The 1,128,470-nt window shown below is 43.7% G+C and overlaps 23 protein-coding genes, 1 long non-coding RNA gene and 1 other non-coding gene across 130 annotated transcripts; 8 read left to right on the forward strand and 17 right to left on the reverse strand.

The window, feature by feature from the left end:
- Positions 1-3,127: 3,127 nt before the first annotated feature.
- On the reverse strand, positions 3,128-95,816 carry MN1 (MN1 proto-oncogene, transcriptional regulator). 2 transcript variants are annotated; one of them, XM_065033661.1, is made up of 2 exons: positions 91,982-95,816; positions 3,128-5,154 (listed from the first exon to the last, which is right to left on the reverse strand). In XM_065033661.1, exons 1-2 carry the CDS (start codon positions 95,409-95,411, stop codon positions 4,976-4,978), a joined length of 3,609 nt encoding a protein of 1,202 aa, XP_064889733.1. In that variant the 5' UTR covers positions 95,412-95,816; the 3' UTR covers positions 3,128-4,975. The 2 variants fall into 2 exon arrangements, with proteins under 2 accessions (XP_064889733.1, XP_064889734.1); XM_065033662.1 differs by lacking the exon at positions 3,128-5,154 and adding an exon at positions 58,486-63,658 and having other exon boundaries at positions 91,982-95,793.
- Positions 95,817-106,814: 10,998 nt separating this feature from the next.
- PITPNB (phosphatidylinositol transfer protein beta) lies at positions 106,815-124,515 on the reverse strand. Its single transcript, XM_065033009.1, has 11 exons — positions 124,371-124,515; positions 122,374-122,404; positions 121,390-121,535; positions 119,474-119,565; positions 118,909-118,916; positions 118,243-118,317; positions 117,003-117,086; positions 113,264-113,341; positions 112,877-112,987; positions 112,397-112,519; positions 106,815-108,669 (listed from the first exon to the last, which is right to left on the reverse strand). The coding sequence occupies exons 1-11, from the start codon at positions 124,388-124,390 to the stop codon at positions 108,619-108,621; spliced, it is 819 nt and encodes a 272-aa protein (XP_064889081.1). The 5' UTR covers positions 124,391-124,515; the 3' UTR covers positions 106,815-108,618.
- A 223-nt stretch (positions 124,516-124,738) lies between these two features.
- LOC135575617 (protein PRQFV-amide-like) lies at positions 124,739-128,278 on the forward strand. Of its 3 annotated transcripts, none has more exons than XM_065033005.1 (2): positions 124,739-125,061; positions 126,144-128,278. In XM_065033005.1, exon 2 carries the CDS (start codon positions 126,338-126,340, stop codon positions 127,190-127,192), a length of 855 nt encoding a protein of 284 aa, XP_064889077.1. In that variant the 5' UTR covers positions 124,739-125,061; positions 126,144-126,337; the 3' UTR covers positions 127,193-128,278. The 3 variants fall into 3 exon arrangements, with proteins under 3 accessions (XP_064889077.1, XP_064889078.1, XP_064889076.1); XM_065033006.1 differs by having other exon boundaries at positions 124,750-125,061; positions 126,095-128,278; XM_065033004.1 differs by having other exon boundaries at positions 124,802-125,061; positions 125,725-128,278.
- On the reverse strand, positions 127,361-227,234 carry TTC28 (tetratricopeptide repeat domain 28). 3 transcript variants are annotated; one of them, XM_065032990.1, is made up of 23 exons: positions 227,023-227,234; positions 224,219-224,497; positions 173,607-173,754; positions 171,560-171,832; positions 169,699-169,829; positions 157,980-158,487; positions 151,928-153,269; positions 151,023-151,546; positions 149,722-149,831; positions 149,283-149,412; positions 148,671-148,889; positions 146,495-146,660; positions 145,146-145,286; positions 142,285-142,429; positions 141,411-141,590; positions 140,218-140,938; positions 139,025-139,149; positions 137,782-138,013; positions 137,266-137,342; positions 135,186-135,209; positions 134,229-134,358; positions 133,362-133,469; positions 127,361-132,860 (listed from the first exon to the last, which is right to left on the reverse strand). In XM_065032990.1, the coding sequence occupies exons 1-23, from the start codon at positions 227,113-227,115 to the stop codon at positions 131,236-131,238; spliced, it is 7,431 nt and encodes a 2,476-aa protein (XP_064889062.1). In that variant the 5' UTR covers positions 227,116-227,234; the 3' UTR covers positions 127,361-131,235. The 3 variants fall into 3 exon arrangements, with proteins under 3 accessions (XP_064889062.1, XP_064889063.1, XP_064889064.1); XM_065032991.1 differs by lacking the exon at positions 135,186-135,209 and having other exon boundaries at positions 227,023-227,233; XM_065032992.1 differs by lacking the exons at positions 224,219-224,497; positions 227,023-227,234 and adding an exon at positions 200,095-200,344.
- A 1,069-nt stretch (positions 227,235-228,303) lies between these two features.
- CHEK2 (checkpoint kinase 2) lies at positions 228,304-241,267 on the reverse strand. Of its 5 annotated transcripts, XR_010466702.1 has the most exons (16): positions 241,128-241,267; positions 239,881-240,135; positions 239,290-239,414; positions 238,861-239,008; positions 238,032-238,122; positions 236,990-237,098; positions 236,057-236,110; positions 235,216-235,277; positions 234,648-234,747; positions 232,943-233,029; positions 231,946-232,109; positions 231,625-231,740; positions 230,815-230,923; positions 230,159-230,244; positions 228,870-228,950; positions 228,430-228,517 (listed from the first exon to the last, which is right to left on the reverse strand). XR_010466702.1 is itself a non-coding variant. In XM_065032993.1 (15 exons), the coding sequence occupies exons 2-15, from the start codon at positions 240,128-240,130 to the stop codon at positions 228,422-228,424; spliced, it is 1,569 nt and encodes a 522-aa protein (XP_064889065.1). In that variant the 5' UTR covers positions 240,131-240,135; positions 241,128-241,267; the 3' UTR covers positions 228,304-228,421. The 5 variants fall into 5 exon arrangements, 4 of the variants coding, with proteins under 4 accessions (XP_064889065.1, XP_005498241.1, XP_064889066.1 ...); XM_065032993.1 differs by lacking the exon at positions 230,815-230,923 and having other exon boundaries at positions 228,304-228,517; XM_005498184.4 differs by lacking the exons at positions 230,815-230,923; positions 241,128-241,267 and adding an exon at positions 240,640-240,851 and having other exon boundaries at positions 228,304-228,517.
- On the forward strand, positions 241,148-245,726 carry HSCB (HscB mitochondrial iron-sulfur cluster cochaperone). Its single transcript, XM_065033007.1, has 6 exons — positions 241,148-241,486; positions 241,553-241,649; positions 242,049-242,138; positions 242,674-242,818; positions 243,594-243,641; positions 244,256-245,726. Exons 1-6 carry the CDS (start codon positions 241,254-241,256, stop codon positions 244,345-244,347), a joined length of 705 nt encoding a protein of 234 aa, XP_064889079.1. The 5' UTR covers positions 241,148-241,253; the 3' UTR covers positions 244,348-245,726.
- Positions 245,043-256,040, reverse strand: LOC102091110 (solute carrier family 2, facilitated glucose transporter member 11-like). Of its 5 annotated transcripts, none has more exons than XM_065032996.1 (12): positions 255,885-256,020; positions 255,517-255,611; positions 253,490-253,588; positions 252,270-252,318; positions 251,171-251,300; positions 249,866-250,014; positions 248,750-248,937; positions 247,343-247,453; positions 247,129-247,230; positions 246,775-246,850; positions 246,398-246,525; positions 245,043-245,640 (listed from the first exon to the last, which is right to left on the reverse strand). In XM_065032996.1, exons 2-12 carry the CDS (start codon positions 255,559-255,561, stop codon positions 245,437-245,439), a joined length of 1,281 nt encoding a protein of 426 aa, XP_064889068.1. In that variant the 5' UTR covers positions 255,562-255,611; positions 255,885-256,020; the 3' UTR covers positions 245,043-245,436. The 5 variants fall into 5 exon arrangements, with proteins under 5 accessions (XP_064889068.1, XP_021140581.1, XP_064889069.1 ...); XM_021284906.2 differs by lacking the exon at positions 255,885-256,020 and adding an exon at positions 251,559-251,683 and having other exon boundaries at positions 245,248-245,640; positions 252,270-252,430; positions 255,517-255,613; XM_065032997.1 differs by lacking the exon at positions 255,517-255,611 and having other exon boundaries at positions 245,248-245,640; positions 255,885-256,040.
- Positions 255,990-263,325, forward strand: CCDC117 (coiled-coil domain containing 117). Of its 3 annotated transcripts, none has more exons than XM_065033003.1 (6): positions 255,990-256,167; positions 256,355-256,656; positions 257,720-257,770; positions 258,134-258,367; positions 259,787-259,924; positions 260,462-263,325. In XM_065033003.1, exons 2-6 carry the CDS (start codon positions 256,361-256,363, stop codon positions 260,712-260,714), a joined length of 972 nt encoding a protein of 323 aa, XP_064889075.1. In that variant the 5' UTR covers positions 255,990-256,167; positions 256,355-256,360; the 3' UTR covers positions 260,715-263,325. The 3 variants fall into 3 exon arrangements, with proteins under 3 accessions (XP_064889075.1, XP_064889074.1, XP_064889073.1); XM_065033001.1 differs by having other exon boundaries at positions 256,040-256,167; positions 256,358-256,656; XM_065033002.1 differs by lacking the exon at positions 259,787-259,924 and having other exon boundaries at positions 256,035-256,167.
- Positions 263,326-263,718: 393 nt separating this feature from the next.
- Positions 263,719-266,687, reverse strand: XBP1 (X-box binding protein 1). Its single transcript, XM_065033000.1, is given in 6 exon segments — positions 263,719-264,733; positions 265,298-265,381; positions 265,384-265,461; positions 266,019-266,147; positions 266,216-266,312; positions 266,391-266,687. Coding segments are annotated over 6 exon segments (1,155 nt in total). The 5' UTR covers positions 266,600-266,687; the 3' UTR covers positions 263,719-264,175.
- Positions 266,688-278,994: 12,307 nt separating this feature from the next.
- ZNRF3 (zinc and ring finger 3) lies at positions 278,995-352,045 on the forward strand. Of its 6 annotated transcripts, none has more exons than XM_065033044.1 (10): positions 278,997-279,441; positions 310,623-310,744; positions 321,871-321,996; positions 337,872-337,946; positions 341,289-341,420; positions 342,309-342,419; positions 343,620-343,787; positions 345,837-345,939; positions 346,377-348,122; positions 349,182-352,045. In XM_065033044.1, exons 3-10 carry the CDS (start codon positions 321,871-321,873, stop codon positions 349,223-349,225), a joined length of 2,505 nt encoding a protein of 834 aa, XP_064889116.1. In that variant the 5' UTR covers positions 278,997-279,441; positions 310,623-310,744; the 3' UTR covers positions 349,226-352,045. The 6 variants fall into 6 exon arrangements, with proteins under 6 accessions (XP_064889113.1, XP_064889116.1, XP_064889112.1 ...); XM_065033042.1 differs by lacking the exon at positions 278,997-279,441 and adding an exon at positions 279,473-310,343; XM_065033043.1 differs by lacking the exon at positions 278,997-279,441 and adding an exon at positions 279,473-308,358.
- A 3,745-nt stretch (positions 352,046-355,790) lies between these two features.
- On the reverse strand, positions 355,791-387,075 carry KREMEN1 (kringle containing transmembrane protein 1). 3 transcript variants are annotated; one of them, XM_065033056.1, is made up of 9 exons: positions 386,792-387,075; positions 376,135-376,297; positions 372,464-372,555; positions 367,312-367,436; positions 366,698-366,851; positions 362,566-362,898; positions 361,806-361,964; positions 360,920-361,004; positions 355,791-359,950 (listed from the first exon to the last, which is right to left on the reverse strand). In XM_065033056.1, exons 1-9 carry the CDS (start codon positions 386,961-386,963, stop codon positions 359,788-359,790), a joined length of 1,446 nt encoding a protein of 481 aa, XP_064889128.1. In that variant the 5' UTR covers positions 386,964-387,075; the 3' UTR covers positions 355,791-359,787. The 3 variants fall into 3 exon arrangements, with proteins under 3 accessions (XP_064889128.1, XP_064889129.1, XP_021140527.2); XM_065033057.1 differs by lacking the exon at positions 386,792-387,075 and adding an exon at positions 386,067-386,440; XM_021284852.2 differs by lacking the exon at positions 386,792-387,075 and adding an exon at positions 385,757-385,784.
- Positions 387,076-389,351: 2,276 nt separating this feature from the next.
- SUSD2 (sushi domain containing 2) lies at positions 389,352-414,685 on the reverse strand. The gene is made up of 16 exons (XM_013372228.3): positions 414,513-414,685; positions 410,982-411,393; positions 408,666-408,870; positions 407,185-407,336; positions 406,527-406,694; positions 406,150-406,324; positions 404,817-405,018; positions 403,987-404,072; positions 403,115-403,383; positions 401,289-401,432; positions 400,313-400,468; positions 399,110-399,358; positions 397,721-397,993; positions 397,219-397,401; positions 391,514-391,604; positions 389,352-390,333 (listed from the first exon to the last, which is right to left on the reverse strand). Exons 2-16 carry the CDS (start codon positions 411,046-411,048, stop codon positions 390,252-390,254), a joined length of 2,502 nt encoding a protein of 833 aa, XP_013227682.3. The 5' UTR covers positions 411,049-411,393; positions 414,513-414,685; the 3' UTR covers positions 389,352-390,251.
- A 153-nt stretch (positions 414,686-414,838) lies between these two features.
- Positions 414,839-425,816, reverse strand: PGAM5 (PGAM family member 5, mitochondrial serine/threonine protein phosphatase). 2 transcript variants are annotated; one of them, XM_065033063.1, is made up of 6 exons: positions 425,492-425,816; positions 421,298-421,476; positions 419,720-419,845; positions 418,872-418,960; positions 418,430-418,560; positions 414,839-416,576 (listed from the first exon to the last, which is right to left on the reverse strand). In XM_065033063.1, exons 1-6 carry the CDS (start codon positions 425,764-425,766, stop codon positions 416,426-416,428), a joined length of 951 nt encoding a protein of 316 aa, XP_064889135.1. In that variant the 5' UTR covers positions 425,767-425,816; the 3' UTR covers positions 414,839-416,425. The 2 variants fall into 2 exon arrangements, with proteins under 2 accessions (XP_064889135.1, XP_064889134.1); XM_065033062.1 differs by having other exon boundaries at positions 418,430-418,563; positions 425,492-425,815.
- A 12,280-nt stretch (positions 425,817-438,096) lies between these two features.
- ZDHHC8 (zinc finger DHHC-type palmitoyltransferase 8) lies at positions 438,097-538,930 on the reverse strand. Of its 7 annotated transcripts, XM_065033049.1 has the most exons (15): positions 522,835-527,868; positions 522,703-522,736; positions 485,996-486,052; positions 485,879-485,906; positions 485,066-485,361; positions 462,240-462,361; positions 457,920-458,077; positions 454,771-454,943; positions 454,047-454,149; positions 450,725-450,816; positions 449,010-449,142; positions 448,008-448,125; positions 447,171-447,280; positions 443,743-444,779; positions 438,097-442,930 (listed from the first exon to the last, which is right to left on the reverse strand). In XM_065033049.1, exons 6-15 carry the CDS (start codon positions 462,274-462,276, stop codon positions 442,759-442,761), a joined length of 2,133 nt encoding a protein of 710 aa, XP_064889121.1. In that variant the 5' UTR covers positions 462,277-462,361; positions 485,066-485,361; positions 485,879-485,906; positions 485,996-486,052; positions 522,703-522,736; positions 522,835-527,868; the 3' UTR covers positions 438,097-442,758. The 7 variants fall into 7 exon arrangements, with proteins under 7 accessions (XP_064889121.1, XP_064889120.1, XP_064889122.1 ...); XM_065033048.1 differs by lacking the exons at positions 522,703-522,736; positions 522,835-527,868 and adding an exon at positions 538,669-538,907; XM_065033050.1 differs by lacking the exons at positions 522,703-522,736; positions 522,835-527,868 and adding an exon at positions 538,669-538,907 and having other exon boundaries at positions 485,996-486,236.
- Positions 538,931-546,242: 7,312 nt separating this feature from the next.
- On the reverse strand, positions 546,243-557,451 carry RANBP1 (RAN binding protein 1). 2 transcript variants are annotated; one of them, XM_065033064.1, is made up of 6 exons: positions 557,290-557,451; positions 554,879-555,015; positions 552,982-553,139; positions 550,889-551,017; positions 549,074-549,139; positions 546,243-548,105 (listed from the first exon to the last, which is right to left on the reverse strand). In XM_065033064.1, exons 1-6 carry the CDS (start codon positions 557,434-557,436, stop codon positions 547,981-547,983), a joined length of 762 nt encoding a protein of 253 aa, XP_064889136.1. In that variant the 5' UTR covers positions 557,437-557,451; the 3' UTR covers positions 546,243-547,980. The 2 variants fall into 2 exon arrangements, with proteins under 2 accessions (XP_064889136.1, XP_064889137.1); XM_065033065.1 differs by lacking the exon at positions 557,290-557,451 and adding an exon at positions 556,784-556,940.
- On the reverse strand, positions 548,859-548,991 carry LOC135575662 (small nucleolar RNA SNORA77). The gene has a single exon (XR_010466849.1). It is a non-coding gene; the product is annotated as a small nucleolar RNA SNORA77 (small nucleolar RNA).
- TRMT2A (tRNA methyltransferase 2 homolog A) lies at positions 556,965-564,559 on the forward strand. Of its 2 annotated transcripts, XM_065033055.1 has the most exons (12): positions 556,965-557,170; positions 557,705-558,024; positions 558,723-558,831; positions 559,315-559,496; positions 560,337-560,451; positions 560,696-560,811; positions 561,386-561,497; positions 562,144-562,266; positions 562,857-562,932; positions 563,408-563,524; positions 563,742-563,838; positions 564,158-564,559. In XM_065033055.1, the coding sequence occupies exons 2-12, from the start codon at positions 557,753-557,755 to the stop codon at positions 564,426-564,428; spliced, it is 1,590 nt and encodes a 529-aa protein (XP_064889127.1). In that variant the 5' UTR covers positions 556,965-557,170; positions 557,705-557,752; the 3' UTR covers positions 564,429-564,559. The 2 variants fall into 2 exon arrangements, with proteins under 2 accessions (XP_064889127.1, XP_064889126.1); XM_065033054.1 differs by lacking the exon at positions 556,965-557,170 and having other exon boundaries at positions 557,435-558,024.
- Positions 564,560-564,663: 104 nt separating this feature from the next.
- DGCR8 (DGCR8 microprocessor complex subunit) lies at positions 564,664-584,973 on the reverse strand. 2 transcript variants are annotated; one of them, XM_065033046.1, is made up of 14 exons: positions 584,790-584,973; positions 578,268-579,268; positions 577,647-577,809; positions 576,888-577,030; positions 576,313-576,595; positions 574,490-574,687; positions 572,882-572,983; positions 571,970-572,068; positions 571,628-571,710; positions 570,374-570,474; positions 569,621-569,727; positions 569,338-569,465; positions 568,808-568,921; positions 564,664-568,514 (listed from the first exon to the last, which is right to left on the reverse strand). In XM_065033046.1, exons 2-14 carry the CDS (start codon positions 578,988-578,990, stop codon positions 568,431-568,433), a joined length of 2,328 nt encoding a protein of 775 aa, XP_064889118.1. In that variant the 5' UTR covers positions 578,991-579,268; positions 584,790-584,973; the 3' UTR covers positions 564,664-568,430. The 2 variants fall into 2 exon arrangements, with proteins under 2 accessions (XP_064889118.1, XP_005498234.2); XM_005498177.3 differs by having other exon boundaries at positions 578,268-584,938.
- Positions 584,974-589,082: 4,109 nt separating this feature from the next.
- Positions 589,083-618,481, reverse strand: TANGO2 (transport and golgi organization 2 homolog). 14 transcript variants are annotated; one of them, XR_010466706.1, is made up of 11 exons: positions 618,278-618,481; positions 616,316-616,435; positions 609,532-609,653; positions 604,823-604,911; positions 603,892-604,011; positions 602,797-602,911; positions 596,881-596,951; positions 594,833-594,986; positions 594,362-594,466; positions 590,228-592,619; positions 589,083-589,518 (listed from the first exon to the last, which is right to left on the reverse strand). XR_010466706.1 is itself a non-coding variant. In XM_065033068.1 (11 exons), the coding sequence occupies exons 3-10, from the start codon at positions 609,585-609,587 to the stop codon at positions 592,499-592,501; spliced, it is 831 nt and encodes a 276-aa protein (XP_064889140.1). In that variant the 5' UTR covers positions 609,588-609,653; positions 616,316-616,435; positions 618,278-618,481; the 3' UTR covers positions 589,083-591,713; positions 592,481-592,498. The 14 variants fall into 14 exon arrangements, 8 of the variants coding, with proteins under 8 accessions (XP_064889140.1, XP_005498231.2, XP_064889142.1 ...); XR_010466709.1 differs by lacking the exons at positions 616,316-616,435; positions 618,278-618,481 and adding an exon at positions 615,815-615,943 and having other exon boundaries at positions 590,228-591,713; positions 592,481-592,619; XR_010466710.1 differs by lacking the exons at positions 616,316-616,435; positions 618,278-618,481 and adding an exon at positions 615,823-615,890 and having other exon boundaries at positions 590,228-591,713; positions 592,481-592,619.
- A 205-nt stretch (positions 618,482-618,686) lies between these two features.
- ARVCF (ARVCF delta catenin family member) lies at positions 618,687-860,081 on the forward strand. 35 transcript variants are annotated; one of them, XM_065033011.1, is made up of 23 exons: positions 618,687-619,174; positions 619,577-619,635; positions 632,866-632,934; positions 687,823-687,887; positions 695,999-696,100; positions 700,580-700,817; positions 769,286-769,444; positions 778,292-778,899; positions 785,835-786,334; positions 794,406-794,589; positions 807,736-807,853; positions 809,099-809,270; positions 811,509-811,526; positions 815,872-815,943; positions 839,925-840,052; positions 841,003-841,153; positions 842,506-842,698; positions 843,845-843,956; positions 844,568-844,658; positions 845,846-845,899; positions 851,225-851,316; positions 853,365-853,478; positions 854,825-860,081. In XM_065033011.1, exons 6-22 carry the CDS (start codon positions 700,602-700,604, stop codon positions 853,464-853,466), a joined length of 2,970 nt encoding a protein of 989 aa, XP_064889083.1. In that variant the 5' UTR covers positions 618,687-619,174; positions 619,577-619,635; positions 632,866-632,934; positions 687,823-687,887; positions 695,999-696,100; positions 700,580-700,601; the 3' UTR covers positions 853,467-853,478; positions 854,825-860,081. The 35 variants fall into 35 exon arrangements, with proteins under 35 accessions (XP_064889083.1, XP_064889085.1, XP_064889086.1 ...); XM_065033013.1 differs by having other exon boundaries at positions 619,581-619,635; XM_065033014.1 differs by lacking the exon at positions 632,866-632,934.
- LOC110357336 (uncharacterized) lies at positions 637,509-646,107 on the reverse strand. Its single transcript, XR_002410959.2, has 2 exons — positions 645,943-646,107; positions 637,509-640,194 (listed from the first exon to the last, which is right to left on the reverse strand). It is a non-coding gene; the product is annotated as an uncharacterized LOC110357336 (long non-coding RNA).
- Positions 860,082-863,908: 3,827 nt separating the features above from the next.
- On the reverse strand, positions 863,909-887,806 carry COMT (catechol-O-methyltransferase). 5 transcript variants are annotated; one of them, XM_065033066.1, is made up of 6 exons: positions 880,326-880,743; positions 871,424-871,624; positions 870,603-870,888; positions 868,591-868,784; positions 866,955-867,086; positions 863,909-865,213 (listed from the first exon to the last, which is right to left on the reverse strand). In XM_065033066.1, the coding sequence occupies exons 2-6, from the start codon at positions 871,463-871,465 to the stop codon at positions 865,034-865,036; spliced, it is 834 nt and encodes a 277-aa protein (XP_064889138.1). In that variant the 5' UTR covers positions 871,466-871,624; positions 880,326-880,743; the 3' UTR covers positions 863,909-865,033. The 5 variants fall into 5 exon arrangements, with proteins under 5 accessions (XP_064889138.1, XP_021140398.1, XP_021140387.1 ...); XM_021284723.2 differs by lacking the exons at positions 871,424-871,624; positions 880,326-880,743 and adding an exon at positions 887,604-887,806; XM_021284712.2 differs by lacking the exons at positions 871,424-871,624; positions 880,326-880,743 and adding an exon at positions 887,113-887,691.
- Positions 879,480-922,348, forward strand: TXNRD2 (thioredoxin reductase 2). Of its 5 annotated transcripts, none has more exons than XM_065033061.1 (17): positions 879,480-879,498; positions 888,973-889,038; positions 889,727-889,783; positions 890,435-890,579; positions 890,896-890,970; positions 891,826-891,904; positions 892,792-892,854; positions 893,370-893,440; positions 898,165-898,184; positions 898,608-898,699; positions 901,962-902,136; positions 909,048-909,184; positions 913,556-913,651; positions 913,879-913,971; positions 915,183-915,254; positions 916,885-916,982; positions 919,227-922,348. In XM_065033061.1, the coding sequence occupies exons 4-17, from the start codon at positions 890,494-890,496 to the stop codon at positions 919,348-919,350; spliced, it is 1,281 nt and encodes a 426-aa protein (XP_064889133.1). In that variant the 5' UTR covers positions 879,480-879,498; positions 888,973-889,038; positions 889,727-889,783; positions 890,435-890,493; the 3' UTR covers positions 919,351-922,348. The 5 variants fall into 5 exon arrangements, with proteins under 5 accessions (XP_064889133.1, XP_064889130.1, XP_021140366.2 ...); XM_065033058.1 differs by lacking the exon at positions 879,480-879,498 and adding an exon at positions 886,782-886,800; XM_021284691.2 differs by lacking the exon at positions 879,480-879,498 and adding an exon at positions 887,820-887,952.
- An 18,909-nt stretch (positions 922,349-941,257) lies between these two features.
- GNB1L (G protein subunit beta 1 like) lies at positions 941,258-993,077 on the forward strand. Of its 15 annotated transcripts, XM_065033668.1 has the most exons (11): positions 941,258-944,078; positions 958,369-958,444; positions 963,997-965,059; positions 967,830-967,959; positions 968,801-968,928; positions 969,165-969,290; positions 971,055-971,217; positions 974,886-974,984; positions 979,548-979,763; positions 980,751-980,840; positions 984,626-993,077. In XM_065033668.1, the coding sequence occupies exons 5-11, from the start codon at positions 968,813-968,815 to the stop codon at positions 984,890-984,892; spliced, it is 1,077 nt and encodes a 358-aa protein (XP_064889740.1). In that variant the 5' UTR covers positions 941,258-944,078; positions 958,369-958,444; positions 963,997-965,059; positions 967,830-967,959; positions 968,801-968,812; the 3' UTR covers positions 984,893-993,077. The 15 variants fall into 15 exon arrangements, with proteins under 15 accessions (XP_064889740.1, XP_064889752.1, XP_064889741.1 ...); XM_065033680.1 differs by lacking the exons at positions 967,830-967,959; positions 980,751-980,840 and having other exon boundaries at positions 963,997-964,043; positions 964,955-965,059; XM_065033669.1 differs by lacking the exon at positions 958,369-958,444.
- On the reverse strand, positions 983,520-1,012,193 carry TBX1 (T-box transcription factor 1). 5 transcript variants are annotated; one of them, XM_065033667.1, is made up of 9 exons: positions 1,011,908-1,012,193; positions 1,008,559-1,008,687; positions 1,006,911-1,007,373; positions 1,003,502-1,003,603; positions 1,001,947-1,002,118; positions 1,001,552-1,001,707; positions 1,000,103-1,000,170; positions 999,788-999,888; positions 983,520-999,069 (listed from the first exon to the last, which is right to left on the reverse strand). In XM_065033667.1, exons 2-9 carry the CDS (start codon positions 1,008,590-1,008,592, stop codon positions 998,630-998,632), a joined length of 1,536 nt encoding a protein of 511 aa, XP_064889739.1. In that variant the 5' UTR covers positions 1,008,593-1,008,687; positions 1,011,908-1,012,193; the 3' UTR covers positions 983,520-998,629. The 5 variants fall into 5 exon arrangements, with proteins under 5 accessions (XP_064889739.1, XP_064889738.1, XP_064889737.1 ...); XM_065033666.1 differs by lacking the exon at positions 1,011,908-1,012,193 and adding an exon at positions 1,009,977-1,011,792 and having other exon boundaries at positions 1,006,911-1,007,322; XM_065033665.1 differs by lacking the exon at positions 1,011,908-1,012,193 and adding an exon at positions 1,009,977-1,011,792.
- Between the last annotated feature and the right edge of the window lie 116,277 nt (positions 1,012,194-1,128,470).

Consider the following 1,128,470-nt stretch of genomic DNA (forward strand, 5'->3'; position numbering starts at 1 on the left):
CGTGTGATTTATTACTGCCCACTGCAAAACGGAACAAAATCAATTGGCTATTACCTCACTTAGCGAAGGCTTGTCACCGCCTGGGAGCAGGGTGTTAAAAATAAAAGCCAGGCACAGCCCGGCAGCGAGCTCCGCGCTGGGGCCGCTCCACCTGCTCCGCGGCAGATAACACCGGGGCTGCGCCAGAGACGGGCTCTGCTTTTCCTAATCATTGCCACACTGGTTCAACACCGGCTTAGTCCTGCTTCGCAGTTATTAATTATACAGATGTCATCACGAGCGCTGCATACAGTAAATTTCATAAGAGATGCAGAGCAATGACAATATTTGTTTATGACAGAAATGTATCCCGTAATTAATCAAATTCACACGATTCTTCCCTGCCCAGGCAGAGGGGACCCACGAAGCCTTGCAGTGCCGGCCATGGCACCGGTGCTGGGAGCAGTGCCAGCCCGGCACGGGCAGGTTGTCTTTCCTGGCAGGTGGTGAACGGCCAGCGCCAGGAAAAGGCACCGTTCTGTGTGTCTGCATACGACAGCCCTGGTTTTTCTTGGCTGTCAGCGTGTCTCAGAGAAGACAACCTCGGTGTGTCCAGCGCAGGCTGCTGAACACCCACGCTGTGCAATGCTGATGCCGCCCGCCTCCGCCTGGCATTTCCAACAAAAACCGGCAGCTTCCAAACACGCAGGGAAACCCACACATTGCCCTAGAAAACCTACCAGACAGACGCACGCTCTAACAGAAACGCGCCTTTATTTCCCCGCTGCCAGGTCTTTTCCTCAGCAGGAAAAGGGAGGAAGCCAGAAATCGTGGCCACAGCAGCAGCCAAGGTCAGGGAGCGCTCGCCATCAAGGGCTGACACAGCCGGGGACGCTCACTTGGCAATTGCAATGGGTACAGTGAGAACATGTCTTCACCATCATTTAGTGCAGGGCCAGTGTCGGGGACATGTCCTGGTACACGTGGGCACAGCCTGTGGGGCGCTGGCCCTAACTGGCTGACGCACATTTGCAGGATATTTCACAAACTGAATGGTCCCTCTCTTTGCATTTCATCTCCTTTGTTTCATTCCCAAATCACTTACAGGCTCTTCCAGTCATAGTGGAGAGATGCTCCGCCCATGAAGCTCCGAACTGTGCAAAGCATAAAGAGGCTGCATTATTTATAGACTCCGGATAGATATTTCACACGCGGTCCGGCCCATTCCCAGCATTCCCTCCATTCACAGATCATTAAGTAGCACTTGCTGACATATAAGGCGATGCAAGTGGAGTGGTTAACTTTGAATATTGCCATCTAGCCCAGTGTTAAATGAGATTCAGGGAGTAATTGTCCAAAGAGAGGGGACAGCTTTTGCCCAGACAAATAGAGCTCAGCTCAGAGCATCCGCGAAAGCGCTCAGCAATAATGTTATCACAGGGGTGCTGGGCTGCACGACCCCCATGCTGCCCCACACTGCCCGGTCACCCCCTCAGTGCCTCACAGGGACACAAAGGCCACCCGGGGCCCATTAGCATCATTGTTGTGAGCCTGAAAGGGCTTTGCTCTGCACTGTGCTGGCCGTTGATCTTCCATCGGGAACAAAACCCTCCAGGATCTGGGGAGCAGCACAGTGCGGAGCAGCCTGCCGGGCACACGCAGACCACAGCATGTCCGGGACACTGACACATCCCAGCCTGCAGCCAGGGACAACCCGTAGGCACATCGGTCTCCACCTCTGCGGGCAGTTTGGAGTAGCCGAGCAGAGACAATGGCAGGACGTGACTGTGGGGACATCTGTGTCTGATCCAGGAAACGTCCTGGCGTCAAAATAGAAGCACTGGGCTGTTAAAGAGAGAGAGAAAAAAAAAAGCGTGCACGTGAAAAGATCTGGGATACAGTCACAGACCCTAACAGGGCATTTTAGAAGAGGACAAGGATGAGATTCAGGTTCCCAGGTGGCCTTTAGGCAGGCATGACAGATTCATGTCCCCCCTTTAGTCCCCACTGCCAAAGGTTCATCGCAGAGTGACACGGGGAGGGTTTGGTGTCAGCAGCAGAGCATCTGCATCCCCATCCCCAGGGTGGTGGCACTGCCAGCCTGGCGTGGGCCTCCCAGGGCAGAGCAGCCTTCTGCTCCCACTCACAGGGCGGCTCATTTACCTTCAGCTTGGGGACCACAGTGCTGCAGCACTTCCATTTCAGTCCATAGCGCGGTGTGCTGCAGCGACAGGAACCCTGGGGCCAGTGGAAAATGGGGCGCTGAGCTCATGCATCTTATTTTAGCTCCCCATCCTCTCTGGAAGCTATCTCAGGCATGTTTTGGGAATACAGCAGGTATTTTTATGAGTGGGATTTGCAAGGGTATTTTCATCTTAGAGTTAGAGACAGCTGGGCCTGCCGCCAGGTTTAAGAAGCGCAGAGGCAGAGGCAAGAAACATAAAACTAGCAAGAGGTAGGCTTCCTACTGGGGCTTATATTTAGCTGAGAGGAGCATTTGCAAATGTCCTGCTGGTGGTGCCTGTGCCAGACGGTCCCTCAGCCAGTTCAGAGGCCAACCTTGACCTGAGCTAGGAGAGGCACGGGGAACGCGTCCCAGCCAATGGCACTTGTCTGGCCTGGCCCAGCTGGCACCGCCAAGACCCCAGCTGCCCTTCGGATCAACTGACACCGGCGCAGTGGCCACGGTGGCAAGGCGGCCGTGGTTGTGTGCTGGGGAGAGCTGAGCCACGCTCCCTGGCGCTGCCGAGGAGAACACGGGATGGGCAGAGCAGGCAGGAGCGGCATGCTCGCCTCGGTGCCTCAGACAGCAAAGTCGCGCTGCGCTGTGCCCCACGCGGGGGTGTCGCGCAGAGCCAACCACGCGGGTCCCCTGTGCTGCCAGTCCCGTGGGGGACGACAGCTGACGGCCGAGGCTGCAGAGCCGGGTGAAGCGTGACCTTGCAGTGACACAGGCAGCGCCGGGGAACATGAGCCGAGCAGCTGCACGGTGCTTGGCCGGGGGCTCAGGGGCCGGGGTGCTGGTGCCCAGAGCTGCTCCCGGCCACCCCACCAAGACCCACAGCCAGCTCCCTTCAAAACAAAATGCCTTCCCAGGGAAAAAAAAAGAGACAGCTTCAACCAAGAAATAGCCAAGGGCAGGTTTTGTTTTTAAAGCATTTTTATTTTGTTCATTTTGAATTGAATTTTTATGTGATTTGTTTCACTGAAAATTGACATATTTTGAAATACCATGTGTTCCCTCCTCACTGCCCAGAGGGAGCTTGGCTGCTGACCCACAGCAGCGCGCTGGAGGGACAGGCCACAACCCCTTCCTTAGTGCCTTTGCACCTTTTCTGAAGTAAAGACAGTCCTCAGAAAGGGAGAAGCCTCAAGCAAATACACACTCCTCTCCTCTACCTGCACTGATTTTATTGCAGCTGGCAAAGAACAGGGACGATAGCTGGGGGACACAGAGTAAGAAAACCAAAATTTCCTTCCATTCTTAAGTGCAATGTCATGCTCACATCCACTGCAACCTGCGTGGGTGTCTCAGGAGAGCACTCACTGCATCTTCCCAAGAGCCTCCTGAGCAACCAGCACCCGCGAGACTGCAGTCCTGGTGTGGGACCGGCCAAGCCCCAGTTCCAGCATGGGTGCCTGTCCCTGCAGCACTCCCTGACACCTCCTGTGGCAGCTGCAAAACCAGGCACCTGCCTGCTGCACCGCTCAGCACCACAGCCACGGCCACACAGCATCGGGGACCTTGCCCCTCGAACACACCACACATGTGATGCTCCACCATTTTGGAGGCCACCCTCTGCACGTGAAATGGTGGCGGGCACAGCTGCACCGGCCGTGGCTGCCATCGCCGTGCAGATCTACTGATTACATCCCAGTTGTCGTGCCATTCAGTGAGAAGCGAAGCTAAATTAGAGCAACTAATTGCACCTCTCTTTGAAACAATCAGGATGACAAATCAGTGGTAATCTCTTCAGTTCTAGAGGGAAGCTATTGCAGCTCGCTTACAAGGATTAATCAGCTTTTCATCAGTGTTATTATACCACCATGGCCTCAGGAGCAGCCCCGAGGCCACGCTGGCTGGGCTCACACAACCAGGACACCAAGGCTGGTGCAGAAGGCAGCATTGCGGCTGCTCCCTGCCAGCCCTTGCCCGCAGCAGCGAGGCTGCCGGCTCGGCAGCTGTCACAGCCTTCACTTGGTGTGGCGGAGATCCTGCCCAGCGGACCCGGTGCTGCACCATGCTGTGACAGAGGACCAGGGCTGGGCTCCCGGAGCCGGTACAGCTCTGTGCAGGCAGCCTGGGTGATGGCCAACCTGCAGGGGACACCAGGACAAAGAACAGCATGTGGCGTGTCACAAGAGGGACACCAAGGCCACCTTGCCGTCACTGGACCCACCCTGACTGACTCTGCCAGCTCAGCCAAGGGCCCCGGGACCATGTGTTGCTGGGACCAGTTCTTGATACAACTCCATGGACAAGCTCACTTGCTTTTTGCAGACTCGTTTTCTTACTGTCGCAGGCCTTCTTCTGACATGAGTCCCTCTGCCCAGCCAAGCAGGAACCAAATACACAGCATGAGAGTGGAGAGGCCATGGTGCTGCTGCAAAAGCTTTTTCATGCACTCAGACCAACAGCCCCCAGAGCCCTAGTTGAGAGGGCTGGAGCTCTCACGTAGCTCTGCTGTGCCCTGGAAAGACTCTGGGGAGGGCACGTGGCATTTCAGTGTCCTGTTTCAGTTTACAGAACCACAGGTCACCGTGCAAGCAACCAGCTAATGGTATTCATGCAATAAAACTAGCCCTCCCAAAGCAGAACCAGCCCCCAGCACATCCCTACAAACCTATATACACCCCACCTCACTCTCTCCACCAGCACAACCACGGTGCACCTGCCTGTGGGCAAAGTCTGGATGAAACATGTGTCCATCCTGCCCTTCATGGCGAGACTACCAGGTGTCCTGCCGTCGGGCACGGTGCTGGCTCAGGTGCTGGCTCAGGTGCAGGCCAGTGCGGCTGCCAGGGAGCCAGCCCAGCGCCACAGCTCTGCAGGGGGATGTGCCCAGCTGTGCTGCAGCAGATGCTCCTTGGAGTCCTGGTGACAGTCGGTAGCAAGGTGCTGCATGGGGATACCTACCAAAGGGGTGTCTGCATGGCTCTGAGACAGACCACAACCTGCAAGAGATGGAGAGCAGAGGAGATCAGCAAAGTTCAGCCGTGGTTACAGAAGCCCAGATCACAGCAGCTCCATTTGGCTTCAGACCCTGTCCTGGCTGGGTCAGGAGAGAGGCTGATGCACAGGGGCCTGGATCAGGGCCTCCTGCAGCATCTTCCACAGGAAAAGTATCAAATGAGCCCATTGCCAGGGCCTGTGCGGGGATCCCAAGGCATGCATGGCACCACACCAGCACCCAGGGCAGGTTAGCACAGCTCTCCTGTCACAACCTTGTGCACAACAGCTCTGTGCCAGCTCAGCTATGTTACAGCACTTGGACTATACCAGAAAAACACAGCGATGCACTTGAGTTACATAGAGTTCCAGCTCTTGGAGGAGAAAAGGCTCCTGACGTTTCTCCACAGTGGGCTTTTCAGGGTATGTCATGAATGCTAAAACCATGGATGGAAAGTGTATGGGAAAGGGAAGCCAGGTGTCAGGACCCTCCAAAACAGTTAAACTAAAACTGCTCAAAACATACAAGGAAATGGAAACCTGCCATACACGCCTGCAACCAAAAGAACTCTAGAACATATTTATATATCGTAAACGTACACTAGGTAGCATACATACTTATAATTTCACTTTCCCACTGGCATGTGTGTGTGCACACACCAAGTATAACAGTACACAGGCTACTACAGAGATATATTTTTTTTTTCCCTCGAATACCAAAACCTCTCCTACCTGAGTTTAATATTAGAGTTTGCCTTCCTGCTGCTGGGACCTTGATGCACACGGTTTACACTGTGGTACATTGAACTGCCCACAAAAGACAGCGTGACAGAGAAGCCGGTCAGAAAGCTGTATCTGCTCTGCTCCAGATGGATTCTCCGCAGATCCCCACTCACAGCTTTACTCGGGCCAAGTCAATTAGAAATGTCTGAAAGTCAAAGCATTGCTCTCGCCTGTGATCTCAGGGAGTTTCCCAGTGTATTCTGTAATCAGGGCTCACAAGCACAATCCTCCCCTCGTGTGCTGCTGTTGTTGCCCATAACAAAGACGTTTCGGATCAAAGGAAAGGGTTAACCCCCATGCAGTCATCGCATTGAGTCTTGGAGGTCTGAGTGCTGCCAACTCCTGAAAAATGGCCACCAGGCAAGCTGCTGAGAATAATCAGAATAAGATTGGAAGGTGTCCACATCAATCAATCACTTGTTGACAGATGACTGGAAGCCCCCACTGTGACCGTGGACAGCTGACCAACTCTCTGCTTAAGCTGAAGTCTAACATTAGCCTGTTTGTTTCGTGTGGGTGGCTTCTGCGTTATGACCTTAATAGTCAATCAATCTTGCAATGAGTAGTCTGTCTGGCAGAAACATTAATTATCCATACTATTCATGCATTGAAAAGCTTTATCTTCAAAAACTCAGCTTCACTTAGGGAGGAATAACAGAATCCAGAGCAAGAAAAGAAGCTCAGGCTCAGTTCCTAAGAGGGGAACCGGACAGCAGGGCCTAGCTCCTGGGGCCACTGCAGCCCCAGCTGCAGCCCAGGGCCGGGGACACTCGGGAAGGGACCGGCCCTGCTTTTATTCCTGGTACTGATTCAGGCAGCGCAGAGGCTGCTACTCCTGCACCAGCAACTGCTGGAGTCAGTGCCAAGAGGAAGACGAGGGGGAGAGATATAAAAGGACAACAAATACACATCAATTAAACCTTGCAAGCTGTTAGTCACACTAGTTAATAAGTTCTTTCTATCTGTAAAGTGCTCTTAGTGACAAATCCTTTAACTGGCACTCAGAGCGTTATTACAGCTTTCAAGATGCCTCTGTCTTTCATGTGCAGCTTCTTGTACACATGTGAGTGCTCCCTGTTGCGCAGTCTGTTTACACTAGTTGTGAGAAGACATCATCAAAGCAAACTGAAAGCAACACTAAATGCTTGAGAAAAACAGAATTCATTCACCACTGCCTGTTCTGAAATCGCCTTTCAGTTTGCTTAGAGGCTGCGGTTGTGGCAAACCACAGCAGAGAGGAGACGGGAGCCAGGCCGGCACAGCCGGTGTTTGGCCACTGGAAGCCGCTGGCAGCACCGGGCAGGGACAGGAGCCCCTTCCCGCTGGTTGCGACACCTTGGTCACATCCCCAGTGACAAGAAGCGGGAGCTGCCCACCCCTCCCACAGCCAGGGTGCAGAGTGTGGTGCTCCGTGTGCAGGTGTGCTAGGCACAGGACATGCAGCCCCACGCTGGGTGGTGGGAGCCATGGGCTGGGGCATCTCCCCAGGGAGCAGACAGCCCCCCACCTGCCGCTGCCATCCCCTTCACAGCCTCCTTCATTCCCCATCATTCACCTCTGGTCCTCCTGCACTATTGCACCCTGGTGCTTTCATCCCAGCTGTCCCTGTGCCACGGGGACCTGGAGACAGGGCAGGCTTTCTTTCAGAGCTAAAACCAGACAGAGCTCTGAGCAAGGCAAAGGACGGAGATGAGATGCCATGCTCTGGGGATGCTCCCGGCAGCTCACCGCCCCCCAGCAGCCGCACAGTCCAGCGTTCCAGCACAACATTGGGCAGAGGTGTGGGGAGCAGCATGGGGCAGAGCCACCAGAGGACGATGAGCCTGCGCAAGGACAGAAAGGCTCTGCAAGGATGTCCCCTTCCCAACCTTCAAAACGCTCACACTGGAGAGGGGACCTGTCTCTGCTTCCCCAGTACAGAGGTGCTGGGGGTCCCCAAGACCAGGGGCTGCTCAGCAGGGTAAGGTTGCAGCAGCTTTCCAAGGACCAGCAGGTTTGGCGCCAGCCCCCGGTCTCATATTGTGGAGATCTGGCACAGGACTTTGCCACAGTGGCAAATGGAGCTGGTGAGTCAGGCTATGTCGGCAGCTCAGCAGTGCCGTGCCCTGCCAGCTCTGCTCAGCCACAACACGTTGGCTTGGCTGCCCACGCCAGCAGCTCCATATCTGTATTAAGCATCTGTGCACACTGATCACATCATTGCCGTGGCACTGGGTGCCACGCATATGAGTGGCACAAGTAAGGCCACGCTAATGGCGAACAGGGCCCGGAGTTTCCCACCTCTCGTCACAGCTCCCCATTCGTTCAGTGCCAGGACCCTGTGCCTGGCTCCACACGGTGTCCTCACGCGGCTCCAGGGTCCCCAGGCCGAGCAGGGGGCGGCAGCCGTGACGTGCGGGAGGCCTTAGGCTATCAGTTGCACGCAATAGCGTTCTATCTCCTGCCCCAGAAGGTCCTTGGTGCAAACTGGCCTCCTCCGGCTGGCTCAGGGCTTCACGGCCGGTGTCAAGTGGCAACTTTCTGGATTCTGACCTCATTGGAATTTGTTCCTCGGGGGGGACACGCTAGTCCATAAAGTTCCCATTAGTGCAAAAGCAGATGTAAGCACTTTGTTGGCAGAGTTGAGCAGCAGGGAACCCTGCAGTTGATCAGTTCTGCCTCGCTGGTCACTGCAGTCAACAGGAATTACTACAGAGGGTTTCTGTGCCCCCTCTCCCAAAGCCCACCCCTCTCCAAAAAGGAAGATTTAAAGAAACCAGCCAAGCTCAGGCACCGCTCCAATATAACGCAATAAATCTGCGTGCTGCATGCCGAGGGGAGCTGGCCCCATCCAGGAACAGCCAGCAGGAGAGCAGCATGAATTTGTTTATTGTACAAAACAAATCTAACCGTGGGGACTGGACACTGCTCAAGGCAAGGAGCGAGGGGCTCCACGCGGGACCACAGCGTGGGTGGGTGGCAGCTGGGACTGGCCGCTGCTGCTGCCCCCACCAGGACAGCAGATGCCCGGCACTTCCACAGCCAGGGAGCGTCACCTTCCCCTCCCCACAGTCACCAAGGACGCGAGGGGATGGCCAGGCCTGCTGGGACCCCAGCCACCCCATGGGATGTGGGGGCTCCCTGCTCAGCCTCCATGCTCCCCCTCCATCACATTGCACCAGGCACCGTCTGACCTGGTTCCAGCCAGTTTTCCTTCATGATTAACACTCTCTGGGCCCCTGCTCACCCTGTTATTCTCACCAAATTAAAGAGCAGTCCTGGATCCTCGTTAGATTTGCTCACATTTGAGCTGTGTCATGTGGTCAGTAGCCCATGGCAATACACTAAATTAAAGGCCTAATGCAGAATCCACCTACAAGCCTGACAACTAATGAATCGAGGGCTTCAGGCCCCAGAGGACCCGCGCAGGGATGAAGCCACTTCACACCGAGCCAGAGCAGAAGTGCAGTCCCTGGGCTGTCATTCAGAAATAAAGAGTTGTTTAATTTTATTCACCGCAGGACACAGAAACAACAGCATCTCTGTATCCAGCAGCTGGTTTGCCGCAGCGCCAGGCAGTGACGACCCCTCTCGGCACCGATCCCCGGAGTGCGGTGCCTCCCGCCCATGCACCGTAGGCGCCGACGAATAAACTCATGCTTGGTTCTGATGAACTGGGTTTGAGTTCCCAGCATGGAAAAGCTGACTCTCCTGTCTACAGTCAAAATGAATGCATCTGTCTGCAGTAGCACCTTTGCCCCTCATCGGCCCCCGCAGCTCCCCAAACGGCAGGGCCGAGGTGCATGGCTGTCTATGGCACAGCACCCACGGGCACCAGCCAACACCGATCCAGGCTACGCATGAGAAAAACTGACTGCAGCTCCCACTTCAGTCTTTTAGACCCCCCTCTCCATCCTCTGGCAGTGGCTGGGGGAGCACTGGCTGTAAACACCGGGGACAATACAGTGGCCATCAATTTTGCTGTGGAGCATTTCAGGTTGGAGCTGGCGTCTGGAAAGGTTCAGCCTGTTGCATCAGACAGCTCCGGCCCTGCAAAGGTCAGGGCTGTTTTGGTAAGGAAATGTTTGCTGAAGCCTTCCCCTCCCCCAGATGCCTGCTCTCAGCTCCACGCTTGCACACTTGTGCACACACACTCACTCTGCTCCAGCCCACAGAAACGGGGAAGCCAAAGTGACGCTGCTTTGCACCAAGACCACACGCATGTCCCCAAGTCACGAACGCCACAGCAGCTGCGCAGCACTCCCAAGGCACAGAGCGGAACCTCACATTAGGGTTAGCGGTACTGTTTCAGTCTCTCTCACACTGAAGCTGAGCAAGTCCCTCCACCAGTGAACAGCCAAGTGAGCCCAGTACAAAACCAGTGGTGAAAGACAACTCCCGTTCCTAGCCAACCCTTTGGCCCCCTCTGCATGCTGGCAGACTGGGAACTGCTGCTCCCGCAGCGTCCCCAAGCCCACTCACCATGGTTCCTGTGTTAGACTCACCAGTCAGCAGCCACTGCTGGAAATGGCCGTTTCCTAATTGCTGAGCAGACTCTGATGTCCAAAGATGCAAAAGCAATTCTGCAACAGGCAGCTCTAATTCAGGTTCTTCATTGACAAAGGTAGCTGTTTATAGGACACTTACAAATGTGTGTACACCCTGGATGCAGGAAGGCTTTGTGTCTAAATACTGTCAGCACTATGACAACATTTTTATTACACTAGTAAATAATTTGTTTTGTTGCTGTTTAATTGGTAATCAATACAGTGCCTATGTTTAATTACATTCCCTATTTCAGAATGGTTGGGAACAGTTGGTCTTTTTTTCTCCCCACAGAGATTAGGGACTTTGTATTTAGGATTCCAGAGCATGGAGCCTGCCTATAGGAGAAAACAGACCCTTAAAGAAACTGACACAATTAGCGGGATCATTATTAATTATAAAAAGCCCACATGAAGAACGGTCAGAAGCACACTTACCCTTGGCCATCTGTAAGCAACCCATCATTCAGCTCAAACCAAATAACGCATAAGTAGTGACATACGTGTGGTGCTTGTGCAGGCACGTGTGTGTGCTCAGGCACCTCAGACACAGCCAGAGGAAGCCCCATTTTGGGACATGAGAATGGGCGAGATCTGAACCATGTAACTCAGTGCAAGAGTTATGGACAAACCCCCCCCTCGGCGGCAGAGCCCTCTCGCCAAGGGAAGCAGCAGCCGAGGGCACCGCGACACACTGGTGCTCGCTGCAGGCAGCAGCTCTGCTGCTCTGCCTGGGGGCAGGGACACGCGATCGAGCAGCGTGCGAACGGTGGGGATATAAATAACAATATCCTGCGCTGTCGCAGAGACAGCTGTGTGGTAACTCTTGCAATTACTTGCTTGTAAATGGCAACCTTTACATGTGCTTGACTAGTGACATCTTTACAGGCGCCATCTCTGGAGAGCTGCCGGTGCAGCGCGGTGGAGCTGCCTCCCAGCACGGTGCTGATGCTCCAGCTGCCCCCAGGGCTGCCCAGCATGGGGGTCCGGCCACCCCATTCCACCGTGGGGGTCTCACTGCCCTGCTCTGCCATGGGCAGCATCTCCAGCCCAGAGCCCGGGCAAGCCTTGGCCCAGGGAGCGGCGGTTTCAGGGCAGGCACGTGCTGCCACCACCAGCAAGTGTTTCAGATGAGATGCTCACAGACCAAAACCTCCCTCCACATCTTCCAAACACAGGCAGACCTGTGGCACAAGGAGGAAGCAATGCACTCTGTGGCTGGTCCGAAATGCCCCAGCGCATCCCTGCAAAGTGACTGCCTGAGAACCCACCCCAGCAAGCACCGCACTGCAGACACGGGACACACAAATCCACAGCCTTTAGGGGACAGGAGAATAGTCTTCAGTTACCCTAAAACACCATCCCGGGGGCTCTGCAGATGCCCAGTCGCTCGGAGCAGCCAGCGGCAGCTGGGAAGGAGCAGGCTGGGAACCCGGCGACGGGCTGTGCCACGGGCAGGCACGGTGATGCCTCCTTATTCCCTCTCCCACAGCCAATCCATCCCGCGTGGGAGGTCGGCAGGGCAAAGAGCAGCACTTGAGGCTGAGACGCGTTTATTTGATGCTGGTACACAGCCCACCCGCCCTGCATTTCTCCATCTGGAGAAAGCATGACCACTTCTATAAAGCAATTTCTTTTCATCCCTAATGCAAAAGCTGCAGTTTAGCATTATTTTTTTTTTCCTAGACAGACTTCAATCTCATTAATTTTAAGACACTCTAAGCTCTCTTTAGTGGTCTCTAACACAATTCTCCTAACTTAAGATACACTAGATAGAAGTAGCCAATCCCATTCATAATTGTATATACGGCCAGCAATTCAAATTCACTTCCCTTGATTTAATGTCCTATTTGTATTCTATCAATAAATGAAGTTCTCGGGACCATACTTAAATGGAAGCAGCACTATGCTCTGATAGCCAAAGCCAGCAAAAAAAAAAAATTCATCACTAAACCAAAACGTCTTGTAGTATATGATTCCTTGACTTATTGTTCTCTCCTCTTCACTGCACTTGAATATTAAATGTTGTATTAATAGCTCACTCTTAATTATCCATGAGTAATGTACTACAGCCAGAAAATTAATGGAGGGAAGCACCACAAAAATGGAAAAAATTCTTCCTATCCCCGATACATTTTCAAACAGCCTGTGATAGGAAGGGAGACACACACACTGCCTTGAACATGGCCAGACAAAGGGCAGCGCTGGGGAGGGGGTCACACTGAGCCCCTGCAAACACAGGTCCTCGCCCCTCCAGACGCTGCTCGCCCTGGGAAGGAGATTAGGAACAGTGGTAAAACGATGGTATAAACCACCCCAAGGGCAGCATGGCTTGGGGAATCTGCTCTTCCCTGGCAGCCTCCACAGCCTGTTCTCAGCGCCAGGGCTCCCCAAGGACAGCAAGGGCTGGGCGCTCTGCAGGGCTCTGCTGTCTGGCACCCCCAGGGCTGCACGGCCGGTGTCCCCAAAAAATGCTGCACCATGAAGCCAGGACATAGTGCTCCTGACACTGAGCGGGGATGCTGGGGACAGGCAGGGCCACCACAGCATCCACCTCCGTGGTGCTGCCCTGGGGCTGCTCCAGAGGAGCGGAATGGTGAAGTGTCTAATTAAATATGTGTCTCCCATTGCCGGAGCCCTGCAGCAGCCATGAATTATGCAGTGGCTCACTTATATGTCAGCAGGATCACAATATTGATGAGTTATCCCGTGTGTAATCTGATAAAAACCAAGATAAACTCAGCAAAAATTGAGTGTAATATGATCCTTTCCTTTCAATAAACAATTTCCAGTGCAGTGTCGGGAGTGTCTCCACATTCCCCTTTCCCCGGGCTCTCTCCTCACCTCAGCGGTGAGCGGCTCCTCGACACAGCCCAACACGGCACCGATAACCAGCCACGCTGGTGGCATCATCCTGGAAGCTGCGTGACAGTGTGGGGTGTGTGTGAAACGCTACCTGTGGACACTGCCGTGGTGTGTGGAACTAGAGGCTGGTGCTTGCCGCAGCCTGTGCATTCCACAAGGTCTGCATTTTGGCATTTAGATTAATGCTGGAGACAGGGAGGAAGAAGTTGCCATGTCTCACGCTGACTCCCTCCTCTCCGACTGCGCGAGTGACGGATGGCAGAGCGCAACTCCCACTCAGGAACGCTTTCCAGCACCCGCACAGACCCGACTCTGGCTCCCATGACAAGCCGACTGCTTTATAATCCCAGCCCAGATGCTTTTGGTACCCTGGGAACAGCCAGCAGCGCAGGCTCCCGTCCTCAGCCCAAACACATCCCACAAGAAACATTATGAGGAGCGGGGAGACAGTTGGTGCTTCTGGTGACCAGCTGGAGCCAGAAGCAAAGGGGACTCCAGAGGCTGCTGGGAGCCCATAAACCCACCAACAACCCAGCGCTGGTGGGTACTGGGAGAAGAGATTATTGGAAATAGGCTTGTTTGACCCTCTCCCGAGGGACATTCACCGCAGAGCACAAGAGCAAAGCTTCAGAAGCAGAGTGCCACTATTTTTCTTTCAATATTTCAAATCAAGAGAAAGGCAGGAAAATGGAAAGAGAAAGAATCAAACTGGTGAGACGAGGGAAAGACAGGAGGAAGGTGATCTTCCCAGGAGAAACGAGAAACTGCAAAGACCGGTCAACCCTAATGACTTTGACGAATGCAAAGGCCCCAGTATCAGAGCACAACCTCCACCTCCCAGCTCATTTCTCCAGAGCTCTCTCCCGCACACAGGAGGGCAGCAGTGGGGTGAGCCCCAGCTGGAACCCCTCCCAACACCATGGCACAGGTGGCTCCTGGGCGCTCCACGGCCACCAGCTCCTCAGCTCAGCCCCAGCCACTGCAGAAGGGATCTGGATCCAGACCTGGATCCAGCCTGTCCCCTGCCCTGAGGGCTGCTGCACCCATGACGCGGGTGTCAGGAGCATCAGGCTGGCAGCAAGCTGGGCGGCTTGAGCTGGCCCAGCACCCCCACAGGGTCCCCAGCCCCACCAAGGAGCCCAGGGTGGGGACAGGAATGGTGCTGCCTGGAAACGCCTCATTTCACAGATGTGTCTGTCTGTGTGCAAGAGAAACTTTCACAGTTTTACTGCTCTTCAAATATTTTAATGCAAGCCATTTGGTGTCATATTTATAAAAAATGGATACCAGCATGAGCTACATGCGCATTTGCAAACGTCTCTATATTAGTATAAATACAAGAAGCAGAAAAGCACAGTCTGACTCCTAATCCATATGGTTATTCCAAATAGATTGCATGGTCTTAAACTTTGGCTTATTAGACTGAATCTTACATATGGAAAGAATTAAAATGCTGGATTTACAGTGCAAGCTAATCAGAACATGTTTAACTTATGATGCCCCAGCAGACCCAGAAGGTCACAGCCTCCCAGACACCTGGCGTGGAACCCGATTCTACTCTCACTGGTGTAAACCTCACCAAACCCTGGCGTTATGTGGGCTTTACTGTGGCGTGAGGGGCAGGATCCGACCTCAGTGCTCCAGTTCAAGCTGCAGAACGGAAATTCCTCATTTCCCGCTGACTAGTCCATACACGCGCAGAGGCAACCGGGCCGAGCGTGCGCTGCGGCAGCACCGACCAACAGCGCCAGCTGTGCCGCCACCGGTCCTGTCTGAAAACAACATCAGCCGCTTGGAATACAAGGTCACTTCAGGGCTTTTACATTTGGGTGGGGTTTTGGGGGGTTGTTTTGCTTTGTTTTCCGGCAAACTAAAGAATTATCTTGATTTGCTTTCAAATACCTTGCCCCAAGATCACAAAAGCTATTAAAAGCAAGGCATGACACCACTGTTAATGAAGCCAGGACTCATGGGAAGGTGGATATACATTATTTACTTATGCTAATTTAGTTCTGGACAAGGCCAAACTCATCCTGGGTGCTCTAATACCCACATTTCCAGCACCACAGGTATGAGCACACTGAACTCCTCTCCCGAAGAGCCTCTCTTGCAGCAGCCTGAGCCTCACCCCCGTTATTTTTGCATGGATTTATTCCACTGATGTTGTTTCCATGTGAGTCAGTTGCCTTTTTATTGCTCCTCTAACTACAACTTTCTCCAAAGTTGTTGAATTTCTGGACTTGGAGCAATGACAAAAGAATACACTGATTCACCCGCTTTCACACTGCTCTGTCTGCTCTTGCTGTCTGACATCTCCCTACAGGGATCATTTCATACGCTGTCTCCAGCTTGCTTGTTTTTCCAGCATTCTTTTCTCTATGAAGAGCTAAATTGTTTGATTACGAGCACATTTTTAAGTAAAAGGCTCGGGGAGAAGCATTCCACCTCAGCTTCAAACTGGCGCTCTTCCAAAAGCTACCTTTGCTTCATCTTTTACATGTAAGGAAACCGTTTATTACCAGCTTGAACAAACAGGCTCGCTGCTAAAATGCTTCAGCAAGGCTGTCCTGAAACCGCGCAGTCTTCATGATGAGGTATTAACAACTGACGAGAAAATATAGTCAATTTTTACAACCTGTCTGCACACACATCACACGGGGCTGAGAAAAAGCAGGGAAACTTTCACTCCAGCGGGTCACTGTTTCCAAAGCCGGTGCGAAAGCATGAAGCTGATGGGCTTTGGAAGAGCTTCTCTGCTCGTACCAGCAGCATCTCCACTACAGCACTACAGAACTCGAGTTCTGAAGAGGAAAGAGAAATTAGAGAAGAGAAAGTTTTCACTGAGCACCTCTTATCCCCGCACTCTGGAATCTGCACGAAGCTGCCGAGTCTGGGAGCATTCGGCTCTGCCACAGGAGGTTATTTTCATCATCCTACTAAGAAAGTAAGATGTGGTTGCTAGTCCCTGGCGTTGCTTTGCTAAAGGAAAAAATGCAGGCTGTGTTCAGAAGTATTGCTGTGGAAATCTTCTTAGAACTGTCTGTTTCTTTTTCTTACTCTGACCAAATTGAGGCAAAACTGACCTGCCAGACCATCTGAAAAGATAATTTATTGAGAAGAGCACTTTCAGTGATGCTAACCAAGCTCCCGATTCACCTGTGTCCCAATGGCACAGATTCGACCTGGGCACATTTGTTGTCTAGTCTTAATCACCAGCCCTGACAGTTATAGGAAACCCCTGGAAAGAGAATGGGCAAAGGGAAGCTCTGAAGGCACAGCCACAGTGGCAGAGCCTGGTGACCCTGTCCTGCTGGTGCTGCCACCAGAATCTGCCGAAAACCAGCCTGAGCAGCAGCAGCAACTGCCTGGCTTCTCCCCATGGGTCTCCAGGCTCCCGAGCAAGTGCTGAGAGCACAGCTGGAACCCAGAGGGTTTCCCCACAAGGGCTGTACTGCCAACCATGGTGGGAGCATCTCACCTTTGCCAGAACCATCGCCAGATTTTGCTGTCAAAAGATCCAGCGAAATTTACAAAGGCCACAGATGAATTACCACATTCCAGCCGTTCACTTCAGTACTGAAAGCAGTTCTGCAAATATCGACTAACTCTAGCATAACAAGCTCTTTCTCACTCCAGCCCCTCATTACTGAGGACCAGAAAAATAGGAGGAGCACATTCTCCTTTTGGTTTTTAAGGAAATGATTAAATTGGGATCAACTTTTCATCTTTCCCACAAAAAAGTGCTCTGTCATCTCATGCCCATTCACCTACGCAAAGACAAGATGACATCCCTGGCTAAAGGCCGACAGTTCTGCACCTCCTTGTCACTTTTAACAAGAAAATAATCCTGCAGAAACACTTGAAAAACAAATCGGTGTTGACACTCCTCATCTGCTAGGTACATTTTATGAAAGGAAAGAAATACTGCATTAGCGTTTGACCTCCTCACCTTTTTGACATTGGAAGAGAATAAGCAGGGAGAGGCTCAGAGAAGCTGGTGCTGGAGTAACAAAATAATGAGCCTGGCAGCGCCCTGATGGCAGCACCAGGCAGGGCCGGGGCAGCTCGGGCACGGGAACCTGTGAGCCAGAGCTCGGAGGAGCCTTCATCAGGAACCACGGGAGCTGCTGGGGCACTGGGAGGCCCAGGAGCCAGTGCCGACAGATGCTCCCTGTGCCACCCGCTGCTGGCAGCTCCGGCTGCACCAGCAGCACCTTGTAACCAGTGCTGGACCTGGTTCAGAAGAGCCCTGGAACCAGAGAGACAAATGCCCGCAGGGAGGTCCCGCTGCAGGGGCTGTGGCTCTGCCAGCTCAGCACCGCGCTGCCACCCACCCGGCTCATTACAGAATGAGCTCAACCCACCAAGAGCTGCTTCTGCAGACAAGGGCATGAGAACTGGAGTCCCAGCCTGTAGAGCAGGATCACACAGGGCACCACCAAAAGCCTCTCAACCCTGCAAAGCCCCAGGGCTCCGCATGTGGGCTGTGGTCCCTCCACATGGGCAAGCCCGTGTCCTCCCCGCAGGACCCTGCTCCATCCTCACGCCACAGCGCTGAGGGCACTCACAGGAACAGACAGCTCTGTCCTGCTCTGACTGCTCGTGAACACCCTGCACGCTTCCAGCTTCTGATCTCCGCAGGAACCAGAGGGCTCCTCAGCTCCCAGCTGCTGCCTTCGCTCTGGGCACGCTGCATTTCACCAAATAAGTCACGCTAACCCCATCTCCTCTCCCCAAGCAGAGGCTACCAAGAAATAAAACTGAGCTTTGTCTTCTAAACAGCCAGACACTTTGCCACGAATGCTGCTACCAGCACAGGCGCTTGCCCTTTGGACACACCGTTCAGATGACTTTCCACATACACAGGCACCAGATGGTCTCACTGCTTCCCCAGTACGGCTGGGCAGGGTTTTGCACAAGTCCTTGCCTGTAGGAGGTGGGGGCACTCCGAGGAACGCGCAGAAATATTTTCCCACCGGTAGCTGTCGGCCTGAGCTAATGCAACATGACACATATCTGGCGATGAACAATGCGCTGACATTCAGAGCCTGCTCGCCTTGTCCCAGGCCGTGCCAGTGCCACCGCAGCGTGATCATGGGCAGGGGGATGCATTTCCCCTCTGAGCTCGTTTTGAGCAGCCCTTTGAGGAGCCGGTGCTGGGGCAGACCTGGCGTTCCCTCTGCCAGACTGCTCTGTAACAGGCAGCACCGTGCCCGTGGCAATGTCAGCAGGGAGCAGGGCAGAGCAAGGCAGCGCTGCCCCAACTAGGAGGCTCCTGCAGAGCCACTCTCATTAGTGTCCAGAAACACTGGCGGCTTCACATCCTGCAAAGACAAACCAGCCCCTACCACATCTACTGTCGTCCCTGGATAAGGTGCTGCTAAACACAGGAGGAGTTGGCCATGTGTGCCAAACATCCCCAGCCAAAAGACACCACTCCCACCAACAGCTGACTGAGCAGCAGCTCCAGGAGCCACCATCACGATGTATGTGGCCAGGACAGCGGCTGGGGAACCTCGGGACAGCTGCAGGTGGGGAAGCACAGGGAGCAGGACAGGGAGTGTGGCTCAGGTGCCGAAACCCTGGTGCCCGCCCCTGCTCAGCTTACACAAGAGCGTTACACAACGCGGCACCGCGGCAGGTTTCGTCAGGACAGGACGGGCACACCTCGAAACCCTGGAGCGGGCAGCGTGCTGGGCCAGCAAACCCACCACTGGTCACACCTGCCCCACTGACCCTTTCGGGTGGCTCCTGGGGGAAGGTGGCACAGCCCGGCACGGCACTCCTGAATGCCAGGAGACCAGAGAAGGAGCTCCTCCACCACATGCTGGGAAGAAGTTTATTTAACCCAAATCACAGGACCAGGGGAGCTCCTTCTCGTTGGACAATGGTTTAACTTCCAGAGAATTTAAAATCATTTTTGTTTGACACCAGCTGGAGGGACGAGCATCATTTGCTACCAAGCTGAGACTTGCAGATTGTGTCAAAGGCAGCACTGTGGACACTAGTTCTCTAGTTCTACTCTGAGCTGCTGTGAGAAGCAGCACTGCAAGGTGCTGCCACACAGCACGTGTGAAGTTCTGGCCTCTGCCTCAACAAAATCCACCCAGTACATCCTAACGTGTAAAAAACCCAGCACCTACCACACCGTGGCCACACGGAGAAGGCTGCTGGGAAGGATGAGGTTTGAGTTTCTCCGTGGCCACTGAAATTTCCATTTTCTGCACCTGAGCAAGGATTTATGACAGGGTAAGCTTGGGAGTCCCTCTGCTTCTCAAGGAAGTATCAGGAAATAAAAGGGCAATTGCATTAGTCAGTCATCAGGAGTTCAGGGTTTCTGCTTGGTTTCAGATGACAGCAGGTAAAAAAATGGCTCAGCTGCCTGACCGCAGGCAGCAGCACCCGCAGAGCAGGACAGAGTCCCCTTCGTGTGCTGCACACACCGCACATGACACAGGGACAGCACGGAAACGCCTGTTCCCTGGTAACCAGCAAGCCCAAGTTCAGGTGGTTATATCGTCATCAAATTTCACAATCAAATTCCAGTTTTTCTTGCAACACAATTAACCAAACACTATCCAGGCGCAAGACTAATCCCTGAAAACCTCACTAACATCCTCCCTTTGTCTTCCTCGTGCCACCCTCCACTCAGCTCCCGGTTGGTGACCATACACCCAGTTTTACCCACAGTGCCATCTCCGCTGATTTGTTTGTTATGTCACACAACAAGTCCTAGAAGGCCACTGCAAACTATTTCAACAAAACTGAGGTAGCCAAATCCAGCTTCTACTAGCCTCTTTTCCTCTTCTCCCCACAGATATAAATTTTATACTTGAAACTACTAAAGTTGGCTGAAAATAATGATAACTGACAGATGCTGGGTTAAATAGGCCACAGTCTTTCCCTCAGGCCTAATTTAGACCGGATATCAAAATGATATAAAATATCATTGCTTGCCTTCACTCCATCAGGACATCTACAGACAGACCAATATTAACTCTTTCCTAGGAGCGTTTTGTTTGCACTGTCACCTTGGAAGAAAAAGTGTGGTTAATCTAACCTCCTCCAGCCCTAAAACCCAGCTCCAAGGGAGCTCCTCAGCAGACAATTAAGTTCAAGCTCAGCACCAGGTGTTGGGCACCTGAACCTTCAACTGAATCCAAGCACCTTGCCATGACACTGCCAAGGCCAGGTATTCAATGTACATAGGGTAGAAAATGGGATTTTACACCTTTTTTCCAGACAGACGTTTTATCATTACACTTTTTCAAAGCAAACATCTCCATCACTGATTCCAGAACTAAAGTGTTGCTGTACCTCAGCAGAATGGACACTGCTGTGGGGCAGTCACCCCCTGTGCCTCAACTAACCAGAATTAGACACCTAAAATCTTTCCTCAGAAACAAGTAAGTCACCTCCAGCTCTGGTTGGAATTCATACAATCTGCTTTAATCAACACCTGGTCTGAAGTTAATCAGGATGGGGCCCCACCCTTAATACCAACATGCCAGCACCATTAACCCTCTTACCACTGTTCCCACACCAGCTGGGGAAGCCAGAGACCCTTCATACAGCGATCCCGTCTGCTCCAAGGAATGTCTCACCCAGGCACTTCTGCGAGGCAACACCAGGTCTCATGTGGTAGGTGTTCCTGTTCTCATTTTCAGCATGACTCTCCAGATACCAGCAGCTACCATAACTTCTGAACTTGAGGAAAAGCCTCTTCATGGTGAGCCCCCCAGCTGGTTAGAGGTATCACCTGCAAGAGATGCTGCTGGAGCTTTAATTTCTCAGCCCTCTACAGGGACAGCTGAGGGACACACACCAGGATAAAGCCCAGCCAGCACTGACCAACAGAGCTCCACAGCTACAGGCAGCTAAGAGCAACTGTCCACCGGGTCACTGTCTTGCACAGGTAAAACTCCACTCGTGGGCAGCAGCAAAGAGGTGCAAGCCCGCAGCACCCTCCTGCAGCATCCAGAGGACTTCTTCTGAAACACTGTACGAATTCACCCCTTCCAGCTGCATCGAGATGCAGGGCAAGGCAAAGAGCTCATCTGAGCTCTTACAGAGGAACAGAGAGACCACTGGGATCCCATACACTTCTGTGTGGCTTTAACCAAGATTAAGCAGCAGGTGAGTTTAGTGCAGGTGCTGTATGTGAATAGAGCAGCAGCCTTCACCCTGGCATCCAACAACCCACCCGCAGCACCACAGCGAACAGTACAACAGAACTCTCACTTCTGTGCTTAAGGACACATGCAGCTCAGACAACTTACGACATGCAATTAGAGACTGTATTTTAATGAATATGCACAAGGGGGCAGAGTCAGAGCTGTGCACCTGAGGTTAAGTTTTGCATATTTTAACGTTTCAACACTTAGCAGTGCAGTCTTGCTTCATTAACCTGACCTTCTGCACCTTATTTCCTAGGAGGCCTGTTGGTTTTGTTTCTCTTAAAAGGAAGAAACGCAACAGGAAATTTTCCTTTGTTTGTACCAGGCACTCAGGATCAGCCCCCAGCCTGTAGCCGGGTCTGCCCGAGCTGCACGCAGCACCCCCGCCCCTGCCAGGGACAACAGGCCCCTTCCTTCACAGCATTGTCTGAAACATCTGACTAGAAAGCCCCAACTGAGAAAGCTCAGTTGCATATAAATTTACTAAGAGTTAACTGATCAGACCCCCATTCTTGCCAAACACATCAGCCGGGGTAAATGTATTGAAGATTTAATTCAGAACTACTTGGTTATTTCTGAGAAATATTTCCAAGGTAAACTCTCCATCTCTCCCACACTTCACAGAGCAGAAGTATATTCCCATTTTCAAAAAAAGGTTCAAGATCCAAGAGGACTCTAAGGATCCCTGCCAGGTTTAATACCAGCAATGGCCCTTTTCTGTCATCCCGTGACAAACTGCACAAACTTACCCACCTAGTCTTCAAAGAACTCTTTCCCCTTCCTTGCCAGCTCTCAGATTTTAAACTCCCTCAAGACCAAGCCCACTTGGAGACACCCAAAGCAAAGGACAAGCAGGGCTCGCCCCAAGCTGCTGGGAGCACACCAAGCACTGCATCCTGGTGCACGGTGGCCAGGGAGCCATGGGGCTCTCAATGAAACACACAGCTCGCCAAGATCGAAGAAGGCAGTGCTTTAAAGCGAAGACCAGTCAAAAGCATATCAGTGCATCAGTTTTGAAATTATAAATGCTAAACTCAGCAAGAGGATAATTTGTGCTCTTGTAGACTGATAAAACTGTACTAAACATTAAGTAGTGCTAGAAGGACATTATTTCTACATTGCTAATGCAGCATTCAGAAGTTTGGAAACACCAGAATTAGGGTTGCCTCTGCAACCTGAATTTGACCTTCTTTTTTGTTTGGATTGTGACAGACCTGGGTTACACCGGTTTTTCTCCGAGCAGCCGGGTGCAGCAAGTGCACCGGGTGCTGGAGCTGCTCTGTGAATGATTCAGAGATGCAGAGCAGATTCACCTGGTGGAGCCGGAAGGTGCACGTATGGGAGAAAAATAAGGTTGTTTGGATAATGGAAGACCACGTGCCTTCCTTGAGTGCTGTTTTGCTGCACTCCCCACTGGTGCATTTTGAGCATGGTGCTACCAGCCAGGTTTGCAAACACCCCGTGGGGCTGAGAGCGGGGACACCCCAAAGGCAGAGGGGGATGCACCGGGCTGGCAGCCACCAGGGAAGCGTCTGGTTCCCTGCAGAGCCAGCGGCTCCCCAGCCCCGCAGCAGCTCTGCCCCCAGCCCCACCGTGTCTGACCCACTTTGCAGGGCTGCCGGGCAGGGGTTGAGCCCGCCAGCAGGCACAGCGGCGCATCGCACACTTAACTGGACACCGAACAAGGCCGACCTGTCAGCGTGTCAGCACGGGGACTCCTAATCCGAGTCTGTGTCAGGGACAGCCAACGGCCTAAATATAATTGTGGGGAGGCACATGCTCATGATCTGGCAGCAGAGATGCTGCTACTGATCTGACATGATGGAGCAGGGGAAGGCAGCAGCAGCCACCGGCAGCCTGCAGCCCATAGAGCTGCCGTCCACTGCCATCCCCATGTCAGCCTGCAGCCCCCACCACGGGCAGCCAGGGATGGGTCGCACCCCAGGCCCCTGCTATAATTAAGCTCTCTGCCTTTCAGAGGACAGGGAAGCATGGGATGCCACAGAAAAGGGGTTGCCTGTGGGCAGCCAAGCAGTATTTATACCTATTTTAAACCAACAGTGGGGTGTGCAGTGCCCACCGCTCTGCCAGACGGAGCTCATGGCCGCCCATGCGGAGATGTCACATTAAAGAGCCAAAGCGTGTCAGAGCCCCCAACAACAGCTATGGTGGTTTTACCCACATTATCAATTATTACACTTTGAGATCTGGAAAAGAAAACAGCAAAGCTGTTTACTAGCATTGCCTAGTGATTGCACCTTTGCCCCATGACAGAATGTAAACTGTACAAGACCTCCATTCTCACAGCAAAACGCAGCCTCCCCAGAGACATCGTGTGAAAGCCACGACCCAGGGTGAGCTGCAATGGGAGGGAGAGGCAAGATCAGTGCCCCGGGTTGTCCTGACTCACGCAGATGGTTGCTGGGATTCCTAACACCCCCAAGCAGGAACATTTTGCCATCTTACCCTCCAAACGAGAAACCCAGTTTTCTGGAAGCAGTTTTAACTGCAGCCAATTACTCTGATAGGCAGTGCAAGGAACAGGGCACTCATTCCACTCCCCAGCCTCACATCGCAGGGCTCCGACCAGGGCAGGCTGAAGGGCGAACACAAAGCTGATGAGACAGCCCCAGCCGTGAAGGACACTGCTGCCCAGCACCTTCCTGGCAGGAGAGCTCAGGGATGTATTTGTGTTCCCAACCTGGTGAGGCAGAGGCTCAGGTTGCACTAAAGCACAAAGAATAAATCTCGCCTGCAAAACGAAGCACCGTGCACTGCCCAGCGGGACGTGCCACTGAGCTGACACATCACCACCAGCCTCAGACAGCACATCCATATGGCAGGCCAGTAGCGTGCATGTTCTTTCACTTACATTTCCCTAAAGTTTTGATATTACACCGGGAACTGTAGCAAAGCAGCTTAATGCCTGGGCAGATCATGCAGCAGGATCATGGTGAGAGGGTTTTCCCCAGCAGCAGTACAAGCAGCAATGAGTGTCAGCATTACCCATGAACCAGGTTCTGCAAGGCTCAATCCAGAGGCAGCTGAGCAAACCCTCTTGCCTTGCTGCAGCCCATGGGCTCCCACCAGGAGCAGACAAGCCCACCAAAGCCGTGAGTGGATCAGGTGCCCGTGCCAGCGGCTGCTCCTGCCTCTCCAGCCCAGCCTCACTGCTCACAGCCACAGCGGAACAGGCGCTGGTGTCCCAAGGGACAGACCCAGAGCTCAGGCTGGGGGCAGAATCCCACCCACAGCTGGGGGCTCTCACCCCCAGCTCGGCAGAGCTCCCTGCTGCCCGTTCCCCCGCCATGCACCACTGAGACCGAGGAGCCACCTCTTCTCCTGGGCTGAGTGGTCTCTCCTCTGAGCAGACAGAAGAAGGCAACAAAACTATTTCATTTTTACTATTTGTATTTGACCTTTTTATATTGTTTGCTTTTTCCAGCATAATCTCTTAAGAACATGACTCTGATGATTTATAACAAAAGAATATCTCTATAGTGGGTGCCTTACAAGACCTCTCTCCTGCTGCTTTAGAGTGATTTACTTTTGGATTAGCCTCTGATAGAGAAGGGCTCGGCTGACGATTTGCCCTCGTATATCAGAAGGGAAATCCTTAAGACATCACTATAAAACAGCAGGAAAGAGCACCTGCCTGACTCATAAACTTATATGATGTGGTTTAGTCAGATAGGCCATCTGCTTCCCTTACATACCCATATGTCCTTCACTGTTCCTGCTACCTCGCTGTTAACTTCAGTGATTTTCCTCTTCACTTCTGTAAAGCTAAAATAAAGTGAAATGAATCGAATGATAAACTTTCATGCAGACGGGAACAAGCAAAGTGGCCACTGTCTCTGCCTTCTAGTTAATGCAATAAATAACAACACTGAAGTTGAGGAAACGCACGTCTTCTCTTAATTAGATCCACATTATAAACTTAATGTGCCAAATCCTGCCCTAGCTTACACCCACATGCTCAACCAGCTCAGAAAAGGCCCACTCCTTAGGTATATCCTCACCAAATGCAGGGTGTTGACAGCAGGAGCAGGGAACGTCCCCAGCCCCAGCTGCGCTGGAACCTCTGTCCTGTGACAGAAGGACGGTCGTCTGTCCAGCCAGGGTTTGCATCAACCATGGCTGGTCCCAGTGCTTAGGGAGCAAATACAAGAAACTGGACCCAGGAAATTGCTCCTTTCCCTGGGAAAGGATAACATCCTTCTGCCTCACGTTTACCTATTTAGGGACCAAACTAAACCATATATCAAACCATCATCACCAATAACCACAAATGGACTTTTGTCCTGTGAACTCACCCATTTCCCTTTTGAACCCATTTCTGCTTTGGCTTCTACAACAATCCATAACCATTATCTTCAGTAACACAGTTAAACGCCATGATATAAAAGGTACTTTGGTTTAAAAACTGCTGGCTAACTTCATTAGCTAGCCCTAGCTCTTGCACTCTAAGAAAGCAATTAATTGTGTTCTAATCAACCCATGCCTCCCACACACAGCTCCACACGGCTGGCTGGCACCCCAGCACCAACACAATGCTCCTCCGGCCAGACAGGCTTCCCACCCAGCCTTCCCAGCACGGCAGCTGCTTCATGCCACCTTCTTCTCTCACCCTCTTTAGAAATTTATTCTGCTTTTTTGCAAGACAAGGCTTGACTAGAACAGCACTCACTATATTCAAAACGGGCATGCAACAATCTCTGCAGCATCTTAACAAGACAACTAATTTTGTCTGGTCTGCTGTGCTCTTCGGCCATGCATCGCCACCAAACGCTATGGTCATCTTGGAGGAGACAATGGACAGATCCTGAGCGCAAGGCAGATGCTGATCCTCCTGCAGTCCGGGCTGGTCACCCACCAGCTGGGCCAGCCTGGGGCTGAGGAAGGCACTGGTGCGGTGGGACAGGACCGAGGAACCTTCAAAAAGCACCCAGGAATCTGCACAAACCCTGCGGGGTTTCAGTGACCAGCCCCACACAAGGATGCAGGAGTTCACAAAGGGCTGGAAGCAAGCGGTGCTGGTGTGTGCTGCTGGGCTGGATCGTGCTGCACCCTGGGCAATCATTTCAAACGATAAATGCATTTGAAGCAATCATCATCTGCTGGCAGATAATGCATGGCCAGCAGAAGAGGCAGCATTCCCCAGGCTGGATGCCTGCTCTGCCTGGCCCCTTGCCGAGGCAGGACCCGATGAGCTTTTCAGCCCGTGTCTCCAGAGGGTCTGGCAACAGAGCATCTGCAAACGGCTCCGGGAAGCAGCAAGTGCCCTGTGTGGAGGTGGCAGGAGCCGGTGGCGAGGGCAGGGCGCCCGTTCCGCAAAGAGAGCACGTCTGCATCCCCCGGCTCAGCAGGGGCTGGGCTCCACGAAAGGGGCTCACGCAGGCTCCTGCCTCCAGGGACATGGAGAAATCAACCCTTAACGCTCAGTGGGGATGAAAAGCCTCCTGTTATTTACGTTCCTTTTTAATGCTTGCCTCGCTTTTTAATTTTGCAAACCCGAGACTCTGGGAGTACATTTTTTTCCTCTGCAATGGAGTAAAGCAAGCAGAGGTTTTTCCAGCTCTCTGGAGAGCTGCCTATAGCCTACCACAGAGTGGATAAAACCTGCATAAAAAGACCACCCAAGGGACTGGGAAAAGTGGTCCCAACAGGAAAGAAAGAGGCATTTTGTTTAGAAAGGCTGAAGTGCAGACAATTACCCAAAGCAGAAAAACAACAGCATGAAATCTGCTGCTCGGCATTCCCCTCCAAGCACCCTGAGCGGGGGCTCTGACCATGCCGAGGGCCGGGGAGCCACAGAAGCAGGTACAGGGAGCACACGTGTGTGTGTGCACATGTGCACACTTCCCTGCCCAAACACTTCACACCATGTACCCCCTTGGAGACCCTAAATTATTGCTCATTAACACCGTTGAGTAAAACGGCCCCAGTCAAGCGGCTGATGCTTACAGACACACAGCTATTGCAACACTCAGAGCAAGTTCACGCGCAACGCGTCCTCCCCGTCTGCTCTTACACACCCAGCAACAACGCTCTTGCACAACTGTGAGGGTGACAACCATCCTGGGCACCACGGGCCCCCGGTCCTGCCACGGTGACGTGGCCACAGTCCTGCAGGGCGGGCAGGGGGAGCTGGGGCACAGAGCTCCCCTCCCTACTGCCTCCAAGGACATCCTGCAACTCAAAGAAATTAAAAGTGGAAAAGGCACCACATTAACGTCCTTAATTTTTCATTTCTGACACAGATTGTTTTCTCCTCATTTCAAAGAATTTCAAGTTAATGTCTAGAGGGCAGAAAAAATCCATTTCCCAATACGCCTGCTGCAGCTTTTTCACCAATCGACTGCCCTTCCTGGTACAATCACTGTGACATTGATTTTTTTTTTTTTTTTTTTTTTTGCTAGAGCATCATCTGAAAATCTATCAATGCAAACAGCATCTTTGAAAAAAACACCAGCAGTCCCACACAAGCTGGTTTTGGCACCCTTTAACCCCGGTGCTGCAGGAAAACCTCCACCTGGTACCTATCCGAGGAGCATCCACCTGCCCCTCGGCGAGGCAGAGCCTGCAGCACACGCTACCCAAGGTGACACGCACGCTAGGGACTGGGTTCTGGGGAGCCCAGCCATAACTGCCTCCTACTACTATGCTAAATAAACACTTCACTCAACAGTCTTGGCACTTATTAAGCACCTGGGAGAGAGACTGCCTCATGTTGTCCAAAACACTCTTAATTACTGTTTAATCAAGATCTCTTCCCCTCTAGAAAAAAAAAAAAAGGCAGCTAAACATTTGCATGTATTTTCCACTGCAATCACATTACACATCTCTGTGACAAGGAGGTTCTTGGCAGTGCTGAGGAAGAAGGCACTGCCTGTGCAGGAGCATCACAGCTCAGCGTGCTAATCCAAATAGCCCTAGGTCTCCCTGCTTAGGTAAGGAGGGGAACCAGGAGGATTTCCTGGCACATGGACTAATGCTATCAAATGCTTCTTTTATTCGTTGTTGACAGATGTATAACAGTTGAAAAATCACTAAATAACCTTGTAATATCTTGATTTAAGGATTATTCTTCCATACAAATAGCACACGGTAAGGACAACATGCATTCAGTTCCACATTGTATCTCTGCTGGTACAGGAGCATTTGATTCCTGCTACAAAACACCCGCAAACCCCAGGCAGCACCCGCTGAGCTGCAGCGCTGCTCGGGGTGTCCAATCCCCGCTATCTGACTGGGTGAACGCACAAAACACTGCGTGGGCGTCCAAGCACAAATCTTTTTCCTTTTTGTAAACCAGCTCCTGGAGCTGGATTTTCTGCAGCGATTCCTGCACGCAGCTTCAGAAGCGTGCCCAGCGCTATGCAGCTGTGGTTCCAGAACCTGAAGACCCGAGGAGAGTCCATGGCAGCACAGTACCTCTCTCCTGAGCTTCCCAGTGGCAGAACCCACCTTTTCCTCCACTTTACATCCAGCCCAGGCTCAGCTCTTCCTTAAGATAAAGGGGATTTGACTCGATGTAACTGGCAGTCACAGTGCCCAATGAGCTCCGACAAAAATGAATTTACATCTGAGTAGCGCGAGGAAGAGAAGGGCCTTTGAACAGCATCACTGTGCAGCTTCGCACCACAGGCCAGGTCCCGAAAGGGACAGACAGGGCTTGGCCGGGGCTGCAGCACTGTCCCCATCACCACTAGAAACGTATCGAGGGGCACCATCTGAGCTCAGACACACTGGGGCAGCAGGGATGTGCCAGGGCCCGAGTTCTGCACCTGAGGGTTATGTGGACTAAGTAACAATTATCCAGGAATCACTGCTGGTGATAGATTACCAGTGGCACATGACTTTGCATTTTAACAGCTGCTAATCTTCCCACTAAACCCAGAATATCAGATTAAATCACCAAGTGTGATCTTTTGAGTAGGTAAAGCAGAGTTCTATGTTGATAGCAATTTAAACATCATTGCTGGTGAAATAATTCAAAGAAACCCAGTTGCAGTATTCCAATATAGACATCCATGCTTTGTGCAAAGGGGACATCTGTACTAGAGAGTGGACAAACTGGCTCCCCAGTACCTTTTATGCTGTTACTTCATTCAGAAGACCCAAAGCTCTTCATAATGTCAGGCTTTGGGAAAAAGGCAAGAGTTTTCAAAGGATCTGGGCATAGAGGCTTATTTCTCTAGGACACACAAGCAATACGTTGGTATAAGGACCTCAGGGTACACATTAAACACAGATTCATTTATCCATTTTAATGAATGACTGAATTTTTTCCTCCCCACCCACGGACAAGGGTCATCCTCATTCAGACAACAGGCACTCAGATACACACGTATCCAGCTTCACGCGACAACAGTCTGACCAGCAGCTGCGTGACTGAACCTCACCGCAAAGCACAGCCCCACAGCAGTACCCAAACACCAACTGAGCCTGAGTCAGCCCTCATACGCAAACCGAACTAGTCTAAGATTATCTCTGTTCTCAACCCATTTACCAAATAGAACTCGTGGTGAGCATGTGCTGACTCTTGATCTAGGGAACGCATCCAAGGAAAACAGCTGCCAGAGGCTTCACTGCGAATGAACGCCGTGTGCTAAAGGAGTCCCGCGCCCGGCACGGAGCTGCAAAGCTGGGAGGAGGTTTAAGTGGGGACAGATGAAAAGCCAACGCTCACTCCCTCCTGTGCCCTCCCTGAAGGAAGCCACAGATGGTCAGAAAGAACAGGGGCAGCAGTTTGCAGCAAACCCCAAACGAGAACAGTCCTCTGGAGTTTGTACAAACTTCTGCTGCTGCCCCTGGGGAATCCTCTCAGCCCAGGAGCCCGTGGAGCACCAAGGCCTGCCCGACACCCCATACCACCGGTGCTGAGCCTCCCGTCTTGCCTGCACCCAGGGGAACCACGGACCAGCCTCCGCAAGCACCAGCCCCACCAGAACCCCCCCAGCCCCAGGACTGCAGAGCTGCCACCAGGCCCTGAGCACAGCTCAAGGACCGCCCTGGCCCCTCTATGCTGCTCTGCCTCTTAAATGAGACATATTTCACATAATTCCAGTTGTGAAATTAGCATCTGACTTCATTGATTTCTCCCTCCCCCACACTCCAAAAAAATCCATTTTATCCAAGATTTTGAGAACCTACAGCAAGGAGACTGAAACCAGTTTGGGGAACACAAAAGAAAGGCCAGCAAGTACATCTGGATAAGTGTTAAAGATAATTAGTCATTTTCATATCCTCTTTCCACTCCTCTGCTTGGGAGCACCAGACACCATGCAAACAGCCTTTGTTGGAGTATTTTCTTGGCACACCGTGGTACCAAAGGTCTTCAGAGGAAGCTCTGAAAGCATTCAGACCTGGGCTGTGATACCCGTGCATCTCATCAACACACACAACCCTGTCAAAAGCCAAAGTATAGTGTAGAAGACGTACACGCATTTCCCGCTGAACCCACAGGAGGATTACTCCAGGCCTGTTTAGTGAAGCCCTAGCACAATAGTGTTGTAAGACCCTTAATCACGCTGTGCTTCAGCAGCATTCCTTGGCCCAGAAGAGCACACCAGCAGCCTGAGACATGAACACTGGCCAAGCTTTGTTTCCCTGTTCCCGTCTCCTGAGCCCATGCGGAACATCTGGTTGCCTTCTTCCAGTGCAGAGGGTGGGCATGGGTGGGTCTCCCTGGCAGAGCGAGCTGCCGCTTGCAGCACACCCCAGCAGCCCATTGATCAACACAAGATGAGGCAAACGAAGGACGTGCTTGGAGAGGTGCCTGCGAGACTTTTGCCATGCTGGCAGCAGAAGCAAGGGACGCAGGAATTAGGATCTGCATGAATGTCAGCACTGCAAAGAAAACCAGGATAATGCGAGAGAAAATATGTCTGACCATGGCTTGCAGAGAAAGTAGCCACCCGTTCCCTTGTCTCCATGGACTACGGCAAGAACTGCGGCACCTCGCTGCAGGATGCTCGCGGGTCCCTGCCAGGACATGGGCATCTGCTCAGAGAGACATGAACCACGTCAGAGGTTCGGCCGTAGGAAGGCACTTGGGCTCACGGCTGATTTGAATGGGAAGGCAGGGCCATAAATCAGGAGCCAGCAACCCAAAACCTGCAGTCTCTGCTCAGTCTAAGAAAGGTTCAGGAGGTCTTGTCCACAGAAGTTTCAGAAAAACAACTGCCTGTGCAAACCATCCACCACGTGGGGCTCCCAGCACCCAGGCAGGCGAGGACACCCTCTTCCAGCAGGAACACGGCAGCAGCCAGGGCACTCCCTGTGTCTGGAGGGGCTGAAGCTCCAAGTTTATTCCTCTTCTTTGGGAGGTTAGGTAGTGCTCCCTCAACAGCAAGAGCACACGCTGTTCTGTGTCTCTAGGGAAAAAAAAGAAAGGCTTCTAAAAAATAAGAGATCTTGATCCGAGGTTGTTCTACAGATAATTCATATAAAGAAACTCCAGATAGTCAGCCTGTCTGATTTGAAAGACAAGGCATAATTCAGAGAGAGGTTTGGGGCCTGCGAGATCCTGGCAGGAGATACCAAGACCCAAAGCGATTTCAGACACGTGCCTGCCCCTCAGGTTTCTGCTGAGGAGCTCGGGTGGTTCCCCTCCCACCTTTGCACACCACATCTACAGGGACGTGACTGCAGAACTGCTGGGATAGGGTATATGAACACAAAAGCCTGTCCATGAGGTGTGTGTGCTCGGGACAGAGATCTGAGCCGCTGGCGCAGGCTGGTGATGGAAAGGCACAGCCACGGCACAGCTCTCCACCGACAGGACCGAGCCGCCTGCCCGGGTCCTCAGGGCAAGCATCCTGCTAGCCAGTGACACGCTGGCCACAGGCTCAGCAGCTCCACGCAGCCGAGAGCCCAGCACAGAGGGAAGCCTGGATTAGCTCTTGGCACTGTAGGAACTGCGATAATAGCAGAAGCAGAGCAGCAGGCAGCAATTGTGGAGCCTAAGCAAAATCCCTTGTTTTCACTGGCTAGTTCTGGTTTCATGTTTCTGATCTTTTAAACATCAGGCACTCCCTGAGCCCAGCCAACAGCTCCCAGTGCAGCACTCTGCTCCCTGCCAGCAGCACGACCGGTGCCAAGAGGTTTCCTGCAAACCGCCAGCCCCAGGCTGGAGCCGGAGCCACAGCCCCACCGCGTACAGACCAGCAGCATCCCTGACGGCAGGAGCCGGCAGGCTCGGCTCCCCGGAGGAACACAGCACCATCCCACGCTCCTCCCGCCAAGGCTCACCGCAGGCAAAGCCCCTTTTCCCAGCCTATCTCTGCAAGCAAACCCAAGGCAGTTGAGGTGTGGGGAGCACTCTGCGCTGGGGAGACACAAGACCAGTACAAACCAGTGCCAGCCACAAGCACTCATGCTCTGCTTTCAGCCCAGGCACTTAACCACACTGTGTTTTCCTGGCTGTTAAGGCAGTTACTAGCACAGATCTGCCTGTCTCCATTCCAAAGGGGGAAAAGAGAAGGGAGCTTGTAGAAAATAAAATCACCTTCTACAGCCTGGAAAAAAATGGGTGCTATGGAACCACAGAAATGACGAGAGGTCATGTGGGCAGGTGAAGGGTTAACAGGTGGAAGTCAATGCCCCTCTCTGCCAGGCAGCCGATATTTCTATCAATAAATTATGCATCAGCATCTAGTAATAATGACCTAGCAGCCAGTGCTATTTAAAACAAACCAATCAATGGTATTAACGTAATCCCCAGGAGAAAACAAGACACCGTGCACAGAGCTGGGACAAGAGCAGATCAGGCCAAGGAGAAAGGGACCTTTGATGGGGAAAGCCACCAGCTGCAGGGGACAGAAAGGTCCCTGTGCTGAAAGGCTAGGCAGGGGCTCAGCCAGGCCAAGAGCACAGAATAGAAACCACCGCCCAGCCCCTGCGCCGCAGCCACCACGGCTCCAGGAAGGGCTGGCACTGAGACCCAGCCTGGCTCACGTGCATGGCAGCTGCTGCGGCGCAACTCCAGCCTCCCTGAGCACCGAGGTGACCAGCCATAGCACAGCACCGGCTGCTGCCAAGGGCCCGGCCACTGCATGTCCCAAGCGTCCTGATACATCAGCCGCTAGGCCTGGGCCCCTCCGCAAGGACACAGGGCTCCCCTCAACACTGGGGCAGCACCCTGTGCTCCCCATCCTAGTTCTGCTCTTCCAGAGAGACAAGGGTATCTCTGGCGCTCATCTCCATCAAGAGACGCTGATAAACAGCAGTCATGTGCTGCAGGCGATGGCTCAGGAGGTGACACACGTCAGCTGGTGGGCAGAGGACAGCGAGGTGCAGAGTTCCCCAGGAGCAGCCAGGGCCAGGCAGGGGCAGCTGCCGGTGGTGCTGCGGTGCCACGCTGCCTGCCCAGGACCCGCACTGCTCACCATGCAGACACCAGAACCGGGGGACGGCAGGAGGGATGACAGGAGGGATGCCCCCACCACCCTCTCTGCTGGCCCCAGGAGCACAGTGCTGTGCACGAACACGAGGCCTCACCAGCCCATACATATAATACACTTCATGTGCATTCTCCATATTAATAAATGGGGAAAGAAGGAACCATAAATCTATGAACTGCCAATTTGCACAGGACTAGCTCTTTTACTGGCTACGCACTAGCACCTTTTACAGCCCATTAATTACCTTCTCTAATAAAGTTTGACAAAATGATAACTTGCCCATGAAAAGTGTTGTAATAAATACATTTTCTCTAACTTTGGACCATTCTTGCATGTCTGGCTCATAAACCCCTCCCACGGTTCAGTAACTTACAGCCTACCTGAACTTTTCAGCCAAGGAAAGGGCCCTGGCATGACAGCCCTGTGCATGGCAGCCAGCACAGGGGCACCAATGCCACCACCAGTGTGCAGGAACTGGTGCTGGGCTGGTGAGCACAGCCCCACCAGCCCGGGCTGAGCAGTGCAGAACAGGTCCCAGGCTTCACACTGCTCATCTGTCACAGAAGGAGCCCCTGCTCACCCAGTGGGTCCCAGGTAACCCACAAAACCTGTGCCCAGGGCACCCCCCTTCATTTCCCACTTGTGAGCTGAAGCGGGTCAGGGTCTCTAGAAGCCTGGAGTGCCGTCATCATCTCCAAAACAAACCTCTGAGTGCCCGTCTCCCACACATGAGCAGCACACACTTCTAAGACCAGGCACCAAGAGGCACCATGTTTCTCAACCTCATGGCTCAGGGTGCTTGCTGCTCACAGTATTTCTTTATTCAAATAAAACCATGATTGAGCTCAGCAAAGAATACAATGGCCAAAGCTGCTCTTTCCTAATACAGAAACAGGAAGCAATAGGTATGTTTTACTCTCTTAATAATTCCAATTTATAAACTGTTTAAAGACTTATTACGATTCAGTAGAGCGCTGAGAGACCTGACTCACCTCTTGACACAGAAATTCAGATCTCTTACATCTGAGCATTGCAGACTGGTTCCTGAGCTGACGGTCCGCACAGCTAGGCACCACCACCACCACACACGGACCCTCTGCCACCTCCACCAGCACGGCTCTGAGCCGTGTGGGACGCGGCAGGGCTGGCGGAGCCACCGCCGCCCACAGAGGACGGAGCCACCGCCGCCCCACCACATGCCCACGCTGGGACCGGCCACACGTGCACGGTGCTGCACCCCAGGCAGCCCAGTGTTTCTTTCCCTGTTTAATTAGTTGAGCGACTCTGCTCTGCCCAATAAAATCATCACCCCCCCCCTCAGCAGTGCCATGCCATGGAAATTTATGGTCATAATTTAGAGGCTGAATTACCACTGTCAGTACCTGTGCCATATGAATTACTCAGTCATATTAAATTCAACTGTTGATTTTGCAGGGTTATATGAAGCGGGAACACTTAGAGCCAATGAAATAATGGAGGTGAAAGAGTTATGGTCAGGGAAGTTACATTAACTGTTCAAAGCGTCCTGCACAGAGCCCACCTGCCTAGCCCCAGTCCACCTCCCGCAGCCACACAGGGACCCCCCAGGACCCTCGGAGCAGTGCTGGACCCCCGGCTGGTCCCCCCGGGGTACAACAGACCCCAGCCAGGGGTCTGGCCACACATGGCTCCACTGTCATGGGATCAGAAGCAGGATCCATCCTTAACTAAGAGTTAAGGAACTTTTCTGGAGGACTGCATTGGCACAAGCCCTTCCATGTTTGAAAACCGTGTTCCCTGAGGCACATGCTATGGTAAGCCTTCCATGTCCATGTACACACAGAATTTGTCAGTCTGTGCAGCCCCCACGCTCAGGCACACCCAGCACAGCCCTGTCTGCACAGCCCCAGGGACCTCTAATCCCACCGCGACCATCAGATCCAGAACTGACCGGACGTTCACAGGCAGATACTTCAGAAGAGTCACTCAGCCACCAGTCTGCTCTTCAAAATCAGATCAATTAATGTGAATTCCAGACAGCCTAGACACACTCACTCAAAAACCTCTCATCCTGGCTGCCCACCCTGATGGGCCAGCTTGCCTTGTGTGAAGATGAACCACCCAGAGCCCTGCAATGCCACAAACTGGGATTTGGCATTAGACACAAACAAAAACCTGTTGACTTGAAAGCCTAAATATAAAGCAAGCTGATGTTGCAGTGATGACTTTTACAGTTTGTCCGTCTTACAGGTGGGCATGATTTCTAACACAGAGATGAAAAGAGCAATGCGCATTTGTATGTGGAGCAAGTACTGAGCAACTGCTGCAGAAAAACGGTCCATCAACAAAAAGGGAGCATAAACATTCTCAGTTATATCCACTCACAAGCAGCTGAAGCTCTAGCTTGGAACGGTGGAGAATGAGGATATGTTTTCTCTCTTATTTACAGGCAAGCTTAATTTACAATTTACCGTGGTAGTGCAGCAGGGGAGAGCAGCCGAGCCAACCGCCCCACAGAGAGCGCAGCTCTGCGCTCCCACTACCTGGAGGTGTTTGGCCCGGGTCCCTGGCCCTCGCCATCCCGGCTGTGCAGGGGGACACTGCCATGCACCCCAGCCCACCGCTCACCCACCACCCAGCCAGGGTGCCCGGGAAGCTGTGGAATCTCCAGTCTCCGCACTTCCAGAGGAAAAGTGTGACCCCCAAAGGGTCTGCACAGCAGGAGCACCCCAACCCGCACAGACCATCTCCTCTTGCACCCGCAGGAACGGCCCTGAGCCCGGGACACTTCAGTGTAACCCAGAGGGTCTTGGTACTGGCAAAATAATTTCCTTAAATAAAATCATACGGAAGCCTTCCCACTGAGATTGCAAATTGTATATGTTACAAAGCTTCATTTTATACAGATCTCCAAACGTCCAGCCAAGACTTCTCTAATCATGGAAAAAAGTGCATATAAAAATTCACATGCACGATTTCGATCAAGTGCATTTATCTGTATAGATGGCCCTTTTTTTGCCAAGATAATGTCAGAAACTCTACACAAATCATCACAATTTACACTCTCCTCCTCTTTAGTATAAGGCAGACTCTGCCAAATCAAGGGCTAATATATCACATTATTTCTAGTAATCCAAGGGCTGCCTCCTGCCACATGCTTTATGAAATACCTATGTCTTTGATTCATTGATTCCTGCCTCACCTTGTGGGTACAAAAGCTTTTCTCCCGTCTTGTACAACTTCCAGTTTAACACATTATGTGCTGTGTGGCTTGGCTGTTGCCAACCCTCTGCCAGGATTAACCCCTCCCATGCTAACATATGACCACATGTAGCATCGAAAGAGCTTGCCAAGGTTTTTTGTTTTTTTTAGAAAATAAATAGGGGAGGTTCTCCTTCCAGGGAGAGCACAAACACATTTCCCCACTGCCACAGCTGATGCAGTCAGTTACACACGTGAGGAAATTGCAGAGGTGATCACAGCTGGAGGGTGTCGCATCACCACAATGTCCCATCATCAAATCACAGTGTCCCCTCCGCTGCCACCGCGTGCCTGCTGCAGCCCTTTCCCACCCCGCACCTCTTGCTTTTTGCCTAGCAAGAGCATACAGACCTCAGTACAGAAATCCCTTCTGCTCTGGCCATGCAACACTGAGCATGGTAACAGCAGCTGTCACCAGAAACTCAATTTTTCTGTAAGCCTTCTCCAGTTTATAGATGTGCAGTCACTGAAGTTGCTTCCACAAAGACAAAGAAAAACACTGAGCAAGAGCAACTTCCAGAGTCATGCTGAAAAACAAGAACCAAATCCAGCCGACCTGAGCACCCCAGTCCCGCTCCGGAGGCTCTACAAGCATCTCCCCAGCCCCACCGCGGTGCCGGGCAGGCCATGGGCAGCATGAGGGCACAGACTGCGCCGGCACACCGAGCACGTCACTGCCAGACACCCCATCCCTGTGCTCCCACCAACCCCATCTCCTGGGGAGATGATGGGCTGCATAGGGGGACCCCGGTCACTTGGTAAGAGACCCCCAGGAGCCCCACAGTCACAGGATGGATGGTCACAGCCAAAAGCATTTGGGAACGGGACCTAACGGTTCTTTGGCCTCTGCCAGCAGGCTCTGCAGATGCGGTGCTCATGCTGTTGTGAAGCAGGGTCCCCTGCAAGAATCAGCCATGCCTTGGGATGGAGACAACTTAGTATTCCAGCTGTGCACCTCAGCACCACACAGGAGATGGAATCCGCATCAGTAAATACTGCTTTTGGAGCAAGAGTCCACAGAGAAGGTATCAAGAGGAAAAGCAAATGTGTACAGCAAACAGTAAGTGCACTGGAGAACACAACTGCAATACAAAGCATGTCCTTCTCCTTCTGAGGCCGGCTCCAGCATGACTAATTCTGTGCAAGGGTGCCAGTCACTGAGAGACCTCAGACACCCTTCTTCTACAGCTCCACAAACTAAAATAGAAGTATGACACTGTCTCTGTCTTGTGAATCTGGTGCCTGCAGCCCCAGGTGCTCCTGCGTACTCCCCTCCTCACACAAACAGACCTGGCACTGCTCTTCATGCTGACTCAGCACTCACCCATCTTCAGTACACGCACCCACCAGCCCTCGTGAATCCCCAGTCCCCATCCCAGGGCTGGGAACAGCTTCCCCTGTGCCCCAGGCACTCATAACAGCACATCTGAGCTCCTGGTCCTTCCCCAGGCTGCTGCTTAATCCCCAGCTTTTGGAGTGAAAAACATAGGGCCAGCAAGGGACAGATGCTGAGCTCAGTTCCTGGCAGGTATTTTGCACATTCTGTATGGAAAGCACCCTCTGTTGCTGGAAGGTTCCCACCCCTCCACCAGCTACACTCACGGCTGCTAGACTTTTGCTGCCAAGAGTTCGCATCAGGCTCACAGCTTAAGCTTTGCCAGTCCAGCTCCCACAAGGTCTCACTGGCCCTGGTGAGGACTTGGCCACACAGAGTTACCAGACCAGCTGCCTCATCCACTGCCACAACCAGCAAGATCTGTTGCTTGTCCACATCTGTACTTCAGATGGCCCAGTGCCTTGGACCACTCCAGCATCTCCTGGCTCCCCCTGGGCTCATCACACCTGTGCTCAGCAGCTGGGGTAGCCCAGAGGATGGTGTCTCCCTGCTTCCCCCACCTGCACTGACAGCCTGTGTTTGCAGGGCCCTACCCAGCCACAGCCTGAGACATCATCCTTTTGTCAGGCAGAGGTGCCTGGGAGGCTACCAAGGAGCCGTTTTACATATCAATGACAAAGTACATGACAATGCAAGCTGCAGAAAAAGAGAGGGGAAGGATGTGAAGGCTGAGCATCCCCCAGCAGGCAAGGGAGGCTACAGCCAAATCCTTGGGAGGTGGAAAATGAATCCTTGCCCTCCTGAACTCCATCTGGCCTCCGTGCAGCCCTCCTGCCCAGAGAAAGCTAAGGCAGTCTCCCCTCCGAGAGGACAAGGGCTCCTAGGTATGATGAGCATCTCAGAGGACTTTCTGGCCATCGGCAGAGGCCCTTCCTTCCCCCTGAAGAGTATGCACCATCCCATCTTCCCCAGCTCACCAGTGCTGGGCACAGCCCCACACACACCCCTCCTGGCTGCACCCTGCCCACCAGAAACCCCCACACCACACTGGAGCCAGAGCTCAGCTGGTCCCCACATGTCCCTGTGCCTGGCCGGGATGTCCTGGCCAGCTGAGGGTACTGGGACACTGCGAGCTCCTCCACCTTGCCAGGGCTGAACCAGCCACCAGCCCAGTCCTCCTGCAGCCTCCCAGCCCTCCTCCTCTGCAGATCAGGCTGCAGCTGGCACCAGGGCTCCACACTAGTGGGTGAAGAGCAGACAGCATGTCGGTACGGTCATTTCCTCAGGAAATAAGGCTAAAAAGTCCTGAATAGTTTCAACACCCCAGCACGACCCTCCTTGCTGTTAAGACTTCAAGGGAAGGAAGCCAGCCGTGAGCCCAGGCACCACAAGCCACCCTTCTCACCTCCTTCTCTTTTACAGATGTCTTGGGTCCCTTTCAGCTACAAATCTTTAAATGCAGGTTTCTCTCTGGCCTTCATAAAAGCACTATAGCCCCTCACCTAATGGCTTGCTGGCAAGCTGCTTCCTTGTGCTTCTTGATCTAAGCGCCCTCTTACCATCTGTGGCCACGCAGCACCCTGGGGAGCACAGGGGCTGCTTGCTCTGAGCCCAAGGTGCAGACACTCCGGGACCAGCAGAGTGCACAAAGGATGCGCTCTGTCCACTTACAGTCTTTATCGAGGACATAACTTCAGATGTTTTCACAGATTAGAAAAAAAGAGTATTTATTTTACAAGAAGCAAGTCTGAGGCCAAAAATCTTCCCTTGCATCTCATGTCCAGTAGCAAGGTCTCCTCTGCTCATTACAATCTTCAGTGTAACTTCTGCTCTGCAGCTCCTTTAATCACATCAGATATGGGAACAGAAAAATGTCATTGTTCCTTGGCCACGAACAATGCCATTTGTGGAGCCATGAGAAAGCGCAAGAAGGATATAAAAAAGGCGGGCTCTTGTCTCCCCATAATCTCTTCTACAAACTGACAAAAGAGGGTTTTGTATAGAGAAAATTGTCACATACAGAAACAAAACAAAAATAGAGCATGCGAGCTGGGACCACTTTTATCTGGAGAGGCACCACAGGGAGATATGCCAAATGTGATTCATTTTAACAAGTTTAGCCCTTGAGAGACAAGAGCAGAGCCCCGGTGAAGAATGAGGAGGTTAGCCGGGAGGGTCGGGGGCGAGCGGGGCTGGCGCAGCCGGGGAGGGTGAGCGGCCCTGCAGACTGCTGCTCCCCTTGTGACAGGGACACAGATCTCCAGCACAGGACGAGTCTGAGGAAAACAACAGACTGGCCTGGGGTGGGGATGGGGGTGTTCAGGGTCTTTTTACTGTTATTAACTTTGTTAGGTTAGCCTGTGTATTGGCTCGTTTACAGTGAAGTAATTAAAGTACATAAACAGATGCAAAGGTTCTTGCTGTCCCATCCATAATGGGCAGCTAGCAACGATTAACTGCATAACCCTTTGGGGAGACTCTTCCCCTACAACAGCACCTGAGCAAACACCCCAGAGCTGCTGAGCAGCTGTTTGCAAAGCACCAGGAGGCTTTGGCAAAATATCATACACATGCACTCACATGTGTCTGGGACCGGCCCTCCTGCTCCCCAGGCGCTGCAGGTAGCAGAAAGACCCAGATCAATACAACTGCAAGACCCTTTGAATGAAATCAATGCAGCTGAACAAGCGTATAAGTCCCGGTGTCATCACATTATTTATTCCCCAAAGTCCCTATCCTGCTTCAGTTAGAGGAAGCGCTCAAATACATTCCCTCCCTTTGCTCTGCAGCATGCAAATAAATCAGAGGCTCAAGTTCTGCTTCCCGATCTATGACAGGATTACGAACCGCTGGCACCAAGCACCCTGCAAGCTGCTGCCATCAGTTGGGAAACAGCAGAGGTAACAGGAGGACGGTGGCACTGGGGCTGTCACCAGAGCAGGTGAAGCCAGCATCCTTCCTGCAGGCAGCTCTGTGCCTGCTCTCCTCACCCATTCTCCTTCAGCTCTCCCCTGCCTCCCTGGATGTCGCTCTGTCCACCGCCTCCTTTCAAGCCATTGTTAGCTTAAGTGCTTTTTAAGAGATGGAATTTGTGCCCCAGGAGAAGGAGCTGCAGAGAAAGAGCTCCACAGTCCTGGTGGCCTCGCAGCACCAGCCAAATGTCACATCCCGGCCCAGCAGGCAGCGGCGTGGAGGCAACCAGGGCCGTCCCCCGCCGTGCCTCTGAAGAATGGGTGAGACGGGCACAGCCCCAGCGCCGGCGGGGAGCAGAGGCGGCTGCAGCGCCGATGAAACCGTGGGCATGACAGGAGCCCGGCACGGCACTGGGAGAGCCGCAGAGGTGCAGGGGCCAGCGCCGCCCCAGCCCTGCCCTGCGGTGCTGGCAAGAGCTCTGGGCAGCGCCCGCGCTCCTGGCCACCGGGACGGGCCACCCAGAGCAGCCACCAGCTCTGGCCATCCCTCCCCTCACCCACAATGGCCCACACCAGGAAAGGACTAACAGGGCTCCATGGGGACCACAGGAGTGGGCACACACTCACTGCCCTTGAGACCAGCCCTGGTCCAAAGGGACAGAGCATACCCTTCCAGAGCATCAGCTCCACCAGCTGGGATGGGAGATGCTGCAGAAGCCCAGAAACACCCACAGGTCCCCCCTTGCTCTGCTTTCACGTATCTTCAAATGCAGTTTAATTGCCTTGTTATACAGTCATTACACTAGACCACAAACATTTTCCAGGTCCAGCAATGCCAGGGAGCTGGTTCTCAACAACGATGGGCTGCACAAGCACTCACCAGCAGACTGTCCCTGAAGTCCCTTCCACCACATGGCAGCGGCTCAGGCACCAAAGGCATTTTGAAGCAAGTTGTTTGGCTGGGACAAGGCAGGAGGGCTGTGCACGCACCGCTGTCCCCAAGCTGTCCCTTGCCAGCAGCTCCACTCCCCACCTAGCCTGGCACCCCAAGGACAGGGAGAGCAACCTGCACACTTCCAGCTGGGTTTAAACTCATCTCCCAAAGGCTCTGAAGGTGACTTGTGCCCCAAAGCCTTCTGCACCAGTAGGACCGCACTTACACTTCACACACATTTGCTTTTCTTGTGTTAATCCATATTCCCACCTAGGAACGAGCAACAAATGTCTCGCTTGCCACCCTCACCCGATCAAGTTGGCCAAATCCCCGGTCAAAAGCCACATCGCAAATCAGGTTATTTGGGATTCCTAACCCATGCTATTAGCCAAATCCCTAACACTGTTAATTATGTTTCCTGTGACCAATTTACAAAGCAATTTTATTGATCTCACCCCTGCAAATTACAAAGAAATTACCAGAATCAAAAAACATCCAGGAGGGAGATTTTCACCCCCGGTAGAGAGGGCCTGGCTGGTTCTCGCATAAAAAGCACGAAGGACAGGTTTGTCCACAGGCAATGGGTCCCACCAAGGCTGTTCCACCAGCCATGAAGGAGGCTACGAAACCAAGTCAGGCCAGCCAAGGAAATAACTTCAAATAAAAGGACCGATCAGAAAAACCGCAGCAACTACACCTTCTCCGCCAAGGCACCAGCCACATCGCTGCAGGTCCGTCTCACCTCAACACCGCGCTCCCTGGAAGAATGTCTGAATGTTGCCATTTTTGATTTGGGCAACAAAGTGGAGGTCTAAGGAGCAATATATTTTTTTAGTTCTGGCTATAGCTTGGAATTAATGATCTTCCCACAAGCATAAAGCTAACCTGAGGTAGAAGCAGCATTTTCCATTACAACATGGAGAAAAATACCACAGAAAATATCATTTTAAGTACACAGTGCAGGTAGGTAGCCTGGGAACACCAGGGAAATTATAATTAGTTGTTCAGAACAATGTAAAAGTTTAATTTGAAACTGGGGAGTAGTTTTCTCACTCCTCATCCAGGCAAATCCCCACCAGAAACCCCCAGTGACCCTCTAGAGAAGCAGCCACAGGGGCCATGGCTGGGGTCAGCACTGCCCTTGCTCCACTTCATGCCCATCATGGCTCCGGGTGGCAACAGAGTGTGGGTCCACGAGCACCCAGCTCCCACCAGCACCTGCCAGGAGCCGAGGTCAGCCCTAAAACCTAACATGTGTTTTCATGTTTCTCTGGTAGGAAAAGGCATTCTTGGTGATTAACTCTATCAAACTCTTGTGCGCATCAATCTCATTACAGCCAGAAAGCTCATTTAGACCTTCGACAACATGTGGAAATGAACAGCGACTCTGAGCACAGCCCACCAGCAGACCACAAATCCTCTTACTCTGAGGATACAGTTCATATTACAGCCAAGAAAGAAAGCTATCAAGTCACTTTAATTAATTCCCCTCCTCCAAAACACTTGTGTGCAGATTGGAAAGCTCACCTGCTCCCCCCCAGCACCTCCAGCTCAGAGCCTGGACCCCTGAGGGCCCTGCAGCATCGGGGGTCACGGTGTCCGGCTGCACTTGGCAAAGCATCACCAGCAAGTTGAGGGAGGGCAAGTGTTGGCATGTGGCTCACAGCCGGTCCCTGTGGCCGCAGGGTGACGGGGCACAGGGGCACACTCACCCCGGTCTGTCACTGCCTTAGCCACAGGGACTGTTCCAGGCTGGTGGGAACTCAAGGGACACAGGGGCTCTCCTGCACGCCTTGCGCTGGGGATGGCAGCAAGAATGTCCCAGAGCACATCACACTGCAGGATGCCTGCAGAGGATCAGTCCTCCCTTCACTAAACTGTACAGAAATTTGCCTGCACAAAAGTGTTGGTTGTTTTTTGGGTTTGGTTAGTTGGTTTTTAATTTCCACATCTACTTACAACTGTGGGTAACAAAGTCTGCAAAACGCCAGAGGACCACTCACCCAGACTTGGGGAAGATGAGCTCAACCAGAACAGGGGTAAAACAACCAGGACTGGCAAAGCACTATAGAACCAACCCCATGAGAAATGCTAACACTGCCCAGTCTCAAAAATAACTGTGTTTGGATGCTTCACTGAATGTACAGAAACAGAAAACCACTGGGAAAAAGAAGCCTTATGGAAGATGAAGGGATGGAAAACTGTCATGGGAACACAGAGGGAGAAACGGGCCAGGAATAAATGCAGGCTAGAGATCACCAGGAAGCTTCTAGCAACTACAAGACAGTGCCAGAGCCAAATGCCATTTTTGCTCCTTCCTTCCACAAAGAGACTGTGCAGAGGCTCCTGCAGAGCCCGACCCTGACACCTCCAGTTGTCCCGATCAGCAGTCCCGGTGCTGCCAGCGCCTGCACCGCCCAGCCCAACAGACCCAGGCCCTCCCCGCGTGTCCCGGCACCGGCCCGCGCACTCTGACAGAGGAACCGCGGCAAGTGCTTACCTGTGCGGGTGTCCGCGCTGCACCCTCGCCCAGAGACACAGAGACAGCCTCGCCGGAACTGCGTGCCAGAGCGGCGAGGCCGGGGGGGAACCGCGGAAAAGCCGCCCGGGACCTTATATAGCTGCTGGGGGCGTGGCCAGACGGGATTGGATAACGAGTAGCCAATGGTAGCTCAGGAACCCACGCCCACCTCCCAGGTGAAACCGTTCCCACGGGGCCGGGACCGGGATCGGGACTGGGATGGGGACAGGGCCGGGACCAGGATTTGGACTGGGATTGGGATCGGGACTGGGATCAGGACCGGGATGGGGACAGGGGTCGGGACTGGGATTGGGATTGGGACTGGGATTGGGACCAGGATTTGGACTGGGACTGGGATCAAGACCTTAATGGGGACAGGGATTGGGACGGGGACAGGGATTGGAGCTGGGACCAGGATTGGGATCGGGACAGGAGGTTCAGCACTGCAACTTCATCAGTGGCAAGAGGCCCTGCCATATGAGGCTCTGGAGCACGGCCAGAGGTGGGGACAAAGGCCCAGGGGGCTCCCCGGCCGCAGTGGGTGACACAGTGGTTGTCACAGGCCGTAACCAGGCTCCAACCTCCATGGATGCCCCATCCACGGCAATAGCAGCGAAGCGCAAGACCCCTGTGCAGCCCCGAGGGGCTCACCTTCACCTGACAGTGCAGCATCCAGAGCACAGCTGGACCGGGGCTTTGGGTAAGGAAGAACGTGGAGCAGTGCTCAGGGCCAAGAGTGCTGGAAAACAGAAGCCATCTCAGAAGAGATAAGCTCGGACACCTCTAGAGAATGTGAGGTGACTGGCAGCAGAACAGTCTAGAAGAAGACCTCAGTCCCACCAGTGCCTCCCTGAAAAACAGACCCCTTTGTTAGCACATTTATTTTATGGGTATCCACTAAATGCCGTGCTTTAAGAACACAGACAGGGCAGACAGAAACCCCTGGGATTTCACAAAGGAGAATTTACACAGTAAATCTGTCTGTCTGGACATACAGACTGTGTTCAGCACCATAATACTCAAATTCCCAAGTGTGTCAAATTAATATCAACTGATCCCAAAAGGCTGACAGATACTGTACAGGAGGAAGCCTGGGAGATGTTTTGCCAGATTGTAGAAACAAAACATTCCTAAATAGCATGAAACATTAAAAAATCCTCATGGCTGCTAACATATTTGCAAAGCAGGAAAATTACGGCAGCCACTCTACTGCTTCCCTGCACACTCAGCCAGTTGGGTTTTCACTACAAATCCATTCAGCATCTCATTAGTGTCCATCACGATGGCTCCAACACTAAGGCCAGATTCACTTAAGCAGTGTGAGCTTTGCACCGTGCTTCCTAATGCAGCTGGATTAATGGGAAAAACATCTTAGGGAACATCCTCACCAAACAGAGGAAAACCGTAACGTTGTCTGACAGTTCTTAGGCAGCAAAGCACAGATCCCCAAAGGGAGAGAAGTTCAAAGAATCTCAAGACCTGATGGGGCAGAGACTGCGTGAAAGACTGTTCATGACATGCATTCCCCTCTGCAAAAAGATCTCACAGCTTGAGCTGCAAGAACAGGAGGTGCATTTCTACTCTGCAGAGACGATTCCACATGAAAAGAAGACGGTACAATGTCAAACTCTCAGCACTGCAGAGCGAGAACAAAAGTAAGATGGAAAAAATACAAGCGTAAAATAAAAATACAAGACCTAAATTACAGTAATCTGGTATGCTAGAAATTCTTAAGAAAAGAAACTTCTGTTAGCTGAAGGACAAATATTTACTGTCATTAAGAAAGGCATTCAAGATACAGATGCAAGAGACAGACTGCTATCATTATGTTACAATCTACCTTTATCTTATGCTTTCTCAGAGCCACGAAAAGAACTCTGGGGGCTCAAGTCAGCTGTGTTAACCAAAAGAGATCCAGTTTTTAAAGTTGTTGTCTTGCCTCACTGGGCACCTTCTCATAAAACATGAAAAGAAATAATTAACTGTTAAAGTGGGAGGTTTGGAGCCAGAGCTTCCAGCTCCCCGTCTTCTGCAACGGCGCAGCAGCAAATGCCTGAGATGGCAGTGGCTCTTGGTGACAGGTACGTCACCCTCACGCTTTGCTGCTTCATCGGGGCGAGAACAGCAGGGCTGGAGGGGCAGAAGGTTTTCTACGCTGTTCTTTGCCTTTCCCGTGACATTTGCAGGATGGTCTGGCTCTGACACCACACACCCGTATGTGCTTCTGGGAAACATCCAGCGCCGATCCCTCCTTTTCCTGGGGGCACCTTGCAGCTCAGAGCGGTCCCTCTCCACACCTGCATGGTCCTGCTTTCCAGGTGGAAAATTCCTAGTTCAAAACAGGTGTTTTGGACGATGGGACCAGTTACTTTCTGTGCAGTGTGAATGTGCCTTTAGATTAAACAGGTCTCTGCAATTCGAAAGTGTGGAACAAGCCATTCCTATTGCAAATATGACAGCAAGATTCTGTCACATGAAGTAAACCCTGCAACGTTGTGCTTCTTCCTTAAGCACTGCAAGGTGGCACAGATGACAGGCATAAAATATGAGGGGAAAACAAAGCAGGGTTCAAAGCTCAATTTCAAACAAATTGTCTGGTTTGCCCACAGATCAATTTCACTAGCTCGGGCTAGCAGAGACAATGCTATGGCATTACAATTTGTTCTTCTAGTCTAAGAGGCTGGTCTAAAAGAGTAAGTTAGGTTTTAGCCCATAAATTTAGCTTTATAAAGGACCAGCAATGGGAGCTCATGCTGCAGTGCCTGGGAAGAGGGGAACCAAAGAATATTATTTCAAATTCTTCCTGTGAGGCTACAGCTTGTGAGGATGTATGTTATGGAAACTGGATGCTTCCAGAGCTCATATGATAATTAACATCATACCTGGAATTAAGATAATAAGCAGAATGCATAGCCCATTGGGAGTGCACTAGCTCCTCCAAGGCTGTTGATGAATGTCCCATTAAGCACAATAAACAATACAATTATTCAATCCTCATACCTTAGAGGGGAAAAAGCCATCCACACAATTAATAAAAGTTAACAGCTGCCATTATAACTTTCCCCAACACTGGGCCCCCAAGTTTACAAGACAAAAACTTGCACCAACACATCAAGAACAAGGCAAACGTGCAATGGGGCTCAACTTCCCTGACCCCTGGCCATCTTCCAGGTGAGGGTGACTTCTCCAAACGCTGGTCCATGGTGACCGCCAGTCACCAATGAAGGGACCACTCTCCAGAGTCACCCAGGAGCCAGCTGGTGCTCTAATGTGTAGAAGCTCAGGTGTCAGCTGGGCTTGCCCCTGTTACCCTCAGTGTTCCTAGGACTAACTTCTGTGGAGACCTTCAACCTGCGTGTGTAAATAGAAATAAAAGCAAGCAGTGCGAGGAATTCACACCAAACTGCCTGCCTACTGCCTGTTTAAATTGTGCTCACCTAACAGTTAGACACAGCTCACTCTAAATGATTAGACTTACCAAACCTCCAGGAAAATGTTGTGGTGGGAGCAGCTACCAGCCAATGCAAAGAAAAAAACAAACCCAGCTTTATTCTCTCTGGCTCTCACAATACAGCCAAGGCCCATTATGGTAACTTCCATGGCATTAGTGGATTTTGCAGGATCTAGTTACACAGCCCTTTCCTCCTTGTGCAGTGAACCGGAACCTTCCCACTGAATTCATCAAATTCCCTCCCAAGTGTCCCGCTCCTGGAAGGTACAAATTCCCACATTGCAGGAGGAGAGGTGCTGTGCCTGATTGCACGCTAAGACCAGACCATGTGCCGTGTTGTTTCTTCACCGCTGCTTCCCAACCTCATCCAGAGCTACCTCGGGGAAACGAGAACCCTCAGCTCCAAACACACAGACAGGCTGCCACAGCTCCTGAAACAGGCAGACGTTGTAAAATTAAAATCCGGTGCCCTACTTTGCCTTCTCCAAAACTAACACATGATATTCCAAGTATTGTCTTCTATGAAGGAAGAAGCAGGCATTAAGCTGGCGAGTGATGGACGGGCAGCCTGTGCACGCAGAGCGTGACGGCGTACAGTGCTGCCGCACAGATAAGCCACGCAGGTGGGCCATTGCAGACCTGCGCATGCAATTTCCTTCAGTGAACGTGCAGCCTGGAGCTGTGTGCCTCCCACATTCTTCCCAGATGAGTTTCCTCTGCACTCTCTGGACCTTCTTATCAGCCACATGATCCACCAGGTCTCACTGCAGGATGTGAGCCAGGCTGCTGTGTCCCTGCCTAAGGGATGCCCGGCAGAGGCAGCCGCGCAGGGTGGGAGTGCACCAAGCCCGCTCTGGAGGTGCATTTCCATCGCTGGCATTTCCATAGTGTCGCGCTGGCAAAGAAAGAAGCACGCTGGGGAAAGGCTGGCTTGGCAAGGGTGAGAAGGCGGTTCTGCTCCACCAGCCTTTCAGATACAGAGGTCGCGGGCTTGCAAGGGTCAGCAACCCCTCTTAATATGCACCAGAGCAGCAACAACAAAGACAAGCTGGGGAAAGGGAAGCGTTCCTGCGGAGTCCCATCTTCACTCTGGATACCGCTCCACAATGAAGTTATTTCAAACCGCCCATAGGTTAAGCTATAGCTTTCATCCCAATAGCACAGTTCCTGCTGAGCTCTGCCTGCAAAGGCACATCAAGCAGAGGCACTCCGATGACATCTAACCTCACCCAGCTCGCTGCAGCAGCCACCTTCCTCAGCCAGGCTGGTAATTTAGATAACAGAAGAGAGTGTGTCACATGCATAACGTTTAATAAGACCAGAAGAAGGTCAGCAGCCCTGTCTGAGCAGCACTTTAAAAGCTCCCATCTGATGTAAATGTTATCTTGGACATCAGCAGTGCCTGGTAAATAAAAAGACAAGTTCCACTTTCCAAAGCAAATTACATGAATGATGGTTGGCTTTGATGATGATTCCTAGGAGGAAACTCTCTATTATTTCCCCTCCATACACCTGGGCATTAACCAGAAAGCCAAGGTCACTTATTGCTTTCTCATTCGAAGAGTCTGGATTATGTCTCCCTGAAATCATTACCACGTTGTGACAGAAGCCCAGGGAAGGCGCTTCCCTCCACTGTGGTGCCGCTGCCAGCAGCACAGCCACCAGCAGCACAGCCACCAGCAGCCGTGGGGACGCGGTGGCAAACAGAGCACCTGACTGTCCCAGCAAAACGATCAAATTCTCTCTCTCAGATTTGTTGCTTGCATGATGTCTGGAACTCCTCCAGGTCTTGACACCACATAACACCTGCACTTTAAAGCCTGGGTGTCAACAAGACTACAGAGAACTGTCACCCATCGGTATTCCCTTTCCGAATCACGTTTCTCCAGAACCAAAGATGTGGCTGTCACCAGGACAGGTCACCTACCTGATTTCTTCCCTTGGGTTTCCATTGTGCATGGAGCACTGGAGAGACACGGCCAGTCCCCCCAGCCTCAACCCCTGCCAGACCACGGGGGGCAGCGCTCCTGCCCCGCACCCCTGCTCCGCCATCACCCACCTGGGCTCTGCCTTCGCTGCACGGTCTGGTCAGCAGCAAACGCTTCGTGTCACCCTCGTACCTTCCTGAGGCAGGCAGAGCTGCGGCAGCACATGAGGAGTTAAGCTTTTTCTTACAAAATGTGTAAAGATGTGGTCTGCACACTTGGTGAGCTACAGCATTTGTGGGCCAAAACATTTTGCTGCATATTTCTGAAATTATTTGTCAGAAAAGAACGTCAATGACATAGAAAATGAGTTGCAGATGTAACCTTTTCAAGCATCAATAATAACTTAAGACATTTGAAACTAAATCTTAACTCGCAAGTGACTACATCACACGGGTAGTTTCTGAGGCGAGGGTGAGCAGATCAGCTGCAGAACTGTAACAGATCCCAGCAATGGTGCCCCCCTCCAGCTCTCCCACTTAGCAAAGAACAATTAAATTCTTGCATTTGCCAAAGCTGCTTCCCTTCCTGGGATCTTTTTTGCTGATTCCCAGGCTGCTCGTGGACCCAGCTGGCACTCTGGGGTGGGAAAAGAGGCTTCCAGACCAGGTCCAGCAGCCAACTCCCCCAACGGGCTGAAATTTGGATGGCCAGGGTGCTTTATCTGAGGTCCAACAGAAAGGCAAAGGCACTTTGCAAGAAAGGCGTTTTAGTACTGACCCCCCGCACTGCCACAGCAGCCAGTCCACACCCCAGAATCTTTGGTTTGTGCCAACGTTGCTTCTCCAGCCACAGGAAGGACGAGGACCCGCACCAGAACACAGGATGGGCAGGACTGGCATGCTGCGGCAGCACCGGCTCCGAGTCCGGTGGAACCATCACTGCTACGGGTCCCCTGGCAGGGCCAGAGAGCCAGCACTGCCACCACACTGATATTTCTGTAATGAATATCACCACTGTACCTCAGAGGCACATGCTTAAGGAATTTAACTACTTTAATACAATGGGCTCAAATTGCCAAAGAATGTTGGTGCATCAGTGTGAAACCAGAAATTCGGGGAGGGGGTGCTTTATCTGTCAAAGGCCAACATCAGGGGGCTGACAGAGCAGACAGTGGGAAGCTGGATTGCATTTGATACGCATCAGCCCATCAAACACAAACAGCCTTTAAAGTGCTGAAAGGCCAAGCCAGCCCCATTACCGGCTGCAACGGCCCCGCCGGGCTCTGACCGGGAACACCCTGAGCTGGACCCGTGTGGGTCTCCCAGCCTCATCTTGCACCATAAATCACAGGAAAAGGGATACTTCTTAACAGCCCAAATTAAGACAAAAAGCCCCCATTGCAAGGCCCACAGTTACCTGTGCCACCCCCTGGCTCTGCGTTCCTCCGGAGTGGGGGTGCAGGATGCTCTGCCGGGGGATGCCGGACAGACCCGCTGCAGCTGCGCCTGGATGGACCAGCGATCCACAGCAACCTGACCAGTTACCACTGGTTAACGGCTGCTCGACACCAGCCTGCTCAGCACGGAGAGCAGCTCCCCGCTCTGTGCCGCGGGCTTCCAGCACCAGCACACACTGCCGGACCGGGGGAGCAACCAACCGTCACCAGTGCCTGAACAGAGCCGAGCCCAAGTTATTCCAGGGGGAAAAAAACAGACCACAGAACCAAAACAAAACACAAACCCTTTGCCTTCAGATGAATCCCCAGACCTCCACCCTGAAATGAGCTTTTCTGCAGCCCCCGCTGCTGAGCCCACCCGGCACCCAGGCCCTGGCTGTCCTGGGGCTCCTCCAAGGGGCTTCAGAGCCAAGAGGAATAAATACCATAGCACCAACATGTAAAAATACAGGCTTCTCATACAAAGCAAAATCTAAAATAGTAAGTGAAGGAAAAGGAAGGGGGGAACACGCCTGAGTGACCCTTCTTCGCCCCCGCCAGCACAGCACAGCGTCACTCAGCCGAGCAGGGCGCACGGCAGATAATACCGGCTCTGCCGTCACCCCCGCCCTGGCACCGAGACCCCACGCACCAGGAACGCAGGGGAACAGATGGATTTTCCATGGGAAGGAGCTGCTGCTGCTCCTTCAGTCAGACATGTCAACCCCATGTGTGCAAAGCATTAAACCCACTCCCTGTGCCAGGAAAGGGTTTTGGGGATATTGAAAGGAAATGTCCCTCAGTCTGGCTCAAGCCAAACCAGCAACAACTCGCAGGCCCCCAGAGCCTGATCCCATCCTTTATACCCACCCAAACAACCAGGTTTTTCCTCTTCCAGGTGCTTCTTGTCAATGAGATGGAGCAATGGTGAAATATTAAATTGCACTGAAGCAGCAATAATCTCCCACCACAATGAGCTGCCCCCACTAGGGCTTGCAAGCAAGAGCCTTGATAAGGTGTGTGTAGTTTACACGGCAAACACGTTTAGGAGATTATCCACACACGGCACAAGCCACTGGGGTTATTTCAGGCCGAAGCCCGTGCTGAGCGCTGGGCTGCACTCAGAAAGATCTGAGAGCTCAGGGTATCAACCATTCATTAGGGAAACTAGCAATTCCTAATCTCACCGCATTAAGAACAAGGAACCTTGAGGATCCATGAATTGAGATAGTTTGATTTAGTTACAAATATAATATATAATACACAACTCTCTATCTTTATTAACCTTGGAAATTTAAATAGTTTTAAATGGACTGAAAAGCAGCCCCCATCCTGTTTGCTCACAGTACTGCTGGGAGAGAAGGCCACAGCAGACAAGGTATTTGCTTGTAAGGCATTTCAGGCTTAGATCATAAACGAACAGCCCAGCTCACCTCCTGTCCCTCAGCGATGGCTCAGAGGGGACACGGCTCTTCTGCACAAACACACTGGACAGACGAGTGCTGGGAAGAATGGAGAGTGACTCAAGCAAAAGGATGATCCAAGCACAGGAACAAACGGACATGAGCTGGCCCATGCACCCCTTGGCCAGGGCCACCAGCAGTGGGGAGGGGACCAGAGCATCGTCCAGCGGGAGTGGGGACACCAGCCCGGTAGCCACGATGTGCCGGTGGGTGACACCAGTGCCTGTGTGGGCACGAGGCGGCAACAACTGCCAGAGGCTGAACATCCCGTTATGAAGGAAGGAACAACCGAACAAGCCGCACTTCACAGCACAGCGTGGCACAGACGGGAGGTGCCGGCGGTGCCCAGTGCCATCACCGGAGTCCCACACGTGTTCACACCTCCGAGCTTCCGCGCACTCCGCGCAATAACCGTCCTGAGCCTGTCCAGCTTTGTGGTTTCAGCCATACTGTAGAGATGCCTATTTACTTGGGAATCATATGTTTTCTGCCCTGGTCCTCACTGTATTCAGAACAGTTACTTAGCTTCAATAAGCCCCTTGTTAAAGCCTTTTCCCTTCTGTAATCTCATCAAACTAACCAAAAGGAGTTTGTTCTGAAATAGAGTCCCATTTTGTAACCTGGTTTCCTGTAGCAGATCTCCCCATGCGTGCTCGGCCCCTCTGCCACAAAAGGGCTCTGCTTGTCCTGGCGCTGACAAAACACCGCGTCTGTTTGGGTTAGTCAGCAGGGGGTTAATGAAAAGCCCGGCCCTGGGGACTCCCACCTTATCTGCAATCATGAATTTATTGAAGAATGTGTTAATGTGCTGGATTTTATTCATCAGGGGTCAGGGCTTTTCAAATTCTTCCTCCCAGCTCCCCCTCTTTCCATCCCTCCCCAGCAAGCTCACAATGCTGTTTAAACAAAGGACTCCCAACACAAAGAGCAAATTTACACAGTAAAGTTTTCTTGCAAGCCCAGAGCAGAGTCTGGAAGAATTCCAGCTTTATAAAGAGAAAAGCGAGTCGGGGGGAGGGAGGGGGAAGGGAGAGAGGGGCATTTTGCAGAGGATGAAAGGAAATCGAGAAAAGTTCCCACCTCCTGAAGCTCAGCACTGAATATTCTCCACCAGTTAACCCCCATGCATTGCAAACCCTTCAGGATGTTTCAGCAGGACCTGAGCCCTCACAACACCAAACTTTTCAACCCCGTTCAAGAAGGAGCCTGAAATTAGTGTTTTAACATCAAATTTAGGGTGATATTTCAACAGCTTCTTTGTGTATTAGTGACATCAGCCCCTACAAGGATGCGGCAAACATTAACCAGGGCTCATGGTTTTTCCCTCATGCCATTGTTACAGGTGGCGATATAAGCAAGATACCATAGGAGATAACGAGGCTGAGCGATGGCTTATCGGCCTCACGGAGACCTCATGTCCATGGCCAAGTGAGAGCGGGCAGGAGCGTCTGTTCCCACCTCCCACCCCTGCACCACACACCAACTCAGGACCCGAGGCCACCAGGGTCCCACCAGGCATGTCCCCACGTGTCACCCACCCGGCTGCCGATGCACAAACCCACCGCTGTCCGTGGGAATAGAGGTGTGATTGCAGGGCAGCCAGCGTGGCCAGCGGGCTCTTTTCCTCTACAGCTACAGATAAACAGCTGTTTGGTTGACTGTTTTTATATGTATATTTTTTTAACTAAAAGGTTAAGACCCTCCCACTGCTCTGTCAATTATAGTTGAGCTGGTCAGAGCTCTGGGAATTAGAGAACAGGGAGCAATCCTGCACTAATTAACCGAAGATGACCTAAATGATTTTCTTCAGGTCTTGTCACCTCCACTTTCTGCACTACCATTAATAAGCTCTGGCAATGTCCCAGAAAGCAGAAGAACTCAGAACAGACATCACCCTTATTTCCACCTCTGCCCAGCAGGCACAGCATTATGGACTTCACCTGAGTAAAGAGTTTTCAGACATTTTACAAGCAAAATATATATGATGTTATTGGCCATAAAGCTAAAACTGCTGAGGAGGCTACAAACTCTGGTCACCAAACGGGAAAAGTAAATGCTTCAGGCACGTAGCTTGCAGACTTTGGGAAATACTCAATTCATATTAAAAGAAAACCATCATAATTTCATTTTCTGACAAGTTTCCCAGCCAAAAGCTTGTCACTGACCCAAATTTTCATTCCTGTGTTTATTTACTTTGGTTTGCAGGGAAAGCAATGCCTTCCGCCATGCTCTGATAAAACCCGTCTGTAGGCAGCACAAACAGCCTGGGAAAAGGGTTTAAACGACCTTGGGTCACACCGAGAAGCAGCGCCTGGTTCTGTCCGTCTGCTACCTGCGGCTCAGACACACGTTCCTGCCGCGGCTCCACCGGCAAACAGCCGCTGACGCCCCATGGCCGAGTCAGTGCCGGAGCCGTGCGAGCGTCTGCCGGGCTGCCGGCGCTGTGCCGCGGAGCCGCCATGCCGGCCCAAAGCGCTCCGATCCGGCACACGGGATCCAGCTGCGCTGCCGATGGATCCCTGACTGACTGCTGAACATACAATACATATTTATAGGGTCTCCTCCGTGACAGGAATTTCAAAGCCTCATCCAGAAAATAACTCAAAGGACATCATTAAATCAGTTAAATGGCTTGGGAAATGAGACACGGCTACAGCCAGATTTCAACTCTCAGCAGTCTCAGGGCACAGGGAACAACGATGAGGAGAGCAAGAACTATAAAAGCTCTCTGACCGGCTACTTGCTTTTCTTTAGCGAATAAACTATAATCCCTGCTTAACACTGACACAGACCAGAAACGAACCTCTGTGCACCGAGCACCGGGCACGGAGGCAAGTGTTTGGGGTAAGCATGCACCTTGCCAGCATCGCCAGAGGTCACAGACGTTACCAGATGACAAGTAAAGCCAGCACAAAGAGCAGGAAATCAAAGATCAATTAGTGTATTTTAATCCATTAACATGGTGCACAGGGAACAGCAAGCTCTGGCTTTTTGGGGCAGGAGCAGCTTGGTGGAGTGCTGCTGGAGCAGTAGGGGCAGCGGCAAGAGGAGCCTTCGCACGGGACATCCGGGTGCGGGAAACAGCCATCATGCACCAGGGGAGCTGGGGGGATCTGCACTACCATTAATAAGCTCTGGCAATGTCCCAGAAAGCAGAAGAACTCAGAACAGACATCATCCTTATTTCCACCTCTGCCCAGCAGGCAGACGCTCGCACGGCTCCGGCACTGACTCGGCCATGGGGCGTCAGCGGCTGTTTGCCGGTGGAGCCGCGGCAGGAACGTGTGTCTGAGCCGCAGGTAGCAGACGGACAGAACCAGCTCATGGCCAGTTTTACTGGAAGAACTGGGGTGATAAAAGGAGCAGCTGTGTTGTGCATGGAGCTCAGCATCCCCACCAAGAAGCTCCAGCCACAGGTGACAAGAATAGAAGGAGAAATGGTGATGAGAGGGTGTGCTGAGAAGAGCAGGATGCGCTGGAGAATCCTGAGAGCGCATTTGGGCAAAGCGGCTGAGATTGAAGCTGCACTGAACAGCTCAAATACCCGGCAGCACAGAGTCCTGATGGTCCTGACATCTGGGGTCACCATCACACACATGTCCCTTGGGATGGGCTGGAGAGCCGTCACTGGGAGCCAGGAACACCGGGAGCTCCCTGCACCAAACCAGGTACTGGTCCCACGGCGGAACTGGTGGCTACAGGGGGAGAGGGGAAGGTCTCGTCTTCTGTGGGTTCCCACTGCAAAGAAGGAACTGCAGAGCTGCCAGGAACGCTGCTTGGATTTCTCTCTTGGGATTGAAAAATTGTCCAAACTTAAAGAAACACCAATACTGAAAAAGTAATTCCAAGAATTTCAATGGTTTCGAGTTGAAAGCTGGGGAAAAACATGCACACTACACAGCAAAAGGCAAAAAGCTGCGAAAACAAGAAAGATAGTCCTTGTAAAAGTTGCATACAGAAAAATAGTAAGGAAGTTTTTTTATTTTTAAAGCTAGAATTATAAAGTGTCTAACATATAATTACTAGATTCACAAGAGAACATTTCAAAACAAAACAGCTCTTTCTAGCCAAAGTTAACAAATTTCTGTCTGTTACCTCTATACCAAGCAAACATAACAAGAGGTGAGCTCACATCTTTAAAGCAGATTACACTTCTATATCTTGTTTTGTCCTTTCACAAATATTAAAAGCGTGGTTTGAAAATCAAGCAAAGCTTTCTCCCTCAACTGACTTGAGGTGGCTCTCAAACAGCTTCTTTTCTTTTTCCATTTGTGCTTGCCATGCTACAAAGAAAAGCAGAGGGATTGGATGGAACACGATGTCTTGGTCTCTCATGTAGGTTTTGAGGCGTCGTGTGCGAGTTCCCGGACACCCAGCTCAGCGGGGCCGCTGCGGGGGTGCGGACGCAGCTCATCCCATCGCGCTGTGCACCCAGCGCAGGCTCCGCTGCAGCTGCGGCTGAGCAACCCGGGACAAGTCCTGAGGCTGAGCTCCGTGTCTGCACTTCTGCACGTTTGAAAGACATAGAAAGTTGTTCCTTCAGTTCAAAAACATGTTTGAGCATTGACAGGACTATTGCACTTTTTTTTTTTTTGCTTTGGAAAATACTGTGCAACATTTCTGCTGCACGACTCCTTGGAAAACTCGCATGAATGTGAAAGGATTAAGACTTTGAAATTCTAGTAACGGAAATGAAGGGATTTTTAAGAATCTTAGTAGGAGCTCTAGCCTGTTTAGTTTTTATTCATAAACTCAGCTCAAAATCTTTGCCAGAATTAGTGCAGTGGAAGATCCAGCTCACAATAAGGCCAGATGTACCAACCTCCTCTTGTACCAGGGATCCTCCAAGCCCAGAGAGAAGCCTCCTCTGGGGAGGCTGGTCCAGCCCCACTGAGCCCCAACTGCTGCAGATGGGGCAGCTCAGCAAACCTCAGGGATTTGCTGCCTGTTATATCAGAGGAGAAATGACTTTAGCTAAATCGACGTTTCCAATCGCTCCTGTTAGGTCCAACCCTCAGGGTCTCTGCGCCTGTCACTATTAGACCCAGGGACTGGGTACGGGGGTGCACCCTGAGCTGGGGACACTGGACACAGGGAAAAGGAAAATGCAGAGCCCAGGAGGGTCCAGGACAACCTGACCCCCATAAGGGACAACCTGCATCCCCACAGCTCCAGGAACAGCCCTTGGCCAGGGTGGCAGCTGCAGGTGGGGGTTCCCCAGACAACCAGAATTCACCCTGCTCGGGGTGACGTCCAAGGTTTACCTGTACGTGAAGAGTATCATTTCGCTTCTTCACACCGTCAGGGAAAAAGGGCTGGCTACAAGAATAACAAACACAGTATGAAATGTACAATAGCCACCATTAACATCATATTTATTGTTATTTAGTTGCTCAGTAAAACATATACAGATATGTACAATATGCATGAATACAGAAGACTGCACTTTACATATTAAAAAAAAAAGAAAAATAACACTCAATTTCATGAGCTATTGTCACAGTCTTCCAACCAAGCATTTAAGAAATGAATTTAACAAGAATTGAAAAACTAAAAAAAAAAGAAAAAAGGAAAAGAAAAAAAGAAAGAAGATTACAGGATTGCCTAACACACAGCAGAGTCAAGTTTTCATATTTTACATGTGCAATTACATTTTTCAGAAGAGTTTGCTATGCAGTACGGATTACCAGTGTTTTGATTTTTTTTTTCTTTTGCATGAACCAAATCTAGTACAAAGAAATAACATCCTTTTGCTTAAGGCTGTTTTAAAGCTGTAATATTCTTGGGTAGTGAATAGTGATAAAGTTATAACTGCTGGAAATCACAGCCTGCAGTTTCATCAGTCGGAATCTATGAGCGGATGGACTGAAACCAACAATTTTAATAGAGAATTTCTAAGAACAAAATTAGACTATTTCCTCCATTAGCCTTAAGCAATAAAGGAGAAACAATTCTATAAAAATGGGTTATGCTCTTATACACCATCCATTGAACAGCTGTGAATCTAGTAGCTGAGAAAACCTTACATTGCAGCTTAACAAAAACAACCAAACTTTAGAAGTTTTGGCTTTGTCTGCGTTTCCCCCCCAGTGTGGTCTCACCGCACCCTCCTCCTCCTCCTCCCCGGAGCCTCACAGCCACCCCGCACTGGGGACAGCGGCCTCGGTGACCATAGACCATCTGGAACGGTCCCTCTGCGACACCCGGGATGTGACTGATGCTCGTTCCCGTCCACCCAGGTCACACAATGAAATCCTCACCTCCCGGGTGAACGTCACCGCCACTGAGCAGAAATGAGTGTGACACATCTCACTGCTGCTCTAGCCACCAAGCTGGAACAGCAGAGTAACCTTAGGAAAAAAATGATCTGGAAAAATTCGCAACAGTATTTAATAAATAAGGCCTATTCTTTCCCTTTTCTTGGGCAAAGAGATCTTTTATCACTCCTCCCAATTTAAATGCAGGGAGATTACATTTCTCAGTTTGCTACTAGTTGAAGACCAAGTGCAGAGTTTAACAAGCACCGAAGGAGTCAGCGAGCTGGGCCAGGTCAGCAATGCCCAGGCTCCCCATACAGGGCACCTGGAGCTGGGGGGGAACCGAAAACACGAGGCAAGGCAGGGACAAGTCTCCAAAACAAACAGGAAGGCACATTTTTAGCTGTTGTTCACAATACAAAGCAAATATTGTGCCTGTCTTAATGGCACATTCACCACAGGGCTTTGACTTCTTGGTACAACATCCCCCGTCTGGCTGCCCTATAGGACGAGCAGGCGCGAGTTTAAGTTATTCTGGCTTTACCAACCATTTGGGGAACTTGCAGCTGATAGAATTTCACGGCTCCAGCGACTGGGGCTGCGAGCAGAGCTCAGAGCCCAGTGCAGCTCAGCTCTGCACCAATGGGCATTTGACCAAGCTGGGCTTGACACTGCCTGTGCCTCAGTTTCCCTCTCCACAAGAGTGCAGCTTACCTCCTGCACAACAGGCTCTCAAACATGCTTCGGTTGGAAGTATTATTGTTCACGAAATCAAATCAGTTCAATTCTTACCATGTAGGGCTAAGCTGATGTTTTATATACGTTAAAAAAAAATCAGTGCATTCAATGACAAATTAATGGACAAAATAAGTACAATGAAATTAGCACAGGCAACATAAGCTTTGCTTAGGCTCTAGCCTTCTGCATATGTTCTCAGTACCAAATACACGCATGAAGCAATGCTTGTCCTGGTCAGTCAAAAGTCCTGTTTCTGTTCTCATCTTTGGCAAAAAGCAAAGAAACTGTAACAGCGCAGATTGGTCCTGGTGTTGCTAACAGATGCCTTGAGTAGAGCTTGCATCATGTCCTTTTGCTCGGCTGATAACATCGCTCAAATTAAGCAAGACCGAATGGATAGGAGGTCAGCAAAAGGATTGCACGTGACCCTATCATGCAGCAAAACTACATGGACAGTAAGACCCAGAAGAAGCTCAACTATTTTTAACTCCTCATTATCTAACAACGTGTCCTCTCCTGCATCGCCCCGATGGGCGCGGCAGTGCCGGCGATGCAGGAGCAGACCCGGCGTTGGCCACGGCTCCAGCTCCTCACGCCACGCAGCTCGGCAGCTGCAGACGCCTCCCTGCCCCAGCACAGCCCGACCTCACTGCACGGGGTTCCACTGGTGTTTAAGGAGCAGCTTCCACTTTATCTTTCTATGAGCAAGTGAAAAAGTGAGTCCCTAGTGGATGAGAACAGCTCCAGGGAACAAGCACAACCGCAGAGAGCTGACCAGAACAAAGCGGGGTGAGACCACCTGAGCCACGGCGTTTCTACCAAAAGGAGGATTTCTCTTTAAACGCGTTGTGAAGTGTTCAATGCGGTGTTCACCAAGAGGTCTCTTCCTGGTAGCACAGGGTGTGTGCACCCCTGACCTCAGGAAGCCTGAAAAACCTGATCTCTTGAATGTGGCAGGAAAAACTAAAAACGAAGAAGGAAGCCACCAGGGCTGCACTAGGTACAGGAATGCTGCCAGACCATGAACTCTGCCTAAATTTTCAGCCCTGAGTGCTGAAACGCGGTACCATGTGTCTGGGCACGTGTGTGGCTGGGGTTCCTCCATGGGCAGGAGCTGCTGGGACAGCGGGAGCTGCCGACAGAGCCCACGGCGGCAGCACTGGCCCCCGCAGCTCAGCAGCCCCAAGCGCTTTGCTAGACAGGATTTAAAGTTAAACACATATCAGGATAAACCAGGACTTAAGAAATCACAGGCAAAGAGGCATCTTCCAGAGTAGGGGCTGGCAATTATTATTCTACCAGGAGACAGGTATTTTATGGGGAGGGTGATGTGCTATCGCAGGTGCAGGAGGAGCTCGATGCTGCCGGCAGCTCACACACCTACCGACGTACAAACAGCCTGCTGCTCCCAAACAAGCGGGTGTGAGGCAGCTCCACAGCCAACTGCTCCAGGATGGGCAAAAATCCTCATCCTCGTGGCAGCTCCAGCTTCAATACAAAGCAAAACAATATTGACAATCAAGGTTCAAAACCCTTAAATTTATCCAAATTCAAGTCACTGACCAGACCCATAAGAGGAAATCAATCCATGCAGTTAATAAGAGCACATTCAAAGAACATTACCAAACACTGTGAATCTCTCTGAAGCCACACGTGATCGAGAGTGAGGATTTCAGACCACCCTGTGCCATCAGCATTTTAGGCAGAAATTTCCTCTCCATTGGTGTCTACTGAGAACATTACTTCACAATAATTAAAGGCCCAGCACAATCCCCAAAGATAAAATACAAAGCAGTCTTCAAACTCCATCCCTTGAGGAGGGACACATTTTGTGAATTCATGACAGAAGTAATAAATAACCCTAGAGAGGCCGACCTTTATTTCACAGCTCAAACCTAAATCTCCAGCGATGTTATTAAGCTTCAGGGAGCAGAGGAAAGCGAGCTGGCCGGCACGGGGGGGACGGCTCATGCTCCCTGGACACAGAGGACACACAAATAATGGACAGCGTTACGTAAAACCACAGGAGTGTCGGATCATCCTGTCAGTCATGTTTTTATCTGGTTTGCTTCCAACTCTCTTCTCAAATTAGTATTATCTATCATGAGCAGGAAAGTACGGTTTTCCTTTTATTGTGTGCATCTAGTAACACTGTTCTTCAATGCATGGCAAAAACAGGGCCTCGAACAATTTTGGGGGGTCTAGTGGGGGTTCTCCTTGCCCTGACAGATTAGGGAAGGGTGACCCTGGGTGTACATCCCCCTGCTCAGGCTGTCCCCTGACTGCTGTCACCACACCAGGACAGCTGCAGCGGGAGCTGGGGCACTCCACAGGCACAGGATGCTGCATTTCACTTCAATCGATGGCACCTGCCTTCAGCTAAAAATGGGTGAGAAATGGGCAGGGGTGGCAGTGCTGCCTGGCAGGGTTTGGGGACAGCGGGCACAGCTGGCACGGACCCAGCCTTAGCCGTGCCGCTGGCTCCCGCACCGGGACACCGCGCCACAGGATGGACACACCGGCGGTGCGCAGTGGCGCGGGGGGATGTTCTTCTCCAGCAGTGAAGTGGGAGCTGTGGGAGCATCACCAGGACCAGGAGGTAAACTTCCTGTTAGACTTACTCAGAAAAACTTCTCTGTACCTCCCCTGGCTGGGTCTGCACCAGCCCATTGGTGACAGAGCTCTGGGCATCAGTGGGGCAAACACAGGAACCAGCATCGTCGTCTTGCAGAGGGAGGTGGAGAGCAAACAAGGCTGAACATTATTAGCAACAGAACATCATTTTCTCAGGAAAAGGCAGGCTCGTCACCTGAATATTCAACAGAGCATTAACTGTTTGGTTTGTATGTGACTGGCAAAAGCTGGGTGTCAATATAATATATAATATAATGATGACCATTTCACTTTAACCGGTGTTTATTCCTGAACTGTTGTTCTTCAGGATCACCATTGTAATAAGCACTGAACAAAGCAAAACAAAAATAAAGAAAAACAAAGCAAATGAGGAAGAAAAGGAGGAGGAGGAGGATCTTTGTCTTATTTTGACATACGTGACTTGGACATACGCTGAGATGAAAAAGGAAAAGGCCTCATCTACAAATGTATGCCAAGGTTACAGAATAATGGGAAAAAGTGGTCTAGCAGGAAAATCTTAAGCAAAAGTGTGCTAACTGCAGAAGGGTTAACACTGGTAACATACTGTGGCAGAAGATTAAAAAAAAGTTGAGGTTTACTTTAAATTAACCCTTTCCAGTCCGTATGCCACTAAGCAGGTACCAACCTAGAAAAATAGTCCACCTAGCAGTAGCGGCCCTTTGAAATTAAAAAGAGAAAAAAAATAATTTCTTTTGTTCAAGTCAGGGCAGCCACAAAAGTCCCAAATCTGTTGGAGATGTCCGAGTGCAGGGACCTCCACGTCGGCACCGCAGTCCGGCCCTTCGCCTCGCCCACGTCGTCAGTGCAGTGCACCGAGAGGCATTGCAGGTGGCTGCCCGTCTGCGCCGCGGCCGACGTCTTGCTCGGGGGAAGGTCGTGGGCTGGAAACGGTGCACAGAGAGAGCGTTAGGAGAGCCATGCAATGCCACCCCGCCACCTCACGCAGCCACGGCCCCGCAATGCTGCACCTGCCTCTGCCACCGGCACCGGCTCCCGCACCGCGGCATCCCCGCTGTCCCCGGCACATCTCCCGCTCCCCCCCGAGCTGCTCTGCACAGTTCTCCATCGGGCCAGAAAACCACCACACTCTCTTTCACATGCACTTGTTTTAAACCAGCAATTCGTTTGAACACTGCGGACGGGTACGTGATGGATGATGTGTGTCCTGCACTGCAGCACAACTGGGATTCTTCACTTCTCCTGGACCCTTCACTATTTGAAATCAATACTGAAACTTCTCCACGCAGGAAATCTGCCCCCAACCATTCATGTCCTCTGGGTCGTTCCCATCGTTAGTCTCGTACAGGCACAGGCCTCCCTGATCACCTCTTTACAGATTACCACAATAACATTTTTTCTTATAATTTCTTAATTTTGGGACTTCGTATGATCTTTAGCCACCATTAGTTTCTGTTAAGCACAGAAATGTAAAAGTTTAACTGAAACATCCTAAATTATGTCCCAGGCCTTATTCCTCTGGATTTTACAGTTGCTGTGAAGAGTAGCTAAAATTTTTCTTTCCGAAGTATACTATCATGTACACATGACTCGTTCCCACTGTCACTCCATTATTGTTCCTTGATTCAATTCTTAAAGCTTTCGAGTAATCTTCTCTGTTGCAAATACATTTTTCACAGAACCGCCCCCCGGAGCAGCTGCACCCCCAGAGCTGCCCAGGAGGGGCCTCAGCCCCTGCCCCAGGCAGAGGGCTTTCTGTGGGATAAAAACAGCTAGTGAAGAGAGGAACAGTGCAAGGCAACACAAAGAAGCCAACAAGATCTCGACAGGCAGCCTGCATTTCTGCTGCTCCACCATTTCGTTCGTATTCCCCCAGAGCACAGACCCAGAGCAGACGTAACGCCTGACAGACCCCAAGCTCCCACCGTGCGGGGCTGAGGGTGATGCTGCAGCGTGCCGAAGATGCTAAAAAATGGCTGTGAATGTTTAACCTCCTCAAGACTTTTCTTCACATCATCTTTCTGATGTTCCACAAAGCCCAGCAGTGCAGGTTTGCCACACTTCATGGGGCAAGTTGTATTTGTTTCACTTACTAGACCAGATACAAAGCGGGAACTGAACAGCTTGTTACACAACCACAGTGATATTAAAAAATAATCTTCAACTAGTCTGGAAGTCACTGATTTAAACTGGAAAATGTTTTTAATCCTTGATTATAGGATGTCAGAGATGCTCATATTTAAATCAGTATCATAACACCATACCGAGAAGCTAATTAGAACCCGGGGACATGACGCTGTAAATGACGGGAGCAGGCACGGGGCTGCAGAGCCGCGCTGCTGCCTGCTCAGCCGTGCGCTGCCTTAGTGCAACCATGTGCAAATTCCACACAAAGCTCCGTCACACACCTCAGCCCAGCACAGCCCGCTCCGGCTCTGCGTTTCTATATGATACCCTCGCTCACCGCTCAAACAAAGAATCCAACATCAGCAGGTCACAGGTACTCGCGTCCCCTGGAATTGGCACTGGGTTGTTTTAGACAGTTTAGTCAGAGTTCACCACATAACACCCAAATGCACGGCTTCAGCATCTGCTCCAGCGCTGGAACTTCTACCCATCTTTTTATATACAAAATGTTTAAAACTCAAATGGGATTACATATAACTGAGAACAAGAAACTTTCTTTTTATTTGTGTTTTTTCACATCCCTTCCAAGGCATGCAGTGCCCAGTATTTTTTATTCTTAGGTCTCCCTGACTGTACAGGACATGCTGGTCTCAGCACAGGAAAAGCCAGCGCCTTGCGATTAGTCTTTGTGACAGCAGCGTTATTCCTCTCCCGCACAGAAAGAGGAAAGAGTCCCACTGCTGAGCTGCTGCCGCGAGGGGCCCGGGGTCTCTGGGGGTCTCGGGTGTTTCTGCAGGGACCATCCACTGCTGGGCTGCCAGCACCAGTCGAGCACGGCGGCAGCACAACCCCAGAGCGGGACCGGCACCCAGCCGGGGTTGGAGCTCACTGCATCGGCCCTGCAGGCACCACCGGCACCAGAACAGACCTGGTCCACAGCCAACCGTAACTGAGGAAGCTCATACACCACAAGCATCTAAAGAATAAAAAAAAATCTGTCTTATTTACTTGTATTATTTCTAAAAATGTTTTCTGTGCATAAAACTCATTAGCGATCTACTGATGAAGGAATCAAGGCAAAATCTGTCTCACGGTGATGAACAGGATTCGAGGAAAACCCAAGCAAACAAGGTGACCGGATCCTAAGTTAGCAAAGTTAATGCTGATTGCCACTGTCCACACCAACCCAGCTCAACACCGCTGCGGGGGAGCTCGTGCTTTCTCGGTCTGTTGTTAAAGTGCACAGAACGTGATGCATTTAAATCCAAAACAGAAAGAGGATGAGAGCTTGCAGCAAGGCTTGCATTGACACAAGTGTTCTCAAAACCAACCTGGAGGGAAATATGCAGTGCAATTAATTTTCTTCCAATATTTCTGCCTTGACAAAGCTATGATGCTTTTCTGAAAAAACCCTTTGTATCAAACACTTGAGCTGATTCTCTTGATGAGAATTATGTTCTTAAGGACCAGATATTGCCTGATGCTTGTCCAAAACAGTCACACTCTTTCCCCAGCCTTCCCCGCTGTCTCTCTGCCTCCTTCAAACCTCCTGCAGCACACAGTCCTGAGGGGTATTGTTAGTAGAGGCTGCTGGGACTCAGCAGGTTAAAATGAGTCAGGTAACGCAAGATGGTGTCATCACATCATTGCCTCACAGTTGCCAAGTTTCACTGTCAGTCATGAAGCACACCTAATTGAAAGCAAGGAAATTTCAGACAAGTTATGCTCAAACGGCACAACTGCCTCTATTAGCAACTACTGCAAGAAAGTTTTAAATGTTAATAAAAGCAATACCCTTGTAATAAGCGCCATTCTCCATACCCAAGGTCTCAAGATGGTCTGGCTGAAGCCCTCCTCTCCAAACCAAAGGACATAACACAACAGAACCTAGGACAGACGCAAGTAAACTACCCCATTTGCAGGACAGTGTGTGCTGCTTGTTGAAGTGCAGATAAAACATCCCACGTAAGCACACAGTGTGTTCACGTGGATGGCATGAAACTGAAAGCAAAGCGACCTAAGACTAAAAGGAGTCTGGAAATGAAGGTGTCCTCACCCCCAATCTGTGCCCAGTGAATGTCCGGGCCATGGCAGCCTCCACAGCTCTGCATGCGATGGCGGGTGCCCGGCCCCTGCAGAGCAAACCCAGCACAGCAGCACCTCCTCAACACCCACCGGGGAAGCCATGGTGGTCCCAAAAGTCAGTTACTGCACAGATCGAGCTTACATTCCCAGCACTGCAAGCTATTTCTTCCTTTTACCTTGATTATAGTGGCACATCCTATCATTATCCTGCCCGGAGCAGCAACCCACAGTCTGGATTTCAGAGGAAGATAAAGATGAGGAAAACCCAGCCCTGTGTGTCCCAGCCAACTGTGCAAAATTGCTCACAGCAGAGAAAATTCCTGCAATAATCGCTGAATGCCCTGGAAGTTAACACGAGGTTTGATTAATATTATTAGCTCAGCTTGCGCACAGGCACTTCCAAGAGCCAGCCACAACATCTGGAAGAGCTGGGTGGCTATGGCAAAGAAATATTTGCAAACACTCATTGGAACATGAAAGTGAATTAAGTCCAGCCATTTTCACAGCCCTTACATGTTTGTGTTCAGCCAGTATTCCAACAAGTTTGTTTATTGAAGTTCAAACTGTATGTTTTAGGTAAATATTTCCAAGTATTTTCTGAACAGTTTGCTAAGATTCGTCAGTTACAACAACATACAAAAGCAATGGAAAGAATGGTATATCAAGCAGTTGGGACACAAATGCCAGGCTGCTCTCCTTTGCAGAGGCAGATGTGTACACAGACAGCTTCACACTCCCTAAAGACTGGAAAAGCTTTTTTTAAACAATAATATTAAAGTTCGCTTTTAGGTAAAAGCTCTACATGAAGCTTTTGAACAGGCTTTACCCACAGGAACACATTTCCATCTCTAAGTCCCAACCAAACCGGCTGACAGGCAATGGCACACTCACCCAGCCCGGACCCTCTGCTTTGTTTTGCTCTACTTTGCGCAGGCATGCACACCTCCAGAAGAAAAAAGGTTGGTTTGGTTGCTTACACTGTACTAGTGGCAGCGTGGTTACCAACATGGGAGCCTCGGCACCCCCCGGCAGCCCGCAGCCAGGACACCGGGACAAGATAAGTTCTGCTCTGCCAAAAAAACTGAGTACACACATCACGGACTGCTTTTGCACGTCAGCCCAGGAATTGCATTTCTCGCCAGTGAGACTGGATCCTGACTCTCTCAGTCCTGCAGACACCGTGAAGACACTTTCATTCCCTCCAGCTTCCTTCTCACTCCCTCGTTTTCCTCAGCCCATGTTAAGCTGCTATGCAAAGCAAAGCCTCTTGCCTCATGTAGCACCTTCACATGCATTCTTTAAAAATGAATGTGTTCTCTTAACTGGGACAACCCCACCAAACACTACGCAAACCCAGATGTGCCCCAATTTTCAGATAAACTAATCCCATTAAAAATGAGTTCACTTGCAATGCAAGAATGTGTTACATGCATTGTCTGGGGAGAGAGAGTAGTTGGGGGAGGGCTGGTGTGTAGTTAAGGCAACTGTGGATGCTACACAGAGGCACCCAGAGTTTCTGCTGCTCTTCAGGTGCTGCTCACACCATTCCTCTCATTTTTGCCAAAACCACCACCAAAAGGAACAGGAGGCAGCGGCAAGGAGCGAGAGCACAGTCACAGTCTGGTAGGGGTCTGGTTGGGAATGGGTTCCACTCCACATTTCAGCTTTCCCGTGAGATTGAAGTGACACGCAGGAGGTGAAGATCCCTGGAACGGCTCCTGGCCCCAGGGCTCGTCCCTTACACTCCGTCACCCGCTGTGACAACGGCCCGGCCGCCCGCGCTGCCCAGGCCCGGCCGCCCGGCCCCGCCGCCGCCCTCGATGGCCAGCCGAGCGTGAAGCCCATGCATCGCCACTGATCTCCTTAAGGCTGAATCAGATTTGGCCAAAACCACTATATTCCCTTATCAGAGATCTGTTTCCCCTCCACCATCTGATAACCGCTCTTAAAGGATGCATTAATAGGCTTCTGCTCACTCCGCGCCCGTTAAGCAGAGGCCGAGCTACCATAAGAGGGAATAGATTTGAGTAATGATCTCTTATGAGGCAGCAAACCTACATATAGTGTTTAAAATTATTCCCTTAGGACAAGATGTTTTTCACCAAATCTCCCACATGACAGTTTGACATATTGGTTCAGGCACATAGCTCTGCATTTGTACACACCACAGAATCATCTTTTTCAGTTTTCAAGAAAAATAAGGTCTGAAAACATTACGTGTTTCCCTGCACACTGGACCTAGTCTCCACAGATTAATTTACTCCTAAAATTGTATTCTTTAAACACAACTAGTTCATTTATGTTGATAAACAAATAAACCATCTCCTCCCTTACCGAGGCACCACTGACTAAATCCTGGACAAAGGCATTTTCTTGACCCAGGAGTAAAAGTAAATCTGTGTTTTGCATTTGCTTACAAACACAGACATGGCACCTGCTTTTTCCCCAGGACTTGCACCACTTCCAGTGTTCGTCACCTCTGGCAGCCTGTGCCTCGCTGGGGACTGGGTCTGTCTCTTCTGCTGTGAATGTCTCGGATAAAGCTGTCCCTGGCCTTGGACCCTGCAGCTCTGAGTACTCTGCTGGCGCTGCCTCTGCCCCATCTGCATCATTACTGAAACCTTCCTTTAACTCGGATTTTACTTATTTTGTGCAACTCATACATTTTCTAAAGCCCACGAAATGTTTAATGGTGCTTCGCTCCTCAATATCAACAAAATCAAAGGAAAAGTCAGAAGTGTTTGTGGTTATGAACAGTTGATGCCAAGGGCTCAATAAGCACAGCCAAAATGGGGAGCAGGCGATTCCCCTCTCTGCTGCCCAGGAGTGCTGTGCAGAAACACCCCAACTCAGAGGTATCGGCCACATCTCACTCATTAGCATTTCCAGCAGTCATTTGACTTGGTCAGCCCACAGATTTATTGCCAAGTGCTGAACCGCACTGTGAAAGCCCTTCTCCCAAAGGAGGGAACGCTCTTTAGTCAAAAGCACATGTACAGCACTGAGCACTGTCCCACACCACTAATACATCCTCAAAGCAGGACTGAAGCACTTGACTTTGCTGCGTATAGAACAGACACCACTCAACTGAAGGCATGGGAAGGAAAGGCACAGCCATCCCTGCTTGCTCAGTTGCGGAGCACAGCCCATTTACCTTAATGGCGAGAGCTGCCCACTCCTCCATCAGCTCTGGCAACATCCTCAGATCCTCTTCCTCCACAGACAGCATGATTAATTGGAGGCGTCTGCGACTCTAAAGGGAGCATGTATCAACCCATGCTGCAAAGATGTTTATTTTGCTTTCAGTGGTCTCAGAGCTGGGATGGAGCTCCATCGGCGCTTGCTGCTTGCTCAGAATTTAGATAACAGGAGACACAGAGTGCTTGCTGTGAATACATATTTTTCTTTTTTCTCCCCGACCTCTTTTCACGCTCCTGTTTTCACCAGGAGCAATGGAAGGATGCGCGTTCCACGACAGGGAGGCTGCCCCAACCCACGGCAGCATTACGGGTTTGTTGTTACAGCTGTAGGGCTCCAGCGACTGCAGCGTCCTACCCCACAGCTCCAGCAGCGAGCCAGGGCAGATATCCCTTGGGGACAAACCCAGACTGTTAGCCACATGCTGGTGTCTGAAGAAGCTGGTGAAGACACCGTTAAGAAGGAAAAATGCAAACCCTATCAGCAAGAGAGGCAGCAGTCATCTTACACATAGCGTGACCTTGAAGATGCAGGATAAACGATGTGTGGATGAGCAGAATGACGGTGCCATTCTAAAAAACGTGTTCCCTCCGCCCTGCCGGGAGGAGACAAGAAAGGGGGAACACACGGTTCCCCACTTCACCGCCCAGCAGGAGAGCAACACGCAGCCATGGCCTCACAGGAAAGTGTAAAACTGCATATGCTGAATTATTTCTCTGGAAGCTACTGTTAAATTCCTGCTTTCCAACTCTGTGACTCTCTGAGAAGCAGCACAGGCCCCGTGTCTGAGAGGGAACGCCAGAAGCTCCGTCCCTTGGGACAGCACCCGCTCCTGTGCCCTGCCAGACAGCCACGGGGACAACAGACTGTTTTTAACTCACATCCTTCCTCTCTTCTGGCTACCTCCAGTTCCTCTTTTCAGTTATCACATTAACTCTCACACTGGCTTTACTGCAAAACATGCAAACCGCCGGGACGAGTTCTGCCTGCTCCTCCTGCGAAGAGGCTGATGTCACGGTTTTGGTTCTCACAAAATAAAAGACCACCCTTGCAAAGCAGGTCCCGTCACAACTACAGTACTGCAGGGCTGCTTTCTGCCAGCTGGACCTGCCTTCCCCACTGGGCAAACCATGGCTTGTGTCCAACAGCCACGGAAAGATCAACTACCGACCACCAAACTTCCAACCGTGGTCTAAGCTGACCCAGTCCAAGGGCACAGCTCTGAACCGCCAGTCAGGCTGCCCAGTGCCACCACCAACACTGTGCACAGTATGAGAAGCTACAACTCTACCCAACTGAGGAAAACTGGCTTTAAAAAATCAAACCAAACCAACTGCCACCAACAGTCAAACTGTTTCTGGATGCTTTCAAGAGAAAACAAATGGGAGTCCAGCACTTGCAACCCATCCCAGCACAGCCAACTCAACACTCCCAAAGCCCACAAACTGCCATCCCAGAACAGTGGACCCTCTGAGAACTTTGAGCCATTTTCAGGGGACTGTCCTCCTCCCCCCACAAAGAAAGAGCACTGCTGCTCATCTCCAAAGGAGTCAACTGCCTAAACCCCATGCCTCCGCTCCATCGAATGTCCACTGGGTCCTTGGCCTGGGACAAACGGCTCCTCCCAGTGCTGTTCCCAGAGCCGTGGCCATCTCAGCCATGTCCATCTCAGCCATGTCCATCTCAGCCATGTCCATCTCAGCCATGTCCCTGCCTCTGCATCCAGCACGTAACATGGAAAGGAGAACTCAGCAGTAGGAGTGAATATTGGCTGACTGATCCCATGTTTTCTCTGCTGGTGGCGTTCATCACTCGCACTAACTAAACGCTTTGAGCCTATTTTCATTGAAGGTAACAACCCACACATCCGTGATGAGTAAGGAAACGCTGGGTTTTGCACCCAATACTTTTAAATTTATTTCGTATGCACGCAAATTATCACATGGCAGCTTTACGCACAACTCTAGCCCATGTGAAATCCATCTCTCGACAGCCAAAATGCGTGAGCAAATAAAAGGTTTTTTTATAAAATCCAAAGTGGAATTTTCTGCCAGCACAGAAGTCATATTAAATTGTTCAATACACCCTCATTTAACTAAAACCAGTTCCTGGACACTATCTAGTATCATTTCAGGACAGGCCAAAATTGAAAAAAGACACTATTTCAATGTTCTGCATTAAATTGCCGCCTTGACATGTAACAAGGGCCTAAGCCAACTATGGGTGACAAACGTCTGCCATCCCCACAGACCTGCGCTCGCCCATGGGTGCTGCACTGGTGGCCACCACTGATCCCCACTGCTGAGCTCAGACAGTGTCCCAGGCTATTGGCTTTATCAATCCCCAGGCTGGTTTTGCCCATTATATGATGGATTTAATGCACATTAAATACTGAGAAATGGTTCAAGCTGGTCCGAGCTTTGCTCTGCCACTGCACCATCACCACCAGCTTCACTCTTCACCAGCAGATGATGCCCAAGAGAGCAATATTTACCCAACAATTCATTCTATAACCCATTGCATCATTTTGCTAAGTTTTGCTGCAGCTCGTTTATTCTTGAGGACACACAGGTCAGAAGTACCAGTATCACCTTCAGCCTCCCGGGAGTTCCAATGCACAGAGCAGGCCTCCAAAAATAGCACGAAAATGCCCACTCACACTGGCAAGGAAAGTGGGTGTATCATGGGGCTTGTAAAGGCAGTGAATAGATGGTGATTATGCACTGAGCGCAAAAGAGGAGGGAGCATGTAAATTCCAGCTTTCTATCGTCAGATTTGTGCAAGAGCTTCTACATAATTGCTGGGGAAAAAATAGAAATGACAACAATAAGTAGGATATTTATGCCCTGCATATTATACATGGAAATCTCTATTTTCCTTAAATGAAGTGAAAACAGAATGAAAGAAGATTCCCTTCAAAGAACTTTGTTTGTGGTCGCTCCGTTTCAGGATGCAAATTAAATGAGTACTTGTTAGCCAAGTGTAAAAAAAGGGAATTTGTCTCTCAAATATTACCGGCCTCTTGTAAGGTGAAGGCTTGGATACAGCCAGACAAAGACTTTTATGTGTCTAGTCGCCTTGTTCCCAAAGAAATCAACAAGAGCCACGTCCTCATATCCCAAATCCCGACGCGCGCCCAGCTTGAGTGCCAGGGCTGGGGACCAAGGGACCTCCGGCTGCTGTCCCTGTCCCATCCCCAGCTCTGCCTGTGGCTCCTGGAGGTGCCTCTGCCCCATCGACAGCTCCTGGGTACCAGAGACCTTCGTACAGAACCACCCTGGGCAAAGCCAGACCCTCCCAGGGCCACACACATCCCAGGCTCTCACACACCAAGAAATGGTGATCGTGTACATTAATGTTCAGGGTTAAACCACATGAGTTCAAGGATATCTGCGCAAATACAACTGGAGTTTGCCAAAGGCTGAGAGTAAGCAAGAAAAAACGGCATCCAGGATCTTCAGCTCTTTAATCTCATTTATTTATAGCATTGCCTTGAAATACATCCCATTCCTCTTCAGGACACCTCCAACTGCAGTTTGGTGTCTGGAAAGTAGCAGCTGATATGAGGGGACCTTGAGAAACAGTCTCCCTAAAATCAAATGAAGCTCAATTCCACTGCTCACAGAGTAAGAGAAAAACAAGAGTGGGAACCCCAGAACAAAGCTGGGTCTCACCACGGCACCGCAGCGATGTGGGTCGGAGACAGACACCCCTCGCTTGCCTGCGATGAAGAACACAGAAGGCAGACGTGTGACTCTCCAAAAACAATGGTTTTCAATTCACGGTTTGCAACTTCCTAAAAATTCATGGTCAAGTTCTAAAGAGTTCAGGAAAAGTAACCTAAAGAAGCAGAATTGTCAGGAAGCCCGAGTTCTCAAAGAAGGGTCAAGATCTCTGCTGGAAAACGTTGAAGTGTTTGCAAATCAGACTGATATCTGATGCTATCAACCCAAAATGCACTCTTTGGCTAAATTCTTGCTAGGTCTTTTCTGCTACAGAAAAATCCCAAATTCTGGTATACACAAAATTTTGGCTACGAAAAGATAAGGAAATGTTGCTGTATAACGGGTTTGCAGTATTCACAAACATCCCATAAAGCAGCAGAAAGGTGTGGTGATTCAGCTGAGGGTCATAAACCTGATGGAGGACCAGGGTTGGTTTGAACAGCATGTTTTAGAATTAAATCTATCTGAAGGAAAAGCACAAAAAAAAATCATCAGAAGAAAAAATACACAACCATGTGAAAGGAACAGCAGCAAGAAAAATTCACCTTTAAAAAAGAGCCACACACAAAGAAACCTGGCTTTCTTCAGTATGTCTGTAAGTGCCACTATTAGGATGAGAAAAATATAAGCTCATCTTTTTCTTCCAATTGTCACATCACTGTGGAGAGTCTTCACGAAATTCTCAGAATAGCAACGAATCAGGAGCAAACAGCTGTTCAAGCAAAAAAGTCACGGGTAGACAGACTTTCACGGCTTCAACGAGAAATTAACTCTAAAGTTTCACAGGTCAGTAAATCAAAAAAATGGGCCAGCACAAGACAGAATGGACAGTCTCATCTTCAAACCCAAAGCTGAAAGACAGGCCTGTTTTCCCTTTCCAGCCAGACGCTCACGTGATTTATGACCCACAACAATTTCAATATCCCAGGAAAATGAAAAGGTGGCAGGCAATTAGCTCGCCCCGCGATGCTGGCAGCAGCGTGGGATCTGCCCTGCGGCACCGGCAGGTTCACTCCTGTCCCACTCACAACCACAGCCGCTTGTCACAGCGCTGGGAACCTGGCGTAGATTCCGTGGGTGCAGAAGCACAGACTGTCCTACCAGAGGGCAGGTCCTGGATTGCTGTAACATCATACACAAAGCAGAGAGACTGTGACGCCCTGGGTAAGGACTCTGCTCACAAACATGACCCTGGGGTGACTGTCACCTTGTCCCCCCACCAGTCCTGCCCTGCAGTGAGGTCTGTCAGCTCAACGCGTGTAAGTTGCACACAAACACCTCACTACCCAGATAAAGCCAAATCTGAAGAATCTACCATGCAGCAGCATAAGGACCACCTTGTCACCTCCACCTGCAGCTGTCCCAGGCAGGGCCCTGTTTGCTCCTTGAGCTCTGTCAAACCAGGCGACACGTGGCTCTTCGGCACCCGTTTTACTACCATAACGCAAATGCAAAGAAGGCACCACACAAACCAAATCCTCCACCCCACGCTGACCCACACGTTTCACTCTCACAGGCAGAGTGAGATGCAGGTGCTACAGCCCAAGTCATACAAACAATCCGCTCACCAAACCCCAGCTCTCACTTCGCCACCAGCCAGGGCCGTGTGTAAACCACCGCACACAACGTAGGGCCCACAAGATACTGAGTCAATTGGCTCCACATCAAAACTGTTTATTCTGAAGGCAAAGTCTGATCCTTATCTTCTGAACGGCAAACCCCAAGTCACGCCTCCACTCAAAAGCATGTCTCGAAACAGCAGCATCATGCCCTTCCTAGATGAACACTTTGTTTACTGGAAAACGTGTGGAGAAATACAGGTATCCATAAAGCATTGCAACAAATTATGCTGTCCTTCGTCCTCTCAGAGGCTGAGATCCAGGCAGCCTCATTTCCAGCTGCACGGCTGCCACGGCAGATGAGATGTTGGACCTGCTGAGCTCAGATAAGAGGGTGAGGGACATGGTGGCAGCAGCGTCCGTCACCAACGGGACGTGTGCGTGAGCAGAGGCTGAACGCCGTGTCTCAGCGTACCCACCTCGCCTCCCGTTCTCCATGTCTTCTTCAGGAGAAGGCAGCTGTGCTGAAAGAGTTAATCCTGCCTGGAACAAACATATCTCCGGTTTCTCAGAAAGCCAAAGGCTGCAGGGAGCTGGGCTGCCTGCGCCTGCCTGCAGCCTGACCCCTGACATTTCCACTCGGCTTCTCCCTGCCATGGAAAACTTCACCGTACACAAACAAACAGGTTGGGAGGACAGATACGTGGAAGACAGAGGAGGAGAAAGGGAAAGATTTATCAGATTTCTTGTAATAGCCCTGATTAAATAATAGCAGCCACCACCAGACACGGGTGAGGGACTGGCATTCATCAGTAAACCCTGACTACAGCAAGACATCTCTGTTTAATTGATCCTGAAAGGGTCCCTTCCCCCCTTCAAGGTCCCAGACAGGATTTGAGGATCCGCAAGTTTAAAGATACAGTGAGTTCTTTCTACCTCTTTCCCTTACAGAACATAATGGCAGAAAGTGCCTGTTTAAAACCACAGCCAGGATTTACAAACTCTACACAAAAGCTTCCATCACTTAAAGCCACACAGGCAAACCTCACCAAGAGGGCATCTTCAATTTAGTTGTACTTAACCCTCTGAAGCAATACACCCATAAAGTAATGCATTTTTACAACCACCTGCTGGAAGCATGCACACACATAATCGTAACTAGATACAGATCTGCAGATTTTACCTGTTCTCAAAGAATATCCATTTTCCAAGGGAGAAATCTGCTCCGTGCTTGATGCAGTTCTAATTCTGCTCCATTTTCATCCAGTTTTCCCGTTACGCTTGTGGCATCTACATTACTCAGCAATGGAAGAGTCTGCACATACACATGGAGCAAGACGATTGCCAACACTCCTGTCCCTGGGCTTTCACTTCACGTGGAGAGGCTTGGGAGGACCTTCCAAGAAACCTTCCATTTCAGAAGGCCCCTGCCCTTTGATCCAAGGAGAACATCATACTAGTGCTCACTTTAAGTCTTCAGCCACAAATAGCCACAAATCTGGCACATCCCTGCACCCCAAGCCCTTCCTCAGCAGCAGAGGGAAAGGAGCTTCACTGCCAGGTACCTTCATCACACCACCGTGCTCGGGGACCTGACACACACCAGCAAGCACCCATCCCAGCAGCAACAGCAACTCTTGTCCCTGGAACATGGACAGACCACCAGTACACAGCATATAAACCAGAAAACAGCTTCTGATGAAAGCAGCCTTGGCAAGTGTTTGCCAAGGCTTTGAACCAGGCCTCAACAGAGGGCAGGTCAGGGAAGGGCTGGCAGCAGAGCACTCGTCCCTCAGCTCTGCCAGGCACCTTAAAAACCAGACAGCCAACCAACCGACCACCCGCCTAACCAGCCAACCAACCGACCACCCGCCTAACCAGCCAACCAACCGACCACCCGCCTAACCAGCCAACCAACCGACCACCCGCCTAACCAGCCAACCAACCGACCACCCGCCTAACCAGCCAACCAACCGACCACCCGCCTAACCAGCCAACCAACCGACCACCCGCCTAACCAGCCAACCAACCGACCACCCGCCTAACCAGCCAACCAACCGACCACCCGCCTAACCAGCCAACCAACCGACCACCCGCCTAACCAGCCAACCAACCGACCACCCGCCTAACCAGCCAACCAACCGACCACCCGCCTAACCAGCCAACCAACCGACCACCCGCCTAACCAGCCAACCAACCAACCACCCGCCTAACCAGCCAACCAAACGACCACCCGCCTAACCAGCCAACCAAACGACCACCCACCTAACCAGTCAACCAACCAAACATCCATCCACCCAATGAACCACCCACCTAACCAACCAGCCAACCAAACATCCATCCACCCAATCAACCACCCACCTAACCAGCCAACCAATCAAACATCCATCCACGCAACCAACGAGCCAATTAGCCAACCAACCAACACCCCCACCCCCGCCTCAAGCTCCTTCCAGCTCCCTGGAGGTCGTGGGGTGGTCGGGCCCCCTCCTGGCCCAGGGGAGCAGGGATGCTCAACAGCGGCCACCAGACCAGCATCACTAACACAGCACCAGCCTGCACATTGTTCCACGTGGCCCTTCATTTTCACATATATTCTTTAAAAGCTGGCCATGAGAGTTCATCCTTTCCTCTCCTCCTTTTCAGTAACCATAAAAATGAGTGCTAATACTTATTTAATCACTTATCTCCCCGCATTTTCTTTTCCAACATTTCTTTTCTAAAGCCTTCCCAGCTTCAGAGAATAGCTACACACAAAGTGGAAAAATCTAGTTTTTCACATTCTTTTTTGGTAAAAGAATAAGCATTATTTCATTTTCTAAACCCCCTTTTCCATTCTTTTTTTTTTTCAAAACTTGTCTAAAGCTGAATAAACCGGTGGTAGAATTACAGAGGTTTATTCTTTTTGCGTGGTACGAGTTGCAAAAACAGAGCATGAAAAAGTGGAAGAAAATATCTGAAATAATGATTTCTGGGACAATCAAAAGCAAAAAGAAGAGGAGGGAAACGGGGAAATTTCAAAAATCTAAGTTCAAATTGTGAAAGCAAGCTATATTTGACATCAGCTTTGTAAAACTCCCAGCAAAATAAAAAGCCAAACCCAGTTATTTTCTTGAAGATCTATACTCTTAAATACCTGTTTTCAATATAGTTTCTTTTTTAAAGAAGTACTGGGATGGGCGACGAACTGTGAGGAACTGAAAAATGTCTGTCTACCCAAAAAAATAAATCATTATGCAATGACAAGAGACAACCCAGTATATAATCAAAGACAGAATCCTGACATGTTCAAAGAGAAAATTATTGTAACAGCAGTGACTTTGAAGATGAGAAAGGGTTTTTTTTTTTTGATAGAAACAATGGCCATCAAGATTTTTACTGTAGCACTCAGTGCTTAAATACACAACTGCGTGAGCAGCGTGCCTGCCAGGTACACCGAGCTCCAATGGAAAAGCACTTGGTGTGACGCTGTACACGCCACTGCACATCTTCAAGTACCACAAATCAGAAAGCAGACTGTAACTATTCAGAAATACTGCCTTCAACAGTTACTTTGAGCAATCGTTTTTGTGGGATTTTAAAAATTTCATTCCACACGAAAACTCAAGAAGCAACGTCCCACTAATACAGAGCTTGCAAGCTACAAAGAACTGCACTGAAATATTTACATTTTCAACATTTGCTTTGAAGGAATTGCGTATTTGGCTGTAAAAGTCGTGATTCGCAATCTTCACTGAACTGCTGTGATTCACAGAAAGCGAATCACAGAAGGGGAATTTTGTGACTGAATAAATAGCCATTATGTAACCCACCTAATGTGCAGTATAGTATTTTTCTGTTCTTTGATTGGAAGACTATCGGAAGACAACTGTAAGCAGTTAAAGCCTCACTCGCTATATAAATACCCCTTTCGAAAACAGAAGTTGGATTAAGCTCAGTGTTTGTTAGGAGTAAGAGTCGGAAGGAAAACAAACGGATGCCAAATCTCTGAGTGAGGTATTGACAGGAATGGAAAGTCAGGGATGTGTACGAACCGGTAACTGTTTGCTGGGGGAGCTGGAGAACACATTTTGGATAATGAATTGCACAACTTGGTGATCCATTCCCCAGGAATCTGCAAGTCAGAGGGAGGAGGAATCCACTGGAGCCATTTGTCTCCTCACTAACGTGCGAGGAACAGCCACTAAACCCCAGTGCAGGACACCTGCCACAGCCCAGCCAGATTTTGGGTTCGACTAAGGTGTCCAAACAATACATTTTCAGGCAGTATTACAGAGAAGAACACCAGAGTGTCTTCACAGGTATCACAACTGCTGTGACAAAACAGGGCTTACATTTTTCCCGTATTTCATGTTTTGGAGGATATCCTAAGCACAGAGTCCCTTGAAAAGGAGTTTGTTACCAAAACGATACAAAAGGCTGCTCAGCATTATTGCCGAAGTAGTTTTTCCTTTTAAACATGGAGACTTTGAGTTCTATCAACTCCTATCCATGTCTCCATCTTTACAAGTATTGCTTATACTTGGGAACCATTTTACTAATACTACGAAAACACCAAACAATTTATTTAATAAAAGCACCTTCCCCACTGCAACTCAGCCATGAGCAGCTGCTTAAAGCAGGAATCTTTCTATAAGCCTACTCCCACACTACAGTTTTGTTCTCACCGTTATATTGAAACCCTTTTATTACAAAGGAAACCGTTAAAAAGCATGAATACAGGCTTTGGTTTTCTGCTGCCCAGGGCTGGTTGTATCTGACGAGGGCTGTGATGTCCCCTGCGATGTCCCCGTGCGCTCCACCAGGGAAGGGGCAGCACCGCTCCCCGCTTCTCCTTTTGGAGGATTTCTGGCAAAAACGACCCGGCAAGTGACATATTCACATCTCCATCGTGTGGTGGCCACAGGCTGAGGAGCAGATTGGGGGCACGCACCAGACACCACCCCATCCAAAAGCACAAGTGTGAGATTGGGCGGTGAGTGGTGCCCGGGGACGCACACCCGGCCAAGGGACAAACTGTGACACGTACACCCGGGCGAGGGACAAACTGTGACACTGACCTTCGAACCCAATGTCCTTTTTCTATAAAGCACCCAGACAGCCCACAGCGGCCGTTCCAGAGAGATTTAACTAACGGGGAGAAAGCGCCGAGGATAAAGACGGATCAATTTTTGCTCTAAAATTTTAAATTAAACACTCCTGTTTTGGAAAGAATTTCATTAAGGTGAAAATATAGAAGTACCCATTTTGGAAGAATGTGCTATTAATTCTTAGCAGTGTATGCGGAAGGGAAAATTGCATTTTTATCTAAATGTTGTTTTCTGCATAACTCATTTACAGTATTCTTTTACAGTTCAGTAATGGGAAACTTTCACATTTCTATTTGGGCCAGACCACTGTGGAAACCAGGAGCAGCGTTCAACAGGATTTCAAATGTAGCCCCTTAAAACAGATTACACGAGAAGCTCCACAGAAAGGAGGAGAAAGGCCCATACAGCACATCTCAAAAGATGGGAGGAAAAGGAAAGGAAAAAACGCCTCCATCTTCAAGATGTAAGTCACATTTTTGAAGAGGAGAGCAAAAAGGATGCGGTTCGGTCTTTTTCCTAAGGGACAGCGAAAGGTTTGATCTCCCCAGTCTTCCTTGGGTGAAGCAGAAGCAGCTCCTCTTCAGTGCAGTACAGAGTCCCAAACACAGACAAACACCCAAACGGTGCCGCATTATCACTTTGAAAAACTGCACTGGGATATTCTGAGCTATAACAGTTGCTATTACGTACAATGAAATAAAATGTAGGCTATGAAAACCTATTTTTATCATCATAAGCAAATGCTCATTTCTCACTACAAATAGTTTCCTAACATTTGAAACTGAATATAATCTAAACAATCATTTCCAACAATTGGCACCGTGATCCAAGCTTGCCTGATATATTGCCATCAGGCAACGAGAACGAAGTCACGTAAAGCCAAGGCAGACTCGGAACTGACTGAACCACGTTTTACCAGGTTTGCTTAACCTAGTGCTAATAAAGGCAAACAAAACTCAACGTTATTAAAAATTTGAATTTTATCATCAAATATCTCAAACTCAAGCAAACACAAACTAAAATACTATCCTGGTCTTGTGTTTAATAAGCAAATCAACTCATTCTCCAAATAATGTAGCAGGACTCACAGAAGTTCAAGCTGTATATTGGCTAAGCATTGTTCATTTGACATTCTTCACCTCTTTTTTTCCCCCTGTGTTGGGTTTTATTAGCTTACTTCTGAAAGTTAGTATAACAAAGAAACGTATCGTTCAAAACAGATGTTTAAAGTGCAGCAGTTATGGAAATACAATTGGACAATGACTAGTTTTTATTCTCTTTACCTAGCTGTACTCCTCACTGCAAAGCAGTAATTACAGGAATCTACTTCTGTTTTAAGCTTTACACTAAGCTCTTTCCAAATTTAAGGCCAGCAACCAACCCTTCATTATGTTTAACAGGTAGACATAAAACCGAAATGGTATCACAATCTCTCCAACTGTGTGTTTCTCCAGCTCCCGGAGCTCACACTTGTCTGGCATGAGGACGAGATTTTTAATCTATTCATATCTGTAACTCAAATCTCTCAGCATCGTTGGTGTAAATGACTGTAGAAAAAACTACACATAATACGGGAGCACTTGGGTAACTATTTGGAGTAAAACCTCACTGCTTTGTTAACCCCCACTTTTTCCCAAGGGGGGTTTGTCAGCCCTTACCAGCCCCCCCAGCCCATTCGGCAGAGTCCAGGACCCTCTGGGAACCCCCGGGACCCCCTGGAAGCCCCCCAGGACCCTCATGGCTGCAGGTGGCAAATTCAGTTCAGTTCCCATGAGGACCTCAGCTGAAATAAGTAAAATCAGGATGCAGGACTAACTGGATTAATCTGCCGGACGCATCCCTGTATCGTATAATATGGAACACTGCTTTGCACACACAACTTTAAACACTTTTAAGATCACCCAAGTAACCAAGGCCACCCCAACCCACGGGTGGCTTTTCAGACGACAGACCCTGCGCAGCTTTACAGCCGTCTTGTTCATACCCATCTGCAGCTACGGTGAATTTACAGACCATGGCATGGAACTTGCCATTGAGAGCAAATAATAATAATAATAATAAAAAAAGACACCACGGAATGAACAAACCTTTTGCTAGTCTCTCTTTTTTTTTGGTGATTTGCCTATCTCAAAATAGCTAGTATGGGATTTTAATTATACTGAAACAGCCTCTTTTTTCCTCTGCCTCTACAGTGCCGGCGTGGTAAAGAGAGCGCAGGGAGCTGGGATGCTAGCTGCATCTCCCAGCATAAAAAGAACAGCATGTGCCTATATTTAGAGGTAGAGAAGGGAACTACAGCATCCAGGAAAAAAAAAAAGAGAATCATACTGATTTTATCTTCAGAAAAGCGCTTGTGTTTTTGGTTTGTTTAAATCGAGAATGTGTTGCAAGTGTTTGACCCCATATCCAGCAACAATAAAATCTGTTCCATCATAAAATACCAGCTGCTTTGCACTTTGGATGATAATACTATTTTTAAAGCGCTTCAGAATTATTGTCTCATAGATTGTGTTAATTATGATTACTGGGGAATTCCTTTTTTTTTGTAGAATACAAACAATAGGCACATTTACTATTTTCTTGCTGTATCTGGGCTGAAATTTTGCCTTGTCTTCAGACCATGCAAAGTAAGTTTTTCGGCCTAATATTTTGACACCAATAAAAACGAGAAAACCAAGTTGAGTCAGACGAGAAGAGCTCAACCCTGGCGGTGAGGACCCTCCTGTCCCTCCCCTGGCCCGGAGCAGAAGCCCACCCGTGGTGACACTTCCCTCCCCCAGCATCTGCTGAGGCTAAACCCACCTCGCATCAAACTACTTCCGCAGCACTTCAGTTTCTTTCCCTGTTGCTCAGAGTGAGAAATTAATTTAGAAATTCACCCACACAGCGGATCAGAAGTACCATAACTGGTTTTCGAATGGTTGTTTTTTTCCAGGAGAGGAGAAGCGCTGCAGCGGGGCGGCAGTCTGGCTGCACCATCCCCACCTGATGCGCCAGAGGAAGAAGTAATCAACACAAAAATGAGATTCCCGATGGGACAAGACACTCTCGGCTCTTCCTTCCCCTTTCCATGCACATCCCAACCACCGCAGCCAGACACAGGACCCTTTGATGCAGCACACCAGCCTTCGCTGGGCACCCAAACTCCTCCCCAGGGTCCCCTGTGGCTCTGCCAGCGCAGACCCTCCCGGCACCCTGTGCTCCGGACCTCGGCAGCCCCGGTGCACCAGCAGCTGCGCGGCCACATGTTTGTTTCGCCTCCTTTGGACTGTAAATCTTTAGCAAGCGGGAACACCTTCCGGGTTTCTAAAGCACTGCGTCAATTTATGGTGCAATAAATACGATATTAAATAATAAAAATAATAATAGAGTGGGACCTGAATACGGACTCCACCGCCATCTAAATGAAACGTAAGCCCATAAGCGCAATGGCAATGACCTGACCAACTGTGCCACCTAGCCAGGGGATGGGAACGCTCGTGCTGATGCTCCCTCTCCACCTGTTCGCACCAACAGACAATTGGAGCATCACCCCACAGGGCATGGGAGGGCAGGGGAGGTTGGTGCCGGTCCCCAGGGACCCAGCCCTGCTCGCACTGTGACCCACAAACACCCTCCAACCACGGCATCCTCTGCTGCCCCACTGCTCCACCAAACGCTTCCCAACGTCAGCGTAGATAACACCCCAAAAAAAACAAAAATAATTAGTAGATTTTTCTAGGAAAGAGATTCTAAAATTCTGACCAGGTAAAAACCCCAATCCAGTCTTCATTTCCTATGTTAATAGATCAATTCACATCTTTCTAGCAAAACGGTTTCAGGCTACATTTAAAAAAAGAAAGTCATGCGCCTTTCTTCGTAAACTGCATTTTGGGAGAGGATTAAGAGGAAGGAGGAAGGATATGACTGTTTCTAGGGTTTTTAGTGCACTTGCTTCACACAGCAAATTAATATTCTCAATTTTAAATCAGGAGTATATTCTTAATTAGGGTATGAAATGTTTTAAAATTTTCTTCACTTTACAAATGGCTGCTTTTTCAATTAACTGTGCTTCCTCAGCCTCGGGATGATCTTTCTATTAGCAATACAAATGCTTTCTAATATTTTGTGAATACTAATTCGCAAAACTAATTAAATGCAGACTCAACTTGAAAACATACATTTTACGACAAAAAAACGCTGCGTCCCAACTGCTGATGGGCTTTTTTGTGATCAACAGCATCAAGTCCTAAAGCCCTGGTGGTCAGAACTGAAGGTATATGAGTTGAAAGAAAGAAAGGTAGTGACTCAGTTTACTCATTTAGCTTTTTAAATGCTCCAAACGTGGACCAGGTGAAGAAGAGATAAATAAATACCCCAAAGTTGAGGCGAGTGGGCTCTGCAGCAGGGAACAGTACAGCCCCTCAGCTCACACACACATTGTTTGTGCTTAAACTCAAATAAACTCTATTTATTTTAATGTTAAAAAAAAACAGCCCACAACTATCAAAGCAGCACTTAAACGCAACCAGATTTCTGCTTACCAAACCAAAAAACGCTTCTTTAGACAAATCTTAAAAGCTAATAAAAACTTAGGCGGCGCAGCGTCATGCACTGTTTTTTTACGTTAAAATACTAAACAGACACAAATAGATTTCCTAAAATTGAAAACAAACAGGCATGAGTTGCACTGAAGGCTCCCAGCCAAAGTTAGGCGTGCAGATGGAAACAGTTCATCTTCAGGAATTCCATATATTTGTATCTTGGGGAGGGAAATGGTAGGATGCAATAAAGCAGTTATCGTCTAAGACAAAACTTGACTTGAAAAGGGCCAGCATGGATCACAGCCGACCCCATGGGAAAGGGATGCGCTCCAGGTTTGGGGCACAAGCCCAGAACAGAAACACTCTCTGGTAAGGCTTGTACGGCCACAAAAAATAAGTACAGGAGAGAAGACAACTGGAAAAGCAGTAACCACGACATCTTTTGCACCAGTATATAGATTAAAAGTGCAACACTAAGAGAGTGCATCTCCAGATCATCAAGCCTTAAAACTCACTATCTCAACTAAGGCAAATGCATCCCCACACACATTCGCTTTTGCCATTTGCCAGAAGAGGAGCAGAATGTGAAGACTTGGAACAGAGGGAGTCGGGGGGAGATGAGGAGAAGGGGTGCTGAGGGGGTAGCAGCAAAGCAATATCACCTCAGATGTTCTCTTTGAAGTATTACGAAAGTCAGCTTGTAAAAATTAATGGATTAGACCTCCAGCTGTTCAATTCTCAGCTTTAAATTTAAAAGGTATTTGACTTCGGAGCATTGGCACATAATCCATAAAATATATTTAAATTTGTATTAAAAAAAATAAATTTTGCATTAAAAAAGGTCACTAGTAATTCATAATGTTTTAACTGCCCCGACACAGAGGTGTTTTGCAAAGGAAAAGCAGCTAACTACAAAGAATATAATTATTTTTACATAAGCTGGTCATGTTATCACTATGTGCAAACTGGGTCTATCTACAGAATACCAAACCCTCAGATTTACATTTTAAAAGCTGAGAAATGTAACCCAGATCAGGAAAGTCAGGGGCGGACCGTGAATTTCCTGGAAGATTCCACAGCTTCACCTATTTAATTTCCACAAGGTTCCCCGTCCTGTGTCCCTTACCCAAGAACCGATGCCGAGGAAGTGCACAAGCAAGCCACGTTCTAAATATACCTCGTTAACGGAAGCTCTTTTAAAAACGCCCCTCAAATAAATGAAACAAGAATAATTATGTACTTAAGAAAAAAAAATAAATCGATCTTAAAAATGCCCTGCAAACTATGAGCCCGTACTTAGAGGTGTAAACTTTGTGCTTTCCAAGGGCTAATATTTTTCACTGGAGAACCCCAGGGGTCTGACAGACGGCGCGGGAGCAGCGGCCGCGATGGACACGCGGGTGCCCGATGCGGTATCTGCGGCCCCTGCCTGCGAAACGCTCCAGCCGAAACGCGCCAAGGACCGTCTGTTTTCCACTAGCGACAAAACAGGGAAGGATCCCACTAACCACAATTTGACTGGTCTCTTGTGACATTCTCAGTGTGCTCTAGGAATTACGTAATTGGACTGTTTATGGTATTTCAGTAAATTTAGCATTAAAAAAGCATCTGTGTCAGGCCACCTGAAGATTCATTTTAGAGCTGGCTTTACACTTTCTGTGCGTACGGTACTCACGCTTGTATTTAATAGAAGCACACAAGAAACCACAGACTAAAAACGTACAGTAATTTGTCTACTACTAAAATTTTATATGGCCACATAAAGACATTCTGCTGTACCAAAACCTCTCCCTGGTACAGAACAGTGTAGAAGCTGGGAGCCAGCTGTTACAAATAAAAGCAGCCTATACACTTTTAGGTTAGACCTTTGTTTAATGCCTTATCCTTTGCTCTATACCAGTAACAACAAATTGTATCTGTAGGTATTGCTGATTAATAACATTTTTTAGCAAAAAATTACTTGCAGTTTTATGGCAGAGAATTCCACTAGGTCTTTGGTAAAAAAACAGGTATTGCACATTAAAAATTAAGAGCAGACATGGTGTAATACATCACAGATTGGCATAAATCTATGCTGTCAACTAAGCTCATATATAAATATTAAGTCTAATTCATTTCCTTTTACATCATACGTAAAGATCTGAAGCACATTCACATACCACTTTCGAGAAATAATCCCCCAAAGTCTGTCTCATGCACAAACCAACCCAGTTAAAACTGACCTCACAACGAAACGTGCCATTATTAAATAAAAGACTTTGGTAAAAGAAAGCATCACGGCACAAACCGGATTTGTGATCTGTATTAATTAAAATACAGCTAGATTGTCCACTACAATGAAGGGAACAGGTAAATCTAAAGACCAAATATTAATAGGCAGATGGATAGATGGATGGATGGAAAGGCAGAGTGGCTGTGGTAGTTACCGAAATGCCAATAAATTCACACACTTTCCGCGTTAAATATCTTAGTGCATCACAGCAGCAATAGCAGATACTATTGAAAACTCTGTCCTTTGCCTTCTCCAATATCCGCCATAAAGGTCTACAAACACACTACTGCAGAACGTTTATAAAACAAAGGAAAACGTTTCTAAACAGGACCACTTTGTAGCAGAAAATATTTTAACTGATAGTAGGTCAAAGTAAACAATAGAGCGTTACTGTCATTCACATGAAGCCAAGGCAAGCAGGGGCAACTTTTACATTTTTTTCTTTTTTAAACAGGTCAGAAGAGTTTAAAAGACCACATTAAACCCAAATCCAATGCACACTGAACTCTCCCCTATGATATGCAATGGGAGCATTTCTTCCTCATAAATCTGCATGCTAATCCAGATCATTTATTAAAGATGTGTATTTCCTATCAGTGGAGCATATCACGTAGCTCTTGGCAAAGGCAACAACATTTTTTTCACTCTTAAAATTCCTTGCGTAAGTTTAAACAGCCCTTTCAAGCAAACAAAGCAGCGTCAGGACTCGGAGCCGTCGCTGCGAGGTGCGCTGAGCGTCGGCACTGAGCTCCCTCCACAGCCCCCGGAGCAGCACAAACCCGCTCCAACTCACGCGTTGCTCTCAGTGATATTTTAGTGGTTTAAATACCTCACAAGAGGTCTGACAAACTCGGTCTTGGTAAACAAACCTAGTCCCCTGGTAAAGCCTCTAAAAGAATTCAGCAGTACGTAAAATAAAGGCAAGCAGCAGAACACACTAGGAAGAGAAAGAAAACAAAGGCTCCTAGGCACATCTGGACCGAATTTGACCTTTGTTAATGTATTTGGTAGTAATTTACAGCCGTTACATACTGCTTCATCAAGAGTTTTGGCCCGCTGGCTCATTCAAACGATAGGTTTTGGTGTTACGATGAAGACATTAAAAAAGATGAAAACGCGCTGCGCGGCACTGCATGTGCCTGTCAGCTCAGACCCACGAGCCCAATGGCCACCGAGTCACTCATGTTTTCCCATTTTTTCCAGTCAACACCCGCATGGTTCTAGGTCACATACTGACATCTTCACCTGACATCTGCAGTACGGGACCTTCAAAATTTCAATCAAAAACTAACCCCAAAACCCTACCAGCACTTAATTACTGCGTTTCTAGAGAATACTAATCAGCATTTCACTGAAGGGGAAATTGTTCTGGTTTAGTCAAATCAGGCAAAGCAAAGCCCCATTAAACTGGCCCTGGTTTTTTAAGTTAATTTGATCTGGCCACTCTTTGTTAGCTGGAGCTGCGGTGTTGGAAGTCAACACGACATCTCTAGAGTCAGTATTATTATATCTCACTCCCAGCTCTAGCTGCACGGCAGAGGAAGACGTGAAATTCTAGAAAGTATTTTGAGGGGGGCAAAAACACAATCAGCCACTTCACATAAGATGTATAAGAGAAAGCTCCTTACGGAAAATCGCGTTTCAGCCAAGAGCCACGTCCAGCCAGCATTAATAACATTAAGTTCAGAAACAAGATGCGAACACAGGCACAGAACTAAAGGCTATCACTAAACGATGTAGGTGTGTATGTGTCACACGGGCACCCACAGCACAGGTGTCTGAAATAACGTTCTCTGCTCCCGTCCACCTTTACGCCTCACAGCTCACACACACTGCGTGACATTAGCAAAACATTTTAATGCCATTACGAGAAGAATAGAGATGAGCTCTAAGGAATCTGTCCAGCCATTAAATCAATCCCAAATTTCCCCCTGTAATCTGGGTACTAACGGGGCATTTGAGCAGCTCCTGATTCTGCTGTGTTCAGGGTGCTGCCCGTTCCAGAGCTGCCCCCCCGGCCGGCGGCGCAGCCGGAGCCAGCGCTCCCGGCAGCGGCACAGACCGCGCTGCGCCGAGGGACGGAGCCCTGGCCACGGCTGTGCCACAACAGCGTAAATCCCCCTACGCTCTCCTGCCCGTGGCGGCAGGTGCAGCGGGGCAGCCCACCACCAACGCCTGCGTGTGCCGAGGGGACGCGGGTCCAGCCCCCACCCTCGGTAATCCCGCACAGCGCCAGGAAACGGTGAGCATCCCAGCGCCGCGTTACGCGCGCCCAGGAGCTGTTCGGAATTCCAAGGAGAGCTGTCTGAAGCCTGCGCGCCCGCCCTGCGCCCGTACACCGGGGAACTGCCGGAGCAAACGCCACGGACGCAAACCCCCAATCGACTAAAAAGGTTTAAAAACTCAGCCAGTGGACAAATAAAGCCTTTTCTTAAACGCAGTTTCAAACACTCAGTGGTATGGCAATGCAAAGTTAAATTATTTCTACTAACCAAGGCAGAGAGCCTGTTTTGTCTCCCCTATTGTATCTTTATCCCTTCCAACAACAGTTAAAGTAAATCTCTGCTGGTCTATATGAATTTCTTCATCTGAAGAACCAGCCCATTCAAATCCTTTGAGTGACTAAAGTGTGAAACAAAATGAGTGCCTCTGTGCATTGTGTAAAACTGGTTTGCTATTTTATGTTAAGCCTCTGAAATACTAAAACATATCCTTATATAGGAACACTGATTAAATGGTTTTCCTTCCAAGTGACGAACTCTTTTAACAGCAACATTGTGGTTATTGCGACCAGAAAGCAATTACTTATTTCACTAGATGTTACTAAGAATAGCGGTGATCAAAGTGAACGTAGGAGTGCTGTTAAAGACGCTAAAGAAAACATTGCTCCATATGACACACATACACAAAATAGACATAGTTTTAATCCAAATTACACTTTTAATAAATGTGCTGTTCAGGATTAAATCACTTTGTAGGATTTTTTTTAATCCATGAAATTAGGATGTATGGAATAAGTTACTCTTTTAAAATCTGTTTCTAAACACAGCACGGTGTGTAGATCTTCAGTTCTGTATGCGTGTGAGCGTGCACACGTAACAGGAGAGAGTGTGTGTGTGTGTGTGTTGTGAGAGAACATATATATGTGTTCGAATCTGCCAAGGTAGAAGTGACAGGAACTGTGATTTGTGCTAACTAGCTATTGATCCAGTCAGATCTAGATGTTGTGTACAAGAAACAATAAAAGAGAAGGGGCCAGGAAGGATGCTGTGTGCAACTCCATTTAAAAATGGAAAAGAAGGGCCCCAAACAAACCAATTTATGTCCTTGCCTGGGTGAAGCATGGAGAATGCTGATGGGCTTTCTAGAGTCTGCTGTGCATGCTAAACACTCCCGCTCGAAATGAGAGTCTCCTGCGCTGGGCATTAACCATGAACAAAGAGACAAGCCGTGGGGGCGAGGATTCACGCTTCAGAAAGCCAAAGCTGGAAACCCAACCAGAACTGGAGGTAGGAAATCGCCCAGTTTTCAAACCACCTCAGCTCCCTTTTCATTTTCCCGACACCTTTCTTAGCAAAATTACTAAACACGGAGTACCATACAAAGTCAGTCTGTAGAACCAGATGTAATGGAAACAATTTTGAACTACGCCAGCGGTACCAAAACATCAGCTTCCCCAGGCATGAATAATGAGTTTATATTGTGTAAATTACACATGTGCACTTTTAGCACAAAAAAAAATTGCCTGCACGCACTCATACAGCAGGCACATGCACGTGCATCTATTGTAATATTCACACACATGGTTGGGCAGCTTGGAAAATATGGCTTTGATAAGATAAAATAGAAACCAATTGAATCTATAATCATCTTTATCTTAAACAGCTTTTACAATAGAGGGCTTTCCGTTAAAATATTTTTTTCCTGAGCTTGGGGAATTATGATGCCCTCCAGACATGAGGAAGGATCAAAAATGACAACTAATGGAGAAATTAAACATCTGTCAACTAAACAAGTTTTACACCAGTAGACCCAGAGCCTTATTTTAAATTGCCTTTCTATTAAAGGGGAAACAAAAAAAAAAACACCTTAAGAGACTTTCAGTAGGCACCATTAGCAGGCTCTTAATTAGCAGGGAAACACCCGGAATTTGAGAGACAGCATCACTAATAAATCTGTGTTTTCACAGTATAGGAAGATCTCTGTAACAGTTTGGGGAAACGGCTGGAATGCTCAGCCGGCACAGGGCTCTGCGGGAGCCCCCGCCTCAGCACCCCATGTCTGCATCCCCCCCTCGGCACCCCAGGACCGGGAGCGTGGCTGGGGCTCCACCGTGAGCCCCCCCGCCCAGCAGCCCTGGGACCCCCACCAGCCCGGGCTGCCGAAGCCAGCAGCAGCTGCTCCCCTGGAGGCACCATGGGGATGGCAGTCCCGTGGGGCCGGCCGGGCTGCAGGAGCTTTGTCCCCGTCACTGGCCACCCCGGCAGAGCCACCTGGCATCCCACAGCGGGAAGGCGCCTGGCACCCACCACGATCCTGCCCAGGGCTGGAGCAGCTCTGGGACCAGTGTGCACCCAGCATCCCAGGGCCCGAGCCCTGCCACCTCCCCTTCCCCAAGCAGCCCTCTGTCCCTGCGGGGGACAGCACCCACGCGAGACAACAGATACCTTCTTTGCTGGGGTTCGCAGGCTTGGGCTTCTCCCAGGGCGCCATGGGCTTGTCCTCCTCCTGCCCCTCCATCAGGGCCTTCTCGCCAGGCAGGTACCAGGTGGAGTTGTGCTCCGCCATCAGGGAGTCCAGGTCGATGGTGCTCATGGTGCCCTTGACGCCCTCTGAGCAGCAGCTGCCCAGGTCACTGTCCCCGTTCTGCCCCGCGCACTCCCCCTTCTTGCTCTTCAGCCCCAAGGGCTGGTCTTCCGAGATGCTGAACTGCTGCCGCTGGAGCTGGATCTGCGCCTGCAGGATCTCCAGGGGGTGGATCTCGTCCTGGGCAGAGGTGCTCGTGGGGGTCCGCACCTGCTCCATGCCCGGCGTGCTGGGGTGGGCGCCTGCCGTGGTGCTGAGCCCGTAGCTGTCAGGGGTCGAGGTAGACGTACTGAGGAGGCCGAGGGCCAGGGGCTTCTGTCCGTTGAGAAGTGCGTGCTCCCCACGGGGCAGCTTGGGCGAGCCGCCCAGCAGCGGGCTGCGGGTGGGCTTGGAGGTGGCATTGTCAGAGCTGGAGGACACCTCGTCCTCGTTGCCATAGCTGGTGCTGACCTCATCGGGAAAGTCCACGTGCGGGGAGCTGCCGTCCGACTTGGTCACGCTCTGGATGCCGCTGTCCAGGGAGGACATCAGGTCGGGCTGCTCGCCCAGCAGCAGCTCACCGCCCTTGCCCCAAGAGGGTGAGGTCAGGGGCTTGTCATGGGGGGTGCCCCCGCCACGCTCCGTGCCCGCAGCCCCCGGCGGGCCCCCCGCCGCCAGCACTGCCGGTTGCCCAGGGCTGACACCGGCCCCTCCGCCCTCCGCGGTCGAGAACTTCTCGAAGAAGGTGCCGGGGCTGACATGCCCGCTGTCCCGTTTCCGACGGCCCCGCCCCCGCCCGCCGCCAGTCTTCCCCTCGCCGCCAGCCGCCGGCTCCAGCGCGTAGCCAGGCGAGAGGCTGCTCTCGGCCGGCAGCAGCGGGGCCACACTCGCCGCCTTGCCCGTGCCACCCCCGCCCGCGGGTGGCCCTGCTGGGAAGTAGTCCGGGGCAGCGGGTGGTGGCGGGTCGGGCTCAGCCTGGCTGAGCTTGCGTTTGGCCTCAGCCGGGCTCTTCTTGTTGAAGGTGACGTTGAGGTTTGGGGCGCCCAGGCTGGCAATCATGTTCTGGCAGGCGGTGGAGAGGGCGGCCAAGCAGCTCTGCCCAAAGACGTTGTCCTTGCTGGCCGGCTTGCTGAAGGAGCCCAGCGAGAGAGCACCCAGCTTGCTGGCGGTGGGCCGTGGCGGCGGCGGCGGGGGGAACTCGGGCGGGGGCGGTGGGTAGGCGCCCGGTGAGGCGCTGAGGGCGGGTGCAGCCCCGTGGGCTGCCGGCTGCCGCGCTGCTGCCGTGAAGGGGAAGCCAGGCTGGGTGGCAAAGTCAGCAGGGCCGCGGCGCTCGGCAGGGGCACTGGGCAGCGCCACGCCACCGCCCGGTGACTGCAGCTGCGAGAGGCCACCCATGGCAGGCGCGAAAGGCGGGTGGACACCGGGCGATGACAGGGCCTGCGCCGGCCCCTCACCTGCCATCCGCAGCGGCTCCTGCAGCCCCAGCCCGCCGGCGCCCGGCCGGAACAGCATGGCAGCACCACCCGGCTGCAGGCCCAGCTCATGGGGGGCTGCCTCTGCCGGCAGCCCTGGTGCTGCCATGCGCCGTGGCAGCAGCTCCCCAGGCGGCGGCGGCCCCGTGAACCAGGCGCTGTCGGGGGCCAGGTGGGGTGCAGGCGGATCGAAGCTGCGGCCGCTGCTGCCGGCCTCCCGCTCGAAGGCGGGTGGTGGCAGGCCGCCGGGCGGGCCCACCTCACCGTGGTGCCCCAGCTGCTGCAGGCTGGGCGGCCGCAGGCGCTGCTGGCTACGCGAGGCCATCTGCTTCATCACCAGGGCCGCGTTCTGGCGCTGCGCCAGCGCCGGGTGCTCGGGGCCGCCGTGCGGCAGTGGTGCCCCAAAGGCCTCGGGTGCTGGCGGGGTGAACTCACCCGGCAGGCCAGGATAGGCCGTCGGGGAGAGGTGGCTCTCCATGGCGGGGCCATGCATGCCACTGCCCCAGGAGGCGCAGCGCTCGACGTTGGGGTTGCCAGGGAAGTCGAACCGCGGCCTCTTGGCGACGCTCACGTAGGGGGCATCGAAGTGCTGCAGTCTTTGATTTGGTGGCTGTTGCGGAGGAGGGTGCTGCATATTAAACACGGGGTCGGTGTAGGGATGCATATTCCTGTTCTCCAGTCTGTGAATAGGGTATTCAAACTGTGCATGCTGGTTCTGCATTATGGGCCCATTGTCCTGCAGGTTGGGGTTGGGAGCATTGGCTTCTGTTTGCTGTTGCCTAGGGATGGCTGGCGGGCAGGAGTTCTGTCTGGCCAGCAAGCCCGGCGGCTGCTGTGGCGGCTGCGGTGGCTGCTGCTGCTGCATCAGTGGGTGCCTGGCGTTGGCCCCCGGCTCCAGGCTGGTGGACATCTTCCGTGTTCCCCCGAAGCGCTCGAAGAAGACGCTGTGCTGCTGCGGCGGGTGCGCCTTGGCCACAGCCATGCCCGGTGCCCGGGACAGGGTGGGTGCCCCCGCGAAGCTGCCGCCTGATGGCACCTGCCTAGCACCGCCGTAGTGCGGCAGCTGCCCCTCGGGCTCCGACGGGGAAAAGACAGGCAGCTCGAAGTGGCCGGCGGGGCCGTCGCCGGGGTAATTGTATTCCAGCGAGTCCACGCCACCCTGCGCAGGGAGCCGCCGCTGCTCCAGGCCGTGGGGCTCGGAGGAGCCGGTCGCCGGCAGCCCGTGGAAGGAGGCGGCGCGGTTGGGGGACTGGTCGAGGGGCAAGCAGGGCGCCGGCACGGCGTGGCTGGAAGCGCCGGCGCTGTGGTGCTGGAAGTCCGGCAGGTTCCCGGGACGCTGCTGCCCGAAGCCCTCGCCGCCCTGGCTCTCGGCCATGTGCTCGTAGCCGTCGGCGAACGCCGTCTGTCCGCCCAGCGCGCCGCTGTAGCCCAGGAGCCGGCCGCCGTGCACGCAAGAGGCACCGGGGTCGGGCCCGAAGTTGCCGCCGAAGTGCGGGGGGTGCTGGTGGGGGTGATGAGAGCCGCCGTGGCCGCCGTGCGGCTGCTGCCCGCCGAAGAAGCCGTGCACTGGCGGCTGCATGCCGCCGCCGTGCAGCTCGGCGGGGCCGCGGCCAGGGAAGCCGTAGGCGTCCCCGGCCAGGCTCATGTTCATGCCCAGGAGGGGCGGCTCGCCCAGCGCGCCAAGGGCCGGGTCCACCGCCGCCGCCGCCGGGCCGCCGCCGGGGAAGGCCGGCGCCTTGAAGTGCGCGCTCATGCTCAGTCCGGGCTGGCCGAAGCCCCGCTCCGCCTGCCCGCCGCTCCGGCTGCTGCTCTGCGGCTCGAACTGCTCCAGCCCGAACATGCTGCGCGGCTCCTCAGAAGGGCATGGCCGCTCCGCGCCGCTCCGCCGTCCCGCTCCCCGCCGCGCCGGCCGCCGCTCGGCCGCCCCGCTCACATCCTGCCGCGCCGCCGGCACCGGCCGCCCGCCCGCGCTCACCCCGGCGGCTCGCCGCTCGCTGCCGCCCGCCGCCGGCCGCGCTGCGCTGCCCGAGAGCCGACGGGGCGGCGCGCCGCCGCTCACAGGCTCCGGCGCCCGGGAGCTGCGCGCCGCATCGCCGGCCCGCCGTGCGCTGCCCGCGGCTCGCAGGGCTCTGGCGGCGGCGGGGCCGGGGCGGCGGGGCCGGCGCTGCGTGCGGGCGCTGGGAGGGCTGCGCCGCGCTCCCCTGCGCGCTCCCTCGCTCTCACCCGGCGCTGGCGGAGCAGCAACAAGTTTTGCATTTCAGCGATGAATTTCAGCCATCGGGGCTGCGCCAATGAGCGCCGCGCGGCCCGGGGCGGGGCTCGCCGTTAAGGTGGCTCCGCCGCGCCGCCCGGCCCCGCCCGCCCCGCGGCCCAGCGGGGCTCGCTCCGGCCCGGGGCGGGTCGCCCTCCGTGGCCGGCGGCGCAGCTGCTCTCCGGGGCGCACGGAGCGCGGGCAGCCGAGGAGCCGCGCGGAGTCCCGGGGTGCGGGCGGCGGGCGCCCGGGGCGGGGGGTACGCGCTCTGGAACGGACCGGCGGGGCCGGGGGACCCTCGCTGCCGGCCAGGCACGGCAAGTCTCGCTCTCCCAGCCAACTGCCCGACCGGACGAAGCCCGCACGGCGGTCGGGTGCGGGGAGAAGGCTCCCGGCGACCCCGCCGTCCCACAGCACCCGCGAACCCCGAGCCGGTCCCCGAGCGGCGGCTCCTTCGGGAGAGCCGGGCGGCCTAACTCCCGGGCGTCAGCCGGAGTGGAGATGTCAGAGCCCAGCCTTCCTGGTGGCAGAAACATCCATCAGGTGCGGCGGGTTTAGAACAGCCGGCAGGATAAGGCACTTCAGGTGTTCACGACTCGCACATATCAATAGTTTAAAAAAATAAAAATGAAAATTACTCCCACAAAAAAAATGAGATCTATAAATAAGCGACCGAGAAGTATTTGTATATGGCAGGAGAGTTTTAAAGGGATTTTTTTCTGCAGAATCAGGATGCCGCGCTGTGATTAAATATTGATTTTGTGTAATTAGTTTTCATGTGAACTATCCTCCTTGCTGATGGCTTGGAGATTTCAGAACTAGAGAAGAAATGGAATTGGACATGGAAATTATTACTTAGCAAAGTGACAAGGGGGGGGGCGGGGTGCGGGGCTGGTACCAGGGCAGAAAATTAAGTACTCGCGGACAGCGGCACAAAGGGATGAAGTGAAAGTCTCGTTCGCTACGGGAACGGCGGCCACGGGAAGAGGGACCCGCCGGCCCCTGCGCCCGTGTCCCCACAGAGCGGCAGCGCTCCGGACCGACCGGCGCCCGGCCCGCCGCGGCCGCGCACCCCGCCGGGGCTCCGGGACGACCCCGCTCCGGGGCTCCCCCCGCGCTCTCTCTGCGCCTGCGTGCGCGCCGTCGGAGCCGGCTCTTCCGAACGGGCACAGCGCCCCCTGGCGCCGCCGCTGCCGCCCCCCGCGCCGGTCCCGCAGGCGGCCGGGCCGTGTCCCCGATCCGTGTTCCCGGGCTGTGCCGCCGGCGCTCGGAGCTCCCTGAGACGGGCTTCGGGACAGCCCCCTCGGGCCCCCTCCCGTCCCCCGTGCTGCCCCGGTGGGCACAGAACGGCTCCAGACGCAGGGACGAGCGCCGTTCCCTTGGGGCCGCACGCATCAGGGCAGGGGGTAATTAATACAATTAACGCCACCTATAAACCAGAGCTCTGTGCACCTCGAGAGGTCCTAGCCATGGTTGTTGAAGTTGCTGGACAGGGAAATCCTGCTGGTCGCCTGTCCCCAGCCTGTCCCAGCTCCCCAGAACTGCTCAGTCCACACTCAGACAACTTCTGTTGATGTTCCTGGGAGCCAGACCTGCTCCTGTAAGGCGGTTAGACTTCTCCTCTGATGAATTACTTTTGCTGACGTAAAAGGCCCTCAGGCCTCTGAAATTGCACCTCTTTCCTAAAGCAGGAGGTCGAGCACTTCAGAGATACCTCCTGTAACACTGGCTTCCATGGAAGACAGCAAAAGCTTCAGAAAAGACAGCTGATTTAAGAGAGGGATGGAGATTTCTTTGGTCCATGGGCTGGCCATCTCAAATGCTTCTGGGTGAGCGTTGATGCTCCTCTCTGGCTTTGCCTGGAGCAGGAGTGCAGATGTCTCTGCCAGGGCCAGCAGCCGGGCTCGCTACCGTGTTCTCCTTCCCCGCCCACTCTACTGGTCTTTTCTGCTCCTCTGCCGCTGGCAAGGCAGCACTGTCTTCCCAGAGCAAATGTTCAGCAGGTATCCTGCCAGCGGCACGGCCCGGATCCGGCTGTGGCTCAGGAGCAGCGTGGAACTGGCTGATGGCAAATACAGAAATAATATCAGCCCAAACATTTTGACAGTGAGAGCAGTGAGCTGACTGAAATGGTAAGGTCCTATACTAGCTGCAGTGCTCCACAGGCTCCTGGCGTGAGTGTTCCCTGTTTATGGAATGTCGGAAGGCGACTCAGCCTTGGTTTTAACCTGGAACATGCTTTGGGGCTGCGGAGCTGCAGTGACCAGCACCCTTGGAGCACCACAGTCACAAAGAGTCACAGTCACCCAGCCAAGCAGAAGGAAGCTTCTCTCAAATTGTGGCCAGTAGTTAAAAGCATATTTTACAAAAAGTATTTTTACTTTCAGTCTTTGGGTTTTGGTCATTTTGGGGAAGCAGGAAAAGGCATTATTTAAATAGTTGTAGCTGCAGGGGATTATTTTCTAAATTAACAATAGTAATTGCTCCTGCCAAATCCAAAGTGGAGGGGATTCATTTATTTTGACTCTCAAGACAATAGCACAATTTGGGGTTTCATATTGCAAGCTCTGAAAACCAAATGGTGGGGCTGATGCTTAAAAAAATAATTCAAACAACATCAATTCATCAGACTTGAATTCAGCTCTTTCCACTGTGCCAGTTTAACTTGCGCTGAGAAAAGTTGCTGCTCAGAGAAAAAAAAGAAAAACCTTTTTAACAAAATGAATGCATCATACATAAAACATCATGAACCATACAATTAGTAAGCAAATGTAAGAGTTCAGCTCAGTTCATAATTATTCAGCAAACCTATTCAGAATGATTTTTTCTCTCCCTGCAGCAATCAACTGTGTGGGCTCATTACCACTGAAAATCCAATGAAGAAACCACCACATAAACTGTACAAAACAAGCCCATATGCTGGAAAACCTTCAGCCCAGCTAGCCACCAGCAAGGAGCCTTTTAAACCCTTCCATCAAGCAAAACCACATCTTACTTTTCTGTGGTGTTTACACCCCCAGCCCTATAAAGATGCCATTTCATTAATATGTCAGGCTTCAGGTATATAAATTTTAGCTACTAAATAACCTCTAGAGTGTTTGGTAGTGCAGCCATCTGCAACAATACAAAAAAGTGTTTGGTTGCCACTACACGGCATGTACCCACCAAAGTGACAAGTCCTGTCTTAGAACATGGGCTCTCAAAACTTACTTTGGATAAAAGCTGATAGGGGTTTTTTTGGCAGTGATATCTGCTCCTAGCAGGGATAGTCAATGGAAGGAATTTGAATATTTTGAAAGACACGTCTCTAAGGCTGGTGGCTGACATTATCAGGATGGTTTTCAACATTTCTGCCTGAGCGGTTAGGGAAACTATTGCATCTTCTTCCTCACAGAATTACAGAGAAATGGTGACTGGACCGACTCAGAAGGTGAGTGTGTGAAATCACCACATGAGCTTGCCAGCGCAGTGGCCGCGGAGCAGGAGCACGTGGGCAGGGGCTCCTGGGAGGAGACGGAGTCTGTTGGCAGCACCTGCTGTGGTTCTGAACGCGGCCAAGAGGTTTGGGTTCTGAAGGGCCGTTTTCTGGCAGGGGTGCAGCTCCCCGGGCTGCGGGCACAGGGCTGCGCACACGGGGCTCGGTGGGTGATGGGGGGTCAGTGGGTGACAGGGTCCCAGCAGGGACGAGGTGGCTCCGGGGTGATCACACCACTGGCTCCCCGAGCCAGGCAGCACTGGGAACCTCTGTCGCTTCTTGTCCTTCCCGACATGAACGTCTGGAGGGGACTGTTTTCTAATCAATATTAAAGACAATTTCAACTGTAAAACCTGACTTACATTCAGTTTCTGAAGAGCTTGCCTTACCGATGTAAATATTTCACGCTTAGTTTTTCCAACAATGTTGTTTTCTGGAAAGTTTGGATCAAATTAATTCAGACACTTGACTGCTTCTTATTAAAAAAAAAAAAAATGCATAACTGAATAATAAGAGTTAAGGGACTAAAACTATTCCGGTTGTTTCCAGCAGAGATTGGCAGCAATTTTAGAACTCAGCCACACCATAATTTTCCTATTTATTTCTTCTACAAGGTTGGTTGGCTGGTTTAGTTCCTTCACATCTCTGGAACCTTCGGCTGCATACTTTTCCTGTTTGATTTTCAGGTACCTCAGAATGGATCATGATATTTTTACAACATTGGTATGTTTTTCCATGGCTGCAAACAGCTTTTTTTCACCCATTAAGTATGCTGTGGGTCCCATTTATGTCAGCTAGGTGAAAACCTTTACAGCATATGGGACACGTAGGTGTACATGTTGAATACAATTAAGATTTTCTAACTTAGATCACTGAAAAACAGGATAGTGCTAAAATAATACAACACTGAGATTGTACGGTTAGTCTTAAAAACACTGGGAAATGCTAAAGCAAGTTTTCCCATCTATGCTAGTTGTACGACAGCATACCACTTGGTCTTATTTTTCCCCCTTCAAATTCCCATCTCTAAAACACGCACCAGAGGGTCACACATTTGACTGAGAGGAAGGGAAGGAAAAAGAAATTAGATCATATATACAGCACAAGAGAATTAGTTCGGCTGCAGGAACTGTAAAAGTGTTATATTTCCTAAAATAACTCAGTGAAACATAAATAAAAAATAGTACCTCTCTATACGGATAGTCAGCATTTAGCTCTCCTCAGTATTTTATGATGGACTTTGTATGATTGACTTTGTTCTGTTGTTTTCTTGAACTTGAACCAGGTGGGAATTTGTGTAAGTTTTGCGGAGCAGGAGCCATCTTTGAGCATGTGGAAAGTCCAGCTCACTGCGGGTGGTGCCAGCAAACCACTGAAGCTAATTCATTTTTCAGCATCTTATAAATTGAACCCTTGTGAAAGGAGAGAACCAGAGGCTATTTTGTAAAGTCCTGATGACTTAATTTTCCCTAAGCAGTAGCTCACAAGAGTGTTCACCTTAGTGCTTCCCTGAAATCCCCTGGCATTCCTCATGTGGTATTTTCAAGCCCTTCCCTTCCATCACGTGCAAGACAGGGTCCTGCTGCCCAGGCAGAGGTGGAGGTGCTGAGGGGCAGCGGGATGCGGGATGCGGTTTGGGATGTCGCGATTCCATGGGAACTCACCTAGCATGGACCAGCGGGGCCTTTCCTGGAGAACGTCCCCAAGGGCCATGGGTCTGAGCATCTCCCACTCCTCACGGCGTCCGACACCGCCCAGCGCAGCCGGTACAAGCCCAGCCCGGCCTCGGGGGCTGGAAACGCTCCTGTCCCGGTGCCACCGCATCGGGGTCCCAACTGCCCAGGCCAGAGGAACACTTTGCTGCCAGGCAAGTCAAGATAATCCTGTATTTATGATTTATCATGTTACCTCACTTGGCAGAACAGCTCATGTTTCTGAGCCATTGACAAATCTCATCTCATAGTCTGATTTGTCCAGTATAAAACCCAAAGCGCCTCAGCCCACGTGAAGCGGTACCGAGTGTCCCGGAGGCAGTGACACTGGGGCCGGGCTGGGCTGGGAGCCCAGACACCCCCGCACCCTCCAGGGCTGGTTCCATCACCCCACGTCAGGCTCTTTTGGTCTTTTCGACAGGAGCTCCTCAGGTGCACGGGCAGCCCTGGCTCCCCACAAACACCCGCAGCCGCGACCCCTGGCTCCCGCCATGGGCACAAAGGGTTAAAAATCTCCCGCCATTCACAGCCATCACTTCTCCCACATCACCGGCCCCTCAGCATCTGGGTACAAAAGGCCGGATTTAATCCCGGCTGCAGACGACTCACATTGTGCTCCCAGACTTCAAGCCATGTCGGGCTATCGGGTTTCCAACTAATATCCAAGGCGCAGCCCAAGCATCGAGCAGGAACAAAGGCTTCTTTGTAACTGAAAAAAAAAATCCCCTGAAGATATTAGCAGTGCAGTAGAGTTCAAACTGTTAAATGATTCAAATATTATTTAACGAATACATTTGAAATGAGGTCTCAGAACCCAGAACACTTTTTAGATCATCATTTACAAAGAGCCCGCCTCTTCGTTTGCTTCCTTATGAAGTCGTTGCTTTCAGGTTTTAATTATAGACATTTTGCTTCCAGGCTTTTTCAGGGACTTCACTTGTTGGAGTAGCTCGGTTCTTGCTATGATACGGTTTAGCTGGTGACTACTGGATCTTTCAAAAGTCCTTATAATCACATTTCCTTAATTTACCCTGGACTTCATTTGTATGGCCGTAAGAAACAAGTGGGAGAGAGAGACACCCCATTGCAAAAGCAGCAACAACATTAAATACTGTTCTAGAGGGTACTAAAAACAAGGTTTTAAAATTGGGAAATTCGTTAAATTAGTATATCAAGATTTTAAGTGGGATTGGAGAAGAATTGCAAAGTTCAGATTCAACGAATACCTTGAATTTCTTGCAGAGTGCATTGCAAAGCAAAATGCAAAATACCCTCACAGCAGCAAAGCAGCCGGGCTCTGTTGCTGGGGGTGCCTCTGTGCACCAAAACAGCCACTTCAGGTGCCCTCTGTGGAGGGAAACACCAGAACCACAACCGGCTGTTCAAACAGAGGCAGGTTGAGTGACACGGAGTCCTGCCTGTACCTGAACCATCACAATTTCACTCAAGTCTGATTATGGGTCCAGCTTGTCCCCATGTGGGCAATGCCCCAGGTGGCAGCCATTGAAAATACACCTCCAAATGCTCTTTTGGACATATTGTCGTTTTAAATTATTGCAAGAGCCAGAACGTTGTTCTTGACACGGTTTGCACTGTGAGTTCTGCCCACAACAGGTAACGAGGAGAGGAGGGATCACAAGCACCAGTGGATGAAGCATCCCGGTGGCTGGCTGCCCGGTGACAGGCTGGCTGTCCCTGTCCTCGGGGCCATCTCCATTTCATTGCCCACTCTCCTCAGAGCTCACAGACACAGACGCTTTCCTTACTTCAGCAAGTTCCTCTAAAATTGCTCATTTCCAGCCTGCGTGAATGAGGCCGTGTTCATTTTACTGTGTTGCCCCAGTAGAGCGTGGTCTAGCGTACGCTGACTGTAACAGAGAGTTTCACATTGCAGAGATTCTGACACCGGTAGGAAACGGAGTGAGAACAAAATACCCATCAGCACTAAGATCTGAGCTATTTCTTTTCCACTGCAGCCAGTTCACCCGATAGCAAAGGAAACGACGGGCTGTGCGGCTCTGCAGCTGTCGCGGTGCCGTTAGCGCTGTGGTTACCCAATCCAGAGGTGAGCGGCTTTGGCGGTCGTCGGCTCTGCAGGGGAGGCGAAGGGGAAACTGCATCTATAAAACAGAGAACACTTTAGAACTTGTTTAAAGGAAATACCTTTCGGAATCTTACGAACATTGCAAACTAAGTTAATAAACCACATTACTTTCTAGCCTTTTTCTTAAGGAGCTTTGCATGAGCAGAAGTGCAGACGGGTTGGGACACCTGACAGTGGTGAAGGACAAACGAGCACAGAAAGCAACGGGCTGAGATACCTGAGATACTGCAGTTTCAACATCACCGGGCTTTTCTACTTGTCAGCCAGGTCCGAATTCTCGCACAGCTCTGCAGAGGTGAACACCAGCCACACACGGAGCAGTGCTGTCCACCCGTGTAACCAACATGGACTTGCAGTTCTTACTGTTCCATCACTTCTGACCAAGCAATTATGATTTAGCAATACATAAAATGTCAACTGCTTCAGCCACAAGTTCTTCCTTTCAGCCAAAAATACAAGAAGAGCACCTGAGAGCAGGAGGTACAGGAGGGACTCCCCCAGGGCTGGGACAGAGGTTCTGGCCACCTGCAGTATTTCCAGCTTGCTGCAAACCTGCAGGGTCTGCGCTGTGCACCCCCACCCCCCAGCACAGGGGCTCCGTGGGGCCCAGGACGTGCACAACAGCACTTTTACCATCTGCTCGGAGGGAAGCCAAGAGCAGAGCGAGACCCTCCGAGCATGCTGAGGGCTCGGGCAGCAGAGGTGTGGGCAGGACATACGGTCCCTGCGCAGCAGAGAGGACCCGTGGGGTTCCAGCAGTGCTCGCTCGCTCTGCCGGCTGGAACAGAAGGAAGATGCTGAGGCCAGTTAATGTTGAACAGCAACAGCAAACAGAAGGAACTGAGATCAGAAGAATTTGGCATCAGCTAATGAGCCATTCCTGCTGTTTGTGGCGGGACAGAGCCCGGCCGGCAGCCACGGGCACCAAACACCCACCCAGGGCTGAAACCTCTCCCGTCACACCTCCACAAACACCGGCCTTTCTTCTAAAATCACAGCTGTCAACTGAGGATGGCAGGATCAAAATTCAACGCGGGGTGGTCGGTGTCACCTGCTGAAGGCTGGTTTGGATTGCACGTGCATCCCCGGGCACTGGTGACTGCATTGTGCGTGGTGTGTCCCTGCACCCGCGGTGCCGGTGCTGCGGCAGGTGACGGAGCTCGCTGCACCCTTCCCGGCACAAACCGCTCCTTCAACGCCTCTCGCCCAGGAGAGCACAGGGATGCTCGTGTGCTGTGTCACAGCCAACATCTGTACGAGAAAGCTCTATGGCAAACAGGTTGCAAGCTTCTTACAAGGCTATTTTATTCTTCCTGACAAGCCTAATCACACTATTTCAATATTTAAAGTGAAGCGTTTACTTAGCCCAGCTCTTTGAGGAGAGATCACGATGTTAAAATCCATCTGTCAGGCACAGTTAAAAACAAAGTAGGAATAAGGCCTTAAGGCAATGCTGCTCAGCAGCTCGGGCGTTCAAAGGATGCAGAGCAAAGACGTGGAATCTCTTGTACATCACCACCAGACCCAGGGCAGGTTTATCTGCCCATTCAACACTGTGACTGTCCCGTGTCGGTGCCATGCTGCTGCTGGTCATAAATTCAGCTGCTGTAAATGTGTAGTTTTTGAATGACAGGAGCAATATTGATCCTCCGCTTTTGCTGGTGGATGTTGGCAGACAGTAGCAGTGCACTGAGGTGTTAAAACTACACATCCAACAACAGGTGAGAAAACAGAAGCTGCACGTGGCAAGACAACATTTTAGACTGATATTACCCACCGCTGCAGGAGCAGCCCCGAGCCAGGAGCAGCCCTGGTTGTGCTGCTGGTAGGTGCGTCACCTCTGCCTGCAAACAGCCCATCGCCTCTGACCGTCATCCCCGTCCGGTTTTGAACATCTCCATCCCAAGCCGTTGGTCCAAGCGCTGGCTGGACCAAGTGCCCACCGGGCTGGAGCAGCCCCGGCACCAGCACCGGCTGCTGCCCACAGGAGCGAGGGGTCACCGGCCTTCTGCCCGAGAAGCTGAAAAATGGGGAGAAATGACATGGTTACCCAGTAACCTGGCACCAAGTCCCACTGGTCTTCATGGAGGGAGATCACTGCTGTGCCTCCAGCACCCTCCTGCAAAAGGGTCCCATTTATTTACAGAAACAGTGAACTGGAGGTCCATGGAGTGATGAAGAAGAACAACCACGTTTTACACACAGGTGCTCACCTCTGGAAAAGCAGATCTGGCGGTGATGGACACGGTGAAATGGGTGATGTCGGAGTCAGGAATCCCAGAACGGGGGGAACAGCAGGGACCGGGCTGTGCTCACCCTGCCAGCTGCGTGTGACTCACAGGGCAAGAGCAATTTTAATATGTGACGTAGCTCCTAAATATGGCTGACTTGTCTGAGTTTTGGGAAATTCCTAGTAAGTTGTCTTATCAAAGACATTTTCAGACTGTTCAGAACGCAGTTAGAAAGGGGTTAGGGTGAAAGAAAAATCCAACTCACCCAAAATCTCAAAAGACAAACCTCAGCAGATTTTTTTCCTGACATTTCCCAATCCACACATTCAGGCAAAAAAATGGAAAACATTCCTCCTTTTCTTTCAACAATCAAAAAAGTCCTCCAGAGAAACAAACAAACAAAAAACCAGATTCCTGACAAGTACCTTTCAGACCACACTTATGTGCAGCCAAGTGATGGATTTAAAAGGTTATTGCTGGAATATGGTTCACAGCAGTCTATTGCAGTGAATAAATATCACGTTTACATATCCATTATAACAAAACTGTGTTGCACTTCCATTACTTCATGTTGGTTTGCCATCTGGAAGCTAAACAAGCTGTGTAGTAAAAAGAAGAATTCAATTTTGCGTTTACCAAAAGGAGCCATACAAGTTTCAACTGACAGCAGGCGATTACACGGGCTCAGCGGGCAGAGACCTGCCTGGAGAGAGGCAGAGCTGTCCCTCCGAGAACCATTTCACACGGTGGCATCGCCCTGGAGCAGAGACCCACCTGAGAACGTGTCCCTGGGAAACCCTTTCCACCTGCCCGAAGAGAACCAGACCCCACAGAAACATTCTGTACTCACGCGATCTTACCCCGACCTCAAAGGGTTCTCAGACGTCCTTGCCAGCCGACACCGATGTCTGTGCCGCCTCCTCAGGTGTGGTGCAGGGGTGATTCTTCACTACTTCAGCACAAAGGAGCCACGCGTGGCCACCAGGCTCTGCAGCTGGTGAGTCCCATGGCCCGTTCCCCAGCGCTAACGCGGCTGCAGCTGCCCCCTGACACCCCATTCCCTGACACCCCATCCCCTCCACACACTGGGGTGACCCCTGGCACGGCGAGGGGCAGCAGCAGCGGTGACACACACACAGATCCACTGCCGACCAAGTGCATCCAACACAAGTGCGTGTGGAACTATCAGCCTGGCACCGCAGCGGGGAGTCACCACAGCAGCAAAACACCTTCTGCCCGCTCTAGAGCAGCGAGGGACCAGCTGCAGTTGTGCTGCTCAGCCTGAAATCCTAAAGCAAAACATTCCAGACAAGCCCTTTCCTCCCCATCACTACTCACGTTCACACCGCTTTGAGCTCACAACCGCTGGGGAGCAGCCTTAGAGGACTCCAACCTTCCCATACAGCTCAATAAAACTAAATGTCCATTAGCAAGCTGCAAATACTAATACCTAAGACAAGAGACAGAGCATTTTATGATCAAGTTTATTTAATTAAATTTCATTGACTGTTTTACTGTAGGTCACACCAGAGACTGCCAAAGTAAACTAAACATTTTACATTCACTACAAGATTCTCTCCAATTTTCACAACTAGTCCAAACCCATGAAGCTGTAGGGTCCCTTTCCCTCAGTTTGCGTTACGACTCTCATTGATGTCAGTGGGACTCATGTTCCAGCACCAAAGAGAGAACCGAGCCCTTGGGTTCCCAGGTGTGCAGCAGCTCTCCTGGCTGCAAGCACTGTTAAAATCACGTAATGTGTGTGTGCGCGCATTTCTCTATGAATATTTACAAAAGCAACCTCCTGCTGGTACAGAGGACAAATAACCATTTAACTGCTAATCCACAAAGGGGGAAAAAAGCCCAAACCTGCAGCAGGGAGGGCAGGAGGGCGCAGAGACGAGAGATGCACGAGTGCCCAAGCCCAGCAGACGCAGCTGCAGCAGCAGCGCCCATTGGGGCACATCCAGCTGGTCCCCCGGAACCCATCGCTGCCCGCGCTGGAGACGGGGTCGCTGCTCCGGTGAGCACGGCAGGTCCCAGGGACACCAGGACACCCGGGCGGCCGTGAGGTGATGAAGATGGAAGCTCGGGCAGGGCTTGCCCCACCGGGGTTTCTGGGGATGCTGGGAGGACACCAGGCATTAACAGAACTTTAACTTGTTTCTGATCTAGCAAGCATTTTGATAATACCTATGACATGCTCTGAATATTTCCTTATAAAACGCTCAAGACTTTTTCCCTATTTGAGAGCGATCTACAGGAGGTCTTTATTACACCATCTTTTATGTGTCTACTCCTAACAAATACCAGAGAAATACGTCAGATGCGACAATTTAAACTTTCACCGTATCTGAAAGTATACATCTCTTTTAAAGTGTATTTTCAACATGAAAAGAGCTAAAAATCACAATTATATTCCATTGTGTAACGCGTATGAAATCAAGACCATTTGCGTAGCTTCCAAAGTGGAAGCTGGAAAACAGTGAATTCAGTAAGTATTACTTTAGGGAAGGGCTCGTCACCCCCCTTCACCTTCACTGCACGGCCTAAGCTATACTTGAAATACTCCACAAGTATTGTCAGTATCTTTGTCTAAAAGAGCCAGCTTCTGGGAAATTTCAAGTTGTAATTATTTTAGAAATCACAAGCCATTCTTCCTTAATCTTGCCAATTTTAATGAAGAAAAAACATTAGCATTTCAATATACAAAAGTCCAATAAAACATGATTTTTCTTTTAAATCAGTGAATGGGTAAAGTTCGTGTTAAACTTATTCAACAGTAAAAGTCTTCCAATTTCCACTAATAGATTTTTTTCCTTTCTGTTTTGACTACAGGATAATGACAATCCAGAAATAAATAGCTATAAATACATTCATTGTTCCTATTCCAAAAATAGTCACATAGGGAAGACACAAAACTGAAATTAACTTATTTGAATTTGTTTCTTTACAATGAGATATGGGCAAGTTAGAGCAGAGTGACTCAAGACAGGAAAAAAACAAGAAGGGAATAAATTGGTCCAGTATTGACATTCATGAAACATACGCAGTTAATTCATCCTTTAAATGACACTACTCAGTTGATTTTTATTTGTTTCGGGTATACATAATGAAAGCAGTTTCCTTTGAGTCTTTGCCGAGGACAGGTATAGTACCCTGGAGACACTGTAGCAACCCCCTTCAGTATGCATGTGCGTATATATAATTATATACAAATAATCATGCATCCACACACACGTTTGTATAACACTGCATGTGACGGTTAAATCCATCATTCATCATTGGCAGCACTTGTTCCTCTGACTTGGCCTTGATTACGTAACTGCAGAGAAAGAAAATACACAGTTAAGCATTAATAGTTTCGTCAAACGGTAAGTCCCAAATAAGCAGCCTTATTAATCTCCAAGAAAAATAGGGCAGGGCAGTCAAAACGCCACCAGGACTGAGCAAACCACACCAAAGCAACGCAAGACTCGTTAGGGAATCTTAATTTGGGCGCTGTCCTCGCTGGTGGGCAGCAGCTCCGGGCTCGCAGGAGCCTCGCGCTGGTCAGCAGGAGTTTAGAACTGCTTTGGCTGGGGGTCCCATCCGAATTAAAACACTCACAGCGGGAAACACCAGCGTTAAAGTACGGGAACACATACTCAAAAGCTTGCTCCCACAGCAACAGTTTTAACACAAATATCGGTGTGGAACTGGATTTCAAGCATGTTAACAGAAGATGACAGTCCACAGCGTCCCTGAATGGCGTGGACTGAGTCCACGGGTCACTTTGCTACCGGGTGTGCAGCAGAATGACGCTCGCTGACCGTCCCCCCGTGCCCGGGGTGCTCGCAGGCTGCGGAGCTCGGCGCAGCACTGGGGTGACACCAGGTCACACACTCCAGGTGTCTGTGCCAGATCAGCACAAGGAACCGGGAGAAGGTCTCTGTACCCTGGACACCTGGGTCATCTCCAGCTGTTGATCACCACAGGTTATCAAACAGGAGGGAGGCAAGGCCCAGAAGTGTTATCTGGACATACGTCCATTTAGATGATTTCTGCCAGCAATTCCCATCCATCAGAACATTAATCCCTTTTCTCCTTTTCCAACCAGCATGACTTACACAGCTTGATATGCCTCAGAACCTACAGAGAACTCCTCTAGACGTCAGCAGCCAAAGTGCCTCGAACGGAACCCTTCTTACGCATCTAAACGTAAAATAAAACCGTGAGCTCCCACATAAAGAACCTCTCGCGCTGTTGGTTAGTAAGAGAGAAGTAACCATGGACATGACCAGACGGTGTTTCCCTGGCCAGACCAGCTCAGCTCCAGCTGAGGGTTTGCAGACAGGGGTACGCAGGGGTTTTGGTGGGGACCAGCTGGTGGGTGTTTGATGAAGCACAGGCGCTCCTCATCTCCCCGAATCAGACACATAAACCCAGTGAAACAGTGAGAAAAGGATGGGCTGGGACAGAGAAACTCTGCAAGAACACTGGTGAGGATTCAGAGAGTAAGAAAAAAGGAACAAAAGCAGAAATCCTGACTATAAAAAAAAAAACCTAAGAAAAATCAACTGAACGTGAAGAACAGGACAAAAGAACCAAACCGCACAGATTTTTGAAGAGAAAGGTTAGCGCAAGGCAGGGAGAAGAAAGGGTGTTAATGAGAAAGGGAACAGCAACAGAAAGCGATGTGTGTAAGGAAATGTAACGCTGCCAATGGTACTCGGCTTCCTTTCTGCCGTGGTTTGTTTTTAAGCATCACGGAACTGCGCAGTGCAACGCTGCCAACACAGCCGGCTATTCATCTGCAGGGATGGAAACGTGACGATATTCTCGTCACATTAAGCACCTTATCGCTCAGTGCTCACTTCCCAGCGGCCATAAAACAAATGCTTTGTGGTATACTTGGGATTTAATCAAAGTTACTGTTTAGCACAATGGATGATGTAGTTAAATATGAAACTTAAGTGATTTGGGATAAAATCGGCATTCACGTTTTATTTGGCAGTGGCATTTTTGCCTTTAGGTTATTGTCCAATAACGCACTTCACCACAAAAACCTCAAAATTGCATCATTTATAGGTGTTTGTAGATACCCCTATTATAACAGTTTAAAAGACTAAAATTTAACAGTAGGTCCCCACTCCTCTCACATTTCACAATATACACAGAAAACCTGTGTTAGTGTAACTAAACACATTTCTCTGGTGAAAAACTGACTTCTTCAGCAAATAACACACTTAAGTTCCTGATGCTAACATCTTACACAACAAGCTATTTGAAATAAATTATTTGCATTGCTTTGCAAAACAAGAAAATACTAAATAAATACATTTGATATTTAAGAAAGAGGGCAAGTGTTACACCCAGAGACAGGTGTTCTGGGTTTTGCTTAAGGTAAGAACTAAAAAGTAACAAATATTTTGCAAAAAATATCTAAAGGAAGTTACTTACCAGTGAGAAATGCAAAACAGAACTTTGTCTACCAGAAGACAAACATCCACAGAGACACAAAAGGGAAATATCCTCACGCACACGTGTCAAGGGCTGTTTGCGTTCTCCAACACACGCCTGGCCTGCACTCCCTGCACTGCCACCACCCTCCCCAGAGAAATGGGGTAAGTCCATCTCAGTCCAAACAAAGAACTACAGGTGTGCCAAAGAGAGCACTTCGGACAATAATCCGTTCGAGCAAAGTGGTTACACCCCCAGGAACACCAGAACCTATGCCTAGAGCCACCTAAAGTAGAATTAAAGAAGAAATCCACATCATTTGAGATAACACCTGCATAATCAAAAATATCCAAATGCCAATGAGAGAGCAGAATATCTGCAAGAGGGAGTGAACATCGTTCTCTTCCAAAGCATATTCTGGGAACTGCCCAAGCAGACAAACCCTTTGGCTTATTTGAAAAGAAAGTTTGGTTTTACCAGCTCAGAGCATCTACCTCTTGACACACAGAAGAGTGAAGAAAAGCCTCTTCCCAGCCCAGAAAACTTCTCTAGGCAATGCAAGACGGCTCCACACAGCTCATAAAGTCCAAACGTGGAGAGCAGAACAACTGGGGCTGGAGGAGCTGCAGCCAGTTTTGATACTAAAAGAAAAGAAGTGCTGGGCACAAACCAAAAACCGCACTTCAGAACCACTGTCAACAGCAGGTCTAAAGCACCAGGCGATCTGTTCAAAGACGGATGGCAGCTGGAATGAGTTAAACTGGGCAAAAAAGCAAGTTATACCTGAAGACATCTTGTCTTGAAAGCAGGAAGACAAGGGAAGGAAAGCGAAAAGCTGAATGGGTTTGGGGCTTAAAGCAATTGGCAAAAATGGGAAGGAAATAGAATTGCAAATCCAAAGACTGTAAAGAACTTAAAACCAAGCAGGATTTAAAATGAGAAAGATTCACGCCAAAGGTCAGGCTCTGGAAAGCCACTACAGGAGGTTTCCTGTCTGTGATGGTCCTCTAGTGCTTCAAGAAAAGAGTAGAGAAAGGGCCCTATGGATGAGTTTCCTTCCAGCCATCGTTCCAAAGACAGATCGGGCTCTTAATTTTACTGACTTCCTTTTTGCAAGTGAAATGCCCAGTTTTGTGCTAATCAGGATGAGTGGAACCACTGTCGTGTGGCATAGTAAAGCTTGCTTGAAGACGTCTGAAGAGAAAAAGTGATCAGATCTAATGATGATTAGAAATGAAACAAAGCAAGGTGCATGATGGAAAAGCAAGATGACAGCTTTGAATTCTAACTGACAAGTGGTAAAAAGGGACTGAATGGGACTTTGTGCAATGGGTATGGTACCGAATAAAGAGCTGGCCAAGGGTGGACATTCTGGATTCAGTGACATCAGAAATAGTCATCGTGCAGCCACTTCCAGCTTGACACACCAGAGTGTGCAGAAGCTCGAAGTGCACGGGTCTGCACAGGAGAATCACTAAAGGAGCTTTAAGGTCCATCAGGAATTGCCCAAACACACACAAGGGGTGGACACAACATCGCTTGCGTCAGTTCCCCAACAGATAAACCCACAGCCAGACAGCACAACATCAGCCTCCCGAAAGCATCCTTACCGCCTCCAGCTCCTTCTGGGTTTCATCCTCCATCCTCCTGATGTCTTCCATAGTCAAATCAATCCACTTGTCAATCCAACAGAACAGCTGGCGATGAAAGTTGGTAAATATCCTTTTTTCTTGCTTTAAGAGGATAAGCAAACATTAGATAACAGGCTTACATTCTGCCAAAGACCAGTGAAGTGACTGCCGCTGCTCAATTGGAAAAGCTATAATCTTTAGGTGCATGCAGTTTCAAACTGCTGCAGGTTCAGTCCTCTCACATTCCTGGATCCAATTTTAAAGCAGGGTCACTTCTCACATGCTTTAACACAGGAACAACAACCAAAAAAACCCCACAAATTTCACTATCAAAACAAAGTTTCAAGGAAGTTCAGCAATTCATGGTATTTGAAAATGCTGAAGAATGCTTTTAAAATCTGCCTTGTGCGCCGGCCGTCCCACCTCCCAGCAACACCCCAGCACCGGGGAAGCACTTACCTTTTGTATAAAGTTTTCGACTTTGTTCTGCAGTCCCCACCATTTAAATTTGATAGTCACCAACTTGTAAGCACACATTTTAGGACACTCTTCATCAGTTGCCAGCTCTTTCTGTTTATGGGTAACAGGAAGAAATTTTTAATTTCTTGAAAAATTAACTTCAGTGAAACTTAGTTAATATAATTATTAGAAATTATAATTTGAAGTCATATACTAGAATTATAAATTATATTATTAATTTATCAGAATTATTTTACTATGATTATAAATAAGTATTCAATTCCTGCCCCCTGCTTTAAGACACACACTGCTAGTCTCCATGGAACTGTGAACTTTTTCTTTCTGCTGATAAAGCTTTCATAAGGTTGTAATGTCAGTTCTCAGTACCTTCCAGTTTGGCCCCAAAGGTCCTCTCTTTGTCTTAACCGACTGGAATAATGCAGGGTCTTCATCAGCTTTGTAGTCCTGTAATATAAGAAAAAACACCACCTGAGAGTCCAGAAAAAAAACAAAACAGTGTGTGTGTGTGTATATATATATATATATATATATATATATACGTACACACATATGTGTGTATATTCCTTCATCTACAAGAGCTTCAGCAGACAGCACATGAGTTACGGTGCCTGCCACCAGCTGCAACCTACTCGGGCCCTCAGGTCCTGCATATTCTGGAGGCTGAATGCAATAGTGTTTCCATCCCCCCAAGTCCTTGGGTGGAAAAAAATGACTGATTATAACTGCCTTTTAACAATAACACTGAAACACTGGATAGAAGACAATGGGAAAAGGATCAAGCTATAGGAATGGATAAAGAATGATTGAAGTGAAATATACTCGGCAATTTCTGCCTTTGCAGTGCAACCTCCTTCCTGAAAAAATAATAAGAGCAAAAATATCAACAAAAACCATCAATATTTCCAAGTAGCAGACTGCTCACCCAAAAATCCACCAAAACTTTAATATTAAAAATCACATTCGCTAACAAAACTTGTGGTGTCTCATACCAGAAGTGCTTCACACCTCTACACTATGGCATATACACCACACAAGGTTATAGAAACGCACCGTAGGATGCAAGTTTTCAAATACGCTGTGATCAGAAAACATGCTACGATAAGAACTTTGCTTGCATATGCAATCTGTGTTTTGGCATTTAAACTCACCTACATACCTGGTGTTTTACGCCGTGGCATCAGGCTGGATGCCACAGGGACACCAGAGTCCCCAGGACAGGACATCACCTGTCACCCTACCTCACTGCACAGGGACAGACAAAAAGCAGCTCTGCCCTTGTGTTTAGGACCCACATATAAGCACAGCTGGAAACACTGGGAAAAAATGCTATCTACAAGTAAAATGTAGGAGTGAAACAAAAATTCAAAGAAAACAGATGAGTCATGGTAAAGTTTTCTGTGCTAAAGACCACAGACAGAAGCTTTGAACCAAGACTTGGTTAACCCAAAGCCTGTTAAGGATAGAAAAAACCCTGCCTAGAATAAAGCCGAGACGGACAAGGGAGCATTGTAGGAGCTCTCTCAATACACAAACCCTACCAGCATGCAAGGAAAGAAGACTGGACTGAAGCCAAAACACAAATAAACAACAGTTCTTAGCACAGTTCAAGGAAAATATCTGTGCAGCAAGAGCTTAACTCCTGACGGCAACAAGTCCTTCTTAGGAAGAAAAACAGGCGGGTGTTGGAACAAATATTACAGCTGAAAAGCCCTGAAGCCCTCTTGAAAGCTAGACAGGCAAAACATCATTATGTAGCACCATAACAATATAGAGGAGCTAAAAACCTTTCCAAAGAAATACACAAATATAATTTCATAGGCAGTTTCTGCTCAAAATCTCAGTATAATATGCATGAATGCAACAAATCATTATAAAGAATTATTCAGAGAAACTGTGAGCCATGAACAATAAAGTAATAATTGCAACAAACCCAGAATCTGGGCGCTTCTTTACAGTTCTCATTCTTATTTATAAGACTTGCTAAAAGCAATAACAGCACATAGTTCATTCTATCAGGTAGTATAGAACTCAAAAGCGTATCTACAGGACAGAACGACTTCAAGAAAACTTAGAACCCAAGATAAAAACGACACAAGTCTGATGTCTTATCTGCAGATTCCTGGAAAAAGCTCCCTGAGCAGAGAGTGAGTGGTGTAAGACTAACCAGGCAGGTGGACACCATGTATGGGGTTTCAACTCAAAACTGCATTAGTTTTGATTTCTCATTGTACAAAAATAGCTATAAACCTGATTTCAATTTCTTTGTTTCCACTACACTCTACTTTCTTAGAAATTGTTTCCAAAAATGCAGCCTCTTCTGATGTCAACCAAGTGTTCGCTTCTGCTTACTCTTTCAAAAGGCTTATTCTCCTGGGAAGTGGTTTTTATATACAAATCACATAAAGCTGAATAGATTGTATGCTGGAGATGATTAAGAGAGGGCAGGGTTAAATTTATATGTAAAGAAAGCCACAGATGTTGGCCAAATTATTTCTACACATACTTAAATGAGCATGAGTTAACATATGCATGCCATTAGTATCTTAAAGAAATTTACTATTTTTATATTTATGCTGATTGTAGTTCCGAAACTAAAGTAACTGCTACACTACAATGGATTAGACAAGTTTCGTTCACTGAACAAAAGGATAAATCTTGAATATATTAAATCTTTTGAAGCTTATGAATGTAGCCCCAACGTACCCAAGACAGTACCTTTCAGTTGGTTTTCCAGGCTAAACTGTGACTGAGAAAATAAATGTACAAATAAAAACTCTCCTTTGGCAACACTGACTATTCCTTTTTCCTAAAAAAATTAGCACACCAAAACCCCCACCCAGCCACTTAGAATGGTAATTCCCAAACAAGCAGCATAGTCACAAAAAAGTACCATGAAACGCATATGATTTCAGAAACTACCCCACAGAGTGAATGACTGACTGCACTAATGTCCATGAACAAATGAAGAAACTGTAGGAAAAGAATCTCTGGAGAAATAGAACAGGTGGAGAACACCTCATGCTCCACAGGGACACGCACTGCCCAAAACCAGCAGCCTTCCCAAGGCATGAAGTAAGCGTGTGGGGCAGGACGGGCTTGTCACTCTGATGTAGCTGAAAAAAACCCTTGAGTTCCATTACCCAAACTTCATAAAGATATTAGTATAGACGCAAAGTCTCTCTTGGAGCCATAAGTGGTAAAGAGAGAGAAAACAAAGGCCAGAAACTGCAACTTTTTGGAGCAGAAGAGACTGCAAGTATGGGTCTCAGAGAATTTCTGCTGCCCAACTAACCCCTGCCTGTCCAGGGAAGGGGCAACAAGCAGGTGTAAGGGGTGTCAGCTGTGGATAACTCACTTACCAAAGTCTGCACAGGAGTCTGAGCACAAAGTCAGTCTTTACTTAATGAAGTCAGGACTTTGCAAAACTGAATTTCTGGGAGATGAAATGGAAACGAATCACGTGGTGAAAACGAGTCCCAAGTATTCCTGAGCAATGATGGGCTACACTGTGAGTGGATTAGATGTGCTCACAGGCGTATAGGTGGCTAATAACCGCAACAGGCCAGGTCTGACCACTAAATACAGACTGATCTCTCAGAGATATGCATCTCCCAGCTTCTGGTACATCCCAAGTTTCTTATCCTTCCACAAGTATCTGCTGCTGGCAGTTAACAGAATGCTGAGTTAGACAGATCTCTGCCCTGAGCCAAAAAGAAAACATTTATCATCCAGTGCCTGCCAGCCTTGGGCATGAAGGGACCTGGCAGCACCGCGGGCAAGCGGCACCACCCAACTGTGCGGGGGCACGGGCACCAGCCACGCTGGGCACTGAGAGCACGTCCAAGAGAACAAACACGGCAGACATTCACCTACCAGTTCAGCCCTACAGCCACGTGGAATGTTTGAAACAACACGGGACAGCAAAACGATTCTTCACTGCATTGATTTGGTTCACAGGGAGGTTCTCCAAACATTTCACCCATGTACATCCACAGATGAGTTGGGTAAAATCCATACCATTTTAGTTTATTCACAATCAACACAAAGCATCGACGGAACCAACTGCAAGATGCATCCACATCCCAGCAGCAGAGTGTGTACTTACTCCTGGTTCTACTTGAGTTCTATCTGCAATGTCAATATGGACAATTTCAACACTCTTCCATGTGTTTGGATCTAAATTGTGCACCTGCAAAAAGAGAAAAAGGAATGATTTCCATGCTGGCACCTAACACAGTGGCATACCTCATGCGGTATGTATGCATGGCATGGATTTTTTTCTGGACTTCATCTAGGCAGTGTTCTCAAACCCCATCCTTTCTTCCTCTGCCTTTCTAAAAGGGAACAACCTCCACAGCTACAGTTTGGTTCACTCACTAACCAGTTTTAAACCAGCACAGTGTCTTCACGTCTTGTACATTCAAGAAAACTGGATTTAAGATTAAACTGTATTCTGTTGTCACGTTTGTTAGCACTAATGAAATCAAGCTCTAATTAGAAACATTACCCATCCAATAATCTGCACAAGCTTTTTGATCTAGCAAGAAGCCGCATGAATTCCAAAGCACAAATATGGCAGCTTTCAATTGTCTGCCTAAATCTAGTAGGTTCCCCAAATCATAGGGCTGCCTTTAGTATGGAGAAGATGAAGTGTGTGCGGCGCGAAGGTACAAAGGTCTGACGATGCAACCAGCTGTGCGCTGTTCAGCATCCCTAAACTGACAGAGCGAGCGGGGCTCTCCAAGAAACACCCTCCTCTGCAGCACAGCCCGTGCCGCAGTTCATCCAGGCACTGAAAATACACTGACAACGCTCCTTTGCGGATGGGTTATAAATATGTTTGTCACTATAGATAAAAAAATCTCCTGAAGAGACCGGTGAACCAAATCGACTGTCTAGGGAGGAAAATGAGAGTATCGCCAGCCTGGAAAATTTACAGAAGCAGCTTCAATACATAACTCTACAGATAAACTCCAAAAGCCCCGTGAATCCTGTTTTCAAACAAACTTGTCAGCCTAAGTAGCACTAGCATGTCTACAGTAAGAGAAGGTGAAATTAAAAAGACCTTACTGAAAATCCATTGAAATATTTCAGCGACAATCAAGCATCTGCATTGACCTCAATATAAAAAAACTCAACCTCTTCTTGTTCTTGTATCACGTTAGGTGAGACAGCTTGACCATCTCCAAGGGATTTGAATAATGCTTTTCTTGTTTTACATTAATCACTGCTAGGGCTTTGACTTTATGCAGTAATTCTCCACCATTAGCACATATAGAATACTTTATCTGGATGACTCTGTATTGAAAGTATTACTAGTGCTTGGTATCTAAATCCCAACTCACGTTCTCTGATGTCCCCAAATCCGGTTTATGCCAGGTCTCAATTTTTATGAAGAAATCATCTTTCATGTATTCATTCTGTAAGAATTAAAATAACAAGTCATGAGTCTGATTAAACCTCTCTGCCTAAAGTTTAAATAAATGGTAGTTACATATAATCCACTACAAAGACTTGATTAGTGACAGATTTTATTTAAATTATAAAAAACTAGCCCACTTACCTACACATAGATATAGGTACAATGAGATAACTAGTATCAAAACGTTAAGTATCAGCTACAGCAGTAAGTACTAAATTAAAACCAGTCGTGTTTGAGAAATTCAACTCTAACCCTGTGCACACAAATAGAAATAATACTGTCATTTACCATCCCTTTTCCTCAACCCTGAAATTCTTTACCTCTATGTTAAAGCAATTTTCAAATCATTAATAAGGCATAAAAGAAGATGCAAAAAAATGAAAGTGTTTATCTGAAAAATTACAGTTATTTCTAATTATAGCCATGTTCAGACAAAGTAACACAGAGCTCTATGCCAGCAACCCTGGCAAGACACATAGAAAAGGCTGGAGCGAGCTTGCTAGAGTCAGAGTCAATTGTAGCAGTAACAACAGATAAAATACATTTCCAAAAAAACCAACACAGGATGGGTAGTAATTCAAATACTCACCGTCACAACTGGTCATTGGAAACACATGCAATGAAAACAAAAAGGAAACACAAACCATTGTTAGATACAATAGTTTCTGAAAAGTCCCACACGTCACAGTTGCTGCACAGCACAAGAAACGTTCAACATGAGTGTGACAGCATTTGTGTGCAGCAAGTCAGCGCCCAGCACACTGACCTGCCAGCCTGAGGAGCCTGTGACACGATAGTTCAAACGGATCAACAGCAACACAAAGAGCCTACTCTTAGAATGCATGGAATCAAAAGCAATGAAATAAAGCGGTCACCTATGCTAGCAGACTATGAAGAACTAAACTCTTTTCAAACCTGCTCTGTTCTAGACCTGAAGAGAATCACCTCTTCAGCTTATCCCAGGGACACCCAGACTGTAGGAACCAGTAACCGGTGTGTAGAGGTTGCTCTGCAGAAACTCTCCTTTTCAGAAGAGATCACATTAAAATTTGCAATATATTTTCCACTTGATGGCACTCTCTTTCCTCCCCTAAACCATTTAAGACTATCCCTCGACTGCACACTGACAGCGAAACACACAGCAGGTGACCTACTTGTTCTGCAGTAGGGATACGCGTTCCAGGCCTTCTCGTGGAACACCAGGGAGCCTTCTGGAGCGATCATCCTTACAAACCCTGGAACTTTACTGGGGAAAAACAAACATCCACGACAGTTTTTAAGTATTTGCCAGCTGAAATTCCTCATTGATTTCACCCACTCTAATAAGAAAGGCACATGTGTGATCTGTGTGATTCTGTGATTCTACCTAAGCGCTTTAAAGGTGATGATGTCCAAGGTACCCACTGTTAAATATGCAGGAAATCCAACATTGTTACTGATCACATGATAATTAAGATAAAAATGGGGCAGGTAATTGAGCTAATTGAGAGTGAGCCATAATATTGGAAGCATTATGATGACAATGAAAGCTGCACTTGCTTTTCAAGAACAGCAATGCCAACTGCTGAGGGAAGGCGCCACTCAAGAGATGTCACCTCCACAGCCTCCAGCACCACCGCAGGGTCCTCAGCGAGTGACCTGGAGCTCAGCTGTGCCACCAGCCCCCTCAGCCGTGCTGGACCCTGCAGCTCCCCCCGGGCAGCACAACCACCATCACCCCCCGGGCCAGCAGAGTGCCCGTGGCTGCTGCCAAAAATTGGATGTTTGGGAAAAACGTAACAAAATCTGACACAAGAGCAATTTGGTATTTTCTAGATTACTTGAGGCTGAAGCCCTGAAGTAGGAGACTTAAGCACACCACACATATATGCATGTGCATAAGGGATAGAGTTCGACCTCTGTAGGTGCTCCACCCTCAATTTCTGTTCCTGTTCTCTTTTCTTTTAGATTCAGGAAAAAAAAAGCCATCTGATGATGCCTTTTTTTACACAGCAGGAACCTCATGTCCCACTCATCTGGGACTTCTCTTTTTCTGGAAAAAGCAAACACAATTCTTTCAGCTCTTGCACACAAGCCACACTGCCCACGCTTGTCTCCACTCCAGTTTCGCTCTAGTTTGTCCACACCTGAAAGCACAATGCCCGAAGCCAACCCACAGGAACTGGGGGCACCAACCCCACACAACGCAGCCCCAAGCCACGTTTGCCCTCACACCTCCTGCCACGCGGCTGCGACGCTCAACGTGAGGGTGACACTCAACAGCGCTGCTGTACAGCATTTATTTCCCCCATTGTCTTTGTGCCCCCAACTGTCAATGTATTCAGCTCTCCCACTTTAAAAATCTTTCTCCAATTACAAACATGTGGAATACTAAGCCTCACAACTTGCCACACATCACAAATCCCAGCAATACGGCTGCTCGTGTGGTGCTGCAGCCCCCGGGGCAATACCCACTGCTAATCCCCGGAGGTTCAGACCCCATTTGTGTCAGTTTTCCAAATAACCCCGGGTTTACCTGCTCTGAAATGAATGCTGCCTTCAAAAAATATTCTTTACCTTACCCATTCTCTCTCAGAAAAACATCACCCTACCACACCATAAGAACTTATAGAGTGTTTTTAAAGAGCACTCAGGCCATCAGAACTCCTTCTTAAACACCAGATCACATAAAACCATTTCTCCTTTATAATGTAACAACTATCCTCCTTTCCTCTGTCCTTCTGTATCAACACTCCTGTCCTTTGACTATCCCACAAAGTATCTGTGGTACCAAGCCCATCATTTCAGCTATATACAAAGAATTCAAGTTACTCCTACTTAGAGATGCATTTGCCTATTCACAGATGGGACATTTTCCACTGTTCTCCATTTCTCTATCCCACATTATTTAAAATCCACTGTATTTCACATGTTTTCCCACCCACTAGAGTATTCATGCACAACTCAGCAAATTACAGAGTGGTACAAAACCACAAGCACCCCAGAACAGCAAACAATGGAAGGCTGCCCCCACTTTTAAACATTTCTCACTCGATAGCAACTGACCATCATATGTGTTGGTTCCTCTCACCTCTTTAAATGGTAAATTTTGTGAGTATATTGTCCCTTCTCGCCATCCTTCTCATAAGGCTCATTTTTTAAGACTTGAATTCCTTCACCACCTCCTGTTTCATTTTTGCTAGCTTCTGCCACAGAGTAAAGTTGCCCAACTTGATACTGAAAAGAGAAGTAAAATTTCAATATTAAAGTTAGTGAAAGCTTTTAATGCATTAAAAATTTAGCTGTTCCCAGTGAAAATTTGGTAATGCAAACAAAATTATCAGGAAAGTAAAATATACCATATAAAAATATTTACGAAAGTTTGACAATCTACTGGTAAAATTTATCTTTAGTCCACAAACAACAGGTCTATAATCAGACTGTTTCATATTAATGCAACACTTGGGTACAGCATAACAAATACGCTGTTCTTCATTTTTCTCATCCTCAAAGCATGATATGTATGTACGTTGTTCTTAATTGTATAAAAGAAATAGAATTTTTAGTTTACAGATTTTCAAATGACTGATTTCCAGCTCTGAGGCTCCCAAATTAATACCTGAAACCATCTAGATTCCACCCCCACTGGACCCATCAAACGCAAAATGCAGAAGGAAAAAAGCGCAGCATTTTCCCTTAGATGTACGTTCAGACATCTCTCATTACTTTAATTTCAATTTAAACTGCCGGCTTCAGCTCTTGGAAGATGATTCCTGCCTTCACCTTGAGGGAAAGGTTTGGAGTCACCCAGTACTTTGATCAGCAGCAAAACTGCTGCAGCACAGAACTGCACAGTTATTTTCAGGCTCATAGGCCAGAGTGGCTCAGACACAACTAAAGGTTCTTTCCCTGCAGGCATTTGCCTCCTTGGAAACTCGCTGGTGTGCAGGAGGCGATTTTGCGTGCGTGGGGGTTACACACGTGATAACGCACGGGAAACGCTTGGATCCCACTGAGACACCAACACCTTCCCACCCAGCGCCCCAAAACACGAGTGGGTAGGGTCAGGACATACCTCTTGCACGGAGCAAGGTAAAACCACTCGGCTGAAAAAGAGCAAATTCAACAAAATGAATAATTAGGCTTCATCTGCAGATAAGAGACATAAACTGTAACAAAGACATCCAAGAAGTGTCAAAATGAGCTAATTCAAGTGTTCTTTTCAGAAATGTGGTGTGACTGTAAGGCTGTGTGGATATAATGCAACAAACTCAAGCAAAATTCAATGACAGATATGTTACAAAAGGAAAAAGACGAGTTGAGGACATTAGAATCTGCAGAGAGGAGCCAGGAAACCTAATATCTACTCACAGGTCAGCCACAACTCTCTATTGTGCTGAATTCATTTAAACTTTGACGCGTGAGCTTTTTTCATGTGTTACACAGTAAGCAGTCCCATCTGTACAATTTAGAATGACAAACGTGCGGGCCCTCAGAGCCCGCACGTGAATTTTGGCAATTACAGCAGTTATGAATCATTCAAAAAGCCACCACCGCCCGTGTCTCATCCCGGTGGCAGAGGCCGGCACGTTTCAGATGCGCAGTGTCGCTCTAACACAACACTGGACAGTTCACAGCAGCGTTCAGGGATGCCGAAGTTTATTTCTTACAGCAATACTGCACTGTGCAGGCAGCATTTTGCAGTTTCACCTAACACAATAAAATGGACAAAGACAACACAAGTCATTATTGCCGCAAAACATCACCATAAGCGAACTGCATTGTTCCCAGGGCTTTTAAGCGATGTTACCTCCAAACACAGCATAGCCCAAGGGCAGTCGCAATAAAATTCCCATAAGGAGTTCTATTATATCTATCACCTGTCTGGGCATTAGCAGACGCTGACTCAATACTTAGTCAGGACACATTTGTGCCTCACGAGGCAGTACAGGAAATTTTTGGGCAACTTCAGCCTTAGTCTTCAACAGGACAATATGTAAAATACGAGTGTCATCAGGAAAGTACAGCACATGTATAGGCACAAGGAAAGGTGAGGAAATAGAGAACTGTAAGGTACAGGGTTTTTTTAAACTTAAGAAAGATGACAAACAACACAATAATTAAAAAAGAGCCCAATATCACGGAAATCTGATGAGAACTCACAAATAAGTACAGCCCACCATCTCTCGTGGGAGCTACGAGACAGACAGACAGACAGACAGCACAGGCTGTCGCTCACACACAAGAGCGGGACCCTTGGTTCTGCCCCCGTGTGCGGGGACAGCGGCGGCAGCTCAGCCCGGCCAGACGGAGCTCAGGGAAATCTCTGAAGCGTCCTCGGGTGCCTCTCAGGAACCCAACACACACACTTTCCACCGTCTACTATTTTGAACCTACGCATCAGCTTTAAAGCCAGAGGGAAGGCTCCACGTTACCGGCTGTGAAGGGGCGGGAGGGGGAACAAACCGGCTGGAGCCCTGAGGGTAAAGACCTGCCCAGGGACACGGAGCTCCCGGCACCAGGACAGAACCGCGGAGCGATGGAGCCCGGCACGGCCCCGGGCAGCCGCGCTGCTCCCCAGCAGCACCGGCACCGACCGCCGAGCACCGGGACACGGGGGCAGCGCCGCCGGGCGGGACAGCGGCCCCGGGGGAGTCCAGGACACCCCGGGACACGCGCTGTGCCGACGCGACTCGCCCCGGGCCGGGGCTGAGACCGCCCGCCGGGCCGGACACGGGCAGCCACTCGGGGCCGCAGCGCGGGACGCGGAGCGGCGGAGACGCGCAAAGCAGCCCCGGGCCCGCAGCGCTCCGGCCGCCCCCGGCCGCTCCCCGAGCCCCGCGGCGGCGGCCCGGGCGGATGGGGGCGGCGCTCCGGGGCGCGCCCGCCGGACACCGCGGCCCCTCGAGGCCCCGCGCCGGGGCCCGCCCGTGCCCAGGGAGCGGCCGAGGCGGCGGCGCGGGCGCTGCGAGCCCCGCGCAGCGGAGCCGGGGGATGCGCGGCGGGGCGGGCCCGGAGCCGCTCGGGCCGGGGGGCGGGGGCCGGGCCGGGCCGGCAGGAGCGCGGACTCACAATTCCTTGATCAGCACCATCGTCCCGAGCCGCTCTGCGCACGCGCGGCCGGCGCCGCCTGCCCATGCTGCACCGCGCGCTTCCGGGGGAAGCCCCGCCCCCCGCGGGCCGGCGCTCCCAATCCCGCCGCGCCGTGCGTCCCCGCGCCCGCTCCTGACCAGGGCGCACCGGGGCGCGCTGCGCGGTGCGCCTGCGCCGGCCGCCACCAATCCGAGGGCGCGCAGCTGCCGCAGGCGCCCCGCCTCGCCCGTGGACAGCCAATCAGGGTGCCGGCTCCCGGTGCCGCCCTCGCCTCGCGCGTCGGCGCGGTGACGTCATCGTGGGTAACGTCAGCGCGGGGCGCTCCCCGCGGTGCTGGCGCCCCCTGCGGGCCGGGGCTGGGCCGGCGCTCCCTCTGCGGGAGAAACGACGTTACCGGACGTTCCCGACCCGCTCCGCGTGCGCCGGGCGGCGCTGCGGGACGCAGTCACCGAGCAGAGGTTCCTGCAGCCGGAGCCCCCTCGGACCCAGCGGCAAATGAAATCACTTCATTGCAGCGATGGGGCGAACGAGCGCTCGGCGGCACCGGGAGCCGGTTCCGGCGTCCACCGGTCGCTAGTGGTTATTTGGCTTTTCCGTGCTCCCAATGTGATTAACGATGCCCTAAGAACAAAGCAGCCGGGTAGTGTTTCCACTTAATGCCATAATTCAGGTAAAACTACAGGATTTACTTAAATTAATGTATTCCAAGTGAATTTATTTCTAGTTTCTGAGCCTGAGCTTTAGTTTTTCAGGTTTTTCTCCATAGCCACGCAGACCAACCGCTTCTGCGTTACCGTATGAAATTCTCACACCAATCCCAGACTTCGTACCCTGGACAGAAAAGCCAACCCCACAGTTCAAGACCCGACCAAGGGTGGAACTGGCGGTTCGGCACGGCGGGAGGGACACGATTCCGCCTCGGGGGCCAGGAACGGCTCTGGCTGTGGGACCGTTCGCGGCAGCTACACCTGCAGAGGTTTCTGTTGTGAGTGAGCTGCCCTGTTGCTAACAAGGTGCATTTTAAATGGACATTTGTGTCAACTCTCAACCCAGAGGAAGCTGACCTGCACAACTTTAATTTATGGGTAGCTACTGCATTTTTAATTCCTCTGCGGGGTAATTGCTGGTCTCCAAAACTGGCTGAGGCAGATTTTTGGACCCTGATGAGTTGCTGTTTGAGCATCATTCTCAGCACACCGCCCGTGTTCCCCTGCTCGTTTTGCATCTTTCTCCCCAAAGCCAGCGCTGACCCGACCCCCAGGCCCACCCCTGCCCCCCCTTCCCCACGTTCTGTTTGCCCGGAGCAAGAGCTAATGATGCATTTACACATCAGCTCCACGACAGGACAGCAGAAATTCACAGACAGGAAAATTAGATGTTGCCAAATGACCCTCCCACAGATAAATGGCTTTAAAGAAAATCCTCAACAGGCTCTGCCTCTGAAAACATATTTTCATTCAAGTGAAAGGCGGATGCTATGGAAACTGCTGCTCAGCCTTGCGCCTGCACCGGCTTAGTCTGAGGCAAAGAAATGACAAAGGGCTGTGCCAGGGCACAGTGGCGGGGCTCTAAGTGGCTGCTTCCCCAAGCTCGCAAGCATTCGGTATTTTCCTTTATTTGGTTTTGCAAAACCCTGGCTGAGTGCAGTCCCCTGCTGCGGCTCCTTCCCCATATGGACACCATTTGTCTTTTGTTTACTCCAGCAGCTGCAACGTGTGCTCTCCCCAAAACCCTCATCCTCTGTGTTTATAGATAAATTATACCACACACGATAGCATCATCAAGTAGCTGCATCCTGCTGGTTCCAGAGCCCGCGTAGACTGATCACTTCAGACCCGCCCGTGCGCTTTCACCACAGTCTCTGCCCATGGAGGGGACATTTCCCCAGGAAGCTGCTTATTCCACCTGGTCACCAACACCTACCTCAGCTCAACGTCCCTTGCTGCATGGGGCAGAAGGAAGATTTAAGTCTGCAAGTTCCAGCTGGCATCAGTATGGGGAAGATCCACCGTAGCTTCATGGGGAAGATCCACCGTAGCTTCATGGGGAAGATCCACCGTAGCTTCATGGGGAAGATCCACCGTAGCTTCATGGGGAAGATCCACCGTAGCTTCATGGGGAAGATCCACCGTAGCTTCATGGGGAAGATCCACCGTAGCTTCATGGGGAAGATCCACCGTAGCTTCATGGGGAAGATCCACCGTAGCTTCATGGGGAAGATCCACCGTAGCTTCATGAGAAAGATCCACCGTAGCTTCATGGGGAAGATCCACCGTAGCTTCATGGGGAAGATCCACCGTAGCTTCATGGGGAAGATCCACCGTAGCTTCATGGGGAAGATCCACCGTAGCTTCATGGGGAAGATCCACCGTAGCTTCATGGGGAAGATCCACCGTAGCTTCATGGGGAAGATCCACCGTAGCTTCATGGGGAAGATCCACCATAACTTCATGGGGAAGATCCATCGTAGCTTCATGAGGAAGATCCATCGTAGCTTCATGGGGAAGATCCACCGTAGCTTCATGGGGAAGATCCACCGTAGCTTCATGGGGAAGATCCACCGTAGCTTCAGCGCTCGGTTCTCCCCATGCAGGTTTGGGACTGGGCAACCCCTGAAGGTCCTTCCCACCCTGCGTGTCCTTTTGCTGATGACTAACAACAGCGAGCAAACACTGCTGCTCCCACCACCTGCTAGGAAAAGGAAAAGCAATTTCCAATCATTATTTGTAACACGAACCTACGTTCTGCCGCACAAAGAGCGGGGTGCTCCGGGCGCCCCCTCGCTCGCGCAGGGACGCTGAGCACAGCCGCCACACGTCGGTCACGCTGCGTGGTTCTGCAGCCACAGAACACACATTTCCACATGAATTCTTCGCTTCTCAGACACAGGCCAGAGGAACAGCCCAGCAACGGGGAGCAGCGTGCTAACAAATTCCTTCCCAACACCATCCTACACCAAGAGACTGAAGTACTGAGACAACTCATGCTTTAATAGACACTGAAATCACAAAGGAAGAAGGCCAAATGCCTTAGCAATTTCAATAAAAATATGAAAATCTTTTTACATGGTAAATTTCATAATATAAAAAGTTTAATGCTGTCTGGAAACAGAGTTTTAATTTACAAAGAAAGTCCATATAGGCCAAACATGGCTAACACTGCGTACAAGGAGAGCAAGTGCTTAAAGAGCTGCTGCTTGGAAGAGTCTTTGCTGACAGTGCTTTGAGTTACCACCCAACGCTCTTGGGAAGGAGTTCTGCAACCGAGGGGCCACGTTTTCCACGCGCATTTGCAGCCTTTCTGGACAGCACGGCAATGCAATGAACCCGAAACTGCTCAAACCCATTATTACCACCTCGCCTGAAACTGCCAGTGTTTCTTAACAGATTCACAGATACTTCTGTGCACCCGCATCTATTCTGCAACTTGAAAGAGATGGTCACAGAACAGGTCTGACCTAATGAAAGGAAATATGGCCCAGAGTGATATATGAGGGTGTAGCACCCCTTCAATGCTTTTTCCTGCTTTAAGGAAGGTATGATTAAAAAGAAGGAAAATCAGTACCAGGCCAGAGTGCAGGCTAACCAACAAAATCAAATTAAACTAGATTTTGATCAGAGAGATTGTTTACTGTTCCCATTTAGTTGGAGCTAAAGACAGTCAATAAAAGGTCTGTAATCTCACACGGTAAAACGAACTGGGCAAAACCAAACTAAAATATGTTCTGTGGTCTTGGGGAATTGTTGCATGTGGCAGGCTTAATGTGAAAGTGGATAATACCTAATTCTTATTGCTCACTGTATTAAGCAGTGTTGTCACTTGTACCATGCACAAATACAACAACGACAAATGCATTTAAACTCCACAGAAGGAATTCTAATATCAAACGGAGAACAAGTTATTTTCATTTCCTGAATTTCTCCACATACTGGGCAAACCTGATAAAACTTTCTTCCTCACAAAGGGCTTGTTTCTCATTCAGGGGGTGGAGGGGTGAGGCACGAGGTGTGTGAAGTGTCTCCCAGCCACGAGCAAGCATGCAGCTCCATGGCTCTCGTTAAGCCAATGCAAGTGCCCTGTGTCAAGCCGATGGAAACACGTTTCCCAAAGGACTTGTTCTAGTGACACTCACCTCCCGTATTTATACAACACCAATTTTCCCAAACACTGAACTCCCTCTACATCTGAACCCATCCCTGTTTCTAATGCTCCCCCCCTCCCCCCTTAAAAAACAGCAACAGAAGAACGACCTCCCACCCCCATTTAGATCTTTCTGAAAACTTTAAGCCAGTACGAAACGTACTGGCAGCACGGAAAGGGGTTGTACCAGAATGGCAATATAGAACTTCTACAGATTAAAAGATCCTTTAGTTATGGAAGTAAACTACAAGTAAAGAGGCTTATTTCTGGCATGTTATGCAGCACTACAGGGAGTATTTGCTGTTGCTATAAACAAAAAGCTGCCCACTTCCATCCTGGGTGTTCCTGGGATGTCGTTACGCTGGTTAGAAACAGCTGAGGTCACATGAAGTCTCTCAGTCTTGTGACCACAGCAAGTTGCATGATCAGCAATATCACTGTCTACACCACGGGTAGACACTGTACTGACTCATTCTGGCCCACTATTCTAATTTTTCCTGCCAAATGATGAGGAGATGATGTCTCGCACCAAACCATCACAGAAAGATGTAAAGTACAGACAATAACTTGCATCATGTGAGTTGAACAATTTACTCAATTGTTTTGCTACATTGCATAATATGAGTAGATGAATAACTACTCTTTTTGTCTTTCTGCACTGAAACTTATGTGATCACCCATCCCTTGTTAGCTGACTGTACCAACACAGCCCTATGTTCTTTGCCTTTAGTGCTTAATATCTTGCGATGGCAAAAAGGAAAAGATTCTCCTGAAACCAGTGTATTCTAGAACATACTCAAAGTAAGCGTTTGATATATGCACCATGAGTAAGCTGAGCCTAAGGAACTTTATATTCTGATATCAGAATCGAATCCTCTGTCCTGCTATCTTGCTTTTCCTCCAAGATCCCTCAGAAAATCATAAATGATCGGATCCATATTTCCAAGAAGAGCATCCAGACTTGACAAGTGCAACAATTATCTGCATCAGCAACATGCCCCTAAGATGTTTGCAGAGCTGACTGCATTCACCATTCAGGTAACCAGCTGTAAGACTGGAAGTTGACTTAAGATCCAGCCAAAACTCAGGGCCTAATGAATTAAGCCTCACAACACCTCTGTGAGGTAGGTAGGTAATTATTACTATCCCCATTAGATAGAAAGGGAAGACGAGGCACGGAGAGGTGAAGTGATCAGCCTTCAGTCACTCAGCAAATTCTGGGAGTGCAGAAGAGAAACCAAAAGCCTTGGTAATCCAGTGCTCCGACTCCATAGCACGTGGCTTGGGAAACACTCTGCTCGGATCAGAGTGTGCACTGTGGCTGCGTTAACGCTACCACATGCCCACAGTTTTCAGTGCATGTAAATTATCATTTTGATTCCCATTACATCACTGTATTCAATAGCCACTTAAAAGAAATAATCTCCAACTTGATCCACAAGAGCTAAGCTCCGCCTGGCCTAGGAAAGCTTACTCGACACATCCCCAGGGTGCTCTCAGTTCCCTTTCTCCACAGAGCAGAGTGCGCAGGGGTTCTACAGCTGCCCTGCTGCTGCCCCACATCTGTGCTGGGGCCGCACCGACATCGCTCACACTGTACACGTGCTCCAAAAGAAACTCGCTTCCACAGCTGGGGAAAGGTTTGCAGACGTGCCCATGATGAGCCACGTGGAATGATTTAACAGGATCAGTGGATTTATTTGGTCAAGTGATTTCTAAATCACACACACCGATGTCACATTCCTGCCTACTGTGGAACTGTAAAATAATGTTCTGAAATTCTGTGTCTGTAGCCCTGTTCTGTGCACACTTAGACAGGAGACATCTGTGTTGCCCAAATACTTGCCAAGATGAAGTTTCACCATCATAATGCTGCGTGCCAGAAAGGTCAGAGCATTCAATGCAACCAGAGCCTGACTCTCTGACACACGCTCACTACCTCACGCTGAGGCTCACCTTGCTCATTATGCCCCAAACTTTCTTTTTGAGCAGATCAACCAGCAAAATACCACCTGGAAAGTTTCCCTCCAGAAAAGAATTGCCTGAGATGCAGGTTTTAGAATGGGGCACCTCTGTCCTCTTGTCTTTGTTTCACCAGACTCTAAATGATGCAAGAGAACTGCCAGTATCACACTGCTATAGAGTTTCATTGCCAGCATTTTCTTGTGTTTGGCTAACATAGCAGAGCTATCTAGAGGTATGTTATCTTGCCCTCTGTCAGCCTTTGAATGCAATCAAATAAATGGCTTGTACTTCTCCAGGCAGAAACTCGTGCATGCTTTGTGGTACACATGAAAGTTCTGCCTCCTCTCACTTCCCTCTCCAGTCCCTGATATGTTTAATTTCTGTATAAAAAGCCAGCTGTAAAACTGCTTGTTAAGAAATACAAGTAGGTGGCTTAAAAGCTCGTATTTTATGAACAGACAACTGGATTCATTGGACCTGCTGCTGCAGATACTGAACGCTACACAGACCCTGTTATCAAGAGAGTCTGGCCAAGGCCCTGATTGAGGGAAACTAAACCCGTCTGTGCGAGGCCATGTGCCCACGCAGCGGCGGGCAGGGCCGCCTGTCACACTCCTGCGCGGTGCCAACTGCGCTGCGACCACGCTGCTCAGATAATGGTTCTGTATTGATAAAGGCAAGTGGGCAGAAGCAAATACTTTCACAAGACTGTAAGTCATCAGCTGGTACTCATGACATTTCAACATTTGGAGGAAGGAAAAAATCTTCCCGGTGACAAAAATTTATAACCGTTCCCAGACGGCAGCCTCAAGGGCCGTGCAGTTCCTGGAGTGCTACTGGAAGGTGCAGAATGAGTTGATGTCGCTGCATTTGTAGTTTCAGGGCGCCTGTGTCCATTTGGAGGGTTCTTTTGTGGAGAAGCAAGGTGTTGCTCAATAGACAGGTCCTTTAGTTCCAGCTTATCTGCGCTTTCTTCTTTGCTGTGCCGTGGAGATAAATTGAGCAAGCTGAGGACATCCTTCTTAGAAGTCATCGTTCCAGGAGCTCCTCGGAGAATCTTTATTGGGCCAGTAGAGTGATGGGGAGTGCTTTGCCAGAACATCTTTAAGTTGTGGATTGCTTGCACTTTTTCATCTATGGCAGCCATTTTTAATTTGTCTATGTCTGGAGCATCAGCTGGACTTGAGCGAGCAGAACCAGCCGAGGAGTAAGACAGAGCAGGAGATGGAGTGCTGCCAGCAGGAGACTGATGCCCTGAGCTTGGAGAGATATTTCTGGGTGATTTAGAAATATGAGCACTGTAGGGAGAGCTGGGGTACTTGAGTTTGAAGTGAGGCTGCTCAGTTAAAGAGCCGTGTGAATCACAACTTGGGGACGGCTGCCCACTGTATTGGCCCGTGCCTTCTCTGTTTGACATCTCCGATGTCGTAGGGCTATTGTAGCCAGAACTCACTTTCTGGAGAGATGAACTCCTTGTGGGAGGCTTTGGTTTAATTGCAAGGGGTGAAGACTGATTCTTCTGAGTAGAGCTGATGGGCCGACTGAACGCACTGGTCTCGGAACATCTGAACGCAGACACGCCTGCTGGGGTGGACGCCCCATCATCTGAGTTGTTGCTCTTGTTTATTTGGCTGCTGCTTCTCTGAAGACGTTCAACAGCAATGAGGTGACTCTGAGTCTCCTCCAGAATTTTTTGGGCCAACTCTTGCGGATCAAGCTTTGGATTACTGTCCTCCTGGGATTTGACAGTGCTGTCAGTCTCAGTGCTAGACTGGTCAGATTCCCCAGTATCAGAACTTGCAAGTTTCCCAACTTTTTGGAAAGGTGAGTTTGGACTGGGAATAAGAGTCATTTTAACGGGAGAATTTGGGGTACTTATGCTCCCTTTGGAGTTGACAGACTCTTTAATGCCTCCAGTCCGACCAGTTTTGGTCTGTTTGTGATCAGGGGAAAATCTTGGGTTTGTGTTTTCTTGGTAACTGGCCAAAGGCTCATTGCTGATTATAGAAAAACCTTCATACTCTTCCTCATCTTTGCTGGCTACAGTGCTGGTTTGTGGTGACAACTGGCTCTGTGCTGCAGACCTATGCGGATAGATGTTCTTGTGCCTCTCATAGTCCTGGCGTCCCCTGTGTCCCACGCCCTCCGGCGTGCTCTCTGGCTTGGAAACAAAACTCATGGAAGAAGCAATGGAGCTCAGGCTATAGACAGAGATGGCATCGGATGCAACACTGTCTGGACAAGTAGGAGAGAACGGAGGGTTTTGATACTGAGGCACCGGGTTGGAAATAGACTGAGCAGAAGCCAGTGACTCTAGTGATGAGGAACTGTCCAAGCTGAGGCGCTTAGGCAGCTCTGTAGAATCTAAAAAATAAAAAAGAAATTACAAATGTGTCCCTGGATACACAGGAAAACCAAACAAAACCAGGTAATATTCTAATCAGAATTAGGAGGAAATGCTACAGAACATGCACTCAGATTCTGTGCTACTTCAAAAAATCCAACTGCGACTTAGGTGGAGAAAAAAATTTGCACAGCCCAAGGAACACACAGGCAGGAACCGCAGTCTGGGTATCCTAAATGAAACCTGTTAATTCCTTATGATTGCATATCTCAAAACCAAAGGTGAGTTATACACCCTCCAGTTGCTGGACTCTATTCCCAGCCTTAGCCTCAGTCAAGTCTTAGTGCTTGTTTCCCACATGAAAATAACATCATCCAACAGCTGCAGCAAATGTATCTCTGTATGACACGTGATGATGTATGTATGATTCCTGCAAGAGGTAAGTGCAAGATTTCAACAGAAGCCATTCTGATCAATTAATCAGATGATATAGGAGCAAAAACTACTGTAAGGAGCTTTACCAAAAAGCGCCAGCAAGGACTGCAGAGCAAAGTGCATGGTCCTCCGATTAGCTTGTTTCCCAGTTTTCAGAATCACCTCCTCTTGGCCAACTTCACAAAGGTCAAAACCTGTAGTGGAATACAGTGCAAAAAATCACATCTCATAGAAAGATCCAACGTCTTAAACAAGTGTGATCTCATTTACAACACAAACAGAACAAAAAGATATGAGATCCTGCAGTGTCCTGGAATTCTGACTCTCCACCCACAACGCAGAATTTGTTGGTTTGTTTTTATTACTATTTAGCAGCCTTCTCCAGCAGGTGTTGGGAGCTTTACAGAGTGTGAACATGTACACATAAACAAATTGCTCCTGTCCAAACTGACAGACAAAATGCACTAGTCAGTACTGCTTCAGTTGTGAATTATTTGGAATTTTCAGGGAATGATACACTAAGCACATCTCAGGGGACAGTGTCCCACACGCCCCTACCATTCATCATGAATCCAAAGTTTTCTCACAGAAATGCGTCTGAATTTCACGAATGAGGGCATGACTGTGTGTGCAAAATGATGCCTGGCTCTTGTGAGCAACTCAAGCAGTTTTCTTAGATGTTTATTTCTGTAGCACTGTCTCTTCCCTGCAATGCCCTTTCACCAACTCTAAGTAAGGAAAAAACCCAACCCTGACCACTGGCCAAGCAGTGAGCAGAAGAGCTCCGTGCCTGTCAACTGGCAGAGGTACCGAGCAGTCAGGGATCACATCCAGAGATGTGAAGACCAAGCAGCACCCAGACAAACCAATCTCAAGGCTGAATCTCATCCAAGCCACCAAACAAGACACCTGCAGTAGTTTCAGGAAGACAATGGTAAGAAGTGTTTTCCTACCTAGAGCTGCCAGGAACTCATGACAGCCAGGAAGCCTCCAGAGCTGGACACTGATGGAAACCTGGATTGGTGCCGAGGAGAAATCTTGTTCCTTCTCGCCTGCCTGAAGCTGAACCAGGACTTGATGCAGCTGAAGATAACAACACAAACATTAGCCTTTCCTTACAAATCCCATCACTGCTTTTCCGACAGCCACAGTTAAGGAAATGCAGCACAAACATCCCTTTCCCTGTACACTCATACACTCAGCTGCTGCTCCTGAACAGAATAGTGAGATGAAAAGGTCTGGGCAGGGGGACAGTCCAGGGACAGCAACAACAGGCAAAGCTGAAGAGCAGCAAAGGTGTAGACAGAGCAGGGGTGAGGGCTGGGGTGTGACCAGTGGAACCTGAGCAAGAAGGAAGCACAGCAGGAGAATCTGTGAAGTGGAAGAAAGGGAAAGAGGTACTTTGGGGCTGCTCACAGAAATACACAGAAGCCCATTCCATGACTGAGTCATCCTCCTTACGCAAATCCCAAGAAACTCATTCTCAGCATTTAACTGGGCAGAACAAGTCATATGAAACCATGGAAGACTTTCCCAATACCTCCATGGCCTCCAGGAAAGAAGTTTCTCAACTGTGCCCAAGGGACAGGAGTAGCAAAGTAGAGAAAAAAAAAAGTTTATGAAGATCTGACACAAATTAAGGTGCAAGGATCCCATGTAATTCCAAAACACAGCCGGGGCAGGAAGGATGGAAAGCCATTTATCAGGGACCAGCTAAACTCAGGACCACCCATCTCTTACAACCCACACCAGCTTACACGGTCCTTTTTCCATAGGAGCACTATGGAGCAAATTCCAGGCCTGAAAGCGGCTTGAAGACACCACTCTGCAGCACAGGGACACGGGCCTGCAGTGACCACGGCATTTCATCCTGCACAGCAGTGTCATTCCCCAGGGCGCGTAATACTCACCATTCCCACCATATTTTTAACAGCCTTCGGGCAGCAGATAACAAGAAAGGAAAAGAGAGGAGAAAACAAAGAAAGAAAGAACACAAGTTACTCTGTGCTACAAAACGCCTGTGACGGGGGACCCTGCAGTGACACGTCCATGCGCAAACCAGTATCCTGACTGCAAGATACTCCATCCAGAGCAAGGAGGGAGCAATGGAAATGCCCTCAGCTGCACAACAGGAGTCCAACAGCATGGAACAGCTGGAACATGGGAGTGCCCAGCTCATGACCATCACCTCAGACCAACCCACATTCTGGCAGAAGGCTAAACACAAAACAAGCCCTTCTCTTGTTTCCTCTGGGAGGCATTACTGGCACTTAAAGCAGTCAGCAATCCCTAGCTTTTCCTTGCACACGTGGTACTGCTGAAATTCCCTCTTTTGTGGTTCCTGCCTTCTGTTTTGCACTAAAAAAACCCCATTTTCTATCCAGAGCAAAGGATCAGGCTCCCTGTCTTACTGCTCCACTCACGTCAAGAGCACCTGTTCCCTTCTGACACTCATAACCCACACGAGACAGACAGTAAGCAACACCCACTGACAACTATCAGTAATTATGCTCCAGTTTTGAACAAAGTCTTCTCTCCTTTTGGACAGGCAGAGCCTCAGCTGCTCACCAACTGAATGGCTGAGAGGAAGGAGGTGGAAAAAGCAAGTGACCACAGAGGAAGAGAGAGCTAAGTTGAAACCCCTAACTTGTAACTGGATGAACTCTTGTGCAAAAGGAAATTTTGCCTGGGGTTTAGCTCTGGAAGAACATTTGCAAAAATGCAATACCCCTGCCAGTATTTACTGCATGGGGCAGCTGAAGAAATGGTGAGTGTATCTTTTATTAGTTGTGTACAGCCGTATGAACGTTTTCTCTTGGGTGACTTAATTATCTGAGGCAAGAAGACAACTGTGACATAATCTCATAGACACTGTAGCACATTCTGGTCTATTGGAATGTTGTCTTCTGCTCATCACATCCCTTCTACTCGGGGCCTCCCTCTGGTGGCAATGAGGAAAAAGCAACCCTCGTCTCAGGCACTGACAAAAGAGCCAAGGCAAGGAAGCCAAATGCCATAAAAGACAAGCCATTAGAAATATCTCACACACTGCCATAGATCATAACAAGAAACTCTTTCCTTGACGCAGACTCAGTCTAGTGGATTGACAAAGCAGGCTTCTTAGTGGGTAATAACAAAATGGGCCTGATTGTGCATTTTGTGTGGAGACTCAACATGACGGAATGAAGGGAAGCCCTCTGAAGCTCCACAGAGATCATCCCATCTGCCCCGGAACACTTTTGCAAGGGGAAAGGGGAAAAGAAAGTGAGCTGTATGCCCATTCACTACGTGCAGTGTGTTCATTTGCTAAAGCAGGCAAATGATCAAGATAAACCTCATTAGAGGAGCAATCAGGACAGTAGGAAACATGTAATGGAAAGCCAGCCAGTCTGGTGCACAGAGAGACGTCAGGTTAGGCTGGGCATGCTGGAAAGGCTGGGGAGAGGGAGGAACGTGAGGAGACTGGAGGGAGCAGGGAGGGGTCCCACAGGCAGCACTGCCTGTCTCTGAATGACCACGAGTCCTGTCAGCAGAGCTATGAGCTCACATGCCAGGACAAGCACAGGCTCCTTAAGTTCTCTGAGACCCTGCATTGCCCAAAGTCAGCCACACACTGGGACCTGAGTAATTACAGCGGACAAAGATCAGCCAATGTGGGCCCTGGGCAAGATGGCCAAATAGCAATTAGTGCTTCTGACACACATTCCCTTATTTTGCTTCCCCCTCACTGTAGTAGGTATTGTGTTTTCACTTCTGTTACCAAACAGGGAGACCCAAGACCATGCAGCCCAGTAACATACCTGCATTTTTCTCTTCTGGACACACGCTTTCATTCACACAAACAGGCAAGTTTAGAATTTCAATCCTGAAGTGTCCTAGCAAGTTCTGGGTTGATAAACCAAGGCATACATCATTCTGTGCATTTCTGAATGTAGTGACCTGGGAAGAACCATGTAGAAACTGGGACTGGAGGAAAACCTCCCAACTCACCCTGTTGATAAGCTGCTCTCCTGTTTCTGAAGCTGTGATAAGTTTACAAAGTGCCTGAAGTGCAGGGTTAGGCAAACCTGAAAAACATCAGCAGGAACAGGGACTGTTCAGTATCTGTTTTTTGACTGCTAGAAATGTAACAACCTGAACAGAACACAAACTCAGTGAATTCCTAAAACCTCCCCCCCACATCACTGAATAGTTCTGGAAGCAGCAGCAGTTTCCAGAAAGCAAAAGATTTTCCCACTTTGCATGTGATTATACATTTTATGACTGAGAGCTGAGAGAAAGCCAAGAGTCACATCACGCTTCTCAGATACTGGACCCAGTAGAAAACTATCCCATCTGTGACAAACTTTTCATAAACATTTACTTCTAGAACATCTGTCCTGTTAAATACTTTTATTTCATTGATATCAAACATTACCATTTTACAGGCTTGCACCAAAGCAAGGCAGGGAAAGGCCAATGTCTGGTGGGACAGATGAGGACAGAGCTCGTGGTTCTGCTGCTTACCCAGCAGGGACTGGATGGTGGTGCTGCACTGCTGCAGCCGGTCCCCGGGGTCTGACGTAGGGAAGAACACGGCTGCTGGGAGGCCACTGGCGGGAGGGTCCAACCGAAATCCAACCGCAGTGAGCAGTGCCTGCCAGCCGGGAATGCCACCAACTTTATTCTCCACGCTCTGTTGGGAGGTGTACATGGAGTTGTGCTGCCCATTCTGGATTCGCTGCAACGATTTCTCCACCTTTAGGGAAAGTACAGCATTATTTTAGAAGAGATTTTTACTAACTGCCTCTCTTTACACAGTGAAGAGGCAGGAACAGCAGGTTGAGAGACGCAAACCAGCGCTGAACGTGGCCCATCTTACACAGCAGGATGTTAGTGCCCTTGAAAACAGCAGCTCTGGTAACTCGGCACTCACAGCTCTAAAATCACTGCGATATTAACATTCCTTTGGATACTGTGGAAAGCAATGCCACAGGAAACTAAGCACCAGTTTGATGGTGACACTTTGCTATAAGCCTGGCAGCTGCATTTCTCCGCAAAAGGTGACATGTGGTCAGGCTCCAGGCTCTTGCACACACTGCGTATTACCAGGCAGGAGTCTGTGGCTACATAGTGAAGGGCAAAAGAGAGCTGTGCATCGCAAAACCCAGCAACTGGCATGATTAGCAATATTCACAGGTTTCTGTCATGCTATGGATACACCACATTCCTGTGGGACCACAGAAGATACATCGGAAAGCAAAGTATGAGAAGTCATGAGATAATTCTCGCCAGCTGGCAGTTCGGCTTCAGTCCTGCTGCTCCCCACAACAGGCTACTGGCACATACTGGGACAAAAGTGCCTCTTGTCTTCCAAGCATGCACAGAGACAGCAGTCGCTGCACTCTGCATCTCCACGGCTGCAATGTTCACAGCTATTTTCTTGTAGAAACAATTAACCCCGATGATTACCTTATTTTTAAAGCAGAGACCCAATTCAACAGCTAAGGGAGGATTTTGCAACAATACTATGTAAGGCTTTGCTCACTTTGCCTCTTTTTGCTCTGGACACTCCCGCAGGTGTCCCAGTCTTTTCATACTGACCCAGAGTTTCCACCAGAGACCACCTTATGAGAAGGGTTGAAGGTGTATATTCCAGTGTGTTTCTCATCTCATACATCATTTACCGATGAATACCCACAGGTAACACCATCTCACAACCGCACGGGCTGCAATGTCCCTCCCCGTGGCAGCCACTGCTTTCTCTTACCAGATGCAGCAGGACCCGCAGAGCGTCTCGTGCCCTCTCAGGGTGCTGCAGAATCTCAGTCAGGGCCTGTCCCACTAGTGAAGAAGGGCTGTTCAGCTTCATATCACTCCCAATAAGCATGAAGCCTGCAGGATCCAGAATAAGAGATACTCAATCTCCTTTTGTTTCAAAAAAATGTTCAAAACAGCAGCAAATATCCTCTGCCCTCTCAGACTAATGGGAGGGTGGTTTACTGCACCATGCAGATACATTATTTTCCCAGAGCAGCTGCCCACTTGCTGTCCAGACCCACAAAATAAACTTCCAGAAAACTTCTAGACGCTTCTTACTGTCCTCCTCTATTAAATCAAGTGTTTTCTGTCCAAGCAAGTGGAAAAACACTGTATTGCAGCTAAACTTGTCCTAGCATGCTCCACATCTCCTTTACAGCAGCGGAAATCGATACGTGCTGAACAGTGCTTGCAGAAACAAAACTCACAAAACGGAGAGCTTTCCCTGTCTCAATCAGAAACCTGTCCTGGCTCATGCACCGTCTAAAGGCCAGATTCTCCAGACGTCGGCACAAGGAGCTCTGCCTGCCCCTTCTCATCACTGAGGTACACAGCCGCTGCCCTTGCTCTGGTACTCTGTCCGAGACACCATCACGAGTTCAAGGTGAAAGTCGGTGACTGTGTGTAATGAACTTGTTTACACACCACAGAACGGGCAGCACCAACAGAAGCCTCTACCTGGTGGCAACACCAAGTGTCCATGCCCACGGTCACTCTCTTTTGCCCAGGAAGCTGTCACTTAGATTTTCTTAATGCTCTTCCCTTTGAGACAGAAAAATCTTGGAAGGAAAATAAAATACAAACTCAACTGTGGACTGTAACCTAAAGTCAGGGAATGAGTTATTGCATTGGACATTATTTCTTTCCAGTCATGAAACCATTGTAAGGAAACACACTTCACCTCACAATTTGGTTATATCTAATTCATAACCCACTTATTATACAAAGTGAAATACTGATGTTTTCCATGACACCGATACTCAACCACACTCAGCTGAATCAGGGTCTGAATTCTGGGAGAGCACAGGGCACACGCTACTCCCAGCCACTTGCCAGCGCCACTCCGTGCTTAACTCAAACCATTTGGAACAGAAGCGCCTCTTGGAAACCCTGTCTGTTCATTAAAAAGCAGATTGTTCCTACCTGCCCAGTTGGATGGATGGGAGAACTGCTTGCTGCTCTGCACAGTCTTCATTGCTTCCCCAAGGGCTGCGCTGGCTTTCATCCCATTCAAGAGGGAGGAATAGAAGGCATGCACAAACATCTTGGAAGCAGCCACAGGAACAGGCCAGAGTGACACCAGGACACACTGAGCCCCAGCAGCCAGGAATGCTCTTGTCAAGCCAATCACTCCATCAGCAGTGACTTTGCTGCTGGATTCTTGGTAAGAGCCAAGAACCACTAACTTGACAGGAAGTCGCAGATCCAGGACATCAGCTGCCGTAAGCAGAAACTCCTGAAGAGGAGGGCAGTCTGAGATGCTCTCCACATCACTGGCATCATCCTGCATCCGAAGGGATTCTGGGATTGTGTACGTGTTCCCAAAAGAACTCTTGCTGCTGGCTGGATTGCTGTCAGAGTTGGGTGTCAGGACCAAAGCAGCCAGTTTCCAGGAGACGTGGGTTGCAAAATGGACACATTCTGCCTGGGTGAGGGCACTCATGACCCTCTCTTTTGTTGCTGCATTGCCAACTAAGGGCTGGCAGCCCAGTAACTCAGACACCATATATGCTTCCTCTTCTGCAGAGGGCATAGGCCCCCACAGCCACCTGTCCATAACTGCTGAAGGGAGCTTGGGATTTCCTATGACAGCTGCCATTGAGGTAGAACTGCAGTAAGCAGGAGTAGTCTTCCTCGCATGGGACTGCAGAGAGAAAGAGAAAATGGAGTTCAAAGATCTGGTTGTTATGGTGCTGGTAATAAAATATCCTAAAATGAATGCAAAGACAGGAGGAATGTGACAGGACAGGCAGCTTTCCAAGGGAGCTCAGTATTATCACAAACACCTACACTTCTGCAGCCTGCCATATAGTTCCACAGCCCAGGACACACCGTCCTTTAGATGAGGATATCCAAACGATCCATTCCCCTTGTCCTTCCTGGCATGCCTGGGGCTGGGATTTCATGCTGCAGGAACTACATCAGAATCTACTTCACAGATGTGGTGCTCAATGTGCTTATGAGAACTGGGAGTGTCCTGGGAAGGTGGTACATTTGTGGTTTCTATTCTTTCATCTGGCACAGCAGGACAGAGCTGCTCCTATTCCAGCATGTACAGGAACCTGCACTGCACAGGACAGGTTTTATGAAAGAGGTTTTCTAAGGCAATGTCAGACCTTGGAGCTGGGATTCAGCGACTGGATGGATGGCACCGCAATGAGGCTGAAGCGCTCATAGAGGTACTCGTTGGAGGAGCTGCCCTTCAGGAGAGCAAAAGGAATGAGGTACAGTTCTCCCTCCAGAACCAGTATCAGCTGGCGATGGCGGCCAACAGGCCCACTGGAATGCATCAAACCCTGAAAAGAAAAGAGAGAAAATCAGTTCAACTCTTTCACTCCTTCAGCGCCCCAGCCCGCACCTTCCAAGCATCAGGCAAGCAAACTTTGCAGTGTTCACTGCAGGACAGAGACAAGGATCTAGCACACAAGGATCCCTGCCCAGGAGACACCGGGCCTGTGCCCCCACATTGCGCCGGCAGCCGAGCCCTGCACAGCATCATGCTGCAGAGAAGGGCCCGAATGGGCCAGGCGCTGGGACACCGTCATCAACCCCATGGTTGCCAAGCACCCAAGCAGCCCCAGTCCCAGGATGGAGAAGGAGCAAGGCCCAGAGCCAGGCCCAGCCTGTCTGGCTGCCAGCCCGGCAGCAGGAGGTGCAGGGTGGTGCTGCTGGGCTCCCAGTGCTGCTTTTTCTAACTCCCAGACCTATCCATCCCCAGATGGAGCTGCCAAGTTTGCCAATTAATATTAGTGAATTACAGATACGCTTCTTGCTTTAGTTCATCAGAAGCATTAAACGTTGGCAGCTGACTGAAGTGGTATCAACAGCAACATCCCTTGTTTCCACCTCCCAGCACACCCAGTATCACCATCTGGGAAGACCAAGTCAAAACCACCATGCTTCACATACAATCCCTAAGCTGCCTGTTCTTGCTTTCCAACACCGAGTTTGGTAAGTGAATCTCTACGTTTGACAGTGCCAAAGGCTTACTCCTTCCATAGGTCCTATCAGCAAGTCGTAGAGCGCGCGGAGTGGGGGTTTGGTGAAGGAAGCCTGTCTCCTTGGAAGAGACGATGTTCCATCCTTAACAGGAGACACGGTGCTGCTGAACAGACTGGTCATGCTCTGACAGCTCCTGTGGGCAAAAGGCAAGCGAGAGGTCAGAAAATTTCCTTCCTCAGTTGCCACAACCAGTCTCCAGACCCAGCTTTCATCATGTCTAAAAACTACTCTCTGAAGGAGGAACAATGCCACCACTCATGCCCCAAAATGACGAGGAATTTACATCTTACAGGCCTCCAGGAGTAATTCAAGAACGCAAATGGAAGCCTGGTGTCCAACTGCCTGCGCTCTCCATTGCGGAGGTTCTTGTCAAAGTCCGAGTTCGCTGCCGCCACTCAGAGCTGCTGACACGGGACGAGGTGACCTGCACAACCCCAAGTTCACTGCAGGATCAGCATGGACACAGCACTACGCACTCCCCTCCAGACCCTCTGCCCAGCGCCGCTGCAGCTGACCGAGCCAAGCACGCTTTGCAGTGCTCAGACATTGCCGCATTTTATGTAGCACAGATTTTAAAATTAGATGAGGAAATAAAAACTGTGCTTTCCCAGTCTCATGCATTTCTAGTGCCCTGAACCCTGTGCTTCAAGCATGTCTCTCTAGTGTATTCTGCCCTACCAACCAGTTTAGAAGGGCAGGGATACCCCACCGCTTATCCAGGAACCAGGGAGCACGAAGAGCTTTAGTCCTAGCACACCAGCCCTGGCCTTCCCAAGTAGTAGCTCTTTGTCAGCAGGTGGCACTCGCCAGCCTCACCTGCTGTATGAAGCGATTTTAACGTGCTAATTTATTGCAGAGAATAGGGGCTTGATTACTCTAATCAGCAGAGCCTCCTTCATCTTGGTTTCACAGCCAAGCAGCTCTAGATTTATTTCTTCACCACTAGGATTGCTTTTGATTAGAACAAAACCAAGGGAGTATCATAAATCTTTCCATCTCTTGCCTGTGTGTTTGTGTACACAAAGAGTAAGAAAATCCATAGGGGGAGGATCTCTTGTTGCAGCAGAGCAGAGCAGAGCTGCAGCCCTGGCCAGCCCACTCCCTTTCTGCCCAAACCAGGGCAAACAAACAGCTCCCAGGTGGCTCGTCAGGCATCCCAGTCCAGGTGATTTCAGTGTTACAAGAGGGAGACTTTTGAGTCTTTTGGCCAAACGCCCCTTCTACAGAGTGCTGGCCTCTGGGGTGCTGCACTGATCACTTCTACCTTTCTCTCAGAATGTAGAGGGGTCCCCTGATTTCTGGAACAGTAAAATTGCTTATTTGGAAACCTCTGCACAGACTCCGCAGAGTTGCTTTATTTACAACCCTTTCTATAAGGCAGCCTGAGCTGCAGCAAGCAGAAGGAACAGCACAAATGTGCCTGCATACACCAGCATCACCTCTGCTTCCAGCCTTTGTCCAGGAGATGCACAAAGCAATGATCCCATGACAGCCTCAGAGAAAGGGGCAGGGACCAGTGTCATGCAAGCCTTGAGCTCAGACTGACAGGTCCCGCACTCAGCACAGAGCTGCTCCTGCCTTGACCCTCATTAGGGCTCTGGACAAGTCAAATACCGCTCGTGACCAAACAGAGCCCTTCTGGAGGGCTGGCAGTCGGACACTGCTGTGGTGGTCCGGCAGGCTCAGGACAAGGGACATCCAGCAGCCCCATCACACTGCAAGCCCTCCTCAGAAAGACCCTTCCTAGAGAGGCGGCCCCGAATCCATGTTCAGGGCCTCGACACACTCACAAAGCCAAGCTGTGGGGAGCTCCAGAAAACATTCAGATATGAGCTCCCTGTGGATGCTTTCAAGGACCCGCAATTATCTCCAGAACCCACCAGTGGCTGCACAAAATCCGCAGACCACCCAGCGCTCTCTGCCTGTGTGGTCTGTACTTGGGCAGCTCCAGCGCTGCACCCTGTATGGTAGAGAACCAGACAGACAAGAGACTCTGCAGCCACTGCGTTCCATCTGCCTGCCAAAGACCTCGCTTGTCCTGGGCCAGGAGCAGAGAAAATAGAAGCTGCATAAGACATGAGCAAATGAGACTATCTTGGGGGCTGTATCACCCACAGCTATGGCCAGTACTGGGATCCTTGCAGAATCCCTTCAGTGCTTCTTTCTCCTCCAACATCCATTTATTCTCAGAAGTTCCCTAAGTGAACTGCCAAACCCCCACATTTCTGTTTTTCTAAGCAGAACTGCCAAAAAATCATATTATTCTCTGCTTAAAAGCCAGGTCACCTGATGACAGCAGCCAGAAGGCACCCACCCCAAACCAAGGGCTTCCCTTCAGTCACCTGCCTGTCACCAGACATGCAGACTGGATGGCTCCAAACAGTCCCTCCATCTCCAGGGCCTCCTTTTCTAACGCGGGACCTTAACAGCATGTGCAATTCCTGCGCGTGAGGGAGCTTGCACTGGCCCCAAGCCATGCAAACTCCCTTGAGGATCTCCAGTGTTCCAGCACAAGATGTGAACATGCATCCAGGCCCCACATGAGGAACCAGGGTCTGCCTTAGCAGCAGGGAAGACAAGCTCTTGTTCTCAGCTCCAAGCAAGCCCTGCTCCTCATTGTCCCTTGCAGCGCAGAAGCCAAACAAACAGACACCACACCTTCACTCGCTGCTGGTGAGCCACGAATTTACCATCCTCTGAAGCATCACAGCAGCAACAATCCACCCAGCGTTGACCTGCAGCTACAGGAACTCACTCCAGTACCAGCTGGCAGAAAAGCCATTGCACAGAGGAGCTGAGCTGGAGGCTGGAGCTGCAAGATCCCAGCTTGTACAGCGTTGTATTCTCACCTGTTCAAGAGGTTGTTCCTGCTGACCATCCTCAGGAAGCCAGTAGGGTCAGTCATTGAGTTCAGCTTGTTATTCACCTCCTCGAACTGTTGGTCCATGATATCCCCAGCTTCACTCTCAGTCTCACTGCTGGCACAGGCTCTGCAGGGGGAAGGAGTCATCGATGCAAGATAGAGCAACAGCTTTGTGACAAATGCTCAGCCCGTTTGAGAGAAAATGTTTTTCAGACAGAACCTCAACCAAATGCTGAAGTTGAATTCTCCTTGCATCGCATCACCTCCTGTTAGGTACAGGAAAGACTCATAACCCCAACCCTACCTCTTCTCCTAGGCGCCCTTCAAGGTTTAAAGAGTGGGACATGCCAATGGAAATGCAGGACCCCAATTCCCATGCACTGCAGGTATGGGCTTTGGAAGCTGTAGCCCAACACAGGAAAGCTGAGCTCTGCAAACAATGCCAGCTCAGCACTTGATTTGCCTGACAAGTTAGTGCATGTTGCACTAGTAGCAAACTGGACCTGCAAACTGCCGATGTGTTCCTCAGCCACCCAAAGTAAAGCACTTTCTGACTACGTAGCAAGCTTCACTTATAAAAGCAAGCTCAACGGTCACCACATCCTTTACCCTGCGTGCTTCATTCACCAAGAACATACGGGGACAGGGACATCCCCAACTCTGCTTGTCAGACAGAAGTGCTCAGAAAAATACTACTTGGAAATATCAGCATAGAAACTATATTTGTACTGATCCAATCAATAAATCAAACCAAGTACCATGAGAGATCACAAGATCAAGTATAAATAAGCAGAAAATCCTGACTTGTGATAAGTCCATAGGATTAAAAAAAAGGAGGAAACATAGTTGTGGGACCTATGTGAATAATAGATTGGAGTAAGGTTTTACTTTTAATCTTTGCTGAAACGCATCAGATGGATTAATTCACTGTAAATTATTTACTCAGCTATAGCCACGAGGGAATGTATTTGGATGAGGGGTGGAATTCCTACGGTATTTGCAGTTTTTCATAAGTAAACCTTTGAAGGGGAACTAATTACACTGGAAACCCTAAGTACGATGGAATCAACCCATATACAGTCAGACACAGCATCTGCCTCCTCATCCAATCTATAGATTCATTACCCAGCCTATGGATTCAAACCTTATTTGCACGTGCATATAGAATTACTTGGCAGAAAAATAGCCATGGATACAAAAATGAAGCAATTGTTTTGTGGCTGCAGTGAAAATTTGCCCCTCCGCTGACTTTCAGTTCTCAGACTTCTCAGCTCATCAGCTCACCCCAGACTGTTATAAATTGCTTTCAGGGTCAGATCGCCCTGCCCAGCTTACCGGGTATAGTAGGAATCCACACCCAGAGCCTCCCGCACGCTTGAGATGTACTGTTCCAGCGCAGAGTTCGTTATCATTTGCAGAGCCACGCTGTTGGCTTCATGGAATTCCCCAGCGTTTTCTGTCAGGCTGTCACCCAGATAATACTCATGAAATTTCAGAATTCCTGCAAGGCACCAGAATCACGAGGTTATTTCTGCAGAGCAGGAAGAGTGATGCCAGCAACTGCCTAGGAAGGCACAGCACTTGGCATTTCCAGTACAACTGGGGCAAAGCATTCTGTGCCATGTCTCCGCAGGGCTTTTCCAGCATTCTGCAAAACAGCCTCGCTTGTAAAGTCTGGTTTTGTACTTTGCAGATGATGGCTCAAAGGTACGAAGACAGAGCAGTGCTTTTACGAGGCTCTCAGAATGCATTTGCTATTGCAGCACTCTCATATAAATTATAAACCAGATCTTTCATACAAGCATCTACCAGAGGAATTCACATTTCAATAGATGCACATGAGAAATACCTATTAATAGCCTCTGATCACATAACTGAACACACCAGGCCCAAATGCTGAACAGAAGTGTTACTACTACAGCAAAACTTCTTTGCCTCACACAAAGATTTTTCATTTCACTCATTTGCATGAAAATACATTATATACAAAGAAAAAGATGGATTAATGCATAGCAAAATATTAAAAGATAGCATTTTGTAATGGGTAAACCAGACAAAGGACATGCACTATTTTGTTAAGAATTCCATTACTGCTGCAGATAAAACCTTCCTCCACTCAGACCAGCATATCCTTCCTGATATAATTAATTCTCTAGCCTGTGATCAACAGTAAAAGGCTGCTTTGGATGGCCTGTTTGCCTTGACAGCATAAATTATTAAACCAGTTAAGAAGAGTGGAGGAATAAAGAATTAGGCAACTCCTTCTGCAAAACCAGCAGCAAATACAGAATGAGCGAAGAGGCTCTAATGACACCATCTCAACTGGATAACGAGGATCCTGGGCTGCCACCCACGCTGCTCCCTCTGTCAGCGCTACCGACACAAGAGCGAAGAGGTCGCAGCGGCTGGGCTGGAGCCCCCACCGCAGAGCTGCCCAGCAAAGCTGCTCCAGCGGCAGCACCGCGGTCCCTGCGGCAGTGCCGGCAGGAGCCACAACCCGGCACCCAAGCAGCGCAACTGCTGGGCTGCCAGACCCGCGCTGCCCAGGAGGCTGCTCGTGAAGCCTGCTGGCAAACCCCACACTGCTGATCCATGTAATTTTAGTAAACGCAGCTTGATATTAACATTATAGAGTTACTGGCATTTGATTGTGCAAACTACAGGCCTGGAAAGCAAATTAGTGACCGGATGAATAGCAAGGACAACACCATCTTACACTTACACATACAACATTGCAAAATGTCCCCCCAAAGCCTATCTTCCAATCACTGCCACCCCATCTGAAGGCAGGCACGTGTGAATGTTTGCTTCCCTTCCCCAAGCCGTTTTGCTGCAATCTAAATAGTGCTTTTTATCTCGTTAGCTTTGTCATGGTGAAGGGCTGCAATTATTAAATTATATTCAGAAAGAACTCATGAAAATTTACAGTCATCACTTTATTAGATAATGAACAACAGCTGTCTGCAAAAAGAAATCCTCTTCAAATTAATCCTCCTTGCTCCTCTGTGATAAGTGTTTCCACATTCATATGAGGAGAATTCAAAGGATCAGGCAGTTCAATGGCATATCAGGAAGCAGGGACGCCCTCCTGTTTTCTGCAATCCACTTCAGTGAATAAATGTCAAAAGCTTTTGGAAGGATAAAGCACAGAAATATAGTCGGGATTCTTATGCATGGAAGATTCTCACAGAGCCAACATACACAGAATCCCATTACTGCTCTGCTCTGCCCTGTGGGAAATACATACAGATTGGTGGTTGAAAAATGGAAATATTAAACACATGAAACATTTCCATCTCCAGGTGAACATGAAAGCCCTGAAAAAGCTCTCCTGTGTCATTATTGTTGGGGTTATGCCACAGTTTTCAGTCTATTTAACTGTAAGGTACTAGATGGAAAGGATGCCCTCACATATTCGCTCTACTCCCAGATTAATTACTAGCTAAAAATGGTACAATTCTCCCTTTGTAAGGCTTGTTCCACACATTCTCATCTCCAAGAAGGACCTCACCTGCCCCAGGAGCCAGCAGCCAGCTGTACAGATAACCTGCAGCCAGAGAGTAGTAGAGAACAAGCCCCCTCTGGCCATTCACTGTCTCCAGGACCTGGTCAATGGTCACTGGAGAATAGGGATCAGAGTCCTGCTGCCCAGTCTGGCGTTCCACGAGCAGGTCAGCAAATGCCCTCGTTCGTCCTCTCTCTGCTACTGCTAAAGCTTCATCATGGTGACCTGAAAAGACAAAGCCATCTCTCAGACCTGCTATCCCAACCCAAACTAACACCCGGGGAGCAGGGAAGCAGGGTCACAGCATGTATTTGTGGAAGCAGCAGTCTCTGCACTAGAACACAATCCCACAGATCCTCTTGGCTACAGACAATAACACAATGTGTGGGACAATGAGCCACAGAAAGGGAAATTAACAGAGGAAGCAAGAGAGAAGATGCAAAGGTGCCTGAAACCCAAAGCAGGAGACCCTTATTTCTGTCCTGGCAAAGAAATAGTGTGCTGCGCCAGACAGGTGAGGAGGGAAGGATATATCACATGAACTGCATCCCTGCAACTTCAGCTAAACGCTTGGCATGAACATGGAGCTCAGACTCAGCGTACAATGGCTCCTCTTACCAAGACTGACCAGTACCCGCTGCAGGGCCTGGTAGGAGGACGTCTGCAGGTCGAAGAGGGACAGTTTGTAGTCAGTGCTCAGCTGCACCTCGTGTCGGATGGTTTCAAACAGTGCCGAGGCCCGGTACAGCTGGGAGGGAAAACAGCGATGGTGACTTCCTCACAGACACGGCACAAAGCAGTGGCTGGGAGAGCAGCATCCAGGGCTGACATACCCTCAGGCAGGGGAGCTCAGCCCCTCGGGACGGCAGCATCCCTGGCAGAGGGGAGGTGACTGGACAGAGGGCACGTGGCCCTGAGTTGGCTCAGTGCATCAACCACCCTACCCAGGATGCACCAGACATCTTCTCCCAGGGGACAGGAATGACCTCAAGGGCTCACAGGACACAAGCCCCCGAGCCCAGGGCAGACCACAGGATATATATACACACACATATACCTGGTGCTGAGACTCCTCCAGGTTCCCACTTGCCCAGAGGGAGAGGCCAAGGCCATGGCGGATTTTGGCTTCATCCTCTCTGCGTCCCAGCTGCTCTGCCAGCCTCAGTCCTGAAAAGGAGCCGGGGTGAGAAGGCCAAAAGGGAGAAGGGGCTTTGGCAGCCGGTGCAGAACAACATCTGCCCCAGCAGCCCATGGGCTGCCGGCACCAGCAGCACCTTCTGCATCATTCTCCCCTCCACCACACTCCAAACCTCTCGCCTCCATGGGCCCTGCTGACAACAGGGACACCTCTCAGGTACCTCTGTTTCCCACAGACCCAGGAGTGGGAACCCCGGCCACAACCACACAGTTCTGCAGCAGCTAGCGTTTGCGGGCTTTTCAGGAATTCTGTGTCACACTAGGAGAAGGAGCTGTATTTAGTTTCTCCCCTTCCAGATTAATTGAATTCCCTCTGTGTACTGGAATCCTGCCAAGGTCAGCTTCAGGAAAACCAGACTAACTGAATGTAATTAATCCTTTATCTCCCAGCTTCACACACACCAGCTACGCTGCTGATCTCCACCAGAGAGACACCACCTTGAACAGATGCTGCTTGCACACTGGAATCCCTTGCAGCCCCACAACTCATCCAGAAATATTTCAGAGTTGCTTCCAAGCACAACTCATAAGCCAGCGCTGGGTGCGGTGCTCAGCAGTAGTGGACGCTTTCTGGATACTGAGGTCTGAATCCCTCTCCATCAAACACAACGTGTTTTCACTCACAGCTTCGCGGATGCTCACCCACCTGGTCTCATCCCCACTGAACACAGAAGGAAAAGCCAAGTGGCTGCCAGCAAGGCATACGTCAGTTTGAGACCTGTTCTCAGGATCAGAGAGATCCATCACAACCTGATGTGGTTTTCCCAGAGCCAGCTGCTGGTACACAATGCTATTATAGAGGTTTACACCTTCTAGACTGAGGCACAGACTGACTTATAAAGAGACCGTCAGATGTCGTCTGGGTTCAAGCTTCAGAACTGGCTGAGACAACCCCAGGAAGACATGGACCGTGCTCTGCGATGCTCTGTCTGCAGGATGCCAGGAAGGCTCTGGTTGACACAGCACACTGACCACAACAGCCCACTTGCAGTGTCTTACATGGATGCTCAAGGCTATTGTCAAGAGCTTTTGTATCAAAGGCCACTGTCCAACACATCCTCTAAGTGCCACACTCAGAGCACTTCACTCCATGTCTTCAGGCCTCCCTCCTGTCCCCTTGACTCACCACTACATGCTGCACCACATAACTCAGCCTCTTACCTTCCTGCAGGTACATTACAGCCTGAGAGTAGTTCTGCAGAGCGTGATGAGTCCTCCCCAGACTGCTGTAAGACACAGTTTTGGCTACAAGGTCATTCATTTGTGCCGCAATGCTGAGGTGCTGCTCCTGATAAACTACCGCCCTCTCGTAGGTGCCCAAGGACTCGTAGGTCAGGCCCAGGTTCCCATAGGCCCGGCCTTGGCAAGCAGGGTTGTTGGTCTCCTCTGCAATCTGCAGGTCCAGCTGGTGGTACTGCAGGGCTGTGTCGTACTCCCCCATTTGCTGGTAGACCCCCCCGAGGCCGCAGGCAGCATCGCTCTCCAGAGCACGGTCCTTCATCTCTCGAGCAATGTTCAGCTGGCGCTCCAGGCAAGAAATGGCTTGTTCGTAGTTCCCCAGCTGGCTGTGCAGGCTCCCCAGCTCCCCGTAGGCCTGGGCTTTGTTAAAAGCCTCCCCCAGCTCATGTGCGACCACAAGCCTCTTCTCAAAGCACACCAGAGCCTGCTGCAAACTTCCCATTGCCCTACAAGGGAAGAAAACAACAGCGTGTATTTTGCCAGTATTTTCTTGAAATAATATCTTTTGTCATTTCCTTTAGAGGCCAACTCAAGCCTTTCAGGCAGAGACAAACGCTCCCCCCAGGAGAGTTCCCTACACCTTTGAATTAACCTCCTTCTGTCACGCTATAAACTTCTCTTCCTCTCAGGGCAGAGCAACAGCAGCTTCATTATTTGAGCCAGCAGCACAGTCCTCAGCACCCAGAGGACTCTGTTACTTGCTCCTACGCCACAGCCCCGCTCATGTGTACAACGGCCACACAAAGACACCCCACCCATAACACAATTCATCCGTTTGCTCTGGTATTCACTGCCTGTCATCAGAATACACGTGCAGTGCTCCTTACCTGTGCCCATTGCCCAAGCCCCGGTAGGCCTTTGCCTGATCTTGCATACGGTTCAAGCTTTGAGCCACAGACAGGTACTGTTCATAATACTTTATAGCTTCCTCAAAATCTCCCAGAGCCTCATAACAGTCTCCTAGGTTCCCATATGCTCGGCCCCGATCTAACACAGATTCGTTCCCGCTGAGCTGCTGCAGCATGGCCAGCTGCTGTTCAAAGTAGCCAATAGCTTCCTCCATGACATTCATGTTCATCTTGGTGATGCCCATGTTACCATAGACTTGCGCTTCTATGCTCGGGTCCTTCAACTTCTGCCCAAGTTCCAGCTGTTCTTCGTAACACTTGAAGGCCATGGTGTACTTCCCAAGGGACATATACACCGCAGCAAGGTGACCATGTGCTCTGCATTCACCCGGCATATCTCCCAGCTCCTGGTATACCTCCAGCTCCTGCGTGTGGTAACCTAAAGCCTTGTCACACTTCTGTATCATTCTGTATGCAGAACCCAAGGCTGCATAGGCACTGGCTTCCAGTCTCCTGTCCTTAACATGATGAGCTAAGCTCAACTGCTGCTCATAAAATTTTATTGCACCATTTACGTCTTTTTTACAGACAAAAATATCCCCCAAGTTTCCCAGAGCTCGGAATTTGGCCTGGGAATTGTTCAGAGACTGGGCCAGGGACAACAGGTACTTTTGACACTCTTCTGCTTTGTTGAAGTCCATCAGGGCTTTGAAGGCCAGGCCCAGGTTACAATAGGCTTTGGCTTGGCTCAACTTGTCATGAAGATCTTTTGCTAGGGCAAGATCCTGCTCGTAGTACTTAACAGCTTCTTCATAGTTCCCAAGACAGTAATGGGCATAGCCAAGGTTATGGCAAACCTTCCCCTCCCCTTCCATGTCCTGCAGGTCTGGGGACAAGCGCAGGTACTGCTCGTAGTAAGGGGCTGCCTGCACATACTCTCCTCGTGAGCAGTGGAAGTTGCCCAAATTGCTCAGGGCCCGTGCTTCACTCTGGATGTCTCGCAGCTCCCGGGCAATGTTGAGATGATTTTGGTAGTGCTGCAGAGCACGGTCATGGGCACCCAGTGCTTGGTAGGCAACAGCTAAATTCCCATGTGTGGATGCCTGAGAGGCACGGTCGTTTACTTCCATGGAGATCTGCAGCTCCTGCCGATGGTACTTGACAGCCTGGTCGTACATGCCGAGGGCGTTGTAAGCGTTGCCCATGTTGCCGTAGGCCCGGCCCTGGGCCGCGTAATCACTGAGCTCCTGAGCTATGGACAGATGTGTCTTGTGCAGCCGCAGCGCAGTGTCATAGTCACCCTTCATCTGGTGAATGATTCCTGAAAAATAACAGGAAAAGGCTCAACAAGAACATTCCTCCGCGCTAAACCTTCTGCAACACCTTGCCGTGCCAGGACTCCTCTGCAGCCTGGCCCTTTCCCCAGGGAACCCCCTGCCCGGCACTGCTACCGTGGTGCGGTCCTGCTCAGTGAACTGCTTCCTCGCTCCTAACAGGCAAATCCTGGAGAAGGCTTTGTATCACAGGAAGCACATGTTCACCACAGCAACTGCACAGTTTGACCTTATAAAATGCTCGTTTTCTTTTTTAATTACGCTATTTCCCCCCCCACCCCATCAGTGATACCTGGTTACTCCATACTCAACACACCAAGCAAGAAAGCATTTGTATTTGACTTTCAATTTCAGTCACATAATCTTGTAGTTGTTATTAGACATGGGAAGAGAAGCTCTGGATCTGTTAACGTTCCAGCTCATGCTTCAGCTAAGCTCTGTGCAACACGTGGCTCCTTTGCAAACACTTGTGAACAGGCCTGGAGATCCAGGAGCCACTGAAGGAGGTCCTGCAGGTTTGTCACAGTCACTTGGTATCTGAAGACAGCTTCAGGTTTTTCCCTGCCCCTGAAAGAAAACAGCTTCCAATTTCCATCTCTGTATCACAACCATCGTGTTGAGGGGAAGAGATGTGGAGGGTGAGGAGGCAGCCGCCCCAGGCTGCATACCAGCCTCCTCTGGCTTTGTGCTTTCACACAGAAATTTGAAGACACGCTTCTCAAGTGAGCCTGGAAAATATGAGGGCTGAAGTTTGCTTTCCTGAGGCAATTTGGACCTTGCAGATTCATTTTTTAAACTCATGTAGGATTGAAAACCCAAGTTTCATTATGTCAGTGTGAAGCATTCTGTCTGGCTTACCTGTATTTCTATCAAAGCAAGTAATTCAAAAATTCACCTTCCTACTAACACGAGGCTTCAGGAGAAGACATTTTAGAAAATACAAGCAGAACAAAACAGGATCCAAAGAGCAAACACTTGGCTGCTGCTGACAGTTTGCTTAAGCATCCTGAAGAGACTCCAGTTCACTGTGAGGAACAAGACCAGTCAGCACACAGTGGTCACCACTAAAATGCCCTTTGACAACGCAGGAGCTGTGTCCATAGTAGTGATGGATGAAAGATGAGGATGCCAGCGAGAAGTCCTGTGCTTGCTGTTATGTTCTCTCTCTCTCAACATGGAGGAACTCCCGGCAGAGGAAGCGTCAGGGATGCCAACCCAAGCCAGATGCTCTCCCACTGCCACTTCATACTACAGTCAAAGACAGATAAGAAAAGGAGCATCTGGAGCTGGAGATAACTGGAATTCCTGCCCCAAGACACCAACCTCTGCTGTCTTGCATGAAGGAGAAGGAAAGTTAGAGAGGAAGATGGCAAGTCAGACACAGAGATGGATTTGAAAGGCAAACAGCAGCCAGAGAAGTAAAATTTGTACTAGAGGTTAAGACAACACGTTACTGAAACAGCCGGTGCTGCTACTCTCTGGGGAGGCTATGGATGGACTTCCACCCTGGATACCATGTCCACCGAAAACGCTGCTCTGTCACAAGCCCTGCTCAAGCAAATTCCCAGAATTTCATCTAAAAAATTAAAGTTGCTCTTGGGAAAAGAGGACACTGGTAAGAGGCCCCACACAGCACCTCCATCATTTGCCAGGGGAAGGAAAGGTTCTGACTCAGACTCCAAAATCATCACCTACCAAATAGATTCTCTCTTTGTGCATTCCTCAACAGACAAAAATGAGGTTCGTAGATGGATGGGAGATGAAGCCTTCACATTTCTAAATGTTTTAGTCAGCCTCTTTACTGCCAAGAAAGGAGAAAAACAGTGAGCAAATGTTTACCAGGAGATACCCAGGACAAAACCAAACAGCGTAACAGAGAACAAAGCTGTGCTCTCCTCACCCACAGAGCCTGCTGTCACATCAGTCTGCTCGAGCTGTCACCCATCTGTTGTGGTCACTTAAGGAAGACGGATCCAGAAACACTGTCACTTCAAAACTCCAGCATTCTGACTCATTCTTACAGCCACAACAACTAACTTCAAAGTAAAAGATAGTCTCTGGTCAGACAGCTAGACTACATTCAGGAACAGCACCCAAGGATACAGCAGAACAGACCCAAGACAAGAACGCAGCAGACATGAGGGGAGATGGTCAGAGACAGCTTTTACTGCCTTGTACAGAGTAAAGCACCAAAAACAGAACAAATCCCAGTAATTCACATCTTTCTTTCCTTAATGATGGATACAGTTAGAACTGGGTAGAAACCTTAGTAAGACATCAGCTAAACAATCCCAAAAGTTACACTGCGCCTATGCAAATCATCTGTTTTTCCAGGTCAGGCAACAGCGTGGTGAGGTTTAGAGAGAAGGTGCCACGCTAACTCTGGAACAGTCTGCAGCTCCGGTGCTGTTGCCCAGCAGGAGGTTCCAGCCAAAGGGACTTCCAGCCTCCCACCAGCATCAGCCAGCGCGGAAGAAACCTCTATGTTGTGATGGGTCACGGCTGCACCATGGCCTCCAGCTCAGGCCGAGGTGACATTGCTCTTGACTGAACCTGCTCTTTTGGAATGAAACACAAACAGACTGGAAAGGCTGGAAGAGAGCAGAAGTGGCTCTGAAGCTCACCCGTGTGGTGAGAGACCCAGGTCCCAGCCCCTCCTCGGCGCAGGGTCTGGGGTGACTTCACTGGTCCTTCAGCAATTGGGGAAGATGTGGCCACACATAACCACTGTTTTTTGAACCTAATTGCAAAAATGCTTCAAGAGAGAATATCTGGCACCTCTGAACAACACGCCAAGCACAGGAAGACAGGCACTGTAACTGCAAAGAGATACTAAGCACTAAGGGAGAGACTTTAACGAGTTTTATTAATGATCTGAAGTGTCCTCTCGCCATCACAATGGGGAGAGCTGCAGAGGCTGAAAAGCCAGCTCTACGTGGAGCCCTGGCATGTGGAAACACCATCTGCTTTGCAAAGGCTGGCAATCTGAGGCTTTGGTTAAGCTCCACATCTCCTTGTTGGGAAGGGCTTGATAACTTGTGACTTGTGCCCAGTCCACCACCTTCTGCTTCCCGAGCGACAGGGCAAGTTACATCTCCCTGCAGAGCGCCGCAGCAGCTGGGCTGTGTTACAGGCTATGTCTGTCTCGCGCAGCATTAGACAGTACACTTAACAGAGCTTTCCATCTAAATCAGGGAAATGCAAACAGAAAATTTCTGTTGCTTCAGCAAAGAGGCCAACTCTAACATTCTGGCTTGGAAACACACATTTAGATACATTTTTTTGACTGTCAGCATGGTTATTTTGATGAGGTTTTGTTTTGCATGTGGATTAGATGAAAGAGATAATTAAGACTTGACTTTTTAATTGGTACTGGATGCATTTTAAACAACGGTAATAGACTTTCTCAACAAGAACTGCATGTTCTTTTTCTCCAGTATAACTTAACTCTGACAGAGAAGACATAAAAATACAGCCAAATAACAGCTGAAACGTGAGAGCCTGCACTCAGTAGCTAGGAAAACTATTCTAATACAAAGTGTAGAGTGGCTGAGTCAGCATACCAACTGAAAGATATATTTAGGCTTAAATCCAACACAGAAAAAAACATTCTCTGCTGCACCAAAACTCTTCTGCTTTTTAAGAAAAAATTCTGGAATCACATGCTGAAAGCATCATTAAATCCAAAGCTGCTTATTTTGCCTCACACATTGGCCATAATTTGTGTAAAGGAGGAGATTCGAAACGCTCATTAGAAAGCTAGAACTGTGTTGTTTTCTCCCTTCACCTTATCTTCTTCATTCAGCTCCTGAAGACTCAGCTATTAAGAGAAGTTAAGTAATTCATCAAGCCCTTTTCAATTACCTGCTGTTGATAACATCAGAGTACAATTAGCATCTACAAATGAACCAAGTGCCAACTGCCAAGCAGAAACAGAAGCTAATTTACAGCGTGGGGCTGCCTGCAAGAGCTCAGGGGCTGCCAGCGAACGTGTATTTTGTTATACAGCAACAGCCTGGTTGTGCCACTCCCAGCCAGCTGAGAACACATCCTTAACCACAGCTGGAACATCATCAGTGCAAATGCCACATCCCACGGCAGAGCTGACAACACATCTTGGGTCACCTCCACATCTGGCACTGTGAAGAAGCAGGAATGGATTCCACTTCGATGTCAGCCCTCCCCAGCATGCCAGCTGGATGCTGATGTCTCTCCTTAGAAGAATATCAGACCACTATATATCTATTATTTTAATATGTGCATTCTGAAAACAAACTTAGTCAGGATTTGACCCATGTGTCTCCTGACTTACAAGGCAGCAATATATTGGCATACCCAGCTGACAAGCTCCCAGAGAAGCGGCCAGGTAATACAGCACATCATTTCTTGCCTTGGTGCAAGACATAGATCAATTTCTAAAACGTGAACAGCTCTTCAAATGCACCTTCTTTACCTTTTCATTTCACTTCTGCCATAAGCTTGTGCTTTCTGGTGCCTTCCTGAGCAGGTTAATAATTGAACGTGGGATACATTACATCGGCACACCATCTGCCAAGCGTCTATTTAATTTATGAAGACAGTCTGGTGAAACTGGGGTAGCTAACAAGAGAGGACACAGCTAAAATCCTGTATCCTGGCAGCAGCTCTATTAGTCACAGCATTCCCTGAACAAATTCTGCTCCATGTCGGGGCCTTACCTAGATTGGAGGAGGCTCTGCCTTCAGCAGCTCGGTCCTGCAGGCTCTCGGCAATGTGCAACTGTTCTTCATGGTACTGCTTAGCCCTCTCCAGGTCCTGCATGCACCTCGCTGCATGGCCCAAGCCAGCATAAGCTCGCATCTCAATGGCCTTCTCCGCCAGCTCCTGGGCCAACTCCAACACGTAGTTGTGGTAGGACATGGCTTTGTCGAAGTTTCTCCGGTAGTGGTAAGCGCTGCCCAGGTTGCTGTAGGCTCGAGCTTCCTCCCGCTTGTTCCCCAGCTCCTTGGCAATCTTAAGATGTTGTTCGTGGCACTGCACCGCATTTTCAAAATCCCCCATCGCAATGTACACCGCTCCCATGTTGCCCAGCTCCCGCGCCTCAGAGAGCTCATCTTTGGACTGCTTTGCAAGGAGGACACACTGCTTGTGGCTAGCCAGAGCGTTGGGGTAGTCGCCAATGGCTGTGTACACGTGGCCCAGGCTGCTCAGTGCTGAGGACGCTGCCTGCAGGGATGAGAAAATAAAAGTAAGTAGTCACAGAAACAAGTCTGATGGTCCCAATCCTAGAAAGTAAAGCCACAAAAGGCCATTCTGGAGAAAGAATATGACTAGCAGCTAGAAAACCTGCTCTCTGCAGTTGTTCTGCACCCCCCAGGGCAGCCTGGGAGAAAGGCAGCGGGGATGGGGCACATCCAGCACATCATTTGTTACTGAGTCCCAAAGAGCCTTGGGACAGCAGCAAAGACAACAGTATTTCAGCAGCTGGAGCCTCTGTCCTCTGGGAACATCTTACAGAAATATAGCTGTTTGAAAACCTGAGTTCTTACCACTGAGAAACAGCTGTATTTAGCAAGACAAATTATCTGAGAATCAGATTCTTTTGCCCACCGTATGTACCAGGACGTAGTCCTTGGTGCAGCTGGCAGAGCTGGAGCAGGCCCGGCCGGGCAGCAGGGCACGGAGCCAGGCGCGGGGATGCGTTCCTGCTGCTAACACACATCTGCTGCCTCAGCACGGCTGTTCACTCCGCAGCCCTGACCCCAAGGCCTCCACGGTCCCTGCACGTGCATCCCCTTCGCTGCCCGGCAGCTGCCGTGACCTAGTTCCGTCTTTTTCAAACCCCCAGAGAGGAGCAGTCGGGGTGACCGCACAGAATGGGCCTCACTCTGGATGGCCTAGCACAGCTGATGCTGGTGCTGGTTTAAGGAGCCAGCACACTTTACCGTTCAGGGTATCTTGTTCCCAGGCACAACACCAGCAGCTCTCCCATGAAACAGGATTCCATATGGGAAGTGCAACTGAAAGCACCTCAGCCATCTCCAGTTTGAACACCACAGAGCTGGGGAAAGGCTTCAGTGCAACAGCACAGACAAGACACCGGTCGCGCCCCGGGAACGCAAGACGAGCTGTATGAAGTGACTCTGCACACACAAGAGGCGATTCAGACCATAACTCCACAGCACGGTCCAGACAGCACGAGGATCTCCAGGGTTAAGCTCAGCTAAGACTTTGTAGATTCAAGCACACCTCTTTCAACTGTTGCAAGCAGCTGCCTCTTCCACACTACAAGCACACAAATGCACACTGACATAAAGGCTGGAAGGAAAACACATTAAGCAGCTGGAGGAACTAAGGGATTGTGGTGGCTCCCATCAGTGCCCTGAGTGGCCATGATGAACCTGTCCAAGCCGCCCAGTGTCATAGCCGGCAGTCCTGCCACCTCCTCCCTGCAGAGTCACACCAGGGGCTACCCGAGGTCCAGAGCTTTCCCTCACCCTGGGCATTCCCTCACCTCCCCTCCATAAACTGGGATGTTCCTGCCTGGCTCCCACCTGCAGACTGGCTATGCCCCACAGATGCAGCATTTAAATTCCTTTCTCCAAGGCAAACGATTAACCTCTTCCTGGCCACACTATCTAGACACGAGATATAAAAAGAAAGCAGATAAGAAAAATATTTTCAATAGGAAGAAAGTTGCTCAGCACCTCTTGAACTAGAACCACATTTTGTTACTGAAATTGCATCCCCTGACTTTCAGAAACAGTGGCAGGAGAAACCTTCCTAAAGATTATTTTTACTAAAATTACATCACAATTGCAAGAGTAATGCTAAGTCAAGAAGATCTATGGGCCAGAGCAAGAGGCTGATATCACAGGTGATAAATTATTTTTGTGGTCAGCAGCATTAACAGAGTATTATTTCCACACTGAGGAACTGTAAACATGCTGTGTTGATCCAAATTAATAGGGAAACCATCTCTTATGATACAAGAACCTGAGGTGACAGAGTAGCTATTAAGTGCAATTTATAAGTCATAAGATAGAGAAATTATAAGGGGGCTCTCCCTTGGCCAGCTCCATAAATAGCCAAGCTGCATTCGTTCTCCCCGAGGCATCCTTTCAGGCAGCTTAATTATAATGGAAGAACTGCCAGAATTCAAAACGTCTTCATTTTTTTCACCTAGTGCTGCAATGAACTTCATTGAAGGTGCGGGACGACGTGAGCGCAGCCGCGGCAGAGCGGAGCCGCCGTTCGCAGCCCTGCGCGGCCGCGGGGCTCCGGGGACAGCGGGACGGGGAAGCCTCGGACTCAGCCCCACAGAGGGCTGAGCAACACCGATTTCACACCACCAATTCACACTATAATGAACTAGAAACACGTTGCTTTTGCTGCTGTAATTACTGCAGCCCAGAGAGGGGAAGAGCTGGCAGCAACTCCTCAGCCCTGCACCCCAGTGACAGGCTGGGGATAAAGCTTCTGAGCACGCTCTGGGGCAGCGCAGTGAAGTAATTTCTTGGCTGACACCAGCGAGGAAAGGCTCTTATCTAAAGGAGAGTCTAACAGGGCCTGTTCTGAGGCTGCTACAAAAGAAACATGGAAATTTTTGCTCTGAATTTTAATCATTTTTTACACAAATCTTCATTAAGATTAATATATACATAGTATTGAGTCATTTTCAATCTCAGACACCTTACACAAGCCCAGACCAAAACACCGCATGGGGCCCATTCCAGGTTTCAGGGTGCAGCGGAGCTGGTGAGCAACACGCTCACTGCTGCACCGAACAAACCGGCACGCCACCTTGGGCAGAGTTGAAACCAGCATAACGCAATCACCAGAAGTGGTTCAGAAGCCTCAATTAATGTTAGAAGACAGGCCACCAGCACCAGCAGCACTTCTGATACAACTGGGAAGAGAATGGAAACATCTTTCTGGAAAACAAGGAGTCAATGAAAACTGGTGTCTCCTGCGGCTGCTAAAAAAATAAAGCGGACATTTATGTGTGCAGATTGCTGAATAAGATGAGCTGTGGCAAAGAGCCATCTACACAGAGACTCAGATGATGTTGATGGGCTATGGCCAGGGAAAAGAGGTGTAAATGGGAAGCAGCAGATCTCAGACTTTCTGTGCACAAGACAGACCTGCCAGATGCGGAGACTGCTCATACTGTACATGGGAAGAAATCTTCAGGAGGTCTCTCAAACTGGGAAGTGGATCGTATAAAGTGAAATTTGTGTGGCTGGAAATGTTTCTTCTCACAGCTCCTAATCCCTTTGCCCAACAGCATTTCCAGGCTCACAGTAAAGACCTAGAATGAATAGTCTAAGCATGGCAAGCGTTCTCAGTGCGCACAAAAAGACCAGGCTTACAAGTCTGAGTGCCCTGGGCTGGATCATCTAAACCAGGGCACGTGGGAGGAGGATAAGAGAAGCAGAAAATAAGTAGGAGACAAAAAGAGAAATGGAAAACGAAGGGTAAAGGGCTGACAAGAAATAGCCTGACTCGACTGGAATGATGGGCTGTTTGCAGAGGCTCAGCCGGTGCTGGCACAGGTGGCCAGACAAAGGCAGGAGCTGCCTGTGCCCTCTGACACGGCTGCACCCCCATGCTCCCCATGTGCTCGTTCTGCTGGTCTGCACTGGTCTGAGTGCTCCAGAGAAGCACTTCTCAGTCACCTCGGAGTCTGCACAAGGAGCCCACGGCACCTCTGGCATCCTGGGCCAGGGACCTGCAGGAGCTCTTCTCCAGCAAGACAAACGCCAGCACTGCCACGTGCTCCGGGGACAATCAGCCAAAATATCGGGAGTGGGACATTAAAGCAGCACTCAGGAACAATTTGGTGATTAGGTCTGCTGGGGGACACCAAGGACTCACTTCGGGAGGTTAGTAATAGGGTTCCAGAAGATAAATTCATCACTGTATACTTTATGAAATCCTTTGTGCAATATGATCCACCGGGAACTCGAAGCAGCTCCATGTTGGGCCAGTGGTGCAGGGCATTCCCACATGCACCAGCACCAGTGTCCCCATGTCGCAGTGACAGTCCACAGCTGACACGTGTGAAAAGGCTCCGGCAGCGCTGGCACAAACCTCGGCTGGGTAGCAAGGTGATGGGAGTCTACAGCTTCATACCAGCAGAGTTTTGCATCAGCGGAGAAAATCAATTCTTTGTACATCTGACAAAGACAAATTTAACAGTGGGGATTGCTTACACCTCCAATTATGCAATTTTTCACTTTAATAGAAAGCAGATTCTCCTGCCACTGAGCTGAGGCACAGAAGGGAGCTCTAAAAAGGGTTTCTATGTGCTCTCTTTTTCTTGGGAGCAACAGCCAGCTTAGGTTTTTCGGCTGAATAAGGTAAAGAGTCTGATGTTAAGCAGATGTGCATCACAGAATGACAGCTAATAGGGACCTGATGATTTGGAGAGATGTGTTTCTTAGATATTTCATCCTTGCCAGAGAATGGTCATGTCCCAGTTATGTTACATTTAAACAATTCTTTAAGTGATTACACAGCCTCCTTAAATGAAAACACTGTAGAGTAATTCTAAAATGGGCAAGGTGTAAACGCTCTGCCTGGTATCTCATTATACAGTAGCCTTAATCCCCAAACACAGACATCAATTACGACTGATCAGAGATCAAGCTTTTATAGCCAAGGTGGGGAAATCACTGGCACAGACTAAGTGTTTGTGAAATTCAAGAGCCTGACTGCAGCACGCTCCTTCTTCCTCTGCACATCCATCCTCCTTCTGGGTGTGGGTAACAGCAGCGCCTGATCCTACACGCAGCAGCGGAGCTGCACCCAACAGAGCAGCCACGCGTTCCCAGAACATCTGCATTCAGACAGCTGGTGGCACGGCCAGGGGCACGTTCTTCTGGAGAACCAGAACACCTCCTCACACGCACACACTTGCTCTTGAATGCAAGCAAAGGTTTCGGATTCATTGAGTGTATTTTGGAGGTGGTGAGGGGAAGGCAGTTTCAACAGATTGTTTCTGAACACACAATTGCAAATGAATACTTAAATCTGAAAGCACTAACAGGATGAGTTGTCCCTCACACTGAAAGGCTGTTCCCATTCGCTGTGCGAGCTGCCCCAACAGCCCCCACACCGGGTACCGGTACCGAGCTGCTTCTCTGGGGTGGGCCTGTGGCACTGAGCTCCCATTCCATTGAGACAAGGAACTCAAAATCCACTGCAAGGTGGACCTCAGCATCAAGTCAAAGCATCGCCTGGGGCTCACAGATCTTTATCCTGAGTAGCCAAAATCTGATAGCTTTCTGGACATAGTCTAAATGGCTCCTGTGTGAAATCACTTCAGTGAGGATGGCTGACTTGACATTTTGAGTGATGATGGAAGAAAAATAGCCCTCATTTAAAACCACAGGCTTCTCTGAGATGGTGATGCTGAGGAGTGACTCATACCCTGGTCAAAGTCAGCCCTGGAAGAATAAGCCAGCACATTACAAACTCAGATCTCACAGAACCCAGAGGAGCTCTTTGTGCTGGCAAAGAAACCTCTGACTCCTACAGCAGTGTGCTGACCTGTGCCAATCCTAACAGCACTCTTGCTTGTGGAGTTAGATACCGCTTTGCTGCAAAGTCAGTACAGCCTTGGCTCAGGTGGGCCTTCTGAGAACCCAAAGAGCACTGCTCCCCGAGCTTACACAAGTTTTCTGCTTCATTTCTTTTACCACGACTGGGTACAGGACTCTGCAGAGTGCTGGGTTTTGCAGATACTGCGAGAGGTAAGTAAAACCAGAAGACTGCATTTCTTTCAGCTAAACTGCGTGTGCTGTGGAGGTCAAGTGAGGACACTTAAAGGAGATCCTCAGGAAGTATTACATTTCCCTTTTGAGTCACAAGTCCAAACAAAGCATGTGGCCTTTTAGTGCATTCCCAAATTTCCTGCACTGGTCAGATTTCCCTTTGTTCTGCTTAATCCTATCACATTTGAACTGGACAGACCTGTATGAAGCCAGTTAAGATGACTTTCTTTTAAAAGAGCTGCTAAAGAGAGAAAGAGAAAGACAAAGAATTTATGCTTTGTTATACAAACCCAGCTACTGGATGCTCAAGCACTACAGTTGCTCACATCACTGAACTCAGCCTCTCACCCACACAGGTAATCCAGTCTAAGATGTAATACAGCACTAGTGCCCTAGGAGACCCAGAATTCTCCAGTGAACTCCTATGGCGAGTGTTTTCCTAGCAGCTGGTTACAGTCTGCTGTGAGAGACTGAGATCAGTGAGCAAAGGATAGCACCACACTTCTTAGTGAGGGTTTCATGGCAAACCCATATCACAGGTCAGAGCCTTGAGTCCCAGTGGGTAGCCAGTGGCCACTCAAAGACCAGCTGTTTGAAGTGTAAGTATACGTGGGAACAATATGAACTGGAAGTGTGTGTCTGCAACTTCATGCACCCAACAACAGAGCCAAACATCTGGGCCAGACAAGGACTGAACTTCAGTGAACTGAACAACGCTGCAAAAAGTGTCCACGGAGACATTCTGCAGGCTGAGACAAATCTCTCACGAGTTCTCATTAAGCTGAAATCACAACACCTGCAGAACCTGAGACTTCAAGGGCAGCAGTGGTAAAGAAAGCTTCTGTCCTGTTAGGAAATATGGAAAACCAATGTGGCCCAGTCTCACCTGACTCTGTACTGGCTGCTTCACAGCCCTCTCCAGCAGCCACAGCGGTGCTACCCCGACCTGCTCAGCCAGCTCCTCCCAGCAAGTGGCCAGTATTGAGGTTTCAGTTCTATAAAACTGATCACCCTCAAGTCTAGTACAAAATCAGCGATGATGCTAGAAGACATGGACCAGGATCTGCAAACACCTTCTCAAAAAGCTGGGAAAGTAGTGGTGCACACGTGCTGGCATGTCCTGTGGAGCCCCTTCTCTTCCCAGCCGAACCCTGGAGATCCTGACAGGCCCCAGTGGGGAAACTCCTGCCAAAGCAGCCAACCTCCCCCAAAGCAGCCAACCCACACTGGGAGACTGAGGGTGGAAGCTGCAGGCTGGGCAGTGAGTGACTCTGAGCAGCTTACCCCCAGCAATAATGAAAATACATATTAAAACCAGCTTGAGGTCAGCAAGAAGGCTCCATGATGCCAAGGCTTCATCCAGGGCTCACAGTAGATGACAGCTTTCAAAGGAAAAGTGACCCTTTCTGCAAGTATCCAGTCCATGAGCTGCAAGGGCCTGATCTTTTTACCAGTTTCTGCGGGTGGTTTTCCACTGAGTTCCTAGGAACTGACTCTGGTCTCTCACCTCTCTGGAGAGCAGGGGCTTGAGTGGTTAGCAACCTGATCAAACACTGCTGTTTGCAAACCCTGCGTAAAGTGCCACGGGATTTGGAAAGCTGTTCCTCACGCAGAGGCTGAATCAAAAACCAGCTTCTTTCGATTTCTTGGAAGTATCTCTAGGACTCAAAAGATTCCCTAAAAGAACCCCAGAGGAAAACAGAAGGCATAATGGAGAAACAAGAGTGAAGAGGTAATCCCATGCACTAAAAATGTTTTTGAATATCATACCACAGTCACCCATTCCTCTTCTCACTGCTTGACCTTTTTGATCAGATACTGGGGTTTTCTGACATAAGAATAGGAGGAGACTCCTGCAAAGTTACCATCTCTGCAATACACACATAGTGCTTACACAAGGGGCTGTAATCTCTTGATGTTCTTGTGGTATCAGTAACAAAGAGACACTAATTTTTTAAAGCTATTTTTTGTTTAATAGAGAGTAGCAGTGGTTCCACCCTAAACTTGTCATCCCTGCACTTCTATTAGCAGTGGCTGCATGAATCACTAATATAGATTATCAATTAGCGAAGCCCTCCTCGGCCTGTTCCTTACTTCTGGAACTCCAGTCAGATGTGATAAAGCTTTAAGAAATGAGGTATATTCTCCTCTTAGACTTTCCTGTTCATGTTGCTATGGGCAGCAGACAATCCACTTCTGGAAGACAACTATGTAATAAATTATTTTCAAGCAATAGCTTCACCACAGAAGAAGAAAAGGGACAGAAAATAGAAAAGCAGAGAAAGAAACACCTTCTCTGCTCATTTTCTACAAAGCTCTGTCACTTAATGCAGCCAGTACTACTTGTGCCTCCACAGCCTGTTTCTGACATCCTAGTCAACGTTTTCATGCATGACAAATTGCTTTAGCCTGAAGACTCTTTCCAGTTCTCATTTGTGAGGTATTTATATCCTGTCCTCGTTTTCCAGACTGTTTGCAAACATAACAAGAGAACTGTAATCATAAGATTTTCAGACTTTTCCTTTCTGAAAAATCGGCAGCCCCAGGGACAGACCACCTCTCCATATGGACAGTTCTGCCACTTCTAACTCAGACTGCATCTCAGGCTTTTTCCTTATCTAACTAGAAGTCAAGATATTTCTAAAATGACTGGTAGGGAACATGGAAAATAATTATTTTGCCCTGTACCATAATGCACACAAGGAGTTCAAGCAAAAGGCTAAATACTTACAGCTTTGCTATTCAGTGGAAGATGTGGCTTGTACAGACAAAGCACGGCAGGAAGGACACCTGGAAAGCATTTCCCTTTCCCTTCAGGAAGGGGCAGAAAACCTTGGCTTTACAGAATTTACAGATTTCAGTAGAAAGGAATGATCTATCCTTCTGCATCTCCTTCTGGAAATAAGAAAGTGAAATTTGATCTTTGACTTGCACAGCCTGACAGTAAGTAGCTGTAGTTCACAAAGTGTAGGAGCTTTATGCTGCATTTCATTGCTGGCTCGGGCATGCTTTAAAGGGAACCGGGAAAAACTACCAGAATTGCAAACCTGAATAACCACCCATGGCTGAGCTGCACACAAAGTCACTTCAGACAGTTGCAGCATCTGCAAATTCCCAACTGAATCCAGACACTGAGTGTGTCTGTCACAGCAACCATATGTGTCACTAATGCTCCTCGTCCAGAGATGCACAGCAGCCAGTTATTCTTGACAACCTTCCACCGTGACAGTCCCCTGACGCCAAAGCCTTGTCGCAGTCAGCTCCACGGCAATGCCTCCTCTGCAGCACAAAGTGTGGCACCTCTTCTTGACTCTTGTAGGCTTCGATAACATGGTCTTTATAATGGGAATTTCTGCATTCTGATGCCTCCCATACCACACAGGAAATTTCATAGATATGCAAGATCCAGGTGACACAGAAAACCCACAGAAAGCCCGCTTAATAAACACCTTTATTCCATGCCACTTAACTACCCAGGTCTAATCACCATCTTCATCACCACCCTTTCTGAAAAAGAAAAAAAATCTGCTGAAGCTGCACCAAACATGAACTCTGCCTTCTATTTGCAATTTTTTCCAAAAAAAAATCTTGAGATAGTAGTAGTATCCAGTTCACCAGTCTGGTTACTGAGCACACCCTCCTGAGGATTCTCACACACGCTCGTGGAGACACGCGGGCGCAGCGGCCACAGAAACGCACGGTCGGTAACCGTAACGGGCACCGAGCCCCGGCCAGTTTCCCTTCCCAAGGTCTGCGTGGGAGGACAGATGCGAATGTACAGGCAGACCCTCTGCGGCTCCCTCCTGGGTTCATGGGCAACACAACCCGGCAGCAGCCCCTGGTACAAACATTTGCCCCAGCAGCCCCGGGACCCAACGCTCCCCCCGAGGGCAGCAGCATCCCCTACAAAGGAGCACTTTTCACCTTCTCAGCCAATCCTTTGTGCAGTTGGAGGTAAAACAACTACCTCATTACACCAAATTCCCTTCTGGTGGAATTCACATCAGCACTACTGCAACTTTATAACATTTGCATTATAAAAATGTCTGCGAAGCAGGCCAAGAAAAACAGTTTTTTGTTCAGAGGAAGTTCTGTGGTCAAGATGATGTCATCAGAAAGCGCCAAATTAATTTCCTGCGGTTACATCTTACAGGAAATCCAAGAAGCTCAGCTTTCTTGCTAAACCAAGTAGTCATTTGTTGTCAATAACTGTTAATTATGTGCCCAGATGTGTCATACACTAAGAACTATCACGACTAACCTTCATTCCCTGGATTCCTCCCAGATCGACCGTTGGGATCTGAAGTCAGTGAAATGCCCCAGTGCTCGTGTCCCCAGGCCAGTACAGGCTGCGGGGGTCCCCATGTGTCCCTCACCCCTCCCCGACACGGTCACTCGGAGAAACACCACGGAGGAGGAGCAGCTATGCAGATTAGACTATTAGCAGGAACAGGGACCCCTCATCAAGAAAACTATAAAAACCATGAGTAACAGCTTTTCTGTTCTGCATGAACAGAAACAAGGAAATCAGGAGTGATTCAGGAGGTTTTCCAGATGGTAAAATAATCATGGAAATATCTAGTAGGTCCCTTCCCCAGTCACAGTGCTTCCATAACCTACTGAAAGACACACCTCTCCAAGGCTTACTTGATATTTAAATTATAAAATAACACTTCAGTAAAGCACTTAGCTAATTCCAACGGAGCTTTTCAATGACTTAACAGTGGCAAACTGATCTCCCCCAGTTTTCAGACCAGCCCAAACCCACCCGCGCTTACATGAACTCACACCTGCCCCGCTGCCTCTGAACACCCCTCCACCTGCCCCAAAACCCCCCTGCTCTCCCATTCACAGGAGAGGGGAATCCATCAGAGGGGACAGGAACAGCTTTTGTATCTGTAACTTGCACTAGAATTATGACTCTGTCCTTACAGTGAACTTTGAGGAGAGATCTCCTGGGACAGACTCTCCAGCCCATGCAGCACGCTTCCCTGGCCTGGCAGGGAGCCCAGCACAGCACCTTGAGAGCTGGATGGTAAATGGTCAAGCCAAATCAGATCCAGCCCAAGCAACCCCTACACTTCACACAACATTGTATTTTCAAGTTTGCACAGATTCTTTTTCTTTTCGTGGTTTTTTAAACAAAGCATATTTTATGTGAACGTTCGGGGCAGGGAGCTAGCTCACCACTTGTCTGGAGCGCACACAACACAGGATGCACCCTAACAGCCTTCAGACCGGTAGCACCTGGGACACAGGGAACACAGGAGCAGGGACAGCCGGGGCTCAGCTGCAGAGACGGTGCATTGACACCTGCTCAGCACCAGCTCCTGCCCTCAGACCCAGAGCCAACACGCTGTGGGCAAAACGGAGAGGAAGGGAGAGGAGGCAGAACAACTTGCTCAGAGCTCATGAAGACCAGAGGCAGGGGAGGCAAAAGGACAAACCAAGCATCCCACCACTTTCACTCACACATTATCTACTGGTACAAACAATTTCTTTAACAAAAAGCAAGTGAACGTCTGGGAGGAGAAATCACATAGATTCCAAATTCTCAGAATAACAGGCCAGGCAGACAAGGCTTCTTGGCACATTTCCATCTCTCCAGAACACCACGCAGTGCTGACTCCCAATTAGGTCTGTTTAATAAGCTTCTTACCTCTCTGTCCTTGAGTTTCATGGCGAGCACCAGCTGATGTCTGTGGTTAGTAAGGGCCTCCCGGTAATTTCCTTTGGAGAAGAATGCGGAGCCCAGATTCCCATGAGCTCGGCATTCTCCCGTCTGGTCACCTGGGTCACATGCAAACAAAAGAAAGGTTGGTCAACACACGCATCGCTGGAACCGGCTGGTGGAAAGACTGGAACACAGTGTGCAAGTGATGCTCCAGTGTGAGAACCAGCATCAGAATAGACTCATCCTGATGTTTAATACCCAGCTAAAACTCTCTGCTGGCCTTCAGAAACTTCTACAATAGTCATCCATCTTATTTTTAGAATTGTTTTAATTTCTTCTTTGGCCTAACACTTGGCAATCTCCCATTCTTCCATGTTTATTCCTTGCTTAACATCAGCAGTTTGTTTATGGAAGTCAGTCAATGGCCCAAGCAAAGAGGATGCCAGCTTTGTCCAAAGCTCAGCTCACACACAAAGCACATCCACTGCTGTCTTCAAGACAGCAGTCCCTCCATGTTCAGTGGGTTCTCCCAGCTAGAGCCCTCAGTCCCTGTCTCCTCCACCTCTGCAAGGTTACACTTTTCTGTCTCACACACAGTTTCCCCTCCTACAGCACCCTGAAAGTCTGAAACCTCAGTGTTGTGCAGGATATACCATACACAAGAGGGATTTTCCAATTTTTTTATCTTTTAGGCCCCCTTGTTCACCCATTGTCTCACTTCTGATTTGCCTCTTCCCTGGTAACTGCTTCAGAAGCTCAAGCTGACTACCTTTTTCCATCTAATTCTTAAAAGAAACAGATTACTTCATTTAAGACTCATTTAAGGTTCTGAGCACAAGACTACACAGGGGTAAGATCATTACCCATATACATGACATCGGTAAATTAGAGGACCCTTGTTGTGGTTTAATCTGAGCTAGCAATACAACCATGACAGCTGCTTGTGCCCACCCCCCAAATAGGGGAGAGAATCAAAAGGGAATGGAGAAACTTGGATTAAAATAAACACAGTTTAATAAAATAACAAAATACTCATATACTACTACTAAATATATACATAAAATAGAAATAGAATAAAAAATAAAAGATAGTCAATGCAATTCCACCCACATCGAGCAGCCAGTCCCAGGAAACAGCACCTGGTCCCAACAGCCGATCCCAGAGAGAGAGAAAAAAGGAAAAAGGCAGAAAGGCCCTGAGGCCTCTGCAAACAGCAGGATGGCAAACGGCTGAACTAAACATCCCGAGCAGAACTCCCCTGGCTCTGACAAAAGAGCAAAGAAGGCAAAGAGAACGCGCGCGAGAGAGCAGAAGGTCCTGACTGTCCTTAAATCTGAAGCGTGATGCTAATGGGATGGGATTATTGATCAGTCTGGATGTCAGTCAATCTCTGCCCCATCACTGCCCCTCTTCCTCGATGCCTCACACCTGTGGGCAGAGCACTCAGAACATCCTTGGCTCTCAGACCAGAGAAATTAAAAACATTAACTCTGTCCAGGGGCCTTATCTTCTTGTTCTCAAACTAAGTGCAAATAATGGCTGTGCTAACTATGAAAAAGAAAGGTTTCTAACTGCAGGAAGAAAATTAACTCATTTTCAGTCAAACCAGCACAACCCTGTAAAGCCATAGCACATTCACTCATCATCTGCCCCCTCACACACAGAGGTAAAAGGGCTGCACAAGCCTGTAGTTTGCACATTTTGGAAATTTCAGATTTGATTGAGCAGCTTGTGAAATCCCACAGAAACCTGAGCATTACAGAGGGATGCTGACCGTCAACACAACTATCAATTTGTTCCATCTGGATCAAGCCCGCAGTCAAGCAAGCAAACAGAGAACTCTTACCTAAAGTCTTGGCTACATCCAAGTCCTGCTGCATGTATCCAGTGCTTTTCTCCGTGTTCCCAAGGGACCAGTACGCGCTGCTCAGCGCAGAGAACACTGATCCCCGCAGCTTCAGGCTGCAAGTGCCGATCTTCAAGGCGGCCTCCAGCACCACCACAGAGGCTCCATGGTGTCCCGCGGTCAGAAGCTCCTGCCCGATCACAGACACCACCACAAAAGGGCTCTTGTCCAGCTTCATCTTCTGCAGTTGTTGGTAGGTGGGCTCCAGGGACTCTGAAATACAAACACAAAGGCAGAGTTACCCCCAACAAACCAAGTTATTTGCATCTAGAAATCACCTTCACAACTCATCTTCATTTCTGGCAACAAAAATACATGTGAGCTAAGGGCCAGACAGCCCAAATCAAACCAAGATTTACTACAGGAACGCAGAGCTGAAATGCGTCATCTAATATCTAGTACACCAAGAGAGATGAAGGGGCAAGCTCACGCTTTCCCTGCAGAAAGCACTCAGGAGGAGAGCACCAGTGTGCAGAGCAGCCTCACAGTGAGCTCTGCAGACTGGCCTCATGGCAGAGGGAACGCAGAAAACACCTGCGGAGTTTTGTAGGTAGTGTTTATACACTAAGTGTACTAAGTGTTTATACACTAAGTGTATAAACAATGACAAAAGAGGATTTAAACACTTCCCCGAAGATGCAAACAGTGTGAATGCAATGCCAGTTACCAACACCAAATTGAATCCTGGGATTAAATGCAGATGTAAAGAGGGCAGAAATAGTTGCTGTAGCATGCCACCACGTATCATGCTTAGCACTGCAAACGCAGGGACAAACTCAGTTCCTGTCTTAAGGAGCTTAATTATGATCCTAGCCAGATAATCCAGGCAAACATAGTGAGAGAGAGAGGCACAGACAAGGAGAAAGGGAAAAAAGGAAAACACAAGGGTGGTGCTCCTGGTAACCCTGAAGTCCGGCATGAAAGAGAGAACCAGCACGGTAACAGAAGGGCAGACCCAGAGTTCAGCACTGCTCTTGTGCAACAGCAAACAGTAAGGGAAGAAACAGAGCAACGCGATGCTCAGAGAAACACCACATCGCCTGCATTCTAAGCAGCAGCCACAGTACCTCCGGGTACCAAATGGAATTAGCTTCAAAAGGTAATTGCTATATAGGACAGAAACTTCCAGATGAATTCATTTCAAAGGACAGCAAAAAACTCCATCACTCTAAAAAAGGAAACACCAACAGGGATATTTTTTCATTTCAGTGCTTCTTGGCCCCCAGCAGCATTTGCTGTGCATGAGAATTGCCATGTTCCTTCCCGGGAAACACCATTAGGACACTGCAACATAAAGCTTGCACGAGAAACAGAGCAACGAGGAGACTGCCTCCTTCCTCTGGAGAGGAAAACCCTGGAAACAGGGACATTATGAGAGAGAGGCAAAACACTGTGCAGCTAATATGGCTTCAAGGTCCATGCGGTTTCAATGCTCTTCCTGAACATAAGTGAATTAGCAGAGCAGCCTTTTGCCTTGCGGAACACTGTGTTTTGAGACACATTAGTACCATGCAGAAGCTGCTGACGTACTTTCTGGGCAAACACTGCTGCAGCATTTAAGAGTCCCTGCTCCCCATGGGCAAGCACCAGAGTGCTGTGGGAAGCTGTCCCAGGTAACAACGAAGCTGTGGCCGCAGCAGCCCACACCTCTCTCTGCACCGGGACCGGACAACAGACAAACCAGCAAGGACTTCACTGGAACTGCTGCACAACACCAGGCTGATTCATCTCCAGTGCCCCTCGAGCTGGGCACCACCATCTCGCTGTCCCATTGACTCAGCAGAATATTTGTGTGTTCCTCCTCCTACTTCAGGCTCCTTTCTCAGCACCTGCTGACTCAACAGAGAAGTCAAATCCTGAAATCTTGCCCTTCAGGCCTCCAGGTTCTCCCATCCTCAGATGCTGGCAGAGTCACCCCTGGACTGAACCTACCATGTGCCAGTACCTCAGCAGCAGATCCAGCCCTGAGCAACCTCCTGGCGCTTACCTCGCATGGGAGACTTCATGGCGGCTTCGACCATGCCAACCAAAAGCTGAAGACTCTTGGGATCTTGAGCCAGTCCTGACGCAAACGCTGCCAGTGCATCTGCATGACGTCCCAGGTACTGCAGGGCCACACCCTGTCGGAAGTATGCCTGAAAAATCAAGGGGAAGAAACGACCATTACTTCATTGGTAGAAGTCACAAATAACAAACCTGCCCAGCACCTTGTGCTGGTGGACGCTGGGCTACATGACCACATTCTGGATTATTTGGTCATGCTGGCTCCATCAGAAAAATCTACCACTGCAGTCTGGCTTGTGACTGCCAATGTCACTCCCCCCTTGGTGTGAAGATTTTCTCAACCTTTGCAAGGCCTCCAAACTGTTCTGGAGACCAGCAGCAGTAACTACTATCAAGGCAAAGTTTTCCCCTTGAACTTGGCCTATCACTTATCGCTTATTCTTATCTACTTATAACCAAATGTTCACTCCCAGGACCTCCATTTCAGTTTGTTTGACTCATGCAGCACACAAATAACTTGGTTCCTTTCTCATCAGTTCTTGCCAACGAGCACAATTTAAACATCTAATACTAGTAGAGACCCAAGCGTGCTGAAAGTTTGAGTTGCAATGAAACACGATGCAAAGATCCAGACAGAAACCGAAATCGCGTTCCCCAATGCTGTGCTCAGCACTGTGCCACTTGTTGAGTGTATACAGACACATACATAAAATACACATATATATATATACACACGTGTGTATATATATATATATATATGCACTACTTGGATTGACACAAGACATTCATAATATTAAACATGTTTACAAGAGCATTTTTTGGTTTTCTTCTTCCTTTCCAAGGAAACAATTCACACAATACCTACAAAGTAACTTAAATCTCTTCACCATGTATTTCCATTTCTACATCAGCAACAACACCAGTACGCAGCTGCAAAGCATTCCCAGAGCTCCCACGTCTCCCTAAATTGGGAAACCAGGAACCTACACACAAAGCAAGAACTGCAGAAACGCGTTCTCCTCACAGACAAAGCGATGGCAAAACCCCGGCTCAAAGGCTGTCCTGAGAGCTGCGGGGTAAGAGATCACAGAAACCACAACCCAGGATTTACTCAAAGTACTCAGTATGTTTGTAGCACATACATCTGGACTCTGTATTATAAAAAGGTCTTGAATCCTCAAGCACCTTTGATGCCCATGATTTAGGATTTATCTTCATGCCCAACTAATACCTTTCTGATGCAAACTTTGCTGCACTTCTGGTTCATTCAAAGCTATTTCAATAGCACCAATGACACTGCCAGAACAGAAGATATAACATTATTTGCATTTCTTTACAAGTTCTTTCAGAGCATAATATAGCTCCTTGAGACAGGCTTCTAGTATTGCTTTCATGGATAAGGCCTCATCACTATTTCTCTCCATCTGTAACGGAAACCTGTGCTCAAGATACAATAGGTATACATCTGTGGAAGTATTTTTATATAAACAGCATAAATCTCCAATTAATATCCAAACTGGTATTTCATTAGGGCTTTCAGACACTTTGGAATCCAATCCAGGGAGGCAGAGATTAAGGAAAATCAGAAATGACATGAGAAATTTATAGACATGAATATTTAATCTCTTTTCCATTAGTAAGCCTTGATTGTAGAACCACTTTTAAAGAAATCAATGAAAGTAAAATTCTTTTCATTAACCTTTAGTATAAATGTGTTCTTATTGAACCAAACAAGCTACTGTACTGGAAACCCAATTCAATGTTAATTAGATTACTAGCATGAAGCTTTAAATCAAAGAAAATACAAAGTACTAACAATGCTCAGCAGCCATCAAGCGCGAGCCCTCCCAGCAGTGACCGAGCTGTCACATAAATCAAGGCATACACTTTTAAGTCCTTTTTTCCCCAGAATTATCATTTAATTACTTTCTTTACCACCGGGTGACAGAGGCGGTTTGACGCAGCGTGTCTCTCACAGGGACCTTTCCAGCCACCAAGGCTGGTCCAGGAGCAGCGTCCCTGCCTCAACCAGTTATCGAGGACAAGGGCACGAACGCATCAGCCGGCACGGGACCTGACACTATGTCGGTGTCTCCAGCACCTCGGCCTTCTCGGGCGGTGGGACCTGCCATGGCCCCTTCAGAACACAGGCTGCCAGGACACACAGCTTCCTCGCCACTGCACACAGGCAGCCCAGCCCAGAAACCCCAAATTCACTCATACACAGGGTTTCAGGGAAAAGGCAGGAGGGAGAGGATGCTACAGGCAACGCAGACAAGCCTTCCCCAGCCTACAGAGAACGGGAATGCTGCGGCTTCTGTTCCCAGGGCTGAGAAGGGACCACGCACAGTGCAATCCTCCCTCACCCCCATCCTGCACACTAAGGCTGCAGAGGCCAGGAAGGAACATACAGATATGGTAACACCTGGCTTTCATGTTTCGCATGAAGAGAAATAGAGAAAAAGCAAGCTAAATAAAACACAGGTCAAGCCTCTGCGCTACTTAGTTTTCCTACAGAAATCCAAGTGAACATCAGTTTCCAACAGGAGAAACGACCCCAGAGCTGCAGCATCAGAAAAGGGGGGAAACCTGGCCATGGCCTCAGAGCGTCCTCCAGGGACAGGCCTGTCCTGCTCACCATTGCTGCCCTGAACTCAGTGACAGCCCTGTCCTGCTCACCATTGCTGCCCTGAACTCAGTGACAGGCCTGTCCTGCTCACCATTGCTGCCCTGAACTCAGTGACAGGCCTGTCCTGCTCACCATTGCTGCCCTGAACTCAGTGACAGGACTGTCCTGCTCACCATGGCCACCCTGAACTCAGTGACAGGCCTGTCCTGCTCACCATTGCCAGCCCTGAACTCAGTGACAGGCCTGTCCTGCTCACCATTGCTGCCCTGAACTCAGTGACAGGCCTGTCCTGCTCACCATTGCTGCCCTGAACTCAGTGACAGGCCTGTCCTGCTCACCATTGCTGCCCTGAACTCAGTGACAGGCCTGTCCTGCTCACCATTGCTGCCCTGAACTCAGTGACAGGCCTGTCCTGCTCACCATTGCTGCCCTGAACTCCACCACCCTCACTGCCCAGCAGGGATGCACCAGCGGCCGCACTGGGGACACTGGTTTCTCCCACCTGCCCATGCAACACTGTCACTTTTGTGGGGCACTGAGCACATCTTGAACGCTGAGGAAACCGAGTCCTTGTGCCCTGAGCTCTGCGCAGTGAGGAGATGCCATGGGCTCCAGGGGACAGAAGGAACAAGACAGCGATGAGACCCACAAACAGGATCCAGTTCAGCACCGTGTGTTTCCAGCGTCCTTTCTGGAAAGTGCTTTTATCTTCTCCCCACATCTATTCCTGGAAGTCCCCCCCCAAAACCACTTAATTTGAATACAAACAGAGCATTCAGAGCCCAAATGAAAAACTTATTAATTGTAACTGAAAGGAATATTTTGGCCAACTTCTCTCCCGCAGAAACCCCTTCCTTCCTTTCTCCTCCAGTTTCCAGCATATACAGAACACTCTCCACACATTGTGTTCCCCAGAGACCTTTAACAAAATAAACAAAAAGCATTTACATCACCTATTTCCTCCTCAAGAGGCATGCACAAGCTAGTTTTGCATTGGAAGGAAGACTCTGTATCAAGGGAAAAAAAATCTGCAAAGAGGAAATGGTGAGAGTCACCCTTTGGAAGAGGAGAGGAAAAGGAAAGGCAGGGAGCCAGCAACTGCAGCTGAAGAAATGAGACAAGGAGCAGCTTTCCAGTCCCGACACAGACCGAGTCTTCCCACGCTTCAGCGAACTTTACATTTTTAATCATACTATGTGAAGAGAGAAGAGTACTCACTCTACAGTAAAAGTTCCATTAAGTTTCCAGTGATCCCGGGTGAGAAAAAAAATATTGATTCCTTTTAAGAAGATGAAAACAACAAGAGAATGACAGGACAAACAAACAGCAGGCACTTTCTAACCCGTAGCTCTTTGCATACTCGATGTAATACAAAGAGCTGGAATAATCTTCATCAGTTAAATCTCTGCATCGTACTTCCCAGGAGCAAGGCACTGTGCACAAAGAAAGCCTCACTCCCAGCTGAAATTTGGCACTAGATGCACCTCCCTGTTTTCTCCTCTCTTGTGCTGGTGTGACCGAGCGTGTGCTCTGCTGCTCCCTCTCCCGGGGACCCCAGCATGCCCGGGGGTCACAGCACCAGCAGCCAGAGCCAGCCCCGTGCTGCACGGCTTCTGCGCAGGTTCTGCTCCGCTGCTGCATGGCTTCTGCGCAGGTTCTGCTCCGCTGCTGCATGGGTTCTGCACAGGTTCTGCTCCGCTGCTGCATGGGTTCTGCACAGGTTCTGCTCCGCTGCTGCATGGGTTCTGCGCAGGTTCTGCTCCGCTGCTGCACAGGTGCTGCTAAAAGGCAACTCTACCACACAGCAAATCTTACCAAGCCACTGATATTAAATGCGAGAGGTTGTTAGCGAGTAATCCCACACACTTATGGACCTTCAGTCCTGGGAAACCTGACCACAGTGCAGTCTCATCCAGTCACTCTTCAGTCCACTGGACAACCAGCCTCCCCTCAGCCAGTTTACAGATCCCATGCAGCCAAGTGCAGATGGCCAGGGAAGGACAGGGAGGAATTAGTGCTTTTTAGCCACACTACCACTGAAAGCACCGTTAATATTCTGGAAGCAAAAATAGTTGTTATTCTAATTAATTAACTTGCAAAATGTATTTGGCACTTAAGACTTCAAAGCCATGCAGAAAATCGTGCCTGTAACAGGTTGCTCGTACAGCAAGTCCAAGCACAGAATGCCAGCGATGGGGGCTCACATTCCACAGGACCCATCAAAAACTAACAGGTCTTCCCATCTCACTCAGATTTTGCTCTCCCCGCCTCACCTTGTTTATTTCAGACTTGCCTTTTTGCCCTTAGTTTTAGAAAAATTGTATGAACAAGAGAAATCGGCACATGTTCCTAGCAGGACACTCCAGCTTTACGGAGGTGGCCGATGGTTGGGCTGCAGCAGAGTCAATGCCCAGCCAGGCACCGTCTGTCTCTACAATTCTAAGCACGAGTCGTATTTGTTCTGCTCAATTTATTGACCAGTGTAGTTTCTATACAGGCAAGTATTTTTCATCTGTGTTTATTACAGCCCATTTAATGCACAAGGAGAATTTCTGTCTGTCCTACTAGAGCTTCCACCGGGTTGACTGCTACAGCGTCCAGGAAATGCAAATATAAACATGCTTGTTAGTTTTTTGATCTTCATCATCTGAGATCCCATTGAGATAACTGTCTAGACCCTGAATATTAGATTTTCATGTGCAATCTGAAACAGGATTAGAAAGTAAATTCCATAATTGAAATGGCTCGTATTAAAAGAGGTTCTGAAATTTTTATTAACCCTTCTAATATCAATAAGCAAGAACTGTAATAGTAATTTGTTTATAATTAATACAAAACATGCAATGAAGATAAAAATACAGTACAAAGAAACAGCACTTATGAATATGAATGGGACCTCTACATTTTCCAGGATTTTGCTAAATAAGAACAAGCCCAGTAAAGGAAGCCCAAGAAAACTCAGTGCTTTTCTTACTGGATAAGTATCAAAATAGACTTTAATTTTTTGGACCAGGGATCTACACAACTACTCATGATGTACTGGCATCTACAGCAGGCTCTGGAACAACTCCTTGGGCTCATACCATTTTTCCCTGTAGAATCCACAGCAATAAATTGTTCAGATCCTCATGCATCCGTACGCAGCACTCGCAAGAGTCAGAGGGAAGCGGCAGCCGCAGGAGTTCAGTCCTGTCTTACCACGGTCTCTTGTACGTCTGAAGCATGAGCTCATGCTTCTGGAATATGATTTAGCATTTGTCTAGCAGTAATCCATATTACACTCTTTCCTGGGCAGGATGGTACACTGGCCAAAGTATTTCAAGACAGCTGGAACTGGGGGATTACCTGGCATGCAGGAGCCCTGTGAGAGCATTCTGCCACCACAGCAAGACAGCCAGGCCAAAAACAGCCACCCCACGATCGCCGTGATGTGGGGCAAACCCATCACCAGTAAAGTGCCAACAGAGCAGGTGTGCACGGCTGACACTTCCGAGCACTCCTGCAGGTCCTGCTGAGCGCCTGCTGCCCGGGGTCACAGTGACAGAGCCCCCAACCCCGGGGTCAGAGCAACAGAGCCCTGGGGTCACAGCAACAGAGTCCCCTGGCCCCGGGTTCTCCGTCCCCCCAACAGTCGCCTCTGCACCGGTCAGTCCCTCGGCTGCCACACACCCACGCCAGCCGGTCCCTCGGCTGCCACACACCCACGCCAGCCAGTCCCTCGGCTGTCACACACCCACACCAGCCGCTGTGCCGGGGCTCAGCTGATCAGTCTGTCATCAACCTTCACACTCAGAGACTCATTTACATAATGAATTGCCGGCTGATTTGTAAGTGGATAATGGAGACAGAAGAGCAAAACTGGAACAGCATGAGAAGAACTTTGAGCAGAAAATTACTGTCAAATAAACATGGAAAACTTGAAAAAAAAGCCTCAGCCTCAGACAAAGAATCCCATTGTACACAGGGGAGGAAATTCAAAACACCTTTATATTCATGTCTGCTTCGGACTTCGGACAACCAGCTATCTGGACAGGAAAGGCAAACACATAGAAAACGCTTTTTCCACAATGCTCCCTTGGTTTGCCAGATCAGGAGACAATGCCAAAAATAGCACGAATAATCTATGATGCATTTAATTGGCCTGTCCTGAGTCTGCAGAACGTCTCCGGGACAGACGGAGCTGCTGGCCGTGCGGGATGCTCACAGCCGGACCCGCTGCCGCCCACCAACACGACACGTGTGACCAAGGGACAGGGGAAAACGTGGGAACAGCCGCTGCGGCTTCCTGGGGCCAAGCACCAGGTTGAATCTTTCCTCTTCCCTTGTAACTGCTTTACAGCCAAATTTTGGAGAAAAATACAGGACAAATCTCTGCTGTGGGATTTCAGGAATGTGAGGAGAGGGAAGAATGCGCTTTAATTCAGAACACATGCAGCACACGCATACATACTGCTTGCAGTCCATATGATCTGAACCCCTGTCACAAAGCCAGGGGTGCACCCTAGATTAACAATTTTCCTTCACAGCCCATTCACCCGGCTGGCACCTGCAGCACCACCCTTAGCCTGCCCTAAAGAACAGAGACCTGACGAGTTTATTGTCTCTGCAGACAGATGATTTATCCTTTACCCAGGGCCAAGGTGTCTCTTACAGGAACTAATCTACTCGGAAATGGAAATTTCCTCTAAGCCACATTGAGCCTATACAGAAAAACAGGATGGGGGTGTAAAATATCATGCCTTGCTTTATCCAAAGAGCATTTACTTATTAATTGTACTTCCACTACCTGCAGTGGGAGAGAGACTGTGCACAGATCACTTGCCCACCTGAATTAAATGTAATCATCAGTAATAAAGGGTCAAATCTTTGCTGAGCTGGTTTGGTTGGCACAGAAGGTAACAGCCCACCCCCTCGCACAGCTTTGCTGCTGCTGCTCCATTCTTCCCATCTGGGCTTGCTCTAGAAGTAGCAAGTACAACCCAGACCCCCCCTCAGAGCATCCTTCAACCTCCTAACAGTGTGGTGCCAGACAATCCTCCCATCTTTATCAGCTACAACTCCTAAGCCTTATTTAATAGCAAGAACCAGTCATGAGTGGAGAAAAGTGCTCCAGACAAGTTACAAGGCACCTGCTGGTGCCCGAATCCAGCACAGGGAAAGTGCAACCAGCCTCTGGTATTTAAGGCTGACAGGCACAGATGCAAGTGCAGCATCTTCTAGAATTCCCCGGCGAGAGGGACAAGGTTATGTCCGATTTCTGGCTGAACAACTTGTTTTACAAATTGCAGAAGAAAAGATAAGAGACCTTTCAACCTACTCAGATGTAACACCAATCTTGGTAAGGTATTATTAGAGATTTAATAGATACAGAATTATACAAAACTTACAGTAAATGGATTAGATTACACCTGTAGGCTGCTTCTCAGTGAAGTTTGGGGCAGTGGCAGGACTGGTTTTCACACCATGTTACCTAGTGCTTTGTTTCGTTTCAGCACTGTACTATGATTTAAATTGTATTAATGTTTTATAATTCATGGTCAGTGTACATCTGCACACAATTCTCCCAATTCTAACAATGCTGAAAGTGTTGAGAACCTTTGCAGAGCCTAAGAACACAAACATATGCTACTATTTGTTCTTATACTCTTAAAAGCAAAAACAAATGAAAAAGCAGTACAAAGGGAAATGAGGGAATAATAAAAATCATGTCCTAAACTGGAAGACATCCACCACAAGAACTCTTTTTGCTATTCAGCTTGACTGTTCCAGCACAGAGTTTCATTGTCTCACTTCGAATTACTCATCTGAGTAGCAGCTCAAATGACTGCCCCCCCTTCAGCATTTCTCCATTTTGCACGCTGGCAGGCTGTGCGAGTTTAGGTGGATCACACTGGAAACCCACAATAAAATCCAGAAATGAGACATTAAAGCATCTGGTGAGCCCACAGTTATGAGGCTGGGCATTCACAACAAATCCCGCAGGGAATATTTCACAGATCCGTGTCTGCTCGAGCAGCACTCGTGGACTGGACAGTCCCAACAGGTGATTCACAGTTCAGACAAAGGGTCTTTTCCAGCTGTGTGAATGCTGATTAAACTAACATTGTGCAATGACTGCAGGTGAGTGTTTCTTAAGCAACAGAACCTAAATTACCACAAGAAAGACAAATTTATTACCACCCCTGTCACCCCTGAGGCAGCACTCTGGCTGCCTGGATGGAATCCATCAACAGACCATCTCACCCCAAACCTGACACCCGCTGCCACCAGCGTCCTGCCGCGTCCCCACCTCCCAAAACACGTCCTTCTCCCCCAGCTCTTCTCCTGAGTGGCAGGCAGGTCCCAGCACTTCGGTCACTCAAAACCACCTCCACGCTTTGGGTTTTCCCCAAATCCAGGTGCTCCTCCCCTGCCCAGAAGACTGGACCCTCTTGGCTTCACCATCTGCAAAATCCCTCTGTGCTGGTATGGTTACACCAAAGGTGTGGTACAGCTACACCAGTGTTACAGAACAAACCACTGACTAGATGGGCTGTGGAAAAGCAGTATAACAGATCTCCACAGCTTTGTAGCTCTCCTCTGTCTATGGCAAAAGTACAGGGCTCAAAATCAGTTCAGGACACTGAACCACCTACACAAACCAACACAGCAGCAGCTCAGCCTTCCTCCTCCAACTGCACGACCGAGTCTGAACACATCCCTCGCAAACACTTATCTGTCGAATCTTACAAACCTAGACACAAAGATGATCTGTTTGGAGTTGGCCAATATGACAATTAAGATTACTAATTACATATGCTGCAATCGTCTTATGGCTTCAACACCAAAACTCTGTGGCTTAAATGAACACTGGGAAATCAAATATCATCTTCCTGAAGCATCCCATCTAGAAATCTGAATCAAATGTGAAGGAGAGGTGACAGCTCAGCGTTTCCATGAAGTTCGCGTTCACTGACATCCCCGAAGTGTCTTACACAGACTCATTCTGACCTCCTGCCAAGTTACAGTCTCCAAGCAATCACTGAAGGAGCACGGGGGACTTCTGGGGTCATCCAGCAAGTTCGCTCCTCATTTTCACCTGGAAGCATTTTCATCAGCATTGTTAAGAGAGAGGTGGATGGATATTAGGTGTAGCAGTCAACAGTAGAGTGAAAAGATCCAGCAGAAACCCTCTGAGATTTCATTAAAGCTGCCACAGTTCTAAGCTTGTACAAAAAGAGGGAACAGGGAGGTTTAGAGAATCAGGTCTCCTACCAATGTATTTTATCCAAATGACTCAAAACCTCTATAACTGGTGAAAGTCAGATAAACTTTGATCAGCACCAAATGTAAACAGCAATTTGAATGTCAAAAGAACTAGTGCATTGCAGTATCTTAACCAAGCATTTCAGGATTTTAACACAGATCGTTTTTCCAACATACAGGATGCATTCCACTGAAACAACAGCTCTGCATACAACCAAAGATGTGTGGAGATGCAAGTGTGCTGGAACACGCCTTGACAGTCTCCAGAACTACGCTGGGGTTGTGGCAAACAATCTGTGAAGCCATTTTTCCAGCATACATCTCCATGGGCCCATTCTAAAGACCACCCTGATCTTGAGCTACATCCCTATCTCAGAAAAAACACAACAGCACAATCTCCAAGAGCCAGCAGAAGACAAAAGATGAAATACAGAGTAGTACAGGTGCAGGATAACGGTGACTTGTCACGCATTCACACCCAGGCGGGTGCCCCGGATCCCAGCCCCGGCCCGGCCCCCTCTGCGCTCACTCAGCACCACCTGCCAAGAAGGAGAAAGTTGATGATGGGGGAAAGGGGAAAAATCAAATTTGCAAAAGTACTAAATATACAAATCTCTTTGGCCAAGGTGAACGTGGGAAAAATTCTGCAGGAGGGGTGTCACATTTAGCAAGTCTGCCAGATCATTACTCTTGTAATGCAAAGGGGAGAAACAGCAACCCTGTGTTTACTCACAATGACTCACCTCCTTTATCACAGATCCCTGAAGCACCAATTTAGTAGTTGCTATGGGAACTGCCAGCTTTATTGAGTAGCCCTGAAAGGGTCAAGAGGTACCATCAAACTGGCCAATTGTATATTATTTCCCTGCTAAACAGCTGCTTCATTTTAGTTGCCTTACCACTTCTCTCTTTTGTTCTTAGAACAGTATATGGACTGACTCCAGAATAGGTGTCATTCTTCAGTGGGGCTGCAACAGATAAGTCCAAAAATAGCAATTTTTGTGCTCTAATGCACTGTAAAATCCATCATACAGAGCCATGCTAAGGGCAAATGGCTAAGGATTCCTTCTGGCACACATCAGCACTGACCCGAGGCAGTGAGAACCAGCATGAAGAGTTACTGTGCACCATGATCCTCAGAGGTTCCACACTGCTGCTCACAACAGCCACGAAATGAATAACCTACAGACTGATCCCCTTGTGCCTTCGGGGGAGGGACAACACAGGGCAAGCGTCCATCCCAGTGCTGGGCGTTGGAACCCTTCGTTAGCCTCATCAGCAGTGCTCCTGAGGACAAACCCTTCGTTAAACACCTTTTGCAACTTCCTCTTCCACTGGCCTCTATTTTGGCATTTCCACAGGAGAAACGGTATGTTGTTGTTTCACTGTGCGTTCTTCCAAGATAAATGCAGCCACAGTGAAAACTAAAATGCATCTCTAAGGAAGGCGAAAGTTAGTAATAATTACAGTTTGCTGGGGAAACCTCCAGACAATAGGGATGGCTGTGGCCTCTTTATGTGAACTATAAAAATTTGAATAACTTTGGGGAAGAGGTTTAAGACAGTAAGCAAGAGGAAGATTTCCTCCACAAGGTACCACAAAAAAGCCACGAGAACAAAGTGCGGAAAAGTATCGTCTGCTGCTTGCCACCAGCCTGCAAGTCCATCAGGGTGCCAGGAGTTGAACAAGAAGGCTTAGTGAATAATTGATGGCAAAATAATGAAATCTCAGAATGTCAGAGACATAATATAGTTCTGCAGGTTTCATCACGAAGCCTTTGAATTCCCAAATAAGACACACTGAATAATTTATCCCTGTGTCAATACTGGGTCAGCAGCTGTTCACTCACAGCTAACGATAGTCCAACATGCCTCGAGACACTCGGATGGGTCTGAGCAGATTAACGAGCAGGGTCCAGAGGGAAGAGGTGATGAAAACAGCCTCTTCACCCTCCCCAACACCACGCTCAGATAAGAACGTGCAGACGCAGCAGCCACGCCATGTGCATCCCCAAGGGTTCTGAACCTGCTTCAGTGCCACCCAACACCCCCTCACTGAGGCTGCCCAGGCCAGCACCCACCACCAGCACCAGACCGGGCTCATCCAGCTCAAACTGGAGCCTCACCCCAGTTCCCAGTACCCTACCAGCTGCATCAGCTGCAGCACAGGGCAAAATAAAAATGCATCAAGCCAAAGCAGTCAGTCCCGTCCTCCCACTCTAAAACGTACAGTGAGCAGAGACACTCGGCCCAGGAACCTGACTTATTGGCCTTGGTAAACGGGAAGGTAAGTATATTTGGGGAAAAATAAACATGACTGACAATATGAACTACAAATCTGCTTCTCTTAATTTGGAACGCTCCCTGTGGGCTCCTGGCTTCACAAAGCCATGTCCGCTGTCCTGTCTCCAAGCCTGCCGCCAGCTGTCAGCGACACAAGCTGTCCCCAGCGCTGCAGCAAACCTGTCATAGAGCCCCAGACCTGCCACGAACCCCCAAACCTACCACAAACCCCCAAACCTGCCGCAGACCCCGCACACCCGCTGCTGCCAAACACACGCTGCAGCCCAGCGGACAAACAACCGTGAGAACAAGTCCCTGCATGCAGTTTTATTAGAATTCCACATCAGTTTCCCAGTTCCGCTGCAACTGCCTCAAGTACAGCGTCTGCAGCTCTGGCAAAGACACCCACTTTGTTTAATTACACGTGTTCTTCCTGGCATCCAAAATGAACAATAGCAGAAAAACTGTTGCTGTCTGTAGTATCTGGAAGTCCCCAGTGATAGCTCGATGACATTAAACACTATTCACTCAGCAGAACTCTGTACCTAATTGTAAGTGAAAAATACAGGAAATCTACCAAGTCAAGAAAGTATGAATGAGGGCAAAGACCCCACCGAAATACTCATTCTAGTACAACCAGCACTGCACAGCCTTTGTCTAGCCATTATCTGCAGCTTTCCAGGTATTTACGCACACTCAGATTTTAACAGCCAATTTTACTGGTTTAGTTTTAATTTTCTCACATTTTTAGCATTCTCTGATGGGCAGGCACACACACAGCAACCCATAGCTGCTCTGTTTAACCAGCAACTGTACGGCAGCAGGCACAAATCCCTGTATTTCCAAAGGAAATCCCACAATTACCACTCTCAACCACCCATGATAGGATCAAAGAGCACAACTCAATCTGTCCTGGAAATCTGCTTTCCTAGAAATCTGCTTTAGATAAGATGAACACACAGGCGTCTAACACCCACAACAAAGCTTGCGGGATTTAAGTCAATTCTCAACCACCAAGGACTTATACACATATAAGAGTCCTGAAGCAGCGCCCATCAATACTGAGTGACCCGGTGGCATAAGCAATTACCTCCTAGTTCATCCTTTAAACGACAGAATTCTTCTTCTGAGCGGACCTATTCCCCCGAGCATCTCTGGGGGGAAAGAGCAGCATTCAGAAGCAGAGCTGTGTGCTTGCAGCTCTCCCCACACAAAAGGCTAACGAATTCCCCTTTCCGCTAACGAATTCCCCTTTCCGCCTACGCTTAAACCAGTTTTGTGAAGTACAGGCCTATCTCCTCAGGACATTCTATGTTTCTGTGATTTCTCAGCAGCGGGTCACTGAGCAAACGGCTCGGTGCTCGGGTATCAGCATCACCATCTGTTCACAGTGCTCACCTTCATGGTACTGCCGAGGAGAACAACCTGCTCTTCTTTAACACAATTCTTTTCATTTTGCAGAAGAAAGCAGAAACCATAGTTTGTTAGCAAGTACATAATTAACAGAGTAATAAGACTGCACGTTGTAAAACCTTTGCTTGGTTTTAAAGCAGTTGTCTGTTAATGACATTGTGCAGTAAGGTCTGCAGTAGCACGGCAGCACTAGAAGTGATTCACTGCCACAAGACAGCTCCCAACCAACATATTCAGAAAAGCACAATTCTGCAAGCTTTTCCTCATCAACCCCAGTGCATAAAAATATGGGGAAGACAAGGATCTGTGAGGAATCAACACAGATCCCCATAGACTGAAAATAATATGGAGAGTTGTTATAAATATCTCGTAGAGCATTCACTATCAGATGTTCCCATTCTATATGTAACACAAAAATTATAATTATCGTTTGATAAGAAATGCGCTAGAGTTATTCCTCAATGGGACTGAATACAGATTCTGCACGTTTATGCTGCTGTGGAAAAACTGCAAACACTCATCCAATCTCAGAGAAGTGGACCATATGACAGTGTTCCCACAAGAGAGCCTGCCATCAGAAAATAAGTCAAACGTACATTAGTAGATCAGAAAATCCTCTAACAATCTCTTCAGGAAAACTACTTTGGACCTGGAGCCTCTTAAGCCTGACTAGGACAAAATTATTTTGAGGACCATCTTGGTATTTGCATTCTGACATTGTGTTAGAAGTCTTTCCATGAAAAAACAAGCAAACAAACAAACTCAACAACCAAACAAAAAAACACCAAGCCACCACACATTTAACACTTTTAACAGAAAATCTGAATAATTTACTGTCTGGAAAAAGCCGCTCAGCATGAGAAGGCTGCCTCCTTGCTAGCTGGACACCCACTGCCATCCTACATTAGTATCAGCAAATACAAACTTAGTTACTAGGCAGACTTCTCACACAACCGATGTTCCTTTGGGGAGATGGAAAGCTTAGAAAAGCGACATATCAAACGATGTTGGCATGTTATTTTGTGACTGTGCTTTTCATAAACAACTGGGAGATCTGGTATAGTGATCTGGTGGAACAGCAGCCAAGAGCCACTGCATGTCCAACAGGAACATCTCTGCATGGCAAACTCCATCTCCCAACGGCCACACACAGCATTTCAACCCCCCTTGTATCAATAACCTGCCCCAGGTGGGGATGCAATGGTTAAACAGAGATGTGGGTAGCTCTCCACAATACAGTCTCATTTAAAACAATGCAAAAGTAATTCGACAGGGTCTGAAGGTTTAAATTGTAATCATCCCCCCCTTTGCCCTTTCACATGACTGTTCCCAAAGGAAATTCTGCTTCAAAGCCTCACGATTTCAGGCACCTGAATCAATAAGCCTCTGCTCTGAAATACACAACGGCAATGAATACGCTGTCCCCATTGCTTTTAAATACAAACAGCACCAGCACTCGAGAAGGCACCAACACATCGCGCTGGTCCGACCACGCGCGTACATGGGCTCACACACCCGTAATCATCAGCTCACTGTTCCACTGAACCCCTTGTAGGCTTAATCCTGTTTTACTGGTCACATGAAACATACTTGTCCAGAGCACTTGTAATCCCCTCAAACTGGAGATTTATTATTCCCAGCTAGACAGGAAAAAATAGATTGGTACGATAGTTTATACTGGCAAAGATATGCTCAGTGTAATGCAAAAGATTTGCTTTAAACGAGCACTGGGGTAGAAAACACAGAGTTAGCGATGGCACACGACCCCGCTCGCAGGCTTTGGTGCTACAACCAGCTGGGAAAGCAAACTTTCCAGACAACCCAAAAGACCCCAATCCAGCCACCACTTCAGCTGAAACAGATAGCAGCTTGGAGGCAAAGTTTCAGCTGGAACTCAGGTCTAGAATTTCCAAAATGTGTTTTGCATTTATTAGTAGAAAAGATAAACAATCAGCTCATACAGAAGCCCGGGCTCATTTCAAGTTGTTCACAAAGTGATTCAGCAGGAGAGGCATCAATATAAAACTGCCGTGAGATGCAGAAGCACACGATGCGTAGCAAAAAGCATACTTTTAAAGCAGCATACTGGAAACATCACCTAAAATATCACTAATTCCTGCAATTGCTAATTCTGAAGTCCTAGATCCCAATTTAATATCTAGGCTGTAGTCCAAACTTCTGAATCAAAGTGACACAACTCATGACCCTGTGCAGTAATTACTTCTTGAAATCCCAGATAACTGCAGAAGGACAAACTGTACAGACAGGTGACCTCCTCTGTTCTGTTAATCCTGATGAAAAAGCCAGGGAAAGTCTGTTTCTCACAGTGTCCTCCCTGCTGCTCTGGTCAGCAAGTTCCACCCAAAATCTGACACTGGACCTTGCAGACGTGGACACCAAGGACAGAGATACATACAGCCACAGAGTCATTTTTTGCACCAGTCTCGGCTTTATACTTCTACCTCTATTTGAAACATTTCATGTCTGATCATCAGTAAATGAAAAAACAGCAGCTTAAGTAATTTGGTTTATAGCAAGAGACAATTAAATACCCTAACATATCTTGTTGTTGGGAAATTTCCCTATTTAACAGCTGCTTCCCCCTTGCTAATGCAATCCTATTCCCCCCAGCATCCCACCCTGAATAATTTCTCCTGGACCCTTCCTTGGTTATACACATTCAATAATCAGACTTTCATGCTCCCCATTTACTGTCAGTTATCCAAATGATACAAATTTAGCCCCTTTGATCTTTCCTCATACGTCGGTCCCTCCAGGCCCCTAATCACTTTTTTCACTCTTCTCTGAACTGCCTCCAGTAATGATGTGATTCTAATCCTCTAGAAGGAGAGGCTTTTGGCTTCAGTTCTTCACGCAGATGCGAGTAAACCAATTCAGACTTCACAAGCTCCGCTCGCAAGCACTGTCACCAGCCGCCACGCATTAAACCGTGACCCTGAAACAAAGATGGAATTGTCTCATGAACACTAGAGGTGCCAGAAGCTGAAAGGAAACAGTGAGAATTAAAATGATGAACCGATCAGCACTTTACCCAGCCATCAGGACCTCGTGCGGGTAAAAGCCACATTCAGGGGACGGGCAGAGCTGTCTGCAGGTGCTCTGAAGATGCGATGGTGACAGCCCCAGGATCCTACGAACCCACCGCTCACGCAGCAGCTTCATGATAAATGCGGCGGGTAAATGGTACAGATAAGCACCGGGGTCTGCCCGCAGTGCCCCAGAGCTCCATAGCAATGCTCAAATGCCACCTTGCAGTGGCTGCAATTCAGCGGCAAGCCATACGAACCTGGTCACGCCGACAAGGCGCCTGGCAGCCCAGAGAAGGGTGAGCACCTCCACCAAAGACAGCAGCCAGCACAAGGGCCTCCCGAAGCGGGGCAGGACCCCATGGTGCAGCACACAAGCCCACTTCTGAAGAGCTTCCAGATTTACAGAGTTGTTGTTGAGTTAAAGCCATGCTTAAATTATATATATATATGTTTACAATAGGGTAGCTGACAAAAACTATGTATTCGTATATACTAGCTGGTACAGCTGAGAAAGAAGGAAGCTTACTGCTCCCCTTCTAAAACCTGCATCTTGATCTGGACAGAAGAAACACAAGGCACAAAGAGCAAGTATGGCATAACCATGAGGAAAAGAAACTAGAGGTGCTATTCACAAAACCTGGTAAAGTCAGTTCAATAATATCTAAAAGACAGTTAAGTAACGAGCTCTAACTTTACCAGCTACAGCTTGGAAACTACCCTCAAGTTGGAAAAAAACATTAAATAAATATTTCCCTGAAAACATACGAATGTAGTTTTTAAAATTTCTTTTCCTGCTCCCTATTTTTGACTTCAGTGTTTTCAAAGCCATATTTTAAAACTTTAAATATCATTACAATATGGCTTTAATTAGTAGTTCAGTGGTTGAGTGCTGTCAGTAGCACGTCTTCATGTTGTAAGAAGATCATTAGATTTTTTGCAGTTTTCCTTCTCTTAATACGAGTTTCTTCCTCCACCATCTATGAGACAAATGAAGGGGATCTGGAGGCAACCTCCTTGTACAAATTAAGAACAAATTTGTATTCCATTTGCTATTTTCATGCACTTTCACTACAACCGCGCTGCGGCAACGCTACAACAGCTCCGGCTCCCGCCCGAGGCAGAGGAGCAGGGACAGGAGGCGCAGGAGTAACATCCAGCACAGCGCGCAGCCTGCTCGGGGATGCGGAGGAAAAGGAATGAAATGCATTAAACAACAAGCAGACAAAGCTGCGGCCCCTTTGGTCTCCTCCAGCACAGCTCATCTCGAGAGCAGAACAAAGCAGCCGGGGACAACAAGCACTGATCGCTTCAAAGCGGTTACAGTAGTTCCAGTACCCGAGAGACACGGGACTAAATCAGAAGTTAATCCTGGTGCAGGGAATCTCGTGGTAAGGAAAGACTTTATGTAGCAAAGAGCAGGTACATGAGGGACATCACATAGTGCAGTCAGCACCAGGCTGCCGGCTCCGTTAGGAACCATTTCCCACAGCCAAACTCAAATATACGAGCGACTAACACACTGAGAGGCATCAGAGCATTTTTCCAGGTAACACGAGGCACACTTGAATGTAAGGAAGGTGTTCCTGCTCTACCGCCGTACCGGAAGCTGACACAGGTCACACAAACACGTGCACAAAATCTGTGCCTGGTTCAGTGACGTGACCAACGGTAACAGCTCCACAAACAGCTGTGCCGGCCCTTCTGGCACCCACACACCACCCCTGAGAAATTAACACCCTACACCACTGCCAGCAGCATATACCTGCTTATTCTGAAGCTGGTCTGCAAGAAGCCAGCTTTTCAGTGATATTTTCCATGTTCACAGCTCGCTATTCACGAAGCTGGCAGGATCACCATCCTCTCCTGGCTTTGACACAGATCAAAGTGCTCACTCACACAGCCCCTCTGCTGCTCCCTCGAATTCCTCGCATACTCTTTGCTACACAGCAGCAGCCCCCGATATTTTAGACTATTTCCCTTAGTGCATTTTCTGGTGAGCACATAAATAAACTACAACAAATTGATTCTAATTTGACAGCCAGTAAGTAAATGCCCTTTAAATTCTTTCCACAGATGTGCTGCCTGATGAGCGTGTTCTTCACTACAGCTAAGAGAATAGATTTCTGACAAAGGCAGGCACCTTCCTCAGAATCCACAGGACTCTGCTTGTTGCAGAAAACTTCACATTTCATGCACAGGGATCACACCAGGTCCCCAGTCGCACTTGAATTGCGTGTACTCCAATGTGACAGGTCACCCTCTCGCAGCTGGATGCCACGCACACACCACTGCTCTGGGTAGACTGCACATCTCCTGCCTTGTCACACACCAAGTGACAGCCAGGAGAAGGTGCATGTGAAAACCAGATGGCAGAAACAGCTCAAAATGCTGCGTTTCAATGATTAAAAGGTATCAAAGCAAAAGAGACAGCTTCTGTTGGGCAACAAAGCATTACATCCCACAACTACATGCCCAGAAAGGCGCAGGGCACTGTGCTACGAGCGCAGAGGAGGCGGAATTCATCAAAGCAGGATTCAAAGCGGGAAAGTGCTGACGGCAGCAGAGTGGCAGGAGCCGCAGCAGCAGGAGCCGCCATCTCAGCGGTTCGATGGCCAGCGGTGATGTCTCCATGGCAGCGCAGAAAAGGGTCTGAGCAGGGGAGGGCTGGCTCCCTCCCTCCCCACTGAGAGACGAGACGCACAGAAACGAAAACCCTTCCGAACTCGGTCCGTGACAAAGCCAGGTCGTGAGCCCCAGCACCTCAGACCTCCCCCTTCAGATGGAGGCACAATAGAAAGAAACTTGGTGCAGGGCCGTAGGCTATAAACCCTGGGTAAGAACCTCTTAAGCAGGTTCAGGTGACTCAGGGACAAGTGATTTTAATACAGCTTTAAGCGCTCATTTGCACAAGTCAAGAGCTTCAGTGCTATCTGCATCCAGACCGCCTAACAAGTCTGGGCTGAACACCTCAAAGGAGTCAACGCTGTTCAAATGAAAACATTATTTCCCAATTAAAATAACTATCAGGCAAAAAAAAATGCTTGGGTTCCAGTGGAATCTGCATTTGTCAAATGGATTCAACAGGACACGGTGAGGTCAAACAGCAGCAGGTGAGGGGGACACGTCCTTGTTTACCATCACTGATTGCCAGAGACCAGGCAGAACTGGGATACAGCTTGACATTAAGATAATTATTGTTTTGACACTTGTATCAAGTGGCACTAGACATATTCTGGCTCCAAACGGACAAACCAGTACATTTGTGTACATGGCATAGATTATCTTGGAGTGGAATCCAGGTTTTCTAGGATTTATTACAGAAACCCCAGATTTTGCACAGAAGTGGACAGGTCAACCACCAGCAGGATCATAAAGATACTAATAATCTTGCTAATAATGCCTCTGGCAATACGGGCAGGACCTGGGGTCACTTATGCTGCAGTGAAACACAAGTCTACAAAGAGGGTACAGGTTAATGTTGCTAACGTGAACATCTATAATGGGGTGAATCCTAGTTTTAGCTGCTTATTGGAACCAAAACATTAATCGGCCAATGCTGAGATGATTAACAGGATAAGATTAAGGTTAAAACTAGAAAATCTATTAACCTAAGATATAAATGTTGTACCTGGCAGGTCATCAGTCTTTTAAGCCTCAAGGGTTTAGACACTCCAAGCAAACAGGAGACTGACTCATGTGGCCCAAGGTTCTGCGCAAAGACTGACCAAACTGTTGTCCTGCCCCACCAGAAGCCATGGAATGGACCCCCTGTCCCGCCGCCCACTACTGCGGCTGCACAGACACCAGGGACCACGGCCTCGTCGGGCTACGGAGAGGTTGCTACACACAGCAGGACGCAGGGAAAACAAAGAAATCGGCATCAGGAACGGCAGATTCAGCTCCACACCCAATCACAACCACTATGAATTCAGCTTATAACAAAAGTTTTAGTCGGGAAACCAAATTCACCCAGTCTGCCGGCTCTAGTCTGCGTATACACTTGTCACTCAACTGTCACACGTATCCATTCACTGTCTGTTGTGAGAATAATTGGAAAGAATTTTAATTATGTCTCAGAAGCCCTCCCTTCTCAATGAGACAGAGACATACAGTCCACCTGCATCTTCCAGTCTAATTTCCCTTAGGAAAATTTCCCTCTAACGCATTATTTCACATCAGACAACCTACTACACAGAGTAATTCTCCAGACCGCACTAATTGTTAAACTTTGGTGTTTATCATTTCCTGCTTTTTCAAGCAATGTGCAATTCCCTTCCCCTGTGTTTGCTTGTTCGCCTCGAGCTACTTCTTTCCTCATCGAGCTGAGACAACCCTGGTGCAATGCTGGGGTTGGGTGGGGGTGGCGGGAAGTGATAAATAACAGGAATAAAATAACCCCTTGAAAATGCAGAAAGTTCTGTAAGTAACCCAGGAACCTACCTTAGCTGTACATGCAACTACCTCTGCTACGAGCAGTTTGATTATCACATCAGCAATCACAGAAAATAGCGAGATGCATTATACATCCACCCTGTTTGAGCTACTCTGGATTTCCAGTGGATAGAAATCGATAAGCGAACAAAACTGTTCAAAAATCCAGATTTGATCCAAAATCCAAAAAGCCAGATTTGGTTTTTTTAGTACCCAAGTAAATCTGGACAGAACAAGCCTCCATAGGACAGTAAGGAATTTATCTGACAATGTAATTTGTTATGGACAACCACAGCAATCTGGGGCACCTCTCCTTTTGGAGACAGCAAGGAATTTCCTATAACACATTTAAGTGGTTCTGTTGAAGAAACAGGTTAAACTTCAACAGAATCTCATAAAATGAGACGTCTGTTACAAAAGATTCACCAGAAGGCCACAACCTTCAGAAATCTTTAGTAAGCCAATCCCCTGCAGTCACAGCTTGTGCATGTATGGAGATCAACATTTACCCTGAGAAGCCCAAAAAGCCAAGTCCTGTTGTTGGCAGCTGCTTCAGCCACAGAACCTACATCTCCTTAGACCTGACAGCTTGAGAAGCAGCTTCTTTTCCCGGGTCGCTGCAAGAGGAAAGCAGGACAGAGCTCCATCACGCTGCTGACACAGATACCAGCTCGGATCACTATGAATTCAGGCATAACATCATTCCAGAGCCAAGTACTGGATGGCCTTAAATGGAAAAGATCTACAATATTTAACAGGTCAGGAATACTAGCCATTTTTGTTTATTTAAGCATACAAGAAAGTAGATTCAGATTTTAAAAGCCTCTTAAGAGATACCGGATAGGAAGGCTTACTGTGAATGCTCTGAAGTGCTCTCCGATAATGGCCAGTATTACAACTGGGGGGAAGAAGCGGTGGTGGGGAAGGAGGGGTGGAAACAAAACACACCAACAAAAAAACCCCACAATCCGCTTATTTTCACCTAGTATGAGCAGAATTCTGCAAAGCAGGCTTGATTTTCCAGCTTTAAAAATCAGAGCACTTGCCACACTGGTAAATCCTGATGCAACCGAAGCCACTATTGCCCATAACCTACTGATCTGTAGAGAAAGGAGCCCAAGGGTCAACTAAACTCATGCTCCTTTGCAGAAATTATCATTGCCTTGCAAGCATTTCTCAGCCCTTCTGTAGCACAACTTGTTTCCCCACACAACACAGGGGAAAAGGTCGCTTTACACCAGCAGCCGCCCAGGAATCAGCCAATTCCATTCCCCAAGGAAAAGAGCTCTACGACCCGACGTTTCTCAATACAACCCAGGTTGTGCTCTCAGCATCTTCCCAGCAGCGCTGCTGCGGAACAGGCCGCACAGGCACCACTGACAAGAGCCAGGTCATGCAATGATTTTCCATTGTTTTACGGAAACTGATAGAGCCTTGTCTCACAGAAGGTGTTCGGGCTCATTCAGCCCCCACCTCTGATTGCACAGCAAACGGTTCCTCTCCATCCCCACAGAATTGGACGTGTGTGCCCAGATTAAAGCACAGCATCGAGAGACGGAGCCATGAATTGTGGTGCACGCTTACAGGCCAAAAGGAAACAAAGAGTCTGAGTTTCTGGATCCTGCTGTTATGCTTTTTAAAAATGACAGCGACCAAGATGGAATGCGCTGTTACGTTCTTGAGCACATATTTAAAACCCTAATGGAGCACTTAGGCATATCATAATACTATAGGTTCAGACTTCAAAAAACCAATACAGAGCTCAAAGAGTAAGTTACGGCAGAAATATAATGATATTTGCATGAATTTACTAAGAGCATATTTTCTGTACTGCAGGAAAACTGAAAAAGGTATTTGTCCATAGCAGAGTTAGTACACATGAATTAAATGCTCTTGGTAAACATACGTAACTTTTGCATGTCAGTAACAAAGGGATATTGCAGTTCATCACTGTGTTCTACTAATTATTTATTGAATCCTTCATGAAACCTGGCACAGCCAGTGATTTTGGGTTTTGTCAAGCATTTAGTCATAAAAGCTTAGTAGCAAATGACTCCTATATGCAATTTTTTTTAGTATCTAAAACACTCTCTGCTATCAGGCTTCTTAAACACACAAAATTGACAACATTGCTCCTGCATAACAAACAAGGTACATTCAATAAACTTGAAACACCACTTTTTTTCAACATGCTGGCTTTAATAATTTTGAAAGGAGTGCTCTCTCACCTGAACTCCAGCATCCCTTTATGTGATCCCAAGTATAATGGCTTATTATTATTATTAATGGATAAAAGAGCCTGCAGTAGCAACCAAGACCACGGCACCAGCCCAGCCACGCTCTCCTTCCCTCAGCCGAGAGGCTGCAGCGAATCCCAGCTGATGATGGATCGGAGCACCCCAGGTGAGGCCGGGGTGACAAGATCCAGCGAAGAGCAGCAGAACGGCTCGTTTCACGTGCCAGGGAGCCCACCAAGCGAGCACCCCGAGGGCAGGAATACAGCACGCCCACCCTCCCAGCAAACCCTGATGCCTTCAGAGAGAAGCTGCGATAAGGGACCGAATGGAAAGAGACGCAATTCCTGCAGCCTGAGCCACTCAACATATTAACACAACTAGCTTTATGCTTTTTCAAAGAATATAATCAATATAACACACCAGCCGTATCTGTATCCAGATCATGCATAATTTAATGCATCGTCCCAAGAGCCTGGCAGTGCAGCTGTGCTCACCCCAACGCACGGGATACCCGCTGGAATTGCAGCCTGGCTTCCCAAGAAAACAGGCTCTCCTGTGCTGACCGTCTGACGAGAACCATGTTCCACCGTATTCCACCATCACCGCACTTGGAGCAGCCACCTGCCAGGCAGAGACACCTGGGACCCTGCAGGGAAATGGAGCCAGAGGCGAGGCGGGGGAGACCACAGGGCAAGAGTCTTTATTAGTTCTGGTGCTCACGGAAAAACTTAGTAACAATAGTAATTTTCTAAGCTTAGAAAAATATACGTGGTTTCTGACAGATCAGTCGCATGCAAACTTTTTTTCATTAGCTGAAGGCAAGATAACGCCTTACACACTACAGGTGATAGTTGCCTCTTAGCATCACCGAACAAAGGAGCTTACTCCAGGTTTACAGACAGGACCGCATCTGAACCTATGCTGCACAGTTTAACAGTTGTAAAAGCAAATATCACGCGATGAACAAAACACTTTACACATTTAATAATTAAAAAAAAAAAAGCAGGTAGAGCAAAAGAAGGTGAGTACAAATCTAATAAATCAAGTAAGACTCCTAATCTAGTACAGCAGAACACATGTTCAGCTTTTGTACTGACAGCTCTCATATTTGGATATTTTTACAGGAAAGAGGCGGGCAAATCACTGCTCAGTCACTTTCACAAACGACCAACAGCGATAAAGAGCCAAGGGCTTCAGGAACGCTGCAGCTACTACACCGCCTTTCGCATTGTGTGTCCTGTTCAGAAATGGAGCAGCAGTGCCTTCTCGAGCGGTTTGCGTGAGTCATTTTCTTGAAACTGCTCTGTAAGGCACATGACTGCAACGCTACAAAGGCGCCCAGGGCAGCAGAAATCATAGAATGTCCTGAGTTGGAAGAGATCCACAAGGATCATCGAGTCCAACCCCTGTCCCTGCACAGGACAACCCCACAGTTCACACCGTGTGCCTGAGGGTGTTGTCCAGTCTCTTATTGAACACTCTCAGGTTTAGAGCTGTGACACCTCCCTGGGGAGCCTGTTCCAGTGTCCAGCACCCTCTGGGTGAAGAACCTTTTCCTGATGTCCAACCTAAACCTCACCTGGCACATCCCCTGGCTCACATGAGTATGCTGGCAACACCGACAAAATAACCTCTGCTGAGATTTTATTGGTACTACAGTTAAAACAGAACCTATTCCAACATGCACATAGTTTCCATCACATCATAGCAGGAACAGGAATCATTTTTTGCTCAGACCAGTAAAAAGCTTGACAGTTCAGACAAATTCAGCTATCTTTTGTGCCCTTTACACAGTCAAATCAGGTTGCCCAAAATCAATTTGATTTGGACACAGATGATAATGCAGAGAAAAAAGAAATAACAACTGACAATGTGATTTAAGCATAAGTGGATGAGCCAATACTGCAGAGTGAATCCTGACACTCGAAACGGAATCTTCCAGAGCCGAGGAGTCCAGCCAGCAGCCAAGAATAATATTTCAGTGGTTCAGTCGATACTGCTGTAACCATGGCCTGGAGGGGTTTCCATAGCCATAACCACAGGAGTGACTGCACATTCAGTTGAAAATAGTAAAAACAGACACTTAAAAATCTATAGCTTGTAGACATCTTAAAACCGGTTCGAAAGGAGGCGCAGAGGGGCTTGAAAAATGCAGACACTTCCATCAAGCTTGCCCTTCATCTATTTATCCTGTTGAAGACAATTATTTGAAATAAGAACTCCACTCATTAGAAGCAATTGCCTGCTTGAAAAAATTGAAAGAACAGCTTCAGGACAGCTGAAAAGAGATGAGGTATCAGTGACACAAAGCCTGACGGATTACCCGGAGATGCAGTGGCAATACACACTCCAATCAGGACGTTCTGAAGCACTATTTATTTCAGTGTCTAGTACTGCAAGCGAGAGACGCTCTCATGCATTTCACATATGATTTCTATTTCTTCCCTGATGTAAAACACAGTATCACACATCATGCTACAAAGAAAGAAGGAGCCCTGCTGGTTCAAGCAGGTTTTTCCAAAAGAAAGGAAAAAAAAAAAAAAAACAGAAAACCAAAAGTATAATAGTCCACAGCTGCCAGAAGCAAGGGGTCATTGCTGAGGAGGGGCAGCCCAGCACATTCAGTTTGCGAGATTTTCCCTTAAAAGAATGTCAATAAAACGCACTGCCAAGCGCGCTGAAGAAGAACGTCCTGCCAGGGATCGAACCCGCGGAGCCACCACACGGACACGGCGAGGGGGGGCGATGCCGCCGGTCACCAGCCGGCAACGGGCGGCCCCGGCCCCTCCCCGGGACACCGGGTGCCGCCGGCCCCGCCGCTGACCCCGCGCTGGAACGCTGCTCCAGCCCCGCAGCCATATTAGGGAACGGCCCGACAACCGGCCCGACCCCGCCAGGCCCCGCGGGCGGACACGGCGGCCCGGAGCCCGGCCCAGCCCCGCTGCCCCTCGGCGGCCCGGGCGGGGCGGGGAGCGACGGCCCCCAGAGGGAAAGAAAAGTTCGCGACGCCTCCGGCGCCTGCCGGGCCAGCCCCGCAGCGAGAGCGGGCGGGGAGCGCGGCCCGGCTGTCCCGGACGGGGATGGGGACGGAGACCGGGACGGGCACCCGGCCGGCCCCGCCGCTCCGCCCGCGGCTGCCGGGGCAGCCCGGCTCCCCCGCGGGCCCTGCCGGCGCGTCACCCACCTTCTTCCGGGGCTGCCATTTCATCATATTTGTAGAGCGGGGTCGCGGAGCATCAAGGTCGCGCTCGGGTGCCGGCGGCGGGCGCAGCGGGGCGGCAGCCCCCGGTCATGCTGCCCGGCCCCGCCGCCAGGCCCGCGCCGCGCCCCGCCGCGCCCGCGGGAGAGGAGCCGACCCCGCCGCCAGGCCCATAGGAGCGGGGCTCTGCCCACCCGCGGCTCCGCCGCCGCGCTCACGCCCGCGGCCCGCAGGGAGCCGCGGCTCCCGGGCACATCGTGCGCGGCCGCCCTGCGCCGAGTGTGGGGCGAGCCCCGGCCGGCGCCGCCCGCCGCACGGAGGCAGAGAGGGGCGCGGGCAGAGCCCGCCGCACCGCCCCCCCGCGCCGCCGGGAGCCCCCGGTCCTGCCACCGCCCCCGGCCCGCCCCGGCCCGCCCCCGAGCCGCGCACGGGCCTCCCGGCCAGCAGGGGGCGCGCACAGCGGCGGTGCCCCCCTCCCAGCGGCAGCGTGGCCCGGCGGAGGGTCCCGGCCCGGGGGCGCAGGGGGGTGCAGGGGGGTGCAGGGGGCCGCGGTACCACCGGCTCCATCGCTCTCGAGGGTGAAGCTGCGCAGCTCCCGCATTCTGCCCTCCTCTGAGAGGTTTCAGCCTGAGCTCTTGATACTGTTCTGAGACAATTCTCTAAAAAAGGAAGAGTCTCAGGAGAGTTAAAAATCCTTAATAGATGAACTCGACACATTTAACTTGGTTTTATATTACTGAAGAGGTACAGAGCCATAGTTTGCCATGACTGGCACCCAACAGTGCAGCATCTCAGAGGTGAACAATAACGGCAACTGTAGTATCCAAACACGGATCAAATATTCACTGCTAGGTCCCTTGCAAACAGAAAAGTCAGTTTATCTTTGTGGCAGCTCCTCATTGCTGAGGGATGTGCATCAGATCACAGGGAGGCAGGAGCAGGTGGGGCTGCCATGCCCCCGCCATGGCTGCTCCTTGTCCCAGCAAAGCCAAAGCTCGGGCAGCAGCTCCAGACACATCAGCACCACACATAAAGCAACCTGGGGAGTTCCCATCCTCCCTGAAACACCCGCAAACACCTGCTCTCCGTTCCATGTTCCTGTTCATACACCTTCGTCTGCATTACCAACAGTACTTGCGGCAGCATGCAGTACATTAAATTGCCAAGAAGATGCAAGGGAAAAATAAAGCTTTGAAAAGCAGTAGGGACAGAAAAGAACACGTGTCAGCGCAGAAAATGAACTCCATCTGGTTTTACTCATCAGAGCTCACCTACCATGGAGCTACACCCTTTTATCATACTAACAGTATCGACTGTGTGCCCCAAAACTCATTGATTTCCATAAATTAAAATGCAAGCATTGACAATTTTGCAGAGTTCTGTAGATGGCAGAGCTGGTACTCAAGTAAAGACAAAAAAATGCTCCAACTCAGATAATGCCTTTTACCATAATGCTGTCAGAAAGAAACAATTTAACTCACGGACAGATTGCAAAATGTGTTGTTTTGACATGATCAACAGGAGGTTTTTGAAATTCTTTCTGAGTAACGATAATTAAGAGGAAGCAAAGCAGGAGCTGTGCATACACACCTGTCACAAAAGGGAGCGAGCTAGTTCAGTCCCAATCTTAATTCCCACTCCAATGACTGGCATTTCGTCTATATTTAAAGTTGTGGGGTTTTTTTTCTGTTCAAAAAAGTAATAATGTTGGCACTATTTTCAAAGCTATAGAAAATATCCAGAATAAAGGCAGCATAAATGCCTGACATCTGAAGGAGATGGCAAACATTAATCACTTTTTCAAAGTCAGAGAGTTATCCGAATTCTTTAAGATTAAAAAAAAACGCAGCATGATTTTTGGGTTTGTTTTTAAGGTTCCACTTTCTCTTCCCAGGTTGGAAGCCACTCAGTATGTAGTGATTCAATTGCCAGAAAATGCTGAAACCATCCTCTTATGCTGGCAGCTTCCTTCATCACGAGGACGGAATCCTCATGTCCGTTTCAAAGTGAAACAATTCATTTTCTCCAGTAATCCGCAAAGCCAAGAAATTCAAGTGCTAATGCTTTGTAAAGTTCAGCCTGAATCAGTGGACAAGTGATGTAATAATGCGAATGCTAAATAGAAGATAGTGTTGGTCCATCCAAGTTCAATTCCTCTCAGTCCATTAAAGGTGAAATAGCCAAAGAGGAACCACCAGCTCCACTTCCCAGCAACATAGAAAAAGGCTGTGTGTTATTAAGAGATATCTGATGTCAGATCTCATCTTACAATTCAACAAAAAAATCTTTAAAGTGTCTTTTTCAAATTAATCTTTGGCAAGAAACTAAAACTATATGATGTACTATGTCCTTCATTGCACAACCCTTCATTTTTAATAACTTGCAAGTTCTAATACTTTGTTACACCTTGAAATTCCCTCTGCTGAACCAAAGTGCATCATCTAGAAGCAATCACATGTACTGCAAGTAGAAAATAGTCCTGTTGGAGATGTCTTGGTGAGCAGACTGCAAGTTAGGCTACCCAAAGTGCACACTTATTGTGTCATTGCACAGATTAGCAAGCAGCTAATTGGACAGCATTCAGCAGGTACATAAAGATTTAGAGTAACAACTTGATCTAACAACGTACAGTTTCCTGTGAACTCCCTGGACTGGCAATGTGAAAGACCCCAGCACTTCAACAGTTAACAACACACCAACACAGCAAGAGGGATGTAGATCAAGCTCCTAATAGCCAGGTCCCTTGGCAAATTCATGAAGCATAATAAAATCAAATCCTTTTATTTCTGAATTTATTAAAGCAGCCTTCAATTCATTACAATGATTCTGCATCCATCGTTTCGTCTGCCTCAAACCAGCACGCTGCACACAAACAGGGCACCTTGCAATTGTTTAATGGTCGGGTGCAGCACACTTGATCTGAGCTGCTGCAGCTGCTAAGCACACGACAGCCACGGAAGGGAGAAAGTGTCTTCTCTAGATGTTAATTTATGGCAAGTTCTCGTGCAACTTCTAGTCAAAATTCACTTCCAGCCTCCACACAGGAGGTGCTTTGGGCACACCATCTATGGTTCCTTCTCTTCTACAGACACACGTGCAATCCAAGGAAGTGCACAGTAAAGGGCAAGAATACAGCACACTAGGAAAGTAATTCAAGGTCCTGGAAAGTTTTTGCACATTATACTGGTCTGCTGGTCCATCTACCTTTTGTTCCTGTGGCATTTTGCTTCTGGACTGGAGCATTTCACCATGTCCTCTTGATAATAAATATCGATTGTTCTATGCTGTATAGCAGTAGCAGGGATTATTTTCCTTATTAGGTTACCTGGGGTTCACATCTCAGCAGCTGACTCTCTTCAAAACACTGAAAATCACTTCAGAAAATACTTTGTTTAGTCAAGTAGAAAAAGCTCCTTTCACAGCAGTATAATCCAGCCTGAAAAACCAAGGAGAGGGCTTTGAAAAATGAGGATATACTTATCTGGAAAATACCACTTCTGACAGGAGAAGCAGCTGAGAAAAACTGGTTGCTTAAGACTAATTAGAGAGTTGTAGCACAATTTAGTTCAAAGAGATGCAGAACTGAAGATAAGGAAAAAGCCTACAGCATTTATTGCTGGCAACTGGATTCATGAAGCTGGAGGGGCAGGGGAGGGAGGTGGTCACACAGGCTAAATTATCTGAGGGCTGTAGGTGCCTGTTACTAATTACAAATTATTCAGTGGTACCATGAAATGATCAAATAGGTTAACAAAAGATTAGAGCTAATCTTGTGATAGAGCATCCCCTCTGAGGTGCTGACACCCGCGCTGGGGCTGAGGAACAGGCCCCCGCACAGACACGGCTTCAGCCGGACGTGCTGCATGTTTGGCTCCTTGCGGAATCCCCACCAAACCCAGCACACTCCGTGTCCTACACTTCAACAAGCAAGATATATGTAGAACACGTAATTTCCAGGTCTTCACATGAGGAACTAGAAAGAAGTCTGTCCACACAATATCGAGTCTAATATTAACAGAATAACCATTCAAACACATCTGCGGGAGGGACAAACAGGAACGAAACACAGGTAAGAAGTAGCTAAACAGTGTTCTGATTCTTCATGGGCACACACATAAGTCAATATTCTAAAATATTCAGAAATCAATATGGGGGACAAATCCTTCATTATTCGCAAGGGAAAAGCTATTAATGCAAAGCACCCAGCAAGACAGAGATGGGGGACTTCCAGAGCAAGAAGCCCAAGGACAAAAGTTCCAGTCGCAAATAGAAATTTTCTGGCTAGTAATTGTATTCATCAAGAGAAGCATTATCTAAATGTAGTGTTGTGCCTGTGAAATGTTTATGTGATAGTCTTACAGCAAAACACATATTTGTCTAGTTTATTGGATAGGAAATATATACTAAATTTTAACTCTGTCTTCCCAAGAAAGGTGTCTGCTTTCAAACTGCTGATGGTGACTCTGTTATTGGCTTAAGAAGCTTCAGCTCTTTCATTACATGATTCAGAGCAGAAAACATGGTGTTTGGGACCTGCTTCTAATTATGACTTCCCCCTCCCTTTTTCCATAGGAAGCACAACTACTGCTGCTATGGAGACAAGTGTAATTCAGTCAAGATGCGGGTCAAAGTAATGCTTGGGAGGCAAAGATTTAGCAAAAAGTACCTTTTTGCTCTCTGTCCTCACCTGGAGAAGCCTCTTCCCCCAGCCTTCCCTTGGTGACTCGCATCACTATCTGCTCTCAAGTAATAAATTCAAAGAGCCAAATAAATCCCCTGTAACTACCTGACACGTGCATCACACCAGGACAAGCAGGGAGCTCATCTGCACCTCTCGCAAGGCCGGTGGCAATGGGGGCATCTGCACGTGCCGCAGCGGAGCCACATTCTGCCCCGCAGGGGCTGGCACCCTCTGCAGGACAGGCTCAGCCGCCTCCCCTGCAAGGACATTTCTGCAGGTTCCAAAGGAATGCAGCGTGGGGTTGAGCGGGGGAACATTCTGCTACCTCAGAGCACTGAAACTGTGCCTTATTTTTCAGCATTTACTGTTTATCAGTGGTTGGACTAACAGTGCAATAGGCACCTTCCAAATCTTTAAGACTAGTACTGTTTAAAAAAATCCAGCTGTCAAGGAAATTAATTGTTTCTTTAGTGACACTGCTAATTTGATCACAAAAGTTGACAAATACACAGCTTGACCTTACACACAGGTGAGGCTTCTGGTCAAGTTTCTGAAGCAGACCCAGGCAGAAGGGCTTTTCTCTCGCTGGAAAAGGCAGACGCGTCCTGTCCCTACATAGTTCAGTTCCATGGGATCTTTTCCACTGAACAAGTTTAAACAACTCCATAAAAACCCCAAAGGAAGCAGGTTGAACTTGTGGGCTGGTTTTCTCTTGCCAGAAACAAGGGGCTGCAGGGCAGGGCGGGAGGAAGAGGGGGAGCAAAGAGCAGGAAAGAAAGCACACACATGGGAAAGAGAAACAGCCAGAGACAGAGTGAAAAGAGAAGGTGCGTGGGCGTGTGTGTGTCTGTGTCCACGTCTGCATCTGTCCTTGCACCCCTGCTCCACAGCACCCGTGACACCTCGTCCGCCCCATTAAGCAGCAGCACTGATGGACTCCAAAGAACCGGCAGCAATGCTGTGGAGCCACGAACACAAACGCACAGGGAGTTCTGTCAGTCGGAGAGGGGAAGGGGACCTCCTGAATGGGAAATTTAGAAATAAATATCTTTCACTGTAAGGAGCAGAATTCAAAGGCAACCACAATTTCATTCCATGTTCCGATATTCACAATAATCCCTCACGTCCCCAAGAAATGTTCCCAAGTGCTGCAGGTCTTTGAGGAAACTCTCGTGTTTCACACGCCAGTGATTTCAGAGGGGATGCTGTTGTTCACATATTCGGAAGCTGCTCTTTCTTCCTCGCCTCCCTCCGGGCTCCCGCTCGTTGCCAAGCAACTCCAGCCATTCTGCAGGACCTGCCTTCCAACCACCAGCAGCTTAAACCACTACCGGCTACTGAAAAATAAAAAAATTAAGAATGGAAAGAGGCAAGGCTAAAACCAAAAAGCATTCTTTCCTTTAGGGCTTGCATCATTTTGTGGGAGCCTTGGAGGCTGCCGTTTGTCTGTAGGCAATAAACCACAGAATCCCAGGGGATGGGAAGGGACCTCTGGAGTCACCGCGTCCTCGAGCAGGGCCACCCCAGGCCGGCTGGCCTGTGTTCACTTATCAGCCTTGCGGAACAGAAGCTTTAAAAAAGTTTATGAAGTATGAAAAGCCAGGAGGGACAGTAAAGGGGTAATTCAAAGAGACTAGACACAAAAACAGAGGTGTGGGAGAAAGACAAAGTGTGTTAATTGATTTCATGTAAGAAATGCAACTAGCTGCAGAGTGGGATGGATCAGCTCACCTGCCAGGAGTCCCAGCAAGCAAAGCAAGTGGTGCTACGTGGTGGTGATTCTGCCTTGACACAGTCGATCAGAAATCTACAGTACTTAGCAAAAAACAGAAAACACACAAACTGCTGCAATGAATACAATGAGTACAACTAATACCTTTTCTGGAGCTCAGAGTTTTCTCTGGAAGAGGAAATGGGGGTAAGAAGCTACAGAGTTTTGTGACATACTCTGCATATTAAATTTGTCTTGGTTTTCAGGACACAGAACATACTTTCTAAATTAAAAGCAATGCAAGGTTTAATTTAAAATTCTTTTTTAGGTTCCTCTGAAAGGGCTACAGAATAAAACTACTGTACTGCAAAAGATCTGTTTTGTCTATTCAAAATTTCTCTTCCCCACAGTGGAAATGTAGGTACGTTACAGCAGCTATCCCACCCTTGAGCCCGAGATACTCCACAAAAGATCCTGTAACAGTCAGAAACAGCACTTATAACTCTCTAAGGAGTCTTCTCTTACTGATTTACAATGATAGACAGCTCTTCTGCTGAACTTTCTTGTAAAATGTGAAGCAGGAATTTCGTTTGTGTCTGTTCACATATTCAGTCGGGACGGTATGAATAAGAGATGTGACACAATTCATCCATATGCAGTATCAGCTTTTCCCCAAACCACAGTCTGCTGAAGCTGCACAGCAGCCCTTCTCACTGCTGCAGCATCACGAGAACGGAAGAAAGGAATAAATGGAACTTCTGCACAATGACAAAGTGTCTACAGATACACAGCCAATGAGCTCTCAAAAAAAAAACCCAGATAAATCTTCTTCAGAAAGATGTTCAAAGAGCAGCTCTTTCTTTAGGCAATAGTTTAAGGAACAACTTGTCATTGCCATGTCAGAGATAACCATTCTAAAAGTGGGAAACAACCTTGAGATGCTGTAAAACTATACAGCACCACTGAAACAACTGGAGCAGGGATGATTTGGACTCTGAGGGGTTACATCTCAGATTCTCAGAATAGAATAGTTCCCGTTGGAAGGGACCTACAATAACCATTTAGTCCAACTTGCTGCTGGAGGAGCATCTCCAGATGGAGACCCACTGCCAGCCCAGACTTTTTTCAGCATAGAGTTGTGAGAATATTTAAGAATAACTAGGACAGCTGTTGGCTCCAGCCATGGCTCCAGCCTAAAAATACAGAAGAACGTAGCTGCTTCATTTAACATTGTGTGCTCAAGCATCCACACTGAAAGAGCGTGAGGCTCAGAGAGGTACTGAAATCTTTCTGCATGGAGAAACAGAAGGAGCCAACCAGCAACTTCCACCCCAGGCTGATGGGAAGGGTGAGAGGTGAGCTCTTCGCAAGAACCAAAAATAAGAAAATATTCAATCTGCATCTACGTAAGTGCTTACTGATGATAAAATGTTAACTTTCACAGAATCACAGAGTGTCAGGGATTGGAAGGGACCTGGAAAGCTCATCCAGTGCAATCCCCCCATGGAGCAGGAACACCCAGATGAGGTTACACAGGAAGGTGTCCAGGTGGGTTGGAATGTCTGCAGAGAAGGAGACTCCACAACCTCCCTGGGCAGCCTGGGCCAGGCTCTGCCACCCTCACTGAGAAGAAGTTTCTTCTCATACTTAAGTGTAACCTCCTGGGTTCAATACTTTCAATACTTTTTAAAGAAAAAAATTAAACCATGCAATTAGAAGACTAAGTAAACAGATGTTGACTCCATAATCTGTTTTGACAATTAGCCTCTTTTCTTACTAAAGATTTATTACAAAGGTTGATCCCCAGCAGCAGACCCCAAAGCACAGACTCGTCCTTGAAGGTCACCTGCACTCTATATCCTCCTTTTTCTCCAACACAGATTTTGACATTTAAAAATTGAGATTATCAGTGGATACCCCTGAAACGGGAGCTCTTTGCAGACGCACAGAGCAGAGAGAAAAGAGTGAGTAATGTAATACGCATCCCTATAACATCATTGCTGACACGTGTAAAGTCCTCAGAGTAAGGACTACCTCTTGCATCCACAGCAGAATTCAAAGCCCAGGCTCCACCAGCCGTCTCATGTATCACTATTAAGACCCGGGAGAGATGGAGAAGGCCCTATAGTTATAGAATTTCACTGTTATATACGATGCCTTCTTTATGTGCTGCATATACAAGCGATGACAGACAGCAGAGACCCAGATTAGTTTGATATATCCTCTCTGCCTGGTCACAGACCTTTACTCTGTTCCACATGACAGGGTAGCAGGTTTCAGGAACTGAGTGACCACCAGTTTTGCACATCAATACCCAATGGCCATTCTGCAAGTATCATAATTTAGGTAAAGTGCTGCCAACAAGCTCATATTTACACTTAGGATTATGATTATCCTTCTGATCACAAATCCCATCTAATTAATCTGTATATAGGCTTAGGCCTAATAAGCATAACTTTAAAGTCCTAAAATTAAAACAGTTTCACAATGGTTTATTCCAAATCATTTCAGCCTCAATAAAGAAAAGAGTTCTTGTTGCTGAACTGAGCTGCTACAGGAACCACATGGCAGATTAGAGAAGCTGCTCCCTAGATCTGACAGCCTGGCCTATTAAATCAGTCATTTAGTTTGCTTGGTCTTGATCCTTCTGACATAACAGACAAAATCCGTCTGATCAGTGGGGAAACATACCTCTTAGAGATCTTCCTTCTATAGAACGAAGAACATAGCAAATTGTGTATCTTGTGTACGAGGAAGAAAACTCCTTCCTGATGCCACTTGTTAAAGTTTATGCCTTGGAGTCTGACATCTGGGAGCATTTCTCATGTCTATCCAAGCACAGTGATATTTACAGGACTATGCTTTTCCTTATTAAAGTGGCACAGAAGGGTGAGGAGGCCTGAGAAGCACAACACGTGCTGCTGGCAACCACCAGAGTACACCTGAAACAGACACTGCAAAATCAGCACAGTTCCGAAGATTCCAGAGGCGCAGGTTATCTGTGTAACTATTACAGGACACGTGCTTGGGGTCTTTACGCAGACCAGCAAGATCACAGTACCACTAGCTAGCAATAATCCTTTTAGCAGGGATAATAGCACAAATGTACAAAACAGAAAGAAGTCTCTCAAGCTTGAAAGGCTGTCCCGGTTGGACAGGGAACTGCTGGCTTTCTGCAGGCTTTGTCCTGTTGCTGGCTTCCAACAGCTCCCTCCTCCCTCAAATCTCACATGCCTGTGCAAAAGGAAGGAGGAGCACAACTAAATTTAACTCTCTGTACACAGATGACCAAGTAACATACAGTGCACTGAATACAGATATTCTTAACTGACCTCAAAATTTGTAATGAAATCGTATTTTCATCCTGAAATACAGAAAAACGTAAACCCACCTTTGGTTTTATTGCACGTGAAGCAGGTTGAGTGAGAGATGCAAACAATCGCTGGCAGCACGTTAATCTGTGGCGAGAGCCGTGGCTCGGCAGAGCAGCTGGCACCGGCGGCGCGGGATGGCGCGACCATTCGTAAGGGGAGTGGGAACTGAAGTGAATGGATTCCTTTGAGTCTCATCTGCTGCAAATAAGTTCTACTCAGAAGCTCCAGATATGTTTGCTGGATAAAATACGAGCTTTCCAGATAAAATAGAGCTCACCTCTGAACACCAGAAACACGCTGATTGCGGCCTTCTCTAGGAGCTGCTCCTGAGAGCAGGAACCCGGGGTTCAGGAGTGAGAAACCCCACGGCGTGTGTTTGTGCTCAGCAGAGACTGCGGCTGGGACCAGGCTCAGCACGGGACATTCTTATATCATCTCTCAGTATCTTTCCAGAGCCAGTTGTTCCATTTCCCAGCGCGCGTTCCAGCGCGCACATCTGGCAGCGCTGCGGCGCGAACAGCGTTTCCTGGCTCCGGGTGCATGTGTTCCACACGCGGTGACATCATGCGCTCTCCCGCCTGCCAAAGCTCAGGCTCTACCGTGCAGACCACCAGAACGAGCCCCAGAGCCCCCCGGGGAAAAGGGCTGACTTCCAACCCAAACGCTGTTCCCTTGCAAAACCTCATTTCATGCTTTGCCTCTTGTGCTGTGTTCTCTCCCACTCACACCCATTCTACTTCCCATCTACTTGAAAACAGTTTTCAAAGAATTCCTAAATTGCTTGTATTTTATCCTGCCTGTAAACATTTTCTCTCTGCACAAGGCCATAATTCTGACTTTTTCCTTTTATTCACAGTGGGGTTTTTAACTCTTTATCAACCTGAAAACTGGAGAACCTGTATTTCCCCTTCCCCAAAAGACATTTGTTTTTCTTTGCTATAGGTAATAGCAGGTGATGCAGTATAATTTCATTGTTCTCTGCAGGTGAGACGCTGTGTGATACTCATCACTTATCACTAGCTCAGCAGCAACGCAGCTCTCCAGTGCACTTAAGGAAATAGGTTTTACCTTGTAGGGCAAATCAAAAGAGAAATTATACCGTTCTCTGATTAAATTGCCTGTCCACGAGCCTCCTCATTTTGATGTCGTTTTCTTCTTCTAAGCTCACTATTACAGTGATCAATTTTTGTTTATTCTAGCTGCAAGGATGCTGAATTCCATCATTATTACAGAGTAACTATTGAATAGTCACATCTTGACTATCATCCTGTGCACTGTTCAAGACTTTGTTCTTTTAACCCTTGAAATAAATGGGTAATAAAGCCAGTCAAAAGCATTTTTGATTGAAGCCATCACAGATTGAAAACACTGCCTTATGAAATTTAGTTTTTCATGGGAATTCCTGTTTCAATGCAAAATTGATAAAGACATTTTTTCACATCCAGGAAGATGAAAGGAGACAAGAGGGTACCAAGAGATCAGGTAACCCAACGTTTAAAGAATTCACCTAGAAAACCGGGAACAGAAACGAGGACGAATAATTTGAAAAGTGCATCTCCAAAGCTCTGGGGAAGGACTTAACCACAAGGCTATAAGATCCAGTCTATCTCTCAAGAAATATCTATTTATAATCAGCGGTGTGTACTCTAATTGCTGCTAGTTTTTTGAGTTAGCCTTTTCCAAGTTTCCTTCTTATCTCTCTTTTTGTATTTTCCCTTTTTGACAAGTGTCAGATGGAGCCTCCACCATGAATCTGCACAAGTTCCAAGGAGGATCCAACTCGGGGTCGCAGAGATTTAAACTGGCTACTGGCCACGCTCCTTATCACCTGCAGCTCACAAGAATAATGGCACCAGCCAGAAGATTTGAGAAACTTGAGCAAGCCCCAAATTTGCTGCTTTATCTCAAAAGAATTACAATTCCTCGTTCTAATTCCACATGCCACCAAACCCCTTGCCCCTTCAAATCCTACTGCAAGACATCGCAGACCCCTGGCTGAGCTTTTGGGGTTTTTTTGTTTGGGGTAGTTGGGAAAGATGAGCAAGAGACACTCAATGCAAACAAAAGGCACTGAAATGAAAATTTTTCCATTATAAAATGCCCTCCATATGTTAGGCAGACGAGCTTGCTCAAAGAATTGTACACCTCATGCAGACGCAAAGATCTCCACATTTGCTTTTGGTAGCATATGTTTGGACTAGATGGTCTTTAGAGGTCCCTTCCAACCCAAACCATTTCATGATCCTCTGATTCTACGTTACAATAAACATGAAATATAGACTTGAAGGTCACAGAGGATTGAGTTTTGTATTGGTGTGAACGACAGAAATTTCATAATAGTCTTCCAACGGTTTTCAGTGTTTAACACGCCTGCAACATGTGGCAGAGGCCTCCGTGCTGGCTATTAAACTCGCTATGCGTGCAGCATAGGCATTGCTAGAATGTAAATAGTTCTCACATGGTCATGTTATTGCTGACACAGGCCTGTCTGTACCACTTACTATTATTGAAAAGTACTAGTAAGTCCTCCTTACGTCTCTCAGCATCTGCCAAAAAGCTGCAAGCCACACCAGCTCCATTTCGACTCTTCCATTTGCAACACATCTAATGGGCAGATGGTTGATTTTTTGTGAGGGGGGAATAAGAAACAAAACAACTTGTGTTGGTGCAAGTGATTGGGGATGCTTTGGTTTTTAAAAGCCAGTTGTTTTGGACGTCTGCTCCAATTCTTGACTGCAAACTTAGCTTTGTCTACATTACTAAAGAAATACTCATATCCTGTATTTGTTTTCAAGTAAAATAAAAACCTGTTAGATTTTGTTCATATGTTTTTAGATATTTAGCAGTCGGGAAATATTCCAAGACTAACAAAATTTCCTTGTGCCTGGTTGCTGTGTACTACCAGCAATAAAAAGTCCTTGTACCCCTTGATCATAAAGGGTATATGTTTTTCCATCTTTATTATTGCCACCCCATTAAAATCACAGAATCACGACAGCAGATGAAGTTCCCACACACCTGTAAGTACTTCATCCTCAGAGCGACTTTCTCAAACGCAGACTTAGACCGAACCTGACAGCTACACAATATCTGATGTGTGAACAGCTGAACAGCATTGCTGTTCACCTGAACGAACAAATATGCTGCTTCCCAATTATATTTTTTCTCGATATAGCTGAAGCAGTTACGGTTTCATTCAGACATTGGGCAACGGGGGCGCTCACCAGAGTAAGGGAAAAGATCGGTAACAATCTGTATGTTGTACTATTAGGATTTTGGGGGTTGTAGCAACACGTCGGCATTCTCGGAGGCACTTAAAACGTAAGCACCACCTTCTTTGTCTTTACTGCGATAAAATGCAAAAAATTAACTTAAATGAACATAAAAGCCACTTCAGAGGCCTCAGTATCTCAAAGACCAGCCAGAGCATCACACTTACCTTACTGGGAAAACTGTCATGTCTCAGATTAATAGAACCAAGATTTGTAGATCTGCTACATTCAAGTTGCTTCTTTCTGTTCTACAGTGTGATTTTACAAAATATGAATTCACAGAAGCTACAGTAAATTTTTAGTTCTTGAAATACAGATAGTTATTTTCATACAAGTTTTAAATTTACCTGTTTTATTAAGCACCAAAACCAAGACAATGTGCATCATATTTACAAACGCATGAAAATATTTATAGTTCCAGAAATGATTTATCACTGTGCTTAATAGTACTGAGCACTCTAAATTACCAATAATACAAGTTACTTTTCAGGGTTTTTTTTGGTCTAGTTTAAGCACAATTTTGTGCAGGGAGACAGGAGGGGAAATTGTGTGCAAGAATTAGAGACAATGGCTGTTGCTGATGGTCACGGCTTCTCCGGGCAGGTTTCAGAACCAGCATCGCCCGAGTGCGAGACAAAGCGGAACAAGCGTGGGAGGGCATGAAATCACAGAGACAACCGATTTCTTTTTGTTCTCTGGAACATTAAGTTAGGCTCTTTTAAAAGCTACGTTTACTACACACACTCCACTTAACCACATTCCTTTTCTGCTGCATTCCCTGTTCTGTTACAGCTTTCCAAAGCCTTAACGATTGTACATCGCAACACCAAACACTTCCCTCCGCAGTTAAGTGCACGTATTTTCTGCTTTCAAACCCCGCAGAGTTCAGTGCTTTAGCTGTCCTTTCCCAAACAGTCACAGAATCCATTATTTCTAGGCACACTTTATAGTGCAACCAAATCCAAGAAGCTGACATTTTTTATTTAGTACCCGTGGGCTATAATAATGAAAAATTTACTCCCTGAAATACAGTTGCATGCATTTCATCTCCACCGCACTCATGATAAAAAGTCACTTCCTCGAACACACGGGCAACAATGGTAACTTAATGAAATGTAGCGACATAAAATAAACATGAGCGTGCAGCACATCCGAATTCTCCAGAGTGAAAATACTCTACCATGTTCCTAGCAAAGATTCATATGAGTAAAGGGCCTTGAAGCCTGACACATACGTCTAAAGGCATGGCAGAGAATTCAGGGAAACTGCCATTAAAATAAATTGCTATTAGTGACTATGAGCCTCTGATAACACTACGGCTCACTGCAGGAGAACCGTCAGAGCCAAAAACAAGATGCTCAAGCGACGAAAAACAAAAGATAATCTGGAAGCTTACATGTATTCCTATTTGATAACTGAGGGAGGCTAAAGGTTGCATTTACAATAGAATCTAATATTAGATTGCTTGTTTTCCAGTTCCTATCCATCTCATTTAAAAAAAAAAGGCAAAAAGAGGAACATTATTTTTTATTTTAGACCAATAAAGACTGAATTATGATCCAAGAAACAATAACAGGAAAATAAAATAAAAATAAGAGAATCTGTCCAGAATTCCTATCCTAAAAAATTCCAAAAGTCCAACAGGGTGTCCCAGGCCGGACCCACAGAGACGCTGCCCAGCAAACACAACCTGACGGTTACCATGGCAACGGGGGGAGGACACCTATATTACATTTGAGTTAGTTTTTTCCACACAATACTCAGTAGAATTTAGTTTAATAAATTTTCTAAGTGTGACGGTCCTATAGGACAAATGGGCTCTGAAATGATTACGTTCTGGAGGAGAAGTCCATCAGTGACCATGGAAATCCAGCAGCTCAGACACAAGCTCCGGGTGAGAATGTCCCTGCACCTCTGACAGCCACCAGGTACAAGGTAAATGTTCACCCTGCACATCCCATTTCCTTAACCACTTCATACCCACCAGGGTCTAAACTCCATTCCATGGACCTTCAGCCTGCTCCGCTTGGGGAACAAGCGCAGATATTCACCATCTACCAGCTGAGGGGAACGGAGCATTCAAAGAGACACAAGGCGGCTTCTTCCACCCTTCACTGACCACCCTATTCTGTACTGTGACAGTTGTTCATGTTATTAACATCATTGTTTTCTTTTTTAATTAGAATAAAAACTGCAGCTGACACAATCACTCCTATAAAGAGGAGTTCAGATTGAGCTGACAACAGAATTGACAGTCATGCTTCCTGCATTCTCAGCAGGATTTTAAACTGTGCTCCATCCACCTCGTCCTGCTCTGATCACACAAAGGCTCCTGTCCTGCAGTCGCAACAATCACCAAGGACTGCGTTTGAAATGGGCATGCTCCCTGTGTGCCATAAACGTAAACTGTCCTGTTTGTCTTCTACTGTGCTTTATGACCCTTATTTTGGATCTGTCTCTAGCACCTGAAAGACACATCATAACATCAGCTGAACATCCTAAAGCAGCACAAGCAAAGTCAACAAAGTTAAGGATATTCAGTAAGCTGAGGCATATTAGGCATTTCATGCCATGCGACAATGGAAAATTATGCCAAAGGATGTATTTAATGCAGTGTTCCAAGACTGTTCCTTTCCATGCCACGCATAAGATGAGGTTCTATTAACAAAGGTTTCATCCAAGTACATTTTCTTTCTGTTAGCATCCAGAATAACTAGGGCTTGGTATACATTTTTTAAGAAGTCCATTAAAAATGCATCATAAAGCCATAAATATAACATTTGTCCAAATAAAAAATAGGTTTTCCATTAGGGGAAGTGAGCAGAGGTTTGTCTAACACATGACTGCACCGTGTGAGCTCCAGCACAAGAAAAACTAAAGGCACAGTTTTCAGTTACAGGCCTATCAAGCCCATGGAACAGGATTCTGACCAACGTCCAACGCGAGACTAAAAAAGTCCATCAGATATACAGTTTGGTAGGAATAGCCTCAAATACTGGAACACTTAACAAAAAGGATGCCTTTATTACACTATTTTATATGCACCAATATTCATATGATCTATTACTTCTATGAGCTGGCTCCTTAACAGCTTTAGATGAAAAAAAGCAATACAGGAATTTTGCGTATCACTGCCAACTTCTGGAGAAGTCATCAGACATTATAAAAATAACTGCGCTGAAGAGCTTACACATTTTCTATTTCTTGTTTGGGATCTTAGGACAGACTTCTAATAACTTCTAGAAAAATGCAGTTATTTGACTTCCAGGAGGCAAACTTGACATTCCAAAGCAAAGGGAAGAAGGAAAGAGATCAAAACTAACTCAAATCCAGAAAATACAATCAAAACTAGAGTGTCCATTCACCATATGACAGAAATGACAGTATTGTTCAACTTTAAAAAGAAAAAAGAAAAAAACTTTGGGGGTAAATTCTCTACTAGTGGGTAGTAGCCATACTATGAGTAATTTATTTATGTTGTTCCATATAACAGAAGGGGCTTTGTAATTTACCCTTTGGAGCAAAGGAGAAAGAGGCTGTGGCAAAAGGGATTTGTCACCTGCTTTGTCTGGCAGTTCAGACAAGGGGCTGAGACCCGAACACCCTCAGAAGCAAACGGAGCGCAGTGGCATTGAGAGAACACTGAATTTATAGAGATAAGAAGAATTGCAATAAATTTCTTCGCTGTTTTCATTAGTTTGAACTGTCGCCATGCTTGTGACTCAGAAAGTACCTGTGCTTGATGCGGCAGCAATCCCTGTGCTGCATCTCCTGCCTTTGCACCGTCACACACACCCCGCGTCCCCCGGGGCTGCGGGACGGCGGGAGCAACCTTTGAATCCATAATATCCAAGACACTCTTTTGCTGCTCAGATTCTAATCCTTGGACAATGAGAACTACATCATGAATTCAGAGAGTCGATATAAATCCAGGATGCTAAACACCCAACAAAAATAGGACTACTTGCTGCAGAACAAAACCAAAACACTCCGAGGCACAGGTGTTTGTGATTTGATTAATCAAAGCAGCAAGTAACATAAATGTAGCAAAAGGAACAATAAATGGGGGTAAGTGGCTGACAGACACTGTTAACCAAAAATAGAGCAAACAGTAAAAACACAAAGGAAAATAAATGTGATATATACAATAACTTTTAAAGCAAACCATAAGACATAGCTGCTCTCCCTCTATGGCTCTGCATCAGGGATAAATCCCATCTATGAGACCCTGATTTATTAGCACTCTGATGCCAGCCACATCCAGTTTGATGTCAAAGAAAAGGAAAAAGCAGCATGAACAGCATGGACTTTAAAAAAAATAATTAAATACCTCTTAGAAAATATCTACTAAATACAAATATCTATATACGACTTATATTAGATCACTATGTCTGAAATATCTAAGCACAGAGCGCCCTCCCATGTGTGCTTTGTTCATTGTACTCCTTCACAATTCCTCAACTCAGACCATTATGATAATATTGGGAAAGAAAGAAATATCCAAGAGGAGGAAACTCAACCCATTTAAACATAAGAAAAACTTTTTGGTGAGGGTAGTGAAACAGCAGAACAGGTTGTGCAGAGAGGTTCTGGAGTCTCCATCCCTGAGACATTAACAACCCAAGCAGACAATGCCCTGGACAACCTGCTCCAGGTGACCCCATGATCCCCAGAAGTCCCATCCAACAACTATGCTGTGATTCCGCGAGACGAAAAGACAGAAACCAATGCACGAATCTCAAGATAACGTAACACAGCAAGTCCTAGCAAAGCCAAAAAAAATCTGTTAAGCAGTTTTATGCCTGAAAAACTGGAATGCATCTTTCTGCAAATTAAAGACAGATGGTAAGCCAGAGGACAGGACTGGAAAGTTCCTTGCTCATCAAATTAAAAACAAGAGGCCTATTCATGAAAAAAGTTACGTGGTCAAGTCACATTCTTCGCTGAGACGTTTTACATGCAGCTGAGGGTGGGCACTCTACTGGCAATTCATTGAGAAACTTTCGGTCGTTCCGGATTGCTGCAGCACGGGGGGAGCACACACAGGATCCGCGAGCAGTCCGAACCGTGAGAGAAGCAGCAAATGTCCCTTTTCCTTTAAAAAGAACTGCTCACATGACTAACAGCTGGAGTAGCTTAAACAACATGCCAGCGTAACCTATTTTGTTGAATTCCCCTACAGTTACATGACAACATGAAAACCCTCCCGCACTTCAAATACCCAGAGGCCTTACGGCTCAAACTCCCCCTTCTTCCTGTTCTATCTTCTGGATTTGTTCTCCACGAGCATGTACAAAGCCACGTTTTTAAATGAAGTGGAGGAGACAGACTAAGATCATAAGAGAAATCTGCGCCTGATGAAAAGTGGTAGTAATTCATTCTAGTTATTTTTAGATTACATACACACAGTGTGTTCCTTTTACACCAACTAAATCCTCCAGACTATTCACCTTTTCTCTAAAGGGTGCTGCAGCTCAAAACCAGGCTGATAGGAAAAAGTGTCCCTGTTTTAAGAAATAACACTTTTACCTGTTCTGTGGCTTATACAGTTGCACATAATCACAGGCCCCTGTTGAACCCCAATCTTCAACCCCATCAGCCGCCTTGGCCGCCCCTCGGCCGGTCACCTGCTGTGCTCTTCAGGGGACACTGCTCCTCAAACTCTGTTGGGGCTTCAAACAGCAGAGCAACACAGAATTGTTCAGACAGCACCCTTCTGCTCACAAAGGACTAAAATAAAATCCAGGTACTCCTCAGAGTGCTGAAAACATCCATCTTTGTGGTTCTTGCTCCCACGTGAGGCTTTGGTTGTGAGTGTCCATTCAAGTCTGACAAAGTCACTGCATCTCCTGTTAATTAACAACTTTTCTGTTGGGAGATTAAGACCACGCATCAGTGCCAAAAACCAGTTAATTATTCTCACCCAAATACTGCCTGCTCTTTCCTAAAGGCCAAATCTTAGATTAAAGGAGGTTACTTAGTTCTTAAATAGAATTCCACTAGGCATAGTTCACGTTTACATTCATACTTGAGGATTATCACTCGAGAGCAGGGATTTTCTGCTCACAGCATCTGAGGGTGGGCTGGGAAGCATTGATTCGGAAAACTGAAGTCAGTGAAGACTTCAGGGTGACAGAGTCATCATTGCCAAAGCTGTAATAGCATCAGCTGGAACAGCAGAAAAACAAATGCAGAAAATATTGAGTGTTTGAAGACCAGATACTCAAAACCAAAACAAACCTAAACAAACCGCAAAAACAAGTCACATTGCAAGATGATGAGAACTACAGTGATGGATGGAAACATCTCCAACATCATATACCTAAGAGCTGCCACAAAATACAAATACAAGTTTCTACATCATATGTATTTCACAACTAACCACACATGGCTGGACACGGCTCCTCAACATTCACCTATGAATCACTTTGCATAATACTACTTCTCAAAGGTTTTATCAAGTAGTTAGCATTCTTCAAGTGAAATAAGTCTAACAATAGGATTCAGTCAGAATTATTTCTTATTAAATACATTAAGTCACTTACAAAGGCTTTGAGCTGCCCCTGTAAGAAAGGTTACAAAGAGGAGCTTTCACGCACGCTACAGTGAACAGCACACATTTGGTGGTAGAGATCATGCTACATTTTTATTGACATTTCAAACATTATGCCCAAACCTCCTCATTCAAGATAAAACACATATTCTCCAAGAAAATAAATCATCATAATAAGCTCAATTATTAATGACTCAAGTTTTTCAGCACTTAAAAAGTTCACACGTTAACACGGTAAAGATAGAATAAATATCTTAAATTACTTTTTTGCCTTGTGTAAAGTACTGGAAATCTGAAACTTTTCTGTGCTTCTGAAGAACTTGAAGCCACAGCAGCAAATCAACTGGTGGCAGACGTTAGGAGTATAATCTTTCCCCAGTATTACATGCAAAGTTATCATTAAAACCTCCTTCTGTTCTCCCCAATTAGGTATAAAGACACATATGAATTTCTTCTTCTTCTGCCACATGTTTGTAATTTTTTCCAGTAGCCTTAGAACTGGAATGATGCAAATGTTCAGACATTTATTTTAAATAAAGCCAGCTTTTTGCCCTGTTAGGCACTTCTGAAAACCAAAGGGAAAAAACTTCTCACCGCTACGTTGTGTGACCTCCTGTGCTGACACCTGCACACAGGTTCTCCTCATCGAGTCTCCACACACAGAATCCCAGAATGTCAGGGATTGGAAGGGACCTGGAAAGCTCATCCAGTGCAATCCCCCCATGGAGCAGGAACACCCAGATGAGGTTACACAGGAAGGTGTCCAGGCGGGTTGGAATGTCTGCAGAGAAGGAGACTCCACAACCCCCCTGGGCAGCCTGGGCCAGGCTCTGCCACCCTCACCCCAAACAAGTTTCTTCTCAAATTTAAGTGGAACCTTTTCTGTTCCAGTTTGCACCCATTACCCCTTGTCCTATCATTGATTGTCACCAAGAAGAGCCTGGCTCCATCCTTCTGACACTCCCCCTTTATATATCTGTAAACATGAATGAGGTCACCCCTCAGTCTCCTCTTGTCCAGCTCCAGAGCCCCAGCTCCCTCAGCCTTTCCTCACACGGGAGATGCTCCACTCCCTGCAGCATCTTCGTTGCCCTGCGCTGGACTCTCTCCAGCAGTTCCCTGTCCTGCTGGAACTGAGGGGCCACAACTGGACACAATATTCCAGGTGTGGTCTCAACAAGGCTGCTACTTTCCTATTATACAAAAGTTTTTCAACATCTCCTTTCCCAGCTGGTCAAAGGCAGAAAACACTTCTGCAGTTAGAAAATACTTTTGCAGTTAGAAAATCCCATAATACTTCCACAATGCTAGGATAGCATTTACTATTAAATTCTGTGCGTGCCACAGTGTCGTTGCCATTTTGAAGTTATTTCACAGAATGCTTCTTTGGTATCAGTATCTTCTAGAGTGTGTACATCTGGAGGCTTGCAACATGCATACTAGGCAAAAAACTGTGCTTGGTTTGTTTGGTGAGTTTGTCTTAATGTTGCCAACAAAACAAACAAAAAAGTGAAACAATCCAAATTCCAAAGACAAAACCATCCCTGACAATCTCTGTGTGAGGCAGACTGTGGTCATCAAGCACTGCTCGGCTAGACGGTCAGGAAATCCCTGTATTGATCACTACGGCAGCAGTCACACACCTCAGCCATCACATCTTAATACAGCAAATATTTAATGTTTTCATCCCAGCACAGACTGAAATACACAAGCAGGACCTGAAGTCGCAGGTAAGGCCAGCGCTCCAGGCTGGTCCTGCAAAGGATGCGCCCGAGAACCACACAGGAAAGAGAAATATGAACATACAAGTTCTCCTTCTCCCTCCTACTCCAAAAATTCTGCACTAATGAGCAACCTCATGTCCCCAGAAGTGAAAGCTTATTCCTCATCCATCTACCACAACCTAAACCTGTTTGTAATTCTGATACTCTCATCTGGAAGCTCCTGGCCCGCTGTGACAATCAGCTCCCATGGACCACAAATAGATTATTCAAAAACAACGTTTCTTTGCATTCATTTTTAATATGTCATCTTTCAATTTGTTCAGATACCTCTGTATTATTGTATCATAAGAATGAGCTGTTCTGTATAATTCAGGTATCTTGCTGCTGGCCACAGCGACCCTGCTGTTCTGTAACAGACTGATCTTTTCCCTAAAACATCATCATTTCCCATCCCCAAAGAAACCCTGAAAATGCTTCATAAAATCTCAGAGAGATTGGAACCCGCCTCCCAGAGGGGTTATTAGAAACAGCAGCTATGGAAAGGAAGATTTGGGGGCTTAATGAAATTATTATTATTATTATTATTTTTTAATATGAAGACATAAAGATTGAAATATTGGTCTACAAACAAAAACTGTAGGATTTAATAGATCTATTTTATATTACAAAGACTAAAGTGAAATTATCTGAGAAGTACAGCGGGACATTCTGCACAGGACTGCAGCTTTCATTGAAACGGAGACCACAGGTGAAATAAACACTGTTTCATGTAGCTGAGTCCAGCAGAGCAAAAACAATGAACACAGGACACCGGTTAACTAGGTACACTTGGAGATACTTTGTGTACTTGGACCGACACAGTCAAACCAACTCCATAAAATGTAACAAATATACCCAAGCAATTGTTGGATCTGAAGAATTTTTGAAAGGTGCAGACCCAGACATGTGGAGTGTAACTGAATTGAAGGGCATTACCAAAACTTTATGTCCATTTAAAGGCCAGAGGAAAAGGAGGAAAACTTTATGTCCATTTAAAGGAGGAAAAGAAACAAGGACATTTACATTTAGTAGCTTAAATCTCCAAAAACTTGGATCAAATTAATTTTTCAGCTTCCTACGTAAATGGAAACTGGGTTCTGTATTTAAAATGCAGGCCTTTCAAAAAAAATACAAGCTACACCTGTTAAGCTCCCTCTTCTGGCTAATGAATAAAATTGCTTAGATTTGATATGCCTAAGTTTCAATTTTCCAGTTAAGTTCCATCACTTAAAATCAAATAATCTTTTTTTTATCCACAAAGCAGCTTTGATTTTGAAATACGCAACACGGGTGTTCCACGTCAGTGCCCTCCTGTTGTCTCATGCTGACAAGCTGCACACACACAACACCAAAACATAATCCACGTACTATGCAGGGATAGCACTCCAAACCAAGCTTGACTGACAACCAGCCATCTAGACCTATAGGAAGTTTATAAACACCACTGCGTATTTTCTGATATCAGATATCCAGTACAACCCGAAATTCATGTGTTCAAAACATATCAGACTAGTTAATTAGCCCCCAAAGTACACCTTTCTTTGTCCTAGCCAAAATTAGAGTTAATCATACAATAAAAACAGGAATACACGTTTTAAAAAATGTAAACGTTGAAAATGAGGAAAACGTACCATATGAACTTAAGCTGCCTCTGTTCCAGGATCTTCCATCTCTGCTGTGGTTTGCACAGCATTTCTGCTGGGCAACACGGCTCCCAGCGGCCAGGAGCACTGACACCACCACCCTCTCCTGCTCACCACCCATCACAGCACCGGCACTTCAACAGGTAATGTGGGGAACCACCCTGTTTGTCCGTCAGTAACACGGGAAGGGGGGAAAAAATTACCCAGTAGCGCAGACAGCGTCTGACTTCAGCTCTGCCTCCTCTGAGCAAAAGTTATTTTCCAGTTTGTGATCCTCAACTAAGCAAAAAAGAAACAAAGACTTCCCTGTGCTTTTCCCATAAAGAAGGAGAGCAACCCAAGAGCTCCAGCTACTGCAAGCACCGAAATCCCTCTGCTGTTTTCTGTCACTGCTCCCCAGAAATGCAGAAAAAAATTGTAAAATATGTAAAGGTCGGCCTAGAGATGCACAATTCACCATCCCCTACAAGTAGATAAATAGCCAGCTCTTTGTGGTAAAATAATTACAAGTAATTAGTGTTTATCTTATGCACTGATTTACGTTAATCACACTTGGACAGTTGCTATGGCTGGTGTGTTGAAAGCAGAAAGAATTTCACTTTGTTAACAGCTCCAAAAATTAGTGGAGCTTAGCTAATAGGTGTGGCTTTCAGCGTTAATGGGCTTGCACTTTTAACTGGTCATCCAAATGAGCTTTCCAGATACTGATCCCTTTCTTGGCCCTTGCTGGTATTTTATGGAAACAGAATTAACATGAATTATTTTTAAAGAGGGAAGTATCACCAACAGACTTCAGTACTTCAGTTCCACTCATCCTAGCTGATGTTTTCATTGAAATTGTCAATTTAGTTACACTGTTAAATAATTGCAAATGTGGAGATACAGATGCCTTAAGCAAACAGTCACCTTCATCGTGGAGCAGCCAAATTAACGACAGAGAAAACAGTTTAATACCCAACAGGAAGCTCAAGTCAAACAACTTTTAAACACAGAAGATACTATTATCTGGAGCTTTTAGCAAAAGCAGAAATACATGCACTTGTTTACATCAGGTATTACGTATGTGAACAAAGGAGTTACTCCCTCCCCAGAAGACAAGTACACTTCCTTACCTTTGGCCATTTGGGATTCAGAAGTCGTGCTTTGATGGCATCATCCAGGGCTTTGTCATACTGCTGGATTTTCATGTAGGCTGCCGAGCGGTTACTGTAGAGAATGCAGTTCTGAGGATCAACTCCCAAAGCCTCGTTGTACAACACGATTGCCGTGTGGAAATCACCATCGTGGCAAGCCTGGTTGCTCTGGCGAACCTTTTCAACAAATTCAGCTTTGCTCAACATGGGACTGTCGGGACTTCTTCTTCCAAAAGATTTTGATCCAAAGAAAGAAATCTGAGGTGGAAAGGAGAAATTATATGTTAGTTTTAAGAAATACTACTCAAAAAAAGGGGGGGGGGGGGGGATCAAAATATTAAAACTATATGGCAAAAATTAAAGCCACCGGCATTACTGCAGAACAAATTACGAAATCAGAATCAGATTCTTAAAAAGGTAAACTGTTCATCTGTTGACATTTTGGGGTTCAAAAGGAACAGAAAAGAGCCTCATGAAATATATCATTCCCTAGGAAGGATGTCTTCCACAAGATATATTGCCTTCTTGGGGCATATGACTAGGTGGTGTCTATTTTAGCATGCAGGAATCCACATATTCACAAGTTTTTCCTTCTAATCCGTACCAGCTGATTCCACAACACTTTGCAGAGTCACCAGGTAAGGAGGTTTATCTGAAGAGACAGCGGGTAGGAACGTGAAGATGATGCCAGTACATCCTAAGGTTGATGTGTAGATCCCGCAGAAGCACATGTATGCACAGACAATGGAAGCAAGGGTAAATTCTCTTCAAACCAAAGAACTTGCACGGGTACATCTGCTCACACACCTCTATATTCAGCCACCTCCAGGTGGGAAGGGAAGGATGAGTCTTTGGAACTGGGGATACTCACAGATATTTAGTGGGGCACACTATTTTAGCAACACAACGGTCATCACTGGCAGAGCCACCTTCCCAGATTGTCAGCTTTAGGTAAAACAAAATAACCAAGAAAAACAGGTATAAGCCTTTTAACTACCACGACTGTTATTTAAAGTGAGGTGTAGAAAGTCCCAGCTCCATTGATTCTGGTACACACTTTCTCCTCATCAGCCTCATGTGCAGTCAGTAACTGTTTTGTCATGTACACCCTACTGTCCCTCAAGGACCCTCAAAAACTCAGCGAGAGTATCTTTGTACCACTCTGATTACAAGACAGTTGGGAATTCTGCAGCAATCGTACAAGGTGTTTCAAAAAGATGGACCCAATTTGAAATCACTATATCTTTGAAACTCAGCCTGGGTGACCCTGCTTTAGCAGATGGGTTGGACTGGATGATCTCCAGAGGTCCCTTCAACCCAACCAGGCTGGGATTTGGCAACAAGCAACGTGTGCGTATGGTAACATACACAGTACTTGGAAATATTTGTTAAAGGTTTAGACCGCTATAATTGTGGTTGGTGTCACCCACTTTCAGTCCTGCAGACCGAAAAAGGTTAAGAATATCACATAGTTACCACAACACAACAACTGCAGGATTTAAATACATTACCAGAGCAAACTAAGGCGTATTTTCAGGAGGAAAGGGAAGCAAGCCGCAAATTGACATCCTGTCTCAAGCATCAGAATGGTCTATAGACTTTCCTTTTTTTGAAGGCAAACAACAACAATAAAAAAGCATCAAATTGGAATCTACTGATCTCTTATTTTCCTTACGATTATACCATTATTTTTTTCTGACAGGTGTTTTTCCAAACTGTTTCTAAAGTACTGAAGGAGACTCCATTGTTTACTTGGGCAATCTCATTCTACTGCTTTATGTTTTTCATCATTAAAGTATTTTTCCTAATATGCACCCCAAATCTCCTCTGTATCAGAAAATGTACTGTTTCTTGTCCTCTCTACGGTAGACCAAACCAAAAATGTTGTTCCTTTCGTGTGTGTCATTGCCCTTTCTATATTACTCCTGCTAACAGAAGCTAATAGGTAGCTTGATTTATAACTATTATTACGACCAGCCCTATAAAGGGCAAGTTTTTGCATCCTGAAAATTCATTCTACATGCAGCACATCTCTAAATGCACTCAGACACGTCTTTGCTACTTCAGTCAAGTTTACAAACAGCAGCTTCATAAAATCTCAGGTGCCGGCAGGAAAACTGCTCTGCTTCGAGCACCCGACCGGCGGAGCTGCACACGCTGCTCGACGCCGAGCAGGGCGAGAACTCACACGTTCGATTTGACCACCGACTCCTCATGCGGTCAGCGTGCCGCGACCCGGGAAGCTGCCAGAGCAGGACACGGAGGTGCAGCCGCTGTTCCCCCAGCGAGCTGCCGGCGGGACACGGCCGCGCACACCGGGATCCGCACGGCGAGGGCCGGTCCCCAGCCCAGCCCGGACCCGCCAGGGCCCGGCCCGCGGGGCCGCCGCTCCCGCCGCAGCGCTGGCCCGGGCCCGCCAAGCGGGCGGGGGCTCCCGGGAAGGCGGCGCCGCTCTCCGCCCGGCAAGAACCCCCGGGCGGAGGGAGCCGAGCGCTCGGCCGGGCGGCCGCGGCTGCACCCCAGGCCCGGCGGCGCCGCAGCCCCCGGGCACCCGCAGCCGCTTCCGCCGGCACGGCCGCGGACGCTGTGGGAGCTGCCCCGCCGCTCCCCGTCCCTCCCCGCCCCGCGGGCTCCCCGTCCGGGCCGGGACAGCGGCCCGCCCGCAACTTCCCTCCAACGCCCGCGGGCAGCGATCGCGCACGGCCCGGCGGCTCCTTCCCGCCCCCTCGGCCGCCGGGCCGGGCCGAGGAGCCGCTCCCGCCGCCCGTCCGGCGTCAACTCACCCGGGGAGACTCCGCGTCCCGCTCCCGCCGCCGCCGAGCCCGGCCCCCCGCTACGGCCCCCGGCGGGGCGGGCGGCGGCGCCTGTTGCTCCATCGCGCTCCGGCTCCTCCTCCTCAGGGGCCGCCGCCCGCCCCCGCCGGGCCGAACCCGCTCTGGCCGCCCGGCCCGCGGCGCCACGTTCCGGGCCCGGCTCTGTGGAAACCGCTGTGTCCCGGCCCCGCCCCGGGGCTGGGCTCCGCTCGGACCCCGGACACCCCCCGCCCGGCGGCACCAGGCCCGGACGTCCTGCGGCCGGAGCGGCTCCGCCCGGGGCAGCTCGTTCCGCCCGCGGGCCGGGCCCTCGGGCCTGGCGGGGCTGAGGGCGATGCCGGCCTGCGCCCGGGCCCCACAGCAATGGCAGCAGCCCGCCTCGGCCCCCGCCTCGCCGGGAACACTTGCAAGGCCCATCTTCACGGAGAACACAGCTCCAAAATCTTTGCGTTGCCGAAGAGGTGGAAGACCATCTCCCAAAGGCAGCCGCAGCCTCAGCAGCTGCTGCTCGGGGTCCCACATCGTGGCATGGCTCCTGCCAGGCACACCAGGCTCATCCTTTGCCTTCTCATCACATTCGTACAACCGGGATCCAAACTGGAGCCTCCCAAATGCTCTAGACCCATGCCTGTCAAACCTATTGCAGTTAATGTGCAGCGTAAGTAGCAGCTAGCGCTTTATCTTCTTGTCTGGAGTGACGCAGGTCTTTTTAAAATCACCAGTACACCCATCACAAATGTAGCCCAACGCCCTCCTGTCCTTTCCGATTCTTTTATCTAGCAAATGGCAGCTCCCATTTACTTCAGATGAGCTACAGTAAGTACCACAACTCTTTGAGGATGTGCCAATCCATCACACAAATGGAATGTCAGTAGAAGACTGACCAGCATTTCTTCTGCTTTATCACCCTGTGTATACAGAGTGGACTTGAACCAGTGGTATTCTTTTCATCCATATGCCCAAGGATGTTCCTCCCTCCAGTTTATTAAGAACAACGTGAATGTACAAGAATTGCCATTTGAGCATTACCAATGATTAATATCAAATATCTCAAAAGATGCGTGAGGACTAAGCAATATTTCCATACCTAGACTAGAAACTGGAAGACAAGAAAGAGTGTAGGTGATGATGAAGCTAGCCTAAAAATGTTTAGTGACTTAGTTCATGAGTTTTTCTGATACTCTAGTCAGACAGCAGGATGAAATGCAACATGACTATTTGTGTAGATTCTCATGCATACACAGCAGTCACTTCAGTCTTATAAAGCTATTTTTATTTAGCAATTGCATCTTCAACAGTTATTCCATTATTAAGATTTTTCTTGAATAAAAAATTCTGCTTTCCATAAAAAAGCTACTTTCTCTTTTTTTCACTTCATTTTCTGAAATGACGTAGAAGGAACAGCACGCTTCGAAGAGCCCGAGTCTCCCTCGGCTTCATGGAGACGCTTTCTCATTGTGGTTGGCTAAAAGAAAGACACAGCAAGATGGCTACATGAAATCAGGGAAGACAGAGCCTGTTGTGGTTGCCACCGAATTACAGATGTTACATGTTCAACGATTTAATTTTAAATATATGAATAAACCTTTAAAGGCTAGGAGGCTGTTTCTATACATTTAAACAAAGTGTCCTGCCAAAGCACAGAAGTCCATTGCTCCTATTCAGAAAGCAGAGATAAGTAGCAGTCTGCTACATACAGCCAAGATGCACATTTCTCTAAGTTCTCAAAATTAATTAGTTTTCTTATTATGGATTACTTAAAAATCTAGTTTCTCTATGCATCAAGTATTAATCACCAAATCATCTGTTACACATACCATTTTTGATGTTTGTGGTGGATTCATAGTAGCACTTGTCTGAGCCAGTAGCTGTTGAAATGTACTCTTCATATCCTCATCCTGTGAAAAAAGCAGTAACTCTAAGTAGTATATGGAATATTTAAGGGAAAAGCCTGGATTTTGGTTAACAAAACAGGTCAGCAATTAAAGAATGAATGAATAAAGGAGAAAAGGAGGTTTCCCCACTTCCCCCCAAATAAATGTCTTCCTAATTTGGCTTCACCAAAAGCAAGGCTTGCCTGGTCAAGTGAGTGGCCTTCTCTAACGGAGTGAACACATCAGTGGACAAGAGAAGAGCTGTGGATGTCATCTATCTGGACTTCTGCAAGGCTTTGACATGGTCCCTTACAACATCCTTCTCTCTAACTGGGAGATACGGATTTGATAGATGGACCGTTCAGTGGACGAGGAATTGGCTGGATGGTCACATCCAGAGGGTAGTGGGCAACAGCTCAATGGCTGGATGGAGATCAGTGACAACTGGTGTCCCTCAGGGGTTCAAACTGGGGCCGTACTGTTTACTGTCTTCATCAGCGACACAGGCAGTGGGGTCAACTGCACCCTCAGCAAGTCTGCAGATGACACCAAGCTGAGCGGTGTCGGTGACACACCTGAGAGATGCCGTCCTGAGGGACCAGGACAAGCTCAAGAAGTGGGCCCATGTGAACATCGTGAAGTTCAACACTGCCAAGTGCAAGGTCCAGCACCTGGGTTGGGGCAATCCCAAGCACAAACACAGGCTGGGCAGAGAATGGACTGAGACCAGCCCTGAGGAGAAGGACTTGGGGGTGTCGGTTGATGAGAAGCTCAACATGACCCAGCAATATAAACTTGCAGCCCAGAAGGCCAACTGTACCTTGGGTTGCATTCAAAGGAGCATGAGCAGCAGGTGAAGGGAGGTGATTCTGCCCCTGTGCTCTGCTTTGGTGAGACCCCCCTGCAGTGCTGGTCCAGCTCTGGGGTCCTCAGCACAGGACAGACATGGACCTGCTGGAGAGGGGCCAGAGGAGCCCCAGAAATGATCCAAGGCTGGAACGGGCCATTATCGTATCCCTTTTGTAGTGCTCTCCACAGGAGATGGATCTGGCATGCATTACATCTCTGCTGACCGGAGCAGCCAGTGTTCCCGTGCTGCCTTGCAGAAGCAAATCACACGGTAGCAAAGCCTCGTAACATCCAGGCTATTGAACTGCCTTTGAATTGACATCAAGAAGTTATCCCCAGAACAACCCAACTGTGCTGCCCTTCAGTCAAGACTCAGTTCCTACCTGAAGCCACGGATGCTCCAGGGCTTCCTCTGTCGTAAGACGTTTGCTTGGATCCACTACTAACAGCTTCTTCACGAGATCCAGAGCTAAGATAATAAACAGAGTTGGTTGGCATATGATCAGTAAATTCATTACCCGAAAACAGGTTCTGCAATATGCATACACAGAAGCTTTGTGCAACAATATGTGTTATAACACTTCAGAATGATGCCCAAAAAATACTGTCTGGGCATATCACTTTTCTTTTTTCTATGCTTAGGGAGGGCTGCAGGCTGTAACCACGCACATGATTCGACACTTTTCAGTATAGCAAAATTACCAGTAGATATACTGAGCAAGTCTACAATTTATGTTCTGAGCAGGCACAGAAGTTCAGCACATTCCTAAAAGCTTCAGTAATACTGTGAATAAGCAAAGACAGCTTAATTTAGTGTCCTGGTTTACAGTGTCCTGGAAAGCAGATTATCTGGGAAGATGGGAAAGAAGAGACAAGACATACACACGCTCAATCACAAACTTTATTTTCTTAGGAAATTGCTTAATAGACACTGTGAAAAATATGGCATTTATGTCATATTTTATGACTCTAAATCTCCCATAAAGGAATTTTGGCAAGATTTACTTTTCATTGTATCTGATTATTCTGTTATACATACCATGAGGACTATGTACCACTTTAACATAGATTTGCATTCTCCTTTATGTCTGACTTATTATTGAATAAGCTTCAAATAATTCAGGAAGGAGTTATATTTGGCAAGTTTACTAGAAAAAGAATGATCACACCATTTATTAGAAACTCCTCTGCACATACAAAGGAGTATCAAAGACAAATACTACAATTATTTTGTGCGTATAAATTGTCCTGAAGAAGGAAAGCACATGAACACAGTAACCATCATTTTAGTTTACCATGCAAAAACTACATCAGTTTTGCAAACTACTTAGCTTAGAATGAGCCCAACTTAATAGTTAATTCCACAAATGTAGCTGATATTTTAAACTCAAAGGCTAGCACCATGAAATTCCTCTTAACATTTCTCTCTTGGAATTCTAACTCATATCCCTTAAATCCCTGGCATTTTTGGTTCAACACTTGAAGAATCTTTGAGCAGGGAAAAAGTTTGTAGAAGAACTTGAAAAAGTCAGAAGAAAAAGTGAAAATATGAAGAACAGATGTCTGTGCCCAAACTCTATACTTCTGTAGTTAATAAAGCTAAATATTACTAAGAAACCTCTTCAATTAAAACATATCTACTCTTTCTAATGCTTCAACTTGGAATTAAAAAAAACACACAAACAAAAAAACCAACAACAAAACAAACAAACACCCACATTGTTAAGAGACTACTTTAAAAATGAAACATGCAATGTGCCATAGGGCTGAAAGAACTTAAAGGAGAACAAACACTACAAGCAAAAAGGTATGAATAAATACTCTGCTGCCCATTGCAACAGAGTCGTACCCATGTCCGATACGTGCTTCCATTCTTTGGGAATGAACGTGTATTCTCCACGAGTGATCTGATCTTTCAGTGACAGCTGGGTATTTTGCTCATTAAATGGTGGATATCCACACAAGCTATGCAAAAGAGGAAAACAAGTTAAATAACACAGATTTTGTCATAGCAAACACTAAAATCACACATTTTAAAGCTTCTGCTATCACAGTGTCTTTTACACTTTTATAGACACACTTCCACTTCCTCATTAAGGTATTGAAGCTGCCAAGTCTCGAGCCACATGTGTCAATGCCCAACGAAGGAACCATCTCCACAGTATCTTACCACACAAAAAGAATAACTCCTAAACTCCAGCAGTCCACAGCTCGGCTGTATCCAGCAGTCCCAAGTGAATTTAGAACCTCAGGAGCAAGATACGTGGGAGTACCACATAATGTTTTCATGAGAGAAGTTTCTCCAAGAATCTTGGACTGTCCAAAATCTGTAATCTCGTATTTAAAAATGGTGACACCACATTACTTATTAGGATTGATTAGACTAGAACATATCACCTTGTCAATATACATCAAGGGGCAACATTAAGTTTCTTCTTTCCAAGTCAGTTCCAGTACATGACTATGAACAAAATTTACCCCAGACATTATTAAGTAGTGAGTAAACAGCAACTGAGAATAGTAGAGGAGTAGGAGAAAGACAGAGGATCACAATTTACACTAGGAGTAAAGTACTCTCAGACTTGGATGTAAATGGACAACCACAGAATAAAGGAAATGTAGCTTATTAGAAAAGATAACTTGAAAAATAAGTGTTCTAGCATGCAAATCTATTCAATGTTTTATTTGGAAAACAAAACCAAAAACCCCCACAAAAAAGCTCCAACCTACCACCCTGGGGAAAACCAAACCAAAACACGAACAAACACACACGACCAAAAAACCCCAAAACAACAAAAAACAAACAAAAAACCCACCACTCAGTCACTGTACAGCCTGGATATTTGTGGAAATGCTGTCCATCATTCGAGAATTGAGATTTTATTGGAATTAAAAGAGAAATGTATTGTCATCTTAAGTTGTGTACTCCATTAAGTGCTATACAAGCACATCTCTCAGTTGTTCTTACATAAGCATATGGGTTGAAATATCCACAAGAGTAAAATTAAACTTATGAATGTTTCAATGTTTTCTGTGTTTCAAATTACTTCATAGTTTGTATGACTAATTCCTTTGTTTTTTTCCTATGTTTAACTAAATATGAAAAAGAATGGCAAGAAATACCCCCAAGTTTCTGTATGGATAAGAAGAAATGTAAGTTTCCTTACCTTTATAAGACATGTCTCTTCAGAAGATGAAAGTAGCACATTCTCTGGCTTTAGATCTCGGTGTATAATTCCATTGTCATGAAGATACTAGACATATAAAGATATATAATCAAAGAAAACCAGACTATTAACTTTTTTTAAATGTAAGCTTTACGATTTTTCATATAGCAATGGCAGGATAAGTGCAATGGGTGCATAAGAGGCTTTAATACGTTCAAAGCTACACAGGTTTTGAACTTCTCTTCTTAAAAACCAAACCAACCAAACCACAACACCAGCTTTACAACCCACTGTGCTCCAGAGGTCAGACCTCAGTGCAAACAATGCAAACCTGGCAAAGCGTTCAGTTTTCCCCATTCATGGGAAAGCTGTACTAAAAGCAACAGAAGGAAGGAACACCAAAGTTCTGTGTTGCCTTTGTAGCAATGCTGGTTTTCCATCTCTCCTTTCTCTTGGTCATTATCATTGTCTGGTCACACCCTCTTAAATACAAGCCCACATTTCTGTTTCAGAGACAGGTAAGTTCACTGTGCACACCAGTCCTCACACTGGTGTGCGACAGATTTAAAGCGCCTCAGTTGTCAAAGAGCTGGAGGCTGGAAAAGGGTTCCAGAGCCCGGTGGTGTAACTGGTAAAAGTGAGTAAGGAGGAGATACAAGATCAAATCAAGGAAAATATATACAGGAATTTGGAAAAAGTGACTTCCTTGAGGCAAGAGTAGAATTGTTCCCTTATTTATACTTCTCAAGTCTACATGCGAGTCTACTGTCCAGTTTTATAGCGGCTCCAAACCTGAGAACAGGTTTCTGCCTTCGTCAGGAGAACGGTCAACAGCGATCGGCCATAAGTGTCTGATATAGTAAGATACGATGAAGTCTGTGTTAGCTATCAACAAGGTTGATTCTAACTAGTAGTCCAAAATACGTACCAAAGATGTCTTCACATTTACACTGAAGGGAAGCTTTTCTTTATTATATCTGAAGACATTATGGAACAGAAGGTAACAACACCACTTTTATTATCTGAGCAGCTGTCCCAAAAATGAGAATTTGGGAAAAAATACAATAGTTTACTCACTAAGGAGTAAAATAATTATAGGTTTATTATTTATTAATACCTGCTATAGAACAACTATTAAGTTTCTATCTTTGGCAGCTGTAAGATATTAAAATGGAGTCAAAAGAAAAAAGGAAAAGAATTGATCTAAAAACCTATTCAGGTCCCGACAAGTGAAATGTAAAAAAGAATCTTGCAGAAGATATTAATGAAATATACTTACCATTTCGTGAATTTAGAAGAAATTTATCTAAGGACTTAATATTCAGTATTTGAGATCTATTAGATCTTAATCTGTTGTCTGCCAGACTGAAATGCTTATTTAGGAGTGCACAGTAAAGCACCTGTTCACTAACTTTTTGAAGGCTACTACACTGATGACTCTGCACACACACAACTACAAGCCTCACCTGACAATCGTGCCATCAATAAGCACAGCCTGTGTTATTACTTTAGTCCCTGTTTCTAATAAGCAAGCGTTTGAATGTTCTTTGGCTGCACTGAGGTAAAGAACCTTGTGAAATCAACTTAAGAGCACTGTGCTGATTGCTTGTACAGGTTTCAGAAGTCACAGATGACAGAAAAATTCATCTAACTGCCATTCATACGCATAATCGTATTTTTCTTGGTAGAATTAATGATTATGTACCTTCACAGCCAGCAGCATCTGATAAAAATACAACTTGCAAGTAGCTTCTTTCATCTTGACTGGCCTTGACACTCTGTCATACAATTCTCCTCCTTCCATCCTAAAACGAACGCAAGCAACAAGTTGATATGTTACTTCCAAAAGACTCATCTCATCAGACAAAACTGAGACCAAAACATTTGGCTACTGTGGCTACAAAGACAGAATATATTTCTGCAAATGAGTGAGCAATGGCATAAACACAGCACTTGGGCTGCTGAATTAGGCTTAATCTCCCGAGTCTTCACTGGGAGTTGTAACAAGATTTTTGATCGGCCTCCTCTTATGAGCTCAAAAATCAGAAGAAGCAGCAACGATCCAGAAGAGCAGCATAGTGGGCAGCTACCCCGGCACCGAGTGCTCTCAAAGCGACTTTGAGGGCACCGAGTGCTCTCAAAGCTCTCCTCGTCAGCCTAGTTCCTAATTTTACAGAGGTTTCAGAGAACAGTGGAGGCCAGCGAAAGAAAGACAAAAAAACCCCAGTGTGGAACTATACACGTTCTTTGCGGCTTTCAAACAAGTCACTTACAGTTCCAAAACAATGTAGTAATCCTCTGCTTCATAGAAGTTTTTGATCTTGATTAAGCAAGGCTAATAAAAAAGGGAACACAAATGGACAAACAAAAAGGGAAAGATAATATTAGTTTTTACAAATCATTAACAGTTTATCCTCCTGAAGTTCCTATTTCAGTATGATTTCCGCCTCGCCAGTTACACTAACACTTAGCACAGCTCACTAGTGCCCGGGCTCTGGCAAGCCCTTGATATTCAGGTCTGTTGTCTTCTCCCTTGTACCTCCACACACTAACACATTCAGCTCTTGTGGTGACTACAGCTCAACAAGTACCCTTATTTTTTCCAGTTGTAAGTTACCAAACCCTCAGTATTTTATTTATATACAATAGTACATTGGCAAGCAAGGCAAAATGAATTAAGCTACGCAAGCTTTCTACTTAGCAAAAATAAAAGAAATGTCTTTTGCAGGGCAGGGGAAGCAGGTGAAGGAGGGGATACAAATTCCAAAAATTGCCCGTGGAATCTCATCTTTGTATTCGGTTATCTGGCAGTATTTACAAAAACACGCATCAAGGAAAGATCTCTACAAAAGTGCTTCAGGTTGAAACTTGTCCCGTGAAGTTTCTCCTCAAAATTACACCTCAGTTATTCACGGTTTTAAAGAACATGTCAAGACGTAGTCTACTTAAGAAAAAAATAAGCGTTCAATAGACTTATTTGAAAGAAAAATTATATGCATCCTTCAACATATTTTCTAAACAGGTACCATTGATCTTTAGTTACTACACTAACACAGTGAACTACAGAAGTACAGCAGGCAGCAAAGAGGAATTAAAAGGTACAGTAACACTCACATGATCTATTTTCTTCAAAATTTCAATTTCTGTATTGATATTAAAAGCCGGGTTCTATTAAAAGAATCAAATATCATATTGGGTAAGACAGTGTTGTTCTGGAATGAGACACATCAGAAAGAAGAGACAGTACCAGAAAAGCCATAGTTTCATCTCCCTTGCTACTTTGGGCAACCATAACATATAATACTTTTCCATAAATTGATTAGGTGGCTTCAGTGAATTAAAGAGCCTTCTCTCGCTACATGTAACAAGATGTTGCTCTGGACACGTCATTTCACTGCAGGTTAGAAATCTCCATCTGATTTCCAAACTGAAAGAAATAATCTTGGTGAGCATATACCAGCACTGCCCCTAAACAGCTTTCCTCCCTCGAGTGCTTCCCATAGGGGTTAACCCTAAAGTTCAATGCTGCTCTCTCCTCGAGTCACCGATAGGAAACTGCGCGGATCTCCTCCTGTTGGACTGAAGCCACTTGGCTTGTTCTACTTCTAATTCAGGTTTCTGCTGCAAGACTAGACTCACGAAAAACCCTCCCCAAAAAGCTTCATGCAACTTTATTAAGAAGTATTATGATGGAAAATATGACAAAATTAGCAGAGATTGTATATTTTTGTCAGACTGTGCTGCTTGTATGTGTCTTATCTGATACGTTTTAAGAGATAAAGCTCACAGACTCCCCACCACCCTTTGTATATGCCACATTAACAATGAATTATGAACATAATGAAATGCGGTCAAAGAATAAAAGCAAGCATTTTCTACAGAATTCTGCAGATTCTGTATGATCAAAAGGCACTTTGAAATCACATACAGAAGACATTAAGTGAGCAAATCTCCTTTAGCTGAAGGAAGCTGGGGAGTCAGAGCGGTTATCGAATACTGCAGACACTGCAAGATGACGGAGAGACAGACAGACAGACAAATACCCACCGCCTCTCTAATGCCGCTGGCCATGAACTTCCGTTTATTGATTATCTTCACCGCGACTTTATTACAAGTGCTCTTCTCAAACGCCAGTTTGACTTCTCCGCAGGCCCCGCTGAGATAAAAGCACAGCTCTGTTAATGCCCACAAATGCTTTTCATAAATCTGCATAGCAAGCACAGACAAACCAAGCGAAAGCGTTGGATCACACGCAGCTCGAGGCTGCTGCTTTCTGACTTTCTGATAATGATACGTTGGTTGTCACAACTCCCCCAGCAAGCGTTCAGTAGGAGGTCTATTTGAATCGCAAGCTCTGTCCAGAGCCGCCCATTCCAAAACGCAGGAGTAAACAAGCAGAGCAACCAATCTGTTTGTTCAGAGGGTACCGGTGAATATCAAAGACGAGCTCTGCCAGCATTTCCATCACACAAACGCATTTAAGAGAAGAGAATCTAGTGAAGAGTTCTTTCAACACCAGACTGAACAAATCTGAAGAACAGGTATGACAATACTTTTTTTTCCACTAAGTAGCAATTATATTATAGAAACAAATCCTTGTATTTTGCACTTGGATTTATTTCCACTTAACCATTCTCTTCCGAATTCTTCACTGACCATCTTTTTCCAAAACAGAAATAACAGCCTCTCTCCTTTTTCCTGCAAACAGTCTTTCCACTTCTGTCTGAAGGCCTCAACAGTGATGATGTAGAAAGCTATGTTCTGACATAAAGCTCTTCCTTCTACTTCCAATAACTGATTATATTTATATACAGAACTTTAGAACTTGTTAAGAATGTACAGATTTTTTTGTCTCTTCTAGAGAAAATTAATTTCACAATTAATGGTAGGCTACAAAACCCAAGACAATTATAGGAATAAAGCCAAAATTCCTGTTTGAGCTGTTGTAAAGAACAGGTGTCATCTTATTAAAGAACTCGGGTGTTATTGTGTTGTTTGAACAGCAGCTCAATTAACACTGGTAATAATTCAAGCACAAGGTACTGAACACCGTTAACAAAATTAATACTGTGGAAAGAAGGATGCTTACCTTCCCAAAGTCTTGGACATGATATATTTCTCTCTGAATTCTCTAGGAAACACCAACTGATCATCCACCATAAGATCAGAAAATACAAACACTGGGAAGATGAGTGGAGATCGTTTTCCTGTTATTAACTTTAAAATTTTGCTATAACGAACAACTATGCCTCCTGAGCTTTTATAGTCAACAACATAACTATGCAAATGCTGCCTGCTATAAGTATATAAAAAAGGTTAATTGATGTCAAAAGTGACATCAGCTATTGGTTAGCAAGGTGATTTTATTACTGAAAACCGACATCTTTGGTATTAACTTCACAACAGCACTCAATTAACACTGCCTTTAAGGACAAAATAGGCAAGAATTTCAACATCACAGCAGGGAACAAAGCAAAGTGACTACTGGGAAGACAGAATCTTAGTGGAGAAGAAACAACCCCCCAACCCTGCTAATTCTTGAGGGGTTTTTTATTATTGTGCGGCATCTGGTAAGTACCTGGTTTGTTTCAGCTTCCCTTGAATAGTCTGTTTCCCGTTCCCACCACCACATCCACAGCCACCGAAGCACAAGTGTCTCAAGAAAAGGAAAACAACTATAAAAGTTGGTGCTCTAGTAAGGTGGGTCCTGATGCAGCTCCTTTTACATTTGCTTTTCTCATGTATTTTTCTAGGGTTGAGGTATCCAGGATATGGATAATTTTTATGTCAGTACTAAAGCATCAATTCACAGCTGTATTTTAACAGCACTCATGAAGAAGCTCAACTTGCAAGAAATATACTGAAATCACTGCAGAAACAACACATAAAGAATCTACTTATGTTAGAATACATTTTACCCTTATTATTCTGTATAGACAATGCAATTTCAGAGTTGTGAGTCAGTGGAAGCCTCCTCCCTTTTCCAACAAGCTCTCTGTTAACAAAAGTTCCATTTGCACTGTGGTCTTCAATGTAGGCAACATGGGAATTTTTTGGACCCATTTCCTCAAAGAGAAAAGAAAAAATGAGAAAGGTGACAGTAGGGAAAAAATTACTTTACTGTAAAGACATGATAGGCTATAGAAATTTACTATCATTGGCTCAGGAAATCGGATTACTGAGGTTACTTCCCAAGCTGGGTTAATGGAGCACTGCCTAGAGTCTTGTTAACGGAGTCAACACTGAAGGTACTCAGACTTTGATTTCTTTAAGATCTGCCCCCGCCAAAGTCAACCTTTTTCAATTATGCCCAAACAGAAGAAGACAGTTAACCTTTTATTACCTACCCTGAAAATTCGGAAATGCTTCTTGCTATAGTTTTGGTAGAAGCCAGTATCAGACAATCCCAGCTTAGAAAAACTATAATCACAGCTTTTGTCTCTGCCAAACCAGTATTCGTCATTCACACAGTCTGCAGAGATGGGGAAGTAAAGCAGAGAGAGAACACAAAATTGCAGGAAGTTATTAACTGTGGCACTACCGAATGATGCCAAATGGTAGTAAGTAAGATAACAAAGACAAGATTCTTCCCATATAATCAAGTTCATTTGTCTTACTTCAGACAAAGCACCATGCACTATCAACACCTTGTACAATATTTTAGTAATTTTATCGTGTTTAGTAACAGTAGAGCTTTCAGCTCACCTTCAGCTATAGAGACTCATATGATATGTAAATAAATTATGAAATGGAAAAATGAAGCCAGTAACGAGGAACACAAATACCCCAGAATTCCTCTAAGTCTGTAGAAGATGTGTATTTGACTAAAAGTATAAACACTGGGATGTAGTACGGAATACAACATTGTAGTAGAAGTTGCAAGCTTGTACTTCAATGTGGTTGTACTTAGTAAGAGGCTCATTGCAGCAAACACATACCACAATTGCTGAAACCTTTTCCAAGTGCAAAGAGTCGACCCCAAGGCTGAGGAGCGAGCTCTTCGGGTTCCTGGTCCTCAGGGATCGACGGCAGCTCCTGCGTGGGAACAGTGTCCAGGGAACTGAGGGTCCCGGAGCTGGAGGAGGACTGACTGGTGCTCTGGGAGCCGCTGGAGGAGGAGCTGGTGCCGCCCTGGGACTGCTGGGCGCCTTGGGACTGCTGGGCTTCGCTTCCAGTCTCTCGGGACATGTTTGCTTCAAACAGAACATTTATAAAAACAATTACTAGGGCAAAATAAAACTGACAAGCATTCACACACCATACTATTAGTAGCCAAGCCTATTCTCAGTCTTCAGGTAAGTAAAACCGTCAACCAAAGCATGCATTGTATGTAAATCCCCAAGAATTTTGCAAGCCATGTTTTCCCTTTTAAAAAATAATGTGATGCTCTAATGGTCCTAAAACAAGTTAATGTTATTCCCAGATTTTTATTCGAAGCCTTCAGGGCTCACGCTATTTCACAAACGCATGTGCAGCATCCTCTGACAAAGCATCCCCACAAAGCAGTAACTATTGCAGCTCTCTGAACACAAAGGGAAAACGTGAAACAGCAAAAATATGAATTTTAAAATGAAGTGTCTCCCGCCACCCCGGGCTCTCCTGCGCTCACCTGTGCCCGCCGGTACCGGCAGCTCTCGGTTCTGAAGCTGGTTGTCATGCAGCTCAGTGCACACCCCAGACTAATCACACCCGCTTACCCGTTCGCTACATTTCATTGTCAGCCACAAGAGCACGGCAGCGCGCGGCGCCCCTCTGTGCCGCCCCTGTACAGAGCTGTCCCGGAACGCAGGCAAAGCAGAACCGCCGGGAGCGCGGTCTGTCAGCGCCCTCCCGCCGCACTGGGGCCGGCGCTGGGGACGGGACCGCGGGACCTGACCGGACCGGGCGCCGAGCAGCTGCGAAGGCAACGATGGGGCTCGCAGCCGCGGGTTGGGGCTCGCAGCCGCGGATTAAGCCCCGCCCCCGGCCCCGCCCCCAGCCCTGCGCGCCGCCAGCAGCGCCCCCTGCGGCCCTGCCCGAGCACTGCAAGCCCTGTCTCCCGCGGCGCCGCGCGGGCGAGCGCACGGCAGGGCCCCGCCGGGAGAACCCGCGCAAGTCGCCCCGGGGCGGGGGCAGCCGCGGGGCGGAGCGGAGCGGGGCCGCCCGAGAGCCGGGCGGGCCCGGCGGCCGCGGGGCCGGAACTCACGGTGCTGCAGCCCGCGCCGCGCGGCCCCGGCGCCGCGTTCCTCAGTGGGCACGCGCCCCGCCGCTCCCCGCTACGAACCGAGCCAATCAGGGCGCGCGCGGGGGCTGCCGGGAGCGGCGCGGCGGGATGCGGGCGGCGCTGCGGCGGCTCGGCGGGGCGCCATGGCCGCTCTGGCCGCTCCGCGCCTCCCAGGCGGCCCCGCGGCCTCGCTGTGTCGGCCCGGGCTCTGCGCCGGCCCCGCGGTGCTGGAGCTGCGGCGCCGCCCTCCCCCGCGCCGAGGGGCCGCCTCACTTCTGCCCCGGCTGCCGGGCGCTGCAGCCGCCGGGGCCGCGGCCTGACCTGTTCCGCCTGATGGGCTGGTGAGTGCCGGCGGGGGGGCGCGGGCCGGGCCGGCCGCAGCCTGACCCGCCTTGTGTCGCCCGCAGTGCCCGCTCCTTCCGCATCGACGCGCAGCAGCTGCAGCGGCGGTTCCGGAGCCTGCAGCGTGCCGTTCACCCCGATCGCTTCGGCCAGAGGCCGCCGGTGAGCGCGGGGCCGGCCGGTGTCCCCCGGCAGGGGTGGCGCGGTGACCCGGGCGGGCTGGCGGGGCCCGGCGGGCAGGAGCCGCCGTTCGCTCGGCCGAGCCGCGTCCCCCCCGGTCTGGGGTTACGGGAACTCCCCAGGTTTTGTTGCCTGATCTTAGAGGAGACTCGTACTCACAGATTTCCACTGATGAGAAGGGGCTGCTGTGGTTCTTGAGATCTTAATTGTGCGAGATGACAGCTTGCAGGTCCAGATCGCCCTCTCTCTGTTTTTCCATTTCTGTTATAAATCAGCTTGTAGTTTTACACATTCATATTGCTGTGGGAACGCCACTTCTCTGCTGGTAATTAAATGTGATGTATTTTCCCACGTCATTATCTCGTTGCTGTCCGTTCGCAGGAAGAGCAGTACTACTCGGAGCAGCACTCCTCCTTGATCAACAAGGCGTACCAAACCCTCCTGAACCCCCTGAGCCGTGGTCTCTACCTGGTAAAGCGCCCCTTAGGTGTTTTATCAACACTCCTGTAACCGACCATGGGTGGCTGGGGCTGCTGGTGCTGATGTCACGAATCAGAGCTTTGACTCCATCGTTAACGTGCTGATTTGTGTTCCTCTGAAGAGGATTACCAGGGACAGAAGGGAGACTGAGAACAAGTTTGTCTGAAAATTGATGGGCTTTTCCTCTATTTTAACAATTTATTGATTATTACCATTGCATTTGCTGCTCATGTCACACTAATTTGCTTCCATCAAACATTGTGTCTGGCCATGGCTGCTCCTTTGAAATGTCACTATGGCCCTCGGCAGCCTTTGTTACATTTTCTTGGCTCTGGTTAACTGCTGATTTTTATGGTCCACCTATTTTTAATCTTAAGACTGTTTATACAGATTTCATGGAATAGACCGGAAGTTTATCAGCTATGAATCTGAGCGAGCCCTACTAAAATACTTAATGTTCAAGAAAATAATTCACATTGAAATAGATGTCAGAATGTGTATTTCCTGATTCCCGTTTCTTCACCAGCTGGAGCTGAAGGGAGTAGAGCCAGCACAAGAAACGGACTCTGAGGCAGACTCAGAGTTTCTCTCAGAAATCATGGAAATTAACGAGAAATTAGCAGAGCCTAAAAATGAGGATACCCTTGAAGACATTGAAACTTTACTTAAAGGCAAGTTATGATTTGAGGGTTTTGTACAGAACTAATTTACTGTATCTAGTATAATGTACCAATTTATGCCACCTAAACATCAGGTCAGTCTTGAGAAAATCTGTATAAGAGAACCCATTCTGATGGAAAAATAGGTGTGTATATACATACATACATACATACATATATATATATATATGTATGTATTGATTATAAAAAGGAACTCGTTATTAAACCTTCAGCAGATCTGGGCAAGTAGACTGTTCCAAACGAAGGAATCACTCAAAATGAAGTCAAATAAAATGCTTGACTTGACCGCATTAAAGACTTTCTAAAGACATTGTATTTTACTTTCTTCAGTTTAGCAACCATTATATTATTATTATCCTTATACAAACATCTTGTTTATATTGTTGGTGATACCCAAAACATGGAGTTTATTGCTATATTTAAGCCTTTGCAATAATAGTTGTGTGCCAAAAACAAGTAGAATAACTAGAATAAAAACTAAGAGAAGAAAATTAACTGTAGCAGCATACGCTGGCAGAGCAAAATTAACTTGGATTTCTGAGTAGTGGCCACTGATTTGCATTGGAATTGCTGTCTGTAAACCCATGTAAGTAAATATATGTTTGAAATTATAATAAGGTTTTTAAATGACAGCAATATTATGGAAAGCTCTCTTAGGTCCCAAAAGACTATGAGACTAGTAATGAAGTTTTCCAACACAGACAATGGGAATGCAGTGGTATTAAATACTAAGTATGTAACAAAATGTGAATGATTTGTTTTACAGTTAAACAAGAAGAACTGACCAAAGAGGTGACTGCAGCTTTTGAAAGAGGTAGCTATTTCTATGAAGTATTTAGCTGCCATACATATCAGTTATAAATAGTTTTAAAAAACGCGTTCTCTTATTGGTGAATATTTCCTGAACTACAGAACAGGACCACTGCATAAACAAGGGTTCTTTGGTATTTAGAATAAATACCTCTAAGCTGACATTTCTGCTGATTCAGGAAATTTGGGACCTCACATTAAATAAAATCCAATACAAAAGTTGCAGTTAATTCATCGTGCATCAAAATGAAAAGTGGAATTGTCGATGCAAGGAACTGTCTGTTTAAAAAGAAAAGGTTGGCTTGTCTATATACTTAAAATTCCGCAGTGGCTACATCAATACTATAGCCACTTAAAAAAAATCATTAAAAGGTATTTATGTCACATTTCTTCTCTGAATCGTACATTTTAACATGTTTTGTAGAACACCTAAGCTGAGGTGTTCCAAAACCATCTGAGATGAAAATAATAGGCAGCATGGTTTTAATAGTGTGTGGTCCTCACAGCCTGCAGTTCTTCCTGCTGGAATGGGCGCTGTCACTGGAATCCTGAGATTCGTTTTGAAAGTGAAAATTCAGGCCTCCCTCTTTAAACTAGTAACGTTTTATTTCATTTCAGATGATCTTCAAGAAGCTAAGAAGCTTCTAGGCAAAATGAAATATTTTGCAAACTTAGAGGATAAGCTAAAGAAGAAGAAGATCCCTTCCTGATACCGCCTCCTTCACCACCGAGTTAATGTTATTTTCAATTAAACAGCTGACTTAGCTACAAAATCACAAAAATCGTGTTTGCTTCCTATGTTTTCATTAAAAGCTTTAACTCCGAGAGAAGGAAGATGAACGTAAAAGAAATCTGGTGCTTACTGTAGCACTTATTAGGTACTAGATGGAATGAGGAAATGCCGGCAGGCAGAGTTATGAACGGTGTAACGGGTGAGGCAGGACTGGTGTGTGAGCAGCTACAGCTGGGGCAAGGAGGATCCCACAGGCACACAAACACCGTCTGTAATTAACATTTCCTTCTTTTTGACTACTAAAATAAGAAGAATTTCTGGACGAAATGCTGGAGATAAAGCACAAAGCTCATACAATAGGTCCTTCAAGTTTCCTGCAGTGCCCTTGTGTGTATCAGACCACTTTGAAAAATCTTTAGAAGTGAACTGTATTTAATTCCTATCATCTGTTCTCTCTGCTACTTAGTGCTTTGTGTGATGCTGATCTCAGTCTGCCGGGAATTGACCTTCAAAACTACAAGAGGTTTTACCTTGTTGCGCAGTTTAAAATGTTAAGATGTGAGGTCACGGCAAATAAACCCAAACTGAATCCCCAGAAACTGTTTTATTAGTAACCTTTGAGGAAGCAAGTCTTTCTAATAAACGTTACTACAAATGACAGTAATTCAAATATCAGTTTCTCAGTAGGTCAGTTCTTTGGGTTTTAATGGCTCAGAATATTTTATTCAGTAAAGCAATAACATACTTGACCACCCAAATCTGAAGAAGGGGCTTATAAATAAGAGAGTGCCAGGGGGTGGGATTCATTGAACACCCTCTCCTGGCATTTCTGTGTCCCTACAACACCAAGCTGCATCTAAACATTGAGTCATCTATGTATAATGCAGTATGTTTTTAATAGCATTTCAGTGATACATGTTGTAACAGCATTTCAGAAAGATTGACTTGCATTCAATTAAACCTCCTCTAAATATACGGGAGGATTTCATAAGCTACTTGTTCATGGTGTTAAACTGCTAATTTAGAAGATGCTGTTTGTAATTCTGTTAAGTTACATGGAATGCTTTTAAAATTCATCGTGGAGTTCTCTTCTTTCATAAAGCTCTGTTTCCTTTTTTTGGGCATTTCTTCCAAAATTAAGCTTGTTGAATTCCTTTTTGATTTCCAGAAAAGATTTGTTTTTTGTCTCAGGAACAACAAGGAAGATGAAAGCAGCAACTAGGGAGCACTCCAGTAAGAACACCAGGAAACAGTACTGCTTCAGTCCATTCTGAAAATAAAATGTGTTTGATTGCAATATATTTCAAGTGTAACAGTGGGTCTGGGAAAATAAAACACTTCTTGTTTCCACTGACACCTAACATTGCTGCTCAGTTTCTAACAAAAAGACGTTCAACCTATCGTTACATTAAACAATTCCCAATGTAATGAATGACAAGTCAGCATTTGCTGCTTAGCTGTCACATATTTTAAGATTATAGGATTTGTTGAATGTTTATATTTCTCAATGCTATACATAAAAAAACCAACCATCTTACTGAGAAGCAGGGGCTGTGAATTCAAGATCCCGTGCTGTGTGCTGTTCTGTGAGCTTTGCTCTCAAGTGCTGAAACTGAAAACACAAAGCTGGAAATGAAAGCCTATGTTGTTTTCCCTAATGCTGCCCCGATCACAGAACCGCTGTCTGTAAGCTGAGCGAGCTCTCAGAGATGTGTATCACTAGCCCCAGGTACTTCAGTTTGACATAAAAGTACAAGGCACTATTAAGAAATGTGTTCTTTGAATCTCAATATTTAATTTTCCTAGCTTTGATAACATTCTTCATTTTTTTCATCTCGACATGAAAATTGCCCCTATGTGTTCCTTTTAATTTTCATTTATCACGTTTTATTCTTTTTTGTTGATATCCAAAAATATTTTAAGAGGGACTGAATCTAGTTATACTTGGTTGGGGGGTAGCGTGCATCCTATGAGAGAAGATTAAACAGGAGGTGAGTCAATTAGGAAAACGTGGGTTGTGTACTTACCACTATGAAGGGGAAAAGCATTCCAATTGTGAAGAAACTAATCCAGCTGACAGTCCCTCCTATCATGTAAGCAGCAGGACGTGAGGACTGTATGAATAATTCAGCTGTCAGGGTGTTGGTTATGCCACCTGGGGAAATGAGTTCCAGAAACAACAGAGGTTATTACACTAAATTTGCGGCACTTCCAATGACAGAAAGATTCAGTTGCTCAGTTCCAGGCGATGCGAGACTAAATGTTACGATGGGAAGCGCTCACTCGCATTCCTTCCCAGAGCATCCACAGCCTTACGGGAAACCCTGCCTTGCAGAGCTGCTGAATCCCCCGGCCCAGACACACGTTTCACCACTTCAAAACGGTCATTGCTGTGTAAAAATACCTGGTCCCAACCCAAAGCTCAAGATGAAGGCAAATATAGATGTCATGCTCACATAAGACACCCACGAGTACAGTTCCTGGAACAGAAGAGAATGAGAATATGCTAGAATAAATGCTGGTTTGCCACCACTTAGTTTTGTCAGCATTAAATGCAACTGCAGCTCTAAGACAAATAGGTTATCAAATCTTAGCTGAGAGCATTCTCTTCTCTTGAGGAAATACAGCTGCAGAATTGATCAAATCTTCCAATTGCTGTAATTTTTTATGCTGCTGTTTAAACTTATGCAGCTCTTTTGAGTGTCACAGATTTTGACTTCTTATAGTCACACTGTTTAATGTGAGTCCTTCTTCGTACCTGGTAGGTCAGAGACAACGTTAAAACAACGCTACAAAGGGTCATAAGGAGATAACCCCCAATGATGAGAACTCTTCTTCCCAGGTAGTCTATCAGGAAACCCTGTGGACAAGACATAATTTTCTGTTACTGTATTGAGCTCATGTTTACCAATGTTCTTCTTCAAGAAGAACTGTTGACCTTTATGCTGGAGGTAGAATGAATTGTTACTTACACAGGTGAGGGCTGTGACGCATTCACAAGCTCCAGTGCCGAGTGTCACATACGGGATTTTTTCTGCTGAGATCCCAGCTTGTTTAAAAATGTAAGTTGCATAGAAATAAATCTACAACAGAAAAACAAATACTAGGGCATTCCCAAAAGTTAAATCATCATCTGGAAACAAAGTCAAGTTCATACTAAACATACAGCTCAAGGTATTTTATATTATGAGTTATTCACAGTATCACAGTATGTTTGGGATTGGAAGGGACCTCAAAAGATCATCCAGTCCAATCCCCCTGCTGGAGCAGGAACACCCAGATGAGGTCGCACAGGAACATGTCCAGGCGAGTTTTGAATGTCTCCAGAGAAGGAGACTCCACAACCTCCCTGGGCAGCCTGTTCAGTGCTCTGTTACCCTCACTGAGAAGAAGTTTTTCCTCAAATTTAAGCGGAACCTCTTGTGTTCCAGCTTGATCCCATTACCCCTTGTCCTATCATTGTTGGCCACCGAGAAGAGCCTGGCTCCATCCTCATGGCACTCACCCTTTACATATTTATAAACATTAATGAGGTCCCCCCTTAGTCTCCTCTTCTCCAAACTAAAGAGCCCCAGCTCCCTCAGCCTTTCCTCATAAGGGAGATGCTCCACTCCCTTCAGCATATTTGTTGCCCTACGCTGGACCCTCTCCAGCAGTTCCCTGTCCTTGTGGAACTGAGGGACCCAGAACTGGACACAATATTCCAGATGTGGTCTCACCAGGGCGGAGTAGAGGGGAAGGAGAACCTCTCTCGATCTACTAGCCACTCCCCTTCTAATACACCCCAGGATGCCATTGGCCTTCCTGGCCACAAGGGCACAGTGCTGGCTCATGGTCATCCTGTTGTCCACCAGGACCCCCAGGTCCCTTTCCCCTATGCTGCTCTCCAATATGTAATTTCCCAACCTATACTGGAACCTGGGGTTGTTCCTGCCCAGATGCAGGACTCTACACTTTCCCTTGTTAAATTTCATCAGGTTATTCCCCGCCCAGCTCTCCAGCCTGTCCAGATGTAAAGAGCAAAAAGAATCTGTTGAATTCCTGTCTAGGTAAATACATTGCTATCATAAAAGCAAGTATAATTATCCAACTTATTGATAATAATACCTCACATTTTTAAACCAGATACAATGGGATAAGCTTTATTTAACTTTATTTACTTTTTCAGAAGATGTAAGTATTAAGTCATTCTTTAAAGAAATTTACATACCAGAAACACAGAGGTGAAAAGAGAAACACAAAAGTGATACAAAGATATTCTTTCCAACTTAACCCATTTCTCTGAGCTTCTCTATGTGGATCCTTCACATTAATGAAAGATTGAAAAACAGATGGAAATTAAATAATTATTTAAGCTCTTTGCATGTATGAAATCTTACAGCATTTATCCCACTGAGCTGTTGGCCCATAGTCAGCACAATCACAGTAATGAGCTGCCATCTCACGCCACGATCAGTGAATAATTGCCAGGGCTTCTTGGGTTTCTCCCCATCTAAGGCAAAACATTCCCGCTGGATATCTTCCATCTCCCTTCGATACTCTGAAGAACCATGAAATCGCTTCAAAGCTAAAAAGAGAGAAGAAAATAAATTCGGTTATGGCTGTCCTCTCAATTTGATTATTTAGTTATTTTAGAGAGGCTCTTTTCATATTTCGTTAGCAGACCTTCAAACTGAATTAATTAGGCCTGCTTACTTACAGTGACTAATACTTTACTTTTTGGAGTATTATTCCATCAGGTCTCTCTGGGAAGTAAAACACTATCCATGGTACATGAGGATACAAACAGTTACCTCAGCGTCTCCTTTTGACATTCTATTGTGAAAGAAAATCTCTTGTGAGTATAAAGAGATCTTGCAGTATAAAGAGAACTGCGTAATCTCAGGATCAAGGAAATCACAACAGCTAATCTGAATGATGTAATAGAGGGGGGAAAAGGTATTTAAAAGATAATGAAATATTCAGAAAATGGAGGGTAAGGAGTTTTCTGCTCAAATAGCCAATTAATCTCTTTTTAATATATTTTTTTTCCAGTAAAAAGCTCTCTCATTTTTCAGCTACTTATGCTGTTTCTTTTTTATTGTATTATTTCTTATTTCTTATAGGAGAAGTACAACAGTATGACCGAATGGAAGAAAATACCTGATATAACTGATACTGATCTGCAACAGGACCTGAGAAATAATCCAGTAAGAGGTTAAGTAGTTCAGATACGTTACTCCATTCAAGAGAAAAATTCTTAAACCTTTAGAGATTTCATTTGAGAGTAACAAAACATGAACATATATTTGGAACAAGACAATGAAGTTTTGTTCACAACCCATTACAGACTCCCGAGTTCCACAATTCCTTTTTACTTGTAAGCTCACTGGAGGAAAAAACATGGGCCAAAAAGCACTAAGCAACTGTGCTGTGTTGACAAAAAAGGAATCTCGAACCAAATAAACTCCTGGTAGCTTTCTGAAGACAGAGAAAGTATAAACACTGCGAGTTACCTTTGGCACAGCTCAGCTCATCACCTCTGTCAATAAGAAGATACCTGGGACTCTCAGGAAACCATGGCAGGAACAAAAGTTGGGCAAATGCTGGGAAACAGCTGCTGGATAACAACAGGGGCCAGTGCCTTTCTCCACCTAATAACTCCCTGGGAGAAGTGTGGAAAAAAGAAGGAAAAAACCCAAAGTAGTTAGCTATTGGTGACCATTCAGAAGATTTTTGGGAATGAGATGTTTGTCCTTCAGGAAATGTTCCCGTAACCAGTTACCTATGTCTTGTGAACCTCAGCAGAAAGAGGTTGGGAAAATATTTTCCAGGCACTCTGAAAGCAGGTTTCACCTGGACGAGATGAGCAACACTGTCTTACTGCTGCTTACTGCTGTGTTGCTCCTAAGTATTACTTTCAGGTTTGCCCAAGCAGTGTTTCCTGGCCATGCGGGTAAGTAACAGCGTATGGACTTGACTTTAAGGTCATCTGGTCCCACCTCCCATTCAAAGCTGAGCTAATGAGAAAGTATATTAGATAGAAAGGTATCATTAAAATCGGTACAGTTAGAATCAGCAGGACGATGCATTGAAGACAATGTAAACTTGTTACAATATAAAGTGTATTGAATTCTAAATGCTGACCCTGGATTATATAGTCTGAACTTCATGTTCTACTTTATTTTGTAGCACTTCGCACCTAAAGTATCCAGCAAAAGCAATTAATTCAGAAGCTAGAAATAAGGAAAAAGAAAAGTCTAAGTGTGTTTGGTAGAGGGACACAGAAAAACCAGAATGAGCTGTTACTTGGAGTACTGGCCGTTGCTCTTAAGGCAGTGAAAAGCTTCTTATAGACTTCGTGAGAGCAGCTTTCCATCCTGAGGTTGTGCATTCTATGTTCTTGGGACTTTGTAAGATCACTGGATAAAGTCCCTTGTAACTTCATCGGACCTCACAGGGGACAAAACCAGCAGTAGTGCTACAGTACGGAAATGACGAGACATTTGCTTTCAAGTTCTGTCTCATGAACGGCCACCGTCTTCAGCAAGAAACTGGCAGAAAATATGAACTCAGCATAAATGCACCTGTTTTATTGATGCTGATCTGGCTGACTCATCTAAACTAAGAACACTTTCCTGAGGAGATAGTGCAGACGGTTTGCAGTTGTAGGAATAAGGTGACAATGGCAGGGTTTTCTTCTTACAGGTAGACCTGTGGGAAGTTGATTTGCTAATGCTACAATGGCCATAATGTTTTGCAGGAACTGGAATTCTTTACACGCGAGTAACACAAGTCAGGAAAAAACATGCATTTCTTACCTCAAACCAATTATTTGTCCTGTCAGAATCCCCCCGGTCAGAAAGATGGAACTCCCCATGGCCACGCCACCTCTAAGATGTTTTGGGGCAACCTCCCCAAAATACAGAGGCTGCACACAGAGCCCAACACCTGCAAGAAGAACATTTTACTATTAATAGATTTTGCTTTGAAAAGCGTTACTGAACCAAAACACGTAGGAAATCGGACTTAGCTAATTTCTCTATTAGTTTAGCTGCCTTTAGATTCCAAGTTAGACTACAGAGCATTTTTGTCATTCTATCTACAGAGCAGCATACAAACACATATCATAACACCTAAAGAATCAGCAGTAACAATCATTTATCATTCACCAGAGGTTATTGAAAGTAAGAATAGAAAATAATTCACCTGAATTTATGCCAATCAAAAACCTTCCAACAATCAGTAACTCAAACAATCCTGTAGGAAAACTGATCCCCATTAAAATGGAGGCCACTATTGCTATAATATTATTCACCAAAAGAGCTCCTTTCCTGAAGAGGAGAAAAAAAAAAAGGAAATCTGCAATAACATGTTCTTTTAAAAGTTTTCCTTGCTGGTAATGTGGGAAAAAAATGGGCTTTATACTGAAAAAAACACGCTGTTCACTGCAAATCCACATATCTGATACAACTGTTTACTCATGGGGTTTTTTTAAGTCTGAACATAAGGATAATGGATAAATGTGACAGAAATGCCTGACAAGGTAGGAGTGAGGGTTTGTTCACTTATGCTCTATCTATCCAGAATATGCATGCAATGTTACAGATTACACAGCATGTCCTTACTGGCATGAAGGCTGCAAATGTGTAGGGGTGACCTGTGTTTTCTACCATACGGTACATGCATACTCCTACGTAGATTTCAATAAATACAATGGAAATACTAGACTGGAAGGCTTATTATTCAGGGCTTATCTTTTAAAACCACATTGGAACAAACTGCAAAATTCTGCTAAAAACTCTGAAGTGAAAAACATTTCTAGTCACCTAAGGTACATTTTCTCCCACTCTTTTTCCATTTGTTTACCTTATATACCAGTGAGAAAGCAGGAAAGGAAAACATGCTGCTGTAACTCACCTGCCCAGGCGAATCGCCATGCCACCTCCAATAAGGGCTCCGCACAGGCCTCCAAGTGAAAATATAGAAGCAATGACAGACCAAATGAAAGTCAGCAAATCTGGATTTAGTTCCTTGTGATACCGACTATTTCACGTTTCATTTAGGAACTTGTGTATATGCTGCAGTAGGAAAGAATGATGAATGCGTGGCATTATGTGTAGCCCTACAGCATAGCACTACAAACAAACTGCACCTCAATCCTGAAAACCAATTCTGAGAGCTAACAAAAGATACCATCTTACTTGTACTATGTTAAAAACACGGATGACTAGCAGAATCTGCCTTGACCACAATACCATTTCATACTCCCCACATATCCCAAAGACTGCTGAGCAGCTCTGCTTTCGAACCTGACCTCGAGAAGTTGTCCCACTAGAGGAAAAACAACTTTTCCATACACTGCTATGGAACAGCTTTGAGGTCCCGCTGAGAGAAGGGGGACAGGGTGAACAGGCAGGTCCTGCTGTTTTTTAGGAGCATCTCAGAGCACGGAGGTCTCACATAACCAAATGATTTTTATTGTCAGGAGATTCATTCTGGCACTTGGTTTAAATCTTCTTGCCTTAGTGTAATCCAACAATTCATAGTACAAGCCCTTTCTGCATCTGTAAAATACCACTGCCTTTCTTACAGTATTCATGTGTCAGAGCTTTAAAACTGTTATTCCACATGCTTGGCTTCCTGAAATTTGTCTTTAGAAATGCTTGAACTGCCACTTATCTGTACTGAAAGCTCCTGTTCTTAGCCAGCAAACAAAGACTTAACAGAAGAATAAACTCTCAGGACCCTCCCTCTGTTCCCAGCATATTACATGTTCCTTCACAAACAGCTTATTTTAACCTTTGTAAAAAGCGTGTTGTAGCAAATCCAGCCTTCACAGTTTCAAAAGTGTGACTGGAAGATATTAGTTATTCATTCAGTTAATCCTCCTAAACCAGACTTTACCAGAGGTATTTCTGTGGCATGTTTGGCACTTTTATCCGACACAGAATACCTCTGATGGGAGGTACTCACAAACAAACCCACATGAAACCGTTTTGGAAACCAACAAGAATGCTTCGTACAAGAGGCAGCCTGCCTTGGTTCCTGCTGCAATCACAGGGAAAGCGCATTTGGCCAGTTAGGCAGATCCCTCCATTACTGCAAAACAAGCCTGAGAACCAGAGACTATACTTTACCTGGGTGGGTGCATTGATAATGGACACATTATACCCATACTGAAAGGTCCCTCCAATTCCAACAGCACAAACAGCCAGAAACAAGGTCCAGCTGGGGAACTAGAGAACAGAAGAGAGCAACGGGCATGAAAACAGGGCAACGAACCCACGTGCATGTAACATCTAGGAGGAAATAATGGTGAAATATATCACCGTGGTTTGTTTAGAAAACTACTTAAACTCTCAGACACCTACAGCAGGAGAAACATTTTGCACTGACTTTGGCCATGATCACTCATGGCTTTCAGAGATGCAACTACAAGTATGCATATTAAGTGTAGGCAATACAACCATTGCACTGCTGATGACACATTTACTGAGCTGTATAAAGGCTTTTTGCATGAACCACGCCATTTACAGGCTGTTTTTTGTCAAAGACTGTTAGGAGTTTTCACTTTGGTGTTAGAGGCACAACGACTCAACAAAAGAATTAACCAAACCCCCATTTCCATGACTTGCATTTCATCTGAAATGTGAGAAATAACCATCTTTTATTTCCCTCAGCAAGCCCCTAAGTTCATTACCAAATGTCTGCAAGTTAGCAGGTGCTAAACCGTAGTATCTAAATCACAACCGCAGTATCTAATCACAGCATATAAATCACAACATACACTAACCACATAGCATTATTTTTAAATAAAGTATTTTTATTTTTTTCAATATTGATTACCTATTTAGATTCCTAAATCGATATTTAGGAACTAAAACTAATAGATCCACAGACTCATAGGTTTTAAGGTAAAGAGAAACCACTATTATGATGCATTCTAACCCCAAGAGAGTCTAACTGGTCATAAAACGTTATATTTTGGATGAGGCCTCTTGGTCAGAGAAGATCTCTAGGGGTTTAAACAGCGTCTGGCTTTCTCATGTGATACTTCTTGACTCTACTTTTTATTGATTATGACAGTACTAAAAATAACATCACGTCCAAATGTTTAACAACCCTTTCATTAAAAATTAGGTTCTAATTTCATCTCAGAGTATCTTTTTGTCTAACTCCAGCTGGACACAACAATGTCTCCTATATTAAAGGTACTCTTGTGATCGAATTTCCTCTTCCTTCATAGAAAAAGACAGTAGTGTGGTTTGGTTTTTTTGCAAGCTTGTACTCCCTGAATTTCTCATTGTAAGGTAGTTCTTCACCATTCTCATTCTTTGTCCAGTTCCCAGAAACACTGAGTTATTCCAGACGCTATAGTGTATTCTGAAAGAGCTGTGTCTTTCCTGAAAATAATTCATCAAAACTTCAATCGGGACTGAAATTCAGAAGAAACTGAAATTGATCTTACTAAAATAAAATCCAATTAATATTTCCTCTCAGTTTTCTGAGAATAAAAAGTATTTATGTGAATGACAACCAAACCAATTAATTAAGAGTAATAAATAAAGACTTCAGTGACAACGGTAGAAAAAATAAAACCAGAGGTAGTAAATACAGGTACTGCACACTCAGACCTTTCTATTAACCAAATACTGTCGAGTAATTTTGTGTGTCTCGTAGATACAACCTGGAATCCAGAAGAAACAGAAAACAAACAAAAAAGCCTAGTATCATGAACATACATCACATAACTTATGTTTGGTTATGACAGCACCATTTTTCCTGCTCAAGTCAGTCTGCACATTGCACTAACATGTCATGTCACATAGGAGTTTGGACCCAGATTTCTCAGAGCATGGACAACAGCCTTTTCTGTTCTGTAACCTGCTTAACTCCTGGCACTTTATAAGCACCTTTGCCTCTTGTCAGAAACATGCCACATCAAAATTCAATTTACATTCAATATAAAACATAAGCATCAGAATGTGTGCTCTTACAGCTAGGTGCGTAAGGAAAATTGAAAACTTTACAAGCCTGATCACCTAATGCATTTTTATTTAAAAGTAAACATGAAAGAATCAGAGAATTTCACACGTGTGCATCATTGTCAAAGCTACAAACTGTCCGCAGGATCCATCTCAGGAGGCCAGGACGGTTCTCTTACCTTGCTGTGCGCTCTAGGCCCTCTCAGCAGGGGCTGGGACTCCATTCTTAGTGAGGGCTGAGTTTGATTTCCTTTGCAAAATTTAGTAAACTACACTACAGGAATAAAAGGTGCCAAAGAAAGTTATTATTGTATTAAAACACCGTTTTTTGCCTTCCCTCTCTAGCCGTTGGGATTCTTCTCAATGGTTGGTGACTTTATGACAGAAATGTCCAATTTTCATAAGGCATTACAGCGGCTACAGAGAGCGCTCCCATGTTTAACACGGCAGAACTCGCACTTTTTTCACTAAGTCAGAGCACAAACGCGCCCGTCAGTCAGCCGCGACCCGCAGCATCCAGCTGCCAAAGAAAACGACCGCCGATTACCTTGTGACTCGGTGCCATCCCCCCGGCAGCCGCTCCCGCTCGCCGCCTCCCCGCACTGCGGCCCCGGGCGCGAGGGAGCCGCGGGATCGGCGCCTCATGACTGGGATTTGCCCGCCCGCCACCCCGCCGGGCCCGGGACTACAGCTCCCGCCGCGCCCCGCGGCCGCCCGGGACTACAACACCCAGAGTGCCCTCGCCCTCCTTCTCCGAGCGCGGCGAAAGGCCTGGAAAGCAGCTGGGCTCTGGCGGTGGCGTACAGCTCCGGGCCCGGCCCGGCCCGGCGGTGAGCGCGGGCGGGCGGGCGGTGTTGTGTGTGTGCTGTGGCGGCGGGCCCGGCCCCGGTGCTGCGGGGCTCCTGCGGGAGCGCCTCGGCCGGCGCCAGCAGCGGGAGGGCCGAGGTGCCGGGGCCGCCCGTAGCACGGCAGGAGCCCCGGGCCGCTCGGCGCTGAGCTCCTCTCTCTCCCCGGCAGCAGGAAATGGCAGCGCTGGGCAGATCCTGTCAGGGCATCCCCGCGGGTCCTGCCCTGGAGTTCCCGCAGGCCGCTGCCCCCGACCGCCTCGGCGCGCCCGGAGCCGCCGGCCACGACCGTCTGCAGCCCCCTATGGTGATGATGGCGGGGAACGGAAACGACGGAGCCTCCGGTTCCCCCGGCCTGTATCTGCAGAGCAGCTTCGACGTCGCGTCGCTGGCCGCGCTGGGCAGTCACAGCCAGGGCCCGGCCGGGCCGCCCGGGGGGTCGTGCAGCGCGGGAATCCCGCCGGGCCGCAGCCTGTGAGTACGAACCGCGATTGCAGCCGCGGGAAAGGCCGTTGGCTTCCAGACGGGTTACAGTTGTTTGTTTTTTTTCTAGTAGAGTTTCACTCGTGCGATGTCAGAGTTGTATTGCGCTCATCTTACAGCCTTGAAGTGTGTTAGAGGAAGACGAAGGCTGAAGGAGTTGGGTCTCTTTAGTTTGGAGGAGACTGAGGGGCGCCCTCATTAATGTTTATCAATATGTAAAGCGTGAGTGTCAGGAGGATGGAGCCAGGCTCTTCTCGGTGACAATCAATGATAAGACAAGGGGCAATGGTATAAACTGGAACACGGGAGGTTGCATTTAAATGTGAGAAGAAACTTCTCAGTGAGGGTGGCAGAGCCTGGCCCAGGCTGCCCAGGGAGGTTGTGGAGTCTCCTTCTCTGCAGACATTCCAACCCGCCTGGACACCTTCCTGTGTAACCTCATCTGGGTGTTCCTGCTCCATGGGGGGATTGCACTGCATGAGCTTTTGAGGTTCCTTCCAACCCCTGACATTCTGGGATTCTGTGTGAAGGGGCCTTTCAAAAGGAAAGAAATGTGATTAAGATTATCAACATCTTGACATGCTTTTAATCTCGTGTACTTTTTTTTAAAAAAAACTTCCTCTTTCTCATATGTGAGCACAAAAACCCTTAAATTCTTCTATGAAATGTTGTTGTTTGGTTGTATTTGAGTATGTCACTGTGAGACAGTATATTAAGAGGCTGAAATTGAATCACGTGTTGCTTCTTGAAGCATTTGAATTTTAGCAAAAGTTGGTCTTGCCCATTGTGGAAAAAAATAAGTAATGTAAAGGAGGAGAAATTAGTGTGGATTCTGCTTGAAGAACTGAATAGTTACAGTCTTCTTTGACTTTCTTTGGAACAAAGTGGTCATTTATTGTCCAAGACTTCCACTCCCTTCATAGCTGATGAAGTACTGTGACTGTTGCTCTGAGCTGCAAATGAATTTTAAAGGGAAGAAAATACATTTTCAAAATCTCAGTGTCACTGAAAGATATAATTAGAAGCTAAATAACTATTTGTTTTTCTTTTGCAGTGTTTCTGTTCGCTGTGGAAAGAAACATAAGCTAGAAGAAGAGGCAGAAGGGTAAATTAAATTTCTTTTACAGCCTGAAAAATCTTAATTTGCTTTTTGTTTCCTGTGAAGATTTGAGCACATTTCACCTACAACATACACAGGAAGGAAAACTATCATTTTCTGTTTGAAACTCTTCCCCTGAACTGCACATAAGCCCAAATCCTCCTCAGTTACCAAATTAGTTTGTAGCACTGATTTTCTTGCACGGGTACCCACATTTTAATAAAAACAATGTGGATTTGTTTTCTTTGTGGAGGTTTTGTTTCCATAGTATGTCAAATCTGTTGAAATGCACGTGACTTTCTGTAGCACTTTTTCCTGTAGAGTGCCACATTTCTCTTTTGACAGCTGTGAACTTACTTTGTTTCCTAGTTGTCCTGTGAGGAAGAAGAGACTGACAGGAGCCAAAAGTTGCCCTTTGAATCCCAGCACTGAAGAATGGATTCTCTGTGCAGGTCAGCAGGCAGCTGGGGAGGTAGCCAGTCAGTATGGTGGCAGCGGTCCTGAAACTGCCATGTTAGAAATTCCCTGTGAAGAAATGGATCAGACAATGGGGGAACAGCAATGCGAGGTTGCTCGCAGGAAGCTTCAGGAGATTGAGGACAGGTAAATGCAGGGATTAAGCAGACTGGCTTTGCTGAGCTTTCCCTTTTTGGGTGGGTGTTAAGGGTTAAATCTAGCACTCAGCAGTGTGATAACACTGCAGTAAATCGGAGATGAACCTTCTGTTCAAGTGATTGCTTTTTAGGCTTCTTGTGGTCCTGTAAGTCTTGGGGTTGATACTGTGATCTGAAATTGAGGGTGCTAGAGCAAGAGATGCTGAAATACATAACCACCTTTTCACAGTTATGCATCATCAATAAACCGTGGTGGGGTTTTATGTGCTTTTGTGGGTATCCAGAGCTCAAATTTTAATTGACGTCATCTGGTCAGGCTTGAGCTCGGCTTTTTTCAATCAATTGCAGCTTGTTCTGTGATTATTACTTCTAAATGCTCAAGGCAGATGTGAATTTGTCAGTGTAGAGAATAGCATTAACCAGAGAGACCTTTTTGCATATATGCAGTAAGACTGAGGTTAATCTTGCTCGTAAATGCCAGATGGCTTGATAGTGGGGTGATGGGGTGGCTATGGGTAGTCTCTTGCAATTATTTAATGCATGCACTGTGCATTCTTGCCTTTGAAAGATTCCTGGGAATTTCACATGCATATGTGAGTTGATTGCAGTTAAGGTGGTATTCCAAAACAGCCAAAATGACCACTGCAGACAATTATTAAAAAAGCCAAAAGTTTTATCAATTATAAAACAAGATTTTTTTTTAGATGATTACTCCATAGATGATGCGTGAAGGGAAGCAAGGTACTGTTAGATGATTTTATTTTTTTATGGGTAAATCAGAGTAGTGCTGTATTATCTGGCTGTATCTGCACTACAAAGTCTGCTTTGGACCTCTCAGAGGATTATTCCTCATCCTTCCCAGCTACTCTGCTAAATTTTCTTTAAAAGATTTATCAAAAACAAAGGAGATACCTCCAGTTTGTTCTGAGTACTTCAGCTTTTTATGCCATTTTAATCTCTGACAAAATTGTGCAACATCCTTAAAGGTTAAGAACTGTATTCAGTAGGTTTTCAGTAATTCTCAAAGTTCTAATATGGGGAATTGAGCAGGCAAAGCTACTGCTCCTATAATGTGACTGAATCACAAGCTTTCCCCTGAAGGGGTTGATTTATTTTCTGTTAGTGTACGCCTGCGTTGCGCACTGCTGGGCGGTGCAGGGATAACAAGGCCAGCGCAGGTACCAGAAGTGGCACAGCTGCTCGAGTGGCTCCTATGGTAACAGTCGTTCTTAGGGTATATTGGCCCAAGAGAGACTCGTGCTAACACGGCCCCGCTGCTTCTGGTACCCAGCCTGGGTCAGAGTCTGCGCTGCACGGCGCACGTAAATGTAACTGTACTCTGTGGTACATACACCTGTTCACAGTATGCTCAATAGTGTTTATCTCCCTCTTCCCCCTCCATTCCTAGGATAATTGATGAAGATGAGGAAGTTCATGCTGATGGAAATGTTAGCAATCTGCCCACTCTTATCCTGTCAGATACCCTTAAAAAAGGGATGAAGAGGGATTTTGGTGAAGTCCTGACAAAGAAAATAATAGAATCTATGTAAGTTCTGGAGGAAATTATGGTGCTATGTAGCTAACACATGCAAATGAAAAGAGAGACCAAGTCTCATGTTTGTGGAGGTGTCTGTAATTACTGCATGATGCAGCCAACATTGTATAACAGACCATTCATCCAGTCAAAAATAGGAAAAACTATCCTAATGTAAAAGAGAAGTGCAACAATAGTGGTCATCAGGCTGTCTGGTTTGTACTCCTCATTTGTATGGAGTGAAATTTGTTGAATAAAATATACCTTGATTTTTTTATGTATGAGAGTTTCTGAAAGAAGAAGATCCTGAAGTGTGACCAACAGTGGTCATCAGGTTTGGTGCGAAAGAAAATAAAGAAAATACAGGGTTAGAACCAGAAGAAATGGACCTAGTTAAGGAAGTCAAAATTTAATGGGGGTGTGGGGAAGGTGTATGGAATCTGGAATATAGTTCCAGGCTAGCACAAAGGATTAAAATTCTCACTGATATCTGCATTTAATAATTGTGATAGGAGAACGTCAATTTAACAGAGACTCCGTCCCTTCTAGGAGCCGTCCGTCTATGGAGCTGGTGCTTTGGAAGCCCCTTCCTGAGTTTCTCACAGATAAACTGAAGCCTGTTCCTGTTAAGAACTTCAAGCAGCAGAGTCCAGAAGGGTGTCAAGCTAAGCAGCCAACACCAAGAGCTGCTTTTGACCCACAGACTGAAACGTTCCCTGAATCACAACAGACTGCCATGTCTCCAGACCCATATGCTAGTTTGGGAATCTCTGGGTGTGCAGAAGAAGAAATGGAGTTGTAGATGGCAGATACTAGACTGGAAGTGGTGAGCTTCTGATGGTTTTTTGATGCTGGTTTTTTTATTCCCTCTTTCTTTCTGGTTTGATGTGTGAATCTGAAGTTTTGTTTGGTTTTGTTTTTTTCCTGCTAACAATCATAAGAATGTGGGTTGGCCAGACACAATTTAATTCTGTACTTCAGTCTGTTAGATATTCTTGTTTTTACTGAGAAGGTAATCCAGAGGCCTTTTGGAACAAGGAGGTAGCTTTCCATCTTGCTTAATGGTGAAATATCCTCTTAACTGTCCTTGGTGAAGTATAAAAGCCAAACATTGAATGTAACTGTGGCTTAAACCACATCGTTCACTTGCTGAGCCACTAAGACTCTGATGCATGTACCATGCTTGGTCAGTTAGTTTAATTTGAACTACAAAAAGATATGGAAAGGAAGAAATACTTGAGGCCAGTTGCAGATAGAAAAGCAATCCCTATGGAAATACAGCTTTTCACACTATTTCAGCTGTGACTATTTTATCTGTGGCTGGTTTGTACTCAATGGAAACTCAAATGTGGGAATTTTGCAGTGTGGTAGGGAAGGAATGTTATAGCTCAGCATAAGCCTCTTGCTTTTTAGAAAGTAAAACCAGCTAATGACTTGCAAGGTATCTGCTAACTTCAGTCATCTTTGTTTCATTGGCTCCTAAATTGTGTTTGTGGGTTTTTGATGCCCCCCTTTCTAAATGATGTGAAGTCTGGAGAAGAGTGGTGCTCAGCCAATTGATTGACATTTCACATTGCGCTGAGATTCTTTGTATGCATCGAGTTAGAAAGTCAGTTGAAGACAGTGTAACTTTTGATTAAATAAATGGCATCCTTTAAAAATCAGATAACAGATGATTTTCTGGCATAAAGAGGGTCAAATGCTGATTATCACTTGTAACCATTCAAGGCAGAACATGTGCCATTAACCTAACGTCACATAGTTTATACAGATGTATGCCAAAAGAATTTTGTACCCTGCCTAGGGTGTTAAGGAGTCCTCCAGGAGTTATTGCTTGTACCTTTTCTCAATGCACAACAGTTCTGTTACACTTAAAACCCTTAAACAAGGCAGAGAATGTCATCTGCTGTTCTTAAGTCCATGAGCTTTCTCAGAGATATCTAAACTGAGGCTTGTTGTAAGAAATTCCTTTCCAAGTAATATGTTCTGGTTTGAGCCTTAGCGTCCCTGTCTGGTTTTGACATATTGCAAAACATAAAGGAGCAAGTACGCAGTAATGCAGCTGTTTGCATCATCTTTGTGATGGTATTTTTTACTGTTGAATAACCCCTAGTCCCTAGTTTAAATCAAGCTTCTCTTTTTGCAGTCATTCTTTCTTTTCTCTCGGCTGACAGCAGAAGCTTTGTTCAAAGGTTTAAATCCTGTCTATCTTGCTGCTTTTGTCAAAGGTTGAGTGAAATTTACTGACTCTCACTAAAATATTTCAGAGCTTCATTAGAAACATTCCAACATTTGAACAGGTATTGCTCGAAAACAGCGTGTAACTTTACCATTCTGGAACTTTTCTTAAATTGGAGAACATGTGCAGCTCTCTCGCTATTATGTCTGATTTAATTTCAGGGTCAGCTATAAATCTCTTGCATGTACTGCATAAAACTTCTCATTTATTATTAAGCTGCTGGATGTGCTTACGATCTACAGCCTTTGATGTGCTACATTGCTTGGAAAGTAAAGCAGTGCAGTTTGGAGAAAGTCGGGGTCCTGCGGGTAGAGGACATGGTACCTCCAAATAATTACCTGTTTTTAAGCTTGCAGGGTTACAGTGGAAGTTCAAGTTTGGAACTGTTTGAGCTGATAGCTCTGAATCCTAAATAAACCAAAAAGGATAAAAAATTCAAAAAATTGATGGAACCACCTCAGCAACACTAAAATTGCAACAGAGGGTATAGAAAACTGTGGGAGGCCTAAATACATCAAATCTATATGCAGGTTTTTTCCTCATAAAATGGACAAATTGCATATTGCATTTGCAGAAGTTTTTGTAGATGGCTTTTAAGCATACTTTCTTTCCTGTTAGGTTTATACCAAAGGTTGACTTTCAGAGGTCTGTTTCCTGTTAATCGTTCGATGCTGATACAGCATCACTGACCTGTTATTCTGGCATCTGAAACAAGAATATAGCAGTGACTATTGACAAAGTCTACAACATGGGGGAAAAACTGCATCCAAGAAATTTGCTTTAATGGAAAACATTTAATTTTTTCATCATTCGTTTCTGCCCTTAGGAGAGGACAGGGTTGAATTGCTTAAATTGGTGGGTGAGGAGAGCGGGACAGAGCAGGAATCAAGTATCTGGGAGAGCAGAGCAAGATTCTTGCTGTAGCAATCATTTGGAGAGGGTGAGAAACAACAAGCCACTGGGTGTTTTCAACTTCTGTATTTGTATGAATTTCATTTGTTGTTGGCTTCCTTAAAAGACTTTTATTAATGCTGTTTACAGGCAGGATGACAAATGTTGTGCAGTATTAGAAAAAACTTTATTTTGAAATACGGAAGATCTGATTCTGGTCTGTCTTCTCTTGGGACCAAATCACCCTTTGTATATCAGTTTCCAATAAATTTTCTAAAATATTTTTTAGATGGCTATGCTTCATTCCTAATAATGCACCCACCTTCATCCAGACTGACCATTTTGGACAGCAGTCCTTGCCCACAGGACAATATTAGTCTTATTCAGACATCAAGCTGCTGCCACCCGTGTTCCCTATTCAGGCTGCAGACTTTGCTCGGGCAGCTCTGGCCACCATACAAACCCATGTACCATCAACAGTTTGCAACATCAAGTGCTGGCAAAAAGAAGTTGCTAAAGCATCCAGTTACACACACCATGGAAGTGCTGCTGGATTGGTGCATTACTGTGGTATAAGGATGAAAGAGAGACACACAATCTCATAAAGCTTCTAGTTTCAAACTCTGCAGGGGTCAGATACTCTCCCCTCCTCACTGAGATCCAAGGCAAAAGAAGGTCAGCAAGCTGCATTGCACTTTAATGGCACCAATACAGTTAAATATTAAATGAAGAAAGCAATTCTACATAGCAAATGGAAAACAAGCATTTCCATAGTAAATCTGCAAGATGTACAGACTATTTAGTTTAAATGCAGTTGTCTGTATAGGAATATCCCACTGCAGTTTTTGGTGTTAACATTATTTGAAATAGAAAACAAAATTAACAGTTTTCAGGTTCATGTAGAATTGGCAAGTTATTGAGAAACTTTTGTCCCTCCTAAGCCAACACTGCTGCAGGGGTGGGCAGAACAGGACACCTTGGGTGTTTTCATACCAGGAGAAATGCATCGGCTCCGTCTACTAGCACAGGTAGAAACGAGCAACACATTTCATAATACGTGATTCCCCCCCACCCCAGAGGGCCATGTCCTGTTACCTGGCCAGGACAGTTCTCTGAGGGGAGTTACTACTGAGTCAGACACTGATCAGCTGTGGAAAGAGTTCGTTGGCAAAGCTGTCCTCCCAAACATGGTCAGCGTCAAGCGGAGAGGACATGTCACTGAAGGGTGACAGGGATCCTTCATATCCAGAGTCACTATGGGCATCCAGCAGATAGCTTGAGGCTGCAAGGCTATGGTGAGAGGAGAGCAGATGAGAGATGCCCAGTTCAGGCATGAAGCTGTCGACAGGTTCCTCTTTCACAGATACCGGGACCTCAGAGACAGCTTTGTCTTCAGATGAAGAGAGAGATACGTCCTCAATTTTCACTAGCATATTGGTTTGGTTGCCCACTTTAACAGGAATCTCCAGTATTAGGGGCTTTGTGTACACATGATCAAACCTTATCAGTTCATTAATGGCCTCCAGCTTAGCTGATGGGGACCCCAAAGCGGGAGAGGAGGAGATTGGTATGGAATTTGTTTCTCCACAGATCTCTCCTTCAAGCTTTTCAAGACACGTTGAGTCTGAATCAGCGTAGTTGAGAAACACCTCTGGGTCCAGATTGTCCAGAAAGCCCAACAGGAGATCAGACTGCAGAATGAAACACTGTTTTAGAAGGACAGTTGTGGCATCTATTAAACCTCATATGTAAACTAAAATATGGTAATATGCCCATAGAACTAGGAGTTTTACCAAGAACACCATCAGAACAGACAGTTATGGCAATTGCTTATCTTTCAGAAATTCTTTGTCCATTAGCTTTTTTGAAAAGGTACTGGCAATCCCCATAGAATTCTATATGCATTTGATATTCAGACACACCATTAAAAACTCAAGATCCTGGCTCATCAGGTAGATACAAATACCACGCTACCTGCTGGCTCCACAGAGCAAGTACACTGCTGCTGCAAGAGCTAAGAGGCTGTTTCAGGCAATATACCACAAGATTTTCTGGAAACTGGACTTGTTCAAGCTGCATTAACTCCTGTACTCACTGAATACAGCTGTTTTGAGCCACAGGTATGGCATTCCAAGACTTGGAAAACAAGCCAACTATGAAGTTAAAATGACTTTGCAACAAGAAGTTTAACACTAGTCTTAAACCCAGCGTAGGTCTGAATTTCACGGGCATTTTGGAAAGGAGTGGGTGCTCACCTCAGAGTCTGAAGAGTCACTGCCATCAGAATCCATGTGGAAGTTATCAGAAATGGTGACTGCTGGGCCTGCACCTGCTGCAGAGGAACACGTAGTCTGAGTGCTGCGGACTCAGCGGACCCGGTCACCAATCTAATCTCATCCACCTGCAATTCTTTCACAACCTGTGCCAAGGGAAAAGACCAGTCAGTCACCACAAGTGCTGTGACAGTACACAATCCTGAAGATCATGCTCTTCCTGCAAAGGCTTCCAACATCATGTTCTCCACTTGCTTGTACAGTAGGAACTTGATGGTAAGACCGCTTCCAGTATTGACTCAAACATCCATACACTTGCAGATTTACTGCCTTTGCTGCTTCAAATGAGAGCCTGACTCTCTCCACCATACCCCTTGCTCTTTTGAGCGAGGCATACGACTGTTGCTACTTCATTTTTAGAACGTAATGTAGAAGAGCACGTGAAACAATCTCAAAATATTTCGGAACCAGTCAGTTTGCTCTTACACTACTAGTGGCACCTGTGTCAGACTCGGTATCTGCTCACTGCGGGAAAGCCTCTTGAGAGGGTGAGAGCGTCCCCGGCACATGAAGTTTCCCCGTGGCAGCTCAGCCGCTGCAGCCCGAGCGCTCCGGGCGGCCGCTCCCCGCCCACCGCCACGCAGCCACCGCGGAGCGGGGCCGCTCCCGCAGGTCCTGCCGAGGAAGAGGAGACAAGGCTCACCTGGGACTCACTCTCCTCCTCTGTCTTCAGAACGTCTAAGCCGAGGCGGCAGCGGAGCTCCTGGTTCTCCAGAGCGAGGTTACACGTCCTCTCCCGCAGAAGCTGGTTCTCCAGCAGCAGCTTCTGGTTCTGCAGACAGCCGTGAGCAGGGAGCCCGCAGCACCCCCCGATCCCCGCCCGCAGCCCCCGGCCCTCACCTCCTCCTCCAGCTCCACCACCTGCTGCTCCAGCTCCGTCATTCGCGCCTTCTTCCTGTCCCGGGCGCTCTGGGCTGCCACACGGTTCTTCAGCTTCCTGCGGGGCAGCGCGGCCGTCAGCGCCATGTTCCCCCCGCCGGTCCCCACGGCCGGCCCCCGGCCAGCGCGCACTCACCTGCGCAGCGCCTTCTCCTCCGGGCTCAGGTGGGTGAGCCGCTGCCGCTTGCGGGCCGGCTGCGGGGCCTCCGGGCCCGGCGGGCTGGGGGCGGCTGCTGCCGGCAGGACGACGGAGAGATGGCGGCCAGCGGCGGGGCCGGGGGACTCGGCCGCTCTGCTGGGGATGAGGAGCAGCCGCGGGGCCGCGGCGCCGGGCAGCGCTGCCATGGCCGGGACAGGCGGAACGGGACACGACGCAGCGGACAGCGGCACGAGTGGCAGCCGGCTGCTCCCTGCGCCCCGCCCGGATTTCTACTATCGTGGCTCTTCCTCATTGGCCAGGACGGAATGACGCTGCGCCCGGACTGGCTCGTGATTGGCCGGCGGCTGAGAGCAAGGGGGAAAACGAATTGCATCAGACGCGGGGGTTGGGCTGGTGAGGTGTCAGTGCGGGCGGGGGCGGGGTCACCGCGGCCTGGCCTATGTGGGGTCGTGGGCCCTTAGCTGGGGGTCAGGGTTGTGCCGGGTTGTACCCGGTTGTACCCGGTCGGGCCTCACCGCGCCGGGCGACCGGGGGCAGCCGCTGCAGCTGAGGGGTGTCCCGAGAAGGGACCAAGCACAGTCAGATCTGCCCCGTGGCCACGTCCCCAGAGGTGATCTGTCCCAGAGCAGTGGCGAGCAGAGCCCGAGGGAAAGGGGCAGCCCTGGCAGGAACAGAAATACCAAGAATGGAGCTGTAACAGGTGCCATGCGAATGGGCTAAAAATGGGCTAAAAGACCAGAAAAACTGAGAAGAGGTTAGCGGTTGGTGGGTTTGAGTTAGAGGAGAGCACACGAACACCTGGGGCTGTTCTCAGGACCGGCCGTTGCTGCGATGGGAAACGCGCCCTGTGCTGGGGTCCCGTGTCTGAGGGGGCGGTATCAGGTTGAGGTGTCTTGGGCCCAAACAAGTAAAAGTTCTGTAGGTAGGAGGCCTCAAAATACTCTGCACCTGGGAGTGCAGCTGTTCAGCGGTGCACAAGCAGTGATACAAGCCACCTTGGGCACTGGCTTTGTTCTGAAACGTCGACCAAAGTTTTCCATGCTTAGCTCGCGGCAGGTGCCCACAACCTGAGTTGTTATAAAATGCTGGAACTTTGTATACTTAACGTTTATTTCTGAAATCTGTTGGTACATTGCATTAAAATTGGTGAAGAAGTTGAACAGTAAAGGAAAAACATGAGCTTTGGAAGTTCAAAGGCGCTGTGTTCTGGTTTGGCACTGCTCCAGTGCTGGAGTTCTGCCAGGCTTTTATGATACCGAGAACAAACTCTGCATTTGTAAGCTGGTGTTTGTCCTTTCCTTACTCACTGCAGCATGACATTTAGTTAAGGCTGAGAGTTTACCTTTCTACTTTGATACCTTTGTGAAAAATATCGGGACTTTTTGATAAGCCTTTTAGCCTGAGTGCAAAAAAGTTGTTTGTTATGGTCCTGCTAAGCCCCTCCAATACCCGTAGTTGAAAACTATTATACCTGCTTCTTCTTTGTTTGTCTTTTCTGGGTTTGGACTCATGTTTTTTTCTATAATTCTAATTCCCAATTAAAAACTTTACTGTTTTCTAAAAAAATTTGGGTCCAGTGTTAATATATTTTTCTGATTTCAGACATTCATTTCAAGTAAGTTGCTCTGTTTTTACAACAAAAATGTTGAATGGGCTGCCCCTGCTTGTGATGCTTTGTGATATTTATAGCTATACTGCCGAGACTAGCCATGGTGTGATCTATTGCATAGATATACCGATTTCTTCGCACCATGGCTGAAGAAAAATCCTGACTTCCTACCTCTATGTGGTTTAATTTTCCTATTTAATTTTATGTGGAACCACAGCAAAAGCATCTTTTTCTTTTTGCAACAAACGCTTGTGATCATGAATAAAACACTTTGTGATAATGACCAGGCACAAAACTGGAAGCTGCGCTTGGCACTGGTGGTGTCCACTCTTACTGGATCTAACAGCATCCACCAACATCTCTAGTGTTGACAGTAATAGCTGGCAAAAGAAGGGCACGACACCTCGCAATCTAGTCCTGATGAATAATTTTAGTAGCATTGCTAAGCCTGCCAGTCATGTAGTTACTGGAAATACATTTAGGCTCACACATATCACCTTACTACTATCAGGATACATAAAGTCTTTCATTAAATATATGGTTAAGCCACTGAGGGAAAGAGTGGCAAAGAAAAGTTCAATAAAGCTGGTCTTGCACTAAGACACCCTTTCAGAAAGCTTTAATTAAGAGACTTGAAGGTGAGTTGTGATTTCCACCTTTTTTTAACTTGCTGTTTACACATTCATTTTTTGGATTTTTCTCTTTTTTCAGCCGCTGGATTCAATTCTGCGACCCACACGACAGTGCTCTGGTTACTCAGATGCTTCTCACCCTGCCCTTTAGTTCAGCACCTCCATCTAACTAAAGGATGTGCCAATGAGGATGCTGGCGGCCGTCCTGCCAGAAACAACATTAGTTCTCGCTAACGTAGATTTACATTGGATGTTTCAGGTGGCCAACCCACCGAAGGAAATAGTTTTGTTTAACAAAGGTGGAGAGGCTTTTCCCTTGTGTGATATCAGATACAGAGAAAGAACTATGAGTTGAATGTTATCTATGTATGAAAAAAGAGAGAAGAGGAAAAGGGGGAGGGAAAGAAAATGGAAGAATAGAGTGCTGAGAAAAGGTAATATAACTAACAAACATAGTCTGAGAAAAAGTTTGTTTGCCCAATGTGCATCTGAAAACACTTGGAAAATGGCCCAAGGCCCAAGTTTGTGTCAACAGCTGGAGTATTCCCAGATCTGTATCAGTAGCTGATTAAATGAGGGAGCTGTTCTGCAGCCTAAAATGAGGTTATTCAAACCCGTAATGTTTGTAATGGACTTGGTATTCATTTTACTTAAATTTCATCATTACACACTGTGATTCAAGAGTGCACCTCTCAAAATTCTAGTGCTCTCACTCTTAAAATGGAAAGTAACAATTAGCTTTCTGTAAGAGACTCTACTAATCCAGTTGCTGAGTTCATCGTCAGCTAGAGCAGGGAAGTGTTTCACCTCAGCCGTGTTAGTCTGTTGTCTGGGTACTGGCAACACTTCCTTCTTCTCTAAACAGTTCAGGCTTTTTGGAAACATACGTGGGGTTCATGCTGCTCCTCTTGCTCTGAGTGGAAGGGTTGGTCTTAATTGTTGTGCTGGGTGGAAACATTTACAGGCAACGTCAATAAAGGATATAGCACTTTTCAGCAGTGTGGCAAGCCTAATAGGAACAGTGATACACCTTCAGCAAAAGGGTGATACTCCTATAGTATGAGGAATTATGCAGCAACTGTATCCTTTGCCTGCCGCATGGAGCTGATAACCTATCTGTGCTGTAGGAAGTGATGTTGTCTTTGCCTTCTCTTAACTCTGCCAGAAGCAAGTCCTGCAGAAAGGTGATTTTTTGCTCAGCTGTCATCCCTTCTCCATTAATACTTCTTATTGAGACTCTGCCTCATTGGCCACTGCGATTGCTTCCAGTGTACCACCAAAAAAGTGTGGAAAAGACCCAGCAAGCCCGACTTTAAACCTCTCCTGCAAGCGTTTTACAAACGTGTACCTTGCATTCCAGTTCCTTGTTCTTGTGTCCTACCTGCGTACATTACTGGTACCTGCCACTACCCAGAATTGCCAGAGTAGGTCTCCTCAGCTCCACCTCAGACCTGTGGGGTGGGCCACAGGCGTGGGCTGGAGATTCTGACTTGGGTCATCTCTGTGGCTCAGTGCTCTGACCAAGCTGATTGCGTGGCGAGGGAGAGATCCCATCGCGCTGGCACCCTGCGTGCCTCCTGTTACAACTCTTCTTCCACTGCCTGCAGAGCTTGGTGCTGGCGTTCTGCCTGGCTCCCCCAGCAGCGTCTTGGCCTCTGCAGGCAGCGTCAGTTGACTGTGTATCTCGTGACGGAGATCACACGCCCGCACAGCAGACTGCTCCGTCTGCCCGTCCCAACAGGATTCGTTCTGCCATCGCCTCATCAATGCGGCCTTGCTTCTCATTCCCAAGAGAAGTCTGGGTTAACTCAGACAATGCTTTTAGTGTTTCTGGAACAAGATATTCTGACGGGTGGTTAGAGGTCGGGCCTTTTACAAGGCATTTTTTTGGGAGAAGAGGGTCTCCCTTCACTGCCATCGCAGGTCCAGCAGCCACAGGCACCTTGGAGCTCCTCGGGGCAGCTCAGCGGCATTGCCGACGTTCAGAGGGGTTGTGCCCTATTACAGGTGTACCAGTAACAATACATTTCATGCAGTTCCTCACACAAAAGGCAGGGGGGAAGCGCACTTCCCAAAGACCAGTCGTAGTTGCATGTGTAGCAACTGATGCACTGGATTTTTTAAAAATATGAACCTCCATTGTTGCCCTCTCCTATAGTAACCTTTCTGCATCACATCATCTCATGCTTCATGGCTTCTAACGTTATGTGCGTGTAATTTCTTTTTTTTTAATGTTACAGAATACAAGATGGCAGATTTTTGTTAACAAGGTCTAGTGAAATATCATATCTTTTTGGAGTGATAACAGTAACTTAAGATCAAGCAACCTATATAAAGGGCTCAGAATGTTCATTGCATCTACGTAGTATCTTCTTTACCCCGAATTTCCCTTGCATTGCAATTCCCATTTGCTTCATTTTGTTAGACTCCTCTGAAACTCAAGAATTCTCTGGTCTCGGGCAAACCCAAAAATTAACTAAGCTATATTATTCTGTAGCAGTTGCAACTTTTTGCCAGTTTACTACTTTTTCCAGTAACCTGACATGCTTACTAAACAGCAGAGGTCTCAGTGCAGAAGCAGCCTGCTAGTCCCTGCACTCACCTGAGAGCTGATCCCCCTTCCCACCGCCACAGAATGCTGATTATAGAGGGGAATCCTGCCTGATCACAAGGCCATTGCGGTATTTTGAAATCTCTTGATTTCATTTGTTCTGTCAGACTGAGAACCACATTCTAGTGCACATTCAGAGACCGGAGCACATCACTCATGGGAACTGAAAAGAAGACAAGATACCCACAGCAGTGGACAGAAGGGCTTGCTTCCCAGCAACCCTGCACTGCTAATTCTGCAAAAATGAAACATTACAGGAAAGCTTTGCAAACATTGGTCATGTAAACAGATCTTTATACATAGCAACTGGGTGTCCTTGGGAGGATTGATGTCATCTGCCAGTCCCCGAGTCTCCACCTGGGACTCAAACAGCGTTGGGTCAGCTGGCTGGGGGCAGGCTCAGCTCAGGCTGTGTTTGGTGGGCACCCCAGCTGGCTGCTGTGGGGAGGAATCCCAGGTCAAGGGGAGCTTGTGGTGTTCAGTGTCTTACTCTGAGGCTTTGCTTTGTTGTGGCATCTGTTTCCAACCAGCCTGCTCACTGCTGAGCCCATTCCCTTCCCAGACCACTGCTCTGTCCTTGTCCGTACTTCATTGCATGGGTTCCCTTTCCCTTTCGAAGGCCTGGCTGTTGGCATCTCTGCTGCTTGGCAGTGTTTTTTCTGGCTGTACTATCTTTTTCCATGCTGTAGTCCTACTTTAGCTCTTTGGCTATTTCCTTTCTAGCTTGGTCCCAAGCACAGTGTTCTTCTGCAAAGTTCTCTTCATAGTGCTGGCAGGAAAATATGGGCTGGAGAGTTGTGTGGATTACATGGGGCTTGGACGTCCTGGAAGATGCCACATTTTAATGTAATTTCCAAATGTGATTAAGGTCTTGGCTAAAGTAGAGGAGAGAGTTGTGCGCTGTGAATTCTGTCTTTAGATGTGATGTTACCTGAGAGGTATCGTGTCCACCTTTGCACATTGATGCATGGCGATACATGTGATAGAAGAAAGGTAAAGGCGACTACACTTAGTTGAGATAATGTGGCGAGTGCCTCGTTGGGGTTGATGTTGCAGAATGTGCTTGGGCAATACAAGAGAGACTGAGCTTGCTGCTGTGCTGTCCCAGTGAACTGACACCCCATGTTCTGGATTCTGTGTAAGTATTTAACATGTTGAGCAAGCTCTCTGAGGAAATCAGCCAACTGTTGAAATCTCACATGCCTGAAAGCTCCGGTTCGGGTAAAAGTGTCTGTTTGCACATCCTGGTTTAGAACTGGAACCTCTTGTTGGAAAGTGCTCTGGGAGGTAAACAACTGTGCTTAGCAAAACTTGATGGCTACTTCCTATTTGCAGAAGCTAGCTCTTCCTTGGAGCAGCGCCAGCCTCTGACAGGAAATACCTGCTCTTATTTCTTAGTCATTCCTTCGGCTTTGAAATTCCTGGACAAGTTCAGAGCCCCTGGATGTCCTGGCAACTTTCTTGTTTTGTAATTTTGAAATTATTTCCTTATATTTTTCCAATTTAGTGGGGTTGTAACTTGAAGAGTCTAGAGATGATATAGAGCAATCTCATAGGGGCAAGAGTACAGTGAAGACATTTGTGCGGATGCATTTGAGGGTACTTCTTGCAGAATAAAGGAATATTGAGAATCTTGGAAAACATGGTTGCAATTTTTTACTGAATCCATTCTGTTCCCATCTATCCTTGCAGAGATTTTAAATGATCCAACAGCATATAACAACAATTTTCCAAGCTTATTTCTTAGTATTCTTTTTTCTTTCTTTGGTAAGATGATCTGCTGTGCCTGCACACGTGGTGAGGGCCCTGAAGGAATGTGTAGTCTGTGGCTGTACTGGGTTGTAACTCTCATGTAAATTTGTACAGTATATTAGACAATAGTTTGCAAAAAGAAAAGGCTGCAGTCATCTAAATAAGGGTATTTTTAGTGCAATTTAACAAATTTCATTTTGACAGGATTGATTCATTATTATCTTTTCAAAAGACAATTACATGTGCAGAGTGAAGGCTTCTCAAATTTGAATGTTTCCCTGTAAAATCTGTATGAACAGATTTAAAAGACTACACATTGTTTAAGGCATTGGAAACCTGAACTTTTCAAGCAGGAGCAGGGAATTTTGTTCAGAAACAATTTTAATCATTGAAGTTGCCATGGCTAGGCTGTTGGTTAATTTGGATGGCTTCAATGCCAGCTTACTTGGACAAATTATGTTTCCAAACATTAAAAAGGGGCAAAGCCGCAGCTGCATAACACTTTTTCTTAACATAAATCAGCACTGATATTAATTTTGTGGCCTCTAAGCGAACTGAGAAGTTACAATAGTTTGTTACTTTAATTTAGAATAATTTATAATAATGATGAAAACACGGTTTTCATAAATATAAAAACGTTTTGTCCATTACAGTGACTTTCTGTTCCACATCGCAATAGTAACGTTTGACTGCATGAAAATGAAAGGCAATGGGAGACATCTTTAGTTCAAGCTAACGTTTCTGGAGATTGTTTTTCGCATGTTTTACACGTCCCCCGTGTGCGGCTCCGAGGGCAGAGGAACGGGCCCGGCTTTTTGAGTCGAGGAGGTCACCTGCTGGTTGCTGTGCCTCAGTGCACTGAACAGCCGCGCTGGAGATGGTCCCCAGGATCGGGAGGCAGAGCTGAGGATGCTGCTTCAGGATCGGAACCGCATCAAGCCCTCGGTAAAGCTTTCAGTCAGTCCTAAGCTTTTGCTGGTGCTGTGCGACCATGTCTCCAGAGGCACAGCACAACCGTTTTACTTGGTGATGAAAAAGGGCAGGTATGCGCATGGCCTTGAATTTACTGGAAAAAGGACATCTCTTGTTTCTATTGCTTACTGGGAGGTACAGCGATTTAATTTGTTTATGAAATAAGTTGTAGTACTATTGGCCTCTGCAGAGCATGTTGTTAAAACATGCAGCGAACATGGGCAGTAGTGAGTTATCAGTCCCCATGATCAAGTGGGCATGTGAATTTATAACCTAGAAGTGTTTGTGGTAGCTGTATGTGTTTCCATCCTCTAGTTAACGTGAAGTAATCTCGTGCCCAAGGTTATTTCATGGCGACTCAGAATTGTGTGGCTTAAAAGCAGTTTTTCACAAGCTGCAAAGCATTATTGACTGCAGTACAAAATATTTAATGCTGTAGCCTTTCCAGCCTTATTTTGGCCACTGGTTGTAGTCTGTTCATATGTAAATAAAGTTTTCATTTTAGTCCACTACTGTGTGAGATTGCAGAACTGTTTGTCACTGCTTATGTTCTTCTGTTTCACAGGGATATGTCAAGAACTTTAGTGGAAAATATATCCTAGTCAAATAGTGTGTTTTAATGATTCTTTTAGTTTGGTTGGTTAAAAGTAACCGTTTTAACATAAGGAACTAAGATTTCTGTACAGTTCTTTCTCTAATTCCTTGCCTAGTCTCAAATACCATCAAATGCTTCAGCGATGTCTGTTTAATGAGAAAGTGCAGTAAAGAGGAGAATAGAAGATTAATAGAAATACTGGGATGAAATTCCGGTTGTTTCACAGTTAGTGGAGCAAGGCTTTTGCTCGCAGAATGAGGCCAGAAGGAATTTCCCATGGCTATCTCATCTGAGTTTCATAAAAAAGATTCTTTCATCGAGTCTAAATGTCATGGCCTGAACTAAAAGTATGCTCTTGCTTGTTCATTAATAACTCAAGTGAAAAAAAACTTAATTGCTAGCTAAGCTGCAATAATAACCTGTTGCCTTGTTTAGAATGGACCCTATTTGCAGTTTGAATTTATAAAGCTTTAGTTTTTAGCCAAATTCATGTGGCTGCTTTTCCTGTATGAAATTTGGTATCTGGACAGACAATCCATGGGCCCATGATTAGATTACTACTTCAGTTTTACTTGCATAAGCTGAGTAGGTTGAGCTTCCTAGACTCAACTCTTCCTCAAGCCACAGAACAAAAATGCCCCTTGGTGTTAAATGCAACTACTTCAGGATCCCTTGAAATTGCATCAAGAATAAACTTTATTAAATCATGAAACGAGTTATTTATCAAACATAGTCAATTTCCATTGTTCAGAATTGGCTCAGCCCATGATCCTGGAGGAACTTCAAGTCTTCTGGTTTGGAATCACTGCATTTCCTTGCAAAAGTGCATCCTCCTGTATCATCACAGCATTGCCATGGAAACTAATAATATACCCCAGCTTTCAGGAAATGCTCTTGACATGGTAAGATTAACTATTGTTTTAAATGAGATAACTGGGCTGCCTTTGCAAGTTGTTTCCTTTGTCATAGTTATAGCAGCAGGCTGGAACCCTGAAGATGTACTTGAAGATGTATCCACTTGTGTGCTCTTTCAGCATCGTATTTAGTGCAATCGGTAGCTCAACACTTTAGGTGGAATTCCCTTGGTGACCTGTCACTCGGTTCTCTGTATTGGGTGACAGTCTTCCCAGGACATTATGCCTGTTCACCTACCTACCCTCCGTCCTGGGTATGATCATAACCGCACACTGGATCATCAGAGACTAACAGCATTGTAGATTGTCAGCACGCTGGGTCTTGGTAATGTGTCTTAAGAAAGCACTTAATTGAAAATGTCATCTGCTCTTTGCTATGCCAATAACTGATATGTTCCCGGGAGGGCTCCTCAGTACAGGAGGACAAGTTAGTGCTAGAGCAGCAGAGCTAAAGATGCTTTGTTTCCAATATATTTGTTCTTAATAGCTCTTGGGCCCTGCCCTTATCACCGCCCTTCAATAACCTGAGTTGTTCTTCCCTTTTCCACCCCTGGAGCATCCTCATCAAGTAAAAGACGACATATGCTGTGACCAATCTGCTGCTCTGCACTTAGGTATTTTCTGGCTACTGCCATGCAGAATGTGTGCAACTGAACCCCACCAACCTCTGCCCCCCGCGCACCAAGGGACACCATTCTGCACCAAACATTTACATGCACACACACTTACGTCTTTTCCTCGTGGTAACCCCTTAAAGGCAAATATAGTTACAAAACCTTCATGTTAATTAAATGGGATACAACTAGAATTGAATATTTTGTTTAAAAAATGTAAAATCAACAGTGTGTTCTTTGGACAGTAGAATTGAAAAAGCTCAGTTTCTTAGGTGTTTTCCTGCTGCCCCAGCTTCCCCTGTGTCCTTTTTGGATACTGTTGTAGTATGCAGAGTCCAGACCCTCTGATTTTCACAAAATTTGCAAGAATGTGCTATCTTAAGACCTCTGTTCTGCCCTCATTTTGTTTAAAAGTAGCTAATAGTTCAGAAGAGCGACAAGGCTGACAGGCAGGTGGCATATATATTTTATTTCATTATGAAACGAGGCTCCAGGAGGGATTCTCCAGTGTGCTCTATTTGTGGTTGATGGCACAGAAGTGACAGAAAGCAGCTTTCAGATGTCTTCAGCCAAATGAATTTTCAATTACAGGGATGGCAGGATGAGGGAAGGTGCGTTCCTGCCTCATTTCATGGTGAGAATGGCTGATGGACATGCTGCAAGTGGCTACTCAATGTTGTTTTCTTCTTGCCCAATGCGCAGAGCTTCCTGCGTGATGTGCCAGCTCTGCGCTCAGCACAAAATAATCCATTTTGTTTGGGCTTTTTCAATAACATTCATCACTGTAGTATGTGGGTATTTGGCTCTCAAGAGCAGTGTGGGGAGGGGAGGGCTCTATAATATCCATTACATGTCATTTCCTTATGTTCAAATCACAGCTCTTACTGTCCTCAGTTGCAGTTATAAATGCTCGTGACTTCGGTATTTCAGGGCCTCAGTTTGTTATGCAGGGGGGAAAAAAAAGGGAAACATATCTGAAGTAGTATGGCATAACTGAATTGTGAACTGTATACTGCCAGCTGGGAAGGAAGCCAATTAGAAATATTTGATTGCTTTAATGATAGACAGTCCATTCTCTTCCTACAACCTCCTGCTTGGATTTCTGCCCAAGTCGAGAGAACTTGGTGACCTGAGACCTAGTGCCTCATGTCACTCCTAGGTATTTGACTATGAGGCTACTGCAAAGGTGATTTTGCTGTGTCTGTAGTCCAATTATATGGATAGTTTAGTGGGGTGGGTCAGATCTTCAGCAACTTTTATTTAAGGGTTAGCATGCTGTCCACTCATTATACAGAGCCCCATTCACGTATTTTTCACTTGTAGGTCAAGGCCTCCCAACTCAATGGGTATGTCATCAGGTTATCGGCAGGAAGAAGAGCTACAATTTCAGTGTCAGAGGACAAGGGGATGTGCACAGGTTGTCACACGGAAGGTAAGGAATGAATGGTGCCCCTCACAGAACGTCTGCCAGTAGGACATGGCTGCGCAGTGTGGAGGAGCCACCCAGCATCCCGGTGTTTGTCCCTCTGTCCCAGGCACAGCCTGAGGACAGGCAATGAGGTTTGTGCTGAGTATGACTCGCCATATTTGGCAGCAGTTTGCCTGTTTCAGAAGTATTTATTTTAAATAGCTCTTCCCTTGCCACTTGTTTCTTGTCTATGATTTCTCCATACTTATGCTGATGTAACTTTAGCGGAGCTGTGTGGCAAAGTGGATCAGGGAAGAACCCAGGGCTAAAGGGAGCCTGGGGTGAGCGGCAGGGGTGGAGTGGATGAAGTTATTTTTAAACTGAATCAGCAGGCTGAAATAGTATTGAGAAGAGTAGCTTTAGGAGTGGAGATGGGAATTGGAAATCTAGGAGTTACAACAGACCGCAAGGGCTCAGTGTGTGTGGAACACAGTTTCAGTCCTACAAAAACTGGAAAGAAACTGAGATTCCTGATTCTTAGCTGTGAAAGTGAAAAGTCCAGAATGCGGTGTCCTTCCCTGCTGGTCAACAAAGTGGATGGCAGTTTACTGCAGCAGTGTAGGGGCTCAGATGTCAGCCAAGTAAGATCTACTGCATCAAGTTTAAATGCCCATCACAAGGCATCCACGAACATTACATACTTAGCTGTACTTTTAAAGGAAAACTGTATCACTGCCTGCCACCCAGTTCTTGTAATGCAAGACTGAAACACAAATCACACCTTTTCCACATCACTCATGGGGGTTTCACAGCCTTTGCACTACCAGACCAGCCGAAGAGCCCGGGTGACCTGGCGTCCTCCGGCAGATGCAATTGCAGAGCACGGAGCTCAGGAGCCGCCCAGCCGCTCCTGCCCCGCACGCAGCAGAGGCTGCTGGCTGCAGGGACCCGCGGCAGCGGAATGTCCCGCAGCAGAGCAGCGTCTCTGAGAACCGGAGCCCTCGGTGCGCTCGCTGAGAGCGGCGCAGCCTCCGGCGGCGCGACGTGCGGCCGGGCAGCGGCCACGCCTGAGGCTTCGTGCGAACGCACCCGGGGATTTCCCGGTGAGGGGCGGCTGCGAGCTGCAGCAGCGCCGGGAGGCGGCCCCGGCCGGCCCGCTGCAGCCCCCGGCCCGCTGAACACCGCTCCGCTCCGGCCCGCAGCTCCGCAACGGGCGAGAAGGGCCCCGGCGGCCGCGGGCCCGGGCGTGCGGCACAGCCCGGCCCAGCCGCGAGCGAGGCCAAGTCCCCGCAGGGCCCTCCCGAGCGCCCCGCGGGTTCCCCGCCCGCTCCCGGGGCTCCGGCGGCGCTCGGGTCCAGGCCCGGCGGCCCCACGGGCTCGGCCGCGCTCGGCGCGGCTGCGGGCCGTGTGTGCGCCGAGGGAGGGACGGAGCGGGTCAGACCGCGCGGAGGGCGGGGATAACCCCGCGGTGGCCGTCACGTGGAGCAGATGAAAGGGAAGCGGCTTGGCAGGGCGGAGAGCAGCCGGGGCGAGGGACAGGGAGCGCGGGGCAGGCGGCGGCGAGGAGCGGGGCGCAGCGCGGCGGGAGGGCTGCTGCCATGGGGCGCTGACCCGCCCGGGACCCCGGCCCCGGAGCTGGAGCCGCTCGGGAGCGATGCTTGGCGGCGGGGCGCCGCTCCCCCCCGCCGCGCGATGAGGGGCTGCGGGGCCGGCGCGGGGCCGGCCGTGCCGCCGCCGCTGCTGCTCGGGCTGCTGCTGGCCGCGGCGCCGGGCGCGGCGCTGGGCAAGGAGACGGCGTTCGTGGAGGTGGTGCTCTTCGAGTCCAGCCCCAGCGGCGACTACACCACCTACACCACGGGGCTGCAGGGCCGCTTCTCCCGCGCGGGGGCCACGCTGAGCGCCGAGGGCGAGATCGTGCAGGTGAGCGCCGGCCGGGGGGCGCCGCCTGCCCCAAGATGGCTCCGCGGGCCCGGCCGCCCGTCACCTGGCGGCACAAAGCCCGCGCGGGCCGGGCCCGCCGCCCCACGTGCGCCGCGCGGCCTGGGGGCGCCGCGGCCGCGGTGACAGATGCGCGCCCGCGCACAAAGGCCCCGGGGCGGCCCCGCGGCCGCCGAGCCCCGGCCTCACCTTGACCGGGCCGGCGCGGAGCCCCGTTTGACAGCCGGGCGCGCGGCGGGAGCGGGCCGGGCCGCGGAGCAGCGCGGAGCCGAGGGCCGCGTTCCGCGCGAGACAGGCCCCGGCGCCTGCGCTCCGCTCCGCACGCGCGCTCGCACCGCCGCCGGGCGCGGTGTCTGCGCGGGGCGGCACGCGGAGGTGCGGGGCTGCCCCGCGCCCCGGGCAGCGCGGGCGAGCACCGCGTGGCGGTCCCGGGAGGCGACAGGCGCGGGTCAGCGCACCGCACCGCGCACCGCACCGCGCACCGCACCGCGCACCGCTCCGCGCACCGCACCGCTCCGCGCGTCCCCCCGACCGGGGCTGCCGCGTCCTCCGGGCCCGCGGCTCCCGCGCCAGGAGCCGCTTTGCAGTGAGGTTTCCTATAAAGCTGCTCTTGGCTTTCTCAGCAGATAAATAATTTCTGTTTTTATCTGAACGCAGTCAGTCTTCGCTCTGTTTGAAACTCTTGAAGTGCTTATCTAATTCCTTTGTAGTCGCTTGTAATTGTTTGCTTTATTTTTTTTCCCCTTTGGCTAAGTAAAGAAAAATTACTTAAATGGTGTTTTAATAAGTTTAACTGTTAAGCGATTGCCAATAGCGATCCTTATTTCTCATTAACAGCTGTGGAGTTTGCTTGAGTTCTGTATGTGTACTCATACATACAAATGTATATATAACATTTTTAAAAAGATTACTGGTTGTGACTAAGCTCTAAAAACAACTCTGCAAGCACAAGTACATTACTATCAAAATAATTGTTTTTTCTTTTAAAGTAAAGAATACCACTTTTGAGCGCTTGTTATTTCCAAACAGTTTAAACGGAGAGGGTTTCTTATAAAAGTTCTCTTGCGGGCAGAAGAGTTGTGTGGACAAGCTGCTGATATAAGGGGTTTGTTTTATTCTTCTAGAGAAAAGAATGATGGACCAATTAATTTCTCTTTCTGACATTTTTTGACAAAGGTGTTGCTAGTAGGGGCTGAAACAGACATTGATGTTTTCTAACCTCTTGGTGCATTATCGAATAATATGGGTAAGACTTAGGGCTGTGTTTTTGGGGATAACAGACTCTGAAGTCCTTCTTGTGTTAGTGTTAAGAATAAGAACAGAGGCCATTTACTGAGGTCGTACTTCCCTTGAGATTCTAAGTGAAAGTGGAGAAAAAAATGTACTGTTTTGCTAAGGCTCAGGTTTGCATAATTTGAAACAAGTGTATTAAATTGATGTTTGTAGGCCTCACCATGTGTAACGTCACCTGTCTGCTTCCCCCTCACCCCCGAGCAAACAGCCCCCTCAGTAGCAAGGGCCACCGTGAATGCCAGGTTATGTGGCAAGTCTTTTACAGTCATTTATCACTCAAAACCTGTGTTGCTTGTTCTTCTGTACACGTACTAGATCGCATACCTCAGGAACAGGCTACTTGCTTAGCGTGAGCCGCCGTGTGTGCTGTTTCTCGGAGGAGAGCGTGTGGATGTTGCGGCGGAGCAGCCGGACTGAACGCTGCCAGTCACGTTGTCACTGTTGAGGTTTCAGACCACACGCAGCACGTTTGTCAGTGCTTTGCTTCCTTCGTCTCCCCCCGGAAGGGAGCTTTTCAGAGCCAGAATTTATAAAGATATTCACAGCATTGTCTTGCCTCCCCTTTTTCAGTTAAGCTGTATATTTATGGAACTATATGAATCTGCTGTTCAGGGTGATTGTTTAAAGTTCACTGTGAGATTTAGGAAAGGGTCATGAAGCTGATGCCACTCAGAGCCTGTTCAGCAGTAGCTGATGGTGCACCGGTCGGTGAAGGAAGCTCTTATTGCCCCCACCACTTCGTCAGGGCACACAGCTCTTTCAAGATTAGGATGCATTTTTCTTTAAAATGAAATACTAGAAATTAGTGAAAATCAGGCACACATTAAAGAATGGATCAAAGGAATTGTGGTTTTGGGACTACACAAAGACTAACTTTTGTTTATGTTAATAGCACCATTTACTCATTGGTCTTGAAAGTCTGAGCAAAAACAAAAAAAAACACAACAAAACCCGACTTAAGAAACAATGCACTTTCAGCTTTTGATAGGTCATACGCTCGTTCCTAAACTGGGTATTGGTCAGATTCCTATCCAGTAGTGGTATGCTATTATATTGCTTCTCATGGTATTGTGAACAAGTCTTATTAGGGTCAAGTGTCTACCAGAATAACTCTTCAGAGAGATGAAATGTTCATATGCCTTCTTTCATGTGGCCACAGTTTGTATTCAGCAAATTCATCCCTAGGTTGCTGTGTCAGCTGGTCCTTAAACTGCTCGAAGGTCTAACCATCTCAGTGGGATCTGGCGCGCTGGAGTATTTTGTGTTTCTTGGGGCAATATCCTGGCCATTAGTATGGTTATGATTGGAAATTGAAAACGTCTGATTAGAGAGTGATTGTGAAAACAAGACTTTGTTGAAACCTCTAAAATGATATTTTGCTTTAAAGCAAATTATGGCTGATGAACTCCTTATGGTTGAAACTTCTTGTAGCATTCAGACCAAAAGCTCGTTTGTAGTTCTGTGTCAAATGATGCTGTGTAGCCACAGACTTACAGTGTGAGGATGGTAAGCATCACTGATGTGACAAGCAGTGGTTTTTTGCTTGGAGTGGGATTATGTATCTTAATTCTACTTGCACTTGGCAAGATTCTCTTCCAGTTGTTTGTTCTGCTCGATAACTAAGGTGTGGAGCATCACATGTGGTGCTTCTTATAAAGCTGTGGTGGTGATGGTACTGCTCAGGTGAGCTGCTGGGAAAAGAGGATAAACTTTAACGCTTGTTTTAGATTGCATTCAAAACTCCAACACATAATGATACACATTCATCATTGTTAATTCTCTCAGTCTTTCTTTTTGCTACTCCTGCCTTAGATACACTGCTGAATACAGTACTATAGGTCGGTTACCAACACGTACAATTTTGAAGAGACGCAGCATGGAGGGAAAGATTTAGGAATATGATGGTTTTTCTTGTGCAAGAGAAGTTTGGGGTTTGGTTGGTTTGTTTCTGCTTGGAAGCCCCAGCAGGGGAATAATGAACTTTATGTAACCATTGAACTGGAGTGATACGTAGATTACATAATAACCTCCAATTGCATATATTTTTTGTGCTCAGAAGGTAACAGTTTGGGGAGAACAAGCATAACTTAGTGTTTTAAAGCTACAAGAGGAAAACAGATGTGCAACACTTCCCAACTTCTTGCATGGCAGTTTCTTGCAGCACTGATATTGCCCATCTTCTTTCTCTTGAAGAGGATGGGGAGACTTAGAACCAAATGCAGGTCTGTGTGCCTGTGTCTTCCTTCCATCTCCTTCTCGCCCCTTATTTACTTGAATAGCTCTGAACCTTTCCTCTGTTTTCTCAAAATGCAAAAGTTGCTGGAGACTGTGAATGTCTGTCAGGTGGGATTCACGCTCTGAAGCATTGGCAGAGATCTTAGTGGCACTGAAAGCAGTGACCTGAAACAGCCCTGCAGGGATATGGATGTCTGGCAATGGTCACAGGAGGCTGAGTCAAGGGAGTATTGGTGTCCTTTGAGAATGGAAAACAAAAATGTGTGTTGGTTTTGGTTTTTTGTTTTGTTTTGTGAACAGACAGGTTAAGTTTCATAGAGTCATAGAATGTCCTGAGTTGGAAGGGACCCACAAGGATCATAGAGTCCAGCTCCATTCCCTGCATATGACAACCCCACAGGCCACACTGTGTGTCTGAGGGCATTGTCCAGTCTCTTCTTGAACACTGTCAGGCTTGGGGCTGTGACACCTCCCTGGGGAGCCTGTTCCAGTGTCCAGCACCTCCGGGTGAAGAACCTTTTCCCAATGTCCAACCTAAACCTCACCTGGCACATCTTCTGTCATTCCCTTAGGTTCTGTCATTGGTCACTAAAGAGAAGAGTTTGGGGCCTGCCCCTTCTCCTCCCCTTGTGAGGAAGCTGTAACCACATGAGGTCTCCTCTTAGTCTCCTCCAGGCAGAACAAACCAAGTGACTTCAGCCACTCCTCATACTGCTATTCTCCAAACCCTTCACCAACTTTGTAGCCTTCTTCTGGACACTCTCTACTAGCTTAGTATCTTTTTTATGCTGTGTCCCCAGCCCTGCACACAGTGCTCTAGGTGAGGCCACACCAGTGCAGAGCAGAGCGGGACGATCCCCTCTCTGCCCGGCTGGCCGTGCTGTGCTGGATGCACAGAGAGACCCTGCAGGGGGATCTGGATGAATTGGAGAACTCGGCAATCACCAGCCACGTGAAGTTCAACAAGGGCAAGCGCCGGAGTTTGCACCTGGGACACGACAACCCTGGCTGTACAGACAGACTGGGGGATGAGATGCTGGAGAGCAGCTCCATGGAGAGGGATCTGGGGGTTCTGGTTAACGGCAAGTTGAACATGAGCCAACGGTGTCCCTGGCAGCCAAGAGGACCAACCGTGTCTTCTTGCTTGAGCTGAGTGCCTGAAGGCCATTCAAATAGAGGAAGTGGAATTATTTGTGGCTTTGAGTCACTGTCTTCTTGAATGTTTTCTTAGCTAGTTATCCTCTTAGAATATGAACACACCTGTGACTGGGTTTGTGTTAGTTTCCATACCTTAACTGTAAAGCTGTGGCTTGCAGTAATGATCCTGAGGACATCAGGGATAATACATTTCTCTGGTAAAACTGAGTTCTTAGTACCAGTTTTTGGATCTTCAGTGACACCATGAGAAAGCAAAACTGAAGTTTCTTGGAGTTAGAGCTGCTGTTGGAACGAGGCACTTTCATTCTGATGGAAACCAAGGAGCTGATGCCCTGCGGATCTGAGCGGGGGTGAGAAGGTGCTTTGGTGTGAAGATAGGAGACTTGGAACGTGTCTGTTCTGTCTTGTATGAGCAGTGGGACCAGGTTGTAGGTTTCGTCCTCTCTGATCTTCGGTCTTTGATGTTGTGAACAAGTGCTCACAACTGGCAAATGTGGGGAGACAAGTGAGATGTCCATCTTCAGCTGTCGAATCTGAGCCCTGTCCTGCTCGAGTCTCTCACCTGAGCTTGTGTCAGACAGAACCACGAGTCCCACCGGTGTTCTGAAGGCCTGCCGAAAGTTAAGGAGTTTGTGTTAAACTGATAACAAGGCCGAATCATGAATGGAAGAGACTTAATTGCTGCTGTCTTGAAAGCTTGTTTTCTTTTTTAAAAAATGCTTATTCTAATAATGGCAAGTCACTGACAGCTCCTTTCTGGTTATAACAGCATCAGGTGTGTGTCTGGTGTTATGTAGTCAGAACAGTGAGTAACTTCTGTATGTGTTGCTTTGCTGCTTTACGGATCAGAAACCTCATCTAATTAAGCTTCAGTTTTTCTTTTGTTTTCTGGCTATCATTTTATTAAGACTTGACTATCTGGCTGGTAGGAACACAACTCTTCTGTACTACAGCCTTGATTTGTGCATAGAATAGCAAAATATTTTACAAATGTTGGTCATGCATTTTCCAAAATCTCAGTTCTTTAAAGTGTATTTGCAGGTTTTGAAACCTGAACTGGAGATTTCAATTTGCTCTGTGAGTTGGCTGGGCTGGTTAATCCTCTCTGTTATGGGAGAGAGTTGATAGGTGAAAAAAAGATGCAAAAGGCAGGTTTAGTCCTTTGGACAGGAGGTTCCTCTGCTGTAGTTTCTGTGGTGTGCTGTGCCTGGTCTGAGCTTGATCCGTGCTTGTTCTTCAGTGGTTTCTGACAGAAGAATGAAGTCTGCCCGTGCCCAGAGTTGCCTGGTGTCTCTCGGGCCTGGGGTCCCCTACTCCACGCTACAGACGAGATTTTTGTGCTGTAAAAGGAAGGCGTTTTTTCTGGGAGTGCAACAGGTGACTACAGGTCTGGGTCCTCTGCAGGAGAAGGCCGAGATGATAAAGGAAGCATAATTCACATTTAAAATAAGAGATAATTGAGGTAAAGACTTGCACAGTGATTGTACCTGAACAGCCTTTGCAGAGCGTGTAATGCACAAGCAGCTTGCTTGCATCCTGGGCTTGATCTCTGATCCCATTATTCTGTTTCCCAGTTTCTGCCCCTCCCTCTGTTCCTCCTCTCCTTTTTGTTTCTAAGTTTCAGTCATGCTTTAGTCCCTCATGTGCCATGGTGTGGGGTAGTACATGGGGAGGGTTGAAGACGTCCCATCCAAGTGTTCATTTGTCCTCTTGTTTTGCCTCGACACTGGGTGCTGTCTTCACGCCATGAGCTCCAGCCCAGCCACATCATTGCTGCTTTAGTTCACGAGGAGATGCCTGTTCTCATTGGCTTCCGAATGCAGTATTGTAAATAAGGATCCCTGGGTTTTATTAATTCTTTAATACTGCAATACCCAAGGTGTCTCTTGGAGTGGTGTGGAAGGACTTGGTTGCTGCTGGCTGCTGTGGGGTGTCTGCTTGCAGCTGCACTGCTCTGCCCCGAGAACCCTGTACCTGAGCCCTGGAATCAGAGAATCCTTTGGGTTGGAAGAGATCCTTAAGATCATGGAGTCCAACCATAACCTATCTCTAGCATTAAACCATCCTGTTAAAGTACGTGGCAACACTTTAAGAATGATGGAGACACACACATCAGAGGTCATGGTGAGAAGGGGCACCTGGCTGCTTAAACCTTCTGCGAGAACATCCTTCTCTTTCCTTCCTTTGGACAGTTTTATGTGTTCTTTCATATCTTATGGAAAAAGAAACACCTTGTGAAAATAACTAATATAACTCTCAGATTATAGTGGAATTTTAAGGGCTAGTAAATCGTATTTACCTAGTTAAAAACTTTGGACTTTCAAGCTTTAGACTATTACAATACATTATAATGTACTAAGGGAGAGTTGAGGGCACCTGTACAAACTGTTTCTAAATGAGTCTAAGGCAATAATAAATAGATGCTTCTAGACACTACTGCAGGGGAGAGTGCTGTTCCAAAGATAAAGTACCAAATTCAGTGGTGGGTTCCTGGTTTTGGAGGAAGCTCCGGTGTCTGTGGTATTTGCACACACTTGCACCACCACCAGAGTCCTTCTGCCAGAGCCTGGTCAGCGCGGGAGGCTGAGATGGTCCCTTGTGGAGAAGGTGGGAGGCACAGTGTAAGAAAATGAGGTAAAAGACACCTAAGTATGGAGGAGAAGGTACAATGGAAAGAGCAAAAAACACTGATGTGACCTATTTAGCGGAATAAGAATAAAGTAGGTTAAGAAAGCAGCAGAAAGATACAGCACTGGCTCTTCTACTCAGGCCAACCACTACAATTTCTGTTTACTTCCAAATAAAGGTAGGGAGTCAAGCTGGGAAAAAATAGTTTGTGGGAGTTCAGGTAATTTTTCCACATAGTCCATAAGTTTAGTTAAACCTCCGCACAGACGTTTAAGGTCTGTGCTGTTGAAAACCTTGTCCTTGCTGGCTGGATGCTGACTGCTTCCTTTTCTATGTGTTCCTTTGGCTTGTTTGGGAGATGGAGCTAGGAAAAAATCCCAGAGAGGAGCGTCGCTCAAAAATTGTTAAACATGGAGCCATTTGGAGAACTTTTCATTTCTATATATTTATATTGAGACTGGATCTGTGTGACTCTAATGGTTTAGATATAATTACAGCACTTGTAGCCAGCTGTGCCCATGGACAGAGCCGGCACTTGCTCTCCCTGGGCACTCGGCCGGTGGATGTGATTACGGGACAGGGTAACTTGGTATTAATTGCTCTGCCTATTGAAGAGCTTTGAAATGACTCCAGGTGGAGCATGTAGAGGTCATGATTTGTTGTGGCATAACTTGGTGAGGAAGAAACGCAGGCAGCTTTGCTGCAAGCAGATCTTATAGGAAAGTCTCGAGTAGTTGTATAAAACCTTTGATTAGGATACATAGTAATTTTCTTCCAGTTTATACCATCTTGTGGTGGAGCGTGTATTTAAAAATGCTCCCTTTTTTATTACAGTCTTCTAGTCGTTGTTTTGGAATTTCAAAGTCAGGCCCTTCTGGACCAAAATAACTTCCATAAACATAGTTTTTAAGAGTGTGAATGCTTTCAGGAGGCCAGCACCTTACTGGTTAAGGAGAGGTAAGGTCTGGAGGCCGTAATCTGCTGTGTGTTCTACCCAGTTATGTAAGCGGTACATGGATGTGCATTAATACACTTAGTGCGTTAGAACTGCTTGGTTTAGGAAGCGTTAAATATTAACTTATACATACTGTGTCTTCTTCTGTGCATCTGCGCTTCCGTGCTCAAATGTGGTCGGACCAGAGCTTGTGGTGCCTACATATGAAAACGGAATGAATGCAAGTTGAATGCTTGGCCTTATTTCTCATGTTTCCTGGCTTGAAGGGAGATCCCTTCACATGAAAGGAGATTGGCAAAGGAAAAAGAGATTGTTTTTAAACAAAGACATGTTTTGAAATTGTTACAATGGCAACAGAAGATTAATGTAAAAAACTATATTTTATTTCTTTTTTCGTTTTTCTTGCCAGCTTGACACTTGAACCAGAGGTGACCAGGGAGTGTGATCTGCAGATACCCAGTAGAGACAGCCGGAAATTGCTCTTTACTGCACCTATCCCATCGGCGGAGCTGTTTGTATTAGGATTGAGGAGCAGTGCTCAGGAAACTAGGGATCTGGTGGCTTAGGGTGTCCTCTTCATAGTGACAAATTGCTTTCATTGATTTTTTTCTTTTTTAATTTATTTTCTTTTCATGCTGGTTTGAAAGGCTTCTGTTGTTGCACTTGGCTTTAAGATGAAAAGCCAGTTTACAAAGGTTGATTAGATGCCTGTTATGTTGCAGACACAAGTGCACCGTTCAATATGTAGCTTAATGCAGACTCTCTAGGATTCCCAGACCCATGGCACTCCGTACATTAATGTAAGGACTTAAGTCATTTCCTAAAGCTGCTGGGCAGCTTAAGCTTTCTGTTGGTTTACTTGAGTTTAAACCGTTTTATTATTTTGCATCATTTTTGATAGTAAAGCAAACTGAAGAATCAGTGAGGAGGTGACGGGCCTGATGAAGAATGAAGGGGCATATTTTAGAGTCTGCAGTCATGGTTTGAGGACACCTGTTTAATTAGCTATACAGGGATGCGTGTTGCAAGTACATGCCTCCTACTTTGAATTTGTTGCGTCTGCTTGGTAAGCAACTTTCAAATGCTTCTGATTGCAGTGTTTGAAAAACTACTTTTAATTCAGGAAAGACCCTATTTTGTGCCAAGATATGTTTTCCTACTTTGAGACTTTTGATGCTTGCTTGCTTTAAAAAATCGACAATAAAAAATATATTACGTGTGGGTGGCAAAAGTCCTTCTCCTTCATTTCTCTTTTCATCCATTCCCTTCTCCCCCATGCAAGACTCTAACCAAAGTTTCCATTGAGTCCACCTTTGGAACTGAAGGTTTCCGGCCTTAAACAGTCCACTTTGATGACAGATTAAGAAAAGTGGATTTGGGGGACTGACTTGGCATTGTAGAAGGTATTCTGTTTTTTACACTGATGGGTCCATTCTGAAGGTCGTGGAGAAGAACCTCTTTCAAACGTAGTGGTTCCCCTTGCAGTGTTGTATTTTGTGAGGGTCCAGCATACTTTCTCATAACTGTTTTGCGTTTATTTAGAAATGTTTTGAGCAGATACTGTGTTGTATGCGGTGAGGATAAAGGGGAGAGGAACAGTTCGTGGTCTGGATGCCAAGCTGGCAGATGTCCTGAGTGATGTGTAGCAAGGCTGGGAGCGAGAAGTGAACCCGTGAAACAGAGCCAGGAGATGCTACTGAGTTCAGGATTTAATCGGAGCCAAGGGCTGGAGACCTCATTTCGCTCAGAGGCAAGTTATCCTCAATCTGCTAGCTAGCAGCCTTTTGCCTATTTAAAATACATTATCTTTTGAATCCCAGAATTTTGTCTGAGGAAAAGACATTGCAGCGTAGTTAATGCAAAGAACTTCCAAGGTGTGATTTTATTTGGGTTTTTTGCTATTTTACTTGAGAAAGCTGCACTGCTGGAGTTCCTGCTGCCCCCCTGCATTTATAGCTCTCAGTGATAATCTTTGTAGGTTTCATACTGAGAATTTACAGGGATATTTCTGTAGCAAAATAATAGGGTTGCAGCTGCAGATTGGGATAAATTTCTCAACCATGCGTGTTTTGTTTATATTCAGTTGCTACTGGGAGCTGAATCTCCTCAAATAACAGAAGTCAAATGGAGTGATCTGGTCTCCTGTTGTCTACCCTGCTTCTTATCTTCAGGCAACTATAGGAAAACGAAGAAGATTTGAAGTCTGCTGGGACAGCTTTAGTATTAAGCATAGGTCCCTGTTGTGGAATAGTCAGCCAAAATGTATGTATGTGTGTGTGTGCTTATGTGTGATGTATGCAGTATGACTGAAGTTAGACCAAGATGAAACCAACAGAATCTTCTCTGTTTCTGAAGACTGCACAAGCGTTTGTTTTTCAGGGGCTTGGACAGGAATGTTCTGGAGCCATCCCAGCTGTAGAAATAGGATGGGAAGAAACTACCGTCTTTGTCATTAAAAAGGGCTGAAGTGTCCTGAAAGAGTTAAGCTCTAATTAGCTCACTCGTAAGGTATTTAATATCCTTATTAAACTCAACTGCTGGTTTGCTTTTTTGTTTTTTTTCCTTCTTATGGTGAATAAAATTTCTTGAAGAGCTGAGCCTGTGCCTCTCAGATCAGAGGCTCACATGTTGAAGCTGGCAGTGCTAGAGGCTAGTTCCTATCTGTGTGACAGCGTTTTTAATTTAACAGGACCAGCTTTGATGTTCTCGAATATTTATAGGCAGCTTCAGATCACTCCAGTATGTATTCTTTTCAACTGGAGCAGAAGTTCCTCCTCACACAACAGAATTTCTTTCCCTCTGTTTACTCTCGGGTCTCTTTTGGATTTGCAGTCATCAGAGTGGTTTTATGTTACAAAAATACTGCTCAAATACTTACTTGTGGGAGGAACCGCTTGATTTCCTTTCTAGTTTCTGCAGCTTGGGGGTGGTCCGGTTACTGCATCTGAGCTCCGTGTTTGAGCCTCGCTGCAGACACGTTGCAGAGGAGACGGATGCAGGGAAACAGAATTTGAGCAGAATGTGGATATTGTGGAGCCTTGTCCCTCTGCCTGTGCTCCAGTGTGCCTGCGAGCCGGGCTGTCCTCCCAAACACAGACACGGCAGGGGTTGCCACTTTAAAGTCACTAGTTTTGGTGTTTTAGGAAGGCCTGGCTGTGGTTTGAATCTTTGCCTTGATTGTGCCGTGTCTGATGGAGGTGTTTCCTCAGACCAGCTTTCGTGGTAGATTTCTCTTTTCGTCCTTTCTCTGCCATGTTTCTCTTCTGCTTTATCCTCTCAGCCCTCTGTTGTGGATCTTGCATGGACTGAGTACCGTGCTGCTGATGTTCCAGCCCAGAGAGACCTTGTCGTGACCAACTGGGAAAGCAAAGCCATGTTGTTCTTTTTTCTAGACCTTTTCTGTGTGGATGCTGGCGGTTCAGGCAGATTTCTCTATCCCGCTCTGTTATGCTTGGTTTTTGTTGTGAAGTTCCATACACTTCGCATTACGTGATGATCTCCTAATTCGAATTCTCTTCTTGTAGGCTTATTTGGAACTCCGTTACTGAAGCAGCAGATTTTTTGCGTATTAATTTGAATGGCTTCGCTTTGTTAAAAATACGGTCTTTCAGTAACGATAATTTGGCCTACAGTGGAAAAGGTTTGTGGGTTTAGACATTCCAGTTATGGATGCACTTCTTTGCTGGTACAGCCTTTTCTAGTTCAGCAAGTGAAATCAATTATGTCACTGCCTACATAGCCAAATAGTGCCGGGAAGCAACCACAGGAGGAAGGGGCTTGATTGTCTATCTGATGTAAATAGTTTGCTCAAAGAGCAAGGCTTGTCTTGCTACGGAAATTCAGCAGGGAAATAGAGACCTGTAACTTACTAATGTAGCAATGAGAGTTTCTAAGATAAGCCAATAAACAGAATTTACTAACACAGAAAAATAGGGAAAGATCTTGCACTCTTTCTTCCAGAAGAAAGAAAAACATCACTTTTTCACAGTTAATTTTAAGGGAGAACTTCTTTAGAAGTGAAGCAGCTGTGTGTATCTTCAGAAATTGGGTGTTCGTGCACATTCCGCTAATGCTGATGTGAAGTCTGACGGTGTGGCTGCTGGAGAGCAGTTTCAGTGCTTGTGTCTAGAGATGGGAAGATGGGGTTGCGACTTGGTTTTTCTTTAGTACCCTCCTCTGAACTGTTGTTGACAGAGGCAGTTTTCCTTCTCCTTACATACCCTGCAATATCCTTGTGAAACAGGAGAATTTATGAAGTGTGGAAATAACTTAATGCTTCTGTCTCTGGGAAGGATTTATCCAACAAACACGGTTTAGTCTTTATATGTTTTGTTAGAGCTTGGGTAGAGCTGTAGTAGAAAGCTGGTCCTAGTGATCTAAGGCAATGCTTTGCTAAGTTTCCCTCTGTCCCCCATCTGACGTCCATAAGAGTTAAAGGAATGGAAAGAAACAAAAGACAAGCAGCGTGTGGTACAGACATGAGATTGTTTTAACCAGCTCTGCAACCTTTTCCTGGGGGGGGTGGGATTCCCCTGAGTGTTTAGGGTTTTTTGAGGCTTTACTGTCCATGTAGAATCCACATCTCACTGTGAGTTTAGATTCAGTAACTTCTGGAAACATTTTGGGATGTTTGCACAACCTGGATAGGAAGTATATTGGCAAACCCACTTACTAAGATTAAAGAACCAGCTCCAAACTTGTCGCTTAGGAGTGGGCAGTAAGTAGTACCAAGGTTGTGACTCAAACAGGAACGTCATCTCAGCCTGAAGTTTAACTTTCAACTATCTTAGTCAACAGAAAGTGTGTTGTAATGTGAAAACTAGTATACCTCTTCCAGGCTGTGAATGGAGCTTCCTTTGAAATAAGGTCCTTGAGGAGGTTTGAAATATGCCCCTTCCCATTCCAGATTACCCAGTACTGAAAGTTCAGTTAAAAGCATAGGAGACAGAAGGGAGAGGGTCATCTTTCTCCTTGTCACTGCTTAACGTCAAAGTTAATAACAATCGTTTCCATACTAAGATGAAACTGCAAGACAAATTTAAAAAAATTGTCTTTGTGAAGCAAGGTTTTACATTTTTATGAATTCTTCACTGTTGCTGGTTTAAGATGGTTTTACAGGCCTGGTGGCTGCTGTTGGTGTGTCCCTGCACTTAACAGCTGCTTCTACTTTGCAGGCTTTCCCGTGGATAAAATGTTGTCTTACGACCACCTAGATGAAAGAACGTGAGCTGCTGGGCACCAAGGTGCCCCCATGGACTGGGATGCTGGCATGTCACATACATGTTCATTCTTCTTCCCCAGCTTCAAAGTAAAATGTCATCTTGAAGCCACCACTTTTTTTTTTCTTAGTATTTACTTGGTTACTTGAGCTCAGATCTCTGGAAAGGGCTTTGGGAGTGTAAAATGTAGTTTGGCAGCAGTAACTCTGTGCTGACACCTCTTGCCAACGAGCGAGCCCCTTCTCACAGCGACCACGTCCTCTGCGTGTGTCGTGGGTCACAGCAGCATCGCTGTTAATTCTCCGTGATGGAGACGATGCCCCTGCACAGGCGTGTGCTGGTCCCTCGTTGCTGAGCAATCTTGCCCAGAGTCATCAAAACCAAGGGGAAAGTTGCTAAAAGGGCCCAAATGCTGTTGAGGGCTTTTGGCAGGTGACATCCCAAAGGAGGGGAGAAGGGATGGCTTTCTGTTTGTAGAAAATCTGTTTCTCCTTGCTCCTTTCCAGCCCTTTTCTAAAGTGGGTTGAAATAGTATCAAGTGTCCAGGGTTTGGATGGGCTTAAATGAACGGAGGCACTAAGGGGGTGTTCTGTGCAGGCGCGTTGTGGTTGTGCCCGTATTGTCTCAAGGTGCAGTTGTCATTGTCAGGAGTTGCGCTGGGGAGGAATAATTTTTGTGCTACTAGAAGAGACCTTGGTCCTGTCAGCATCCATATTTAGTTACTGGCACAAGTGAGAACTTAATGTTCTTGCTGTTTAATTGTTCTTATGGTTTCCAAATCTGTTTCTCTAGTGAATATGTTTTTCAGTGACATTTAGTGGTCTGAAGTCATTGATAAACACAGGCAGTAGCTGGAGCCATTGTGGTTGAGTCTACAGCTTTGTAGTCTTGTTCCTCTTAGGTTATTTGTGTGGTTGTACCCTTTAAGTGAAATAAACATCATGTGCTGTGCTTGACCAATGTCATTCTGTCTTATGTTTAGGGAAAGAATGGACTTTGGAAAATGCTTCTCCTTTGAAAGGGGTTACTTCCATCTGATGAAGGCTGTGGAGCATCTCCTATGATTAGAGAAAAGTTAGTTTGAAAAGCATAATGTGTACATATGTAAATGATTTTTTTTCCCTGGGCTTTAAACTTACTACATTTTAAACTAATTCAAAGTATGATCGTATGTGACTTTTGACTTATGTGATAGAATTGTGTGTTTTCGGATGCGATGCATTTGGTCAGCTCTGCTTAGACTATTCCCTTCATATTTAGTGTGATCATTTTTTGACATAACATTATCTCCTTCCACCTTTTTCCCTGCCGTGTCATTGTCATGCATAGGTCAAAAGGCTATTGAACACGTGCTGCCTTGGTGCTTTCTAACGTTACCTTAGTTTACAGATTTAAAACTTCTTTTTCTGGTGAGGGTATGGGCTTCAGTGTGTCAAGCTTAAGCTTATCTGCACTAGGCCTCCTTTTATTAATTAATTTTTTAATATCCTTTTAGAGTAATCCACAAGCTGTAGGTTCAAACCTTCCCTTGAAGGTGTTCTGTGCCGCCCGGGGGGTTGTGGACACAGGGGTACCCATTTCTGGGCCTGGCTGGGATTTTAGGAGCGCTTATGCCAGCCCTGATGTGCGCTGTCCTGGCTCCCTGGGGATCCAAAACTAGAATATTTTGAGATGCTGTGGGTCAGGACTGATAGTGTAAATCCCGGTATTCTCAAACACTTTTAAGTAGGCTCTGCAAACACTATTTCCATCTCTCTCATGCTTTTGTGTTAGGAGGAAGTAGCAAGCGGGAGCACACATCTAATTCAGTCCTATTGCAATGAGAATTTTTGCAAATCAGATACAAATTATTTTCAGTCCTTAACTTGCAATTGATGCCTTTGAATTGGAGTTAGTGAAGCAATACAACATACTGTTGCTGATAAGGGTATTGCTAATGAGTAACCTCCTAGATAAGATTTTTGTCAGGCTAGGCTGCATTGCCTAGGAAGCTGAATTATATTTTTTAGCAGTTGTACTATCCAAGTGTTGCTGAATTTTGAAATCTTCTCTTTATAAACATACTCCAGATAAACTGGACACTGCAGTCTTCAAAACAGAATACACAAACTAATTAATCTGTTCTGGAGGCTGATGCCAGACATATTCTTCAGGCAGCAGAATTCTGACCTAGGTTAGGACTAGTTTAGTTAGGAAGGGCTGAAAAAAGTAGTAGGAGTTCTGAATGTCTGTCAAAGGAACGTTGTGGGGCTTCACTTTTTTTTTTTAATAGTGTTCTTGTGAGAGACAGAATAATGAAAAGATGCTCAGAAAGCTGGAGAGAAACTGAACAAGAAGGGAGCCATCCTAACGTAGTCACTGGGTGTATAACAAGCTGTAAAAACCGAACAGCTGGAGAATACCCTTTCACACTGTTTCTGCCTTCAGAGGCGTGCTGGTTGTGGCTCCCCTGCTTTCAGGAGCGGTTCATGGACTGTATGGCAGCAGAATTTAATCTTTGTATCAGTACAATAATGTGGCGTTGCCATGCCCAACCATAGTGCTCTGTTTCTCAGCACAGAATAGCATTTCTTAGTCTGGAAGAGAATCTGCAAGTGAATTCACAGATTTTTTTACTGTTCGTTTTATATGGAATTAACACCACAAACTGTGCCTCCGGGAGGAGGAGTTGGTTTTATTTAACTTTTCAAACTGAGACTGCTGCAAGAAGAATATGGTATTTTTTTAAAAAAAGCTCTTTAGAAATACAGTAACTTACATTTTTATTACAAATATAGTTATTTTTTCAGAACAATTGCAGGTGTTTCCCCTGCCTTGCCTTCAGCTTCGTAAGAATACAGAATACCTTTGTAAGTGTATAGCCATTTTGAAAGCAATTAAGAATGTGCCGTTTGACTGGGACTTTATGGGTACCCGTGGTTTTGGTTGTTGTTTTGGTTGTTTGGTTTGGGTTTTTTTCCTGTCCATTTAGAAACCTGTCAGTGAAATGTCCTTGGAGATGCTGAGGGATGACTTCTAACTGTGAACGAGGTGGATTATTGGGAGGATGAACAAAATGGGTTAGAACAAAATGTATGCTGTGCTTTGCTACGGGTGAGCTTGTGCTGCCTGTCTGTTTTAGGAAGATGTGACATGTCTTCTGATGGTGGCCTGTTCTGTCTCATTAGCTGGCAGGGAGTTGCCTCTCTGCTGTTAAGACTCTAGGATCCTGTTTCCATTACCGAGGCAGGTAGTGGGTGAATAAACTTCATTCACGCTGTTTAAAACCTGCTGCTATTGCAGGCAAAGCTGCCGTGCTCTGCCCGAGACCCAGCCTGTCCTCCGAGCCCTCGTTGTGCTGCGGGGCGCGGGGGATGCGGGAGCAGCTTTCGGGGTGTGCTGCTCCCAGCGCTGCAGGGTGGTTACAAGAACCCCGATGGGTAAGGAGTGGATGATGTTAAATGAGGATGGGTGAGCAAGGGATAAAAAAGATCTAGGCTTTACCTCCGATTTCTTTCCTGGTGTCTTTTTCTTGCCTCTGATGCCTCACTTTCTGATTCCTTCTCGTTCTTCAGTGAATCTCAGTGCATTACCATGAACGCATGCTACCATCTTTGAACTCCAGGGTGAAACGGATTTGCAAGGTAGAAAATTAATTAAAAGTTCATGATCCTAGCATTTTGACCCCGCGCTTCTATTTAACAGATTGCTGTTGTGCCTTCGCGCTAGTCTGTTAGCTGAATAACTAACTAAGCGACAATATGAAGAGCCAAGACTGCCCTTGCGAGGGCTGTGGTGAAGGGGAGGAGGAGGGCAAGCAGTGGTGTGGAGGATGAGCTCTGCTGTAATGCCACTCGTAGAGTTTTTCACTGTGTGTCTGATTTGGACATTGCTGAAGAGCTACAAACAACAAAAGTGGAAACTGGAATCGCTGTTCAGTGAAAATAGACTGAGAAATCCAGTAGTTGTTAGACTAAATGAGGATCTTGCTGTCTAGAAAGGATGGCGATAGCCAGTGTGGAACAGTGGACAGTGGCTGAGGAACAAAGGTATGAGTTTCTGTATCTGAGGTGAAAGTATTAAGAGAAAGTTTTCTCTTAGCTTACGTGTTGGAAAGGGATACAAGACTGATGCTGACATGGCAACTGCTGCATGTCAGGAAATCATGGGTGTGAGGACAAGTGTTACCTTAGCTGAGTGAGTACAGGAATTGTACCCTGATTTACCTTCTGTCAGCCACGGTTCTTGTTATGTGCTGGGAAAAGTGAGATGGGAAGTTTGTAATAGTGATTAGTATGTGGTGAAGAAGTAAGAGCCAGCTGCTTGTCTACTGGACCCGTGCTGTGGTTTGTTCTGAGCCACGCTGGGTCCTCTGCAGGTCGTGCTCAGGTGGGACTGCTGCTGCTCTTAAAAAACGATCTAAACTCGCATGCACAGTTGCTGAAGCAGCTTCTCCACAGGGCAGCAGATGCTGTTGCTATATCCTCAAACCCATCTTAATTTTTCCCCTTTTCAAGGGGTTGTTAGAGTGTGTCTAAGTGAAAAACAGCAAGCTTGTGTGGCAGCAGTATGCGGAACTGAATCCTATCATATGAGTGAACAACATAAATTCCTACGTAAAGCTTCCGCTCGTATGTAAGCGGTGCATTGTTTGTTTAGATTGGGGGAGTATTCTAACCTTAGGCTTCTTGTGATTGTGACACGGTGTGAAAATAAAGCTTATATTAATAACTCAAAACCCTTCCAAACCATTTGTCTTACCATCTGCACTGCTGTGGAAAGGTGGAGAAGTGAAAACTTGGAGTTTTCAAACAATCTGCTTCTAAAAATACACTTAAAAATGAACAATGCAAAGGAGAAATTCCTTGTCAAAGGTCTTTCTTGAACATGTCCATGGTGGAGGTCTTTGCCCTGATTCCAAGAGGACTCTCAGCAATAATGATTACAGATCAGTAGGTGCTATAGCATGTGGGGGAATGTTCTGAAATAATGATCCCATGCCCAGCTTTCCAGAGGTGCAAAAGTACGGGGTGTCTGTCTTTTGTCTTCCCTTGGAGCCATAGCACTGAAATGGTGCATCCCATTTTTGTAGAAGATCTGAGATAAGATTAGTTTCTGAGGTAAGATGACAGTTTTTATATGTTTTACCCGTGTTTGAGATCAAAGTTTACCCATCACCAGTGAACATAAAGATGAGCCAAGCGCCTTTCCCTGGGTCGCTGTTGGTGGGAGGCTGGTTATAACTGTTCGTGTCCAATTACCTGTGAACCCCTGAAACAAAACTGGGAGCCCAGGGAACTCGAGTGGTGGGGAAATAACTGCAGAGCACAGAAACTCAAACTTCGGGAGGAACCCCAGCATGAAAGGTATTTTATTGATCCCATTGTCCAGTAAGAAGGACATAATTCAGTGTCTCTCTCTACCTTTCCAGTTGTCTCCCAGCATAAAGACATCCAGGACATTTTGATATTTTCGGCAAAGAGTTATTTGAAGTTTCTTTTGTGAGGGAGCCTGTGCTCCAGCTTGTCACTGCTGTGAGGAGTGAGAGGCCAAGGGGGGCAGTTAATTTACTGAGGTTTGCAGCAAAAAAGGCTGAATTCGTAGGATCCTTTGAGGGTCCAGATTGAGATGGTATTTAGATACTTATAGCCGACTCTACATTATTGAGGGATGTGGGGTCTTCTAGCCGTTTAAGCGAAATTCTGGCGTGTTATGGAAAGTATCTGTGTGATTCTCATAAATTTTTTTCCGAAGTTCTAGTTTCTCTCCTCATTTCCTCCCCTACAAAAAAAAAAAAAAAAAAAAGAGGGAGTGGAAATAGAAAATATTGGTTTGTCACTTCAGTTAAGTCTCAAACACAAAAAACTTAATTTTTAAGCTATTGGTGATTTTTTTTTTTTTTAATTTTAATTTTCTTTACACACACATCCCTTGCTGAGGGCACAGCACGGCGGGTACCGAAGGGTTAAAGCTCTTGCTTTGGAAGCAGCTGGGCAGTTTACACTCCTTGCTGGGCTGTACAAAAATACTTCTGCTTTGAAGTGCTGGGAGGAGCGGCTGAGGGTAAAACCTGGAGCGGCGCAGGGCGCGGGGGCTCAGCCCCAGCAGCCACCGAGCGTCGGGCTTTGTTTCTTCGCTGTCTCAGTGCGAGGGCTTTCTTCTGGAAATTCTTCAAATGCTGTTTAGTTCTCGGAAAATTCTTGGATTGGGACAGGTTGCAGGAAATATAAATTAAAAATATAATTTCCCCCAAAGGCAGGGCAAATATATGGGTTCTGTTGGAAGTTCCTTGGCTGCTTCTGATCTGGTCTGGTAGTGAAGTACACGGTGCTGCTGCTGGGGTGAGAGAGATTCACCTCCACCGAGCGATGGGAAGGCCAGACTCTTTTAGACAATGTGTGTTCCAGAAAGAGCTTTCAGAAGTCCTTTTTTTCCCAATTTGCTGGAACCTGTGAATTCTCAGACCTGCCGCTGCACCTTAGGCACGTTGAACTCTGAGTTTGGCAATAAAAGAGCTGGCAGGAGGGTGGCAGTTCTGGCACTTGCCCCAAGTGGGTGAAACCGAATGGGGAGACAGCACGTTTGTAAGAAAAGCCACAAGGTTGATAGTGCTGTACGGCTGGCAGCCTCCTCTATTGTGTACAGCGTGCTGCGTAACTGTGAATGACATCGCTTGATACGGCTTCTTCAAAGCAAATCTTTTCATAGACGAAACCTGATGCAAGCTGGGCTCCAGTGGTTCCTGCCACTGCCAGCACTGGAACTCCAGCAACTGGAGTTGCTCTCTGGTTTTCTAGGGTAATGCTCTGCCTCCTGGTAATAATTTCTTGACAATATTCGTATGTGTTTTTTGGGAAGGTCTGAACCTGAGAGATGCTGTTGTTGCCATTATCTGAAACTGAGGAAAAGCAATTTCCTTTTAGCAATCAGTGCCACTGAGGGGACGATCAAAAGCAGTTTACCCACCAGCTAATGAGGGGTAACGTTAAAATGCCTGGCTGTATCTGTTGAATAAATGATGCTAGTGCTGGACGGTGGATCTCCAAATTTCAAGTTAAATTTATGTTAACTAGCCTTAATAGTCCTGTCCCTTCATTTTTACTCATTTAAGCATCCAACCCTTAGCTGCTGGCAGGGTCTCCAGGTTTATTTCCCTGCTGCTCTGCCACTCACTCATTAGCTTTCTACTGCTGCCTTTTTTCTGAACACAAAAAGTGTCAAGAATTTAGTTGCTAAAATAAGCAGAATTTTCCTCTAGGGTTTCTGCTGTTGCATGAGTTATATAGAGGGCTCTGTCCTTGAAACATTTTCTTATTAATACCTGAAGTACCTTGTTTTCCCATTTAACAATTCAAGCGCCAGGGAAAATGTATATATAGTAATGTAGGCCTAAGAATCTCAGACAAGATGATCTTCTTTCATCTCAGCTGTCACTGAAAATCTTCACTTATAATCTACACCCAACACATTAATTTTCTAGAAAGTGTGGGTTAGTGCCATGGCAGAAGTGAAAGTAAAAGGCCCCAGAACAGGATTTGGGGGCTATTGTAGTTTGTTTTATTTGTTTCAAGAAGGCGCTACCTGTGTTAGATCTCTGGCTGCAGGAGGAGTTGCTTGGCTCCCTCCGTGTTGGCTGGGTAGGTCTTTTTGCTTGGCTTTGCAAGGGCAGGAGTTAAAGAAAACCTCCAGTCCTTTTGCCACCTTGGATGATTCGTGATAACTGACATGTTGCAGTTTGATTTCAAGGATGTTTTCCACTTCTGTGTTACAAGAGACATAAGTTGATGGGCCTTTGTGTTATTATTAAATAAATAAATATTAAATTATCTTTAACAAAACTAGAATCTAGAACTCTTTGAGTTTCTGGGTTGTGTGGCTGGCATGCAGTGACTTTGCTCGGCATAGCTGAAAGGCTTCACAATAAGTTATCACACTCAACTACTTATTAACAGGAGGAAAAACGTAGTCTGTCCAAATGTTGTTCTAGTGGCATATGTGCATTGACTGTGTGTTTTTATGTGTTTGCGTCTCTGGGGTCACCGGGGCACACATGCCGCTGCAGCGTGTTAACAAAGCTGCTCTTGGACAGGAATGGGTGCTACTGCCTTTCCCAAAACTGTGCAGGCAAAGCAGATATTATCAGCGCTGGCCCTGGGGCATAAAATAGAAAGATCAAAGCACATGGCAGCAGCACACAGAGTCTCTTCAAAGCCTGAGTAAGGCAGGATTGATAGAGAAAAGGAGAAAGCTCTTGCTGATGTAATCACAGCCTGTGAGACAGGTTGCTTTTTTTTTTTTTCTTAATTTAAACAAAGACACAAAGACAGTCCTTGTTTGTTTAGAGAGGTGAAGCATGTGCCACAGAGATAGAGCAGGGCTACCTGGGTATATGGAAGGTTTTCATAGGTAGCACGGAGCTCAAGCGTTTTGAAGCAACTGCAAACTTGCAGTTTTCCTTATTTTACTTTTCACGACTTCTGCATGTGGTATTCTCTCACTTGTGGTGTCCATGTGGCTTGAAGTAGAAAAATGGCCAAGGAAGGAATGCTTGTTTCAGGCTGCCTTCCTTATTAAAATGGAAACTATTTTGTTTTCTTTTGAGAACTCCCGTTAAAAGTATCTGGGATTTGTATGAAAAGAAGTGAAGCACAGGCAGGGTGGAGCTGGAGGGAAGTGATAAACCTTACCCCTTGTTGGGGCACAAACTCTGAATGGGAAAGCAACAGTTGTTCTCCCCTTTGTATCCATGGGAAGGAGGAAGAAGAGGTGACTTTCTGGAGGAGATGTGCAGGGATGGAAGGAGTGTACAATCTCCTTTACAAACCTCGCTCCTCTTTATGTGCTGCAGATGCAGAAGTGTGTTTCTGAACCTCCCTTTGAGCGTGGTAGTGCAGCTTTTCCACCCACAGGTGTGTCTGTGCAGTATATTGCAGGTGACCTGAGCTCGTACAGCCTGATAGCCAAAAACTGTGCGACCTTGTGGGCATGGCATGATGCCTGAGTGAGTGTTACCACAGAGGCAACGTATATTAATTAATGCATTGATTTTGTACATGTTTGGAGCTCAGGCAGAACAAACTCTTCTGCTTGGATGGTGAGCAAAGCAGACTTCACCATTATGCATCTTTTCACTTACTGATTGTTTTGGAAGAAAGATCTAATGGGATTATCTCAGTCCCAAAATGTATTCCAGGGTGCCAGAAACCACAGTGGTTATGTCTATCTGGCAAAATCTCCAGCTTTGCTTCCCCCATAGACATGAGACAATTTGCAGTGCAGTTCAGATTAGTACCCAAAATCACGGCACTCTGAAGTCTCAAAAATCTGTCATGAGGGAAAGGTGACTGTTAGATCATTGACTTTCATGCTTCGTTCAGGGATCAAAGCTACGTTTATAGTCTGCTAAATCAGTTTATTACCTTAATAAGAGGTTGCTGCTCAGAAAGGGATGCATCCTCTTTATTGTGGAGTATGTGGGATGATACTGGCATTCCTGTGTTGTCTCATGTGGAAATCTCTCCATTTTGCTGGCTGGCATCAAAACGTCTTCCCTCCACCCCCCTGAATCTCTCTTCTGCCATGTTCCTTCCACACATGTGTCTGATTTGATACTTGACACTAGTAGAAAGAGCTTCTTTCTATACACTTGAAATACTCTGATTTTGGTTTCTAGTTACCAAACCTTCAGGCACCAGGAAATTTGCACATCTTACAGAGCTCTGAGATGGGCTCTGACATGTACTTTTGTTACCGCTGCGGGCGCTTTCCCCTCATGATATGGAGAGGCTAAACGAAAATTCTGGGATGGGAATCCTGGCAGTTACTATGACTTTCTGGGAACTTGTGCATCCGCTTTAAAATATTTCCTTTTGGGAATCCCACCCATATATGTGTGGGACAGGCTGTTCCAGTCTGTTGTAGCAGACAGCAGTTAACAAAGCAGAGGTTTCTCTACCCATAGAAGAAGATGGATTGGAGGGACCTGCCATCACTATGGCATTCCCATGCTTTTGCTTCTAGTGAGCAACAGAATGAAAAAAGAGGTTTTAGCTGATTTTCTGTATGCTCTGCTGAGCTCGTGCGGCCACTTCTGTCAGCAGTATCCATGGCCTTTTGATTCATGTAACCAAGTGAATTAACACAACTGCCATGCCAAGTTAACCAAAAAATTCCTCTGCTCCAGTGACTCTCTCTGGCAGAAGCTGGTAGCAGATACTTGTGAAGGAATGTAAGATTAGAGCAAGCAGCATGGTGAGAATGCTGCAGTACATGCTTCCAGGCTCTGCTGGCTTGTGCCTTGACTCCCTATCAGCATCAGAGACATGAGAGCCCTTGGTGGCTTTTTCTTCTACATTTTTTTCCAGTCCGTTACTTTGCCTGTAACTTGCTTGCCTGAATTTGAGAGAGCACAGGGAAGATCTGTTTCGGCTCTGAGGCCCTTGTGCAGGTTGCTGCGTACTGTGGCGTTATACTTAACCTTATTTTTGGATAGCAGAGGAGTCACAGTTGGTGCACGTAGTGCAGGAGGTCTAGAAAAACAGTTTTGTTGGCAAGTCTGGTAGGTACCTACTGAAATTGCTCCCTAGCAGGAATGGAGGGAAGATGACTGAATCTCCAGAATTTTTCTCATTCTCTTACTGTTCAGCGTAAGATCTGTAGAGGTTTTTTTGAGCTGCAGGGGAAAGAACGTTGCCAGGAAGTAATTGTTCTTTTTGTCTCTTTCTAATTCTGTGCAGCAGCTGCCTGGTCTTTAGCTGCTATTAATGTTCAGAGCCCTTTGAACAAAGGAGCGTCAGGCTGATGTAACTTCTTCCTCTGTCAGACATTCCCTCTGAAGCCATCTTTTGTCTCGATGGCCCTATTGTAACCATTCATATACTGATGAATGAACAGGAAGCTGATGATGATAGTGAGCAGATGAGTTTGATCTTGAACAGGTTTCACTCAGACTCCAGCTTGAGGGAGTTTATATAGGAACTGAGCTGTACCACTGTCAACTACAGTGTCTGATCTGTTCATTCAAATTTTCCTTTGTTTAAGGAAACTGGAAAATAATATTAAAATAAAAGATTACATATTAAAAGAAAAGAATATTAATCTTGGAAAAAATATGCTAACGTTTCTTATTGAACAACAGTATTGCAGATACAAATCCTGGAATTCTGTCTGTCATCTCTTCATGCAAAGAGAAGTTTACTTGAATAGCTGTATTTTTATTTTTGTGATAATGAGTTCTGTAATGTTTGATTAGAGGTGATGGGCTCTTGTTTGTTGTCCTGTTTGTGACAAACCAGATTCAAACACATCCTAAAGAGGCTGGGGAAGATACTTATGGCACCTCAGGTGGCAGTAACTGGTGGGGAGGAAGAGAGGGGGAGCTTCATCTGCCCAGTATTTCCTCCACACACAGGTTTTAAAGCATACTGCTTCAGGCTGATGGCAAAATACATCCCTAAAGCCTAACATGCACAGCATTAAATGTGGTGGAGGTCTTGGCCTTTTTCTTCTGGACTGGGAAATGACAGCAAGAGGAGCTTATCAGCTGAAGAACCAGCAAACGTGTCCACAGTGCGCAGTATTATTTTCCAGCATAACAAACTCGTTTATAAAGTTACTTACTGAAAGCTGATGTGATCTTGCACAGAAAACTTTTGTTAATCTGGAGGAATGTATTGAACAGGGAGTTGAATGCTTGTACTGGGCTGATGTCCCTCCAAGAAGGATGGCGGGGTCAGGGGCTGACTCCTTAATGTCAAGTAAACTTCACTCACTTAAGGCTCCTGGGCCTGAAGTTACTCCCTGTTCCAGCAGTAAGAGGCAGATTTGAAGTCAGTAATACATTATTTTAGTACAATAGTAGCTGTGATGGTTTGAGGGACTTTGAAAATTAAAAAAACCAACATGCTATCTTGTCGTATTAGGTACCAAAAAGAAGCCAAAATATAGTAAAGGTTGTTAGAGCCAGATTGTCTGAAGACTGATGGTAAATACTTCCGTCTGTGTCAGGTACCTGACAGAGGCCGCGCAGGGTACAACAGTCACCCAGGCGTCCTCACCACACCTCTTCCAACACAGCTGTTATTTTCATGTGCCCTTTGGTGCCTGCAATATATATTGGCTTTCTGTAGATGTACAACTGATCTATTTTCAAAACGCCTGATGAAGGGAAGGGTATTTTTAAAAATTAGCGCTGACAGTTATTTAAATTTGATTAACAAAGGTAGAAGGTCCCTAGCAGAGGAGTGTGATGTGTTTGTGAGTGCGGTTGTTGTGTTTACAATGCCTAGCCTTTTCTGTTTATTTTTGTGATCAGGCACAGATTCCATTGACCTTGTTTTTATTTTTGCATATGTCACTTTTTCTGCAGACCCTGCTCTGTGTTTATCTCTGGCTAAATGTGCCATGTAAGGACCTTGGTTAAAGGGATTCTTCCCAACAAGTCATAGCTGTATATACAGTAGGTTAAATATCACTGCTGATCTTGGGAAGGATCTTGGTTAATTATAATGCAAGCTGGAGGGAGGCACCAGGAAGAATAGAGAGAGATCACAAAAGACTTCTCAAAGTTGTAGCTAAGATTTCTTTCTTAAGAATAAAGTGTATTCTGAAAAACTTGCCCTGATAGAAGTAACAGTGAAAATTCCATGAGACTGTGGGGAGGGACCAGAGAGAAAAGCAGAAAAAGTGGAAAGGGAGACTGGAAAAGGAACGGGTAGATCACAAGCTGTGGATCATGTAGTGCAGTGATGCTCACTGAAAAAGGCTGAATTTTATAATCTTGGAAAAGACAAGAGACTGAGTAGTAAAGTCTGATGTAGAGATGGTGACCAAGGGGCGATTATTGGCTATTCCTTGTGATACAGGGACCATCAGAGCGTTCTCAGTGTAATTCGTGTAATAGCTTTAAAGTTAACGAAAGAATGTGTGTTTTTTAAAACAGCAAATTGTGTTACTTGCTGTAGGGTGGTGTAGAAGCCAAAAGTATGGATGTCATCCCAAAGGGATTAGGCAAAATCATGGAGTGTCAATGTGTTGTTTACTGTTAAATGTGATGTTCTGGGTGAAGTCTCAGCTCTGGAAGTCTTTTAGTCACTGATAGCCTTAATTAAGAGGCTGTATCAAAAGAATAATCATTCTCTATTTGTTCTGCTTTTCCTATTCTCCAGACTTCTGCAGTTGGCCGCTGTTGGAGATAGGATACTGTGCTGGCTGGGTTTTTGGTCACACCCTGTATAGCTGTTTTTATGACTTGCCCAACATTGCATAGGAGCTCCGTGGCAGAGGAAACGATCCAGTCTCTTGGGAAGCACTCAGCTGCTTTAACCGCAATGCTGTGTTTTCTTTTCTCATAGTATCTTACCTCATTCACTGCACCATCCAATTTTTCTAACATGTGAGGGAAATGTCCTGCAGACAGCACTCATTCGCCCCACACTGCTGCATTCTTGGAGTACAGTTTACACTATTAATTTCCCAATCAGTGAGGCATACCTCAGTGGTGAGGTGCGCCAACAGTAAATACACAGTGCTAAACCCAAGCCAATAAGCGTTGCTGGACTTATTAGCATGGGCTGTGTGCCAGTGCTACAGGAGTTGGCTTAAAAAAGGAAAAATGGGAAAAACCGGGGGTGGGGTGGAAGAGGAGAAGTGAAGGAGTAATCTGGGAGAGAGATGAGGCAATAGATTAGTGGCCGTAGGAAGGAGGAATGCAGAAAGAGATGGGGAAAGGAGGAGGGAACGCTGGTGGTGTATCCGGAAATACACCACAATTATCAAAAACTAAGGCTGAATTGGGCTACCTTAAATCTCTCACACCTGAGGTATGAAACACTTGCTACTCTAGCCTTAGCGTTCCTATATAATTTAGATACAAAGGAACCTGTAGAACAGCAATGTCAGATAAAATTATTTGGACAAGAGAGTTTAGGTACATTTTTAATTTTAGGATTTTGTTTAGAAAATTCTGGGTGCTTCAATATGATAAGCATGTACATTAATATGGTGTCAGAGAGGAAGCTGAGAAAAGCCGTGTTGTTTTACAGGTCTGTTAAACAGTTCACTTTTGCAGTTTTGCATTCAAAGTGAAGTTGAATTTTGCTCTTAGATCAGGGAATGAACCTCTTTGTAACAAAAGGGGAGTGCATCGGGTCTCTAGAACGTCAGAAACTTTCAGTATTCTTGACTTTAAAATAAAATTAATCCTTCAGACATAAAGTGCTAAGTTTCTACAAATGCCTTTGAAAGATGGAAAAGAAGAAAGGACTGATAATTTCTTGAGTGCAGAGTAGCGTTCTGGTTCAAGATGTCAAAGCATAGACTATGAGCAGTGACTGTACATCAGGCAGCCTCGTATGCTGATGAAGTGGTTTAATAGTGCACTGGACTGAGCTGTGGAGCCCGGTTTACATCCAAGTTGGTTATTTGCTATGCAAAATAAAACAAATTGAGGCTGAAAGAGGGAAGATTTTCAGTGTGTGAGATGGAAATATTTGCAGTGACTATTCCAGCAATGGGCTACATTAGAATTAAGAATAGCTTTTTATTTTGAAGTCATTCTCCCTACTAGAGAACATTCTTCAGTGGTGACTCAGTGTAGAGCTAATCTTGCTCAAAATGGTTGCCAGTTGCCACTTGGAACAATAGGACTGAAGCCACAGGCTGCCATCAGGTGGCTGTTTTTAAGAAGGGCATTTTTTCCCCAGTGGATTTGAGTGTTTCTTCCCATCTGATAACATAGAAGGTCTCAATATTCACTGAATTATTGTAATAGAGGACTTTGAAAACAGTGCAGTTACTCATTACTCTATGTGAAATTGGGAACCCAGTGTACCCGATAGTTTCTTTTATTGGGGAAAAAAACAAAACCCACAACAAACAAACACACGCAAAACCCCGCAAACCATTAAACTGTTGTCAGGAACAACTCTTTGCACCTGATTTATATGACATAATGCTGCCCACTACTTGTTTTTTCAAGTCCTCAGTTCCCTTCTGGGCAGGGGCATCGTTTCCCTGTGCTGTGAAGGAGGAGGTTAAGCAGAGGGGGAAAGGAACGATTTCCGTACGGTCGGGCAGGGAAGCGGCTTTGCTGGAGCAGAAGCACAGCTGCCTCCATCCCCTTGGGGTGAGTCCTGGCGGGCAGGACGGGCTGTTCTCTCCCCAACCAGGGGAGGGTGGTTGGGGTCCCCCTCAGAGCTGGGGGCTCAGAACTGGAGTGAGTGGCCTCGAGGGAGTCCCGGACGCGTGGGGCTGGGAGGGATCTCATGGGAGACCAGGGAATGCATCCAGTTCCTGCTGCGGGATGAGCCAAGGCACGATGAGAAAGTCACCTTCCAACGAAGGAGATCATGGTCTTTTACGTACAACCTATTCTGGAGCCTCGTCTCTTGTAGTTGCAGCAGAGGCTTTGACTTCACCTCTGTTTCAATTTAAGTAAGTTGAAGAGGTTGTGCTGGTGTCTGTTGTGTTGTTGGACCTGGCAAAAGAATGAAGCCCCAGTAATCCAAGGGGAGGTGGTTAGTGATGTGCTACACCACTTGGACACCTACAGGTCTGTGGGGCCAGATGGGATGTGCCCAAGGGGGCTGAGGGAGCTGACGGAGGTGATTGCTAAATCACTTTCCATTATCCAGTGGTTGAGCTGGAGCTGTTTATCCTGGAGAAAAGGAGACTGAGGGGAAAACTTACTGCTGCCTGCAACTGCCTGAAAGGAGGCTGTAGCATGGAGGGGGTTGGTCTCCCAAGTAGCAAGTGACAGGACAAGAGGAAATGGCCTCAAGTTGCACCAGGGGAGGTTTAGATTGGATATTAGAAAAAATTCTTCACGGAAAGGGCTGTCGGGCGTTGGAACAGGCTGTCCAGGGCAGTGGTGGAGTCACCATCCCTGGAGGGGTTTAAAAGGTGTTCAGATGAGGTTCTCAGGGGCTAGAGTTAGCTTAGGTTATGGTTGGACTCGGTGATCCTGAAGGTCTCTTCCAACTGAAATGATGCTATGATTCTAAAAGAAGTGTATGTAAAACTAGATGTGATGTTTGGACTTTGCCCAGTGAGTGTGAGTGCAAAGTAGGGGCAGAGCATGAAGGCATCTGAAAGTCGTTTCTTGAGAACTTGATTTTGAAGGAAGAGCAGACAGTCTAGAAACAAACATGAAGCCGTACTTGTTTGGAGACCTGTGGGTTAAGAATCAGTTGGCTCCTTTCCCTCTAAAATTTCCCCAACACCTTAAATGTTTTCAGATGCGCAGAAGTCATAAATTGGAAACAAATCCCTTGAAGTATACTGTGTTGTCAAACTGAAAGAGAGGTCAAGTGGTAGGTCTTGGAGGAAAATTTGAAGCACAAAGTTGGGAAACTGAGATATGAGAAGGCATGTGACAGCTTTACCTGTTTGTGTGTTGCTCCAGGATTGCTTATAAAAAGTAAACACAAATCTGACCAAAAGGTAAGCTTCCAGAAACTAAGACGGACCTCTCTATCTTCAGATTGTAAAAATTGTTACGGCTATTTTCTTGAGCATTTTTTGATTGCTGCAGTGTAAGCTAAATTTAAACATAGGGAGAGTACTTTGTAATTTATTATAAAATCCAATAAAAGCATATGATAGTTGTCATAGGTGACCTGAGAGTCACCTGTTTATAAATCTAGAAAACTTGAAGGTTAAGCTTCAGAGAAATTTATGCAAAGGTAAGAAGTAAGGGGAGGTGTCCAAAATAGTTTTACTCTGTAGCAGCATCACAAAGGAAAATGTGTAGTTAAGAACCATAATACCCATAGCCGGTTTGAGTATTTGTCTTCCTCTTCTGTCATATGAGAGATGCGTGAAGGGATTTGCAGTAGACTAGGTCTGAATCATAGAATCACTTTGGTTGGAAGAGACCCTCGAGATCATCAAGTCCAACCATAACCCACCCCTGGCACTGCCCCATGTCCTGAGAACCTCATGTCCGTCTGTCCAACCCTCCAGGGCTGGTGACTCCAGCACTGCCCTGGGCAGCCTGTTCCAATGCCCCGCAGCCCTTTGGGGAAGAAATTGTTCCCCAGATCCAACCTCAACCTCCCCTGGTGCAACTTGAGGCTGTTTCCTCTGGTCCTGTTGCTTGTTCCTTGAGAGCGGAGACCAAGGGCTTCCCCAGGCTGGAGCCCAAAACTTCCAACAGCGAGGCAGTTGCTGGGGCAGGGAGCAGGAAAAGAAATCCCAGATACACCAAATAGCATAGAATCATAGAACCCACATCCCTGCAGCTTTCCAACAGCATCTATAGTAACCCAACCCTCTCTCTTTCAGGCAAATTTTAAAGAGTTTGCAGACTTGATAGCCCAGGATCGCTTGCCACTGGGGAACGGCCACCCCTCGCTCAGGGCTAGGGAGTGATTTGTGGCAGGGGAGTGAGGAAAGAGTGGACGGAGCATGCGACGCAGGTAGCTTCATATCAAGACAGAGGAATAAATAAGATTCCTTGGAAATAGCTCAAAGTAGTGTGAGCAACTGAGAGAGAATGCGGAGCAGAGTGGGTGCTGGACAGCGTAGTGTGGGTGGTGAGAGGAGCAGATGCGAGAGTCTGGCCTCTGTTGGGCTTGTGCTTCAGGGACGTGCTGCTTGCTCTGGGAGCTGAGAGGTCGTTCCTCCCGGCACGGAGCTGAGGGCATATCTGTGAAGCACAGTCTCCAAGAGATGGTGATGTTTTTTTCTTTTTCCAGAGAGTAAGCCATGCTAGGAGTGCTCACAGAAAAATACAAAGCTGGTATACAGTGCTTCAGTTCTCAAGGAAGTTCTTCTCTGAGGTACTCAGTGTGTTGAAGACGTGGTGACAGATACCCAGGTAAGCACCACAGCTCCACGTTTGGTCATCGCATTGTGTGGAATAGGTGGAGTTCAGTTCTGCTGTATGTGCATATGCAAACTCCTTACACTGTGCTCTGCTCTTAGAGATAGGAAACTGAATAAGTGTCCAGTAGGTAGGGTTTTCAACATGGCCTTGGTTTCAGTCTCTTAAGACCCTCTGGTGGTGATGCAGACACTTGTACTGAGTTTAAGTCTGCTGACAACAGGCTTGCTTTCTTTAATCAACTTTAGCACATCACTTTGAAAGACACAAAATCAGTGGTCTGGTTTAGGCTGTTTAATGTGCCTTGCCATAGTGGAGGACATCAGTATTTTTGTCATATTCAGAAACTTTTGAGAGCATCTTCTGAGGCACAGGCTGAAGGAACTTCTGTTAGCCGGAGGTTGTATGGTTTCTAGAATTTTGAAAGAGTCTTTATAAAATATTCAAAGATTAGCTCACATGCTGACCTAAGAAATAAGGTACATCTTTAGGCTATGAAATATATTTCATCCTTGAAAAACTTTTTCACATTGCCTACAGGAATGCAGCTCTAATACTGTATCAGTGATGTGTCTTTTGCCTCCTTGGTGGTGCTTCCAGACTGTCTTCAAGTCAAGGTGGTAATCAAAAATTTTCTAAGTATTAAAACCTTCCTTCCTGTCAACCTTTGTATTGCAACCCAGAGGGTCTGTTCAGACCATGTAACTCTGTGCCATTTGAATTTTCACTCCAGCTGTTGTTCTCTGCTGATGTCAACTGAGAATTCACGCTCCAAAATGTCTGCTAAAGGACTGTGTCTGTTCATCCTTACGGGTGCCAGCTGCTTCCTCTCTGCGTTTTGGGGAGGGTTCTAGGCGTGAGGTGGGAGGTAAATCTGATGAATTCATTTCTATCCTACCATTACCTGATAATTCAACAACTGTATTTTGAAGTTCTGTTGGCTAACTAAGCCACTTGTCAGGGTACGGTGACAGTCAGTTTTCTAAAACAGAGTGACCTCTGGCTTCTGGGAACTACAAAAGTCAGAATTTTATTTTATTTATTTATTTAATGTATTTTTTAAAAGTTATTTATTATCCTACCTGATTTTACTTAACCTGCTAGATTGCACTGCTGCATGTACAGCTTCTTTTCCTGTATTCGAGGACTACGAGTTTAATTCTTCGGTGCGATCATCATGTGTTCATGTAATACAAAGACCTGAAGTTATGAGAATTCTGAGAACCAGAATCTGTGGTTGTTCATGTGTTGTCTTCTATTTTTTTTTATGCAAACGTTGCAGGTATCTAGGAGTCTGTGTTATTATCTCATACTTTCTCCAGGAAAAATTATATGTGCTTTGTTGGGTAATATTTGCAGGCAGTTCTTATTGTGGGACAGTCTCCCAGGCTCCAACTGTGATGATGTATTTTTATTTTCTGTGAGAAGCAATGAAACTACAGCTGGCTGTGCATTATCTGTTGTACCTTTTCCGTGTCTGTTCTGTGTCTAGTCAACTAAGCTAGTTTTAATTTTGAACTAATCCTTGGTGCCGCCTTCTGCTGCAGTGATATATCTTTATGAGTTTAAACAGTAGTTTGAGTATCTGAAGTGCAAAAACGGGTGGAGAGAAGCATTAGGATATTATAACCCTCCTCTCTTGCTCTTTCCGTGCTGCGACGTGCAAAGCTGCCCGTGTTACTGCTGGCGAGCGTAGCTCCGGCGCTCTCCTCCATCTCTGAGTTTCCCTGCAGCCGCGGGAGCTGCACCTCGCGGCTCCCACAGCTGCTGGACTTTGATGGGGACATGCCTGCCTCCTTCCACCGGCCTCCCTTGGCAACCAGCCCTTTGAAGATGACCTCTTGCTGTTTGCCTGTTGTCTCTCTTGTGTTGGATTATAGATGAGAGGTTGGCATGAGGGGAGGGGGATGGGGCGGTGTGTTGTGCGTTTAAAGCCTTCTCAACTTTTCTTTCTGCATTCTCAACTTTGATTTTTCTCTCTGGCTTTTACCTCTATATGGGTAAAATGTTGTTTTACATATGGAAAATTATTTATGGTAGAAATGCACAGTTTCTCTTTGGCATTTGTATATGCGGCAAAGGAAGTTTGATGAGTTTCTTGATGAGGACATTACATTCTTCCTGTAACAATCTATTCGCATTAGTTCCCTTCCCCCATCTCTCCTTTAAGGACAAAATTGTTCTTGGTTTTAGGGCACCCTTTCTCTGTGTGCATGTTCTGTGTTCCCCTTCCCTCCCTCTGGCCTCAGTGAACGCACCTTCTCAGAGGCAGCACCAAATATATCACCTTGTTAATGAAGGTTTTGGTCTGACATGGAGAGGGATGCACTAGAGCCCTGGGGCTGGGTCACATTTTGCGGGGACACTGGTTACTTTTGGAAATCCAAACAACCAGGCTTTGCTAAATACTGACAAAATCCTTCATGAGAGTGTTATAGTGAAACAGTAGCTGTAGGGTAAGAAGTAGGGTACTATCGGGGTCAAACAAAGCGTAGGGATAAATGTCCAATTTTCACGACAGTGAAAGGTGAACAGGTGAGGTATTTTAGTACAGAGCATTGTAGCTAACAGTGTTTACACACTTGTACAAATTTTGCCATCTCCTTTCTCACTTTTTTCTTCAGTGATGAAATCACTTTAATCTACCTGTGTCAGCAGGTCAATCTGAGGTTTCCTCAGGCTTTATTAAAGTCTGGGTGTGGAGGAAAGAATGGCGGTTGACATTGGCATTGAATATTGATGAATAGGGTCAGGAGTTACACATTACAGCATATTTTACAGCAAAAATGAAGAAGTTGGAATGCCTCAGTGCAGCATACCACCCCAAATTAGAAGAATAAGATGTGGGAAGGTATCTGTGATCTCTGCATGTAAGTAATTTGTCCTTATATAGAGTATTGTGTTTTAATTGGATCTCCGAATATTATCTTCTGTTCTGAAAACAGCCAGCAAAGCCAGCCTTTTCCTTTCACCCCAGATAGAAACAGTAAACAAAGACGTAAGGTAGTAATAGATTATTCCCTTGGAAATAAGAGACTTCGTGGCACAAGGGCAGGGGTATGTTTGTGTTCCCTCTGCTACTTCTCTGAAGGAAATTAAACATCAATGTGTCTTTTCAGTACCTACCTTCATGTAATTTGTTTGCTCTTACACAACCTGGGCAAAAGTAGGCCATGCAGATTATACCTCTGTGCTTTGTATTCTATGGGCTGCTAGTGTGGGTGGTGTAGTCTAATCCATTTTAGCAGTTGCTGTATACCTGTTTTCCTCTGAAAGTAGGACATTTACTGGATTTCATTTTTAGTCTTCCTTCAGCCTGTGCGAGAACATTTCTCTCCTTCCTTCATTTCCTGTTATAACTTGTCTATTTTAAGTCAGCTGATTCTTGTCCAGGCATAGAATCACAGAATGGTTTGGGCTGGAAGGGACCTTAAAGCTCATGCAGTCCAACCCCTGCCAAGGGCAGGGACACCTTCCACCAGACCAGGTTGCTCAAAGCTCCATCCAGCCTGGCCTGGAACACTTCCAGAGAGAGGGCATCCACAACCAGTTCCATTGGCTCACCACCTTCACAGTATAGAACTTCTAGTCTAAATCTACCCTCTTATCAGTTTAAAACTGTTAACCCTTGCCCCATCTTTCCGGTAGACCCTTGTGAAGTACTGAAAAGCTGCTGTAAGGTCTCCCTGGAGCCTTCTCATTTCCAGGCTGGACAACGCCAACTCTTTCAGCCTGTTCTCATACAGGGGGTGCTTCAGCCCTCTGATCATCTTCCTTGCCTCCTCTGGCCTCTCTCCAACACATCCATGTCTTTCCTGTGCTGGGAACCCAGAACTGGACACAGCACTCCAGGTGTGGTCTCACCAGAGCAGAGCACAGGAGGAGAATCACCTCCCTCGACCTGCTGGCCATGCTCCTTTTGATGCAGCCCAGGATACAGTTGGATTTCTGGGCTGCAGGCACACGCTGACAGGCCATGTTGAGCTTCTCATCAACCAACACTCCCAAGTCCTTCTCCTCATGGCTGGTCTCAGTCCATTCTCTGCCCAGCCTGTGTTTGTGCTTGGGATTGCCCCTACCCAGGTGCAGGACCTTGCACTTGGCATTGTTGAACTTCATGGGGTTCATGTGGACCCACCTCTCTAGCCTGTCAGGGTCCCTCTGAATAGCATCCCTTCTCTCTAGAGCATCAGCCACCCCACTCAGCTTGGTTTCATCTGGGAACTTCCTGAGGATGCACTCAATCCCACTGTGCATGTCGCTGATCAAGATGTTAAATGATACTGGTCCCAACGTGGAAGCCTGAGGGACACCACTCATCAGTGATCTCCACCTGGACATGGAGCCGTTGACCGCAGCTCTTGGAGTGTGACCATCCAGCCAATTCTTTATCTGCCGAGTGGTCCACCCATCAGATCTGTGTGTCACCATTTTAGAGGCAAGGATGCCGTGTGGGACAGTATCAAATGCTTTGCACAAGTCCAGGCAGAGGATGTCAGCCAGACGTAGTGGTTCTGTGACTCCTGTTGTTTTGATGCATGGCATCCATTTCTTCAAAACTTAAGGGATGCCTCAGAAATGATTTTGTGTTATTTTACCTTGTCTTTCTCATTCCCTACCTTTCTTGATTCATTTAGCACTCTTAATGCTAGCAAACCAGCTGTGCTTGTTAGCAGTTTACTGCAAAATACACAGGGTAATATCTTCCCTTGCCCGGGTCCTAGAGGACTCTGGAGAAGCGAGTCGGGTCTCACACTCCATGTAACATCAAGAACTTCCTGGAAAGCCACAGTCTAGACCAGATTACATGAAATGTGATGAAGTGAACTGTACTGAGTTTGGAAATCAGTCACAAATCAGTCTGTGCATGTAAAGAACAGTCACTACCAGTCTGGAGGCTTACAGTGCTATGAAATTTTGGGTCAGCATGAGATCTGTCAATCTGTTTGCTGAACTTTCTTGCTAAAATACAATCTGCAAATCGAGTAGCTGAGAGATTTTTCGCAGAGTTCTATGCTTGTGTACAATAAAATGCTACCTTCCCTGGTGTGTACACACGTACATGTTGCTTTTTAATTCCTTCCTAACACTCTTGGAATATTCAACCCAGACAAACTCATTCCTTTTCTAGGTGTGCATCATGTATGCTTTTGGCAAGGGAATGCAAATGGCAGTTTCTTTTAGGGTTCCTTACATGAACACTTTCAATCAACTGGGGGTTTATTGGCTGTTGAATAGCTACATTCGTTCTTTCTGGGTCCCAAACACTCGCTGGGGTTGAACAAATAGACCTCGCTGTGTTTTACAGTGTTTGTCAGGTTCTCTTCATACTACCTACTCCATTTTCTGCTGGAAAACTTGCAAAGTTGTAACTCTGTATGAGGCCTTTAACTTAAGCCAAGGAGATTGTAAGTCACTCAGCTGATACTTCCAGTTTTAAGTCCCCACTTGAGTGCTATGGAACAAATGTAGTTGTTCATGAGATGTGAGATAATCCTGTTTTTCCCGGCCAGGTATGGTTATGTCTAAAGTTCTGGCCATTACTGCATTTTTGGGGCCTGTCTTGTTCTGTATAGGGCCAGAACTCTTTGTTTTATCATATAGCTACTGGCAGCCTTCTTCTGCCAAAGTAATCTACAAAGGTAGCATTTTACTCCTAATTTTCCCTCCAGTTTCCCCCATCTTTAGTGGCATGGTGCCTGCATCATTTGCCAGCATCTTTCCACCCATTTAAAGAGGAAGAAACCACAACTGTAACCGTGACTTTGTTCCCCTCTACTCTGTCAGTACTGTGGTAGGAGAATTCAGTGTAATCAAAGCACTTAAATTCTTGAGACAAGAAAAGTACCCTCAAATTATCTTGGGGATGCACATCTTTTCATGGAGTTTTGCATTTGAGACCCTTTGAAGGACGGAGAGGCCAGCTTTCTGTTTGAATGGGCTGAGAGCTTCCCTTGCAAAGTGTTTGCAATGATGAGTGTCCAGCTGCTTTGCTGCAGCAGGTCGCTCAGCTGCACGGCGTGGGCAGCTCGCTGGATCTCCGCCTGTGCAGTAATCTGATGCATGTGTGCTGAATTTGGCGTTTTGTACGTATCTGTTGCTGTGCGTGTACTGTGGGTATCTGCAGCATCTCTCTGACTTGAGGCAGCCCTAGCAAGAGGGTGTCTGAGAGCACGCTGCTCTGTCTTTCAGCTGGTACTTTTCTTCCTCTCCTGAGGGATGGATTTGACTTTGGTCCGTGGCACAGGTGAGCTGCTCACAAGCACTTCAAATACACTGTGAGTCACAGGTTGGGTATCCCTGTGTCAAAGGAGTAAGGGAAGGATGCTGCTGCTTGCTTCAGGTGATGGGTGCGCTGAACTATTAACAGATCAGTGCTAAAGTCTGGTTCCCGAGTTAGCGAAACCTGCTCTGGCTGCTCTTCAGAGTTTCCTGCTCCTTCTCACAGGATCTGGCAGACTGGACAGTGTTGGCCTGTCCGCATGGTAGAATTTTACTGGCCTTTTCTGCATGGTGGATGTGTTCAACTGCATATCTCTGCATTTGTGTTTAATTACAGCATAGACTGGATTTTTCGCCATTCCTTTTGGCATGCTTCCTGGAGTAAAGTGTACTGGGAGAGGATTTCAGGAATGCTCGATACTCTCGCTATAGAGAAAGCTCAGTGGAAGCCACTTGTGGGTTCAATGGTAACCGCTGGGTTGAACCGCATGGTCACAACCGATAGCCAAGAAAAGCGCACCGCTGGAATGCCCAGGTCCTATAATGTTACATTTTGCGGTGATTCGGTTGTGGCAAGACATTCTTAATCAAAAAGGAAAAAAAAGTCTGAAAGTGAAAATACACTGTCTTAATGAAGTTTCGTACTTGAGCTGGAAGGCAATAACAACTCCTAACTTTTTTTTTTTAACTACTCGTTAGTTCTTGGTATTAATTTTAATTAATTTTTTTCTATTTGTGTGGCTTTGGATTGCTTATCTGCTGATACAGGGAAGCTACAGCCTGAGACTTTTCTTTCTGGAGGGGTCTTATTAATGCTGGATGACAACGCTCAGTGGAACAATGAGAATGTGCAAAAGGTATCTAGGAGACTTACTAAATCAGAGACATGTTTTGTCAACCTCAAAACCCCAAAATGAATCAAAAATATCTGTGCCTTACATCTCTTCTTTTACTGTTTGTCAGGAGATAAAACACCTGATTAATTATAGGGGATTAAGCACAGAGGGAGACTTTGGCAGCGTGTTTGGGAGGAAGCCTAAAATTCACCTAAGAAAAGAATGGGAAGGATAAATAGGTGGTTTTAGTGAAGAGGTTCTTGTTTAATTTGACTGTTACAGATCTCATGTTGCTGTGACCGAGCACACGTTCTAAACTCCGTGTGTGCCTTGCTGTGTTTCGGAACCAGGAGGCCTTTCCAGAGGGCAGCAGAGGTCGTGCCGCTAAATCCACAGCTGCTGGGCGAAGGCGCGTGTCTCGTGGACAAGCTCCTCGCTGCTTTTCGCTCAAAGGGTGGAGGAGAACAAATGATGTTTTGTGACTTGTGGGGTGTAAGGAATTGAATTTATAATGAATTCAACCAGAAGAAAGTTTGGGAAGGTAATGCTGAGCCTTAAAGGCATGTTATTGAAGTTTTTAAGACTGTCCAGATCTCGTTACCCACACCTGGCTTGTATTTATTAGAACTGATAACTTGGCAGGAAAGGGGAAGAGTTGGGATCTGTTAGGGTTGTGTGGCTTTGTTTTCAGTGGTACTGAAATAAGGGAATCTGTTCACAGTGTTGACATGCTCTGTCTCTTTACAAACTACTGGAACTATGTAAGACACAGAAATGCCAGCCTGGATTTATCCAAGCTAGCCTGGGCCATGAAGCAATGTAATGGGATCATCCTGGTGTGTGTGGACATGACTGTCCTGCTTCTACACCCAAACCAATAAATATTTGGTGGCATGATATGCCATATGGATTTAGTGGCTTGACGGTTGAAGCTCACTTGTGATCTTCGCATGATGTGAATGTACTCTGTTTGTTTTGTTTAGGGCCTTTGGCATCCTTAATTGTAGTGTGGATTGGGAAAACAGACCAAACACCATCAACAACAAAAACACAAACCAAACCAAACAAAAAACGCCTGTGAATGAACAACTGGAGCTGGCTTTCCTGCCAGCCACTGGAGCCCCCATGTGAAGTGTATGTGAAATACTGTTGGCTGGGATGTGAAACCTGCATGGATACCAGGGGTTGCCCCGACCCCCATGCAGGACCTTGTACTCGGCCTTGTTGAACTTCATCTTCAGAGCTTCAGATTCACTGGAACAAATAGTCTAGGAACAGTTCGGCTTTACAATGCACGTGTTTTTAATTGAATAGTGCCATGTTTTTGTCAATTGTCCCTTCTTGAAACGTATAGACTTTGAGGGAGTACTGCTGCCATAATATAATTTGTTTTGTTAATTACTCTGGTGAGATTCCAGTGTGATGCAACAAAATTCCCGGGAGTTTCTAGCCTGCAGATGTACCTAGTATGTTCTCCACATTTGCCAGCACAGAGCCTGCAGCACCCGGTTAGTTTTGCTTACCGCTTGCATTGATTTTTTGCATTGGGGTTTGAGGTTTCTTATCTGCAATGTCTTTCTGCCATTGTCTGATGGTTTAATAAACTTCAATCTTCTTCCCGCTTCAGTCTTCTATGCACTGGCTTATCCTGATTTCCAGGGACATAACTGCAGGATGTGCTTGGTGCTGTGATCTAAAGAACTATTCACGCCTGGAAGGTGTTACGGAATAACACTGTTCTGGAGGAAAGTGGCTGCTGAAAGCATTTTCTGTTCTTCTTGGCCTTTTTCCAAGATGTTTTCTGGACTAAAGTGGGTATAGACAGTATTTTTTGTATGGTTGGGGAGAAAAGGACTAAGACTTTTCATCTTGTGACAGTGTATAGAAAGATCCTGAGCTGTTCATATGGTGTGTTTTGACACTATTATCCTTGCAGACAGGAAAAAAAAAAGACAAAAAGGTTGAAGTTTTCTTGTATTCATCAGGACTTTTTGAGGTAATCAAGTTACAGAGTACAATGTTCCTTCTCTGTCGGTTTACTGTTGTCTGCTCTGTAACACTAAGCCACTTAAAGTTAGTGTGGCTCTTTTTGAAGTTATTTTAAACCCTCAGCAATGTATACAGACTTTTTAAACCTTGGATGAAAGCACCTGAGTCGCGGTTTCAGTTTTGCCCTTTCAGGCATGTGGAAAGTGCCCCAGCACATTTCAAGGATTTTGAATGAGAAACTTCATATATATGGGTTATGGTTTCAAAGCTCAACTGATACAGCATACGTCAAGGGAATTACATCAAGGGAATGGTTCTCTGTTTCTTTAGATATTTAATATAAGCTTTGTGTTCACTTAAAGGATCCCATGGATTCCTTTTGGGGTTAATTATGTTGGAATATATGCCCTGGCAATTTTGGAGAGAGCACTCTGCCTGACTCCCTTTCCTGATTTTATGTCTGTGCTGAATAGTTTATCCATCAGATGCTGAGTTTAAGGAATGGTTTAACTTCCGGTGATAGTACCTGTCCCACACCTTTGAACGGAGTAAGCTGAGCTGCTCGTCCATGTGAGACTGTAGACAGCTCAGTAGTATCTAATAGTAAATCATAACAAAAAAAGAGAGGAAAAATGAATCAAGAGTTGGGCAGAGGATTCTGCTCTGTCTGCCCAGTATTGTGGTCGCCTGGTTTTGGTTTTTTTTCAAAATATGGGTTGGTGATAAATCTGAATAAACCTCCGTATTGTTTCAGATCACCATCATGTTTCCCATATTTCACAGTAGTCACTTGGGTTATTCAGAAGGTTGGGGCCCCAGAAGATGATATAAATAGCTCTCTTTGCGTTGCATCACTTGCAAAATGAAAGTCCAGGTACAAGACATGGGCAAAAAGGACAAAATGACAAGCGGTGATGCAGAACAGGTGGCAGGATTAATGACCATTGCATGGTGCTACTTTGCATGGATTAGTGAGAGATATATATGTAAATTATGGAGCAGTATAATCTCCTGTTACAATCAGCTACCAGAAAACAGAATTGTCCTAGTGTTCCTACCAGTTTGTGGTTTTCTTCAGGTAGTTTGGTAAAGGTGAGATTTAAGGGCAGGCATGAAGCTGGATAAAGTATTCTTTTGCAAATAACCGGTTCTGTATCTATGTTAAAGCAAGTCTTAGGCAAGTGTCCGTGAAAATCTTGAGATTTGAGTTGAGGGAAAAAGAGAACAAGGAGAACATAGTAACCAGGGGAAGAACTTGAATGTTTCACACCCTAGATGATACACGAAGATGTTATCCTAGTGAAGAACAGCCAGCTTGGAAAAGACAGTGTTTATAAAAAATCTATGCACAGGAAGCTCCTTGCCATAATAAAATCAGAGTAACCACATAGCGTTGGAAGAAGGAGGAAGAGATTGAATATCTGAAATTAAAGCAAATGCTTATAATTGCCTTGGGTAAGAAGCACAAAGACCTATTAATAAAAGACTGAAATTTTCTCAGTTCATGATACTTCTCCCTCATTTAGATTCAGAAAAAATTAGAGATGTTCCATAATAGTTAGGAGGTTTCTTATACCTTACTTTGAACTACATGATAGGCATGCTCCAAAGGATGGCAGACAGTTAATATTGTGCAAATACTCCAAAAAAATGTGGTAATGCCTCTCAGATATTGGTTCTGGATCTTATGACATGCAAAGCTTTTATGAGTGACTTCACCTAACAGTTTGTATTATTTCTGTCAGTTTGCAAGGAAAGGTGGTTTGCAATGCAAAGTGGAACTTTGTATTTATTTTATATCTGAGAAAAGGACTTACAATCAGATCTAATTGTGAGCCTTAAATGATTTTTCATAAGCAAAGACAGTGAGCTCACATAACGTTCCAAGATTTTGTACTCATAGCGTTTCAGAAACATAATAAATTCTTCATATATGCAGCTTTATGTTTCAGTATTTCTGATGTACCTTAATAAGTAAAAGTGTATTTGTCACAATGAAGGCATTCAAAAGCAATCTGTATGTTTTTTGAGCTCCACCGATTGATTAAAGGTTTCTTTCTGATTCTTTTCCAGATGCACCCACTTGGACTGTGTAATAGCAACGATGAGGAAGACCTGTATGAGTATGGCTGGGTAGGGGTGGTGAAACTGGAACAGCCAGAGTTGGAGCCCAAGCCGTGCCTGACTGTCTTGGGAAAGGTAAGGGGGCAGTTTGGTGTGAATGCTGCATGTAACTGTTTCTTGGAACAGTTAGTTCATTTCTGAGAAAAATCAGCAACAAATGAAACAAGAGAAAACTCCCTTGACTCCACAAAATATTCCCATTTTGCCTGTTTTCACACTAGGTGCTTCAGGGAAAGACAGTGTCATAACTCAATTGATAGAGATGGTGAGGAGGAGCTGAGTGCGCACATTCTCTTTTTGAGCTCTGTAGGAACCTAACAAAGACTCCTGCAGCAGTAGTATTGGAGTAGAAAAGAGTGAACTGCTAGTTGATACTAACTGGATCAAAGGAAGCTTCTTATCAAATCAGTCAAAATGAAAGCGTTTTATTGATTTTCCTTAGGTGCAATTTTCTCAGAAGGCATAGACTAATTTCCTTTGCGGGCGGGGATGATTCATCTTCAACCCTAGAAGAGATTTCTTAGCTTTAATTGCAGGATAAATATATCTAATAACAAGTGAGTCTGTTCTTACTGTATTGGTTAAAGAAACAACAGTTTTCATCTTGCTGGAATCTCCCTGTGGAATACAGCTTCTGGAATCGAAACTCCTTACAAAACATCTCCCCTTGTTTTACGGGTGAAGTCAGATTACTGCTGCCAGATATGTTAAAAACGAAAGGAGAAAGCTGCCCTTTTCTTGTTCTCGGCTTGAGGATCGAGGTTATTGTATGTTATCGAGGCTTTGAGGATCGAGGTTATTATATGTTGACATTTGACATCTCGAGTAGTTGGAGGAGTGTGGAAGAGCATAGGCCGTGAGTTCTACCAGTAACTGAGTAGTTGGAAGTGCATAGAATCTCTGGAGTTTGTCCTGTTCTTCAGCTGGGTCAAGCTGCTGAGACTGTGGAAGGATAGTGTTGGTGACTTCGGGTTAGCGGTGCAAATGTAGCATATGAGGCAGAAATTAAATCCTAGGTTAATGTTTTGTAGGTAAACCTTGTGTCTGTATATTTAGAAACAAAACTTCTAAAAACCCCGCCTTTCATAGGAAATGTGAAACCATCTGTTTGCCTAAAATTTGCTGCAGGTTTAGCTTGTGGGACATGGTGAGAAACATATCCCTGAGAAGTGACTGCCCTTTCTGTTGAATTTCAGCATAATACAGCTTGCTTGGAGCACTGTTTTTGTTTCACAGAAGTTCCACCTGATGCTTCTTCGCTCTTAGGAGGATAAAATCTGAGGATAAGGTCTTGTGAGGATCGGAATTAGAGATTGGGTACTGAAAGATACATAGTAATCCATAAGCAAACTTTAGGAGTAAGCTGAGTCTTGGGGAAGGCCATTTAAAGAAGGAATCTGTTTAGTCCCATCTGTCAGGCTCTTGAAAAGCATGTGAGGAAGTAGGTGAAATGGATGAAAAAGTGGAAACCATAGATACCCTGCACAAACAATGTTGTATTTTCTGACTCGGTGACATTGCTTGCCTGACCCACTGCTGTGTACCCAGATCCCATCATGTACCCATCCCGTGTCCCTGAAACCACACTGATCTCTGGTGTGAGAACACCGCAGTACCTGCTGATCCGAGCTTCCCAAAGCCTGGCCTGCTGACGGGCAGGGCCTGGCTTTGCTTCAGGAGCTCTGTAGCGTCTATTTTGATGCATACTGATGGTGATACGACTCCTGCATCCTGCATGGTGTGTGTCCAGAGAGCCTGGGCACAAACTTCCCGGTGTGCAGTAATTTTAGCAGGTGAGAAGGGACTGGTCAAGGTTCTAGGCAATAGCTGCTTCTCAGTAGCTGTAATGCAGCACCTCATTCTGTATTTTCATGTTGCCATTTTTCCTTCTCTTCCTGAAATATTTGCTCCCTGTTTCGTGCTTCCTGCTGTAGTTTCTCATCATCTTTTCTCTGCAACCCTTCTGCTCAGTCCTCCCTATGCTGAAGTTACATCCTGATTTAGAAGTACTTCTCAGAATTCTTGAAATATTGCTGAGTGCAGATAGCAGCAGGAGCATCAGCCATCAGCTTCTAGCAGGCCTGGCAGTTAAGTCAACCAGGTTGTCTTCCCAGTGGGAACAAATCGCATTGCAGTTGTCTCCATCTCTGAAAAGTTCAGTTTCCATGCAGTTTGGTGCAAATGTGGCTACATGAGTATTCAGTTTGGCCTGTGACCTGTTTTGCTTGGGTAAGTATCAAGTCTGCTGCATGTGTACATGTCTCTTCTGGTTGTTTTTAGGATTTGGCAGCTGTTTCACTTAAAACATGAAAGGGAAAGGGAGGGTAGAGGAGAGGAGAAATGGAATGAAAAAGATAAAGGAAAGGCAAGGAAAGGAGGGGGAAAAGGAAAAGAGAAAAGAAAATAAAATGAGGGGAGGTGTCCTTTAACAGGGAAGGGAAATGGAACTTCTCTCATTTAGAAAAGGAGGACGAAATCAAGTAATGCAAGCCTACTGTTTGTTCCTAATTTAATTTGATTTATCCTGCCCCCAGGGTGGCTTGTCCTGCAGTATTTGATCTTCTAGACAAATATTGTGTTTGCCTTTCGGTAGAATTGTGATAAGCTCTTGCTTTCCCAAAATTCTGTAAAGTAGGCCTGTTAAAGTGCAAGATGTGTTGCAGAGGTAATGTGGATGTTACAAGATGCAACATGTCAGAAACATACTTGCCTCTTGGATAGAAGTGTTGCATTTCAGCTCTGCTGGTGTTGCAGATATTATGCGAGTGAGATAAATGGCAAAGCAGCCCCTCGTTACACACATGCATGTGAATGACTCAGGTGGGCAGCAGTAAGACTTCACAGAATGTGAATATTCTTACCTCCTTAGAAGGTGTAGCAGAGTGCATAAAATGGAGTACACAGGGCATTTGGAATTCTAGACCGCAGGAATTCTGCTTTGTATAGCGAAGTCTGATTGTGTGATCAATTATACCTCCTGCTGGAAGAACATGTGTCTCCCCTTTTCCATTGCCATTTATTTCCTAACGTAGGAATTGCCATTGGGATCTTGTAGTATCTATTTCTAGAGCTTAATTCCATTAGAAACCATTCTGTGAAATGAAAGCCAAACTTGTATGTTGGGAAAGTGGTGTGGTTGGATCAATTTAACCTATTGATTTGATAGTAGGAATAAAGTTGATGCCAGGAGAGTGAGAGAAGTTAAGGACTTGCTTTTAAAACTGTCATTGGAAGTCTGCCTCAACAATTCAGGGCAACGTAAAAGAGCTGCCAGGGCAGTTATCTGTGTATGTGCTTCCCTTTCCAGCCTATGGCACACGTGGGCAATTCTGTTTCATGTGGATGCTTTTCACTGAGAAAGCCAGTTTGGATATTCTCATCTTTGCTGTGATCTAAGATGATGCACATGGAGCGTTACCCTGGCTCAGCTGAGAATGACTTTGTCCATCTTTCTCCTGTACATAAGGAATAGATAACCTTGTCAGCTTAAGTCTATCATAAATGAACGTGTTTAGAAGCTCAGTCTCAAACCACTAAAGAATTTGTAAGTCCTGTTTTGAGGTGGCCTATTTAAACTCATTTTGCTAAAACTAGTGTTGAGTAATACAGTAGTAGAAACAAAACCAATATTGCTTGTGTCTGTGTGGTGGAATGCAGGCATATATGAAGGAATAAATTATGATTTTTTTACTTTAGTAAAGGAAAAGAATGAAAATAGAGGTGATATTGCGGAAAGTTTAGAATATCGTGAAGTAGAATGTAGAGACTGCTTAAAAGCTGTTTGTAGAGCTGAATTCCATGACACAAATTGAGTACAAAGATGTATGGTTTTATTCTTATTGTTGGTTTTAGTTGTTGTGGTCTTTTTTGATTTGGGTTTTTTTGTTTTGTTTTTATTAAAACCCTGGTCTTTGTTTTCAGAAGCTTCACTCCACTTGTTTATCCGTGTGCTAAATGGGATCGGTAGCTGTACAGAATTTAATGTGTCCATTTCCATATAGATTTATTTTAATTGCTCATCCTTCTTAGTCAGATTTATATGGTGTAGTGGAAATGAAAGAGTTTAAAAAAATGTATCTCCCGTTAGAGTGGCCGTGAAAACTGGACCCTGATTGGGAAGGGGTGTGTGTGGCAGCTGTGATTTACCATCGCCTTTGATCACAGTGCAGCCCTGTTTGAGGCAATGCTGCGTGCAGGCAAAGCAAAGGCCTGGATTTTACTGATCTCATGAGCTCCTGAATAGGGCTAGAAGGGGAATGACAGAGGAAGAAGAAAGCTTTGGAAATGAAAAGGAAACCCCGTGAACCCGACCAGCATTATTGGCTGGATTTGCCTACCAGGGAGCCGCTCAGTTTCTGCCAGGCTAATTCTGCCCCAACTTCTCTCCCCCGCGCCCCCGACCCCACCTCCCCCTCCCTCTTTCCTTCTTTCAGACTTTTTTTGTGTGTGAGGCAGGGCTGTAGTAACTCGGTTCTCAGGCTGGGAACCCACTGAGCTGTTGCCATGGTCACTGGGAAGCTCTTCATGCCATGTGCTTCAAAGGGAACCTTTCCCCTCCTGGAATTCCTGCCTCCCCTGTGTGCCGCACAATGAGGCTCCTTCTCCTTTGCTCCTGCGCACGTGCTCCCGCGTGGAACTTGGCTCCACGGCCCCCGTGGCATCGAGGTGGCAGCACCTGCGTGTCCTGCGCATTCCGACCTGCAGAGCCCCGTTCTTCCCCTGCCACGCTCGCTTCTGAAGCAAATGACATCTGTCAAGACAGTGAAATACAACCCAGCAATGCTTCAGCAGGATAGATAGTGAGAACATGCTGAAGACTTGCTTAAAAGTCGCACTTCTTTCCTTTCTGCAGTCTGGAAAGTCCGGAGGGAAGGGTTTTGTTCTTGTTTCTCTTCCAGGGATTGCTGAAGGGACTTTTCTGTATTAATAGGCTGTGTGTATTTGAGGATGTGCCTCTGAGTAGAACCCAACAAAGAGAGGATGTCCCGGCTACTACAGCTTCCTGTTTTCTTCACATCAAAGGAATCTGTAATATGAGGAAACTCCTAACAATTCTCCCAGTATTAATTCACTTATTTTCTGTCTTTTAGGAGTTTATTTACAGAAATACTAACTGGGAGAATGTTTTGTTTTGCCATGTCATCGTTACGATAATACTACTTAGGTTGGGGCCAAAATAATCGTAACTGGAATCTGCATTAAACAGGCCAACTGTGATTCCTGACTTTTTGTCTGTCAATTTAGTTCAAATGTAAAGATCCTCATAAGGTAATCAAATGAGAAATCATGGGGCTGTGTTGGTAGTTCAGTTGCTGAATAGAGAGTAATCTGTTGTAAGACTTGAGGAGCCAGAGGGCCTGTGGGGAGTCAATTTTAATCCTTTTCTTTCAGAGTTACTGAAAGTAATAAAAAAAGAAAGACAAATTAAACAAAACCAACTAACACCTTTATATTAATAGCCTAACTCAGCATACAGTTATAGGTCCATATTAGACTATAGACTGAGAAAAGTTGTTCAGCAGTAGAAACTTAATATCGGTTGTTTTGAACTCTTGTGTTAGGAAGGAAGTTGTTTTGAAGCAGAAGTTTCTTGAAGAGCCCCGACTCCTTTGGACTAGTTGATAGATCTACATTACACATGGCAAATGTGCCAAAACTCTGGTCAAAACACAAACTGCAGTTTTGATCAATCCCATCACTCTGTAATGAAAAAAGAGTATGCATTTCAAGCTGGGGAAGCAGCACCCTGGCTAGTGTTGGAGACTGAGCTTCTGAATCAGTCATGTTCCCTAAGAGTCTCCATTAACTTGGCATTTGAATTCTGCATTTCCATGACGTGTTGTCTTAGCACTGCCTAAAATTAGAGTTGACTGTTAAAATAGGTAGTATATATAATTGTAATCCCTGCCATGGATGTGTTTTTCTTACTGTATTTGTTCTAAAGAATATATTGAGAAACAGCATTACAGTTTTCCCGAAGCACCAAAGAATAAGTGCTGTAATATTATACTGATTGGGTTTTGTTATTCCCCACTTCATTATCATTTATAACGTTCAGGATACCTGAAGCATCTTTAAAAAAATATATTTGAGGTGACACTGTTACTTGTGCAAATATTTTTGGTGTCATTTGTCTTGTGAAATTCCTGTTTCTCGCTTCCCCGGTGCGAGCGGTGTGGTCAGTCCTCTACAGCATATAGACATAGTGACTTCTGGAGTTCCAACAAAATTGCATAGATGAGGTCAGAAGAGGGGATAATATATGGTTTTTCAGGAAGATGAGGGATTTTGATAGTGATGGACAGAAATAATCAATCCTCATAATCTTCCTGATAGGGACAAGTGTGTATTTTTGAACAACAACAACAACAAAATCACATAGAGCCAAAATGCTTATGCCAAAAGCTCAATGTATTTCTGCCTCCCATCGCCTTGCCTCTTCGTCCATCCCTCACAGACGATACTCTAACAAGCCTGTTGGCTGCAGAGAACATGGGGACATGGAATGAAGCAGCAGTCTCGTCGCTATAGTTGAAGTTTTGAGTTCATATGTACCTTTCTCATGTCTTTCCATCTTTAAATCCTCTCATTGTGTGACTACTTTGCACCCTCATTTCAGCAGCCCCTTTGAGGGGAGAAGGGGGAGGCTGCCCACGGGTGAGGGAACTGACAAGCAACCCAGTTAAATTCTGGAGACAGAGGAAGGTTTGTGTTGTGTGTGGATCATACAGCAAAAGATGTAAAACAAAAGAAAGGAGCTGGATCAAAGACAGAGGAGTATTAAAGAAATGGACAAACACGGGCTGCATCAGGTTAGTTCAGAAGAAGCAGGTCTGTCAGGTTTTAATTCATGGGTGCTGGTGGGCTCTTTCCTTCGGCAACTAGTGCCAGCAATGTGTTCTTGTGTTACTTTACCAACTTCCTTCTCGTGTTCTCTGCACAGTTATGAAGAGTGACAGCTATTAATGGAGAAAGGCTGTCTCTTACGCGTCTCCCTCTGGGCACTCCTTAGATTTGCTATTGTTGGATTGATTACTTTAAATAAACATCTACTTTTAGAGTTGAGTCCTTAGCAGTCACCACCACCATCTTCACTCCTTTCCAGCCAACTGTGGAACACAGCTGCTTCTCCCTTAAGCTAAAGAAGCAGCTGTTGTTGCACAACATGTGTTACTGGAGTCTCTGCTCAGTTAGAACTCCCTGTGAAATTATTGGAAGTCAGGCTGAGTAAAGACGAATATTTATTTTAAGGTATGCCCCACATACAAATAATACTATGTACAATACTATTACATTGAGAGACATTTTTATTTTACATGTAGAATCTACCTGTTTAACAGGAGAAATGCACAACGGCAAACATCTTGGAAGAACTCAGAAATTGAGTTGGAAGCAGAAAAGTGAGTGGGCGAGTAAGTGCAGTTTATGTTGGAGTATAGAGGTGAACACAAAAGAAGGCTGGCAAGCAAAATCAGATAAATGGATCAGAAAGTGAGGAAAAATAAGGAGGAAATATAGAGGCAGAGAATGGAATTATTTAGGACTCCACAGTTGAGTGACACACCTAATTTTGGTGCATTAAGAGACAGAAGGCTTTGAAAGAAATTGGAGAACTGGAGAATGCAACCAGAGCCGCATCATGGGGACTCCCATATCCAGAGTAAAAGATGGGCAGACACCATCAGCAGTGGGAGAAAATAGTGGATCCTAAGGAATTGCAGACATAAAGTGGGAATGTTTTACAATGGTTTTCATGTGATTGAAGAGGAGGGGGAAAAAAAAATCAAACACAAATTGTGCTTCATATCTGACTCATTTGAGATAATTGGCCAGAAGCAGTTTTTCTGCTCTAAACATTTTGTCTTCGTGATGTCCAGGTGGATATTATCTAGAGGTGTCTGTTTGGATGACATGATGATTTAGTGTTTGTTCTAGGTTCAAGGAGTCAACTCCAAATGAGTCAAGTGATCATACTGTGAACTCCCAATGAGTATGAAGAGAGCTTTTAGGTCAATGTATGGAGCACTCATCAAGCCATTTGCAGTTCTGACAGGTTATTTCTTGAAGATTTGAGCTGGACATATTTGTGGTATCAATTCTTTAGACAGCTTAGGTGTATATTATCAGCATCTGCATAGCTTTTGACGTAGAATTGATCAATATAGATATGAAACCCTCACCAAAACTATTTAAAATATCAAAACCATGTAGGTATTCTAGTGCATTAATGCCTCAATTGTTGGCCTGTTGGTGTTTTGTTCAGTTGGTAAGCCAGGAGAATACATCGCAGACACCATTTTTCAAAATGCTCAAAGAACTTGGTCAGGTTTGGATGGGAAAAAGAGATGGACCTTAGCCCTGAGGATCCATATAGTGAGCTTTTTGGAGGTGCGGGGAGAGCATTTGCGAATGGCACAGGATGCGCAGACCTCTTGAGTCCATGAACGGCGTCGAAACTCCCAGAGGGTCCCTTCAGCGGAGTGCACGGGACTAATGAGCCGGCCTGGCTGTTTATGGGCTGTGGTTAACCTCTTGCAAGTTAGGATTTCCTGTCGCCAGCAATGAGCTGTGACCGCCAGCACCACAGTGTTAATGATGAGGTAGGGGCTGATGAATGGCTGGACTCCAGACAGCAGCCTTCACTGGCAAAGAATCAAGTGGCTAGAGGGGGAAAAACATTGATGTCTACAAGAGAAATAATGCAAACTCCAGAACCTATAATTCCCGTGTTTAAAAAAAGAAAGAGAGAAAGAAACTGGGGACAAATTCAAACCGAGTGAAGCTTTTATCTCTGCATTCTGAATAGAAGATTGTTCTTAAGCAAAACTGGCTGCAAAAGCCAGGCCAGTTAAAACAATATGCAGGCTGCCTGCCTCCGAGTAACCAGAAATTGTTGGCTCGGAGCAGCCTGCGCTGAGGAGCCAACCTGCTGGGAGACGTTATCCAAGCAACGGCCTGAATGTAATTCCTCCCGCTGTGGAATGGCGCTTTGGCAAATGAAGACCCTAATTAGAGATGGAAGGGTTTCTATTTTGTTTTTCTTTAATCCTTACCCCGAGGCCTCTGCAATACAGCCATGTCTCTGCTTGTGTGCAGAGAAGTTTCCAGTTTCCCTTTATAACAAAAATCCTCTACCTTTTTTAGTTCCCCCCCTCCACCCCCCAAAAGAATAAACAAACTAACAACAAGGGCCCACCACCGTTTCAGACCGTGAAACTAATTTAATCCAAAACCCAAGGATCACTGCTTGAAAGAATGTCCATGACATCTTATATTAGCCAGCCCATAGAAAGTTGGTAGATAAACTGCATTACTGGCCCACCGTGCATCTTTTTACTACTGAACTTATTACCCGAGCTGATTGTTGAAGTACACAGGGAGGAGGAGGATCTCACTGCCTCTGCTTTCAGACAGAAATCAGAGTTCCTTTCTCGTTATCTCAGAAGAGGTTTGAAATGGCGTCCTGCTTATGCTTGGCTGAACTTAGTTTCTGGGATTACTGGGGAATTGTACATTAACAGGGCTGAGGCGTCGGTTGGTTAATTTGTAACTTGTGTTTGCAAAGCAGATGATGTCCTTTTCTCCTTCTCTGCCCTGCAAACCCGCCTGTGCTCAGGCTCGCTGGCTCCAGCAGTGGCTCAAGGGGCTTTGGTGACTGAGCCCAATGGCAGCGTAGGAGAGAGGGAATGGTTGTTCAGATGTTGTTTGTATTCTCTCTAGCTCCGAGAGAAAAAGAGATTTTGCGGTTTGACAACTGTAACGACCAAGTGTATTTGACATAATGCGGTGGGGTTTGTGCAAGATGGGGTGCAGCACACTGTTTGACTTCAGTGTCTTTGCCTGTGGCTGGTGTTCTGTGCTTTTGCAAGTACAACTGTGAGTCTGCGCTAGAAATGGGGTTTATTCTGCTAATGACATGTAATTTTATTTTCCCCAACAGTAGCTGCTGCTAACTGAATATATTCTGCATAGTCAAATGTGAATAGGAAACACACATCCTTGCTTATTTTAGGAAACAGTGTACAAGACGTATTTTCAAAACAATCTGAATAGTAATACCCACTCTAGTTGATCTTTTAGCAGCCAATATAGTGCTGTTCTTAAACCTGCTGGCAAATTTTGCTGCGCTGTTTGTTGGGGTTTAATAGGGCTCTTTAAGGTGTATCTCTGTTCTGCAGAAGTTAAGGGCTTTGAGACATCAGGGTCAGAACACTGTTCAGCTAACTGGAGGGAAAACTGGCCATGGCAACATCTGCTTGTCCAGACCTGCAGATTCATCACTAATTCTATGTGAGAACCAGTGATCTTTCTCCTCTATTGAATTTACTGGGTTTGTCCGGGTTTGTACTTAACTGGAACCTCTAAAACTCAAGTCTCTGCTGAGGTTAAACCCAGATAACGTAGGTTCCAGGTGCTTAACTCAGCACCAAGGTTGTCCTCTGCTGGTAGAACAAAATGAAATGAGGGCAAGTTGGCAGAAGGCAACTAGAAAAGCTGATATTCTAGGACCTGGTCCTGCATTTTCTGTATCATAACTCTGCTAATATTGTCTACATCTTTGTGGACTCACTTGATAAGGAGAAAACAGGTGTAAATCGGTTTATGAGCGCTAAAAGTGATTGGAATAGATTTTGCTACTTTGAGTCTGCTCAAGAGAAGACTCTGACCACTGAATTGCTATATTCATCAGTTATTTCGGTGAAACATTGCAGATGGGTGCCTTCAGCTGTGTTCCCTAGCAGTCAAGATTGTTGAAAGCCTCGACCTGCCTTTCCAGAGCAGTAAAGCAAGACACTGGACCTTTTCACGGAAATCATGTTCCTTGGAGTCACAAAGTGTGGAATTTGCTTGTTACTGAGAGTTGCGTACAAGTTACCAATATGCTTTGTGAGAGACTGACCGCTTATTTCAGAGGACCAAAGAGAGCTGATGAAAGAATTGGCCATAAAAGTAAAAAAAAGGAGATTCAACTTCACACGGCTTGCATAATCCCACTCTTTGGCAGATTGATGACCACTAACTCCACAATGTGGAGAGTTCTAACATGGAATATTGGGATGGGCTGGGTTAAACAGAAAATACGCCTCAAGTTCCATGATTTTTAGTCATAGAGAAATTAAAGGGGGAAAACCACAAAAAGTGACAGAGGGAATGCAAGTTTGGTCAGGCTGGCTCAGTTCTCAGCAAAATAAGGGTGTCTAAACCAATTTTCTTAACTACTCTGTTCAATTAACTCTGCACAGTTAGAACAACCCAGTTATATTTTCTGCCTCAAAAAGCATGAGATGGGGGGAAGGAGAAGGAAAGGGAAGAAGAAAAAGCCTTGGCTATACCTATTGGAGCTGTACTGTTTCCCTCAATTCTGACTGAAAGCAGTGTTTTGTGTTTGAGATCCGTAGGACTGTCTTCTGCGTATTGTATCCTTACTCTTCTCCTTCCTGTCTTGTTCATTTTGGAGGACCAGCTAAAAGTACATGCTGGCACCTGATGGAATAGAGTTGGGATAGTTTGCTAAAAGCAGTTTACTGTCATCTGTACTGGTTACCACCTAAACCATTGCCGGATCCCCCCTCTCCATCTCTACCATGTTCTTAACCCAGAGAATAAATCAACTCTCTCATGTACCACATACCATAGTTATCATTAACATTTGTTATTTACAGTCCACTAAATTCCAATAAGATAATTCCTAGAGTTGGATGAACAATCCAGCTAATCTAGGAAGCTAATTCAGGAGACAGATATGTAGTCCTTCTCTCAGCTGCAATTTATGCAGTCTCTGCAACCCGTTAGGTTAGTGTCATGTCCTCATATGTAAATACAGCTGTATATTGAGAGGGAATTCTAACTCTGGCAAAGAAGTAAATGCAATGAATAAAGGCTAATGTTGTTGGTATGATTTTTCTCTTGAATGGGGACGTTGTTAAGTAGCTTTTCTTCTTATGTTGGTTTCTCCACTGTTGCATAATAACTGATATATCAATTGGAACGAGGCCATACTAGAAAGCAGAGCACGAGATGCTCGCCGTGTTCATATCTGCAACCATGCAAGGTCCTTGTAGATGTCAGCAAGTGGCTGACCTCCTTACCCATTTAATTGTTGCTGTCCTATCTGATTTGAATTCATGAGAGGAAGCAGTACACCCGTTTAATAATCATCTCGTCCCTCGGGTTGAAAGTTTGTCTCATCAAGGAAGTTGTTGCTTCCTTATTGTATTGATCTGGCCCACAGGAAGGGAGCGCAGAGCTCATGAAATCTTTCTGTTGTTCTTTGAGGTAATAACTAAAATGTCCCCAGGCCTGGAAATACAAAGCAATACTTTCCTCACACTTCGGTCATACATGTTTCCTCTCATTCTTTCTACATCACGGGGTCTAGTAAATTCTTCCACATTTTAACCTGAGACAGTATTTAATGTGCATCTTATTGATAATGGTTATTAACAGTGAATCCATAACAAGTAGGTGTCTAAAATACACTGTAAAATAATCTCCGTGACCTGTGTCAATCTCTGTGCAAATTCAAACACTACAGAAACATAGATGAAGCCAATATTATTAATTTGCAGTAGCAGTATTTTTAAATGCGTAATAAGCACACCATATCCTTCTGTTTACATTTTTCTTCGAGTATAAAGTAGCCAAACATATTATTCAGCAGAGGGCTTCTGATAAGGTCCTAGGCTGGGGATGTTTAAGGAATTGAGGAAGGGCAGGTTCAAAGGTGGGGTTTTTATCCCTGATCATTTTGGTTATTTTAGAGGCATCTACATCCAATATTCAACTAAAGAAGATAGTCAAACACCTACCAGGTGTTTGAATGAAGTCTAGCAAATGGTGGATCTCTTTTTACTGCTCCTTTACAAAGAAAAGGTGTCATTTGAAAAGATTCCTAACATGGCCAAAACTCTTTATTATGTTTGTACCTAAGGACAAACAAATTTTGAATTGCCGATACAGGGCTTGCCGAAGATTGTTGTCATTCCAGTCCTGCTTCTAGGACCAAAGCACGCTTAGTATGTAAGTGGTTTTGCACAATTAAGCCGTACGTTTCTGTGTGTCAGATATATACTAATAGTTAGCTGCCGATCTACTTCCCTGGAGCTCTAAGCAAAATGTGGGAGCACTTTACAGAACAAGTAAAAGTCACGATAGCAGTGTTTGTATGTAGTCGAGCAGTCAGAGCCCATTGCTCTGTAGCAGTGTCAGGTTTTCAGGCTCGCGATGCCAAAAAAGACTGGGAGGTGTCATTATGAACAAATCCAGATTGCTAAAAGTGCAGCTGTAATTTAGTTTTGGTTTTTATTACCCTTTACAAAAAAGGAAGACTACAGCTATGTAGTGATAGTCATTATTTTAAACGGCAGGAGACTGTGGGAAGGGCTGCGCTGGCACCTTCGCTGCTCTGTCCGTGTCCGGGGAGCTGAGCTGGGAAACGCCTGTTTGTTTGCAGTGGGTTTTGTAAAGCGGGTACCAGAACAGCCTTTTCTTTTCCTCCCTGCCCTCATCCAGCGTTTATTTTTCGCCTAGGTTTTGTACACTTTGCTTGTAAGTGGTTTAGAGGCAGTCTTTAAATGCTGAATAGCCAAAAATGAAGACGTCCCGTGCCTGTCGCAGACGGGCATTATTTTACGTGGGACTCACATGTTGAGTGTTGAGCTGCTCTGATCACCGTGTAGTGGCCGCGATGTGTTCAAACACGTTTTGGCTTTAAGTGCCGTACAGTGTGTGGGGGTGACGCAGGGGCCCGCCAGCGCCGCTGCCACCTGGAGCGGACGGACGGACGGACCGAGGGCAGCGCCGGCGGAACGCGGCCCCGGGCCCGGTGCGGAGGTTTCACAACGCGCGGGAGCGGCGGCCGCTCTGATCTCCCGCCAGCCGGGCCGGCTGCCGCCAAGCCGCGGAGCCGGAGTGGCAGCGCTGGAGCGGGCTCCGCGGAGCGCCCCGCCGCGGCACCGCCTGTCCGCCCGCCGGGACCCCTGCGGGGGGGGTCGGGAGCTGGGGAGGGGGGTCGCCGCGCAACCGAGGTCCCCTGGTGCGAACAGGTCTCTGCGGCAGCGGGTGTTGTCCCGGGCCAGGCTCCTGGTGACTGGGGCGCGTTTTCCGGGCGATCCGGCTTTGAACCCAGGCAAGGGTAAAATCCGCATCTCCCAGTTCTCCCGGTCGCGCCCACGGCTGGACGTCACTTCCGGGGATGGGGGTGTGTGTGGGGCGGTTCGCCGGGCCCGGCCCGGCCCAGCCCGGGGCAGGGGAGCGGGAAGGGACCGGACCGGCCTGGCCTGGCGGGCCGGAGGGCACGGGAGCACGGGCAGCCCGGCACAGGCCGCTGACTGCGGCTGGTCCGAGTTAAACCAGCCCAGCGAGGCTGCAGGAGCGAGGAGGTGACAGGCGGTTCACCCCGCTTGCTGTTACCTTCCCTAGGACGATTTTTGAATTCAGTTGATGCTTTTCATCTTCTAACACCTGATTTTGCCATACAAAATAAGGAACACAGATTACATCCTGGTTGTGGAAACTGCGCAGTATACTGCTCATTCAGTGTGTTCACAAAATAAAGGTGGTTTTTTTTTCTGAGCTAACCTGAAAAATCTCTTTATAAATATCTGTAGAGATCAAAGTGCTTTGCGTGTTGACCGACCGCCCTGAAAGAACAATCTAAGTGTCCAGAACAGTCCTACAAACACTATATGTCTGTAAAAGGTGCCTTCCAGGGAAACCTGGGTGAGCTTTTCCCTTCGGGGCCACCGCAGTGGAGAAGGTGTAGTAGATTCCTTTTAACTTTGCTTCCCCACAGCAGGTAGTGATTAGCCAGGTGTGCTGACTTCAAAGGGGACAAATACCTGCTGGGCTGAGGAGGAGACCCCGTTTGGGAGCTGGTTCCCTCATGCGCTGCCTGATGGGCTTGCTTGATTGAAAGTAAAAAGGTACAAGAGCAGAGCAAAGAAAGTGACCCATAGGTGTTCAGACTAACATTTCTCTACCAGCCAATATTTTACTTGGGAAACACAGAATGATCTCCCATAATGTATCACTTTCATATGTCACTTTTATATCTCAATTTAAATTCATGTTCTGCTAGTCTCTGTGAAGAGCCAGTGTCCTCTTGTTTGCTACCGTGATGGTGATAGGTGTCATCGCTTGGAGAAATAGTTATTTGTATTTTGCATCCAACAGCTCTGAAGAGTTACTGGGGATGTTTGCTCTGTGAACCCACCGAGCAACATGTGGACAAGACGTACACAGAAACTGGTGAAAATTCCCTGTCTTAGCCTCAGTGTTTTCTCTATCCCAGAGGATTTTACTGTGTTCTACTGTCTCCTCTGTGCTGTTGGTAGCTGCAGGTTTGGACCGTGTATTTGATGAAAAGCCATGGGTCGGATCTTATGTGCATAAGAAGTGTTATATGCAACAGTTCTGACCTCTGATGGCCAGACAGAGCAGTATTCTGAGGCGCTGTTTGCAGGATTCTGATATGATAGAGTTTGTCATGACTGTGGGAATGACACTGGAAAGATATAAAGAACCTGGTCCACCTTTATTTTCTACACTTGTAGAAAATAAGTGTAGAAAATTGTCTCTCCACCCCAAATCACAGGGAAGATTCTTTTTAATGGCACTTCCAAGTAACATGGAGGAAAATAATATAACTTTTAAATTCTTATATTTAAAGGATTTAGAGGGTCTAAATCACATTTTAATTCATTTAAAAGCTTGTTGAAGGAAGAGTTTGAGAAAGAAGAGGTAGAGATTGTAGAAGCTATAGTGAAGTTTAACTACATTCCATGCTGGTTCAAGAACTCCTGGGTTTGTAATTACTTTGTCATCTGTTTTAACTACACAGAAACACAAAATGTCAAGTTTGCTATCTGGAGATGAGGAGAGGGAGTAATTTTTGAGGTAAGAAGTCATCTTTTAGGGTGGGACTGAGGATGCTGTCTTTCTTATTGCAGGCAAAGCGAGCAGTACAGCGAGGAGCCACAGCGGTCATCTTTGATGTTTCTGAAAACCCAGATGCCATTGATCAGGTATGAAGAAGGGAGCCAGGCTTTATTACAGCCTCTGTTGGGTTCTTTTAGGGTTGCTGAGGCAAGACTTGAGAGCGTACAGATCTCTGAGCACACCTGCCTTAAGACACGCAGCTGCTGCCCATGGGTAGCTGTGGTTTTCCTGCCTGTCTGCTGGCAGGCAGGAAGCAATGGAGGTGTCGAGATGTAGAAAGAGCAAAGTCTGGGGAGTTACGTTTTTCTTCTAGCCTTAGCTAGAGTCCAGAATCCAGGTCTGGGTTTAAGGTTCTGAGAAAAGATGGAGGCAAATTTTTTGTGGCCCATTATGTAGTCGAGGAGGTTTTCTTTGCCCAGATCTGTGTACAAGACACAGGGTGTTTGTCCCCACCCAGCTTGTGATTGATAGTATTGACGAGAAGCCGCTTTCTGGGAGGTTGCAAAATGACTTTCAAACCTGGTTCTAAAAACAAATTCTTACAAAAGTTATAAACATTTCTTTCTCGTTCACAGTTGATGATTTCTGGACAAGCGGGGTTTTCTTTTTTTGAGGTTGTGGTACAACTTCCATCTTTTCATTTGGAGTGGGTGAGGTAATAGCTCTGTGAAATGCCTTGACAAGATCCTTGCAGCCAATTCAGAGTTATTTGAGTACAAAGAAGAAACATAACAAGGGCAAAAATAATCTGCATTTGGTTTAGTTTTGTGTTGAAACAAAACTGCTGTTTCTGCTACAGCAGAAACAAGTGAAGCTGAATGTCTGTAAGTGCAGCCTGAATTTCTTGGGGGAAAGAGACACCATCAATGTTTACATTAGAAAAGCTGGCTTTAATTCTGAAATGAGCATCTGTTGGAGAAAGGAATGCAGGCCCTGTGCAATGGATGCTTGGAGAACTGTGCTCTGCATGTGCATCAAGGCTACAGCCTTGATCTTGCAAACATTCTCAGGGATATTTTCTCCCTTTTTACACACATTAGAAATATCTGCACAAAGATGTAATCTGTCTTTTCCCGATTTTTTTCTCTGTATTACAGCTTCCAGTTACTTTTAGCCACCCTGCTCTCAGCTTGCGGAGCTGAGTTACTGCCTCTCGCTCTCTTCCCTCTACCAGCAACAGCTGTCTTTCCTTTATTCTTGATAATAAATTGTGTGCAACTGTCCCCAGTTGCTGGGAAACTGGTCTAGTGGATGAATTAATATTTTGGCTGTACCGATAAATTGAAAGATGTTAGTGGCTTAGTGCAGTAACTGGCAAAATAGGCTCTAAAGGATTGAGCAGCAGCTGAGGCGAGCACTCACAAACAGGAGGGAAATGACTAGAACTGGCTTTCATACTCCTAAGTGTAGGAGTTACTTGATTCGCTCCCTTCTCATGCTGCTCTGGCCGCTGTTATTTCATGTACTTTCATTCCCAACCATTGTCTTCAGAACCCTTGACAGCACGGGATACTAATTAATTTGTCTTCAAAATAAATACCGTTTTGGCACTCTCAATGGAACTGTGGAAAGCAATGACAGATGGATAACAATGGAGGAAAAACGGACATGAGTTAATTTGGAATATCTTTGATTCAAATGGAAGCATCATCCTCAGACACTGAGGGGAGCTGTTCAGGAAGCTTTCCCAGGGATGCTTGTTACCCAGCCTTACAACAGCCGAGGTTGCTTTGGGTGGGAGGAGTATTGAGAGTGGCAATCCTCCCTGACAGGGACAGAACAGGAACCAGGCTGGACCAGGAGAATTGTCCTCGGACAATTTGGTGGCAGAATTGCTGCCAAATGAAAGGGCTTCACTATTCCCATTGATTTTAGTGTCTTTTGCTGTAGACTAAAAATGAAGCTTTTAGAAATGCTATGTCAAGTCTGATTTGTTTCTTAGTTTTACGTTTGCATAGTTTGAAGAGGAGTAACAGCACCCAGAGCACCGTGTTTAGCAAAAGTCTGGCGGCGCGCAAAAGATACTGAGGAATCAGGTGAATTCTTAGACAAGAAAGCTTGAGAGAGAATTTGTGTCTGGGAATGCAGGGACAGTGACTGGATTTGGCCTCAGACCAGCGAGCCTTGTAGACACGTAGGATCTCTGGGTTGGTTTCAAGTTCTTTGACTAGTTTTTAGTTCTGCAAGACATGTGTCTTAAAAATAGTTTTATCGGTGTTCTCAGAAGTCCTGTCAAATACCAGGAAGATTCTGTTTTAAAGTCTTGGTGAAATCTGTCACCATCATCTGGACAGATTGAGTACTTTGTAAGCAGGATGGTAGACCAGTCAGTTGGTGATTTCTACATGTTTTATCCAGAAACAACAGGCAGATATCAACAATGTAGATGTGGTATCTCTACCGTACGCCACTCTTGTTCAGTTTGCTCACACTCCTGTCATCTCGTTCTCGTTCCTTTCCCCCACACCACTTCTGTCTGCTTCTCAGTGCCTTGCTTATTTTGCATCAACCAGCCTCTGTACTGGGATTTTTCTTGTGGGTCAGAATAAGCTGTATGAATTTATCATGTTGGTGCCATTTTGTAACAGAACAACTCTCTCTTCTTGTTATTTCCCTTTTCTGGGTTTGTTGGCCAGAGCAGTTACACAGTCTCCACACTTGAAGGTTTTCAACATGTGGCTGGATGAAGCCCTGAGCAGCCTGGTCTGATGGCACCGTTGACCCTGCCTTGGCCAGGAGGTTGGGCTCCTGGGGTACCTTCCCACCTACATTATTTTCTGATTCTGTGATTTGGCTTTAGCTGCACATGGAAGGAAGTTTCAGGGTGAATTAAGCTATCTACTCATATGCTTAAGTCTTTGAGGCCCCCATACTGGAAGCTATATCTGTAGTGGTTGCTAGAACCCAAATAACTGTGTGAGTTTGCTGAGTTAAACAGCAGAAATTACAGACTTTAATAAATTGGGAAGGTACAAAGAGCCTGAAAGACAGGACTCTGACATGAGATTGTTCAGAAAGCCAAAGAAATTTGTATGGGAATAATATGACTACAAAGTTGAAATAACAACAGGTTCAGAAAAGGTAACAAGGCCAATTTTTTTGGAATGTGGAGATTTTTATTTTTCATTTTGTGGTTTATCTTACTACAGTATTGGTATGTGCACTGGGACAGTTAAAGCTGCTGTTCAGAAATAAGATTCGCTTATCCTTAGTCTTTGTTTTGGTCAGTAAGAAAAGACAGCTTAAGTCAAAAGTTTAATTAAGGTTTAACTCTGTGGAATACTTAAGTGAAGGTCTGTGGTAGAAGAGAAAAATTGATGCTTGAATCAATTCAGCATTCATATTCCTTTACTCTTCTCTCTCCATCATCCATAAGAGAGGTTGTTTGCCTGAAACATGCCTTTTGAGTAGATGATTTTTTCTTCTAGCTGAACGAGGGTGCAGAGGACCCTCTGAAGAGACCGGTGGTGTACGTGAAGGGTGCTGATGCTGTCAAGCTAATGAACATTGTTAACAAGCAGAAAGTGGCGCGAGCAAGGATTCAGCATCGCCCCCCACGGGTGAGACTTTAAGAAACTGTATCTAGGTATTACGCTGCTGTTACTTCATGCACTGCTTGATAACTGCACTGAGTGTGGAGATGTTCTGATGCTTCCATGAGCATTATTGCATGTGAAATTCTGTTGACCTAAATAAATTGAGCAACTGCATTGTGGACAAGCAGCTGCACTTGATATAAGCATAGAATCCACAATGCAGCATCTGCTGTCTTTTGTAAGGATTATTTTGAATGTGTAAATAGTTAAAAAAATTATATCATAGAAGTTTTCCTTTTTCTTAATTAAATAACTTAGTTATTGCACACACCTGCTAGTTCAGATTTGTAAGGTAGTCTGTCCTATGTTAACTAATAATTCTGTGGTATTTTAAATATGGGTTAGTTTTTTTAGCACTCTCTACATTTAGTTTATAGAAGAACAAAGCTAGAGGTCATACATGTCCCAGTTACCGCTTTGGTTTTGTTGTATTTTTATGGAATTCTTCTGTTCAGAAATGTATTTGAGAAGTGGGCTATTCACTGAAAATTCAAATGTTGGTTTTCACTCACTTAAGCATACAAGCAAACCAATAAGTCATGAAAATTTGTGTTAGTGTGATTCACTCAGTTAAAAAACCTGAGGTTTGTGGGATTAGTTCAGAGACACTGTAAATCTGACAGCCTGTGACTGACATTCTGTGTATTTGTTCACTTGCAATGACACATGTAACCCAGGTTTTTGTCTCATAGAATCCTCGTTAATGAACAGAACAGCGTGTACTTCGACTTTTGCCATTGTGGCTGTGTACATTTGACAGTGACCACTGAGAAAGTAGATAAGAGAAAAGAACAGGAGATTTGAGTATGATCTAAAGAAAGGAAAAATAATATTTTTGTTTTAATTTTTAAGCAACCCACCGAGTACTTTGATATGGGAATTTTCCTGGCCTTCTTTGTGGTTGTGTCTCTTGTTTGCCTCATTCTTCTTGTCAAGATCAAACTGAAACAGCGACGTAGTCAGGTAAGAGCAGCAGTGGGATGTTCACTGAATGCTGAAAGTTGGTTTCTCTTACTTTGTCTTAGAACTTGCTTGCTGCTTTTGGAAATGCCACTTGGTGATTTAGAAAGAACTTATCTTTGTGGAAATGTTTTTATCCATGGGCGTAGGCCTTTGGAAAAATTCGGAAATGTCTTTAAAGGAGACCTACATTGACCTGCAATGTTCATTCAGTTAAATCCTTACATGAAGAGAGAACAGAAGCAGTCCATTTAGCCATTGAGAAAGAGTAACATCTCTCGTTGTTTAGAGGTTATCGGTAGCACCGATGAAAGTCCAAGCTCTCGTTGCTGTATTGTGGAGAAAATATCAGGACTGGAAATAAATTGCAACTCTTTTTGATAGAACAACATCTATTGATTCTTAATGGGAGAGGTTTGCAGGGTAAAAAGTTTGGTTAGGAGAAATTCTAGGTGAGATACTTTTGTGTTTGTTCTGTTAAACATGAAAGGGAAAGCAAACAGAGGCTAATGGACTCTGAAGTTTGTAGTTGTAATCTGTCCAGTATATACATGTAAGAGGAATGCAAAGCACTGTAGATGCTTAGGACTCTTGGTTTGGACATGTTGAGTAGGAATCCAAAGATGTTATGAGCCAACAACAGTGCTAAAAAATAGTGATTAAAAGGGGAATGATAAATTCTACAGTAAAATGAAAACAACCCACTGCCTTCCTAGACTTCTACTATTGATAAAATTCAGGCAGAGGGGGAAATGATACAGCTAATTTAGTAACATTTCATTTTAATCCTCTCTCAAGTAGTGCTTCTGATGGAATGGTGGTAACAGCTTAATGGGGCATTACAGTCAATATTGACAGTTCAGAAAAAGTTCCCGACTGAGTCTTAGATGTTGCATTAAATAGTTGCTGCCTGTTAACTGAGCACTTGCAGTGTATCCCAGTTGTCAGCACCTTCACCGTGTTTAAATTTGAAATAGCTTATCATTCTCACTGCTGCATGTGTTATACATTGCTTTTGTGAGGCTTCTGATCTAAATTCTAATTATCCTTCTCTCTGCTTAATTTATGAAATCGTACATTAGTTTGGGCCTGACATAATTTGGTAAGGTACATTAATTTGATACAGTGGTGTTTCTCTCCTACTAGATTACAGTCCCTTACACAGCAGCGTTGCCTTTTTCATTTTTCTTCCTTCTTTTGTAGAATTCCATGAACAGGCTTGCAGTGCAGGCACTGGAAAAAATGGAGACCAGGAAGTTTAAATCCAAAAGTAAAGGACACCGGGAAGGCAGCTGCGGAGCGCTGGACACACTCAGTAGCAGCTCCACCTCTGACTGCGCCATCTGCTTGGAGAAGTACATCGATGGGGAGGTAAAGCATGAATGGTTTCTTCAGCATGGGCTGAGAACGTAGCTGGTTTGTTTTAGCCCTGGGTTTACTGCCGGGCACGCTGGGTGCTGAGGTTGTGCTGCTTGACAGACTGATTGCATGGAGTAGCCAGCTCAGCCTCAGTGCATCCTGCAGCTCTCAAACACATCTCAAAGGCTTTTCCACACACACCGAGGGAGAGGTGAGGGATCTCACTGTGCAAGTTTCTACCTCCATCAGGTGGCTTTTCTGAATAAGAACTTGTAAAGAAGTCAGGGTTCCTTCAGCGTTTAGTTCTCTGAGTATTTTAACAAATTGTGCACTAAGCATTTAGTTCTCTGGGTATTTTTAACAAGTTGCATGCTAAGGTGCGCGCAGGCTCTGTTGGACACGAGGGGTACATTCCGTGTTTTGCTTCTCAAGCTTTGATGGCACCTTCTCTTTAAAATGTCGAGTACACAGCACTGCTGGGAAACCAGAGGAGGAGAAGGAGGAGATGCCAGCAGGTTCAGGAACTGTTTGCAGTGCTTGCCTTCTGTGCCACAGCTCTACCCAGGGCAAGCAATGAAGGGCTGAAATAGAAAATAGGCTCCTTAGAATAGCGGCAGTCAACAATCACAGCTTTAAACTTCCATATAAAAAAATAATTTGAAGAGGTTTTATTTTGAAATTTTTCATGAAAGATTCACTATTTTTAAGGCAATAGAAAATACCAGCTGCATTATTTGAGTGCTACAAGCTACAAACAGGAAATGAATGAAGTTAGCTGATGGGAAGTTGTTCAGAGTAGCAGGGATGAAGGCAGACAAGAACTTCAGAAGGGCTGTACCAAACTGACTTGGACAGGAAATTGATGCATGAACTTCAGCATGAAGTGATACATGTAGGGAAGAGCTTCACATGTGTTAGTGATGGTTTGTGAGGTGAGAATTACTGTTCAGGAGCAAGATCTTGAAGGTGATTTAGATAGCTTTGTGAAAGGAGATGGATGCTTTCTGGGAGTCAAAAAGGGAAAACATTAGAAATGAGGAGTCTAGAGAACTGAACAGAAAACATAGTTACAGCGTTGTGTAAGTTCAGTCATGCTCTCACATTGAGTACTGTGTGCACTTCTGATCTCATTTCACAAAAGGTATGTTGGAAATAAAAGTGCTTCAGAAAAAGGCAGTCACGAAGTGATCAAAGATTTAGGTTAGAAAAGACCTTTGAGATCATCGAGCCGAACCGTAAACATAACACTGCCAAGTCGCACTAACCCATGTCCCTAAGCATCACGTCTACAGGTGTTTTAAACCCCTCCAGGAATGGTGACTCCAGCACTGCCCTGGGCAGCCTGTTCCAATGCCCAACAGCCCTTTAGGGAAGAAATTGTTCCCAAGATCCAACCTCAACCTCCCCTGGTGCAACTTGAGGCTGTTTCCTCTGGTCTTGTTGCTTGTTCCTGGGGAGCAGAGCCCGACCCCCCTGGCTCCAAGCTCCTTTCAGGCAGTTCAGAGATCAGAAGGTCTCCCCTCAGCTCCTGTTCTCCAGCTGAACCCCTCAGGTCCCTCAGCCGCTCCATCACACTTGTGCTCCAGCCCCTCACCAGCTCTGTTCCCTTCTCTCAACTCGCTCCAGCACCTCAGGGTCTCTCCTGTCCTGAGGAGCCCAAAACTGACCCCAGGATTCAAAGTTTGGCCTCCCCAGTGCCCAGGACAGAAGATCACTTTGCTAGTTCTGGTGGCCACACTATTCCTGGTAAAAGCCAAGATGCTCACTTTAATGATGGACTCTCTCAAGGTGTTAGGTCATAGGGACACACAGCAAAAAGTGTCCTAAAGAAATGTAGTATATCTGCATGGAATTCCAACGTGCTTCCAGACTGTTCTTCTAGTGACAGCTGATCACTGGCTGTTGTGCTTTCAGCTGTGTTGGAACAGATGTCATTTTTTTCCTTCTTGCTACTTTGAGACTAGTAACCGATCCATTTAGTAGTTAGGTTGAAAAAAAACTGTGAAAAATTCACTTGTTAGGAAGGAGAACTTTTTCATGTTCCTTCATCTGTTCCTGCAGGAATTGCGTGTCATCCCCTGCACTCACCGGTTTCACAAGAAGTGTGTGGATCCTTGGCTGCTGCAGCATCACACCTGCCCTCACTGCCGCCACAACATCATAGGTGAGTCCTGCCGTACTGGTGCTCTGTTCTCTCATCCGTGTCAGACTGCAAAATGAAACAAATTGCGCTTGTTTGTAAATCTCCATAGAGCCCGTAGTCTTTATTGTAACGTAACCCTACAAATACGGTTAGGAGTACGTTATTTGAAAATGGAATGCTGTATAAATGGGTTTTGCACATATGAGAACAGTATCTGAAGTCACTTTGCTTCTCTTCCTTTTTAAGCAAATATAATCAAGTGTTTCATGCTCTTGACTGATTTTGCTTGGTTTGTTACTTTTTCTTCTGTGTAAAAAGTTGTTGTTCTGAAAAAAAAAAAACTCTTGTGTGTGTCATGTAACTAAATTCAGAACAAAATATCAGTCTTTCTTGCTTAAAATATGTTCCTTTTTATTCCTTCCTACTTCTGCTTCTCCACTCTTATTTCTCTCATTCAGAACAGAAGAAGGGAAGCGCAGGTCCAGTCTGTCTGGAATCCATCAACCCAGCACGCAGCCGGCAGCAGAGGGTGATTCTGCCTGTGCATTACCCAGGCCGAGTGCACAGAGCAAACCAGATAACGGCGTATCCCACCCGGACAAGCATGGACCCGCACGGAAACCCCATCACAGTCCTTACAGTTGAGCGACATGGTGAACAGAGCATCTACCAAGCCCAGTCCCCAGCCTATATCCAAAGTTATCAGCCTATTCATTTGGACCATGCTTTAAACGCGCATCACTGCAGCCTGGAACATCGGGCTTACTCTCCAGCTCACAACTTCCGAAGACCCAAGTTTGGTGGACGCAACTTTTCCAAAGCAGCGTGCTTTTCCCAATATGAGACCATGTATCAGCACTACTACTTCCAAGGCCTTAGTTACCCTGAGCAAGATGGACAGCCTCCAGCTGGCATTTCTTCAAAGGGTCCTTCCCGTGCCTTCCAGCCTGGTAGCAGCATGATTTTCCCTCCTGTGGTACACGTAGTGCCCTCATCCCGCTTGGAGAGTGGCAGTACCTCCAGCTTCAGCTGCTATCATGGTCATCGCTCAGTGTGCAGTGGATATTTGGCTGACTGCCCTGGGAGTGACAGCAGCAGCAGCAGTTCTGGCCAGTGCCACTGCTCCTCTAGTGATTCCATGGTTGACTGCACTGAGGTCAGCAACCAAGGGGTTTATGGGAGCTGCTCCACCTTTCGCAGCTCTTTAAGCAGTGACTATGACCCGTACGTTTACCGCAGTAAGAGTCCTTGCCGAGCGGGTGAGGTTAGTGGTGCAAACAGGGGTGCAATTGTTCTCTTGGAGGGCCCCCACCAGGATGAGCTTCCAGCTCACAGTCACAGTCTGGTGGGTGCTGACTGTCGGCCTGTGCCAGCTTCTTCCTCAGGGGACCAACTGTCTAACTGCAGCATGGATATGAACTATAGCAGTAATTCCTCGCTTGAGCACAGGGATCCAAATGGCACTACCTCAGAGGGAGGACATGAGGCCATTCCTGGTGCTGCCTTGGATGTTAAAAGGAACTGGAAGGATCCAGAGATAGCAGGGCCTCTTATGGAGCAAGCGTGTGCATGCTGCTTTGAACTCCAGCACCCTGCCCTGGAGCCTGGTGGTGGCACAGCTGACTGTAGCGCACTCTTCCTTAGCTCTCCGCTCTGGGGGACGTGTGGCCCAGGAACAGAACCACAGTCAGGGAGCACCCCAGGCTTGTACAGTATTAACTCAGACCACTTGCATAGGACAGATGGAGTAAAATATGAGGGGTTGCCCTGCTGCTTCTATGAAGAGAAGCAGGTAGCCTGTAGTAGCAACAGTGGCAGTGGAGGCGGTGGCTGCTATACAGAAGACTATGCAGTGAACGTGCAGTACACGCTTCCAGATGACACCTTGCCAAGCTGCTGTAAGGGTGTTTGTGATCTGGGTCAACGCATTCCCATAATTCCTGAAGACAGAGACTGTGAGCTGATCCTACCTACAGAGTGCCAAGGGACCCACACAGGAGGCTGTAGCTCCTGGGATGGAACACCTGAGCTAGATACTTACCTGCACTGCCAAGATATAGGAGAGGTACCGGACGAGAGGGAGGTGTGCTATGAGGCAGCGTCATTCCTGCGGCAGAACCACTCTCAGAAGGAGGAAGCCAGAATGCTCTTTCCCAGTCCCACTCTGAACTCTCAGAAGCTGATGATGACCACAAAGGCCACAGGTAACATGTGCTTTTTTTGATTACTCGCTGCCTTTCTGTCCTAGCGTATGAAATGCTGCCAGCCTCCTAGGTACCTGCAGCCATAGAGGTTACTGCCATCTTTTGCATAAGAGGAGGTTATTGACTAATAATTCACCCCAAAGTGTTATTCTGTTGTTACCTGTGCTCATTTGGTCATAGCTAGAGGAACAGAAGGTTATAGTTTACTACCTAACCCTATAAGAGCTTTCATGCTCGTCCTTTGTTGGGAGGGGAAAAGGTGACCGCTGGTACCAGCCCCCCATCAGAGCTCCTGCAGCCGGGGACACTGTGCCAGTCATGGCAGCTGTGACGAGCTGCCTCAGTGGCCAAGGACAGGGTGCTGGGAGGGGACAAACAAGCTGAAGGATTAAAAAAAAGAGTGAAAAATTTGGAATTTCTGTAGAAGGAAAATATGTAGGAAAGTCTCTGCTGTGGACATACACAAGGGGAAAAACAAACCACTGGTGGAATGCTCCTTACCTGCCTTGCCAGGGCTGTTTTTAAGGGTGTTCATACAATCATAGGTTGGAAGGGACGTCAGGCCATCATCCAGTCCAATGTCCTGCTCAAAGCAGACCAAGTTATTCGTTTGTCAGATTAGACCAAGTTTATCCAGTGAGGCCGTGATAGACTGCAGGGACACAGAGCACACTCAGGATCTGGGCCCTTGCTCCTGTCCTTGACTACCAGCATGGTGAAAAGGTTTTCCTTACATCCAGTCTGAACATCTCATGTTTCAACTTAAGCTCCTTACCACTTGTCCAGAATGCATCCCTGTGAAGACCTTGGCTCCATCGCTGTGACAGCCTCCATGTAGGTATCGCAAGGCTGCTCGGGGTTGCCCCCAGAGCCTTCTCTTTTGCAGGCTGAACAAGCCCCTGTCCCTCAGCCTCTTTTCACAGGGTGAGTGCTCCAGCCCTCTGAGCATCTTGCCTCTCTGCTGAACTCGCTCCAGTCAGTCAGCGTCATGTTCTAGAAGCCTGAAAACTGGATGCAATATTCTAGATGCAATGTTCCTTAGTTTTCTTTATCCTTCAGGTGCTGGATCTTATCCCTTGGAGAGAAGCCAAATCGGTGACTAGACCAGATGATCCAGATGGAGAAGCGGAGCTTATCAGAGACTCCAAATTCTGATGGACTTTTTTTTTTAAGCTTTGACAAACACGCAAAAGTGGTAATGTGGAGAAGTCCCTCCCCCACTTCCTCTGTGTCCACATCAGCTTGATTGTCTCCTTTCTCGCTCTTGCCTGAAGCCTTCAGGCCTCCATTTGTGTGCAAAGCCCATGTGGGACATGGTGTGGAGCATTTCTGAGCTCTAGTGCCATTTCTATATTAATGACAAAGTGTTATTTATATTTTCTTTCTAGAAGTGACTGTGTCAGCTCTTGCTGATAGGTAACATGGTGTGTTAAATAAGCCAGGCTATGTTATCTCCTACTTAAAGGAGTCCAGCCTTTGATAAGCTCAGGGCTACATCTGCCTTAGAAACCAGATAGCACCTTGAAATATAGTAGTCCAGAGGGATACAGCTGCTGAATGGATGCTCAGATCCTGACTAATCCTAGTAGCAAATCCTAGTAGCCAGCAAGTTATATGAGCGATTTTGAGGGAGGTGACACATCGGGCTGTCTCCTCTTCCCTCCTCCTCCTTTCATGCTGCTCTGATGATTTGGCTGGGAAGGGTCTCCTGCCATGATGATTAGATTTAACAGAGTGGGAGTAGGGAAGCTGTTCGCTCAAAATGTTCTCATCCTCACTTCCTGCTAAACCGCGGACCTCATTGTATCTTCTGACTGGTGAAGAATGCTGGGGACCTCTCCCTCAAACAGATGCTAGAAGGAAGTGCTTAGGAAGGGTAGTACCTGTGCAGGTCATGAACCTTGCCTTCCACAGGAAGTTTTTCAGGCACCTGTAGCCCGGACGGCTGTGAGGACGCTGCTGTACGCAGGAAAACAGCTCGCAGGGTGTGTGCGGCTTGGCTGGCTCGTTTTGGAACCAGGTCAGAAGGTGGCTTGTTTCCTTGTAGACCGCAAGCATGCCTAAGGGAAGCAGTGCTTGTCACCTTCTGCTCATGTGGGAAAGTGAGGGACTAGGTTTAATCAATGTTTTCTTCTTTGCTGTGGTTGATGTAGCTTCCATAGATCGATCTGTTTTAAAGGTTTCTTGGGCCCAGCCAGTTGTGCTTCATTTTTGTCTTGTGTACAGAGTGCTCTCTGTACCCCATTAGCCTGGGCACATACTTTTATTCTTGTTCTTGTACTAGTGGGGATGTTTGTTATCATGAGATAATACATGTCGTCACTTCTGATACCAATTGTTTCCTGTGGAAACAGCGGCTTCTGAGTAAGAGGCGACCATAGCATGGTTTAAATTGCCTGTCATGCTGCATGTGCCTGAGGACACAGTGTCATCCTGTCTGGTGTATTCACAGCAGGAATTCTCCTAAAGGGAAACTAGTTATTTAATGCCCACAATGCCAGCCTTCTGAAAAGATTTGTCCGAAGTTCAGGACACTTTGGAGATACTTTAAAGTATAAAAAGACATGAAAAAGAGGTGTACACGTCATGTTACATTTTCTGCCAAAGTAATGTCATTGACAGCACTGGGCTAATTGTGAGAACCAGCAAGGTTAACGTGTTTGCTTTGTAGTCCCAAATGAAATACTTTAAAAGAAGCGAACATCTAAGAAATAACAAATACATTCATCTGTTTACTTTTACTTTCTGTACGCAGTAAGTTAGGAAGAAATAATTTGACTCAAAGGAATTCACATTAGATTTTTTAAATGAACCAACACCAAAATCCAGCTGTTCAGAGAATTAATACAAGGCGATATCTGGGTATAGGATTAAAAGAAAAAGTCCAATAAGCACATTTTCTGTGTATGAAGCTTACTGAGAACGAACTCATTCTCTGAATGACTGGAGTAAGTGGTATGTTTTGGGAGAATAAACTCTAAAGTTTGGGGGGTTTTTTTGTTTTGTTTAAGTCTCACCTTCTTCCTCCACTCAAAAGAAACGCATTGCAGAATCTGTGGTGTCCTACCTTGGTTGTTCTGCTTGGTGTCACGTGAGGCACTGTATGAGGCCACCTAAGATGCGTTGTACTCTATCGCTACACAGCATGTTGTGGTAAAATGTGGTTATACAAAAGAAATTTGGATATTCTGGCTTACGGTGTTCCTGGCTGTCCAGGTCTCATTCACACGTCGTGGAAATCTCTGCCGGTACAAGTCTCTGCAGGTCTGACCTCAGAGTCACCCTACGCTTGGTTTCAGTGTTTGGTTTTACATTGAACATTTAGTTAATTCCCTGCTGCCTGTGTGTCCATACAGACTTACAGGCCAGCTGGCCATGAGACATGATTTTTATAACAAAATGCCTTTCTACTACTTAAACGAACAGTTGTCATTGTGTTTGGCTCATGAGGCACTATTTAAAATGTTTTTAATTAAAGTTATAGCACTTAAAATTGTGTTGTATAAAATTTGCTGTAAAGATTTGTAATATGGTCAAAGGGCTCTTTCTCCTTCATTACCATTTTTTAAAAATGTTTTAAAAGCTAGAAAACATCTTGTATATATTCTGTATATGTATAGCAGCACATTTCATTTATGGAAATATGTTCTCAGAATATTTATTTACTAATATATTTATCTTAAGCCATGTCTTATGTTGAGAGTGTGTGACATTATTGTAATAATCATTGAAAATCACTAACATGAGGCCCTGTAAATACATGATAATTGCACACAAAGATTTTACAGTACTTGCCGACCAAAAATGATTTAAGAAAAGTTGTAGTTCCTGCAGTTTTGTAAGAAAGTGTACAAATGTCTGTATTAAAAAAAAAAAAAAAAAAAGGCAAAACCACACAAAAATACAGTTTTATTGCATATCCATGTGGAAGTTGTCCTTCTTGTTTCGGGGGAAAGGCCACGGACAGCTGTGCTCCTCATGGTCTTAGATACACTGAGATGAACTGTCATAAACAACTATATATTTTCCCTTCTTAAAAAAAAATAGGTATATGTATACATACACACACATACAGATCCTGACAGTAATGATTGTGATTAAAAGTGGGTTTTCTTCTGGAGGCACCTGTATCGTTCTGCCTCGGGACCATTGAACTTTCAGCTGTTCTCCCTGGTGTGGGCTGGACTTCTGAACGCAGCTCCAGGGGGTCTCCCCAGGCCTGTTGTGTGGGGGACCCTGCGGCTCCAGCGTTCCTGGGCACACCTGGTGCTGCTGAGGGGGAAGCCGAGACCTTCAGTGCGGAAAACCACGCGAGGGGAGAGAGGCAGAGGAGACACCTGCAGGACGAGCAGAAGGTGAGGAGAGCAGCGCTGGCTCAGGTGCTCTGCAGGGAGCAGCAGGACAGCACCTGACGGGGGTTTGCAGGTGATTTGGGGGTGGGATCTTACAGTCCCTGAGGTCTCCAGGGCATGAGGAGTGAGGGATCCTCGTTGGTTGGGAACCTGAGTGTCCCTTGTAGCAGGGGACCTTAACTCTGGTTTAATGTCGGGTAAGTATAATTTATTGTCCTGATAAAAATATATAAAGCTGTTGTGAGACCTGAGGCAGCGTGATGCAGGTGGGTGCAACTGGATAGCTTGAACAATCAAGCTATATCCGAGTCCTTACACTGGACCATGAAATCACTCCTCTCACTTGAAAGTCAGTGCTGTGCTACTCTCTCTGTGTCGGCAGAGGGCAGAATGTGACCAAAAATGTTTTCGCAGACAGCAAGCGAGGGGCTTGGAGGTATGTGGATGGCAACCTGCATGCATACATATGTATATATTTAATGTGTTTATATGTTATTGTGTAAACAGTTTGCCTTCATACCTTATTTATTTCCCATCCAGTGATAGACACACACATTCCTTTCCAGTGTTCTCCAGTTTTTTCCCCTCTCCCAAAGATTTTCACCTGGTAATCGCCTGGTCTTTCTCCCCTCTCATCCATGCTCAAGTGTGCTGTGATTCAGTCACCTCAGAATTCAGCCAAGAAATGAGCCAACTCTGTTTCATATGTGAAAACTACATGTTTGTGATGACAGACTGAGTATTGTTTTGCACGGGACTCTTCCTAGCACGAGGATCTCGGGTACCAGGGACAAGCCTGGTCTGTACAGGGGGCAGGCATGAGGGTGGAACGGGAGCAGGAGGCCGCGAGTTGGCAGCACCAGCAAGTGCTTCCCATTCATAGTTTGTGACCTTTTTATTTTCGCTTGGTGAGCAGAATCCTGGCAGTTACCAGTGATTATAGTTAGGTGTTTTATTTGCAATTTAGCTCATTAAACTATTGTTGTTGAAAATAGCATAAAACTTGCCCTGTGTGTGTGGCTGATGCGCCTGTGTTGATGGCTCACATCTGAGTCTCCTTTTCCCTCTCTCCGCCCCCGCAGTTTGCCATTGCTGACTAGTGTTTTGTTTTCTCCTTTCTTGTGCTGAAGAAAACCACGAGGTGACTGTGTTTTTAGGAGCAGGACGTACCTCTGCCCTTGCTGTCCCACAGAATAACCAGGGAACGCCTGCTGTGTCTCTTTGAGCAAGGCAGTTGTGGGCTGTTGCCTGAACTCCAATGTGCTGCTCAGCGGGGTGTCTGCCTGTGTGGTATTATCTCTTTGTTGTGGCTTTTTTTTTAATAACTAAATGTAAACATTTTCTATGAAAAATTAATATTTTTGTATTTTGTGCAGGGAGTTTCGTTTTACTGTCGAGGTTCGATACATAAGGGACAAATTTGTGGCAAAATGGGAGTCCTGTGGGCACCATAAACCTGCATGAAACCTCCCCGTGGTCAAACAAGAAAAGCACGAGCAGACTGTTCGCAATGAGATTGTACTTTATGGTAACACTTGGTGTTTCTGTAACACTATCTCATTTTTGCTGTAGCAATATTTGGTGCATCTGTCAAATCCTATGACAGCTGCTAGGTAACATTGGTTATACTTGTCTGGAGTGAAGAGAGAAGTGCCCTTAAAAGGATGGCTGTGTTCATACCCCATGGAGCCAGGCTGGCCTAAGTCTTTGGCCAGGGAGAAAAGACAAACCTGAAACCAGATATTTTATCTTGCAATGGAAGCGCCATGCTCCTGTTATTTAAATGCTTCTATGAAAAGCATTTCTTTCAGAATAAAGAATACACTTCCCTAATGGAGAATGAAACTGTTGCTTGGGAAAAAACAACAACAAAAAAGGCTACAGTTCCCAGAATAAACTGGAGTGTAAGAGGAGTCTCGTAACTTGAATGGCAAGAAAGGAGAGCAGAGTGAGCTGCCCTGTGCAAGGAGAGGCCGGTCCCTGGGGACACTCGTGTTTCTAAAAGAAAGTGAGTGAGTCCTGACATGAAAAGCTGGAGACAGTTTTGGTGTCTGACACTGGTATTCAGACATTTACATAAAGTTAACTCAAGGTTTCTTTGAGAGAGCGCAGCATTATTTCGGTCAGAAGGAGGACTTAGTGAAAGGAAATACGAATCTAACTAGAAACAGCATTACGTGTTGCTGCAATTTGTAGAGAAAACACTGAAAGAATTGTTGTAGTTGCTTCTAACAGTTTGAAAACATGAAACCCTAAAACTTCAATTTGCTGTTATCCCAGAAATTGCTTCTCAGAGCAATATTTTCCGTATGTAATCATTCTCGGGAGTTTCAGCTCAAATATTATCTTCTAACCTCCACAGTGGCCAGTCCTGCTGTAATCGGCTGGTGAATGGCCGCGGTTTCTGCCTCCTTTATTCAATGCTTGTCTGCAGCGATACCAACTGAACTCCTGCAGAAATTCATTACTTATTTTAAAAATAATTATTACTTACAGCCATTTGCTGAATGCAGGATGACCACATATAACCACCACACATATTTCAGTGGTGACTCATTTCGAGTTTGATCTGCTTGGTTTTCTTGTCAGTCTTATTTGGTTCATGCGGTAGCCTTTGGATTTACAATAAATGGTCTTGAGACTGCAATTCAGAATGCCAGATTTCATCCCAAAGCACAGGTGCTCAGTACAGTTGAGAAAGTAAGAGTTGCGTGAAATGTATGTGTGTTGGGGGGGGTGTTGTTATAGAAAAAATTGTATGGTCTGAAGGTAATTATATTTTTCACTCAAGATCTCAAGGTAGCAGAATTCTAAGATTGTTCACAAACGTCTAGAATAATATCTATCACTGGACTGCAGTTCATTGGAAGATTGTGAAATATCACTGCTGCAAGGTATTAAGAACTAGTTGGACAAGTATTTGTCAAGAGCTGTTTTTGTATTATAGTTCACCCTTCCTTTAGGCAAAGTGGTGTGCTAGAAAAATCTGTTGGCAGCCTTGCCCACAGCCTGGGAAGGCTTATTAAGCAGAAGATGGAACTGGAATAGCCAGTCGTGCTCATTCGGCGGCAGACAAGTGTCTGCTGATGTGTTTTGCCTGTAGTCACACAGCCTGCAGATTCAGTACAGTTTCCAGGACTATCCGTACAAATCTCCCATTTCTGCTATTGCCAGGGGAGCCTGGAATACAGAGACTGTAATTCTGCAGTAACACTGCGCTGTCTGCAAGAGCAGCGCGATAAACCTCCTCAGCATTGCGCTGGCTGCAGGAAATCTGGCAGACGCACACCCTAAAAAAGACAGTGTTAATGCTCGATTGAAAAACACAGATGACATGTTTGATGTTAAAATGGTCCTGAGCGTACAGGCACATGACTTTGCAGAATTTGATAAACAGCTTAATACAATTACAAGCTAGAAATAAGATTCAAAGGAGGAAAAAGTACATCTTAAAACAATTGTTTCATCAGCATCTATTCTGCCATAAAACTGAGTTTCCTCTGTGATCTTCTGTCATATATACCAATGAATTATCTGTGATTTTTTTTTCCTATGGTTACAGTGTATAGAAAAATTATTTTTCCCAGAATGTAAACTAACATATTTTCTTCCTATAAAATGTTAGCAAGATACAAGCACAACTTGCTGCATTAAATAATGCATTTCCTATACATATATAAATATATATTACTATGATACCACACATATTTTTAAATAACACAGTCTCTATTTCCCCCCCCAGCACAATATTAAGACAAAAGTAAAATCATTTAGTCAACAAACTAAACTAGTTTTAAACTCAGATTTGGAATTAGGGAGGCAACTTGTCCGGCTGGCCCCCTTCCACCTGAGGCGCAGGTCCAGGGCAGGTTATTGTAGCTGACGTGTTGGCGATGGGGATGGTCTCACCAGCAGTTGTTCTGGGGCAGCAGCGGTGGTTCTGCTGTGGCTCACTGCCCGCCTGGCTGCATTCGCTCACCTCTGTGCAACCGCCCGATAAACAACATCAGAAACTCATCTCTGTTCAAAGTAACTCAGGAAAGAAAAAGTGATGGTAATTTTTAACTTGATCAGTTTATTGCACCACCACCCAGCCGGTTATCACCAGCACAACGGAGCCAGGAGGGGGCCGGAGCAGGGGCTGGAATGCGCGTGTGCGAGGAGGCAGCTCCTTATGAGGGTTTTGTTGTCAAAACAGTTGCTTTTGAAATTGTGGCCATTGTCATACTTGCAGCCTGTCCAGCGTGTTAAGGCAGTCAGAAGGCCATTCAGATACAATTCCAAACAAATTCTTGTTCTGCAGTTATTTTCAATGTGTTGAAGCAAACGCAGTGAACACTGGAGGTGTGGGTGCCCTCCAGCTGTCAGCACTCAGCTGCTGGTGTCCATGGGGCGCTTCTGTGTGTTGAATCATGTGGGATTACAACAGTTGTGCGTGTCAGACTTTTCTTCTTTCTCTCCCCAAACCCTCACAGCAAAGGCCATAAAGTGCCGTGTTAACAGATCCCACACGCCACCGTACCGCTGCGGTCTGTGCGAGGAGCACGGAGCGACCGGACCACGTTGCGAAATGATCCACAGCAGAGATCCGTGTGCTCTGTATGGTCCCAGGTCTGCATAGTAAGAAGTGCTATTTAAGGGACCCTGTCCACACATTTCTATCTATTGCTGTTTTCTGCTATTAGCAGTATCTGGGAAGATCTGGCCGGGGGGACATAAGCATTTCCCCTACACTTTTATTACTGTGTTTACCTGTGCACTGTCCAATACCTTACGCTTAGTCATGCTCATTGTTGCTATGGCCAGTTAATCTGTTGCAACTGCTGGTTTTATGGGTCTTTTGCACAGAAATTGGATAGGATAAACATTTCCTAAGAAAGGCCCATTAAACATGATTTTACTATTTAAAAAATAGTTGAGGATCTAAGGGACCAATGCAAAATCTCAGCTTTTAAATTCCCTAGATTTGGCATCAGCAGCATCAGTCTTTTTTTGCTGTTGTTTGTAATGGGCTTTCTCTTATTTTATAATTAAAATAAATTATTTACTGAAGGAGAGAAGCTTAAAAGTTCTGTATTTTTTCCTTCTGCAGTACATAGAAATCAGTCATGGAGTGCTCCTGATGTTTTCTGTTTATCAGCATTAGCTGACTCTTTGAATGTCCCTTTGCCTGTATATGTTTAGCTGCCCGAGAACATTTGATAAGGCAAGCAAACAAAGGTTCGTCACAATTCCTAAGGATCTAGCTTTACACTGAGACTTCCCTCCTGGCTTTCCATTAGTAAACCATATTAAGTATACTTAGGAAGCAAATGAATTTGTTTCATAACAAGTCTGTGAAGTAAACTTTTTCCCTACACAGCATGATGCAAAAACCTGACTGTTAAAAAGGCAATTAAAAAATTCTCATTGGGTCTAAAACAGATAATGTTTTTTTTGGTCCAGGTTGATGACATGTAATAGAGAACCAGTGTATTTTACAACTTGGCCTGTCTCAATTTGAGGCAATAGTGCCTTTATCTTTTCCTGTATTCTTTCCAGCAGCTCATGCAAGAAAGTACTAGATGTTCCCATGAGATTCCATTTTTCATATAAACAATTCCATAATTGCTGGCTTAGTAAAGTCTTGTTTCTATTAAGCATTTATTGCGGTACTGCTCAGCTGTCTCTGGCACTCATCCGCGGTACATAAATGGAGCTGGAATGAATTCAATTCAGGTAAAACACGGGATCTGCAATGGCAAGTAAGGCACGGTATTTCATTGCTTAATTCTCAGATGCCCTATTTTTTCAAGGAAATCTACAGACCTCATGAAGGGGAGAGAGTTGTATGTTAAAAACTGAGGGGCAGATATTATAATGAATTTAAACTCGGTGACAATTTTCTTATTCATCTTTTGCAGATTCATTCAACAGTTGTTCTCTGACTGCAGGTCTGGTATACACAGGCCATCGGTCTCTGTTTAGAGTGACATTTATCCCTTTTGTCTTAACCAGAATTACTGTATTCCAATGTCTCACTGAATTTCCTCTAACTTAGCAGTAAACTTTTCCAGTCAATTTATCCAACTTGTGTATTGTCAGTTTTTCCTAACTATCTTGCTAGTCTGGGCTTGCCAAGGCTGAGAGACTCACTGTTGATCCCCAGATGAGAAGTCTGAGCATTGTGGGTGGACAGATATTCTACTAAAGAGAGAAAAATATTTAATGCTGCCTGTTGCAATCAAAGAGAAATTATTTCACACATCAGATCGCCTCTGATGTTTTAGTTCTTAGATAATTAAGGTCATTAATCTTAAAAATGCAGTTCAGCATTAATTTTGAAGGCAAGAGACACTTCTTTTTTCTCACAGGTATGAAGGCAAGTGTTACATATGTGTTCAGATGCGCAGCCTGGAGTAGGTGAGCTGTTGATTGAAAATAGTTCAGGCTCCTGAGGTCAATATCTTTAACTTCAGAGTAAGAATCTGTGTTAGTCAGCCTCACTGTTTAAATATTCGGTGGATTTACAGTTTCTTTGCACAATCCTTTAAGAAGCCTTAGGCTTACATCCAGAACAAATGCAGGACTTCAGGATCACTGTGAATATGAACAAAATCACCACGATCAATGGGTGAGAGACACAGTCATTTAAAAGTCTTCATTGCTTGTGCAGACCTTGACTTGGTGACCATTACTCCGTCAAAACTCACATTTGCAGCTGATGCTCCACAGAGTATTTGCTTCCTGAATCTGTTTTGATTTTTTATTTGTACATCTCTGCTTTTCAAAACAGAAAACGTAGAAAGAGTGGAGCACTGGGCAAGCAGTCTCAAAGTCTTTGGCTCCCATTTTACTGTATAGTACCATTTAGACATGTTTACATTAAGGCAGATAAGCTCTGTTTGCTGTGGCAGCTGAACAAGTTACCTGTATCTCCTTCTGTCTTTGGCCTTGAGAATAAAGGGACTAAAGTAGCCAGTGGTACAGGAAAGCAGAACACGAGTCCTCAACCTGCAGATCCTCTTTCAAATTACTTTTGTCAGGGGTACAGGATGTTTCAAATTTTACAGGTTTGACGTGTATTTTAAGTGCATTGGTTTAACGGCAGTCATTAACAGCCCTACAGATCTGATGAGCACCAGGTATTTAAAAACTATTGCCACAATTAAATCTGTTGTCATTTGTACAACCCAGAGTTACACAGATAGGCATAATCACTCAAAGGCCTTTGGAAATGGACTTTTTGGAACAGAAGTACGAGACTGGGAGAAAAAAAAATATTCCCAAGTCACCTTGATTTTAAGATTGATTCTTGCAAAATAAAAGACACTTCAGTTTCCCACTAGCGGGTTGCAGTCATCTTGTTGACTTCGAAGCTTCTTCTTAAAGATGGATATTGATGTGGATGGCTGGTAAAATATACTCCAGATCTCGCCAGCAGTAGTAACCTCACTGGAATCGTCTGTTTCAGTTGCGGATGGGATCTGATGCGATCTAGGAAACAAGTGTTAATTCACCAGTAAGTGTTGGGGTGCTTGGGAAGTTGCTGTTATTAGTGTGTCTGTATTCCTGCCACACTGGTAACACCAGCAGCTTCCACCGCACGTCTGACACCTTTTCTTTCTGCCTCCTATATAGTTATGTAAAGTTTTAGTGTGTTTGTTCTTGTTTCTTGACCAAATGAAAAGGTGTTCTGTTGCTAGACTAGTAGCTTGTTCTAATGAAAGCAGTGACATAAGCTAACAAGTCTGTACATATTCTGTTACTAATTGCTATTAATATAAATTAATTTCCTTGTACATTTAAATCTGTTTGTGGTATGTAAATACAACATTCAACACTTATGGTTTGTTGATAACTCACCCGTCATTTCATTCAATGAGTATCTATCTAGAGGATATTAAAATTACTTGGTATAAGTGTAGAGAAATATAGTAATAAAATGTTAGTTTTAACAGGCGGGAAAAAAACCCAAACTGGTTAAATGTCAGACCATAACACAGATTTTAGTTTCTGTGATTTTTTTTGTGAAAGTAAGTATTAACTAGCCTATAACTAACTTTTTTCTCCCATTTCCCTGATCTGGGATGAGGTTTTAATGCTTTTCCCACAAAGTATTATCATAATTTGAACTCTTCCCACCAAAGCTAGATGTCTGATTACATCTTCCTCTTTGCTATGTAACATCATCTGTATGAGAAAGCTTTTTTATTCCTTAAAAAACAAATCTGGTCAAAACAAGAATAAAAGAGATATTCTAGCAGCAAACACTGTCCTCTCAGACTAGAAAGTTTAAAAGTGTGCTTATTTAGTATCTCTTAGGAGGACACAAGTATGTAACATATATGCTGGTTTTGAATATGACCAATCTGACACTATCAGAAGGCAGAGGAATGAAGTGTAGCCGGTTTGGTACAGAGCTGAGACGTCAGGTCTCCAGGGACAGTTTTGCTCCATACTCACCTCATGGTTATGTGGAGAAATATCTTTGCTATTATGGCTGTAACACTTAGGATGAGCAGTGCTGTGAGACTATATATTGTCCATTCTGTAGAAGACAAGAGAGGGAGGGAATTTCTACATTACATTACCTTTTCATTCATCATGCACTTTCATAATCTTGCAGTGGGAGGCTATAGCATGGCAAGATGGGAAAAGGGACAGCACTAGAATGTAACTCTGAGATATTTAGCACACTGAGCAGCTTTGCAAGGACCTCAAATTATGAAAACAGAATAAAGGTCATCACCTTCAGAAGTGATGGCGCTCAAAGGAACAAAAAAAGGAAGTGTAAGTTCCTTCCATCCCAATGCCCCTTCATCAGGGCATTGACTGGTCATTGTCATTTTGACAGTATTTCCATAATTGCATAAAATCCAAGGGTGCAGTTTCATCTTAGGACAGCATGCCCAAGCTAGCTTAACACTAGGCAGCTTAAACGTAGCTGTGGTAACTCAGGCACCAGCCTGGGCCCAGTGCCAGCACATCGGCGCAGACCCCTCGGCGGTTCTGCAGCCTGGCTGGTCTGGGGACACGCAGCTCACAAGCAGTCACATCCTCGCACTCCAGGTTTGGAATGCACTCTAGAACTATTACAGCATCCATACTGTGCTCCAGGCCCAGCTGTAACGATATGCATCTTCACGCTATTTCTGACTGTTTATGCTGAGAAGTGAGTTTTGAAAAGTAATGAGGGCAGAGCACAGTTAGCAGCAATTAGACTAAGTGAATCATACTAAAGAGGCACAGGGGATCAGATAATGTGGAGGAGGAAGCAAAAGAAACAGTGACTCTAGATTGTGCCTTGGCAAAACATTTTTCCCGTTTCCATGTTTTCTTGTAGTATTACCAGGCATGGAGCTACTAGGATGACTTGGGCTGGTTGTGATGACATAAAGTATCTTCGATGACCGGGCTGCATTGATGCTGAGGTTTGCTTGTTCATTTATCTTCTCTGAAAGGGTCTGATTCACTGGAATCTTGTTTTGATGCACATTGTCCTTCACAGCTGAAAGCACAAGAGTATGATTACAATAACAATTTCTGAACAGGTGTAACTGGACTTTGTTTCGTGCTTGCAAACAGACATGTGCTGTTCTCTGGTTTACTTAGAGAAGTCAAATAATCAAATTATGTCTGATGCTCGAAAAAGCCCGTACTTCACCAAGCTGAGGTTCCTGGAACCGAATTATTCATCATAACAGGAGGTACAACTCAAGGACTAAAATGTTTTCCCCTGATGACTTCTGATCTGAGTGGAATAGACTGTTGGAAAGAGCCAAGATGAACCAATATGCAAATGGACTACTGGTTCATTTCAGCTTTGTCATTTTCCAATCTGTTTTGAAAGGCAGGTATGTATAGGACTGAATACTTGAAAATTTAATTTGTGTTATTATGACATAGCTAACTGAAGTGTTCCAAATTGACAGAAATTTTAGCAAAGTGTTTACCCACTGAACAGTGGCAATGAGACAGATTAAACACCTGTAGGCATGAGTTAAAATATTGATGCCTTTTTCTTTTTTTCCCACTTCAGAAATCTCCTGTGTTAATTAAATGCTTTAACAGTTCATTGAAAGGTAGAAACAGCAACATTAGCCTCTTACCTTGGTATCTGATAGCAAATCCCTGAGCTTGGTTGATTTCATCTGAGAAAAAGTACAAAATGACAAAGTCCAAAGAGATGTTAAAGGTGTGGGGCGGCCTGTTCTTGCCATTAAAACGAGCTAGAACATGATAGGTGTAGCCATCCAGCAATTCCACCATATCTGTAGCATCTTTGATTTCAAAAAGGGCAAAGCTGAAGTGGATTTGAGATGCTCCTGGAACTTGTATGGTCCAGTAACAGACTTTGCCTGTGCCATACGTGTCGGGAAAATCCGGGGAATAGATCACAGCTGTAGCAGAAGTGTAATTCCCTCCACAAGCACCAATGAGGGCTGTGAAAAGAAGAGGAGAGAGGAGGAAAAAAAAAAAGTTATACATTCATTATGTACAGCTTTAGCATTTTGTGTTCTAATACTCAAATTTGACTTGCAGGCACAGACTTGCTCCTGCAGCAGGATGCACATCTGGCAGATTGGTGTTCTCCACCTCCCACAGCACTGGGAGCACAGCTGTTCAGTTGCATTTGCTTGGGGTACGCTCCTGTCTCACTGCTCTGAGACCTGTGTTTTAATCCTGAAACTGCGACTACCCTTTGTCCTTGTATGTAACCGTGTACCCATTCCTGCAGCCCTGCAGGACCAGGACAGAAGCTGCAGCACTGATTCAGGAACTCCCACTCCACCCCTATCAGGCAGACAAGTGGATCCGTGACTGTACCTCTCAGTGGTGAAGGACTGAAATTCCTTCACAGCCTTATCAAATTGAAAAAAGAAATCTTTACGGAATGGCTGAGGTTGGAAGGGACCCCTGGAGATAGTCGGGCCCAAGGATGGATACTCTGCACCCCCTCTGGACAACCTGTTCCAGTGTCACCCTCACCATAAAAAAGGGTTTCCTTATTAAGTTTAAATGGATTTTCCTGTATTTCAGTTTGTGCCTGTTGTCTCTTGTCTGTTCACTAGATAACACTGAGGAGAGCCTGGCTTCATCTTTATACCCTCCCATCAATCATTTATACAAATTGAAACGATTCCCCCAGCCTTCTTTTCTCAAGGCTAAACAATCAAAGATCACTCAGCCTTTCCTTGCGTGAATGATGCTGTTATCCCTTAATCACCTTTGTGGCCATTTATATGCGCTTCTTAAGTATCCTGTCTTTTGATCTTGTCAATTAATGTTTGACCTTAAAGTAACTTAAAAAAGATCCTGTCATGAAGCCTAAAGAAAATCTTTTCATTTTTTGCTACCTTTTACATTCAAAACAAGTACATGCCCACTAAATCTTTATATTTCTTGACAACTATCCAGATTCCCATTGCAAACTTATTTAACAATTAATCCAGAGAGAAACTCCAATGCCAGCCAACTGATTTGATACATATCTATATATAAACATATATATTTTAAAAATGTATTGTATATAAGAATATGCATATATATATGTATTTTTATATATCCCTAAATACACAATATAATGTATATATATAATAATGTATTTCATGACTAAACTGTTTGGATCAGAGTCATCAATCCCCATATCATAAGCTGAAGGAACAAAGAATCAAAGTTAAATTCTTTTCTCTGAACGCTTAATTAAAGCCCTGTAATAGAGGCCTGTGAAAATGGAAATAAAGGAAGTGTTTTGAAGTGTCTCGGTTTTCACAGGCCTCTGAGAATGAGCTTTAATAAACAGAAGTTAAAAGGGAACAAGAACAAGCAGCAGCATGTCTGCCAGAAAAATCATGTGAAAACATTTCTCTCTTTTTCTGGAGCAAGGCCTGATCATGGCCTGAGCAACCTCACATCTCAGTGCCGCACCACGGAAGACCTTACAGAGGAGAGAATATGAAAGAAGAATAGAAAGAATGTGAAAGACTCTACAGAGGTCCTAAGCCCCACAGAGGAATTTGTGTTTGGCAATTACTCCGTGCTAACAGAGCTGGCAATTTAATCAAATAGATGGATTTTTTTTGAAAAGGTAGAATAGATTGAATTGATAGAATTGAAATTTGTCATTGAGGTATCAAATCTCCTCTTTGCAACTGGCTTACAGGTATTGACGCATTTGGCTCTGCTGTTTTTAAGTACTGAATCACAAGATGTTCTTCAAACCAGCGATACTAACTACAAATGCCATTGACTAGTGCTCCACAGATGCCTAACAAAGTACAGCACTGCCCATATGGAATGGAAATGCTTTCCCTCTCACTTCCTTCCACAGCTGGCAGAGTTCTGTGTTGTGGGTCTGAATTTTACAGCTTTAGGCCATTATAGTAGCCCATAAACACATAAGGTTAATGTGTGGGGGAGAGAGAGAGATAGAGAGACTGCACACACACACACAGAGGGATCAGGGGTGAAGGTTCTGGGGCTGTGACACAATGTGGAAAAGAGGTAAGCAGGTGTTGCTCATCACCAAGAGAAAACAGGTGGCAGTGACTAGGATGACCTCTCTCCCCTGGCCATAGCTCTATCCCTTGCTGGTTACGAGAGAAGATGCAGGTCCTCAGGGTAACATCTCGCTGAGCCCTCAGTCATACCAGAAAATGAAAGCTACAAAGGAAGTCTTTACCCATCAAGGATTTGGGAGACCAGGAGCAGAAAGAAACAGAGGATGCTGAAGTGTAAAGCTACCTGCTATCTCAACATTGAAAGCAACATGCAAGTCCTTCTTTTCATATATTGGGAAGAATTTGGAAGTAAGTAGAGTGACTAATTCCTGTCTCGACTAAGATGTCTTTCTGTCTTACTATCCAGGAACCAGAGTTTTAGAGTAAGGAGATGGGAAGTTTGTGTTCAGAAGGTGGAAAAATGATGCTGCTTTTAGTTCTGGGAAGTTTATAACTCAACTTAAAAGGTAGCTTCTACATCAGAGGGGTTTGATATATCCATGCATACCATGAACTTTTCCAGTGCTCTCAGCTATACTGGGAGCCTGTAGTACAGCCAGACAACTGGGAACTCATACCATCAACCTGTGAGGTTACACAGCTGGCACTGGTGTGCATACTGAAGAGCAGAAAGGAGAATTTCTATGTACTAGAAGTTATGAAATCTGCGATGGTCATAATAGCAACCTTTCTTGTTTGTACTTTTGCAGTACACTCCTTCCCTGTCCCAGTTCTACTACGTTGCATTGTGTCGCGTTAACTGGATTGTAGCAAGTCCCATCTGGTTTAAGAAAAAAAACAACAAGTTGATGTAAATTGAAATTTTCTTTGAGGTGCCTCGCTTTATCATGTATCTGCTCTCTGGTAAGAGCAGTTCTGAATGAGTCTTTCCGTGACATGCTGTTTACAATGGCTGAGTTAGTACCATTTGTGGGAAGTAAGAGACAACCTCTGGAGCATGACTCAGTTGCCTGAGCAGGCATTTCTTGGAAGAGCTATTTCACATAGAACCACAGAATGGTTTGGGTTGAAGGGCCCTTCCCAGCTCCCCCAGTGCCCCCCCTGCCATGAGCAGGGACATCTTCACCAGCTCAGGTTGCTCAGAGCCCCGTCCAGCCTGGCCTGGGATGTCTCCAGGGATGGTTCATCCACCACCTCTGTGGGCAGCCTGGGCCAGGCTCTCACCACCCTCAGTGTAAAAACTTCCTTCCTCATGTCCAGCCTGAATCTCCCCTCGTTTAGTTTAAAACCACCACCCCTTGCCCTGTCGCATCAGGCCCTGCTAAAAAGTCTGTCCCCATCTTTCTTATCAGCCCCTTTTAAGCACCGAAAGGTCACAATGAGGTCTCCCCAGAGCTTCTCTTCTCCAGCTGAACACGCCAGCTCTCTCAGCCTGTCCCCCAGCAGAGCTGTTCCAGCCTCGGATCATTTCTGTGGCTCCTCTGGCCCCTCTCCAGCAGGTCCATGTGTGTCCTGTGCTGAGGACCCAGAGCTGGACCAGCACTGCAGGGGGGTCTCACCAGAGCGGGGCAGAGGGGTCAATCCCCTCCCTCCACCTGCCAGCCATTATTAATGGATTTCAATTTTATGCATAAAGGGAAAGTAGCTTTACTTTATATTGAATTTGGGTATTTGCTGGTTTGTGTGAAACAGTTTTCATTGCATTTAAACCCTTTTCCCTAATTTGCTGATCATTTGAGGCCCCTCCTTTGGGAAAAATTGAGCCTGTTTCGATACTTACTGTCAAAAAGAATGACTCTGCCATCCCCACCGCAAGGCTGAGTATGGTCTCCAAAGCAAACACTGTTGCATTCCGTACTGGCTGCCTCCCCATATCTCCAGTAGTCAAGATTATTTCCACAGAAACAAGCATAACCTGATTCCATGCCTGCAAACTTTGACAACAAAGATGCATAAGGAAGGGGAGGATAATATTTAAAGGAATGACAGCAGGAGGTTGTATGAGCAAGAAAGCTGACAGCAGAATATGTGTGTTTTGAAGAAGCATGATTAGTCAGAGGTCAGAGGTCCCACCACAAACTGTTTTTGTTTGAGCTGTCAGGATGCTACTTAAGACTACTGAGAAAGATGGAATAGAGGGCAATTAGGGCATCCTATCACTCCTATCTGCAGCAAGCAAGCATACTTTCTCCTGCAATACTGGCATTATTAATTGTTCGTTTGCCCAGATTTCTCCGGATGCAGAGGGAGGGCTAGAACCCCTAGGATAGGAGTGAGACCTTAGGCTTCCTAAAGGTAACAAAAAGCAGCAGGAGAAATAAGATAGAGAGCTTTAGGCATAGTGCCATCTTCTGTCTTTGAAAACATTTTGTAAATATATATAAAAGAAATCACCTTAAATTGTTGACTTCGGCAGGAACTGATGCATGTTTGGATAGTCAGTTTATTGGAGGTCTCGCTGGTGCCAGTCAAAGGTGGTGGCTCCCCATGGTCCTTGTAACACCCCAGGTTCCCCGGCACTGGCAAGAATAACAGACAACAGTCATTCTAAAGGTGTGCCTGGAAACTCCCAAAACACAGACCACTTTATGCTCTCCCTGGTTACTAAGCAGCTCTCTACATGTTCTTGTCTTGATTTTGCAGTATGGGAAATGTTACTCTATGCTACCTCCTTGTCATATTTTCCAAACATGCCCAGGGATAAATGACAGGTGGTGAAATGGCATCATATCTGCTTAGCAATATAACTGCAATACCCTGTAGTTGGTTTCTGGAAGCTGCACTAATACAGTCAGGATAAATACCCATTTTATTTCTCTTCATCGAGACGATTTGGAAAAAAAAAAGGCATTCAGTGGGTTCAGAGGTTTTGTGGGATTTCTGGACTATGATCATGCATATTATGACTATGTAAACGAAACAATGTGATTTCTGTCTGATCTTCAAAACAATGAAGTTCTGGAAGTTTTCTAAACAGGATATTTGAGGAAAGGAACCTAAACTGGTTTAGGATGGAGTCTGGCAAGTTTTATGGGAGGGACTACATACTTATATAGGGGAATTTCCTAATATTTAAACCTCAAATTCTGATATGAACTCAAAGTATCATATTTTAAGGTATGTACAAAGAGATTCAAAGTGAGCGATATCACTTTTTTAACAAAACATCTATTTATACTCTACTAATACAACACTTCAAGGCTCCTTGGTCACTATGGGAGGTCAGAGTTTTCCCCCTTCCGTGCATAATTTCATTTCTGGTTATATTTTGGGTTTTTTGCAGTTCTCATCGAACCACTGGAATTTAGCCGTGACTATAAGAGAGAGGATGTGGGGTACAACATAGTGCTGTACTAATGGCATAAAAGTATCTCTTGCCTACCTGTCATATCTGTTCATGTACTTCAAATTAAATCTGTTACTACCTCTGTGGTCAGATAATTTTTATCCCTTTGCCAGATTGACAAGGATTATTCTTCGTCCACCTAACCTCCACAGTTCTGTATAACGTGATGCAGTCAGAGCACTATATGAGAGTTTTACTTATTCAGGCATTTGTTATTTCAGTACCCAGTAAACTGAGAACTCTCTCTTGCTAACACCTTGTGGCACAGCACTGTTTCAGGTTTTTGATTTACCAATAGCTTGTGGGGGGCAGAAATGCTGTGTTTGGGGGTTTGCAGCCTCTGATCCCTAATACCATGTGGATTAGCTGGTTTGGGGCTCCTTTTGAACTAGCCATCTCTTGTACAGGTGGCCTTTTTCTCCATCAGATAACCTGTGTGTTAGTAAACTGCTTCTGTATTTTTGTATATACTTTCACATCAATACAATTAGAATGCAATTATGCTTTTTGTTCTGAGCAGTCTTGTATTCCATAGTCCTGAAAGCATCTCCTCTTTGGATTCTGGAAGGCCTATTTCTGGCATTTTTTTACATGTCCATGTGCAGTAGCCATTGAAATAATGCCTTGAATTCAGAAGTTCTATTTGTCTAATTCTAACAGAGATGGTGTCATCCCCATTCTTTTGGAATATTATATACTGAGCTTGTAAACTGATGTCAGTTCACCGTTAAAATGTGAATCAACCTGACACCTGGAGCAGTTCACAGGTCTGTTGGACAGCTTGCTGAGTTGCCTAAGGCAGCTTCCTTATTTTGAGGAAGAAGGTCAGCACATCTCTTAGTGACCAGCAAATATACTGGCGTGTATATGATTACACTCTCAAGGAGGATGATTATAGTACTATGAAGAAGAGTTAATGAAGTTGGGAAGAATACTCAAGTATGTATATTTTTTAAATAATTAGATACTGTTGCTTCAAATATTGCTCATAAAATAATTTTGGTTTCTAAGAATGATACAATGTCAATTATAAATGCTTGCGTGGAGTTACAGCTTGGATACACCCTGAAGCAACATAGTCTTAAGTACTGAGACTTCAAGTCGCAGCCTGATGGAACATACCTTTGGAAATCCCCATTTGCAGCCCCAGCCCAGCTGAGCACAGCTGGGCAGATCTCTCTCGCACAGCTCAGTTTCTCAGGTTTTTGCGCAGTGAGTGATTTCACAGCCCTAAGAAAAGCTTCCTAGTGAACCATCCTAGCTCATTGTCCTAGGAGACCTGGGATTTCCTAAAAACACATATTATATGGGGGGAATTGTGGTTTGTTGTTGATTTTTAAGTGAGCTGGTGAGACCCTTCAGCCTTGTCTCCAGGGGATTAGTACCTCAACATGTTCCATGCTAAGAAACCAGACTGAGTAATTAGAAAAATTCTTACATTTTGTAAGTAAAGCATACCATTTGAGTACATCCTAAAGCGAATTAGTCTCTTTGGTGTCCCAGTAATATTTCAACTTTCTCACTTCTAGCAAACAAAATTAGTGTCGTGTGATTGGGAGTAAACAGAAGCAGAATCAATCTAGTCCAACAGTGAACAGTACATTCCAAGCCAGTGCCCAGCTCTTCAAATTACCTTGATATCAAATCAATAAAATACATGAGCCCAAGGATATATGCTCAGCTAAAAGCACTTCAGTAGTCCCACATCAAATATATGATTAAACACTCTTCTGAACTGGAGCAATAAACAACAAAAATTACTCCTGTGATTTTTGATACACTGGTTCTTCGTATGGCTAATGGTGGGCTGCTCCTGAACCCAAGACACCACTGAGTTGCTACTAAAGAGTAATCAGAGTACGTATTATAGTATTAAGCATAATAGTAGAGGGGAGATCATTTGTAATCTGAGTTGGAGAAGATCTAATTGGCAAATGCTGCTTTTGTATCAGATCCACAGCAATCACAAATTACTGCTTTTTCAACAATATTTTTAGTATGTTAGAATAAAATGCTCCTCGTTCACACTATATCAAACCAATTTGGGATTTCAAAATTTCCAACATCATCTTTTGCCTTAATTTGCTCTTAATGTTTAGCCTATAAAAGAAGTTTGGCAAAAGAGATAGTCAATGTTCTGCAATTACTGTTCACACAGATTAGTGATGGTTTACTCTTACACTGTCTTCACCCATTTGTATCTATTTGTTCACTTGTGCTTAAAAGGTCAACTCTTTTGTGCAAACATGCTATTTTTCATTTGAGCAGCATCTGACATAATGAGGTCCTGGCAAACATCAGAGTTTCTGCATAATATATGCTAAGGCACATGTATTAAATCAGGGAATTCATACTTTTGAGCTCAAAACCCTGTTCCAGCTATGCTCATGCAGCTGTCTTTCAAGAGCCTCCTAGCTTTTTGCACTGGTAGTACCCATTGTGCAAATAGTGCGAGCTCCCCTCTGTGTTCTGGTGTTAAAATGTACACAGGTCAATCTTACAAGGTGATCAATACCGCTCTGAATAACCTTCCTGGCTTTCCACGCAGGAAACACTATTCCAGTAATGCAATCTGTTTATAATAGGAGACTCATGCAGGACATAAACATGAAAATGCAATTAAGTGGGACAGCAAGTCTATCGTTTACCTTTTGGGAGCATAATTTGTTATTTCCTTTGAATTTTAACCTAACCTAACTAACAAAGAGACCAAAAAAGTCAGGAATAGCTGCAACACTGCAAACAAACCATTAAAGCATCCAGTTCTGAATTCTCCATGTGAGATGCACATGTTCTTAGGACTCAGTGCTGCTTCTTGCCTTTTATTTTATGTCCATTCCCGTAACTACCACTGTCTGCTGTGATTATGCCCATCCATCCTCCTCTAACACTGCTGAACTCTGTATAGCGTGTTTACGCATGCAGAATGCCAGAAAACACTAAATGTTTCATTCAGAAATGTGATGTATAAATACTAGTGAACGAGACACATGATATAATCATGTGAAATCATACTCATCACAAAAAATTCTTGACTGTAGATTCTTCATTATTGCTAGAGTGAATCATGGCATGCAAATCTATCCAGGCAATCAAGACATCTCATGCTGTTTGCATTGTAGAGGTATTATGTGGGTACAGTTTATAGGTAAATTATGCTCCAGATACTTGCCTTTTCTAGTAGTGAATATAATTATGCAAAACAAGCTTATATAACACAACTTTTCTACTTCTCTAAAAATTTCAAATAGGATATTTTTACAAAATTGCTTTCTTGCTCCATCACAAGACGTGGGTTTTATAGAATGCACTTTACAAGTTGGCTTTGATGGTCCTACGATCTAGCATCATGCTTACTGAAAACAGAAAATCTGGTAAAAAATACAAGTTTTTTTTACTTACACAGCTTCATAAGCCATGAGGTTTGTATTAAGACTTGGATGGGCTTGCTATGTACAGTTTGTTCTAAATTGCTGCAATTCCTTTTTCTAGTATCCAGTTTCAGTGCAATGCTTGAAGCAGCTGCTACTGGTCAAAAGGACATTTTGTAAATATAAGTCTGGATTATCTGTGCAAGTAAGTGTCCAAGTTTAAATCCTCTGCTCCCCACCACAGAGAAAATGAGTGAGGCTGTTTTTAAAAGGGTCCTTTGTGTAGAACAAATGGAGTGGAGAGAATGTGCCTTTCAGCTTTTTTACTGGTGCCATATCCAGAGAATTTGTTAACATCTGTGGTCTTTAAAGAAAATGCAAATTCTTTCATTTTAGACCAAGATAAATTTCTTAATTAGGAGGGTCATGTTTCCTAAATAGGACCTGGTATGTTAGAAAAATCAGAGTAAGACGTCCTCTGAACAATGAGTATCAGAGTGTTGAATGATTTTGTGTTATTTAAATTAGACTCTTTAATCTGTATTTACATCTAGGTGAAAGTCAAACAACTTAAGGTCCCGCTTCTGTATTTGTAAAATGTGAGTCGCAATCTCACATTTGTGAAAAAAGAAAACCGTGGGCAAAGTAAAAAGTCACTTTAGATTCATTTGTGTTTGATTTTGTTTTCCTAATCTCAAGTAAGAAATATATTTCTTCCAATGGGAAGTATGTCTACATAAGGACAACTACTCTTTTGCTTAACAGTTTACAAGTAAGTTATCCCTTAGAAAGAGATGCAGGCCTAAAAAAACCTGCATGGTGCTCTTACTTCGGCAGGATGGAATCTCACAGTATTTCCAATATACTCCATCCTCATGCTCTGCAATGTAGCACCATGGGCTGACATCTCCATCAGGGTTCCTAAAAGAGAAAAATTAGAGACAGTGAGTGGAAAGGCATCAAATATTGTCAAAACCCACATAAAAATGAATCTTAGTAAGCTTCGGTGTCATCATTATTTTTGCTCTAATACCTATTGAATATTTAACCTGTTGGACTTACATACCAAGAAAAATGCAAAAGTGGTCAGGGAGTTCAGCTAACTTTGGTAATTACAGTACATACCAAGCATAAAACGCTAGTAATGTCTGAAACTTAACTTCTCTTTTCTTTAAGTCTAAAGGTGCGGAGCTATCTGGGCAGCATTGAAAGGAACATTTTCAGCCCCACATCCTGTGTACAGGTTCCTTCATTTTTGGCTTAGTACAAAATAGTCCGGACTCCTCATCCCAGAAAGTCTTCTGGGAAAGACTGAGGTCTTCTCCTTCAGCAAAGCTAAATAAATCTGTTCCACTGAACTGATATATTGATGGATGAGATAATTCCTTATGTGTTCATAGTTATTCTATGCTGCTGCAGCATCATTTACATTCCTATATCATTCCTAATTAGTCATTGAGTTATTTAAAGTTTTTTTCTACGCACACTTTAAAAAACTATTCACAATGAAAATATCAGTTTAAGAGAATAAATTGTTATTTTGGCCAATCGGGTTGAAATACAATCTTTTCTTGTAACTAGAGCCAGCTGCCGTCTTTTTATCATGTACTTTGGCATGAATCCTATTAATGAGACACCCCCTACACCGAAGTGTCAGTTCAGCTGCATGTTGTCATTTGGGCACGTTAACAACTCTTTGTGGGAGATGCCATTTCAGAACTGCTGGGGAGGTTTTTTTGGTCAAATAACAGAATGTTGAAGACAATTGGTGAGTTGAATTCAGTTTAGCTGACTAAAACGCTGCTGGCTATGCTTTCAAACAGACTAGTAAAAATAGCGAAGGAGGAAAGCCTAAGACTAGTGTTCTAGGAATTTGGGTGTAATGGCACAGCTTCCAGTGGCTAAAGAAAGTAAAAGACTAAAATCAAGGAAAGCTTGTACTGGAAATTACACACCTGCATGGAATACACCTGTGTGATAGAAATCAGATGTCTGTAATTGCATCAAGGTAATGGCACTCCACACAAAATGCAAGGAAATTGCAGAGAACTTTGCCTTGAACCTCAAAAGCGCGTAAGTTAGAAAACAACCGAGCGTCTTTCAAAATCTCCAAAAACTTCAGTCCGCACAGTTTTGTTATGGCTGAAATGAGGTTTAGTGGAACATTATGAGGCATTTCCATCTTAACAGGGTGTCTTGCAGTAAACAAAGTAATACAAGTAATGACCACCCATGGAGAGATAATGTGCTTCTGATTAATGACTTAAGTGTAAAATTAGATTGTTCAAATGTTGTCCCTAAAATTGAGCCTCAAAGCAATGTGCGATGCCTTAAGAAAGCCTTGTGAGATATGTGTTGCCTCAGAGAAGGAAAGATCCACTTGTCGGTTGTCACCATGCAAATGAATGGCAGAGAAAGAGCTAAAACAGCGAAATCTTCACTCAAAAGGTCTCAACAAGGTTTGCATGCTAAAGATATGCTCTGACACTCTTAAAACTGTGACTTTCCAAGCCTTTTTTCCATCAGAATGTGAAGTTAAAAAGCATCTGGTAGTTAGGATCATCATTCCATACAGCTGTGAGAATATTCCTGGGCCAAGTGATATAGCATAAGGAAGGAAATGGTGAACCTTCCACTCCAACTCCATCTCAGAGAGGATCATCTAACACCTAGCAGATGAAGGTTAAAAAGCTGTGTTAGTAAGCATACTGAGAGACACAGCTCTTTCCATGCCATGAGAATTGTTATGCATTTGGTGGTGTTGGACATGGGCAGGCTGCGAAGCTGGTGTGAAATGCTTTTGATAGGGAGACAGTCCTCCCAGAGCTCACGTGCCAGTCTGGATCTGATACCAGGCAGCTCAATGGGCTCATCTGCTTTCCAGGCCATTTTCTAAAGAGATTTCCCAGCTTCTACAGAGTTTGTCTTGTAGGTGGTGTATTTTTATTTGCTCCTGTGAGATGCTGAACTGATTCAAAAGACGGCAATAACTTGGCAATAACGGCAATAGCTTGGCAATAACGCTTTCCCCTTCTATGACTGAAAACAATCTGCTGGTGCAACACACTGAACAGTGTTATTTTTGAAGCGCTGCCATAGCCACTGCAAAAGGTCCCGGGTAATTCCTTTCCTTTCCTGTCCTTCACCAGTGTTCTTCAGGAGAAATATCCTCCTGAGTCATCAAATAGACTGGAAGTGCCACTGAGTCCTGTCATCAATGTGGTCACCTGTGTGCCGCATGTCACAAGACCTCTTTTCTGTGCCTTCTCACGTTCCATGAACTCGCTGGCTCTGGCTCTGTCAGATTTTCTGGAATGTCTATTTCCAATTAAATATGGAAAAGTTCTTGAATCGAGAAGTAGGACCCTATGGTTTGTGACACAGCAATTGTGCTGAACTCCTCCATATTAATTTTGCCTCATTTATCCTGATTTATATTGCTTACAGTGAAACAATTTCAGCACGAAGGTGGCAAGTGTGTAGGCTCCACCCTAGAAAGCTATAACCTGCTAAGTAAAGGCATCTTCCAGGAGAACTGGGGTGTGATTGAACCTTCTCATGAAGGAAACACTAGAGCTTTTCTTGCTATGCCTCAGGTAACTCGTCTTAATCTCTTAGTTTAAACATTTCCATTCCCATTACCCAGTAAGCAAGAGATACCACTTAACTTTATATGCATCCTTGATGAGCTGATGGTTATCACTGTTTAAGGAATGTGTCTACCACATTATTCCCCACCTATTTCCACTGCGGGTATAGATGGGCATAAAAACCTAGCTGGTCAGTCCTGCAAAGGCAGAAGTGCACGTCACTTCCTGAGGCACAACAAAGTTAAATGTTGCAGGCTGAAAATAGCCTGCAGAGCCTAAACATCTCTGAAATTAGGGTCTTATTTGGCTTCTAAATTCTGAAGTTCTTATTGAAGTTTCATTCAGAGTTCTATCCCTAGCTACAGAGAACTTCTCTAGAAGGCAAGGAAATGAGAGCGGATCTGCCCTGGTTTGAGCTGGTGTTGCAACCACTGACAGCTGAGCTTCTGAATTCAAATAATAAACAGCTTACACTCACTGAGAATTCTTAGTGACTACATAACTTTCATAAGCACAAGACTTGGAAACAGCGTGTATAACAGAACCAGGCTTTTGGGTAAGGATAAAAACCATGTTCCAGAGACTCCTACAGACATCCATTAGTGCTTCGGTACTTCTGACTTGGATCATTTTTTTAATTATCTCCACCTTTTCATTTAAGTAATCTCTAGTCTTTCTTCATCATGCCAAATTATAGATTGGATATATGATATGGACTTTGGGTTAGAGCTGGGTTGAAAAAGTGATTCTACTAATGGTTCTTGTAGACCCAGGGTAAACCAAAACCTGTTAGATATCCATGGTTCTGACATTCTTCACTGTATAACAGGAAGTTTCTTAATTTTGTGTCAACTGTTTAAAGTAACACTGAGTATACTGGCAACATTAGTAGCAATGAGATGTTTCTTACCTGCAGTAGTTATGCTCTCCAAGCCCTCCCTCCCCATTGGGGTATTTCAAAGTATTGTAAGGATGCTCAAAGGTCTCATTCCAAAACAGACAAGGTTTCCCCGCATATTGGGAGGTCTGGTTCTGAGTGCCACGGTAGTCAGCCCCGTTTGCTGTATAACATTCTGGGAAGAAATGGACAAAGAGAAAGAATGAATGTAGGTTTGGTTTTTGGTTGTTCTTCCCTCAGCCTCGAACCCTTCCCCAAAAGACCATGTTTCCTTTCACTAATATGTTTCCTGCATTGTTTATGCAACTAAAGATGCTGTCTGGGATCTAAGTTTTCTCTCAAACAGCTATTGAAGAGATTATGATTTCATTACTTTACTAAGCAATGTATAAGGCAGGTCTGAAGAGTGTTTAATACAACTAACATGCATTTTCTGGATAAGTATACTACATTTTTACTGTTTTCCCCATGTTTTACTCATTAGGATAAATCTGTAACTTGTTAATTTTCAAAGAATAAATTTAGATGATGTTATCAGCCTGTCACTTGTCAGCATAATACCCATAATCTTATACCAGTTTAACTAAATTGTGAATATCTGAACTTTATAAAGTGAAAGACTTTGTAGGCATGGATCTTGCAAATATTTACATCCTGATTTTGAAAATTTCTTAGGCATTTTTTTCTTTGGCCTGAATTACCTTAGAAAGGGACCTCCTTCGGTACAGTATAATCATGATACTGTGTTTTGCTACAAAAGCATTTATGCTTTTAGATTAAAACTTACAGGTCAGCATTCCTGTGCCTCACATTTTCTCCCGTTTATGTTTGTTTTCCTAGCTTCCTAATGCTCAGCAAGTCAGAAATCAAAGCAGAGAATGATTTCTCTAGTCATTAAGTACACTACCCCTTCCCAACTGAACTACAAATCTCATGCTGCCTGGCTTTGCCGTGTCTTATTGATGACATCTTCTGATTAAATATTCATATGCATGAAAAAATTTACCTCTACTAAAAATGCAAAACATTTTTCATTAAACTATGGACTGCGAGGGTGACAGAGCACAGAACAGTTTGCCCAGAGAGGGTGTAATCCATCCTTGGAGATATTAAAGAGCCATTTGGACATGGTCCTGGGCAGCCTGCTTGACGTGATGGTGCCTGAGAGAGGCACTGAATAAGATTATGAGCTCCAGAGGTCCCTGCCAACCTCACCCGGACTGTGATTCTGTGATCATCTTCCAGAAACACGCACTGTAATTAGCGTACAATAAATAAGGCCATCCTGTTTATCATTAATAGCTGGTAAGATTTATCATCCATGCATTGCTTTTAAAATAGTATTAAAATACAACAGTTCATGACTGTTAAAACTGCTCATTATACATAAGCATTTATTTGTACTGAGTAGCATTACTGAGGAAAGTCACAAATGCCTCTTTCTAACTGCAGGCTGTGCAACCTTCTGTTTGATCTGATAGCAGAAACCAGGAACAGCTGCAGAGATGTTCTGCTGCCCCGGGGGACAGGGAGAGTGCTCTGAAGTGGAGTGTGCTCATCTCAGGTGTCCCGCACTAAATGTTCTTCAGAAAACAAGGCTACAGAGACCTGCTTAAACCTGATATTAACAGTACACCTTCTTTTATTCATTTAGAAATCCTGTGGGAGAAGGGGAGATGTATTATTAAAACCGTGCCTTTGAAATTAGTTTAGTCTGGGCCCACAAACAGCAGAATGGTGCAATTATAACGATTATTTCACAGTTTTATTACACAGCACATGAAAGCTGATGTTTCTGTGCCTTCACTGCACGTTTTCATGCCTAGGCAAGTTGGGATTTCTATTAAATGGAATTGTGTTGCTGAAGGCACATAGGTGTCTGCACAGCCATTAACGTATACTGCTATCATTCACGGTCAGAAAGCTATCTAATTTTACAAAAACAAGCTTCAAGTCACTACTCCTCCTTACTGTAATTTACCTGGCTGCCTCAGCCATGCAGGTGAACTACATACATTTACTTTCAAATGCAAATCTGGGTCTCCGGTACTCAGGCCACCACAGATCTTTGCATAAGCACAAGAAAAAACAACACTTTGAAGTCACCACAGTTTTGCAACTTTCTTCAACACCTCCCTTGCATTGCAGGTAATGTAAAAGTTTTTCTATGTCATAGCTGAAAAATATAAGCTGGTGAATTTGACAGAAGAGAGAGAAAAACATAACCAAACTGGATACACAAAACAACATACAGTATAAAGCAGCAGTTGTGAAAAGGGATAAATACATCCAGAAAAGGTGCCTACTTCAGATTAGTGCTATTACCTTTTTGCTTCTCCATTCTAAATGAGAAGCAATATGTACTAACATCTACTTAGAAATGCAAGGAATGCTACAATACCTGAATGTAACCTGGCACACAGACTAAACTGAAATTACCATCAGCCCATTTGAATATCTGCTAAGACTGGCCCATGCTTTAACTTGCAGTAGCAACTGCCTTTCATTTTCATGCCAGCTTTTATATATATACATTTTTTTCTTTCAAACTTCATTGCACAAGACTCAGAGCTCTCTCCATTCCTCTAGCTGCAGTTCTTTGCTCCCAAGACAACAGGGAGCTGTAAGAGTGCCTCCTGTGTCCTTTAGCATTACCAAGAGATTCAGGAAAGATGTGCCAGCAGGGTTTAGTGAAGCTCCTCTGGCTTTGTTAGTGTCGAGATGTGGAAGGAGGAGGCAGTGAGATACCACATTAAATCATTGATTATCGCAGAAAAACTGAAATTAAAACTAAGTTCTGCAATGTAGCAGCTGTTACCAATTGAAACACACACTTTCTGTGTAAGAATTTGCTATGAAATTTTCATTTTGTTAACGATTACTAATAATTTTGCCATAGCATTGGAGTGCAATCTTTTCAAGTAAATACTGGCATTTAAAAAATCAGGTCCTGGGTCCTACATTCTTTTAGCTTGAACAATCAGCTTTGAGACCTGCTGAGATAAATTTTGTACTGTTTTCTATAAAATTCCTAGTAACACAGGTACAGACATCTCAGCATATTCAATATCTTGGATCACTTCTTCTATTCATCACACATAGTGATTTCACCATATTTTGCTGCACGACAGCCAAGACACTACCCTAGTGATCTCACTATGAAATTACTGTTCCCAATGTGCTGAAGGTGCAAAGCAGATGCCTCATCTGCAGACAGACCATTGTCCTCTCCGTTTCAAATCTATAGGCTGTTCTTTAGAGACAAAAGTCCTAAGAGATTCTGGAGGAGGTTAGAACCTCTATCCTTCTTTTCCTCCTACACCACTGGTGCAATAACTCTGTGAAGAGATGAGCTTAAAGAAGGTCACCCAGATTTGTCTGCACAAAACTAATCCAGAAGAGGTCATCTAAATAAAACAGTCAGAAACTACTGGACTAAATGCTCTTGGTAAAACTCTTGGGATTCCTCAAATCACCTGATTTCTCCTTGTTCATGTAGAAGGGGTTGGGGAGGGGGAGGATAAAACAACTAACACCAGCCACCTCTCCTTTCTTTTTCTGGCTCCCACTGGACCCAACTGCCTTATATTGGTGGACACTTACATGTTACTTTAGGTTATGAAGCCCTTTGCTTGGAATCTAACATCAGAACTATGACTCAAGGAAATTAATACCAGTTCTATGAATTTAATCAATTCCTTAAAGTTTTGTAAGACTGTGGTATACTGTGACAGATGTACCCAAGTCCTCTGCAAACAGCAGACAGCACGGGAAGAACAGGCGCTTTGTGGAGGCCAGAGCTGACAGCTTCCTCGAGCTTGACAGATTTGTCACCTGGTTTCTGTTCATGCACCCAAGGCTCAGTTTAAACTATCCCATCAACCACAAGCCTATATTAAATCACTACAGTTTTAGACAGTACATGGAGAAAGCTGTGATCATTCAAATCTTGAAGTCACCGACCTCCTCATGTTTCTAAGATCCCAGTCAGCTGGGTCTCAGACACAGTCTGAAGTGGAGGCTTGTGTCAAATCCATAACCAAAATCAATGTCTGTGATGATTTCACTCTATTAACTGCCTAATGACCCTGCTGCTCCTACTGCTCCATGGGGATATCTGCAAACAGAATTAATAGAGCCACTGCAGTCGTTCTAGCCATGAAAAGCTCGAGGGTTCCAACAAGTCCTGTTAAGGATAACGTTTATCAGCCTCAGTGAGAAAACACGGACAGCAGTGTGTTGTCATGGCTGTTTTGTTTTCAACACATCAGGTGCCATGGCTGACAGAAGAATAACTCATATTTTTAAATGAATCCTGAGCCTAGGTCAGTGTGTATTGAGTGGCAACTGCTAGAAAGAAAAAACAGAAAATAAGCCTGGGGATGGTTGTCCACTACGAGTGAATGCTCAGTGTGTGATACAGGTTCACAATTAGTTTTATTAGAGCCAGATCAACATTTGGAAGATCAAACAGCAGCTGTAGTAGAAATTTTTTCCATCTGTCTCGGTTTCTTCTTCGATGTAGGGACCTTACAATGATCATTTATGCCTCTTTTACTTTGGGACTGTATGGCTGCCTGCACTCCACATGGGCGCCACTTTAGGATCATTTGAAAAATTAAGGTAGTGCAGAATATAACAGACTGACTTTTTGACTGAGTGAAGCACTGACGATAAAACACTGACATTTCAGAGTCTGCACTGGCTTCCAATGATTTTCTAAGATGGACTTCCAAATATTGGGTTTAATCTCTTAAATCCTTAATGGCCAGAGGCCCAGTTACCCGAGAAACTCTTATTTTGTGCCACATTACTACGGACAGAAAAAATATAAACATTTGAATTTCATCTGCTGCCCTTTCTGTACCAATAAGATGAAAACAAAACAACCACCACCAAAACCCAAAACCCAACAAGACAAAACCAGCTAGCTCCTTGTCAAACACTCTTCTGGCTGACAAGTGGGAAATCTTTTAAATGTCCTGAGCGTTCTTCACAGTCCCTGTTTTACAAATACATACATTTAATGACATTACAAACTGCAAACTGAAGAGATGGAGGTTTCAGGGTGGTTTAAATAACTTCTTAGAGTGCTTTTCTAAGTTTGGGGCATGTACGTAGCTTTTGAGACCAAAAATCCAGAATGACAAACTTGTTACTATTTCACTGAAAACTGCCAAACAAGAAGCAAGTTTTCTTTCAAATATCTGCAGATTAATGAAAGGTAAATGAACATGGTAGCTATTTAAATATTGTGTTTCATTACAATGGTGTGATAGCCAGAATATTAAATGTCCTGTAAAGCTGGAGCAAGAAATAAAGGTTCCTTGAATTTACATGCTATAAGTGCCTGCTCAGTTCTAACTTGTTTTTCTTTAGTCTTTCAGGAGAGTCAGAAAAATGCTTAAGCAGAATATAAGGATATAGAACCAAAGGTGCCAGGTCCGATAATGACCAGGTGTCAGTGGCTTGATGCATGTGCTCACATAGTGTTCTAAGCAGAGTTTTAAGCCATTTCCAGTCTACCTAAACTGCTCTCCTAGTTCTTGCCACAGCCTGCAATTTAAGCACTCCTCCTTAAATGAAAGCACTGTATCTAGGTGCAGATGGCAACAGTTACAGGCACTAACCAGATGCTGCAGTCTCTAATTTGATTGAAAGGGTATAATTAGACAGCAGAAACACTTCAATGAGAGAGTAACGCACAGAGGAAAGGACAGAAACCACTTAAGTTACGCCAAGATACCCCAGCAGTAAGAGAGGCAGGGGCCCACGGGTGGAAGGGGCACAACACCCAACTACCTTCTTCAGATGAGAACAGTTTTGTTTCCCTATGGATGCGAATAGGGATTCTATTATCATAGGTTGCCACAGTTCTTCATGTGGGAACACTGATTAAAAACAGAAGAAGCTTCAGGAGATCAAAGAGACAAATATGGCTTCTGTGGTCATTATTAAAAATATTTTTAGCAGTGCGATGGTTTTCTTTGAAGATGCAGTTTTATCGATTGAATCAAAGCTTCATTTGCATACTGTCCTATGATTGGTCAGGGGCAAAAATCTCAGTCCGCATTGTTATGATGCAAAATAAATACTTTTGGGAAGTATAAGGCTGGTTTAGACCTACCCAAGAGAAAAATCAGTGTAGCATTCTCACATGTCAATACTTAACTATTCCAATTAATACTAATATATCGAAAGTCCTTATCAAAACTATCAGGCTTGGGTACCTATGTAGTAACAGTAAAAAAACCCACAACACAACAGTTGATAGGAAATAAAGAAAATACCTCAGGAAAGAACAATCTTTCTTTAAAACTGCAGTTTTCAGAATTGCTAGACAATAACCCCCATTTGGTAAATCAGCTAGTTAAATTCTGATGTGCTCCTATGAGGACACTCGATTAGCTGATCATTTCTCCTTTGCACTGTGGGGTACTCTGCCTGTAGTTTAAAAGTAACGTTTCTCACACAGAGACACAAACACACACACGGACATACACAAGTAATTTTTCAAAGTCCTCAAATACAATTATTTTTGCTGGTGAGAACAAGAGTCTTATTTAGCACTGGTCCAAACCAGAGACTAGTCACAGTGAGTACTCACACGACATTCCATCAAAGCTCGACTTAAGCACCAATCTGTTCTGTAAGCTAGCTTCAAGTGCTACTTGTAAGAATGTACATTCCTGGGAATGTACAGACATGTAGAGTTCCATACTTGTGCTCCCCAGCAGTATGTGAGTTGTTATATACATGAACTTGCTATTCTTGTAAAACTTTGATTACTAACCTTCAATCTCACCACTTTTTCAGCACTTCTCCTTTTTTATTAAATATATATATATATATATATATATATACACAAACAGTATCTGACTGGCCAGAGGTTTTCTGGTCCACATTGGAAGCAGGCAAATTAGGATATAAGCATGAGAGGCAGTTACCATTATTTCTAATACTTAAAAGTATGTGTTTTGTACCTCTCTTTCTTTTTATTCATGCAAAACAAACATGCTATATTAGCCATGGCTTTGCAGCTGCTGGCTAGTCCTCAGCCACAAGATGCAAACACGCTTGTCTTGTGATTCGTTATCACTGAAAGTAAGAATGCATGATGTGGCCCCGTAAGAATTTCTGTTCCTTAATACACCCATTTGTTTTCTTTCCCTGTGAAGTTTTAAAACTGTTGTTCCATTGTCAAGCGTGGCGGACTGAATCCCTTCGGAAATTCTATCAGGATGGGCCATGGCCGCTGTGTGGATGGAGGGAGTGGTCAATTGCACAACCATTATGGTGTGATATGACAAAGAATGCAAATTTTGCAGCTGGCAGCGTGTAATCCCTGCCTCCCTCCCACTTCTTTGGCTCCATCCTGCCTAAATCCATTCACATAACTCTGGATTTTGAGTTACGCTCCATGCATGTACAAGCATGATATGCTGAAGTATCTAAGTAGTGCATTTTTTGTCTGGTTAGAAATGCTCTGGTTTGTTTGGGTTTTTTTTCATATTTCTATGATGATTGCTTAAAGTGTATCAAGTAGAAGTGCCTCCCTGAATCAGCAAGAGATAGGCAGGAAAAGGTGACAAGAGATACAAGGTTTGTGAGAGCAGGCTGAGATAGCAGCTCAAAGGAAAGACTCAGCTTGGAAGAAAACCAAGGACATGGTGATCCAGTACTGCTAAATGGAAAGAAAACAGAAAAAGGAGAAAGACACTGATAACTTACATTTCTGATGGGGAAACTAAATTAACACCAAAAATAAAGAAACTAGAAGTGAGAACATTTGCACTGAGTATATAAAATAACATTTGTTCACTGAAACTAAAATTTGCCAAAGGCATTTCTATCTCTCTGGCCTTGTAATACAAAACTCATCAAATTTAGACAGTCCTTTAATGTTAGGCAATCCATCTCTGATTTCTGATTCACTTGAGAAATGCAGTATGACTGAAGCCTGAATGCTGCAAATGTCAGTGTTTAGATTAATAGAAACCATCAGACATCACACAGCAAAGCAGAAACATTCTGTGAAAAGTAACACAGTGCAACCTGCACAAATGATTGTTAACTCACTCTAATTTCTGACAATTCGAGTAATTTTTCATAAGGCAATTCCAGAAGTTAAAGTTTCTCCCCTATCTTAGCAAATGATAGTGTAACGCAGTATGTATGATTCTATGATTCTGTGATGTATTTTGACCGCATTTTACAAGAAACACAAGACATGCATTTGATACAAGGGGAATAGTTATTAGATCATACCATATGACAAACTGCCTTACAGAATAAATACTTATGTTTGTCATTTCAGAACTCTGCTAGCTTCAAGTGCAACCTGACCCAGCTGATCCTGTTTCGGTCCTGTGGGACTAACGGTCAAGAAGTTGATTCTGAGGTATGGTTTGTGCAGATTAGCAATTCTGCACATTTTGTACATGCTACATAAATTACAGGTCCTTGCTGAAATGTAGATTTGCACTGTTGCCAGGTTCTTCAGCAGAAGACACACAGGTGGCAGTGCTTGCTAGATCCATTCTCCTTCGCATTATATATTCTTCCTCTATCCACCCCGCCCCAGCTGCTTGTGCTCAGGCATCTTCGTCCCCTTTAGTGGCTGCCAGTGCCTGCAGTTAGAAGGTGGCTGAGGATGGAAGTGCAGGTGCGTAAACAGAACTCTCTCAGCAGCCTATGAACCAAACATTCACACTGGGACACATCCTCCACTTGCTGTCATGCTGTCTGCTGCGAGGGACACAGTAACACACAGAGTGTTCTGTCTGCAGTTCTGCTCAGAAACCTTACAAGAAGAAATTCTTCAACTTAAGCAAAGGAAGGAGTACCTACTGTGTGCACCAAATGTCCTAATGCAACTGGGAAGAGACTGTTAGACGTGGTCTAGGTATGTCCCCCTCTAGGCAAATACTCTTGTGTTTTACTCACTTCAGGTAACTTCTGAGAAGTCACAAAATTTACCTTCTGAGTTCTCTTTCCAGTAAAAGGCGCTTTTTTTTTTCCCCCAATAAAGTCTATGTAAGTATTTTCCAAACCTAATTCAATGTATCTAAGAAATCTTGATGAGCAAGTATCTGTTCATGGCAAAATGAAGCAGAGCGAATTCTATGTTATAAAAAATACCAAATATTAGAATAAGCAAAATGTATACAGGAGGACCACACATCTGATGGCTGACACACTGATCATTTGGAACAGCCACTTCAGATCTTGCAAAGCTGGGCCAACATTTATGAGAGGAGAACTGTGGTACTTGAAATCATCAGTATCAACTGAGATGAGGACAAAAGGATGCAGAGAGATTTTAAGTGAAAAATCACCCTAACAGGTAGCAAAGCTTCAGACTTCCCAAATTCCTTGGCTGAACAAGAACCTGAAAGGTCAGAGGGTCCACGCCTGACAGGGAATGGAGCGAGGGCAGCACACTCAGCCAGGCGGGACGGCCACCCTCCCAGCTCCAGCACTGCACCCCGGTGCTGTCCTGCTGCCATCACTCATTTCATTCCCCAGGGAGCGAGTGTACCCGAGCCCCACAACTCCCTGCACATGCCCTGTTCTACCGAGCCAGCTACCAAACCACTTTGATAAAAAACCGCGCTGCTCACTTTCCTCATACCTCCTGCCTTCATATAGTTTTCCGAGCTCCCAGCTCAGCAAGCACAAGGAGACCCTCAAACACCCCCACGCTGCAAACCGCGCACGCCGCATGTTCGCATGAGCGGCTTCGAGCCGTCCGCCGGCCCGGCGAGCAGGAAGGGACGTCGTCGCGACCTCGAGGAGCTGCTGCCGGGCGGCAGAGCCCTTCCGCGGGAGGCTGCGGAGTCCGCGGAGCCGCTGCCCAGCTCCGCCGCCGCTCAGCGCTGCCAGCAGGTCGCGGAGCAGCCCCCAACGCGCCCCCCTCCCGCTCCCCGCGGCGCGTCACTCACCGGAGAGAACGGGCTCGCGGCAGCAGCTCAGCGCCAGCCCCGAGAGGGCCAGGACGGCGGCGAGGGCGGGGGGTTCCATGGGCAGCGGCCGCCGGTCCGCACCGCGCTCGCAGGCGGCAGCCCCAGCGCTGCGGGGGCAGAGACAGTCACGGGCGGCCGGGACGAGCGCGAAGTGCGGGAAGCGCAGGCCCTACAGCATGTGTCCTGTAACTGCGCCCCGGCGAGGTGCCGAGTGGCAGATGAAGGATCCTATTACCAGCCATGTGACAGGAAAGGATAGAGACCGACATCCCAACCTGCTGCGGCGCGGGACCGCACAACTTCTGCTTTTATGTTTGACACCGACAGGTTCGGGCTGCCGGGGCTCGCTCCGGGGCCGGCACACGGCTCCTCGTAGCCGCCGTCAGCGAGGCAGCGGCCCGGCGACCCTCCCTGCCCAGCTCGGCCGCCCCACAGCGAGCCGTGCCCCGCTCTCCTCACTCCCCTCGGCCCTCCCGCACCCAGTTCCCCGCTGTGGCCGTGGGACAGGCCGGGCAGGCGCCCCTCCACCCCACGGCCTAGTTTGGGGCTCTGCCTGGGGCCGGCGCCTCTCCAGGCTCCGCGCTCGCCCTTCGCCAGGCCGGAGCCTCACGGGGGTCGCGGGGCAGCACACAGGGGCGCGCAGGTGCGGCGCGTCTCTTATCCCGTGAAGCGCGGGGGGTAAACAGGAGTAAAACGCTACGAACTTTGCAGTAGTCCCGTGCGGCTCCCGCCCGCGCACAGCCGCTCTGCGCGGGCGCGGAGGGGCCGCGGGTGCGCGCCAGATGGCTGCGAGCGAGCAGCGCCTTGCAGAGGGACGCGGGCGGCCAGGTGCCAGTGCCGCGCGTCGCCATTTAGGACGTCATTCTGGAAATGCATCGTCCGCCCCACAGGAACGACTGGCCGGTGGAGCCGCGGCCGTGCGGCCCGTGCCCCGCGGGAACAGCCGCTTTGCGGCCGGACTGCGCGCACCCCCGCCCCGGGCTGCGTCCCGCCGGGGCGGAGCTGGAGACCGCGCAGAGCGGGGCCCGGGCACAGGCAGCGGAGCTCACACAGGTGCGCTCGGGCACGCAGGGACACACGCGGGCGCCCACGCACACCACAGACACGAGACATTCCTGGGCGGACAGGGACACACGCACCCACACAGCCGGACACCCACGCGGGACAGAGGAGCGCGTGCCCAGAGCGACACAAATGTGCAAAGAGACACAGAAACAGAGCGTGGAACCGGAAGGAAAAGCAGCGTTGGTTGCTAAGAATGGTGAATGCAGAAAGACAGCTGCTTTTTTTTTACATCTACTTGATGACAGCAAAGGTCTGAAAAAAAACCTCAAGGGGGTACATTATAAAGCTATTGTCTAAACTTCTACAGAGTGGTGACCTGTGAGACGTTTTAGCAATGGCAGTGCTGCTTTGCTAAGAAAACAACCAACAGGGGAAATAAAACAAACCAAAACACACCAGCAAAATCACAGAAAGTTACACTTGCTTTGCCAGGAACAGCAGGAGGGGAAACATTCTTGTCCTTGTATCACCTTTACACCACTGCTGTGTAATGGGGTGACACCTTCAAACATCTAAAAGGGAGAGAGCAACTTTGCTACTATGAAAGAGGAAGGAACACACCAGAGTTTGTACTTGGCTATTGTATCCATATGCAGTGTGGTACATCTCACCTTCAGCATGCAGAAACCTCCCATCATGAAAAGCTGTAAGGCTGATTTTGACATGAGGGCCGTGCTTCAATTTCTTTTGACCTTTGTGATATATATTAAAAGCAGAAAAAGGATTACATAGTAGCATGGCTTTACATGTGTATTTTAATATCACAGCATAATAACGTGCCAGATTCTTATTTGAGCTGAATTCCTAGTGAATGGAGAATTTTAAAGCTGAAAAACAATAGCAGTGTTCTCTTAGTTTGGTGTTATGCTTTATTTTAGGATGGTAAATGCGGAACTATTTCGTTCCTCCTAACAGATACAATATATAAGTATGTTCAGTTATTTGTTACAAATATTCTGCTGAAGTTCCTGATCATGAATTTTGTTTGCACAAGAGTGCACATGATTTTGTTGCCAGTTAATATACGTGTGTGTCTGTGTGCACACATGTGCATGCTTGTGTGTATATAAATAGGGAATTAGAGATCGCTGTGATGGGAGAGTTACCAAGAACAACCAGAAGGAAATGCTTGTGGTGGGTATTTGTTTTTACTACTGCTTTGTTTATGATGGGCTAAGCCAAAAATTGTGATTCATAGAAATCGACTCAATTTAACGTAATTTTTTTTTTCAGGAGGACCAGAATTCTGATTAATTCCATATACTCCCTTCCCAGTCTGTGCTGCTGTCATTCCTTTACAAGTCGTTGTTCATGCAGCCCTTCCTTGTCCATGCTGTCTAACAGCACATGCAACATTGTCCTCCTCAAGGACTGGGACCTTCCTGTGTTACCCATTCACCCAATTTCAATTCCATTTTATCTGGCATTCTGTTCCTGAAGGACGCTGGAACAGAGAAAGCTTACAAATTTTTTACACTGTATCGATAATGAAGTTCACAAAATCAACTTTATGTATCTTTAAAAGGCCGGTTCAGTCTTCCAGCACTCCCAGGCAAAATCACCTTCGTTCATTCTGCTGCCCACTTTCTCCACTAATCAGGTGCACTCACAGTTGATACACGTATCTACATCATTTTCTTAATTAAACTGTAGCACACTGGCAATGGACAGCCAGTTTGTTGCCAATGATCATTCCCCAGTCTTCTTTCAAAGTTCTTTTTTACAAGACTTTTTTCTGTCTGTTGTACAGAATTGCTTGTTTCAACCTACTGTATTCAAGATCACGCCTCATTTTGTACTCTTCTGCTTGTGGTCTGGGGTCTCTGTTTCCAAACAACAATGGCAACAGCAGCAGCAGCTTATATGTAATGAATAATTTTATACTTCGCAATACATGGTCTGAGACATTTCTTTCCATTTGTCTCATTCCCATTATAATGTAAAATCTGTACTGTTTCACTAGTTTAGTTTTCCTGTAAATTTGTTACATACTTTGTCCTTGCTTTTTGAAAGCACCATGATTTTCTGCTGGTTTATCAATTAAAGACCTTGGAAAACCAGACCAAATAACCTGCAGAAGTTAGTAATTCTTTCACTGTCAAAAAGAGTTGCACAATACAGAACTGACTTCACAAGTCTTTTGGGATGTAGGCAAAAGCAAGTTTTGGGATGTAGGCAAAAGGATTCTGTACAGGGTAGTAGTTCAGAAATCATTTTTTAATGAAGATAGTGAAACACACTGTGATACAGATATATATTAACATAGAAACAGTATGTACATTACAGTTATTCAAGGAAAATATTGCACATTCTGCAAAACATTTCCAGTGCAGGTAACAGATTTTTTTGTTTTGGAGATGGATTCTAATTGGACAGTTGAATAAAGATAGATTTTTGAAAAATCATTATAAGTTAATGAAAGGCTTCATTTTCTAAGTACTTCCACTTCCCCCCCCTGCAATTGTACCCTTTCAAAATTAAGGCAGAAATTAAACCAAAATGCCACTTTGAGTGGGTATTCAGAGACTTGCCAAGATGTAAGAATGCAACATTTAAATATCTTCATTATCTCTCCTTCGCTACCAAAAAAACCCCAGCAATACGCAAATTCAACCCAACTGGCCAGTAGTCCATCTGACCACAAGGCCACTCACTTTCCAGTCTATCTAGATCAGCCTTACAAGGCCTCAGAGAAGGCAAATGTTTCTTCGATAATGACCAGCATGGTAGATTAGGAATCTTTTCATTTTACCAGCTTTCAAGTGAAAGAAGAAAAGTGCACGGAAATCATTAACTCTTTTGATTTTGTCAGAACTCTGCTTCTGCCGGCAGAAATGTGACTGTTAGAAGAAAATAATGCCTGTAACTTTGAGACTGATCCTTTCAGAAGCATTTTCCTTTGCTCACGACAGACAGCAGGCTGAGCCTGCCGTGATATAATCCCAGCGAATTGGTTAGTGTTTCCCATACAATTCAATACTCATTATATTGAAAGCAGAAATCAAATGACAGCATACTATATACAACCATTGTTTGTGGAAAGTCTGTCTTTGTTGCTGGGGATGATTTAATCCTATGCTATGCTGCTTCTGTATTTCGTTAAAAACTCTTCTGGAATTTCATTGTTTCTTGTTCAGATACAACTGGAACTTCTAAAACAAGTTTCTGGTTGCCTTTGTGTCTTTGGAAGTAAAAACAAATGAGAAGTTTTGTTTTAAAAAGGCTAGAGATGACTGTTAAAAGTCATTACCATAATGCCACTGCTTAGATCAAGGTGAGAATATTGCGTTAGGTGGAATAGTGATGTTGCACCAATTTTTCAAGTACTAATTCTGTGTAATTCCAGCACATACCTCCCCCAAGGAACAATATCCTTTCCTTGTCATACACTACTGAAGATTCAAAATATTTAAATTACCAAAAGTAGTGACTGAAGGATATAGAATCATGGAATCATTTCGGTTGGAACAGGCTCTCAGGATCATCGAGTCCAACCATAAGCTAATCTACCTCTAGCACTAAATATGTAGCAATCCTTCTATCTGAGCAACCTGTGATGAAATTAGAGAATACTAAAAGTTTGCTGTTATCCCTGTGAAACAATCAATTTCTGTTTTCTACTACAATAGTCTAAGTTATAGGAGCAAAAGAAGAAACTGGGTAAATGTCAGTTATTTGAAATCACTGATAATGAAGGGCCTGGAAAGCAGGTTGGGTTTCGAGTACAAAAAGACAGAGGAAAAAAGTCTAAGCAGGAAACATGGGATTCAATGGTAAATTCCGGACCTTACATTGGCTTTTTTTTTCGCTAAGAGAAACATATCACCAAATATTGATACATTTGCGACTACCTAGCAACCCTCATGACGATCAGCAAACTGATGTATCTTCAAATTCTATTCACCTCTTTGACACAAGAGACATATAAGCATTCCCTAGGCAAATTCATGCATATCTAAAAGTGAGAATAAGTTCAAAGACATGTGGAAAGTTCCAGTATCATGCAATGCACTCCTTAGACGATACATCAAATTTACCTATTGGTATCACGAGCACACCTGTTCTGAAACAGAACACTTTTAATCAGGTAGCCTTATCACTCAACAAATAAATTATTTTGACCAAAGACTCTGTTCCTTCTCAATCAATCACATTTACCTGTCCTGATAATACAATTCCAACTCTGCTTCACAGTCTCCCAGCAGGACACAAAGACTATTCAGATTTGATGTTTTACATAAAAGCAGCAGGAAAATACCATGTTTGATTTCTTTGCCATTGAGAAAAAAATATTTGAAAGGTAAAAAACTTGCTATTTCTTTAGCAAGTTCATTCATGTTTTCAGTTCAATTGAGTCTTACCTCTCCTTCCTGCATAAGAAAGTTAGACGTGCCAGGACTGCAAGACCGACTATTCCAAATATACAGCCAAGAATAATTACTTGTTTGATATCTGAAAAACAGAGACCAGCCACAACAAAACAGGAAGACATTGATACATTTCTTCAAATCTGTTTGAATATAGTCACATATGATAATTTTTACTGTTATTTGTGTTTGTGGAACAAACTGGCAATGAGTAGGAGGTCACATAGTTCCTACATGTGACGGGGCAGGTGGTGGCAAAAGCTGTTGTAACACCAAGAGAGCATGGCTAGTGGTTAATACGTAGTCAACATCATGAATGTACAATATTTGTGTAGAACTGCCAATCCCAACAACTGACAAGTTTTCGATCCTTTTTCCATACAGTTTGATTGCTTTAAAAATTGCCCCTATTTTGGCATGAAAATTTCACAATTGCCTCTGCTGCTTAATGCTCCAGGTAGAAGACCCCAAAAGTCACTGTTCTGATGTGGGTATGGTGAACTGCATCAGACAGTACAGACACACTAAAACTGTCAGTTTAATTCTGTGATTGCATAATAAGGACACATGAAAGATAGAAAGAAACAAGACACTAAACAATTTTTGATTAACAAATCTCCTTGTGTTTTCTTATTCTACTAAAGAGTTGCAGGTTACCAGTTCTGTCACTTTCCTGCTGATGTAGGACAGTTCTAGCAGGATGCTGTGTGGCTGTGCTGAGCAACGGAAGCTAAAGATCTCATGCAAATGAATTTTTCATGACACAAGAGGATTAGTAAAATTTTAGGAGATGCAGCATGTGGAGTGAACTGTCAGGGAGAAACAATGCTGCTTGAATTTTGTATCCTTTAAGGAAAACACCTGTTTGAGTACCACTGCTGAAAAACTCAAGTCCCAGTGTGATCAACTTTGTTCCAGGTTCACTGTCAAGAGAGTCAAACAAGTGCAGTTCCTTGGCTCTGAGACACTTAGGTGTCCTAAGGTCAATGTAGATTCAATGCTATATCCTTTTCCTGCACCTAATAATAGCACTACATGCGTGTGTCATGGAGCACACAGCTTATCTAGACATATGTGAGCAGTGGTGCATCTGAGCTGTAGTGTATTTGGGCTGAATTTCTGCCAGCCCTTCTTTCCATCACTTCATCACACCTGCAGGAAGACCTGCCCAAACTACAGCCCAGCACACTGTGATGGCAGAGCAATGTAACAGATACATCCATGATCCTGCGATAGATAATCTGGTTTCCAATCTGGTTTATACTGAAGTTTAAGGAAAGAAGTGGGATTCACAAACTGCTTCACAGACATTGGTCCTTCATCCAGTGACTTCTGCTACTTCTGTTTGGCTAACACACGCCTTATGGGCAGGTACCCTGGCCTCAGTGGTTTGGTCCAGGGATGATTTGCCTTTACTGTGGAATCTTTGTATGTAATTTATAATCTCAGGTTATATTTCTTGATTTTAATATGTTTTGCAGCCAGTCTCCTGGGAACGATAGACAGACAACAATTCCATAATAAGAAGACCTAGTGTTTGTTTGCATCCTCATCTGAAAAAATGTACAGAAGACTAAGGAGATTTCTGACAACTTTCCAAAAGGAAATTTACACAGAGCCTGAGCCTGGAAAATGAAACCTGAAAGTGGGAAGAGGAGGGGTTAAAAACAGAAACAAGCAAAAAGGACAGACAAAACCAGATGGTACTTAACTTTAATTCAAGGAAGGAAAACTCAAAAGCAACAATATGTAGGCCCAACAGCATAATTTGCCTTTGAAACTTCAAATACAGAAATGGATTTTGCAAAATAACTCGTCTTCAATTTCCTCGGTTTTGTCTCTCTTCCTATCCAGTTTTCATAGTTCTCACGCTTTTATTTTAGTTGTTCTAGCTTTGGAAAAACAGAAGCATACGGCAACTAAAAACCCTTGGTGATCTGCAGTACAGGGCTTGAATGTGATGTGCCACAAAGCTGCAGCAGTGTAATGGGCACAGCGCTGTGACGGAGAGCTCGTGGAAGCCGGCAGTACCAGAGGGCTGAGCCCTGTGTCCTTGACCAGCATGAAATAAATTATTTGAAAAAGTGTTTTTTAACAGTTCATGCTGGAAGTAAAAATGTGACCACAAATCACAGTGGCTAGGTCAGTGGTCACCCATTCAGGCGCCCAGAAATTTGGAAGTGCTGTCCATTAATTTTGTCAGCATTTTCCTGGCACCGCGAAGGCCCCCCGTCACAGGGCTCGATCAAATGGGTGTTGGTGAAACAGCAGCGTTCTGCTGTGCAAAGAGGAAAACAGTGGAGAAAACCAATCTCAGTAACAACAAATGTTGACAGCATGAAGACTTTTTCTGTACTTATGCTGAATTTAGAATCAACACAAGGAAAACTGGCACTGGATTTCAGCTGTGTCTCAGAGACTGATACGCCGCAGCATATCTGATGATGCAGAAGGAGGAACAAGGCTAGATATGAATGCCATTATTAGGGCACAGCAGTAAAAACAAAAAGAATGAAGAACTAGTAGGCAATTTGTATTTTATAGTCTCAATCAGTTGTCAGTATTGTCAGGATCCTGCCACACTCCCATTTCCTGAGGCTGACGAAAATCATCATTTTTGGCTCACATTACAAATGAACTACAACCCCAAATATCAAATAGTAAGGAAGGTCTTTGTTACAATCAGATCAATACGATTCTTTCACACCCTGTTGCTGTTTGTCATCTTTCAGGAAACCACGTGCTGGAAAGCATTGCGGGTTTTGTTTGTTTGTGCGTGAAGCTGCAGCATAACTCTGTCATTCCAAACACAGTTAATCTCTGCCTATCTTCCAGCTCCTTCCCTCGGCTCTCTCAGGGCTGGCTTTTTGCCCCCCTTTCTCTAGTGTAAATGTCAGCATCCAGTTTGCTTATTGAGACTGACTGGCTCCTATCCAGTATGTATGCGGTTGATGGCAGCAATGGAAAAATGTTCTTAGCTTTCAGCTTGGCAAAATGTTTTGCCACTGACTTTTTAAGATCTGGCCTTACTTTGCAAAGATCTCATTCTTCCCAGACTTTGAGAGATGATCTATTATTACTGTGAACTATGAAGCATGCTAAATTATCTGCTAAACTTCTGAATCTCTCATATTTTCAACAGTTAACTAAAGTACTCCATATGCTCTGGTCTATCATATTAAACAGAAATGTTTTGAAATACCGCTAGTTTCAGTCTTTCCAAAATAGCATCACTACTGAGATTGGCCATTGTGAACACAATCAGATGTATATTGATTATTAACAATGGCTGGTCCAAGAAAACTTCCATGAACATTCACTCATCTATTTAAAATTCAGCAATACTCCCTGTTTTGTATGAGCAACTGTTCAACAACTATTCTTTATCTTAAAGTCCACAGTCTGCTGCCCAAACTCACTGCAGTTCATCTCATAAATACTACTAAACATGCAGAATTGCATTGGAAATGAACAAGCAATAGGTGCGGGCCTGCAAAGGCCGATAAAACCTGTCAGTTGGCCAAGAATTCATTGCTGATGTGTTGTGCACTTTCCACATTTCTTTGGAAGATGCTCAGAATGGAGAATCTGTTGATATGAATGATTTGAAGGGCAAGGGCACTTTCGGGAACAACTAACTCAGCACTAAAAGTGCTTTGACACACCATGTGCCCTTGCATCACCCTGGTGCTTTGAAACATTGCCATCTTGAGGACATTTGGAGTGAAGGAGGTGGTGTACAAATGAAGCTGAAACTTAGAAAATATTGGGCAATTTCTTGTAAATCATAGAGACAGCCTAACTGCTACAAATCAAACAGTCCCAGGCTCATTGATAATCTAAGAGTAGTGACACAAGAGGGGTAATAAATTTATGTTATTTATATTGAATGCTATTACATCATGCATGATAATTTTATTAGTATAGAATAATATATTAAGAGATAACATAATCCTTTAGAACAGAAGCATGGAAGTCTCCAACAAGAATGAGCTGTGTCTGGTCTAAAATCACAGAATGGTTGAGGTGGAAAGGCTCCTATTTTGTTCCTCTTATCAAAGGGATGTCTGGAGGTCATCTTGCCCGAGTCCCCTGTTCAAGCAGGGCCACCCAGAGTCAGTTGCCCAGGACAGCCTCTTGACAGCTTTTGAATATCTTCAGGAAGGGAAACTCTACAGCCTCCCTGGACAATCTGTGCCAGTGCTCAACCACACTCACAGTGAAAAAGTGTTTCCTGATGTTCAGAAGAGTCACAGAATCATAGGATCATTTTGGTTGGAATTGATCCTCCAGATCATCAAGTCCAACCACTGATCTAACACTGGCACTAACCTGTGTCCCTAAGAACCTCATCTATGCTTCTTTACAACCCCTCCAGGGATGGTGACTCAACCACTTCTCTGGGTAGACTGTTCCAATGCCTGACAACCATTTCCATGAATAAATTTGTCCTAATATCCAATCTAAACCTCCCTTGGCGCAACTTGCGGCCATTTCCTCTCATCCTGTCACAGGAGACCTCCTGAGTTTCAGTTCGTGCCCATCACTTCTGGTCCTGTCCTTGCGCCCCACTGAAAAGAGTGGAGCTCTGTCCGCTTTGCACCCTCCCTTCAGGTATTTGTGCACAAGGTCCCGTCACCCCTCAGCCTTCTCTTCTCTGGGATGAGCAGCTCCCAGCTCTCTCAGCCTTTCTTCATAGCAGAGATGCACCAGACCCCTAATCAGCTTCATGGCCCTTTGTTGGACTCTCTCCAGCATGTCCATGTTTCTCTTGTGCTGAGGAATGCAGCGCTGGACACAGTATCTCAGCTGTGGCCTCGCCAGTGCTGAGCGGGGGGAAGGATCATGTCCCTCAGCCTGCTGGCAATCCTTTGCCTCATGCAGGCTGGGACACCAGGAACCCTGTTTGCTGCAAGGACACACTGCTGGTTCGTGTTCAACCAGGTGTCTGCAGGGGCCTCAGGTATTTTTCTGCAAAGTTTCTCTTCAGGCACTGATTTTATAATGTGACTTCATAACCCACCCCTCAGATGGCTCAGACTGGGTATACGTTTGCCCCAGTTACTTGCAATGACAGTTAAAACTGTATTAGTGATGACAGAATGAAGGATGACAGTAAATGGCTGCGGGTTGTGTCATTATTTATACTTGAAAAGTAGCTCAAATTATTTGGATACTAAAGGATTTCAAGAATCTCCAGTTCTCTACGTGTATGCATAGAATAGATATTTATAAAGCTGCTGAAAGAACAGTACATTTATATAAGAAAATTACATTAAAATAATATTGCAAATAAGGATTCTTTTGTAGCCTTTTACATTTTGTTATGGAATCATTCTTAGCTAAGTATTATGCTTTCCAGTTTTTATAAGACTGAGTTTGAAATTTATTTTACATTGTCCACTCAAGAAGCATGCCTACCAATTATTTTCAACCAAACCTAGAGAAAGGGAAGCATGTAACCCAAAACGTTCAGAAAGAGTAGATATATGAAATAAATAAAAACAAAACCAAACACCATAAATCACCTGTTATTTAGATTTGAATATTAGTCTTCCTAGAAACCCAGCAATCTCATGTCCAATGTCTTCCCAAGTAAGAGAAGTTGCTTTTGTCAAGGGCCATCGTTGTATACTGAGATTGCCTTGTTCATTAAATGATTTTTAATGTAAATTTGTAACATTTAAAAGGAAACAGACCTGTTCCCGGGATGCAACTGGGTGTGTCTCCAGACCAGGCCCCTGTCACTTGGCAAATTCTTTCCTTTGACCCACTGAGTTCGTAGCCCTCATCGCAGATGAAACTGATGGTTGAGCCCAACAGGTAGGCAGTTCCATTCTTTCTTCCATTGACTGGGTGACCCAGCCAGCCACAGGAGATCACTAGTAAAAGAAACACATCTAGTTAAAGTATTTTTGATTTGGACTAGCAAGTCTCCATCACAATGATTCAAATGGCACTTTAGTGGCAACTTATGGAAAGACAAAGATTTGTAGGCCAACTGAAAGAAATTTATTTTGTGCTTCTCTAAGTATCCTACCAGTGAAGAGTCTTCTTGGTACAAGGACAATTCCTCCCAACAACCATGTTTACAGGTCCATGAACCTACAGCTGAGCAAAGCCCCCTTGAACAGTGTCAACTACATAGATACCCTGCAGAAAGAACTGTAGTGATGGACGCTTTGTGGAATGTTGCATCACCTGGCTGTAGATTTTCTACCAGCAGCTTGCGATTCTGATGAGATAGTTTTGTGGAACTTCCCACTTGAAGGCTTCTTGTTGTCAGGACATCGAATCTGCAGAATGGGTCAGAGTCACAGAGCGAGTGCATCTCTTTCACCAAGGGATCAGCAGGGTCTTCATAAGGAAAGAACACGGGCAGAAAGGAAGCATTGTGCTTTTTCTCATAAAAGAAGTTGTTGAGTAAGAACTCTGTGTCATAAGTAAAGAGGGAAGTTCCATTTTCAACAGCCCCTTGGGAAACAAAGAAAGAGAGATTCATATGGAACATTGCCTACAGACTTATACCACCTTCTGCTACTAATCCAAGTGCTTATTTACATAAACGTAGCTACAGCTGGAAGAGATCTGTGAAGCCCTACAGCTTCCTTCCTCTCAAGATTATTTTTCTTTTCATATGGAGCATTCTAACTTAGCACAAAAGTTAGTGTCTGCTTAACCTGGTGTTTGATCAATTACTTAAAATTAGATCCAAATAATTGTGTAACTATTATTTTACATAAAGGTTGTTTTAGATGCCTGCTGGCAAAATGGTGATAAAGAAGTACCTCAGACAGAGCTAACCCGACCAAACATTACAAGCAACACAAATCCTGATCCTGCGTGTACCTAAATATATCATATCTGCCATGGTCCTGCTTTTTGTTTTCACTCCGCTAAATCAGAAGCTTCCTCACGTAGGAGCAGTGAGACTTTTCAGTATGATCTGAATTGTAGAGTACAGCTATGCTGTGCTTCATACAGAAATCGACTGGTAGCCAGACGGTATTTTGCGTCATGTTCTAGCCTATCTCCCAACCTGATGTCAGGAGGAATGCTGACCAGTTTAATGCTGCAGGCTAGATATAGCAGCCTAATCACTTTCATTAAATGAAAGCAGCCATTCTTTTACACACACACCCACAAACTCTCCTTTTAAAAGGGACTATTATTAAGTTGTGATTTAATAAATGATTTTTTTTAATTGTCAGCATGGTACTTGATAGAAACATTGCTAATATTCTGGAAAAAGATAGCTGACCCTAGATATTGCTATACTTTTGTAACACTTTAGTCTGGTGATGCTGTGTTTAGCTGACCAGAGCAGACAGAATTCTGGGAAGTGGAAGCTGTGAAATATGAACTCTGATTCTTTACGGACCAAAGTGCAGGATGCTCCATTGTGATTCTGTCTGCAATAATTCGCCTAGGTACATTACCCACTTGGCTGGAGGAGGGCATACTTCTCTTACTCCCTTCTTTTCCCCCAGTATAGGTTGCTTAGCACAGACTTCATTTGCTGGTCTGTAAATTACAAGCTGTCTTGAATGAGTAAAGAAAATGTAATAATAGATCAGAAAAATGACTTACAGTTAGCTCCAAACTCAAACAACTGCTGGGGACTTGCGTGAACTGACATCATGGTTTTATTCCTGAAGGTATACTCATCCTCTGTATTGCCATTCATTACCCCAAAGAGACCCTGTGTGTGATTCATAAACTTCTCTGGGAGCAGAACTGTAAGGGCCAGAAATCCTCCACTTCCCCTTATTTCCACACCAGACCCTGAAGAGAACATCACTGTGATGTTCTGATCAGCTGTAGAATGGAGAAAGAGACCTGTAACAGTGAGAAGAAGGGGACAAAATAACTGATCATTCATAGAGAACAGACTGTTGTGTCATCAGTTTCAACCATTTTTCATAAAGTTTTTTCTCCCTTCCACTCTGGGCTACATTCTAAGAAGGATTTAAAGGGAGGCCACACCTTCATACCTACAACAGTGGTAAGATGGCTTCTACAGAGTAGTATATAGTTGATACAAGTTCCTCTGCCTTCTGCCAGGGTCCCAGAGCAGGAGCTTTGAGATATTAGGTGATTAAATCAGATAGTGGCTGTGACCTGGAAGCACTGCTCTCAGGGGTAACAGGTGTCCTCTGCTTCTTGATTGTCTTTTTTTTTTTCCCTTCCTGCATCTCTCTGCTTCTGCATCTCCTTGTCAACGTAGCCTTCCCTCTGCTCTTCATTGTATTTTCCAGCCATTTGAGAAATACTAAAGCTAGCCCCAGAAAGCTTCCTCTGCTGAATAGGAGGCTTACTGTTAAAATTCTAGTAATGCTTAGAGTGTTTGCCAAATTATTATACAGACAAATCAAATGATCACACCCGTGGAGAAAAAAAAGTCAACTATTCACAGTCTTTTCAGCAGAACAATAGAGGAATAACATCTGACCAATCAAAGGAGCTCCTGATAGGTCATGCTCATAAATGCCCATGCTCTCAATTTTGTTTCTTTCACCAAGGCCTTGCCAACCATGCACTACCACTGATTTTGCCTCAAACTGGCAGCAACTGAACTGAAGAAAGTAATGCAATAATAAGATACATTCTAATGAGCTAGGACATTGCCTGTCCTTTGTTTCACTCCTTACATAATTTTTGAAGTGACCTGCAGCCTGTTTCACAAAAGGACGCTGAAAAGAGAGTTGAAATGCATGCATCTAGAGATGTTTCTAACTATACATGGACCCCATCAGAATACAAGAGCTTATAAGGCTAACGTGTTTAACTAACCTTTCAGGTCCAGCCAACTTTGCTCAGAGAAGCTGACAACCTTCTGGTTCAACAGGACCTCCAGATTCGAATCCTTCGCGTAGCGCACTTCAATCACATCAGAGTCGTTCTCCTGCATGGCCACTGCAGACAAGCCTGTCACCTGAGCCCCAGTTCCTTCAAATAAAAAAACAACCCCCCAAAATGCCCAACATGATTTAAAGTAAATATGGAAGTTTATAATGATATCAGCAAAAAAGCCCACAGATATTTCCTAAAAATAAGCAAATACGATTCTTTAAATTTGAGGGAATTGTTAAGCATGTAAGTCACATAAAAACTCACAGTGTAAATCTCCTACCAGTACAGTATATTGCAAGCAGAATGTTTAATGCTAAAAAAGTCTTTAAATTCTAAATTCTTCATCCCAAAGGCAATGGCTGAGCCATTGAAGAAGACTGGTTGATCTTGCATATTCTGTCCTGTGAGTAAGGCCTGGGAAAATCGAGGATAATTTCAGGGAGGGCACGACAGAAAAAGGAAACAGAGTGAACAAAAAATTAAGAAACTGATCTTCAGAATTAACTGCTCAGTGACTCGTGCCACTTTTACCACAAACACAGTAAAAATGCATCAGCTGGGAGCTGTTGACTGATTCCTAGAACTGACCTTATGTTTCCTTATAGATGGGAAAGGGCATGGGAGGAAAGGAGAATTGTTTTCTTGAGCTCTTAAACACAATAGAAAACCTTATGCTTCCATTACTCGTACCAAATAAAACTATCAAATAACCTTTGATTAGGAAGTTAGTTTTGGTTTTGTTGTTTTTTTTTTTCCTGAACTTTTAGTCTGCCTTCCGATTAGCTTCAAAATGTTGACCTTTCATAAGTGGCCAAAAAAGAAGACTAGAGAACATAGGCGTTATGATATGAAGAGCAAATCAACCGACTCCAGAAGCTATTATTTGTCATCACTGCTTCCTCTCTTACCAACTTACCATTTGGAAAGTGCACCTCCTGTGTCCTCCCTTGCACTCTCAGGGATGTGAGATCAGACTCTACCAACGTGTATTCTCCTTGGCCTTTGAAGGTGAAGTTCAGACCATCAAATGTGAAGAAGTGAGGATCCCCAAAAGCAGATGCTGTTTTTAAAAGCGGAAATAGAAATAAGAACAAGCGAAAACACAACCAATTACTCCTCTTCTTAGATTCATGAGAAAAAAAAATCTCATTGTGGTCATCCAAAGAATGGCATTTAAACAAAGTAAAAAATGCAAGGCCAACCCATGGTAAACATGACATGAGGAACAGCCGTGACCACCTTGAACAGCACTGTGGGAACAGCGAGAAATGTCATTCCAGTTACCCTCATGTTAATCGGACAACATTTAGGGCTGCACTTTAAAAGGCTGTGATGGGCAGCAATGCTTATCTGGTAAACCCCCTACCAGAATCCCCACTATCAGACTACAAGACTGATTCGCAGTGTATGGGGAGATTTGGACACAAACGCATTCCACAAGTACCTCATGAGGGAGCTTCCTAATGTAGCTGGAAGTGACAGAAGTGTCAGAAGGCCCCTCTCACTTCCAGCAAAATAAGTTGTGTCATCTTATCTGAGGTATGACTCTCAATGAGTAAGGATATCTATGTGGCAAGTACATGCTTAACTGCTTAATTGTCAGGTATTTCGATATCATTATCTCTTTCAATCTTTCTCTAGAGAAAGAGTCCTCTCCATATATCAGGTTCATTAGACCAAGGCAAAGAAGGCCGATTTTTTTCTCCTCAGCAGTTAGTGCATTCACTTGGGATTTTCAGACCAAAGCACACGTAGGAAACCAACACTCACAACAGAAAATCACGGTAAAGAAGGCCTGCCCTGCGTGACAGGTTCAAGTAATTTCTCCATGTTGGGCAAATGAGGTGTTTAAGCACAGTGTCCCATGTTTGAGGAGAGTTCTGTAAGTACCAGGGCAGGTGACTTCTTTTGCTTCAGTTCATTTTGTACCGCACCCATCTTTGGCACGCTCCGAGAAACTTCTGTCATTAAGATCTTTGCAGAGGGTTCTGTGGCATTTTGAGGGTTAGTTTTCTCTGATGTTTAGGCTCACTCAAGGTTAATGAACACTCTCCTGGCTGTGTGGTAGCACAGGCAGTTTGGCATTTACTTTCTAGGAGAAAGACGAACATCTGTAGTGCCTAGTGAGAGCTGCATAATGAATTTTTGTCACGTTTGAGAGATGGATCTAATGACATAAGTACCTTTGGGAATCTTTCTGCAAGACCACGTGCTTCACATCCTTCATCAACATGTCTTTGCTTAAGAGGGGCACGTTGTAGCCTTTCTCTCCCCCAGCGGAACTACCAGGGCCCTGAGCACACTCATAGGCCTCAACTGCACTGACCAGTGTCACCGGGCCCTCTACCTACCCTCTGTCCACAGACTCTGCTTCAGCTCAGGCTCAGGCCCTCAGTTCCTGCCTGAGCTATGTCACAGGTGTCTGCATCTCCAACACAGCCATGAACGCTGCTGATCTGCACACAGAGCTGTGACTGACTTCCTGGCTTGTCCTTGGACATGCCTTGTCACTACGGACTTGCCCGACAATCGCTGGACTGTGTCTCACCCTGGTTACCATCATTGGACCAGATCACAATTAAAAACCACATTCAGGTTTCACCACTGGTAGATCAATTGAAATCTTCAATGGAAATTTTCCATGGGACATTGTACTCTCACCATTGTCAACTGACATACATGCATATACAAATATTCTGTATCAGAAAGCTACCCTACGGAATGGAATTCTGAAGCCCTTACCAGCTCGAGGTGGGCGATACGTCTTGCAGTCGCTGGAGGGCCGCCTTTTCATATAGAACTGACAATTATCAGACCACAGGCAGCAGTAATAGAAGCTGATAACATCATAAAGCCAATGGGAATAGCCAGGAATCCGGGGAGGCTTGAGGAAAGGTGGTGACCCCCAGTCATGGCCTCGGTCGGGTGTGCTGCCTCCTGTGGAGTCATACGTGAGGATTTGGGTCCCCGTGGAGTCGTAGCAACACTGCTGTCCTGCTGCGTACTGGGGACTGGTTGAGAAAAGAAGTAAGAATAAAGTCATCATTCAGGTTTTGAAGACAATTCATATTTAGAGTTTATCTATTGCCTTTTTATGGATATAGCTAAAAGTTTCGATATCCAAGCTTTATATGATGTCCAGAGATTATACCTCCCAGCTAGACCCCATCTCCCTCACCCCACTCTGTTCTTACAAATTAGACCGATTAGGGATAGGGAGGGAGAGGTTTTTAACCAAGGCAGTAAGGACATTCTGTAAGCCTTATAGCTACACGAACACAGCACTCTTTAAAAATATTTCTGGTAGAAAGAGTGAAAAGAACAACCTGTTCAGCTTAAACAGACCAATATAGGAAAGGCTTAATTAGGCCTAACCAAATATGTTTTAGACATTAGCACTTGTTTAGGTATCCTAAGGCTTAGCACAGTGCAATTAATTGTTTATTAAATATAAGGCCTTAACTTCATCAGCAATGAGGGCCAATAGGTGAACAAGAGGGAAACAATGGTTGCTATGAACCTGATAGTTGAGAGTCCAGAGACCTTGGTGAAGTTTCTATCTCTGAGGTGCAACAAGTCATTAAAAAAAAGTGGTTTTAAAAAGTTTTCTTTACCTGGCTTGAATGCCTCTGACACAATGCACGGCACCAGGGTGGTAAGTACACACACTCCCCTGTTCAATGTCACAGCCATAATCTGTCTGAAAAAGATCAATGCTCAGGCTTAATGGGGTGCTTTCCCCATTCTCCTTCCTCTTTTTATGTCCTCTCCCCACTCTTTGTCTCTGACATGTGTGTAAAGTCTGAACGAACTGGTTGCAGCTGTGTGTTGAGTAGGACAGAATGACGGGAAACAGTGAATTTAATACTGAAATGATCGGAGGAATGTGTTAGTCTAACCTGGGCAGTTTGCAATCTGTTAAAACAGCCCTTGAAGAACAGATGCAGATTGAGAATTCAGCTCTAAGTGCACAACAAACACAAATCACGCCACACTAAACTTAACTTTTCTCCTGTGTTCTTAGACAGAGGCAGTGTAGTAGATCTAATGTTTTTTCTCCACGTGCTTTTAACTGCATCATTTAAAATACACATCATGTTGGAGGCTCATAACCAGGAAAGAATAGTAACAAAATTACAGGAAGTAACATATCTCAAAGAATTCACCCCTGTTCCCAGCTCCTCCCTGAGTGTTTTCTGTCTGCCACTGGAACTATTGTCTTAATTCCCTGTTTGAAGGTGATTTCCTGTCCTACAGGCACTTTTTGAATTCAGACTACCTGGATAAGCTGCCTCTGCCTTTTGACATGCTACTTGTGCAAATTTAAACACAATTTAATTTCCTTGTAATGACTTTTAAAGAGGCAACAGGGCTGTGTGGAGAGTATGGCATTCCCTTCTACTTGGAACCATAATAAGCTAGAGAGGGTCAGTTAATAACTTACATGGAACCTGCCAGTGTCAGCTCTTGCCTGTGCCAAGGTGCAAGGGCAATCTATAATTTCTTCCAGGAAGTTTGGAAGCTTCTCCTCGTTTCTATCCCATTCTATACATTTTGCAGTTGCCCATGCATTTGTGTCATTTCGGAAGTCTTCTCCGAGGTGCCAGGCCAGTGCATGCACTGAACTCCAGACCGATGGAATGTTGCTGGAAAAAAAATAAAGAGCCAAAAAATAGATCTGATACCTGAACAAGCACTGTTTTGACAGCAACACTGTGTCTTAATCACTAACGATAATTATGAAGAATCTTTCAAATTGCGAGCTATATCATTACAAAGGCCACTGCTTTCTTTCTCCTGCAAAAAGTTACAGCAATTTAAAATTCTCCTAATTTAGAAGGTGACAGGCCAGCATGCAGCAAGTACACAACAATCAGAGTACATTTTAGCATGTGTGATTCTGGCTTGCATGGCTCTTTTCAGAGACAAGTTTTCTACTCGTGCCTTTTCATATCATAGTACTATTTAGGCCAGAATGAAGAATGCCTGGATGCTCTGACAAAACCTAACCCTGTGCACCAGCAGGATCAGGCCTCATGGCAATAGAAAGGGAGAAACTATTCAGAATCCTTGCAGAGTCCCAAGACTACTCTGCTCTGCACCCAGTAAAAGATATCATACATGAAGTGTAATAAAAAACCCTCCAGAAAGAGAAAAGGTTGCACTTCTGTGGGTAGCAACTCCTAAATGCTAAAAACGTTTCTGATGTATTAGCAACATGTTCTGACACTGAAGAGGTGGCATTCGTATGTTCACAGGGGCTACACCATCTACATCAGAAAGTGCAGACGTTGAAGAATTATGAAGAAACATCTACCCAAGCTCAGAATATGAATGGAGCACTTACAGAGGTAAATCACCAAAAATCACAGGGAAATATACAATGAAATAAAAGGAAGTGGGCATAAAATTTGTAGGAATGCAAAGGCCTGCATACAAAATAAAAAAAGAATAAACAAAGAGGAAGGTCTGTGGGTGCAGTGACAGAAATTGGACTACCAGGGCCTCCTCCACAGTTGTGACAATAAAATAAATCAGCAGATTCTGGTTTGCCGAGGGCACTGGGTTTGGCCAGGCTCGTGTCCCTCTTTACTTTGTAAACTGTCTTTATCTCGACCCATTAATTTTTCCTCACTTTTGCCTTTCCAATTATCTCCCTATTTTTTCATATTAAATGAAGCCTGAGTCCCAGTTTTAAATGTCAAAGTAGACAGCAGCTTTAACACAGGAAGCAATAATATGGTATCTGCAATAAATGAACATTGTGGCGTACTTGCCTCTGCCCATCAGAATAGCTGCTGGGTATAATTCTCAAAATCCCAACGTCCCATGTACTGTAGTTTCCTGTAGCAGGTACCGGAATGAAAGAAAATGTCCCAGTGTTGGGGATTTCTCTTGCCAAAGTATAAAGATATTTCCATTCAGCCAACCAGTTTTCTGAGTAACTGTCACCTGTCACACAGAGGAAGAAAATAGTTTCAGATGCTGGAAAAGAATGGTTACAGCAAGATTGAAATTAAATGTCTCCAGCCATACGTAAATGAAAAGGAAAAGCTGACACTATTGTAAAGAGTTATTTATACTTGCAGAGCTCTGCACGTAAGTTACACACGTGGTGGCTGCTTGTGCGCAGGTACAAAAAGTGTCACTTTACCTGTTTCCTGGTATCCCCAAACTTCTATGTTGATGTGGGTTGCTGCAAGTACCTGGTGTGTCCAGGTAAGGGTTAAGTTTCCGTCTGTGTTGGGGGTGCCATAGTATTGCCATTTTGTCTCATTGACTAACGTGCATTTTTCTGTATCTGAAACTTTGCTGTGATGTACTGCATTACAGAACAGAAAAACAGGATTAATGACATTTCCGCTTTGCATAGCTCTGAAAAGGTGCCACTTTATTAAGATTTAGCAGTATTTCCCCTGTGTATGTTTCTAAAAGGATGTATGATATAAAAAGAGTAAGCTGAAGCTGTGAGAATCCAACCCTTACTAATGTCCATAGTCCTTAGATTACAACACCACAATGCAGTTATTTTCCAATAGAAGTAGCTACAAAAAATGAACTATTTTGGTCAACTTCATTTTTAAGCTGGACTTTTTAGGAGTTAATGCTGCTGCTGTCCAGCAGCAGAACTTAATTGTTGTGAAGGTTCATCTCTCAAAATATGAATTAACATGAGGGCAGCAAGAATGACTTTTCTGAGGTCAAACAGCATGTTAATAAAGAAGAAAAGTGATAAAAACAGAAAGGCTTATATAATCTTGCATCCATGGAGCAAGAATACAGAAATAACACTGTAGATTTAAGTAAGTAACCTGATAACCAAGTTCCAGAGTATGGAAACGTCAGACCACCATCTATAGAAACTTCAAAAGGGATGAAACCAGTCTCATACAGCAATGGGGAGATGCAGTGGGCTTGTCCATCCGTAGCAACATAGCCAATGGTTTGGATTTGCTGCTTGAACCTGTTGATGTTGAAAACACTCTTCAGTGTCACCGCTGAGACAAGGAAAATTCTGAACGTCTCAGTTGTGTTTCATTAAGCAACCTTATGTCATGTGTAGATCATTCCAAGTCCCATGGCTCTTTTGCTTGTAGCAGTGAATACAAACTGGAAAGTACTTTGTGCTTACTACAGCAGCGTGGATTCTGCTATGCACTGCACAAATACACAGCAATCTGCAAGCCTTAGATTTACAATTTAATTACTGGGGGGGAGGGCATGATAAATTAGCAACAAATAACATAAACACAGCAGGAAGACAAAGGTGATGTTTTAGGATTGATAGAATCATAGGGCAGTTAACATTGACCATGATACAACGACACTGCGAATTTCTGGGTTTGTGAGGGCTTTTTGCTGGTAAGTCCTGCGAATACAACGAAAGCAATTTCATGCTGTTCTAGAATTTCTGTTGCAAAGATTAACTCAGAACTCTCTGCTTGCTATTTAACCATCTGCTTTTGCCCAGTGTGCAAAAATATAATCCCACCCGTGACTCTCCAGGATTGATGTTTGGTGACTGCACAGCTACTCCGAGTACGGTAGGAGTGGGGGCAGGAAGCGGTGCCTTTGTCTGCACTGGGGTTTGTATTGGCTATGATAATTCAACTGTGTGGGTAACGCAAAGCACACACTTGTGTTCTACAGAATGAATGCCCAGGTCAAAGGTTTTCCTGATGAAGAACTAAAAACCTTTCGGGTGCTGCTCTCCAGACAGGAAGGACTCCAAAATCTCACTCAGAACCTCTGTGGGAAGAACGTCAGGACATCGGGCTCAGTAAAATTCAATGCACCCTGTGTGTGACACATGTATCCAAGTGTGACACAGGCTGACAAACTTAGGATCCGGAGGCTTGTCTTACAGGAAAGAGATTAGGTATCCTACTTACATTTCATTCTCATTGCTTTCTCATTCAGGTTCAGAAATGAATACTTTTTGACAAAATGGAGATGCCAAAAAAATATTGATAACAAAGAAGCCCGAAAGCAAGGTCTTTTTGAAAAGTCACTGTTTTGATATGTTAAGAGAAGTACTAGCAGACTAATGATTGTATTGAACAATGATTCTATGACCCAAATTAAATGATCCTCTGTAGAAGTACAGACAACATGTACCCTTGAGGGTGAGGGTTAGCAGAACCTCTGTGGGTTTCAGAATTCTGACAACTTCACAAAGTAAGTTTTCACTCCTATACACACAAGTCTTGTTTTGTGGTAATTACCTGTTGTCAGAAAGTGAGATTAGGAAAGTTCACCCCCTTTTGGCGAGGAACATAAAACCACGGCCTACCTGCACGTTAGCACAGAAGAGGCATTAAGAGCTGTATTTTCAATCAAGAAGTCTTTGCCTCCCATCAGAGATCCTGAGTATGGAGAAATTTGAAGACAAAATTCTTTATAATCAGGACAGCAAACCCCCAAGGACTGGCACGTCGCCTGGCAAGAACAGGTACCGAGCAGCTCCCCACACCGGTGTGCGCAAGAGTCTTCAGCTCCTTGTTAAAGGAAGAAAAAACCAAGATCAGGTATGTTACTGAACTTTTCCAGATGTTCTCTGAAACAGGAGCACATCAGCTAAAGGGCTGCTGTAAACAAATGAAGGAAGCTGGTTATGCTAGTTCAGGAAGGTACTTAGGTGAAGGCTGCAATCACCTGTGTATTAAGATTGCTCTGAGCAAAAAATACACTTATTTGCCCCCAGACAGTGCCTAATTTCACCAGCTTCATGGGGACTTTTACTTCTAATAGATAAATCTCCAGAGCAGCCCCTTGGTGAATGTCACTAATTGTATTTACTTCTGAGAGTAGGTCTTAAGCAAACCAGAATGGGATCCCATCACTGTCAACCCTACACAGGAACCAAGGAGAATGGAAGGCTAACATTAGTGATAAAGTGTGCTCCAATATAAGATTATGAAAAGCTGCTGAAATTACTTTCTTTTGTGCATTTTCTTTGAGTCTAACCTTAACAAGGTAGTTGTTAAGATAACTGCGTACACAGACCGATGGCTCGGCCTTTAGCTCAGGTCTGGCCGAAGTGTAGTTGAACAGACTATGAGTTACTGGACACAACCTGAAAAATTGCTCAACACAAACAGAACAGCGAGAAGCTGACAGATGTTACAGTAACACTCTGAGGAACAGCTGGATTTCACAAACAGTTACTGGGGAGTTAAGTGAGATGCACAAGTGGCACATTCAACTGGGAGCACCGAGGACCTTTTGGGGAGCGGAACCTTGCAAGGGCAGCACTGCTTGTCTGGCTACATCAATAATACCGTGCAATGCTGAGATGACCTAGGTAAGCACTAGAAATTCTAAATTTGGACACAGATTTGGCAAAATGACGAAAAAGTAATTAGGAGAAGGTCATTTATTTGTTAGGACACAAGCAAAAAGAAAGGCAGGGGTCAAGGTGGATGGTGAAGAACAAGCATGGGAAAATGCAGAGAAGGGAACATAAAAGCATCCAGTCACACAGGAACATTGGTGTGTTTCTCTGGCTGAGCCCCACAACTCATCACCTTGGCCATTCTATTAAATCCTGTTGATATTTGCGTCACTCTTGTGTGTGCGTGCGCACATGTATGTTGTAATGGTAAGTGAGCTCTGGATGAACTCGGCAGTCAGGAGGAGACCTGCACGTGGAAAGACCCGAGGTTTGCGCTGTTAACCGCATAAGGGACTTGGGATCTGGGCTTAGCTAATAGGCAAATTCCAACCCTATGTGAGCATGCAAGCTACCTGTGAATGTGGAGGGTCTGCGAATCTGGAGAGGAAGGGTGTGTTTTTCTTTTTGCTAGTGACCCTCCACCATACAAACAAGAAGAGCAGTACCCACATCTGTGGGACTGAGACATGTGGAATGTCCTGAATCTAAGAGCACAGCAGATCTGACTCTAAGGGACTGGGGAGGAGAAATCTACTGGGTCCCAAAAGCTGCTGGATTCACCTGCCCCTCAGAGGTCATTAACAATGTATGAACAAGATGAGGAGAGGATGAAACAAATTATGGTCACCCCTCATGGGGCTGAAGAGCAATTGTTTGCAATTCCAGGTGCATCAGCATCTGCTGAAATTAGGAGAAAATGTCACTGAGGTTTTTTGTGTATGGGGCAGGGGGACTGGGAGGACTGTTTGGTTTCTTCGGTAGGATGGAGAGATCAAGAAAAGGAAAAGGTAGTAAAATCTCTCTCTGTTTTTCTCTCTCTGTTGACCTTCCTCCTTTATCCTGGGATAGCATGGGAGCGTGTGGCAGGAAAAAAACAGGAGCAGTAGCAAGTTAGAAATAAAAGCCAGGCAGAAAACCTGCCTGGAATGGAGGCAGAAATGCTTGTTCAATATAGGGAGCTAGAAAGCTGTTCTGTGTCTTTAAAAATATTTACTGCATTCTCCAGATTGTCTGTTTACTCACAGAAAAGATCCACTGTCCTACTGGAAATTACAGAGGAAGAGGCTGAAAATGACAACATGGCAGTAAAAGCCAGCTTGTGTCCCTTTGCTTTAGCTTCTACAAATGGTATCAGTAATTTCTCGGCAAGGTGTGTATTCTGAAGTTCCAAAGTCAAAAAAGTTTGTAGCAGCAAAATTTTTGAAAGTCACTCACCTGCGTTACAAAGAGCAGCGAAGGTGAAGAGAATGGAGAAAGAAACATCTATGCCAATGCATTTCATATTTTGTCCAGATGGATCGGGACGGCTGGTTGCGGTAGCCTTGTGCCTGGCTGGGAATGGCCTTTTACAGAAACATGTGTCCAGAAATATACAAGGTTCGCACTGTTCAAAGGTTTGTTGTAAGTCACTGAAGCAAGACAAATGGAAGGAGATGCTCCTTTTCAAAGGTCATCTCCAATTCAGGAAAAGATGGGGGGCGGGGCGGGGGAGGCAGTCGGGAAAACGACACGTTATTTCCATAGTTACGTTTTTCTGAAATTGAAGGAGATGAGTGTTCTTTTTACAAGCATTATTGCTCCAAAGTTCAAGACCACAGGGTCATTGGCCAAGGTGTATGTTTTAATCCTATTGGAGGAATGAAAAACAGTTATCAGTAAGAAGAACAATAAAGAATAGATGCTGACAGTGCAGTTTTGTCTGGAAGATAATGAGACATCAAGAAAGCACATTTACTACACAGTATGCGCCAGCAGGAGGGTTGTAAATGATAGAGGTAAAAAGAGATTTGAAGAAGGTATAGCTGAAAATGGTGCCATGATGCTAGAACAATGAAACGGACTACAGAGCCTCCTGGCAGGGCCACAGGAATATTCCGGCAGGGCAGAGCTGGTGTGCTAACAGCTGCAGAACAAAGATGAGATGAGTGGAATAGATCCAGCGAGAAGCAAGAAGACCCCACACTCAACTGGTGCTATCGGGCTGAACCACGGTGTGAACGGTCTGTAAAGAGGTAAAAACCCAGGGATTTCTGTGCGTGGCGGGACCTCTGGGCAGGTACCAGATGGACCCAGCCCTGCAGCTGTGCTGCTGCGTTCAGTTATTGGTTTCTACAAACTCCGATGCCTGAGGATTCGCAGGCAGTTGTCCAGTCGCTTTGCTGTGAGTGGTTGAACATTGTTCTGCAGGAGGCAGAGCCCTCAGTCACTCATCGGCAACTACAGAGCTCTCTCTCAAAAGAAAGGAAAAATACACAAGCGCTTTCCAGAGCTGCCTCTTCCTCCTTCTTTTCCCACTTTGCCCACCCAGGCTTGGGGCCGGGTGTCCCAAATGAGGCTTTTCCCTGCGCAGAGAGTGGGACCCGGCGCAACGGCACAAAAATACCGCAAACACCCTGAATCTGGGTCTGCGACGGGGGGCGAGGAATAAATACATAAATAAATGAATAAACAACGTGGGGGAAAAACCCACTCAAGAGGCTCCCGCCGGGTGTAGCTGCTGCCTCCTGCTGGCGAGATTGCGGTACTGCGCCCCTGCGGGGGGGCGCATGCGCCGTGCTGCCGCTAAGGGGGGGGACATGCAAATCAGAAGAACAGTGTTGAACGGGCCGCCGGGAAAAAGAAACAGAAATAGAAAATAAATTGAAATTAATAGATAAATAGAAATAATAGAAATAGAAATAGAAATAGAAATAGAAATAGAAATAGAAATAGAAATAGAAATAGAAATAGAAATAGAAATAACAGAACAGAAATAGCTAGGTGGGTTCGGGTAGAAATAGAACAGAACAAAAACTCGCGCCGAATGGGCAAATCGGCTCGGGGTTCGGGCCAGTGGGCGAGAGAATGCAAATGAGATATGGAGCGTGCCAATCAGATCGCGAGAGGAAACTATGGGGGCGGGGCGCAGGCGAACGAGGGGCAGAGTGAGGATGGGCGGGGAGAATGCAAATGAGATGTAGAGTTAACCAATCAGATCGCGAGAAGAACCATGCGGGGCGAGGCGGATGGGGAACGGAGGCGGGGCGACGACAGGGCGAGGAGAATGGGAATAAGAGGCGTGGCTACGCGAATAGAGCACCCGAGGAATAGAAATTAAATCGAAATCAATGGGCTCGAATAGAAAGAGAACAGAACAAAAAGTCGTGCCCAATATCCAAATCACCCTGCTGCTGGGAGCGGGGGGGTTCGCCTCCCACGTGGTTTCTGTAGCAGGAGACGCCGTTTGGCCATCATAGGCAGCACGTTTGGAGCGGGAAAGGGCCGTCAGCAGCCGGGAGATGGACGTGGGGCTGTGTGTGGGACAAGAGAAGCGGGTCAAGGAAAAACCCTGGCGTGCTGCTGCGAGCCGGGGAAAGCTGGGGCCGGGACGAGGAGACGGGCGACACCGCGGGGTAACCGCGCTGCCTCCGAGTGCTGTCGGCCAGCAGAGCAAACGCGCCGGGGCTCAGTGCTGCCGGCCTGCAGGCACTGCACCCGGCTCAGTGCTGCCAGCCTGCGGGCACAGCGGGTACTGCACCCGGCTCAGTGCTGCCGGCCTGCGGGCACAGCGGGTACTGCACCCGGCTCAGTGCTGCCGGCCTGCGGGCACAGCGGGTACTGCACCCGGCTCAGTGCTGCCGGCCTGCGGGCACAGCGGGTACTGCACCCGGCTCAGTGCTGCCGGCCTGCGGGCACAGCGGGTACTGCAGCGCACTGCACACAGCAGCGACTGTTCGCACACCATACACCCTGCAATAGCTTCATCATTTGGCACAAGCCTAAACTGCACTTAATGCTTTTGCAAGCCTAATAGTGCCTTTTGTAACATTTTTTTTTTTAAATAATTTTTTGTTCTTTTAGACTTATTTTTTTTATAAAGTGGCATCCACTTACTATGGGCACATAGTTTTTCTTCTGGGCTTTCTGAGCGGAATATATTTTAATGCCTCTCTCTTTTCTAAGTTTGATTATTTGGTGCAATAGGTCTCTGCTGAGGGAGAGCATTCCTGTTTTAGAAATTATTTTTTTAAAAGGCTCATTTAGCTCTTTGTTTATAATTAAGCCTAATGTAAATGATGCCTTTGTCATTCTGGATAAATTGTGCAGATGTTTAATTGCCTAATACCATATTAAGGTCAAATCCACGTTTAAGTTGCTGGGTGTGCAGCTGCTGTTTTCCAACCTGCTCCTTCAGCTGTCGTGGGGCCGGTGCCACACGCAGCCTGCAGAGACACCTTACATCAGATTGATATTGCTCGTGTTTTCTTAGCCAAAAGTTCACTTTTAAAGGTGCAAAAGATCAGTTGTTTGGTTTTTGGTTTGTTTTTTATCAGCCAAGTGTCATGTTAAAAATACAGAATGACCTTGCTTTCTATTCAGAAATAAAGTGTCAGACCACTTAGTGTATGGGGCACAGTGGTACGTAGCTGAGTCGATGCCACGACATCTGTCCAGGACTTAGTAACACGCCCACGTGCATCTGGGGAGTGTGTGCACAACAACACTGAAGGCTTGAAAAACGGTCTTAGAATGTTTAAGAGAAAGGAAGTCTGAATGCTATAAAAATTATGTGTTTAAAATTAAATTTCATACTTTCTCCCCATAACTTAAGTGCCACTGAAAATGTTCATTTCTGTACACGTGCAAAGAGTTGTTAGGAACCTATTTCTTGTCATGGGAGGGGTGGAGAAGAGTACAGATGTGAGAGGGTATGTGCACGCACCCATGCAAATAAAAATGCACAGATATATTACACCATTATATTACCTCACCAGCTGTGCTGCTCCTCTTCCATGTGGGATCAGTGAAACCACCCTGGAACACAAAGGGCTGTGACCAGAGCCCAACTGTCTCCTCTTGTGAGCCGCTCGTACACATTTCCGTGGATGATAATTAACTCTGAACAACTTACTAGTTTTAACTTTTAACTCCAAATATCTGAAATGTAAAGTTGGTAAATGAACTGTTGCCCCAGTCAATGTAGGATCCCAAGACAGCTTGGCTGGCAGAGACACAGCAGGCCCTGAGCAGCACTTCAGCCACACGTTCTGGAGCAGCCAGTTACACAGCTACCCAACCCGAGAGACAAGGAAGAAAGACAGACCAGTTATTTTATTCAAAACTTTTTAAAAGTTAATAGACAAAAACTGATAAATTATTCTCGTTGCATCAATGAGAGATACGTCATGACGGTTTCCTCTTGCCCCACAACTTGCACGACACAACGATCATGTTTTGTTCCCTACTAGCCCCATTTTCCTTGCAATGATCCTGATGTAGCAGTCCTTAACAAGCCCTTAAACCTTGTCTTGGGCATGTGCCATGATATCACTTCATCCAGCTCTGACAGGAGCCAGCACAGGGTCTCAGCAACATCCTTGGTGCTAAGAGAACCGGCCAAACCAGTTACTTACATTTGCTATAGTGGTATGTGCTCTGGCACCAAGGCACATGAGGCATACGGTGACATTTTTCAACATTCCAACTATTAAGTGAGGTAAGTTACTACACCAGGTTGGGTGCCAACAGCCTCAACATGAAACGCTTCTGAGCCCTCCCTTCGTAACCGAACCCTAGCTCTCAGCCACCCCCTTTTCCTAGCACAAGTCCCGTGATGTCGGAGCTGTACAGCATTCTGCGCAGCAGCTGTACTGCGCCCTGGCCTAGAGAAGCCAACCCACAGATATATTACACCATTTAGGCAAGTTTTAAGCAGCAGCTTGCTCCAATACTGTAGAACCTGTGACATGAAATATCACTGCCTGGAACTGAGCGGTGTTATTTCTGTACTCTGAAAGGAAGATATTGACATCTACCAATCAATGGGAGCAAAGACTCTGCTCCTCAAAAATGTGTGAGTCAGTAACTGGAAGCACACGCAGAAGACTGCTGCTTTCCTTCCATCTTACTGCTACAAACTCATCCCTACGTCCCTCTACAGCCCAAGTTTCAGTTAAAGGCTTTACGAGACTGAAAAACACTGTCCAGAATAGCTTAAGTACTTCCTGAGGATGGAGGAACGCTTCACATAAGGAGCAGTTAATTCTAGCACCACAGCTCTGAGGCAAATGTGATTTTTTTACCCTCTTTGCTTTATGCTTACAAGATCCAGGCACAGTTTACAAGAGCTTTTTCAGATGGCTGAGGGGAACAATGACCACATAAACATACATCTTCACCAGCTTACAAAAGCTGAAGTCTTACCCCTTTGAACAGCAGAATACCCTGTTTGTCACTTCTTCTGCAAGAGCCGAAACAAGCTGCCATCAGCTTCAGTTTTACCTGCAGCGCAATACAAGGCTGTTCAGTTCCCACACCAATTGCTTCCCTGCACAAGAAAAATATCCACCGGAGCAAGCTTTGGTTATAGGAGTTCACAGGCTGGGACAACAGTCAGTGCTCCTGCAACTGCTGAGCACAGAGACATTCAATCTCTTTGTATTCCAGAGCTGAATTCTGAGGAATACTTGAGGACTGGACAGCTTCAGGCTTACAGAGATTTCTTCTCTTCTGGGCTGAAAGGCAGATATGAGTATGTATGGAGGCAAGAGGGCTAAAGGACATTTTTAAGACAGCATCACACCCCAACATAACAGATAAAAATCTAGTGGTACTGTAGCTGAATGTACTAGTGCAAAGAGACTAGAGGCAGCTCCTGGACAGCCATCAGTTTTGCTCATTCAGGTGCGCGTGATTTTATCTGGGGGCATGAAACCTGTGTCGCCCAGTGTTCGAAGTGCCACTCTTCCATTCGGACGTATCACCAAGTGAGTTATACTGCCATTGTTAAGAGACATGCGCAGCCAGCCTTCTGGGGGGAACTGCAATGCTCTAGTGAAAAAAAAAAAGATATAAAAAAGTTATTCCTTTATAAGCAGTTATATTAACATGCCACTCACAGCATCACCTCCTGTTCCAGCTAAGGCAAACAAAGAAAACTGTTGGTCATTCTGCAGCTTGCATGCAAATGCTCCCCCAGTCAGCCTTGGGAAAAATATTTTTCTTGTGCAACCGATATGAAAACGTAGCGTTGGTAACTGGACCAGTGCCAATAAAGCACTTGCATAAGCAGAGTCCAGCAGATGGGTATGATTATTGCAGACAGGATTAATTCAAACTGACAGAAGGTGGAAATTCTAATGTGGACGGGCTGCTGGGAGCACTCTGAGCAACCTCGGAACAAGCAGGATGACACACAGCACGGGCTCACTGCAGCACCACAAACCCTGTGCAGCTCAGGACTGGTAGAGAAGACGGCAGCACCTCAGTGGCCTCCTCCGCAGAACACAGGTGTTAAGTGGCAAACAGCACGCTTTTATCCACTATTTTAGCCTTGTCAACATGGACAGGTATACGACAAGAGCAGAGAGGAGGCAAATAGGAATTCTTTGTACTTGCCTGTATATGCCTATGGAATAAATTCACAAGAAGTACTCTTAATCAGCTACATTGTTCCCCAGGAGTGGCAAGGAAAAGTACCTCATGCTTTTTGTAGAAACACAGAATCACAGCTAGTCTCCAGCTACTCTAAAATTCCTAACAGGATAGCCTCAGGAGCTCAATCAATTCTAGTAAACAGCTGGAGAAAATATGAAGTTGTCTCAGAGATATTTTGCCTCAGATAATGAGGAACAACTTGGTTTTGGCTCTCTGACAGTCTTTCAGAGAGGCTAAGAAACTGAGTAACGAACAGCTACAGTCAAGCTAGGTTCAAAGGGAACACTACATGGATTGTGGCCAATTGTGGTATCAGATGGGCTGGAATGGAAGGCACAGAAGTTAAAAATAAGAGGGAAGAAACAGCAAAAAGTATATGGCTATTTCAGAAAAAGCCTAGGTAGCAGCAAGATGATCTCTCTTGGCACTGCAAAGAATTTCCTGTTTACCTGATCAATATTTTTAAGTATAGCAATTTTGAAGCACTCTAAAGCAGGCCACAGAGCAGAGAGGCTAGCATTTAACTAGCTCAGCTAAATAAAGCTCACTGAAATTGTTGTAGGTATTGATCAGATTAAAGTTTAATCACATCTGCCCTGCTCAAGACAAATGATATTACAGACAGGGTTTTGTTGATAGGGAAGAGGAATAAAACAGACTCAGCTGACTGGATACAGAGACAGGTAAAGATCCAGAACTGTTCTCTCCTTCATGAACAACCTTGATGATGGTGGAAAGACCCACTCTCCCCTCTAATCCAATACTGGATGTTATTGCAAAAACACCCTAATACAACTTGAACATAATACAAAAATTTCCATTAGTAAAGAATTCCCCAAACTACATCAATCATTCATTATATAAGATCAGATTCACGTCACCTCTAAAAACACAAATCCAGATAGATGCTCTACTCATTCTTTTCCAACAGGCATTGTCCTCAGGTTTACAGAAAGCAGAAGGAAATGGTACTAAAGAGACAGTTCGGATGTACAAAAAGGTTTCAATTTTCACCTATTTAGCCATTTTCACTTTAGAATTAGCATGAAAATGTTCCAATTTTCAAATTTGTCCTCTATCTGCAATTCAATCCTGTGATGGAGTTGCAGAAGCATCTGCTCACAGTGCAGGCACAGATCTCCAACCACATCAAACAAGCCAAATCCACACATTGCTCACGGTGCCATACACCAACGCGGATTTAGTAAAACCTATTAAAGAACACGGACACGCGATCCAACATGTACCTGCACACGATATAGCGGATCACGTTGGCATGGCAGACAAAGATCTCATAGCTGTCTTCTTCCTGCTTCACATCAGCTCTATGAATGAAGTTTCGAAAAGCAGCCTCAATTCGAGCTCCATCTTCGTAATACTGCTAATGGCACAGAGTTCGGAGTTAAACACAGCTCAGAGCAGTGTGTGCCACTCTCTGCATCTGCAGATGGGCTGCAGCCTCTAAAGAGTCCTTCTTGACAGGGATGCACGCTTGAGGCTGAACTAATACTTAAGGACTGTAAATGATTTTAACTGTTCTGTATACTTATCAGGGAGGAGAAGAGTATGCAATTATCTAAGGTCTAAGATAAAAAGCATCAGCTGAGACACTGCAAGTTATTGCTACTGTCAATATAAAGTGTATTAAAAACCAAAACCAATCCAGAGAAAAAAAAAGTAAAAAGTTACCACAGCTTCTGGTTTCCAGTGAGAGACCGGAGGGTCTGGTTCTATAGGTGCTCCCTCTCTCAGCAGATCAGTGCTGATTTTTTTGACTCCTGAAATATTAAATACTCATTCAGAAAGGAGTTCTTACTTCTCCTGCCACTGCAAACAAGCCCACAACTCTACAATCAATAAATCTTTCATATTCTTTCTTCAAGAAAGTCTTCCTCTGCTTCCTAAAGACCATTTTAATCTATACACTTCCTACCAAGGGGTGTGAAACTCTCCATCACAACTGTTTTGTTGTCAGCAAGACAAAGTTTATTCCAACTGAGAACAGTCAGACCAGCTTGGCATAGCAAGTCGAGTCTTCCCAGTCTGCTGCTCTTTGAAGAAACACACTTGCAAGGATGTTAATCTAAAGCTGTTTGTCAGCTAGTGCATACTGCTAATTAATGCTAAAGCTACACAGAAGGGCCTGTTAACTAACCCAGCCAGCATCACTACAAGAACTGGAGCGTATGATCCTCCTCTCCCCTGTGCTATTGCCCCTGAGACGGAGGACTGAGCCAATCCTGCTGATCTCTGAGAGTCTTTGCTTTACAAAACACCTCAGTGCAGAGCAACCAGCAGAGTTCTACCCTGCAGCACATACAGGCAGCAGTGAGTCAGTCAGAGGGGCAGATCCCTCTTGTATTTCTAAAAATAAACTGGAAATAAGCAGAATGAGGGTTGTCAGTTTCTTTGCAAATTCATATTCACACAGGGCTAGAATCTGGCTAACATCTCAACCTTAAAGACAAGCTTAGAATTCTACTGGAAGAAGTTTTAAGGATCAGAAAACAATGAAAAATTAAAGGAAGTAACTTTACCTGGGAGATGTTTGCTTATAATTTCAGTTGTTTCAGTTGCTCTAGTCATGGAGGAGTGGATAATCTGATCAAATTTTAATCCCAAGCTTGCCAGCCTTTGTCCAGTCAGTTCAGCCTGCTCTCGACCTTAAAAATGATATTCATCATATAAACTGGTGACACTCACGTAAACACCTCACACAAACTACCAAAAAAGCTGTATGGTGGAAATAAAAGGTCTCCATTGATGTCAGGTTTTGTTCCTTTCAAAAAGTAATCGGAAAACATTTTTACCAGAGTCACTACTTATTCAGATCAAGCTTACTTGCTGGATAATTTCAAGTTGCATTTCCATCGGCAGGAAAAGTTAGAGGAGTTTTGTTTGGTTGTTTGTTCTGGGGGTTGTTTGTTTGTTTTATTTTAAAATATATACGTAAAAACCTTGAGAGCCTTTCACTGAAGTATTCAATATCCCTGCTTGCCCCATCCCAAGGGAACCACTTCCAATCAAAGGCAGCACTACCCAAACCATCTGCCATCTCTCTGTTCCAGGAGCACAGAAGAGGAGACCGTGTCACACAGATCCACTCAGACCTGACAGTGCTTTTTTTCATAAAGGCAACACCACCTTGGAACAGTTAAGAACCACAGCATGTGGATACCCTAGGGAAGGCTTTATTCCGTTTTTCAGGTTGGTAGGTGAAAAGACAGCAGACAGTTTAAGTAATTTATCCAAGGCACAGGATGAGACAGGATTAAGATTATACTTTGTTATCACTTTAAGATAGCATCTTAGTCCTAAAATTAGCATTTCACTCCTGTTTGCACACTGGTGGTTAAGACTTGAGGGGGGAAAGAATGACTTTTCTACTAAACATTTGACACCAGGCTTCCAAAACTCCAAGCAGCACTGCACAGCAATTCTTCCCCTCTCAGAACAGTATTGGCATGCAGAGAATCAAGAAAGTGTCCACTGCTTTTCAAGCACACTATTAAAGTAATACTAATTAACATTTGAGACCTAGTCACTGGATCAATTAATTAAGATTAAGACAGACAGAAGTTATCCTCATTTCATGTAACTGATTAGTCGTATTCCCAGAAACAGTGCATAGCAGCAAATGTGAAACGTATTTAATTATAAACACTCCAAATGAAAGGAAAGTCAGGGCTATTTTTTTTAATAAATCAGCAAAATTAACAACAGAAACACAAGCCACCTTTTAAGATAAATCTATCCCAAAGTTAGTCATGGAGCAAACTTTAAAAGCTTAGCCTTGGGGAATTACGTCAGCTAGCAAGAAAATGTGCTCAAGCAACCTTAAGATAATTGAAAATATCCTTTGTGAAGTTTCTTTGTAACTGAGTGTGTTTAGAACATGGTAAAGCAGGTTTTAATGTTTGGATTTAGAAGATCAAAAATAGAAAAACCAAACTTATTCATGACACCTTTCTGCCACAAAGGATCCATGAAGTGGATTAAGGTTTGGCAGTGAGACCCAGAGCAGAGCTCAGTTACCAACCTGTACTCATCAGGACAGCAGCAAGTGAAAAATGATTTTCTCAAGTGCAAAGTGTGATGCTTCTAGTTATACATACCAAGTGGGGTAAGAGTTCTGTCCTTATCAGCCCGGCCATCCAAATTATATTGAGAATGACGGATAAGGAATATGTGTCTGGTGGCTTTTGCTTTGCAGTGATCTAAGCGTGAGGCAAGTTCTTCTTCCCCGGTTTCTTCATTTTTCTTTTTGAGGTTGATAAGAGCCAGTGGTTCACGTCTAAACAAACACATTTAAAATGTCATTTTTAGATAGAGAAGATTTACAGATGGGTAGTCTTCCCTTAGTTCTGGCTATAGCTGAAATACTAAAACTGACTATTTAGCCATTTATATCACAAAACTGATGCAAACTATTGTGCAAAAGCTATTAAAAAAAAGCTTCAATTAAAAAAACAAGAACAAAAACAACAGGTAATGCTGTAGGTTAAAAGGCGTTACTGACACAGATAAATTTGCTGTTCAGTAACAGCCACCTCTCAGTTCACTCCTGGGGAAAAAAGCAACAAACACAATAGAAAAATCATATTGCAAACCGATGGCATACACTAAAACATGGAAGCTGAAGTCTGTCTGGACAAGATTATAAACACTACCAGAGACTTTATATTCAAATTCCTGCCAATTCAATGGTTGTTCTTTGGATTTTCACTGATTTTGTCACAGGTATAATGGTAGGCTTTTTGACAAGAAAAACTAACTGTGAATGATGCTGAGGAAGCAAGGAAGAGGTGTTGACTGATCATAAAGGTAAGGAAATGTTCTGTATCTAAAAGGCCCTGTGAAAACACCTACAAAATTTGCACTTCATCAATTGCATTTACATCAAATGACTAAAAAAAAACAAACAAAAAACCCAAACCAAACAATATCCTAGAAAGACTCCAACCTTCTGCAGTGCACGCCGAGAATTATTTTGTGTTTTAAATTAACCAGGTCACATCAGGTCTCTCCAGTAACATTTATTTCTCAGCCTGGAGCGTTCACTTACCCTTTCATCTTTTTCATCACTCTCTCCCCAAATGCCACTTTAGTCTTCCTTCCATGCTGTCAGGCCGCACCCCATCACCCCCCTGCACCCCATCACCTTCCCTCTCGCACATTGCCCCGACAGCTCATCCAGTTCCTCAAGAGGCACCGAGGATGTTCCCCTCCCTCCCCCGGTGCCACGGATCAGTGCCACAGATCTGCTGCTGCCGACACCAACACTGCGCTATCATCACCAACCCGGCCCAAATCGCCCACGGATTAGTCTTCTAGTCCCCCACACAGATCCTCTACCCCATTAACACAAATCCTTTTGCTACGTCTCTCCAGCTTGGAGCATAAATCCTCTCCCTTGATCTCGTAGCTAAAGAACAGTTAATTTATTTAATTCATACCAGATGTCACTTCTTCCATTATAATAATTATACTTTATTTGTTTATGGATTTTCAATCAAGAACCTAATTTGTACTCAGTTTGAGACAAAGTAATTTGGTCATAGAAAATTGCTGCTTCACATACCTATTTCTACAGTTCACCACAAGATTGTTTTTTAAAAGCCCTGCATCCATTTTGCTCTAGCAAAGACATGATTTCTATCAAACAATGAAGCTCAACACACTCCTTAGGCTGTTAACACAGTTCAGTGAGGCATTAAAAATGAAACAATAGTCAAATAACAAGAAGTTTCATTGCTATTTCATGGGATACTTCTTTTGATTCAGTAGAAACTATATTGCTGGAAAGATCCATTAGGAGAATAGAAAAAATGTCTGAAAAATTCAAGCACATTTGTAAAGTAACATAGGGATTAACTCATCCTATGGTAGAAACACGTAGCAAGACATGCCTGAGTGGAAATCCTGCGCTCTCCCCTCCAGCACCTCAGAAGCTATTCAATGGTAATATGTGCTCTGAAAAGCACCAGCTGCATTAACGAGTCATGAGAAGATAACCAAGCTTAACAATATTTTTAGCATAAGCTAGTTTTAGAAAGTTTATGAGCAGGAAAACTTTTAATACTACTAAGACTTAACTTCAGTAGGTTCTTTAAGGCTGCTGACACTCAGAAGCTGACAAATTCTGTTTTCTGCATTCCCTTATGAAAAACAAAATCACCCAAGATTGTAGCTGGACAGAACTTTGCTAAAAAGCAGTGGCAGTGTCAGGAACCACATTTAAACCCAACTAAAATAAAAGTATCACTTAATCCATGACAACCCCCTTTTCACCTGCGTGTCACTGAAACATGTTAGTCAGCCCGACAAATGTCTTCATTCTGGTAACATACTTTGAAATCCAGGTATTTATAGTTTTATTTCTAATAAAACTAATTACAAGAACCACTCAGAAAACATAGGAAGGTACATGCAGCCCAGAAATGTAGAAAATAATTCAAAGTCTCCCTACCCCATCCCACACCAAGCTTTCCAGGGAACAGAAGCTTTATTAGAACTAAGTATTTTACATGAATGAAACTATATCTAGTCTCGTCCAAGAACTGAGCTGTACAATTCCTGTGCAGGTGGCACAGACCAATGGAACATCCTAGGTGTAGCATCATATCAGATCAAGGAAGTTTGAAAACAAGGTATTTGCATTCTTTTGTTTCAAACCTGAAAAGCCATCAGTCGTTAATAGTGTAATATCTGCTTATTTGCTCCTGATTTGACTTTGTAAAACATTCCTCGCCCCCAAAGAGGAGCGGTCAGATGCTCTGTGTATCTATAAGCCATTTAATAACTTTACACGTTAAGTGTTTCTGCCAACATCATCCAAAAATCAATATTAAGACTTGAACCAGGTGTGGGCCAAAGCCACACTAAACCAATTGGTAGACAACACACAGCAGAAAACTAAAATTGATCTGTGCTAATATATTTACATAATACATTTCCACTGTTTGCACGCTATGATAAATGGCAATACACTACACTAACCTTAACTGCTAGTAACTGTTATCTAGCCGTATTTGTTCAGGCACTTGGGACAGCTACATCACTTATACCACAATCTCTACTTCCTGAATTAGCTAAAAAAATGTTATATGAGTCTGAAAGTACTTCAGAATCCCTGAAGAAAATGAACCATTTTGCTGAACTCGAAAGGCCTGGATCTGCAACTGAACAAGCTTTAGTACCTCGCTCTGCACAACTGCTTAACCAGGTACAACCTTATTTAACGAAAATCTTGGTTTTATAATTAAGGTGTACATAGTCCTATTTATATGAGCATTTGATTCTGTAGCATCTCAAAAATCAAAACAAGATGCATTATACAATAAAAATCTGTTAGTACTTAAGTTTGGATTTACTACGATTAAACTGGAGCCTGACATATGTATCCCTGGGGAGATAATTCTACCAGACAGAAGCTAAATGAGCCAAACCTCAATACAGATATTTGCACATCCTAATTAAAGAACCAGAAAAAAAATGTAGTTAACCCTTGGGTGAACGTATTTCAACACTGAAAAACAGAAGTGAGGTTCAAAGCAACGTTACAAGGATTTACAAACACCAACTTGCAGGGTCATGGGCAACACGAGCAGGAGGCCTGACACACGCCCAGCACATGCAATGCTTTTCATCCACAAGGGTGCTCCTGTTGAACGCAAAAATCTTGGTGTAGACATAAAGCGATACTGAGATATGGCTAACACCACGTTAAAAAAACACAGGCACATCTTCTACACATTTATCACAAGCTAAGGCTTTGCAGTCTCACTGCATGGAAGCGTTAGAACGAAGGGACCTGCACATCTTCATACAGGGAAAGTCTCTGAACTGCCTAAAGCAAAACACAGTGAGGGCACCCCCTTCAGAGAGCACAGGCGCCCCAGAATGTCAACAATTTTCAAGGAGAATCAAGAATTTCAACTGCATTCTGCTTTGAACAGCCTACCACCTCAAATTTCACCTGACAAAGGGTCCTGTGGATCCTCGATCTGACCCTGGAGCCCTGGGGAGGTCCAGTCCCGGGCTGAGCCCCTGCCCACGGGCTCGGATGGGCCGCGGGCGAAGGCTCCAGCCCAGCGGGGCTTTGGCAGCTCCCGCGGGGCAGCCCGGGCCCCCTGCCCGTGCCCGCCGAAGGGCGCTCACCCCGCAGCCCCGCTCCCAAGGGCGTCGACCGGCAGCTCCCGCCGCCCCACGGCTGTTGCTCCCTCCGGGCCCCTCGGCACGGCCACCCGAGAGCGGGTCCCACCCGGGCGGGCAGGGAACCGCGGTCACCTCAGCCCCGCCGCGCTCACCTGTCCCAGTTGCTGTCCCAGTAGCCGCCGGTCCCGGCGGGTCTCTCGATCCAGCCGGGGGCCGGCGGGCAGGAGGCGGCGGCGGGCGGCAGCAGCAGCAAACCCGGCGGCGCGGCGGACGCGGAGGGAACGGCGGCGGGAGCAGCAGAGCCCCCCGGGCGCGGCTCGGCGTCGCCGCCCCGAGCCGGCTGCTTGCCCACGGCCACGGCGGAGAAGAGCACGGAGCCGCCGGCCAGCCCGCAGGCGGCCAGCGCCAGCGCGCGGCGGAACGACATGGCGGGCCGCGTGCCCCCTCAGCCCCGCGCCACCCGCCGAGCGCGCGCCCCGCCCCGGACGGCGCGCGGCGTGGGGCAAGATTCCTCCGCGAAGGGACGGGACGGGACGGGCGGCGGGAGCGGCAGCTGCTCTCGCTGCGCCGGGGGGGCTGAGACCGCCTCAGCCCCAGCCCTGGGCCTGTCCTCCGGGCAGCCTGAGCTCTGCCTCCCTCAGCCGCGCTGCTCAGGCGTCCAGTCGGAGGGGCCGATCCTGCCTGGCCAGCCGAGAACTGGTTTGTGCCCCAGCCTGGTGGCGGGAAGCCCGGTACGGGCTGGGCAGGGAGATAACTGCTGGAGAGAGTCCAGCGCAGGGCAACAAAGATGCTGAAGGGAGTGGAGCATCTCCCGTGTGAGGAAAGGCTGAGGGAGCTGGGGCTCTGGAGCTGGACAAGAGGAGACTGAGGGGTGACCTCATTAATGTTTATATAAAGGATGAGTGTCAGGAGGATGGAGCCAGGCTCTTCTTGGTGACAACCAACGGACAAGGGGTAATGGGTTCAAACTGGAACACGGGAGGTTCCACTTAAATTTGAGAAGAAACTTCTTCACAGTGAGGGTGACAGAGCCTGGAACAGGCTGCCCAGGGAGGTTGTGGAGTCTCCTACTCTGGAGACATTCAAACCTGCCTGGACACATTCTCGTGTTACATAATCTAGGTGTTCGTGCTCTGGCCGGGGGGATTGGACTGGATGTGCTTTTGAGGTCCCTTCCAATCCCTGACATTATATGATTCTACGACGCCCAGCCTGGTTTTAACCACCTAATGCGGGTGCCAGCGTGAGCGCTCCGCTTGCACGAATGGGAGGCTGCAACTTCCATGGGTAAAGACACATCATATTTAGTTACGAGCCCTGAGTTGACTTACAGAGGAATTGGTCTCATGCAGTCCGCATGGGTTCCTGACGCTGGAAACAGAATGAGGGCCTGGGGAAGTACAAGTGGCCATCAGTCAGCTGCCCGCAGCAGAACTGGTTTGCAGCAGGGCGGCCATTCCCATCCTCACAGCGTACAAAGGAGACTCAGGGTAGCTCCACCAGCATTACATCGTACAGAAGAAACTATGTCGTCAAACTGGAATGTTAATTGTCATTAGATCAGCAATGGTACTGCCATAATAACCTTGCAACGGAAGCCTTGGGGAAAGAGAAGCATCTGAAATTAAGCACTGATTTCTACCTGTTAAATTCAGCAGTTTGCAGGGAGCTGGTGGATGTTCCAGATTCCATTACTCAGCCTTTGCACATTTAATTACACATTCTTATCATTCCTGTCCACCTGTTCAAGCTTCACCTCCCTACCCTCATTCCCTGCACCACAAATTGCACTATTTGCATTATCCCATCAACACGCCAGCTGGGTACACAGCTTCCAACAGCAGATTTCGATCAATGTGACTCCAGAACAACTGAAAATAGAGTCTGTTCCCTCCCTCAAGCACACCGGGGTCTGTTCTGCTGAGCTGTGGTGCTTACAGCTCCTTTGTTCTGTGGGACAAAGATGCTGTGCCTGCCCAAAAGAAAATTGTCCTTCTGCTGAAGAAGTTAAACCATTTCCAGCTTTCCCAGTCGAGTGTCTTTCCCCTGTTCACCACTTTGTGTCTCTGTCTCACACATAGACGGTGCAGATGGAGAAACAGAGCTGACTGTAGTACAGTTCTTTGGCTCCAAGACGTTTTACACATCAACAGTGGCCCCAGGGGACAGACAAGTGAATCACAGACCCTAATGAAAATTTGCTACAGACTGGATTTTTTTCCCCCCGTCCTTTATCCTTCTTGGCACCTCATTCTCTATATTTAAGGTACTCAGCTTTGTTTCTTTTTGTATAGCTTTAAAATTTTAATTTTATTATTTTTCTTTAGTTTATGTTGGAAATATTAGCCCTTATCATAGAAGCAGGTGTGTGTATTTCTACTGTATTTCTACTGCGTATGTTCTTTCATAGTAAAAGCCCAGAAGGAAAGAGTTTCTTTTCCAAACGTCACACCCAATTCCTCATAAATAGCACAGTTCTTTTTTCCCCAGGTCTCAGACTCCTCGCTTCCCGCAAATTACTTCTAAATCTTTTCCCTCCATAATGCCTTTTCTCTTCTATCCCTCTTAACACTCATTCTCCATTCGCTGTCTCACATGTATCCTACCCCTTCCCGCCCTCTAACCTGAACCCCCGCTGCTGTATTTGACCTCCAAAAACTCACAAAAGAAGGAAAAACCTGTACCAGATACCATCATGCGTTTGGGGACAGGGACAGGCTGAAGCTGGGTGGGACAAATACTGCAATTCATGATAAATCTTTTAATTGCTTCAACTGGATTCTAAAATCATATGGTTCTGCTTGAAATCTCAGTGTTATTAAAGGGGGCTTGATTGCACAAATAATCTGCCACTCCAGGTCAAAATCCCAGTATAAACACAGGCAAGTTTCCTAAGCACATGACAGCAGCTCCGACTCACACCAGGCCCGCACTCAGCTCACTGCCAGAAAAGTTTGAGGCTGTTGTTGGGCACTCATCAAAATTGTTTCCTCAGCAAAAATGTATTGCTGAACATCTGGGCAATCTCATTGTGCTAGGAAATGAAAACAGATAATATTGTTTGCCTCAGTGCTGCATTTTGGGTGTCATTCTTCTGCAGTGAGACTTCACCATCAGAAATATTCTGTGCATATGCTCACAATCTGCAGTTTATTTTTGCTTGGCTTAGGCACTAATTCACTTACACAATTCATGTGCAAAAGCCTTTTGAGATTATCTAAGGTTTTAGTCAGTAAGTCCAAAAATGTTATTTTTAATTAGATTATATTTACTATTTGGTAAACTTGCAATTTAATTAGGTTAAAAAAACCTCCAATCTGTTGAAAGTTACCACTAGTTTGAATATACAGTCCTGCATCACATTAGCAACTCCTTCTTGCTCTTTGTTTTTTTAATATATATTCATATTGCTACTATTGTAATTGCTTCTATTGTGTTGTATTTCATCTGTGAGCAGAAAATCCATCTAACAGGATAACCATGTTCTGATGGTACCCACTAATGGAATTATTGTTAGCTAAAACAGCAACTGCTTGTGCTACTGATGCTCCAGGGGGTGGATGGAGAGATCCCTTCAAGCGAGGTGCCCAGGGTTAGGGTGGCCTCTTACCTGTGTTGTGACCAGAGCAAAGCAAACCAGAAGTCAGGAAGCCAGCGTGATTGGCAGAAAAACCTGTACAAACGCAGCCTAACAAAAGGTGTCGCGTTGGCAGGAGCAGCGGCAGCCTCAGAGTTCCCTTCGGCACACGAAAAATGCCTGTTTTCTGTACGGGACCTGGATCGCTGCAGGGATGAGTCAGTGTTTGGATGTTTTACCATTAGCTCCAGGGAGAGCAGGGGCAGGTCTCTAGCCTGCAACTGGCAAGCAAAATTTATGAACCTTCAGGCATTTTTTTTTAACAAAACACTTAGAGTAATAAAAGGACGTTTGAAATGAGGAATATGTAGTTTTGAAAGGCCTTTTCCATGGCCCCAAGCACATTTATGTATTGTGTATCACCTTCCCAATCTATAAAAAAGAAAAACAAAATGGTAATTTTTTCTCAAAAGAGACAAAGGAAACATTATGTCATCCAAATGTATTCAGACATATACTATGGACTTACTGCTGGCTCTCTTAAAGGAAATATTGATGTCATACTGGCCTGCTTGAGACTCAGCAAAATGTAAATGATACACTAGTTTAAAATTTGGGCTTGTAAAATGATGCTACTTAAGCTCACTTAATATATATATGTTTTTTAATAGAGCAAGAGAGAATATTGCTTTTAAGAACTTTGGTTTGTATGACTCGCCCAGTTAAAGCAATAAAAGATTTTGAAGCAGGTATTTGTATTTGGGCACCCCATCATGTGTTTTCACCTTTAGGTGTCTGACAGTTTCAGTTTATTATCAACAAGTCCTTCTCAGTATCTCAGCTTTCAGTCATTTAAAACCAGAAGGTTTCACTCTACCAAACACAAACATGCAGAGTTACAAATCCAAAGACACACCAAAAATATATTTCTGAAAGGAAGGACCTAAATAAAAAAAGTAATTTTGGAACTGGTGAACTAGTTTTATTAATACATTCTAGCCCTTTCATTAAGTAAACGCATTCAGTGGTGCCCCTGAAGTCATACTCATGAAACTAAGGGTTTATAACAGCAAAACTAACACTGCATTATCTGATGTAATGCTCTAATAAATAATGATGTATCACGCCAGAGGGTTTAACTTGAAACAGATGGTCTAAGGAATGGAAACATAAGCAAAGTACTTTACTGTAATCACTATCCAGGAAACAAAAGGGGATTTTATATTATTGCCTCAAGGACTGCCCCTCCCACCCCATTTTTGTCTTAGAGAACAGTAAACTTTTATTTTGCTAACGAAGCACAGGTGCTGCCGATGGCTCACGACAACACAACAGAACTCAGGCATTTTTCATCATCCTGACTAGCAAATGAGAATTTGCTTTTGCAATAGCATTTGCTGCTTTTGCAAAGTTGAACTGATCTATTTTTCTTTCCTGTTTTAGAAATGAAAATAAACTCTGTTGCATTTGTTAGTTCTTCAGTATTAATTTAGGTACCAGAGTGTAGGCTCTAACCCCAGCTCTACTTTTAGGTGCACTGGCAAACATTTAAAAGACCTGATCTGCAAAATTCATTTAGCAGGAGAGAAAGCACTCTGCTTGCAGAATCATTTGAGGTCCTGTGATATACACAATTACATAACCTAGGAGATTTCTAGTTTTAACAATCCATTTAATTATTTACAATAAATATAAAGGCAAAATTCTAACTCCCCCCAAATGCATATTCTTTCCTACCTCTCTGTCAGGAGCTGTTGCAGATATTCCCTGCTTTACTTCAGCAGTATCACTCCAGGGATGCGCTTGGCACAGGCCGTCTAAATTCCGCTATTCCTTTTTTTGGAAGCAAGCATTTAAATGCAGCATTTTCACATACAAGCTGCATTGAGGCTGTGTAGGCAAAACCCTGGGATGAAATAGATTTTGGGGTGCTAACTACCGGTCTGCAGAACCTGCCAGATTGTGAACCACATGTGTGACATTCTCTGCTGTGACACAGCAGCTGCAGCTCCGATTTAGCCAGAGCAGCTTTCCCAACACCATCCCCGTTTCAGAGAGACGAAGGTCCAGATCAAGCAAAGCACCTGGAGTGCACTGCCTTTAAACACATGAATAATCTCTCTGAAGTCAGTGGACCTTGTCAGTATTTGTGCCAGTGTTTAAAAATCCCATCTGTTTCAGGAAAAATAATGAGCTCAACACTTACTTTCCTCAGATTTGGGGAGTGTTGGAGAAGTAGGATTTTTGTATTTCAAGCTTTTCTCTGCAATGCTGAAGATGTTCTTTTTTCCTCACTCATAGAGAGGACTCAGAAACATCCATAAGCAAACGTTTACTTAAGACTTCAGGAGCATGGGGCCTTAAAAACCCCAAGCATTGTGAGATCAATCCAAATAGCTTGAGAAGTAAGAAAAATCAATGGGATATTCACCTATTGAAACACAGCTGTATGCTTAAGTGTCTTATTACACATTAGTCGCACTATCTACTACGTTTGGTATAAAGCCAGGAGCTAAGAATTGTCAAATATTAATTGCTATTCTCTTGATTTACTGTGTGACAAGCACTCCAGTAAGACACGGCCTGAGAACATTGTTTTGGGTGCTCTACAGAGCCTCAAGTAGCTCAAGCTCCTTTCATACCCATGTGGATGAATTTCACACTGCATGTGCTGTGTTTATACCTCTAGGGCGAACACCAATGGAAAGATGAATTTGTCCCAGTGACAGTATTTCTCAAGAAAAAAGGGATGTAACGTACATCTACATGACTGCTGAGACCCAGAAATAGCTTTGCCTCTGCTGAGAGATGGTGAGCACAGCATCGGACCGAGCGCTGTCACCTCGCAGCGCAGTCCAGAGCCATTGCTTTCAAATGAGAGGAGTTAGTAGAGTTCCTGGGTCTGTCCTGTGTTTATTTTTGCCTGAACACAAAATGCAAAGTTCAGGACTGAGGAAACAAGAGTTTAATCTCAGTTACAACAATCAGCACCTGGATCCTGTGGAAATATTCCAAACTTGCATTAGTATAACCGAGACCTGTCCTACAGCACGACACACCCCTCGACAATCTGAACATGATGTTATTTTACCCAAGAATTTAATTTTTTCGATCAGCAAGTAGAAGATCATGGAGAGCATCTTCTCATATTACAATACTCATTACTACACATGTCGTCTTTCTGTTTCATTCCCAACACTAATAAGCACAGGACCTAATTATCCCCATTTATAAATAACTTTCTCCATCCTATCTCTGTCCAACAACATTCTGGCAGGCATCCTCAGTGCAAGATTTGAAATTATGTGCCTGCCAAAACCCATTGCTGCTGATGAATCACAGCACACACAACTGGGAGGCTGTGGTTGCTTTTATAAATATCTGCACACATACATATATATATGTGTATATATATGTAAAGCACTGCTTTCACATCCCCATGCAGGGGATTGCTAACAACAGCAGGAGAGTTAATGCTGCGATACCTTTGTTGCTCCTCTCCTCATCCAGTGATACGGTTTCCACAACATCCTGTGGCAATTTAATCTGCTTTCCAGAAAAAGCTCTGCCTTGTGTTTTCATTCTGCTTTTTGGTAATTTCATTTAGTGCTCACTGTTTCTTGTCCTGTGGGAAACAGAGATATTAATTCCTTATTTTCTTCCTCCATGGCATTAATTATGTCATTTATCAGCTTTAAATCAACTGGGTTCAAGAAAGAGTTTTTGATGGCAGATGCTCCAGAGAGAAACTCTTTGAAGAGAATTGTTTTTCTATCCCAACTGAATTGCCACTAGCACTTTGTTGCTATAACCTGGTGTGATTTACCAGTGACTTTGCTTCAAAAATAAGGAATGTATGAAAATTACTTAGCTGAAATGAACTACAGGTTCATTAAGTTAAAAAATTGTTACTATAAGCAGGAATTTATGCAGAATTCTTTAAAAAATATTGGCAAAACACACATTTAGCAGCCATTGCGGTAGCAATAGCTGAAATACACTGTATACATTTTATGCAAGTTTTCTGAATCCGCGTTTCAGGTCTTCTATAACATTCTATATCTGCAAAATGAAGAGTAATAAGCAATTTACTGTTGCTCCAAATTGAATTTACGTTTTGTAATGAATTTAATATGTCATATAAAACATAACTTCGAGCTGGGAAAAAAATTATAAATGTTTCCTTCTTGCCAGCTTCAACAATTTGCGAAGGGAAATGACTTCTACAATGCCTCACTCTGGCTTTTTTACAGCGCATTTGACAGACACATGGCATTGAAAGACTAGTTGCTGCTTAAAATTAAAAAATAGACTTTGTACTAAAACTGTTCCTCCAAGGTGAGTGCAAAGGAATGGGAAATTTCCAAAAACGAGTGCCTATCCTGTGAGGACAGAGCTCCATTTGAGCTTCTCCCTGCTAGTCTGCCTTCAGTCCCCACACAAACCCATCGCAGGGCTCTGAAGATGTATGTTGTTACTCTGCCCTATACCCCTGCCATCATCAAGGCCCTGCCTACATTATAACCTTCTTTCTGCAAAATAATGATGGAAATCCAACTGCAGCAGGAACTTAGCACGTGCTGATCCAATCAGCGCTTCATGCTGACGGAAACTGGAGGAAATTTTCCTTGCCAGCTATAAACCCAACGGCCCTTTGCTCTCTTTTGACACTGTTCTACATCCACTGAAGATACTTTTCCCTTTTCACTCCCTGTTTTCTCTTTGACCTGAGCTGTGAGAATGCTCTATGCAGTCCCACCTCCCACACCTCTACCACAAGTGTCTATATGGTTGTCATAGAGCCTTTACTAACCAATGCCTCATTGCCGGCAGATTTCAGACCTGGCCACAAGGAATGGCCACACGACCCAACACCGCACGTCTCTTAGCAACTGAAATCCAGAGGTTCTCAACTTCTGTGTCACACTGGAACAGCAGGATGCTCAGATTCCTGCTGGTGGACACTCTCTGCGGGAATATATATAAATAAACCAAAACCAAGGATAGTGCATCCCAGCTTTCTGGTACCCAGAAAGGACTCTCTCCATCATTTGTGACACAGTGCTGAAAAGCAATTCTGCAGCATCAAGGGCTTAAGATATATATTAAAAGAGTCTGTGTAGATATCTCTTGAATTTGTGTACCTATGAATGAATGAAAATACGTATAAAGAATTCTATTATAAATTCTGTAAAAATGAAGGAGAAATACAGTAAACTACCATGGTATATTTTCTTATGAAGGTTTTACAGGTTTTGAAAAATGTAGCTATTCTGTACTTCAACATAAGCAGAAATAAATATATTTATTTTGCCTTTACAGTTAAATAAATACATGCAACTTCTATTTACACATGTGCATGACTTATCTTCCTACTCCTTAAAGCAGGATGTGCCTTCCTGTGCTAAAAATCCCAATGATTAGTAATTTCTAACTCTTTCCTGCCCTTTTATTAGAAAGGGAGTACTGAGTAAAAGACCACACTAGCAAAATAATCATTTTGTGTGCTAACAAACATTATTCCTTCTTTGATAAACTTCATGTGCTATGAATAAGCTGTTGTAGATAAATAAAGATGTATTTCTGTACAACATTAAAACAGACACAAAAAAGACAGGAATTAACAACAGCTTTCTCATGACAGCGCAGCGTCTTAGTCCTTGCTCGCAAGAAAAGAAGTGAAAAAGCTGGATTTCCTCAGCAGCCCACAACATGTCAGTGGCTGCGAAACTTGTCTCTCGCTGTGTTCTGTGCCACAACAGCACATTGCAGCATCCCCCCTTCCTGAGGTCACTCCAACCTACAGCTATTTCTTTTACTGTATTTCTGCTCAGTAATTTTAGTTATATATATACACAACAATTCCAATAAGCAGGCAGGGAAGGGCAGAATCGCTTAAGGCAATGAAGCATATGGTCTCTTGGAATGAGGATAGTGCTGTGTGGGTATTATGCAGAGAGTTTGGATTGTAAGGAAATATGCAGGAGGTCAAGGGAGGGATCAAGGCAGAAATGTCTTTCATATATTTCCTGAAACACCAAGAAGACCAACACCCATCACACAAACACCCCAAACATCCTTCCCAAGAACATGACCTGAAATTATGCTTTATTTGAGGTTAAATATGCCACACATCTGCCCTCTTGTGCCTGGATACCTATGGGATGCATCCGCTTGGCCCCAGCCACACAGCTGATCACAGAATGACAGGGTCTGCGCCTCTCACAAAAACAACACATTTTTGAGGTCAGGGAGTCACATCCCCATCTGACGGGGAGGAAGAAGGCACAGAAAGACATACGACTCAGCAGTAATTTGTAGTGGAGCCAGGAACGGGTGCCAGAATGCCTAAAGCCCATTCCTGTGCCTTAAGTGCAGAGCATGTTTCCAGCTGCACATCTAACTGGTGCATCTTACTGTGAACCATAGCTTAGCACTGGGAAACTGCCAACGGGATAGCTGTGCAAAGCATGTGCATTTTGATACAGGAGATTGCAGCTAACAACAGAGCAGTTTGTCTGCATTATGTCATCGTGTGTCTGAAAAATTAGTCATAGCCAAGTACCACCTATTTATAACAACTTGTCTGTTTTTTAAGTCTGTTATTTTCAATATCTTCCTAGGAGACTATAATGGCTGATCCCAAGGCCAGATGGATTCATAATATTCAAGCTGCAAAAGAAGGATCGTGCTGTTACTCACTGAACTTACTCAGACACTGCAGTTTCTGCAAGGTGAGGGTTTTTTTCCTAAGAAAAAGTAACATTGGTTTGTATTTCTATTAAAAAAAACCAACAAAACCCCTTTCACCAGCTCTTCAAATGACTGTACAAGAGAAAAAGCTGCCAGTACTTTACATATACATTATTATATTTTTATTTCAGAAAAGGGATATTTTTTAAAAGACAAGACTTACTTCTGGTACCCCTGTTATTCTAAAATGCCACTAAACTCCTGGAAAAGGTCATGAACTGGCAGAATCTGCTGCATAAGTTATGTTGTGCACTTCTGCATATAGTCTGATCAAAGTCTATGCCCACGAATGCAGAAATTATTTTGATTAATGAGGAGCTGACAGAATATCTTAACACAGTCTAGAAATACAGGTAAACCTCAGCATTGCCCACAGTGCTCACACAGCCTCGTATGCGGTCCATCTCAGGCCAGATAGGTTCTAGATCAAATACCACACGGACAAACTATCTCAGTGCTTTATATTCCCTGCAAATAAATGGCAATATTAGTGTCTGAAAAATCCACACAAGGGAGGCATGTGTAAAAGGCGAGTAGGATGGCAACACAGCCTGGTGGAATTTGTAAGGGAAAGGAAACATGAACAATCTTTCTTACAGTCAGGGGATGAGAGTCCCTTCCACAGAAGCCACTTTTCTCTTTCTAGGTAAGACGCACTGCCCAAAGCTTTGCAAGAGTCCCTGTAGCCAGAGCCATGAGTACTGACTGCATCCCTTTCAGCTCAGAAAAAAAGCACTTGTGGGGAAGGAATCAGTTTTCTCATTTGAAAGAATTGGTGAAATACCATCGGTGCCGGTGGGGCTGAAGGATTCCTGTTGTCACGGCCAAGAGGCGGTTTTCTCAAGGCCGATTTCTGATGGTTGGTCTCAGGTCTCAGCCTCCCCTGAAGGACGGCCTGGCCCCTCCTGCACCTCAGCTCTGAGCACTGGGCAGCTCTCACTGGCACAAACACTGTTGCCAGGACACCTGTAACTAGTTTTACTTGAATATATGTACATGTTTATGTATACATTATATACATATAGGCATTATATATATGTACACACATATATATATACACATATATGTAAGGCACTGTAAAATGTACCATCACTTGTCTAGGGCTGTTTTTAATCTGTAGAAGTAGATAATATTTCTTCATATAATTTAAAATACCTAACCAAGACATTTTAAAAATGTTTCAGTGTTACAGAGATATCTACTGTGAAATAAGCCTTACTTTAAAACTGAAGTTATTGTGACAGGATTAACAAAACCTATTTTGACAGTAATTCTAATCTATTTCTTACATAACTGCTCCTCTCTTAAAAGATATAGTCACCTGTATAAATAGTTTCCTTTGTCTCTCCTTATTATGTTCCAAAATGTGAACTGAAACTTGTCCTGCAGAATGAAAAATAACAATAATGGAAAAGTGAATACAAACTTGGATAATTGATCCATTACTTAAAGATGAAAGCCAAAATCACTGTAAGCCAGGATGTCTTTAAATAAAATGTACTAAAACAGACCATGAACTTACATAATTCTGTTTGACATAGTCAACATAAGTCGAGCCTGGTTTTGGCCATTTTACATATAAGGTATAAGGTAATCTCTGCCATGTGAAGACATGATAGCACACAAATATGATGGGCATTTTTAATGAACATGATTCAGTGCATCCTTGCTTAATGTAATTAGCCTACATATACAAATTACGGCACCAGAAATCCTGCGGCAGCTGCTGTTGGGAGGGTTTGGCAACTGTGCGTGTTATAAGCCAGCCTAACAGATCAAATGGACCTATTTCCAAAGGCTAGAGATAGATAGATTAGATAGATAGATAGAGACAGATAGATAAAAAGACAGATAGATAGATAGATAGATAGACAGACAGACAGATAGAAAGATAGATGAAGATAGGCTAGAAATTGTACATCTTTGGGATGTGTAAATCCAGATATCCTGGATGGAACATTTCAACAAATACCAATATAACATTTTTTCCCATTTTTTCCACAGTTACTCTGTAGCAATGATTTGCAATTGTGCCAGACCACAGGATCCCTCTTAGCCCCACAAATCCAATAAAAATCAGTACAAAAAGCTTCATTTAGTGTTTCCTGAACCACTTGCTGTGGCCTCACAAGCATGATCCATTGGTCACAACTAGGAGACACTTTTAAAAGACTCAGTGTATTTTCTACTGTGCCATAAGCGCCTTGAAAATGAGATGTAACTTGCAACCACTCCTTTTAATAGTTTGTCACCTGCGGATTTCGCATTGGAACCAGCCTTTCCAGTTCTACTGTTTCAGTTCGCGTTTTGCACAAGTGGAAGTGAAAAAGGGCAGCGCACCATGAACCATCTCGGTAAATGAATGTATCTGAGGTGTAACTCATGAGGGAAAACCAGACACTTGAAAATACTGAAGTGACTCAGAGGTTTAAAAAATATATATGTATTACGAGAGCCACAAAAAAGGTTACAGACAGAGCTCCACAAAGCCTGCACGGATACATTCCAACAATTCAAGGTGGCAGAACAGGTGAAATACAGACCATAAAAACGGTTTGACATTAACTTTCCAGACTGTCAGAGACAGTGACCTTGACCCCATCTTTCCCCCCCACAAAAAAATATTGAATATATATATGTATCTATATCTATATCTCTAGTCTGGACCACAGATATAGTCCAAAGAAAACCACATTGCAATTTCCACATTAGGCTTATAGGAGAATAGGCATTATCTGAGGAACGTCCATTATAACGCCCGTGAGGTGATTATCTTAGGCCAAGTTGACGTAACGTTATGCTTGGTTAGCAATTTTAGAACAGCAACACAACACAGTTCATTTGCTGCACAAGGCTACTAACACATAGCTCTGTGCAACCCTTGGAGCTGACTTCAACCAAACTAAGCAATTACGTTTGGTTTGTTTTGTTTAATTTAATAAGAAAATGCAAATGTAAGATATTAGGGCAGTTCCCGCTATCACCTTTCTTAAAAATTCAAGACTTGAAGACTTCTGTAATGTACTTGCTTACAGACACGTTTTGAGACTGTATTAATGATCTTCAGGAAAGATGCCACCCTGAGGCTTTTTCCCTTGCTCACTTCAGGTTGTGTCTGCATCCAGTTTTGACATAGGGGGCCAAATCCTGGTTGTATATCAGTGCAGTATTTGGCCCAGAGTTTCAAAGTCTTTGCTATTCAGACTTTCCTATGAGGTCAACAAACAAAGTAGTAAAAAAAGAAAATATTAAGGCTTCAAGTAAAAAAATTTCCTCTCTCTCCCACCCATGTAGTAAGGTACATGTAATTTCATAATACTCAATATATTATACAATTAAAGATACAGAGATCCAACTTTTCAAGGCAGATTGTACTACAATGAAAACCTGGAGGCTTAATGGGAGTGTATGAACAGGGAATGAACGGCTAATAAAATGCAATATGTGATGAAAATTGATGCATAAACTAAACAAAAACTATTGCTGTTTTTTAAATAAGTAATACAATCCACAGCTAAAAATAACAACATGTTGGAAAGATTTAAGACTTCTGAAACATGAAATAAACATGACAAATATAAAGAAGCTACTTCACAAGATGTGTTAACTTGTGCTGGATTTTCGTGGCTGATCCCCACCTACTGTAAATTAGCATCACTTACAGGAGCTTTGATGGAGCCACACCAGTTTACACCAGCTGATGATTTGGCCTGCAGTGTCTGTAAAAACTGAGACTATCTGGGCAGAAGAACCTTACCGCTAATCTGTAAACTGCTTGAGGATCTGTACTTTAGCATGGGCTGCATTCTGCTCCAAAATTAGACTTACTAAGTAGGTCCTCAGTCCCGCAACGGGAGCTATGGAAGCAGACACTTACATTGATGAGAAAATAGCTGCAGGTTCAGCGCCTTGGATGGAAATGAGGCTGGATTTGCTGCATGCAATCTCCTGTTAACAGTTCTGCTTAGATTTCAGAAGATTTGAATAATTTACTCCAGGCTATGTGCACTGAATTATATGCAAACCTCAAAAGGAAAAAAAAATACTTTGGTACCATTGTAAACCTATTAACAAGTCGAATGTCTCTCAACTGTGGGCAAAACTACTCACAAAATATATAATCCTTATATCTGAACCTATAATGACACAGTGCATTCATTCTTTCCTCCCTTACCCCTTGTGAACTATGTCAAAATAACCCTGGATATTAGTGCTTTATACACACAATACTGTGTTTAGTCTTACTGAGAAATTCTCTCATGAACTAATGTAGTTAACTTCAAAGGCTCTTTGGCCCTTCAAGTTCCTCAGTAGCTTTTTTGTTTATAAATGCAGGAGAATGATCAAAGTGGAGCATCACTGGGATGCAAATCTCAAATATTACACTGGTGCAAATTTTCAGCCTTGCTTGCATGAATTTCATGTACATATTCAAAGATACATGATAAAATGTGCCCTTGTCTAGCTCCCTGGCCCAAACACAATGTGTCACATTCCCTCTTTTTCAGGGCTTACATATGGCATACATGATACTTTAAAAACAAGTAAGTCTTGTGATACTCTACGCACCAGAGTGAATTCCAGTCCTTGAGGAAATACTGCATCTTCCTGAGGAGTTAACATCAGGGTAGAGTTGCAGATTAATAACAGTTAAAGATGGAAGAAATCTGTAAGGCCATCTGGTCTAAGCCCCTTGCCCCTGCAGGCTCATCTCTTACAGAAATGTTTTTAATCACTTATCCAAATATAGTTCTACTGTCCAAAATCGTTAGTCTCCAATACTCTGCCTTGGAAGACTATTCCACTGCCCCTTCCCTCCATCTTTTCTGCCCCTCCTGAATGTAGACCACTGGTTACCAGTCACAACCCTCTGATTTACCCTTTGGTTTTACATCTTTCAACTAATGCATTTGTAAAATTATGATACTTAGTTTCCACTTCATTGCTTAGCCAGTAACACGTTTCTAGCCCTTTAAATCTTCTCATCAGCCAGCCCGTCCAGTCTTTTGATATATAAAATATTGCTCCGTCTGTACCCGCTCCAGTTTGCCAGCATCTTTCTGGTACCTTGGTGCCTCCAACTAAAGACAATATTCTGCATGCCAGTGAGCAAATCTGCATAGAAAGACTATTGCTTCTCTGCTCTGCAATGTCCCTACAGTAGGCATTTGAAGTATCAGCAAGGCAATAAAATGCACACTTTGGCCTAGCGCAGCTGCATCGCTTTCCAGGTTTCTCCCTTCAGGCAACATGGAGCATTACACAGAGAGATTATTAACTTTCTTACGTTCTCTTCAACCTTCCCCTCTAAAAATGACGTGATATACAAGGGACATAATAAGCATGTATTGCAGCAGATGTCAAGATTTATCAAATCAAAATATAAATTTTAACCAGGCAAAACTGAAGTCAATATTTGGCTTCTGGAATAATGAATCTTAACATACATGAAAACAAGTAAGATGTTATCACCACATTCTGAATTGCTACCAAATATCTGGAGAGTTCTCCATTATAGTCAAGGGCTGAAAAGGATTCAACCCCTTGAAACAAATATCCTGAAAATGATGAATTTAGCTCTCCAGTCAAAACTATTCACCCGGAGAACCAGGTGGGAAGCAGAGGTTTCGTACACTGACTGGCTCAGTGACAAGTAATGACTTTTAGTGATTTTGGCAGCAGTCGCTCAGGATATTCTTAATTGCATAAATGATCTGGCTAGTTAGCACTGATCCAGATACTTCTGACTTCTGAGGTGGTAACTGGATGGGAAGCCAAAGGAGATAAGAAATGGAGAAAATAATTCCATTTGTCCCAAAATTATTTTTGCCAAAGTCCTCGTATTTGTGACAAAAGTAATGCACCCCTTTCTTGGTTTTTATAGTAAAGTTGTCTTTAAATCCAACAAAGCAAATGTAGTTTTCTGAAGAGAGGAAAAGGAAACCTCAGAATGTTAAATAGATTTGACTGATATTATTTTAAAAAGTTGTTCCCCGAGGGAAAAAAATCCAAATGGAAAATCCGTTGTCTAACAGTATTGAAGACCAGAGGGAATGTGCTAGTAATTAGGCAGACAGAAAATTTATATCCTTTAGATGTACGCTTGGCTCAGTTACACACACTGCAAATTCAACAGATCATGATAACCTTGCTGCAGGATTACACAGATGGCACCAGGGCAAGGCAGTAAACCACGTTATTGCCTAAATCCAACAGGTAACAAGGAGGGTGCAGGGAAAGCAGCTCACGGCTGTTTAAAATACGTTCCCATCCAAACATTTCTTTCTTATCAGCTTGGTTTTGTTTCCGAGTCAGAGAAGCCTTTAAAAACCAGAGGGAGCAAGAGGTCGGTGGAAGACCCTTACTGGTGCTGCAGTCCTTTTCCACGAGAGACGAGCACACGCACACACTCACACACAGTTTCACACACAGGGAGGCGAATGGCAGACAGTGAGAAGCTGTTACTATCCTTTCTCCTGCCCCTATCCGGGAGCCAGGAGGTTTTTAAAGACAACACGGCGTTCATTGCCCAGGTGCCCTGGTCTTGCTCCTTCCCTGGAGGAGGAACACGAGGCCTGGGAGACAGGGAGCAGTTCTTGCACACGCAGACTGGCCGCACGGGCAGCTGGCTTTCCACGTTGGTAGGAAAACAGCAGTTGGGCCTCCGACTCCTGCCGGACACATCGCTGGCCAGAAGAACTGGAAAAAATGGATGATCCAGGACTGACTGTACTTTTTCACATCACAACTGGTACACAACAGGTTTGTTGGACAGACACACGCACAATGGCTTTAGCGCTCTCTTGCATGAAAGAAATCTGGTCGGTGGTTGTGGTGTTAGGTTGCAGCCAGTTCCCACCTGTCAGTTCAGGAAGAGTCTGGTGGACTATACAATTTTATTCCCTCAAGAATAAGGCTGCAGCTGGTTTTTGGCCAAAAGAGAAAGATGAAAACAGAACAAACTCAAAACAAGAAAAGGAGAGTGGCCGGCTGCTGCTGCTCCTTCTTTGTTGTTATTTGAGTCTTCACAGTGCTCCTAGCTTCATGGCTGGCTGAGTGGATGGCTCTTTATCTTTAATTAATTTTATTTTACACTGAAATTTCATAGGTTGTTCCACCAACTCCAGACACCTTCTTAACATTTGAGTGTCTAGCAGGGCTGACAGGTGTCCCCTGGGAACTTGATGATGAACCCAACCTGGATATTCCTTTGGGCTGTCCATTTATTTTACTGTGCGGTGTCTTCAGCTGTATGTCATCCCTGCATCAAAAGAAATATCAAAAGATGCAATGTGAGTGACTAAAGTGTGATAGCAGAATGGCTTCATTCAGGATAAACAATTATCCCTGTTACCATGAGTCTCAGTGTTGCAAAATATTCAAGCATGAGAGCAACCTGGTTGAAGCCAATATACTTGATGAAAAGCCACTGAAATGAGAGAATTGATTTGGCCATTAGGTTAGTGGATCAGACCCCAGTAGTATTTGTTAATTTAATTGCTTGCTTAAATGCTTTGTTGAACCAAACTAATTGTGCAAGCATGTGTAGGGTGCAGGCGGGTTTAACTGGCACCACTGTTGACCTTAAGCCAAACTGTGTCTTACAATCAGAAATAAAATACTCAGAAAAAAACTTCCCAGTTAAATATCCAGTTAAACAAAATGATGTTGCTTATTTCTGAAAGACATAAGAGAAGTGAAGCTTAAGACTTCTTTATGACCGAAGACACAAACTGAATCAAGTCAGGAAGCACTCCAGGATGACTGTAATTAAAGACCATATACCAGATGGACCATTTCAAGTAATTTAATCTCTTATGACCTGCTGCCAGGGAGCAAGGACAACAAGCTTTCCTCAGAAGTTCTTTTAGATCTAGGCCACTACACACTAAAGCTTAATGTGTCTCATCCCGAAGTTGTTTTGCAAAATGCTGCTGTATCCCCAAACAGCCGAAACCTCCCACCTTCACTGGCCTCCAGCAAACATGTAATCAGGGTCCTGCCTCCAGCGCAGCACTCTGCACTTGCTTCCAAACAGACTGTTTGCTGAGCAGCACCTAAAGCAGTACATACCTTTGTGCTCCCACCGACTGCACCTCTGTAATTTCCACAGTGTTTACAAACGAGACAGCCTTCGGGCCTCCATAAGAAGGTGACCTAGGCATCCCTGTCGGGGACGACGGGACCTGGTGGCCTGGAGATTTGTAGGAGCCATTGCTCACCCTGCCCTGTAGTGCTTGATGGGACTGGACATTATTATTGGCTAAATCAGCTTGCAGAGAGGTTGTGGAAGTCCTTGGTGCTCTTGTCATTGCACTTGAGAGTGAAGACACTGAGGACTGCAGTACAGGGTTCCTTGTGCTAAAACTGGTAGCAGCCATCAGATTGTCTCTAGATCCATACCTCATTGCCATGCTGCGTGGATCTTCAGAGAGCGTGCTGACTTGCTGAAGGCTGTAAGAGCTAGGGGTGTCGTAGACACCTGAGTCTGCAAACACTGAATCGGGGTGTGAGTGGAGGAGCTTCTCCCTCTCCTCCATCTCTTTCCTCTCCTGGATGGATGCCATAATGGTTTTGGAAAGGTTATCATAGCGGACTGGGGAGGGGTCTCGCTGATGTGCAGCTGGACTCCCCAGGACTGGGCTGAAGCTCTGCGGTGGTTGGCGTTGCAGCTCGCTCCCCCGCAGGTGGCACATTTTGGCTGATAGATACGGGGAGTGGTACCCAACGGAGCTGACCGCAGAATGGGCGATGCACTTCCTCCCCGAGGGCGACATGGGGTTTAGCAAACTGTCATATGAAAGACTCCCATTTCTGTTTGACAGGGAGTTGGGAGAAAAGATGCTTTTGTAAGGGGTAGAAGCCGCCCCTTCAGATTTTATTGGATGAAGGGGCACTTTGTCTGTCCCTCTCCTGCCAGCAGATTTCAGGCTCAGGGATCGTGAATTGATGGCAAAGGAATCTATCTGGAGTGGGGAAGACTGATAGGTCTTGTGGAGGGAGCTCTTCCGGTAGCTGGGGATGTCCAAGCTGGGTTCGGACTGGTAATCAAGGCTCCTGCCATCCTCTTCTATCAGAGCCCCTTGACTATGTCCCTCCTGCATGGTGATCTAAAACAGAGGTGAACACGAGAAACAGAAGCCAGTGATATGTAAGTACAGGTTTGCTCTCCACGGTGAGTTCATGGGAAGAAAAGAGCTGGAGGCCTCTCAGACTCTCAGCCCAGTTATGGCACAGGTTTGTTGTAAGGAATCCCCTAACTCCTGTTCAGCATATGGATAAGCACCTCAGAAGCAATAAGTGCTAAATAATATTGACAGTAATAAATATGTCAACACACAGACACTGAAAACACAGAAGAGAGATTTTCTAAACTGAGACTTAGGTCTCAGTCAAAGTAAATCAGATTGCAATCTGATAATACTGCCCTTGGAAAAAAGCTCTCCAAGTTTTCTGCAAATAGCTCTCGAGTTGAGGGATGTCTGGTTTTGCATGCTGAGTCAGAAATTCTTTAAGCTGCATTTCAACACACTGGGGACTAGCACACTCTTATCCACTTTGCTCGGAGCTATGAATATTCAGTAATTCTGAATTTCTGGTCATAGGTCTTTTAAGCACCTAAGCTTAATTAAAGCAGAGAGGCTCCTGCCCATCATTTAGACAATAAAACGAAGCAATCTTCTCCTTTTTTTATTGCCTCTGTAGGAGAAAATGGCCACATCAGAGGAGGAAACAGGCCACATTTTATTTATGTGCATTGGAAACAGATATGACTTCACTCTCTTTCGCTCTATGCAAGACTGCTTACAGTTCTGTTCACATAAAATGCCATTCTGTGCTAAGCAAATAATTTTTGCTGTTTTTTTTTACAGATTTTGCCATACTGCACAATAAATTTGCTACATTGGTTCTGCAAAAAACCATTATCATCAGTTACATATTTAATCAGAAAGCTGTTCTTTATCTAACTTCTTTTAAAGGAGTATTATCTAAAAAAGCCTAACTGGCAAAAAATCTGTTTTATTCTAATTTTTTCTTCAGGGTCTTTTTCTTTGAGCTAGAAGATAGGAAAATATGCAAACCAGCTCACTGTCTTCTAGAGCATGGTTCTAAATTTGGCCTTCTCTGGAAAAAAGAGACCAAGTGACAGCCTGTAAAGGAGGAGGAGAAAGCAATGATGTAGCCTATAAGTATATTTGTGCTATGTATCCTTGTGCCCCAACCCCTCTTTCATAACAGTTTTCACTGCTTAAAAGCAGAATTACATTGATGGGTTGAAGAACAGATACAGAAGAGAACACACTCTTGTTCCTATGTTCCCTTTCATAAGTTGTTTCTTCATTCTCTAGACAGATCCAGAGAACAAGATTTACAATGACTGCAGGAAGGCTCAAACCCAAACTTGGTGGTAGCTGGAATTCTACCATCTATTACCATCTGTGTTTTCAAAATGAAAAGGATACTAGAAAAGTTTCCTTTACCATTTAAGGAACATTCTGTCTTATTCTAGTGTTGCTGCAGTCAATTATATATCTCTACCATTTTTCCTTTCCTTACTTATATCATCCCTTTCTTGTTATTGTAGATGTGACATTGGAGGAGCTGATGGAATTAATTGTACGAAAACTGCATTGTGTGTGGCGTGTGTGTTTTAAGGGTATCTCCACTGGTATGTGAAGATTTGGATACGTATTGTAAATATACAAGTTAAACCAGTAATTTTCAAACTGCTGTTCCCAGGTGTGGGGGGCCAAGGAGTATTTGCAGCAAATCCATGAGAAATACAAGCCTATTAGCAGTGGGCTTAGATGGGCACTTCGCTTCCAAAGGAAACAGTGTAAACTATTTAAAAACTCCTAAGCAAAAGAGAAAACAGTCAAACTTCCAGAGCAAGTCTCTCTAATTATTTGGACCTCAGTTTTCCTGATAGGAGGAAATGATGCCAAGTGTTAAGAAGGTTTGTTTTTTTTTCCATTATATAACCCAAATTCACTGAGAAAGTGCTAAGGAAGGTCACACACAAGGAATCTGCCATTAATTTTAACTAAAATATCTCTTGGGATGCTTTGAAAGTTGTTTCTGTTTTGCAAGCTGATGTGTTAAGGAATCACTGAGAACGTCATCTGTTGGTTAAAGGGTCTGATCCAGAAAAGCGCTAAGCACATCCAGCTCCCTCTGAGGTGAATGGGAGTTGGCACCTGCGTCAGGAGAAGCCGATGGGAGGTGACACTTCTCGGCACCTCAGGATCAGGCCGAGACACAGAAAAGCAGCAGCGCATGCCTGTCAGCAGGACAGACCTGCCAAGCTCAACAGAGGAAAGCTGCGAAAGCAGACATGTTTTCATAAGGAGCAGAGTGAAAATATACACTATGGCACAACAATGCCAAGTGTTGTTATTTACTTCTACACTCTGACATTCACTAGAGCCCGGCGGTGAATTTATCCCCAGCTCCATGTTGTCTGGTGTTATCTGGGAACAGATTCTCCCAGGCTCACTCACCTGCTCAGCTGTAGCATGGTAGTGGACTTTGGGATTGTTGCTGAAAGCTGGTCGATACTTGTACATGGCAGGTGTAGGAGGGCTGATCAGTTTGGGAGAAAGGCCACCTTCTGTAAAAGATTTAAAAAGGACTTTCTATTAAAATGTGTGGACGGAATGTTATCATCCCTAATTCCGCGCTATATACGGTCCTCTGCAAACAGATTGGTTCTGCAAAGAACAAAACTTGCAGTCCTTTTGTGCAGAATTCCACCAAAATCAATGAAGCCCCTGTGGAAATAAAAGCACACTGCTGCCAGATAAGCAATCTAAAGAGACATAGAAACAAGGTATCGTATATTAAGTGGGGTAACATAATTTGGTGTGAAGTAATTTTGCCATAATTTGAAATATTTAATATTTGGGTTGAATTCAGCTACTAGTTTTGTTGGGGGGAGGAAGAGGTTTTTTAGTTGTATCAAAGCTATAGTCTCACAGTTTTCTAAATGAAATAATTCAGTTTGTAATGTCTAAGCATTTAATGCTAATATTTCTGATTCCTCAGTTCAAAATGATATTTTAATTTAAAAATTGATCAAAACTTTAAGAAGGGGCTTAAAAGGGTTTAAAAACTCTGTGAAACTGAAATTAAATATCCAACCTAGGCTTGCATGAACACCTTCAAGCCAACTTTTTTCTCCCTTTCCTGCTGTTTATTCCTCTAGTTCAGAGCTCTTGTAAATACAAAAACGATTCACCTGGATCCCTTAACTTTTTTGAAAGAATACTAGAAGACTTTTAAAAAGGCCGAAATATTTTCTTATTAACAAAAATAAAACACTGATGATGCAACTATACCTTCACTGGTGCCCAGCTGCCCTTTTAGCTCAGAGTACTTGCTTGGATCTCCTTTGGGTGGCAGAGGTGGTTGCACATCCATACCTTTATCCTCCAGACCTTCCAGGCTAATTTTAGACTGCAAATGACCAAAGAATCAATCATTACCCACAACTTGGTTAAGTCACAGCATCTGTCAGTGCTGGCTGTACCACAGAACAGGTATACCTATAATGGCAAACCTGATTTAGCATCCACTGCAGACAAGGATTGTCATGTGTAAAATTAGCACTGTCGTAACAAGCCAGTATAATTTTAAAGGCACTATCCTATTCTGCTGGCTATGCTAAATAACATTATCATCATACTAGCTAATATGTGGCAGAAGGCAATGGTGTTTTCTAGCATTTTCTGTCAACTTTCCAGTCAGCTCTCAGCGAGTAACTCTGCAAAGAGTGTAACAAATAACTATGCACAAAAATCTTTCAAGGTGGCTTCTTCTGAATCCACTGCTTTTTATAGGACTAAAAAAAAGTCCTTCTCTCTATTTTGTGGCAGTAGAAACTGAAAAAACAGGAGAGAAGAGAATTCAGCTTCTGAGCTGAGCGTTCAATGTTCCTCTCACTGCAGTCTGGGAGCTCAAAACCTTCTTTGAAGTAAAACGGCTGACCTGGTGGTACAAGGGTTCCTGCGATGTGTTAGGTGAGTTAAAATTAATTTGAACACCAAGAGGTGGCAATTCTTGGGACAGAAAGTAACTATTGCAAAGAACAACCACCTCTTCCAAAAGACACCCAGAGGCATTCTATAACAGCGCTGCAGAAGGGCTGTTACTGGATCAAGAGCTGCTGTTACTGAACCCGGGTTATTTTCAGAGGATGAAGTATATGGTAAGGACTCAACCCCTGTAATTTTCTCCAAAAAGTGCATCATCTCAGAGAAATTTTCAATGTCAAACTAATTCCCACGCTTGATAAAGCTTAACCCATGTTCTTCAGAAGCAGCGCTTGAAGGCTGCCTTACCTTGCTCCGGTTGAGGTTGGCTTGGATTCCGTTGTCACTGATCTTCACTGTGATCTGTCGCTCAGACAAATCAGGTCTGAGGAAAGGAGGCTTCACACTCACCGCTTGCTTTTTCTTGGGCTCAACTATGTACCTGGTTTAACGGTCATAATGAAAATAAGCAATAACCTAAGAACAAGGCATAGAGACAAGAAAATCTTCCTGCTTCCAGGGTATGATTTAAGAATGTGTCAGAATCTAGGTGAGCAAACTCCATTTATTTCAATGGGTGTAATAATTAAAAGGCAATAAAAATATCAATGTTTTTTGTAGTGAGTAAAAGGAGATGATGCATGAAAAACATAAGCAATTTTTGAAGCACTGACAGACAAGAGCACAGCTCACATGAAGAGAGAAGAGAGGCCTACCACCAGCAGGAGCGATTTACTAGGTCTGACCTAGTGAACATGAAACAGCTTCCCTGTGGTGGAAGACGGTGACAAGGGGAATAAAGAACCAGCACATTGGGAGTTAACACAGAGAAGATGCGTTGTCAGTTCTAGCTCACAACACAGCCACTGGTTTCTGCAGCTTGTTTAGAGTGTTCAAATAAATGGAGGTAAAAGAAACAGACAGGTCTACGGGAAGCAACAAATCTAAAGGAAGTAGTTGAGTTTAGATACCTAACTTCTTTCCAGTGGACTAGAATTCTCTCTGCAATTGGGCAGCGGCTATACAATGCATAAATATCAACGCACGCACAAGCTTTCTCTGTTTCACCTGGCAAATAGGACACTCTAGGAGTGATGGCTCAGTGACTTTCAATATACAGGACAATTTCAACAAGTCTTCACAAAAGACAAACATTCTGCTTGCTAAGAGTCATAAAATAGCCATGATGATTCTAGATTCTACTCATACCCCTCTCGTAACAGGAGTGTTTCCCAACTTCTAATATCTGGTTCTCTTAAAGTATCTTGACCTGATTTTCAAGTTTTTACAATCAACTATACCAGTGCAATACATGTAACAGACTTTTAGGACGTATTTGCTGCATAGTGAAGGAAAAGAAGAAGGCAGATGATAATATCAGGGGCTGGAATTGCTCAACACTCTGAAAAGGCTCAAATAAGTCTTCTTGTAGTACCATCATTAACATGGTTGCAGGCTGGACAGCTCAGCACCCAGGATATTTATACTCCATCTGATCTATTGCATTAAACCCCTGATTTCAAAATGTGAAACGATAAATCCATTTTCCCCAAAATAGAAAGCCATAAATAAAATTGCAAGTTCCATGATGTAGACCTCATTGAAAATCTGTTTTATGATAATGGAAGTGCCAGTGAGATTGAAAACCACAGCAGTCTTAAATTAGATTTAAGTCTTAAGGAGAAAGGCTGATTTTAGATTCTTTCCTTTTCTCCAGCAGATTAGAACACCTGGCCATTAACTGTACAGTGCAAAAAGTCATGTTGGGAATATGGTAACATACTGAAACTCACCTTGTTCCTGAAATCCACTGGATGAACAAGTTAGTGAAGATGAGGATATAAATCTTGATCTAATTTGACATCCTCATTCCAAATAAACATTTCTGGGATTAAGGTTTTGCTTTACTTCTCTGTCATTTCACCAACGGTCTTTCACTCGTGATACCAGCCTAGCACCTTTTCTTCCTCTGTCCCAACAACTACTGTACCTTCCTCATTCTGAGTTGACAACATTTCTCTTACCTGGGAGCCAAGGGGCTGCAGAGCACATGTTCCACATTTCCACAGCATCCTCGGGTAAAAGGATTCACTCCCCCACGGAATTTACCTGTCACCTGGAAACATATTCAGGACGGTGCTCAAACCTCTGGTTATATAAAAGTCATCATCCAACTCTCAAAAAGCCAAGAAAAAGCATGTCTTGCTCTGACCCTACTGTCCTTCCCAAACAGATCATTTTTCTTTGAATGCTGCATGTCCTCTCTCCTGCTCTAACGCACCACCGGCATCAGCTGCTTCTGGCTGGGAGGCAGGCTGACTAGAGATCCTGTCCCAAAAAGGCAGTGAGCTCAATGTGATCATGCGTCCAAGTGGCCAGGTTCACCTCTCTATGCTGCTCCTGCATCAGATTCGTGCCCGTTGTCAGCCAGACATCCCGGTTGGTCCCCTTTGCTCCCCTGTCACTTCACTCCTCTGCCTTGGCAAGTCCCCTCCAAACAAACAGGAATGCCAGTTCAACATTCAGAACGCTGGATTGGAGCAATGTCTCCTCTCTATCAGCATCCCATCCCAGTACGAACCACTGCCTTCTGCGGGAGGGCGCCAGGAACGCCCTGGTGATTATGATGTTTGCTTGGAAATAAGCTAGTTTAATAAAAGCCAAGCCTCATTAGACTGGCGGGATCCATTCAAAGCTTCATAAGCATTATAAAGGGTTTGTACTCTACAGGCAGATACTTGAAAGTAACCATATGGGGATAAATACCAATAAAGCCAGGGAGATTAATAGTGGTTGCCATTAAAAACATCACTGTTGCTGTTTGCAAGTAATGCATTTTAATAAACTCATAGTTCTGATCTAGCAACAAGTTTACAGAGTACCAGAAATACTTTTAATTACTTGCACATAAAATAACGACGATTAAATGATTTTGCAATATATTATGCTGGCCTCTTTGATGTGACATAAAACTCTTAAAAGGCCAAGAGAGAAATGTTGGAAGTTCTGAGTGTTGGAAGAGTAATCTGATGACTAAAACATGGCTTGCGACATCTGCGTTCAATCCTGGACTTAAACCGACTTGTGCCAGATGCTGGCAAAGCACTTCATATCTCTGTGCCCATTTTCTCAAACACAACATGAAAATAAAATATCTCTAACTCACAGATTACAGTACTAATTATACCAGTTTGGTTTCTAAAGTGGTTTGAAGTCCTCTGATAGAAAGCAGTCTCCAAAGGAAGGATATTTATTTACTCTATTCAGAAACTAAAAATACCGGGATATGAGCAGATGTTGGGTTATGGGTTATTTTGATTCCATCAAAGACTTTCAGAGGCATTCAGAAGGCTCACAAACGTCTAAACTCAGCCACTACGCACTCCTAAATCACAATCTGCCGACTATTAATGCTCAAAGCCTACAAACTCCAGAATGAACAAATACCAAAAAATTACAGTAAACCACCAAAAATGTATGTAGCGCTGGCCTATAAAATGTACTGGGAAAAGAGGATGTGTAGCTGAGCATATTGTAACTGGGAAGCTGACAGCAGATAACTAACAGTTTGAGAAAAGTGAATCAGTACTGAGACTGCAGGAGAACAGTTTATGTTTTAATACAGTGGCCAAGCCAGGAACAGATCCCGTATCCACCGCTCCTGGCTTGGTGCTCTAATTACTTAGATGTGCTTCCTTTGAAAGAGACCTGAAGGCCTGGAACATGCATCCTCCAGCTACAGCCAGGCAGTGTGTATGACTAAACACAAGTTAAGACTAGATTATATTTAATTTTCAGAAAATGGTATGGGAAGATGAACAAATCTCAAGTGGTTTGGTAGCTCAAGAAACCAAACCAAGCAAGGATGCATTTTCCAATAGTTATTTCAATCAAGTTAAATGCAAAATCCTCAACCTATCTCAATGTTACTGCAGCCACAAGCACAATAAGTTAGATTTTACTCTTTTTTTTAAATTTATTTTTTTCCTTCCTCCTCTGCCTAAAATTATCATGGGCAGTTTTCATCACTGCACAGAGATAAGCCATGGGCTGAGACCAAAACGCCTTGGGTTTCATGCTACTATTGTAAGCACTATCAAACCTAATACTTGGCCAAAATCAATTCTAAAATTAAGAGCAGCTGGTTCAAAGCAGAGCAAAGAAAAGCATTCAAAGATCTACAGCTATGGTAAGCCTGCTTTGTTCAGAGACCATGTCAGGCAACAATTCAGGATGACTTCAGATTCTTTGCTTATGTAAAACTCCCACACTATTCTGGATAAAAGGTTTGATTGTCTCTTGTGAGATAGGAGACAATCTCATCCCAGTTTACAAAGGCCTGGCCTCAGACAGTCCAGTCTGCACAGCAGCCTTAACAAGAGGCATAAGCATGAAGCTGTCAGCCTGCAGAACAGCCAGAACAGCACACTCATCAGCCTGGGCTAGAGATGGCCCATAGATGCAAGTGCAGTAAAAATGCAGTAAAAATTCTTTTTTCAAAGAGAAAAGGTGAAAAAGAAGTGTGAAGTGGAAAAAAAAGTTTAAAAATACCAGCTGTGTGAAGGGTGCTTTGAAGCTGGAGCTGTGAAATGGTAAAGCATTAGAATACACACAATTAATTAGCTCCCTCTTATGAATTGCAGGGCATGCTATCAATCCACATCAAGATCTTATATCATGCTATTGATATGCACATGCATACAGGTCTGGATCATACATGCATACATAGGGGCTGTGGATTATATACATTTGTGTTACTGCGGGGGAACTGAAGTTTTACATGCTTTTTGGCACAAGATGTCATGTTGGCACTTGTTTGAAGAAGCAAAACAAGTAGGTCCGATAGCCTCTGTGTGAGCTGTGCACATACACATGAAAACAAGAGCGAGACAAAGGAAGCCAGACAAAGAGCCAGCTCAGACCTTGTTATGCACAGTGTGGGTTAGCTGGGGGAGTTCAAAATATCAAGAGACAGGGTGAAAGCATGATTTAATCTTTTCCTTTCTTTCTTTCATTCAATCTCATGATTTGTTCAGTCTGACTCATAAAGTTTGAACTTCTGGGGTTGACGGTACTCACCACATAAAACCTATTTCAAGGCTATGCGTAGATTTTAAGTGGTAAATAAGCCTGGGGTGATCCTTTGTGGTTAGGAGAAGGGGAAAATCTTTGCTTGTAGTGCACTCCAGAAAGAATCCGAAGATGAAAAACTAGGCAATCTTCCTAGATCTTCACAAAAGCTCCGCTAAGATGTGCTTCATCTTTTATTTGCCCAAGCTGATTTGCTGACTTTCCTTCCCAACTCAACATTTTAGCCACAAACACAGAGAAAGGATCGTTTCTTACCTGTTCATTTGTTGTGCGCCCTCGGGCCACTAGCACAATATGGAAGCCAGTGAGACCAATGACTGGAATAAAGAATAACCCAGCCACGCACATGACAGCCATTCTGTATCCAGGAGTTAAAGAAACTGGCATGAGTGAAGGGAAAAAGAGGCTAGGAAGGAGACATGCTATCTAAATTTTATCTCAAAGTTAAATCCATCTGCTCCTAGCCTGGGTCCTTATCCTTGAGATGGGGAAAAACGTGATCTCATTGATTCTGGCTCTAATCATGTTGCAAAGACTGTTCTGCACTGATCTGCTAACGGGGGTAGCAGCCCTCAGAGCCAGGGGTTCGTGTTTTACACTAGCATGCAGGGGGGCTGCTTCCAGGGCAAACTCTGCTTTAAAATGCAGTAACAGAGTTTTAAATAAAGTAAATAGCATCCAGCAGTTTAGAGTCACACCGAATTGGAAGTAAAATTTGGTGAGGCAGCATATCCTTCTGCTGGGTTGTCATGGCAAAGAGATAGATAAAAGGCCAGCTATAGTTTTGGGGGTGATCAATTGTTACACAGGTAAGATGGGCACAGAGGAAAACCTACACTAAACATTTACAGGGAAGAGCAATGGGGGATCAGGAGAGGAGCAGATCTCCACCAGTTCCAGGAAGACACACCTGCAGATTCATTCTTGGACATTTTCCTCAAGGCCATCTTGTGTCTTGAAAGACCAAAAAGAAGGATACGTAATGGTGGTATGAGCTGCTCCCAGCTTCTCCATATGGTTTAATATGAAGATGAGTCCAAAGGTGAACACTCCAACCATGTGCGTACTTAAGGACAGCAAGAAGAGAAAAAAATAGCGGTAGTTCCTCCGTCCTATGCAATTGTTGACCCATGGGCAGTGATGGTCAAAATCCTTGTAAAGAAAGGGAGAGATAGGGAACAATATGCAAATGGTTAAAGGAAATACATTGCCTTAGAGATAAATCTGAACCATTGTCATGTAAAATTACATCAGGTTAGTTCTGCAGCTTTACAACGTGCTAGACTCTATAAGGCTCTTCTTAGGACCAAGTGTTTTCTGTATCTGTGGATGGAGAGGTACTTGAGTGTTTATAGGGTTCAAAGAGAGGATATAAAAAAAATGAAAGGCTATTTATCTACTAGCAGCAGCACTGATTTTTTATCACCCTTAGCATGAGGAGTCAATTACAATGAAGTTACCATCACCTAGAATGTTTTGAAGATGCAACACTGCTGCAAAATTCTCTGCCCCCATTTCTGTGTTCATACATCACTTAACGAATCCACTTTCAGCAACGGATATCATGAAAAATACTTTTCTGCCAAGCAGGTTCCCAAAGAAAAGCAACATCTAGATAAGACACAGGCAAAGTTCTGCACAAGCTCATTACTAGTTCTGAACCCCAACCTAACTATTTGTTTCAGTCAAAAGTTCAAAATACATCAAAAAGTCAAGTCCCTTTTAACAGGAGATTTAATAATGAGGGGAAGCCACAGACACCTTTCAAGTGCCTCTACACAGCAGCATGTAAATCTACTTGTCTACTTGCCCAATGTATTTACAAAAATTTACAAAATACAAGAAAAGGATTAGAGTTTCTCAAAGCACATCAGAAGATGACAGGGGCAACTTAATAAAGATCATTTCAGGCTATATCTGAAATGCTGACATAGCATATGTCTATTATGCAAATCTGGTTGTATGCAGCCCAAAATATCTATGGATTATGAAACTATATAAATACCCACTGCTAACACTTCAGTGAGGAAAACAAAAATCTGACTACTTTTGTCACAGATTCATTTTTGGGTCCCTCTGGTCACAGCGGGCTTTAGGTTTTAACTGATTTTATTTCTGTAAGTGTTGTTGGCTTTTGTTATTCATTCATTTTTAGGAAATTAACTCAAAAGTTTTGCATTTGGGAAAAGAATTTTTATTGCACTTTCTAGACTAAAAGTGAAATGATGTGAATTACAACCCTGAATGGGCTCCACACGGAAAAGCCAGCGGAGTCACTCCTGTTGCTGCCTCCAAGCTCTTCTGGAACAGACAGGTGAGTGGGAAATAAGCATCACAAGAATCAATAAAGCATGCTGCTTAAAACCGTGATTTATTGATTCAGAAGTCATTAATGCTTTTTGCCTATATTTCTCCACAGCAGTCATAACTTAATTATACAAGCAGAGCTTCTTACTTGCCCACCAGAATAGTAACGAACATTCAACTGATCTGACCATGAATAAAACTTCCGGAGAGCCAGGCAGAGTCACCTTGTGTTCTGCTATTTTATTTAGGTTACTTTTGGATTCTATCCCATTTTCATTTCTGCTGCAGAACTGGCTCCCATGGAGGCCTCATGGCAGCATGAAATTGTGGTGAGTTTTGAGCAATCTTTTCCCGAGGAAACTTCATTTGTTGAAAATGAATTTTCATGCTGAGCCACTGGGGAGGGCAGAAGAAAGAAATTCCATGGGACAACTGAGACTTTACCATCATCTAAACAATCCTCGGGATCTAGAATTACTGAAAACATTTTTATTTTAAAATTAGGAATACACAACTCAGGTTTTCTACAAAAAGATCCAGTTCTATTCAACAATTTACAGCAGTCTAAAGAAACTGTGTGACACAACTTAGGACTTTCTGTGGCTATGTCTCTCTACCCAGGGACCTTGGCAGCTCCTTACTTTCCATCTTCTCAAATCCCACATTCGTCTAAGCCCTTCCACAACAGGACAGCCTTGTCCTATTTACTGATAGTTACTAGGCATAGCACTGCTTCCAGATAATTATAACTTAGATATATATTGCCCTGAAGGAGAAAATGACTGACACCAGAAAAAGCCAGGCAGCCTTCCTCCCACATGTAACTGCTCTGCTTTCTTCGGGACCATTCCCTTGCTTACGGCAAAGAGGATTAGGACAAAAATGGTGTATACAACATTCCAGCTGACTCTGGTATTTTTTCCCTTTCTGATTAGTAATTAATTTCATTTTTAATGGCAGGGCTGAATATATTTTAGACATACTAAAGATTTCATCTTTCTATTGGAAAAAAAACCCAACACAACAAACAGATCTTGCAGCAGAGATGATCCTTAAGAAGCGGAAGTTTTATCTCAGCAATAAAAAATCCCCAATGGAAACACACTGGTGTGGATACAGCAGCCTGTACTTACAAGTTTGGGAAATGTTTTTAGCCCAAAAGCACATCTTACTATTTGGGGGTTATTTTTTAAAAATCTTGTGTGCCTTACCAAGACACTACAGCTATCAAGAAACATGCAAATCCCACAATGCAGACCGACCAACATCAGAAACATGAACAAGTTCATGCTCTCAGCTGGGGTGTTGAAACAATCATGGGATCCTTCCATTGACTGGAGAACCACTCGCTGGATTCCTAGTTTGGTTTTCCAAACGCTCACAGGCCATTCTAGCTTCTCTGCTTGTGCACTAATGTAGGTACCAGTTTGTTCCAAATTAAAGGTCACACATGACAAGCTATAATCATTCACTTTGATCTTCCCGCTCTCCAGAACTCTGCCTCTGCATCAACTCTTCCATTCATCCCTTTTTTACATTCACGATCCCTTAGCTACTTCAAAGAAGACATAGCCAGCATTATACATTTTATCACTGGCAACAAAGCTAGCATCAAACACAATTGCATAGGCAACATGCATGATAACTGAGGGCTATGTTTCAAATGGCACTAATTAGTAGGAGTCCATCAACAAGGCTACACCTGGGAACTTTCAAGAACTGCAATACTGAGGGAAGCACTCAGCTGCATGTTTCCAGTAGTACATGCAGCTCTATCACTGAGGCAAAGCCAATAGATCACGTAATCCACAGAACTGTTACCTCAACACAGTTGTCACAGACGCTGCAGTGAGAGCAGCGCGGAGGACGGTAGAAGTGGCAGGTTGCACACCATTTCATCCGTACTTGGATTCCTTTAATCTCCACATTCTTGTAGAGTGGAGCTCGGAAGTCGTCATCTTTATCTTCATCTTCATCTGCTGCTCAATACAAAACCAGGAGTTAGTAGAAATAACACAAGGAAAAGACAAAAGAGCTAATCCAGCCAGTGCCTTGGATACAGGTGCACTGCACAGGCTCTTGGGCTTGTCAGAGAAATAACGGAGTGGTGGAAGCGATGGACTGTCAGAACAGGTTGTCTGTGCTGCAGAACACTGCAGTGATCCGGGTCCGTTGTAACACTTCCCGTAGGAGCACCGTGCTTACTCACCAGCCCCTGGACAAAGGTCATAGCCAGCATTTACAACCAGGATGATCAAGATAAGCTGCACACTACAGTCAAAGAGGGGATGGAAATCACCCAAGCCCTTGTGAGAATTTCTGCTACATGCATTTGGGATTAATTCAGTGCTAGCCTACCAGCACAAAAAGTGAAAGAAATCATATCGACAGAGAGTAGAAGGTTGTACTGGCTCAAACCCCAAATCAACCCAGATGACCGTTAGCGACGATCTGTTCAGCACTCTGGCATCAGCTCACAGTCACCCAAAGGCCTGTTGCTCCAGGGAGTCTCATGCCACAGTGCGATACACCATTCTGAAGCCATTTGTGCGCCCACAATGAGCCCTTGCACCAGTATAACCTGTGCTCATCTCTTCAGAGCGTACCCAGAATGCTCTTGCTCTAGTAACAGTACAAACTGGGAAGATCTCACCTCTCTCAAAGGCAGCATGGTCTACTGGTCTGAGCACAGAGCCAGGAGTCAGGCTTTGAGCTAGTCATTTAGCCTCCTTTTGGCATTAGTAAGATGAGGGTGACAATATGGCAGTCATCTTATTAGGGACAACGTGGAGGGCAGAGGGTTTATCATCTCAGCTAAGTGCTGCTCTGGTTAAGACGTCATTTAAAAATAAATGTACGAAGTAAAAGCCAGTCTGTAACAGACAAACATATATTGGGAAGGAAAGGAAAAAATGAGAATGACATTCATGAAAGTTCATCTTTTATTCTAGATTCTTATGATCTTTGTTTGCTTTTGACAGAGAAAATCTGAGAAGTTCACATCTATTTAACGCCTGGTTAAACATTATAGTGCAGCTGGCATTGGTTGACTGGCTCCAAATTAGGTGGAATTTGATAATATTGTCCCAGTGGGGCATCAATCACTGTCATTTAGTTCTATATTAAATCTTCTCTAGATGTGTTATCACTACAAAAATGATCCCATTTCCACTGACTTCAGAGGGAGTTTCTCCCTTAGATGAGCTTGGGATCTGGCTCAGCTACAGTATCTACCTTGCAAGAGCATTTTCTGGATTAACGTCTGTGGAAGCAGACTGCTGTGCTGGCACCATTCTCTATAATTTTTCTTCATAAGTGATCAGTGGGATCCTTAGTGAGAGCTGGACTCTAAATCCATTAGGCACTTCCATAAATACAATCTGCAGGTTCTTCAATACTATTATAAACCAGCCCATGCTACATAATACATGTGAGCATGTGAAAACAGCACACTAGAATGGTCAAACTATTTAAGTTCTTGTAAAAAAAATGACTATGCAGATAAAAAGTCTGTACATTGTATATACACCTACATGCATATAGACACATTAGTCTTGCAGAACTGAAGCATACTTGAGGAGTTTGTATAGATTCACATCAAAAATACTGGAAGGCAGTTTGTAGTTGGTATCTATAACTGGCCAGCAACGAACATGGCCAGTCTCAACCCAAACTGTAAATCAGGTTTGTCAGGATAGCCCCAGTTTCAGTTACTTAATACTTTCTTTCCTTCTCATTCATTTTGGTGTATCACTGGCAACTCGCACAGGGCCCGTCCCGCTTCATACCACAAACATTCAGAGAGCTAGGAAATTAATAAATTATTAAAAAATGAGTAATGGATCTGGGAGTTTGATTCAGGTCCTCTTCAACAATATTAGAATGAGCTGGATTTACTTCCCTGCATAGACCAAGTTCTACCTGCCACAGAACCTGTGAGCTTATACAGTATAGCTAGAAATGTGTTTATTTCCAGCTTTCAGTGATCTGAGCAGAAGAATACATTGGTAGAAGAACGTATCATACTAAAGACATTCTCATACTCTGATTCAGTGACACAGGGCAGCCAAGTTTCATGTTTATATAACATATCACGATTTTTGGTGGCTTCCTCAAAGAAGTCATATGATTTCATCAGTCTCAGCTTTTGTATTGCTTATTTGTTGTTTTGGTTTATTGAAGTAAATTTGTAACTATCAGAAATGTGCTAAAAAGCTTGAAAATCAAGAAGATTAAACCTAATTCCAGTAACAGAAAGCAAATAGCTCTATTGTATATTCATTTTAAATCACTCCTACAACTCTTGAACTCCTTGCACCGGCAGCTCTGAGGGTGGCGTGGGGTGGCGACAGCTTTTTTCACTTGCACACTTGTGATCTGAAATATAATAACATCTGCTCCTCTTTCCTCCCAGCACTGGTATTTACAATCTTTTCTTCTCCTTATCAGTTTTCTTTCTTCACACATCCAAACTCCTACTCCATCACCTTCTTCCAGGATGACTTTCATCCCTTTTCTCGTTCTTTCCACACTCACATCACTCCCAGCCTCTTCCAGACTAAGCACATAAACAGCATAGAGATATAAGGCCAAGGCCACAAATGAAGAGAAAAAGACAGAAGAAAGGTGAGCTGTGGGAAACTTCTCCTCCTGCTTTGCTTCTGAGTCCCTTGTGTTAAGGGAGATGGAAAGCAAAGGAAGTTTTGAAGCTTCCATTTAATCTCCTTGTGCTTTTCTCCTTGAAAAGCCCAAAACAAAGAACTCGTTTGCAAGAGGAAGTTAGAGAAGTGAAGGTGTGAATTTATAACACAGTACTGATCCCTCTTAGGGCCTGGTGAGCACCTGGCTGCAGGCTCCGCTCTGAAGGAGCCACATTGCACAAAGATACCAGATTCCCAGACTGAGACTTTTTAAAGTGAACAACCTTATTCCTGCTCACCTCCTTCCACAGACAAAGAGCGTGGATGCCTTTGATAGCCTCACATCCAAAGCATGTTTAATCACTGCTGTCTCTGCTGAGATGGAGGAATTAAAAAGTCCAGCAAGCTTGGTAAAAGCTCGAAGTGCTAAAGCTCCTCTGAAATTCTCACTAGCAACTACGTGTAAGCACCTAAACACTGCATGACTTAATCTTGCACAAATGACTGAATCTGGCCTTTGCCTTAGTTTGCCTTTACACACAATTATTTCCCTAACTGGCATGCTGCCATGCTTAATCAGGGATTCAAAAGCTTCAGCTGCAAGGAATGGCAGACAGATGCTCATCATTAGACCCTGCTACCTGGGGAAAACTGGCACTTGCTATTCAGGGAAACCAGCAGGACAGGTACCTTGTTCTTGTCAGGTGGCAATTCAAAATAGATATTGAAGTCAGAGAATAGAGGGGAGAAAGCGCAGCTTGCAGAGAGCACAGACCCACTGCTTTAGCAAGACTGCCTAGAGCAGCCTCTGCTGCAAACGGCATGTGAATAATTATTGGAAGACAGATCAAATGAGGTGATAATTCTCTCATTAGGATGTGTTAAAAGAGATAGCTGCACTGTGGTTCTCATTACAAACGCTGAGGGATCTTTATCCTATTTAATCAGCTGTGAATCAGTACTAATTTAAGCAGGCATATCTTACTAAACGTATACATTTTTAGACACTCTGAGGCAAGCCTTAATCATTATCTTTTTTAGCGTTCAGTACTTTTGCGTTTGTTTTAAGGCTTTTTTGAAGGTCTGCTTTGATGAAGCTGTTTCAGAAAGTTTAGTCTCCCCCCTCCACCATGCTCTGCTACCTATTGTGAAGACAGTGACTTAAATCCAATGTGCCAGCGCGACACAGGGAATGGCACAATCACATCAGTCAGGAGAGCTGCTCACGGAGAACCGTTCTACACAACCCCATGCCCTCGACTGCCAGGCTGAGCAAGTGCAAGGAGAACTGACACCCAGCTCAGAAGCAAGACAGAGGGTATCCGGCATTTCACTACCATCCCACCTCTACTGCCAGCTGAGTATAATAAATAACTAAATAAAGTCTACAGGAAAGAGTACCAGAAGAAAGGGGACTAGTCAGCAAACTGTATTTGGGTACCTGACACCTCCTTTGGCTTGGGTTTTCTACCCCCCCACCAACAGTCCCATTCTCTGTTACCTCGTGGGAAAACTCCAGGGTCCATGAAAGTTGCCATGCTGAAGTTTGCCAGTACAAACAAGAACACGAGCCCATTGTACACTGGGATGGCTGGGGAGATGGCTTTTGTCAACCAGGGGCACCTGTGGAAAAGAAAAGTTATAGGTAAGAGTTCTTTTGGCTGTAACATGTAGTTTCTTCCCATCTACCATCATCACATAGAGAAGTAGTGTCATCCCCTTCCCACCAGCTATACAGCAAGGCTGAATTTGCAACTTTAGCCACAGAAATTTCCATAGAGCCATCTAAAGTACAGTGCAGACGCCCTTTGTAAAGCTGCTTTGTTCCATCGCACAGAAAGCACCAATTGTTCACATGGCTCATAGGGCTTTGAAACCCTATTGCCGTATTTGCAACCTCGCAATTTGCTTCTGTGTGTAAAACCTTGATCCCATTGTTGCATTTCTGTTTACCTTCCATATATCCTTGTTGCAATTGTTAATTTTCACTGGTGTAAAGCAGAACAGCATTCTTAAACCACTCATCTCCACAGCAGATACAAAGAGAAGCCCACTCACTTCTCACTGTGCTTCCCTGAGTGGTTTTCAACCCCAAGGAACACTCCGAACCAATGCTGCAAAACCTCTCCTTGGGGAAAAGTTTAGTCAGACCGAGCATGGGCTCTGCAGGTGTCAGCAGAGTGTAAGAACGCAAGAGCGAAAAGAAAGTGGATGGCATTTGCCACGTGAGCATTCTCAGAAACACTGGCAAGGCTTGCTGCCTACCCAGTAAATGTCAATGAGAGAAACTGAAGATAAAGGATAAAGGAAAAAATGTACGAGACTTTGGAAAGAGGATGGAAAATGCCTCTTAGTTACCGGAAAATGGTTCCAGCTGCAGAAAAGAACACCTCCCACCAGCAGAGGAGGGCAGGACCAGGGCAGAAAATACCATCTTACAGTCAACGTTACCCAATAAAAAGCAGTGTTTATTCACTCAGCCATTTACAACCTCTCTAAAGCTTATCTCTAAACACTAGACCAAACCTACTTCTGCATAAAGATGTTTGTTTGGTGTTAGAGGGTTGCTGAGGGGAAAAATCTGATCAGTCTCATGAATCTTGCAAATACAACAAAGGAAAAATGTGGGACAAAGAATCTCATTGAAAAAAGTAAGACCCCTGACTGAGCTCCTTATATTTCCACCTGCCTTGACAGCCAGGGACTCCTCCAAAGCTGCGAGGTATTCAGCAGCAATACCTTGCCACCATTAGCATAAATCATACATTGGCCCACACATTCTGGATTGTATTTTGCCTGAATTACATATACAGTTGAATGTGATTATCTGCCAGGCTGGAGCCTGCCGAAAGAAGGAAAAAACAACATCAAACAACCCGCCTTCTCCCAAATCTAATTTGCACTGGTTTTGCTACCAACATGCTGTTTCGAACAGCTGAGAATGGTGTTATTGACCTTGAAGAGATACTGTTAAACCTGTTCTTGTGGCCAGTATTAGAAGGGCACCACATTTTCTCCTCCCATTTCTTTGTGAGTAGGCAGAAAACATTGGTTTGTGCTCCCCTCCTTTTCACAGCCAGGCTTCTAAAACAGCTCCGCTGCAAACTGCTTTTAAAAGGACCTTTCCTTGTGTGTGCTTCAATCAGCCCAGCCTGCAGCGAGGAAAAGATGGGCAAATGAATGAACTGCAAACCTGAGAGCAAGAGGCATCTGCGGCTGGGGCCAAAACTCCTGGCTGAGCAGGGAAAAAGGAAAAAGTCTGCCTATTAGAGGAAGGATGCTCTGCTACAGCCCACCGAGGGGGAGCAGAAGCATGGAGTTTCTCCTGGGCCTGATCTTGAGCAGGGAAAGGCCCAGGAGATGAAGGCCTGTTAAGAGAACAGGAAAGGGTTGAGAGCTCAATGGAGGAGAGCTGAAATCTTCTGTTCCTCTTGCATTTGGGATCTGATCCAGGTGGTTGCAGAGCCTGGATAAAGGAGCTTGTCTTGCAGATGAGCGAGCTCATGGAGATGAACTACCTCAGACAGCCCCAGCTGAAGACTGCTTGCCTCCATGAGGTACCCTAAGACCCTTACTTTCCCCAAACGGTGAATTTCAATGTGCAGCAAGGTCATCCTGACTCGCTGCCACGCTTGGTTTTCCTCAAAGCAGCTGCTGATGACTGAAAACCAAGGCAAGGCAGAAGTTTCTCGCTTGCCATGAAATGTGCTGCAGTGGCCTTGCCAAGCAAGCGGCAGGCCTGTCACTGACAGCTTCTGCCAGACCCTTTGAAGGAATTCTACCCAGGAAAGGGTTCTTCCCTCTAGATTATAGTAAAATTACATTAGGCAATGGGCATGACTGACTTAATTTCTTCTCATGAAGTAATTGCCTGCACAAAGTTATGAAGTTGCCCATTGCTTGTCAAGCACAGAGCAGAGATTTCCTTGGCGGTAAAGTCAAGTAAGTTGGCAAATCAAGGGACAGGAAACTCTTTCTTACAGATAACTAGTGACTCAGAACAAGATTAGGAGACAGACCATCTCAGATGATTAATGTAAGCATTTGTTAACATTCTCGTTTGTGATTTACTTTGTCATGTTCCCAACAAATAAATCAAAACACTAGCAAAAGCTTTAGCCATAAGCTAAACTAAACAGCTCATTTAATGGGTAAATAGTGTATCTGAAAATACTTCATGGAAGTTGAAATAAAGGATAGAGTGAGTCATTGCGCATATTAGCCAGAAGGTCTGTTCACAGTCCTATTTTTTCTTCCCAGAATCTTTATGCAGCATCACAGATTACATAAAATTAGATGGGACAAAAGGGGCCTCATTTGTAAACTAGACTGACTGATAAAAACAGATGTGGAGATCAAATCCTGGCTTGTAACTGTGAAAAGGTCTGAAAAAGAAAATAAACTTGCTTCTAGGATTCCCAAAAAATGATGCGTCCTCCCTGTCCCTCTCCCCTAATGCACACATAATTTTAGGCAAAGTAACAGAAATTCTAATCCAAGTCTGGCAGGTTGTTTTATCACCAATCCATCATGTCTGGCTTCTGGCCCTCTGCGCTCTCTGCCTGGAGGAGGAAGCTGCAGAAATGTCTGCGCAGGACCTGCAGTGTGTTTCTTTTTACTTTGTGCATATCCTCTCTCCAGCAGCAATAATGCCAAGCTATGGGACAAATCTGCCCGAACTTTTCAGTTGCTTTTTCTAATAGAAGCTGTTACAAATCTAGATAAATGACACACAGATTCAAAGCTTTCTTTGGTTGGTGAACCCAAAATTTCAGGAAGCTACAGTCTTTGTGTCTTTAATTAACTTCACAGCAGAATTATATGGCATGAAGGTTACCACAAATCTACACCTCAGAAGACTCTCTGTTCCCTATGGCCATCATCCCTCACTGCACAATCAACATTTAAGTTAGCTATGAAATTATATGTAAAATGATGTGCTCTATCCCAAGTTAGTTTGGATACCTCACTTGAACCAGCCAACGTGAAGGATAATGTTGCTCCTGTTGCGGGTACCAGCCCCGTTACACCAAGAACTGCTCAGAACAGAAACCTTCAATGGTTTTGTTTACTGCAGAAATTAAGAGCCAGCACGCACCACCGTGGCACACTGGGGATAATTATGGATCTCAAATTCTTCCAAACAAAGCACACAATTACACAGGCAGCATTCTCCTCATAATTATACTTCTCTGACATAGAGTGATTCTGCTCATAATTCGGAGGAGAGTAATTCAGGGTGACAGATTTAATTTCATTTTATTTGCTCTTGAAACCCTATCCTAATCAAATGGAAAGTTAAAAAGATTAACAAATAGGATCACACAACTTGCTAGGTGTCAGACAGACTTACGCATCATCAGCTGCCTTCCTCTGATAAGTTAAACAAAAAATAATCCTTTCTGCTTCTTTGCATGGTGCTTTGTAGCAAGACAAGTTTATGTCTTATAATTATAGTTCACTTACAATTAAGTAATTGAATAGGACAATTTTCTTGAATCCTGCTCTAAATTAAGATTTGGTGGTTTTTATGAAAACCTTACACATGCTTAGAGAGGCAGTAAGCCATAGAGCATGGAGCCTGGGATTGCAAGAATCGGGTTTTAGTCTTGGCTCTGACATTGGCTTGTGGAGTGACTGAAAGACATCTCCTTCCCGCTCCACCCCAGTTAGGCCTTTTACAAACGAGAGATGAACTACTGACAGACCATCCTTCCCACTGCAGGACAGAGACGGGATCACCTTTGATTTTGCAAATCTCAAAGCACGTGTTAGGGCCAGGCTGGTGGCCCTGGTGTTCACTTTCCTGGAGCCCAGCACTGGCACCCACCACCCATCTCCTGAACCGGGTAGGGGTGAGGTACAGTGCTCCTGCCCCGGGCTGCTGTGCGAGGATGTGTCTGTGTTTTATCCAGTAAACAAGGCCAGTGGTTCATTTTACACTGGGGTGCTGGGTGCCTGGAGGCCAAAGACGGGGAGCAGAACGTGGAGCAGGAGGCTACAACCCTTCTCTTCCTAACACAAAGACAGTGAAATCTGCTTGTGTAGTGCACAGAGACGATGTGGGAACCTCAAGAGTACAGACAGGCAGCCAAACTTTGGATACTTACCCACACCTAATAAGAAGACCCCAGGGATTTTCTGTTTGGCTGCTTAGCTGCACCAAATATTTGATCTGAGATTACCACACATCCTTCCCCTCAGTCTCAAACAGATGGCCAATATGCAACAAAACCATTTATTTCTGCACGAATCACAAGGCATGGTTTTATAACACAGAAAAGAAAGCATCTCTTAACTTGGATCAACTTCTTCCACCGTTACTGTGGTAAAACAGTAATATGAAACAGCTGATTCAGTGCACGCAAACAGAAGCAGCTCAGTGACATCGGGACTAATTAGATAAGAGGGGTCAACAAGCAAATATAATTTGACTAAGCACTGGTACTAATTTCACTGAAAACGTTCAAACTGTGTCCATAATTCTGTAGCAGCCTGTCATGGTTTGATTCCTCCCCAAGAGTTTCAAGCCAAACCCTGACTGCTAAGAACACGTACCAATTTCTGTACTGTAAAATCCATATAAACAATTTCTAATCATCACCAGATCTGACCAAAGATTTAACATTTCTGACATTACCCCGAACATCCAGCAGCCCTAAGACCTGGACCCAGATTTTTTTTTGCTGATTTTAGGTATCAGCTGTACTAGCTAGACTATAAATTGAAATACTGTAAACTGATTCTGAACACCCACATTTTAGAAGAATTTGGAACTTGATGTAAACATTGTACCTTAAAGACTATTTCACCAGTGTGTATGTAGGACAGAAGAGGTGTGAGCCAGCACCCCAGGCTGCACGCTGCCCATTCTGCACCACAGAGCAGAGAAGGGCAGAACTCTCTTAGTCTTAAGCAGTGAAAATCTAACACATTTTTCACATATCCCAGTCTGAGTGAGATTTTTCCATTTATATGCTCTTTCCAACCCTGAAATCACAGAAAAGTACCTTTCTGGAATAGTAACAGAAGAAAAAAAAATCCTCATTTTCCATTTTTTGTCACTACCCAAGATAGCTTGGAGATTATTGTACATCTAAAAATATTTTCCAAGGTGCTAAGGCATCTGTAGGTTTAACAAGGACTCACTGGAAAAAGGAGAGAATGTATCTGAGTGTCATTACTAACATAAAACAGAACAGCAGGTCTTGTGAAAATAGCAGGATGGTCAGGATAGCCAGGCCCTTTGCTCAGCTCTGCCACATCAGATTTTGATAAATGAACTAATTTCTGCACCACTGCTTACTCATTGGCAAGACTGCAGATAATATAGTTGCCATAGCACTACACCCTCACGGTGAGTACAGCAGTTGTACTGATAAAAAGGGATATCAAAGACAACAACTCCGAATGTTACATAAATATGATAAAAGCAGAAATAAATACTGGAGAATTTACTACTGAGAAAGAGAAACTGCTGAGAGCTGAGTGCTACATGGAGCAGCTCATGCTGGTTACATGTGGGAGATACCAGAACATCTGCCCTGGGCTTCCAGGTGCAGTTATCCATCACAACAGGCAAAAAATCCCCCAAAACCTACCAGCAAAACGCCTGTGAATTTTGTGAGCCCCTTCCTAACTGAAATATAGCTCAACACTAGAAACAGAGGTTCAATCCATCACCTGCTTAATTGTGTTTAGTTATTCACAAGGGCTGAAATTCACTCAGGTTTAACAGGAGCTGATGGGGTTCCAGTGAACTCTCCACTACCCCTGGACTCCATCCAAAGGCCAGGGGTTCACGTCTGGCAATGTACAGATCAGAGGAGCTAAATCAATTAAAAAGTCAACTTGAGATATAATAGTCCTTGGTGAAAAGTCTTATCTGGGCTACACATCGACCCCAAAGTAAAATACACTCTATCCTTTTCACAAAGCTACTCAAATCTCTGGAGCGTGTTCCCTTCCTCTCTTTTTAAACAGTCTCTAAGTAACTGAGTAAAGACACTATTGTCATGTGAATTGATGCGGGAGAAATATAGAGAAGGAACAAGAATACCAGCAATGAATTCTGAGACAACCACAGAGGTAAACATATCCATCATCATCCTCAAGCTCAGAAGCCATCCTGCCATCGCAGAGCTACTGCACAGGCACAGACAGACCCTGCAGCCAGTAGGCAGGACAGACTCTTATGAGTTACACACACAATGTGACCTCACATCGTGTGCACGGTGAGCAGACAGGGCTGGACTCAGAGCACATGCTTTGCAGGGATGCTCTGCATGCTCAGTACCTGCTGGGAGCCCAGAAATCTGGCAGAGCACCCATAAAAGCAGCAAAGCCATCGGTTATTGCCTGGAGCTACATTCAGTTGCTCACAGCAGCAGGGCTTAGGGAGGCAGGGGCTGGGCTCATTTGCAAATAGAGATCAAAACAGCAAAATCCTTCTCTACACAGTGCTTTGAAATGTGCATTGTCCTGCAGTGAATTAAGGACCTACACAGAGCCAGTTAGCACTGACTGACACATACGAAAGCCCAGGGCAGTGGTTTTGTTTTGATGTATCTGTAAAGGAACACGCTCTAATAGTGTAGCATCACTGGAAAATAACCCAGCTTTTGATTTGCGCCTCAAATTGAAGGCATCCATTGCGTATTGATTGTAGAATGTATATAGGCTGGATTTCAGAGTACACAATAACATTTTGATATTAGAAGCATAATGCTCACATCAAAGTGAGACAGTAGGTCTTTATGGCACTTCAAGCATCTAATGGGCTGCAAGCAGATTCACCCTGAGCAGCAGTAAACCCTGTGGTGCCTCACGGGAAGGAGCTGATTGCCAGTGCATGGACAGATCAGAGCGTACTCGGAGGCTACAGAGCAAGCACACAGATCCAGACACAAACCCCCTTATGTGAAACCCCAGGGTTTGCCTTCTCAGGCCTGAACTTTACCTATTGCCTAAAACGCCACGCAAGCTGGAAGGGGCAAGGACCAGAGTAATCCAGGGCTTCTCGAACGTGCACCAACCTTTTATCAGTACCATGCTAAACAGCTGGAACTGAACTCTGCTTTTTCCAGCAGCTAATAAAGAGCTGCATCTATGGGTGTTCTTTGGGTCACGACAGTAAGGACAGGAGGTAAGGACAGGACAGTAAGGAGTCACTGCAAAATAACCACAGCAGGAGAGACACCAGTTGCCCTGTCACACTGAAAGTTTTAAATCCATTTGGTTAGAAAAAGAAGGAACCGCTGCCAAGTAACATTCTTTTGCAGTTCTGTCTGCATATGGCTGGTCACCAGCATCTCTGCAGTGCAACAGCTGAATGACTTCCAGCCAGTTTCAAGATTCACATAAGGGAATTATCAAGGCGCAGAAACCTCGCTAAATGGGAAATCGGAGAATTACTTTCAAAAGATGGTGTATGAACCAATAACTCATAACACAGCTGAGTTCTCGATGCATGTGGCTGCAGTGCCCTCAGTTTGTGCTCCCGTGCACACCATTTCCAGCGCAGGGTCCAGGGAGGTCGAAAGATATGAAAGGGATACACATGCTACACAAGCTGAGGTTTTTGAGTATTTTTGAAGATGCTTTGTGGAATGCCAATTTGTGCTTCTAATTTGTAAACATCAGAATTATTAAATCAATACCACAATTACTACAGCAGTGCTAAAAAGAGACAGCCTCTCATTATGAGTCCACAAGAGTCCCATTTCCTTGAGTAACGAAGAACACAGTTTATTTGGGGTTTATACCACTAGTGACCCTCACGATCTTCCAGAGCCCTCAGCAATCTGTAACCCGAGTTTTGTTGGACAGATGGAATTGCACTTGCCAGATCGCATTCCTCTCTGATGGAAAAAATGCAGAGAATAGCTCCTCCCCGACTGAAGGCTGTTCTCCAGTGTTGCCCCTGTTGTTCGAGTCCTTGTCAACACACACGTGGAGCCACCAGCAATGCAGAAAGGTGAGGTGGGCTGCTCCTACAGAGTTACTTTTTAAAATAAGTTCAAGTTAGAAGCAGCCTAGTTCCGACAGAGTTGGGGTGATCCCAGCCACTGGCACAGAAGGATTTGCACAGACTTTGCTCACTGTATTCCCCAGCCACATACTGGCAGAACACATCTAGTACACATCCAGTGTTTGAATGCATAAGACAGCAGTGAAGTGGAAGCAAGGCAGCTCATTATAAGTGTGCCGCGATGAGAGAGAGAAACAGGTAAAGAAATATTATGAGATAAGGGGGGGATGGTGACACCAGTGAAAAGATACAGCCTATATTACCATTGATAATGTCCTTTCCAGGCTGCAGGGACAAAGATGAAAAGCAGAGCCAGCCCAGGTGTCTGGGCTTAGTCCCGGCCAGGCTGGGTGCCAGGGTGCCCAGCACGGGTCTGGATCAGAGAGGAAGCTCCCTTGTTAAACCTCTGCATTGAAAAGAGCTGCAGGGGCTGCTTTGGTGCACGGGTATTTAATTCAGGCTGATAGAAAACAAAATTACTTTGCTGAGAAAACATCCTAAGAGACGATAGCATCTTAATTACAGAGGCAGGGAAATGGGATTCAAGCGGGTACGCAGATGTGTTTCTTGCCAGTTCCACTCTCAAGTGCAGCGAGGCGGGGGTCTCGCCAGCACCCACGCTGGTGGGGGAATGTGTCATTATTTTACTTGTGAATTATTTGATCTACCCCAAACCCCATCATTTTTAAAGCTTGCTCACATACTACAGTGGACCCAGGGTAGCTGTTTTGTCCCTGTTAACACCTCAGTATTCACTAAAAGCCTATGGGTTTGTGATTTTAAGGGGTGTATGTTTGGAAGAACCACAAAGTTATCAGAACAGGTACAATTATGCTCTGGGCCTGATGAACTAAACATCTTCCAGATCTGTTGCCATAATTCAGGAACATAAGCCAGGATTACGATTACCTTAATACACTCCCGAGTAAAAATGGAATGATTAGCAGCTCCTGTACCAAAATAGAAGACTATGGAAATGGCATATGTGTCACCATCTGCTAACGATATGCAACAGGCAAACTAATTCAGGAAAAAGAAAAGAAAAGAAAAAGAAAAGGAAAAAAGGAAAAAGGAAAAGAGAAAGAAAAAGAAAAAAGAAAAAAAAAAAGAAAAAGAAGAAAAAGAAAAAGGAAAATAAGCCGCCCCCCCAGTTTCTTGATGAAACTGGTTCCCATTTCCAAGAATCAAAGTGAGTATTTGTCTTAGGCATTACACTTTCCAGATTCCCAGCTGGGACCAGAATAAGAAGCATCAAACATCTTATGATTTAACTGTTGAGAAATTTCCAGGCCAAACTTTCAAGCAAGAGGTTTGGATAGAGATCTGAACTGAGGGATGTTTTGTCTGTGGAGTTCTATCATTGCTTCCAATAGCAATAGTCAGCATGAGTATGCGTACTTTTTAAATACCCATTTGTTCCTGAGCTTTGCTGAAGTTCATAATTCAGGCTTTTTATTTTCCCTTGACTTAATCTAAAGAGTAGGGACCATAATTTTGCTTTTCAGAAAGAAATGAAAATTTCTTTCTTGCTAAACAGCCGTCACAGTGTAATGAAAACAATTTACTGATCAGTTTTTCTGAATGAACCCCTTACCCCTCCTGCCCTTCCTCCCTCAAATATTTCCTGAAAATCATATGCCACAAGTAAACTAGTTCAGGCTTATGCTAGAAAACATCTTAAATTCTGGGATACCTTACTTTCCTTTACATTCCTCCTCAACAGCAGATAGAGTCTATGACAGTGGTGAGGGGAAGAACAGCCACAGAGCCATAAACAAAGCTCGTAAATTTAGAACTTTGCTTTCATCTGCTTTGGTCTGAGGGTGGGGAAATGGAAGGAAGGGAAGGAAGGGAGGGAGGAAGGAAGGGAGGAAGGGAGGGAGGAAGGAAGGGAGAAAGGAAGGGAGGAGGGAAGGAAGGAAGGAAGGGAGGAAGGAGGGAAGGAGGGAAGGAGGGAAGGAAGGGAGGAAGGGATCAGAGCATCCCAGTCACTCCAGTCCTTTTCTGAAGCTGTTTTATAAATTTGTTCCATAACACAAACAGCTCCAATCTTCCTGGTCTCATATGTCAATGTCAAATGTTTTGGTAGGATTTTTTGGTTTTATTTTTACTATTCATATTCTGAAGAAAACTTGAAAGGAAAACTCATAACTTCTCAAAATGTAGCACACTGTACCTGACTCCAAAGGGCAATAACATGCTAAAAATGAACCATATTCTGGGAAGTTAAATCCCTGAAGTACCCTTTGGTGAATATGAAAAGCAATTACTTTTTCAGAGCCAAAAAAGTCCCTTTTTCGTATCTTAATTCCAGGATGCACACTTGAATCCTGCAAAAAATGTTTTTTCACTCACCCACTGGACATAAAAAAGACTTTTTTATTGACCTGAAGAAGTATAGTCAAGCAGAGTAAATGACCTTGTCAAGGGTTATTTTTTTCACCAGTTTGCTTATATATTTCACAATCCAGTAATTTTTTTTACCCTGGGAACACCTCACCTTTAACATTAACTGGACTCCCTCAGCTGTGTTGGGAAGAATACAAAGATACGTCAATAACAATTAACTGGAAAATGTTCTAGCCAGTCTCAAGAGTTTACCAGTTAGGGATAGACAGAGATTTACTGAAAGAATGGCTGAAATCAGAGGTTATTAGTAAGAGAGTAGTAAAGATTTACTCTGCTGCAGGTTGGGCACAGAGGTGCAGATTGGGAGGGGGCCCATCCTCCTCATCATCTTCCATCACAGCAGCCCCCAAAGGAGGCTTCTCGCTTGTGCTCGTTACCCCTCATTTCCTGGCACGCTTGCAGGCCTGTTTCCATACATTTTAGTTAGGAAAAGAGCCTTTTACAGTGTTTGTTCCTCAGTTGTGAGTGACACATTTTATCAACTCTTCAACACTTGCTGTTCAACATTAAACACTGCTATCAGCAGGGTGTTGGGTTTTTTTACAACATCGTATCAATCAATGGACAAGTTAACAAATCTGTTTGTTTTTCATGGTGCTCTGCTTAGATTTTTTGTAATGAAACAAAAGAGTGGTTTGGATTCAGCCTTTTCCCTCAAAATGGCACGCTGCCCGTCCAGCCACCTTCACTCTGTATTTGCTTTCTAAAGCATCATACTCTCCCTTCTCCCTCCTCACGGCAAACCACAGCCTATGGGACATCTGGAGGTTGTGGTGTGAATGAATCCCTTCCAGCCGCAAACAAAAGAAATCGTCTTTGCTGAATTCATAAATACTTAAGACTTTATAGTATTTCTGAATGGCAAATCTCCATGCTTGTAAGGGCCATACAGAAAATAGCCTTCAAAAGGTTAATAAAAAGAAAAGCAGAAGCTCTGTATCAGTTGCCCTAATGGTGCGAGAAAATGCATCTGCCTTGTGTCTTTAGTAATTGATTGACAGCAGCTCCATTAGCATCCCTTGCTTCTCTTGAATTCACATAACCATGGCTTTAATTCTTCAAGGACCTTTTGTGAATGTTGGGAAAAAAACAGAAGGCTAGAGACAATGATATGGTTATGCTAAATATACAGTGAACACAGCCAGCAGGGAAACACAAGTATCCTCGTTCTGAAGAGTAACAGATGCCAAGACAGCAGAACCCAGCCTTGAACTGGAAATGTTTTAAATTCTTCACTATTCATGCCAGTAAGACATGGAAGGAGTTAGAATCCAGAATTTTCAAGAGACCTAAACAAAGCAGAGTGCGTTTGGAGAGCGTGCTCCATCAGAGCCCCTGTGTGTAACACCCGTCCTGAACCTGCTCCTTCCCTGCTGCAGGAGCCGGGCGCAGTGGGGCGAGGGACAGTTAAACCAGCCCAACAAAGCTGCGCTCTTCTGGAAAGCCAGGCTGGGTGTGCGCTGCTGGCAGAAAGGCCGGCTGGGCAGCAGCGGGACGAGCCGGCGAGGAGAAACAGATTCACTTTCTACCAGGATTTTTGTTTCCTACGTGTTTGACTCAACTCCGAACTCTCGCTTTCACAAACACACAGGTGCTGAATTGTCCAAATTACGTATAATCTTGTGTTGCTCATTTATGACAGCACAACCAGTGACAACAAAAAGAACCTGAAGTGCTCAGCTCCCTGCACACAGGAAGAAAGCCGGTGGTGACAGGCTAGGCAATGCGTGACTTGTTTTTCCACCACTCCATGATGCACACATACCAGCTCCGTTTGGGAAACTCCAGGGAAGCTCTGCACGCAGGCTCTGAGCAGTCGTCTGCAAGAGAGTTAAACCTCCAGCTTCTCCTCACCGAGTGAGGAGCATGAAAGTTACGAAAAGCAGAACCTCTCTGAAACATCTTTCTTGCAAATTATTGTAATTTCCCAATCGTCTTCAGCTTGGATGACTTCGCCGGGTCCACAGGGGAAGATATACAGCATTTGGTTTGGATAAAAGGTTCCTAAACTGTGACTCAGGAGACAGAGTAAATGATGTGCAGCTGCCTCACAGAGCCGTGGTAATGGTGACAGTGCCATGTTAACGGTGACAGTGCCGTGTTAACGGTGACAGTGCCGTGTTAACGGTGACAGTGCCAATCCCACGTGGCTGTGCTAGTGGGTCCTAAACGAGTTTGAGTCCAGCAGTTACCATCTGATCTAAAATTTTAGGAATCAATGACTGTGTCAAGCTGATTCTTCAGGCTGATAAAAATGTGAGTGACTTGTTGGATAAGCTTTATTGAAAAAGACATGGTTTGTTCAGGCATTATTTTTTTTCAACTAGTAAAGTTGTTTGCTGAACAAACCAACACCTTTTTTTTGAGTAGTGAAATATATTGTTTGTCATGGGCTTTTGTGTTGAAAGCTGCTTGTAACACCACACCTTGCTTTGTGTGTAAGCAATATTACAAACAGTTGTGTTTGCCTTGACATCTAGTCAAACTGCAGTGTGACTCCACAGACTCAGTTTACCTTGCCCTCGATTTTTAGCCTCCACACTTCCACATTTTAGTCAATCAGTTGTTGCTAAATTGTCTCCATGAACTTTCCTGTATCACAAGTGGAGGCTGGACTGTGAGAGCCGCCAAGAAATGTTTTGCTCCTTAAGCATCTCCTTTCTGCAGAGCGGATCCACCTTTACAGGTGGAAGCTCGTATCTGGTAATTAACTGCAGTCCCATAGAAAAACTCCATTAGCATAGCCCAGCCTAACATTGATCTACTAGATCAGTGCAAATCTGCAATGCAGATGCAGAAGCCTATTTAGCCAGTTCACGTAAGTATTTTAAGGTCAATAACTGAAGCAACTCTACTATCAGCTGCTCAGCTCCTTCCACACTGTGGAAGATTCTTCATCATCTGCCATAATTCTTGGTCACCAGGTGGCCTGTGTATTGAAATGCCATGGAGCATAAGTGGCAGTGATGATAAAGTAGGAGTGAAGTGCCAGCAGCCATGAAAGAGATAAATAGTTTAGTTAACAAAGTAGATGCTTGTAATGTATGTCGAGGCCAGATTAAAACATCAGATTGTTGCTGTTACCTGTTTAATCTTCTGTTGTGTGGAAAAGGGAGTTAGGAAAATATTTTCAGCCAACATGACTGTCTAAGCCAACGCCCAAGGCAAACGATGCTCTAAACAATAAGGCATTTTGTTTAACTCTGCAATAAACACTAAAATTTGAAAAGACAGCTGTTTGCTTACAGTCTTCTCCAATTTCCAGTCAGTAATTCATATTTAAATAAATGCATAACCATACCTAATACCCCCACCCTGAAGTCTCTGCCCCTTGAGAGAATGGGCATGAGGCTGGAAATGAGGGCTTAAAAGTTTAATCCTTGAAATGACAAATTAGGCCACTCCCTTGAGAGAGGCCACATGTCTAAAAAGAAGGGACATTCAATAGGCACACCATAGCACATGAGATCCATTTCTGGATTTTTACTTTTGAGTTATTGAAATCTTTCCACAAGATTATCAGTCATAGAACTGGTTTGTTGCAGCGGGATCTCTAACAGAAGAAAGAATTGACAGAAACAGCTCCTGCAAAATGAGCATTAAGAACAAGCGCGAGTCAAGGCAGCAGTCTGACACCTTTGCTTTCAGCTGTGACAAACCAGCATGACCATCTGACTGTACCATGTCATTCATCTTTTAGCAGCTATATTATTCATACAGTAAATTAACTGATAATTGTTTGCCCTACCTGTTGATTGTGAGAAGCTAATAAACCCCAGCTTTGGCTGAAAATGGTACATGCAAATCTGTGCCTTTATGCTGAAGATATCAGTAAAACAAGTCAAATCCACCAACAGAAATCTTAATTTAAAGGGACATTATCCTGTAAGTACACTTATCTTCCTGTGTATACAGTAAAGCTCTATCATCTGTCTTTGGCAGCACAGACCACTAGGACCAGAATATTCATAGGTTACCATATAGACTGCTGAAAAGCTCACGTATCTTTCTTTGCAAAGCAGGGAATCAGCCATTCTTGCACTCACACCAAACTCTCCTAAACTTTCCATTCCAAGACCACAGAGGTCCCTTGAATGAAGATGAAGAACATGGTTGTTTGCAGATGCAGGAGCAGACAGACTTAGCCTGTCTTTTTCCCCACCACGAGCACTCCTGCCTATGACCAGATTTCTGCATGATCCCATGGCACGCTGGGGATGTTCACCAGTCACGGCTGGAAACTCTGAGGATATAAAAGTTTTTTTTTTCCTATATGATTCAATGCAAGGCACAACCTCTTACACTCAGTGTGTTCAGCAGGATAAATACAAATCTTTAACTTGATCTGGATCTACTGCCATCTCCTTTTAGAAGCTAACTTGCGTATGGCCAGTCTAAGGTTAAAATCAATACATCCTAATATAACCACAGGCCATTAATGGACTGGGTCTACAGCTTGAAAATTCAGGTATTTGACATGCTATTGAAACTACAGGTGCTTGAAATGTGTAAGAAAAAAAAGAACGTGAGCCCCAGTATGGATCTTATACCCAGGTGCATCTTGCTTTCTCTTCCCTCATTCTTCACCAGGCACATGGCCCATTCATTGACAAGTGTGTTTCCCGGTTTGGTTCCCTGGGAGTCTCTACTGGCTGCACATCAAGCCAAATGTTCATTTTGCTATCAACATAGCCAGGGGGCTCAGAGATGCTGGCCAAGCCTTGTTCAACTAGTGTTACTGTTTTACAACATGTCATGCTTGGTGATACTGAAAGGAAAAGCCAATAAAAGGAAAAATTAATCTTGTGATTAAACACACCACTTTGGATTGCTGGCTGCTGACACTGGCCTCGTGCCACCCTCTCCGAGGACAGAATAGAACCTGTCTGCTGTCTTCACCAACAAAAGGTTTTTTACAAAACAAGGGTCTCTTGCTATGAATGATCAAAATGAGCAGCTTGGCAAAGAGACCTGGCCAACCATCAATTACAGCTTTGTTCTAGCCCAACTTAAAGCTGATGTTGTCCAGTTCCAGACTGAAATGATCAACATCCTGCTCTTACAGAATTTCTGCATGCAAGTTACAGCTAAATTCACAATATATAGAATTTACAGCAAATTTGAAAAAGAATAGGATTTTGAAAATTTCCATTTAAGATCTTTGCCTGTGTCAATGCAGAGTTCAGATTGTTTTGAAATCTGAATCCTCAGGGCTTGCTAGGCACCTGCTCTCTCAAAAGCAGGCTTATGTGCCATGGAAAGATCTGTGCTGGTCCTTTGGAGAGGGATTAATTCCTTTTCAACTATGAATATTTGCATAGGATACTGTGTTAGTTATGCCAAAATCTTCTTTGATACTTGCACTTGAGCATAAACTGTAGTTTTTGTGAGCAGTTACACAATGTTCATTTTTATTCCGGCAAATGTTAAATTTAAACTCTGCTTAGAAGGTCTCCCTTAGGGAAATTCAAATATGCAAATAGACTTAGTGAAAACAAGAAAGCTCGTTAGTACAGTCAAATCAGAACGCACTTCTGAATGTCTTCTCACCATCATCGTGCTAGAGGAATGTGACAGAAAGTCCATACTATAAACAGCGGGGTTTGGCCTCTGTTATTTGCAAATGGAATTTCCCCTCTTCCAGTCCTGCTCTCCCGCTTTCCACTCATTCTTTAGTTGACCACAAAATCTCATCACTTTATACATTAAATATTTTCTTAAACAGCCTAAGCACTGGATGGTCCTTCCTTGTCCAAAAAGCTATCACCAATGGTAAATCCTGCGAATGACCAATATAACTACCATCATCACAAAACCCATCAAAACCACCTTCACACAAAAACGTTTTAAATACAAAGAAATCCAAACCCCAAATATTATCTTTTCTTATTTCAATATGGTTGCTGATGTTACAGTATACCCATTAATTTTAGCAGCATTAAGGCCTCCCAGTGGATCAGTGTGATGAGTAATGCTTATTATAAAATAGCCTTCTAAAAACCAGCTCCATCCAGCAGCTGTATACAGCTGTCTCCCAACAAGTGTGATGACATAGCTACTTCCCAGTAATAAATGGTGAAGATACCACTGCTTCCCAAAACAAATGCTACCTCTATGAAAACCTCTCCCTTTGTATGTTTTATTACTTTGAGCCAGTCTCACTAAAGAGGGTTGTGAAGACACAAATACTTTTATCAGAAGAAACCTTTGACCAAACCTTTGATGAATAGCAAAATAAGTTTCTGGAATCAACATCTCAAGTTTCAAATGGTTGTGGCAGATAGAAATGGTTCTGAGACATAAATCACATAATCTGAAATAGACTACAACCTGCTTGTTTGTGTGCTTCCCCTGCTGAAGTAACCATACGAAGCTGTTCCTCAGCTCACCAGGCATGAAAAACCATGTGTTGATAGAAAAGTTGTGTTACCTAAAGCTTTGAATCTATAAAAGTGATGAATAGCCCTAATGTTGACGCAGCCAGTGAGAAGATGCTGTCAGATCATTAAGCATAGCTGGGTGATTTGTCAGTGTTCAAAGACGGTGAATTTTCTGTCTTCCATTTCCTCCCTCAGGCTCCTCGCACATGCACGCGTTCTGCAAGGCCATCTTTCATTACAGCCTGAAAATCACATTTTTCTTCCTCTTCTCCCCATTCACCTTAAAAGTCCTCCAGGCTTCCAGGGATGATTTTCAGCTCAATCTCCACTTTCTCAGAGAGGCTGGGTTTGCATACATACATTTATTAGCAAGTTTAGTCTAATGTACTGGACTCTGATTACCACATTCAGTGTTGTTAGGAAATTCTTTACTGCTGCAGTAGCTGAATGCAGCCATCCTACATGTGGGCCTTTTTTTTTTCCACTCTTGTGGCTACAGACAATAAATACTGCTTATGTATGCTTTTTACAGAGCAGCAGATTGGTGTTAGATTAATTCTAAACCCCATTTTATCAGATTAGTTTGATTAGCTTGGATTTCAGATACGTTCCGTAGGACATACTAAAAATCTCTCTGCAGTTTAAGTTCTGGGAGAAAAAGCAATGAATTCTCAAACGTATCATAACAGAGAAACAAAGCTCTTAGGAAAAAACAAAAACCAAAACACAAGTGGGAGGCACCAAGGCCATGACAAATGGAAATAGTAAAAGCACAAAGAAGCATCAGGAAAGCTCCTCCAGTAATCCTCGACCACGACTAATGTGCCTATGCCTTTGCTAAGTAGCATTGCAAGAGCACATTGAGGTATTTTACTTATGTGAGCAACGCTGCTTGGGCCAGAATGACAGTGCATATGAGCAACCTGCCAGGGATGCTCCCAGCTAAGGAGTTCATGGACTAATCCCACAGATGCAGGTAAGAAGGCAGTCTGAGCATTCTTCATGTTGTTCACAGGGTGAATGCCCTTCTGACTTAATCATAATGCTTGAACTGAAACATCTCACAGGAGACAAGAGGAATAGACACAAAGATTGTAGTGTGAGAAAAGGATCTTCAGAAACACGATACAGAGAAAGCGTTTTTCACAGTCACGCAACTAAGATGATTTCTACTGGAAAAAGCCACTCCTGCTATAAGCTCAAGCTTTGCATATAGTGACCATAACCCTGAACAAGGAGATGTCAACTACGATGCAGAGAAAAGCAGATACCTTTCCATTCTCAAACAAAGCTGGCTTCTGACCTGCTGGGGGAGGGACAGAGACACAGCAATCTCATTTTTGTCTCAAGTAACTGCTTTGCTGTCATTCAGCAGCAGCTCTGCACTGCGTTAACCTCACTTTGCAATCGCTCCACACCATGGACTGGCTGAGCTTCAGGACAGTCAAAAAACCTCAAAAAAAACCTCAATGCTTCCTCGACACCTCATTTTCAGGCCACTTGTCATCTTGGTATTAACAATGCAATGGCAGTTCTACTGTGGAACCAATTCCTTATAAATATGGATTTACAAAACTGACATGCCTAGGTAATAAAGGCAACTGAGAGACACAAACCCACGAGTAGGATTATATTTAAGACTGGCTGCAAAATGTGACCAGACTGACAGCATACAACTCTTCTTAACACTCTTATTAATCTCAAATACGAGAATACACATTTAAACAATACAGCAAAGGAAAAAAAATAGCATTAGAAGAATCGAATGCAAGTCGCAGATATGTAAATACAGTATTTTATTGTTGCACTACATTTTCAGGCTGCATAAACAATTGTACATATATTCTGTGGCTGTACTAAGCCACTGTGACAACTATTGTGGCAACACAATGCCAAGAAATCCCCTGAGACGTAGCAATATTTTCTGACACCACAATCCCGCAGTTATCTCCACAGGCAATTAAATGAAAATGCTGCACTGCCTCCTGCTACATCCCAGAAAGCTGTATCAGGCAGTTCAGCCTGCCTAAAATAAACATTACAGATGTATAACCAGTGACTGACAATTGCCAATCAGCTCTAACGTACTCACTGCAACTTCTTGAAGTGGTTGAGATAGGCTTGCAGCAGAAACAGTACACTGCATTCCCCTGAAGATGTGAAAAATATCTTCCAAACAGGTTAATCTTCCTGAAAAGGAAACCTATATTCTTCACGGGGAAAAAGAAATTACAGCTGTGGAAGATGCCAGATTGCTTTGCACTTTCTACACCAACGCTGAACTGACTGCCTTGGATGAAGTGTGTAAAGGAAGGGAGGGAGAGGGAGATACTGACTGTAGAAGAGGGAGCATCAGGGAAAAAATAGAGGACAGAAAGGAAAATGAGTAAAGCAGGTGGCAAAAAGTGTTACAAGAAAACAGTAAGTCTGTTTTCCATGGTGCTACAGTATAACAGACGTACTGAAGACAGCAGGGTTTTTTTTCTGTTTCAGGAATGGCCTCAAGGGAGACAATTCTTCCACCTTCATTCCCTCTAGTGTGATTCTCGGTCAGATTCTCAGCACAGTACAAATCCCTGCCTCAGAGGGGCTACTGACGACCAGCGAAGCTTGTCCTTAGTATAAAGCAAGAGTGCTGAATGTGGAAAGGTGGCGGCATCACCTGAGACTGGCCACTGAACGCTACCAGGAACAACTCTCGTACACCCTCGAGCTCAAAGTTACCAAGGGCACTGCCACAGTAAACTTAGCAGCATTTCAGTGGTCAGGGTCAGAATCACAAATGAGTCTCTGAATCATCAGTATCGTCTTTAGCTCTTATAGGTAATTCATACCAAAAAGATGAAGAGAAGCTGCAAATTTTGGCTTTTCTTTTTTTGGGGGGTGTCTTGCCTGGTTTTGGCTCTTTGTCCACTGAGAGCTGGGCTAAGCTTAAATTGTTGATAGCTACGCTTTGTCATTCCTGAGCCGGAACACACAGAGATGCAGCCTGTGTGCAGCATCTGGGTGACACCCTCTTCCTCCGGTTGTTCAGACAACTACCGTGTCCATCAAAGGACATGCTACGCAGGAATGTGACACACAGGAATTGATTTTAACACATTATTCAGGATTTTGCCTGTTTTCATCATGCTTTTCTATTACAAGCAAAGTCACTTTCTGAAACTATTAAAGGACTTGGCATCAAATGCAGCAGGGTCTCGAATTTCTGCCCGGAGGGTCTATGCTACAGCATCTGTAGACTCAATCAGAAGGCAAAGTTTGCTGACAGACAGCCAGACTTTTAAATTTCATTTGCTTGCGCTGGACCAGAAGTATCCAGCACTAATACAATTCTAGCAAACATAGCAATCATTTGTTCCACTTGACAAAGGTCACCAGACATCAGCTTGAATCTCCCACTGAAGTCTGTTTACCGCACCCTGCTTTCAGTGGCAGAACCAAAGACTTCACAATGAGCTGGGCCTCATTTTCTGTAACAAGCAGTCAGGAACATTATGCCTTTCTTATACTCTGCAATTTTAAATTTACAGGGTATAATCCTGAAAACCAGGATTAAATTTAATATGCTTTGAATTCACATGATCTCATTACAGGATGAGATTATTCTAGACAGACTACACACAACTGTACACTAAAGGCACTCAAAGGCCCCATATGTGACAACTATGCACATTACTTAGCAATTCTGCCTGGAAAGGTGGGTTTGTATAATTTTACTCAAAGAGCCTTTTGATTTTAGGTTTTAGGTTTCAGTCAAAATCCAGACCAAGTGCCAAATTCTGAACACTGAAGTATCCTGTCACTTAACGGCAACTCCCCTTAAAACAAGGAGATTTTATTCTGAGGCACAAAAAAGGTACAGAGTTTTACAGAACCTTGAGTTGGTCTCTTTTACTATACCAAGGTATCAACTTGCTCTTATCTTGCAGTAGGATTTGCAAGGTAACAACAAGCTGACACCTTCACTAATTCTACAAGTGCAGAGGTATGTGGTTTGTGTCTCTAATTTATACACAGACATTTCCAGCTTTCAAGGGGAAAATGTGATTTAAGTACAAGATCGCCTGCCAAATTCCTCACACAATTACAGATGTTTCTTACATGTCTGACCTAAGAAGGCTGACAGTTGAAACCGAGACTTATCCAAACCACTACAATTTCCTCTACAAGCCATTTGTCTAGAGTAAACGGACAAGAGGAGATCTAGATTTATGGATCATGACACAAACTTATAAATCTTTGCTCCTAGTTTATGATTTAAAAAACATTTAAGTGTGGAGCTTGTCAGCCAAAGTAGCTTTTGGTCCTTTAATCATGTGTTCCAGTTTAATGGAGCAGAAGCAGCACTTGTGTTTCGCTGCCTTAATGTACACTTACTGTTTTTGTTCAATGCCAGTATCCGCAGCGAGAAAGCAGGTAACTGCACTTGTGGAATACTAGGAATGCAGCTGCTGACGCCACAGTGGGGACCAGTCCAGCTGAGGCACCTTTTCCTTCCAGCCTTAACACTTCTGAAGCCTGCAGGGTTCCCTGCGCACCAGACGACGTTGCTGCTGGCACCCCAGCTATCGCTTCTCCAGCCTCAGCAGGACATTGCCCAGGCTGGCAGGAGCAGAACGGGCATTTGCCACCTGTCCAGCACGCAGGGTCTGTGTGTGCCAGTGTCACTCAGAACAGAGGATGGGGTTTGGTTTTCAAACAGTTTGTCTTGTGAAACAACCCCAGAACTGCTCTAATGTTCAATTTCTTACTCTGGATCACATTGCCCCAAAATTACTGTTGCTCGACAATTCCAGGATAAAGAACCTGTCTTCAGTTTAATATAATTTACCAGACTTCAACCATTTTGGGTGACTACTCTGAGACTTCTCAGTCTCCATTAAATGAATTTTTCAGCTGTTTTTTTAAACAAGCACTTCTTGCCCAATTAAATTCCGGTAACTTAACTGTTGTAAAACTAATGGTGATGATGTTTTGGGCTTAAAATTTGGCAGGGTGTTGCCACTGATATTTCTTCAAACCAAAACTTTAAATCATATATTATCCCAATTTTTAAAATAGCTTTAGCTGGTTCAAAACACCATTTTTTCAGTGAATGAACTATTCAAAAATCCTAATCAGGGGCCCATTTTACTAGGAGCTGTATAAACACAGCTGCTAGGAAGGGTTTGGTAGAGATTGTAACATAATGGTTTGAATTCTGTTTGGAGAAGAACCTCACAGTGGAAACTTAAACATGCCAAACATGCGCCTGTGACCCCCAAAAGAAACCTGATGCGGTTTGATTAAAAATAAAGTGAAATTTAATACTCAAATACAAAGAGCAGAAGGTGGAACCAGAGCGCCCATGAGTTAGATGTTTGCTTGCACAAAAGAGCAACACCACGTGAGTAAGAGAGGAGAATGAGTAGCTGAGGAGGAGTGACAGCTCTGAGGGACGAGGAGTGAAAACAACCTGTGGCAAAACCAGAGCCAAGGTGGCCACTTGAGATCTGCTCTGCTGACCTGAGCAGACAACTGAAAGGAGGCTTCCAGATCTGGCAGCTCCATGGAGAGGGCTCTTCAAATTGTTTTCTGCTTCACTTGGGTCACTTTCCTGCAGAACTATTCATCGGTTTCAGGGTCCAGGAGAAATTCAGTGTGGAGTCAAAAACCGATGGGAAAATGTTTAACAATAAGCACAACTTAGTGCCAGGAGGAAGCCCAAATGCAGTGATTCGGCGATAAGGTACACGAGGCTGCAGGTGGAAAGTGCTGAGAGGACTGTTTCAGGTGGTTGCTTCTGCAGGCTCCTCTGGATGCTGCAGAAAAAGATCATATACAGGTTATAAACACTTTTCAGTGGATTGAGCGAGGGGGGTAGGGAAGGGGAAGTTTGGTTGGTTTATTTGTTTGACGCTGAAATAGCTCTCAGTTCCAGCTACAAACAGCTATAATCCTCGCAATCATTGTATTGTGTCACAGAAGCATAAATTGGAGATAGTCTGGCTTCGATTTAATTCAGTATATATAATGGCGGCAAGGAACTTTCCAAAAGGGTTTGTGGTTGGATTGATGGACATGTAATCATTTCTGAAGGCAAGATGAATCACTCAAAATAGAGGGGCAAAGCAAAATTAAACTCTGAATTCTCATTAGCCAAGGAAACAAAAGAATAAATTACCAATTTCTACATGTACTTTAAGATATTAGAGGACAAAAAAAAAAGGACCATAAAATTGACTTAAAAGAACATTTGAATTTCAGATTGAAAGGATTTATAGGAAAAATCTTTTCGGAATGGATGTGGAAAATGTTATAACTAACTACATAGCTCACCTTCTTGCTGGATCTTGAATTCTCATTCCTAGGAGAGAAGAAGGACATATCAGTGTTGGATCATCAGGCTGAAGCTGGGGGGTGCTGGTAAGAGAATTTGAAAAAGTACATACTTACCTAACTCTGCCCCTCTTGGGTGAGGAAGGTCTCTGTAATTCTGACTCTTTTGATCATCTTCAAAAAAAAAAAAAAGAAGAAGAAAGAGAACTGGGGAACTGGGGGCTGCATCTCAGGTGGCAAATGCTGGTGTCACCCAATTTGAACAATCCATGTTGGCTGCTGCAGTTGAAACGGGCTATGGCAGAGCAAATCACGGTGCACAGCAGATGACTTAAATCTCTTGTCAGTCCCATCTACACTATACAAAAAGAGGGCAAGATGCATTCAATAACCAGGTTAAGTTGCTTGAGCTTTCTTTAGGTTTTTCTGCTTGTTTCTTAAAACTATCAGTTCTGTAGACTGGAAAATTTTGTACAGAATAATACTTCCTTTCAAAAATCCCACTACAGAATATGGATTTTTCCCCAAAAATTCTACTTCCAGTAAAATTTGCAGTCATCTCTTGGACTTTCCCCGCTGGCAAGGCAACAGATCATTACCTATTCTTTGGATCGTTCTTGCTTGCTGCTTTTGAGCAGCAGTCTGGTCTTCCTAATAAATTGCACCTGTGAGAGATTTGCCCAAGCAGCAAAATCACTCCCAGGGAAATAGCTTTTAACCACATTCCTTAATAATGATCTCTGGGATGTGCTGCCTGGACTGTGGATTTTAGCATGTTGGTGACTGACAAAATCTTTCCATGAAATGGAGCCTTTAGTCTCATTATGAGGATCCTTCTTGCTGCAATTGACATTGATGCTCATTTTCTCTATGCAGAGATTGCTAATTTGAAGAGGGAGATCAGAATAGCTGAGGAGAACACCAGAGGGTCAAGTCAAGGACAGGAGACAGGCCACTTGCTATGGATCCCTATATTTTGCTGTAGCATATGACTTGTACATCATACATTGCATTAAGAAATAAGACACAAAAGACACAAACTGTATATCATGTTTGACTCTGGCAACTTAAGTGAGCTACAAAGCCCAAATCCATTAGAAGGAAGCCTACACCTTATGTCTGACATATGTTTGCTCTTACACAGACTCTCCTGGTAATTTTACCCATACAGACTGATGTTTAAATGTATGGCTCACTTCTTGAGTTCACTTTTGGAAGACACTAACAATCCTGACAGACGATATCTCATTTCTATCGAAACAGTTACCCAGATTATCTGACAGGACACAGGACAAGTTCATTCCAGGCATAAACACTGGCTACAGGAAAATTTGAAGAGTTTCTTTTGCAGCTCTGCTACGAAACTGTCAATAGATCTCTGATGCTTTATCATATCTCATCCACTGCCATGTGGCTGACATTACTTCGGAGCTTAAAGCAAAAAAAGTTTCAACAGCATTAGAAGCATGAACCAACAAATCGGTTTGGGTACCCTAGAGGATTGCTTATAGGTCAACTAAATGTCTGTAACTGCTGATCAGTTCTTAGCAGAGGTTGAACTTAATTAAGATTTCTGTTGATTATCGCAAGCCTTGGAGACTCCTTAACTTTGCACAGTGTGTTTATTACAGCTACTGACATAAATCAGCTTTCTTGAGCCTATTTCACACAAGGAAATCCTTCTGGGGCAGGTGTTGAGTTGGTCAGAAGTGTTTGCTTTGCAGTTCTGGAAGCTGAGGACTTCTGGTTTTCCCAGTGCAGCAAAATACAGATCCACGTTCAAATTTCTGTACTTTCTGGGACAAGGGTGGACTGTCCTTTCTACACCATTTTCTTGCTAGAAGAGTCTTTGCATGCATTCTCTATCTCTGCAGAGATTAAGCTGCCACCCAGCTTAGCAGACAACAGTAAGAGCAGAATTCCAGACAGTAGCTGAGATCTGATGAGACTGAGGTTTGGGGTTTTTTTTTGTTTCAGGAGGATTATCAAGAAGTTTATTCCAGTCTCCAGAAGCCAAGAGTAAATTAAAAGCTACTGACATAGCACACTCAAAAGTATTGGTGGTGTATGGGCCTTTATAATATGATACCATAAGTGGAAAAGACCGTGTGGCCACAGTCAAGGGCCACTTCTATAAACTAGACAGAATCTAGTTTGATTGACTCTTTAAAGAATTGACCTAAGGAATTAGCTAAAAGATTAAGTTATATTTGCTTTATCCCATCTAGTTAATTATCCTCTGAAGTACAAGAATAAAATTACAGCTGTGACACAGACTGTGCCAAGTTTTGATTTTTGCTTCATTAAAATTCTCTGGCCACATTTTAATTAAAACATAGTGAAGGTTGCACTAAGCTTTCTTTTCACAGTTGCAGAACACAAAAAGAAATGTAAATCACCCCATAGTCCTTAAAATTATATTAGGCTGGAGTGTAAAAGGTTTTCTAATGTACACCTTTTGACAGATCTTATATTTTTATTATCAACTGCAAAGTTATTTTTGGTGATATAAACGTTCACTTCCAAATTAAGGAGAAGAAAAAGGTTTCTACTAAACAAGCTGCTCTTATCAATAATCAAGTTTTCCCCATCAAAATCAAAGAACAACTCTGGAATGAACAAACTCTCACATTGAGCCTTCGGCAATAAGCAGAGATAAACTGACCATTGTCACAGCACGGAAAGTGTCAGATCTCAGGTTTGTAAAGTGTCTCTGCTGCTCCCATTTCCCATTAATAACTTGTTTACCACCCCACTTCACACACAGGGAAGGGATGCACTGAGGATTCATTATAAAAATACTTATCAAGTATGAAGGTAATAGGAATAAATCTAGTTTAAAATGGTTGTACGCCAGCTCCCACAGCTGGGATTTGTGCTTTTTTTGCCAGAACACCTTGGTTCAAACCCACAAACTCTTTAGAGGTCATTGCAAAAGTGCTTGAAGTTTTCCAAGAGAAAGATAAGTAAAAAAATAGGTCCAATGGTCTATCCTCCTTTATAAATAACAATAACAAAAATTTATGAATCATTCTCCTGTTCCTGAGTCAAAGCTTCCCAGAATCATTGAAAATTTCCCTCCTCCAGCCTTATTCTAATAGAAACCCCTCATAAAGTAAAATGAGGAAACTCAGAGCTTGTTCGTAAGAAGTTTTCCCTCTTGCACAGTGTTTTTCCACATTGGAATAAACACTGTTTTACTTCCCTAAACTAAATGAGGCAGTGCATTACATAGATATCCCTCTATCTGAAAGAGCAGAGGCATGAATCCCTTGTTTCTGGGGAGGAGGGCAGCGCCCTAATGTGATAAAAAGAGTCTGACACAGCAGGTGGAGAATGTCGTCTATTCACAACTAATGATCAGCCCAGGTCCTGAGTGACAGAAGTGCTGGAGCTGTGCGCTCTGCAGGGTAATTGTGCAGCCCAATTCCCTGCTCCACGCAGGCACACACAGCCCGTCTCCTGGGAAACATTCTGCTTCGGTTCTGATAGCATCTGAAACTCTTAATGGAGTAGTTGACCCAGCCTTAACGTAATCAGATAAATCACGTGAAAATGTAGAAAATGGTTACCAGAAACTTAACTAATTTCAGCCTTTGGCATAAGACTAGGCAGAAACAAAAATAAGTTCTTATAAGACCGAAGATGTCAGGGAAAAACATCCCCAAAGGATGTGAGAGGAACTGGAGTCATAAAGGCAAACACATGGTAGAGAATCAGAAAATTCTCCACTGGGTTCCAGCTCCTAAATTAACAGAATATTCTGACGCACGCTGGGGAGAGACAGCGCTGAGACAATCTGGTTGTTCCCTTTATGAGATGGAAACAATCTCTTACCCTTGCTCAACCTTTTACCATAACAGTCACATGAGGAATCACTCCAGTCCATCACACAAGGAGTCAGGACACCCACCCAGCTTGGTTGCACAAGGCAGGTTTTTCCCACCACTGGTTTCCCTCTTCTCTGCCCAAAAGGGGTCACTCCCTGACGTTCCAGCTCAGCGCTGGGCTCTCCCAGGGACCGCAGTGGATTTGGAAGGCACACATGGTCACACCTCCAAAAACACCTGCAGCACTCTGTGACTTGTGGGAAGTGGAGGGGAAAACGCTTATCTTTCGACAGTAGGAAAGAAATGCAAACTTTAATTGCCATATAGCTCGTGCCTAGCAGATATGAGCAGGGAGATAAGGAAAATACCTACGGCATTTCAAATTGGGTATTAAAGAGAAAGGGCTTAATTAATTTCAAATTAAGTCACCAGAAGTAGAGCACTGACACTCTGGCTCTGACATTACGACCAAATGTATGTGCATAAAACCAGCTGAGAAGCAGAGGAACTCATCTCAGCACAAGTTAGGTTACAATCTTTGGGCAACACCAACAGTGCCAAAACTCCATGTGGCCACTCTGAACTGGAAAAGAAGCCAAAAACAGAGGCCAGCCGCCCAAAGGGAACACAAAAGCAGATTCCAGCAGCTTTGCTTACGGGCTCTATTCACAACGCTTAACTCCACACAATGTAGCCTGGCAGTGCTTGCCTGACCAAATTAACAGCGTGTCCCTAATGAGCCTGCCTGACAGTTCAGTATGTTGCCATTAACCAGGGAGTCGATGAGACTCCACAGCCTTGTCCCCACTGCCCGCCCAGATGCCGCACTTGCCCTCTCGCTCACTGCCATTTCCTTAAGGACAGATCAGAGACCTGTCACAGAGGCTTGTGATTTCCTTTTTCTTTTTTTTTTGTTTAAATGGCGTTTTCAGATGAACCACAGCCTTCAGCCAAGGGGGAGGGAAGGGGGAAGTTTCCAGACCCTCCTAGATTTGCTAAAATTACTTCTGTCCAAAGAACTGTGCTTGATAAAAAAGTATAGAAGGGGAATACCACAGCACTGATCTTTACACAGACACTGCTCCTCAAGCTGCTGCACAGGACTCTGTGGCAGCTCTATACCATTGTGTCCTGCTGCAAGGGCGCAACTGCACTGTCACTTGGTCTGGTATTTTTTGCAAGGACATCCATCCCTTCACCCACTCCAGTTCCCATCTCCTGTGTCAGATACTAAAAGTAAGAGCCATCTTACAAGCATTCCCAACAGAAAAGGAAGTGATTGGTAGTTTGGGTCTCTCTTGACCTTGGATTTTTTGATGGACACATGATTCAAGATGAGCTAGCACCACAACATCGAACTTTGCATTTCAGCTCTGAACAGGCTTGGATAGAGTTGTTCAGTATATTGAATTACAAAGTCTCTTGCTATATGGTACTATGTGGGTTCAGAATCCTGCGGTCTATTTCTGTTCACCTCTTTCCTCGTTAGTATGTCTTTAAGGGCTCTCACAGGCAAAATGTTCATGAAAACGAAACAATCAGCCTAAGACACTACACAATCAACTCCTCCAAATCTCCCTAAATGTGTCCAGTGCAAATGCAGCATGGGAAGCTTTCTTCCATACATTAAAATTCAGATGGGTTGATCTCTAAAGCAGTTTAGATACAGAGTGTAGGATGAAATGTAGTAAAAACCTCAGGGTTAAAGTTGGCTCTTCCACTGAAAGACTAAGTGTTATGATATTGCACTGCAAATTCAAAAGCAGGATACAGGGTATAAGACATGCATTGAATGTGCCTGCAGGAAAAAAAACAACACAAAAGACACTAAGCACAATGCTGCTTTCAGAGATATGAAAGATCATGATGGTATTTATTCTATGTTAGATTAAAATCTTCCAATATTGGGTCAGCAACCACGAGACTTGTGAATACTGTAACAACACTTTACTCAGCCTCTACACTTGGGTAGACAACCACCATGGTAAGGAGACCCTCAGCTCTCCCAAACTGCCACCTCTTTAGTCCGGGTTACCTTAGCTGCTTTCCAGCCAGTGGTTCTTTGATGATTTTTCAAGCACAGACAGGAGGAAGGTGCGCACCTGCCAACAAGGATGGAGATTGAAACAGCTCACTGAAATTCACTCTGAACAGTTGCTCTTCCAAACCATAGCTGTCTTTCATTTTCAAATCTGTGTTTAATCACACTAACAAAGCAAACGTTAGGTAAGAAGTCTAAAGGATGTCATGTACAGACAGCTAAGTAGTCTCATGGAGCTATTCTATATTTTTAAATGCAGTTATATTCTCACATGTCTAAATGTTATGAGTTCCATTAAAAAAATAAGTCACTCAACATTTTTTCTGAAACCTGTATAGAAAAAAAAATATCTCCTAATACCTAGATCCTAATACCAGAAACAAGAGCTCTTAAAAAACAAAATAAAACCAGCAACAAACAAACCCTTTCTGTTCCATTCATACAGGAACTTACTAAAAAGTAAATACTACAAAAGAATCTTATCCCTTATAAATTTATCTGCAATTAAAGCAGAGCAATTTAAAAAACAAAGCAACCCAAAAAGCCCTCTGAAACACTTCAGTGAGCCTCTTGCACTGCTGGTTCTCCACAGGTAGGGCTGCAAACCCACAAGTCTGTGAAACCCACAGTACACATTGGTTTTGCCTGGTTTTGAAGTCTTCACCACCCTTTTTTTGCTTAAGCCAACTAAACAATAGTTTGTTTTCATACAAGCTCAGCTTACAAGAATGTTAATTTGGGGTTTAATTTTAAAAGTTAATTTCTCACCCCTATTGTTGGATGCGGGTTGGGGGACTGCAAAAGAAACCTCCAAAACATAGATAATATTAGTAACAAAGATAATTGGAATTAATATTTCTCTGAGATTGGCAAAAGCATATGTGAGGCAGTAGCCTAAGCTCACTGGTTTAACTACACTGCTCAGTCTTGTTTTCTTGACATGGGAGGAGATGCACATTTTTATCCCACAATTTGCCACTGTAGACTTTGGACCAGAAAGAAGTTCTGTGGCGCGAGAGATACAAGATATACCTCACAAGACATAACCCAACACCACACAAAATGAAACCTTACTTAAGAGGGAAATTCAGATAGACGGCTGGTTTGGCTCATCTGGTTTGTGCTCAGATCAAAGTTTGCTTTAATTCCTGTCCATTTTACTAATTATTCCAAAGTGTATGTCTGTTCCCAGTGTTGCTAATCAGAGTATGCAAAACACAATACCCTCTCCACACTTAGAGCCAAATTTCGAAGTCTGCTGTCCAGGTCATGAAGTTTAGTGTTTCTATGAATAAGCCCAATTAAACCCTGGAGAATATCCATGCTCCAGGACGTAATTCCCACACAGAGCCTTTGAAGCAAGACTTTCCGTATCTTTCCTCCAGGAGACAAACCAACTCCAGTGACATGGTGGTGTATTTTTTTCCCTTTAACCTGAGACAGCTTAAAATGGAACATTGTTATTGAGCCGGAACCAGCTCTTCCTCTAGGTATTTTGTGTAAAATGTCCTGGATTTTTTTTCAAGATCCAACATAAGAAAGCATCCAGAAATAAAACTAGGAAAAGAGGATAAGAGCAGCCCAGGCAACAATGATGAGCACCGTACACTTTTTTTAAAAAATTCACCCCATTTACCTCCAAACTGCTGGAAAACCTCTTGCTTTCCAAGCCCAAACTTCTCCCTGTCTCATTACAGGTTCCCATTCAAGGCCAGTGACTCAACACCTCAACAGGGAAAACAGTCCAAGCTGAAATTTATACCCAACAGGATGGGAGAATGTTAAGCTCATTGCAAGGAGGAAGGAAGGAAAACACATTAGCAGTCAGAAAGGAAGCACATTTCAATAAGGCTCTTTTGTCTTTAGAAAAGGGAAAGCAAGCGGAGAAACACGTTCTCGCTGCTACACAGTTGTGCTTACACAGGCTTCCTGCTTGGAAAATCTTTAATTTCTGCAAAAACTATGCAAAAGAAGAAAAACCACCAAACTGTTTTAAGAAAAGAAATCTTCTAAACAACAATAACACAGATTTGTTCTGGAAGAGATCTAAATATTTGCACCTTTCAAGTGAACAGGTGTAGTCAAGGACAGTAGGTAAACAGTATGCACTGACTACTTTTTAAAGCGTTGCACTTGAGCAATGATGGAACACGAGGCTAGCTCTGCATGAGTGGTTGCACAGAGACCCGGGACACTGCTTGAAATGGAGAATTCAGCAGGGAGACAGAGCAATGAGGTCCTTTGGGAACGGATGTAAGGGTAAGCTCACCAGCATGGGGCCCACAGCATACTTTGCAAACGTAAGATTTAAGAACATAATGAGTCTTTGATGCATTTTTCTTGTTCTGCTACAGTGAGCAGACCCTGGGAACAGGCGAGCGTACATCGCTGGCAGCAATGCCAGGTGGGTTCCTCCCTGCAATGGCATCTCCACGAGCAGCACGGGCTGCGAGACCGTCCAGCCGCCGGCACAGAGCGGTTCCCCGTGCGGAGCAGCAGCCCCGTGCTGACGTCCCTCTTGCAGCACACGCCTGGGCAGTGTTTCCAGAGAGGTTGCAGCACCTTCTGCAGCTGTGCCCATCCATCTGTTTCCTGCTTTTGATGAAAACTCCGCAGCTTGGCTAGACTGGATTTTTCCTCCAACCGTCTCTATTGGAAATCAGATGTTTAAGCACAGCTATCTCTCAAGATCACAAAAGCAAAGTATTATGGGCTATCATATTAGCTCCTTTCTGTTTGACAACTCCAAGAATAGGAGCATTACGTATCTATCACTGCCTGTCTCCATTGAACAAAAGCCACAGCACTTTTATGCTTTCATTCACAAGTTTAAGCCAAGAAGAACAAATCCAAAGCCCCCTGGACTCCGGGAGTCCCACATCACCCAACAGTGGGTGGCACCAGCTCAAGACCAGAGCACCTTTGTGTGTGTTGCATATACGTCTTGACCACCATTCACACCAGGCCACATAATGCGCTCTTCAGAAAAGGGCCAAACAATAGAAGAATTGTGAGATAATGTAGTGGAGCAGAGCTGAATACTTAACATTTTGAAAAATGCAAGGGCCCGACGAGCCAAGCAGAGGCACACACTGAACAAACCCCTTTCAGAGGCAGACCGAAGCCTGCCCACACGTTACCAGCTACGGCCTCTATGACAAGTGTGAACTGAGGCTCGATTGTGTAACGCAGATCAGAGGCTTTCACCAGAAGTCTGGCAAACTGAAAAGCTCTCCAAGTTTCCAGCACTGGGCCTGTTAGCAGGAAGCACAGTCCGTATGAACCTCCACCCCCCTCCTCAGGAGCAATGAACTTCAGAAAGAAAAGCAACAGCCTAAAACCGCGATGGAAAGTGGGGATCAGCTCTCCCATGATAGCAGAACACTTATGATAGCATCTGGTGCCCCTTTGCTTTTCGGGAGGAGGCTTCTCCTCTGCATATTTCAAGTCTCCACTTCGGATAAATAGTTTCTGGCTACAGAAGGTGGTGTTAACTTATTTAGCCTTATTACAATAACTGTTTACATCAGAATCCATTCTCCTTCAATTATGCCCACAACATATTATTGCTTAAGCTCAGAAAGGCAAATTCTCTTCCCAGACCCACTCCAAGTAGCCGGCTCTGGTGTGGGACTGCTGCCCAGGACCTGCTGGTGAAGAAGGAGCCACACGCTTGTCTGAGCAGACTGTCCTTTCCAACCTGGTAAGCAGCACAGCTTCCCCGTGGAGATATCTGGGGCTGGATCTTCTGGTTTCCCCATGCAAGAAGCCAAATGCCAGCAGACTCAAGTGCCCACACTCTCTGCAACGTGTTCCATGGCCCTTGCTTGACATTGTGCAAAAAAACACACTGCTGCTGATTTAAGAGCACTCTGGACTGGAGTCATAGGAAACAAGGAGAATATTTTGGCCAAGCATCTCCTCTGGCTTGTTCCAACACTTCGCTTCAGGCAACTGCTACTGACTACAGTCAGAGACAGGATTTAGGGCTAGATGGACCCAGCACAGCTGAAGTAATAGCTGAAAGAAAAGCCCTGTAAGAAGGAAGTACAAATCAACACAGATTAATTTTTTTAGGTGTCACACTGGGAATGTTTAGCCTGCAGAACTTTGGCAACTGTGACTTTCAGATCCTCGTGCCTGACAGAGCTGCTCAGTTGAAAAGCAATTCTCATCAAGAGCCTCATGAGGCTACAGGTTTCTCTCTGGTCATTCAGTATGAAATACTCTATTCAGAAGCAAAACTATTTTCAAATTAAAGCAGAGTTTTTTAATTGAAAATTATTTTTAAACCTCATGCTTTTTGGCTCGAAGCCATAAGTAGACAAAGTTCCATTGATATTTATAGATCAGTTTACCTCCTCACCATTCACACATTCATCTGTTTAAAAGGTGCACTTTTCATTTATACCTTCTTACGGGAAAAAAAAAACAACAGCCAAAACCTCAAACCTTTTAATTTCTCCAAAGCATTTTCAATGACTGTAACTGAAACTAACAGCACCCACTTGCATATGACTTAATTTCATTGCTATTTGGTACGTAAGCCTCCATTGTGTGAACACATTAACTCAGATGACAGCAAGAAGTAAGGGATTAAAGAGAATCCTGAAGAAATACAACTAAAGCTGGGGTGGGTTTGGGCCACCTGATTCTGAATGGATTGGAAACCCCACTCAGGCCTGAGCCGGTACCTGCCAGCACTGTCTGTGTGCCCGCTTCTGCCATGGGTTAACACCACGTTACTGGTTATAAAATCCAAACTATGAAACAACGTCAACACACTCAGTTACAAGCAATAGCCACTTTTAACGAACATTAGCTTGGATGCAGCTACACAGGTAAGTTTTAAGGATTTTTTAAAGAAAAAGCTTGTCAACTGGAGACAACAGCCTCAGAGACAGATACGTAACACAAAAAATGATTGAATAGCTCTCCATTCAGGTGTACTCACAAACAAGAACAGCCTGTGAGTATCTCTTCACACAACCCTTCCCCTTTGCAGTTATCCCAAGATAGCTGCTGAATCTGGAGAAATTCAAACTTTAATATCTACTGCTATAATAAGGAAGAGAGAACTATGTCTGAAACAGAAATATTGATTTTCAAAACCATTCACGCTTTGGTCCAGATTTTGGAAGCAGCGGTGTAAATGCCAGCCCAAATGTCCCCCTCCTGCCCCTGTTTCAGTCCTGGACTGTTAATCCTGGTACAGCCACCCAGAGCAGAATGACTGCGTGCCTAACACACCAGAAAAAGTTCTCTACTAAAGCTCCTCCTAGAGCTACTGGTGTTCTCCCTTACCCAGTCAGATTAAAAAGCAATAACACTGATATAAATAAAAATATTTACTTAATGCTGTAATCTTCTCAACAATAATTGTTCTGGAAAGACAAGTGAGGACAACGCATTGATCAGTGCAAGCGAATGAGTGTTTGCCAAATCCGGCCTGGAGCGGCACCTGCAGCTCTGGGCACACCTGCCAGCGGCTGCAGATGCTGAGTCACCTCAGCACAGAACAGAGCAGCCGCCGCGCCTCCGCCTGCCCGTCCTTTCAGCTGCAAAGCTACAGATGTGCCTACTCGAAAGCAAGCTATAAAGGCAGCTCCTCAGAACATTAAGCCCCTTTACACCTTCTAAATAAATCCAGCTGCCTGTACAGCAGGGATGTTATTTGTTATCCCATCCTTATGGATTACCGTTGAATTACTTTGCTGGATATTATCCTCCACCCAAATATTCAAAGCTCACACTGGCTGCTTGTCTGTGCAGGAAGTAAGAGTTTCAGCTCTATCAAAGGGGAGGAAAAATCCGAGCTGTATCTACATGAACCTGCTCTGACATCCCCCCCACTTCGTGCTGTGTGATTTCAATGTCAGCACTATCGTAGTTCAGCCAGGCTCTGCCAAAGCCTACTTAAAAACTGAGCAGCGGAGATTAGAGGTGGAGTGGCTGAAAGATGAAGTTAAGCAAAACCTTTGTGCATCTATCATAAAAGGACAGGCTTCATAGTCCATGAGGCTGTTACTTGGAAAACAATCTGCAACTGTGATGAATTTCCTTAAGCTTCTGCAAGTGCAGGTCTGTACAAAATGGGATTAATTCAAAGCCCTATCAGCAAAAATTCATATGGCACAATTCATGGATCTTGCTTTACAGGGTTAAAATTTAAGCCGTCTGGCATAGCATGGAGGAAAAAATTGTTTTTATGACCACACTTATGATCCTCAGAGCACAATTCTGCCTTTGAGCAAATTTGCTATTTCATTGTTAATAATGAAACCCTAAAGGAAAGCCTCAAAGGAACCAAAAGGAAGAAAAGAATTTAGAACTTTTCTTGTATTTATCTGTTCTGCTGACATTCCCATTTCCACCAAATAAATATTTAATATACTTCTTAAGAAAAAGAAGATTTAATCCATGGTTCAATTTTGAGATAATATTGAGCATACTATGGATTTTTCAAGCGCGGTGGGCTGTACACCTATCTCTACAGCGATATAACAGCAACTGCATCTCCTGTCACTCACAGAAGCAGATACGTGGTGAAGCAACACACAGGCCATCAATTGAATTAATCCTGTTGTGAGCAGATGGCTCTTCCTCACTCCTGTCGCGTGGCTCCTTTGATAAAGACATCAGTAATGGATAATTCAAGTGATCAGAAGCTCCATCAGAAGCATGTAAAGGGTGCTGACTGCACCAGCTGGCTTCGCAAAGTGATATTCCACATGAGTTCGTACTATTTTGAGTTGAGAACAGCCCTTCCCAGTTCTGCTGAAGTCTAGCAAGATCAGTAAAGACAGATTAAGATTAGTAAGGATGGCTTTATGCAAAACTAAGAGAGACTTGATTTTAAACTCCACACAGATCTTCCCTCAGTATAATAGATTCTTCTTCTGAAATTACAATTCAATGATACAAATTTGCAAAGAAGCAAGCCCTGGAATATTCTGGAGCCTCTTCAGGGTTATCTTCCAAGCAGAAAAAGCCATGTCATCTGATCAGTTCTGCTTCTCCTCCCAACCCCTCGAGGTGTGTGATGTTAACAGTGAGGTCCCCTTCCCAAGATACTGGGTCCTAGAAAGCTGCTAAACAGCTGCTAAACTTGAGAACCTAAAGCAAGGGATCACACTGAAATCTGCAAGAGCCCAGTTTAATATTTGACTAGGAGGCCAGGCTAGTTTCTCCACTTGTCAAGGATTTCGAAGATTTAAGAAATGCATGTTAACTTCAGCTAAGCTGTGATGAGTATTCCTGTCTGGAAACATTTATTAACATCTCTTTCCACTGAAGAAAACACAAGAAGAAACCGGACTTGTGAATCAATGTATAAACAATGACATCAAGTACAAACACTGTCTTTACCAGAGATGCTGACCTCTGAGCAGCACTTGGAAGGCAGAAGCACATTACAAGAGTCACCCATGTCTCTATGGAAGCCAGCAGCCTGCGATCCGTTTTAAACACTTTCCTCATACAACACATATTGTATCATCTCCATATTTTCCAGTCTGTTTACAGTTTTTAACAGCATCAACAGATACTCAGCCTGCAATGATTTCATTCTTAAATGTAAATCTCACAGTGCAGGATGAGCTGCATGTGCTTCTCCAATGGTACCCAGAAGATGTGACTGCTGACCTCACACCAACACTTAAAAGTAGAATAACAAGACAACTGTAGCCTTGTTTGTCCAAGTCCAATGGCAGACTGAAACTGAAAAATTTGCACAGGTTTCTGTTAAAGGACAGGAATGCAACTAATGGCAATCTCAAGGGGTTTATGATGCTGGTATTTAAACAAACCTTATTTCAGATTTTGAAATCACTGTTTTGGGTGGTAAAGTTAGTTGAGTAGTTAAGGTTTTCAAGGCATATGACTTATCCCACATGATACTCTGACTACAAATTTGGCTCATGTGTCAATAAAGCACATGTTAAATGAATTAAGGGTTGGCCAGCTGACAGATCTCGAAGTAGCTGACAGCATAAAGTCACCGGGGAACAGAATTGCTTTAGTTTGGTTTTGCATTAATCAGAGCTAGCCAGATGCTCACCCAATTCCATAAAAACACTGAAATCTACATACAACAAATGTCCTGCTAACACATAGATGAGCAGAACGATGTAAAAAATAAAAATGCAAAGAAGTCCAAAAGTGTCCATACATTCAGTTCACATCAGTTAAAGTAGGTGAAGCCCGAGGCAGAGCTACGCCTGGAATAACCAGCACAGGTAACAGCTACACAGGAGAGGACGAGTCCTCAAGAACTCCAGCATCCTGGCAGTAAGTGACTCGAGTAGCTTGCTTTGTCACTGCCACAGCAAAAGGAGTAAGTGACTAATGCAGCTATCTGAAACAAGGGAGCAGGAGGTCAGCAAGTGATTCAGTGGTGCCACTGCTGTATTAAATTCAAATCTGTGCATCCAAGTTTTTAAATTTGTACTGGAGAATTGAAAGTAGCAGAAAAGAAGCCACCATTAAAAGAATTTGAGGGTTAAAATATTTGTGTGAGAGTTCTTAAACACTCTGTTGAAAAGAGACAATAATAAACAGGAGGAAACAATCCCTATGGAAATCCTAAATGACTCTTTGCCTGGCAGGGAAGGCACAATGGGGCTCAATCCCAATCAAGCTGTTGGAGAGGCCAGATAGTTACTGGAACAAAACTGAAGAAGTGAGGCAGCAAATCATTCACCTGGTGTCATTAGATCAAAACCACAAGCTTTGCAGAAAAAGGTACTTTAATCAACAGGATATTGAGTTCCTTGCAAGGCAAAGGTAATGCCTGCCGGTTACAGATGGGGAGACAGGACAGTTACCGGTTCCTTCCAACTGTAACTTCTTTGCATCTGAACCTGATCCTACACATACTTTCTGGTATACCTATGGGCATGCAGGCCTCTATCATTCTGCTGAGGGTATGGAGAAGATACAAACATTGAGTTACTTTAATATTAAAGCTGAGAGTGGAACGAAAAAAAGGATGTCAAAGCTAAGATGATGAGATGATCAGGAGAAACATTAAGTACTTAAATTAATATTGGTATTTTCTAGCCAAAATTGCCACTTGGGAATCACTGATGTAATAGTACAATTTCCCCTGAACATTTCAGGAAAAAAAGGGATAAAAGCTAGTTTGGTATTATGTATATATATACATAATCTTGCAGTCATTTCCTTAAATACTTATCACACTGAACATTTAAACACAAAGTTAAATACCTACATGTTTTACAAATTTCACATGCATTTGGAAAGCTTCCTGTACCATAGCCATTTAATTGTGATTTTGCTCTATTCATTGTACACCTACAATCAGGTACTAAAATAAGTAAGAATGAAAGGGGAAGGGAAGTAAAAATCATACAGAAGAAAAACAGTAGAACTACCTGCACTCATTCAAAAACCAGAGCAAAGCAACTTTTATGTTTAGACTACTTGGCCCCAAGTTTCCATTACGAAATTTCAATTCAGAATCCAGGAGCCAAGGCAAGTAGTCAGGTTTTGTTTGCAGATAAGCCAGTTCCTAACCTTTTCTTGGATTAGCTCCAAACTCTAAAAAAGGCAAAAAGGTCATCTCTAAGAAGGGCAGAAATACATTTATTCTATTCAGGAGCTCTCAAGACCTGTCAATATCAGAGGTCACCATATGCTCCTTGTGCAAGGCCCATCTAATATGATCCCTTAAGGAGTAATGGAAAAGTTTAAGGCTCAAGCCTACTAAACTGGAACATTTACAAAGGAAAAACAGAAGTTTACTTGAGAGATTGTACCGCTCATATCTGCCCACAATACTCAGGCACAAAACACTATTTCCCTCCATTTCCTTATTAAATCAGAAGTGGACTCATCATCCAGTTAAAAACAGACACACTAAGATTATTTCAATTTTTTCACTGCTCGTAAGGCTTTAATGTCAAAAGCTGAAGTGACCCTGTATGTCTGTGCAAGTGTTTTTAGGATCAAGTTTTTTAAATTCATAGATGTTAAAGTCAGGAAGCTTTAGAAATTCAAATGAATCAAGGAGAGAGGAGGGGCAGTGAACCAATACAACAGCAAACTCAAACAATTTACTGGTGAAAACATCAGTAGTCATAGCACCAAGCTTGACATCTTCATTTGCAATTTCAGGTATTCAGAATTGTCACATTTGCACAAGTGAAATCTAGAGACCACTTAGAAACTTAAATATTAAGCAGATGGTAGATTTAACTGTTTACAGTTCTACACTTCGATACATGAGTCCCGATCCAGCCCTTTTTACATCCAGTCATGCCTTTTAAATAAAAACCAGAATCTCTGGCTAAGCAGCAGATTGTTTTGCAAATTTAAAGATAAGAACAAACATTTGTTTCAAAGGTGGCATGTTCTGAACCTCCAATCCATTTCTCTGCACAGTTTCCAGTTCTCATTTAAAACACAAGTGTGATTGATTAGCCTCTCATTTCCACAGATATTCTCTGAATACGTGAGCATGACAGAGGAAAAACATTTGCCAAAGCTGCTTGCCTGAGCAAGTACAAGGGCAAGTGGTGTGTGGTGGACAAGAATGATGTGCAGCCATCAGTCCTTCGGTAAAGGGTGGTAACATGAACACTTTGCTTAGAAATCACAGTCATCCTCCCCGGCCCCTGTAGGGCGCATCACAGCAGCCCCGTCACACAGGACTGCCCTTCTCCCTCTCCTCTGCTTCAAAGGGAGAAGATTTTCAAAATTCTTAAGAAAATAACATTTGGGTCATATCAGAGCACACGTTCAGCGGGATCAGCCTCCTGTCTCTGACAGTCGCCAACAGCAGATGTTTAGGAAAAAAACACCCATAAGAACTACTCATTCCTCACATGTTATCTATTCCAGCACTCTTGCATCACTGATGGTAAAGCTCAGGGCAGACAGAACTAGCAAGATCATAATTTAGCACCAACAATAAGATCTTTCATTCACATTCAAAGCAAGACATGTAAACCATCAGAAATCTGAAGTAGTTCAAGACACCAGATGAAGGGCCGGTACATCTGTCAACTGTGGTTTTGGTTGAATGCTCTTTTTTCATTGAGCTGGATTTGATGACCCATGAAGTTCCTCTCTGCAATAATATCAAATCACACAGCACTTTGTTTACTTTGACTTCAAGCAGTCAGATGATCCCCAAAGAAAAACAACCCAAGGATCATAGCTGTATTTCAGAGGAAATTTATTTCAGGTTTCAGGTAGTCCCTTCTCTCTGTCAGACCCATTCGACATTCTCAGGTATTTCTTACAGCTCTTCCCACACATTTCAGAGAGAGCAATTATTTTCCAGGATTCTAGCTCTCTTTTCAAATGTGGTTAAAGCTGACCAAGTTATGCAGCTGACAGGGCAACAGCAGAAGCCTGGCATTTCCTTAAGAAGCAGTCTAAAACTAATAAATACCCTTATATAGTATTCAGATTCAATCTGGGCATCTTTGGTTTGAATACTGAAAATAGTAAAGACAGATAAGAAGTTGCCCAATATAAATGTTTTTTAAAAAGCAACTACCAGGAGTTTAACATTTGCAGATATCTGGGAAGTTGGGAAATACATCTGAATCATTCAAACAGCATCCAAGCTCCAACCAGAACACTTAAGTGTTTTTCACTGTTAGACCTCTGGCAGGCTGCTCTTCATCCTCAAACAGTATCTAACCAGACACAGCTTGTTCTAACCTAGTAAGCTATTTCAAAGCCAGGCTAATATAATACTAGTTTAGTTCTTCTTTTAAGACGAACTTTGGTTCAATCTCTTTTGCAGAACCAGATGATTAGAACTTGCTCAAGAAAGAGTTTCCAGGTTTCTTCAGCTTATTTGCATTACACATAAAGCATATGAAAAAATACAATCTAAACCCAGGCTTTCTAAAATAACACCACACAGCATGCCCAGGTATTCTCATCTGTACTTTTCACTTCTTATGCAATTATATAGTCTGCTTTGTATGTTGCTGATCAGACAACTTTATCATCCTATTGCATTTTATGTAAGGGCTATTTATATAAGGTCTAATCTCTAATATTTATATAAGTGTCAGAACTAAGAGCTCAGTATTCTCAGGCAGGAAGGCAATAAAAATATCATAGCAGACAAGGCAAAGCCCTCCACTGTTAATTGCTAGAGGCCACTAATCAGGCAGCTCTGCTGCTCTCCGCACACCCGAAACAATGCCCAGCGCTCTCTGGAAATGATGCTGCTCGTGAGCCAAACTGTGCAAGGAGTTCACAAGTGAATGGCTGCTGCAGGACCTGGGTTCATCACTTCAGCAGATGCTATTTCTATTCTTTTCACCGAGATGAAAGCGATGGATGGAGTCACTGATTAAGCGTAGAAACATTTTGTACTGCACAGTTACTATCACAGGTCATCATTCTAAGGTTTAAGGCACGTAAGCCCACGGTCTTGCAGTAATAGATACACTGACAAGCTATGTCAAAGAAACAAAAATCATTCTTAGTGAAGGCTGTGATGAAGCAGCACCAATTGCTTGTCTAGGAATGCCATTTGGAAAAAAATAAAGCTTGTTTTTTTGCTATGAATTAGGATATTGTTTAACAATACCAAATATTTTAACATTTTCATTTCACAAAGATGCAAGCTCAGGAGAGAAGTAGTTTCGAAAGGTATCAGGCACTCAGATTCTACTTTAGCTTACAGCTCAGCAAGTGGGACACAGGTAGGGAGGGAAGTTTGAACCCAGATGTTTATTTGTTTAGATACCTCACTGTAACCTACATTTTGACATGCTTAAAGAATTCCCAGAGGTCTCAAACACCCGCAGGCACTGAGCACTCAATCCTGCCTCTCACTGCCTTCCTGCCAACAGACAAACACACCAGATGTGACCTCCAGAGCGGCTGTTTATCGTATCAGTTTTGCATAGTGGAAGAGAGAGGCAGGTGCAAGTAGTTCCATATTTTGACTTCCATCACCAAAAGTGGATGCACACCCTCCATGCCCTTTGACATCCCTACTGACAATGGCCTTGGAAGACAATGTCATTTTGTAGAATCAACTGGGAAATAAAATAATCACCATGTGACGAAACTTTGCATTAAGTATCTTTCCCACCCCCAAATCTACATCTCAAGCACCAAACATATTTCAGAAAACACATCAGCTGTTGTACAGAGAACTCAGTCTCCTAGCAGCATCACTATTAACAGAATTTAGAATAATCTTCAGTTTCAACCTCACTGAACTCTATGGACTGAACTTCGAAAGCCAGCATCATATAGCTTTCCATTACAGATTTTTCCTCCTTAGTGTTCTGCAATTGGTACATATAATGTCAGAATTAGTCCAAAGAACAACATCCTCATTAAGTAGTTGACCAGTCCAAAAGACAGGAATAAGAGTATTTTACCTTGATTACAAATTAAGTGGCCAAAAGAAACTTGTGTTTTGGCCAATATGCTTGTGCTACAGTAGAGACATTCGGGGATTGTCTAGTTCTACAGAGCTGCTTCTAGAATTAAAGCAACTCTCTAACGCTAGCGTGACGCCTTTGAAATTAAAAATACACACACGCTGACATGTTTTCAAACTTGTCAGTTCCCATCTGGAGCAGCGTTCACTCATCTTTGCCTTCAGCTTTAAAAATAATGCTGTTCCCACAATCGCAAATGGAGAAGCACGGTGCGCACAGTCCAGGGCTGGGATCTGTTTGAGAAGGGCAGCAGAGACGGCAATTGCATCTGGATCATGTTGAGAGGGAAGAACAGAATTCTGACCTTCTCCTTCTGCCCAGGCTCCCAGGGAAAACTCTCCGCCAACTGCTCTCTGATGCTCTCAACTCCCACAATGTGCTCCAACATACATGGGGTTTAGGTCTTTGGGAAGCAAAGTACAATTAAGGGATACTAATAATTACAAACAGCCACTTTCTACTTAAACAATTACAACAGATCTACACAGCTGATGTGTTCCCGCTAGGTTTGCAAGTGCCCAAGCCACTACATTCTTACAGCCTCTCTAACTGTCTTTCCCACAGTCTTAACCATCTTAGGCTGCTCAAAATTGTCTCCAACATCCCTTCATTTCAGCTCCTTCCCCTTCAGTTCTACCACACTTGGCAGCTAAAAATAGACAAAGATCTGACTGTTCTCAGAACGACCTCAGAGCTGCCTTCTACCTGCAGTCAAGCATGGAGTAGACGATCACAAACCTTGTTTTGGCAGCTGTTCTGTTTATTAAGCTACTTTTACTCTTTCTACAAAGAAGGATTTTCTCTCTTCCGTTCTTCTTGTATCCTGAACCTAGAGATATTGGTAGTCGCTGTGACACAGTGTCACCACTCCCTGACGCCTCTAAACTGGTGTTTCCAGGCAGATTCTGATCATCAGGATCTTATGGTGCAAACTGCTTTAATTGCATTGCTGCTTATGCAGATGGATTTGTCATGACATCTACAGTGCTTTGAACATCTTCAAAACACATCTATTTCACATATTATATCAATAATGACATTCTCATGGCTCTCTTTAGTGCTTTACATCCATTAAGCACTGGATAATTCTTCAGGGTAAAGATTATATGTTGCTTAGCATGTGGTAAAGATTATGTATTGCTTAGCATATGTTACGCCCTGTACATCACGAGATAAATAATGCTTGTATTTTAAAAGGGATATTGTCAAATTCAGGCCACTAAAAGTTCAGTCCATTTTTAAATTTTCAAGGCCTACTGATATTTCTTTTGCATTCTTTGACTGTTTTACCCTGTCAATATCCAACTGCACCAAGCATACACTCACACATTAAACACTCTCTTATAAACCATCCACTGGGATCTCTAGCTTCTGTGATGCAGCAAGTCAAGCTCTATGAAAAGCTTATGTTCTTTTAGCTGGCCACTGCATCACAAATCTAGTAATCTGTTTATTAGTTATTTTATAGTCATCATTTAATGTAGAAGACAAGGATTTCTGTAAGTCGATATTTATGTGAGACATTAAACAAGCTCCCTAAAGACTTTGGACAAGTCCTTTTAGCTGTTTTATTGACTTAGATAGCTAATATATGACAAATAAAAGTCATTAATTCAAATATAAGTCGATATATATATATAGCACCTGCATTTTGAGAGGGGGAAGCGCTTAGTTCTATGAGACTGAAACTGTAAGTTGACACTACAATAAAGGTGTTACTGATCACTCTACAGCTAAAAGGCTTGACACTGAGAATTTCAGTTTAGGAAGGGACACAAATCACTGGCAGGTTTAAGCACTCTTTACTTGGCTGCCCTATGGGGTCTAGGAAGTTACATGCTACGAAGCACTCGTGTGCCTGGTTGCATGGGATATAAGGGCTGCAGTTTCAAAATGTAGGCCAAGTTTTCAGTACTTGAATGCTAAAGTAAGGTGCTGTGTTCTATATTGGTTTAGGTATAAACTCCACAAGTAGAACATTCAATTATGCGTACGATCGATATTTAGTGTCAAAGAAAGCCCATCAGGTATTCTGTGGGTTTTAGAGGCAGATTTACAGTCTTTCAGGAATGAAGTACAGAGACAGAGATCCTCTTTGGAGGAACTGATGAACGCTCTGAGCTCTCCAGCAGGCTGAAACACAGCGTTTGGGACTAAGCTTCAGAGCATCTGAGATGTGAAAAGGGATTTATTTAGCCCTTTTCCCGATTTCAAGTCCAGTAAGAGGAGGGGGGAAAGTGAGAAAGCACAAGTTTTTCATTTGTCATCGTCATCCAAAAACACATGCAATATTCTGTAGAATCTCGCCCAGCCATCCTGGTAAGTATCACTGGAAAATGGCCAAAAATTCCCTCTTATCTGCTTTCAAAATTAAATCTCTTTATTTACATATATAGCTAGCTAAATGAGTGATAATTTTGGAGTTGTGACTCCAAATGCATCACCCATTCAGCTCTGCAACACCTGGGATCTCTCACCCTGTGGTCTGTGTCTCTGCAGTCTGAACACACTGGCAGTGGCTTGACAGCAATTTACTGCCTGATCAGTTTTTTCCAGATCTAAATTGATAATGTCCATACAAGGAATAGTTTTATATCTCAGCTGTTTGAAATGGTTACAAAAAGGCAATATAATAGCTCAGCTCTCAAGGAGAAAGAATTACTACACAGACTCAGAAACCTATGCAAGATCTTGTTTTGTTCAACTGCATTGTAAATCCACCCACCATCCCACAAAAAATAACAGATTGCGCTATTCTGTTTCTTGGATGATATTTTCAAATGCTTTCTAGTTGGCCAAAATATGCTCCAGGACTTTTACCAGCAACTTTAACAGCAGAAAATCTGACACGCCCCTGGTCACACTGAGACCAGTCCCAGTATGAGATGTGTAATAAAGCCCTCAGCTTTTCAGCCATCCAGGCAGTTAAAACTAAACATTGCCAAATAACCGTCTCACGCATGTTAGCCAAAAATCCCCTGGCCAGCAAGTAATCTGCATAGTAAAATTAGATGTTAGCATGAAGCGTGCAGATTTAAAAAAGTATCCACAGGTATGTTTTAAAGTACTAAGCTTCACTAAAAGCCCTTATTTTAAGAATAGCACCCCCTGTAGATAAAAATTCCTATTCCTTTATTGCACAGTATATTATCAAATTAATATACAACTTCTATTGTGCTACATCACAAAGCGTACATTTTATTTCCTGAGCACTAAGGGCTGAAACATCACAAGGCTGGTCAGCACTGCTAAACAAAACCCTTCCCACTAACACACCATCCTGTGCCCTTCTGCAGAACTTCAGCGCCAGAATGAAGACACAGTTTCAAACCAGCTCCTTTTCAAACATACCTTCTGGAGTGCTGGCCCCCAGGACACAGCTGTCTGTAAATACACGAGTCCTATCTCTCCCTTGAGTTAGCTCTTCAGTACTGTGCAGTATAAACTGCAAATATCTACAGAAATCCACTGAAGAAATAACATTACTTGGTACCTAATCAGAACATATATTTCCTGCTATTGAGTCAATTAAGTCTTGTGTTTTTTTCTTATCAAAAGGCAGCAGCTGGTAATGATGATCTACTGACTGAGATTTGTTTCAGGCTACACACACTGCAGCCTCCACAGCCTCACACCTTCCTCTGGTTCATTCCACAATCAGAAGATTAATATAGCAGGCAGGGTCTCTGCTGGGTTAGGAAGCAAGAGTAATTACCAGCCATTTACTGCTAATGCCTGTACAAACTCTCTGGGTACTCTGCACACTCTAAGAAAAGATATTAATTCAACTCCTGCTTTTTTTGTTAACCAAAGGCCAGCAAGCCTGGCTGTTAGAGTCAAGAGCCTGCTTAAATCCCACTCACATTAATGGGTCTAACACACACCAAAGAATTAAGCAAACCGAAGTCAGAGTTTACAAGAAGTACAAGCATTGCAGAGACCTTCCTTTAATGCAGTTATTTTTCTCAGGGTGTCATTAGCCTTCCAAGGCAATCTAAAAGCCAACTACAGAACAAGACCTCTAGAACAACTGCTACCTCTAGAAATCAAGACTTTAGCTCACAGCCTTGACTACCTCAGGTATATACAGGAAAGAATACATGGAGTTTTTGAGCCATTTCCCACTCTCTCTGCCTTTTCTACCACCAGGTCCTGAGAAGTTCACATTTGCTCAATGCTGTTTCAGATACTGCTTGAACAAAAACACTCTTAGCAAAGCAGAAAGGATACATCAATCTTGCAGAGATTTTTCTCTAGCTATAACTTTGCCTAGTATACCCATTTTCATGGCATGAAATTACCACTTACAAAGCAATACCTTTTTGAGAAAGGCACTGTGCAAGCATATACAGTCTTGAAGTGTTTTAGGACTCATTGCAAACAATTTGAAAAATAGACAAGGGTGATTCTTTTAAAAAGTCTCAATTGCTTACTTGTCCTGTAGCATCTCGCATGCATGGACTGTCCTTATAACCATCAGGGGAATTTTATCATCAATGCAGTATTGAATGTAAGCACAAAACTAACTACAGCCTTTGAAATAGCTAGAAAGCAAAAGCAAACTATCCACAGAAAAGTGCTAAGGCTAGTTAGCCAGAGAAGGGGAAGAAGAAACTGAAGCTTTTTTGTACCGCATACAAAATGCAGTTCATCTGCGTCTGCTTTGCTGCCAAGATTTTATCATGGCTGAGTCTGAGTTTTGTTTTTCTCTTCAAAAGATTAGTGTCCAAGCATATGAATACACAGTATTTGTTTTGCTGTCAAAAAAAAATACCGTGTGTTTCATCCAGCAACAGTGTGCACTTCAAAGACTCATCAGAAATGGAAGACATACCATAGGCTATAAGCCATTCGTCAAGCAGGCAGCAGAGTCTGGGCCAAAACTTCTGCCTTCTAGCTTGATCACTAAAGACTGGAGTATTTTATACTCCACAAGAAAGTACTGATACATTCTTTGCTCTTCTGTTGTTTGAGATCCACTCAAAGTCTCCCAATGCATGTGTTTTCTTTAAAATTTCATCCCTATCCCCATCCCTAACCGCTTTCTCAAAGGGAAATGTCAATGTGAAGAGGCCCTCGTATTTGCTCAATTTATAGCCTTTTATTAGCTCCCCGTGCAAGTGATGCCAAAGGCTGTTTTTTTGCCAAGTCTCTTCAGTCTCAGCTTAAAGCAGAAGCAGATGCTGTACATTGTCAGCACAGAAATACATGTTCTGATTTAAGCGACCCTATCCCATTATTTATAGGTAATTTCAACTCTTGCAGAAGCTTGAATATCACTTTCCTGTGGATAGGGCAAGAATTGCTTAAGAGTTTAAACCATCTTCTTCCCAGATCCCCACCTCACTATGAAATATTCCCTCCACACTTACGAGCAGCCCAAAAGCAGCCCTTCCATCTGAGAGCAGAGCTGGGCAAGTTCTTGGTTGTGGCAGGAGAGGATTTCCCCTGGCAGCGCAGCCCAGAACGCTGCTGCCTCCTCTGCTTCGGCTCGTTGTCAGCGTCCCTGTCTTTTCACCAAGCACTGCACAATTAAATCAAAGGCCACTGCACATGCTGATAGATGACACAGTGTTAAGAGTTACCTGACAAAGAATACCACCAAGATGTGTCCCAGGTGCGCACTTCCCGCTACTCTTTCTTTTACATATCTAAAGAGTTCCTGCACGTACACTACATGTTCGTGTCTGCCAGAATTTATTTCTCCTCCTTCAGAAGTGACTTCGCAGTCTTCACACAACACAGCCACGATAAACAGCATGTGTCACTCCTCAAGGACGCAAGAAGATCAAGACCCGTTCTCTTCCAAATACTTCAAAAGCCTGTTGCCAAGCACATCTCAGGTACACATGCTTGATGCTTAAATTTAGAAAAACAGACCTCAGCCATCAAATTCACCCTAGAGATTTTGTTACTGAGAGAAAAAAAATATAGTTTCCTTTTCCAAATCAAACAAAATTCTGGAGTAGTTTCAATACTCTAGTCAAACACCTCAACAGTTCTCTCCCAGGAGGAGAGGACAATAAGCTGTGCTGGGTCAACTACAGCAATGGAGAAACAGAGAGAAAGAGAGAAATGCAGGCCCATGCGCGATGGGTTTATAACTGCACACGAGGAAAAAAAAACAAATAGTTGACACTTCTGAATGAAGCATGTTATGGGTTTCCTGAGTGTCTGCCTATATACATACATACATATGTTTGCATGCAGGTATATATGTATGTTAGTGCTGTATAAACAATTGAAAACACCACAGGGAGAAGCTGATTTTCCTGCTATTCTACCCAGTCACCTTAGAGCCTTACTGAAGTGTCTTACAAGCCCCAGGAAACCCAAAGACACCTAAAATGTCATTTTTAAAGTGCTCTGATTCCAGAAATGTTAATGCAAAAAATCCAGTCCTGCTCATAGCTCATTTAAACCTCAGCCAATGGATCTAGCAATCCTTTTTAAGTGACAGATACTACAATGAGAGACAAGATCACTCCTCATTTCTTAGGAATAGACAGGCCGCCTGGAACTGAGCTCTGCAGCAATGTGTTTCAACTCATGTTTTATTGGCATAGCAAGCTATTTAAAGGTTTCGACATTTATCAATTTTGCAGTAATTTTTCCCTGCAGTATTTTCTGATATTTTCTGCATTCCTTCCCCTTCCTTCCCAGCCACCTCCTCCAAACATCCCAGCAGCAGAACAGCATGCATATCACAAAGCCACATTCATCTTAAACCTACCTAATAGACTCTCGTGCAAGTTACTAAGAACAACAAGTGACTCAAAAGCAATAACCTTCAGCAATGTGAAGTACTGGCGCTTATGCAACAGTTCTCCCCTCTAAGAGCATTATATAAAGTGTTCACAAGCCCTCTGCATTCAGAGCCTGTCAGCAGAGTGAGGCATCAGCGGCTCTTGACTCCCCAATCCAACACATCTATAAGCTAATTTTACACCCAAGTCTGTTTAAAGCAAGAGCTGACACATGTGACAACACACACTAGTGTTCCAGCACTGCCTCTGATACAACTCAAACCTTATGAAATTCACATTTTCAGATGCACTTTGAAGATATGCACTTATTCAGACCCAAACCTACTTGATTGTAAAGAAACTGTTAGGAATATGAAATTGGCCTGGTTAATCAGGTCTATGTAGATAAGAAAACACTTTATTAAAACATTTGTCCTAAAAACATACTGCCATTTACAACAAACTTGCAAAACAACCTGATATTAAGGAAAAGGATAAATCATTCCCCTAGCATCTTAACTGGGCAGACTGTTTCATAGCTTTCTTCCAGCAACGGAGTAAATTGCCAGTTGTGTAGCTACATCTGTGACGTTCTTTGTTTGAAACGCTCCTCCCGTATCTCAGAAAAACAGCAAATACGTGAGAGATACAGGAGGCAGATGTTGGCAAAAACAAATTGAAGGAAAACACACAAAGAAATCCAAAACATGCAAAGTCTGGCAGATCTTATGTTTTATACACCCGTACTTTGTCACGCTTGCTTAATGATGGTTGTTCAAGATGAGAGGAAGGATGGGCATATGAAAAACAACAGAACCTGGCCCACAAGGAGTGGGACTTCAGTCTAAAATAAAGAAGAAGCAAGACACAAGAGAATCCAGATGTGGCTTTGCTAGAAAAAACTGACAGATGCTCAACTACCACCCTTCATCATCTACTTGCTAAAAATATGGGCCAGATCCAGATGTCTTCAAATGACTGGAATCACTCCAATGGAATTCAGTAGGCTTCAGATCAGATCTTCAGTCAGGCCAAAAGCAAACTCAGCATTTGTTGATCAAAACCAAAGCTCAAAAAGAGCTTTAAAAATACGGCCTTCTATTGGTAGAACAGTTTCTAAATCTCTTTGGAGTTCTTACCGAAAAAGCAACATATTATCAGTCGATTTACTGGTACACCTGAACTATAGCTTGAGAACACACACAAAGTCTCTATGTATCTTTGATTTGAAGGTATTCATTGTACTGTTGTCATTAAATTGAACCAATAAATAAGAACTTATTAATACAAATAAAATTTCTGAAAACCTGAAATTTTAAAAATCCTTTTAAATTAGTAACATATTTGGATTACCCCAATGAAACATTTCTCTAAGTAGTAACCTGGACAAAAGGCTCCATTTTTATATAGTGGTTTTCTTTTTGTTTAGAAAGCTTTACAACCATGGTCTGGTGAAGATCTTGAAAAAACAGGCTCTCCATAATGCACCTATTCACTCAATTTACAGTCCTGCTAAAGCAGGGCCTTTTTCCGCAAACACATTCTTTGTGCTCCCGTATCTAAATAATAGGGTATCACTGTAAATCATGCATGCCCTAGGAAGAAACATTTCCAACACAAAGTGAAATGCCAAAACTAGACAAAATATCCTTCTATTAAAGAAAACAGTATTTAGTTCCCATAAGAATGTGCAGTGAGCTTCGCATAGTGGACTGTCTGGCACAGAGGTGCGTGGTCTCAGTGATACTAACACAACATCTTTAATATGAAAGTGAAGCTATTTTTTCCACTGCTTAATAAACAGCAAAGTATTGCACCACTTCCAGTCCTTCCCCTAGAGGAAGATAAAATAAATGTTGATATGAAGTTTCCCTCCAGAAAATGTTTTTTTGAAATGTTTTTTTAGTTAAGCTATCTTATTTCTACAGTCCTGCAAAAGAAACAGCTCTTGCTACAGATCCCTTGTTACCATGGACAAAATAGGCAGATTTAGCCTCAAGAACATGGAGAGCTCCTTACCTGCACAATTTGTGCAGCTGTTCAAACCAGTTCAAAACTCTCCCATACACAGATGCAGGGTGACACAGACTGACATCTTGATTTGTCACCTATATGAAGCATGTCCAGCAGCAGAAAGTATCTTCAAAAGGCTCCTCAAGCCCAAATGGGAGATTGTGCCAGCCTGCTTTGGCAACTTTGGGGGGGATCATTTCACTAAAATCAGAATCAATCCCTTTCCACACTTATGCTGTCGAATAGCAATGCAAAATAACACAGATCGTTCCCTGGCCTCTGATCAAGCCCTTTACAGGGATGCACTGGAAAGAAGAAAACAGCATGACATGCCCCCCCCCCCTTTTTTTTTTTGTGACCAAGGTATTATTTTGTTGTTTCCCTAGACAAAAGGCTTATGAAAAAGGGTCCAAAGTTAGTCACACACTTGTATAAAATTATCTGATTGCCTCCTAATGAGTCAAATTCACAAGTGGAAAGAAGAGATGAGCACTCTTTGGTCCACAACGCTTTCAATAACTTGAGGGGAAAAAAGTTGCATCAGTTAACTTACAGAATAGAAACAAGCTCGAGAAGGGGCAGGGGACTGTAGGGTCTGTAAAGCATAACTCTGCCAAGTTTAGCTTTTTCTTGGTTCCAAAATATTCCAGTACTCCAGTGTTTTCATTAGAATAACTAATTTCAAATGAAGAATGGCATTCTAGCATTTTTATGGTCACACCTGCACGCACATTTAGGAGGTCCATTTCCTGCTTTACTGTATACAAGCACAGTGAGGCCCCTGATTTTTTCATTGCTCTTCAGACAATATTTTTACACTGATGGAGAAAGAAGTTGTACAAAATTATTAAGAAAAAATAAAACGGAAAGTTATGAATTATCCTAAATGCCAGTAGTTCAGGAAACGTCTATGATTTACAGTTAGGTAGCACAAACACTGAATGTGAAGAGAGTCGTCTTTGCCAAGAGTTAATTTTATAATCAAACTGCCTGAGGCTCAGGCATTGCAGGACCTGCAGCATTAAAAAGTGGCAGTCATCCAAATTACTACGCAGCACCCAATAGATCTTATCTTCCAGATGTACGCAAGCATCTTTTGCTTAATTCCTCCAGCCACTCAAGATTCCTGGAAAGAAAACCGGCCGTTGGAACGGCGGTTGGGATCCTGTGCTGTGCTCAGCGCAGGCTCGGCCTGGCAGACACACACGCGGGGAAAGAACTTTCCTGCTTCTGATGGAAGAATTCAGCTGAGGAGCTGGACGTGGCCTTATGGCTGGAAGAAAGGGGAGGAGAACTTGGATTCTTTTACGTTCTTTTCATAGGAAAAGGGATTTCCCATGGATAGGGACACATGAAGCAGCTTGGCAGCTGGGAACAACTGATTGCAGGGAAAAGGGAGGCTTGGCAGTGGTGGAAACCACTCCCTCGATCATGATGTAGATATACTTTAGATGCAGAGAAATTAACACCATATAAATGCTACTACTAAATGTCTTGCATTTTCAAACATGATTTCTTTATACTCCTCCACTCATAACAAAAATAGCCTTTTAAATACACCAGATGTGCATGGCAAACATATTTGGCTTCTACATTTAATTTTATAAGCAAAAAAAGGAGGAAATGGGACTGATGTACAACAAACAGCAAGGCACTGCACATCAGCATGCTCTCCCTCCTGTGTTAATGCTTTTGGGAAAGGACAGTATAGATTTAAGGACTTGGGAAAGGATATTCAGCATAGTGTCAAGAGAAGCAGACTTTTAACAGCAATAAATGAAATAAAAGATCTCCCCATCATCAAAGCTGCCAGCCCCTTCTGAAAGAGAAAACTATGACAAGGATACAGAATATTTCACAGGAAGACCAGCACCCCAGCTCAGCTCTGTGGGACAGTATCATTCTCTTCTCCTTCCTCTTCTACAAACACAGGACTATCAAATTGATCGAATTCCACCAGATCCCCCACCTCCTGACTGCCATGCTTTGAACACAGGTAAGGCAGATCTAGGAAGTTTGCTTTAGGAAGACTCAGCCTCTTGCTGCCAAGCTGCCCTGTACTCTGGAAAGTCAGCACTGACTTAGCAGCAAGATCGGATGAAGCCCAGAGAAAAAGATCCAGGAAAATACCCTTTGTGGGTAGCTGTATGATTGACATGAGCATCTCTTCACTTCCAAAATTCTATGATTGGGCTCATTTTGTTTTCCTCAAGTTCACAAGCCAGCTTTAAAGTGAATTTTATGTCCTCTCCTACTTATACAAGAAATACACACCTCCAGCTGATTAGTATCAACCAATTTCCCTAGTTATAACTAAGAGAAATCATTTCAGTAGCATAACTGCATTCACAACAAGAAACTGGCATGTCTTGATATGGTTCATCCCTTAGACTATTCTAAAATGGTCCTTCCTCCTAACTTAATTACTTGGAAGGGACTCTAAGTCCCGCTCCCTCCAGCAAGGCTGAATTTAAAAATACCTCAGTCTGGTCATTCATCAGCTGCACTTCCGGTCCTCTGCGAGGCACAACAGCCTTTTTATCATTCCTGATTAAGTTAGAGGCTTCTTTTAATAGCAGGCAAGAAAGTTTTGTACATTGACCTGATGTTCGATACCCAATTAACATTGATATTCAACAGAAATACACATGAACTCTATTCTTCTTCTCCAATGTTGCTCTGTGGCTTGAACAGCCTCCCAGCCAAAAAAGTAAAATATTTCTACTTCTAAAGCTCGGCAGTTTCCCCGTGGATTGCCCACAGAGAAGTTCAGAGTGAAATGAGCCTTTCTGTATGCCAGAGGAAGAAGAGAAACGTGAGCCCTCCCTTCAGCCATTCTACACAAGACTTGATGAAAATTCAGAACGATACAAACCAAGAAAACTCTTTTAAAATATTGAGGTACACTGTTACTCAATGGAAAAAGCCATGCAGTTCTCTGTATATTTGGTAGAAGCTCAATATTATTTCAGGCCATGAAACGGCTACACTACACATTCCTAGAATTAGTCCTTTTAGAAGTAGAAAGTTACCATTTTTCCCTCTAGAAAAGTGATGTTTCCTTTAGCTGAACTACTTTATGATTGCAATAAAACAGTCCAGGGTGTGGTGACAAACTGTCTAATAATCACCACACCTACAAATGAATGAAGTCAGTGTGTCCCAGCACAGATTAGGTGTGGCCAGATCGGACAAGACCATCATATCCTGTTGTGAATTATCACTTAATAAAAAAAGGCATTAAAGGGGGTGGGGAGGGTTAAGCAGTGCTGAACTTTAAAACAACTCTACATGTACAGTACACAACATGGAACAAGAAGCAGAGAGAAGCATCCATCTGTATGCTTCCATTTGCTTGAGAATGTAAAAAGTTCCTCAAAAAATTCCTTTCCTAAGCATAGAATACACAGACTTTTTCTTCCCTTTTCCTCTTCTTCCACTGTCAAAAGAGATTAGAATACCTTTTCTTTGATGAGATGATTCAACACTTACAGGACTTTGACATTTTGACAAACTACATTAGAGAGAGGACAGCAAGAAATAACTATGAGAAACTACTATGAACCTTCCTGAAGTCAAGGCAATGCTCAGTTTAGTTCAGCTTTGTATGGGAGATCATAATGACATTGACCAAATCCAGTTCTGCTTTTTTCTGGTGAAGCAAAAACTGAGCTCCAGACATGCAGGAGGTTCTACTGAAAATCCCACGACTCTCAACTCCATTGTGGCTTGGCACCTCACAGAACACTGGGCTTCATTCTGAAACTTTTCTTTCCCATAAAACAAAAGCAAATTTGGAAACGTTCAGAATTGTCCTATGGTAGAACTATCCTCCCCTAACTGTTCATCTAGCTAGAGTTCCAACAATCAAAATGTGAACTCTTTAACCATATTTATACAGAAAAACTAAACAAGACTCCTACAAGAGCAAGCATGATTTAAAGATCATGACTGTTTCACAACCGGCATTCTTAGTGTAAATGTTCTTTTTTTCAGTATCATAACATTTTTCATATGTTTACACTCAAATCAATGTAATAGTGTCAATTTTAAGTGTCAACTTTGAGGGATTGCTTAGAGCAACAATTATCTTTCAGAATAAATGGTTCAAACATTTCCCTCTGTCCTTTGGGGACACACAAGCTTTAAGCACATGGTTTGTTGCTCATGCAAAGGGGAGACACAGAGGCGACAGCCGTCAGTACAGACAGAAACCCGCAGTTCTCAGAATGCAAACCGACAAATGTGAGAATGTAAAGAACTCTAAATACCAAACAATTTAATTACTTGTCTTCCCAAGCTCGCTCTTGCAATAGAATAAAGAAATGTTGATTATACTATTCCAGACTGGAGCAGTAACCGCTTTCCCAGCTGCGTGCCCTCCCATCCCACTCCTGTCCACCCGTCCCACTGCTGCCACCAGCCCTCATTTGATTCTTGCAGGAAGAAAGTAACTTTCTTAATCACCTTTAGAAACCAGAATGTCATCAAAACCAAAACGTTACCAAATTTTTAACCTATTTAGCCTTCTCTCACACTATATTTTTAATTCTAAACCCCCTTCTGAATTAAAACAAGAAGTTATTTATCCTTATCTCACAGCCTAAGAGACAGACAGTTTGGCTTTTTTTTTGCTAAGCCTTAGTTAAAAACACTAGAGGGGGGGGAAAAAAAGATACCTTAAATCTGTGCAGTCGGACTTTTAGGACACAATATCCCCCTTGTTTCTTGTGCTACAAAATCATGGTGATTACTCCTTCCCTCCCTTCCATCAGGGATTGATTTATTTAGTAGATGAATAGCTTTGCATGCAAGAATTTGAAACCCCAGTTATTTCTGTCTCAAATAGTTGCTATGCTTGTAATTATGTCAAACAGTAATAATTACTTTCACCCAATCTATATGAAGTTATAAAAGAAAAAAAAAATGAACTCAAATCCATAAACCCATAACTTATAAAGTCATAAAGGATTGTGAAAGAGTAAAACTTGTGAAATATTAAACATTCCTGTAGAATGCAAGGAGTCCTAAGGTTTTATTCTTAAAATATAAGACTTAAATTTATGATAGTACTTACTGCTTAATACATCATACAATCCCCTTCTTTAGAAGAGAGAGATGGAACTATCCAACTTAGTCTTGCAGAAATGTGACCACAACAAACTGAAACCCATAATTCTATTTGTAAAAATAGGCTGTGTCTAAGATTAATTGACTTTACCATAATTCCTGGGGGAAGAAGAATTTTTCCTAATATTTCTGCATGCAGTAACATCTCTTACTCTCAGCTGTGATGATTTTAACAATAAAGAGAAAAAATACACTGAAACAACCCAGAGCAATCCAAGGCAAACCAAATTTCTTAATAACCTTTAAGTTCTTCCACTTTATATCTATATTACTGGATTTCTCACCTTCCTCAAACTAATAATTGACTGAGGAAAACCAGCCCCAAGCCCAGCTCTTGCTTTTGCAACTTGACACTGAAAGTTCATATTCATCATTGTATTTTTGAAAAACATTGAAGTGACAATCCTGGCATAAAGGCAAGCGCTCAGAAAATTGGACTGCTGGAATAAAACTGTCCATGAATCTTTAAAGTCACTTGCATGTAACAAGAAGGCCAAATTTAATCTCTTCATTGCCTATATTCCCTAAAGGGCTGCTGCTACTTGAAGCATGCTCACTGAGCAGGTAGCTCTTAAGTATTTCTTTTCCTTGTACTCCGTCAACGTGTGGCCTCAGGCCATATTTGCTGCATGCTACGCACATTCTGTACTCAATAGAGAATTGTTCTCCTTCTGGGATGCTCTGTTATAATTAAGTTCATATGAATGTTTTGCTAACATTAGCGTTTATCATTATAACACTCTAGGAGTTGTTATAACCTCACCATCTTAGTCTGATTTTGCAGATGGGAACCCAAAACGTTGTGTGGCCTCAGAAGCAGACTTTCCAGCGACCCTGGGATTTTGCAGTCAGTGAAAGCTGCAATGCAAACGTAACACGATGTTCATAGTGTTCAGAGCTAAAAGTCTCACATATATTACACTGCTCTCCCAAAAAACAAGACAGCAATCACACATTGATCTGAAAACAGCTCCCCTAGCTACTTTCAGGCTCTTCGCCTCAAGCTCCTCGCCCCCAAAGCCTTGCTCCCTAATCGCCCACTGCAGAAGCACTGGGAAAAGACACGAGGAAATGTTTTTGCTCTTGTTTCTGACAGCAGCAAGATCCAAAGCTGGGTAAGGAGCAACATTTGAAAGTGCCCTCCCTACCCCATGTCTCCTTCACAGTGTCCAGACCTGCCAGCCCAGGCCAGGGCCAGCAGCCCACGCTCCACCAGGGTGAAGCATTAAGAGTCAGGCACCAAATACAAACCCCACTGCTCTTTGTAGAGACTTAAAACCTTGGCCAAGCTTAGGAAGATCTTCACAAGGACAGAAAAAGCCCAGCGCACAAGCCAATCTGTTGTCCCATTTCAAGTCCCTAAGGTTTGCTCTATCTGAACTTCAAGTTTCTGAGAGGCAAAACATTTTTTCTTAACATCATTCTGGTTTAGCATAAGCACACACAAAATTCCTCAGCGTGAAGAATATTTCTTGACCCAAATGCCTAGTTTCACAGAATTAAAAACTAAGGTCTTATAATGGAAGTGTTGGGGATAATTACGATTAAGGTAGCTTGCCACTGCAACCTGTAATTTAAATGACAAAACAGTAATTTAATGCACAAGGGAGGCTCAGGGCATAGTTTCACAAAAACTCTGTGCCAACGCCAGTGGCAACCGCAGAGAGCGCAGTCCAGCCCTCTGTGCTACTGGTTACACAGCAAACTGAACCGGGGAAACCCCTCTGGATGAAAACCAGCTCCACTTTGCCACAGGAGACCAGTGCTCACACAAGCCAGGAGCAGAGGCCCACGACAAGGGTTTAGTGGCGTTTTCAGAAGCAGCAGAGGGTAAGCCAGCTTCTGCCACATTAAACAACCTCCAACAACCATTACAGCTTTTAGGAATTTCAGTCCTTACTTCTGTCTTCAACACACACAGGTTTGTAACTGTTCTTGAAGTCTCGCTTTGCCATGTTTTCCTCCTATTCACACAGTGGCGGGGAAATATTAGAAGAAGAATAGACTGTAATTTATTTGTTCAATTTCCCTGCATTTGGAAGCTTTTCTCACAGAAACAAGGAAAGCAAGTTTAAGAGACAGGAAAGACTGACTGAGAGCTGCAAAAGCATCTGAAAGTACTTGCTTTTAACTACATTACAACTATGTTTTAAATCCAGCATCCCAAAGCTGGGCAGCCCTCTACAAGCCTTTGTGTCAACACAGAAGGCTCCAATTTGGACAGGTGATCTGCTCTACTTTGACAGAGCAAAAAAGAGAAAAGCTAAAAAAAGTAAATGTTTTATGTTTCACAAAACTGGCAAGCTCTTTATTTTAATTAAAAATATGCAGAGCAATAGTCACTCTTCTAGATACACATGGCATTGCCTTAATTAAACCAGTTGGTTCTTTCCACAGCAATCAATGAAAACCATTTTCATTGATTAACCCAACAGCATCCTGGCTCTTAAAGAGTTTCGTATAACACTGAAGCACTGAGCAGTACACATGGGAGAAGAAAAACCACAGGTTTTCCATCCGTGGAGAGCAATTATTTAATTTGAAGTTCTATTTGCTTTCCAAACAAGGCCCTGCTGAAAATAACTATGGGCCATAATATTTTTTGTTGTTGTTTTCAAAAGAACACTTGGCACAAGTGCTTATCAAGCCAAGTACTTGCTCCCTTTCACCACAAAGCAGATAGAAGAACAAAGTTCCAGCCAAGTAAATTGCATTTTTCATTAAGAACATAACTTTTTGAGGATGTGCATTTTGAAATTTTGTAACTAGAATATAAGTGTCATGCAGTACACATTAGTGACTGAAGAAGCTACAAATTACAGCATGGGAATCCCTAGTTCTGGTCTGCATCCATACTAGCACCCACTTCAGAAGCTTAGTTGTTCACACAGCCAGAGGAATGAGACCGGTTATCATCATACTGCAGTTTATCACTTATGTTTTCTTTGTTGTGCTACAGATGAAAGAAAACAGGCCAGATATTAAAAAAAAGAATTAATTGTTCTATACATATTGGCTGTTCAGTTACGGACCAGGTATGCAAAAAAACCCTATACTGTAACTAGATCTCTTCTTTGTATTAAATATCAGTATCATGACAACTTCAGTCCTTTGCATTATTTATTCAAGACTTCATAATTCTTTCAGGATGACACAAAGAAACACACCAGTTCCACTAAAATTCCAAATACTCCTTTGCACTACGCTAAATCAATAAAATCGCTTGTCCAGAGAAAGAACTGAAGTCAGCAAGAGATGCATGAGAGTCACTTATTTTTTCTAATGTGTTTTAAAAAAGCTTATACAGGCCAGACTTTTTATATAGCTTGGCACATGTGTAAAACACGTGTAAGCCTTTGGATCTGAATTTTGATTAGCCTCTTCGTTTGGACCTCTGACACAGTCCACCTCTCTCTGCTCACCCTGCATTATATTTCTCCCCAGAAACAAAACAGGACAGGCTCTCTCTTGCTGCCCAAGGACTTTAAATAAAGGTCTGTAAGGCATCATTCCCGGGGAGCAAAGTCTCCCTGCCAGCCCCCTGAGCACCTTTCTGAAACTGCCAATGCCAAATGAACCCTGAGAACAGCGAGCAAAGCACTCAGATTCACCTTACCTCTCACTCCTCCTCCCTCCTATGCAAGTTTGCCCTGTAAACCAGCAAAAAGAACTGGTATGAGGAATAGCACTGCTTGTCAGCTCATCAAAAGAACATAGATTAAATACCAAATGGTCATTTGGGCCTTACCTGTGTAAGTAAAAACCACTTCAGTGAACAGCAGGGATAGTTCAAGGCATCCCAGGATGAGACAGCAGCCTTGACAATTGCCAGGTGCTCAAAAAAGGCCAGATGCCTGAAGTGGAGCTGGGTACACAAGGGTCACGTCTGGCTGCTTCAGGAAGCTGCAATTTCTGCTTATAATAGAATAATTTTCAGGTGCCGATGAGTCATCTGTCCGCAGTGCTGCCCTCCCTTCCAGCAGGTGTGCCCGGCCATCGGCCTGTGCCTCGGAGAAGCTGCTGCTCTCTAAGTAATTTCAGCATGTAAAAAGGCAAGTAAGGAGTCGAATATGGAAGACAAGCCCTTTGCACTGTACAGCTGATCACTGTAAAGCCCCAACCAGACAGTGGCTATTAAAGGCCGCTAGTACACACACACAAGGACATTCCCTGTGCAAAAAACCAAAACTGCTTCAATAAAAACAGGAATGTTCTTCGAAAGCAAAGGATGAGTTTGCTCCAGCAGGATTTTTATGCTTTGCTAACAAGTTATTGAATGAGCCAACTAGACTTGCTACATCCAATTTGGACTTCAAATATTCAATATATTCCTGGCAACAGCTCCCCCATGTACTGAAAGAGCTACTGCTTCAGCAGATATTGGTTCCAGCTACAATTCAAAAAAGTAGTTCCTTAAAATGCTGTCATTGTATGAGAATAGTGTTTTCAAACACCTGTAAATAATTTAGAGTGCCTAAATTCTGTTGACATTCAGAAGCATTTAACTACTAATCATATTAAGCAGGGCTGGCCAACACACTGACAGAAAGGTTATTCTATACCCCAAATCAATTCTCTTCTCCATCCAACCTTAAGAGTTCATTACTAATATTAGCTTTTTGACTGCATGCGATTTAAAAGTGAACATAAAATAGGCACTTTTCAGGGGCACAGTGGAAAACCTTGCCATTCAGTTCCTTCCAACGTGCACTGAAGCAAACATTTCCATGCTCTGTCTACACTAAATGCACCACCAGCATCTATCCACTGCAATAAAGCTTCTGCAGGGGGTTTGTAGATTTAGAGCATGGGAAGAGAATGCCAGCTTTTCCGTATCACCCCATTTCAGGGAGAAAGAGCTGACAAGTCCAATGGTCTGAGCCTGGATAGAAAAGGGAGAGTGAGCACCAACTCCTTGCAAGCCACGAGTAACTTGAGGCAGGGCGATATTCACACATGCAGTGGGAGTAGATGTGGCAAACTGGCTTTTTAAACCATTTGGGAACCCCCTGTGACTTTGAGCAGCAAGTTTGACCCAAATGACTCCAATCCTTCACTATCAAGATTTTCTGTTCAATGTTAAGCATAATTCTTGCATTTCACAATAAACTTTTATTTTATTTTTGGCTTCAATATCTTTCTCCCTGCTATGGAAGACATTTCCATCAAAAAGTGCACTTTCCAAAACTCTCTTCCAGTTAATGAAGCCATTGTGCATCAGGTGAAATGCACTTCCTTTCGGAAAAGACAAAGCGTGAAGAATAAGAGATTAAAACCACTGCATTTGAGTGGGTAGAAAGCCTGTCAGCATGCTGAAGAGCAGCTTATACCTCACTTAAATCTGCTCCAGGCGCTCACAGCAGAGTTATAACTCCAGTCCAATGTAAATAACACTATTCTCATATACCTGGGTTTCTAAAACATTAACCAGATTTCAAAGTTGACCTGGAATGCGTGCTTCACAGGTAGTCGGCAAATTAAAATGGTTTCCCATGAAGTCATCAAGCTTAAATACAGAGGACCTAATATAAATGGTGATGTTCACAGCACAGACCTGGTGTTGATAAATCTGACTACCGCACAAGTAAATGAATGCCACAGTAACTAGGATATGCTGAGGAACAACTCCCGCTCAAGCTTAGCTTAGGTGGCATTAAATAGGCAGTTTCTCATGGCATTAACTGTAGTGCAAGCCAGTCTGACATAAATACATATTTAGAGAGCATCAGCTTTTTCTATCCAGCCATGAGGCACTGGAATCTTAGAGAGGAGCCTCAGCTCATTAGACTGTGCTATAAACATATTTCCAGCAGTCTGGATACTGTACCAAAATAAACAGAGGCATTAAAAGCAGTTCTCTGGTATTTTTAAAGGGGCCCAGGAAGGGCAGTCAATTGGGTTTACACTCAATGTGGTTTTTCTAATTATAGAGGGAGGTGATCTGAGAACTCCTCTATATTAAGATGAAACAACAGATTTCATGAGCAGATGAACAAATGCCTCCCATGGATACGCATCCTGAATCGTTCTGTAACATCAACCACACTCGAGCAATCGCTGCTCATACTCTTTACATTTTCCTTTGTATATTGCCTCTGTATACATAAATAGATATATCAAAGCCTTCTCTACATCCTCCGTCAGACTATTACCTCATAACCCTGAAGAAACTCTTCTTCCATTTTCCCTTCATGTTCCCCTGCCAGGCAAACAAGAGAAATCATACCTGAGACCTGGCTGAGCAGTTTTCCAACGTGGATGGAGATCTGTGCAGATGTAAGTTTTGAGTTCACATGAAAGCTATTCCCTCAACAGCGCAATAATCCATGGTTTCTTTTCTGTGCTCACATGGACACATGCCACCTCCATTCTGGCCACGCAAAACACACTGCCGTCACACCTACTGAGTTTAATGCATAACAGTGTCATCTCTTGACAGGTGTAGCTACAAGCAAAGGCAATTATGATGGAATTCTTCAGGCTGGGAAAAGAAAACACTGTGAACTAGGCTGAAACTTCAGTATTTCTGCTCTGGAAACTCCATTCTTCACAGCTTTTGACCCAGTCACTCTTATTGACATTGACAGAAGATGATTATTCCTCCTTTTCCCTTATTGTGTACTCTCTTCTCCAGTAATACGGTACAACTGCAAAGTTATTCAAACATACCACTGGAAAACTCTGGTGAAAGTTTCATATCTTGTCCCTTTACTACATGGACGCCAGTGTGTGGGGCCTCTACATCTTTAAACCTCTTCCTGCCCCTCGAGGAGAAGCAGATACCCTCTGGAAAACTCCTTCTAAAAATCGCAGCCCTGTAACCAAAACCCAAAACTACTAAAAACCAAGTAGTTCATATGCAGAAAAAAATGAACAAAATTAATTTTCCTCACAACGTGTTGGACTGACCTCGGTGGTGCAACTGGGGATGATGAAGGTCAAAAGGACTTACTTCGTTCTTGTCACAATCATTACTTTGTCAAGGTCTCCTTTTCCTGTGATATAGATTCACATCCATGTAGAAGTGCTGGAACATCTACATAGAAATGTCTATTTTTGTGGGGTTTGGGTTTACGAGGTGAGGAGCTGGCGGGGGGCTGATCCGTGAGGAGAGGCCGGGGCTGCCCCACACCGGACACGGCCAGTTCCCGCCAGTTCCAACGGCGGAGACACCCCTGGGGTATTACATTTAAAGAAAGGGCAGAACAGCACAGGGAGTGAGGAAAAGTGTGAGGATCAGCCCTGCGAGCACCCAGGTCAGAGCGGGGAGATCCCATGGTGGATAATTGCTGAAGGAAATGCGGCCGGAGGAGGGGACCCCACACAGAGCAGGTCTCCTGACAGGAACTGCTATTTAGAGTATTTTAAATTGCTGTTGGCCACAAAACGAACAATAGTAAGAAAAAACCACACAACATTGCTGTACCTAAGTGCCATGTTCCCATGATATATGGAACAGCGTCATATGCTGCAATAAAATGTTTTAGCTAATCATTTCTTGTCTTTTTGGCACTCTGCTGACACACTTTAAGAAGTGTTAATTATAAAAAAAAAAAAATCAAATTGACACTACAAATTGCAGAGACTTGTGCCCTACAAACAGCCTCTTCTGAGCGTTAATTTGTGGAGCTGGAGCTCCGCCAGCTCCCAGGGAATCTGAGGAGCAGAGATTGGCACTTTATTTCCAGATACACATTTATAATATAACGCACCTGAAACCTCGTGGTATCCACATGGAAACATACTTTTCGGATTATTGTCACATTGTGGGAGAACGACAAAGAACACTGGACCAGCCATAGCTCTAGAACATAAATAGTTTTAACATTTTTTATATTTATAAATAAAATAGGCCATGACAAGAGACTTCAACATGCACTAGTTTCCCCTTAGGGATTCTGATTTTCTTTTTCTTTCTATTTTCTTTGATTTGAAATAAATAATTTTAGATTTCAAATACATAACAGCATTTTAAGTGTGTCCAGTGCAGCAGCCATCTTGTGCTCATTTATTGATTATATCTTTAGGAGGCTATTTCCAAGGTACAGTTAAATAAGCACAAAAAGAAAGCTAATGTGCGTGTTGAAACTGAAGTAACATAATCAGCCAGTAGGACCAACTGCCCTCCAAGGGATTTAAAGCAAGCATGCGGTCACTTGAACACCCAGGAATAATCAGTCTGCAGTGAGATTTTAATTGGCATGTCAGGAGATGTGAATCATGTTCTAGCTTTAGATGGGCTTCATCCTACCTGTGTAATTCTTACACAGTTTCATCCAGTTATTTAGGCAGGCGTACTAAGAAAATTGAGATAGGAACTAAGAGGAGAAGTCTGAATTAGATGCAGTCTTTTTAATTAACTATCATAAAATGTGTAAACTCTTTTTTAAATCAAAAAAAAACCCAAACCTAAATCACAGTATATCATTCCTTGCTCCGAAGAAACATCTTCCAAAAGAAGAGGCCAAACTGGGACTAGAAGATAGAATGTATATTAAAACCTTAAGTTTTCTAACTGAAGAGTTGGCAGGACTTGCCTGCCCAGGGGAGCGAATCCCCCATCAGCCATGCAGCCATCCACCCATCGCACAGTGCGGGCTTGAAGACATCTCACAAGATACACAACAGCAGAAGCAGCCCAGCTGAAAAGTATTTCTAGGGGAACCAAGAAGAAAACTGGCAAGAAAAGACACTTTTTAAAATGCCAAGTAGATATTACACTCAAAATAGCTTTTTCTCATTTCCAAAGCAGTTGAAGCGAGACAAATAAATAATGCTACTCTGAAAGACGCAAACAAAAGCATGAAACGTATTCATCACCAAAAAAAAGCAGGATTGAATGCATCACTATGCTCTTGTGTTCACAAGGGGACAACGTAACTGGCAAATCGCTACACAGCTCTGACCAGACCCAACCCTGCCTGCTTTTCTGGGTGAAGTAAAGTCGGACTGAGAATACAGAACTTTTGACTGGGGAACAAGATAGAAATGCTGGTCAGCCTCTTTGGAGTGGATACCAAGTGTGTGAGAGTCACAATAAAGACAGTGACCCACTGAGAGCACCTACAGTTTCCATACAGGAAAATCATTGCATCAACCCATAAAAGCGACTCCAGCTCAACAGATGGGACTCAATTTTCAATTGCATCTCATAACCCTGAATCCCTTTTCTCTACTCTGGCATTTCAGAAGAAAGTAAACAAGCAGTGGATCAACCTATATGTGTGTATTGGACAAAAAGCCTTGTTCACCTGAACTGACTGATCTGGAGATCACCTGTCAAGATGGACTGAGAACAACAAAAAAAACCCCAGCATGAGAGCCAGACAAGAGGGAGCCAGATAGCCCAAGAAGACCCAGAGTGACTGTAAAGACCACTCTGAAGTTAGATAGGAAATGTAAGATCTGTTGTCTAAAGGGGTTAGTGCTTACTCCAGATCTGTGCCTCTCCTTGAGATGGAGAGTGGCTGTAAGTAGTTGCTTATGATGCTTAAAACCCCTGCACTTCTCCATGGCTTCTGAAGGAGTAAACCCTGCACTCAGGTTCTGCTGGAAGTCACGGGTCACAGCAGTGGTCTGCAAGAGCGGGTACACAGTTTGGGATCAACGCAAGTCCTGGGGCCAGATACTACAAAGGGTAAAGAGTCAGAAGGAAATGATATGTGAAGAAAATGTGCGTCTGGCAACCACCTTCTTCAGGAGCTGTCTGGGGCCCAAAATTCACCGACCTCCAGCATCCGCCAAGGGAAGAACTAAAAACAAAAACCAAAAAACCCTAGATAGTAAATGGAGAGACAAGAGCTCACTCGGAAGTGCATTTCTGTTTTAGCAGATATGAATTATAAAATGAACACAACAGGCTAGAGAAGGAATCATTAATTTTTCAGTTCTTGAACCGCAGATACCATGATTAGCTCTATCCCACTAGCTTTTGTAATACAATGCAAGAAAAATTTGGCAAAAGTAATTAGCCATTGTTCAATGACATACAAATTAAAGTTTAAAGACTACAGTGTTACCATTAAACTTTTAAAGACAGACAATGAAGCTTTAGTACATGTATCTCCATATTCATATATTCATGCAGATTTAAGTGTTAAAGAAACAAAAAAGTCTTGTTGCATGATGGTCCCTTGCATTTGGGGATGGCCCAAACTGACATTAGGTGGAGAAGAAACTCTACAATAAACCATATCTTCAGAAGCTTTCCCTGAAAGAACGGTCACCACTGAGTCCTGGGCTGACACAGCGCAAGTCTGAAGTTGGCACATACACGTGAAACTTCTTAAACACCAAGACAGCAGTGGTCCAGTGCCTCTCACACCAGAGCCCAGGCATTAGGTGGCCCTAATAATACTACTAACACAAAATTATTTTAAAATGCATACACATACATATACACACCAGCATTTTTCCAGGTTGTGTCTTTTATGGCCATGCCCTCTGAGTGAGTCATGGTGTCTCCTGGGCAGCTCCCAAATGAGAATCACACATGGCCCTGTGTAGGGCAGGATGGGTCCCAAGAAGGCGTCTGAACACACTCAAAGCTTCCGACCAGAAAGGGCCCAAATGGGAAACAAAACATCACTATGCTATATTTTATCTGGTCTTCTTCAGCTCAAGCATTAGAGAAGGAAAGCAGATGTTTCCCAACCTGTTGAAAACATCATTTATCATCATAATCAGGGCCAGATTCACTATGACATGTAAGACCTCGTATCTCATAACCACTGCAATCTGTCAAATGCCATTTTCTGAAAACACACAAAGATGACAAGAGCAGAACCATCCCACGTCAAGCAACCGACCCTCTTGTTATTACAAAGAAACTCTGTCCATCTGTCCTCCTCTACCCTACCCCAGCTTCTTGAGTGCATTGCTCATGTAGCCAGGCTTTTATTTCAAAATTTAACTTTTGAAATGGATGTATTATGGAAGGTGAGGGTACCTTCTCAGCTGAGCTCTGCAAAGAGGAGTTGAGGTGGTCCTTGCAGTTTATTTTCTGATAGAGTTCTGTGTCTGGAAATGGACTAGAAGTTTTGTTTCACAATTTAATAAAAATCACATTGACTTAATGGCCACACCCAGCAACTTCTATTATTTTGGTCTTGCATTGTCTTTGCACTTTGACGTTTCTGTGGCGAATATTAATCCCCTTGGCTGCTGCAGATGCTACAACTTCTGTACAGGAATTAGGAGTTACGTCAGCAGATGCACTGTTTTCACATCTCCTTCTGTTCGATTCGGACTATGTATCAGGAAGCAGCCATTTCATATTCCCCTTCCTACAGAATGATCAAAACTTGGCCATTTGAAAAAGAAATTCCAGTGCTTGTTGATGCTTTTATTGGTTTTACCACAAAGACTTGTTAGCCATTTACACCAAATGTGATAACGTGCACACCCAGCCTCCTTGTGCACTGATCAACTTAAAAGCTATAGACAGAGGCTGTCACTTCACACAATGTTCTTTTAAAATGCACAGTATGAAATCTTTCTTGAGAGCTGTGTTACTGCACACGCTTGTACTTGGCTTTTTGCAGAGTAATTAGCCTATGGTGTAAATAGAGTTAATGAATATGATGAAAAGTAATGATCCTGTGAATTAGGATACTAAATTATAACTACATTCTATAACTGATATATATTATACCAACCTACAGCTGAAGATGGGCAAGAAATAGAATTGATTTGGAGGTAGAGACCAGAATAACATTTCTCATCCACTAAAATTTGTGACAGTAGTGAATTCCAGTTGTCACCTAGATCACAGTGCAGAAAGGAGACAAGATTCTTTAACAGAAATGCACATATACAGAAGAGAGTTCATGCCTTTGGGGTCTTGCGAATCAGTTTTAACCAAGGCAACATCAGGACTGCATGTCACATAATAACCAAAGAAAATCAGTCCTGTCAGCCAAATCCCAACCCCATCCCAGAGATCTGTGTGAGCCACAGATGTAAAGCACAAAGACAGAGCTAATATCTGTACAACTCCTAAAACTGAACCCAGATTGCCAACTTGAACCACAAACCTCCATCTACATTCAATGAGTGATCGGTTAGAAAAGTAATGTGCTTCCCTGTGGCCAGGTAATAAGGCAAGGCCTGCAGCAAGATCTTCAAAGAGAAAAGAATACCCTATGTATGTACCATACAAGGAAGAAATGAGAAGATGATAATTTTTAAATTAATAAAGAAAAATTCCCAAGTTCCTAGAGTAACTGGTCAAAGTGACAGCTCTGACCACATGAAGATGATTACACAGACACCCCCGAGTCCCTGTTCCACCGCTGCGCTTTGGGATATTGCAGGAGAAGCCAAGTTACCAGGGGTTCCAGAGGGAGGTCTCTGGGCAGCACAAACCCCACGGAGGGCGAGCGCACCCACCTACACAACCGATGGCTCCTGTCACTTGGAGCTGAGACACTACATCATCAAATTCTGGGTTTAGTAAAACACAGGCGGTGGTTCAGCAGGCTGCTGACAGCAGACAAGGGTTAACCACTGGCGCTCAGCATTATTAGATCATAACACATCTGGAGAGTCTTATTGCTAGGGCAAACATTCATCTTCAGAGAAAGCTAAACATGCAAAATGAGATCTCAGGAGGAAAAAAATAAATGAAAGGGAAGTTATACACCATGAAAATAATCCCAAATAACTTCTGAAACTGAACTGGCTGAAAAGAGGGAGAGGAAGTGTTTCTCCATAAGAAAATACCTGCCTCTCCCAGTTGACTGGGATCGGGGAGACAGAAGAGTTTTAAGCTGAACCTTTCCATGTTGAAGCATTTCTGTGATTGACCCAAGTTTAAATTAAAATGATGCTTGTTTATAGAAATGCCCAAGCTTTCCTTATTCCCAGCACTGTATTTAAATTGTGTTGATATAGATATTACACTGGATTATTTCCCTGAAGACATGAAAGAGAGCTAACCTAAATGGCAATTTAGTTTTAAGAATCCTGGGAGAGTAAGGCTTTGTCTGACTTTATTTATGAAAGCCCTTATATATTTAAGTAGTTTCAAGTTCGCTTTGTTAGGCTCCATCTTAAAAAGTAATTTGTTCGTTTAAGAATATTCTGCAATTAGTTTAGTCTGAGTGCGTACAGGAGTTTTCTGTAGAGTAGAAGTTTCGAAGCAGCACATACAAACTTTATTTCTGTGGGAATTACTGAGTAGTCAGCTTCTATGAATGCCTCCTTTCATCAAAAAATGACATAATTTTATATGTGACCGGACAAAAACCTGTACTTCATGTATTCCCACCTTCCTATTGCTTGCCTTGCTCCATTGAGCTTGTTGTCCTCTTGCAACACAGGACAGCATTTCCTAGTTTTGTGACTTTATACAGTATTAAAGTACATAATAAAATGGTGCACATGTACACTGGAAACAGCTGCTTTGGTGTTTAGATCTAAAATTCAAGAGGTCTTTTTTCTGCACCTGGCTGCACTGTCCTTCGTTACTGGATGATCGCAACACACAGCGGCAGAGTACAGATATTTCATAAGGATTTCACATGTAAAATCCACAAATTCTGCGTTTACACTTTCACAAACAGAAAACCATGGTAACCACTGCAATATATTGATGTATGACTTACTGTACCATTTATTCCATAATATCCATCCTGAGAAAAACAAAGAGCCAGGTACCCACTATCGCCTGCATAACAGGTTTACAGCTCAGGATTCTGGGCACTTTGGACAGCTTTGGAACAAGTCTAGCTAAATTGCATTAGTAATTGCAGAAGAACAAGCAGTGACTAATTAAATCCTCTTTCTGGATACAGATTACTGGCTGAAGATTTATATAGTATGCAGTATGCTGTGGTGTACTCATTTGAATTAATTACTGCAATCACCAAGCAAGGATCCCCAAAACTGTTTCTCCTACGATAAAACAGGATCTAGGCTAACTAGGGTTTTCCAGTCCACGGTGTTCTTTGCAAAAGAAAAATACAGAATTTCCGTTAAAAACGGCAGCATTATTGTTCCAGGCCCCATGCTTCTTCCTTTCAATTTCATTAGCAGCTCTCACTGACAAATGATCAACTAACAGTAGCTCTGTAACAGGGCACCCAAACTGAACGTTACTTTTGGATTAGTGAGAAAAGTCTCCTATCAAATCAAAGGACGGTAAATCAATGCTCCACTTTTGCACCGGTTACACTCTCCAGTATGCATCTGTTTCATGCTCTAAATTGGCTTATACCACTTTATTACTGTATTCCAAACATCTCCTAATACAAGATAAACAAAACTCATAGTTTCCCTTTGTAGGCCTTGAAAAGTTTCCCTGTAGCTTATACACTAATAAGGTAAGAACAGAAAGCCTGTTCTAGGTCGTCTTTGACAGGTTCCACACAGATCCCCACACCACGGGCTCCTGCAGCTGATTTCAGCTAAAAAACACCTAGTAACAGAACAAGTTGTTTACACAAAATTGTAAGTTCATAACTAGCAGTTGTCCCAGATAATGAACCTCAAAACCCAGACCTCCAAGGTCACCAAGTTTATCTGGCTCTCAATGTATTTGTTTTGAACAGTAGCATCCCTTAGTTCATGCTATTAACAAACCAATTGAGTTCCCATGTTGTTTGAACAGTTTTGGAGGGACTGCTTCTATTTATAAAAGGATACATGTGTGGCATACATGGACAAACTTGGACAGTATTTAAATTAGCATCTTAAGCAAAAATAGAAAAGTTGCTTGTATATTCATGTGCCAAGGCTGAGAGGTCCACCCTGATCTAATTGAGACTCATTTCTATTTCCATACATCCTTAATTTCCTCATTAGGAAAACCAGGAGGTTGCTACTGGCAGAAGTCACCCACTGAGTCCAGCTGTGGACGGCCCACAAACAGGAATAACTTTCACTGCATTAGCTCTTTTGCCTTTAAAATTACATCTACAGTGAGTGGTGAAACACCACTGAGGGCTGCATGCGGATATCTGTGCAGCCCGCAGCTGGAGATGTCTATATTTACTACCATCAACAACGATGATTCTCCTTTTCCCTCTCCCAAGATACAAGAAGAACAAATATTCCTGTTGATAATAAACATTGGGTTTTTCTTTTTCCTAAATGAATGAATTTCGATAGCTTTCAGAAGTGTCCTATATTGACAGCTTTACCAGTCCCCCTGGAAGCAAAAAAGATAGAATCAACTGGTTAAAAACAGTAAAACTGAGCTGTCTTCCATGGGGGAAAAAAAAGACTTTTCACACTTGAGTTCAATGGACTTTCCTGTTGAGATTGCCCGTCTTTTTATCTTGCACGACATGTTTGTCTAGATTCTCTCTTTACAAAAATTATATACCAAGATGAAATTTCCACAGCTTTAAATGACATTTCTTTGTCATAAATATTTTTCAGAAGCTGACAGACATGACAACCGAGATGACCCAGGTCAACCTGGCAAGTCTCACCTTATCAGGATCGCAAGCAGAGTGGACAGGGAGAACCTGCCACTAAAGAGGCATTTAAGATGGAAAATGCTAAGATAACTCAGGAGGCTAAACTGCACTACTTGAAATCAGTGTTAGTGTGTCAAGTCTATTTTGAAATTCACCTGATTGAACTGCTACACACTTTTTGCACACGTTTTTCCTCCATATAGTGTCATCTGCATGGCTGTCAGTGAATGCATACTTTGTGAAGCTGGTCCCTTATCAGTTCAGCAATTAAAATCACATTTGATCATTTGTTCTGACTGAAATCAGAACACTGAGCTGGCAGAAGTGAACATCTGGAACTGGAGTTCACTGAAGTCCTTAAAATAGTTTAGGTAAGAAAAACATCTTTGGATACAAATCATACTAAAATCATACTAAATCATACTAAAAGGAGCCACAGTTTTTCCTTAAAGCCGTTTGCTTTAGCTTGCTGTGTCCAGATGCTGCTGAACTAACTCAGAGGTTCTTAGCACTGAAAGCCACAGTATGTAGTGCAATTGAGGCAGGTGAAGAGAACTATTATCTCTAGAAAAATCATAGAATCATTTAGGTTGGAGAAGAACCTTTAAGATCTTAGAGTCCAACTGTAACATTTCATTAGGTAATGTTATGTTTTCCGGAATCACACTTACTGACAACTGAGCTGCATTGTCTAACACTGAAGTTATGCAATCTAAGAGAAGGTGGGATGTTCTCAGAACTCAGGGTCTTTGCGTGACCACACCACGGTTTAAATCACAGCAGTCAGTTGTCCGAGGCATTAGAGCCCAGACTTCACTGGAATTGTCATTGCTCTAACACAAAGCCCTATGAGAAATATAAAGATGAAAAAAGGTTTTGGTAGAAATAAATTCAGGTGAGCTACAACTGAATCACTCTGGGTTCTTGCAACGTTAATAAGAATTGTTTCTTCCTTCATTATGCCGTTTGATTTATTCATATAAGTAAATTAACCTAATCATTATATATAACATTATTGATATGTTCCTTCATAATGCTTAGACTTAATGCTTGTTTACTCTCCTACTGTGACAAATTAGACCACCCACTCACATGCTTGTATTTATTATTCAAGGAACACACATGGAGAGCTAAAAGCCTCTGATAATACAACTGCAATATTTTGTTGCCTTTCCAGGCAATAATCTTGATAGCTAAATAGTTTAGTTCCCCCTAATAAAACCAGAAGGAATATAACAGCAATATAGTGAATCCTAAATAATCAGCTGAGGAAAAAAAGAATAAAGGAGATTCTCTAATGCAATTTTTCCAAATTAAAGAGTACCACTGATCATCACCACCACGAACCAATAGCAGATACTGTGTATTTCAAACATTCTTTATCTCCTAGTGTTTAGCAAAAGTGTTTGTATGAAAGCTAAAAGATAAAGACTACATTGCTAAAAAGCTAACCCTGGCCTTCAAGTTCAAAGAGCTTTTTATCTGGCAGAAGATGCTCATAACATGTGGCTTGAGCCCACAAACACGTCTAGGGAGAAAAATGAGTCAGAGCCTCTGTTCTTCATGCGTGTTACTCAGAAATGTTTGCATACCCTAATAGGATTTTTTTTTTTCTATTAAGTGGTTAAAAAAAGTTATTAATAAATTTTTCCACATACATAATAACTAACATCCATTATCCAGTCCCACCACACTGAGGTTGCTTGAGTCCCTGATGCCCCACTGAGCTGATCTGCACCCAGAATTTGGTATCTGAGTCCAATCCATCATCAGTTTCATGTATATATGCACTGGTTAGTTCATTAACAGACACAGCAGCCTTAGAGCTTAACGACACAAATGAAGAATTAATAAACACATGTACATCTTCATCTGATTAAGTTCTTGTGCTATGACAAGCAAGCATGGATTTGTACCAACACCAGTGCTTAAAGAATTTTCAGCCAGTGTTTCAACAGCTGCATTTCAGAGGTCTATCTAACATCAAAAGAATGGCGCAAATCGATACCCCTGGAAATTCAGGTCTGTCTCTGCCTTGAGTAACATATCACAACAAAAAGATCTTCAGGACACAAAACCCTGCCTGTGGAAAAAGAGAAAAAACGGAGATGCTCGGGAAAGGGGAACGAAGCCCACCACCACACAAAAGACACCAATCTCATGCACACTACTTGATTTGATTCCAAGACAAAGATTTTACTAAAACGGCCCAGGATAAAAAAGAAAAACACAAAAGCAATTCCATACAAATGTATCTGAGTATTTTTGAATGGACAGGGCTTCAGATACTGCCTGACAACAGTTGCTCAATTATGTGTTACTTTTAGTACATGCAAGACTTGGCAGCAGCCAGGAACGTATGTCTGGGACAGTCCTCAAAAGTTTACTAACACTTCAACACGCACAGGCCGAGTTACAATATGGAGACATCCTAAAATACTTCATTTTGCATGTAATTATTCACAGATAAAAGAGGGAGCAGAATTAAGTTTGAAATACAGTAATAGACTAAAGCAATTTGCTTCTTCCATTCAGTAACAAGTTCTAAAATGAACATCTCAGTTGATGTCCTGCTGCCAAAATGATGTTTCAACAACAACTGTGTTACCAGGAAAGTCTTAGATCACCAAGCAATTTGTAGCTCTACATTGGAAGTATCATGTGAAAACAAACATACAGCTTCCAAAACAACCTTTGCATACATCCATTTCTCAACATGCAGGAAAAGTAAATGCCGGCATTAAGAGTCCTTTTTTTTATTATGAAAGCATTTAAAAAATATTCACAACACCAGTGACAACCAAGTTCATCACAGAAGCCAACTTCTGTCTTGTGTTTGCCTGCGAGCGCCAAGCTATAATCAGATGCCCAAATGATGAATGATGGGCTTATACTTGTACCAGTTCAAGGGCTGAAACAGTATAAGATCCTGAAAGGATTTACCAGTTGTTCACATCAAATGCATTAGAAAAAGCAACAAGAAATCGAGTCACATTAAGTCAAGAGCGGAACTCAGTGTCAAAACGTGTTCTGATTTAAGATACTGTTAGACAAAACATTTGCATTTTATTCCGAAATCCTCCATTAAGAGCACCACAGCAGTAATGAGCATTTTGAAACGTCGAGAATAGCACAGCCAAGCCAAGAAGGATAAAGACATAGACACATACTCCCACTGTTATATACCCTTCTGCTTCTAACAGCTTCATTGAGCTCCGTCAAAAATAGCAATGGGAGAATAAGGAAAAGAGTTTCAAAATAAGTGAATCAATAAATCTTGACATCCAATAGCAATCCTTTCACCTTCCTAAAAAGCAGCTTATTCAAAGCTCATTTTGGAGCCGTTTTGTGGCATCTCTCTCAAAATACCACCAGCACCTCTGCAGGGAAGCTGCCGTTACCCCAGCATAGGAAGGGTTAGCAAGCTGCATAACTCAAGTTGATATAAAAGGAGAGGAAACAGAAAGCTAAAGCACTACACCACTCACATATTAATATAACTACAGGAGATCTGCAAGCCAACCGCCAGAGCTCAATTTTGCTTTTAAGGGAGAAAGGAATGAGAGAAGAGGAAACAGGGAGGGGAGGAAAAAGTTTCCCCCTCCCTCCTTAAAGCAAATCTCAATTTGATCATTAGATCCTCAGCCTTTTAGGGACAGTTACATAAAGATATGTAGAATCCATAATGCTTAGAATATGATTCCTTCCACTTCATACGGCTCTGCCAGATAAGCCCCAAAACACAAGAGACTCATGGAAAAGGCCAGCTCTGCCTCCTGAACCAGAGGAGACTTCGGGCAGAGAAAACAGGCTGGATTCACGGCTGTCGGCGGCAGGGCTGCTGTGGCTGGAGATGCATTTCTCTCCCGTACACCAGCCCTGCTTGCACAGAGCGCGGGGCTGCGGTTAATTGGCATCTTTGATGTCCCCAGCCGGCAGCTGCAGGAGCCTGATAGGGTTTGGGTGCCATGAAATGGTGGATCTGACTGTCAGACACATTTTACGATACGGAGAGATAAGAAGCCTCTGCAAAGCAAAGCCGGGAAGGGCTGGCAGGAGGCGGGCGGGGAGCAGGACCGGCAGCGGCAGGGCCTGGGGGAGCTGACAGCCCCGCCGCCTCCCCCCGCCCGGGCCCCCTCCGCCAGAGCGGTACTTACGTGAAAACAAAAAATAAAGTAGTCGAACCCACTAATAAGGCAGCTGCTGTGGAGACAGGGATGTATTTAGTAGGTTTAAACCTCTTGCCAGTGCTGCTGGGCATCCTGTAGTTTACACATCACTATGTAAATCCAACCCGAGAGGAGGGAGCCGGGAGGATGCGGGGACCCTCCGGCGCGGGGAGAGCGGGACCCGGGCGGCAGGGCGGGACGGGAGAGGGCCGGGCAGCAGCAGCTGACCTCCAGCACAGGAAATCCCACCCACACCGCCCGCCCCGCTCGGCTGATGTCAACCAGCCCCTTAAGGTAGCGCTGCGGGGAGAGCGGGGCGCGGAGCGGCGGGCGGGGCCGGGCGGAGCTCCCGGGGGCGGCGGGACCGACCCGACCGCGGCAGCGGCCCCGGCGGACAGGGCGGACCGATCCTGTCCTTCTTACCGGGGAAAAAAAACCCAAACCACACTACTTCCTGAGCTCTACAATAATGGGTCATTAGCGCTTTTTTCACAGTTCGCTCTACAACAGCGCTCCAGAGCTTGCTTGCAAAATCTGGGCACTGCAAGTGCTGCAGCCCCCGCGGAACGCGGTCGGGCCGCCCGGGAGGGTCCTTCGGAGCCGGGGATGCAGGCGCAGGGCCTGCAGCACATACAGAACCGGGCCGGTCGGACACAAATTGTGCACCGCTAGCTCCGTGAATAAACACGGCATTTCATTCAACTAAACCCCGATTCACAGTATTAAGAGAACTGCTGCAGTCTGCCGAATTTAACTAGTTCTAAGATGAATAACTGAGTGCACACATCACTGGAATTACACTGCGCTCTGTTCTTTTTAAATCCATCCTTTAGCATCAGCAGGCAGAAATAAGAGGTAATTTAAGGTAACATCAGCTAGTTCACCAGATGAGCTTTCAGAGGAGCACTGGGTGAAGTGCTGCTCTGTTCCAGTTCAGGGGGCAGCACCCAGCAGCTCCTCCCAGTCTGAACTAAACCCTCGGAGGGCGGGTTCAAGGCCATGTGGAAGTTCAGGAATCAACCAGGAGCTGCAGTTCGCTCCCTCACTCCTGCCTTCTTTCCCAGCTAATCCCCTATTTGATTTGCAGCCGCCAACATGCATATTAATTAACCACTGTGTAAGACAGCAAAGCCACATCTCTGCAGCTTCTGTTGGATGTTCTGAAAAGTAAGCTTGCCTTAGAAGGCATATACTCTAGTTCTGTTCTGAAAAGGCATCATTTCCCATTTAAGAGACTAGGTGAGCTCCACAGCCCTAGAGGTATTAAAAACAGAACAAGTAAAACCCAGCAAAAAAGCAAGTAAGGCTCCTTAGCTTTGCAGTTTGCAATAAAATCGCGAGCATCAGCTTTAATATAAGCAAATCCAGCAAGTTCCAGCCTGAAGGCATATGGTTATGTGAAATCCCAGCTTTTGCTAACAACTGCTACCCTCCAAACAGAGGGGAAGGGAAAAAAAATGAGAGAATATTCTCTAACCCTCCGAGAACAACTTAGAAAGTGTTAGATTTTATCAAAAAGGGCCTAAAGGCAACTTGAAATGAACTCCAGTTCTTAGGCTTTTGAGGAAGAGTAACAACCACTAAATTTTTTAAGGCTTGGGGGACACTGAATGTTTCCTATGCTTCCTACTCCCTGTGATGCCAGCTTATTGAAATAAATGATTCTTAAAGTCCTTGTAACTAATCTAAAGGTCAACAACTTTACACAGAACCAATCTCCGTGTACTGATCTGGAAGCCTTCAGCACATCTACATTAGCATTATTGAGTTGGATCAAAAGTGCACTTTGGGTGCAAATCTCTCAACCACCATCACTTACCATGGCTTGATGCATATTGCTGAGTGGTCTTGAAGTACGTAATGGATTCCTTTTCAACAAAACTAAGCCGGCAGATCAGTTTTAGGAGCACATGTAACACATGCAGTTCATGAGTTAGCTTGGCACCCTGGTCTGTGCTGCACAGTCATCCTGTGGATCAAGATAGTTTTGCTGTGCACCAGTGCAGTCATGCAGAACCAGCATTTCCATGGTACAAGGCTACAGCGTTACATGGAATTGTTCTGAGATTTTTTTCCTGCTGCACATTGCAGATTACCTGTCAGAAAGCAGGAAATTTCTGTAATCTGCTGTCCAACCATTCGCCCAGTTCACCTCATTTCCTTCCCACCAACAGTCGAGTTCTCAAGAACAGTCTGTTTTCAAGACAGCATGCAGCACTGCTGTGCAACACACAGTCTCACTAGTAACAGGCAAGTATGAGATGACTTTGCCATTCAAACAGTAAGGATGTCTGAGGAGGACTTGCCTAAAGCAGAGCAGGCATCTCAGAGTTGCTCTCCCGAACACCTTTATTTCAAGAACTGTAGTGTCTGGATTCACACTACCTGATCAGTGTGCCAGAAGATTTCAGCACTACTGAGATAAACAGCAATGGCGGCATGAGTTAGGAAAAGGTTTAATGACTACCCGAACTAATACAGCTACAAAGAACAATCTAAAAATGATCTGGCAGAGTATAGCTAGTAATTGCATGTCTTTTTGCAAGATTTTACTCTGAGGTTTTACCCCAAAAAAAGGCCAACCACAGAAGCTGTGTTCGAGTCCCTTGCCAGGCTACCATTTGCAGAGCTGGTAAGATCAAAGGAGACTCAGAGCAAGCATCAAGAAATCTTGATTGCCATGCAATTTTAATGCAAAATCATGGCACTAATGTTACCTGGAAATCTTAGCTGCATGATTTAGAAAATTCTTTTAATTTGCACACGTGGGAATCGTGAAAATCCCTGGAATATTTTATTGGTCACTGGGCAGTTTACCTCCTAGGTTGTATTAGCTGTTGTCGTTAAACAATGACCAGAATAAATAATTCTACTCTTCCTACTGGATTTTCTTACTACAATAAATGCACTTGCCAGCCCACGTAGTACCAGTGACCTACAAACTGTTCGGGGTCCCTGAAGGATCAGCAGCTGGGTGTTCAGTAAAAGCTGGTTTTCCCTGCAACTTGCAGTGCTCACACAGAACATCTGGATTACACGCAGCACAGTCCTGGCAAAAAGTCCAGGCAAGGCAAGGCAGTTCTGGGTACAAGCCAGGCCTACTAAGTTTCCCACTGGAACTTTAATATGACAATTTTCATTTAGTTGTTCAAGTATGTTACTAGATATATCAAGAAATTATTGCCTAATAATGACTTTTCAGTAGCTAAAGAGATATCCCACATAATTTCCTAGATTCTTCCAAAAGTTATTTTTCACGGATAGCATTTGTTTAGAACAGAATTCATGTAATGTATTTCCTAACTGCAGTGATGGGGCATGTCAAGTTGCATTTATTATGATTACTTTACCTACAGACTAATTCCTAAACTACTCCCACAAGGTAGTACTTACATTAAAATAATGTAGGCCTCAATAGTTTTGAAGATTCACCAACCATCCTGTTGAAAACCATTAATAAAGTGTAATTCTCCTCCTCTAGGACAGAATATCACTCTAAGTGATGCTACTAAAACTCAGAAAGCCAACAGTGATTCATGTACCAACAAACAAGATATTAAAACTGATAAGCACTACTTATAGGAAGCAATGTAACTTTAATTATATCTAGTAGAATAGTCTTGAGAAATATCCTCCAAAGAATTCAAAATATTCAGTCATTTTAATGTCTAATCCATCTTTTTTGATATTTACATAACTACTGCTTTTATGGAGAAACAGCATTAGAAAACTATACATTACGTACTTGAAATGAGGACAGCCAGCACAACACGAACAGGCGAGAACTTGTGACACCATCAGCTTCTCTGTTAACTCCTAAGTAAATTGCACATCTTGATACAACAGTTAATATCCACAATATGAATCAGCTGATGTAAATTTGTAGAGTCAAGCCTGACAAACAAGAACAAGCTGAACTTCTCAAGCTTGAAACTTGAAAATAAGTTTAAGACTCTGAAGTTCATTAAGTACTTGGAGTAGTCAGATACTTTCCACAAAAAGTTTGGTGTATATAGCAGCTAATCCAGAATTGTGCTAGCACCTAGTTTGTAATTAAAACATTTGTAATTATATTGGTTAATAACATAAGAGACAAACTACACCCCACAAACCCTAGCTTCACTGTTAATACTTTAAACAAGTATTTCTACAAACGTAGTTTATTTAAGGATCCAACCTAAGTTGCAATTTCACTAGGATACTGTAGCAAATGAGTGACACAAGTCTTTCAAATATGAACATGTCTCAAAGTCAGTGGTTAATATCTAATGCGACCAAAGTGGACAAAGAAATTCCATACTTAAATTTACATATTGGAAATATACACCATTGATCATAAATTTGATGCATAGCTGTAGATACTAATAACTGTTCAACTCTTAAATATAAGTAGGGAGTTTTTTGCTGCTGTGCTTGTCAGTTTTCACAACTTTAAGAATTATTACCTTATCATATAATTGTACAAGCTGCTTACTTGAGAGGGCACCTTGTTTTCACATGAACTAGGGTCTGAGAATTCACTTGCATGCACAATCCACTCTACGGCTACTTCAAACTATTCTTCATCGAGCAAACTAATTCTGGTCTGTTGCAGCTAGTTTTTGTTATCTCCTGACTCTGCAAATGATGCATTGGTAGAGATTTAGTTCAGGTTAGCAAAAGACCGGTAATTCCTCTTATTGCTATTTTAAAGAGTAATTCTAGCTAAATCTGATTAGGAAGACCTTTCAAGTAAATCCTAAATAAATTATCATAAAATCAAAAATTTTAAAAAATCCTTTATATAAACATCATTTCACTAAACTAGGTCAAGTTTATACATAGACAAGACCTCAGCCGTTTAAGAACACTTTGAAATCCATTTGGCTAATCAAAATTAAGACACTAGCTTGCCATAGACAGCTTAGAAAATACAGCTTGCTAGAAACAAGCTGGAGCAGCCCGAACAGACAGGTGTAGAGGACACACAGATGCACTGGGAACAGAAGGGCATAAAAGACAGGTACACAGACTTAATCGGAGGGCAGTTTGGGTTTGTTTTAAATAATCACACTGCTGTTTAAGTACTCGGCATTGAAAGCTGATGGCAACCTGTACAGTTGACAAAAAGTAGTAGTTTATAGTGTTATCTCCCACACAGTTTCCATTTCTACACAAATAGTTGCAATTCATTAATAAGGTATCAGATTGCTTTCTGAACTCTGAATCAGACACTCTTGTCTTTAAAGTTTTTAGTAACATTAAACTTCTTTTGTTCGGTTATTCTAAGGAAAGCATCAAGAGGTGAAGCACACAAGGCACAGCATTTCTGTTGCGGGAAGCTGGAGTTCGGTGTCACTGGTCATTAGCCGTAACACACAGCATCTGCCTTCTGGACCTGGCAGATTCCCCACCTGGGAAATCCACACTCCCAACTGGTACAGTTGGTCTGGGCTGCAGATGCCCCTTTCACGGGCACAGGAGTGCTGCTCAGGCTGCGGCTGCTTTCTGAACCAAATACCTGGCCACACGTCTACACCAACACCAGGTGAGAAAAGAGAAGGTACAGCTGCAAACCTCCGCCACCCTCCACCTGTGCGCAGTTCTTGCCATCATGAAGGTGTATGTACAAATTAATCCCTCATTTTTCAGCTCAATCCTTCAAGGGCTTAAATTAAACAAGGTCCAAGATATTCAGTAACAGAATCGGAAGAACTATTCAGACTCAATTTTTTGCCCTTTACATAGTTATTTCTCGAGCATGTTGCATCAAACAAAGATTCACAACGTTCTCATGGCTGCATAGAGTTGAGATGACTTTTAATTTTCTGAGTTCTTGGTATCACAGAGAACTTGTGTTTGATACAAGCTACCTTATTACACAGGAAAAAAACCTAATCGTTTACAGTGTTAAAATACCGCAAACTGGGTGTCTGCAATTTATGAACATACAGTATTAGTTACACAATCTTACTCCTGGAGAAAAAACCCAAACTATTAGTGTAGTTTTCAAAATAATTAACATGGTATTTAGGGAGAATTATTTTGAATTCACATAAAAAAAAAAAACCTATTTTTAAGACCTTAACTATCCGTGAAGAAAGTATGATTTTGATAAACAAAATTTAACTATTTCTAAGTTAAATTCATCATTCAGGTGTCCTCAGATACTCACCCATCCAGTTTTATGCACACAAAACCATCAGTACTAAGAAAAGCTGGGTTGCTAAGCCTGGCTATACAGCATCTTTCTGGATACAAATTACAGACTGTAGCACCTGACAATGCTTTACTAATCCTATTGTAGTTTCCATTTTTTACTGAAAATGAATTAACACCTCTTTAAAAACTTCACTTGTACCTGCTGTAAGATTCAGCCATATTCTCAATGCTGTAATTGAAGTTAGAAGTGCTTAAAAAGAGTTTAATCTCTAGCCAGATGCATTAACTATATTGCCCATCATTTTAGTCTCCAGTTAAACATGCCAGGAGTCACCTTGCCTCACAAGGACTACAAAGGAAAGCAGCCGCTGTTCAACTACAGGTGTCAAAACAGCCTGGAATCCTATTTGTCTCTAGAATTCTAGAGACAAATTAAATATCAACACAGCCTTATGAAGTACAGAAATTAAAGATTCAGCCCATTTCTGTACTGTGTCTGAACAATGAATTAGAAGAGTTTCTGCATTATCTTTTTTTTCACACAACACCTTCAAACAGGTTCAGGTGTTTAAATCACACAGAAGTTATTGCCACGTCAGAAACAAGTATAAGGCAACTGACATATTTTAGTAGTTGCCCACAAATTCAGGAAGAACTATTTTGTCAAAGGGCTATTTCCGTTTTTGAGCCAAGTTATTATTTTAAGATTCTCTATTGTCTGACAAGTCAGGCTCTGTCATGTCAATACCCCTGTTAACAGTGAGGATGGTGGGAAAGCGTGAACACCTGGTGACCTGGGCAGGGCTGACAAGACAAAACGCCATCAGCTAGAACTCCAGAATACTCAATACACAGTAAGACATTTCTTGGTAGTCTATGTTACATGTAGGAAAAGCTTACTATTACACCAAAAAAGCCTTATTTAACTGAAATAAACTTTAAAAATACTTACTGCTTTTTAACTTGTAGAACATTACACCTATGGCTTCTAAAGTGACACTAATAATCTTTCGGTTTAGAAGGCTAAGACTTTCTTCAGCCAAATGCTATCCAGAGAAATTATTTTTCCTAGTGGCCCCCTCCTAACTTGGCTCTTTGGGTTGCAGACTTGCATTAAGGATAGTTGGAATCCGTGAACGGTAAACATGGATCAGTTAACCTAAACAGGAGTGGAAAAGTCTTGAAATCATTTAAGCATGCACAAATAAGTAAAGAGGGGAAGAAGAGAAGGTAATAAAATTAAGCATGACTTGTCAACATGTGAGATTAAGACAAATTACGTAATTAAAGTATTTCCTCCCCTCTTCTATATCATGTTTGACAGGAAAATCAAACTCATCCATTTTGCTGCCTTCATCACTTTAGCCCTGCAGGCTAAAAATGCATTCCCAGTAAGAATTCTTCAAATAAAAAGCAAATCCTTTAAATGAAAATTTAAATTTATTTTGAATTTTTAAATGTAATTTCTACCAATTGAGACACACTGACATTATCAGATCAGAGTTTACAAGTGACTCACGGATAGAGATTTGGCTTTTACATTCAAATGTGAAGTACTTCAGAATAGCTTTGTCTTGTTATTTCCAAACTAGAAACACTAAAGAGCATTTTATTTTGCCTTTCGACCATCTTTGTTAATTAACAGAGTTCTGATATCTGCTGTACTTGAAGGGAACATGCACAACACCAAAGGAATTACTTTGTTTCGAGTACCTTAATTACAGTTCCAGATTACTAGTTCATTGTAGCACCAAAAGGCAGTGCTAAGTAGAAATACAAGATTTTAAAACTATATTTTCTTTCCTCAGGTAGACTGCAGGGTCTGATCTACCTACAGAGCCTCCTTATGAAGATAGAGAGGTCTTGCTATCCAATACTAACATCATACAGTCTTAAAGTTTAGCAACTTCTGTCCAGTTCGCATAATTATTTTGGAAACAGTATTACACAACTCCATTGCTATCTTAACACTATCCCTGTGTTAGTGGTTAACCATGAAGTTCAATTAATCTATCAAAGTTTAAAATAGTGTGGATTTTATTGCTTTCTGTAGTTTATTTTCCGATTCTCTAGCACTAACTTAAAACCAGCTGAAGAAAAAGCATTTGCAGGGAAGAGACCTGATCAATTTGCCCACTCTGGCACAGAGAGTGCTCCTCAAGTGGATACACAACATCCCTAACTGTTCCAAAGCGAATATCAGACTGTCACTCTCCAAGAAGAGCAGCCCTCCATGCTTCTGACAAATTCAAACCCTCTCCAGTCGGGAAAAACAATGAAAGCTGCTAAGTACCAAAAATAAAATAACTTATAAACGTTGAGTATAACTTTCATGATATTCTGACACAGGGATTCTCATAGTAAGGTACTCAAACAGTTAAGATTCCTTTGCATACACCTTAGTATAAGAGGCCGCTACTGCCTTCCGTCAGTACGGAGGATCTGGGACCACAGCAGCAACTTTGTGCTGAAGTCAAATGGCCATAATATTCACAAACTGGGTGGGGGGCATGGATTTTGTTTTCTAAGAGGAAAATACATCTTAAGTCTCACATAATACCTTTTCTCCCCCACCTTTATTGCCACTGTCTGATGAAACGGCATTAACAGCGTGCCAGGAATGCTCTAGCGCCTGATTCCAGAAGTCTGCTGCATTTCGAGAATCACAGGCACGTTCTCTGCTTAGGAACACAGCAGAAAAAAATGTGAAACGTCTGTTGTATTACAGTTTGAGAAGCCATATAAGAAACGTGTATGTAATCACAATCTTCCCTGATGGCAAAGTCTGTTAACCTAGTTAATCCACAGGTATGATATGTATCTCAACACCCAACAAAACAAGTGTATTCATAAGCTTTTAAAGTACATAGAAAACCCAGTTCTGTCCTCTGATGCTGTTTTCAAGTTTGCTTTATTCACTCTTTTGGATGACTATAAATAAGTGTTTCCACTATGGAAAAGAAAGTTAGCACAGTACATTTTCATGACTGGGGAATGGATTTTCTGAAGACATCTTCAAAAGGGTGGAAGTTTAGAAAAAACAACCTGAACGTTGAATTCAGTTTCTTATAAAGTCCCTTGTAAAAATTAAAAAAAAAGAAAAAAAAAAGAAAAAAAGAAAGATAAAAGTAAAGGAAAAACTGCAAGGCCCAGGATGATTTATTGCTTTTCTTCATTTTTTTCCTTGGTCTCTTTCTTCTCAGATTCTTTGCTCTCTTCCTTTACAGAAAGCTCTTCTAGTTTTTCAGCAACTTTATCAGCACTATCATTTTTGTCTGTGCCTGCTAAGAGATTGATTAGAAAAAAAGTTACATACAGGCAGTAAAGGATTTTCCTGTTACAGGGGAAAGAGAAGTGGAGAAGCGGGGGTAGGGAAATACAGCTGGTATTTAGAATAAGAACAGAAGTAAATAAATTCTCCACTGAGCACTGGAGTGATTAATCCCATTTCTTTTCCTTTGGTAATTACCTCAGATGTCAAAATTCAAGAAATACCATTTGCATATTTTAATAACTGAATGAGGGCCTAATTGTAATCACTGAGAAACACGTAACATTTGGTCAGCTTTGCTGCTATCAGTAATAGACCCTGTACCTTGTCCAGCCAAGTGTCTCAAGTCCCCAGCTTCTTGCCTGTCTTAACCAAAAGTCACGTTCCCCCAGTTTGAAACTGGAGAATAGGAAGGTCTTAAGACTTAAAAATTCTCATGTAAATAATCTTGAAGAGCACTGACTACAGACCACTGGCAATCCGTCCTTTAGAAAGATGGAAGTGTTTATTTTACATGGTGAAAAAACTTGTCACATAAGCAATTCTATGAGGCTGTGCATTAATCTATTAATTAGAGACCTGGGAAGAAATGCTACAACTTCATACACATTAACAACTATAAAAATTTAGTAGTCTACTTGCATGACTATATACTTGTGGAATTTACAAAGAGGAACTAGAAGAGGAAATAGCGCTGTGGTTGCAGTGCTCACAGTTCATTCGTGTACTGTAAAACAGAAATGCTTCCTTAGCAGTCTTTTCAAAATGCAGTGTCCCGACAGCAATAGTAACAACCTTCTACAAGAAAGAAGGCAGTTGTCACTCCTGTGAACTATTACTCTCGCAGACAGAAAAAGCACCGGAACTGAAGACTGCAGTTCAGGACAGAGTGAGTCTGCTAAAAACCAGCAATCCTCCAGGGGCTATAACCACTCAAACAGCTAGAAGAAGTGGCACAGTACTGCAGAGTTTTAACCTTACCTTTCTTTGCTCTCTTGTCTACTTCATTCCTGCATTCTTCAAATTTTGCCTTGAATTTCTGTGCATCTATTTCAGTAAAGACAGAATATTTTTTATTAGTTTCACTTCCTCACAACATTCAATGCTTCCAATTTTGAGAAAAGATACCTGAGTTTTGTGGAAACAAAACTTGTGGGCACTTAGGAATTAATCTAGTTAAAAATCATACAAGATACTATGCAAAATTCTTGAACCACATATTTGTACAGAAGCACTTAATTTTCTTTAGCAAGTCTATCAAAGCAGCTTATTTTGCAAAATATTTAAAACATAAGGCCAGAGGAGCTGTGTTGTAGTTACTGCAACTCCCAGCTGTCCCTGGACTACAGGAATAAGAGTGCGATATCAGAGACTGCTAATTTGACTATCTGTGTGGAAAAGACTGAAGATGAGCTTTGAACTACTATCCTTGTCAGCTGCATTACAGCCTAAAAGACCTCCACATCCTTACCATAACTTAAGGTTCTTAGCACCAAGAATGGAAGATAAAGTCTGTTTCATCAGTACAGCTTTCTGATTCAATACCCAAAGGCCTGGACTCCAGCCATGCCTGACTACAACAGCTAAGGCAGCATAACCTCCGTGTTTTGGTCCAACAGTCATTCCAAGCTGAGGATCAAGTTACAATCGTGTTTCTACACAAGGAATACAAGCAGCAGGACACAAAAGCAGATCAGGCAAGGTACTTTTTAACACCAGAACTACACAGAAAGTAATTTTGTGTGCGAACTTGGTCTGACTGACCACATGAGGTCACTGTTGCCCCACATGAATTCAGAAGCCACTATGAAACTAGTCCAGCTAGTGTTTGTATTGATTCCTTCCCAAGCCTCTCAAAAAGGAAAGATACTTGAAGGGCATACTTAGGTGTGTTCCCCTGTCATCTGCTTAGTCAGTATTGCCAAGGGTAAAGAGGCAAAGAGGACTACCCCTCAAGAGAAAACACTCAATAAGCTGAACAACCTCTACCAGAAAGAGCGAAAGACATTTCAATGATGAGCAAATAGTTAGCAAAAACCCTTTAGTGAGCAGTAAGCAGGTGGATCAGAAAGATTCACTAAACACTGTGATGTTGGGAGACTTGAGGAAAAGGAATCAAGCAAAACATACCAAGTTTTTCACAGATGTGGGTAAATCATCTAGTTTGAAAATATTCAGCCACTTTACATATACACCCCCCCCCTTACTTTGATTTAATCCCAAGGAGCTGGGAAAGCTACACTGTCATTCAGCCCCACTAGCTGATCCATATGTAATTACAGACCTGCTTTCTGTTCTTGTAGTCAATGTAGTCACTCCAAAAACCCTGCCAACTAGTGGGATAGTTGGGCTTGACAAGCACTTTTCACGGAGAAGGTATGTTCTGCTAATGCAGATGGACCAGACATCTCAGGTCAATGTTTTCTTGCTTCTAATGCAAAAATGTCATCTTAAATACAACTGAGCATCTGAGATCAATGAAAGCTGCGTGTATTAATCTCCACCCCACAGTATTATCGCTTTTATTCTAATTGGCATTACGCTTGCATGAAATGGCTCAAGTTAAGTGCCTAGGGCAGAAAGCTCTATAAATATTACTGGAGACCAAATTATTACACTGTCAACACATATGGTAAAGTGATTAACTGACTTCTCTCAGTTAAAGCAGTCATTAGCTAACACCACCATGTAGTGGTAAGATACAGTATTATCTACAGCAGTGGTTTACAGCAGTGTTGAGACATAGCATAACATAACAGTACACCATCAACAGAAGCTCACTGCCAGTCTACTCACTTTCTGCATTTAAAAATCGGATTGCCAGAAGTTCAGGCTTGGGGCTTTCATCTGCAAAGTCAGCATGTGTGTTCCAAACCCATGCCCGGTCGCTCCCAGCATTAGGCCTCAGCTCCATTAAAGGTGTGACTGAAAAGAAAGCATTGTAAAATGTACACTGCACAATAGTAAATGTTTTCGACACCAGCCTCCATAAATCTTACTAACAACTGACTGCAACGCTTATGTAAAGCACTTCATACAAAATTACTTTTGGAGAAGACAATGGTACCCATGTATATTCTTCCTATGTTCTCAAATAAAATGATGCAAGATCGTTACTGTATAAAAGAATGGTAGATTCTCTACTGTGAAGACAAGAGTTTGATTCAATTCTTGTTTAAAGCAGACAACTGTGATACTAAGAGATGACATCATTAAGCACAACTCTGAACAACAGTCAAATAGTTTAGAAGAGACACCCAGACAAACAGCATTCATTTTTCTTTTGCACACTGAAAATACTACATACTACAAAAAACTACTTAAAAATTATTCCTACAATTACTCATCATTACTTCATTTTTCTCCCATCAGTTTAAAGCTCTATTACAAGGTATTGCACAATTCTGCAGTGCTGCAAGATGTGCACAGCATATTTTCAATCCGTTTGTTCCTTCCCAGTAAATGGAGCCCTTTCCCTCCAAGACACTATAATTACTTTACCTGACTGATGGGAGAAGTTGGAATGTTATTTCTCACACTATTCTAAGACCTTCTACATTGCACACATGCAAAGTTAAAGCCAGGGGTTTTTTTTAATCCCCAACCTCTGAGTCATTTATTTAGTTCAGGACAAATCCAAAGAGCCTACTTGCTTGCATTTTTTAAATTTAGATATCAAATTATATTTTGTTTCATTTAATGCTTCAAAAAATGAAGAGAGTCCTTTCGTCTGCCTGTGAGTCAGCACAAATTCAGTAAAGAAATCTATGCTGAAAACAGTTTCTCTAGGACAAAAAACCTTCGACATGAACACTATAAGTTTATCAACTCTGTTTTGCATACGTGCAACAGTTATTTTTCTAAACAAAAGGTTTATTCTTATTAGTTGGTGACTACACTGCTTTCGTATTTGCCATTTCATTTACTAAAAAGGACCAGCTTGTGCCCTCTGAACAGTTTGACTTTCTGAAGAGATTTACCCTAAGAAAAGCATTATTGCTTCTGGCTTCAGATTTGTATTAAGCTACTTCAAACAAGTTATTTCAAGTTATTCAAACGTAGACAAACTCCATAGAATACTATATACTCTTCATATAAAAACCCGAGTATTGCCAAAGCAAGCAACAAATTATTATCAGATTAGTCTACTTGTTACTAGTTATATTGACTTTCAAGTCTGTCTTGCCCTTTCACAGTTATTTTTATTCAAAGAGGATCAAAGGAACAAACCTCTCCTGCTTCATCAGCTCTCAATGCACATTCTTTTTGAATGAGTTTGCTGAATATACTACGTTCATTTCAGTTTATATCACAAGCAGAGAAAGGCAGCCACAGATTAGTTAAGTACCTCTGCATCTGTTTTCTGGTGGTTAAGCAATTGGTTCTACTAATTCAGACATTTAGCTCAAAGTAGTAAATTACAGGATTGCTTATTTATCGTTCTTTTATGAAAACAAGCCAGCATACATTAATTTCGTATGCTAAACAGTACTAAGGCCTACATTTTCTACACTCTGTTAATCGCCCCCACACGCACGCTGGCAGCAATCACAATGCCTGCCTATCCCAGCTAAATTTTATCTTCAGAACACTATCAGAGTCTAAAGAAAAAAAATAACCTGAAGACTCAGCCTTGCAGGAAATCTCCAAAAACAACTGCAGCTTCTTTCCATTAATAAAATAAGCACTCATGTTTTTGATGCTTCTAGCCTTGTGGGCAGAGGAACAACTATATTTGCAGTCTAATATGAATTTGATGCCCATTTTAAAGACATAGAGCAATTCTCTAGCTGCTACTAAAATGCCACTGAGCTCTTATCTATAATGTACAATCCTACAAGCTTATTTTTTAAAAACAAAAATAAGAAGTATAGCGACGTATAACATACTATAATGGTTTGCACAGATTTTTAGGGTTTTATCCCTCCTCATGAGGAGGCGAATTGTTCCCTTCTCCTTGTGTTTCAGGAGTTTCACATCACCAGTTCCTCGTTCTTTCCATTCTGGAAGTTCATTCTCAGATGCAAACCGGAATAGCTTTGCTCGCCTTAAAGAAGAGAGAATTTAAGAAGTTAGCCTGCATGTAGAAACATTTGTGAGAACAGCATACTCAATTGAACAGTGCAATTGTTTATTTTAAAAGCCACATAAAGAAGTAAACAATTACTTTTGTAAGGTTCCCTGTTCTATTTCAGCATAGAAATTTAGAAACTGATGAGTTAATTCCTAATTATTATTAAATTTGAATTTATGTAATAGCTATGCTAAAAATTCAACAGATTCTGTACATACTTCTAGGGCATGATGAACATATTTGGTCTAAACAACTTTTTAATTAAGGTAGCTAATTAACAGGTTTTGCCATAGCTAGAGTTCTTATACATATTATGAATGCAACAGCCACATCTAATCTGCAGTATTTATTAATTCAAGAAACAGAGCAGCTTGAGACTAAGTAAATACTCTTGTGCAATCCCAAGCCCAGTGTTTGACCAACTATTAACAAGGTGCTTCATCCTCTAAAGCCACTCATTTCCTTTTAACTCTAAAAATGTAGCTGTGGCTATTCCTAAATCAGGAACAAAGAAAGCTTAGTGCTGCACTGCAGTGCAACATACCTGCTTCAGAACATCACTGTTTAATCTTCCAAGGTGCCAGTGTGCCAAAAGAGAAACAGGAGTAGTTTGGGACATTAGTCAAAACTGACCCAAGAGACAGTCTGAGTTCTGCTACTGAGGAGTTTAAGACATTGCTATAAGAAAGGAAGTATCAGCTCACACTACAGGATTGATGTAAAAACATTCTCTTGTATAAAAGAGCAATGCATAGGGACTTGCAATAAGCCAGGTTCTTCAAGAGAGCGTGTCAGAGGTTGGAGCAAGCTACTCTAACAGATGCTCTGATGCAGACCAACTACACTGGTCCAAAGCAAGTCCTTCCTTCTAAGTTAGCTGGCATTCAGTAGGTGATTCCTCCAAGTTTAGCTATCAGAGCAACTGACATTCAAAAAAAAGGATTCTTTTCTTCCTTCACCCTTCTACAGGAAGAGCACTTGAACTTACACTACTATCCCCTTCCCCCCCGCACCACCTTTTTAAATAAAATAATTTCTTCTTTCCATCTGATACCGCCCATCACATGTGCCTCATGGTCAGAGATACCACCTCCCTACTTGTCAGAAACTGTCACTTCAGTTTTTACCAGAATGTGTATAAGAACTGAGGTATCTCTTCCAGATGAATAATACCCTTCTGCAATTAACTACACCTATTTCTAAAACCTATTTAAAGCAAACACATTTCAGATCAAATTCAAAACACTTCTTAAGCCTTTAGCCTACATGTTTAGCCTACAGGAAGACCATACATCTTAGGCAAGCTATCCCAACTGTACAGTAAGCTCTACCTACGGATAAAACTATGCTTAAGACAACAGAAAAGTACTGCCAGAAATGCCCCAATATTGTACTGCATCTATGGCTTTTATCAGTTCAGTATATTGCATAGTTTCAAACCTCTAATCATAATCCAATTTAATGTTTTCTTTTAGGCTAAATACTAGAGCCACATTCATAATATCAGCTGCCTTCTATTGTTCCAGACTTCAGAGTTTCTTGGGGCATTGTTATCATCAATCATCCTCCCACTGTCACCACAGTAAACACCAACCAATGCAGATGACCACTTCATACAGAGAGATTCCTAACAAGTTACCTAGCTTTTTATGAACCCATTCAAGTTAAACCCTAATAAACAGTTAGATAATACACAGAAATATTGCACTTACATCTTAAAGAGTTCTTCCTCATCCTCTTCCAGAGTTTTTATTTCTTGCTCAGGAAGTGAAACTATGGGCTCAAACTGAGGATCGTGGTTAGAATCATCAGCATTTTCAGTAGAAGTATCAAGCTCCTCATGTGTTTCCTGGAGAGAAAAAAAAGAAAACAATAAATCCACAAAACGTGCTATATACTTAAAATCTGAAGTACTCATATCTACATTTAAAATGAAAAGTTATGGCTGTTCAGCAATTAGATTTTAGTAACTGAAATATCCTTTAAGAAAAATTATTATAGCTGAAAACAAACCACTTTGAAGTCAACATACAGCTATACTGAGAAAAAAAAAGTGTGGTCTTGCAGTACTAGATATTTTAGTCCTACTACTCTTCGTGAATGTGCAGAAGCTCAGCCTTGGAACAATAGCTCTTGGTTATGGAAAAATAACTTCTTTAACTATTTTTTTCTATATAACATATTTTGTGCTACTAAAGGACTATTTCTTAGTGGCTAGTGACCTATCATTAACGGGAAAAAAGAAAATAACCACTCCATCAAAGCAAACACCTATCCCAGCTTAAAGGACACACTTAAGAACTGTTTTTAGGCTGTGACTAGCAAATAAGTGATAAACATCTACAATACTTCATACATACGTACTGCTAAGAAGCATTCTCTAGAAAAGCCCCGAAGGAAGATTTGTCTGCAAGTTTGAGACCACAAACAGCTACTTTAAGTCAAAAGAATTGATTTGGGTTTTTTTGTTGTTGGAATAGCAGAGAAAGTCTATGCACCTAAAAAATTTTAACTTTTTTTCACTTTACAGATGAAAAAGTCCACTCTTACGGGCTCTACTTAGAATATATTTTACAGAGCAGATACACACCATACATGCATAAAGAAAATCAAAATGATGCCGTCTATTTTTACTAAATAGTTAAAAAAAAACCCACAACACAAAAAAAAAAGGACAAGTATAAAGGGCTGAGGGGGAAATGGGTAAGAAAAACTGCAAAATAAATTCTGGTTATGTTAAAACATCACACCAGTTATCATTAGCTTTACGTCCCTAGTGTTCCAGTAAGAAAGCAAAAAGTGAGAAAGATATTAAAACACATCTGTTTTCCAGAAACAGGAAAAGAAACACTGGCCAAACTTTCACACGTTGTCTCCTCCAGTAGTAAACAGCACATCCCATATCGTAATTCATCGTCCGTTTTGTGCCTGACCAGCTAATTACAGAAACCATAAGAAACGCGTAATTCACAACAGCCTCATGCAAGAAAAAGCAGATCCCGCTATCACGATAAGATCCCGCCCTGCTGCGATATAAAGCACGTGGGGCTGCTCCTCTGGCCGGGCCGCGGGGCTGGGGGAGGGGAGGGAAAGGAGGAGAAGAAAGGAGGGAAGCGGGCAGAGGCTCCCGAGCCGCAGACGAAGCTGCGGCGCCCATGGGAGGCTCAGGGGTCCGTACTCTGGGGAAGGGCCGGCGCAGGCCGGGCAGAGCGGGGCCGCTTCGGCCTCCCCGGCTGGGCGCCGCCAAGGGACAGGCCCCGGGGACACACGTGCCCGGGCCGCCGGAAACGGCCGCGCGGAGCCGGGCGGAACGAGGGGCCTCGCGCCCCGTGACAAGGCCCTCGGCTTGTCCTTCCCGGCCCCAGGCCTTGCTTGACCTCAGGTCCCCCCGCCCGCCTAAGCCCTTTGGGTACCGTGAGCCGCCCCCCACGCCGAGAGGGGCCCTCAGGCCCTCTGCACCCGGCCGGGCCCCACCTGTTCCCGTTACTCTCCCGCCCCGATCCCTCTCCCCGGCCTGCGTTGCCTCCTCTACTTCCCCCCGCCCGCCTCCCCCCTCAACACCAGCTCTTCCCGCCCTGCACCCACCCCCCGGCCCGCAGCGCGCCCGCCGCCCTCACCTTGGTGTCCGCCATGGGGCCGGGCTCGCTGCGCTCCGCTCGCTGCCCGCCCGCCGCGCTTCCTGCCGCGCGCGCCCGCCCCTCCCGCCTTTACCTCATTCCCGCAGCCCGCGCCGCCGCAAGGCCCGATGGGAAACACCCACTTTCCCTCAGCTCCCGCCCCGCCCCGGCGCGTCGCGGCGGCTGGAGCTGGGCCCGGGGCGAGCACCCGCCACCCCCGGGCGCAGCGGCCTGCAGCGCCGGTGCCCATCCTGGCCGCGTCCTGCCCCCGGCGAGGCTTTTTCTGATGTCCCGTTCCTGAGGCGCTTCCCATCAGCCCTTGCGGCCATGGCGGCGGCCACCGCGCGTCCCGACCCAAGATGGCGCCCGCGTGCGTGACGGACGGCGGTAATATTTTCGTCGCTGTTATTATTACTTTTAAGCGTGGCAGCTGATCCCGCACGCGAAGAGCGGGAGCAGTGAGGTGCAGGCGTTAAAAAAAAACCAAAACAACAAATGTTTCTTACCCCCCAGTTCCTATTGCAACGGTGACGCCACAGCCCCGCCCCCAGGAGCGCGGCACGAGGCGGCGCGGGGCGGAGGGGACACGGGGACACGCGGGGCGGAGGTGGCGGCGCTGAGCGCGGCCGGGCCCGCGGGGCTGGCGGGCGCATGGCGGAGCCGAGCGGGCCGAGCGAGCCCGAGCCCGGCGCGGCTGCCGTGCCGGAGGCTGGGGATGGGGCCGGAGCGGAGCGCAAGGCCGGGGCTGACCCCGCGGAGAGCCCCGACGTGTACAGATACATCAAGGGGGACTTGTTCACCTCCGAGATCTATAAAGTAGAAATACAAAACCTTCCCAAGTACATCGGATTTAACGATGTGAAAAAGTTCCTTGCCAAATACGGGCTCAACCCTCATAAGATCAAACTTTTCGGGAAGCAGACGTTCGCGTTCGTGACGTTCAAGAGCGAGGAGGAGAGGGACAAGGCCATGCGAGTCCTGCACGGGGTTCTGTGGAAGAGCCGGCACCTCAGCGTCAGGCTGGCCAAGCCCAAAGCTGACCCCATCGCAAAGAAGAGGAAGAAAGAAGAGGAGACGGAGCAGGGAGAGGTGAAGCGACCGGCTCCCCGCAAGGCCAGCGGAGAGGAGCCCCTGAGCAAGCAGATAGCGGACGTGGTGACCCCGCTCTGGAACCTGCCCTATGAGGAGCAGCTGGCCCAGAAGAAGCAGGAATGTGAGCAAGTGCTGCAGAAGCTGACAAAGTAATTCCTGTTTGTAAAGCTACTGTGATGTTTATAGGACTTGACCTTATGATGGGTTATAGCTAAATCTGCACAAATTGCTGTCTCTAAAGTAAGTTGGAGCTGGGTCAAAACCCACATCCCCATGCGAAGTAAAGAAAACATAGTTTGGGATGCTGGGACTTAAAAACTGTTCCAGCTGGCAAAACTTGGTCAGCCTTGAAAGACTGGTGAATGAAAGGGTGTTGGTTTAAGGTCTGTTGTTCCATAGGCCTAAGCAGAAGGATGTTTGTGTCCTTATAAAAAGTGGCAACATCAAATGGTTTAAGAGGTAATCAGTCTATAGAGATGGTAAATTGCTATTAGGATTTTCTCTTTAAAAATCCTCTAAAATTTTTATGTCTGGTCTTCGTACAACAAAATATCACTTCTATCTCTTGCCTTACTTATGTAGATAAAATTGGTGTTCTTTTCATGCACAGGTAGATTGGTAAATCTAGTACAGACCTCTATAGCTACAGTTAACTCTTATTTTTCAGATAACAGCTCTTATAAAGTTGGAGGGGGGTTTTCCTGTTAAAAATCCCCCTGGAAGAAATAATCTTGATCTGATAATCTGATACTTCCTTATGCCCTGTACTAAAAAAGGGTCTCATGTAACTGTTAACCTCAGCTTTTCTAAATGCATACTTGACGATTTTTATTTCTGATTTGGGCAGGGAAATAGGAAATAACAACAGAGCTTTATTACCTTGGTTGTTCCTGCAGAAGCAGAAGTATAATAAATTGTGTTGCCCAGTAGAGGGAGTGAAAGCGTCACCATTACAGGTAAAGTAATCCCAGGTAAAGTGTGGAATGGGGTTAATGAGCTCAGGGTTCAATTAGTTGGTCTTAAGAGGCAGTAGGCAAACTGCGTATTTGACTTATTGTTGTAACGAGTGATAAATTTCAGATGTTGCCTTTCATTTAAATACTGTGTGTAAATATTTACAGAAAGCAGAACAGTTACAATTAACTGGATATTCTAACTTTAAATTAATATGCTGTCCGTATAAGCTTGTGTTACAGGCTAATACAGGCATTCTTCAACAGAGGGAATATTTTGCTCTTTAAATAAGAACACTTACTAGTACTTTTAATTATTGCTCTTAGTTATCGTGCATCAAAATCCATTAATATCTTCCATATGAACTGGATGTCCTGTGTCCCTTTGCAAATACATTTAACCACATGAAGGTTGTTTCAGGAGAAACTTGGCATGTACGAAAAAGTGCTGTGTAAATATCTTACATAACTTTATTTTGAATCTAGACTGAATATCGCAACAAATGTGAGTTCTTGATTGGGATTGGTGTAAATCAAGAAGACAAAACTGTGGGTTGTCGTCTTGGCAAATATAAGGGTGGTACATGTGCTGTAGTGGAGCCATTTGATACTATTCACATTCCTGCTATTGCCAAAAAGGTAGTAAAAGCTTTCCAAGACTACATAAGGTGAGCATAAGTAAAATGAGTTCTCCATAAAGGTTTTGATATCTTACTCAAAAATATTTATAAAATTAAATATCATTGAAAGCTTAGTGGTTTTTTGAGCTTTAAGATCTATCAGTCTCAATTCTCAGCAATTCTTCAATGTTTACATCTTGTGCCTGGATCGCTGGGTATTCTGCTCTTGCTCAGCTGTTGTGAGACGAGCACAGCTTCATTGCAAGCAGTGAGATGTGTAAGTCTACAGTTAGAAGTGTCTGTTATTTTAGAGCTTCTTCCGCAAATTGCAAAGAAATACTCAGAAAAAAGGCTTTTTAAAAGAGGAATTTGAATAACAAAGGTCAATTGCTTCATTGGATGAAGACAAGAGTCATCCTACAACAAGGAATAAAACAAAAGAAGGAAATTCAAGCAACAATATTTTTTAGAAAAAAAGTGGTTTCTTAAAAAAATGGAAATCTCAGAAGAATAATGAAGATGGAAAGTTTGAAGTTGGTATGGAGCACAGGATCCAATTAAGGCATAGTAGAAAGTGTCATTCTCTGATTGTGGGGAAGCTGCCTATATCCTGTCGATAATTTTGGATGGGTTAAAATGGGCAAGAGGATGGTGAGAAGTAGGGACAGGTTATTTTGCATTAGGAGGTGGCATCTATGCATCAGTCTCATTTTTCTTTTTTCTTAATTCAGATGTGCAAGTCATTATTTTCTTGACAGATCAATGTCACCTCTGTACTTAACGTTTTTCATCACTTTGCACAATGAACTTCTTTTGTTGCAATGAACTATTGAATGTTGTGTAATAAAATAGTTCTCTGTTCAATAACTGAGCTTCTGGAAATTGCAGGTCAACTCCTTACTCAGTTTACAGCCCCGAAACCTACGAAGGTCACTGGAAACAGCTCACGGTCCGGACCACCAGGAATGGCCACGTTATGGCAATTGTTTATTTTAATCCTCAGGTATTTAAGTTGATTTATAATGTGCAGCTCAGACACATAGCTTTAAAATTCTATACATTTGATTTTATGAATAGTGCATGCAAAAGAGAAGTAGAATAATTACTTGGTGTTGTTTACATGATACATGCAAATGAGCAATTAATATGCTTACAGAAGCATATTAATATTAATATGCTTACACAGAAAATCATATCTTTAAGTCACTGAGATGATTATACTCCCTTTTTTCAAATGAAACCTTTAGAAATTAAGTAAAGAAGAGCTAGCTGACCTGAAAATCTCTCTGGCAAAATACTTCACAGAAGGGATGGGAAAGAGCAGCGGCGTCACGTCTCTGTACTTTGTGGAGGAAGGACAAAGGTGAGGGACTTGATTTCGCTGTGGTGGTGGCACTTCCACATTGTGTCTGTTTCATAAGGGCAGCAGCAGCCTTACTCATTTGTTGAAGTTATTTACCTTTTTCACAGGAGACTCCTGAAATTTCCTGTTGTCCTGCAGTGTTCACTGGATAAAGACGGGGGGGGTTTCAGTGGCTGAGCCCACTCACTACTAGTTGCCTGTCAAGCTGTAGAAGTGTTTACTGCAGGAGATAGATATTTAGTATTATCAAAAAGTAACTTCTCCCTCCTTTCTTGCCTAATTTATGTGATTTTTTTAATCTCCCCTCCTCTGCCACAGAGCACAAGGCTCACACTCTTTCCATCTAGAGACAGTGTAGGTCCTACTGTTGACAGTAATAAAAAATGGCCAAGAAGATGGTCTCTAAAAGGATACGATAAATGTTGACTCACTATTAAAATGATTACTGCTTAGTAGGTAGTACTACAATCTTTAAGATGACTACTGCTTTGGTAAAAATGGTAACATGTTTTTTTTGGGTTTCTTTTCCTTTTTATTCCGTGTCCCCGTGCCTTGCCCTCCCTGCGCCCCCCAGGAAATCTCCCAGCCTAGAAGACCTGCCTTTGGAGCATGTGGCTGGTGACAAGTACATACACGAACAACTTCTGGGCCTAAAATTTAGGATTTCGCCTCATGCATTTTTTCAGGTAAGGATGACATAAGTTGCTAATTTAACTGGATTTGCATTAATACCCTTAAGGTTGGATAATACTGTGTAACAAGATATTATATACCTAGAGATTTAATTTTTTTATGTATTTACTGTGATTTGAGATTCTCTTTGGCTGTAAAACAGTGAACGAGTGTAAACTTGCCAAGGGCATGTTGTAGACAACTTTATTTCTTTTTACTGGTTCAATATCATTTGCCCCTCATTGAACGGCAGCCTTTATGTATACACAATATGGAATATTTAGTTCAGGAATCTTTGTAGTACTAATTTTTGCTTGTTTTTCCAAAATTTATTTCTTGTCTTTCAACACTTTAAAGCATGGGCAAGCATTTTCCTTAATTATTTTATTTGTTGTCTCCTCTAGCTTCCAAACTGTAGAACGAGTCATGTTTTCACTAGGACATAGATAATAAAACATTATTTGTCAGAGAGAATTGAGTGAGACTTTAACCATGGAATGATGTCTCAACACGTGCTGGTCTAGGTCACGTATATGCAACTTTAACTTACATGTGGAGTTGACTTGTTTCTTGGAAACAAGAAAATGTTTTTCCTAAAACTCATTAAAACACATTTAATATTTATGGAGAAATAGACCTATTTGACACATCGTTTCCCAGGTGAACACACAAGCTGCCGAAGTTCTGTACACGGCCATTGGGGAGTGGGCGCAGCTGAGCCCAGAGAGCACCCTGCTCGACATCTGCTGCGGTACAGGAACTATCGGGATTTCTTTGGCAAAGGTAACTTCTCTTCCTGGATATAATCTACTGTTAACAGATGCAGATCTTTAGTTGTGCTTACAATGAAAGAAAATACTTAGTGTACTTGAAATTAAACACATTATACCTTATTTTTTTTAAACTTAACTGCTCATTAAACTGCCTGCAGCTGTTTTACCAAGTCATTGTGAAAGCTCACCCTTGTGTTGGGAAGCCTAAACTATTTTGAAACCGATTCAGTGCAAAGAGGCAGTAGTTCTTCAGGAGAGCCAAAATTTACTAGAATCTATCCACTCACATTTCTTGCCTGATTTTTAAAGCGGAGCTTGCTGCAGCATGTAAGGAAGTCTGGCCCCCCCAAAAGGAAGACGCCAGCCTAACTGGAGTCTGTCACGTACTGTTTGGGATAAATGGTGTTCATCCCACAATTTGCCTCTACAAGTCCCTCTTTATTAGCACAGGTTCCTTCTCAGCCCTTTTTCGGCTGTAAGGCAAGAATTCTCTAACCAGCTACTAGTCAGTGTTCACATATAGTAATTACTGATGATGCAAATAATGGTTACAGTCACATTTACATACCACAGACAGATCTTTTCCCTTTGATTCTATAGAAAGTGAAGAAAGTGATTGGAATTGAACTCTGCCAAGAAGCTGTACAGGACGCCAAAGTGAACGCCCAGATTAACGGTTAGTTCAGCTAAAATGCAAAGATCTTTGTTAACGAGTAGTTGTTTCTATTTACATTATCTAAGCAGCTTGGAATTCCATGTTGTTGATAGTAATCTTGTCCATTTTGAACATTTACTCTCTCTTGAGAACAAACACCATGTTAATTTATTTTCCTGTTAACTAACAGCTTGCTGCTTTTTTTTCTCCAAAAAATAACACTTTTCAGCTGAAGCCACAGTTACCCCTATAGATAAAATGTTAACAGTAGCAATTTTTTGTGGGGTTTTGCTTTTGTCTAGATAATGGAAGATGCTCAAGTTACTGTTGTTTAAATGATCTGAAGTACCAGTGATTGTTTAAGTTACACTGATGTCCGGGTAGACCAAACAATGTGTAGTTTCTAAGGCATTGGAACTTAATACCCAACTTGAGTGTACTGCAAGATGCTTTGACTAGATAAGTGCTCTGGTAACGTCTTTTCATTTTTTTATAGAACTGAATAATATTGAATTTCATTGTGGGAAGGCTGAAGATATTGTTCCTTCCCTAATTAACGTATTAGCTCCTCAGAACCTGATTACTATTGTAGATCCGCCACGAGCTGGACTGCGTAAGTACCTTCTCTTAAGTCTGTTCTGCTAATTGAGGTTTGGTGGTAAAGCTTAAGAAAACACCAATGGAATAAATTAAGCAGGAGGCTTCAGGTGTAGCTTGAAGCAAGTGAGTGTTGCAGCAGTTTTGTTTGTGCTGGAGTATAACCTGGAATTCTGGTGCCAGTCTGTTCCACACAGTACTGGTAAATGGCTGTTGTGGTTTTGATCATCTAGATTCCAAGGTGATTCTTGCCATTAGAAGAGCTGAGCATCTGAAGAAGCTGATCTATGTATCCTGCAATCCCAGAGCTGCAATGAATAACTTTGTGGAGTGAGTATTTCTTGCATTAAGTTGACTAAGTAAATGTGGTAAGAGGAAAATATGTGCTTCTTGGGGAGGGGGACCGTCACTGCATTTTTAAGCCACATTCGTTGAGGTTTATGTTGCGCCAGAAGCAGCTGACAGCTGCTACACAGCAAGCATGGAGCTGCACTGAGCAATAAGCAAGTAGCAATAGAGATATTAGGGGTGATGAATAACCCTATCACAGAATTGAGGCTTGGGGGCGAAAAGCCTTTCTTAGAAGAGCAGCAGTGATGAACAGCGTACCGAAACATACAGTTCTTCCTCCCCTTTCTTTCCCGTCAAGTCTCTGCCGGGCCCCTTCCAACAGAGTCAAAGGAGCCTCGTTCCGTCCCGTCAAAGCGCTGGCCGTGGATCTGTTCCCTCAGACCCGGCACTGCGAGTTGCTGATCCTCTTTGAGAGGGTTGACTGTGCAAACGGGAGTTGTGCTGGAGCAACACCTGATGCTGCTCATGTCACAACAGCCGGACCAGACTGTGAGTGCTTGGATGGCACCAGCCCCCCCACCGCTCCGAGCCAGGCAGATCCTGCACCCAACGGGGGGGAATCCACTTAACTCCTGAGACGCTTTCCACAAACTGTTACCATTCAAGAAAAAGTTGTAATTCAGTTTAATTCCAGGTGATGTCGAACCGTGTAAATATTCAGTTCCTTACCAAAAAAGTGATTAAATACTTCCATGACTAATGAGCCTGTACTGTTTTGATTTCTATTTGAAAATACCTACAGTAATCGAGGAAATAAGTTTCTAAATATGCTAAAGCTACTGTAATACTGATCACACTGGAGCATTTTATAATATCAAACTTTATTGCTCAAAACTAATTGTCTGAAAAATACACATGTAGTACTCAAAGACCAAACACATAGGATTATATGATTGTGCAGAAAAAAAGCAAGCAGAGGCTCAGTGAAAATGAGGCTTTATAGTTGTACCAATTCAGCACTGGCATCAAGCAACTGCACCCAATACAACTTGTACAGTAACCGCTGGTACCTACTTGGGCAATAAGAATGAATTTTGTTTCGGTGGTTTGTTGGGTTTTTTCCCACTTTCTCAGATACACATCAGAATACTGCAATTGATCATTTTATTTGGTTAACAACAGCATGGCTTCTTGCACTTCACATTTCTTTCCATGGCAAGTCAGGAGGCTCTCACTTCCTGAATTTTAGCCCAGGACCAAAGTACAGTCTAGAGAATTAATGAGATAATCATGATGCTTTTAAATACTCCGATGTTACAAAGATATTTGTATAAAGCCTAACAGCATCGCAGGAAAGTGGAAGTTTACATACAACAGTTAAGTCTATGCATAAGTCTTTCCAAACTTCTGAGTACCCGACTACTTCATCAGTTTCGTTTAATAAATATTTAAGAAAAAGCTGGATGACTGGTGTTTAAATAGGTAGCATCTGACTATTCACTGGAAGTCACAGTAAGTTATCCATCAGTACCATAAAGATTTGAATGCACAACTAATTTAATCCTTAAAGTCAATATACCACACTTTTGTCGAGAAGCACATAATATGCAAAGCAAAAACTGTCTAATTCCCAAAGGATGGAACAGTTCTTACAAAATACACTCCATCCCTATAAAAATACCCATCCTCCTCTGGATACAGAGGGGATAAATAACAAATACCAGTGACAAAAGCAGCAGTTGTTTTATGCATTCATACAATCAAGATCTAAACCTTTACAGCCGATTACCTAGAAAACACACAAGAGTTACACGACAAGTTTAGGATACATCTGGAATCACACTGTAAGTGTTCATGCAGAAGCTGAAGTTAATGCAATGATCTATCCTCTATCACAGCAGCTCGTGCTTATGTGCAAATGCAAGACTGTTACACTCCAACCAATAGTAAACATTAAAACACAATACTTCACAATGACATCGACAGCAGTTAAAGTTGTTTGTTCCAGCAGTTATTGCGCTATTTTCTGGACATCTCTCCAGTTAAAGGCTGCAGCAAGGTCTAATACCATCCTTTTTTGTTTGTTTTTGTTTTGAATGCATAATATACGTTCTAGGCTTTGGTTCATAATGAAATCTCTGTATGTTTTAATTAAGGGCAATGGTCACCTTGCAATTCTGATAGTGGCAGACTGAGGTAATACAGCAATCCTCTGAAAAATAATGAAAGCAAATTTGTCAGCGAGGCATCTATGGATGTTGTGCAGGTGACCTGCAAATGCAACGACATTCCGATTTCAGAGAACTGAAAAGATCTACATGGGTGATTTGTCTTTTACAGTGCCATCCAAGTACAGATTTTCCTGCTGAAAACACATAAGCTGAAGTAAAACCTACCTAAGAGAGTAATATATTTAGGCATAGAAGATATAAGCCCTGTCTTTATGAAAACAAAACAATAAAAAGAGAGACAAACAGTAATCACTGCTTGTCACTACTGCACCAATATCATATACCCTTCGAAAGATGGAGATTTATTAAAGCTATTAAAAAAAAAGAGGCAGTGTTTCCTGGAGATTTTTTTTTCAGATAGGCCACTTCTTTAAATAATAGTTTATGTATAGTCCTTCCAACTACCCGTATCCTGTTCTAACAGGACTACAACTCGTGGAACTGAAAAGCTAAATATAGCAATAAAAAAAATGGGTGAATTCGTATTTGCAGAGACCTCTGAGCATTTCAAACACAGAAACAGGTAAGACTCCAAGAGTCCTCCCGTTTACCCTCAAACATTATATGTGACATCTTAGAGAACATCCATTTGAAATACAGATTAGAATCCAAAATAACAGGTGACATTAAAAGGAGGTCTTACAATACTGATGCCAATATTGTTACAATCCAGTAGGCACTAAATTCATTATACTGCAGCACTCTATGTCTAACATGGTAAAAAAACAACAAAAAAACCCCCAAAACAAAACAACCCCCGCAAGCCCCAGCTCCCTGTCCAGGTCCCAGGAGCTGCAGCAATGACTAAACTGCCCATCCAGTGCTGGGAGCGGGACTGGGACCCCGGGACGCTCAGCAGCACCACGCTGGGATGAGCCCCCGCAACAGCAGCCTGGGGGTCACTCTCCTCCTGGAGAACAAACCAAAGAAGCCACAGCAACAGCTCCAAGGGGAGACTCGCTGCCAGCACCCGGAGGAACAGAACCCACGGAGCAGCGCTGGCACCACGGCCACAACTCTCTCTTCCGTGCCTCGTTTCATAAAGCCTCCGGTGACACAGTGAGCGCTGCCTGTTTTGTCAAAGATTGTATTGATAATAGTTGCATATTTGTGATTTTCTTATTTATCAGTATAACCTGTTCTGGTCTCATTCTACTCATTACTCTACATCATATTGCAAATCTACATTCTAATTTACATTGCAGAAGTTACACTTTTTCTTTAAAAACTAAAAATGTAGTTAAAAAAGTAAAACCAAAAACTTCTTAAAAAACCTGAATTGCTGCAGTTATTTCAGATTTCTCAGGGTTGTGGTTTGTTTTATTTCTTCTTTTTTTTTTTTTTTTCTTCAATTCTTTGCTTTTACAGTGCACATTAATTAAGACTTAATTGAGCAAGTGAGACGTGCTCTGACTCCAAACAAATGAGAAACTGTTTTATTGCTGGGAGAAGGGAGTGGAAGGTCTTTAAACACCTCACTGGCAAAGGATTTCCAGCCTGTCGACCATGGTCAGCTGTGGTTTGGCTCCAAGCTCTGAAAACAGCCTTTCAAGTGACAGTTTTTATTTTAACCAAATACAGAGGGCCACATTTCCCCCTTTCAACTCATCTGTAAACTAACACGGGCTCTTTTCAACTGACATAAAACCCAATGATTTTGGATATCCAGCCTGTTGCTCTTAACACTACCAGGTATACTTGTTCTTTTCAAGTAATAAAAAAATCTGCATACTGTGGTCTTGAATAACTAAGCCTGGCAGGAGACAAAAAACAAAACAGAACAAAAGAAATGGCATTACTGGCCTAATCCTATGGCATTAGGAACATTGCTCATCACTTCCATGTATTTGTCACCAAAGTGTCTTCTCAGTGCATATTATTATGTGCTGAAATGCAACAAAACGTTTCACAAAAATAGTTTGAGGCATGTTCATACAAGGAGATGTACATATACTTCTTTTATATATACATATATATGAATGTGTGTATATATATAATATCAGCTTCGACCTGTACATAGATAATCTGAATTCCATCCTTAGAACACATCCGTTGCAAACAACGTGGATGGCTTTCCAGGAAAAAGTGCTTAATGGAGTATATCCTGTGTGAACATGCCTGTCCTCTGTGCATTTGCCCAAGGAAAGATCTTCAGGATCAATTCTTTAAACGTACACATCTCAGAGGTATTAAAAAAAAAAAAAAAAAAGAGAAAAGAAAAACAAAGTAGGAAAAAGTAATATTGAATATTGCCCTGACGATGCAAAAGAACAATGCGTAACTGAAGCAGCTTGGATTTTAAAAGGTATCTCACATTCTGCAGCAAACAATTTTTAAGTAATTGTTGAAAATCTAGCTCCTCCATTTGTGTGTTATTGCTCCCACTTGTCAATTTCCTCGTTACACGTCCACAGTACACAGAGGTTCGCTGCCCGGCTGAGCCGATTCCACTATCGTCATCTTGGGCTTCTTTCGCGTTTCCTCCTAAAAGAATAGGAAACAAACCCCATGACGCGTCAGAAATAGAATATAATAATAAAGCACCATTTTAAAATTTTGAACCATTTCAGCCAAATTTATATGGCAATCTTGGTGACAGGCTAATTTGTTCTAATGTTAAAAAGAAATTTACCAAAGTAGGTAAAATTCGGTTATGAGCCCGTTTAACAGGCAGGATGAAAAATCTCTAAACCTCTCTACATTCTGCTACTCGGTGGGTCTGAACCGTGGCATTTGGCATTCCTCCTCTTTAGAAATACAGAAGCATGGACACTCACTCTTTCTTGTGCCAATTTTTTCATTTCTTCCTGTAACTTGTTAAGGATGTGCAGATTTGGCTTGTTCTTTTTGGCATACTGCTGAAGTTCTATCACGCTTTTATCAGACGTTTCCTATTCAACGGGACCACAAGCAACAAGAGATGAGATTTTTTGATGAAAAAAACCAAACAACAACCAAAAGTGGAGCAGAAGTTTAATCTGTGCTAGTTATACTTTGTTAAGTAATAACAAATTTACACGAGTTGGTGAAATATTAAATAGGTTATATAATTTCAATCTGGAAGATGCGATATTAGAGTTATTATAGGCAATGAAAGCGCCATCTATATTCTGACAACAGCAAGGTACGAGAACCAATTCAAAAGAATGAGAATTTCTCATCAAATGCACACGGCCTTCCCCATGACAGGAACAACACTCCCGTGCCAAACCAGACACCACTGAGGCTCTTGTAACCAAATAAAAAACCCCAGAAAAACAAAACCACAAACACAAAGTAGGTTACAATCAAACAAAATCATGTTCACCTGTTTAACCATCTTGCTACTCTCTCTACCATACATACGCAAAAGAGAGCCCCAATTTTTCACATGCGGATGCAGTAGCTGTAGGATTTTCTGCGAAGCTAACTGTTTCCCCACTCTTTTATTTTTGCCTGTAAAATAATTATGAAAATGTGTCAATACTGGCACATTACATGGACAGCAATATTTACTTGTGTTGTTCAAAACTGAGATACAAAATTGACAACATAGGAGAACAGAATAAAAGGGAGATATAACCAGAGGTCACACCAAGTACTGTACTTACACCAGCCTCGCACCGTGTGTTTGCCACAAGTCATGACATATTCACTCTTCTGATTTTTACCAGGAATCACTTCAAACTTTATGGATGTGTCACCCATTCCATGGTTTCTTAAGCAAAAACAAAATCAGTATCACATATTAAGCAAAATTACAAACCACTGAAGTGGTTTCAGTTATCTTTGACAGTCGTTGCAATGGAATAAGATACAACCCATGGTAAAGACAAGAGGTAATGGGTTCGAACTGGAACACAAAAGGTTCCACTTAAATTTGAGAAGAAACTTCTTCTCAGTGAGGGTGGCAGAGCCTGGCCCAGGCTGCCCAGGGGGTTGTGGAGTCTCCTTCTGTGCAGACATTCCAACCCGCCTGGACACCTTCCTGTGTAACCTCATCTGGGTGTTCCTGCTCCATGGGGGGATTGCACTGCATGAGCTTTCCAGGTCCTTTCCAATCCCTGACATTCTGGGATTCTGGGATTTCAAGACATTCGTTAATAGAGATTTATTTTTTAGATCAGAAACTTTACTTGAATGGAAAGGTAAGCTTGTAAATAAATTTGTTTTTCCTTGATACATGTCCCAATCCCAGAAGAGGCCTAAACAGCAAATCTGAATTAAAGGAAGATCCAGCATTCCCCAGTTCAGGCCACACCACACCTTACAGCAAAGCCGGGCCAGCCCACAAACATCCCAGTTACCGTGGAACACAGCGGGTACCAGCAACCCAGCCCAAACCTCCTACTCCGCAGCCTCACCTTTTAAGGCACTCATGGAGAATCTGATATGGAGACAAGAGTCCAGCTTTACTGGTGAGTTCATATACCCGTGAGTCTTCAATACTGATATGGTTAAAATACTACAAAGCAATCAAAAAGAATTATTGAGTTCTTGAGCTTTGTGCAAGACCTTAATGCTGTTCTTAAGCCTCATTTCTCCTTTGTAGCATTAAACAAATTCAGTTACTCTGTGCTTAATACTTTAAAAAGTGTTTTTAAATCCATAATGGAGGTATTTACCAACACCAGTAAGACCGTCACACCTAATCATATATTTGCAGACAGAAATTTAAATAATTCTTTTAACTCCAATTTGACATTGTCATTTTTATGTCCCGCTTACACAATCTTATAAACCCTTTGTCATCCTTCCTCCCTCAGGACAAGGTTATTTTATTTGTTTCAACTAATTATGAAATTCTACTTACCAAAATAATAAATTAATAAATGAAAACATAACAGCTATCGGAACATTTTGTATTTTAAAAAACATTCTCTGCCTTTTCTTAATGACCACTTCAAGAGCAGAGGGCATACACCACAGTTTTAAGTTAAAACAAGCCTACAAACAACTCATTGTGTGCTCTACACCTTTAAAAATTAAAGCATTCCTTCCAGGCTGACCACTGATTTTTCCCGTACTCCTCGCTGATGGTCTGTTACGTGCTGAACTGAAGTGAACATTTCACTGATCAACTAGCTATTTAACGTTTCCAATAGAGCACACGCTCTCCACCACTTAAAGAAACTTCTTTGATTTTCTCAGATGCCGTTACTTAAAGTCTGAAATTTGAGCTGTTCGATTTGGCAATAAGTGGCTTTCACGACCAAGTGAAAATGTCTCAGAAGCCTGAGCGCTTTTAGTTCTCACTTGGTCCTCTAAGACAACCACTCGGAACCAGAAAGCGTCAGCTCTGAACTTTTCAAGGCATCAAGCAGAGGACTCTGGAAGCCAGGACAGGACAGGCAGCCCAGGGACTTGAACATTTCAGGTCTTCAGTAACTGACCTGATATTTCAACAAGGGACTCCGCATCACAGTAAATTTTCTGATCAGTTCTGATAGAAAAAAAAAAGGTACTTTCACTGCCATAGACCTTCCTATAACTGAAGAATTTCTAATTTCCATCTGAGAAAAATGTTACAAATGTTCATCAATATTTCTGACAGTGAAGGTGGAACGTTTTTAAAAACAGACTCCAGTAGTGACAGCCGGCAAGCAAGAGCTCAATACCTCAAGTTCTTCACTGTCTTTGGGCTTCTCCTCAGAGGTCTGTTTAACAAAGTCGGGAATAAGGATTTCCAGTGTAGCTCGAGCTGCAGAAAATGATTAAAACACCTTGATTACATTTATTTTAAACAATGATTGTAAAGAAAACCAGCAGAATGAAGCACTCTCTAAGCAAGGCTCACATCTCCCCTAGAAATATCACTTTTCCCAAAAAGACAGGACTGTACCTTCTCTGGCTATTAACAAAACAATTCCTACTTACTACTGCAAATGTGTCATCTTCAAGGCAGAAATGAAAACAGATAAACAATTCAGCAGTTGGTATTAACAAAGAAAAAATGTTACCAGCTTTATTCTTGGCAAGTTTTTTGCTGCTGGCAGTTCCTGCCCCATAAGTCACTCCATCAATGATCACTGAGGCTCCAAAAGGTTCACTTGGGTTCTCTGGAAGTGGAGGAGGAAAGAAAAAGACAGTTTTTCAGAATTCCCAATGTACAATACTCATCATGAGCACGAAACAGCACCGCTATCAAGATTCGTTTTCTTCATTTCAACTTGCAGAGGGATGGAAATTGTTTACTCTGCAGAAAGACTGAAGAATTTCTTACTCCGATATCTGAAAAACTAACAGAGATTTCCATTAACAGAAACTTACCCACCATGTGCTTCACTCTTCCAAATGAAGAACTTTTACATTAAGAGGTCACTTGTAATCTATCAGAATCCAAAGGTTAATTCCAAAATCTCTGCATCACTAACACAGTGTAAATACAAGAACTACACATTCTCACATTGAAAATTCAGTTTTATTATGTAATGCATATATAGGAATAACGTAACTCCAAATAATTATAGATTCCACACTAAACTAAGATGCCCAACTTGTAATTCCTTGGCTGCTGACTGCAGGTCTTAATCCTTTCAAGCCTGCTGCTCAAAAAGGTGTAATTTCTTCCTCCTCCATAAGGTACCCCCAGAAAAGCCTGGCAAAAGCAAAAATGCAAGGAATGTATGCTATACCACTTTGTAAAGCAATCTCAAATGCAGCTAGATATGGCAATCTGGCTGGAATTTACAGAAAAAAAATGCCAACGTTCATTTCATTCCAGTTATATTTGCCATAAATGTAATATTTTTAGATTCCTGATTAAGCATCAAGTGCATTCTCCCACAATATTCACCTAAAATAAATATCCAAGCATAAGATAAGCCCTTCAGAACAGCATGTGGTCGATTAAAAAAACTCAACAGACTTACCACATTCAAAGAAATTGTAAACAGGGCGAACCTTTAGGACTCGTTGCATATATTCATGCAGTATACAAACTTCGGATTTCCCATTGGGATTAATGACGAATTCTACAAAAAAAAGAGGGAGGGGAAGACAGTTCAGTAGTTCCAGTCTTTAAAAGACAATGTCTACTACAAATGCATAAATGACAAGCTCCAAGGGATAAGTGCCTGCTTAAATTAAATGCAACGCTGTTGAATCAGACATGGACCTCAAAGTCTATTTTCCCTAGAAAAGTATTGAGAAATGAGCCTGAGAAAGTTCTATCAACAACTGGAAGCGCACTAATTATGAGCTAAGTCAATGTGTTCAATGGTTGCAGTCCCATGGTCTCTGGGCCTCTGCACACAGCATTTTTGGCAGCTAGCATCAATTAGAAAACCTCTAATTTGCTCCTAAACACGGATCTTCCTTCTAACAGGCATGGAGACTTCAAATCCACAAACCAGAATCACTCCATTGTTTTTCCCCCCACAAAATTTAGTTTAGAAGCCACAGATCAGACCACTGTCCTCTTACCCTGAACATGCTCTTTTTATCTGAAAGTCCCATTTTATTTTCCTTTTTGCTGCAACAGTACTGTTAGTGAAGAGCACAAACAATGTCTGAGCAGGCACCACAGCAGTATGGGAGAAAAAGTTAAGATTTCAACAGATAAAGTGCAAGTAAGTCCTTAATTTGGATGGTTTCAATGTGGCTCTAAACCTAGTATAGAATTTAAGATAAAGTGTATTAACCAAAAATTCAACTGCACCTCCCTCTAACAGGGAATGGTCAATAGGTAGCTCATAAGCTTTAATCCTCCTAAGAAGAAACCCAGAAACATAACAATGTACAAAACAAGAACAAACCCCAAATCACTGGTCTATGGACACTTTGAACATCAGAGTGCAGTAAAACATACTCCTATGGCATCACAGCCAACACGGGCAAGAGCTGATTACCCCAGCATCTCATCAGACGCGATATCCACTCCTCACATCACAGGACAGAACTGCACACACAGTTCGTTCTTCAACTGTTTTCATCTAACTGCTTTAAATGTATATTTTTTATTGTAGGTTTTAATCTGGATCAACTTGGCACTTGTAACCAGCCCTTAATTTGGGACAAATTAGAATTGGTATAGAACCAAGTGGGCAGTGGCACTGAGTGACCAGGCAAGAGGGTTTTCAGTGACAATGAACAGTAACAAGTAGCTGAAGGCAGTAACCAGTTACCAGAACTGCAACCTTAAATAAAAATCCTTTCATTTAGGAATTATTCTTTTTAATTGGAAGTATATTTTGACAATAATTTTCCTTCACTATGTAATAGTGAAGGAAAATTGCGCCTGGACACATTCCTGTGTGATCTGCTCTGGTGAACCTGCTCTAGCAGGTGGGTTGGACTGGGTGATCTCCAGAGGTCCCTTCCAACCACAACCATTCTGTGATACAATGGATCCAAGAACGCAGAATTCTAGAACAAGAAGAAAGTGAATTTATTACAAGATTTTTTTTTTTGTTGGTCAAGCTTCGAACTGTAATTAGTCTTTGCTATAGAACAGCTGAACTCCAGGTAGACAAACTAACCTTTCTTTGTAGGTGCGTCTTGCACAGACAAGGTGATGAGTTTCTGATTGGCAGGCAGGATGGGCCGCTCGGATTCCGCCTGCTTCCGCTTCATTTCGCGATTGAATTGCCGTCTCTCAGCCCAGGTTCTGAATTTTTTTACAGTAACTTGTTCAAAGTCAAAACGTTTTTCAAGATAGTGTCTAAAATCTTCCAGATCTAAGAAACACAACCAGGTTACTTTCTCTACCACTGAGCAAGTATTAAGTTTGCTATTTCCACTGTTGGGATGCTATTTTATACTAACAGAACTAATTACAAGCTTTCCCATTACTAGGACAAATGCAAAAATATTTGTGCAAACTGGAAAACAAAACACAAGACCATTTTATTCTGTCACTCGAAGATTTTACTAAGCCAGCATATATCCAACTAAGCCAGCATAATATCCAACAGAATTTGTAACAAAGCGCTAATATTTGTTCTACTTCAACTATCTACCCTCTTGTTACCTGAAGCCAGGCATACAGTGAATAACAGTAATTATGCTATTAGCCTCAAGTTTCCTCAAGCCAAAACTGATTATTGCTGCCTATTTATTGAACAGTGTACCATGAAACTCTATATAATGATGCTGCATGAACTCCATTAATATCTGCTGTCCTCTAAACATAATTTAACACGACTATTTTCACATCCAGAGTACTGAAAGACTGCCCCCTTCAAGTACAGCTGCTTCTCCTCCATAGGATACTTCGGCAGATATAATCGGCAAAAATAAATAGCAGCATCCCAAGATGTAGTGAAACAAAAGCAAGGAGCTTGCATTGTTTCCTTCCACAAGGAATTCCAAATGCAAGTCACACTTACACATGACCACTCACTATTTTTTTCAGTAACAGAACAGATCCTATTTAAAGAAAGAGATAGACAGGTGAACTTCATGTAGAAAATAAGTGCTTACTGCTTTTAGTTTTGCTGCTAAATACTGATTTTTTTTTTCTTTTAATCTTTTGGTGTGATTTTCAGACTGAACAGGACACATGTAATGACAAGTTCTACACTCAAACGCTACAAAGATAAGTGGCAGGCTATACTCCGTACCAGTACTCTGTGTAGCAGTAATTTACATGGATGGTACTCTCAGGTTGTGTTAAGCGACACATGAGTTTCCTCTCCAAGTTCCTCCGTAAGTCTGGCAATGATTTAGGCATGACTTCTTCAGGCAGCTTTTTATACAAAAACTAGCATACTTATATAAACAAAATAATGGAGCATCACACCCTTTGGCATGAGTGCAAATATATTTGTATAACTTATTCTGCTAGACTTGTACAACTAAGCACATCTAGTTAAACTGCACTGTTTATCTTCAGCATCACATTTATCTTCTTTGAGACCATACTGAAAATAGATATAATTCAGCCAATATAGAGACTGCATAGAAAAGCCTATTTAAAGAAGTCACACAAACACACCTGACAACAGCAATTCATATGTACACATTGACTCAATTGATTCTTAAACTGAGGTAAAGTCTACAGGACTAAACTCCCAAATTTTTCACATTTTTGTGTGTAAAACCTTCCTTTGCATGTGGACTCTCAAGTCTTCAGCAAAAATCTCCACTGTACGTTTATCTTCCTGTTAAAGTCAAAACTGATTTTTTAAATCCTGGACTATTTCTCCAGACCTCTACATATGAAAACCAGTGCAGAAAGACAACTGACCACTTGATGTCGGGCAAGATGTTATTCAGTTGCCAAGTCTGGAATAAAGCGTATGTATACCAAATGCCAATAACCCACCTCCAGCCAAGAAAAGATTCCACTTTCCATACGTACCTACAGATTCATCTTTACACACTTCAACTTTGGCCTTAACTTGTCCTAAGGCTCCTTGTGCTGCATCTCCCCCTGAAGGGTCTTTGTCATCTAAAGGCCCGGAATCAGCGGCAGTAGAGTCTGGTTCTTCTGTTTGGCAGTCCAGTTCTGAAGATTTATCGAGGTGCTTTACAGGTGATACTTCCCCGTTTGGGGTTATGTCATTGTTTTGTTCCCTTTCCTCATTTTCCTTCATTTTTTTGTAATGCAGGCAGGGAATGCTACTAAGTGGAGGATCATGTTTCTGCAATAATAAAATAATACAGAAGGTTTCAGTACCTCAAGGTCACCAAAAGCAAAACTCAAAACCAAAAGAAGCAATCAAGATGGAAGTTACTTTTATTTAGTCATTGCAAAAACAAAACACAGTAAAAAAAGTCCCATCTTATTTTCAGAAACAGAGCGGTTTAGTTTTCAAATATCTTAATTCTAACACTGGAAAGAAGCCCGCTAATGTAGAAAAATACTCAACTGTTTGCAGGAGCACAACTGATTTTTGTATCTCAGTGAGTATTTAAATAATTGACAGCTCTCACCCTTATGCTTCCTGTGCCCAAGAAGTAAGGTCTAGACCAGGTAACAACTCTAGATTCTCTGTGCAGATATACAGGAATGCCTGAGTTATGGAATGTCATGATCCATCCATCTGGCAAAGGTTCTGTAGGAGGGCGGCCACGACCTTTAAAGCAAAGAATCACTTGTAACTTGGGTAGACAGCTGAGAAAAACAGATGAAGAATCAAGGCTTTTATTTTTATTGATTTTTCTGTCTCGATGAATAAAACAACACTGAAAAAAGACTAAAAAGGTCTTGTAGAAAGCTTTTGTTTTGCTTTAATAAAAGGGCATATGTTTCTAACCCACATTAAATTCTGCAAAATTACAGATTCCATTATACTTTCAACTGAAAAGAAGTAGCAGCGGTAATTTTGATACAGAATTATTTGTTCATTTTGCCACACACAGTCTACAGCAGTTTTACAGTAATGGAGACAAAAGAAGAGGTCACCCTTGTTCAGCTCCCCACTGCTGAGGTAACATCCTTCATAATTTTTCACAAATGCACACACTACAATACGTTCTCATTACATACAGCAAATGAAGATCAAAAGTACTCACAAAAATCAGGAATGTGAAAAGTCATACCCTATAGTAAGAAGTCTTCAAACACTACAATTCTGTAACATATTGTTTCACAAGAACTGCTATCCTGAACTTTGCTTGCTGATATACTTTTGTTCTACAGACACAAGCCACACACACAAAATTACAGATATTTAGTAATCAATAACTTACTTTTAAGTACGGTTTTAATTTTGGTCATCATTGGCTGCACAGTTGTTTCTCCATCAGACTGGTGATCACTTTCACCACCATATTTCTCATTTTCTACTCTCCTTGTTTTGGGTGCTCGAAGACCCTCTTCCAGCAGAGCATCCACATCATTATCAAAGTCATCCTGAAAGAGACTTTATCAGCCACCATCCTTCTGGGTCTGCTAACCTCCCTTTCCCCTTGCAAAGAAAAAGTGTACATTTTCTCTATGTACTTCCATACAGAGAGAAACTAGAAATTTCCAATGATTCCAGTAAAATGACTGAAAAATAAGAAAATAAGTTTTCGTAAGTGAGAACTGGTATTTTTCATTATGAGAGGCGCTGCAATTGTATAAGAAGCCTTTTAAATGCTATTCTTTAACAAGACTATAGAAGCTGCCACACAACTCAAAAGTTTGACCAACATAATTTACAAGTTTTCAGCCAAAGTTCTGCCTCTGAAAATTCTACTAATTTTCACTAAATTTCTACTAATATATGGCACATTTGTGGAAGAGACTGTTTCAGTGAACATCTTTACACACTTTTTCCTAGACACTCGGAAACGTCTTGCTCACTAAAAACCTGTGGATTTACTTACCTCATACGAGTAATTCAAGGTTTCTTCATCCACTTTATCTCTTTGAACGATTGCTTTAGATGTGAACCCTCCTCCTTCTTCATCTATTTCCATCAAATTGTCGGTAAAATCTTCTAGCTCATCCAGAACTGCATATTCCACTCTCTTTTCCTGCTCAATATCATTCTCATCATCCTTCTTGTCATCATTTTCACCCCCTATTCCTACAGCTTTACCATTACTACCACCAAAAGGACAAGCATGCAAATCCCCATTGACATTATTAATACCAAAATCTGTATCTGCCTTATAATCCTGCTCAACTCCAGTGTACAGAACTTTCCTATCTTTGCTTTTGCAGCTTTCTGTAAAGCTAACACTAATTTTTACATCTTTAAGTAACTTAAGATCTGGGGTGAACTTTCGAACTGAAGGTGCATGACGAGCAGTTCTTGGGCTTTGGTCGCTATTATTAGGGTCTACTATAAGACGACTTTTGTAGCAGGCAGATCCCTTTGTGAGCAGCTGTGTTCTGCAGATACTGTGCGTGTCCCCAGCAGGGGTATCTGACTGTCCATCACCACCAGAGCCAACGTCCATTACCTCTGCGTCACTGGACGTTTGCAGGGGAGGTGGTGGAGGCTGTTCGTTAGGCGGCAGAGGTGGGGGACAAGTGTGACTCTCCACATTCATTTCTCTTGCAGGTTCTTTAGGGAGGGGTGGTACATTTTCATATTGATCCATTTTTAAAACTACTGTTTTTAAAAAAAGCAACGATTTAATAAATGTTTATGTCTATATTCCTAACACGCATAAGTCCATCAAGATTGGTTTATCGTGTTCTATTCAATATGCAACACTGATGATTCAGTTAAGCTGACTACATTGTTCTTTTCATTAATGTAGACAGCTTTCAGAATCACTGTCTCAATTATTGGAAATCACAATGCATTCAGCTTAAATAGCTGAAGACTAAGACTGCATCTTCAATGGCCAAGCAGGTCTCCCTTTCTTCTTTCAACCTACAAGAAGAAAAAGAAAAAAATCTTTGTCAGGAAAAAAAAAAGAGGGAAAAGTATTCCAGGCAAAAAGAAAAAAGTGTCACTCCTTCTGGCATAAATTTCAATTAGAAGAGTGACATTCTCACAGTGGAAAAAAACAGGGCACCCTGATACCATTTCAAGTTGGGCTGAAACTAGATTGTTTTTACTGCTTGATCTGTACACCAGGACACACCACCTCTGCTTAGTTAGCAGGCAGGGCATTAAGCATGGCATTTGTAGGCACCAGACTAAAAACTCTGCATTTGGGGAGAATTCTCCCATTATTTAAAATAATGTGGTATTCAAGCCATACTTACCCATACAGCAGAAAGGGTAATTAGCTTACAGCTAGACAATCTGCAAAGCCAACAAGATTTTAACAACTATAGTCTTCTAGCTTCTTGAAAGTTTAAGTTATTAGGTACTTTTAAAATCTCATTGCAAGTTTTAACAGGAAATCTCATAATTTACTAAACCCACAAAATTAACCTCTAGATAACCAGATATTAGACATTAGATCTTATATTCTATACTATTATGTGACCATACATTTGTATGTCTGAGGAATTCAGGTCTAGAGTAAAAGCTCAGACTAATTCTGGCGGGCATTTAGAAGCCAGCGTTTTAAGTAACTGACTCTGACAAAAACATTCAATCGCTCTATGAAATTTTACAGGAGGTGGGGGTGTATGATTTTGTTTTGGTCTTATTTTGTTTGGTTTTTTACATAAGCGGGTTCTTTCTACCATGTCTAAGATGGCTTCTTCAATTATACTTTTGTAATCTGTGCAGGACCATAAGCACCTGGGGAAAGGAAGGATCATTTCTTACCTGCTATTTTGGTTTCTCCAAGTCCCTCCATACCACCCCAAACTGGCCTTAAATCTTCCTACGAGCTAGAAATAAAGCAGCGTTACTCTGCTCAAGACAGCCAGCTGGTACTTCCAGGTAGCAGAGAAAACCTACTCAAATATTCCAGAAAGATAAGCTCGAGTCCTGACATTGCTGTATAACATTCGAAGGCAACAGGGCAGAACGTCTGGGTTGTCATGAGGGACTTAGAGAAGCCAAATATAATTCTCTAATGTGTCTCTAGACCAGCATAGACAGACCAAACAAACAGCAATATCCAAACACCAACCAGGGCAAGGCAGGAAGCTGGGAATTGGGAGTTATGGTGGGATCAATTACAATTCAACAGCATATAGAATCTACCTACCTGGAATCTGGAAGAAAACAAAATATACAACAGGGCAAACTTATTTTAGTCATCGGGCACTAAAGTTTTGCTGGGGCAGCAGAACAGGTTTAGTTTTGTTATTTTTTTTATTATACTCAAAATTGGCACATTCAACACTAAGCTTGACAGGCATTGTAGGTTTACTATGCAAACATACTCCATTTTGATAAAAGCTCTAAAATAATCCCATCTTTTGTGATACAAACATATTACCTTCCAGAATGAAAAAGAGCTCATTCACCAGTAAGACAAGAAATTCTAGATAATTCAATTCATCCCATTCTATAAGATGATCATACAATCACCTGAGCCGTGATCAATTCCTTCTTCTTTCAACAGGTTCTGAAACACCTAATGTTATACAGAACAGCTCGAGAAATATATTTGCCTAATAACCTTCCCCCTTCTTTATCTTTAGATTAAAAAGAAAACAAAAAGGTGAATGACATATTTTTAAGTTCTTCACAATAAATCATTAGTGTCTTCATTGTTAATTCTAAATAGAAGAATCAAAAGTCACAGTACAAGTTCAGTAACTCCTAGAAACTAAATGCCTAAGTAATCTATTTTTTCCACCTTAGAGTCTTCAAAAGACTCTTTAAAAGAGCAAACAGAAGTAAACCACACAGAAACGAAACACTGAAATTGGTATTCTAGAATCTGAAAGAGCAGTATGATCAAGGAGCTACCTGGTCCGACCAGAAAGACTATTTCTGGCAAGTCATAAGACATGATTGTCAATGCAGTTTCCACATCACCGATACACGTTCTGCTCCTACGCTAAAGAGTGTTTTACCAACACTAATGTCAAAACACAAGAAATTAATCTTTACCTGCCTAGCTTTGGCAGTTCGATGATACTACACCTCCGCTTTTTGCAGAAAAGACGTCGTTATTATATTCAAGCACTATTAACAATGAAATTTTTGTTGGCCTTGAAATAACGAACAGCATATGAAATCACTGCCAGGGATTGTCTGCTATAATCAGAACATACACTGTGGCCAGAAAAAGTACCAGACCGAGATGAGTTTAAACAACTTTTGCACTGCTAGCCATGAACCTGCCACATCCCTAGGGTGAGATAACAGTCTGGCAGCTTTACAGTTACAGTGGGCTACAATACCTTCCTATGAGCTACAAAAAGCCAGGGAGAAGTGGAGTAACACAAGTCCAATTCCCATCTACTTTCTTGCCAACTGTGTTACAATATGCCCTTTATATCAGGGGCTGGAAAACAAAAACAAAAACCACACACAAACCCCCAAAACCAATAAGGATTTTTCCTTAGATATCAGGTGTTTCAAAGAAAGACAGAGGGATGAAACCTAAAAGGATGAGTTAGATGAGCCTGTAGGTTAAAAACAGCCCAACAATCCTTAGATCAAGGGAACTCAACAACCATGTGTAAAACAGACTCAGCATACTAGGCTATATAATATTAGAATACAACATAATGCAACATAAGTTAGTCTGTGCATTCTCATCCTTAATAAACTTGCCCTGAAAGAACAGATTTTATTCTCCAGGGGTCTACAAAGTTCCATCAATGGTTTCCATAAGGGTTCCTTAAAAAAAAAAAACAGAATACCATTGACATCTGGAACAGCCAGTACAAAGCACTGAAGGAACTCTGGATGAACTGCTGGAAATACAAACGCACAGCTCATGTTCTGCAGATCACCAACACACAGAAATGTCACATTTTTAACTGCTTGCTCTTATTTTGAAAAAGTTTCATATCATAAAGTAAACTCAAAGAAACTGATATATGGTGGGCACCTAAAATCTATCTAGCAGACTGCACAGCTCCCAACAAAACCAGTATCTTGGTTGTTTTATAGATGTTCTTTGAAGGCAGAAAGAAAAAAGCAACAACCAGTTCTTTGTTTAATATGTACCACTGCCTATTCCTGCAATCAGAACAGGCACATCGGGGATGGCTGGGGGAAGTACAGAGAGAAAAAGGGTATCTCTGGTCAAGACAGGACAAAAACAGAATCTTAGAATTTGTAATCAGCACTGCTCAGACTCAAAGAGGAACTCCCTTCAGTGTGTAGCATGTTGGCCATCTTACAAGTCAGTTCAATAAAGAACATATTTTCTTCGTTAATACCTGTAGCTGCAACCAGGAACAAGGAACAGCATATCACAGCATCTCTCTTCAAAAATCGCTTTTAAAAAGCAACTGGATGACTTGTCAGAAACCGCTTACTTCACATTCAGTGGAGCCCAGAAGGAAGAGTGGCTCAGAGCAAACTCTCTTTATTAGCTCTCCAAATACAAAGTCTTCCTCATCCTCCAGCTCCAAATGGCAACTCAGCAGAGCAGAATTCATGAGGTATTGATCATGCCTAAAGGTCCACCCAGTTTTAACCCTTATCAAAGTAATTACTCATTCACAATCACCTACCTTCTTTTCATTATATCGTCTTTTTTGATATACACAGTCCTAAAAACAATTTAATTCTATTATCAACTGCTAAAAATCCAAACCAAAACGACAAACCAACAAAAAAACCAACCAAACAAAAAACACCCTGCAAACAAACAAGCCAGCAACACAAGGAGACTGTTTCTTGGGTTTGTTTGGGTTTTTTTGTTCAGTTTGGTTTGTTTTTGGTTTTTTTTAAACCAGAACAGGAAGTCTCAAAAGAAAAATAGTCTGTAAATTAACTACTACATACAGGAAGTCTATAGAATAGAAAGATTCTGAAGGAAACAACCACTTCATGTAAGTGATCAAGGCAGTCTAACAAAAGGCAGTATGGGCCCAGCCATTATCAGTGGTAAATACACACAAGGCTGAAGAACTTCTCTAGTTCATAAGACTTCATCCCATTTTGGAACAAGGAGAGTACATAATTTTGGAAAGGTACCATCAGAAATAGCAAAACAATTTCTGCCTTTGTATCTTGACCAGTTTTCTAGCAGGGTTTACGTGGATTCAATTAAATATGAAAACCACAAAACTTTTTTGAAAAATACGCAAATCAGGGCCTAGGAAGAAGAAAAAAAAAGTCTTACTTTCACATCACAAACAGCTTCTTACTTGTAAAGAAAAACGACAGACATAGAATCAGATTCCCCTCACATTCTCTAAAAAAGCAGAGTAATCCTGGCAGTCAAAAGGAGCTGCCCAAAAGAACTAGTCACCTAACTTCTCGTCCAGAATTAAAAACACAAGCCCTTAAGTTCAGTTACCTAAACAGAAGGAAGAAGGGAGACACAAAAGAAAAATTAAAGCTTTAACTCCAATATCTGTAACTCTCAACCTAAGGAAGTAAAGCAATTGAATGGGTTCACCCAGTAAGCCCTCAATCCCAGTTTATGAGGGAGCGACGCCTGGACGTCAGGGGGATCCGGCCTCCCAGCGGACAAATGGACTTTATAGATAAGCCTGACACATACGGAAAATAGGTGCAAAAGAGAGACTTGCATTTTTCTAGCAAAAAAAAAAGGTGAAGGAAGTTAGGAGAAAAAAACATTTTAAGTCTGTAACAGGATAATTTAGAGGAAGATATAACTGTACTTCACTATTAACAGAAGGAATGCATGAAGAAGAATCCTGAGAGTTCCGGACAGACACACCACCTTATCTTCACCGTCCAACGCACCACAACTACAAAAAGTGGAGGGGCATCGGTGAGGGGCTGGCTCTTCTCCCGAACTCCGCGCAAGGGAGACACGCTCTTCTGCCCTGCACAAACCATGTGTGCAGCGGAAATCCGCCCCCTCACCTCCCTTCAGAACACGATGCCGTGTAGAAACTCACGCCAGAGTTGCTGCTCCCCATCACCTCACTGCCAGGGAGGTGTGCGGGAGGGTGGGAAACCATGGCGTTTTTCTTCCTTCTGCTACTCTGAACGCATTCCCACGGCGGGAGCGAGCAGGAACGGCTGGGGGCGAGCGGGAAACAAGAAACCAAGCCCAGCCCTCCCCAAGCCCCCTGAACAAAACCGAACACGAGTTTTGAGGGAAGGACCCTTCGGCCGGGGGCGGGGGAAGCGGCTCCGGCAACACCCGCCGGTGAGCGCAGTCTCCACCCGCTCGAGCGACGGGATGTCGGTGCCTCGGCCGCTCGGGGAGAGGCTCCTGGCGGCGCCGGCCCGGGGACCACGCGACACGAGCGGCGAGCAGCGCGGCGGGCCGGGCCGGGCGGCCCCCGCAGGCGCCGCGGCCTGTGGGAACGGAGGGGTTACTGGCCACGCAGGCCCACTCGTGCACGCCCTCCCGCCGCCCCGCAGGGCCAGAACCAACCTGGGCCATCCCCGGTGTCCCGGCCGCTCCTCCGCGAGTGGGGGGGGGGAGAGTGAGCTCGGCCGCCTCAGGAAAACCGTCCCCCACTCCGCACCGCTGCCGCCATCTTTAAACGCCTGCTTCAAGCCGCTCCGGTTCCCGCAGGCGGGACTCGCGCTCGCCAAGCCAATTGCTTTCCCAGTCTCTGCTGCCAAGAATTTAAAATCTCGACAGCGATTGGTGAGCTCCCTGGCATGTTAACTCGCTCTGCCAATAGAGACGCGAAAGGCATACGCCCTCACCGTACCAGGCCAATGGGAGGGAGGCGGGGGCGGGACGGAGGATGCGGGAGGGTGTGTCTGGCCATGACTGGCAGCTGCGCCGCGGAGGGCGGGCTCCTTTGTCTGGGCCGGGGAAGCCCCGGCCGGTCCCGGCGCCGCCGCCATTGCGCCATCTCCAGGGCAACCCGGCCGAGCGGGAACCCGGGGTTGGGGGAAGTTAATGATTTTATCAGGCTCGATGAAGGCTCCTAAAGAAAAGATGCCACTTTTTTTTTCCCTACAAACATTGCTTTGTGTCTTGAAACAGCACAACTACAGCGTTACCCCTTCAATTAGAAAGCGTACATCAAAATAGATCCGTATTTCCTATCGTATGTAACAAGCAGTTCTCAGAACAAGCCCCAAACGTGACTGGAGCATTTAGACACAATTTATAAATAAATAAAGGAAACATCTTACACAATTTATGTAAAGTTATTTCTAAATCATCAGACACAAAATATTACCATAATACATCACTGGTTTAATAATCTCAGTATAACACCATTTAACTATTATTTTGTTTGTTTCCATATATTTTTCTGATATTTCACTCACATCCTTCAAGTCCCCAAATAGTGTTACAAAAAATAACAGCAATATTTTAATAATATTTTAAAATAATACTTTTGAAGACCTCTGCTGGGCCTTTGATCTTTGTGCTTGACTGGACCAACATATGTAATGATCCAGTGGTAATCTATAGGGACATGATGTCATGGTACTCTATCAACACAATGATAAGGTTACTGAAATTGACTTCAATCTTTGCAAGCTGCCCTCAAGAAACGAAAGCAGCTTCTAATTTTTAATTCCTTATAACAGGCTTCTGCACTCAAGTAATTATTTTTGAGTGGTTTTTAAATTATGACTGTTTTTATTAACTTAAAAATGAACCTGTTCAGAATGCATATTTAATAAATATCCATGGTTTGCAAAGCAGCCATTCGCATCACGCTTCAACCTTCAAAGCTGAGGGAAAAATCTCATGATTAAGTACAGAATTGGAGCTGATGCTGGCATTTGCTCTAAACTAGCTGTCCCCTCATAAATTGCTAACATTGTGACAGAACATTGTCCCTTTCAAAGGGTATATGAAAGTGCAAGTATCATGACTCATTTGCATTCAATTTATGTGACAGTATAATTGAAGTATTGCACATCATAGAAAACAGGTTAAATTTGTGTGTGTACACAAACAGCAACGTCCAGGAATCAGAAGAGGCGCAAACACAGATTTTTGTGTCAAGTTGGAAGAATTAAAATGCCTGCAGTGCTTTGAAAATGAAAAAAAAATAACCAGTGTATTAGTTTTTCCACTGTGCATCTGTTTTCAGAGGATCATACTGCTATGACATAAAGCAATGATGCAACAGCAGATTCTTCGAGACACTGACACTGCAGGGAAATGCACTTCTAACATTAATAAAAGAACAGCAATCCAGCAGCCAAACAATGGTTTCAGCAAAACAATGTTAAAATCATAGTTGAATTTTCAACCCAGAAGGCCTAATAGGACTTCTGGAGAACTAAATCTGATCTGCTACCTGACAAGATGCATATTCACCTGAAAATGTTGATCGCTTACAATTCTGACAAAAGATTTGTCAAACATGCACAAAACCCTTATCTTCCATCCGGAGTTTGAATGAGAAGTACGCTGGTCCACCTGCACATTACAATCAGGATTTACAACGAACTATCGTTATGATCAGCAAACCTAAAGACACAAGACTTCCATATGCGAGATAAAGGAAGGCTGGACAGAAACAACCGCTGTCAATGCAAAATGCAGAAAATAAGCCTATTAAGAAAGCCAACTATGAGTTTCCTAATGAAGTTAACAGGCTGCATTAATCAGATTGAAAATTAGGTGGAGCCAGTGTCTTTTTCATATTCTTAGTTCCAACGTCAGCGACTGCAGCACATTCTGTGTGGTTTCTAGAGGGAAATTTACTGGAAGTAACAACTCCTCCCCGTTATGGCCCACAAGTCATCTTTTGTTCCAGCTTTTCTTCCCACCTAAATTACCATTATATTAATAGTTTTATATATGGAATGTTTTTCTGATAAATGCATTTGGGCACAACGCTGGAGATCTGAATTCCTGCCTGCTATATACTTTGAGTGACCTTGCCAAGTTACTCTAACAATCAAATCCACTACCACTTTGGTGCAAAATTTACAAGGTAGGTGCAGCTGCAGTTTAAATATGGGACAAGTGCAATTGTAAGGCTCTTTCCCTCTCATCTGTCCTGGAATATGCATACTGTTCCACACACTTCTAACTGCAGGAGGAGGGCACTTAGCTCCACATTCAATAATCTGCCTTTGACCAATTTGGTTTAACTTCTTTTTTAAAAGATATTCTAAATTTTTATGAAAAAGTGCTGATTTTTAAGTAACCAGGTGACCTTCACATTAGCAACTGGACTGCACAAGTCACTCCTAAGTAACATTCTCTGCAATTGCCAGTTGGACCTGGGTTGGTGCCATCATAGAGTGACCAAGGCCACCCTTGTTTGTTCTTGATACACAGAACAAACTTGTTCCTAGGACTGAAAAGCCTCTTTTTCTTAAATGCACTCAATTTATCTAGGGGAATATTAGAGAAAAAATTAAACAACATACCTGGGAGACAGAATCAGAGTCTTCACACTGTGCTTTCTGTAGGCCATTTCATCTAAATGGTTCAGAACACTTTTCTAGAACAGACAATATTCATCTGCTGTATGTAAACTTAAGCATAAAAGAAAACAAAATCCTCTGAGCCAGCCTTGTGGCTGCTTTCACCTCATGCATCTCTACCCTTTGCTACTGCCTGGTTGTTAAACTAACCCTGCAAGTCAACCCTGGTTACCTTTCAAGAGCTGCAGTAGTGTGCCATTGACAACTACTGCTTTGACATTCTGGCTTCTCCTAAACTCCTGCAGCCAGTGACTTCGGTCGAGTGGCAGTTTTTCTCATGAGTCATATACACCACGATGTTTTAAATTCAAACTTGTGATAACAAATCATGCCTTTTTGTTCCATGGGACTGCTGTGAACTACAGCTAAGAAACTGTTGCTCCGATTTCTTCATATACATAACGCTGGTGGCATGCAGAAATGAATCAGGAGCATAATCTTTGGCTGCCAAAATTTCAGGTATAGTTGCACTTACTTGAGCAAAGCCATAAATGTCAGTACTTTGCTTTCCCCAACAGAGGCAAAGTAAGTTATGCTTCTGAAAGCACAATTGTGCTGGTATGGCTGTTTTTTATGTAACTGCCATTCTGAGATTGCTTTGCCAGTCTAAACACATGCATATTATACCAAGAGAGTACTCAGACTTGACTGGCACAATATATTGCTACAGAAAACAGAAAAATTTGCAACTGCAATACTGCAAGGATACAGACACCACACATCTATCACACGCTACATCTGTAAGTAAAGCAGACCAACACAGGCAGATTTATGCAGCAAAACAATTGGTGCTGAGTCCTTCATCTCCATGCTATGTGTGTTTCAGGCAGTTTTGCTTCAGGCTAAACCTATTACCTGTTGGAGTACACTCAGCGCATTCCTGAAGCACATGTACCCCTTCGGTTCCATCTGAAAAGAGCATAGTCCCTGTCACAAGGTTGCCCTGAAAAGTGAGCCCAAGCACAGTAAATAGGGACCATCAGAAAGATTATGTAAGGGCGCTGCTAATCAAACTAAGGTACTAATGGAGACCCATCTGTAATTGAAAGGACAGTTAATTCCTCTCTAAATACCAGCCATTCAAGTGAGATATGACAAACATGAGAGGGATAAAAGCATTTGACTCAGGCCTTGGCTCTGTGGTTATTTCCAGTAGCTCTTCACAGCAGAGCCAGTGCAGGGAGAGAAAACAGCAGCCCCCTCATTCACCTTTTTCTTGGAAGAGCATATTCTCTTAACAAGAGGCAAAAGCCTCGGTTATTGAATACTAATTATAATGTTGTACCACAAAAAGAGACACTATTGGTTCCACATATTCTCCAGTTTATTACTTAATCTATCTTAATTAACGTCTGAAAAGCGATGTGGTTTCTTCCACAGAACAGAAGCAATCGATGCGTTTACACAAGGCGATGGGTCCCTGACCAAGGCTGGCTCAGCGCCGCTGAGGGCCGGGCTGTCAGAGGAGGGATCCATCGCGGACATGTGGATGCAACCCCTTAATTTCAGGACCAGTAATCCAGACCAAATTTATCTTGTTGCATAAACAAGAATTGGCAGTGGCCACCTTAGAGACTCATCAGTTAATATAAAGCAGATTTTGCAGATTTTGGGAATTCCCCTAGATTTCATTTGGGTTGCCACCATAACAATGACAATACCAGTTCCTTGTCTTCTCAGAGACTTGATCACTGCCACACTTGGTCTGGGAACATTCCAGTCAATACGTCCTGTTTATTAACCTGAAAAACAATGCAGAATGCCCCAAACCTGGATTATTAACTTGAAATAAATATTTTCCAATTTCTTACCTGAATAAGACAAGTATAACTATGCAACAGCACAGAATTAAGGAAACTACCATACGACACAACAAAAAAACAGTCAAAACCCCCAGCAAAATACAGCTCTGGTAAAAAGAATTAAGTACCCGAAGTAGATTTAACTTAAAGCTCTTTCACTTCTAATATTTATGAAAGATTTTACTTGATCTTATCACACACATTTACCAACAAATTAATATGTGCAAAAATGCCCAATGCTGACAAAGACTGGTCACCAAACTGGCTTTATTCTGAATCTAGTTTTAAACACACATGTAAGCAACCATCATGAAACAACCTTAGCCAAAAAAATAGAATTGAGTTTTCACAGATATTTTAAAATTTCTTCCACTACCGTTTTGGTAGAAAAAAAGACAAGAAATAAAAATATCTTGCAAATTTATGATTTTGAAATAATGTTAAATATAAGCAAACTTAAAAAAAATGCCATGCGATAGTTTCCTATATACACTTTTTTCCTTTAAAACCGATATGTAAAATCCCCTTTTATTCTTAAAAATACTTCTACAAAAATAAAATACTTTGCTACCTTTAGCTAGTTTGCTTTTTCCAGTGTATTCATTGCAACTACAATTTGCACAGAGTAAATTATGCCCTTCACAAATACCTGATCGTTTCTACGGAGAAGCAACATCTGCCGCTGTCTGCACTGCAGTCCTGATCCTGTTTCCACTGAAGCTACTGACAAAACACTCGTAAGCTTCAAAAGAAGTTTAAAAAGCTCACTTTAACTAATCTAACATAAAGAATAACAGAGCTTTTGGTTCTTTAGTGTTTGACTGCAAGAAAATCTCAGATTTAAGATTTTCATTCAAGCAAAGCAAAATACATTATCACCTGGTTTTCTATGTTCTCACTTGCTTTTCTTTTGCCGATACATAAAAAATAAGAATAAATGTTCATTATTACAGGGCTACTATAAAAAGTAGGGTTTCTAAATGCTTTTAGCATGGAACAGCATGCAAGCGTTTTGCTTGTCATTTAGGTAATGTCTTCAAGGAGACTATCTTGTTCAAATACACTGGTAAGTTTTTTTCATAACATACAAAAAGGGCTGATACATAAAGCTTCAGTAAGTGAAAACCATCAAAGCAGAGGTTTGTTTTAAAGTATGCACTTGCCAAATTCAAATTTAAGACAGATAGGGCTATTTCTTTACATCTAAAAATAACATTTATTCATACAAATATATGGTTTAAACAACCATAAAAAATAAAGGGCTAACCACTTCCAACAGCTCAGAAAGAGTCTGGAAGGCTCAGAGTTCTAAATCATGTCCAACTCAATCGATCCTCTTGCAATTAAGGTGGTCAAAAGTCATTCACAGAGCACTGAATCAACCACCTGTGACTAGTCATGCAAGCAGTCGTTGTATCTAGAAGCTACTTAAATATGCAAATACAAAGGAAATAATTGACTAAATGGTGCTTTAGACAATTATCCTGAAAATTAGAAACCTGGGAATGGCCTTTCACAGTATTTCACCTCAACGGCAAGTCCAGCTTTCTGCTGCCTCCATTACAAACACACACGAGAATGCTTGAACATACCAGCTTGAGGTACAGAACAGTGGCACATATTTGTGGAGAGAATCAGAAATCATGCTACTTGGCAATAACAGTAATCAGAGGCTCATAAAAATAATACATTCAGCATATATAGAGAAAAAAATAGCAGTTACCCATTACTAACTTAATATTCAGCATTCAAAATAAGTCAAAACAGAACACCAATAGCAGCAAAATAACTCAGGGTATTAAAATATCTTGATTTCAGCTAGAATCTTCTATCACCTACACTAGCACTGAATAATTGAAAACGCATGCATTTAAATAGCTTTTTAATTCACAGATGTTGGAACATAAGAAATGCATCTTAAAATCAAACTTTTTCAGCAACATTAGACTGCAATAATGTCACCTTACAACAAATAGCTATTTTTACGAAAAATTTATGAGCAGTCACTCCAGGCTTTAACACATTATACCAATAAAGAAATGAAGCCAAAATTGCACATGTACAAACCAGCCGATATAAGTAAGCTTCATATTCTGCTTCTGTTTGCAAACAGATACTTATTCCTTACCTGGCAGCTGGGGAAGAAAATAAGAGAAACGATATTGCCAGTTAAACTATCAGGAAAGAAGATGTCACAATACACAATTTTCTTAGGGTCAAAGATAAGCAAGTCTGCTCCCACTATTTTTTCAGTAAAACTGAACAAAGTCTGAACTAAATTTCCTACCTACTCTCAAATCAAGTTTTAGAAAAAAGACATATTGCTGTACTGTCTATAGGAAAATAAATGTAAAGACCCCCCCGCCCTGCTCTGCCCTCCCCAGGCAGAACATTGCACCACGGCACTGCTGAAAAGTTTCTGTGTTATTAAAGCACTTAATGCTACAAAGACAGCATACAGTCACTTCATGCACACTGGCATCAGCTATACAATCTTAAGAGTGTATGTTAAATGGAAAGCAAAGTTTGGTAAAACCTTCTTATAGAACAATAAAACCAGCCAATCTTTCACCTCCTCAGAACTGAAAACATATTCAAGAGTCTACTTAAAACCCAACACAGCAGACAAACCACCCACAAAAAAGCACTTGCTTTGCCTCAGGCAAAGGTGGCCTTGCCCTGGAGGCAGGGTGATATTTAGAAGTTTCTTTCTGTACAGTTGCTACTTACTTTAAAACCATTTTCCTCTTTTGGTTTTATCCAAAGGATTTATAAGCATGATAGGGTATGCTACCTGTTTAAATAAACTTCTGCTTTCCTTGCTATTTTTAGCTTGTGGAGGCTGACACAAAACATTTACAAGAGCTTTATGGCTTGTTCTCTCATTGCTTTTATTACAAACCATTCACACGGAAAGCTGCTAAGTGTGCAGTTTGAATTCATAGGTGCTTGTTTTCCACTGGTCGAGATCCACATCGATCATGTTGCGCTCGGTGAAAGTCACCCATCCTTCCCAGTCAATCAGAATGACTGTGTTAGTCCTGAAACAACACAGGGGTACAAACTGTCCATTATAGACATTTGCAGGACCTCATCCCTAAAGGTTTTAGCTCATTTTTTTTTCTTGACCACACCATCACCACACAAACAGGGCACAGATCATCCCAACAAGTTCCAACAGGCATTTTCATGCTCCAGTTCCCTGTTGCACTTGCAGCAGCTGACACACAAGAGATTAAACTCCTTTTAGTGCCAGGTGTTCCATTCAGAAGTAGCATAAAAACCAAGTTTCTCTTCACAGCCTACATGTACCCTGATGGGTTATTCACATCAATGCTAGTCTCGCATTCCTTCAAATTTTTTGTCCATTAAGAATTAAACTTCATTAATTATTATCACAGGACACCGATGCACCATCAGAGAAGAACTTTTCTCTCTCTAGGAACCTTCCAAAGGGGAAATTTGTTTCAATGAAAGGCAGATTGTGTTCCTGCATCCACGGCACTTTGACAAGGTGGACACTGCAGCACTGTGCCCGAGAGAGCCTGACAGGAGCAGTTGTTTTCCACCATCCTGATGTGGTGGCCTTCCACAAGTCATTCCACAGTTGTTCACTCATTAAAAAGTGCTTTGTTTCCTCAGAAGAATATCCTGAGGACTAATTAAGAATGTCTATTCACTAAGCAATGTCACTAAGGGAACGATAAGTTGAGTATACAATTATAGTAGCAGGGAAGTCTTGAAATATAGTGTTAATTCACCACTAAGGGGTTGGTATTTCTACTGAGTTATCCCTGTTTCTTTTGACACAGCCAGACTGCAACCTGTGAAGCAAAGGGAGGAAAATGCTTCTTTACTACTTCGCCTTCATTATCCCGTATTTAAAAGGTTTTTGGAATACATTTTACAGAGATACTCAGTTTTTGCAGTGGTTTCTTTCTCGGAATACCAACTTAAAATAATTGCAGAAACGAGTGCTCTCTGCTTATCAATTTACGTCTCTATAGTGGAAATGCTACAGCTGACACTGCCAGAGACCAATCTGACAAAATAGCTTCTGGTCTTTTAGAGCAGGAATTCCCTACCAGCAGCAACAGCGTTCATCGAGAATTTTGTCCCACTCAGGATTAAATGCAAGATGTATTTGCATTATTCTGTTCTTCTTGCAGCTTTGGTAGAACAGACTGAGCAGAAAGTGATAATCTCGCAGTAAAAACAGCAACATCAGTTAGGCAAAAAGTGGAAATACACATTCTTTTGAATAATAGGTTTTTAATGTGTGAAGATGGCAGCTACATATTACAACGACATGCCTAAAGAAATCTCTAACTTAGTTAACTATGCAAATGGAACTATTCTTGCTCTTGGAAGATAAATGTGTTCTGCAGTTCCTCAGATGTAGAAGATAATTCTGGGCTTTTTTCTGCTAAAAAAACCATTATTTCAAAGCTTTTAATGTTTTGACAAGATCAAAATTAGAGGTGGTCAGAGCTGCTACAACACCGGGGAACCAGCAGAACTGTACTATCTTGTCTTGGACAAACTGAAGCTGTGTCACACTCCCCACCCAAGACGAACCAGAATGTGTACTTAAAATGCTCATCAGTAGCAAATCTAAGACACCAGAATACTGAGCAAGGAAATACTTTACTCAATTATACTTGATTAATATTTGAACACATTTAAAGCAGTCACTGTAGAGTTAAAACTTAGAGCAGCATAATTTTGATTTGAAATATGTTTTGATCCAGTACACATCTATATCTGACTATGAATGTTTTACCTTGTTCCATAACCTGGGCAACGAACACATACAGCTGCGTACTTGCTCAGTACAGGACGTATATAATCCTTCCCTTGGTCTTCAATTGCAGGGTCTGGTAATTGACTGAAAGAAGTAGTAAAATAATGTTTAAAAAATTAATTTAATTGTTTATGGCAAGCAATTTACACATCCCTTGTCTTGCACACATCACCCTTACTAGGAGAGAAATCTTTAAAAAGGCACAGAGAAATCGCTGTACAGACTATGAGTACTAAGACCACAATAATGATGTTTACTGGGTCTGCTGCTTAAAAATCTATAGAAGCCAGTCTCTGCAGAGAGAAAGAACACTACTCTTGCCCTTCAGGACCCAGCTTTAGGCAATTAATATAAGGCAAAAATTTCTTTTCTGTCAAAATTGTCTCCACATGCAATTTTTTAAACCAGTCATACCACTTTTTGAGTAAAGTCTGGCAATCATGTTCTTACGGCTCTTGATTATTCATCACTGTAAGAAGCTCCTGCACCAAGTCTTCTTTGGTAAGGTCTTGACTTCTCTCGATCACTTCTGTGAAAAGCTGCTTCCCATATTGAAGCTTCTTCCATGGTGTATCCAACAAAGAGTTACTCAATCCATATATTCCTAGACATAAAAAAAACCCAATCAACTTTTTAAGCTCTGGAGCAAATAAAATTAACTTATGTTCTGTGCAAAAAACCCCCCATCATAGTTATCCCACACAGTCTGAGGGACAAAATACAAACCTGCCCTCAGCAAATTCATCATTAGTCTCTCATGATAATTTGCTTATTCATCCTATTGCCAGCTTTCATTTTACTTCCAAAATAAGTGAGGTACATAGTTATGTACCAAAGATGTGTATCATGTGACAAAATAAATACAACGTCTCTTCCAATAGTAAGAGTCTCTTAGGTGTGTAGTTCATAATAAAATAACCTAACCATTTCTCAACAGCTCTTCTGGACAACTATTTCTGATTGTGAGGTTTTTCCCCTCTAACAAAACAAAGCCATCACACAACAACTCCCTCCCCCGCCCCAACACCCACATCGTTGCTTTAAGTTTACTAAATTTAGCTAAATTCAAGGTATTCAGCACTGTTCACACCACATTGTACACCATGGTGTGAAATCAGGTGAGATGGCAAAGCTTTTTTCCCTCTAGAACACAACAGTAATAGAAACATTAGGGTATTACATAACCTAAGCACAAAATATCTCAGAATCCTGATATTATTGAGCTTATTGCTGTAAAGCAACTTTAATCCTTCAACCTCTACATGTCATAAAATTAATTAAATCCATAATAAGTAGGTTATGTGATTACTTTAAGATTCAAAAGCAATAACAATCAAATGTCTACAGACCAGTCCCTGTGGACCACTTCTACCTGTACAATATCTACATACTTACTAAATAATGTTGGGTGATAAATTAAATTGGAAAGGGCATTCTGGTGATTTGCAGTTGTCATTACATATTTCACAAGTTTTAATACAATGTAAGTAATTCCTGAGCTAATCTTTATTTGCAGGTATGCTATGAAATACACACCCCACCCCTAAACAGGAGACCACAGCAGGCATGCGTCTTATACAAGGCTGTGTTAAGCATCTGTGCTGATATTCAGTACGTTGTTTCACAGATTTACTTCAATCCATATTTGCAGCAGTTACTTTTAAGATCTGGTTTGCTAAATGATGAAAAAGGTACAACAGAATTCTATCATTTTTGCAGTCTAGTCTTTCCTAGTTTAGCTATATTAACTTATTTTTGCATCTGATTTCACTCTTGAAAAACACTGCAAAGCAACATTTGATGACAAGAAGGGCCTTTCTCTTTAGATGTACCCTTTATTTCTCACCACAATCCTAACGAATAAGCACAAAGATTACCAAACCCCAGCTGTCCCTAAAGGCAGACATGTACATAGAAGAGGAATTAGTTCTTGAAGCACAGAGACAAGAACTACCTTTGCTACAGTCTGCAGATACTTCAAATTTGTGATTTGGTTTCTCATTACAAGCACCTTGATTTTTAAAAAATGTTTGTATTAAAACCTTTTTTGTGTTTCTAGCTGTACAAAATCTAACAGCTTTTTTCCAAGAATGTATGCTCTAATTGCTGCAGTGACTATTTGCTTACTGGCACCAACATTTTGACCATTAACCTAAGCAGGGAAAATAAGCCACTGCCATTAACTGTTCTCAACTAGCTACACTGCTCGAAGCCTTCTGTCAGTCCTTGTCCATTTAAACTGGCTTTTTGGTGATTAATTCTGGGGTATGTTCTAGAATTTAAATATTTCAAATCAATCCACCTGATAAGACAGATAAGAGCTTGGAGGGTTTTTTTGGTTGGTTGGTTTGGTGGTGGTGGCTTGTCGTTGTAAAAGAATGCAAATGAAAAGTTAGTGAAGACAATGCTTAAATAGCTAAATTACTAGAGCAATACAGCTACATGCTGACTCCTGTAAAACAGAGAGTAATATTCAGACTTTTCTGAAAAAAACCTACCAGGATTTAGGAAAACAGGTTCTGGTTCTCCTCTGTTTCCATAGTAGCAAATTACATCTCCTTTGGTGGTACTGAAAAATATAAATAAGAATTTCTCCTTGAGAAACCATCAGCTTCTATATTTGATTATGCTCTAATTTCATGCAATCTTCAAACACAGCAAGATGTTTTTCCCACTGTTACCACTATGATACCACAGCCCAGAGATAATTCATGAATTCTATTACTCTTCTCCTCTCAAAATACCGTATTAGCTGTACCACTGTCAAATAGCACCGTTATTAATCATAACTGTAGTAAAATTCAGTAAAAACCCAGAACTGCTGCATGGAAAGCAGCCAGGCTTAATGAGCAAAGTCTGGTTTTGAATAAGACACCTTCCTACAAGCTTGGTTCTGATGGGCACATTTAGAGCTGGCACACAATTAGTACTTACACTAGAAAGAATCCCTTGGCAGCTAAAAGAGGAGAGCACTGAGCTGAGCTGTCACTGATAGACCAGGCTGACTGCTGGACCCCAGTCACACACTAGGACAAAAATCATATAAGAGTACGGTGGCACATTGCATTTTCCATGAACAGGGACACAGGAAAAGCAATACCCGAGGGAAGTATTTTAGGTCAACTCAAGTTGCTCAAATGGTGTGTTTCGTGGAGCAAACTGTTTATATGGTATCTCAAAAGCAAGAAATACTTTAAAAGATATAACCCATAAATAAAATCCTGCTGGAATTAATAAATGCAGTCAATGACTAAGCACAGAACAAATAAACCAACATTAAAAAACAGGCAAAAAAAGTTGGCTGGCCTACTGAAACATTAACACTCGGGTCATAAAAAAACCTTAAAACTACAGTAGCAATTATAATCACACTACAAGCATTTTATGCATTAAGCAAATAAAGCAAAATCATTAAGGTCATTATAGGGGCTTTTTTCAGTTCAGACACCAGCAATTACACAAAGTATTTTATCGGTGCATTAAATACTCTCCTTTCAAATTGTTGGGCCTGTATCTGCTATAGAAGGTCTATAAAGAGAAAAGATCAGAACAATTGTTATCACCTGAGGTCTCAAAAGACAGAGTTTTAGATGGAAAGGGAGACAAATGGCCCAAGCAAGCCCTTGAACACGGCTGTACGGCAAGTCCTGCCATCAGTGAGACCATGTGCTGGATAAGTAGGCACTACTGACTTCCTTTAGCAATGGCTTTTTATGTGAAAGAATATTATCATCTAGCATCTGTTCCGAGATTCTTGTGACTGAGAAATTCAGTAACAAGATCCCCTGGAGTTTAACAAAAAGACGGGGAATACATACAAACTGCAGGGTGGCTAATTCAGGACATCTGTGTCGCATTGTTTCTACATTCCACATGCCCCCAGATGTGTGTTTTCTGTTACACTTACCTCCACTGCAACACTGCTGCTGTCGAAAGAGGACTGAAGCCTTTCCAAGAGGCTTCTGAAATGGGGATACTTCCAAAAATCGAGTTCAGTGTGCCAGTCGGCTGCTCTTTCTTTTATCATTTGGCTCTGCCTATTCGCTTCCTACTGTTTACAGACACTCAGTATTGAACACAAAGGCAGAAGCCAAGATGGAAAAAAACCCACTGAGCCTGATCACAGCAATAGCCTCAAAATCCTGACTCGGACTCAGATTCTCTTCCCTCCCAGCTTTACATGTACAGACACCAATTTCACTGGAGAAGTAATAAAGGCATAATTATAGCGATGACAATAGGACCCAGTAGACACATTTTTTAAAATCGCAGCCATGGCTGACAGCAGAAAGGGAAAAAACTAAAACTACATAAAAATTATGCTCTTAGATACATCATTCTGTCAACAAACGTAAGCAATAATAAATATTCTAGGAAATATACCGGGCAGCATAAATCTCAATAGTAATAGATGTTTCACAGCAACATGAAAGCCAGGCAGAGTTGGCTAGAATGATTTCCTAATGCTGATGAAGTGTCAGCAATGCTCTCCTGCCCTGCTTCAAGTTGGTTTTAAGTCTTGTCCAACAAAATTATAAACAGAAAGGAGAAGAAGAAAAGCAATGAGGCAATAAAGCTGCACAGGGTGTGGTTATCACTGAGCCTCACTCCTCTGGGCACTGAGCTCTCATCTTCTAACAGGGTATTTGACAAACAAGGACATTAGATTGCTTTATTAATAATGTGTGCATGTACTAATTGTGCAAGGAGAAAAGATGAAATTGGCAGCCTGAAATGGTGAACAGTAGTTTCAACCAAGTAACCATCACAGATTAATCTTATTTGTGAGCTTATCAGAAAACTCTTTTGTTCTGAAGCTAAAAAATACCTGCCAAAAAACCAAACTAACAACAACAAAAAGAAAACCACCACACCAAACCACCAACTACAGAGCCCAAACATTTTTATACATATATCACCCACCATCAAATAAAACAGTGAAAAGAATACTGCCAGGTACTCACAGCATACAAAGTCTGTTTTAAAGCACTAGTCTGATTTTGTTGTCAGTGTCTAAACATTTATTTGGTGTTAGCCTAATTTTTTGAGCCAGGCAGAAGCTGACACCAGAAGAAATAGATAAGATAAAAAGGTTTTGCAGAAGCTTTTTTCCTTCTCTTGACATTGGACTGTCCATCTCATTAGACTTGCAAATGCCTGAGGATCTATGCAGAAATATTTCAAAGGGGGTCATAGAGAACACGGTAGACAAGCACCTGGACACCTCATTTTCATGAGGAGGTCACAAGGAGGCCAGACAGATGTACTCAGCAGAAGGTGCTATTGGGGTAGACAGTGCACGAGAAGAAACATCCATCACCACAACTCACCAGCTACATTCTTTCCACGCCAGCAGTCCGACCCCATCTTACTTTTCACTGGAAGAGCTCCTAAGTCTTATCTCAGGAGAGCAATCAAGTCCCTCTCATGTAGCCTCGTCTTGATAACCTTACTGGACAAGATCGCCCGTGTTTCTGAAACCCGGTCACAGTGTTCAGGTGTTTTGATCTTACGAGGCCCCGCACTATTGACAGTTGAATTAACTCTTCTACCAAACACCTTTTCTTCAGTTTGCCTTTTTTATCTCAATGATGTTGCTACATAACTGGCTGTAGATTTACACATTAAAAAAAGAAATATATACAGTCTATATATAAGTTATAAAAACACTTTACAAATATACAACATGAAATATATGTTTTATAGGTATCCGCCCCAATACCAACCCCATTGTTTTGGGGATCTGCAGTTTCAAGTGAAACTCGGTCCTACCCATCATCACATCAAGGATAAAACCTGTTATTAACCAAACTTCACTCTCCACTCAGAACATGAAGATTACATCCTAGTACATAACCACTATTTTCAGTACATTACCAAATTAGTTGATGCAGGTGATGGTATAGTTCACTACATTTCCCCTGGGGGGACTGAAAAGTGCCTGTCACAGGGGAGAGCAGAAAAGCTCACATGAAAGGCCTTTTCTGCAGCTGAGTTGTTCTGTAAGAGACAATTCACCTATTCCTCATGGAGAAAATTATTCACTCCTATTACACAGGGATCTTATTGCACATAAACAATATGTGCTCTGACTGACAACCTGGCAGAGACTCTAAACTTGCTGGGTGAGTGACAAGAAGCTGCCACTTTGGTTTGTCCTTCAGGGTGGTTTGTATTGCACGCTTGGTGGTATGGAACACAAGTGAGATGCTGCCACAACAGCCCCAACGCAAGTTGGACATAAACACAGGTTTCCCCAAGACAGAAATACTGTCTCAGTCATCAACAAAAGCAGCTCACTTGACTTTAGATATCACCACAAAGGGGGAAAGAAGGAAAACTGCTCTGAACCTTAAGCAGACATTTTCTCAGAGACCCGTCCAGCTTCCGAGAACCTCATTCCTCTCTAATCAGACCTACGGATGGTCACAACTGCGGGAGTAGCAGCACGGCCTTCTTAGAAGCTAATTTTGCAGCCACACAAGACTCCAAACACTGCTTCTTATATGCTATACATTCAACATAAAGGTACATTTAGCATAACAGGATAAGTTTTCATGACTCTCATGCTCAGCGGGTAGAACAAGATGATAAACTGCAGGGTTTAGAAAGCAAAAAGTACTTTTTCCAACACAGAGAAATGAATAGTTTAAATTGACATAATGAGATGCCACAGAGCAAACAGATTACACTAAAAGTGTCAAAACGCATGTGTGTTTAAAGTAAGAGTCACGCAAAGCTGAGGAAATAAACAAGATTTTACAACCCGTATGGTGGTTTCCAACTCTCCTTCTCACATCATTGCACCTGTATCACCCAGCATACTGTCATCATCTTCACATAGAGAGAAGATGAAAATTTATTTCCCTGAAATGTGTACCTGAAAACTCAGCTACTATATCTCTCTCTAAACGTGATGCCTACAGTCTGCAATATCATGTGCTCAGACACACTCCCCCAACAGTGCTTCATTTCCACTTCAAATTTTAGTTACCCCTCCATTTCCCACCACTCTAACAGAGCAAATCACTTCATTACACAACAGAAGAACATGCAAAGAACAGTCTTCAGTCTTTTCTTTGAACAGTAACACGGCCAAACAAAATAGCATCAACTGCAATAACATTTGCTATTTACATAGAAGAGTAGCTTCCATTTATATAGTACATTTCTCTCAGGAGTACTTCTAATTTCCTAAAATGACAAGTTTACATATCTTATAGAAACTGCTCTGCATCATTAACTTGCCAAGAATGTCATTTCATCAGAGTATCCAAGGCTAAGGACATGTCAAAATGGAGAAGTTAATCAACACGTACAGCTTTCCCAGTGATACTCGGGAAGGAATTACGACCTGCATCGCCACAGAGACTATTCCATTGAGTATACGCTTCCCTATCAGCCCAGCATGCAGGAACAGACAAACAAAGGGAACACATGAATGACTGCCTTAACAAATAATGTAAATCAAATCTACTTTAATATCATTATACTAGCAGCCATTATGACTATTTCATTTACCTAAATTAGAAAAAAGACACTCAAGCATCCTTTCTGCTTTCTAGCTCACACCTTGAATGTCATGCTTGCTTAAAAATCTGGTAAGACTATTCCTCCTGTTACCTTTTCAGTTACAGATAGCCTCCCAGTTTCTGAAAGCTGGCCAGGCAGCAACATGCACCAGTGAGCACAAGAACTCAAATCCTCTGACCATACTAAAAATTAATTTAAGCAACAATTAATTTAAGAATAATTATGCAAGTATGTGGTGGGATAGTGAACTTTGTGAAGTTTCAAGTAAAAATAAGAGAAAAGCAGCAAATGCTGTAATTTCCTAACTTGCTTCTGGATTAAACTTCTGGAAACATAACCTATATGCTGATTTCTAAGCAGGCACACCAAACCAGAGACACACTTCTGGTACCTCCAGAGGTGGGACATGTCTGCCTTTCTGTATCCATCCTTTTAGACCTCAGTCACCTGATGGTGCAAGGCCCAACAGGATTAATGCTTCTGCAGAAAGCGTGCCAAAGCAGCAGCGTGCTCCTGGCCACGGATACCTGCTTACAGTCCTCAAGTACGCATCTAACTGAAGACTGACGCATAGCCTGGAGATGACTTAGCCCTGGGTTTCCCTTCTTCTAAATCAGGCCTAACGCAAAAAACAAATCAGGATTTATACTTGTGTGCACACATGCACAGTGGGAAGGGCTGTGCCAACCACACGGACTACAATCAATTACCCAAGGTCCTTTCTTCAGCTACAGAAACATGAGGAAGGTATTTGTTATGTGCTGATTAACGATACCGTCACTCTGGCAGGAAGTTACACTTCTGTTCTAAGAAGCATATGTACATCACTGCTATTATATCTCTCCCTTTGACATTTGAACTGTGATGTTCTGTACACTTACTTGAGGTCAGCTGCTAATAAATTAAATCCATTGTAAAGATGTGCTTCTTCTGAAACCTTCTTCAAGTAAGAGTAGCTGTCCAGATCTGTAGTCAAGAAGTTTGTTACAAGAGCACCTGAGAAAGAGAAGTACATAAAGCAACTCAGACGTGCGAACTCACTACTCCGACAGGCTTGCAAAAAACCCAGCAAGACACAAGATTCCTGTTAACAGGGTATAACAGTGAAAAACACACACATGCAGAAAAACCCAAACCAAAAACCTCCAAACAACAAACCAGCCTTCAAAAGTCTTACAGCATCATATCATGTTCACACTGAGAGCTTGACTTTTACTCTGAAAAACTCAGTCAAAAGCTCTCAGTCAAAATTTCAACAGAACTCATATTTATTAACTATTCTATACCGGATGTGCCTTGCCTTTCCTCCCACCTCCCCAAACTCTTTCTTGTCTTGTTTCATTTCCCTGATATGACTCTAAAATGAATTACAAATGACATGGTTTATTTGCTTCTCTGTATAACATGCTTGCCATTGCAATATATTCCCAATGCAATTCCATATGACAGCTGCAGACCTGTTTTTTCTAAAAACAAAACAAGCCACAAACAAAACCCATAAAACCAAAACAAAATCCACCACAGATGTGCTTTTTCTGAAGTTTGGTTTTTTCCTATTATTTCTTCTTCTCTGATTTATTGATGTGTAGGGGAGAAGGTACTACAATAATCTCTCAGACTAACTTCCAGCATAATCCAAGTTGCTGTTTCCCTGACTTGGGTGTTCGAACAAGAACATGCACATTTTAAAAAGGCGGCTGTAATCTAAATCTAGCTCAATGCTTGTCTAGTTGTTCTGTTAATTGGACTCACTGACAAGAGAAGACAGTTGGTACTGCATTTCTGTTCAGAATGTAACTTCAGGCTCTCAGCACTACACCTTGTTTTACTTCACTGTTCTTGTTCACAGTACATAGCCATTTTATTTATCCATAAAGTGGGGTTAAAAAATTTAGTACTGTAATCATCACTATATTACTGGGGCCCTCAGGCTTGTTTGTCCACTTTCTCCTTTTTCTATTTCTACTCCTTCATACCTCTTCCTTTTGCATTTTTATCAACGTTTGGCTGCATATAGTTTGTCAGGGCTGCCATCTTGCCTTTCTTACTGATTCCCAGCCACGTCCCACCTTCTTTTCCTTCCTCCATATCCAGACCTAACGGAATAAGTAAGAGTTAGGCTATTACATTCATTTAAAAAATTCTCAAGCTTAAATCAGAATTTCTTAATGCATATCCCTCATCTTGCAGTAGGTGGAACCGCCTGCCTTTCTGGACAAGCAAGGTAAGCCCACTTCAATTACCCACCCTCTGATTCTACACTATATTTTCCAAGCTACTGCAAGAGAAAATGAGACATAATGAGAAAATTAAGTGTAAAAGCAAAATTATAAGCTTCATCTATTGCTAAATTCATATAAAACTTTAAAGTAGCCTCAAGATGCTTGTTAGCTCAAAAGTAAAAAATATTAAAATGTCATTTTCAAGTTTAAATTCACAAGTAAAAAGAAAAGAGGGTAAGCTAGGTAACTGATACAAATCATGGAGTCTGGTAACAGTAATCTGCACTGAGGAGGGGGACCCCCAAAAGCAACAGCCTTCTCAGTGACAACCCATGATAGGACAAGGGGTAATGGGTTCAAACTGGAACATGAGAGGTTCCATTTAAATTTGAGAAGAAACAGCTTTCAGTGAGGGTGGCAGAGCCTGGCCCAGGCTGCCCAGGGGGTTGTGGAGTCTCCTCCTCTGCAGACATTCCAACCCGCCTGGACACCTTCCTGTGTAACCTCATCTGGGTGTTCCTGCTCCATGGGGGGATTGCACTGGATGAACTTTCAAGGTCCCTTCCAACCCCTGGCATCCTGGGATTCTGTGATTCTGTGACCACCACCCCAATAACAAATGATTTGGGCCATAATCCCCATATAAATTGTACGAAAGCCACTCAAAACAACAAGATATACACACCACTAAGGATCTCATGGCTGCTGTCCCAAAATTCTGCTGGTTTGGATGGTCTGTGGTAAAATTCATCTCTATTAGCTGCTAGAATAAACCTGTAGAACATAAGAAGAAAGAGATACTACTGTTTACCAATAAGAACATCACAATACAGGCAGGAACAGAGTCCAATTCTTGCCATAGCATTAGTTCATTTTAAGTATGAAATTGTTCTTTACCCTCCCATCTCCACTTTATCACTCTGTTCAAAGGTTGAACGACATCTGGCAGCAGCTTTCTCATTGTCTTGAGACATTCAGCAAGTCTGTCTTGTTGTGTGAGTAAGGAGGCAACTATCATTTTCAAAGAATAATGCTAGAGATTGAATTAAGATCGCATAAGCAATCTTAAGATTCCTCAGCATGTGAAGTTACAGCTAAATTAAAAAAAATATTAAAGTTAACCCACAGATTTATAGGTAACTTATAAAAGAAAATCTGAAGCATGAGTGTGTTTTTAGTGGATCATTACTTAGGGTCTTGTAGTCACAGTATTTTTTAATCCAACTTTGACACCTAAAACTCTGCTTACATGGTTCAAAGATACAAATCAGCTGCTTTTAAGTACCCAGAACAGAGACAAATTTGTCTCAAAGGTCCAGCCCCACTGAAATTTATTTGAAGAAACGACAGCATGCAAGGACGTAGAAAAGTAAAGGGAAAAGACAGAGGGGTTTGTAACAAGTGAGGTATTTTGGTGGGGCTTTTCCCCTTTGTTTTTTTGTTGTTTTGCGGGGCTTCTTTTGCATATGTAGCTGCTTCCATAATGAGTTCTACCAGAGCAGCAGGACAAAATAGTTGAATCTTTAATGAGAGTCAGTCCCTGCAGCAGAGAATCTAGGAGCAGCTCTACAGGCTGCTCAGTCAGGAGGCAGAAGTTATGAAAAATAATATGCAACTGAAAAACGCTGCTGGATGAAATCCATTATTTCTGTTTAAAATAAACACATCACTCTGCAAGACCAAGTGCTGTCCTGAGAAAAAGCGTGCTGCTGCTCTTCATGTGCCATCTAAACCTTGATAGTTTTAGGAAACAAACAGATATTAAACACCACCAGACACTATTATGCAACAGCAGCAAAGATTCTGCCAGCGCTGCCTGGTTCCCTCTGCTCTGTACTTTGATAATTATCACAAATGGCACCTGCAGGTTTGAAACACCAAGTTTAACATGATATTAAAGAAGCAGCGGACATATAAGATATTAATAGGACAGATCTTCCTTAAAGGTTCCAGGCTTGGTAGGAGAGCAGCCTAGTCAAATTCAAATAACACCAGTTCAAGCCAGCCAGGCTGTGAATGTAAAGCAGATAAGACTTAAAAAGTCAGCACAGGCAGACAGCTGCAGAGGAATTCAGAAGAGTCTCAGTTCTTGGGCTTTGAAAAGCAAAAACTGTTTCTCTGTCCATACCATCCAGCAGAAGTTACTAAAGCACAGCAAATTGTTGGGTGTGCTCCCTCACAGACCACACAAACGCCTCACTGAACATATGCAACTGTTACTTCATTGGCAGCGGTAGAGCTGGAACACTGGAAAGCAAAGTCTGGGCTGCTCTGGAAGTTCATATCTTCTGTTATTCAAAAGCAATGGAAGACACCATCAGAAACCAAATTTCAGGACTTCATGATGGGGTGGTTAGTAGGTCGAGAGAGATTCTCCTGCCCCTGTACTCTGCTGAAGGGAGTGGAGCATCTCCCTTATGAGGAAAGGCTGAGGGAGCTGGGGCTCTGGAGCTTGGAGGAGACTGAGGGGTGACCTCATTAATGTTTGCAGATATATAAAGGGTGAGTGTCATGAGGATGGAGCCAGGCTCTTCTTGGTGACAACCAATGATAGGACAAGGGGTAATGGGTTCAAACTGGAACACAAAAGGTTCCACTTAAATTTGAGAAGAAACTTGTTGGGGGTGAGGGTGGCAGAGCCTGGCCCAGGCTGCCCAGGGGGGTTGTGGAGTCTCCTTCTCTGCAGACATTCCAACCCGCCTGGACACCTTCCTGTGTAACCTCATCTGGGTGTTCCTGCTCCATGGGGGGATTGCACTGGATGAGCTTTCCAGGGCCCTTCCAATCCCTGACATTCTGGAATCCCTGGGATTCTGTGACTTATTGCAACATCAGGTAGATGCAGGGTGTCTATAAATAAAAGCTTGAGTTAGAAGAGTTACTGGGTTTGTATGCTGAGAATCAGCCCTCAGACACTGCCCGTTTCAAACTTGCAGATGAGCTTTCATTTGATGTCTCTCTGCCAGCAGTCTTATTTCAACAATTATTTTATCCTGTTTTTTTTTTTTGATGGTGTTTTTCATTGGTAGAACATCCTGACCTGAAGTGCATTTCTCATTTGCTGAAGCTCCAATTATATTTTGCTTTCAATAATTCTTGACACAAACCCATGGTTTGTTTATAGTGTGTAAATATTAAAAATAAATGAAGTCTTTCTGGTGTGATTGAATATTCTCCATCTCAAGTTTAATACACAGATGCTTAAATTTAGCACAAGGCTAGTATACAGGATTGCTATAATCAAAACATCTTCATTTTGTCTTCTATGAAACATAATCATATCAAAAAGGAGCAATATTAAGTGACCCTCATCTTCTAATAAATTGCAAAAAGCCTATTCAGCTATTTTATAGCTGAAATAATTCAACTCTACTAGGATTTACATATTAAGATTTATTTTAATGTTGAGGCAGAGAGATGAAAACATGAGAAATCACTCCATTAAAGCAATTTTCTACAATGTAATTCAGTTCCATAAAAAGACTCTGTGATTATAGCTTTGAAGCTTGAAACATGTATTTATTTGTAAGATGCACGCAGTAAAGTTCAGAAAGATGGAAAGGCAGCATGTTACCTTTGACAATAATAATGGACTACAGTAAAGCATGTTACGACACACTAAACTTTACTATAAATAGGCCTGTAGAGAGAACATGGAGGAAAAAAGGTAGAAGAGCAAGTTGCCAGGGTGCAGGAAGCCAGAGATTCATTAGGGCATCACAAAGGTGAACCGTAAGCTTTTGCCCACGTACTGCTCTCGAAACCAAGGTCTACCTGGATGGAAAATTCGTGTTACGGACAACATGTTCTAGTCTGACAAAGTTTATTGGCTACAAGAAAACAGCCAATGATACGCAGTGTGTCTTTTCTAACTTTTAATGCCTATTTTTGATGTTTTCTCTTCGTTAGAGACACAAAATAGAGAATAGTAAGAAAATTAATTGTACAGACAAATTAGTATGTCTGCAGGTACAGGAACCCCCTTTTGGCTGGGAAAACTGTTCCAAGACCTCACAGTGAAATAAACAGAACTATAGCACAGTGTAACATAGACAAGTTGCCTGGAAAAATAACACTTCGCAAGAGACTAGTACAGAGGGTTCTGACTTGGTCTACTGGCTGTTCAGGGAATCAGGAGGGCTGGGGACCATTTCCAACTGATAGGCAGACCCGTGTCCTTCAGAAGGCTGAGGCAAAGGTGGAAAAACCTTAGGAACTATTTAAGAAGAACTTCAATGTTCTTCTGAATAAAGAGAAGCAAAAATATTTAGTTATGGTGTGTTGAAGAAAACAAATGGGGACTGAAGTTATATATCTGATGTGAAAATCTGACACCAAGAACACTGTGGCCTGGCACTTATCACAGAAACAGGTGGCTCAGAGTAATTTATCTCAGAGGTATAGAGCGAGACATTGCTTAACAATAGGTATCAAGATAGATTTAACTTTAAACAACTAAATACACCCAAAATTAAATTTGACCCAAAACATCTCAAAAGTGTTTTCCTATTTTTACACTGATAGCAAGTTGTTTTCTGCTATAAATCAATAATTTCAATCTCAATGCAATCTTTTATAGCAAGCAAACTACTGTAAGCTTTATTTTTAAATATTGATCGAGGCAGAAAGTTCACTTGGCAAGCAACTGCAGTTTACATCCAAAGGATTTTCCCAAGAGGCATCTAATTGATGCATCTGTCCCTTGCTAACTAGCAACACAAAGAAAGTCAGACCAAATAAATGGATATATTACTTCAGCACCAGTCACGTCATAAACAAAAGCCCTTTTTAGGCAGATTCCAGATGCAAAAAGGAATGCACTCTAGGGACAATTGTCATTTTGGTTCCCATTTCCTTTATTTCTATAGAATTGCATCTGCTTTTCAATACAAAAGGCCAGAAAAACAAGTCAATGAAAGGCACAATGATACACAGTGGTCAATAACTGCAATACTTCTGCTCCACTGTCCTTCAATTACTTTCCAGGCTAACTTCAAATTGTTGGTTTCAAACTGAAAGCCCCAAACGTATCCACCCTACTGAAAAAATTGCATCTTTTCCTGAACCTCAGCTGTGATGCCCCAATAAACATGATTCCCCTTAGTTTAAGTGATAAAGTAGAAGGCGGGAGCTATAATATTTAAAGGATTTATCCTACACCACATAACAGGCCACCAGCAAAAGGTCCATAACTGCAAAGCCCAAGTCTTCTGACAGTCTGAAAACAAAGGGTTACAGCAAATCCTCCAGTGGGCAAAGTCGTGAAGGTAAACGTTACAGAAGCATAATTGAGCACCTAACACTGGCTTGAGTTTCTGGTTCAAACATCGGCTACAAAAATAAATGGTATTAAAATTATAGAAACAAGTCTGTTTTAACTAGAACCATCTTTACCTGTATGCATTTTTTGAAGCTGGTCGGGGATCGAATTTGAATAGAAGGATGCACATTGAAGAATTGACGTTTAAATCTTGCTTCTTCCACAAAGGCTCAGTGCAATCTCATTCCGTAATTGCCTACAAAGTAAATAAAGATTATCTATTATACTGAGAATTATAAAAAGATAACCTTGCTTCTATGCTGAAGCTTAAAGGTCGCAATGTTCTCATTAACATAGCTCAATAAAAATAAATAAATAAAGCAGAACTTCCAAAATAGATTTGTTTCAATGAATGGCTTACTACCAGAATTCTTACAGTGGTTGTTTCAAAGCTATGCTTGGCTAATTCAGAGTTTTGGGAAAGAAAAAAGCATAAGAAGAATACTGACAAAGTCTAGAGTGCTAGCAATACAGGAAATTAAGACTCCTATGTACCAATGTACTCCTATGTACCTAAGTAAGGCAAAATGCTGTTAGAATAAAGGAGAAAGTAATACTCAAACTGTTGCAAAAGCTGGAAAAAGCCTGATCAAAGACATTCCCAAACCTGTAAATAAAATATACTTTAGGTAAAGTTATCATTAAAGTCCAGGAGAAAGTATTATTGTTTATCACTGAGAAAAACTTTGGGTACAAACAAAAATACACTGGAGCAGAGCGTACATTCTGCTGAATAGTTTCCAGCACTTGTGGTATGTGTAAAATTCTGGCCATGGTCAGATGGCGTACCAAATGTGCTTTCTATTTCAAAAGCATATAACAGTGTTCAAATATTTTGTGCTGCCCCAATTAAAATTTTCCTGAGAATAAAACCACAGCCTGATCCCCACTTTTTGTGGCTGCTGAAACAGTTATCCAAATGTTACCAACAAACCACACATAACCGTGTTTTACTGCTACTGGGAGTTTCTTCCATGCTGACGTTTTCAAGGCAGGTGAAGAGGGGAAGGGGACAGGCAAGATTCAATACCACAACTCTAAGACCATCTGAGCAACCTGTGACTGAATCAATTTCTGTACAAAATGTAGGATTTTTAACCATACTTCCAAGTACATAAAAAGTGTCTCTCTTGCTCTTTAATTTCCACATCATTTACCTTGAGAGGTATCACAAAACGGATGATCTTGACTACACTTCATATTACCAGCAGTAGTGCTACAAGTGCAGCATTTATACAGATTTTTCAGTTAACAGCTTGGCAGTAGCTGCTGGCTCCTGTTAAGTCACAGTTCAGCACCACAACTCACCTGCTGGCACTGCCATGGCACAAGTTCAGTCTTACAATCTCATATTCTGCAAAGAGCCTCTTCTGGTGCAGGAAATGAAGTAACTCCAGAAGAGGTGCAACACTCCTGACACACTTGTAAAGGCAAAAGAAAACTAGCGCAAGAGAGTGCGTGCATACAGATATATCTGTATCTCAAAGTTAAGAGCAGCAATAGCCTAGCTATCCAAACTATTTTCTATTTAACAGCTTACATAAGTCATTGGACAAAACAGAATTCAATCACATCACTGGGTTTCTTCACCTCTAAACAGTCTATCTCAAAATAACCAGTTTAGAAATTAATCAGAAATTGAAGATGCAGACTTGAATCTTGGATAACTGACCTAGTAGCCTGGTGTTTAAAAAGATCCATAGGCAGCTTTATTTAGAAAAACCTAATCAGTCTTAAGATGGTTTTATCACCCTTCTTGCCCTCCTCTTGCTGAATTTTCAATAAACTGTAGTCATACTAGAGTTATAAAACAAAACTACCAATTCTGGAAGACTTGGATCTTCTGCATACAGACCTTGTTAGCTTTTCACAAAACTCGAGATTGTGTATCCCAGCTGCTTTATATCACTAAGCATAAATAACACTGACCTGTTCACACCTTCCACTTCAACTCTTAAAAAGAAACTGAAGCAAAGCAAAACTGTAGTCACGGTTCAGATCACAGAGCACAAATTTCCTAGAGCAACAGACAGCTTATGAGCTAGAGCACAGTGCCATTCCCAGATAATACAATTAAAATATAACACAGCTCTAGGTACATCTGAAAGCCTTTATACTTTTTGTTTTTGCTGTAAATTTCTGATGCTGTCCAGATATCCAGGCAGTATCCATTTGCCATACTCTACCTCAGTTCCTTTTTCAGGTTACTATTTCTTCTACCAGAAAGGATTTAAACTGCAGAGCTTCCTATTTATTATGTCCCCTCTGGAACATTATGCTGTTCTTTATTCTATACCAGCTCCCTTTCTTTTAACTTTCTCTGTCTCAGTCCAGAATCTTCTTGTCTTGCTTTATTCTCTCTTGCCTCCAAACACTCTGCCTCTAGACACTTGCTTTGTCATGGGACATCTATTTTCCTGTTTGCCTTTCTAAAATCCACACTCGTTAGTATTTGGTTCTACTGATTCAACAGAATTATCTTTTTGTCACTTCATCAACTCTGCATGATGTTATTACAGTTCTTCAGGTTACATTTGTGCTTTTAGTATCTCCAAATATCAAACCAGTATTATCTATCTTGTGCTCCACCTGCTGGCCTAGAAACAAGCCTAAGTGTTTATAGGCCCTATATAAACAGTCCAACCTTGTTTGTCATTCAGAGAGAAGCACTGAAGCCAGCTAAAACAGAGCTACCCCTTAACATAATAGCAGCAATACTTAATTGGCAAAGGAGGCAACCAATGCATTTTGGTGCCTTCATCAATCAAAGCTGACATTGCATTTGCAACACCTGTTGTGGTTTTATGCCCAGGGCTGGATGTTAGCCTTAAAATTCTTAAACAAAAACATATTGTAGGTCAGACTCAAATTTGGACATTGTAAAATTTGAGACAACTAACAAACATTAGGAGTTTAAAAAAAAAAAAAAAAATAAGAGAGGCTGTCATAGACATATCAAAAAATGTTCACAGAGGTGTCATTTTTTCAAGCTCACATTCACCACGGGTGCTGTGCTGCGGGGATGAGAGCAGCGCATCGCATGGAGCTGCCACCACAGAGCAGATGTCATTCAGCTCTGGTCTCCCAGGATCAAGGAGTGGAGAAGATGAAATAGGATTAGGTCAGCACTGGCTTCACACTTGCAACTTGACCCTACAGCAAATCCAAAGCTTGATCAAAAGCTGACTTTCCAGCTCCAGTTCAGCAGAAAAGGTGTATTCAGAACCATCCTTAGACACACAGGGGACTGCTTAGTTAAAAAAAGGCTAAGTTGTGGCACAACACATGCCTTCTAGTTTTCTTTTTTGAAGACAGTACAAGCCAGGATACACACACCATGCAACAGGACGAGGTCTGCAGAATGGGGGGAAAAAGCTTACTGTGAGGTGGAGACAGTGAAACACTTATTGCTCTCAGGATAACGAGCTTTTATAAAATCTAGTTTGATTACTCCTAGTCAATATGACAACAGTTATCAAGGAGGAAATGACAGCAACACTCTTCTATTTCTGTAACGTTTCTAGTTTGCTGTCCAACTTAAGCCTAGTGCACACAAACCAGCTTGACAGGAATCACAAACATCCTGTAATTAAGCGTTCTGCTCCAAATGGCGCTGCTGATTTGGAAATGACACTTGAGTAACCAACATTCTTATTCTGCGCTACTGTACTCTGCTAGACAGTACAGTGTGTTGCTTTGCTCACTTTAACGATCTGTTAAAAGCCCGAGTGGATACACGCCAGCATTAGGTAGCATTTAGAGGGACTATCAAGAGACCAAAACATGATAGATTGTGTTTGTTCTTTTCATAGGGTTCTACCATCATTTGGTTGATTAGAAGCAATCAGTTCACAATTTGGCATAAATCCGTTTTACCCTTAAGAACTCCCGGTAGCAGCCTTTGAAAAATGAAGCCATTTGTTATGTATTTTGTTTTCACAAATGAAGCATCATAAATAACATCTGTCAGTTACCACAGCGATCTCAATTGCTTCTCAACTGATCCAAAACTGTTGTTTAGGTGCACTCTAAAAGACAGCTGAAGATCATTACTCACCAGTTCTGATAGTTTTATGAACCACAACAACTACTCATGGTCAGCAGAGGCTAAAACCATTTTACTGCTTTTTTTGAATTTGTCCAAAGGAAACTGAACACTACACTCGTCAAAAGCCCATAAAAGAATAAAATTGGATGCATTTTCTTTCAGTAGTGCAGTCAGATTTTTTTATACTGAACTTTAAAATGATGGAAAATATGTGATGCTTGATTAGTTTTTAAAACTACTCCTCCCCCCCCCCAAAAAAGTGTCTCACAGCTGCATTTTTAAAAGCATTTTACTTATCTTCTTTTGCAGTTCCCTTGTGTAGTACATGCTCCTGTGTAGTAATATTTAATCATTAAAGATGAGAGGGAATATATGGAACCATAATTGGATGCCTCTGAGGTTGCTCCACATAAAGCCAAGTTGTAACTAACTGCAGGTTTGTAACCCTACCAAGGGGGAGAATCAGTCTTCATTGCAAAGGACAGCAACACTTACGAAAACACAAAAAACAACATGTAAGGTGCATGTCATTCTCCAGTTTAAGGAGCTAGTTGTTTTCAGCTCCCCAGGTTCTCCATCTGGCACCTTACTAGTTCACTGTAGAGCTCCCAAGGGAAACAAAGGCCAGTAAACATCCCCTTTGAGCACACCATGTTTCGAAAACATTCACAAAAGACCAAGTAAGAGCCTTTTCCCCAGTTTCTCAAGAGTGCCAGCAGCTGTTCTCTGCCGCAGCTCTTCACACCCAGAGGCTTTTGCTGGACTTCATCCTCCTTTCAGGCAAAGATTGCTACTTTTAGCTTTCACAGTTCTTAGGTTTTCTTCAGTGAGGAAGCAGTTAGGAAACCCTTTTTGGGGGCAATAAAATCCATTTTCCATTTCTTGTTCATAGAGAGTCTGTGTTACAACTAGCTGGAGGAAATACTTACTAGAAGAATGAAATATACTTGCTTTGTTCTTACGTTCTTCCCTAAAGATGTTGCCCTAGACCCTCCCAGAGAAAGAATACCAGTCTATACACACCTTTGACCTGACCCAGTATGTCTAGTTTATATTCCTAAGCTTAACTTTATGTGAGGGAAGGGCTGCAAATTCTATTCCCACCTCATCTCCAGTAACTCTGAGCTTACCACCAACCCTGAATGAAACTTGCAGTGGCCATGGGGTCACAGACACCCTACAAATTTGGTGCGGAGGAAGGGACTAAGGAAACTACAAACCCATAGCAGTTAAATAGATGAAAGAAGTACTGCAACCATGCTTGAGGAAAAAAAGCACATTAATTTCTTTCAAGATAGACACCAAATGAACATTGCAACACAAGAGCTTAAATCAAAGCTTATTATTTTGTGTTCAAATAGTTGCTTCTGAGAATTTATATTGAAATAGATGTTAATAGTAAATTAAAATATTAACTGAGAATTTATAATGAAGATAGCTAGCAAGTTGGCTTCAGTTAGAGCTGAAATACTTGAATCTCTGTATAGCCAGGATCAATTCAGTCAAATTGCAAAATGCTGATAAGAACTATGGGAAGCCTGAAAACAACTCAGCTAAAAAAAAAAAGTCATTGAATTTAAGCAAAAAAAAGTCAAGTTTCTGTTATATATTTTGAATTTTAAAACCAGCACGATAGACAGCGAGAGCGAGCATGCAATCAGTTGAGTGTCGGAGCAGCCTGCCCCCGCCGACCTCATGTAATTACAAAAGAAATATCTCAAAAAAACCCTCAGTGCTTTCAAAACCTACAAACTGAAATGGCGATGATTTCCAGTGTCTTTCTGTGACCATTTCTTGACGTACTGCCATCAAAGGGTCACCACATGTTGAAACAATGACTTTATCCAACTCTTGCGTGTGACACAGGTACCAACTAGGAGCCACCAGCAAAAAAAAATGAAAAGCCATCACATAACCACATAACTGTTGGTTAACAGTTTAAAATATTCCAGTAGCTGCTGTTGGATGAATGTAGAACAAAACGTTTCTTGCACAAAAGGCGCGCGGCAGTAGCGTTGTCCTTGCTGTGAGGGGAGGCGGCCGCTCCGCGGGGAGCGGGACTCCGAATCACCCCCCGCCTCTCCTGAGGCGCCCACACCCCGCGGGTCCGTCACCACCAGCCAGGCAGCGCCCGAGCTCGGGCTCCCCACTCGGGACAGCTAAAGTGACCGTTTCTGAGCGTTGCCCCCACCCCTCGCACCCAAGCGCGCCCCAGGAGGGGCGCCGGCCGGCGGAGGCTCCGCCAGAGCCCCCGAAGCCAAAGGACCCGGCCCGCACAGCCCCTCACAGGGAAGAGCCGCCGCACTCACCAACGCACCCTGCGGACACCAGCGCACTCGCACCGCTTCCGGGAGCGCAGCCAGTTCAAAACAACACCCGCCCCTATTGGCTCCGGGCGCCACGACCCCCAGCGCGCTATTGGGGGATGTATTCCCCGCCTCTCCTCCTCGAGCTGTCATTGGCTGGCTCGCACACAGGTGCCCGGTGGGTACCGCCCTCCCCTTGTCCCCACACTGGCCGGGGCCGATGGTTCCTGCTCGGCGGCCACTGCCCGAGGGGCTGGGCTGTTTGGAGAGCTCATCACTTTCGGCACAGCCCTGCACCCATCTCCACCGGAGTGGCCTAAAGAAGTTGTTTCTGATATGGGCTGCTTGGCCGCCTCTGCCCATTTCCAGTGTATTTTGTTTCAAGGTGTGAAATAACAACATCAGAGGCCTGATCTGAGCTTCACAAGGCTCATACCTCAGAGGACTGGAACACCCAGGATTGCGCTGTTGACAGTCTTTGTGAGTTTGGATGTAGCTACTCACCCGTGTCTGGGATGAGGCCACGGTGTGGGATGCTCGTTAGCATGACGACCTTGAGGAGAGACCCCCCTGCCAGGCCCCAGAGCCCTGAGCCGGCAATGGTGTAAATTCACAGCAGCTTTCCTAGGGATTCAGGAAAACACTGGTAACAAAGTCAGGTTTGCCTTCGGTTATTAAGCTCAGCATGATTAAAACTGATAATTACACATATAGTAATTTTACTTAGATCTGCAGATTAAGGCTGCAATTTGATCTGTGCCACCTTTTTGTCCTTTCATATTAACTTACTCCTGGGTTTTTGAAACAAGATTTGAAACTTTATTTCTGACTTTTTTTGACAGGTGGCAATAGAGGGATTCAGTGGAGCCTGTAAATTAAAGATGCTCTATGGTGAAGCCTCTAACAGAAGACCAGAAGAGCCTTGCCTGCACTTCTCGATTCTTACACTAATAAACACAGTACACAGAAGATACAGAACACTGATGAAAAGAACACCCACCAGTATATGAGTATGTAACACGGCTTGTGAGGCAAAACCTTTCATCCTGGATGCAGAAAACCCCAGGTCAATTTGTAGCTTTACCACTGCTCTGTTACATGACATTGAGCAAGTTCACCTCAATACTTTCTTTCTCCATCATCAACAGTGGCATGATAACATTGACCTTTGCAAGGTCTTTTGAGATCTACTGATGAAAAGTGCTGGGTGAGTTTATTATTATTTGTACTCCTGCTTTTGAAACACAAGAATAGATTTTAGTTATTACCCACACATACCAAGCTTCATACACATAAAGGTAAAAGATATTTATGTTTTCAGGTACAGAGCTGTTATTTGAAACAGTTATCTGATGAATAAGTAGACAAATTATACAAATACCTTAACCTCCATTACATTAAAATTGGTAAAATACATGCACATTGAAGGTAATTTATTGTTCTTTGCTGGCATTCTGTCTCTCAATGTATAGACTCATCACAGTGACCAAATACTATTTAGCTTTCATGCTTGATACCCACTAAAAACCTTCAGATGATATGTCTGCATACCTTCAGTAGGAGTTATATCTGTGGGAAGAAGAAAAATGTCCATAGGCTTAAAACCTGATGGTGTTAGTTTTTACTGACTTATTTTCACAGAATCACAGATTGTTAAGGATTGGAAGGGACCTCGAAAGATCATCCAGTCCAATCCCCCTGCCGGAGCATCAATTGTCTAGATGATGTAAGATCTTTACTAGTAAAATCTGTAGCTTAGTAAATTGAGTGGATAATTCACAAGACTGATTAGTTACATAATCATGTGATGTGCCCAATTAAACAGATTCTTAATGTCAGAAAATGTGAGCAAATGCATCTGGAAATAAAGAATGCGTGGATGGGGACTGGTTTGGCAAGAAGTACTTCAGACAATAATTTAGCTGTTACTATATATATAAATGTTTCAACACAACCTCTCAGGGTAATGTTGTGGTAAACTGGACTAATATAATCCTTTAATGTATAAAATACAGAATATTCAGGGGAGGCAGGGAAGCATTACTGCCTTTGTCCATAGCACTGCTGAGAGGGATGTTGGAACGCCACAGCTTTTGTGGCATCCACAAAAGAGAAGTTAGGGAAAAACACTAGAAATAATTCAAAAGAGCGTGAAAACAACGAAGGGATAAATAACAAGACATAAAATAGGGGTTTAGGAAGCTTGAGCTGTTCAAAGAGAGGGCTGAGAGGTGACTCGGTCACAGTGCTAATGGTGAACAGCTCAAGTTCAACCAGTGCACAGGGATGACGTGCCCGCACCACCTGGCTGCAGTGCACCTGACCAGCCCCTCACACACGCATTTCAGACGTCGGTTGGACCGGGAATCTTCCAACCTACAGCTGTGAAAAGCACCATACAGCTTCCCAAGAGCAGAAAACCTTCAGCTATGCTGCAGGCCGGTTGCTGCGGTTTCGCGTACCCACCCAGTGAGGTGACATCACGGTCCCTGCTGCTCCCGCACACCGGCAGTGCCCCGCGCTCCGCTCTGCCGTGCGGGCAGCCCCGGCCCTGCTCTGGCAGCGGGGCCGCCTCCTCCCGTCCTCCGGCGGCTCCTCCGGCCGCTCCGCGACCCGCCCGGCGCGCAGCTGCCCCGCGCGCCCGCCGGGGGGCCGGGCCGCCCCGCTCGGACGGACAGTCCGGCCGGCCAATGCCGCGCGGCGCGGCCAACCAGTGAGCGGAGGGAGGCGGAAACGCACCAATAAAGCTTTGGTTGCTGGGCGCGATCGCAAAGGAACCAACCAATAGAAAAATTCGCGGCGCGGGCGCAGCGACCCGGTTTGCGTGCCGGCCGCAGGCAGGCAGCGCGAGGCAGGGGTCGGCGGGGGGAGCGGGTCGCGGCCCGCGCTGCCGCCTGTGCCCGCCGGGCGCTGGGGCGGGAGGGGGTTGCTCCTCCCTTCCGCTGGTGCTTCCCCCAGGTGTGAATGTTGAGGGATGATTACGCCCCCCCTTAAAAAAAAAAAAAAGAAAAAAGAGTTGGAAAGACGGTACCTACACGGGCAGCCGGGGCCATGCGCTGCCCTCTCCCGGTGGGCCTCTCCTGAGTCGGGGCTCTCGGCCGGGGCAGCTCTGAGGGCGGTTGTTTCCTGAGATGTAGTTTCGGAAGGGCACGCGGCTTTTAGCGGTGCCCTCGGATTTTTTTTAATTTATATTTTAATTTATTTTTGTGGGGAGGACCCGGCTCCTCCAGCGGTGGCGAGCGGCCAGGCTGGCGTGCGGGAGCGGGGACCGGGCGGCCTGATGGCAGCGAGCTCATGTGCTCTGTAGAGAGGAGAAACCCCCTGTGCCCCCTAAAAACGCGGCCGAAAATCAGAGTAGCAAAGGTAAATGCAATAAAAGGGTTAACGATTGCTTCCCCCTCCTCCCCCCGGCTGGATAAAGATGGTCTTGGATGCCCTTTGTAAATTGGAATGTGGAGGTGGGAGGGGAAAATCAGCCCGAGTCCGTCTATGTTGTCTCGGTGGGTGAGCGGGCGGAGGGGCCGGCGCAGCCCGGGGCTCTCCCGGGAGGACGCGCGGGGGACGGACGCGCCCTCCGTGGGAGCCGCGGGGCTGGGGAGGGCGGGAGCGGCGGGGAGGGCTCCGGCTCCCGGGAACGGGCAGCGAGAGGGGAAGATAAGGGGCTTTCCTTGATATGCTGCCCAGCGGTTGCTGAGTATTTTATTGAAGAGTTGGGGATTTTTTTCTCTTTTTTTTTTTTTTTTTTGTACGCCCGCCTCCTTGAAGCCAGCAGAAGCACGGAAAATAAGCTGAGGACAGAGAAACAAGAGAAGACTGAGGAGATGGTGAGCAGATCATTGGGCTGGGAGGAATGAATGAGGTTGCCGGGCTATTTTCTGTGAGAGCTTCTTGCAGTGTGCAGTACGTTTGGGATGATTTTGCATCACGATTGCAGACTAGTCTTTGTTTGCTAAAGATTGCTGGTTAAGGTTTAACAGCGCTCATCAGTTTATTATGAGATATGCAACGAGCAGTTGATGTATATGAATGGCTAAAATTGCATACGCAAGCAACCTCTAAACAAACCAATATTGTATTAATCCTGCAATATGATGGGCAGTTCTTGTCATGGAGGGAAGTCATTGCTCAGGTTATTTGTGGCATGCATAGGAGATGAGTCTCTTTGTAGCAAAGACCAAACCAAACTAACCTATTTCTTGACAAATGTGAAATCCATCACAGACTTAAAAGCCAAAGTTAAGGGTTTTTTTTCTTTTCCCTGCAGTACGTGATTAAAATTTAATGTTTGCAAAACTTGATCAACTCTTTAAAATGTTCACTTCTAGCATGCAAATAGTAAACATCATCTTTCCCTTTTCTGTCTTTTTTTAATGTAGGCACTTGTTTGTGTATGTGGAAGGGGGAATTCTTATAACATGTACTTCGCTTTTTACAGTCTACAGTTTTGCCTTACGTAGGTCACAATACAAAATGTGCATCTTAGTGTGTTAAAAAAACCCTTAGCAGATTTTATTACATCAAGTGAAGACCGTGTTTATACTAATGATATCTTAAACACTAGAGACAAGTTTGTGGAGAAAAAACACAGTTTTCCATTAATGGGAATGCTTTATGGTAAAAACCATGATTCTAAATGACAGAATGTTGCCACTGGCTGATTGTATCTTCCTGTGGATGAAGTACTGCAGTCTATATTAAGTACATCAGCCCTTTAAGCTTCCATAAATTTAAACATATTTTGTTTATGAAATTGTGCAGGACTGCATGGTGCAGTAGAAAAATCTGAGATTGTAGTGGCTTTAGGAGTGTTGCAAGGCACTGCAAAAGAGTAAAATTGCAGCTTCATATTAAATTTGCTGTGGGGAAAAAAAAAGATTTGTTATAAAGAAGTAGTACAAGATATAAATGGTGACTAAAATAACTGAAAGGGCTGGATAGTTTGGAGTTTCTACAGAAAAAAGGAAGTTGTGAACTATGCTGTGATCTTCATCGTGCAAGATATTTGGATGGATGGCTGTTAAATTTATTTTAAGCAACATCTCTGTAAAGGCTTGTCTGAAATATTTAAATTATATGCTTCATTAGGCAAATGGGTTTATTTTCCCATTGCTTGGCTAAAGGAATGTATTAGGAGGGCAAGGTTTAGAAGAACAATACAGTTTGACTGCATGGTTTCACTGCATAGTTTATCCCCGTGCATTGTTCAGGGATGCATAGAAGGTATTTTATTTGACATTGGTGATCTTTTAAAAGTTGACTTTGATTTTATTTTTATGCCATAGTTGCTGTCAACATAAATAACTGAGATTCAGTTAATATAACCATATATTTTACCTGCTATTTAGCTAGAATGGATGAAAAATAGTTCCCTTCTTTGATTTTCATCTATTCATTCAAAATCTCTGCAATGGATTACAGTCTCAGCAGTTCTTTAATATTGGAAGAATGGGTAAGAGTTACAAATAGAGACATGTTCCCACTATATTGAGTTAGGACACTGCACTAGAAATGGCAAAATTCCTGCCTTTTGCTTACACTTCAAATTTAGTACAAACTGTAGTTTAGAGATGGTGTCTTATCCCAAAGACCATCTGCATGCATATTACAGTTATATAAAACTAAGCTTCTGTATTTGATTTTTATGTAATGTAACACACTATTTCTGCAGTGCTTTGGGGTGGATCTTGGTTGGTGTCAGAATTGATACACTGAGAGGAAAACCTGTTAGAATTCTTGTGCTACCAGGTTGATAATTTGTTGCGCTTAATATTTTATTGTGTGAGTATAAATCATTGACACAGACATTGTAAACATGCTGTAGCAGCTAAGTGTGAGATTACAGTTAGCTTATGCCTTTACAGTTTAACCAGAGTATGACAGTATCTTGTTTAGTGTGAGTGCATTGTGTTCCTAAAGCCATCACAGCAATCTTCAAAGCAGAAAGGTTAGGTCATTTTTTTTTTACTTTATTGCCTGTCTCCACAGAAGGAGGAAAAGCCCAACTCTAGGGTTACGCCCCTATGGATAGGGGAGGAATTTATCCGATGTGTTGCATGCAGTTACTTTATGGAGACTTCAAATAAGTCACCTGGAAATGAGCAGTGAGATTTCTGTTGAGATTAAAATCCACATATTTTCTTACAATAGTTGTCATTAGTGGGAGCGCACCACTATAGAAACAAATGGTCTCGTTCTGAAAATAGTGAATCTTAACTAAGTAAGGCACCATTATACCCCTGGCATGACTGGCTTTATTGATTTTATTTATTTATTTATTTATTTTTAATGCTTACTTGATCAAATTCTGTAAGAGTTGATACTGTGTTTATACCCTCGTATTTTACTATGTGGTTATTTTTGTTGTCCAATCTAGATAAAACTGGTGGAAATATCACTGGTTCCAGGTAAGAGGTGTCTAAAGTTGGTTCTAAGGAGTTGGCTACAGTGAAATCGAAGGATCTGCTTAATCGTATCTTTCAAAATCAGGCCCTCTGAGGAGTTAACCTAGAAAAACAAAATCAGTGGGTACTTCTGTAGGTATCTAAGTCTGTGTTTTCTCAAGTGTGGAGATTTTGTACAAGATAGAAGATGTTTACTAGCAATAGTACACTGAGGAAGGAACCTGTGAGTCTGAGGATGTGCAGTTCTGCATCTCTCCAAATACCTTTTTGTGAAAAATCTCTTGGTCTGGTTCTGCAAGTCTTAATCCTCTGTAATCAGCTGATGCTAGCTACTATGAGACAAGCTGAGTGGTTTTGAATATAGAATATATTTAGGAAGAACAAAATTGTAGGATTCAGATCACAGATACCAGGCCAAGTATCCCCAGGAAGTAAATTTCATCCAGTGTTTGTTTAATGGTGATGCTGCTGCTGACAGTATTACAAGGTACTAAGATCCATTAGGCAAACATGGGTGGGATTGTGCTTCTCTACTTCACTCTCCAGTTTAGATTGCACTGGGAAGACCTTTCTGAACCACATGCTGCATGTTTTCTCTTTACCAGATGTGACAATTTGCTTAGGCAATTGAGGATCTTTGTTCCGTAAGGTCCTTGACTGCAGTGTTGAAGTCTTCTGTGCATGCCTCAGTTGATTTTGTTTATAATTATGGTTTTCCTGCATCTCAGAGCACATGCATATTATTTCAGGAGCTGCAACAGGGTTTCCATGAGCTACTGTGCAGATATGTGCCAGTGCACCACTAGTCTATTAGCTTATGATTTGTAGGTCAGGGAGAAATTGAGATTTTGCTGTCGAAGCAGTATCAGCTCTTTCCTGCTTCAGTGCTTACATGACATCTCAAGTTGGCTGAAGATTAAAAGGACACTGTCAAGGTATCTTTCACAATTTCATTTTTATTATTTATTTTGTTTGCCTTATTATTGCTGTCATAAGCCAATGGAAGCTTGAATTCTAGTGCCTTGCCAACAGGCCTTTGTCCTCCAGAACAGTTAGTGTTTAGCTGCTTAGGGTTTATTTAAGAGTTGTGAAGCATTTACTGTCTTCTGAAATACATTACTAAAGAGTTACGGCTTAAACATTGCAAGCAAGTGAGGAGGAAGAAGTGAGTAAATCAGTTTGGGGCCAGTCTTGACATTGTGTAGCTGTGGCAAACTCCAATTATTTCTTCTTTTCATTATTTCTTTCAGAATTTAATAATTCAGGAGTATATAATTAGACATCAGTGCTTCCTTTGCACAGTCATCCTTCAGAGTGGACTTTCCAGGGGACCAATATCAAGACCTGCATTCTTAGCGAATGTATTTTGAATTATCTAATGAAGTAATCCCTGTAAGAATCCTTACAGGTGCAGCAGTATTGACTGACTTGGAAGTGCCAAGCAGTAGCTTAATTTGGAGTACTGGCCAGAAAAAAAAATCTTTACAGGATCTGGGCTTTGTATGACATGTACCTTTTTTATTTTCTAAGCTTAATTTTTTCCTCCTCTTATTTCTGCTATGATAAAAGGAATGATCATGGGGGTTTTGTGCACAAAAATGCTACCTTGTTGCTGTAAGAAGATCTTTTCTGTATGGATCTACATTCATCGCAATGTAAAGTTAATGAAACTAGAGCCACTGTTTCCAGTAATTTAATTGCCCGTTCCTCATCTGCTCTGGCAATGGAGTTTCCATCCATGAGCTGGAAGCAGATCAGCACAATTCCTCCATGGGACCTTCTCATTACAGTAAACATTGTCTATTTAATTTGGGTTATGTAGTGATAAAATTTTAAGTAACTGCTATTCAGAACAGTGACAAGCAATCACACAGACTTTTACTGGATTATTCTGATGGCTAAGAAACTGTATTGCAGTGTTTAACTAATCAGCAGTGTCCATGTCTGCTGGATTCACAGCTTGATGAGAGCTGGATCTATGTAGTGATACTAGGGAGGCATATTTTTTCTGGTTTTAAATGAAGAAATAACAAACTTTTTGACAGTATGCAGAGTAGCAAAGGTTGCAGAGATTCCCCAGAGGAAAGCAAATTGCAGAGTGACTTCAAATATGGTTCATAAAGTGTGGACTATCTTGGGGAAGGAGAATCTGAGATGTGACACTTAAGTTGGGGTAGTTAAAATAACTTCAGGCATGTGAATTAGACGCCTGAGTTAGAAAGGGCAGTGACTTATGGCTGCAAATAAAAACAGTGGAGAGACAGACAGACAGACTTCTCTGGGGGTTGGTTCAGTCTACGAGTTTGAATCGAGTGTTTTAAGTGGCACTTTGGAGGAGACTCTGCTGAGTGGCAAATCGGGATAGTACATGGAGACTGGCTTCCGAAATTAAGCACGTATTTCAGGTGCTGGGAATGAGACAGCATGAATATTATTGTTATGTATACATCAAAACTTTTAAGAACCTTCATGTGGTGGGTATTTTAATTGCTCATCAATGGGTCGAATTTTCGTCAGACAGCTATTCATAGACCTCACCTATGAGGTTGAATAATTTGGGTCATTTTGTGCAGTTGTCGGAACTTTTAAAGGATTCTGTTGATGGTGGGTTGAGTTTCTTGTTATGTGTATTACTGTAATGTGACTGGCAGTCCAGTAGAACCCATAAGTTTGCTGCTGTAGGAGTTTGTTTCTGTTTTGCTGTACCTGGGGAAGAGAGGGCAGCCTTACACAGTGAGAGAAAGGGTGGCATGAGCATGACCTGCCTTGTTATCTTGGCATTTGTCAAGGAGAATCTCTCTAATAGCAACTGAGAATACATGGGAAATGCAGTTGAAGTGCATAATTAAAAGTGTTACTTTAAAATGGTGGTGGTTTTTGTTTTCTTTTTAAGGAAATGCAGGTTTTATGAAATGTTGTCGTGCTTGTCTAGGATGTGCACAGAACATTAATTATTCGTGTGGACATTTTTAACAATATTCTACTCTTTGAGATATAATCCTAATATTTTGTTAATCCTCTACAGTGGGTTAAAATGGCATAAAGATCAGATTACTGGAATTAGGAAGACTTCTGTCTCTCATCCCTGGATCTGCTTCTCTGTTTTGGTGGGGCAGTGGCAGCGAGTGTTCATGTTTTGCTATGTGTTTGCTCTGAGATATTTACAAGAAAAATGCTTATATATACTAATATTAAATGACGTGCTTCATACAACTGTGATAATATTATCTATGCTTAACTTTTCAATACTCCATGAATCTTTGGCATATGGTTAGTATTCCACTGTCTATATTGCTGTCAAGTTTTGATTTAGAAATGAACTCCATTTAAAAGAGTGAAATATTCTAACATTCCTTCTACAATTCTTAATGTGATGCAAGGAAGCTTCAGTCTTGTTGATCAGTAAAATGATAATAACTATCCATAAAACTTGGATTCAGTTTTGCATGTCAGTAAGTGCACGCCAATAATGGTCCCAAGGTATTAGAAGCAGAGTTTTATTGCATGCAGTTGCTATAAATTTAAGAGTTTTCCAGTATGTTTAAGACATGATCTCTTCTGCCTGAGTAAGTAGCACCTTTGACTTTATTTTATCAATGTAATGTCAAGTGAAGTCTCAAACATGAATCCTAACTAAAACTGGCAGTGTTCTGATTTTTTGCATCACAGGCTGGGTCATGCCATGCTGGTAAAACTTCTCCACATCTTTTTAGACTGGTTCTGCTGTAATTCAGTGTGACAATACAAGTAGTGAGTTATTGATGGCAGCTAAAGTGAGACCATTATGAATGTAATCAATAACACACCTGCATAGAATAACAACTACTACCAGGGACATATTTTGTATTGATTCAGGAATTTATGTTGTCTCTACTACACCCAGTCTGGTACTTTCATAATTTATGTAATAAAATCTCTACTTTGGAGAAGCTGTTACTAAGTTAAATACCAAGAAATGATGACACATCAAGATGTAAATTACATATTGAGGATTCTACTACAAGCAGAAATAGCACTTGCTAAATTCCTGTGGGTTCTGATTCAGGACCAAGGCATTTCCTCACTGCGGGCTGGAAGATAATGGAAGTGAAAAATCGTGTTCCCTGTCCCGAGGCGGTGTTTGAGAGGTGGAGGGTAAGGCGCTATTTTCAGTGTGATACGGTGATGGAAGCTTATTGGGTTGTATAAACCATAAATGTGAAACCTGGGTAGAATCTCTATCATTAGCACTAATCCTAATTCTAGTTCTGTCCTTAAACTGGAATATAGTTTTCTCTTAATACTGATATATCTTCAGGTGTCTCTCTAATAGAGGAACACAATTTAAAAGATGATTGATGTCATCCTCCGATTTTCTTTTTCAAGCCTGAAATCAGTGAAATTGAACAGAAGGTACAGATTAGGACCAGGAATTTGGGAATAGGGATGTTCCTTGAAAGTAGTACATAGCTTTCTGGAGATACGTATTTATTCCCTTATTTGCCACCTCTCTGGTTGTTTTGTTTGTCAGGTGATTCGCCACGAGTTCAGTGGAAAATTACTGTGTATTTATACTGAATAGAATAAAATCTATTGGTGAGCTTTAAGTGTGATAAGAAAACTTCAACAATTTATCACAAATAACCTTGGTGTGTTTACATAAAGCTTCAAATTCATATATATGAAGCCTATGTAAAGCTTCAAATTCAGTTGTTCATACAGATTCGTGTAGATCTTTTTCTTGATTTGAATGTCAAACAGAAAACTCAAATTTGCAAGTATTGCACATACTAGCTTCTTACATATACAACTTTCTGTTTCTGATGGTGTTACCATTTTATATCCAAATATACCTGCAGTTTTTCAGCAGGAGTAATCTCAGTGCAGTCCAGAGAAATATGCATGTCTTGAAATTTACTGTTCTTCAGGTTATTAAATAAAATCCTAGTTCTTGGTTAATGTCTAGATCTTTTTTGTTGCCCATCTTTAGTGGCATTATATCAAAACTCCATCTGCTGTGGGAACAATGACAGTATAAAAGGAGTGGTTTGTGCTTTAACTGTTCAAGAGTTGGTACTAAGAATCTCAGCATCAGAACTGTTTAGGGAAGTCCTTCCATACCAAGCTTGAACTAATTCTGATCAAATTCAAGGAGGATATTAGATTATTTTTTTTATGTAATAGTGTATTACATGTTGTTTTGTTGCTTAATGCTGAGATAAAACTCCCAAAGTATGACAGATAAGAATCCAGACAGAACAGCGTTCCCCAGACAGTTTTCTTAGGATACTATTAATGAGTTAACCTGCTTGTTGTTGAGAGCATGTTTTATGCTGATATTTTGTCCTGTACAAAACGAGGGTATTGCTTGGAAGAATATTTGCTCTGTTATCTTTTTCACCCGTGTGTCACGATGGAATGTTCCGGTAGGTGATAACCAGTCTTCAGCTTTTACAGACTACTTACTGCATCCGTGGTGGGGTTTCCGAATCCCAGCCCATACTCATCTATCTCTTCAAGGATAACCACCTCATTTCATCCATGACACCACAAACCACTTCCCTCTCTTTTGAAGCACAGAAGCAGTATAACTGTGAATCTCAGGAACTTTAGTTTTTAAGGGACCGAAGAACTAATGTTAAACAGAACTGAAGCTTGTTTTATTCATTTAGCTCTCCGGGAAGATCTAATGTGACTTATCTAGTCACATACAGCCCAGTAACAACATTCTTGTTTTGTATCTTAGCAGTGGTTTTTACATTGAAAATGAACTTAAACTCTGAATATTATTGGTTGTATAAAGGTTAGTCTCTTCACAATGCAAGGCGAGTATTTGCATTTAGATGGTCAGGAGATAACACGGGTTTATTTGCACAGGGATTTTTCCTTCCTGACTGAACACACTCTCTTCCCAATGGAAAAATCTTGATTTTTCTGGGCAGTTAGCACTGTACTTTCTCTAAGCCTTACTGAGAGGGCAGACAATTCTCTTAAGGAATTTGTTGAGCTGTTGGACCTTCTGCTAAGAAGCAGCAGAGTTCTGACGGGGTTTGCAGCCTGCCTGGCTCAGGTGTCCTGTGAGGAACATCAGTGGGGATGGAATCCTGCTTAAAAAGAACACGTGAGAACCTCTCTGTGATTTATAAATAAGGTGGTACCTTGGCCGAGACCTTCAGTGAACCCTTAGAAAATGAAGCCAAAATTCTTAGAGGGATTTAGACACAGAGTTCCTGTTAAATTCCATTCTATTTCTTTACAATATTGTCACTGAAACAAAAGGAAATAGGTTTAGGAATCCTTCCAAAGGTTTGGATCACAGGTATGAACTTACCTTGACTTGTTTCTTCTAGGTTTATGTTATTGTTTCAGCTTTATTTTCAAATACAGATGGGTTAATTTGGTGAGATGTATTGACAAGTATGTTTAGAGAATTAAATTACTGCAATTATTTTAAAAATGCACTTGCAGATCAATTTAAGAAAAATGTCAGTTTCCTCAGGCTGCCAAACTAAGCATAGAACTTGATTTTTAACGTGTCTTACTCTAGAAGATTTTTGTTGTCCACATATCAATATATATTTGTCTACATTTGTGGTATCTCTTTATCTACTGAAGTTCGTGGGATGAGAATTCCGCTTTCACCATGCTTGTTTAAAACTGCACACAGGCAGTTAGTATCACCCAAACCCCACTAAAAATATTCCAGAGGTTCTTACCACTGAAGAGTTTCGAAATAAGTTTTTCCCACTTGTACTATTGTAAAATGTGTAATTAAATCCAGTCTCCAGTTGAGCCCGTATAACTCAGGGAATATTGAACATCCCTGCTTGCCTCAGGCTGTCTAGTGGACTATATTGCCCACAATTAAACAGATGAATGCACAAATAAGGATAGGCATCCTTCCAAACACTTGTATCTATATTTAGCGAATTCTTCTCATTTCCCTCTCTGTAGGAGGGTATTGATGTTGGTAGGGATGTGATTTCTCAACATTACCTTAATACTGAACAAGAGAACTGTCAGTGTCTTAAGCCCTGTCCTTTAAGATGTTTTCCTTTCCCATATTGTTTTGCCGTTATATTATAACTTCCGAGAGTTTCTGACTTTGGTTAAATTCATAAGGATAAGTGTTGTAGAGATCTCAGTATCTTCACTGTCTGCATAGTAGCTCGACGAAGAAAACTAGAATTTTCCATAGTGTTTTATTTTTAAATGAGCTTTGTACTGTCTGTAATCTATTAAGTATATCTGCATGCACCCATGAGACTGCTATACAGAGAATATAATTATATTGTTTACCATTTTGAGATTGATGTGAATGGAATCACTACCAGTTACTTCGCTTTACGTTACTGAAGGAATCTGGAATGTTGACGCACCTTATCTTACTGGTGTCAGACAGGTCACAAAGCTCGTACATACACATGATTTGACCTTCTAGGACAGTTTTCAAAGAACTGGCAGGATTAGCATGTCACTTTTTTCTTACTTGAAGAAATTAAATCTAATTGTGAGGATCCTGTTAATACAACATAGATACAGGTTATATGTGCACACAGCGTGTGGAGAGTCTGGAATGAAAACAGCTGTAATGAAGGAGGGATGAAAAAAAAAAGGCCCTGAAATAGGCTGATTTATTTCAGAGTACAAGATTGATAATTTAATGATTTCAGTAGCTGCACAGATATAAAATATTTACAGCAAGATGGAGAATTCTAATGGGGAAAAGAAATCTCTGAAGGCATTTTCTTCTAGAAAATATAAAATGAGAAAGGAATTATGCACAAATATAACAATTACATAGTTTTAGTATTAGTGATTAATTGCTTGAGAGTCATTTCTCTCTTCATGCAGGTGTAGTTTGACTGAATAGACCTGAGTTACTTCTGTGTTTTAAGAGGAGAAACATGAGCAGCATTGACTTCTCCTTGGGAAACCTTGTACTTTTTCTGCCTGTTAACATTGTCTTTCTTACAGCAAATATCGCTTGAGACTTTTGTAATAAAGAACGAAAAAAAAATGCTTGTGCATTGTTGTCATTTCACATGACATCAAGTGTCTGATTTCTGATAGAAATCTCAAGAGCATTGAGTTCATACAGGTTTCTCCCAGTTCCACCTCAGAATAACCGCTTGCCTTTAGAGACAAGGAATGTTCATAGTAGATTCTTGTGATAAACTCATTTAAAATATCTTTGGCACTATGAAATTGAAACAAATTTGTCAGGTTTGTGCTGTAATAGGACAAAACCCAACTGGTTTAAAGGAGGTGTAATATCCTGGAGCAGAACTGACTGGGGAGCTGGGAGCAGTGACTGGGAGCTGAAGGAATCCAGCTCTTGGCATTACTGGCCCCAGAGGCCTCACTGTGTCCCTGCTAATGCACACAGGCCTGTTCAGTGGATTTCATGGTTGTACATCTCATTGTCATTTTCAGAGCTCATTGATTTAAGCAGCTCCCACTGTTCAAGAATACGACAACAGGCAGTGCAGCCTAATATGCTGATAGGTACAGCGTGGAAAAGTCTTATTTCAATCAAAAGCTGAGGAAAAAAAGAAATACTGTAAGGGTGAACTGAACACTGGAGCAAATTGCCCAGAGAGGCTGTGGAGTTTACATGCCTGGAGATTTTCAAAACCCGACTGGAAAAGAATCTGAGCAACTTCTTGAAATTGACTCTGCTTTGAGCAGGGAAGTTGTAGGAGATGATCTCCAGCAGTCCTTTCCAACCTCAGCTGTGATTATGGAAAAATAAGATGGTTAATAATTGAATGTTCTTCAGATTCTCTCTTCTACAAGCAGCAGCAAAGCTGCAAGGATCCTGATGATGCAAAGGGCAGAAGGTCCAGAAACGAGTTTCAGGGTTGCAGGACAGTCTCTGTTTGCGTTTCTCCGCAGTGGGTGTCACTGTCAGTGATGCTCCCCATGGGCAGGGGTGACGGGACAGCTGATGGACCGAGCTCGGGCCAGGCCGGGATGCGGCTGCAGCTCCCAGGGTACCATTAGCAGCTGTGCTTATGAAACTTCAGTTTGGGTTTTGTTAACCAACTTAGTTGTATCCATTTAAATTAACACTTAAGGTCAAACTTCTGCCTTTAGCGAAATCAAGAATTTTAAAAGGTTTATTTAAATTTGAAGGCTTCCACTGTCAGTTTATACAGCTGGCTTCAAAGTGTGTTGAATATAATCTTCTGATGAGTTTTAGCTTTGCTGGTAGATAGATGTTTCTTCCATTATCTTGTTTATTTCTGTTTTGTATTTTGTACTTCATGAGTAATATTTGCAATTACTTTTCTGCGATACCATGTTAGTAACAGCAGCAGGAAGCCATAGTTAGCTCAGCTGGAACATTTTGGCCTCTAGATTTCTTTTTATTGCTCTCAGAATAAGCAATAACTGCCTGCTTAGCTTTGTGGTATTCTGATTCCCTTCTTCCTCTCATCCCCCTTTTTTGTTCTGCATTACTTTATTGGTTAGACCTAATGTAGATGTAGGGATAGTAAATCCAAGCTGATTGTAAAAATATTGTCTGACATTGCTGTGTCTGTAACTAGTAAGATGAAAACAATGATCAGTAACTATTTTGGACAAGCTGAAAGAAGTTCTAAAATAGTTCACAATTGTCTTGCCTGTAAGACTGGATAAACAAAGCAAAAATTATTTTCCTTTTATTGATGCACATTTTTGAAGATGCTCAGAATTGCTGTGGTGGAGTATCTGGCTGGGTTTCTGCTCGGTGCTCACTGCTTTTTGTTGACATATTTAATGTCACCTGTAACTGTTATCAGTGCAGTCCTCCTGTTGGGAATGTGTCCTGTGGGTCCAGGGATCTGTAACTGGTCTGCATTAAAGCACCTTGTGGACATATTTCTAATATTAAAATAAAGGTGCTTGGCCCTTGTTTAAAATCCCATCTCCGTAGAACTAGGTTACCCAATGAGCATGTTTTACTCATCTCATGGGGGCAAAGTCTGAGCTGTTTAATCCGTGGCAGCAAAATGAAATAATTTTGCAATGAAGTCGTCATTTTCAGTATCAATAGAAGGTCATGCCCTTGTCAACCAGTGTTGGTTCAGCATAAGGTTCCAGTCAGAACTGGTTGCATTATGCTTAGAGCTGCTCTTTAAGAGACCTTCCCCCTCGACTGTGTTTAGAACTGCCAATGTGGTGGGTCTTTTGGATATTTATAAGAGACTTGTTAAGATAGTCCTTACTGCAGTTATTCAGAGTATATACTTGTTAGTTCCCAATAACTGGGCTGGCAGAAAGAAGTTTGTTTGAAGCTTATGATACAGCACTAGATCAACTGCTCTTTTTCCATCATTTCTTCTCTCCTTAGTGTTGTGCGTTAAGTCATAATGCTTATTTGGCAAGATATAAGAGCAGTCTGCTTCTTTCTTAACTCTGGAAATTCTTTAGAGAAGTCAAGGATCTAAAGTTTTGTCAATTTTAAGGTCAGAGTAAAATTCATCCTTTTCCTTCCTTTATCCCCAATGCCACTGGGTCTTAATGTTCCTCATTAGATGAAGGTGCCGCTTCCAGCTTGCAGTGTATGTATTGAATCAGATGTATTTCTAGTTCGGAAACAAACCCATTTCTCAGGTCGAGGTGCCGTTAGTCACATTAGTTATGGAGTTTCTATTCAGGGTTTGATCTGTTTCTTATGTTTTTCAGGGGTATCCATAACTTTGAGCTGTGCTTTATGAACACGAAAAGGGGCCTACCAACTCGTCTGAACGAGTGGTAAGAGTTGCCAGAATTTCCTTACGTATATTTTATTTTACTGATGTCACATGTTCATACCTATGAAATCTAGAAGGCAAAATTGTAACTAATTCAATCCATGTTTGCTATTTACTGTTAGGGACAGTCTCAAAATTGACATTCAATAAAGTGATAGACTAAATTAATTTAATAGCAATAGTCTTTAGCAGCCTTTTTCTCCAACAGTAGGACTATTGAACAGAGTATGGCTAATGTATGCAAGAGTTTGAATTACTTTGCTTGGAATAGCAAACCACCATATAAAAACAAATGCCTCTATAATCTGAATGTAGAATAATTAACTGCATATAATGTGAGTAATAATGAAACTTCCAAAACTTTATAAACGGACCTTTTCAATATGTTTTGTCCTGCTTTTAGATGAGAGGTGAACTGGCTTCCCACCTCCTCACTGCCTCTTCCCATTGCTCTGTTGGGTGTTTGGCTGGGCCATCACACTCCAGGGGAGGTTGTTCTCTGAGTTCTCTGGGGCACATGAATGTAACACAGATAATAATTCAGTGTTTATCTGCTTTTGTGATGGGATCCATGGCTTTCTGCAGCATTTGACTCTTCTACCAATTTATTGGTTTTAAGTGTAGGGCCTTTGTCAGAACAGGGCAGTCAGTGTAGACAGAGACCAACCAATGTGTTAATTTGTATGAGTCTGCAATGTAACAGTCATCCTGAGGTGAAACTTCTAGTATTTAGAGCAAGGGAAAATAATTGTAGGGGTGAAAGGGAATAAGATGATAGGACCTAGGAGTTATCTCTTACCAAACAGCCTCACTACTTGTTCAAAATCAGGAAAAAAGTAGCAGGTGATCAACTGAGATGTTGTTTGTAGATATACAAGCAACCTATTATTTTTCCTCAGCGTATTTGTGAATGTACAACTTCGCAAATGTTCCTGCTCCATCTACACTGAAGAAACAGTAGTAATTGTGCTATCGTTACCAAAGAGATTTTTTTACAGAGTGCGTGACTGATTTCCTTGTTTCAGAAGTGAGGTATGCTCTGTACTCACTTTAAAGAGTGTGTCACCCTCAATCAGCACCGCCATACATTTTCAGAATGATGATGCTTTCAATGTATTGCTTGTCAGCCCTGAAGAATGCTGCTTAGTTCCTTTTACAAGTGCAACTCATTGGCTGAGGCTGCTCACTTACAAAACAATTTTATGTTTATTTTGTTTGGTTATTGGGTTTGTGGCTTTTAATGATAAAATAGAATTGCATTTTTTTGCAATAGACGTCTTGGAAAATCTGAAAAGTTGGAGCCATTTGAAACTCCCACTGAGGTCAGCAGTAGAATTTCTGTGGCTTTCAGTGGGAGTAACGTTATACTGCCTGAATGTGAAGACTTTTCCTCTCTTTCAAAAAATGCTTATAGTCTGCTGTAGTTAATGTTACGGGAAAACTAAGTAACTATTATAGTACTTGATTATGAAAAAAAGGTATTTCCTAAGTAGGAGAAAGAAGTTTTAACCATTCGTTATGCTAGTGTATTGATTTTTTGTTTAATACCTACAGCTTTGAAAATCACTGTACCATAAAAGTTGGTTATCTGAAATTATTTTGCTTGTATCATCCAGTGTGTTTTATTACATTGTATGAAGGAGTAGGTCTGAACAGACAGAGTGCCTTCTCATGAGGCAAGAAGGAAAATTGCAGGAGTAATGGTAGACATGGCCTAAATTCTATAATCATAGATATCACTGGTCATGTAAACAGGGAATCCAGTTTAGAGAGAAAGCATGCAATTCTGTGAATAGATGTTTTGGGGTTTTTTTGCACTCTAGGAAGATGCTATTACAAGTGAATTTGGCATAAAAGCCTCTAGCTAATGGTTGCCCAGACGTGATTTGTGAAACATTAAAAATAATTGCTTTTTCAGAAATTAATACTACATAGATATTTCCCGAACTGTGGTTGTGTGGTTTAAATGGTCAGTTTTGATTGTAATGTGTAAAATGGAGTTGGCTTGATTTGAAACACATTCGAGGCTGCCAGGTTTCAGACCTGAGCCATTCAGAACATGTAGTTTTATCTGTGATAAACCTTTTTTTTTCCTAATTCACTGCTCATAGATGAATGGCTGCTTATTTTGTGTTTCTACCATCTTTTTTGGAACAAGCAACAATGATGAATTAATGTCGTTTAATTGATGGATTGCTATAGATTAATCAAATTCCTATTTAATGTGTTAGATATTTCTTGCGAGTCAGCTATTTAAAAAAATTGTCTGTAGTTAAATCTGTTATAAAAGTTAAGTCTTGGGCATGTCTGATTCTTTCTCGCACTGGAGAAGTGCAAGATACGGCCTAAATACTCAAGTGACCCAAAGATAACATTTTGGTTTGTAAACATTTGCAGCATAAAATAAGTCTGACCTAATTTTAGAAAGGAATTTCCCCTCCATGTCATGTACATTATATGTGGGTGTTACTTAGTGAGTTTTCATCTGTAGCTCTTGGAAATTATTTTTCTATTTTATCGTACATCGAGTTTATTTATCTTGAATTCGAACTTTTACTACTGTCTCTATGTGACATTAGTTTACAAACTAAGTCTGACTTACTCTGTGTTTGTATATTTGAGAATTTATTGCTATGTGATTATCTTTAGTTAATGATCATACAAACCTTCTGGAATTTCCAAGTCCTAATTTTGCCTTCATTATTATCCGCACAATTCTAGTGACTTAGGGGGGTGGTCAGTAGGTCAGAGAGGTTCTCCTTCCCCTCTGCTCTGCCCTGGTGAGACCACATCTGGAATATTGTCCAGTTGTGGCCCCTCAGTTCCACAAGGACAGGGAACTGTTGGAGAGAGTCCAGTGCAGGGGAACGAAGATGTTGAAGGGAGTGGAGCATCTTCCTTATGAGGAAAGGCTGAGGGAGCTGGGGCTCTTGAGCTTGGAGAAGAGGAGACTGAGGGGTGACCTCATTAATGTTTACAGATATATAAAGGGCGAGTGTCAGGAGGATGGAGCCAGGCTCTTCTTGGTGACAACCAATGATAGGACAAGGGGTAATGGGTTCAAACTGGAACACAAAAGGTTCCACTTAAATTTGAGAAGAAACTTCTTCTCAGTGAGGGTGGCAGAGCCTGGAACAGGCTGCCCAGGGGGGTTGTGGAAGTTATAGCAATTCAGTGGTATGTGCTGAATACCACCTCGTTCTTTTGAGTCCTCCTGGCTTTTAATTTCAAATAAACATCAACTGAAAAAATAACTTATTTTGCTGAGTGTTGGACCTCATTAACACCATCATAACATGTTTTGGTGTTTAGGAATTTGAGCTGATTACTTACAGTTTTGGGAAACTGTCACGTGCATTAGTAGCACTCAGCAATTAAATATATATATATATTATACATCAGTTAGACTAATGTTAGGGCCTCAGATCTGGAGGTACACAGCCTTATCAAAAGCAGACTTTCTATAATAATATTTATGTGCCAGTGACGTTGTAGGACAAATGTGGCTTTGAATTGATTTTTTTAACCAAGAAAAACTCCACCAATTTACTGGATTTATTCCAGACTTAAAGCACTATAAAGCATACTACTGCTGTGTGAATACTTTCTGCCAGCAGGTGGAAATGTAAATACAACTTGTCCATTGACTTCTGTCTTTGGCTGGTGTCTCTCTCCAAGTCACTGAAGCTGAATGTTTGTGAAAATCCTAGTTAAGATTTGCAACATAATGATTGTGGCTGTGCCAAAATTTGCAAGTTGATCTCTTTTATGGGTGCCTAACTGTTCATGGACCTGCCAGGTGTTCCTTTTTGGGGGCTCAGAAAGAAAAACACTTTACAGGGTGGTGGGTGTTCTAGGAATCTTTTAGTCTTGGAAAACGGGATGGGAAGGGTGGTGTTATCCTCACTGCTTGTTAATCCTTATTCTCTTTTTACAAACATGACTACAGGCAAAGCTGCAATGACATTGCTGCAAAACTTAACTTGCTTTGATCTACAGATCCTTAATTAACTGCTTATGGTAAAGGGGTGCTATCTTCCTTTGATACTATCTTCAGATACCAGTTTTAAAAAATGCATAGGCTAGTAGTGCTTACATGTCATCTCTTTGAGAGAAACTGGAGAGTCCAGACTTTCTGAAAGATAGGAGTATCAGAATAACGTGCAATAATACCCACTACAGGTAATGAAAGGCTGTAAGCTGTGGCTAAGTTGTCTATTGTATGTTTCTGAAATGGTTTTCTGTGGTATGCATTTCTTCATTTGGCCTTGGAACTGCTGAATTGCAGTAAACACACCTGTGCTATCGTGCTAATCACATATAAGGGTGAGCTTTGCCAATGAGTTTGTGGTTAACAAAAAGCTTCTCTAGGTTTTTCATGGTGAAAGAAACAGGATTATTTCTCTGTACGCTTCTGGTTGAGAGAGATCAAGAGCTGCTTTCCTAGTATATCACAATTAAATAGGAAAAGGTTATCTAGCATTTCTGAGGAAACTAATTTAAAAAGAAAGGAATAATAATATTTTCTCTTATTTTTCTGAATAATAATGCCCACAGATTTTGAATCTTGGTCTAAAAGCCAATCAATTATTTTTATTTCTGCATATAATGTAATTACTTGACATTTTGGAGAAGACAGCGCTGGAAACCAGTGGGTTTTTAAAAGCAAGTTGTTTGAGTGTGATGAATTAGAAGCTCATCCTCAGTCAGAAACACTTGATCAAATAAATATCCAGACTGTATTGAAGTCTGTGACTAAATTTGTAAATTTTAATATGATTAATCCAAAACCGTGGGTGTGAAATACAATAGAAGAAAAAAATCTATCTTGGTCCACTAAAGTCAAGTTAATTGGAAAAAGGGCAGTGCAGGAGAGAGCGGCATTTTGTTTTGTTATATTGTGGCCGAAGGGTATTTCAGAACAGTTCAAGTTTGTTAAAAGGCACATTTTGCTGGAAGGGATAAATGAAGGAATGTGTTTGTCAATTTATAATAGGAGTGGAATTTCATTAACACTACTATTCATTTGTGTTGTGGGAGGAAGAGTAGAATAGATTCTCATTGACTTAAAATGTCGCTGTCAATTCTAACTGCTGGAATTCTCTGCAGTTTGTTGGCTGAATATATGAAAGAAAACAGGACTCTGGGTCAGCCCCGTTCTCTCTAATTAGGATCCTCAGGGTTTTGTGTGGGCTGTACGTTTGGGTGGTTTTGTTGTTGTAGTTGTATAACATTGTGCTTTTGTCTTTGCTTCTAACACCCAGGCACTCTCTGCTTTCTGCTGGTGCCTCATTTTTATTTCTGTAATGCAAACTGTCCTCTCAATTGCAAAACATCACTGGTTGTGCCTGCACTTTGTACCTTTCTCTCTGTGATCTCTTGTAAATTCCTTGACGTTTCTTCACTTGTTGTAGCCAAGAGTGTGTTAGACATAAACAATTAAAAATACAAGTATTGTTAATCCCTTAAGACTGTTTTATAGTAGGTAAAGTCTAGCACTCTTTGTTTTAAATATGGCTTTAGTTGAATTACTGCTTCTCAAAATATTTCCGCTTATCTCTGAAGTCATAATTATGGCATTCATCGTATTTGAATATAATCGCTGCACTTTTCTGACTTAAGGAATTAATCTCAGCTACTGCTTTTCTTGCCTCCTGGAACCTGCATTTTGGATCTCATCTCCTTTGGTTTTTATCAGTTACACTAGAATGTTTCTCATGAAGATGTCTTGTGTGTGGAATATTACTCTGGAGTAGAAAGAGACACTTACAAAATAGTAAACAAATACCATGTGTGTGTTTATGAGGCTTAACCTTGTCAGGTGCACAGAGATCCTGGATGCAGCAATTGCAACAGCTCCATGTTAATCCTATAGTAGGCAAATTCTCCTAAATTATTCCACCTCTCTAAGAAATTAAAAGGCACAATCTACAAAATGACAAAAATACTATCTCTGCATAACAAGACTTAATTGACAGTTGTAAAGTGTTTGAGATGCTTTGCTTTACAGAAAGTGTTGCTGGGTAGGTACAAATACTTATTCTCCTGGCTGCAGTATCAGTGAGTAGAATAGACCAGCAATAAATGCATGTCCTAAAAGAATTAAAATTTGCTGGGAAGGAGTTAGAATGTTTAGAGACTTGTGCTCCTGGTAGATGAAGACCTTACCAAGTGTTTTCAAAAGCCCAATAGGTGCAGTAAACTCCGGAAGCATTAGCTTGTGTGCTGTGTACTGCCAATCACGCTGAAATTGGGACAAAGCTTTGGACTAATGTAGGTCTACGTAAGAATATTACACTGTGTGCCTTTTTAATATGTGACCTCTTGATGGGAAAGAGTTTCACATCTGCACTCTAGCGTAGTTATCCTCAATTTGGAATTGATTAGAAAGGAGTTGCTATGCGTGGTTCTTTTCTGTTACAACCACAATGTTTTATGTATTTGAATGTATCAAGCTTCCTCCTAAAAAATAATTAGTGTTTCTGTTTTGTCCCTCTTTATTTGATTTGGAGATGCTTTCAGGATGTTGTTCCTCTGATGGGTAGAATCGTCCTGATTTCCACCAAAACTGTTAGCACGAATAGCTCCTCTTTCCAAAGCAGTAGACTAAGGACTCTTAAATAAAACCATTAGTGAGAATTTTAGTGGAATCTGATGATGCTTGACCTTGTTGTCCCTGCAGCCTTTCTCTGTTCCTCATCTCTGTTGAGAGAAATTGAGTTTTGGGAGAACTTGCTCACAACAGCCTTCTCTCTTGCTACTTCCCCACATGACCTGTGGTGTTGATAACACCCTTTGTGAGCCATCTGGGTGCTCTCTGCTTTGCCCTGCAGTGACTTTCCTGCTGCACACACTGAAGAACGTGCAAATCAAGGGCAGCGCAACAGGGGATGGGGCTCGAGACACTTGTGGAGCATCCCCAGCTCTCCCCACCGACCAGCCCAGGGAGACCGGCTGAGCACAAACCACTTTGAGGCTCTCTTGACATTTTTCTCTTCTTTATCAGTCTTTTTACTCAGGTGCTCTGAAGTTTCTTAGTCTTTGGGAATTATTTCCATCTGCAGCCTTGTTACTGAGCAATCGCAGTAATACCAGAGTCCAGTTTTGCTCATCAAGAGCTTGGGTCCTTGACTGATTTGTAGAGGGCGAATGAAAAGAGCAGTTGCAAATGGATTTCTGTGCTATTAGAGCTCTAAACAGCCTTCCCTCCTGACTGCGTGTCAGATTGTACCTCAAGGAGGGAGACGCGTGGACTGTGAACCTGAAAAAGATTTAAATATGTAAGTGCAGGGTCAAGTATTCTTGTCAGTAGGTGTCTTAACAAACTGGTCTCGGTGCTCAGCAATAATAATTTTATTTAATATTTTTAGGTAGCACTGAAAGTGGTAATTGAGTAGCAAGGGGTTTGAGTTCTTACATTTCTTAATCAGCTTTCCCTACAATTTGCTTATAATTTCACTGTAGAACCTCAGTTTCTGATTAATTTTACAAAGCACAGTGATAGGTTGGTGTGCTGTGGGGAAAACTTTTAATATAGCAATACCTGCACAAAGAACCAGAGCCAGAGAATGAACCAAGCCAGGAGGGGAGGAAGTTATTGTTAAGGACTGTTAGAAAGCTCTTCTCAAGAAGAGCATAAAGCTTCTTTCTCCCTGTGGACTCTTCGTTTCCACCATTACTCAGATAATTTAGGGAATTCCACCAGTGCATAACACCAATCAGGGGAAAGCCCATACAAATATGTAGACATTTTTGGAGCCACCAGTTCCAGCACACTGCACCGTTTCTGATCTCCTCAGTCACAGCCCTGTAGCTCTTTAAGCATGTTCTTTATTCCTCTCTGGTGTGCAGAAAGTGGTAGGTTTAAACTGCCTTTGGCAAGAGGCCATAATAGATGGATGCACGAAGGCTGTTGTTGTCGTGGTTTCTAGATGTGAAATCCCTGCACTGATCCTTTGCTTCACCTGTTGTTTCAGTGGCTCTGCTCCGGTTCAGTCCACCACTGAAGCGTGTTGGCTTTGTTTACAGTTGGTTCTCTCATCTCCAGAATATTTATCTGAGCAAAATGATACTGTAATAAAGGATCCATATGTTGCTCTGGGAATCTGTGCTTTGGACTTGCAAAGTAGTAGAACTGAGGCTGATTTACAACTCTGTGTAGGGATAACTGCCCGGGCTCTTAATTTTGGTGATATTTCACATATGAAAAGGAGATATTGTCCACTATTAAAGAAGTGGGCTCAAAGAGAAAAGATAATTAGAAATCAACATTAACATTCTTCTTTGAGGATAGCCAATTGTGAGAAATTGGGAGGAAAAGCAGAATGGAAAACTTTAAGAATGAAGTGCCAGCATCTCTGAGCTCCTGTTTGAGCATCAAGCCTGCCTTGTATAATAAAAGCTATTTATAAATTGCTGCTCAGTTAAACGTGTACGGAATTTTACGATGCATAAATTGGGAAACAGAGCCAGCAAAGGGACTTAGAGTGATGAATGGATGACAGGGTGCAAGACTGAAACTGTGTTTTATTCGTGGATTGTGAGGTCAAGAAGAACAACTGCTGGGAAGGGCTGGCAGTTGAAGGAGAAAGATAAGGATCCCGTGAGGTAAAGAATCCAGTAATCTGAGAATTATCAAGCCACATAGTCACACTTCTTTTTGGCAGTTACATACAGCTCCAGGTAGTAGCCTTTTATTTTTACTTTGCTACATATTAATGAGTATTTTAGTCTCTTTCCCAGCTGCAATTGCACCTCTGTTGCCTGCTCTTCCAGTGTCAAAGCCCATATCCTCCTACATCTCAGTCATTTATTCCCTTAGATTTTAAGCAACAGGTGAGAAGAGGTTTTGTTTCACGTGTCTGTTCAGTTGTTGTCACTGCTCAAAACACTGTTAGAGACTGATAACTTATTAAACTGATGTTTAATTCTGTTGGTCATGCAGATATTCCTCAGCAGAATGCAGTTAATGTAACTTAAATCCAAACAGATGAGTCAAGTTAAGGCCACTAGGTTGGAACTGTTCTTTTTAGTATTGTCACAGAATATGTTCACCATGCAGGTGCTTTTTGTATCCTCAGAGTAAACTGAATCAAAACAAGGCTAGAATAGAACTGGTTTGGGCCAGTGAATGAAGACTGATTTCCACTCGTTTTTTATTCCTTTAATAAATTTGTTTTAAGGTCTTAACGTATTTAAAATTGGCAGATAAATTGTTTAAAGATATATGGTTGCACTTTGAAATGCATGTTTTTCTCTCTTTTATGTGTTCTCTGTGTCTTGCGTCTGTAAGTATTTCTGCCAAAAAAACACTGAAAAGGAAATTAGAGGCACTCAAGATGATCATTACAAAGAAAAGAATTGCCTTACCTGGTGGCAAATGAGAAAATATATCCTGATTAGTTTTACAATAGCAACGGCCTTTAGTTCTATGCTGGTACCTTGGGTATTTTCTTAAATAGGTAAAGGACTTTTATGTTTTGGGAAACTATAGCACTTTTATTTCATTTGGAGGTCATGAGATTTGCTTTTGCAAGCTGCTGCATCTTGATATACCCTTGATATTACAACCCTGTAATACTGAAATTTGATTAAAAAAACAAAAGGGGGATGGGCGGTCAGCATTAAATAAATTAAAAAGTAGAAAATCTTTGGTTGTGATTCTTTATAAATGAAATATATGTGACTGTTGCTGTTGGTCTAAATGATGTGTTGCAGACTAACAGTGTGTATTGGCCACCCAGATTTCATCCTGCTTTGGCCCCCAGTGTTGCTGGAAGCCTCTTCAGAGGATGAAGGATGTGGCTTGAAAAGGGATTCATTCTTTTCAGCACCACCCTTTCCAGCGGCTTGGTGTCTGTCAGGGGACAACCCATTGATGAGCCCTCGGGTTGGGGACGGGGGAGCGGGACAGCCCTGGACCCACAGGGTCACTGAGCAGAGCGCCCGCTGCTGGGGCACCACTCACACGCTCCTGTTCTCTGGAGCTGCTTTGCAAGCTGACTGGGGTAGCAGCAAAACTACACTGTATGAAAGGCTTTTCTCAGCCCTGCCCTTGTCCTTGCAGCTATCCAGCAATATAGTGTCTATCTTAGTCTGCTGATTTTACCTACACGTTGAGCCAAAACGTTACAGACCTGTTTGTTGCACCTCTCCTCACTGGTTGAACTAAGGTGCTTCACCGTGCGTTATTTTGATTTTTATGCTATAGCAAGTGTAAATTGAGGGGGATGTTAAAGTTTGTTTGCATTGATAGTAATACCTTATGCTTGGAATAACATGAATGCCTGTTCTGCAAATAATTGCAGGCACAGCCTTCACACTAAGCAAAATGCAAGGGGAGCGTGATGGTTGTTATGCGAATGGTTCAAGATCTTAACTTTTAAGTTAAGTAACTGTTTGTTCTATTATAAAACTAATATATTTGAAAGGCAAGATCTGTCAGATTTTTTTTTTTTCCCCCAGGACTAATATCTTGATACTTGTCTTTTAAACTGTCAATGGTGTGTAGTATAAGTAAGCACATTTTCACTAGATATTTATTTTATATGGATATTTTATGGATCTAGATAATGTATATATATGAAAAATGTATTATGATAGTCCATCAATCAGAAATGGCTTTGCCATAACATTTGTTAGCTGTAACAACCAGTCTTTTGGCTTACAAAGTAAGCAAAATTTGAAGCAGTAAACATGAAATTCCATGCAATCTTTAGACACTTTTCAGAGTAGGAAACCATGTTAACATGGAACAGGGCTGTGTTTGGAAAAGTTAATAACAGCATCTTTTGGAAATGCTACGAAGATGGCATCGCGTGCTTCCACATATCACAGTTGGCTCACCAAGTAGCATATTTTCTCTCCAGTCCTTTCCCTGGGGTTATTTCCTCCCTGATACGGTTGAATCAATCTGTGAAAGTAGAGTACTCGTGTTGAGAAGCCAAGCACGTGTGGGAGAGAAGTTCAGTCTAAACACTGGCCTTGGTTTATACATTAGTTGAGTTCATGTACTGCAGTAGTGGTGCTGCACTATGATCGGCTAAAATAATGCAAAGGTACTTCATTCCATTCGTATCTGTTACTTTGTGCCTTCTGGATATGGATTTTCTATGGAAATTAGAGGACATGCAGGGTTGTGCATGTGGCTTGAAACATGAAGTAGGAAGGATCGGACGTGGTGTCTCACATAGGGCTCTCGGAAGGAAGCAAATTACATACCTTGCTGAAAATAAGCCTCATGTTAGTGAGCCTTTTAATGTGTTTTCTGAAGAAAGCAATTACATATTTTAATCTTGAAGTCCATGAAATACATGCATTACGTGTCAATTTTGTATACACTGATTTGCTTTTCCCTGGAACTGGCAAATTAGACTTGCTTTGGGCCAAAGCCAAATAATAGGTGAGGCGATTTCATTCCTTGTGAATTATTGAAGAGAATGGTTGGTACGTAAAACTTGTCTTCAGTTTGCTGGCTCTCTTCCCATTTCTCCTAATCCCTTTGGGAATCTTGGTTTGGACTCTTCCAGAGGCGCAACAATTTCTAAAGGCTGGGTAACCATTCCAGAATGGAAGGAATTTTACATATGAGCTCCCTTTTATCTTTGTCCCTTTCTGAGTTGCAGTCTCCTTTTTGCTAATTCTAGCTAGCAAGTATGCTAGATTGCAAATGTGCTTTGATCATAGTGGTCAACCCTGTCACAAAAATCAATGTCTAAACTTGGGATCAGAGGATGCTTGAGGCAATAATTTGATTTTTTTAAATGTATCTCTGCAATAAATTTATGAAATAAAGATATCACAATCTGTTTTCTAAATAAAGTAGATGTTTCTCTTTTGTACAGTCTGATAAGGTTTTCTGCTGTAACAGCAACACAAGTGAGGAAGTTTGATTTACAAAGAAGTACATTTTCCATATAATCATGTCATTGTAACAGTGGCCTGGATTTTGTTGGGCACAAATCCAATGGATTACATGAGTTTATTGTGAGATGCGGCTATATACAGGGGTGATCTTAAAGAGCACTAAAGACGCCTATTAAACTTGCCTTAAGGGCTCTTTTTCTTTCTTCATGGTCTGACACCTTCCTTATATTTCTATCCTTTGACTATGCCAAGGTCTGAAATAGGATATATTTTAAATGGGAGGGAGATATGCAAAGATGTACTGAAAACATAACTTGTGAACCTCTTTGGAATTCTTTGGGATATAGGCGTGAATACAGAAAATCTGTTAGAGCATTTTAAAGGCTGGAAAAAGGTAGTTTTAATAGATATAAGTTATTCATGTTTTCAGGGTCACTCATAGGTATATATTTTTCCCCAGATACCTGTTATATCACAAATATATTGACCATATCTTAAGAAGTGAAGGTCCAGATTTTCTTGATTTACACAGAATGCTGCATGAAAACACAATAAATGAGATGGGCATTGTTTATTTAAAAGATCTAGAAATTGTATTAAAATGCTTACTATCTAGAAATATTCATATAGCAGTTCTTGCTTTTCACCCATAAGAGGTGATTTGTGTAATCCCTGTTACTGATATGCTGTAGAAAGTTTAATAATAGTACAATTTTATTACTGGATAAATCTCTGTTATGGCAACATAAATCTCATATGACAAACTTGAGACAAAATAGTATTAATTGCATCCTCTCAACTTCAGCTGAGTCATGTCCAGATTCCTTGATGAAATTAAATATGAAGAAATGCAAAGAGGCTGCTTGTCAGTTGTGCCTATATAGACAAAGCTAAAATAACTGAAGGGGTTAATGTGCCAACACTTCCTGGAGGGAAGAGAAGTGTATAGATATTGATGAGTTTGACTTTTTTGTGATTATAAAGTCCTCAACCACACTGCTCCTGTAACCAACTTTAACGTAGAAATAGAATAATCTAGTGTTAAACCGTGGGAGTTGAGATTAACATGTTGTAGCAGGGAAACAGCGGCAAGATGACCTGGAAGACATTTGTTGTGGTAGCAAAAGCTCATGAAGACACATACCTGGATCTGTTCTCAGTCTCAGTCCCTGTGTGCAGGGGATGCCGTCCCACTCTTCTTGGCTTGCAAAAGCAGCTGCTAATATGAAGCTTTGGATCAATCAATTCCTTTTCGCCTGTAGTTGCTCACCCATGCTGCACTATAATGAGCTTATTTTCCATAGTGATCGTATGTAGGTGGAGGCAGCGTAGAGAGAAACAAAACCAGAAGAGATTATAAAGAAAGCAAGGGAGGGGATTTAAAACCCTTCATGTGGAAAGACAGGCTTAGAGATGGCTCTTTTTCCTCACTTTTTCCATGGGTACTTCTCTTAATTTGACTAGCATCTCTAATTAACTAGCTCTGTTTCGATGGCCTTCAATGAACATGCAGGGGTTTGCATGCAAGTGAGAAATGTTACTCGTGAAGGATAAAGTTTGGCTTTGCTTCTGCTCAGTCTGGTTATTTTGTTTTTGTTGTCATGATTTAGATTCTGAGGATAATTACCACAGTATCTGATATGGACTAAAAGCTCACAGGAGAGCTATTTTTAACCATGGTACTAAAAATTCCGGTGAATTATTAATAAATTCAATATCTAATTTGGCAAAACGTGATCGTACTTGCCTTAACTGTTCATAAGCTACGTAGTAGGCTGTTGGAGTTTCTTAGAAATTGCTGCTTATGCTTAATTTTTAAAAGGAAGAGTGCTTTCTTTGTTGTCCCAAACACTGCTGTTATGCTGTAGATAATCAGCTTGGGCATCGTGAATAAAAACCTGACAGAAGTGCGGAACAGTTTTAATTTTATAGTTGTTCTTGCTCCTCAGAAATAGCCTATTTGTTTCTATATGCTGTACTGGAAAAAAAAGATCTGTATTAATTCTTTGTAACTTGTATTTAATGGACATGTAATGTACTGCAGAGGTTGGATCTCATGGCAGGCAGACACATTTGAATGAAATGCGGCAGGGCTGGGGTGTGGGACTCACAGCACCCGAAGAGCTGGATGTGGAAAATGCTTCTGACTCCCAGAGCCATCAGTGAGCTACAATCCGTAGGTCACTGAATAGCAAGACATGTAAAAATCCTAAACTATATATATTTTGACTTGCATCGGGCAATCCATACCCTAAAGGAATATTTGACCTAAGGCAAAAATAGTGCAGCAATTAATTGGAGTCAGTGCGCAACTCTAATGGTCCCTTTTAGGCTGTCAGTGGATGCAAAGATGCTTTAGCAAATGTTTGCAGTCAGCAAGGGGGTGACAAGTGACTGACTGTCCTCCTGAAGACCCGTCTATTTAGGGGTGGAATTCTCTTTCTTGTCTTCGTTCAGTTACCCCAGGCCAGCATCTGTCTTGGGCTCTTGCTGGAATTTAGTACTGTGGCTTCAAGCCATTTATTTTAGGATAGGAGGGAGTAAGCTCATCATACTGGGCACAATTGGAGAGAGAGATAGGGAGGCAGAAATGGCATTTGGATAAGGATCCTTTTGATAGGCAGTGGCTTTATAGCTTTTCAGCTCAGAACTCTCCTGTTTGTAATGAAACTTTATTTCCCTGGTGTCACTTCTGCATCTTGTCTGGGATTTGTCATTCCCTCATCAGTCCCTTTTCCTGGATTTTTGTGTTCCATTTTTACTTTCTCAGAGTCTTTTCCCTGCCAGTTTCACTCCAGCTTCCTCATTAGTTTCCAGCTTTGTGCCTGTCCCTGTGTTCAATCCCGCAACATCATTCTGTGTTTTCTCATCTAGGACTTTTTGAAAACACTTCATGTCTTGTGCCCTTATGTGCATTATATTAATATTCCTAGTCAGCGGATGTGGGTTTTTTTGTTGTGGTGTGTTGTTTTAGTTTTCAGAGAAGGTGATAGGAAGCCGTTGTTTTTCATTTTTTTCCAAGATCCAGATACTCTCTGGATGATGATTTGTTGTTCATCTGTCGGTCGTTTGGAAGTTGTGGGGTGGGAAGAGTGTTACGCTTTTCCATCGAGTTTCCATACACTGATGAATGGGGGAGGGAGCTTAATTTTATGTTTAGGCAATGATTAATGATTTTAAATGCTTTTGTATAAAGCTACGACTTCATATTCCCATAAATGAAAATGCTTTACCTTTACAGATGCAACTGAGAGATGTAGCCAGATAAGAGAATTAAAAAGCTTGGTTCTGTGTCTTTTATTTTTAGGATTGACTTGAAGATTCCAATAGAAAGATATCACTTATTCATTAAACCAAGTTGGTGTTCTGAAACAATTTCAAACCTACTTGCAAAATTTAATAGAGATTATATCTGTTTAAAGAACTTCCCAGGTTTAATGGAAAAGGTCCACAAATGTAGTCTTATTTTTTTTTTCTTAAATTCTATATAGCTTTTCCATGAGACATGTATGGTTTTCTTTCCCGTTGGTTTTCTCTTACTCTTTATTTTATTAGTTGTTGGAATGTGCATTGAAGAGATCTAAAAATCGAATCTAAAGGACAGGAAATGGTCTTCTGTCTTCCTTGTGCTTTATCTATTTCCATGAAAAAGGCTGGGTTATTGACACTCTATCATATTTATTGTAGGTTCCTGGATCTCGTTGCCATAGTTACATCTGGTAGTCGGAAAGAGTTTTGCTGGGTTTGAAGTTATGCTAATTGACAGTTTCTTTGGGAGAATAATCCTTGAATTTCAGGGAATAATCATTCTCTCTTGCTCTAAAACTGGAGGAAGCTATTTAGTTTTTGACCACAACAGTATCCTCCCCCAACCCAACATGATACGAAGGCTGTGTGTACTTCATTTTGCTCTGAGAATGGTTTTGTTCTTTGAATGCTTTTTGCTGTTTGATCAATCCTCCACTTGCTTTTCTCATCTTCCCCCATCTCAGAAAACAATGGCCCTTTTCTGATGCTGGTATAGACTTTTCTGGAGAAGTGACAGTAATACAATGTCTGTCTTGAGTTTCAAGGCCCTGATTTTTGTGGGTAATGCAACCTATTGTGCAAAGAAAGATAAGCGGGGTTAAGTACATGGAAAAGCAAAATATTATTACTGATGCCCCCTTCATCTTTTGTGTGCTCTTAAAGTAAATCAACTTACTCTTACAAACCAAACCAAACCCCCAACCAAACAAACAAAAAACCACAAATGACAAACCCCCACAAACCTGACCAGAACTCTCATGTTTTGTGCTGGGCTTTCTCTTATGTTATTATCACAAAAAGAGAAGCCAGGGTGGTGTAACTGCGCAGAAACTTCGCACTGAACATTCCTTCTAAACAACCCTTGGTATGTGTAAGTGATACCCACAGGAAAGCTGGATCTACAGCATTATCACAAATGCACAAGGTGGGATAAGCTACAGAACTTGTTAATTTAATTGGTTTGAAGATACAGTCAAGCCACTTCTACCTTGAGATTCCAGCTCACATTAGTGGAAACTGATTTGGAGCATGGGAGAGTTTGATGTAGTTTCAAGCAAGGCTATGCTTTCTGCAGTTTTTGCCACCTCATGTGGACAGCTCAAATCCTCTTAGAGAAAAGGCTTTCTCGGAGCAGACATTTACATTTTTATAATGCTCAGGCTTTATACTTCCATCCTGTAGTAGACTGGGGGGAAGAGGAGCAGCTGCTAGTCCAGCTTCCTTGTAATGTCTGCTTCATGCCAAATGTTCAAGGTGTTTTATGCGAAGTCTTCTGGATGATGTCCAGTGGTTACCCAATTAAAGTGTAGAACCTTGGACATTTCGAAGTTACCAAAGTTATCTGAAGAACTTCTAGAAGTAGATAAACTTTACTTTGTCTCTCAATGAAAAAGCCATTTGGAGGAATTACTGCATTGAATACCTTGGAAAGTCTGATTTAAGAGCCTTTAAATGCTTCCTTTGGATTGATGATAACGGAAGACTTTACAAAGGTGGGGTTTTTATTGAGGGGCAAGCCAGAGTTCTTTGAACATGCCTTCTTAACCAGCCTGTTGAGACTGCTTAGTGTTGTGATGGGTTGGTGGTGAGTGCCCAGAGCCTGCTTTGTGACTGAGCAGTGACAGGACAATCACAGCCCCTGGCACAGAATCTTGTACCCTAGAAACTGTTGGTACAGGATGGTTCCAGAGGCAGAGAGAGGTGAGTGGGAGGGTTTGAGATGGTGAACTCAAGGAAACAGGACCTGGGTGGGTAAGTCTGGCTTGGTATCTTTGTAAATATTAGCCTGGATCTCCGGAGGGGAGGGAGGCAGCAGTGTCCAGCTGTGTTATCCTGATGTGCTGCATTTGCCCTGATTGAACTGCTGCCCGGACATTGAGTTTCTGAATTTCCCATGTTCAGTCCATCCTGTAACTCCTGCAGCGTGTCCACCCGTTCAGCTGCTGTTCCTGGAGTGCACGGTCAGGCTTGGCAGCCGTGGCTGTGCCATGGAGGAACCTGCTGCCCGAGGAATTAACAAATGTTTGGGATTTTTGTTTAAAGTATAAAATGGAACTTGCTGAAGTCAGAGACATGGTCTAACAAATGAGAGAAATCATTTAGTGCCAGGAGCTCTGCATTCTGTCCCCAGCTCTTCTATTGATTTCCTGCAGCATTACACATTTCATTTGTGCTGTGGGAGCTTTAATGACACTTTTTTTAAACAGGAGAAAAATCTGGAGAGCAGTGATGGCTAAATGGCTCCTTCAATAATATTTCAAGGATCTTATGTATTTAAGTTTGTAGAATATTGGCAGTCCTTCCCTGTGGAAGTGGTATATTGCCATTCTGTTGGAAGCTGGTACATCAGTGGTGTTCAGCGTGTTGAGACTGACCAGGACCAAACTGCAGTTCACACGTTGAGTGGGAATTCAAACCATAGTCCCTGTCTGCTGCCCTAAAGCTATAGTTCTTTTTTACTATTGTTTAGCAGCAATTGTACGCCTGTCTCCCCTTATCACGAGCTCTGAAAGGCCCCTTTTCAAAAGTGGATGAATATTCTTAAACTTAGTACATGGTGTTATAAATTTAAATTGGTAGTGTTTTTTTTTCTTTTTTTCCTTGGTGAAAACATTTCATATATAAACAGGTATGATGTTTTTGCCTTGGTTTAAACTGCTTTCTGTTAGCATGTGTTTGGAAGGCCACTTTTTTCTCCTCTTTCAATTTACTGTGCTGTCGATTATTTCGAAGAGCTTGTGATTTAGACTCGTGAATAAGAGACAAATTTAGCTACAGGATGGTGTTAAAATGATCTTGCAGTGTACCAATCTTCCTCTAACTTAACTTGGCTTATACTGCTACCTCTAGAAAGAATAGGACAATTATCAGGATCCTAACATCTTAAAATGGAAGGTATTTATTTGAATAAGTACAATTTATATTTAGCCACTGAGGTATTTAGAGAAATACATGTCCTATGATCAGGGCAAATTTAAAATTAGCATCCAATTGCTTTATTATTTTGCTTGTTGTGACTAAAACTTGTAATCCGTTTCTCTATAACATGCGTTCGAAATTTTCCAGATTAAGTTTAGTCTTTGCCTTTTTTTCTCATGCGTACTCTAGTGCTTCGTTTTCTGTGCAAATTTACATAAAAATAAACTGTGAAGGCCTTGAGAGAAGACTCTGCAGAGCATGTCACGTTCCAGAATGCCCGCCTCTGAGGTCTGGCACTGTTGTCATAGTAAAATTGCAGAGAAATTTGCTTATAGTGTTGTTTTAACTGCGTAACAGAAGAATGGTCTTACTCTTCCTTTTTTTTCAACACTATATTGTGCATTGACTTGAAAGTCTTTTGCTAGAGAAGACTTGTCTTTCTTTTTCAGTGGTATTAAATTACTGATTTTGCACTACTGTGAGGCTGGCTGCAGTTAAGCAGATCTTAGAATTAAATCACGTTTCAATCATAAGGCCACTGACTATGTTAAAGGACTGAAACTTTCCTGAAATTTAACGGTGTTTGAATTGGGTACTTTAAGTCAAGCACGTATTTTTGTTCGAGTTGGGCAGCAGCCAAATTAGGCTACACCAAATTATTTCTATGCCTGCAGTTCACTGAAGGAGTTTTCAGCTTTATTTTTATGCCCCAGTTGAGCGTGAACATTTTGGGGTGGAAGTAAGGGGAGACAAGAAAACTCATCTCACAATATCCGGGCATGATGCAATAAGCTGTAGAGTGTTGTTACTGAAGAATTTTTACTGAATTCAAGTAGGTGCTCTGGAGCTTCTTGATCTGAACCCTCCATGTCTGGCAGCTGCTTTGAAAAGGTGGATGGTTCTATAGATCAGTGTCAGAGACGTGAGCTGCTGCCATAGTCTATAACCCTTAGTTTAACAGTGCGTGGAACGTAAACTTTGTTTGAAGGCAGGTTTTACTCTTCTGTGTGGCAACGCTCAGTTTCATTTCTGGGATTTTTAATTGTATATAACTAATTTGGTCTCTCAACCTGTAATTAACAACTTGCTTTTCTCCCCCTACTTGCTTTATAATTTTCTTTAAGAATGTACGTGTGTGTTTATTATATAACACAGGAAAGAAAAGCAAAACGTTAATTTTGTTGTACTCTTCATTTATAATGATATCTTTGCCATGGTGAAAGTGTGTGACTACCTACGAACAAATATATAATATGTCAAAATAGATGTAATTGGCCCACGGTGTTTCAGGAGATTCATAAGCGATGTAATGCTAGGATTTTATATTCTCTAGAATGTATTGATCACATACACATGTGAGCATGGATATATTGTCATAAACGAGATGATCTACACAGCAGATTTAGAAACTAATTTACATTAGGCATAGCAAAAAATAGGAAGTGAAGAAACAGAAGTATATTTTTAAGACTTAATGTGAATGTTGAAAAGCAGTATGTATTTTTAAATAAATGGGGTAGAAGATGAAAACAGTTCAGCCAGACTTTGCAGACGTCAGTTGTGCAGTTATGTGGAAAAAATGTGTGGTACGTAGCTAATGTGATTGGGATTCAGGGGTTTGTTATGTAAGAGAACTCGGGGATGTGTTATGTCATAAACGCTGGCAACTGCAATGGAGGTAAATTGTGTAAGTCACGCACATAACCCTACACACATTGCAGGCTTTGTGTTTTCCAAACAAAACTGCTGACCAGCAATGAAGCTAAGTAGTAGAAAACTTCTTATAAGGACTAACTTCACATATTTCATTTTTATTGTAACAACAACAACTTAGAAATATCCATATATGGTTTTATGGCAAATAAATAGAATTAACAATTTAGCCTGTAATTATATAAGTACACATTATGCATAAACTGAAGGAGCAGGTTATAAGGAAAATTTGTTCAGAAATCCCCTGGAAATGGTTGGCCTTGAGTACAAGTCTGTTATCCGTTTATGATTTAATCCTTTGTTTGCTGTCTCTGGACCAGCCCTAACGCAAGAGTGCCTGTGCCAACCCACATACATGGAAACTGTCTAATTAACACTGTTGTATTTGTTGTCTCATGGAGCAAGTTAAGGTCTAAGGCTGGTCTTATGTATTATGTTGGAACTATAAAGCTACAAAAAAGGTTTGCATCACTGTCATCTTAATGGACTCTGGGATTCTCAGGCTATTTCGTGACCCAGTAAAGATCAGGATTTCGCCTTTTTTTAAAACTCCCGCTCTGAAAAGTGTCTGTATTCCTTGTTAGTGATTTGATACAATTGCACGTGTCCAACTGTTGCTCAGTTTTCTGAAGCAGCAGTAGCCCAATGCAGACAGGAGTGTTTGAGTTCTTTTCTGTGAAACTTAGTTGAACTAAAATAAATTCTATTTGGCTTTTCTATAATTATTTAACATAGAAATTGCCATAATGCTGGAATCCAAAAGCAACTTATCTTGGCTGGGTAACCTAAGTCTTAGTTTATCTGGATGATAGTTATGGCTAGCCAGGCATAAAGGAGAATTTTCTATTGGCTCTTTGTCTCAAACTAATATGGGAATATTGGAACTACTTATCTGTTCTCTGAAGGTAGTGGAAGTCGGTGTTAATGAGGGGAACAGAGTGTGGCACTCTGGAGCACACTGCGCCTGCCCTTAGGGTATTAATTACTTACCAGGCAGGATTTGCTCATGGCATAGAGCAAAGCCTCAGGGTGTGTTTGCACCTAATTGCCCTTCTCTCCCTTCTCCACACCAACCAAGCCATGAAATAACTTGGCCTTGACAGCGCTTCCCTGCCATCCTCTCTGTGCTGGGAAAGGCTGTGGTAGGAAGATGTTGGAAGGGCCGGGCTGAGGGGAGAGTGTCCTTGGTGTGCTGGTCAAGAATGTCGGTGCCCCCCCCGGGACGCCGTGTCGGGGCGTCGTGTCTGCTCTTCACTCCAGAAAGTCAAACCGGTTGTTCTCCAGGAGCAGCAGAGCAGGGAGGGGATGCTGAGCTGGGCCGAGCTGTTGCTGAGAGGCTGTGCTGTGTGTGCCAGTCACAAACAGGGCAGTCTCTTGTCTTAAATTATGTGATAGGAAAATGAAGAGTTCAGATTTTATCAAAGCACTTTTCTAATGCATAGTGGAAAACAGCTATATAGTATATGCTTTTTTTATAATACATGTTCAAAAGTTACCCCAGCCTTAAATAGAATAGTCTTTATGTGTTTTATGTATAGAATTCTACTTTCTAGAAAGAAGCCTTCAGCCACTAAACAGTCAATGAACTTAAAATAGGTTGAACATGTCTTTAATGTACAGAACATGCTTGATATAATGTACTACTTTGGAAAATGTAACTGGAAGTATCAACTCCAGTTTCTTTTCCAAATAAACTGAGGAATTTAAGGGTAGATAAAACTACTCTATAAATTGTCTGTTATTGTGTACTCTAGCCATAATTAGTTAGATGTTTGTGTACCAGGAATAGAAAAGTACACAATAGTATTACTAGAATAAAAATGTTCAGTGTGTTTTCCCTGTTGGCAGATGGCTGACAGCCAACACTGAAGTGGAATTATTAAACGGGGCTAATGCTGAACAACGTGTATCGGTGTTGTACTGACACGGCTTCGTTTTGGTTTGTATAGAGGAAGCAGGTGTAAGTGTGTGTGATAAGGAGCTCCGATCCTCTGTGTTAGAACCTGTTTGCTTATCTGTGTCTTCTGATCCTAGAAATCAGCCACTTCTAACCTGAAAACACACAGAACAATCTGATAGCAAATTTCAATATTGCTGCAAGTTCCCAGGATCTGTGGGCGGTCAGCCCCAGGGCAGCAATAGCAGCGCTGCTCTTCTTTCCAGCAACGCCTTGGCTTGTTGAATAAACCTAATTTGTGTTTCAAATCTTCTGAATTTGATGATCAAAAATAAATATTACAAATAAGATTAACTTTCTTTACTAGAAATTAAGCATTTAGCGTTTCTTTTTTTTTATTTAAAGAACATTATGTTTGAGTTTTTCTGGTGTCAGTGGGACACTGATTCTCCAGTCTCAAATTGTTAGTCTGAAAGTAAGCATCATTGCTCAGGTGTGTTGTTTGAATAGCACTGACAAAGATCTTTTGACGCGTGTCTCTCTTTCTTTGGTATTGTGATGATAGAACAGTGCACCTAGCAGGACATCCGCAGTCCAGTTTCTCAGCTACTCGAGCAGATGGGCAGTTTTCTTTTTGAAATAGAGAGCTGCCCTTAAATACCTGGCTGCATTTGACTTGGAGAAAATAGTTGTCAAGAAGCAGGTAGACAGTACAGGCAGGTTGTCAGAAACAGCCAGGGTACCAGTGAGGCTTGTCAAAGCCTTCTGGCAGGCAAAGTGGGGAGTTTTTTCTCCTTAGTACTCACAACTAGGATTCTGGAGAGTGCTATGCGAGCATAAAATCATTAGAATTCTTCACTAACGTGTGTGGGTTGTTGGTGCAAGTTTACTCTCTGTGTATTCATAAGCCGGTCTAAATTTGATTGTACCCTGGAAGAGTCCCTTAGGTGTCTTGCTGCAGCTCCATCTTTCTGGCGTGCTCATTAATCTGAAGGTAAATTATCTGAGACACTTTCTTCAAAAGCCTTTTCCAGTCCTTAGCTAGTTGTTCTGTGTCACTCTGCCTGAAGTTTCCCAATCTGAAGTACAGCTTCATAATGGTTAAAGAATTCTAAGTTAAATTTGCTTTATTGCAGCTCTTGGTTTTCTGCTTTAAGTGCTAAGAGTGAGCTTGGGATGCTCATTTTTTTTCTTTAGTTTCAGACACAAATGTCCAAATCCCTTAAGTACTTAACTTGAGTATCCATCTTTTTGACTTGATTTGCACCCCTCTTGCAAGCTCTGCTAAGTATATGTTTAATGAGGAATTATAGAATCATAGAATAGTTTGGGCTGAAGGGACCCTCAAAGCCCATCCAGTGCCCCCCCTGCCATGAGCAGGGACATCTTCACCAGCTCAGGTTGCTCAGAGCCCCGTCCAGCCTGGCCTGGGATGTCTCCAGGGATGGTTCATCCACCACCTCTGTGGGCAGCCTGGGCCAGGCTCTCACCACCCTCATTGCCAAAAATGTCTTACCCATGCCCAGCCTGAATGATTATATAGTTTTGGAAATAGACAAATATTTATAATACGCAACTTGGGAAGATGACATGTTTCCAAGCATGCTATATACGCCTCTGTTCTTTCCATCTATTTCAGTGTTTCATTATATCAGGTGTCTATAGTAACACTCTGTACTTAGAGTGAGTGCACTGCTTACCCTTCCAGAGGATCTCATTGAGTTCAAAAGAACTGGTCACAGTAGTACGCACTGTGCTGAGCTTTTCTTTATACCAAATAAACTCCGAGATCTACGGCACTGGCTCAACATCTTTATCTTCTCTGTAGGACATTGCATGTTGCTTTAGTATCACATATTATGTAATGATACTACCTTCTGCCTGTGGAGAAGGTTTTATTCAAGATTCCCATGTGTTTTACTTCATCTGCCTTCACAACAATACCATTGGAACATAAAAGTAAGGACACGCGTGAATATTAAAATACCGGCTCTTGATATGACAGGTTCCGATAGCTTATGTACACAGTAAGGTACTTACAGAATCTGAAAGACATTCTTAGATTAAAATGAATTTTGACATTGTCTACTGCTGACAGATTAAGGCTATTTAAAATGTAATATTTTTCAGTTTTGTGGCTTTTTTTCCAGAATAGTTTTAACTCTTAATTTGCCACCGGAGACTGAAATACAGAAGTTTGTTCTGATGCTAAGTTTCAGTGTGAGACTTTGACACATCTCTGCTAAAACCTGTTTACGTGATGTTGAGGAAACAGTTCACATCTTGTCATGAATATCACAATGGTCTGCATTGCCAGAGGCGAGATGCTTTAATTTCTCTGGTAGGATGACAGCACTCTGTTGGAACCCATCCATTCAAGCACAGCTGAGAGCCAGCAATTATGTTTAACTATGTCAATTTGCAGACAGACAGTAAACTTTGCTGAAATCACCTCACTTTCTCAAGGTTTTCTGTCCACTTTACAGTAAACTTTCACGATTACAGATTATATTCCTGTGATTCCAAAGGGATTTTTTTTTTTTCTTCAAGACATGGTAGATTCTTCTCATTTACCTGATGACAGCTGTGATACATTAGGTGCTTTCTGTTCTTGACTGCTGAGTGTAAATCTTGCCTGATGGTTTCAGGCAAGTTATGTGGCTCTGCTTGGGTGACAGCAGAAGATGGCTAATAATCCTTGCTCCTGGCTTAGTGCTGGATTTATTGACATGACAAAGCTGTTGACATGAAGAAACAGATTTGCAAATTCAGCTGTTCGGATTTATTTGGTCAGTCATTAGAGAGAAGGATTACTTTTACATAGTAATAGTGCATATTCAGTAAATTAATTGAAAATACAGAATCACAGAGTCACAGAATCCCAGAATGTCAGGGCTTGGAAGGGACCTCAAAAGCTCATCCAGTGCAATCCCCCCATGGAGCAGGAACACCCAGATGAGGTTACACAGGAAGGTGTCCAGGCGGGTTGGAATGTCTGCACAGAAGGAGACTCCACAACCCCCCTGGGCAGCCTGGGCCAGTGTCTGTCACCCTCACTGGGAAAAAGTGTCCTCTCAAATTTAAGTGGAACCTCTTGTGTTCCAGTTTGAACCCATTACCCCTTGTCCTATCATGGGTTGTCACCGAGAAGAGCCTGGCTCCATCCTCCTGACACTCACTCTTTATATATCTCTAAACATTACTGAGGTCAATACAAGCTCATACTTCTCTTAAGAAACCTGTAGAGTCATAAAAGTCATGCATGAATTCCTCTAAGCAACTCAAATGAGGAAGCACTCTACGCTAGATCTAAACATCTCTTTTGTGTTTTCATATTGTTAAGTATAGGACTTGATTAAGCCAGATCATACATAGGCTTTTAAAATCTCCAACAGAAGATTTCGCATTAAATCTAGACCAAACCCAGCCCTATTTAGTTTTACCAGATCCTGGAATCATTTTCTTGAATAACTAGTTTCTGAAGCTTCTACATTTCGATGATCTGAGAGCATTGGTTTCTGGACAAAGGTAAATGATCTGTGAAACTGTTTTAAAATGCTTTCAGTAGCATTTTAAATGGCAAGTTTTATGAAGATAGACAGTATTCTGCAAGAGATTGGAGAATTTGCAGTTGGTCTTTTGATCTGAACTTCAAGATTACACTGTTCATTTTGGTGGAAAAAATTGTAGTCTGAATACAATGGAACAAATATGTTTAGCAACATAAACTGATTTATTACAAACATGCATCTGCTTGGCTCAGAAAGGGCCGTGTTGAGCAGGAAGGGAAGACTCTGCCAATTCCCTGCCTACTGTGAGGGTAGAAACCCTGCAGGAATTGCTGCAACTACAACCAATGCCTGATGTTAATGAGCTGAAAATTTAAGGCTATGCAGTGTGTCCCTAGAAGAAATACTGTTTAGACACTGGAGTAACTGCTCTGGAGCACATTTGCATGTTAGCTTGTGGAGGAAAAGTGTGCTTTGTCCTCCCAGCAACATGTTTTGAACAAACCAGTTCACACAGTTGGACTCTCAGCAGGGAGAACGTCGAGGACTGACATGTTATTGGAATAACAGCAAGGTCAGCAGTGAGATCGTGGTGCAGCACAACTGAAAGATTAATATCATGGGAACCTATTTTTAACATGAAGCATAAGATAATCTGTCTTTTCCTGGCTGCAGAATATGTTAGTGAAGATTGTAAAATTACAGGGCCTGGTTATCTGTCAAGCTTCTAATGAGGGATCATGTTTAACTGATAAACAGCCTTAAGTTTTGCAGAAAATTGCCCCCTCCTTTAGCTGTGAAGATTTCAATCAAAATAAGTACTATATATGAAAAAAAAAAAATAAGCTGCCCTTCAACCTGGTTGCCTGTGCTCTATATTTAGGAAGAATGGTCTTAAATTTTTCCTAACATGTAAAAATATACGGTGTCAAATGTACCTGGGCACGCACAGCCTGTTGTTCCTGGACAGCTGTCATTACTATCTCTGTGAACGTATATGCTTCCCAGAAATGCATCCTTCCCAGAATCCACTGGAGAAAGGATTCTGGGGACTGCTGGGGTTTGTGTTTCTTGCTGTAATGTTTTATGAGGAAATGATCACACAAAATAACAAAGACAATACCCAGAGAATATTTTTAGCAGTACTGATGTGGAATGCTAACTTAAACATGCAGTTTCTGTAACAGGATCGTAGTTAATGGTTGCAAACCAAATTAAGTCTAAACATTTGAGGAAATTAGCCTGCGAAACTGGATGCGAAGGAATGAACACATAGCAAATTGTTCTGATGAACAGAAATTACCTTCTGAAGTAATGTGAACTTGGGATGACTTTTTACTCTTTGTGTAATGAGGGGAAAATGGTTCATTTTTGCTCTTTAACAGATGCTGCCTTTGAATTGTAACAACAAGTGGGGAAAACAGATAATGAAGTCTCATTTGTTAAAAGGCACAATTAAGCTTTGAGATAAATGATTTCACTTTTCAAACCCTGAGAGTAAAGGAATTAGACTGAATTTGCACCCACTGCCTGTGGGGTAGCTTTTCGACTTCTGTAAAAGCGAGCATTGTGCACTCAAAAAAAATTGATTTTTGTAGTTGTATTGTGTCTCTGAAACCCCACACGTGCATCGCCAGCTATTTTGCATCTACTTTAGGGCAGGCTATCTTATTTGATTCTTCTGAGAAGCCAAGCACGTTGCTATAGTTACTGAGCTTGTGGCTCATCAGTTCGTAAATGCGGTTGTTCAGGAAGGCTGGTGTAAGGCCTGTGACATTCTGATGTCAGTTCCACTAGAAGATGTACATGGAAACTTGCATGTACCATTTTTGTGCAAATATGTAAAGATGACAATGAAAAAAGGAATGTGTAGGTTTTCTGGACCAGTACTTGTTTTGAAGAGCTCTTTAACCCTGTTGTTCGGGTTGTGGCTGGGTGTGCATTTCTGATCTCCGGTCCATAATTCTGCCATGCAAACCATGTGCTGAAACTCCATTCTTGAAAAGGATCTTTTCTTTGCAGTGTACTCTATCTAAAACAGATGCTCCAGTAAAAGAACTACTGCCAAGTATGTATTGCAGATACTAGGTACAGGTTTTTAACACATGTAAACAGCGGTTTTAAACGAGATTGGGCTTGTTCTCTAATTTGTGAAGGCCGCTACCCATTCTTGAACCTTCCTACAGCACTCGATGAATTCTTTGTTCCCTACAGTTGTGGTCCATTTGTTACACCGTCTATACTGATATCAAGCAACTTTACTGAAAATGTAGTGTTGGGTTTGTCATGGGTGGGTGTGGGTTTGGGTTCTTCCTTTTTCATCCTCTAGAGGTCCACGTCCTCTAAACAGTCACCACTCTGATTTCTGACTGCAGCATTTGATTTGAAATGAGTCATCATGCAACATTTTTACAGGTTTCTATCCTAATCTTGGTTTTATGTTAATATCTGATTGTCAAATCTCTTAGTAAAAAAATTATCACTTAAGATTGTCTCACTGGACTGTTTATGGATATGAGAAGTATGTGGTGTCTATATTGTATGTAAATATATGCATTACAGGTTGAAGTCAGTAACACAGAGAGATTCCTGCTGCAAAAGCTAAAGTACTTCAGTCGCTCCATTTTAAAGATATTCAAGTTATAGGAGTCTGATTAATTGCACCAATATCTATAAAAATAATATGGACATTTACATGCATGCGTAATCACTAAATGTGCTTATCTTATAATTTACTGAGTGACTGACCTATGACATGAGAATTCTTGGCTTATAAAAATCCGACGGTTAATGACTACTGTAAAAAAATAATTGTAATTACAGTTTAATCAGCATGTAAAATATAGAAATGTTTAAAACCTTACTTCTGCTTTGTAGCCATCCAGGTGATTTAGAACTTACCTGAGTGCTGCTGGTTGGTTACATTAGTAGCATTGCGGGAAACTGGTCATTTCATGGTAAGCAGAATTAAATGGCAAAATGACTAGGGTACTGAGTCAATTTCTGTAATTTTTAACCTTTTTAAAAGACTTTAAAGATTCCTGTGATATAAAAAACATACAGAGCCATCATTGATTTGCAGCTGAAGTGCACCCAGCGTTGGGTGAAGCACAGAAGCTGCTGAAGGGCAGGACCGCTCCGTAGCTGAGGGCAGGGAACAAGGATGCTCTTTCCACTTGGAACTACCAGAGGTGGAACGTGCTGCTGAGACCTGTCTTGTGATTTCTCAGTTGGCTGATCTGATTAGCAAAGAAGAGGCTGCTACCAGTTCCAGCTAAAAGAATTACTCATTTAACTCAAGCGAGCTGTGTTGGTGCTTTGATGCTAAAGATTAAGGTTGTGTGCCCACTGGCAGTCATTGGAGGTATATGGCATATATATGACATAGTTGCTAGGTAAATTTGTGGCTCTTATTCACCTTATTCATACAGGGAGATAAGAATGCTTCCACTCAGTTAATATACTCATTTGAATATTAAAATTGTGCTTACCTGGCTAACATGCTGATTTGTTTTTTATGTTGTTGAATACTGTAGTAAGAAATAGATAACTGGACAGTGGTATATAATGTCCCTCTTACTGTACTAACAGAAAGAAACGGACAGTTCCTCAATAAAAAAACATTGTTGTCTTTGCAGCATCTGATCTCTTCCCCTCTATTTTATGCAGAAATGCATAAAAAGTCCCAGGTTGGTCTTAAACTTACAGTATTGACATGAGGGACAGACATGAATTCTGCAAATAATCCCCGCAGAGCTACTCTGTCAGTGACCCTGATTCTTTTACACGGGTGGGAAATCTCATGCTCAGTTGTGTTCCTGATACTATCGGTGACAGTTTTGCATAGAGTGAAGCTGGTATCAGTGGCGGAAACCTATAGCTTTACTTATCTCTAGATCAGGTAATGCTGCCTGAGTATTAGCTTGCTGCAATCACTTTCACAAGACAGCGTCTATATTCTTCCTTTTGTGGATCACAAGCTGTTTATATTTGGATCCTCTGGAACGAAAATATAAGTGTAAGAACATTATCATTCATTAAGATGTCTTGCTTTCTGTTATTTTTTAACTCTCAGATTTTTACTCCATACCATTTTGGACAGTTTTTGAGAAGGATTCTCCATGTGTTGACACCTGATGTCCTTGTAGAGACCCTCTTGGCAGGCCAGTTCTCTGCATTGTTCTGCTTGTCAGAGGGCTTGTGATTTTTCCTGTGTTTCCAGTAGAGCTTGAAATTACTTGTGTACTGATGTTCTACTGAAACAAGCATGGGACTCAAAATTAACATGGCTTTTATTTGTAGCTTGTTTTGTGTATGGTTATAATCTATAACATCAGTAGCATACTGCTTGCTGCACAGGCTTCTTAACACAAGACTGTATGTTGTTTTGATGGCAAAGCCAGCTGGGTGGCATCTGGAGTCTTTGCAGGCGTGTTTAGCGTGGCACTGAGCCTCGCTAATGCATCTTTGCGAGTGCAGCTGGAGCCGGCTTTGGTGAGGGTTCGCTGGTCCGGCTGCCGCGTGCGTGAGCGTGGGCAGAGACCAGTGTGAGCGCACAGGGAGTGCAGGGGCTTCGCACACACCTCTGTGTTCCTTACAATTGCTTTTTATCGATTTCTCAGTGGTAAATGTAGACATGGGTTTTATTAGAAGAAAGTATTTGCAAAGGTAAAAATCAGTTTTTGATTAGAATTTTCTGCCGATGTCTTTTTCAAAATGGAACTAAATACAAGTCCATGCTATTTTATTTCTGGAATCAACATATAGTTGACGCCTTCCTTCACTCTTCCTGATACCGCACACATACAACAGTTGTAAACCTTGACCATCGGAACTGCCAGATCCTGCTTGTGGATCATGGCAATATTATGCCAATGCTCTCATTGTCATTGAATGTACCCTGGAAATGTAATTGAAATTCTTCATATTGTTCCGGTGCCTCAGTGTTACAGTGTAAAGGATGAAAGAGGTTTGTGCATGTGGCAATTGCTTGTATTAGTGCTTGCGTGAATAGGACGGTTGCATTTAGTGACTGGGCAATAAGTGTATCATACTTGGAAGGGATCATCCCCTGGAGAATTGTGGGGGTTCTGCAGTAATGTGTTTTTGGACTGAAGTTCTAGAACTCAGGGGAAATTCAAGTGGATCTACTGAAAAATGGAGAAGGCTTAACAAGAATAAAATCAAATCTGTGGTCTTTATTTTCTGCTTCTTCCCATAGTTCTCTCTCTTCCAGTACCTGATGGTTCGCTGCTGTGCTTGCAGAGTCCTGTGTGCACAGCCACCTTCACTGTGTGTCAGGTAAAATACATATTTGGAGCCTCAAGCAAAAAAATAAGTCATTTCACAGAATTAAGTGTAAGCAGAATGGTGACCATTGTGACTGCAGATTTGGTTTAATAGGTAGTGTTTTATTGTTTAAGTGGTATGACACTGCTGCCAGTGAAATCTGGTACTTCATCTGGCCATAGCAGAGTTTCAATTACCCTTATTGATTTTTTTTTTTTTTCCTCCTTTTTTTTCCTTCCTCTAAATCAAGGTCTCGTTACAGTAAAAGCTGATGTGTCACAAAGAAAATTATAGCAATAGATGCTTCTGGGACTCGCATACCAAGGACATAATTGTTTCTGTGCCTCTTTGAAATAGTTGCCTATCTCCAGCTATAATGATAAACCAGAGGAAGAAATCAAAATCTGGTCAGCTCAGGACCAGAGCTTTTCTCTTAATCAAAAGAATATATTCTTGCTGCAGAGCAGTTGCTAGCTCCAAGAAAAGCTAGAAAGTGCTGCCTGTCCCTCAGAAGCTTTTCCCTGCAGGCAGGGTTTGATGGATGTGTGAAGGGAACGCCATCTGCCTTGGGGAAGGCAGAGGGAGCTGTAACACAGGGCTCCCGGGGGGGCTATGAAGCTGTAGGACATTTAGAGTGCGGGGGAGAGAGAAAGGAAGGGTGAAGGGAGTCTCTTCTCCTAAGAAACAGGTTATTGAAGCAAGATGTGAGTGCAATTTGTCTAGTGGGTTTTGTATCATGTCAGTGCATCGTGGCCGTTGACTCTCGGGATTTTTACTGTGTTATCTTCTTCCTGTGCCCATAAGTCATTAGTGACTTCTGATATAGCATCCTTTATAGCCTCTGCAGGCTTAGCTGTAATTTAGGTCGCTGTACCAATAAGTTAATTTGCTGCTTCCTCCTACTGTAATTTAGGCTCCATAGGCACCCTCGCCTTTCTTCCTTCACATGTTGCATGATTCTACAGTCTTAAAGGCAAATGGTTGAAAGAACTCTAACATAAATGCTTTGCCTTAAAAATGCCACACATTTTCTTGGTTTATTGGTCCTGCATAGGTTGTAGGGCTGGTCTGTTCGACTGGATCTACTGACCTTTCAGATCTCATGGGATCTCTGGGCTTCTTTTGTTTCCTCTGGGGCAGCTGAAAAAGGAATTTCAGCCCCATGTAATGTACTAGCATTTTACTTGCCCTGGGGCACCTGAAGCTGGAGGTGACGCTCAGTTGAGTCCAGCTACCCGACAACGTAACTTTATACATGTCTGAAAGAAAATCTGATTTTAATAGAAAGTTATATAACTTGAAGAGAATAAATCAGGCAAAAAGATTCTGTATTTAATGTACACTCAAGCACAAATGCTGTGGAATAACTAACATTGTTCCTGCTGGTAATTGTATTTGTATTGTGGTATAATACAAACCCTGATTATGGACTATGTTGTGTTATCTCCTGGTCAGGAGGTCCCAAGCTGTAATTCCCCATTTGTGTAGGTCTGAGTAGACAAGTGGAAGTGATTGTGGTTGGGAGGAGTAAAGAATCACTTGTTTGAAAGCATGAAGTCACTACAAGGGTGATTGAAGGTAGTGAAACAGTGAAGAATTCAAGAGGACATTCTGCAGTGAGGTGCTGTTAGAACAGTTTCCTTCATCACTTTGGGATAAGCTGTTCCCACAGAAGTAAATTGGTACAGGAGTGTAATAAATGAGGATTGTACATGTGGGGAGGTGTATCTGTTGCATCAAGACTTGGAGCCAAATAAAAGCAAGAGTGATATATTGTTAGCCTTTACCTTTTGTGCAGCGGTACGTGAAATCCAACAGCAAGAACAAACATTTTTATTTTACATCAGAGTTACTGGTAATGTATAATTCATGTTCAGATTTTTCAACCTTTAAATTTTCTTATTTCTTTACAATATTTCTTAAACAGACTTAATAAAAAGCTCAATTCCCACGATTACCCATTCAGAGATGTCACAGCGTATCCCAGCTGCAGAGAAAGTTCTGCACAGCATTAATTATGCACTGAAAATACAAGGAAAGCACTTGACATTTTTCCCAGATCCATATTGTGTTGTTTTACTGGTGCTTGGTTTTTTTTGGGTGGTTTTTTTTTTTGAGTTTTTTTGCATTATCTTTATTGATTCAAAAACTAGAGTTTGAAAACTTGTTCCAGAACTTGCTTTAGCTGTGTAAGAGCTTTTCCTGCTCATTGATAATGACCAAAAAAACGGTTGTTTACTGCCCTGAAGATTGTTTAGGGCGATATCTGAAGGGCTGTAGCTAAACATGACTAGTGGGACCATTGGCAATCTCTTCTGTGGTTCCGTCCCTGGAAACAACACAAACAGAAACATTTTGCTTGTCCATTCATAGCATTATTAAATAAGTAAATCAAACATTATATTACAACATTACCATCTCACAGTATGGTCAGATGACTACTTGATTTTGTAGGACATTCAGGAGCAAATTCTGTTTGGGGTCTGGTGCATTCACAGAGCTTTGGAACCATTCACGGCTCGTTAGCTTCTTTGCTCTTAATTGTTTCAGGAAAGTAGAAAGTATCATCTTTATAAAGATAATTACCTGTCATAGAAATCAAAGTAGATTTGATTTTTAAAAGGGTGGTGTTCCCTTTTATAAATAAGAGAACTAAGGTACAGCAATAAAAAATGAAGCAGTGGTGGCAATCGGTAACAGGGCCAGTGATAAAAATGCATATAATCTGATAGCAAGTTCATTCTTCTTCTGTGATTCAGAAGAATTTAGCTGCAAGAAGCTACCCTGTATCTTTTCTATCTTGCCTGTGATACTTGGAGAAGCAGCAGCAGAATGGAACTTTTCAATTGTATTTCTTGTCTAAAGGAAGTTGTTCTCTTAGGTGTTCTGTAACAAAGAACAAAATGTTTTAAAGAAATGAAGAGGGAACTTGTTAACAATTCCCAGGTTCTCCTAAAGCACAAGCCTCCTCACACTTGCCACGTTAAGTCCTGTTCAGAGCAAATAAACAACCCCTAAGTGAGAAAGAGAGATTAACTACGTTCTCCTGTGGAGTTTCCAAAGCAGCAGCGTCTTTCATGGGAGCAATTTGTCTGAGAAGCTGGCAACATACTCTTCATCTCAGTGATGTAGATCTTAGCGAGTCCAGAGAGAGGAGCCTTTGCCTTTATTAATGCCGGAATTATTTTGAATAGGCATCTCCCATCTCTCTGGTCTTGATCTCCATCCCTCGCAGCCACAGGTGGGGGAACCTGGAGGCTGTTGTGCGGTGGCCAGTGTGGGGCAGCGCTCACCCTGGACGGGGTTTCCACACAGAGATCTGATAAATGGAACTAGAATGTGTTAATTGTGCACTGTAATTGCAAAGATACTTTAGAAATACATACTATGCTTTGAGACTTGCAAACAGATTGAAGTTAATTACATATTAATATATTGGTTAAAAGGTATTAGGAAGGACTCCTCCTGGTTGATGTGTTGTATTAACCATCATACGCTGCTGTTTGCACTAAAGTAAGTTAATTAGGAATGATCAGCTTGGACTTTATGCAGCCTAGGCATGGAATTAACAATACTGAAGCTGCTTGTTGTCTCATTTTGCTTTTATATATCTGGCTTTAAAATAAAACTTCACAACAGCCAATGTTGTATAATAAAAAGCAGGGGGAACTCATTCTGTCTTTTACATTTAGAGAGATCAGTATTTGTGTTAGTTCTGAGTAAAAATGTTCATAGCCTCCTGTTAAAACTGTAATTAGGAGGGTGTACCAGCTCTTTCCCATGAAGGTGAATAGCTTTAAGATTACTATAGATCTGCTTTATGTGGAATACCTCTCAGTATTTGCAGTTATAGCTACTGCAAAACTTGGTCTGTTTGTTTTTAATGTCATTTATATGTTTGGAAGGTATACACAGGAATAATTTCTGATGTATATGATAAAAAGAGTTGAAGTTTACTAGCTGAGCATAACTTTTCTGAAAGCTAAAAATTTTAATTTTTAAGTGTATAGAACATTATGAGGCAACCCTGGTATTTTGCTGGTGTAGATACAGTAAATCCATGGTGACCTTATGGTTATATGAAGTTAAGAATGGCAAATGTTGGACAGCTGTGACTTGATATTTGCTGGATATGAATACTATAAATAGTTTGAAGCATATCAAAGGTGGAGTCCAAATTTTATTGGTACCACTTGGGGCAACTAGATGAACAAAGCAGGAGAACTTCACTGGCCTTGCAGTGTGACTTTCCAATACTGAGGATCCTGTGTTAACTGGCAAAGATATTCCCTTGATTTGAGCTCTTAATGGGTTAAACACATTTCCACTGAGTAGTTCTTGTCTTGTGTTGTCCTCATTCATCAGGGTTCATCTAACGTGGGTAGCTGGGAAGGCCCCAGTTGACTGGAGGTTTTAGCCAGTGTGCTGGCCACCTACAGGAAGGGCCAGAAGGAGGATCCAGGAATTACAGGCCTGTCAGTCTAAACCTGCTGAAGAGTCTAGAAAACAAGTCCTGTGAGGAGCAGCTGAGGGAACTGGGGGTGTTTATCCTGGAGAACAGGAGGCTGAGGAGAGACTGTATTGTTCTCTACAACTGCCTGAAAGGAGGTTGTAGTGAGGTTGGTGTCTGTCTCTTCTCCCACGTAACAAGTGATAGGGTGAGAGGAAATGGCCTCAAGCTGTGCCAGGGAGGTTTAGATTGGTTATTAGGAGAAATTTCTTCACGGAAAGGGCTGTCAGGCATTGGAACAGGCTGCCCAGGGACATGGTGGAGTCACCAGCCCTGGAGGGGTTTAAAAGGCGTGTACATGTGATGCTTTGGGACATGGTTTAGTGCTGGACCTGGCAGTGTTAGGTTTACAATTTGACTGTGTGGCCAAGTGAAAGCATGTCAGCTCTTGCATGCAAGTTGCTATGCTAAATCTGCATTCTTTTAAATGTGTGGAATATTTTGGTCTGCATCTCATGTAATTGAACCATTTTGTAGTGAAGAAAGTAATATAAATTGAATACTTAATACTGATTTCCACATCTGGAGTATTGCAGAAGGATCTTACTTGCAAAAGACAACTTCTTCTTTCAGCTGCATAGTCACCTAATTCATTCATTTAATCACTGAAAGCATAAGTCACCTTTGTCTTCTGTCATAGTAGGGAGACTGGATTGGAAATAGTGTTTGGCTAGAAAAATTAGTGATCACAAAAGCGCAAAGCAGAATGTGTTCCTCCTTATGATCTATGGCCAACCTGATACCTTAAACGCACCAATTTCAGTTTCTGGAAGATGTTCTGCTCTGCATTCATAATGGCCGAGGTGTTTAAGTTAAATGTTTGGTTGCCCTTGACCTCTCATATGAAGAGAGACACCATCTCTTCTAGGGTATTCAAAACTTATGCACACATAAGAAAGGAAAGTAATAGTACTTTTAGATTGTTATCTTTGCTTAGCATTACTGTCACTTCGTTGTTTATAGGCACAGGTCAGATAGATAGTCCTGTATACACTCATTCAGATTCTGTACCTGATGGACAATGCGTCTGTTTCCTCTAAATTGGCAAGACGAGAACGTGAGCAGCTAAATGTTATAACTGGAGTCAAGAATAAGCTCTTAGCCCTTGCTTGGGAAGTCAGTCTCACAGGTTCAATAGGAGGCATGCTACAGAAATAGCAAGAAAGAGAATCTGAAAACATGTAGGATGATTTCTTTAGTGTAAATGTGGTTTCATGTCACTTTATTTCTGTGACTCACTCTATCTAATATAAACAATAAAAGACAGAAGAGAACTGGCTTTCTGAGGGTGGAATCAAATATGAATAAATTTAACAGGGATTTTAGCTGCAGAGAGCTATAGTGAAACTTTTTTGGGTTACATCTGACACTTATCCTATCATTACTGGCTGAAAAATAACTGTTTCAGCCTTTTTATTCAGCAATGCTAGGGAAAAAAAAAAAAAAAAGGCAAAGAAAGGAAAAGGGTCATTTTAACCCTGTGGCCCACCGTGCATATTTCTTCTTTTATGCTATTCCTGGGGTAACCTAAGCACCTTCTGGAACAAATAGTAAATGTAAACTATATCCCCAGGTAGAGGTAGTAACGGAAGCAGGAGAGGGAATGGAAGAGTAAGCAGTAAAAAGCAGGAGTAAGCAGCTTTATTTAAAAAGTACATTCACGTCATGTTTACCACTGTTGCAGTGCTTTATCCTCGCATCTTTCAAGCTGCCTGTTAAATGCGAGGAATTTTGCATTGAGCACATCAAGTGGCTCGTCTGGTGACTATGTTGTGACAGTGCCTGGAGGCCTCAACTGGGACTAAGGCCGTACTGCGCTTGGCACAGTACAAATGAGGCAAATGAAGTCAGTCCTTTCCCAAGAAACTCACTAGAGGAAAACGTAGCTGTGATGGCAGTTGTGATTGGGTCTCTGTGGATGCATATGAAACTGAAAAAAGTCAGCTCCTGTTGTAAGGAGTGCAAAATAATGCTGTTCCTGTTTGCAATTGTCTTTACCTCTATCAATGTATGGTAGAAGACAGCAGAGCAATCTAGTACAGAATAGCCACTTAGAGAGCATGCTTGTTTTATTTGTCTTGCATATTGATAGTGATTGTACTTGGATTTGTTTTTATTTATCTGGCACATACTACAATCAGTTCTCTGGACATGCATTTGGTGGGTTTATCTGACCAGGATGGAAGGGGAGGCCCATCTGCGTTCTTTCTTGTTTCTCTCACACCCCCGGCATTTGGTGGGAGAGGCCTTTGCAGCTGGAGCGTTTTCTGTCTGCAGGACTCCATCACTGCAGGCTTTCTTTCCTAAGTAATTCCTCTTTACATTCTACTCTGAAATCCCACTGGGTGCCTGCTCAGCAGTGCTTTACCTACTGAATATTGAAACTAGCAGGTATGGTGAGAACGGAATATTTTGAACAGCAGAAGAGACACTTGGAGTAGTGTATAATATGTGGCTCTCTATATGTTGCACTAGAGAGAGATGCTGTTTGAGAGGCACTTGGGTACAACTGTTACGGACAAGTGCTGAGGACTTCAGGGTGTGCAGAAGCTCTGAAACAGGAGAGTGGTGCCAGGTGCTGGGAAAAGAGGAAACAGAGAACTCTCTGGATTGGTAACCTTAAGACAAGATGGATGTAATTATAAATCAAAACGTTTTGCTTGGCAAGGGTGTAAGATGAGAGACATTTATCTAAAGGTAGACATTTATGGGTAAAGGATCTTATTTTAGTGCCTGTCAGCTGTACAGTGTGGAGATTATTATGGTAAATGCTCATCCTTTTAGATTAAGTTGTTGGCTGTGATATGCTTGGACTTTGTTATGTTCAAAGGTTTTTGTAACAAAGTGTGACTTTCAACGGAAAAAGAAAAATGTAGTAGAAACTGCATGAGCATATAGAATAGGTTTGTGTAGGTCAGGGAGGCAGAAAGCAGGGCGATTCTGGGGTAAAAGAGGAGCGCTCCTGGTGAAGTCCCTGGATTAATGCTTTACTGGCAAGCAGGCCTGTGTGCATGTGTAGGGGTGTATGGGAAAAGAGTCAAACAGGTTACACTCCAGAAATCGGATTCTTGGGCAAGGTGTTTTTCTTTTTCTTGGATGGGAGAAATAGCTGAGTAGTAACTTTTCTACCAAGTCAAAAGAGGCCACCTTTGACATTCGGTCTCTATGGGGAACAGTACAGAATGTGATAGAGAAAATAACAGGGGAATGTGTTTTTTAAGGGGTCTGTTTCTTTTTCTTAGGAGGGCTATTGAAATAGAAAACCTCCCTGAGCACAACAAAAAGCAAATTCAGCCTAGTCATGTTACTGATACTCTTCTGAAATGCCTTTCTCAGCTGTCCAACAAACAGGAAAAGAAAGGCTAATTCTGCCAGTAAGATCGTTTCCTTGCCATGCTTCATTTCATTGTGTATTTAATTCAGTCTGAACCTTAAAATAGCTTTCTGGTGTTTGTCTTGGTGGCCCCTTGTTGCTTTATTTGCTTCTGAATTGATTTGCAAGGTTTCCCTCCCTTCATTTCTGCATGCAGATGTGTGGGGATGAGGGGACTGTGTCTCTGTCCTCTGCTGCTTTGCTTCCCCTCCTTCCTCTCCAAAGCATCTTTCATGCAAAGTTGAGCTCATCAGCTGGGTTTTTTGATACTCCAAATGGAGGGGTTCTGTAATGGGAGTTGGGAAGCAATACTGTAATACAGTTGGACTGTATGACTAATCAGTTAGATAAAGAATTTGGGCCGCAGAATAGCAGGGCCTTCATGCTTGATTGATGATAACAGCAGCCAGCTGACTTACTGCCCTTACTGCCAGCATCCCCCATGCTATTAGAGAGGATTTCCAGCGTAGCACAATAGATTTGTCCAAGTAAGCATAATGCTGGGGTTTGCAGCGCGTGACATCAAAACCAAAAGAAAAGCAGGTCAAAATGGTAGGTTCCCTGAACATACTTAGAAAAGCTGAAGCAGAGGAGTCCTGAACTAAAGCTTGCTCATCCCCTACCTCTGTACTTCCTACCAAAAGAAGTAGATTAGTCTCTCTACCCAGCCTGGCAAAAAGAATGTCTCTTATTCCTAATGACCTTTCACCATGGAGCTTGTTTTTCTTTGGCAAATCTCCCAGAGCATGGCCAGGGCTGATTTCTTTGGCTGGTAGAAGTTGTTCTCTTTGAGTCAGGGCTTATGGAGCTGGCATTATACATAGAATATATAGTGTGAAATGAAGTATCTTTCATGGAACCCATAAGAAAGAAAAAGAGACACTTGTTGAATATGTGTATCTTAATTTCTTAACAGGCTGTAAATAGCTCTCAGAAAGTCTTAGTTGCCATGGTGTGGTGGTTTTTGTGTCTAGTGGTGTAAACGTAGAGCACTGTTCACAAAGCCATGAATCGTTATATTGGAGCTGCAAAGAACAACAGGTGGGAGAACTTTCTGTTGCAAAGAGAAAGGTGGAGGTTTTCCTGCATGAAATCAGAATCTCTTTATGAATCTTAGGAGAGCAATTCCACTCTCCTGTTTTATAGGAGAGTAAGGAGCCAAGAATATGGATGTTTCTAGCACATACCCATAGTAATATGTTTTATGGACACTGTGAAGTTATCAGGTGTCAGGTGTTAGCAGACTGCATTCTGTGTCATTGCAGAAACCCGGCTGTATTTTTTCTCTTTTTGAATAATGTTGTGACCACAGTTCTCATTACACCTACTAAAACAGAAGCAGACACCTAAAATCATATCTGTAAACCAGATATTTGATTGAGATTGATGTAGATATTGTTTGGAACTTCACTGACTGCATAAACTAATATTAAAGCTATTTCTGTAATCAGACTTCAGTTGCTAGATTGAGATGTTCTTTCTTTTATTGTCTGTACACAGAAATTGCCTAAACTGTAAATAGCTGGTGATGTTTTCTGCCCAGAATATAAGTTTTGTGTTTGACTTAGTACCTGATAGAGAAGTATTAAGCTACAGTACTGATTTTGGTTTGAAGTTAAATGCTGAAAATTCATTGTGATGTTAACAGCAGGGAGCTGCTTCTGTGAAGAACTAAATTAGAAACTTTCTGATCTTTAAGTACTGACAGACTAAATGACCTCAGCAAATGATTTATCCTATCACTGATTCATCAGTAGTTGTCCTTCCTTTCTGGGTCTGTTATTCATGACAAAAAGATTTCAATATAGAAGGGAACTTCACCTTTTACAATCAGCCTTCTCTTCCTGCTCGCTTCATTCCCTGTTGCCACAACCTAAGCTGCAGAAATACAGTTACAATATTGAATGACTGGGATTGATGAAGCGGTTTAGTTTTGCGAAGCGAGTTGGTTTGCGATGCAGGGAGCAGCGTGAGTGGCGGAAAGGTAGGTGACCGTGGTGTCAGTGCCATTCAGCGGGTCGGCTGACAAGGGTTGCTCACCAGTTCACCTTTTGTTCCACATGAGCTGCATTTAACAACCATCTTGATGCTGTCATTAAACTGCAAATTCTTGTGTAGCTTAAAATATACCAAATTGCATCTCTTAAGCTGTTATGTTAATGTTCTGTGTTTATGTATGTGCATTACCTAAAAGATGCAAAGTTCTCAAGTGGAAAATTTGTCTACAATATCTACTCTGAAATGCATCTGCAGCATCTATTTATAAACCAAGTTTGAACTGATGAACTTGCCTTATGCTGTGCCTCCCAAACAGATGCCAGAGATAGTCCAGTTATAGAGATATCATAAATCTGGTACAGCCGGAGATGCTCTATATTCAGTGCTGGTCTAAGTGAGTCGCACTCAATGGTGGGGGTGGGGAGGGGATCCTAGATTCAGTTCCTGTGTGGAGCAAGGGCTGTTCTGGGTATATGACCACTATGAAGACGGAAATTTAAGCCATTTTGTCCAACGGAAACAATTACACAATCTACTTACTAATGATTTTTTTTATATTTCTCAGGCTAAGTATGTCTTATAGACAGCTCTGAATAGCAAATTAATTTTACTTTAGTCTTTTGTGATTGGCTTGGTCTCCTGGGTCTATAAATCAAAACAATTGATGTTTAGCTTGTTTAAAGTTCAATCATGCCCAAGCTTTTGGCTCTGATAAGCATTTTAGCTGTAGAGCTCTGCACCAATGCAGAACAGATGAGGCAAGAATCATTTTGTCATTTGCGTTTTTCCTTGGGGCAAATAAGCTGGGAAAGGGATTGTAAAGCAGTGATTTGGTGAAATGGATGGGTGGTACAGAACCTGGAACCAGCCTGGAACAAGACACCTCCTCTAACCAAAATGTTACAGAGTTAGTTCTGGTGCTCTGTGGAAAGTGAAGGGAGGAAAAAAGGAACACAAAGCAAGGATTGTGCTGGTTGGAAAAAGCAATAACACTTCAAAAACTCATAATGAAGCATTATTGTCAGCAGTGGTACTTGCTGTGTGTTGAGTGAACAGTGTTCAGCATCTGCCAGGAGCCGGTTCTTGGCCTGTTGACCTCAGAGCAACAATGTCCCTCTGCAGGAGTGGATTCGTAGCCCCAACCTGCTTTTGCTGTTCTGTCTGCTCATGAGGAGCAGAATTTTATAGAGAAAGAGAAGCATGAATTTTGTGGAGACAGCCCTTCAGCTGAGCTAGATGGATACTGAATTAAATAATAGAAAATCTTCTCCGTCGAGGTAGGGAAATGAACCCTGTGGAGTAATGCCCATCATTAACTAACAATATTTAAAACAAGACAAGGTCTTTTTTCCTCTGTCTTGGTCCTCTAATGGACATTTTGATGACTAAGACTAGTATGTGCTAGCTGTCCTATACTGCAAGGTCAGACCTATTTGAAAAATGCCGGGTTATTTGGAGTATACAAATTCAGCCTATTTCCTACAGCAGTAAGAAGAGTTCATCATACATGAATGTTTACTAGAAAAATAATAATAAAAACTGTCTGGTGATGTCCATTGCTGTTACTAGCAGAGGGATGAGTTTTCCTTCCTCCAGGCGGGCACCGGCCCCAATGGATCGTTGCAGGGATCTGCCGGGGGGGCACAGTTGGCCACACACCCTGGGCAGCCCCAGGGCCGGGGCAGTTGCAGGCACAAGCACAAAGCAAGCTTGACGTGTTCCCCATTTCTAAGCTAGGTTACTTGCTTTTCCGGGCTGACATTCTTCATGGCAGTTTGCCCAAAAAATGTTAAGCGACCACCGTAAAAGTGAAGCCTTAAGATTGGCTGCAAGAGTTTTTAATCTTGGTCTTGCTCTGTCTTAACAGGGTTCCTGGCAGATCTAATTTCATTTGTGTGGTGTGGAGTTAATAGCTTGACAGGTACAGGGATATTAAAAAATAATTCTTAATTATAAGGTGTATTGAATTGCTAAAAGAGAAGATAATATCTCTTTATGACAATATTGTGCATAACACAGCTAGCCTGCCAAATGAAAAGGGATAAAATAATCATTTGCACAGTCAGATGTTTTGAAGCCACAGACTCAGGTAACAAGATTTGAACATCATTGATTCATCTGTGAGTGGAACCAGAGTACAGGCAACGAGATCAGCAGAACAACCTGCTGGTGTGTCAATTAAATCCCTCTAGTAAACAATCCGAATAAGGGAAATCCTGCTGTAGGCATTTGCTGCCTGTTTCTCTAGCAGCAGCTTATTCCCAACTAGACAATTCTGGTGGTTAAATGGTATTTGGGTTTTTTTTTTTTTTTTTGTATCTTCAAAGTACTGTCTATCAAACAAGATTTTGCAAGGACTATTGCATTACATTTCTGACTTATCCCTACTGTAGAGAGTCAGAATAAACAGCAAGGAAGGTTTTAAATAACAGGCAAAAATAGAAGAGAAGTTCATAGTTTTCAAATGTTTACCTGCTTGGACCAGTATATCTTGGACAATGCCTAAGATGGATATATATTACGTATATTTAAAAATCAGGTGCTTTAGCATACAAAAATTACAATGTGTTTTTGGTTTGTTTTGTTTTTAAATCTCCCTTTGGTCATTTTGTTTTCAAAAATAGGTCTGAAGATTTGAAATTGTTATTGAAGTTGGCTAGGAGTTGTGATCCAAACTTAATCTCTCTGTGTCAAGTTAATTAAACTTGATTCGTCTGTATTTACAGCAGCAGGAGGACTCCCTTATTTCAATATAAAGACATATTACAGGGGAGTGCCTTAGATGAGTTTAATCCATGGTGAAGTGTGCGGCAGTCAGGGAAGTGGTTAGGACTTTGTTTCTTTTGGCATATGAAGGTCCCAGGTGATGCCTGACACTGCAGTGCACCCATTTATTTCTTGTCCTGGACAACATCCAGAGCAAATTATCAAAAGTTGGTTGCAGGCAGAACAGCTTTTTAAGACCCATCTGAAGTGCAAAATACTGTAAAGACTACGAGTGTCTTAGCTTGTAAAAAAATATAAAAAAATAAGCCGTTTTAGATTACATCACATGAAAATGTAGGACCATATGGCTTAGTTCTGTTTAGCTTACTAAAAATACAGTATACTCCAAAATGTGCCTTACGTTTCTCTTTGAAAATGCTGGGCTTCTCGGGTTGTTGGGGATGTTCTGACACAACACTGAGAAGAAGATTAAGAAGGAAAACGTAGGGACCTCTGGGCTCAGTGTCATGGTGGTGGAATGGAGGAAGAAAAAGTCCTAAGTCACTTTGCCAACAAACAAACCCCAACATATGCCTGGCTGGTGCCTTAAGTTCTCGATTGACCCAATTAACGTAATTAGTCATGTTTGAAGGTGGACAAAAACATGAGTCTTACAGAGTTGAAGTGTACCCTGTAACGTCCTGCTAGCTTAAATACAGAATACAATCAGAATAATGCATGTTTTCTACGAAGAATTTAAGTACCAAATCCATTTGAAGTCTTGGCAGAACACAGTGTCCGGCAGCGTGGCCATTACTGCGATTCCCTTCAGCTCAATATATGCAAACCAGACAGTTTCAGTAAATTGCAGCAATAAAACTTTTGTTCCAACAGCCAAGTTAATCATCTGACTCTTCACCGGGATGGCTGTGTGTTTCCATGACAGTTGGATGAGTTTATGATTGACACACATACAATTAAAACCTGCCCTTCAAAACCGTAAATTGCAGAGACCTAATGAAAGCTCAGTCATAAACAACTTTTAATTAAAAGAATGTTAGATTGTGACTTCCACCATAGACGGTATTAGAAATTTTAAGTCTCGACACCAGTGAACACAGCAGAGTAATATTAGGATTTATTGTGGGCTTTGCCTTAGATTTTGATCCCACCTAAATGTGAACTTTTATTCATATATTGATTTAAACCTCTGTGGGTTTAGTGATTTCTTTTAATTACCAGCTAGTATGAAATTATGTAGTTCTTGGACAATCTAATTTCCCTCTGCCTTCATACAGATCCGTGTGTGCTTAACAGTTGGAGAGACTATTTGGTTTTGTTAATAATAAGCTTATGCGTATACCAATTCTAAGAAAATATATGCTGTAGACTTACCAAAATGTATAAACACTTACGGACATTTTGGTGGGCAACTATATTTTATTTCATAACATAAAATTCATGTTATGTTATTGAAACTCTGGTACTGTTAATCAACGTAAGTTAATAGCAGGGCTTCAGTGGAGAGTGTATTTGCCCCTGTGCTTTCCTTTGGTGTCTGGGTGACCTCTGGGTGACACAGAACAGTCCACCTCTCTTTTTAAGGGACCAAAAAGTAAGACTTAGGTGAGACCTAGAGGGCATAGTGGCTTGTTTTGTTTTATCACGGAGATGTATCAGCATTAAATGAGCAGCTTAATATATAGAAGCTTTGCAAATTTTTTCAGCCTGCTCATGGTGATTACATTTTTCGACATCAACTAAAATATTTGTTGGTTCACTACTATGATTCTAGCAAGTTGCAGACAAAATATATCTTTGTGCAATTTTGCAAAGCTGAATTTTGCAAAGCTGATATGGTGTCATTATATCTGATATTATATTAATAGGATCCATTTCATTTCTGTATCTTTTAGATCTAAGAAGCACCTACAGCCTGTGACACCGTTGTGGCTGGAAATCAAGGTTTCTTGCTGATTTCCACATTACTTGTATGAAATATATTTTCTTAATAAATACCTAGTCAAGCTGGGGTTTTTTGAGACCAATATATTTGGCCTCATCAATCCTTTGCTGCTTTTTCGATGCCGCAGAAACCAGAGACTTCACTGAATCATTCAGGAGGAACAATATAATGAGAGAGGAGCAAACCGGCATCCGAACATCGATGGTCCGGTGCTGGAGTCGGCCTGGAGCTGCCCGGCGGGTGCCAGCAGTGTTGTGTGTGGGACTGGCAGGTGCTGAGCTGCTCACGTTGGAAGGCACACGTTCAGATTAAAGGAACAGATGTGCAGCCATATTCTGTCTCTTAAATCTGCAGATTATAAATATTTAAGATGCAAATAAGACTTGTGTGGTGGAGTTATTGCTTCTGTGTTTTTGACAGTGAGGCTCATTCATCAATTTTATCGCACTTGGTACTTGTTAAGAGGACACTGCCCAGGCTGGCAGAACTAAAATTAGATCTGCCAGCTTTTGTACTGATTTGTGGTTTCCCATGTCGTCTTGAACTGTAATGAGCGGCGTGCTTCGAGATAAAGGTTCTGTAAGGCACGATATCTCAATTACATCTGAGAGGAGCAAGACGAAGAGTGCAGCCCTGTGAATCACACTTCCAAATGCTCTGTTGTTCTCCTTTTAGTTCTGTTTGTTGTGGGAGCAAAAGGAGAAAGGTTATGTGGCACTGAAGCACTGATTCAACAGGGTTAGCAAATGTATACTGATAAATCTATATGTTTTAAAAGCAGTGTGGTTCCACACTTCCTGATCTTACCAGGAATGTATATTAATCCTACTATCACCATGAATAGCAGGACCTATAGCGTGGTGCAAATATATGTGAATGGCTTACCTGTTTCTCTTCTCTTAAATACCTGTTCCCTTTCCTGACCAAGTGGTAGCTCTGTAGGACAGACTCAATGTGTGCCATCTTCACTGTTAAACTTATTTACCTTGTTTCCCTGCTTGCGTGCATTTTTTTTTCCCTCCTTGTTTTTCCTCTACCTAGCCACAAAGAAAGTTCTCTACAGACGCTAAATTAGGTATCAAGAATATTAATTAATATTAATGAGTCTGTTGCTATTTCATACCGCCTAGTATTTGTCCAGGCAGGTTATCACAGCGGCCACGTGAAGTGCGTGTGATGCGAGGGCTGGATGCGGCGAGGGCTGGATGCGGCGATCCAGGCGCGGCCAGCTGGCCGGTTTTCGCTCCCCACGCCCCTTGGCACCCATTGCCAGTTCACACTTGGCACTGCTGCCGCTGTTTGCAGTGGCCGTGTGGGTCTCGTGAGCGCCTTCCCTTGCCAGGGTCTCTGTCTCTGTATTCTTCCCGCTCCCACGTTTATTTGGTGGCAGCATGTTTCACCGCTGGGCTTTCCAGCATGTGCTGCTGTCTTTAGTTGGTTAATCTGGCCTTTCAAAGGTGTCTTTGGTCTCTTGTTTGTGTCTCCACTAGTAACAAAATACAGAATTTGGGACTCTGTGAGGCCAGCTTGTCACTGAACCATATTAACCAATTTACTGCAATTGCGGAATTTCTAGTGATCTGTGTCTGCAGGTTTAAAAAGGAAAAGGCAACTATTGAGATAAATCCACTTCTTAAATTTTTTTTTAATCTACCTTGTACTCTCAGAATCCGAACACACTTTCCTGTTCGGGTTTTCCCTAATGCATCCCCCTCAATATTGCTTAGAAAAAGCAAAAAGTTGCTTGAAATTAGCAATATTTCAGTTTAAGAATATGTTTTAATTTAATCTTCCTTCATTGACCTTAAAGATAAATATAAAACCATGCGGGTCTAATAAATTTTTTCAGCTTTTTTACAGCACAAGTGTAATAACTTTTCTGTATCAGAAGAGCAACAGTAGTACATGAAAAAGAGATTAGAACGTAAATACCATAAAAAGGAAACAATGTGGCCAAGCAAATGCTTTTGCTTCTGAAGTGTCTGGATAACCAAATTCCTACTGCTTTCACATTTTAATCCTTTTAAAATAAGAGGCTGAGTTCGTTTTTAGTGTCTAAAGACCAGATTAAACCCAGCAAACTGTTGCGGTTCTTTGGTCCTTAAACTTATGAACTGAAAGCACTAGGAAACAAGCTGTGTTAATAAATATATATGCTTACCATGTTTCAATTAACATAAGATTGTAGGTACTTACATAACATTTTTGTGCATGTGGCAACACATACTTCTGGAAGCGAATATGACACATTTTAGCTGCCCTTGTCCTAGTAATTGAAAAAAGGATAGACAAGTATTTGAATAAGTTGGTTTGTCTGTAAAGAGCTGAAGTAATATGACTGCCTGGTAGCCTGAGTGTGTTAACATGAAGCATACAGTTTGGAAGGGTGCTCGGACTTGGAATACAAATATTCTCTGTATTTCCTTTATCTCTGCTTTGTGGGCGAACTCCCAGTTTGCCAGGAAAGGTTACTAAGCTCTGATCTATAACTACTGCAAATGATTGATTTCTTCTATTCTTTGATATTCTTCCTCCTTATCTCTTCTACATTCACAGAGCAATGAGTGTGGATGCTATTTATATCTTTCCCTGGCAATTGTTTTTCATTTTAGATTGCTACAGCACTTCACCTTTAATTTTCACCTTGCTTTATCAAAGCAATTTGTATTAGTGATCTTAATCTGTGCTAATGTAACACTATCTTGTGTGCGTGACTGGGTAGAGATCCTGCTTTTTCTCTTCATATTAACTTCTCCCTTCAGGTCATCACTAATAAATAGAACTTACTAAATTATTTTTCAACAAACGGAAATGTTGTACAATTAAATAGAATATACATAATTTTAGTGTAAGCAAGACATGGTACACTCTCTCGCTGTCACCGGGTGACAGATTTCACAACCTTGCCATTTCTATCAAAACCTCATTGGTAAAATCAATGCTTCTGTGGAACATAAAATTAAAAAAAAAATGCAAGCACATCTGAAATCATCTGACTACTTGTACCTTTTGATTTCCTACCCATTTGTATGTAGTTTCTTAGTCTGGGAATGCTCAGCAGGTTTAGCTGCATGCACGTGCATCCACCTGATCTCTTTTCTGGAGGCTGTGTGTGCCTCCTGCTGTCCTCGGGAACACTCTGCATTCTGCGGGTTTGCTATGGGGGTTCCATTTGTTTCAAGCTGTGCTCGTGTTTAAAAAAAATATGAAAAATCCCACTTTATGTAAATAACTGTAAGAGTTGACGATGTGATTGAGGCCTCATTCAATCATCTGTCCTTCCTAAGGATGAGAGGTGTTATTCCTATGTTAAGCATTAGTTTTGAGATTCAGGAGATTGGCTTCTCACTGATGGCTCTGACCTTCAACAAATTGTTGTTCTCTATGTGGTTTCTTCAATCTTACCTGTATTTCACATTCCTTTAATTAAATTTTGTTAGCATGTAATGGTCATCTGTGTATCTATGGTTGAAGGTCATGCCAGTTACAGAAGATAGGTACCGTTGTAATAGTGACTACTTCAACTTGTCAGCATGGACTAGTAAGACTGTTGCATATGAATACAGATTTTTGGAGAAAATATAGTTCTTAAGCTAGGCTACCCTACAATTTTATTCGCAAAATGTTGCTAGTTGTGAAACTTTCAGGCTGCTTTTCTTTTTCCGTTTGTGCACGGAGGGTGTGCTCAGAAAAACTGGACCATTTTCAAATACATATTTTCAATAAGAAATTTCCTAGCTTGACCAAATATGCGGTAGCTGCCTTTTGTTCAGAGCTGAGACCTGGCCAGCTGGGTTGCCAAGCCGGAGATGCCAGCCCGTGGCAGCCAGCGCAGCGTCATTACGGGGCTGGAATGATGTCCCATCAACACAGAAACATCTGACAGTGGTGACTGCACAGTGCTCCTGGGTCCTGTCATCATCACTGAGCTGGTACAGCCTTGTGCAGTTTTATAGCAGCTAATCTATTTTATAGCAGCTAATCTGTGTTGTATGGGTACAGTAAGATATGAATGGTAAACTGACGTTTTCTTTTTTGAATTAAAATTGTCAACAAAGATTTTCTTCTTATAGTTTAGATGTAAAAATTCCATCTTGCTTTGGGAAATCTGTGCTGAGGGAGTTCTTTAAAGACACTCTTAACTTTATAGTTGACTGTACAGCAAGTGAGTTTAAAACCTGGCAGAGTATCCATGACACACATGTATTAAACTTCCCGTTTTTGTTCAGCTTCATCAAAACATTTTCAAATAGGGGCCAAATGGAAGACCTTCATTTCTTGGTTCTTTTCATCTAGTATTTCAATTAAATAGGACAGTGAATTGAATAGATCACCTCAGGAAATTTGAGTACAAAGCCCTGGCTAAATGCACAGCTGAAGTCTGCTGTGGTTTGTGTCTTGTGGTCAGTGTTGAACGTGGCTGTTCACCCACAAATGAAACAGTTTGCTTCTTTCCAATTCTCTCCCTTTCTTTTGAGATTCCTCCTTTCTTCTTTCCTCTCCTGATGTCCTTTGGTGTCCTCTGTCCGTCCATCCTGCTGGGGCTGCGGCCTGCAGGGCCTCGGCACTGGGGCAGCCACCTGGAATGGGGGAATCAAGCTCAGAAGCTGTTTCTCACCTCCAGACTCTTAGCTGGACTTGGTTGGGACGCCGTGTCATGCTCAAGTTAAAAGTCTTTAACAGGCAAAGATTGTTTGTCTTTTCATGATTTTGATGGTTTTGGATGGCTGCACTGAACATTCATATTTTTAAAGCCACTTCAATGGTATTTAGATCACTTGGAAACATTAAAATTACATTTCATCATGTAAATTTACTGTCTGATATAGTTATTAAGTAACGAGAATACAATTACTAGTCACTAGAAACTGCTGTTTTACTTAGAAAACAGCTCTTCTACAGAGCGCATTTTTCAAATCTGAAAGAATTCTTACACAAATTCAAGTTTATTAGTTAAATGTTAAGCTTACATTTGGAGTTGAACAAGTTGGTGTATAATGTAACATTGGGGAGAAAAGTGTAAGGTGTAGAAAAAGAAATTAAACCTATACTCAGATCTTATTTAATGGTAAATTAATCTGACTGACTCTTTCAATCAAAATCTGTATTAAGTGCAATATTCTTCAGCAAATGTATTTGAAAGATGAATGGTTTTTCATTGTCAATCCTTGCAAAGTAAAAATGTTGGTTTGGGAGTTGCTACTTACTGGACTCTATGTTTGGTGGATGATTCACCTTAAATTAAAAAAATAATCTGGAATTTTATTTACAATAATAAACTTTAAGCATTATCTTCAATATAACTCTGTCACCAGCACCTGCGGTTCTTCTTGTGTTGTCCAACTTGACTGGCACCGATGTTGTATTTTCATGAAAACCAGGGGTTTCTTGTTCTTTTTTTTCAAGCTTAGATTTCATTATAAACTTTTGGAAGACCACATTTGCCTCCCATTTAAAATGAATATATTTCTCTTCTTTCTGTAAATACACATAAGGTGACTTTGGTTACCCCATGGAAAGCTGTCATGTTTGATTGGGATATCCTTAATGTACTGGAAAGCAAAAGTAGGTAATTAATCAGCTAAATTAAATAAACTGCATATTAGCATATAATATAACAAAACTTTTTCAAAATTTGCATAAAAGCTGATGAAGTGCTGTGACAATTTTGTTGCTACTTAACTCCTTGAAACAAAGTTGTTGGCAAAGTCTCAGTGATTACATATATATGTAATATGCATGCGCACTGGTGTGATATTAGATTCTGTGTATACCTGGTTGTTTTTCCATTCCTAGATGTCTGTAATGAGAAATATTAGGAAAATAGTACTAGCAGCTGTCAGCAGGCTCTTGATAGGAAGATTATTACGCATTAACTTTAAAGAGTTAGGAATGTATAATTCATGGCTACTTTGGATTTTGCAAATCTCCCTGTTGTGTACAGTTGCTAATCTGTATGACGTGATGGAAAACACATCTTGGCAATACTGTCATTTAGGTTTGTGGCAATCAAGAAATGGCAGTTTAAATGCAACTTCTCTGTTTGATGTTTAGGAGAAAATCCTAGTTCTGTATTACAAACACTAAACTGTCTGGGCTTCTTATAAATATTAATTTAGCAAGCACACAAAAGTCTGTGACATTTCCTTCAGCAGAAAGGATTAGCTTTAATTTCACTTGCTTGTATCATAGCACATTGAAATGAATCACTGTACGTTGGCTTTTGTAGTTTTCTATCTCATAAATTTTCGTTTAATATGCCATGTCTTTATCAGCACACTAACGTAGTCAAGGAAATAGGTGCATCTAGTTTGCCAGAGTTAGTTCAGCCATTGTTTCCTTAGTAAATGATTTATATTGCTGTTAGCATGTAATGACTTGAGCAACGTTTTATAGGCTGTTGTACGTTTTCAGTCCTGACATTTTAAAAAGCCGCAGTTCTTATCTGTGATACGTCTGTGTAGTGATGCATGGGCTCTTTACCGCTTTTGTAATATTTATATAAAATGTATTGGCAGCGAGTGCTGTTCGGCAGAGCATCTTTGGAGCGGCCTGTGGATCCACCGCGCTGACCGAGCTGTTGGGGTTTGTAACGTCCCGGGCGTTTTGCCACCGCTCTGTCCAAACCCTGTTTGTAGGAGCTGGTTTAGTCAACGGCTGCTTGACGTTAACATGCTGATTTACATGATAAGTAACAATGAGTAGGAGTTTGTAAGGGAACTTGAAGCTCATAAGTAACACAAAAATAATGCTGTTTTAAATACATTTCTAAAGCTAATTGAGTGTAAATATTAGAATATCTAACAGCTTGTAGTTTGGCTCTTGATGGAAAGCCTCGTCCTGAGTGTGGTGTTGCTGTTCGGTGTGGTAGGTGGTAGCTGTGTTTGCATCTCATCTCTAAGTGGAGAGACCTCTCTTCCCACGACTGTTTAATAGGTTTTGATGTAAGTTGTGACAGAGTATATACCCATATACTGAGCTGTATAATGTACATACCTCACGTTTGCCGTCCGATACCTCATATAAAGACAGAACTATGTTGTCAGTCAGAATATCCTACATTTCTCTGGGAAATAAAATAGCAGTTTAGCAAATAGGGATATAAGGTGAAAGAAGAAGGAGTTTAGTGAAAAAAAATTCCTTTTCCTCACCCCCTTGTTTCTTGGTTAAGAAAAGTAAATCACAGCAGATGCAAAACACAACTCAAAGAAAACTATTCAGCTCTGCCTGTACTTGTGGTGATTTATATGTGACAAAGCCCCTGCCAAGGAAAACACGCAATTGGAGGGTATGAGCTTCTTGCACAGTGCAGGCTTAGTGGATGATGCGAAAAAAGACGTTAGGAAAAACGAACAGTAGGATGGATTGCTACAGGACTTTCCATCACGCTGTTTGTGTAGAAATGCTCATCTGTCGGTACTGTGAACGCTTGCGATGGTGCAGCATCCAAATTTGTCCCTAAGCTTTCCTATAGCCCCATAAACTGCTCACATTCTTACCACATTAGAAAGATGTTTTAATAACTAATTACATTTGCTGGAGTAGGAAAAGAACAAAGTGGTGGTTGGGATGTAATTGTGGATCTTGCTGAATGGCAAGAAATTGTTTGCTGATAGATGCTTTACTTTGACACGCACTTTGCAGTTGTCAGTGTCTTGATGTTCTGTTAAGTTCCTCATTCTGAAAAGATTTATCTTAATTAGTTATTATAGCTAGAGACTAATTGTCTAATTTCATTTTTTTTTATTCTTTTGTTGGTGAGTGAACATAAAACTGCTCAGAATCTTTAACAGTGCGACTGGGGTAATTAGTTACAAGTGAGAGATAACAAGCAATTTGAAAAGGCATTACGGGTTTTTCTCCACCTTTCTCATCTGAGAGCTGTAAGGTACTTGATTAAAATCAGTGATGAAAGTATCACTGGAATGAAGCAGCATTTCTGTAATGAAGTACAGGTGTTTTATTAAATGTCATGTGGTCCCAGCTGGTGGGTTCTTCACTCCTCCCTGTCTGGGTCACGTTAGCAGGTGAACAGTAACCAAGGCTGAAAAAGGGACTTTGCAGTGTAGCCATAAATGTCAGGGAGCTCCAGGCTGCCCAGGGTTTGGGGCTCAAGCTCTTAGCTGGCATCAGCCAAAATAAACCAACACTTGTCTCCCAGGGTCAGTTGGACTGTACCCACGTGGAGATACGAACAGGCTGGTCTGTCAGCATTAGCTAATCCAGACAGACCATCAGGGACTGTTGCTCACAAGGCAGTAGTACCTGATACCTCGTGGTATTTTAGATATATATTTAATGAGATCTTGTGAAATAGGAAAATGCAGTTGCTTTCCAGATGATATGATAGAAAAGAGTAAAATAGCCCACAGACATACGTGAAGGTTATAGCGGATCTGGGTCTTACCCAGGATGTTCCCAGTTCAAGACAAACGCCTTAGGCTGTTGGTCGTCTTGACTCTGAATCAACCGAAAGAAAAAATAAAGGTGGAAAAGAAGGAAAAGAAGGAAGGAAAAAACCAAGCAAAGTATTTTTCAGTGGTTTTTGTCTGCTCCTGATGACACTAAACATAAATAATGAATTATTTCTCCTTAAAAATAAAAAATATTTTAATAAAATACATAAAATTAGCCTACTTAGAGGAGGCAGTTGTACTTTTGTTATGAGACAAAAGCTAAAAGAAATGAGTCTTCGAAGAAACCCTCATCTTACTCCACAGATTTGTAATGTTGCTTTAGCATCTGTTTGCCTCTGCAGGGTTGAAGTGGTTTTCCGTATTGACCATGGATACATTTATTTGGCCTTACTGTGCCCTCCAGCCAGAGGAGGAGAAGAGGGGAAGGGTCCAAGGATGAAGTCTTGGTCTCAGAAAGAGAGAAGGAGAGCGGGAATCTGAGGCAAAGCATCCTGCTTGTTATCTGTATCAGAAATTCCTAGGATAAGAAATGCCGTAATGGCAACACTACCTGAAGCTCAGACAAAAACAATGAGAGGTTGAAAAATGTTGAGTTCCTTCTGTTGCCTTTCAAAGGCGAATGTCTTTCGGCCCTAATTTCTCTTATTTCCTGCTGCTAGAAGAAAAAATGTCAAATGGGATGAGGTGTGTTTATGTAGCCACAGTTGACATTTTGAGAGTCACTAGATGGTATTTAGACCTGGATGACTGAAAATGCTGTGGTGTGTGCTTACGAAGGAAACATTTTTGGCTTTTAAATCTATGAATCAATGGGGAGTTAATTATATATTGGATTGAATTCTAAGTCTGGAAATGTTTGATATATGCACATATGGGTGGCACTGGGACAGAAATGGAGAGGACTGGAATATGTAGTTAGCCAAGCAAGCTCTTCCTATGGAGTTTACTTTCAATACGCCTGTTCTGTGGGATTTTCTTGGGGACTCAGATGATGGTGGAATAGATGTCAGGAGTGAGAACTGTTTTGTATACCAGCATGACTCAAGAAGGGATACAAAGGAATACCAAAGGGAGATACAACTAATAGATTTCCACTGTATTATTTAAGTGTTATCAATAATTTAAAAGTACTACCCTCTTCCTACTTCTACTAGATGGAATAAACCGTGTCTTTTTTGTTACTTTTGTTTCTCTGACAGAATTATCATCGAACCAAGGGAGAATTTCTACCTTAAACCAATACAGGAAAGGAACGCTATAAAAGGTATTGTGTTTTTATTGTGTTTCTGCAGTTGTTTACCAAATCTCTTTGAGTATTTTGCTGCTTTGTCATTATGTGTATTCTTATATAATTATCCTTTTTAAAAATTATCTTTACACCTCTCAGAAATTCAATAGTTTGCATGTTATTGAAGGCCTACTAAAATTTGTTTTAAAATAGTGGTAGAATGGTTGAAGGGCAGAAAGAAGGAAATACCCCTGATAAATCTTGAAACTGTGGAATGGGATAGGAACCTCTCTAATTCTAAATTGTGTTGAGAGCTGAGGCACTGGCCAGGCTAAAGTTCAAGTGGTTGCTGAGGAAAATGGGGATGACAGTTTTCTCTTTTGTGACTTCACACCATTTCTAATCCATATTTCCCTCCCTCTTCTACCATGAAGATCATTTAGTTTGATTTTCACATTTGGCAGCGCAGGGAATGTGTCTGGCTGTGTGAACTCCTCCCGCAGCCACGTGTCCAGCAGGCGCGCTCCCAGCATTCGCTCCTACCCCCTGCCCAGCTCGTGCTCCTGCTTTCCTGGGGTGTTTTTGCACCTGAAGGAGCTCCGTGAAGGGCCGGGGTTGTGCCTTGTGTCCCATCTCCCCGCAGTCAGGGTCCTGCTCTTAAGACGCGTCTTCCTCTCTCCATCCCCTTCATGCCAACCGTGTCTCAGCCTTTCCTGAGACCAAGAGGCCGGTCCTTCGGTTGCTTTGAGGGTGACCACAGACATGTTCAGCTGCTGTGAATTCACCTCAGTCCTGCAGTGTGTCTGGTTTAGATCTGGGGGCCTGGTGGTGAATAACAGAATTAAATATCTAAGTACTCTGCTGTTTGTTTTCCTGAAATATTGCTCCTTTCTGTGTACTGCTTTGTTTTCTCTGTGTAGGTGGACTGTAGTTCTAGCCAAGCATTTTTTTTAAAGTAATCCTCTGAATAACAGGTATCATGATACTGATTTTTATAAAGTTCTTTCCATTTTCGTTTGATTATTTTTAGATTAAACATTGTCCCTTTTGTATACGTCAAAACTGAAAGTGTATATACCCCATTTAAAGTTTCAAGGCTGTTTGTATGAAGGATTGTCAGAGTTTACATAGTACTGTCTGAATCGTTTGCTGCTTACCTCTGTTACTTATATAGTCTTAATGAAATGAATTTAAAGTGTTTATTATTGCTGGAATATATTCTTATTGGTACAGTGCAGGATTTTCATTTGTTTTAAACATTTGAAGTGACTCAACAGTTAAAGCAAAGTTATTATTTTTCCCACTCAGCACAGTTATCAGTGGAATCGTTGTTAAAAAGGGACGTTGGAATGGAAAGTTGGTTCTTGGGACAGATTTTCAGTGATTTAGGAGAAATATTTCTGCTTCCAAACAGCTGTAGTCAGGTACTAGTGATAAGTGCATTCCTGGAAAGAAGAAATATTATTGATGGGCCAATATAAGCTACAAAAAGCATTGAGATCCTAGTTGTGAAAATTTCTACTTGCAGTGATGTAATAAAAATAATTTTTGACAAATATATGGATGTAACACTTCACAGACTAAGCACAGCACTGCGTTGCTGTTTCATGCAAGTGAAGATCTAAATGAGTAAAGAACACTTGAGTCTGGACTAATCAATGTGGTTACTATGGCATCTTGATTTACCCAGGGATATGAACAAGGCACGTCTTGAACATTATTCTCTGAGGGCTATTTTGACTGTCAGGTTAACCCTAAAGACACCAATATGCTTGGCTAATAGAACAGTCTCCTTCTCTGGAGACATTCAAACCCGCCTGGACACATTCCTGTGCGATCTGCTCTGGTGAACCTGCTTTAGCAGGTGGGTTGGGCTGGATGATCTCCAGAGGTCCCTTCCGACCACACCATTCTGTGATTCTGTGTAACAGAAAATACTTCTGAGTGTTAAATATATCTGCTTTGAAGATTCAGCCGCGTCTCGCACCTGAAAACAGAGGGTAAGGTGGCAGTTGTGACGTTCCTGCCCCTCCAGCAGGCAGCGCCGCCATGGAGCTGGACGTTCTGCAGTGTGTGACAAAGACCGTTCTGTTGGCAACGTTAGAGAGATGTTGTGTGCCAGAATCCATCATATGGAATGATGAGTCTCTCCGAGACTGTCATTAAAACGTATCTGTTTTTCCTGCCTTTATATGTTTATGCATGAACTGCATGATTACTCAAGACATCAGATGAGCTAAATACTTTTATTTTGCTCAGATATTATTTATTAGTTCTCAAATGCATTTGCCTTGTAACACAAAAAAGCTGTCGTGTTAATCAACACAAACTTGGATTGGGTTTTACATTTACAGATGCCGAAACAGTGAAGGGTCTATCGCTGCCATCTCGGCGTCTGCCCGTACCATTGCAGAAGCCGATCTACAGCTTTGGTCCCACAGAGTGGGTTTACTTAGTGCCTCAGACTTCCAAATTTAGCTTGGTGAAAAAAAGGCTTGATTTAGAATGAGACAGATGTTACTGGAGAGAATTAGAGCTCGTGGGCCTCGTGCTCGTTCTTCCCTCTTTTTGTCTTCCTTTAATCTCCTCTTCATTGATACTGTTCCTGGTTTAAAGCAATGTAAGGTCGAAATCGGGTTGTTTTTAATGAGGTTGAAATATGGGAGAGCGATGCAGTAGGATTGGTTGGTAAGCAGCTAATAAAATTCATTTGATTTAGTAGCTTCAAGAATTAAAGGTGAATAGTGACACTGTGTATACTACTGTTTCCAGTTCCCTGGTGGACCAATAGAGCAGCCACACAGCGCACTAGGTATGGATGTGGAAGTTAAACAAGACACATGGTTAGAAAAACAGGAGAGGTGGGATTGTTTGTTGGTTTGTGGTTGTGTGTGGTTTGTTTTGGGGTTTTTTGGTTTTATTTTTCTTCTCTCTCCTGCAAACAATAAGAAAACCAGAGGGAAGATGTTTGCTCTGAACAACTCACAACTGTGACTCTTCTTTTTTCCCTAGCAATGCCAGTTTGTTTATTGCTGTACAATGCTATGGGAGATATTAAGCATTTAATTCAGATGGGTTAAAAGATGTGTTTCCTTTTGATGCATTTATTTGCATTAATCTTAAAAGTAGTAATTGGAAATGCCCTCATAAACCCTGAGATTGGAGCCCTAGAATTAAAACCCATTTGTTATTACCAGGAATGTAGCTGTGCGGTTTTATGAGCCTTTCCTCTACTGTAATCTATGGATCTCATTTAGCTGCATGCAGCCGTGTTCTTCTGAAACATAAAAGGAAAGAACTGTCTCAATAGCCTGAAATCAAATTATCTCTCTGTGTTAATCTACATGTAAAACACCCCAGCCTGCTTCTTTAAAGGAAAATAGTTTCACTGATAAGCAAAGCAAGACTGTGTGCTCTGGATACAAGAATTAAGTGGATTTCTTTTTTTTTTCCGCAGAGTACTATTTATAGCATCAATTAACTCCTCGTGGTTGGGATAAGTCATTTGACACATCTGTTGCTGAGCTTAAACATACACTGTTCTGCGGGGTCACAGTTGGATTTTTTCCTCTCAAACTATAGCGAAATGACCATTTTCTAAGTAATGGCAGTTGGTTTGAATACACCGTGTTCTGACGCCGCTACCGTGGGATCTGGAATAGATGGAGCAGGTTGTTGGTCTGCCCCACTGCAGGGCTGACCTGATCTTTGCTACTTGCCGTTGCGTTGTGTATTTTATCTGTTAGACGATAGCACAATAATATCATTTATGAAGGAATGATTATGACCATCTGCAGGATTTTCCAGCTTTGCTGTAATATTTCAGTTATTCCATTTTGCCAATGAGAAACTGGTCTGGTGATGGAAATCGCTGCCTCCCCACTGACTCTCTTGCTCCTGCATTTTGTGAAATGGAGATTTAATGCTTGTAAATGTGTGGCTGTTCTGAGCTGCAGTTCCCCATGTACAGCCAGTTTCAGACTGCATTCCTCTTCGTTATTTTCTCTTCAAATGGAAGCCCTTTTACCAAAACTCAAAATATTTAGAAGCCAAGGTAAATGAGGACAGTTGTATATTGCTTAGTGAAATATCTCAAGTATTCTGTGGAAGTAATTGCAAAAGGTTATAGCAGTTTCTTGATGCGATTGGTTTATTTGTGCCCAAATTGGATTGGATAGTAATGAAGCCAAGCTTTAAAATACTAGGGAAAGAACTAGGGAGTGAAGTTCTGAACTATGCTGCTTTTGATCTTTTTCTCATTAAAATAGCCCTGTTCTAAGAATAGATGTATTGATTTTTGGTGGCTGTGCCTACGAGGCAGCTGCCGCAGCCAGGAGGTATTTCTGTTGAAAATGAGCTGAGACCTGGCCCATCCTTACAACAATTCCTTGATACTTCATGTAATGCCTGATCCTATCCAGCAGTCACTAAGATGCACTTCTTAAGGTTAGTGTTGGGCTTTGGTTTTGTTTTGCTTTTTCTATCTGCTTGGAAGACAGTATTCTAGTAAAATGGTTATAGTGGAATTTTCGACTTGATAGAAGTTTGCACAGATTGTTTTGCTCACAGCTGAAGCGTCTGTTGAAGTCAGTGAGAATCAGATTGGGGTCAGCGCAAGTGGTGAAGCTCCATTGATGATGCAGCTTCTGCTCAAATGGGTCTGAGAATACTTAGAAGCCTGAATATACATGAATCAGAAAGGGACCACAAAGTGTAATCCATTTTCAAGTAGAACTCCATATTGATTTCAATGGGGGAGACCTTTGAAAAATCAATGACATGCTGCAACTTCAGGATGCACCGACATGTGTTCTGGGCTGTTAAACTGATGGGCCTATCAACTAATCAGGCTGGTAGCAATCGTGTTCGGAAAGTTCCAAGGCAGAAGAAAAGGTGTCAGAGGTTTGAGAAGTAGCAAATTCACTGTTCATATTCCAAAAGAAATGGCAAAGCATGATATTGTTCATTCTTGCTTTAACTTCCAAGATGCATTTTATTTCTATGAATGAAAAATGTAATGTAATGAAAAATGTAAAGGAAAATATAAAAGTTTCTGGGTATATGTAAACAAAGGCTTGTTCATTATAATGTACAGTATTAAGCAAAAGGAACTGCTGAAATCATCAAAATATTCTGAATTTCCCATGAGATTTGTGCACATCATTCAGCTCAGCTGGTTACTTCAGACTTGGCTTGTTGTTATGGGAGGGAAGTGCTGTCTCAAGCGCTACCCAACTAAAGTAGGTAAACAGAAATTAAGTTGTATAAAACAGTGATTCTCTTTGTGTAGGGAATGAAGTATTAATGATGCTAATATTTCATGGTTGTGGCTGAGTTGACAGAATTAACACTTATTGAGACAGAACAATAGCAAAGGATTTTTAGCTGTCAAGTTCAAATTCAGCAGACGTACTGAAGTCAGAATTCAGCCATCTCTACATTGTTTGGTCTTTTAATATTTACAAGATTTAAAAAAAAAATATTCCGCTCATTTCAAAATATATGGGGAGTGTTTGTTTATGCAGAGAATTTACAGTGCACAGTGTGAATTTATAGACTATCACATACCCCGTTAAACCTTAGTGTGGACACTTAGGAGGTGTGGGGTAACGTGATGTCACTTTGCACTGTTTTATGCTTAATTAACACAAACAGTGATCTTTGAAGGGAATGTGGTGTAACGAGCGCCCTGTGACTGGAGTGCAGTCAAGCTCTTAGGCTGTGGCGAGCAGGAGCCTTGCTGCGGAAAAGTGCTGTTCCACTCTTCTGCTTTATAAGTGATACATTTCAAGGAGAAATGGAATTTACATTGGATAAAACTGGTCATAGGCTAAAACATTTACTTTAAAAATTGCCCCTGTAAAAATATTTCAATTTGAAGTTTGATGCATGACTGAGTTATTTATACTATTATATGTATGCAGTTGTTATAAAGGTGTTCTGTATTGCTCTAATTTATTTTCCTTTCCATTTGGGAGTGCAGTATAGCAGTTGAAATGTATCTCATTAGGGAAATAGTGCTTCAGTGTAATTAAAAGCCATGTAGGCACTCGGTATCACTAATCCCTGAAAACACTGCATGACATCTTGGAAGGAGAACCCACGAAATTCCTAGTAGCAAACCGCTGAAGTGAGGAACCGCCACCAAAGGGAAGCTGTGGAAAGATGACTGCTCTCATTTAAACATGCACCGATTCATCCATGAGAGAGATTGTATGAGATATGAGAAAAGCTGAATTTGTTTTTGCTGAGAACTGTATCTTTTTTAGATGGACTGGGAACCGTTATGGTAGGATTGGAGATGCTATGGTACTATTGACCAGAGCCAGCTCTACAGAGAATGGTGTTGGAACTGTGTTGCACATACAAGATGTGTGCATGTCTGGATTCTTTTGTTGGCGTTGCCAAACCCAGATCATAGTATGATCTTCTGCAGATTTATTTGCAGAATTTACTTATTTCCACAAAATAATTCCTGCTGGATGATCGGATGAAATTTCATACTGGTGCAAAACCTCAAATATTCCACATGGATGCTTTTTCTGCATTAGCAGAACTGGGGAGCTGCTGGTTCACCACCGTGTCCCTGATATCCACGGTGCCTTCTGCAGGAGTTTCCCTGGGAGCGTTTCCGCTGCGCTTGTTCTTCCCCAGTTTTCTCCTTGTTTCACAGGCCGCCTCTGTCCAAAGGAACAAAAAACCCCAACCAGCCTTTTTTTGTTTCTTTTGACACCAACACAGTATGTCTGCCTGTGCCTATGAGAGAACTATATTGAAATAGGTTTCTTTGTGAACTCCTCATTGCTATTCATTGGTGGAGATTGTCACATAAGGGTCAAATTAGAGCTCAGTCAACCAGAGCGGCAAGAAGAGGAGCCCAGCTCAAGACAGATTTTGCCATAAGGTCTGAGAAGCAGTTTATCTAGAATTTGTGATGTGTTAAATACAACTATATTTTGTTTTGCAAATTGTTGCTCTTATTTTCTGTAGAAACTGAATTATGCTTAATTTATGCCTTCTGGTCATTTACTTTAGAATTAGTCTTTCTCTCGCTCTGCCTCCCGGCTTCTATCTTGGGGCATATCTTTGCATGGTTTCACTGTATCCAGTGAGTTTTGAGCATACAATTTACTTCTGTTAGTTTAAGAAAAACGAGTATTTTTGTATGATATTTCCATGCCCCTTGAGATTGGATCCATGCAAAGAAAGGATCACATTTCTGGTAATTTGGCTGAAACACAAGAAATGGTGTTTATGCTGGCTTCAGGAAGGCAGACAGTACCTGGTCAAGCATAAAATCTGCTGGGGCAAAATTACTCTCTGAAAATGTTCTAAAGCAAATTAAGTTTGTACTGGCTCTGCATTTCATGCCATGTGGTTGCAGCATTTTTGATGTGGTGGTAGCTGAAAACTGGATATGCTGCTTTACAGAACCATGCCTTTGCGAAATGGGTTCTGTTCTGTACATTTTCCAGCAAAAACAGGTACTAAATTTGCAGTCGCTGACCCAGAGAAGTTTTGGTGCTAAATGTTTTAAGACAAAACAGATCAGAGATTTACAAAGCTACATGGACAACCTAATATCCCAAAAACTTCTTTGGCTTGGCTTTTGGGTAGGATTAGATCACAGACAGGTAGAACTGAGTGGCTGGGAGCTGTTGTGCATCTGCCAGCAATGACTCTGCCCGCTCTGACAGGTACCTGTGAAACCATCTAGAGCCATCTGGGGGCTCATTCATCACACATGGGGCCTGAAGTCTCGTGCCTATATAGTTATTCTCATTTCTCAGAGTGTCATGTTAGGTTTCTGTGTTTGTAAGATGTTTGGCTACAATATCCAGTTTTGTAGCATTCAAAATCCTCATTCTAGTCCAGAGTTTTCCTTGATTTAGAACACAGCAGTAAGTCTCACATAAACGTGCAAGTGTTGATGATTGATAACAAATCAAATTAACCAGGTCAGGGTTTTTTTTTTGTTTTAGGATTTTCTTCTCTGAATATTGTTTCTTTTTCCTCCAAGTTAGGAGGAAAACAGTATAATAAGTATTTTATACAACATAGTAAGGAGAAGCTGGGAAGATGACTGTGTACAGAAGAAGCTGTAATACCTTATTAACTAACTCTCTTCTCTTTCCTCTCTCTCGTAGCTGGTTCTGCTTGAGGCTGCTCTCCTGCTTTGTCTGTACTTCTCTAGTCTTAGTGGGTGATGTCCCAGCAGCTCTGACGCTCAGAGCCCGGTAACCCACTCGGTGTGTATCGCTTGGTTTTCTCGGCATGCTTTCCAGTACCGCGTGGGGGACAACGGTCATTTAATGCTGCTCATCTCTTGTGGCGCTTCAGGGTGAAAATATAATTAGCATGCTTTACACTTCAGTTCCATAGATTCAAGCCCCATTTTTGCTTTTATTCTGATGATTTTCTTCCTTGCAGAAGTGCATTGCTACCGTTTCCATGCATGCCCACAGGCTTTCATTTTTGCTCCTACAGTTGTATGTACAAGCTTCTTGTTGCTCACTGCACCATCATTTCTTGTCAGCAGGACCTGGTGGGCTTGAATTGGGTGGGCAGAGAGCAGTAGTGGGACAGCCATGCCCAGTGTTCAGACTGTTGGACCCGAGAAGCCCCCTGTGTGCCCCGAGAGCCACGTCCCCTTGCACCAAGAGAAGCCTCTGCCACGAATGGCAGCGAACTGGGGGGCGCTGCCCTCCTCAAACACAGCGCAGTCATTGATTGCCTTAGGCGGGCAGAATACTTGGAAAAGTGTAGGGGGTTTAAGGTTCTCCATGACTGTTAGGATTTAGATGCTCATCTCATGGAACTTCCCCCCCTTTAATTTCAAGGGTTCTTTACAAACTCTTGACTATCAGCTACATCCTATATTAGCAAAATTAGTGTGCAGAGTCAACTCACGTTTTTGGCCGAGTACCAAGTGACCCAAGGCACGTCCGTGTTTCCAAAGAGCCTTCAAACTTGGGCATCAGCTGGGGCGTTAGCAGTGTGTAGAACCCCCTTTTTGGCTTTTTGCACAGGGGTGATTTTCATCCCTATTGAGCACTTAAGCTGTATTGACTTACAGGAGGCGTTTTGATGCATTAGTTTTTCATATGAACAGTCAGAAAAAACAGATCCGCTTACTTTGCTCTAATGCAACACTAATATATTTAGAGTCACGTAGGCAGGAGAGAGATTTGCTGCTGTCAGCGTAGCCTTTGACACTCTGTAGGCAAGTGTTTGCTGTGTTTGGAAGTGCAGCCTAAGGAATAATCTTTACCTGGCTGCTACAGGTCTAATATTTTCATTTATTTGTACCCTTTTCAATGCACTTTAATTTATTTACAAATGGTAGCAAATTGCAAGTGGCAGCCTGAGTAACTAACTCATGAGTCAGTACTTTTATTTTTCTCCTCCAGTCTAGACTGCTGATAATGTAAATTGTTGAAACCCTGGGTAAATAATTGGGAGTGCAATCAACAGCAAGCGAGTATTTATCTGCTAATAAAACATTTGAAATGCAGAAGTCTGTCTTTGTCCAACAGTTCTTAAAAGGCAGTTATTGGTCCTGCTGCTGTTTCTGCATAGCAATTAGGGTTTTTATGGCCACTAATTGTACATCTGAAAATTTATACAGTTTATTTTCTGCCCGTGTTTTTCTTTGCACAGAGAAAAGAAGCACAATATTTATGGCTGTAACGAGGTTAACGTTATATTTTCTGCATGGAGATCTCTGTAGCTCTCTGGAGATTTGCACCATTTACAGAACCCACATTTTCTAGGTTCTCTCTTGTGTGGCATCAAGTGCTTATAGCTCATTAAGGATTTTCTGAATGGGATTGTTATCACATTCTCAGAATGTGACTTGAAAGTTACACACCAGCTCAGCCATCAATGTGACTTCTATTATTAAAGCTGTTCCTGCTTCAGAGTCCGTATTAGAGGAGGTGCTTCTTGGTTTTATTTTTTGATGATGCTACTGGTAATGCTTTTCCTTAAAACAGAAGATTGCATTATATGTTCTATAGGGAACCTGTTTTTCTAAATTTTGTCACTGTAGTTTGCATCTTGTCATCTTCTTCCTACATCGCTACGTGATTAACTTTTTGAAGTTAGTCCATGGAAGTATCCAGTCTCTTTGTTCCCCAAAAGACAAAGACTGTGTTATAACATAGTGGCATGTGAGAAGGAGCTGGTTGAGCCGCAGACAATGAATCAGCTGAAAGCATGGGCCACTGCGAGGAGCCATTGAGGAAAGCTGCGTCCTGCCCTGCAGCGCCTCTGAGGAGCCTGTCTCCATGCTTTCACCTTTGGACCATTCTGACTCTTTATTATTTTTAATTTTTTATTTTTCCTTGGGCTTGGAGCATCCCCTGATCTGAGGTGTATTTGGGTCTCTGTGTCATTCAGGCTGTTCCTGTGCTCTAGCACAAGGGCAGTGATAATCAGCAACCAGGTAGCTGCCTTTAAGAATATATAGCTAGAAATGCCTCCCCACCCCCCAGTGTATGTTTTTCCCCAAACACGACTAGTGCCCGTGTCTGTGAAGTCCCACTTCTTTCACGCTCGCTCTCGGGAGTCTCCGAGCGTGTCTGCAGGCAGCAGACCGGGCTGTCTCCATCTGTGCCAGGCAGGGAGGCACAAAAGCAGAAACATGCGGCTGCACATGAGGCAGCTTAGGTCCGGAAGGCCTGGCTGTGTCTGCGTGGAGCTGTGCCAGGGCTAAACCACGCTGGGATGTAGCAGGTGAGTCACGCAGTCCTGTCCGGCCTTGTATGGGCTTCCCGGGAGCCAGACTGTTGAGATGGTTGTGATTCTCCTTTGCAGAAACCATGCACTCCCTGAAGGTTTTATAGACTTTCAATAATCGAGCAAAACAAGGTTCAGAGTGGAAGGTCTCTGAGGTCGACAGCTTGGTCTGCGTTTGACTGGTTTGCGACATCTGGAAAACCCTTTGGTGGTTTTTGGTTTTCTGTCAGAATCTCAGTTACAGTTAAATCAACGCGTCAATGAGAAAAGTCACTTCTGCTTACTGCTCTGAAATCATGGCTCTAGATAAACATTATGAGATTACTACATGGTAATCTTGATACTGTTTCCAATGTGATTTCTTATCACCCCAGTTCTTTTCAAAAGCAACTCCCCAGGAGTTAACAATGAACCACAGGGCTACTGGCACATTATTTCCCTTGAAGTGAAGGTGTATGTCATTGGGTTTGGGTCTGTTACTTCTGCCTTGGCATCTTCTAGATGCCTTGGGTGACTTCAACCACGTTCAACAAAAGCAGGGAGACCTCAGGCCTATTTACGAGTTTCTGTGTGAAAACAGGCAGCTTAATATCTACTAACACCCCTCTTCTGGGAACATAACAGTATATGGCCTCGTTATCATCAGCTACAGGAGAGAGACCTGATAAATGTAACAGTGATGGAAAAAGCCTCAGTTGAGCGTGTGTCATCTGAAGGCACCGAGGGATGAAATGCAAAGCTTCAGGAGCCCAGGGTTTGGTACCGCCAGTGCTTATGGAAATCCCTGTTGATAGATGGGAAGCAAAGAATGTCTGGCAGCAGGGAGTGTCACTCCCAATTTGCACATCAAGGGACAATTTCTAGGGACTTAACTCTTAGCGCAGAATATGAACTGTTCTTGAATTGCAGGAGCTGGAGAAAAGTCTGCGTCTGTGCTCCTCAGAGGTTGTGAGTAATCGAGGAGTAAACAGTAGGAAACTAGCTGTTTCGCTTAGAAACGGTTCTGTTGAAGCCACCTTTTAAGCTTATGTTATGCTGATTTTATACTCTTAGGAAAACACGTTAAGTGATATTCACATGACAGATCTGTGGAATCAGTGGGGATTTTTGCTGCATGCACCATACAGATGGAGATAGGGTTTGAAATAGAATACTTTATAACCCTACTAGAGAGGACATAAGGCAGAAAATATATATCCCATCTAGCTGGTTTCTGAGTTCTTTTTCCTGCACCGATAGACAATCAGTCCTGTGTGTCTTCCATGAGGTTGTTTGCTTTTGGCTTTTTCATTTGCGTTATTAGTGAACAGCTGCATGCAGGACTGTTTCATTGGCTACCATGCTGGAATCATCAAGCACATTTCAACTGCAATTGCACTATCTGCATGTAGAAATATTTTCCATTTTACAGTGTACTCCTATAATTGGGGGGGGACGGGAGGGGAGCTGTTCGATTCACTTGGAAAAAATGGACACAACTGTTTTCTTGTACCATGAAGATTCTGTCTTTAAAAATGTTTCTGTTACTTCTGTTAAAGACAAAACTTCCAGGTGTGTGCAGGATAAAGGGTCTGTTCCTCATCCCCCCCAAAGCCATACATTTTTTAATACAGTTCTTTTAAGTACTTTATTATTTGCACAGTGAAATTAGCTTTGCAAGAGGGATGAAGACCCCTGTCAGAGCAATTTTAGCAAAAAGATCAAAGGAATTAAATCTAAATTCTCTCAAAAGTGAGCATGTGTGGGTTGTTTTATTTTTTTTTTTTTTTCATTTTTAAAGAGGGAAGCCTTGGATTAATTACTTTTAATGTAAAATCAAATCAATAGATGGAAAGGAAGTCTTTTCAAAGAGCAGTGCAGTTTGCTACTTAAGGTGACCAGTATTTTAGTAGGGTGACTAACAATGTGCATTTCTATTCTTAACCTCTGACCTGTGCCCTCCCCACCCCTCTACCTAACCCTCTCCATTTGCCCCGGTCAATTAACAGGCAGGAGCATTTGGAAACAGTCATGGATGACTATGATATCAGGTCTGCCGCCAGCATTTTAGCGTCTGTTAAGGAGCAAGAAGCTCGATTCGAGCGGCTGACCCGCGCACTCGAGGAGGAGCGGCGCAATGTCTCCTTGCAGCTTGAGCGTGCCCAGCAGCCCGCAGAGCGAATGAGCATTTGCAACATTGGCAATGGTCAGCCCCTGGCAACCGCCTGGCAGCAGCTGGTTCTGCAGGTAACGACCTGCCCGTTTCACCTCTCGCTAGAGTTCACCTCTGCCAGAATTTCCCATTCCCGAAAGCCGGGTGCATCTCGTTTGTCGTCAGCATTTCATTTCATAGCTTGTGTGCTGACATCCCGTGGTCGGATTGCTTCATTGATCAGTTTGGGAGCTCAGGCTTCAGAGCCTTGGCTTACAAGTTGCTCTTAGTTCCTCATGGGATACTTCTAAAAGCACATGCATCCTTGAGCATTAAACCTTAGAAGAGATCTTCACACCCTCTAAATCTGCGTGCTTGCTGCAAGTATGGTGATGTGCTGGTGATTGAAAAACAAGGCTGAGTCGCAATCTCCATAGCAAACAAAATTTCCATTAGAAATAGTTGGACTTTGAATAGAGGGAACAGCATGAAAAGCGGGGATTTCCCTCCTGCAAAGTCTTTTTGTTTGAGTTAGGAAGGGCTTCATAATTTGTTTCTCATGTTTATTGAATTGATATACTTTATTTGAATGATGCAAACTGGCTTTGTGGTAGCCTTAGATTTCCAAACATTGTTTTGCTTGATATGTGTTCTTTAACTGTTTAAATGTGCAGTGATAAACTACTTGCATCTCTAAATCATTTAAGCTAGCAAATCGCTCTGCCATGCAAGGTAAGTCATGCAGAAGCAATAGTACCATTTGTGAAGGTCTGTTTCCTAAGAAAACATTGTTCCATTCAGAGAGAAACTCTGGGCTGTAGGGATTCTAAAAGTTATTTTCCCATTATACCAGACTGTTTTACAATTATACCTGCATTGAGCTGTACTCAGGCAGATTTACATTATATTACGTTAGCGCAGCTTTGCTATTAACAGCTGCCGTGTTTCTGTACGTGTAGATGCTTGAATATGGGGCTTGACGTAAAGGAGCAGCCTGCGCGGGTTGGGCTCAGAGCACGATGGCGCTGGTCGGAGCTGTGGGTTGTGATCCCCGCGCCCAGCAGCGGGGCTGGGCAGATGTGCTTACACACTTGTTGGAGACAAAAAGGACAAGTTCACCTTCACTTCCTCTGAGTGACTTTGACAAAATGCCTGATGAACAGCTCCAGAATGAAATTCCTTATCCACAAAACTGATGAAGCATGAGTTTTCTGCAGTGCTATGGCTTAAGGTCTAACCACTTCCAAGAAAACTTGGAATTGGGGCCTACGTGACTCTTATGGAGAAACAGCCCCTCAGCTCATTGCCACTGGGTGAGAGGAGCTTTAGTTCATAAATAATTAGTGCTGAGGTTTTTAGAGTAGCTTGTATATGAAATAGAATGGTTGATTAGCTAAATATGCACAGTTAAGAATTAATATAAGATTATTTGTGTGAATTTTCATTAAATGTACTGAGGGCCAAATTCTTCCCTGCCTTACTAGAATTAATTAAATAGTGTTTAAATGAAGGTTGAAAGCTGTACATTCAGTGTTATGCAGAATATATGATGATTTCATCTTTACTATTATATATTACATTTCATTGTTAAAGAGTACACAAAGCAAAAGTCACTCTATACTCTGCTGCCTATAAGGATTGTTCATGCACTATAGTGAAATGCAACAGTCTCTGAAGCTGTTTCAGTGAGCACTGTCTGATTTCTGCTTATCACCCATTCAACCTTTTGTTATAAGTAATAACACAAAATAAGTTGTAGCTTTTCCATATGGAAGTTGCTTGGGTGAGTATATGTAATATAGTTGTTTTGAGAAGAATTTGGGCAAAAATGAGGCTTAGTTCGGTTTTATGAGAATGGCAAATAATCTTTAATGATTTCCACAACCAGGCTTCAGTTTTCCATGTTGTTTGATTGTCAAAGTGGAGTCTGTTAAAGGGATCTGTTAGGGAAATGTGTATTGTCAGGCCTTTGCTAACAGAGTGTCTCAGTACTTTTTTGTAATATATGCTTCCAAACTCCCTCCTTGGTAAAGAAAACTAAATGCTTAAAAAAAATTAAATTATATATATATATATATATATATGTATATATATATGTATGTATGTTTAAAAGGACAAATAGTATATAGGCAATTTGCCAGAATTGTAACAGTTTTCCGAAGTCCTCAAAAGACAAAATCAAGCTCTTTTGCAGATACTGATTCTAATTAATTAAATCTGGGAATTTTTATTTATTTATTAATTTTTAATACCAACTTGCTACTCCATTGGTAGCAATAGCTCCTTGGCCTTGGCAGCCCATTTAGCCACTTCCTTCATCATTGGTGAGTTCTGCCTGTTCAGCGTGAATTGAGAACACTCGAATGGACCCTGTGAGCTGTGGTGCACTGGTTGACATTACTGGGAGCGTATATGGCATTGTGGTTTTTGGCCCCTGACAAGTGATAATTGGATCTGCAAATGGGGTCAGGGATGTGCTGTAATTGCCAAAAAAAGTGCGCCTAGACCTCTTAATTTTACATTAAGAAAGCGTGGCAGATTTTTCTAAAATGTATCTTAAAGTTGTTATTAATAGGAGAAGTTGATTCCTTAGACAATCTAAACAGGTCATTAATGGTTTGTTCAGGAATTAATTAGAAATAGCTGACATTTGTTCTTTAATGATAATTAAATAGTCATCTAAGCTTCTAAGTCACTGATGAGTGGCACCTATCATGCGTCTTCTACATGTTCAAGTATCTGGTTAAGAATGTTTGTCCAAGCTTGATAAATCTTACCGCTCCTCATGTGTGAGGTGTTTAGTTTAATCTGCCTGGTTCTGTTTCACTTTTCGAATGCGCCTTCTGCTGCTCTTCACAGTGGGCGCTGAAGGACGGGGAGAAGCTCTGAAAGCGCACGTGTAGGGTTTGTACTCCAGTGGGCTGAATGCACAAAGCTGCAGTGTTATTGCTGCAGAGCCAACCATTCAGAGCATAACTTTTTAATAATGAAGAATATGATCTTTTTTTCTTATTTTAAACTTTTATTAAGGCATCAGACATGTGAAACTGATTAAACACAAGGCCATATCCTGAGCTGGTTTGAGTTGGCCTGGCTCCATGCGTTTCAGAGAAGCTCTGTCAAGTCTGATCAGCTGGGGAGCTCAACAACAGTGTTAGCATTCAAAGATTGTTTCCTCATTGGTACACACTGACAATTCCATTCCTGTTAATGTTTCATAGCCAAAATATAGTACAGCATTCGATAAACCTGTTTTGCCAGCAAATACACTGTAACAATACTTTGACTTCAGATGATCTTTGCAGTGACCTATAGGGATTTGGAAGGGGCTCCCTTTACACAGAAGGCAGGTGGTGTCCCCCTTCGGACAGGTAGAAAAGCTGTAGGAGTTGCCACATCTCCCCAGAAATCAGCCCCTGGCACCTGGTGCAGAGTTTAATTTACCAGATTGACTCTTACGCTTGCAAGAATTAACATAAGTTCATCTAAAAAGACTTTGCATTGACAAAATCATCCGATAATGAAAAACTTATTTCATTTAACTGTTATTTCCATTATTTTAGTTTCTCTAAGGTGGGTTTGTTGGTGTGTTTATACATTTGCTCTTTTAGATATATTATCTGGTACATTTGGCTAAGGAGTTATTGGAATAGATCAAACCCAAAATGAAGATTGTGTGCATGTATATATGTTAGTATAATATAGATATAGATACTCCCACGTGCTTTTTACAAAGCTTTTTATTAAAAGAAGCCTATCAGCCTAAATTCATTCTGTGCATTTTTTTTCTTCAATGCTATTTTTGTTTAAATTGGTGGTGTTGTTGCAAGTGTTATTCTGCTGTACTTTATGGAAAACTTTTTACACATCATACAGTAGTTCCCATATGAAAGAACCTTCGTTGTGGTCCTGATGCCACAGAATTGGTAAATGCTGACAAGGAGTAAATAGTGACTGAACAATGGCTATAGGGTTTATGGGATGTTTTCTACAGTTCTGCCTGTAAACAACATGGTCCAGGAGACCTATGATGGCAACTCTAAGTTAACTCAGTTCTAGTGACTGGTTTCCTCCCCTAAAAGGAGTGATAAAACAGCTTATTTTGTTTTCAAAAGCAAAATACAAGTTTTGAATCACGTTTGGACTTTTAACTCCAATCCAGCCAGCTTCACTGATAATTTTTTGACTCAGAGTTAGATGTTCACAGGTTCATCCTGTCAATTTGTTGAGCTCCATGTAAGAGTCAGGCTTGCTGAGATTCTTAATAGAAAAGTGTACAAGTGTGTTTGATGGGCTGAAATTTCTAATAATCCAAGCTGAATCAGCATGAGGTGACAGCGCTTAATATAGTGTAATATCTTGTATTTGTGTAGCTATTACACCTACTAATATCCATTATTATGCAGGTTTTCACGTGTAGAGCCAGCCCTGTGCATGGCTGTGCAACTGCAGTATTAACATGGCATGAATACGGTGTTTGAGGCAGAACTGACCTTGTTTGTGCCTTTTGTAATACCGTGCGCAATAATTTGGTTCCTTAGACGTGACCGAGACAGACTTCCCTGCAACAGGGCTGGTGATTACGCTGTTTACAAAGGCTTAGTAATGATTCACTGAAGACTGCTCTCCAGTCATTTTGTACTATCTTAACTGTTTCACTACAGATTTGGATTTTTGTTTTCTCTGTTCTTCTTCAAACTTTAAGAATATAATAATTATGATGGCAAGTATGGTAAGTTCCACTGTCACAGGTGTATCTTGTGTAAATGCTGGTAGGGGGTTGTTCCCCTTGCACAGGGTCATCCTGAAAGCGGTGGAGTTGAAGCAATGCAAAAGCTGTTGCTTCTGAACTAAGGAAATACACACAATAATAATTGTTTAAATACAAACCAGGAAAAAAAAACAATGTAAATAAGCGATGAGGTTTTTGAGTCAGTTTTATTTTTTATTGCTACCATGATTCTTCATTTGTGAAGAGGTAGGGTAATAAACAGAGGCTCAATTTTCTGTTGGGTTTCATTAGCATCCTACCTCTAATTGGTAAGAACTTTTTCATCTGTTTCTCCAGGCCTGATACATGTTTGACCATGCTTTTTCATACACTGATATACAGTTTGGGTGCAAGTATTCCCTAACTTTGCGTTTAACCAAGGTATTAACAAAACAGAGTTGAAATGGAGGGAGATAAGTGGGAATGAAGAAACTTAAATCGCATACTGTTTTATTTTTTTCTATTAACATCCTCTCCAAAAAAGACCCGCAAACCCCCTCCCAACAAATAACACCCCAGAAGGCCACCTTGAAATGTCAGTAATCAAACAAGTTAATAAAATCCGTTATTTCTTTACTCTGCAAATGTGATTAGAGCTGTTCACAGAAAATCGCCTAATGGAAAAAAGCTACACACCACTTCCATAGGTATGATTTAGATCATTTGTATTTCAACTTATGTTCCAGAGGAAAAAAAAAAAAACAACCACCTGTTTAAAAATTAGCAAATATATATTTTTAAACATTATTTCTAGGCAGGTATTTTGTAGCCATAATTAAGAACCAATATTCTTTACTCTTTATGTTAATCTGAGGTACCTGTGACTTCTGCCAAAAATGACATTTTGTGAATGGAGGGTCAGTTTCAAGGGAAGGTTGAACACTAAAGCGCAGCAGAACACATGGTGCGAATGTAAAAAAAATACAAGAAGATTAGCTCAAATTACTTTTCTAAGAAAATACCATCAAGTTAACTTTTCTGAGTTACAGTTCGGGCAACAATAAGTCTTCTGTCTGTATTTCATTACTTTTGTTTAAGATTCTCTGCTCCACACTGACATGGTGCTGGCTGTTAGAATGTGGAGACTGTTTGCAGCGCTTTGAAAGAATGTGGGTGCATTAATATTGGATGTATGTTTGAACATAAGCACAGAAGAAGCAAAAATGGGTTCTGAGCTGCGCCGAGCCATCAGCGTACCTTTCCTTCCCCTCTCCATCGCATACAGAATGCAGTTCTGTCTCTGCTCACTGTGTGAAGTTTCACGTAATTTGTTCCAGTTTGTAGTGCCTCTTGGCTTCCTTTGTTATATAACACAGTTGTGCTCACCTTAAGGGACTGACAGCACGGAAAATGCCTCTTTTTGTGCCTTACAGGTAAGGTCAGGTACAGACAACACGGCTGTCGGTTCATGACAGCTGCCTGGTGTTACGCTGCCAAATACCCATTGATAGTTAACCCAAGTTCTGCTAGTACTGAGCAGACTGCAGAATGCTGAAAGAATTTCCAGGCATAGTCCTAATTCCTTTAGCAAACCAGCTGAAACCCCAGGAATGCACGCTGTGGTGCAGTGGGGTGGCGGCAGCTCCCTGGCTCTGCAGTTCAGCTCCTGGGTTGGTGGGCCCGCAGGTCCCTGTGCAGTTACACGTGCACTGGCTGTGCCGTCACCCTGCTCCTGCACATTCAGGACGGATGAGTAGCCCCACGGAATTGTTAGGAATGGCCTGGGTCAGGTTTCGGCTTCTGCGTATGTGCAATTACTCAAAGGTTCCAGGGGGACAGAGGGAGGAGACTTGGGAATATGATTCCCATGGGGGAATCAGTTCATAGATCAGAATTCAGTGTGAGCTGAGATACTTGCAGTACCTGTGAATCCCAGCACGGTTTGGAACTGGACCATAAGCCGTTACTCAGCCAGTTTTCAGAAAGACACGTTCCCCATGTGGGAGGTATGATCCTGTCCCGGGTTTCTGCTGTGTTGATGGTAACAGTTGAGTTTGGCTTGGAGGTTGGAGCTTTTGCTACCTTTAAAATTTTCCCATCTCTGTGAAAGCATCAACTCCTGGTTTACAATGAGTAAACCACTCAGCTCCAGCACGACCTGGAAGCAAGGACCTGATGTTTCTCGGGGCCACATCCCTGCAGAGGCTGAAGTGGATGCTGAGCCAGCCTGCCCCTCCAGGAACCCGGGCAGAGCCGCGCTCTTGGAACCACTGCAGGCATTTCAAACAGAGACTTTCCAAAGGGAAGGTCAGCCCATTGCACCGCTGTGGGCTCAGGCAAGGTTGGCCCATTGCGCCGCTGTGGGCTCAGGGAAGGTTGGCCCATTGCACCGCTCTGGGCTCAGGGAAGGTTGGCCCATTGCACCGCTGTGGGCTCAGGGAAGGTTGGCCCATTGCACCGCTGTGGGCTCAGGGAAGGTTGGCCCATTGCACCGCTGTGGGCTCAGGGAAGGTTGGCCCATTGCACCGCTGTGGGCTCAGGGAAGGTTGGCCCATTGCACCGCTGTGGGCTCAGGGAAGGTTGGCCCATTGCACCGCTGTGGGCTCAGGCAAGGTTGGCCCATTGCACCGCTGTGGGCTCAGGGGCCTCCTGCTGTTTGCCTTTCTGCTGGGATTACCCGAATTCCAACAGAAATCCTAGAACCCGCTTCCTGGATTGCAGGAGGAATGCGATAGCACGAGGCTAACAGAAAATGAGAGTTTGCGCAACAGGCATCATGATATACATCAAATGAGAGTTTTTGAAAGATGGACTAAAGTAGTATACCTTGGAGAATTCACATTTTGTGGTTCTTCTATTTCTTGTTATAGTTTCTCCCCTACGATTATTCTTCAGCCTTCAGTTAAGGCCTTAGATGGTAATAACATGGATACAAAAGTGAATGGGAATATTATATCAGCATCCATTTCAGCACCGACTTCATCAGATGCTGTGAAGTGCTTTCCAGAAGGGATTTATTTGATAAGTGAACCATCTAAACCCCACTTATTAGGGTTATTTGGGGCTCAGATCTGCTGACATGCAGCAGAATCCACTCAAAATCTGATGCATTATCCAAGAAATTTTGGTATAAAACTTTGTTGGCAAATATAGTTTGAAGAGTAGATACCAAATAGTTCATTAAAAAAAAATTGAACCCAGCAACTGAAAAGCTGCCCCTCTGCCTGGTAAGGAAAGAACTGTGTTATGTTCCTAACACAATGATTTGTTTTTTCAAAACGTAATTACGTACTAATTTATAGTTTCACATGTGCGGGCTGAAAATGCGTCTTTGAGCTAAAAGGTCCATGGCTTTGCAGAGACGTCGCTTTTCTCTGTCCCATCAGCAGTACTTCACCTCACGTCTCACACTTGCCAAGTGTGTGCTCTGCAGCTTTCTGTGGGAGCTGCTACATTCCAAAGTGCCATCTAATGTTTGTCAGCAGGACAGCAACTGGTTTATGCTGATGATTGTAACAGTGCAAAGGAATGGCCACATTTACCCCGAGCATGTCAGAAATAGTTTTGTAGTTTCATTTGCCTTGGAAGTCTCAGCTGCTTTTGTTTTGTGTGAATTTTTATTGAATGAGGTTTTGGAAGCAACTGAAAGGCAAGGATTGGCTTATTTTCTTTGCCAAGGTTTGTGAAAGAAGGATTTTCCACAACTATTAACCTTTCTGGCCTGGAACTGTGCCAGGTGTAAATGAAAATGATTTAGTTTGAATGACAAATTTGTTGTTTTGTAATAATTTTCCATGATTTTACATTGCTTTACTAGTAAAACTATGTTTTCTTCTAGAAATACATATAAGAGAAACACATTAAGAGTGAATTCTGCTTTCTGGGTATACTTCATTATGTAAAGGGCTGTCTAGGTTGTTTTTTGCATGATGTCTGAGTGTTGCCAAATAATTATTAAAAATGTCTTAAAACGGGAACGTTCAGATGTAAACATTCAAACATTAAAGAGTAATAGCAAGCAGGTTTAACAGGATTTTTTTAAAAAACAACCTTCTAGTCACATTTACCACACTTGCTTCCAGATAATTAACATGAAAACATCTTACATTATAAAGTCGTGATTTGTTTTTCGAGTTCTGCCACTTGTTTATTTCGCAGCCCAGCAGCAGAACACAATTAATTGTTCTGGCTTTTAAGGATTTTAATTGTCCTACACTTTACTTTCCAAGCATACTACTGCAGTGGTTCAGCCGGGATGTTCGGGAAGAAAGACTTTAAACCTTCACAAAAGCTTTTTGCACTATATCACTCAATTTAATGAAGAGATGTTGTTGCTAATACAGGACCTGATCCGTACGTGTACAGGTCAGACCTTCATCCCTGTGAGCGCTGCTCGGGCCTCTGTGAGCCTCTGCCCTTGCACATCCACTCGGAGCCACAAGAATCTTTTGCAGAAACTTTAAAATTGACAATCAGGTAATTTCCTCTTCCCCTGAGCCCTTTGAGCTTTGGACCTGAAGGCTTCAACCTGGCTTTTAAACCCCCAAATTTTCTACTATGCCATTTCAGCCGTCTCTAAGCTCTTCTGAACTAAAGCTGAAAGAGCCCAAAATGAATGTTGGGTTATGATGACATTGATGAATTACTGCACCTTTTACCAGTTTAGCCCGTCTTGTTAATGGTTCAAGTGATGCTCCCGCTTGCTTTGTCACAACCGTAGAGTAATTCACTGAAGTCATCGGTGTGACTGAGATCAGCACGGCCAGGATGGCCATGGGCAGCCCGAGGCGGAGTGCCAGCTGTAATTAAAGCCTTTCATTTAAATAAATGGCAGGGTTTCATCTTGATATATATTTAAAAACAAAACAAAACTGCTTCCCATTTTAAGCTACCAAATTGCTAGCTGAAGAGAGTATCTTTTAAGCATAGTTGTGGTGACTGGGAAATGCTGCAGAATACCATCTGGGTTCATTTTAGGGACTTAATCTAAAATGTATCTTTAGCTTCTGGCAGAGTGGTGTTTTTAGAATGCTGTAGTTAAAGGCTGAAAAGAACTATAGTGTCTGTGTTCCTAATTCATCTCTGTTAGCTCTTCTTCCTTTGTTCCATCTTACTTTCTTATGAAAGTATTTCAAATACAAGAAACTTGCTCTGGAATAAAGTTTCATACGCAGAGACCTTAATTTGGTCTTCAGAAGAAAATCCAAAACAGTTTTGGGTTTTGGTTTGAGGAGGATAGTTAATACCATAGAAATCAGTTGATAGTACAGACAGCTATCAGTCCAGAGGAAAATCACATTTTTGTCCTCCGAATGAATGGCATGTTAACCTGGGATCTTCTGAGCAAGTGATTGTAATGTGCGTCTTGAAATACAGCACGAATCACCTGGAAAATCCAAAAACTGAAACAAAATCTGAGACATGAAAAATGGTTAACGCTCAGTCTTTCTTTCCTGCATTTGAGTGTCTTTGTTTTCCTTTCCAATAACTACAGTATGAAATTATGGTCACAATATCAACCTTAAATTTGATTTGTTTTCCTTGCTCTTGTCATTCTGTTATAAATGTAATTTTTTTTTCTTAAACTAGAAGAGATTTTTCTATTTTTATCCTTGTAAAATGTACTTGATTCTTATCTAAATGAAGCTGCTGGGAAGAAACATAGGTCATTCATTTAACTGTGACCTATATGCAGTGACATGTACCGTCCTCTGTCCTTTATTTCTAATGTAAGCAATGCTGTCGCCAGACTGTCCTTGTTCCCATCCTGTCATATGACAACTCGGATGAAAGGGAGATGACTGATGGGAGCTGTAGGAAGAAGGAAGCTGTGTTTGTATACAAATGACAGTCCCCCGAGCTCACCGAAATGCCTCATGGTGTCCCTCTCCAGAATGTGTCTCCTTCCTCTTTGCCATCTTGTTCTTCAGCCTTGTCATCCTCTAGACCTCTTCTTAATACTGGATCCTTAAACGAGGATGACACATGAAGTCATGCTCCGTTTATACACAAACTGCTCCCCAGTTGAGGCAATCTCCCTTCATCTCCATTTCTGATCTTGCGGTATGAAAGCAAAAACATTGTCAGAACCATGTTGATGGAAATGTTAGAAGATTCTCGTTGGATTTCTCCTTCTAGTCTTGGAACCATTTTGAAGTAGGGATGCTTTGCAAGGGCTTGTGTAATAGTTCAAATATATTTTAAAATGATGGGAATACTGACAGTAAAATATTTCAGAATTCATCTTGGAGATAGAATGTTCTGTTTTCATTTGTCTGGATTACAGTCATTACAGCAGGGCACCCTGCCACATCTTGGTCTACTGTTCTTCAGTTCTCTCCCTTACCTTGTTTATTTGCTTCAGGAAAGTCACAGGATGAAAATAAAATACCTTTGGCATGGCAGCACCGATATGAATATAGGCTATCTAATTCCGGGAGTTGTCACGGGTGATCGTCTATGGTTAGCTGGGATTCTTGATTCATCTTGGGCCTGCTTGCTCTGTTGGGTTTATGGAAGGTACATATCACCGGAGCCATATGTTATATTTCCAGGCAGAGCTGTAAACCATTTCGCTTTTACTGCCTCTGAGAGCAGATCAATCTACAGTGCAGCACTAGTGATGGAGAATTTTTTAAAGATAATGGGAGAAAATATAGAAAAGAGTGCTTGGCCCAGATACTCTACTACTCCATCTTCCAGCGAATTAAATCCCTTCCTATTCATAAATGTTTAATTTCTCAGAGACAAGAAAGGAGGTTTTCACCATACTTTTGCAGCTGGGAAAAATGTGACAGATTAAGAAATTAATGTTCATTTTAAAAAATAAGAGCGGGGGAGGTTGCAATGTAGTCAGCAGTCTGGTACTAATGGATAGAATGTTTGTTGCCAGAATTTGGAAGTTCAGTATAACCTTAAGGGTCTAATCCATAACTCTTACTTAGGTAATTAGTTCTTTTACTTCAGCATTGCCAAATCCCAGTATTCACAATTACGTGAGCTGGTAAAATATTGCAAGCGGCTGATAAATAAGGGGACTTGAAATGTATTTTGACTTTTAAAAAATAATTTTGAAAAAATCTTTAAGTCAAAACTTTTTCAAAATTTACTTTACAACCAGAAAGCCTACAAGCATTTATCGTATTTTTTAAAGGAAAACTATGTTTTTAAATAACAACCTGATTCCAGAAGATGGGACTTCAGAATTCAGCAATGCCAACCTTGCATGGCTTGCACAAATACATGTAGGTTTACAACATGAGAGACTTCTTAGGTCAGTAAGAACTGACAAATCTATCCAGGAAGGTTTTAGTTTCATCATTTTGCATGCAAGACTAGCTGCTTCAGTGCCCTATGGATATAGGCTTTATAGCGTGTTTTTTTTTCCTCTTTGACAGCATAGAAAGGTCTGGCACGTATCCATGTGCATGCCTAAATTGAATGGTACTTTCCTATGCCAGCCTGGCCTCAACAAAAGTTGAGCTATTTTAGTTTGTTAACTGAAGAAAAGTTGGACAAGGAGAAGGCGGGGGAGAGCACTGTGCGAAAGTACAGGAGACTCATACAAAACGCATTCCTTTTGCTTTGGCGCCTTAGTATTTTATTAAGGGCCACTACAAGTTGCCTCTAAATTATTCCACCGTAGATAGACTCAGAGCGTATTTTTTTCCTCCAGTGGAGCAAATACTTTGCTTCAGCTAAATCTTGTGGAACATCTACCATTGCCCTTGTGGAACTTTACAGCACTTAGTTTTAAACAAAATAGGATCAGAGTTGGGTAATGTAGTTCTGCTCTGTGCTCTGCCCCTAAGCTACACAGCCTCAGCTCTGATATTCAGCAGGAACTCTGACATTGGCAGTAAGGCTGAAATGAGGATTAAATAGGTCTGAAACATTTCTTCTGGTCTCCAGTGTCAGTATAGTAGGAGATGCCACCTTTTTCATGTTGATGTGGTAGGACTGATATTAATTAACATGTTAATTACATTGACACTGGAAGCATGTTTTAGAATTTTCAGGGAACCTGAAGCTGGGATGAAAAGACTCTTTTGTGCGAAGGTGCCTATTCTGATAATTACAGAGGATTAAACTGTGATGTGCCTTCCTTTCTGCTTTATAGTTGGTCTCACTGTCTCCGACTATCCCTGTTTTCCAGTTATAGTCTCTAATTTGATTCCAGTAGCTTTCAGTCCCTAATTACCATTGTTCAGCCACCAGCTGTTACAGCGGTGGATTTATTTGTTGCTTTGGTTTGCTGCAGGAACCTTGTACAGAAGGGTTTGAACAGGCAGTACCCTTGGCTGGTGCTGCCAGCGGGGCTGGGTGTTTAGCACTGGGCGCAGGACTAAGCTGGTGTCTCAGATGTGCTGGTCTGTGTCCATCCCAAGGGCCAGGCTTTAGTTCCAGTGCTGGGTAAGCGTGTCCTCCTGTCCCAGGACTGCGCCCGGGGGGGGAAATCTTCAGGTTTAGTTGAGGTTGGTTTATACCACCTACCAACCTTGGTCTCTGTCGTATTAGACTTGATGTCTTAATATATTTATTAATACAGACCCTTTCTGCCATTTCTTGGAAAAGGCAGAAAGAGTGATTAGATTCTAGAATAATAAGTATGGGAGGCTCTTATCCTTCCCAGGGATTTCAGGGGCTTTGCAGCCTATGTGAAGCCTGAATGTTAAAAGCTGGGTACTTCCAGTTTACTAACAACAAATGGATGTGAAAACCATGTCCCAGTTTTTGTTGCGGAGTCTCTTGAATGCCAGGTATAGCACATCTGGCATTCATTCTGGTAATGAGTGATTTATCAAGACAATGTTTTAATGAATGTGGGACAGGTTTGTGGGCAGGTGAATGGTTTTAAAAAATGAGGCCAGGTGTACTTTGAGCTCTAAGCCTCGCTGCATCTGTGTGAAATAGAAAAGGGAGGAGACTGTGATGGAAGATCATCTTTCTCTGGCGTTGGTGTATTAGGGTTGGCATTAATCTGGAAGTGAAGTGCACCAAGTAAGCAAACGGGAGCGTTTTCTTTCTTGTGCTTTCGCGTTAGACCCCCTTGCCATTCAGGCGGCAACTGCGCTCTCAGTGCAGCCGGTCTCCGAGGGGCTCTCAGCCTGGGCAGCCAGCGGGGCAGCGCTTCCAGAGACGCCGCTACCGCTGCTGAGTGACATTTTCCCTCTTTGTCTTTATCATCCAGCGGGGAGATCCAGCCGGGCGGGGCAGCGTGGGAACCCCGGGGGGCTCCGGGGCTCGGTGCCCTGCAGCGCCGGGCTGAGGGGAGACGCTTCTCCGTCTGCAGCGCCTCCGCCCGCTCCGGCCACCCCCCGGCAGCCGCCCGCGCTTCCCACCGAGCGGCCGGAGCCGCCGGGCGCTCCCGCTCCCCCGGCGCGCCGGGCGTGGCCGCGCCCCAGCCCGCTCCGGCTGCGGCTGCCCGTCAGTTCCGCCCCCCGGGACCGAGCCTCCCGGGAGCGGCGGCGAGAAGAGCCATGTGAGAGCGGCGCGTCCCGGCTGGGAGCCGCCGCGGGGTGTTTTGTGCCCTCGGAGCGGCGTTGGCTGGTGGTCTCGTTTCGTTGGATGGGCTGTGTCCGCGGGGAGGCTGCGGAGCGGCGAGGTTGCTGGTGGGGTTACAAAAGGAGCGGGCTTCGCGGAGGAAAGAGGCTCCGGAGGCGGTCGGAGCAGAAGGCTGGGTCCGCAGAGGGTTTGCAGGAGGCTGGAGGGGTTCTCTGCTAGGGACTGCGAAGCTGGCACCTTGCATCAATGCCTGCGGAACTCAAACAGGTTAGTGCGAAACTTGTGTCCTCCCCTCCGGGCTCTGGCAGTTGTGTGCGGCCGCATGTGTGGTGGTCCTGGGTGTGTGAGAAGGAGAAGGCTGTCAGGGCTGGAAGGGCTTGTTTACTTGTGTTTTCATTTTTTAGCCGAGAACTAAGAGTAAAAGCTGAGCTGCTCTTTCTAACAGAGCATTCCAGAGAGATTTTGCTTTTGTCTCTGTTGTGTTAACTGGTGAAACACCCAAAAAAAGCAAGCTATTGTTTTATTTGACCTTCTTATCCTGCTCAATAAATCTAGGGAGCTCTTTGACATGAACAGCTAGAAATAGTGCTTTTTAAAAAGAAAGCTTTGCTATTGTCCTTTTGTTAAATGTTTGCTTTTCCCATACGCTGTTCAGTTGCTTTCTCTTTGATTTAGTTGTTGAGCATACCAGGGAAAGAACTTCAGTTTTTCACTCTAATGTTATCTTAAACAAAAAGCCTTCTTGGTTGTCATCTTAATAATTTTAATGGGTTTACAGCTCTCTGCAAAAATATTTAAAATATTATTCTTTACCTTGAAGTGTCATTGGGCATTGCAGAGTGAAGCAGTTGCATGTTAGATTTAAATAAATAGATACCATGTCAGACCCCTGTAATTTATAGGTGCTTACCTTGTTAACCTCCTTCATCTTCCTTGTGAGCCTCAGGAAACCCTATAAATTCCGGTGGTGGCGGGGTAGAGCTGCTTCTCAAACTAGGGTGAGCTGTTGTCTTCTTCAGCCCTTCTTTTTCTTCTCTGCCTTTTTAATTTAAAATAGAGTATTTTAGCATAAGAAAATGCAACAGTAATACGTCACTGATAATACATCTGTGAATTTGCTTCGGTTCAGTGCACTGGAATTGTTAGAGGTGCTTCAGTTTGGTTTAATCCTGCTGTGTTCAACTTGTCCATCTCCATAACAGAAGGCTGAATCATTTCTTGATGCAAATAGGATGTTGGTTGTCTTGAGAGGAAAGTCCCTTTCAGCTGGCCCCAGAGTGAGCATTTAATGGGCTGGAGGGGGTCCCCATTGTCACTGCCCTGCCTGCTGGACGTCACCCAATCCTGGTTGTGTTTGGGGTGCTTGTTTGTCACCCTGCCTGTGGACTTCTTAGGGAGGAACTGGATTCCATTTGTGTATGTGGTCCTGTTCATATTGCCTGACCTGAAGTTGCTGTACTTGTTAAATTGTGTGCGATGGGTTGTTGATTTTAAAATAAATAGATCTAATTAGTAGCTCTTTGGGATTTTTTTTTTTTTCAATACATGAAGAAAAAAACTGGAGGTAAGGAACAGAATGCTAACTGAAAAAAGAGGTGTGTTTAATGTCTCTTGACCTGTGCAGTTGAGCTGTGTTCTTGTCTTCTGGGCTTTGTGTTTTGATAGGAGGAAAAGCTTGAGTGAGAGTGAAATCCTATAATCACTTCAGGTCATGGATTCCAGTTAACTTGTAAGTTCTTCTTCCAAATCAAAACAAAAAAATCGCATGGTTTTCATTATTATGCTGCCTGTGGTAGTTGAGGACCAGGCAGAGGTGGTGTTTTATCTTTTCTGATGGAGCAAGTGTTCTTGATTCTTTCTGAGGTCTTTTTGCAGTATAACTGATCAGGCTGATACCACAACAGTGATTAGAGAATGTTTTGTTTAATGAAAGGCGGTAGTTTTAAACCATGGCTTGTCAGAGAAATTTATTGTGCAGTTACAGAGCCTTTCGAAAGTAATCTTTAAGTTTTAATGATCACAGTTAAGTAAAACTAAGCTACATGCATAAGTGACTTCAAGGTGAATGGCAAGCGTATACAACCCATACAGACAAAAATGGGAGAAATACAAGAAGAGACTTCTGCCACATTAACTAAACTGCTAATGTGTTTAGAGACTCTTCACGTTAAAATCTGAGTAAATACAGTTGTGAAATCATAACTAAAAAGAACCAAGAGTAACTTTTAACTATGCTTTTTGACTTCTGCTGCGAATAGTCACAGTTCGGGGCCACAAAAGCAGCGTTGTACCTGGGAACACTAGTAGAAAAACAGATGCAGGACATGCTTTTCTTGTGGCTGCGAGCATGCAGGGCAGGTGTCACCTTTTTGGTGTCACCCTTGGCCATTTCCCTTGTGCTGATGGGCAGCGGAGGCTGCTGAAGGTTGTGCTGAGTACCTGCAGTCTGACATTCAGCAGGGGCCTGAATGTAAGTGCAGAGTTCATGAAATTCAGAAGGATCTTGAAGCGTGGAACTGTTGAAATATGTTTGGTTATTCTACCACATACAGCTTTGATCTGGAGCTGAAGCCTTAAGTGCTGGCTTGCCTCAGGGCCATGAAGTTGTGAAGGAGAAAGGAGTCACTTAAAGTGGCTTTTGGCAAAAACTCTTCAGTTCTGTTATTTCTGCTTCAGAAAATGCTTTACTACCATTCAGGCACTGAACTCTGTAAGGCTGCTCTTCCTCGGTGCTGTGTCCCTGGAGTGGTTCACTAGGGGATGATACTAATGTGAGAGAGTGTGAAGTTCTAGATCTGGGAGGATGAAAAAGTAGTTAATGCATTAATGATACACCTGATGTGATTCTGTACTGGTGATGGAAATCTTGTGGAAGAAATGTTCATGGAGGTGCAGCGTGCAAAAACAACATCATTTCCAAACAGTTGGGCAAGTCATACTAGAAAAAACAAGTTAGAAGGGAGATTGATTTTTAACATGGATCTCTATATGGAGTCACACATGGATTCTCACAGATGATGGGCTGCCCCATGTGGGCATAGGCCTGGAACAGCTCTAATGTGCCCTGAAACCCTGGAGTGAAGAGATACAGCAGTCTACAACGTCGACTCCAAAGTAAAGCCTTTGCCAGCCGTTGTGAGCTCTGCAGCAGCGTTGGGCAAAGGGAATCCGTTTCAGCCCTAAGTTACTGAGATGTTGAACTACAAACTGGAGCACCTTAGTGGAGGCACATGCTGTGTTCTGCTTGCTCTGCCGCGGAGGCAGGAATCCCCTGGGAGGGGGGATGTTGTAACTCTTTAGGCAGTAACTGCCTAACTCGGGTGTGTAACTTTGGAAATGAGGTGTGGAGATGTACACGGTGGGGACTCCACCATGACTGGGATGCTCTGGGCTGCAGCAGGACGCACTGTGTGGGTTATGGCAGTGCAGGTGCTCTGCTGCTGAAAAAGGCGTTAAGAACTGTATTATTCTAGAAGTGCTTTTGTGTGTGTTGGGATATGAGGGATTGTAAGGTCCAGTTTGTGCGTATGCAGCTTTCTAACAGCAATAGACATACTGAGGAAGACATACCAGTGATCCACTTCCCCAGGCTGGTGCTTAACCACCTGTCCCAAAGGTCGCGAGGTGAGCTGCTCTACAGGACAATACAGCTGGCTGCATTTTTTTGCTTAAGTTACACTGCAGTTACTAAAAATAAAAGCTTTTTTGCCTTTTTTAGTAATTATGTACATCAAGGTCTTTCATAATGTAGAAATTCTAATTACAGAGGAGAAAACAGGGTGGGGAAAAAGCATGTTAAACAGTCACATTTGGAACTGTGCAGACTGGAAATTTCTAACACGACTGTTCACAAACATTTACTTTCAAACATCCTTCTCTGAGTTCATTCACCTCTGTTACTAAATTAAGGTTTTGATGCTGACTTCAGTAGGAGTAGGGTCAGGGCCACTGGGAGAAGATGATTGTGTCTCTATATTTGGGTGTTAAATAATAAGGTGTTTCTCTGATTGTGAGGATTTTAGCATGTTCTCAGTTTGTCTTTACCTGTTCCTGCATCTGTTCCCCAACTGCTTGTAGTTAATTTGCCCTGTGATAGCAAAGTTGTGCAACTTCTGAAAAGCTTCTGTTTCATTTGATGTAGGCCATAAAGGTGTAAGGAGCATACCATAATATACTACACTCACCGCTTCTTCCACCCCAAAACTTCTGAACTGCATGTGCTAGTCTAAGGAGGTGTTACTCCCTCCCCTCACCCCCACGATACCGCTCTGAGACACAGAATGAATACTCCTAAGATAATGTGGGTTTAATTAAGGAAACTACAATTTGAGACTCCACCACTGCCTGTTCACCTTTCTGGACACATTTGTGGGTATGGTTGTGTGAGATGGGAGCTTCAGCTTCACTGGGTTAACAGCCTTAGATCCTTTGCTGCTGCTGGCTGTTTATTTCCCAAATTACGCAACAGGTTGCCCTCTTGGTTGTGCAAACACACATTTTCAGGGCTGTTCTGTGGACAAGAGCAGTGAATTGGTCCAGGGAGAGAAGTGGCTCTGTATGAAGTAGGCCAGAGGGAGGAAGAAAAGGACAAGGAGTGAACAGGTGTGTGTAGGATCTCTTGGAACTGCTTTTGCTGGTGAAGCAACATCCAGGCCATACAGGGGTTTTGTAACTCAAATGACATGGCTTGGGAGCTCTGTATATGTTCGGTTTGTTCAGATCTTCCTGAGAACAGAGGGGAGCATTAAGAAGACCGTGTTCTTGATGTTTTTGAAAACTACTGTTGTTTCAGTAGCATCCTCTACGTGACTGATGTTGTCCAGAGAAGCTCAGCTGTGCCCAGCAATGACAGAAGTAGTTGAGGTTGCATATGAGGCTGGATAGTGGATGGGAGCTTTCTTCTTTTTAACTCTGCCTTCCACGGTATTTTGGTTAGTAGGAGTCTCCTTCATCATTTCATGTTAGCCATCTGTATTTTTCATAGAATTGCACAGACTTGCTTATGCTACAGGAGATAAGGAAATTAATTGCAGTAGCTTTAATAGTAGTAAGGTTGGGATAGCAGAGGTGATGTTTAGTTTGTGCTCTAAGGTTTTGTTCCTAGTGGGAAATGGAATGTAGGATTTAGTAGGTTTTCTTTTGTTTTTCCTTTTAAGGATGAGGGGGATGTGATGATTCCTCCCTGCATTCCAACCACAGTGTAAACAGAAAGAGGAGAGGGTTAAGAGTGAATGGAGTCCCTGAAATCCTGAGACTAGGGAGAGTGTTTTTCAAATTCTTGGATAAAAGTAAAACCAAAACTCAGACTATGACAGTTTTAAGTGTCGGTGTCCTTTGTGTCTCATGTGTCTCATTAGGCTGCAGCCATGCTTTGGGATTTTTAAAGTTTTTTTTAAATTTTGTTGTTTGTCAGCACGCCTGAGCAGTGAGCAGCTAACTGTACCGGAGAGAACCTTGGTGAGCACAGGGGCTGAAATCTCCCTTTCTCTGAGGAGTTGTTATCTTTTGTATCTCCGAATGGGTGGCACGTTCTCTTCTGTCTCATTAAGGGGTTGTGATTCCACAGTGCTCCCTGTATACTGCAGTAATGTGAAAATTCATTACTTTCTGCGGTGTTCTCTGCCTCTTTGAGTCAAGCCCACACCTGCTCACAGCAGGAAATTGAAATGCCTGAGTTTTCCCTTTTGGCTCATCCCACACATCTATCCTTAGCATCGCAACGCTTCCTTTTGGTATTCAAAAAATAGAGTGAAAACTGTTCCAAATAAACCTGGAGAATTGTTGAGCTTGGGAATTTCTGCCTCTGTAAGCTAAATCGCTTGGCATCACTCGAAACTTCTATTTTTAGTAAAACTTCCACAGCAAGACTATTGTAATGTTCAGAGAAAGAGAGATTCCTGAAAGCCTGAAATGAAATCAGAACGTGAGGGCTTATTTTTATACTATAGACAATATATTTTTATGTGTGTGTGTATATATCTGAGCAAAAAAAAAATATATATATGGAGGAGATGATTTAATGTAAGTAGCATTACTCTGGAGCTGTGCATAGTGCAACACTGATCCTGGAACATTAAGATGACTTTTCGACTTAGAAACTGGTAATTCATTAAGGAGTTGATGAAAGATGTGCAGCACAATTTGTTTATGGGTGGTAGGGCCCTGAGATGGAAACAGTTCCTGTGTGGTTTGAATTGTAAACTCTTTCAAATTATTTTAGCAAGTTTTGCATCTGGAGCTATTTGCATCCCTCTCTTTTGATGATATGATTCTCAGGGGAGTTCGGTGTTGCGGGAATAAAGGCCCTTTTGCCTTCCAGCCGTGGCAGCATGTGGCCTTAGCTGGTTGGTTTTGTGATACATTTAACAAAGACTTAATCTCAATAGCCTGTGTTAAACTCTGTCTCACTCAAATCTGGAAAGCTCTCATCTCTGCATCAGTTCTGGTACAAACACCAGGTTCTGTTGAATTCCAAGGAGCTGTGGAAAAAGGTTGGATAAGGAAAGCAGTAAATAAGGCTATATCTTGTACTTTGCACTTGTGCTTTGTTTTGAATGGACAAAATGACTTGTTTATAAAACAGATTATGCAGGTGGCTGCATTTCTCTATCAAGAACTTCCTGAATCTTTATTATTCATTGATTAACAAACCAGACCCCAATTCTAGAGATTGAAATGGTGGCTAGAAGCTCCTCCATGGCACCCATCTCATACTGGCATGAATTCCATAGGAATTCTCGGACTCTGCGTCGGGCCACGCTGACGTTCTCCCAGGGACATTGTTTAGTCCCAGTCACCTCACTGACTTCTGTTACTGTTTTGTCCTTCTTAAACATTCCTCCTAACGGTAGCAAGGGTGACCAGAGTAATTCTCCTGTTGCTCGCACACGTTAAATTAGGAGGAATGTAATACCATTTAAACTTAATTCCGCAGGTGCTTTATGCTACTGGCGTCAATTACATTGGTTATCAGCTCATCTGTAAATCCAGCAATATGTTTTAGGAGACCAGGGTTGCCCAGCTGGGCTTTCTTGGTGATCTCTCTGCCATTTTAAGCCTCTGATGAATCCTATGGTTTTCACTAGCTTCAGAGTGCAGCTTTTCATAGATCATTTTTTATGATGCTCTAATGAGAGAACACTTATTTATAATCTTCTCCTGCGTTGTAAAAGGTATCAACTTAAATGCCAGATGCTATGAATGTATAGTGACTTTGCAAATGGTAGATTTTATTTATAAGGTGCGTGTAGATGCTGCTTACTATTGTAAAATGTAACTCTCACAGCTTTCACAGCTTCTGGCCTTGAGATGTACCCTTGAACTCCTGGACTGCTGGCAGACTTCCTTAAGAGTAATGGATGATATTAAGAGTTGCCTTTAATGAAAAGGCAAGAGTTATTTCTGTGTTGGGAACTTCAAAAGCTATTTCTTTTCATTACTTCCCCTACATGCTGCTTGGCTTGTGCATTATCATACCTTATTTTTTTTCCGTTGAGTTGGTAATACTTTGAAATTAGCTGCAAAAGAAATTCTTTACCGTTTAGTTCTTTTCATTTTTTGCCTCTAGATCTTGTAAATACAGTCATGTCTTAATATTTGTGGAGAAGTGGTCTTCATATCATATGAGCTTTCTTGGATGCTCATGGAAGAGGTAACTGGACTTCATGGGTGAGATGTTTCCCTCTGGATGTTGATGCTTATTGCTGCTTTGGGTGAAGAAAGCGAGGGGGTGGAAGCCCCTCCTAAAGCAGCACTTGCCAACCCCGTTCCTGACCGACTGTGACCCTCTCCCCATGCTGGGGCAGCAGGATGGCAGTAATTAAACATTCCCCACACTTCAGAATTCAAGACACGCGTAGCGCCTTGGTTTACACGTGTTGAAATCTCCATTGCCGTGATAAGGGCTTCAAAAGCACTTTGCGTAGTTTATGCGCAGTTACAGGTGATCCTTGAGGCTGGTTTGCAGATCGGAGGGGAAACAGAAGTTGTGCGAGCTCGGCCCTGGGATCAGATGCCAACCAGCACCGGTGGTCGGGTGGAGGTAAGCACAGTGTTTTCTGGGTGAAATTTCAACGAATCAGTTATGTGGAAAGCCTGTTCTTGCCTTCTAGCACTGGCAGGCAAGTTAGTAGATATTTAATAAAATATATCGAAACTTTAAGTCTGCTAGTTATGACACTGATCCGCTTCTGCAGGGAGATTGTGTCCCAGCAATAAGAGTGTCAGAATCTTATGGCACAGCTTCTTTCTTCCCCCCTGCTCCCGGCTCAGGGTTTAAATAATCTTGTACTTTCTGGTTCTTCTTTTCTCCTCTTTACCCAGAAAGAATTAACTACGGTATGTTCACAAGAGTTTTAAAAATTTATATTTCTCATATTAGCATATGTAAATGTATATAAATGCATGCTAGACGAGGAACGTTTCACATTTGTCTTTAGCAGTTTCATCTCGTCTGGGTCATTCTTTCTCCTCCACCATGACATGTTGTTTTATTACCAGAGGTTAGAATGCATCTTGGTCACGGTGACACATTTATCTTGTATTTTATGATGCGATCTTATCACATCCCATTTCTTTTCTCTTTCCTATTCAGCTTTTCATCTGTCAGTGACAGTCATGACACCAGCTCGTGGCACAGCAATACCAGGGCTATGTATTAGTGCATACCGTTGGCAATTTTTAAGGGTAATACTTTACTTGTAATGTACAATACTCTTTTGAGCAGGTTATTTCTGGAGGGAAGAGCCATTTGTAATTACATCAAAAACATCAGCCATCAATCATTTTAGATGTAGGAGATAGCAAAAAAAAGGCTTCTGTGGGTACCATTCAGTAAATATGAAGCAAACAGAAGGTGACATTTCACCCTTCTCTCCTGGCTGCAACAGTACAAGGAGATGCAAAAAAGTGGTAATTCATTACTTGTGTAATAGTGACAGACGGATCTTTGTATTTGCAGTTGTGGCTTCTGTATTTTAACATACAAAAATAAGTATTTTCCATCAACTCTATGAGAAGGTGAAGTGAGAGGAAGAATGTTGTTCGGTTCAATTGTTGAAAAGATTATGACCCTTTTTAATGTATTTGATTTTAAAAAGCATTCTTTCCTACCATTTCTTCAAGGGCCAAATCTTCAAAGAGAAAACTGGTGCTATTTAGGCAACCCAAAAATGAGGGGACAGAGTCTCAAACCTTTCAAGCTGGTATACGCCAACTCCAAATATGATTAGAGATCAACTGAAGAGTGATCCATCCATCCAGTGTACAATTTTGAAAATCTGGCTGCTGGCTTTGGTGTGTAAATAGGATCGGAAGCACCTGTCTGCAAGTTGCTTTAAATCTACTGTGACATACTGTTAATCCACTAAGGTTTTCTGCTTCTTGGTTTTTGAGACTAAAGTCAAAACCATCTTTGCGTCTCATTTACATGGGATCAGTTTATTTTTCTTTTTCTTTCTTTTACAAAGCTGCCACTTTAAAATTCCAGCTTGCCAATGCAAACTTTTCAATACTCAAACATCATTTTCTTCCTCTGCTGCCTGTACCAAGAGGCAGAACAAATATTGTGTAACGTGCATCCCAAGCTTGGCTGGATTCCAGAGACTTTCCAGAAAAAGAGACACTGGGAAAAGAAGCATCTGCTGTGTACAGTGAGATAGTAAAGGAAGAGTCATGTCCACAGCAGCTGAAGTGCTGTGTGTGCTTGTATAAATACACTGGAAATGTGTGGGTGTGTTTCAGGAATTGTTGCTCTTTGGATTTTCTTGTGTTCAAAGAAACCTGGCAGAGGTACGTTGTGTGGATACTGATCGGCAACTGGAGCCACAAAAATATTTGAGGACTGTTGAGTTCTTCCCTTGTTTTCTTATCCCTTTTTCCTGTGTTTAAAATTCTCTTAAGTGTTTTGGGTTTTTTATTCTAAAAAATCCACAGCTTTCTTTTAAAGGGCCAGGCAGACTTAGCTTTCTCCTGGGTGTAAATTATAGATAACTACTTTTTAAAGGTGCCTTTAAAACTTAAGGTAATGATGGAAACGCACCACTTAAACTATGTTGGCTTTTAATGTTTCTTGTGGATTACAAAGATGATACTTTTGGGTGTCTACGAAATTGGGAAAAGGTACTTTTCCTCCTTCTTAAAGTTCAACTCCATGCTCTCCTGATGAAAAATGTCAGGATGGCTTTGGGCATGTCACACATTATAGCTCAAGTAGAAATTGTGTTGTGGTTCTGCTAGATCGTATTTCATGTGGTGGTGGTGGGAATGCAGAGCTGGGTTCCCATAGGATCGTGTGGGCGTCCCGAGCAGACACGGCTGTGAGCTTTCTGTGAAGTGTGGCCTGAAATTCTAGATGGGGTTCTGATGGCACTCATGGTAATCCAGAGCTGGTCTTCCTTTTGGGCAGAACTCGTGTCTCGTTAATGCTGGTGGAAGGGCTGCCACAGTCTGGACTTCAGGCAGGTACGGGTCTTTGGAGTTAGGAGAGAGTTCAAGGGAAGGGAAGGGAAGGCTCTCATGAGCTGATCAATTGCATTGGAAAGGAAAGAGTTAAGGGTGGAAATCTGATTGCACAGCTGAAATCTCCATTTGAACTTGTGGTCTCTCGAGAGAAAATGCCATTCAGCACCGCTGCACAGAGTTATTTCATTCTTAATTTTAATTGACGTGTCCCAGAATGCAGCCTTCTCGCACGGATCCGTGCAGCACGGGGATGTTTGTGAGCCGGTGTGTCTCCGTGTGGGCGACTCCTGTGTTTTAAATTCAGGTCATCATTAATTTCCCCGTTGGTACCAGCATCCTTTCTGCCTGTTTGTTCGCTCAGTGCGTTTATGAAATTTGACTGCATCTTTCCCTAAAGAAGATACCGGTCACCTCCTGGGATTTCAGCTTAACGAGCTGTCCCTGCTCCTTTCCCCCTGCCCCCTTGTCCCTCTCTTTCCATCCTGCTCCCCCACCGCGGGTACCTGCTGGAAGGTAGAAGTGATGCTTTCATGGAAGTGTTGGCCTCTTGCCTTGGTGCCAGGGGTACCCTGGGCAGCTTCTGAATCAGAGAAGTTAATTTTTTATTTGTGGTTGTGAAAATGGCATCAGTGTTTGAGCTTTAATAGCGGCGTCAAGAAACCTCAAGCAAAAAAACGTTTGTTTGGTGTAACATCAATTTTTCATTCTTTTTCTGGGTTTGAGTCAAAACCAGTTATTTATATACCCAGCAATAGTGGCAGAACTGTGTAGGTCCATCCTGTAGTAGTTGTGGGGAGTAAAGATACCTGCCTAAAATACTGAATACTTTATATCTCCAGTGTTGACAGCATTTTTCCAAATAACCTGTGTGATTGTCCAGTATTGGAATTATCCCAGAACTTAATTAATTTCTTATAGTTTTTGTCTCTGGGCATGAGTTTAAAGAAACACTTTGCAAACGGCAGAGCCTAAACTCACACAGTAGTCACAAACACAGCGGAAAACTTGTTCTTCAGAACATCAACTTGTGTTTTAATTTGTTCTTAATCTATAGGGAAGCAGGTAAGGACAACTGCAGGCAAGTCTGCTCACCAGGAAACACGGAACATTTCACTGCAGTGTAGACTTTGACCACTACCCTATCTTATAATGGTTAGGATTAGTGTTACAGGTCTAAATGACTTGAAAATATGCATTTCCAGAGTAGAATTGGTTTCTAGTTATATTTTTATATTTTTTTGTTATTTATCTTCTTTGTCTTCATAGCTATTCTGGGTGGTATGGTATTTTGCTGGCATACAAGTATAGTAGCTGTGATTCTGGAGAACAGAGACATCATTATCTCATGGATTATTGCATAAGACCAGCACCATCCCAGAAAGCATGTAGTGCTTGGATGGTGATGACTTACTGTGTCTGAACAAGAGTGTTTCAGTTTACAAAGGGTCGGTTTCAGTCTTAAAGACAATAATTGAAATCCTCTCACTTTTTTAGACAATGCCCACTGTTCACCTTTGGCAGAAAAATCCATCAGTGGGAATGTAGGTAGACTTAGTAGGAAAAAGGGCACAATATGGTGCATTCTGAAGTGTTTGTTTTTTCCATCCAAGCATAAATGGGATGTGTTGTGTTTTAACAAAGGAGGTAGGTTTGCATTGTTACTAGTTTGATAAAGTAGAAGTGAGCTGGCAAAGGGTGTGATCCAGAAGAAGAGAAACTAATTTTAGGTCCCTTACCTGGTTGTCTTCTTTTGATATTTTACTTCCTTTTGGGAAAAACAAAGATTATTTATTTGAATTTTAAGGAGGTGAATTTAAAATACTGTAATTTAGTGTTTTTATACAGCTGACTGATGGCCTCAGCTGGGGTGGGGACTATCAATTACTAAAGCACAGAGTTGTTTGGTCTTGTCCTGCAGGACACGGCTCACTGGAGCTGCAGACTGGAGGTAGGTGCGAGAGCTTTGTTCTCAGCAGAATCATTCCTCTTGTGGATGTTTCCTCAAAAACCTAACGGCTGCAGAATCTGTTAGTGGGTACATGTGTCTCTTTCTAAACTAGAATGCATAATATTACAAATACGCTTTACAGGGGCTGTGCTGTCTCAGTGTTTGTGTTTTTTATTTCTTCAGCTAATTTTTTATTTCAACCCTCCTTCACAGATACCCATACACTCAAAGTCTGGGAGGAGAAAAGTTGTTTATGTGCAGCCTATTGTTCAGTCAGGGTGTGTGTTATGAACGGTCACATGCTTTGCTTAAATATTTTATAAGATCGGTGTATAGTATGCTAACCCTGCCTTCTTTCTGTTGTCTGATGGTGCATTTCCACTTATACCTCATTAGTAATCTAGACAGACTGAAGTGTGTAAGCTTTTAACAGATACCTGATTTCAGACACGCTTTGTTCTGGAAGTTCCCTTTGTTGTGCTCAAATGACAGAGCTGGGAGGTGTAAGAAACTTCTTTCTTTTTCCCTTCCTATTCGGAGCGTACAGTGCTGCAGTAGACTCTTATCTGTACGGAAGGGTGTCTCCTGTCCCCTCGTGCCTCCAGAATGAAGCCAAAGCCAGGCAGGTTCGAGCCAGCGGGATAAAATCTGAAGGCAGGTTTTGGACGGTCCTTCGACGTGGGTCCCGTTGCGGCTGGGTGAGCAGTACGGCCCGGGACAGGAAAGCTCTGCAGGGCGGGCAGGGCACAGTGCTGCGTGTTTAGAGCATATGGCCACAGAACTGGACTCCAGCACTTAATAGTGAACCAATCCTAAAGAAAGGTGGTGAGAAACTAGATAGGGGAACTGAGCTTTGGTTGCTGTTGCGGTTTGAGCAGGGCAGGGTCCAGCAGTGACCCCACGCAGAATTGGGTGCTCTGCTGTACAGGGGAGCTTTGTTCCCTTTGCACAGGGATGGAGAAGTGGCCCTGGTGCTGGTCACCTCCCTGGAAAGACAGCGGTTTCTGTTCCACTAAGTGGTTTTAATATAACTGCTGTTCTTAGTAAAAGCAATTTGACAGGTACTGAACAACTTTCTTGCTTTGTTCCTAGGAGTTCAAGCGCTGCCCCTTCCAGGATCAGGTGGTAGAGTAGGAGAATAAAGGAATGCCAAGAAAAAATACAGAGCTGTTGGAATTACTTCTCCTGGCTCTGGGTGGAGAAGGGCAGATGCGCTTTCTTCTTCCTGCTCCTGAGTGCAGCAACGTGCAGTTGCAACTGCTCCTCTGGTACTTCTGGCCTGACACAGAGGGAAGTGCTTGATCTCTGAAGTCTGCTTTCAGCTTTCTCCTGGAGTTTCCGATCAGGTGGTGAAGACATTTACAGGAGCTTTGTCACTAGATGTGACAGAACTAGGTCTGGACCATCTGCAGGCTGGGTAGACATCAAGACTCCTTGAGTACAGGTCCACAGTGGCTGAAGTTGTGAACAATAGTGATTATCCCTGGGTTTTTTTGAGTTTTGTTCTTGTTTGGGCCAATGAAAAGCTGCTTCTCGTTGTTATGTTAGGGTCATTACCCTGAGGACAAGTGAAAGCAGCTCATTGTTCAGGTTCAAGCTCTGGGGTTTCACTGTCTGGAGACATTGGTTTCTGCTTTTCACCCATCCAGGCAGTAGCATGGGCTTTTGATTCTTTGCTTAGTCAACGTTAGTTCTTCTAGGAGCATCATTATCTCTGAAGGCAATTTAATTTACAGGAAACACATTCAGCTTCTTGCAGTGTGTGCATCAAGAAAATTTGAGTAGATAATTAATCTGAGGAACTGGAAATTAATTGGGAGGGAAATTGTTGCTTTAAAGATGTGCTGAATAATCACCATTTTTACTATATTTAGCTGTCTATTGAAGTAATATAAGATGTAGAGAAGATAAACCTCTGTAGCCTGGTACTTCTTCTTTTTGAGCAACAGTGCAGTACAAACAGCCAAATATTTCTTCCTTTACCTCGTTGGACTTGTCTGAGTGTAGAAAGCCAGCTGTCAGCCATCCAGAAGGTTTGGGAGCTACTGGGTGCCTGGCTTGTTGTAATATGCTTTTGATAAATTCACCTTCCTTTATAGTTTTCCAGAACTGGAAGTCATCCACCCGAGTACACAAGTACTCCGTGGTGCTGGGGCCTGGAGGTTCTGCTGTTCCTCAGACTCCGTGGCGATGTCCCAGGAATGACCACGGCAATGGTGTGACCCTCCAGGAGAGTCGGCTGGACCCCCTGCGGGGTCGTCTTTGGAAAGCAAATGAGTCAGCAGCAGTGACAAGACATCTTGGGGCTCTCTCTGAAGGGGTGAAATAGAATGATGAAGCGTATGAAGAAGTGTTTCCTCGGTTTTGTTGGGGACTTTGCAATAGATGCCCAGTGGTAAGCACCACCATTTGGTATGCTTTGAAATCACTGCTGAGTGGAAAAGGGTATGTTGGAAGCATTCTCAGGATCTTGGAATGCTGTTTAGGGAGTTTTGAGGAATGGGATGTTTTGAGGAAGTTCCTTTTGCTTGATTTTGCCCAAAAGGCCTTGTAGGTGGCTTAAACATATAAACTGTCCAACTAGATCCAGGCTGTGTGTTGTCTTCAGGTTGTTTTGCTTTAGGGGCCGTTGAGTTGCTACCAAAGAAAGAGCAGGAGGGTGTCGGCACAGCAAGTTACTTTTGTTGGTGCTGAGTTAAACTATCAGCCATCAGGTGATAATGGTGTCACTTTTGAATTCAGTCTTTCCTTATTAGAGAGGTTTAATTGAAAAGTGATGAATGAAGATTATGTGCAATGTATGAGCTGCATTCTTGTGTCTGACAATAGCAAGGATCAGGTTAGTGAGAAGCACATTACATCATACTGTGGCTGCTGATTTAGAATCTAATCAAGGACTTTTTTTCTTGTGAAGCGGCTGTGATTGTCCACATATAATAATTTGGGGAGATGTGTCAATACCATGGAGACAGCCTGTTAGAAATTATAGGGGAATCATTCTAGAAAACAATGATGTAAAGGTTAAGCAAGCACAGAAGTGTGACAGAGCAGGTGTTTGTTATAGCATTAAGAATTTATTGCAGATGTGAAGAACATGCCTCTCTAATCGCATGATTCCAACTCTGGGTTAAGGTGCCTGATTCAAGGGGGTTGATTTGCTGGACAGGAACCTCAGAAACTTGTTCTCTGAATGTCCGGTCACATAGGCAGGGAGTGGAGAGCGTGTATAATGATGATTGAAGAGCTGGATTTCAAGGAGCTGTTCACAGGAGAGATTGTGGAGCGTACGTTTGCGTGCTTTGGCTTCTTAAAGCAGTCCTGCAAACGGGATCCCAGTGGCCTGACGGTGTGCAGACACAGCTTGGCTTGGCCACCTGCTGCTGCTGCGGAGCGTGGGGATGAGACACAACGAGCAGCTTTAAGGACATCTCCGCTTTCCTGGGCAACTGCTGAAGATAACTTTGAAAGATCCTTTAGCTGTTTCACCCAAGGGAATGAATTCTGGAGGGATTGTCAACACTTTGAGATAAAGGTAAGCGTGTTACAGCTCCTGGATGTGTGCTCTGCCATGAAGAAATGAGGGAATGTAAGTTCGGGGTTATCTGAGGGAAAACATCAGTACTTCTGGCGTTTGAGAAATCTAACTTTCTGACTGTACCTGAAGGTATATAGGACAAGTAGAAATATGCTTTAGACAGTGTGGAACAGGTATTCAAGTAATTTTCTTGTTTTAATCTGTATCACTTCCGATTATGACATACCAACTTAATTATTTGGACAGACATGTTGTGGATTGAGTAGATATCTGGAAAACAAACTGTTCTGAAATGTTCCAGTCTTATTTTTATATCTGTATTTGCCTGTCATAGCAAAAGGAAATTCATGGTCTTTTGTGTCACAGTAAGAAGACAGTGCTGACTGAAGTGTGTTTATTTAGCCCCGAGTAAAGATGACAATTACTGTGCATGCGTTTATAGCTGCCACAGATTTGAATGTGGGGGAGGCAGTTCAGAAAGGCTTTGAGGTTTTCTTTTTTCTTGGTGACTTCCTTTAAGGTTGGGAGTGTCTAGAGAGGAACTAGAATGCAGATTTGTGATTTCAGAAACAGTGGGATGTATTTTTGTAGCTAAAATGGAACAACAGAATCAGCACATGGTTGAGGTTGGAAGGGACCTCTGGAGATTATCTGGTCCAACCCACCTGCTCAAGCAGGGCCACCTAGAGCCTGTTGCCCAGGACCATGTCCAGATGGCTTTTCAACATCTCTCAGGATGGAGATCCTGCAACCTCCCTGGGCATCCCGTGCCAGCACTCGGTCACCCTCACAGTGAAAAAGCGTTTGCTGATGTTCAGACAGAACCTCCCGCGTTTCACTCTGTGCCCATTGCTCGTGTCCTGTTGCTGGGCACCGCTGGAAGAGCTTGGTGCAGTCATCCCTGCACCCTTCCTTCAGGTGTTTATTTACATAATAAATGACCTGACCCTCTCATGCTCCAGGCTGGCTCACATGTGGTGTTCACCAGCACCAGAAATCCAAGGTGCTTTCCAGCAGGATGGCCCCACATGTGTTGGTGCCGGGGGCTGTTCACCCCCCAGGTGCAGGACTTTGCATTTCCCTTTCTTGAACTGAACTTGTTGAAGTTAAAACACTTGGACATATCTTTAGATACTGGTTTTAAACAATAACCTTTGGTCTGAAACATTGGAAAGCAATGCTGTGAGTATGCCAAAATAAAATAAAATAGATAGATAAGCACACTTTAAGCTCAGGTGATGCTGTTCAAACCAATCAGCTGATTCAGAAGGATGCATGTTTACCGCCTGCAGCTGGGAGCAAACGGAATACTGATTTTGGTAGTGTTCTGTTTGTTTCCAGATCCCCTCTGTTCCAGTGACCAACTCAAAGGAGAAAGGTTGCAAGGCAAGTCCACTTAAGCTTTTAGGAGATGTTATAGTTCACTGCTGCCTGTTGTTGTTTCATGTTAACTGCTTATGGTTTCCATTTGAATGTTGCTTGTTCAGGGAAATCTGATGTAAATAAACGGATTGCAAAATGTGGTTAGCTTTTTATTCCACAATTCTCTTGATACAGTTGTGGGGATCTTGTAGAGAAACCGCAAACAACCTTACTTTTAGCACATCCACTCTGAGAATCACAAAAAGGCTGTAATTTCTGCACTTTGGAACTTCTTCAGTTAAAGGAGTGAAGTTTTGAACACTGTGTGTAAAAAGAAATGTGGATGGGTGGGGCTTGAATCGCTGAACTGAGAACCCTAGAACCATAGGTGGGTGTTCTGTGCCTGTTGGGAAGCCCTGAGGGGCTTCTTAATTAGCAGAAAGGAATAAGTGCCCCCGGGGCTAATTAATCTCTGCGTTTGAGGCTCTGAGCACCTGGCCCTGGCTGGAAGGGCCGTACCTGCCTGTGCAGCCCCAAGGGGCAAAATAGCCCCGGTGGTGCAGCTTTTTCTCTTCCCTGCATGCTATGAATGGGGAGAGAATAGGGCTAATTCAGGGGCATGTGGAACCTCAATAACTGTTTGTAGGTGTGTGGAAGAGCAGCAAGGTAGGAAGACTAAATTACTAAATTGGAAAAACTGCAGGAGATATATTTTAATTATAATTTCTTGTAGGAAGTTGAAATTTCTCTCTAGTCCAGCAGAATAAGAAGCAGGGGAAAGGTGTGAAATGTAGACTTCCCTCTTATATTTCACTTCCTTTCATCCCGATGGCAAATAAAATAAAACTGCATACTCAATAAGGTTTGTGCTTCACTCTTGATCAGGAAGTTTAATCACTGAGTGGCTTCCCTTCTGTGAAGCTGGATGTCATCAGTATCTTAAAGTCTAAAGTGGAATATCTTTTTCCCTGGAATATGGATAACCAGTATGTGCCCATTTCACGATTCCCTCCCAAATTAAGACTGAATGTTTTACATGCTCTTTTAGAGAAAGATAAAAAGAATTTTAAATCTGGATTCACTTCTACCAGAGCAGACTGGAAAACAGAGTTGAGAGGTGTAGTTGGAAGCAAAGATGGAAAATTCAAGCTAAGTCCTACTTTTATTTTTAGTGACAGTAAGAATTAAGAGGAGATTAGTCTTGAGTTTTTAGCTCTGAAGTAGCCTTACTGACATTAGGAGTTTGATTTAAATCCATGACAGTGATGATTTAAGGCCAGATGCTAGGGGTTTTGTTCTTGTACAATGACAGTGTATCCTCATTGTAGCATAACCCGTTGCATCGTACCTGTCTGGTAGGAGACCTGTTGGGCTTTTGGAGTGAGAAAAGGCTGGTTGTTGTTTTAACCAGGAGGTTCTGAAGTCATGTTTTCTATTGCCTGTTTTACGGTGTGAGCATCGGTCATGTTGAGCCTGTTTTGTCCTCCCCAGGCTGTTCAGGTCCCGTCTCCTTGGTTGGGAATTGGTGGGTTCTTGCAGCGCTGGGGCTTCAGCCGCAGGGTCAGTGCGAGTTCAGGCTGGAAACCCTGAGCCCGGTGCGAATGATCAATCTTCCTTTCTGTTCAGAAAGGTTTCAATTAAATTAACTAAAGCTGAAATTGGATCAGAATGGCTGTAAGCGCACAGGGGCAGGATGCAGCTCTCTTGTCATTAGTACTTCTTTATTTAGAGATTACTGGGGAAGGGCATAGCAGCAGGAACTTGTGAAATAACCTGGAATTGTGGTAATGGTAAAATACAAGAGTTCAGTAACAGCAGGAAAATGGAAGACACCTCTTCAGCTGCAGTGGGGGCCCTGTCTCTGCCACCTCTGTAGCTTAAGCACTAGAAATAGTTGATTTTTTCCGTTGGCTCCCTCTTCCAAGGTCCTGCTCTGTGCTCTTTCCACAACAGGCGTTTGCTGTGAGCCGTGGGAACTGTGAGAGCGAGCAATGATTTGCAGAGCACTGGGGAGGAGGCTGAGCATATTCGTATACCATTATTTTGCCATACGTGGTCTACGTATTGGGTGCAAATTTTCAGTGTGGTTGTGAAGCCCCTCTACTGAGTTACCTAGTTCTGCGTCTTCATGCTGTGGATTTTATTGAAGATGAGGCCTCAGTTAATGGTGGTGTCTGATCTAGCACATTAGAGTGTGGGAGATGAAGACAAGAGGCAGTTGTACCAGAAGGACATAAATTAAGTTCTTAGCAACTACTTTTATCCAGTAAAAGGCAGTTGGAGTGACAGAAGAGCCCTGAAGACAGGTTTAAAAAGCTTTTGTGAGTAAGAGAGATGAATTGATTGCACTATGTTTAGAAAAGCTTCACTGTTTTGGTACAGAAGGTGATAGGTTTAGTTACAACTATTGCAAACTTCCAAACTTGCCTATTGCCAAACAGAATGCAGTGCTGGAGGGGCATTTTTGCAGAGGGAGTTGTTGTGTTGTAATTTTAGGACAAACATTTGGTGGTGCAGCAGTGTGGCTGAGTACACGCCAGATTTTAATTGAGGTATGTGGATCCTGCTGATGTTTCCAGAGGCGTTTGGAATGGCTGCAAACCAGTTAGCCAAGTGTAGGAGGATCATTGCGGGGGAAATGCTCCCTGGGTGATTTCCAGATCTTAAGGGTTATTTTTTTTGTCTTCCTTGAAATGTGATAGATGCCAATCAGGTGCATAAATGTAAGACTTTTTGCTTATTCCTGGAATTGATGTGAGATTTCAGTTCCTGTGGGTTTGAATCATTCCGAGTCCACGTGTCTCCTCTGCCATGAAGAGGATGTCGCGTGATGTCGATGTAGCAGTGAGGTACCTTAACTGCACCGTGGCCTTTGGAATGTGGTCCCTGGCATTGTTACCACTTGGATTAAAGTTGTGTTGTGTGGTGAGCTTTTTTTCTTCCATTTGGAAGGTCTACAAAAAAACATTTAGAACCTTTTGTGCCATAAGATTCCCTGGTTTTATTTATTTTTCTAAAGAAGGAATCTGAAAAAAGCCTCCTATGCTGTCGGATTTGTTCTCCCTCTCTCCACCTTCCATATTGTGTAGCTTGTTTTTATTAGATTGAAAAAATGTGTAGAAAAGTCCACAGATACTTAATGGCACAGAGCTCCTCTCACTGCCCAGAGTCAGTACAAGCTCTGCGAGCGCATCGTCTGGCTGAAGAAGGGTTTGGTCCTGGTTTTTGTCCTGAGGGAACCCTGGTCTGGTGCATTACAGAAGAGTCTGTCAGTAGAGCTGTGGGGAAATAATTTGGCATCCTGTGTGTTTGTTGACCACCTCTATGAGAAGAGAAGAGCGGGAAAAAGTTACTCTCTGAAGTCTGGGATAAATTACACAGACATTGTGCTCTCTTTCCTTGTGAGTGACATGATTTTCAGGACTTCTATTGTGAAAAATCTGAGAATGATACAAGCACTAAGTCTGCTGATTTGAATCCTAGATAACATTCTAGAATTCTCAGATAACATGAAGTAGCAATATAAAGAGAAAAGGTACATTTGGGCATCCTGTAATAATCTGTTCAGGGATCTAGCCCAGGAGATGTGTGCCCTGTTTACCCCCTGTTCTGGCATCTCGGGGGGCTCATGGTATTTGCTTCTGCTGGAATCTCTTCAACTGGGCATGTTCCTCACAGAGCACAGGGGAAAAGGAGCTGTCGAGTTTCTTGTTCTTTCTTTATAATGATTAATTTCTGTCCCCTTCCCTGTAGGAAGGCAAATGCACAGTCTTTGGACAGGTTGAATGTCTCAGAACATTTTGGCAGAGTAAATAATACCTGCCCCTTATGGGCTCAGGTGAAAGCAGGTGACGTGTGTGTGCGGCTCCAGGGCTGCAGATTGGAGCTTCAGCTGTGTGTGTGTTGCCAGCAACAGCAATGCTTCCAGATGTTGATCCCTGTTTGTTCACTAGGTGGTAAGAGACATGGCAAGTGGAACATATGTAATAAACACTGCTCGTAAAGCACAGCTGTAAGGAATTTTTGCACGTACGTTGGGCTGAAGTCTGACCTGTTTCTGCTGAATAGTAAAAAAAGTGCATGTGAGAAACCTGTAGATAAATGTGTGATGTCTGTGTGCAGCAAGGTCTCCTACCTGCTTCTGCCAGATCTCTGTCCCTGACGCTAAAAAAATAAATAATAAAATCCCCTGCTCATCCTCTCTCAGCCATCAGACTTGCTTCCTTCCCCTCAGAATCTTCCTCTGTCTTTTGGCGTAAGAAGGCTCCATGATTTGTCACTGGAGGAAGGGGAAGGGGAATCTTGTTTATTGCTACTTGGTACATTGGTAATCGTCAGAAAGGCTGGAGACTTAGTGGTAGGGAGGGCGAGGGGACACGGAGGAGCTGGAGTTAGGCTGGCCTTAGGAGGGGGTGTCACAGTCCCTCCCCAGCAGGTTGCACACTGTCTTGCGTGAAACTCTTTGAGAGCAGACCTTGTGTAAGCTGCTGGTTTACCACCTGAGTGCTGGTGAAAACTTAGGAGATGACCCTTAGGAATGGTTCCTGGACAGTGTTTTAAAAGAGCTTGTAGGAGATAGCGCCAGGTTGCTGTCTTGGCTGCTGTTTGAAAGATCTCCTTTGAAAACCTGCGGCACCTCTGTCCTCTCCCGTTGTTGTGGTTTATTTGGTAGTGTGCATACATCAGAGTGCCAGTGTACGCAGCTTTGTGAGCGCAATCGGTGTAGCTGTGTTAGGTCGCCTGGCTGCTTGGAGCCCTTGGCTACCTGAAAAGTGCATTTTGAAGCAGAAGCGTGAGTGCTGTAGACATCGTGGGGACACCAGCTCACTCTGCAAGTGGATCTTGATGATTCCTCTGTGGATGTCAAGGAGCTCTAGCAGGCGACCTCCGCTCCCAGGTGGTGTGGGACACCTTCCCCTGGAGCAGTTACTGCTCTTGTCGGGCTCTCTCAGGGTCTCAATCTCTGCTGCTGCTGACCGGCAGGAGAAAAAGGGTGTTGAGGTTTGATTGTGAGGTGACAGTAAAACCATGGCAGATGTATTGTTAACCCCCTCTTCCCTCCCTTCCTCCCTTCAGCCCCTCCCTCTCGCCCCTTCCCACTAAGGACAGGCGATTTGGAGGGAAAGAAGGACAGAGAGAAGAGAGTTGGCAAAATCTAAAATGTTTTACTAATGCTATTGATAAAATAGAGAAAAAGAATACAAAATACACAAAACCGATCTTGAAAGTCCCGGCAACTGCTCCGGCAGAATGAAGGGCCGGCACCCAAAGTCCTGGCCTGGACTCTGTAGCCAACTGGAACTGGATTCAGTCTGTCACTAGGCCTCAGTTCACAGGGACAACTCGCAAGGTCCTCTCCTAATGTCGTCCAGGAGGAAAAAGGGATGAGATCCTCGTGATCTCCCACTTTTATATGAAGTATGACGTGAATGGGATGGAATGCTTCAGTTCGTCAGGTTTTGATCACCTGTTTCTCATTGCCCCTCTTGCGAGATGTATGTCCATCCTTTCTTGTCAATGACCTCGCATTCCATTGCTATGTCTACCAAAACATTTATCTGGCTCTTCAGGAAAGTACAGCTAATATGAAAGCTTTAGCTGACAGGCAAATTCACTAGAAGAGAAACTTGTTTTTAACAAAACCAGGACAACGTGACCACCCATGACTTGTTGAGGGAACTGGGCTGTAGAGAGGGTCTTGATGGAACAGATTCTTGCCTTGTATGCTCTTGGTCACAACAAACCTGTTAGCAGCCCCATGTGAAAGCAGCTCATCTGCTGGGGCTGCAGGGTTGGATGAGCACAAGACATCTTCATGGGGCTGTCTCAAGGTTGGGTGGTGGAGTGATGTGTTTCTGGAAGTCCAAGAAAAGTAGTTATTTGAAGATAAACTCTATATAAATCTTCTTAAGTTGCATTAAACTGACTGATCGGTGCATCTCAAGCTTGCATAGCTCTTCTCTATGCCCCCGGTGTTCCAAAATGTAAAAATAAAAAGAACATGTGCAAGTTTAGGCAGCATTTGGTTCTGAACTGTTCACTGTTAAATTTGCGCCAAGTCCTGTCAGTTTTCCTGCTCAGTGCTGACGTGAGAGTGGCCACACCACCAAGGGACTCACTACCTGCAAATCTCTTCTAAATGTTCATTTGCCAACTGAAAGGTTACTCTTAAGAGGGGGAGGACAGAGAAATACCAAATGCTCTCAGCTTGTTGCAAACAGAAGGCGTTATTTAGTTTTTATAAGCCCCTTGTCAGTCTGTTGCATAGTTTGTCATAATTTTTGTTTGCTTATGTAAAAAAACCCAAACATAACCAGAAAAGAAAGTGGCTTTAGTAAATAATTTTCTCCCCGTAATGATATTCTAGATTACTTCAAAGATGTGTCCTCAATAATGAATTTTGGGTGTGTATAATGAACTTCATTGATTGTTTGAAATGGATTGGTTAGGGTGCTGTTCTCTGGGTAATGGCATGTCGGCTTAATACATATTCTAATGCTCTTGGCCAGGACTGAATGGAAGTTACTCGAGTGAGAATTTCCCCATGACACTGGAGCCTGAAAACTGGCATTGTGCAATATGTGTGGTTACAATGAAGCAGCTTTACTGGAATACAACAAAAAGACTATGTTCTTAGTTTAAAAAAGAAAAAAAAAGAGGCAGATTTGATTGTTTTACATAGGTGATTCAGAAACTTGATTTTTTTTTTTTTACTTAAAGGCTATTAAAATATTCTTTTGAAATCATTGTAATGAGTCATTCTTCCACTACATTGTAGTTATCACAATGAGCATGCACAAACTAAACCCACATATTTGAAATTCCTGCATCAGTGCTATTTCTGCAGTAATGAGAAAGCCGGGATTTGCTGGAATATCTGGACAAAAGATAAATGGCTACAGAAGAAAAAGTTAGGAAGAACTTTTAATAAGATCAGGACCCAGGAAGAAATAACGAAAAGATATCTGGAAAAGGATCTTGCCTGTTTTGTAATAAAAACCATGTAGCATATAGCAGGAGAAGCAAATCAGGTTCCCAAGACAGTGCAATAGTTGGAATGGAACATTTTGGTTCAAGACAGAAGATGAAAGAAATGGGAGAGAAATCCAGTGAGCAGAAGGCTGACGGGAACACCTCCTCTCTGCCTCAGAGACTTCTCATAAATGGATAGGACCCCTTTCTGTTAAATTCTTTGACTTTTAAACGTGTTTTTATTTCCCCTCGCCTTCTGTCTTTCTCCCCCAGAGGTGGCCCAAGTGTTTTAGAAACAACATAGTCAACTGGAGCTCATTGAATAATTCAGTTGTTGCCTGAAGTGATAGTAAAAAGAGGACGACCCATTTAATAAATCAACCAGAGCTAAAAGCTCTGTGGTTTGTGAAAATGTTCATCTTCTCTCCCTTTGAACTACCGGAATCTCTCTTCTGAAACACATTTTTCCCCCTCTCGGTTGGATTTTCCCTGCTCTGGAAAGGTGCCCAAACTACCCGCAAGTCATTCTTGCGAGTTGTTTCTGTTAAATGGACCTTTTTCAGAGAATACTGGGGTGTTGCTTCAGCAACATGGGACGTTGTGAGCCGTTCTCTGCATCCCCACGGCGCTCTGGGCTCGCTGTCCTCTCTGCTGGTCGCTTTTGGTGTGCCCTGCTCAGACCTGCTCCTGTCAAACCAAAACTGCCCCAAAAGTGCCAGTGTCACCCATGGGGCTCCTTGGCCATTTGTAACCCAAGCATTAAAGGTGCTTTGGGGGCTGCTGAAGTAGCATTCTGAAGCAATGGGAAGTTGACCTATCCTTTCCATAAATGCTTTTGCTTTTCTTTAAACAAATAAGAATTCTACAAGTACTCTTTACTTCTTATTTGTGCGTTGTGCCTCTGTTATCTAAACAGATCTAAATGCAAAATACTGTCTTTAAGGGACATTTCAGAGAAATATGACTATCTAGGGATGTTCACAAACCTCTTGTTAAAGACATTCATCTGTCTATAGTCTGTGTCAGACTTTTATTTAATCCCTTTGGACAGGCGCTTGCCAGTACATCAGTGTGTTACTGTATAAATTGTTTTTGCATTGTTGCTGTAATTGTAAAGTAATCCCTCTATTATACCCACCCGATGATCACTGCATTATCTTTCTGCTGAGCTGTGACATTTCTTGGTGCCTGGCGGTGTCCTGCCTGTTGAAATCAGAGATATTTATTCAGTTGGATTTTCAGTTGCAGCTCAGTTGAAAAACCTGTTGTACTGATCAGCTGGAGAGCCTCGCTACGTGCCTTCAGACATCAGCTTCTCCCTTGTAGTTTATTAATTGCACTTTATTTTAATGGGCCCTGCTTCAATCTGTGTATCTAGGCTCATGATAACTGTTTTAGGTTAGTGAGATTTGTGTTTCAGAGGCTGCTGGGGATGGATGTGTGAACATTGCTGTATATAAATAATGATTGTAGGTTTAAAACCAAAGTCTGAGGAGAAATGATCCATTTGCTTCTCTTGCTTGTTTTGACTGGAGAGTTGAATTAGCAGCTGAAACGTGTGCTATGGTGTGTTAAACAGCATTGAGTAGGAGGCTACAAAGATAATCCCGTGGGACGGGCTGGGGTTGGCACCTTTCAGCGCTGAACCCAGATCAGGTTTTGCTGGGCTGTTGACAATGCTGAGGTGGTGGCTTTTTCAATAAAACCTTGTCCTTAATCAAGAGATAGAGCCAACATGCCACTATACTTAATCATTTTCAAGAGCTTTTGACTATTTTTGTTTTCTGCCCTGTTTATTTTTTTTGTAAATGGCTGGATTGCTTTCTCTTTAGCCGTAAGGCAAAAAGCTTCTCATTGCAACATGAGGCTTCTCCCCCAGCCCCTTCTTGCAAGTATATTCAAAATTAAATTTAGGACTGCCAGTTTCCAAAAATCAGCTTTAATTTTGTTTTCCCCCCTTGTCATACCAAAAGCAAGATATGTTGTCAGGTAGATGACCAGGCCAAGTCAATAAATTCCAAATGCATCCTAAATCATTTTCTGTCTGCCTTGCGCGTTTTTATGAGGTTGTTGAAAGGTTCTCTTGATCACGTTCAGGTGAGCAGAGGAAATTAAACTGTTTTCCCTTTCCTTCCTCTTCCCTCCCCATGATAGACTTATAGTTTAGCTTGAAATTACAAAATGTCCTTTAAAGGCCTCCAAAGTAGACAACAGAATTGGTCTCAACTGCCCTTTTTCAAAATAATATCTGTAAATGTCTTTTTTAAAACCCGTTCAGAAACTGAAAGCTTCCCCCCGCCCTTGAAATCTTACTCTACTACTGAAAGACTGTCCTTATGCTGATGGAAAGTACTTTGTGTTACTGAAGGACAAAATATCCAAGGTATAGGATTTTCATACTGTATCATCTTGGTGCAATCGTATTAAGGTAATTGTGCTCTGTACTGTTTCTGCATTGCTGTATTGAGGAATCTGGCCCCTGTGGGGTGAAGAGCATCCAGAGATGATGGTGCATTCCAGTGTGTGGTTTGCTGCTGGCTTTGTTCATACCAAGCCGGCTGAAGCACGAGCCAACCATAGCTCACACTGCTGGTCTGGCCACGCGTTGGGTTGTGCACAAAGGTCCCTATAGGCTGCTCTTGGGGAAGCTGGTTCCAAAGCGCTTTGCTCCATCTTTTGTCACCTCCTTCGACCATGGTTGCCCTATTTGTGCTTTCCTGTGCATAGGAGATGAAATCTCTTATTACTCTAAGGTTTCTTTAGTTGCTTATTAGAAGCAAAACAATGCTTTTGGACTGTAAAGGGTTGTATTCTTGCCAGATGTGCATCTGCTACACTGGTAGGAGAAATACTGGGTGTCAGCAGAACTCAGGTGCTTCTGGAAATGTTGCCCAATAAACAAGAATGAACATTTTAAGTCTGAAACAAGATCAAGCCAGTAAAACTAGGGTTACCTTGTGATTTATTTCACCTGCATCAAATTCGCATCCAATGAAGTTTTACAGGCATCATTCAACCTCTACGTAACTTATTTGTAAGCCCCTCTTTTGACCAACAAAATGACTTTTTGCTGTAGACAGCTGATCCTGGCCTGTTAGTCTGCCAGTCTGGTGCTGCTCTGTGCTTGGCTTTCGCACACACAGGGAAAAACTTGGGTAGGTTTCTTTATGCAACCCCGACACCCTTCAAACCCAAGAACATTTTGTTTCAAACCTTGGGATATCTCCTCATGTGAAGGTAGTGGGGTGATTGGGGCGGTTCAGCTGGAGAACGGTAGATCTGTTTTTGCAGGAGAAGGATGATGATGATGATGATGTTAGGGCAGCAGCTCTTTGGCCGCCGGCCCCGCAGCCGCCAGCAGATCCTGCTGCACAAGCCACCTCAGCAGTGAGCAGATGGGCCGAGCGGTGCCCTGGAGAGCCGCGTGTGACAAGGAAGGATCGCAGATACTGAGCCACAGCTATCGGTTAATGAACACGGATCGGTAGCAAGGATGCAAAGAAGAAAAAATAGTTTTCCCTGGACGGATCGCTGTAAAGGCAGGAATGAGCTAGTGAGCTACTAGAAGAAGTAAAGACGCTTAGTGAGAGGCGCATGTAAGTGTGTGTACATCAGGCAGTCAAAACTGGCTGTAAGACTAGAAAACCTACAGAGTGATGTGTATTCAAACTGTTCACCTAAGCAAGACTGACGTTCACGTGACTGGGAGAATTCTTCAGGCTTTGTACTTGTTACAACAGCCACTCTTTTCTTCATGTCAATGTAAAGAAATACTGTTGAGATTTGACCTGTGGGTATATAGAGAGCTGGCTTCAATTTGGAGAGTAGAGGAGAAAAAGGTTTTTAAAAAGCACATGGATGATCTGCAGAAGGAGAAAATACTTGAAAGGTGTATATTAGTGTTGCTATTGACTTCAGAACTTTAATCCAATGGAAAAGGCTTCTTTCGGTGTATAGGAATAAGAAATGTGGGACAGGGAGTGTTCCTGAAGCACTTGGATCTGCTTCTGTAGATGTGGAGTTTTCACTTTCTTGCAAAGTAAAAGGGTAAGAACTTCTCTAAGCTGGATTGTTGTCTCGTTTGTTGATTGCTTTTTGCATTACTTTATTGTTAGCCCATATAAAAGAATCCAAGAGATGGTTGTGTTGATACTTCCCAGGAGGAAAGAAGCTGCTATTAATAGAGCAGCTTCGGGTGAAAATTGAGGTTAGAGGTTGTGGAATTGAAACTGAGGCTCTACAAATAACATGAACACTTGGAGGTCATAAAGCTTCTCGTAAAGAAGATAAATACATCTATTTGCCTCTATAGAAGGATGCCATTGGGTGATTTGCCGTACACCCCTGTTCCCCAGCCTCCCCATTATGCCACTGCTGGGGTCGCATGTCCCACTTTGGTGTCCTGTTCCCTGCACCTCTCCTGAAATGGGCAATCCCAGAGCAAAGCAGACCCAGGCAGCTGAGAAGGGCTGTGATGGACAATAGGTTGTAGGACTAATAAGTGAGGTGGTTTATTTTGGCCCAGTGCCTTTGATTGAAAGCGGCTGGTAATAAAAACCCTGAGGCAGAGCTGCTGTGAATTGTATTTGATGGTTGTAAAAGGTTGTTGTGAAAGGGGAGGAAGAAATGGCTCACGCTGATGTATTGGTCGAAGCACTGGCTTTTCAGAGTTACTAAATGGGAGGCTGAGTGCTTCAGGCACATACTGAAGGAGATGGATGTTGGGCATCAGATGCAAAGGTAGGATGGGTAATAAAGAAGCAGAGAGAGAATACTGTTTGAACATATCAAAGGAGATTAGAACCGCTGTGCTATAGAAATGATAGCTGATATGGAGAATTTAAGAAAATTGACTAGATACTGAGGACAGCGAGTGTTTCGGTGTGGGGAGCACTTATGAGAAGTTTAGCAAAACCATCTGAATTGTAGCTAAATTAAAGTGAAAAAAAGGTGTGAGAGAAAGAGGACCAGATGAGGAAAGGCCTCAGGGCCTAAGCCAGGCGCATCGTGCCAGTGAACCCCAGAGGACAGCAGAGGTTTCTTTTGCTTTGGTTGTTTCAGTGTCTAATGCTGGTATATTCTCATTGCCATGAATTGCTGTTGGTGTTCATGGGAATTCTGCAGTTTAAAGTCCTTTGGAGTTAATCCTTCATATTCGAATCCAACAACATCTTGTATTTTAGCAGGAGCCTACAGTGATAGGCAACATCTGTGCAGGGCATTGCTGAAATTCCTGGTAAATGAGTTCCAGAGGCAACCTGCCATTTGTGGGACATGTCACAAAATCTGCTGCACAAAAAGAATAAACTTTATCAGCCTAACTCTTCAGTGGCCTGAAAAGTTAAAGAACTGGAGCCTTCTCTTTGGATGATGGGAGAGATGGGAGTCCGTCAGACACTGATGCACTTGAGACTTACTTGCTCTTGCTGCCAACTAACGTGTCACATAAGCTCAGCGTAACTCAAGGCACTGAAAAACAGAGAACCTGTTGGTAGTCTGTGCCTCGGTTTCCTCTTCTAAGAAATAAATAGCCTTTAAAATGAATGCTGGTTTAGACCGTCTCAGGACTTGGAAAAGGTGGTGATTGTGAACTGTAAAATATTTTTGGAAGGTGGCTGAATTATTTCATGTTGTATAATAGGAATGAAAACAGGGCCTTTGTTTGGTTGGGACATCTCCTGCCTGCAGTATTGGAGAGCTGTTGCTGTTCCTACTTTGTAGCAAGGTCACTTCTGTCAATACCATCCAGATGTGTATCCTCAGGGTTTGTCTAAACACGGTTTTCCCTGCGTGGTGTTAATCGCCCTTGCGCTGGCTCCCAGCGGGGTCCCACCCTTGGGCGTTCACCTCCGTGTTTATCCCCTTCTGCTGCCTGCCCGCTGCTTTCTAGTTTTTGCTCTATTCAGCTGTCTTGATTCAACAATTTAGGGGAATAAATCTTGTCCTTTCCTCATATAGGAGAGAAATAGGAGGGACTAGAAAGCCCATTACAGAGAAATGGTGGATGGCAACAGACCTGAAAATTTCTACCCATGGGACTCTTTTTAGCAGCGGAGAAGCAGTGTTAATTTTGTAATAGGTAAAACAGTGCAGGGTTAACCATTCTGGAAACCAGCTCATATTAAGATACTTGTGCTACTCAAAATGGCTTTATTTAAATGGTGAGAAGCAGAAAGCTCAGGCTGTGTTCATGTCCAGCGCCTGTGTGGGCAGTTTGGGCGCAGCAGGAGCGGCGGTTCGGGAGCTGGCTCCAGGGTGGCATCTGGCTGCTCTGCTGCTGCTGACATGTACCGGCGGATTTTTAGTTGAGCTCAGGAGAAGGTTATGAAAGGTTTTTCCTCTTTGCTGCTGGGTGAGGAAGGGACGCTGTGCATGTGCAAACGTGAAAGGATGAAACCCAGCACATCCTCTTCAAAATGTGGAACATGATAGTGTCGTTGCTTAAGGCATTTAGTACTGAAGTCAGCGCAGGAGATAACTGCTTCGAGCCAGCATGGCCATAATCCAATCAAAACTTCATTTTTTGTCTGGTTGTGTTGGCCTGAGCAAGTCAAATGTTACCCAATTTTCTGACCCAGTTCTGTTTTTTGCCTCCAGGACAAACTCTTGTGTGCTTCTGTCTTTTCAAATATGTGGTTTTGAATGTGTTTGTGTGAGTTCCTGAACCCTTTCAGAGGTGGGGGAGAGTAGTAGAACACTCAAGAAAAAAATTATAAAAGCTTCCAGTTGGATTTTGGTTTTTTCCTCTGGCTTTTGTTTTCTTCCGATGGATTTATCCCAGCAGAAGCGATGTGTTCCTTCATTTGTACTGTTGTGATGGCATGGATTTAGCAGAGCTGTGGCAGCTGAAGGTGATGAACGGTGTCCTGCATCACTAAGCTTTCTGCTCAGGTTGGGCTTTTAATGTTAAGGTATCTGCTGTGGTGTTGGCCTGAGTTGGGCTGCTTGAGATTGCAATAGAGAGACTGAAAGGAAATCCTATGAATGCCTGAAAAATCAGTTTTTGGAAAGGTAGGAATGATTGCGGGCGTGCAGGAGCGAGTCACGAGCAGGGAGCCAAAATGGAAAGTGATCACATTTTTTTCCTCAATGTTCTGAAAAGGCTGAGAATCTGTGGCTTAACTATGATGGAGTTACAATTAAAAGATGCCCCTTGTCACTGTGGTTTATTTATCCTGGTTTATAACATTCAGTTGAGAAATTTCTCTTCCTTCCAACATTTTGCTCGCCTGATATTTAATTGTGCATTGGCTGCATGAACCAGACTTGGCTCTTGACTTAAAAGAAGCCACATTCATTTAATAGAGTTATGCTGTAGATTAATTTTCCTCTTGGTGCTAAATCTGGGACACTAATCAAGTGGGTTCTGCTGGCCTAAACATACACTGCGTCCTTCAGCGCGTGGTCAAAGGTCCGCACAGAATTGTGTGTGTGCAGAAGAGCCTTTTTTAAAAACACAGCTGCTCTAAATAATGTGCCTACACAGCACCTGGGAGACAAAAATGTACAGATCAAGACGGCTGGCTTTTCTTTAGCATTTTTAATTGGCGTTTGGGGTGCTGTGTAGATTCACCCTGGCTGTCCTGATAGTATTTGGCCAGATTTAAGTCACATCCAAATTACTGTAATTTCTTAGAATAGTGTATTGTTTTATATAAAGCCTGCATACGTTGTACAGTTGCATTTTTGTGGCTCTATTACAGTATCATTTTTTGCCTCCTGTGTAAATCAGGTTAACATCGCTGGTGCCTGCTGGAATTAACGATCCGCATCATTTCAGGTGCTCAGTAGACAGTCAAGAGTAAACTGTTTGGCAGTTCCTCTACTATTGCTAAATGGAAAATCAGTTTCACTGCTTTTTAATGCTTCAATTCATTATTAGCTTTAGAAGCTTTTATTTCAGAAATCGAGAGATTGGTGTTAGTAACCGTGCTATAATTGCAGTCACAGCGGTACCTATTCACCCCTTCTGAGTGCCATTCCATAGCTAAAACCCACTAGTGAGGAAGGACAATTAGAAGGAGTTATTTAAATAAACAGTTTGCCCTGAAGGTTTGACTCCGCACCCACCCTCGCTGACCCACGCTGTTTGGAAATAGCTGAGGAAAACACCACTCCCTGGGCAGGAACGCGAGCGTGGCCGGGCCTTCCTTTGATTTGTTCCGCTTGCGTTCCGCCCCTTGCAGTGAAGTTGCCATGGGCTTGGCCGGCAAGTAAAAGGCTCGTGGTCAGTTCTCCGTTTTTCTTTTCCCCCAGGCTCCAGCTATTGCAATCCAGCTGGAGATTAGATCGCTGCTCAGGAGTGGAAGAGAACAGTGTTTGAACTGCTCATACGACCTCTCAGGCCAGGGCGTGCGCTTACTTCAGTTAGCATCTCTGAGAAAGGTGGAAGTACCCCAGTTTAAGGCCCACTTAATGGTATGTTAAAAGTGCTAGAAAAGGTGTAGTATCTTCTGAGCTTTATAAATGCCAAACTGAAATGAAACATAGAAGGGTGGGATGCGCTTTGTCTCCTTTTAAAGGAAATCACGAGTGTGGTGTGTTTATGCAAGGGAGCGGGTGGTGGGTATAGTGGAGGGCACGTGGGAGGTGTATCTGCAACTCCTTGTGCTCTTTTAAGGGTGTGTTGCACTTGTTTCCTAAGTGAGCACTACTATATATTTATAGAAATAGTGATTTTCAGAGGAACTGGTGTTGTTACAGCTGTATGCAAAATAAACAATTCTAAAGCAACAGATGAGGAAAAGGAAAGTGGGTTAATAATAAAGCAATTCGCATGTTCTCTCCCTTGGGGAGTGTTATCCTTGTCATGCTGGAAGGTGACCTTTTTTCCTGAAATAAAATACGAGGTAACCATCCCCAAAGTCCACACAAAGGCTGTAGGGAACTGATGTTGGAAGAGGCAGACCAAATTTTCATAAATCTGTGCCGTATTGAGCTGTGGAGTGATTGAACAGTCCCAGCGGGGTTAGAAACCCAATAAAGCTGCTGGGTGAAGCTGCAGGGGACAGACCCATGGTGAGCAGAACACTGAATAGCCTGAATGGGTGTCTTCAATGTCTCTGATCTCAGTTTATGCTGAAAGAGTTTATTATTTAGATGCTCATAATGAATTAGATAAACAGTGAAATAATTAACAAATTAGGCACTTAAATGGTTATTGCAGGTTTTAGAGCTGACTTTATTTAGATGAATGAGGTAGTTCTTTCTACCATTAGCTGCGCACTAGCAGAAAGGATTTTTTTCCCCCCTCTTTCTTTAATGAATAAACACCACAAACAGAAAATGCGGTGTGTGTTGGTGGAAGGACAGCGCAGTGCTCTGCTTCCCTGCGGGGGGGAACAGCAGACACTCACTCACAGGCAACTTCCAAAAATACTACTTTGGTTTTCGTAAAAGTCAAAAAAATTCTCAGGTTCTTGGGTATATTATTAGAGATCATCAATTCATCAAGTGTTGGTACGTGTCTTACTGTCTAATTACACACCGTTCTCTAGGTATTGTTCAAGCATATGTAGAAGTCGGTCTGCAAGTTTGCCATTCTCTGAACTCCTATTTCCTCAGTTGGTTTTTGGGCCTGAGCTGTCAGTCAGCCGAGTTGCTTGCACTGGAGTGCTCGTGGATTCTTCTTGTAACCTCTGGTCGGCTTTAGGACTTCAGATACTTCATACCTGCTGACTGCATCCTAAACTGGAAATCTTTCATGCTCGGGCATCTGGCAGTGTACTGATGTCTTTTCCTGACCACTGTATGCCAGCTTAACCAAACCTAATAGTCTCTTTTTATGTTGTGTGGCTTTTATGATTCTTACCCGGTACAGATAATTTAACTGGACTTGCAAGCTGTTTGCTTTAGCTTTCATTCTTTTACACATGCCATGTGTAGCTCGCTGGCTTTCCCAATGAAAGAGAACAGCAGTTACCAGTGGCGTAAACCCCTGACCTCAATTCTGCAGGTTTTCTCTTTATCCGTTGTAGTGCAGCATCCTATCTGTGTAAGACTCGTGTATTCTGTGAGAAAATGCGAGAGGATTCAGAGGAGTGATTCAGATTATTGCAAAAGCTGACCGAGTTTCTGATACTTACAGGTATGGCACAGATGCAGTCTTCCCCCTCTTCGCTGTTTTTGAAGAAAAAAGGACAAAAGACTGAGGAAGTTGAGTGACTGCACAGAGCAGCGCTGGGAGCGGATGCTGCTTTATGCTCTCTATACGTGACTGGGTTTTCTTTTTAAAGGTGTTACCAGATGTACAAAATGCAGCTGCCACATGAAGCCCCTCTTGTGAGAATGCTGTTGATAAATCCCTGGCTTTGACTTGGTTTTCAGCAGTGTTAGATCAATCAAGGCAATTTTATTTCCATGTCTTTTTTTCTTGCTATGTGTACGTGTTCATCTGGCCCTTCCCATTAAAACAGTCCAGCCGTTCAGTGCTTTGCGTTGTCTAGTCATCCAGCTATTTTTTGCTGAGACTGTTACCTCCTGCTGTTCACATAACATCTCAGGGATCTGGGATGGTAACTGGATGGGAGAGACACTTTTGTCGTTGTTTGTTGTGGATTGTTCAATCAGGAGGCAAATTTCAGGCAGGAAGCAAAGCATTTAAGCACACTCCATAAAGCTGCTGCTTGATTTTTTTTGTTGTTCTTTGATATTTTCCGTGTTCTATATATCAAATTGTAAAAGATTCTTCTGAATTCCTGTTACAAAGCTTTATACTAAAGAAAAAAATCCTTTGAATGTGGACGAAGATGTGTTAAGGTAGCTGTGCTGATCTGTGCAGTCTATTCCAGTGTAAATTTTATGTATTACAGCTGTCCTTGCATGGATTTTATTGTTATTAGAAGTGGCTTCACCCCAGAGTAATGGCTTTTCTTTACCAGTGGTTTAATTTGATTTCAAAAGAGCATTGTTTTTCCTTCAGGACAGAGTATTTGCATCAGGAGTTACTGTGGGAAGCTGTAGCTTTATCTTTCCTGCAGTCAGCCTCCAGGTAACGTGCAGCTACAAAAGACGTCAAGAACTCGTCTGACAACCTGTGCTGTGAAAGCAGAAGTTGGAGTCAGAAACTTTCTGAGAGTTTTTGGTATATTTATGTATTTCAAGAAGTCACTAGCGCTTTTTCGTCTGGGGAAATCTTGGCAGGAAGTTCCTTTTAACTCTGTCTTGAAAAACCTGAACAATATTTTCCTTTTCAAGCGTAGAGACTGAAAGGTGAGGTAAATCTAAATGCAATGGCTTGGTTCCTCTGACTGCACAGACTGTGGGTTTATAGATAAATGAAAATGCAGCTGTGGCTTTTTCCCTTTTCACTAATCCCTAATTGGTTATTTCCCCAGTCCCTTTGTCAGATGCTTTCGTGTTTTGGCGGTTGAGGTGCGTCAGCTCTTCCTGGCCTGCTCAAGTCTCTGGAGCAAGAGCTGTGTGCTGGTGCTAATGGAGCGAGTGTGTGTTGGTTCTGCGCCTCTCAGGCTGCCTTTCGCCTCTCCCCAGAGCTGCATTGCACACGTGAGAAGGAACATGACATCTTTGAAAGGGCTGGGCGAGAAGTCATGGTGGGTGTCATCGTTCACCACCAACGGAACGGGCTCTGCATGTAAAGCCCCCTTGGCCATGGACCTCATGTATCTCCTGCCTCGCGCCTCAGTGTCTGTGCTCTCAGGGCTGCAGCTGGCAGGACAAATCACAGCTTCACATCTTTTCACCTAGACTGATTTATATAAAACCCAGTTAAAATAATGTTTACAAATTAATTCACTGTGTACGATGGTTACCTCATATGACAGAAGACAAGATTTTATCTGGCATGCACTTTGTGTATTTAAAATCATTTCTCCTAATCTGTGGGGTTTGATTAAAACCTTAGACTCCTTAGTTATTATGCTGAGACTGAAAAATACTGGAATTTTTTAATATCTCTGGCTGGATTTTACATCATGCTTGTTCTCTTTTCTTCACATAAAGCAATGAAGAGGAAAGCCCAAGAGCTGTCTATATTTGATTTGCTTGGAAATTAATCATTAATGTCTTCCAGGTGGACAGCAAATGTGTTATGAAGTCTTCCATATCTGCATGCAGAGCAGTGAACCAAAACAAAGTGAAGTGCCTGGAAAAGATCCCCTGCAGCCTGACTCCTTGAAGAGCAAAGAGTTGCCTCTAGGAACAGCTCAGTGTGTGCACGGGGAGGTTACTGAGGTTACATTGACGTGATGCTGTGGTACTGTGGTTACTGCCGCTTCACATCCTTTGTGTAGGCTTAGGCTGTATCAGAGTGGCTGAAAACCAAACATCTATCATTTTTGTTGTTGAATGCTTTTTACTAGCATCTGGAAGTGAAATACTTCCTCCTAAATGAAATGTCAAAGGATTTAATCATTGGTTGGGGCAGATATTCTGAGTTAAAGAGGAGCAGTTCATAGCTTTGAGAGACTTGCCGTCTCTCAGGAAGATGAAGTGCTGTACCTGGTTCCACATGGCACATTGCAAATCTTGCAGAAACAACTCTCTCAGACAGGAGGGCTCTTCCCACCTTTTCCATTTGCTGCATTCCTAGCACTGCACTATGCACTAATGTTTTATACTGATCACTTCAAAAGTCTGGCTTGTCATAACACCTGGTATAAAATGAAAATATAATTGCCAGACAGGTTGTGTAGATCCTGCTGACTTTCATTTGCAGCCTACTTCACAGCAAACACTATTCTCTGAAGGTGGCTTTAATTTTTGTTCTAGTTATTATATACTTGTAAATAAGTTATTATTAGCACAGCCTCTGATTTAGGAATGTGATGTTAAGCCTCTCCACATCCCCTTCTGTTTCTTACCAGCATGACCTGGTGGCATCTTTCTCTGTAGAAAGCTAGTTTTGAATGCATTACCATCACAGCTGTCTATACCGATAAATGTTTCTTTCACTACATGCTTGAACCATTTCCTGCAGCAGAATGGTCTTGTTGAAGTTCTACAGCCAGGCTGTTTTCAGCTTCATTATCTTGAGGTCTTAAGTATGGTATTGTGGCTGCACCCAAGACCTTGCTGATGTTGCAAGAGCAGTTTCTGTCTGAACGGTGGTCAGACATCTGGTGCTTGGGCCTGTTCAGCTTGCAGTTGGCAGTGTGGTGTTGTGCTGGTGGTACAGTAGTAAAGCATTGAAACTCAGTGCTTGAATTTGGCTGGAACAGTGCGGTCATATTCTAGATGTTGACTTCAGAATGTTTCTGGAAGGGCGCTGGGGCAGCAAGCTCCATCTGCATCGTGGATGCTGTTGCTGCAGTCTGAGTTCATCTCTGAGTGTGGTAATTATAGTCGTTGGTGTTCAGGTTTCTGAATCGGACTAAATGGGTATTGCATACGTGAGGGAATGCTGAAACTGGAGACCTGGACTAAATTGACATCAAAGGCCTTTGAATCTGCTAGAGAGCCTCCCGTGGTAGGTGCTCATCCTCCCTCCATCTGACAGAGGGGTTTGCTGGGCTGTGCACTGTGTAGGTGCACCCAGGGAATTTGGGAGAAGTGACATTGCAATGGAGGAAGAACGTCTTGGTGAGTGGTCTGTCCTTGTGGATGAGAAGGCACAACCTGTGCTAGTGCATGTTTACAGGAGGATGGTTGTAGAACTGTTCTTCCTTGCTACAGCCTGAGCTCACTCAGGATGACCGATGACCACTGTACCGGAATGGCCGGACTCGTGGGCCCTGCTGGCTCACACCAATGTGTGATGGATCAAGTCTCTCAATGAGATTGATAACATTGGAAAAATGATGTCACTGTACAGACTCGTGCCAGATGTAGTCAGAATCCAAAAATACCTGTCCTGCCCTGATGAAAGGGAGTAGGAGGAGAGGATATGGTAGATGTAAAGATTGGTTTGGTAGTAGTGGCACCAGCTACTAGGAATAGATTGGTGTAAGGAGTGTGATGTTGTATGAAAGGAGCACCAGGGTTACTGCAGGTCACGGGCCAGGAGATGAGCTGGTGGCCTCAGATCAACATCTGCCTTCTGTTTTTCTGCTATATGCCACATTTGTGTCTTAACTAAGGGTATGTATTGGCTTTCTTTTTTTCTTTCTTTTTTTTTTCTTTTTTTTTTCCCAAGTGATTACAGGTTGGTGATTTTTAAATGCATTTTCCAAGACTTCTGCATAAACGGGCACACTAAGAATTCAGTGAAAAGAAACACATGAATTAAGTTTCTGGATTGACTCAAGTGTCCTGATGAACTTCCTGGGTAGTCACCACGCCTGACACCTTTCAGTTATATCAGTAGGACTGCAGCCTTAAAAACACATCAGAGCATATGTGAAACCAATTAATTCAGTAGATATTAATTAATAAACACTTTTCCTTTGGGGAGAACCTTTTAGCACATCCACTGTTTGGCCCAAGATTGCGTGCATGCATGAATGGATAGTGAACATGCTTTCCTGAATTGTCACTTGTTATTTCCCTTGACGGGCTGGGGACTGCCTCCTCCAGGCTGCTGCTGCCAGGCTTTACAAGAGCAGACGCAGTTAATGCTTAAGCTGTCTCTCAGCCACCAGCGTTCTCACGTACAACTGATGTCAACACATGTCGGTTTTCACCATTGCCTTGTGGACTTGCTTTGCTGAGTCTGGCCAGCTCCGGGCAGTCTATGGTCTCTTTGTTTTGGGAAGCAGTGGTGTGCATGTGGAATTATCAGCTCTGAATATAGCTATTTTTGTACTGAAGCGTATACATATGCTAGTGGATAAAAAAAAAGCGGTTGCATGAATGGGTGGTGTATTGGCAGTGCCTTCCTCTTAGTGTCGTACAGCTTGGTTTGCATCTCTATGTGGCACCGCATTGACTTGAGCATTGTAGACTGATGGTTAACAAGCACTGCAGGGTAATTTAGCTGAATTACAAGCCTCCATTTAATTGATCTTCTTTTAGAAAAAAGTCCATTGGTCTGTCAGCAAGATCATATAGCTCTGAGAATAGTAAACTAATGCTTGTGTTGCGGTGTGGTGATTGACAGTGACGGTCTTAGAATCTCTCCACCTGGTCCTGACAACAAATAAGTTCTCTAGTGGATCTTTTTTAGTAGTAACAAGATAAAAAAGGTTACAAAAGCTCTTTGCTACTGACTGTTTGAACTTGCTTGACTGCTGAAGCTGCAAAATGCTGCTTAATGCTGTAAGCAATGGATTTCACTGATGATTTCTTCTGCTGTGGTGTTGGTGCAGGTGTGAAGATAATGTTCTTGAAGCAATTTGCTCAGTGATTTGTTCTGAAGGTGTTTTTTTTAACTGTGTAAAATTCCATTAAACTAATTATGTGGATTTGTGTTGATATTTGCTTACTTCCTGCTGAGTATAAAGACAGAAACCTATTATTGGAATGCAAATACACCCTATGATCAAAAATCACCTTCATTGCAAAATATGGCAGTGCTTCAGAATTGGCATTGTGCTGAGATGTGACCTTGCTGGTAGAGGATTGAGCCAGAAATGCTTGTTAGTCTCCCTGATGGTTTCTTGGGATCTTCTCCTTACATGAATACTCTCTTCTTTATTAGAAGTGGTCTTATTTCTTGTGGTTTGTGTGCAATTATGTGAAAAAGAGGAGAAATTTCTTCATGAAAGTCTGCAGAGAATACAGAGCTGTATCTGATTATCTTGCTTCCTCATGGAGGAGTTATGGGTATAAAATTCATTTACGATGACCAATTCTATCAATTATGTCTTTTAAAGAGCACTAAAATTTCCAAACGATTGGAAATTTTAATATCCTGTTTGAACTTCACAAATGAAACAGTGAAGTGTCTCTTTGGTGCTTGTTTGCTTTATGTGGCTTTTGCTGTCAGCTTTTCTTTGGGGATTTTCAAACCATCGTTAGTAGGGGACAACGTGACCTCTTGGGGTAAAATTAATTGTGAATCCGACTGTTTTCCTGTATTGGAACTGTGGAAGGAATGGAGGCGGTAGGGCTGGGCACGTATTTCCCAGTGTAGCCTGGTGTTGTCCCTGCCCCAGCAGACCCCAGTGGTGCCCCTGGGGCAGAGAAAGCACAGAGCTCTGAGTTAAATGTCTCATCTCCTAAGGAGCAGCGGCTATCTGGGTTAGAGAAGGACTCACTTCAGCAGCCTGTCAAAAAGTTCGACATTTTTGAAATTAATTACTTGAGAATAAAGCATCTTTTATTAATGTTTGAATATCTGTGTTCATGTATAAATCAGTATGTCAGAGCAGCTGCCGCATGCCCTGTTTCCCTTTCTCAAGGAAAAACTCTCTGAATACCCCTATAAATAGTGAATAGTTAATAAATAAGAAATCATTTGGTTGTTTCAGAACATGATTCAACGTTCTAAGCAGTGCTGTGCAGTATTCAGTCACTTCTGGGTTGTTTATATGCTTTTCACTTTTTAATGAAGGACCCTGGTTTTCATTAGTACAGTTTATATTAAATATTTTTATTGGTGTAGTCAAATATCAGCTGTCAAAATGTCACCAGTCTTTTTCAGACACATGCATAACATTTTCTACTTAGTACTCACAGCCTATATCCTAAATGGGAAAAATTATTAATCCCTGATGAGCGCAACTGAAATGATACATGAAGTCAGCAGAATTCTTTCTACCCGTGGGCTGGCGGGACGTGTTTATAAGCCGGCAAACTGCAGTGCTTTGCAAAATATTACGGCTCCAAAACCACAATGAATTTTATCTATAAGGTTTACAAAGGTAGGATTAAGAATAGCTGTAACGTCTACTGCTGAGGGTATACAGTGCACATTATCCAGTATATTTGCTGGGTTTCCCAACACATTTTAGATGCATACTAAGAGCCTGTTACAATATGTTGGGTTGCCTTTGTTAAGTGAATGATATGCTTATTCTTAGGTTTCGTTTAATTTTCTAAATGGAGCTGTACTCAGTTTAAACATGTTGGCAAAAATAGTTTCTTCTTTTGTTCTGTGACCAGAGTTGCTGGTGATTCCTTATTCAGAAGTTGATTTAATTTCTTCGTGTGTGAAGCTGTAAATACTGATGTGTTTGGTCACCGCTGACGTGGATAATTGAATTAAGTGTAGAATCAGGCTGGTTTTCCGCCTGTGGCGTGTGAAGCGTTCATTGGTGTCTGACAGAATTAGCTGTTCAGGATGGATATATTTGTCTTACACCCAGTAGCTGGGTTGCTACATTTGGGGAGCTGTGCTCTTCCAGACGGCCACAAAACGACCCTTTCTGCAGTATCCTAAAAGAATTGCTCACGCACCGGTATGGAACAATTTGAGCACAATTGGTTCATCCTCAATGTATTTAGAAGGATCCATAAGTCCTGAGCTGGGCTTGTGTTCGGGTTTCTTGTATTTTATAATCTCTTCCCTGTCAGTAAGTACCAGTGAAAGATACGCATCTAATGAGAGCTTAGCAACAAAAACATAGTCTAGGCAAACCACATAAAAAGCCAAAGAATGACATTGCGTTGTTTGGAAAGCCTTGAAAAAGAACCTTAATATACTGCCATGTGTGGAGAGAGCTGCTATTCATCAGAAGATTTATATGGTGAACTAAAGCAGCGTTAACAGGATGAAATTAAAGACTGAAATATTTCTATCATGCTTCTCCCCACCTCCCCTTTTACTACCACTTCTTTTTCATGTAAAACCCACTCATTTGGTTTCCACGTGACACTCCATTTATGGATTCTGTCTTTTCTCATTTTTCCCTGTTGTCCCCCTCCGTTTTCCCTGCCATGCTTTATTGTTTTGTTCTTCCCCTCCCTGGGCAGACTCGTGCATTTTGTAATGCTTTTCTCCTCTGCCCGTCTTTCCCTGCTGTGCTTCTACCTCATACCAGAAAAAAAATAGATTAAAAGTGTTGCTTTTTCGTCTTCTTTGTGCCAAGTTTTCTCTCTTCCATGCTTATGTTTTATCTGTTAATAACTATTGTACTCCCTGATTCAACAAGTGGACCTGTGGAGCGTTATGATTTCTGTCAGACTGTTCTCGAGGACGTCTTCATTTGTTAAGAACAACATCATGAATGATGGGTTAGTCCACACCAGCAAACCTGACTCATGGGTTCAGCACCACATTTTGGGATGTGTTTTTGTGCTGCTGGGGACTCTGGAAAGGGATTAAAAGGCACCGTTCTCCTCTTAGAAACAGGGTAAACCCCTAAGGAGGATGAGCCCTGCTGGGGTGTGTGTGTGGGGTTTCGAGCGCGATGCCCAGGAGCGGTGCCCATGGCAGGGGGTTTAGCGCTGGCAGGGGCTCAGTGCTGCTCAATTTGTACACGAGTCTGCCCAACTGTTGAAAAAAGGGTGGGTGGGAGGACTGGCTGTTTGTACTTTGATTCTTTGTGGAGAGTTGGTAGGAAAATAAAACCGCTTCATTTGAACTCTGAGAAGGACAGCTGTGTGTATAGATGATACGAGCACTGCTAATGCTTTGTGGAGAACTTTGTTCCTGTGACTCACTTATGGGAGTTTCACTGTTAGGGCCAGTTTATTTCTGCCAAAATTTTAGTAGTGGAGGTGGGTCTTATGGAAGCAGTTCTTTTTATATAAAGGAGAGAAGCCAAGGCTGGGTACCTGGATACCACATTTTGCCAGAACAGATTAAAATGGCACATCATGCGCAGTCCCGAATAACAAAGGGAGACTAACCCAGGGGGCTGGTTTGCACCAGAGCGAGGTGGTTGCTGCTGCCAGCGTGTACATAGGGAACAAAGCACTTGGAAGAGCTCTGGCCGGGGTATGAGCAAGCTGGCTCTGTGTTTACTAGCACACCGTATCCTATTTGCAGCTTCATCTTGGCAGGGCTCCTCTGCAAAAATTAAACAATTCCCTTTCCTGGCATAGAACGACAAAAAGGAGTGCGAGTTGAAACACAGCTGTCCTGTCCCTGGGTTGAAACTGCGATCTTGCAGCTTGGCTTGCCAGCTGTAGGCAAGCACAGAGCATGAATCTCGTTTTCTGACTGATGCTTGTTAATAGCAAGTCCTTAATTTCATCCCGTATGGTTGCTTGTTGTTATCTGTGTGTGTTTAAATAAGAAATGGCTCTCTGAAAAACCCTCTGAGATCCTGTTTAAAAGTGGCTTAGATTGCTGGCTCTAGGGCTGTGCCTTGTCTTAATCTTTGTCGTGTTTGAATTCCATTGTGAAGTGCCAGACAAAAGCACATCAGACATAATAACAAAAAAGATATTATGTAAATAATTGGGTGGTTGGCAAGTGTGACTGGATTTTACAGCTCTAGTGTTTTAATCCAGAAGTGCAGGCTGTATACACAGTGCCAATAGGGTGCTCATATTTCCAGAAGCATATTTCCAGCAAGCATGTGGAACCCTTAACCACAGCTCATATAAAATGAAAAAAGCCGAACACATTTAACTAAGAAATTGAGAGCTATTTTACTAGTGAAGATATTTACCTCTGGGCAAGTGACTTCCACCTTATCTTAAATTACTTTTCCTGTCTGAGATTCATGCTCATCATACAGTAACAGCAGTCTGTGCTGTCAATGTGTGGCCTGACTGTCGATATTTAGCATTCTTATGATGACACTGAACGGACTCAGTGTTTCCCACTGAATTTTCTAGGTGATAGTGCTTGGGTAAATGGTCCTCATCTCTTCTTTTTTTCCTTTCCCTTCAGTAGCTGGTTCCTACCATTATAGAGCCAGCTCTGTCATGCTGGCACAACAGGTTTTGGGAGCTGTGCTGTAGGTAGCAAAGGTTGGGGGACAGAACAGACGGTCATTATTTGGTGATGGTGGTTTCTCAGTTGAGTTGACACAATGCTCTGGTTTGCAACTTGGCCCTATTGGAGGTACTGCTGGCCCAGCCGAGGAGGGGATTCACCGTTCAGTGGTGGGAAGAGAAGAGACTCGTAAGCCAGAACAATTACTGAATGGGGAACCTTCATTAGCCCCTTCCCTGGGCGACAAAAATCCCTTTGCTGCATTCAGGTATGATTTGCTAGGGTGAGCTGGGGGCCATCCTTCACAAGTTTTAAATAATTTGTTCTTAGGCTGAAAAAATCTTCAGAGTGATATAGCAGTCAAGGAGGAGTACTTGTGTGCACGCACGTGAGCACCTCTCCGTTATCAGGTTTCTGATTAAGTAGGAACATGTTTCTTAGAAATAATTAGGTCTAATCTGTTAAGTGTTTAGCAGAATTTTAGCATGTAAGTTCTTAATACTTGAACTGTTCACACTTGCTGTCTAAAAATGAAAACAAAATGTGTGTGTCTTGTCAGCCCTGAGCTTCCTGACATTAGGATGAGTTAAACATTTTGTCTGTGAGGCTGAAGGGTTCTCTCAACTTTCCATTACACCTTTAGGCACTTGAACTGTAATCAGATCGCCCCGTGACCTTGTATTTGAGGTGAATAGCTTGGGCTGGGTGATCCTTCTCTGTGGCTGCTGTGCCAGCCGTGCTCTGAGCCCAGCACATCGCATCCTTCCCCACCTGTGGGCAGGAGACCTGAACAGGTCGTCCCAGTAGCGACCACACGGATGACAAATAGAAATGATGAAATGCCGCTTATTCAGCATTTTCCTAGTATCCAAGTGCTCTCTTTCATTTATTTTTTTCTTCTCTTTCGATTGTTTATTGCTAGTTTAACACTGGCTTAACAAGTCTACCTGCTGTCTTTCCAGTCTGTCAAGACTGTCAATGTACACTTAAGGGTTGTAAGCTCAGTCTCACAAAATAAATGGAGAATGTGTGACGTATGGGCTACTGGACAAAAAAGCCATTGGTGAACTCTCTCGGGTAGTTGAAATAGCACAGTAACTGCATTGCACTGGGGAAAATTGTCTTTCTGCTGGAATCTCTTCCATTTGGAACATTTGCAGCAGATGGAGCGGCCTCTGGCTTTGTTGGCTCGTTTGTGTCTTTTGGTGTTCAAATGGACTTGTAGTCATCCCGAGACCTCCCGCGCAGTTTCTTTCCTGCTGTCACATTTTTGCTCTCCGGGGTTACGCAATATTGAGAGCCGGGCTGCGGTCAGCGGCCGTTCACACGTTCCCTGCTATGCTTTGTGCAGTCGGTGGCTTTTGGTGCGGGGCAGGGGGTGAAATGCAGAGGGAAGAAGTAGAACGTGGTTTCCCGGGGGTGATCTCTTGGGGAGCTGTTTGGACTGAAGCAGTCTTGCTGTCCTGGTGCCAAGCAAACCTACTTTGGTGCTTAATAGTGGGAGACATTGGCAAGCACACTCCTTATGAGGCGAGTGATTAGATTTATTGTCAATCACTTTGTATTCCCTAGAATGAGAGAGGATTTATTGAAGAAATGGCTTTCTTGGAATGCAGGCTTAAAAATTAATCAGCGATCCGTTTGTTCTGTCTCCCTCAAGATTATAAAAGCTTTTTCTTTTTCTTTATGTGTTGTGGTGGTGTGTTTTGCCACAAAAAGCATTTTTGTTCCGTAGTTCAGATCTACAGGCAAGATTGTGGGTGGGTGAGGAGATTAGTTAAATTTAACACTGATCCGATACGGCTGCTAGGACACCCAAATAATGTTTCAGTCTTGGTCATAATTCAAGGAATGCAGAGATGGTTTACATCTGCCTTGAAGTTAAAAAAGCAATTCCCTAAGGTAGCTTTGTAGGAGCGCAAGTAGGCGTGCATGTGCTAGGCGAAAAGTGACAGGCTGAGTCTGGCAGATCTCGGTTTAACGCAGGAGTGATGTCTTTAAGTGGCAGGGGTAGAGTCTGGGACACACAGGCTGCCTAAAGAAACTTGCTGCTGTACTCTGCCAAACTGACGGTTCTTTTCTTTGTTTTAGATGCAGGACCTAGCTTGTACTTCTGACTCCTATGTACATGTAAGTTTGCGGACTTGATACCTAGTAGTACATGCATCAGTTTAAATTATGACCCAAACTGTGTGGCCCAGAAGCAATGAAAGCTGAATGCCTGTCTTGCAGAAAGGAATGTACAAATGAGTCATCCCACACCACCCTTAATGCCAGCATTGTAGAAGCAGCAGGTGGAGATGAAGGAAAAAACTTGCTGGAAAATTGTAATCCATGATGTAACCTCATCCCACTAGAACTCTCCCTAATTTAGCCGTGGTTACTTCATCTAAAAGACTCCAGAGACGAAGCAAGTCAGATCTGGTCTGGGTTTGGTCAAAGATTAGGCATGCAGATTTGCATTGTGTTTGTCTTTGGGAGGTAGTTTGGCAAATAACCGTGAACTTTCTGTACAAATCTTGGTGAGAAAGTGTCATTTCCTGGTCCATTTAGTAAGGTTTCCTAGTGGGCAAACTTTCCAGATAAACATTTGCTGCCATGCTGTTGACAGCTAAAAGAAATAGAGCTAGCCCTAACACTGTGTGTGCCATGTGTTCTGTCTTTTTATTGGTCTTTGTCATTTTCATATTGAAAATAATGGCTGATGCTTGTTTTTTACCACTTGATCTTGCTGAAGCACCGGGGGAGGAAAAGGACTTGTGATGAGGGGCTAAATGATGAATTGTGGTACCCTGTGGTACACCTGGGTTCCACCACAGAGTTCTTACATCAGGGTTCTGAGTCCTGGATTCATCCCCTACCTTTAATGCTTTCTTGAAGTGCTTGATGCCGTTTCCCTGCAGAATCAGCAGCAAGAACTGGATGTGTCCAAGGAGGCGATTTAGTCTGTGCAAAATCTGAACTGTTCTCTGAAGCTCCTGCTCTGTTTGACCGAAGTGGAAGAATTAAGTTGTTGTACATTTAGATACCTCTCTTAGCTGCCTGCAGATAGATGCTTTTTCCTTGCTTTTCCCCCCAGCAGCTGTTTAGGTCAGCAGACGGCTCCATCACATTGCAGCAGCGTTACCCTTTGGCAGTACAAAAGCAACTAGTGATTGTTTTGTTCTGAAAATCAATGTGCATGTGTGATTTGCTGGGCATGAACTTCAGTGTCGTGGGACTGATTAATACCTAAGTTTTAAGTATATATTATCACATCTGTTGAAGCTGACTGAGATGTAATGTCTTGACATCTTTGGTTAACACCCAGTCAATGTGAAAAGCAGGGCAAGGCAATACAGAGCCCTGAGAGCCATCTTACTTGTCAAAGTGACAAATTGCCCTTTCTGATTCAAAGGACCAGCTTGCGTGGCAGAGCTAAGTAGCTACTGGAGAAAGGGGAGGAGAGCATGGGAAAAATACCCTATTTGTTTAGGCCTTCCGTGTATTTTTTGTTGTTTGTTGCTCCGAGTCGAAGCTCTCTTGTTTTCCTTGGTCTGAAACAACAGCAGGTTGAGAGGAGCAAAGCCTCTGGGATTCTGCCTCTCCCACTTCTCGTTCTTATAAACTGTTTACAATCTCCTTCAGTTTTCCAGCTTTGTATGGAAAAGTTCAGTGGGTCAGCTTTCCCTTTAGCTTCATCCATCATTCCAGTCAATTAGAAATAGTTGAGGGCCAATTGCCCGGTCTTCCATTAACTGAGACACTTCAGATTGTTTAAAATGGCATAAAAGGCCTCTTTGTTGACCGTGGGGCGAGCGCTGTGGATTTCCCCGTTGACGGGCAGTTACTGCGTGGCTGAACAGAACCCCAGTGTGTCCTGCGGTACTTGAGGGATGAATATTACCACTGCAGGCCTTGTCTGGGTTTTGATTCCTTCTCCTTCACCTCCGCCTCTTGCTTTCCCTGAAAGGTGCGATGCCTTCAGATGGTGAATTGCCAGGCCTGCTTGCAAAAACAAAGCTGCTTTTTGTGGCTTTTCAAAACTTCTGTAGTTGAGGTGGGTTTTTTCAGTTGCTGAAATGTTCCTTTTTAACCTTGGTGCTTTAAAAGCTCTTGGCATTATTTGTTAGTCACTTGTCGTGTGTGTTTCTAAAGGACAAAGGAAGTGTGTAAGTGTTCAGGAAACAGTCGGTGCATTGTGGTGTGTGGCTGAGTTCATGCTGGTACCCCATGCCAGGACAGCCTACTTTCATTTACAACTAACGTTTTCCTTATGTTCTGAGCTGACCAGCCTTAGGGTAGAGCTTGTGTGAGAGCTCCAACAGAGTGCTGGAAGCTTGTGGTAGGTTGGTGTGTTTGGGTTCACTCTGAAGTGAAATGTATCTATTGTATATATACATGCACATATTTATATATATGAAACCCACGTTTTTGTTTCACGTGACATTTAACCGAAGAAGTAGGCTTACTAAGTGGAGATAGTTTATCTGCAGCAAAGTAGATATTTATGTATTCCTGTCTCAAAATGATTGTCTATCTTGCAAACTCTCTTTCCAATGTTCTACACTATCTAGGTTCCCATATGGGCTAGTCCGTGTGCTTGTTGTTCCAGTGCCATTTTGCCTGAATAACACGTCCCCATCACAGCAGAGTTTCCTGTGGCTGTGAAGAGCTGGGACAGGTGTGGCTGAGCACCTGAGCTTGGTGCTGAAGACCTGGACCTTGCTGCATTTTTTGAACTGGAGGAGTGCAGTATGTGGCAATCCATGAAAATAAGGCCTCTGTATTCTCCCAGAAGGTGCAGGCACCACTGTATGGAAGGGCTTACCTGTTCCCCCGTTCCTGAAACATGGTCTAAATCAATAAGACAGTCTCCTGCACAGCTGCCTCTCAGGTGATCCAGGCTCAGTGATGTGCACGTGCGGGTTGGTTTGGATTCCAGCTGTTGCACTACTGAGGTGCATAAAAAAACTCTCTGGACAAATCCAGGGTTAGCACAGCAGGGATCTTTGGGCCGTGGTGAAAGAACAGGAGCTGTGACAAGGCAGGAGAATGTGACAATAATCAGATTGAGAGTCTTCAGCTGCTGGGGAGCTCGATCTTGTATTGGAGAAAGGTCTGCCACAAAAAGTTCTACAACTCCATCAGTGATTTTTCTTGCTCTTTGCTGTCCCATTGGGATACTAATGTGATGCTCAAACCAGGATCATGGCTAGTTCAAGACTTGTTGGACTGACGTGTTCCTGCAGACTTGCCCTTTTTCTCTCCGTTCTCCTCCGCGTGCTGAAGCAGATCAGGGCTTGGGGACACGACGGGGCTGGACGTGCAGACCAAAGCTGGAAGGAGACCAGTGAGGCACAGTGTATCCCTGAGACTCGACTCTGACAAAACCCGTGTTTGCCTGCTTTGCACTTACAAATAATCTCATGCCTTGCAGAGATTGAAGTAATTTAAACAAAGAGGGGGAGGAGGAGAGGGTATCCACAATTAATTCAATTAGCATTGTTGCCCAGTGCTATTAATTATGCCCAGACTTGTGTTTTGCAGGAGTTGATACACTTGAGCTTTGTCTGTGCTGGGGTCAATTGAGGACAAATATGTCCACTGGTGTAGAATTCAGCCTTTGTGCTTTGCAAAAACCTTCAAATTTGGTATCTGACAGTAGCCTGGAGTAAGCAGTAGCCTGAATAGCCTGCATTGCAAACCGCAGAACAAAGGGTATCTCTGGGAGAATGATGATTCGATGTACGTGTTTTCAGTGGTTTTGAAGAGAGGCTGTTTTAGTGGAAGTAATAATCTCCTGCAATTTTATATTATTTCCAGGCTGTGTTAAATTGTTTCATAGGCAGAGAATAAAGAACTTTGTTTACTGTTTTAAAGTAGGATGTCTGATCCTCCTGGGGGAGGTTATTCTTTTATTAAAAAAGATATAAAATAGCTGCTTTGATGGAAACATAACTCTAGGAATTGGAATGGTGATGATTATAGAAGCTGTAGTATTCTAATGCAAAATAAGCCCTAGGAGATATGTGCCCTAAATGGTAAATCACTCTGTTTTTTAACAAAACAAGAATTACTGTTATTTTATGATTCTTGCTTATTTTACAAGGTCTTTAGCTGTTTCATCTGCACTTAACTTTTAGAGGCTGGGGATAAATTGATTGTTGTTTTGCTTTTTAAATAGCTTGGCTTTTTTAAAGCACGCTGGATATACATTGGTACTCAAAAAAGCAGGGAGAAAAGCTGGGGCTACTGATGCTCTGTGCAATAACTGGATTGGACTCTGTTCTCATAACTTGGTGTTGGTTTGTAATTGTCTTGTAAGGAGCCAGACATTATTATTTGGAAGGGACCTAATGGATAATGCTTAGCAACTAGGGGGGATATCGCTTTGATATGTGTGTGTTTATTGCAAGAGAACTCCTACAGCCATTTTCGAGGGGTTGTGGGATCCCTGAGGGCATTGACAGACCTCAGTGGCTTTGCCCAGAGACCTGGGACCTCTATTTAAGTTCAGCCCTGAGTCCTCAGCCCATGCCTGGGCTATACTGGAGGAGAACTGGCCTCCAGCTGAGCTCCAGCTATGCCAGCGCCTGGCCATGGACCCCGTTGATCCAGACCCCGACCTGCAGACTGACTTCCAGCCTTGTCCCTGTGGGCCTGCCTGGCTACCACTGAACCTTACCCTAACCCTGACCTGCGGATTTGTTTCCCAGGTTGGCCTCGAGCCTCCCTCATCACCGTGATATACTGCAACTTGGCTGTGTCCCGCTCAGGTGATGTGACAGTGGCCCAACCAGCAAGGCCCCTTGCCCAGAGACCCGGGGATCCCCCTCAGCACCACATGCCCCAGGGAGCCACTGGCCCTTGGTGTTCCCTGTGACACAATTTGTGTAGCTTGGCTGTTGTGCCTTCAGTGTTGCAAAGGGAGGGTCCCTGGAGGAAGAGGGAGCCAGCCTGAAGAAACTGTCAAGGATCCTGATGGTCTCCCATGGAAACAGACTGGAAAGAAGCTTCCTTTAGACTTGGTCTTCCCAGAAGCTCAGCTGATGGTGGTTGCTGTGGCAGGGCAGATCACTATTGTGCAGAGAACGCCCTCTTGGTTGACAGTGTGGGAAGGACCATGGGGTCTTGGCCAGTGTGGTAGGAAAAGGGGAACTGTCTGCTTGGTGTCACTTTTAAAGCCTTGCAGCAAGGTGAGCGAGTGTTGTTCCAAACTGGAATTTCCCATCTCTAGCAGGCAGGGAACTACTGATAGGATTATTCATTAGGGGTGTCATGTTCCAGCTCTATCTGGCAACTTGTGTTTTACTTTGAATAATTAGGCTTGCCTGCCAAATGATGGGAATCTGAGATGCTGAAATGTATTTAGCAAAAGAGCATCCTAAATACTGACTTAAAGCTGAGCACAGAGGAAGGTGGTTGAAAAGCGGTAATGTGTCCCAGTTTCTGCAATTTCTGGTGACCTAAAATCCTTAATGATGGAAACTAAAAACAGATACCAAAATCTTTGCATCTTTTCTACATCAGTGTTATCTCGTGACAGCTCCAAGTTAGCGATGTGGAGAAAGTACTGGGTTTGGAGATCAAAGAACCACCTCCTTAAATTAATTCAGGGAAGAGTAAGCTGGATGATGTGCTGTCCTCATTGCTCACGTGCTGTCCTCCGTAGCTCTTACAATGAGAAGGGAAACACCAGAAGATGCCGTCTTGTTAGTTGTCTGTGTTGGAATATCTACCTTGACCTTGGGAAGCTTTAATTCTTTCTGATACTTAGGACGGTCTCTTGCTAACAGTAGTTTTCTCTTTCAGGAATGCAGATCTGTACTATATCTCCCTGAATCTTCGTTTTAGAAGCAGCCAGAGGATAAAAACTAGCGCAGTGCTCATTTAAAGTCAATATGCTTTAGTTTGCAATTTGCTCAAGTGCCCAACTCTAAAGGTTTCCTTTGCCCACAGGCAGTCTGAATACAAAGAGAGACTTTTTTTTCATAAAGAAAAAGTTTTGCAAAAAGCTCAAGGAACAAAATATTTATTTCCACCTTCCATCTCCTCGGGTTTATCACGAAGCAGAGTTTACCTCAGAAGAATCTAGAGGGGAACGAAGAGATGTAAATACATGCAGTCGCCTCAAGGTGCGGCTGGAATTGGGGATGATGGATGAGGTGTGTGTTTGTACAAACGTGTGTGAGAGGAGTGAGAAGCTCCCACCTTGAAGCAGTTTTGGCAACTGATGCCTTAGAGATGACGAGACGGTTTACATGAATGAGGTGTAATGGAAAAAATCTCTACATGTAACTGGTTTCGTTGCTGATGGCAAGGTTGCATGAAGACAAACAGAAGTTCTGAGTCTTCACTGTTTTGCAATACTGTGCAAATCTTTGTTTGGAGGGAAGGTTTACCGTGGGGTGGGGAAAAGGGAGTTGCAGTTAGAATATAGTATCTTCAAGAAGAATATGAAGGGATTAATATATTTGTCCCAGGAGCTAGTTTCCCTTCTGAAGCCGTGGGTGGAAGACACAACCTGACATCTGACCCCTTCCATAAAGGCTGCAGTGTGTATAGTAAGTTATTGGCCTTAGTGATTAAGCAGTGTAGACTGGAAGGAGCGCATTTTCTTTAGGATTTCAGAAGCTTCATTCTCATTGATTCTGTAGCCTGAGTTATTGTGTGGTTTCAATGGAAATGGAAGTAGTCCCTGCTTATATCACCTCTGGTGGTCCAGCCTGTCTTTGAAGGCTGTTCGTGTTGCATTTTGACTGAGATGATTGCCTGAGGCTTGTTGTCATGGGCTTGGTTAATACCAGTGCTTACCTGGAAAAGAAAGCAGTAGTTCCAGAATGTCAGAATACAGCTGTAAATAAAGAAAACTGAACAGGGGCATCTCAGTTAGTTTCAAAGCAAATTACAGATCAGGCAAGGATTAAATGATGCTTTTCCCTGTGGAGCTTAATGAGACTCAGTACCTGCTCCTGCTCAGCAGCACAAAGTCCCTCGGAAGAGCAACATCCCTTGGGGCTTGCACAAAATATGGCCCTGTAATGGGGGCAATCCAGAGCATCTGAGAAAAATGTGGGTTTTGTAACTAAAATGTTACAAAATAAAATGTTGTAGTTCCGTGGTGATGGGGCTGCTCACAGGTAGAGAGTATGTAATCCTTTATATAATTAGACTCGGCACCTGCATGGCAGCAATTTCAACCCAATCATTTTGTTTTCCTGTGATGTGAAAGGTACACTGATTTTTGCCCATGGTGTTTTCTTTAGGGAAAGTGTATTCACTTTGCAATTTAGGGCCCTGTGTCATTCTGTTCTTTTTTTAAATGAAAAAAGGTGTGTCTGCATGTGTATATTTGTGCGTGTATATATATATTCCTTAATAAAAGATGTTCTTTATGTGCCTGTTTGACAAGATGTGCAAATAGAAACCCTGCTTTGGCTTTGAGGCCTGTGTAGCCGATACCTTCGGGGCATATAACGAAGTGAACAGTCTGTCATTTCATTCTATGTAGTTGAGGATTCATAATGCTGGGGAAAAGTCTTATTTCTCAGTTTGTAAGTCGGTTCTTTATTGGCCACTTGCTGTGAAACTTCTGAATTACATTCATCTACCAAAGGGGAGCTTCTCTGATTTCTGTGCTGAGACACATAATCACATAAGAAGGAGGAAAGGTCGGACGTTGGTGCTGGCGAGAGGCAGAAGCGTTCTCTTTGGGCGCTGTTCCTGCAAGAACCAGCCTTTGATCTACTTTCTTTCTGTTTAGTGTTTCTTTATGTTGTCTGTCTGTTATAAATTTTAAATAAGCTCATAGCCGGTTAGATGTTGTGGAGTTAGCGAAGGGAAGATGTCAGACGGGTAGCATTCCACATCCCTAGCTATCAGTTTTTTTTTAAATTATCATTGCTTTGGACAGTTTGAGAAAGGTACCAGTTTAATAGTAGGTCTTGAAGTTTTATAGCCTTTTGTAGTCTGCAACTGAGTGTATTTTATCAAGTAGAAATAAACTTTTAATGTTGTGTAAGATTAACCGTTCTGAAAGCCAATGGTCCTATTCACCGCGGAACAGAAGGAATGCTTTTACAGACAAAAATTCCATTCCTCCTACACTGGGCGTTGAAGAGAAAGCTTAAAGCAGGTTTAAATATAAGGTAGTAGTCTGCTAGTCTGTAGTAGTTGCCTATAAATATGAAGGGCTTGATAGATGCTTCACGTGATTTCCATTTATTGAGCTGAGCCCGGCCATACCAGCATAGTTGCAGGATGCTTTTTTGAGACAGTAAGTACTTCTTTCTCTGAATATCTACTTGCAAGTTGTTGGGTAAAACGTGTTTTTCAGTCAAGAAAGCTGCGTTCAGTAGAACGGTTTAGAGCATGATGGTAGAAGTTGAAAGTTAATTCATTTTCTTTTACCTGCTTCTTTAGGAACAAAGCCCCAGTAACCAGACATCAATAGCAATGATGCAAGAGCCCCAAGAAATGGTGGAAGAGACAGTTACTGTGGAGGAAGACCCAGGCACCCCCACCTCCCATGTGTCTATTGTCACTTCTGAAGATGGAACCACAAGGAGAACTGAAACCAAGGTGAGAGGTTAATAACCAATGAGGAGAATCACTAAATACCGCCCAATCACAAAATAAAACCAGCGGGGAAAAGCCTGAGTGAGGACAATTGTGCTGTTGGGATCCGCAGTGATTTTGAATGTTGTTTGCTAGCGAAGCTGAGTTCAGGGCTTTTCCAGTTTTGTATCCATGTCTAGTCTGCTCCCGATCAGCGGTGCTGCTACAGCTGTTTGTGGAGCTGTGAACTGAACAGCAGAAATTATCCAGGTTAACCAAACAAAAACATTAGACCCCCTTCCCAGACTGTTTATTCTTTTAAGAATCACTTTATTTTACTGATACAGTTCACAGCATTGCCCTGCAAACACATACAGTGATATGAAAACTATAACAGATGAGTTCATGGGGCTTGGAGTAAATTTGCATTTGAGGAAAATGTGCTTGGAAATAGGTCCTCAAATTAGTTGTAATCTGTAATAACAGTATGCAATTATGTGTTTGTCCTTTAGACAAGAAATATCCTATTTAAATAACACCATAGCATTTAAATTCTGCAACAATTCGGTGAATGGAATTTTATTCCTGCTGCATGGGGCAAGCTGGGAGTGTTCTCAAGTGACCTGTACCTCAGGTTCTGCTGGATTACAGGTGTTGTGTATGTTCTAATTTTCCTGATGTCTTTTTGTTCCCTTGTGTGAGATAATTTTGCAGTCTCTGCTGAGAAGACGCTGTGTGTTCCTGGCTGCCTCAAATGCATTTGGGTACCACTGGAACATTGACGCTTGGGTCTTGGAAGTTGAGCTGACATCTTCGTTAGGTTTTGGTCTTCTGAAAGATTAAGGGTGATTCCCTTTTTGAAAACGTCTGAACAGCACTGATGAAAAAAGACTGTCCAACTGCTTTCTGTCTAAAAAGGAGTTGAACAGAGGTCACTGCATAAATCAGTGTGTATTTTTACTGGTGTTCCAGCATTGCAATCCTCTAAGACATATATTCAGGACATCAGATCCTCAGGTTGGAGTGAACGCATGTTGATTTCCGGAGTTCAGTGGGCCTGCACACGCTGCTATAAACTGAGTATCTGGTTTAATATTTGTAGTGATTTGTTAGAAGATAAAAATAACCGGCCTATTTTCTCATCGTTGGAAGGAGGTGAAGGTCCTAAAATAAAAATAAAACAGACAAAACCCCCTGATTTTTATTAGCTCTTCCAATAATCTTAAGTATTTATCTGTGATTTATGTGAAATAAATGTTGTTTTCTTTCTAGTGACAGCAACAACAACTGTTATTTACAGGAAGGAAGTGATATAATTACAGTGGTGATGGACACCCTTTTATATGCACAAATAGCACATGGTTTTAGGAGACTCTAAGTGCAGCTATGCAAGGGAATGAAATGATAGCTACGGCTGTAAAAATAGAGGAGAGGCCATGCAGTGGTCCCTAGATAACGGGACCACATGGAACGAAATAGTTTGTCTGAAATAGTCAGGCCACTGATAAAGCTTCGTGTCTGTCATAGCGTAAAAGGTGCGATTCTCTCCTCTGTGTGGCGTATTTTTTATGCCTTCCCACAGAAAGGGACAAGCGGCAGCTCCAAAACAGGCATTGTGTGTGCATATGGGAAAAGAGAATGGGAAACCAGCCAGCCTGGAGCTACTGTTGGGTTTTGAAGAGCGAGGTGTTCTCCACTTTCTCCAGTTCATCCCCGGTGCTGCAGCGTGTGCAGAGCAGGGCAAGGCACGTGGCTCTTGCTCTGCCGTTGTGTTCTTTCAAATAACCCTCAAATAACTTACTTACCATCCGGAGGTGTTTCCTAGTATTTAATTGCTAAAAAGTCCAGCTCTTAAAAGATAATAATCTAAAAAAATCCAGTTGTGGAGAAAAATGATCCTGAAATGTGCAAGCCCAGATGGGCTTGGCTGAGCCCTGGCGGTCGGAAGAGCTGCCGTGACTTTGCCGAGGTTGTTGTCTCCGAAACGGTTTTGTTTTGACCTTTCCTTGCTGGGAGAACGTGGTGTAGATTGAACAGCTCGAAGATGTGAATCTGAGGTCAGATTTTTTCGAAATTTTTTTTAATCATGTCGGTCTTCAACTTGCTTTTTGTTTTGACAAGGAATGCGAAAATGAAAACTGTTGTCACTGGGGTTTTGTAGCGTCAGTTAAGTGTCCTGCAGTTAATTGGCATCGACTTGCTATCACTTCTAATAGGTATCATCACAGTGCTTTTATAGGTCATATTATTACATGTGAGAGCCTTACAGAGAAAATTAAGTTTCCTGGTACCTCTGTGCAGTGGAAGAATTGTGACCTTGCAGCTCAGATGAGGACAGCAAAGGAAATAAAGCATTTCTGTGGGACGAGAGGTGCGAACACGTCTGCTGGGCATTGGTGTGCAGCGGTGGGTCCGTGCTGAGCCCAGAAACTGCTGTTCTGTGTCTCTACCTCTTCCCTCCCAGATTAAGAACAAATAAACCTGACAGAAAACCCCCACAAATCTGGGTGTGCGTTTAGTGCGCAGGTACCGCTCATCCTTGTAAACGAGCTGCATTTCCTGTGGTGGGACCCTCACATCTATTTTCAGTAATGTCTAATCTGTTACTTAAATAAGGGTAGTGTTTGAAGTTGAGATAGTCACATTGTGTTCATTAAATGTTAAGGAGGGGTTAGGTTCGTATTTAGCTTCTTTTATTTTTTCAGTCATCTGTTAAATCAAGGTAGTGAGGACAACATACAAATGAACATTTTCATGCTCTACCTTGCTGTAGGCTTATGTGAGGAAGGGTTTAGAACGTATTTTTCTTGCCTCTGTAACTAGAAGTCTCTGTGGGCAGTGCCAGGCTCGATCTCCAGCTATTTGTCTTGCAAAGGAAGTGGCAGCACAAGATGCTTCCTCTGACAAAATAAATAAAGAAGGTCATGTTTTTTTAAAAACCAGAGAGGTTTTCCAAATGTACTCTTGGTGGATGGCTTATGTGGGGATTACTCAACCTAGTTATTTAGTATGTATTTTTGGATCTTTATAATTGTTGTTTATTTTAGTTAAATTTTATGATCTTTAGTTTGCTGGAGAGTGATGTGCGTGAAATTCCTCCTCTTGAAATTGAGCATAGCAAAGGCTGTAAATGGGAATGCTCCTGTATGCTGCTGTTCCTTTATTTATTTTTACCCCTTGTTGTTTCAAAACCAAAATTTACAGAGGTTATTCTCTTCAATAGTGTATTAAACAAACAACTTTAATCCAGAAACATTGACGGTTCTCTACGCTTTTCCTCACGCCTTTGAAAAGCTGCCTGTAGCAGTGAAGCAGGAAGAAGGCATAATAGAATTTAATATTTTACATATTTTAAATAGAGAACATCTGCCTCTACAAAATGAGATATCTCTGAGTAATTTTCCCCAAACCGTTATTGTCTTAGTACTATACTAAGTCCCTCCATAACATTCACTGCACAAAAGATGTAGCAGATAATACTTCATTTCAACTTCATAATCTCTCTGGAAGCCGAATAGCCCTCGTGCTAAAGCGGTGAATGTCACCTTGGGGAGCAGGCTGTCACTTCTCGCCTGGCGGCTGGAACGCTGCCGCCTGCAAAAGGGGCTCGAGAGAACCCAGTAAAGCAAATGAGATGTGCGTGTGCTTGTGTTAATGTTTGCTTTTTCTTTCTTCAGGCACCTCTAATTTCTATCTTTGAAATGCAAAAAGGCTGGAGTGATGTGGGCACCCTTATTCTTTGAAAATGATGTTTTCCGATAACACACTGTGATATCAATCTGCACATGGATTTGTTCATTTCCAGTCCCTCCTCTTGCCTTGTGCTTTCTAATACTCAGCAAGGCCAGATCTTTCCTGAAAGTGATGAAATGTTGCTCGCTCTTCTGGCACCAGCCATGGGAAAGGGCTTGTGACCGAAACTCTTTGGTTGTGGCCATGCTGGGTACCCTGGGATGTTCTTCCAAACTTTGCAGAAAATTTGGGGAGTGAAGTAATGTAACAAGAATGGATTTCAGCTGAAGTTGAGGAACCTTTGAGAAGGTGAAACTTTAAGCTTAAAATTGAAGGGGGGAAATTTGAGCTGTTGTTTTGAAAAGCTACAGGGCGAGTTCTTACACAGCATTTAATAGAAAGGTGATAGCTTCAGCCTGCTTGGTCTGATGAGTTTTTACAGCCCGTAGTTCAAAAATAAGCCCTCAGAAATGCCAGAATGCTCTTATCCTCACGTATGCCTTCCCATCTGGTTTTTGTTTTACGACATAGTTTCAACAAAATTTTTAGCCCTGTCAGCTTTCATAGTGCACTTAATTTATGAAAAAGGGACCAAACAAAACCAACCTCAATAACCAAATGGAAGGCAGCACTGTAGGTGCTGGCTAAGAGGGCTGTATTTGCCCATGGTAACCCACTTCAGCTGAAATCCCAGTACTGTCTTCTCTTCTCTCAGTGCTGTGTGCTTGGAGGGCTCTGCTTGTACCAGCTGCACAAGCCGCCAGCAAGTCCAGTCTTCAGATACTTTCATGTTTATTCTCGCATCCTTCAAGACAGATAGAAGGATGAGGGGCAGAACAATACAGAAGCTGCTTCATGTGTGGGAATATTTCCTTTGTGTTCTGTTGGTAAATGTATTTCCAGACACAGAATTAGCAAAGACATTATCACGGGGCCTGCAGGGGAATTATTTAACAGAATAATTACTCTCTGGCAGGGAGAACAGTGGTAAGGTCAGTAAACCTGAAATACAGTTATATTCTGGGATGGGGGAACAGCAGTGAAAACACCAGCTTGCAGTCTCATAGGATTTTGGTTGCAAAGGGCCTGAAAAACCTGGTATATTGGTACCTTTCATTGTTTTACTGTGGTTAGAAACCTTGATATAGTTTACAGGGGATAAAGAACTGCAAATACATTTAAAGTGTACTCAGACAACCTCTTCATAAGCAAGTAATCGGAAAATTCTTCTCATGCTCTGAGACTGTAGCATTGAAATAATTGAACACCTTTGATATGTAACTGGGCTAAAACCCCTCTTTGAGCAGATTTTCTTCAGAGATGGGAAGTGAACAGAGGAAGTCAAATTACGCTTTCTCAAAGTAACAGGTACCTCCAGGTTTTTCATTAGAGCGTCTCTGCAGCGAGGAGTACATGCTGATAAATCTTTCTGAGATTGGGTGCATCTGGGGGATCAGGTGTCTCTTAGATAAGATGTGCTGGGACTCCCATTTAGAAGAGCTTTGTTCTCTCTGGCTACTGCAGCAGCATTAAGGAAACCACAAAAATGTTGGGAGAGAAGATTACTGTGCTGTCAGGCTGCTGAGACTGCTTCTGTTCTTTTAAGAAATATAAATGAAAGATTCCCTTTAGCTGGATTTCCTGAAATAAAGACATTTGGCTTGTGGGTTTGTTTTGGTTTTTGGTGGTTTGCTTTCATTGCTTGGAAACCTAATAAATGGATCTTCCTCTGTTTGCTGGCTAATTGCTTCCAAAAAGCTTCTCTTTATTGTCCTGTAGGCAACAAAGTCTGTTTATCATGTGATAAATCTTCTGTCTCAGTGTCTACTACTGACAAATGAGGTATGAATGCAAATACGCCCCCTCTTTCGAAATGTAAAGAGACTTGGTTTGATTGCCCCACCGTAACACCTTTAGCATTTCTGCTAAAAGCATTTCATGCTTTTCTGCTGTGAGAAACCTGTACTTTAATGCTTGAGAGAAACCTTCCTTTTTATGTGTCTGACAAGGGAGTTTTGATTGTCCTGGTTCTTTCCACTCGTTAATAGGGGCAGCATTCAGAAAACAGTGGAAATGAAGCTGTGCTGACATTGCAAACTTGTTCTCACATGTGCTGGCTGATAAGTGTTTTTTTTCATTAGCCACAGCCACTGAAAACTTGTCTGTGCCAGTCTGGAAGATGGGAAAATAGGGCAAATTGGGGAAAAAATGCAAATTAATCTCCTGCATTCTTTGTTTGCCATATGAAAAAATCATATCTGTAAATACTCTTTAAGAGTATTAGAGCATGGTGGAAAATTCATGAAGTGTAACTGGTAGGCCACAAATTGTCTAGGAATTGATTGTCAAAGTGTTCTGAGATTCTGCTTTGTGTTTTTTGTGTACATGTACTGAATATTGGTAGGCAGTTGTCCTTGCCATAACATTTGAGGTTGTGTTACCTCATCCTGTTTGACAATAACAATGATTCTCCAAAAAAAACCCCTGAAATAGTCAAACAAGAGGCAGAGCCCAGCGCTGGGTGCAGACACAGCGGCGAGGCCTGCGCCGCTCAGAGCTGCTGCCTTCTCTCACGCTATTGCTGCAGCCAGGCCTGGTGTGCTATGTAACCCGCATCATCTGAGCTTGACAATTGCATGGATGGCAGTGTGTCTGGAAAAGCAAAACTCGGAATTAGATTTAAAATATCCTGCTGCTGTTGAGCAGCACTGAAAGCACTTTGTGAGATGATGCCAGTGCTCGTCCTGGCATCTAGAAAGCCGTCTCTTTGTTCCTCGCCGGGCACAAGTATCAATTTCTGATTCATCACATTGTTGGAACGCCACCTTCTTGCTATTCCCGTTGCTGGTTCCCAAGTTCAAGAACGCAAAGGCGCAGTGTCCGGTTTTGCCATTGCTTTGCAAAACCCGCCTGTTTCAGGCCTGAGAAATGTTGCTTTTTCTGCTCTTAGAAGATGACTTATGAACATATTACTTTGAATAAAACTTTTGTTTCAGGCTTCAGTAGGAGAACACTGAGCTGTGTTGCTTTGTGTGTATCCAGTTCACAAAGAGCTACTGTAAGCTACGCCAGCTCTTTCCGTTCACTAAATGCTGTCTGGTTTTATAAATGCCATGACAGCAATCATTTGCTGAGTGGGAAGCAGAAGTATTGTGCACAGGTAGTAAACAACTGCTGTTGGATTCTACGTGATGAAATGAATGTTTAGTTTCTACCTTCTTTTCATTATTAAAATGTGTGCTTTTTAAAAAAATTGAAAAAAAGGAGGCATGGAAGCTAACATCTTTCCCAAAATGTACTTGCGAAAGAAATATCTTTGGGTTGAACAGGAAAATTCTTTCAGCTCTCACCCAAATTAGATACTACAGTCATGTTGGTACCTGGCTATACTTTATTCAGCATCATGATGATGTTTTATTATGCTTTTGGTGGAGAGACATTAACGCTGCTTTCAGTCTTGCAGGATTTCATTAGTTCATTAGGCTGAAGTATCATTTGCTCACAGATGTCTCTGGGAAGAGAAATGCTGTTTGGGTGAATTTTCTCTGTTTGGGGTTTCTGTGTGAAAACATCTGGCTAGAGGACATGTCTGGAGCTACTTCAAGATATGTACTCTAATTACTTTGTTTTAGTAGCAGCTTGGTTAAGCTGGTGCCAATCTAAATGTTTAAATCGGAGGCTGTAGGTCAAAATGTGGACTTCAGAGCCACGGGAATACACATTATAGTTATTGTTTCTCTTGATGTACGCATTTCATTCTGTGGCTTACATGAAGAAAAATAATTTGCTGATGCTTATTTACCTTTCTAACACTTTAGAAACCCAAAATATCTCTTAACGATTTTGTGTTCCTCCCTGTGTGCAAAACTCTCTGGTGGATTGATTCTCTGTCTCATATTTGTGGGTGTGTTGTTTTGTCGCTTGGTTGGGTTTTTTTATAACACAGGGCTGAAAGTCAGAATTTAGTACGGTTAGGCTCACTTTTGTAGGTTAAAATAACTTTATTAGGGTTAGGATAACCAAGGGTATATTGCCTTCTGCTGGACTTTGCGTTCTCCCCAAAACAGCTTTTGCTGGTCACTCTGGCAGACAATACAGAAGTCCATAGACCCCAGATACCAACCAAAACAGAAGGTCCTTTGCGAGTTTGTGAATAGTAGTCGCTTTTGTCTGACACTGTCTTACGCAGATTGCCAGACCTTTCACATGGAGACAGAACGTTCTTGGAAACTCTTGAGGAGTCTTTGTTCTTCCCTTTAGCAAAAAGCCCTGAACGCAAGTGTCCTCTGGACACTTAAAATTGCTCGTTTTGGTCAGTTATGCGAAATACTCTGTCTGTGTTGAAATTATTTGTGATCTATAGGAAGAAAAGATAAAGATGTGTTTGTGTACAGATATTTTTTCAATGTTTTAAATAAGCTTGTTTAGCCCAGTATGTTTACGGTAGTTGCAGCTGTAAAGGATGTGTGGCATTGGTGTTCATTATTGCCGAACAATGTCACCAAAATAATGGAATGACACCTGTGGGGCTTTTCAAGTGGTGGTTGAATGTAGACATATATCTTAGAAGAGAAAGTAGTTATGCTGTCTAAAAGCCCGAAACTTTTATTTTTGAGATCATGGTTTCCTAAATATTACTGCCAAACTTGAGCGCCATCACATTGCACAGTGGTACAGATCAGGCGGGAGCATCTGACTGTATTTCTGTTGAACTAGAGAATGCGATGTTTTATTTATGCTAATCATGGCAGGACAGACTGTGGCTCTTCAACATCGCAAAGTCTGCTCTAGGAAAGATGCCTCCTGAAAACATTTAGGGCAAATAAGAGCTGGGGTAATGACTTTGCATGGCTTCCTCGCGCTGTGACGTGGCTGCAGTGGTTTTTGTGTGGTAGTAAGAGCCCCAGAGTGCACTTGACTCTGGCTCTGTGCCCTGTCTTTTCAGCTTTTTATAGAAGTATTTTTCCACTACTATATCCTAAACCTGATAGGTGAACCCATGAGTACACCAGTGCTTCTACTCAGCAGGCACGTCACTGTAGTATGCTTTGTGATGCCCTCTCCCCATTTCACTATTTTAGCTCCCTGTATTGTGCAGCAAGGAGAAAATTAACATATTCATTTACTGCTTCCTCGCAGGTGACCAAAATGGTCAAAACAGTCACTACCAGAACAGTGCGGCAGGTGCCCCTTGGGCCTGACGGCCTGCCGACGATGGACGGCTCGTCGCCCATGGGCAGCTACACAGACTCCATAGACAGGAGGTACATGAAGAACGGGGAGCGGTACATCACACCTCAAGCATCATCCACCTTAACCAGATCTTACAACAACTACAATGATTCTTACCCCGAAAGCCACGAAGGCCAGTATCGCCCTTATATCAGTCACGATGGTTACGGTGACCTATCTGATAACTACGGCAGCTTGTCTCGTGGCGTCAACTACCGTCCTCGCTACGCCTACGTGCCAGGAAGCAATTACAGGCCAGATGATGGTAGCTTCACTTTGCCGGGCAGAAGGGATAACTATGGTCCCGTTGCCCAGCCTCAGGTGCCCGTAGGCAGCAACGTTGACTTGAACCGCTCCCAGCCAGAACGCTTCCAGCCCGAGCCCTATGGACTGGAAGATGATAACCGCAGCCTTGGAGTAGACGATGAAGGGTATGAACTGGATCCTGATTACTCGACTGTGAACCGGAGGACATCTGCAGGTGTGCCAGAGAGAGGAAGACCTCACAAAGGAAGGTAAAACCCACTTGTTTTTTACAATGCTAATCTGCAGCTGTTTTGCTTATGTGAACTCTTAATGATCTAGTAAGTTGTGGAATTACTTGACAGAAAAACAGGTGGAAGCCATCAGTTCATTAGCATGTAAATGACTGCAAAACTCATGGGAAATACAAAAGGGAGTGATGATGGTAGTGCTCAAGAACCTTTCACTGTGTTTCTGGGCTGCTTAGTTTAGGTTGAATTTAGAAAGAAAGAGATGATCTTGTAGAAGAGGGCTAAGTTACTTTTTTTTCCTTCTCCTAAAAGAGAGTTGAGACTGCATTGTGTTGTCCCCTAGCCATCCCCTGCTAGCAAGGTGAAAAGGGGGATTTGTAATCCATGGGACTTCTGACAGGTCTGGTTATGTGCACATCTGCCAGGCACAGATTTGGGACAGCTGGCAGGGGCTGCAGGTGGGCTGATAGCTGGTGGAGGAGGGCCCCCTGTCTGGGGAGGTGTTTGACAGCATCAGCTCCTGATCCTGTGCTGACCGCACACCCTCAGCTGTGTGACCACGTTGTGCTGAACCTCACTGAAGATCTTCCCAGTGACATCTTTGATCTTGCAAGCTCACCAATAAGTGGAACCACATCCACGTTTTATAGGGCTGAAGGGAATAACTACAGCCAGATTAAAATCTGATCAATCTATCAAACTTTAATTGGTGCTCTCCTGCGTCTGAACAAGTTTACAGTTCTTGTTATAAAAACAGGCAACAGTGCTTTTAAAATTTTTATTAACATTTTTTCAAACTCTATGCACAATGAATAATTAAACGTCTTCTTAGAACCCACCTATTTGCATTTTTTAAGTTTGTTGTTGTTGGGTGGTTTATTTTGTTTTAAACATCCCTTTGATTTATTGTTTCTTGCAGTTTGGAAAGGACCAATTCACAGTTTTTATTTTGCATTTCTTTTGTTGTGAGTTTTTTCCATATTTAATATGATCAAGAGGCTTTGACAAGTAATTAGCCTGACTGTGGCAGCAAACCTGAGCTGGTGAGAACGTAAGAAGATTGTATGAGAGCCTCTTCATAAATAGTTACTTGTTGACATTTCAAAGAAATACTTGAACAATTCAATAAATGTACGTTTCAGATATGCTACTGATCTTCAAGAAACTAAAGACTACAAATAGTGCTTTGTACTAGGTGAGGGTAATTACTGCTTGATAATTCATCTCTAGCATTTTTAAAACAAGTTATTCCTTGTGAAAATTATTAAATGAATGTGATAAATTGCTGGCACTTTTGATTTCCAGAGGGGTGTGTGTGTAGAGCAGATATAATGTTATAACAACATTTTGAATATAAGACTTGTGACATTGGCTGGGGTTCAGCACTGGCTTCCAGCTTGGGCATCTTCATCCCGTCACAAACGGAATTCTTCTGTTTGCCGACTCGGTGTGGAAACTTAAGTTATTCTCTCATTTTCTTCCCAGTAAGTGCTGCCCCTTTGTTAATAGTTGAAAGGATCCTTGCTGTCGGTTCCTGGTTTTGATGCTGTTCTGAGGGGACTGAACGTGGGTTTCTCACCTGACCCCGTGGTGTGATCCCAGCCCAGGGACTGCAGCGCAGATTGTCCTTCCCATCCCTTCCCTGCTCCGTTTGATCACAGACACAAATATCTATTGTGCTCTCCTTCTGTCATCACCAGCCTCTTTTTAAGCTGCTTGTATTTCATTTTAAACTGGGGAAAAATGTGCCTCCTCACAAACATCCATAAATCCAGATAAGTGCACAAAGGCAAAAATTCCTTCTGTTGGCTCTTGAGTGCTTGTGGCTGGGTTTGTGTCTTGTTTTCTTTTATGCTGAGTCTCTGCTGTAAGATGTATTATTTTCTGCAAGAAGAATACCTGGTATTTAATGTTCTTTTCCTCAGCATGTGCTCTGGTTTGGTTTAAGGCAGATTGCATAATAAATTGGGGCGAAAGGCATTTGGAGTGTATAATACTGATTTAACATTACTCAAATTTACTTGTGAACATATTTACACATCTGTAACTGGTTTTATGCCCTTTTTTCTTCATTTGGTAGGTTGCTTTATTAAATTTGGAGGTTTTTTATTATAGTCTTTAAAAGTATGTAGTCTTATGGCATTCCTAGATATTTTACATACAGTCCTTTTTGAAGAAGAAGCAGGAAGTAATGAATATTTTTTCATTTACAAAAAACATCCCTACTCTAATTTGAATATTTTTTTTAATCGATAAATTGAAGTTAACACAAATGAGCAGGAAAAAAATGGCAAGTCACAATGCATCTTATTTTTTTAAATGATCTTCTGTTCAACTTCTTATTTCTTGCCTCTGGGCTAATTCCTTCCTAGAATGAACCACTGGAGTTGCACTTGTACGAGCATTCATGGCACTTCTTTTTTCCCTAAAAACTCTGGACCAGCTCTCTCCAGTTTTACTGTTCCAGACTAGACAGGATATGAGTTTTTAATATTGACTAAATCAACAACAAAACAGTTTTCTGCTCTTAAATTTCCTATAGCAGAAGCCTGATCTACAAGGCTGGGACTGTATTTTGTGGTCATACTCTGACTTATTACCAGGAAACAAGCCACATTTTAGAGGAAATAACTGTAACACTAGGTCTCTATTGCTTCTGTGATGTATAGGCAGTGCAAGAATATCGATATCACATACATTTAGTCACATTCTACTTCAGGTGTCTTTTTTCAGTCTCGAATATAAAGGCTTGCAGTTTTAGGTAGACTTTCAGTCAGCACTGGCCGAACGTCCCCTGTCTCAAGGGTGGTCTCAGCAGCCCCTGTGCCGGTGACCTCGGCGCTCGGCCGGTGCCTGTTGCTGGACATCGGCCTCTCTGCTTCAATCATAGAATCGCTTTGGTTGACCAAGCATTAATGTAATGCCAGGATGTCGTCAGCGTTGGGATGTTGTCCAGTTTGGGGCAGGAGCTTACGGACCTGCCTGGGCAGAATGGGGTGTAGCAAAAACCTTTTTCTTTCTGTCCCCTGACACTCCTCCATAGAGTGAACGTGATCTGAGTTGGGTGATCGTCTGGTAGCAGAAGACTGACGTGTGGCTGAGGTTGGTGTGGCAGGTGGTAACCTGAGTGTCAGCTCAACCGTTACCAGCTTTTAGGGAGTTCCAGCCAAAGGGATTTCGGTGTTTTAACCATGTGGCCTGTAACTCAGACTTGTCTCAACAGAAAATTCAGTCTCGTTTTGAATCCTCTCGTGTGTCCTCCTCTTGGGAACAGAGGCTGGCGAAAGCAGGACCTCATTCTGCAAAGTCCTTAGATTTCCTCTTCAATATTTGGCACAAAGTTCCCTACTGAATTCCCAAGCCTTTCTGGTCTTTTATCCTGAGCAGACACCAGCTGCAAACTGTGATGAATGTAACACTTGTCTAAATTGTTGAGGATTTAATGTGTAAATCCTTCACCTGTTTACTCAAATGTGCCTGTGTTGGAGCCACAAGGAAGATGATAAATCCACAAGCTTTCTCCCAGTTTTTATCTGTGCTAGAATGTGTTTTGATCAATTCCCTGAGACAGGTGATTAGTGAGACCCACAGCATCCTGAAAACTCCGCTGCCTTGCTGCAAACAGATGGAAGGCAAGATGCTCGTACTCAGCAACTCTGGCCAACTACCAGGTCTCTTCAGTCCCGAGGCAAAGAGCTCCTGGCCTCCTGAGCACAAACGGCTGCATCTGCTGAAGCTCTCGCTGGTCCTGCACGGGACTGTATGAAAATGCCAACAGTTTTTACAAGTCACTTACCAGTGTCTTTATGGGTCAGGGTGTGTTTCCTGGAGGATGCTTTGCTGCTGCTGTGGGGATGGGGTCAGCACCGTGTGCTGTGGTCACCGCTGCGCCCCCCACCACCCGCAGCACTGGGAACGCAGCCTCTTCCCTGCATCGGGAAACAACGTCTTCCTGTGTCCTGTTCTAGCTCTGTGTCCTGGGGATTTAATCAGAGAGGGATCGTCAAAGGCGAGAGTCGTTAAAGCCTATTGGCTGTCTTGGGTGTATCAGTAGATTTGTATCAGAACGATGGCAGAAAAAACCTTTATGTTAAAAGAAAGAAAGAAAAACCAAAAAACAACTAACCCAACCAATGGACAACAGCAACCAAAAATCTCATTCTAATAAGTAGCAAGTTGGGATATGATCTTTTTTCTGATTTTTTTCAAAATGACTGTTCACTCAAGTATTCACATTCCTATTTAATGAGTGACAATATTTTAAAAGGTAGCATTGTTGGTATAAGAGTTATATGGTCCTTTCTCCAGTCATGACAGCGTTGCAGTTTAATGTCCTAACTGAAGTCTTATTTTGGGCAAATGTAATGAAACCGAGGAGCTTTGTGTGGCACGAGGGAGAGAATACAGCACGAGGAAGATGGGCCCATCCATGTGGTTCTGTTTGGACAGCTTCACAGAAATAACGCAGACAAACTACATCCCAAGACAATAATTATCTTTGTGTATTTGCATGGATCAGAAGGCGAGAGAAGCTTAATTGTGCAGGTGTAATTGGGGTGGTGTGCAGTTGTCTTGTGGGCAGCTCGCAGGAGTGAGACGTGCTGAATGGCGAGTTAGCAAGTCGAGCAAGCAACAGCTGTGCAGAGGGCAATTATTAAAATTAATCTTCTGCTTATTTTCTTTTATGAAGTCAATAAGAATTTAACATGAGGATGAGTTTGAGAAATGAGTTTCTGTTGTAGTTATAATGCTGGTTGTCCCAAATTTGCATATGTGAGAAGCAGAATTTTGTTTGAGGAATAGTTAAGGAGGTTTGTTATTGCTTCTGCTGTGTGTATAGGCACAAAAGTAAATCTTTTCAGTGTTGTTACTTTCTTCTTGGAATGATGGAAACAGCTTTGTTCTGTAACAGAAAATACAACGGCTGTCCAGACACTGTAAATTACTGTGTAGAGCAAGTACTGAATTATACATACACAAATAACTGCATCGATAAAAGGATTCCTTCAGATTCATTCTGAGTTTTGGATACTGGCCCATTTTTATCCTTTCATTCAGCAATTAGAGTAACTTAAAGTCAGTAGAGGCGCTTTTAACATTAAAAGCGTTAATTGTACAAGACCAAGTTCAGCCTCCACCTCCAGTTGTTCTTCTCCCCTGAGTCTGGTTTAATTAGCAGTCCCTTTAGGATAACAGCAAGCTCCATTTTCTTCTGAGTTCTAATGGTCTGTACTTTCTTCAGCATGACAAGAAATCATCCATCGGTTCTTAAAATGAAAGTTTTCAACAATCATTTTGTAGCAATTAAAACTACTTGCTTGACTGAGATAACTACAGTAGTGAGATAGGAGCTAATCTGGCCAGGAAAAATAAAAAAACAGGCAAAAAGCTGCAATTGTTTAAAAAAAATAATTTAAAAAATCAGATTATGTTAACATCTACTAAGAGTAGTAGTAGAGGGAAGGCAGGATGAGGAAGAAAATCTCCTAGACTTGAGGTTTGAAACAACAGGATTAATTGGAATTTTGATTCAGCTCCCCGGCGTGTCAGCCCAGCTCTTCATCCTTCAGCCAGGTGAGCGAGCTGGTGTGAGCCCAGGAGAGGAGAGACTGGAAAAGTGGAAGTGTTTGTGGGAGTTCGTAATGTTAGGTACAAGTTGCTTTATTGCCCTGTGGGCTTATTCACATATAAAATGGAAGAATTTTTGACCGGCGGGTCACAAGCTTCAGGTTTCCTTTCACCGGTGTTACCTGGCAGGTGGCTGCACCGCTCTGCACTGAAGCACATTGTGGAGGCTGAAAGGTGTCGCTTTGAATAAAGGATGATGAAGTATATCAGTGGATCTCAAAAACAAAATCTGAAGTTGGCAATGCCTTTCCTTAAAAATCTCTTGCAGAAGTGTTCTGCCTTTAGCAGGTACTTGTAGGAAGTAACTGGAGGGGAGGGATCTTTCTCCCGAAGTTTAGAGCTCATAGTTGCAGCAGTGTTTGTTAAAGAAGCAATATTTGTCAAATACTGATTTTTTTTTAAAGAATATGCATATTTGTAGTGTAAGAATGTACTGTGTTAAGAGTGTTTTTAACTGTGTTGGTTTTAACTTTGCCTTTTGTGTGAACTAGGACAGCACTATCTGAAGGGATGTGTTAATGGTTGTGAGTGACCTTCAGTTACACGCAGTGAATTGCAGCACAAGAAGATGGGTGACATTCACTCTGGTGCTGTGAATTATTTTAAGAGTGTCTTACGTCCACGTTAGTTGCTAATCTGGGGAGGAAAGCTCTTGTTTTGAATGTCCAGCAAATTACTCTGCTGTTAATAGTTGGACCCAGGTCTCTTGACTATCAGCCTCTTATCTGCATTCCAAATGATTCTGTACAAGAGGGACTTTTATTACATGCCTGGATTCAGGACTTAGGTTTTCCGTCATCTTTGATGTTCTTGTGTATATTGATGAGCTTGGTGTACTTGTGTGAGCACCAACATGGAAACGTAGTGGGACTTCTTAGTCTTGGTGAAAAGTGTCTGTGGTCTCTGCTCAGGCCTTGAATGCCTTTAATTAAAGTTTGGAGCTGTTGCAGAAGGAGCAGCATTAATGAAGCTCAGAGTTTCCTACTAAATATAATCCAGCTCTATCCTAATTGTTTTGCTAAGTGACCAAAATGAAAACAATCTGTTTGATGACTTGCAGTTCCTGTCATCATTTCATTGCCAAACAAATACTGTGCTCCGGTCCCCTCACTGCTGAGTGCTCAGCCATGGTTAATTTTCAAGTTACTACAGATAAATTATTTGAAAGTGTAAATATGCTGCCCCTAATGATGTTTGTGATATTAAAAAGTTTGTGATATTAAAATGCTTGCTCGTAGCTGAAATCTCCATACGGACTCAGAGGTGCAGAGTTTAAATGTGGTTTGTGTGCTTTTTGTCGTTTCTATTGGTATTGTTGCTTCTTACAGGGGCTACGATGACCCCATCGAGACAGAGATGGTCGAGGAGAGGATCCCGTACCTTCACGGCGGCTACGCGGCCCCGCTGGCACAGCCGGAGAGAGGCAGCATGGCCAGCATTGACCGGCTGGGGAAGCGCTCCCCCTCCATCGACAGCATTCGGAAAGACCCCCGGTGGAGGGACCCCGACCTCCCCGAAGTGATCGCCATGCTCAGCCACCCCATCGACCCGGTCAAGTCTAACGCCGCAGCCTACTTGCAGCACTTGTGCTACGAGAATGATAAAATCAAAAAGGACGTGAGGCACCTCAAAGGGATCCCCATCTTGGTGGGCTTACTCGATCATCCAAAGCCAGAGGTCCATCGTAAGGCCTGTGGGGCTCTCAGAAACATCTCCTATGGGAAGGATAATGAAAACAAGGTGGCTATAAAGAACTGTGATGGGATCCCTACATTGATCAGACTATTGCGAAAAACAAATGACATGGAAGTCAGAGAGTTAATTACAGGTCAGTATCTGTAGTTTCTGTGATTAATTGTTCTTTATAGGAGTCTTTTCAGCTTCAGGAACAAGAATTTCTGGAGACTAGAGGACGATTTAGATCCCTGGCTGCAGCTGTTTCTTTAGCAGCAGCACATGTGTGGTGTGAGAGAGCCAGAGGCCAACGTGCCTTTCAGGAGGAAATCGAGATCATCAGTGTGTGCGTCACACTCGGGTTTCCCTGCCTGCTGGGAGATGGATGGTGCCGCTTGGGTGTCACATGCAACTGCATGTGGTCGCGTTATTGAAACCTAAATGAGTTAGTGACTTCCTTGACAGGTAATTTGTTGTGTGCTTGCCCTCAGTGTTTTATGATCATGAGGTAAGATATGTTAATCTGTTATAAAACAATTCTGCTGCCGTGTCCCAACTACTTTATGTTGATAGAACAATCTCCTCAGGAACACTTCCAGCCCCTGCTGCTGGGGACTCTGAGGTTGTGTGTGAAGCTACAGCATTTCTGACCTGGAAAACTCAGATTTTAAGGAGTGTGGAGTCTACTGTTGAGATGCTCTGGACATAGGGTTTGCTTGTTGCAATGATCGGAAAAGGGAGAATTAAGTTTTGAAGTTACTGAGTTCATGCACACTTTGCGAGGAGTTTTCAAGCACTTAACTCCTTTATTCAACCTGTTTTTTATTTGAACTTAGTCTTGGACATCATCCAAAAAGAGCAATAAAATATATGCCAAGTTTCAAAGTTCAGCCGTTAAGTGGAAAAGGGTGGAAAAGTATGTCAGCTCTTAAACTAAGGAGAAATATATTGTTCTTCAGTCTCCCATAACTCATGAGGAATGAAATGGATTTCCCTTTCTCTTCTCAGAAGCAGCGGAGGATGTTTGGATGGAGACCAGGGCAGTTGCAGCGAATTTCAGTGCCAGAACATAATTTTTCAGAAAGTTTTGTGAGTGCAAAAATGAGTCCAGGGCTGCAATTGTTCAGCTACCTTATCAGTGTTGGATTCTCCAGGCAGGCCCTGTTGTGAATGTAGATTAAGCCATGAGAAGTAAACATCATAATTCTGTAATAATTTCAAAAAAATTATAGTAGGCTATCCAAGTTTTTACTGGTAATCATAATTCTCTGGGATGAAGAGTGGCCTTGGTTGTTCCAACTGTTCTTCCGCAGTCATTATAGGATATTTAGCAAATGAGGTCTAAATATAGTCTCTGGAAACCAGCAGGGGTGTTTTTCAGTCCCTCTCCAGTGAGCTGGTTTGTCAGAGATCCTCTGAGTAGTGTGTTGGTTGTGCTTTGATTGCTGTCTGTGCTTTGTCTCTTAACCCAGAGACTCTATAGGTAGTATTTATATTCCATTTGTTGCAGTAATTTAGTATGATGGCTGACCTAAATTTATTATTATTTTTTTAAATAACATCTGTTGATGCACTGTTCTGGTTTACCCAAAACTCATTTCTGGAGTGCTGAGAAGGAATAAATTTATTTCTTTAGATTCAAGAAAGGAGAAACCGGTCTATAATTTACTCTGAAGGAATATCATTATAATGCTAAATGGTAATCAGTCACTTTTGAGATGACAAAAACAAACTCAGTGTTTTCCGCTTTCACTCTATATGGCTATTGCTTTGATCTCCAGTTGATTAATTAGTTTTAGAGTTCAAATGCATTTTATTTGACAGTAGCTCCTGCTAATTAAATACAGTATTTTCATTCCACTTTGCTTTTTGCTATTTAAAGCTCTTTATTTCCATTTACTGAGCAACACTAGGAATACTGAGGGCATTAACCTAAACAGATGTTCAGTAACAGGTGATGTGCATTTAATCTCCACCTGACCAGGCATCATTTCATTCTACGTCTAAGATGATATTACCAGATCCAGTGCGAGACATTCAAGCATCAATATAGAAGAGAAGAGTATTCCAGCAATGCTTCTGTGGCGGGTGCTGGTGTCCTTGCAGTCAGTGTTCAAAGCCTCAGCTGATAATGGGGAATTGTCTGTTTGAAAAATGAGCTCCAAAAGTCAGCAGAGAGAAACAAGAGCCAACGTGGAGTGCAAAGGGAGCGTTCAGCCATGGCTGCTACAAAAGGGCTGTGTTTGCAGGCTCAGAAATTCACATCACAATTCTGATGTTGTCGTGGTAGAAATCTTGACTTCCTATCTGGGTACTTTTCCCTAGTGATAAACCAAAGTCTACCTTTGCCATGAAAGTTTTTCATTCTGTCTGGAGTGAAGTCTCTGGGGATTCTGCAGCAATGAAAAGGGGGGAAGGAAAGACAACAGTGTACAGGGTTTGCTTGTTTATTTCTTTTAACAGGCTGCAAATTCAAGTTTGGAATGACACATTGACTTCCCTGTGGTTTAATATTCCTTTAACTCAATAGTGGCTGCTTTTCAAAAGCTGAATAGTCGTCATCAGCTGGTCTTCCCAGATGTGGGTGAATGATGAAATAATCCTGCTGTCCAAAGAGATTTACATAATTTAAAGAAACTTAAATAATTCAGATGTCTGAATTCAAGAGCACTTGCAGTCCTGGAGTTTTGCCTCTCTGGGTGTGGGACCTGCCTGCAGGACAGGAGGACATGGAGCGTTCAGTAAGGGATGCTGTTTGCAGCTGGAGAGCACGCTTTAGCGCAGAACATCGTTCTCATCTGAATTGAGAGCTCTAAATAGTTTATTTGCTTCAGTACAGCTCTGTGGGCTCTCAGTAACTTGGTGATGTGATGCAGCAGCCACAGGTGTCCAGGAGAGTCTGAACCAGTGCAGACAGCCGGGTCTGGGCGGTGGGTTAGCGGAGGGGGAGGAAGCCAGGGCACCGGGTTAAAAACGTGTGGGAGGTGGATGCGGTGGCAGCGGAGCGTGAGGGGAACGGGGGGTGTGACGTTCCCTTTGGAATCAGGGACACCAGAAGTGTGTTCACTTGACTGTCGCCCAGAATATAAGTTTTGGAGAACTCCGATTAGGCAAACTCATTGACGTGCAGCTTTGGAAGGAGGCTGAGTACACTTGATACAACACTAGTACCAGGTTAACGAAGTCTATAGCTTTTTTTTGTTTTTTTCCTTTCAGATAGCACTGGTTTTAGCAGAATTTGAAAACCCTCTCTGGGTTAATGCCATGTCTGTTTTACCAAACGTTCTTAATGTATCTGCAAATAGCACTAAAACATGTCCCTTGGGGTAAGACAGATACATCAGGTTTGTAAAAATACCTTCAAAACTCAAGATACAATCATAAAATGCCACAGATCGCAATTTTCTGTCTTTTAAAGTGTGGCATTACAAAGTGTCTCTCTTCTTCTGCTCTGAGAAAAGATCGATTTAATGGTTATTGTCCATAAGTAAATTATGAGTAGAGTTGTGATGAGAAATACTCCACAGAATTCTCCCTTGCATCCCTTTCTGGTCCTGGAACTGTACTAATGAACTTTCAGTGTATCATTTCCTTGAGAAACAGAGAAATAACGATTCAGCTGATAAGGAATTAAATCTGTTCTGATTGGGAAAACTGCAGAAGTTTTCTCCTGAGTAATAGGGGTGTTTTTGTGAAGCAAATGTTCCCATCGGATATGCAAGACCAAAATTCTATTACATTCTTTGAAAAGCAATCAGAAGTTGGTAGCTTTAATGAATAATTTTGTTTGTTGTGCGAACATTGGAAGTAATTTTGTTTGATGACATTGCACTGATTTTAAGTGGTGCAGAACATGATTTTTCTGATGTGTATGTTGCCAAACTCGTTTTAATTGAAAAATGATTGACCTTCAAAATGCTCTGCAGAGGAGATATTTTGATCTAATACTATAATGGCAACTTGCAGATTGTTCAGTTTGCTCGGAATTCACAGCTGGGCATTCACGTGTGAGATCTGTCAGCTCATCTGGCACTAACGTCTCTCTGAAGCACCTTGGCTGTCTTGAGCTTCCAGGTTTCAGATGACCTTACTCCTTCCATTTTCTGTTAGAAAGCTTGTTCAGAAGGTTGAGCCTTTCCGTGGTGTATTCTCCGGCACAGTGTGTCGAGGCTCTCAGCCTGGCCACTGTTTAGCTTGAAGAAGCACACATCCAATCTCCACAACTTAGAATTATCAAACAAGTCTGTCCATAAACGCGTACAGCACCAACGTGCAACAAAAGCCCTCGGTGAATATAATGCAGAGTGCTTTATTGTCCTGTATAGTAAATGATGTAGTGTGGGCCACAGATGAAGAATTAAACAGCCGCTTCCTCTAATTTCTTGGTGACATTGGCTTTTTGCTAGTAAGCAACCACAGCAGGAACACAGTTCCCTTAGATTTTAGAAGATAACAGCGTGTGTGTATTCTGTCACAATTCCTTTAGCAATCTTTTCACAGCTCCGAGGAGGCAGAGACTTAGGAAATTATGGCTGTGGCCATAATCACTTTTAATATTACTTGAATCATATCGCTATGTTCATAGCTTACAGTAATTTTTAATATATTTTTACAATAATCAGTACTTTGAAACAAAAACTTGTCGCTGTTGTCCCTGCTTAACATGCTGAAAGAGTAGGAGTAATGTTGATAGTTAGAAATGTATACGTATATTGCAAATCGTGTTTATGAATAAAATGAATATTGATCACAATTGTGATCATCTTCTGAGAAGCTGTAGTTCATCTTCTTTCTCTAGTCCTAAAATGAATGCGATCTGTGGTCCAAAAGGCCAATACTGGCAGTGCAAGTGCATGGAAAATGGAGATAACTTCATTTCCCTTATGCTGCTGTGGTAGTGACTTGATTTCTCTTGAGTGCTGTTCATTTGAATTGATTAAACTTAGAGTTTTAAAAACAGTGTTTCCAGCTTGTTAGATCATTAGTGTGTTATGCTAATACAGACAGGGACTGATTTTTAAAGAGGAATGTCAAATTCACAAGGATTTTATTTTTTTTAGCTTGGATTTTCTCTTACACTGCGGAAACCTCCAGTCTCATCTGAATTTGTTCATTTCTTTTAAGCTTCAGTGGCTGCAACTATCAGTATCTTTTAGGTGATTTTTTTTTCTCAAGAACTGAAAGGATGCTGCATTTAGATGTCTTCGGTTCATAACTTTGAATAAGAGAAATGTATTCTCACCCTTTATTTTCTGTATCCCTTCTTGTGGAATATTTTCCCAATGAAGTCAGCCTTGAATCTGAACTTTTCCTCTGCCTTTGGAACTGTAAGATTCCTTCAGCCCTGTTTATCGTGGGCCACCTCTCTGGTAAGTGCAGTACGTTTTCCTTCACTGAATGCTGTTCAACAAAGGGGTTATTCCTCGTGCAGCCTTCAAGGACAATATTACACATTTAAGTGCTTTGACATTTTTGAAGAATTTGAAGAGCTTTCTGATATTTTTTTTCTAGTGGTAAGACCGTCTTTTATTCTTTACAGTTAGTTGATGTTTTTTATGAAATATTTGAGCGATGGGAGGCAGATGAGAAGTTGAAAAGCTTGAAATGTGTTGGGTTTTTATTCCTTCAAAGAAGATGAGAGAAAGGCCTTCAGTTCCCAGTCTGACAGGCACTCAGTGTGACTGACAGTCAAAATGTGTTTGCTGTAAATGGTTTATTCCATAAATTGCAGTCAGCCCCTTAACTAAAAATTCTGGGTGAATATGTACAAGAAATCCTTTTGCTGGGGCGAGTACTTCTGCTCTGGATGGGGTTCCTGCTATCACAGAGCTGACTTGCGGGTGGTAGATGGGCGGGTTTGTGCTGCTTTTGGTGTTGCAAACCAGTTAAAATGTGATTGAATCCCAGTTGTGTTTGGTCTCTTGAAATAACTACTGGTGAATGAGAACGCAGGAGAAGAGGGAGTTTGCACGTGATGGTTTCATTTTGCGCATTGGGTTTGAAAGTATTGAAATCTAGACACAAATCTCGAAGTCTTAAGACAAGCAAGAGATTTGAGCACTGGAAAACTTTGGTACAATCCTGTAATATCAGAGCTCTTGGAAATTAGATAGGTATTTTTGGCTTTTTAAGTATATCTCTGCCTCATTCTTCTTAAGCAGTGAAATTTGCCTTTGTAGTTTCACACCAGAGATAACAGGTTATGTCACTCCTCCAGGAAAGAGGAAAAGGCAGCATCTCATTTCAGGTGCAGAAACCGTATGTGCACTAGAGAGCTCTTAAATATGAAGGGCTGTCAGATTTTCAAACTTAGCTCTTCCACATAGAGACGATTTTAAGTCTCCACATAATTTCCAGTTGCAATACTTTGCTGTTTCAAAAAGAACAGAAATGCAGGATCCTTACAAACACCGTACTAGGTTCCTCAGTTGATGCGTATTTGTTCTGAAAAGTAAAGGCTTTTAAAAAAAAATAGCGTTTTTTACTTGGTTTTCTGGTGTTTTGTTTTGTGTTTTACTGTCCATTGTGTTTGGTGTTTTGCAGTGGCAAAGGGTGATTAATTGTGATGAGTATGAAGAATGAAATAATTCCTATTTCACCTATACAGTCTTGTTTGAAAGCTAAAAAAGTGGGTCATGAAACTCTCATGCAGTGTGTTGTTTATTAACAGCAAGGGAATCAGGCCAAAAAAAGCAGTATTTTTGTATGTTTTTAGAAAAAGACTGAAAGAAACATTATGGTGTTCATTCTGTTGTCAGCCTCTGAGGCTATTAATTAATACGGCCTGAACGGATGCCTGGATTGTGTAAAGATCACTTTGAGCAGGGGACACCATAGCACTTGGCTCTGCTAATCCTCAGCCTTTGAGGTTGTCGTCCAAGTGCCAGTCACCACTCAGATGGAGATAAAATTCCCGTCCTAACCTGGTACCTGTCATGACCCTATACGGGTAATACTCGGGTATCAAAACAGGACATTTGGCATCTGCCGCTCGTGTAGCAGTGCAGTGTGCAGGGTTGTTCCCACGGGAGCTGCCTTTGCTCAGGGGTCCCTGTGGTGGCCCTGAGGTGTCTTCACTCCTTGTCCAGCAAATCCGTGTGTCAGACTTGCGACAGAAGCAATAGATCCTAAATCTTTCCCCAGTCGCTTTTAAAATTTGTAAATTGTAGGTTTTAAAACCTGGAGTGATTGAAAGGACTGAAACAGAAGGTTGCACCTTGTTTGTTTTGTGTTTTGTTTTAAACATGTATACTAAGAGGTGAGTATCTACAAGTGGCACTGTAATGTGTACAGATTCACAGCTGTATTAACACAGGGAGCTTCAGGTTTATGTTGTATCCACCTAAGAAAGATTTCCTGTGTGTTCTGGGCAATTTAGCTTCTCTGTTTGGTCTCTCTGAAACTTTGCTAGTCTTCACACTTCTCACACACCTTGCATCTGGCTCTCTCCAAGTGTTGTTACTGGTAGTTCTTAAATGTTACTGGGCTGTGACTGTGCAGAAATTATCTCTGAAGTGACTGTCCCGGTGCAGCCCTAACCTAGTAAGCAATATCAGGACACTGATGCAGCTCTGCTAATTGATCGCTTGTCTAAGACAGGGTATTTTTACAGTTGTAAGGCTATTCTTCTCTTGAATTGTTTTGATGTTTGACTTCTGTCTATTTTGGCTCATAATTAAGGAAAAAATGGAAAGACATGGGAGATTTGGTTCTGAGCTTCTTCACAGAATGACATGCTTGTGGCACCAGGTGATTTGAACACAAATATTGCCTGTGACAGGAAAACGTGAAAGTAAATAATAGAGAGGAGTCTAGAATGAAATATTGTCTTGTGCAGAGGATAAGCATAAGATCAATGATCCTCCATAAATACATACTTGGCTGCTGCACTGGATGAATTTTTACTTTTCAGAGCATAGCTAGACTGAAAAGTGTAACAAAATTTGTATATAGCAGGAAAACCCTATCAGTCTCCAGTAGCACATCACATTTGTGTCTTCAACAATATCTGCGTCTTGACAAAAGTGCCTCAGTGCTTTTGGAAATGCTTCTGTTGCAGTGACGGCGGAATCTTCCCCAAGCTGTGTGCTAGTCTGGCATCTCATCAGGCGGTTTCTACTTTTTGTTTAGTTTTATGATTTAACCTTCTAGTGATTCTGTTTAATCTAGAGTTTTAAAATAGTTATTATTCTCTTGTTGTTTAATAATCAGCGTTTCTCCTGCAGGCACCCTGTGGAACTTGTCCTCCTACGAGCCCCTGAAGATGGTCATCATCAACCACGGCCTGCAGACGCTCACCAACGAGGTGATCATACCCCATTCAGGTTGGGAGAGCGAGCCCAATGAGGACTCGAAGCCTCGCGATGCCGAGTGGACAACTGTCTTCAAGAACACTTCTGGTTGCTTACGGTAAGACAGAAGTGTGGAGTACTAATCTTTTCACTGCATCCCGTGTTTAGGATTTTGTTAACATTAGTTTGATTCAAAATAAAGGATCGTATATCTTTCATTTTTGCACAGATATCCCCATTTCAGTGGCCACAACAGCAATGCTTGGAGGTGTTTGCCTGCTACGCACTGTCCTGCTGCAGGGCTGTCAGTGTGCGTCTGTGTGGTGGGGTGAGCATGAAGAGTAGGTTATTTATCCAGGTTAGGGGAGTGCGCCAATACAGGGAGGTGTATAATACAATGGAGAGTCACCCAGGTAAGGTTATTTGCCAAGCGAAGTACAAAAAGAGCATTTTGCAATGCAAACTGTGTCATTTATATTGACAATCACCTTCCTTTTGTTGAATGTACTGTGATCAGTGGGCTGCATCTACAAATTTTGGGTACCTTCTCTGCTTCCCTTGGTGGTGCTGTTTTTATGTATCTGAATAGTGTTTTCAGTCAACTTTCTTACTGGTTTTAGGCCCTCTGCTATCAAAAGGCTTCGTTTTGCAGATGCCAGGGAAGTAGTTTCATGGAATTATGCTGAACATGAACCATGGATCCAGTTTTAGCCACAAACCCTTTTGTGGGCATGCTCCTATTTTAAGCTAAAGTGAATAAGGACCCATGGGAAATCATTTAAAAACATTACCTACTGTCTGTTTAGGAATGTATTTCTAATATTCCTTGCAAAGGAGCCTTTTCTGGTTAGAAACTGTATTTGCATTTCTGGCAGCAGGACAGTAGGTGCTAGAAGCTGGAGTCAGGAGTCCTAATGCAGCCTGAAAACCAATGTTCCCTAAACAGTCTTTCACTTTGTATTTTCTTCGAGATAAAATAGTGGAGATGCCCTGTTAGATTCTTCAGCTTCACGATGAAGTCAATTAGTTTGAACAAAACTAATAAAGATTTGGCATCATACCTTCTGTTGCTCTGAAGTGTATTTCTGTCAGATTGCTACTGATTAATGCATCTTCAGAAGTTGGTTCATTTCTGTTTCCTGGGCTTGTGGTCTCTAAATTGCAATAACTATTCCCCCGAGTAACTTCACAAATGAAGAAAGTAATGAAAAGCGTTCTGAAAGGGCCCATTACTGAAATTATTTGCGGTCCCACTGGAAACTAAGGTCCTTTAAGTAGGCTCCAGACATCATAGGGCTTTACTTACTAGTGTCTCATTTTCTAATGATGTTCTGCAAGAGGAAATTAGTCATGGTGGGGGATAAAAGGATTATCTGAATGAATATGAGATTCTCCAGTAAGTGTAGACAATAAATTGATCATTATTAGACCAACCTAATCCACATCATACATTTTTATTGGTATGTGCAGTACACTGATTCACTTCAACTTCTACATTCCAAGATACCTTTGGGTTGGTTTTGTTTGTTGGTTTTTGGTTGGGTTTTTCTAATCTCAAGGTACTGGTTTTACAGGACATGCAAAGGCTTGTGTGTGCCACTTTGGACATTGTATTCTTCAGGCTAATGAAGAGGTGTGTGGAACACAGTACTGAGGTATATTAGAGAACTGAACTTTTGGTTCTTAAGTGATCCTGCACTTCAGATGTGTTAGGACAGCAGCCAGTGAGTGGTGACTGTTTCTGGTTTTGAAAGGGGGAAGTGTATTTCAGTCTCTGCTGTCATAGTGTCATGGGACTATGTGCTTCCTTGTGGAAAATTTGGAGCTTCGGTCAGACGTGAGGCAAGGTGATTCCATGTTTGGAAGCAGTTGCTTAAGGTAAATGGAGATGTGGTGGCAGAGGTTAGCTGGGACAGGCAGTCTGGAAAAGGTAGTTTGTCCATGTCTCTTGCTGTGCCTTAGAGCAGCCTCTTGCACAGGGAGCGGGAGGAACCATCTGGCTGTCTCCTGACTTCTTGCAGTGAGACAAAGTGAGTCCAGGACAAGAGACAGCGATGCAGGAGTAGGTGAGACATGACCTGTCTTCCAGTTGATCGTACTTCTTGTTGCAGTTTTGGTCATGTTACATACATTTTGTAGAGCACTTCCAGGTCTACAGATAAAAATGGACGTGTTAAATGTAGCTATCAGTACTACTGTTGGAAATAATTTTGCACTATTTGTTTAAATCCTCTGCAGCTCATCCTTAAAATCACGAGCAAGGTAGTTAACACTGGCAGCAAATAAATTGTTGCAGCCATCTGTCTGACAGACGTCAGTCTTTAAAAACCCATTTGCCTGCTCTTCTCTTATTGACACAGTAACTGGTCCTAGAAATTCAATTTTCCATGAGTGGAGCTTGTTGCAGACTCCAAACTGTTTACCAATGTGATATTTAATTGGCAGGTTAGTCCTCCTGATGGAGTGCCAGCCTCACGTGTGTGCTGCCTCCTGTTCCAAAAACCTGGGAGGATCTTTGAGCTTCTGAGGTTTCAGATGTCTCTGCAGTTCAGATGCCCAAGCAGAACACAGGCATTATGCACGCAGGATGACATTCCGTTCAGTACAATATTTTCAGTTAATGAAGTTTATTAACATATGTGGGTGAGTTTGTTTCAAACTTGGTGATTCACAAGGTGAACTGCCAGTGGTTAATTATTTGTGCTTTTTTTTTTTAACACTGCTTTCTGATCTTTCCTTTAAGCTTTGTTCTTAATCTAGGTCTTTCCTTTGATAATGTGGAGCCTTTGAAACACTTTTTCAAAATAATTGAAAACAAGTAATTTAAAAAAAAAGAAAAAAAAACAACACTACACACACTTATTTGCCTTTACATCTTCTTAAAATGCTTGTTAGCATCAAGAATGCCATTTGAACACTGCATCTTTTGCCCTAAATTAAATACCTCTTGGATTATCTATGATACTTGGTGATGTCCATCCACACAACCGTAGCTAGGTGACAACATATATAGAGCCAATAAGAATCAAAGGAAGAAAATGCAACTGCTTGAAGTTTATATTGACGCTGAAGACTGGTGTTTATTTGGAGGGCTCCTTCTAAAGTCCAACCTTCTCCCGGGACTGTGGCCGTTGCAGGGATCGTTTGGATCCTGATATCATCCTGGAACATGATGAGTGGTTTCTCTTGTGGCATCCACTTGGCTTGCCAAAAACTCTTCAAACAAACGTTTTGGGAATCCTGTATTCCCCTTTGAAAAATAAAGACTTGGCAGCACAGCCACTTTGCAAACTGTGACCTGGTAATGAAATTTACTGCGTGTTTTTTCTGTAATCTTTGCCAAGAAACAGTGAAGTTCTCAGGAACTAGTGCAGGTGATGATAATTTTGTCTCCATTCTCATCCTGAGGTCAGGAAAAATATGTTTCCTCTTCCATTATTGTGTTCTGTTTATAGGGGCAGACCCAATATGATGAATGGATCTGCTATGTCCATAGTAATTTTACTACTTAAAATGGTCATGAGCCTTGTGATAAATGCTACCTTGGGTGTAATTTTATATTATATTTTGTTGCACCTGTTGAGATAAATCTGGAAAGGAACAGTAAAAAGCAAAACAAATATAAATGTGTTGAAATTACGTAGATTTTGGGTTATGGAAAAGTAGGACTGGAGAAGAAGTAAGGAAGACGTTTTCCAAGAGAGTCGTTAAATATGTACAGATGTTCCTTTATTCCTTTGAAGTTCAAGTTTCATGTCTTGGCATTGTATTTTATTCTTTTAGGTATGTGGAGAATGTCTCTTCTAGTTACTGTCCTTTTTTTTTTCTTTAAACCCCAAAATCCCTCCTCGGATTTTCAATCCAGAAGCATTTGTTTTTAAATTGTACTCTCTCCAGTTTAAATAACGTAATGATTTGGTGCATCTTAACCAGGCGCTTTCGTGGTCCTTCCCACAGCTTCAACCAAGACATGAAGATGCTCTAGGAGAAGAGCACAAGCTGAATTATTTGCAGGACTGATGGAGCTGAGACGAGCTCCCGTGCACCCAGGCAGTGCCAGGGACCTTCGCTGTGTGTCCTTCTGTGCTGTAGGGGGGACATCCCGCGTCTGTGGGTCAGAAAGCATTGCTGCAGTCGTGTTCTCTTTTGTGTTTGCTTTGTAGATACCCACCATGGTCCCTAGTTCTCTGGAAGCAGCAAGAATTTTAATGGTTTAAAAATGCAATTCATTCTGGGTTTAATTGCTGGTTTATGCCTAATTACTTTTAATTCTCCCTTGGATTTTTTCACTTCTAAGAGGACCGAGTAGAACTCAGTTCCTAAATTGCCAACTTTCTAGCCTGATTCCTGTGCTAAGCTGACCTGCTGTCAGCAAATGTTAAATGAATCAATTTGCATAGCAAACAGATGCGAAGTGCTCCTTTTTCCAGAGTACCATCTGTAGTAGCAGCGTTCCTTGTCAATTCTCCAAGTGCACAGAAATTTGCATTCACCAATAGCCTCAGGGTTCAGAGACCTGGCCGTGGGTGTAGGAACATGAACTGCACCCACTTGACTTCCCCTGAAAACATGCATTCTTCACATCAAAATTGGATGCACCAGCTTGTCCAGCAGCAGCTCCTGAGAAGGGGCAAGCTGGTGGTTAAAGCTGGAACAAGAGACCAGAGAAGTATGGATTTAATTGCTGTTCTGCTGCTATTCTGACATAATTACAGGGAAGATTAATGGTATAAACCTTTTTATGGTCTAATATTTAATAGCCCGTCTCCTCCTGGTTTTGGTGATTGGATTCGCGCTCCTAAGTGCTTGAGTGCGTCTGGACTTCGGTCACTGGTCTTCACTTTCCTGTCTTGAACGGGGGGTGGGCACCTCTGTCCTTACCCTGCCTCTGAAGCTGGTAAACACCAGTAGTCCAAGGATTGTGAACTGGTTGGTCCTAGAGACAACAACTGGGAATAAGCAGCTCCTGTAGGTATAAATTAAGAGTTCAATCCCATGGAATCAAAGCCTAAGAGTTATGGTAAGTGTGAGATAGGATGTTTGAAGACATGAGGTAAGGACTTGGTAGATTCACAGCAGAAAACATACTCTACCAGCTGGGAAGTGATGTATGAGTATCTGAAGGCTCCTGGTAGTGTTCTGTACTTCAGAGGAAAAAGGGCTGCGGGAGCTTGATGGTAAATCATTAATACCCAGGATGTGCCAAATAGAGGTTTTGTATGAAAATGTTTAAAGCGTTTTTCTGTTGAGGACAGAAAGCATTAGAGTACATGAATGTACATCTCCTGCAGATGTAACTTACGGTGCTTCAGTCACACATAACACTGCTTAGTGGTAATGGACTCTTTCCTTGAGTCCTAATGTCTTTATGTACTTGTGAACATATGTATACATGCAAACATCTATAGCACGTATGCTTTATAGCAGGAGTGTGTGCATCTGTGAGGCACACAGAGGTAAAGGAGGTTTGTCAGAGACAGCTAGTGGTCTTGTTTTGGCAGAAAGGTTCTCTCCACCCTGGAAACAACTATGTGAGTGTCTCCATGATACCGGTGTGTCCATTTCTTCTTATCTCTGCAAGCTGAATTTGACGAAAGAAAGGAAGATAGGCTGCCAAAGCCAGGTGCTGATGCCCTCCTTTCTTATTAATGATTAATGTATGGCTTTTCTCTGAAGAAAAGTGCTTGGAAATTAGAGCTTTTGAAGTGAGTTACCTTTAAGTTCTATCCATCTTTAAATCCTGCAGGCATGCTAATAGTATGTGGTGACAGTCACATCATATTTGTCCTACCTGCACTCTCATATACCCGAGGCAGCCTCCGCCTCCAGCTGCCTGCAGAAGGAAGGCGCTTAGTGCAGATGCGTGAGCTGGCAGCGCTGGCTGGTGCGGAGCAGGGTGCGGGAGGTGGAGCTGCGCCGATGATGCTGGGGCAGTTTTCAGGTGCTGGCTTTTATTTTCTCTTTTTTTCAGCAGCAAATTAGTAACTAGCATTAGTACAGAGTCCAGTTTGTAGCATCTGCATTTCTCCCTCACTCCAAAAAAAAAAATTCATTGTCAAAGTCCTGTGGTTTACTTTTTCTCTTCATTTATGTGCTCTCATATCGTAGTTCAAGTAGCCCTTTTGTGAGCTTTTGTAGGACAGTTGTTTAACCACAGAGGCCTGGACAGGACTTGTTACAAAGCTCGGCAGCCCCGATCCCAGCCGGAGGAGATGAGGGCAGGTGCTGCCAGGTCTCCATCCATCCACCCACCCGCCGTGCCCGGAGGCCAGTGCACTCATGTTGTTTTCAGGCCGGGTTCAGCCTTTGGGCAATTGCTGCTCCAGAAACTGGAGCTAACGATACTGTAAGTTTTTGTTGTGTAACAGGTACTTTTGAACTGGACTTTCAGCAAAGGAATAGTTTTAGGAGGAGATAAGAACTGAACAGAAATTAGCCTGTGAATCTTCATTTTGGAGGCAGCAAGCAGCATGGAAAAGGGAGAAGCTTATCAGCCCAACCCAGACTGGAAAAAGACCAACTCAAATTAAAAACCCACACAATAGAGAGGAGTGAGCAAAGGCAGTTTCTTAATTAGCTTACTGATACTGTGCAGGATCACAGCATATGGCTGTCCTGGGGCTTATATGATGAGCAGAGCGTTTAATTCGTGCTAGAAAGGAGCTGTTAGGGTTCCTCCTGACAGTTCCTGATGTTTAGCTTGTAATATAAATAAATTATGCATAGATTTTAGCAGCAGAGACATAACCTAGTTACATGCAACCTTAATGCTTTACAATCGAATCTGAAGTATAAATTTAAAGTTGTGCACTTGCTTATTGCCTTCTGTCATTCCTTAGGAATGAATCTAGGTCCCTTCTCCCTTGGCTGTCAGTGAAGGCAAATCTACAAAAACATCTGTCCCTTTGGGATGAAGAGCAAGACTGAAACAAAGCTCGCTGCAGTCACTGTAATAGACATGGTTTTCTTTGGAAGGCATGTGAGCCGTAACCCTTTCTTAGATAAATACTGCTTCATTTTTGTACCCTTGAGATTCTTTTCACATTGCAGCAAGCACGCGTGATACAGCAAGCAGAGTCCCTTGGCCTTTCCTCTGAGCAGGGACTGGAGTAATTTGGAAGCGAAGTAGTTGCTGGGCATCAAGGAATTCTTGTGTAGTGGACTTCTGCATCACTTGTGTTGCAGGACGACAAGCCCTCCAAGTAGGTCGTGCAGCAGGCAACCAGTCAGCATTTGACTGAGAAGGCATTACGCGATGTTTTGGATATAGAAAGCCACAAATAATGAAGGACGGACTTGACATCTGTACCTTGTTAAACTGCACTGCAGGCTGTTGAGCCCCTGCTTACTGCAGGGAGCTCCTGCAGACACTGCTGACATGAATATGAGACACGTGGCAGCGTGCTTGGCACGTCTCTTGCTCTATGTCAGTGTTGCTGGAGCACAGACTAAGCTTGGGAAGTCCTTTTTCAGGGGTGGTTTTTGGTATGTCCTCTTCTGAGCATTTGACCAACTAAACAAAACAAATGTTTTTATTCAAATAGCTGGAAGGGTTTTACATGCAAAGCAACCTGGGCTGCTCTGCAGCTTTCTCTTGGGTGTAGCTGGTAAGTGGATGCTTAAGTAGAGCAGAAATCTCCAGTGGGTCTGATTCACATTTGAGCGACTGCTCCCCACCTAACGTCACCATCAGTAGAGCTCCCCGTCATTCTGTTCAGTTCTTTGGACTTTGGCTTGTTCCTATTTTCTTCACCATGTTCTCTGCTTGATTCCTGATGCAGCCATCTGCTCCCAAGCCCCAGTGTGTTGTGCAGGGCTGTTTGACCAGTGCTGCCTGGACCGGGCTGTCTTTGTGTCACAGGCAGCTTCTTTCTTTTTCTCTCTTATTTGCAGAACAATGAACTTAATACTAATTAAACTTTCTGGTATTTCATGTGAACTGAGGTATGGAATTCATTCTGTTTCTGCATGAAGTGATGGAATGATTTTAAAATGCTGCATATTCCTCCTTTGGGACATTCAGTGCCTAGAAATATGCTCGGAAATAGAGTACATTTACTGCAACTATTATTTATCAGTCTCTGTTGGCTGACATCCAAATAAAAATTTCTTAATAGTGAAGCAAAGTGTGGGTGTGGAAGGGTGTTTTTATAGAAAGGGTTCTGACTGTCAGAGTACAACTACTAATACATTTAAATTAGACTGGTGAGAACCTTGTAGTTTTTGTCAGCCGAAGGACATAAAACTCAGTGTCTGGACAGTGAAGCCTCAGTGAGGTTGTCAGTCCAGGTCTAGTGAGGAGTCAATGTTACTTTTTAGCCTGGCAATACAAAAATAGCTATTGGAAGGTTGTTTATAATAGTAAAAATTGTTTACAACAGTAAAGTCCGAGAGCTTGGTGTGTGTGTGCACCAAGAGGCTGTTGGTAAGAGTTCATCGCTGTCTCGGCTTCAGCTCTCGTCCATGCTGCTTCCAGAGAAAGGTGGAAATGTTATCAGGAGGGTATCTTAAACAGTTCCAGCTCAGCTTTCTCTCTATATGAGAAAGTCCCCAACCTGTTGTCTTCATCCCCAGCTGGGTCTCTAAACAAAGTGGTTTTTACACTGAAGTGGGGTGATAAGTGCTCAGTAACACTCTCACCTCTGGCTTTCAGCTGCATCTGCAGCACTGCGGGATAACAACTGATGGCCCTTTCCAGCCAGGTGGCAGACACAGCAATGGTCTTGGAAGTACTAGTTTTAATGTTCAGAGAAAACAACATATCTCTCTGATGCTTGTATTTTCAAGTTTTTCTTTATCATCTGAAGAAAACAAAAAAAGCACACACAATCTCTCCGTGTCTCCACTCTATCTTTCAGGTTGTTACGTAAAGCACAGTGGGGACATTGCTACATGATTTGCATTGAAACAGTGCAAATTAAGTGCCATGCATTTAATTACTTTAAAATCTTTTCTCTTGAGGACAATCTTAGCGTGTGGCAGAGATAGGAGTAACAGCTCACCTATCCTAGAGATGATGAATACCAACTCTGTTCTGCAGATGTAAATGTTACATTCAGACTTGCCTATTATTAAGACAACTATTTGGTGATAATGATAACCTTATCTAAAGCATGAACAGATTTCTCAGCACATTCCCCACCATTTTCTGAAGTCTTTAATACCAACAGACTGGATTCCTAGTCTGATGTGTTTCTGTGCTAGTAGGTATTTACTTTTATTTAACATTTACTTAGTGCTCCTCTGTTTTGTTTTCCCAGGGAGAGCATATATTTGAACATCCTTACAAATCCTCTTTCTCTAGTCCTGTCTACAGTCTGGACCCCAAGAATTTGAGGAAGAATCCAGGTCACTTTTTCCAGCTAAAGGCTGGGGACTTAAAATATCTGGAATGAAATTTGAGCTTTTCTGTTTTACATAAGATCAGTCATAGAGTTGCTTTCCTTCCTGTGTATTTGAGTAACATGGACGGTAATTCCATGTCTTGCTCCTAGAATTGCTCTTTTGAGTGTGTCGTATAAATGTACAGTGAGCACGCTGTGAAGCTTTCTGTTAGCTGTTGTAGTCTGATGTGAGAAACATGCTGTTGTGGTTTCTTTTAAATACATTTTTCACTAAATGGACTCTTGGAAAAGTATCGGAAAGCAGCAGAGGTCTCTCTGGGGGCGAAGAGACAAAGCGGGGAAGCAGACGTGAATGGCAGGTATCATTTATCACTGTTTTATCTAAAAGCAGTTCGGTAGTTCCTCCTCCCCGTTCCCACCCATTTGAACAGGCAGTCAACTTTTCATTTATAAGAGGGTTTTGCCCATCATCAGTGCTTCAAAAGCCCTTCAGAGTTCCTGCTTCAAGTTGTTCAAGCTTGAAAAGTATCTTTGATTTCATCTGTAGAAGTTCTTGATAATTCAGATGCCCTGGCAAGCAAGTCACTGAGAGAATGTGTTGAATTCCAGAATCTTTGGGCTGTCCCAGTTGATGCATGGTAGCCTGGCTCATCGGTGACAGAGTGAACAAGCACCTCAGCAAGGGGTTTGGCTGCTCTATTTGGTGTCTTCTGTCAAACACTCCATCCACCGAAGGATTCATTTCTTCTGACATAAAGCAATGCTTGTCTCATATGTAGAAAGGTTCAGTGAAAAGCAAAACACTCCATCCAAATACACTTCCCATGTGTTGCAAATCTATCTGATGCATGAGTTTTGGGAAGTTTCTGCCCTGATCAAGGCTTTGGGTTCCTTCTGTGGAGTGTCACCCTGTGTATGACAGCTACAAATCCTCTGTTTACATCTGCTGGAATCTCTCACCTATTTGTTGATTATTCTTTTTTTACCACTCTTCAAAGATGGGTGTTTAGAAACTTTGCTTTGAAAGGTTCCTTTGGATCATTATTTAGTTACTTCTTTCGTTCCATAAGGTGTAATAAATCTGTAGGTTGCATCAAGAATGGTTTTAGTGTAGATGTGAAATTGGAAGAGGTTTTTCATGACTGGTCAGTGGAGTGCAATACCAGGCTGCAGATTCCATTCTTTGCAGTGACAGCACTAGCTCTCTAGTCCATGTAATCACTTTTGTCTCCGTGCTGCGTTATCCCCCTGAAGACCCAAGATGTGAATTTGGCTGATGACTACCAGCTGATGTTTTACAAGGAGGTAGATGCTACAGAATCTTAACACCCCAAGGCAGAAATGCAACCTGGTGCTTGCCTGAGCTTTTGAAGGTTGGTCTGGATCATGGGAACCAGCCGTGGGAGCTCTTCTCCTGGGGTTGCCTATGACAGCTCGCTCCGAGGATACCGGCTTCACTTTAACTGTGCCCGCCTTTGCTTAGTGCTGAGGGATGTTTGGTGTGCTTGTGCATGTATCTGAAATGCAAATATTCCCATGGGAACTGGGAGATTTTTGCTGTGTTTTGCAGCGTTGGAGCAGCAGAAAGAGCTGGTTCTGATCTCCCTGGGCTTGGTCTTTCTTAGCCCCTTGTTGCCCAGACTTCTGTGAAGAATGTGAGCTGAGCTTTCCGGTAGGTCTGGGTTACAGACAGGGAAATGGGTTTTGTTTTTCCATATTGGATAAATCCCGTTGGCTGCAGGAACCTCCTCACCCAAGGAGGGAGGACCAGCAGAATCCCAGGAGTGCTGGGTGTTTACAGAGCAGGTGTTTCTGCATGAGATGCTCATACGGATACATTTTCTGATGTGTCAGTTGCAACATTAAAGCTGCAAAGTTTGATGTCTGGATAACTTATTCATAGCATTAATTAGCTATTACTTTCATCCTGCAGAGTTTTCATGCCTACTTATGTGTGATAAATGTGGGAATTTTTTTTGAGGCATTAATTTTCAGTAAATTTTTCCATAGTTGAAGATACAGCGATACCAGCAAACCATGCTCTTACTGATGTACTTTTGTAGTAACTTTTTAAATTATAGCCTAATCAGTGCTTACCTTAACATTGATCCTAATACAGGTCAAGAAATAAGAAAGCAGAATACAAAATACTGTGATGCTGTTGATAACCAAAGCAGTAAAACAAATGCACTACAAGTGTGATAGCACAAATGGACCATAGAAATGTCTCTGACAAATGGGCCATTGTGGGCCAGGTGTGAAGCTTTTTTCTGAAGTCTGCAAGTGTTCCGTATGTATGTTAGCTCTGTATTTCTAAGACTCAATGAGGGAGTAAGAAACGTGATACACAGCTCCAGATACAACCATTTTTAGTGCATTTCTGTCACCCTCAAGCTTAAGAAGTAATGTTCCACTTTAATAGATGTGCTTGGAGGTGGAGCTGCTATCATTTATTGTTATAACTCCTGAAAGGTTTCACAGAGAATTTTAATTCTAATTTCAGTTTCATAAAGACTTGACATTAAAATTCACATTTGAGCTTTTGATACAAAAGGATTAGTACAACTGAGGTCTGAAAAAGCAGCGTGTAGAATTCTCTCTTCCATATATCCTGTAGACTCGTATTTTAATATTCACTTTACCTGCCTTGTATCAGCCATTGCTAGAGGTGAGGCCATGTGTTAGGATTTGGGGAAAGGATTCATTTGTCTGTGCATTCAATTTGTATTCTTAATTGAAAGTTAATGTGCTGTTACAGCAACCAGCTCACAATTAAGTGTCTTCAGATTTTGAGAGGTCTCTAAGAAAATGTGTTTTTTTCCTAGTCATCCCATTAACACACCAGCCTGCCTGGATGATGGGGGACAGGAGAGGGGACCGTGATTGATTTGTTAATTACTTGGAGATTGGCAGTCCCTCTAGTTAGTTAAAAAGAAAAATTGGCTGCACGATCCTGGCAGCAGAAGGTAACGATTGTGTCCTGAGCTTCTGAGAGCCAGCCGTGCACGGGCTGGTGCAATTCAGACCCTGAAAGCTGAAATGGTGACTGTGGTGCTGTCAAAATTAGTGCATTTCAACTCTGAGAAAACTTTCCATGTCAGTTTTGCCAGCAAGCACCATTAAGAATGATTTTGTCACTTGATTCCCTTTGTTTCAAGAAACTTAAAGCCATATAAACATACAAACTGTCCTCTTTTACTTTCTTAAATGTGACTGACTCAGGCTTTGGGCTGAAGTTGCTGTGCAGGTGGGCTTTAAATGTCAAAACACGGGATTTTAACTGGGTAGTAGTAACTTCCAGTCAGAAAGCTGGAGATCCAGAGTGGATTTGGAGAAACCTTGAGCAGTGAAGGAGACAGCAGTGGTACGTGGTCACTGCCAGCCTGACCGCTTTGGAGCAGATGGTGGCCAGGGAAAGTGAAGACCAATTTTATTTACAGATTGATTAAATAAAATATAGCTTATTGTATGCCTGGTTTAGATCATTTTCTTTTTTCGGTTTCTGTGGCCATTAATACTGCTGAGTAATTTTGTGGGGTTTGTATCTTTTTCTTAAGGTAGTGAAAATGTTTTTCAGATTAAAAGTTCTGGCTTTGAAATTAATTTTTCAGTTTGCGTATTGTTTGCCCTGAAACCTCCTGCTCAGTTTAAGGCATGTGACTGCACTTGCCAGCAATTTGGAAAAATGTGTTTGTAGACACCTCTGTGACTGTTTTCCGCTTTCCATTCAGACTCAGGGAGTTGCAGATGTGCATTGCCTGTATTTTGCTGAGATTTAATAGGTTTGTTGGACTATTTCACCTCCCAATTGTTCATCCAATGTGTAATGCGTTCTTGATAATTGTGATATAAATGGACGCACCTTCAACTTTATGGTGCAGGTTAGAGGGCTGAATTTTCTTTCCGATCTCTCCTGTTAGGAATGTGAGTTCGGACGGAGCAGAGGCGCGCCGGAGGCTGCGCGAGTGCGATGGCCTGGTGGATGCTCTGCTGCACGCTCTCCAGTCTGCAGTTGGCAAGAAGGATACAGACAACAAGGTGACCTTGAGTATTAAGAATTAAAGGATGTTTCCATTAATTTAAGCTGAAGTGTTGCGCTGGGATCTGACTCCTATTTGCCGGTCTCAGAAGGGGATTATGCTTGCCTCAGAAAATATAATAATTCTCTTCCTCTCATCTCTGTTGTGATATCCATGGTAGTGCTGCTGGGGTATCAGCACGATGCTGCCGAGTTACCATGTGTGGCTGATGAGGTGAGCAAAGGCAAGTGGTTGTAACAGGTGGGGAGAGTGGTCCTTTATTATCATCAGTGACGTTATTGCCATTACTCTGCATTATTTAATTGACATTTATAACTGCAGTCTCCAAATCAGAATTGAGTCCTATTGTATTGTGCTTTGTACAATACCAGCAAAGGAGTCAGTTCCCATTCTAGAGTTTTTCAGCACCATCTCTAAAGACTCTAGTGCTTAGATAGTAAGATATGTCTTCAGACCTGCAGCACTTTCATTGTGGCTGTGATTATATTTTAGGTGCAGATTTTGATTAATCTGGTTTTATCATCTTATCCTGTGCCGCTTAAATGTTTACTTATATGCATAAGGAATATCATAAGTTTAGCCTGGTTGAGAAAGGAGTGTGCTATTGCTTTGTAACACCGATGAGGCTTGTAAAGCATCATTATTTCATGCTTTTTGAGTCTCACTGTGTGGTGGAATTCTAAAGCCCTATCACTTAATCAGATAATTTTGGAAGTGGATTTTGTAACCGCCTGGTGGTTTCCATTGCAGCCTGCAGAGCATTGCTCTTGTCAGAACCTGATGTGCTGTGGATTAGATATTACTGTAGGACAATGTGTGTTCTCATTGAAATCCTCACAAGGCCTGGGTTTTGACCCAGAGAAAATGTAACAAAATGGGCCCCTTGGGGATTGTAAAGGTTGGAAAAGTGAGAGGTTTGTATTAAAATAAAATCCTTATATGATCATTTTCCATTGTGTGTTTGATCTTTTGGTGAATTGCATTCTGTATGTAAGATCAAGCTGGTATTTTTGATTAGAGTTTTCACTTTGAGTGGGTGCTATTTATGAAGAACTTCACTTTTGGAAGAATAAAATTGGGTTTAGAACAAGAACAAACCTTAATTTAGGGGGTCTTGACTAAATCTTCTTTCCTGGGGCAAATGGGCTTTTTTAAAATTCCCCCAACCCCTTCACTGTATAATGTAACAGTTTGCAAATAAGAAGGTGAAGTACTTACTACAACATACATTTCTGTGTAACAGTCTGTGGAGAACTGCGTGTGCATCATGCGGAACCTTTCCTATCATGTCCATAAAGAGGTCCCCGGAGCTGATAAGTACCAAGAACTAGACGCCAGTCAGACAACAAGCACGGGAGGCTCTCAGAAGAAGAAGAAAGATGACGCTGGTTGTTTTGGTGGAAAAAAAGCCAAAGGTACGTGTTGCAGAGAGCTCAGAACTGGAAATGGATTTGGGGGGCAATTTTGCTGCGTAGGCCTGCTCTCGCAAGCACATTCATCATGCGGGTTTAGCGCGGTGCAACTTGCGGAGGTTCGTGTTTGTGGTGTCGTGGCACGTGTTCGTCTCCCTTGTTCCGTTACTACTAGATATTTGGGGATTTTTTTCCACGGTTGCTCTAGTTTTGTTTGGCTTTGAACAGGAGTGGTGCATGCTGACAGGTGACTCTGTGCTGTTGGCCAAACGTGGATGTGTCTGCCTCTTCTCTGCTTCGCTGTGTTCTTGCATCCGTCACATCTGCGCTGAGCCCGCGCAGCACGAGTCCCGGGCCCGCACGGCTTCCCCCCTGCATGTCCTGTCCGTGCGGCTGCCGTGCCTCCAGTCGCTCGCATCTGAAAACAAGCTGAAAACCTGCCCTCCCACTCACAACCAAAACACACAACCTCCCAATTCTGTCACTCTTTCAGTAATTTAAATTGCAAACATGAATTTGTAGCTTTTAATTGTCAGTCACTTTTAGACCTGTTCTCTCCTCTGGGGTACGAGTGTTGCAAATGAGTTTCATTACAAGAGAGGATTAATAGTCTCAGTAACCCCCCTTCTATCTTTCCTTTAGAAGGAGGCTCAAATTATATCCGCTTTCTTTGTTGTTTTAGAGAAATGACTATTCTAGACTGAATTCAGAGATAATTAACTCAATTTTCTGTCTAGGCTCCATTATCCTCATTCATGTGTACTCACATCCTGGCTTACTATTTATAGCCAGGTCTGAGGAAGGTTTTGGTCCAGAAGAGCCGGTATGGAATTGTTTGAATTTGATGGACTGTGTGCTGCATGTTACTCTTCCTTTGATCTGACCTGTACATGTTATTAAAATGTTATGTCTCCATATGTGTCAAGGAAGTCATCACAGTGTGACCTGGCTTTTGCAGACTAGTCTGTCATCAGCTAGATGTAAATTGTGTTTAAAATGGAAAAAAATGATGGGAATCTTTTAATGACTGGGGGAAAAACTGACAAGAGAATTTTACCTGCCTGGCCAGCCTCTTCTCACAGCGAATCACTGATGCTTCGGTGCGATATCCTTTGGAAACCTTGAACGTGTGCTGACTCGAGCCTGTTCCTGCCACTCGTGGTCCCTGTTGTTTTGCTGCTCGAGAGAACACAGTCAGTGAAAACATTTTTAGACATAAAAGCTGTGAGTGTGCACAGTGGGAGGAGGGGAGCTGCTGATTGAGACCTGTCATCGTCCTCTTGATGACAGAGTGAAAAGCGGGCGCTCTCGGGTGGCTGTCCTTTGCCAAGCCTCTGCCTCGCCTCTGGGGCCGACCCGGAGATACCTCCTGTGTCTGCACGCCCCGACAGCTCCTGTTTATCAGCCGAAGCATCTGATCATGTCTTTCTGGACAAATTGGTCTCAAAATCATCTGACACTGAGGATGAACCCACAGATTTCCGCGAGCAGTGCAGGCACGCAGTGACAGCTTGGGTTTGGCTCTGTCTTCAGCAGGAAGTGACAATTTCCAAAGTATATTTTAACTTGGTTTTTTCCTCCTTTCTGCTATGCTCTTTATAAGAAGTGTACTGCTCTCTAGAGGGAGATAAACTGGGAATAATCCTGAGCTCGCAGCAGGTAGTATTTAGATCAGAAGGATAGAGGGGAACAGGCAACTGTTGTGTTTAAAAAATAAAAATTAAATCAATTAATATGTGTGCTTTTAAAATCATAAAGAGAAGCTTCCTTTTCTCACATTTATCTGAATACCTGGTCTGAACCTGCCTTAATTTTCTCAGTCTAGGACTTTAAAATAGACCCATTATCTCCCCCTCTTGTTCACTTAACCTTGCAGTGTTTCCATGTTTATTTTGTTTTATTTCATGGTCATTGATCATAGCATTTCAAACACCTCTGAAAAGGGCCAGTCAGCCTTCTGTCCCCTCAGTTCTGGGAGCACCTTTTCATTTAATGAAACGAGGAAGAAAAAAAAGCTGTGCAGATTGTTGGGGTGCTTTTTATTTCAGCAGGAACAAAAGGGAGAAAGTGGAATAACTTGTTTTGATTTGCTTTTTTAATTGATGAAAGTTCTGTAGTATTCTTGTAATACTCAGGTTTTGAACCTGTTCTGTGACATTCTGCCTCTTTGTGACTGTTCCTTTGTATTTTCTTCCTTCCTGTAAATTTTTGTTTTTCTTCTGCTGCTTTTCTGGTAATTAGAGGAGTGGTTCAATCAAGGTGAGTCTTTGCAATGCTTTCTTTTCATCATCGCCATAATATGCTTTGTTCAACTTTCACATGCAAAGCTGAGAGCTGAGATCCAGGTCCCGTTCATTCACCTTCTCCTCGCCCAGTGCATCCTCCTGTTCATGTCAGCAGGCAGGGAAATCCTCTACTGGAGTCAGCGTTTTCAGTTTGATCTTCCCACACCGCAAATAGAAAACACACGGTTTTATTCACTCTTGGTGTAAGTGCAGTAGGGGAATTGATTTGTAACTGGTCTGATAATCCATGAGAGAGGGAACACTAGAGCACGCAGGTTGCATCCCCAGCCCTGTGGTATCCAAGGACAGCTTTGCGGGCTGGGCAGCAGCAGCCATGAAGACTCAGCAGCCTGGATGTGTATTCTCAGGGATCCTTGGTGTCTCGTCTGCTTGGGCATGCACATCTGGGCTGCTGCATCTTTATTGCTGGCACTGGACTGGCTAGGTGATGCACCTTGGGGGATATGCCCTTGAGTTTCTCATCCTGGCACAACAGGTGCAATTACAGTTGGAATGCACGAGGCTGAGACTGAAGTTTGCCTCCCTTGCTTCTTGGCCAGGAAGCTGTTTTGCTGTGAGCGCCCTGCAGACTTCCACTGTGTTCCTGAGACTGACTTGGGGATAACGGCAGGGTTGTTTTCAGTTTGTGACACTTGCTTCAGATCAGTGGGTTCTGCAGGACTGAGCTACAGGAGAAATGTTGGGTGTGCGTGTGTGTGTGAAATCTAGTTGCTTTACCCAACAAATGAAGCTCACTAGCGTTCTGTGAGACGCTGATTTCAGAGTATGACTGTGAGCCTGTGGAGGACGGACATGTTGCAAGGACAGAGCTCAGCCCTCGCTCTGCCGGGTCAGCGGCTGTATTAACAGGCACAGTGTTGACTGTTTGGGAGAACAAGGGGGGGTTGTTAAGAAGACTCTCTTTCTCTTTAACTTTTTTTTTTTAACTAGAAAGAGAGCGTTCGGGAGGTTAATCCTTGAGCAAAAATGGTCTAGCTGAAGAGTTGTTTTGATTATCCGTTAAAGCAAAATGATATTTGAGGAAGATCAGCAGCAACATTAGTGGTTAATAACGCTGGGTCGTACTTCAAAATCCATACTGAGTTTCTGACAGGCTGAAAATGCCAGAGGTCATGTTTTGGTTATTCCTTACATAATGAAAAGTAGCACAGGGGGGAGAGAGAAAGAATTTTAATCCCACGGTTTCAGAGACTGTAAACTGCATCTTGCACACGCAAGTCTCAGGCATTTTCCCAAACGAGAGTCCTGGGCCAATTCCTACAGCCAGGTCTCATAAAACAGACCTGTCAGCAGACGTGTTCAGAGCTGTCTGTCTCTTGGCAAGGTTTAGAGCCATGCTTCTGATCCAACAGCATCATCTTTTCTCTGGCATACCTCGGGCTGGAAAACTTGGGGAGCAGAGAGATGCATAGAAGGGCAGAAATTTAAATGCGCAAACACAGGGTCTTAAACTTGTTTTCTCCTGCTGGTGCGGTCATTGCAGCATCCCTGTGCGCTGGCATTACTGACGGGCGCGAGTGGCAGAGGGGGTGTCCAGAGCTACAGAGGCTGGTGGGGGAGCTGGTTCTCTCGTGACACCAGTCAGGCCAGGGGATGGCTGAGAGATTTGTAACTGGTAGGCTCTTCACCTTGCTAAATTGGGTCACCTTTTTAGAAACTCCAAACCAATATTTGTGGGACCTGTGAAAATCAAATTGGGAAAAAATACCAGCTGGGTCACAGTTTGAAACCTTTGCCTTCTAGATGGATTTCTTTTGGAGTCTTCTTAGGGCTTGGTCACCTTCCCTCTGTAGGAAAGCCCTGGAAAATGGAGCTGCTTCAGGTGTTTCTGAACCTGGCCCTTGCTCAATTTGATTAAACAAGTAATTTGTAGAGTTGAAATCCCCTTGGTCAGAGCTCTGTGTTCTGAATTGCTTCCATTCGTAAACAGCTGGCAGCTTCTGGTTCAAACAGACGTGGGTTAGTTTCTCAGAGGGCTGAGAGACAAACTGGCCAAGGGGCTTCACAGAATACGGACAGTATTTGCAGTCTGGCCCAGAAACTGAGAGGCAGGGACTGAAGATCACAGAGCGCAGGTGGAATGAGCTGTCATGGTGAAAGATGGGTTAGCAAATAGGCAGCTGCTTCTGCATTGCTGGCTCAAAAGATGTAGCAGCCAACACTGCACTCCTGGGCAGTCTCTTCCTTAAAGTTATGCACAAATTAACACTGCTGACTAAAAGTGAACTGGAAAGAAAGGAACTTTTACTGGGCCATTTCAGTTATGCAGGGATAATAGAAGTACCAAACCCCAGCCTTTAAATTAGAGAGAACTTCTTGAAATGAGTAGTTGTGTTGAATGAGGTCTGGCTCTCCAAGTAAATGTTCTGAGGTTCAAACTAGCAAATGCCAGAGACATGAAATTCGGGGTCATGTGAAAAAAACAGTTTGTCCTACTTGTAGATAAGATGGAGTCACATTTATTGGCCTGTCTTAAGTCTGTAATCTTTCCTAAACACCGACTTCCTTCCTTCAGTGCTTTTTCCCTCCCTCTGCCCTGCTTTTTGCTGTCAGTGCTCTAAGGGTCAACAAGGGTTTGCAGCCAGTGACTGGGTTCAGCTGCCTTTATGAAATGCAGTGTCCTTTCATTTTTTCTTTCTGGTATTTGATTCCCCAAGCAACGTATTTCTGGTTGTTTCATGGAGCAAAAACTTGATGGAGGGCTGCGAAGGGCAGCTAATTCCTGTCCCTTTCAAAGGATGGCATGGTACCTGGCTGCATGACCTTTTGGCAGCTTAGATGGGCTTTTTCATGCTCTGTGTAATGAAGCAAATTACTTCAGGTGAACAGAATTTCTAGATGCATGCTTTGTTTTGCACAGTAGTTAAAGTTGGCTGATATTCTGTGTTGGCAGTTCAAAACAAAAGAGTGTGATATTTCCAAAGAAAGGGAGAGGGTGGAATACTATCTTGAGGGGTTGTTTTTCTCTGGATGTTATTTTTAAATATTCATATTGGTATTTAAAAGCTCTATTTCTTCCCTGTATAGTACTGCATATGTTTATCCATTTGTCAAGAGGAAAGCTAGAGCGGCCCGTTGAATTCACTGTGCAGAAGCTGCACCATTTCTGCTGTAACAGGGAGTGGCCTTTCCTGTTTTTTGACCTATTCCCAGTCAAGAGTCAGCTGGATCTCCACATTACACTTTCAAGGATGATTTTCCTGTTTACTTTAAGGCATTCTGACTGGCAGAGCTTTCAGCCCTTCCTGCAAACCTCCATTAGCAGCCTGGTAGAGCCCCTGCTCAGAAGCCACCTCTGGCAGACTAAATTGTGTTATTCAGAATTCATCCTGTTGCACCTGCCTCCCCTGCTCTTGAGGGAGAGGGACTAAATAATTTGGTCCCCCCCCGCCCCCAATAATTTGGGAAAGGTAAATTGTACACTGCTGGCCTCAGAAGCCACGTAGATTCCTGCACTTCAAAATAATCTCTGTGCTGTCAGTACTTGTCTGACAGCAGGGTGCCTGCTTATCCCACAGCATCCCTGCCTTACCCAGGGCAGTGTGTCTCCTTGGGGGGAGAGGAAGGGATGAAAAATAACCCTTCCCTCTCCAGTTGTTTACCTAACCTTGAATTCTCAACCTAACTAAAACTAAAATCCAGGGTTTTTTCTGCTTTCTATGAAGGATTGTATAAATTAAATCTGATGTAATGGTTTGAAAGTGTCTCTTAGCAAAAGTACGGAGTTATTTGCATTAGCTTCTAATAAATAGTCAAAATGGCACTTTATTGATTGAAGGGCAATTCAAGGTTAAGTTGTTGGCTGCTGTCTGTACAGTGTATTAAATCTAAGCCTTCCTGCCTGATAGTTGCAATGAGAATAGAGGCTGCAAATCAAAAGCCTGCTGGTTTTTGCTCTGCTGTTGGCTTCTGCTTCAGCTAAGCTTCAGGTCAAAATACCTCTGTAAAAATAACAAGTAAATACTGGGCTTCTGAGGGAGGGGCACAGCTTTGCCAAGAAGGGAAATGACACAATTTTCCAAGATTTTAAGCACTCTTAAGACCCACTGAAATGCTAGTGCTAAGCATGTTTGCGGATCAACCTGAAAGTAGCACAGATTTTTGCCCCTAAGTTGCTCATACTAAAACCACAGCTATGCAGCTGGATTGCAAGTTAGATTTGTGCAAATATGGGTAATAGTCTGGGATTTATATTCTGAGTCTATATCTTCTCTCATCTTGCAGATGCACATGACAGTAACTTACCTGTCAGGATGCTGACAGTCTTTTCCATCTGTTGTTTTATTTTTTTTGCACAGGAAAGAAGAATGGAGATTTGGACAGGAATTTTGATACACTTGATTTGCCTAAGCGATCCGAAGCAGCAAAAGGTAATGCTAATGTCTGTGCTTGTGGAAATAACAAGTAGCCTGGGAGCTGGAGGCTTTTAAAGGGCCTTGAGATGTGAGCATATTGGGCTGATCTCTGTCCTTTGTATTCAGTTAATTGAAATAATAGATGTGTCAGTGCTTGTTGTTATCTAGTATTCAATATTGGATATAACCAGCTTTTATATAAAGCTGCTGAATTGGTGGAATCTCGCCCATCTGATACGGCGTTAGGTGATTGTAACTCCAGAGAGGGGTGAGTACATGCTCTCTTCCTTTACAACTCCATTTGCAAATCATGTGCACTAGATGTGAATGTAAGGAGTTATGAAATGCATTAGGCTACTTATCACTAACCTTTTTCTTTCCCTGGCATCTCTGTAGTTCTTCAGTGTTCTGATGAATTGGAGAGTGATGGCGAGGATGAGTTCATTTTTTTTTTTTGTCTCGACTGATCGTCATTCTTCTCCTAAATACAGCATTCTTCCCTCTCTGTAGTGAGTAGTACTTGTAGTTTTCCAAAATCAGGAGGTTCACGGAAAACTTCTCCTCCATTGTGCTTCTGTGTTTCAGCTCTGGCAGAGGTGAAATCTTTCACAAACAATCTGCATTCTCTTCCTGCACGTGTGGTTCTCTCTTTAATTGGAGATCGGGAGATGATTTGGGATCTCGTCAGACTTCTTACAGCATTGGATGGTGTTTTGAGACTTGTGCAGGTTTTCATTCGAAGTGTGTGCAATGTCATTGCAAAGATTCGGCCGTTGTCATGGCAACCGTGGCGGTGCCACCCTGTCAACCCAGCCTGGCGGGGAAAGCTCTCCCATAGCACCCTCACCTTAATGATCTGTCAATACACAGAACTAGCTGAGGATTCTTCAGACGGAAAGCCTTAAACTCTTCCTGCATCACTTGTGCAATTTCGGAGAGTATAAAGAGGCAGTGTCACTCAGTAAGAGAAATCCTTGGATTTGGGAGACCTGAATTGTGCTACTTCAGTGACCTTGATCAAATCAACAAATATGTGCTTCAATTTCCAGCCGTTAACTGAAGGCAACAACAGAGGCCGTATCTAACATCCTTAGAGATGTGCTGATAGTCAGTAATGGTATAATGATTTATATGTGAAGTGCCGTGCTCTCACTTAAATTCATGGGCAGTGAAACTCTGATGATACGCAAACTAATCTTAATATATAGATGGATCTAATCTATTTACAGACACCCTTGACAATGGGTACAGTTTCCAGGCTAATGTCTAAATGCTAATTTTCATTTGGTGCATTATTGCTCAAGATACTCACGCACCTCCTAGAAGGTGCAACACCATAGTATTGGGGGAGCTGCAGGAAGCCTCTCGTACCAGCCTTCGCTGCAATGTCACCAGTCCGGGGCTGGGCGTTGATTACATTGCAGAGTGAGAAGACGTCTTAAGGATGCAGACAAAGACGAGAACGCAAAATATAGCAAGGGCTTCAGCACTTTCATACCTTTCTAAACGTGATTGGAATGTAGGTGCCGCTAAAGGGAAAAGATGGAAATCAAGGATTTCTGCAAAGAAATGGGTCTCACGTAACTTTCTTTAAAATAAGACAAAAATCTTGCTTGTGTGTCTGTCAATGGTAGAAGCGTTGTGGCATATCTGATGGGAGATGTGTCCGTCTCTCTGTGCTTACAGGGCTCGTTATCATATTCAGTTGCTAGAAATCGCACATTCTTGAAGAGGTTTTCTTTGGTAATTTTGAGATACCCCCATTTAATCTAAGCAGAGCAGAGTTTAGTCTGACGACATATCTCATGCTAAATGAGGTCAGGAGATTAATCCCACAGCATTTTAGAGAAGCCGTTTCACATGGAAAAAGGCCCAAGGAACTATTGACTTGTGTGTGAAGAGTAAAAAACCAAATTCAGTGACGCATTTTTTGTTTATTTTTTTACTAGTAGTCTCCTAGGAGTTCCTGGATCCTGAATGTTGTAACAAGATTGCCAGGACTTTGAATTGTTTGGTGAGATAAGAAAAATGAAATTGCATTTTTAAAACCTTTAAAAGCTCCGGTCAGATCTATGCCACAGTGTATAATTGGTTCTGATGAGATCAGCTCTCAGCTGAACCAGAGCCTCGTTACTAAGATTGAAAAAATCATGCGAGTTTTAATGATCAAAAGCACTCAGTTTGAGTGACACAATGAAGTGCTATTTCAAAAATCAACATTTATAGATTAATGTCTTTCATGTATTATTAAAGCCATATTTAAAGTGAGTTTTCAGCTGGAATCTTTGTGGGCAAATGAAGCTGCAGTAGTAAGATTCGTTCCTGCAATGCAGCAAGTGAACGCAGTGATAGGCAACAAATACTGGGATGTCGTGTTGTTAAATTTCCTGTAATCTTACAGTCAGCATTGATCATGCTCATCTGGTGGATCTAAACATAAGGTTTCAGTAACTTGACATCATTATTTTCCTATAAAATACTCTTAGGTGTGATCACTGAGCTTAATTGGTATTGTGCTTGTGATGGCTTGAGAAACCGTGAACTAGAAGCACTGAACTAGTTCCAACCTCTTTTCTGTCATCTCTGGAAACTTCATTCCGTCTCCAAATTACTTTAATTGCAGGAATCTCTGTCTGTCCTGTAGCCAAACATCATAAAACCAGAAACTTTCATAGTTTCTGGTTGGGGGCTGGGGGGTTATTGTCTGTGTGGGAGGCAGAGGTTTTCTCAGTCTTTGTTAAGACAGCTTAGGAACGTGTTCATATCCTGAACAGTCCAAAGGGTCTTATGAGTTATTACCTAGTTTAAATGCTAGTAATTTTTTTTCCTGGAATTTGTTTGCTCTGGAGAGAAGTGAATAAAGGCAAATCTTTTGTTCAAAGTAATGAACTAGAGTCTCCTTCTCTTCTGATTGCTCTTGTTTTTTTAATGGAAATCAGATTTTGCTGCGGCACGCCATTTGAGCAGCCCTGAAACCATTTCTAAGGCTTTAACAATTTTACGTGCCGGGCATTCTGGCAGGGGAAAGCTTCCAGTTCAGGGTTGTTATCTGTGGCAAACTGGATAATGTCAGATGGGAGAGCTTGCAGTGCTTTCAGAAGCTGTCTTGTCCGATATTAACAAATAAGTATATATGCTCTGGCAGTGTCCAGAGTTCTGCTGTCCTCGTGAGGAAATATTGTGGAAGAGAAGCTTCTCATTCCCTCTTTGTTGAAAGGAGAATATTTTTTTCTGACAGCTGGAGAGAGAGAGGACGATTTTCTTTGATAGTGATGAGAGCTTGCATAGAGCCCTATGAGAAGGGGATAGCACTGACAAGAAATTGTGGATGTTGTCCTCAGGACTTTGCTAAATTTAGTACTTACCAAAATTCCTGCTTCTGTCAGGGGAAAAAAGAAAGTCTTGCTGAAATCCCTTCCCCAATATAAAGTAGGTCACTGGCAGTGGTGTTGACTCTCTCTGCAGCGTATCCTCTTCTGCACCGCCACAGTGCGAATGCTGATTTCTCCTGTGTGCACATTAAATACATAGCATAGTAGAATTCCTTGGCTTTGTTTGCAGAGTCCTTATTTCTGAGCAGGAATAGTGACAGGAGGCTGGTGCATTGGGGGGAAGATCAGGATTAATCATATCTGTGCAGTGGAAAGCGATGTCTCAGATGGCAGACTCTGATACGCTTTTCTGAAAAGAATCATCATTGATATGTGTCAGCCCTCTGAAGATGTTATAAAAGTTGTAACATTTAATCCTCCTGATGTGAAGGTGTTGGATTGTCTGCCTCCGTTCATCAGTGCTGGAACGTGGCAGGAGAAAGTCCAGAAGAGCAAAACAGCTTTTTATATGGAATCAGCAGGTTATTCCTCGTTAAATCCAGACCTCTGTGCTGTGTTGGGTTTAAGCAAATCTTCTGGCTTCTTGTTTATGCACCCATACATCTAATGACATAAAAGTAGATGCTCTAAGGTGCTTTGGGTGTTGAAGTTCAGCTGTGGATTCGGTATATCTCATTAGGGACTTCAAAGTTTTCAGCCGTAAGGAGACGTGTGCAGATACATTTCAGCATGTGGATGAGCTAACTCATTCTCTCTCTTAAAGCTGTTATTGAAGTGGCTATTGATTTATCTTTCCCATTTTGATTATTTAAGCTTACTTCCATTTTAATGGGAACAGAAGTTGAGGAGAGTCAAGCAGAAATACTGAACTAGTGCTAAAGCTGCTTATAGTTGAGCAAGTCTGTTCCATTGCAGCTGAATTTATTTGAAAGCTCAACTTTGTGTGTAGATTTACCCTGGTCAGCAGCCTATGTAGGTAGGGAATGAGGTTTGGAGTTAACTTGTCAGCAGGTGATTTTCTTCTTCTCCATTATCTGAAATCCTTGGTTGTTTTCCATGTAGCCTGATGCTGATGATAGATTTTCTATTCCAGAAGGTGAGTGTTTAAATTCACTTATAAATCTTTGTGTTACTGCTCCAGGAAATTAGACTTCCTGGCACTGTCAGGGTAATGACTTTAACTTAGTAGATTACAAAAATGTGGACAATTTGTCTTCAGCTAAAGGCAACATGTAGTGTGGGGAGAGAAAAGCTTCAGTGAAGCTTTACTCTGACTTTAGGTTTGTAATTAAGATTAGGTGCTGTTCTCATTTCACTGCCATTTTAATTTGCTTTCTTAAAACCTTTACAAGTTGACTCAAGCACTCACCTGCCCTTTCCAGCTCCCTTCAATCATTAATTTTGATTGTGGTATTGTGAATAAGTGAGTAGAACAGGTTGATTAATGGCACCATCCACACCCCTCCTGTGCCCACCATTGGAAAGTGGGGGACTGGGAAGATCTTCTCTGTGAAAGCAAGTAACGTGGTCTTGTATTAACATCTTTCAGGTATTTCATGCACGTTGTTGAGAATTCCTACCAGAATTATTAAGTATCTCTTATTTCTGTTGCTTTACTAAGTAGAGTGTTCATTTTGCTTCCGTGTGTTTTTCATAACTTACAAAGCAGTGAAAGATTTCTCATCTGTCTTCCAGGGCTTTGAGTCAGAGAAAATTTATTACCTTGAGTAGGGGAATTCCCATATGGAGCCTGCCCTTGCCAAACTTCTCCAGCCTGGTACCTGTAAATCCTCATTCTTTTTTTTTTCTCCAACATCTGTAAGGAATTTGGAGCAGGTACCTGTGGGGTTTTTTCCTTTTTTGCATACACATTCTTTCCATTAGCTGACTGCTAATAGTTCTAGAATACTCTGCTCTGACTGTCATAATCTTCCGCCATTCTTAGGCTGAGCCACGCTGCAGTTCAAAGCTGGGCTGAGCCGAGGCAGCGAGTTGCTTCCTGGCCTGCCGAGCTGTGCTCTACAGGTGTAAACTCTTATTTGTGATCTTTATGGGCCTGTTAAATTTGATTATGTAGAACACAAATTACAAATTTAGGGCTGGAACTGAAGGGTTTGAAAAATCATAGAGGGAGATGCAACTGGAACATGAATTGGAAGCACAGGAGTACTGGAGTTTTTTGTCTTGTTTCTACCCTAACATATCTCCTTTCAATGAAAAGAATGAGTCTGAAATAACTTCTTGTTGTTCTTAACCTGACAACTCAAGCAACTTGAACCAGTGGCAAGTGTATTATAGAACAGTTGCTATTTTCATTTCAAGTAGATTGGCCTAAGCCTGTAAGAGTTGTAGCCCGTATTGACACACGGTGACACTTTGTGTTTTAATGACGGGTGCGTTTCTGGCACCAGTTGGATGCAGAGAGCATTGAATGGTTACTCAGTGTGGATTTTAAATGGAGTGCAAAACTCTGTCACCAGTAGTTAATTTGATAACGCTTACTTAAAGCAGAAAATCCTTCCAGTAGGAAGGTTGTTCCTTTTAGAGAGGTTTTGTTCACAGCGTTTACAGTTCTGTGTAAACTCTAGTGGCGTGAGCAGTGATGGGTGGTTGTGACTCATCTGCAGAGATGAAAAGGTGCAAGTGAAATCCTCCCCAGTAACTGTGCACAGTGACACTGCTGAGACTTGCAGCTCTGCTGTGTGGGGTTCATTTATTCCACCAAACCATACGAGAGGCATTTGAGACGGTTACAGGACCAGCTCTTACTCTGGTGTTATCTGTCTGCTCAGGAATGTGCAGAATAGTTCTAGCTTTGCATTCTGGTAATTGGTACCATGTTTGTGAAATGGTTGCTGTTGCGCTTCTGGAGTGGCACAGCATCGCAGCTCTGAGCCGGGCTGTCCTCCCTCACGTCGTCCATGGGCACATCCAGGCAAGAGCTGCGTTTACAGATGAGATGGGACAGATTCCTGGCAGAGGTGAAATGGCATCTGTGGAACAGAAAAGCTCTTGCAGCTGTAGCAAGGGGAAATACAACGTTTGTGTGACTAGGCTGCCCTATAAATTGCCCGGTTAAGGGAGATTTACTTTTGTGTCAGGAAGATTTGAGATGGGAACTTGAAGAGTTCCGCTACGTGGAGGGGATATATTACCAATGTGAACTGGCGGAGAAATTTCAACTGTGATAGTTACGTATGTCTAATATCTCCTCACCCCCAATATGGACACTTCATAGTGTAAATGTCTTTTTCAGTTTTAGGTTTTCTAGATTTAAGTTTAAGCTGAGGGAGCAGTGGGAAACAACTGCAGGGAGGGGAAGCAGGAGCAGCAGTTGCAGTGATACAAGAATTTCATTCAGCTCTATGTTTACGCAGGACTGAGAATGGGAAGCTCTTCATGAAGTCATAGGGTGGTTGTTCTTGTTGATAACTTCTTGGCTCTGCTATAATTTGGTTGCCTGTAGAGTTCCTCTTTTTCCCTTTGTTTTCTACCTCTGTCTTAGCAGCTAGAGGTCAGATGCCAGGTGAGATGGGAAGACACCTTTCTTCCTGAATGCTTTCAGACTTCCTTCTGAAGGAGAAAAATCTGACTTGCCTATAATGTATTTTGGTTATCCTGGAAGTGGTGAATGAACAGCCACAGTGGTTCCTTCTCTTTATCCTTCTCTTGCATTCTTGAATGTTCAGTCTTCCTCAGAACAGAGGGCAGCTGGAGACAAGATTCTCCAGCTTTATGTTCTTTCACCTGTGACTCTCATGGGACTGTAAAACATCTCCAGTAGTCAGCTCCCAGCTCCTTCTTGCCTGAGGCTGACACCCAAGAATATAGATCTGTTATCATAACTAGCAGTATCTTCAAAAGACAAGAATCCCGGGTGGTAAATTCCCTTTTCAGCTTGATGTGAATTTGTGGCCAAGTTATAAATGCACAGAAAATGAGACTTATGCATGTGGTTATAAGCTTTTAAACTAGAACAGCCTATATATACTTGCATAATAAAGTAGCCTATGAAAAACTAAACAGCAGGAACTCCACTCAAGCACATGGTAATTACAGCAGCTACTAAGGAGACGGAGTGGTCTGGGGCTTCAGCAAAAGACAGAGCTGGAAGCAAGAGTCTCATTTTCACATTCCAGCGTTGCTACTGATGTGCTGAGTGGCCTGAGGCAAGTTAATTGCGTTCAGATGCTGGGGCTATAGAGAACTCGTTCAAGAAGCGTCTGCTACTTCCACTGCCTTCACTAGAATACTTACTGGTGTTTTCACTGCGGCTGCGATAACCAGTGCAGATGGAGTATACGTGATGTATTTGTAAAACCAGAAAAATTATGGCAAAGTATTGTGTATCACAACTGTTGCTAGCACCACAGTGATAGAAAAACTAAATAAGAACATATTTTCCATTAAAGGTGGATGGTAGTGGCTTACCCCAAAGGGATATTGTGTGAATGGACTTGAGGAGTTCATGTTGTACAGAGTATTTTGAAAATATGTAGCACTATTAATTGCTTTGTATTCTTACTATGCTTATTACACTTACTGTGTATTTTTAATGGAGAAGTTCAACTGTATTATTTATGATGCTCTGTATAGATATGTTTGTACAGAAACCAATATATAACACGAAACCTTGGCAAGTTTTACAGCCCAGCTACAACGTTTACTGTAGTTACAGCAATGTGTGCTCTCTGGCAATGCAGGATCTTAACCCGTCAACCACTGATAGGATTTTCACATCCTTTATACTTGGCTAACATTTCTGATGATAGAATAGTTAATACAGGAAAGTGATAATTGTCAGTCATATCTTTTTCCTTTCACAGCATTCCTTTTACTGTTTGCCCCACCTAAAAGCGGTTAATACTCTTCTATCCCACCCTTTGGTTTGTGTACATGTTTTTGCATGTCTCATTTAGCATTTCTATTCTACAAGCAATTCTGATTGTTACTTGAAAATAGAATGCCTGTTATTACAGAACATAGCTCATTATACAGATGCTGCTTTTATAAAATGAGAATGTGCCAAGAAAGTCTTCCAGGAATAAAAGCAGGAGTTGGTGGGAGGTGTTTATCCCACATAACTGTAACTACCTCGTCTTGGGACTTCATCACTGCAGTGAGAAATTCCATCCATCCATTGCTGTTGTGTTATGTCAGATTTCTGCCATGCCACTTAGTCAATTTCATTTAAGAAACAACAATGAAAGCTCAGTTTTTTTCCCCACTTTCAGCAAGAGCGTATAAAATGAGATTGTACTTTGAGGAGGGGTGTGAATCAGAAAGTTTTCCTGATTGCCTTGGCCAGTGTTATCGTGAAGCACAAGGAAGAGGAATGCAGCTTCTGTTGGAATTTAGAGATGAAATTTCCTGTCAAAGTCAATTACAAAAACTTCGTTGCACAAAGTTACAGTTGTCTCTAATGTCCATCAAAAGTACCGCAGTGAAGTTCTGCTGACAAAGCTACTTGACAAGTTAAGAGAACAGCAGAAAGTTTCAGAACAGCTGAGGCAGAAAAATGGTGCAATGTTGATTTAAGTCCCCTGCCAGATTTCCAGAAATAGCGTGTGCATGAGTAAAATAAGTAGTTATAGCTCGGGGTGAGTGTTGGGAAGGCTGTACCTTTAGGAGCAACAGGAACATGGACCGCTTTCTCAGAGGCCTGTGGGACTCAGATGCTTTCACACCTCAGCGCTAGACAGACACCTCTCCAGTCTGACTTAAAGCATCTGTCTGGGATACTCATGACTGGTCCCGTCCGGTGTTCTTTTGCCCTCAAAAATGCGTGCTGATGCCCTGTAATTAAGCATAGGAATAGGTTCCTCTGAGAGGTTTTGAAGGGTTCTCTGTCTTTGAAGGGTTTCCAGATCTGACTGGACAAAGCCATAAATAACTTGGTGTAGATTCAGCACTGAGCCTGCTTTGAGCAGGAGGCTGGCCCAGTGACCTCCCACACTGCCTTTGAACCCAGTTGTTTTGAGTGACTCTCTTGTTAACTGATTACAAACCCAAAAAAAAGTGTCTGGGGAGAAGAGAAAAAAAAATCCAGCACATTTTAGGGACAGAATTTTTCCAAAACAGCTTCATCTATGACAGCTAGTTAGGTGACTCAGAAGGGAACAAGAATGAGAGAGCCCGTTTGCCCATGGAACCTGGGAAAGGAGAATAGATGCAAAATGAATCTTAATTGTTGGATCTCAGGTTTATTATGTTTTAAATTATTTTTCCCCCAAGGCATGGCTTTTTAAAAGACAAACATATTTTTACTTACAATATGTACTTTCTGTGGTGTCAGTATAGTAATCCATGGAGTCCTCATAGCACCGCAATGTTAATCAGTCTTTGAGGGTGAGCTTGTAACAGCTAATGATTGGGGAGAGAAAGGGGAATAAAAATGAAATAGTTGTGTGATTCTGAACTGATTGCAAATGGAGGTACTAGAGATCGGGTAAGGAGGCCTTCCTTATCGTGCAGCCAAGACAGGGGAGGTACCTGCAGTAAAATGTCTAGCGTTTTTTCTGCTTTTGCTTGAGCAGTATTTATTAGAGTTAATGGAGAGCTTTAATCATGGTGTTAATCCGAAAATTAAAATAAACTGGACTGTCAACCTGTGCATTCTAAATTGGAGAAGTCAGTGGTGCTCATTAGTCAGACGGAAGCTCTAGTCGTGTGTTGCAGGAAGGCAAATAAAATCAAAAAGAAAGACTTCTGTTTTTTCAGCATTAATTTCTACTGCGTTTACCTGCACAGCTGCTGCAGTGCTATTATCTGACTCATTACTTTGTAAGCCACTTTGAGATATCCTGAATGTGAAAGCCGCTATGTAAAGCCATATTTATTTCTATAACCCTGAGTGCTCTGCACAGGCTTAAAAGCTCCCCCCTTCTCTGACATGACAGGGGAATGATATGACTTAATGTGCCATATACCTCTAACTGCAGATTGAAGAAAAATGACCTTGAATTGAGAGGCAGACATTTTACATTGTAAAGCAGACACTTAAATTTACCTGTCAGCTGGAGGGGGGAATCTCGCTCTGCATGGTTTAGAAAGCAATGTCAATCCAGCCTTTCATTGCTCTGAACCTGCTGAGAGTTTGATTGTTGACCCAGGCATTTTCAGGTGATCAGTGTGAATGTTGATCGGTACATGGTGGGAAGGAGACCATTTTTATTTCAGCCTCTTAGGCCATTAGTTTCACCCTGAATTTTCTGTGTCTTAGTCATAAGGAAAGCTGGAAGTCTGTAATAGCATGAAGTGTTGTTTGTGTGTTTAGGAATAGGCCACGATTCAGGCTTATCTGGAAGAAGGATATGTGAAGAGCAATTCTTACAGCCGGTATCCAGTTCAAGCATGTTTTGCACACCTTGCGGTCTCCTTACTTTACTGAATAAACTGTTGCTTTTGCAGGAGACACGTAGAACAACATCATATTCTCTTCTAGCAGTAGCCTCAGTGAAGTTTAAGTATCTGATCACTGTGACAGCCCACTTGAACAGGCCAAGTCTAGATAGGTAGAACAGAAATAGAGTGGGAGGGGAGAGCAGGACACAGGCAGCTGAAGTGAGTTGTACGGTTACATGACATTTCAGTGGCAGAGCTGGGAACCGAGTTGAGGTTTCCTGATTCCTAAAGCAAGATCTTTCTTGGTGGCTCATGCTAACAAGCCAGGTAGCAAGCCCTTTCCATTGGGAAATGTCACTTTGGTCCCTCTCATACAAAGCCAGAAAGAATATTTAACCTAATGAGTTTTGAGACCTCTAAAATCACAACCAGCAAATCTGCAAACATGATTAAGCAAATAATTGCATCTTGTCCTGCTGAGAGCTTAAAAATTATGAGCAAGAGAAGCATCTCCAAAGACACATTGAAAATGTGAGGGGACAAAAATAAGAACAAATCTAGAGAAAGGATCTGCTTTAACTGTAGTGTTCTGAACGACCTTTAAGCATTTGGGAAACTGAAGACGCGTTCCTTGCAAATGCAGGTTTCCTGCTCCCTTTTTGGGGATATTTTGTGCGTACATAAAACGTGCTAGTGATCGCTGCAGAGCCCAAAAGGCAACTTACAGATGTGTAAGAGGAGAGATGTGTGAAGGGTGACTGAGGTGTTAGTTGTGTTGCAGTGTGTTTGGGATTTCTCAAGGAATGAGGCAGTGTGCGTGTCAGGAACATAAAATCTAATCCCGTTTATTCAATTACACGAGTGCTGCTTCCAGGAAAGCCCTTCCCTTCTGGTTGGTGCAGGTGTCCAAAACTTAAGACTTGGTAAAAGCACGTGTGCCTTATGGATTTCAGCAGTTCTGCAAGGTTTTGCTTCATAGTTAAATCCTAACAAGCAGGTCCTTTCCAAACCTGACATATCTACTTGCTGAAGGTGATGCTGAGATTAAACCCATTGAAATTAAAATGTATTAGTAGTTTTCTATGGGGCTGGATCCCAGCTTCCCTGAAATGCTTAAAACTTGGTGCCGCTCCCCTCAATGCAGTCTGAAGGCCTGTTGGTAGATCCAGCTGTGGACTCAGATGGCCCATGAGAAGCTGTCAGGGCATTCATAACACTGCCTTGCAGATATGAATGATTAGAAACTGTACTCTTGAAGAAGGATCCCACCTTACTCACACGGATCTTTTCAGAGTTTTCTATAGGCATGAACAAACTCCACGGTAAATGTCAGCTTCTGCTTAGAAACTTTTCCATGGGTGTTTTTAAGCTGAATTTTTAATTGCTTAATATTACCATAAAAAAGCTGCATTGCAAACAAAAACTGTCCTAAGTATAGCGGCTATTGGGTTAGGGATCTTTCCGCTGTTTGAACAGTGATGAAATGGTTTCAGAGCAGCTGTCAGAATTGCTTTGAGGTAGTGTCTGCTGTAGCTTTGTTGTAAAACTTCTCATATGACTTTCTGGTGTCTTGTGAACGTGGGCCATTCCTGCAGTGTGGTAAAGATGAGGCCAGTCTGCAGTTGGATGCTGTGTGATGTTCCCCTTTGTCTCTTGAAAAATGTCTCTTTGCTTCCTCTATTCATTTCAACTAAGTATCTCATTCATTGCTACAAGCTGGGGCCTCAGTCTTTCTTTTTTTCTTTTTTTTAACTTGAAAATAGATTTATTTGTGGTTGTAAAATGTGCATGTATTTGGACAGCTAAAGCTTCAGAGAGCTACTTCTCTCTAGATCGTGTTTATCTTATTTCCCATTTTGGTCCAAATTTAAGTTTCATAGCAAGATGTATATTTCCAGGAAGCCTATAATTCAATGGGCAAAGCTGGTTTTGTGTCAGTGCTGCCTGTGATATCAAATAGTCAGTGCATCAAACAGCAGACATGTTTACATTTAACAGAAACTTTCCTATTTCTCTAAAAAGCTGCAGAGAGTGGTTGGCAGAAAGGAGAGTTCCCCTTCACCCCATCCCTTCAGTGTGGTACATCGCAGTTCAGACGAGGAGCAGCAGCGTCTTCTCTTGCCTCTCACCATCTGTAGCGCCTGCCTGGACATGGTGCTTTGAGGATGGGTGGAAAACCTCTGTTCTTGAAGGCAAATTAAGATTTCTAGCTTATGCTGAAATGCATGAGAATTAAGTACCCAAATACTGTACCTTGAAAACCTGGACTGCGAGGTCCATTTTTTGTTAGAGAAGTTGAAGGAAACCTTCTATTCATGCTGCCTCCACTCTGGCCTGACATTAATTTGACATTGAAAACACAAAATTCTTTTACTTGGATGCTTGGGAGATACTTGAATCGCCTGACAGCAGCATAGTGACTGTAATTGAGACAGATCAGAGGCACTGGGCTGCCTTTGGGTGCATGTGGCAGCTTTCATGAAATGGAGAGAGGAGTTGAAACACACTTTTGACTTTGGAAACTGTAGCAGGAACTAATTAGCAATTTCAGGACACAAACAGGATCGGAGGAAGTGTTTGGGTTGGCGTATAATAAATTATTTAATAACATGAGGGAGTCTTTCCATATGGCACTTGATTATAAAATGCTTATAAAGGCAAGACTGCAGGACTCTGCTTGTCATGAACCAAACAGGCTTCTATTATCAGTCCTGGTGATTAGGAATCACTGACCTTTCATTTCTCTGGGCTGAGACTGGACCTGCTAGCTGCTGCTTAGCTTGGATTCCAGTAACCTTTGCCCAAAAAAGGTTGTTTATATCCAAATATTTCCTTCCTTCTGGGAAGTATTTTGATTTTGAGGTGTTTGATGTTTCTGTGAGGGTAGATCCACTAGAGAATTTATTCTTCCTTCGTATTCGAGGAATTCAGGCTGTGGAATTCTGCTGCCTTTCACTGCCTTAAGCAGACAGGCCTCTAACAAGCAACTGAATTGAAATGAATAACCAAATACCTGTGTAATGGCTTATGACCATTTATGAGACTTTACATAAAAATCATGACGAGAAGTGGAAGTATAAGTGGACTTGGTGAAGCATAAGTAACCCAGAAAGCAGCTTTCAAACTGGCTTCCAAGTGTGCATGAGCTCTGAAAGATTTTGTGTGTTTGGTTTTGTTTGTTTTGTTTTTCTTGAAGCTGTTTTCCTCTTGGCATTGAAGATAAGACAGGCTGCGGAGGGGAGAACCTGACAGGTGCCAGCCCAAGTGGAAATACTGTCTGTCGCAGCTCTAAGCGGCACCCATTGCTGATACATCCAAACGCTTGTCAGGAGTGTGTGGGCTTTCAAACCAGAGCAGAAAGTCCCCCAGCAGCAGGTTAGTGTTTTGAAGCGCAGTCAGTGAAAACCCCCACAGCCCCACACGTGGCCAAGCAATCCCATTTCTGTAAACTCCTGGGCGATGGAGGGTTTGGGTTTGCCTTGCTGGTTAGGAGTCTGTGCAGCACCCCAGTGTGTAAAGGCAGAGAAGGGCTGATCCCACAAGGTGCTGTGGGCCCCCCCACACCCCGACTTTCCACGGAGAAACAGCATCCATGGAGGTCTGGGGCAGTGCGGCTGCTGCAGCCAGGCGAAGCAGTGGCCACTTGCTGCAATATTTCAACTAAATAAGTATTACCATGTAGGTTTTCCTGATTTGCCTTGCAGCTGTCTTCTGTAGTGTTCTTCCCCTTTTCTGTGCTGGGGTTTTCTGACAGTAAGTTTATAAAGCCGTTCAACAGCTAAACAGTTCTGAATAATGTCAGGAGCCAAGGACTGATGCGTTTTTCCTTTTGCAGCGAGCTTTTCTCTGCAGACAGGTTTCTACTGTTGGGCTGGGGGGAAGCTAAAAGCTCGTTAGCTTCCTGGAGTCAAAGGCGCTGATTGGCATCTGGAACTGCAAAGCTGAGTTTTACAGGGGCTTGAGGCCAAAGAAGGGCGATTTGGAACACATGATCCTTGGTTAAACACACACAAACGATGAGAGGAAAGAAAATGGTAGGTCTAGGCAGCAACAAGTTGAAGGAAGAAGTCTTTTACCAGTGCTGTTGATTTTCAGTGATGGCTCTAGTTCTGCAACATTTTTGTGTTATGAGGCTCTTGGACTTGTTGGTAAGATACTAACAGCAACACGTTGTATTTTATTACTGGACATAGCTGTGGTGTGAACTTTTTTGTTGTTGTTTTAATGGGGTCTTTCTGTCAGAGAATCACTCAGTATCTCTCTCTTGAATAGGCACATTTTATACAGTAAGCTCAGACCTTCTGATGGTGGGGCATCTGCACTATTAACAGCAGTGAGAAGAGTCTGTCTTAGATCTCCGGTGTGTTTGGCTGCCTCACGTGGCAGCTCTGATCAGAAAAGCAGTAGCATGGTTTGCAGAATTGTATGTGGGTTTTATAAGGAAAATGCTGTTACCCGGTTTTGTTTTTTTTGAGTTTAAGGAGAAGTCCCTGAAAACACACATGTTCTGGCATGTGTACGTGAATGTACAGTTGTAAAACCACATTTGTTTATATAATGTGAAAAGTAATAATCTTCCTCAAATTCCCGATCCTCATTAGCTTTGCCAGCATTCTCTATTCCTTTTGTTCCTTTGGGACAGCTTAACTAAATGAAAAAGGCTTGCAATATGCTCCAAAAAGCAGTGAATTCAAGACCTACTAAGGTAGAGAGTAAGCAAGTTCCAGCCTAGAGATTCCTCCATTTAAATGCTTTCCTCATTAAGAAGAAAAGTCCATTTTCGCACCTGTTTTGTATCAAATGAGGCTTTCTGTACAGTCACCTCATTACCGTGTTACGAATGAGGAAAGATCTTTGGCTGTGCTACAGATTCGGATTATTGTGGCATCCCCACAAGTTCTTGGCTTGTGCTTGTAGTTCTGAGGGCCTTAAGTTCACACCTTCCTGAGCTTCTGCATTTTGTACTGGTGTAACTGGCCCAAATGCCAGAAGCCAGACAGGCTTGGCAATGTTCTTATTTGTAGTGTGGATTCTGCAGTCCTTGCAGTTGCAATCTGTGACTGAAAAGGAAGGGTGACAAAATCGAGCTGTTTGGTGCCACGCACGAGGAGATGCCCCTGAGGGCATGTGAGCAGTCACCAAGCACTGCCATCTGGGTCCTTCCAGAGGGGACAAAGAAAACAAGTCAGTCGTGTAATTCCGGACTCTCGCAGAGACAGGAACAGACGTGTCAGAAGCATCCAGAGTCAATAGTAGCACCAGCAGCACTGAGATTTAAATAAGCGTGGACATTTGACCTTGTCCACTGTTGTTCTAATATTCCTGTTATGTAGCAGACAGCATCTGGAAATTCAGATTTTCCCTCCCAAGGAAACAGCATGATCAATGACACGCTAGGTATTGATCTTCTATGCGTGGGTCGAATTGCTGTCTGTTTAAGAAGTCCCCAGTGCAGTGCCCATCATCCCTGTGCCTCCATCCTTTTGGTATCAGCTGTTAGGGACATGTGTCCGACCTGAAAGCTTCCCTGGAGGCAGCAGCCGAGATTGTGGCATTAGGAGCTTTGCATTGCTGCTTTCCTAGTTTATTGATCCGCTCTCAGGGAGATCACCAGCCTGATAAGCCCGATCTGTCTTTTGTCTTAAAATACTGTAGTGGTTGAGACAAGAGTAAGGAACAACCTGCAAGACTATGGAAGACACACAGAATTTCTCCAGGCAAGAGAGTGTTCACCCCTGGCTTAGAGTCTCAGCTGTGCCTGGGCTGGCAGTACAGGACCCTTGCAGGGCAAGCCAGTGTCACACTGTGAAACCCGCTCCAGGGCTGGCAGACCTTGGGTGAGAATTACTTGCCTATTCACTTGGGTAGGTGAACCAGCATTTTGAACCAAGTCCCATTTTGAGTTTTTGCTGTGGTGATGCAGGACCTGGAGTGTGTTCTGGAGGCTTGCAAACACCATGGGAAGCTTGTTTGGGGAAAAAGGGAACCTGTACTTCCAAATAGATCGTGTTTGATATGTAGTTCACAAAGCAGAGACTCCAGTGTATGTTCTCTGTGTATGTGAGAGAAGGAGAGAATGTAATTTGGGGTTCAGATACAAATTGCATTTCAACAGACTTACTTTTGGAATAACATGGTTGTCCTGTTCCCTTTAAAGGAAAATGTGTTCAGTTATCAACTGTGAAGTAAGTAGAAATAACTTTGGATCAGAGAAACTGGCAAAAGAGCAAGTGTTAACATTTCATGTACTGTACTTAAAGTCTCCAAGGTCAGATGCAAGTCTTCTGGGACTGGGGTAAAGGAAGCCATTTACATGAACCGTCCATTTTAATCATTCAGCCAAAGGGCTTAATGTCAACTTTGGGTCCAAAGCATTGTTGCTTGTAACAATGGTGTTTCTCAAAAACAAACAAAAAGCACTGCCAGAGGTGACCTACAAATGCTTGTATGTGCTGCAGTTCACCCGCGTGCCTCCTGCTTTCAGAGGAGACCTTGAGCAGCTCTCCGCTCTGCACCAGCCTGGCTCCAGGTAATTCCTGCTCTGCAGTAACCGGCCTGTGGGCACAGCACATTCCTCTTTTGAACAAGTAGCTTGGGTAGTGCTCTAGTTATCTGCAGCAACTTTCAGATCCTTATTAAGTATTGGTCCTCCAGAGCCTTTGCTGCTGATTAGCGAACAGAGGAGAGAAGGTTGTTAACGGAACGTCTCCAGTTGCCAAGAGACTTCGCTGCATATGCTTGAAAAAAGCCTTTGTTATTGGGCAGCGTGTCAAACGCTGTTGGGAGAAACGCTGCTTGCAGGTCCTTTGCAAAGGGAAAACTGTATTAGCTTTAAAATGTCTGCTCACAGAAAGCAGAAGTGCTGGAACTCACACAAGGTCAAAATGTGTTGTATTTAATTGAGCCATCTCTTTGTTGAATTGCATATTCTTTGGATATGAAGTGGAATTTAACCAACCTCTTACAAAGCACTCTCTGTAAGAGAAGTTACTTTGACAGCTTGCAGAGCTTGGGAAATGTAAAGAATAATAAGAATATGAATAAAGCAAAAGACAGTTTGCTTTCCCAGGCATCCTTATTTCTCCTGCACTGCCTTGCCCTCTCATTTGCTTTCCTTGCTGCCTTTGTTTTCCCTGCAGTCAGCCTGCCTTCTTCTGTTGTTTTTTGCATAACTCTATGCTGGGTAGTGCTGGTAACATTCCTGTTACATCCTTTGGTCTGGGGGGTTGCTTGCATCCCTTTTTAACTGGCATGCCTTTGCTTCTGTCATTGTGGGAGTACATGCTAAGCTGGGAAGAGTTTATGTAATTATAGAACTTGTGTGTGACTTAGTACGTTAGTTGGAAAGGTCACACACTATGGTGCTCATTTTCTGAATAGAAAAACTTCTCTTAAACATTTTCTCAAGCCTGATTTGAGTCTCGTGTGTCTCATATTATTCTGGCGGTTCTTTTCAATAGTATTCAGAGGCTGTTCTGTCTGTCTTCATAGCTCCTGCTCAGTGGTGGATGCTGCATTCTTGATTGAATCTCTGCAGTAAGCGTAACACCTGCCCTGACTTGTACCTTGAAGTGAAAGCTACAGGGACTATTCAGAACTTTCCAGCTATTATTTCTCCTTGGTTTGTTGTAGAAGTTTGCTGTGCCTCTGCATGACAGTATTCTACGAGTATCTGCATCGGGCTGCATTCTCTGTCACTGATGCCAAGCATTTGGCTCTGGCGGAGCCGACTGCATTCTCGCTACTGTTAAGCCTTTCAATTAGAAGAATCTTGCAAGTTTATGTTGGCATTCAGGCTGCTTTGTGCACTGAAACTGAAGCACAGCATCCAGATGGAATGGAGCTGATGGGTTGATTTTGTTAAGGATCTTATTACTGGTTTTATAAAAGTGACCAGCTGCCTGCTCTGGGGTTTTCGTGTAGTCTATTATAAAACCATACTGCAGGGTTCAACGTTCCTGGAAGGGGGAAGGGCTGAACTGCTGGGCTGATTTGCTGCTTACATGTTCTGAAAATGTTTCTGTAGCAAATAATTCTGAACACTGGCTTACAGCTGTTTAACTTGCAAACAATGAACTACACAGGCTGTAATGAAGTTCGCAGCCTGCTGTCGGCAGAGGGCAGGAGTCCAGGGTCTGTGGAGCTTTTCTTTCTTGCAGAATCAAATTGTTTATTACTTTCGCTGACATGATTCTTTACTTCCCACCTCCCCCCCACACCCCTTTCCTCTTGGCTGATAGTTTCTTAGCTGCTTCGGGAGCTGCTTGCTTATTCTATAGAGTCTGTTAGTAGATGACCTTGCAGAGAAGCTGCAGTTTGGGCTCCTCTCGCTCCATCTACCGGCAGCTGTCACAGCCCGTGCTGGGAATGGGCCAGTGCGGCAGATGCCGGAGTAGCCGCTGGAGCGGCTCAATATGGGCAGATCAGCCCTTGAGCCTCCCTTCCTGCTCTGCACACCTTCAGTGTGGTCCTGGAGCACATCTCTTGGTTTCGTTCCACCCCAAAAGGAGTCAGGGTGGTGCTGCCACTTGTCTGTGTTGGGAACCAAAGTGCAGTAAGTGAGAAATTCACTTCAAAAGTGGTCTGAATGAAACACCAATGTAAACGTGCCTATGGACACTGCAGGAATGCATAGCTATCAGAGTTTGTTTTAGAGATCTTTGTCTTTTTTCTCTAGGATTAGCAGAAATTCCTTCCAGCTTTGTATGAAATTTGCCTCTGTTTTACACAGCAATGCAGAGTTTTTTGTTTGGATAGAAAATGAAGGAGCACATTTCTGCTACAGCAGTAGAACTGTCATCTGAGCAGTATCCACATGTGTATTATTTCCCATGCCTGCAGGGGGAGAATAAATCCTGAACGGGATGGGTAATGAAGGGGAGTAGATTTGGCAGCCTTGCTCCAAAGAGAGTTGTCTGAATTTGGGATTAAGCTGGCGTATCAGAGATAGGCACCTGGTGCAGTATGTAATGTTATTGCCAGAACATAGCTAAGTATAGGCACAGAATCAGCATTGCCAAGATGAAAGCAAATAAGTTTGTGGAGGAGATAATTGAGGAACTGCTGCATCATTCTCGGCACAGAGACTGAGGGTTGCGTGGATTGAGGTGGCTAATCACCCCCTGTTAATTCCTCAGGTGTTTTCTGGTCAGGATTGAAGTTGCTGTCTGTGCTGTCACTGTTCTGTGGGCAAATAAAGGATAATCCACTTTCCACCTCCTGGTAGCGTGAACTTCCAATTTTGAGCAACTGCAAAGAAGCTGATCTTCCTTTTTTCAGAAGATGAGACCACTGCATGTTGGTGAAGATGTGTCTGATATGGAAGAACTTCCTTTGCTTGCACATTCGTGCCATTAGCTGGGGGAATGCTTAGGTGCTGTAAAATGTCTGATACTCAGAATGACATCAGCATCCAAGGCGTTTTCTGTTTCTCTAAAAGGCAAAAGCTAATATAGTAAACTTGTTTACTTTGCTTTCTGCAATGAAAAAAAGCAGTAAGTAACTTATCCTCATGCTTTTCTAGGAGGAAACTGTGTAGATTGCAACTCAGCACAAATCTGTAACTGGTGGAAAAGCCTCATTTATTCCGGAAGAAATTATCTTTTTAAGGGCAGTGCTGAATCTTGGCTATAATTAAAACAGCTTTCTAAAGAAAAGAAGAGTGGATGTTTTTCTCATTTGATGTATTACCTATCACTAATGACCCTCTTTTCTCATTTCCATTTAAAAAAACGGATATAAGCAATTAGCCGTATATTGCACAAAAGTAGCATTACCTGAAAAAATAATTAAGATGATCTTGAAATTAAGGAAATCAGTTTTGAAGAGAAGCAGGTGCTTAATGGAGGTGAGACCAGCTGTGCTTCCCAGGAACGTGCCTGAAGCGCTTCATGGAAAAATGTGCCAGGCCTCCACACAACACTGGAAGGAAATTTTATAATAATTCAGACAAATTGCATCCTATAAATAGCAGAGCTGGATTCATTAGGACAGGAGGCAGATGGAGAAAATATAAAACTTGTTTGTTTCTTTTTAAGGGACTGTAACGCTTATGGAAAGTGTCAGCTTGCTGTCAATAAGGGAAAAACCCTCCAGTGCAGCAGTAACTTTCTCACTATTAGGTTCTCGTCTCTGCTAATGAGCAGCCCTCCATGAGGGGCATTCATGCTGCTTTGTTTCAGCAGCTCCTGCCTTTTGCTGGCGTAGCCAGGCTGGCACGGAGGTGCTGCAGTGCTGGAATCTTGCAGCCTTTGAGGAGAGGGGGGAACACAAGGGAGGACTGAGTTTCATATGTGGTGTGTAGCGCTTGCAAACTCTGTTTAAAACGGATGCTAGTGGGGTTGAGGCATAGATGTAGTTGGAAAGTGGGGATGTGTGGAGTGAAGTGGGAATCATCCTCCAAACTGGCTGTGGGCTTATGGCCCAAAGCAGAAATGTGCTGATAATTGGAGGAGAGGAAGTGCTGTGCTTTATTGAAGGGAGAAGGTGAAGACATTTTTGAGATGGTCTCACATTAGTAAGTAGGAAAAAGGAGAGGCTTTCATGCATGAAGAGAAGTAATGACAGAAAGCGGGTGGGAGGCGCGTGACTGGAATGCAGCTCTGTCCCCAGGCGCCAGGCTGAGGTGAGGGGGTTGTTGCATCTTGGTATTCACATGCAGTGAGGTGCTGCAGAGAAGGGAGAGTCCAGCCAAAAATGAATGTACAGCCCAACAGGACACAGTGCAGACCACACTCAAATAACACAAGGGGTGAAGGTGTGGGGCTGTTTCCAATTATGCCAAAATAATGACTAGGCACTTCAAAACAAAGTCATTGGAGAGGACTGGCTGAACGATTGCATGCTATCCAACCACAGGCGAGTCTGAGCTCAAATACAGAAGCAGTCAATGTGTTGTATGAATATTATCTGTTGACGAACCTGCCTTCATCTCTTTTGCTGATCTGATTTACATTTCAGCAAATTTTTGTTAAAAGAGAACAGTGCAAAAGTGCCAGTGTTCTATCCTAAGAGATTTTTAAAGTATTAGTGTTCAGGAAAGAACTACTGCACGCTTATCAGGCAGTGGTGTTTTATCTTGAGGAGTTCTTAGATTGCCAATTCACCTTGTGAAGTGGCAGAGGAAAAAGGTGATATGAAGGTCATATTGGAGTCAGATAATCACAAACTTATTTGAAGAATGGAGAAAAGCTATACAACTGTTCATGCTTCATGTATTGAGTAACTACAGTTCTTCTCAGCGTTCAATGCAGAGGGCAATGATCCCAACACAAGGAGAGGACATTGGAGAAGAGGAAAGTAAGTGGTATGGATTGGCAGGGCGCCTTTGGGGATCACCACCTGTCACAGCTCGCACGTATCCGTAGGGTGTCATGTAGCAAGCAAGCAGTGGCATTAAAACTGGTTAGAGACATGGATCAGGTCAACTATCCAGTTGTTGGGGAAGAATGCAAGTATGCTGGGTTGCATGTGAGGAGCTGAGCAGGGAAAGGATGAGCCAGTAAATGGGAGCTTGTAGATCCTCATGCATAGATCAGGTTTTTATATGGAGCAAAGAAATGCTTGGCTAATGAAGTCTGTTTTCTTGCTTTCAGTGAGATGAATAAGCCCTGTTCATGCAGGAAGTTAACATGGTCTGTGTCTATGGGCAGTCTTATACAAGGTTTAAAGTATCGAGTTCTGCTGTCTTGACTCACGTAGTCCCACAGCAATAACTATTGCAAAAAATGTGGAGAAACGTTTGAAACGTAATGCTTTGATTTCAGAAAGCCTTTAGCAACGGAGAATTTTAAAAAGAAAAAAGAAGAAAAAGTGATATCCACTTTGATAGTATTGTTCAGTTTTCTTGCTTCTAGGTTTGATCTGAGATGTCTGAAATACAGTAATCGGTGATATGTGCTGAAAAATACGTGTATTGGAGGTAGATGATTTTGAAGAGAAATTACTGAAGAGAGGGAATGATCTGTGTTTGTAGGTTTCCCGTCTTGCTGGGGGAAAACTTGCTTTGAATTACTATGCTGCTCTTCTAGGACAGCATCTTGTTATATGAAAAACATTCTTTTCATGTGCACAAATAATAATAATAATAATAATAAAAAATAATCTCCTCAAAGCAAGCTTCATGTTTCCTCTTTGCCCAAGCTCATTTACACCTTTATGCTTTCTTTCATGTCATGTTTTTCTAGAACTCCTTTCCTAGCTAATGCCTGCCAAACTTTACTTATTATTATTGAAAACACCCCAAAAGCTACCAATCCAGAAATGTGTTCCAGCTACAGTGATTGCAGATGAGTCAGTGTTGACCACAGGTTGCTTGTGCCTTCCTGCACTCACCAAAACACTTCAGTGGATTTAGTTTTTTGTTCATGTAATCTGAACAGCACCGTGATATTTGAGATTGTGTTTGTTTAGCAAGTCCTTTAAGTGGGTGCTTGCAGACTCTTCCCTCATCAATGCAGTGTGCTTGGACCGCAACTTGGAATGATGGAGGTCTTGCCTAAGACCCCTTTTTAATGTGGGTAGATGGATAAATCCTAATCCTGTGGATGAGGAGTCAAGACACGGATGCTCCTGTCAGTTACGCAGTGTCACAAAAGGAAATCCGTGGCAGAGCTGGGAATAGTTCTCATTCCTGTCACGCTTAAACTGCAAAGCTGATACTGTCACTCTGGGGATGTTTAGTTACCACATGTGTCTGTCGCAGTCTCCCAGTGTGGTATGATGCTGGTGTATTTCTTTACTTCATATTGGAACTGGAGTCAGCGTTTTTCCATGCCCCTGCGAACTGGGGATTCTTATCACCTTGACGTCTCGCATCTTTTGTCACCTAGGTGTGAGAAGGGGGTGGCTGATAATGATTGTGTCACTTGTTCTCCTTGGCCCTGTTTTTTGTGTCTGTAAAGGTACTAGGATAGATTTGAATGAAAACAGGAGTGCAGAAGATCAATTTGCAACCCAGTCTAGAGATGCAAAGTAAGAATTGTTGCAGACAAAATTGTCTCTCATCACCTCTCATCACACACATATACTCAGGCTGCTAGGCAGTACATAGCACAGCACAGATTTCAGAAAGAATTGTCAGCCTGAAGACAACAAAGGGGACCTTCAGCCCAGGTGAATGTCCTGTGCCTAAGTTCCTGTGTGCAGCATTTTCAGCAACTGTGGAGAAAGCATCCTAGATGTGACAGAAGCACTTCTTTCTGTGGTGTAGCTTTCTCTTGGCTGTACTGATATGTGATTAAATAGAGGTATGCTACTTGTTCATTCTACATTGCCTTCTCTGCTTCTCTTGTTTCTGTTCTCCTCTTCCTCCACCTGCAGGCTTTGAATTGCTGTACCAGCCAGATGTGGTCCGACTGTACCTCTCCATCCTCACCGAAAGTCAGAACTTCAACACTCTGGAAGCTGCAGCAGGGGCTTTGCAGAATCTCAGTGCTGGCAACTGGATGGTAAGTGCAGTCTTCTCTTTACTGTCTTTAGTTGCCTTTGTGTAAGTAAAAACAAAGTCACGTCCCGTTGTAAGTGTGCTGTTACTTTGTGCGTTTACATCTCCTTTAAAAAGGAAGGAGGTGAGAACTTCAAATAAATTATTTCCATCTTATTTGCCCACTTAAGATGTTTTGCATCTTCAGGACAGATGGTGTTTATGTAGTGGAAGCGTCACTGAGCTCATTACAATTTAACCATGAGCAGGTTTTACTACTTAAACCACTTAACCATTGCTTTGTCCATTTAGAAATGCCTGTTGTTAGATGATTAAGTGTCCTGAGTACTTAATTCATTAGATTGTCAGATTGCTCAGGAAACTGCACTCTAAAGTGTATTCTGATATCTTCCCTGAAACATCTGCAGGGCTAATCAAGCAGTTCTCTCAAAGGTGTGCTGATCAATTCTAGAACTGCCTGGCAAAGTGGGACTGATCTGCAGCCTGAGGATCTGCAGGGTGGTGGTTTACAGCTGTCTAGTTTATTTTAAAATCAAACATGAAATGGAATAAAAGCATGAAGTTGGAGGTGGGGGAAGATAACAGATGCTTTGGATGCTGTACTGTTCCCTCCAAATGACCTCTTTTTTCCTAATCTGGGGGGGGGATGCATTTTCAAGCTGAGGTGTATACAGAACAGATGCTGGCAGATGATGCTACTTCTATTTCTGACCTCTTTCCCTGGCAGCTTGCTAAGCTGTAGGATGAACTTCTACATCCTTTCTTCCTTGGTGCTTGATGAACTTGAATGATGGGTTAAGTTATAAATGCATCAACACATGAAGTCTAACTAGTATATACAGGGAAAAAAAATGAATTGCAGCACTGAAAGAAATGCCAGGGACAAGGAAAGGGCAGGTGTATGAACTCACAATACTTTTGTGTTGTTTCTTTTCCCTTGTGTGTTCTGATCAGTGGTCCACGTACATCCGTGCAACAGTGCGGAAGGAGAGAGGCTTACCAGTGCTTGTGGAGCTGCTCCAGTCTGACTCTGACAAGGTGGTGAGGGCTGTGTCAATTGCCCTGAGAAATCTTTCCATGGATCGTCGCAATAAAGATCTTATAGGTATCTTCTGAACTTTTCTAACCAGGCTGAGATCTTGGATACCCTTGAGACACCTCACATTTTCTGTCACTTGTGCTGAAGATTCATTTTGTGTGCAGTTTCCATCTGCGCTAAGATTACTCTTGCAGCCACCAAGCAGAGGGCTGTCATCTCAGAATGTATTTCCAGCCCATTCAAACAAGCTGTGGTTTGAGGGAAATCTCTAACTCAGGAGTAAAAACAGCTCTAGATTTTTGCAGGAGAGGAGAGTGTTTGTAGGTGTGCAGAGGACTGGGTGGGTTAAGTGGTTTCTTGTCTCTTCCTTAGCTCTGGCTGACATGGCACTTGTGCTCCCAGTGGTTACAGAGATGTTGCTCCTTAGACCTGCTGTTTAGACTGGCATGGGAGTCTTCCCCTTGGTGTGCTGAGCCAACCTGGGGAAGCACAGTGGGCTCTAAAGTTGTCCCTTCTTTCTCACTTCCTCCTTCCCTTCTCATCGTGTTGGGTGGTAGTTACTTGTCAAGCTGGACACCATACAAGTTAGTCTCCATGGCAGTTCTTCAGCATTGTTCCCTAGCTCCTGTCCAGGGCAGGTAAATAAGTATTCACTTGCCCATTAGAAGGAGTCTTGAAAGATTCAGCTGTGAGTTGAGTACCACTGGGTGCCTCTGTATTTAACTGATGTGTTTGTTTAAAATAGAGCTTTGTCAGGCTAGGAAATATTGGTCACATATGTAGGCTGTAATCCAAGTTGATACTAATAAATGGCAAGGTGGGATTCTGCCTTAATACAGCAGGTTCTTTTTTAATAGTTCAGAGGTGTAGCTGAGCAAATGGTACAGACACCTGGAAATGATAAACTCCAGACTCCTTGTTTATTTCTTCAGTGCTACACACTGTGAAGGCTAACTGCACCCCAGAGGAACCACCCTTACCTTTGCTGGGGCAAGGTTAATGAATGCATGGCTGCACACCTTGCCCCACAAGGCCTATTACAAGGCTAAGTTGAGTAAGCCTTGTGCGTGTATTAGCATGAATACGTGGCATTAGCAGCGGCTACTGGATGCTGTTTCCTCAGGCATTGCAAAGTATGATAGATGCTGGCTGTAAAATTCTCAATAAAGATTGTTTGGGTGGGTTTTTTTTTCCCCTTGATACCTTTTAGCATTTGTGATGAAGGTGTTTGTCTTGGATATCAACCTTCAATCATCTGGAAATAATGAATTATAAGTAAACTGTTAAGTTACAGTCTGAAGGTTCAAAACATGTGCATTGTAAGGTTTTTTGACCTGGCAAACACCCTTGAGTTTTATCTTTCAGGATGGGAAGCTGAAATTATTATTGACTAATGGTATCTCTTCCCCTTACCCTAGGTAGTTATGCCATGGGTGAGCTGGTAAGAAATTTGCCCAGCAGGCAACAGAGATCTGCAAAGAACCTGGAAGAGGATACAGTGGTTGCAGTGTTGAACACCATCCATGAAATCATTACTGACAGCTCAGAAAATGCAAGGTCTCTGATCCAGACACAGGGCATTCAGAAGCTGGTAGCTATCAGCAAGTCAAGGTAAGTGACGGTTGAAAGCAAAATGCATAAGAACTCACTGCGAACAGCAGCTTTTGCTTTGTGAAAGTATTCAAGCATCCTAGCCTTTCAGAAGCCTTAATTTCAGAGTAATTAATATATGCACAGTAAAAACAGTCAGCACCTTTAACAGGTTTGCTTGGTAAGAAAAAAGTTAATTGAGTAGTCACTTCAGTCAGGTTAAGACATGTACTCTTTGTCAGATACATATTAGCACCATGTATGTATTTAGCAGACACCATTTGCAGTGAAACTGTGATCTTTATTTTTAGCGTGGGAGGCCTTTTCCTGTGGCATTGTTCCATTCCTGGAATGCCAGTGATGACATCTGTGTCTTTTAAGTAAAATGGTTAATGATGTGCAGTAATTGTTATGGCCAAAGGGCTGGAGGTGGTAATTTGAAGTGACAAGTTTTCACTCTGCCGTTCTGTTGAAAACTGTGTTTTGACTGCTTTAGAGGAAAGTTTGTGTTGTACAGTTTGGCCAGATAGACATTATAGGTGTGTTTTCAGCAAACTTTTGGGAGAGTAGCTGAAGACTTTATTGGGTTGCATTGTTACAAAATATAAGAGCCAACTAAGAATTTAGCCCTATATTATTTGCTTGTGTACTGACTTAGTAAGGAATCGATAAAATTTCTATTTTCTCTTTAAAAATAGCTTATTTTTCTGCTGACCTAAATTGCTTTGTAAGGTATTTTGAACCATGGAGCAACTTAATTAAATTGTAAGGAATATGTGTAAGTTGGGGAGAAGGTTTGAAAAGTGGCATAGAACTTGAGTTTGGGAGAAGTTGGGTTTTTTGGGTTTTGTTGTAGTGGTGGTTTGGGTTTGGTATTTTGTTGTTGTTGTTTGGTTTTGTTGTTTTGATTTATTTCTTTTTCCAAACAAATCCAGGCAGGATGGAATATGTCTGGTTTTTGTTAATGACAGCTACAAGACAAAAAGGTCACCATGGTCTCAGTGCTTGCCAAGCAATACATGTGAAAACCCAGAAATCTGTAGCTTATAGGTTCAGAGAATAGCTGTACGGAGTACTAGGTATCTCCTGGATATTGTTTTGGTGCAAGAGGTCAACATAGTCTTACATTGCTTGAAACTTAAGCTCTAATTTTATCTTGCAACTCAGCCAGTCTCCCAGAGAAACAAAAGCAGCATCTCACGTTCTTCAGATGATCTGGAGCTATAAAGAACTACGGAATGCCCTGCAGAAGGATGGGTGGAACAAATCACACTTCCAGGTAAAGATGGGGGGTCTTAGATTTAGTTATGGAAATGCCTGAGTGGAAGACGTCCTAACATAGTCTAATATTACAGTCTGATCGATTGTGGGCTTTGGTTCTGTTCTTTTAGGTGACAGAGCAATGTGTTGTATTCTGTTCAGTCACCGCATCACACAAATACTTGCTGGGTGTGCTTTTCAGTGCCCTGTGAAATGCAGCTTTTTTGGTTTTGGAAGAATGACGCTTCATATGGGCCAAATGCCCGTGCTTTACAGGAGGAGGAATTAGCATGTCTTGTCTTAGCTGTATCTCATTTGAAACATTCCATCTAGCAGCGCAGGGCAGCCGCCTGTTCTTACCATGCAACCTCTTCATCTTCCCTCGTGAAAAGGTTTTGCTCCTTTCACAGACCAACAATGCTGCCATTTAGGTAACGAGAAAACAATTCCACCAGCAAATCTATATTAAAATAAAAGATATTCCAGTGCCGTATTATCAACAGAAGGGGGAGCTCAGCAGCATTCCAGAATCTCTTGCCATACTTGGTTTGTATGCACAAGGTTTGTTTGTTTTTCTTGTTCAGTTTCCCTGCGTAACAATTTATTATTTATTTGATTTTTGTCTCATAGTCTGTTTCTGCAACTCCAAAGGGTTCCAAAGGTACTGCTGGCAGGTCTGGCTATGATGACAGCACTTTGCCTCTCGTGGATAAAAGTCAAGGTCAGTTCTGCTCTTTAGCACTTTTTCTATTGTGTTTGCTTGCTTGTTTTCTGGATTTGTCACATCTGTGTTATCGCGTAAGGAGGCGAAAATGTATTATTTCTGTGGCGATTTTTACCCCTCAGTCCCAAAATGGTCAGTCCAATTAGCTGGATGTGTACAGTTCCTTCCCTTGTGACATACACACTACTGATGTTGTTTTCTCAGCTTGTATGCAGTGTAATCAGTTAAATCTTCCTGGGAGAATCTGGGATAGATGTGAGTTGAAACTTCGAAAGAGGAGAACGGCCTTGTTTGACAATGTTATATATTAATAAATCTTGCCTTCAGCCGAGCAGCAGACTGGGCCTTGCCCCTACTGAGTATGGGAATCTTTTCCTTTCTAAGTAAACGTGCCTGTTTTGGCAGTCCCTCTTCATCCACTGTGCAGATTTTTCCATTGGAGATGGGTTTATCCAAACTCAGCTAAACCTGTCTGTGCTTTTTCATGAGGCCTGACGCAGCCGTAACAACACTGATGTAGTTCCAGCTTTAATGTCATTGGGGTTGCTTTGTCTCAGAATCTGGTTCTAGTTTCCAGCGCTCAGATGTCAACATTCCTTTTCAGAAATCTTTAGTCTCCTGTGACAGAATTTGCCATGTTACACTTTACCTGGTTTGACTGCAGATTATTGCAAAAAAAGCCCCACACTGCCCGGTCTTTGATCAGTTCTGGTAGATCATGCAGACAGAGGGTGACTTGGATCAGTTTGCTGATGTGACAATAAACTTCTTGTTTTCTTTGTGGGTTAGCTTTCTGTTGGCTCAGCAGGTTGCTGGGTTGGATTGTGTGCCATGTGAGGCTGCACCCTTACTTATTTTTTCTCTTTTATTCTGGAAAGACCAGGGAGAAGCTTGTTAACAGCAGTAGGTAGTCCAAAGCAGAATTGCAGGTTTCTGTTATCACTTGGAGGGAGTTCTACATTGCAGTGCCAAAGCAGAAAATATAAGGATTACTTGTGCTTTCTGGAGAGCTCAAATCAAACTTCCCTTTCTGAATGGGTATAATGGTTGAATAGTTTGAGGATTCTTTACAATAGTCTCTGCTTTCAGTTTTTTGTGGACTTCTCTGGTTGTATGACTAATGTAAAACTACCAGGTTTTGAGAAAAGCAAATGTAACTTAAGTCATATGTTCCTGTTTTATAGATAACGAGAAGGCTGGGAGTCGTGACATGATACCTATGGATGAACTTGGCCCAGGTAAATTCAGTCATGGATCAAACCCTCTGTCTGTTCCAATAGAGCACACTGTCACTCACAGGAAAGTTCAACTATTTCTCTAGGAGGTATTATTTCAGATGGATAAAGCTGACATTTAAAAACAGAACATTACCTTACAAAAGATTGGTCGTCGTCTTTGTCTTTTTTTCTTTCCCTGTCTTTTTTCTTCTTTTAAATACATGTAGAGTGTACATATCAATTTCTCCAGTACTTTAAGCAGATATTGGAGATATACAGACCTAGCTTTCAGTCTAGCCTTTAGCTCTTGAGGCAGCTGCATTCCCTATTGCAGATCTGGAAATCTGGGGATTCCAAAGGAAAAAAAAAAAAGAGACTTGAAAATGTACTTCAGCGTAATGCTTGCATTTAAATGCATTCTGCCTTTGTTTTCTGTAGGTAACACCAAAAATAAGTTAATATGTATGATATGCCTGGCTCCGCTTTTCCTTTACCTGCATCTAGCCAAGCCTGGCTTTTCCTGTAGACTGCAAACAGCCATCTGCTGTCATTGAAGAACTTTGAGATTGATAAGCTCTGTAGTTTAACTTGTAGAGGATTTTTTTCTTTACTGAGGTAGATCAAGGTGCTGTGTGGTCTCTTTGGAATTTGCTTTACTGCTTCCAGTTGACGTTTTTATTTAAATACCTATATTAATGCCTCTGGATCAAACAGTTTGATATACTGCTATCTGTGATTGTAGCTGAAAAAAATACGAGTTAGAACCAAGCTGAAAGCCAAGCATGTTCAGAATTTAAAATAAAAGGTGTGTATTACGTTTCGTATCTTAGAAAAATGAGATGCCACCTGCCATAAGTCAACTGTCCGTATGCATTTTGCATAAGGGAACACTGAAACATTTGTTCTCACAATGAAAGCAAATAACTTCAGAGGAGATTGCTGGCAGGATAGTGTGTGATAGCAGGTGCTGCAGTATGGGCAGTGTTTATAGGTTAGAGTCTCAATATTAATTGTTGCCTTATGCTTTCAGGAGTTACTGGTGCAGCTCTGAGTATAAAATGAGATGCAAATTACCAGCATATGTACAATGTCAGGCGGATCCTCTGGGCTGTTCTGTTCTCTAATCTTTTTATCACTATTAGAAGACGAAATCTGTCAAGTTTTCCTGACCCCAGCTCTTGAGGGCTTTTTAACTCCAGTATGAGTATAATTTTGTGCTGTTTCAGAGATCAACTGAGAAGGAATTAAATTAATTTATCCAGTTTACTATCCTTAAATCCAAGGAACTGGAATAACAACTTAGTGCTTCATCTCTTTCCTTCAAGCTATTCCAAATGCCATATGTTTTTTGTCTTACGGGCATACATACGTGTGGAGCTCCTCTAGACTATATTTTCTGATCTTAACTCCATTGTGAACTGTTGTGTCCTGGAGTTTTGTTCCTTTTCCACTCTGGAGTGAACTTTCAGATACAAGGAGCACATGGAAGTGCAGTCCTCTGGGTTTGTATCTGCAGTAGGCAGTCTGGTTGTATCCCTACATACTCCAACCAGTCTATGTTGAGCCTCTAGGAGAGACTGATGTCATTTACGTTTGCAGAGAAAATGCATGATAAAATACCAGAGAAAATTTTTCAACATCCCAGCTTATCTTTTTATTTCTTTTTATTGCAGAAAGTCCTGTGCCCTGGTTTCAGTTGTGTGTTTTTGCCTTGCCTTCCTCTTGTGAACTTCACTTGCCCTAAGATCTTTCTACTTTATATTCACTGTCTTCTAGAGAATTCTCATCTGCCTCCAGCTTTGTGTTGTCCATTTAATTCCTGTGCTTCCAGGTTGCAGTTATCTTTCTGCTGTACTGCTTTGGTACGGAACTTTAATTGCCTCAAACACATTAGTGTGACGGTGCAGAACTCAGTGGTTTTCCATTTCATGCATGTTAGAGGTATCAGCCGCTCAGCCGGACCCTTCCAGCCCAGGGTGTTCATCCTGCTCCCCTGCAGTGTACAAAGCTGCTTGTTCAGAACATCTCCACCTGTGTGCTGCTCAGCTATTGCCTCTCTTTGTCAGGGCTCAACTCTCTTGCTGCCTGGGCCTTTACTGTTAACCCATGTTGACTCTTTTTCAAAATTGCAAAAAGAAAATTGCTGTTGGTATCTCAGCTTGTTTGCTAATGCTATGGGTGTCAGCCTTCTCTCTAAAGGAAATTAATTCCCTGTCAGTGTGGCTAGGGAGGCAGAAAGGTTCTCTATCAGCTGGCAGTACTGGTCCAGTCACATTCCTATTGTCTGCACAACGGGCCTGGGTAGAGGGTGGATGTCCTGGAAAATGGAAGAAAACATGTATTATGAATTAGTGTGGGATGCACTAGACAGCCCAGTGCAGAGAGAGCGCAGGTCTGTCAAACCTCATCAGCTCCAGACAAGTGGCTCTGCACCGAGTCATCTGAAGATCATCACCGCTTGTCACAGTGCTGCCTGAGGGTGGCTGTGACCCGGCGCTGTCTGTGGAAGCAGCAGACCTGTGATCTCCAGGCTGTATGCCAAATTTGTGAGTTCTCTAAAACTCTATCTGTGCCTCAATTAAGCTACAGTCTGTCAGAGAAAAGCATCTGGGTGCTGAGAATTGTTCAGACCAGAGACACATAGTTCAGGTGCCCCTGTCATACATGCCCATCTTCAGGCATAACTCTTTCTTTCGCCTCCTCCTCCTTTTAGATGGGTCTGGAGGTTTGATCTTTGTAAGTTGAGAGCTGTGTGAGGGCACAGATGGACTGACACTCAGCAGGCATTTGGTCCTTTAATGTGTGATGACATAAAAAAATGTTGCTGCAGAGCGAATGGGAGATAGTCAGTGAAGCAATATAGAAAACAAGCAGAAAGTTGAGAGAGAGGAATAAACAAGCCAAGAATCAGATGGGCCTCTATTGACCAATATAACTTTTTTCTATACATTGGATTCTATTACCTCAGAGAAACGCACTTACACCTTGGAGCAGTGAGATCTGTATAGGTGTCCTTTATGCCACAGGAGCAGAGTTAATTCTGATTTTCATAATGAATCTGAAACATGGGAGAAGCAGTACTTTGTAATTTCTTTGGAGAGCTGTGGTCCTTGGGGCACCGAGGTATTCTTCTCTGATTCAGCCTCCTTCAAGCTACTTCTCATTTTATTAGGTCAAATCATGAACTTCCTATCTCTGCTGCTGCTTATCTTGACAGAGTCATAGCGCAGTGTGTGGTTTTTAGAAACACATAATCCATTAGTGCTGGTGTGTGCAGCACCGTTAGCATGCAGACCGCACAGCCGCGGGCTGACAGCATGAATTGCAAAATATGTTCGAACTTAGATATGAAGAACAAAGTTTGTGACCGTTCTTTGTTGTTAGATTACTGCCAGTGTGCAAAAGCTTGATCTTCCTGTTGCTGCTATCTTGGCTAGGTATGGGGTTTTATAGTTTTTAGTAGTATAAAAGTTCTGTTGTGCTTTTAATTTTTGCGATTACAGTCCTTAATTCTGGCCTTGCTCCTTGGGAAGTGTCAGAGCTTCCATACTTCATGTAGTAGCTGTTGCTTTCTGGGATAGGTTAAAGGTTTTCTTTGTATCTTGGCCATTCAGTGCTTCTGGACCACCCATGATGATGGCACTGCAAAAATGCCACGTGATCCATTGCATCCTTGTGAGTATAATTAATACTAGATTGTAAAAAGCTGCTGCTCAGTTGTTGTGAGTTTGATTTTTTTGGGAGTCAGCATGTTTCTGCCGTTTAACTACATGCCTATGTGAACTATTTACTCATAAATAGATTATGAATCTTCGGATTAGGATATTACTTACTAGCAGTATTCATGGCTGTCATTTGAAAGAGAATTATTGGTCATGCATTCCTCCACAAATGCTGGCTGGGTAGCTGGATGCAGCTGGTAGGCTTTAGGTTTTTTTGGTTTTTGTTTGAAAGGAATAGCCAAGAATGTTAGGCATCTTCATTGTCATCAAAGAATTGTAAGTAAATCTCTGTGTTGCAATTATTTTCATGGTTTTAGGATCTGTGACTACATGTATAGCTCAAAAATTCTTTAGTTATTTTTGGGCAGCATGGTTAAATAATCTGTTATTATCCATGATGCCATAAACATATGACACTCCAGGTGCTTGCTGCAGGTCTGTGTGCACTTTGATTCATTAGATACTTAGGAAAACTACAGCCCTTTTAAAACTAACATGGCTGTGGGCAGCAAGGACATTATTTAGGGCTCTGCTCTGCAACTGTGTTTGGTACAAGCCACTGTAGCTGTGTGTGCTTTTGTCATGTGGGCAAACAGTGCCTCTTTATGCCATGGAAATGCCACAAAAATATGACTGACTTTTTCTTAACAGCCTGTTGCAGGCAAGTAATAAACCAAGAGAGGAGCGTTTTGGAAGTTTTTGCAAAACCTCTTCGTGGTATACTAAGAACCCACTTTGTCAGGACATGAAAACATTAATGAGCCCTCAGTTACACAGGGGAAAGCAAAAGCCTACAGGGAGCTATAAATTTGAGTGTCATTTACTGCAGATTACAATGCTGTCAAAGCAGAGCAGGAGAGGATCTATTTGTCACTGATAATGAGGGAAATTTGATGCATTCAGGAAAATAAATTAAGATCTGTATTGGCTGACAATGATGCAAAGCAAAGGTTCTGAAATAATTAGAGCCATTTCTTTATAAAACCTCCTTACACTTTTCTACACTGTGTTCATCGCTCTTTCATACTGTCTCTTAGTTGTCTGGAGAAAAAGCACCAACAGGTGCTAGTTTGTAATGAAAGGCAGTCCAAGCACAGCAGGGTTTGCATCGGGATTTCTTCCAACTCACCAGGCCCTTTTTCTCAGTGCTCTGAAAAGGGCTCTTCCAAATGATTGTCCTGTCCTGCTAGTGGTCAGGCTCAGGAAGAGCAGGAACATGCAGCAGAGCATTCAGGGAATGAACACAGCCAATTAATCAGGCTGCTAAGCAAGGAACACAAGATTTGGGCTGAATTTGGAGCTCATTAGCCACAGGGCACGAGATGACAACTTGCTGCTTTCCTTGGGCACACTAAAAAGCACAGCAGGCTGGGAGGAAAACAGTGCTGTTTGCTAATGAGTGCCGGCTTCTGGCAGTGATATAAAAAGAGGGATTTTCTGTTTAGTTTTAAGCTGGTAAAAATGAAATTTGAGAGCTGGAGTGCATGTGAAAAGCAGGCTGCCAGCATCTTTGGGTTGTGATGGTTTATTTTCCTGTTTCTTCGCTGAAGAATTCTGCTAGCATCAGCTCTGGTTTTGCTCTTCCTAGTGCCTCACACCTGACCGTTGTGTTATTTCTCCTCAGATGGGTACTCCACCATCGATCACCGGGACAAGGAGCGCAAATACAAGACCAGTGATAACACAGGAGATGCCTCAGAGAAAGAACCTTTAAAAGTGAGCTTCCTCTTACTGCTGAATGCTAGTTAGTGCCTCTAAAAGAAGGGAAGCCTGGTGTCCTCAGCAAGAAATACAGGGTAGTTACAGGGTAGTTACTCACCAGGGGGCTAGAAAAGGTTTTTTTTTTTGTTTTTTTTTTTTTTAGATAAAGGCACTATTTGGTAACTTAGCACTTGGCTAACTAGAAATAAAAACAAAATGCTGCTTTCTACTGCAGGAGCAAATACAGGCAATCGCTGTACTGTAAATGAATGAGGTTTTAAAAATAGGAAGTGTTTGTTCTGTCACCCTCATCCAGGCAGCATTCCCTGCCCTGAAGTGCGTAAGTGTGCTCAGACTTTGTTCCTGGAGCAGTCGCTTTGGACTGTCACACTGCTTTATTGTTTTCAGCATGAGCAGTAGGTGTGAGCTCGCGTGTCTGTGTACAGCAGTCTGGTGAACGCTGTTCCTGTCCCAACGCTCCTTCACGGTCCTGACAGTGGACTATGGCATGGGCTAAGGAGATGGAGCCCAAGACACATGCATCGTTATGTGTGTGCCTTTTAGAAACAAATGGAGACAACTTTATAATGAAAAAAAATCTCTAGAAAGCTCTTTGTATTGTGGGCTGTGTGCATATGTGGCTTAGCAGGCTTTGTGTAACTTTGGTTGTATTGCTATGCATTTTCAGCAGACCTTTTTGGAGGCGCTTAATGCTGGGGCTGTCAGTTCTCCCTGGCCTCAAAACAAGCTCTTTTTTTCCCCTGAGGAAGCGATTTTGAGGGACAAGAGGAGGATTCAGTGAAGCAAGAGGCAGTGGTAGAAAATGCTGCTGTTAGTCTGCAGAAGGCCGTCCTTAATAACCTTCAGCACAGTGCTGGTAATATCAGAAAAGCCAGGTGATTCACGTTCAGTGGAAAAAATTAAATTTCGGTCAATTGAAAGCAAAACCCACTATTATTGAACAAGGGAAATAAAAATGTGATTTGGAGAAAAATATTTCCTTGAATCACAAATAAGGACGATGTGCCGCTGCATCAGTCTGTCTGTAGTAACCTGCCTGGTCATGCATATCCTACTGTGTCCTGCCGTTCCGTGAAGCTTTCCGCAGCAGAATGGCTTCAGTCTAGACGGATGTTTCTTAAGCACAGATCACTCTCTTCAATTTGCCAGTTTTGGGTACAGCTGTACCCTGTTGAAGGCTGCGCAGCTGGATTTTTGGTAGAGGTCCTTGTACTCCTTCATTTGGTTTTGGAACTGATAAAATAGAGTTGATAGTCAAGTTGTGTGTCCCCCCTGCTCCAGTGCGGTGAGAGATGGCCCCACTCGAGCCAGTGTCAACAAAATAAACCTTCTAGTTCCCTCATCACAGTTCGAGTAGGTTTTACAAGGATGCAGCGGGAATGGATGCACTAAGTGGCATATGAATGTGATCAATAGGAGCTTGACAGAAAATGTCTTTCTAAGGAAAATAGGCTAAGGCAGGAAAATTGTTATTTTTGCCACTCAAAATTCATCGAAGTGGTCCAATGCAGCCCTCCAAATCACATCAAGCAAGCCCAAACTCCAGTGTGTGTCTGAAATGAAGCACAGCCCGGAGTTCAGTGAGTAGCTGCTTTGCTTTCATGAGAAAAAGAGAATAAACATGTCACCTTGACAATGTGTCTCCCATAGTCTGTGCTGCCTCTTGGTTTTAAGGACAGGGTAACCTGAATTCAGCCTGTTACACACCTCCTGCCCTCAGCTGGGCAGAGCTGAGTAGCTGTTACTTATCTTTCTCCATGTGCTGTGAAACAGAAATATATCAGTGGGGTCTGCTGGCTTGTGAACAGTTTGATAACTATCGCTCTGAGGTACAGGAGCGGATGAGAATTGTGAATACCGATGGCAGGGAAGTGCAACCTTTTGGCTGTTGCAGATGCTTTTGTCAGTATTGTGCCTTTGCTGATCTTGTTTCTTTCTCTACCACTAATTTTCCCTTGTGCTCCTTTAAGCTGACTTGTTTGGTGGTTTTGTTTGATTAATCCGCTCTGTTTTGCCTTTTAACTCCTCACCCTGTGCTGCAGAATGACACAAATAGGAAAAACATTAACAGGAGTAACAGGGCTTCGGTGAATCTGGTGGATGCCCGTGACATTAAACCCCAGCCTGTTGACTCCTGGGTCTAATTTGCATGCATGGTAGGTCCTTTTAATGGTAATTGGTGCTAGTGATTAACTTGTCTCGTGCATTATCTGTATCACTGTGGAATCTCTTCAAGGCTAACTGCTAACTGGGTCCTTTCAGACAAATGAAAATCCATTTGAAAAAAAAAAAGTGGGTTTTATATTATTCAGTGTATCTTTAATAAAATGCAATCAAACAGCACTGTTTGATTAAAAAATAACCTGTCAAATAACCAGACAGAAAATTAATATCATGAATGATTGGTTGTCAGCTGAAATGTGAAAAATGGCTGCTGTTAGGCCATGGGAATGAATTTGAATAGTGTGTTCCTGCTTCCAACCATTTTTTCCCCTCTATGCTCATTATAAGGATTAGTCTGAGACTTAAGGAAAAGCATATCCTTGACTATTTATGGATGTCCCTTGAGATTCGCATGCATTACACAGCCCTGCCCATCTGCAGGAAAGCTGCTGGCTGTACACAAGTTACTTTGCAAGGAGAGATGATTTTGCTTACACAGTAAACAATGACCCACTTCTCAATTCCTTTTTTTTTTTTGTTCTGTTGCTGAAGAAAGGTGCCTTTTTGCTGCTTTCTAGTTCTCTGCCTTTGTCACATGCCAGGTTCCTCAGTAATGTCACTGGCCTTTCTTTTCTCCTGCCACTGCTAATCTGTCTCCTGCTGTCGTGCTAGACAGCCCTCTACCCTGGTTCTACCTTCTGGTGCTCCATGAGATGTGACGCTACGTTTGGAACAGCAGGTTTTCTGCCCCTGGCTATGACTAACAGAAAATCTTAGTGCCTGTTGTGCACTGGGCAACTTTCCCATCAGAGTGAACAATAGGCCTTTAAGGCCCAAATTCCAAAACATCATCCACCCCTATAATTCTACATGGTAAACATTTGCATTAGTGGGAGAGAACACTCCTGTATGAATTTGGGGGGTGGTGGTGGATTATTTTTTTTTCTTCTCCTCCTCCTTCATTTAAGTGCTGAGTGTTCACAGACTCTTTCTGTCCCTGCGTTGGAAGCACCTGCTCAGGGCAGTTTTCAACAGGGAGCTGGAGCTGATGCTGGCACTGCTGGTGCCCTGCAGCTGGTCAGCACTGGTCAGCCTTGCAGGCCCAGCCAAAGGGCAGGAGAAGCAGCTGTGTGTAGTGCCCGTATGCTGCACTCCTGCGCTCTTCCTCTGAGCAGTGAAGCTTACAGGTGGGAGACGGACTGAAAAACTCCTTTTCTCCCAGGGACCCGTACATTGGGGATAGGTGGATGTTTACAGTCACTGCCCTACCACAGGGTGATGGAGATCACCAAGGTCATGTTACTCTCTGGTATTAATCAGTTTTGACTTTATTTTGCAGGGCTAGAGTCCAAACACATTTTTTTTAATTGAGGGGGAGAAATAAACATTGAATTGACCCAGAGGATCTCATCAGTCACCACTGCCATTCAGATTTGGAGGGCGCTGCATCACTGACCGGCTGCAGATTCCAGGAGGACGTGGGGAGAAAACACGACTGCCTGCCATTGCCAACCCGGAGCACCATGCCTTACAGCGAGACAGTTTGCTTTTTAATTCAGTTACATTCCCAGCAGAAATAGCCACCACCTCCCCCTCCTTCCCACTCCTGCAAGAAGCAAGCAAGCAAGAAAAGAAATCCAAGCTTCCATCTAGCTGGCTGCGTTCTTAGGCAGTGACTCTTACATGTGGATGGTGCCAAGTATGAGAAGTGAAGGTCGTGTGGCAGCAGATGGCTTCACAAATGAAAGAGAGACTGCAGAATATTTGAAATAATATCATAGGTGTAGCCATGAAGATAATAGCACTTTTCTGGTTTGGGGCTCGTTGTTTTATTTTTCTGTTTTGGGGGATTTCTTTTGAACTGTGAATCTAACATTTTTAAAGGCTTTTTGAAACATGTTTAAGTTTTCTTTATTATTTCCACAGAAAGTGCAGGAATGTTGAGTGGGTTTGTTGGATTTCAATGAAGGGAAAAAATGCAGAACAAAAACGCTGGTCAAGTGAACTGGAGAGTGGATGACAAAATTGATGCAAGCTGTATAATCTGCTTTTAGAGTAAGCTATATCAATCACAGTGCTATATTATCGTTATAATCTGGTGTACAATACTTCTGCCTTTTGAATTCTGTAATGGCTCTGTTTTTATGTCCACATATTGAAAAGCAGTTTATTGAAGGTTTCAGTGTCCCTGGTTCAGAAGTCTATGCTGAGGAATGGAGTTGGCTGGCTTTTTATTTTCTTGTTCTCAAAGATTGCAATAAGGAGCATTTTAAATGTACCAGTGTTGCATTGATGATTAACAATTTCTTTTGCCATGGCTGTTAACACACTGCAAGAAAATAGGAGCTTTTTTGTAGGATGTCTTATTTTGAACATGCTGTAATTTTAAATGGGTCTGTCACTTATATTTTATGGTAAATTTATCACTATTGGATCCATGTTTGCTTTGGGCTACAGATTCTGAAGAAAAGTGCCACAAAGGGAACTGGTTTGGCATTTTTTAAATGATCATCGTGATTTCTGTGTTCCTTTGGTTTTCTTTTAAGATTACATATTTCAGTTGATGTGAAAATCACCCACGTGCAACAGTTCTCCTCTGAGATGCCAAGGCCTGCACTGCGTAAGGGGGAATTTTTACCTCACAAGAACGTCCTCTGCATATATGGTACCTGATAATGCCGTGAACTAAATGACTTCAGATCACTGATTTTCTCCAGGCATTGGTCACGATGAGCATAGGAAGCAATTTGTCTCTGTAGTAACATCAGAGGACTTTTGCTGATTTTTGTTTGATTGCCACTGTTCTTTGCCACGTTTAGTTTTAAACAAGCTCCTAAAATCGGTGTGACTGGAAAGCACATTTTGAGTTTAGCAAACATCATTTGCGGTTTTCAGTGCCTGCCATTTCCTTTGTAATTAAAAAGGGGAAATACCCAACAACCTCACCTCCCCCAAAATATTATTGTAATAGTAAACATCTAAAATTTTTGTAAAAAAATATTTTAAAACTTAAAAAAAAAGGCAAGTACCAAGAGCTTTGTATCTTCTTGAGTATATAAAAAATTTGACATGAATACATATATATAAATAAATAAATCTATATATCTATATATATATTGTTGTGCAGAGGATAGGTTAACAAAACCATGTGTGAAGTAGTTTGCAGGAGAGGGAAGCATTTGTTGATTCAGGGAAAAAGACTGATGCCAGAAGTTGTCAGTGATTTGGATGATACATGTGCTCCTTCACACCCTCCCTTTTTGACACTAATCTTCCAGGTATGTTGCAGTGGTCACTTCTGGATCCTGGGGAAGGTCAAGTTGCTTGGAGCAAATGAAAATAGCAAAGGTTTGTTTTTTCACCTGCATGACAGTCCTGTTGGGCCAAAGATGCTCAGTGGATCAAGGGAAGCGAAGAGATACATCTGTGATTATCTGCTTTTGTGTTGGGGCAGTGTCTCTCTATGTGTAGACATAAAGTGTGACAATGAAACCAGATACATAGTCTGACTGTATATTATATCAATGGTGCTCTTTTCATACTTGTTCTGCCAATACGCGGAGACCCTTTTAACCAAGCTACACAGAAGAGTTTTATATCACTTTTGGTTATGTACTTGGTGTATTCTTTTTGTATATGAAAGGATTTTTTTAAAAACGTTAAGTAATTAGCAATGGAACCTGCTTTGTAGCTGATTAGAACAGTGTAAGAGAAGGGCCATGCTGTCAGTCTGTCCCTGATCTACTTCAAACCATATATTTACCAAAGGAGTCTGAGCAAAAGTTCATTTAAAATAAAAACCTAACTGTTGAAAGGAGTCTCTGCTAAGACTTTGTGATTTAGTTATTGTACAGATATTTTAAAGCCAGCAAGAGGTTAACAGAGAAAACTGTAGGAAAGGGGAAGTGAAGTGACTAAGGGCCAGTTATGGCCATGACCTCCTATCCCAGATATCACATGGCTCTCAGTGGGCACTACAGGGACACTCAAAATCTGGATTGGCATCTAGTTTGGTCTCTGTCATTAGTGGGCTAAGAACACTGAGGAGTAGTTGAGAAGCAAATTCGACCCCATGTGACTTTCCCCAAAAAATCCTTTTTGTATGTACACTGCGTCCTGCGATAAAGAAACTTTCCTGTCAGGTTAGATGGTGTTGCCTGCCCAGGGTCATTGTAGCAAACTGTTCATTTTCCTGGGGGCAAGTGTTCTGGCAGCCAGCGTAGTTGTGAGCTGACAACATGGTTTATTGCTGCAGAAAAGCAAAGGGTGGTACATCAAGAAGTCAAATACCAAGTCAATGGGCTAAGACTTCCCCTGGAAATCACACGTCTTACCCCTTCCCTTCCCATGCCTTACAATAATGATGAATTCCCAAATATGTAGCAATAACCCATTATTTACATTACTGTGGTTTTTTTTTCTTTTCACTAAACTCTTGTTTGGATATTGAGGAAGGAAAATGGATTGTGGGGTGACTTGCATGTGAGACTATTGCCTTATATTAATCAGCCCACCAGCTGAAGTCCAAAGCAAGGTACTTTGAACCAGATCGGGTGATCTGATGTCCTTTTTATCTATGGCCACAAGCTTGCTGGTGGGATGCCTGCCCGTACCCCTCCCCTTGCTGGCACAAGTGTGACTGACTGGTTGAGCTGTTCTGGTATGTGGGTGGATGAACCCGTAATTGTTGTGTTTTGGCAGCAGGGACTGTATGTCAAGAAGGGAAAGCGGCAGTGTGTGTGACTAAAGCTGCAGTAGGGTCTAAAGTCTGCTAAAAGGCAGGCGATGCTTTTTAGGGCTCAGGTATGTGACTTCCTTCTGTTGGCTCCACTGTGAAAACTGAAGGGAATCTGCCTGCAAAGGGGTGGGATGGAAAAGATTTTCTACTTGCAGAAATTCTAGCGGGAAGAATGGTTGTGGAAGGAAGTGATGGTATTGCAAAACTCCTGATGAAGAGGAGGAGGCGGTTTGATGGCCCAGTGAGGGCTGAGATAACACAGGGTAGAGGGAGACTTCTGATGGCATGTTATTAGTGCAGAACTTTCTTCCCAGGGAGGTGGCCCGCATATCTCCCAAGCATCTTTACTAAGCTGTGGAGGTTTAAAAAAAACATTGTGTGTCAAGACTCCCCTGGAGAAGCATCAAGTTTTGTTGTTGAGTACATGAGCAATTGTACTTGTGCTTACAACATCTGGGGTTGGTCTGTCTGTCTGAAGAATTCAAGGAGGAGAGTGGAAATGCAGGGCTTTAGGACATGTTGTTTCTTTCTTGGATTTAAGTAGCAATTTAACCTTAAGTGTAACTTGACAACTCAAGATGTGTTGCCAGCTTGAAATGTTCCCCAAAGAACAGCTTGGGCAGCCATAGGTGCTGATCTTTAATGTCTTCTGGCCAAAACACCTGCCTGGTTCTGCTCTTGTGCACTCTGACACGCCAATCCTGAATGTGTCTGTATTGGGAAAACAAATCTGGTTTCTGCCAAGACATCACAAAAGGGACCAACTTGGGGAGTAGGAACTGACTTGCTGTGACACATCAAGAAAGCAGGGGGTGGCATGTTCATTATAGCAGATGAGCAAGTTCTTGCCAGCTCTGAGGAGTAGTCTTCAGTGATTTTCATTTTTTTTTCTAGCACGCAAGGCTTCTGCTAGGCAAAGCAGTTTTCACTCCTAGAGCAGTTCTATGAGACTGAAGGTGGTGAGTTACCTTCTGTTACTTGCCTTAAAGCCGAGTGTGTCGGCTCAGCTGCCTGCAAGAGAGGTGCACGTTAAACCCTTCGAGGCAGCAAAGCTTTGGAAGCCAAACGGGCATATGGCAGCGGTTACAGCCTCTGTGCTGTCTGACTGCCCACTCGGTGAAAACAACAGTGTGCCGATAACTTCAGCCAGCATTTTTGTGCTGTTGGGGTGGAGTTGTGCTCTCACAGTTTTTGAAGGGGTTTATATAGGCTTCATTTCTTGCAAAATTTCTTTGTTTTGATGCCCCTAAAATCTGGTGTTTCCTTTGACAGAGAAGTTCTCTGATTTATTGGTACAATGACTAACCTAGTGCATTTAAGGAGAAGGTATTATGAACCTTTTTTTCTGTCTGAAGTTTTACATCAGGGTAGGATATTCTGAAGTCCAAGGTGTGAGAAGGAAGATAGCGCAGATACTACAAGGCCTGCCAATCTGGTTCTTACTGTTCAGAAAAACAAAATAACTAGACTAAAAAGCTTACTGGTAATTAGTAGCTAATGTGTTTGTAACTATCATGTGCCTTAAATTTTTCATGGTAGGAGAATTAAAAAAAAAAAAATCAACAATGTGTTTTCTGTAATACTGCTCAACATTCTCTCTGTAGTTTAGACTGGTGGGATTTTGCATTGTATTTACACTGTACTATAAACTGAAACACTTAGAATGGTTTGATTTTACAAGTATGGAGAGGAAAAAAAAGAAGGTGGAACATGCTTTTCATAGAACAAATGTTACCGTGACAGAATGTATTACTATTATAGGATCTTTCCATAATGCAGACAAGTAGAATGCTTGTTAGAAACCAGGTATGTAGGATAACAGTTTGGTGTGTTTTCAATAAACCATGCCTGGAAAGAATACATGTGCCATTGGTTATCTTTTTGTTACATCAGGTATCTCAAATATTCTTTGGCTTTTCAGCAGATGTTTTCTGTGGCAGGGGTTTACTCAGCCCTGGCTCAGGTCAGTGCACTGTGTGTTAGTAAAAGGTCAATGGCAATGAGAGCAATTAGAATATCCTTTAAACTAGTATAGCTTAAAATTTTTGATTCATTGCCATATGCTGGAGTTACAGCATGAAGTCCTGTAAGTACCCTGGACTGTAGATCATGTTTTTTTTTCCTTTATAATATAAAAGCATATTTCTGTGGGAAAAACATCTGCATCACTGTTCAAAGGCTTGCGCATTTGGGACCACAAGCCTGACTTGCTGATGGTTTTTCCATTTGGGAAGTTATTAACCTTTTCCAATTTAGTCATAAAATCCATGTAATTTTACAAAGATTTATCTTTTCTGAAATGTGTGCAAGTATACTCATAAATAAAGTAAGAACAACAGAAAATCTTTGTTATACCAATATATGAGGCTTGGTTGAGATGAGAAATTGTTATTTTGGGGATGTACCAAATAATGTACATTTGTTGCTGTGTGGGGGAGAAAAATCCCGATGCTGAAAATTCAATCATGTATTTCATGTAACAGTCAGTTACCAACAGCTCTTAATTATCTTCAGGACTGCCTCTCCCTGGCACATTCATCTGTGTTGATAGGATCAGTAGGGAGACTGATGCACCTAAACACATCATACTTGCACCACGTGTTCATGAAGCATGACAAAACCCAGGAAATCTTTACACGAGTGTTCCGCAAGGTCTTACAGATAGAGCGGAGGTCAGGTTTTCTGTGAGTGAAAGGTTGATGAACCATTGTCAGTAACAGAGTTTGCCATATGTTAATTGCTGATTGTACCATTCACAGCACTATAAGTTTCCGTTTACTTGCAAGTGCTTGCGAACATCACTTGAAAGGTCATCTTCAGCTTGCCTTCCCTCCTTATTTCAGATGTCCTCAACGCATCCCCAGGAGTTTTGTAAAATCATCTCCAGAATCTGTTCTTGCAGCTGGATGATCTAGTTTTGCAAGTGCTGTGGTAAGATGTGGGCACCTGGACTTAGCATCTTGCTCCTAGGTATCATCAGTGTTCTGCTGCAAGGAGGAATCTGGTTTGTTCTTTGTGGATACACTAAAATGGCAATGAATAGCAGATGCTGTAGGCGAGGTACTGAGCTAAACCTGGTACATAGTTTCTGCAACTGATCTTTTACAGCTGCCAAAGTGATTTCATTTCCAGCTTATCACAGGTTGGGCAAATGGAAGCAGTGAGTCCTGCAGGTGAAAGGTTAACCTGGTAACAACAGGCAAAAAATATCACAGCCCTCATCTGTTTCAGGTTTCAGCAGTGTCTTGGGAGAATGTTCTGTCCTCAAGGGTCTCTTGCCCAGTGTCTTACCGTGAAGGTCTCTGTGCAACTGTGCACAGCAATGGCAGAATCTCATTCTGGTGTGAGCTGACAGAGGGGATTTTTTACAATGGGAGGTTGTATCATAATGGGACCATTAACTGAGCTGTAGAGACAGAGGCAAAGACTAAAACTCTTTTACTGCATTTAGTGTGCGTGCACAGCAAACATAGCCAGCTGTTATTCATAGGATACCTTATAATTGATTCCTGATTGATTGACTACTTAACCAAATAAGCACGCATTGCTGTCAGGGTGGTGTCACCTCTCGTGGGAGAGTTGGGATCTCGGTGGTCTCTCTCTTGCTGCTTTTATAGATATTTATGTATGTTCTCTTCACTGCACCTAATGTTTGACTCATTGCTCAAAATTCTTCAGGGGGTGCTTTTCCCTTCCTTATACCAACAGGAGGAAGCACTAGCTCCTGTACAAATGTATGATGACTGCTGTTTGCTCTGATGAGTAATTTCTGCTGTAAGGATTGCTACATGGGTGCTGTTATGCTCAATTTGGTATTAAATCAGGAAGCGAAAGGGACTAGTGCTGGGTTTGACTTCCTCATAAATCCTCTTCTTCTCTTGTACACTTGTTTAAAGACTCAGTTCAATATTTTGAAAGACAACATCATGTTACATTTGAGGTAACAGAGGCTCTGGCAGAAACCAGACCTCAATTTCACGTGTTGCCTGAATAACTAAGACAACTTAGAGAGTAGCTGTCATTAGGGGAATAGATCTCAATTAGCAGTATTCGTTGGCATCAACCATTTGGGATACAAGTTGTGGGAACTGGCTGAAAGCTGCATGTTGTTTGAAGGAGTTCCTTCCATTGAGAGCCTCCTATTGGTATGCTTTCTGTGGGCAGCCTTTAAATGTGCTTCCAGACGCACAGTTCCATACCTGTTTTGTGCAAGAATAGATTGTCTTCTGGTTGCAACAGGCTGATGTTGCAATTCAGTGGGTTTTTAGAATATGTTTGTATTATAAGATCCACTGTCCACATTTTGTTTCTCCTAGAACTCAAAGCATGACTTTATTTTGAAATGTAACTCTTCTCCGTGGGAGATTTCACATTTGTGTCAGCAATTCCAGGTCATATTTGCTCAACTGACTAAAAGCCTTTTTTTAAAATTGTCAGTCATGCAGAGTTCTTTTTCATCCCTTGCCACCAATAATTAAGAGCGTTTCAGAAGTGTGGTCAAGTGGAAAAATTTTTCTTCCATATGGAATTCTGTAAATAATCTGATGATACAGACACTGTGTTTCTTTTTACAATTTGCTGTGCGGGAGATCCTTTCTAATGAATTAAAATACCTTCTTTATACTAAAGGGTGGCTGTTATATTTGCACATTTATTCCATGTGCATGATTCACTAATGCATCTTTTGAAATATCCATGCTAAGTATGGGTTCCCTCCTTTCCTAATTTTCATGACGGTGTCTCAGATGGTAATTTTGGCCATTAACTAGCAGTGGGAATGTATTGTTTTGATCCTCTCCTGTAAAATGCAGAACAGCCTACCTGTTTACTCTTAAGCATCCTTCACCATATATCTGAGACTTTGGGTTATATACGTGTTAAGTGCCCTGCTATGGCAGGAGTGTCTAGGTGCAAAGGTGTCTAAAGCTAGAAACAAGAGACGTGCAGAAAAAAATTCTGGTCAGCTGTATGTATCCAGATTTTCCAATGTGCTCTAGAAACGTTTGCATGCCAGTAAATGGGCAAATTTTGCAAAAATTGCTTGGAATCATCTGAAAGACTTTGGCACAGTGACTTTGAGTTGAACCTGAATACCAAGAGGATGTGCTGCTAAGCAAGCTTACAAATCAGGGACATTCCCAGTGTGAGGTGGCAGTGTTAGAACTCGGTCTGCTCCTATGTGAGACAGCACAACAGAGTCACAAGGGGCTGCTTCTGTGTAATCTAATCCAGCATAGTAAATCTTGTGTCTTTCTCAATGTGACAGAGTTTAAATTGCTAAAGAAACTCTGATAATGTTGCCTTCTCGTTCATATCCTTGTGAAATGTGCATGTTCCAAGCTGGCTGGGTCACAATGCTTTGCTTGGTCCATTTCTAAACTGACTCTGTCACAGTTTTCTTTTATGCTGCAGGTCAATTCTTTGTTATGCTTATTACTGGTGTGCTGGAGATGGATTTGCTGTAGCACACAGGCCGGGGTACATTCCACTTCAGTGAGATGGGCCATAAAAGGAAGAAGCTCCTAACAGGTCTGAAGGAATCCATCATGGGAAGGATTAGAATGGTTATCTCTGATTTTTACTCTGATTTTTCAGCTGTTGGATCTTTCTGTGGCTCTTCCAAGGCTGGAAATCCCAAGTGCAGTGCGGAATTCACGGGAAACAAAGGAAGTCACATGCCTGCTCTATTGTTTTTTAGTTTTTATTTATAAATACGACCGTTGTCTCATTATATAATCACAGCAGGATATGCCAGGAAATGCCAGAGGATTTTTGCATTGGTCAGGTGAGTTAAAGACTTCAGATTTGGCTTTGTATGTTCTCAGTGAAAGCCCTCTCTATTCATACAGTGTTAATAACACTGAAGTTAACCAGAGTGTGCAGGCCCACCTGGTAAAACCCGTTCTCTCTGGTCCTTATTTCTATACAGCATCTTAAATATGCACAGCACTTCAGAGTAAGCAGCTTGCACTGTCCCTAAGACGCACACATTATGTATACATGTTATAATGAGGGGATAGTAAATATGAGGTGATAAGCAGCATTTTCTCAAGATCTCTGATATAACGTAGTTTTGGTGTTCTTTCAGAAAGAGCCGCCTCCTTTTGTTAGCTGTTACTGTGTTTATTTTAGTCTGTTTACTGCTTCAGTTTTCCCTGCCTCTGCATGGGCCTTATTTTCTCAGCGCTGCTGTGTCTTTTTTCTTTCAGTGCACGCCTTCTTCTCTAGCATAGAGATGATTAACTTTTGCAGTAACAATGCAAAATTGTATCTGATATCACAACAGGAGCCTTCACTGCATAAAGTGGCATGCTAGTAATTTAGTAAAATCGGGGCTCCTGAAATAGTCTTTTCTTGCAACACGCATGCTTTTTTCCACTCTTGATAATGATTAATCTGTTTAGCTTGAGGGCACAAGCCTTCAGAAGTTGCAGTGACTTTCTCCACCCCACCTTAAGCCCAAACTGTGGTTGTTCAGTTTTGAGCTCAGAGTAACAGACTGTGTTGTTCAATTATGTGCTGGGCAAGGCAATGTGCAGCACCTTGGGTTTGCTGAATTACGTGAAACAATGGAATAGACTTTTGAGCAGTTACTCTACCTACTTCCGATCTTGGTTTCCATCTGCTCTAAAATGATCTCCACTAGCACTTGCTTTAATTAATAGGCTCCACATTACAAAATTTAAAAAAAAAAAACAAAACAAAACAAAAAACACACACAAAACCAAAACAAAATGTAAAGCATGGACAAGTTAACATGCAGTTGCATTTACATCATTTGAAACAAAGACTGAGTATTAATGGCTCTCCTTATCCCAAAAACACAGCCTTTTCCATAGCATCCTTCACTTTCATATATTCCAGATGAGATGGGTAGTTAGTGCATTGGAAACGGGGGTTGTTGCGGATATAGTTAAGGAATTCTGGAGCTCCTGGGACGATGACGTTGTCAGCCAGAAGAACTGAGCCCTTTCTCAGCAAGTTGCATTCCTAGAAAGAAGAGAAATTGCTTCATGGTGGATGTTAAGCAGACATTGGCTTGACTGTAATGTGCTTTCATGTTAATCACATTATATGCAAGTGCCTGCATCCAAAACCTCCACTGTACTATGGGTTTGGAGAGAAGAAAAGACATGGGAGAAGCTTAGTAACTCTCTGATCCTTTGTGGTCATGTTTAATATGCTGATTTTTTTCTGTTAACACAATCAGTAGACCATGAGAGATGCTGATAATACGTTGGGTCAATTCAGGCTGTGAAACAGCAAATCAAGTGCAGTGGAGGTGTGCGGTTTGCTGCTCAGGTTGTTTCCAACTATGTCTACATGATCAGTAAGACGGTTTTCTTTTTGACTCTCATGCCTAATGCTTGAATATTATTTTTTTTTTAATAGAGCATTAAAATGTTCTAGTAGCTCTTAAGGTGATCTGAGAAATTGGCATGTACTAGTCTGCTTTGGCCGGTCTCAGTCAAACTCCAAAACCACCAAATGAATAAAAGAGATATTCTGCACTTGTTTTCCTTTCATCTTGTACAACTTTCTGCCACTTTGTTCAGGAGCTGAGTATGAAGCAGGGTCTGTGCACAATGAAGATCACTAACAAATTTCCACAACGCATAATGAACTTGCAATATTCACTTCAAATGCAATGTTTATCCTCTGTAAGCCTACAAAACTAGTTTTTATTGGTATTTTTGTCTAGTAGAAGTTGCTTTATCTGAGCTTACCGGCTGTTAAAAAACAGTCTGTAGTTAATCAGGCTGGTGGTTATCCTGTGGCTACAGACAGCAATTATATCCAAAACATGGGGTGGTTTTGTCGCTCCCAGTACGTTAGATAAGTCCTGCTGAAGAGTGTGCTGCGGAGGCTGTTTAGGTTACTGCTCTTGCCTCTGGTGACTGAACACCAGTCAGCACAGAAGAAGGAATTTTAGAGATGTGGCAAATATCCTCTGGTCTGTCGTGCAGTTTATAGAAGCCTGTAAGTGACAACATGCTGTATTTTCCGCTGGTCAGCCGGATTTCTGATGCTCTTTGTGTCAGGCGTTTTCAGAAGTGCATGAAAAGGAATGCTGTCTGGGCCACTTTCAATATATATATAATCTGAACATTTTATATTCATATTTCATTTTTGTTATTCATATCGCAATACATGCCAAATTGCATCATAGAGGGTTTGTAACATCTGAGAAAATATGGGGATCTTTTCTTCATCTCTCTTCTCTTAATTTCATAAGGTTTTTCTAAGTAAAGCAATTTTGTGACACAGTTGCATCAAGCTGACCACTAAGATGGAACTAAACTACCTGTTTGTCTTGTCTGTGTTGCGAAGGTTAAGTTCTGATAAGGATCTTTTCCCAGTGGAAAGAGCTTAGTCATCCTTACACAGCCAGTTTAAAAGAAAACATTCTCTGGGTACAACATAGCTGTAGGGAGGGAACATTTTCTTCAGCTACTTCTGTGTAAATCCAGTACTGGCTTTTCACAACCACAAACAAATTTCCTTTTCAAACAGCTGTCAGGACAGGGGAGGGCCGAAATTAAAAAACAGGGAAGGCCAGATGAGAAAATTATGTTTTAGTCCTCAAGCAGGGGTCAGGAAGTGGTTGGTGGCTATTTTGGCCTCCTTTCTTCATTTTACAGAGAGTGAGCTCCTTCATAAAGACCATAGGCCTCACAGACATCAAGGCATTTGCTACTTTACTTTTAAGATCGGAATTGTGCAAACTGACCTGAATTAAGATGGTGTCTGGTGTGTATCTGTCTTTCCAGTGATCCAGGAAGACAAAATCCAGAGTATCCACTTCATATTTTTTCTTCAGCTGAGGGATAATCTCCTCTGATGGGCCTTCTAGGATTTTTACCTGAAATGCAAGTCCACCTGATGAATTGTGAACCATTAAGAAAAAGCACATACCCCTAGTTCCTTTTAAACTGTGGCCAGACTTCAGCAATCCTGTTTATAACTCAATATTGCATCAGCTGAATTATTTCATAGAGTTAAATCAAATGTATGTTTTTTCTTTTTGATAAAAACAACTCAGCTATGTTCCAGAATATGGGTATGCATGGTTTTGTTTGGTTGTTTTTTTTAAAGCAGAAAAAGTGACCTGTTGTTTCTGTTGGATAATGTTGTTCTTTACTGGAAACATGCCAATCTGCTGTTGAAAACAGTACTTTTTATCTCAGTTGCATCTTTTAGTCCAAGGGAAGCAGAAAATACAGCGAACATTTTTTGTGTAATATAAAGCTGGAGGATACACTGTGTAAAATCAATATGGCCAGTAGAGGGAGGAGACAGGACAGTGTCTATTACATCTTCCACACAGGCTTATTGGCATACATACTGTTAAACTGAAAGAAACTGCTGCATATTGATTCATTAAGCAAGTGCTATATACTGTGAATGGAGGAAAAAAGGTAGAGGAAATCTGTTTTATGACTGATAGATGATCAGGAGATTACATCAAATGTAAAAAATGCAATATTAGATGTCACTAATACTTCAGGTTCTCTTCAAGAGAGCTGTACTGCTGTGAGAGATGAGGGACTGTAACTAGGCAGGAGCTGGTTAAATTAATATGGACTGTGAGTACAAAAAAAAACTCTACAAAATGTCTATGACTAAATGTTGGACGGAAATTACAGAAAGGCTTGTGATTATCAGGAGGAATCTGTGGGGCAGTCTTGCAGTTTGGTAATGGCAGTAAATCTAACCAGATTTGCAATAGTTGTTAGTAATTTTATGAAAAAGACTGTGTGCGCTGATGTCCTGTGACTGTAAGTGAAATAACTGACTCTGGAGGCTCCCTCCAGGCCTGTCTCATTCTTATACTCACTGCGGGTTTTGAAAATAGCTCTCAGCAAATGGCCTGTTTCCTGTACTAACCAGTGAATAGTGAAGAGACCAAACTGGAAGATGAAGTCTAAATGCTTTCAAAATGTTAAGGAGATACAGATGTGTATGATTGTTTCTGGTCTTGCCCCTCTGAATCTTCACCCTGACTCACACTGCAAAGAACTTTGGAGAACAGCCCTGATTGTTTTGGTCACACACACTCATCTCGACAAGCCTCAAGCTCTACCCTGACTCTGAGCTGGGTCTGCATCATACTTGGACCTCTGACTGATGCTAACAAATTTAGCTCACAAAAGAGCAGACTACCTTGGTCCTCTGCATGGACGCTGGTAACCTTTCCCTGCTATCAAGCCTGATGGTTAAACTCTACATGTTCCCAAGCATTTAGGATGTCATATTTGCTTGACAAGTAAAAAACAAATTTAAACCTATTATTGCTGTTTCTGCAGATAAAGTCCTACTCTCCATGTATCACTTCCTCATACCAACCAGAGACAAATTGTAGTTACCTTATCATGTACTCCAGCAAACTCAATCATCTGTTTAGCTATAGCAGCAAATTTTGGGTTGAACTCCACAGTGAGAAGACGAGCTCCTGGCTTCAGCAGCTGAGCAATCCTAACTGCTGAGTAGCCACAGTATGTTCCCAGCTCCAGTGCAACTGATGGATTGACCTCTTCCACTGTTTTGTCTAGAATTATACCTGAATAAAATGGAAATAGGTTAACTTTTGAGAAAAACACACAGGTTCACATGCAGAAGAGAAAGTTAGTGGCAAGAAACTCACCAAGTCCCTATACTCAGTTGCTCAGAACATTAAAAAATTAAGGGCTGATGTCAAATTCTGTACTGTTTCATTTGCAAATTGGCTTATCTGTGATCAAGTTGATCATGGATATTCCAAGTTTCAAGCTGCAAACTTTCAACTAAAAAAGTCTTACTCAGTTTCACAATATAAACATTTCTGAGTAAAACAGTCCCTGATTAATTAAGTGTTTATAGTGTTACAAGGGGAAAAGGCAGCAGTTTTTCCAAGAACTTATTGCAAAAACTGGCCATATTAATGAAATATGAGCATTCGAAACTCAGGAATTATGTATTTGTTGCAAACATCACCTGCAATAGTCTGATACAAAAATTCTCATTCTAGCTACTTGTTTTTAAAGGGAAAAAGAAAAGTCTAGTTATAAAATTGCGAAATATTTCCATCTGTGGGATGGAAAACATTAGTCACTTCTTAACAACAAAAAAATGTTCCCAAAAAGAAGTGACAGTGCACTATATTCAGTCCTTCTGAAAAAAGGGATTTATTTGTGAGAAAACTGTGTCCTCTTACTTGTACAGCTAGAAATTAGATAATTAACCTGAAAAAGTATTTGAAGGGATTTTACTCTGAGCCATGGAATTTTTCAATGTACGTAAATATATATATATATATATATATATATATATATATATATATAAAAAATTACTTGATATTTTCTTGGGTGTCATGTGTTTACGCATAGCGTGATAATGATGCTTATATCGTAAGATCATGCAGTCACTTTCAAAATCTTAGGAACTAAAAATGCATTAACTTTGGTGGCTCTTATCTGAGGAAAGGTCATCTTGTCAAAGTAAAACTCGAGTAATTTTTTAAGAATATAACCCCAAATGATCAAATTTTAGAGCTCTAAGAATTCCTACTGAGCCATCACCTACCGTTCTGTTCCCCTAAGCACCCCAGCCTGGTATGCAGAGGAACAAGTTTCACAAAATGTACCCATGAGAGAGAAGCATTTTTATTACAATGCTTACAGTTGTATTTCATTAACTACGTTAATCCCAGACTAAGAAAATTTCCCCTGCAACTTCCCAGCAAGAGGTACTTTTGTGTCTAATTCACAGGGGAACATGTTAACATTTTGCTGTTACAGTTTTTTTAAAAGATTGTAACTTTCCTGCAGCTAAGAAAAAAATGTGTTGTTCACATATTTTCCTTTAAGACCCAAGAACAAGAAGATTTATTCACTAAGCAGCAACAGTGTCTGATAGCTGCTTTTGTGTATTATATGAGTAGGATTACTCCCTTCAACAGTAACTTATACTTTATGTTTGCATATACAAAATTCATACAGTTCAAAAGACTTTTTTTTCAATTTACTATTTTTTCGTTAAGGATCTGAAGGTACATGGCATAATGAATTATGCCCTAAGGCCACCCTTTTATAGGAACTGAGGTATAACGAAATCCTAGATTTTTCCCGTAAGTTGTCACCCTCTGCTTACACACTTGCAACGTACACAACATACAAACCCAGATTTGGTCTTATGACTTCCTGGATTACTCATTAGATACCCCTCCTCAAAGCCATCTGCACAAGCATGCATTACTGTTTACAGAACTACTCTGCTGACCCCAACGCTGTTGTGGTTTTTTTGCAGCAGTAGAAGGAAGTTACCATGTGAATATAATAAGATGTCCTATACTTCGCTAGTCTTGAAGGATCTGTCAGGTGCTGATCCCTGCTGCAATTACCTTTCTCATTGCCCACGTTCATGGCCCACTCTTTCTGGGAGCAGTACTTATCTATAGTGTCCACCACGCTACAGGGGTCTCCTCGGACTGCATTCTGCAGCACGAAATCTAAAATCCTCTGTTCTTTGCTCTGATTCATGATGAAATTGGTTATTTTTTCCCGGATTATTTCATGCCAGATAAGGGCAACAGCAGCAGCGTTTTTCCTGATGAGCACCGTGAAGAGCAGCAAAACAAAAATCAGGACAAAGACAATGAACAAAAGGACTGAAGAGCTCTCCAGCATCTGGAAGGAAAGAGAAAAACAGCCCAGGGTTAAGGTGGCATGGGAGAGAGCTTTCTTTTTTGTAAATATTAAGCTGACTAACCCACAACCAACCATACTGAACAAGAACACACAGAGTTTAATTATGATACTGTCCAGAGTAGCTGAAAATTACTCTGTGTCACTTCGTAATGGATGGTCTCTGTGGCACATCCTTTAAAAGCAAATTTTACAGGCAGTCAACAAATAGCTTTCTTTAATGCTCTGGTCCCTTCCCCCACACAGCTGCTCCATCCTGGCTCCAAGCGTGCCACTGCACAAGGAGCCTCTTAGCATCAAAGCTGTTCTAACCATTTTTCAGATGATTCAAATTCTTAAATCAGAGCCTGCATGTGATCCCACTCCTACTTTTTGAACACTGGGGAACTTCTAAGCCAGCACTGACATGAAAATATGGTACATCTCCCCCTTTAATTTTGAGCACAGTATCAACAGAAACTGGGCACTGTCAGGTAAGGTTCTGTTTCAGAGCAGTCTGCAGGTCCCAAGTTACTACCTTGCACGCAGAACTCTTTGCAAGCACCTGCCTTCCTTGCATGCTCTGCGGAGAAGCTGCGCTTGATGGTTCAGTAGGACTCAACCTGCCTCCCTCTTTTCAGAGCCTGCAGCCAAGGTAGGCAGGTAGAATGGTTTACAGAAGAGAGTAGCTTTTTTCCTGCTTATGAAACCTTTGACATGAGTCATCAATCTGATGCATCTGAGAACAAAAGATACATTTCCTTTTATAAAGAAGGGATGTTTTCTCATTGATTATAAAAAACATAAAGCTGAATTCCTGAATCAGAGAAGACCCCAGGCTCATGAAATTGAAGAGATGTAACAAAAGAGCACATTGTACGTCTCTCACAGGCCAGCTCAAATTACCTGATGGGATTGTGCCTGTTCTCCCCCTGAAATTCGTGTCATAGCTGCAGCTGCCTATGTATATGCAGCATGGGTGGTGTTTCTGTTTATGAGTTTAAGGTATCTGAACACAGAGCTCAGCAGATGGGGATGCATGTCACCCTGTGCAGCTCAAGGAATAAATCCCACCAAAGCCACTCAAATGGATGTCAGACAAGCCAGTATACAGGGAGGTGTGTTTACTTCTATGCAGGAGTCACAGCATAAAAGATCTGATAAAGAAAGGGTTCTTAAAATTAAGGAATTGATTTAGCCTTTGAGATGATGCCAAACTAACAGTTGTGATTTGCCCACACATTCTCTGCATGTGAAGCTCCTCTTGTACAGCCCAACACACACCTCATTTCTGATGATGTAGCTCATAACATCTCTACTTTTCTACCCGTGCTTCCCACACATGGGGGCTGAGAGTTGCACACTGGGAGAAGAACACAGGTTGGAACATGCTCCAGTTAGTATTGGGATGAATGAATGCCAAGTTAATTTGTTAAGTCTAATCAGGCTTTTGAACACAGGTCTGAAGGATTCAGAACTGATTTCTTAGTTCAGCAGGCTGGCTTGAGTTGCACTGGTTTTTAAACTGTTATTTTTAAATAAAATAATACTAAATTCTTTCTAGTCTCTGATTCTTTCTATTAAGTCTCTTTCAGCTTGCTAAAAATGGTGAACAGCTTCCACTTGTAATCATTTTCCACATACCTGGAGTTCAGCAAAACTATTACTCCAACAGGAGCTACAGCATCCGCAAAAACTTTGCCTAAGTTGCCCAAGACCAGAGGTACAGGGGCTATATGATTAGCCAAATATTCCTCCAGATCTCGTCCTAGCTGTTCTTGCTTCCCTTTCTTTTTTGTTTCCCTCAAAACTGTCCCAGGAAAATCCTAATTGTATAGGTTGTCAGACTTCCATTCTGTGGTGGGACTTGGCACATACACATTACACATGGGAAAAATCTACCCCACTGCTTTAAATTTTGAATCATTATACAGAACACATTTTGAGTTCAGAAGATGACTCAGTTTCCATGGAGATATGCTCAACCTACAGTACAGCTGATTTTTGTTCACCCATACACTTATCTTAGTTGCACGGCCAGTATGATTTGTTTGGAGCAGTTAAAAGTCTATTACTTTTGCTTTTAAGTAGTCACCAATGTTAATACTTCAGCTTTAATGCTTTCCTTGCAAAGTCTGACCTGACACATTTCCTTTCAGGGCTCTTGAGCATCATAGCACATGAAAACCTTGCTTCTTGGACTTTCTGAATTTTGTTTCCTAGCTAATAAGAACCTGCTTCATTACCTCAACAGGATCATAAAGGCCTGGATGTCAATTTTTCTTCTTCCCTTCTATGCACTAGTAGTTCTAGAGATCAGACCCAATTGTTCTGCACTTTTCAGATGGGACTTCTGCTCTTTCTAATTCTTCTATATGAAGATGTTCCATGTTACCTGTCCACTGAGAACTTGGACTGAACTATGAAAATGTCATTAGCATAACAGAAAAATCTCTCTCTAGCTTCACTTGGCTTGTCTTCACTTGGCTTTCCAGGCTTAGTTGATTGTATGGTCATAGTTGACAGATTTGGATTACTGACATAGTTGAGAGATAATTATTCTGCAATAAACGCATAGAGCCCAGAAACCATTTACTGATGCCAGCAGGTATCTAAGCTTCCTGCCTCTGGACAAGGGAAACCATGTGAGCCCTGCATACCAGTGACTCACTTGGCAGTCCAACGGTATTCAGGCCCCTCTAGAACTGAAGACTGTTGGCATTCAGAATTATTTCATACTGCCAGACATAATCCTCTGGTTACAACACATACTTTGGAATCCTCTGAGTACAACTTGCCACCGACTGTTGCTTTGACACTACAAGATTCTGCCAGCATGTTTGGGGCTGCCCTTCAAAGACCTGTCGGACAGCAAGTATGGATGACAGCTGCAGGAAGAACTAGGTGGTGTGATTTTTTGAGGAACAGCTTTCCTCTTTTATTGCTCAGTATGAATACGAGACCATTTTGTGAGATTTCTTAAAATGGAGAGATAGCATCTGAAGGCAAAAATACTGATCTGCATTTCTCTTTGTGTTTCTTCAGACCTAGGATGGTGAGTTGCTGTTAGCACTGGCTTGTTTACACATTTTGTGGAACATATTTGTCAAGAAGACAAAAAAAAAAACCTATAAATTCAAGCTCAAAAGTGTGTGATTTGGGAATGATCTTAGATCTAAAACTTAAGCAAGGAAGCAATTCAGCTTGACCAATGGTCAAGTGCTCAGAGGGATCCATTTCTTGCAGTGAGATCTGTGCACCTCTGAGTCCCACACAAATGTTGCCACACGTGCCTCCGCAGATCCTTAGAGGTTGCTCACAGGTAGCAACACCTTATATAGTACATGCCACCTTTTTTCCATTCCTAGACAAGTTCACTCAGTTTTGCTTGTATCAAGGAAAGTTTTTCAACTATTCCGGGTTTTTTATTGTCATTATTGCTGTATAACACTCCAGCACCTTCATAAACTGGCAGTATGGGTTGTTCTTAGCAGAACTCGTTTAGGAAGCAATTATCCTGAAAAACACTTTCCAAAGAAGGTAACGTTTAAAAGGAGCAAAGCAGACATATCTTGTTTCTTTTCCTTTTTTTTGTTTTTTCCCAAACACAGTTTCTTTTTCAAAGTTTGTCTGTCTTTTAATTTCTGTCTTCTTAGATGTGAAAATAAATCTAGTGATAGCAGTAGACTGCCAAGAGCAAGATGCATTGGTGATGGTCATGCACCCAGAAGGGGAAAAAAATGTACCAAAATAGGCAATTGCTTTCATATTCTTAGCTGGAAATCATTTGATATGAAAATTAAGTGCATAATTCAACCAATTTAAAAGTACCACTACCTAAGAGAGAGTCATATGATGACAGCTCTAGAAAATGCAACTGTAATTTTAGCTTTAATGTGGATTCATGAGATTCATTAAATATGTAATAAAACTGAACTTGCACACAGTCAAGTTTCTCATAACCACTTATTACAAGACAGTTGCTCTTATTATTTAATGCTTGTACTGAGGTTCCAAATACACAGCAACCTCTTCTGTGCATTAAAAACACCATGACAAAGTGAGCCTTCTCTTTAAAGGTAAAATTTGAGGTGGAAAATAGTAGACAAAATGAAAAAATGAGCAAGGGAATAAACAGAAAACTGGAGGGATAATATTATGGAAAGGAATGAATAACATGTATTACTAAATCTGTTTTTGAGAGGACAGAGTTTAAAAGAAAACATATTAAAATTTCATGCCCAAGCCTGTCAAACTACTGACAAGTCTTTCAAAAGCACTGGTTATTTTCTTATGCATCTCATCTTACTTATTTTGGCAGGTTTCATAAGACCGAATCATAACTTGATAATGCAGTTCAGCAGTTTTCCCCCGATGCAAACCATAATGAAACATTCAGCATTTAGATGGGAGTGCCTCTGTTTCAGCTTACAGAGATTTAAAAAGGTAATTTCAAAGAGAGAAGCAAACACCAACTGTTGGAATCTGCTGCCCCGAGTTATCTGCCCTTGAAGATAAAATATCCAAGTAATAGCAACAGCAAAGAGATTGGAACAGACTTGGGGATCTATTATTATGGCAATAGTTTTTAAGCTAGGGGATTCACTATCCCCTTACTATTATATGATCTCCAGTTTATCTAAAAACATTAAAATGCCCATGTGACGGAGCACAAAATGATACATCCTGTTCTTCTTGTATAGGCGACTCTAGCCATTTCACCAAAGGTTACACTAAGGATCTTTCAGTAATTCTATTTATCAGTCCTTCTGGTAAATTTTCCCAAGTATTGTTAAAAAATAATTGATCTCAGAATTCTCTGAAGTGAAAAAATAAGGACTAGAGCAATTAGTAACATCAATTTTTTAAGGTAACTCTGAGTAACCATATGAATTCCAACTGAGATTTTTCTGTGTTTCATAAAAATTGTATGAAGTTTTCATAACACTGTTAGAGGAAAATGTATAGAGATTTGATCAAAACTACTAATTGCTACTGTTTCTCTCAGATTGCAAAACAACCTCCTTCTAAAAGCTTCTATTTACTGAGAAGAAAAATGAACATGTTGAATGTAAGTACCTTCAAATGTTCTGAGTTTTAATAAGGACATACGCCTTAGCAAGTTTCACACTTAGTGGATTTTAAAAGTATAAAATTTTATTATTTCACCATTGTGAAATTTAGTTCATTACATTACAAGTAATTAACAAGACCTTGTTTCCCACAGGTGCAAAAACAAGAGATGACTTAAAATTATTTGGGGGGTTAAAAACTGTTGGACATTTTTCTAATCAAGGTGAATCCTTATAAGGCTAATTATAGAAACTTTCATTACATTTTTAGCTTGGATAAACTGATATTGCTTTGCTTTCTACTGAAAATGAAGTCCTAAACATAATCACAAAAAATCTCCTCTACAAACACAGCATGTACAGTAGACCACTATTCTCCAGGACTGGAATGTGAGTGAACTTTGAGATTCTGAGTTAGGAGACTGAGGTTTGAGTCTTATTTGGGCAATATTTTTCTGATCTGATCTTGGGTGAACTGTCTTAATTACATCTTTGTTACCACAAGAGTAAGTTAAAGTCACTGCTACTTCTTTAACTTTCAAGATGCTGTAAAGTTGAATTAATCTTTGTCAGAAAAGTCCCTACTATGGATATGTGGATAACACCTAAGGGAAGGCAAAGTGATTTTATCTGCATTAACTCAAGAGGTGAATTCTGGAAGACCAAGACAACAAATGCCTATGTGACATTATTATTCCTGAGTTTATGAACAACAGGGAAAATGTGGAGACAAACAGTGCTTCACTTTCCTTAAGTGATTTCAGCCTGCTGACAAATCAGACCTTTGAGGAAAGATGATATTACATCCAATCTTGCTATAATTTTTCATGCATTTAATCTAACTGCCAAGTACTGGTTGGTTGTTTGTTTATTATGAGTCTCCAAGCATCCAGACAGTACTTTAGCATTCTGAGCTAAAGGGTTTAGAATCTAATTTAGACTTTATTAGCTCACATAACCTGGTGAATGGGGAGTGCTTGGTAAATTTATACCATTCAACCTTTTTTACAAAAGAATCTCTCCATCAGTCTGATAGTATTGAGGATAATAGAAATGGTCTGGAGTGCCTGGGGACACCTGGGCCTAACTCACTGCAGTCACTGCTGCCAAAAGTCTGCAGAGAGAAGAATGTTATAATGCAAACAATTTTCTAGATGTTTTCTACAAAGGTCATACAAGTTAACAGATTAAACCCTCCCATACCTGTGTGAAAAAGGTAAGGGTACCTTCTATTTTTAGAAAAGGTTTAAAAATGTTTGAGTTCAAACTTTTTAAAAACTTCTGCTGAAATTATGCCTTTAAGTATCTCATGCACTACAGTGAATAGAGGATCTGAACACTAGTAAGGATATATCAGCTATTTGAAAAAGCATTGCAAAAACAATGCAGAAGAGTCAGCAAATTTCTATGCATACACTTAACAATGTCTGTTGCTCTGCACTAGGCCAGAGATCTGTGCTGCGCCACAGCTGGGACTGGAGTTCCCGACTCTTTGTCCTACGCTGTCTTGAATGAGGCAGTCTCTGGGGTCTGGCATTTTACTTTTCTTGATCTTTTTCCAGAGCAAGAAAAGCAGAGCATTTTGGTCAGAAAGTCTAAACTAACTCCTGCCAAACACGTTGTAACCTGTTGCTGTAGGCAACACAATTCAACAGCTTCATATTTTAGTACTTTAAAGGTCAAAACACCCTATCTTTTTACCTCCTATTTGTTCATTATTGTCTACGTATTTTCAAATAAGTGCAACACTGTGAAGAATAATCAGCATATTGCCAAATGTGAGTAGCTTGTATTTCAACGGAAACAGACTTGGAGTTTGACATTCAGATTTTCCATCGACATCATAACAACAAGCTGAACAGACTTTTTCACTAAGTACTTCTTGCATGAAATCTAAATTTCCTTATTCCTAGTTTTTTTTTCAAATTACTTACTACAATTTAGCTCCACTACCATGACTATAAAAATTCAGACTTTTATAAATTTAGAGTTCTGCTTTTTTTTTTTCCCCTAGGCCTTTTGTTATTTCTTTTTCCTACTTCTCAGGTTGAAAGGAAGCAAATACAGGTTTCTTCTTACTAACTGAAAGGAAAAGAACAGAAAAGTGCCTATTGCCTACTAGGGACCCCCATCAAAAAAGTTCATAAGGATGTTTAAATCCATTCTCCCCAGAGAGACTTCAATTAGGATAATTGCTACACAGTTAAAACTTTCTTCACAGTAGCCATTGTCTAAGCGGTATTCAGTGCTATCACCCAAAGGAAAAGGTTTATATAATGGCTATGTGCCCCATAAAAAAGAGCAGGGCTTTAGGATAAACTGGCCACACAGAGATGCCTCATCTCCATCCAACAAGCAGGTCAGTGTGGATTTGTAGCGTTCTGACCCAGACTGGCTTAGTAAAACAACAGCCAGAGTTTGGGGTGAGAGGATTCTTCAAGGATAAGACATGCACTTTGCTGGGCCTTGAGCAAAGACAGCTTTTCAGGAATAAGATCCTTTCAGGTACCCCTAGGAAGCATTTGTTTCTGACAGTCCTTATTCCTACACCAGAACTCTAGATGCATTTGTACTGTTTGTAACAGTGTTTGAGACCGCAGTTGGTGTAGCTCGGCTGAATTGTACAAATCCCACCTTGTCCCCTCAATGGATTGCTAAGAGTAGAAAGTGCTCTACCCTGTCAGCACAATAGGAGCTGGTCTGTAAAAAAACTTATCCTCTGAGATTTTCATGTTCCTCAGGGGGTAAAACAACCTCCCATTGAATGATCTTGCTCCAAATTGAGGTAGGGAGAAAGAGCTGGAAGAGGAAAGACAAAAATGGCTAGTTGTCCTCAGCATAATCACCTGTGACAGATCTATTTCACATTCTCTCTATATCTCTCACAGATCAAGGGGTGAATCCTCAGTGTCCCAGATCCCTACTGTGTGCTCCTGCCCTGCTTCCAAGGCTACCAGCTAATCCTGTGTAAATCTGTCTCTCTGACAGCATAGCTTTCTGCTCTCCACAAGCTGCTCTTCAGACCAGGGGGAGTGCACGACTGAAACTTGGTAGCGAGGACACCCACTGAGGGATCTGAAAGAGTAGGAAGGAAATCACTGCCAAAATGATGGTTTATTTCTATGTAAATGAACAGCTCTAACAGGCCAGGCAAGGTGGAATCCACCCCAGCACAGCAGGTAACCGAAGCACTGCGTGGGAAGAGGCAGCATGAAACAAAGCAGGGCAAGACACCTTGGTCTCAAATCCTGAGCAAATGCCCTCCCCAGAAAAGTAGCTGGAGTGGGCACAGAGTGTCTCTATTTTAGCTAGAAATTGTTTTGTAAGAAATCTCTCCTGAGAGAGTTTTAAAAAACTGGTATGGACAGCCACACACATTAAGATCTGATTTCAACAACTGCTGCCAAAATGATGTTTTTTCAGAAAATTCCCAGTCAGTTCTAATTCCAGTGATCCTGAAGGAATGCCGAAAGACAACAGTGTGGGACTGGCAGAGACAAATCTGATACCAGCTGCACGCTGCTAAGGAATATTGCTAAACGTGAGTGACAAGTAAATTGTTTGCAGTATTAATGTAGTTAAACTCTTTTTTCACTGAAACAAACTAAAGCTGTAAATCAGGAAATTTTTCTTTTGCATTTAAATACTGCAGTGCTGTGCAAATCCATGAGAATCTGAATCGGAGTGCTTTCTTAAAGGAGTACATGGCCGAGTAAGCAGAAAAAAAGTAAGCTTAAGTGCAGAGATTAAGTAAAGGTTGTTTATGGAGATCACCAATATGACATGTGGTTGACAGTTTGGTAAATACAAGTTTTTTTTTAAAGAACAGATGGTAAAGAATTACCATAAAGGGCATCAGAAAGATACTTTATAAGAAGCAACAGGGCTAGAAAGCAAAAGTACTAGCTTTTTGTCTGTTCTTCAGAGACATTTTGCTGTAGCAGAACTCCCTCTTGAGAATGAAAACCACCATAAACTATAGCTGCAACAACACATTTATAAAAGCAGCTGTTCATTCAAATATGACTGAAGCTTGACTTGCATTCAGCTTTTTCTTGAATACAAATGAGTACCAAATTCCAGCATATTTATAGCCATAAATTACACTTTCAATTTAGTCAGGGCTATCTCATCTCACTTCTATCAACTGTCAAGGTTTACAATACAGTACAAATGCATTACACACAAATATGTCCTACACTTTCTCCGTGAAAGCTGTTGCTGCCCACGGACTGGCTTCCTGACAATGAATACCAGTCAGAACATGGAAAACACGGCTTCTTTCATATTCACCCGTTTAAAATATTGACATTATCTAACATAACAAATCATGTCAACTCTGAGAAATAAGAAAATATACATATGTACCTTTCTCAGTAAAGCAGAAGCTGTTCCCTCCGATCTTTTCCTGTGCTGCTCTGATGTGGATTTTAGAGAATAAAAGTCCAAGAGCCTGCAGTATTCAGTCACATTCGATCACACCACAGGAATAGCTTATCAGTTCTGTTACAGACTCTAAAAGGAGCGGTGTCCTTTTCCCCAACTCCTCCTTTCACAGATTTCTGCACTCCTTAAAGGTGCTCAGTGCTCTAATAACCTTAGAGAAAGCTGTTCATCAGTCCCTTAATGACAGTGCTCTTGTTACTTAGTTACAGCACAGTGAATGCTGACAAAGTCAGGTACGAGCCAAATCTGTGCTCAGTGTATACGCGCTGTGTTCAATCAAGCAACTGCAGGAATGAATTTGGCCCAAGGGATTTAGTTCTTTTTTCAGCTCAGACGTGGCATGCTACAGCCAGCACAGAAGTTGTAGAAACAGGACCTAGGCATGTGAGTTAGAGTGCTGCTGGAGGGCGGAGAGGTACGTATAGCAAATTGCTCAACAGCCACTGCAGAAGGAGATGCAATCAATACATTATAAATAGTACATTTTAATTTCTATAGCTTCTAGCTGGAAAAATATTCTGCTCCAAACAGGTCTAAGATAAAAGAGGAGGCTTATTCTAATAAACCTTGTTCGCAGCTTGACTGTTTATCTTGTTTCCTTCGAGGTGGAAACAATATAATCAAGCTGCAATTAAATTGCACCATAAAAGAAAATAATAAGAAAAACCAAAAACCAAACACATTGTGGTAGTAGTCCTCTGATGTATTCTCACTACAAAACTCAGACCTAGTCAGCAAGTGTTTGAAGTTGTAACCTAGAAACTTTTAAAATATTCAAATAAAGGGTTTGTATCAAATGTGGCAGAAACAGGAGCTGAAGAACTGAAAACAGGCTTTGTCACATGAGGGAGAAGGTCCTTGAAAGAATTAGGGACTACCTGAGACCATGACAAGAGAAGAATAAATTTTTTAAGTGGATGAATTGAATACATAATTGGGGGAAAAGAGGTAGGTGAAGTTCAAAGTGGGTTTAGTAATTCTAAACAAAACTAAGACCCTGCAATATGGCATAGTACCCAATCTCAATACAGAATAACTTTGAAGTATCTCTTCCATGTATAACAGAGCTTTAGCTCAACAAATATTTTTTTATAATCCAGACACCAAGCTGAACAAAGAACTAAATAAGCAATACAGCACTCCAGCTTTACTTACAGTAATTTCCTGTCTCGTTGTGAAACTATGACAGGTTATGTAATGCCACCCACAGTTAATTTTAAACTGATAATTTATTTTACTGCTGGGCTGTGGAGAAAAGAGCTTAAAACAGTAAAACTTATTCTATGTGCTGATCTGATTCTGTAAGCATACAGCTATTCTTTGAAGACGTACTGGCAGTTAACTACAGCTGGTATCAGACCAGCTTTGGCTTAGTAAGGATAAATTAGTGCCTAGACTTACCACATTGAGCAGTGTCCCATGACAAAACCTCTATAGAACTTCTACCTTTGGGCTGAATCATATTATTCAGGCTAGAAGCATGGGAGGAGCAAACTACCTTCTGCCTGACCACAACTGTTTATTTGTATGATAAAGGCTATGCCTGCAAAGTAACCCTTTCTGTTGTCTAGATCACATAGGTAAAAATGGTGAATAGCAATATCTGCAAACTAGATAAAGTCAGAGGTTCAGTTAGTTAAACACCCAAACTGTGCGACAATGTCCATAAGTTGCTTCCCAAATAACAGAAAGTTAAAATCTTGTAATAAGTAATTATGGGATAACTTTTTTCTCCAAGAGATGTTTCTTTGGAAGGCTGTCAGATGTTGGCTTATGCCTTTCTTTAATTTACTGTTTTGCCCCAGACAGGGTCTCTATAGCTGTATTTTTGTAAGTTTTTACTAACATAATAACAATGCCACAGACTCCAGAGTGCATAAATTTATACACTATTCACAGGATTTATTCTTGCCTAGATAGTAAAAATTTACTCTGATATTAACACATCCAGGTTAGAGAACTGTGGAGAGCAATAAATGTATTGGTGTAATACAATTTTCCTTTGGGGACAAGATCTTAAAAGATGGATTTGGTATTGCAGAATGTCAGGATATCTGGCACATCTATGGGAAGATGTAAACCCAGGATGTCTTAGCTTGGGAGCAACATCACATGAGTGGCAGTAGGTCAGAATAACTGGTTAGTTCAGACTGACTCGCTCTGACAGTTGACAGAGTTAAGCTTAGATCTGTCTGCACAAACTTGAGCAGACTTGCTCACGTACAGAGCTCCCAGTCTCACATGGAGGCTGTAAGCTGTTGTCACATGATGCACCACGGCAGTGCTGTCCCCACTTGCTGTGCATAGCACGGGGCTAAAGCTTTCCTAGTAAATCCATGCCTGGCATAACAACAAATGGCATTCCCTTCTTCTAATAATCCTGGCCAAAGACTGGTTTTTAAAAGCCTAAACAAAGGGAGACAGAAGAGCTGGGACATTATCCTAAACCCCACAGATCATGTGAAACACTGAGTGGAAGAAAATTCTTTTGAGCTTGCATTTTCAGAATAGCAGGAGGGATTTTCTTTTATGTGAATTTGCTGTTTTGAACAGTCCAACTAGTTTCTCTTGCTGAGAAACATGCAAAAGAGGAATTTAGGAGAAAGGAAGCACCACTCATGTATGAATCAGGAAACTGTCTGGAGATATTTAAAATAGGAAACAGCCAAAAACCAAGATGGCCAGCAAAGCTGTACTCTTAAATTTAACAGATTATACAAGCAGATTATTTTCTGTTTACCATGCATCTTAAAAGCTTGTCACGTAGACTGAAAAAAAACCTCCTGTTTTTAAAGACTTTATAACAGCTCATGAAAACTTTGAAGCTCAGTTCAGTCTACCACATTGCTGTATTTTCTCCCCTCACTTTTTTTGCTAATGTATGTTAAAGCATTTGAATGAAGTCAAGAACTTGTGTTACTTGAAGCTTCATCTGTTTCTGCTGTGTTTCCTCTCACTTGCTATCAATTAGTTGTTTAGGACAAACTGTGAACAGACGATTCTATGTGAAGGAAGGAAGGAAGGAAGGAATAAAATGGCATAGATTAAATTCTGAACCAGTCCCAGTTTCAGAAAAACATCTGAAAATAATAATTTTTTTTAAAGGGCAAACAAGGGAGGAAATAGCAACAAAGCTGAAAAGTGAAACCATTTCTCTTGGTTTATGAATCTATGCCCAAATTCTTCCAGCACAGGAAAGACTGTTAGCTGAAGGATGTAAAGGTTGTATTCTTTGTAACGAGTTGTCCTCTTGGGGCACTTAGCATATGTTGGAATGGTCGTTTTTTCTTTTAAAATTATGTTTTTAAATAGGATTTAAATTATTAACTGATTTAGAGTAATTCTGTGATGTGTGTATTTTTCTTAGCATTTCTAATGTAGTTGGTTTAGATACATTGACAGACTTTACATTAAAAAGTATTAGCTAATGGGATATGATACTTATACCTTTTTAGCAAAATGTTGTAAACTTTGTAGACTTCACAGGGAAATCTGATCACTACCTGGATCTCATAAACCAAAATTAGTAATTTTCTTCCCTTATCAGTTGATTTGTCAAAGCTCTTAAAAGCAGATATCAAAAATGCAGAAAGATACAGCCGAGTTTGATTGTAAGCAAACAGCCACAGATTCCTTCATGACAAGTCAAAACAATGCCCATCAAAACGTAATATTGGAAAATTCTTGCTACACAGATCAGATAAGAAGCCTCAAACAAAAGCTGTAAAAATTCTTCTGTTTACCCAAGATCTGTGTCTTCAAACAAGGGCCCTCACTTGTCAGCATAACCCCCACGTTAGAATACTATCCATACATTTAGCAATTTGAATCACGAGGTTTTACCTGGCTTTGAGAAAAAGTCTAAGGAGTTGTAACCACCCTTCCCCTGCTGCCATTTATTCTGTCCTTTTTGTAGCTCTTGGATATGGTTCTCTTGATTACCAATGACTATGTCACTATTTCCACTTTTGTATTCACCATTTGACACACCTTTCTTCCATATGTTTGGGTTTTTTTCCCCTTCTCCTTCCTCCTTAATGCTAAGGACAACATGCTACACACCAGTAGAGGAACAAGGAGAAAAAAAATACAGTCAATCACAAAAGAGATGGAAAGAAACCAAAAAGTCTTCCCTCACTGCAGACACCTTTTAATTCAACCAGTGATCCACTACAGTTCACTAACACTCCTGTGAAGTGTTAATTAGGTCATGGCACAAATTCAGCCTCTGATATAATCCATTTCCCACCCCACCCACTAAAAAAGAAACAACGTGCTGACTTCCAAAGATGGTATCTACCTGACATTGCTCTTCTTTCCCCACCCTGCCAAGCCCCAGGGAACATAAGACATGAAGAAAAACATGCCAGAAAACCAAGAAAGATGAGAAGATGTGTTTGAAAAGTAAAAATTCCTAAAACATTAGGTAGAAAAGGTATTTGGTCCTGGTTGTCTTCATGAGGAAGAATTCAAGTAAGCCATTGATGAATGTAACAAAAGGTATTTCGTAAGAAGTACAGAATTCCAAGCTGTCCTTTTACAATAAATTCAAGAGAAAGTCTGTCTGTTAACAGAACAAACTCATGCCTTACAAACCCCCTATTTTTGTTGAACGGATTTATATACATTTCTGAAATGTATTCCAGTGGTGTTTCCTTTGCCCTTTTCACACTGTGTACAGTGCATTGAATAAACATTTCCTCCTGGAAATAAACCAAACCACATCTAATGTATCAAGTTAATTTATTATTTTAAATATGACTAGCTACAACTGACAAAGGTCTGTGGAAATATGATGTTAAGTCTGATAGCTACCTTGTAAGCAAGTTTTTTTTAATTCCAAGTTAAGAAAAAAAAATACATTTTCACTGCAGAAGCACAATGCTTCATGTGAATGCTTCCTGATACTAGAATGTACTTGCCCCTAAAGGGCTTAACACTTGCTTTCTTACAAGAAACTAAAATATATTTATTTTATATATTTTTTAAAATATGTGCATTACTAATTAATTCGTTACATCTTAATGCTAATCACAAAATAATTAAAATAAGATATTTACTGATATTTGGCTGTATCGGTCTCAATGACCAAGACTGTGAGAACATGCAAGAACAAGCAGAGCAGTGTTACACAGACTTTGTACATTCTGCTGAAGATGGCAGTCCTGATGGGAAAGCCCTGACCTGTGGAACTGCACAGGCTTTAGCTGTGAGACACAGCCAGAGGGCTGGTGACACCCAAGCTTCACACTGCCTGCCAGGGGCACAGCAGCAGTCAGGAGTAGTTTGAGTTCCCAGATGACTTAAGAAGGATGCCAAGGGAAAGGAACTGACTCACGGCCAAGCTTGGAAAGAGAGGGCGTGTGCTGAGGTGTTGAGAACACACAAACATCTGAAAGAAGCTACAATCTCACCACTGCTGCGTAGGCTGTGGTTCACTTAGAGTCCAAGCTCTAAAATAATGAAAGCAATCAGTAATGCCAGTGCATGATGTGGCTGTTACAACAGGCACTTGGTCGAGATCTTATCCTTAAAAGAGTTTAGAAGCATTACTTCAAATTTATCATAAATTCTTTCCTAAATTGCCACTGTGCTGTTTAAAGGTAATGTTTTATACCAACAGCTTTGCTATATTTAATGTGTTTCCATATTAGCAAAATGCCATAATGCTGCAGGGATATTTCTTCATCTAAACTTGTTTTAGATTTTAGAAGACTGAACTATAGGCATCTGAACTAAATGCTGTGTGGAGAGCATACAGTCAACACTGCTTGACTCAATTCAGGATAGTAGCTAAAATTAACAGCCAAACCAACTTGGCATGCATGTACCTGAAAAGCATAAAAGATTAGTATCTGAATATGCTTGAGGTTTCTTTAATTCAAAGGCCTTTTAGTATGTTCCAGTCACATCTTTTTACTGCTGCTGCAGTGGATAAGAGTGTTTCAAGTGATTTATTGATTAGTGCTGCAGGAGGAGGGGGTTTGCCCCCCCCCCCTTTTTTTTTAATAGCACTGATATTAGACAAGTTGTCATCCATTTACTGAAGTGATAGTAATTCCTGTTTCATGTATTTTCAAACATCCATGTATGGTAAAAAGTTCGGGCTAGGGTTACACTGGTGGTGATGTCAGTTCTACAAAACTTTATTTTGTGCATTTTAACTTCCTGCAATTTCTCCTCCACTGTGGATTGATGGCTTCTGAAATAAAATGGTTGGATGCTGCCCCCTTGTGAGCCAGGCCCTTGCTCCAGAGGCACCTGAACCACGACTGCCTAAAACTGTTTTCTGTCATCAGCTTCCTCTCCCCAAGAAAAAGCGGCTGATTCTTTGTCCCAAACCCTGATTTGGCTACGATGGTATTCACCAGATATGACTCACTACACACTGCAGCAGGTAGGGTCACTACTGCGCTTCAGTACAGGCCAACAGCCTGAACTTGTTCCCTGTGGTATTTTTTTGATCGATGCCAACTTTGAGGCCTTTTACCTTAGGCTGCCAGCATACATAACAAGCATTAACAACTCTCACAATTCCCATCCGAAGCAGGTCAGCAGCATGGCCCTTGTTTAATCGATAGCCGGCACATGGCACAGGGATGCTGCCAAAGGCTGTGAAGCATCAGAGCTGCTCCAACAGGTGCAGATCTGTGCACCACCACAGTTAAATAACATGTTAAAGATATCTGTGCTGGTCTAGTTCACTGACCTGTGCAGCCCAGGCCTGGCCCCGCCATTGTGGTTGAGGAAGCCTCTTCTCTTGGACCCGAGTCCCTCGTGCTTGCTCTCAACGCTGAATTTATCTTAGCCACAGGAACCCAAAACGGTATCATCACGTTGCCCGTAATACCCCATGGAAGGGAGAAGCTTTATCCAAACTGCCTTCTCTGAGGTTTTTAACTCTCAGTCTCCACGCTGCACCTGAGGATGGAGCTGTGACATCCCACCTCTCACTGTATCTGTTACAAATGGATGTGCAGTTTCAGAGGGGAAAAAACAGGGCTCTGAACACCGGCAAAGGTTCTGGGCAGTCGTCGTGTTTCTCTTCTGTCCCAAAAGGTTTTCCCTGAACCCCTTGTGCAGCAGCGACTCGGGGGGAAGCCAGACAATTAACGTGAAGGGGATTTTTTCCCTTCTGATGCGTCTGATTTTAACGCAAACACGGTTCTCTAACGCCAGAGTCTGTCATCGCTTTCTTACCAGGCCTCCCGCGGCTCCGCAGCGGCTCCAGCAGCCGCAGCTACGGCCGCTGGTCGAGCGTTCTGCGGGCGGGAAGCAGCCGGTCCCTTCAGCCTCGCGCTCAGGGCGGGCCTCGTGTCCGCACCCGCGAGGCGCCAGAGCGCGCCACGATCCTCACCGCCCTCACAGCGCTCCGCTGCCCTCACCGACCCGGCGTCGCCGCCCTCCACTCAGGCGCTACCCGGACACCTCGCAGGGGTCCTGGCTGGGCGAGGAGGCCCCTTGCCGTACAGCATGGCGGCGCTGTGGCGGAGGCGGGAGCGTCTCCTAGGAGTGTCGGGGCTGCGCCGTATGGTACGAGCCCTCTCAGGTACGGGGTGCCTGCTGGGCTCTGGCCTAGAAGAGGCTGTTCTCTCCTACTGACGCCGAGAGCGCGTGGAGAGGGTCCCCCGAGCCTTTCCCGGCACCCGCACGGCGGCAAGAGGCCCGCGGGCGCCTCACCTGAGCGAGCGCTGAGGGGACCGCAGACTCCCGCCCTCCCCGGACGCGCCACACTTCTTCCTCAGCGGCCGCGGCGGGCAGGGTTCCGGGCTGCCGTCATCCCTAACGGCTGTCGGAGCCTCTCCCGCCCTGCTGCCTCTCTCGGAGCCCGTCCTTCGGCCCTGTGTTTCTGAGGGAGACCCGAGCCGCAGGTGGCTGCGAAGCCGACAAGGCTTGTGCCCCTGTACTGGGGTAGCCCGAGAGGCACCCAACCCTTTCCTCGAGGCGTAATTGCAACGACCGGGGGGGCTCGGCCTTCCCAGTCCGACTGCCGGGAAAAGTCCGCCACCCCAATGGTGGGCCTTGGTTGTCCTCCCTGAAACACTGTACTGCTCACAAAAGCAGGGGTTGTGCTGATGCCCGTGTTAATAAGTGAGGTATTGCTCACCTGTGAGCTTCTGCCACTTCAGACCTGCTCTGGGAGGCTGGGCTGAGCTGTGGGGAGCCTGAGGTGGCAGAATGCACCGGCTTCCCTCTGACTGCCCCACCATTCCCCTGCAAGGCCTGCATTATCCCTGAAGCTTTTTGAGTCCAACAAGGTGACTGGATCCCAGTTACAACTGTCTAATGATGCAGAAAGAGCTGCTTGGGATGCTGTGTAAAAATGTAATCCATTTCCTCATTTCTTTTGGATTGCTTTGTTTTCTGTATTTCCTTCACAAAACTAGACTAGATAGCTTAACAATTTTTGGAGAATGCTTTGGGACGCTGAAAAAAACACAGTCCTCTAGTAAAGAAAACCCAAATCAGCAATAATCAATTGTAAAATATAGCATACCTTTTGATATTTTTACATACCTCTCCTGTTTTACTTGTTTCTTTTCTTCCCTTTTGCACGTCCTCTTCACAGGAAAGAATGAGTATGATCTTCTGGTAATTGGTGGAGGGTCTGGAGGCCTCGCTTGTGCAAAAGAAGGTTGGTATGTATAAATACAAAAAGTTTTGTTTTAGTAGTAGTTGTGTCTGTGGTAACTAAGAGAAGTGTTACTGGTAATGCTAAAGCTTTTTCAGAAACATAGTATACTTAAATCCCTACACGTTAATCATTAACTCAGGTCTATACAGTTAATCTGCAAATTGGTTCACACCCTTAGAAACAGTCATTTTGTGGGGCTTTCCCTTTGAAAATATTTCTTCTTTTGTCATGGGAAAACCTAATAAGCTTTTATTTCACTGTATTGTAAAATACTCTGAGTGCCTCCATAGATACTGTATTTTTTTAATTGTACTGTTTCTTATTTCTGTGTTGAAACAACAGTCACTTCAGACTGTTTTCAACAAACTGCTGTATAGAACCTTGCCTTTTTGTAACTCAGTGCAACTTTCTCAACAACCACAAGGTTCTTAAACATCTCATTTGGGGTCAAATCACATTTTTAGGGTTGGTGGAAGCTGGAGACTCTAATCTGGGCTATTAAGTGCTTTCTGGAGAATGTGCTGACTACATAGGCAGCCCGGGTCCCTAGTCCAGCATCTTGACTTAGACAGTATAAAACAACAGCTCTCATCTTCTGTACTCTTAATCTGTGCCTGTACTACTAAAAATGTTTAGGTTCGTGTGTTTCTCCCTCCTCTAAATACCTTGTCTTATTTTTTATTTAAAGCTGCTCAGTTTGGAAGGAAAGTGGCCGTTTTGGATTATGTGGAACCTTCTCCACAAGGTATGGAAGAGAAATACTAGAATAATATTTTGCATGTATACAAAATGGTTGCTTAGGAGAGCAGATGCTCCAGGCAGCAAAGTGGCCAAAGCCATTCTGCCTGCTTTGCCTGCAGTAAAAGTCCTTAAGCCCAGCTTGCTGTGCTGCTTATTCCGTTCAATTATATCCCAGCTCTGCCTGCTTTCCCCGCACATTGAGGTTATTTGCAGTTTTTGATGCTACCATTTGTAATAGACTTTGGATTGAAATATGTGAGAATATTGTTCCATCAAAGTGTCATTTACAATTTCTAAAAATTATGAGTTGCATCGTGTTGAGGCTCTTCATGTACAATGTGTAAAATAAGATCTGCAAATGCAAACTAGCAAGTGTGAATGTGAACTGGTTCCTCAGAGCTCTGAGAAACATCTTGAGATGGTTTGAATTTTAAAAGAAAAATATATAGAGGTGGTTTGTGTCAAAACAAATGAACATAAGTAGAGTTAGAAACTGATCTGTAAGAGACAGTAAAGTATGTGGTGTTTGAGAACTTTTTAACTGATTGCATGAACAACCTAATTCTCTAAGTAACTCAAGTGGATTGTTACACTAACCTGATGCATTTACTTTTTCTTCTTTTCTTTTTTTTTTTTTTTTTTTTTTTTAATGAAGGAACCAAGTGGGGACTTGGTGGAACTTGTGTGAATGTTGGTTGCATTCCTAAAAAGCTTATGCATCAAGCAGCCCTTTTAGGGAGCGCCCTTAAAGATGCCCAACACTATGGCTGGAATATAGCCCAACCTGTTCATCATACCTGGTAAAGATTACTGCCCGTATCCACTCCTGTGTGCTGCAAATCCATAACAACTTTTCCCATTTTATGTTTATTTAGGGACAGTTAGGGAAGTGAATTTTACATTAAGCTTTTTATTCAGCTCCTTATTTAAAACACAAATCTGTATTTACTGGTTTATCAGAGCAAATATTATGTTGATTTGGACTTGATAATTTACTTTTATAATAGAAAGTACTGTAGGACATTCCTAATTTCTAGCAATTGTTTGTATCTTTGAGTTGCATAAGCTGAATTTGTAAGTTGATGACTTCATGTTCAGTTTCTTGCTTTGTGATAGGTCTGTGATGGCACAAGCTGTTCAGAATTATGTGAAATCGTTGAACTGGGGACACAGAGTGCAACTACAAGACAAGTAAATAAGACTTTGAAGTTCATCTTTCTTTCCATAGTCAGGGAGCTGCTCTTCTCCTTGTAGAGCTACTGAATTGCCTTTGGAGTTTCTCACTAGGGCTAGTATTTTGACTTTGTAAGTGCTGCCTGCTCAGGACTCGTAAGTGCCCTTGCCAATGTAAGTGATTTCGTCCCCCTGCTTCCTTTTCTTTTCTGGGAAATAGTGGTTCAGCATGACCATATGTAAAAGCTTTCTAACAGCGTAGTGATCAGAGAATGTTCTCTTCAATCTGGAGAGGTTTTGCATTAGTAATGAAGTAGTCAGGGTTTCTCAAGATAATTTCAAGCTTGTCCACCAAAGTCTATATGCCATACAATCCCACAAATAGCACTGTACCAGAGCAGCTGAGTTCTTTGCTTTTGGTGCAGAAATGGTCCCAAGTTTTTCAGCATGCAGTTCCTTTTATAGGGAAACTATATTAATAGATAATTTAACAGGTACTAGTTTTGTGACTCCTGCTGAGTCACTTTTGTAGGCTCTCAAATGGGCATTGTGTTATAGATAGTAATAGTATTGCTATGGCTAGTGGAAATTGTATCATTTGAAGGGGTCAGTAATCTGATCCCAGAGTTACAATGTTACAAGATTAGGTACTCTGCTGTACAGAGGAGTTAACTGTGACACAAGAGTTAAGTGAATTAAGTTATGTGACAGGGCTGCAAACTATTCTACGAAATTAAATGCTTTCTTCCTTTTACTTTTCTGTGCCAGTTTGCTATCCTTTTTAGGACTTCAGATATGGAAAAAGTAGCTGATTGTATTTCATTCCTGTTCTTCATTAACTGTGCATTTGTGTTGCTGTTTTCTTCTAAACAGGAAGGTGAAATATTTCAACATGAAAGGGTCTTTTTCTGATCCGCATACAATCCGTGGTTTAACAAAAGCAGGTAAAGAGGTGAGCTGCTCTGCTGATCCGCAGTATCATTCACTTCAAACATTTCAGGTCTTCATGTGTTGGTTTTCAGACCAACTGGGGACTAGATTGTACTTTTGCAAATTGCCTTAGCTATTCATTATTGTTTTGGGGAGGGAGATTTGTGATTTTCACCTAGAGAAGATATTTATGAACTTGCCTGTTGCCTGCTGAGTCCCTAGCCTCTAGCCTGTCTGTTTGATGCCATTACTTTTTCTTTGTAGATGGAAATGCTGAGGCATTTTTTTTTGCTTTTGGATCAGAGTCATGCTGCTTTGATAGATTCTTAGAGAGATGCAAAGATAACCAATATCTCCTTATTGCTCTGAGTATTAGATCAGTCGGACATGTTTTCCTCCTTCAGATGAATTGTAAGGATTATTGCATTTTAAGACATGTTTAGGATAATAGTGCAATGTTACTGATTAATATCAGCTTGATAAAGCAGAAGTTTTTGGGGGTAGATGTCTACCATTTTCTAAAAACCTGCCACTCCAGGCCTTAGAGGCAGAATTCATTTGCTGTAATCTCTGTGTGTTGTCATAAGCAAAAATTGATTTTAAAAAGCTACCATTTGTATACAACTGTGGCTTCCACGTAGTCATCCAAATCTTGTCCAGTGTAGGAATAATTTTAAGCATAGTATTTAAACAAAAACTGATAGAGAATGTGTAGGAGAAACTCTTGCATGTGTTAGTTTATTTTATCTCCATCCTTTTTTTTAACGCATTGTTGATTGTTATGTTATGTAAATAGAAGATTGTTTTGCCACCTTTCTCATTTATCACTCATTTGTACATAGATAAAATCTGAAGACAGAAAAAAAGGACTTCAAATGCTTGAGTTTGATTTTGTATTTTTGTTTGTAGACTATTATTACAGCAGAAAATATTGTCATTGCTACTGGAGGAAGACCAAAATATCCGATGCATGTGAGTTACACTTGCCCTCTAACAACTCCAATGACTCTACTGATTTTGTTGTAGATAATAATGAATATTTGGAGGATAAAGGGTGTAAATATAAAGTAACACACAAGAGATTTTTGTACTTGTGTCATGTGTAAAAATATCTTTTATATAAAGCACAGTTTTTTCAGAAAAAAACATTTCCATAGAAAACAGTTTGCATCAATTCAGTATGCTGATGTTGCTTAGAGCTGTAGGATAACTCAGGTTGGAAGGGATCTCTAGAGGTCATCTAGTTCAACCTTCTGCTCATGAAGGTTTGGGTCAGCTGTTGAGTCAGCTGTGAGGTCAGATAGTGTTGCTCAGGGCTTTTTGCAGTGAGGTTTTGAAAATCTTCGGAGATGAAGACTGGCTAACCTATCTGGGCATTCCCCTTGGTCTGCTGGCTACATGCAGCTAATACAGCCCAAGTTGCCATTAGCTCTTTTTGCTGCCAGGACTTGCGTTGTAGATTCAAGATCTTACATGTGTCGTCATAGGTCGCAGGTGCACTGGAGTATGGAATCACAAGTGACGATCTGTTCTGGTTGAAAGAATCTCCTGGAAAAACGTAAGTTACCTTACCATGGCTTTAATAGATGCTGGCATTTGTGCTTTTTCATTATGGCAAGGTGAAAAATGTTCAGAATTGGTTTTTATACACCAGTTTTCCTGTCCTTCTGTTTCCTTCTCAGAATTTGTTTTGCTATGCATCAACATCACACTACCAACTTTCATTAGTAACTAATAGAGTTCTCTCCCTCCCAGTCTTACTATATTCCCTTCTAAATCAAATTAAATATGAATTTTCACCGTCTTAGGCTGAGGTGACTTGTTTGCAGTAGCAGTTATATGGGGAAGTCACAAGAGGGCAGCATAAACTTAAACAAAGGCTGTACTGTCCTTATTCTTTGCTAAGGGCATATGTGAAATTGCTTTTCAATTAGGAAGGAAACTCCAACATAATTAGCAGTTCTGATAACAAAAGAAAATATGATGTGACAGTTGGGTTACTTTTGCCTTTTCTTATGCTTTTAGAGCTGTTGCTTAACTGAAATACTAAAAAAGTGGTTTTAATTGAAATACTAAAATGCCATAGTCTTTATTCTTTACAGGACATAGCACAGTAAGGTTCAGAGTCAACATTGCACTACAGAGCAATTTCCTCATGCAAATTATTTTGATAAGAAATACACATTTGCTGGCATGAAAGTCGATTAATACTATTTTTTTCTTTTCTGTATTGAGCAATTCTAGAGAAAGCAAGGTATGTATAAGAAAAAGAGGCTTGAAACTAGTGCTTCGAAAGAAAACAGAGCTGCCATTTTTGGCTGTAACCTTCTAATATAAGAATGCACTGTGTTAGCCTAAACATCAAATAGATAAACAAGGGTCCTGGGTAGAGTTTAAAAAGGAAAGTAAATTTGCAGTTGTTTGTAGTATATCAGTCACCTCTTGAATTTTGAGAGCATGATTTATGCAAGGAAATTGTTTTTAAAAGAAAAAAAAAATGCAAAAACCCCTCACAAAAACTGAACGTAAGATTTGTCCCTGTAAGATGTTTCTGTGAAAGTGTGGCTTTTGTCCAGTTGCTGCTAATGCAAGTTGTAACAGTGTAATGTGGGAGTCTAGTGTTTATATGTTGCATTCCTGAGATTTAGTCAAAATAAGCCTGCAGGGGCTACAGTAGCATTTCTGTGCTTTATCAGGCTGTGTCCTAGCAAATGAAGGAGGGAGCAGTTAAAGGTTTGTTTCTGTCGGATTTGTTTCTATTATAAATATTCCCAAGGTTCAGTTTAACACCTTTTGTTTTTAGTCTGAGCTGTGTTGTACTTATTCTTTCTTTTTTCCCTCTCCAAATGTACATATCTCAGCTACAAATTACATGCCTGGGGCTTATAGAACTGTCAGTCCTTCAGTTATTCATATTAAAAAAAAGAAAAAAAGACCAAACCATTAACTAACTCAGAAGTCTCTTAGATATACAAACATTATGAGCAAATTCTCACTACTGAGATGGAGAGTTTTGGTAAAGTGAATTAGAAAAGATGCCTTGAAATATGTTCAGAATGAGTGAGAGATTGAGCAGGTGTGAAGGAGTTTAGGTTCTGCTTTCTTAACTTTTCTATTAGACGCTGACAATGCCCAGGAACCCTCTACTGTGTACAAGAAACTGTGAATAATGTGCTGCTGATACTATGAATGAATGCCAGCTGGCATCTATTTTTCATCTGATGAAAAAGAAGAGCAAACATATGTCCAGATTACAGATATTCTCATTCTGTTCCCTGTGAATCTTGAATCTCCAGTAGATGTTTCCTTATGGGCAGTGTGTGGCTTTTTGCAGCACTTCCAGGAGCTACATGCTAAAAGAGCGGGTGCTCATCCATGCATAGATGAATCAGATGCCCTGATGCTGGGAAAATCTATTTCCTACTATGTTAAATTGTTTGCCAAACGTAAAACCCACACTAGCAGATTTTAATCTCTTTAGCTCAGCCTGTTCTGTGTACACCTTCAGAAATTGTATGTTTTTATGACAGGATAGCTAGATGTTATCTAGGGTCTTTTGTGAGGAAAACATGTTGTACTGACTCTGCAATCCCTGGGGTTTGTGGAGCAGCAGACCTTATGTCTGCACTTCTCAGCAGTTTAAAGGCATCTCTGTTAGAACTAGGAGATGGCACAGATTGGTTTCACCTACTATTTTTGCTCTGCTTTCTTAACATAGGGTAGTCTGTGTATGAAGAGCTTTCAAGTATTAGACTTGTTTCTCTCACAGTACTGTGGAATAACAACATTCCAAGGGATAAATGGTGAGTCAGTGGCAGGGCTAAAAAGAGAAGCCAAGTTTGCTGTCTTCAGAGTTCCATCATGCCTCTAATATTTGATTTCAGTTGCTATGGGTGTACACATATAAAATATTATAATTTTGTAAGGTTCCTGGTGTCTTTCTATGAAACGCATTTCTATCTTTGTAGCCATGTGTACTAGTAGTTTTCCTGCTAACAGAGTAGAGGAAGGGTCACTGCTTTATAAGTTTTAACTAAAACTGATGAATGATACCTCCTTATAAAGATATGGCAATGCATGCACCACTTTGTGATAGCCTGCAGTTTTTGTGTGTTTTTCCATGGATTTAAGGGTTTATGTTTATTTTGTGAAGCACCATACTAGCATATGCTACTTTGGCCAGGAATCAAGCAAAGTGTAGAGTACAAAACAGTGTGGGATGTATAGGCCGCAGGTTGATATTTCTTTTTTTTTCCTTCCTGTGATCTGACTATTTTGAATTTTCACCTGTTCAGAGCAAATTTTTGTCAAAACAGCTTTATTTTGTTGCTCAGAGTTTTTGAATTAATGAAGACACAACTGCTGAGAGAAAAGATCTTTACTTAATGGATTATTTCCATGCAACTGTTCTCTGCTGGCATTATCATTTATGTTGCTAAAATTTATCTTCCTCAAAACAGTCAAACAAGGTTGGATGTGGGTAAAAGAGAATGATAAGGTCCTGTGGCTTATGCTTATAATGCTTGTTCTTCCTTGCTTATCCTCCTAACTTTAAATAACCTATATAAACTCTGTGATTATGTGAGTTTGTATTTTGAGGTTTTAAAGTAAATGTCTAAAATTTCTAGCTTTCCAAAACACAATTAGCAAACCACTTCTTCCGTATGCAAAGCATCAAAGGTTTGGTTTTGTGGGGTTTGTTTGTTGTTGTTTTGTTTGTTTGTTTTGTTGTTGGTGGTTTTGTGGGTTTTGTTTGTTTAACTTTTTTATATGGCAGTATGAGAGAGACCTGCATTAAAAAAAATGCCAAAAATAAACGGAAAAAAATGTGCAAAATAGTTAGTTGGGCTCTGAGTACTGTGCATTTGTGGTGCTGGTTTTTGATTAAAAGTTCTTTATAAAGCATGGGAATTAAGGTTGTTTTGTAAAACATCTATTTCCATGGATGAAAATCATAGAAAGAGCCTAATCTTCTCCACTGTTCCCATAGTAACTAGAAATTTTGATCCCTGACAATTTTTTTTTCTTGATTCAAAAACTTAACAAAAGACTTTGTTGCAAGTGGAAATACTGTGTGGAATGCACCTCCAAACCGGGAGATTTTAACAAGTGTGCGGAATATGTGAACAGCGAAGGGGTGTGAGTGCAGCCCGTCCAGCAGCTGAGTGTCAGCACCCGGCTGGTTGGACCCACTCTCACCTCTGGCCCAGGGATGGGCTGTTCTGCCTTTTGTGCACCAGCAGACGTGCGGAGCCGAGGGAATGCTCGGAAGGGAGGGGACGCTGTGGTGTACAGGGCAGCTGAGGACAGGCGCGGAAAGTGCTGTGCTGGAGAGCGGATACACCTCATAAATTAAAAGTGTTGATGTACAACTTGAGTGATATTTTTGATTGAAAGAGAGTGAAATATGGGAAGAGATAGGAGCTGGAGTTTTATTTAAGATCTAAAATGGATGTGTTTGGTAAATACTAGCCTAGGTAAATCTATTAAAGAGATTTTCTAGAGCAGCACACACAAACTTTTAAAGACAGGAATGGCAAATATTTGGCATTTGGACAAATAAGATAATTAAAAAGCAGATGGTTATAAATCAAAATGAAATTTAGCAAGGAATTATGTTGGGAGCTGTAATCTACTTGATAGGAAGGTGATGAATTTCAAACATACTTAAATTCTTATTGTGTTAAGTTTCCTTAAAAATAATTAAATATATCTATTTGGTAATAAAGATACCTCTAGAAATGTTGAGGTATATTTGAATTACGACAAGACTGCTGCATATCTGTATGATTACATGTTGCCTGCTGTCCCAGAGGCAATGGTGCCGAAATGCCCTGTAAAGATGAGGCATCAGTAGCAACAGGCCCTGTGAGTGTCCACTTCAGGTGTTTCCAATGGAGGAATATCGTAGAACACAATTGAAATATTTGTGATGCCTCTTACCCTTGCTAGTTTCTCTGAGTTTTTCACGGCTTTCTTCACTTGGTGTTTCAGAGCATGTGTTTAAATGTCTCTTTGCAACATAAAAACAATTCCTTGTGTCTTATAGCCTGTTCTTTTATCTTTTTTTAAATTTTGTTAACAAAATAAGCCCACATTATAATGTTGTCTTTGTTGGAGTTGACAAGCCATGCTCTTTCTTCCTATCTAACAACATCAGATCCACTCCTCAAACCTATAATTTTGTAACTATACATACTTCAGAAAATAATGTTTTGGTTGTGCAGAAATATACACAAGCTCATTCCACTGCTTTACTGTTTTTTTCTTTTTATGTAACAGGTTGGTTGTTGGAGCCAGCTGTATCCTTTGAAAAAGCTGTGATGATCTATGATTATAAGCAGCATAGCTGTCTTTCCTATGAAAGCTCAGTTTTTGGAATTCCTTTGCTTGTGCCCCGTAGTTGAGTTAGTAATAGAATAGTAATCATTTTTGTGCAGTAGCATTGTGTGAATTAAGATAAGCTGAGGATAAATTCTAAGGATGTTAAAAACAGTGTTATCTATGAGGAAAATACTCTAAGGCTTTGGAGTTTTATTCTATGCAACAAAAGCAAGCTGAAGATGGTCTGTGTGAGGAGAACTTGATATCTCTAGGTAAAAATCACAGACATATCACAGAATCAACTGGGTTGGAAAAGACCACTGACCCACTTGTGTGCTACCATTTTACATTGCATTTATATTAAATTATTTTTTCTATTTCCTTAACTGATGCCTCACCAGATGTTTCGCTTGAGTGTGCTGGTTTTCTTACAGGCATTGGATTGGACACTACAGTCATGATGAGAAGTATCCCACTTCGTGGGTTTGATCAGGTGAGTATGGAATCTTTCACATCTCCTTATATATCAAATATACTTAAAAGAATATTTGGTTATTTTGTCTCCTAAAGAAAAAGTGTCATTGGCTTTTCCAAACACTTCCTAGTATGTGCTTTCTCAAAAGAAGCTAAGAAATATTAGCTCTTGTTCTCCTATCATGTCTCTTGATACTGTACTCAGAAAAGTAAATCTTGTTTTTTCCTCCTGCTTAACCGAAAACAAGATAGGAAAGGTTGGGAAGCAGAGGAGGGATTTATGCCACTGCTAACAACATTAGACAATCTTTAAAATAATCCTGAATTTCTAGGAGTTACAGGTAATTACTTTTAAAATAAATTATTGGACTTAACATGAAGCAGTTCAATGTGGAGTTCATTATGATGAATATAAATAAATCACTAAGCTGAAAGTTTGTAATGAAATGGGAGTTGGAAATCTTGACTTTACCGCTTTTAAAACAGTAGTGGTTATAGCGGGGTAAAAAACATATATAGTGATTTCAGTGGAACTGTCAACCCTAAACTGTAGAAAATAAAGCAAAAGCTTTCAAGTAAGGAATTTAAAGAGAGAAAACTCTTGCAAAATTGGGAAAGATTTTGGGGAGTTTTATTTAAAAATGTAAGTCGTCACGACTGTGCTGACAAAACAGAACACAGTTCTGGCCAGAAGCCCATTCCTGTGTGAAGAGAATAAAAGCAATTAGAAATAACAACAAGAAAAGGCAACAAAAACAAACAAACAAAAGATTTTTATATAGAATTTGTGTAAAGAGTATTACTGTCTAAAGACGCAATGGAAGGTAGTGTAGCAGGTTTAAGTTAAAGACGGGTTACTGGATCCACAGAATCACAGAATGTCAGGGATTGGAATGGACCTCGAAAGCTCATCCAGTCTAATCCCCCTGCCGGAGCAGGAACACCCAGATGAGGTTACACAGGAGGGTGTCCAGGCGGGTTTGAATGTCTCCAGAGCAGGAGACTCCACAACCCCCCTGGGCAGCCTCTTCCAGTGTCTGTCACCCTTAGTGAGAGGAAGTTCCTTCTCAAATTTAAGTGGAACCTTTTGTGTTCCAGTTTGTACCCATTACCCCTTGTCCTATCACTGGTTGTCACCAAGAAGAGCCTGGCTCCATCCTCCTGACACTCACCCTTTATATATCTGTAAACATTAATGAGGTCACCCCTCAGTCTCCTCTTCTCCAAGCTAGAGAGCCCCAGCTCCCTCAGCCTTTCCTCACAAGGGAGATGCTCCACTCCCTTCAGCATATTTGTTGCCCTGCGCTGGACCCTCTCCAGCAGTTCCCTGTCCTTGTGGAACTGAGGGACCCAGAACTGGACACAATATTCCAGATGTGGTCTCAGCAGGGCAGGGTAGAAGGGAAAGAGAATCTCACCCGATCTACTTACCACCCCCCTTCTCCCCCCTTCTAATACACCCCAGGATGCCATTGGCCTTCCAGGCCACAAGGGCACAGTGCTGGCTCATGGTCATCCTGCTGTCCACCGGGACCCTCAGGTCCCTTTCCCCTATGCTGCTGTCTAATAGGTCATTCCACAATTTATACTGGAACCTGGGGTTGTTTCTGCCCAGATGGAAGACTCTACACTTTCCCTTGTTATATTTCATTTAATTTTTCCCCACCCAACTCTCCAGCCTGTCCAGGTCTCCCTGGATGGCAGCACAGCCTTCTGGCGTGTCAGCCACTCCTCCCGGCTTGGTGTCATCAGCAGACTTGCTGATAGTACACTCTATTCCCTTGTCCAAATCACTGATGAATATAGGCCCCAGTACTGACCCTTGAGGCACTCCACTACATACAGGCCTCCAACTAGACTCTGCCCCAAGGCAGCAACCAAGGCAGCCCTCAACCTTTACTGCTTCAACCAGACCCTCCTTGTTAGTGAGGATGAGGTCCAGCAGTGCACCTCTTCTAGTCGGCTCCTCCACCCTTTGCATCAGAAAGTTATCGTCAAGGCGCTGGAAGAACCTCCTAGACTGTGGCTGGCCGGCCGAGTAGTCCTTCCAACAAACATCAGGGAAGTTAAAATCCCCCACCACAGCCAGGGCCTGTGATTGTGAGGCTGCTCTCAGCTGTCTGTAGAAGGCCTCAACTTCCTCACCCTGATCTGGTGGCCTATAATAGATGCCCACCGCAGGTAGTGACAGGTCCTGGTTATATGCCAGCCACTCCCCCTTTGAAGTGGCTTCCTTAAAACTAGTAGTATGTGTACCAGAGCTTGCAAAGCATCATATGACAATGTGTCTGAGTTTTACACTCGTCATTGAAGAATTCTACACCTGTGACAGCATGAGATCTGAGCGAACAGGGAATAGTGTTAAGAGTGTGTATGTGTGGCACTTCACAAGACACAGTAGGGCTTTCTCTGAGAACCTGATGCTTTGTAGGCAGGAAGAGCACAATGGACATTTCAAAGTTAATAAAGTATTAATAGACATAAAATAATTATGTTCAGTCTGTAGCCTGAGTCTGTTGGAAACTGGTTAGTGAGCTATCATGTTTCTGAGAAGATATAACACTGCTGTTGCCTTCATATTAGTTAATATCAACTTCGAAAATGAAGTATTGTAAGCTGAGAGCTTGCATGTAGTTGTTACGTGTGAGTGGTTTTGTAATAATATCCTTTAAGTAATAAACGTATTCTTTGACAAAGTGCAACCAGAATTACTGCAGTCAAGAGCAATGACATCTTTGGATAAACTTGTCAATGCAACATTTCACTGACTGACTGTGGTGTGGCATTATTTCAAATAGGCTCTTAGGACAAAAGCATTATTTCCTTTTTGTGGTAGAAGTTTCCAGGGAACCCTAGTAATTCATAGTCATTGCAGAGAAATGACAGGTGTCATGGCAAAGGGAAATATTTTTCTTCCTCACCTTTATGGAAGCATTTAATTCTCATCAAGCTGTGAGAAAATGGTCATTATGGTAACATTAAATTGAACATGCTCTAGATGCTATTTTTGTATGAGCATCAAATGATTTAAAAGCAACCATTTTATTCTTCTACTGTTTTACTTTTTTGAAAATGAATATTCAGATGTAGATGACTGTTGGAATAGAGTTACAGGTTATAGTGGCTCAATAAATTATAATGTGTTGACAATCCGTAGTAAGTAAGTGACAAAGAACATTTGAAATGCACAGTATATTTACTGTGTTTTCATGAAGACACCTGAAGGAGGGGTTTACATTACATGTATCTTAGAATAAACATCTTTTTCCCCTACTCAACAGCAAATGGCATCTTTAGTAACTGAGCACATGGAATCTTATGGCACAAAATTTTTAAAGCGATGTTTCCCAACCAAAGTAGAAAAATTGGAGAACAACAGATTGCAAGTGACCTGGAAAAATACTGACCTGGGCACAGAAGAAACCGATTCCTTTGACACAGTGATGTGGGCTGTAGGTAAGCTTCATTATCTTAACATTTATTTGCAATGCTTTTCATTTTGAAAATGAAGTCCCATCATCTTGTATGGGGCCAAACAGCTCCTTCCTTTTGTGTGTGTGTGTGTGTGTGTGTGTGTGTGTTAAATATTTAGTGAGCTAAACATTTACAGTTTCTTAGTTATTTTCTTGCTTGCCTGACTTATTCACTTACAGTCTAAAATCACATGAAAGTTAAGAATCCATGGTAACTACCTTTACATGAACTGCAATAAATGGGACAACATTTAATCTTCCTCACATTTACTAGAGGGTGAGAGCATGAATTCCAGCAACATCTGAGGTGCAGGTAGTGTTCTTTAAGTCTGTGCTCTTGATTTATTAATGAAGCTACTACAAGTTCCTATTTATCCTGTTCAAGAGGCTACCATTTTTTCTAGGAATTTTTCTAAACTGTGCTGGTTGTGGTCATAGAATAGATCCATTGCAGGAAACAGGAACAGATCATTTACAGCATTTTTTATTTTGCCCAGTGGACTATATCTGTTGTCCTGTTGTTCCCTTCTCCTGGTTAAGTCATCTTTGTATCTTCCTAATACCCCAAAGAGAGAGCAGGTTGAGTGTTGTGACAAACATTTTCTTTCACTTATTGTGATTACTGTTCTCTTAGAAGTGTAATAGTCTTCTATAAATTGTGGAAACAGCCTATAATAATAGATTATGCTCACTGAAACCAATCAAAGACACTAGTGCTTGCCAAGAGCAAAAAAAGGTCATGCTATCTGGAGATGCGACAGTCCTAAAAACTGTAGAATAATATTCATGAGGTGAGATGAAAATGTTTCAAAAAAGTGGATTTCTAAATGCTATATTTGATTTTTCTCAAGCTTTCTGGTAAAAGCACACTGAGTAGGAGTCACACCTGTGAAATGTCAAGTCAATTTGTTTACTTTTGTCGGAGGTGGAAAAAAGCTATTAAATTGAAATAATATGAAAAAATCTTGGTTTATTGTTAATTATAATGGAGTAAGGTGGCATGATATACTATTGCAACTCAGTTATGTGGGTCCGTTCACTATTTTGATACAGAGGAACTACATGTATTATAATTTTTGTCATGCATTTGAGTTACAATCCATATTTAGAAACTGAAAAATGAACAGTTTGAGAGAGTGGGATATTTGTGGTGACTTTTTTTTAGTGTTCAAATTGACACTCCACCTTTAAGGATTAAACGCATTAACAGTTCACGTTGGTTAATTGATGTGCAGTCGGTATGATTCATTGTTTTGCTCTGTATCAACACACCCACACCAGGTGTCTCAGATAATAGGCTGGGAAATTTGGTAGTGTTGAGGATTTCCTGTCTGCAGATGTGCCAGTTACAATACTGATTGAAGAAAGTCAGCTTGCAGAGTTACTTAAAAAGCAGCCGCTATTGTTAACTGATTGTAGCCTGAATTATAGTAGGTATTTTCTTAATTTTTATAAGGGCATTGTGGATGTTTAGTAGGATTTTATGAATAATGTCAAAAGTATGTACTGACAGAGGGACATAGTTTGAGTTCGGTAAGCTACGATGTTATCTCTTAATGCAGGCCCTTTGCAAAAAAATTACATTGTGTTTCTATGAAGAGTTTTCTTTATCTTTTGGAATGTGTAATTTTCTGCTTATACGTGTAAGCCAATAAAGGCAAGCACAATGCTGTCTTTAATGTTCTAGCAGCTTTTTTGAACCAGTCAAAATATTTGAGGCGAAAAAAATATCTCATTTTGATACCCTTTTATGTAATTTAAAGGTTTCAATCCAAAGCTTTTATAAGTAACTATTATGGGCCTGTATAACCTTGCTGAGTGACTATACTATATTCCAGATCAGTGGAACAGCTCTTTCTTGACCTTTATTTGATTCTGCCTGTCTAGTCCTGTAATGTCCTTCTGTCTTTTACTAGTCCTCTGGTTTTGCTTTTCTGAGAATTCTTTTGAAATTATGAGCTCTTAAGAATTGTTTTTCTTTTGATAGGGAACAAATAAACTTTTAATATCATATTGTATTCCCCCTGCCCTTAAGGACACGCAAAAGAATTATATGTTATGTGCCTGATATACCTGAGTGACAAAGCAGTGGCGTGTGCATGTGCAGACTGAACATAGGGTCTTCATCCAAAGAAAAGAGCAGAGGAGATGGACACCTTTACAAACAGATGCAACCACTGATTTGCAGGGCAAAGCTGCATCTGCCACAAGTGAGTTTGTTTCAGCTATTGGAGGAATGAAACCTATGGGTTGAATGCTTTAGCAGTCACAACACAGATAACATATAAAAGGAATTGACAAAGTGGTATTTACATTTTAATTTGCAATAGATGGCAAAAGATCACTGCTGTAACTGGAATTTGTCCAGATTATTCACAAAGTCCTTAGAAAAGATACATGAGCTACTGCATATCTAATGGGATCTTACTGTGTAGAGGAACAACACTGAATTGATGATTAAACTAAGCAGGTGTTTACAAACTATCCTGGAATTCATTTGACAGAGAAATTGAGGTAGTGTGCTAGTAAATTCTTAACAGAAAGAGCAGTGACCAGCACCAGATTTTAAGTTTAGCTTTATAAAAGTTTTCTCCCTGCTGAGAGCAACAGAACAAGCATTCTAAAGGTCCTTTGCATTTATAAGCTTAGAGTAAAGCCACTGTGTCTTTGAAATAATATCGTCTTCGCTATAAAAAAGAATTATGACTTTAGCTCAGTGTAAGGCTGAACAGGTATCAGGTGTTGCACATCATATGCCATCAAGCATATTGTCCTTTGTGTCAGACTGGATGCTTGACAGATTTATTTTCTAGTGCAGTAAAATAAGATCCTTGCTGTTAAGTATCAAGAAAGGCTTAAGTACATAACATTTTTTTATAGTAGTTTTCTTCACGTCTTACAACCAAATCAGTTTGGATTAACTAAGAAAACAGAAATTTTATTTGGAGATTTTCTTTCAAAAATCCTGTATTGCTGTGATCTCCTGTGACCGTATCTGTGCCAGCCCATATAGAAAGGGGATGGGATTTAGATTCATCTTTGCAAACAAAATCTTGCCACCCAGTTTTTTAACCTTTGAACTCTTCCGTGAAAAATAATCCATCTTGGTTGATCTCAGAAGACTGCTAGTGCTAATGTGATGTGGTTTGCTGAGGCTCTGAGCCTTTGTTCTGAACTTCCAGTGTCTCTTTCTCATTAATTTTAACTCATTAGTGTCTTGGTAAGACTTCTTCATGTTGAGGAAAGGTTAGGTGCTAGGCTGTGCCACTAATCTGCATGTGAGAGTTGCTTTTTGTTGTTTGGGTAGGACCAAAGTGACATGTGTCCAGACGCAAGTAACTTCGGATGTGCAGTGGATGGTGATGCCCAAGTTTAATGATTGCACCATGGCTGCCACAAGCTTCCTAAAGAGGTGACTCCTTTGTGCAATAAGTATTACTACTCAACAATACAAGGCATAGTCTGGTTTAGCAGACTTGGCAAAGAACCAGTTACTGCCCGAGCACTGACTAACAGTCAGAATTTTTTCAAATTATGGCAGGTGTGCTGAAGGTTTATCAGTAATGAATAAAATGTTCAAAAACATCTTTGTAAAATTGGTTCACACTGCTGTCAATGTAGTAAGAGTTTTGAACTTTTTTTTACTTTAGTTAATCTTACCCTAGTCAATATTTTCTTGTAACCTGAACATTAGTTACACTGAGTCGGTCTTTACTAGTCATTATTGGCTGGCTATGTTTTAGTGAACACCTTGTGAGAAGGAATTTGAAGGAGGAAAGGGTAGTGCTCTTGCAACTAATTTGGGGAGTGTGTCAGGGACCCAGAACAAGACGAGAGTGAGCACCAAGACTGGGAACACAGATGGGATTTTTATTAAGGTCAAACTGAGCTTGGATTGAGTAACTTTATGAAGTGATGTGTCAAAATGCCAGTGTATAGGGATGAAGTGGAAAAGACTTTTGGGCTCAAGTTTTATGCCAGAAGAGCCATCCTGTCACCTTGCAGTATCCTCACTGTGGCCGTCTGGTGCCGTCTGTGCCTGGTAATAAAGTGCTCAGTTGGGTCTAGTTTGGATTTTTCAGATGCTGAGGGGCAAAGAGACATTCCAGCTTCTGCGATTAGGAAACTGCAAAAGACCCATTATAGAATTCTGCTGTCAGCTGGACCTTTATCACCCTGGGAAATCTTACTGTATGCAGGAGTATGCTGTCACTCATTTACTGCTGCTGCTTATTTGACTCTGCCTATTCCTATGGTTTCTTCCCAGTTTGGCTGCTTCAGTCTCCGCTGTCGACAGTCCTGCACTTGAAGGTCACAGCAGCCTGATGTTGCCTTCACCTCAGCATATTATGGGACAGAAATGCCACATCGCAATATGATCAACCTGGCCTGTGTCTGAGATAGGCGCTTTAACAAGTGTCTTGTCACTCTCTGTAGCTAAGCTGGCTGGCAACTCCTTTAGGAAGCCATATTATTAGATTTCACAAAGACAGATCACAAAGCTGTTTTTTCTTTTAAAGTTAAAAGCAAATGGGGGCAGGCCCTGAGAGCAGGGATCTTTGTGGTTTTCACAGCTGTGTGGTTATTATGTGAGTCTATTAAAGATGAGATTATGATGTGGTATTAAAAGTGCAGGAGTCAGGTAACTTAAGGGTCAGATATGAATTGGCACCTTTCTGCTAGATGTCTAGCGTAATATCTAAATCTAGCTAAATCTAGTCTTGTGTCTTATGCAATCGTGAACTCCTTGTCCTGTGGCAGTTTCAGGGCAGTGGACATCTTCAAACTAACAGCACGTGTGTTGTGTGTCTGGTAGGATTTGGTATAGTTTCGTATTGCCCTCTGAATCTTAGAAATAAGCTCTAAACTCATGCTTTCTTGAAGCTGTAAATGTAAAAAACTTAGGAGTTATAGGTATGAAAGAAATGTCCTTTTGAACCAATAGTACTGAGAAATTGTGAGAACTGATGCTCTAATACGAGTGAATGCTTGGAAATATCAGATGAATTTGACATTAAAACTTACCAAGACATATTCGCTAATCATGAACCTAAGCTACTGAATTTGAGGTGAAGCAAGATCAGTAAGTATAATTCTGGCTTATGGAGGTGAGCCAGCATGGGGCTGAAGGCCAATAAAGATTTAATTCAGTTTTTTAAAGTTTTGATTTTGCTTTCAGAAATATTATTTAGGCAGTAAAGTTGAGAGAGAAATTTCACTATGCATAGCGACACATTTTTTTTTTTAACTCTTAGCTATTAATACCAAACTGTACACATGTTAAAATAGATTGGAATTGAAAGGTTAAGTGTTATCCTGCAGATTCGATAAACTCAGCAGTTGTTGTCACAGGTCTTTAAATGACTCTATTGATGGTTTTTATTTTTTTCCTCTTTCAGTGCCTGCCATTGCGTGCTAAGCTTTCTCTTGGCTCTGCCTGGCAGGAAAAAGGGGAAACTAGAAAACCCCATTAGTTGTCCATTTGCAGAATATCCAGGCTTTACTCTCAATACACAAAGAAATACAACGGTAGGAAGTTGTTTCACATCCGAGCCAAGATAAGGTCCTGGAGGTTTATTATTTTTGTTGCCTGATAGCATCAGGACTGGGGAGCAGGGGGCAGAGAAGGAACAGCAGATCAACATCCCATGGGGACAACAGAAGGGAAGACAGACAGATAGCCAAGTGCCGACAGCTTCAGTCAGTGCTCCCAGAGGAAGTGTTGGTTTCACCAGATGAAATTAATACACAGAAGTCTTTACAGAGGCATTCAGATGTGACATTGTTTGGGGGGCCTGGCTATATGGCAGATGTATAAAGCAGTGAATCATATGTTTACATATAATTAGGTCTGTATTGACAAGCCAGGTTTTCCTTTTGTTTAATAATTTCCTACATTAACATCAAAGAGCTTGTTTTTATAAAGAAAACGCATTTCCCTTTTTGTTTTGCTTTGCTATAGCTCTGTATTAACATCAAGCACAAAATCATGACTCACACAAAAGAGACCTATATATGTAGGTGTAGATATATCCATATTCATTTATAGCCTCTAAAAATGGATGCAGTGTTATAAAATTTGCTTCATTTGAATATATTCAGGTCACCTCTTCTGTGTGATCCTGTGTGTCCCTGCAAATGTTGGGAACGCCTGATAATTTCACTATGCTTATTAACCTTCAAATACATTTGAAAAATTGGATAGCATTTAAGATTCCAATTTCTGGCTTTGGTAAATACTCTACAGAATGCTCGGTGTAATGCTACCAGGACTTTGGTGGTCTAAGTGATAACTCTATGCAGAAGATACTACAAGTTGTTTTTTTAAAGCTATTTCACCTGATTTTAATGCTGTTCAACGCAAAACATACCTGAACTCCTCTTGCCTTGTTTTCTGATACACAGCATTATTAATAATGTTTACCCACAAGTGTGCACAAGAGGCTGTTCGTTAGTATTGAGTGCCATTCGATTAGTGTTTAATGGAAATTTTCAGTGTAGAAGTTGCTTAGTTATTTTATGTATATTCATGCTACATTAAAAAAATGAATTTAGAATGTGCAATAAATATTAAACCATCTGTTTTTTTTGCACTTTTTGTAGTGGATGTTGTCCTGCACATTTTTAAAGGATAACTTTCTCTGAAATAGTCTGAGCAAAGGCAATAGTAGTAGAGCTCCCTTCACAAAGAAATTCGTATCCATTCTTTCCACCCTTACAGCTTTTTCAGTGTGAGGTAAGCTCTGTCATGTTTCTACTTGGACTATCAAATAGCACAGACTTCTTGGACACCAGCAGTGGAGGATGCCAGCTTTTTAGATTAACACAGCTGAAGTTTTCCAGTAGTTTTCACTTAAATTCCCACCCTTTTTCTTTTTTTTTTGTCCCCTTAAGGCCGAGCCCCTGACACTGGAACTCTCAATTTGGAGAAAGTTGGAGTGAAAATTAATCCTCAAACTGGAAAGATCATAGTTGATGCCAGTGAAGCTACTTCTGTTCCACACATTTACGCAATTGGAGACATAACAGAGGTACTGAGTCTACATAAACTATTTTACAATAACAGGAAGCCAACCTTGTTCCTGACTAATAACTGGTCCTCAGATGTCGTCATGCTCTAGCATATATCTTAGTGTTTTGCTCTTTTTCATTTTGCACAGCTGTAGTGTTTGTGCCAGCCACCTGGGTCAGTAATTTCCTTCACATGGATCTTGTGAAGTATCTCAGCATTAGAGATTATTACTGATGTTTATCAGGGAATGCATCGTTGGTCAGAGGCTACTAATAATGTCTTTATCACTTCAGTTATCTTTCTAATAATGTTTTTAGCACTTCAGACATATGACTTCATACTGCCTGTGAATGCTGATTGAAAGCAGTTCTTACCTTTTGGAGTTGAATACACTTACTGGGAATGACTGTGACAAGTTCTGTAATTACATTTTTACTATTTGGGGGTTTAATTGATATTAGTCACAGGACTAATATCTGCTGCCTGACACAAAATGTTTCTGACAAGTGTGTCTTCCTCTAGAAAACAAAAAGTCATTGCTGCAAATACTAAATGTGTCTGACTTCTGTTCATGAATTCGTTTAGATGTTTTTAGATGTTTTGGGGTTTTTTTTTTGAGCCAGCACTGTGCCCTTGTGGCCAGGAAGGCCAATGGCGTCCTGGGGTGTATTAGAAGGTGGGGTGGTTAGTAGGTCCAAAGAGGTTCTCCTTCCCCTCTACTCTGCCCTGGTGAGACCACACCTGGAATATTGTGTCCAGTTCTGGGCCCCTCAGTTCCAGAAGCACAGGGAACTGTTGGAGAGAGTCCAGTGCAGGGCAACAAAGATGATTAAGGGAGTGGAGCATCTGCCTTATGAGAAGAGGCTGAGGGAGCTGGGGCTCTCTAGCTTGGAGAAGAGGAGACCGAGGGGTGACCTCATTAATGTTTACAGATATATAAAGGCTAAGTGTCAGGAGGATGGAGCCAGGCTCTTCTTGGTGACAACCAATGATAGGATAAGGGGTAATGGGTACAAACTGGAACTCAAAAGGTTCCACTTAAATTTTAGAAGAAACTTCTTCTCAGTGAGGGTGACAGACACTGGCCCAGGATGCCCAGGGAGGCATCCTGACCTCTTCCCCCTCTATGTAGACATTTGTTTCTTCCTGTCTGTCTTCATCTTCATCTGAATGACTTGCCATTTCCTTCTAAACTCTGTTAAAACTCTTCTCTGCTCAGCTATTTCTCCTTTTTTATTCTTTTCTTACTCTCCACAGCTTCTGTGTCCTGTCCAGTCACTCAGAGCTTTGGGATTATGGACATAATTCCTCTCCTTTCTTCTCACTTCACATACAGGTTCCCTCTGTACTTGTCACATCTTGCGCTGGGATATTTCCTACAGTCCTCTTTCTGCTCACCGTGGTCTCCCACACCTGCTTGTCTCTGACATATGCCTTGGTTGACCCTCCTGCTTTCCAAACTTTTCTTTTTAATTTAATCCAAGAAGCAGTTATTAGAGGCAATGCTGGCAGGGCCTTAGATTCTGTTGCTCATTTTGCTGCCAATCTGCAGTGTTATTTTGGGCAAGTCATTTCCTTTAAGAAAGAAGTATAAAGCTGGAGGCAGGATGCCCTCTTCTTTCCTACCCTAGATCTAAAAAATCAGATCTTCATTTATTTGTCATTTTCATTTTGTTGTTAAAACTTGGATTTCCTTTTCCTGCTTTTGTCCTATTACTGCATGTTTTTGAACTTGAAGTTGTTCAGTAGGCACTTCTAAATGTAAGTGTTAAAAACAGCAACAACTCAATAACTGAGAGTTACATCGGTGCTGTACAGAAGTATTCTCTTAAGCTTTTATGCACATATGAGCTCAATATAGGGAATCAAAGAAATCACAGTATAGTAGTCATGCATTTATAGAGTTTAAAGATAGAAGGAATTATTGCTGTTATCTTATCTGCTCCAGTACATGAGCCATATAATTCCACTCTCTAAGCAATGAAATTGTTTTATTTGAATACTTAAATTAATTTTGTCTTTTATTTAAAGCAGAATTAATTTGGATAATAAATTTCATTGGCATGGGAACCAGCAGTGAAGAAGTTCTATGTTGGTGCACGTCTCAAAGAATACACACAAAACAAGCAAGTGCATCCTGCTCAGAACCACAAAGCTGTAGAGCTTGCAGTGTGATACTTGCTGGGTGAGACCTACCAAAAAAACACAGGAAGGGGAATCTTGTTTTCTCTGAATGAGCATCAATGATCCCTAATATTGCTTATAAGAATAAGATTTTTTTTTTCTCCAGTGTTCCTGCTCAGGATTTCTCTTTGCTCCGATCTCTCCCTGTCAGTCTCTTTGCTACAAAGTGCTATTGCTCATGCAACTAATTCTCAAGCTCTGCTCCTCCTTTCTTTAGCATGCCACCTCAAGTAGACACTGAACTCCTACCAGATAACAAGAGTTATGTTGTTTTCATTTGCTTCCCTGGCTAAAGGGGGAGTGAGAGGCAAAAGATGAGCTTCCTGAAATGCTCAGAACGACGCTTTTCATTTGGGAGTCATACCCAGCTGGCACAAATGGGAAACTGTGTACATGGGTGTCTTGTTGCACCCTTGTATGGCAAATGGAATCCTAATGTTATGCAAGCTGTTCATTTGGAGAAAAGAGGGGAAAAAAACCCCAGCCTTCCAGAGGTCGGTCAGTTTGTCAACTATCAAAAAAAGTTTTTCAAGCCTTGGCAAAATACTATTTTCAACTGACAGGTTGCATTTAGGCATTTTCATCTTGTGTAACCAGGATGAGAAAGATCAAGCTGGAATTTTAGTTTGAAAATTTTTTCAGTGCTGATATAAACTCTGTGTTTTAAAATTCTTCCTCCAGTAGTATTTTGTTGAAAAGCATGGCACACACTATAAAGAAGTTCTCTCAAAGGAGGTTTATCATATGGTCATGCTGCTATACATCTGTCATATTTCAAAGGGTGTTATAACAAAGATGTGTAGAGAAGGTGGAATGTACAGCATGTTGCTTTGAAGAGAAATAAGACCAAAATGAGTTGTGTTAGAACAAATACACATTACTTCAAAGCCTTTCAAACTCTCTTAGGAGCCATTTCATTTAAATGTATAATACATTGGAGGATTCTTATGAACAATTCGTATCCATAATAATCAGCAAAGTAGTTCTACACATGACTGCAAAGTGAATGTTCATTTCAAATATTTACCAGGGAAGGCCTTTAGGTCATTGTTTATGAGAAATTGGGCCTTATCTGCATGGATGTTTTAGTAATTAGTTGGGTTTTATGGAATGCATGGCAGTGCTTTCACAATTTTATCTCATGTTCTAATCTTCTATTCATTTCTGGAATGCCAAAACAACATCTGTATTTCCTGCTACAGAAGTGATTGGCAGCCATGTTTCAGGCAAATGTGTATAAGGAACAACAAATGGCAAGTTTCTACACAGACTTGAGAGTCAAAATGCTGGATTTGAAAAACTGTGATTTGATGGATTTTAGGGGGAACAAAAGGGTGAACTTGCAGTTTTGTGATTTGTCATGAGCTGTGGGGAAAAATAGGTTAGTCTTCATTAACAATTAGAATTGCAGTTTCTGTTATCAGGTTAGACAGCGTTGTTTCAGTTTGGTTTTTTTGCAATGGAAGTTTTAACTTAAGTGGTTATTAGCGCAGATAAAAAACATAAATGCATGTTAATACGCAGATAATTGAAATGGTATCTAATACCATGTGCCAAATCTATCTAGCAACATACAAAAAAGATAAGCTGGGGAAGAGGAATGGATTCTGATAAATGCTGAAAAATTTCAGGATAATGAAAAACAAAGTTTGAAAAACTTGAATGTGTGTGGTGGGGAATACCTATAGGTTGTAGTGTTAGCAGAATAGTCTTCTCTCTTCTCCAGGACCAACAGAGGAACTCAGTAATAGTGCCCACAACTAGCTAAGTTTTGTGCCTGTGTTCTGTAAAACTGTGATGGACAACTTTTTGTTAAAGCCTGATGTTGAAAAAACACTCTCGCTTTATACTAGGCTTTTCCTGCTTTAAAAAGATCATCTGAAAAATTTCTTGATGACTTAGTATGGAAAGAAAGGGGGAAGTGAATGGGTAGCATGTGGATATCCTCTGCTTTTCAAGGGGTGACATGATAAGATACAAGGCTTTGACACATTGATGGTGTTTGTTTCCCCCATCAAGGCAAATGTTAAACTCAGAGACTTATAAGCGTGTTTGGACAGAAATTATTACTGCCTCCTCTATTTGAAGCCCTGGCTACTAGGCTGGAATTCCAAAGATTTGGCCGCCTTCTGACTGTTGTCCCAGGAGAAATCCTTGGATGCTACTTCTCTCTTAGTTAAACCAAAGCTATGTGCTCTCTTCTTAGGGCCGTCCTGAATTAACACCCACAGCAATAGCTGCAGGAAAACTGCTGTCTCAGCGTCTTTTTGGCCAGTCTTCAGAATTGATGGACTATGACAATGTGAGTTGTTATTTCTTTTTTCGATAATAAAAACCAAGTATTACACTTTCTTTCTTAAGAATGTTTAATGGAATTGCATTTTGTCATCTGGAATCCAGCTTTAATAGCAGTCAAAGTAGATGTATGTGACAGCTACTCTTCTCAGTCACGCCAAAGTCTCCCCTGTATTTGCCGTGCAGCTGCTTCAGATGGTTCAACACCGACACTTTCTGTTTCCTCGCAAGCAGGTACCTACTACAGTTTTCACTCCCTTAGAATATGGTTGTGTTGGACTGTCAGAAGAAGCAGCTGTGCAATGCTATGGATCAGATAATATTGAGGTATGGAAACATTTTTAATGTTATACTTGGTGTGAGAGTTGCACTATGAAAAGACAGAAGTTTCACTGTTGTAGCAGGCAAAATTTTTGGTGCCCAAAATACTATGTTTGCAGTGAGGAAGCTGCTGTCTTCCAAAAAGCTCAGGACTTCAAAAATATTGCAGCAGGTCGCAATGGAAACTGTTACCTGGTGGTCTTAAAATTATTCATAGTATGTGACAGCTTTAAACCAGCTGCCATTCTAATAGGTTGTAATGTGCAACATCATTAAATAATGACAATATTCCTTTTAACTTGTCAGAACTGTTGGTCAGGTTCTTTAGTCTAAATTTTTGGATTGTCCCCAGAAATACTCACACAAGCTGCTAAGTGTCTTCGTGGCTAAAATATATTGATATAATGTATCTGGGCCTTGCATAGTGAGGAAGAAATCTGTTATAGCATGTATTCACACACAGCCCTCTGATACAGGGCATGAGATCAAGGTACTAATGATGGAGAAATTCACAGTCGGTATACAGTAAGACAAAATTCAAACAAGTCATGAAATGTCCAGTCAGTTACTAGTTTTGTCTTTTATGATTCTGAAATGCAGTTTATACTTCAAAAATCTGTTCCAGAACTGTTGTCTGGGTTTCTGGATGCTAATGCCATCTAGAATGATGTCAATTACTGTAACACAATTGTTCTCATCTGTTTAAGGCAGGCAATTGATGTGTGTGTGTCGTAATATCCTGATGTCATGTATTTATTGGAGGGCAAGTTCAGTTGATGGATTTAGCTTGGAGCCCCAGGCAAAATCACTTGTGAAAAAATAGGCGTTTACTCTTCAGAATGCAAAAATGACAGTTTGGGTTTTCTTATGGTGTACATCATTATGGCTAGGAAAAGCTGCTTGGATTTCATTATTTTCAGTCAACACGGTATTAAACTTTTGGGAGAAGCTTAAAGGAACAATACTTACATTTTTAATTTGAGGCATTGGTTTGAGTAACGTGATTATTTGTGATTTTTTTTTCAGTTTTGTTTTTAATCTAATGGTTTTCTAAGAAGGGTTTGTGTTAAACGCTTACTGTGCTTTCCCTATTTTTCTTTAAAATAATGAACAGGTTATAAATGTTAATAGATCTTTTGTTTTCTACAAATACTGAATAGCAGGTTTTGTCATAGTAGTACTCTCTTAACACAAAATGTTATTGTTTTCCTTACCAGGTATACCATGCGTATTATAAACCTTTAGAATTTACAGTGGCTGAAAGGGATGCAACTCAATGCTATATGAAAGTGAGTGTTGTGAGCTTTTAACTTGCCTCTAATTTAAAACAACAGATATGGTACAGCTAGCTTTAAAGAGGACTGTTTGGCAAAAATCTCTCTCAAGCTAGATGAAAGTTACTCTTAGTGACAGCCTGTTTCTCTATTGTTGCTTCAAATGTTTAATATTCGTTATATCTGCTATTGCATCTTGAAATTGCTTTACAGATATCATCAATTTTTAGAGCTGACATTCTGCTGATTGATACTATGTTTGAGAAGCTTTTAAGGTCCCAAGAAATATTCCAAATTCTATAGAGATGAATGTCTGCTTCCCCCAGCAATGTTCTTAGCTAGTTATATGCAGTATGAGTTGCCATCTCTTGAGGAAAGTATGTTACCTTCAAAACAATTAAGCACAAGGCTTACAAAACTACAGCAACTGGTCAGTCTTACTAATGAAAATTTTGGTTTAGACCAAAGTGTTGCACTTGAAATGTGTCTTTTCCTAAAATAATCCAGTCGCCTCAGTCTTGAAAAGGTTTTTGATGCACTTACCCATAGTAGATCTTAATAAAATGAAGTGTAGTGTTGGTAGAATATATCATAGTTTTCTTTTTCTTTCTTTTCTCCTCAATATCAGGGAACAATAATTTTGGAATAAATGTAGTAACTCCTGTAGGTCTCTCACAAACAATGAAAGTAAATATTTTAGAGTAAAATAGTAATAGCATAATAGTTGTTGGCTTATATTGAATATAGTCCTTACTAAACTCCCAAAACACATGAACAAACATTAAACTTGAGTGTTTCAAACTCTAATGCAAGAGGGTTTTTTCTTTAAAACTCCTCAATATTTAAAGTACCACGTCAGCATTGCTGCTCTTCCTGCGATTCCTAATGAAAGAATCCAAGCCTTTACTGAATAGCAGAACCTATTAGATTAGTGATGATTTAATGCTTGATGGGAGGACACAGAGAGAGACTGACTCCCTTTTCATAATTTTAAAGATGGTGTCCTTAAAGGAACTAAAGTTTTCATTAAGTTCTCTAATAAAAGTTAAGTGTGCAGTGACTCAGGCCCTCCCAGATACTTATTAATTCACCTTCATCTTTGCCTCCTTCCAAGGCCTGACTGTTCATTAGGTTACATGACTGATGTGGTAAATGTATCTCAGCAAACATGCTGCTATAAGTGACTGAATCACAAAGGCACAAAAGATCCTGTAACTGGTAGTTGTCATCTTCAGAAATACAGCTGATTAGCTGCTGAGAACACCTGCACAGGCTTGGAGAACTGCTGAGGTGGCCATTCAGTGTCAAAATAACACTGGTCTGCTTACTGGACTACAGAAGGTGTTTTGAGGATTTCATAAAAATGACAAACACAAAGTATTCAATTTACCACAAATTATTGTTGTCAGTGGCTCCCTCAAGTCTGAAATGTACACTACTAAAGCTTTGATTCGGGAAAGTGCTTAAGGACAAGCGTAAGACCTATTGAAGTCAGTAAGATTTAAGCAAGTGCGTAAGTTCTTGGCACACGAGGAATAAACAGCCGAACTAGGATTTCAGGGCACTTCAGTTTCATTTAATTCAACTTCATGCCTTATCTTTAGGTGTTCTAAGAAAAGATCTCTATGTAATGTATTATTTTCAGATGGTGTGCTTACGAGAGAGCGAGCAGCGAATACTTGGCCTTCATTTCATTGGACCAAACGCAGGCGAAGTTATTCAAGGATTTGCTCTTGGAATCAAGTAAGTACAAAAGAATGTCTCTAGCTTCTAAAGCCTGCTTTTTAAGTTATTGTAAGATTATAAAAGATAGCTGCCTAGTTTTGGCAACACTATAAAGTATCCATGCTTTTTGTTACTTTTATGTAGCATTGCACATATTTTTACTAAAAATGCTGCAGTTCTTCATTAAGATGTACTGGATTTAGTTACTGTAATACTGGATATAGTTAAGGAACAACTGAGGAAGATATATTGTTGGCTTGATATAGTTAAAGTGAGGAATAAAATTGTGCATTAACTTACTAATGTTGGTTTCCTCAGTGTAGCTTCTTTTGCAGTCTATGCACAGGATATGAAATCACCATATAGTTTTGCAAGTCACTTATTTAAAAGGTTATTTGTGCTTTTCATAAAAACCTTTCTTTACACCTGCCAAGCTTTTTTTTCCTAATCTCATCTTTAAATGTGCTCAGCCATTGCTCCTCAAAAGCTCAGTGAAGACTTGCATGAACTTTTTCATTTCTGGAGTATAAGCTAACCACAATATGATACAGTAAGAAAGAAACCTCTGTAGGATGATGGGAGAAGGGGGGTACTTTTTTCTGGAGCTATCTGATGATTGCAATAAGAATAACTTACCCAAGCAGGCGAAGCTTTGTGATCTTGTTTAATATTTTGTTTAAATATTAATATAGAAGTCTTCCCTTTGAAAGAGTAAGGAGTGATTCTGGGTCCTCTCTGGTTAAATGGAGAATTCCTGCTATGCCTTATGTGTGCTACAATTATTTCTTTTTTTCTTTTAATTTCTCTTCTTATTGCTGATTCAAATTTTCAGAAATGTTGATTTGTATATTTACTTTACTTAATTATAGTTTTTAACTTCTCTTTGAAGAAAGTAGTCTGGGACACAAGAAATCACCCCCAATTGTGGTGGTAGTTCATTTTCCTAAATATCATCACCATTTTATTGCAGTTTTAGTCTTACAGTGTGAGTGACTAGCGTAAATGAAAAGCAGAAATTATTAAGAAGGCAGAACCGCAAGTATCATGTGAGGAATATCTTGGAAATCACTGATTGCAGTGTACCCTCAGTACACATTTTCAACATGTGTTTGTAGTCCGTTAATTGCCAGTGGTATAGATTCTAGAACTACATTTTTTAGGATGTCATTGTTTTGAAGTTTTATCCAAAATAACCAGTGAAAAGGAAGCACATGAAACTGGAGTGCTTTTTTGCCTTGCCTGAGGGAAATTAAAACTTTAGCCACAGTAAGAGGTTTTCCAGCAGGTCAGATTCTTGTATTGGTTTCTATTGTATTTCACAAATCCGGAGCTTTCAATGTGGAACAGGCGCTGTAAGAGATGCTGTTCTCCTTTGTCAAATATTAGGTCTTCAGTCTCTCCAAAGGATGCGTTTCCACCTTCCCTCCTCACTCAGCACTCTGTGCTCAGAAACTATTTTTTGCTTGTTGGTGCTCTTTTCTTGTAGGTGGGGACAGCAGAAGACATCTACAGCTCTCTTCTCTGTATTTTGTAGAGTGAGAGAACATTATTCCATAGAGAGCTTGAAACAATTCTTAAATTTAGGACCATTTCAGCTATTCTTACAGCATGACTTGCCAGGAATAGCAGCTCAAAGGAAAGTCATCAAGTCTAAGAATGTTATTGGATAAGCAAAGGAATTAAGCAAGAGGGATTTTAGCTCAAGGGGGTTTTTTGGTGGTGGTTTGTTTTTTCGAATGAGAGATTTTTTCCTCCTGCTTATAACATTGATAATTTCAGTGTAAGCACCAGGCTTTCTCTTAAGATCATGGAAGAATGTTCTGGTATTACTTCCTTCAGCAGATTCTTGCCAGCAGTGCTAATCAAGATTTTCTTCCTTTATGTGTATGTGTGTGTTTTTCCATTTGCCGTCAGAGCTAGTGAAACACACATGTATGTACAAGAAAAGCTGAAGGCTGCAGTTCTGTCCTGTGTTTTTGCCACAGACTCAGTTGTGACTTGGGATGAATTGCTTAATTCTCTCTATCTCAACTGTTATTGACAATTCTTCCCTACCCAACAGTGTTTTGAAGCTGAGTGTTTAAATGCTGTTGTATAAGTGCCTGAGAAATAAGAGGCAGCACTTTTTGAAGAAAAAATGCAACTCCTCTGCCTGATAAAATGGATGAGCACAAAACTACTTTGAACTTTTAGAACCTTATAGATGTTTCAGATTAATAGTGTTTGACTTTGTGGATCTTGGTTGTTCTTTTTTTTTGGTAGATGTCATGCTACATATCCTCAGCTAATGAAGACAATTGGCATTCACCCTACCTGTGCTGAAGAAATTACCAAGTTGCACATTACAAAGCGTTCTGGCTTGGATGCAACAGTCACAGGCTGCTGAGGTTAAATACCATCCCTGGGAAGAAGGAAAAAAGCACAACATATATTTGTAAAGAAAAGGGGCACTTAGAGTTGAAACAGCTTTAATGGTTCAAGTTCCAGGAATCTTTCTCGTTCTCCATGTAGACAGCTTTCTCACAGCTAATCAAAGAAATTGTCCTCACACCATCACAGTTCTAAAACCAATGCAGTCCTGCTATAAAAAAAATGTCTCCCTTCTGAAGTACGTATAGCTTTTCTCTAACTGGGAGCTAGGGAATAATCACAGTTTTATGTATGTAAATATAACTGAAGCCAGTGACATCTGAGGCCATCTCCAAACTAGAGAGCTGTCATCTGAGTTTCTCTGTTGACATGACTGACTGCCAACAGCAGTGTCTCATACAGGTGCTAGGAACTGGACAGGGCGTCCCTTAGAATTTTGGTGATGATACTCTCTCCTAAGTATCTGGATAGCTTATTACTGATCCTAATCTTGAACACTGAGACTCTGTACTCACTAGTAGTAACAAGTTCCCAGAGTGTGTAACAATGGGTAAGCAATCATCTTTGGGGTTTTTTCTTTAAAATGTAATGCACACAGGAATTTAATATAAAATCACTTATCACTGAAGCTGTGCTGCTACTGGATGAATCCCAATGGATTAATCAGTGGCAGCCTGGTCTTACCAGTATGGTGATGGCCGAGAATGAATGAGCTCAGAGGTGCTAAAGAAGGAGGTGAATTTTATGGTGACTTCTCTGCCTACTCTTGAAATTTCTCATTCAGTTCAAATTAAATTGACACATCTCACAAATTACTACTTGAACACCATATATTAACCAATGCTGACAAGTAGAATCGAAGCCATTAATAATCCAACTCATGCAGCATTTTCATTTTTATAGGATGCAGAAATCTGGCTGACAGAGTTGGGGTTTTTTTTAAGATTTTTGTCACTGTTGAGTTGGATACTGCATCTGAATGAATTTAGGTCTGGCTCTAATAAAACATGTTACTGAAGGGAACTATACTGAACAGTGATCTAGAAAAGAAATGGTCCCGCTCAGAGGAACAAAGATAAAAAATAATTAGCTGCAAGCTTTTTGGGTTTGGAGTATTAGCCAAGTAAGAAAGTATTTAGCTATTGCAAATTTCTGCTTATTTTCCTGCTAACCAGAAGGGGGAGATGCTGGCTAATTTGTGACAATAAAGAAACAGACATCTGATAGTGAAGCTTCTTTTGCGGAACCCTGTCAAACACGTAGCCTGACAAAGGCAAACACAAAACGAACTGCACTGAATTTCCATCCAAGTTGCAGCGGCCTGTGTTTCGGTAGCGTTGTCACTTAGTGACCCTTTACGGAACAGTGAATGTAGGAAGAGATCAGCTTGAGGTGAAACAAAATGTATCCTTTTTGCAATGAATTATATCAGTGTTTCTGTGTATGGAATTTGGTATTTTCACAGGTGTCTTTCTGCTTGTTGCACAACTTGGAAGAATAGCCTGATGATCATGTATATCTTTGCTATTTTTCCTTTGATTGCTGTTTGACTGCTGCAGCATGCAACACAGACAAAGGGTTGGTTTGTTTCAATTGTGAAATCTTTTTGACCATGAGAATTGTAGCTGTCAGAGAAGCTATTAGACAAAAAGTGATCAGACTTTCCTTCTAAAATATGATGTAATGCTCCCATTGACACTAGAATACTCCATTTTCAAAGATTTGTTCTGACTTAAACAACAGCAAAAGAAATCTTAAAAGCTTTCTTTACAAAGTTTCCTAATTTTTGTAGTCCGTAAAAGAGGAAGGAATGGTACAGTTTGACTGCAAGTGGCATTCCCTATCCAGTCTGCTGGTGCCACTTTTCATCAGTGAAGTCATCCATAAGCTCGTAGTTGAAAAGAAATATTTTGAGTGGAAGTATAGTTGAAAGTGTCTGAATATTGCAACTGCCCTTAGAAGAAATTATGAAAACTTTATATCTGTCTATAAATGTGTGCATACGTGCACGTTCAGAAGTTCCTGTTTCCTTTAATAAAGGTCTTATGAGTATGATACAGCCAAAAACCCTACTTGATATTCCCAGTTGTTAAAAAAAATAAAGGAAAAGAGAAGTTAATGGTAAATTGGATTTTTAAAAAAATGTTTTACTTAATATTTCAAAACATTGAGATGCCGAGCATCTTGGTCTAATTTTGCTCTAAGAAACATTCCACCTCTGACTAAACTGCAATGCAAATTATTTTTTTTCTTAGTCTCTACTTATTACAGTCCCTTTTGTACACATAAAAGAAAACATTGGTGTTTAGCCATGTGAAAGCTGCTTCTCTTCTCTGTCCTACCAATGCATCCAGCAGACTGAGTTGTTTGCTGCTACAGGCAAATGGAAAGATGAGTTACTTTCATTCATCATAAAGTTCAAAATAATTATTCACGATAACAAGCAAAGAGATCTCAAGGAAATGTGTCCTCGGTGTACATGGGGTGTGAAACTCAGGCACATAGTCTTTCTCAGAAGTAATAGAACTCGCTTGGTTTTAGAATTGCTGAGTGGACTGCATGAAAATCGATCCTGTATCTTGAACAGCAGCATGGTTCTGTTCCTCATTTAGTGGAAAATGTTGTTGCCCTCATGAAGTAAAACTAAACACATATTCACACCTACATTACCCTAATATCAGAATCAACAGCAAGACAGAATAATGACAACTACTGTGATTGTGCTTTTTTTTCCTGAAGGATTCACTGGGGATGGTCCTTAAGAATTGTTTTTAAAAGCCTGACTAATGTAAATTTAAATTACTTACTTACACCGCGAATTACTGATTATATGTGAAAATGTTAAAAAAAAAGAAGTCAGGCTTCTTGTCGAGATGCCAGCTGATGAGGGCTTGTTTGTCAAACCGCGCCATGGTGCAAACAAGTCTGAGCTTTGCTGGGTCCCTTATGTATGTGATGCAAATATTTATTTGTTGTGAATTGATGAATTAATAAAGAATTTCTTTTTCTAGTAAGTGTTTGTGTTTGTTTGATTTTGCACATATGCTAACAATAGATTTATTTTTTGGTCTTAATGCTGTTTCTCTTGGTTGAGGTGTGTGTTAAGGAAACAAAGAAGTAGACAGACTCAGACCTTTTAATAAAGAAATGTTGATACCTCTCCGTCTCTGATGTGTAAACTGAATAGCCATGGAGATTATTCCAGTCTGGATGACTTTGTTGTTTTAAATTAACAGAACCTCTGGACTTGGTAAGTACAGTTTCAAATACTCTCCTGTTTATTCCAGCTAATGAGGTCTAACAGGTATTTTCACAGTCCTTGTTTGTTGACGTGCCTTGTGAAGGCTCATCAAGAGGAAGCTCCCTTGAAATACAGTGCAGTCACAGTATTATACAAGGCTAAACTATTCTACATTAACTATTCGCTTTGGGTTTTAAACTAGAACACGTAGTGTGAAAAATGCATTGCAACAAAGCCAGTTAGTAGCTGTGGGGACAGCTAGGTAAAAACGCTGGAAAATGAATTAGGAAATTACTAGCAAAATATATCTTAAAACTCTGAGAAACTTCTCTGCCAGAAAAGAAAGGGACTACATTGTTTGAATTTATCTCCATTTTATTTCTTTGAATCCACTTATTTTCATAAGAAGTTCCCATTATCGGGTGATACTGAGCTGCTGAAAGAGGCTAATTTAATATTACCTCAGTATTTGCCCTGGATTTGATGCTGAAAAGGAATATTGACTTCATTGTATTTAAAGACATTTTTATTTCTGCATTTTAATCTGTTTTAATTTCCTCAAATATTTCATTGCAGGTTCTAACAACAATAGCTAGGAACCGTGGCTTAAAAAAAAAAGGAATAAGGTAAGCATAATTCCTGATGGTTTTTCCTCCTTATTTTCACATGCCACTTAACCTGAAGCAAACAAGAATAACAGACAAGCATATAAGACAACAATCCTTGTAAATTAGGAACTGAATATACTCCATTACTTATATTATACGTAATGATAACTTGTTCTCAATGCTGAGGTATTGTGTACAATTAAGTTTTGCCTTTTCCCATTTATGCACACGCTGTATGCCATTATACCTACTGGAAAATGTTTCTGCAGTTTAGATTATTCTAGACCAGGAGCTGGAAACAATATTTCAGTACAACAGATTTATTTTCCCAACGCAATTATTCTGATAAAAATGTAGATGCCATAGTGCAATCTATTTCTAACCAAAATAGTTGCGCGTTGCTCAGACTTCTGAGTTTGAAGGCTTCTCTTCAGAGGCTCATGCCTGTCCAACAATGTAGGCAATTTTGTGCCCATGTAAATTGCCATTTGTCTAAATCCCAGTGAAATCAATGTAGTCAAAGTTAATGTTAGCCATTAATTTCAGTGGGATGCAAGTATGTGTCTTAAGTGCTTTGTTAAAGGAGAATCAATATAAGCATATGCCAAAATGTCTTTCATTGTTACAGTTGGGGAACAGCCTGCAATTATGATTCCAAACATAAAAGGTACAATAGACATCTATGATTAGGCAATGAAATATGCCTTTAATAAGCATAGTGCAGACAGTTTGTTTTGCAATAAGTAAACTTGTATAAAATTCATTGACTTCTTCATTCTTTCAGATCTGTGTGCTCTCTTTTAAGAGAGGTTTTTCTCTTTTATGCACAAAGGTTTCCTGATGTCCTTCCAGCAGCAAGGCTGCCTTTGCACGCATTTATTGTAGTGCCAAACTTAAATTTTACTGGAAAAAGAGGAAACAGCAAACCTTTTTTTTTTCTTTTCCAGAGCAGAATGCAACAGATATGGTGTAATTATTCTAACTGATTTTTTAAAAATTGAGTATTTCTGCCCACTACATGTCAAAGAGCTAATTATGTTTCCGTTGTGGCACTCAAAGTCAATATTGTCAGCTCTTCTTAGTTCTAATCCTCTACATTGAGTTTTGATGGGCCAGGTGAAATATCCCCTTCAGCACCTTACTGCAATTCTTGTCAATCATCTTGCCATGAAAAACATGCATATTACAGAGGCTTTGGCAACACTGCATCTGATTTCAGTCTTTAATCTTATATGCACCTTAAGAAAACACCATTCCAATTACTGACGTTCTGTTTGGGACGTGAATGGGATCCTGTTTGCTGTGGGAAACAAAAGAAAATGATCTAATCTTTAATGGGTATAATGGAACTCTTTGGCCATCACAGTATAAATGCTTAGTGCTAAATCACAAAAACAATTAGGATGGTGCAGAAATTAAGCAGAGTATCTCATGTGAACGTGTAAGAAAATGCGTATTTATTTATTCGTCGTGTAATTGTAAAATACCTAATGTCAAGCACTGTTGGAATTAGGAGAGTATCTTTTTTTGTAACTCCTAGACTTTCTCTGCAAGGTGTGCTGCTCGCTGAAGTCCATTTCTAAGCATGGCATCTAATTACTGTGTGTGCCATTATTTTTGTTGTTTCTTATAGACAAGATCTAGCACATCTAAAATTTTCTGGTCTCACAATGGAAAATTAACATCATTCCCAAGAAGCTGGAATATAAACTAATAAGGCAGGTTTCCAAAATCTGATTGCATCAGTCAGAAAGATATAGTATGAAGAGAAAAGTGGATATTCCCTGGGGGGGTGATGTGGAATGGAGACCAGTCTTGTTTGAACAAGGTGCTTTGCATTGTTAGCTGGGTAGAGGTATTGGGAGTTGCAGCCTGTCAGAACCAGCATCTCCAAGGAAGGGGTGGGGGAAATTTTTCCAGGTAAAAGTCTCAGCAGCTTGTGGTAGAGTAAGTCCAATATATTAATACAATAATTTAAGGAAACCCTTTATACTCCATGAAAGATGAACTGTAAAGATATTCACCCTTTCTGCACCTCCTCCTCCATTTTCCTTCAGATCATATGAAGACCAGAAAGACTGTTGAGTTTTTTCCATCCTTCTTCCCTTTACCTTAAAGCAATGTGGGAATCAGGCTTGTTCTTCCCTGTTTTGGGAGAAACCCAAACACTAAGATCCCTCTTCTTAAATCTTTCACAAGGAGACTTCTTTTGCCCAAGGCTGTGTGAGGAGTTAGAATTAGCAAGGTGGTAACATAACTCAAATCTAAACCAAAAGGACTCCAGATACCTGTTCAATCTTTGTCTGTTAGAACATTATGTGACTCTAATAAAATAAAATACCAAGGGAAAGAAAACAGTTTAAAAATACAGCTTTTAGGCTTTAAACAAAAATAGAGAAAATAAATAAATACGCTCCCTTCTTTGCAGGCTCCCTGCAAAGCCCCAAATATACTATTCCATTTTGTACTCCTAGCAAAACAGTCTGAATTGAAAGCTTGTTTTATTTTTGTCTCTTATAAAGTGTGAACAAACTGTAATGCAGCCAACCAATATTCTATTCACACTATGTCAGAGCAACAGGTTACGTAGCAGCTTTTAGCTTTATGCAGGAGGCTGAACTGTTGTACATGACACCTTAGTTTGTAACACAATTAGGGATGCACAGCAATCTTTATTTAAACACCTTTGTTCAACAGCAACAAAGGATTGAGCCTTGGCATTTTTATTTAATCTTGATAATCTTCCTTTTTGTCTCTCTCTCAAAGGATCAAGAGGAAGTGCACTGATTTTCAACTTCACACGAAGGCAAGTTGTACAAACACAGCTGAAAGCATCAGGAAACACAGGCATTTTTCCTAGAGAAATTGAGTCAACTAATGTTGTGCTGGCAAGAGACTCCTGAATAATTGGGAAGACATTGTTAGGCACAGTTTAGGCAGCAGAATGTTCATGCTCTGATAGCACTGTTCAGTTTGGCTACCTCAGATGAATGATTCCAGTAATGTAGAAAGCAGAAATTATTACCCATATAACAGGAAGCAATTTAAAGAATACAGGCCACTTTGGAGACTTAAGAAATGGCTCTCATATTGTCAAGGGACTTTTTTTTTTTTTTTTTTTACTCCTTTAATTTACACAAGGCAGCATCTAATTAAATCGTAAGAGCGCTTTCAATTTTTGTCTGTTTAATTCTCATTATTTCTTAGACATATTTCAAATGCAGGAAAAATAAGAATTCTTTTCACACCTCAGGCTTTGCTTGCATTGATTTCTGGCCTTGTTCATTTTACCTATATCCAGGATACCCTGAGGTTTTAGGTCAGGACTAAGTAGGGATTTAATTGTATTCTTCTTTGCTCTTTGGATTTTTCTTGTTCTGCTTTTTTGTGAGATGATCATTCTATTTTACTTAGTTTCTTTTGGCCCTATTTAAGTATCATTCAGTGAGTTCCCTTTGGATGGGGTAAGAGTCAAATGTATTCTTAAGGGAGCATGTCAGCATTTTCTGTTTGCATCTTTCCTTAACTCCCCTCTGCTTCCCGAATCTGGAAATGCCACAGCTCCAGAGGAGACAGTTCTAAATAAGGCCTGTCCTTAGCTGTGGTGTAGTCCCCACTGAAGAATAAGAGACCAACCACTGAAGTGTTTACAGTTGGACCTTCTGAAGGGCATCATCTTTCCTTAATGACAAAATGCATCAGATCCACAAGCTGTGGCAACAGCGCCTCAGGGTTTCCACGATAGTGGCAAAGTGGAGCATCCAATGAAATCTGCTTGTGAAGTGCAAGGCCGCCTTCTTGGTCACTGTGGTTACTTAAGGGCTCTAAGGTCTTGCATTTTTTTTGTATCAAGTAGCAAATTCTCAGAGTGCAGAAAGCTACCCTGGAATGATGAGATTGTCCATGTGTGGGTCTTCAACATCCTTGTGATGCCACCTCTTTGTCTTAACACTCTAGTTCTGGAAGTCCTAACATTTCCCAGGTTCACAAGTTGGGTGAACATTTGCTGTAAGCTATTGAGTTGATGCCTAAGAACAGCAGAGGGGAGTGCTCACTTGGATCTACATTATTGATTGAAGCACTCTCCCTCACTGTACTTCAGTGAAGTGTAGCCAAGAACAACAAGATAAGAATTAATATAAGTGACAAGGGAGTTTCTCAGTCTGTGCCGATGTACATTAGCCTGGCTGAAGAGAAAAAGAAGCTGATACTTGAGTCTTTTGAGTTGCGAAGGGTCTGGTCAGTCCTTGAAGGGGAAGCACATGAATAGCCCAGTTGTCATCGCATTTTATTTTTCCTCCAACTTTGACTAATGGTGCATTTCCTCTGGCCTCCCACGGGCCGTCCGTGGCTGACTTGCTTTGTCACTCTTCACGTCTAGTCGCTGCCTTTACTGTCCACCCTGTTCCCATGGCAGGAACCCGGTGTCCTCTAAAAAAACGCACAGGCACAAACCATCTGTCATTCTTCCCACTCCTCTTTCAAGCGACCACTTCCCATATTGTGTGGCCTTGCAGGCTGAAAGCGGTCTGCCTCCCCCCTCATGCCTGGAGTACATGCCAACTCTCTCCCTGCTTGATAAGGGACCTCCAGACATTCTGCCTGTAAAAATACTAATGGGCATCTCCCTGTTGATAACCAGCTCCGCCTTTTTATTGTGCTCATGGGGTGATAAGTTGTCTGGATCAACAAGGAATTGTCCCTTTTGCCACTTTACAGCTGAAGTTATTAGGGTCAAATTAGGTGTGAGTTGTTAAATTAATCATTGCAACCACAAATAATTTGTAGTGTGCTATGGACAAATGAAAAAAAAGAAACTGGACAATAGAAGGGGAAATTATTGTAGGGCACAAAGAACAAAAGTGATTGCGAAGAAGGGAAGAGAGAATAGCTGGCAATGCTGTACAGGATGCTGAGCTAGGCATGTAGTCTGTGCTGGATTTGGTCTCTTGCACCTGTGGAGTGTGAAATCATAGAACGAGATAGTTCTTTAACATCATTAGAGAGTCCTAATTAGTCACCCAAGTTGTCTTAGGGAGAGGAAGATAACTGGCTTGGCACCAGAAATAGTGCTTTTAAGTATACGTTAGTGGATGATATTCCGTGAGCATCTCTAGATGTGTCCCTGCCAGAACTGTGCTCATGGGGCTTGCCATAGTTAGGTGCTCCAGGAGAACCTGCAGCTATGGCCAGTGACGCAGACCAAGCAGTGCCTAAACTGCGCCTGTCAAGTGTACTTTTAGTAAAAAACTGGAAGAAATCTTGTTTTTTTTTTTTTCAAGTACTGGCTTGTGTCATCATCTGAATTGCTAATCTGAATTACACAGACCTAGTCTCTGCTGGAAATGAAGTCCAACAGATCTAAGTCACAGCTGGAATTTCTAAGCTAAAAATCCAGTCCATCATTCCAAGGCAGCACTTGGCAATACATGTACAACCCATGTCTAGGAATGGTGGCCTCTGAACCATCCCTTTTTCTGCAGTGTAACTTGGACCCACTGCTTGGGGACATGGCTTCTTGGGTCAGTTGTTGCCAGGGCTGCACTCACAGCAGTATTTGAGAGTTGATTATAAGCAAACAATGTAGGTAAACCTTCAGTTTATGTATATAAACAGTATAACAGACATGACCATGTTTTTCCAGAACCATTAACAATGTTTGGGAGGAGGGTGCAACTTCAAGGTCACACCTATGAAAGCAAAGCCTGTTTGATACTGAAGAGCTCTGTGTGAATTTGGTTCTAACTGGGGAGCTGCAAGGGGAGGGTGGGAGGGGAGGATAGCGCAACACCCACTGAAAAGCTTCCATTTTGGTTTTTGGGGGTGAGAAGCCTGAATTTTGTGCCTAAAATACAAAGCCAAAGGTGTGCTAGATTTGCTTGGAAATGCTGCAAAGCTATTCTCATTTCCTGTAACTATTGCAAGGTTGGCCTTTTTCCATGGCTAAGCCCCAGTTCTTAGCTAGCCAGAATGAAGTGGCAGGAGAAATTCACTCTCTCTTTCATCTTATAGTGTATCTAGGAAGGCAAGAACCAAGACTTTGAACCATTGATTCCTAAGTCTGTGTCTTGATTTGCTGCAGTAGAAACTGTGTTTTAAGAGAAGACAAAACCCTTACCAAAGCTTATTGTTAATTGCATCTTCTTTTCTCTAGCCACTGCCACAAGGATGGACTGCCTTCTGCGCTGATGACAGATCTGCCCCTCCGTTATCAGGCACTGCTCTTCTGCCAACTCAGTTTCATGACAATTGCTTCTGCATGGGAGCCAATGGAACAGCCATGGTGGGCAAAGCGGTTCTCTGAACAGGAGAATGATGGATGATGGAGCGATTCCTTTCGACATGGCTGGGGCACTGAGGTTGTGTTAATTTTTTTTCCCCCCGATACTCTCCCTTTCCCCGCTTTGAATTTTTAAAATGAATCATGGCATTGCTGTATGAACAACATACACAGATGATGCTATAGTAACTTGAAAGAAACATATTCTACAGCTTCCTCACAAGAGGAGGGGCAGGCGCTGAACTCTTTAGTGACCAACCTGAGGGAATGGCAGGAAGATGTGCCAGATCAGGTTGGATGTTAGGAAAAGGTTCTTCACCCAGAGGGTGCTGGACACTGGAACAGGCTCCCCAGGGAGGTCTCACAGCTCTAAACCTGACAGTGTTCAAGAAGAGACTGGACAACACCCTTAGACACATAGGGTGAACTGTGGGGTTGTCACATGCAGGGACAAGAGAAGGACTTGATGATCTTTATGGGTCCCTTCCAATTCAGGACATTGTATGAGTCTATGATATTTGATGGCACTGCTATGCATCACTTTTGTCAAAATTGTTAGGAAAGAGATAATTGCTACAGGTGACAGAGGCTAACAGATGAGCATCAGAGGGTACAAAGGGAAAAAATTCAGCTGCTTCTGCCAAATTTCTAGTGTTTATACCAGCAATACTCCTTCCTTTTCTCTCACTACTGTCATATATTGCATTTTCCTACAGCTTGCATACCGGCTTCCCTCCTGCGCTCAAGGAGGAAGCAGCTCTGGCACTCATACTGTGCTGAGGCTCTGTCGGGCCCTAGTGGGTGGGTTTGCAGTGATGCAGTTCTAGTGGTGCAGAACACTGGAGATATTTGTCTGAAAGTAGTCTGCTCTGAAAAGTGTCTGCAAGCAGTACAGATGTCCTTGTGGAGGATCCGGGGCTGAATCTCAGCTGTATTGAGAATCAGCTTTGTATTCACATACTTCCCTGAAATATTCTCTAATAGCTGATTTGAACAGTCTTTAGCAGAGATCATATTTCTAGTTTGGGATTCCCTTTATACATCTTTCATTAATACAGGGATTCTCTGCAATCAGAGACCAGCACTGCAGAACAGCTGGATCCATTTTGCCTTGACAAGGGGCATGGGCATTTTTTTATATATATTTATGGCTCTCGTGAACATTCAGAATTCTTTTTAGAAATATTAAAAATAATCAAGGGTTCTGGAAAGAATTCATACTGCATTGCCATCATCTGCAGGAGTTCTTCCATCTTCCTCTAGAATATGTATTACTAGCTGACACTGTGAACTAACTGGTCCAGTCTGGGAATTTCTAGCTACAACTAAGAGGAAAAGGGAGGCTGTGAAGGGAATTGGTATCTCTTGTTCATCAGAGAGAGAAAATATAATACAGGCGGCAGCCTGGCTGCCCCTGGAGCAAGTCAGAAGCAAGAAGCTTGCATGCAGGCACCTCCAAAAAATCCCCAGAGTTTTCCTCTGCCTGCTGCACCCGCTGTGGTTACTTGGTAGGTTACTTGCCCTGCTTGTCTTGAGGTAGCTAGAGTTGAAGCATATGTTTTCCATTTGGAGTTTGGAGGATGCCCAGGTCCAACTTGGCATGCTGTCTGCACTGGGCATCAGCAGTACAGATGTGGAAACCACAAACGCAATTAATATAAGCCTAGAGTAAAAACTCAAATAAGCTTATAAATAAAACCAGACTTGCAGATTATTTGTTTCCATATTAGTCTATAATAGACCCTACTCAATATGTTTGTTTTATTTGGTTTGGTGACCGACATAGGTATTTATATTTCAAATAAAAATTTAAATCGGAATACAACAGACAAAGTAAGCTTAAATTATTTGTGCAGAAGATGATTGCAACTGTCTGAAGCATGTAATTCTTTACATGAAATGTTAGCCTGCTTTGAACAGAGATGTGACAAACTCCTCAGTATTTAACCTGCCATTCCATCACAGCTCCAAATCCTATATTTATATATTGAAATGGACTCCTGAATGCACTCTAATCCTCAATGAACAATCCAGAGGTGTTGGATGGCTTGGTGGGTCTAATTCTTGCTGTAAGCATCATCTGTGTGATCTTGAGTGAGTGACTAAATGATCCCCATGTCCTAGCTTCAAGTAGTGACTGTCTTTTTTTCCCTTGCCAGTCTCCTGCTGAGCTCTGAGCATGCTTGAGGACCTCCAGTGCTCCTTTCCAGTGCAACTTCAGCTGCTTCAGGGCAGGTAATAAAACTGTCCAGAGAGGAGAGTTCCAAAACCATTTGAGAATAATTCTTCAAGAGTGCTGACAGACGTTTTACTCAGCAGAAAAGATCTCTTCATGGGACTGCTGACCCTTTATCCAAGGTGAGATTGCCTTGATTCAGCTCCATTTAAGCACAGCTGTATCAGTAGGGCATCTAGTTATTTTGCCTGTACTATGACACTTAGGATGGGACATCTGCGCAAAGCCTGACACGTCTTTAAATTGATGCTTGTTGCACCAAGGCCTCGTACACATCTGTGTTAAGTAGTATCTACAAGTGATCAATTAGGCCTACCCAACTTTCAGATCATACCAAGGTGACATAACTGGAATTATGTTTCTTTCTCTTAAATCGGCAATACACGGAAATAAGCACTTCCACGTGCTGGTTTGGATCTCACACAGGCTATCAAGGGAGCATGCAGTTCTTGCATCACAACGGAATGAACCTGAGCCTTGTATATGCATTTGCGGTGACTTGTTTTATGCTATTAGGGCTCTAAGACGAATGAATAAACAAACAGTGCACTCTTCTCATCAGCACCTTGTTAAAAAAAAAGGGGAAAAACTCTCACACCCTTTGTTAGACTGTCAATGCCGGAGGAAAGACACCAGCAGTTATTCCATTCAAATGTACAGTTTTTCTTTCCAATTGTTTCTCTGAGTTCCTTTTTTATTTTTTTTCCCCTCTTCAGCTGGTTGAGCGATGGCCTGTTCTTATGAAACAAGTGTTCAGCTTCACAATGGTCCTGACTTTTCATTGTTTGAAGGGCAAGAGGGTCATGCAAAGTAAACTCTCTTGTGCTAGATAATGTTTTTCCACATGGAAATGTTGGAGGGCCACTCTGTGCTGTCAGCCCAGAAATGCCAGAAGATGCCTTCAGACTCCCCAGGTGCCTCTGTGTTTGTTTTCTAATGTTATTGCACATACAATATCATTAATATTATGTCCAAAGCTTGTCCTTTCAAACAGAGTCAACATCTAGGCTATTAGTCAGCCACAGGGAAAAAGGAAAGGATTAAGTCAACACTGTAAAGAATTAACCCCTTCGGTTGCCCAAAGAAGAAATCAAAGATGATATGACCTCCTTAAATTGCAAAAGGGACTTGATTGTTTTCTTTCACAAAGCAGTGGAAATAATTCCTCTCACTTTGGCACTCAAATGTAAAATGCAACAGCCTGTGTCCTGCAGGAATCAGAAAAGACTGGTAGCTTTCAAGACATCCTTCTCTTTCCCATGGTACCTGCTGTTGAAGGGCAAGAAATTTCCCCCCCACCTACCTCTTTCTTTTTTTGAATCTCCATTTCCCTGTGGGCTGCCTTAGGTACTGGGCTAGGCTTGGTGTGTAGACACAATTAGAAATATAGGCGAGACTGCATGGACCAAAGTGTCTAAATGCTGAGTGAGTGCCCAATGGGCCGTAGCAAAATGCACAACCAAGTCAAAGAAAAATGGAAAATATTTCATAAAGTTCATCTTTGCATCCCTTTTTCCTCTCTTGATATATGGCCCCTTATTCACAGCTGCGCGGGCCCCGGCCTGCATGTAAATATGTCAGTGCACCAATGAGACGGAACATGGTCACAGAAATGCCGGCGGCTGTTCCCAGATAAAACGCTGAGCTGGAGCCGAGGCGTTTATTGTAAATAAAGATCAAGGCAAAGCAGCAACATTTCTGTTCGACTCAAGCCTGCCAAAGTTGCTAGTCCAGCTCCTTTCACAACTACCATATGTCCACATGGATTTTTCCCCTTCCAGAAAGTGACATGTTACTCTTCTGACAGCTCTGTAGCCATTGCAAGTTCCTCGATAATTTCCATGTGTTGCTTTATAATAACCTGCAAATAGTGATGGCAAATGGGGCAGTGGGTGCATGTGTGGGCACAGAGGGGAGAGGTGGACGTCCAGCTTTTCAGCTCTGATACTGCTTGCTGTACCTTACCAGTAACTTTGCAGAGCTTGGGACACATTCTTGCTTTTTTTGGTTCTGCTCAGTAGAGGGCACTGGATCCTATAAATAGGAATTAATAGAGTGAAGCACAAAGGGCCTGATAGCTTTAGCAGATGGACTAACCCCTTTTCCTCTGGATACTGGTGGTGTGGAAGAGAAGTCTGAGCCTCTGTCTGCTGCATGCCAATTGACTGAGAGACAGCCATGGCATGTGTTAGCAGGTGATAAACTTGTGTCTTTTACATATATTTTTTTATTATAATTAAAGTGGTAGCTACAAAAATCAGTCATCTGGAATTCAGGTTGGCTAAAGTTCTAGCTGTCTGGCATCCTTCTGAACAGTAACACCAGCCAGCTGGCACAGCTGGGGGCAGATGCAAGCACCTACAAACTAGATCCTAAACAGCCCGGCTGGGGTGGAAACTGGTTGAATTGTGCAGGCTTGTTCCTGCAGTCCATAGGAAAACTATAGGAGTGGTCTGAGAGGAGTCAGCTGAATCACGGAGTTTAGCCGTCTTTGTAGCCTTTGATCCAAAGTCTCCACAATTTCACTACAGAGTTTTCATTTTTTCCAATGAGTTCATCTTGTTCTCAGCAATACCCACAAACAACGCGCTGTCAATCCGCTCTCCCTTTTTCATCACCGAGTTCCCTTTGCTGTGTGCTGGGGTTTGCATTTTCCTCACTCCTGGCTCAGATGAGCTGTAAGCCAAAGGGACTAACAAAAAAAATATTAGGAATGTAGTTTTTCAGATGATTTTTTTTTAAGTTTAGATGGATCTTGTGCATGTGTGTTGTAACATAATGCTTTTAATAATAAAAGTTTTAATGCTAATAAAGAACATATATTAAAAAAAACTTCCTAAGCCTTCATCTGGCACTGGTCTAACATGTTGAAGATTTGGCACAATTTATTCATATAATTCAAGAGTAAGAGCTGAAATTATTCATTCTCCATACTGACAGATACTGACCTAAGTTCTTGAGCTGACCTAGGATACTTCACTTTAGATGACAGCTCCAAATGCAAGAAAATGTAATACTGACACAGTATCTGCTTTAGCTCCGCTGAAGAAAACTGTAAGGTAATGCCGACTCCCAGAAAGCAGCTAGTTAGTAACTGAAGGTAACTCACCACACCCTAGCAATTGCCAGACTCAAACTTGAGGTTAAATGTGCTGGAAAATGTGGCAGTAGCTTCCAAAATTTGCTGATTCCTGAGCTTAGTGGGACTCAGGCATGCCTGCCTTGCATAGAGAAGTCTCAGAGCTCAGAGAAAGGAGCAGCTTTTATTTCACACACCCTCTCACTCACAAGTCTGAGCTCCTGCCTTTGCCTTGGCAATGTGACACATGGTTCAAGAGCTGCCCATGTGCCACAGGTGCCTGGCCCTTGGCCTGTAGTGCTGTGCTGCTGCTCCCACTTAGACAGAAGCCATGGTTGCTGAGGGTTGTGGGTTTGGTTCTTTTATTAAATAGGTCAGCAGGCCCTAACAGTTGGCAGCCATCTCCAACCTGGGAGCTGTGTGATGAAAGGCCATATTATGGCAGGCTCCAGTGTATCTTTTTATCTGTCCTACTTGGTACGGCATGTTCCAGGTGGAGACTGGCAGGATGCTACTGCTAAACCCTGCCCTACTGCCGTTCCCTGGTGACAGCAGCAGTATCTTGGCTCCTCGTCCTGTGTTCAGATCCCAGCTCCCTTTGACTGCCCTGGAAACTACTGCTCCCATCACAGTTCTTTGATATGTTGAGACTTCCTGACTTTGGCACATTATTCTGGGAAGGGAGATCAATCCCTTTTAATTCCTTTGCAAACAGATGTGCTTTTGAATGGGTTCCTGTAGTCTGTATTAGGCTAAACCAGGTCTGCGTTTTGTAACCAACTTCACCTTCTGCTGCACAAGCCTGATACTCTGCCTTCATTTCTGGTACTGTAAATCATTATTCCTTAACATCACTCATCAGAGAAGTAGGTAGATGATAAACTTGGCCATAAGTTGGTTCAGTAGCAATTTCCCTTAGCAGTTTTAAGTGTGATTTTTAAAAAATATTTTATTTTTAACAGTTCCTTGACAGGTTAATGGGGTACATAGAGAGGAGACTTCTGCTTTATTCCCTGGAGCCCTGACAATTGGAGGTGTTGCCTGGCTCAGCTCCTAGATGTGAGAAGAGGGAATAACTTGCACTTCTCCCCAGTGATATCCTGATGCTCACTGATGGAGAACAGACATGAATCACTCCAGGAGGTACTGCTGAGTGCTCCCAGGTGTCTGTTCTGCCAAGCTAGGTTGGCAGAATCAGCTCCCATAAGATTTTCCTCTCCTGAGGAGAGGCTGTTGTCAGCCTCGGCTAGCTCTCCGAGGCCTGACATCAAACTGTGTAAAGCTTTGTTAGAAGCTGACCGAAAATGTGATGCTGTTATTATCTGACACTGGTTGAAACAAAAGCCAAATGTTGATGAATGTCTGATTCTAAAAGTAAACAGTTTGATTTTTTTTTTCAGTGCAAGTTAGGGGCCCTCTAGGGTTTTATCTGGTTTTGGCAATCTCCAGCACGTTTTGGGGCCTGGAGCATGGTTTTAATTGTTACATCACAAAAGTTGCCAAATAACATTGAATGCTCCTTAAAAACTCTCTCAATTTTATGGAACTTCTCAACGGCTTGACTAATACAATAATTACTGGAACTCAGCTATGTTGCCTAGTGGCAAATAGGATTTTTTCATAATGATGCTGTCTGTCATTAATAGCAGGATTTGTTCTTTCTCTCAGCAGGAGAGAGGCCAGAAAGCCATGGTATCTGTCTTTTTTAATGACAGCCAACAGCAAACGGATAAAATAATCAATTATATCTACAGATAGGTAGATAAAGTATAATTTATCATGTCAAAAACAAAAATGTTTTTAATTGGGCTGTTAATCATTTTGTAATTTTAACTAAAGAAATGGGGGCTCTACTTTGTGCTCAGACATAACTAATATTTCATACAACATTAGCTGATCTTATTATAGCTTTAATAATAGTGTTTCCTACTAACTGCCAAAATACAAGATGTGATTTCTGCTCTCATTAGCTGAAGCCTTTGCAGGTATCAAGGGATGACTTTCCCTTTTATTTTTCTTCTTCTAGAAAGATCCGGCGAGGAAGAAAGGGGGCTCAGCTGACTGATCAGCTCTAACACTTTCTAGAATCTGCTGATCTTTCTGTTTTGTACCCATATTAGTTACCAACAAATGTGTTACTGAAATTATTATTTACCTTTTTTTTTTTTACATCATAAGCATATTACTGTAACACAGCAAAGATTGGAAGTTGGGAGTTTTGCTTTCTAGCCACACTTGTGGGAAGCTGGGCAGATCACTGAATCCCTCCTAACTTGTTCTCTCTCTCTTTAACGCAGGTATTAGACAGCTGCCTCATCAGGCAGCTGTGGAGTATGTAAGTGTTCTAAGATTCCTGAAAATTTGATATAAAGAAGGCAAACATCTGGATGGATAGCTGCAATAGCAGCCTCTCCACTAGCTCTGTGAGGAGGCAAATGGGAAGTTTATGGCTGGATCTAAATCTTCTCCATATTATAACTGAAAATGTCCTCACGATGCTGCCTGCTTTCAGCATCGGTGAGGAATCACCTAGCAGAAAAACATCAGAGCACTGAGGTACTTTGGCTGTCTACTGTTCTGTTATTGTTCCCATTGACATCATGAGCAGACACCCTGTGTGGGACCAGGTCTCTTATTTTACCCATGAGTTCTACATTAAAAAAATACCAACCACGCTAGGAGAATAAATGTTGTGATTCTTGAGCACCCCTTTGCCTCAAATACACTAGAATTACTTCCCTGCTTCAGGAGTGTTTTGTAGAGGCAAATTAATCCCCATTCCTCTTAACTTGGTTTCCCTTCAAAAAGCTCTCCACCTGCCTTAAATGAAGGGCTGGCCTCTAGGGTATCCCTTTGGAAGCAGAATTTGCACTTAGTGTTGTTTGGCAAGAGCAAATTTCACTTTCAGTGTTACAGTGGGTGTTTTTTGCTGTGGGTTTAATTTTACGTCCACAGCGTCTCCCAGTGATACATGTAATACAGAGAGGGGCAGGACTGCCCTTCCTGTAACTGGATCTTCCCTGGGAGTGGGGAAATTTAGTGGACTGAGTGAGTTTTTGCAGGTCTAATGGCAGGATTGAGGCTGTTTTCATACTGGGAAAAGGGTGGAGAAGCTCTGGGGCTGGCTTGCCCAAGCATAAATAAATTGGAGATGCACAAACATTCAAAAAAATTCCCAGAGAGTCACATTGCACAACTTAATGGGCCTGGTGCCTTCACCTGTGCCAATTTTATGTGACTCTTAGCTCTGGTGTTAAATAAAAACGAGACTTGCTCTAATGACATCAGCAGCGGTGAAGAAAATATGCTGCTACTTTGATACAGATCGCCTTTTAAGGAGGACATAGTAGACGGCCAAAGCTCTTTTTCCCATCTGTTAGGTGAGCGTTATGATTCCCTGCTCAGCAGCATTTTCTCCACAACACTGCTCTGCTTTCAGAATTATACTAGATGATTTTTAATAAGAATATGGTTATCTGTTCCCCCTGGTTTTGTCACCTTGATTTTACTCTCCTTCTCGATTACATGAAAGGATGGAAAAGGGGGACACAGTTGGCTGGGGGAGGGGAGCAAATAGCATGGGGAGGGTGTTAAATGTACCAGCTGTTACATGTGAAGTATCTGTTTTCTAATTGCTTCTGTTGGAATGCAGGGGAAAAAGGCACTGGCTACACTTAATTAATAAGGCAGGACTCACATAAACTCCAGCTGTGAGCACAGGACCGGCCTTTAAAGGATAAGCTCAGGAGGTGGGGCAGAGAGTTTGATTTCCTCACACTAAATCCTGTCACATGCTGCTGGTAGTGTGTGTGTGTGTCCACTTAAGCCTTTTGGTTGTGTCTGAACCAGACAGGAGGTATCTGTTGCTGTCCATGTGCCCCACACCAAGAAAAATGATCTGTCCTCAGAAATCAAAGGTGTGAGGCTGTGTTTCAACCTAGGGTGAAACCACTGTATTTCCACTCGAGTTTGGAATCCCTAAAAAGTGGGGATGTTTGGATCAAAGATTTTTGTTCAGAGTAAATGAAAGCATGGGCTTTTGCAGCTGGACCCAGACACAGCTTTGCCTCTTGGTCCTCTTTTCTGCCTGGCTCCAGAGGGTTTGGGTTTGGCATCCTGTCAGCATCCCTCTCTCATGTGGCCTCTGGAGCTTTGCTGCAAGGGTAGCACTGGTGTGGTGGTTGTCCAGCCAATGCCTCCAAAGGCCGTTCCTCAATGATCCCTTTGAGATGAGTGATGTCCAGTTAATTTCTCTTTTTTTTTGAGAAGTGCTCAAAAACATCATCAGGAATTTCCCTGAATTGTAGTCAATGTCCCTGAAACCTACATGAAAATGTGAATTCCACAGTGTTTCCTTGCAGGCTGTGTAGGCAAATGAGCTTCCTGATTAAGGTGAAGTGTCATTTTCTGGATGGAAACCTTTGCCTGCTCCTTTGGGTGTCATCACTCAGGGCAGGTCTCTTCCAGTGTGATCGCTGTCCCTCCCAGGCCCGCTCCTTTCCTGACCCCATGCTTCTGCCTTGCATCATTCCTGATGGTCCTCAGGTGAGTGCTAGGGTCAGCACAGGGGATGGGACGTGGCTGTGTGGCTGCAAATGGGTTGGAAAAGGAAGAGTGCTCATTTTGGCACAGAAAGCCCAGCTATTTTCACCGCAACCTTCCTCTCCAGGCTGGAGCTGAGCAAGTCTTCATTTGATGTTGTTGTGCCCTTTTTCCCCCTCTCTCTGCTTGGGATCACCCATCACCTTCCACAAGCTCTGAAAATGCAAAAACCCTTCAGATTTCTGCTCAGAGCTCTTTGTTGTTTTGAAAGGTAAAATGATCCAAGGCTGAAGCATCCAGGAGGATTTTGGTGTTTCACTGCTCCTTATTTTGGTGACAGCTAGGCCTGGTGTGGGACTAAACACACAGATATATCAATAGCCTCAGTCCCTTGAGGTCCTGCATGGAGCGGGACTTCCCACCCAGAGAGAAAAACAATTCTTAGGTGTTACAGCATGTTTCCAAGCAAGCAAGGTGGGGCCTCACTTTGCAAAGCTCTATAAACAGCAGCTCTTTGTGTCTTCTCTCTTTCTCTTCGCTGTGCACGTGTTGCTGTTTTCAAAGGTTGGTTTCAAAGTGCTGATTCAGAGCCACCAGCCGTATTGTTTTATCTGGGGAGATTAGGGCTGAGAATGTTGTGGTTTTGTAATGAAAAGACTCCATTGGAAATAGCAGCATATTTGACATGAGACTGTTATTTATGCTCAAATAACCATCTCATTTAACGATGAGGGGTCTTTTTTTTTTCTTTTCAAGTTCAGATCAATCATGTATGAAGGCAAACTCCCACACAGCCTCCCTTGGCCCCTAATACTTTTATTTAATTTTTCTTCTGCTCATTATTTTATGGTTTTGTCCTTGACTGGTACGTTTCTCTTTTCTTCTTCCTTACATGCACCATTAAGGAGGGAAAGAACTTACATTTATAGCTCAAACCCTGTGTAGCTCTTCAGCCATAAATAATGTTTTATACAGATTCTAAGATTATTAAATTCTTCTAGTTAGCCTCCCTCTTACTTTTACAGCTCATCTGATTAGAGAGGACATATTATATTGAAACTTGTCTTAACTATTTCTGTTTTGCTTTTGCAAGCAGACCTGAGAAGACAGGACCTGGCTGTATGCATTGTTGATCTGAAGACTTGCCGTAGGAACGCAAAACAACTTGCCTGCAAGAGAACCAATTGTTGGGATGGAAAAAACTCCAGAGAAGCCCTGTAATTCTGAGATGTAATCAACTTCCTAAATACAGGCAAGTCTACAATTGAAATTGAAATCTCTCTGGGGAGAGAAATGCATTCAAAATACACTCTTCTGGAGAGGCCAGACAGGTACATAATCAGTGAAGGGAATGCTTTGGTATGACGAGATAGTTATGCTCAGGTAGTAACTGATTTTAGGCAGTCGTAGGAACCAACCCATTGGGCTCAGTGCATCGCTGCCCCATAGCTACATATTTAGGTCCTTTTGATGACCAGACATCTGAGGTTCTGCTTTTCCCTACAAATGCAGCCAGAACAGCTGCTGCAGTTTCCAGAGATCGTGAAACTGTAGCACTGAGCTGCTCATCGTTCTGCTTCATGAAATCTGCTCACCTCAGACAGTGCCTTAGGGGTATATGCCAGTATTACAAACCATGAAGCTGCGCACATAGAGGAAAAATATCCCTACCAGAGACAAAGCTAATGAAAAGTGCTGCAAAGCCTCACAGTCGACAGCCTGCACAATGAAAATATCTCCTCCAATTAGTCCATGGTCATCAACGAGGCAAACGTCTCTGCCTCCTGAGCCAGACAGGGTGGTGTTTTAATAATAGGCATAAATCTATTGTGCTTTTCTCCTCGTGACCTAGCATATTCTGTCAGGGCAATGCATACCCCAGAGAAGGAGTAGAATTTATGTGTCCAATAAAACAATGGAGCTTCAGTGATATCAGCTGTTTGACGAACTTTAATATACATTTGCTATAAAACAGGCAGCAATTACCAGAATGTGATACCCAAATAAAAACCCATGATCCATTTGCACGACAGATCTTCAATTTACTCACATTCATGTGAAAGAGACACATAAAAATGATATCCATGCTTAAAATCACTTAGAAGCAGTCTGAAAGACCCCACAGTTGCAAGTGATACTGCAGTACTTAGCTAATACTCATGTTTCGATGGCTTTGCCTTCATGATTCTTCCAGTGGTTCCTTTATGTTTCCTGGTATTTTGCCAAACACCTGTGAATCAGTGCACAACAAATATTCCTGCCATTTAATTTAGCCTTGCACAGAAAGGCTGTATTAGGCCTGATGCAGACCTAATCCCAAACCTCTAAAGAGGTTTAAGGCACTCTGGTTTCACCTAATCCCGAAACCTAAACCAGAATCATTGAAAACCTCCATAACACCACAGGAATGGGCAAATAAAGGGTTTCCACTATGAAATTATTAAAAGGACACAGTGTATCTTTTGGATTTGAGACCTAAAGCTTTACCTAAGGAGCTTGGACTGTCCACAATAAAAGTGTTTATTTTGGAGATAGGAGATTGAAAGGTTTATTTGACTAGAGAGCTGCTCTCACCCTTCCCACCCAAAAAAGAAAAGGGGTGATCCCCTAGAAGAGTGAAAAACGGGAAAAGGAATCTACAAGTAACAAGGCAGGTGAAGCCCCGGCTTCTGTTCAAGCCTCAGCCATGGTTTTCCCTGAGAAAGAGCGAGAGCAAAGCCCCTGGTGCACAGCAGGGCTGCTGGTCCCTGAAGTTCCTTGCAGCAAACACCTAAGGAAAGAGTTATTGGTGATAACAATAAATACACCGCTGTGGTTCAAAATGGAGGCTCTGCTCTTTTGAGATCTTACTGATGAGAGATAACATGTAAAAACGTGCACTGTAATGGAACTTTCAATTACAAATTGCATCCAACTGTAGTAAATTTGATCTTGCATTAATTCATGTTAAATTAATTGGATTCTGTCATTCCTGAATTCTGGTAACCACCTTGTCTTGCAATATAACTCATTATCTTTGTATTGTGAAAGGGGTATTTTCCAAGGTGACTGTAGGGAATACTAGCTGTACCATATTCTAATAAACATTTAGGTCCTAACAAATTAAAGACCTGAAAGTATACTGCACATGTGGTAACATTATGCTTAGCATTTTATAGCAATGATCTGCTGCTCTAAATCTCTTCATTCAAATCATTTCAGTAAAACATGTAGGGAAATACAAGGCTATATTTTTGCATTATTCAATACTGGAAATATCTGTGCTTAGGACATTCCTAATAATGAGAAGCATAGCTACCTCAGTGTACTGTGTTTTCACAATCACCGACGGCATTTCAAGAGCCCTTTAGAGCAAGGATTTAAGAACCAGTGTCCCTACTGATGACTTTATAGCATTTCAGTCAATAAACAAACCCCAGATTTACCTTCACAAACTCATGAAAAATCTCCATGCCTTTGATTACATCAACAGAAATGGAACAGAACAGCAATTATTTAACAGCACTGTGGTACTCTAGGTGTAATTTAGTTTTCAAAGGCTCTTTCATTCCATAGGTGAAAATGGCAGGAAAGCTGAGCAGCAGTTTTATAGGGTAGCAATCTTTCTAGCTGTAATTATAGCAGTATAGCCTTCTGAGAAGCTAAATGACAAAGCTTGTATCTCCTAGCCAGGTAACACAAGCAAATGAGGGTTTATTTGCTTTCCTTGAGCGAGTGTTGGTGTAGCTGCAGAGCAACAGGGGACACTTAGCGGGGGAAGGACTCTGGCTTTCTGCAGTGCTGTCGTGTCACATGCACTGAGCCTGCCATCACCGCTCTGAGGGTAGATGGATATGTTAGCAGGGTGCAACTCCAATCCCACATAGCAGAATTTTTGTTATAGTGGCATTTAACTGTTGCCTGATTTAATCCAATTGTAACACCAAACCATTAACTTCTATTTGGAACCATTTCAGGAGGTGACTTTGTTTCCTGAAGAGGCTCTCCTGCAAGACAGCATGTGGAAAGATAAGTGTGGCTACATTGCACTGAAAGACCTGGGTCTGTTTATCCCAGAACGAACCCAGACTGACAGCGGTTGCCAAAGGAGACAAATGAATGCAGGAACGCGGTAATGCCGTGCTCAGCAGAGCTCCAGGTAAATGAATTCTCTGTAAGCGGAGTTGAGGAGAGCCTGAAACACTGCCCGGCGAGCACCCCGCGTGTCGACTGCAGTGAGCTCCGGGGAATCACGCGAGTCACAAACCAGGCACATGCTCCATGGCAACGCCGGACACCAGCGCCCAGCCAGGGCCTTCCCAACCGGTTCCAGCACAACCCGCCCGTGCCGCAGCCCTCTGCTCTCAGACGTTGTTCTTCGCACGTTCCGGTGCTCGCGTCTGGCTCCACGGAGCACTGACACGGTTCACGTCCCGCCCGGACCTGCTGCTCGGTGATGGCAAAGTCCTTTGGGGATGGTGAGCCGGAGCTGCGGCGAAGCCCCCGCCGCCCTAGGGCCCTGCGGCTGCGCTGGCTCCCGCCGTCCCGGCTCCGCACTGGCGGTACCACGGACCCGCCTGACCGGCCGTCACGGGGCTAACGGCACCGCGGGCCCGCCGCGCCGACAGCGCATGCGCGCGGCCCTGCTTCCCCGCGACGTCACGGACGGGCCGCCAGTATCGCGCTCGGCGCTCCTCTGTGTCTGCCTGGTTCCCGGGAGGAGGATCGCCGAATCATCGCTGTCACGCTTCTTCCCTCCCCCAGGCGGAGCGGCGCTCGGTGAGAGATGGTGGGGAGGCGGGGGAGTGGAGTGAGGGCCTTACACCCCCGCCGCCACGGGGAACTCCCGGCTCGACCGCTGGGGAGGCGCGAGTAACGCCCGGACGTGGCGGCGGCGGAGCGGGGAGGACGCGCCTGGCACCGGCGTTGCGGGGGGGAGCAACATGCGCCTGCGCGGGGGCGTCGCCACGGCAACGGCGGAGCGGCCGCGCGCCTCGGCCCGCCGCGTGCGGGGCGGGCGGCACAGCCCGCGCGGGGCGCGTGCCCGGGAGACCGTTATTCCCTGTCACGGGCGGCAGCGCGCGGCCTATGGCGGGTGCCGGGCCGGTGACCGGCGCTGCAGCGGGTACGCGGAGTTTGTCCCGGCCAGAGCAGCGAGTCGGGGTGGGAAGACGCCCCCGGTGGGACGAATGCTTGAGGGAGAGGTCGCGTCTGTGTCTGGTGTAAGGCCTCCGCTAGGTAGAAGTAATATTTTGGTTCGAGTCTGCATCTACTTAATTGCGGTTAAGCTGCCCTGAGGCAGTTTGCTTGGAGAGCCTCTGTGCTACGTCTCTCTGGCAGCTGTAATACTGATATGCTTAGAGTTCAGAATAAACCCGATCGAATATTTAATATCAGTGAGCCATAAATACCAAACCTGCTTGTAATGCAGCTTACAATTCTAACATAGTGAATTTTACAGCTGTCTCGGAATAATCTCAGTGCTTTTATGGCCAGCAGAAATTAGCGTTAGTAAGGTATTTAAAAGTGATAGTAAACAAGGTTGCACGGACAGTGCTTGAGCAGAGCAGGGTGAGGCAGGGAGCTGCGTCTGCTGCGTGCTGCACCCGGCTCTGCCCACGGAAAGCACGGAGCAGGTGGGTCAGTGGTCACTCTGCCTTCCCCTACCGTCTGCAAAATGGTAGTGCTCAGGAACAGTTAAAAGTGCTTTCGTACCCTTCAGCTGGAAGCGTCTACAAAATAAAACATATTATTGTTAATTATACAGTAATATGAAAAAATAATATTGTATTTATCAACTGGACAGTGCTCTGGTCAACCTGGTGTGGTCTCATAGCTGACCTTGCTTTGAGCTGGAGAACTCCTGAGGTCCCTTCCAGCCAGAGTGATTCTGTGGCTGCATAATTAGCACACCGTTATCTCATAATACGAATTCTATTCAGATACAGCCTGTGGAAATCTACAGAACTAGCCTCATTTCAACAGATTGACTCGAAGCCCTAGTTTTTTACTTTGATTACTATCAGAAAATGGAGGAAATCTTGCCTTAATGGATATTTCACAGACTGATTCATTGAAGAGGAATGAAAAAGATCAACACCTCTCATTTGTCTTCACACTACATAACGTGGGTGTGCTACTCCTCGTTCACGGAGCCCTGCAGTGGTATTTTCAGTTAGAGTAGCGGGCGTTACTTGCTTTTGCTCCCTCTACTGGCAGTCTGATTCTGCAGCCAGGTATTCCACGCTTCTTTTGTTGTGTATTTTCCTTCTCAGTAGCACTGGCTGTTTGAAATGAAGAAAATGCCTTTTACAGCTCCTTTATATGCCACTATGCATTAGAAAATAATGTCCAAATTCAGTAGCTTCGTTTTGAAATGAACCAGGTAAAAAACAGACACGGTGCGTGCTCTGGAAAAAATAGAAGACGTGAGAGATGCAAATCTATGTGTAACGTTTATTCCTTCACTGAGAGTCGTTTTGAAGGGCGCTTCTTGCTTTTTAGCACAGTCTCTTTGTGACTTGTCATTCTTCCAAAGCTCCTTCCACCAGCCTCCAATTTTAGTGGAATTTCTGTGAGGCTTTTAGAGAGGGCTCCATGACTGGGAAGAGTTTAATTAATAATTTGTTCTGTCTGCATAAGTTATATGGAGTATAGAGGACATTTAATTTATTTTTAGCTAAATGACTACGTTTTAAAGAAACTACTGGAATAACTGCTTGTTTTCTAATGATTCCTATCAACATTTTTATTGATTTACAGGTAAACTAGTTTTTTCTTGTTGTAAAAAATATCCTTGTGATCAGGAAATCTGTGTTTTGGCTCGGATGTGTCATTATCAGTTATAAAGATTTTGCAGATGGAAATTATGTTGGTGCATGCACTGGAATAGATGCCAGTTTCTAATATCAGATAAATAGTCTGGTTTTGGTTAATTTGCGCAGAGACTTATTTTTAAGTATCAGTATTACAGTATTCAAATTGTAACACATTTGGGAGCAGATCTGTTGACTAAGTACTAAGTACATTACATCTTTTCTAACCCCCTTGACCATTTTAGAAAACTGTGAGGTTCTTTTTGCGAAGAACCACTTAACTACTGGCTCGTATATGTTCTTACGTTCTAAAGAGACAATTTTTTTGACTCTTTATCACACAGTACATTGGGCTGTATTTTGTTGCTTGTTCACATACCTTTTATTTTTAAATTGAACACTATTTCTCTGCAAGCTCAGCCATAAAAGCATACTATTTCATTGGAACAGTAAGAACTGTAAACCAGTCATTGCTAATTAGTTTAGATGGGAGAATTAATGCTGAAGATTATGGTTTTCTGAAATTATATTCTATGAAGCACTGTCTTCATTGGGGAAAACAGCTATTGTTTTGTCGTAACTATGTTGAATTATAGATGTATATCAGTGACATTTCTGGGATTGCAAAGAAAAAATTAGTAATGATTAAAAAAAAGGTTGAACTTTCCTTTTTGAACACCTTTTCTGAGTTGTAATGCTGTTACGTTACTTTTGTACAAACTTGAAACCTCAGCACAGTTTTACATGTTTGTGTGTGTCTCTATAAAGAAAAAAGGTAAGTCTAGTAGCAGTGTTTTGGTTCAAATATACCTGTGTGGATAGATTTATGCTTTCTTTGTAATAATGCAGTTTGCACTAGAATATACTTGGTAGTACGAATGAAGGGGTTTGGATTAGTAGTAGCTTGAAAACTTTTTGCTATTTTTTTTTTTCCAAATTATTGGTCTCTATGGGGTAGTAAAAATGATTACAAAGCACTGAGAATAAATAAATCTATGAAAAAAAACTGCACAATTTTTTGCACAAGCAAGCCAGCTTCCTTCTGAGCTCTGTGCTGGCACACTTGTATGATTAAAAAACTGATTCTGTTTTTCTTTTCGTAACCAATAAAAATAATTTCACAACTGTAATGAATGCACTTCCTATGGTTCATTTTAATTATATGCAGCTAATGATGGCATAACTCACCATTTCAAAAATTGTTTCGGTGGCATTTATGACTTAGTGTAAACGCTCAAGTCTCATAGGATTATTTGAAAGAATTGGAACTTTGAGAGATGTCAGGTTTGCGGTGTTGAGAAAAGTGACTCGTTAAACAATAGGTGCTAGTTATCAAGAGCACATTGTAGGGCACGTTTAGGCTACAAATCTAAAAGAGTCAACAGATTTACTTTAAAAAAGAAGTAATACTGGATGTCATTTGAAAAGGCATATATTAGCCTTGAAAGTTTCCAGACCACTAAACTGGAGAACCCAGGCTATGTCATGATTCAGAAGCATTTAAAACATGAATCAGTATTTTCTGCATCTCAAAAGTGAAAGTTACAGGGGAAATCCACCTTTTCTATAAATGGATTTACCAGCACAGGTCTTCAGATTTGTAACATCACATTGTAAGCAAATTAGGAGTCTTTGGAGCAAAAAATCTTTTAGTCAGCAAATTTTCTCTTTCATGATTTATTTTTAAAGGTCACAAGGTGACCATTACAGTCAAAAAATAGTAATTTGTACAGGAAAACCTTTCCAGATGAGATGCAACCCTGTCCTAACCCAGCCTAAGTTTCCCAGAGCTGCTGGGTGACTGTTGGGTATAAGGTAAAGCTGAGCAAGAACTATTTGGAAAGAAACATAAAATAATGTCTAGCTTTTTTTAGTTATTCCCTGGTTTTGCAGTGGAAGCTAAACTTCTTTGATTTAGGGGAGGGAAGGATTCTGCTTAAAACCTACCAGATAGTAACCTTAGGACAGACTTTTTGCACTCAGACAGCTGGAGCAGCTGTAGATTCCCCACTGAAATGAAAATGCTACAATTCAAGATTTAGAAAGGTAAAAAGTGTGACCAGAGCATTAAATAGAAGGGCCACATGATACCAAAATTAAGCTCTGTGTTTATTATAAAGAAAATCCTAGTTGTAGAAGGGAAAAAAATGAACTTGTTCCACCACTTTCTTTTTTCCTCAGGAGAAAACACAGAATACATCCTAGGTAATAAATCTGTTTTATGGCTCACAAGAGAAAGGGTGGAGAAACTCCCATTATTTTCTTCCCAGAAACTGAAATACACATGAGCTAACATGGGAGACACTGGGATTTTCATCCAACAAATGCACAGCTGGCTTCTGCTTTTATTATTTTTGTAAGCCTAATAATTTTTCATTTGATTAGCTGGTGGCTGACAAAACTATCACTTGCTCAGCATTTTGTACATTTAGTAGAGTAGGTGTGATGCGAAAAAGATATTGTAATATGTACCCAGAAGCATAGCTCAACTTGTTCAGTTGATGAGAAATTTCTACTTGCCTCTCCTTACAATGCAAGTTTCTGTCATCAGGATTTGAGTTTGAATATCAAGAAAGTAACTTCTTAAGAACTAGAAACAGGAGAATGATGTAAGCATCTGAGGATTTTTTTTTAATTCACATCGTGGAACTACATGATGCTCAACACGTAAATAAATTGTCAGGAATCAGTTGGCAGTCTGCAGTGCCGATTTTGCCATGAGAAAGTGGTGAGACTATTTGAGGGAAAAAAGTCATAGTTAGTGTTAGGAGGTGGGAGAGGTAGAGCTGCAAACAAGATACATCAAGGATTTTAAGTGTACACAGGGTGAGCTGTGGAGAAGACCCGTGGGCACACTTAATGTGTCCCCCCCACTCCAAACCCACCCAAAACAATGACACAAATTAATAAAGTGAGAACAGATGTGAAAGTGGGAGAATAGGAGTCATCTAGGAACGAGCTTGCTCAGAGCCATGTTTGTGCAGACCTCTGTAAAGCCGTGGATTCTCAATTTGAAATAACGAGAATGGCCTATCACAAAAGCTTTTCATTTGTGCGGAATAAAGAAAACAGGTTCAAGAACCCAGGATCCTGGCCTGTTTTGCATTGACCATTAATACCGCAGACAATGCAGATTGGTTTCTTCTGTATTGACTCTCCTGGTGTTTAAAGTGCTAAGCCAGGCCAAAGCTTGCTGTCTCTGCTGTCCTGGGAAAGCAATGCTAACACATTTGCTAAGTAAGCAGCAGAGGAAGAAGAATGCAATTTTATCCCAGATTGGTTGGTCTGTGTTTCTAATTGTTATTTTCAAAAATTCCAAAACAACTTGACATGTTCTGGGGCAGGAGAGAATCAGAGCTATCAGCTTCCACTTGAATATTGTGCGATGTCTTCTCTGGTTTTAATTTGTAGTCATTTATAAACGGTAGATGCTCAAAACTGTGTAAGAAGTTTCAGTGAAATGACCTTGAAGCTACAGGTTCATTACAAAGCAAAACCTCTGCCTAATTTGAGGTCAGTTTTATGTCCTTTTACACAGTGACTGGCTGGGCAGTAAAAACTAGTAGATTCTTTGTGCTGATTATCTGTGTTCTGACCTGGCTCCATAGCACTCACTAAATAATTGTTGAGAAATTCAAGTTCTGTAACTAGAAGGCTATGACTTTGCTAATTTCTATGAGCCACATTACCTTAATGGCAAAATATGAGACTGAAGTGGCAGCAGATCATCAGGGGAGCTCTTTTTTGGTTGTATCTCTCTTAAAGACCTCATGTCTGCTAGGGATCAGAATACTTGGTGTATGGGACTGATGCCTGGGACATGGAAGCATACGAGCCTGTATCAGTGATGGCTGGCTCCCACTGGGTGTTGCCCATTGCAAAGGCCCGTGTAGCAGCTCTCTGGAGGAGCTATAATCAGTGTGGTCTACTTCACCGACTGCCTCCTTTTTCCTCAGCCTGCTTTGTTAGAATTTGCATCTCTGGCCTGTCAGTATTTAGCTATTAGCTCTAATAAATTTTCTCTTCTGTGATGGGGCTGTTTGACCTTCTGAAGCTGTACTTTGGATTCTTGCACCTGCATTAGACCCTTTGATTCTTTTGTCCTCTGACAGATGAGAAGATGCCACAATGGTTTCCAGCTGGGCATATATATTGCTGTGTGACGAGGGGCTGCGTTCCTGGTGTGCAGCTGGGGACACCGCTGGTTAGTGGAGGTCTTTGGAGCAGAAGCAGCCTGGTGTGATAGCACACTTTTCCTGCAGCACAGCTCTGTGGCCTTGCTTTTCCACTCTGATCCCTTGTCCCAGGTGCAGAGGGCTTTCCACTCAACTCGCAGTAGGTTGCAGAAAGAGTCCATAGTGCTGTGCCACATAAACAGGTGACACAGGGTCTTAACTGTGGAATGGTCTCTAGTCTGGTGCTGTTATACAGCATTTATGCTCTTTGAAAGAGATTTGCCAGATCTGCTGCTAGTAACAGTTTGACCTTATTGAACAAGGCTCTCAAGTTTGAGAGTAATTGGGAACATGTGAAACATTCAGGACTTTTATAATTTTTACTTTTTTTTTTTTTTTTCCCTAGTTTAGGCCCCCCACCTTTCACTTCAACAATTGAGGGTGTTGGTTACTTCCTCCTATGTTTATGTAAGAAAAGCTTTTTATAGTCGTTTTTCCAGTTGGCGTATGTACTTCCTCCATTGTAGCTGAACATGTTATTCTTCCCACTCCCAACCACTGAAGCTAATGGAAGACCTTTGGGTTTTTTTAATTTATAATAAAACTGGGGCTGTGGGGTTGGGAATGTCATTATTTCTGCTTCAAAATGTGTTCTTCAGCAAGTTGTGTTTTGTTCTTGGTAAAGGAGAGAAGTGTGTAAGGAAGCAAAGAATAATCAGGTATATTTACTTTACAGACATTTAGTTTGAACTGGATATTTCCAGCTCGGCCTTTGATTAGCTGAAAATCTACCTAGAAAAACAAACGTTTGTAAGAAACATTAACGGAAGTGGGCTGCGTTCTGTTTTTTGACCGAAGAAACCCCTTAATGTAATGCTAAATGTGAAGAATTTTTAAGTGTCATCCATCCTACCTTCTGCAAGGATCACAGCTGAGGTGAGAGCAGTCTAAGAGCTCCATATCCACCCATTATTTTGCCCTGTATGGTTGACTCTGGCACATTGGTAGCACTTGAGCCTTGCAGATTTGGAGCTGTGCTGGAGGTCTTTCCTTTAAGCAACATCAGCTACACCAAGGAGGAAGGAGGTGGCACGGCCACTTCCACTTCATCGGCTGACAGTGGTATCCCTGTTCAGGACAGCAAACGCTGCATCCTGCGTAAGGAGCAGTGCAGCATCTGATTTACCACGGCTGCACTCCTGCTTACTGAATGCTTTCATCACCATTTCTTCAGGACTGTTATTTAGCTCCAAAATAAAATTAGTAATATTTAGTATTGCAGTCTTTTTCCCCCTGTGTGACAGATAACTTATTGAGAATATCTACTGGGAATATCCTTTGTTTCCTATGTTTTGAATGATATTCTCAATGAAGGTTTTGTTTTAGAACTCATTTCCCAATTAAAATGATTTTTTAATATAATCTTGTAAGGTTTCCCAACACTAATGAACACAGCCCATGTCCTTCAGTAGAGAAACACATGCAGACATGGCCACTGTGGACTGAACTACCTCACTGCTTCAGATCTTCAGTATCTTTGACCTCTATATAAGCCTTTGTTTTTCCCAAGTGACTAGTTTTAATGTGACGTGGTAACTCTAATCCAGTCAGGGCAGGAATTCACTCTTCTCTTTTCCCATATACTGGCTCCACTGTAAACTTGCAGCAAAAAAGTGGATCTGAGGGATGCAGAGGTTAATTGCAATACTGGGCCTGGGAATCCTTGCACCTTAAATCTCATGGCTTGCCATGGGACGTCTAAGGTCCTGACAGGTCGTTGTTTAGCTTCTCTTGTATTCTGTGATTACTCTGTGAAAATAACATTTTAAAGGCACTTGCTTATTTTATTGCTCCACTGCTAAATAATTGAAATCAGCACTTAGCTTTTAATTATAGTGATTTTATACCATAAATATTGTATAATGCCTGACAATGTAATTGGGCACTTTTGTGATAACCCCGTATTGTTTAAAATAAGGGGAAAATCTCTGAAATTCATGCCTTCATGCTGGTGCCCATTAAATGTGGTTATCATTATCTAGTGACGACGTATGTTCTTCCTAACAAGAATTCTCTTCTCTTTCATTCTGATACTATCTCCATGCTAGATTATTCCTGTCCGTAGTAGCACCTCAGGGCAAGAGTGGGGAAGTAAATGTGTCCCATATGGCTTCTTTAGACAGCAGTTGTGGGCGTGAGGATATGGGAGAGACAATGAGATGGAGAGACCATAGGGTCTTCCTGCCTCATCCTTCCCTCACTGGCATGTAAGTAGTGCAAGCAGAGGGAGGACACAGCCATGGCGTTTTGCACTGGCAAGCTAGTTAGGCGTAATGTGGGAGTACATTGCATTCGGGACAGGGTGAAATTATTTGTTCTCCCATGTGAGAGGAAGGGAGCCAGGGAGGAACTGTGTTCTGAGTCACCCGTTCTTCCTGGAGCGCCTCCTGGGGTGGTGCCGCTACATGCAGCCCCGTGCAAGACTGAGCCTGAAGGCTTGAACTAGCTGATTGCAAATATTTTACAGAAGTCTTATTTTCTGGTAATTACTTTAATATGATTCAGTGTTTTCTCTTTTGTCTGATCTTGTCGATGAGCCTTCGTGCCTCATCCTTCCCTTGCTGTCATGGGAGAAGGGCAAGCATTCCCATACCATCTGCACCATTCCTGCTGGTTTGCCTCTTGTTTTCAGTGGCTGTGAGTAGGTGCATTTTGAAGCGTTGTTGCTGTTTAATACAGTGGACCAAGAGTGTGTCCTTGCAGAAAAATGGCTGATGCTGGACCTGTCCTTGTGAAGCCTTTGAAACTACTAAGCTGATTCAGACACTGGGGGTAGAACAATTTGCAGAACTGGGGTCTGGGTGCTGTTTACCAGTTCACATTCCTAGCGATTCCTGAAACTGGAGCTCCTGTGGAAACCAGGAACTTTGCTTCTGAGACAAGTGCTGTGTATTAACTGAGTCCAAAGGACCCAGTGTTCAACAGATATATGAAGAATGGCTAGGATTTAGGTTCTGGTGGGTCACCAACAGTATTTATAGAGACTAATAATAACAGTGAACAGACTCATTCCATTCCCAGATCTCTAGGGTTTTAAAAATCCAGCAGAACCAGCAAAATACCTAAAGCCAAGCCACTTAAATCTAGCCAAGTTTTGTAAAGATTACAATGGTAGCTTCAATTAAATATAAATTGTGCACTTTAAATGTACAATTTATTTAAAATGGGTTATTTTGCCAAACCATAAATGTACCAATAACTAAACTAAGAAATAACAGATTAAGAAATCTCCGTTTATAAAGTTTAGAAAAAAACCTTTCAGATATTTTTAATGCTTTTGTTTAACCATGTGATTCATATTTAAGCCTAGTTAGATCCAATTCATACACATGTATCATTATAGCAGGCTGTACACCTCTCATAAGCAATTGACTGCTCTGTGTTATCACATTTGTTGAACACGGGTGTGGGGAGAGAAGTGTAGACTACAACTCATTTGCATAATCTTTTGCATGTAGTAGAAAAAGATCTGTCTCGCATTATACCTAGGAGAAATACATGGGTGCTCATAATTCATATTATCCCATAAAATTTAGAAGAGCATTAAGAGACTGCAAATGAAGGTAATTTATGTATAAAACCTCATCCATGAAGAATTTATTGCCATAGTAGGTATAATATACTTTGGCACAGACTTCTTCCCTGAAACTAGTACTTGCAGACTTGCAAAAAGGAACATAGCAAAGACCTTGTGGGTTAAAATATAGTCCGTTTTTTTACAAAAAACATTATTATGAAGACTTTTTTTGTTTGAGAGCTGAAATCAATTGCTACATTAATGTTCTGTGGGTTGTTGCTGATGTGTGTGAACATCTTCACTAAGTGAGTTGTCTCTTTAAAATCAGTGTTAACTTAGTGGTACTACCTTTGTGTAATTATTGATGTATATAAGTATATTGGACCTTAGTGGGAATGGAGCAATCTGCAGAACTACATTTACATAAAACATTCTAATGTATAATATCTAAAAATTAATATCTGCTTTGCAGAGGTAGTTTGCCAGTAGTGTCATGAAATCCAGATCTCATTTCCTTCTGTAAGGACTGTGCTGGGAACACAAGTCCTCATCTTCCTCTCTGCACTTGGGCAAAACTGCCAGATAAAGGTCATGGGATCCATCCATCTCGTTGCCATTCTGAGACAGAGGCATTTCTGGGTGACCGCAGGGCGATGTGGCTCCTGTGTCCCTGTAGACTCGTGCAGGTAGAAGCAAGGCCGAGGTAGGGCTGTGGTTACATTGCCGTGATGTTGTGTGCAGTCTTGGAGAGATTTCAGTGCTGTCTCCTTGGGGTTTGTGCAGCTCATGCAGCTGGAACAAAGATATATTTGCTTTTGTTCCTTCTGCTGGGGTCTGGTTTCTTTTTCCTTTTGAGATTACAGTGCGCACATATGCTTTTATAATTGTTGCCTCTTTTTGACCCAAACACTTTTACTTCCCTGAAAGTTAATGACATGAAATGAAAATCAAGGGAAAAAGCAACCTGTTGAAACTCCAACATTTCCACATAGTACAAAGTAACTTTAAAATAGGGAAGGATCTGGTTTACTGTAAAATATGTCACTTAAATGTACATAGCTGGGAATGGAGAGAAACAGCTGCTAGCCTGATGTATTAGAGGGATTTTGGCTCAAGTCAGCAAGAGAAGCTGCAGGGCTTATTGCTATAAACACGGACCAAAGCTCTCAAGCATTGCTGTAGAGTGGATAGGACCTTTAAAATTCTTCCGCCAAAGATACACAGTGGTGTAGGGAAGCAGTCTGCTAGGCTTGGATGGACAGAGGACATTATCATTTCCTCTGGGATTTTAATTAGTAATTCCAGGAAGTCTAGGTGTTTCAGGAAGTGCTATTAAAATATTACTCTATTTCTTCAGGATGTAGATCCTTGGACAGTACACTTACACTTAGGCTTTTCTCTGTTGGCTTGCCCTGCAGCAGAAATCATAAACTACTGAGAGCAAAGATAACTTCCTTTGCCAGATGTATTAGTTGTAATTATATCTGTTGCAGAAAGAAGTAACTTCTCTCTTGAAAGTGATGTGATTTTTGAGGTCAGTGAAGATTTACCTCATCAAAGATGTCATTTTGCTGCTAAGGAGAATCTCAGTGGACTCATATCTGAAGTGCTATGTTGTTTTCTGCTTTTCCAGATGGATTTAGTGGAGTTGGAGATGGTGCAGAAAATGGCAACTGAAACGATCAGGGCAAATGTAACCACTGTCATGTGAGGAGAGATTGAACAGGCTGGTACTCTTTAGTTCCGAGAAAGACAGGTATTTGTCACTGAGATTTACAAAATCATGAAAGTGATGAAAAAGCTGAATGTGAAATTAGCCCTCCAAATCCTGCAATGCAAGAACTAGAGAGCACTCAGTGAAGCTAGTAGGAGATCATGTTTAAAACAAATAAAATAAAATACTCCTTCATTTTCTGAAACTTCAGATAGTGAATTTTTTGCCGCAGAAGGTAGTGAAGGCAATGGTATCAGCAGGTTCAAAAGGGATTAGACAATTTCATAGACAACAGGACTACAAACAGAGAGTGAAATTACATGCCCTGTAACATCACTAATACAGCATGGAGGAGTATGGGGGGAAATGTGCTGCAAAAGCAATCAGGCTTCTGTTGTTTCCCTAAATAACATCTCTAAATAGCACGCCACTGTTGGAAAGTGTGGTGGCAAGTGTGTTAATATTGCATTGTTGACACCTGAAATATGAATGTATTTTAAAGCCTGATCCAGTGATAGTGAAATGCCTGCCTGTTACTGTGCATGTTACCAACATGGCATTTATTTGGAAAATGTACAACTTGGAAAATGAATTTTAAGTTTATGTGCTTGTTTTTCTTGGCACTGAGTTATAGTTATCTCTGAAGTGGAAAGCCATCCAGGTGCAGTGAAGCTGTATGGTGCCATGAGTGCTCTAGCAGGAAGGTATGCAGGAAGCTGAAGCGGAGTAGTTTCTTCATGCTCCAGTACTGTGTACTACTGAGATGTCTTTGTGCTAGTTCCAAGTAGGCCAAGTTGGGAGAATGAGACACAAGAGGGACTTTGGGTGATCACATTCACAGGTCAGGGGCCCAGAACTTGGCACGTGGTCCCTGTTCTAAGCACTGGGCTTTAGTGACACCACCGAGCTGCAGTGACATCCTTGTGGGTTGGGGCATCTTCCCCATGCACCCTGTTCAGTGCCTCCCAAGTCCTCATTGCTCAGTAAGACCCTGAATATTTAGGCTACTGCTTCTTATACAGTAGCTAGCTCATTTATTATTTATCTCTTTAAAAAAAATGTAGGTATTGTTAGTTATCCAGATCTGTAGCATTTAGAGGAGACCTGCAAAGATGGAAAAAAAAATCACTAATTTAATATAGGAGATCAAAAAGTTCTTTAAAATATTTTGTTCTTTAATTTTTTTGAATTAGTCTTTTGTATGCTGTATTCTTTTAAACACTAAGTATATTGATATAAACATTGTCTATTTTAATTAGAGGATGTGGGCTTTGTTCACATGGAGCCTTTTGAATATTTATGTAGCTGCTCTGCTCTAGGCACAAGCTTTTAGTAGAGATACCGACACAAGCCATAAACTGTACCAGTGCAGCTCAGGCTGGTTCATCGTGTCCGAGGAAAACTGGTAGTGCTCTGCTGTTGATGGGAAATCCAGTGTAAACAAATCCACACTAGTGGTCTCGGATGTGTTATTGGGAAACAAGTTTGGCTTTTAATTAAAATAAATTGAGTGTTTGGTTCTTAAGAGCATCTTTTTTCCCTCGTTTCAGTTAAATAAATGTTAACACAAATGAAGAGTTTGAAACTGTCCGACTAAAGCCTCAGCTAGTGAGCTTTAGTTTTGTGAGACTTTCAGTGCCATCATCCTGTTTGTTTTCCCGGGAAGTACTTCAGCTACAGGGCAAAAATAAACAAAAGAAACCTTTTAAATCTTCACACTTAAATACATTTATGCATATTTTGGTTAATATTTGCTTCTTGCAATTTTATCTTGATCTGAAAAAAAGTTTCAGATGTATTGTTTTCTTAACAAAGATTTGACCCTCATTTTTATAGACACAGTTTTGCTACTTTTCCTATCAGCATTTAGTTCAAAGGAGAACTTCCAAGCACACAGGCAAAAACTCAGTTCTATTGTATAAAATAGAGATGTGTGGTTTATATCATGGGAGTTTAGAGAACAATGCAAAGGTCAATTGTGTTGCTTGCTCTCCTGTCACGTGACGTGGGTGTGTATATGAATGCATCCCTGGAATTCCACTGTGGGATCTGCATCTTTGAAGCTGATGCTAAAATTACTGCCGAGGCTCTTCCAAAGGCGGATACTGATAGAAGATTCAATGAAATCGAAGGTCGCCAGTCTGGTAGGCGTTGAAAGATACCTGGCTATGATACTATTTCTGATTTAATAATGCGAATGGGAGGCTAGCCCTTTGTAATAATTAGGACTAATTACTGAAGAGGTGTTGACAGATGGGCTAAGAGGAAACAAACTGCCTTTATCCAGTGGCTTAGAGTCAGATTACTAGTCTTGTGTTATCTGTTTCTCAGAAAGTAGAAGCTTCAATCATTCACTAAGTCTTCAAAGGGGAAAGGGATCCTAACAATATACAGGATTTGGGATGAAGCTATGAAATACGTCTTTGACTCAAAATGGCTAAATTAATCTCCTTTCCGTAAATTATCATACTTTTAAAGTTTGAGTTACAGATGGAGAATCTGATTGTAGTACTGAAAAAGATGTGAAATCAATATTGATGACTGTCCTGTTGTTATTTGTCGCTGCTTCTGCTCATGAATTAGTCTAAACTCAGTTCCTTGCTGTTAATTGTATTAATATGAATTATTTTGTGCCCTATTATGCCATGTTTGCTATCCACGTGAAATGGAGACAAGGGAAGATATTTAGCACTCTCACAATCAGTATTTGTTTTATGCAGATGGCATATCTGCTCAAAAAGCAGAAAATGCATCAGCTCAACTTAATTTCAGTTATTTACCTTTTTAGGATAGAAGATCTTGCACATTTAAGGAAGAAAACATATTACAATATAATTGTATTTACTGAGAAATTACTAATTGAGGTAAGATTTCCTTAACAAGTTTTTCTTCTCTCCTTTTGGATGTAGTGTGCATCCAGCACATCTGCATAAAGTAGATACAATGGTCCAATATGAATGGATTTAGGCATGAGCACTCAGTGTGACTTACCGTAGGCAAATGATTTAAAAGTCTGGAAACTCTGCGTCTTCTCAAATGACTGCTTTTAAGTGTATTTTTTCCCCTCTCCACCATATATAGGTCCTGTTTTTCTGAGAACCGTGAGATAAATATGGTTGCATTGAATAGCATTTATAAGAAGAGAGGTGGCTTTCAATTATTTATTTACTTTTAACAAAAGAGGCCTTTTAATTAGTGTTTAAATATTTATAACAGTTTTATTGTGCTGTAAAATCGGTTATACTTTGATCTAGATTTTCTGGTTTGAGATAATAGGGTGGGTAAAAGTTTTCCTAATGAATTTGGTCAGAACATGACATAATCTGATTATCTGATGAGAGATTGACACTTCAGTTCCTGCCAGCATAAAAGTGCGGTACAATAGGGGGCTGTTCACACGCATTCAAAGGCTGGGAGTTCAAGTTCAGGTACTGCAGAATTGTTCAAAGTTTCAAATTAAGGCGATGAAACAGTTTTGCATTTTTCACTACATTTTTGGTCAGGAGTGGTTTATCTTGGATGAGAGGAGTGAAGCTTGAAGTTACATGTGTAAACTATGTAACTCTATTCTGTAACTTTGGGTTTATTTCTCTCCATTTGCTAAACAGTGATTAGCGTTGCTCCATAAACTGTAGAAAACGTGACTGGCCAGAACATCGGAGACAGGGAATAGTACTAGGAACTGGGAATTAAGCATCACCAGTATTCAACTGCTGTGAAATGTGGGACCAGCTTGTTAATAATATCTCTCTCATTTTAACAGTTTGACTGTTTAACATATGATTACTCATCTCAGAACCTTGTAGACGAACATATTTAATTAATGCATCCTACATGCTCATGCAAAATGGAAGTAGGCTTGTGTGATCAAACAGGCAGGAAAGAACAGTTGTGGGTTTGTATCTAAAGTGTAAGCTTAGCCTAAACTGTTAAAAGAAACTTCTTTTTTTAAATTATATTCAGGTAATATTTGCCTTCTAAATATAACTCCTGTTTGCACTGGAATTGTAGTCATCCTTGTTAGATTTCTTGGACTAACTTACTCTCCAATAACTTGGCTTATCCAAATACTTACGCTGCATTGGATGAGAATCCTAATAGATAAATTACACACGCTATTAGTAATTAAGCTTGAATTTTGGGGGATATTTAGTAGCATAAAAATAGTTTGTAATCTGCAAGTTTGACTCCTGTTTAAAAGTGATATACATAACACAAAGTCTTCCGCTTTTAAAAGTGCTGAAAAGGTTTGTGGAGAAACTAAAATGTATGCACAAAATGATATGGTCTGTACTGAAACATGGTTGCTTCTGACCTTGAAAGTTGGCCTGAATAAGGATTTAAAGTTGCAACCTGCTGAATTGATGCAGATCAAAGTACTGTCCATGAAACAAATGCTGAGAATATAAACATGGGGGTAGGAAACAGGTACAATATTCTGATATAAATGCATCTCCCACTATGGCGATGCAAGTAAAGTACTTAACCTGTTCGGTTAAGTGCAGAATCTTTTTTTTTACCTCTTTTAACAAATATGTATTTTGTGACCATATTTTGTGCTTTTATTTTTAAATCTATGAAATGTAAGCTGCATGATGTAAGTAAAAGGAAATATTTTGGAAAGCACTGTCAGAGCTCAGCTTGCCGTGCACTTTAATTGAATTGCCTACCTCTGCTGGGCGTCTCGCTCTTGGTAAGGCGTATATAATAGGGGGTTATTTCATAAGCAGAAGAAAACATACAGCCAGGAACATGAGCAGAAGTAATAAAAGTACATGAAAAGCAGATTGCTTCATTGTGTCTTCGTAAGTCACTACTCAGTATCTCCTCCCACCTAATGTGAATTTCAGGGACATTCATATTCAAAGAAACTTGAAGACAGTCATTTGTACTTCAAGTATGGCCAAAGCAAAATAAAATACACTACTACTAATTCCATGGGTCATAAAATATTTGTATATATTTATTTTATTGGAATTTAACCCAAATATAATATTTATAGAGTAAGAAAAGGACTTACACGCTTTTATTTTAGATGAATCTAAGGTAACCTGATGCAGAATTAAAATGCAGTGTCTTGTAGAACTTGCTGAGATAGTAAAATGGATGTAATTTTAAGATAAGTATGAAAATGGGTTGTGGTCTCTTTCCCCCTTGTTGGCTGTGTCGGGTTAGATCCTGAGCAGAGCCCAATGGCAGTGGAAGCAAATAATTTTCTAGCAGCTCTGGACATGGTCCTGTACATCAGGAATCAATTGGTAAGTCGTTGTGTGATTGTTCTAGGAGTGTAATTTAATTTCCTATAGGTTGTATTTTTATTATGTGATATCATGTTACGTATACATTTCCTTAATACTAAAAACTCTTTAAGTTCTATTTCACGCTTTGAAGAAAAAAGTAGAGAAGACAAAAAGTCATCTGATTTGTGCTGTGTTACATGTTCCTATGCCCTGTGGGAGGAAAAGAAAAGTAATAGAACAGGCAAATAAATAAACGCGGTGTTGAAACTGGCATGACAGTTTCTGCTCTTGCGCAACGGAACTGCAATCAATTTATTGTCTTCGTTGGTCAAATGCCAGGATAACAGTATAATATTATATGAGCGTAGATTAATTAAAGTGTAATTAGAATGGAATAAATTAAATAATCACAAAAGTTTGTAATGGGAAAAATATGTGTTCAGAATTAATTAGTTTGCAAATAAAGTGATATTTTAATTGCTCAGAGTTACAGAATCCCTAATTGCAGACATATAATTCTGGTCCAAATAACTTCAGTTGCTGTAACAACTTGATGTATTTCTTCTCTGTCAATTCTTTTTAATAGTTTGTTACTAAACAGGATTATTGCAGGAAATGGCTGCTAAAATGTCTGGAAGTTGTTTAATTAAGCCCATGCTATCTGAGGACATTATTAGCTCTTGTAACCAAAAGATTTGTAGCTGCTGCTGCCCCGTGCAGCACCTAATGAAGGAGGATGGGCAGGCAGAGCCCCGTGGCTGACAGATCGCCTTGCATGGCTGAACTGGAGCCTGCCCAAAACAATCTTCTGATGGTCCTTGGCTTATCAATTTTGTGCTAGATTACAATGATTTATCAAGTGTACAAACTTAAATTCATTTTAGGTCTGATGATTCGGTACCAAGAGACAGTTGCATAAATACTTCTTTTCACTTCTATTGTGCATTTTCATATTCTTCAATTTTTCAAAGTGATGCAGCATTTGTTGTCTTTTTTTTTCATTAATTTTATGGAGAGCATGTTGCAGAGCTGAACTACTAAGGGTTTATGACTACTTTCTTTCTCCAAACAAGGCTGCCTATAGTTATATCATTGCACTTTACCAAGCAATGGTTTCAGAAAGTAAAATAAGTTAGTGTCTTTTCCCTCATCTGCAGAATGAACCTGTTTATGAAACACCAGAATTTCATCTGTTTCAGCTGTACTTCATGCTGTATTTTAGACTCCCTTATGAAAGCCAATGCAATGATATGTGAGGCGGGGGCTCTCATGTTTTCAGACCCCGTATTTTTGGCATAAACCTATCCATGATACTTGGCTGTCTCCAAAATGTTTACTTCAGTAAGATTTGCAATGCCCAAAATGTTTAACTGTGTCAAAAAAGGTCAACCAGCTGATAGCCGAAGGCGAATATGTCAGAATGAAAGACTTAGAAAAAATTATCAGTCTGACACAGTGGGAGTATTAGAATGATTAATGTTTATGTTAATTTATGGCTTTTACATATTGATTAATAGCTTCTTGTTTCAGTGACCAAAATGTGTAAGTGGCAATGAGATCCATATGCTAACTCAGTGTCTTTCAAATAATTACATTCATTCTTAGTTTTGTTCCCATGCTGAATCTATGTTTTCATATAGAAAATAATTATTGTACAGTGACTTTTTTAAAAATAGCAGATGGAAGTATTTGAAAGTGAACCTCAGGACACAAGCCTGGGTTTCAGTATTCCTGAAGGTTACACACTGACATTTATATATATTTTTTCTTGCAAACTTCATTACTTTAAATTGTAATATGTTGTGGTTTAACCTCATTCACTTAGGGGATGCTTAGAGACGAAAAAGGTGCTAACGCTGTGAGGAGCCATTATCTGAGTGGAAATCATTAAATATCTGTTGCACTGCATGATGTTATTAGTAATTCTCTTTTCCGCTCCCATAAGATTTCTTGGCATATCACCAATTGCTGATTAGCAATTTTGTTTGCTATCTGTGCATTGACTATTGCAATTAAAATGTGGTAACTCCTATCATTCATTGTCTAAATGTCAGGAGAGAAGGTAATTTTGGGGAGCTCTTGAGCGAGGATGAGCTCCTGCCTTCCCTTGAAGTCAATGGGAAATGGAGTTCTCAGCACTCTCAAAATGACACTCTTGAAGTGTTTTTCTGAGCAGTCATTGTTAGTCATTAGAAATTATTTGATGACTTTAGAGCGAAAGCTCTGACAGCATTTAGCGTTCTCAACCTGGAAAGGAAGGACTTGTCAGTTGTAATGTTGGCTGTGTGGCAACAGGTTTATGATATCAGTTGATAAAGGATTGTATAGGTAGGTCACATAAATCATCACCTTCTGTTTGACACTGATGTGTCTCTAACTAGCAAGTTTTGTAAGCAAGAGAATTCTATCTAGAAATCTGTCTACACTATCTACATATTGTGTTTTCCAGTGCAAGCACAAGTATGCTCATGAGTGCTCCCACTCCACCCTCATCATTTTCTCTTTTTTTGGGTTTTGAAGTCACATATGAAATACAAATATACATCACTGTGCTTAATCTCTACTTGGTAGTCATAGGTAGATAGTAATAGGAAAAATAATCAATTGAAGAGAAAGCATTTGGTTATCCTTACTCCTGAAAATTAAGAGTGCCTTATTACTACATTTTACTGGTTAAAACCAGAAATTTCTCCTCATTCTAATTTTGGATTGAAATCCATTTCTTGTTTAAAAGACTTCTACTGATTTTTAATTTCCACCTGAAATCAATTATTTTTTAAATTAGCTTTAAAGAAATCCTAGAAGTATAATACAGTTCATGTCTCAGTTTAGCTCCAAAGATAGCGGAGGGAGCTTTAGACTGAAAGCTGCAGTGTTAGTTGATGAGCGAATTTTCATGTGTTCTGGGGCTCTGATTTTTGCAGCTATTTGTGCAGCACTCCTACATCTCTTGATCTGTGCAGGCAGTTGCTGTATAAGCTTCTACTGATTTTCCTTTTACTAGTGCGTATTTCTGTCTTTGCACTCAACCATGTGTTTGGGGGGACTGGGGTGAGAAAGCAAGAAACAGGCTGCCTGGCTTTTGATTTTGGATTCTAACCTAAGTGGCTGTATTGAAACGCTGCTCATCAATTGGCTTCTTGTAGCCCTGAACTCTTTTTCTCTGCTTCCTACAGGTGCCGTATAGCGAGGCAGCATTTTGCATCACCCGGGGATGTCTAAGGTGTTTCTAAGTCCCGCTGTGTTGCGGCACAATTCCGGGAGGCGAAGCAGGTGCTGGTGTGTCCCGATGTGCCGCCGCTGCCCGGGCCGCTCACACAGCACAGGCGCTGCCTGCGCGGGAAGGGCCGCCGCACTCGGGCATTTCCACCACCATCAAACCAGTTCTGCGCAGTGCGTTAGAGGCTGGAAACGTGGGAGTATTGTGTTTGGAAAGCTCATGCTGCAGGGGCTGCCTGCTGTATTTTAATACTGGAGCTTGTAAATGTAATGGAATACACAAAATTGCTTCGCACTGTTAATTTGAGGGAGTCGTTTATGTGCACTGACTTCCTCCGCAGTTACAGCTTGCGACCCGCTTGGAAAACACACCCACACGCTATACAGCGTGGCAGGTGTCACCCAACTTACCAGTGAGTGCATGGAGGCACAGAAGTGCGGGATAAAAAGGGGCTTTTGTATTAATTAAAAAGAAAGAACCTAAGAAGGGGGGAGAACAATTTCTTCACATCTTTCTCAACTCCTTCTTTCCTCTGAGTTTTCCTTTGGGAAGGGTGGCACCTGGTAGATGAGGAATTTTCAAAAAATAACAGGGATTTCATATATCTGTTTGTGAGCACACCTGGATGCGTCGAATATTTTGCAGTAGTAATTATGTCTGCACACCTGCTGGTTTCAGTCCCAAATCAGTTTGCCAGACATGCCTAGAGAGATTTATTTCTCCTATACCTGAAAACACTCTTTTACCACAGAGTTTTCACCGCTCTGAATAAGCCTAAAGAAAAAAGAGGAGGATTTTTTCTTGTCTTTGCTTGAGCCCTTGGTCTCTCAAACTGAACTGTGCAGTTTGTAGGGGGAGGAGGGCGTTTGGATGATATTTTAATAGCAATTTGTTTTTGCTTCAATGTGTGATAGAAATACAAGTGACAGGAGTGGGAACAGGAGAGTTGCTGAATTCTGCCGGAATTTTTCCTGTGGGAATCTCTTAATGTTTCTAATTCTCTGAGAGATTTTTCGAAGGTAATCCTTTTGACGTTTACATATTTTAAATGACTCTCATTAAATAAAAGCTTAACTTTTTTTCTATCAAATGATGAAGTGATGATACTGGAATACCACTGCATAGACATTGAAATGGTTTTGAGGATTTTTCTAATTGCAACCTAAACAAAATAAGTTTTGTGAGGGATATTAATAGTGAATTGTTCTTTAAAATAACATCATTTTGAAGGAAATTCAGTTGTTCTGGCATTTAGTAGCAGCATTTTTTTTAGACAGAACACTTTTTAGTACCTAATGTGCAGTGCGTGTAGCCATTTGCTAATTAAAACACTAATTTGAACGTCTGGGTTTTCCACTCCTTGCTCGCGTAGCAAATATAATCCGTGCAGGCGCCCAAGGGTTTGCGCTGCACCTTGTGAAAAATACTTGTAGTTGTGTGTATCATCCCAGAGCGCAGTTCAGCCCCTGGAGGAGGATGCTGTTACAAGCACTAAAAGTGGAACAACTTTTAATAAATAAGAGCGTGATGATGAGGTGTTGCATCTCTTACTGGTGATACCCTCTTGCAAACAAATAATGCCATAAGCAAAGTGATTCGTATCTTTTAAATGTCCTTTCACAGGAGGCAGGAGCCATAGCATGAGGATATCTCAGGGATGAACATATACTCTAACCCTACGATGCTTTGAAATGAACTTTCTTCTCCAGGTTGCACTTTGCTTGTTCAAGCCCTTGAGCCAGATTTTGCTCTCAGACCAGCCTAAATACTAAGCAAATTAATTTAATTAAATTTGCTGCAGATATCCCCAGTTAACAAGAACAGATTGGTCTCCCCGAGGCTAGACAGAGTTAACAAGAAAATAAATATTGTGCTAATTAGAGAACTCATTTGCAGACACCTGGGGTGAAACTTTCAAAAGTCCTAGAGATTTAGGATTGAAAATTCATTTGAAAATGAGTCTGAGGTTTCTAAATCACTTAGGCACTCTTTAAAAATTTACCCAGGGGCTCTAACCATTGCACACTCATCATATTTAGCATGTTTGCAGCTGTTTGCTTAGCAAAGCATGGTATAACCATTATCAATTAGTATCTGTACCACAATGTATTTCATTATCCCTGTAAGTGAAGCAGAGATACTGAGCTGCCTGCTGAGTTGAAGGGAGGCTAAATGTCGTGTTTTGGAGGATGCTTATGTGTCACCAGGAGCAGAGAGACACTTTCTTGGAGGTTTTAAGGCACCAGTGCACCAAATTCCCATCTATTTGTGACCTCATGGGAATTTCTGTTGATTTAAGTACCTAAGAACTTTTAATTAAATCTTGGTCTTAAGTGACTTGGTCTTAAGTCCAAGCTCATGGGTGAAGAAGACAGCACAGATGCAATTTTATAGTTCAGGACTTGCTAGAAGACAAATGAGACACTTAATGCTGTCACACTGCCATTCATCTGCTGAGTCACGATAGGAAGTAACAAGCATTTATATGCCAAATAAAAAATGACATGGGTTTAATATTAAGCCAAATTTCCAGATTCACATATCTGATTAGCTAACAAGCAAGCAAGGAGCCAGCCTTCATGGAGCAAAAAGTCCCTTCACTTGCTTGTGGCATGGAAGTACATTTTCAGTTGGTTTTTTTCCTGTAGCCAGTCTGAGGATTGTTCTGAAATATTGTCCTTGTAAAGACATGCATTAGTAGCGTCTGTTCCATGCCAGGCAAAACCCTTCCCACAGCCACGCACACACTTGCTGTCTGTCAGCAAAAACTTCTGTGTCAGTAATTAGAAAAATGCTATTAAAAACCTGCCTTGTAATCCCAGATCGCCTCTGGGTTGGCTCACTTCTGGTTTGTTTTCCTTGCTCAGTGTACTAACCCAGGATGGTTCCATTGTGAAGAGGGACCCCACTCCTCTGACAAGTCACCTTGTCACTGTTTTATTTACCTGGTTCTACAGAGTGTCCCTCTGAGGGCAACAGCATGCAGCTGTAGTGTCCCAAAGGGGTGACCTTTGGTGACAAAATCCGTAGTCTAACAAGTTTGTAACAGCTGGATCTCACCATGGGGGTGAACCTGTGCATCATGTAATCATCTGAAAATTCACTCTGGCCTATCATGAGTCTAGATCATCAGACAACACCATAAAACACATGAGTCAGGGCACTAAAACATGGAGGTTATCCACTGAGCTCATTATTTTCATTCCTAATTACACAGCGCTATTGAGGGAGAATTGCACATTGTGCTGAAGAATCCTGTTTCACCACTAATCCTAAAAGATAATTGTATTTAATTAGGACCCCTAGGTACCATGGCGATAACTGATCTATAAACACTCAAGGTAGACCTGCAAATGAGGTGCAATAGCAAGTCCATCCATTAAACACAACTCAAAAGCTGATACTGAGGTGAGATGACAATTACAAGTTGAGCTGTTTTAATTTACCGTGTAACTTGTAGCTCTAGCACTTTGTTTTGATTCTCTGCAATTGCGCTGCTGTGAACCAGCTGGCAGAGAAACCCACTGATCTTCCCTTACTGAATTTATAAAATGTGTTATTTAATCCAGTCTAATATATGTATAAATGAGAAAGAGTGATGAGAGTTGATGTCTGTAGTGGCAAAAGGTGTCCTTTTCTGTATGAAGTCAGGTCAAAAAGGAAGAAGCAGGAATACAAGTGCAACTAGTAATGTCACAGAGAAAGCCATGAAAACTTTTCATGGTGAAGATATTTCTTGCAATGCCTGTTATAATGCATTTTCCAATGAGTTGCAAATTGTGCTTACAGTCAAAGAAGCTGCTGGCTGCCTTGTCCCAGCACAGCTCTGGAGGGTCATTTGACACAGAAAAGTTGCCCTTGTCCTTTGGTGCTTGCATACAACTGCCAGCAAAGGCATTAACGTGCATGGAAATACACGGTGAGTGTGCTGGATCAGTAGGAGTGTGTCTAATCAGATCACACAAACTGTCTCTGTCAGTTCATAATTAATTGTCCTTCGCATTTCCCATGTTAGGGCAACATGCTTCCCCATCTGATGCCCTGTTCTTTGCTGACTTGGGCCACATTTGAACCAATGACATAAAGCTGAAAGCATCCCTCTCTCTTTATTGATCCTCTGGGGAATACAAACCCCTTGGAATAAAATGTTTGACACAGTAGTCACTATGCTCGTGTAAAATACTGCATTTATTTTTTTCAAGTAATGGTGCTTGCAACCAAAAATTGTTTGGAGTAATGGGATTCTTGTGTAAAAATGATCATAACTCTCATCTCATCTGAAATTCTTTTCAGTTGATATGTTCACTGCAATGCTTTTCTGTGTTTGTGAGTGGAAAGCACAGAAACAGTATTTTTATGGGGCGGAAGTGAAAAGACTTGCCAAGGGGCTAAGTGGAATGATAAATTGCTTGCCCACTGAAATTATGGGTATCCAGTTTCTTGCATTCTGCAGCTCTTCCTTTCCTCGGCAAGGAGAACAGCTGAACAGTTTTGTATTTACAAGTATAAAAGTGGTGCATGCACATGGTCAGCTCAGCACTTATCTTGCTTTAAAAGGAATGCAGCACAAAGCAGATTTGACAGCCGCTTGATCAACCGATGGTAAGGGGAAATATGTTACACTGAACTTTATGGCGAGTAGAAATAACATCCACTCATGATAATACACAGAGGAAAGTAATGATCCTGGTCAGAATATATTTAAAGTTGCAATTTCACTGCCTTACCCTCTATATTCGTGCCTTCTCCTCGCCCCCCAGGTCATTGCTCGGATGGCTCTGCCACCTCCGGATCCGCAGTTTGTTCTCAGGGGTACCAGCGCTGCAGTCCACACTCTGCATTTTTCCTGTGGAGGCCAAGAACCTGATGTCCCCATTCTTTTCTCTGGGTGAGTAAACTAGGATTTCTGGCTGAGTTGAGCATCATATGGACATTTTCTTTTAAAAACAAAGTGTATTATTTAGAAAAATTGTATCTGGAGAAAACAGCAATGCATGGTTGGTAAATGACGTGTGTGTTACCTTTGTGCAACTGTGTCAATTCTGGAAAAAAAGGAGAAGAATCAGACTCTCTTATGAGATTGTCTGCAGTGGTCACACTGAAAGCATCTGTTCTTCCTGCCAGGTCTGAGAACGGGTTTATCCACGTCTGGAACCTGAAAACACACAGAGTGGACGCAGCACTGGATGGCCATGGAAGAAAATCTGTCTACTGCGTGCAGACAATGGGTGGTAAAGAGGCGCTCCTCAGGTTAGCAAAGCAGGCAACAAACAGTGAAATGGCTCTTGGTTTTGTGAGGTACATGGTTGAAGAAGAAATAACAAGTCTTATTTCTGGGGTCACTGAAAGTCTCTCCAACACATATGGAAATGTAAAGTACAAAAATACAGAAAAACTGTAGAACAAAAAGCGGGAAAAAATATACAATTTATTTATTTATGATAGATATGTGATGACATCACACCAGCTTGGAGTCCATAGTGTCTTTATTACTGCATTGGGATCAGGTGAGGTCTTTGGGTAAAGGAAATACACTTGGATTTGAAGTTGACAAATGCTTCACAACTGGTTCTCAGGGAAGATCAAAACTGATATAAATGGTTTATAAAGAGAGGGGAGAGGGAGAAAAGGTAAGGAAAGAAAAATCGGAGATGGAGAATGGAAGACTGAAAATGAGCAAGAATGCCGAGCTGCACACCTTTGCTTTGTTGCAAAATACCTTCTGTTCTTGTTTAGCAAGGGGAGGTTGGGAAGATTTGTGTACTTTGGATTAGACAAGTGATCTAGAGTAGATGCCAAAGTGTCTGTATGACTAGGAGGTGTTCTGACATGTTTATCTGGAGAAGACATCTCATAATATGCAGTGGAACTCATTAGCATTTATATTTGTTATCTGCTTAAGTACAATTATCAACACTACCCCATAAAATCATATTAAATAAAGCATTGTTTGTATGATTGTAAAGTTTTTCCATACCTCTATTTTTACTGTATATTTATATCAGTTCACATAGAAGTGCGATTTTAGGACAGCAGTTACCTGTATTTTTTGTTCCTCTGTTCTAAAGCTAAATCACAATTGCTTGCAGTACCACATTGTTTGTATGCCCAGTGCTATAAATGTTTTGACAGTTTGTCACTGCTGAACAGCAGATGAGAGTTTCTGTGGTGATGCTGAAGAGGTCCCAACAGTCTGTAGATTTGCATCTACCTGTTTTGGTTTCATACTTCCATCAGGCAATACTGCTAATTAAAAGAAGGCGTGGATAAAGGATTTTTTATGAGTCCTTGTCCCAGGTGATAACATGAGGACACAAATCCTGTGCTACTGTAGTTTGTGGATTGGAAACTTCTCCACAGTGGTACTTTGTTCCAGAGCCAGCGGGAGCACGTAAATAGGTAGCAGTTAATGCTGTGCCCTTTGTTTGGCCTCCTTGGTCCTGCTGTCTGGGACCAACACACAGGCTTTTTGCGGGATGGAGAGGTTCGCAGGGAGCTCTCTGTGTGAGCTGCACTAGTGCATCTGTGATGCAGCCGCTGGTCCTCTGGTTTCGGATGATTTAACCACAGCGTTGCACTGTTTAATTCCTGCTACTCACTGCACTGCCAGTCCCTCTCCTGTTGTGTCTCCACACATACAGAATCAGGACAGTCATCTGTGTCCACCCTGTGTCTGTGGGAAGCTGACCACTGAATAACTGTAGCTTTTTATTTATCTTTGATGCACTTGTCTTGTTATTGTTGTCTTGTTATTTGTCTTTCAGCTGTCAACACGCCTGACATTTCTGTTTCATTGCTAGGGTGAAAGAGTGCTAAATGTATTATTCTCTGAATACTTTTATTTCCTTTTAAATTAGGTCTAATCAATGGTAAAATTTAAGTATTTTTATTATGAAGATGTTCAAATACTCATGACACTTCATTAATATATACGCACAACTTAGAGATACTAACCTGCAGGAAGTCAGACTTCCTCAGACCTGCTGCTCACAAATAACCTTTTCACTGTCACAGTCAGGGCCGTGACCAGAGGATCTGCATGTGGGATTTAGCGGAGGGACGGACTTCAGTGACGGATTCTGTCTTCACAGAGAATGTGGGGTTCTGCAGATGCTCTCTCTTAAAGGTGGCGCAGGGACGCTGGCTGATGGCCATGGCAGCCAAAGCCACAGATGAGGTAGGAAGTGCCTCTTTTTCCGGTGCTTTTACTTTTGAAATGAGATCGTTCAGAAGGGAAAACATCATTGCTCTCAAAGGTCCAGCTCAAGAGAGGGCAGCACAAGGAACCTTTGGGCTTGCCAATCACTAATTTTACCTGCCAGAAAGATGACCGATTTATATAACTCATGCTCTAATAACAAGGATACCACCCCAATATTTGTCTGACCTCTAAGTATTTGCAGCTGCTGGTGGTCTTTCATGTGCAGGAGTTTTGAAAACTCTTCTGGTGCTGCCGAATGCTCTTACAGGGGGACAAGAGTCCTTCTGGGGAGCTAATGGTCAGAAATCCTGCCATCAGATGGGGGTACTCATCTTCCTCCTGAGGCTGAAAGTCGTGTTTGGTGAGAGAAGGGGAGGTGCAGGTGATTTGTAATGCGATATGTGGTCTTCCACCCCAGGCTAATTCTTCCGCTGGTACTTTGGCTGGAAGTAGTTGAATTACTATTAACGGCCAGAGGTTTGCTCAGTGTGAGATAATTGTAGGGTCTGTTTCAGCTCCTACTGGGTAAGTCCACACCTAATACCCACTGTCACAGCAATCATTGACTGACGGCTTTGTTGGCAGTTTCCACTTCTGCTTTGTAGAAATCGTATGTTTGTTTTCTTCGAAGGACTATTGGAGGACATAACACAAAAATTATTTCAAAGATTTGACATCAAAATACAAAAAATATTAAAATTGACATAAATATGAAAATAATACTGTAGCTAATTGCAAATTGTTCATGAACATAAAAGGTCACATGCTTATCTGGACTACAGGATGCGTACCTTAAAACTGGAAGTCGCATATTTTATGTATGAAGTAATAAGCGGGAACGGTGCCTGTATTGCTAGAAAACGTGAAGTTTTTATTATTCAGAAGTTAAGCACATATTTAAGTACTTTGTTGGCTCACAGCCAGAGTGTTCAGCCTTTTACAGAACAGAGTAAGCCTGTAGACACAACCACTGTACCAGTAAATACAACCATTCTAAGCCCCATATGTTGTTCTGATCAAACAAAGAACTCTCCATTTTACAGCAGTGCTCAATAATATTTAAGGTAAACAAAATTGACAAGTGCATTCTTGTGTCAGACAAAGAGTGTGCACACACATTGTGGTCAGAATTAACCAATCGTCTGATCCAAAGAGAAGACATTCACCACAATGGCTCTTACAACTCATCTCTGGTTTATTTTCATTTGTTTGCTTACACCCTGTGAACTGATAGCGATTTGCTGTCTCCTGAGGTAAAAGAGTTCCACTCTGTGTACGAACCTTTACATTAGAACTGTGTCAGGTTTCAATAAATTCACATAAGCTCCCATAATATATAGTGCTTCCAAATAGGCAGCAGTGTGTGAGACACAGTACATTTGCAGCTTATGATTAAAATTAAGACTTAATAAGTGTTTATGCTTGGCTGGTGCCCAAAAAAAGAGTAATTTTGTCTTAAAGCAGGTTCAGTCCATAAATAATGAGATCTGAACAGGCATTTATTTGTTCATGATTGCATTTAAATCACCAATTATGAGTTACACGCACTTCTCTTGCCAATTTGCCAGAAACACGTTAAAAGCTTTATTAATGTGAAAAAGAAAAAGGGTGTGTTTCCTTGTGGCCAGTTTTAGCCACCCAGGAACACTAGTAACCTCAGGCAAAGGCAAATCTTTCTCCTATTAAGCAAAACCAATATAAACACAGAACTTCAAGTTTTAGGTTACAGTTGTCAAAATATATGCAATAGTATTTATTTCTAAGGCTCAGTTGCCTCTCATGCAGACGGTCTCTGGGACTGTCAGTCCTGCCCGCCTCCTGCAAAAAGCTTTCCTCATCTTTTTTTCTTTGTCCTCTGTGAGCCCATCTGTAGCTCTTGTACCAGATTGTCCGTTTTCAATCAGGTAAAGCAAAGGAGGTTTGGTGGTGGTGGTTTTGTGTCCTTTAACCTGCAAAAGTGCATTTATCACAGTGAATTTATCTTTCCTTATTATATGAACGTTGCAGTTTCAGTCCTGTCTAAGAGCCTCTTTGGAGGGCCAGTGATGAAGGGTGAAAGATGGGAGCAGCTCATCTTCATATTTATAGCTCATTTCCTGCAATAGCTGACTTGGTCGTTAAGTTGATAGCGAGCAAAGTGCCAAGAGAAAAGCATCTTTTGTTAAGAGTGCAGCTCCAAAGAACCACAACTCCCAGATGACCAAACTTTGGTTTGTTCATAGGTTGGGTCTACAGATCGGATGGCTCTTTTCTGTAGTCGCTGTTCCTCAGATCTGGGGAATAGCTTCCTGCTCCATTGCTAAGTGGCTTCAGGAAGTGTTGTGTATGTTGTGTTTAGTTCGTTGTCAGCTCGCAGTGCTGGAGTGCAGCTGGCTTTTGGCAGGCCAGCTCGCAACCTGTAGAAATAGGAAGATGTTCTGGCAGGCTTTAAACTGAAGGTCTGGGGTTGGAACGCCATCACAGCTGCCGTGGTCTTGACTGATCCCTCCCAGAGGAGCCATATTTGTGTAATACCTCATCTCAGATGCTCAAGGAAATCCGCATGACTGGGGCTGTCCAACAGCACTGCTGGGCTTTTGCACATTCTGAAATAGCCTAGTGTGGCTGGCTAGCCTGGATTTATCAAATGTTTGAAGTCCTTCAATTTTACGACATAATGCAGACCATTGTTTATTTAATTAAAATAAATGATCACCTCAGTGATTAAGTATGTATTTGAGAAACAGCGATGTTCCTGGCAGCAAGTTTTTGATGCCTAGGAACTTGTATTTCTCCATAGTTCCAGGCTTGAGAATCAGCCCAGAATGAAGCACTTTGGTGTCAATCAAGAGACTCAAAACCTTCCAGTGCCAAATTGCAAAGTCAGACTCCCCTCATCTTGCCTGCATCATCCTGAGGTGGAAATGAGCTACTTCCTTGGCAGAGAAAAGACTTGCCCAGTGATTAATGAAAAAAAAAATCAGATCCATAGTTCTCTACCATCATTGCAAGCAACAGTGGAAGCTGCTATATAGACAGAGAGCAGGTGTTTAACACAGTATTGTCTGACCCTGCTTTGAATAAGGTCAGACAATATTGGGTTAAAAATACCTGCATGCCATCAGTGCCCCAGCCTGCATTAGCAGATAATTCAGGGTCTACATCTTGTTAGTGCAGTCAGCCAGTAAATGAAAACTCCCCCTCATATATATATATATATATGTCCTATATTTCTGCACAAGCTCTGTGTTACCAGGACAGAACAGACAATGCAAGTGTCCACAAGTGAATATAACAAATCAGCAAAAGAGGTGGAATGTAACAAATCAGCAAGAGAGATGGAAAAAGGGGAAAGGGAGAAGAAGGAAGCATGATGCACAATATCATTTACTGTACAGAAAGAAAACCATAATACAGATTAACTAGAGAGCGGAAGAAGAAGAGGTGTTCATTCTAGCAGTTTTGTCTTTCCTAACACAATGCATTTATTGAGGTAGCTGTATTTTCCCCTACAGCTCCAACTTAATATGCACTCCTCAGTTTCCTCCAGACAGTTTTTACTGGAAGAGCTTATAGTAGCCTTAATCATCCTAAAAGACTTGTGTTTTTAACAGCAGAGTTTTGACCTGGAGCCTGACCAAATACTCTTGTTTTCCTGATGTCAGGTTCAGGTTTTGGAGCTGCCATCCAAGACGTCAGTCTGTACCTTGAAGCCAGAGGTGGGTGCCAAGCTGGGCATGCCCATGTGTCTGAAGCTATGGCAGGTAAGGCAAGAGCGCCTGCTAATTGTGAAATGTTTTCCCTGTGATTCATTTTATATGCAGCACATGAATCTTTCTTCACTTGGATTTTGATTTATTATCAAACCAATCAAGTAATTATACTATTAAAGGGGGGAAAGATTTGTGAACATCCTTAATGTAACTTTCAGAGCTTTCCAAGCTTTAATGGAAGATTTGCAAATGCTCAGGGAGAGCTTTGTATCCTTAGGATAGATACAGTTTGTGCATCAATCAAGAGGAAAATGAGTGACTTACCAAAGCCTGTTGTTTGATATGGTTTCTCGCTGCATTAAGAATGATGAGAAATGATTGAGTTACTTAAAAAAAAACGGTGATTTTAATGGCAGGTTACATTCACTGCAGTGCCCTCAGGACACGGAAGCACTCTATGAACATTTCTATTCCAGACATGCAATAGGAACAAAATATTTATGGTTGTATTGACTTTGGGCAAAAAGGTAAATAAAAGCAGCTAATGAAAAAAACACATTTGCAGAGTATTCAGCAAATAATGTTTCTGGGGTGCCACCGGTGAAAGACAAGTAATACAAAAAGGTGGCAGCAGAGGGAGGAAGGAGATTTGTGATCGGTTCTAAACCTCCAAAGAATTGGTGACAAAGGTGATTTCCAGTTTAACCCCTGACCACATACAGTTATAGGTCTCCAGAGCTATTTCAAGTATGTTATTCCTGCAAGTTCATCTGAGCATTTGTATTGGTTTCAGTTGAAAAAATTATCAGTCGGTTGTGAATTTGAGGCCTTGGGTCCTAAACCACCTGAAGTTTAGAGGAGGTCAGGTGCTGACTTCAGACAGAAGCAAGAGAGGCCGCTGTTCAAGTCCCATGGTGTAATTAAAAACTAGAAAGAAAATTAGAAGGCAAAATAAATAGACTGATCAAACCTTTATTAAACAGAAAGTTTCTCCTAAAAATGCAATCAGTGTTCAGTACTCAATGAAATGAATGGGGCTTTCTGTCTCCTGGACATATTTTAATAAGATGAAGATAACTGAGGAAATGTTCAGTGTTGAAAATTTTGTTGCCTTTATAAAAAGTCCTCTGTCTTGCCCTATTTTCTACATGCATTAATATTGCTATTCCTCTAGGAAGGAGGTGCAGGTGCAGAGTCTTAATTTTATGTAGTTTTTAATTTTGTTGCCAGTGAGGATAAAGCAGAGGACTGGGAACTGGGAGAGGTAAATCATTCCATGGAAATTCTGGCTTTGGGAAGTCACCACAACTTCCTAGACTGCAACAGGCAAGGACGGATAATGCCTTACCGTCTTGCAGCTCTATTTGCTCTTTTACCAATGCGTGCAACTCCGTTTAAATGCCTGGGGGAGGACGCTGCTTTTCAGGGCAAATAATTATCCGTGGTGAACTGAAGTGATGCTCTGCGTTCTGTTTCATGGTTTTGCTGGAAGTGGCTGAGTAACCCTGAAACCGTAACAGCAGAGAAGGGCGAGCTAACCCAGCTGTGCTCCTTCCTTCCCGTCGGGGTTTCTTTGTACATCGCTGCATTGGGCAATAGAGACGTACCCAGAAGATGTGCACTCCCCAGCCTATCGCTTGTGGGCACCGTGTTGCCTAAGAGAGCATTTGACGTTGCTTATGGCACAGTAAATTAACAAGTTGAAACAGAAGCTGATATAGAGAAAGCCACACAATGGTGTGAAGGAAGCACGCTCAGGGCTGTTGGCCAACGTGAGTTTGGGGGCCGCAGCCATGTATTGTCGTATTTTTTTTGCAAACCAATAAAAAAAGATCCATGTATCACGGCAACAACGCACCTTACCAGCAGCAGCATGAATTAGAAACTTCACTGTAGAGCAGAATGAAATTGAGGCTTAGGTTAGGCTTGGAGAGTAAGTCTCACTTCTCCTAAGCAGTTAAAAAGCTTGCAGCTGTTTATTTTGTTAGTTTGAAATATCTTTCTCATTTTACTTTACTAGGTCTGTCCTTAGGTGCATTAGTTCATTCAATGTTGGGTTTTTTTGCCTTGTGAAAATTCATATTCTTAAATGCACTGTCCCTTCAGCTTCACACCTTCCTGCTATTACTAATTGGGTGGGGTAGGATTTGCAGAACTAAGAATAGTTTTCCCTTAAATTTTTTGCACTCCTTGAGGAAGGCATCATGTTGCGTAATGGTGCAAACAAAATAATTCAAAAGGTATAATACATGTAGAAACTGGAAACGCAGAGTTATTACTTTATATAAACTATAGCAATTATTCCTGTTGAGTTGACAGCAGATCACCTTTTCTTCCTTCCTTGACAGTTATCCAAATGCAACAACAAAATGTTCTGCTTAGGAAGAACAATGATTTATAATTTAATTTTTCCACTGAAATCAAAACATGAATGGTGAAGACTTTTCACCAGAAGTGTCTGTGATTGGGAACTGAAATAAATAGGCCCTTGTGAACCACGGCTTGGTGAGTCCAGGCATCAGACTGAGAGCTCCCCTGATCTTTCAATAGCTTTTATTGTTTGATTTCAAGTAGATGTACTCATTGAAATATTACACTTCATAAGATTAGGGAAAGTCAGGAAGAATAAGTGTGGGAGACCTTCATTTCATAGAAAACAATACTTTATTTTTTAAATATACCAGTCTTAGATCTCACCTGCAAATTACTGGTTTTCAAATATAAGCTCAGATACCAACAACTTTTGAGCAAGGCAGAGGGCTGACCCTGCCCACCCCAATCTTGTTTATCAGCTCATGAATGAATTGTGTAGAGCTCCAGGGCTCTGGGGGAGTCGGGTGCTCATAGGAGAGCAGTACAAATAATTGGGGGGTTATGCCCAAACTGGGGACCTTATTTAAACTTAATTGAAGTACCTATGAAATACATTGCTTTACTTTGAAGGTTTTATTTTTTATTAAAAATAAAAAAAATCTGGAATGTTATTTTCAACCAGATTTTTTTAACTTCTTCCCAGTATTAAAAACAAGGTACTCTTCATCCAAAACACCTGGTGAGTTAACATTAATTCATATATATTTGACATATATTCATTGCTCTGATGATACTTACTTTAGCAAATCAAAAGTTTGACAGAAAAATCCTGCACAGTTCTGGGCACTATGAGACACCTTCTTTGCAGGCCTCTCGAGCCAGGGCATGCTCCCTACCTTTTCCAAAGAAACGGGATCTTAAAGCAAAGAACGAGGCTCCTGCAGGTCCCAGATGTGGGCAGAACTGTTCAGAAAGGTGACGTAGGGGATTTCCCCTTGGTTTCCTTAAGGAGCAATTTTCTTCCCTGCTCAGTGAGATCCATTCCTCATTTAAACACTTATTTATGCTGAATAAATCTGAGGAGGAACATGAGGCCTTTACTCAGCAGTCTTATTACCTGGACCACCCATCTCTTGTTAGTCTAATTCCCCCTAGAACAAATAATAACCAGTGGGAGAGCAGTCTGGACCATTAACAGAGGCAGTGAGCCCTTGGCCACTACAGGGTTGTATCATGACATTGACAGACAGAAAATCTGAAGAATTTTTTTTCAATAATGTCATGCCAGTAAAAATTAACTCTTTATAAATGTCCTTTATTTTGAACTGAGTATCTTGTAGGATCAGACAGTGCTCGGAAAGAGCTGAATAAGCTATTGGATATATTTCTTAGGGTAAGATGTCCCTGCAGTTGTGGTTTCTGTGGTCACAAACCCAATAGCTATTTTGGTGTTTCTTCTCCTATTAAAGAAATAACTGGCATTAACGGATTCGTGTTTCTTAGTTGCTTTTCATTAGGGATTTGCATCTTCACTCACATAACCAGTTACTGCTCACAGAGTCATTAGTCTTTTGGCTGGCGCAATGATGAATATTTTCCTTAAGTGTGACATGTAATCCAGTAATGTTCCCTTCTTTGAGTTATTTCAGAGGCTTAAATAAATTAGGTGTCTGCCCAGGGTGCCATGCCCTTTGGCCTGTGACATCATTAATCAAAATAGCTTTCAATTGGTTACAGTGGGACTCGGCGCCCGTTAACCCCTTGGTGACTCACCCAGAGATTCCTGAGGAGAGGTTCAGTGTTTACCTTTAAGTACTGTGGTGCACTTGGGTAAACGCTCCCTGTGTGTAACCCTACACTTGGCAATGTGAAACGGGAACCTTTACACATGGCACTTCTTTCAGTGTCCATACGGGAAGCAAAACGGCTGAAAACTTCACGCAGCCTTTTTTTCAGGTGTTGTAGAGGGCAATAGTTTGTATTTTCAGTGAGAAATTTTCTATCTATATGCGTGTGTATATATGTATGTGCTATATATATATATATATATATATATAAAAACATAGAATTTTTTATGCAGATATAAAAACCATAAGTGCATGTCAGCAGTTACCTAGTAAAGGTTTTTGTAAGTGGAAGGACTATCAGGATTTCACATTCAGATTGCTGAACATTTCAATTCTACACCAGTCAGCATTTTAATTTATTTTTTTTGGTGCTTGGACTGAAACCTACTTGGGGATGACAATTTTCCTAACAGACTATTTACTTTTCAAACAACTGTGCTTTTCTCTTGATCAGCTCAGCTGTGGTTCACAACCTTTACTTCTGGCTGGCTATGAAGATGGATCCGTGGTCCTTTGGAATTTGTCAACGGGAAAAGCCTTGAGCCAACTTGTTTGCCACCAGGAGCCAGTGATGAGCCTTGACTTTGACTCGGAGAAGGCCAAGGGGATCTCGGGCTCATCTGAAAAGGTGCTCAGCATCTGGAGCCTCAATGAGCAACAGAACCTCCAGGTCAGGATCATTGGCCCTCTAGTGTCATTTATCCCACTTTGCACTAACAGTTTGATAGACTAAAAAAATATTTAGTCATGAAGAGGAGTTGTTGCAGATCTCTAGCTAATTAATCACAGACTGGTTAGAATGTCTGTGCTATGTGACCAGACTTAGCAAAAGATGGTGAGGATTTAAAAAAAAAAACAACCCTCTCTCACATGTTTCTGGTTTTACCAAAGTTGCAACAGGCACACAAGCCTAGCATTACTCAAGCCATTGCCTCTGTATCTTCATTTATCACGTTAATGTCCTAAACATTATAAATGAGTTATGAAAATGAGAAACAAAGGATTGCTTTACCAAAGGTTCTGCTTGAATGGCTAGAGATTTCTTTCCACTGTGAGAAAGACAGAACTATTCCATGAAATACTTCACCAACAAAAAGAGAAGCAGCCCAGCTAGCACAAAGGGGACATGAGGTTTAGGCAACCACCTTCCTTTGGCACCCTTAGAGCCCTAGCTGGAGACAGGGAAAATAAGTTAATTGGATGTATATCGGTTTGTGTCTGAGCTACGCATTCCTGGAGGGGCTGGTTTAGAAGGAGGTCTCATAAGCAGCAGTGCAGGCTATGCTAGTGAATAGCAATAAATATTGCTTAATCTAGACAACTTTAGCAAGTGTTCCAACAGTGCCAAGGGGTTAGGTAGGTTTTAACTAGGTGTGGGAATTAAGTGCATAAATAAAGCTCATGAACGTTAAAATGGCCTGTGCATAGCCTCTCCACTGCTGAGTGCTTTAACCTTTTTTAAAGTGGCAGTTGTCCCCAACACACAGTGAAGAGGACCTGAACCAACCTCTGTATGTCCCCATAGCATCCTTTAGAAGAGAGCTGCTGGATACACCAATTCATGGAGGAACAATAATTGCTCTTCCAGCTTGTAGCTTTGGTGGAGATTTTTTAGGTAGTATGGCAAGTTAATATTATTTTCTGAATGGTGTTACAGGAAGAAAAGCAAGTTTTTGGACATCCAACAGTGACTCATCACCTGGGGGACAGTGTGGAGGTGTATGATCTGTTAGTGCCCTACCACTCCGTAAGTGCTGGTTCTGTGGTGATGCCTATAACCCAAGGTGTAAATGCATCCCACTGAGATGGAGTTGTGCACACTGCTCACCAAGGAGAACATCTGAACTTTAATAAGCAATAAGACACAAAGTAAAAGAGGCACTCTAGGCTCCAAATAAGTAGCAAAGGTGTTCTAAGCAAATAAGATAAAGAAGAGGTTTAACAAGGCTGGTACACAATTGTCACAGTTTTGGTTTTGTTTTGGTATTTTTGGTCATATTTGCTCTCCCCCTTGCCTGGCCTTTCTGTCACTATTGGCACACATCTGCACCTGGTGTCTTTAAGTCAAGGAAGGAGAAGGAAGGTGATAGTTAAGTCCCATTAAAAAACTTAGTATTGAGACTAGTTTTCTGAGGCCAAGGTGTCAGAAATCTGACATCATGACATCACTGACATCACTTCTTAAAGCTTCAGATACTCTGGTGCTGGAGAGGAAGCTGTTCCTTCATATTAATTACTGCATAGCTTTTTCCTGAATTCAATGAAAATATTGTTCTCCAGAGCACATTTCAGTTATGAGTTAACCATAATACAGGGGTACAGGTATGACTCATGGGTAAAATAAACAGTTGTTCACCTGAAATATTCCAGGTATTGTTTTCCACAAGGTATTCACATTCCCAGGAGATGTAGGATTAGTTACATCTTCAGTACATCACATTGAGAGACAGTAGCTTTTCTCAGAAGAAATTTAAATGCTACATTATAAACTGTTTCTGTGCTTCATGCATAGTGTGAATGCCCTAATAAAATGCATCTTTCATATGAGCACTAGAGATTGTCGAGGACATAGATTAAGTTTTTTTCCACTATTGCATTAATAATATAAACCAGATGGGGATTTTTTTTTCCTGACATTCCAGGTACCTGAGGTAATGGTAGACGTTGGAAAGCCACTCCATGGCACGTTATTTTTATTCTAAAACGTTGTAATAAGTAAACATGGTGCATAGCTATCTGCCATTGGAGAAATAATGATGCAATGATGGCACTTCAACTCTGTTTTAAGTGGCAATGTTCCAGTGTGTCAATGAATAGCTGATGAAGGTAACTTCATAGTTTATTGCTATGGGGAAAGTTTGGTGTATTGTCTTCTACAAGAAAGTTGCTGAAATCATCATCAGCAAATTACTTGATTGGTTATGAGCCTTCTGATTTGGATGATAGTGTAATTATGTGATTATGTTTGTGGTAGAATGTAGGAGGTAAACAGCTTCTGCAGGTGAATAAACAAAGCAAGACTAAGAAATCTGATGATCACAGAAGTTCCTTTATATATGACAAGAAAAAAAACTGTAATGTAAGTAAGCACAAAAGTTTTGTTGGTTGGGTTGCTTAAGTTTTTCCCCCAAATGCTGAAGCAGCTAAGCTAAGCTAAGCTAAGGCTGCTGCTATCTTGGCTATAGGGCTTAAAGACTTGACTTGGGTATAGAAGAGGGAGATTTAAAAAAAGAAAAATCATAGCTAACATGTGTAAAGAGAGGTGGATACCTGTTGGCCTCAGCATGTCAAAATTTCTTAATGCATCTGCTAGTAGATGCCAGTGTCCCTGGTCATAACTGGTTGAAAGCAGCTCACCTGTTTTTACCTCTTTGTTTCCTTAATTACAAGTGGCTTTTCTGGTTAGGAAATGATGTTGGTATGCGTTTAACTACAGTAGTTGCCTGTAAGTGACTGGATGGCACAAATCCTGGCACTAGGATTTCACCTGGCTGCATATACCTTGAGCAAGTTGTTCTACTTTGTTTTGTTTTTCTCTCTCACCTTGCGTATTTGCAGATCGTGCACAAATGCCCACTGTTCCCTCATGTTCCATAGCCAAAAGGCATCACCGTTACAGGCTTCATTTTCAAGTTGTAGCTTGCTGATGACATGCAATTTCTCCCAGTCACCCTAATTTTGCTGTATGGATCTTGCCCACGTAATTGACAGTAATGATGGGAAGCACCACACCCAGGATTGGTTATAGCCATTAGCTAATAATCTCAGTTACAGAGTAAGGCCCATCTTACATTTGCCAGGCTGGTGATGTAAGTAATAAATCCTTCCCTTGCCAGTACACATACACCAACAAAAATCCCACTGAAGCCACGCTGCATTAGCGTAACCAGGGAGTTTGGAAGCACATACGCGCTGGCAGAAAGCACAGGTTTTACAGTAGCAGCACCACAAGGAGGCCCATATACAGCCTCCTACTGTTCACCAGGCTTGAGGAAAACTTCTTGTCCTCTGTTCTGAATTGGTTGTAGACACAGTCATCAGGTACTATTTAAAGGAGCGATGTAGGGAGCAAGCAAGAAGCACATCAAGTCTCATTTAGCCTTTTTTTCCTCATCAACTTGTCCAGCTCTTGCTATTTAAGTAAGTAGCTGGACAGTCGTTAGTTGAAAAATAATTCCTTATAGCTTTGTGACTGTAAGATTCCAAGATGCGTTCAACTGCATCTGAAACAAACTTTGATCAGCATTTCTGTAATTGTAGTTTTTTACAACCAGTATTGTAGTTAAAATTATCTGCAATTAATACATCCTTTATAATCTTGTACTAATTATGCATCATGGAATGTCCTTCAAGGAGGTAAACTACTCAGATGTAATATGCTTTTCAGTCCCTCCTCACCTCAGAAAAACAGCAAGCATGCAGCATATTAAACACGCACTAAATTATATTAAGCCTTGATACAAGATAGTTACACATTCAGTCTTAACTAGATGGTGGCATTAATGCATCATTTCCAGTTTTGCTTATAAATAACATCACTTCAGAGTCAGCATACACTTAAAAGGTGTTTTCCACATTGTGACCAAACTGGGGCTATTTCAACACACATGCGCGCACACACACGCTCCAGTGTACATACTGCATGTGTTTTGGAGGTAGACTGCTGAGTAATACAAATTACCTGAAGTGAGAACAGCAAAAGTGTATTATATTGATCTTTTCCTCTGTGCTTCAGGGGGAGCTCATGTCAGTGAAGTGAAAACTTGTCTTTCCAAGGGCTAAGTCCTGTGCAGCCCCAGTGTCTCCTGAAGGAACCTAAATGCCTTCCAATTTAATTGTGCCCCTCAGAAACTTGTGCCCTAGTAGTCTCCAAACATTAACAAAAGGCTTCCAAAACTGAAACCAATAACTTGTTCATAATCCCCTTCTTGGAATTTGGTGTAAATAAAAGTCTCTTGGGAAGGACTACTAGAAATACAGATTTCCTGACACTGTAACCTAATTCCTGGAAGCATTCCTTTCTCAAGACTGGTAAATGCTACCACAGCTTATTGGGGTTTTTTTTTGTGAGGGGCCACAGTAGTAGAAATAAGTAGCAGGTAGTTTAAACAGCAGCTTGGAATCTCAGCATGGGAATACTGCAGAAGCAGGGAAAATATATGGCCATAGCTCTGAATGTTGCAGCTCCTGCAAGAATAGCTGGAAGAAAAGAGCAAAGCTGTGTAGTCTGGTTCTCAAAACCTTGACTCAGAACTTCATTTGTGGCAGAATATAAATACTTTCAAATGCAATATGAAGTAAAAACACACAAGGGATGCTTTTATTTTTAGAGGATGGTGCTGGAGACAGCTAGGCTCAAGCTAAGGTCTTCTCCATCTCTCACTAAAGCATCATCCACCATGTGATGAAAAGCTCCATAGTACCAGTGAGATACCAGGGTATATGGGTGGCACCTTCTGAAATCCCCAAAGGTTCCTTTTTTATTCTGTTTGTTTTAAACAATTAGAGCTCATCTATAACTTTCTCACACAGGTTTACAAAACACACAAACTTGTCAACGCTGGCATATCTGATATCACCATCCGTCCAGACAAGAAGATTTTAGCAACAGCAGGGTGGGATCATCGCATGAGGATCTTTGGCTGGAAAAAACTGAAGCCCTTAGCAGTGCTGGACTACCACACAGCAACTGTCCATTGTGTGTCCTTCTCAGATCACAAAAACCCCAGTGAGAGACTGCTGGCAGCTGGCTCAAAAGATCAGCGCATCAGTATCTGGTCAATATATACTCAGACGTGACATGTTCTGCACTGCCATGGACAAGGAGAACAGGACTGGGGAAGCAATTCTTTACATTGTAATTCAAACCTGGATGTGTGGAAGGGGCAGGATGTATTTCTAGGCTGAAGTGAGAGTCCTAGGGTAAATTTTATGCTGCTTGTTCAGGCTACAAGTTTTGTTTTCCAGAGAGGGAAGTGGATTTTTTAGATTCGTAACAAGCAGAGCAAGGCCAGTCACCAAAGGCACAGAACAAGACACCCTGAGTTCTGCTACAGGTTTTGCAACAGCTTTTCTTTGGCAGGTTGCTTAAATAACTTGTGCCAATATCTTTTGAGAAAAAAAGACTGGAATCCCTCAGACTGCAGTGGGGGCAGAATATGTCTGTTTGTAAGTCATTTATGTATCCAAGAATCTGAATCAGTGTGAAATATCACTCTTTCTTGAAAATTTATACCCATTAAACCACCTCCAGTGGTTTCTCATTGTCAGTTACTTTTTCTTCCTTGTAAGTGAAAGGCTATTGGAATAACCTTGATTTGTTCACACTTCTGTCAGTTTTAACTTAAACCAACAGCCAGGAATGTGACTAGGGACGGCCTTTGGCATTTATGAATTTCATTATGTCTCCTGTCACCTCAAGCCTCACAATTAATCACAAGAAAGAAAGGGGAAAAAAAAAAATCTTCCCCTGCTCTGCACTGCAAAGCTTTGTAAAGCCTTTTACAGAGCCAGTGCTAAATCCCTCCCATAGACTGACTAGCTGAAGGATTTGAACTCAGCAATCCAATTAGCGCCCTTCTCCTTGGAGAGTTAGGGGTAAGTTTCAGCATGGCAAGTCTGGTATTCAGCTACACAACTCCCATTAACGTTTAGAGGAATTGCATAGATAAATACTTATCCACACAGTGTGAATGGCTCCATTAACTTGTCATCTCTATGGTCATGGAAGCTGAAATTCCTTCATGAAGTTTTTTTTGTTTGAATCATGAAACAGCATTTGCATTCTTTTACAGCATATTAGACATACAACACATAGTTCGTAGACATCTTACTAGTGTATTCAGTCACAAAGTTGCAGTTACAACTGTCCCACCAAAGCGACTAGCAAGGGCCAGTTTGATAAAAAAAATAGATGGCCTGCAAACCAGAACTCAGTTTTATAAACTGAAGTGGTTTGTGTCCAGACTGTGTACTGTTGATACTTTAATGGAAATACTTGTTTCTGCCTCTGTACAGAACTGGACATCAAATAAAAAGTCACTGGAATTGTAGTGATCAGCAGTATGAAAAGACTTTAGAAATTATTTCAGGGAAAACACACAAGCGAATTAAGATCTGGGTCTGCTATCCAGCTGTGCTTCACAGGCAGGGAATACTGTTGGACTAGAAGTCTCAAGCACCAGGCCCCATGCTCTTGCCATTAAAACACAAGAGCAGGATACTGTTGCCAGGGTTTTCTAAATAAAACTTGGCCTTACATGTTTTGTAGCGTGATGACATTTTAAATAATGCATTTCTTTGATTATTTCTTTACTATTCAGTAGCTGCATGGAGGATCACATTGCAGTTCAAAGTTAAAGCCTAATTTTGAATGAGACTGAGTCAATGGGAGGTGCTGGTGTTCATTACATCTACCAGACAGGGTTGCGTAGATGGTAAGTGCTCCATCTCCACCCATCATCCACCTCCCACACAGAGCAGGATCTTCCTACACCCTACAAGAGACTCCAGGCCAGCAGCCTTGTGGAATGAAACAGGGTCTTTCTTCACAAACCTGCTGGTGGAAGAAAACTTCTTCTTTTTTCTATTTCTTAAAGTAGGTCAGAATTGACATAAACAAATAAATATAGAAAACATTGTGTGGTCCAGGGACCCATGATAGGGAATTTGCAGAGATTTGTTTTTTGCTGCCCTGTCTCATACTACACCATATATGAAGCCTATCAGGCAGCCTTGAGATCGGTGCCTCCCATTTGAGTGGTTCTCTGCAATCAGAACTTAGTGACATCCTGCTGCATGAGAACAATTTCATAATCAATTTTTAAAAGAACATGACCCAATGGATACATGCTTGGGCTTTAGTCTCCTCTCTACTCAGATTATAAATAAAAAAGTTAGAGCAAATAAGTGCTAGAACCCAAGTCTCCATCTGCTCAGGAGAGTGCCCTGCCCTGTGCTTTAACCTGTGTAATCATAGCACCTTTTTGATCAACAAGCTATAAGTGAGAACTGATTAACCGTACCCTAAAAAGCACTGTCAAGCTGGTGGTTGGGCAGAGTCCTGGAAGGTGAAAAAACAGCTCTGCATCTCCTCAAGCATGGCTCTAGGTGTCCGTTGTCAAAAATTGGCACTTTATCTCCCCCCCACACACCCCCAAGGTACAGGCTTAGAGGCACAGCTGCTACCATCATGGTACAACAGGCACTGGACCCCTTAGTGCAGTAGCCCAACATGCTTTTAGACTATCTGAAAAACTTCACTGCTGAGCAAAATTTAAGTTTCCTTGGCCTAACCAACCAACAACAACAAACCCAACCCACAAGACACATAGTCTGTCCCTGCATTGTGAACCCACATTCAGTTTCCTCTCTCAACTTCACATCCCAGCTATTAAAAGTTCCTTTCTCCCTCCTTCTTCCTGATAGACTTGAGAGCTGTTCTGCAGTGGCACTGGGGCAGGGAGTGGCCTGGAGGGTGCAAACATTCCCCTTCTCCATGACGGCAAACAGCAGCCTACACTGTTGCGCAATTTGCAGAGATTTGAGCTGTAGGTGCAATGCTCATCCAGCAGAAAAGGAAAGGAAATCTAGGGCTCACTCATCTTGGGCAAACGGTTCCAGTAGGAAATGAGAAGGGCCAAGCCTGGTTGATGGGCTGGCTCACAGCCACCCCCATGCAGTATTTTCATCCCATGTTGTAGACCTCAGGTCTCAAAGCACTACCCAACTGCATCTTTAATGAAGGCCTGTGCATCTTAGATCCACTGTAGGAAATAAGTTTTGATGCAAATACTATGATATTGGCACAGTGTCAGCCCCCTAGGGAGAATAGATTTATACCCCATGTCTTAATAAGAGCGTTATTAGATCAGAGCCTGAAAGTTAGGAACTCTTGAGTATATTCTTTTCTGTGAAAAACGGCGTTTACAGTCAACATCGACGTCTAAAGTAATTATGAAGATTCACAATGGGTATTTAGATTTACTAACAGGTTTTTCGGAAGATACTCTAAAGATTACTATGTGCCTTCGCATCTGACATAGCACCTTTGCTGAGGGTTAAATATTTATGTTTATCTGACTAGGTAAACTTAAAAATAAACTCAGTCATGCAAGCACAAATTGAAAATAAGGACTTGAACTGCATCTGTAATCTTCCTAGCAGACAGACACAGAGGTAAAGAGTTTCATCAGCTTTAAGAGGAAGGACACACTGCAGATCTGCTTGCAAGAACAGACCCATCCTGTATTTACTTCCCATTATCAAAGCACTATCCATGTGATACTTTTGCACATTACAACAATGAATTCATTAACGCTTTATATCACTACTGATTTTATTTAAACAGTAAGGGGATTTTTTTTCATGTTATAGTTCCCTTGAAATGAACAACCGGACAACATTATTTTGATTTAGAGTTAAACCTAAATGCCATAGTTTAAATGTGAACTACAGTCTTCTGAAAGTTTATTTGCTTAAGGAACTGACCTGGAGTTTTCCAAAGCAGAATGATTTCCAACAGGAAGGACAGTCTATATTGCTATAGACTGTAAAATACAGTTGACTGATTGCATCTAGGAAATTAACAACTCTTTATTTTCTACAAAAAATTTAAAGCTCTTTACAATTGTAACATGAGCGTGGTTATCACTCAAGATTCCAGCTGACTTGCTAGCAGGAAGGCTGTGAGAGAAGAGCCACCTTAAGCTGCTGGAGTTAGCTCTGGAATCTCACCTGCCAGAAAGGAACAGGGCTAGCCTGTACCTGGCCTAGAGGATTCAGGAGTGAAGGTGATGACAGCTAAATTATTACAAAAGGCTTCCTCCCAAGAATCACTGTCCTTGGCACTATGAGAGAGAAGAAAGCAACTAGCATTTGTAAACTAATAGAAATAAATCCCAAACACTAGCATTTGTGCAGCAATTACATGGAATATTTATCACCACTGGAATGAATGGTGATCTCTGACCCTCTAACATTTTTTCCAGATTAATCCATTAGTTCCAACCCCTTTCTCTTATCAGTTCATAAGCCATAAAGCATTGCAGTTCTAGATCTAGATGAGCAAGGAAAGAGGAGATTAATTGTATTTATCGTAATGAGTGAAAAAGGAAGTAGGCTGAGGGCCTGCAGTGAGACAGTTGTTAAATTTAGCTGTACACAATGAAATTGCTTTGTAAACCAATAAATTACTCTCTGCAGCTTGACTTGGATTGTTGCAATGGTTTGAGTTTTAAAGAACAGATTTTTATAGTTAAGTCAATACTGGCTTCTGGACTGCTTTGGTTTTTAGCACATTTAAGATGCATCTACAAAGCCAACTTACAAATTAATAAATCTTTCCTTTAATTCAGTCTGCCAAGAACAAAGATAGAACACTGACTACTCCAGGAGCCATGTTAGTGATGTAAACCAAGGGACTGAGGATTAAACAAGGATTACCGAGTGCTAAATCAATGTGTTTATTTTTCTGGCTGTGTGTCTGTGGTGTGAAAGTATGGATCATTACATAAAACGTGGCACATGACTGCCTGGATTAATACTAGACAATGTTAAAGCAATGCTGAGACAAAAGTTGTTTGATGTTTAAACATGACTAGTGTGCTACCAAGAAAGTGATGGCAATGACTAAGGAAGAAGGCGTGTTTTTTCTGTTGTTTGTGGTTTTCTGAAATTCCAGCCCAGGTCCCCCTACCAGAGTAAGTTTTCCAGGTAAACCTGGCTGTGTTAAATGCATGCCCTACTCTTCTAGGGAATGATAGAGATTTCTTTAATTATGTGAAGAAAACTATCGAGAATTAACATCATACTGGGTTTTTTTCTGGCAATTCATTTAAGGATCTTACAGTATGAAATTAAACGCAAAAAAAACCACGTCTGCACTATCAGATACAACAGATAAAATAAATGTAACTTTTAAAAATAGACTTAAATTGAAGCATACCAGTTGTGAAACTTGCCAACAACATCAAAGTAAGCATGGAGCAAGTAGCCATATTCTGGACACCAAATTCTTTATCCCCTGATCTTATGACATACTGTCATCCCTTTTGGTCAAGACAAGACCAGCAGCCAGAGTTCAGGCTGGTTAGTCACGCAGCCCTTCTTGTGTATGGTTTTATTTACCACCACCCCCTATCAAACACCACAAAATAACAGGTCTGTTTGGCTTGAGCCATCTGCTCCCCTATAGATTTTTAAAGTTACCAGCTGCATTTACTGAGCCTATTAAGAATTTTCTTCTCAAGTAGTGACACCCCCCCAAATACATGTAGTACTGATACACACCCCCAAATACATTTAATGCTCATGTCTGAGGTAAATTTTGTTTTAGCTATTAGTGGTTTATTCTCCTTCAATACAACCCATCGCAAAAATTTTGATACTATGATGTATTATTAAACCACACAGTTGGGACTGTAGCAACATAATCTCTCAGTTGTGAATGTTTTGCTTATCTGATCAATGCCATGATTATGTCTGTATGTTCTATTAGCATCACTGTGTATGCTTTATTCTGACTGATCTCAGAGGAATTTGATTTGCAGTTTGGTATTGTAAGAGGAGGAGAAAGAGAAGGTGAAGGGGCAAATCAAAAAGAAGCAACTTGCCCTGTAAGTTAAGTGATACAAAGATTCTGGAAAGCATGAAGAGCCTTGAAGCAAACATCCTCCAGCAAGGTGCCAGATTCCTCATGGGAAAAGGACAAGGATGGCAGGGTGGAAAAGTACCTGGAGCAAGCACAAAGCGATAGGTCTGTCTTAGACTTGTGTGCCAGCTCATTTCAGTTGCAGAAGGATTTGCTTTTACATCCCCACCATCCTTTTTTAAAGCTGTTAGAATACTAGGAAATCTTGTAAACTGCGGCCTACACCTCTAAATAAGCCTGTGCTCACCAGTGAGCATATATTTATTTCTCTACTATGAACAGTCGTAACGCCAAATGTTACAGTGCCACTGGAGACAGCAGCAGAATGGACTGAGGTCTTGAAGCAGCCACAGGCACTGCAGAAGAGCCATCCCAGAGCAGTACTGCCTCCTTCCAGGAGGTGACACGGCACTGAAAAATCACTAATTCTAAAAATTGTCTATTACAATTTGAAGTTCTAATTAAAAGTTACATTAGACTGAGATTACAGTGGTGCCGTTTCCTCCTAGTTTTTATTCACAGTATGTGTAAATTCATAAATTAGGGCAGAAAAATAACCTATATAAATCCTTTAACACTTTCTGGACATCAATGATCTCTTGCCTACCAGCTGCAAGGTTGACTGATCCTGATTACGTCCAGATTGGAGAATCTAGTGAGGATGTTAAAATGCTGAGCCATTATTCTGCTCCACAGCTCTGGCATCTCATGCATGCAAAGGTACATTTTCCAGACACCCATGGCACTGTCTGCTCTAAACATGTGCTGGCATAGGTAGGGGGAAGGCTGGTGTGTTGGGTCTACATAATAACTTTAAACATGGCAGAGAATGTGGACATGGTATTTGTCTTGATGGTAATAAAAAAAATTTGTGGATATGAAATCTCAGTGATTCATGGATACATTGTGTTCACAAAAAAAAAAAACAAACACATCTAGGCTGCTTTTAACATAATACTTATGGTAAGTATTGTCTTTTCAGATTTTTTTGCCTCAGATATTTTGATGACATGCAGACTTGGCATCACACTAGATAGAGACATTGAGTCTTTATAGTTTTATCTCTTGAGCCCATCTGGTTTGAAGTAGTTGACAACATGCAGGAAAGGGAATAGAATGAAAAACTCACTTCATGTTTGCTGAAATAAATGTGTAAGGTAGTGCTCAAATAAAATCAGCCTGGGAGGAAGGCCACTGCCCACCACTCTCGCCATCCCTCCTCTGCTCTTTTAAAAAGATCGGAACAGGACAGCCTCACCTGCCACCGCCGCTCAGTGCCAGCTCTGACTGCCCACTCTTGGAGCCCACACCCCAGGCAAAAGGCAGCTGGAGCATCAAGGGAGAGGGGAATCATCTGCCCCCTTAATGAGTGACAATGGAAGCACTAAGCAGAGTAAAAAAGCAAACACAAATGCAGAGCTCTTGTCCATCAGCCAAGCTAAAACCATTGAAAAACTAATAGTGCAAACACCTTACATGAAGGCGCTTCAATAAGTTTTACATTTTGATTTATTCCCTTTTTCACTTGATTTTGCAGTTTACAGATACAGCACAAGGACCTCAATCTGGATACCTAGGCACTTGTGCAATTACCCCTATTACAGGCTGGTACAGAACACAGCAACAGCACCAGGAGTGTCCTGCCCTGCCCATTGGCACCAGGGGTGCGTTAGTAACCAGAACTAGCTCCAGCAAGAGCATGTTCAGTTGCAGGAAAACACCCTTTCCTTCTCCATTGACCAGTGACCACTAAGAGCTGTTCATATAGAAAATACAAAATTCTGTAACCAGAACTTAGGCAAAAACAGACATAAAAGGGCACTTGCTTTCCCAGTGAGGCACTGTATGAAATATTCACCCTCTCAGGGAGGCAGTGGGAGTCCTTTATCAGCTACAGAATCACTCTGGGAACATTAAGATGGAAGTTGCTATACAAGTCTGCATGATTTCACACCGTGTAGCAGCTACCCTTGAAAATGTGTATGCTCTCCCCTTTATGCTGCTCCATCTCCTTATAGAATCAGGTCCTAAATGTGACTTTTCAGGTTTTTGTTCTTAATCACTTTGTTACTAGTTCAAATTAATAATTTTAACCTAAATAGAAGTGATTTATTGTAATTATTTTGTATAGGTTGCTCTTCATAAACTTTTTATAAAAAAATCTGGAAAAACATTTAATTTCCCATATGGAAAGAACACATTTATCATACTTTGCTCAGATATACTTGGCTGACTGTTGCACATATATGCAAAACATATGTGACATATTCAAGGCTGAATTTCATAAAACAGAAATGCTATGAAATGTGATATAATAAATATATTACACAGACATATGTGGCCAATTTATAAAACTATGGTATCTTTGGTAAATTTATAATAGGTAATTTCTATTAATGGGGGGGAATGGGTGCATTTTTCTGGCATATGCAACACATATAGTACTTTACATAGATTTCCTGAAGAGATGCGGACCTTTGAAAAGCAGACTTGTACATGTACATATATAGTGCAGGTGGGACATATACATTAATTTTTGAAAAATATGGACATCTTCAAATCCAGCTTTTGTTTTTTTGCATTGATTGTGTGTACAACATACTGGGCAGGAAAAAATATGAAAAACTCCTTTTGGAGTTTAGCGAACCTCTGATACACTAACTAGATTCCCACAGACAATGGGTGTCTCTTGCTTTAATAGAGAGCACATTTTATAAACACACACTGTGCTCCTGATAATGGCCAGTAATAGAAAGCTTTGGGTATGGTCACTTTCATCTAGTTGTGTCAAACACTCATGTGAACTAAATATCAATTGAATTAGAATAATTAAATGAAGGAAAAAAATGCATATGTTTAGAAAAAGTCATCTACATACATACTAGCTTCTACACTGCTAGACTGGAATCTTCATAATACCAGCTTATGGCAACAGCTGAATTATTGGTGGCTGATTATCCTCAAATTCTAACTCACAGATTACTGCTCTTCCTCATTTATGCCTGTGTGCTTCAAAGATCAAACATTTGTTCTGTAAAACAAATCTATATTTTTCTCTCAGGTGGCACGTTTGCCAGCTCTGGCACAAGCCCTGTAAGGGTTCGTTTTCCGTGTGTGCGTGCTCGAATCCGTGCGATGCCCAGCTCTCCCTCCGGAGGGAGCCTGCTCTTCAGGCAGCATCCCGGCCGCTGGAGCCGCGGTACCCGCCTGTGCCCCAAACCCTCCCGGGGCAACACAGCGTCCCCTGGGTTTAGCATCAGTGGAGGGTCTGCCCACCGCACCCGCTGTCTCAGCACTCAGCCAGCAAAACCGCGTTTGTTTTCAGCCCATCATGAAACTGAGCAACAGAAGGAAAAGCACCAAGAACCAGAAAATGTACGTGCACACACATATGCTGTTCCCCCACCCTCCAGCCCAGCCATGTTCAACAGGGTCACAGCAACTTTTTTGAGCTCCTTGAACCAAGGTGCTAAAACTTGCTTTGCAAGTACTGCTGCCTTAGCTCTCCAAACACTCCTCCAGGCAGCAGGGCTCAGCTTCTGCCCCCAAATCTAATCCATGGGTGCCCAATGTGTTTCCCTTCACATAGGCAGAATGTTGCACAGCACAAGTGAACCTGCTTTTCTTATTCCTTTCAGGTCAGATCAAGGTGCGACCGCCCCTTGGCCAAGGATCCAGGCATCACAAACTGAAACCCACTTTCTGAAGACAATGAGATCTGCTTGGCAGGACAGCACAGTAGCTGAGATGGCCAGAGCCATGCAGCTCTGCTAGCCAGGGCTCTTTGTAGAGATCCATTAGGAAGCCCCCAGCTGATGGGAGACCTATACTGTCCCTTAGTGGCCTGGTGGCCACAAAATGCATTTTAATGCTTACTGCAGCCTTTGGGTCATTCTCCACACCGCAACCCATTGTTACACAGACTCTAACATGGAGGAAACCTCAGAGTACTTGTTCCCTGGCAATGGCCATGCGTATTCATGCTTGAGATTGACTGAAGAGACGACAAGAACCCAGAATGCCGAGAGGCATCTACTGGGAACCACCTTCACAGTTCCACCCAAAGCAGTACTAGGGTCTCCCTAAGCAGGAAGATTAAAAAGAACACCCATTAAGTGTGTGTAAACGGTGTACATGAACACCGCAAGCACACAGAAATCTCGTCCCCATCCTCCTATCCTACATTGAATTGCCAGATCCATTAGCAAGGAAAAAATAAAACCAACAACAACAAAAAAACTGTTCCTGAAAAACTAAGCTATCCTCAGTGTTTGGGTAAGTGACCAAGCAAAGACCTCCCTTGTTTTACCTGTGGGTGCCTAATCCTATGTTTATCCACTGAGGTAAGTGATGAGGTTTTTAGACCTCTGGAGCAACTGTTAAATTCAGCCTGTACCTCTGGAAAACGGAGTCACATGGCTAATTTGTTCTATAGCCCTGCTTGGAAGAGACAAAGGGTGTTTGTAACCACTGTGCTTGGGCCTGTTTTACCAGCAGCTTTAAAATACACAGTGTTAAGTGTGAATTGAGGCTACCATAAGTGGAAGTATTGTCTGGAAATGCTGCAGCCTTCTTTCTTGGCATGTACATTGGCAATGGCATGTACTGAGTGAAGTTTAAACATACATGTAACCGAATCATATAAAGTCATTTTTCAAATGAAACTACAATACATACAGGTAAGGCATGGCCTGTACATTATATACCTTGACTAACTGGCTGATGGGTAACATTAAATTAAAGTTTTACAGCTTTTCTGTGATTTTTCAAAAGGCTTTCACTACTCAATGTGCAGTGTTGCAGGAGTTTTTGTTTGTCTGAAGTGAATTTTTTGTTGTGATAGAAAAATAACCCTGCTTGCTTTCCATATCTAGAACACTCCCGTCCAATGACGCAGGCACAGCTATACAAGGAGGAAACACCAGTCAAAGCCCCAAGGAAGCTTGATTTAAGGATTAAAACATGATATGAAATTGACTGCTAATACCCTTAATACTAACATATATAAAGCACCTTGTATGTTGGTGGACTGAAAGCAAGGTTGGAAATACCATTTTCATAGTTAAAATTGTAGTCTTGATACATCTGCATGGTCTCTTCTTCCCGTTCAGACACAGCACTTCTGCAGTGGTTCTTCAAGCACAAAGGATAGACTAAGGATCCTGAGGGCTCACTGCCTTAGGCTGATGTTCTGTGATTTTCTCTTTTAATGGAGATAAATTAAAATTTATACAATCAAAGCAAGGACCTTGAGCCACTTTCTGTAAGAGCACAGTTTAGTCTTGGCATCTTGAGCCATGCAGTCCTCTCAGCTCTTGTACAGTAAAGTACATTTTAAAAGGTGTGTGGCCAGTCTGCAGTGACAGCCAGTGGCACTTCTTGCAGCAGTCTTGCATGTTTAAAGAAAAGAAGTGCTCACAAACACACACAGAAGTGTACCATATCCATTTCCACCTGGGACCGCAAACATGCAAGCTGTTGCATAATGATCCATTGCTACAACCATGAACAGCTCCAGCAACCAGCAAAAGAGAAGGAAGGGAGCAACCACCTCTGGAGATACATTACTTGCTTGGACTGAACAACTCCCATTTGGTAACCTTATTTAAGTGACATCATTTTGTAGGGGAGGTTTAGACTTCAGGGCTGACAAACTGACAAATACACACAAGTAATCAAACAAGAAATGAAAGAAAGGAAGAAAGAAGGAAGAGGAAAAACATATTTATAAATGTCACTGCCCAATGTCTTTTCAACTTAAATGAAATAAGATTATCTACATATATCTACAAATATCTACATGTATCTACACCGCAGATATGATTCTTTGGTTGTCTCTTCACCTTTTTCCTACGCTGCAACTATCAAGGAAAAAAAAAAAGTATTTGTATAGTCTTTGAAAGAAGTAATAAATATAACAACTTCATTAAACATTTGACCAAAGCTTTGGCACTAATCAGTTTACAGATAACAAATCATATTGAAAACTCTGAAATAGCCACAAAGCAACGGAGCACAGCTGAGAGCCATTTCCCACTGACTAATAATAAGCACAAGGCTATTTTACATCAACCTTTCTGAGAACATTAATTATGGTTTAGTCAGACACTAAGAATCTCACAATTCACTGCAAATGTCAAATAAAATACATATTTCTTGCACAAGTCTTTTTCATGGATCCAGATATATTTTTTATAACAGAAAAAATACATAAAATACTCATGTTAGCCTGTATCCCTTCTTAAACCCTTCCAAAGCGTTCTGGAAGCCCAAAGCCCACTGTCAGAGACAGAACAAACATTGCTATTAACACTGCCACCTGCACAAGGGGAAGATTATGTTTTAAAAGGTTTGTAGTGAAAATGCACAAATACAGATGGAGGACTTAAAAAAAAAAAAAACAAAACAACACACAAAGAAACAAACACATAACCTTCTTTTCATGGAGTCGCGTGGAAGAATCAGAAAAGTATCCATAATACTGTATACCAACACAGCTGAGGGGCTGTTTGATACCTTCTCTGAACACAAAAGGACTGCCGTTTGATGAGTATTTGACAAAAAACACAAGCCAACTATTCAAATCGCATCATTGGAGAAACTGTGATGAACAGGCCCATCACTTCAACAAGAAGGAAAAATTACTGAAGGAAGATATTAAAGGAAAATAAAAGTACTTACCACCTCTAAGAGGGAAGATGGCAGCAAACAGGTAGATGCAGAATAGGTGCTTTGGGACTACTGCAATTTGGGTCTGCCAAATAAAAGGGGCAAGGCATTCTGGGGGGAAAAAACCCTGACATTCCTCTAAAAGGCACCTCTCAAAAGGAGAGCATCAAGAGCTCGGGAAGGGATGCAGGAGGGCAGCACTGTGGGGCTGCCTGGGAAGTAGCAAGTCTACCAACTATTGCTGAGAATACACAGCCTAAAATCTGCGGGTCTTCCCTCCATGCCCGGGCTGGGTTTTAAACCTTTGTATCCGTTGTTGCAAAAACAAGAAACTATACATGGCTGTGCTCTTAGCCATGGGCTTTTCTCAACAGCTCTAGAAAACGCTGTTGTGGTGAGGCTGCCCCAACGAACCCCAAAACACACAGGCAGGTCAGGATAGGGGGAGAAGTGGACAATTAGTTCTGACAGTGAAGAGTCAAAATGTCCCTTTAAGCTAAGCTCTGCCTCCTCTGCCAGTCTCCTCGAAGAACCACCTGCGCCAACTGTAAACGAGGCCGAACATCCCCGAGGTAAGAGAGACTGAATCCCATATGCAGAATTAGCGCCCATCCCGGGGCCGGTGTCCGGCAGCGCTCGGCCAGCCCCGCAGCCCGCCCTGACCGCCGCTAACGTTACGCGTCCTGCTGAGCCAGCGAACACCCGTGGCACCCCAAAACTGGTGGCAACACCAAATCTCCATCAGAAGACCCAGCGCGCGGGTGAGAAGAGGGTCGGTCACCTCACCATTGCCGCTTCCCCGTCCTCCCACAGCTTCCCTGGGATCCTCAGCGCACGGCGCAGGTGGGGGCACCCGCAGGAACGGAGGCGCGAGGGTAGGGAGATAACCACATATGGCTTCATTTATCAAAGTGCAGCTGCGGGTCACACCGCGATGAGGAGCACCTGGCGCGGCCCGACCAGCCTCCACAACCTCCCGGCCCCGCGCCGCCCTCCCTCACGGCCCGCCGACGCGTGGGGAGCAGGACGGTGGGCCCCGGCTTCCTGCGATTGGGCTCTCTGATTGTCGATCAGGTCAAGCTGGCCTATCAGCTCACTCGTAAGGCGGGAAGAGAGGGAAAGGCGGGAAGTGGGGAGGACGGTTAGCAGTCGCGACACGCGCGGCTGCCGCCAGTCTCTCGCGCTGTCGGCGGCTCCGCGGGGCGCGGGCGGCGCCGTTATCTGGGCCCGTAGTCGTAGCTGGCGGGCGCGCCGGCCGACGAGTACATGTTGGCAGCTGCCGCCGCCGCCGCGGCCGCCGCGTTCATGTGGTGGTGGTGGTGGTGGTGGTAGCTGTGCCCGCGGATGCTGGGGAGGGGGTACGGGGCTGGCCGGCTCTTCGCCCCCAGGTAGTGGTCGTAGGCGGCGGCCGCCGCGGGCGGGTACTTGTAGGGGTGGTGGTGCAGGGGCTCCGAGGCGGGGGGCTCCAGGCGCAGTTCGTGGTGGGGCGGGCTGGGCCGGCCGCCGCCCGCGCCGCCCAACGGCACCAGGCCGCCGCCGCCGCCCGGCAGCGCGGGGCTGAGCACGCGGGACATGAGCTGCTGGTGCGCGGCCTCGGCGTGCAGGGCAGTCCCGCCGGCCGCCTCCCGCTCGTACTCCCGCCGGCTGTCGGCAGCATCTGCGGGGGCACACCGCGTCAGCACCGGCAGGACAGCCGTTCGGCAATAAACTTAAACGAACCAAAACGCGGTGCACAAAGGTAAAAGCGCGGCTTGCGAGCCAAGTGTGCAGCAGCATGCAGCAGGAACCGGGCTTGCGGGACAGGACCTCCTGACTGTGATAAATGGAGCTGAATTGACTGACAAGCTGGTACACGCCTGAAATTTTTGCAATTGTGTAACACTAAACAAATACAGACTTCCCTTTATTTTGCAGGCCCGGAGTGTGTTGGAAGAAAGGCCCTCGGCTGTCTTTGCAGTTGTTTGCTCTGCGTAATGGAAAAGCAGTCAATGGGCAGAGGTGCTGTTCGACCTGACTGCAGCTCCTGAATGGGAGCGGGTCGGTGCTGGACGCGCTGCCGAGGGGCGTTAAAAGGGCAACGCAAGCAGGAGCCAGCAGCCCTCACAGCATCCCTGCCTGAAAAGCTGACTTTGCTGCTGAAAAGTCTAAAATTGGACACTAAAGAAAAAGGGCGGTGTTTTTTAAAGCAACAATTTTGCTAAAGCAGAACAACAGTGGTTTAGACCTAAGGAGAATGAATTAGGCTATGAAGGTGACTATTTTTGTTTAAAAAATAGGTGGTAGTGCAAAGCTTGTTAGCAATGGAGCTGTGCCCGCTGTGCACCAGCATGGTGAGTAAGACTGGCCCCAAGCATGCATGCACTGAGTGTTCTCACCTTTCTCTGTCCCATTCTGGTGGGCTGGGGAAGACACTGGATTCCGGGATCTGGCAAAAGCACTCATGAGAGGAAGGGCCCCTGGCCTGTGATTCCTGGGCCTGGAAGAAGAAGAAGAGAAGTGATATGGAGCCAATGGTCCAAGAGAATGAGCACGTGCAGCATTGTTGCTGTGAGCTGCAGCTGGCAAATGGGGGTCAACCTAGTGTACCCTAAACCCCATGCAAGACTTGTGCAACTGTAAACTGGGAAGGTGCACACTAAACCAAGGGTGAGAGTGGAGTGTAGTCACGGACAATAAACACACAGCCTTACCAGTCCTCAGGGTCACAGTCTCTGAATCCCTTGGCGAAAGGATTACTGGCAATCTTCAACTGTGTGATCTGTAAGGAGAAGCAGGGAAATGTCTCAAAGCAGCATACATGGGGCTTCCTGCATCAGCCAGCAAGGGTGTCTCTGAGCAGGCTCTGGGAGCCAGTGGTGCCTGGTGTAATAGAGAGGGCCCAGGTGGCTGGTGGAGCCGGGGCACGCTCTGCCACAGAGCACAAACATGTGCTTTCCCTCTGTTAGAAAATGCAGTCTAGTGTGCTATCTAATATGAGTTCAAGGCGAAAAGAGAGGCAGCCCAAGTTGGCTGCAAAAGCTGTGTAAATGCACTTGTAAGAAAATGCCACATTATATGGGTCACCACCGGAGCAGCTAAGACAAATCACTGGATAAATCATACTTATGTATTTATTTAATTCGCCGGGGAGAAGGCAGGACGTTTTCTATATTTAAGTAAATCCACGGATAAAGTATGTGATTGTGAGTTTCCGGAATGAGTTGAAAAACAAACTTTAAGCCCCTCAGTGACAGTTCCAGCCTTAGAGGTCAAACTGATAGAAAGCAGGAGAGAAAGAGCAGCTGTCCGGAGCCATCAGGCAAATGCCAGCCGGGGAGGGACTCCGGAGCCCCTTAAAGGCACAGCCTTGCTCCAGCCCCACGGCAGCATCCTGGGGGGACCCCGGGGCGATTTGCTCTGAGCCAGTGCAGAGGGTGGCACCGCCACCAGCTGCTTGGGGACAACCCCGACACCCAGACCCAGCGAGGGCTGCGGCACCAGCACGGAGCCGGGCGGTTTGGAGCAGCGCTGAAAAGCCCCCACTATGAAATCGTATTTGCACTCGCGGCTGGGATTCCTGCTCTTTACATTACACTGATACGATTTAAAGAAGCAATTGGATTAACTGCTGCCCAGCAATCCGCATCAGATTAGGGGGAGTGGGTTGTTTTGTTTCGTTTTCTTTCTTTTTTTAACATATCGCTGTATTCTGGCGAGGAACAGACAGCTGCGAGTTTAGAGAAGTAAAATCGCAGATTTATCCAGACAAATTGTGAGTGACGTTTCGCAGCGGGAAGCCTGTAGTTTCCCAACTAGCCCCAGTCTCGGGTTTACATAGGTAATGAGGTCTCCCCGGGTGGGGGGAAGCTGGCGATGGGGCTGGAGCTCACGTCGCTCCCTCGGAGTGCAGTGATGCAGCTCTGCGCAGCTCCCCGGCTATCGGGTTCCTTGCGCTGCCCCGGAATGGGTTTAGCAGATGGGGAGGAGAAGGCAGGAATGTCCCCAGACACCCCCGCCGCCGCCGGACGCCCGCACCCCGGCCTTCAGCCCGACACCCAGGCGAAGGGGCTGCGCCAGTGCCGGGCGCGCCCGCACCCGTGGTACCTCCGGGTCGACCCCAGCCTCCACTTTTGTTGCCCCGGGCCCCGTTCCCGCCTCACCCGGTGGTTCTGGTAGGCGGTCACGGCTGTGAAGCGCGTCTCTTCAAATACGAAGGTTTTGAAATTCTCCTCCGCGTACTTCTCGCTGTCTTTTCGGGGGTCCACGTAGACCACGTGAAAACGCGGCTGGTATCTGTGCATGGAGTTCAAAATGATCTGAATGATAAAACGAGCAAGGAGACAATAACTGATCCAGGCGGAGCATGGAGACATGAGAGCACAGCTCCCGGCCCTGCCGGCCCCCCCTGCCCAGAGGCAGCCACGAGGCTTGGGCAGGACGGGGGCGCGGAGCCCATGGGAAGGGATGTGGGCAGGGACACCCCACGGGAATCACGGCGCGGGGAGTTCCTCCCGGTGCAGCCCCGTGTTTGACACCTTCCGCCAGGAACACTTACATGCCCGTTGTCATCCAGCAAATTGTTGGTCAGTTTGAGCTTATCGAAGGAAACGATCTGCTTCATCCACTGAGCCCCTTTGGCCGGGGAGTCCGGGTGGTAATGCACCCTCCCGGGGGTGGCGGGGTCGGCTTTGCCGGCCACCAGCCAGGAGGAGCTGTGGAAGGCGTACCTGCCGGAGGGGAGGGCACCCTCAGCCGTGGCCCGGGGGGTTCCCGCCACCGCCCCCCCGGGCTCGCAGAGTCTGGCCCGGGACGGTCCCCCCGGCCCAGCGAGGACAAAGCGCCGCCTCCCCCATCATTCCAGCTTCCCACGGTAACGAGAGGAACGAGCTCTGCTCTGCAGCCAGAGTCGTCGCGGGAGGAAAATAATATTTTATCAGGTCACCGATGGAACTGGTGGGAGAGAAATCTGCAGGATGGAAGAAATTTATAGCTACCTGCACAGACTTGGGAAAGAAGCCACAAAAGCTCCCCCTTCCTCTTAAAAAAAAAAAAAAAAGGTGAAAGGGAGCCCTCTATACAGTAATGTTCTCGCTTTAAGTGAAGAGTGGAAATTTATGTGTAGATTAATAGCACGTCCAGAGTTTAGCAGTCTTGTTTCATTTTTTTTCAAAGTACCTATTCAACAGTAACATTTAAAACAGAGAAACCAATCTTCTATACACGTGTTTACTTTAAAAGCCAGTGTTTGCACAGGGGGAATTAGACACCATTGGACTGAAGCAGAAACATTACTTTTTAAAGATATACTCAATTGGATGTTATATATCCCACTTCCCTTGACAAGCAAACATTTCTAGGACGCCCTGAGAATTTGGATATCTGTCTAAATATTTATATATCGGACCCTGCGATTCCTATGCGGGCTGCCTGCTCGGCGTCCTGATCTGAAGCTAAATACATAATGCGCCTTTCACTGTCTTTAAATTAAAGGGGTTGCAAATCAGACCGCATCGCTGCCTTGCGAGTTGCCAGCTTCCAAGGCCTTCCTATGCTGCCGCTGGAAACAAGGGTAGGGCTCTGTGACTCGGTCGGCCCGTGTCTTTCCAGAGCGGAAAACTCGCTCTCTCCACCCAAACACCCAGCGGGCTCCCCGGTGGGCACGGCACAGCACCGGGATGCCCGAGGGGGCGGCATCACCGGGCCGCCTGTCCCTGCCGAGACACTACAGTACTCGAAGAGCACGGAAGGGATTTTTGTTAGAGGGGAATGGGCGTTTGCCCGGTGGAGACAGGGAGCAGCGGGACGCGGAGGGCTTTTCTGGGCAGGACAAGGCAGCTCCTGCCATGCCACCCCGCGGTAACCCGTGCTTCTGCCCACCCCGGCCGCTGCGAGCCTTGTGCGAAAGGCGAGAGGGGCCGCTCCCGGCCCCAAACTTGTTGCTACGGTGGGAAACGATCCCAGGGCATGCACCTCCCGCATCTCCTGCTGGTCTCTCACCGACCCTTGTCGGACCCATGGACGCATCCCTCAGCCCGAATAGGGAAGGGGCGGGCAGCGCCCACCAGCCCCTACAATGCCGGGCACCGCAGGGTGGGCACGGTATTACTTGCCTGTATCGCTTGTCGTCCACGGGGACAAAATCCATAAGGAGCATGTAGTCAGCCATGGGGTCCATCCCGAATATCTTCACCTGGAAGGTGGGGAACATGCGCCTGGCACAGAGAGGAGAGAGTGGAGAGCTGAGTTGAGGGGCAGCGGGAAGCCCCGAGGGGCTCTTGAGGGTACCTGCGCCCTCCTCGCCCCGGGGGTGCTCACGGGCGGGTGCGGGAACCCCGCAGCCTCCCCAGCCCTTCCCCTCCAGCTGCCCCGATGCCCGGCACTGTTGCGATGTCGGGTCCCCTCGCAGAAACCGCCGTACGGAACGGGAGGAAAAGGCAGATACGGCCGGGCAGCGTGAGAATAGGGGATGCCATGTCCTCCGGCCCTCGGCAGCATCCCGAAGGACGAGCCGGGGCAGCACTGGGCAGACCTGTCTCTCCGCCGGTTCCTGAGCCGCTTGTGCCGGCGCCCCCAAATGCCGGGCCACGGCAAGTAGGCAAGGGCTAGGGAGCAATAAACGCCACAACTTCCTCCTTTGCCACGGGGAGACACAAGTGAAAATAATTTCTTCCCTGAGGTTTCCCCATCTTTCCAGCTGACCTGATTTGACAAGGCATTACCCCGTCTCTGCACTCACACTCCGGCTCAGGACAGAGCCCCGGGAGGCTCGGGTAGCCTGGGGGGCACGTCTAGAACCTCCTGCGGACAACGCGAGGGAACCGAGTTCCCACTTCTGAAGTTTCTGCCCTCCCCCCCAATCTGCGCCAGTTTTGAAACACAAGTTACGGCAGAGCGTGGTCCCTGGGTCCAGCGGAAGACGTCTCGCAGCCCGGAGGGGCACACGCACCCCACCAGCGGGCAGGGACTAGAGGGCAACGGGCATCTCCCAGTAAGTCCCGCCTCGGCTCCGCTTCGTTGTCGGAGCGCAGTTGAGTTCCCGGTCCCTGCTACTTTGCGAGGCGACAGAAGAACGGGAAGGAGCCCCGGGCAGGGCAGGTCGGCCCGCGGGATGTGCCCAGTGCTCTGCTTCGCGCAGACACCCGGGGACCCCAGGCCAAGCCGGAGGCACATGTCCCAGGCTCAAGGGAGGCCACGATTCCTCGAGTCGGAGCTCGTTATGATCTCGGTTATGTTTGATATGTTTTCTTTTTTTTGCACGAGCAGGAAACGAAGCGAGCGACAGCGGGCGGCAATTAGGGAAGGGGGTTTGCAGCCGTTGAAAAACCAAACTTCCAACACCCGCTGAAAAAACAACCCGATCAAACCCGGATATCTAGAGCCCCCCCCAGCCCATTTTTGGGGCGCAGGGCCGGACCTGCTTTGCCTCTTTCCAGGGCTTTTTTGGTTGTGCACCGCTGTTTGCGCAGAGGAAAGGCTGCCCGCCTTCACCGTGGCCAGGGCGATGGGACAGCGGGGTTATCGCCCCGCAGCTACTTCCAGTCCGGGCCCGGCACTGCTGGGCAGCATCAGAATCGAGCGGCTGCGTCTCCCTCTCTGTAACGCTTTAGCAAACTCTGGAGGACGTTTCCAATCGCTCCCTCTGTTATTATTATTTTTAAAGGTGTAAAACCCCCCATTAGCTCCAGCTCCGGTGTTTCTTGTTTTAAAACTTAATTTTAAAACAAACAACCCGAGATTATAAGACCCACCTAGACAAACAGCAGGGCCAGCCTAGAGAAGGTGGGAGACAACAGGCTTCGCAGCGCCTTCCCTGAGACTTTTGCTGTTGGTTTTACCCCGTTTTCTCCTGTTTTTACCCGCCTGCCTGAAGATTTATCCGTGTCATAAAATAAATGAAGAGGAGGGAGGGAAAAACTCCCTGATTCACATCGAGCTGATTAATTTCCGACCCCTTTTGGAGTGGGTATTTGCAGTCACTTTGCTGTCCCGGGAAAGCGAAGAAAGCCAGATCGAAGAGCTCCTGTTTGCAGAGAGCCTCCGCCTAGAGCCTGAACGACCTTTTCCGCTAAGGAAAGCAGCGCCGAGCTCGGCGCCGGGCTCGGGGGCCGCGGCCGGAGACAGCGGGCTACGCGACCCGGCGCCGGGGCAGGCACCGTCTGCGGGAAATCATGCCCGGGGTCCCGGCCCCTGCACCGGCTGCTTTTCCGCGAGCGTCGCGGTCCTTTTTTTATTTTAGTAAATTGCTAATTAAATATATATATTCAGCTGTGTATATAGAAATGTAATTAATTTTTTGCACCCTCGGGACTCTAGAAATCACTGGAGGGAGAGTGGGAGCGTGCGGCCGCGATCACCCGCTTCTGCTGGGCCCTTTCGGAGCAGAGCCTGACCAGCCGCGCTGCGCCCTTCTGTCCCCGGCGACGGGGGCTGCAACAATGCCCGGGGCTCCATCTGCCGCCGCTGGAGTCTTCCTCGGAGCTAACTGACAGCAGGCACCAGGGGATTTCTTAATTTGTTTGTTGTTCTTTTTTTTTTTTTTCCCCATTCGCCAGATCTCTTTAAACCAAGGGAAGAGACCAGAGCCCGAGCAATGCGCTCACCCCATTTGCCAGGAGACTGCATGGGGGAAGCTCCGCAGCTTTGCCCCAACGGCCACGGAGCTTCCCAGTGATGGCAATTAAATGCAGTAATTAACAACCGTAATTGGGGGTACTCTTTTTTTTCCCACATGTTTTGCTCGTTTCTAACACGGTCGCATCAGCCGCTTCCTTTGTTCCCCGCCCGGGAGCGGAGTTCCGGCCCGCCGAGTCGAGCCACCGGTGGAACCGCGGCCGGAGCAGGGCCGAGGAGAGCTGGGCTAAGCGGGGCTCGTTACTCGATAGTCGGGAAATGCAACAGTCCTGGAGGACGTTTCAAGGTGCAGAATTAATGTCTGTTTGCGTACCCGCCGGAAGGAAAATATCTTCCCGTACTAAATTTTTTTAAAGTTACAGGTATTGCACGGGGCTGTTTGTAAGCATTTTCTTTCCCCCACTGTGCCGTTGCTGTCCGCTCCGGGAGCACAGTGTCGTCCGCGAACACTGATCTAAGTCCCGTGCGGGGTAACCGAAAGCCGAAGGCGCCCGGCAGAGCACAGCGCCCTTTCCCACGGGAGCGAAACCCGGCGGCGGAGCGCACGGCGCGGCTCCCCCGGGCCGGGCCCCCCTGCCCGCCGCCCCCCGCACACATTCGCCTCCAGCCCGCAGGAGCCTCGCGATTGTCCCTGAAGCAACCGAGGCCTTCGGGCCGCAAGAGCTCCGAGATTTCGCCCCGAGAGAAGCATGAAGATCGAATGACGACAACCGCCGGGCCCGGACGTCCCGCAGCTCGCCCTTCGTCGGCCTCAGTATTCCCCTAAACCGTGAATTCAATCGCCGCCGGCCGGGCCCGCAGCCGGGCTCTCTCGCCCCGGCTAGCCTGGGTGCCCGCGGCCGGGGGAGCGGCTGGAGAGCCGGGGCAGCTCGGGGGCTCTGCACTGACCTGCCGGCCTTGGTGACGATCATCTCGGTGCCCAGCTGGTTGAATTCGTCCCACAGCGCCTTCATCTCCAGCTGGACGCTCACGTTGGCCACCTTCGGGTTCTTCTTCACCGGCGCCTTGGCCGCGGCGGTCGCCCCCGTGGAGCAGCCCGACACGGCGGCCGGCCCTGCGGCGGATCCCCCGGCGCCTTCGGTCGGCTCGGGGCCTGGGGCCGGCGGGTTGGCCCCGGCCGCCGCCGCCGCCCCACCAAAGGAGTAGCCGTGCTGGGGCTGAGGCGGCGGGTGCGGGTGCTGCTGAGCCGTGCAGGGCTCGTAGTGCGGCGGCTCATGCTGTCCGTACGGGTCCCCCGGGGAGGGGGAGAGGTGGTACCCCCCGGAGGCGTTCAGGCTGCTCAGGCTGTTGGCCGTGAAAGCTGCAACATCGCAAAAATGGGACAGCTGGGTGAGCCAGGGGCTGGAGATAGCTGAAATCATTCCAAAAACAGGCGATCAGGGCTCCGCTCCGGCTCCCGCTTTCCCCCCCAGCTCCGCGCCGCTCCGCGCGGCCCCCGCCTCCGCGCCGGCTCCGCGGGGTGCCCTCCGCCTCCTCTCCTGCCCCGCGCCCAGCCCAGCGGGGCGCCTCCCCCTTTCCGCTTTGCTTGGCCCCAGCCCCGCTCCCCCCGGGGCAGGCGGGGAGCTCGCTGCTCTCGCTGCTCCCGCTGCCTGCCTGGGCTCTTTTTTTTTTCTTCTTTTTTTCTTTTTTTTTTTTTTTTCTTTTTTTTTTTTTTTTTCTTTTGCAAACCCGAGAGATCTGCCAGGAGCCGTGGCGGTGCACAGCCCGTGCTATCTCTGCAGAAGGCCTCTCACTGCACACGAATTAGGACAAAGCAAACTTCGCTCCCCGCGCCCCCTTCCCCTCTCCCCCCCAAAAAACACAGGAGGGGGGCACGCAAAGAAAGAAACCAGTTCTTATTTCCGTGTAGCTATGGCACTGCAGGTAACATCCCTTGCTATGGGGCCGCGGCGCCGCAGCTGACAACGAAAGGCGGATCTGGTTTGGCAATCCCCCCTTTTTCCCATCCCCGGCTGAGAGTAGGGGAACAGACGGGGACCAGAGTAAACCTCCGGGTCCGCGCCGAGGAGCACCGGGATGGCCTCGGCCGCGCAGCCCTCTGCCGCCGGCCCGAGAGGGCCCTGCGGCTCATGACAGGCCGCCCCGGGGAACGGACGGCTCCTTCGGAACCTCACCAATGCTGAAAGGCTTCTCGAGGTCCTGGGGGTCTCTTAAGCTACTTCAGCCACGGCCCCCAGGCCGGACAGGGGCTGCAGAGCCCACGGGAGCCCAGACCCGGCCCGCCGCTGCCCGGCGCACGGCCGGTGCTGTCAGGGGATGCTCCAGCACCTCCGACGAGACGCGGGTCCAAGCGGCAGAGCCGGTGTAATCCGCCACTGGGGCACGGGCAGAGCCCTGTTTGCCGAGGGAGGGCTGCGGGAGCCCGGGCGTGGCGGGGGGCACGGCAAAGCCCCCTCCGACCGGCCCCGCGGGCAGGCCGCGCTCCATGCCCTCCCCCCGGCCCTGCCGCTGGGCCAAGACGCGTGAAAACACTCCGAGACGCGGTGGGCGGGGGGTCCCGTCCCCGCAGCCTTGCGGGGCCGACCGCGGCGCTCACCTTCCATGTCCCTGGTGACGGTGCTGAAGTGCATCTTCTGCGGGCGGCAGCCGGGGCGGGCGGGCGCGCTGCGGCCACCGCTGCGCTCCTCCAGCGCTCCCTTCCCTGCTTGCTCGGCGGCGGCGGCGACTGAAATCAGAGAGGCGATACTGAAAGCATTTGCCTTGGGAGACAGAGGGCTGTTTTCGTCCATAGGGGAGACACCAATGCAGGAGCAGCAGCCGCGGCAGCCTCCCACCGCGAGCCCCCCCTCCCACCCCTTCATTCCCCTCCTTTCTACCGCACCATCCAGGGAGGTGCGAGAGAGACCCCCCCTCCTTCCAGACGGGGGGAGGGAAGCTTAAAAAAAACCACACAACACAACAGAAAACAACCCAAACCCTCTGGTGTCCCCCCCCGGGAAGGGCGTTGGGGAGCAAGAAACTTCCCAGGGGCCCTTTGCAGCCAGAGCCGAGCACGGCAACAGCCGGATCGAGCGCCGTCAGCGAGAGGGAGCCGGAGTGGGGGGGAATAAATAACCCCACGAATTTCTTCCCCGGGGTCTCAGTTTCTCTCCCCCCAGCTTCGCTCCCTGTGATTTATTAATTTATTTGCTCTTTTCCCTTCCCCCAAACTACCACCTCCTGTTTCTACCCCCCGTCCCCTCCTTTTCTCTTGCACGTAGGGAAAGTGGCTCCCTTATAGGCGCTTTTCCCCATTCAGCGGCTGGGAGGCGTCACATGGAAGCCGGGGGTGTTTGCCTGCAGAAGCGGCGACGGCGGCGAAAGCGAGATGAAACTCTTGCCGAGACGGTGTCAAAGGGCTGGGGAGGCCCTTCCCCGCCTCCCGGGCACGGCGAGCGGCCGGCGGGGAGGGATGTGATCTGCTGCGGGGCGGGTGGAGGGGCCGGCGGTGTCAATCACGGCGCCGGGAGCCGGCCGGCGGGAAGGGAAGAGCCGAGCCCAGCCGAGCCGAGCCCGGCTTCACGCTGCGGATGTCCGGCACCGAGAGGGGGAATTGGTCCCTTCCTCCTGCCCGCATCCACCGCGGGGCTGAGGGCTGTCCTGTCCCGGACGCGCTGCCCGACGACCGCGGGTACTTGCAGCCCGAGCCGCCACAGCAGACGGGGGCCGGGCACGTCGGGGTGCACCGCGGCAGCAGGTACCGCCGGTCGCCTCGCCGGAGCGGGATGAGACTCCCCAGCCCCGGGCCACCAAGTGCCCGTCGACATTCGAACATTCCCTTAGCCACAAAAAGCGGTGAAAAGAGAAAGCAACCGGGGGGGCGGTCGGCAAGCCTTCTCTCGGCTCGGCGTGAGAGCCCGCTCCGTCGGCAGCACCTGCACGGCCCGCCTGGGCCGGCGGCCGCTCTCCCCCCGCCGCCGTGGAGGGCCGCCCTGGTTCCCCTCCCCGCCCCGGCGAAGGTGAGGCGCTACTCACCGCCCGGCACCGGCCCCTCGGAGCGCCGCGGCGTCTCCCGGGCCCTTCCTCCGCATAGGCGTGGGGGGAAGCAGAGTGGCCACCCCGCCGGGCCCGTCCCGTCCCCGGTCCCAGTCCCGATCCCAGTCCCGGTGCCGATCCCTCCGAGCGGGTGGCTTCACCGAGGTTCCGGGCGAAATGCCCCGACGGGGCGGGCGGAGCCGGGGCGCGCCGGTGGCTACCGCCGCGATTGGGGTTGCATAACCCGAGCGATGCGCGGAGATCGGAGTGAGCAAGCGGGTTATATATAGCTGCCCTGTCTGTAGCCTGCGGGGCTTGATTCTTCTGTTGAAATATTATCTTTGGATGTGGTAAAAATATTTGCAGAGAAAAATCTAGACTACTCTTACATATTTGAGCATATGTTCCTGCAGCTAACGGCATAAGGGCAGAACGTGACACGATCGGTGTTTTGTTTCTTCGCTGCTGCTGGCAGCGGGGTTCCCGGCCGGGACAGTTTCTACTCTGAGCTCAGGACACGCCACGGAGAAGAGTGTCTCGGTACTGATCGGCGCTGCTTACCTGGCGGCAATACAAAGAGGAGGGCAAGGAATTTCGTTAGGGCACCTCGGGGCAATATCGGAAGAAAACGAGGAGCCGCGAGTGCGAGCTGCAAACCGCCTCCGGGAGCTCAGGGGCTGATGCCCGGTTCTGGGTAGCCCCCGCCCCAGGAGGAAAGAAAATATTCCTCCCTCTGGAAATTAAGGAAAACCTCGATTCCAGAGCCACAGCAGAGTCGGCGAGCTCGAGGTTGCTGCCCTTGCCTTGCTTGCTCGCACCGTTTCTCAGGTTTATACTCGGTCCCTAGGTAAAGCCCCAGCTGGACGTGGCATCACGTCGGAGACAGCAGACGGGCCGCTCGGCCTGTCCACCCGCTCGGCGAGGTTGGGGCTGAGCGGTGTCTGCCGGGGACATGGGACCTGCCGGGAATCGTTGCCAGCCGGTACCCGGGGGCAGCGGAGCGGGCCCCCACCGAGTAGCGGGGCTGCAGCCCCGAAATCCCAGGTTTCTCGGAGGACACTCCCGCGTCCCGTTCCCACACCCCCTGACCGGCCTCGTAGGCCGCGCGGGGTTCACACACGCGTGAGCCGTGTCGGGCACAGCTGAGACGGCAGGAGGGAGAAATCATCCCCGGCTTCTCCTCTATGAGCGAACCCCGCAGAGGCAGAGCAAACCCGAGGGACACGGCGGCACGGAACTACATTGCAAGTGGGGTCCTCCCCTCTTCTGCACCCCTAAAAGGACCTAAACCCAAAGGTCGCTTTTGCCAGGCGTCTCGCCCGGCTCTGCGGGTGCTTTTCCCGTTCCGCGGCCGCCCCGCATCGCCAGAGCGCTGCAAAGCGCATCCAGCCTCGACGAGGGGTTGCTAACCCCGCTGTTAGCAATACTGCTCTGTCCACGGCCTCCCTGGGCCAAGGAAGAAATGAATCAAGCTCGGAGTCTGTCGGAAGGGCACGAGGTAGAGGGTGAGGGGCGTTTCTCTCTCCCCCCAGCTTACACCTAGACCGAGCAGGTGGGAGGGGAGGTCGGGATTGTCCCGCTGTCTCTCCTCCGCGATCGGCTCCCGGCTGCGGAAACACCGAGAGGTCGACGGGGAATAAAGGCAGAATCCCCTCCCTCTCCGCGGGCACACATCTGCTTTACCCCAAAACGCTCGGGCCCTGGCGGTGCAAAAGCCCGTGGCGGCACCGAGGAAAGCAACGCGTTGCAACGACTCTCGCCTCCCCGCCGAAGACAGCCCCCAGCCCCAGCGCGGCCCCCCGGGGCCCAAGCACCGCCACCTCCTCGCCGCCCAACCACCTCCTCTGGCCCCAGCGAGGCTTCTCCCCGCAGCAGGTATCCGCTGCCACCTCCTCCCCCGTTTGGGCCCCGCACCCCGCAATAGCCCAGACCTTTCAGGAGAGGCAGGGGCGGACACCGAGGGCTGCTGCCTTGGTCCTCCTTCGCAGGGGCCTTCCCACCGGCATCTCTGCCCACGACCAAGTGCCCCCAGGCACGGACACCCCCGTTCCGCTCCACCGCCGGGGCCGTGCTTGCACCGAGCCGCGGCCCTTTTGCAGCAGAGGCGCCCGTGTCCTCCAGACCCGGTTTCTCTGCGCACCCTGAGCCCAGGCTGTGCTGCAGGTGTCCCTGCACCCCCGGAGCCCGGCTGGGACACAGCCCTGCAGCTCGCCGCCTTCCCTCCTTCCGCCCTTCTCACTCACACCTCCGCCCGCATCTCTTCTCTCGTCCCTCCCGCAATCCCTCCTTTCTGCCCGCTCCCCCGGCCCTTGCCCGGCCCCGTCGTCCCTCCCGCCCCCAGCCCCGGCGCCCCAACGGGTCCCGGTGAGCCCGGCCTGCGGGGGGGCCGCAGACTCTGCAGGGGAGCTGGGGGCGGCCCCGCACGGCCCGGCTTGGCCTTGGCACGGCAGTCCCGGCTCCCCGCTGAGTCGCGGGGCAGCAAGTAACGAGCAGCAGCAAGCGGGGCCGGGGCCACGCAGGGCCGGGGGCGTCGGCACCGCACCCCGCGCACACGTCCGCACATGCTTATTTCTCCGCACACTTCCCAAACGAACAGCCCTGCGGCGGGACTGGCTCCTACGGCCGGGCGAGGGGAGGGTGACTCCGCCGACCCCGCTCTTCTCCGCTCGCCGTGGCAGCACCGCCCGTGAGCGGCGAGCGATGGAAAAACACAGTACGGGGAAGGCTAACGCTGCCGGTAGCGATGCTGCTGGGGAAATAATAATAATTCGTAGAAGTTCAGCTAACGGGAGCGGCGAACATTTACGGATCCGTTATAAGGGGGGAGATAAAGATGAGACCAGGGAAACTTCGGCAGGTGAAAAAAGCCTGCAGTTCCCACGGGTTCTGGAAAAAGGGGGATTTTCCAACATTGAATTTGAGACCGTTATCGATGACTACTCTTATTATAATTACAATAATTCTCGTTATTACTCCCGCTACGACGACTGTTAGTATTATTCTGCAACGGACGTTTGAACTATGCGAACCGAAATTAACGAATCTATCTCTCAAATCCAAAAATCAAGTGTGTTAACCAGGTCTCACCCAGAAAGACAGAAAGTAGGACAAGACCGACAGAAAGAGAGTGAAAGAAAGAAAGAAAGAAACAAAAAATAATAGAAAGACAGAAAAAGAAACAAAGGAAGAAAGAATGAAAAGAGAAATATTAGAAGAATTAGAAAGAGAAAGAAAATTATGGAAAGAGAAAGGAGAGAAAGAAAGAGAAAGAAAGAAAGAAAGAAGGAAAGAAAGAAAGAAAGAAAGAAAGAAAGAAAGAAAGAAAGAAAGAAAGAGAGAAAGAAAGAAAGAAAGAAAGAAAGAAAGAAAGAAAGAAAGAAAGAAAGAAAGAAAGAAAGAAAGAAAGAAAGAAAGAAAGAAAGAAAGAAAGAAAGAAAGAAAGAAAAAGCAAGAAAGCAAGCAAAGACAGAAAGAGAAAGCAAAAAGAAAAATATAGGAAAATACATCGTAAAGACGACCAGATCGATCAGGACAGACGAACGAAAGGCAAGACAAGGCGAGACCGCGCCGGGGGCGGCCGCCTTCTGCGGAGACTCTTTACCCAGCCGCTTTCCGCACCGGAGCGGTTCGGGCTGGGGGTGCTGGCACCACAGCCCGGTGCCAGTTGCCGCCCCTGCACGGGGCCCCGCGGGGTCTCCTGGTGCTTGTCGGGGCTCACTCCCGCGCTGCAGCTCGTTGGTTTCTCCGGGGGACCCCGACCCCGCTCGCCCCCGTTGCGCGGCCTCCAGAGCCCCCGCGGCCGCCCCGAGCAGCTACCCTCTGCCCGTCGGGACGCCCGAGCGGCGGCAGCGGGCGGCGCTGCCCGGACCCGGCAGTCCCCTTCCCGCCCGGCTCCGCCGCTGGTGCTGAGCGGGGATTTGAATGCCCCATCCCGTCCGGCGGCAGCGCGGCAGGTGCTCGGGCCCACGGAGCACGGGGAGGCGGCCGGGACCGGGCACCTGAGCCCTCGCCGCGAACGGCTCCTGCCCGGGCCGCCGCCACCGGCATCCACCGCTCCGCTCAGCAGCCGCGCCGTGCTCTGCCGGTGGGCGCGTTTGGGAGTCGGGGCTGGGAAAGGAGGAAATGAAATGAGAGGGAAAGGAGGAGAAGGAGAAGGAGAAGGAGAAGGAGAAGGAGAAGGAGAAGGAGAAGGAGAAGGAGAAGGAGAAGGAGAAGGAGAAGGAGAAGGAGAAGGAGAAGGAGAAGGAGAAGGAGAAGGAGAAGGAGAAGGAGGAAGAGAAGAGAAGAGAAGAGAAGAGAAGAGAAGAGAAGAGAAGAGAAGAGAAGAGAAGAGAAGAGAAGAGAAGAGAAGAGAAGAGAAGAGAAGAGAAGAAAAAGGACAGAGGGGCAGAAAGAAACAAGGAGAAAGAGTCAAAAAGAGAAAGAATGAACGAATGAAAGAAAGAAAAAGAAGAGAGAAAAGCCCTAAGGAAGAAAGCATCCAATAATTAATAATTATTGTTATAACCAGCACATTCCTAATGAAAAACAGTTGTTTTCTTGCTAATAGGCAGTGACATGAGTGGGAAATCTGGGGTTTGCGGGGCTCCGTGGACTGCCTGACCCCGCAGACAGGCATGGCGGGGAATCTGTGGCTGTACATGGGGCTCTGCAGGGCTCAGGGGAGCTGGGCTCCTGCACCCCCCGCACTCCCCACACCCCCCGCTGGCTCCCGCTTGCCAGCTTTGGCTCCACGTTATTTGCCATGGGGATTTTGGGCTGGTTTCATGGGGTCACTTGCCTGCAGATCCCAATGTAGAGATCACGCACGGGGAAATTCTCAGAAATAAAACTGTCAGCCAGTCTCCTCCAGCACACAGCCGGTGCAATTTCTCCCTTTCTTTCCCCTTTTCCCCCCTCTTTTTTTTATTCTTTTTTCCTCTTCCCTCCCGCCCCAGCCCGACAACTGCTCGTGCTCCTCCAATGAGACATCCGTGCTCTCCTGCAATGCAGCTGCCTAAGGTGGCACACGGTTTGGGACTGTGAAGATTTTGGGAATCCCACCCACCCCCTGAGCACACAGAGCTCCCTTGGGAGCTCTGGGGTGGCATGGGCAAGGGAGCTTGGCAGTTGGGGTCATTGCCTGGGGCTTCCCCAGGAGTACCCACCAGCTTATCTGGTTTCGAGTGCACCAGGAGCTGCATCTAAAAACACTCATTCTCTGTCACTGCTCTCCTCACTAATGCTCATTAATGTTGTCAAAAAGCTCTGTACAGGGGTTGCTACTCTGCTGCCTGAGGCTGACACACACAGTGGGTGCCTGATATGTGGGTGCTCCCCTCTGCCCTGGCCCTTTCCTCACTCAGATCCCAGTTCTGGCAAGGAGGGGAAAGCTCTTGCCCAGCTGCTTGCGCTCCCTGAATGTGCAGGGAAAAGGGGCTGCAGCTACAGGGAAACGAGGTGCTTTTAGTTTGAAAGAAGGATCCGTCCCAGTACTGAGGTGCCAAAAATGGCTCAATTGAAGCGTGTTTCCTTATTGCAGCACCAGTTTGGGGAAGAGTGGTGAGGAGCCTCACAGAGTTCAGGAGGACTCCGCCACTGCGCTGCATCTGAAGGGAAAGCAACTGCCTTGCTGCTTCTTGCTATATTCTCTCTGCGAAGAGAGAGTCCTTTACAAGCCATCTACTTACAACCGAGTCGCTAGAGGGACAGGGAGGCATTTCTCCATTACTCGATTGTGGTTGTTGCACCAAAGGTTTATATTCCTTCAGTCCCACAGCAGCATCCTGTACAGACATTTATTTTGGCTAAAGACAGCCTGGTTCTCGTTTGGATGCAGTCACTGAGGCCTGACCCTCACAGACGCCTTGCACCGGTGGAGCTGCTGCAGCCATGCAAGTTGGCTGTGTGGGGGCAAAGCTGCCATGCAGGGGGGGCCCAGATGGTGCCACCCTGCATGGGGCTGCAGTTAGATGGGCACAGTCCATCAGGAAATGAGGTGTCTCCCAAGCTCCCTGCCTGCTGTTGCTGTAAACCATACTGTAAGAATTTTTTCCTTGCAAGAACTTTTTCCCTTTTCTGTTAGGCCAGTAAAATACCCTTGACATTCCTTGTTTTTCCACCTTGTCCCATGCCACAACAAAGAAGAGATCAACATCACTTGTTCTGAAGCTCATGTTTTCATGGGGATTTGGTGTGGCAGACAATGTTATATATTAATCACTAAGACAGCACAGTATGTTAGCACAAACAAATTAACACAAACAGTAAACCACAAGGCTCAGCATGCTAATGGGTGGCTGCACAATCTGCGGGGCTCCCCTGGGATAAATTCTCTCCCTGCATTGCTGGGTATTTCATCAGACACGCTGCAAACTTAACTCAAGCACCATGAGAAATGGATGCTTCAGGCAACGTCACCTGCTTCTTCAAATCCAATATAGCATAAAAACTGACTAACACCATCCTGGAGATTTTTCTTCTTGCGTCAATGCTGGAGCTGTACCCTCTGGAACGCATCCAGCTGAGAAGCACTGGGCTCTGCGCTGTCACCGAGATCAGCTCGTGCATGTTAAATTCATATGGAGAGTGCAGTCTCTGGGAGCACAGAGCAGATCTGAAGACAAGTCCAGGACCCTTCCTGGAGCCCTTGTTTGCCTACAAAAGAGCAGTGTTGCTTCTGCAGCCTGTTCAGTTCCCTTCTCCTTCTCCTTCTCCTTCTCCTTCTCCTTCTCCTTCTCCTTCTCCTTCTCCTTCTCCTTCTCCTTCTCCTTCTCCTTCTCCTTCTCCTTCTCCTTCCCCTTCCCCTTCCCCTTCCCTTTCCCCTTCCCCTTCCCCTTCTCCTCCTTTTTCTCCTCCTCTTCCTCTTTCTCCTTCTCCTCTTTCTCACTTTACCCACTTGTGGACGTGCCTGTTTTCAGGACATCTTGTGACCTGTGGATTGTTCTCAGCTCCACTTGCTATTTCCTTGTGCCATGGGGGACGTCTTGTCCCTTTTTGGAGCACTGTGGTGGGGCAGGTCAGGCAGGAGCAGTGGTTCCTTCTGCCTGCAGACCCGCATAAGTATTACTGACAGCACAGCCCTCTTCCCAGGCACAAGGAATTTGAGGATTTCAGGCCATTGCTCTGGCTCCTGCATCCACCACCCATCAATCCAGGCGGATATTTTGCTGTGGGTGCTGGGACAAGCAGACTGTTTCTGCCGGAGCTCCAGGCCACTGGAGTAGGCAACCACTGTGGTCAGGGTCTGTCAGGCACAGAGACCAGCCCTGCCAACAGGCACGATGTGCCCTGTGTGTTCCTGCCTGCGGAGTACTGGCTGGAGACCTAGTACCGCTTGACAGGCATCTCACGGAAAGGAAGGGGCAGGGACTTCATCAAACACCGGGAAGCCCTTACAATAGGCTTTGTAATCCCTGCACAAGCCCTGCTAAGGGTGTGTTACCAAACTAACTAGGCATAATGAAGCAGAGCAGAACAGAGCAAGGCTCAGTGCTCCCATTCCTGCCTCTGCAATGCCTGAAGATGCCTCAAACAAGTTCAACCAGGGGTACCCAGGGTCGCTTGGCACATTTAAATCCCTTTGCTATTTGCATCCCAATATCCTTCTGTGCAAGCAACAGTGATGATGTTTAGTCACCTTGGGAAAGCTGTTTGGCATTGAAAAGGATCCAGGATAATCCTGGCTTAGGTTTTTGTATAATTTATTTATAGTATTTCTAGGTTTTGTTGTATAAAATAACACTGCACCATTTCTAGCTCTTCTCTGATGTCATCTTAGTTAACTCTTGTTCTTCCCACTCATTAATTCCATTTCTCCCTTTTTTGTTGAAATGCCAGCCTGCAACCAGTCAGGAATCTACGTTCCCATGGATTTCTTGCATTTTTTGTGATTCTCTCAAAGAGTATTTTCAATGCAAAACAGTGATTGAATCTAACCTGTTCTCACACACATAGTTGATGCATGAGGAACATCCTCCTTGTTCTACCGGGCTCAGGGACAGGGTTTGGAAAAGAGATGTGAAGGTGTATGGTCAGATTCCCCAGAGATGAGAAGCAGCACAGCTGTTTCCTTCCTCCTGGCTTTTGCTGGAGAAAACCTGGCCCCAGTGAAGCCAGTAGTGAGAGGTGCATGGTCTGAGGGTGATAGATGTGTAAGAGGACCTAAATACACCCAGGCCCAAACTCCTGCTGGCCCTGAAAGCAAGGGTTCCTTGCTTTCCTCCTCTGCCACGCACAGCTCACTGCAGTCCGTGGGTGCTTCCAGTGGGCCATGGCCCAGGAAGCATCACCACCCTCGCAAACAGCACGGACCGACTGGCATTGGGGGGTGGTTCAGTTTCGGGAACTGCCGATGCAGTGCCGGATCTTTTCCTTGCCAGCGCAACCCGACTCACGCCTTCCTCTGCGGAATTAGCACAAGGACAGATTAAAGAAAGCCAATTTCCTTTCTCATCAAATCAATTCCTTCTGGGGCAAACAAAGCCACGAGCGCAGTGCTCTTGTCCTCCCGTGATCTTGTGGTTTGCTATGGCTGGAAGAGGCAGCTTTGGAAAACCCGAGCCCATTTCCTGCTCTGCGTGCTGCACTGTATATCCTCGCCTCAGCCCTGGAAATGCTTTGATGGATATTATTAGGCCCGGAAAGCATTTGGAGCTCCTTTCTTCCGTATGAGCTGCCCAAACTGCTACAGGATGAAAGAGGGGCAAATTGGAAGGGTCTGTGGATGCTGTGGGCAGGCTGCCTCCCTTAGGAAGCCCAAGTTACACTGCTGCCTGTGGTAGGGACCAGAGCAAAGCAGCCATGGGGCTGGGGTCACTGTCAGGCCCCGGGGAGGGTGGATGGGTAGACATCTCTTTCATACCCTCTTGCCAAGTGGCAGAGCAGCATCGAGGTTGGCCACTGCCAAGATCACCCCTCTGCTCATCTTGGCGGTGCTGCTGGGCCTCATTGCATCCCTGGCTGGCTCGCAGGCTCCTGGCTGTGCCTGTGTCCCAGTGCAAAGGCTGAGAATGAAAAATGAGCTGTGATTTCTCTCTGGTTGTTGCCCAGGTGCTTTGATACTGGGACCAAGTCAAACCATTTCACTCCCCTCGCTTGCACCCCTGCACTGTTACAGCACTATTCTGCCCTATAACTGGTTTTACTCAGCAATTTCGAGATACATTAGAGAGGGCTGTGGGCGCAGGGAGGGAAGCTGGTGACTCAGGGGGAAAAGGTTATGCTGTTTTGTCCTCAGTTTATGTGCCCCTGGGTTTGCTTGTCCACCAAGGCAGCTCCTGTAGGCCTGCTGTCTGCTGCTGCTCTCAGTGTTGCTGGGCAGGCAGAGGAGGTGAGGCTGGAGAGTCAAAGTGCACCACCAAACCAATGCCAGAGAAGCCTGAACCCTCCCACTGCATCCAGCCCCATGTAAGGTACTGTTGCACTTTCTTAAATCCATGTAGCAGGTCCAGCGGGTCCCATGCTCTCCCCCAACACACCCTCATCAAATTCTACTAGTGAGGGGAACCAGCTTTTTGATCCTTCCACAGTGGCCATTGCGCATCCTGGGTCTGTGCACCCCTCTCCTTGTACAGACTTCCAGCCATCAGAAGCAGGAGTCTCCCATTACTTTGAACAGGGAAGTGGCTGAAAAGCAAAGCCAAGCAAAACCTTCACTTTGCAAGGAACTAGAGCTCTGATCGGTGCTTTGCCACTAACACAGTCAAGAAATGACAGTGCGGAAATCTTGGGGAGCGAACAGTGCTTGTGGTTATTGGTGAAATCCCATATTAGTAGAAAGGTCTGGTAAATGGAAGCAGGAGTCTCTCTGACTACAGCATCTGTTGGATGTGGAGAGTGGTTATGACTCTCTCCAAATACAATGCATATGTACTGGGGAAAATGACTGCTACAATAACAGGAATAAATCTTAATAGAGAGTTGGGTGATAACAGACACCATAGGGGAGTTATCAAAATGAAAAACATATGGCAGCGTCTCTGACAGACCTGCACAGAAACCCTTTGGAAAGACTAGCAGACCTTGTACCTGAAAAATCAAAAAGAGCAGGGGAGACACTGACAAGGGAACGGGGCTGAGGGAACAAGATAAATCCCATCATTGTGCCCTGCTGAGAACCTAGAGCAGTGTGGGTTTGGTGTCAGTGTCCTGCTGTCTGTCTCTCTTCTGCATAAGTCTGGGTCTAAAAGCAGCCCAGTTCAACACACTCTTCCCCACTTCTCTCAGCTTTGGCAAGGCGGAAGACTGCAAGTCAGGCTGGACAGGGGGCATTTTTGACTGTTCAACCTGGATTGTTTATTAGCGTGAGATTCCATTTTCTCTGCCTTTTGGCAGCAAGGCTGGAAGAGAAGGAATAGTGCAGGAGCAAACACAGGGCCCAGGGAAGTTCAGGCATAGCCCTGGGCTGTAAGAGCAGGATAGATTTGTTTTCCTGCAGTTATAGGAGCTACAAACTGAGCCCAGACTTCATGGTATGGCAAAGAACAAGGAAACGGGAAGCTCGGCTGGAACTGACAGTTTCTTGGCAGGAAGCAGCGAGAGACAGGACAGAGCGATGTTAAATGAAATTGCACCTTCTCCAAGCACTTAAATGTCTTCAGCAGAGGAGAAACCGCAGATTAGCCAGAGTGAAGAAACCCAGCTTCACTATGCTCTCCTCGCGAGCAGCCTGGCGTGTGATGAATAAACACAAGCGCAGCGGATACAGAGCAGGTCGGCATGAGATGAGGGTATTGTCTGTCCCTGGGGTCTGCAGGAAGGGAGCAGAAAGCATGAAGAGCATCCCCAGGATCTCTGAGGTCAGAGGAGGGCTCCAGCCTCTGCTGATCAGACCTGAAACTTTGAGGTCAGGAGCAGGATATGCTGATAAGTTACCTGGGAGATTTCCCACTATCATGAGGACCAGCCACTGCTCCTCGATTCTGTTCAAAGGTTGGTCCCACACCAAAACCCAACTGTGCTGGCCCCTGTGGTCATATGATACTGGAGCAAAGCCCAGAAGCAGAGAGAGAGTCTCGAACAGGGACCGTCAACCTCCTTCTTCACTCTCAGAGGTGACTGTGCAGGCTACAATCATCCAGTCCAGAGCAAACTTGACAACTGGGGGTTAAATAGTGGAAAATTCAAAAGACAGCTGAGGAAGGGGCTTATATGAGTCAAGAGACTCAGCATGCTAGCGTTAGATAACCAGGGACACCAGCAGTAAACAGAGATGTTGTTATGGTAATGGAAACAAGGCTGGAGGGAGGGAGCACCACAGAGCAACCCTAAGTGCTTAAAGCCTCTAAGTTGTCAGGGACTTTGCCCCTGGCTGTCGTTATTTTAATTGCATCCTAAATCTGCAGCCTCTGGTCAGAGCAGGTGTCTGAGGACATGGGATGGATTGACTCTGGTGCCTGCCACAACCAAGACTGTGCTGAATAGAGTTATACGTGACCTTGACTACACCCATCATCCACATTGATATAATCCAGGGTTAATAACCCTGACTGACTTGTCTGTTTACAGTCAAAAATTATCCCTGTCCAGGGGATCAGTAAGGAGAAGCCTGAAGCTTTGAGCTGCCCTTGCTTCCCTGGACTGGGACTCACGCCCATGGCCATGGCTGGGACAGTCTCCAGACTCTGTCCTAGGGACAGGCAGGGACTGTCTGACCTCAGATGGGCAACAGATCCCCAGTTTTGGCTCAGGCTAATGTGCATCAGGCAAAAGAATTCAGAGATCAAACAGCATGTTTGTGCCAGCCCTGAACAGAAGGTTTGCTTTATCATGTGTTTAGTCACAACAAACTAGCCAATAAAGTAGTAATAAATGGTCACCAAAAGTTATTTCAGAGTCAATAAAACAAAAACGGAGTTTAACAAGGAGAAATGAATTGTTAACACTCCTCCTCTTCCCTGTCATATAAAACATGTCAGGTTTTACAGGTGATGGGTGAATGCAAATCTCCCCTGGCTTTGCAGGACAGGCAGCATCACCATTGCTGCCTTTTGCCAGGAGCAAGTTGACAACAACAAAACCCCATTGTCGACACAGCCCCAATTCCCACTTCTGCTGCTGGCTGGGGACTCCTCTATGGGGCTGTGGGTCCCCATACCTGTGGGATGTGGCCTGTGCTCCATGTTTCCCTTCTGTTGGAGATGAGGAGTGCTGTGGTGACACAGCCTCTCCCTGCAGCAATCACAGTGCTGTCGAGAGCCAGAAAGTAAAACCACGGGGTGCTGAGCTGAGCTCTTGCACTGAGCAAACAAGCCTTCCTAAAGGTTTAGAGGACCACCTTCATGCACAGAATAACCCCCCATGTTTAAACCAAACAATCTTGACCTCTCTATAAGTTTTAACCACATAAAAGCTCACCTCTTGGACTCTCCATTAGGTTTTATGATGTGCTTCCATATTTAAATGGACATGACTCACACCAGGGTTTCTGCCATGCGTGTGAAGGAAAGAAAAGATGAATGCCAGATGTTACGTATGAGTTACTTCAGGGAAAAAAAAAAAAAGAAAAATGAGAGAAAAGGAAATTAAAAGTTGGGCTGGGCTTTCACAGCTCTCCCTGCTCAGGTGGGCATCAGGCTGGTATTTGAATTAGTTTTAAAAATGCAGCCTCCTCAGCCCAGCTGCACTCCTGGCTCCCCTGCGAGCACACAGCCCCCCTGCCTCACCCTCCTCGCAGTGGGGGCTTCAATTTTCTGTCAAAAGTCTTCTGACCAAACCTGGCAGCTGTCAGCACCTCCCTGTTTATTTGTGGAGCAGGAGGGGGCAGGAGGGGCAGTGGAAAGGGGGTGGAGGGCAACCCTGCTTTGGGATGATGTGTTCCTTCACCCAAAAAACCCTGGGGAAGGCAGCCAGAGTGGCTGTGCCATGCAGAGAAGCTGCACAGGTGGGGCAGTGTGGATCTGAGGGTACAGGTTGCAACCACTGCAGCTGGAAAAGCACCTGACAAGCTGCCAGCCATCCCCACCAGCTTACAGCTGCTTTTATCCAGGCTCAGTGGTGCAGGGAGGTAGGAAGGGCTCGGCAGCAGACCACCTTGCAGCCTGGCTCCTGCCTGTCCTGCTACTCTCCAAAAGGACCACCTATGCCCACACAGATGCCCTGGATGTCATCACCTCGATTGCTTCGCTCTCCACAGCCTCATCTGGCACATAACTCACATTCCCACCTTGAGGGGATGATGGCAGAGCCCCTCACCAGGCAAGCATGAAATCCCCAGGCTCATGCCATGGGTTAGTCCTTCCCTGTACTTGGTGCTGTGCACACACAGAGCACAAAGCACAGCCATGTCCACACTGAAGTAATAGGCACCAGGTCCTGCTCTCAGAGCCATGTGAGAGCACAGGAGCTGCAGAAACCCTCAGCACCACCCATGGTGAAAGGACCACTTCACCCATTGCATCTTTTCCAGCATGGATGGATACAACCTCAAAAACTTAACCAGCTATTTGTGCTCAGCCCTTCTCAGGAGTCTTCTCCTGGGAGGGCTTGATGCTCCACATGGCCTCTTGTCCCTGCAGCTGGCTGGGGGACCAGCACATTGACATGAAAGGGGTCCTGCTGCTCCCAACCGGGGCAGGCTGTCCTGCTGCAGACAAATGAAGCTGAAACTCCACACTAAGCATGTGTAAGGACATTAAGCTGTTGGAACTAAAGGATAATTTGAAAAGTATTTTTCTTAATACTGGCATTAGGTTTCCCCAGCTTTACAGTTGGTAAAGAGAAAAAGAATGTCCTTACTAAGGGAAAGCAAGTGAAAACTGAACCGGGGAGGAATTAGGGGGTGGTGGATGCTCGGAGCCGGGTCCCATTGCTTGTCTCAGAGCTCTGATCACGCTCAAGGCAAGAAGAAGGCCTGTTCCCAGCCCAGATCCTGCTGAAACACCCTGGGGGTCACTGGGTTTTCCTCACCGACAAACTGCAGCATGGCAAGAGGGAAGCAATGTGGCCACACACACTCTCGTGAGCAAACGCATCCGTGCTGCATCCTGCCTGCACTGAGGGTAGGACTGCTCTCCCGTTGGGAGACATTCAGGTTAGCCAAAACCTCTGTTTTTCCAGAAGTGATGAACTGAAAGATTTTTCATCTTCATATCACACAGAAAGTCCCCTTGGGTACCTGCTGAGCTCTGCAACTTCTTTATATGGCTGCTGAGTGACGCGGTCATTAATAGAGAGCACAAAATTCTGCAACTTTTATTCCCCTTCATAATTTTAGACCTCTCCTTAGCCAGGTAAATCAGCGCAGAGTCAGTGGGATCAGTAGATCTGCAGTTACAGCAGCTGCAAGTGGCACCTAGTGAGTTACGTCAGTTCTCAGCACTATCCTGTTCCCCGACCCTGGAGGCCAGGGCAGTGGGTGAGAAGCGGGGCCCGACACTGCACCCCAAGCTCCAGAGTGCAGGACGCTGGTAAGTCAGCTGCTCGGAGAGTGCAGGGAGGAACGGTGTCGGCCAAGAGGCATCAGAAGAACCCACGTCCCTCATAGAGGAATTCCTGTGCCATTGCAAAATGCCCGTGTGAACGGAGGCAGGAAAATTAGCTGCAATATGGCTTTTTGTGATCACAGAGAAATTGCAAAAGGAAGGAAAATAAAAAAAGGTTCCGTTTTCCTTTTGCTCCCCTTCCACACGACGCTGGAAAGGCTCAGGAAGTGCCCATCCACCAGGAACAATGTGAAAAAAGCCCAGTACCATTTTCCCTGGTGAACCTGGCGGGATCCCAAGCAGGGATCATAACACCTGGCAAGAGCAGGGCTCCCTCATGCCCCTCATGGGCAAACAAGGGCTGGGCTCCCTCCTTTCATTTTCCTCTGCTTCCTTTGTTGAACCCTGCTGCCATGTCCCCAGCACAACAAGGAGAGATGTCTCACCCTGCCTGGGCACACTGGGGACATGTGCAGCAGCAAGGGCTGGCAAGGGGTCCCCAGTGAGCTCCTCATCCCTGTCGCAAGTGGGAAGCAGTGGCTTGCAGAAGTACACATGCTAGGTAGGTCACTCCATCAGTCTCTTTAACTTTCCACCTCACTCCCAAAAGCCTTTTAATTGAGCATCAAGGCTGCTCAAAAGCTGTCTCATCCTGAACCACTCATGTCAATGCAGACATTGTGGCTGTGACGATGTGCAGGACATGTCCCCAGGAGCATTCATCACATTTTGCAAGAGCTGCAATCGCAAGAGTGTCAGGGCAGAACCAAATTTACCACAAGCCATGTTCCTTCTCTGCCTGCCCTGCCTGTTTGGCACAGCTGGGGGAAGAGGAAAGACAGAACCTGGTTCCTGGGGTCGCAGCCCTGGTGTATCCCTCACCGTGGGGTGAGTGGGGTCTGCAGACAAGCTGGGCCCCGCCACACCCCCATGCTGGGTGCAGGGAGGGCCTAGGATGGTGAAGAGTATCCGTGCTCCCTGTCAGTGCATGGACAGGAGCAGGCACCACAGCCCAGCCTCCTCCAGGGCCTCACGCATCCCCTGGGCTTGTGTGTAAATGCTATGCTTCCCCAAATAGATGCTTTTCTGGGAATGTCCCATGGTCCTGTGGAGGCTCGTCTGGTTGGCATCGAATGACCAAAGCTGTTGCGTGCTCCCATTGTTCCCCAAGGTAGTTATTAATAGAGCACCATAATAATAGGGGATATTTATAAAACACCTCTGTGCCTAGGAATACAGAGCAATCTGCAAACCTATAGAGGTCTGTCTGTCAGCCTCCAGCCACTCTTGTGATCGCCACGACGCGAAAATGAACCTTATACCCCATCAAATGGTATGAGAAATGTGCAGGCTGGAGGGGCCACTGCAGAAGTCTAGTGCAAGACGTGAGCACCAGCACTGTGGTCCTGCAAGGGCACAGGGGCAGGGACATCCCAGCCCCCGCCACTGCCATGCCAGCAGAGCGAAGCAGGGGAAGAATGGGGATCATAAATGGTCTTCCGCTCATCCCAGCTGCAGCCTGGTGCTTGGTGGAAAGAAGAGATGTTACTAAAGAAACTGAAGCCAGCATGGTCTGTTGCAGCCTGACCATGCCCAGGTGCCCCAGGACTGCCCATGGGGCAAGGATGCAGCTGGTGTCATCCTCTTACACACAGAGTTTGGTGAGAAGGACCCATTTGCTGCCCTCCTGTAACATTTGGGCCACAGGGACCAGGACCAAGCCCTGGGGACAGGCTGAGGATCTGCAGTTAAATAGTGGAGTTTCACACTTGCAGAAGGCTCTGCAAATCTACCAGGCCATGCACAGAAGACACACAAAAAATGCACACTCTTTCTTAGATTTATAGATGGAAAAATAAAATGAGGTGCAGGATTTAGTTAGAGCAAAGCCAGCCCCTCTGCTTTAGGGGCCGGGGCCAGGCACAGTGGCCGGGAGCTGCCAGGACGGGGACTGGATGGAGAGACGCACAGATAGCCTTGCTGTTAGGCTGTTCCACCAGGATCATAAAAACCAAACAAATCCAGACCTCCCTCCAGCCTTGCTTGAGGAATTAGAGAAATGAGGCCATTTATGTCTTCACACGGGCGACTGAGCCTGGCAATGACCTTTGGTCACTTTGGAGCAGGGCTGGATTTTAAATGTGAACCAGAGACCCGGAGGTGAAAACCTCCATATCACATTACAAATCCCCAGGGATGCCCAAGGCTTGTCAAGTCACAGTGCTTTGCTGCTTATTTATTACTATTTGTCTACATTGCAGCCATTGCCAGGGCCTGTGTTACTGCCCCGGTAGTGGTCAGCTGCCCAGTGGCCTCTGGGGCCAGCGCGTCTCCCAGGAAGGCTGGACGCTGGGACCCTGGGGCTGGGGTGGCCACAGTGTACCCCCTTGCTGCTGGGAAAACACATTGGTCCTTCCCTGGCAGCAAACAAGAGCATCATGGTGGGCGATACAGTCCACAAGCTGGTGACAGCTGTGAGGAGATTAATTCCCCCTTTAAGATAATGAAGAATACAGCCCTACACTGTAAGTGACCCAGGTAAAATATCCCTGAGCCATACTATAGTGAAAATAATTCTACTTATTGTACATACAATATTGTATACTGACTTGTTCACAACCAGACAACACTTGCTGTTGGATTATTAATACTCTAAGATAGGAAAATCCTCTATCTGGCTTGTGTTTGCCCTCTGAAATAGCTGTAGAAGACCTGCATTTATTCAGCAAATGGTTTGAATGACTTAAGTTTTCTTTTATCCAAAGAGATCTCTAACCCACCAGCTAACCACGGCTTCTTGAGAAAACCAAGTCGGAGACAGTGTGTATTCCTTTTAAAAAAATATTGTATCTCTCTATAAACAGAAAATTCCCTTTCATCCCTTTTAAGCCTGCTTCACCACACTCCTCCCCACTAATCATCTTATTTCTGCTTTCGTGGTCTAAGATGTATCAGATCATTTTGCAGAACGGGGGCTAAAGCAAGCCCTGGGTGGTCAGGGGTAGTCTCCGTGGAGTGGCTTTGCTGGATCTGCCCTCCAGACAGAGGGACAGGTTCCCATAGCAAGATAATGGGGCTTGCACGAAGATGTTTTATAGAAGAAGTTTTAGCACCCCTGTGTGGCATCACTCTGCTATGTGAGAGCTGAACAGCGCATGGAAAATCTGCCTGAAGCTTCGGGGAGTCTGCAGCAGCCTGTGTCTGCTGATGGAAACATGAGTCTGTCAGGAGAACGAGCCCAAGCAATTTCCCCATTAACAGCTCAGCCCCTGGGGAAAGCTGCAAACCCACCTCACGACAGGGACAGACACTGCAGGGCTCTCTGAGGTGGAGTTTCTTAGAGGTACAGCAAGGTCTCTTGAAATGAGAGAGAAAACAGTGTACAGAGAGCATGCAGCAATAAACTCACATAGATCCATGTTTGGCTGCAATATTAAATACTCGACAGCAGAAATTATGATAATTAAATTGCTTCTGATGTGGGACAGCAGATAAAGGTTGCCAAAGCTGTCAAGAGTCAGTGAGGCTGCACTGATTTCCACACAGATGCAGGGGCTCTGCTTATTGTACATGATGGGTTACTTCTCAATGAGACTCTCGTGGTTTAGGAGGTGAAGCCCTATTTTCAAAGGTGAGAAAGTACTTACGTGCATGTTTACTGAGTACCCATAGGTTTGCCATCTGAAGGTATCCAGGCACTGGTCAGTGATGGAGAGAAAGACCAGTAAAGATTAATAAATCAGAGCAATAGCGGTCCCGACCTCTTGCCTGGTTTATTAGTTTCACTGTGCACTATCTGCATTAAATAGGAACCCTTATACACTTCTGCAGATGTGATGCAGGCTGCCAAACTGCTTGCACTGTCTTGAAAATACCATCCTGGGTCTCACTGACTCAGTGGGATTTATGCTGTTAAATCAGGGCTGGAAACAGCAGCCAAGAAGCATGCATTCCTTCAGGGTCCAGCTGACGTACATTACCTCCAGGTGCAGGTAGAAGTGTCAAAAGCAGCTCCAGCAGCTCAGCTGGTGGGAGGTGACTTGTATGTTGACTGTGCCAGATCCCATGTCTATTCTCAGTCTTTTGCTACTGGGAAGCTCCTTTCCCCACAAGATTGTCCTGCTTGGTGCTGGAGCACATCTTGTTAACAGTCCCATCACTTCTGAGCAGCTCTTGAAGTCCTTGCTGCTGGCAGAAAGAACCTATGGGGGGAGAAACAACGCTAAGTGCCTGCTGCTCAACAGACCAAGTATATTCTGGGAGTTGTTCATCATGAATAAAACTACAGAAAGACAAATATGGGACTGTAAGAAAGTGCAGCACTGGTCTAGTGCTAAATAATGGAAATTCCCAAGAACAGGGCTCATTGGTGGCTCTTCATGCACAATGTTAATCCAATAAAGTGAATTGTCCAGTGTAACCTTTCCAGTACAGCAGCCAATATATGGAACAGGATTAACTTCAGGCTTAGAGCGAGTAAACACAGCCTTTGTCTCTAATGCTGAATCTAATGCTGCCTCAGTGTATTATCAGAGTCTGAATTTATTATTTTCCATTTGCTTTCTTTAGCTGAAGCATATTGTGGCCAACCTGAAATTACAACCTTAGCAAACACACAACAGAAACTTTTAGGTTTCACTGAAACACAAGTTAGTCAAGTATAAATACTGATTATGCTGTTTATGATCCTAAAACTTAGATTGGCTTCTAGTTAAAATTACCTATCTGTTCCAAGTGTTTGTTTTTGTTACTTGTGTCAGGAGTAGAGTCCAAAATACCTAGGACTACATACTAGCTTTGGGAATATCACATTTTCAGCCTGGTGGCTGAGTTGTGTTGTGGTGATTTTAGACTATTCAAAAACATGGACAAAGAATAAATTGGCTAAGTAGAAAAAAAAAAAAGTTAAATTTATTTGAAATGATCAAAGTATGCAGCTGTTGCAAAATAATCTGCAGAAACTGCTCTTCTCGGTGTTGCTGTGCTGACAGCACTTCCATTTCAATACCAGGTTTTAGTGATTTCCACTTTATTTCATGCTCTGACAAACCTACTAGAGTTTTGTCTGGTCTGAGGTGAAGTGCTGTGCTGTGCCAGAAGAGGCAAACAGCTCTGAAGGTGCACAGAGGCAGGAAAACATGCTCAGCTTTTAGTGCAGTGCTCAATCTCATTGTGTGCAGAGGGAGATTGTGGTGCAGGACAGCTCTTCTGTATGGCTACTGCACGCCCAAAGGCTTGTACAAACCTCCCCTTTGGCCTGGAAACGGAGTCAGCTTTGGGCTCCTTTCTGAAAATCTGTCCCTTTGCAAAATCTTTGTGCAAGGCACATGGTTGCCACAAAGCACCTCCAGGTCCCTGCGGCAGCCTGGGCATCAGCCTACCTTGCCCAATTTGTGGAGCAAGTTGGACTTTAGCAGGTGGCCAAACTGATGCTATCAAGTCAAAGTGTCAGATTCCTGGGGGAACAGCCTGGCCTGGAGATGGGGGAGGATGGGCTGGGTGCTGCTGATGCTGAGAGTGGGTTTTTGGCTTAGCGAGTTTGGCAGGCACCTGGCAGGTATTCACAGTGTCTGTGGGGGGATGACCCAGACAAATTTGACTTCCAGCATGTAGCGAGTATCAAGGAAAGCGCTGCTTTTACAGACATATACAGTAGAAAAAGCTTAGTAGCTTTGGGGAGCAGACCCTGCCTTGTCCCTGGAACAATGTGCTGCGCTCCTGCAAGCAGGGGTCTGGCAGGGAGGGCACAGCAAAGAGCTGCTCAGCTGATCCCAGCTTTAATTACAGACCTTCTTAATCAAGGGAAATCCAGGGAACAAATGCCCAAGCAAAAGCAAGGGTGGCTGTGACTGAAGAGAACAAGAATTTGTGGGATTAATTTGGGGCTCAGACTGAGGGGCCTCATGTTGGTTTTGCATGGGGCAGCACCACCTCAGAACAGGTCCCACTGCAGCCCCCACGGTGCTTCCCCCACAAGTCCCTCCCTGCAGATAATGGGAGAATAGGCACAACCTGGGGCAATGACAAATTTCCAGTGTTTTTCTGAAAGTGTTGGTTTAACTTCTGCCTTGAATTATCAGGGCATCTTTGACATGGCACTCTTCAACTCAAGTGCCTGTGGTGCCTCCAACGGCAGCAGCGGTGGTTCCGCCAAGGGAGGGCTGACAGGGAGCATAACGGGTGCTCACTGCAAATGGAGATATCAGATGCCATCTCAAGGCCAAATTTAAGTGTGGGTAATTACATTTCCCCATTTAAACTGCCGGGCAGTCTCAGCTGGATAAAATGTTCCCTTCTTAGCTGGAAGTGTTGCTGTGTCCTAGGAACAGCTGCTGTGACAAAGTTGGGGGCAGTTGCTGTGTGGAGAGGACTGATGTACCCATGGTGATGGTTGCCCAAGCCCAGGTACCTGGCAGAGGGCTTGCCTGTGCACTGGGAGCCCCAGAAGCCTTTCTGGGATTTTAGCTTGAACCAGTGTCTGGCTAGGGAGGGAGCAGTGGGATAGAGAAGGGTTCAAAGCCAAGTGCAAGTGGGATTTGTGAGGCTGGGTAGGGCACCCTGGTTGCCTGGAGCACTGCCTGCAGTGGGGCGCTTGGTTTGGGACAGGGACAGAGGCCTCTGTCCATCTGGATGACCAAGCTCCTTGCAGAGCACAGTACTGCAACTACACGATTTTGATATGGCTAAGTTTGCAAATGAGACCAAGTCCAAAGACATCTGAGTCACAGACAAGCTGAATCAATGGCTCAGCTTAGTGAAAGCTGGTGAAATACAGACCTTCCGAAATACAGAAATACACCCTTTTCCTTCTCTGCAGCCCTGGTGAAGTGCACGGTCTCTCAAATAGGTCTTTATAAATGATCAAAGCATCTGTGTGGCTTTTCAGGGAGTTGAGCTTCTACTCACAACCCAAGGTCCAGTTTAATAATGTAGCTTGTTAAATAAACAAGTGGCTGCACAGAGCCCCAGCACTGTGACGATGGAGAAGATCCGGTGTTCTCTTCTCACTCCAGCGCCAGCTGTTGATGGACATCTGTCTGTAAAACACTGGGCTTTTTATTGTTTTTAATGCAAGAAATGCCTTTTCCTGGAGACCACCACTGAATACTGCTTTGCTAGAAAGGCTCCTTCACAATCCAAACAGAGAGCAAGTGAGCATAGAGGATCCATTACCCAAAAACTCAACAAAATCTTCCTCATCCATGAAAAGTATATGCACAGCAGAGGACGATCTTGGGGATGGGGCTTAGAGGAGGAGGGAGCTGTTCCTGGAGGGCAGCGTTCTGGGACCCACCAGAGGAAAATACTTCAGTTTTTCTATCCGATAACTCTACTGCCTGGCTAACAAAAATAATCCCTTATTAAAGATAACAGGAATCTGGCTTGTATAATGCATTCACAGAGACTGATGTGCTTCCAGATTTCAGTGTTTCTATACCTTCAGAGGGACTAAAAGCCACAATGATGGTGGGGATAAGCTCTCTTGCACACACAGTTTGGGTGCACTTTTTTGCATGTGCATCTGCATTGCAGGCTTAAATCTGATCTTAGCCACCAAAGTAGAGTTCTCAAGGTCTTTACTTGCCTTAAGAGTTAGCCCATTTTGGCCTTGTATATGCTAGGGAGTTGAGGTGTGTATGTGTGTAACAACAACTTTTTACCAAAGGTGTGGAGCCACACTATCTTAATTCTCATCCTTTTATTATACCAGAGATTTGCAGCGCTAAGAAAATATGGAAAATGCAAATGCTGGTAATATGCTCCTTTAACTGAGCCAAATTCTGCGTTCTCTTATGCTCTAAGACACCTTCGCCAGCAGCATTATTTTGTCTAGTGTGCAAAAAGCATCACAGGCTCTTAGAGCAAGAAAGCATGGTAGAGTCACTGCTGCTGTCCCTGAGTGGGCTGCCACAGAGTCCCTCACCATGGGACAGAGGCAGTCAGAGGGTTACAAAAGCCCTACATGGCTACAGGTCACTTAGAGTCACCTCAATGCTGGCACACGTCCCCATGCATCTGTTTTGTGTGGGAAGAGGTGATTTCAGCCTGACAGGTAAAATCAGGCCTTTTTACAGATCGGTCCTGGAGGAGACATTGGTGGTGAGATAGATGCTAATTGCTAATGAGAAATGGTCCATCGGAGCTGGCAGTGGTCCCAGCTCTGAGGTGGTAAATAACCCCAGTGCTTTTTTGGCAGTAAAGCAAAAATCTGGTTTTGTGCAATGGTCAGCAGAGGAGAATTCAACCAGAGCAACCTGGGTATGCTGGGGTGCTCCCAGGGAGAGGGTTAATCCAGGGGTTGTTTTACTGCCTCACGGGATTCGTGATCCATTTTTGTGCCCGGAAAAGCTTTACTTTAGTATAGGAAAGTTCCACCCATCTCAGAATAGCTTTGGTTTTCCGAAAACAATTTGATGTCATCAAAGATGATTCCACCCTTAGCCTCTTCACGGGTGAAATTGCAGCTGACTGACATTCTCACGTTATGCAGGGCCAAGTGCAGCAGAAATTCCTCCGATCGAGGAGCTCTGTATTGCAGGGTCACCTTGTCAGTGTAAAGAGCAGATCGCCGTTTGGCTCCCACTGAAGGCAGGTTTGATAGGGGTTTTGACCCATGTGGCTCCTTCCCAGGACTTGGCTCTCCCACCCAGATCTCCCTGTGCAATGGCAGGACCATGAAAGCACACAGCCCGGATGTCCATCTCCTGGCTCCTTTCATTCCTGTTTTTCACAGATGAAAAGCATGATTTCCTCCTGGTAACACCCAGGAGCTGGCAAGTTTCAGCCTGGAGTGATTTTGTTTCTACTTTTTTCTTCTCTCTCTAAAGAGCTCTGATAAAAATAACCCCTGGGTAAAAAAAAACCCAAGCACTGAAACTCTTGAAGGCCTGACGCAACCTTCACTCACAGGAGCACTAGGACCAACAATGCCATAATAAAGATCTGAGGTATCACGAAGAAAAATAGGAAGCAGCCGAAGAAAAAAAGGTCACCGCAAGCTTGCTGTAAACACCCTTGCTCTGCACGTACTTCAGCATCACCAGTTTGATTGCTAGCAGGCGAGAGTGTGACGCTGCATTTTCGGTGCTACAGGTATTTATTTTACACTCTGGCTCTGAGTCTGAGCCTCCGAATGTAAAAACAATCAGAAGGCTGAAGTGTAAATTCTCCCTGCTGATTTATTTACTGTTGTGTTTTTATAGCACCACATGGCTCTAAGTTTGCACTGGGCCCATTCAACCAAAACCCATGTCATACACTTCCAGAGAAATGAATGACTTTATAAATTCTCTACAATAATAATCCCACGTACAGGAATGCATGCAGAGAACACCCAGACAGGGCTGGAATGTTTTAAGAATATAATATTGTGCTTTTTTGGTCAGGGAAACACATTTCTCTCAGGGATATGTGGTGTGGCCCAGGCTCCAGCCCTGTCTGCCTACCACCTGTAATGAGCCCTTTGGGAGATTTTAGTTCAGGCCACCCAAACTGTGAGCTGGGCAAAGAGACATCAGCACTACGAAGTTAACAGCCTTAATGAAGCTCAGCCCAGAGGAGACTCAAAACATCCACAGCGGGGAAAAAAAAAGGAAAGAAAGAAAAGAAAAGGCTTTGATAGGAAAAACATCTGATCCGTGTTCTCTAATCTTTGCTTTGTTAGTTAAAGCATCTTTAAAGGGCTTAATACCCCTGGAACAGGGACCTCTTTCTCTCCCTTCAGAAACACCAATTAGAAAAGCAGGAAGCTGCTTCCAGAAAGGGGGATTCTTTAAAAGAAAATTAAACTTTAGCTCAAGAGATCTGATTGCTTCATTTTTCACAAGCTATTTTTTCCCCCTGTCGTGTGGCTGAGCAATGGTTTTCTACAGGGCGAGAAAGCAGCTCCTCATGCTGATCTTGCTGATGGAAAGTGAACACAGTGGGGCAAGTAGCGGGGAGATCAATGGAATAAAGGGATGGAAGGACAGGAGGGTTTCTATTTTAAATACGGGGGGATGATAGCCTTGAGGTGTGGCAGCCTGAGGAGCAAGTGTGCCCCACGCTGTGGGGAGGGAGGCAGCAGACTGGGTCCCAGCACCCGCTCTGGTCCTGTGACCAGCACCCCAGCCATGAGCCAGATGGGTATATGGTCCCTCCAGCCCGGCAGTGGAGGCAGAGAGGGCTCAGTTGGGCAGAGGTAGCGCTGATGGTTGCAGGTTACATTGTCTTTGCACTGTTTTATCCTCCACAGGGAGAGAAAACCTGTCTTCCCGTGCCCAGGGGTTTTGGTGTTGGGATCACGGGTGCAGCACACTTTCCCCTGACAGGGGTGGCACAGGCACAGGCAATGGCAATGTCTCTGCAGTGCAGCTGATGGCCAGGGGACTGCACCCTGGTGCAGCACAGCATGGGCAGCTGGATTCTACTGCCAGCAGAGCTGGTCACAGAACTCCTGGTGGCATCCTGGGGACTGTGGGCCATGCTTGCCCCTGCCCCATGGTCTGATGGTGGGAGCAGACCATATCACAGCCCCTCTACACTCACAGCTGTTACAAATGATAAACCCTCTCATCTCTACAGACCCTCTTAACTCAGAGCCTAGAAGGGAAACATCTGAACAAGCTCCTGGCTCTGTTCATGAAATTCCTGGACATAGTCCATGCTAAGATCTTTTTTTTCTCTAAGAGAGTATTTTCCTATTGGACCTTAGGGATGTTACAACAGCTGTTTGTAAACAGTTTGCATCCAAAGTTAGCAGAGGGGTGAGCAGGGGAATCACGTATCAACTTTGTCTTCTTGAACATCTGAAAAATGTTGCAGCTACATTGGCACTGTCACGGCAGATATAAGAAGTCAGCTAAAAAGGCCAGTAGCCACCAGGCAGCCACTTGTGCCTGCCTCTGCCTACAGACACAAAGCCAGGCTGGAGCGGGACAGGGGGAGACTGCCCTGCAAGGTGCCTGGCTGCTGGAGGCACACACTGCCTCTGCTTGAAATTCATCTCAGAGCCTGTGGCCAGGTAGAGACCAGCAGCAGGATGTTTGCTGGGGAAGGAAGGAGGCAGAAGCTGATAGGAGTGGTGGGAGCCAAGAAGCCGCAGGGTGGGTAAGTGCTGAGGAGGCTGAGAGTGATGAGCACTTTGGAAAACCTGCTGTCCCTCTGTGAAAGGCTTGTGTGGCTGCAGGGTGGCGTAAAGCTGGGCTTGAACCCAAACCCTGACCCCTCTCCCCATGCTCCTGAGACCCTCGTGGTATCCGCTCCTCAAAACAAGATACAGGCCCTGGGTCTCTGCCTGTCCTTCTTTTCACCACAAGCACCTGTTCAGAGCCAGAAGAGTTTTATATCAAGAAAGAGAAAACTTGCAGAAAAAGGCCAATAAACTTCTTGCACCATAATGGGGGGGGGGGGGGGATAAAATATTGTAATCACTACATAAAGGATTTTGAAAGGTTTTTGCTCTTCTATACCGCCTGATATGGCCTGGCTGCTGTGAGAGCTCAGTCCCGCTGTGTGGAGTTGTTGCTGGCTGTTCTAGGACAGCCAGAGCTTGTTGCTCTCAGGAAGGGCTGCAAGGGCCACAGTGCTGGGCACAACAGGGCTGGGAAGCATCTGCAGGCCATGTCTGTTGGTAAAGCTTTTTCTATCTCTTTTCCTTCTCAGGATGCCCCTGAGATTGTGTTACCTGTCATAATTTCTCAGACCAAGTGTATTTTAAGAGACATCTTTAAAACTGTGTCCAGCAACAGGCTCCCACTCGTACATCGCCCAGAGTGCATTTGAGTAAACTGAACCACAGCTTTTTCCAGGGACACTGTTTGCTCCCTCAGGCTTTTCCCTCTGGAGATGCCTCAGCTGCCTGCCATCTCCTGCTGTCACAGGTGGCACAATGCCCCCACACTCTTCCCTGCCAGCCCTGAATGAGTGGCACTGTGTGTTGGCACAGCCCAGCCATCCTGACAGGTCCTCAAGTGTTTTTCTGGATATGATGGATTGGCACAAGCCACCAGCAGAACCCAGAATTTTTCTTTCCATTTTTTTGCTGGCAGACTTTCAGCTGATGTTAGGAGGGTTTATTTGCTTTCTTCTTCAACTAACACTTTCCTTTGGCGTTAAAAATATCGGCATTAGTGCTTACACTGGCCACAAGTTCCAAGTATTTTTTCCAGCTCCAGTGTGTAAGATGTGAAAATGTTTTGCAGGCATCTGCTGGGGCTGCTGCTCATTTTCCGATGCTATTCAAGGCAACCCAAACCGAAACACAGAAAGATGAAACACATGACCTCTGTAGATCTGTGGCATACAATCAGCAGCAGGAACTACCAGAGATGAGGCAAGGGGCTTTGTGGATTACTGCCCTGGTGCCAGGTTAGCACCAGGCATTTGCCTCAGAGGGTCACTGCAGTCTTCTCCAGTGTGGCAGGTGCTTAGCTAAGGGCTGAGCCAGATGGCCGCAGGTCCAGTCCTGGTACAGCCCTGGGTGCTGAGGCTGGGTTAGGATGTAAGCATTGCAGAGATGCTTCCGAATGTCACAACATGCTGAAGAAAACTGACCAAAATGTAGGCTGCGAACAACTGCTCAGTAATAGAGGAGAAACAGAAGGTGGAACTAGCCCTTGGGCTTTCCCATAGCATGAGGCAGAGGCAGAGAATTATTTTTATTTGCTGCTGACCATATCCACCTCCTGCTTTCTCCTCTCCAGCCAGAGACTCCGCTCAGTACCAGATGTGCTGGCTCCACTGCTTGCTGCCGCTCTCATACTGCCTTGCTTTTGCTGCCTGACCTGTCAGACTGAAGCAATACAGGACATGTTTTACAAGGTGCTTCTGCACTGGGGAGGGAGAATCTGTAATTTTATGGAGCTTGTAAAATGAACTTGTAAAGTCCTTTAAAGCCCATAGCTTGGGCATTTCATCCCACTGATGCTTAGGGATAAAGGCCAGCAAGGGCAGAGGTGAAAGGGGCCAGATCCATTGCTGAGGTGACAGCGGGCACTGCAGCTTACACAAGGAATGAGTTTCATTTTGTTTAACCATTAGCTTTATAAAATTATCCTAGCTTGTCTTTCTTTCAGCTCTCGAGACCCTCTCAGGGCTAGTTATATCCTCCTGTGGACATGTGAGCATGTAAGGCTACAAGTCAGTGCAGATGAATCACTGAAAGAACATGAATGAAGTGCTTTTAGTTTGCACTTCACCAAATCTGGTGGCACCCAGGGAGACAACTTACACCTCTGGCAATTTTATTTATATGCCTAAAAGGTCAGCGTGAGCACCCATGGACTGTGACACCACAGGAATGTAAGGTACCTGCTGAAGCAGCCCCTGAGAAGGAATAAATAGCCATCTATTGCAAAGCACCAACCATGAACGTAATTGAAGGCAAATGATAATAAAGGCAAGCATTACAGTGGGGCTTCTAATAAAGCCCGCTCTGTGTCCTGAGCCAAGTGCTTTACCTGCCACTGTGGGCTCTGCAAGGTAATTATTCCACAGGCAGCCAGGATGATTGATGGAGATATTCATTAAACACAAACCTGACACTTTGCTCTCTAAGCCCAAATAATCCATCCAGGCTGTCTCTGAATAGGGCACCCTCCCTTCGGCACGTTTTTAATGGGGGGTTTCAAAATAAAACCAGCAGTCGAGTACCAGAGCCCAGACCCGATGTGGGGATCCCGGCTCACTTCTGAGGGCCGAGGGCAGGTGCTCGGGCTGGAGCCAGCTGTGCACACACGGACCCTAAGCAGAGAGTATTAGGCTGTGACAGCTGCAGCTGGCTCTGAAATAAGCACTGGGCATGAAGAGATTATGATAGATTTTGCTTGTATTATGAAACTGATTTTACATCATCTATGAAGCAAAAAATGTCTGTCTCTCAAAGGGCTGGAAATCCTTTTGCAGGGCAAGAGCTGCCGATGGACCCAAGCTCAGGGCTGCTGGTGGAAGTCAGGCTAATGAAGCATCTTCTTTGCACAGTGGCTTGTCCGAGCATATGGCACAGAAAAAAATAAGTAACCGATAGTCTGGTTTTAGTTTGATGAAGAAATAAACTGTCTCTTATTCTTTCTTTTCTCTCAGTAAAAGCAGTTTTCAAATTTCTTTGTTATTTTTGACCAAGAACCAGGCTGCTTTGGACCACCTGTTTTTGTCTGTAGTGGTAAGAGTACAAGGTAGGAAGGAAGCACTCATCTCTCTCTTCATTACCACTGGCAAGGGAGATCATTCCCATCAGGGATGATTGCATTGTGTTTACTGCACTTCTAGGACAAGGCTTTAATGACATGGCTCTGGGCTGCTGGCAGGACCCACCTCTCTGTACCAAGGGTCCCTGCTTTAAACAGGTTTGGAAAGAAATGGCCTTGGAGCAGAGGGGAGGCTGAAGTGATATGATCTCCAGAGCAGCCCAGCCCAGGGACCTTTCTGCCACTCCTCTATGAGCGGGGGAGTTTGGTCTGAAGTTAACAGCTCCTTGCGCCACACAGATGTGTTAATTCATAAAGACATCAGTCTCACAGTGCTGAATAATACTAATGGCATAACTAGTACAACCTCATTAGTCCTTTAGTACCTGTCCCTCAGGAGAACAGTGTTTAACAGAACAACAAAATACAACTTTTAAAAAATACTCTCTAACTTTTTTACTAGTGTCTCTACGGCTATTAAAATGTCAAAGCTGCTAGTAAAGGGCTTCTGTTACTGCTAAGAGGCTGTACAGCTAGCTGTGAATTTTTATGAGTATATTGAACTATGTGATTTGGGAGCACAAGGGATATGTACACATTTCTGAAGCAAATAATTTTTGTGTGACTGAAATAGTGCCTCATTCCCCTTCAGTTAATACCTCAAAACAACATTAACGTCAAAAATGAAGAAAAGCATTATCAGATGATCAAAACACCAGATTATAACTTCAGACCTTTTAAAACCATGGCTGACATATCTTAACATAAGGAAGTTCCTATTTTAGACACTGTGAAGTCCATGCAAAAATGACGTTTATATCTGCTACTTCTACCTGAAATTAGATATTTTTAAAATCGCTCTGCTGGGAACTAGCAACAAGCATGTCTTGGGCAGCGGCCAAGTGGTCCCAAAACAACTCGAGCAACAGCTCTCTGTGCAGGCTGAGGCTCTCCAGGAGCAGAGGAAGGGCTCATCACGGGCACTTGTGAAAGGAAACTGCAGGGTCTGAGTGGAGCAAACAGGCAGGTTTGTCTAAGGATGGATGGTGCAGCAGCATCAAGTCACAGAATTGGAAAGTGAGGATAGCAAATCATGACTTAAACACATAACCCAGAGGAATACATCAAGTGGAGATGCCCGGATGGGCAGTAAGAGGTTTGTCTGAATACTCAGAAAGCTTTAAGGGGGTTTGTCTTTCCAGATGATCCATCTAGCAACTCTGCTGTGAGAGCAAGCCACGGGCAGCTGAACCTGGTGCAGCACTTCAACTGCTCCACACATTCTTGCCCTGCCCGGGGCTCCAGCTACTGTAATACAGCTCAGTGTGGCTGAAGAGAATGGAGCTGCAATTCCCTGCCATCAAACTACTAGATAAAAAGTAGGATAATAGGACTGGAAAATAAGAGCTTATAAATTCTCTGCTGGATACAGGTAGGTGTTTGAAGACTTGTCTGTCACCTGAATGATGTCATCTCTGGCTAGGACTGTAGCAACAGTCTTGTCATTTGCTCCTAAAATGATGTGGATGTGAAGGACCATCTTTCTTTGTGGCCACCTTCATTGTACACAGGTAAAAAAGGTTGCCTTTGCCCATGATCAGTGAGTGGGGCTCCCTTCTTCCAGCCTTACCCAGAGCACAACAATTCCAAAAACGCTTGAACAGCCTTTCAGATACTTCAAGTAGAAAACCCGCAGTTTACACGAAGATAACCTCTGGGTCGGGCATTTAGAGTGATCTGAGCCACAGATTGCTGAGCCACTGTTGAAGGCGAGAGAAGGGATTTGGTGGAGCTGTGGCTGGATCCAGTGCTGTTTCCCTGCACCTTGCCAAGGTCTGGACTAGCAAAGGCAGTGGGTGGGAATCAGGGTCTCCAGGCCACTTTGCAGGGCAAATATTCCCAAAGTTGGATGTTTTTACTTGCTCTTGACTCTCTTTCAAATTCAGTGGTTCCCAGGGCACATATGATGGTTCCTCACTTCCTGCATGAACCAGGTGTTGGTTGCGGTGCCTGGGGAAATCTGCACAGGGAAGCAGGATGCATCACAGCTTTAGGCTCCCCTCACGGCACTATTTAGTCACTGGGGTTATGGGAAATAGCCTGAGCTATCCCGGAACTGACAGTGGGACCCCTTCCTGTTATCATGCTCTATGATGGCCCATCAGGAAATGACATAAATACCCTTGTTTCTCTCTATTTTATTTTTCACCATTGTGAAGCATCTTTTTTGTTTTGTTTCTGCTGGAGGCAGGTGACCAATTCCAGTGCCCTGGCTCCCCACATCCTGCTGGGCAATCTCTGTCTCTGGCCCTTTGAGAATCAGGCAAAGGATGTGCCTGTTTGCCAGTGTTTTTTCTTGCCGCCCCAGTGATGTTGCCTGGGTCAGGAAATAAACCTAGTTGGAAAGTGGCAGGAAGGTAGGCTTTTATCAAGCTGCCTGTATTGAATGTCCACAGCAAAGATGGGCACTGTGCGTCAGCTGGGACAAGCGCTGTGAGAATCTGAGCTCACACAAGTCCGGCTGTTGTGATCCAGAGTGACTCCAGGTTGCTGACTCCCTGCAGATAACCCCTTCCGTCTTGACAACCTGCATCTGCCTGGAGTGACCTTTACCACAATATTTTTAATTTAACTTTTGCACTTTGCATCCTGCCTATCCTGGGAAGGGAAGCTCTCTTTCTTTGCATCTTTGGTGATGTATTATACATTACTCCAATTAATTGTCCTCTAAGAGTTATACACCAAACTGCTAGCCAGAGGAAAACCAGCCTGCCCAGTGAATACAGGAAAGACATTCAGCAGCTTGGTGGCATTGCCTTACCCTGCTGTGCTCACAAGTTCTTTGAGGACAGCGATATGGATACCATGGGTCCAACCAGCACCATGCACTGAGCGAGCGCCAGCCTGAAACCTAGGAGACAGAAACCCTCTTGCTCTCGTCTGTTTGTCCTGCTCCAAACAGCCCAACACATAAAGAGCTAGGGAGAACTGTCACAGAGTCATTTTCTGATTTACAGTGGGACTCTGGTAGAGTATTTCTATCTCAGTTAACAGCTGTTTTGTTAATTCCTAATTTCTCCCATAATCTGTATATTTTTGTCCCAGCTAGGGCATGGTCTGTGATATATGATGGGGACTTTTGCCATTAATCATGTGCAAGTGAAAATATAAACTGGTTTTATTAGTTTTCAGAGTGCCAGGTCACATAAATTAACTGGAGCATGTGTTTAATGTGTTCTGAGCAGTGTCTCCTACCTTTTCCGGTAAGACAACATGTCGCACAGGAACTTGCTTTATCTGCATCAGCAGCAGGACCACAGACTTACTTATGCTACCCTTGGGGTGACTTTTGCCTGCACTGTCACGCTGGTGTTTGGCTGGGCAGTAAGACAGGAGATGTCCAGGTGCTGTGGGACAGGACCAAGGCACAGGGAAGGGCACTGCTGACTGACTGTCTACACTGGGACATGCACCAGTGGGGCCAGGGCCCCATCACTGCTGGAACCCCGGAACAATGTGTTTGAGCTCCATGGCAAGGGGCAGATGCCACAGAAAGGCTTCAGGTGCCTGGGTGGTATTTCTGTGCCACTTTAGCAAGTGGCTTGCATGTCACTATCAGTAGCCATGTTCTGTTTGATGTAGGACTCCCCTTCCTCCCAGCTCTCAGGAAAACTTCCTGAAATGTTTTCACTGCAACCCAGCGTACTTACACATCTTAAACTCAGCTGTTTAGGGCAAAGTTGTGCTATGAAAAAAATAGTGACTCAGCTCTTTATGGGTTCCACTGCATTTGTGTCCTTACGGCACACGGGGAGTATTTCTCCAAGGGCCTGGGTTTTTTTTGGAAAGAAAGCGTGTAACCAATTCATTAGCTGACTCTGGCATCGCTGATTTGCATAGGATGCTTCTGCTCTGTAACTCTAGAATAACGGCGGTGATTATAAACACATGACAGAGAGGAGTAAGGGTGGTGAAAACCATTGTAATCACACATGGGTCAATGTGCTGACGGACGGGCCGTGGTTGCAGGATCCTGGGCTCTGGGCAGCCTGCTGAGCTCCCACACGCTGCGGGAAATCCCCCGAGGCAGCTCGGCAGTTTTCCCCACAGGAATTCAGCTGCCCCCACACGGGTCCTCCCAACATGGAGCTGTTGCTATTGGGCAACAGAGAAAATATAATATTGCCTCTATTAAATGTTGTCATCCAACTCCCTGATCAGAGCCTGTGATCCTGCACGTGCAGTCTAGACAGCCTGTGTCTCGGTCCTGCAGCTCAGAGCCCCTGGCTCGACAAAGCCAGGGCAGCTGGAGCACAAAGTGGCCGGATCATTTTTGCATGCTCGTAGTCCTCAAAGAATGCGGAGACTGCTCCGATTCTGACACAGACTGAAGCCACCTTTGGGCTGATCTAACCCATGCTGGCTGCCAAGCCCCTGGGCTTGATTGAGTATCATAGGTGGGCCCATCCTCTCTCCTGACCTTAAATATCCTCTCTTGATCTTATTTGGATATGCAAGTTTTGCTCAAAACACCTCCCATTCTTCATAGTGCCGTCAGAAGAACCTCGACATGAGAACCAGATGTGGTACCTGCTCTCCTGTCACCCATTCAGTCACACACAGACTATTAATCTGTGCAGGGGTGTGTTATAAATGGTTTGATATGTATGTAAATCCCAGAGCTGGAGTGTTGTTCTTGGCAGCCTCTTCCAGGAGCTGATGTGTAAAACTCTTTTCTTTGAAGTCTGCAAACAATTTGCTGGATCTCAGCACCTTCCATATGAACTTGCGGGGACTCAGGGTGATAGAGATGGGCAACACCAGTCTAATCTGCTCATTGTTTTGAGGAACTGTTAGATCTTTCTCCTCCCTTGTTCCAGATGAATGCAGTTTTCTGGCTAGGCCCAGTTGCCACAATGTTCCCAAAACAGCTGCAGATAAGACTCCAGTGACTTCATTGTCTTGCTCTTTTGAGGAGTTTTCACTGTGATTTTTCTATTATTCCCTCATTTTATTTTGTATTTGTCTTCTGATTGCACTTGCTTAGACAAGCAAAGTGAGAGCAGGGCTATATAGCTTTGGGGGAAGAGAATATGGTCTTAAGCTCTAGACTCCTTGGTACCTTTGGATTTTCCTCTGCTGTGAAGCTTAGACAAGAAACCCTGATATGCCTAATGACTTCATGTCAAAACTGTTCAACTGTCCCCAAACCTGGAAACTCAATGAAAGCATTGGCTCCCTCTAGAAAGGATGTTAATACATTAAAATGTGACACACAATGAAAAAATAAATTACTGGACAAATAGGTCTGTTAGCTTCTTGCTTTTCAGTGGTTATGGATTATGTGTTTAACAGATTTCTACTCTATTGTACCATAATTCCCCTCAGTAGTGAGGCTTATTTTAACCAAACAGACCACATTTTCCTTTGTTTTCCTAAGAGCAAACCATCTGTGTAACAGGGACGATTTTACGGGCTATGAAGGAGCACTCATAGGTGCAAAGTATCAACATTCCTGTACAATTAAATTAAGTACCTGTTGGGAACAAGGATTCCTTTTTCCCTTGTTTGACTGAAATTGCCAGGTCTGCCCTCCAGTTCCCTTCCAAACGGGGAACACAAACTCAACCAGATTAATCAAGGCTAAAGGCATTTCCGCTTGCTATTCAAAACATTGCAACTCCCCTTTGTCCTCATCATAGAGCTGTTCAGTCACTCACTGCCATAGAGAAATGGGCTTGGCTGGGGGACCAGGACAATGTGCGTGCTTCCTTTGACTCACATCTACCTTCCTTCCCTTTGCAGTCACTGTAGCACCTTCCATTGCTCAGAGCCCAAAAGTAAAACCTCCTCCACAGGAATGCAATGAGATGGTCAGAGTTGGCAAATGTCCTTTCCAAGGTGGAGGAACCTACATGATAATTTCACTGGCTCGTCCTTCCTGTCTAAGAGGTCTGGGCCTCATTTTCATCCTTCTTCTCTGGGAATGATGCACAACCTTCCTATCTTTCCTCTATATTTCAGGTGGCATCAGCTATAGCACATGGATCTTCCACCACATCCTTTCCTTTTGTTTGAAAAGAGTGTATAGCCTATCCAAGCAAACAGTTCCACTTTGGAAGAAATATGCTCAAAATTCAGTGATGAAGATTAAAGTATACTGGATATAATGATGAGGAAGAAAAGAAGGGCTGTAAAAGAGACATAAAGCTCTGCAGGCAACACATAAGCTCAAGAAGCTGATTTAGTTTAGAGCTGGGGAAAGCTTTTTTTACAAAAATCAACTAGTTCCTCAGAAAATACACTCTCCCACTTCTGACAGCAATACAGGCTCAACAGCTGACTGCCCAAATGTCATTCGTATTTCTGAAAGTCATTTTTAAGTCAGAAGAATTTCAGAAGCAGCTCATCAGTCAATCAATTTAGTCAGTTAACCATAAATATGGAGAAATCACAATCAAAAGGCTGGGATCCCTAGCACAGGCCTTCTCGGTTTTTAAAACAATCCAAGGATCCGGACAGCCAAAGCTTGGCCAGTTTGGCTTCTGTGGCTCACCATAAGCAGCCGTCTGACCACGGCCTTCATGAGCATCTCCAGAAAACATGCACGAGAGAACATTAACTGCAAAGATGGGATGACCACAGATATGCAATACATCCCTAGGATAACATGCTGTTCTATACTGCAGCTGCAGCTACCAGAGCAAAAATCTGTGGTCCTCACAGCAACTGCAAGTTATAACCATTAGAAACAGATAGAAGCACATAGAGATAGAAGCTTATATATTTTTACATCCTTACCATTGGCTCTGGAATCCTTATGCAGTTGATTCAGGAGATCATCTACATTAGAGATGGAGAAGACGCCCTGTGTGTTCCCCTAAGTCCCCCAGTACAGACCCTTTCCTTACAGTCCTATGCGCAATTGGTGCCCTCAGCTTTAAACATTTTGGACAAGGGGTTTCTCTCACTTCTCTTGGAAGATGATTAGAACACATCAGCTGGATGGTTTACCCTAACCCTAACCCCAACCCTAACCCCAATCCTAATCCTAACCCTAACCCTAATCCTAACCCTAACCCCAACCCTAACTCTAACCTAACCCCAACCCTAAACCTTCACCCTAACTTATGGTTTATTAACTTATTTAGTTTTAGCATAAGTACATGTCCACAGCCAGGTGTATACATGGATCTGGCTGGGCACAGCAGGAATTCCCTGCTGAGATGGTTTGACTGGGGAGAGGACAGTGAGTGTTGGTATGCAGCTTGCAGGAACTTGGCACCTTTAAGACAATTCTGTGGCCCTGTTCATGCAGGAGGAGGAGCTTCCCCCTTTCTTTTTTGTCCATGTGACACACACTGAAGGATCCCTGAAATATTAAAATAAACAGAAAGCTTGACTTGCAGAACCTGTCTGCTAAGCCAGGAATCACATTTCTTGCTGCAGTTTCAAACTGCCAACCAGAGACTTGTAAAACATTGACAAAAACCTCTTTGCCCCCAGAGCTTTCAACAAAAACAACAGCCCAGTACTTGCACCCATCCCTGAAAGAGCAAATATATTAATGTCTGTTACTGCTTCACTCTCCTTACTTTAAACTCAACAAAAGGAGGAGCTCTGAGCATATTCTCCCTTGTAATTTCAGTTCATTTTCCACTCTTTCTATTATAGCTGATTAGAAGGCCCCAACATGCCAGATGTGGGGGAAGCAAGGTCAATGGATGTAGTAAAAGAAATATAAGAAAACCCTCTGATGTAAAGGCCCATTTCCTGCTAACTCTCATCACTGCCTGTTTTCAATGAGAAAAGCATCATCTCTTGTTCCACAGAAAACTGCTAGTTTGGAAAGCGGGACTGCTCTGTCCAGGGCTACAACTATCAACAGTCAATATCCCACATCTAGTAAAATCAGACCTCTGCTCCAGGTCTTCTGCTGTACGGAGATCCCGTGTCTACAGAAAAGGTCGGGGGGTTGACACCTTCTTGGGGACTTGCTCCCGGCGATTTCAGCCCACATCTGCATGATACCATTCTGTGCGCAGCAGATGCTGAAACCAAGCACAAGAGATTTAACATCAATGAGTCCAGTGGATGACATCAGGAACTAACCTGGTTTTGACAATAGGTATAAAACAAACCTAGTCTAGAAACCAGTCAAGAGGCAACAGTGAGAACAATTGGCTTTGTCACACAGAGAAGTATTTACATTGGTCATATCAGGCCAAACAGTCTCTACCTCAGTTGTAGGAGCAGTGATAGACAAGAACTGGGCTGGATTTCAGCAGTAGAGCTATGGTAATCTCCTGGATGGGAAACCTTTTGCCTTGGGGATGTCCGCATTCAGTTTAAGAGAGAGGACTGCCCATACTAGCCCCAAAGACAGAGGCCAGAAAAGCACAGACTTAACATCTCAACAACAGACAGAGGAGGTGATAGGGAGATGGTGAGTCAGAGAAGGGCATAAAATTATAAGCTTTTATTAGGTGTGGATGATAACAAATGCGTTAGTCAATTACTGTGTGTTTGGCATCCCAGGAAAACTGACTCCAGAGCTGACACCTGGGGAAATGAGCTCTCCAAACTGTAAAGCTCAAGAGCTTTGCTGAGAGCATACGCCAGCTCTTCCGTTATCAAATGCTGCAGGAGATCAAGTGAGAGAATTTGTTTCACCTGAATCAGCAAATCATTACTCTAATAAGTCATTGCCTGGGCTCATCTATACACACAGCAAGAGTATCTGTCTGGCTCCCTGGCCTCCCTAAGTGCTGGCTGAGTGGTTTGCAGCTCTTCAGCCACAAGTGTTGGGAGCAAGGTGTGAGATGGAGGAATGACACCGCCAGCTGACAGCTTCCAGAGGAGCTTGGGAAGCTCCCTGCAGCCTGTTCCCTCTCACACCCTCTGAATCCCACGACCTCTCCACAGATGTGTAAATGGTACCTGAGAGGACTGTGTGCAGAGCTGGTAATTTGTCCTCACCCAGTCTATCCCCCACCGGTATGCAGAAACATGCTGGGTGTGAGAAATGTATCCCTGGCACAAATCCAGGGCCCAAACAGACAAAGAAATAATGTTTACCCCCAGGGCCTTTCTGACAAACAATAAAAAAGCAATAGAGTCAAGATAGATTACGCGTCAGCTAAAATATTACCTCTTCCTGCCAATTCTTATAAAAGGAGTCAAAGCTGCTCTTCATGCTGAACTAAAACTTCTGTTAAAATACTCAAGGAAAATAATCATTTAGACACCATCTTTCTTTCTAGCCAATGACATTAATATTCTTGTTAAATCTTTATTGTGACAGTCTGCTTTATGGGATGCAGCAGGCAGTTTGCTTTGTTTGAATACAGAGTCACACAAAGGACTAGAGGACTTACAGTCTGAGACGAACACCCTGGTAATAGCATCTTTGCAAGCAGAGGAATGGCCTAAACCCATGTTGGGCAGGTACAGAAGGCAGTTTTAGCTTGGTTGTCGGCTTCTTTCTGCCCTGTACATAACCAACTCCCAAAGGCATCAAGGAAACCATTGTCACTTGGGCATCTGGGGGTACGATAAGTGGGAACACTGGGCTGCCTTCACCTGAGGCAGCAAACAGCACATCAGCTACTAACTGGATGTCTGTGCTCACCTGAATGGGTCCTAACCACAAGGAGATGAATAGGCACTGTGTGAGTATTTTATTCAGTAAACTTGGCTCTGCCGTTGTGTGGAGGGTGAGGCATGTGATTTATTACTTACAAGAATTTGGACAGCCTCTGGCTTAACGTGAAAACACTGGCAAGTGTCAGGAAATTCACAAACTTTACACACATGATTATCGATGGCTTTTATTAGCAAACAATCCTGGATATCCTCCCTTTTGAAACAATGCCAGAGCAAAATGTATATCTGGGCCTAAGGTGGCAAATCACATGCTATCATTTGCAAATAACCCATAGTCAGAGATTTGTTTGGGTAATATTAGCAAGAGGCAAAGGTTCTGCTTAGGAACAGATTAAGAAAAGGGCTCACACTCCTGCAAAGCCTTGGTAAGTCTTCAACAGGCACCGTGTATAGCAGTGGTCAACAGAAATGCAAAGCTGCATCGAGCCACAACTCTCTCCGTTCACTTTGATGAGTGCTGCTCAAAGTCTCTGTGGATATCTGTGCCATGGCATGAGCTGACAAGATAATCATGACTTTTTCAGTGAAAAGTATGATCAGACAGATGAGATAAACTCGAGACAGCTTCCTTGGCTGGCAAACTGAAAACTTCCTGTTACAGAAAACTACTGTCTGCACTCAAGAGAACCCAATTTTAAATACTGGGCTTCCATGTCGGTTATCAGATGAAAAGAAATGTTTCTGTGAGTCAGCCAGATGCTACTTACAGCCCTCCATACTTGTCTAAACCTACAGATCTGGCAGCGAGGCAAAATGTTTACTCACAAACATTTGTACCTGAAATGAAGAGTTCAAAGTGGCATATATAAAGTATTTACTATATAAAGCAAGATGTATGTCAATGAAGACAACTAAAGCATGGAGTCTTGGCTCTCCCAGAGCCCATGGGTGGCATTTGTGCAGTGGAGATCAGATAATAATCATCACACTGTGCACAGACACCGGACACTCAGTTCTGCAGAAAGAACCAACTTGTTCTGCATGAGAGCTAGACACTTGGTGGTGTCCTGCTTTGGAGTTAAAAGACAGATCTTAATTAAGTACTTAAACTATGCTTAATCAAAGCTATTCAAGGACAAATTGCAATGGAAACTAAGCCCCTTCAGTCTGATTTGCTTAAGAGTGCAGTTAACTGGGATTATCAACATAACCACTCTTACCTGGGGTGAGAGGGAAACTGAAACTGCCTTCTAAAGTAAGTATATCAATGGAAAACTAAGAAACATATCCAGAAGTAATTAACCCCATTGTAGCTAAGTATGACCAGTCCCTCAGTCAGGAAGCACTAATAGATACCTATTTCTTTTCTGAATTTGAAAAGAAAGAAAAGTGGCATATTTACATCTCTCACTGATAATGACATCCTCTCTGGTCCATCAGAAAACAGGGAGAACTTTACAAAGGAACAGTCAAGTGCTTTAAGATCAGCGGAAGTGGGAGCTGTACAACCTGTTACTGTTGGTTTTAAGGAAATTTTGGAACATGAGGGAAATTCCATGAGACTGAAAAGAATTACACGTTATGCCAACATTTGGACAGGGGTAGGCAGGAAACCCCAGGTGGTACTGAGTCAGTTCATCCGACATAGATTCTGGGCTTAGTTGTAGAAAGACTGATACTGGATACAGGCATTGAAGAATTTAAAGGCAGCATATTTTATGCCAGTCAGCATAGTTCAATGGAAAATAGGCTTTGCCAAACGAACATTATATTGTTTTTTGGTGGAATTATAAGCTTCATTAATAGAAACGCTTGTGTTGATATAATAGAGTTTCCTGTAAGGCACAAGGTTTGTCTGCAAGACATTCTGATAAAAATAGTCAGCACTCTACAAAGCACTGTAGCATTTCTTAAGTTGATTACAATTAGGGAACTGGTAGAACACAAAATAGATGTAAATGAGGAACTGTGATGATATGGAGCTGTTTCTGGTGGCATCCTAGCAGGCACCGCTCTTGATACTAGGCAGTTTCTTTCTTAAGGATATTGAACCAAATGAAAATTTAAGTAGTGGTTCAACAGGTGAATGAGGTAGTTGGTAACAAGCATGAAGAGCAGCCCTATATACTGCTGTGGAGCTCTGGATCCTTTGATCAATGTGCACTTGAATTTGACCAAATGTGAAGCCCTAAAAACATTAGAAGGGACCTGGGGAGTATAACAACATCTGTGTAAAACTATGACTAAGAGCATTTGAACTCAAAAAGAAGAGACTATCAGGGGAAGATGAAAATGATATTATCTTTGCCTAAGGAAATAGTGAGGCCACTGAAAGAATATTCTGTCCTGCTTTTGGATTTATCCTTCAAAAAGATGTGGAAAAAGTTGGGATGCACTCAAAAATGTTTATCTGAATGAGACAAGGTTTGGAAACTACGCCAGATAATAAAAGGCTTGTGGAATGTAATCTACGTAGTTCATTGAGGAGAAGCTGAGAACAGAGTTTGAGGAAAGCTGTAACATTTTCTGTGTTCATTTTCGCTTGGAATGAAAACAAATTTTAAAACCTGACATCTTTCGTGAAACGGATCTCCTGCTCTCTGAGCTGTTCTCATTACAGTGATCCTAAACTCCAGTGAATCCTATGCCAAGGGTAATATGAAGCTGAATTTTAACTGGGGATTGATTACATTTCTTTCTAGACAAATCATTTGCTGGTGTGTGCAGCTACAGAATTACACACCCTAATGTCATGAACAATTTCTCCTTGCACCCAAAGAGGCCATGTGGCTGAGAAGTGGTTAGAGAAGGCGAGGACTAAGCTGGGAGCATCCTGGGCTCTAATCCCACCTAAGCCCCTGCCCAACATTTTGAACCTGAGCAAGTCATTTAACCTTCTCAGCCTCCAGTCCAGCTGTAGAAATGTGCAAAAAATCAAGATCTTGCTGAAAAACAGATGTTGCATCTTGGCTGAGCTTTACATTTCTAAAACGTAACTCAGTGAAAACACCTGCTGGGGAATGCAGGCAAGCGGAGGGATGGAGACAATTGCAAATACTGTAAATTCACACTATTCACATAGATTCTTAGGGATAAAGGGGGAGAGGCTTTTCCTTGATGAACAGTTTATCCAAGTAGCATCCCCAGAATTAAATTCACAGTGATAGCACATACCGTGCTGCCAGCAGCCTGGCCTGTCCCACTGCCCCAAGTCGGGGTGCTTTCTTGCTACCATCTGTTTTGGAGCAGACCTGTGAGCCCTGCCATTGGAAAGCCCTCTGTTTCAGTTCATATTTATTCTTGTGCTCGTTTTTCTTGTTTGGTGAATGTTGCTGTCAATATTTAGTCATTGCTGTGGAAACAGCAGCATATGCACAAAAGGAAAGGGGAAAAAAAAAGAGGAGGGAAAGAACAGAAAACAGTATTTTAAGGCACAACTGATTTGACTTTGTTTGCCTCTTTTGACTCAGGAATGCGAGTTCATTTTGCCTATGTGCCTGCAAAGGGAAACAGGAATTGAAAAGGGAAGTGGTACCAAACTGTTTACTTGAAGTTGTGGGCAAAAGTGGGAGCCAGAACATCTGGAAATCCCATCAAGCATCCTCTGTGCGTGCACAGCTCCCTGGAAGTTCTGCCTGGGACAAATGCTGCAACAGAGCTGCTGTGTTTTCAACCACTTCCCTTTCTCTCCAGGGCTTACAGGGCAGCCTGACCTCCCCTCGGTTGAATTCCCTTCCTGATGCTAGGGCCTTGGGCAGGCTGGGTCAGAGCTGAGGGTGGGCAGCGAGGACCAGAGACACACGCAGGAATCTGAGGCCCGTTGAGTTGGATGCAGAAGAATATAGCACCTCTCATTCATTGATGCAGCTCCTCCCCGCAGCTCCTCTGCTTTCACATGGGTGAAATCTGCAGGGGCAAACCAGTGTAGTGGAAAGGCTTCCTAGATTAGATACTGGAGACAAATACAGAGGAGCTGTGATCATTAACATCAGCTTGAGTGTCTGCCCTGCCCTGCTTAAATGCATGTGACGCTTGTGGGCTGTGCATCTCCTGAGAGTATTTCTAATTAAAGCTATGTAACTCTGGTGCTAGAGGGATTTCCATCCACCAGCAGCAAATAGGCAATGGAGCTCTGGGGCTCCCAACCTTCCTGGTCATATGCAACTTGCAATGAAAAAGCAGCAACAACAAAAAGACAATACTCAAAAGACTTTACTGATAAGACCTATGAAACACTGGTTACAAATGAAGTTTCAGTGAGTAACATAAAAAAATCCCTAGCATTTTTTAAACTTCATTTAAACTGCTGCTGATAATATGTACCTGCTGCATAATAAAACCTAAATGACAAATACTGGATTTTAATTACAAGAAAGGACATTGGAAAGCTTATAAGTTTTATATTTGAGTTATATTTGATTTGAAAAACAAACACCAAAAAATGTGGTGACTGTAATGTCCAAGAAATATTATTTGCTTCATATATACCAACACATTAGGGGAAGTGTCCTTTGTTTCTGTTGTTGAAAGCAGAAGAGGGATATCTAGAGCCACCAATACAGTGAGGAGTATTTATTATCTGTTGTACTTGGCAATGGGTGCATCCTGAATAAAGATACAGGGATGTGCATGCAGAGACCTGAGGAAAAGTCTAACCTGAAAGGAAGGTCAGCTTGTGCTGCCAGTTAGGGCTGCAGGGTTTGTTCTGCTCAGTATGACATTACCCTTCGTCAAAAAATGCCAGGTCTCGGAGAAACCCTGGAGAAAGGGAAGACTACAACACCCACCCCAGGCTTGGGCAATAGTTAATAGAAAATATGTGTGTGTTTAGATCCTTGATTGCAAAAGAAAAATGGCATTAAGTTGGCACATGAAAGGAAATTTATACCTGTCAGGTTTTGCACAGGTCTGTAAATGGCAGAAACTTTGAACTTCTGCCAGAAAAGCATCAGGGTTCCCAGATACAAAGCCAGATAAATGATATATCTAGAGCAAATACAATAATTTTATTTCAATTTCAATATAGTCACTCCGGATATAAGAACTGAATAAGTTTGTAGACACTTGAATATAATCTAAAATTGAAATAATTCTTGGTATGAAAAGTCACATCTTATACTTCTGCACTCAGGTCAACCTGTAGCATATAAGCACCAACATAAGCCTCTTTCTGAGGTACACCTAAAAGATACATTGATTTATAATCACTGATGTTTGGGAAAAGTCTAATTTGACCTCTCAGGAACTAGAATGTTGGAACTGGAGACCAAGCATCTTTAAGCACAAGGCAAAGGTGACCTGCAGTTTTATCCTCCCCATGCAAGTGCTCTCCAGATTAATATGATGGTATTTTGTGTATTCTCTGCTTTCTCAGTGGGCAGGGATCAATGTCCCTGTCTGGACTAAGTGTGGGATGCAAACCCATGTTTGCATCATGACCAAGGTTGGCCTGTTGGCTCCAGCCCAGCAGTGCATGGGGTCTTGATGGAATGTCCTGGAGCGGCCTAGCGCCGAGGAGGAAGACACAAAACTGTCCTGCAGTAGATGTGTGATGACTGCCCATTACAGTAGCCTCATTGAGAATCTCATTCTAATAACTCAGGATTGACTCAAATCTTCAAGTCCTTCCACAATTCAACAATTAAAGGTAATTAAAGATAACCTTTACATAGGTGTCAAGCCACTTACAGGACTTCCCAGGATTCAAACTAGTGATTCTGGGTCCCAGATCTAAGGAGATATGTGAGTCAGGCTCCAGGCAGGTATCTAGGGTTGCCAGTCACCTTCTCTGCTCTTCCCTGTGGGTCTCCAATTTTCATTAAGAAACTGTACAAAGCAACTTTTTGGTTTCTGTGCCATGTTCCCATCCAGACCAACAATATCCTTTCTTGGAGAGGGTGTATAACTTGTGCCAGGTCCGCACTGTGAATGTCGAGTACATGCAGTCCCTTTTGAATCACAGGAAGTATGTAGGCTTTGGAGATTATCAGCCCATTATTAACATTTCAGAAAAATAGAAAGTGGTTTCCGCTTTATCTGTTTACTCTGTGGCTGATAAAATATTAACATTTTTCAGCCTCCACTGAATAATCCCTGGTCCCCATATTCCCAGACAACATGATGTGTGGCTTAAACGGATCACCCCAAATGAAGCTGTTTCTCTTGGCTACTGTCATGCAGGAAGCCGGTGAGAAAAAGGTTGTTTGCACAGGGTTTAAGCATTAAAAAAAAAAAAAAGAAGAGAAAACTTGATGCTGAGGAAAACATCATACAAGTAGTAAAAGTGCTTTGCATGTGTGCAGCTGTTTCCGGGACATTTCTTTCTATTGCAGGGGCACTTGGTTTACAGGAAATTCCAGTTCACATACAATGCCAGTCTATCCAGAAAACGGGCTCTGGACTCAGCTGTATTGATCTGCTTTGTGCAACTGGTGGTGCCGGTGATTTCACCACCTGCGCCCCCGCAGGCAGCTGGGACTGTTTTGATTTGATCCTAAATGGTTTGTAGGAAATAGTAGTAAATTCACTTCCATCTGGTTTATAGCAGGGCTGTTGTTTCTCATGGTTAGTTTTAGACCTGCCTAGATTAAATATTGGTCCAGATACAACTCAGCACCTAAGCTGTCCAGGCAAGCGGCTGGATCTGGGCTTGTGCTGTGCACGACATGGAGTCGTGCTTTTTTGGTGGATGCTCCAGTGGAAAGAAGCAGAACTGCAAATCCACAAGCTGATGTACTGGCACACGCTGTGGGTCTTGCATCAGCCTTCTCCGTACATCCAGAATCTGTACCAAGTTTATGGATCTGGAGAAACCCATGGTTTCTACCAGATAAACTTTCTGGTCTGTTTTGCCAAATTTAGAAGAGTGACAAGAGGAGATGTGTACACACTCCAGCAAGTCCAGGTAAAGTTTACGTGTGTAGCATTTTCTGTTGGAAAGAAAGCCTAACATGCTCCAAGCACTGGTTTAGCTCTTCACATATCAGACCCAGCCATGTTTAGTTCTCATCCGGAGGTGCTGGGAGTAAGACAAGTGTGAGCAGGGTTAGCTGGAGTTCCCATTCTGCTGAGTTGGCAGAAAACCTCCTAGCAGCAGATGCAGGGGGACTGAGATGATAAATGGACTTCAGAAAGCAACCCAAACACGTACATACAAATTAGTATTTAACATACAGTTGCTATTTGCAAATTATCCCCATGTGATTTAGCTCTTGAATGAAAGTAACTGTGTTAGCTGAACAAACAGTAGCAGAGGGAGCTGCAAAAATGCACCTACACTCCCACCCACAGCCGTACCCTGGTGAGTCCGTATGCCAACGCTGTACACGTGTCCACGTGAGGCATACAAACCCCTTCCCAAGCATGCTGTGGGTACCACCTAGCCGTGGTCTCTTCTCCCAGACTACCAGACACTGTCAGCCACTCGAGCCACTGGCACCTGGGTCAGGACTCCAGACTGCGAGGAAGGGGCTGGTGGCAAATTGTACTGTCAGCATGCAGGTCACTGGTGAAAGGGGAACAGGCGGCTGGGCATTTTTCCAGGTGTTTTGGTGGAAGACAAGCTGGGTCACTAGCCCAGGTTTTTAATGGGAAATGATATCATGGCAACACATGAATCATAAATAATTTGACAGCAAAAGGAACAAGCCACCGTGGCCCAAAACCTGAGCACCCGCCTCAAAATCCAGAGTAAGCCAGCAAGCTTGATGCAGCAGGCCAAGCTCTGACGTGTGTTGTGAATCCTCCAAAACCCCAGAACTCCTTCACACCTCAACAATCAAAACCAGAGGTTCCCAGCCTGGCCTGATAGTCCCTGTGCTGAGAGCTTGCTCTGCCTCTGGGCCTCTGGAAGGGACCAGGGAAGAGGTGAGGAAATCAAAGCTGGGCAGCATGGTGAGCATTCTCTGTGCAAGCTTGTGGTGCAGCCAACCAGTTAGCCTGTAAGGTGTCAGGACAGCATGTCCCAGCTAAGGAACCTGCTTGCATTCAGCAGACATGAAGAGCTGGTGAATAGCTGCCTCCTGCCATTGCTCCTGGCACTGCCTTCTGCAGGGACCTGCCTCGAGCAGCACAAACCACCATCCTCACCCTGACCCCATGGCAGGACTGCAGGTCTGTGGTACCAGAAACGGGGTGTTACTCAGTGGCCCACATTTTGCAGGTCAGGTCTTTCCCAGCCAAAGAAAGAGGAAAAGGATTACATTTCAAAATAGTTTCCCTTCCCTTTGGAGGGAGAAGTCAGAGGTAGAGCCAAGCAGCTGCTACTATGCATGATTTAAGGAGATAGGAAGCAGCAGCAACAGGGAGAGACCGGGATTTACGGTATCAACCCTAAAAATAGCTGTTTAGAGAAAGCCTAAGCCTGGCAAAGCCTCAGTGGGAGTTGCCCCATACACAACAGCTCAGCTCAATGGATGGCACCTAGGTGGGGAAGATTTGGCTTTGAAGAGTTCGTCTCCACCATCACTACTTTAACCTGAGGTACCGCTTTGCACTTGAGGTCAAAGTGGCTCAGCCCCTTGTGTGGATGTCCCTGGGAGACAGGTCACGCTGAAATATGCTGAAACAGAGCTGTCAACACGGTAGCTCATACTAGTTTATAAAAAGAAAGTTCAACTGAAGCCAATATAACTTCCTCTTTGAGCATCTCTGAGCCGGGAAGGGACTTGCCCAAGCAGGTTGGTGGCAGACACTAGTATGGAGAAGGGCTCTTCAGTCTGTATTTGAAGCTGAACCCGAACGACATGCCCAAGTTGGCAACCAGGCCTGGAAAGATTGTCTGCATGTTGAGTCTAGTCCTCTGCAATCACAGACAACCCTGTCATATAAAACCATTTAACTTTTATAACTATGCTGCTCATCCCTTCAAACCTACCAGGAGTGGTTTTGGACCCTCTCGTCTGCTGGCGTCTTCTCTGCTGTCCTTGCCAAAATGAAAGTCCCTAGGGCAGTGGGACCAATAAATACACATTCCACACCCAATCAGGAAAACTTGTCTGCTCCAAGAAAAGGAATATAGAGACAAACCCTAGTGAGAGTGAGATCACAGAATCACAGAACGTTAGGGATTTGAAGGGACCTCGAAAGATCATCTAGTCCAATACATATCAGTAAGCTGCCAGCTCTTCTGCTGGAGATGAGATTTCTACTTGCATTTGCACTGAACGTCACTCACACACAAAACCACACTGGTGCTGTTGCACAGGTATGTATTATGTATTCTGTACTGAGAGGAAAAATGTGGCTTTAAAAAGTATCTGTTTTAGAAATTGCTAGGAAGTTGATTTGCTGCCCAAGAAAAAATACTTTTCTGTTTTCTTTAAAATCTTTCTTTTATCAAAAAAATAATCTTCTTAGTGATGGGAGAGGAGCAAATACTTTGTAAGGGAAATTCTGATGGCCAGAAAAAAAAACAAACCAGAAAAAGCTGTTGCCTCTGGGGATTTCCAGGTAGAGGGAAAAAAGGTCTGTTTTCCACTAAAGGAATATAAAGGTAAAACGTTTGATCCATTCCATGTTTTGTTGGCTCTCCCTCTCCACTCACTCACAGTGCTGAGCATCATGTAATCCCAGCCTGTGCCCTGAACCGGCCTGGCTCTGAAGCTGTGTCCTGCCCGGTCCCGCTCAGGCTGTGAGAGTGTGCCCGGCATCGCTGCACACCTCGTCCTCCTTGCTGGCAGCGGCGTGCTCATAAGGCTGGTTTTGTTCAGACTGTCCACATGCTGTTTCTAATAAAACCCGATCTTGTTCCTTTTAACGTAGGTGACAGGAACAGGTCCTGGTTTAAGTCACCCTGCCAGAGAGCGTACAACACAACCAGCATACGATAACACTGTGGAACTGCAGAGAGGGACTCAGGAAGCAATAAATCAACCGTGCTGAGTTATGACATTGGTGACAAAGGAATGGTTTCTCCTCCAGCAAGCCCTGCTGAAGGTACTTGGTCTTTGAAGGCACTGTCTGGGCTGGCAGGCCTCACAGCAGAGCAAAAGATGTTTATTTGTCCTGTGTGCACTCTAGAAACAAACAGTGCTGCTGTGGGTGGTTTACATACAAGCCTAATAAATAGCATCAATGACACTGAGAAATTCATTACTTTGGTAACACTTTGAGGCCCCACTAAAAGTCTGTATGTCACTACCCTGGGATTATACAGCCACCTAATAGGAACTCATTCACCCCTAAACGGTGAAGATGGATGAAGAGTAAAGGAGGCAGCCAGGGCAGAGAGTGGTGGAAAGATACTCAAGGTCACACAGCAGATTGCTGGTTCAGCAGTCCTGGTTCAGCGTGTTCCTCACTGCTCTGCACTAACCCTTCTATCATTATTCACACCATGAAAGTATCTGGTTTTGAAGCCTCTTAAATCTGATGATGGAAAAGAGACAAGAAGAGTGAGACACAGAGAAGCCACAACTAGTGTCCTGAAAAGCTACAGCTGGTAGAAACAGCCCCTCTTGCAAATGTGTTCCTGGAGGAGCTGTGAGGCTGGTGCTTGGCTGGGCAACATTATCTGAGCTCTGAGTACACTTTGAGCAACCACGTCTAACAAGCTCAATTTTTCACTACAGTCCCACAGTACTTCCAAGGGAGAAGCGTTGTGACAGCAGTAACTTGTCACCCATTGACTGGCCAGGGAAAGCAGCTCAAGCACAGCAAGGCTGCTGTGCTTCAACCATCCTCCTTTGCCCAGGGCACCAAATTCCCCCTGCTCCGTTCATGAGGTCTGAACGGGCCAAGTCTGCATAAACAACTTCCTTTGAAATTAACATTGCTTTCCCTCTCCACCTGCACAGGAGATCGATCCTGTTGGTGTCTTGGTAACTGTCTATGATGTTATGTGCTACACAAGAAGAGCGATTCCATCAATTCAGGAACTTGCTTATAAATAATTATAGAATGAAGCACATGGGCAGGCAGAGAAGTAAAAGAGACATCTCTATCCCTCAGGAACTGCTGGCTCCTCTCCACGGGATTTTCACAGAGCACTTTTATCTCATTCAAATTATGTTTTTTCTTGAGCCATGAAATGATTTTCCGTGCATGGAAAGCATTCGTAGTGCTCTCAAATCTGAGCAAAGCAACCCACTGAGGATGGCTGGGAGAAGCTAAAGCTACATTTGACCCCAGAGAGAAAAAGGGGAGCAAAAACAAAGCCACCAACACCATGGTACCCTCAAAGGAGATGCTAGAAACACCAGCCTCAAAGGCAGGATTTGGGGTCACCAGGCATCACCAATGGCTCCCAACTTTGGCTAATGCTGAGGCTGAGGAGCAGCAGCAGCTTGTTTCCCACAATGGGAGCCCCTCACTTGCCTCACCCTTCACCAGCATTTTTGTGTGAGCCCCCCGAGGAGGGAGCACACCCAGCCACAGTGCTCAGCAGGGTGAGAGCCCATCTCCTCCTCGGGTTGCATGTAGCACCCAGCTCTGAGCCCCCTGCATGCCCCTTGGGCTGGGCACTGGCAGTGCTGGACACAAACTGGGGCAGAGGGAGCTACTCCAGACTCAAAGCTTCTCTCCATCCCTTCCAGCTGTCTCCTTTGGAGTGCCAAACTCCCCTCTGCAGCACCCTGGAGTCGCAAAGGTCTCAGGGCAGAGCCAGTCTCTGCTCTTCAGCTGCTGGGGCTCTGGGAGTCTTCAGCCCTCCGGAAAAGGAGTCTCAATAATGCTCATTTGAAGAAGGCACAGGCTGGAGAAGTGTCTCTTCCCTAATCCCTGCTCAAAAGGAGGATGTTGTTGCTTGCTCCCCTGTGCCTACCCCATTCAGGCTGCAGGACCTGTCAGTTGTCTTCCAGTCCCTTGTCAGCAGGTTGGTCCATCACTCAGCCTTCAGCGCCCTGCCACCTTCCTCAAGCTGTGTGTTTTCACACCCGCAAAACTTCTCCCAGCAAAATATTTGAACAGCTCCTTCTCAAAACAACTGGAGATTAATATGAGGCACATGCAGTGCTGTGGAGATACCTCTCCTAGCACAAGTTTATGAGGAGGATGCAGCAAGTCCCATATTACTAGTAGGTGCCTCTTTATTTTTCCAGGCAGCTAAGGCCAGGGCACATCTCCCAGCTGCCACTTGGGAAATCTGAATGTTGCATAAATACATCAGCTGGACTGGACATGTCCCCCAGCCTGTGACCCTGACACTCTGTCTATAGGTTCAGATGGGATCAGTCCCCAGGAGGCGACAGAAGGGCCCTGCTCTGTGCAGTCCCCACCGTAGCCCGTGCAGAGTGCTGTGTGCTGTGCACATGCCTGTCTGTGGCCGCTCTGTCTCCCTTCCAGCTCTTTGCTCCCTCCTTCTACCTTTTCCTTTCTGAGGGTGTTGATTTTGGATCGAGAAGCACTTCTGATCAGCATGTAATAAATGAAGCACAGTATTTTAGCTCCAAGAAACTTTGGAGAGACTCACGCAAGGCTAGAATTTGGCTTTCATTCCAAAAGCCAGGCTGCAGAAAAAAAACGCCTTTGAGATCACTTTACTATTACCTGGGTTACTTCTTCCCACCCTTTGGCAGCAGGCTACAGTGCCAGAAAGTGTCAACTTACTCTTGCTATTGGGCCAAGACCATCCCTGGTACAAATTTATTGCTCTTAATAGGGCTGGGCCTTTAATTCCTAGTACATACTTGTGAAGAATTTTGGCTTGTCACTGAGGAGTAGGAATTATTTTCCTCTCTACAGGTAGAGGCAGGTCCTCCTTTGGCTGAGGGCTCTGCACATCCCGAGAGGAGCATATTACTGCAGTGGTCCCATAAAGGGGATTTGAAAACCCCATAAGCACCTGCCTGTGCTGAAAGCCAGAAGCAGAATGGCTGATGTTTAGCACATGGGACTTTTTTCTCATTCCTTCCCCCTTTTTTATTGCTCTGCTACTAGTTGAAGTGCTACTGTGGGATCAATCCACTCCCAGTGCCCTGGGGAATTACACAATGGAGTAAAGGGCTCCTATAATGAAGACAGGGCACTTTTGCCATTAAAGTCACTAACAGCTGAAGCTAGGACTAAGGTTTCACAGCAGATTTTATGACTTCTTCCCATTTGTAAAGGGATCTGGTTTAAATTCTTGTCAGGCTCAGCTGGCTGGGGGTTCTGCCATGCTTCTCTGCACACAGCGCTGATGTTCTCATTGCTGCAAAAGCTGCTGCTGGTGGCTCCCAATAACTGATTGGGGAAGTGGCCACCAATAATGGCAGTCCATTAGACGTTATTCCCTGAGAGAGACTTGCTGGCAACTGAAAGGAATCTGCCTCCTGCATTCCAGCTAACTCAGTGTCTGCAGGACGACTCTGGGCTGAGTACAGACCTTTTCAGATCACAAAAACACCTGCCCCACACGTAGCAAAAATCAGACTGCATGAAAGCAAAGGGCAGAGATGAACACTCTGACAGCATGTACCAAAAATCCTGCCAGCTTATTGTCCTGTCATCTGCCACCCACTGCAATGTCCCCAGCAGTGCAGTCTAGTATAGATGAAGAGATGTCACCGAGCAAATGCCCTTCTGCAGCCCGGAGGGCAGCCAGGCTGGCCAGGCCAGCAGCTCTGCTCATGGCTCTAAGATAAAACTCTGAAGGCTGAGCTCCAAACAGTCTCCCTGAGAGCACAAACACCAGTGACTACTGAGGGATGCACTTCCCCCAGCTATGTCTGGCTACAGCTTCTCCCTTACTGCCACAACCACCTGTGGAGAGCATGTGGCTTCAGACGGCAGCAAAGGGCTCTGTTACTGCAGCCTCTGTCTCTAAGGGCACCTCTGCACCCAGCTTGGCAGCAGAAGCAGTTGTACACCACCGCTAAACCTGATCCCAGTTTGCAGTAGACTCCTGTTTTGACATCTTTCCCCATAACACCAGTAACTTCCTGCATCCCTGGGAGTTGTTACCCTGTGAAACCACCACCAGCAGCACACGGTGGCTTGCAAAGTCAGGTGAAAGATTTTGTTTCCGTTGTTCATATTACTGAAATGTGAACAAGAGATGCAGATAACCGACCATCACTTTTCTTCTGCAAGCAATGAAAACCAGTCTGTCTGATCAAAAATCCTCTCTGGATTTCAGCTAATGGATGCCCCAGCCTCATCCGATCTCCAAAGAAGGATTTGTAATGGTTGGAAAAGCCCAAGTAAGAACATAGGGGAGAATGAAAAGTGTCTGCCTTTACTTCCCTACCAAACTCCTCTGGATTCGGTCACTGTGGAACATTTGGTAGGTAAGTGTAACAAAAAGAGTCTCTATTCTTACAAAAGGAAATTATGTCTACAAGAGTTTCTACTGTCCCAGGACAGAGGCTTGGCAGATCTGCCCCTTTCTCTACAAATCCATTTCTGCTTTCTATGCCTTTGCGTGTCTCATGATGTTTTGTGCACATCTGGGAGTCTGCACAGACACTCAACAAAACATTCTCCTGAGGGCATCATTTCATGGATACTATGTGAAGTGGTCTCCAGATAGATAAGGTTGCAGAGGTTAAATAGCTTGTTACAGTACATAAAGTTTATATCCACTGGGCCTAGATGAAGCTTTTCCATTGTTTAAAGTGCCTTTTTTTCTCTTTATGAAGAAGAGAAAGATGACTGCAGTCACATCCCAGCTTTACAACACAATTCTAGTTTAATGGTAATAACATATGAAATCCTTCCTGCTTTAGAGACAAACACCTGCACTTCTGCAGCACTGAGAGCTGCTACTCAGCATGCAAGGGAGTCTTGTCTTGACAATCTGTTTGGCCTAACACACTGTCACTTCCCTGACTGCTTTCCTTATATACTCATTCCAAATTTGGGTTTTCTTAAATGCAGCTTCTCTAATTGATAATATTAATTACATTATGGACTTTGAACATTTGAATAAAATTATTATTAACTCAACAGAATATGAATAAAAATGAAAAGAGCAACACACTTCAACTTGAGGTATTTGTAGCTCAATCAGAAGCGAGGGGTAACAGAAATATACAGTCTTGCTGGGACTTTTAACCCAGTTTGAAGACCCAGGAGACACAGACAAAGGGGATGGGTCAGATAAGTTTGGCATTTATTTCAATTATTTCCAGTCTTTTGCTCTGCATCAATAATAATTTACCTCTATCCAAGTGATTACAGAGAATTTTAGCATATCTCAGCATTGTCATGCAAGTCAGTACTGCTTGTTTGCTATATATATAGCAAGTTATTTTCTTTTTCTTGACTTTCTTTCTTTAAATAGTTCTGAGGTATTTAGGCAAGTATCTAAACTTGAACTTTCGAAAAATAGAGAATGTGAAATGTAGCATGTTGGAAAAGCTGTGGTAGTTAATGGTTGCCTTGGAGACACATGCTCAGAAGATAAAGGAGCTTAAAGTTAGAGAGTTCATGAAAGCTGTGTAATGAATTGTTTTCATCTGAGCATTTTGCCTGTGTGTGTACACGTGTCCTTTTCTGTTGGAGCTGCAGGAACTGCTCCAAGATGTACCCTTCACTCTGACATGAAACAAATTTTTCATTATTTTCAAAGAGCAAAAGAAATGATTTTTCTTAAAAATGGACAACAGAACCTGCAACAGTGTCAGTACAGACCGACGGCCCAGCTGGGTCAGCTCACTGGGGAAAATGGCTTTGAATTTTTCCCACACAGGAAACTACTGATGGGACAATCCACAAGAGATCTGGAGAAAAGGAGATATAAAACTCTGAAAATCTGAGGGGCCTATGCCTGCAAGGTTGGGCCAGAAATCCCTTTGGAAACAGATTCTGCCAGGAGTCTCCAGTATTTTCATGCTGCCCCTCTGTTCAGGACAGAGGGACCATGAAAGAACCCCTTGACTCTTCTATTTCAAGACCTGACACAGTGAACAAGATTTGGAAGAAGATGAAAGTTAAACTTTTTTCCCAAACTTGAAGGCAAGTTTGGTTCCTTCTCCTTTGGTTTGGGCCAGCAGGGAGGCTGACACAAATAACCAGCCTGTCATGGTTGTTCTTGCAGAAGCTGTTGTAAGTGTCCTTGCCTAGTGAGAGTACGAGCAACAGGACTGATATTGCTATGTCCCTATAGCTCAAGTGAAGAGGAAAAGCTCTGGCTTTACTAAAATGAAATTATTAAGATTGTCGTCAATGTATGGATGGTTCTCTATCAAAATACAAGGTCATAGCTCCTTTTTCCAAAGTTACGGAGACCTATGTTATAAAGTCACTAGACAATGACATGAACATGGGACAGAAATAAAAAGTGAGTGTATCCCTTATTTCCTATGGCATCATACTGCATCATTTCTTTCTCCTCCCTTTTCACTGTGAAAGACCTTTTGGTCAGGAACGAGAACAAAATCATTCCTACCAGACAAAAAGAAGAAGCTGAAGACCTGGGAGACTTCACTATGGGCTGGGCCTGGATGTTTCTGCCAGACATAAAGGGCAGCAGCAATGACAAACAAATTGAGACATCCCAATGGTATGCCTTCTTTCCACTGCCAGCTTTAAAAATGACACTGATGCAATTATGTGAGCAGTCATGGCAAGGGGGTGTAGGGCTCAGTTGATGTTGTGAGTTGAATTTCTTTGATGCAAAGTATTCTGATTATTATTATGGCTGGGAAAATGGGTGTTTAAGAAATTAGGTTTGGATGAGAATCACATTTGTCTAGCAAGTGGGCTGTGAATCTTAAGAAAAAGGTATGATTTATGAGAGTACATTGCCTCAGGCTAGTAGGTGCTTCTGAGAGCATCCAGAAAGTGAAAAGGAATCAGAAGGAGACAGGTCTCAGCGGCCTGACAATCTCATATTTCAGACTTCTAGTGAGATGAGCAAGGCTAGACGCAGTGGAGATCCAGAATCTGTCCCAAGAAATTGAGTTCTGCAAGTAAGTTCCTTCCTTTCGTCAAACGTATATAGCAAGAATGCCACTTCCTTCCTGCGGTGAACTAGATTTCTACTAGATTTCATAGAGAAGGTTTTTGGAAACTTCTGCACTTGATGATTGATTACACATTGCATTTAATAAAGTTAAGAATACTTCATAAATTTAAAAAAATACCATTACCAGACACTCCATGGTGGCCCTGATGGAGCTACACGCTCCCAAGCAGCTAGTGCCATCATTTCTTTCTCCACCATGCCAGGAAATGTTGTCTCTCTAGAGCCAGCTGAGTATGTTCCAAGAGGAATGACTTCTCCAGGGGCTCACCAGTGTGGTGACTTGTTCCTACTTGGTGTCTTGTCTTTGTCTACAGAAAGTGAGGAACTTTGAAATTACTCATGAGACAGTCAAACCTAATCTGAGTAGCAACCTTGACTGAATCTGGACTGTTTTACTGACCATCTTCAGCCATCTCCTCCATGAAGTGTGTTTTTCTTGATAATTAATGATCACTCTGTGCTCTGCAACAGGCATATCTCAGAGCTCTGGCTCTGCACGGGACCACAGCACGTTCTCATCTGTAAATAGATGTGAAGAAGCAAACAGTCGCAAGGCAGGAAATGGCCACTTGCCCCAATGAGCCTGGCCCTTTAAATTTATCTCAAACGCACCTCCTTGCTTTGTCTTTGCATCTGCAAATCTCCTTTCTTCTCATAAAAATGTCTAGCTGTCTCTTAAACCTATTCAAAGTATTTGCTTAAGTGACCTAACTTGGCAGCTACTCTATAGAGTTTGGGCCGGCCTGAGTGACATAATGCTGCTAGAATCCCCTGTTTATTTTTCATGTTGCCTGCAATCCTGCAGTACTGGGCTGGGTTGTAGCAGATAAACAAGTATTGTTCAGCCCACAGGAACCATCCAAGGAAAACCGAAGGCTACCAGAAGTGGCAGTGCCGACTCAGCATCCAAAACACTTCCCATGAAATAACTTCAGAACCAGCCTCTCTGAAGTTCAGGTAATGGTGCTTGTGGAAGAGCTATTTCTGGGTGGACTTCTGAATTGGCTTTAGCTGGTTTTCAATGACAGATGGGGAGAGTTTCTGCCACCCTCTCGTCCTAACTTCACTACACATATTGTGGAATCTCTAGTCCTCATTTGGCAGGTAGCTAATTTTAAACTGAGTTACAGTTAAATATTAATAGAAAAGATTTTCTGATTATTAACTGACTTTTGAGCTCATTATAACTTTTCTTAGGCTAGGCATCCACCTGCTTGTTCTAACTTTAAACTAGCACTGCCATTTGGGTCATTTACCGTGGTTCTTTCCTCTCTAATGAAACACCAGCTTCACCCACCTGCTCAAACCTAGTGAAACTCTGCCTCCCACTGGAATTTACAGTGGATAATTTGTTTCCCTATACATATTCTTGAATTGCTCTTATTGATGCTACTGAACACACACTAACTCAAGAGAGTCAAGTTTTGATGATGCAGCTGATGCAGAGTGTTTATACCTATCAATCCCATCCAGTGCTTTTCATCAGTTTCTGCTTGGTAGCCCCCCCAGTTCTCTCTGTGGGACAGTACACCAGATAGAACAATGAACTGAAGCCAGTGAGCTTGTCATCAGATTTTCCCACCTACCTACCTACGTCCTGGGGAACACCCGAGGCTGAAAATCATAACTGGGGAGAAAATTTTATCAGAGTATGTAGAATCTCATCCATATGGACTATTACATATGTACCAATGGTCATACATAGTGTCTAAAGCCTTGAAGTCACTAAAATAAATACTTCAACATCCAGCCTTTGGTCTTTTGTTGCAATTCATATTCTTGAACACACTGTGAACAGCCAGCACTGTTCTGCTCTATTAGCTGCCTGAGTGTTTGTCAGCTGAGCTGCAGCAGGGGGGAGGTGGGAATAAAAACCTCCAACTGTAACCTTTCCACATACACTATGTTCTTAGGTTACAAGATAATCCTACATGTTCTTATAAATGTGGCCTCACTAAGGCAAAGTGTTCATTGATATGAAAACTTATCTGGAATATTAGGATCTCTTCAGTTCTGGTTATTTTCAAAATCCTGTAAATGGTTGGCACATGGAAAAATCCCTTTGCTCTTGGTATAAATCCCATTCTCATAAACATTGGAAAATGCTATTGCTTCAGTTTTGCAAATGAGAACAAACCTTTAAAGCATGTGAAAACAGAATTGATTTTTAATGAGTCTTTTTGCCCCCTTCTAATTACTTTTTGTAGCATTTTAAATGACAAGGTTCCTGATGTAGCCTTTCTACAATCACTATTGCTATTTGATTTTTTATGCTTCATATATTTTGAATATTGCTGATATATTTTATGTCTAACGTTGCTATCCATCTACAAGCATGTGCCAATCTGTTTTTTCATCAAGTTCTTGGGTGCACCCAAGCCTTGTAAGAAAGGAGACCAGATCCTGCTCTCCCTGGAAAACTTAGTTCTAGCTCATTTCATTCAATCTATAATGAAACTTACTTTCCATTTTGCCACCTGACTCCTTCTACTATGTAAGCCCCCTGTGTGCACTAGGTTGTGCTGACTGAAGTTGCTTTATCATCATCAGTCTGCATACATAACATTCTGTATTCAGAGAGATGTATGCAATGCTGCAGAACACTTTTCCCTGTTGAAGAGTAAATCCCAGTTTGTGAAAGTCTGGATGAATATTTGCCATAGCCTCAAGCCGTTTCCCACAAACTGGGAAACATTTCACCCTGCGTTTGGATTCCACATTCACTTCACCCAACCTCTTCCTCAGCCTGACAAATGGCTAAAATTCGCTCAACAGCTTACTATCAAGTAATGCTATATCAAAGGAAGTCTAAACCTCATTAGGGGGATATGCAGGCTCTGAAGATGACTAACAATACATAGCTGCTAGTCCTGAGAGTCCCTCTCTGTTGAGCCACAAGCCAGAGCAGCCTCACCCTCCCCACGCATCTTTCCCACAGTTAGAGAACTGCAGCTGGTGCCACCCTTTATACACAGCCCGAACGTCCCAGGACACGTTGCTACTTCCCTGTGTGCAGCTGTAGCTGCTAAGCCAAGGGGCACCCAACTGAGACTCATACACTCATTTAGCTCATTAGACTCAGACAGCTGTAGATTACATAGAGAATGAGAGAGACAAACCTATGAGAGAACGCTGAAGGGAAGGCCCCAAGGATGGATGTGTTGTAGTATTGCTTCTCCTGTTTCCACACCACCATTTTTGGCTTGCTCCTCTGCATCTAAGTATTTCTAAGCAGAAATCTGATCTGCACATTTGGGTTCGAAATGGGCCAAGTTCCTGCTATAGCACTGCACGTGTTTGGTATCCAGATCCTCATGGGAAGGAAGCCGCTTTCCACAGCAGGGCAACTGAATACCTCTGGTGGACTTAAACATCTTGGTCTTTGTCATGGAGACCTGACTGTGGCTTCACATCCTGCACAACCAAACTGCAATGGGCTAAAAGCAAGGGGGAGACTAGGAGGAGGGAGTAGCCTTCATGGAAGACCTGGAAAATAAGAGAGGAAGACTATGCCTGGTTGGTACATGTTATTTTCCATTGATGATGGCAGATAAATCACTGTCCTCCCTCACATCCCCATAGCAGGTGTGTATAGAGCAGCTGCTCTTTGGGCTCTGTTGCCCTGTAATAGCACAAGTAAGTTCTACCTACACCTCTGTCACAGCTGCTGTGAAATAAATCTCTTAACCCACTGGAAGGTGGATTGCCCCATCGTGTCATGGGGAGAGGTATTTTCACAGAGAGAGGAATGACAGTACAGGAGGAAACAGGGCTTTGCAGCAAGAAATGTGCAGAACAATGTTCAAAGTCACAGTACTGTCTTGCCATCCAGATGTTTCTAGAGACACCAAACTAGTGCATACCAAAGGCGGGGCTTCTCATTCCCACCAGACAGGCACTGCATGAGGAAAGGATACGTGTGCTGTTTAACCTAATTTATTCCTTAGCAACCGAAAGCTCCCCATATTTTTCCATCTTGGGGGCTTATGTGTGGATCCCCATTCAGTGACATTCTCCCACCATGAATGATTAAGGAATCTGAATCTTTAAAAACTGCCAGATCCCATTTCTATTCCTGAATACAGCTCTATAGAGAGATAAAGCCTGGGAGGCAAAGGGGTTTTAGTCAATTATCCCTTTTTATGGGGCCAAGAAGCAGTGCTATGAAAAGGAGGTCTGGGGCCATTTCTTCCCTCTGTGCCTGTGCTTTGCACAGATTTATGCAAACATTTCTCATGTTTTACTTAGCTGTGCTCTGTTCAACAGGAAAGCAGGGTAGGCTCTTGCCCTTGGATGTATCGCACAGCCATGTGTTAGGTCTTGGAAGATATATTCAACACTGGCCAGTGCTAATGGGAAAAGAGGATTAACATCTTAATCCCTGGGTGTAGCTGTGCAAGCAGTGACATCCTAGCAAAGAGAAGGCAGTGGGCAACTACTTCAAGGTGTAATCAAATACAAGACTTGTTTGAACAGGCTTCTCCTGAGAGAGCTGCTTGTTACCTTGTCTTCTCATTTTGGGAATGAATGGGATTTTGACCCTCATTTATTAGTAACATACTTTTATCCTAATGAGAGCAAAGTGTGGAAACTTAACTGTTTAGCAAGGTCAGTACTGTGCAGGACTACCCTTACCTAACATAGCTCTTGACAACAGGTTGCTTGAGTGGTTTACTTCACCTGCCTGCAATATTTTCCTTCCTGCACAGGGCTGAATGTACCTATTTAAATATATACTTAGGACCAGCTCAGTCCACTACAAATAAGGTAGATTAGTATCACTGTCTCATTATCTGTATTTTCCTGTGGGAGAAGGTGGGATTACAAACCACGGGGTGGGAGAAAACAGCCATGGTACATGGAATGTCCTTAATGGTGCTGCTTGAACTTAGAGCCTGCAGGCTTGGGGAAAGTGGAGTGTAACTAACAGAGACAGCAGCTGGAATCCAACTGCCCCAGCAGGAACTGGAAACAAATGAACAGACTAACTGAAATATACCTTCCCCACATCTCTCTGAATCAACACCGTGCTATTTACAGTAGTGTATAATAATATTGAATCAGGATTTGCATGGGACAATTTCTATTCCACAGCACAAGATAAGTTTCCAGTAACTTTTTTTTTCAGATATGCGAAAACATTTACTTTAATGATAACAAAAATAAAGCCAGTCGTTTTGATCAGATAAATCGTATCTACCAACTGTTAGAAGGAGGATTAACTGGGGTTGACATTTTTTTTTAATGTACTATGAGAAAAGCCCTGGGGCCAAAACATTTACAGGCCAGATTTTAGTGTATGTTGATCTAATAGTTTCTCTGAAGAAAATGTCTTTAGACCTGGCAGGTGTGTATTGGTTTTCATTACTTCAAGTGTCTACTAGCAAAGTTTTAATTAATGAGTTTGTACACAAAATATTTCCAGTGTTGTAGAAGTGAGGAACTTAGGAGCAGGAGTCCTGTGTTCTCTTTCCAGTTGCTAAATAGGTCATGGTACACAGGACTGTGGTAGTCTTGCCTTACTACCCCATGGCCCTCCTCTGATATCCAAGTATACCTCTGATATATTATTTGCAAGAGCCCAGCCCTGCTCTGTCAGGTACTGCAGAAACTGTCTCTGCTATGAACTGAAGGCAAATACAGGTGCAAAGAGATGGACAGACTTGGCTGAAGTCACGCAGCAGGTCTGGGACAGAACCAGGGACAGGCCCTCAGGTGCTGCAAGACCTATTCACATTATTTTAACCATCCTCAGCTGCCCCTCTACCTCTCCCCGTTCCTCTTGGGGTGATGCCCACTTTTGAGGTCTGTGGAAGAACAGGGAAAGGCATAGCAAGCTGCTTGCCTACTGCAAACGTAACAGGAGAAAACACAGCATTTGCTCTACCTCTTATCAGAGACGTTAGACCACAAGAGATAAGGTTATTAGCAAAAACGTAATGCTGGTGCTCCAATCAGATAGTGGAGAAGACAGACCACTTATCAGCTCTTATATGAAGTCTCCCTCACTGTTACTATAATTTTCTGATAATATTATATACAGATTTGATAGCATTCTGTTTTTCCTGGACAGGTTATTTTCACTTGCCGTTTTCTTAACAGGTTGTCTTTTTTCCTCTTCCAGTAAGTGGATTTTCCATTTGAAGTGCTCAGTTTGGCTGATCCATTTTTCTCTCTTCATCCCAGTTTCAGGGTGTTTGGATTGCATTCATTTGCAGTCCTTTGCCTTCTGTTTCTTCTCTTTCTACAGAGATGCTGATCTAGGGGATAGGTTTTTGAAAGTGACAGCAGCAAATGGGACAATTTGCGCAGCATTCATTCTTTATCTGATATTTTAACATAGATTGGATAGACCTTGGGAAAGAGCAACTTCATGATTTAGCTTCTGAGCACTTCCAGGGGATGATTCCACCAGAAAAGAAGGGTGTGCTCCTGCCTACAGGTAAACAGTTAGAAAGAGCTCTCCTTTCCTCGTCATTTCCGTATGCAATGAGATATGAGCTAGTAGAGAACTGGGCCTGGAGTCCAGGACTGGGTGATCCCAGCCTGACTGCAATCTCTTCTCTGTCCAGAGACCCACATGTCCTGCGCATGTGGAATAATCCCCCAAGTTCCTTCTTTCTCATCAGTATCCCTGTTCTTGAATGCCTTCATGCTTTCCTCTGCAAATACCCCCAATTGCAGCTCAGAGCTGTGCCTCTTGCTGCCCGTGGCACTGGAATATCATTCCTCCGCATCAGGTACCTATTTAAATCATAGCCCCCACCATACTTTGTCCCTCTGCAGTACTCTGAATGTCAGTTAAAAATTTGGGTTTTTTTAAATTACATAAAATTCAAGGAGTTAGTGAGCATCAAGGAGCTCTCCAGTGACCTGCTTGCAAAGGCAAGCTCCTTGAACAGTCCCTGCTGCATGCTCTTTTTTTTTTGACATTAGGGTTCATGACTCTGAAAATGTAAAAGCACCTTAATGCAAACAAAAATTAGGCCCTAAATTATGAAGTGCTGATCCTATACCACTAAAATTAGTGAGAGATTAGTCACTAGTTCCAAGGGGCATAGGGTCAGGCTCTACCAGAAAAACACTTTCACCCTCGATTTATTGTGCATGTTTTCATGAGACAGCCTTTGAGATGCAGCAAAGATTTCAATATGACCAAATTAAACGGTATGCAGAAAACCCCCCTTTATAACCATCTGTATTCTCCTTATCGTGCCATGCACGTCAAGCTGAAAATTTGGGTCGTTACCATGCAGATTATAACTAATTTCATACATATGATTTTGAAGGAGATCACTTTACAGGGCCTTTGCACAGGGATTACTTGCAATCCTCCTTGAGGGGTGATCTTAAAAGTTTTTTCTCAGTATGATAGATTGATTTTTCTTTTGGCCATTTGGGATGATTAAAGCAGAGATCTTGACAGGTCCTCCTACGAAGGGTCAAGTCCTGCTCCTGGTGAGATGGGAGCTGGCATGTGGTAGCCTGAAACTGGGACAGGCATTTTAAAACCCAAACACTAGGCCATGGCACTAATTCAAAATGTCTGGATGGAACTGTGTCTGCCCCTGTGGTTCTCATATGCACTATTTCCAGGAGTTGTCCTTCCTAGAATAACATCAATCTCTGAGTGATGCTGTTTGGCTGCCCTCAAAGTGCCTCAGCCCAAGTCGGGCATGTTGTCTTGAATAACTTTTAATTCCTTCCCTTCCGTGGTGTATAATGCCTCGTGTACGCTGCTCTGGCAGACTGGAGCCTGGACTTACAGTCTGATGAGAGGCTGTGTTACTGTGTTTGTTAGGGAATTAACAGTTTGGTATATTGTTGTATTTTCCTGAACTTTCATCAGTATATGTTTTAATGATTTTTCTTCTGTTGTATCCAGATACATCCTATAGCATGTGTGAGGCCTATGCTTGTGAGAATTAACTGCAAAACATAGAGAAAGACATTTTTTCCTGATCAGCTGAGTTTCTCACTTACAAATCACGAGTGCGACAGGCTCTCCCCAGGAGCAGAGCCGGGCTATTCTGTTGCAAAGTCTGGCAGTGCCTGAGCGCTGCGCTCTGCAACCCAGCCGGTTTCCTTCTTCATTCCAGAAAAACCATGCAGCCCTCAAAAGCTTGACTTTGTCAGTGGATGTGCTTGCTCCATAAATACTGGCTTGGTTTGTGATGCTGTAATACTGGATCATGTTGGCTGTGCTTCATACAAATGTCCTATTTATAAATGACTTCTAAATAGAATGTAAATGCTTAAAACCATGCATTTTATACATATAAATAGGGTATATTATGAATGGTTACAACCAGATGAGAGGAAGATGTCACCAAATATTTTGAAGGACCTCTTGGACACTACAACGATCACTATCAGTTGCCCTATTATTTGTCATTTAGTAACAACTTACATTGTATGTATAAATGGAAAATGCAAAATACAACTAGATTTTCTTTTTGGTGATAATATCTCAGTCTGAGGAACCCTTTATTCTAGCTTGTTGGATCCCCTCAAAGACCCCCAGATGCACAAATAGAAACAGTAGCTCTGACCTGCTTCCCTTTCACAACCCAAACCACAACCATGAAGCAAACGAACTCTGACATGCCATGCAGTTTGGCCACTGCCAAAAGTTCAAGTAACCTAAAACATGCTGTTCAAAATTGACTTACTAACTTTTACAGACAGGTCTGAGACATTTTCATTTTCACTGAACAAAATGCTGGGAGACAGAAGCGGAGTGGCACTACTTGGTGGGAGAAGAACCTAGTGGCAATGGGTGCTCAGGCACCAGCCGGGCCATCTGCCTGCTCTGCGGGGCAAAGAAACTGCAAATCCTGGTGTGAAAAGGCACCCACACAGACCCGGGGGGTCCGTGGCATTTCGATCTCCAATGAAAGCAGGATCGCTTTGGCTCAGCTGCAGAAGCACTTAGGAGTTGTGTGGGAGTCTCCCAGAATACATTACAAATCATGGAGTAACAAAGGGAATTAAAAGGTAGTAATATGATACACAATTTAAGAGCATGGTCTAAATATTGAATAAAGCCCTACTCCCCATTCAGCCTACAGTCAGTCCCTTCTTTGCTATAAAATGGCAGCAGGGGCCAGATTCTGCTCCTACATTAATGGGAATGAGGAGGAATTGCAACGGAGTTATGTCAGAACAAGCCTGGGATGGCGAGAGAAGCCTGAAGCCAGGGCAGCAATGCGGTCAGGGCATGCCCAGGAGGGAATGGGGTGAACAGGTCTCCTGACACAGTTGTCAGTGTAGGCAGACAGGCCCTAATTGGTCTGATCTGATTTCTTTTTCCAAAAGCTTTGAACTTTGCACAAGATGCCTTGGGCCTGCAGGAGCCGCTGCTTTGGTGGGGAATTAGTACAATGGCTGGGCTGACCTGCCTCCCCACCCCAACTGAATTTTATTATCTAATGGGCAATGGTTCGGTGATGAATGACTGACAGGTGTGATCAGCTGATGGGAATGGCTGGAGATGGTACACATACACTGCAATTTTACCAGACCATAATGTGTTCTGCAGTGGGTAAAAGATAAGGCTTGTAAAACATTTGTTTTAAGTCTTAAAATATCAAATTCCTTATAACTATGGGCTTCCTAAAACCGGCCCTGGTAATTACAAGTGTTGAACCATGAATAATTTCATGCTAGGAGGTGCATTAATTTTAAACTCTCCCTGCCTCCTCCAGACATTGTGAAAGCACATTACCAGTGAGGACAAGTTTATGATCTTATCCAGGACAACTGGTGCAATAATATGAAATGAAAACCAAGACAAAAATGTCATTGTCTGTGTACTCTGTACAAAGGGATCCCGCAGAAAGATCTCTTTGCAGCCTGAGAGCAGGAGGAACAGTCCGAAGGTGCTAGCGAGATTTATGGAGCCTTTCCAGGCACATGGCTCAGACCCTGCCAGATCCGGCCATCAGCAGCCTGGTGTCTAGGGATTGTTTCAAGGAATAGGGAGGAGTTTCAATATTATTGTCCCTACAATGGTTTGCATTTAAAATCTTCAACCATACCTTCACAAAAATCAACTGAGCCCAGGTTGATCCAGACATAGTATGCTTGGTCCCAAAAGAGTTACCCTGCAGTCTGGAGTACTTCGGTTTATAATCTCACTGTCAAGGCAGAGGCATAACGATCTATTTGGCAAGCTCTCCCTGCTTAACATCTACACGTGTTTCTGTCTGTTAACATTTACAGCAGCAACCCTGTAGTTTCACAGCTCACTCAAAAGTTACACCTCAGTCGGAGAGGAAACAGGCAAATCTGGCTGGAGGAAAGATCAGAGATTTCTATCTTGGGCAGGGCACCCCACAGCATATTTACCATTCAGGCTGTGTCAGAGGCTGCACTGTCAACACCATTCTCAAGAAGGATGTATAATACAGATGTTAAACACCAATTATCCCGCTGAAGATCAGGTAAAGTTAAATAATGGCAAGGGTGTGATGCCTAACATTGAACAAATTAGGGATGATATTCTCTCCCTAGTGTTCCCAGGTGCCCCTGTGTAGCTCTCCCTCACCTTGTACTATTACTACACCAGACTGTGTGTGCTGTTACAGCAATGCATGGGAAGTAAAAAATTGTCTTGTAGTGTTTGGAAGCCTTAGGCTTTGCTTCACAACTTTGGTGCTAATATGCTGACAATGTCATTCTTGGTTGCTAAACACCTTGACTAAATATAGAGGCAGTCCTGGTTTGAATCAAGATGTGACAATTCATTGACAAGTCATTGAAATTGTTGGGCTGCACAAGGTGGAATTTAGCTTCCATGTCTTATCTGTGACTCTGAAAAACAAAATCTCTGGGCACATTTATGATTGTACCCTACTTATCCTTTAGAACAGTATAATAGCACTGAAGCTAGCTATAAGTTATTTTCTTGGGATTTTTCATGCTTCTTTTTTACCCTTTAAGAAAAATGTATCACTGTGCCACTATTGCTAGGATGATATTTCCCCCTGGAAATCAAAGCACAACGAAAACTCTTTATCAGTTTCTCCGTTCTCTTCAGAAAGCTGTGGTAGCAGATGCTTTAAACTCTCTAGTGGGTGAAGGGGAAAGGTTGGATTACTGAAAAAACAAGGCAGGCTTCAGAGTGTGGAGGAGGCATTAGGAACTGCTTAGGATCTCAAACCTGCAACACCTTGAACCCATCACCAGCCAGAACCGTGATGGATGGGAGAGGATAAAGGGCAGTCTAGCTGACCCATGATGCCTTCCAGTGCCCTCCAAGAAACAAGAAGAAAAGAGATTCTTATCGCTCTGTGAAAGAACAGAGGGGAAAATTATCATTAAAATGCCTTCCTAATAAAACTAACAAACAGGGGATTTTTTTTTTTCTTTCAAACTCTATTCTCTTATCCCTTCCCTACAAGCTTCAAGATGGCCATGACTTGAAGAATTTTAGTCTTTGGGTGAACCTTTCCTAAGTAGAGGTCACATCCTTCTGCCCAAACTTCAGTTTTGTTAGACAACCTTCTTTGAAAACCTCAAGAAAATAAATAGTTTTGGGTCTATCTTTATAGTCATTAGTGCACAGAATCACTACATAGAATTATGCTAATACATAGAATTAATATATGAAATAAAATTTCTGTATTTGTGAATCTGGATTCACATCCCACATCACCTGCTGGAGAATCACTGATGAAATAGAAGTGAGTCACTTTATTTGTCTGTTTGCTTTAGGTCTGGGAATTTTGCTATCTCCTCGGTAAAGTGCTCCAGGATGATGTCAAGCAGTGGAGAAGGTAGGTGTGTTATGGAAACCAGGGCAATTACAGACCTTGTAGCAAAGGATTTACAGTGTAACCTGGCTATTGAAAGTTAATTTCCTATGACTGTTTTCCCCCATAGATATTTGCAGCCTGACAGTCGCAGCCTGCTGAAAGCTGTCCATTTTCCCCTCTAACTCTTCCATGTCCTGCTTTCCCTTTGCCTCTAGCCAGCACCATCTACATTCCAGGAACACAACAGCCTCCTCATGCTCCACATGTCCCCCAGACTCTCTCCTGCTCGTAGCTCTTGGGGCAGAAGAGAGTGTCTGGGCTTACCAGAGCCCATCCTTCTTAACCTCTCCCCCTCTGCTCCCAGGGAACTGTCCCTCTCAATTTCTATAGGCAGTCTTTGAACTGAGCACAAATAATTCCAAAAGCCAAAGAGTAGGAATTTCTATGGACATGCCAGTATGTTAGAAGATGGTTTCTGTGGTTCCCTAACATCTGGTGCCCTGTAATCCAACATCTTATAAAGCCTTCTGGCTCAAATTCCACCTGTACAATAGGTTGCTCACCAGGCAGACACCACAACTTCATGAAAAAGAGGCTCTAGGAACCAAGCCCCCAATTCAAGAAATTCATCATCCAGCTGTCCTAGTATTTGGTCACATATTAAACTCCAAAATATGTGTTTTCTTTGTTCTTTTGGCCATGGGGCTGGAAATGTTTCACCAAAGCTGCTGTGATGTGGTGTCCCAGACTTTGCATACCCTGGGACATAGCGCTAGCGCCAAGGAACTGGTTTTGAACGTGAAAAAAAACCTCAGGTCACACAGACATGCTGGCCAAAGACTTCATTTAAATGTAGCTAAACCACCAGCAAAAGGCTCTTTTGCCTCTGTGCTGCCCATCATCCAGCACCTGAGCCAGGGCACGACAGCCCCTCTGCCTGGGAGGGCTGCTCCAGTGAGCCGGGGCAGAGGGGCTCACCTCAGATGTTATGAAAATGTGTGATTTCCTGAGTGCCATCACACAACTCAGGCCTTTAAAACAGCCTTGCTGCTGAGTGCCAAACTTACCGAACCACCCCAGATCACTTGTAAATCTTGGCTCTTCTCCTCCACAGCCTGCCAAGTTCCCATGATCACCAAACGGGGGGGAGTTTGTAACCCTTCTGCATTAACGGTTTATTCCTAATCCTGTCAGTTCCTATCTCACAATGACATAGCTTGGATCCCCCAAACATTCCAGCAATTCCTCCCTTTTGAGCTGACAGACGTGGTGCTTCCTTGGCAAGCAGGCGTCCCACATTCCTAGACTCACTTCCCAAGCTGTCTTGCCCACTCCTCAGGAATGGCTCCCTGCAGGGACTTATTTCCTTAAGGATGAGATGTTTTCATACCCTGGCAAGTTTCCCACTTCCTATCATCACATGTATCCCATACAAAGAGGGAGCAGAGAAGTGCAGGTTTCTTCTCAGTTGTTGTGAGTGCCCAGACACCTCAGGATGACAAGCAGGTGCTTGCAGAGTGTGCAGTCCCTTGCTCCGACCTGGGACATTGCTGGAGGGTGGCTGGGCATCCTGGGGCAAACCATGCCTGAGGCATGACAAAATACGGGAAGAACCTTTCAAAAGTGACACATTTAACTCAACAGGCTCCCAAGAGGTGCTCCCATGTTTATGTCAGACCAGATTCCCAGCAGTGTTCAGCACTGAGAAAGGCAATGAAGTATAAGACAGCCTTACACATATGAGCTCTGCTGCTACACAAGGATGACACAGTTTCTGAGCATCTTTCTAGATCAAGTTCAGATGAGAGCGTCTGAGCATTAACGTTTTCCCCAGGAATAGCTATCAAAATGTATCTATGTATTCACCACCATGTGTGTAGTGTTGCCTTCTACCTTGGTGCAGATATGCACAGTCCAGAACAGCAGGACTCCACATCTCATCATCTCGTCCAGCCTTCCTGGGATCTCCCAGTGGGAACCAGTGTGGGGCCTCCAGCACAGACTGAGCACCCCTCTCCGGCTGTGCAGGATCAGGCTGCCAGCCTTCCCAGTCACACAGCCCCTCCCCTCCCCCAGGGAGATGAGACCTGTGAAATTCCCTCCTGTTGTGGCTCTGGCCACCACTCTCTTAATGACCCAGAGACAGCCTGCAAAGAGCAGGAGTTTTTCCAGGCATTTTTACCCACGCATGATGCACAGAGGTGGATACAAGCTATGCATGGATATCTGGGCTGGTCATTACAGGTCATCAGCCAACAACAGGTTGTGCGGTTTAACTTCTGTCTCCAAATGCTGTTAGCTACTTGTTTTCTCATTTGCTTTCCACTGCTGGGCCCCCAAAGGTGCTGCCAGCACTTCAATATGTTTCTATATAAATTCCAGTTTATTTAGGAAAGAGATAAGCTCATTCCCCATTGCTGAGAGGCCTGATGCTGAGAGGGAAGGTGGGCTCAGCTTAACTCCTATTCTTCCAGCCTACATCTGCAAGAAATATTTCAGACGACACCGCCTTGTACCGCCCGTTCTACACGAAGGAATCGCGTGTGTTCAAAGCAGAAGAGCCGCAGGTACAGCCCAGCACCCCCGGCACCGCTCCAGCTCCGTCCCCTCCGTTTACCCCTCGCCCCGCGGCGACAGTTGCTCGGCGCACGGCGCCATCTAGCGGGGCCACCCTGCCGCACAGCGCGAGTGCCACCGCGGGGTCCCCTCGCTGCTCTCGGTGCCCGGGGAGCCGCCGGGTAGCACACGGTGCCCGGCTCACGGGACACACGGGCTGAGCTCTGCCTCCTTCCTTCGGAGTGCTGGGAGGCCAGGAGAGTTGTTTTTGCAGAGCTGCTGCCAAGAATGGGGTTTTTCCCATTTTCACTGAAAAAATTCTCCATTGTAGATCTGGTTTCAGGTCCCTTGCCATCTTGTACCGGTTCAAACACAACCTTTAATTACTTCTGTCAGAATTTTAAAGCAATTATATAGGAATATAATGTAAAAAGCACTACAATTTTCACAGTATCTCTGCTGAGGAAGGACTTGGCAGCTGTGATGACACAGTGTGCCAGATTCCTTCTCCCTGTCCAGCCCCACTGGCCCCAAAAGCCGCTGTCCAAGCGCAAATGCCTGCAGTGCAGGACCCAGCATCTCAAAGTTCGAAAGGCCAAAGCTGTAAATCTGTGCAATGCAGTGTATGAGTGTGTGGGTCACCTGCAGAAGCACCCAAAGCCCAGCAGCAGCATGGCAAGCCGGGCAGAAAGCCAAGGGCAGGAAAAAGCTGAAATCTGCTGGCCAAAGCAGATATCGTAAAGTTGGTGTTCAAGAAGCTGTCATTGCTTTGGAGCCCAAAACACAGATGACCCTGGCACAGCCTTCTGTTCTATACAGAACGGGTGTAAAAGCTGTTCTTCTTAATGTTTGAGAAAAGGGATGATGCAGGACACTGTCAGAGCTGAGAAGTTCTCCTGTGGTGAAGAGGGCACACAGGTTTGTACATCATCCGTATGCATCTGGCCAGAACCACCTGGGACACACTATTTCTTTCCCCAAAGAGCAAGGTGATCACACACTGTGTGGCTGGGGAGAGAGCGTGCTTGCTGCCAGCACTGGCTGTACTTACACCTCTGCAGCGGAGCAGCCAGGGTCCCTGTGAAAACAACATGCTGATAGCCAAGACTTCTGATGCTAAGGAGCTGTTGGGAGCTTGCTCTACTCAGGTGCTTTGGTTTCCTCTACTTGAAAACAAGGCAGTAATATATGACCTGCAAGGGTGTCATTAGCATTGTAGAGATCTTTATGGTCCCTGGAAGAAAAGTGCTGCAGAAACGCAACCTATTAAAAATGCAGTTTTCTCCTTGCCAATTCTATTCTGCTTCAAGGAAAGGGGCTTTTGCAACAACAGCTGGGATGAGCTGGTTTTGACAAGTCCGAGTATGCAGATTTTGATGGAAGATTTAAGTGAAACATGACTAAAAGACTAAGATGGAATACAGTGCTTTTGCCTTCCATGCCCAGGTACGTTACCTTCCTTTGAAACAACCAAGGCAGGGTGCACTGAAGTGTCAAGAAACCCATGCTGAATTTCAGCAGGGCACCAGCAAGTCCAGGAGGGCACATGGCATAAGTTTGTTCAGATAAATAAACCAGAATTTTCTCCCACTGGGCTTCTTGCTGGACCAGCCTGGAATCGAGCCAACCACGTCCTGGCTGTTATCCTCAGCTCCTGTAACTCGCTGTAGTTTTCAAGTAGTGGACTTATTACAACACAGATTCTCACACCTACTTGCCAATTTCCATAATGAATACTTTTTCTGCTAAAAATTCTGCTGCTTTTATTTTAATTTTGCACCAAGGATGGGATTTTCCTCCAAGTTTGATTCCCCCTCACACACTTCCATGGGAGATGCACAAAGCCACCCATGGCCAGCTGAAAGACAACCCTTCCCTACTCCAAATGTAGGCCTTTGTCACAGCCAAAAGTCTGGCTTATAATACACCATTTAAAACAAACAAAAGAAAGTGCCCAATAATTCCAGTTCTTGAAGTAAAGCCAAGATCTTGGATGCGCCCAAGTAAATAGCAACAACCTGTTTTTGAAGGGGACAAGCTTTTTGGCTTGAAAACTTTTTCCTTGGAAACTTATCTGCCTGGCCAGTGTAGGGACCAGAATCTGCACCTGAAGACAAGACCCAGCAATGTCAATGTGTCCTTAATGACTGTCCTGGACAAGCTGTGGACAAAGCTGCACATGGAGGTTTTCCCTGTGGTGTTTTGGGGAACGCTGCCCAGAGTGGTGGATCAGATAGGCTCTGCCTCATGGACTAAAGGAGCTGGGACAAGAGGCTGAGTGCACTGCAGCCATCCCAGTGCAGTGGGAAAAGCTATCTGGATGCACCAGTCAGTCGCAGGGCCCTGCTGACAAGTGCTGGCATGCGCTGCAGCCTGCACGCACAGCGGGGAAAACGTTCAGAAAGCTTCTCCTGATTCTACAGCATCAGCTGACATTTGGGATGATAACCTGCTCCAGAGTTAAGAAAGAAGAGAAAGGAGATTTTGCCAATGTGTTAACTTTTAATTAAATCTTAATGCCTTAATTAAAGTAAGGAGGGCTTAATTAAGGACTTAGCTAAAATTTAATACTTTAATGGGACTAAGGAGTTTATCACTGGGTTGTAAAAGAAAAAAAGCACAAGGGCTCACTCTGATATGCACATAGGCACACCAGCCAATTATGAAAGAATCCCAGGGTGTCAGGTTTGTCAGTCAGAGTGCGCTGCAAACAAGGGAAAATCTGCGGTTTTTCACATTTCCATATTATCTGCCTAAAGCATATGCACAGCTTGAGATCATCTCATTAAAAGGTGCATGGTACCTTTGCCTCTTTCTGGAGAAGTTCTTCTGAGCTGATAAAACACCATTTCTGGGCTGCCCAACTCCCGTTGCAGTGTCAGCCCAGGGATGAGTCTGGAGGTGTCCTGGTGGACCTGCAAATGGCCAGGCTCTGAGCCCGCGAGCTGACCTTTCGGGGTGGTGCGTGACTGAAGACGCCCTGACACTGGCACATGGCCCACAGCTCCTAGAGGACTGGCCAGCCCTGCCCAGTGTTAGTGCAGCGACAGGAATGCTGCAAGGCATTTGACTGGCTTTTCATGGTCAAGCTCTTATGGGGCTCAGAGCTCAGCACCTCCCATCTTCCTCAAACGGGATGTTTTACTTCTTGGCATTTCTTATGGCTGGAAAATACAACCCCAAGCCTCTGAAACTCACTTTCAGGTTTTCAAGTGTGCTAACATTACATAGCGATGTTCGTGCCACAATTAAGTGAGCTTTATGGCTCTTCAAACTACAGCTTCTCAGAGTCCCCACATGCACTAATTTTTCAGGCAAATACTTTTCCATCATTTGACTTTTCAAAGCTTGTAATTCACTGCATCAGTCAATGCAGTTGCCTAAAAAGGAACTAGGAGTATTGACAAGCATAAGAAAATCTCCCCTTTTATATTTCCTTACATTGTGGTTTTGCCCTGTAGTATTTTCTGCAACTGGTCTTGAAAATCTTTGGAAAGGTCAATAGGTATTATTGCAATTTTACTGGTGGAGAAGTTGAGGTATGGATGGGGTAGTAAATGACTAATCCAAGATCAGACAGTGACCTCACAGATATTTTGAAGACCCTTCCCCACCAGGCAGTGTGCAGCTGCACTCCTTTGAAGGGGACTGGAGCTTAAAAAGATCCTTAGGTTCAGAAAATCCAGTCCCTCTCCTGGGTGTAATGTGATACTATATGGGGCTTGGCATTTTGGTCAAACTGTCATTTCTTCCAACAGAAATCTGCCCAGCCTATGGAGAAAGGACACATATGTTTCCTATAATGAGACTGTACGTTATTTTTTATATCATAGGAAGGCTGTAATATCTGAGAAGAATAATCACTTGCTATCCATTAATATCTGCAATTCTCTGTGGAGTCACATAGCCCTAATACGTTAACTGCGTCACACACACAGAGGACCACCATTTCCCAGGAACCTTCAGGAGCTCTGGGTGTCTTTGCTGCCCCCAGGATGTGCATACCCATGTGCAAAGTAGAGACAGGGTTTTGGGGCTGCAAACATCAAATGCTCCCCAAAACCACATTAGCAATTTCTCCCATAAATCAAGAATCTCTGGTGGGTTCTGCCTGCCAGCACCCCCTCCAGGATGCGAGAACAGCTCTCCTAGCACACCTTGCTTGCCGAGTCTGCGTGCTCAGCCTGTGCAGGCAGCCAGGGGATGAGGGGCCATATGCTAGCGGTAATTATTCCACTTTGATTCTTGTTCATCTCTGGCCCATGAAATCAAGGCCAAACTCTGGAGTGTGTGTGGGGGTTGAAAAGGTGGAAGCTGGGCCCAAACCGCCTTAACTGGTTCCACAGAGCTGCTGCTTTCTGCAGTGAGCAAGCCAGAACAATGTCATCTCAATACCCCACGCTAATCTGGGGGAAACTGAGCGTGACCGACTTCACGCATGACAGCCTGGAAGCCGAGCATGGGAGGTCAGCACCAGCCTCACTCCGAGCTCCCTCGCAGCCGACGTGGAGCAAGGCGGCACACAGACAGCTGCATCCCGTCCCAGCACCCCGTCACTCTCAGCATCCACTGCCACTGGGCTTGTCCATCGCCCTGAGACCCCAGTCCCCATGCTGACAGCCTGCGCAAGCTTCCAGGGCCCAGCTACCCACCAAGAGAGGCCAGTGCACATTTAAGGCGTGCTGTCATTAACAAATGAGGCAGGGTGCTTGATTAATTCCACAGGTTTCTTCCATTAGGAGCCACTACATCATTGCTACGCGAGAGCCTTCCTCCCCTCAGCTCTGACCTTCCTCCCACAGCTCGCCCATTTCCCTCGACTGTGGAAGTTATTACAGACTGGTTATTTGAAAGACCTGGAAACCGGGGCAGCCGCTGCTTCCTTTCATCTCCAGCTCTGCTGCTCCTCACTCCTTGGCAGTTTGGAAGGATGGTGGAAGTAATTAATGGCTGGGGAGGGGAGGAGGAGGTGCTCCTAAGAGGAGAGTCAAAAATTCCTCTTGACAATGACCACATGTCTGAGGCTCGGCTACTAGTTCACCTGACAGCAATAAGGGTCTAATAGTCATTAGTCACCACCACAGACACGCTCCATACACTTCTCCATGCTATTTTTTTTTCCCAGTGAAGACTGAAAATAAAACAGCATCAGACACCCTGATGCATTCAACCACCTTTATCATCTTGCAGGGAAAAGTCCAGGGAACTGATGGCTCAGAGAGCCTGGCCAAAGGCAGGGAGGAATTTTCCAGCAGAGAATTACAGCAGATAAAATTAAAAAAAGGTTTAAAAAACTCAAGTAAGATCCAACAGGAAATGTGATAGCTGGGAATGGATGGAGAATACCCAGAGGGAATTGAGGCTTATTGATATGAAAAGCTTGTGTGACCTGATCCCACGTGGCCTTCAGCTCCCAGTTTGCTCTTTCTGTAACAGACTCTCTCTCAGCGGCCTCTCCCAAACCTTCCTGCCATTAATATCTCTCTGCACCTGATACTGGGTTATCTAAGGACTTACTTTCAAAGAACTTTCTTCCTGAGGTGCAAGCTACAGGCGTGAAAATATAGCAATCATACCATGGCCCAAACCCAAGCAGGCAGCTTGGCTCTGCAGCCTTGTGCTCAGGGCAGCGGGGAGCCAGGGTCAGCCCCAGCCCCAGGCCGGCCCTGGGTGTCAGCCTGCCTGCTGCTCTCCCTGCTGACTTTCCTACCCGCTCACATACGATAATATCTGAGGTTTTGGCTCAGAGTCACCTGTAATTAGAAAAAAACTTGCGACTTTCTGAGGCTAAACTCCAGATAAAATTGTTTGTGAATGAAAAAATAAAAGAGAATGAGTACTATAAATGGAAGTGATATATATCTGAGAGCTGATCGGGATCTAGAAGAGCGGCACGGGAATGCTAATGTTCCCCTGCGGAAGATTTGGATATTACATTTTGGACTGAGTGCAAAACCAAAACATTTTGAAACATATGCAGGAAGGGAGTCCAGCTCTGGGTCTTGGCAGCCAGTCTGCTGGCACAAGCCATGGAGAAACCCCAGGGCACTGCGCCTGTCCTAGACCTACTGACTCTGCGAGGCCAGTGGCTAAGGCATAAACCTGGCATTGGAGCCTTGGTATTGTCACCCAAGCGCGGTGGCAAGGAGAGAGCGGGCTTGCTGGAAGGGCTGTGCAGAGATCCCTGCCTGGACCTTCCAGCCTCCCTTGTTGTGGGGCTGCTTCCCTGTGTCAGTTGGATTCTAGACTCCCAAAAGCTTTCTGGAGCAGAGGCTGCAGCTTTGCTTTCCTGAGAACTCTTCAGTTTTTCTATTTTATAACCCAGCACCCCGGATCACCTATCTTCCCGTACCTCTGCCAGACAAATTAATCCTGCCGTCCCCATTTTTCAACAGGAAAACAGGGGCATAACAAATCAGAGCAGCTGGCCCAGGGCCAGACAGAAGATCTGACCTATTGAATCCAGGTCACAGAGTTCTTCAACCAGGGTCTTAATTGCTGGATCATCCATTCCTCCATCCACAGCTGTCCAGGACAGGAGTTTTCTCCCAGGAAAGAGGGTAAAAGACTCACTGGGCCCAGCTGCGTTTCATAAATGTCTGTGCCAAGCTTTTCTGCCCCATTTAAAAAGGCCCAGGCATGCTTTATAAAACATCAGATGGAGATCTCTGAGACAAAGCCATTTCGTTCTGTACTGCTCAGTACAGTACGTGATTTGGCTGCAGAGGAAAAGCACTGCTTATTTGCAAAAGAGTTCTCCTATCTGTCTGACCTAGACATCAGTCATTATAAGTAATGGTTCTATTACTGAGAGAAGAGCAGATCCTTTCACCAGCGGAACAGCCATTCTGGTTTTGAGGAGAACTGCACTCTCCAAGGAACCCCGCGACAGGCTTGATTGGCGCCCGGCTGCCATGCAGAAGTTAAACCAGATGAGCTGTGTCAGCCCAGTGGAAGGCAAATGCATGGTAGCTGCTCCAAAAGCCTCCTTCCCCCCAGATTTGTCACTGACCGCATTGTTATCTGCAAGGGGGCAGAATGTAATCAGAAACACATTTTTGAGTGAAGGACTGACCTCTGCAGAATCACCAGGAATTTCTGAGGCTATACAGCTGTGCAAGTGCCTTCCCATCTCTGTGAAGCAGAGCCATGCCCGTTTTCATTTCAGTGCTCCATGCTGCTGAGCAGCATTTCTTTCCACCTTAAATCCATGCACTGTGCTTGAAATACAGCTGTAGAGCACTGAGATGTTTCAAAAGATGGCAATTCTATAAAGCTGGAGAGTTTCAATCCAGCTGAGAGAATCAGAGGCTCCAATCTGAATCCTTCCCTACCCCAGCATTTCACCTAGATATCTCTGAACACCATTCAATCCCGTGTATTTGGCCACTGTGTGTCCTCCAGAAAAGCATCTTCTTTTGACTTGAAGACAAGCAATAAATGCAAAAATGTACACCTAACCTTGTTCTGATGATTAGTTATTCTCACTAGTGAAAAGAAAAAAATAAAGTGCCAAATTTTATATTTATTTAGCTTCAGCTTTCTGTTGTTAGTTCTTGTTCTGTCTTCTACTCTAGATAAAACAGTTGATCCTGCTGATCTCTTCTCAGAGCCCAAGAGGAACCCTAAGGGAATCCCAGGACACAGTTCCTACTCTAAAACTATGGTTGTGAAGGTAAAAACTCGCTTTGGGGTCAGGTATGCAAGAGCTCTGGAGACTCTGGACTCAGTGTCCAATGGGAGCAATAGAGGAAATTCTACAGAAGCTACAAACAGCCTCAAAATGTAATTCATTTCCTGCAGAGTATTTTACTAATCTCTCAAACAGCCATGTTTTCAGGAATGTACAGAACCCCCAGGTGCTCAGCATTGCAAACCTCTGGAAGCCTGACCCCAGAGCTCAGTCTGGAGGGCGCTGAACACCTTTACAACTTGTTGAGGCACTGGGCACTGTGGTGGCCCTCAGACGTCAGAGCGAAAATCCCTCCTGAAGCTAAACATACAATGGACCATGCCTGGAGGTGACATTTGTGTGCAGAAGTGATGTGTTCAACATGCCTGCTCCTGCCAGCAAGCTGATTGCAATTCTAATGTTTCTGGGCAATGTACACTCTTTGTGAAGCTCCTCTTGGCTCTCTGGGAGGGAACCACAACTTGCAGCTTCCCTAAATGCTTTGAGATGGGAACCCTGGGAAGGATTTGCTGGCATACTGGTGACAACAGCTTACTATTGCAATTGCTGGTAATACTTCATAAAATATAAGCTATGCTTTCTCTGCTCTCAGCTTAATTTTCAGGACTATATACAGAAATCAAGGGCAAAAATTCTTTTTATGAAAACTACAAAGATATCTACATAAGCAGAAATTGAACAAAACCACTTAGTCAATACTTTGTTTCCCTATTTTGTTCTAATTTACTTGAGTTTTCCCTAAACCCATTCACAAACTTGGCTCCACCAACAGAATTGAGCTCATTCCAGCAAACCTACTCCACTTTAGGAGAAAGGATAGATGAGTAGTTATAATGAACATGATCATTTTTCAGTGAGTTAAGGTCACTGTGTTATCAGGGAGCAGTTGAGCAGAACATATGGTTTTTCCTCTGGTTTTGCAAGTAAGGGCAGGCCCCACAATTTTCTTGCATACATAAATCCCATAACTGCTTGTGCACCTCATACACAGGATTAAAACCTTTTCAAGGTGAGAAATTGTAGCCACAATGCTGTGGTTGGAAAGCTGAATCTTCACCTGGCATTGGGACAATTTATTCACGAGTTCCTGCTCTTGACAGCTGGCACTGCACTCTGCTAAAATGCAAGTGGAATACTTTCAAAATAACTCCCAAAAGTTAAAACTTCTATTTTAATGCCCAAAATAAGAAACGGCCCTTCCAAAACACTCAGCACCAAGCAGTGCCCCTTTGAAAAATCTCTGTAGTCACTTCTGTGCTTTTTTAATAATGTCTGGCAACTTTCTGTCATGCCCAACTACTGGTTAACAACTCTCGTGACTTTTTTGCAGCTACCACGATATTCCCTTGTTTCTGTGCCAAAGCTCCACTGCTGGATCGAAGACCCTGAACAGCAGAGCATCTTGTTGCTCTTCATGGTTACTGGGAAACACCTAAAAATGCAAAACAAACGTATCCTAAGGGCTCAGATGCCAAAAGGAAGATTATATTTTTAAACTCTTGATTTTTTGGCCTGCTGCATACATTTTGATCTCTGGAGTTTTTGCAATTATGCAAATGGCTGAAGAGCCGTCTGAAGCTGCGTCTGAGCTGGAGTACAGACCAATATCTGTAATAAAATCCCATGATGACTTAGGAGTGCCACTTCAGGCACATACCCCTTTCCAAGATAAAGAGCAATATACTATTGCAATAAGCTGGGTTCTTTTCATTCTTTTGCCTTCCCAATGTTTGGCGCAAGTCCAAATCCTCTCAGTTCTCCACCCACCCATCAGACATATTCTGCTAAATATCCTGTCCTCTTGTCGTTTTGGCAAAAAATAAACTATGCACGAGAAAGAATTATGCCTGTGAGGCTCTCATAAAAAAATTCCTGTGAACGATAAATCAAAACAAAATAATAATTATCACCAGCCACAGGACCACATTTATGTTTCTCATATTTTCCTCTTACTTTTCGTAGATTATCAAGTCTACACAAGAGTAAGAACTAGATTTTCCTAAAGATATTGATACACTGGTAATCTCCAACTCTGAAACTGAAGCTTACCTTGTCTACAAGATACTTCTCTGTGCTATTTACAGAGAGGGTTAAATTTTTCTGTTAGAATTAGAAATGGTACATTTCTGTCCTGGAAACCAGATGCCTTGTTTTTTGCAATGGCTATATAATCTTCCACAGTCCCTGTGCTACCTTCTGACTTGCATTTAGTACATAATGAGTACTTATAAAGTGATTTATCTTCTTAAACTGTCAAAGGCATTGACACATACACACACACTGTGTAGATGGGGAAACTGAGGTACAAGGGGCTTTCCAAAGCACTAATGGCTCATAGTAGCTGAAACAATTTGAAGCTGGGGCAATTGGTGCCCAGAGCTAAGGTGTAACCTCACCTTTCTTCCCCCAGCAGCCTTGGAACTTGAAGAGAGCCAAATCCTCTGAAAAGCCCAAGAGCAGATTGAATTAATGTGTGAATCCCCACCAAAATAAACATGTATGGGACTTTTCCTAACACCTCGCAGGAGCTCAGACAGCCATCCAGCCTTTGTGTCAGCACCTAGCAGCTTATTCTCACTCCAACAGGCATCAGGAGTTGTGCCTCAGTGTGCTCTTACAACAGCAACCAGACTCATTAGAGAGCAATTAATACTTGTACTTATCAGCCAAGTTCAGAAGATTTTTTAAAATTAGTTTGAAAATACATTCCCTCACAGGAAAAAAAATACCGTGATCCTACACTTTTGCTAGATTGCAGCATTTTAGGAACTTAACTGTACCTTTTGCTGTGTAAAGAGAAAAAAACAACAACAAAAAAACCCACAAAAAACAACCCACAAGGAAGAAACACTTTTAATTGCCAACCAAATCCCCTGAAAAGTGGCACTGAAATAATCATTTTTTGATGAGATCTTACTGTCAGGATTAAAAAGGAAATGATGGCAACGGTTTTATGTTAATGTCTCAACTTTTGTGTCAATACGTTAGCTATGGTAGTGTCAAACAAAATCCCGATTACAAACTGATGTAATACAGAAAAGGTACAAGCCCAGCCAGATGCACCATGTTGTGGGCAGTTACCGAGTTACCGCAGGTGCTGCATAAGGATGATTCTCACTCCCCACGCAAGCCAAAGTAACTAATGTGTGGCAATACAATTAGCAAAAGATAATTCAAGGCACTGGAGGGAAACAGCACACATCTAAGCTGTGGTTGGGATCCCATGGCATATTTGCCTACGAAACAGAGTGCTGGAGACCACAGAGATACAAGCTGTAATTTCAGATTCAGCACAGACCAGCATCTCCAATGCTGCGATACGCTCTTTGTGTGACCTCAGCACTGCATACAAGCTAGTAAACCCTGAGATTTATTGCATCCAAATCCAAGCTGGTTTACATCTAATCACTTTAGGTATTACTGCAGTATGCTCTCCTACTCCTATCTGCAGCTATCACAGTTTGGTCCTTCTGGCAGGCCTTAAAATCATATTTATGCTCAGTGCCTATTGAAGAGAAGTACTGAGGAGAAAACCCAGCATCCATGGAAGATGGCTAGTCATGTAACAGGGTGAACTGCTGCAAGAGAAGGAGCTGAAGAAGGTAATGTGCTGCTCAGCTCTGTGATGGCCTGAAGGTTTCTATGATTATATGATTTTTGATGATGCAATATTCAGGAGAAAGGGAGCAAAGGGGTGACGTGTTAGCAATAGACTTTATATCCATTAATAGCTTCCTCTTACAGAAACCTGTTCTGAGTAAGCCCAGGACACTCATGCATGGTCTCCTCCTGACCACGTATCTGAATTTGCCAAGGTCTCTGGAGAGCTTGTTTTCTGCCTTCCTGCTCTCTCTGCTGACAGTAACCCAGCCCAAATCAGCTGATGTGGAAGAAACTTCATAAAGGAAATTTCCTCCGTAGGTTTTCTGCATAAGTTGGGGCTAAATACTGATGGTATGATTTGACCTAAACACTACACAGATAGGAAAAACAAACAATGAGATGGAATAAACTTTCCTGTCTGCTCAAAGACATAGAAACAAATGAGCTGCAGCTTTGGAAGACTCTTTTACCTTAACAGCATTGTAGACCAGCTTGACTGAGCAAAAGGGTGTCTGCACAAATGCATATTGCTAACATGGGGCCCACCAACAGTCCCTATAGCTATTTAATGGAATATCCTAAACCTTTTCCTCCCCATTAAGGTTTTCGTATTAAACAAAAGGGAAGATGCTGCTGCTGTAACAACCAGGATTGTAGTAAAAACAAACAAACAAAAAACCCACCACCACCACCAAAACAAACAAAAAAATCCAAATCACAATGCCCTTCTCTCTAAGAAGACGAGGAATACAATGCAATACAGGACAAAACCAGGAATTATCAGTAGTGCAGTCTATAAAAATGAATACCGTGAGAGTTGTGGAGAACTCTGCTGCAGAAGAGGCAGCAGGACACTGAGTTGGGATCCAACTGTTATCTCTGGAGATAATCTGATACCACTTGGCAGCACAGGGTGTTTCTGCAGAAGAGAATGAACAGGACATGCTGGGTCAAAATACGTTTGGAGGGTCACAGACTTTAAGGTCAGGATGACATTTTATCTTCCTGGGCCAAAGAGCTCGCCCTGTGCATTCTGCACCCGGTCACCCACAGCAGAGCGGCAGGGGGAACACTGCAAAGCTCTGTACGTGGCAAGCCTACTAGTTTTATTTTCATAACTACAGTATCCCAAATATAAAAGCCAAACAGGCACATCACAGGCCTGGCAACATGAGCCACAATCTTAGAATGTTACTGCATGGTGATGTTCAGGGCAAGTTTCTAAACACTCCCCACCCTTCCCTGAGAAATACAAAGACACGGCCTATTAAATAATCTCTTTAATTTAGTAATTTAGTTGCTGTTTGTACAGCGCTTTGAACGTGCACAGTGCCACAGCACAGAAATGCTAAGTACTGTGTTATTTATCTGCAAAGCCTGTGATAATCCCTCATTATGAAATAATAATTAATCATCATTTTATTCAAGAGTTCCTCACCCCCACTCCCACCCAAGCCCTACAGGCGCTGACCAAACTCTCTCCTGGAGCACGTCTGGACAGGACAGGTTGGCTATGGATGCAAACTTCAGGTATGAACTTTCCCAAAGTTCAGGGCTGTGCCTACCTGCGCGTCTCACCCAGCCCATTGGAGGAACACTTTCTAATCTCCGGCGGAGGATCAAAGCCGCAGATCCACCCAGCCCAATCATTCCCGTCATCCCCACTTAGTCCAGAGAGGGAAATTGAGACATTCAAAGGGTTACTGAGTTTGCATCTAAAGGAGTGTGCTCTTTCCATGAGGGACAGAATTCCTGACTCAGCCGTCTCTGTTGTACGTTTAAATATGGGGCAGATCTTCCAGGCCTCCCTCCCTGGGGGCAAGGACTGTCCTGTTCTTAGTGACTGCCCAGAGCAAGGTGAAGGACACCATGAGGTTGTTTGGTTTCGCAGCTATCTTTACTAAAAGCAATTTAGCACTGTCAGAGAATTGGATTAGCTGTTCACTCTTGCAGGAAAAATCATCCTGAAATTCAGAATATCTAAGTTCAAAGTAGAGCAATTAATATGAGGAATAAGACATTCCTTTCTAACCGTAGAGTATTATTCACAACTGGACCACAGATGGCTTCTCCATCACTCACAGTGTTAAATTGTAGAAGCAGGGATCTTTCTGCACTAGAGCAGAGGAGCTGTTACAGGTCCATATATATTGTTGGAATTCTTGCCAGAAGTCCCTTGGTCTCTAGTTACAAAGCAGGTCTCTTCTGTCCCTAAAATTCCCCTAATTAAATTAGACCAAGGCCAAAGCTTGTTAAAAGTTACACTACATTTTATCTGGAGCAAATCCATGAACCTGTTAGACATGCTCTAGGTTTACACCAGCATAAGGAATAACATACTTTCAAGCCCTTTTATTTATATTTTGACTTTCCCATAGGAAAACAGACAATACCCAGAACTGACAGCTTTCTTTTCAGGAAGCTGATGACCATTAGTAAGAAACTTTCCACGTTATCTCTGCTGTGCATTCAGCTCACAAACTGGGAATCCTGCTCTGTCTCTTTGCTCTTCAGCAGGTTTCCATTCAAATCAGGTTGTTTGCCTCTTGGCCATAGATATTTCTGCACAGAACAACTTACAGACAGGCTGACAAGTGCTTGGAGGGACAGGTCTGACCATACTGTTCTCTAGCCATGACATAGTATCAGATACTGACCCAGAGGGAAGGCTTTTTTGCTGAAAAAGGAGTTAGAAAGAGATCCTTTTACTTATGTCACTGCTTCTTGACAGTAAAAGGCAAATAAGTGAGATATAAAGAGACACTAAGGAAGAATGGCTGCGCTGGAGAGTCTTCCTCCAGCCAATACTGGCAGTGAGTTCACTAAGGAAAAGCAAACAGCATCTTCCCAAGCACACAGCCCTGTTTTCATCCTACAACAGCAGCAAAACTATCTCCAGCTGGGAAGATGAGAGGAGAACACTGGGGACCTGGACTGTATCCTTGACTGAACAGTTGCGTGATCCCAGACAGGTCATTACAAACATCTCAGCTTCAGTTTTCCCATCTTTGAAAAAGGCACAGTGATAGTTTGGCATGTCTATTAAGACAGATTTGTAACAGACAGATTTGTAATAACATTTTTTAAATGATCGGAGAGAGATGAGATGCTTCCCCGTTTACCCTTAAACCAGCCAGGTCTGACAGTCCAGGGGACAAGAGACACAATGGGACAAACCAATCACAGGAGATGAATCAAGACGCACCCACTGGGCCCTGATGTTATTCTTGCTTATATGGGTACAAAACCCATGTGGCAATGGAATCACATAATTTTAAGGAAGAAGTGGAGTATATTTTTTTTTGAGAGAGATACTAGTGGTATTTAAAAGTGTTTTAGAGATTTCCCTCTTTGTTACACTTTATTTTGAAAGCTTAAAGTCAGGTTCTGCTGAGATCAGTAATGAACTTCAGTGCTTCATATGGCATAACGAAATACTAATCATAGCATTTTGTCCTTGCATACACACCGAATGAACAGCCACTCTGCAAAGCTCTCTGGTGATTACACCATTTCATTGGCATCTACCCTTTTAAAAAACACTTGAGAAAATAAAATAAAATTTTGCTGTAAGCCTCTTCCCATCAGAAACCACGGGGATCTTAAGCTGAAGAAAGAAAAAAAGATCCTTCCCTATTGCCTGACAGCGAGTTGCATTCTTTGCCGAATGGGAGGTCAAGAGGTGACCTTGCCCCTGCCCGACTTCCTGATGCTCCCGGCTGCCGGCGCTGTGCCTGGGAGCCCTGGGCCGCTCCGGCTGCCTCACAGCGCAACCGCTCAGCGCGGCCGCCACCAAAATGGCCTGACAAGGCTGGAGGGAAAAGGAAGCTGCTCCTATTCCCACAGCCTGGTGTTTGTTTTGAATGAAATGGCAACTCCATCACTGCATCCCACAGGTCCATGGGAGGAGAGACGTGGGCTGTGCAGGGACGGTGAGGAGCTGTGCAGGTGCCGCTGCAGCTCTGCAGGGCTCAGACAACGCCGCAGTGGGTGCCTGCGAGGGATGGGATGCCAGCCTTCAGCTCTTATTTCAAGACTGTTTTGCTTGGTATCTGATTTTTTAATTTATTTTCCTTTGCTTCCTAGCCTCCTAAAAAAGAGATGACACATGATGTTGTGGACGTTAGGGCTGATTTCTGGTTTGCTAAATAATTAAGTGAATGTTGCTGTAGATTCTTGGATAAGAGGTGTAAAGTACCATCATTACAAACAAAAAAAAATGTGAGTAATAAAAGATGGAATGTACCAATGGATCTAGATGAAGAATTTGAAAATTAGAAGACTCATGAAAGCACTTGTCTTTGTAGAAATAATCTGAATGTGAAAGTAACTGAAAAAAGCCACAGAAAAGTCCAGCAAGACAGTTGTAGCAACACAGGAATAGTCAAACTGCATCACAAATGTGTTTCTCTGAGGAACCAGGAGCACAGACAGCCCGTTTTGCTTCTGAAGGAGCATCTGTGAGGCCATGCACAGGAGATATGCAGGAAGCTCAGCACCAGATCCAACTTGTCTTTCTCATTTTAATCACTTGTCTGTCATAACACAACAGGTAATTCTCATTGTACAAGCAGGCTCTGGGAAGACAAAGGCAGCCAGCAACATGTGAGGCTTAGAATGACTGGCAAGTGTAGAAAATCATCCAGCTGAGACAATTACGTGCTAGTCTGTGAGTTAGTTTGGGGTTCCCCTTTTGAGAACCTGGCCTTCAGAAACACTGCAGACATGCAGTGCTTTCTTTGCAAAAGCAAATACATTTTTGCTAAATAAACCTATGCTGGCCTGGTTGTATCACGAATTCTTTGCGTTTGAAATTCTTTAATACTCTTTAGCTTTAAGGGAGACACTTTTTTTGCTCAGGCCTGCAGCAATACTGCTGGCTCACCTGACACACAGCTTCCTATAAGAGCAAATACATTTTTCCCAGGTGACTTCTGAGAATGAAGCTTTAGAGGAGTTTTGCACCAGAGGTTTCCAGGACATGGGTCATCAGTTTTCCTAAATCATCACTTGCTTCCAGAAAAGGGAAAAAATGGTGAATACCACAACTAACACTCCCAGCTTCTTGGAACCCTGCCTGCTCCTGCTCTTCTCTGCAAAGTTCCATTTGCCCCAGGTCTGCCAAAACTTTAGCTGATGCCACACAGTACGAAGAGACACACAGGTGCACTAGCAAGATAAATCTATTTTATAGCCTCATCCACATTTGCCCTGACTGGCATGAGATAGGCTATATCCACATCCCATGACAAAAGTTACTATACACACACTCACGGATACTGCTGTGCGTCTGATTCTGCTCTATATAGCTATTGTACCCTTAGGATTTAAATTGTCAAGCAGAGAGTCTACTCTCTGTTTTCTTTGCTCTTGTTCTGTGTCTGCTTTACATGCTGATGGAGGATTACCTTGGTCTTACCTGCTTGTCAGGGAGCTATTCCACTAAGTACTTACTTTATTGTTCTAAATCTCTCACATTTCTTAACTAAAATTCAATTTACATTTTTGTCACAAGAACCATATGTCTGACTGTCCTGAGCTCATTCTCTTTCTCTGGTTTTCCTTGTCTTTTCAAAATGAAAAGCTTGCAGAAAAACCTCTAACTGAGTTAATGGAAGAGGAGATTGTCTTGTTGTTTTTAAGGCAGATGTGTGTCTAAGAGCATTTTGGCACAGTAAAAGGAAAAAAAATATAGCTAAAGCAAAGGCTTCAAAGAAAGTTAGTCTCTGCTGTCTTTATTCTGCATGCTATACAGCAGTTGCTGTTTCACAATGGCATAGAGCACAAAGATGACATATAATCACTTCTTTCTCTGTGCATCTGTTACACACGTACCCCTCACCTTACACTCAATAGCTCTTAGGTCCCCTTTACCAATGTGCACCCTCATTTGTCACAAGATAGTCCCTGGGTGCCCCTGCTCTTGGTGAATGACAATGGGAAGAGACCCAAAGAGCAGTCAAGACATTTTTGGGTCATGTGCCATACAAAACGAATGGTTTGTTAATGGGGAATGACGTCAAGGAGAGAGGAAATCCAGGCCCAACTTCTTAGCCAGGGTTGGAGCAGCAGTAGGTGGGCTGCGAAGCAGCGGGGGGACATGGAGAGGAAGGGTACCTGGCCAGGGCTCAGTGACATTAAGGGACCAGAGTGACAATCATCCAGACTGTTCCCGTCCTTTACAGCTGCCACAGCTGACTTAGGGTATCTGCACTAAAGCACTCAGCTCGGGGGAAGGCGAAAGGGTGGTGTGGAGGCAACTGCCAGGGCAAAGGGGAGACAAATACTTCATTTGTTCCGGGGCCTGAAATAGCTCTTAGCAGCCCTGAGTGTGAGAGGCACATTGCGAGGTGGGGGAGGAGGTGGGTGCCAATTTGTCAGCAAAGCTGCTTCAGAGTTATCCTTAAGATTTATGGATGTCTGGATGGTCCTTCCAGCAACCAAATACTGCGCAGGGTAGGTGAGCCTCACGCTCTGGAAGGATAACAGAGCTCAGACGCATTCTCTCAGTCTGGCCTAACCGGAGAGCACCGTTACCCACATACTTTCAAGGCGGCAGCTAAGGCCCTGGAGCTGAAATCTGCCATGGGCAGTCACTTCTCCTTGGATGTTTAGTTGCAGTTGGACATTAAGTGCCTTTTAAAACGTCAGCCAGAGGGTTAAGGGACAGACCCAAGTCTGATAACAGACCCAGGGCAGAGCCAAGACAAGAATCTGACCTGTGGACTTTACAGACACAACACACTGGGCTGACACAGAGACACATCTGTGAGAGGCTATGTCCACATTTCTGGTTCACACTGGTCTTTTAATATAGAACATAATGTTTGTTTAATCAGTTTTGTTGTGTGTCCTAATGGCAGGAACAAGACACCAACCCACAGGACAGAAGTCCTGGATTATGGCCCTGAACCACTGTTACTTCCAAATCAGAAAGAACAAAATGAAATGAACAAACCAGCACAGTGCTATTTGACCTCCTTGTAAAACCTGACAGCTACCAGTGCCCCAGCCCGAACTTCACAGGCGCTCACTTCCCTCCCCTGTCCCACCCAGTGTACCCAGTTCCTTGCTGTCCCAGGTGGAGCCCAGCCCTGACGATCTACCTGGAACTTTGGGCAGTAGCACGAGAGTTTGCTCTGCTCCTGCACAGGCTGGAACCGGCTCAGATTATACTGTGCAAAATTCCTGACCAAATCTGCACAGGAGTCAAAACTTCCAGGTCTCACTCCTGCTGCTAAACCAATATCACTGACACAAACCTGGAATGTGCATTGAAAAGAATAACTAATTTTTCAAGAGAAATATTCCTATTGGAGTTCAAACTCAAGGTGGTATTCAGGCTGGATTTCCCGGTCACAGCGTGAGCTATGCGGGATTAAGTGAGCTAAAGTCAGCCGGAGGAAAGGCAGGAAACACTGCCTGGGTGCGGGACATCCCTCCCTCTCAGGAAAACGGGCACGGACATGGCCCCCTTCAGCAATATTTCAGGAATTAGGAGCCGACACAAGAATTCTAATTACATCATTTAAAAAGAGTTTTTAAACCTTTGCTCCTTGCTGTAACACAACAGGCTTTTGAAACACTAAAACACTTTTTCTTAGCTTGGTCTCTGCAGCTAGAAAAGGCAAGAGGTGACAGACCGTGTCCTTGGACATGTTTCTGGTCTGGGTTACCTTGTTCTAACTCACACCTCAAGATTTTCCCATTCCCCCACATTGGATACTAACCTAGGAGAGTATATCTTTCCCCTGAGAGCACCTTTCTCTTCAACACCACCCGGTGATGAAGCAGAGGGTCAAAGCATGCTCATCCAGCAAGATGAAACGATTTAAACAGCATCCCACCTCCCACTGAAACCCCCAAATCATTATCTCTTAGGAACAACCAGCCCTCAGGCTGCAAAGAGGAGGGGGTGAGGGACCCACAACCCTGCACAGCTACTACTACAAATTTACTGGCCTCCTGTCTCACTTTAACAGAACAAGGTTGGGGGAGAGAAATACCACACATAAATTCGCACCATCAGTCATACAGGGGGAGAAGAAAAAAAACTGCAGTCGTCTCCAAGATTTACGAGTCCCCCTGAGCTACAGCACAGAAAAAACAAAGACACACACACACATACACACAAGGAGCGAAAGGAAACATGATCCCACTTGCAGCTTTATTCCTTTATCATGTTCCCTGACAGCAACCTGGACCTGGGCTGTACAAAGAAGCAGCATACAGGTGTGGTTGTGAACAGCAGAGCAGCAGCCCCTGATTAGTAATGTGCATGTTACACTTGCTCGGCACTTTTCCTTCTGGATGATCTCAAAACACCACAGAAATCCTCCACTATCCCTCTGACCTCAGTTGAACTGGAATAAGCTGAGTCCTGCCATCCCAGTCAACGGAGTTGCTGCAAACTCTTCTGGCATAAGCTGGGACCGAGTTGTATCCCATCACTGCTTACACCTTCCCTGTTCCCTGGGATGTGCCCATACGGACACACGCTATCTGCATTTCTTATTTAATTTGCAGCTCTTCCACAAGTTTTAGAAAAGCTGTGCTTTAACAAGAAAGAGATCTGTGGGCCCAGATCCTCAAATATGTCCTCCTATTTTGGACAACTTGGTACCTGTAGAAATCCGATCCCTTTAAACTTTCTCAGTTTGTGCATGCAAAAATGGAGGTACTGAACATAACTTCTTACGAAAACCCTTGGTTGTGAGATCTACTGTCTCACAGAGACAGCGAATGGTACATTGGTAAATGCTACACTTAAAACAATCTAAATCAAGTGAACATGACAAGAGCTTATCATCAATGATCAATCACACTGCTTGTTGTTACATTCCACCCAGCGCCTTAAAATATTATATCATTCATGTAGGCTGCACAGTGACAGGAACATTTCTCTCTTACATGCATGTACAACACCTAACACACAACTCCAGATCCAGTCCTGGGGTCTGACCACTGAGAAATGCTGCCTCTGCTTGGCTGCTTGTAGAAGTTAAGGAAAGGAACCTCTTCATCCAAATTAATAAATTCAATTGGGATTTCCATGGCCTAGTCACTGCCCTTGAAGTCTCCAAAGCCTTAGTGAACACTATGTCCCTGAAGCAAGGGCCACTTTTTCTTCAGCAAAAGAAACCAGTGACTAGTTTACACCTATTTTGCCATTAGTTGACATAAGCAGTTCAATTTGCAACCTGTCAGACTGCAAAGACTTAACAGCCAAAGATTCCTTCTTTTTTCAATCACCTTATATGACCATGATCAACAAATACATCTGAACTCCTCTCCCCTTCTCAGACCACTGGGGGTTTGAGGGGTTATTTGGGTGTGTTCCAGTTTGAATATGTTTTCTTAAGTCCCTCTGTGACTTACTCTCTAGTATCTCTGCTACAGCCTGAGATAATTCATAGTGTCTGCAGACACTGATGCTCGATCCTTCAGAACACCTGTAGGAAAGGAATAGGAGGTGCAGGAGAAAGCAGCACCCAGGACAGCTGAAGACCTGGGACCCGCGTCCCAGCTCTGCCACTGGCTGACAAGCCATTCAATGCAAGGCTTTCAAAAATAACATGATTTGGGAGCATGAGCTGTCTTTGTAAAAGTCACTGATGATGGATTTTAGACTCTAAGACCCAATGACTTGCCCTGAAGACCTGGCTCCTAGAAGCCACATGAGGACAGGGTGGGTGCAGACCAGCCCCAGGAGCATGAAACCACAAACAACACGATTGCATGTGGAAGCAGGAGCTGGAGTTTCAGCAGAAATTGAGTTGGTCCTTAATGACCAATGCTAAAGCCAAGAAATCAAAATGATCCTTTTTCTCTATTGCCAAATACATGTTGAATTTATGTTCCATTTTTATGATATAAAACCTATGGTGCATGGGGCATTTGAGATTCTTTGCTGTATGGGTGAGGCTAAGGGGCAGGAAGCCATGTTTTGACTGAGCCAGAGACATGTAGCTCAGCTTTCTTTGAGAAATGAATCTACATATGAGCGTGCAAGAGCTGTGCACCAGCCCGTGGGATGGCTTTGCTTGCTCTATAACAGATGCTGCCTCAAACAGGATTTCTTCAGGGAGACAAGGCAGGCTGGAGGAGGGCTAGCACAGTGCCCCAGTGGCTGTGGGATGATGTATTTGTGCTTTACCATCACACCTGTTGTTATGGAGCTCAAATGGGCTTTGGAAAAAAAGTCCAAACCTCACTCCAACTAGATCTCATGCAATCCAAATCCTCCACTCTCCTACCTCCCAGAGATTTTGTGCTGCACTTTCAGTGCAATTACATGCTAAATATCTGTCTGTCAATACGCTGGATCCCCTCAATTTGTATGACACGCTTTAACGCAGGCCTAGCCAAGCCTAATGGAATGACAGCTATGCCCTCCAACCATAGACTGAGTGCTGCCGGGAGAGCTTGCCCGGCTCTGCAAGGAGAAGGGGAGGAGCAGGACAGAGGAAAAAGAAATGCCACCAATTAATGCCACAGTCAGACCCATGGCTCAAAGAAAATATGTTGTCGTCTTCTTGTCTGCTGTCTCTTGATGAAAAATCAGAGAGGGAATGCCATGCTGTGCGTCACCTTGCCCCAAACAGACGCACAACGTCTGTCTCGGGTGGTTTGCCAGCAGGTGTAAACCTGGGTAGCTTGAACTGAATGTGACTGGGCAATGCTGGTTTACAGCAGCTGAGGATTAGATCCCTCAGTCTTTGCACTGATTCTGTATCATGGGTGTTTTAGTCATGCATACCAGGGACGAGTCAAACTTGAAAAAAAAAGTTTTCTTTTTGAAACAAATCCTTAAACCCCCAGGCTAATCTTCCATAGTATCAATGAATCTCTCCAAGCTTGTTTTCGTCTTCATGTCCAAAACAGCTGGGAAGATCCTTAGAAATGACCAAATCCATCATTCTCTGGTAGGAAATGAGAAAAAAGGGCCAGAGAAAACTGCTTAACAACCAGAGAGAATTCTATTTGTTCAAAACCTGGTACAAGGGGAGGGGGAAGATAAAATGTATTCCAACTGGACATTGTCAGTAGGAGAACAAAACCAACTAGAGGGACACGGCACTAAAAATAATGATTTTTCAGCCAGCAGCCAGACAGCCGTCTAATCCCCTATGAATAGAGACATCACTTGAATAGCACCCGTCAGTGTGACTGCTGATGCCGATTCCAGCTGGACGGGTCTCATAGAGCCCAGTAAACATACCTCAATCCTATGCTTCAGCTCAACCTTTTTTTTTTCTTTTTAACTGCTGTCATTCCTCCATCCTTATTTTCTCTATTGTAACCTAAGATTTTTTTTTTAAGTTATAATAAAAAAGTTGAATGAAATCTATGTATTATTAACCCTGGCATTTCAAAGGACTGCACTGACACTGGGCTGCAAAGGGGCCTGTAGCTTGGCTGTGGGACTGTTCCTTTATGTGATGTTTCACAATTTCTATGCTACAACATCTCTTTTTCACAGATAGAGATTGTTCATAATTTCCTTACCATGAGAAGTGTTTAATAAACACCTTTGTATATCAAATGGCAATTACTTCGTCTGGAATAACAGCTCTGGACGAAGATACAGCTAGTCTGAGTTTCCCACTCAGTAGTTAAAGTTTATTTGTTTTAAATCAATGCCAGAATTTCCCAACTTACAGTATGGAAGAGAAGACAATAAATCAAATGAATACAAGCCAATGCCTGCCTCCTGGCTGGAGCTGTCACCTGGAGCTCCCAGCTTTCCTCCTAATTCTCCTGTCCTTGCAGGATCCACTGGACCTCTGTGAACCAAAGGCTATTGAACAGCTGCAGCCCGATATATGACAGATACAACAGCTCAGGAGTTCCTGCCCTGCAACGGCTCCACAAGACAAACACTGTGTTGGCTGTGTTGGAGCAAGACTGTGTGGGCAGCAACCACCAATGCACAGCTGGACTTAGATTGTATAATAGATATTCCTCCAGGTATGCCAGACTTATCCAATCTTGTAAACGGAAGTTCATCTTTACAAGACTCTCTCCATCCAGGCCTAACATCCTGTGAAGTAGCCAATATGCTTTTTGTGGCATGCTTTAGCAATGGTTGCAACATGAACATGCAATTCAGCATCCCAAAGTATGGCAGGACAGAATCCATGAAACACTAACTTAGTCCTCCTGATCTCATAATTCTTTTTGTAACCCTGAAACAGAGTGCTCCTGCTATCTAACCACCACAAGGCACCAAGGATGCTTTCCTTTCTGATTTATGTGATCTTTTTCTTACCTTTTGTTGGTATTTAACTACATCTGTAAAGAAGTATAAACCAATACCGTCTACTTTGCTTTACGGTGACAGTAACAACAGAAGAGCACCCTAGGAAAAAGCTGCACCTGAGAAGTACCGTTGCTCCACATTTTGTGTCTTATTCATTCCCCCTCTAAAGTCAATTGCCAAATCTTTTTTGTAATTCATTATTCCTCCCATATGTGGACTTGGGTTACCATGTAAATTCTGAAACCTCACCTGAGAGAAAGAACAAAGGTTGTGGGTAAGGATTTAAATCTCACATACAATGCATTTTGATGCTTGGGCAACGTTTGTCCTTGTCTGAAAGTGTAGGAAATTAAGACAACCCAGACTAAAACACCCCCAAACTAAAGCCCTAAAAAAATAAAACTCAAACATGGTTCAGAATTGCCGAATAGCCCGTTTTTCATAGAGGGTTGAAATGAAATTCTAGTTCCGGGTTTCCCCTGGATCATTCCAAATCAGGACCCCCAGCACTGTTCTGCATTTTAAGAGCATCTACTGAAATATAGAAAACACCTCTGCTCTTTATGAGTTCGCACACACTCTACGCTAAATGTCACCAGATCCAGATGTTTAGCATTTGTAAGAGTTAGTACAAAACATGTCAGTCCAGACTTTCCCAATGCTCAGAAGCAAAACATCCCAAAACATTTTCGAACACGTCAAAGTCAGAAGTCTGAGGTCTTTGTGGAGAGATTTTTCTTTTAAGGCTGGCTTTATGTGTTGGGTTTTTTTTTTGTTTTTCTTTTTTTCTGTTTTTCTTTTTTTCCAGGCCTGAATAATGATGCAAATCTGATGAGAATTAAGACAGTAAAAGAGCCTACAAAATCCTTTGGCTACACAGCAACAGAAAGGGGGTCTCCAGAGAAGGAAATTTCATCCGGCTGCTTTTCTGACAGGAGAAGTCTCAGCGTGATAAAAGAGAACCTGCCACTCGCTCTGAGAAACCCCAGCAAAACTCTGCGCTGATACATCTCTGCTGACACCTGCTCCAGCTGGTCCTTTGCAATTTGACAGGGCTGGAGGGCTGATGGCTAAAGAGAAGATGGGCCAGGTCCTGAGAACAAGCACAACATTTCATGCATCTGATCTGGCCCTTTGCTGTTGTAAAAGCTGTAAAAAAACCCTATATATATTTGAGTGACCATTCTCTCATGCCACCAAGGCAGAATATGCCTCTGATACATGTTCTAGTATATGACCCAAGCTACTTTTCGCTTTCTCCATTTCCAGTCTTGGGTAGCTTGCTTTAAGGAATATGTCCTGCTATGCAGGCTAAAATTTCCTCCTTGAGAACTCCCCCCATGAATCCTCCTGTATCATGATATTCTCTCCTGATGTTCCCTTCCTACTGTAAGTTCATTCCTCAGTACAGTATTGCTAGACACTTTTTAAAAAAACATTTTATCTTAAAATCAATACTTGCAGCTCCCAGTTCCTTATACTCCTTGAACTTGTATCTGCACAGGAGAGCACTGCATTGTTTATCCCTCTTTAATCCTCCGGGTACTTTGCTGAAATCTTTACCCTGAGAACATGAAAATATGAACTGTCACTGGCTCTAGTGCACAGCTAGAAAGCCTTGGAGTGTGCAGGAGACCCGAGCAGCATTCTGGATGTGTAACAGATCTTTCTCAATTTACACAACACATTCACTTGCAAATATTGACAAGCCACAAACTGCTGATAATCTGCATGCCACACATTACAGAACATGTACACATGCCATAGCATGACAACGTCAGTTAATGTATCTATTAGTAAGTCTTAGAGAAGGGTTTTCTGTCACAAGGCTGGTTTTGTAGCTCTGACTCCAGGGCTTTTCCATGAATATTATTGTTTGAGGATAAGATGTATTTATCTCAGTTATTAACTGATAGGAGAACATTGTAATGGTTTGGACCTCATTAGAGGGTTAATGTCTCAATCACACATATTGGCATTGCTTTTCTTTCTCAAATGAAGGAGTGTTTAGTCTATTTAGCCTTTGTAATTCATGAAACAATAAATAAACAGGCACTGACTGTGTTGTTCTTTCCTCCCCTTATAAATACATCACCCTGATGTGTGTTATCTGCTGCAGACACCAGCTAATTTGCTCTTTCCTTTAGAGAGAAGATGAAGCATCTTTTTTTTTCAGTGAAGATGAAGAACCAAGTCAGACCACATTACCTGGATTCAGGTGGCTGGTGCCTACCTGCCACACACTTGCCTCCAGCCCACTTGCCTCTGCTGCTGTGTTAGCCTTTCCACCACGGTTAGCCTTTCTGCTGTGCTGCTCCCAGGCATTTCAAACCAAGGTGTGGGGTGAGGCTGAGAGCAATATTTCCACTCATTGAGAGCATAAGCCTTGCAGAGTGGTGGCTCCTTTGTGTCTTCTCTTCCCAAAGAAATAACCTCTGTTTGGCGTCAAAACTGATGCACGGGCACAGTTTCATTCCCCAGCAGTGGTGTGATATTTCCCCAATGTTATAACTCAGTGCTTGTAAATTGGTGCTATCATAGCATCAAAATATGTTGCTTTCATTTCATTCCCTTCCAGTCCATCACTGCTTACAGTCCATCCTCTAATCCCTGAACTTTAGTGTCTTTCAGAAAAAAAAAAAAAAAAGCAGTAAGAAAAAAATCAGGAAGGATTACACATAAGCAAAAAATTAGTTTAAAAACCCACTCTGATGGTATTTCTTAAATCCCATGCCAGACAGAAAACTTCCAATTAAGAGAAAAACTTGGAAAGCTCCCATCTCTTTTGGTCAGATCACTGTGACTTAAGTTCCAACCCACCAATAAAAAAGGCAGTACAAAGCAATTCATAAATTACACTCTGCTGCTGCCATTAGGCATGACTTCCCAGCTCATAATTTTGTAGGGATTACACCAAAATCATGGGCAACATCACCCGTCCTGAGCTCTCAAAATCTCCAAAGCTTTATATTTGTCTGAGCTTTCTTCTCTTTTCTTCACCTTGCAGCAGGCTTTGTCTTTTGCTTCAGATCATGCTAACAGCACACATACATTTTTTTAATACCCTTTGCATTGAGTTATGATGGGACAGTGTCATTCCTAGTGGCACAGGTAAGCTATAATGCATGTCCCCTTTTAAACAAGCATAGCCCAGAGCAACACCAGCCACACTCCAAAATCCAGAGCTCCACTTTGCACACAGCAATGTGGAGTCTGTGAGCTGCACATTACAAAACACATCAGTTCTTATGACTGCAAGATGGATTTTCACCTGTTTTGCAAAGTGGATCAAAAAAGCTAGCAGAAGCTTTTAACACTTTAGTAGTTTGGCCGAATCCCAAACCTTCCCAAATCCTGGCCCAGTCCGTAGCATGATAAATAGGCTGTGCACTGAGAGGGTCTGTGGAGCCCATGGAAGAAGAAATGAATCTTCCCCACCCAGACAATGCAACAGCTGCTGGACTTATCCTTTGATTACCACTGCTGACGGTCCAGAACCCCACACTTCCATCCTGTGCCTGCTGTGCCCCCACAGGGAGGTGTTGCACTGCCCCATAGGAGCAGACAGCTGCAACCAAAGCCAGTGGTCACATCCCCCTTCAGACCCAGAAACCTCTCCATTCTGCAGTGCAGCATATAAAGTTAAATCTCTACACAGTTTGTTACATCCTCCCCATCAGAACTACCCCTGCTTGCAGCTCTGTCAGGCAGAGGCCCTGGTTAACACCTTAAGATTTCTTGCTGTTCTGGCGTTACCATTTTACATTCCTGGAGTCCTCAAGATGATGGCAGTGGTGTTAGGGGGAGACAGCACTAGCAAACATGAAATAGCCCCATAAACACAGACCAGCCCCCTGGGATTCAGAGGGAGCTTGGGGAAACTGCAGTTCCCAGGGGTGTATGAGGCACAGCCCATCCATGCTCCCTGTTTAAGTGGCATAGAACACTCCTATGCTGAATTTTCTTCCTGAAAGAGGGAGGGAGCTGGTGTTAGGTGAGGATTTCAGGGTCTGGCTCATCAAATTACAACAAAATGGCCACCCTTGTAACCCAAAACAGCTGCTGTGTTTATAGTAAACATAAATGATAACTGGGTGGCCTTTGAAGCCACCATGTCCATTGCTGGTAATTATGGACAAGTGGATAGAGCAGTGATGATCCAGAGCATTCGTTTAATGTTCAGACATAATTATGGCCATTATCAAATTTCTGCCCCTTCAGCAAAAGGGAGGGATGGGGTCAACCCTTGGATACCACAGGCAGAAACAGCAAAGGAGGGGTTTGTGCCCTGAGTAACTCACTGGATATAATTCCTGAGTACCACCTGGTGCAGCAGACGCCTTCACTCCAACAGAGGCAGGTGATGATGGAAGGCCCCTTGGGCACACCAGCCAAATGGATTCAACACTGGGGCCTCCCACAGAGCTGTCCCAACCCTTGTCCCTTAGCTCTGGGAAACAGGGTAGTTCAAACACCAAATACGTGTCTTGGAATGTCACTTCTTGAGTGAGGGAAGAGGGCAGTGACGGCATTATTAACTGCAAGGAGGTATTGCTTGTGTGCATCAGGAAGCCTTACCCCCCACTGTGCCACCCCATCCCGACCTATGCTGTCTGCTTTGTGAAGGATGCTCTCTTCTGCCAAACACTACAGCTTTATGACAGAGGGAAATGCCTAGTGCGCAGAGGGTTATTCTAAACAACAGAGCTGATGAAAAAGTAACTACAGAAGGCCTTTGTGGCAGGAATCTGAAATGATCCACAGTGAGAATTATCAAACAAAATCCAACCAAGTATGTCAGTGAGGAAGACTAGAGGGATGGGAGATGAATTTTACCTTTTCAAAGTTGGTGACCTAATGCTAGGATCCATGTAGCATGTTTATTCCCTAAATAAAACCACATAATTATAGAACATCCAATAATTCTCCAGAAGCCAGCAGGAGCTGCAAATGCACAGACTATTGTCAAAAATCACACCATAGTTACATGATTGCTTTATTCTACAGGCTGGTATGAAAACATCATCTACTCTGCACTTCAGTGAGGTGAAAAGCACCATCCAGAGATATCTGGCTCTCCAAAAGGCCTTTTCTACTGTGCTTTCATAGGATTAGCTTTTTTTCCTCTCCTTGGAGAGAGAGGACTGAAGATTGGAAAGAAAGGTGGAGCAAGACCTCAAAGTGTGTTGCCTGGCCCCAAGGACTTGGAGCAACATCCCTGTGCAGCTGCACAGCTGCCCTGCATAGACACAGCTTGTTGCTGAGCAGCCTCACCATAGCTGTGAGACCATGCAACACAATGCAGAGTTACAAGGTGCATCATCATCCATTTCCTCACTTTGAATCATAGAATCATTTTGCTTGGAAAAACCCTTTCAGATCAAGTCCAACCAGTAACCTAACACTACAGAAGTCCCTGGCACAGACTCGCACTCCAAGCAGCACTCCTTGCTCCATCCAGCGGGTCGGAAGGGCTGGAGGGATGGGGTAGTTGCTCTCTCAGGAGCTGGTCCCTGAGGTCATAGCTGGGGCACAGTGCTGGAGCAGCACCGAGAATGTGCGTAAAGCACTCATGTCAGAGGATAAACAGAAGGCTGAAATCTCTGGGGTTGTTAATCTGTCACCTTTCCCCAGCGCTAAATTAATTTTTCTAATGTGTTTTTAAAAGAAAAATAAATACAAAGAGAAAATAGAAAAGACGATAAATGGGTCACCTTCTGCTCTCTTCATCTTTGGACAATACCACCCAAATATCTGGCAGGGACAAAATATAAAAAGGCTTCCCTACTTTGCCAGCTCTGAGCTCCATTTGGTTTGACAGAAGCCCTAAAAATCTCTGCGTATCCCAGATTTACTTTCCTCATCCTGTAGCTACAGGGGTTTCTGTGAAGTGGCCCTGCTGGGCTTTCATGAAATTCTAGACTGTGTGAACAGGGCTGCTCAAGTAGAAAGCTGATTTACCACCATGGTAAGCTGTTCCAACAAGATCCCAAGTTTCCATTGTGGTACCTCAATTTTCCTACTAAGAAGCTGGAAGAAGGCATCCCATAATCTGAACCTATGCCATGCAAATTTTGCAGCTGTTAAAACAGCAATCTATTTCCCAGAGCATGCCTGTATTTGATGTAGAACAGAGTGTGCGAGGCTGCCTCCTGCACAGGACAGTGCGGTGGCCTGGGACTCGTGAGACTCAGAGGCTGGCCCAACTCTGACCTGCTGCGTGACCTTGACCACGTTACTTCACCTCTTTGTGCCTTTGCTCCTTTCACATTACTTTATCTGGACTCCGTGTTTATCCTGTCAGCTCTCTGTGCTGGGTATGTCTGCTAAAGCCTAGTACAGATGACACAGGCAGGGGTTGATACCTCTAGTCATAATATTAACATTTGCCAGTTTTGCACAACTCTTCACAATGGAGCAAGGGATTGTCTTTCCGCAGCAGACGGTGAAACTTGGTAAGAGCAAGTACAGACATTGTCACCACCCATGAACACAAACCACATGACACACAAATTCTGCCAATTGCTGTCATCTGATCTCTAAGAACCACTGCTTCCACATCAGGCAAGTCCTCCTGCTGAAGCCCAGTGCCTCTGCAGCAAGGTGCTGTTGGCCTCTTAGACAAGAGGTGCTTTAGGAAGTGTATTGACACAAGGAAAACTTCCAGAGTTTATTTCATTCTATTTCACTTCCTAGAAATGGTAAGTGAAGGAAGCAAATGGCAGCATGTGGGAGGAGAGGAATATGCTCCAGAGACTGCCAGAGCACACGGAGTCCTGGTGACACCTCTGCTCTTTAGAGGAGAGGCCATCTCAGCTGGGTTGTCTACTTGCTTACTAACACAGCTGCCTTCAACCAGGCTGGAGCAAAAGACAAACACCACTTCAGCCCCCACAAAGAGCACCTCCATATGTGCACCTTCTCGCAAACCAACAGAGCCAAACATTTGTTTAAGGCTCAAGCCAATTACTGCTGAAGACACACCAACAAGACCTGGTTCAGTGGGGGACATGCAAATGCATGCTGGAGCATGGGTTCCCGTGATGTCAGGAAGGCTGCTGCCCATGTGGTGCTCCTCTGAACACAGCTGTAATCATCTCTAGCCCAATATTTACCTTCCTGAAGAGAGCAGTCACCAGCCACTCAACAGCACCTGGCTGCTGTACAAAGCCCCAGTTGAGCTGCTTCCTCTCTGTTTTGTTGTGGAAAAGGAAGGGGGCCAGCTAATTATTTTCCCTCTCAAGCTGTATCACACAAGTAATCAAACAATTGTTGAAAGTTGGGAAGGGAGGTGTTGGGGCGAGGGGTGGAAAAGAACTATGTGTTAACCTAAATGATAAGCTTTGCCCAGCCATAGCTCAGCCTGCCTCGCAGGTGGGGTGATGGGCGTGCAGGGTTTATTCTTAACAGTTCACCTGCTGCTGGCTTTCAGCACTTTTTATTCAGTTATTTTGTTTATCTTAGAGGCCTATTGTCATCACCTCCGTGCCGCCAGGGCAGGCTTCAGGTGCAGAGCGTTCCGCAGGGTGCTCGAGGTACAGCCACCACAGCGATCAACAGCCGCGCCGGGGAGGGAGTCCCTGCTCCCCGCTGTTTATGAAAATTGCTTCCTTTGCTGATAGTGATAGAACCAGGCAAACAAACACCGCTCCAGCTATTGAGCTTGTCTTTCTCCTCGGGACTTGAATTGCGTGGAGCATTCAAAGCAGTATAAATAGACCTAATTTCCAGTAATGAAGCTGGAGTAGACACGAGCAGGTCTGAGTATCACTTGATGACAGGTCCTGTTGTGGGATTATTGGATGAATGGAGGTGTTAAGCATGGCCATTGTTTTCAATCGTAAGTTTTAAAAAGACTGTTTCCCATTTTTGCAGTCCCATTTTCAGATGTAAAAATCTTGCGCAGTTGAGCTAAATATATTTTCATGGGATTTTTGGGCTGCTTTCCCAATTGCATACACAACAGAGAAGCTCAGTGCACAGGGGAAGGCAACCTGTTTAGCTCCAGTTTGTAAATTTTCTGCAGAACAGAGGGGCATGAATATGCCTGATTTTTACAGAAGTGCCCAGAAAGGTGAAAACAAAACATACAAAGGACTGTCTACCACTTGCTCATGTGTCCTTAAGAAGGTTTTAACTAAAATACAAAGCACCATCTTTATTGTAAATACACCATCTGCTGCCCTGGTATTTACTCCCAGTGTACAAAAGCACAACCACAGCCCCCTCTTATTTATCATGCTACACAGAATAAGTTAAATTTTGTATATGAGACAAACAGTACATTTTCCTGATCATTTTAGAAGCCCTTCTCTCTACCTCCTCCAGTCTGAATTTTGTTCCCTATAACATTAGTCTTCTCATTTGCACATAGAGCAGTGCATGCTGTCTGGGATTGCTTCCCTGCACATGGTCCTTCAGCTACCTCCACCAGGACTTCTGCCTGCACAGCACCCACAATTTTAATTCCTTCTATCAGCAGTCACTGCAGCTGGGCAGTTTCCAAATGCTGCTGGAGCAAAGACCATCAGCAATTTTATTACAGCCAGCCTAATTTGGATTAATTTGTACTGACTGTTATTATCCCAGGTCTTCATATACAGAGCAGTGTTACTGCGGTGCAGGATTTATTTTAGTGCTCTTTGAACTAAAAGGTAATATTTTCATTAGAAATGTTCTTAGTTTCTATTACAAATGGTAAATAACAAGGCTGAAGCAAGGCAGGTCGAGAAAAGGCTTCCTGGGCAAGAGCAGTGCAGCCCTCAGTCTCCACTTGAGCACCGGAGCCTCCTCAGGGAGCACAGCTGCACCATGGGGTAGCATCCCGCAAGAATAACAGATAAACACGCAGGCTTCGCAAGCCACTGGGCACTATATTTCTTCTGATGAGAACCATCCATTACTCTTCCATCCTCCGCTCTGTGTCACATTAGTGAGAGGTTTTACAAAGCAAGTCAGGGGACAGGTTTATTTACCCCCAGCTGCACTGCACAGCACCCGGGTTCATTGGTATTGGTTACAAATGACCTCGGGTCTTCCATTATGGGCTAATGTCTGCAGCCCTCTGACCTCCGGAAGTGCTTAAGGAAGAGCTGCAGTAAATCAGAGCAGCACTTAATAGTGGAAGAAGAAAGTCCCTCCTTATCCATCTGCCAGCGGGAGGGGAAGGACTCTGGCTGGGCTGCTGAAGGATAATGTGCTCTTGGCCGCTTGGAAAACTCTGCAGACAGAAGTGGCCTTTGTATCTGCATTTTGCCACTTAGCGTTGTTGGAGTGAAGCAGAGAGCAGTAAGCCCGGCTGTGTTTCTCTTCCAGCCTAGGCTGGCAGAGGAAATCATAGCCTCTCACTTCATGTAGACATGGGCTATATCAAACACAGCTCAGCTGGTAGCAGCATGTGTTCCTGTATTTTTGATTTAAATTTCACTAGTGCCAGCCCCACTGCACCAGCCTGAAGAGAGCTGCACAAGCTGCTGGACTTGCAGCATGGATGATGAGGTCTGTGGGCTCGTCCAGCCTGCTGTTACAAGCTGTTTTCAGGATGCTGTCTAATGTGCAGTCTTTGTGGTGGTGAGAATGGCCAATGTGATGACTATCCTAGATAGAAGAGCCCTTTGGAGAATCAAGGAGTGGAGAACTGACAATCTGCACACCTCACAAGCCAGGTTGTGTCTGCTGATAGCCCACTCTGGAGATGTCTATGCAGGCCACTGCTCAGCACAAACTTTTACTGCTTTCACCTGAAGGATATCTAGTCTCTCACACCAGCTCTATTGTAAAGTGAAGGCTATATTGCAGGAGCCTGCACTGAAGTTTATAATCAATCCTTACCACTCAACCTCTTACCAGAGGATATGAACAGTCTGTGCAGTCTGAGCAGATCAGTCATTGTACATTCAACCTGAGGATGCTATTAAACACCCTGTGTGCCAGAGCATGTGGGATTACAGGAGGAAGCAATAACATAGCCACAAAACACCACACTTGCAACGAAACACCACACTTGCAAATCATCTTAGCCACAAGCAGCTCTCCCCATGAGGGTGGAAACAAGAAAATTTGCCACATCCTCCATGCCGACAAGTGGAGCCACAGAAGAGGGCACAGAGAGGGGAGAGCGTGTTACAGGGCAGAGCTTCCATCTCTGCAGGTTCTGTAACCAGCACGGGATTTCAAAACTAGTAACAAGCAGCTCTTGCGGAAGCTCAAAGAGCATTGGGATGGGACCTGGTACATCCCTGCTCTGGACAGGCAAAGAAGGGGAAAGGATGAAGATCTGCCAATGAGAAGTTGATATGCACAACTCACTCCTTACAATCAGGGCAAGAGGACCCCAAAGAACAAAAAAGCGAAGTTGACAGCATCCTTTCCTTCCCCATTTATCTCCTATGTGGGTCTAGTCTTTATCTCTTTCTCAAAGAACCCGTCTCAGTCAGGTCACAGGAGCTTCCTAACCTGAAGATAATTCTATACCTCATACAGACACCCACACGCACAGAATCAAAAGGCTGTCCTAGAAGCAAATGAAAAAGCGGCTGATCAGCCTGTTCAGCTCTAGAGAAGGCTTCAAGATCTAACACCCCATCTACATCCTTCAACCCAGGAGAAAGAGCACCACACCCAACATAAAAAGCAAGGGGAAAAAAGGGAACACAAGGATTTTTAATGTAATCACATACATCATGTGCCTAAAAAGTATTCTGCTTTATCATGTACACATATAGACAGATCTCTTTGTATGTGTTTTGGGTTTTTTTTTACTTCTGCCCATCTCCAGAACAAAAAGTGCAATTTTTCTCTCCCATAACTGTTGCTTGGCTCCTTCTACACATTCCAGTAGAGCAGCATCACAGATTCACTACAGAAAGGTCTTCCTCGATCAGCTGGTCTAGTTTACTGGCAGACTAGCATTATTCTCCATTGTATGAGGACTAACACTTTGGGGAAATAACGGGCCTAACATCCAGCAAACTGAGAAGCTCTGTCCTTCAGGATATAGGAAATATTACCAGAAAGAACACCTTTTTTTCTGGCAGCGCTTAAGGCCAAACCATACAAGACGCAGGGCCAAGGGTGCAGAACCACCTCCTGCTCACAACTTGCTAGGACACTCAGAGAGGTTTTTTGTGGCTTATGTGCTTTGGGGGTTTTGTATTCTATTGCAGAAGGAAGTTTACACTGGGGAGGTTTTAGTTCAGCTACAGTTAGACACAGGCCTAGACCAAACCCTCATAATTACAGAATCCCAAATCTTGGAAATGTCCACAGATGTATTCACTCTTCACAGTTCAGACCCAACTTTCCACTACATAAAGATCAGTAGTTGTTTTTTTAACATGAAAACATTAAGTTCAACCAACCACACGAACACAGAGACTACAGAAAGAGCAGCATGTTTCTGCACGTGCAATGCAGAAACAATTTTTTAAAAGAATCAGCAGCATCCATTGTGAACCTGGGATCCTGGATTACCAAATCAGCATGAACATGGCAAATGTGACACCCTATATTTCCACATCTCTGTTCAACTGCTTCTTTGCTGTTTACTTGGTGTTTCAGAAATACGAAGCCACAAGATCCAGTTCTGTCAATTCTGTCACTTTTCACTTGACAACTGTCCCTCTTCCACATGGTGATAACGACTTTGAAAGTCACTTGGCATTTCAGTCTCCTTCCTGCTTCTCTCAACAGCTACACAAATGATGTCAACACGTACAGAACAATAGTGTATCATGAGCTGATAAGCACAAAGAGCACAGAAGCCTGTGTCCATGGGGCTATTCCCAAAAAGAGACTTGCATGTATTTAAAAATGTAAAGAATCAATGATTCTCATGGGAACATGGGAGCCAGAATTTATCAGCCTGTTCTTTTGTGTTATAGGTCCTGGATATTGCTGGGATCAGTGGTTAGAAATGATACAGGCAGATCTTGCAAACAGAAAGCTAAGTTAGTTAGACCTGAGCTTTCTAAAAGAGAAAACTGAGGTGTCCCACAGCTGTGTCTCAGTCATCACAGTCACCAGGGGTTTTATCTTCTGCTGTACCTGAAGGAAGGAGCAGGACCACAGCCACCTCACCACACCGAATACACATACACATTCTGTGACATTTACACTCCAAGCCAGAATATCGTACGTGCATATACTAGCAAATCTGTACATAATGACAACTTATCTCGGTCCTATAAGACTTTCCCTCCAAATCTATCGTAGGATAAATCAGAGCAAAATATCATATTCTTAAGAGATTTCTTGGTTTTCAGTTTCTTTATCTTCCTTGGTGCAAAAGTGGAATTAAGCATCTCTCTAGTAAAAAAAAACAAATAGCAAGATAAAGCACAAATACAAACCAAATGTTATTTTTTGTAGTGGAGACATTAAATGCCAGTTTCATATCACGGCAGCTCAAAATCCTGGGACAGCCCATTAAGACGCTATCTGAAATAAAATCAAAATTGCAACAAGTCTGTACCCAAAGAAAAGTGTCACAGAGGCAATAAACTCACGGCACACTGTCTTTCGCAGTGGAGATATCCTTGTCTTTCACTGCTGCATCCTGTTCCCGGAGTGTTATTATAGGAGCTTTGTTTTAAAGTCAGGACCATTCAATGACCAGGTTTATAGCACAAGCAGTTTGGGAGAGGGAGCAGAGGGAAATACACGCACTGCCTAACACCAGCCCACCCTGCCAGTGCCCAGGCAAGAGAACCCAGCCAACACCACCCTGGGGAAACCCTATTGAACACGGGGTGAGGCAAAACCGTGCCAAGGGACTCTTCAATCTCTTCACTGCTTAAAGCCTCCCTCCCCACACACCCCCTTTTTTTTTTAATCTTTTTTTAAACAAGCACTTTTCTTTCACGAGCACACCCATCCATCAACTGATTAACAGCAAAATGTGGACAGTTAACGTGGGCACTTCAACCACCAGGGGCATGTCAGCTCGCGCTAGATTTTTAAAGTCTCTAAAACAGGAGTAAATGAAATCCAAGTGTGCAAAGTAGCTTTTGTATAACTATGAACAAGTTGAGTTTGAGAGTTCTGAAAACTTGATAGTGCCAGTGAAATAGCTCTGCTATGAAGACAACCAGGCTTTGCACCCTCCCATACTAAATAACTTAAAAACCAGTTTGCTGACTGTTTTTACAGTTACTGCGAAGTGAGGAAACTTCCAAATTCACACTTCCCTCAGTATTTTTTGCCACAGAGAATCTTAATGCAATTAGTCTGGTTTGTAATGGAAAACAGATGAAAGCAGAAATTAGATCAAAACCTTGCCACATATCTAAGGTGCTTTCATGCCATGCATCCCAAAAAGTTTTCCCAAGACCAACAACATTAAATTAACAGCTCAGATATTTCAACCAGAACCAACAAATGCAGATTAAGCTTGAATTTAAATGGAAAGTGAAAAGATTTTTCCTCCTCCTCACCTGCCAAGTCTTCAAAGTTCAGTGCTCTGTGTTTCTCTTTCAACACTTAGCAGCAGAAACACCTAGAGTTGAGTGGAGAGATTTCCTCCTCACACTGGCATTATTCATTATTTCTGAAGTGTCGACAAATGTCTTCAACACTATACAACGCATACAAACAGAGAGTCCCTGCCCCAATGAATTTACAGTCTGAGCCTGTTATCTTTGTTCTGCTTTGGTATATCACCACAAATTTCAACAGGGCACCAGATGAGCCCAATCCAGCTTCCACCAGCAGCTTTCCATTGCTTTTAATAGGAATTGGAGCAGCCCCAGTCTGACTAAGTTATAGAATTAGCTATTGTAGGAGAAAGAAGAGTTCTTGGCATGCCTGCAAAGTGCAAAAAAACCCTCTGATTCTCAACAGTTTTGTTTTAAATTAGATGTATATGTGAATGTTTTCACATATAATATATTTTGAGAACTTAAAGAGCTCCCTTTCACTCTATCTTTCAATCACAGCAGTGCTACAGATCAACCAGCAGTAGGCAGTTTCTGAACCAAGGCAGGCTGGCAGCTACAGTAACAGCTCCAGCTGGTGGAAGTTGGTGAAAGTTTTGGTTTGGTTTCTGAAATTTTGTCCCAAGCTTTCTGCCAGGACATTGCACACACTGGAAGTGTGTATTTTCTTTGACCATTTGAGAGCCTTCAAGGCTCCCTGCAAACGGCTTAAGAAATTTATTCCAAATTCTAATTGCTGCAATTTCTGCATGTCCAAAATTCTGCACTGAGTTGCTATCCATGTCTTTTCTCCAGCTGTATCTTGTGGAAGAGGGAGCACAGTCAGACAGTCCTGTGCTCTAACACATGCAAAAGGCACATACACCTACTAAAACCCAAAAGATCATACAAGGATAGTACCAACTGGAGATATTGCCCTTCTGGTTTATGCTGTACCTGGGGCATGGGTCTTTGTCAACATTTCTATGTAAGCCAGCCTTGATTTTAAACTTGGAAATAATTAATTATTGCAGTTCAATCAGTGTTTGGATCCACAAGTGAAACACATTACACATAAAAGCAGAATGGACATTACTGCTATGAATGGGGGAAGAAGCACCTTAAAACCACATGTCCTAGTTACAACTGATTCATACCATGTCAGAGCCCAACATCAGGACATCCAAATGCCACAGCTTACAACAGACTGAGCTCATCACTCCATAAACCAGACTAAGTTCAGACAAAGACATTGTGAAATGAGCAAGAAAACTCCATAGTTCACAGAGCATCTTCAAAGTCAGATGCCATCAGTGTCCCACCCAAATCTCTCCCCAGCCTAACTGGTGCTGTCTTCAGATAGAGAGGGATCCCAAAGGGCTTTCTTGTCCACCGCATTTTGCAGACCAGCTGTCTCTTCCAGACAGGACATGGCCATTAGGTGCTGTTAACATCCAGGCAAGATGTTAAGCATTCCTCTCCTTCTGTCTTCTGTCTTAGAAGTGCTTCTTACAGTTATCCCTGGTCACAAATAGTATTTTCCCTAAATTTCTCAGACGTTATCCTCCTCCATCCAAGAAGAGAAGTCCAAGTGGTTTCCATCCTCTTCCTCAACCACCTGGCTCAGTCGCTCAGCCACTCCGAAAAGCAAAATTCAAGATAATGAGATTTCTGTGCAATAGGTCAGCCAGTTTACCATAAAATATGAAAGTACACTGCAAACATTTCCTATGGCAATTTTTATGCTCAACCCAAGCATATTGCTCTCCGATCCTTTTTAATGGCATTTTTTTTCTTCTATATCATTGTTATTTTCAAAAGTTCCAGAACAAACTTAGGCATAAATAGCTTTCATGAGAAAGTATCCAATCTACTCACCTGGAAATACTGCTTGGGTATTTAATAGGGTAACTACTTGTCCACAGTGTATCAAAATACTTACTTAATTTCCTGAACAAAGTTTTTTTAGTGCTTATTGAAGTTTTAGCTTGTACTTAACTTCCTTGTTTTGAAAAGCAGAACCTCAGTTGCTTTCCCTTCCATAACATCACCCCACTGATTCCACACTCCATACAGAGCTGACGGGACCAGACACAATGCTCAGCTGTGTTCAGTGTGTCATTCAATATAATCTCTTTCCATCCTGAAACTACCTGTTTACTGTGGACTCATTCTGGGATACAAGCCTAGAATTCGATTGGTTATTTGGATAAGAAAGGGGTTTTTTGCCACATCTTTCAGAGGGGAATGGAGTGTTCCAAGATGTATTAGATTTAGGTTGTTGTGAAAATGGGACCCTCTGTGAAGGTCATACGCAAGCTTAGTTTATGAATACGTATAAAATTTTGGATACTTGGGCTCAGAGCACAAACCCAAATTCTATATAGAAGCTGCTTCAGCTTGAAGGAAATGAGGACTCCTGGGGAGCCAAAGATTAGTTGATTTCCTTTATAAACCCTGAAAAGTCTTTGGGGAAAAGAGACTTACATAGTCTACACTTTCACCATTTAGAAATAATCTCTCACTCCCTTCCTTTCACTGTCTCCTTCTACCTCCCACCTACCCATTTCCCATAAAGGTTGTTTTCAGACACAATTGATTTGAAAACTCAGATTATTCTGTTAAAATTGCTGACTTTGGACTTGGGACCCCAGACCAGATTGGGACAAACCCCTCAGGTCCTCTCTCCAGCTAATTTATAGCAATTTTTGTTGAGACAAGGAGTTACGGTCTGTAAAAGGCTTGTTGTCGCCCTCTCATAAACCCCCAGCACCCTGTCAGAGCAGGGAAGGAGCCTGGGAAGAAAGCTGCAGCAGCGATCAGCTGGTTTCCAGATGGGTGGCCTTCTACACACTGTCCAGTCCCAAGGGTCCAATAAACCAGCCCTGATTTTGCACTTTGAAAAAACAAAGATACAAACCCTCCTCTACTCTCAGTTAGGGTTTTATAAACACGCTCCCAGTCTCTGTGTCAAATTTATTAAGAAGAAATTCATTCTGCTGTCTCTCCCTTTCTGTCTCTTGGCACGTATGTGGCAGCTCCTTTTGCTCCATTCTCTCACTTTTACATGGAGTGGGGAGCCTTGCATCATGATTTACATCCTTCTGGGTTGTTTTCCCATCAGAAATAAAGAAGGGGGCAAACAAGTAAGAAAGTTGAGGGATTGGCCTCCAAGGTATAAAACCACCCACATGAGGCAATATTTGTTCTCAGTCTGGCATAAATTCTCCTCTTGTTCTGTTCTCTCTATCTTAACAAACCAAAAGAGTACATGCAAAAGGTTGGTCAGCAATGCTGGTAGTCAGAAAATGGCATATTTCTGCCTAAGTGAGAATGCTGCTCTGAAACAGCACTGCCCAGAACCAAAGTGCTGCTGCTCAGAGGACCTGGTTCTGCCCCAATACAGACAGCAAAGTTACCCTGCACCTACAGACCTTGACTTCAGTTCCCTTCTAGGGAGGGAAATCTCTGTCAGCCTCTGGACAACCATTTCTTCAGCTAATATGTCTGTCTATATTAATTGTGACATGCATCATTTTCCCTGTATTTAGCCAAAATTCCCCTTTTACTTTCAGCTCATTACTCTTACTGACAACACTGACTTCGGCAGTGCAAGGATTTCATGCCTGGCACTACCCTGAAGGGAACCAGGGATGGGTGTTGTGGCTCCTGTGCCTGGCAGATGCCCCAGAGCCAATATTCAGGCTTTGGACTTGCCTTATAAATCTGTAACTTCAAAGACGATTTTGTTCTTCTCTAAATCCAGTCTATAAACATTACTACTTTTTTTTACATAGGAACCATTAGGACTGTTCTCTCAACTGTCCCATCAAACTGATGACCCTGATTATAACTCATTCAGAGACTTTCAAAAAGTACAAAAATAGATTGTTAAATTGTAGGGGGGTACTGATTGTCTTCACAAAGGGTAGGTAAATGCCATATTTAATCAAGATGTAGAATTAAGTTTTTTGGCACTGTGTCTGCTCGCTAAAACAGACAGTTATGGGTGATCCTGGAATTTGAGTGCTTAAACTTGGTCTTTGCACTAAAGAAATTGGTGGAAACTATGCTAAGGAACAGAGTTAATTGCACGAGTAAATACATGAAAATGTCACCACTGATCCTTTAGAGATCTCTGAAGGATTCACTGTGTGTATGACTAAAGGATGATCTAGCTGGTATTTTTTAAATGTTTGTTTTTAAAATAAAAACTTTCAACAATAATAATAAAATAAACATGATCAACAAACAATCATAGAATTTTCTATCTACACAAAATTCATCTACCTCAGCACCACTGACAATCTTTGTTAAAACAATGAATTTTCAGTGGGAGCCTGCAGGAACCTCAGAGTTTAGGATCAGGGTTATTACTACTTTTTTCAAGGTATAGAATTCCCTCATTAGGTGCACTGAAAACTAGAGCTCCTTCGCAAAGGATTAATGCTTCACATAACTATTACTAAGCTTTCACTGCTGCGGTTCAGGATAGCCGCAAAGTGCTAGTATCAATCTTCCCCGCGCAGCTCTGCCCATCTGCAGTATTTGGCACAGATTCTTAAGTTCGGTAGACTCGAGCTTGCCAGGGAGCAGCCGCCGCTCCTGTGCTCCCTCTGCAGTGACTACTGGAAGCCAAAAGCATTTAAGCAAAGCTAGATAAAATCAGCAGTGCCCAATATGGGTTCTTTCTGGTTTCCTGCAAGTAAACAGACATGTTTACAAGGGGCTGTACATTCACATCAATCATAAGGTGACTTTGTTTACAGTAGAGGAATTTCCTGCAGGCTTTTGCTGTCCTGGTTTCTTTCTCTTTGTATTTACTTTTGTTCAAATGCAATTTAAAAAAAAAAGCCATAGGTACTCCAGCTCAATTCAAAACGTGACACACTGAAATCTGAAGCAGGCTATAATTCATGTCCAGATTTAGTTGTTCTTTTTCTTGTTTGTTTGTTTAAGCTAACACATGCCTCTGCATTAAAAAGCCACTTTTCTCTACCCATCCAATTCATCTACACCTGGCAAGAAAGCAGCTCTGATTTGTTTCCCCATAAAGAGTTGCTTTTCTCATCAAGCCCATAAAACAGCAGAAGCCCACCTGACATAGAGATTGAGCTTTTACTTCAGGCATCTAAGAGACAGATCCCTCAGAGGAATTAAAGTAAAAATGTTTTGGAATGCAACTGAAAGTCTGGCATTAATATCAGCTGAGCAGCCAGGATTAAGGAGTTCTGCTGCCATGAATCAGAGTCAATCATTTCTCCACCCCTTGACTGAATAAAAATTTACTTCGCTCCAGCCTTCACTGCCCATAAGCTATTAGTTCTCCGTTCTGCTGCATGACGTGGCCATGCACAAGGTCACTCTGGTTTATTATCCCTGAGCGTTAACACGGTCAGAGGAAGTGCCAGGGAAAGGCTCTCCTTTAACACACAAACTTTAGAAGTCAAGGCACACATAACCCACAAAGGCTACAAAAGACAGAAGAACAAGAATGGGAAGTGCAGAGCTAGAGATCTGCCAAGAGGAAGGTAGATCACTTTTTCTGAATGCCCTTCCAGGTAAGAGAGGCTCAGCTGCAGAAACAGGAGCAGGGCCCATATGATATAAGACTTCAGGAGTTTTCTTCCAGTAATTTCCAATGCACAAGCCATGACTCAGTGTGAAAGTCAGCCTAGTACAGGCTCTCTTTGTTAGCATCTGTTATCAAGAATGTCAGCTAATCAATACATATTTATTGCCAGATACCTACAGGGCTCAAAGAGACACTATTTCTGACATTATATTCCATGTTCTTCTTACAACTCATATTCCTGGAAGCAGTTTTCTTTCACCTTGTGTGGCATTGTTACTCATCTTCACTGATGCTTATCTAGCTCCATAAATCTGCAAATGCCCATCCAAAGAGCCGTGTCCCTCTGGACACTACCAGGCTCAAGCAGCTAACCCTCACCTCCCCATTGCTTCATTCTGCCAGAGAGGCACCACAGCTGGGCTGGGATTCGGCACTTCATGGTGGCGAGCACCCCCATAGTTGACTTGCACTGTCCCCACAGAGCAGTTTCCCCGCTGTAGGCAATGAGAGGGAACAGCTGGGATTTGGCAATACACAACAAACAAATCTTCCAAATCCTGTAATCCAATTTACAAAGCAGCACCTCGTACCATATTTGTGCATCGCAGGTGAATAGAGCCATAAGCCATATCTGTTAGCAGCCCTTGCTGCAATCACAGACTTCTACAGCGCTATTTGGCACACTGGAGTATACAGGTCAGCAAGCCTGGAACTGCCTCTTGGAAACTTCCCAGCCTCCCTTCTTGCTTTTGCAGAGAGACACCTCTTCTCCCTTCCCAGGTATCTGTGTGTTTTTCTCTCCCGTACACTGGCCAAGCCCTGGGTTCCTCAGCGCTTTGTGCTTTTGAGGAATCCCAGCTGCACACACACAGGGTAGAGATTAACCAGCAAGTGGTGCTAAGACCCAGGTGCTTTTCTGTCCTCTAAGTGCTGCTTCCCAGGAGGATGTGTAGCACAGAGAACCTACTGGGAAACCTTGTAATATCCTCCCACCCTTGACCTCTTTGCTTTTGGCAAGTCTCTCATCTCTCAGAATCCTGTCCTGCACCTTAGCTATTGACTGTCTGAAACAGCATGGTTAAGGCATAAACTCCAAGCTTATGTCTCAGCTTTTCTTTTCAGTTCCTTTGAGATTATGGCCAAGTCACAGTCTTTGTGAACTTGTGTCTCAGCCTGAACGTGGCAGTTTCACCTTCTGCACAGAGAAACATATAGTGTCATGACACCACAGTGGGAATGGGAGGAGGCAGCCCCAAAATTTTTTCAAACATGTCTATCCCCAGCATACAAGCTACAGAAAGCAAGGTCTGTCTCTTTGCACGTGCTGGTAAAACCAAGCACACACTGAGCTGTGCCACTTCTCATCTTCTCATTAATGCACTGCACTCAATAAATAATAATGTATTGGTGTATGGGCCAGGGCGAATCCGAGCTTGCAAAACATATGCAGCAGAATAAGTGCCAAGTATATCCAGGTTACTGTTTGAAGGGAATTAAATGAAGGTAAAATTCATCTACTCTCATTTCCAATCAACTGAATAAGGCAATAACAATTAAAGGAGGGGACACACCACCAACCGTACCATGCACACTTTGGGAAACACATCAATATAAACAGTATCTTGGAATAACACGTTTAAGAGAATTAATTTAATTCTGAATACTGTCTTGCCTCAGGACCAGTTTCTATTTGTCCCAAGACATGTTGAAACAATAAAGAACATTTTCTTACCAAGCCCCTGCAAAAAAATTTCTCTTAAGGCTTTAAAAAACTGGCAAAAAGCCTTCTGCAACAAAAATGGAAATCTTGTCGCATAGTCATCACACTGCCTCAAAAAGTACATATGGATACTGGTAACTTAGAAAAACGTACATGTTTAAACTGAGATCCTTTTCTGGTAAAGACAAGTTGTTCCTTTAGCTTTAGAAAGGGACAACACCGAGCAAAACTTCTCAGAGTAAAGAGCAAACAGATTATTTCTGTAAGTACTTAGACACTATACACCGATGTAGCATGTGCTGTACTTGACAGGTACGTTGTGATATGTTTATTTAGCTGCAGGACAATGAGATTCTGGGGCTTCTAGGTGCTAATACAACCTGAAAGATCATTAGGTATTTTGAAGGTTTAGAAATAACCAGGGCATTACAATAAGCACACAAAGTTTGGCATTTGCCTTGCATTAAACAACCTAACAGGTCATCTAAATATACCTGAATGTACATAAAACTCAGGTGAGCTGATCAAAATGGGGAGGCTGGTCAAAATGAGGAGCTACTTTGAATCACAGATGGCTGCAGCTTTGAATTCTTTGAAAGAAAGTGGTTGAAGTATAAGAGCCACACTTCTATGAACCTCTTCAGAGCAGTATCTTCCACACAGAAGACACTGAAAGAGGAGAAACACATCCCTAGTAGCCCATATGTCCTGATATTCTGGATGGAAGCACTAGGTGGTAACCTGACATTCATCAGATTTCAGAAGGAAAAACGTGAGTTTAAGCAAGTTCTTTTTTAAACGACTGTTTTTCTGTGGAGGAGACCATAAAGGCTGTCGAGCAATATACAGGGACATTATAGAACAGCATAGGATAAAAGGACTTGCAATGAATCTCTTTGCTAGCGTCTGCCACAGCTAGCTCAGGGCCAGCCAGCACTAGGAGGAGAAAAGGGAATTTCAGTGTATCAAACAAAGACCCTGGAATTATCAACGTCCTGAGGCATCACTGGTGCAGACTGGGCTCACTGCAGGAAAAAAAGCAGTAGGAAATAACTCATCTTCATCAGGTACACAAGTCCTGCACTAAAAGCACAGCAAAAGGACCTCGTTTGAAGCCTCCTGCAGGCACCCTGCATGCAAAGAGGAGGTAGTTTATCTATCCTATAGACATGTACGGTGTGCACTAGGGATCAGGGTAACAGGGAAGAAAAATGACTGAACCCAAAGCAATGTAGTCACTGGGGAATGGCTTCCTCGTCTTTGCACCCCATGTGAGGATAAATGAAGTCCATTCCTCCCTTTATGAATAAGTGACCTAGTGAGCTTTGGTTACTTATTTCATCAGAAAAGGCACAACCAGGGCCAGGAAAATAAATGAGCTACAGCTGGGCATGTTTTTCATGTTCAAAGCACAGTGGGCAGCAGTAGACACCTAAGTGCTTGATCTTTCTCATCCCTGTAAAAAAAGGGTTTCTACAACTTTTTAAGAAAAGCAGAAGAATCCTCAGTGTTCTGGTTCCTTGGTGTTGTTCATGGTGAATATTTGCGTAGCAAATCCTGCACACCTGAAATTTCCTTACCCAGCCTGTGTGCACGCTCACACCTGACAGCAGTTGTACTGTATTTGCTGCCACAGAGATTGCTTGGCAAACATCAGAGATCCAGCAGCAAACTCAGCTATCATTCTGCTGTGAGGAACCTAATCAATTCACCTTTTTTTTTTCCCTTAAACTAATGCAAAAATTATTCAAATGTATTTCTTTTCCCCACCCTGCTAGTGATTTAAGGTTCTGACAAGCTTCACAGACTTCCCATCCCTGCCCATCCAGTAAAACCATTAGTCTGATGCACTGATGCACGTGGTACAACCATTTGTGCCATCTTTCTGCATGAAATCAGAAGAGTGTTTCAGTATGTGATTAGGCCCTCTGAGCAAAATGCCAAAGCTAAGCACATGCCCAAGCACACTGCTGACCCGGCTGTGCCAGTGAAACAAGATTTTCAGCTGTCAGACTTTGAATGAGGATCTTTACTCCCTGCACCAATGGGATAAGTCTTTGGCCTTGGAGTCCGATGACTGTTACACCATTAATCTATTGGTAACTCCTAAGGGCTGGTGCGCCCCTGTCTCAAGGCATTAGGGCAGAGCAGTGCTGATGAGCATAAAAGAGTAGCTGAGCAGCTAGGGACAAAACTCAAAGGTTGAAGCCACAGGATGAAACATTACTCATGCACTGTGCTGCCAACCGCTCCTGAGATCCCCTGCAAAGCTCTGCTTACCCTGTACGACTAAGCAAGTCAGGGATTGGAACTGATGTCTCTGGGCCTCACATGCAATTCTCTAGGTGTCCAGGTGGCATGCCCTAGGGAGAGCACATACCTGCAAATACACTGTCCCAGGTCCAAACCAAACCAGAAAGTGGATCTCCACGAGAAAGTGAAAAACATCCTGATGTTAAACTGTGCCTTAAAAAAGGTTCTCCTCATGCAAAGCCATGTGCCATTCAGAATCAACCCAACTGTCTTTCATTTTGATCTTTACCAGGAATTATTAACACCTCTCCAGGAGAAAATCCACCTCCTGTATTCTGTTTCCAGCTGGCTCCAATTCAATCATGTTCTGAATGTCTCACTAGATTCTTCTAACATTTTATAAGGTGGCAGTTTAAATTCCTGTAATCTACGGCCCCAACTATGGCTATTAAAATACAGCATGAAAAACAAGATTTGGGGGCAGGGGAGCCAAACTTTGAAAAAGCAGCCTCTCAATATGACTGCAGCTTCAGAAATGAGAGGTTGCAAATGTCCAGGGTCTGGGCTGCTCTCATGTAAACCAGATCACTTAGACACCGAAACTCCTGATCTGGTCACATCTTTTGAACCTTGAAAGAGGTAGGGAGAAGGAGAACATGTAGAGCTGTGCAAAGCCTCCATTTGCGACACTGCCAGTGTACATTTATTTTGAATATGTTTCAAGCAGGAGAAAATCTAATGGAATGCCCTCCTGTGTCTGCTCTGCTCAGAAAATGGTAAAAAGTAGCACAACTTCTCTTTATAAATACAGACGAAAAAGGCTTTTGCCCCAAGAAAATATAGGATTCTTCGCTCTGTAAATGCTGGTTTCTAATAGTAATTGGTCAGCTAAAAGATGAGGGGCTGATGCAAGAATCATTAGATGAAATCTGGTGCTCTTTTTTATGTAGGTGGTGGCCAAGATGACCAGCTGGCTGGTGACTTACCTCTCCTCTCCCTAAGCATCTCAACAAATGGGTTTTTAAACAGCTCTAGGTTCATAAATTAACAAACCTTGTCTCAGTTCATAATCTCTAGAAGCTGGAGAGAAGTGAGAAGAGGGGGAAAGTTTAAGTCTGGATGAAGACCCAAGTATTACATACTGAGTGTAATACAACAGAACTGAGTGAAGAAATAGATTAAGCTAATAATGAACTAATAATTAATAACAGATCTGTCATACCCTAAGCAACAATGTATTATCTACCAGCAATGTCAGCCTGAAATGTTATGTATACAAACCCCTTCAGCACATCAGATTTTGATTTCTTCACTTAGTCTCAGGGACAACTGTGTGAACATGACAACATCTTGTCCCAAAGGAAACCACAATTTATAAGTGCAAGTCATTAATATCCTGATGGATATAATTATTCTCAGCAGCATTTGGCATTACAGTCAAGGTCATTTTTTCACTAGCTAGTAAGGGATCCTTAGTGACCTGTAAGTGCAAGTGTATTACAAACCCGCAGGTCTTACATGAGCTAACAGCACATATCATCTCCAACCTTTTAGGGTAAGTGTGAAGATGCCTCTTAGATCAGATCCTCAAGATAGCCTGGGATACAGATGCATTCAGGTTTGAAATTCATGCCAAAACAACCCCAAATAAAAATGCTATGAAAAAACCCAGTCTCAGGGTGTCTAGTTGGGAAATGAGAGTGTCAAAATAATTTGAGTTATTTTGCTGGGAATATAGCTTTCAGAAATCACAAGCTCATTTAAGGTGTGCGTGTGGGACTCAACAGAAACACTCTTAATTATCAAACAGTAGAAAATGGGCAAATGGTTCATGTAAGATGAACCTCAGAGCATATCTCCTTTTTTTGTTGTTGTTGGGAGTAACATGATACAGTGGTTTTAAAGGACACATTTCCCATGAGTGTCTTGGATTGCACCTTCATACTCTAGTGCATGGCTATTGCATGAGCAGTATTGTATGTGCAGCTCTACCCATCTGGGTGCAAAATCTGCACTTGCTATATTTGGAGGCAGAGTAGAAAGCCAGTTGGTATCTCCTTTCCTTCTCCCCGCAAGATGCCCCTTTATAGCCCAGCAACCACCAAGTATTAGACCATAGCTTTAACCACTCACTCATCTTGACTCAAGTGTTTGTAAGGCTTCCCATCAGTCCATTTTCCTGTATTTCACACCTCCAGCATTTGAGCTCCCATTAAACTGAACCAAGGAGACACTCAAACATTACAGATCATCTCAGGATACTTTATATTTAGAAATCAGCCTCAGGCTACAACAGTTCTGGGGATTCTTATCTCCCTTCAGACCCAAGTGTATAACGTATCACCCACAAATCACTTCAATTACAAATTAATATTGCATGGTCCCCAAAAGCCACAGACAAGAACGGGGTTACCACTGAGTCAAAAAAAAAAAAGAAGTCAGGAAATGGAAGATATGGCCGTAACCACATTTAAAATCCAACCAAAGAGTTGTTCTGGTCAGTGGAAAGCTGTTTTTACAAATAATTATTTTGCTCCCCCATACATTTTATAGTTGGTTACTTGCCTTTATTTCACAAAATACTTTTCTCACGCATTGGC

Source organism: Columba livia, chromosome 17 (genome assembly GCF_036013475.1).
Source record: "Columba livia isolate bColLiv1 breed racing homer chromosome 17, bColLiv1.pat.W.v2, whole genome shotgun sequence".
NCBI lineage: Eukaryota > Metazoa > Chordata > Aves > Columbiformes > Columbidae > Columba > Columba livia.

Bases quoted from the DNA above. Each gene is read 5' to 3' on its own strand.
- MN1 (XM_065033662.1), bottom strand. From the start codon at position 95,411: ATGTTCGGGCTGGAGCAGTTCGAGCCGCAGAGCAGCAGCCGGAGCGGC. The intron at 63,659-91,981 runs GTATCTGTTGTC...CACCGTTTCCAG, and splicing joins TGCGAACCCCAGCAAAGAAG to CCCACGACCTTCCCCCGAGC.
- PITPNB (XM_065033009.1), bottom strand. From the start codon at position 124,390: ATGGTGCTGATCAAGGAATT. The intron at 113,342-117,002 runs GTAAGTACACAC...CTTATATTACAG, and splicing joins GAACTCAAGTAGAACCAGGA to GACTACAAAGCTGATGAAGA. The intron at 112,988-113,263 runs GTACTGAGAACT...ACCCATAAACAG, and splicing joins CTTTGGGGCCAAACTGGAAG to AAAGAGCTGGCAACTGATGA.
- LOC135575617 (XM_065033005.1), top strand. From the start codon at position 126,338: ATGGGGCAGAAGGAAGATTTAAGTCTGCAAGTTCCAGCTGGCATCAGT.
- TTC28 (XM_065032990.1), bottom strand. From the start codon at position 227,115: ATGGAGCAACAGGCGCCGCCGCCCGCCCCGCCGGGGGCCGTAGCGGGG. The intron at 171,833-173,606 runs GTAAGCGCCAGG...TTTGTATTTCAG, and splicing joins CATGAAGTCTCCCATGCGAG to AGTCCCTGGAGCCCACCTAC. The intron at 153,270-157,979 runs GTAAGGCCCCGA...GTTATTTTTCAG, and splicing joins CAGAGCCTCCTCCAATCTAG to GAATCATTCACCAGATGAAG.
- CHEK2 (XM_065032993.1), bottom strand. From the start codon at position 240,130: ATGTCCCGAGAGACTGGAAGCGAAGCCCAGCAGTCCCAAGGCGCCCAG. The intron at 233,030-234,647 runs GTACATAATCAT...TTATATGTCTAG, and splicing joins AGATGCTGCTGGCTGTGAAG to TATCTTCATGACAATGGAAT. The intron at 228,951-230,158 runs GTAGGAACTGAG...CTTTTTTCACAG, and splicing joins TGGAGCATCCGTGGCTTCAG to GATGAGGATATGAAGAGTAC.
- HSCB (XM_065033007.1), top strand. From the start codon at position 241,254: ATGCGGGCGGCGCTGCGGCGGCTCGGCGGGGCGCCATGGCCGCTCTGG. The intron at 242,139-242,673 runs GTAAAGCGCCCC...TTTCTTCACCAG, and splicing joins TGAGCCGTGGTCTCTACCTG to CTGGAGCTGAAGGGAGTAGA. The intron at 242,819-243,593 runs GCAAGTTATGAT...TTTGTTTTACAG, and splicing joins CATTGAAACTTTACTTAAAG to TTAAACAAGAAGAACTGACC.
- LOC102091110 (XM_065032996.1), bottom strand. From the start codon at position 255,561: ATGGAGTCCCAGCCCCTGCTGAGAGGGCCTAGAGCGCACAGCAAG. The intron at 247,454-248,749 runs GTAAGATTTCAT...TTTCTGTTGTAG, and splicing joins AGCTCAGTGGGATAAATGCT to ATTTATTTCTATGCAACTTA. The intron at 245,641-246,397 runs GTAAGTACACAA...TTTTATTTTCAG, and splicing joins TGCTTTTCCCCTTCATAGTG to AATGGACTGAAGCAGTACTG.
- CCDC117 (XM_065033003.1), top strand. From the start codon at position 256,361: ATGGCAGCGCTGGGCAGATCCTGTCAGGGCATCCCCGCGGGTCCTGCC. The intron at 256,657-257,719 runs GTGAGTACGAAC...TTTCTTTTGCAG, and splicing joins ATCCCGCCGGGCCGCAGCCT to TGTTTCTGTTCGCTGTGGAA. The intron at 259,925-260,461 runs GTAAGTTCTGGA...CGTCCCTTCTAG, and splicing joins AAGAAAATAATAGAATCTAT to GAGCCGTCCGTCTATGGAGC.
- ZNRF3 (XM_065033040.1), top strand. From the start codon at position 279,010: ATGAAAGGGAAGCGGCTTGGCAGGGCGGAGAGCAGCCGGGGCGAGGGA. The intron at 279,442-321,870 runs GTGAGCGCCGGC...ATTCTTTTCCAG, and splicing joins CCGAGGGCGAGATCGTGCAG to ATGCACCCACTTGGACTGTG. The intron at 341,421-342,308 runs GTGAGACTTTAA...TTAATTTTTAAG, and splicing joins TTCAGCATCGCCCCCCACGG to CAACCCACCGAGTACTTTGA.
- KREMEN1 (XM_065033056.1), bottom strand. From the start codon at position 386,963: ATGCATTTCCAGAATGACGTCCTAAATGGCGACGCGCGGCACTGGCAC. The intron at 376,298-386,791 runs GTTCGTAGCGTT...ATTTCTTCCCAG, and splicing joins CCGCACGGGACTACTGCAAA to AATGTTATACAGCAAACGGG. The intron at 361,005-361,805 runs GTAATACTACAA...TGTCTTCTACAG, and splicing joins TCCTAGTAGCTCCATGCCTG to AATGGACAATATATAGTCTC.
- SUSD2 (XM_013372228.3), bottom strand. From the start codon at position 411,048: ATGAAATGCATTGGCATAGATGTTTCTTTCTCCATTCTCTTCACCTTC. The intron at 404,073-404,816 runs GTAAGTTATTAA...GATCTTTTTCAG, and splicing joins CTGACACTGGCAGGTTCCAT to ACAGATTATGGCTGTGACAT. The intron at 397,402-397,720 runs GTGATGCAACAT...TTCTTTTACTAG, and splicing joins GGTAGAAAATCTACAGCCAG to TGATCTCCTGTGGCTGGCTG.
- PGAM5 (XM_065033062.1), bottom strand. From the start codon at position 425,766: ATGTCGTTCCGCCGCGCGCTGGCGCTGGCCGCCTGCGGGCTGGCCGGC. The intron at 419,846-421,297 runs GTATGTATAACT...ATCATTTTTAAG, and splicing joins CAGAACTCTTACCCCACTTG to GTCGAGAGCAGGCTGAACTG. The intron at 418,564-418,871 runs GTAACTTTTTAC...CTGTGCCATTAG, and splicing joins ACTGGAAACCAGAAGCTGTG to CAGTATTACGAAGATGGAGC.
- ZDHHC8 (XM_065033047.1), bottom strand. From the start codon at position 538,772: ATGCCCAGCAGCACTGGCAAGAGGTTTAAACCTACTAAATACATCCCT. The intron at 462,362-538,668 runs GTAAGTACCGCT...TCTTTTCCACAG, and splicing joins ACTTTATTTTTTGTTTTCAC to GTGCCCCTGGTTGACAAAAG. The intron at 448,126-449,009 runs GTAAGGCAGCCT...GGTCATTTGCAG, and splicing joins CCAACCTCAACCGGAGCAAG to TCTAAAATTAGCCTGGAAGG.
- TRMT2A (XM_065033054.1), top strand. From the start codon at position 557,435: ATGGCGGAGCCGAGCGGGCCGAGCGAGCCCGAGCCCGGCGCGGCTGCC. The intron at 559,497-560,336 runs GTGAGCATAAGT...TGGAAATTGCAG, and splicing joins GCTTTCCAAGACTACATAAG to GTCAACTCCTTACTCAGTTT. The intron at 560,812-561,385 runs GTGAGGGACTTG...TGCGCCCCCCAG, and splicing joins TTTGTGGAGGAAGGACAAAG to GAAATCTCCCAGCCTAGAAG.
- RANBP1 (XM_065033064.1), bottom strand. From the start codon at position 557,436: ATGCGCCCGCCAGCCCCGCGGGCCCGGCCGCGCTCAGCGCCGCCACCT. The intron at 549,140-550,888 runs GTGAGTAGACTG...TTACTGAAATAG, and splicing joins CCGATTTTTAAATGCAGAAA to ATGCACAGAAATTCAAGGCA. The intron at 548,106-549,073 runs GTAAGGTTAAAA...TCAATCTCTTAG, and splicing joins AGACAAGAGAGCAAAGAAAG to CAGGCACAGACAAAAATGAT.
- DGCR8 (XM_065033046.1), bottom strand. From the start codon at position 578,990: ATGGATCAATATGAAAATGTACCACCCCTCCCTAAAGAACCTGCAAGA. The intron at 568,922-569,337 runs GTGAACATGATT...CCCGTTGAATAG, and splicing joins GTAGCAAGATGGTTAAACAG to GAAACGTCTGATAAAAGCGT. The intron at 568,515-568,807 runs GTGAGTGTCCAT...CTATTCTTTTAG, and splicing joins AAAAATTGGCACAAGAAAGA to GAGGAAACGCGAAAGAAGCC.
- TANGO2 (XM_065033068.1), bottom strand. From the start codon at position 609,587: ATGTGCATCCTTCTATTCAAATTCGATCCCCGACCAGCTTCAAAAAAT. The intron at 602,912-603,891 runs GTATGAAGGAGT...TCTCTTTCTCAG, and splicing joins TAAAAATGCAAAAGGAAGAG to GTGCTCTTGTAACAAACTTC. The intron at 596,952-602,796 runs GTAAGTGTACAG...TATATTTTTCAG, and splicing joins TTATTAGCAGCTGACCTCAA to TACCACCAAAGGAGATGTAA.
- ARVCF (XM_065033011.1), top strand. From the start codon at position 700,602: ATGGATGACTATGATATCAGGTCTGCCGCCAGCATTTTAGCGTCTGTT. The intron at 700,818-769,285 runs GTAACGACCTGC...CTGCTTCTTTAG, and splicing joins GGCAGCAGCTGGTTCTGCAG to GAACAAAGCCCCAGTAACCA. The intron at 794,590-807,735 runs GTAAGACAGAAG...CTCTCCTGTTAG, and splicing joins AACACTTCTGGTTGCTTACG to GAATGTGAGTTCGGACGGAG.
- COMT (XM_065033066.1), bottom strand. From the start codon at position 871,465: ATGCAAGGAAGGCAGGTGCTTGCAAAGAGTTCTGCGTGCAAG. The intron at 867,087-868,590 runs GTAACTACAATT...CTTGCATTTCAG, and splicing joins TTGCTGGAGTACATGATAAG to GTAAAAATCCTAGAAGGCCC. The intron at 865,214-866,954 runs GTCAGTTTGCAC...TCTTCTTTCTAG, and splicing joins CAGACACCATCTTAATTCAG to GAATGCAACTTGCTGAGAAA.
- TXNRD2 (XM_021284691.2), top strand. From the start codon at position 887,877: ATGGCGGCGCTGTGGCGGAGGCGGGAGCGTCTCCTAGGAGTGTCGGGG. The intron at 890,971-891,825 runs GTAAATAAGACT...TCTTCTAAACAG, and splicing joins AGAGTGCAACTACAAGACAA to GAAGGTGAAATATTTCAACA. The intron at 898,185-898,607 runs GTATCCTTTGAA...ATGCCTCACCAG, and splicing joins GTTGGTTGTTGGAGCCAGCT to ATGTTTCGCTTGAGTGTGCT.
- GNB1L (XM_021284563.2), top strand. From the start codon at position 944,243: ATGCGCCTGCGCGGGGGCGTCGCCACGGCAACGGCGGAGCGGCCGCGC. The intron at 969,291-971,054 runs GTTAGCAAAGCA...TCACTGTCACAG, and splicing joins GGTAAAGAGGCGCTCCTCAG to TCAGGGCCGTGACCAGAGGA. The intron at 971,218-974,885 runs GTAGGAAGTGCC...TCCTGATGTCAG, and splicing joins CAGCCAAAGCCACAGATGAG to GTTCAGGTTTTGGAGCTGCC.
- TBX1 (XM_065033663.1), bottom strand. From the start codon at position 1,008,823: ATGAAGGGGTGGGAGGGGGGGCTCGCGGTGGGAGGCTGCCGCGGCTGC. The intron at 1,002,119-1,003,501 runs GCAAGTAATACC...CCCCTCCGGCAG, and splicing joins GTGGACGACAAGCGATACAG to GTACGCCTTCCACAGCTCCT. The intron at 1,001,708-1,001,946 runs GTAAGTGTTCCT...TTTATCATTCAG, and splicing joins TGCTGGATGACAACGGGCAT to ATCATTTTGAACTCCATGCA.